We start from the raw sequence: 1,153,433 nt of genomic DNA on the forward strand, positions 1-1,153,433 counted from the left end.
TAATTTAGAAAGTAACAATATGTACATGGAAGCAAAACTAGAACTCTTCCTATATAGTTATCCTTACCTCAACTAGCAAAACCCCTGGTCCTCTTTATTAATGCTTATACTCTGTCTTCAACAAAATTAGAGATAAGGGCAAAACAGTATCTGCTTGGAAGTGAGGAGGTGGGTGTGAGAAGGAGGGGTGGGAGAGAAGGGAGGGGGTGGTGGGAAGTGGGGAGTAATGACCCAAGCATTGTATGCACATATGAATAAAGGAAATAAAAAAATTTTAAAAAAAGAGTGACTGTGGGTCAAGGAAGTATAATCACATAACACATCCATGTGTACTGTACATTTAGACTTAGAAGCACCTACAACAGAACTTGTTGGAATAGGCCCATGAGACCACATTAGCTTCCTCTTCCCACTGTGAACCTATTCCAAAGCCCATTGGCTGAATCTAGGTACATTTTCCTTCCAGTGGTTCCCAGAGAAAAATGCTTGGGGTGCTTATATTCAAAAAGACATGACCTTTGAATTCCTCCTATTTTCAAAATTCCTAAACATACTCTGAAGAGCAGACCAGCTTTTTTTTTTTTTTTAAGTTGCACACAATTTTATTGGTAGGACTGGGGTTTGAACTCAGGGTTTTGCACTGCAAAGCAGGTGTTCTACCACTTGAGCCACACCTCCAGTCCCAGACATAGCTTTTGATTCTACCTTGAAAACAGAGATGCTATTACTACACTTCTAATTTTCTTTCTTCTTAAACAAGCTGAGTGAAGGTAGAGGAAAAGTAAATGATTAGAGAGAAAGAGAGATACCATACATTTACCTTCAGTCTTGAGCAATATGGTAGCAGCTTTGGCTCAACTTCAAGTACTTTCATTCTGCTCAGTACTCTTAGGTGGTGAGGTCCTCTTGCTTTTACCACAGAACACTTTAGCCCACAGCACAGCCACATTACTTTCCAACTAGGTCTGCTAGGTATATGCCTTGTAGCCAACTTATGCTTGGTGCACACAGTCACAACTATTTTTCCCCCCAGGTAAATATTCACTTTATTTTATTTTTTTATTCATTTATTCACATGCACATACATTGTTTGGGCCATTTCTCCCCCCTACCCCTTGCCCCCTCCCTTTCTTCCCCAATCCCCTTTGCTTCCAGGCAGAATCTGTTCTGCCCTTATCTCTAATTTTGTTGAAGAGAAAACATAAGCAATAATAAGAAAGACAAAGTGTTTTTGCTAGTTAAGGTAAGGATAGCTATGCAGAGAGATTCCTAGCATTGCTTCCATGTACAAATGTGTTACATCCTAAATTGATTCATCTCTAACTAATCTTTTCACTAGTTCCTGATCCCCTTCTTATACTGACTTCTGTCACTTTAAGGTTACTGTATTAGTTCCTCTGCTTTCCTCTGCAGTGGGAACATCAAATACTTTCATGTTTTGCATTTTCTACCTATCCCCATACCTCCTGTATGTGCTCTCCCCTTAGCATGTGACCCAGATCCAACCACATTGCTGTATTTGCCCTAGATCTAAAGTCTGCATGTGAAGGAGAACATACATATGATATTTGGTCTTCTGAGCCTGGTTAACCTCACTCAGAATGATGTTCTCCAGTTCCATCTGTTTACTTGTAAATGATAAGATTTCATTCTTCTTCATGGCTGAGTAAAATTCCATTGTGTATAAATACCACATTTTCTTAATCCATTCATCAGTCGTGGGGCATCTTGGAGAGGATGTGGGGAAAAAGGAACCCTCATACACTGCTGGTGGTAATGCAAGCTAGTGAAACCACTCTGGAAAATAATTTGAAGGTTTGTTAAAAATCTAAACATAGACCTGCCATATGATCCAGCAATCCCATTCCTGGGGATATACCCAAAGGAATGTGACACTGGTTACTCCAGAGGCATCTGCACACCCATGTTTATTGCAGCGCTATTCACAATAGCCAAGTTATGGAAAGAGTCACAATGATTTAAAAGAGTTTACTTTAGTATGAGAAACCTGCAGTACTATTTCCCTAACATTTCCTCTTGCCTTGTTTCAACATAAAAGCTTAGGAAATGTTCCAAGGAGATGGATTGACCACAGAATTTATGCAAATTTTGTTGGGTCAGCTTCTCATTCCCCAGTGGGCCCCTTTTACCAGCATTGTAAATCAAATTACAGCAGTAAGAGTCACAATACTAGTCAAGGTCTCTTCCATGGTATAAGGAAAATGATTATTAAGCTAACTGCCTGTTCACAGCTACACTCTAGAGATAAGTACACTGTTACTAAGTAACAGTTGAAAGAAACTTTCAATGGCATCTAACTTCTTTTTAGGTAAAATAATAATTTAGTGGTTGTCAGTACTGTCAATATTCTACTAACAATTAAAAACCCTAAATTTTCCAATGGTTAGGGGAAGGCAGTGTCAATAATTTTAAATAGTCCCTGTTTTGATGCTCAGTAGTATATCACACATTTTTTAGCCAGTGTCAGATAATCCAATGTTTATCTGACAAACAGATGTCAGTAACTAAATGGTAAACTTTTAGTATTGTTATAAAGAGCAAGAATGTCAAAGATCTTATTAGATAGAATGTATCTTAGATACAAGAACTATAGCTTTTTACATGTACATTTTTAACATCTGACAGAAACAGGTCAGAAGGACCTGTATTGAGGCTTTCAAGATACAACAGGGATGCTCAATGAATCTTGAAAGCTCTCAGTTTCTCTCTCCAAAAGGGCAACTTTCCTCCTTCCCTTTTCCCCTCTCTCACTCTACACCAGCCAGCATAGGGCATTACTTTCAGGAGCCCTCATGCAGGGGTGGAGGGGTGAATGGATTTTACCCTTCCTTCACTCTCTCTCTCTTTCCACCAACCAGCATAGGAGAAGCCAACATATTCACTTGGCTATATCCTTAAGTACTGGGAGATGCTTTGACCTTGCTAACCAAAAATAAGAATAACAAGTTCTCTTCATGGCCCATTTAAAATTATTTACTATTCTTTACATCTTGCCAAAACCCTAAAGTAGTTTTCTGCTAACACTAAAAAAACTAAGTCTAAGCTAAGTAAAAATTCTTTTAAATGGTTCTAATATTGCAAAGTTAAAAATGTACAAAGTTAACATCTGTCAGATGTCTCTAGAGCAAGCGAGTGGCAGAGTACTCTGTCTTTCAAGTCATTTGTTCTCTTAAGGGCCATCTCTTCCACCCCTGCATGAGGGTTCCTGGATGGGAATGTTGATCCTGAATGTTAACCCACTGTTGAAACATCAGACCTGTTATGCACTAGACAAAGAGGCTAATACCAAAAACAACATGTAAAATGAAAAGATAACAATATAAAGGAGGACAAGCTGTTGACTGTTAAAAGGGAAACATTTTAATATGAACTTTTGTAACTAGTACAAAATCCAAATTGCTCTAAAGTAAGCTTGGCTGATACAAACCCATTGCTCATAGTTAGTTTTCATATCAGGCCGTGGGGTTGTAGTCAGCTTGTAAACTGGGAAAAATAAGGAAATGTACATTTTTAAAAATAATAAACCAATTAAAATTAAGGTATCAAATGATTAGATACAGAAATAGACAAAGGGATAAAATTAGGAGACCCAATGACTGACAGCCATGGCTTGGATGATATTAAGATATCACATCCTAGACTGCTGATGTTAAGTAACAGCATGACTTGGGACACACAGCAGGGTTGTCGTTGACCTGCATGGAGCCACTGGAGCCCAAAATAACAGACTCAGTCATTGGGAGTTAACAATGTGCATGAATCAGTATTTTAGGTTAAATTACCTTTTTGTAAACTTTTCAAAACTTATTTTATTATTACATCTGGAGGGTGAGCTTCTGTTTGGTTTGGGTAAAATTTTGTATCAGCCTACAGCACCAAAAGATAGTGATAGTTCCTTTGATAAAACAGAATGCCTTTTTTAAAGATACACATTAGTACTTTAATTTTGACCTTAGAAAACTCTCTAGGCAAACTTTAAATTACAGCCAACCCAATCACACATATATAAGCTTATAAGCTTCAACACTTTAATTTGTATCTTGAAACTATCTTTTTAAAAACCCAAATTTAGATAACACCATTTTTAATAAAAGTCTTAGCAACCTTATACCTTAGAAGACTTAGGAAGAAAATTAAATTAAATCATCTTTTAATAATAGCAATCTATAAGAAAACATGGGTTAATAAACCTAATTATAAAAGAGTTAAATATAATTCCACTTAGGATAGAATTAAACAGACTGAGATTATTGTTTATAACAGTTATTTAGTCCTAAGGCAGAGAATAGTTAGGCCTGGTTGGGATTAGAACTTTAGATAACTTTTGAGACACTTATGCACATTAATTTTATAAAAGCAGCTTGAGAACCATCCTAAAGACTTCTAAACACACACATACACACACACAGATGTTTTGATCTAGGCATGCCAAAGAATATAAGCATTGTATAATGAGTTCAAAAGTAAATAAGTGGCCACATTTGGTAGGCCACAAAGACATACACATAAAACACACAATGACACATAAAGAAATCACATTAATTTAGAGTATACTCTTATTAAACAAACATTTCTTTGTCATTATCTTTAGTAGATTAGTCAGCTAGACTCCTAAGTCGTTCACAACAGATCTCCAATACAGTCTACCCTTTGTTCAATCCTTAACAGACCAATGCAGTAAAATCAAGATGTATAAAAACTTCAGTAATCTAGAGTAAACTTATTAATCTAACAAGTAAGTTATAATTTTCCTAAAAGATGGCAAGATGGTGTCACCCATGAGTGTTCTATTTCTAAGGAGTGGCAAGATGGCACTCGACATGTGGTGGCTTCATCATGGTGGCAGCAATCCCTGTGACCACATGGTCTCTCCAAAGGAACACAAAGACAGGTTACATGCAACATACAGGCTTAAAATAGCAATCTGTTATAGGAATAAAAGACATCTCCCCTTGACAGATAGGTGTCATTTGAGTTAGTCATCCTAATGAAAAGATCAAATAATTGAAGCAAACTAAGGTGGGATTTAAACGGTTTTGTAGCCTCCTTGGATGTGACATCACTTGATAGTTTTGGAAAATTAGTTACAGGTTGTAGAACTTTTTTCCATTTGAATATAATGTCCTGTATTTTGTTTTTTAAAGGCTTATCTAAATTTAGGATTACTAGAGCTAGAGCAAATGGCAGTAAACCTTTAAGCTTTGAGGGCCTTTGTTAGTGTTAGTTTATTCAAGATGTTTTATAATTAGATCCTTGATCTCCCATAAAGGGGCTTTGTTATTATCTAGAAAGTCAAGAATCCAAATCCTGTGGAACCCAGCCATTTACAGATCTACAGTTCGGAAAGGACCTTAAACAAGTTTAGAATCTGACATACTACATTGAGCTATAGGGGACAAAGTTCTATTAATTTTAAACCAAAAATAGTTATTAAGAATAAAACCTCTAATTAAATTGCCTATTTAAAATACCCATGTAAAAGGACCCATTTTTTTAAACCTCTTTGCAGTAAGCCTAATTTTATCAGCAGAGAACAGTTAAAGTTAGAATGTTTTTAAATGTTTATTGTATATTGTATTTTAGAATAATAATTATGATGGACAGCATTAATTAGTACTGAGGCAGGCTAGAAATAGGAATGTTTGGGGCTCATGTAGGTTGCTGGGGGATGGCCCAGACCACCGCACCTGGCTGGGAACCACCCATACCCCTCCCCACTCATTCATTATTGGTGGGAATCTCCTGGGCCTGCCCTCCTATAGGGTAATGTAGGTTTTAAAGACACCTGAAAAAAGGAAAGTTCTCTCCTTCTGCTGGTGGACTCCACCTGTGCCCACCATGCCTTCTCCTTCTTCCCTTTCCTCACCTGGCAGAATGGCTGACTCCTCTTTTCTCAATAAAGCTATCCTACCTCGTCCCACCCACGTGCTCTGCTTGGATTTTTTCCACTTGAAGCACAAAAAAACAGACTCTTCTGATTACAGACTGCACCAGTGCCATTAACAGTACCATTAAGTTCTCCTTATCTCAAATATATATATATATATATATATATATTTAAAACTCATATTTTAGTATTAAAAAAGTAACATCTTGTTAATAGAATAATTTTCCCCTTTTAATTTTGCATTTAGGTAAATGAATTTTAAATAAGCTACAATTTTTTTATTACAGATATACTTTATGGGTGACCAATGTCAAATCCTTAATTAAATGGGTCTGTTTTTAATTTTAGAAAACATACTTAAGAGGATTTAAATCCATTTAACATTTAGACAGTAACAATTAACATCACAGCTACATAGATGCAGGTGTGCAGCAGTAACAACAATCAAAGCTTTTAGAATGCTTACAAGCTTATGAAGACAGTGCCAGTTCCCCCAAATAGACTTGGTTTTTATTGATCTAGTGTTAGTCACTTTGTATTAAAAATATAACTTTAGCCCTGTAAACATTTGTATAGCATTGAAATGAAGTTTAACAAATTTTATAATTATCCTGATGCAACATAAAATCTCTCCTATAAGCCAATTTTTAGCAAATATTACTAAGAGAAGTATATCTTTAAGACAGAATTAGATGCTAGCTTTGTTAGTTTACTCAGTTTTGATTTTAGGAAATTATTTAGATAACCTGTTAAATTACAGCCATATTAGTTACATTTTGTTACCTTTTGAACATTGAGGTTTTGTCCCTTTTCAAAAGTAATTTAACTTTTTTAAAAACTCCATTAATATTTTAAGATCAGGTAGCCAGCGCCCAGAAGCTATCACAGGGAGTTTTAAAGTTAGCCATTACCCTAAAGACAAGAGTAATATACATTAGCAAAACAAGGAGTCAAACCAAGGGGCTAGAAAGAGCAAAAACTAGGAGTCTCAAACAGAAATTTCTCATCAATTAGAGCAGGAATTGGGTCTTGGGACATGTAGTTTCCTCCTGCTGCTTTAGCAGGAGCTGTGTGGCTGGGTAGGCGGGGCTGAGCTCCAGCCTGCTGAGGAGCAATATGTTGGAGCCCCTCCCCTGCTGCGGGAGCAGCTGGCAGCAGGCTTGCCCTCCCACAGCCCAGGCACTCACCCTCTAAAACTGCTGTTTAGAAGAGAGAAAGAGAAAAGAAAGAAAGGGAAACCCGCCCGGAACATTTCTAATTGTCCCCAGCCACGTGGCTACCTGGACCTGGGAATGAGAAAGGTCCAGACAGAAGGAACAAGGGGTTAAGGGGAGGGAAGGTGCAGATGCATGGCAGCAGCTCGCATGGCTGGAAAACTTAAGGCCTCACGGGTGGTCCTGACTGTTCTCTCCCCACCTGGCCAGATGGCTAACTTGGGCCCTGCAGCACTGGCCATCTCTGTAATTCCGCCCTTGCCGGCTGAGTGTCTCATCAGCACGTGGTCACAGTGGCTTGTGCTGCATGTAGGCTCAGCATGCCTCATGCCACACGGGGCTGGGCTAGCGCAGCATATCGCAGCAGCTCCCAGGAATGTGTTCTGGCTGAGAAATTGATGCACTGGGAGAGACCCAAGCCTCAGGGAAGGGGTAAAGGGCCAGAGGGCAGGGAGAGATTGCTTAGAAGAAAACAAATCAATAAGCATAGCATTTTACCTTTTTAACTCCTTGGCTGGCTTCGCCAAAAATGTTAACAGCAAACGGTTTTCAAAAGACCTTGGTTCTTGCGTTCCAGCATGGAAGAATCCAAGCAGAACGTGTAGGTGTAAATAGCATTTATTAAGTTAGGGAAAGGGAAATACAAAGGGAGCATGGTGGGGTGAAGGTAGAGTTTGTTGACAGAGAGAGCATGCTTTTCTTTTTTCAGGTGCTTTAAAAACCTACACTAACCCATGGGGGAGGCCAGACCCAGGAGATACCCACCCAATAATGAACAAGGGTGGGGGCATGGGTGGTTCCCAGGTAGGTAAGGGTGGTCTAGGTCATCCCCAGGCAACCTACATGAACCCCAAACTTTTTCAACTTCTAGCCTGCCTCACTTTCTCCTGAGATTAGCCTATACCAGAATAATGCTGGTTTCATATGTCCTTAACCCAGCCTGTACTACCTGATAACTTGCTAACCTATAATAAAAAATGTAGAAACGTGACAGGTGCTTTCTCAGTACTTTCTTGAACTTACATGTTCATGGCACAGCTATAGGAAAAACACTTTTAAATGCAAGAGACATTCAAAATGTTATTGATTTGAAGCAATTTTCATTGGTTTCTATTTGTCCCCAACCACACCCTAATTCTAATATGCTTGAAATAAAAACTCCAATCATTTTGACTACAGACTGCTCTAGTCATTTAATAATGCATACAGCAAGTATTTATTGAGCTCTTATCACCTGTCTAGCACTGTTCTTGCCACTGAGGAAAAAAATAGTGAAGACCAGAAAAATTCTTACCTTCATGGAGCATGCATTCTACAAGGAGGGGGAAGAGGAGACTGAAATAAATCCACAAATAAGAAAATACAGGACTCAGTTTGATGGTAAGGAAAATAATGAGTGCTGAATTGGAGTGAGGGTGCTATTTTATAAAGTGGTTATGGAAGGTGTCTATAATAACGTGATGTTTGAATGTCATCTAAGGTACCATGTCACTCCATCCCAGGAAGAGAAAACAGCAAATGAAAGGCCTTAGGCCTGAGCTTGCTTGGTGTTTTTGAACTAAAATAGAAAGACCAGGGTGGCTGTAGCAGAATGAGAACCAGGTCAAATCAGGAAGATGAAAGGACATGAAGGAGGAAATTGGGAGGTTCCCTAAACCATTGTAAAAACTTTCGGATTGGAAAATAAAACCAATAGAAGGTTTTGAGTACTGAAGAGACATGAACAAACTAATATTTTAGCAGGCTAAATCTTGAGTGGTAAGCAAGGTTCATGCGATGGAGCTGAAGGAGCAGGAGAGAAAATATGGAAGCAGGTACTGGTTGCTTGCATGGAGAAAGTGGTAAAGATGGTCAGAGCAGATAGAAAAGTAGAGGGTTGTTGATAGTTCAGATATGAGAAAAAAGAAAAGCCATGGATGATTGGAAGGTTTTATTTTTCCTGAGTGGGTACATAAACAGAATTTTTATACACTAATTTCTGAAAGATTGTCAAAATTGGGAAGAGCTTTGATGAGATAGCAGATGTTTGTTTTTAGGCATATTAATTTTGAGATGGGCATGGTAGATTATTTGCTTAGCAAGCACCAATCCCTGGAACAGCAAAAAAAAAATAAAAAATAAAAAGATACAAAGAATCAGGGATGGGAAAATATACCATGATGATCAGGAAGCATGAAATATAGATCTGCGTAAGTTCAGTTTAAATGGATGTCAGCCCAAGGAGCATTGTGTGTTTCTATAACCAACTCCAGCTGCCTGGAGGCAGGTACAGAGTAGACCAAGACTCCTAGTTTGGGCTTCTGAGTTAGTCATTTTTAAATGACCATGGAATGTAGACTGTGAGGAGGGAAGGAGAGGAATAGGGAGCCCTATGGGGCCTTGAGCTGAGGATAGAGAACAAACCCATATAAGTCATGCTTCAATTTATGAAGTTTCTTTCATGCTAGAAAATAAATATTTCCCATTCCCTTAACCCAGCATAATGATAATGACCCTTCCAGATTCAGTTCATTCAGAGTCTTTGGTGTGAGAGCACACCCTGAAGCCTTCTCCTGAGTCAGAAGTGGGAATTTTATAATGTAAACCTGTGCTAAGTACTCTGTATAGTCCATAGTCTTTAATTCTCCCCAAAGCCCTATGAGGTAAATATATTTACTTCAATTTCCATTTAATGGAAAGAGAATGAGAAAGCTGAAACATCTCAATGTCATACATATTACGGAATTTAACTTCAAATCTAGGAATCTCTGACTCAGAACCTGTGGATGTGGACATACCACTACACTTCCAAACCTTCTCAAATACCACTGTAAATTACAAGGTAGACATGGGTCATGGCCTATTTTGTGGGACACCTAGCTTAGCTTGAGTATTTCTCATTCTTCTTCATAGCGCAGATAAGGTTGGACTTAATGTGTTGCAGGAAAGACAGTTTGTTTCTGCTTTACCAGGAAACCCTTTTCCCACTTAAAAAAAAAAAATCACTTTCACTCCTACATGAAACTTTGGTGACTTTTTAAAATCTCAGTGCTTAGCAGATATACTAAAGCCTATCACTTAGGTATTCATAATGTAACTTAAAGGGCCCCACAATAGGGGAGGAAACCACACAGGTGAGAAAAAAGATCAGCTGGCCAAATCCATTCATTTGAAATATACAATTTTGCACAATTTACAGTGTTTTGGTCTTCCAAAATTTCATTACCTGTATGAGGGGAATAAAAAAAAACTTAAATAAATATAAAGATTCATATTGAAGAGTGTGACTTTAACGTCCTGCTGAATTTAAATGGTAAGACTCTGGACACACAGAATGGATATCAGGCACTTGCTATAAATAATGTCTAGCTGACTGATGGGTACTCATTAATGTACAACGGCTAGAGGTGTGTTCTGAGTTTGTTTCCTGAATTAAGATGCAGAAAGTTCCACACCAAAGTTTACTGCAAATGAAGATGGAAGAAAATATAACTACATCCCCCTGAGCATAATAAATTATTCCTGACATTTCACAAGACAGTCATCGGCCCCCTAGATTACCACTAAGAGAAGCATTTAGTGAGGATATTGAAACAGCTTCTTGCTGTCTCTTAAACCCTTCAGCGAGTTTGATGCCTGCTGTGTTCTTAGCTTTTCAGGGCTAAATTTCTTCTATTTTGCTTGGGCCTCTAAGTCCTGGGAACATTAAGGGAGATTAATGGTGTGAACCTGAGGAGCTACAAGATGGACAGTTTAAAGAAGAATGCAATAATGCATGTCATTGCTGGAATCATGTTTATTGAATAAGTCATATTTGCATGATGAAACAGATTCACAAATTATTGCAGAAAACATTGAACACTGATGCTGTTTTTGGAAATCCTTTTAAGTGATATCCAGAAGAAGATAAAACAAAATTGTCTGCACTTTTTGAAATCTCATGTTTTTCAGAAAATGTGACAGCTCAGTGTCTGTAGATGGTTGCATAAATGGAACCAGTGCTTGGCAGTTAGCTTGATTAAAAAGCTGAGAGATGGGCTGAGTGTGTAGCTCAGAGGCAGAGCTCTCACCTAGAATTTGGGAGGTCCTGGGGATGGATTAACAGTAATCCAAAATAAAATGGTGAGAATTTAGGATCACAATAAGGGTTGTGAGAGAGCTGTGGAAATCTCACCTGGTGGTCCATGACGTGTCCTTGCTGTGCCCCAGAGGGGTTGGAGAGCCACAAAAGAACCTCTTCATAAAAAGTAGAACATGATCCATGTGACAAGGAGCCTCCTGATACAATGGGAGGAGTTTCTTCTGTGTTGGATTCTCCTGTAGAAAAGAGTATAAATAGACAATTCTGCTAAAGAAAGTGGAATAAACAAGAACCATGAAGGAGATTATAGTGAGGATCCTGAATGGGTGAGAGGACTCATGAGTTCTCAGAAGTCCTGCTAGCTGAAATTAGATTTGCTTTTAGTCTCTGAGCTGTTCTTTGCTGGTGCTCAAGAACAGCTGTTCTCCTTGGAGAAGAATCTTGAACAGCACCTGTACGAGAGAGGGCATGCAAGCCTGAAAACTACAGCACTGCTAAACCTGATTCAACACATATTTTAATCCACAATAGAGAGTGGCAGGGTGCTATGGGACTGATAGGTAAAATCCCACGTTGAAGTCACAAAAAGCCTCAGGTAATCATCAGACAATTTTTTCTTTCATTCTTGTCAAAACTCATGAGATTAATAAGGAGCTGGTTGTCTATGTTTGCAGTAAATTTCACTAAGATTCAGGTTATCCTTCCTAAAGATTATGTATACATGCTGTCATATGGAAAGAAACATGAATACTTACAATTTTTTTTGTTTTCTTTACCCTGAAATTAAGCTTATTTATTTAAAATTTAGTATCCTGTTAGATGATAAAATATAATCTAGCCTTTTGTATATATAAGGCAAGATTATATATATGTGTGTGTGTGAATACATATATTTATGTATTTATATATGTGTGTGAATATATATATATACATATATATTATATATATTGGGATTGGGGTTTTTTACTGAAATTCAAATTTGTTATAGTTCTGAGGGTGTTTGGGGAGAAAAAAAGGTTGAGGAGGGGAAAGGGAAGAAAAGGGAGAGAAATGAAGAGGGCTCTTTGGTATTTCTTCCTATCAGGCACTAAGCCCATCATGAGAGCCCCACTCTTGTAACCTCACCTAAACCTATTTACCATCCAAAGATCCTATCTCTGTATCCCATCACACTGGGGATAATGGCCTGAACTTCTGAATTTTATGAAATCTGTCCCTACAGATGTTACTCAGGGCTCATGATTTCTTCCAAAAGGAAGTTAATAAAGTATCCAAAAGACCTCTTCCCTTTGAAGCAGTTGCCCAGTCAGGAACTGTGTACTGTGCCTACTCCTATAATTACCCCAATGCCAAGAAAACTAGCACAGTTTGTGGTAGGTAAAACAGTGTTCCCCCAAAGACATCCATGTCCAAATCCCTAGAATTTATATTCCTATGAGGCAAAGGGACTTTGCAGATTTAGAATCTTGGGATTATCCTGAATTATTTAGGTAAAAGGGAGACAGGAGGGTCAGAGTAAAAGAAGAGGTGATGATGGACACATGTGGGAATGACATGGATCCCTCAGCCATGAAATTCAGGCAGGTTTTCAATTCAGCTTCTCAAATGAAGCTGGAAAGGACAAGAATTCTTCTTAGAAGCGCCGGAAGGTAGGCAGCTCTGCTAACACTTGATTATAGCCCACTGATACCAATTTTGGACTCCTAATCTCTAAACTGTAAGATAATAAATTTGTTTTAGTTTAAACCACTAAGTTTGTGGTAGTTTGTTACAATAGCAGTAAGAAACGAATTCAGATTTTAGCAGATGGGAGTGAGGTTTTGCTGGAACAAACTCCTTCAGGTATTTTTGTAGAAGTGGATTTGAAATTAGACAGTGAGCAGAGGCTAAAGTATTTAGAGTAGAGTGATAGAAAAAAGTTCAAAGCCTCCTGTGAGGCTGAGCAAACAGCCCAAACAAAGACAGGAGGTTCTACGTATACTTGGCATATTTAGAGAAATGGTGACGTTTACAGAACAGAAGCCTTAAGCAGACAAACGGGAGGTCTAGGAACACTGAGGAGGGGAGACAGGAAAGATAATGAAGCATGACAGGACACAGGCTGGTTTTGCTGCAACTGTGGGATGATAAGACATCCTTACAAAGGTGTTTCCTCAATTTGCAAACCTACATAGAAGATCTAATTTTTCTTCACATGGGGCATGGCTGTAATTGTATCTATCAAAAAACACAGGGTTAATGATTTTTCTTTGTCCAGAAATATATTCCTAACATTTGTGTTATCCACTTGTGATCAATCTGAGGAACATTAATCAGATAACAGAATTCTCAGGTATCTCAAATGAAGAATACTTTCTTAAAAGAAAAGCTATTTGTGTAAGCAAATATTCAGGATTTGATTAAATGTAGCAGAAAATTGCTAATTGCAGTTATGCTCAGTGGTCATTCCAGCACTAAAATTAAGAGAAAAATAGCATATGTGATTATTTTGTGTGGACTATGTCACCTGTAAGTAATTACTGGATAAAAACAGTATTCAATTTATCTGTAGCTAAATGTGTTATTTTTATGAACAACTTATGGAAATATTGGCTGAGAAGATGGAAAAATTAAACACAAGACCAGGGTCAGTGTCAATGCTTACCCTTCTCTTTTGAAAGTTTACCCTCCTTAGGCCATCGTGATCGATGTGGCAAGCATACAATGAGATCTGAGTCATTTTCAAATTGCTCAAAAAGTGCTTTGGTTTTGAAAACAATATTCCTTTTTTAGGAAATGCAGGTTTACAGACATTGCTGATCATTCTTTTCCAGGAAAGGAAAGCCTAATAAGAAATATTACATTGAAATGCCTGTGTCTTAATAAACATAGCATTATTGCCCTCTTTAGACATATCTGAGGCAGTTCAAACTGTTATAAATTCTGTTATTATTAGAATATAAAATAGCTTTTTTAAGTCTACATACAACTGTAAAAAACTATAACTTCTTTCAATTTTCATTATGATTTCAGAAATCAAAACATTTCTAATTAACAATATGTCATATTAAGCAATGAAAAGTAAAGAATTTTTTTTTTACATTAGTACGAGGGCTTGAACCCAGGGCCTGAATCGCCCTCTTATTTATGAAGGTTTTCTGAGATAGGGTCTCATGAGCTATTTGCCAGGGCTGGCTGTGAAACTCAATCCTCCTGATCTCTGCCTCCTGTGTAGCTAGGGTTACAAGTGTGATCCATTAGCACCCAGCAAGGACTGAAGAATTTAATACAATATATTTTTCTTGTATCAGGAAGTTTCAGTAACATAAAAAGTTAAATAGATATGTTTAAAAATATTTTCACCAGTATAATTTAAAGCCTCTTTATACACAAGCTTTTGAACATGTTATTAAAGTACTAGTCCATGTTATATATAGATTAGGGATAGTTTGTTTTCTGACCTATATTAGAAAAGATTTTGGTTACATAGCGATTAACTACCATCCTTAGTACAAACTTTCTCTACATGGTAAAACATGTCTGGAAGGAACTTAACATTTTCCCAAACTTTTTGTTACAAAGTTTGGTCCATTATTATTTTAACACTGAATTTTGATTTAAAATATGTAACATAAAATGTGCAAAATTATTTTATTAGAATGTATATATAGCTTTGTGCTGCCTTGTGAAGATTGCAAATTATTTGTGTCTATTCCACATTGTGGCCTACTGGTTGAATATCAGGCCTGGATTGCTTTTACACTGTGCAAAGTGATTTTTTTGCCAGGAAGTTAAACATCTTGTAGATAATAAATGGGTGTGTTATTTTATCATGTAATTCTCTACACCAAAGGTTTTCAAGCACCAGTGTGCATCAGAATCACCTGGAGGACTTATTAAAACAGCCAGCTTTGAACAATGGTTCTAGAAACATGGTCCTTGGACTAGGAAGAATATATCACCTGGACACTTGGGAATTCAAATTCTTGGATTTCATCCCAGACTTACTGAATCAGAAATTCTGGGGACAAGGCCCCCAAATCTGTTTTAATCTTCATATTTTGAGGAGTCTTGATAAATGAATATTGACTTCATACCCATATGTCATGAAAATAGACCAAGGTATTCTGGAATATCTCAAATGATAATAATAGGTTATATCAGATACCTAAGAAATGAAGTGTCCAGAAAACAAAAACAGCTCTACCCACTTTTCTGACCATTAGGGAAAATAAAAAAACAGACAAAAATGATTCATCTTATGAACATTACTTTCTAAAACAAAATTTTAAAATGATCCTATATTGAAGGTAATAGTGGCAAGGAAAATTTCAGGAATGAAATGGAGAATGATATTTTAAATACAGGAGTAGGGTAGGTAGTAGTTAGGAAGATTTTGCTGCGAAAGTCACTTTTGAAGACTGGGCATGGTGGTATACACCCGTAATCAAGAAGCAGAGATTGGGAGGATCATGATTTGTGGCAAAAAATGTGAACAAGAGCACATCTCAACAAATTAGCTGGGTGTGGTGCTGCACCCCTGTTATCCTGGCTATATGGAAGGTACAGGTAGGGGGATTGAGGTTGAAGGCCAGCTCCTGACCAAGAAAAAAAAAAGAGTCACTTTTGAGCAAAATCTTAAAGTGAGGAGAGAACCATATAGATACAAACAGTGTGGAAGAACATTCTTGGCCAAACCAAAAGTCAGGGGCATGACATATGTGACCACAGAAGAGCTTCAAGACAGTGTGGCAAGTGAGGAGAGAGCAGGGAGCCACAACAGTGGCAATGAGATAAGAGTTGTAGCCTATCACTTGACAATGTGAATCTCCACTTGGGCTCTTATACTAGTGGGAATAAATTAAGGCCACCAACTGAGAACAAGCAGAGGCTATTTATTCAGAGCCTGTTTAGTAGCAAGTGGTCAGCCACTATCACTTGCATAGAGATTAAAAAGTGGGCAGGACAGTAGGGAAGCTCTATGGTAGGAAAAAAAGGAGAAGGTGTCAGATGTACTGTCATGGGAGGATACTGTCACAGGGAAGCTGGAGGCAGGCTACTTAGGAGTGGGGCATGTTTGCCTTTCCTTAGTTAGTCTTGAGTTAGAAGTAGAGGTTAAAAAAAATAGGGAAGCTCTCAGTGATTGTCCAAGTCCTGGCCATTCTTGGTCAGTGTCCTATGTAGAATTTGTGGTTTGGCATTCTCATAGAGTTTCTGCAGAGGTTGTGACCCTATTGTCATATTATGGCAAGGACATTGTCCTTTTATATATTTCTCACTCTGAAGAAAATGGGAAGCCATTATAGGGTTTTCAACAAATGACTGTGATAATTCAATTTCTACATTAACATAATCACTCTGTTATTCAGAGATGGGTGTTGGAAACAAGAAAGGAAGCAGGGCAAACTGGTTTTGGGTCGTTAAAATAATCCAGCAATATGTGATTCCACGTGGGAACAGGGTACTATTGGTAGAAGTGTGGCAAATGGTCAAATTCAAAGAAAATAGAATCAACAAGATTTTCTGATAGACAGAACATGAGGTATGAGGGAAAATGGAGTCCATGATCACTACAATGAATTTGTCTTGAACAAGTGAAAAGATGGAGGTGCCATCAATTAAGGGGGGAAGGAGATGGTGGGAAGAAGGCTAGTGGGAGAGAAGAAGGAAGCTCGATGTTGGCAGTACTAACTTTCAAGTGTGTATGAAGCATTCATGTAAACACATCAAGTAGGGCATTGGATAAAAAGCTCAGGAGAAAAGTCTGAAGGCACATAAATTTGAGATATATAGATTATATTTAAAGTTATTGACTGAGCCCCCAAGTGACCCACAATAATAGATGAAAGTGATGAAGGAGACTAGGAAGGAAGACAGTAGGAAAGGAGAAAACCAGGAGAATATTCTGAAAGCCCAGAGGATACAATGACCAACCATCCCAGGCTAAACTGAAAGAAATGACCATGAGGTTAGCAATGCAGGGACAGAGCAGAGAGAAAAACTTCTCAGTGAAGAATAGGGGGCAATTGACTCCAATGGTTTGAGAAAATCTGGAAGAAAAAGTAAAGACAGACAATAAGCGTAGGTCTCTCAGGAGTTATCTTGTTGAAATGAGAGAAATAAGAGTATGCTGGTTGAGAATAATTTAACAGGAAGATTGATTTTCTAAAAAAGGTGGGAGAATTAGAGCAATGAGAGAGGACAAAGCACTCAGTGAAAGAGCAGAGGGTCCAGTACCCATAGGAGGGTTGTCTTAGACTGAGTCACCGGAAAGAGGGAATGCAGAGCAGGTAAATGCAGTTGCCAAGAAAGCAGGTGGATGTAGTGGTGTGAACTTCTTGAAATTCTCCTTTGATTGCCAAATCAAAGAAGATTTGATTGCCAAATGGAAGAAGATGTTAGCAGAGAGAAACAGAGAAGTATTGGAAGGTTGAGGAGGAAAAAAATGAGAGGCATTTAGGAAACTAGAATTGTGAATAGGCTTGGGAAATGTGGCACAATCACCATGCAACATTGAAGGACCTGTGGTAGTTGTATTAAATTAGGCTAAGCAGCAAAGAACCCCCCCGCCCATCTAAGGGATATAAGAAAGACAACAGCTTTCTGATTTCCTCTTGTTCCATGTCAGAGGTTTAGGAGGAATAGGGGTCTGCTCCACAGTCTTTCCATCAAGTATCTCCAACCACAGAACTACACACTCCACTTGCTAATTTTGTCACTTTTCATTAACATTTCTTCATGGGTTTATCAGAGAAAGAAAGAAAGGATATGGACAACATCACAGATTTGCAGGAGTCAAGTCTGGATCTGTGTGTACCACTTCTTCCTACATTTCTCTGACCAGAAAACAGTCATAGGGCTTCAGCCAGTGGCAAGGAGAATAAGAAAAGTCTTCAGGCTATGTGTCAGCAGAGAGTTAGATCTGACCAGGAATGAGGGATCTGCAGACTGAGTACAAAGGAACAAGTACAAGACAAGGAAGGAGAGGTGTGAGCAAAGAGGTGAATATCACAATTGACCTTCAAATTCCATTTGAAAAAGAAAGCAAATGAGGAGGGAAGTGAAAGAATGGATAAAGGGGAGACAGAATCAATAGACTAATTTTTTTAAAAAGCTTACAGTTCTTTGATAATGTAGTGAAGGTTAAAAAACTCTCAGGGATAAACTCTGTTTTCAAGTTTCATTAAGAGCTATCACATTTGTCTGAGTAGGAAATGCCTACCTAAAATGGCCAAGCCTGATCTTCAGTTACTAATTTCTGCCAGATTAAAAATAGCAAAGGAAAAAAAAACCACAGTAATAGGTATTTGAAGAACAGAGGTTTTATGTTCTCTTTGATGATGATCCATTAAAATATTTTGCCCATGGTTTCTCATTGATTTAATTTGCATTCCTTTTATTCTCCAAAGAAATAGGACACAGGATGCAAGACTTCTTTTATTGGTTTTCTTGTCAAGGTTTGGGGGACATCCAACTTAGAGGAGAAGTTTTAATTTTATTGTCAGCAGGGATTAAAGTACATCTTAAGTTGAAGTACACTTGCTGCCATGAATATAAAGCTTATAAACAAATAAGTGTTCAATATAAAACTGCATTTCTTCAGCTACAGGACAGAAAATAAAAAAGAAGACTTTGTATATGTGTTTTATTACTTTGGGAGTCAATATTTTAAGGAAATGAAAGTGTACACATTGATACAACTACTGGTGGCATAATTTTGAAAAAACTGTTTTTGATTCTGATGTACCTATTTTCTTGTTAAAAGAAATACCCTCACAAGTATTGATAGGTAGAGATAAACTTGTGGTTGCTTTAAAAATATGGCATGGTTAAGGCAGAAAGAAAAAATAAAAAGAATACAAGTAGGTAAAGCAGAAGTCAAACTATCCCTATTCACAGATGAAATACTCTTATACCAAAAAGATCTAAAAAACTCCACCAAAAAACTCCTAGACACAATAAAGAGCTTCAGCAAAGTAGCATGATACAAAATCAACTTACAAAAATCAGTACCCTTTCTATCTACCAACAACAAACAGACTGAGGAAGAATATAGGAAAACAATTCCATTTATAATAGCCTCAAAAAAAATCAAATACCTAGGAATAAACTTAACAAAGGATGTAAATGATCTCTACAAGGAAATCTATAAACCACTGAAGAAAGAAATCAAATAAGATTATAGAAGATGGAAAGATCTTCCATGCTCATGGATTGGTAGAATCAATAGTAGAAATGACTATACTACCAAAAGCAAGCTACATGTTCAATGCAATTCCCATCAAAATTCCATTGACATCCATCATAGAGAATGAAAAATCTACCCTGAATTTTTTCTGGAAATACAAAAGACTGCGAATAGCCAGGGCAATATGGAGCAAAAAAGAGCAATGCTGGAGGTATCACAATACTCAATTTCAAACTATACTATAGAGCCATAGCAATAAAAATAACATGGTACTGGTACAAAAACACATATGAAGACCAGTGGAACAAATAGAGGACCTAGATAAGAATCTATGCAGCTATGCCCCCGTACTTTTTGACAAAGGTGCCAAAAAGTTACAATGGAGAAAAGATAGCCTCCTAACAGAATAGCTACCATCAAGAACACAAACAGCAAAAACTGTTGGCAAGGATGCTGAGAAAACTGGACATCAGCCTGCAGAAAACTGAAACTAGATCCATGCCTGTCACCCTATACAAGTATCAACTCACCTTAATATCAGACCTGAAACCCTGAAGCTAGTACAGGAAAGAGCAGGGAATATACTGGAAGTAATAGGTATAGGCAAGGACTTCCTCAGTAGAACACAAGTGGCTCAGCAACTAAGAGAAAGGACCAACAAATGGGATTATATGAAATTAAATAGCTTTTGCACAACAAAAGAAATGGTCTGTAAATTGAAGAGGCCACCACAGAATGAGAGAAAATCTTTACTAGCTCTACATTAGACAAGGAACTGATAATCAGAACATATAGGGCACTCAAAAAACTAAACTCCTCCAAAACTAATGACCCAAAAATGAAACGGGCAACTGAACTGAGCTTTTTCAAAGGAAGACATACAAATGGCTAAAAAACACATGAAAAAATGCTCACCATCCCTGGCCATAAAGAAAATACAAATCAAAGCTACACTAAGATTCCACCTCACTCCTGTTAGAATTGCTACCATCAAGAACACAACCAACAACAAATGTTGGCGAGGATGCAGGGAAAAAAGAACCCTCATACACTGCTGGTGGGAATGTAAGCTAGTACAACCACTATGGAAAACAGTATGGAAGCTCCTGAAAATACTAGAAGTAGATCTGCCATATAATCCAGCAGTACCACTCCTAGGGATATATCTGAAGGAATGTGATTCAGGTTACTACAAAGGCACCTGCACATCCATGTTTGTTGCAGCACAATTCACAATAGCTAAGCTATGGAAACAGCCAAGATGCCCCACTATTGACGAATGGATTAAGAAAATGTAGTATTTATACACAATGGAATTTTACTCAGCCACAAAGAGGAATGAAATTTTGTGATTCGCAGGTAAATGAATGGAATTGGAGAACATCATCTTAAGTGAAGTTAGCCAGGCTGAGAAAACCAAAGCCTCATGTTTTCCCTCATATATGGATTGTAGACCTAAAACAAATGCAGCAATATTATGGGACATGGGTCACACTAAGGGAAGGCTGTGTGAGGGAGGGTTAGGAAAGGAAACCAAAAACCTGAATGTGATTGATATGCTCACTGTATGGGAATGAATATAGAAATTTTAAACTGGCCAGGACCACCATGGGAAGTAGACTAGGGAGGAGTGAAGAGGACTGGAAGAGGTGAATCAATAGAGGTTATAATACATATATGCATGGAAACAACACAAGGAGTCTCCCTGTGCAGCTATCTTTATCTCAAACTAGCAAAAATGTCATGTTTCTCATTTTATCTTTTATGATTTTTCTTCTATAAAATTGGAGAACAGGAGGGCAGAACAGGTTCTGTGGGGTGGGGAGGGTGTTGATACTGGTGGGAGGGGGGAGGTGGTAGGAAAAGGGGTAGGAGGATGAATATGGTGCAAACAATGTATACACATGTGTGTAAATGTGAAAGATACCTGTTGAAACTGTTCCAAGAATTGGGTGGGGGGATGGGGGAGAGAAGTAGAGGGGGTGAATTCAAGTATGATATATTTGGTGCATTGAAAGAACCTTTGTAAATGCTACACACCTAGCACAATAATTAAAAAAAAATTAAAAAAAGTGTAATAGAGGAGGTGAATTTGATTGAAACACAATATATGATTGTATGGAAATGTCACAATGAAACCCTTCTGTACAATTAATATATAACAATTAAAAGAATAAATGTACATTTGCAAACAAAAAAATAAAAATATAGCATGATTGCAACCAATTACATAACAGGCATCATCTGTCTCAACTAATTTCTTATAGAGAAAATGGTTGTACTCTTGGCTACCTGTACCTTACTGGAAGCTAATGAACCCTCAAAGGAAAGCTTGCAGGGGCTGAGGAGACAGTGGATATTCAAATAACCCCCAAAGGAAAATCAGCAGAAATCTATTGCTAATAGTATGTGAGTGTTGATGTCTTAAGTACATTTTGCCTAATAATTATACTGATTCCAATATCTAATGGAGTGTAAAATTCACCATGATTTTTAAATGCTGCCCTTCAAATAGGACATATAATCTTATATCCTCAGGAATTTACATTTTGTACTTGCTGGAACAGTTCACTTGGGTTTATTTAATCAACAAAAAGAAAATGTAACAGAATTATAGTTAAAATATTTCTGAATGTTCTTCCATTTGGAACTTGACCTATCTGAAATAGCTTTTCCACTCAAGGTATCTGAGTCCTCAGTATCATTATGAGTACTGGTGATACATTGTTTTTAAAAACAAAACAAAAAGTCAGTCCTGCCTCTGAAGTTTCTTCTGAGCCTCTGACCATCCTATAAATTCTAACTCTGGTTCTTTCTGGACCTTACCAGAAGATGTCAGATGATACTAACTGCCTTATGACTTATAATTAATTCCCTCTTATAGTAGTAAAAAAAAAATTAGAGTAAAACTAAATTATAAGAATGTAAATGATTCTAAGAAACATGTCATTTTCATGTTTTAACCTATGAAATATGATATAGGGGAAATTTAATATCTGTAATTTAACAAATTTGTACTGAGCACCACTATTTATACACACCTGGAATAGATCAAGGTGGCTTACTAACTCTGATATGAGAGTTTTCCTCTAGCCATTCAGTATTATTCACAAATCATTCAATCTTAGTGCTATCAAAAGATTGTGTTCAGGCAGTACAATGAAGCAGTAAATAGCACAGTCTCTGGAGCTTGTCAGCTTAGGTCTGAAGTCTAGCTCTACTACTACTAGCTTTGTGATGTTAAGCAAATTACTTAACCTCTCTGTGTCTCAGTTACCTCATAGTATCTACTATTGGGTAACTGTGAGAACTAAGTGAACTGATACCCATGAAGTACTTAGAACAGTATCCACACATATAAGGCTTTCATATTATAGCACTCCTACATTAGAACCAATGCATATTTTATCTGTGTCTTTGGGACTTCATCGAAAGAAAGTATACATTATTATTATTTAATATGATATGGGAACATCAAGTTTCTCCTGCCAAAATTAGGAAATTAAAAACTCAGTGTAATTTTTAACTTGCTTATTTGTCTTTAGTATTTCTTTGACAGAAAGTATATGGTATCCCTACCAAGGAATTTTTTCATGATAAAAACAATAACATGATCTTTTTTTTAGAAGGATGAAGACACAAGCCCACCAAGATAAATTTCTACTTTTATATTACCTCATCCCTTGCAGGAAAAAAAATCAGCATTTAAGTATGAGTGGCAAATAGAGGAAAAGAAGGTGATACAGTTTTCAATAGGATGTAAAAGAGATGCTGTCTACTTTACTGCTCCCATGGAATGCATAGCTAATAAATATGCATTTAATTCAAAAATTAGTTAATTTTCTGGCGTATTATAAATGGTTCAAATTATTCAAGTTAACAAATATTCACTTGCCCAGGAGTTGAATGAAAACTCCTGTTTACCAGGAGTAAACAGTAAACTCATGTTTACCAGAGATTCCTACATAATAGTAAACTTTTTATCTGTTTTAATTATCTAAAAAGTTGTTGTTTTTAAAGTTTTTATCTCTTGTGCAAAGATTTCAGCTGACACCTGGCCTAGAGATCTATCAACATCAAATATTTTAAAAGTAGAGAGCCTTGTCACATATCTAATTGTGCAAAAATATTAGGACTGGCCCAGAATTGAAATGCATACCATGTGGTGACCGTGTTCTTGAGAATCAAGTTACGCTTGTGGTAGATATTGCTGAGTATGAGATCAATACAAGTGCTGATTAAAATAAATTGTTATTTAGTTAATAGGAGAATACATCTTAAACAAGTTATACGAAGACATGTACAAAAAGGACTATTAAAAGAGGTAATAAGACAGTGTGATACATTAAAATGTATATTAATTGAATGATAAACTATTGGTAAATGTTCAGTACCTAAAAATCTGGAGGAAACTGATTGTGACTCTTTATGGAAGGTATTAAAGGGGAGGATTGATCTGAAGGATATATGAAATATTAACAGAAAAAAGATAGAAGGGAATTCTAACTGGGAAATTGGTAGGAGCAAATCCATGGACATAATCATGGAAGATCCTCAGTAATGGGATATGGAAAGAGTAGGGTTGGAAGAATCATGAATCAGATGGAGTTTCTGAGGGAAAGAATAAGAAATGATATTTAGTATCAAATATGGAGTCAAGAGTCAGAGGCTTTTAAAAGAAATAGACGTGCTTTTATGGAAAACAGTAGACTATTAGAAGTTATAAATTCTTGAGTGGACCAGTGATGTGCTAATGCTCAAACCAGCAGAAATACATAAGAGAAATTTAGGCAAGGAAAGCAGAACATAGGAAGATCAATTAGAACTAGGAATGGAGTAATCTTGGCAGTAATGTTTGCAGGGTAGCCTTTATCTATTCCCAGTACCAACATTAGACTGAGATATGCATTCCTAATGTTCAGCAAATCCCATCTCTTATGACATTCTGCCTTTGTTTTTCTTATCCTTTGAACAATGAGTTCAAATCTCTGATTCAGATAAATTATACCTTATTCCCTTATTAAGGAACCTGCAGACACTGTCACTAAATGTTTTCTAAAGGTGAGCACTACAAATTATAAAATACCAAACTTGGCATTGTTTCCAGGGAAAATTCCAGAATAAATTATCTTATACAGTACTTTAATATGAATGAAGTACTCCTTTAGTGCCAACATGGGACCATAAATAGCAAGTCATGGGACAAACCTAATTGCCTTCTCTGGCAGGGTTGTCGAAAGAAAGAAGAAGAGGTGCTAGATATATTGGATCCAAATTTCAGTGAGGCAATTTACCCAGTGTATTTGGTGAGCTTTCAACATGAATGGCAGTTCAGATGAATGACTATATTTCCCCAGTTAGCTGTCTTTGGACAAATGTGACCTGGAGGGAGGTCTAGGAGCATCAGTAAAGCTCTTATCTTTGGCTTTCTCTTGGATAATGAGTCAGATTCCTAAATTATCTTGACAGATTTAGATAATGAAGAGAATCAAAGATGAGTTTTAAGAAGGAGAATAGGAAGTCTTACTCCTTGATTTGGGCCACCCATTGCATAAGAATACTTGAATATTGAGGAAATAATGCAAAGATAACAATCTGTGCATTGTAACTATTCTCCTGAGAGCAAATGCCCAATTTAGGGTATTTACACATTAATAATTCTAACAGTAGATTTTCAGGCAATAAAGTAAGAAGGCAGATAATATGGGACAAGAAAGATCTTCCACACACCCTGGCATAGGTAACTAGCAGTGATGAATAGTAGATGGGCTTTCTCTTTTCTCCCAAACATTTATGAGGTTTGCTGGTTCTTCCTGTTGGGAGACTTAGTTCATACGATAATTTCCCCCAAACAAGTAGTTCATTCAGTATGTGTTTTTAGGGCAAGGTTTTTCTCCATATTTTTTATCTAACATCTGGAACATAACACACTCACACCCTTCTGAAACTCACAGGCTCTCAACATAGAGCTTCCTGAATAACTAAAAGCTCTCATAGAGTAGCTGCATATTTTGACTGTCAGTATATAATTTGATGTCATTCAAAGTAATGTCTTAGTGTAGACAGAGATTGTATAACAGAATGGAGATTCAGTGTCTTGCAACACCAGCTCTCTGATGTTACTACATATGAAAAAATAAATTCTATTTCTTTTCTTTCTTTTTTTTTTTCCTTTTGGAGAGTACAATCTGAAATGTGGTAACCAGAAACTGAAATTTCTGATGGGTAATTTGGAGCTTGCAGTTGTAAGTACAGCAGTAATTCCCATAAAATCTTATCATTGTCCCGTCACTGCAGACTACTGTTATTACAGAAGGGACCTGTAAGGTTTCTCTCCTTTAAAAACTCAGGTGTCTTTTCTCTGTTACTTGCAAGCTTAGTCATGGAAAAAGTAAAACTATGAACTATTAGATTTAGATTGTTCATGGTACTCTTAAGCAAATAAACTAAAGCTAGAAAGAGCTGAGGTGTGGCTCAAGTGGGCAAGTGTGAGACCCAAATTCAAACCCCATACTGCACCCCCAAAAGATCCCACTAATGTATATGTGCTGGGGGCAGGGGTTGTGTGTATACCTTAAAATAATGATGAAATTGCATGCAGGAGACTCAAATACTACTGCCTACAAAGGATATTTTGCTATTTTAAATTAGGAACAGATATCAAGTAAGTAATATTCATTGCTTTATACACTGTATATCATAGTGTATAAAATTGGAAAGGATATTTTAAATACTGTATATCATTGTGTATAAAATTGGAAAGGACATTTTAAACAAAAGCACAATTATCTTAAACTATTATAAGAAGAAACAACTCAACTTAGTTGAAAGTATTAACTACAAATAATGCATAGAGTCAGTTCCTCCTCTCAACAGGTGCAATGTACAATAAACAAGAACTGTGAATTTTCAACTGGTTGAAGATGGAGAGGCTGCAAAGAGAGGAAACTCACAATAAAAGCTGTAGATGTTTAATATAGGAGAAGAGTGGCTTTTCTTGAAAATATATTCTGCTTCTTCCATTTTTGTTTTGGCATTTTTCCCATTCTTTTTTGCTATACTATTCAACAACAAGTATTTGGTCCTATATCTGGATTTCTCATTTCTTAGGTCTGTAGTTCTTAAAATGTGGTCACTGTATCTTAGAGTATAGCAGACACAGCATCTTCAGTGCACTTGTGAATTCTCAGACCCCATTTCAGATCTACTGAATCAGGAATTCTCATATAAAGTCCCCAACAATGTGTATTTGTTAGGCCTTCAATGTGATTCCAATGCATGCTAAAGTTTGATAACCACTGCCTTATGTGAACAGCAGAGGCTACAATATAAAGGACATGTAACACAGGACATTTAAATTATTTTAATTCCCAGGAGCACAAACTAAAGATTGTAGATATGGCTCACAATGATAAATTTGTTGGTAGAGGATGCACAAAATAAAGTTGATTCCTTCACATAATAATTAAAAGCATTGGAAAATAGTAATGTATAATTAATTATACAAATGATAGTTATTAATAGCTTGGATTATACTGAGAACCTAATGCATTAGGAGTTAAGAATTTGAGTGACTACTATATATCCACTGCTAATAAAGTCATGGTTTTTACTAAATACCACTTAGTATAAGAGAAATAAGAGAAATGTTGACTATCCTAAGATGTTTATGAAATTAGTTGATGATTAAAATGCATATGTGAAACATCCTGCTATCACATATGACTACATTAAATGTTGCTATAATTAAGATTATTCATTATAGATTATTAAAGTATCTGTAAAAGGTACTAAATGCCTGAGAAATTGTCGATAAGTACGTAATACAAAAATACACATAAAGACAAATATTTCACTTCTTGCAGGTATCAGGGAAAGTATAAGGAAGAACTGGCACTGAGTCTTTGAGGTAGGTTGGAGATTGATAAGTGAAGAGAAGCTGGAAGAAAATTCTAATACAATAAATAGTCAACCTTGCACAAGATTATTGAGACTTTGGGAGGCTGGGTTGGGAAGCAGAGTAGGTAAGCAAGCTGTTTGAATGAGATGGATTTTATGAAGAATTTACAAAAATATTGAATTGTTAAAATAGAGCCAGATTTTAAAGACTTTTAAAAGAATAAAGGTATTTAAATTTTTTCTTTTTACATGAAATAGTCAAATATTCTTTTAAAAGTCTTTAAAACCTGGCTCTATTTTAACAATTCTATATTTTTAATGAACTCTCATAGAATAGTATAAGATAAATATTCTATACTTGAAGTTCAAACTAACAACAATGTATAAGAGAGATTCAAACTGGGGGCTAAAATGGAACCAATGCAGGATAAAAAGGAGAGAATTGCTAGGGTCCTTGAATGGAGTCATGTCTGTAATTTTCCTGATTTGGGTGCTTCCAAATAGGACAAGTTTAGAGAACAGAGCCAGGAAGTGAGTGAAATTATTGATGCTAAATGTATCTATGTCCAGTATCACTGGAACAAGTAAAAATGTGAATCTGGTAATAGTGACCTGAGAGTGAGAAACCAATGTTTCACAATCCAAGGGAATGTGACAGTCCAAGATGTGACTATGGAGACCTGAGCGTGAAAGATGATAAATTCATTCTTGTGAAGGAACTGATTGACATAGCTCTAAAAATGTTGACAATTGTTTGCTATCAAATAGAATTTGAAAGGGCAGATTTGGACAAAAATACGTGTTACGGTTTATCTCAACTAGCAAAAACCCTTGTTCCTTCCTATTATTGCTTATACTCTCTCTTCAACAAAATTAGAGATAAGGGCAAAATAGTTTCTGCCGGGTAGCGAGGGGCTGGAGGGGAGAGGGAGAGGGTGGGGGCAGGGGGGAGAAATGACCCAAGGATTGTATGCACATATGAAAAATAAAAATAATAAAAAAAAGAAATATCCCCCACAGGGTCACATATTGGGAGCTTTGTTACCAGCTGATGGGCTTTTGGAAAGTGATTGGATCCTGAGGGCTGAGACCTAATCAATGTACTAATTTCTTGATGGATTTATAATAACATGACATTATGGAGAGGTGGTGAAAAATAAGGAGTGGGGTCTAGTTGGAGGAAGTAGGTCACTGATAGGTGTGCCCTGGATGTAGCTTATCCCCTGCCCTTCCTCTTTACTTTATTTACTTCCTGGCTGCCATGAGGTAATGGTTTTCCTTATCATAGGCCCAGAGATATGGAATCAAGCACCTGTGGGCTAAAAGCTCTAAAATTGTGACCCAAATACATCTTTCCTCCTTTAAACTGTTTGTTTCAGGTATTTGTCACATGACAAAAAGTAACTAACAAAATGCAGGACAATTAATGACCCATTTGAGCTGTCCTTGCAGATCAAGAGAATAGAGAAGTAGAAAATTAATGTGTAAAGAAAATCTTAAGCTTTACTTTAGATAAAAACATACAATAATTTACCTGAAAGAACATTTTATTTTGTGTCCTTTTCCTTTCTGTTTCCTTGATGACTTCATATCTTTTCATTCATTTTTAAAGACTTTCTGATTTTTACTAGCATTTAAATCTGTCATAATTACTTAATTTTCAAATTGTTTCATCATAAAAATAAAGTTCTTTGAATTACCAATATTTAAACACCGTTCTTTTAAAAGCTTAAGAGACTGGGGCTGAGGGTTGAAGCTTTGTTTTGGCAAGAAAATGAAAACATAAACATAAACACATAGTATCTTATAGGGAGGGCTGACGGTTAAGACAGAATTGGGAATTCCTCAGCTTCTTTTCAAGTAAGTAAAATCATCATATGTGGCTTTGTTAGTTTATTTGACTAAATTTATTAAGAATAGATTTCTTCCTATTTAAATAAAAATTTAAGCACATATTTACTGTTCTATACTATCAACTCTTTTGACTCTTTCCATTGGTTTAAGTTATTGATTACTTACTCAGAGTTGCGGTTAATATAAGAACAGGATTAGAGATAAAAGAAATTATGGGTAAACTATGGCCCAGGTGATGTCTGCCTGGAACTTAAAAATAACTTGTGGTATACACAGTCACGTGGGGCCATTCAGGAAAATTGACTGTTAAGCAGGCACAGTGTCTTAAGCCTATAATCCTAGCTATTCAGAAAGTAGAGATCAGCAGGATCAAAGTTAACGGACAACCCTGGTAAACAGTTTGTGAGACTTCATCTCAACCCAATAAATGATGGTGATGGTGGTGGCAGGCATCCATCATCCCAGCTACATAGGAAGCATAAACGGGAGGATTGCAGTCTCGTCCAGGCATACAAGTAAGACCCTATTCGAAAACTACCTAAAACCAAAAGGCTCACATGATAGAGCACCTGTCAGGCAAACACGAAGTCTTGAGTTCATACCTCAAAACCACAAACACAAAAAGAAAAAAGGAAGGAAAGAGGGAAGAAAGGAAGGAAGGAAGGAAGGAAGGAAGAGGAGATTGTTAGAAGTTACAGCTTGAATGTGATTGCTCACCAGCATTCTTATAATCATATTAAAGGGTATTGATTTCCTTTTTTAAAAGTTTTGGTATCATGATAGACATGTTACACATCTTTAAATATTGTACTAATTTTAAAAACAGAAAGCAGAAGTTCAGAAAATTTAAGTCAATTCCCAAGGATCCCCAGCTATTAAAAACAAGATTTACATTTCAGTATTGTCTGACTCTAATCTCTTACCCCACCATGCTGCCATGTAAGACAAAGAACACAGAGGAAAAGAAATTGATTGAAGAAAGAAGTGTGGTGGGCAGGAGAAATCTTTATAACAGAAAAGTTATAAAACAGGAAAAAACTAAGTTATAGGAAAGTCAGGAAATTTCAATATCATGAAAATAATGAGATTATGATTTTTGAAGAAAAGGGATGGACTATTTGGCAATATTTAATGTATTACGATAGCCAAGGAAAAAACAAGATATTCATTTAAGTCCTACTAAAGGCCAACACTCTTCTAAAAGATCTGAAGAAGTATATATTGTCATTTTTTAACACATGGAAAGAGGAGGCTTGGAACGATTAAGTAATTCACCAAGAGTAAATTTCATGGTAATTGAAGATGTAGGGACTTCATACTTGCCTTTCTGCTTCTAAAATCCATGGTATTAAAAGTACTAAACTTTTAAAATGTATTTTTTAAGGAAACTAACAAAGCTGAAGTGTAAAACGTGAATGTTGCCCAGCTCTGGAGATGGAGTCGTGAGACAGGATATAGCTGTCAATTTTCTCAAGGTCAGTGTGCACAGGAAATTACCTGGGCTAAATCATCTGGTTGGAATGGGATGGTAGGATAAGTCAAACTCAGGTGCTCACATAGGTAACACTTGCTGCAGAACTCTTCATGAGTTGGGGAAAGTTTGTCACATCTACATTATAGCTTGTCTTCTTCCTTTCCAATCCTGCTTCTTCCTGTTCATTTCACAGATGCTGATATCTACTAAACATTATGTCCCCAAATTTTGTTTCAGGGTCTTCTTCCAGAGAACTAGACCCATGGTGCTAAAGTAAATTTGGAAATGGTAAGAAGAAGAAAAATCCAGTTCAAAGCCCTGAACTCACACTGGTAACTCTAGAAATAAAATGGAGGAGGCAGCTGAAGAGACTGATGAGGAAAAGAAAGGAGGAATAAGTAGCAGTGAAGGTAACTATAATACTTCAGGCTTAAATTCTGGCAGAGGCCAGAAGAGTCAAGAGCAATGAGTAGTGGCAACAGAAGATATGAGGTTCAGTCATGGAATGATGTCAAGGCAAACTTTTGAAAAGTTTCCTTTCCTAAGTTGATATACTAAGGAAAAAATGATGTGTGATATTAATTGTTCTTTTTAACAATTGAGAAAGCACGACTTCATGTAAAGATTTCATCTATCATTGTATGATTCCAATAGAAATCCTTTCCAAACAGCTTTTTGGCTTTTCCCTTAAAGCTGACTTTCTTATATAAATTATTATTGTACTTTCATTTAACTTATAAAAATACTTCAAATGTACTCCATTTTTAATTTTCACAAAATTGGCAAAATGGAATGTTCCTAGATCTATTGATTGTACAACTTGAATATGATCATTTTCCTCATTCTTACCACTCAGCTATTGCATTTGACAAGTGATTAAAAATAAGTTTCTCAAGAAAATCTTTCATTTCCCAAATCCCCTGTGATTGACACTAAGGCTTAGAAGAGGATATTTAAGCATAATTGTACAAATGAGACTACTTCTCTTTTGAAGTTTAAACATGAAGAGCAACCAAAATTACACCTTATAACTGGGACATATGTTTCAAGCTACTTAGTCTTTTAAGAACTAAAAGTATTGTTCATTTTTCTGTAACAATATGCAGTAAGTGATTGCTTCCCCAACTCAGTACAATTACATACTTGCATTCTGGTTTTATATCATTGCCAACTTAATAGTGAAGACTTTATTTAAATATAGAACATAGTTCTAAACTATTTTCCAGAATGGTTTTGTCATTTTAAATCCTCAGTAGCAGTTTGGGATAAATCCCAGATGCTCCATATCTTCATGCAAAACGAAGTATGGTCAATAATTATAATTCTGGCTTTTGTAATGGGCATATGGTAATTCCTTATGATTTTTTTGTGGTACTGGAATTTGAGCTCAGGGACTAAGCAAGTGCTCTACTACTTGAGCCATGCCCAAGTCCTTTTTTGCTTTAGGTTATTTTTCAGACAGGGTCTTATGGTTTTCCCTGGACCAGCCTTGAACCATTATCTTCCTACAAATGCCTGTTACATAACAGTTTACAGATGTGAATCCCCATGCCTGGCTCATTTGTTGAGATGGCATCTCACTTTTTGGGGGTTGGGGCCCTGGACTGCCCTCCACCCATGATCCTTCTGACTTCTGCCTCATGAGTATCTACGATTACAGCCATCTAATCCAGACAACCCACCTGGTCTGGACTCCATGATTTTTGATCAGAAATCTTTGTCACTTAAATCATTATTCCCCTGTTTGCAACGTCTTTTTTGCTAGAAGCATTTCAGTTTTTGCCCCTTCATGGTTTTTTTTAGCAGATTGACCATAATGTGTGTTAGGAAGTTAATCCTACAATTTGCTGAGTTATAAATTTATGTCTTCCATGCCATTTTGAAGTTTTCTACTACTATTTCTTAAAAATATTTTTTCTCCCCAGTCTCAGCCTGATTCACACACAGCTGGGCCTCTTCTCTTTTTTGTGCCCTAGAAGATTTTCCCTCTTATTTCCCAGAAAGATAAAGATTGTTAGGGGTTTTGTTCACTTATGTTAATGCTCTCTCCTGTGATGTAAACCCCTCCTTTAGTCAAATCCACACAAGAAAGCCAAAGCAAATACTCCAAGCCAGACCGCCTCACTGAGCTTTGACTTCCCCCAGCAGACTGTCCCTTTACTGGGTTTTGAGGATCCACAGGTAGTTTTACTTTACTTTCATTTGCATTTACTTTGTATTTTGTTCAGAAAATTTTGTTCTAATTATCAGAAAGATTGGACTTAGTGGACTTATACCATCTAAGTGGAACTGAACTGCCAAATTCCTTTTTAAGATTATTTTAGCTGTACTGTTGACATTAAACTATAGAAAGGTAAGAAATAAAACATATTAGGATTCTATTATGCATATCTAGGTGAGAGATGATGGTGATTTGACAGGCTAGTAGCCATGGAGGTAGTAAGTTGTGGTCACTTCTGAATATATTTTGAAATCTATCAGGATTTTCTAGAAAATCAGACATGGAGCATGAAAGAAGATGACAACTCTAAAAATTTTGATTCAAGCAACTGGAAGGAAGATTTAGCCACTAACCAAACTGGTGAACACTGTGAGCAGAAAATAATGGAATTGTTGTTAGCTTTTTTGATGTGTCATGGTTGAAGTGCTTATCACATGTCCAAATGCAGAGATCAGATTATCAGTAGAAATATAAATCTAGGTTTCACTTGGAGGAGACCAGTCTGCAGATAAGAAACAAATAGATTCTATACTTTAGAATTGGTACTAAGAGTTCACAATATAACGGCCCCTTGGGAAGTGGTTTTCAAACTTTAGTATTGGAGAAAATCACCTGCAATGCTTGTTAAAACTCAGATTGCTGGGCCCCAATTCCAGAGTTTCTCATTAATGAGGTCTTTGGAGAAATATGAAGATTTGCATTTCTTACAAGTTTCCAGGTTGTGCTGATGCTGCTGGTCTGAGCACCACATGTGGAGAACCACTGCCCTGGGGTGGTAGCATAGATGCAGAGAAGATATTCAAGGACTGAACTCTGGGGAACTTGTGTTATGAGATCAGAGAAAGGATAAGAAGCCAGCAAAGAAGGCAGAATAAATATGTTGTGCTGTAGCAAAACCAGGAAAATAGTATCTTAGAAAACAGTTTCAGCTGGGGGCATGGCTCAAGTAGTAGAGTGCCTGCCTAGCAAGTCCAAGGCCCTGAGTTCAAACCCCAGTACACACACACACACACACACACACAAAGTTTTGAAGAGTTGAGAGATTATCAACTGTTATTTTTTATTGATAATTCAAATAAATCAGAGCTGATAATTGCATATACCAATATTAGTGACCTTTAAAGTATCTGTTTTGTTTGAGATGTTGGCACAGAAATTTGTTTGTCACGGATATAAGCCATGTCCCTATATTGCAGACCAATGTATAACTCCTGTAGTTGTGACATCAGGCACATCAGGCACAATTCTGTTCATGGCAGGTTTTCTAAAGGAAGTAGGTGAACACTTGGCCAATGTAACTTTCCTTTTTTGTTTGATAGTTAAAAAACTTTCATTCAAATTAGTACTTTGACTTTTTGCTTATGGTATCTGCTTATTAAAAGTTGGTTTAACTTGTGTCAGTTCCTCTGATTCTGATTCATTGTCTCTCTGTCAGCAGAATGGGTTTGCTGGAGCTCTGCCCAAGTTCAGACTGAATAATGAACTCTGTGGAGTTCTTGCTCTTCCCGTGAAGTCAATTCTATCTTTATCTTTTTCAAAGCAACTCTAATCTCAGTTTGTTTTATACAAAGTAATGATTTTGGACTGGATATTGTTAAAAAGTCACGTTCATCCTTGAAATTTCATGGTTTTTATGACTTTATATTAAGGTAATATTTGTAAAACAGTCAGGCAGTATTACTTCCTCAAGTTTCCATGTTTTCATATTGTTCAGAAAGAAATCTTACTTATTTGTATTTGTAGATTCTTCAAAATAAAAATACCCCATAGTATATTGGAATATTGAGTTTATAAAAATCTGATTTTATAGAGTTTTTTTTGACAAATATATAGGACATAAAAGCTGTCTTTGACAAAGTAAAGTTTCTCCATATAAAATGTTGCACTTGATTGAAAACCTAATGTATTCCCCTAGTATTTAGAGAGGAGTAACAAGTGGATCTGAAATCAGGTTTCCAATCCTGCAACCAAATCAAACTGAAATTAGGAATTTCAGCAAGTGAAAGAATCACCGCCCTGTGTTAGTGGTAAATGAGCAGTGATAAGACTCTGTACAAATACCTCCTCTAAAGCATTACTGTTATTTCCATTAAGGAACAATGTGATCTATATTGATCAAGCATTAAGAAAAATCAAATGTATTCTATCATTGTATAATATTTTGGTTCTTAAAGAAAGAAGTAAATATTTTCAAACAAGAAATGTTTTCAAAATAAAGAGCTGTCACTTGCATTTTAGGAAGAGAAAATAGAAGCTGTCCAATTAAGGGCACAATTGCCCTAATTCAAACCAGAGCTGAACTGAGAATCATTTTATTATCTCAAACAACTAAATAATCACATATGTGGAAGATTGTTAGTGTCCAGTTATTGCCTGAGGTATGAATTGTCCTCACTGTCTCCTCAGTAAAGTATTTTCAAACATCTGTTCATACACAGAGTAAAAATGAACTTACTAAAAATTCAGCAAGAGCCAAACATGGTGGTACATGCCTGTAATCCCGGTACTCTGGGAGACTGAGGTAGGAGGATCATGAATTCTAATTCAACCTGAGCTACATAGCAAATTCTAGACCAGCATGGGCTACACAGCAAAACATTGTTGCCACAGAAAACAAAAGAAAAAACATAAATTAAAAAAAAACCTTCAGCGATGTTTCCTAAAGCAAGTAAATTCATCAGCAAGGAATGAGTGTCAACAAATAGGTTTTATAAACACAGTCTTTGTGGTGAGACTAAAATCTATGGAGATGTTCACTGTCCTGTATTTTTTTCTATGTGATTATCACAGAATTCCCATCACAAATTTCAGCCAGTCAGTCAGTTCTTACTTCTATTGGTGAGATTCGGTAACAATGCTGTCCTGTTTGCTTTGACTTTATATGAACTAGGAACTTGAGACAAAAGTCAGCCTCTTTGTAGTTAATTTACTCAGATTTTGAGGGCTAATTAATATTCATTGGAGAAGAAACTAAGTTTTAACCAAATCCTTTGGCCAGACTATTCTGTCCTTTCAGGTACTCCTGTTCCTACTGCCAAAAAGAGAGGGAAATAGAGGAGAATGGTGTTTTTATTCATTCATTTATTCACTTACTCTGCATTTGCTAAGTACTTACTATGGTTACAAGGTAGTGGGATACATGAGCTAAGGCTCTAAGAAAGAAAGGCAGGAACATATACAAATAGTGCCTTCATGTACTATGGACAGATGTTACAAGAGATGTATTCATTGAGATTGCAAGGCAGAGAACCTCCTGTGCAGCTATTGCCCAAGTATTTTGATGTAAGGCCTTAGCCATTTCACTTAAGTTCATTCTCCTTAATGAGTAATTATTCTAATAAGATGATTGATAGCAATCAATTACTGATTCCTTTTCTAAAAAAATAAAACTCTTCAAACAAGATGCAAGAAAATAAAGACCTTTAAGAACTTCTTTTCCTACAAATATTTATGTGCAAACTTGAACAGATGGAAAGGAAAATGAGCTAATGTGAGCCAGTTTTTAGCTCTTAATAAAATGCTCTTGGCATTTCATTTTATATATCTAGTAATATTTCTAGGTACAGGAATGTTAACTCTGAACTGTACTCAGAGCTTATGGTAAATAAATGTGATGAATGAATGATTAGTTTAAATTGAAGCTCGTGTGAACTTTTAAGGATCCTTTAAGGATGTTATTGAAGGTCTGGGTTTCGGCTTTGCAGCACTAACAAGATCTAGTCTGCCAAACCTCAGGTATATATTCTTTGACTTTTATACTGCAAATACATGATAGATGCATATTAATTAGCACTTGTTGTGCTTTTATTGCTTTTAATTGTGTTCCCATGATGTTCTTTCCTGAAAATGTAGAAAAGTAAGATTGTTTGGTGATATAAAACTCAGAAGATATAAGTATGATGGAACTATTTAAAACACACTGCTCACTTGTGTGGGGTAGCTGTGTTCTTCTCTGCTCAAGAGTAAATGATCCTGGGTTTGAATTTTCATCTCAGATGCTGTCCTTTGCTTTTCAGGTGAACTGTTTCTATCTTCTGTGGAAATACATGAATACTACTAACATGAGAGCAAGAAGAGGGTACTTTTCAAACCCTGCTGTAGCCTAGGTCTCAGCCACTATCACTTGCATCTCACAGAGACTCAAAGGCCAGGTAGATGAGTGGGAAGGGTTTGTTTATACTCTGATTTAAAGCTATTGGCATGGGGAAAATCTAGAAGTGAGGAAGCTTAAGTGATTAGTTTGAGGAGCGTAGTTGGCTTTTCCTGGGAGGTCCTCAATGGAAGCAGGGATTAAAAACCAGGAAATCTTTCCAGTCTTGACCAAATCCTGATGGTTCTGGGATGATTTTCACTGTGTAGGTTGTGGGTTCTGTTGTCATGTATGGCCTGTTCATGGTCCATTTGTATATTCAGTCTCTTTGGATTCACCCACACTTTTCTGATGTTAATATCTCACTGTCTATTCTCTTGTCTCTGAAGGTTTTTTTTTTTTTTTTTTTTTTTACTGATAGGGGGACAAATTAGAGTCCACTAATACACCCTTCTCTGTGATGCTGCATAGCTAATGGGACACTACTGGACCTCACTCAGTATGGGCATTTGTAAAATGAGCACGATTCATTGTGTAACACTATCATTCAGTAATTCTACCATGCAAGACTGGAAAAATTCTGGAGAAATGATGTCTTAAGACATATTCAAAAACTATTTCTCAAATTATATTCCACTAAACTCTCTGTTACAGATAATATTGGTGGATGTTCTATTCCTGGAAATTCTATTCTAAAGAAGGAATTTTAAAGAAAACTGAGTATTAGTGTGGAACAGCTTACATAGAATGAGATAAGAATTACCATTTATTTTGAATGAGGCACAGTAAGTAGTGTTTGAAGTTTGAATTGGATTTTACTCTGTAATACAGATACATTAAAATTTTCTCATTATATACATATAAACCTTTGTGTTTAGAATAATGGAAGTAAAAATGTCTCATGAAACTAAAATGATAGGTATTCATCTCAAAACTTTAGGCTTGAAATTATTTCTATGGTCTTACCATTACAGCACACAAAATTCTTTCTCATCCTTAAGATATTGCTAATTTGTACATTTTGTCATTGAACTTAGGTCTTCTAAAAGCAAGGATTTTATTCATTAATTTTATCAGTAAACTTAATCATTTGCCCCAAGATGAATCAAACCCTGAATCTGACCTATAATTGAATTGTATAATTTAGATGACAAGATTTGGGATATTGAGTTGATGATATTGATGATGTTGGTAGGAAAGCCAACACTAGAATAATAAAGACATTTGGGGACATTGGAGTATGGTGGATGCATTTTGCACATGAGTTGTACACAGATTTTTGGGCCTAAAGGGTGCATTGTTATGAGTAGAAACTGTATCCCCTACCAAAAATTATGGTGAAGTCCTAGTACCTCAGAATGTGACTATTTGGAAAATAGTTTTTTACAGAGTTAATCAAATTTAAGTCATTATGGTAGGCTCTGATGAAATATGATGGGTGCCCCATGAAAAAGGAATTTGGACACAGAGGCATGCATTCTCAGAGGAAAGGTCAGCATCCAAAAGTCAGGGAGTGTGAAAAGCTACAAGATGCTAGGCAAGAAGAGGCCAGGAACATATTCTTCTCTAGTCCCTTCAGAAGTAGCCTGACCTTCAACATTTTGTCCTCAGTCTTCAGAACTATGAGTCAATAAATTTTGTTCTATGCAACACAGTTTGTGGTACTTTGTTATGGCAGCCCTTGGAAATTAATGCACAATTGGATGCCACTTTTGCATTTGCAATCACTGTCTCTGGGTTTTAAATCCACATCCGTAGATGCTCTTAGACTTTTCTTCTGATGTTCCAATTCTCTTTACCATTTTACAGTATACTATTTAACTCAAAGAGATGTCAACTGGATCTTTTTTATTTTCTAAAGGTGCCCTTGTAAATTTCTAGTGAAGTGTGCTACTAAGCTTTCATTTTACTAAATGGTGAACAAATGAAAATTCTTCACCAGAGAAACTGAAGTACAACTGAATTACTTTTGGTTTGAAAAAGAATAAAATGTGAGCAAACAGGGAATAATATTTTCCTTAGCAAAATATAGTTGGACTCTAGTTAAGCTGTAAATTCAGAGACAGAAGAATGAGTGCTTGCCACCTATTTATGTATTGGTGGCAACTATGCTAGATGCTGGCTGCCTAACGACCCCACTAAAGCTGAAAACAGTCTCTTTGCTTTGTCTGTCTTTGTACATTAAGTCTTATTGTACCATTTGTTTTGTCAGTAATGGGAGGAAAAGAAGCCAAGCTAACAAATGTCGGTGAAAAAAATACATGCATCCATTAAGTATTTAAATGGCAGTTTCCTGTGCAGGCAAAAAGCAGAAGTTGGAAAACCATTCCGATTGTAGTATAGTTCATGCCAGCCTCCCCAGTCATGCTTTTTATAGGTTTGCTTCAAACTTTCATTTATGTATTATTTGTATTTTATTGTTGTCTAGTTTTGTGTTGGGTGCACTGAAATTCCATTGTACTGCAAACTTACATAATCAGTTCCTTATTAAATATAAATTGAGTTTAGAATTATTTGTATTAGAAGAACTATTGAAAAGAATCAACTTCACTCATTACTTACGTATGATTGAGCACATAGGAGTGATATAATCATTGTAGTGGGAGTGCTAGGTTAAGGTTTTGTGCAATCTGAGTTTTTAAACCTGCCACCAAATTGCCTTGCACAAAGGCTGAGAGGGACTGTCTTCTCACCTTATTGGTCTATCAAACTACAGTTGTTACCAACCTAAGAGAAAATGCATCTCAGAGTAGTTTTAATTTTCTCTTATTGTATGTAAACATAGTGACATATATTCTTTGTCACATAAGTTGTAAAGGTATTTCTTAGTTTTTTATTTACCTTGTCTTTGATTACAGCAGATTTTGTGTTGCAAAATTTTTATTTTTTATCAATTTTTTGTTCAAATTCTTGGATTTTGTGTCATAAGATGCCTTTAATTATGAGATTATAAAAATATTCTTTCAATAATTTCTCCTAAGAGCACTCTAGTTTTTGTTAAAGCTATTCAAATCTTTAATTATTTAGAAATCATTTTAAAGTGTGAAATATAAACCCAACATTTCCCTCTCAAATGCTTTCCACGAATATCAACAATAGCTATTTATTGGTACATCTTTCTTACTTTACAATAACAGTCATAATTATTAAATAAATACCTATGAACATTTGGATTTATTTCCGTGCTTTCTTTCTAATTTGTCACTATTCAAACACTAGTAGAAAACTGAGTTGACTCTCATTGTTTTTTTAATTTTCTTACAGAATTTTCCCCAACCCTCATCATTGCTTTCTTTTCTAAATTGCCTAATTCCAAAAAAATTTCAAATCCTTATGATACTGAGACTTCTTATTCCAGAACATAACACAACTTTTTTCAAGCCTTTGTTTGTATTTATTAATAACGATTTTTCTTCATATTGAACTTGCACATTATATAATCATTCCTAGGTTCTCCAGTTATACTGAAAAGTTAAATCTTTCGTTTAGGCTAGTAAATCTCCAGATCCTTTCTCTTGTCTCATTACGGTGACTAGGTCATCCAGAATAAATCCACAGTGGTGACAGTTTTGTTACCGCCTTGAGTGGGAATGTTCTGTCATTGGTCATGCATGGTGCTACCTTTTAAGTTGAAATAGATTTATTATATCATGGTAGGTAAAGTGCCAACTTACTTCTCTTACATTGTTTATTTTTTATCAAGAATAAAAATTTTATTACATTGCTTTTTAGCATCTGAGAAAATCATCATTGAATTGTCTCCTTTTTCTATAAATATGGTAGAATTCATATATTTCCCAACATTGAAACAAGTTTTGCATATTATGTTGGGTTTTTAAAAACAATTTATTTGTAAAACTTGCTTCAATTATTCAAGGTAGTCTCCTTTTCTGTGAGTGTTATCATTTATAACATTATTACTCTTAAAATAATTTTGGGGAATACTTTTTTCTTTGTTATTGTTTAATAACTTTTCTTTTTCTTGTATAGTATGTCATTTTTTAGTCTTATGCTTTTCAAAATCACTTTAATAATTCATATTTTCCTAGAAAATTATTTCTTAGGTTTTTACACTTATTTATGAAAAGTCACAGGCATTTTCTATGAGTCTTACAATTTCTTCTGTCTCTCCTATTTTCTCTAGAGCACTTATTAACTTAGAATTATCATTCCTTTCCACCTTGTATTAATTTAGATAATATTCTGCTCATTTTTAAAAATAAAATAACTAGAATTCATTATTAGTTTATACTTTTTCTCTTTTCCATTTTAATGATTTGTGTTTACTTGCTTTGTGCTTTCTTTTGTCTTGTTACCAACTTCTTGAGTTGATTTTCTTCATTAATATTTCTTCATTAATATTAAAGATTATCATTTTTTGTGAAGATTGTTTTATAGTTGTCCATCATAATTTGTTGATAGTTAAGGTTTATATTATTATAATTGGAAAATATTAGTTTAATAATTTTAGTTTATGGAAGTTATCTTTTTATATTGTACATGGTAAACTATTTTTGGAATGCCCCATGGAGCTAGAAAGAAGACATAGTTTTGATGTTTATATATATGAATGTCTGCACATGTGTTGTGTGACTAAGGAAAGAGTGTCAATGTGTCCTACTTATGTTGTTTAGGATTTATATATCTTCATTTATTGTTTAATCTATCATAGACTGAAGTAAGAGAATTAAGGAACATTCTGACATAAATGTTTTATAGCTTTCTTCTTACACCTACAGATACTATAGCTTTTTGAAAGTCAATGGTATATTATTTAGTTTATAAAGTTCAAAACCATTATAGAGTCATTGTGCATTCAATTTGTTAGCCATATAAAGAAACTTTATTTCGGTTTTTTCTGACCAGTTTAATTTAGTCTTATAATCAAACCTCTTTTGCTTGGTTTATTGTCATACTGTTAATTCTTATTGTAATTTTTAATCAAACTGGCATCAGAAAATACTTTAAAGGAAAATAAAAGCCAGAGGTGGTGGTGCATGCCTGTGGTGTCATCTGATCAAGAGGTAGATGTGGGAAGATTATGGTTCAAGTTCAGCCAAGGCAAGGGTTGGCCATTGCCGCCATTGTGAATAATGCTTTCACCCTAGGTGAAAAACAGACTAAAATCAAAAGGACTGGGGGCATGGCTCAAGTGGTAGAGTGACTGCCTAGCAAGCATGAAGACCTGAGTTCAATCCACAGTACCACATTAAAACAAATACAAGACTCGTGAGAGACAAAGCATAATACACTGGCTCCCTCTTCTATTCTTTCCACTCCCTTTAGTTCACATTTCTCCTTAAAACTTTCAAGACTCATTTGGTTGACTTCCTATCATGTGTCAATGAATGAATTTACCCCTGTTACCCTACAATCATTAAAATTATCAAATTTTAATCATCCTTACTTCCAAGATTTTCATTTTATTGTCAGATGTACTTTTATCTCTATTACTTGATTTCTTAGTTTAAATTATATATTGTTAATTCTAGCTATAAAAAGATTGAAAAGATGAATACTTTCATATTTTCTTTCACTTTTTTCCCCCTTCTCTACCCCACTTTTTTTTGGCTATATCATTTCTTGTTTGTAAAGGCTTATGAGATATACATTTTGCTATGTAGCTGTAGATCCCACATTTATTTGAATCTTACAGTTGAATTTTCTTAATATCAATAACTAGCTTTTTTTCTATTTTCAGTAACATAGTTATGAATTTTTAACCAGTTTCTCGAGTCTAAGATTGTTTAATTATTGCTTATTTTCTTGAAAAATATTTAGGAGTTGCTGTTTTACTATCTTCTAGCACTGAATGTTGTAATGGATTAGAAATAAATGTTTCTTATTATTAGAGACCTTCATTTTTGCTGATTGAAAAGGAATTATATCTTTGAAAAAAATCAAGAAACTTGATTTTATAATACCAGGTAGTTGGGAGGCAGAATTCAGAAGGATCATGGTTTAATGTCAGTCCACAAAAAAGAGACCCCCTTCTCAATAAGCAAGCCAGGCTTGGTAATGTATACTTGTAATCCCAGCTATGCAAGGGGTGTAGGTAGGAGAATTATGGTCTAAAGCTTGCTAAGGCAAATGAGCATGAGGCCCTATCTAAAAAATATGCTAAAGCAAAGAGGGCTAGAGGTGAGTCTCAAATGATAGAGTACTTGTTAAGTAAGCACAAGGTTTACAGTATTGCCAAAACAAAATAATGCACCCCCCAAAAAAAAACCAAAAACAAGAAAATCAAGACACTTACTGAGATAGTTTTTTATTTTGAGACATGGTCTTGCTATACAGCCCAAGTTAGCCTAGAACTCACACTCCTCCTGCCTCAGCCTCCTGAATGCTGGGATTACTATATACCACAACGCCCAGCTCATTGAGATACTTTTGATGCTATTTTTCTTATGGTATAATATGCTATTCCAAATTGTAAATTGAAGCCTTCTTGTATTCCTGAAGGGCTTCATTGTATTATACATTTAGATGTATATTCCTTTTTATTTTAATATTTCCTTTTGTCAGACTAATTATACATACTTGTCTCATTTGCCTTTTTTAAGTATCATTTTATGTTGTTCTTTTAGAATCTTTATTAAATTCTGTTTCATTTTGCCCATCTCTCCTTTCCCTTGGGTTCCATATTGTGTTTAGCAATGTAATTACCCTTTGTACTGCCTCCAATTTCTCCCTGAGTTCCGTAATTATTTCCCCTTCTACTTCTTTTCTAAGCTTTGCCAGCCTGGCTCATATTTAATCTTTTTCCTGGTATCTTGTTATTACTTCTCTGAATTTCTTTTTCTTTGTCTAGTGCTCTTGCCTTAGAGTCAATTGAATTCTTTTTAATTCCTGGAAGACATTTGCTTATAACTTGTATCTGGTCTGTAATAGTGTGCTCTCTGCCTGTAATTTGTTTTTGTTTTCTCAATTCTACTGTTGTCCTGTAATATCCTGGCTTAAATCTTAATCTGTTTTTGTGTTTTACATTATTAGTCTTTGAATATAATGTTTTTCTTCAACAAAATTTTAACCATAAGTTTGTACGAAAGCAGAGTTTAAAGCTGTGTTCTAGGCTGGCAGTAATTTTAATTTTGATAAAATATTCTTTTTGTAGTTTACTCTTCACTGGAAGGAGATAGTCATTCCTCTGTCCTTATTGTAAAGTCTTAGCCTCTATTCCCTTCCAATCAAAAACCACCTCCTGCAAATGTGGCTTGTTTCAAATGACTATTGTCTGGGCTCTGAAACTATCTTACTAGCCTTTTCATAGCTCTTATTATATAAAGGAGTGGTTTGGGGTTGGTCCTGTAAGAGACACTCATATTCCTTTTGCTAAAAAACAATGACTTCTTGCTTGCACATATTAGTTAACTAAAAACAGGAGAAGCTTGGCATCCCTGCCTCCATTTTGCATCTATCTTTGCTCTAAACCATTCTCTTTGCAGTCACTTGGCAATCACCTTGGATTACAGAAAGGACAGAACTGATAATATCTTTATGACAAGGGGCTGAAACTTCCCATAAGGAGCAGGGGAAACTTGCAGGCCAGACCACCCTTCCAAATGAGGACAATTACTTATAATGATGACTGCACCCTGGAGCAGGACCAATCATTTCATGGGAACCAGATGGCTCCCCTCAAGTGATGACAGCAATAACATCTCTGGAACCCCTCTGGGAACCCTTGGACTGGAGATCAACCAGACCATACCTCTGACTGGTACTGTTTAACTATATCTTTGTCTCCTATCCCCAATTCTTTTGTCTACTTAAAACTATAGTTCCTGTCTGTACCCTGAAGATGGCTGAAGATGAGCTGAGTGCTTACTCTTCCTCTTCCCATGGCATGACCTCCTTTCTCTGCCTTCTCCATGCCTCTTTATTTGGCGTTTAGGGGTGGGTGGCCAGATCCAGCATATAGAATATCAGGAGTTTGGGCTTGGGTCCAAAATTCCAGTTTCAGTCCCATGAGTGTGTTACTTACTTTTGAGACTTATACTTCTGTTACTTTATAGAGACACAACTAATGTGCCCCTATGCCTTTTCTCTGATTTTTCATCCCAGTTAGAATATCAATACATGGAAGCCATTTCAAATATTTTGTGCTCCAGAGTAACTTCTGTTTTGATCAAACTATAAATATAATGCCAAAACAGTTCAACTTACAGACCCAGCCACATACCACAATTGTGAATAATGTTCCTCCATTGTTTTTTTCCCCAGATTGTTGAGTGACAAAGTCTCTTCCATATTCAAACCCAAATCTTGACCCATTTACAGTTCTAGGAAGTTGACTTGCTTTCAATGGAAACTTTTACTTAAAAAAAGAACTGTGAGAGTCGAAGCAAATAATGAAAGATCATAGGAAGATATGATAAGTCTCTTCCATATTCAAACCCAAATCTTGACCCATTTACAGTTCTAGGAAGTTGACTTGCTTTCAATGGAAACTTTTACTTAAAAAAAGAACTGTGAGAGCCAAAGAAATAATGAAAGATCATAGGAAGATATGATAAGAGGAAAACTATAAGACTAGAGGTATAGAGCTGGATATTTCATTTATGACATTATTTTAAAATGTAAATACAGTGAAAGCAAAATATAGTAATAGGGTAGGGATAAGAAGAGAAGTGAGTAGACTTCTAATTTTTGAATCCTTTTAATTTCTGGTTAATATTAATTTTTTGTAATCTGGTATAAAAAATAGATCCTTGCCTTTTAAAAAAGCAGAATAAATATGATAATGGTTAAGCATGTTTATTCAGAGAAAAATCCCATCCCATCCATGATTTTTTAGTATTTAAGAAAACCCATAATAGCTCTCTCTTTCTACATTCATTATATATCCGCCTGGATGCCAATGTCAAAGTAACTATTAAAAATATGTGCAGGTCCCTGAGTTAATGGTACAATAAACAAGAAGGAAAGCCACTAATTTAATGGCAGATGAAATTCTCACATATGAATTAAGTTTGAAGCCAAAAATTCTTTTTGGTCCATTGTTTTATTGAAAGCAGTTGATAGAGGGTATTTATTTTGCATGTTTCAAAATCTATTATTAACAGCATCAGGAGTCCCTCTAGTCCAATTAAAACCTCTGTTTATATTTTCCATTAGCTGAAGTTGTTCCCTGGTTTAGCATTAATTATCACAGCCATGTAGCCAGTATCCAGTACTCTTAGCAGCTATCCATATTAAAATCGCATAGCGCTATATCTTATTATTAAAATCCATGTATATTTTAAATATCAGTTTTAATTTGGGTTTATCCAAAAATGTTTCCAAGCCTTATATATTCTATAGAGTATATTGGGGATCATATTAGATTATATATTTTAATACAACTCATTATGGCAATTAATGGATTTTTATGAAAATATGCAGTAAATAAATTTATTACTTGAGGTGGTTCATATATGTTTTATAACTTACATAACATATATATTATATTTAACATAATCAGCCAAACTGATCTCAATTTTATTTTCTTAGGAGACTTAAAATAACTGGGATGCAAAGAATTAGTCTGCTTTGTTCTGAGACAACAATATTCTTTGTTTAGTGTGTAACTACAAATGCTTTCCAATGGTTCCATTTGGAATGAATTCAGTTTAAATACAAGCCATAGATACCAAATATGAGTGCTCTCTTCCTATGTCTAATTTTAAGTTTCTAAATATTTCCTTAATAGCTTATTTGAAAACTATAAAAGAATACATGATTGAATTAAATATATCCTTAATATGGGTTTGTTAATGATTTGCTAACTGAATTTATTTCCCTCAAATGTTACCCACATTCCTAACTCCAGACAGCAATACAGCAATCATTCACCAAAGTTTACTGAGTGCCAAGTACTCTTCTAGGCATTGGGGATACATCAATAAGCAAAACAGATAGGAGCAACATCTTAATAAAGTCAGATAAATTTGTTTGAGTCAGGTTAAAGAAATGCATCCCAACTGACACAGAGCAGTGTGACCTTAAATGACTCACTTGATAGCCTGACCCTCAGTCTCTTCATCTGTAAATCAATCTTAATACTTCTATTATATGGTTATTCTGATAATTAAATAAGATACATAAATCATTTAGCACAGTAACTGGGATAAGTTTTTAATATCTATATTTTATCCTGAGAGTTAACAAAACTTTCCAAATGAGAAGTTGACAGATTATTTACTTCATGGCTATCTCAGCATTGGTCTCCATGCTCCAGTCCCCCACAGGACTTCATGAGGAGGGCAGATGTGTCCTGTGCACACAAAGGGGATCTGCATACAGAAGAGAAGTTCTGAAATTGTGAATCTCAGAGCTTTTATAGGAACCTGACATCTGTCCTGCATCCTTTCTAAGAAAAGGAGAAACCCCCTTGTACTCTAATGCAAATAAATCCTCTTTAGGAAGAGAAGGGGTAGGTCCTTAGGTGCTTACAACCCTTTGGAATGTGAACAAATGGCTCCAAGGGGGAGGGGGGACTTTACATTTCCCCAGGATCTTCTCTTGTCTTTAGCTTTCATCTTTTAAATATCCTGCCAACCAGGTAGCCAGTATTTTCACTCAGAAAGCCCTGACTATAAAGAAACATGAAAATGTCCATGTTGTTTTAAATAATGCCCAGTAAGCATTAATGTTTATTTTTGTTATCATTATTGGTTATCAAGTCTAGCATCAGAACATGGGTACATGTTGCATATTCTTCTCTACCAAGGAGGGAAAGAGGAGAGAGAGCTTTGAGGAAATGCTGGACCTTTTGCAAAATATGGCATTTATTTCAGAATCTATTCCTTCTTTTTTTCTACTTCAAGTACCTTCTCAGGGGTTTCACTATACATTAAGGCTCTTGGGCTCCACTCCCAAAACTTGTCTACCATAATACAGTACTGTGAATTGACTCAAAACCATTAATAATGGATATACATTAACAATGAATATTTTGTGCAATATTGAAACTGGAGTTTTGGACCCAAGGCCCAAACTCCTGAGATTCCATATGCTAGGTCTGGCTACCCAGCCCTAAATGCCTAATATAAAGAGGTATGGTGAAGGCAGAGAAAGGAGATTGATTACACTGCTCCAGACATACCATGGGAAGAGGCAGAGTAAGCACTCAACTCATCTTTAGCCATATTCAGGTTACCTATGAGTGATAGGTATAAGTAGATAAAAGAACTGGGGGGAGGGGGAGTGGGCAGGGACAAAGGTATGCATAAACAGTACCAGTCACAGGTGTGTTCTGGTTGACCATATGTCAGTCCAAGGGTTCTTGGAGGGGTTCCAGAGATGACAGAGATGTCAGCACTTGAGGGGAGCCATCTCTTTTCCATTAGATGATTGCCCCTGTTCCTTATTGGAAGTTTCAGTCTCTTGTCATAAAGATATTATCAGTTCTGTCCTTTCTGGAATCCACGGTGGTTGCAAAGTGACTGAAAAGAGAATGGTTTAGAAAAAAATAGATGCAAAATGGAGGTAGAGATGCCAAATTTCTCCTGTTTTGGTTAATTCATGTGCCCAAGTAAGGAGTCAGTGCTTTTCACCTAAAGCAGTTTAAGTACCTCTTACAATACCAGTTTTGAAAATGTTTCTAGGTTAAATAAATTTCAAAAAGGCTATGGCATATACCTTCCATCTTGGATAGTCACAAAACATAAAACCATGCTATATGTTTTAAGAAATCTGAAGAATGGTATTTAATTCATTGTTTCAAAAACAACTCCAAGAAGCCAAAATTAAACTAATGAATCTATAGAGTGGGATTTCAGATTTTTAGGCAGTAGAAGAGAGAATTTTGTCAGTAAGGCAATAATCACTTGATATAGATCAAGACCACTTCATCAAAATTTAGTAAATAAAGATATAAGCACAGAATAGGTATAGATGCATATCAACAATTTCATTTTCACAGGCACTGAGGTTTGAACTCAAGGCCTTGTGCTTGCTAGGTAGGCACTCTACCATGTGCACCACATCCAAAACCCTCTTTGTTTAGTTATTTTTTGAAAATGGTCTCAGGTTTATGCCCAGCCTGGCCTGCACTGGAATTCTCCTCTTTATGCTTCTGTCGTATTTGGGATGATAGGTTGCATGCCACCATGCTCAGATTTTGTTGGTTGAGTTTGGGTGTGGAGAACTTTTTGCCCAGGCTGCCTTGAACTGCGGACCTCCCATATCAAACATCCAAGTAATTAGGATTTTGGGCATGAGTTACTGTATCTGGCTAATATTTTTTATATGGAAAAAATATTAAAACCCTATTATGTAGAAGACATTATACTTTGTATTGGGTATACAAAGAGTTTGATGAACCATAGCTGTGCCTTTGAAAATTCTGATGTAACTATGAAATCTGTCCCAAAGTGTCAATGAAACCATTAATGGCAAAAATATCTCTACCCAGAAGATCTTGGTATTTGTGCTCTGGCATGGAAGAATCCAAGCAGAACATGTGGCTGTAGTGAGTGAGGTTACAGAGTTTATTATAGTAAAGGGAAAGGGATTACAGGTGAGGTCTCTGCCAGGTGAGATGGAGGTGCTTTGTGCAGGAAAAAAGGGTTGGGGTTCTATTCTATGTTAGCCATTTTTATATCACCTTTAACTTGGAGGTAGGTAGAAAATCTGTCTCACTCCCTGGCTCCACTGGCCAGGAGGAGGAGCTGGGTGGACTCATGCATACACCTATGCTAATTCTCAGTTGCCCCATCCACGAGGGAGGACATTTCCATTCTTTCTAACTTAACAAATGATTTGTAATTGAAATAGAGCTTTCTAGGCTAGTCAGGGAGGGGGAGCAGTCCCAAACTTTCCCTAATTCTAATCTGCCTCAACTTCCCCCCGAGGGACAATACTTTAAAAAAATTCTTTTTTTGGGGAGGGGAGGTGAGGGACATTATCTGTCCCTCAGATATTGACAAGGCTGACAAGGGACTGAAGACCCTACCCATTGGGAATATTGTCCCTCTCTTATTGCTGTCTCTGGAGACCTAGTCATCAGATGACCTCCTTTGTCTGAATCTTTGTCCAGCCTGATGAAGTTTGTTCAAGGGAATCCTTTACCTCTGGAGATTGACAGCCCTGTTGTGTCACAATGTGGATTCTTTATTCTGGAGAAGATAAATCTTTATTTAGGCCTTTATTCTGGAGAAGATAAATCTGATTAGCAAATTTAAGAGGCATGACACAAATGTAAATATTGGTAGGAGAATCAGAAGGGGCCCTGCCAGGTACATTACTCAGGATGCCCATCCCAAATCTTAAACCATGTTTTCTAGGACTCTGAGAATTGTTGCCAGATTTGGGAGGGTTTTTTTTTTAAGATGTCAAAAGATCTAATTTTATTTTGTTTTAAAAAGTGACAACTGTCAGAGAGTCTATCTGACTCTGAAGTATGGCTATGGTTTTTTTTCATTTTTTTTTTGGCTATTAGCAAAGTCTTTAGATAATTTTGGTAATATAAGAGATGGGCAGATAGACTTGTTTCTCTGGTCCCTGTCTTTGTAATTACTTCTGGCCCAATTAAGAAATAAGTAGGTTGAATGACCTTTTTAGTTCAGATTGCTGTTGTAACTGGGGCAATGAAGGACTGATTAATTAGGGTACTATCTATACTATGGGCTGAGCATACCAGAGCATATGTGTCAGTCCAAAGAGTGTAAACATTGCTAAATTAGTTCCCCACAATGGAAATCCTCTCAGACAGCCTCAGTGGAAATTAAGTTTTATGAAAAGATTCTGGGCAGATCCATTATCCTTATTTGTCCATACTTATAAGGTTTTGGTCAACATAGTCCCAATAGTTTTCATTAGCAGTTGGGGTATGAGACTTGGGGCAGTTAGTAAATGCGTATGATTTGAAAAAATTTCTGGGGGCTGGCCAAAGCCAAGCATCAGTGCCAGGAGGAAAGTAAGGCAAAACAACTGAAAGAGGTGTCAAAAAGCTTTGCAGCAAACAGAATGGTGGTATTTGGGAAATGGGACTGGGAGAGGCACAAGCATAGCCAAAGAAACCATATTAATGTTTTTACTTATTCTTTAAGTTAAATCCTTTTAGTCCCTCTGGAAGAAGAGCTTTAGGTCTTCTCTTGGCTCACAGGAGTAAGTGTCCCCAGACTGTGCTTGGTCAAAAGTAGATTCTTCAACAGCACGTTTTACCCTAGAAAGGTGAATCCAACTCCATTCCATGTACTTTGGCAACCATGGGTATGACCAGGATCACTGGATAAGGGTCCTTCCATTTGGGCTGAAGCTGGTCAGCTGGGGTTCCTTCCTTCCAGGACTTAATTAACAACTATTGTCCTAGTTCAATTCTGAGTTCCCCCACTTTTGTTGGGGCTGGTAGCACCTTGTTTCCCAACTTTTGGATTACTTCCTGAAATGTCACTAAATCCATTATATATTTTAAAAGACTGTCAATCTCAGGGTCTGCCACTAAGTCATTGGAGAGAAATGGCCTCCCACAGAGCATTTCAAAAGGGCTAAGATAGAAATGCTCCAAGAGCCAAGATCCAAATGCAATAGGCAAAAGCTGGGTCCATTTTCTGGAAGTCTCTTGGCAAAGCCTGGCCAAGATTCATTTGATTGTTTGTTTAGCCCTTTCTATCTTACCAGAGGACTGGGGTCTCCAAGCTGAATGTAAATGACATTTAATCACCCCAGGCCTGGGCAATTTTCTGGGTGACCCATGAGATAAAACTGATCCATTATTGCTCTGGAGTGTTCAGGTAAGCCAAACTTAGAAATAATTTCTTTTAGAAGGGTCATGGCCACCTTGGAGGCCTTTCCTGTCCAGGTGGGAAAAGCCTCAATCCATCCTGTAAATGTATCTATGAAAACTAGCAATTGTTTGTAGCCTTGGCAGAGGTACACGGGAGTAATTCCTATCTGCCAGTCCTCTCCCTGGTAGGAGCCTTGCCTCTGGATTGGATCAACCAGGGGGGGAAGTTGAGGACCAGGATTATTATAGGAGCACAGGGAGCAGCCACAGCAAACATGTTTTACTGTAGACCTTATTCCAATTCCCACAAACAGCCTGCTCATCAGCCCCTGGTTTGCATCTCAGCCCAAGTGGAAAGTGTTACTTATGGACTTTATTACTTTCCATTGGGTTGCTTGGGGCAAGACTAGCTTACCATCTATACACCACCTAGGTCCCTCTTTATGTCCTTCCTTCTGGGCAGCCTCTTTTTCCTCATCAGGAGTGTATTTGGAATATATAGGCTCCTGTGGCAGAAAGAGTGCCAGGACAGAGGCCCCATGAGGCACCTAGGGGCTGCAGAGCTGCTTGTTTAGCCTTTTGTTCTGCCAGGTTGTTTTCCTGTTGCACCAGAGTTAAATATCTTTGATTTCCCTGGCAGTGGATCACTGCTACCTCCTTTGTGTAGCCTCTAATAAGTGGAAGATTTCCTTCCCATGTTTTATTGGGGACTGTCATCCAGAGAGGAGTGGTCTTTCTTTCCACAGAGCTGCATGAGCATGTAACACCAGGAAGGCACATTTGGAATCAGTATAGTTATTAATCCTTTTTCGCTTTCCCAGAGTCAGAGCTCTAGTTAAAGCTATTAGTTCAGCTTTTTGGGAAGAAGTCCCAGCCAGTAAGGGCAATGCCTCAATGACTTCCTCATGATTCACCTCTGCATATCCTTTCTTTCTTTCTCCACTTTGCCAAAACTACTTCCATCAGTAAACCATTCATCATCAGGTTCAAGGAGTGGCTAGTCTGTGAAGTCCGGTCTGCTGACATAGGTTTGTATGATCACCTGTTCACCTATGTTCAGTAATTAATTCAGAAGGCAGCAGAGCTGCAGGATATAAGACATTACAAGTCTTTATTGCTATTTCTGGGGGCTCTAAAAGGATAATTTGATATTTAGTCCACCCAGACATCCATAAGTGACTTTTTAATTCCAGGGTAGCTCTAGCCTGATGGGGAGTCAAAACTTCTAGTTGTTGGCCCAGTGTTATCTTCATTACCTCCTCTACCAGCAAGGCAATAGTAGTACTTATTGCCCTCAGACATCCTGGCCTAATTTTGGGGTCAGGAACCCTAAAGCAATTCCCTTTTTTTCTGACATATACAGTACAAAGGGGTTTGTTAAATTGGGAATCCTTAGGGCTGGGGCCTCAGTAAGGGCCTTTTTTTAGTGTCCTATAGCCATCATCTGTTTCTCCAGTCCATTTTAAGTCTTTACTAGCTGGTCTCTTTATGGCCTCATATAGAAGCTTTGGTATGACTCCAGATACAGCAGAACCATGCTATTCCCCAAAATGAATGGATAGTTAATCAGTGGCACCCCCAGGGTACAGATGACCTTTATCCTTTCAGCTCACAGTCTTTGGGCCCTGTGAGTAAGGATATAACCTAGATAGCAGATGTCTAGTAAAGAGACTTGTGTCTTGCTTTTTGAGACTTTATATCCCTAATCAGCTAATAAATTAAGAACCAAAACAGTTGGAATTTGAAATGTCCTGAATTGGGCTATAGATAAAGAGACCTCTACTTATTTAAGAAGTCCCATTTCTTAACCAGAAGATCCCTCAAATCCTTTTCTAATTCCCTGGCAAACAAGTGAGGGCTACCTTGAAATCCTCAGGGAAGTACAGTCCACATACACTGTTGCTTTTCCCTTGTAAAGGGACCTTTCCACTCAAAACAAAAGAGATATTAGGAGTCTTTATGCAGAAAGAAAGCATATTTTAAGTCTCAAACTGTGAAGTGTTTACTGCTTTCAGGTGTTTGAGATAGGATGGTACATACATCAGCCCTAGAGGTTGAATGGGAATTCCAGCCTCTTTTATCAGTGGCAAATCCTATCCTATCCTATATTCTCCTATGGGTTTTATTACAAGTAACATAGGGGTGTTACTGGGAGATTGGCAAGGTCTTAACAGTCCATGTTTTAGTAATCTTAACAATTGGTTGTAGTCCCTCCTTAGCCTTATTTAAGAGGATATTGTTTATGATTGGATAGTGGTTGGGGTTTTTGGGTTGTATTTTAACAGGAATAGTTCTCTTTGCTCTCCCAGCTATTCCATTATACCAAGCAGAGGGGCTTAATGGTCCACCTCCAAAAAAATTCCATGGGCCCTTTAAGGTCCCTTTTGAAGCATTAGGAGCCCTGGCAAATGGCGCATGAACAGGACCATATGCAACATTTTCACTATGTCCCAACCCAAGGGTGGGGCAGGGCAACTAGGGACTATGAGAAATTTATGCATAAAAAACCGAGTTTCAATATGGCAAGGAAGGAGGGAAGTGAAATTTCTAATTTGATTTTTTCCATCAACTCCCACTACAATGTGGTCTGAGGTTTTCCTGAATAGGCAGAGAAAAGAGTAGTATGCCCCTATATCAGTAAGAAATTGAATCTGCTAACTCAAGACTTTCAAAACCACCTGAGGTTGGTTACTCATAAGTGATGACAAACTTATGTGGGGACTGTTGAGAGCACCCTAGGTCTCCTCAGTTGTGTGCAGCTTCAGCCGATACAGGTAGGGTCTTGACTGGATGGGCTCCTCTCTGGGTGTGGGGACAGTCCATCCTCACTGCCATTGGTCATCTCCAGTTTTGGAGCACTTGTGACAGTGTCCCAGTGGTGGGTCTGAGCAATTCTTTGCAAAGTGCCACAGATTGTTGCATTTGAAGCAAAATGGCTTTTTGGGATTACTATTCCTTTTGCCTGAGGCTTCCTCTAGCCTGTATCATAAGAGGCCATAGGTTCTCTTTTTCCTGAATAAGTCTCTTGATCCTGTTATAATTTACGGACTTTATGACTTTTGATTTCATTCCACAAAGGATTGCTTCTATCATGTGCACTCTCCTTTGCATCCCTACTGGGCTGTTATAATCCCAGTGAGGGTCAATTACTGGGGATAGTGATACCATGATGGCCTATTGGGTCTCTAGCAAAGGCCTCTGTAGGAGTGTAGATATTAGCCAGAAGGAACTGAACATACAGCTGGTAGAGATCAAACCCTAATGTCAGGGTCTGAAACCCAGCCATAAATTTATCCAGGTATATCTCTCTAATTTTCCTCTACATTGTTGGATGTCATTCACAGTAAAGGGCACATGGACACGAACTGATCCCTTGGGCCCTGCCACTTTTCATAGTTGGAGCACTGTTTGAGGAGTCTGAGTGAGATGTCCCATTTTGAGTGTGTAGCAGACACATTGACAGTGAAGGTGCTGAGGGAGGAGTTTGGGAAGGAGGCAATGGAGGCACTGAGTGAGGAGCATAAGGGGAAGGCATTGGGGATTCCCTTTGCAGGACATGTGATACTCCTTATAGCAGAGGATTGTCAAGGATATCCATGTCCTTATCCGTGGACAGAGAAATGGGTTTTGATATAATGCCATAAAAGCTTGCACATACAGTATCTCTGATCATCTCTCTTGTCTTTTAAAAACACTGATCCAACTATAAGATGGTATCATAAGCAAGATTCCCATTTTCAAACCATCTTTTACTCCCCAGTTGATTTTGGGTCCAAATTTCATTACAGTAATAGGTCAGATGTTCCTTTCTAAGGTTAGCAGGGTCAAAGCATTCCCAATATTTAAAGATACAGTCACGTGGAGAATCTGTTGGGACTGAGTTGGCTTACCCCATGGTGGCCTGTGAAGAAAGAGAAGGAAATGGGGAAGGAGGAAATTACCCTCGGAGAAAGAACTTCCAAAATCTACAAATCATCCCTCTTAAATGAAAGAAGTCTCAGGTTCTGGTCGTTTCAACCTAGCTTACAGCAGATATCTCCAGAGCAAGTGGTAGGGTACCCTATTTGTCTTCAAGTCAAGCATTTTCCAAAAAGCTATCTGCATTAGCGAAGTGAGCCAGCTTCTAAATGGCAGCACAGGTGTGTGTCCATGGGACAGGGGAACCTGTCCTTGGGATGAGCATTTCATGATCCTGAAGTCCATGGGGACAGGGAGAGTGCAACTGCGAGTTGGGACCAGGTGTCTGGGGCAAACAGAAGCCCAGTGTGCAGGCAGGCAAGCAATGGCAGAAGTTCTTCAGAGAGACTCAGAGCAGTGTGTTGGGGGGAAGGCCTGTGGAGGCTCGTCTTTCTCCCCCTTTAAAGCACCAATGGGGAAGTTCCTGGGCTCCTTTGGAGGCTGTTTAAGGCCTGAGGCTGGCTGGGTTGGGTGAGCAGTGCTCCTTACTTGCCATCCAGGACCCTGCCAGCGACCTACAGTGCAGGACAGGGTAGGAAGAGGAGGATAGGCAGGCCTATCCTCTTGTAGCCTGCAAGAAGAAGGAGTCTAGCCTGAGGCTTGGGCCACTCCATGGCTGGCACCTCCCAGGGTCTTGGGTTAGTCCTGACCACCCTCTTGGGGCCATGCAGCTACCTGGGCCTAGTGGCCAGAGACCTAGGTGTGCTCTCTGCACTGGATGGAAAGGGTAGAATAAAGCCACTCATCCTAGCATCTCCCAGCAGCATTTTCTGAGAAAGACACTGATGCACTATGAGCCAACTGTGCAAGGTGGTGGTGGGGAGGCATCTTGGTTTAACATGGTCCATCTCCTGAGGTGTTCCAGGGGAAGACCCCACAATGTGAGCCATGTGCCTCAAAGCAAACCCTAGTGGCACCAGATGCCTTTCCTGGGGGGAGTTGTGGGACTCAGAGACCACTGTCCCAGCGTGAGGGTTCTGCCCTCCTCCAGGCCATGGGCAGTGCTTGGCTCCAAAATATTAGGTGAAAGGTGCACAGGGCCAGAGGACAGGGAGGGATGTGTTAGAAGAAATGAAGTCAATGAAAATAACATCTTGAGGTCTCACCTTTGTACATCTGGCTGGCTACAAATGTTAATGACAAAGTGTTTCTATCCAGATTTTGTTCCTTGCACTCTGGCATGGAAGAATTCAAGCAGAACACATGTAGGGAGGGAGGTTAACAGTGTTTTATTGTAGGAAAGGGAAAGGAATTACAGGTGAAGCCTCTGCCAGGTGAGATGGAAGTGCCCTGTGCAGGAGAAAAGGGCAGGGGTTATATTTTAGGTCATTTTTATATCACCTTTAACTGGAAGGTAGGGAGAAAATCTACTCTCAGTTGTCATTCCCTGGCTCCATTTGCCTTGGGGCCACGGGGAGGAACTGGACAAACTCAAGCATACACCTATGCTAATTCTCAGGTGCCCCCATCCACGAGGGAAGAAGAAGTTTCCATTCTTTGTAATTTAAGAAAGGATTTGTAATTGTAATGGCTCTCTCTTGGTGAGTCAGGTAGGGGGAGCAGTCCCAAACTTTTCCTAATTTTAACCTACCTCAAAACCACCTATAAATACTGTGTAAGTCCAACCTTATATGTGTTGAATAAATCTATCTCTGGTTTATTGAAGGATAGAAGAGAAATCTAATTTTTGTCAAATGTATTAGATAACTGTTCTCAAATATCTTTATCAATTTTAGTGACTCTATAAGTTTATTACCTTCACAATCTAGTATATGTCTGAAGGGGCAGTGATCCCTATCCTCCCTTTATTTTATTTTTGCTGTTATAGCAGAATTCACCATGACAAATTATTTTAAAGAAGACATGTCAGAAAATTCTTGGAGAATTAGTTCTTACTAAAGCATTTAGTGTTTATTTGGCTAAATCCCCCATTCATGGAGTATACAGACTGATTTATTCTCTTCCTTTACTCACTTATATTCAACAGAGAGATTTACTGAACATTTAGTCCCAGACACTGTTCTAATTTCTAAGTTTTCATAGTATGATAGGACAGTGCCTTAGACTTTAACAAGCCAAAAGTCTGTTTGAAAAGACAGAAAAATAAAATATGGCCTAATTATGCATGACAAGGACATCTTCAAGGTTCAAGGGGAGAACAGAGGATCTGTGGACCCGTCTGCTGGCTGAGTAGAGAGGAATGGAGTTAGAGAAATACTACATGTCAGTAACTCAGAACGGTGTCGCTAGTATTTCTGCCCATTAATGTTGCTAAAATAACAAAAAGATAATGGCTACATATTAAAGCCTAGATAATCTCCAATATTGCAAGGGTACATAACATTATAGCCTCCAGATATCTACTGGTCCTAGGAAAGTCATTCTTTAAATGTGTATATTAAGATAAGCATGCTACCTCATCAGAAAACCTGACAACATCTACTTTAGATTACCATCCTATGAATTTCAATAGAAGAGTGATAGTGCTTCAGATACATTAATGCCTACTTAATCTAGAATATCATTTTATTTAAGGCAGTGTAATAGAGCAGCATGAACATCTGATACTCTGGGAACTATCCATAAAATAATCTTAAGTCATCTTAATTTTTTTCTACCACTCCTTAGAGAGATATATTGCCCTGACATTTCAAGACAACAAGGAAAATATTTAAAACACAAAGGAAAAGGCAGAAACAGAAAATGCAATTAATTAAATGAGACTAGTATAATCTAATTAAAATAACTTTAAATTTACACCCATTTTAGAAATTGGGCTGGGTAAGGCATAATCATAAATTACAACTAGAAAAAACCAATGGTTACCTTGAATAGGTATAGGTGACTTTAAGACCCCTGGGTGATTTCCATAATTTGGTTGCTAATTCTAATCAGATGGACTACCTGGTCCTTGTTTTGCTCCAACAGTTAGCCATGTGACCCTGGGCCAGGTACTTGAGTTCTGAAAAATGAGGCCTTCTGATTTCATTGAGGTTTTCACAAGCTTTGGATTTATTAACCTGGTAACAAGGAGCTAAATAAATTCCTAAGCTTCCTAAAACTGGGTGCAAAATTATATTAATATGCATATTATGTGTGTTTTCTCAGGGAGAGAGTGTCTCTAACTTACATTAGATTCTCTGTATCCCCAGAAAGTTAAAAACCACTGAATCAGACAATCTTTAACATTATCTTTTGTCCTGTAATTTTTACAGTTAGCACTGTGGTCCCAGTTTTTCTCAGAGCAGAAAGTATTTGGAGTGAATTAAGTCCCTTAAAAAAAAAAACTGATGGTTTGAAGTGCCAAGTTGTCATATTTTTAGGAGGCAGCAGTATTTTGTTCTGCTCTAGGACTCTGGAAAAGTGAACACCACAGCCACAAGCCCTTTTACTCATTTCCAGTTTTCATATTTCATTATAGTTAGGTTGATATTATAACATTCTATTCCAGGGTTGTTAGTGCTCATCTGCAAAAGAATCTCAAATTTTCTCTCAGGACAATTCTACTTTCTCGTTGCATTTTTGAAGATTGAATTTCTTGCATCAATATATCCAGCACAAGTTCTTATGACTAAAGTTCTACAAAGGACATCTCACTTAAGAATGGTGAACATTAGCAGACTGTGCAGGCAGTCACAAATTTTATCCAGAGGGGGAAAATAATTCCATAAGATGACCTTCTTGTTCCCCATACTGCATTCTCATGCTCAAATCCCAGACTCATACAAGACCTTGATCCCCAAGAGGAATCTCTGGGTTACCTCAGTATAAGCCCTAAGTCTGTATCAAGAACAAAGTAAGGCCCCCAGTTTTGAAATTCAATACATCCTTATCTTCCAATTCTATCCCATGGATAAAGAGATTTCTGTGTAGTTTGTATGAATTGTGGGGATTCATGACAGGAAGGAGAAGCAGAGGGAGAATTTTGAACCACTGGATTCTGGTGTGCATGTGAGGGGATGTGTGAGGCAGAGAGGAAGACCACAAGAATGCATTTTTATATAAATTCTACAGTAAAGCAAAAAGAAATTGGTTAATTTTTGCTCTTGGTTAATTTCTCTTTAATTCCATTTGGTTGCTGGATGCAATATCTGAGTCTTATCCCAGCCTGCTCTGATTTCTCAGCCTTCTCTCTGGTTGGGCCTGAAACACACAGTTCTGGCCTGTGTCCTTGTCCTGGACACATTGTGTGTCCAGGTATATCTCTTCCTCTATCCTCCTATCCCCATTGGCTTTTCTTCTTACCTGTGTATGTTTTCTAAACAAAATCTGTTCTATTAGATAACATCACTGTCTTTGCTGCCCTCTCAGCTGTCAGACTGGAAGTTAATGGAAAAAGTAGGGATTTTAAAACATTTCTAAAAAATCTCTGATTTCCACTTTTAATCTTCGTGGTCTTGAAAATGTTATGTAACTCCTCTAAATTCCTAGGATTGCAGCTCAGAGGCAGAGCATACATACAGATTCTGGAGTTCAATCTGCCATGCATCCATCTTTGTACCTCTGAACCTAATATAAGGCCTGGCACCCAGTAGGCAATGAGTGAACATTTGCTGACTGAATTAATAGGCCTCCATGTCCTGTTGGAGCTAGGAATAACCATATTTTGCAAGGTAGTTGTGAAAAATAAATGTGTTCATTAATTCTTTCAGAATATATTGACTGCTACAAAAAAATCATGGATCAGTAGGCCAAAACTCAGTGGACAGACCTAAGTGTTAACCTGATTTTTCCTCTTTTTCTTCTTTCTCTGATTCACTGTAGGAGGTGCTGGGAACATTCCTCTTCTTTCCTAGTGTCTATTCTGACCTATTGTACTGTCACTCTTGCCTTTCCTAGTACTCCAAGTGAAGAACTTGTCACTTGTAGTCAACCACAGGTCTACTTGCTTGACACCTCAGCTGTCATGGATCAATGACCTGCTTTCATCCCTGCCTGGACAGAACAGTTCTCCAGATGGCCTTGGACTCACCCTTTTCTCAAGTGTAGTTCTCAGAGTAGCTGTCAAACGTGCTCAGAATGTAACATCCTGAGATGAAAGGAAAGCTAGTTGGAAAAGCTGAGGCTCTATTCTGATCCTCCCCTCCTTACATTCTTTAGCCCAGCATGTCCTGTTGCCTGAGATCCCTCAGCTATGGTGCAAAAGGAGCACGCACTTTTCCCCAGGCAGCTTCCCTGAGTCTTGGAGGACTGACTCAAAAAGCATCCTAGGTTTCTGTTGCCCCTTGATGTATTTGTGTTCAGAACAGATCCACTATCTTTAACTTGTATGAATGTGTTTTGTTTCTCCAGACTCAGACTAGTTGCCAACCAGTGTGCAGTGCCCCAGCCTTGCACCTGTGATTACTTGACAGTTCAAGAGTGAAGTTGGAATAAAGGGCCCCCAACCTGGAGTTAGGATACATTGGTTTGACTAGGTCTCTGTGTTCATATGGAGATAATTTCTACCTTCCATAAAACAAGGAGGTTGAGTTAGTTGGCATCTGGGATGTTTCTAGTGTTATTGTCTAGAACTTACCTAGCACTTAACCTCACAGAATATCTTACAGTATCATCTTATTGCAAGTCTTATTTAACTCAACTGAAAACTTTTGCAGGCAGAGATTATGCCAAATGTTTCTATATCCCTCACATGCCCAGAACCCATTTAATGAAGAGCTCAAGTCCTTATTGTTTCATTAGCAAGAGGAATATGATTTATTAGATTTGGGTAACATACTACGGGGTCTTAAAAAAACAGATATTCCATTTTCATGGTTTAAACATTCATTTTGGGGCATTTAAAAATAGAGTATTTCTACTTCTTCAAAATATTTGGGGCTTATTATATTCTAAGTATTGTGTTCTAAGTATATTATGTTTTATACCTAAAATAATATATTAAGTATAGAAGTTATTTTATAGAGGGGTCAGGTACAGGTTCAGATTAAAACATATTAGAATTTTTTAAATGAAGGATTTAGAACTTTCTTATAACAGTCCGTCAGCTTCCAAACAAGAAAGTTCCCTCATGATGACTAAATTAAGTATACTTGGCTCTGGGAGAAAGTATGGTGTCAAATCCACAGAAGATAAAGTAAAGCAAAATAAAAGAATTATAAAGCCTAAATCAAAGAAATCCACCAGGATGTACAACCTACCCTACAACCTGCAGCTGCTGATAGGAAGCCTCCAGGTGAAGATAAGGGTAGCTGTGATGAAGTAGGGGCTTCACAAAGCCCAGTGCGGTACTCATCAGCTCAGTGACTCTGCTTTCTGTCCTATCTCACTGAACTGTTAAATGTATGGGAGCTGACAAAAATAAATTAAAACATCTTGAAAGCTGACTTTGTGTAGTTCATCCAAGGCTGAGATCCAGAGATCTGGAACAGCTGTATCAAAGTGGCAGAGGAAAGAAAGTCAAGGATTTCACAGAAGCTGTAATAAAGAAGGCTAAATGCTTAGAGCATTTTGTCCCAATTGTTTTCCATTAAAGGTAACATTTGATACCATTCATCTTCAACTTCCTATGTCTCCTTGGGGCCTCTATGTCCACATCTGCTGTTTTTGTCCTATTGTAGTAGTGACAGTGATTTATCAAACTGTTAGATCTTACTTCTTTTTTGGGGGTAGGAATCAATTTATTTTACAAATATTAAACCTGCAAAATGTCCAATTTAACTTGATTCTTTCAGTAAAGTTTATGGGATTCTGAAGCTGTGAAATTAAATATTAAATCTGTTAATTATTATGCAACATTAGTATGAATGTGATTTCACCCAGGAACACCAAGGTAGTATCTTTAATCTCAGAGTGAGTATTTGTTCTCAGTAAATCATTCTATTTTAGGTTTGTTCTCTGACAAAGAACATTGTATAAATGGCTCTCCCAATTTATTTATGTTATTCATTATATAATAAATTTTACTTTCTAATATTTATGTAATTATTCCCTACTTGTTTAAATCTATTGATATTTTTCGAATATACTCACTGCTCAAATATTTTTTGATTTGCTCATTTCTCATATATTATATTCAACTTTATCATTCTATGAAAAGGTTCTCTCTTATCAACTCTATCCCATTATTTCAATTCAGTTGTTGTAAATTTCTGCTGGCTTTTAAAAATTCTATTTATTGGCCTTAATTGTCAACCAACATTAATTAAAAGGGTAAAATGAAACAATTTGTAAAGAGTGGGAGAGGAAATGATAACTAATTAATTTTCATACCATACAAAGAATTTTAGATATATGAAACAGAAGTATGAAACCTCTCGCAATTGTTTTAAGTGGGATGGAGAGGGATTTGAGGGGGAGAGGTGATGGGGGCAATGTAACAAATATACAATATAAGTCTAATCAGAACTGTCACTATGAATCCCCCCAAGTATAATGAATATATCCTAATAAAAAATTATGTATATAAAAAAGTCTCACTATGATATTGAAACAAGAAGTGAGTTTACTGTATGTTGCAAGCATTAGAAAGGGTCACATAAATTCAAAAGCAGATTGGTTGCATATCAAGCTGCTGTGAATCAAAACCTCCTTGAAATTCCTGACCTCTATCTTCCTATTATTATCAAATACTGCTCCCATTCACAAAGGGGGCTGTTTCCTTTTTGAGTACTGAGAGCAGGTAAGAATATTCTTCACTACACTATAGGTCTTTATTTTAAACATGAAATTGGTAGGTTTGATGATTGGTTCTTATAAGTAGGTATAGCATGTATAAGTCAAAAGATGTTGTCTACTTGAAGTAATATTTTAGTGATCATTCAGAATCAATGATTAAACAGTTTTCATCATATGACCTCCAAAATACTTTCCCTTTTTGGATTCTCTGTTTTGATCAAAGATCTGTTATCTTCTCATTCCCACCGTTAAAATAATAACAATTATTTGCTCAGCACATTATTTATTGAGCATCTGCTATGTGCCTGGCATTATTATAGATGGTAGGGATATATTAATGGACAAAGAAGACAAAGTCCCTGCTCTTATGGATTCTGAATTCTAGAGAAAAGAGAAAGACTATGAAACAGGTAATTATTTTATGGAAGTAATGACAGCAGCAAATATTTGTTGAGCAATTTACTATGATGAAACTGGTGAAATGTTTATATGTACTAATTCATACAAAAATGGGAAACTACAAATGTTATCATCTGAATTTTACAGATAAACTCTTCTAAGAAAGGTTTAAATAATTTGACTAAGACCAAAAGACAAGTGAGAAACCTGAGCCTCAATTGAACCTTGATCACTCTAACTCCAAATCCTAAGATTGTAACATATTTGAAAAGTGCTCCTCAGATTGAAGCTAACTGACTTATTAATTTGTACAACTTTCTGACATGTTGGGTTGACTCTTCTACATTTTACTCTTAGTATTTTAATATCAGCTTGCTTCCTCATTACATATGTTTTAGGCATCTCCTTGCTTTCTGATGTAGCCTCTTCAATATATTGTTCAGATTTCATCAGTCTTATGGACTCTATCATGGTGTGCAATGGTCTCTTCAATATCAACCTAGTCTACTTTTTTCATTTTTCAATAACCACCATATTCAGGATTTCCATTCAGGTTTTATAATTCCTAATCCTCCCAAACACAGAATGAAATTATTAGCTCTTGGGTCTTTTTCCACACATGGATAATTTAAAAATGTAAAACTTAGATTAAATACTATTACTACATGAAAACTTCTTTGACCATTCTAGTTCACACTTACTTTTAGAGTCTCTCTTATCCCAAACTTTATATTGTGATATCAATTTGGGAATAAGTTCCAAAATTATACCAGACTTAGGTACAACTATCTGAGTAAAAGGTCTACCTGAGTACCAGGAAGCCACAGATTGTCCTGTTTGTTCTTTCCATAATCACTCTTCAAGTTCCCTCCCCGTTGAAAAGTTGCTCTTACATGGAAGAAGATAGACACAACCAAGAAAGTAGAAGAAAGAATAAATCCCACTAACCAAGTAGATTAGTAAACAAGGAATAGGGAAAAAGTAAACAAAAAAACAGAAAATGACTGGAAATAATACACACCTTTCAATATTAAAACTGAATGTGAATGGCCTCAATTCTGCAATCAAAAGACATAGAATGGCATATTGGATTAAAAAACAAGACTCAATCATTTGTTTCTCACAAGAAACACTTCTCACTGACAAAGACAAACATTGCTTTAAAGTAAAAGGGTGGAAAAAGATCTTTCAAGCAAATGGACCCTGAAAGCAGGCAGGAGTGGCCATACTCATATCTGATAAAACAGATTTCAGACTAAAAATAGGAGAGACCATAATGGAACAAAACTAGATCTAAACAGCAAAAGAAACTACAGAAAATATTCAAACACATGGACACTAAAATATACATTGTTAAGTGACAATGTGTTTTTATTGAAGAAATAATGGAGGAAATAAAAAATTTTCTAGAAGCTAATAAAAATAAAAGCACAACTTATCAAAAACTTTGGGATATTGCAAAAATGGTGCTTAGAGGAAAATTCATAACTATGAGCACTTATATTAAAAAGCAGAGAGATCACAGATAAATAGCATAATGATGCACCTTAAGTATTTTGAAAAACAAGTACAAGCTAAACTTAAAACTATCAGATAGAAAGAAAAAAAAGTAGGTATTATACTCATCTCCAAATGGATAGAGACCACAAAAAAAAAAAGAAAAATACAGACCAGTCTCTTTAATGAACATAAATGCAAACATTTCCCATAAAATACTTGCAAAACAAATACAACAACATATTAAAAAGGTCATACACCATAATCAAGTTGGTTTCATCCAAGGGATGCAAGGATATTTCAACATACACAAATCAGTAAATGTAATACTACATAGAAACAAAATTGAGGATAAAAATCACATGATGATCTCAATTGATGCAGAAAAAAGGCTTTGACAAAATTCAACATTCTGTTTAAATAAATGTTCTGAAGAAACTAGGAATAGAAGGAATGCACCCATATATGAAAAAGGATATATAGGATAGTCTTATAGTTAACATCATAGTAAATGGGTAAAATTGAAACCATTTCCTCTAAAATAAGGGAAAAGACTTTCCACTTTCCCCACTCTTATTAAATATAATTTTGGAATTCCTAATCAGTGCAATAAGACAGGAGAAAGAAATAAAAATAGATTCATATAGGGAAGGAAGAAGTAAAATTATCTACATTTGCAAATGATATGATTTTATACATAAAATACTCTAAAAACTTTCCCAAGAAAACTTAGAGATCATAAACATGTTCAGCAGAGTAGCAGAATACAAAATCAACATACAAAAATTAATAATTTATCTGTAGGCTGACAGAATAGACTGAAAAAAATCAGGAAAACCATTCAATTCACAATAACATCAAAAAATAAAATATCTAGAAAGAAATTTATTGAAGTGAAAGATCTCTACTATGAAAACTATACACCACTGATGAAAGAAATCAAAGAAGACATCAGAAGATGGACAGATCTCCCAGGCTTATGGAGTGGCAGAATCAATATTATGAAAATGACTACACTACCAAAAGCAATCTATATTTTCTGTGCAATCCCCATCAAAATTCAAATTATATTCTTTACAGAGATGGAAAAAAATCAATCTTAAAGTTTATATGGAAGCACAAAAGACTTTGAACAGCCAAAGCAATCCTGGCAAAAAGATCAAAGCTGGAGGTATCACAATAACTGACCTCAAACTGTACTACAGAGCCATAACAATAAAAAGAGCATGGTACTGGCACAAAAACAGACATACATAAAGACCAATGGATCAAAATAGAAGACCCAGTATAAACACTTGCAGCAAATGTCGTTTAATTTTTGACAAAATATATGCTGGAGAAAAGAGAGCCTGTTCAACAAATGGTGCTGGGAAAACTGGAAATCCACACATAGAAGACTGAAACTAGAATCCTGCCTCTCACTGTATACGAACATCAATATAACAAGGGATTAATAACCAGAATATACAGGGATCACAAAAAAACTAAACTCCCAGTCAATAGCCCAATGAATAAGTGAGTAAATGAACAATTTTGAAGCAAGAAAAGTACAAATGACCAATAAATACATGAAGAAATGCTCAACATCACTGGCAATACAGGAAATGCAAATCAAAACAACATTGAAATTTTACTTTATTTCAGTCAGACTGGCTACCATCAAGAACACAAACAACAACAAATATTGGCAAGGATGTAGGGGAAAGGGGAACATTTATACACTGTGAATGGGAATGTAAAGTAGTACAACCACTATGGAAATTGGTATAGAGTTTCCTCCAAAAACTAAAAATGGAAATTACATATGATCCAGTGATACCACTCCTGGGCATATATATGAAGGAACATATGTTGGGATGCAGTAGAGACACTTGTACACCCATGTTTGTTGCACCACTCTTCACAATAGCCAAGCTATGGAAACATCCTAGATGCCTTACAATGGATGAATGATTAAGAACATATGGCATGTACACAACGGAGTATTATTTAGCCATAAGAAAGAATGAGAATATATCATTTGTAGGTAAATGAATGCAACTGGAGATCATCATGTTAAGTGAAGTAAGCCAAGTTCAGGAAAAGATCCAAAAGGTAAACATATATGCACAAATACAAACATTTATATGTATATATATATATATGTATTATGTGTGTAGGAAGATGGCACAGATACACTGAAGGTTGTTGAATAAAGGGGTTAAGGGAGAAAAAGTGAGAGTAATAAATGGAGTTAATTTGATGAAAGTATAATATATTCATGAGTGAAATACCATGGTGAAACTTCTTTGAACAATGAATATACAGTTAAAAAATGAAGGACGGGAATATAAAACAGGTGCTGTTAGGGTGCTGGTACTAGAAGGGACAAGGAGGGTGAATAGGAGAAGGTGAAGGAAGATGAACATGGTTGATGTACTTAATATACTTGTATGAAAATAGAGCAGTGAAACCTGTGAAATTGTTTTAAGTAGGGGAGAGAGGGATGAAAGAGAATGATGGAGGGCATGAATCTAGACAAAGTACCTTGTAAGCACATATGGAAATGTCACAGTGAAACCCTGTACAACAAATATATGCTAATGAAAATGATAAAAAAGAAAATCTCTCTCTTTGTTTTACCTCTTTACCCTCATTTTCCTTAAAAACATAATACTTTATAACTCTACTCCCCATGACTTTACTTGTATTGAATCCCACTACCTGCTGTCACTATTTCTCATCTCATTCTAGGACTGGTTCAAAGACAATGTGCTCTGGTATTATGGGTGATGGTGAGGAATAAGAGGAGGGAAAGTCATAATCTTCATTTATTTCTTTTTTGTACCTTTCATTGGGTGTCTTTTTCCTGTAATGATCCCTGGCCCCATCCTATCTACTCTCTTTATCATGAGTCCAGGATCAATTCAGTCCTGCTTTATTGTAGCAAACTTGCCAATTCTCTTGTCCAAGTCTCACTTTCTAGGTCTTTAAGAGTACAGTGAAAACTCAACCACTAATAATCCATGTTAATCCATGTATGACCTTGTTCTTATCTACATATCTTAACAAAAACCAGAGATTACCATTTGTTTTTGCCATTGATAAAAATGGTGAGATGCAAAGATGATAACTTGATGGGTGATAATGGTAAAATGCCTAAAACAATGTTTGGCTTATAAGTGTTCCCTCCATCATTTCTATAATTTGATGACATGGGTATGTTATTGTTCTGGTTTTATAGGTGCAGAAACTAAAGGAATAGAGGGATTAAGAAATCTGGCCCAGTGTTTACAAATATTAAGCAACGGTAAAAAAAAATCATAGAAAATCTGGCCCACAAGGCAATTCTCTGATCCTTTTTGCTATGGCTTTATATACTACAACTGTGCATAGAAAGGGATGAAGATAAGGCTATTTCTGGAAAGTTAAGAGGAAAGAGAGGACATGTTAAGAAGCTATCTAGCACAAGCAACTTTCCTGGTGTTTATTTAACTTCTCACCCTTTTCCTCTCTCAGGAAACCATCCTTGCTATTGTCCTGAAGGAGTCTTCACCTAAGGCCATGAGAGTCATTGTGAGACTTGGGGGAAGACAATCTTACTTCTGTGTTTAAAAAAAAATGCTCTTCTGATAGGTTGAGTTTCTAGAACTTTTGTCTGCACAATCTATTTCAGGTTATTTATGGACTGAATAAGCTTTTTTTTTTTTTTTTTTATAAATGTGTCAAAAGAAGTCTGTGGAAAATTCTCTTTGCATTCCAAATGAACTTTTGGAAGCAAAGCAGTGTCCATGTTTCTTTCATTTCATTACATGACTGAAGGTTTTTTGGGCTTTTTTTTTTTTTGGCAGTACTGAGGTTTGAACTCAGAGCCTCACACTTGCTAGGCAGGTGTTCAACAACTTGAGCCACACCTCCAACCCTCCATTATATGATGCTAAACATCGCTGACCTTTGCTTGAACTTACCAGGTCTTATTAGATTTGGCAGAGAGGTGCTTCTGCAATTTAGCTAACTTCTCCCTTCCCCTTACATTGACCACCATTTCACAAGCAGATGCAACCAGTTACTAAGGGACAAAGTGAGAGGATGTCCTCTATCATAACAAAGATGGTCATTAGGTATATGTTCAGAATCTGAAATTCTGAATTCTCCTGTGAGTTGCTACATAAAAAATGCCCCTTAGGGTTGTGACTTGACTCATGTTAATCCTTGTCAACCTCCTTTTATTTAGTGACTACCTTGCCCAACAATATCCCCCAGTACGCAGAAGTAGAAGAGGAACAAGTAAAATAATCTCTTTAGCACTATTATGATCATTTATCCCTTCATTTTAGGATATGAAAGTATGAATTCATTTAAAATATTTTCATGGCCTTTTTCTCAAGTAGTTCACAAGCAATTGAGTTGTCATCTAACAACAGATGTTTCTGTAAGAAAATAAAAAGACGTGACAAAAGACTTTGCAACAAACAATAGTTTAGCTATTCCTGTTTTTCAGAGGAAAAGTAATTTTATTCATACATATTCATGGATGAATAAATTATTGCTTTTTTCACAAATGTAACAGTGAGAATTAGAAAACATCAAATTACTTTTGTTGGGATTAGCATAAGCAAAAAATATAGTTCTACTCATGAACACAATGTGCCTCATTATAGAGTAATAGACTATATTAATGTTACCTTTATATAGAGAAATGGGCATGGACAAATTTAGCACAAAATTTTCTAATGAACAAAAGGGCAAAAAATAGCATATGTAGCTAGTTCTTCCATTTATTGCTATATACCTGATTTTCATTTAAATTAATCACATCATTATAATAGTATAAGCATTGCAAAACCATCACCTTAGAAAAAATGAGATGGCTTTAAACTTTAATATATGAACAGCTTCTTTACTTACCTACTTCTTTGTTTTACACAGACTATAGACCTTCGAGGCATTTAAAAATAGATCAGGAAAAAAACTAATCAAATATAGGTTGATTCTATACCATCTGTGTTAATGGTATGGCAGGGTGAATTTGTGATTTTAAACTCCCCATCTGTCTCATCAACCTTGGTTCATGGGAAAAGATGGACTTAATGCTCTTGTCTTTGGTTTTTGGACTGCAGTGAATTGAACTGATGCAAAAAAATCTAAATCAGTTAAAGTATAAATTATTTGAACAGGAATGAAGTTATGAAATTGCTCCAGTTTCCCTAATGCTATGTGAGAATCCAAAGCCAAAAAATTGTTCAGAAGACTACATAGATTGATTTATATTCAAGATTTATTTCTCTGCTCACAGTTGAAGAGGAGTTCCAAACAGCTGAAAGCCAGAGAACAGCCAGGTGCTAGAAAACTCACATTCTTCTACTTGACAGACTACTTCATCAGTAAACATTGGAAATAATCATTCCTACCAAATGGCCTTGAATGCAAATAGGCTGCCTCTTGGGTTAAAATTTCTCCCTCAACTACTTCTCTGAATCTCAAATTTTTAATTTTTGAAGGTGTTCTGTGAGTTGTCAACCTGTGGTCCCCACCTAGGAGGATGGTTAAAACAAAACAATACCAACTTTTTCATCATGATAAAGTATGAGCCATTATTACATCAGGAAAATTCAAAGATTACTTAAAACTAAACAGATTTATTTACCTTTAGCAGTTCTGGCTTATGAATTGATTTCTAAAGGTTTTGCTGTAGTGAATGAGGGAGTGTAACAGAGTGGCAAGAATAGACTTTGGAAGCTAATATTTTATAGGTTCTGTCGTTTAGTATGTATGTAATATTGAATAGGTGCTTAATCTTTTCAAACTTTACCTAAAATCACCTCAGAGAGTCAGTCTATCAGCACATTGTTCTTTATTAGACTACAAAAGTTATATTGGCATCAGACACTCAAGATGAAACTGAATTGTCTATGCTTGTACATGGTTACTTTTGTCTTACTATGAAAAATGTGTGTCACTGGAATAATTCTACTTAGCTGAGTTTTTCTTTAGAAAAATACATGGAAACTTAGAATGTTGGTGGCGAGATCGACAAAGTATGGTTTATTTATCATAAACCATACTTTGATTTTACAGATTCATCGCAGAGTTGGCCTCTTCAAGTGGATTTACTGCCATCTTGGAGGCAATGTGGCACCAAGTCCTGGGAAGCAGTGTTCGGTCATACTCTCCTGCTTTCAGTTCTAGTATTACCTTTGCCATCTATCTAACTTGTCACTTTCAAGTTATTTTATTGCTTCAATGAGCCATGCTATTTTCTAGCATTATGATACTAATATTAAATTTACATGGCTATTGTGGAGATAAAGTGAGTATGTACATGAAGCACTTGATTCTTTCCCACTTTTCCCTTTTCTTTCTAATTTTATGGGTGGCCAAGACAAATCTGAACCTGTGCTATTTCAGAGCATAAAAACAATCTCACTTCTACCTCTTCTGGCTACAATAGGCAATTTGGGTCTGTTTCAGAGCAGTATCCTGATCCAATCTTTCTCTTTTTTTTTAAATTTTTGAGACAGGGTCTTACTGTGTAGCCCAGACTGGCCTTGAACTCCAGATCATCCTGCCTTACCCTGCTCAGTGCTGGGATTATAGGCATGAACCACCGTGCCCAGCTTAAAACTTTTTAAAAAAAAGTTTAGCTGGTATTAATAAGGGTCAGCTTATTAGTTAATTATTTTTACTTACCTTGTTAGAATGGGAGGATAGAATAACTTTGGGGATGTAGCAAGTTCCAATAATTCATGTGCCCACAATAAGTGTTTTTCAAGGAATGGAATTTGAAGTTTTACAAATTACTCTCATTCATTTATTTTTAAGCTATCATAATGAATCTAAATATTACACATAAAATGTGTTGCTTTTTTTTTTTTGCTAATCATGGAAAAAAGTTCTCCTATTAAACTGTACCTGTTTTGCTCCTTCCCTGCTTGTAAACCCTGACATTTCAATTATTTCAAATCCTGTTTTATAGTGAAAAAGGAAGTAGTCATCAAGTGCTGGACCTATTATTGGTTGTTACTCTCACTCATTAGTTTTATAAGAACATTGATGACCCTCTCCTTAAAGAGTTATTTGGTTTTATGAAAATAATTAATTAAAATTTAATCAAGTTGGCATATTAGCATTTAAAAATATGTAATTGCCTACTGTTTAGCATGAACTGTTCAGACGCCTTCCCTTCAAAATCTCAGTGGATCTTTATTTCTAGATCACATACAGTACAATTTGATCAAGCAAGTTCTAAAAGGTAGGAAAAGTTAATGTGCTTTTAGACTATTGTACATTAAGCTAGGAAAGAGAACTTGTTTATCTTCTATTTGGCATTTGATTAATAGTTATTTTCATAGGATAATTGGGCTTATACTGAATATAATAAAATCTTATTAGTACTTTCTATAAATATAGTAACATATCAATTTAAAATGATGTATATCTTTACTTAAATTGTTTCCACCTTTGCTTGTCTCTCAAAAGAGAATTCTTAGCTACTGTTTCTCCTACAGATGTAAGCAGCATCTATTCTTCATTCTTCTTTCTTAGGGAGAAAATTTGTAATTTGAAAATGAACTCTGCTGCAAAACTGATTTGTAGAAACTTTCAATGGTCAAAATAAAGTTGCCCTATACTTAGAGCTAAAGTATCCAAATCTTACATTTCTAGCATCTCAAGTTTAAGAATCAGAATGTGACTAGCTATACACGTGGCCAAGGGGTATTTCTTGGCATTGTATCAGTGAATCTTTCTATGAAAAAAGCAACAGTGAGAGCAAAGGATCTTGGCAGAAGAAGCATACAATTGCTAATATGCTCATAAAATGAAATACTCAGTGGAACTGTGAGTGGAAAAGCAATGGATGCTTATAACGGATATCATAGGAGAAACCACTGCACTGATAAAAATTTGAACCGGGAATCAATTCTCTATTTAAAGAGTTCCATGGTTGGACTTAAGTCTACCATTATGGTATTTGTTTTCTATTTGTCTCACCTGAGTTTTCCCCCATTGTTCTTACCTCTTACTTATTTATTTCATTTGTGACAGGGCCGCACTGTTTCCCAGACTAGCCTTGAGCTGCAAATCCTCCCGGCTCAACTTCCTGAGTGCTGGGATTATAGACATGTACCATGAAGCCCAGCTTCCTTTCTTGATTTCTTACAGATTAAACAAGAATTTCCCAGTATTTGCTTTTTCTTTTTTTTTTATTGTTTTATTATTCATATGTGCATACAAGGCTTGGGTCATTTCTCCCCCCTGCCCCCACCCCCTCCCTTACCACCCACTCTGCCCCTTTCCTCTCCCCCCCACCCCTTCAATACCCAGCAGAAACTATTTTGCCCTTATTTCTAATTTTGTTGTAGACAGAGTATAAGCAATAATAGGAAGGAACAAGGGTTTTTGCTGGTTGAGATAAGGATGGCAATACAGGGTATTGACTCACATTGTTTCCTGTGCGTGGGTGTTACCTTCTAGGCTAATTCTTTTTGATCTCACCTTTTCTCTAGTTCCTGTTCCCCTTTTCCTATTGGCCTCAGTTGCTTTTAAGGTATCTGCTTTAGTTTCTCTGCGTTAAGGGCAACAAATGCTAGCTACTTTTTTAGGTGTCTTACCTATCCTCATATCTCCCTTGTGTGCTCTCGCTTTTATCATGTGCTCAAAGTCCAATCCCATTGTTGTGTTTGCCCTTGATCTAATGTCCACATATGAAGGAGAACATACGATTTTTGGTCTTTTGGGCCAGGCTAACCTCACTCAGAATGATGTTCTCCAATTCCATCCATTTACCGTCAAATGATAACATTTTGTTCTTCTTCATAGCTGCATAAAATTCCATTGTGTATAGATACCACATTTTCTTAATCCATTCGTCAGTAGTGGGGCATCTTGGCTGTTTCCATAACTTGGCTATTGTGAATAGTGCTGCAATAAACATGGGTGTGCAGGTGCCTCTGGAGTAACCTGTGTCACATTTTTTGGGTATATCCCCAAGAGTGGTATTGCTGGATTATATAGTGGATCAATGTCTACCTTTTTAAGTAGTCTCCAAATTTTTTTCCAGAGTGGTTGTACTAGTTTTCATTCCCACCAACACTGTAAGAGGGTTCCTTTTTCCCCCACATCCTCGCCAACACCTGTTGTTCATGGTGTTGCGAATGATGGCTATTCTAACATGGGTGAGGTGGAATCTTAGTGTGATTTTAATTTGCATTTCCTTTATTGCTAGAGATGGTGAGCATTTTTTCATGTGTTTTTTGGCCATTTGAATTTCTTCTTTTGAGAAATTTCTGTTTAGTTCACATGCCCATTTCTTTATTCGTTCATTAGTTTTGGGAGAATTTAGTTTTTTAAGTTCCCTATATATTCTGGTTATCAGTCCTTTGTCTGATGTGTAGATGGCAAATATTTTCTCCCACTCTGTGGGTGTTCTCTTCAGTTTAGAGACCATTTCTTTTGATGAACAGAAGCTTTTTAGTTTTAGGAGGTCCCATTTATCTATGCTATTTCTTAGTTGCTGTGCTGCTGGGGTTTCATTGACAAAGTTCTTAACTATACCTACTAACTCCAGAGTATTTCCTACTCTTTTCTGTATCAACTTTAGAGTTTGTGGTCTGATACTAAGATCCTTGATCCATTTTGAGTTAATCTTGGTATAGGGTGATATACATGGATCTAGTTTCAGTTTTTTGCAGACTGCTAACCAGTTTTCCCAGCAGTTTTTGTTGAAGAGGCTGCTATTTCTCCATTGTATATTTTTAGCTCCTTTGTCAAAGACAAGTTGGTTATAGTTGTGTGGCTTCCTATCTGGGTCCTCTATTCTGTTTCACTGGTCTTCATGTCTATTTTTGTGCCAGTACCACGCTGTTTTTATCGTTATTGCTTTGTAATATAGTTTGAAGTCAGATATCGTGATACCTCCAGCATTGTTCTTTTGACTGAGTATTGCCTTCACTATTCGTGGCCTCTTGTGTTTCCATATAAATTTCACAGTAGATTTTTCAATCTCTTTAATGAATGTCATTGGAATTTTGATGGGAATTGGATTAAACATGTAGATTACTTTTGGGAGTATAGACATTTTTACTATTTTGATTCTACCAATCCATGAGCACGGGAGATCTCTTCACTTTCTATAGTCTTCCTCAATCTCTTTCTTCAGAAGTTTATAGTTTTCCTTGTAGAGGTCATTCACATCTTTTGTTAGGTTTACACCTATGTATTTTATTATTTTTGAGGCTATTGTAAATGGAATTGTTTTCATACATTCGTTTTCAGTTTGCTCATTGTTAGTTTATAGAAATGCTAATGATTTTTCTATGCTGATTTTATATCCTGCTACCTTGCTGTAGCTATTGATGATGTCTAGAAGCTTCTGAGTAGAGTTTTTTGGGTCTTTAAGGTATAGGATCATGTCATCTGCAAATAGGGATATTTTGACAGTTTCTTTACCATTTCGTATTCGTTTTATTCCTTCTTTTTGCCTAATTGCTCAGGCTAGGAATTCCATTACTATGTTAAATAGGAGTGGAGATAGTGGGCATCTTTGTCTGGTTCCTGATTTTAGAGGGAATGGTTTCAGTTTTTCTCCATTAAGTATAATGCTGACTGTAAGTTTGTCATATATAGCTTTTATAATGTTGAGGTACTTTCCTTCTATTCCTAGTTTTCTTAGAGCTTTTATCATGAAATGGTGTTGGATCTTATCAAAGGCTTTTTCTGCATCTATTGAGATGAACAAGTGGTTTTTGTCTTTGCTTCTGTTAATGTGTTTTGTTACATTTATTGATTTTCATATGTTGAACCACCCCTGCATTCCTGGGATGAAGCCTGCTTGGTTATGGTGAATAATCTTTTTGATGTGTTGTTGAATTCGGTTTTCCATTATTTTGTTGAGGATTTTTGCATCAATGTTCACTAAGGAGATTGGCCTATAGTTCTCCTTTTTGGAGGTATCTTTGCCTGGTTTTGGGATAAGAGTAATACTGGCTTCATAAAAGGTGTTTGGCAGTTTTCCTTCCCTTTCTATTTTGTGGAACAGTTTAAGGAGGGTTGGTATCAGTTCTTCTTTAATGGTCTGATAGAATTCAGCAGAGAATTCATCAGGTCCTGTACTTTTCTTTTTGGGGAGACCCTTGATTGCTGCTTCAATTTCATTTTGTGTTATACATCTATTCAGGTGTTTAATTTCTTCTTGGTTCAGTTTTGGATGATCATATGTATCTAGAAATCTGTCCATTTCTTTAAAATTTTCAAATTTATTTGAATATAGGTTCTCAAAGTACTCTCTGATGATTTCCTGGACTTCCATGGTGTTTTTTGTTATCTCCCCTTTTGCATTCCTGATTCTACTAATTTGGATTTTTTTCTCTCCTCATTTTAGTCAGGTTTGCCAGGGGTCTATTGACCTTGTTTATATTTTCAAAGAACCAACTTTTTGTTTCATTAATTCTTTGTATGGTTTTTTTGGTTTCTATTTCATTGATTGCAGCTCTTATTTTTATTATTTCTCTCCATCTATTTGTTTTGGGATTTGTTTGTTCTTGTTTTTCTAGGAGTTTGAGAAGTTTCATTAGGTCATTGATTTGGGATCTTTCAGTCTTTTTAATATATGCACTCATGGCTATAAACTTTTCTTTCAGGACTGCCTTTGCTGTGTCCCATAGGTTCCAGTAGGTTGTGTTTTCATTTTCATTGACTTCCAGGAACTTTTTAAATTCCTCTTTTATTTCATCAATGATCCATTGTTCATTAAGTAGTGAGTTATTTAGTTTCCAGCTGTTTGCATGTTTTTTGTCTTTACTTTTGTTGTTGAGTTCTAGTTTTACTGCATTGTGATCAGATAGTATGCATGGTATAATTTCTATTTTCTTATATTTGCTGAGGCTTGCTTTGTGCCCTAGGATATGATCTATTTTGGAGAAGGTTCCATGGGCTGCTGGGAAGAATGTATATTGTGTAGAAGTTGGATGAAATGTTCTGTAGACATCAAATAGGTCCATTTGATGTATTGTATATTTTAGATCTTGGATATCTTTACTGATTTTTTGTTTAGATGACCTATCTATTGATGATAATGGGGTGTTAAAGTCTCCCACAACCACTGTTTGGCATTAATATATGGTTTTAGGTCTTTCAGGGTATGTTTGATGAAATTGGGTGTGTTGACATTGGGTGCATACAGATTGATGATTATTATTTCCTTTTGATCTATTTCCCCTTTTATTAGTATGGAATGTCCTTCTTTATCTTGTTTGATCAATGTGGGTTTGACATCTACTTTGTCAGAGATAAGTATTGCTACTCCTGCCTGTTTTCGGGGGCCATTGGCTTCGTAAATCTTCCAGCCTTTCATCCTAAGCCTATGCTTATTTCTGTCAGTGAGATGGGTCTCCTGTAAGCAACAAATTGTTGGATCTTCCTTTTTAATCCATTTGTCAAGCAGTGCCTTTTGATGGGTGTATTAAGTCTGTTAACATTAAGTGTTAGGACTGATAGGTATGTGGTGATTCCTGTCACTTAGTTGTCTTAGTTGTTTGAAGGTTTGATTGTGTGTACCTAAGTTGAGATTACTCTCTACTTTCTTTTCCTGTGGTTTGGTGCTGCCTGTCTTTTCATGGTTAAGTTGGGTTTCACTTTCTGTGTGCAGAATCCCTTGAAGAATCTTTTGTAGTGGTGGCTTTGTGGTCACGTATTGTTTTAGTTTCTCCTTATCATGGAAGACTTTTATTGCTCCATCTATTTTGAATGATAGTTTTGCTGGGTAGAGTATCCTGGGGTTGAAGTTATTTTCATTCAGTGCCCGGAAGATCTCACCCCACACTCTTCTTGCTTTTAATGTTTCTATTGAGAAGTCTGCTGTGATTTTGATGGGTTTACCTTTGTATGTTATTTGTTTTTTCTCTCTTACAGCCTTCAATATTCTTTCCCTAGTTTCTGAGCTTGTTGTTTTAATGATGATATGTCATGGGGTAGTTCTATTTTGATCTGGTCTGTTTGGTGTTCTGGAGGCCTCTTGCATCTGTATGGGAATATCTTTCTCTAGATTTGGGAAATTTTCTGTTATTACTTTGTTGAATATATCACGCATTCCCTTTGCTTGCACCTCTTCTCCTTCTTTGATGCCCATGATTCTCACGTTCGGTCTTTTGATGGATTCGGTGAGTTCTTGCATTTTCTTTTCACAGGTCTTGAGTTGTTTAATTACTAGTTCTTCAGTTTTTCCTTTAATTACCATTTCATCTTCAAGTTCTGAGATTCTGTCTTCTGTTTGTTCTATTCTGCTGTATTGGCCTTCTGTTTTGTTTTGCAGTTCTGTTTCATTCTTTTTTTTGACGTTTTCCATATCCTGGGTGGTTTCTTCTTTAATGTTGTCTATTTTTGCTCTGAGTTCATTTATCTGTTTATTAATCATGTTCTCTGTTTCACTTTGGTGTTTATACAGTACTTCTATGGTTTCCTTTATTTCTTCTTTTCTTTTTCAAATTCTCTATTTTTGTTGTCTTGGAATTTCTTGAGTGTCTCCTGTACATTTTGGTTGACCATATCCAGTATCATCTCTATAAAATTCTCATTGAGTAGCTGTAGTATATCTTCTTTTAAATTATTCTTGTGGGCTTCATTGGGTCCTTTGGCATAGTTTATCTTCATTTTTTGGAATCTGGATCTGAGTATCTCTTTTCTTCATTCCCCTCTGGTTCCTGTACTAATTTTTTGTTGTGGGGAAACTGGTTTTCCTGTTTTTTCTGTCTTCCAGTCATTGTCCTTGATGTTGTTACTGTCCCTGTACTGTGTGCAATTAAGTATTTTCTAGCTTGTAATAATAATGGTAATATTTAGAATGGAAGGGTGAGAGGTGATGGAAAGCAAGAAGTTAAAGAAAAGGAAAAAACAAACAGACAAGTAGGAAAAAACAAAACAAGGAATCAAACAAGAAAGTCTCAAAGGTATAATAGGGGGCGTTAGTGTACTAATCAACAGTAAGGTGAACAGACATTAGACAGAGGATTGAAAATAAAAAAAAAGAATAATGATAATAATAAAAATAAAAAATAAGTAAATGAAAGTAAAATATATATAAATAAAATAAAACAAAATGAAAAATAGAAAAAAAAAACCTCCAAGTTCAAATGCAATGAAGTTTCAGCCTTAATAATTTTGGTGTCCTTCTCAATCTCCAATCCTGGAGATGGTGCCTCAGATGTTGTTCTGTAGATGTCTCATCAAAGGGAATGCATAAAGTAGAAAAAAACTGCACACAAAAAAAAAACAAAAAAAACCCCACAAAGTGTCCCAAGTTCAAATGCAATACAGTTTCAGTAAGTTTTTCAGCATGCAGGTGTAGTTTGCTTGTTTTCTCATCAAAGGTAGGGAGAGAGAAAAAAAAAAACGAGTCTGGAAACAGTTCTGAAAATGGTATCTGCAGCTGTGGCTTGCCTGGCCACTGCTGTCAGCCTGCTGTTGCTGGAGGCTTTATTTATGCAGATCTCAGGGGTGAGCTTAGCACTCACTTGGCCCTGCAGGCTTTGTTTACTCAGAGTTCTCCTGTGTGGGAGCCTCTGCTACAAGCTTTCCCCTTTCCAAGCACACTGGGTGAGGTGACACTTCACCCACTTTCTCAGGCCTGCATGTTTATTTACAGCTCAGGTGGCAAGTGGGTCTTCCCCCCTCTCCTGTGCAGTTTTCCTCCCACTGCCAGTTTTACAAGCTTTTCTGCTCCTGATTACTGGGTGGTGCTGCTGCTCCTGCCAGTCACCATGTTTTTTTACAGCTCACATGGGAAGTGGGTCTTCCCTCCTCTCCTGTGGACTTTTCCTCCCTTTGCCACTCTCACAAGCTTTCCCACTCCTGGTTGCTGGGTGCGTGCCCCCGCTCCTGCCGGAGCCTCTCCGGCCCCCCAGGCTTGTTTATTTACAAGTTCCGGGAAGGATTCCCTTCCCCCAGTCTTCAGTGCTCAGTGTGCCCCACCCTCTTTCCTGCGTGTCTTTATTGCTCTTATTGCTTATTACTCAGTTTCTCTTTTTCCCCCAGGTGGAGGTCAGTCTGTCCAGGGGGCTATGCTGCTCTGGCCCAGGGTTGTCTGTGGGAGTACCAGAGTACTGCTAAGCTCACCTTGTCCGCATCTTCCCAAGCCGTCTGGGCCCGGGAGACTGGCAGCCTGGTGGCCCTCCTGGTTTCTCCATTTAACATGAAGTGGAGATGCTCTGCACTGGCTGGAGGTGTGGAGGGGTCAAAGTTTTGCCTCTTCTCAGTGGTTTTGCCTGCAAGATGTGTCTCCAGCATCTCTCCAAGATTTCACTATAGGAGGCACACTTTCTGCTTCCTCCCTCTATCTGCCATCTTGGAATCTCCTGATTTTTCTTTATTTCAATTTTAGGTATTCCCCATCCCCACTTTTGGTGGCTTCTTTGGAGATTTACAATATGTCTCTTCCATTTATTAACATCTGCCATGAACATTTTACAACTGTACAATTCTATTTGTTTACTCTTTTCTAATTGTTTGTGCTTTAAAATATTTAATTTCACATTTTATAAGCCTTATCACTTATTGTTATTTTTGCTTTATTTAGTAATAGTCTTTTAACAAAACTTTGAAATATTCTTTTACATTTATCAGTATATTGCTGCTTGGTGCTCTACTTTCCTTCATGAAGATATAGACATCCATCTATTCTACCTTTAGTCTGAAGAAGTTCCTTTAGTATCATGGAACTTCTGTGAGAAATTTTGCTTTTTTTTTGATTTTCATTTTTAAAAAATTTTGCTGTCTATAGAAATCTAATTTGATAGTTTTTAGGCACATTAAAATTAGCATCCTATTTTTTTTTATTTCTGTTGTTTGTAATGAGAATTAAGAAGTCAGTTTTTATTCTAAATATTGTTCATCTGAATTTAGTACTGTGACTTTATTATCTATCTGTCTGCTTCTAAAATGTCTGTCTTTGCTTTTAAGATTTTTGTGTTTCAACAGTGAAGAAGATTGAAAATGATTAGGAAGGAATATTGGGTGGTTCATTATTGCTTCAATTGCAAAATGCATTTAAATATGAATAATATAGAGGATAGCAGAATATGTTTGACATTGTTTTATGTTAATCATGAAGAAATGTTAAGAATAAAATCTTTATGACAAAGAAAATTTAACTATAACTTAAGAAAAATCAAAGAAACTTACTATGAGAAATTGGTATTGGGATTGTTTGCTGTAATAAAAAGTTAATAATTGATTTTCTTCAGATAATAGTCTTTCAACTATCACTTCTTGGTTTCTTATCAATTATTCTTTATTTTTTCTTTACCTATTTTCCTTATCCTTTAAATATTCCATGCACTGGGTAGAGATGAGGAAAGTTAGGGAAACAGTTCAAGGTATGGTTTATTCCTTAGTGTGCTAGTATTTGTAAATCCCCAAACTATCCTGTTTGTTCTATCTTTTTAAAGTTGGTAAGATAAATTAGAACATAACTTAATACACAGTTTTCAGAATTTTATGAAAACTTCAAAAGTCAAGCCTTACAAAAACTCTTATGGAAGCTGGGTGTGGTTAACATTGTATTTCTTTATTACCTGGAAAAATAATTAAAATGATACAATGGAACAGAGACTTTCTTCAAAAACAAATAGCATGTGTTTTTTGTCCTTTGTTAATAAATCGTTTAGTGCCTAAGTTACAAAATAGTGGAGCAGCTGGCAATAAAACTATGAGAAAATGAATATGACCTGGAAATTATGGACTCCAAGAAACATTCTCCAATGATCTGTCTTTGGAGGCAGTAAATAAATGACATTCTCCTGGAGAGGAGATTGTGAATTTGTGTTTTCACATAATTGATATAAATTGTTTTCATAGGTAGAGCTGAATTGTACTCTGAATTGTAGTTAGGTTTAGAATTGAGCAGAAAAAAGTGCCTGTTTTGGATATTCAAGGTATGGCCTACAGTAGATAATTTTCTAGGGCTCTTTGTTCAGCTCATAACTGTTCTCTGGAAATCATACCCTACTGATACTTATGTTTGTGCTATCATAATAGTAATCTCTCTATTAATATTCTTTGGAACTGATGGAGATCCCACTGAGCAAATAGTTATTTTTCAAGGGGGATAGAATTGAGAGTTAAAGAGATTCAGAATGAGGAGTCATGATCATAGTGGAACAATAAAGATAGCTTTCTGCCCCTAAGGTTTCAGAACTGAATGGTTTCTACCCTAAGTCCTACTTTTCAACATTCTGTTTTATTTCATGCTACATCATCATATAGTTTCAATAAGATGTATTTTGTTTGTTTAAGCTAGAATGATGTGGTTTTCTCTGATATGAAACCAAGAGAACCATGACAAAGATTCTCAGCTCATAAACAGTTTGAACTCCTCTTGAGTACCCCTTCCATTTTTTAGATTAGTGAACTGAGACTTGCAGAGGTTTAGTCAAGTGTACAGTTATAAAACTATCTGAAAAACACATATCTAAGTTGAACCTTGTTAGAATACCCATTATACATTTCAAGTTGATATCTTTATGTTGTTAAAGAAAAATAAAACAATGATGCTTTATGACAGAATCTAAAATAAAAGAGGTGTTAAATGACTTAATACTGTTTTGAAAATAAAATAGCATTAATTTTGTATATTGAGTGCATGTATCGTTTTATTAATGCTGAAAACAGAACTGAGACATGAGCCTCCATAAATTAGGAAACTGAAGATAATGTTGTAAATACCTTCAAAGTCTTCCTACTAGAAAATCATGATGGACTTGATATGTAATTTTAACTTTATTGATCCCAGTGTATATATTCCATGGCTATACTGTGAATAGAATCTTAGAAAACCAATATAGAAAATTTCTAAGTTTATTTACTAATTAATCATCTGTAACACTTTTCTATAAAGTCACTGGATGGAATTGAACCTCTCCTCCCTGCAAAAAACCCATCTCTTCAAATTTGTTACTATTTTCCATGTCTGGTAAATATTTAGAAAAGCTCAAACTCTTTATTTGTCCTGAACAGCCCTCAGAAGAAACCAGCTAGTCTATCAGAATTGTAATCTCAGACTTCTAGTTTTTTCAATTGTGAGACAACAAATTTCTATTGTTTAAACCACTAAGTTAGTGATACTTTGTAAGAGCAGCTCTGGCAAGCAAATACAGAACTCAATAGCAGATTTTAGCAAGCAGAACAAAGACTCAGATAATTTGAACTTCAGGTGAAATTATCAAGTTTGAGAAACAGAAAGTAAGAAAACCAGAACCTTTGAGACTTGTGGGTGACCATCAAGCATACCAACATTGACATAACAAGGCTTCAGAAAGAATAGAGACAGAAAAATATTTTAAAAATTAATGGCCAAAAATTCCTCCAAGTTAATGAGAAACTATTTAAGGATCTTGATGAACTCCAAGTAGGATGTTTTTATAAAACACACAAATAGCTATGTAGTCCTACTCTCATATACAAGGCAAATAATGTGTACACATGTATGTAAATGCAAAAATGATACCTGTTGAAACTGTTCCAGGAATTAGAGGAGGAAGGATGAAGGAGGGCAGTGGAGGGGCAAGTTTAAGTATGATATAGTTGACACATTGTAAGAACATTTGTAAATGTGACAATGTACCCCCACCCAGGACAACAATATAGGGAAAAAATAAAAATAGACAAGAAGATAATGAAAAGTCAGTGGGGAAAAAGTAATATATAAGAGGAGTTTTCAATATATTTTTAACTGTTCATCAGAAGTTATGGAAGGTTAAAGAAGTGAGATATTGCACCTAAGTTCTGAAAAGAAAAAATCTCAATTCTATGTCCATTGAGAATTCTATATTCATTGAAATTGTTCTTTATAAACGGAGGACACATTTAGATTCCTAGATGAACAGAAACTTCTGGAATTTGTCCCCTGTAGAAGGTGCTTCAAGAAATGTAAAGAGTCCTTAAGGCTGACATGAAAGGACTTCAGACAGTAACCGAAATCTACACAAAGGAAGAGCACTTGTAAGATGATTTCATTGGTAAATAGAAGTCAATATAAATATATTTTTGGTTTTAATTCTCTCCTTCTGTATAATAGATAAGTACATGAAGTAATAATTATAAAACTATGTTGTTGAGCTTAATATGTGTAAAGATGTAACTTGTGTCAAAATAGAACAAAGGAAGAAAGAAGGAATGGAACTGTGACAAATTAAGTTGAAATCTAGTCTAATAAAAGACTGTTTTAAATTAAGATATAACTTGGAATCCTCAGAGCAGAGACTAAGGCAGGAAGTCAAAATCCTCTAGTAAAAGAAAATGATGAATTAAAATGGTTTGTTAAAAATCTTTAACACAAAACAGGTTCCTTGTGATTGAGGAATATAGGAACAAAAAAGAAAAAAAAAACACAGCAAATGGCAACAAAGCTGCTGGAACAAGATGGATATCTTACTTTATTTTTAATTATATTAAATGTAAATGGATTAAATGCATCAATAAAAAGGCACAGATTGGGACTGTTTAAAAATCTTGAACTTACCATCTATTATCTATAAGAGATACACTTTAGACAAATAGGTTGGAAATAGAAGAATGAGAACATTAACCAAAAAAGGCTAGAAGTGGTTATACTAGTAGCAGACAAAATAGACTGTTAGAGAACATTTATCCCTAGAAAAGAGAAGAACATTTTATAATGAAAAAGTAGTCAGTACAGTGGAGACATGCTAAGGATATACCCCTCCCCTCCAGTGACATGACTCTAAAATATAATCAAAGCTGACAGCATTGAAGTAGTAAAGTGACAATTCAATTATAATTATTGGTGACTTTAATTCACCATTTTTCATAATGAAAGTTACAATGAGGCAGAAAATTGACAATAAAAGAGAAGACTTAACACTACACTAAGTAGAGATGATAGACATCTATTAGACACCACAGGGTAACAACAATATAAACTTTTTATGAAGCATTTTGCAAGTCAGGCTATGTTAGGTCATAAAGGAAGTCCAGATGAATTTAAAATAATTGAAATCATACAAAGTATGTGCTCTGAACACAATAGAATTAAATTAGAGAACGGTAAGAAAGAAAATTTGGAAATTTACAAATTAAATAAATTAAGGAAAATCCTAAATAACCAATGGATCAAAGAACTCACAAGGTAGATTACAAAATGCTATCAGTCAAACAAGGAAAAAATACCAAAATTAATGGCAGCTAGCAGAAACAACATTTAGAGGGACAATTACAGGTATAAGTGCCTATATTTTTTTGAAAATGCTAACCTTTCAATTAAGAACAAAAATAAAAGCAAACTAGACTTAAAACAACAGAAATAATAAAATAATAATAGAGAAAGAAATAGATAATAGAAAGAAAATAGAGAAAATGAACAAAATAAAAAGTTGATTCCTTGACAAGATTAACAAATGGATACATCTTTAGCTAGATTGACCAATAATAAAGGAGATAGGCCTCCAATACTTGAATGAAAAGTGAAAGGGGACATCATTATTGATCTTACAGAAATAAAAAAAAGATTATAAGGGATACTCTATACAATTGTGTTATGAAAATAGCTAATCCAGATAAAATGGGACTAATTTCCAGAAACACTCAAACTATCAAAATTATTTCAATAAGAAATAGAAAATCTGATAGACCTTATAATAGTGCATAAAGAATTAGTAATCAAAAATCTCCAAATATTCTGTACATGTGTATGTAAATGGAAAAATTAGACTCGTTGAAACTATTCCAGGAATGGGGGGAGAGGGGATAAAGAAGAATGAAGGAGAGGGTGAATTCAACTAGTATATATTGTAAGAACTTTTGTAAATGTCACAATGTAAGCCCAGTACAAGAATTATAAAAATAAAGTATTAAAAAAAGAAAAAAAACTTCTCCAAAGAATACCACATATGCAGATGGCTTCAGTGGTGAATTGTACCAAAAGATTAAAGAAATATTAACAGAAATCCTTCATAAATTCTAAATTTACAAATACTTCCCTCATTCTATGAGGACTATATTTTGCTGATTCAAAACAAGACAAAGAAAATAAAATGACAGGCCAATACTACAAATATAGAAGCAAAAAACAGTGAATAACCTGACAGCAAACAAATTCATAAAACTATAAAAACTATTACACTCTATGGCTGAGTGAGCATTATTACAACAATGAAAGATTAGTTGAATATACAAAAATCAACCTTTTTAATATACCTTATTAATAGAAGAAAAAACACATTATTACTTCAGTAGATACAGAAAAATAATCTCATAAAATTTAACACAATAAACTAGGAATAGAAGCCATAAGGGCATATTTGGAAAAACAGTTAGCACATTTAATGATAAGAAGATTGAATGCTTTCCCCTTAAGATCATAAATTCTTTCACCACTGAAATTCAACATTGTACAGAAGGCTCTAACCAAGGAAATTAGGCTAGATGAATAAATAAAAATCATCATGATTGTAAAGGCTATAAATCTATATTCACAGATTTTATGCAATCCTAAAAAAAATAGAATAAATCAGAATTTATACACAGACATCAATATAAGTTTACTGGATGTAAAATCAATGTACAGAATCAATTGTATTTCTATACCTATGCAATGAACAATATTGAAATAAAATTAAGGGGGGAGAGTTCAGGGCTCTGATTCTAAGCTTGGTTAGTTTGAAATGTCTGTTGCATTTCAGTCTAAATGTATCTGTTTGGGAACTGTTGGTGTACATTACCTCAACTGATATTGGGTTAAACCTTAAAATGAGTGCAGCTGGAGAAAGAAAGAAAATGAGGTCAGCTTTAGACCAATTAACTCATTGAAGATAAGAAAATAAATACCCTATTTCCATTTTATAGTTATATGTATCCTCAACTCCTTAAAAACTGGATTTTATTCTCTCATCCATAAGGATTAATAAAACTGCATAATATAATTCAGAACAGATTACTAGAATTCTTGATATCATTTTGTTATTTTTCACCCGAAGCTGGTTTTCTTTTTCCTCTGGAGATTTAAAGTTTTACCTTGGCTAAGTGGACAGCTATGTTACAAACATAGTAGCCTGAAATATAAACATCTTAAAAAATTTAGGAGTAAGTCTTTGTGGTCTTCATTTAGGAAATGGTTTATTAGACATGAAACCAAAGGCGCATGTAATAAAAGAAAATACTGACAGATGGACTTCATCAAGTTTAAAAAAGCATGGACATTATCAAATGAGTGGAAGGAATACTCTTGGAATGGGAGGAAACATTGCAGCCATGTATCTGATAGGGGACTTGAGTTTACAACTCAACAATAAATACATAAATAATCCAATCTGAATAGAGATTCCTCCAAAATATAGGTAAATCAAAAATAATTATAATGAAAGGATGAAAACCATCATTAGTCATTAGGAAAATGCATACCAAAACTACAATGAGATACCACTTCACACCCTCTTGGGTGATGAGAATAAAAAAGACAGGTTGAAAACAAGTGTTAGCAAGGATTTAGAGCCCTCACACATTTATTTTGGGATTTTAAGACAGTGCAGTTCTTTTTGAAGCAGTTTGGCTGTTTCTCAAAATGTTGAACAATAGAGGTGCCATATAATATAGCAATTATATTCCTAGGTATATAACTCAATTTCCTAGAGAATTGAAAACATATCCACACAAAAACACCTCAATTATTTTTTAGGGTAAATTTTTTTTAAATATCAAAATCTATTCTATCAAAAATTATCTCATTGAGGTTTGTGCTGATTGCATCTTATTTTTAAATTAATCTAAATAATGCTAATTATATATACTATTAAGTATTTTATCCATTCATCCAAATGGAGAATATCTTTCCATTTTGCCAATGTAAAGCTTAAAACTCTATAGTAAAAGAAAACTGTTGGAGACTAGGCATGGACTTTGGACCGGGAAATGATGGAGCTTGCAAAGTCTCTCCATGGTAGGAGCTTGCAGAGTCTCTCCTACTCTCACTCTTCCCAGCACCTGGTGTCTTGACCTTTGTTCCCAATCTCCCTTGAAGAAAACAGCCTGCTGTGTCGGCATACCAGCCCCCTGATGCAAAACTAGATAAAGTACCAGAACTGTTTTGAGACTCCCTGATACCAGATTAATCAATACCTATAGGTAAGGTGTCCTGCATGCCTTGCCGATTTCCAGAACAGATGTATTGTAATTAAGCTTCTATAGAAGGCTATATTAGGAAAATTAGCCAGCCAGACCTCATTCCTTTCACTTTACATCTAAGAATTGTTGAAGTTTGATTTTTACCTGATTCATTTCTTTGTACTGACCTATAAAATAAACACTCTGGCTCAGGTAGCACTCCTGTATCACACCAAGAACGTGCAGCCCTCCCAACTGCAGCTTTGTGTGCCTTCATGCCTGTGTGTCTTTATTTCTCATTCCCTGTCATTCCCAGTCAGCTTCAGCAGCTCAGCTGCACAGGTCACCACAGAAAACCAACTTCATCATTATACTGAAAAATAAGGAAAAAAAGGAAGCAATAGAAAGCCATTTAAAAATACAAATGTGCTGGGCATTGGTGGTTCACGCCTGTAATCCTAGCTATTCAGGAGGCAGAGATCAGGAGGATCGTGGTTTGAAGCCAGCCTTGGCAAATAGCTCATGAGACCCTATCTTGAAAATACCTATCACAAAAAGGGCTGGTGAGTGGCTCAAGGTGAAGGCCCTGAGTTCAAGCCCCAGTACTGCAAAAATAAATAAAAATACAAATATTACAGAAGTTAGACTGAACATTTAAACTAACAATACATAGGAAATTGTTTAAAAGAACACTTTTGAAACAGAGGCTAAAGTAATGCCTCATTCTCTTGGCAAATATGTAATAGGGAAATATACAGTAAACTAAGTAGGACTGGCAGTGATAAAACAAGATAATATAGAATTTGGGATCAGAAACATGTAAAAGAGATATGTCAATATCAGGCAAATGCACTATATCCAATATAGACGAATCAGTCATAAACATTTATATGTTAAAAAACAAATCATCAAGATACAGAAAGCCAAAAACATTTGCTGCACAACCTTTTAAACTTAATAGATGGATTTTACAAAATAAGTGTGATATTACAAAAATATTGAATTTTGTACACTATAAATAGTGAATTCTAATATTTTCATGTTACCTGAGCATCCATACTGAATATAGTTTTATTTGCTCATGTAAGAAGCAGGGCTTATGACCTATGGTAGTTTCCAGTCCTTTGCCTTCTACCAGTCCCTCAATGTACTGAAACTTCCAGGTGACCACCTTCCTATAGGACAGCTAGTCACAACTTACTTGACTTGCCCACTGACCCACCCCCCCATATCCAGCATGGACTGTGCAGATAGGATACAGTTCCTACCCTTCAGTCACAGCATGACTCAGTGGAACTGTGCAGCCTATTAGAATTCACTTGAGAAAACTTGCTTGGGTAATGCCCTGTGCCCCAATGATGGCTTCAGTTCAATTCCTCCCTTGCCCCGCCTTGTTCTTGTTCTCTACCAGCTGGTTGAACATGTGTGTTCTGGAAGATTCTTCCCTTTCCTGTGTAAATAATAAACTGCTTCTGTTATTTTATGAATTTTCTTGAGTTGCTTCCTCTGGTTTTCACCTGTTATCCACATTTCCCTGATTTGAGCTTCTTTTCTAGTCAAGTCTCTTTAGAGAGTTTCAGTCTTGCTAGGGATAAACAGGATGGAGGTCAGATCAGATACACAAGGGCGTCTGTCAATATAGACAAGTTTTCTGTGAGGACACCTGGTCACAGGCCAGATACGATACTTAGGCTTTAGGCTGCTGCCAGTATAAAAAGCACGCCATAAAAGTGAAAGGCACAGTGTAAACATCCCCGGTCTAATCTCTTGCAGCCCTATAAAGACAGGGCTACAGCCAATCTCATGAGATTGAGCACTTCCAAGGTATGTCTGAAAGTACAGATAGTATAGAAATATATACATGCACTATGTTGCTCTTAAACATCTATATATACCTACGATAAAGTTTAATTTATAATTTGCCACAGTAAGAGATTGACATAATAACTAATAAAATAAACCAATTGTAACAATATGCTATAATAAAATTTCCAGCATTACTATACTAGGTCCTTTAGTGCTATTATTAAATAAAATAAAAATCGATGTAACACAATCATAGTGATACTATGACAAATGATCTGATATCTAAGGTAGTTACTAGGTGAGGAGCAGGCAGGTAATGTACACAGCGTGGACACGGGGGACCCCGAGATGACTATGGCTACAGAAAGATCACATGAGAGTGCTTCATGCTACTCAGAATAGCACACAATTAATTTTTCTTTTCTCCTTTTATCTTATTGTTTTTACATTTACTTACATGTGTATACATTGTTTGTGCCACCTCCCCCCACCCCTGCCCACCCGCTTCCATTCTGCCTCTTGTTCTCTGATTTTGTTGAAGAGAAAACATAGATAATAAGAAAGACATATTGGTTTTGGTAGTTTAAGATAAAGATAGCTATACAGAGAGATTTCTAGTTGCTTCCATTCACTTGTGTATTGCAAACCACATTGGTTGTCTCTACCAGACCTCTTCATTACTTTCTGGTCACCTTCCCATAGTGGCCTCTGTCAGTTTAAGATTACTTTACTCGCTCCAGAACAGGGAACACATCAACCACATTCGAGTTTTAGGTTTCTTTTCCTTTCCGTATTTCTCCTGTGTGTGTTCTCCCCTTAGTGTGTGACCCATGTCCAATAATATTACTGCATTCGTTTTGGTCTATGATCCACATATGAGGGAGAACATGTGATTTTTGGCCTTTTGAGCCTGTTTAATTTTGCTTAAAATGATGTTCTCCAGTTCTATCCAATTTACTTGTGAATGACAAAATTTCATTCTTCTTTGTGGTTGGGAAAAATTCCATTGTGTATAAATGCCACATTTGTTTGATCCATTCGTTGGTTGTGGGGCATCTTGGCTGTTTCCATAGCTTGGATATTGTAAATAGTGCTGCAGTAAACATGGGAGTGCAGGTGTTTTTGTAATAACTTGAGTCACATTCCTTTGGGTATATCCCTAGGAGTAGTATTGCTGAATTACATGGCTGATCTATGTTTAGTTTTATAAGAAGCCTCCATAATGTTTTCCAAAGTGGTTGTACTAGCTTACATTCTACCACCAGTGTATGAAGGTTCCTTTTTCTTACATCCTCACCAACATTTTTGCTGGTAGCACCCAATTGAAAGCTTATGGAGTATTTCTGAAAAATACTATGAAATATTTTTGTACCATTGTTATTGCACTCACAGAATAATAAAACATGGATAAGTAGGAATTACTTTACATTAATTTTGTTTTTGTGGCTTATAAGAAATTAGAGCTTAAGTTTAACTATATGACATACATATCATATGGGTTATAATGAAACTTATCAATATGCTTAAAATACCATTCAGTATGGGCTGCTTATTAATAGTGACTTTAGTTCATTAAGGAGAAAGAAAAATTTATACTGTATGTAAGAAGAAAGAAATGTTTATAGTATTTGAACCTCAATTTATAATATCTGTGAGTCATAGTATATATCTAGTTTAAGAATTTTATTAGCTAATAAAAAGAAGAGACTATTAGAAAATAAAATTGCCATTTGCTTGTGCTTTCAATTCATCACTATTTATTGAATACAATCTAGAGCAATTTTTGGCAGTGGAGAAGCCATTCTTTCAACTGTTGATATTCCTGAGGTGTGCTCCTATTAATACAACTTATCTTTCCTCAAGAAAAAAAATCAGTGCAGTGGTAGCACCATTCTTTCCCAGCTATCCTTTTGAGGCCATCTCTCAATGCATGCATTCAAGTACTGACTAACTGTATATTCATGATTACTTAATTTTTATTCCAATGACTTCAGCTGTAACTCAAGTTCAAAAAAATGAATGATGAATAATTTCCCTTAATGATTCTTTACTATTTAAAAATCACGAATATTGTAATTCCATAATAAACCAGAGATTGTGCTTGGTTCTATAGCACATATAATAAGATTATTTCATCTTATAGAGAATTTATAAGCAAGATGGAGAAGATAGTTGTTTATTTATACACAAATAATGGTAACTAAAAGTATGAGTTTTAAAAATCATAAGATAATGAAAAAGTGTGTCCTAGTTTGAAAGGACAAAAGTAATTTTATAATGTCATTTAATTCAAAAATTTCAATGAGTGTGTTGGGAGTGTAGCTTAGTGGTTGAGTGCCTGCCTAGCATGCATAAGGTGCTGGGTTTGATCTCTAGCAGTATAAATAAATAAATAAACAAACAAATAAATATCAGAAGGGTTATTGTTGATTAGCTGAATAATGTTTCTTTAATGTGCATTCCAAATTTATCACTCAATATTATATTATATCTCTCTAATCTCCTAGATTATATATATACTCTGGCAAATATGAACCATTATTGCACTTCTAGTACATTTTGCTTTTCCCTGTCTTCATACTTTTGTGCCTCTTATACAGTCTTAAGTCTCAGGCAAAATTTTACTCCCTCTGCTAATTCTCTCTGGTTACTTCAGATAAGTCTTACTAGAGCATATTTCTTTCATAGTTACAACAGAATAATTAAAATTTGGATTCTATCACAATCATACATGCACATACACACTCTCACACCTTCACATAGCACCCTCCTGCTCATTCACACTTGTCACCCAATGCTTTGTAAATACACAAATAGGTATTTAATAAATACCAAATTTCTTGATTGGCATATGTTTTTCTGGATTTGCCTGACAATTTTTTTTTCTTTTCTTTTTTTTTTTGGTGCTGGGGATGGAACTCAGGGCTGTGGGCTTGCTAACCAAGAGTTTCTACTGCTAAACTACATTCCCAGCCCATCATTTAAAAATACTATATTATTGCTACTTGCTTTCATTGTTTTTTTGTTGTTCACCAGTTTATAAGCTCAATCTACATATGACTGAGAGTTTCTTTAGGCAGATTCCATTTCCTTTGAATGTCTTCAATAACTATTTTGTTTCCTTTCTTTTCTTCTCTCCAAGTGAAATTAGCTTGCACTTGACATTTTCATTGGCTATTCCCATTTATATTCAGGAACTATCCTTTCTGCCTCAGATGGAACTTACTTAAGAGGGCTGCTCTCAATGTGAGAAGCCTACATGGAAGCTATTCGCCAAGTTAAAATTCTAACCATTTTTTTTCTTTTAATGTGTGCTTTCATTATAATATTATTTCCCTTAATATATAGCACTTCATCAGGAAGTGGCCTAAACAATGTATACACATGTAAGTAAATGTAAAAATGATAAAATAAAAAAAGAAGAAAATCTAACATTTACTTTATGCATTCTTGAACATGTCTCACTTTTATTCTGCTATGGTTAAAAAAAAGATTTGCTTTCATTGATATTTCATCTAATCAACTATATACTTTTCTACAAATGGTTGCATTATTTTCACCTCATTATTCCTACTCAATTTCCCACTCCCAAATCCTCCATCAGAATATAAAAACTCATTTAACTACGTAGTTTTTCTGTAATGTAAGTAGTCAGTCATTCATGTGTTTAATACATCCCATAGACAGAAAAGTTTACAACATAAAAATGCAGACCTCACCAGTTTACCACAAGGCAAATACTTGTCAAAATATAGAGGCCAAAAGGAGAATGTTTTTAGCATCAAATAACCTTCCTTCCTATACTCTAATCACTACTCATCTCTACCAACACAGATACCTGCAATAGTGATTTTTCTTGCTTCATCTTATAGCTTATCTCCTAAAAATGTTTTCTTAAGTGCTATAGATAGTTTAAATGGATCCCTGTCATATGTGATTTTTCATAGTGGGCACCTTTTGCCAAATGGTATGATAGTGAAGTCTATTCATGATGCTGAGTATAGTGGAGGATTGCTCACTAATACACAACTTTCTTCTCTGAGTTTCTGCTGAAAAGAGTGACTCAATACATTAATCCATTCTGTTGTTGAGGGGATTTTAGCTATTTTATATTTGTAGCCCACAAAGAATTTCACCATGAAAAGTTTTCCATATTAATTTTTTAGACACATGCAATTAATTGGACATATACCTATAAATAGAATTGCTTTGTTATAAGTTATATGTTCAACTTTTGTAGACATTGCTAAACCTGTTTATAGGATGTTAGTACCAATTTATATAATCATACCAACACTGTAAGCATTTCCCTTGGTTCAAGATGTTTGTTAATGTTTTTTGTTGCTGTTGTTGTTCATTTTTTTCCTTGTCAGCAATGCTGGGTGCTGGACTGTCTCTGATGGTACCTCATTACATTTGTACAGTGACTAATGAAATTGAGTATTTATTTGTATGTTTATTGACTCTTTGGATATACACTTTTGGTAAGTGTCTGGTCTGGTTCTCTTGCTCTGTCTTTTTCATTTATTTTTTAAAAAATATTCTGCATACAGATCATTTGTCAGTTTTATGGAGTTTGCACTCTAATTCTCTGAATTTGTTTTTTGATAAATTGAAATTCTCAGTTTTAATATGCCAAATATAACTATCTTTGTTACTCTGTTTAGCAATTTTTATGTTCCTTTTAGGAAGAAACATGCTGACTCTATAAATGTATTCTCTTTATGATTTCTTTCTCATTTAAATCAATTATCTTCCTGTATTTGATTTTTATGTATAAAGTAAGATGGGATTCAATTCTCAAAGCTTACTCATTAACTGATCCTACAATCATTTATGTAAAAGTCCACCTTTACCATACTGCTCTGCAGTGCCACTTTCATCATAAAATATTGCTAATGCACATGTGGGGCTATTTCTACTCAATAATAGCTTTGTGTCAAGGTCTAGCCTTCCTACATACACTCTGGCATTTAGTCCTTTAACTTTGTTGAGTTTTGATATCTAGCAGAACAGATATTTAAACTTTCTTATTCTTTTTAATGACTTCATTTGACTTTTTTTTGTAATTATATTGCAAATTTTCACAAAAATCCTGAAATTGTTTGGGATCACAATACTTGGAGAAGAACTGGTATCTTTCAATGCTGTCTTTTAGGTCAAGAGGATGGACCATTTACTTGAGTTTTCTTCTGTTTCTTTCAGTGTCATAAGTTTTACAAAGATATCCGGCTAATCTCTTTTTAGCTATTTGATATTGGTAGCTATCTGATGTGTTGAATTCTTAAATTTTCATTTTCTATTAATGTTTAGCTCTCAAAATGCAATTAATTTTATATATCAATCTTATACCTGATGACATTACTAAAATTTCTAATTCTTATTTTGGATTCTTACACAGTAATGGCACTTATAAATATAATTTCATCGCTTTCCAATCTTTGTGTTTATTACTTTCCTTTCTCTACCTACTGATAAGAACCAACAGTATAGTGTTGACTAAAATTGATTATAATGACTGCACTTATTTTGCTCCTAATATAAAAGGGAATATTTTAGAATTTCACCATTAAATATGTTTATTAATTTTTTCTGATTAAGAAAATATAAACTAGATACTGAATGACTAAATTCTGACCTGAAGCACTAGAATCCAAGATTTTAAAAGTTAATTCTAGAGTAGAGAAGATTCGGAATATGAATTAAGGACAAGGTTACAATGAAAACTTTTCCCGCATAGTGGAAGAGGCATTACATGTAAGAGAGTGACTCTGAAACGATTTATTCCTGTCTCCTATCAGAATTACAGGAAACAGGAAAGATAGTAGAAGTACTGTGCTTGAAGATCAGATGATAAACAGAATTTTTATCTCAGTTTCTTGCAAAATACTATGATGCCATAAACCCACGGCAAGAATGGTTTCAGAAGAGCTGCCACAGTGAGAAGCCCCGGGAGAGACCTGTCATGTACAACTGGGGCTCCCAGGATCACATGGCAAAAGCCGCAGTAAAGGTACAGGGCACTATGAATGGGATGGGGGTATTTTCTAAAAATTAACAGTTAATATTTCTCCCAGATGACAACAGCAGCATGGAACAACAGGACATCAAACAGAGTCACAGGAGTAAACCACTGAAATCCAAGAGGTAGGTGTAGTGTAGTGCTCAGTTATAGGGTCACAGAACAACAAGAAAGGGATACAAGGGTTTCTTGAGCTGCTTGAAATCAGTCAGCATAACTCCCCAAGAAAAGATAATGACCCACACTGGGAGTAAAAGACAAGAAGGAATGAGACATCACCATGGCAGCTAGAGGACACAGGAGGACCACATTTCAGGTTTCCCTCCTCATGATGTGACACAAACTTTCACTTTGTACTCAGATGCTGTCCTTAGAAGAGGTAGAGGAGAGGGCTGAAGAATTCTTAAACATTTCTGGATAAGTGCTCAGCATTGAAAAAAATACACAAGGAGAATAATCTAAATGATCAAAATTTAATATTCCCCAGATAATTTGAAGAAGTAGAGCAAATTTACAAGGCCTCAGTTAAATTATCTTTGATGACTTATTTGTGTGATGTCATCCACCCTATTTGAAAGATGCTGTAATAAAATTTCTAAGAAATTCATCATATCTTCTATTGAGAAGAGGTTGTTCTGGACATTTTTTGTTATTACATTTCCCAATGTTCTCTTTATAAGAACCCTTAAGAAAGATATCTGTCTTGAATTAAAGAACAACTTCTGGAAAATTTCTTTTTTTTCCCTGCCATTTCTTCATTGATATTTTGAATTCTGTCATGGACTAGATTTTCACTTGTGATTGTCACTGTAAACTTAGAGATAATTTTTGTGATTCCCCCTCACCTCAAGTGTGAAAAGGGAAATTCCTTTATTTGATTGTGTCACATGGAGCCTAAGCAAAGATGAACTAAACTAAACAAAACAAAACATGATTCATGAATAGAGCAGCTCCAAGAGCGCAGGTGCTGAGAACGCTAGTCAATGACATGGTCAGACACCACTTATAAAATAACTTGGGTAAAGTCATGGAAAAAACCTTAATTGGACACATCTTAGTCCATCAACCAGTCAGTTGGTTATAGCTTAATTAGCTAATTGGCTATAGGCCCTTGTGCAGCCAACCAGGCTCAGTTACTGTGATTAAACTCTACATTGGCTTGGTCTGCTGGGCCCAGCGCAGGTGTCCAGAACAAATGGATGGATTCTGATGGTTCTATTTAATGCAAGTATTACTATTTTTGTAGAAAACCTCTAAAAAGCTATGTATTGTGAAAAATATACCCAACCATGTACAGAAGTAGGGAAAACGGTATCATGAACATCCATTTTCATAAATCCATGTCAACAATAACAATGGCAATACTTGTTTTATCTGTATCCCACCTAACTCACTTTTATCACTTTGGACTATGGTGAAACAATTTCCAGTCGTATCATTTGTTGTGCACTTATTCCACTGTCTAATTTCTAAAGGACAAAGATTCGACCAGAGAACTTTCACTTGCCCTGAGAATGTAGAAAATTGTAAGCCAATGTGGCTGTCTGAAAGAAAAGTAAACCAGCTAACTCATAAGGCTATTTTAAAAATTATGTTTAAGGAGGCAAAGTAGCCTTTGATAAAAATTTGGAAAATGGTGAACCCCTTATGGGAGAAGAGATCCAAGGTTGCTGTCATTCTTGACTGAGCAGTGAGAGGAGGGAGGAGACCCACTAAAAATGAGGTGGAAAGGAATTACTTTTTTTAAAAGGCTGAATACGATATAGCTTGTTAGAATCACTGGATGCTCTGGCGAATAAATAAAGAAGTCAGGCTCATTTCTCAACTTTTTCCCATGCTCCTTCAATGAAGACTGGGGACAGGAGTCTTGAAAGAAGTCATTCAATTAATGAGTCAGAGGTTTCTCACAGCTGGTGGAGGAACAAAGTGCTGAGAGGAGGCCCTCTGAGCCAACCTGGGCCTGCTGAAGGCAGGTAAAGCCAGAGCTGAAGGAATTTTTCAAGCCTTGCTGAATTCAGTGATGGGGAGGAAGAACAACCTTCCCTCTACCCCTGCATCTGCTGATGGCCAAGGGCAGGGAAAAATAGATGAGAAAATATCCCTGGCTATAATGCAAGTCCTCCTGAAGGGAAGGTTTTTGTCCTGCCCACCAACCAACTGAAGCCAATAATGGGTTGAATCTAACTAAAGCAACACCCAGACCCAGTTTGACTATAGCTGCTGCCACAACACCCCTCTTTGCCTAACATCTACAGCTTCACAGAACAGAGCCTCTTTGCATGGCATTTTATTTCCACTTTCACTGGTGTAAGGACAGTACACTATAGAGATAAGTACACTGTTAATAAGTAACCACTTAAGGACAACTAGTTGTGACTAACGGCTGGATTCCTGTGCACAGTCGATGTAATAACTTGGTTAGATGCCACTCGTCTATAGTGGTATAAAACCCACTGCACTAGGCTGCTACTGTTGCCGCTGATAGTGATAGAAGCTGACTGGCTGATGCCTGCAATGGATAGTAAAGCATATAAACTACTTTCTGGCTTATGCTTGAACCCAGGATCTGCTTGAATCAAAGGACCTACCGGCTTGAAGCCAGGTATTTGACTCACACTGGAATATGATAAAATATTTCAAGTCACCATTAACAAACAATAAAATGAGATTCATCTTCAAGGGAGGGTCTATAGAATCAGATCTGGAGTGGCCCGAATGTTGGAACTTCCAGACAACATGCATGAATAGAGGAGTGACTCTAACAAAGCCCAAAACTTTTTAAAAGCCAAAAGGAAATGCTATAAATGAAGAAATGCAATGACAGAGAAACAGCCATGAAAAACATTGTGTTAAAAACAATAATCACTTAACTCTAAAAATTAACTCAATATTCACGTTCCAAATGTTTTATCAGATTATTTTACAGGCTGTTAAAATTTTATATATGAATTTTCTTGGTTTGGCTTTTAAGAATCTTCAGTAGTTTTCCCTGAAACTTTTTTCCATCACAATTTATAAGTTGAAGAAATTGGATTCAATAGTGTCCCCCACAGGCTGCATTTTGCTCATTTATCTTTATGCTATCATTTAACATGTTTCCCTATTCTCTGTACATACTATAAACTAGCAGTTCTATCTAGACAATTGATCAGATTCGATTTCAATTTTTTATGTTTGTTTTTGAGATAAAGTCTCTATGTGTAGCCCATGCTGGCTTTGAATTCTTGATCCTCCTGCTGGGATTACAGATGAGAACCACCATACCTGGCAATTTCAATTTTTAAAAGATAATACTTTCCAGACTGTGTTGTATATTTTCCAATGTGACCCTATTATTTTTCTGGGAGAATATTTTCTTTTCTTTTCAGCTCATGTGTATATGGTCCTAGAAAAATGAATCACAAAGTTACCTTTTTTGACTCAATCACTTTCAGTTTGTGGGTATTTACATTTTTTTTTAACTTTTCATGCCAGATATACTTTCAGATTTTTTTTTCTTTTTTCCTCTGGATTAGTGAGTTAAACTGATTTGATAAAATAAACTTGTGGCTTTTTCACTGTGTTGATTTGTGTTTAAATTTTCTTTTGAGATTACTGCTTCACTCCCTTTAATTTTTCATTGCATTTTTATAGAGATACCATCACAAGCCATCCTTCCTTCTGAGTGAATGATCCTTTTAAACTCTCAAAGTTTGCACTAAAAAGAAGTCGGTCCTGGAGTTTACAGGTCTGCCGAGGGTGGATGGGGTAGATTACACTTGCCACTCTGCTATACTGCTCCTATCTAATCCACCTCAGCTGCCAACCCTGAGGGCAGAACCCTTCCCCTGGGTACAGCTGGTTTGCAACTTCCTCTGATGACCACTCACAGAGAAGGACACACTGTAAGATGGCAAAGGGTCCAATAAAAGGCATCACATTTTGTAGTCTCAGAGGAAATAATAGAAATTATTTCACCTGTGAAAAAAAATTTAAGTTGCTCATGCAGATCCCTAGGGCACTGAGTAGAAAAAAATCAGCCTATTTCAAGTAAATTTGTGATTCTGAATTTTGAATAATAAAGGTTCTTTCATTACTTGTTACTTAGACATTTGAACATTGACGTGTTTTATATATAGCAACATGTAGCAGGGATTGCAACCCTTCTCTGACAACTCACCTTTAGATGCGAACACAAACCTCTAAACTGGTAAGATTCGCAGAGGAGAAAGAAGCAAGATAAAATACCTACCTATTTATAGTGATTTCTGCTATTGATAAAGCCTCCAAATAATTTATTTGACCTGGTGAATCTTAATTCTTGAATCAGTTTACACTTGCTGTCCAGCCTGTCCTTTGGGGCTTTGCAGCAGCCTCAGATAATCAGCCCTGACATGGCTTAGGTGCAAATTCTTCTGTTCTGTGGGCCAGTAATGTTTTAAAATCACTTCTGAAGCCTCATATTCATCAGACATTTTTGGTTATAGTTTCTACTTATTTAGATTAAAAACGTTAGGTTAGGGGAATGCAAATAAGAAGGATGTAGACAAAGGTAGAATTGGTGAGAATGAAGTAGCGTAACATCAAAAAGGTGAGTTTTGATAATTATCAGGTTATCACTAAAATCCTATGTATAGACAATATGCGTATATGGATGAAATACACAACAGAATACAATATATGGAATTAAACTTCATCATTTCTTCAGAGATGGTTTTTAAACAAGGTGTCATGGACAACTTTTACTGTATCTCCTGTGCATATAGTCAATGCTAGGGTGGGAATGGTTTAGAATAGCTCTTAGTGAAACTTTCAAATCAGATTTAAAAACCAAACTATGGCTCTACTGCATTAGCTGTGTGAATCTGGACAGGTCTTAAACTCTTGTGTGTGAGCTTCCTTCTCCTAAAATAAGGATGAGAAAAAATATACTCAATTCATAATGTTGTGACAATCATATTAATATGAATGATATAGCCCATATTAATATAATTGATATAATTATATCCTATGAATGATAAATTATATTTATCGTCACTACTGTTTTAGCTACCTAAGTTCACAATTTAAATTTAAAACTAACTGCAAAATTATGAATGAATTAAACTATCCAGAATGAACTGGAGCATGCTGCTAGCTGTGTGAGATTCCACTGTGATAGATGAAATGTAATTCAATGGAATCCTATAACAGTGTTCGAAACTGAAAATCAGGTCCTATAATCTGAAAGGAACTCAATTTCCCCATTTGTAAAATGCAGGTAATACATCCTATTATAAACAGCTGTGAATATTAAATATGATAGTATATGAAGTTTGTATGAACAATAGGTACTAAAATATTATTAACATCTTTCTCTTCCTGTTTTCTTAACTGTTATTTAGTAATACCATTTTTTCTGCCATACAAATATACACCTTGTTATTACTCATAGCAGCAACCAGCCGACATCTTTGCCTCTCCCTCTCCCCCAACCCCCCTCACTTCCAGGCCTTCTTCTCTAATTCTGTTGAAGAGAAGACATAAGCAATAATAAAAAAGACATAGCATTTTTACTCGTTTGAGAAAAGGATAGCTATACAGAGAGATTCCTAGCATTGCTTCCATGCACATGTGTATTACAACCCGAATTGGTTCATCTCTACCAGACCTATTCACTACTTCTTGATCACCTTCCCATAGTAGCCTCTGTCAGATTAAGATTACTTTATTCTTATTTGCTCCTCTACAGTGGGCACATCAAACACTTTCAAGTTTTGGGTTTTTACCTATCCCCATTCCTCCCGTATGTGCTCTCCCCTTAGCATGTGACCCATGTCCAATAATATTACAGCATTTGTTTTAGGTCTAAATCTGCATATGAGGGAGAATATGGAATATTTGGCCTTCTGAGCCTGGCTAATTTTGCTTAAGACGATGTTCTCCAGTTCCATCCATTCACTCACAAATGATAAAATTTCATTCTTCTTCATGGCTGAGTAAAATTCCATTGTGTATAAATACATTTTCTTAACCCACTTGTCAGTAGTAGAGCATCTTGGTTGTTTCCATAACTTGGCTATTGTGAATAGTGCTGCAACAAACACGGCTGTGTAGGTGCTTTGGAATAACTTGAGTCACATTCCTTTAGGTATATCCCTAGGAGTGGGATTGCTGGATCATATGGCAGATCTGTGTTTAGTTTTTTAAGAAGCCTCCATATTTTTTTCCAGAGTGCTTTCATTCCCACCACCAGTGCGTAAGGGTTCCTTTTTCCTCCCAACCTCACCAACATTTGTTGTTTGGTGGTGTTTTTGATGATAGCTATTCTAACAGGGGTGAGGTGGAATCTTACTGTTGTTTTGATTTGCATTTCCTTTATGTCCAGGGATGGTGAGCATTTTTTCATGTGTTTTTTGGCAATTTGGATTTCTTTCTCTGAAAAAGTTCTGTTTAGTTCAGTTGCCCATTTCTTTATTGGTTCATTGATTTTGGAGGAGTTTAGTTTTTTGAGCTCCCTGTGTGTTCTGGTTATCAGTCCTTTGATGTATAGCCAGTAAATATTTTCTCCCACTCTGTGGATGGTCTCTTCAGTTTAGAGACCATTTCTTTTTTTGTGCAGAGCTTTTTAATTTTATGTAGTCCCATTTGTCCATCCTTTCTCTTAGTTGCTGAGCTGCTGGAGTTCGATTGAGGAAGTCCTTGCCTATACTTATTGTTTCCAGAGTATTCCCTGCTCTTTCCTATACTAAATTCAGAGTTTCAGTCCTGATATTAAGGTCCTTGATTTGAGTTGATCCTAGTACAGGGTGATAGACGTGGATCTAGTTTCAGTTTTTTGCAGATGTATAACCATTTTTCCCAGCAACATTTGTTGAAGAGGCTGTCTTTTCTCCATTGTATGTTTTTGGCGCCTTTGTCAAAAGTAAGGTGGGCATAGGTGTGTGAATTCACACCCAGGTCCTCTATTCTGTTCCACTGGTCTTCATATCTGTTTTTGTGCCAGTGCCATGCTGCTTTTATTGCTATGGCTTTGTAATATAGTTTGAAGTTGGATATTGTAATACCTCCAGCATTACTCTTTTTGCTGAGTATTGCCTTATCTATTTGCAGTCTCTTGTGTTTCCAAATGAACTTTAGGGTAGACTTTTCAATCTCTGTGATGAATGTCATTGGGAATTTGATGGGAATTGCATTGAACATATAGATTGCTTTTGGCAGTACAGCCATTTTTACTATGTTGATTCTACCAATTCATGGGCATGGGAGACCTTTCCACCTTCTGTAGTCTTCCTCAATCTCTTTCTTCAGAAGTTTGTAGTTCTCCTTATAGAGGCATTTACATCCTTTGTTAAGTTTACTCCTAGGTATTTGATTTTTTTTTGAGGCTAATGTCAGTGGAATTGTTTTCATATATTCTTTCTCAGTTTATTCATTGTTGGTGTACAGAAAGGCTAATGATTTTTATACCTTGCCACATTGCTGAAGCTCTTTATGGTGTCTGGGAGTTTGGGGTAGAGTTTTTTGGGTCTTTTAGGTATAGGATCATGTTGTCTGCAAATAGGGATATTTTGACAGTTTCTTTACCTATTTGTATTCCTTTTATTTCTTCTTCTTGCCTTATTGCTCTGTCTAGGAATTCCAGGACTATGTTGAATAGGAGTGAGGAGAGTGGGAACCCTTGTCTTGTTCCTGATTTTAGGGGAAATAGTTTCAGTTTTTCCTCTATTAAGTTTGATGTTCCCTATATGTTTGTCATATATAGCCTTTACAATGTTGAGGTGCTTTCCTTCTATTCCTCATTTTCTTAGAGCTTTTATCATGAAATGGCGTTGAATCTTATCATCAGCTTTTTCTGCATCTATTGAGATGATCAGGTGGTTTTTGTCTTTGCTTCTATTAATGTGCTGTATCACACATTTATAGATTTGCATATGTTTAACCACCCCTGCATACCTGGCATGAAGCTGACTTGGTCAAGTTGAATGATCTTTCTGATATTTTGTTGGATTCGGTTTGTCATTATTTTATTGAGGATTTTTGCATCAATGTTCACTAAGGAGATTGGCCTGTAGTTCTCCTTTTTGGATGTGTTTTTGTCTGGTTTTGGAATGAGTGTTATACTGGCTTCATAAAATGTGTTTGGCAGTTTTCCTTCCCTTTCTATTTCATGGAAAAGTTTATGGAGAGTTGGTATCAGTTCTTTAAAGGTCTGATAGAATTCAGCAGAGAATCCATCAGGTCCTGGACTTTTCCTTTTTGAGGAGACTCTTTATGGCTGCTTCAATTTCATTTTGTATAATAGATCTGCTTAGGTGGTTAATATCCTCTTGGTTCAATTGTGCATGGTCATAAGTATCTAGAAATTTGTATATTTCCGCAAGATTTTCAAATTTATTGGAATATAGGTTCTCAAAGTAGTCTCTTATGATTTCCTTGGTGGTTTGTTGTTGTTGTTGTTGTTATCTCCCCTTTTGTGTTTCTGATTTACTGATTTGGGTTTTTTTCCCTCATTTTAGTCAGATTTGCCAGGGGTCTGTCAATTTTGTTTATTTTTTCAAAGAAGCAGCTTTTTGTTTCATTGATTCTTTGTATGGAAATTTTCTGTTATTATTTTGTTGAATATATTATGAATCCGTTTTGCTTGGACCTTTTTTCCTTCTTCAATGCCCATGATTCTCAGGTTTGGTGTTTTGATGGAGTCAGTGACTTCTTGTATATTGCTTTCACAGGTCTTGTGTTGTTTGACTAACAGTTCTTCAGTTTTTCCTGTAATTTCTATTTTATCTTCAAGTTCTGAGATTCTGTCTTCTACTTGTTCTAGTCTTCCACTGTGTTTTGTTTTTCTGTTTGATTCTTTTTTCTGAGGTTTTCCATGCCATGGGTTACTTCCTCTTTAATATTTTCTATTTTCATCTTTAATTCATTCATCTCTCTATTTATAGTGTTCTCTGTTTCACTTTGGTGTTTATGTAGGGCTCCTATGAGTTTCTTGAATGCATCTTGTATATTTTGGTTAACCACATCTAGTATCTTCTTCATAAAATGCTCAGTGATTACTTGCAAGATTTCTTCTTTGAGATTGTTTTTGTGGGCATTGCTGGATTCCTTGGTGTCATTTATCTTTGTTTTTCTGGGATCAGGAACTGGGTATCTATTTTTGTCATTTCCCTCTTAATCCTATATTAAATTATTTTTCAGAAGAGTGGATTCCATCCCTTCTTCTTCCTATCACTACACTTGGCACTGTGCAACTATGTTCTTGATAGGCTAGTTGGTGGTTTTAGTAACTTGTTTTATTTCCCTTGATTTAATTTTTGTTTTGTGGTTGTCTTGGTTCTTAGCTAGGTTAGTGTGCTATTTTTGTCCCTGCTCTGAGTATAATTTAGTAATAACTAATGCACTTGTTCAATACCTGACCAGTAGTTTATATGTTATATAGAAGATGCCTTGGTGGTAATATCTATAATCAGTAGGAGTTGGGGAATTAACATTTATTAGGCTAGCTATAGAAATTTGGGAAGTTGGGTAAGGTGGCACTAAAATGGGATGTGGGAAGTGGGGTGGGTGAGTGGGGGAAGCAGTGTGGGGGCTGCTGATTTTTGTAGTCCTTGTGTGTGTTTGGGTGTATTTCTGTTGTAGTATAGGGTACTTTTGTCAGGGATTGCAGGGGTTTGGGGTTGTGTATAGTTGGTATAGTAAGTTGGTCAGTGGGTGATGAGTGTGTAGAAGGGAGGGGTAGTCTGGTGACAGGCTGGGGGAGAATGGGAGGAGAAGGTGAGGGAAGGGGGAGAGAGTGAGTGAGAAGGGGCAGAATGAGTTGTTGGGAAGGAGAGCAATGGATTTTAGCACAGGAGAAGGAGGGAGAGTGATGGTGATGGTAAAGTTGACAGTATAGAGAGATAAAAAGATAATAGGAATAGAAATAAAAACAGAAAACCCACAATAACAAAAAAAATCCAAAAAACAAAAGAAAAAAAGGAAGAAAAACAACAACAAACAAAAACACCAGTCTCAGGAACAATAATTTCAGTCTCAGTTTAAGTTTTGGAGTTACTCCTCTGGCATCCAGTCCTGGTATTGGCATATAAGCAGAAGCTCTGATGTGTGAGTACTGTTTTGTTCTTCTGTCTACTAGTTAAATTGAAATTGTGAGATGAGATAGATTTGCCAGGTCATGCAGGGTGGTCAGAGCTATTGATTTTACCAGCTGATAGCTGTGTTTCACTTCACCTGCAGCTGTTTGGTCAGCTCCTCTCCCAGCGAGGTGGGGCAGGTCAGTTTTGAATGTGGCTTCTAGTTCAGGAGATCAGCTCTGCAATCCACTACTTGCCCTTTTTTGGAGGTGGCTTTTTGCTGTGTTTGTTTACTGGGATTTCCATGCTGGAGGTTTATTTCTTTGCTCCACCTCCTTTCTGTGGGGCAGGTTCAGTATTCCATCAGCCCCCTCCACTGTCCATGTGTTATGATGGTAAGTTGTTTTTCAGTTTTTCAGGGGAGTTTGGTTTTGGATGTTGCTCACTGGTTCAGGAGAGGAGTTCTGTGATCCACTACCTGCCCTGCCCACTCTCGGCCTTCCTGTCTTTTCAGTGTTGATTTACTGATAGTTCGGCACTGGGACCAGCTCCTTGTCCTTCCCCTTTTCTCTGGTGCACTTTCAGTATTCCTGCCCCTCTGTTGTTGTGCTAGATTACAGTTTGTGTTTGTTATTCAGTTTGATTGGTGGAGGTCAGTCTGCCCCGGGGCTGTGCTAGTTTATGTTCCTGGGGTGGCTGGGGGAGTTCTGTGTGGTGCATGGTGCTCACCTGTTTGTTCTGTCAAATGATGTGCAGACAGGTTTGGAGCTGGTGGCAGCAGCAGCATCAGTGAGAAATGGCTCCAAATTGAAGCTTTCCCTGGGCAAGGGGTATAGGGTGTCGAAGGTTGGATTCTGGTTGGTGCTTTATTTTTACTTGATGGAGGAAGGATAAGAGAAGGAAAGAAAAAGGAGAAAGAGAAGAGGAAAAAAAGAAAGAAAAAAAAATCACCATGGGGAAGGAAGGTTTCCCCAGGGCTAGGCCTGCCTTACTGGCTGTGCAGTGGTTTGCAGCTGTTAGATGCAATTAAAGGCTGATTTGTGGATCAGTCTTTGAATTTTTTCCTGCACCTAGTGTGACAGCAGTTATTATTTTTGCTAGAGGCAGTCATAGTTACCCAGGTGTAGCTCCAACTTCTCAGGGAGGTTTTGGAGTCATGGAGGTTAGGCTTTCTGTTTCTGTACCCTAGTCACCATCTTGGATTTTTGAGGCCCTGGTTTCAATCCCCAGAACTGCAACAAAAACAAAACAATCCTTGTTATACATACATATGCATATTACATGTATGTAGCAAAATCAAATATGACAAAGTCTATCATCAAGTAGATTTGAAAAAATTTCTCAAAACCCTATTATTCACTCTGTAAACCTCATGAAGGGGAACTAGGATGTAAGTAACAAATATGTCCCCATCTTCATGTTTATTGAAGGTTCCATTGGTTTTTTTCCACATATTTAAATTAAAGAGATTTATATCTTCATTGTAAAATCTCAGTTTTGGCAAGATCTTTAGAAAATATCTACTGTTTGTAGATGATCATTTGAATCAATTATGACTTCCCCACACTTGGAGATTTTGATTCTGTAGGAGAGAGCAAAAAAAAATCAAGATATCTGTCATTAAAAAAGTCATAAAATGATTCCAATGATGTCAAATTCGACCACTCTCCATAATAGAACTGAGTCTTCTCTACAACACTTTTGCCAAATTGTTCTTCGGCCTGTGATTGAACATCTTGGTTCTAGCAAACTTTCTCTCCAAGCAATGAGCTTCCTTTTTTAACATCTCTGTTACAATAAATTTTCTTATAGTGGATGGAATCTTCTCTGTTGCTTCTACCTATTGGTCTCAGAAACCACTTGTGTTGAACTCAAGTCTAATGCTTATTTCACCTGACAGCTCTTTACATAAAGGTAACTAAAATGTTTTCTTGAATCTCCTCCAAGATAAACAATCCAAATCCAACCATACTTTTGTCTATCTTTTTAAAATTTCATCAAAACTGATGGTTCTCCTCTGGATACCTTCCCATGTGTCTGCTTGTTTTCAAGTACATTTCTCTAGGCAGTATGAGAGGTCTTTTTAAAACATTATAGTTCTCTGAACATCCTGAAGTTAAGAATTGTTCCATTAGTTTATATGGTTCTTATTCTCAACTGTAGTGATTTTCTTTTATTGGTATGTCCTGATGCTAACTCATGTTTTCTCCATTTAATTAATATGATGGTTAGCTTTTTGAGGCTCAAAGTGCTAAGATTTTGTGTTCTTGTGTAAAGTACATATTGTTGGATTTAAGTCATCTGTGGGAATTTTAATGGTATTTTCAGATCTTGATCCCTGAATGTATTTGCTCTCCTTCCTAGCTTTGTGCCATTCTTGTATTGGTAAACCTATCCTATATGTCTTTATCCAACTTCAGAGATATGAGACTGGGAAGAGAGACTTGAGATTCTGATATAGAAACCTCTATATAAGTTGATATCACTTCAAAGATCAGAACCAAAAGAATGTAGTTATTTAATGTACTTCTAAATGCTCTCAAAACTATGTTAACCTATCTTATCAAAGCCTCACTGAAATCCAGCTACTCCCTTAATCTGCCAGACTAGCTAAATACATAGGTTGAGTGTGACACAAATTGTTCTTTTTTTCACTACTATGCCTTCTCTTAAAACTTTTCCAATCCACCTTTCTTTCATATTCCATTCTGGATTCTAAAGACTTGTTGTTGACAAAGTCCCAAGCTAGTGAAGCCCACTTTTGCTTTTCAGTTTGTAAAGTAGGACCAAAATTTTTTGATGTGCAGCTTCCAAGTGTGTCTTTTATTTGCCAGGTTTTCTCAAAAATAACTGAAATGGGTCCATGATCTCATTTACAAGCTCTCTGTGTCCTTGACTACTTTTACAAATCCCTGTAGGTAGTTTTGAACTTCTTTAGTGGCAGCAAGAAACAGGAAAAGAGATGAAGGTAGCAAGCCTTCATATTGGCTAGTAAGTCAAGCTCATTTGTTATACAAAGCTATTAGAAAAATAAACACAACCACTTCTCTGAAGTTCTTTCCCATACAACAATGCACATCAAGAGAGGGAGAGGCAATGAACCCCAACAAATACCTACATCTGTTACAGTAGGTACCCTAGATTCATAGCACTTGAATGTTTCTGAAGTGACAGGCTCAAGAAACTCCTTAAAAATCCATTATACTTTATTCCTGATGTAATTTTTTATCCACCATACAAACCTCTCCCAAATCCTGACTTAATGACAATAGTGAAATTAACTAGAGTTTTCATTGTTCAAGCCACATTATTTTCACTACTTTCCTTCTTTCTGCATGAGAAGTCCCATTGCCAAGGCAATTTTGAGGTGATTCTAAGAAGCATAGACATGATCAAGTGAACTCCAACCAATGGAGTCCCATTCTTGTCAGTGTGATCCAGTGTATATGGTTTGTTTGCTTTCCTCAATAGCATCCTTAAAGTTATGGACTTATTACAATTCATTTCTATGAACTAAATCTGTTTCATTTTCCTGCTCAAACACAATAGATTGTTTTGAAAACTTATCTCAGAGTCCTGTGGTAGAACGCTTGACCTTATTTGGAGAAGTCTCTTCTCCAAGGCTAAGCTACATTTATGCCCTTTCAATGTTTATTCTACCTATTCCAGTGCAAAGATCAGGTTGCTTTATGGGGGGAAAAAGATAAAAATTAGGAGTTCTGGTTTTTCCTGATTACCCACAGATATCCATCTCTCAATGTTATGGATACTTGGACTTATCTTTTCCCTTTCCTTCTTCCTTCCTTGCATATGAATAACATCTCTTTTATTTGTCACAAAAATAGTTTATATTAGACTCTACCTTTCATTTATGTAATTTTATATACTATATTTGGCTTTTGTTATTTTCTCATATACATTTTCAAGTAACATTTATTGTTATTTTTCAAGCTTAACAGCAGTGCAGATCTCTATAGAAAAATTTTGCATACAAAAGTCCAAAGAATTAATCTTCCCCATCAAATTGTAATCCTATTATGTAGAAATAAGAATTGCTATATTTTCAATTATCATGTTTTTCCTTTTTTTTCCTACAAAATCAGAAAACAAGAGGGTGGAGCAGATTCTGCAGGGGGTAGGGAGATGGCACCAGTGGGAGGGAGTATGTGGTCAGAAAAGAGGGTAGGAGGATGAATACAGTTCAAATAATGTTTACACATGTATGTAAATGCAAAAATGATATCTGTTGAAACTGTTCCAGGAATCAGGGAGGAGGGATGAAGGAGAATAGTAGAGGGGGTGAATTCAAATATGATATACTTGACACATCTTAAGAACCTTTGTAAATGCTACAATGTACCCCTACCCAGCACAATAAAGGAAAAAAACAAGAATTGCTGTGTTTTATGTCTTTTTAGTCATTGTTGTTATTTCTTTTGCCTTTATTTTCATATTCCAAACCTGAAGTCACATGAATTTTTATTTGGCCATATTCTACTTCATCAGCTAAAATTAAATTTTTGAAAGCCCTCAAATACTCACGTGTTTTCTTTTCAAAAGATTTGTGAAAGTTCTGAGATTATCCTTAACAATCCATAGGTCTCACAGATGGCCAGATCCTGTTCTTTGCTTCTGTAAACTGAAAGACAGCATGATTGCTTTTCCTCATGGTTCCTGTGAAAGTTCTTCAAAAACCAATTTCTCCTGCTTGGTCACAATGAGATCTGGATTAATTCCTACTGTTTCAACTCCCTACTTTTTTTTTTCCAGCTTTCAATTTTTACTTATTTTATTCCTACTTTGAAGTCTTGAAAGCTTGACAAATAATAAACAAAATAATACAATCTCTGAATTCTTAGTGCAAATAATATTCCTCTCTGAGGAAACCACATCTTTTTACTGGCTTGAGAAAAATGTGGAAACTTCTCTACCACTAGCATTTATCAACAGTGCCAGTTTCATTGCCATGGGAATTTTATTCATTACTTTTTGATCAATATTCTTTCCAGTATATTTATATGCTAGCACTGTAGCATAAAACTCTTATTAAAGTCTAATTTTGTATTAAATATATTTGCCTTTAAATGAAACAGAATATGGATTTTTAGGAGAAAATACATACTATGCATTTTAACATAACAAAGTAAGATACTTGATAAAATATAATTTGTATAATAAAAATGCAAACTTTATTTAAAATGAGATATGGACTATAAGATTTTTCTTAATAGATTTACAATTTTATTATAGTTATTCAGTACTGAAATTACTTTGCCTTGTTGTATGGTAATTTTGGATTTTATAAACCTATAAATATGATATAGTACATGATATATTGCATAGCACTATCATTGAAAATTATTATATGTTGTGATGTCATATGCATATTTACTTTTATTTTGACTTTAAAATTTTACTTATTTGTTTAAAAAAATTTTATTAGTTTATAATAATTGTACAGGGGGTTTGTGAGATTTCCATATATGCATGTAAGGTACCCCAGTTTAGTTCATCCTCTCCATTATTCTCCCTCTTCCCCCTCTCCCTTCTCAAAATGACTATGACAGGCTTCAGTGTTTCATATTTACATGTGTAGAAAATATATCAACCATAGTCATCCTTCTTTTCCCTCTTTATTTGCCCTTGCCCTTCCACTAGTACCCTCCCCTTAACACGACCTGTTCAGCATTCCTGTTCTTCATTGTTTAAGTGTCTCTTCATTGTTCAGTGTGGATTTGTCTTGGCATTTTACCTGTAAAAATGTTGTAGTTTAGTCAGTCTAACCCCCTCTATTAGTCTTCCCTATCCCTTTTCCCCTGCTCCATATTGCTGAGCAGTTTTCAGTGCATTTCATTGTCTTGTTACTACACAGATGTGATGTATTTCAATATTATTCACTCTCTATCAATGTCTTCTATCATAGTCTCCTCTAACAGTCCCAGATTTGGAAGTATGCTTGCTGTCTCTCTCTTGCTCTCTGTATGTATGTATGTGTGTGCGTGTATATATATATATATGTATATATATATATATATACATATATATACATATATATATATGTTATATAATATATATGATATTGCTTATACTTATATTTGGATCTAACTCATGCATATGCATATTTAAACATGTTAAAGGTTTAACAGAAATTTGTCAGTGTTAATGGTGATAATAACCAATGAAGAAATGTCTTATAAAACCAGACTTTTTGAGACAATTGAATCAATCAGATAATGTGTTTACCTCTACTCATACAATTTTCTGTAGAATTTTTTTCTTTTTTTATTCATTTTTTCACGTGTGCATACATTGTTTGGGTCATTTCTCCCCCCTGTCTCCACCCTCTCCCCCTCCCCCTCCCTTTCAGGCAGAACTTGTTCTGTGCTTTTCCTCCAGCTCCATTGAAGAGTAGAAATAAGCAATAATAAGAAAGACATAGGATTTTTTCTAGTTGAGATAAGGACAGTTATACAGTGAGATTACTAGCATTGCGTTCATGTAGAGTTTGATTAAATTAATTCCATGGCATAGCTTAGCTATGTCTGAAAATCAGGAATGCTTTCCCAGATTATATCTCTGAGAACAGTTTTCTACTCCTTATCCAAATGGAGTTACTAAAACTTGTTTGAACCAGTTCTAGTTGTCGCTTATTTGACAAATCAGTGTCCAGAAGTAATAGGGAAAGCTGGAACTAAAAAGCTATTAAAAATATATGCAGCTCCTTCCAACATCTCAAACAGTATTGCCCATCCTTTCTATCAACTTCCTTTTCTGTCTAGTGTGAGTCTAGTCTTCCTTTTGGCATTAGGAGATAGTTGGTACAAAAATGATTAAAACATGTCATAGTGTTCAGGATTTCCACTTAATCACTTGAGTTGTGGTGCTGTAAGTATGAGTATGTGACATTCACCAGGAGCTTCACCTATTTAAAGGTAACATGCTATAGGCTTTTTTTGTCCTTGTACCCAAACCCAGAACCATGTCATCTAGAATAATGAAAACTTTTGCTTTCTAAAAATTGAATGAAAACCACTTCTGTAGTTGGATTATTTTGAGGTAATTTCATTTTCATATAAATAAAATATACTCACATTCAATTTCTTGTGAGCCATTTCTGTTTATGGAAATGTTCATTATTTTCAGTGCAAAATATATAATTCTGCTAGTAAAAACATTGTTTCGTGCCTGAAAAAAAATTATAACCTACATAGTTTTAGTAAGGTCTTATAAAACAGGTTTCATTGAAATGAAATGAAGGGTGATGGAGCTCTACCGTGAAGATTTTCTTGCCTGAGAATTCATAGTCAACATACTCTTGACCTTAAAAATAAATATTGCCTTTTTGGATTTGTAAGGCAATATAGGATGGTAAGTAGATTTTTTTTTTTATTTTGACATGGACTACCAATATCAGTAACGTTGTCAGTTCTCTATTTTACTTCTGATCTGGCTACCAGAAGTAGAAGAAATGGATTCTCATTATTTCTTTTCATATGTCAAATCAATCACTGAGGCAGATAGAACAACATACAGTCTACTGTGGTTATGGAGAAGCCTTGGATGAAAGTTTAACTGTAGTTGATGTCATTAATTCACAAGAAAGGAAAATGGAAGTTTAGAAAAAAAGAGATTCAAAATAAAAATTCAAGTATAACCTAATACACTTTAATCTGTACAACTACATGAGGTGTTTGAAAACAGTGACAATCAAATACAAATTTATTATTTACACTCTGGCTATGCCAGAGTTCCAGGTTCCTTGTAACCACAGGCAGTGCTGTGTGTCCATTATGGCATGGCGGAAGCTGTAAGTGGCTTACTCTGGGCTCCCCGACAGTAATTGTGCATTACTGTGATCTCCCAGAACTTCCCACAAAGTAAAAGGTATAATGACAGATTTAATGAGTAAGCATTCTGATTTGTGAAAATATTTAGTATTTTGATAACTGAAAATAGATATTTAACATATAAAAGCATGAGAGCTTTCGTCATTTAACTGTATGTGAATTGTGCTGGATTTAGATTTTATGGATTGCAGTGAGTATGACACTTTAACAGATATTGGAAATAATTGATCGTATGTTACTTTTTACAGAGTCATGGCTTTTCTCAGAGTAAAAAATTTCGGAAAGTAATTTCAGTAAGTGTTGAGTTGATATATTGGAAACTTTTTTCCATGAAAATTAATTATATTATCTCATATGATTTAATCCTTTTTGATATGTGTCAAATAGACTAAATGTTGTCAAAACAGAAAGTACTTAGTGGTAAAACATTCTGGACTTGGGTGAAAAGGATTAGCTTTGAAATTCTGATTCTATCCCTAGTATGATGACTGCTCTTATACTAGTCTCCATTAATTTTAAGTGGGGACAACAATCACCGCCTTTCCTGCTTCCCAGGGTCACCATGCATGTTAAAAGACATGACAGTACTTGGGTAAACTCTAAAGCAATCCTAAGTTCTTGTCAGGAGTAACTTCTTTAGCTATACATTGCTCTGGGAATGCAATTGCACACACAAGCTGTAGCATTAAAACTGATGATGCAGCAATATCAAATATGCAGAGAGAGGTTGAAAAATATTAATGAGCTATGAGACCAGTAAATACTTCAGTGGAAAATAATTTTTCTACTTGCTGTACAATGCAGTAAAGTTAATGTCCAAAATTCAGGGGAAACTTTCCTCATGATACCATCTATGACCCTTTGTACAGGGAGGCAGAAAGGAGTGGCAGATCAGAAGAGGCAGATATGCTGTCAGAGATGTCACTCAGATTATAAATGAATGTATTAGGAAACTTCCTTGGAGAGGGTTGAGTTGTAAGAAACTGAAAATGGAAAACATTTGCCCTAGAGATAAATTCTTCACACAATATTTAGTTTGTCTCCTCAGAGACTATTCCTTTCAATTTTAGAACAATACTACTCACTGAGATTGTGAATTTAAATAACTTTGCTGTAGCCAATTGTGGACTCAGTTCTAAAAAGAGCACAGAAGCAAAAACATTTGATGAAAGAGAAAAGTATTGCCTGGTTTGAAGTACTTTACTTGGCTCCTGTATTCTAGGCATAAAGTATGCTTAATGTATGTTGTACTTACTCTGTTTTAATGCATACTCTAAAACCTACTTAGATTTACCAACTTGCTGAAAAGGCATCAATTCATATCTCTGGAATGCTACCAGGAAATTTCTGTGGCTTTCTTTAAACACTACAAGGAAGGCAAACATTGATAGAATACCTATAATTTACAGAACAAAATGGATAGACTATTTTAGAGAGAATTAAGCCAAACTATCCTCAAAAAACAGTATACAACATTTTTATACCTGTAAGTATATATATATATATATATAATTATATGCATTTTTTTCACCTACTATAATAATATACATAAAATTGGTTTTATACTCATAGAATACTAAACATTAATAATTTAGCTAATTACCCAGCTAATTGAATAATTTGGGGTTAAGTATGTGCCTACCTTAGAATTAACTTTACTTTAATGAATTGAAATAAAAAAGAAGTCTTTGTTCAAATGCCCTCTTTTCATTGACCTCTTTCCTCACCACCCTGTTAAAACTGTAATTGCCCTTTTTTTGCAGTCCAGATCCTCCTCAATTGTCCTGTTTTTCTTTTTTTGATATTTCACTTTCTAAAATGTTATGCAATTTAATTATAGTTACTGTTTATTATTTTCTCCTTTGCTTAAATGTATAGACATCATAATATTTCAAATTGAGTAAGACACAAGATGAGAAAATGAAATCTCACATTACCCACAAAACAAAAACTAAATAAAAGATGCAGAAACCAAAAGTCAACCTTGTTGTTGACTAACACCTGTAAAGTGCTACCTGGAACTGATGCCTCATCACCTAGGCTTAGGTATGTTGCAACAAGGAAAAGAGTAGGAAAGGGGACCTCAAGGGAGGGCCTGGAGCGACCTCAGGTTGAGCCCTCCTGCTCACAGTGCTGGGAAGCCTTTTGTCTGTGCAGTTTTGTGAGTTACTGCCTCCTATAATTGCAGTCTTGGAGCCCAGAAAAAGAGAAAAAGACAGAGAGAGGTGGTGGTGTCTTGATCACTGCAGATTATTTGAGGTAAATTATACTGGCTATATGTGACTTGAATAGTTAAAAGATTCTTAAATTTGAAGGATTTTTTTACATATTGCAACATTAGAAATTCATAGATATTGGTAAATATCATAGATTTGTGGATTTAGTCTTTGAAACAGATTATAGTCCACGTATCTTATAGTAAAGGACATTGGGAAATATAAATATTTCTGGATCCTAAAAATCAGTCATTTTAAATGATATTAAATAGTTTAATTGCTTCCATCATATTATGCCATCATTTGAAAATATGAAGAGTCACTTTGTGACTCTAGTAATTAATACACAAGCTCATAACAATTACTAAATGTTTTTTCATAATGGGGATTACTGCTAAATTTTCTTTTCAGTTTCTAAAATTTATCAACAGCTAAAAATGTAGTTGCATTATCCTCTGAATAGATGCTGACACAAGTATAACACACAAGCTAAAAAGGTTTGCAGTGGAATCCACAAAAGAAAGCCTTAAAAATAAAAAAAAACAAAAATTCAAATATAACACAGGTAAATTTGTATTTTATTTATTTGTATTTGTAATTTATTTAAAGAATTTACAAAATTTATATAAACTGGAATGTGAAAAGAATCTCATGGAATAAAATATATGATACTCCATTTGAATTCAACAGAATTCTCTTTGAATCTGTGTATATTTAAATACACATAGAGAGAATGTGGGTGAATGTCAATGGCACCCACTGATTTTCAATGATGCAGGCTTTAGAGAAGAAGGGTTAGGAGACTTACTTGCATCAGTCTAGGTAGAATTTGGAAAATAATAGGCCCATTGTTACTTTACTAACTTTATTTTCTGTTTCAAGCAATTGCCTTCAGACCACCAGATCAGGCAAAAATGGTCAGATCCAATCCCTACACATTGAATATTTGGAATAAAAATACCCTTCGGAAAATGAGTCTATTTTTTTCAATACTGAGTAGAGAGCTATGGATGAAAAGAAAAAAGATTAAAGAAAAAGAAGCAAGTTCATATGTATCATGAGAAATGGAATTTTAAGTAGTCTAAAAAGTTTTATTTTATTTAAGAACTTGACTTCAAATGCAATCTACTCCATTCTATAGGAAGAAGGACTGATTCTCTGAATGTGAAAGGTAGATCACTCCTGACATATTTAGGCCAGGTGAAAATTAGAGTATTTACACTCTCAGAGACTCTTGCCAGTTGCTAAAAAGCCACCTCACCTTCTGGTGTAATAAGGAGTTCCTTTTCATTTAATTTGCCTGTTGCAGCTTACGTAAGCAGTTTACGGTTTTCTTTTCTGGAATGTAATGAGGACTTATTCATTTTTCCCTTCCACCTAATTTGCTCACTTATGAACAAAAAGAAAATGGATGTAGTTTTGACATGGAGAAAAAGAGCTATCCAGGTGACAGAGAAGCTCCAAATATCATTTCAGTGATGACAGCTTCAACCTTGTCATTATTGTTCAACAGGGATGAGAAGATTGAAAGATATTTCCACAGTTCTATAATTAAAATAACAGACAATTCAAAGTAAAAATGCAGCCTATCATTTTTATAGAAGAAGAATGTTGGTCAGATTGGAGAAAAACAATAAGAACCTCATATTTTCTATTTTTTATATAAATGGGTATATTGTAGGGATATCAGCATGCCCAGCAGTATCATTTCAGGTCAAATATAACTTCATATAATTAATATTTGTTACTATGTCAAAGATGAAGGCTAATTTTGTGTTTATGACAAAACGGAAATTTCAGGTATGTTTCTAAAACCTCAAACACCTTGTGTAACCTAAAGGACTTCTATAGATAGGGGATTGGTTTAAAATTCCTCCATTTTCTTTCCACATTCTTGCAAGGATTCTGACTGTCCTGTAGAACATACCATTCAGAGAAAATGCTGCCTCTAACAGCCCTGGTACAGTTCTGGGTAAAGATTCACTGCACTGGTGAGAGTTGGCAACTGCAGTTTGCCAGCTGTTAGCTGAAATAGCCTAATACCTAATTTTTACAATCAGAATCTCAAATCTCTTCCTGATGTATTTAGGAACAAATTGCTCAGCATATAGTAGATTGTTATGTCCCTTCTGAAGGATAATATTAGCCCTCAGGTTTTTTTTCTTTTATTGATCATAAAAAATGGGAATCAATTCCTATTGCCTTTGTTTAAGAAAAGACCTCATCTGCAGGTTAGATATAATCAAACCCTGCTCCTGGTAGGAAGAGAGAGGTTTTTTTTGGTAGTACTGGGGTTTGAACTCAGAGCATTGCACTTGCTAGGTGATAGGAACTGACCCTTGCCACCATTCTGCAGCCTGAGCTGCAGCTGGTTTCATCCCTTGCAGAACAAAGCCTACTGTTCCTTATCTCCTGCCACCTGTCTTTGCCCGACACTAGCCAGATGCTACTTAAGGTCAGACCTGCTGCTCCATTTTGTCTTGGCCAGCCAGCCTGCTTATTAAACTTTTGGACATGAGATACCTTTCGTAAGCCTCCTTTGTGTGAGGCATGTGACATTTTCCTAACACTAGGAAAATAAACCCTATCTTTTGCTTATTATGAAGGTTGTTTAGTGAGGAGAGAGGGTGGTGGAATGATTAAAGACATTTCCTTTTCTCCTAGCAATTTCCTGTCCCATAAAAATCATGAAGTCCATGTGGTAGACAAAAGCATTACAATATTTATCAAAACAATTGTGAAAAGCTTAAGAAAAATTTTTGACAAATATATTTTGAACTTTTGCAATGGTGCATGGCACAATTCTTGGCTGAGAGAAATGGTTATAAAAATAGTGGCATTTATTCTTAGTAATACTTACTAGTCCATCTTGTTACAACTTATACTCAGTAGAATGTCCCACTGGGACCTAAGATGCCTGTGGGAAGAAAGTATATCACTGAAGAACAAGCTCAAAAGAGGCAAGCTATATACTGGAATGAAGCATTAATATTTAAAGAGCCCTTACCATGAGTCTGTCACTGATCTGGATCTCATATATGTATCTCATTTTAATATGGAACAGAAAAGGAGAAATTCTTCAGACCTGCTGCTGTGTCTATGCAGCAATGCAGTAGGGGGTTGACCTAACCCCTAATCTGTAGCCTGACTCCAGAACTTGGGTAGGTTATGTAACCCCCCCCATGCCTCACAGTGTGCTTGAGCACATACCAAGGGTGAGCACAGTGTGCTGACACTCATATGGAGGATGATGAGTGTGCTTTCACACATGCCATGAGGCTAACTAGGATAAAGAATGTAAACACCAAGAGTCAAGCCTAGGACACAACACATGCTCAATAAATGTTAGCTCTTATCACTCAGTAATAATTTCTCTTTCTTGTACATGCTTACACATTCATCCATGTGTCTCCAAGTCACATAATTATGATCACCATTCTCTGAACTATGAGACCAAGCTTTGCATTGCCACGGATAATACGTGAACCAAAAGTTAGTATTTTTATTCCTAATCCAATGCTCTTTTCATTAAAATGTTCTATCTTTGGAACCACTTGACTGATTGACAATTTAGGTACTATAGACAGCCAATGTAGATAAAAACAGTCTAATTCTTTAGTTACAAAGCTTGATTTACACCTTAAAAAGAATTGAATTCAATATTACTTAAACATAGAAATATATCCCTACCTGTGAGATAAAAATGTAATGAGAGGAAATACTCTGGTGGACTTATAAAGTACATGTGACTATGGTACGTCAAATAATTTGTCAAACTATCAAAGCCTGCAGATTTCTAAGGTGAGATATGACTAAAACATTGCCGTACTTCCTTTAACAATTTCCTCATGTGAGATTTTCTTATGTTGATCTATTCACATTCCATATAATGTACATTTGGTTTAAGTGGGGTCTAAATCATTAATTTGTTGTATTCATTCTAATGATGAAGTGATTATGTAATTGTATTATCAAAGCAGCATGCTACAAAATTTCAGACAAAGGCTACTAATTCACTCATCTAAGTGAATATCTATTGAGTCATCACTATAAACCATGTATTTCTTTTTTTTTATTATTCATATGTGCATAGAACGCTTGGGTCATTTCTCCCCCCTGCCCCCACCCCCTCCCTTACCACCCACTCCGCCCCCTCCCTCTCCCCCCTACCCCCTCAATACCCAGCAGAAACTATTTTGCCCTTATTTCTAATTTTGTTGTAGACAGAGTATAAGCAATAATAGGAAGGAACAAGGGTTTTTGCTGGTTGAGATAATGATAGCTATATGGGGAGTTGACTCACATTGATTTCCTGTGTGTGTGTGTTACCTTCTAGGTTAATTCTTTTTGATCTCACCTTTTCTCTAGTTCCTAGTGCCCTTTTCCTATTGGCCTCAATTGCTTTTAAGGTATCTGTTTTAGTTTCTCTGCGTTAAGGGCAACAAATGCTAACTAATTTTTTAGGTGTCTTACCTATCCTCACTCCTCCCTTGTGTGCTCTCACTTTTATCATGTGCTCAAAGTCCAATCCCCCTGTTGTGTTTGCCCTTGATCTAATGTCCACATATGAGAGAGAACATACGATTTTTGGTCTTTTGGGCCAGGCTAACCTCACTCAGAATGATGTTCTCCAATTCCATCCATTTACCAGCGAATGATAACATTTTGTTCTTCTTCATGGCTGCCTAAAATTCCATTGTGTATAGATACCACATTTTCTTAATCCATTCGTCAGTGGTGGGGCATCTTGGCTGTTTCCATAACTTGGCTATTGTGAATAGTGCCGCAATAAACATGGGTGTGCAGGTGCCTCTGGAGTAACCTGTGTCACAGTCTTTTGGGTATATCCCCAAGAGTGGTATTGCTGGATCAAATGGTAGATCAATGTTTAGCTTTTTAAGTAGCCTCCAAGTTTTTTTCCAGAGTGGTTATGCTAGTTTACATTCCCACCAACAGTGTAAGAGAGTTCCTTTTTCCCCCGCATCCTCGCCAACACCTGTTGTTCTAACAGGGGTGAGGTGGAATCTTAGTGTGGTTTTAATTTGCATTTCCTTTATTGCTAGAGATGGTGAGCATTTTTATGTGTTTTTTGGCCACTTGAATTTCTTCTTTTGAGAAAGTTCTGTTTAGTTCACTTGCCCATTTCTTTATTGATTCATTAGTTTTGGGAGAATTTAGTTTTTTAAGTTCCCTATGTATTCTGGTTATCAGACCTTTGTCTGATGTATAGCTGGCAAATATTTTCTCTCACTCTGTGAGTGTTCTCTTCAGTTTAGAGACCATTTCTTTTGATGAACAGAAGGTTTTTAGTTTTATGAGATCCCATTTATCTATGCTATCTCTTAGTTGTTGTGCTGTAAACCATGTATTTCTTATGTATTGAGGGTACACAAAGAATAAAATAGGCATCTTCACTGCTTTCATGAAGCTTCCATCTTCGGAAGGGAGACAGACAACAAAAAATAAACTAATAAATATTATAATTTTAGGTTATATTAAATGTCATAAAGAAAATTCCAAAGATTGGAAGAGAGTGATGGCTAGTTTATGTGTGTGGGGGAGTGAATGATTAGTAAATGGGTAAATTAGGGGCCTCTTTGAGCAGGTATATTGTAGTGGAGAGCTGTGAGTGGGTGAAGAGCTTGATGAGGAACGTTTTAAGCAATGGAAACATGTGTAAGTCTCCTGTGCAGAGAGGTAAGGTTGAAAGCCAAGATAGCTTTGGTTGTTGGAGCAAATGCTAGAAAGACAAGAGATAATGTGGGACAGCCAATGGGATTGAGAGCCAGTAAGCTACTGTTGTCTATTATCAGAAGCATTCATTTTATCCTATCTAGGATGGATAGAGACTGGTGTTTGAAAAAAAATGTAGCTGCTCTGTGGTGAATAGGCTATAAGGGATCAAGTGGTGTAGAGAAGAGAGAGCCATTGTGACAAAACCCAGGTGAGAAATGATGGTGTCAGGATTCTCAGGAGATACAGATTGTTAGGACACACACAGATATATAGACATACATATGCATACACACATACATATACAGAAGGGAGATCAACTCAAGTACAATGTTTTGTGGCTAATGAGATAGAACTAAAATAGAGATTAGAGTTCAAGGTGACCAAAATGGCATAGCCTGTTTCTCTGTGCATAGAAGATGAATCCCTTCCTTGAGTTCTTCAGCATCTGTTCTTCCCACTTTCTTGTTCTCTCTCTCACAAAGTTGATTGCAATTTTCAAATGTATTACTTACTGAATAAGTAAGTATTCTTACTTATAAATACCAGCAGCAATAACATCAAACAATCATAAAATAGCTAAAACTGTAAGTTTAAATTTTTTCTATTGAGAGTTAGGCTTGGTGGTACATGCCTGCTATCCCAGAACTTGCGCCAAGGCAGAAAGTTTGTGAGTTTGAGGCCAGTCTCTGGGCTACACAGCGAGTTTGAGGCCAACTTGAGAGAGACCCTATCTCAAAACAAAACAAAAAAGTATTTATAAAATATAGTAGAAAAGGTAAATAACTTAGGCAACATTTAAAGTGTCAGATATAACCTGGAGGATTTACATGTAGCAGAAGAAAATGGTCACAAAAGAAAATATATAATAACAGGAACTAATTTTAAAATTTGATATGGACAAAAGAATTAAATAAAAACTAAAACTTAGTTGGAAAGTTTAAGTGGAAAACAATGAAACCAATATGAACACTTTTAGTAAGTTAAAAAGTGAAAAAATTTGAGGAGTTTATGTATTAATAGAAAAGGATTAGCTTAATAGTGCCTCTTTCCATGAAATAATTTCTTGATTAAAAATTTCTTAATATTAGTATTAATGTTACTAAAATATTGTTTTAAAGTGGTTTGGGCATTGAAATAGTGTTCCCAAAATATCTCATTTCACCCAAAATGATATGGAATATAAATGTACCACACATTTTTGCCTTCTTCAAACTTTCTTCCAACTGGGAATATAAAGCCAAGTAAAGAAACAACAAACAAACAGAAAACCAACTGTTTCCTGACCCTGGATATTAGATGCTTAGAGAATAAACAAATGGATACTCATAAACATTTCAGCTGTAAAGTGTTAGGAAGAAAAGAAACACAGTCCTGTTGTATAGTCTGACAGAGTGGTTGGACCACATAGAAAAATAACCAAAATATGCTTCAGGAACCTTATGCCATCAGAGATGGAGAAATGCCACATGGTTTAGTATGACTAAAAGAATATTGGGCTGGGAGATCTGTATTCTAGCAACATCACACAAAGCTGAGTTGGTTATGAGGTGATCACTAGTTTCAAATAACACTAGAATCACACAATGGATGTATTAATTATAAATAAGGGGGATTTAGAGTATTCTGTACACAAAAGGAATCAGTGAAAGAGTTGTACTCTTTAGGAAGACTAGATGTTAGCTTAGAGGGAATTAAAGGTGGGAAGACAATAAAAGAAGGGAATCATTTAGACAACAATGACTTTAAGAAATAATGAAGTCTCACTGGGTACATATACCTGCAATCCCAGATAATCAGGAGGTGGAAATCAGGAGGATTGCAGTTTGTTGCCAGCCTGGGCAAAAAGCTATGGAGACTCTATCTCAAAAAACAAGCGATATGTGGGGCACACACCTGTAATCCAAGCTACGTTGGTGGCAGAGGTAAGAGGATTGTGGTCCAGGGCCAGCCTTAGGCACAATACAAGAGATCCTATCTGAAAAATAACTAAAGTGAAAAAGGCTCAATGTGTGGCTCAAGGTGCCAGAGCACCTGCCTATCAAGTGCAAGGCCTGAGTTCAATACAAATATTGCCCCTCACCTCAAAAAGAAATAATGAAGTCTTGAACTAAATGAGTAGTATAAGGAATGAAAAGGAAGCAACAGATTTCAGAGACATTGTGAAGTTCAAAAGAATAAATAAATAAATACAAACAGGACTTGGACATGAATTGATGTAGGGAACAAGGGAGCAGAGATAGAGATGACCCTAACCTGAGTCTCTTGGGACTATGATGTCACTTAGACAGACAACATAAACTAAAGAACAAATTTTAGAAGGAAATTTATGAATTTGCTTATTTATTTTGACATATTCAACTTGATGTATTTCTAAGAAATACAAGTGTGACAACCTAGCAGAGAAGTAGACATTAGGCTTGAAGCTAAAGATCTCAAATGAAAGGTTGGTTACAGCCAAGGAAATAAAACTAAAGAGCTTTACTGAAGGGGACAGAAACAAAGAGGGTCAAACTCTTTAACAGGTTTTAGGAACTGTCTACCTGAGGAAGTCTGTCTAAAATTGTGTTTAGTGGTAGATATAAATAAATGCACATTTAGAAATTAGTGGAGGAGCTAAGAAGGATTGTCATTTGAGGAGGTTATGGTGTCCTGGTGGCCAAGATAGAGAAAGTTTCAAGGAAGTCAATGAGAAAGGCAGCTGCCATGGATTTAGGGATGGGCTCGCTGAGTGGTCTTTCATGGTACCATTCTGTACAGGTCACTACAGCATTGTTGATGGATACATTGTAATTGGACACTTGCTATGGGAAAAAGTATGTTTGCTAGGATTTTGGTCAGGGAGCTATACACATTTGGGGAAGGGATGATTTGATACGTTATTTGACTAAGGAGTCACTCAAAACATGGGTCATGCTAAACGGCTAAGGAGTGAGCCTGGTTTAACTCTGTTTGTTTAAGCAGTATATTCAAGTTTAGGGACAAAGATAACAGTAGGAGGGATTCTAGAGAAGAGGATGGACCCAAGGTGACATTAATCCTCCTCCTCAGCTTCAAACTTTCTGGTTCCAGAGGAATCAGTTTCTCTTCTGTGGAAATGCTGAAGACATATTTCATCAATATTGGTTTGAAAATGAACTGTCTCTGGAGAAGAATTGTACTTTTACAGCCACTCAATGAAGATTCTAACCTTGATCATAACTAATTATTGCTAACAAATATTTTCGAATTGAAGAATTCTTTGTTGAAGACTTAAGAATGGAGATTGTCATTATCCCCTTCATAATAATTCAGATACTCATTTAGATTAAAATGTACTTTACCTGAAAAGAGAAAATTTAATTAAAAATTATCCTTAATTGAAGTTAAATGTTTACCTTTTCTCCTCATTAATACAAAGGTTTGGTAATATGTCATTAAAATAGCTTTTTAAAAAGGAAGATATTGGTATTACATGATTATATTTTTTCTCTGAAAGTATATGAAAAATTTGTTAGTTTCTGAGAACAGCTTCATTTTAATATATAAATAAAGCTTTGCCATATAAAAGTTTGGATGCCTTCTGATCTAGACACTAGGACCTCTGATACACCTAGGGCAAAGACCACCATTTTGAGCTTCTTACACCCATGTCTTGACTGTTAATGGGTGCTCCTTTCTCCCTTTCTATTTCTCCCTGATTACCAAATAAACCTTTCCAAAACTTAAAAACCTTGGAAATTAATTGGCCAAATCTTTAGTATGTTGATAAACATGTTAAAAAAGTTTAAATATATATGAAAAGAAACTACAAACTTTAAGAACTTAAAGGGTAATTTAATTAGGGAAAATGTACTAGAACAGATATAGACAATCTTGTTTTAACTTGAGAAGGACTGAAGGAACCAGGACACATGTCTGAAGCTATACACCCACAGCTCATTTCTAATTAGCTCTGTAAACAGATATATTCCAAAGTACCAGGTGATTTTTTAAAAAAAAATTAAAATTGATTTCCTATATTACCCCCTTACTAATAAAATAAACCAATCCATAAAGATTTTACTACTATAAATACATTAAAATTGTAGAGCTGATCTGTTTGAGGTGGTATTGTCTTTCAGTCTGATTGGTGTGAAATGTGCTCTCAAAGCACAGCAGAAGATTCAGTCACAGGTTGTGGAATGATTTGATAATTGGACCTCAGAGTAAAAATGAATCTTTCATCAAATCTACGTTTTTTGTGATCTCCCATATATTTCTAATTGATATTTTTAATTGGAGTTATTCCTTCAGAAGTGGTGATGTAGTCATCTGAAATAGCTATTTGCTGAATTTCTATTGACTTTAATCTATAACACACACACACACACACACACACAATACTACTACTTTCATTAGAGAAGAAATTGGCAAAGTGGAAAACCTGCAAAACATTTCAGAATAATGTCACTTGCCTCTGGTGAAAGTGGTTTGTTCTGTCAAATTGTGCAAGCAATGTAGCAACAAAAGTTTTGTTTTTCTTTGGGCAGAAAGAAAATAATCTTGCTGTAATTGTGAAGCTAGTACATTATGAAACAAGCAGTACTTGTACCGTGAGATGTGCAGTCTCATATTTTCTTTCACAGCAATTGCTATGTCGTATTGAAATGATAGCTTATAAGCAACATTGATAGTAGTAATTTGCCCTCGAAATGCCTATGCGTGGGCATTACATTACATATATTACATTCATTTCTTTATTTGATTCTCATATCCATCCTGTTTTACATATTAAGAAAACAGATTTAGATTTGTAGACAACTTTCTCAAAGTTAAGTAAAAGGAAGCTAGGGAGCCTGGATTGTTGTTTCTTGACTGTGCTTGTGCTCTTGTTGCTGATTCATCATTCCTGCTAGACTACCAGGCATTCTAAACAAGGGACTTAATAATATCACAGTCCATTCTATATAGAAATTCTGTTGGGGGTTTAACAATAAAACTTTATGCAATTTACTATTATCTTGACATGTGAAGCAAATTGAAACAATATAGTGTTTGATGTCCCCACTGCAGAGGAACTAATACAGAAACCTTAAAGCGACAGAGGTCAATATGAGAAGGGGATCAGGAACTAGTGAAAGGTCAGTTAGAGATGAATCAACCTTGGTTGTAACACATTTGTACATGGAAGCAATGCTAGAAATCTTTCTGTATAGCTATCCTTATTTCAACCAAAAACGCTTTGTCTTTCTTATTATTGCTTATGTTTTCTCTTCAACAAAATTAGAGATAAGGGCAGAACAGGTTCTGCCTGGAAGCAGAGGGAAGAGAGAGGGGGCAGGGGGGAGAAATGGCCCAAACAATGTGTGCACATGTGAATAAATGAATAATAAGAAAAAGACAATATAGTGGTTTTGTTTATGTATTATAACATTAAACAATTGAAATTATAAAGTAAGAATGAATTTATGTACAATGAATAATTGTGTATCAAAAAGCAGAACATGAATATTGGTTAGGGAATAATTCTGAAGAAATGTAATTTACAATGTCATAAATAGATAAAAAAATATAAAATTACCAAACCCAATTCTTCCCATTTAATGATATTAGAAACATTCAGCCAGTGCTTTAATAGGTATTTATTGAGCACCCATGGGGACATAATTTAGTATGAGAACTTTGAGTTCATGATCTTGTGTTTAAGTTTATTAAAATAAGCAGAATTGCAGTATAGAAATAATGATTCTGAAAATGAATTAAAGAGGAGGAGTTGATAATGGATTCTTACTATAAGAGTCTGTAACAGTAACTAGGAGAAATGGAGGGATGATTCAGGCAACCTGTTCCAATACACAAGTATCACTTCACTTGTTGCAACTTTCTTTACATTTTAATGCTTCCTGGTCTTGCTATCTCTTTGAGTATAATTTTATAAAATGTGTCTCTAATAACTCATATCTTACCTTAATACTTCAATTGCAATTGCTTTCTCCCCCAGGATGAGTGTCTCTATAGCAGGGGCAAAGTCTTACTGAGTGATTCTGGTGATGTTGGTATACTGTGGGTGCTCATGAATGAATACCAAACCAATAAATACAGTCCTAAGAAATTAGACAAAGACGTTAGGTTGAGAAGATTTTATATCTTTTCTGCTATTTTTTTTCTCCCAGGGCCATCTCCTCTGCATCCCCCCATTGATCATATATAGTTTACATTTCAAACCCTGGAGATCACAAACACGCCAGTAGCACTTTCTTTACATTAATCTTGGAATTTTTTTTTTGGAAATAGGACACAAATAAAACATTAGCATCCTTGTTCCTTCTCCACATTCTAAATAGATTTCATGGTTTGAACTAGTCTACTTTCATTTAATAAGTGTTTACATATTTATTATGTGCCCATCATTTTAAATGATATCATGAATTCTGATTTAAGACCCAAAGCCTCTGATTTCAAGAAACAAATTGTCTATTGGGAGATTGACCATGTCAGTCAAGTCTAGAAACTACCACATTAGAAATATGCCCAGAAAGGCTACAAAAGAACACAGGCTGTCACCTGATAATACTGTAGGGGTTAGTGAAGACCTCTTATTTCAATGAGGTAAATATGAGCAGAATTTCTATTGTGCCAGATTAAAAAAAGGTAAGAGAATAGAACCAGAGGAAACAGCATGAGCAAAATACGTTAACAAAGGATAGCATGACCTCTTTGGGGTTGACATAAGTTGGATGTGACTTGACAATGGATTTGGGGAGAAGGGTTGAAGAGGAGGTATGATGGTCTGAGATGGCAGACTAGATCATAAATGATCGTGCATGTCCTCTTTTATCCTTAAAAGTTTATAGGAACACCTGAAAGAATATGGCATAATGAGAAAATTCGCAGTGACAGAGAGTGAGAAACACTGATCAGAAGTAGTGAACCTGGGAGAAGGAAAGGAAGATATTGCAAGATTTCTCAAAAAGGAAGAGGACATGGATAACAGCAGCAATAAGAAAGCAGACATGTATTTGAGGACTATCTAGAAATGTAGAAGAGCTGGTTACATTTGGAATGGAAGTAAAGGGCATCATGAAAGAGAGGCGAAAGGTAAAATTAATGCCAGGTTTTGCTTTTTTCCTCTTTCTTTCAATGTCTGAGGAAATAAAACCCACAGAGATAAAGACTTGAGGGATGGAGGTGTGGCTTAAGAGTTAGAGTACTTGTTTTGCAAGTCTGAAAACCTGAGTTCAAACCCCAGTCCCCCCAGCCAAAAAATAAAAGAATTTAGGAGAAACTATTGTGCAGGTTCAAGGGGTGATAATGAATTCAGGTATAAATAAGTTGAATTTAAGATGTTATGACTCATCTGAGAGTAGGAATTCAAGGTAGGGGTAGGGGGAAACTGTTGGCAGTGGAATTCACCAGCAAGGAACAACAGGATGAGGCAGTACTGGGAGAGACTAGAATGAGAAGAGGGCCCAGATGGGATGTCTGGGCATACCAATACTTTAAGATCATGCAGAGGGCTGAAGATGTGGCTCAGGCTTGTAGAGCATCTGCCTGGCAAATGCAAAGCCCTGAGTTTAAACCCCAGTACTGCCAAAAAGAAAGGGAAAAAAGTCAGGCAGAGAAAAGAGACCTGGATATGAAACTGGGAAAAAGTGAACAGAGATCTAAGAAGAACAATGGAACATCATGATGTCATGGATTCCAAAGTAAAAAGGAATATGAAGAGTAAAAATGATCAATAGTGTCAAATATGCCAGGCAGTTTGCACAATAAAGGGGCTGATATTTTACACTCTGGACACTAGAAAATCTCCTGTAACACTGGACAAAACAAAAAACAAAACAAACAAAAAAACAAGGTCTAATAATGGCTTAAGGAGCAAAAAGTAGGTGAGGAAGTAGAAACAAAGAATATCATCCACTCATGCAAGGCAGGCTAGATATAACATAAGCAGAGTAAAAGGGGCGGGGTTAAAGAAGGAAGTGACCTGAGTGAATGCATGCTAAAGATAAAAAGGAGGAGCCAGAACAAGAAAGGAACACTGATGAGTCCAAGTGCCTAAGCTGCAGCAAATGATAGAAGCCACAGTATAAAGAATTAACTAAGGGCTGGCAGACTGGCTCAAGTGGTAGAGTGCATACTTAGCACGCATGAGGCCCTGAGTTCAAAACTTCAGTTCCACCAAAAAAAAACAAAAACAAAAAAGAATTAAGTATAAACTGAAAGAAGGAAAGATGTCTATCCTCTGAGTAAAGGAGGAAAAGTTGACACGGGGATATTTGTAGCTGAGAAATAAGACTCTGCTATCCAGCATTTGAAATGATTTACTCATTTGTCTTTTAATTCATTTATTCAACTATACCTAGTATGTGCTAAGCTCCTAACCCAGTGCAAGGAATATGATAAGATTTGTGAGAACAGTCCATGTCTTCAGGCCAATGGAGAAGATAGAAAAGTAGCAAATAAATAAATAATAATAATAATAATAAATTATTATAGTACATAACTGGGACTTCAAAGTTTTTGAAACTGGAGAATTATTAAAGTTGGTTGGGACTCTTTTTTTTTTTGTAAAAGGGAAAAAATCATTGGAACAAAAATGCTTTAAGAAAATCACTATAAAGTGTTTCTTAGTTGCATAGACATAAGAATGTACCCATTATTCTTAGATCTATATCAATGAAATGTAGATACAGACTGAGAAATTAAATGTGAATTGAAGGAAATTGTAACTTGGAGTCTCTTTATAGAGGTTAGAGCTATGTAGAGTTGGAGATATTTTTTCCTTAGTTATGAATTTAGATGTTAACTGGCTGCTGAAAATTGTTCAAATATTTGCTGGTGGTGGAGTTTGAGATGGCAACCATATCTTAAGAGATATGCGGATGCAACTTTTTCCCTTGACCAGAGGAAGGTTTATGAAAATGAACTGGACTGAGCTTGACTTAATGCACTTTATTGTTCATATAATAATTTATTTCTGACTAGATTTTAAAAACTCTTGGAAAAGTACCATGTACCTCTCTTACTGCCTTATCTGGAAGTTGTTCATTAGGTTTTGGGGGTCTTCCATAAAGGTGATCAATAATTTCTCTATCAAGGGAGACACCATTAATGAGGTTAATGCAAATACTGAATGTATGGGAAACAAGAAAGTTTAGTCATATGCTGTATAATGTCATTTTTGTCAACAATGGGCAAAATAGATGATGGTGTTCCAATAAAATTTTAAGTAAACACTGAGTGACATCATAGGGAACTTAATATGTGCAAGTATTCTCTATGATGTTCACATAGCCATGAAATCACCTAATGAAACATTTTTCAGGATTTTTTCCTATTTGTAAAGGATCCAGGAAGGAATAGGGAAAGAGAATTTTACTGAAGAGAGAAGGGGAAGATCATACATATCCAAAATGTTTATATAGTCATCCAGCATTTTTTTTTAAAGACAAGAAATGTCTGAGGCTATTTGGGAAAGAAGCAATAGTCAGGGAGCTTTTAAAGATGTAGAGGGGAGTATAATCAAATGTATGAATTCTCTGAGGAAGTAGGCAAAGGAGGAGATCCAGAACACAGAAGCAGGAATTAGACTGCATCTTCCATTCTGACCGGAAAGAAGAGATTATAGCCAATGTGAACACTTTAATGATAAAAGGCAAGAAGTAGAGAGTGAAGTTGCCCAGTAAAAAAAAGGAGGTGTTAGTAGAAGTAGAGTGTCTGACAAGAGAAACAAAGACAAGTTTTGAAATAGCCACTTTAGGAGAGAATATTAAATAGTGAAACATAGAAGGATGGGTATAGGTGGCAGGCAAGGCCTAAGAAAAATTTGATTTGTTGGCACCAGTCTTATGATTTGTGAAAATTTTCAGCAGTCCTCAAGAGACTATGTGGAATTGCATGGAAGGTAGATTGGATTGATCTGTGGTTGGAGTGCTTTTCTTGGTCAGGTTTCAAAAAAATCACAGAAAACAAGGGTAATCAGGACACTGGGAAGTATGTAGTTGGAGTGATGGATCAAAGGGTTTAGGAAGGAAATGGAGGTAAAAGGGAAATTATAGGATGAAAATGAAGGAAGTGCCAAGAAATTACAAATTTAATTAAAGTAGAAGAATAGCTGCTGTGAGAGTAAGGGAGTGAAAGAGCTGGCAAGAGTAGGGGCTGGGATTTTGGAATCTAGAGAGTTCTCTCTGGGTGATAACAAGGATTAGGATGGACCCTGTAATTGGATTTCTGGAAAGGAGTCAAACACTCTTATAATCAAGGGAGGCAAGGAACTAGTAACTTGTAAACATAAAGAAACATGTGTTTCATTTCTCTACAAATTATCTTGTGTCTTGGAGAATAATATTACTACAGTATTTTAAATGCTTTTATATAAAAACTGCTATTTTGAACTCTTATAAGCAAACATTCCTTAGCCTACCTAAAACTTTTTTTATAATAAGTAGAGTTTATTTTTCAGGAAATTAACCAGCTCCTTTGCACACCCCTTTTTCTTAAAATTTAAAAATTAATATGAATTGATCATTAGAACAGTAGCATATGCCCTGGTACAAACTTCTCTATCTGATTTGCTTTTATGAAGAGCCAGAAGATTTATACCTTTTGATATGTCACTTTGTCTCAACTCTCTCACTTCTGCTATGAGAAGTTTGATGAACTGTACATAATCTAGGATAGTCACACATGTACATTTTGGCCAGTTGTACAAATCACTCCCAGCAGGCAGAAGGCATCTTTCTTAATCCATCTCCATCTATGTATGTTCTTATGATTGTTCAAACTTTATATTTTTACTGGCCATATGGCTAAGATGAAGAGGATGGAAAAATGATTTTATTCTGTGGTCAATATCCTATAACTTTCAAAACAGTAGTTTAGCAACTCCTTATGTAATAAAATGACCTCTTGATTTTATTACTTCATAAGCAATTTAAAATCAAACACTTAGAAGTTGACACGACAATGTAAGAAAAAGGAGATATATGAGGTGAAGTTGTTAAATGTCTCCAATTTTTCAAACCCCATATTTTGACTTTACTCTTTGTCATGTTGACACCAAGGAGTAGTCCCATTTACATAGAACGGGATGTGTGTTAGTCAGGGTTCTTCACAGAAATAGAACCAGTGAGAGAGAGAGAGAGAGAGAGAAAGACAAAGACAAAGAGAGACAAAGAGAGAAAGCTAGGGAATCCCAGAGACATTTGTGGTGTTACAATCACTGTCTAACATCAAACTGGTGGTATTAAGCAACATAGTAAAATAAAGAGAAACAAGTAGGAAGGTAAGAATTAGAATTAAGAAGTAAAATTATATTCTGATAATATAATATATAACTATAAATCTCAAGAAAATTATTATGAATGAATTGTTACAAATATTAAGCTTACTCAATAAGGTAGAGGATATTAAGTTATACACAGATAACTTAATACTCAGAAGATTTAATGAAAGTGAAGATTACATCTGTAATACAAAAAGAGTAAAAATTTAGGGATAAACTTTAAAAAATGCAAGTCTATATGGAAAAATTTAAAAAACAGTACTGAAACACACAAAAATACACTTGAAGAACACAAAAGATATCCAAAGTTTTTAGATATGGAAAAATGAGTTTTCCACATAATTTCTCATTTCGATATACTCCAAAAAAACACTTGTAACTTATTTTTGGAGCTGAAACAGTCTGATTTTAGATTTCACACACAAAAATAATATTGAAATTTTGAGGGAAAAAAAGAGTGGTACCTTTACCAAACATTAAAGCATAATATAAAACTTTGATAAGTAAAACAATCTGGTGCTGGTACAGGAATCAATAGACCAATGAAACAAAAAAAAAGTTCTGAATTGACTAAATTAAGTACACATGAAAAATTATTAAAAAGTTGGAACTCAAGCCACTTGGGAAAGCTATGATTTTAACAAAATATTGTTAAAAATAAATGAACAGAGGGCTTAGAGGATCAAGCCTGTAATCCCAGCTACTTGTGAGGTAGAAATCAGGAGGATTATGGTTCAAGGCTAGCCTGGGCAAAAAGTTAGTGAGACCTCATCTCAATCAAGAGCTAAGCATGTTGGTGTGTGCCTGTCATTCCAACTACACTGGAAGTATAAATAGGATAGCAGTCTAGGCCTGCCAAAACAGAAACATGAGACTGTATCTTAAAAATGACCAAAGCAAAAAGAGGTGGTGGTGTCACTCAAGTGGTGTCCTCATAAAGTATGAGACCCTAAATATAAACCTCAGTACAAATAATATGCAAACAAAAACAAACAAAAAAACAAACTCAATGAAAATGGGGGAAAATTGTTATTTACTACACTGAGTAAACAGAATGACCTAAATGAATCTGAAATCTATATAAAAAAATTCCTAATTCATACAAGTTCTAAAAGAAAATAAATATAAAAGTTATTATCTGGGAGTGGGGAAGTTATTTCTAATTATGAATAAAATCTAGGGAAGATAAAAAGATTGATAGAGTTAACACATTAAATAAAAACTTTCTATAGCAATAACCTACAGCTGAAAAACAAATGATAAAGTAGGATGAAATATGTGAAATTTATAAGACAAAAATGTCAATTCCTAAAATATATAGTCCTAAAAAATTATTTTAAAAAGACTAAAAGCTTATAAAAATTAGCAAAACACATGAACAGACTGTTCACTGAAAAGGAAAAATATTCTCAACTTCATTTATAATAATAGAAATGCAAATTAAAACTACAAAAAAAATCCTCACCTGTCCAATTGTCAAAAATAAAAAAAGAATGATGACATATTCTGATGTGAAATTGTGGGAAAATATGCATTCACCTTGCTGGTGGGCAAGAGAAGGGAATTTGGGTGGTGCACCACAAAATTATCAATACCATTATTCTTTGATGCAGCAATCCCATTTCTAGAACTCTACTCTGAAGCTACACCTTCATCATATAAAAACACTACATAATTTATTGTGTTATTATTCATAATGGCATTATAAAGCTAGACCTTTACAAGGAGACTTTAAGCCATATTACTAACTGTAGATTTTTCTTTTTTCAAATGGTGGGAAGGTATTTAAAGCATTAACATTAAAATGGGCTAAGGCCTGGACACACATGAACATAAATTCCTTAAGTAACAAAGGTCTTAAGTTGTTTCTCAGGAAAAGCCTTTCACTAATGATTCTTAGGGTTTGGAACCAGCTTTCCAAGAATGGACATGAGCAGAAAAAGGCAGGTCATTGTTACTGGTTGATGTATATGCCTGATATTCCTATATGTTGAGTACAAAGTTTAAGATCAGGACATTGTCCCAAGAACCAAAAGAGTAGACTGATAGTAAAGAGTGAGGTTTTTAGGAAAGAAAAAAAGTACATCTTGAGGCAGGAGATAGGTAACTGGGTGAGAGTCAACTGCCCAAATAGGAACAGTGCCCCTTGAGGCAGGTGGTTGGATAAGGACCAAATGTAGAAGCTGGAAGCAAGGAGGCTTGGTTTCTGTCCAGTAGGGTAGGGCTACTGGGTTTGAAACTGAAGTCCCTCTCCTTGTGGCTTTTCCCAAATGGTTTGGCTCAAAACAGATGCTATCCAGATGAGAGCAGGAACATGGCTGTACATTTCTTTTGCCCTTCCCATTTTAGTCTCTGTGCTCTTCCAGGTTAAACTTAGAAATGGAGAGTGGGCTCTATAATCTAAATCAGGGGCCTAGGGTATAGGCTATAATATTGTCAGTCCAGGTGGTGTGGGCCATCTGTAGGTTTAGGATGAAGTCTGCTAGCCAGGGAATTTCCCCATTCCTGCTCATGTCTTCCTATTGTTGCTGGCCGGTATCAAGAATTCTTGCCTTCATGGGCCAAAGAATTGGCTCATGAGGCAGAGGACTGACTAGTGAGACAACAAAGTTAGCACACAAAGTAGGATTTATTAGAGAGAGAGGAAAAGGTGTCCCTAGAGACAGATAGGAAGCCTGGAAAATTGGTAGCTCCCTGCTGTTTAAAAAGGTTTTTTTAATTTGGTCCTTTGTGTTGGGGAGGGCAGTCAAGAGTCAGGGGTGGAGTGGTCTTTTAACATATATCTGCAGGAACATATACACAGTCCTGGGAAAGGCTCCTGTTTATCAGCCTTGTGGCATTTTGAGGCATTCCCAGGGAGCCATGACTTGTGAAGCCACCTGTCCCTTTGTAGGATGTGGGGCTTACAGTGCTCTCATGGGGGATGAGGGCACTGGCTCATTTTGTCTTCTGATCCCCCAGGCCCAACATTATCTGTCTACAGTCCTAAAGGCAATGACATAATAAATTCAAAATCCTTAACTCGCAGCATAACTCCCTCCCAGCAGAAACATGTGCTTTTGTTTGTCATCCAGTCAACAAGCTACTTCTCCTCTCTCCCTTCCTATAATCTTTTCTTTACCAACCAATCCTGGAGGCAGATTTGAGCTTGTACCTCCTGGACTCCTTGCCTACTGGCCTTACAATATATAAAGCTTTATCTTTTTTTGCAGAAATTGGGTGCCATACTGTTACTGTGCAAAGTCTGGGTATGAATGCTGCACAACACAAGCCAATTAGTCAAAAGGCTAGGTGGTATTAGAGAATGAATTTTATTACAATGAGCTAGCTGATTGGAAATTGAACAGACTATCATCTTAGTGTTGGGCTTGTAGACCTAAGGCAGATGAGTGAGTAGCCCATCCCCCCTGGAGAGCAGTATCATTCCTGTATCCTGAGGAGTTAGAGGCCTGCATTCCTGCACCCTGAGAGGGAGTTGTAAACTGATTTCTGCATCCCAAAGAAAAGATGCAGGGTCTGATAGATCTGCCACAGGGCTGATGAGTAAAATGTTCCCAAGATTATTTCCCCTCCCCCAATAAAAGTGCAAACCAAACCAGTTCACCTGAGAAAGCCCACAAATCCATGGCCAATGAGAAAAACACACCTAACCCAGAGTTAAAACGTCCATAAAAACACTAGCCTTCATCTAAGCAGCGAGCTACTGGTTTCAGGGCTCTGCTGCACTTCTCTAGCTGTAGCCTTTCCTTTCTCTCTAATAAATCCTACTTCATACACTGGCTTTGACTCATCATTCAGCTGCCTCACAAGCTGGTTCTCTGGCCTGTGAAGGCAAGGACCCTTGACACCGACACGTAACACTTCAAACCAGCACATAACATTAGCTTCCCACCACAAGTGAAAAGTTCATATAGGAAATTTAGAGAAGTGTATTTTTAGTTATAAACGATTGGACACTATGAGCCATTTTTTAAATATTTACATTCTCATGTTATCTGAAGACCAACAGATGCTCTGGGTTCTCTAAATCTAAAGAGAAATTACTGATTTAGAGGTTTTTTAATGACTGATATTTTTCTTATTCCTTTTCTCTGGATTCATGTCTCTAGCAGTTCTTAATTAACTAAGTGCAGGTTTTCTTTAAAATTTAGAAAGCCAGAAAAAAGTAAAGAAAAAAAAGAAAGTTTGTAAAGGACAATTTGCAACAAACAAGTTAATTCATAAAGTCATTTCAGTATTGACTTATAGGCAGGCTAGACAGCAAGCCTTTGCTCCCTAACAATCTCATAAAAATCATTTAAAAGGTGTCTACTGATGTGCTAAAGAGAAGAGGGATGGAGGACAGAAACTGCAGAGAACAAAGGTTCTGCCTGGAAGTGGGAGGTGGGGGGAAGGTGGCACAAATGATGTATACACATGTAAGTAATGTAAAACAATAAAAGGAGAAAAAAAAAAGAAAGTTATTATAATGATTGTTAGTACAAAAGGCCACACTACCAGAAAGCAAAGGGTTTTTTGCCTTGATCTTGGAAATTGTATTTTTCACATTGCATAATGGGTATCATAGGAGTTAAACAGTGTCTTATGACAAGGAGAGAGACTTGTATGAGAAATTTTAAACATTCCTGAGCAACTACAGCTTTCTAATGTCCTCTCTCTTGCCAGTTCTGATTAGATGAGCTAGTCCCAGCCAATTACTGTGAGCCATTGAGGGTCAGTGTTTAAGAAGTTGTGAATTAAACTGACAAAAGACAAAGCAGCAATAGACAAAATATACTTGGTGAGTACATAAGAGATTACAGAAAATTTAGTTCAGAGAACTTATATACCAGGAAGGAGAGAGAAAGAATACCTATGGGGAAAGAAATGACTTTCAGAAGAATACATGGGGTCATGAGCTTTGGTGACATCTGTTCAGGTGATTTCTTCTCCTGCTGTTCACTTTTGAAGCTTCTCTTCTCTGGTACTAGGAGTTGAGCTTTCCTGGTTGTACAACTTCCAGTTCACATCTTTTGGGAAACTCTTCTATTAGGTAGATGAGGAGAGTTCAAAAAAAAGCTCTTCTTACATCTGTTGATTCTCAATGCTAAAGCCACAATGGTAAATTCTGGATACCTTCTGGTAAGCAAACATAATACTGAGTGGTTAATTTGGGGCAGGGGCCAGCAAAGTATGGCCTATAGCAGACTTCTGCAAGGCTCCAGAGCTAAGGATAGTTTTTCCATTAAAAGGTTTGAAAAACTCCAAAGAATACTATTTAGTGATACATGAAAGTAAGTCCATAAATAAATGTTCTCTTTTTGGATTATATCCTCACTTACTCATTTACATATCATCTATGGCTACTGTCATACCACAAAGTTGAGTAGTTGTGACAGAGATAACGTGGTTGTAAAACCTAAAGTATTTACTCCATAGCCCTTAAAGAAACATTTGCCTATACCTGGTCTAGGACCACATTTGTTTCACAGAGATACTCTGACTTGAATACTAGAAAGAAAATATGCAGAAATTGGATATGATGAACTGGGTGCCTATGGCTCACACCTGTAATCCTAGCGACTTGAGAAGCTGCAATTGGGAGGACTGAGGCCAGCCAAGGCAAAAAAAGTTTGCAAGACTCATTCAATAGAAAAAATCTGACTACTGTGGTTTATGCTATCCACAGTTGGTGATATAATATAGGAAGATCATGATCTAGGCTATCCTGGGCAAAAAAGGAGTCCCTATCACCAAAACAATCAGAGCAAAAAGGATAGGAGATGTGGCTCCAGTGGTAGAGTGCCTGCCTTTCAAGCACGAAGCCCTGAGTTCAAACCTCAGTACCATCAAACAAAAAAAAGTTATGTATTATGCAAAAGCCAATTTAAAGTAGTTTGCTTAAGATGAAAGTGTTCTACCTTTCTTTGAATGCATGTATATATGTATAAGTACCATTATATGAAAGACAAAATGTCATCCCTTGGTATCCATGGGAATTGGTTCCAGAACTTCTTACAATTACCAAAATCTACGGATGCTCAAGTCCCTTCTACAAAATAGCACAGTAGTTGTGTGTAACCTACAAACATCCTCTCTTCTATACAAAATGATCTCTAGATTACTTATAATACCTAGTAGTCTTTGTACACATCACTTCATTTGAGTGGATTCAGTGAAGTACTTGGCCCTCAGCAAATTCAAGTTTTGCTTTGTAAAACATTAAAAAAAATACTTATATCTGCAGTTGGTTGAATCATGATTGTGTGGAACATATAGATATGGAGAGACAACTGCATTATATTCCATATTCCTTATGGATTTCCAAATTAGACATAGATTTGCTTTTTTAACTGCTGTATGGGTTGTGGGAATTCTGACATCAGAACATCCAGTTTTCCACTTTTTCATGCTTCCTTGCAGCTAGACATGGCAATATGAACCTAATTTGGATGAATAAAACGTGAGCAGAACTCTGTTGAAGAGTAAAAGTCCTGGAGAAGCATTTGCTTTCCTAATTAATAGATTTAAAAATTCACCAATCCATTAGTTAGCTTTCCATCACCATAACAAAATACATGAGACAATTAACTTATAAAGAGAGGACAGATTTTTTGCTCTTAGTTCTGGGCATCCCAGCTCAAAATTGAGAGGTCTCATTGCTTTGGGCCTCTGGCAAGGGCAGTGCATCATGGCAGGAATGTGTGGCTGCTCACCCCAGGCACCAGCAACAGAGAGCATGATGGGAAGAGGAAGAGACCAGAGTCTCCAGTCCCCTTTGAGAGCATACCCCCAATTACTTAAGTATCTCCCAGTAGCTCTCATGCCCTGCAGGACCCAGTTCTTCTCAAAATAATAGTGCAATCCTGGGGACCAAGTATTAAGTCAATAGTGTAATCTGAGGACCAAGTCTTTAACACATGGAACTTTGGAGGATGTGCATCCAAACCAATTACCCCAGTCTTTGTAGCCTATTCACTTTGAAGATCTAGCCTTTTCCTTTTGGCTTTGTATGCAAAAGTGATGCCAAAAGCTGTGGCAGCCAAACCACAAACATGTGGTGAAGCCAAGCGAATACCAAAGAGGTTAGCCCTGATATCTTTGAATGGTTCAGCAAGTGGGACCCTCAGATAAACAGTGCTAGAGCTGGCTGCAATAAGCCTAAGACATTACCATCTGAGAACAAAGAAACTTCCTGTGAAAAATAAAAATAGTCCTCCACTCTCTTATTGAAACACGTGAGAATTCAATGGATAGCTCTGCTAGCATCACAAGTAAATTTATTCATTTAGAGACTAACACCAAAAGAGAAAATCTAGACAGAGACTGGCCTTAAAGATTTTATCTACAATCTTTTTGTTTGTTTGTTTCATAATTTCTTTCTGCTTATGTCTTTAGGTGCCTCTGTCTGGGCCCTGCTTTGTGAATGTTTCTTTGAGAATCCAGTTCCTCGCCATAGGCACAGCCAGTGCTAATTCTTTCTCTACTTTTTTTTTTTAAGCTCTCAGAATAGCTTTTATTATCATCTTCATCGCTCAGAGGCAGAGAGAATCTTTTTCTACTTCTTAATACTATATAACAATCTCTATTAACCCTAACCAATATCCCTTTGGCAAACGACACACCATGGTGTCAGAATGATTCAGGTCATCCTTTTATGCTGCTCCAAATCTGTGCCATTCTACCTTTCTGGGAATCCTTGTTCCATTTTGTAAGAAATGCTTTAAAAATCTTTTTTCCCTGTGGATTAAGAGGTTCAAAATAAAGTGCTTATTCTTCAGGGATGCAAAACAAATTTTTTTTAAGTCTTACTTTTGAAAATAATAGACCAAACTTCTCAACAATGGATTGTACTAGTACCTTTGCATTTCCTGACTAGTTTTTTAGCTGAATTTTAATTTTCAGAGGCCTTTGGATTCATTGATGTCAATTACTCCAATTTATTATTCTCTTTACTGTTGCCAAACCAGTCAAGTATATAACAAACTATAGAATAATATGAGAAAGACACTAAATCTATGAATGAATAGCTCATACCCAGAAAGTTCTGAGACAAGGACAAAAAGGCTCATGAAGTGACACAAAACCTGGGTCCCCAAGAATAAATGAAAGCACTCAAAAGATAGATGAATCCTTGATTGTTATTTCTCAAAAACATCCTAATCATAATATCATATTATGTATGCAATGTCATTAAAGTTATTCTTAGCTATTTTTTTGTTTTGGTGGGAATGGGGTTTGAACTCAGGGCTTCATGCTTGCAAAGCGGGCATGTAGCCTTACCTCTAGTCCATTTTTCAGTGATTGTTTTGGAGAAGGGGTCTCCTGAAGAATCTGTCTGGACTGGCTTCAAACCATGATCCTCCTGATCTCAGCCTCAAAAGTAGCTAGGATTATAGGTATGAGCCATCAGTGCCTGGCTTTTCCTAGCTGTTTTTATCAAAACCTTAGAGTTGTTCACACAAAATGTTATCAGAAAATACAAAATGTTACCACCCTTTTAGTTTTAGTGAAAATGCACTCATTTTTGAATGGGATAAAATATGCTATGTATATATAATGTACAAAACCAATTGTATTATTTGTGAAATTATTAAACAAATAAAACACTTAGGCACTTATCTTTAAGGCCATAAAATAATGTACTAGTGATACAAGTATGAAAATCATGTAAAAAATGGGAAAGATTAAATTACCCAATAAGAATATGCCATCCATTTGACAACAACAAAATGCCAAATATAATGAGATATTTTACAGTGTTTAAGGGCATTTCCCAGCTGCAGCTTAGAAACTTGTTTAGTAGCTATAATCTGAACTTTTGGTAGACTTAAAAGTGTATTCATTTTTAAATATATCTAGAGGGTAAAAATCTCCCAGAGATAAATTCTCACAAAATAAAACCAATTCCTATAAAGGGGTAAACACCTATTGAGATAGTATTACATTTTCTCAGTTGTATGCAAGGGCAAATAAATTTACAGTAAACTAGCAACTTTGACCCCATCAAAAACCTCATCTGTTACAATTTTTTAGCAGGCAATAGGGATATGCATCAGTGCAGCTCTCCTGTAGAACCTGAAATATATGAAGTTTTTTTTCCATTTTAGAAAAGAAAAATCCCAAGTAAGTACAAATAGATTTAAAGACTTTTTCAGAAAGGAAAGCACATATCTTTTTTTCACTTGTAAATCATACTCACATATCCACTGCATTATTCAGGGTAATTCAGTTGCCTATGAAAGAAATGTAGTTTATGGTAGTTAAGTAAATTAGGAAATTTTATTGCCTTGTCTAACTGGGACCTTAGACAATAGAAAAGAGAGACAGATCAGGATGTAGGCAGTCCTGGATCCAAGGTCTGAAACAGCATAATAGTTTTCTATATGTGTCCCACATTCAGTGCTTCTGTCCAGTTTGGATCACTGTCAGAGTCTAGTTTCTCTGTAGGACCTAAGAAGGAGACATTTTAAATCTGTGGACTTATTCTTAGAGCTTAAGGAGGCAAGGATGGCAACTTTCTTTCTCTGGAATATGTTTTTCCTTGAAACATTTCCCACAGCCAAAGCAACTGTATAATATGCTGTGTGCCATTTGCATCCCATTTCTGTAGCCAACTAGAGTAAACTACCATGCTTGCCAACTTCCATCAGAGGCATACCATCAATGTTAACATGAAAAACTTACTTATCTAAAGAATTCAAAGTATAATATGGATCAAGATATAGTCATCTGTTGCTATCCATGTGGGAGTGGTTCCAGGACCCTCTGTGGATACCAAAATCTGCAGATGCTCAAGTTTCTTATATAAAATGATACAGTATTTGCATATAACCTACATACAAACTCAATATGCTTTCAATAATCTGTAGATTATTTATAATGCCTAATACAATATAAATGCTATGAAAAAACATTTAAACTGTTTCACCTGGGGAAGAATGACAAGAAAAAAGTCCGTATATGTTCAGTACAGATGCAATATTTTTTCCAAAATATTTTGGATCCTCAATTAGTAGAATCTATGTGTGAAGACTCTATGGACATAGGACCCACAGATATGGAGAAGTAAATACATACATATGGAGGCATTCATACAAAAATATTAAAATTCCTTAAAATCCATACAATTTGTACTTTTTAGCATAGAACAGTATTTGCTTAAAGGAGTGGTCTCTAAAGAAAATAACAAACTAAAATTCCTTGTGGCCTCTGTTTTTCAAGAAAACCAAAATAATTTTCTGTTTTTTTAGGTGGTTCTTGGAGTTATGAAAGAACTGAGATATATATTTGTAGAACTAGACTTGAGACTGAGATATATATTTGTAGAACTAGACTTGAGGAAGTCCTAATATATGAGCTCTAATTCTGGTCATATCCCTAGAGTATTTTCTGTATTCCTAAAAGATCCTATCGTATGCTATCACATGGGCCATGACAACCTTGAAGTGGTCTTACTTCTGGCCTTGCATGTCAAATTTTCATTACAGCCACAGTGTGCAAGCAAGCCCTTACAAATGTGCTAAGACTTCCAAAAAAAGCACTTGCCCTTTTAACTAACACAGAATAAAGGTGATTTAATTAAAAGATGAGGATGCTTGCTTTCCATTCTTCCAATTTTCTTGCCTTTTTAAACAACTCAGGCAAGAACTAAGTTAATTTGTAAAAGATGTTAGTTTCCACCTTTCTAATTTTCTTAGAGATTAGAGAACTCCTCTTATTCTCTGTGAGAATATCAGGGGAAGTGGTTTCGTCACCTGTTACTTCTTTCCTGCTGTATAAGGAGAGTAATTCTCCCTTCCCCCACCTTCCAAATTGTGATTCATTGGAGGGCATAATCTCCATCCTGACCTGGAAAGTTCCTGCTGTATGTTCTAAGGGTTCCTGACTCAAGGTCAAAATTTGAAGGCCCTCCAACATGCCATCTGTCTTTTAAAAGGTATGTGGTATGGTTGATTGTAAAACTACAAACTTTTCCCATCCTTTTATTTTGCTGATTGGTAATGCTCATTCATATTGCCTGACCTATATTTAATGACGTCTGTTGACAGACAGAACATTTGCAAATTTGACACAAAGCTTGAAAAGCTATGTGCATTGGGGCTTTGCCTTGTGTCTTGAGCCACCAAGGGAATGGCCTCAAGTTAGTCTGCCAGATGTTGAAAAGTATGTATCCCAGTCACTCCTTATCCTAGACAATACCCAGACTCATCCAAGAGCAAAGAAGCTTACGTGACTACAGTGACATGTGTGAACCCATCTGTGCTCAGCCTGAAGTGCCAATTCACAGAATCATAAAATATAATGGTAATTGTTCTAAGTCCCTTACTATTCCCATTCATCAATAGACTCTAAGTTTTCCATTCTTTATGACTTTATTCTGTAAAGAACTCTAATTTGTTTGTTGTGTTTTGCAGTGGGGATTGAACCCTGGAATTCATTTATGCTAGGCAAGCATTTCTATCACTGAACTATATCCCCAGCTGTATAAATTCAGACTGGCTACTCTCTCTTCTGACTTGAAATCTGATGGTTTTCTCAAGCTCTTTTTTTCCTCATGCAATTTGTCCTGACCTCAGACCAGGTGTTATCTCACCTATATTCTACTCCCTAGGATTTTTTTGATGCTTTTCTATGTACACAGAGTGAATTTCCTACTGTAAGTTAAGCTCGTTGGAAACAGAGACTATTTTACTTATTTCTGAAGTATATGGGAAAGAATAACTGAATGGAGTCTAGTATATTAATAAAGGAAAAAGGAGGGTTTGCTTGAATTTAATAAGTATTTTCCTTCTCAGAAAATTTCAGTGGCTTCTCCAGCTATATTCTAAACTTCCTAGCATGAATTTGAAGTTGACACAATTTACTATACTAGTTTTTTACAGCTGCATTCTTATTTGAAGTTTTTCTAGTTTATTTATACTTCCTCAAATATATGTATGTTTCTCAACTGTCTTCTATTTGTGATTCTGTCTCTTTTGGTATTCTATAATTTCTTTGAGGTCAGGGACTCTGTCTTACATATTTTAGTGCTTTTATGACCAAACTGAGCAGTGCCACAGTAGGCATTGAAAAATATTTCTTGAATGAACAAATGCTATTCTACTAATATGCTATATGTTCCTGTTAACTCTTCAATTTCTACAAACAAACAGCTCTTTGTAGGTTAGTTTAAATGTTACATTGGTCTGAACACCTTCTCTGACCACTACACCTGGAAATAATTTCACATTTTTCAACTGTAAACATATTATGTGTCACTTTCATTTGGTAATTTTTAAACATGCTCTCAGTTGATACCTCAGTTTCATATGATTTAGATATGTCTTCCAGACATTAAGCCTCGACCTATACTTCTTCAATAGACATTGAAGAAGTCAATGACACTCTCTTGCCTTAGTTCAACTTCTACTCTATTCCAATGACCAAACTCAGGCTCTAAACTTTCAGAATCCCACAGCACATTTTTTTCTTATGATTTTTTTTATTATTGTTTCAGCTTCAGTATTTTAAAATCATTTCTATATTTGCATCATCTTCTCTATGAAACAAAAAAGCCCAGAAGCTTGTTTTTATCAGTTTAGTGTCTGGTACAGTGGTTAAGGAAAATGTTGTATAAATATTTATTTAATAATATAATAATGCATTCTTGCTGATAAAAGATAACAGCAGCTTACTTTTCAAGGTTTCTATAAATGTTATTTTTTATTTGAATCCCTTACACATTAATTATTTATATACCCTCAAGTACTTTTTCTATTTGTGTTTTAAATATTTGCTTTATATCATTGTTATTTATTATTCAAGAATTAATACAACAAAATATTTTAAAGATATTTTGTTTATCTTCATATTCTATTTTAATTCTTGTATTACTAAATTCCAACATGGCCCAGCACTGGTGGCTCACACCTGTAATCCTCGTTATTTGGGAGGCTGAGATGGGGGAAGATCAGGAGTGGATGGAGGCCAGCCTGGGCAATGAGTTCACAAGACCCTAGCTCAAACAATATCTGAGTATAGTGGTGCAATCATCAAACCAAGCTACTGGAAGGATCGTGGTCCCAGGCCAGGTAAGGTAAAAAAGGTTCATAAGACCCCATCTCAACAGAAAAGAAAAAAGCTGAGTGTGGTAGCATATGCCTGTCATCTCAGCAATGGCAGGAAGCTTAAAATAGGAGGATGGCAGCAGGCTGGCCTGAGCAAAAAGAAGACCATATCTCCAAAATAACAAGAGCAAAAAATGTTGGTGGCATGGCTCAAACAGTAGAACACTTGCCTTGTAAGCATAAAGATCTGAGTTCAAACCCCATTACTGCCAAGAAAAAAGTTCCAACATATCCAAGATCATTTCTTTCAGTCTTACAGCTTTTCAGTCTTTTAGTCTTAAAAATCCATGATCTTGTACATGTTAGAAGTTTTAAAGAGGAATTAAAATGGAGTCCCAAGATATATAAATGAGCTTTTAAATATTTTATCTTGTATGAAATAATAAACGTTACATAAGGGAAGTATTTAAAATACATGTAAGACATATCTTCAGGTTAAGAGAAGTTAAGAATATATCCCTCTATTTTCTACCCTTGCTTGTGTGGGTTTTATTCAGTCATCCATTAAACACATTTAGATTAGTTAGTTAGTTCTCCCGTCTGCCAATGAAAAATGTGAACACTGTCTTTGCTGTTGGGTCAAAGTGATGCTTTGTGATTATGCTTTATAATTGGAAAGTGATTTAAAAATGCAAAAAATGTATGATAGAATAGACTAGCTGTTTTCAACAAGCTGAGTTGTAATTAAATACAAGGACTTAGTATCCTGTAAGTTGTTTTTGAGTATTTTATTTAAATAAAATACTTTGGTTATCTATATTTAAGAAGTGCTATACCACAATTAATTGTATTCTACTAAAACACTATAAATGTGTTCATTAAAAAAGACTTGCTTAAGTTTTTGCAGCTTTGAGTTCACCAAGCTTATTCATCTGAGAGATTTTCTTTACCCTTTTTTTTGTAGCATCTATTAATAACTGGAGAAACAAGTGTTTTTCTGTACCCACCATGAACAATTTTGGACTGCATGTTAAAGACTTAAACTATCATTTCAATCAAAAGAAATATCTAGCAAGTGCTTACTTTTAAATGCAACATTTAAAAATGCAAATTAGCAGTATTATCTGTATAAATCACTATTAGAGAGTTAATTTTCTAAGCTGGGAGATACTCTTAACTCCTTTTGGCCCCTATGGTGCTATATACCATGCTGGAGCAGTAATTTACTCAATGGTTCCCCTATGGCCAGAAAGAGTTAATGCTCTGTTCAAAGTACTTAATTCACAACCAGGTTGTAATTTACGCACTGGGGTAATCTGGATGAATATAGCTCTTTCTAAATCTATAAAATTTTGGATGATTCACAAAGGATAAATTATCAAGCTGTGCAGATTAACAATCAACAATTTAGTGCAGAACTTTTAAAAACTCTTTTTGATGGTAAATAGCTTTTAGGACATATGTAAAATCACTGTTTTATAAGATTTTAATGAGGTTTTGAATTACTTAAAAAATACCTCATTATTTTCATTCTGTGTGTTAGATGCAGGGGAAAAAGAGCAAAGTTTGGTGTGCCATCTTAGTGAGAGTGGTCCTCAAGATTAGATTGACTTCTCACAGTTCACACATGGGAAGGGCATTAGAAACTCCATGTAAACCAGTTTACATGGAGGTCAATAGAAGGTTTACATCCTATTCTGTACCCTACATTATGGGAAAGATAAACATGGAAGAAAATTGCATTTAGTTCGAAAAATTATTCAATAAAGTTTTTAGGTTTCATCTTATCCCTCCACTATACTAGAATCTAAGCTATTTACTTTGTTCAGTTTTCTTAGAAGAGGCAGAAATTGCTGCTTAGTTCCTATTCAGGAACAGTCTTTAAAAAAGTGGTTTTTCAATCTTTTTCTGCCTCATCTCTGCTCAGGCACACTGTGACCTCCTGGCATTAAATTTGTTCATTAGTGTGGGAACTTTAAAAACAGAGCTAAGCCTTCTTATTGAGGTTTATCAAAAGGAGAAGAAAGCCTCCAGCAAGCCCTACTACTAATTCTAATTTGCTGCTGGAAGTTTGGGGCCCTTTTTATATTTTATCTCTTGCCACCGCTGAGAAAGCACAGATTTGAAGACAAATGTCTCTTTGTGGGAATGGTGTTTAATATTTATTAAATGCATCAATGGTGATTTGCTCAAAAAACTATCATGTAATACTTTTCATATCCTCTCTAAAAACAAGCAAACAAACAAGTAACAACAAAACACCTCAATGTCTCCTACTTAAACTTAGGTCAAGCTTGATCTCTTTAGATATCATAAAAGGTCTTAATTTTGATTTTGAATATTTTGGCATGTGGTTAAAGAGGTATGGTAAGTAAGTAAAATAATTTGAAACTGATCTTCTTATTTTCTGCAGGATTTTCTGGTCAATGAGCTGGCTAGAACCTGGGCTGTCTTTTCTCCTAATGCAAGACAGTGAGAGCTAAGCAAATAAGTTTCCTACAAGGTAGGAACTACTTCCATCTATATACTTGTGCCAAGCAGAGAGTATTCTATGCCATGGAATGCAAGCTCTTCAGAAGTTTGGCAGCTGGGAATTTCAATCAATTCTTGTAAATAATTTACCTAGTACCAACTAACCTACTTATTTCCTCACTAACATGGCTTCTTTCTTAAGGAGAGAGACCCATAGTGGGAGGCTCCCAACTGTACACTGAAGCCCATTCTTTGTCTTTCAGAAATTATGGCTCCGGCAAGCTGCTCCAAAGGATGGTAAAGAGATCAAGAGTCCAAATATATTTCTGTCCTGACTCTGACCTGAATTTTCTCTTTCCTCAATTAAAACGCATTCCTAACTTCTGCATTGAGGAGAAACCCAGAAAGGGCTTCCATCCATTACCAAGAAAATTAAAATCTGATTTTAGTCAAAATCCACCTGAAATTTATGCTTGGAATAAAGGAAAAAAATCTAGAGCAGACATTCAAGTCAAGAGATATTTAGAGTTACTGCTTAACAGGTGCTGATGAATAGTACTTTGTTATCTTAAAACTGATTTTATGATATTTTACAAAGCAACAGGAATGGGAATAATTGTTTCTACTCTTCCCTCTCAGGACAGAGAGAAAATATTTGGAATGGGTCTAGGTAAAAGTTTAGAGGACCAGGAGTATGGCTCAAGTTGTATAGCATGTGCCTACCAAGTATGAGACCTTGAATTCAATCCCCAGTACCCACCCCCCACACACAAAAAAGAAGCTTGCTGAGTTTAAAAGTGTTGCATCAACTCTTTCACCCTCCTCCTTGAGTCTAGATTTCAACTACTTCTAAAGTATTTGATTTTGTGGGATACAAAAATGGAACGAAGTGATGAAAACTCTTCCTCTTAAATAAAGTAGAATTTTCTAAAAAAATGAGCAGGAAAAAGTTAGACAAGAAGTTTTGAAAGAGGTGATTGAGTGAATGAGGAAAATGTGGTATGAATAGAGTTATGTCTCCACACTCCCATTTCAAATGTCTCTGACATGCTTTCTTGGATTTTCAAGATCAGAAAAAAAGGAAAAGTATTTTTCTGTGATACTGTCATTGCTGAGATCATGAAAATAATTTAACAACTGTCAATCTCATGAATTGCATTATATAGAGTAAAACAAAAGTTTATAACATTCGGTAAGCTAGTGATAAATGCCTTTGGAATTGTCATTGTAGCAACTTGATAATTTGACCAACCATTGCCTACTCTGTCTGTATCTGAAAATGGTAGGAGGGAACTGTTCCAGAACTTCTCCCTATGGTGGAAGTTCTTTGATTCTTCAGCTTCTTGATGAGTGGTTGAGGTAGCAACTGTCCTGCTGATCTAGTTTTGTAGTAATTCTGGAGGGAATCATTTCATTTGTCTGAAATTAATAACTTGATAGAAGACAATTATTTCCACTTGTTTTGTTTCCTTAATTTATTATCTTTTCAAAGGTACTTTGAAGATCTTTGAAAAATAGAGAGAGTGTGTTTTTCTGGAGTAAAACTAGACATGCCTATACCCAGTATAGTAATGCTATCATGGCAAGGCACGGGGAGTGGTGACCAGTCAAAAACCAACAAGAAACTTGGCTCTAAGGTCTAGTAACCTGAAAGGGATCAGATACTGACACCTATGACAGGAATGAGCTTGAGATAAATGCCACCCTGAGAAAAACCTTGACTACAGCCTTGTGAGAGACACTGATGTAGAAAAAGTTCTCAACCAAACCAAGAATGGATTCCTGACCTACTGGCCCTCTGAGGGAAGATCACTATTCAAACTTCTACATCTCATGTAATTTATCACACAGCAACAGATAACAAAATCATTCCCTGCCTGAGTTTTGTCCTTGTATTTACTGAAATTTGTGCTTTTTGAGTTTGTATTTATCTCTGTATTCATCTTTGTATTCTAACTAATTTAGTAGTTATTTCTGTATCTCTTTCTGAGAAACACTAAATCCAAATGCTGGCTAAATATCTCCATTCACAGACTTTACTGCTGCTAGAGGTAGTCATCGACACAACTCTTGCTACTAAGATGAAAGTGAAACTCTATCAATGAAAGGTTTTATTTTCATAACAAAATAGGACAGCTATTACTGACACACTCCTTCATTTATTCTTCCTACCTTGGATATGTGACTTCTGCAACTACAACAGTTATCCTGTGACTTCAAAATATAAGCATGAGAAAGCAATAGAATTTTAGAGATGCCAACTCTGATATTATTGAGACACTTAATCAATGCCAGCAATCACCCATCTTATTTTATATTTAAAAAATGATATTTTACAGTGCTATGCAGTGTTATATATAACATGCATGTACACTGACTTATTTGTGCCTTCTTATCATTCATTCTGAGTCTCATTTCAAACACTGTCCCTTTTGTGACTATTTCCTTGACTCGCTTAGACAATTCACTTTTCCATCTGTGCTCTGTGAACAATTTATCCATGCTTATATTAATATTTATAACCTTTTATTGTAATTTATCATTTGAGTCTCTCACTCTCATCATATGACCCTTCAAAAATAGGTATCCTGCTTTCTTTATCCATATTTCATCACAAAATAAGTGTTTATCAAGCAGCTGCAATGTCCAAATGGAAAAAGTATTATTTTTGATTGTGGCTTTCTTTTTTGGATTACATTGGTTTTTAGTGACTCTTTGTGACAAAGAAACTCCCTAGGGAGCTGTTTAGTATGTTCTTAGAGAGCTATCTGTTTCTAAAATACTACAGAGAAAATTATGCCTAATAATTTTAACAATTTATTCCTCCTGGCTGTGATTTTAGTGTTGTTTCTTTTCTTTTCTCAAAATGTTATTCTTCCCCCAAAATTCTTATAGTGGAAATATAAAGTTTTCTGTAAATGAAGAATTACTATTTTGACAACTCTTAGTCTAGAAGAACAATCCTTATTAATCATATGGGACCTGTAAATTTAAAAACCCAGATAATATAGTATAAGATTATAGAGGAGAAAAGTGACTTTACCATCTCAAAATGATTTTACTGTAACCACATTGGAAAATATTTGTGTTTTCAGTATTTCTTTAGGTTTCAATGAGCTTTCTAACTAGGACTTATATCAGTATCTGATTTTTACTTTTTTAAAACCATTGTTTATGGTTTTAAAAACTCTTTATATTTATAAATGAATCAGCCTTATTCAGAGTATTAAAGAACTTACTGCAAAAACCCAAAGGTTTCTTATTATAAGGGATTGATAACTTCAGGATGAAAGAAAGCCAGATGAAGCAGCAATTTAGCTAGATTAAAATAATTTATATCTCAGCAGAGTAAAACTGTATTTAGAAAATGATACCTTGATACTACTAGACTGGAGTAAATGAAATGTATCATGATTCTAGACTGAACATGGATAAAATATTTCAGTCCTTGCAAGAAAATGTTTGAGAGATTGCTGTATTCTCCTTGAGTTGTCATTCTGATGTAGTGTATATTCAAGCTACAAATCCTTTAACTATGCATGATACATTGGGTGTACTAATCACTCATAAATATATTACTTTTTACCTTCTAATGCCCTCAATTTTTTTCTATATAAATCCTTTCTCAATATGGTTCTTAATTGTTCTACTATAATTGTTTCTGTCTACTTGCTTTATTCAAGACAAATAAAACAGAGTACTATAATTCTCTATGTTGTTTTCATCTGTGTAGAAATTTCTATATGAGATGTTTAAAGCCCTACAAGAGATTTTCAGAGGATATAAATGACAAAATGGGCCAACTCTAGGCTGTTGACATGTGGGTTTGTATAGACCGTTGAACCCAGAGAACGCATGTTCCACCTATGGTGGTAACTGCAAACATGTAATGCATCTAGATATTTTTCAGATATTTTCATTTTTAAAATGCTACCATATCTAGACATTGAATATCATAGACTGAAAACAGCACAGAGAGATGACAGATGAGTAAATCACTAGCTATGAAATAGTCCTATTAAAAAATAATTGAATGAGAACAAAATGTAACTTCTAGATCCAACTCTCAATTTACAAGGATACAGGAACACAGCAACTCGTTAAACTTCACCACAGGGATGCAATCAGAAAAAATCCAAACCATAGGGAACTACAGGAACAACAACACAATTTCCTCAACAAATAATTGTTAGGGAGGAAAGAAAAAAGGGGGGAGGGTTTTAGGCCAAAATTGACACATTTCAATGTGTCAATTTGTACAGATCCTGATGAGATACTGACTGGGTATTTGGTATCAAGAAATTATTGTTAATTTCATGTGGCTATATTTAAAAAAGAATCCCACCCTTATCTTTAGAAATATATAATAAAATATACAGAAAGAAATTTTAAAATGCATTCACATTTTAGCAATAAAATGATGGATAAGCATGGTATGTGTTTGTGAGTTACATGCGGCTTGTGTTCTGCCAATTGCAACTTCTGATCTTTGAAGATAAGTGTAACTAACTTATTATTCTTATTTCCCATCATCAAAAAGTAGACTATTTTAACTATTTGTAAGAATACACGCACACACACGTATGTTTTGTTTTTCTCTTTAAGAATAAGAGATGTATATAAATCTTAAAGAATGATGTGGTTTTAATCATCCTCTCATCTAGTGTTCTAATATTTAAACTCTATAAATGGATCTCTATATACAGGACTATTTGAACATTTCCCCAGACTTTCAATCTTGCAGTAGTTAATACAGTGTTTCTGAGTAATAGTAGATCCATGATGGTGATTGGCTTATGGGTTATTTCTGCTTTGGAAAATATTTCTAAGGAAGCAGTCTCTGGGACTATCAATCTCCCCAAATAGTTCTACCATGTCATCTTTTTGATAATGTCCTCAATTCTACCTCTTGCATCCTATCACACCCCAAAGTAGAGAACCTTTGTTCTAACATAACAGGTCTCTAAGCTTTAGTGAGAGTATTTGAAAAGATTTTGCTATTCTGTACTGTGTGCACATGTGTCGGAGCCAGCAGTGGGACTGTGCCTGTGTGATTTGGCATCTGGCCTTGTGAAAAAGCTCTAGGGAACTGAGGCAAAGGTCTCAGAACCAGACATCCAGAAGAATAACAGTGCTCAAGGTTCCCCAGATGGCTTCGTGTCCTTCAGATGTAAATAAGAAAGTTATGCTGACCGTATGCATCCCCTGCTTCTCTGTTCCCATTTTAAAAGAGACATAACAAAGATAGACTTAATTTTAACTGTGCTTCCTTGTACTAATGTAACCTTGACACATAATACTTGGCATGCTTTTTCTGACCAAATGCTCTCTGTGAAAAAGTAGTTTATAAAAAGCAGAAATGATCTTCAATAAAGTGGCTATTGAGCACAACTTGATAGTCTGTCATCTTTTTGGCTCTGGTCACCCAGCTCCAGCCAATAAACGGCAACACACATGTATTTAAATGGAAAAATGATAACTGTGGAAACAATTCCAGAAATGGGGGGAGGAGGAGATAAAGGAGAATGATGGAGGAGGTGAATTCAAGTATGACAAATTTCATATATTGTAAGAACTTTTGTGAATGCCACAATGTACCCCCCACCCAGCACAACAAAAAAAAAATAAAAATTTAAAAAGTAGGAAATGGATCTTTAAAACTCATGTAATTTAACTATTAAAAGGAATTTATGGACATTAAAAAAAAGATTTTGTTATTTTGGTCAAACCCAACAATCTTAGGAAATCTGTTGCTCTGTACATTACTTTAACATACTAAATTTAAAAGTAAACCTTACACTCACAATAGTTATATTCTATTGGCTTCTGTCAAATAGGACTCCTATTTTATGCCACAAATGTTAAGAGAAGTTAATTTTTCATGAAAAATGATATGTGCATTAACATTAGTGTTATTAGAAAAATTAAATACAGTCAAATTCAGGAATTCTGTCATATGAAATGACATAGCTTCAGTTCAGGAGTGAAATAATTCATATAGAAATATAGCAGAAGGAAAGCAAAGTCTGTTTATCCATTATTAACTACAGAATAAATTATACAGTAAGGAACAAGAATACAGAAATTGGTATGACCAAAGAAATAGGGCTTTCATACAAAGGCATAGTGCTGCTACAGTTATATGGAAATAGCTTAGAAATGGGGTTGAGTAGAAAGGAATGACCCCTATTGGACAATTAATCAAATTCATAAAGGTTATTTTGGGCTTAAGCTCAAGGTTTCCATGTATGGCTCATGTGCCTTTAATACTTTTCATTTGAAATATCCTGAGGGAGCTCCATAACCTCCTCTGTGCATTTCCCTGTAAGACTGATAACTTTGGTAGAAGTAGAAAATGTGTTAACAGAGTTTTGGCTTTTCCTTAGGAGGTAGATAGTCAAGTTATGGAAATGCTTGATTCTCCTCAATATTCCTGCAGATCCTCTTCTGCTCCCACCTCTTTCTCAACGTGTTTCTCCTTTTCTTATTCAAGGGGCTTCAACTACAACAGGCTGCCCAATTTCTATCCCTGCTGCAAGGCATTGTAGGAAGTCATTTGGGCTAGCCTGAGGACTTCAAGTTTATGTATCCTCCTGATGAATATATGACAGCATAATATGATGGTACCCATATTCATAAATTTTGCTTGTGTTTATGTTTAATGCATAACTGTCTAGAAAATAAATACCTTATATACACTCTTTAATTTTAATTTTTGATTTTCATACATTAACATAAGTGGATTTCATTGTGATAATTTCTTACATGTGCATAATGTATCTTGAACAAATTCACCCCTTCCTTTATATTCTCATTCCACATTTCCTTCTTTCCCCTTCTTTCAGACACTGGTTAATTTTACTATGCTGTCTTCATGTGTATATATGTGGCCTATTTTCATCCTCTTCACCCTCAGTATCCTTTCCTTCCCCCTCCCACTCAGGGGCCACACCTAGTCCTAAATTGTCAATGCTCAGAGGTTGTGGCTATGTCCTTTCTCATTTCTGTGAGAGAGTCTGTTCTCTGTGGCAAGGGATTTTCTGCTATTTCTGCACCATTCCGAGTTACACAATTGTCTCTGCAACAGTCTTAAGGCATTTTTTCTAATTTCACATCACCTTTGAGACAGGAGACAATTTTGTAGCTTTCTGGCCATGCTGGGCATGTGAATGTCTGTGAGTCTCTTAGGGCCCTCTGGCTCAATGCAGTCCACAAAATCTTACCTTGGTGCTGCACCCAGGAAGCAAGGCATAGCTTTATACCTTACATAGCAGAGAAATAGCTCCTCTCTATTGTGGAGCTTAAGCTGCCATGGATATCTTTTCTCTTTCCTCCTCCTTCATCCTTTCCTTTCAATCAGCTTTATTGTGATGTCATTTTTGCACCACAAAATGTGCCTCTATAAGTATTGGCAATGAGTTTTGACAAATATCCACACCCATATAATCATCCCAATCAAGACAGAACAGTTCCATCAGCCTCCCTCATGTCCCCTGCAATCAGCAATTTCATTGATCCCACAACCAGGCAGTCACAAATCTGCTTTTTGCGACTGAACTATAGTCTATTCTAGAATTTCATATAAATAGAATTATGTTGTATGTTCTTTTTTTTTTTACTTCTTTTATCCTCATAATCATTTTGAAATTATCACATGTTGCTTAGGGTAATGGTATTTCATTCCATTTTATTGGTTGTGGTATATTCTTGCAACAATATGCTAACATTTGCTTGTCCCTTTAACCTGATGATGGATGTCTGTGTTACTTTCATTCATATGCAAATGTTGTGATGTATATTTTGAAATCTCCTTGTTAAATACATAGCAAGAGGTTAAATGATAGAGCAAGAGACTTTCTAGGTTAAATAATAGAGCTTAACTGACTTTATAGGAAAATGTCAAATTGTTTTCCAAAGTGGTATCACTTTGCATTACCTTCGGCAATATGAGAATTCCAGTTCCTCTGAAGCCTTGCTAGGCCTTTTTATTCTGACTATTCCAATGGGACCGTAGTGGACTCCCATTTTGTGAATTTTACTATGAAAAATAATGAATACCCCTATATATTCCTTATTAACCATTGCTATATTTTTCCTTTATGAAATTTCTGTTGAAATAGTTTACTGAATTTTTAAGTGGATTTCTGCCTTATTGAGCTGTGAGAAAGCTTTAGGTATCATAGATACAAATCTTCTGTCAGATACGCATATATCTTAAATATTTTCTCCCTACCCATAACTTGTCTTTATTTCATTAACTGTCTTTCAAAGAGTAAAAGCTTTCCTTTTTAATGAGGTCAAATTTCTTTCATAGTTTGTACCCTAAGAAGTGTTTATCTACCTCAAAGTTGGAAATTTTTCCTTCTGTTTGCCTCTAGATTTCTTATAATTTTAATTTTGATTATATATCCTTTGCCTTATTATGAATTAATTATTGGGTTTGGTGTGAAGGTTAAAATCAAATTCATAGTTTTTCTTTATGGATATCTAATTGTTTTAGCATGATCATTTGAAAAGATTATCACATTCTCTTTGGATTACCTTGAATAGTTTTTGAGTTTATGGTGTATGTGTGGGTTATTTCTGGATTCTATTCAATTGATCTGTATTATACACATAGTATACTCTTAATTGAGATTTATATTGTTTTGTAACATCTTTTTTCTCAGCAATTTATATTTTCAAGTACATTTTTGAATTTATTAATTTCTATACCACCATTCTCTCAGATTGTAACTGAGATTGAACTGAATATCTATTTATGGAGAATTGACATGTTGATATTTAGTCTTCTATCCCATGAAATTGGTTTAGTTCCATTTGTCTTAATTTCTCACAGCAATGTTTGGCAGTTTTCTGGATAAGGTCTTGTCATATCTTCTTATCTCCAAGTATGTCCTATATTTAGATGTCACTACAATTATTATTCCTTGTTATGAAAATTTATTTTCTAATTATTGCTGGTATACTGAAATACACTGACTTATGTAATTTGTAAAATCACCATTATTTATAGCATTTTAGTAAATTCCTTAGAATCTTCTACATATTCACTTTGTTAGATTACAATCTACTTTTAGGCAGGTGCTCTATCACTTGAGCTATACCCCCCAGCCCTAACAATGTACTTCTGATCTATATGCTTTTTATTTCTTTTTCATCTATCATTATATTGGCTAGGTCCTCAAATGAACAGTAAGTTTCTATAGCCTTATAAGTACTTTATAAAATAATTTTTATTTTTTGAGGAATAAACTACATAGTTGTATATTGCATGTCTTATAGATTCCAAAATCAAAATAGATGTAAATTATTGATTCTGCTCCTGTCTCCTAAAGTTACACCTAAATTTAATTAAAAAATATGATAATGTGTACATTCAGATCTTTTACTTAATGCACTTATTCAGTGCATTAATGTATATAATGTACAGAAAATATATACTTCGTGTACCCTTAATTCTTGCACTAATCTTGGTGTTATACTTAACAGGAAGAATCTAAAGTTCCTATGTGTTTATGTTTTATTCCTTTGCAAAAAAAAAATCATGGATGATTTGAAGAGGGGAAAAGTGTATTGGTGAGAAAAGAAAATGTAAACAAGTTTCAGTAAAAAGTGAAAAGCTTACTAAATAAACCAGAATATTTTGGCTTTCTTTGACAAAACCTATTGTCATGCAGAGCTTTTATATTTGGTATTATCTCAAATATTTTTATTAGCACCACTCTGTACAAAATCTTTAAATATGCCATCTAAAGCCTGAATAATAAAATAGTTTCTTACTCATTTATGAAAAATAATTTGAATAACTCATAATTAACAGTTTGCGATAGCTCAAGCCTGTAATTCTAACTACTTGAGAAGCTGAGATTGGGAAGATCATGGTTCATGACCAGCCTGGACCTAAGTTCGCATGACTCCATACCAATCAATAGTCATACAGTAGAACACACCTGTCATTCTAGCAATAGCAGGAAGTATAAAATAGAAGGAACATAGTCCACATCTGGCCCAGGCAGAAAGCAAGACCCTATCTCAAAAAAAATAAGAGCAAAAAGGACTAGGGACTGGCTAAAGTGGTAGAGTACCTGCCTAGTAAGCACGAAGCGAAAAGCCTTTATTTGGGTGCACATGATAATAGTGACTCTTGACATGAAAGAAAAAGCAAATACACTCTTCTGTGGTTACAATGAGGTATTGGCAGGTATCTTCTGAATAAATGAAAAACTAAGATTTTTTACTCTAACAGTTATTTGAAAACAGTTGGCCCTTTCTAAAATAACAGAAATCTGCCTGGAAGTGAGGGGGGTGGAGGGGAGAGGGGATGGGAAGCAGGGGGAAGAAATGGCCCAAACAATGTATGCTCATATGAATAAATGAATAAAGAAAAAAATAAAGGCGTACAAATAGAAAAAAATATAAAAGTAACAGAAATCTCCTTTGAAAAAAACATATATCAAAAAGTAAAAAAAGAAAATCCATACATATAAATGATAGCGCATACCACATGAGGCCAGTAGGAAAATACCAATGATGCATTTTCAATAGCATAGTCACAATTATTCAAAATCATGAAAATGAACTCTATTGGAATATTACAAATACATTTGAGTTCACCCAAGAATCTAATATGATTCTAAATGAAAGGAGAAACAACTTATTACTTGATTTGATCTTTTAGATACACTATCCCTTAAGCTCATGTGCTTTAGAAAAATTGCTTTAAAATTATGTCACTTAATGCCTGTAGTTTCTTTTCAGTGTTGTTTGAATCTTATTTCCAACCTGTTGGCTCAAGCAATCATCCCTCAGCTTCCCACCCAGCTGGACTACACTATATCTCCACTATACCAAGTTTAAAGTTCATTTTCAAGATTAAAAGTAAGAAGTACATAGTAAAGGGTAGTACTAAATGGGCCAGTGATAAATAAAATATGTAATTCTTTTAGAATGTTTCCTTCAAGTTTTATATTTCTGGAGTATTGATACTAATTTACAGCAAACTTTTCATATTACTTTCATAGGATTCTACTACAGGAAAAATTTTTACAGGACTTTGAAACTATTTGTTACAATAATTTTGTATTTTGGCAGCACTGGCATTTGAGCTCAGTGTCTCACTCTAGCTAGGTATGCACTCTTACCATTTGAGCCACTCTGCCAATCAAAACAAATTTCTTGTATTTTTCATAATCATACAGAGTTTGATCCAATGTGGACTCACATGTGAGCCAAATGAACAGTTCTGCATGTCTCTTTTAGTTAAGTTTTCTCTCTGCACTGTTTTTTTGTTTTTGTTTTTTCCTTATCTGGGAATTGAAAGGAGAAGAGTACAGGCATTCCCACTTGTTTTACATTGAAATGAGCTCTATCCACTGTGCATTCTCTTGAGTACTAGAAGAATTTTCAGATATTGAAGTCTTCCCATATTCTCTATTTTTGTTACTCTCTAGTGCTAGTTCTTTCATATTGGTGAAAATAACTGGGATGACTAAAGACTTTTCCACATGGCTTACTTATACAGGGTTCCTCTCTCCCATGTAAGTTATTTCAGGTATTCGAAAGTAATGTGAATAAGAGGTTTTCCCATTATATCTATATTCACCACGTGTCTCTCTAGCATGAATTCTCTCATGTATCTAAACATAATTTCATCTCTTGAAGACTTTTGCACATTGCTTACATTCATAGTGTTCCTAGTATGAGTTCTCTCATGATTTTGATGAGAAGACATGTATAGCCTTTATCACATGATTCATTTTCATAGGACTTCTTTCCAGAGTTAGTTCTTTCATGCTTCCAAAAGCACTGGGGAGAACTGGAGACTTTCCCATATTGCTTATGTTTATAGACTTTCTCTCCATATTTCTGATACCCACATATGCAGGTCCAATGTGAGCTTTGAGGAGCACATTTAGATATGAATGATGGATGAGGACTTCTTCACACACATGGCTTACACATCATGTTACTCCAGCATGAGTTTTCTTGTTTATAATATGCTCTAGAGTCTGTTGGAACTTTTCTGCATACTGACTACCTTTTGTACATTCAAATAATTTCCTTACTTTTTACTTCTGAGAATATGAGAAACACAATATAATGGATTTGTTAATGATTTAACAAAAGAAGTGTTGGTTTTGTGCCCTATCCTTATAGTTCAGTCCTCAGTCTGCATACAGCACCAGTCTGAGTAGTATTATTGCTGTATGATAGTTTGTTTTCATCTGTGAGTGGCATGGGAATTGAGCACTCAAGAGAAATCTGCACACTAAAAAGATCCCTGAATAACACAGGAAGAGATATCCATCCTAGCACATGTACAAATTACAACTTAGAAACACTAAAAATATGGAAAAGCAAGGCAAAATGATTCCTCCAAAAGCTTATAACTCTTTAATAACTGAATTAAAAGATACAGAAACTGTTAAAGTGTCCAAAACCTCAAAAGTCTAGTTTTTAAAATGACAGCCTCAAAGAGGATTCAAATCAATAGATGAATGGAGTGAAGTCATTTCAACACATGTATGAGAAACTCAACAACTTGGACAAGATATTCGACAACTTTGATGAGAAATTAGCGAGACAGAGATTCTGAAAGAGAAAAAAAATCAAATGGAAATTTGGAAACAAAAAGCTCAATCAAATAAAAATCTTAATGGAAAGCATTACCAATAGACTAGACCAGGAGGAAGATAGAATATCAGAGATTGAAGACAAGGTTGGGGGATTTTTATTTTCAAATAAAAGAAGAATCATGACCAAATCATTCAAGATCTCTGGGACACAATTGAGAGACCAAACCTATGAATCTGTGGTGTAGATGTGGGATTGAGATACGGAGTAAAGGCATAGAAGGTTTATGCCATAAAATTATAGTGGCAAATTTATTAAGTATAGTAGAAATTTAAAACCCCAAAATAGATATGACCAGAAAAGAATCTCTCCATATCATATTATAAAGAGCCAAGGAAAGAATACTGAAAGCTACAAGAGAAGAACCAGTTATTTCAAAGGAAAATGTATGATAACAGCAGACCTCTGAGCAGAAGCCCCAAAGGCCAGAACAGCCAGGACTGATGTATTTGAAACCCTGAAACAAAATTACCACCAACCAAGACTACTATAAGGAGCAAAGTTAACCTTTAAAATCAAAAGAGAAATAAGGAATTTCTGTGATAATAAGTTAAAGCCATCTATGACCACTAAGCCAACATGGGAGATGTTTAAAGCATTAATACACATGAAAGAAAGAAAGATATATAAACTGAACTAATTGATAAAAAGTGAGTAGGAACAAATCAAGCATTATCTCAGTAAACCAGCAAACCTGCACAATGAAGAGAGGAGAATATTTATATCTCAGTAATTACCCTATGCATAAATAGTTCTAACTATCCAATTAAAAGATTCAGACCAAAGAAACAGATTGAAAATGAAGATCCAATTGTTTGTTGTCTATAATGAACTCACCTCACTGACAAAGACACACACATGCTTTAAGTGAAAGGATGGAAAATGATATTCAAAAAAAACTGATCCTGAAAGCAAGCAGGAGTACCTATACTCATATCTGACCAAGTAAAATTAGGCTGGAGGGATAAAGAAGGTCATTTCACATTAATAAAGGGAACAATCCATCAAGAAGATAAAAAATATTGTAGGGTTGGGGGTGTGACTCAAATTAGTGGAGTATCTGCTTAGCAGTAGTGAGGCCCTGAGTGCAAATGTGAGTTACAAAAATAATTGTAGATACAAATGCACCAATTTTTGGTGCATTTCATAAAACATACACTACTGGATATTAGGGATAGATAGGTTGAGATACAATAGTAGTGGGTGACATCACTACCCCACTCTCATCAATAGATCATCCAGACTTCCCTCCTCCCCAAGATAAATCAATACCAAAGATCAAAGGAGCTAATAAACAACTACATATTCCATCCAACAACTGTGGAATACACATTCTTCAAAACAGATCACATTTCAGGCCAGAAAGCAAATCATAACAAATTTTAAAAATTGAAATGATTTTTGTATCTTATCTAATCATAATGGAATAAAATCAGAAATAGGAAGAGAAACTACAGGAACAATAGAAATATATGGAGATTAAACTATTCACATTTTTATTATTTTTGGTACTGGGGATTGAAGTCAGGGTCTACAACTTGAGTCACCCCACCAGCCCTTTTATGTGATGGGTTTTTCAAGATAGAGTCTCTAAGTATTTGCCTGGGCTGGCTTTGAACTATGATCCTCCTGAGCTCTGCCTCCTGAGTAGCTAGGATTACAGTTGTGAGCCACTAGCACCCAACAACAATTCACTTTTAAATAATCAGTGGATCATTGAAGAAATCAAGAAGGAAATTTAAAGATTCTTAGAACCAAATGACAATGGAAACATGATTTATCAGAAATTTTTGGATACAGCACACACAGTTGCAAGAGGAAATTCATAGCTATGAATACCTACATTGAAAACTAAGAGAAATGTCAAATAATCTAACAATATACTCCAAGGTCATAGAAAAACAAGAATGAGCCAAATCCAAAACCAGTAGATAGAAATAATTACTGCAGAAATGAATGAAATGGAGACCAAAAGAATAAAGAAGAACAATGAATCAAAGAGTTGGCCCTTTGAAAAGAGACAATATTGGCAAAACCTTAGCCAAAATTAAACAAAGAAAGGGAGTAAAGACCCAAATTAATAAAATTAGAGATAAAAAAGGTGATAAAATAGATGTCACTGAAATGCAGAAAACGAATAGGGAATATTCCAAAAACTTATATGCAAGAAATTGGAAAATCTAGAGGAAATGGATAAATTTCTAAACATATATGACCTATCAAAATTGAACCAAGAGGATATAAACAATTTGAACAGATGTACATCAATCAATGAGAATGGAGCAGTAATAAAAAGTTTACCAACAAATTCCAGAACAAGATAGATTCACTGCTGAATTCTACCAAACCTTTAAAAAAATCCAATATGCCTCAAATTATTCCATAAAATAGAAAAAGATTGCATTCTTCACAGAAATATAAAAAACTTAAGATTCATAAGACAAAAGACACCAAGTAGCCAAAATAATCCTGAACAAAAAGAACAGTGCTGGATGTCTCATAATACCTAGTTTGAAATTATACTTCAGAGCCACAGGAAAAAAAACAGTATGGTACCAGTACAAAAACAGACATGTAGATTGATGGAAAACAATAAGGTACCCAGAAATAAACCCAAGCAGCAATGGCCATCTGATTTTTGACAAAGATGCCACAAACATGTTGGAAAAGTTCAGCTTCTTCAACAAATTTTGTTGTGAAAACTGGATATCTACATGTAGGAGACTAAAACTAAATCCCTACCTCTCACCCTATACATAAATAAATTCAAAGTGTATCAAAGACTTTAATATTAAACCTTGAAACTACTGAAAACATAGGAAAAACACTTCAAGACATAGGCATAGGCAAAGACTTTCTAATAGGACTCCAATTGCTTAGGAAATAAGAGCAAGAATTTACAAATGAGATTGCATCAAATTAAAAAGCTTCTGCACGCAAAAATAAATAATTACCAGAGTGAAGAGATGGGCTACAGAATGTGAAAATCTTTGCTAGTTACCCATCTGACAGGGGAATTAATATCCAGGTATATAAAGAATTTAAAAAATTAAGCACCAGGGAGGATTCCAAGATGGTGGCTAGAGGGAGGAACCAGAAAGCATGCCTCCTACAGTTAAATCTTGGAGAAACACTGGAGACACACCTTGCAGGCAAGGCCACTGAGAAGAGGCAAAACTTTGACCCCTCCACACCTCCAGCCTGCGCAGACAATCTCCAGATCATGTTAAACGTAGAAACCAGGAGGGCCCCTGGGCTACCAGATGCCCACTCCCAGACAGATGGGGAAGACACGGACAAGGTGAGCTAAGTGGAACGTGGTACTTCCACACACAACCCTGGGACAGATCAGCATAGCCCCCTGGACAGACCGACCCCTCACCTGGGGAAAAAAGAGAAACTGAGTAATAAGCAATAAGAACAATAAAGACACGTGGCAAAGAGGGTGGGGCACCCTGAGCTCCAAAGAGGGGAGGAGGGTAATCCTTCCCAGAACTGTAAATAAACAAGCCGGGCCTGGAGGCTCTGGTGGGAGCAGGGGTGTGCACCCAGCAACCAGGAGCAGGAAAGCTTGTGAGAGTGGCAGAGGGAGAAAAACTCCACAGGAGAGGGGGGAAGACCCATCTCCAAGGTGAGCTGTAAACAAACACGCTGGCAGGCAGGAGCAGCAGCACATGCCCAGCAATCAGGAGCGGGAAAGCTTGTGAGAGTGGCACAGGGAGGAAAACTCCACAGGAAAGGGAGGAAGACCCACTTCCCACATGAACTGTAAATAAACACGCAGGCCTGAGAAAGCAGGTGCAGTGTCACCTCCCCCAGTGTGCTTGGAAAGGGGAAAGCTTGTAGCAGAGGCTCCCACACAGGAGAACTCTGAATAAACAAAGCCTGTGGGTCTAGGTGAGTGTTAAGCTCAGTCCTGAGATCTGCATAAATAAAGCCTCCAGCAACAGCAGGCTAACAGCAGCGGTTGGGCAAGCCACAGCCGCAGATAGCCATTCACAGACCTATCTCCAAACTCTTTTTTTTTCTCACTCCCTACCTTTTATGAGAAAATAACCGAACTACACCTGCGTGCTGAAAAACTTATTGAAACTGTATTGCATTTGAACTTGGAACACTTGGTGGGCTTTTTTTTGTGTGTGTGCAGTTTTGTTCTACTTTATGTCTCCCCTTTGATGAGACAACTACAGAACAACATCTGAGGCACCATCTCCAGGATTGGAGGCTGAGGGACAAACACCAAAATTATTAAGACTGAAATTTCATTGCATTTGAACTTGGAGGTTTTTATTTTTTATTTTTTATTTTGTTTTATTTTATTTTATTATATATATTTTTTCTTTCATTTACTTATTTTTTTATTTTTATTCTTATCTTTACTCTTTTTCTTTTTTATTTTCAATCTCTCTCAATCTCTCTAATGCCTTTTCAGCTTACAGTTGATTAGTACACTGTCTCTCCCTGTTTATATCTTTGAAACTTTTTTGTTTGTTTCTTTGTTTTGTTTTTTTTCTACTTGGTTATTTGTTTTTCCCTTTTCCTTTAACTTCTTGGCTTTCCATCCCCTCTCAACCTTCTATTCTAAATATCACTAGTGCTATTATTACAAGCCAGAAAATACTTAATTGCACACAGTACAGGGACAGTAACAACACCAAGGACAATAATGGGAAGACAGAAAAAAAAGGGAAACCAGTTTCCCCACAGCAAAAAATTAGTACAGGAACCAGAGGGGAATGAAGAAAACAGATACTCAGATCAAGACTCCAACAAAATGAAGATAAACTATGCCAAAGAACCCAATGAAGCCCACAAGAATAAATTAAAAGAAGACATACTACAGGTATTCAACAAGAATTTTATAGAGATGATACTGGATATGGTCAACCAAAATGTACAGGAGACACTCAAGAAATTCCAAGACAACAAAAATAGAGAATTTGAAAAAGCACAAGAAGAAATAAAGGAAAGCATAGAAGCACTGGATAAACACCAAAGTGAAACAGAGAACATGATTAATAAACAGATAAATGAACTCAGGACAAAAATAGACAACATTAAAGAGGAAACCACCCAGGATATGGAAAACCTCAGAAAAAAGAATGAAACAGAATTGCAAAACAAAACGGAAGGCCAATCCAGTAGAATAGAAGAAACAGAAGACAGAATTTCAGAACTCGAAGATGAAGTGGTAATTAAAGGAAAAACTGAAGAACTATAAGTTAAATAACTCAAGACCTGTGAAAAGAAAATGCAAGAACTCACCAACTCCATCAAAAGACCAAACTTGAGAATCATTGGCATCAAAGAAGGAGAAGAGGTGCAAGCAAAGGGAATGTGTAATATATTCAACAAAATAATAACAGAAAATTTCCCAAATCTAGAGAAAGATATTCCCATACAGATGCAAGAGGCCTCCAGAACACCAAACAGACCAGATCAAAATAGAACTACCCCACAACATATCATCATTAAAACAACAAGCTCAGAAACTAGGGAAAGAATATTGAAGGCTGTAAGAGAGAAAAAACAAATAACATACAAAGGTAAACCCATCAAAATCACAACAGACTTCTCAACAGAAATATTAAAAGCAAGAAGAGCATGGGGTGAGATCTTCTGGGCACTGAATAACCCCAGGATACTCTACCCAGCAAAACTATCATTCAAAATAGATGGAGCAATAAAAGTCTTCCATGATAAGCAGAAACTAAAATTATATGTGACCCCAAAGCTACCACTACAAAAGATTCTTCAAGGGATTCTGCATAAAGAAAGTGAAACCCAACATAACCATGAAAGGACAGGCAGCACCAAACTACAGGTAAAGAAAAAGCAAGAAAGTAGAGAGTAACTTCAACTTAGGTACACACAATCAAACCTTCAAACAACTAAGACAACTAAATGACAGGAATCACCACATACCTATGAGTACTAACACGTAATGTTAACAGACTTAATTCACCCATCAAAAGGCACTATTTGACAAAATGGATTAAAAAGTAAGATCCAACAATTTGTTGCTTACACGAGACCCATCTCACCGACAGAAATAAGCATAGGCTTAGGATGAAAGGCTGCAAGAAGATTTACCAAGCCAATGGCCTCCAAAAACAGGCAGGAGTAGCAATACTTATCTCTGACAAAGTAGACTTCAAACCTACATTGATCAAACAAGATAAAGAAGGACATTCCATACTAATAAAAGGAGAAATAGACCAAAAGGAAATAATAATTATCAACCTATATGCACCCAATGTCAACACAACCAGTTTCATCAAACATACCCTGAAAGACCTAAAAGCATACATTAACTGCAACACAGTGGTTGTGGGAGACTGTAACACCCCATTATCATTAATAGATAGGTCATCAAACAAAACATCAATATAGAAATCCAAGATCTAAAATATACAATAGATCAAATGGGCCTACTTGATGTCTACAGAGCATTTCATCCAACTTCTACACAATATACATTCTTCTCAGCAGCCCATGGAACTTTCTCCAAAATAGGGAGCACAAAGCAAGTCTCAGCAAATATAAGAATATAGAAATTATACTGTGTATACTATCTGATAACAATGCAATAAAGCAACAAAAGTAAAGACAAAAAAACATGCAAACAGCTGGAAACTAAATAACTCATTACTTAATGAACAGTGGGTCATTGATGAAATAAAAGAGGAAATTAAAAAGTTCCTGGACGTCAATGAAAATTAAAACACAACCTACCGGAACCTATGGGACACAGCAAAGGCTGTCCTGAGAAGAAAGTTTATAGCCATGAATGCATATATTAAAAAGACTGAAAGATCCCAAATCAATGACCTAATGATACATCTCAAACTCCTAGAAAAACAAGAACAAACAAATCCCAAAACAAATAGAAGGAGAGAAATAATAAAAATAAGAGCTGAAATCAATGAAATAGAAACCAAGAAAACCATACAAAGAATTAATAAAACAAAAAGTTGGTTCTTTGAAAAAATAAACAAGGTCAACAGACCCCTGGCAAACCTTACTAAAATGAGGTGAGAAAAAACCCAAATTAGTAGAATTAGGAATGCAAAAGGGGAGATAACAACAAACACCATGGAGGTCCAGGAAATCATCAGAGGCTACTTTGAGAATCTATATTCAAATAAATTTGAAAATCTTAAAGAAATGGACAGATTTCTAGATACATATGATCATCCAAAACTGAACCAAGAGGAAATTAATCACCTGAATAGATCTATAACACAAGATGAAATGGAAGCAGCAATCACGAGTCTCCCCAAAAAGAAAAGTCCAGGACCTGATGGATTCTCTGCTGAATTCTATCAGACCTTTAAAGAACTGATACCAACCTTTCTTAAAGTGTTCCACGAAACATAAAGGGAGGGAAAACTGCCTAACATATTTTATGAAGCCTGTATTACACTTATCCCAAAACTAGGCAAAGACACCTCCAAAAAGGAGAACTATAGGCCAATCTCCTTAATGAACATTGATGCAAAAATCCTCAACAAAATAATGGAAAACTGAATTCAACCCATCAAAAAGATTATTCACCATGACCAAGTAGGCTTCATCCCAGGAATGCAGCGGTGGTTCAACATATGAAAATCAATAAATGTAATAAACCACAGTAACAGAAGCAAAGACAAACACCATTTGATCATCTCAATAGATGCAGAAAATGCCTTTGATAAGATCCAACACCATTTCATGATAAAAGCTCTAAGAAAACTAGGAATAGAAGGAAAGTACCTCAACATTATAAAAGCTATATATGACAAACCTACAGCCAGCATTATACTTAATGGAGAAAAACTGAAACCATTCCCTCTAAAATCAGGAACCAGACAAGGATGCCCACTATCTCCACTCCTATTCAACATAGTACTGGAATTCCTAACCAGAGCAATTAGGCAAGAAGAAGGAATAAAAGGAATACAAATAGGTAAAGAAATTGTCAAAATATCTCTATTTGCAGACAACATGAGCCTATACCTTAAAGACCCAGAAAACTCTACTCAGAAGCTTCTAGACATCATCAATAGCTATAGCAAGGTAGCAGGATATAAAATCAACATAGAAAAATCATTAGCATTTCTATACACTAACAATGAGCAAACTGAAAATGAATGTATGAAAACAATTCCATTTACAATAGCCTCAAAAAAATCAAATCCTAGGTGTAAACCTAACAACAGATGTGAATGACCTCTACAAGGAAAACTATAAACTTCTGAAGAAAGAGATTGAGGAAGACTATAGAAAGTGGAGAGATCTCCCATGCTCATGGATTGGTAGAATCAACATAGTAAAAATGTCGATACTCCCAAACGTAATCTACATGTTTAATGCAATTCCCACCAAAATTCCAATGACATTCATTAAAGAGATTGAAAAATCTACCATTAAATTCATATGGAAACACAAGAGGCCACGAATGGCCAAGGCAATACTCAGTCAAAAGAACAATGCTGGAGGTATAAGGATACCTGACTTCAAACTATATTACAAAGCAATAACAATAAAAACAGCATGGTACTGGCACAAAACAGACATGAAGACCAGTGGAACAGAATAGAGGACCCAGATATGAAGCCACGCAACTATAACCAACTTGTCTTTGACAAAGGTGCTAAAAATATACGATGGAGAAAAAGCAGCCTCTTCAACAAAAACTGCTGGGAAAACTGGTTAGCAGTCTGCAAAAAACTGAAACTAGATCCATGTATATCACCCTATACCAAGATTAACTTAAAATGGATCAAGTATCTTTATATCAGGCCACAAACTCTAAAGTTGATATAGGAAAGAGTAGGAAATACTCTGGAGTTAGTAGGTATAGGTAAGAACTTCTCAATGGAGCCCCAGCACACAACAACTAAGAGATAGCATAGATAAATGGGACTTCATAAACCTAAAAAGCTTCTGCTCATCAAAAGAAATGGTCTCTAAACTGAAGAGAACACCCACAGAGTGGGAGAAAATATTTGCCAGCTACACATCAGACAAAGGACTGATAACCAGAACATATAGGGAACTTAAAAAACTAAATTCTCCCAAAACTAATGAACCAATAAGGAAATGGGCAAGTGAACTAAACAGAACTTTCTCAAAAGAAGAAATTCAAATGGCCAAAAAACACATGAAAAAATGCTCACCATCTCTAGCAATAAAGGAAATGCAAATTTAAACCACACTAAGATTCCACATCACCCCTGTTAGAATAGCCATCATTAGCAACACCACCAACAACAGGTGTTGGCGAGGATGTGGGGAAAAAGGAACCCTCTTACACTGTTGGTGGGAATGTAAATTAGTACAACCACTCTGGAAAAAAATTTGGAGACTACTTAAAAGGCTAAACATTGATCTACCATTTGATCCAGCAATACCACTCTTGGGGATATACCCAGAAGACTGTGACACAGGTTACTCCAGAGGCACCTGCACACCCATGTTTATTGCAGCACTATTCACAATAGCCAAGTTATGGAAACAGCCAAGATGCCCCACTACTGATAAATGGATCAAGAAAATGTGGTATCTATACACAATGGAATTTTATGCAGCCCTGAAGAAGAACGAAATGTTATCATTTGCTGGTAAATGGATGGAATTGGAGAACATCATTCTGAGTGAGGTTAGCCTGGCCCAAAAGACCAAAACTCGTATGTTCTCCCTCATATGCAAACATTAGATCCAGGGCTAGGGTTAGGGTTAGGGTTAGGGTTAGGGTTAGGGTTAGACTTTGAGCACATGATAAAAGCAAGAGTACACAAGGGAGGTGTGAAGACAGGTAAGACACCTAAAAAATTAGCTAGCATTTATTGCCCTCAACGCAGAGAAACTAAAGCAGATACCTTAAAAGCAACTGAGGCCAATAGGAGAAGGGGACCAGGAACTAGAGAAAAGGTGAGATCAAAAAGAATTAACCTAGAAGGTAACACACATGCACAGGAAATTAATGTGAGTCAACTCCCTGTATAGCTATCCTTATCTCAACCAGCAAAAACCCTTGTTCCTTCCTATTATTGCTTATACTCTCTCTACAACAAAATTAGAGATGAGTGCAAAATAGTCTCTGTTGGTATTGAGGGGGTAAACGGAAGTGGTAGGGGGCAGAGTGGGTGGAAAGGGAGGTGGTGGAGGCAGGGGGGAGAAATGACCCAAGTATTTTATGCACATATGAATAATAAAACAATAAAAATTAAAAAAAAAGCTTAAGGTAAAAAATAAAATAAAAAAATAAAGATGCTCAATAATCAAAAAAAAATTAAGCACCAAAAGAATATAATAAATAGGCAAATGAATTGGATAGTTATGAAAAGTAGTATTACAAATAGCCAGTAACTTCATGAAAAAATTTTCAACATCTTTAGCCATTGTGGAAATGCACATCAGCGCTTCATTAAAATTCCATCTCACCCCAGTCAAAATGACTACCATCAAGGAAATAACAAATGCCGGCAAGGATGCAGGAAAAGGGAACCTTTATACACTTTTGGTGGGAATGTAAATTAGTGCACCCACTATGAAGTCAGTATAGAAGTTACTCAAAAAATTAAAATGACTATATGATTCACATATAGAGCTCCTTTATATATACTCAAAGGAATCTTTGTCCACCTACCTTCAAGATACTGCACATCTATGTTTACTGCAGCACTATTCATGATGACAAAGCTATGGAATTAGCCTAGATGACCATCAATAGGTTAATGGATAAAGCAATATATATATATATATATATATATATATATATGTACACACACACACACAAAATGGAGTTTTATCCTGGCATTTTTAGGAAAATGGGTTGAATTGGAGATCATCATGTTAAGTGAAATAAGCCAGATGTGGACAAATATCACATGTTTCCTTCATATATGTACCCTATAGGTTAAAGAAAAGACATGAAAATAGAAAGGTGACTGTTAGGAAGAGGAAGTGGTTAGTTTGAAGGGGGAGAAAGGAAACAGAGGGTAATGTTGGGAGTGAATATGATCAAAGTATGTTATATACATGTATGAAAATGTCATAACAATATCCATTAAAATGAATGAAGAAAGAAAAGTTACTTGTGGCTCCCTGGTACTTCACGTTATCAGATTTTTAATTTCGCAATTATGGATGTTCAACATATATGCAGTTCTTAGGGAAAATTTTATGAGATTAAATCAATTTAGAGCTTGATGTGTTTGTGTCATGTGTTTTTAAATTTTCTCATCATTTCAAGATTCTTAATGAGCATTGTTTTATCTTATGAGTGCAATTTACCTTAAATTTCTCCTGAAAGTTTAGTAGTAATCATTAGTATTTTTCTCTTCTTTTGTATGGAGGCCAGATTCACAAAAGTTTCCGGCATCGTATCTCTGCAAAGCTTCTTTTGGAAAGTATTCAACAAAGCCCGCTCTTCTAGGGTGAAGTTAATGCCCACATCCTCTACTGTCACTGGCTCCATTTCCAGGCTTCCCATGTGTTCAGGTATATTCACTGTGGCTCCTGAAGTCAGCATAGGCAACAGAGTTACCATGTTGAGCCACCTGAGGCCTCTCTCTGCAGCATATATGTACTTTGCATATTTTTGACAATACTAATTATATAGCCATCACTTCTTGACTCTAAAACTATAACACATGAACATTATGGCACAGAATGAGTTCGTACTTATTGAATGCACAATAGTAGCTTACTGGTAAAAATTGTAGTTTGTGAAGATATTTGCTTAAAAGTATTTTTGAATTGATATGTTGATATAGATTTCCTACCAGTATTATTATGTTCACTGAAAAACAATGAAGTATTCCTTAGAAATGTATAAGCTGTAAACTACATTATTATGTCTCTCTTTTGGAAATTCATATCATACATTAATGAATCAAAAGCTCTCAGAAGTTTTAATAAAAGACATTTAGTTTTTGTTTAAGTAGGTGTTTCTTAAAAGAAATTGGCTATGGATAATCTCTTGTTTAAGACTCATTAATATCTTTTTATAGTTTGAGTGACTGGAAAATAATGAAATGCCAAGACTGTAGCCTGACTCCTTCAATGTATGGAAGTTACAACATGGCACTTTCTCAACTTGAGGATGGATCTGAATACTGGGTTCTCTTGGTCAGAAGGGGAAATGAAATGACAGGCAGCAAGGTTTATTCTGCTGAGGTTAGTTATTTAAAATTTATTTTTGCTCATTTTGCTCTTGTAGTCACTTCATCCTTGAGAGTTAGGGGTCAATTACTAGACTGCCAGTAAAAATAAACTGTAATTATGTTCATAACTGGAATTGTTAATGCCTGGTAACATAGAGTTAAAGAGTTTTCTAAGGATATCAGACAAATTTAAAGTCATTTCTCCTGATGTTTTAATGCACAGGGAAATAGAGACTGGAAATCTACTTTGAACTAAACAAAGAATACGTGGAAATGCTCATCTTGTCAAAGAGAGTTCATAACATTGAGATATATATGAGGTAAAATAAAAACTCTTTAATGATTTGAAAAATATGATGCAAGTGTTAGCATTTAAAAACTTAGGTGACAGTCAAAGATTTGAGGAGGAATCATTTTGACTTCTGTTTATAAGATTCTCTTTTGTATGACAAAGTTTTTTTGGCAAAAAAAATCCGGACATGAAGATAAATAAATCAAGTAGGTTTTGAAAGTGCTAGATTGTTTCTAAAATGAGAGCTAATCTTTTTTAAATCCATTGGCAGAAATTGTGACCAGTGCAGAAATAGCACATGGTATAAGGAGAGATAATCAGCAAAGAGGCCTGGGAACCAGAGAAGGAAAGGGGGAGATGGAGAGAATATGAAATGGTAATACCAGTATATAAAAGAAAAAACTATCTGCCCTCATGGTCTTATTTTATATAACACACTACTATTACCACATCTACGTCATATTCACTTTATACAGCCAGACTCTTCCACTTGACTTCGTAACTATGTGTCTTAACTCCTCAGGTTATGCTCATTGTGTTCTCTAAAAGTAAAAGAATTGGGCCTGGGGAGTAATTCGGGTCCATTTTTTCCCCCTCTTTTTGAGATATCCTGCCATGCTTATGCTACTTCTCTATATGGATCTGCTTCTTTTGGGATCTAAGAATGCAATAGTGTTGGAAAGAAAGGTAAGTATCTCTAATTAGACACATTTCCCCCAGAGGGCAATGTACATGATTTCATTCAAACTTCCTATTAAGCCAGAGAGGAAAGTATAAGGATACTACTTTTACAAGTGAACAAAGGTTTAAAGAGGTTAGCTATTTTTCCTAACATCACACAGTGTGATGGTGGAAGAACTAGGATTTAAATTCACCTGTGAATGAAACTGAGTTCTTGCTTTATTTTGTGCTTCCATACATGAAGATAGTATTTTTGTTTGGTGGTCATGATATGTGTGTGCAGGAAGGGAGCCTTCATGGAAAATAAAGGCAGGAACACACATATTCTGACTTTATTTTCTTCTTAACTCATTCTCTGTAGTTGCCAAAATAAGAAAACTGATGGATCACTAAAGATGTGTCTGATACTATTTCCTCTGGGAAAAAATATGTTAGACATTCTCTAGTGAGAAGCATAGATGAAGAGTAGGGCAGAGCAGAAGTTCAGCCTTTCTGAAAACTTTGACAGAGACCAGATCTCCTGATACCTAACCGAGTGGCAGAGTTATTCCTGGATATATAATCTTAAACATTTAAAAGACTTTAAAAGGCCTTAAAGAAGGTATGACATGGATTTACTTGAAGTTTCTTTATTCATAGCTTTGAGGGCATGTAGAAAGAGAAGCAAATATTTCTAGGTTTTGTCAACATATATACCTTAAAAGGAAAGTTTTCCTTTATTTTTTTTTCAGTTTGGGAAAAACTTACTGGATTTTGTAAGCAGCAAATGTAACAAGTCTCATATAAAATGCATACAGACAACAAGTTGAAATGCATCAAAACTTTCCCCATGAACATTCCTCCTCTATTTGGCTTCTGTACAAGATATCTTCTGCAATTTTTATATTTTGAAAATTTCCTCATATTTCATGTATGTATCCATAGTCCTAATTCCCAAAGAAGCCATGTTGGAACTTTTCAGAAAATGCTCTCAAAGGAAGATTTTAAGTATGAAAATAAAAGATTGTATTGATATTATAGCTGGGAGTCATCAATGTTTCAGTTTATGACTTATGGCCACTCAAAAACCGCCTGAGAAGCATAGGGACAAAGTGGGGGACAAAATTGCACACTCTGGGAGGAGCTAATGTGACTTGGGAGAGAATGGCTGTGAAAACTCTAGGTATTAAGGAATGGAATCTGCCCTTCTTCAATTAATGTGGTCAAAAATGTAGATTCATAGAATATAAACCTAGAAGGGCCATTCAACATAGACTAATTGCAAATCTCTTATTTTTTAAGATGTGGAAATGGAATCCCAGAGAACCTAAGTTTATTTGCCCCTGTGTCACACAGTGTGTTTGTGGTCCTATAATACTTCACTCCTTTTCCCCAGTTATTGACTATCCAGTATCTTATACAATTGCTCAGCAATGTTGGTTTCTCTTCACTAAATGAGAAGCAGGAGAAAATCTTTATAGATTAATTTCCAGAACTGAATGAAATTTTCTCCATGGACATATCTATACATTCTTTTAGGTGAAACTATGAACTGGAAAAAAAAGAGAAGTGACTAATAAGGTACTTCAATAACTAATGCTATTACAAGATGACAAAATTTATAGGAAAGTTTCAGACATGAATAAAATAAATGTCAGCTATAAGCTATGGATTTCCATCATTGTCTTAACCAGGATTGCAGGAGTAGAAATAGTATCTAACTTTTTATTTCAGTATTTCTCATTAAAGTTTCCCATAATTCAAAACAGAGTATATTTTCTAAAGACTATAACATTATGGCTTTCTGGTAAAAAAAAAAGATTGATTTAAAAAAAACTGAAAATAAAGATGAGTTGCAAGTAGAGCTATGTTTTTGTCTATACCTGTCATTAAATATGCATTTGCCATTCTTTCATTAAAATTTAATTCAATATAATTACAAGTAAATCCATTATCCTAGGAGTAATTACAGCAAGATTATTAGTTTTTATTTTTACTCCTTCAAACAACAAATTTTATTATTTTAATTTTTTTAGTAAAAGAGCAGATAGATGTGTACTATGTAGAGAGAAAAAGAGACAGGCAGAGAGGAGAGTCTCAGGAAGGCTGAGCCCTAAAACCACGAAGTTTTGAAAATCCTCTGCAAATTTTAATAACTAGCATAAGGTTGAACCAGCTAATGGTTCATCTTTGCATAGATAAGATACAAGCATTTGTTCATTTATCCACTATACACTTATTTTATTGCAAGTATACAATGGCTAGTTCACTGGACACTAGAAAAAAGACCAAATGATCATGGAACAGTGTGCTCTTGTGGCAAAACCAGAAGTCATCTGGCATTTACAATAATGTCTGAGTTCTGCATACTGTTATTTACTTAACAGAGAGCATCTCTGTGTATGCAAGTGTCATCTAGATTAGACTTGATTTTCTAAAGGACTTCCTGAGAGTTGAATCCTGAGCCTTTGCAGGATTTTGAAGATGGTGAATACTGATCCACCAACCAAGTATTAAAATAACATGGTGTATGTGGTAATTCCAAATTAATCAGTTTCACATTAATACACTAATAGCCCTTTCTCTTTTTCAACTTTATAACAATAGATTTCAGAAACCAGATCTTTTCCTGTAATGTTTTGCTGGCAATTGGCATTCAGTCACATATTATTCTAGAACTTACTAGTAATATTGGTTATCTATAAGAATTTAAAACATCAAATCAATCATACAGTGAAGAGAATTCATTTAAGACAGGCAGTGAAGCAAAAATTAGTGCCTTAAAACAGCCTTATGTAAATACCTTAGATGAAAGGACTTTCAGCCAACAAACATTGCCACAGGCTTAAGTTGTATTTAAAAGCTACAATTGTATAGAACCTATTTGTCATCATTTGTCCCACAAGTCTTTTAATTACATACAGGCTTTGAGTCCTATGTTCTCTCAATTAATATTTTGCCTAACAAACTTTGTCTGTAGAAGACAGCATGCCATAATTGTGATTTTAAAAAATATATATTTTTCAACTGCTTAATTTCTTAGCTCTGGCATTATTAGCCTTCTATTATTTAGATATTAATTTACAAGACATGTTTCTCACTACTTTGGAGGCTTCTTGCAGTTCTAGGTGAAAGTAATAAAGACTAAACCTTTATCAGGAAAACAAATGTTGGATGTAATTATGTAAAAATGCAAGAAGAGGAACAGGCTTATTGTTGTGGGAATCTCAAGCTGAGATATAAGACACTGAGGCAGTTTAGCAGGAAGTAACATTTTATTGTGCCAGCACAGACTCAGGGGACTCATGTCCAAAGGCTGAACCCCAAGAACAAAGAGGTCTCATCTTATATACCCTTGCAAGCTGATTACAGAATTAAAAAGCAAAGCTCAACCCACATATGGCTGCATGTGATTTTATTGGCTATTTCATTCTCCCAGTGTTCTGTGTTCTTCTTCATGTTTCAGTTTTTAAAGTTTTATCTCTCTGCTTTGTCATCCCTTCCCCCTGCCTCATTATCAGATCAGGCATGTTCAGGGTGGTATGGCCATAGACCTTGCCTCATTATCAGAACACAGCCTGTCTGTTTCTCTTCTGGTCCTCCTCTATGATACATTATAAATCTGTACATTTACAAACTATATTTGATTACAATATTTTCTTACTACCAAACAAATTAATTAGACTCTGAAAGTAGAAATAATGCTTTGTCCCTTATTCCTACTCACTAAATATATTCTTACCATACCAATTTTAATTGTTTCCCATTAATTAGGAACACACCACGTTAAGATGCTCATAGCAAGAATTAGCATTCATACATAATTCCCTAAAAGAAAAACCTTCCTGCAGTCCAGAAAGCAGAGCTTCTGTTTAATATTCCTGAAGATACATCACAAGATAATTTCAAAGTCATCTAAGAGAACTTAAAAAGCTATTGGTTGGGGTTTTCTGTGTTTTGTTTGGGCACCGAGTATCATTCAATAGCACATATCAGAATCACCAGCCGAGCTTCTCTTATGGTATAGAGCTTTGGCCTTCACCCCCAGAGATTTTGATGCAGTGGGTTTTGGGTAGGACCCGCCCAAATTTGCATTTGTAACAAGCTACCAGATGCTGCTGCTGCTGTGCTCTAGGGACCACATTGTGAGAACCATGATACCTCAAGATGGAAGTTGTCAGACTTCTTAGATTTTTGATTTTTATCTTCGCCTCCAAATTTACCTCATTTTCACCCAAATTTACCTATCACCATCTGATCCAACTCTCAGGGCAACCTTTCCTTCAGGACTCTTAAAGGAGTTGCAACAGCAGAAAATTTGCTACTCAGCTTGCAATTTGGGATGTTTATGTAACTTATACACTTTTTTTTTCCCAAAGGGAGAAAACAGATTTCCTGAAGAGATGAATTTTATTGCTTAACAATAAGTGAACTGGTTGAAACTAAAGTAACTAATTTCTAGAATGTCAAATTAAAAGACAAAGTAGCAATTGAGCCTGAAACAGCTGCAAAGGCACATGCAGAAGTCAGCACTCAATCAATGGAAATCCGAAGCAGCTGAAGCAGCTTCTTCCCTGCCCCCCCCCACTTAAGTGCTTTTTTCTTTCATGTAATTCATATGCATTCATTTGCATTATATATTCTCAAAAATGCCAGCATTGTCATTTCTGTGTATATCTGTAAACTAGTTCATGTGAAGAGTTGAAATTAAATTTTCAGCCTCTAATGGCCTAAACTAGCCATTGATATCTTGCTCTATATAAAATACACTGCCATTGTCTTCAAGACCTGAAGAGAGCCATGGCAGATTCTAAAGGGGATGGAGAGATGGCCTTTCTGTATACTCTGCACTCATCTGACCGAAACTGAAGTAGGTTTAGGATTTGTGTTCCTACAGTGTTGGAACTGGCTCTGACGTGGCTCTAACCGTATAGGTAATGATGTACTAGTTTCCTATTTCTGCCATAACAAATAATCAGTTTTGACAGCTTAAGCTAATATGTTACTTAATAGTTTTGTTAGGTTATGAAATATGGAACAAGTTCCATCACACTAAAAATCAAAGGTGATGATAGGGTGTGTCCCTGTTTGGGGGCTCTAAGAAAGCATTTATTTCCTTGTTCATTTGGATTTAGCCCCTTCCCCTGTGTGAGGGCCCCATTTCCTTGCTGGCCATGAGAAGAGGACTATTTCTCATTTCTTGAGGCCATGAACATGTTTTCTTTTTTTTGGTCTTCTCATTCAAAAGCTAGCAAATTCAGGTTAAATCTCTTATGTCTGAAATCTTTCCTGTTTTCCCTTGTGTCACTTCTCTCTGACCCACACAGGAAGGAGATTTTGCTTTTGAGGTTGAGTACACCTAGTTAGTGCAGGATAACCTCCACTTTTCAAGATCCAGGTTGTTAATCAAATGTCCAACAATGTCACCTCTGAGAATAATTACACCATGATAAAAAGGAATAAACCAGGACACATGCTCACCTGAGTACACTATTAAGAGTTTAAAGAAGAGTCTACAACAAGGTGTGTATGTGTGTGTATGCAATCCCACACACACTGGAATAAACAAGTTGTGCTATATTATCAATATAGTATCTATTAGTTAAGTTAAAGTAAATATTTTAATAGTGACTGCTACAAAGTAGGGGTGGGGATGAAATGTTAAAGAGATGGATAAGAACAAAGCTGTGCCTTCAAGAAGCTTCCAGCTAATTTTCATTAGATGGATTTGTGGATATATGCTTTCCTTTCCAAATGTTCTCCCTATAAGTCTAATCCCTGTAAGTCAGTGGGGATGAATAAGCATTTGATTTCAGAGGAAGGGCTTTGGCTGCAAAGAATGAATAAATTTTCCTTGACCATGAAGGTACATGGAGAACAGGATGAACAGAATCTGTTCTCTAACCATTAAGTTGTAAACCAGGACCTTTGGGTATTGTCAGAAAAAATATAAAATGACAGACCTATTTAGAACATTTCCTTAATTAAGAAGTACATTATTTGCTACTCCACTTTGATTAACCACACTGTACCACATTAACCTTTTCTTATGTTGTTATCAAGGAAAAGCTGTCCTCCCGGAGGTGGAATTTCTTCAAATGCAGTCTGCTATACTTTAGGCATAAGCAGAATGAAAAAGAAATTAAATATGAAGATGCTATAGCTACTATTTGCATTAAAAGGTAATTATAAAACTCACATTATGCATATATTCATACATGACTGTATCATGATTGAAAATGAAGCAATTACTTTGAGATATTCACTGGTCCTAGTTAGAAGTATGTGCATATTTTATAAGAATGTTTTATATTTATTTACATTTGAATCATTATACTGTAAGATGAGACATTTTGGCTTGGTAATATTAATGTTATTATCATAATCTTATATATAAGAATCAGTCTGATTGTAAGTTACATATATTAATATTCTTGTGATCATATGGTAATTTATGCATTATTTAAGAGAACATTTTTCATAAGTTGTTATAACATTTAGGCTAAATTTTGGTGTTGTTTCTACCTAAATGAATTTAGAGATTTACATTGTTAAGAGGTGTGTATAAAATAGTTTAATAAATGAGAACATACTTGAATAGTCATCGCTAAACAAAAACTTCATATTATGAAGTAGCTAGGTTAAGACAGTTACAATTTAAGAAGTTAAAATAGCACCAACTTCTTATTTTGAATACTACACTATTTTTGGTAGAGATTTAAATTTTAATTTCCTTAATTATGACTGGTATGAATTATATGAAAGTAATGCCAAATTTGAAATAGAACTATGAAACTAATTTCATTACAGAAAAACATAATGGCTAGCAAGGAACACTTGGTCCTTGATGAATGTAAAAACAAGGATATTGGACATAAATGTGTAGATGAACACTGAAAATGAGATAACATGTATCCAGGACTATAAGACATTAAATATTAAGAATAAGTCTATAATCAAGAGAGGAAAAATTATGTTAAAAGCACTTTTACTTTATAATCAGGAAATACAAATGTTGAGTTCTACAATTTTCTATTAGATGCACATAAATCAATATTTATAATTTTTCAGAGTTTAAGTTCCAATAAATATTACCATGAAATGTATATTTATCAGAGGATCTGTTTCTATAATGAATGTAATTATGAAGGAATTAAAATGTCTTCTCTTCTGGTGTGAAGCACCATAAATAGTAAACTGTATTTGGAATGCATTTGGAAGCAGCATATAATGAGGGAATGGAACTGAATATGTTCTGGGAGAGCCATTGAGGGAGAGGGAATATTGGGGACAACATGGAATGAAGCGACAAGTGACAATGGCTGGTAATGTAACACTGGAAATGTATGGATCACTCAAGAGTTTGTAGAGCAAGCATCTGAAAGAAAAGGTATTCAGGATAGAGTCTGAATTTTAACAATAGGAAAAAGAAAAAGCAGAATTTTAGTGTGGCTGAGCAGTGTATCACCCAAAATATTAGGCTCAAAATGCCCTTACTGTTTAGATATTAAGAATTAAATTTAAACATGTAGATTACTTTTGGGAGTATAGACATTTTTACTATGTTGATTCTACCAATCCATGAGCATGGGAGATCTCTTCACTTTCTATAGTCTTCCTCAATCTCTTCAGAAGTTTATAGTTTTCCTTGTAGAGGTCGTTCACATCTTTTGTTAGGTTTGCACCTAGGTATTTGATTTTTTTGAGGCTATTGTAAATGAAATTGTTTTCATATATTCTTTTTCAGTTTGTTCATTATTAGTGTATAGAAATGCTAATGATATTTCTATGCTGATTTTATATCCTGCTACTTTGCTATAGCTATTGATGGTGCCTAGGAGCTTCTGAGTAGAGTTTTTTGGGTCTTTAAGGTATAGGATCATGTCATCTGCAAATAGGGTTATTTTGACAGTTTCTTTACCTATTTGTATTCTTTTTATTCTTTCTTCTTGCCTAATTGCTCTGGCTAGGAATTCCAGTATTATGTTTATTCAGTATAGATAGAAAGCATTAATGTATGCCATACAGTGTGCTAAACATAAAGAGGTATATATGACTATGTCATGAGATTGTCTTTCCAATAAGTGAGAGATACATAAACTGATTATAACATCACAGTTTAAGACAATATAGTAAGACAATATAGTATTGCATATTGTATGATATGTATGTGTTGATAATTAAGCATGCATGGATTGATGCATGGCTGCAGAGAGGAAATAATATAATATTCAAACTATAAGGTTTTTTAAAATAAGGACAAAAATACCACAGAGAGAAAACTTGGAGTATAAGCAGGGAGGATCATAGGTGCAAGCAGGTACCCAGCAGATGACTCCAAAGGTAATCAGATCCAAGCTGGGTCTAGTTATAAAGGACCTTAATAGTCACATATACACATCAGGGATGTTTAGTATGGGATTTGTATAACAGATGGTTTAGAATAGACTGGAGAAAAGATTTGCAGAGAGTATAACCTGTTAGATTTTCACGCCAACAGAAATGGCTTAAAGAAGCAATTGATAGAAAGACTTAGCTGGTATAGTAAGAAGAGAAAGACAAGATGTAATTGTTTAATGTTGTTAACTGAAGTAGGCTATGTGAATAATAGCAAGTTTGAAAACAAGCTGAAGAAATCAGCAATCCTCAGTATGATTTTGTTCATGTTGAATTAGAAGTGCCCATGAGCCTTTTCATTAGACATATCCAGTGGTCAATTGAATATCTGAATCTTGTGCTTAGAAAGGAGGTTGGAAGAGACACAGATTTGGGCATGTGGTAATTGAACCTCTGAGAATGGGATGTGATTACCCAGGGAGAGCCTATACATCAAGAGATGACCTCAAATAATTAGAGGGCAAGTTGGTGAAGAGCTGTGAAGAAGTTAGAAATAAGTTACCAGAAATGCAAGAGGAGAGTCAGGAGAGGGTAATGCAAGACTGAGCCTTGCTATCCATGAGGCAGCTGTCGTCCATTCCAGCACCACCTTGCAGTCACAAATAATGCCGCAGACTAATGCAGTCTTTCCTTCCCAATGACACATGATTTCCTAGTTATTGCTTGAGGATTAGCATCCACAGGACAGGCAGCCATTTTCCACTTAAGAATGGAATTGTTGGCTTAAAAAATAATAAAAAACCTCAAGATAGAGGTCTCTCATCTCTACTCTAGTATTTCAAGTTTTACTTCAGCAATTTTATGAAATAGTCCAAAACATTGCTGTTCAAAATCACAGTCACAATCCTACATACCTATCAAGTTATTTTGATGTAGCAGAGGCAATGAAATGGGTTAGATATTTTATAACTCCTGTTTCTAAGCACACATTTTCTCTGGTCCTTGTTATCCCCAGCAGAAATGGCTTAAAGGAGACATTAAGAAAAGCAGTGGTGTAAGTGTGTGTGCTGCTGTTTATTTTTACTTAATCTATCTAATTTATACAAGCAAACACTATGCATGCTACATTTAGACATGATCTTTTATTTTTAGCTGAGGCATCCCAAATTTTCCTGTGTGTTTCCTTATAACTTTGTCATACTACATTTCAAAAAATAGTATTATGGAGTGATTTTTTTTTTCTGTAGATCTTTTCATTGTTCTTTTTTCTTACCGCCATCTTCAAATATTTGCCCTCAGTATTGCTGTTAAAAAAAAACTTCAGATTTCTCTATTATTTTAGTAGATAATTTACATTCATTCCTCAAGCACAAAGAGAATAAAAATGAAACAGAACAAAAAAGCAAAGAGGCTTCAAATACACTGCCAGCATTGCCTTCAACAGACCTGTTAAAAGAGTTTCTAATTGAAGGATTCAAGCTAAGCTGACTATGGAACATTTACAGATGTGATGAATATTCTCTAATTGAAGAACAGCAGAGATTACCACCTTCATGGAGAAAATATGGTGAAACCTCATGTTTGCTTTGGTGTTTTTGTATACAAGTTTGTCAAAGAGCATCTTTTATTGAAGAAAGGGAATAATTTAACTTCCCTAACAATATGCAAGGATTTAATAACGGCCTTTCCCTAGCTGCCATATGGTCCCTTAATATTATGGACAAACAAAATTTAAGTGGACAAAGTGGGTATGTTTAGCATACCCAAGCTGACTGCCAGGGTTTTGTAAGGAGGTGGGTAGTAATGGTGACCTGTGTGTAGATTTTCTGTCACCCTGGAATGAGTTTCTAAGTACTCATGATTAGGTTGCCTAGAGGAGGGTGTTGAAGAGCTCATGGAGCTGGGAGAATCTGATATTGTTGAAGTCTCCAGTCACTTGTACTGTTCCCTGTGAAGCAGACTGTAAGATATTAGTGTATAGGAATTTTATTAGGATGTGATTTTGGAAGGGAAAGGAAGGAAAAAGGATTAAATAGAGGGAGATATTGGACTGTGATGCTGTTTTGATTCTTTTATTAGGGTTTCTTTCAAATTTAGTCTTGAGAACTCTGGCTTTTGAGTGCCTGTAAGCTTTAACCCTTCCTCACTAGAAACCCAAGGAATTTGTTTGTGGACAGGATATTTTACTATCATAGTACATGTCCAGAGGCCTAAGTGTCAGACTCATGACCAGGTGTCCCTTTCACAGGACTCTTGTTTTGCTAGCAGCTGCCCTTGTAACTCTGGCCTGATCTGTGTCCAGTTTATTCCTGCCAGTGTAGCCTGTCTCAAAGAGGCCCCTGACCAGAAAGAAGTTAAGTTTGTGTGTGTTGGTTGGTCAGAGGAGCCACAAGGAGTAAGTGAAATAAAAGGCACAAAACAGAAGTTTGTTACTCAACAGTCTCAAAGTGGTCAGGGGTACTAATAGGAGGCCATCTGGAAGCCTGAGGTTATAGGAAGCTCAATCTGTTGGTGGAGAGGGAAGAAAGAGAGTGTTTGTAGGCATTTTCCTTTAGGGTTTCCTATGGAAACTGAGGATTAGCTAATTTAGAAATATCTCAGGTGGGAAGAGAGAATTAGTTACAAAACTCAGGTATTAACCCAATGCTTACATCATAGTCAGTAGCTATGGGGTCAGTGAGATGAGGAATAATCAGGATACCCAACAAACCACCACACAGACTTTAAAGAGGCAAAGATGGCAAGTTACAATTTGGTTTTAAACAACAATTTATTTCTGCCCTAACAATGGATGTGGGGGCAATAATTTCATTAAACAAATTTATGACAGATGCAGTCTCCATCAAGGGCTCAGCCAACCCTTTGGGGTGGTTCCTACATCAATTATTGAATATAGGCTGCCCCAGGATGGAGCATGATTCTCTTTAGCTGGGTCATTTCCTGAAGAACAATGACAACTAAGGGCTTCTTGCTAGCCTAGCCACACCCTCAGAGACTGAGGGAATAAGTCCTTATGTCCTGAAGGGGAAGCTACATCACATCACAGTGTTCATTGCAGTCTACCACTTTACAGCTCAGATGTACTTCTTCATATATGTTCTGGGAGAAGTTCCTCTGCAGATTGGAGAATCTTTTTGTGAGAAAGTTAGAAGAGAAGGCTGGTAGGACATAACACTGCCCCAACGCTTTGGATGCTCTTAGGGAAGTGGCTGATACTCACCAATACTCTATCGATCTTTCTAAATTTCCTTCACCCTCTCCTCATTTCCGGGCTTGTTGGGTTGCATGGTTCACATCCTTATTCCTGAGGATGAAACAAGCTGTTCTCAGGCCATGGTTTTTGTACTTATGCATTTATTGTAAAATCTACACAATGGTAAACCAACAGGCATCCAAGGGTATCATCTGGATGCAAAATATATTCTCTCTTCTCCCTATTAGTAACAGCATACCTATCTCCTTCCAATGATCTTTTCAATTTCACCTAAAGCACGATGACTTCTTGGCTTGTTATCTTGTCTCTTAGAACGAAAAACCTAAAGTGTCATGAATTATAAGCAACCAGAGCTTATTGTTTAATGGATTTCTTGCTGTGTCCACTGTGAAGCACTCTTACTTTGAAAATAAGGGTGCTGGATACCACAAAATTCACCTATGTGGCAATGAGAAGCACGGAATTTCTCAAGTGCATCACCAAGAATGATGGAAAACAAAGTCAAAATGCTCCTTGGTTCCTAGACACAGGAATTCTGCCTAATAGAGGCACCTCACCATATCAAGGTTGCTGACTGCATTCGGAAAATGGTGGCAGTGGATGGTTTGCTATAAACTGGTCATGTAATTCTGTCTCCTTATCTAGTTTAGGGCCTCTGTAATGGTGGACACTTTCTGGTGGATATCAATATGGGATATGGAGATCACTGCACTCCCAACTGTCTGATTTCATGTCTCTATCCCAAACTTCCTTGTGCTCAATCTTCTTTCTTTTTCTCTACAGCCCATGAATTTACATATATTTTAACCTCAGGTCACTCCTGTAGTTATATAGTACAGCTAATGTCAATTGATCGTTCACATATTAAGCCAACACTTTCATGAACCAAGCTTGTTTTTTTCTTCCTTCTTCCTTAACTGATTGTATATGGTCAGATGTGACATGAGAAGTACAAAAGTGCTTGACGACCTATGGATCTGGACTACTTGCTTGTGTGGCTTGATTTTGTCCTCTGGCATTCCCTATACCCAATCTAGGCTGAAATACTTCCATGTTGTAATATGGAATATTATAAAAAACTTGATTTTGCAACTCAAGAAGCTCTAGACACACAGACAGTTTCTATCAGGGGCTCAGTAACACTACAGAAGTTGTTTTTTAAGCGGCCTATAATTCTCCATTAAGTTGGTCTTGTTACTTAACTGTAGGGCTCTGTGCTGTGATTCTTTCATTAGGACTTGCAATAAACTTCACATAATGAATTTCCCCTCTACTCATATCCTATAATATCATAAAATTGTCTAGATTTTGTGGGCCACATTGCAGAGCTACTTTTTACTACAGCCTAAAACAGTTTCAGACCCCTTGATTTCTGTAGATCCTAAACCAGAAACTTCTTGTGTCTCCTGGTATATGGTTTACAGCAGTTTCCAGGAATGAAATATGCTGCCTCCAGAAGCCAAAGAGCCCTGACAGGTATTGTGCCTCTACTTTGCAGTTGAAGTTGCAACATGTAGAAAGTTGTTACTTTGTAAGGGAGGTACAAGAATGTCCCACACCACTTGACCAGTAAAATGTTGCTGATTAAGTAAGCTATTAAAACCTCTGGGAATTTTATCTTTCACACCGAGGCCCATGTGCATGCTCTGTCAATCAACACTCATGGAAAGAAAGAAGAAGAAGTTGGGCTGGGGAAATGGAGAAGTTGCCCTTCAATACAGTCTAAAAAAAGATCTCAAACAACCCTATAGGAGTCTCTGAAACTAAGGTAACCTCTGCATCAGTTGGTTATAGGATGGATAGGATGGAGCCTGCCCCAAGCAGGTGTCCTTCTCTTGGATAAGCTTCAGCTGAAGGCTGCCTGCTGTGTCACCCCAGGCACTTGGGAGAGTAAGCCCTTTTTTCCTGAAAAGTTGCTGGGTGCACAGGATAGCATTCACCACAGGCACTCAAGTTTCAAATTGCTCACATTTACATTTTCTTCTACCATCTGTATAATGGAAGTAGTAGAAGTACTAGTCTACCAGGACTTCTGACCCTAGATTTCAAAACCAGATCTCTCCACCTGGCACCAATGCTCCGTGTGCTCCCTGATGCTCTTAGCACAGCGTATTGCATGTGATTATTTTTGTGCCTGACCTTTCTAGGTGGTGAATTTCATAAAGATGGGAACTGTTTATCAGTTTGGTGCTTGCTTTTTAAAAATCTTATTTATAAACACCAGCACTGTTAATGGGCACAGAAGAGTGCTCAATAAAATAGGTGTAAGTTTTTGCAAGGTTGTATGTGCATGTATATGTACCATTGCAGTGTTCCCAAAGTCAGGCAAAGCTAACATGAACTGTAGGTTCAGTTAATAAATGATTGGAAAAAAAAATTCTTAGCATCACTCAAGAATATGTAGTCAGGCCTGACAGTTATACAACTTTAGACATAAAAAATACTTGCTAGCCCAAATACAATAAGCCTTAGTTGTTCATGAGATTTCATCATCAGTAATTCATTTCTTTGGATTCAAACTTACTTTTTCCCAGAGCAATTTGTAAAATGCATTGGAAGACTGGGCATTATTATTCATCCATGTTTTTGGCTAGATGATTTCATCAAGTTGCTTTCTAAATGACTGTTAGCTAGGAAGCAGAGGTATATAGAAGAGAGAAGTTTAGGTGCGAGTGAAGGGGGAACTGAGTGTGAGAACTGAGTACTTCAGAGGTGTGTGTAATAGATGTGAGTTAGTTACAGGAAAAGAATATGGGGTGACTGAATCGGGGGCAGAAAAAAAAGTATGAGAAGTGTGCTCACAAAAGGAAAGGGTGGCTTCTAAAAATGAGCATCAGCTATTTTGGAATTTTGCCTTGGGCACTCATCATTATTTCTGAATTTTCAATCTTCACCCAATACATTCATAAAATGCCATCTTTTCCCACAGAACACTAGGAGAGAGCATGTCAATTCAGGTAAAATCAGAAAACACAACATGGCAAACATGTGGTTAATAATTCTTTTCAATGGCCTCTGAAAAATGTAGCACAGAATAACATCCACTGCCTAGGACTCAAGTTCATTGCTATCAAATTGGTGACAGTCTCAGAAAGAAACAAAACCAATACAAATGTCCGCAATTCATAGCAAGTGATTTATGTTCTTATACCTTCAAGACATCTTCCAAAGTTATGGACATCTGAACTTATTTTCCTGTTTCCATGCTCTGTGAGTAAAAGAGCACTAATATTTTCAGTCAAAAATCCATACATTTCACAAAAAACTTAATACACTAATGGAAATGCACTCCTTGCTATTTTCAGAGTTACTAAATACCTGGAAATAGTAGATCTGGATTTTGATAGTATCATAAAGTAACATCTGTTCTTACTCTATTACTTTCTACTAGATCAACTGAAAGAGCAATTTAAAAATAAGAAAAAGTTTTTTGATCTTGTCCTCTCAAATTATAGTTACTTCTTCACTTATAGCTAATACTCACTTCTGTTGTTTTCTATCAACAGTACCATCAAAATAACAATTGAAGTTTGGTTAAAAAGAATGCAAACAGTACAGGTGTGAATATTAAGCTAAAACATTAATTATGATAGAGCAGTACCATTTTTAAATATTAAGAAAAGGAAACTTCTTTTTTCTTAAGATCATTCACAGATACTTCTTTCTCCAAAAACCAAAAGTAGAAAGAGCCTTTGAAAAACAAGGGTGATTCAACAATATAAATACAGCAGAAAAAATATCCTCTTTTATTCTGCTAGCCTTCCCTAGAGAAAGTAATAGAAAGAACTAGTAAGGAACAAGCCTAAGGCACCTTCACATTCATTTCTTTCCACTGTTTCACAAAAATCACAGTGCAGCTGAGTGACCTAAGAGACAACACTTTAAGATAAAATGTCGAGATGATTTCAAGTAAATTACATATAAAATAAGTACTCTCATTAAAATCTCTGTATTTCATATAGGTGAAAGAGCATTATTTCAAAACATTCTCAAACTGTGTGATAATTATTACTTATACAAGTCATATCTTTTCTAAAGACATGTCTAGAGGATATATCAAGAGAATAAACATAATCTCATGATGCATTAAGCAGCACCTCCTACAATTGAGAATTTTAAAAATCCTTTAAATTTATAAAGACAATCTGGATACTAAATGAATTACATGTTTTAGATAATAAATTTAAATTGCTAATATTAACCTACCAAATCATTTTAAGATTTTATTAAAGTATGCAAACAACCAGGACCAATGTCTCCAACACTTTCTTTATTGACTTGAACATCTTTTGATGTTCCATGTAATATGGAAATAAGTGTTGATTCTATGTTTTATAAAAGATGAAATAAAAGCTGAACATATGCGTAAGATTTTCTTGTCTGCATCTGTGATTTACTCAGCATTCACACAAGTTCCCAAGGAAAATAAAATCTCTCACATTTATTGTTTTGGAAAATGGACACAGTCAATGTTGTATCATAAGTCAAATATTGACTTTGCCAAACTATTTTGAAAAGTATGTGTTTTGGTTGTAAATCTGAAGAATCCTAAGAAAAATATGAGAACATTTATGGTTACGATTTTGCATATGGTCTGTATAATAAAATATCTATTGTTCCTTTGTTCTTAAAAGGTTTCATACAAAGAAGACATTTTGTTTATAGGAGCAATGTCCACAGGATATTTGATTGTCACTAGAAAGTTGTGTATTTTTGTGTTTGTGTGTGTCACAATAAAGTACGTTAGTAATTTGAGAACCGTGTTCCATGGTCTATACTGAATTTAGCTTAGTCTCGTATTCACAAGAATTCCACCTTTGGTCAAATATCCATGCAGACCTTGGATGCTTCAAAAACAACTCAAGTATTTAAAGTATAATAACCCTACTACTTGAAACTACTAGTTCACAAGTGAGGTGAACTGAGTCTTTCTGTAGGGAGTCTTTGAGAATAAAAATATGTTATCAACATGAGAAAAAGCACTTTTCATGAACGTCAATGAGCATTAGTGATGTCTTGTCAAAAGTTCTGTACCTGCCAGTGTGATCTTCCAGACTGATTTTCAGGAAATTTTTCAATTTCTCATTTTTAGAACATGTCCTATTCAATAATCATTTTGCTATAATTTCCTGACTATGTTTTCTCATATTTGCTCTTTCCAAACCATTAGGATACATTAATGTAGTGTAGAGGAGGATCGATTTTAAGACTTCACAAAGCCAAGGAAAACAAAAACGTGTCTGACTGTGCCTCCTTTGAAAATGGCATCAATATAAATTATGGGGCTCATGAAACTCGGTGGGCTTATCTCATTTCATCTCTTTTTTAGTTTGAGCAGTTTTGATGTGGATTAGTTTTCTGATAAGGTGTTTTGTAAACTTACTTTTTGACAGTTTGCACAGTCTTGAGAAGGCACTGTTCACCTGAAGTCTACTCATCCTTACATCACCTCTGCTCATTTAAATAGTGCTTCCCTTTTTCCTCACAATCATCACTGTGCTTGTTCTGCAACACTCATTGTCATACATTGGTGTCTTGAATTTAATGAACGTTCCCAACATGGAGACTTACCTTTGGAAATGAAATGTGCATACTTTCTAGGACTATTTTTTGTTTCTTTTAATTTTTGATATAAATTTCTAACTTACAAAAAAGTTGCAAGAATAATATAAGAAATATTCTTTATCCTGGTTTACTAATTGTTTACATTTGGCCCAGGTTGCTTCATCTATTTCTCTCTCTCTCTCTCTCTCTCTTTCATCTATCAACTATTTTTTTTTATAAACTAACACAGTAAACTGGAGATGTTATGTCTGTTTATCCATAAATAATTGTGTATTTCATAAGGACTTGCTTTTACATAATCACAAAATCAGACATTGGAGAACTGGTACAATATTACATAATTCACAAATCTATATTTAAATAATCATATATTGCTTCTCAAATATCTTCTGCAGCTATATTCTCCCACAAAGAATCCAATTCAGCATCTTCTATGGTACATGCTTTCCATATTGCTTTAATTTTCTTTCATCCTCAGCCTTTATTTTTCTTAACCTTGACATTTTTGAAGAGTGCAAGCCAGTTACTTTGTAGAAGGTCTCTCAATTTTGTTTGGTTTTTCCTTATAATGGGATTCAGGTTGTTTCATTTTGAGCAGGAATACCACAGACAGTTAGTTGTGTGCCCTTCTCAGTACATCATTTCATAAAAAATGTTCCATCCAGGATTTCTGAAAGAGTCTTTTTCTGTCTTTGCCCATCGAACAGTAGATGAATAGGTCACTTAGCATCTCACCATGACTATATCAACATGCCTTCAATGAAGTTTCAAATTCATTTTAATTTCTAGTTCACATGTACACATTTCAGTTCCAATTCTGTTTTTAATAACCATTTATCATGCCTGTCTTAGAAATTCCCCAGACGTCTACAGCCTCATTCCTTCCTGAGTCTCCTCACACATTTCTGGTGCCTTCTATTTATTTTCTTCAGTTTGCTAATAACCCTCACAAACCACCACTTGATTCTATTCTTCAAGATCTCACTGAATAATTCTGTTATCTGCTCTAAAATTAGGATCTTCAGTCCTGACTTTCCTCCAGAGCTCCAGACCTATGTTTACAAGTGCCTTCTAGAAATTTGCACTTTGACATCATACTACTACCTTAAAGTCATTCTCCATCTTCACCTCTAACCATGTTTCATTTCCAGTAAATCCCACACTGGTTATCAGTATTTAGCCACTTGATAATGATACACAGATTCAAACTTGCCCATCTACTCAACTCATTCACATTCCCCCAGCACCTGGGATTACTACTGCCTGCTGATAGCTCCCAGCTGAGTATCTCCCCAAGAATTTCCCTATGCTGAAGGGAGCTTTAGCTTTCAAGGTTATACCCCTTCCCTGAAATAGCTTACATCTGCTATTGGTCCCCGGGAGTTTCCCTTGCCTCCACTTGGAACACAGTTGAGAGCCTCCGCACCCCCAGCTGCAGTTGCACTAAAGCTGCAACTACAATTCGGTCAGTGTCTCTCCCTGCCCAATTCTGCCATACTCAACACTCACAGGTGTTTCTAAGAGCATTTGCCACTAAGTACCCCATATGGAAATCTCTCAAAATGTTTTGTCCAAGGGAATCCAACATATAAGACAATTATTATCGAACTTAATAATTTGGCAGAAATTGTTTTAGGGAAAAGGAAGATTTTAGGGTCTTAAAGACTGAGAATGAGAATGTTGAATAGCATCCCTACCCAAAAACACTGAACAGAGTAACACTCTGCCCTGGTCTATCCCATGGAGACAGTAGAAATTTCACAGACATTCCTAAAGCAGAATTTACATAACAATCCCAAAACCTGAGCCCTGTTACAATGAAGTTATCCTGTTACTTCTACAGTTTCTGCTTGCCTGACTGTGCAGGCTCTGCTCCATGAGGTACTTAGGTAATGCAACATTTTAAAGATTCATTTTGAAACTTCTAAAAGTAAACATTTCCCACTACGTACTTTGGAAGTACTGCAGTAGGTTATAATATATTTAGCCACTGCAATATCATGTTTTATTCTAAGCAAATTCATAAAGCTAAGAATAAACACAGAAAGTGACTTCAAGAAATGAAGAAAAGAAGTGGATTATTCAGTGTATTAAATATTAATTTATTAAATTTGATTTCTATTAAATATATGTTTACATTTATGGCATTCTGAAGCAAATGTGGAGGGATCAAAATTATTATGGTTTCTATTTGCAGTGCTAAATGATATACACAAATATGGCTAGAAAGTTAGTCATTCATTTTGAGTATTTAAAAATATATGAATATACAAACCATTATTCTTTAGAATTCTTGCCTCTACTGACACAAGTAGACTTGTGTTTAATAAAAACAAGTTTCTTGTTTTTATTAAAGCTGAAAAAATTTATCCCAATTCTATTTATTAGGCATGACTTTTATAATCTCTATTAATTTAAACAATTAATTTAAACTACACTCTTTCATAAAATTTGCAGTTTCTATTAGTTAACTTCATAGATTATAATAGTAAATTTATTTTGAGTATTTTATGTCATAAGCATAAGCCATAGCACTAGAATTCAGACTGAAGTAATCATTCATTGTCATAAAATTGCGACATTCATTGTCACAAAATCACCTTTCTAAAAATATTTGGCTTTTATTGGAACCCCAAAGAAATTAAAGTGAGAAAACATTCAGTAAGTATTGAGGATTGAGAAAATTTCTGTCCCGTTATTCTATTCAGTAGTAAGCAGATAAACTTTTTCCTTAAACAGGCTGAGAAATCTTGCCAATGCTTAAAGAATCACATTTCTGCTTTATATTTTCTTTGCCTGAGAATAAATCTTATGTGGTTTTATAATTTTCCAGAGTAGGGACAGCATATACCAAATTTTCTTAGTTAATATGTGCATATTTTCTTGATCATACTTAATACACATTTCTGATTTCTGTTAAATATAAATTTGCTAAAAAGTTTTGCCCTTTAGAACAAATGTAGAGCTGTGCTCCTATCAAAAAGTTAGAATTTTAAGGAAGTTTCTATTCTCCTTATTAAAGATAGTATCAATGTCAATTTTCCAAGCACAGAATAATATCTCAGCACCACAGATATAAAATGAAATATAAGAAACATCCAGAAACATCAGCTAGTCTCTAGTGAATACCTGCAATCAATCTGTGCTATCACAAAATAAGAACAGAGGCCTTTTCTTAGAATTACTAGCATACAGTACCTCATTTACTAAGCTAGCCAATCAATTAGAGTCACTGAAAGGAGCTTGATAGGACTTTGGGGGAATATAACAATTTCCCTCATTAATACTAACAAGCCAGTTCACAAACTTTTCTGATATAATTATGTTCCCTACATTTCCACCCTGCCCATTAACCATAGTCCTAATTATCACCTATCTGCTTATAGCAGCCTGTCATTTTAATTTATCTACTGCATCATTTTCAAGCATATTTCCCAGACAGTTACAGATTTTCTTCCTTTGGCAAAACTGTCAATCCAAAATAATCTTACCTTTTCCTTATTAGCCTGCTTGAATCTTTAAAAAAGTATGTGATAAAATGCGTAGTTGAAAATTTGAGTGTAAAATGAGTTACATTAGAAATTGGCACAGTGATGAGTTGCGTTAATGTCAGAATGTGTCACATATGATGCTCTTCTAATCAGACAGGAAATCCCCCGTGAATTGGTAGAGGGCTTTCTGTTTACATGAGGAATTATAATGATGTCTGTGCCAATGCTAAGAACTTTCTCTTGAGTCTTAACAACAGGATGTAAAAATTTTCTTGCAAAGATTTACACAGTTGAAATAGAAATATATGTCAATTAAGTAGCTCTTATTTAGAATACTCTTCTAAAATGTGTGGTGTTTTTGAAGCCATATATAAGAAATATACATATTATTTGTATTTGAATCTGTGACAAAAGCATGTATCATCGTGTGTGAACCCCTGTACTTTTTTAAATACTGGTTCTCTTTTCCTGTTTATTCTCTGCTCTTCCATCAACCTGTCTCAACGTAAGGATTTGTGGTTAATCTTTGTAGATAGTTCAGAGTATTGTATGTTGTCTTCAGAATGCCTGAAAACAGGGTCAAGGTTCCCATATGTGCGTTTTTTAGAATTATAGAAATTTTCCCAGCGTGTTTTGTAAAGAGGAAGCTCAACTTGGAGCTTTGTTTTTCTTTTCTCATTCTTTTAATTCATACAAAACTTAATCTTTATGTGCTATTACTCCCACATGAAAAAGTACAAAAAAATGTTAGAACAGTTAAGTATTAGTTATATCTTAAATCATTTACTTTCAGTCACATTTGTTGTGTGGTCACTGGGAAAAAGGCAATCATTTTTTCTTCCTTTTTGCTTTTGGGGGGATGCATTTAAACATCCATGTAACTTACAGGCAGGTTTTGCAGAGACTAGGAAACTGAGAGTGGTCATTTGGTCTGAATTATTTAAATAGTTTCCTTTACTTTCTGGATTTACTTTACCTACAGACATCATCCCCACACAAACCCAATAAATTGCGGCTACTAATCCTGAATAATACATGGTAAGTGACTAAAAAGTAATATTCCCATAAGTAGCTTGCATGAATTTTAAATAGCTGATTTAATATCATTTAGAAAAATTTGTTATTTAGCATGTTTACAAAGTACATTTATGATATTCTATCTTTAGGCAAGTCTTACACTGTTAAAACAAAAAAATATAGATCTCACTCAAAACTTACAGCCTGTGATCATAGAGATTCAAAATACTTAATGAGGACAATCATTTTTAAATGACAATTTTAAAAAGTAACAGCTAAATAGGATAATAATGCAATATGCAAAAGTAAAAGTTCTATTTATTTATAAATTTAAGTCACCTAAAATGATGAAGTTGATAATATGTAATATGTTTGAAAGATACATACATAAAGAAGTGTTACACTTAAAAGATACGACTAGAGATATGAAATACAAATAAAAATAACATTATGGATCAAAAAAATGAAAAATTGCTTCTTCAGTTTCTCTTTGTTCTTGGGTATAGGGAGACACTGAGAAGAGGGTCAACTGCAAACTAGAAAGATGGCCTTCTGTAAGAACCTGACCGTGTTGATACCTTGCTCTCAGACTTCTAGCCTCCAGAACTATCAGAATTAAGTATTTAAGCTGCCATTTCTAATGACAGTTTTGTTATAGCAGTCCAAATTAAAACAGGAATTTTATATACTTCTTCACTTAGTATATTCTTATGAATGTATTTTATTGCTGCTTGTTATTTTATTCATGCAGAATTTGTTAGTTGTGATATTGTGTTATAAGTTCCTGGCCAGAACAACTTGAACCCTTTCAGCTAATAGTAGCCATGTGACTCAGATCTGCTTAATAAGAATAAGATGCAAAGTGCCATGTGGTTGTCTCTAGGAACCTTTGTAAAAGATAACTGTGGATACAGTCTGCCTCATTCTTTATGTCCCTTCCCTTCCAGCCTTCTGGAACCTGGCTGTGGTGAGTAGTGCTGCCCTCTTAGGGCAATTGGACAAGGGAAGTACCCTAAAGGGATAAGGTACAAGGATTCTGGGTTCCTGAGGGCTCTTTCTCAGTACTGCTGTAAGAAGTGCTTAAGCTGTTTTTGCTGAAAAGACTGATGCATTACTTGGGCCCATGAGTTAACTAAAAGCAGGAGAAAAGCTTGGTACCTCTGTCTCCATTTTGTACTTCTTGTTCTTTCCTTTGAGCTATTTTGTTTTGCAGTCACCTTGGATTCAAGGAAGGACAGGAATGATCAATACAGTCTTTATGACAATGGACTGAAACTACCCCTAAGGAACAGCAGAACCTTGCAGGACAGACCACCTTTCCAAATGAGGATAATTACCTGTAATGATGAGGCTGCAAACTGGAGCAGAAGCAATAATGTCTTGGTAACCAGAGTGTTCCCCACAAGTGATGACAGAGATAACAACTTCTCCTTCACCTTTTCTTCTATTTATACCTCTGTTCTTTTTGCTTTCTGTTATATGTAGTTTAAGATAAGTATTTAATACTGACAACTTTTATTTTATTGGAATTTTCAGACAATTTTTTGGCTGCATGGATAGCATGTTCAATTAACCACTTGAACCCATACAATAAACTGAACTTAAAGAGCCCAGAAGTGATTTTGGTAAAAGTGGAATGATGCTAGAAGATTCTAAAATTAATAATCATTAAATAGAAATGTGCCTATGTGATTTTATCCCATTTTAATAAAACATACACACACATACACACACAAAAAATCCTAGCTCTTGTTATATCTGTGTTTGAAAATACCCAGAAATACATAAATTGCTGAATAATTTTTCTAAATTAGTCCATAAACTTAATCTCATAGAACCCTTAAAGCCTGGAATGATGCTACTGTATCATTTGGTAGGGACACCTTTTTCAGAGGAGTCTATCAGATTTGTGAAATCAGAATTGTTAGCTCAATAGTCAACATACTTACTATGGACAACTGGCTAATACTGCTTGAAATTCAAAATGTGCCTGTGAAAAGTCAAGTCTTTCTACCTTTAGTTTTTTAAAACTTAGATCGAGGGAATGTTACAACTACTTACATTTGACAGCATTCAACAAGAACACTTCTTCCCTTTAATTTTCACACTAGCATGTTTATTATCTTCTTGTGAAGTATTTATAGTCTCATATCAGCTCTCTCCCTTCTTTCCTTTTCATATTCCTTATTTCCTTCCCCACTTATTAGACTGTGGACTTTTAAGTGGGGGGAGGGGCCTATTCTGTTTCCATGATAAGGACTTAATCAATATTTGGCTAATTAAATTAATTTTCTAAAAGTTATTTGTCTAAGGATGAAGAATGAGTTGCCTGTTTTTAATCCATTACTTCTCTCAGCATTCACGTCACTGTTGACTTTAATCATATGAAGAGTTAAGCCTCCTGATGGTTATGTTTACTTTTCTGTACTCATTTTGACTCTGATCAATGATGTGAAAAGTAATTTACATTTGATGTGTTGGCTTCCTTATTTTAGCCAGAATGACAGCTGCTTGAGTGATAACTTGTTAAATGTAAACTATGTAGTTACCCCTTGCTTCCACAATATGCTTTGTCTTAATACAATCAAATGTAAATATAGGCCTGTAATTACTTTCTGTTATGCTTCTCCGCATTTATAGTGCTGAGTGTATAAATATATTTCAACAAATTACTGAATCGTTATTCAGCCTCCAATTTAGTGACAGAAAAACATCTTTTAGGAGGTTCAGGACTTAGGAGGATTGTTCTACAAGTGAAAAAGTCATCTCCTGAATTTTTTAGGTAGTATGTGTGCTAATGGCACTGGTGCAGTCTGTGATCAGAAGACTTCCAAGTTCTTTGTGTCCTTCGGAAAGAATCCATCACAGTACACATGGGCATAAGTAGAGTTTATGAAAAGTTAGGAAAGGGAAATACAAAGGGAAGGATGTTAGGGCTCAGGTGGAATCTGGAGGCTGAGAGAGCATGTTTCTGCTCTTCAGGTGCTTTTAAAACCTACCATAACCTATGGTAAAGGGAGCATTTCCCATCCAGTGATCAATGAGTGGGGAGGGCATGGCAGTTCTGGGCCAGGTGAGGGTGGTTCCTGAGCCAAAGCATGGTTAATCCGAGATGTAACATTTTTCTATGAATCCCAAACTTACCCTAATTTTGCCTACCTCACATGCACATCAATAATTTGCTTCAGATCAAATGTATTTTGTTCATTACATGTCTTTCAAAGCACAGGAATTCAGTTCAACAATGATTCTATGTCTAATGAAGACATTTATTTTGAAAAACCATCTCACATGTTTAGAAAATTGAAATAGTATTTTTAAAGTAAAGTGATACATGTTAAATCATGTAACTTTTTATTAGTATTTTTCACCATGAGTTTTTTATAGAATGTATTTAAGCAAAAGTCAGACTGAATGACTTTTGCCTAGAGATTTAGTAGGTTAGGAAGTATTTCCTATCATACAGTGAAGATAAGAGTCCTTTTATATTGTAATGAAGTATTTATGAAGCACAAAGGCAAAGCATATCTCAAGTGGAATATTTGCTTAATGAATGCAAAACTCTCAGCACCCTCTCGAGATCTGGTTTGCTTCTGACTGTATACTAGCATCAGCAATCTTATGCCTTCTGACCACAAAGTGTATACAAATAAGTAACTTTAGTGATGAAAGATATGGTGTTATCAGAAAGTCCAAACAGCTATCTACCTCAGTCCTTATGTTCAGTGAGAGAAGAATTCAGGCAGGATCCAAAAATGTAGTAAAATTTACAAGGAAGGAATTCAGTATAACAGGATAAAAGTAGGGAGGAATGGGGAAAAGAGGGTGAAACATTTCCTGCTCCCCATACAGGAAATAAGAGTAAAGACTCAAAATGGTGGTTCTTATCTTTAGTCTTATTTATTCTTTCTGAGTTGGGGGAATTCACATGGCTATGTCTAATGACCATGGATCATCAGGTAACCATGGATCCAGGTGGCTAAGATGAGTGCTAAGACAAGGAGAAGTCATTTAGATCTACCCCAAACAGCAACAATAGGTATGTTTTAGAATTCCCCTTAGCTAGTCATGCCTTTTGTTGGAAAATGTAGGCCCCAAAGTGACCACGTGGAGAGGAGTGATCTGGCCAAGAGATTCTTTATTGCCGGGTGGGAGAGAGAGACAGCAGAGAGAGAGAGAGAGAGAGAGAGAGGCAGGGGCTTACTACCCCTCAGTGAGATTTGGCATGATCTGATTGGTTAGGATCTTATGGTTCATGCTGATTGGAGGTTGGGGCAAAAGGAGAATTCAAGCTAGACTTGAGGCAGGACCGTGACCCTGAAAAACAGAAGCTTAAGGGTGCAGTAAGAACCGAAACCTATTGGTGCCATTATTGCCAACACCTTTCGTTCTTTCTGCCCCGCTACCCTTCCAAGGAGTCTTGGCAGCTTGTTAACATCTGAAAGAGAAATCCCCTTTATGTTTCCCTATTCTAGTAAATGTAACATCTAAAAGAGGACTAGCTGCTCAAGCTTTTCAGTTTTTACTTCCTTTGTCCAATGTCTGAGTCAGGCCTTTTAAATATTTATTAAAATAATATAATTTCCCTGTCTTCTCATCTATCTTTCCTGCCTCACCCATCACTCATGGTTAACTGCTACCTAACAACAGAATTCATAAAAAGAAAATCACACTTTGAAAATATTATTCAAATCTTTCTGATATTTATGTGTTACCTTGTCTGGAATGGAAGACATATTTTAGAATCATGACCTGGTGTAAATTTTTATTCATTGGTTTATAAGTAGACTAATCTTTTATAGGACATTTTAGAGGAACTCACTTCAAATCATCCCCTTGCAAGTATTCCATCATTTTAGTCCTTCCAAGGTACTTTTCCTAAAGAGGTTTTAGCTGTTTTACTTCAAGGCACTGATCTTGGCCTTGAATGACTGATACTAAGCAGAACTTAAATAGGTAGCAGAGGGAGGACATTTTTCTGTCTCTTACATAGCAGACATAACATTTCATCTTTTGAAATAATGACTTGCCATGGCTTGGATTGGGTTTTAGCATGGCCCCCCCCAAGATTACATGTGTTCAAATTCAATCCCCATTGTAAGGTATTAAGAGGGAAGAAACAATCTAAATGTGGGTTTAGAGGTAGGGATTTGGGGAGTTCATCCCCAAATTTGATAAAATCAGTAGGATGGCACCTCCATGACTAAATCCTGGTAGCTTTTTAAGGCAAGGAGACAGATCTGTACACTCCCTGTCTCTTTATCATGCCATGCTCTGCACCATTTCAGGACTCTGCCAAAAAGAAGACATGTAACCCAGTGATCTTGGACTCTAGAACTGTGAGCTAAAATAAACCTCTTTTCTTCATAATGTTAACCTGCCTCAGGTATTTCATTATAATAACAAAAACAAGGTAATAGATGACCCAATGAAGTTTGATTGGCAACCAACCATACTAAACGTAAGAAAGGCAATCTTATTTCTGTGTTTGACTGTACTTTAGCTTGCAGTTAGGTAAACCTGCCTTGAAAAAATTTAGTTTTCCTTTCTACTGTGATTTATCAGCTCAGTGTAACTTTCCCTCTGTTAGTCATAAATTTGTTTCTTATGTGGATGCAATTTAGATAACCTGATGACAAATAAGGCTTTTTTCATGCCCACTTCACTATTATATAAAATTGTATACAGTAGCTTTGTGTCAGAATTAGAAAGGTTTATGATTTATCTCTGTAGCACAGAGCTTGGGGTAATGCTTCATGTTGCAAAGTCAAGCTTAACCTTTGATATTTCCATATTCACAGAGCAATTTACTTGTAGCTTTCTGCTTATATTTTTGTGACTTCTGGCTTATGGGTAATAAAAATCCACTATATAGATAAGGATACTCTAACAATATTGTAACTTTCATGTTGCTAACTAAATTTTAGTTCACTTGCATTCATATTGAGTTAGATGTGCCGGTTTGTCACTGTTCCAATGCCAAGCATCTGCTTTGTGAGTTCCTTCTGGAGCTAGGACCCATGTCTTTTTATCATTGCTTCTCCTCACTGTGCTTAGCATGGTACTGTTTCTTAATCCATGTGCAATGTCCTGAGTTCAATCCACAGCAACCCCCACCCACAACACAAAAGTTAACGACAATAATATCTGGTTTATGAATAGTATTGTGCTTTTCATTTTACAAAACTACATTGAACTGGAAATTTAAATTGATAAAATTTTAATGGACTACATACAACAGATTAGAGATTGCTTACTTACTGATTTTTTTTTTTACTTGGCTGAAGACAAGTTTGTATTTTGGTAAATTTAGCTATTATGGAGGGACTTTTACATTTTTTAGATTGTAACAATTTGTTTTCTTTTATTCCGTATGGTACAAATGTGTGAGACTATAGAACAGAGGTCAGCAAGGATTTTTCTTCAAAGATACAGATATGTTTTAGACTTAGTGGCCTATATATGGCCTCTGTCATGTGTGCTTTATTTGATTTTATAGCCCTTAAGAAAAATGCAAAGAACATTCTTAGCTCACAGATCTTATTTTAAAAAAAAAAAGAGTCTGCACAGGTCAAAATTTGTCAGCCTCTGCAATAGAACATAAATCTGGAGATTCAAGCAAGCAATACTGACTGCACGCAAGCAATTAAAACATGAGGCATACAGATTGCATAGAGTGTTAATGAATTTCCAGTTTAGAAAGTATGTTTACTTTTGTTTCTTTTGGAAAGAGTATGTGTGTATTTTTACAAGTGCAGTTGAAAAAGTTCACAAGATCAAAATCTTGGCAAGGCTTTTTGTAGAGATACAGCTTGTTCTAAAACTTGGAAATAAAATGAACCTTATATGTAAAGGAAGAGTGTATAGGATGGCCTAAGCTATCAATGAAAAACTTTTATCTTTTAAAAGAATAAAATCTGAGAGGAGTCACTCTGTCTGATATTATCATAGTCAAGACAGTTAGTATTGGCAGCGGGTTAGATAGAAGGGTAGATTAATGGATCAGAATAGATGAATCCACACAAATATGCTCAACTAGGTTTTTTGTTTTTTTACAGTGGTACAAAAGCAAGTCAATAGAGGAAAGACAGCCTTTGTAACAAATTGTGCTAGAGCCGTTGACCATTCAAAGCAAAAAAGCCCTAAACCTCACATCATATGTGAAAATTAAGACAGCCTGTGAACTTAAATATAAAACATAAAGCTATAAATTTCTAGGAGGAGAATAAGAAAAAATCACTTTTAGCTAGTCAGAATTCTTAGCCTTCACGTCGAAAACATGACTTTTGGGAGGAAAATTGTTGAACTGGTCTTCATCGAATTGAAAATTTTTTTTCTCTGTGAAAGAAAGGCACTGTTAAGAAGATATAAAAACAATGTACAGACTAAGAGAAAGTATTTGCAAAGCCTACATCTAACAAAGGACTAACATTTCAACCATATAAAGAACTCTCAAAGCTCAACAGTAAAAAAAAATTAGAAGCTGGGCAAAAGACATGATGAGAAATTTCACTGAAGAGAATATACAGATAGCAAATAAACAAATAAAAAGATGTCCAAACTCCTGACAACTAACAAAACACATGTTGAGATAACAATGAGCTACCTCTTACCTCCCATCAGCACTGAGTACCTATGAGTGTGACTTTTTTTTGTTGTTCTGGAGTTTAAACTCAAGGCCTTCACCTTGAGCCACTCCACCAGCCCTTTTTTGTGGTGGGTTTTCTTGAGATAGGGTCTCAGAACTATTGGCCACAGGCTGGTTTGAGCCAAGATCCTCCTGATCTCTGCTGTCTGAGTAGCTAGGATTACAGCCATGAGCCACCGGCAGTGCCCAGCTGAATAGATTTTTTTTTGTTTTTAAAGTGATTAACAAGAAATAGTGTTAGGGATGCAGAGACACTGTGTCACTTGTTTATTACTGGTAAGGTATAAGATGGTACAGTCACTTTGGAAAATAGTTTGGCAGTTTCTTACAAAACTAAGCATGAGAATATGACCCATATTTTGCACACTTAAACATTTATCATAGAGAAATGGAAACTGTTCATATAAAAACTTGTACACAAATGCATATAACAACTTATTTGTAATATACCAAAGTAGAAAGGACCCAGATATCTATCACTGGGTATATTGTTAAACTTGGTGCATCTACACTATAGAACACTATTCTGTAATCAAAAGGAACAAACTATTGACATGTGAAACAACCTAGATGAATCTCAAGAAAATTATGTTGAGTGAAAAAAGTTAACTCCTCAAATTACATAACATATGTATATATATATATACACACACATAATATATAATATGTGATGTTATATGAATATATTACATTCTTGAACTGAAAAGCTTAAAGGATAGGTATCAGACCAGTAGATATCAGGCCTTGAGAGGAGAGAATATGGCTGTGAAAGAGCAGCATGTGGGATCCCTGTAGTGATGGAACTATCTGCATCTGACTGTATCAACGTCAAAACTTTGTTTGTGATATCATACTGTGTATTGTAAGATATCGTCATTGGGGGAACTGAGTAAAGCATAAATGTGATAGGTCTGCACTATTTATTACACATGCATATCAATCTATAATTATCTCAGAATAAAAAGTTTAGTTTAGGCCAAGCTCAGTGGTTTAAGCCTGTAATCCTAGCTACTCAGGAGTAGGAAATCAGGAGGATCAATTCTCAATGCCAGCCCAGACAAAACAATCATGAGACCCCCTCCCAACCAATTGTTGGGTGCAATGGTGCGTGCCTGTCACTCCAGCTACTTTGGAAAGTACAAAAATGAGCACTTCAGTCCAGGCTATCCCAGGCATAAAGCAAGATCTTATCTCAAAAATGACCAACACAAATAAGGGGTTGGAGGCATGGCTCAAGTAGCAGAGAATCTCCTGAATAAGCAAGAAGCCCTGAGTTCAACCCCCCAGTCCTATGAAAAAAAAGTTTAAAAGAGTAAGATGATTGGACAGAAAGTCCAATAATAACACATCCAAGAGTTAATTTTTAGAGAAATCTGCACTCAGTTTGAGTCCTATTTTACTTTTGTCATCTGGCTCTTGCAGGTGAAGAGGTTATTATATATACACAGGATTATAAAATTCCTAATTCTTGAATGGAATTGACAAGAACTCTCAATGGAAGTGTTTGCTATATTTCCTTTCATGTTTTCAATATTTAACATGGTTTTATTCTTTTTGTTGCAGTACTGGAGTTTGAACTGAGGGCTTACACTTTGAACCATTCTACCAGCTTTTTTTTTTGTGATGGGTTTTTTCGAGATAGGGTTTTGCAAATGATTTGCCCTGCTGGCTTTGAACCATGATCCTTCTGATCTCATGATTACAGGGATGAGCCATCAGTGCCTGGTTTTATTATTAATCATGAATGACAGAGCTTACAAATTGACCTACATACTTCTAGTGATATACGCATTTTTTAAAATAAATTTTTATTAGGATATATTCATGATACAGAGGGGGTTTCATAATGACAATTCCAATTAAATATATGTTGTATATTAGTTACATTGCCCTCATCATCTCTCTACTTCAGCTCCCTCCTCACCCCACTTAAAGCAATTGCAAAAGGTTTCCTAGTTCTGTTTCATGTAGATATATGAAGTCCATTTTCCATATACTGTCACCTTAATCTCCTTAGTTCACCCCCCACCGTCCCACTCTTATCTCCTCAACACACATTGTACCTATTTTACAGTCCTAGTTTTCATAATTAATATTTGAGTTGACATTCAGAGTGGTGTCTCATTGTATGCCCTCTGGGAGTGTGCTTTAGGTTGGTCTGTTCAATCCCTTAGAATACTCTTCCTTACCTCTATACCTCCCATCCCTGTTTTTTGACATCTTTCAATACACATCCTTACATCATCTACTTTCACATCTTGTGGTATGTGATATTACTGTTGCTCTATCATTCTCTTTTCCTTTCTCTCTTTCCCCGAGTTCCATAGAGTAGTCACAATCTTACAAATATGTTCTACTACTAAGTTTTTATATGATCATGTTTGTTTCTGGGTATATGTTTATCTTCCACGTATGACAGAAAACATGCGTCATTTGTGTTTCTGATCCTGGCTAACTTCACTTAACATAATATCCTCCAATTGTATCCATTTACCTTCAAACCCCATGTCATTATTCCTTGTGACTCCATTTTGTATATATACCATAATTTCATGATCCATTCATTTAGTGGTATGGCATCTGGATTGTTTCCAGAGCTTAGCTATTGTGAATAGTGCTGCAATGAACATTGGTGTCTCTATTGTATCCTGTTTTATGTTCTTTTGGGTAGATGCCCAGGAGCAGTATCACTGGATAGTATGGCAGTTCTAGCTCTAGTTTTTTGAGGCAGCTCCATACATACTGTTTTCTATAATGGTTGTACTAATTTGCTTTCCCACCAGCAGTGTACATGAGTTCCTGTTTTGCCACATCCTCACAAGCATTTGTTGTTATTACCCTTGATTCTGGCCATTTTAACTGGGGTGAGATGAAATCTAAGTGTTGTTTTGATTTGCATCTCTTTTATAACCAGGGAATTTGAGCACTTTTTCATGTATTTACTGACCATTTGTACCTCTTCCTTTGAGAATTCCATTTAATTCATGTGTCCATTTCTTCACTGGGATGTTGCTGCTTTAGGAACTGAGTTTTATGAGTTCCCTCTAGATTCTGGACATTAGATCCTTGTTGGATGAGTAGCTGGCAAAGATTTTCTCCCATACTGTGGACTGTCTCTTGAGTCTGGTGATTGTTTCTTTTGCTGTGCAGAAACTCTTTAGTTTAATGCAGTCCCATTTATTCATTGCTTCTCTTAGAAGCTGAGTCTTTTGAGTTTTGTTTAAGAGGCTATTCCTATATACCTATCTGTTCTAGTGCATTTCCTACTACTTCTTGGAGTTGTTTGAAAGTTTCGGGCCTTAAATTAAGGTCTTTGATTTACTTTTAATTGATTTTTGGTACAGGGTGAAAGATAGGAATCTAGTTTCAGTCTTCTGTATGTGGATATCCAGTTTTCTCAGCAGTGTTTGTTGAAGAGGCTGTCTTTTCTCCATCATATGTTTTGGGCTCCTTTGCTGAAGATCAATTGGCTGTAGATACATGGCTTTATGTCTGGATCTTCTATTCTGATCCATTGTTCTCCCTGTCTGTTTTTGTGCCAATACTATGCTGTTTTTATTGTTATGGCTCTGAAGAATAGTTTGAGGTCCAGTATTGTGATGCCATGAGTGTTGGACTTTTTGTTCAGAATTGCTTTGGCTATTTGAGGTCTTTTGTGTTTCCATATGTACTTCACAATTGATTTTTTAAATTCTTTGTAGAATGTCATTGGAATTTTGATAGGGATTGTGTTGAAAATGTAGATTGCTTTTGATAATATGGACATTTTCACAATGTTGATTCTACCAATCCATGACCATGGAAGGTCTTTCCATCTTCTGAAGTCTTCTTTGAATTCTCTCTTCAGTGGTTTATAGTTTTCATTAAAAAGTCTTTGGTTTCTTTTGTTAAATTTATTCTGAGGTACTTTATTGTTTTTGAGGCTATTGTAAGTGGGATTGTTTCCCTGAGTTCTTTCTCATACTGTGCGTTGTTGGTATATAGGAAAGCTACTGATTTTTGTGTTAATTTTGTATCCTGTTACTTTGCTGAAAAAGTTTATGATTCTAGTAGTTTTTTGGTAGAGTTTTGGGGTTTCTTAGGTATAGGATCATCTCATCTGCAAACAGAAATAGTTTGACTTCTTCTTTCCCTACTTGAATCCCTTTTTTTTCTTGCTCTTGTCTTATTGCTCTGGCTAGGAATTCTAAAACTATATTGAATAGGAATGGAGAAAGCAGACAGCCCTGTCTCATTCCTGACTTTAAGGGAAACAGTTTCAGTTGTTCTCCATTTAGTATGATGTTGGCTCTAGGTTTGTCATATATAGCCTTTATTATGTTGACGAACGTTCCTTCTATTCTTAGTTTCTTCAGAGCTTTTATCATGAAAGGGTGATGGATTCTGTCAAATGCTTTTTCTGTATCTATTGAGAGGATCACGTAGTTTTGGTCCTTGCAGCTGTTTATGTACTGTAATACAGCTACGAGTTTACATATGTTGAACCATCCTTTCATCCTGATAATGAAACTGACGTGGTCACGGTATGTGATCTTTTTGATGTGTTGTTGAATTCTGTTTGTCAGTATTGTTGAGAATCTTTGCATCCATATTCATTAAAGGTATTTGTCTGTAATTCTCTTTTCTGGTTATATCCTTATTGGGTTTTGGAATGAATGTAATGCTTTTCATAGAATGAGTTTGGTAGTGTTTCTTCCCTTTCTAGTTCCTGGAAAAGTTTGAGGAATATTAGTGTTAGTTCTTCTTTAAAGCTTTGGTAAAATTTGGCCATGAATCCATCAGGTCCTGGGCTCTTCTTTGTAGGGAGACTCTTTATTACTGTTTCAATTTCATTGCATGTAATTAGAGAATTTAGGGGGTTAATATCTTGTTGATTCAACTTCAGTTGGCTGCATGTGTCTAGGAATTTATCCATTTTGCTTAGATTTTCCAGTTTACTTGAATATAAGTTTTCAATGTACTTTCTAATTATTTTCTGGATTTCATTGATATTTGTGGTTATGTCCCCTTTTTCATCTCTTATTTTATTAATGTGGGTCTTCTCCTCCTCTGTTTTGTCATGGTGGCTAAGAGTTTGTTGATCTTGTTAATCTTTTCAAAGAACCAACTTTTTGTTTCATTGATTCTTTGTATAGTTTGTTTGGTTTGAATTTCATTGATCTTGGGCCCTGATCTTTGCTTTTTCTCTCCATTTGATGGTTTGGGGTTTGGGTTGTTCTTGTTTTTCTAGGAGCTTAAGGTGCACCATTAGATTTTTATTTGAAAAGTCTCTGTTTTTTTAAGGTAGGCACTTGTACCTATAAACTCTCCCCTTAGCATGGCCTTTGGTGTGACTCACAGATTCTGGTATGTTGTATTTTCATTTTCATTGGATTATAGGAATATTTTGAATTCTTATGAATGAGTTCAGTCATCCTTTTTTTCTTTTCAGCAGTGTGTTGTTCAGTGTACAGTGTCCATGTGTTGTTGAGGTCTAGTTTTATTCTGTAGTGATCTGATATGATGCAGAGGGTTATTTTGATTTTTTTTAATTTGTTGAGCCTTGCTTTGTGTCCTAAAATATGATCTATTTTGGAGAAAGTTCAATGAGCTCCAGAAAAGAATGTGTATTGTCTATTTGTTGGGTGAAATACTCTGTAGTTGTCAGCCATGTCTACTTGGTCGAATGTGTGTTTTGTAGCTCTGAAGTTTCTTTGTTGATCTTTTGTCTGGATGATTTATCTATTGGTGACAGTCAGGTATTCAGGTCTCCCACTATCACTGTGTTAGTGTCTATCTGTGCTCTTAGGGCCATTAGAGTTTTTAATGTAGATGGGTGCACCTGTGTTTGGTGCATATATGTTAAGGATTGAGATTTCTTCTTGAATTATTCCTTTCATTAATATGAATTGACCTTCTTTGTCTCTTCTAATTGATTTTAGTTTGAAGTCCACTTTGTCAGATGTCAGTATAGCTACTTCTGCTTATTTATGGGGACCATTTGCTTGGAAAACTTTTTTCCACACTTTGACTCTGAGCCAGTGTTTATTTTTTTCAGTTAGATGAGTCTTTTGTAATCAACATTTGCTTGGGTCTTGTTTTTTAGTCCAATTTGCTATTCTATGCCTCTTGATTGGGGCATTGAGGCCATTTATGTTCAGTTTTAGTGTTGAGAAGTACCTGTTGTTTCCAGTCATTTTCATTTCCCTGTTGTTTAGTTTTACCTATTCCGTGTTTATTGATCTGCTTGCTCAAAATGGTTTATTTTTTCTTGAGTCTACCTGTCTCTAGTTTTTTCTTCTATATGTAAATTTCCTTTAAGTATCTGTAGTGCTGGCTTGGTGGTCACAAATTCCTTTTGTTTTTCCTCATTGTGGAATGTTTTAGTATCTCCTTCAAGTAGGAAGGATAGTTTTGCTGGGTAAACCAGTCTCTGTTGACAATTGTTTTCTTTCAGGGACTAGATTATGTCTTTCCATGACCTTCTTACATTTAGTTTGAGTTGAGAAATCTGCTGTTATTCTAATGGGTTTGCCTTTATATGTGACCTGTCTTTTCTCTTTTGCATCTTTCAGAATGCTTTCTTTGTTCTGTGTGCCAAGTGTTTTGATTATGTGTCTGGGGGTGTTCCTGTTTTGGTCTTGATGATTTGATATTCACTCTCTCTTTCTCGAGGTTAGGGGTGTTTTCTGCTATTATTCTATTGAATACATTGTCAGTGCCTTTAGTTTGTATCTCCTCTCCTTCTTCTACACCGATAATTCATTGGTTTGGTCTTTTCATGGTTGTCCCATATATCTTACATGTTCCATTCATATTTTCTTAACATTTTTTCATGATCTTTTACTGTTTGGTCTAATTCCTCTACTCTGTCTTCAGTTCCTGATACTCTGTTTTCAGCTTGCTCTACTCTGTTTGCCAGGCTTTTGATTATGATATTTATTTGGGATATTGAGTTGTTTATTTTGAATTGATTGTGTTCAGGGTTCCATATCTTTATTTATTTCCTCTTTCACATCCTGGATCGTCTGCTTAATTTCACTCATCTGTTTGTTTGTATTTTCTTTGAGCTCATTTAATTGTTTGTTCACATTCTCTTTGAGGTCAAATACTACCTTTTGTGTTTCTTCTTTGAGGTCATTAATCATTTTTATTATTGTTCTTTCAAATTCATTATTTGATAGCTCTTTCTCTATACAGGTGTTTGTATCCTTAGTGGTGGAATTGGCTTTTGATGTGAGAGCAGTTTTCTTGCTATTTCATTCTGTGTTGAGATTTATGCATCTGAAGTTGTTTTTGGTTATGGTTTTAATCTCTTGTGCCCCTGTAATTGGTGTTTTGAGTTTTTTTCCTCCTGGAGCTCCAGCAATGTTCTTCAGAGGGGAGTATGCTGGATAAATTACCTCTTGCAGAGCTCTTGTTGTGGTGCTAATTGCCTCTTTTCTCCCCTCAGTGAGAGGACTGAAGTCCCTACTCTTTGATGGGGGTACAGGGACTCTCCTGCCGTTGCAGTGGGAAGCACTGGGTCTCTGTGCACTGTGGGGAGTAGGTCTCCTAGCACCAGCAGGTTAGTGGATTGCCTCTCGGTGGAGGAGCTGGGATTTCGCTCTTAGACAGGAGAGATGTGACTCTCCTTCAGGGAGGTGCAGTGTGAATCACTGGGCTTCTGTGTGCCTTCAGGGAACAGAGCTTTTGTTGCTGCCTGCATAGTAGCAGGTGTTAGCTTTCCTCCCTTCAATGGTGTATCTGGCATTCTTGCTCTTTGATGGGGGAGCCAGGGCTGTCTTGCTGTCAGGGACAGTGGGGAGGCTGGGCCTCGGTGCTCTGCAGGGAGGGAAACCTCCTAGCACCAGCAGATTAGGATTACCCGGAGCCTGGAGCTCACTTGGGTGTGTGGTGGCACTCTCCTGGCACTGTGTAGCAAGTTGAGAGTAACCATGGGGCAGCAAGGCAGGCGGATTTGTATGGTCTTGGGCTCACCAGGCAGTGGTAGCTCTGGGTCTACTTGTGTTTGGGCATGGGCCTCCAGGAGCCACAGAAGCTGCTGCCAGCTTAAAATAACAGAGTCTGCAGGCAGTGGGCTTTCCAGGGGCTGATTTTCCTCATGGATATTAGGGAGTGCAGTTCTGTGAGCCTGCTGCCCACTCAGGAGAACTGAACCAGCAGGTGATGGGAATTTTGGGGCCTGATTTCCTGCATGGGATTCTGGAAGCTCTGGCCTATGGTGCTGGTGCTAGTTTAGGAGAACAGAGTCTGCAGGCAGCAGGCATTCCAGGGCCTATTTCCTCCAGGGGCCTCAGGGAGTGCAGTTCTGTGGGACTGCTGCCCACTCAGGAGAACCAAGCCAGCAGGTGGTGGGAATTTGGGGGCCTGATCTGCATGGGTTTCTGGAAGCACAGTACTGTGGTGCTGCTTAGGAGAGCAAAGTCTGTTTGCAGTCAGAGTTCCTCAGCCAAGCTCAGTTCTGTGGTGTTATTGCTGGGAGAACTGGGGGAGGGAAAACCAAGCCTACTGCTTTGCACCTTCTGTCACCCCTGGAGCAATGGAGCTGTGAGACCTGCTTATACAGGGGTGTTGTATTCCCTGGCATTTCACAGTGAAGGTAGCAGGTGTGTATGAGGGGAGAGCATGGAGCTCCAAGTTCTTGTGTTTGTTGGGTAGCAGGACTTACCGCCCAGTAATAGAACCTGGAGCTGTGCAGCAACTTCCAAGCATGTGTTTGTTACAGAAAGAAGGAGGCAGTGTGCAAGAAGTAAGTTTAGATAAAGTATATTGTTTATTTCTGTGATCTGTGAATAAATTTGGAATCAAGAAAGATAGTAATCAATGTATACATGCAATTGCCCCAAGGAAATTTCTCTCTCAATCATTTTCTCCTTTGCTCATGGAATGGGCCATGGATTGCTTTGGTTTATATGATCTTTCTTAGCAAAATCACATTGTTAGAGAAAAACTAGTATAAAATTTTATAAATTTCCAATATTAATATAGTTACTCTTGTGGATTGTATCTATTTTGGATTAAATATATAGGACTTCTTTCTGAGGAGCCTAGTGTCTTTGGCCTTTGGGCACCTCCCTGAGCCCCATAAAGCAAGATTTAATTTTGTAAGATTATCTGTACTATATTAGCTGCCAAATTCATATGACTGGATAAAGCTGTTAGTCAACAGGTTCTGGTTATCTCAGACCAATGCTAGGATATATGACAATGGTCATGGAGAAAGGCTCTCAATCACCCTGGAATCTTAAAGAAGGCTCATTTTACAGGTGGTATAATGTACTTGCCTGGTACCCATTATTATTGGTAGCGTGATTCTGACTGGAATTTTTATACCTTGGTACCAAAGCTCTGACAGTTCAGAAATTTTACTTCTCTCTTTCTTTGTACCTATTAACCCTTACAATCTTGTCTTGCAGAATGACTGTGGAGGGCAAGTCAGTGCGGAGTTTCCCAGTTAGAACTCCACAGTGTAGTAACACTCAAATAATAGCATGCATCAGAATCTCCTGGAGGGCTATTTATAGGCAGAATTCTGAGCCGTGCTCTCAGTTTTGAATTCATTAGGTCTGGGGTAGGGTCAAGAATTTGTATTTCTAGCAACATTGCCAGTGATGCATAAAGTATTGCAACAAGTACATAACATAGGTGATGGATCCTGTTTCAGCACTTGGTCTTGATACTCCAGGTTGCTAGCACCCTTGTACTCAAATGTGGCATTCCAATATTTTCACTTTCTATTTGTACCATAATATGAAAGGTTGCTAAATGTTGATTCCATACACTTCTGAATAAAAGATACAGAATTGAAAGGAGTTGCAATACTGAAGAAATAAAGCCAAGACTTTGTATAACATATTCATGTTTTCGTCATGAAGTCAATATGTTTACTTATATAGATGAAGAAGGAGAAATTGTGTGTATGAGACAAATACATCTTGTTCCACAAATTTGGTTATGATAACAAGATTAAGGAAAGGGACAAACATAACATAGGAAAAACTCTTCATAAATGAACCTCAGCATTTAGAGTGTGCAAGGTGGCAGCTTGAGTAGACATACCTGGATTCCAACTCTTCTCTATAATTTTATCTCCCTCCAGATGATGGGATAATAATTCATAAGAAGATTCATCTATGATGCTAGCATTTGTTAAGGTATATAAGTGGCATTGATTTGATGAGACTGAGCCTGTACAAAGGTGGATGCCTTAGCAAAGAGAGTGTTATTTGAAACCTTAAATTTCTGAAACAGAAGGCTGGCAAGTGAATGTTGCATCATTTGATCTGTTTCTTGGTCATGTTCAACTACAAAGTCAACAACTGTGTCATCTCCTGAAAAATTTGCAATGATCACATGGAAAACCTTCCCTTGAAGTATTGCAATCCATTCCAAGATGACTATGAGAGTGACCCTACTTGACTGGCTACAGATGATGAATCTAGAGAGAACTGACAAAATTTGGAGCCATGTGAATTCTTACCAGGTATTTGCACATTAAAACTAAGGTGAAGTTAGCCTGGTGGGAGGAACATCAGGAAGGAAAACTCAGGCACTGGTAAAACCCAGGCCACCCCTGTGCCCAAATACTTCTTATTGGACAGCAGTCTCCAGTAATAGAAAAAGAAACTATCAAGCAGGTAGAACCAGAGACAAAAGACAGAGAAAGAGTCTTTGCCTTGAATGAACCACTTTCAGGTTTCTTTAGGGAAAAGGCTTCTCTCTGTCTTCCCCATCTGTATTCTTATGGATGTATGGCTATTGTGGACTTATTTATGGTTCTATGAAATATCCTAGCTTGTCATTTCCTGGGACATAAAATTTTTATTTGTGTGAGGGGTTTCTATTTAACATAGTTTATTTATAAATTTTAATTTTATTTTATCATTTTTATATTTACTTACATGTGTATATAGTTTATATTAAAAACTATATTATTTTGTTAGTTCTCTCAGCAAAATTTACATAGTGAAATTTGTTTCTCATATATTACCTATAGCCTTATAATATATTATCTATGCTAATTTTAGAAGTCAATATTCCATCCATCAAGAGGACTATATTACTTCTCAGCCACTGAAGTATTCTTATTGTCCTACATGGGAGACATTGTGGGTCAATATGCAAACCCACTGCCTTTATTTAATGAATAACTTCTTTTCTACAGGGTGTTTTCAGAATGAAATGGGTTAGATAGTGATGCTATGGAATTACTTCCTATTGCTGATTGTTTCTCATGGACCTGGAATAGTTTCTACATGGTCGATGATGGTTAACCCTCAAGTTTCCTTTTCAGAGCCATGCTTCATAATGGAATTCATTATATTATCAAGTATTCACTGTATCCTCTACATAGTCATGCTAATGTTTCTCTTTCTTAAGGTAATCTATAATTTAGATTAAACCTTGTCTTTTTCTCCTGAAGTTTTTTTAAAGAAAATTCCTTCTCCAGCTATCAGGCATGTCAAGGATATGTGCAAGCAGCATGCTTTTAGAGGAGCTACTCGATGTCTTGCAAGTGATCTCCCATCAGTATATCTTCACTGGATGACACAGTACAGTGATCTATAACTGGGATTTCAGAAAAAAAGGCAAATACTCTAAAGGTGGAACATAGACTGGTGTATTTTTTTAAATCACCAACATGTTTACTTCAAATTTTAGGTTGATTTAGGAGGTAAAAAGATGCTTTGATATAGAAGTTTCAAAGACTTTCAGAGTCTTATTATCAGATCTGCAGGTATACATGAGGAATAACTCAACAATGAATCAAAAACATGCTTTGCTAACTCTAGTTTAGGTGTTATTCAAAAAGTTCAATTTCCCCTGAGATCTAATCTATAACACCTACACAGTTTTTAAATTTCCTAAACTTTCAATTCTTCTGTAGCTAAATCATGGCCTATTATTTTATTTTTTATGAATTATTTCTGACTATGAAAAGCTATAAGTACATCAGGGTTCAAAGAAGTAGAAAAACATTTTCTCTTAACATAAGAAATAACTATTAATATTTTGATGTATTACTTGAATCTTTATCTTCTGAATATTTTTCACAGTGTTGATATATTATAAATAAAAATTCATTGTGATGTTTGTACTGAATATTGTGATATCAGCATGTTCTCTTATATAGAGTTTTATAAATATTTTAACATGTATAAAATTTCCACATTATGAATGAATCTGAATTTGTATAACTACTTATGTATTGCTAGTCATATATGTTAATTCTATATTTTCAAAAATATAAATAACTCTGTGATAGATATTTTGATAATAAGACCTTTTTGTTTAAAGTATTTTTTGTATAGATGTTTGGAGGCATAATAATTATATCAGTGATTACGAATATTTTTATGGTCCATGGTCACAATGACAATTTAATTTCAGTATTGCTCAAAGAACCAAAAGCAAAGGTGATAAGTTTCAGTATAATGAGGGTTCTTTGTTAGTAGGTGGGCATAACTAAATAGGATAATTTCGAACCCAGTTTTCATAAAATTATTTTAGAGTCACTGGAAAGGCCTTCTTTCTCCTTCTAAACCACTCAATTTCTGAAATTCCAGTAAGACCATACTAAATTAAATATTAAAGTAGTAGAATAAAGAGCCAATATAAGTTCTATGTAAATGTAAATATAATGTTCATGGTGGAGAGTTCCTCAAAAAGTATTTTTGTGCCACCTATTTATCTCAATTAAGCCAATTAGCTAATAATGACTTTGCAAAGCTTACATGTTGACTGTAGAAGATAAAGTCAGGGAGAATAAGACTACAGTCCATTCCTTGAGTAGAGAAAATTTAGAACTTAGGGTGTAAGATGAGGCTAGAAAGGGATTATTTATTATTTAAAATTAATAATAGCAGTGAAGCTAAAACTGTTCAAACCATTTCCTATTAAACATGTATTCATCATATACTCCCATACAAGAGCCTACTGACCAATTTTATGTGTTATTTGATGATAACCCAACATTTCTTAAGGAAAAATTGCCAAGATATCATATTCAGCATAGATCCTGTGAATAGATATGACAGGTGGTAGTTTGATGCTCCAAAAAGACACAATTGTCCCTCTATTTTTTTTTACAAGTATTATCACTCCTTTTCTACTTGTTTTGATGTGCTCAATTTAAAATCACCATTTGATTAGATGTAAAGATTTAACTCATGAGCATTGGTATGTGTTACCTACAGATTTCGTTAGAATACATACCATATTCTCTGCATTTATAAACTACTCTATTGGATGGTGACACTTTCTATAGCTATCTTATTTTTCAGTGTCTCTGTTGTTTTATATCTAGGTAAAAAGATGTTCTTTTAGGTGCTATACTTTGTCCAATGTCATTCATTTAGAATAAGGAGATCTGGCTTAGTAAACTTGTTTCTTACTGATTTTAGATTGTGCTCTTTTCAATATACTGATTTGGCAACAGTTTTTTAGCTCTCTATCATTGGTTTCTTAAAATTTTTAATAAGCTAACGTTTTGAGAAATACTGGATACATACGGATGAAGGAAGAGTGGGCAAAAGTGGACAGGTGAAATAGATGTCTGCAAGAAAAAATGTACTTTGTATTAGTTGTTTATAATCAGCATATATTCAGACTGATTTTGGTGTACTTTGATTCAAATTGCTTGGTGCTTGTTATTTTATCCCCAAATTTTGAGTATTTTATTTAAAAAAGATCTGCCTGTGATAGTTAGAAACATGGAGGAAGGAGATGCAGAAGTCCAACTGTTGATTAGAGCAGGATAATCAAACATTTATTTTGTCTTTTGTCTGAAACTACTTTTACTCTACCAGTGCTGAGCTGAATTTTAGAGATCAAAAACTCAATGTGTTACCATAGTGTCTGTCATTACAATATAACCTGGATGATAGAGTTACATGCCCTTGATTCCCCAACATTGATTTCTATTCCCAAGATGTTCACACATTAAATAGAAATTTAGTTATTTTTTTACATTTTGTTGTGCTGACCTCCCTCTGCCTGACACTAATTGCTATCCTTGTCAGCAACTTCATTGGCAAAACTGGAGCTCATGGAGCTCACAGATTGAACCCATCTCCCTGGGCAGAGTACATTCTGCCAGTTACTAATCACTACCTGTGGATCCATGCAAAGCTACGGCCTCTGGAGCTGTCAGAAATTAAAAAGAAAAAAGGAGTAAGAGGAGAAGAAGGAAGTCTGAAAAGGTCAGTAAACCAACTTGTCAATTTACTTCCAGAAACAGGACATATGCTCAATTTGCCATTTCTTTATTATACTCATGCAATCAAATAAGTTCAGACAAAATCCAGTAGGCAAAGAAAGTATATTGGTTATTTAGGACAAGCTTCAGATGAAAGAACTATTTTTGCAAATAAAAATGTCATATGTTTACCATATTGATCCCAATGCCATTTAGCATTCTTTCCCATTTTGATAACAGAATGGTAATATTCTGGGCAGCTACCCATCATTTGATTTTAGAGCAGCAAATCAGTCATGTCAATTACTCAAGAAGAAGGTGCTGGTGGCTTTAATGAGCTAATAATCATGTAATGAGAATGCACTAATATTATTTCCTGCCTCTACAAGATTTTTCCCTTTTGCCCAGTATCACTATATATAGTATCACTATATGTTGTGTTGTAAAGTTGTACTAACACCACAGTACATTAATAGGTCTTTAAAAAGAAGGCTTTATGAGATTTTCCTGATTTTGTTTCATAACAATCTCCTGTTGATCGCCTAAAAGTTCCTGAGAGGACTGAACTTTGGACTAATTAAGAAACTTGTATCGTGATTTCCTGGTTGCCTGTACCTAGTGTGCTGTAGATTGGTATAGAAATTGTCTCACTGTTTTCAAGCATTAGTCACAAAAGAAGGATGTCTTCAAGGACAAGGAAAACATAGCTACTTAAACTGAGATAGTTTACCAAATCACTCTGTAAAACTTGCTGTTACAAAGGAATATCTAAAGGACAAAACTATAACAAAAATTATAATAATTTTCCTTTAAAATGTCCTGAGTGGGAATTTGTCATATAAGAATAATGTTTTTACTCTTCGCATTTAAGAATAGTTTATAAAAATATATCATTTGGTTTTTTAATTGTGTTTTGGTGAGAATTGCTGTTATATATTCCTTTTGCAAATTCCTTTTTCAATTTGAGAAAATTTTCACAGACTCTGGATTCTTAACTATTTAATAGTGATGTTTTATTAGGCATTTAAAATTTTCCTAGAAAATTCAACACTGACTGCCATTTCATAGTTTCCAACAGTAAACCAAGTTAGCAATGGCACTTCCTTTCTATACCCACAGTTCTGGATGCAGAGAGGTCCAAGATCAAGTTGGTAGCATCTTGCAGGGTCTTGGTTGCTGGGTCATAACATGGTGTAAGGCAGAAGAGCAAACAGGGGAAGAAAGAGAGAGTTAGACAATTGGACAGATAAAAAGGGGACATAGTTTTATGAGGAAACTACTGAGGTAGGAATGAACCCATGCCCACAATGATGGCTTTAATCCATTCATGGGAGCAGTGCCCCATGGCCTAATAATCTCTTTAAGATCCCACATTATTTATTTATTTATTGTACTACTGGGGTATGAAGTCTGGGCCTTGTACTCATTGGCAGGGACTTTACCACTTGATCCATGTCCCCAATCCTTTTGTTCATTTGTTTGTTACTTTTCGAATAGATGTTTACGCCTGCACAGACCTGGACTGAGATCCTCCTTTTTATGCTTACTGTGTAGCTGGGAAGCTACACAGCTTATTGGTTGAAATGGACTCTTGTGAACTTTTTGCCTGGGCTGGACCTGAACCACATCTTCCCAATCTCAACCTTGCAACTAGCTAGTGTTAAACATGTGAGCCATTGCCACTAGTCAAAGTCCTACCACTCAATACTGTTCAATGGCAATTAAATTTCAACATGGTTTTAGCAGAGGACAAACATTTCAACTATAGCATGTTCTAAGGTCAGCCTCCTACTGGAATGACAGACCACCCTGGCCTGTAGGTGTAGGCTCATCTCAAACTCTGGGACTGATACAAGTACAATGCAAAACACCTCAGGCCCCTTGCTGTTGATCACTCCACCTACCCTGGCTCTGGTTATTGCTGGGCATTTATATGGCTAACTTGGCTCTGGTTTTGACTGCTGGGTCAAACTCATGGAAACCAGAGGTGGGAAAAAATCTCAGAGCAAATCTGCTTTAGTCTTCTCACATGGCAGAGGAGACACTGAAATTCTGAATGTTAAAGCAATTTGACTAAAGTCATGCAGTCAAAACCAGGTCTGGAACTTGTTATATTTAGGGAGAAAACTGCTGTGAAACCAGTGCTTAGATTCCTGGATAGTACAGAATTCCTTTAAAATAATATTAGGTTTGTGAGATAACAGTTGTCAGTGAAATCCTGTATGCTGAAGGCAAACACAACTCAAAATAAGAGGAAATAATGAGAAACAGTAAACTATGTTTCTGCCTATATTCCTTTTCTCATAAAAGCCAAAATCAAGAGAAATAACAAAAAACTCTTAAAATTCTGTTTAAAGGCACTAGCATAACTCAAATAGACTTGAATCTTGACATATTCTGAAATACTCAGAATATAATTCATCTGACAACATACAGAATGCTGCAATGCTTTCTCATAAAAATATTTAGTATTTTAATTCATTTTATTAATGAATACATTTATTTCTCATGAGAACGAAAAATTCACTGAATTACCATTTAGAAATAATCACTCTCAACTGAAGGCATATATACACACATATATTCTAATATATAGATCAGAACAGTTTCTATACCTGAGCAAATATTTTTATAATTATTATTTGTAGAAAAACGGTTATATTCACGATTTATGATAATATTCAAGATTTAACCTAGTCTTTTCTGCCTCATATGGCATAAATATACTTCTGTGTCACAAACATCAACTAAATTGGGTCTTTTCTGTCAAAGGGCTAGCTCAGTCGAAAGACCATGAGACCCTTGATCTCAGGGCGGTAGGTTTAGGTCTCTCCTCCACCCCCAACACCACACTATGGAATTTGTCTGTCACTGTGTGGATATTAGCTAATTTCCCCAGTTGCCTATGTGCTCTGTGGCATGTGACCTAACTCTGTAAAGTTTCTGCCTTCAGCAATGAATAGTTTGTCATTGGATGCCCTAACCTCAAACTGCTAGTTATAAGATAACCATTGTTCAAAGGAATTTCTGCTTTCCTGTCCCAAGGTCTCCTTGGACATGGGTTAATTACATTCTTGATGCTGCCATTTCAGGTCAACAGCCATTTCAGCCTTCAGTTTCCTGAAAGCCTAGAATTCCTTGCCTAATGGGTCACCCCTTTCTCTTTGTGTATGCCTACCAAATTAAGCTGCATGTCCATGCTCTCCAATCATGTCTGCTCTTCCTCTATGCCCTCCCAAAATCAATTAAAGTCAATCGCAAAGACTTTGAATCTGAGCTCCCTCCTCAATTAGAACGAGGGGCAATCCTACACTGGAGATAAAATCTGAGGTGGTCCTTCCACCCAGTGTGCTTGCTTGCCTGACTCTGGTTGAAGGCATACCTTCTGCAGAAGTAAATACTGCCTTGCCCGTCAACTTTGAGCATGTATTTGATTTATGATCACAGCAGTGCCCCGATATTTCTAACACATAATATTACATCCATGAACTGTATTGTTCCATATTGTATAGAAATGTCATAAACTATTTTATAATTTAGTGACACATATGTGGTATATAATATTTCTCTATGAAAATGATTCTCCATTTTAGAAAATCTTAGGGTATCTATGCTTCATTCTTTTAGGTAAATTTCTAAAAATAGAATTTCAGACTTAAAAAACTGTCTTTTTTAAGACTTTATTTGGAAAGAATGCTGGCGATTGAACCCAGGGCCCAACCCATATGATATATGTGCCACTGAGCTCCCTCCCTGACCCTCATTTTTAAGACTTTTTATACATTTCCAAATTATCTTTGAGAAAAGTAGCAACATTTGTATGCTTAACAGTTAGTATATGCCATGTCTCTGAATCTAAGCCCTTCTTTAATGAATGTGTAGAAAGGAAAATAAAGAAAGAAACTTTAGATGAAAGCAAACATCACAGTTGTGAACTATGGAATAACCAAGACTATTAGAATACTATTTTTACTGGAAATTTTCAAGCAACAGTTTTCTAAATGGAGTGAATGAATTGCAGACTTGCCGTATTATGTTTATTTTTACAGAAGTCAATATAAGATTCTCAGCCCTTTCAGAGTTTGAAGATGGGCTGTGGTAACAAGAGCTGGCTCCTGGCCCAGTCCCCACCACACCAGCCCTTACCCTAGCCCCATCTTAAGCCTATATGTTCTAAAGTCCACTCAAACCATTCCTCAATATTTTCTTCTTGGCTTTTCCTAACCGAACTGCTCAGATGAGTGTCATGGTATATATCTTCTGGAGACCCACACACACAGGAAAGAGCATCTTGCAGAATGTTTGTAACATGGTCTGCATTTCCATGTGAGGATCCCCTTGAGCAAAAGGACTGTTCCTCCCTCCATGAGAAAGACCCAAGTAGTGTCTTCTAAAAGTAAAGCCTGGGACAGGAGTCTTTTCTTCCTGAGTCTAAGAATGGTAATGACCCCCATACTTATAGGAAAACATTGGAGTAGGTGAAAGGAGATCAAAAGTAGGTATTGGGTGATCATTGTCACACTTACCAAAACAGTTTCATGGAGTTTCATATAGGCAAAAGTCTTACTGGAATGCATTTAAGAAAGAAAAGAAGGAGTGGAATTGGAGAATCTAAATACAGGCAATTATTTGAAAATTAAAAATATATGCGAAATCAAAGATATTTAAAGTGCAATGATAGCACCCTTAAAAATAGGCATTGTTATTTTGTATATTTTCCTTATATGTATGTTAACTAAAGAAATTAATATCATAAACATTTCCCTGAAATATGTATTATTCTGTAAAAGCAAAAAAATCTAATTTATATTATAGCAATCATCCATGGCATTAGTATATGAGTACTCTAACTGATCCTTTAGTACTGAGTTGTTCTCCTATTTGTTATAAGTAGCATACAATAAATTTCATCATTCATAAAGCCTGGCAAACATCTTTGACTAGATTTCATTAGCATAAATTTAGATGTGGAATTACAAGGTCAAGAGGTGTGAGCATTACTGTGTTTGATATATTCTCTCAATTTGCTTTGTTGAAAGGCAGAACCAATTTACACTCTTTTCATTAAAATATAAGAGGACACTTTATATCCCTGGTTTAACAAATGGAAGATTTACACTAAAACGATGCCATTTTGATATTGCAAAACTTCATTTCAATTTTGTACTAATTTGATTTTATTTGCTAGATCATATATTTTAATAGTCATGCATGAATTTTGTTGGCTTATTGGATTTTCTTCTTGATGATTTGTATACATAAGTCCTTTTCCAGGTTAATGAGGACAGTCATTTTATCAGTTTTTCTATCATCCATATTTTTCAATTAATGTATTACTAATATTAAATATTTACTTTTCAAATATATTGCATCATGAAATTAGATATTTATGTTTATTGTCTTGTAATTAAGTTCTGTCACTATTTTATAGAAATTAAATCTTAATTCATCTGTATTTTATATTGTAAGATTATTATTCAGAATCATACTGTTCTACCTTCAATAAAAATATGATATCAGCATTTGTTGAATAATTTATCTTTGCATTACTGTTTTGAAATACATCATTACTTTAACCTACAAAAATTTTAAATACCCAAAGACGTTTCTGAATTTTATGTTTTGTTGATTAGAAAACACTATTCATACACTAGTTTCATATTCTTTAAGTATTCTTCTACAAAATGGATTCATGTCTGGGAGTGTGAGTCAAAAAATTCATTGGCAATTTTCACAGACTTATGCTATTAGAAAAACTTAGAGCTACTTTGTCTTATATTTGCTAAAATATGGTTGATGTTTACATTGGGCTTGTGTTATATCTCTAAATTCAGTATTCTTCAAAGTTTTATTATGATTTCTGTTGTCTATTGCTATTGTTAGGACCCGGAATCCTATTCCCCCGAGAGACAGAGAGCCAGGCGTGAATGCAATCAAGAAAGCAGAGTTTATTGGGCTGGCTAGCCAGGGTCGAGCTCCCACACGGACACGCAGGACCGGTTAGGAAAACACGACCCTGAGCCTCTTTAGGGGAAATCTTATATAGACCGCGGTGGCATGCATATTTTCGTTATCAACATTGGGCAAGCAGGCACAGCACATCTTGCGCGCACCTCACATCTTGCACGTACTTCACATCTTGTATGTACCCCCCGCTCACATTCCCCACATTCTATATGCCCTAACTGAGCCCTGCCGCATTGCTTATCTTATCTACATGGGACGTTTGGTACTGGTTTCTCCAACAAGGGGGTTGGGGCCCGCTGAGACCTCCTATTCCTTTCACTATATTTTATATTTGTTCCCATTATTAATGGAGTGTTCATTTTCATGTTATTTGTTTCTAATTACAAAATATTTCAGATATACAACAAAGTAAGATACTTGTTTGCCCAGATGTAACATATGTTGCCATATTGCTTTAAGATTTATTTTTAAAAAGTACATTACAGATTTAATGTAGTACAACCTCTTCACCTGGATTCCTGTCTTCACTAGGTGAGGTCTCTTTTCTCATCCAGTATTTATCAATTTATGTTATACATTTCATAGTGAATAGTGGTTTTATATGTTTAAAATAAGCATACATGCCATTTCACTGTACTATTTTAAACTGCCTTCTAGTTTCTAACTGAATATTATTGGCTCACAGAAACAATATTTTATTGTTTAATCACTCTTCTTATTGAAGTATCTTATTAGTAATTGTAGTCTCTGAATTGTTTAATTAAATTTTCCAGGTAGAGCCATATCGTTTGAGACAAATATTAATTTTATCTTCTGTTTTTGATTCTTTTTTTTATCTTTCTCTGTTTGCCATGGCAGAAAACTCCAGAATGACACTTTGGTTTGTTGATATTGAGAAGCAGGGCTCCTGCTACTCCATCATGCAGTAGAGTTAGGGGAGATAAAGGACTGTGTAAATGGTGAAAGTTTAGAAATGTCTTTCTTACTTCTCTAATTCCTTTCCTAACTGACTTCAAGATATCAGCAGTCTTCCTTTATGTCTTTGAATTTGGCCAGGTTAATGTTTTGAACAAAGAAAAGGGCCATATTTACTGTGATGCATTTAGTAATGTCCTCCAAATATTGTGCTTATTTTTTTCTAGATAAAGTGCTCAAACCCTTTGCTCCCAAATATTTATAGCCTGAATCAATGTAAATTTCTTTGCTACTTATTAGCTCTTGCATTTTCCTTGTGTTCTCCTAATTGTATTAAAATCAGGACATGTTGATATCTCTTACTTTTTTTTTCTTGGGATTCTTACTTAATAGCCTTAAGAAATGGATATTACAATAACGGGTTTTGTTATACAGTTGGTTCCAAAACCCCTTTGAATGCTAAAATCTCTAGAAGCTCAAGCCCCTTAAATGCAATGGTATGGAATTTACATGTTCCTTATACATACCCTCCAGTATGCCTTAAATAATCTCTAGATTACTTATAATACCTAATATAACATTAATGCTATGTAAATAGTTGTTATGCTGTATTGTTTAGGGAATGATGAGAATAAGAAGAAGTCTTTATGTTTTGATTTTTGTTGCCTGTGTTATTGGCTTTTATGGGGAGGTTTTGAATTCAAGTCCTAACACTTTCTAGGCAGATGCTCTATCATTTGAGTCATACCTCCAGTCCAAAAGTTTGTGCTTGTTTAATACAGATACAACCATTGTTAGCCTAACTACAAGTATGCATCAGCAGCAGTGTAACTTCTGTTTTCAAATATTTTACATCCTAGGTTGGTGGAATCTGCAGATGCAGGGGACTTAGTAATCCTATTTATGACCTTGGACAGATTTTTTATTTCTCTGAATTTTTTATTTCTTCCAAAAATATGGTAGAAGGTAAAATTTCATCTTATAGAAAACCATGCTACTTATAAAGCAAGCTCTATTATTCTTTACATGGTAAGCTGGACTTTTAAGATCATAAGGACCTTTTGAAACCTTAAAGCCCCAGAGCACACTGATACCATTCAAACTAGTCAACTCTAAACCCAGTTACTTGGCCCTTGCCTCTTCTTTCCTGAAGACAGAATATACCAACATAAAGGGTGGCTCTTGTTCTTACTGTCTTTTTCTTCTTTTTTTTGCTGGGGTTTGAACTCAGGGTCTTTTTTTTTTAATTTTTATTGTTTTATTATTCATATGTGCATACAATGCTTGGGTCATTTCTCCTCCCTGCCCCTACCCCCTCCCTGTCCATCCACTCCACTCCCTCCCCCTCCTCCTTCACCCCTTCGATACCTGGGCAGAAACTATTTTGCCCTTATCTCTAATTTTGTTGGAGAGAGAGTATAAGCAATAACAGGAAGGAACAAGGGTTTTTGCTGGTTGAGATAAGGATAGCTATACAGGGAGTTGACTCACATTAATTTCCTGTACATGTGTGTTACCTTCTAGGTTAATTCTTCTTGAACTAACCTTTTCTCTAGTTCCTGATCCCCTTCTCCTATTGGCCTCAGTTGCTTTTAAGGTATCTGCTTAGTTTCTCTGCGTTAAGGGCAACAAATGCTAGCTAATTTTTTAGGTGTCTTATCTATCCTCACCCCTCCCTTGTGTGCTCTCACTTTTATCATGTGCTCAAAGTCCAATCCCATTGTTGTGTTTGCCCTTGATCTAATGTCCACATATGAGGACGAACATACGATTTTTGGTCTTTTGGGCCAGGCTAACCTCACTCAGAATGATGTTCTCCAATTCCATCCATTTACCAGCGAATGATAACATTTCGTTCTTCTTCATGGCTGCATAAAATTCCATTGTGTATAGATACCACATTTTCTTAATCCATTCGTCAGTAGTGGGGCATCTTGGCTGTTTCCATAACTTGGCTATTGTGAATAGTGCCACAATAAACATGGGTGTGCAGGTGCCTCTGGAGTAACCTGTGTCACAGTCTTTTGGGTATATCCCCAAGAGTGGTATTCAGGGTATCACATTTACTAAGCAGATGCTCAACCACTTGCATCTAGCCCCAGCTCTTTTTGCTCTGGTTATTTTGGAGATACGGTCTCACTTTTTGCCCAGATCCTTCTATTTTATACTTTGTGCTGTCACTGAAATGACAGGTGCATACCACCATACCCAACTTTTTGCTATTGAGATGGAATCTCACAAACTATTTGCCTACAGTGGCCTCAAACCTCAATCCTTGTGCTCTAAGCTTCCCAGGTAGATAGGATTACAAGCATGAGCCACCAGCTTCCTGAGATCCTTTAACATAAATTCCTTCTTTGAGATTTTCAATAACTGGGTCATTTCTGAATCTAGCTCTGTTATTGTTTTACCTCTTGATAATTGTTTATTTTCTTTATGGATGTCTCATAAATTTGAAAGAATGCTGCATTTCATGCATAGGAAACAGAAATGAAGGTAAATAGTATTTATACATACGATGTGTCCATTTCTTCTGTAGACAGCTATTATGGGAGATCAAGTCAACTTAGTCAGAAGTTGAGCTGCATTTGGATATTATTGGTGCTACCATAAATTTTAGTGCCCAAGAGAGTATGAATTTATTCAGCATTCAGCTTCTGTTGCCTTGATTTGAAGAAGGAGCTGGGTTACTGGAAGGATTTCCCAAGGTCATGTTCAATGTTCAGCCTTCAGCTATCTACATGCTCCACAGAGGAAGAAGGTCTCTCTCCACATTCTTGATCCCCTCCACTGTAGATGTGTGATGTCTGTGACTTGGTGCTAGACAGGTGATGATGGTGGCAGGATTTTCTATTATCCTAATCTAGCTTCAGTTTCAGGATTTTGGTCTGGTTCTTCAGAGCTGGGGATTTTTTTGGTGCTCCTGTCCTTTCACCTTCAACTGCCAAACTCAGACTTGTATCTATCTGTGTTTGTTCTTTGGTAGGAATTTTCTTCCCCCACCCCAACCAACTTTAGTAAATATCTGTTTGGGTTTGTGTAGGATTCCAAGATCATTTTGTGACTTTTCCCCAAGAGTGAAAAAGTTTTCTATACTTTATGCAGTCAGCTACAATGAATCAAGACATAATTCACTAGTTTCTTATTTGTTAGTGACCAAATAACTTTTTCTTGAATTTTTAAAAGTCTACAAGGAATCATTCCCCTACTTGAAAGAATCAAGACTTTGAAGTGAGACCCACCTCAGGAGAAGAAAAATCCAAGATCCATTGTTGTATACAAATATACAAAACCTTTTTCAGGATTTTTCCACAAATCCTCAGTAATCTTAACTTCAAAGAATGGGATTTAGACTTAAGGATAGCAATAAAGGACAAGTACATATTTGGCAAATTCTTTCTCTTAACCCACAAACTTTACCCTTATTACCTGTGTGCGTACTTTGAGTAATGCAAAATCCTCTGCTTGTTTCTATGTTCTATAATAAGCTATTCTTTCATTTACCAGGATCTAGTTGAGATTCAATGTCACTAATTCTCCAGTAAATGAACTATGTGTCCACTTCATCCATAACAATTCGAAAGAAACTCGTTTGATTAAGGGAAATGTGACGTACTTTCTATTCCTTCATACTTGCAATTAGCTCTAGACCCACCACAAGATTTCTGTTTTCCAAAAAAGCTGCTTAGCTTTCCCTTGTTACAAGGAAATAGAAACAGGATTTGTATTGCCATTTGCTTTGCATCCTTTCTAGCAATGGGTCTGCAAATGGTTGTGGCTGAAGAACTGCAGGACTGAGAGGGGCAAACAGCATTGTAGAGTGTGGATGTGCCATTCATTTTCCCAGGTCATATGTGAGGATTAATGGTCTCCTAGGAGTAAATTATCTTCCTGCTGACAATAAGAGTAATGACCATATCTTGAAGAAAACTGTTTAAGGATTAAATTTACTTTACCCACTCTGGAAAGAAAACATACTTATTCCTATGGATTAAAAATAGTTAACTTAAATGTTCTGTTCTTCTTAGTCTTAATATGTATTATACTTCCACACACAGCACTTGCCAGGTCCCATGCAATGAAAGGAGAAGTCATTTAGTAAATTACTATGGCTAATATTCTTTTCTGCTTCCTTTTATTATTTGCTTGCATGGTATTGTGAGACAAGTGCAGAATGCAGTTTTCCTTCCCTATTCTTCTATTTCAGTTAGAGAAGTGATTTAAATACAGATTCGTCCAAAAAATTATCCTTAAATACTTGCATAAAATTTTTAATTATTTAATTATTTATGGAGTTCCCAAACCAAATGAAAACTGAGTAGGCAAGAGACATAGGTGAAATTCTCAAAGAAATAATAAAGAATGGTGAGATGATGATTTGAAATTACTCAGAAAATATCAAAATAACCAACTAAGTACATTTAGTAATACAGTTAGTTCTTGAAGAATTAGAATTTTAAAAGTATAATGTTAAGGAAAGCACACACTAGAAGGCAGGTTCTCTTGTGTTCATGGATTGGAAGAATTAATATTATTGTATTGTTCATAATATCAAAAGCAATGTATAGATTAAATGCAAGAAAATACCAATGATATTCTTCACAAAACTAGAAAAAAGCAATCTAAAATTCATATGGAAGCACAAAAAACTCCAAACATTCAAAGAAATCTTGAACAAAAAAGAAAAAGCTGGTGGCATCATAATTCCTGACTTCAAGGCATAGTACAGAGCCTTAGTAACTGTTACAGCAAATCATTGGTTAAAAACAGACTCAATGACCAATGGAACAGAACAGAGATCCCAGAGATAAATCATGCATTTACAGCCAATTGATTCTCAACACAGACTCCTATCCAAACACTGGAGAAAGGACACCCTCTTCAATAAATGTTACTTGGAAACTGGCAATCACTATGTAATTGGATCCTGACCCCTATCTCTCACTCTAGAAAAATCAACTCAAAAGAAATCAAATACCTAAGACCTGAAATTCTGAAACTGCTAGAAGAAATCATAGGGGAAATACTTCAAGGAATTGGCATAGTCCATGTTTTTTTCTGGATAGGACCCCAAATACACAAGAAGCAAAAGCAATAATTGACCAAAGGGATTGCATCAAACTAGAAAGCTTCTGCAGAGGCATGGAAGCAATCATCATATGAAGAGACACAGAGCGGGAGAAAATACTTGCCAGCTTTTCATCTGACATAGGTTTAATATCAAAAGATACAAGGAACTCAAAAACTTAATAATAGAAAAACAAGTATTTCAATTACAAGTGGCCAAATGTTCTGAGCAGTACACAGTTCTCAAAAGAAGATACACAAATGGCCAACACATTTTTGAACAACTGGTTAATGTCAATAGCCTTCAGGGAAATGCAAATCAAAACTATAATGAGATACCACGTCACCTGTTAGAATGTTTGCTATCAAAAAGTAACACCAATGTGGCAAATTCTGGCTAGGATATACACCATTAGTGGAAGTGTAATTCAGTACAGCCATTATGGAGAATAGTGTGGAGGTTCCTCAGAAACGTAAAATTAGATCTACCATATGATTCAGCTACCCTACTTCTGGGTATATATACAAAGAAAATGGAATCAGCACACCATAGAGACACCTGCACACCCATGTTTATTGTGGCACAGTTCATAAGATTCAAGATATGCCCTGATGCCCATTTACAGATGAATGTATAAAGAAAATGTAAATGTACACATGGGATGTTTGTTATTCTGTCATCAATAAGAATGAAATCTTTTCTTTTGCAACAAAATGTGTGGAATCATAAGGTATTTTGTCAAGTGAAATAATCCAGACATAGACACACAAGTACTACATGTTTTCTCTCAGGTGTAGAAACAAACAAACAAAAACCCCAAAACAAAGCCACCTGAAAGTAGAATAGTGATTACTAGAGATTGAGAAGGGTGTGTTGTTGTGGGTGGAAAAAGATAGGTTAGATTTGATCACAGCACGCTGTGTATATCTAATTATCACCCTGAACCCCATTAATATGGACAGCGAATATGCTAATAAAGTACTATAAATAAAAAAAAGTGTCAATCATCTAGATTAAAAAAAGATAAGCATTAGATTCCAAAGATAGTGACCTGACTACTTTTGGCCCAACTTCTCTTTTTTCCAACCTCCTCTGAAAGAGCTCAGTTAGACATCGAGGAGAGAATGGAAATGGACAATGCTTCATCTTTGCCATCTTCATTCATCTTCTTGTCCCCAGGGAAGTGGGACAAAGAGAGCAAAATTCTTTTAAATAGGAGAAAAAAAGAGTTGTGTATATGTGTGCACATGTGTGTGTGTGTGTATATTTGCCTATGTACACACATGTGAATGGACAGGTGTGTTTTTCCACTGTTTCCTACAATTGACCTGTTACTTCAGGTTTGCTCGAGTTAAAAACTCATCAGAATGCTGAAAGCACATCCCATGTGCCTTCTTACTCAAAAATATTTGCAAGACCACACATTACTTCTGAAGTCTGCATATTTTAAAAGTGGAACAGAGGCTTTAGTAATGCCCAGAGAAACTGTATCTATGATTATATCTATTAAAAATGGCTCCCTGTCAAGTCCACCATTTTTCCTTTTTTCTCCATAGGATCCATATAATTTTGTTATTTGTTGTTTGTAATATGAAAGTTGCTTATTGACTTATAAAGGGTTACATCCTGGCAAGCTCATTGTACATTGAAAGTACCATAAATTAACACATTTAATATACCTAACCTAAAGAACACCCTAGCTTAGCAACACAGTTCACGGCCCATATCACTTGTGTAGCCTCATGATCCTGTGGCTGACCAGGAACTGTGGATTGCAACTGCCCAGCATAAAACAGAGCATCATACTATATGTCACCAGACACAAAAATGTCCAAATTAAAAATACAGTTTTTAAACATTGATCTACCATTTGATCCAGCAATACCACTCTTGGGGATATACCCAAAAGACTGTGACATAAGTTACTCCAGAGGCACCTGCACACCCATGTTTATTGCAGCACTATTCACAATAGCCAAGTTATGGAAACAGCCAAGATGCCCCACCACTGACGAATGGATTAAGAAAATGTGGTATCTATACACAATGGAATTTTATGCAGCCATGAAGAAGAATGAAATGTTATCATTCGCTGGTAAATGGATGGAATTGGAGAACATCATTCTGAGTGAGGTTAGCCTGGCCCAAAAGACCAAAAATCATATGTTCTCCCTCATATGTGGACATTAGATCAAGGGCAAACACAACAATGGGATTGGACTTTGAGCACATGATAAAAGTGAGAGCACACAAGGGAGGGGTGAGGATAGATAAGACACCTAAAAAATTAGCTAGCATTTGTTGCCCTTAACGCAGAGAAACTAAAGCAGATACCTTAAAAGCAACTGAAGCCAATAGGAAAAGGGGACCAGGAACTAGAGAAAAGGTTAGATCAAAAAGAATTAACCTAGAAGGTAACACACATGTACAGGAAATTAATGTGAGTCAACTCCCTGTATAGCTATCCTTATCTCAACCAGCAAAAACCCTTGTTCCTTCCTATTATTGCTTATACTCTCTCTACAACAAAATTAGAAATAAGGGAAAAAGAGTTTCTGCTGGGTATTGAGGGGTGGGGGGAGAGGGAGAGAAATGACCCAAGCCTTGTATGCACATATGAATAATAAAATTAAAAAAATACAGTTTCTACTGAATGCCTACCACTTTTGTATACTCAAAAGGTCAAAAAAATCTGAAGTGGAGATACTGCAATTTGGTGACTGTCTGTACTTCGTGCTTTCTACCATTGTCAGAATTCCCCAAGTTCATACACCACCACCAAAAGACATGAAAGCACACTTACTAAGAGTTGTCTCTTTTCGGCTCCAGTCAATAATTCATTTATTTTTAAGATTAGAGAAATTTGAATTCTTAAAACACACTCAAGAAGCCCCTGGAATCCATAGAACCCTGCTCTGGAGCTGCGAAGAAGTCAGTTTTTGTTAGTCTGGCTCCAAATCTTCAAGTTCTGGGTTTTTCACTTCGCATTACAGAAAAGAGTAATTTTGTTTCCCAAACCCTTGCTTGGAATGCATTTTTTCCACCTCCTGCAGTCCCTACATTGTTTTCTTTTTAAGAGGCATTTTCTTTCAGTCAATCAATCAATGAATGAATGCATAATTTCCCAGGGGAAGTAACAACTTAAACAAAGATGGAAGATGTTGCTGTAGGGTCACTGGATGGAAAAACATTTGGGAACCAGTCAAGTTGGGAACAATACAGGCACCTCTTTGCCAACTTAAACCTGTTAAAAATGACATTATTCTGCCTGCATTTTGTTATTTTCTCAACTATAAATGGGAACTAAAATGCTTTTACATTAATTATGACCAATAAATATGATGCTACACATAGAACAATTAATATGGTTCCTGACATATATAGTAAATTTTGTTCGTCTTCCTTACCACCCTCTAGCTACCTCAGTTAAGCTCAAAAAATGAAAATGTACAAATAATTGAACACAACTCACAGTGAAAGGAAAAGAGAATGATAGTCAATGATATCAAAATAGATAACATCTGTGCAGGTAGAGGATATAATGATAAGTATTAACTGTGCTGAATAATGAGGAGTGGGAGGAAATAAGAAAAAGTAGAAGTAAATAAGAAAAACTGCTGAATGCTTGCCTGTACCTCCTTGCTCTCATCCTTAATTTCAGAACCTAAATTTTATTTATTTTGGATTCTACTTTATTGGAGTTCTGACCAATAAGGATTTGGTTTTGGCGGTATGGAGGGATTGAACTCAGGACCTTCTAGGCAAACACTACACCACTTGAGTCACACCCCCAGTCCTTCTGTTTTAGTTTGGGGTTTTCAGATAGAGTATTGCACTTTTGCCCAGGCTGGTCTCTGACCATGATCCTGCTACCTTCACCTCCTGTGCTCTACATGTGGCTTGTTTTAAGAGGGATTCTGCTTACTTTTCTGGGGCTGTCCTTGCACTCAACCTAAATCCTTCTGTCCTTGCAGTCTGAGAAGCTGTGATTATAGGAATTGCCTGGCCCTGGCCACTAAGTTTTTAACAAATGTGTTAGTGGGTTTACTGGGAGTGCTACTAAAAAATAAGCTGATTTAGTTGGCACCGAGACTGTGAATCAAATGGTAGAAATTTGGCATCCACTGTGGTAGAACTTGGCATCTGACTGTGATTGTTTCCCTAATTTCTTTCTCAATGTGTTCATTTTTGGTACATATGAAGGCTACTTCTATATGTTAATTATGATCTCTTCTACTTTGCCAAGAGAGTTTATAATTTCTAACAGTTCTTTGGTATAGTTTTAGTGTCTTTTAAGTATAAGATCTTCTCATCTGCAAATAGGGATAGTTTGACTTCTTCCTTCCCTATTTGAATCCTTTTTATTTTGTTTCCTTACCTTATTTCTCTGGCTAGGAATTCCAAAAATATATTGAATTTAGGAGTGGGGAAAGCAGGAAGCCCTGACTTTATCAAGAATGGTTTTAGTTGTCCTCCATTTAGCATAATGTTGGCTATAGGTTGGTCATATAGAGCCTTTATAACATTGCAGAACATTCCTTCTATTCCTAGTTTCTTCAGAGCTTTTATCATGAAAGGGTGTTGGATTGTGTCAAAGGCTTTTTCTGCATCTATTGAGAGGATCATGTGGTTTTTGTCCTTGCTTCTGTTTATGTACTGCATTATATTTATAGATTTATATATGTTAGACCATCCTTGCATTCCTGGAATAAAACTGACTTGGTCATGGTATATGATCTTGTTGATGTGTTGTTGAATTATGCTTTCCAGAATTTTGTTGGGAATCTTTGTGTCTATATTCATTAAAGTTATTAATCTATAATTCTCTTTCTTGGTTGCATCTTCATTGAGTTTTGGAATGCCTGTAATGATGGCTTGATAGAAGGAAGTTGGTAGTGTTCCTTCCCTTTCTATATCCTGGAAAAGTTTGAGGAGTATTGGTATTAGTTCTTCTTTAAAGGATTGGTAAAATTTGGCCATGAATCCACCAAGTCCTGGGGTTGTCTTTGTAGGGAGGCTTTTTATTACTACTTCAATTTCATTGCTTGAAATAGGTCAAGTTAGGTGGTCAGTATCTTCTTGGTTCAGTTTTGGTTGGTTATATGTATCTAGAAATTAATCCATTTCATCTAGATTTTCTAGTTTACTTGAATATCCATTTCCAAAGTACTCTCTAATAATCCTCTGGATTTTGTTATTATTTGTGGTTATGTCCACTTTTTCACTTTTGATTTTTTTAATTTAGTCTTTTCCCTTCTCCATTTCTGTCATGTTGACTAAGGGTTTGTTAATCTGTTAATCTTTTTAAAGAAACAACATTTGGTTTCATCGATTCTTTGTATAGTTTTTTTTTTTTGTCTTGATCTCATTGATCTCAGCCCTGATATTTATTATTTCTCTCCATCTACTGGTTTTGGGTTGGGTTTGTTCTTGTTTTTCTAGGAGCATGAGGTGCATTAATAAGTTGTTTAGTTGAGAAGTCTCTGTTTTTGTAATGTAGGCACTTAATAGCTATAAACTTTCTCCTTAACACATTCATTGCTGTGTCCCACAGATTCTGTTAGGTTGTGTTTTCATTTATGTTAGTTTCTAGGACCTTCTTGATTTCTTCAGAGGGATAAGGACCTTATTCCTTAGGTCACATACTGGTCTTTCAGCAGTGTGTTGTTTGGTCTCCATGCGTTTGAATATTTTCTGTGGTTTTTTTTGTTTTTGAGGTCTAGTTTTATTCTGTTGTGATCTAATATGACACAGGGGGTTATTTCAATTTTCTTAAATTTTTTGAGATTTTCCTTTTTGTCCTAAACAAACATGATCTATTTTGGAAAAACTTCTATGAGATGCAGAAAAAAGTGAGTATTGCTTGGCTGTTGGGTGAAATACTCTGTAGATATCTGATAAGTCCATTTGGTCTAATGTGTGAAGTGGCTCTGAAGTTTCTTTGTTGATCTTTTCCCTGGATGACCTATCTATTGGTGAACGGTGGGGTATTCAGCTTTCCCACTATTACTGGGTTAAGGTCTATCTGTGCTCTTATGTCCATTAGTTTTTTTTTAATGTAGATGAGTGCCCCTATGTTTGGTGCATATATGTTAAAAATTGATATTTCCTCATGATGAATTGTTTCTTTAACATAAAGTGACCTTCATTTTCTCTTTTTGAGTGCCCCTATGTTTGGTGCATATATGTTAAAAATTGATATTTCCTCATGATGATTTTGATTTTAGTCTGAAGTCTACTTTGTCAGATATGAGTATAGCTACTCTTGTCTGTTTACGGGATCCATTTGCTTAGAAAATCTTTGTCTACCCTTTGACTCTAAGCCAGTGTTTCTTTCAATGAGATGAGTCTCTTGTCAGCAACATATGGTTGGGTCTTGTTTTTTAACCTGGTTTGCTATTCTATGTCTTTTACTGGGGCATTGAGGCCATTTACATTCAGTGTTAATATTGAGAGGTGTGCATTGCTTCCAGTCATTTTTATTACCCTGTTGTTTACCTATGCCTTGTTTACTGGGTTGCTTGGTCAAAATGGTTTATTCTTTTTTAATCTTCCTGTCTCACTCTAATTTATTCTTCTGTGTGTAAAATTTCTTTAAGAATTTTCTTCAGTGCTGGCTTGGCAGTTGTAAATTCCTTTAGTTTCACTTGTGGAAGGTTTCAATTTCTCCTTCAATTAGGGAGGATAGTTTTGCTGGATAGACTAGTCTAGGTTGACAGGTGCTTTCTTTCAAGGCCTGAACTATGTCTTTCCATGACTTCTTGCATTTAGAATATGTGTTAAGAAATCTGCTGTTATTCTAATGGGTTCACCCTTATATGTGACCTGTCTTTTCTCTTCTGCAGTTTTCAGTATTCTTTCTTTGTTCTGTGTGTTGAGTGTTTTGATTATGATATGTCTGGAGGTGTTTCTTTTTTGGTCTGATGGTTTGGTGCTCTGTAAGCTTCGTGGACCTGGATGACTTTCTCTTTCTTAGGGTTAGGAAACATTATAGCTATTATTCTATTGAATAGGTTGTCTATGCTTTTAGTTTGTATTTCTCCTCCTTCTTCTATACCTATGAGTCATAGGTTTGGTTTTTTCATGGTATCCCAAATATCTTGCATGTTCCATTCATAATTTCTTAGTATGTTTTCGTGATCTTTTACTGTTTGGTCTTTTTTCATGGTTTCTGCATCTTTATGATTTCCTCTTTCATAATCTGTATAGTCTTCTAAATTTCACTCATCTGTTTGCTTGTTTTTTTTGTGGTTCTGGGTTTTGAACTCAGGGCCAACACCTTGAGACACTCCACCAACCCTACTTTTGTGATGGGTTTTTTCAAGATAGGATCTTGTGGCTTCAAACCACAATTCTCCTGACCTCTGCCTCCTGAGTAGCTAGGATTACAGGCATGAGCCACTAGTGCCTGGCTGTATTCTCACTGGGCTCTTTTACTCACATCCTCTTTGAGATCAGAAGCTAGTTTTTGTGTTTCTTCCTTGAGCTTGTTAATACTTCTTACTATTATTTTTTTGGAATTTAATATTCGATATTTCTTTCTCTATGCAGTTGTTTAAATCCTTGGTAGAGTTGGCTTTTGAGGGGGAGCAGTTGTCTTGCTGTTTCATTCTGCATTGGGATTTATGCATCTGGAGTTGTTTTTGGTTCAGGGTGTCAATCCCTTGTGCCCCTGCAGTTGGGGTTTTGAGCTTTTTCTCCTGAAGTTCTAGCAGTTTTCCTCAGAGAGAAGCATGCCGGAGACCTTATACTGTGTGCCAGGACAAGGTTCTCATTACTGCTTTCGTCCCCTCAGCGGGGTAGCTGGTATTCTGATGGGGGAGCAGGAGCTCTTCTGTGGGTAGGCATTGTGGGAGTGCCCCCAGAGTGGCAGGTTCTCGCTCAGTGGAGGAGCTGTGTTCCCACTCCCTGACAGGTGGGGCAGGAGCTCTCTCATTGTCAGATGTGGTGGAGAGTGTTGGGCCTCTGTGCACCGTAGGGAGGCAAGCCTCCTGGTGCCAGCAAAGTGGCAAAGCATGGAGGCTGGGTTCCACTTACACATGTGGCAGCAGGTTCCTGGCTCTGAGTAGCAAGTTGACAGTGCCTGTGGGATAGCAAAGCTGGCAAGCTTGTGCCTCCAGGTGCCTGCAGGGTGGGGGTCCTGCAGGCTTGTGCCAGGGTGTAGGTTTCCAGGAGCTGAGTAGAACAGCTGCTGCAGCCATAGAAGAGCAAAGCCAGCGGGTTTGTGCCTTCTGGTGGCCAGTGTCTGCCTGCTTGTGAAGACACTGCTTGTGAAGTGGCTGAGTGAAGCAGCCACTGCAGCCAGGGGAGACCAAAGCCAGTGGATGGGTGCCTTCTGGGGTTCTTGGGGCCCCATGTCTGCCTGCTTGTGCAGGGACCTGAATTTCCTTGGTGTTTCAGGGTGAGGGGTAGTAGGTCACGTTAGCAGGGGGAGCAGGGAGCTCAGAGTCCCTTTGTGAGCTGGAAAGTGGGACTTATATGGAGTGGGGAGGAGAGGAACTGCATGGAGGCTTCAGAGACAGAGGATTGGGAGTCTTGACCTGCAAGCTGTTTTACACTTTAGTTTGTTATTTCTCTGTGGCTTCAAAGAGAACTTTGTTTCTTGCTGGTCATGGGAAATTGTGGGTGTTTTTTTGGGATTCCCAGTGTCTTCTTTCTTCAGAGTAGTTAGTTGCTGCTGGGGTTTAGGGGTGTCAACAACCCACCATTTTGCCCTCCCCTCACAAATACTATTTTCTATTATTCCATGGAATACTACCATGTTGAGTGTTTTGATCCTCAAACAATCCAAAATAAACCAATGAACTAAACAAAAAAACCACCACTAAACAAACAACAAAATAAAGCAAGAACCATGAAGTTTAGTGAATTTTATGAAACAATGTGATCTAATGTATACATGGAAAACAAGAATATCCCATCTATAGGAACAAATTGAGGTTCTATAACTGCTATCTACTAAAAACAAAGCAAAACAAAACATGGTTACTGTTGACACAGACCTTTCAGTGTTACTTAGTTATTTAGGAATCCCTTTCTTGTAAAACACCTGTTAATATCTTATAGATCAATGATGTTATTTGCATCCATATTTTAAGACAGTGCACTGAATACCAGTCTTGGGTTACATTCGGAACATGAGGTTTGAGTCTCAGATCTGTCACTTCTGAGATGTGTAAATCTACCCTCTAAATTAAAGGACTTTGAAACACTAATAAGATGATTTCAACCCAAGTATTCCATAAACTGATAGATTATGTTTAAGCAAATTGGTATCTTTAGGCCTTTTCTGAAGTTTAGCATGTATCTATTTATAAAAGCTGAAAAACTGTTTCATATTTTAAATTATTTCCTAGTATCAAAGAAACTCAACCAAAAGAGAGAGAAATTAGATTATGGCTATTTTTCATGATTTTGTTTTTCTGGCTACCCTTACGTTAACAAGATTTTTTTCCTGTCATGGTTATGGAAATTAGTGGTTGCATTCATGATTTAATTATTCGATGTATCAGGTCTATTATTCAGATAAATCTTTTAGGGTAATTGTTATTTTTAAAGGAATTTAAGGCTGTCCACATTCATGATGTTTGGCTTGAAATTTGTTGACGAAAGAAATTAGGATCTAATTCACCTTAAATCAAAGACCAGTTTATCTTTGGGAAGGTGATTCTTTTCACCAAACAGACATCATTTCTAATTTGACTGACTGAAGAAGCACAAATACACGAAGTTGGAAGGACACAAAAATCATTTGCAGGTTTGATAAAAGTTCTTACATACACAATCTGATACTTTTGCTTTCTAAATAAGAAAAGTAAAAATAGGTGTATTAGTTTTTCACAAATGCAGCCCCATGCAATAGGTTTAAGGACTGTTTTTAACATTTTGAAAATGAAGTTTCAAATACTTTCAGATTTTCAAATACTTTATAGTATTTTTCAAATATTTTACAGATTTTAAGTCCAATTATAGATAAAAGGTGATTATTACATGTGAAATTATCTTAATATTTTTATATATAAATTAAAAATCATGAAAATCAAAATTTTAAGCTATACAGATCAATTAAATTTAGTAAAGAAAAGCTTCAAAGGGAAAAATTTGTCTAAGAAAAATTAAGGAAGGATTATTCCTTTCAACTGGAATTTTCTTAATTTACTGGTTTTTCTCACAGTTTTGCTCCAGTAGATAGCCCATCCATCAAATTAAAATGTATTTTGGTCAAGCATGGTGGCTCACTCCAATAACCCCACCTACATGGGAGGCAGATATGGATCAGGATCAAGGTCTAAGGCCAGCCTAGGCAAAGATTAGCAAGATCCTGGCTCAGAAAACAAACTAGGTATGGTGTCACACACCTAGAAACCTGTTAGTTAGAAGATGAAAATTGGAGGATCACAGTCTGAGGCTGGCTCTGGGGAAAAAAAGCCTAAAACCTATCTGAAAAATAAACTAAATCAAGAGATAGACCTCTTGCTTAGCAAGTACAAGGCCTTGAGTTCAAACCCTAGTACTGCCAAAAATAAGAGGAAATAATTTTTGGCTAATACAACATATTTTTAAACATAAAGCAATATATACCAAAATCCATACATGCATTGCCAGCTCTGAATAGCTCAGATGTATACTGTGTGGTATGGATGCAAACTTGTGCAAACCAGCTGTATAGAGATGTTTATAAACATATTTCTTTAATACTGTGTGGGACTGATGATATGAGTTGCAGATGCAGGTGATATCAAACATACTTGCTAAAGCCAATAGCACAAAACAAAGCTGATTGCACTGCTATTGCTGATTATATGCTTTTCTCCTTCAAACTCTAACTCAGGTACTAATTTTGAGTTTATGTCTGGTCATTCTATTATGTTTTAATATCAAAAGTATTGTGCCAACCATTCTCTGTTTCTGCAGCTCACAAATAATAATTAGTAGATCACATTGCTAAGGGATACCTAGCCTGGGCTTGGCTGATTATGCTGAAGTTGTGTTGAATAATGCATTCATGGTCTTCTTCGAATCATCCTCACTAAAAATTGTGCATATCATATACAACATGTGTCTGGCCTACCTTAATTTCCCCCTTTCCTTTTTAACAACAAAACCCTGGCTTTGTTCAGTAACTACAAAGTCCTGGGAAAGATGATTTCACATACAGTGAGGGATAAATTCCAGTTAGTGTTGGTCACTGTGGCCTATTATTTTTTGTGCCTTTGATTGTCTTGGATGGGAAAGTGCCCCATATAGGACTTTTGGAAGAGATTCTAAGGATTTTTTTCTATCTTTTGGTAAGTAGATGTGCTTTTGCTATTCCCAAGTATACTGAGTGTAGATATAATATTAGGAGTTTTTGTAGACCTCTTATAATAATATGGGATGACAATCAGAGGACAAAGACAGTACTAATATTGATCAAGGAAAGAAAGGGACTAACCAGATTCCTCCATGGTGCTATCCTTGGTATTTGTAAGCCCTCTGGAATAACCATGGTTATGAGAAGCTTGCCTTTCCTTATGTTGGGGACAATTTGCAATGTCCAAAGTCATCATTAGACTGATTAGTCACAATTTATAATCTTATAATTAAATTACAGAATTTTAGGGTTCATATTAGTCAAATAAAGAAAAAAGTGGAAACAGAATAAAACAGCCAATATAAAAGACTATTCTGTAGCTTGCTAAGGCTCAGTGGGGTTTGATTCTATTGAGACCTCCTGAGAAGAGTCAAAATGCCTCCCTGAGCTTTCCTCATGAAGATAGCAAACTGAGACAATAGTCCACTAGTCTCATATTCTTAAGGACATCTCCCGGGAACATGAAATGATCTTATCTAAATGCAGAGAAAGTTTGGTGGTAGCATCAGAGCCTTCTAACTGGGAAAGAAGATATGGGATTTTCCAATGTCACAGAGCATTGTACCTTTCCAAAAATAGCTACTTTTAAGAGCCTCCTTTATTCAAACTTGGCCTGGTAAGAAAAAGCTTTCAGTATTGCTTCTGGCATGTAACTAAACTGCATGGACCCAAGCAGCGACCCCAACACTGGCAGCCAGAGCCTGCAGATCCCAGGGTTCTTGTATAAGAAAAGAAGTGGGAAAGGTGTTTGGAGACTTCAGCCACTAGTTTTTAAATTGATGTTATCAGTAATCAAAGTGCCGTGGAGCAATCCACTTGTACTACAGAACAGTTTTAAGGGAGATTAATTCAACCAGAAAATTATTAGTATTGTAGAGGTATCTGGATTATTTGTGTTCTAGTTTATTAAGATAAAGCAGGCCAAATAAATTGCTTTCTCATCAATGCTAAACTCTTTCATCTTCAATATGATGGAAAAACAATATTGCTTAGTAAAATGCAATGGATTGACTCATGAGATATTAGCGTGAATTCTTGTCAGGAAATACTTGTAATGTGAATCCTGGAATTTGAAGTGAATAAATTAATGTTTCCTTTATGGAGATATTTGAATTTCATAAAATCCAAAGAAAACAAATCTGTAATTAGCCTGTGAAAAGTGGACAGCAATAGAAAAGAACTTCCTATTCTTAACAACAGGAATCTTTTTTCCTCCTCTAGATTCTGCCTTCTTCTCTGCTTCCTTTTATACAAAACTGCTCCCAAGTCACAGTCATGTGGAACATTACAGTTCCTCGCTCCCACTTTCTATTGTATGGTTTATTACATGTTTACATTCTCCTCCTCTGATGTCTAAATAGATGTTGTGGTAGTGACATCAGAATAAATTCTTAGTAGAATTTATAAATTCCACAGTCGACTGTGGAATTTATAAATTTATAAATTCCACAGTCGACTGTGGAATTCAACTTTCAGACAACAAAGTTTTTAATCAACCAACTAATCAGAAACTTTAGAAAATACTCCAAGGAAAGAAATCTGACTTAGTAAAACTTAGAGGAAAATGAAGAATTTATTCATGTATTTGGCAAATGATACAATGAGCAAGCAATAAAATAAACAAGGTCTCTACTGTAATGAAACCTGCATTGTAGTGTGGGGGACAAGGATGCTTAGGAGGAACAGATGATAAACAAAAGCAAATAAATATATAAGAGCAAAATGGTGATGTGGACTATGACAAATAATAAGGCAAAGATGAGAATGGTTACTTTTTTAGGATTTCAAGCACTGCTTGTGTGGGGAAATGAGGTGTTAGCCAAGGCTTAGAGAGAAGGAGGAAAAGCCATGCCAATTTTTTTCTTTCTTTTTTCTTTTTTTTTTTTTGTGGGACTGGGGTTTGAACTCAGGACTTTGCACTTGCAAAGCAGGTGCTCTGCCACTTTAGTCATACCTCCAGTGCACCATGCTAATTTCTAGGGAAGGATTTTTCTTAGGCCAATTGCACAGGCAAAGTAAAGACTTAAAGAGCCAGACTCCTCTGCTTTTGTGTTTGTGAAACCCAGTGTCTACTGTGCAGTTCTCAATTGTTGGCAGGCTTTGCATCCCCCTTTCCCTGTCACCTCCCCATAAGGTAAATTGGGAGATCTTTGCAAAATTACCCAGCATATCCATGATGTTATATGATTGCAGTGCAAGTAGGATTATATCATTGACATACTCTATTCTGTGTGTTTCTCTGTAACAAAAGAAATCAATTATTTCTCTAGGTAAGAATGGGAACACAAAATGGCAGTCCAAATCATCTTGATGGAAGCATCAATCAAAACAGTGTGATATTGTCTATGGATACACAGTCCTGGAGATGAGTATGGACACAAATATGCAGACTCATTTCTGTTGCTGAGAAAAGCCCAGCACAAGATGTTTTCTTGAAGGCAGAACATGTGTCATGCTGTGTTTATGGCCACAAGAACAGCATCTAGCTGTGGATTTGGACTGGGTCTTGTTTTCCTTTCTCCTCTCAAGAACAATTTAAATTAATCCAAATCAGAATTTTTCAGTATATCTTTCCTTCTTGTTACACAAAGTATCCTATTTTGATATTATTTAAGTTTCATTCTCTGGCAAGTATTCATTCAATTTTAAAATCTCATTGCACTGCAATGTAATGCTTGTTGATTACTTTGGAGTGTTTTGATATTATGGCTGAAAAAACAATTATCTACATTATGTTGCTGGGGAAAAATTTTGTACTTATCTTTTGGGGAAACTCATTTTCTAAGCTAATGCATGCAGCAGAAGGAAGAAAGTGCAAACTTCCTTTCCAGACAATATGATTGACCAAATCACATAAAGAAACCAATGAATTGAAAAATGATCCTGCTAAATAACATCATTTTTTACATTAACGAAGATTTTCTCTCTACAAAGAGTTAATTCAAATAAAAGAACTGAACTAGTTGTATATGAAGTCTTTGCTTCTTCATTTCCTAACTTGACTGTTGCATATGGCTTCAGCTTTGGTTTTCATTATATTGTACCTAAATAGAAATAATGTCCATATTATTTCCTCTCAGTACGTTTTGCTGCATGGCTTAAAAAAACCCAAGTACATAGCTACTTAAATTCTTTCTATATATCTTTTTGAGTTAAGTTAAAAAAACTCTCAATACCTTGATCATTATTAAACTCCTTACCATTCTAGAGGTAAGAAAGTAATAATTACATTATCTAGCTGACTCCCACATGATAAATAGTATCTTTCAACAAAAGGAGGTGAATGTATCATTTAAAGATTTAATATTGGGCATATTAAGTTTAACTCCAAAGATCCTCTTATCCATATTTTACCTTCACTCATAAACAACAAATTTTTACCCATTTATAGCCAGATCAGTGGTTTCATATGCAGCTCCTTCTGCTCAATTTTTAAAATCAGTAAATACTTTATTTATTAATTATTTTTATTGGTGTTTTGGGAGTACATTGTGGCATTTATAGAAGTTATCACGATGTATCATACTTGAATTCACCCTCTCCATCATTCCCATTTATCCCCCCCTCCTCTTATTCCCAGAACAGTCTCAATAGGTCTCATTTTTCCAGCTATGTGGATATGTACCCAGCATTCGACCATATTCACCTTTCTACATCTTTTCCCCACAGCCTCCCCCCACCCCATCCACTGGCACCAACCTACCCAGACAGGACCTGTTCTGTACTCCTGTTCTCTGATTTTGTAAAAAACAAACAAAAAAAGACATTTTTGTTTAAGATAATTATACAGGGAGTTTCCTTGTGACATTTCTATGCATATTTGTATTATAACCTGAATTTGTTCATCTCTATTTTTCTCCTTTTTACCCTGATGCCCTTCTTATGATGATTTCAACAGTGTCAAAAATTCTATATTCATTCTCATATAGGAAGTACATCACTCATATTCACCTTCTTAACTTCATTTACAGTCAATTTCATTCTTTTTACTGGGTCTTGATTAAAAAAGTTTACTGACTAGAAATAAATGATTGAAAGGGCAGTGTTAAACCCAACAAGAGATTTGCTATAAACACTAAAAATAATTGTTGGATTTGTCCAGGCCAAAAGTTAAATTAGGGAATTTGGGGTGATAGAGTATGAGATTTAAATTAGAAAAGGTAGAGATTCTGGGCATCCCCTAGTCCTATTTTCAAGAGTTTTAGACTCATATGTACCCTCCTCTTTTACCCTCAGTTCTGCAAATTCTGTATCACAAAGAGTTTAAAACATTAGCAAAATTATTCATGAAAGGTAGGAAATAATAGGAAATAATGCCAGGCAAAACCACAACATTTTTCTTTTCTTTTCTTTCTTTCTTTTGTTTTTTTTTTTTTTTTGTGGTGATGGGGGGGATTGAACCCAGAATCATTGCCATGCCAGACAAGTGCTCAAATATGGAACTACATCTACAACCCCCAGCATATGTTTGAGTAGGAAGAATGCAGAGAAAGTCTGGGGCTATCTGTAGTTTTAATAATTGTTCTTTTTTTTAAATAAATGCTCTGTGATCTTCAGTACATTTTATCAATGACAGAACAGAAGCAAAATTCTGAAGTCAACTCTAACAAGTTAAATATTGTTAGCAAATGCAACTAGATACAAGATTTAAAGCTTAAACATTTCTTAGATGTATCATCCACACAGTCTACACAACGCCCTGCATTGTTCAGCTAAGCAGGTATGTTAAACATGTGGTTGTAGTTTATACATGGGTATGTATCTATTTTATATGGAACAAAGAACTTGTAGTCAGCCTTTGTTTAAAGAAGATTTTGATTTTATGTCAGATTTATTGCTATAAAATGAATGCATATTATATATATTTTACTCTCTGTTGCTCTGTCTCTGTCTTTGTGTGTGTGTGTGTGTGTGTGTGTGTGTGTGTGTGTGTGTGTGTGGTGCTATGGATCAAACCCAGGTGCTTGTGCAAATTCTCTGCAACTGAGCTACATCCCCAGCGTCATGCATGTTACATACTATGCGCAGAGTGAGGGGAAAAGCAAAGAGATGAAACAGGTATGAGCTGAGCCCCTGATTTGTCGGCATTTTAGTTTCTCAACTTCTTTGCCTCAGATTTCCTTTCTTAGGAAGTAAATATGATTTTCTTACTTTCCAATAATAGAATTTTCATGACTAGCATGAATTTTCATTTAAAACACTTAGGACGTTTAATTGTAGAATTTGTGTTTATGTGCTGTGGTGTGCTGGTATGTGTGCATACATACATACAGGTATGTAAATTTTGTGTGTTTACACACACAAATGTGCATATTCATTAATGTTTACCAAAGCAAAGTCTTGGTTCAAAATGTTAAATCTGACAAAACATAGCTAGTTATATGTTTAGGACATTGTCTATTGTTGGAAGCAACTGAGGGGTGCAATGAGAGCCTGTTATTTTGACAGCCAAGATATAAGAATGCTTTGGTGTTTGGCATCTTTCCTCATGTTGCTGCAAGTTCTACAGGATCATTTAGCTTTTCCTGTGAAATAGGCAAGCAATGAGCTATACTGGGGAACTTCAGCAAATAAAGTAGATCACATTTATTACCTTTGTAAATGATGCTTAAAAAACAGTTTTCTTTTCCAAGAATTCATATGCCCATCTAGATATAGTCAAGTAGGTCTATTGCTTTGAAAGTAAATCTGAGTTATTCTCAGTCTTGTCAATTTAAACTTTTTCGTAGACTTGGATTGTTGTTAGAACATGGACATCAGTACATTTAGAAGGCTTTCATAATTTGGGCTTAAAGATGCAGGATTTTCCCCATAAATATCTTTTTTTCTTACAGAGTAAATTGACATTAAATGCATTGTGGGTTTCCATTCTCATATAAAATAGAACTAGATGATTATATTTTAATGAGGGCTGTAGTTTCAATGTGTGAGCAAAGTAATTGCTCAAAAACCTTTCTGCAGTCCTATTCAAATCAGGCTAAATATCTGAATACCATACAAGAAAAATAAGAGAACAATTTTCAACCATTCTTTGTTGCTGAATAAATAGAAAGGAAAATGAAATGTTCGTATCACACCTTATAATTATTTCTCTCCTGCTGAGGTATCCCAAAAGGTGCAATTAAAAGATAACTATACAGAAAATAATGCCTTAATTTAATATTTAAATGGGCACACAATGATTTTCAGTATCCAGAAAGTGGATTTCTTTCTCAGTTCCTCTTCATAGTCACCTGCTCAGGGCATAAACCCTTCTTTGAACTAAATTATCATTAATGAGAGACATCTTCAGATTGAATTATGTGGTCTCTGGCTAAATCAGGATTCAGAGAACCTCAAACTTCATTCCTGTCAGAGACATAAAAGGATTTGTACTTTCTTTACTCTCTTTTGTTTAGAATAAGTGTATGCTACCTTTGGAAACAGTAGGATGAGATATAAATAAAATGTATTTAACTGTGCTTGATATATCAGTTTTCTATTGGTGCTATACAAGTTACTATACATTTAGTGCCTTAAAACAAGTATATTATCTATTTTGTACAACACAAGCTCCAAACAGATTTTCCTGGGCTACAGGTAATTAATTATAGGGCAGTGTTCCTTTTGGAAGTTCTAGGAGAAAATCCTTTTCCTTCACTCTTCAAGTTTTCAGAGACCTCCCAGATGCCTAGACTCACGCACCTTCCTTTGCTTTCAAAGCCAGCAAAAACACATTGAGTTCTTTGCCCATGTGACATAGTTCCCAACTTAAAATTTGTCTTTTAATCTTATTTATTTATTATTGTTCTGGGTAGGGGGTGCATTGTGGTATTTATAAAGTTTATTACAATATATTAAATATATCATACTTGAATTCACCCCCTCTACCATTCTCCTTTATTCTTCCCCCCATTCCTGGTACAGTTTCAACAGGTATCTTTTTTTACTTTTACATTCATGTGTACACAGTATTTGCACCATATTCTCCCTCCTCCACCTTTTCCCCACCTCCTACCTCACCCATTGGTATTAACCCCTCCCAGCCAGGACCCATTCTGCCCTCCTGTTCTCTGATTTTGTAAAAGAGAGAAAAAAGAAATGATGTTTTTGCCTGTTTAAGATAGTTATAGAAGGAGTTTCCTTGTGGCACTTCCACAAATATATGTATTCCATGTATTCCAATTTGTTTCATAACCTCTATTTTACTTCTTTCTGTTTTAGTCCCTTTCTTATGGTGATTTCACAGGTTTAAATATTCTGTATTCATTCTTGTATACTGTCCTTCAACCATATTCAATTTAACTTCTGTCTTTTATCCTCCCCCTCTTGTATGTGACCTCCCCTTAGTGTGATCTGTTTTTCATAATATTGCTGCATTTATATTAGGTCTATCTTCCACATGTGAGAGAGAACATGAGGCTTTTGGCTTACTGAGCCTGGCTAACTTCCCTTAAGGTGATCTCCAGTTCTATCCATTTACATGAAAACGACAACATTTCATTCTTTGCAGCTGAGTAAGATTCCATTGTGTATAAGTATCACATTTTCTTAATTCACTTATCAGTAGTGGGGAGTCTTGGCTGTTTGCATAGGTTGGCTATTTGAATAGTGCTACAGTAAACATGGGCATGAAGGTTGCTTCTGTAACCAGACTTACATTCCTTTGGGTATAGCTTTAAGAGTAAATTTGCTAGATTGTCTGGAAGTTCTGTTTTTACTTTTTTTTTAAATTTTATTTATTTATTTATTTATTTTACCTCAAGTTGCTTTTTTTTCCTGATTATTATTGTTGTGCTGGATGGGGTACATTGGAGTATTTACAAATGTTCTTATAATGTATTAAATGTATCATATTTGAATTTACCCCCTTTGCTACTCTCTTTCATCCCCTCTCCCCTGATTACCAGAACAGTCTCAACAGGTATCATTTTTGCATTTGCTTACATGTGTATACATTACTTGGACCACTTCCCCCACACTCCCCTCACCTCCAGGAAGAACCTGTTCTACCCTCTTGTCCTCTGATTTTGTAGAGGAAAAACACATAAAAGATGATAAGAAAAACATAGCATTTTTGCTAGTTTGAGATAAAGATAGCTATATAGGGAGATTCCTTCTGTTGTTTCCATGTACATGTGTATTACAACCTCAATTGATTCATCTCAAACAGACCTCTTCACTCCTCCCTAGTCCCCTTCCTATAGTGGCCATAGTGGCAAGTTTAAGATTACTATATTTGTTCCTATACAGTGAGCACATCAACCACCTTCAAGTTTTTGGTTTCATTTCCTTGCCTTATCCCTCCTGTGTATTCTCCCACTAGTGTGACCCATGTCCAATAATATTATTGCATTTGTTTTAGCTCTATAATCTGAAAATGAGGGCAAATATATGATGTTTGGCTTTCTGAACCTGGCTAACTTCGCTTAAGATGATGTTCTCCAGTTCCATCCATTTACCTGCAAATGACAAAATTTCATTTTTCTTTGTAGCTGAATAAAATTCCACTGTGTATAAATACCACATTTTCTTAATCCATTCATTAGTAGTGGGGCATCTTGGCTGTTTCCATGGCTTGGTTACTGTAAATACTGCTGCCATAAACATGGGTGTGCAAGTGCCTTTTTAGTAACCTGAGTCACATTCCTTTATCTATATCCCTAGGAGTGGTATTGCTGGATCATATGGCAGATCTATGTTTAGTTTTTTAAAGAAGCCTCCATATTGTTTTCCAAAGTGGTTGTACTAGCTTACATTGCCATCAGCAGTGTATGAGGGTTCATTTTCCCCCCGCATCCTTGCTAATATTTGTTGTTGTTTGTGCTCTTGATGATAGCTATTCTAACAGGAGTGAGGTGGAATCTTAGAGTGGTTTTGATTTGAATTTCCTTTATGGCCAGGAATGGTGAACATTTTTTCATGTGTTTTTTAGCTATTTGGACTTCGTCCTTTGAAAAAGTTCTGTTTAGTTCGGCTACCCCTTTCTTTATTGGGTCGTTGATGGGGAGTTTAGTATTTTGAGCTCCCTGTATATTTTGGTTATCATCAGTCTCTTGTCTGATGTATAGATAGCAAATATTTTCTATCACTCTGTGGGTGGCCTCTTTAATTTAGAGATCATTTCTTTTATTGTGCAGAAGCTTTTTAATTTCAAGTAGTCCCATTTGTCCATCCTTTCTCTTAGTTACTGAGCCACTTGACTTCTACTAGAAGTCCTTTCCTATGCCTATTGCTTCCAGTGTATTCCCTGCTCTTTCCTTTACTAGCTTTAAGGTTTCAAGTCTGATATCAAGGTCCTTAATCCAGTCTGAGATGATACTAGTACAGAGTGACAGGCATGGATCTGTTTGAGTTTTCTATAGGCAGATATCCAGTTTCCCTAGCAACATTTGTTGAAGAGGCTGTCTTTTTTCCATCATATGTTTTTGGCAACTGTTGAAAATTAGATGAGAATAGTTGCATGGATTCATATCTGGGTCCCCTATTTTGCTTCACTGGTCTTGATGACTTTTTTGTGTGCCAGTACCATGCTGTTTTTATTGCTATAGCTCTGTAGTATAGTTTGAAGTCAGGTATTGTGACACCTTCAGCGTTGCTCTTTTTGTTCAGTATTACCTTGGTTATTTGTAGTCTTTTGTGTTTCCAAATGAACTTTAGCATAGATTTTTCAATCTCTGTGATGAATGTCATTGAGATTTTGATGGGAATCGTGTTGAATATATAGATTGTTTTTGGCAGTAGAACCATTTTTACAATGTGGTTTCTGCCAATACATGAGCATGGGAGATCTTTCTAACTTCTGTATTCTTCTTTGATCTCTTTCCTCAACAGTTTGTTGTTCTCCTTGTACAGGTCATTTGCATTCTTTGTTAAGTTTATTCCTAGGTATTTGATTTTTTTTTGAAGCTATTGTAAATGGAATTATTTTCCTATATTCTTTGTCAATTTGTTCATTGTTGGTGTATAGAAAGCTACTGATTTTTGTAAGTTGATTTTGTATCCGGCTACTTTGCTGAAACTTTATGGTACTTAGGAGTTTTGGGGCGGAGTTGTTCAGGTGTTTAAAGTATAAGATTATGTGATCTGTGAATAGGAATAGTTTGAATACTTCTTTACCTATTTGTATTCCTTTTATTTCTTCTTCTTGCCTTATTGCTGTGGCTAGAAATTCCAGGACTATGTAAAATAGGAATGGGGAGAGTGGGCATCTTTGTCTCATTCCTGACTTTAGGGGAAATGGTTTCAGTTTTTCCCATTAAGTCTGATGTTGGCTATAGATTTGTTGTGTATAACCTTTATAATGTTGAGGTATATTCCTTCTATTCCTAGTTTCTCAGAGCTTTTATCATGAAATGGTGTTGAATCTTATTGAAGGCTTTTTCTGTGTCTATTGAGATGATCAAGTAGATTTTGTCTTTGCTTCTGTTAATGTGGTATATTACATTTAATGATTTGCATATGTTGAAACATCTGTACATCTTTGGGATGAAGCTGACTTGGTGTTGGTGTATGATCTTTTGTATATGTTGTTGGATTTGGTTTGCCATTATTTTATTGAGGATTTTTGCATCAGTGTTCATTAAGGAGATTGGCCTTTAGTACTCCTTTTTGTATGTGTCCTTGTTCAATTTTAGAATGAGTATAATGCTAGCTTCATAAAATGAGTTAGGCAATGTTCCTTCTCTTTCTACTTCATGGAAAAGTTTAAGGAGTGTTGGTATTAGTTCTTTTTAGAGGTCTGGAAGAATTAAGCAGAGAATCTGTCAGGTCTTGTACTTTTCTGGGAGACTATTGATGCTTCAATTTCATTACATGTTACAGATCTGTTTAGGTGGATAATATCTTCTTGGTTCAGTTTTGAATGGTCATAAGTATCTAGAAATTTGGCCATTTCTTCTAGATTTCCGAATTTATTTGAATATAGGTTCTCAAAGTAGTTCCTGATGATTCCCTGGATTTCCTTGTTGTTTGTTGTTATCTCCCCTTTTTTGTTCCTTGTTTTACAAATTTGGGTCTTTTCCTTCCTCATTTTCATCAAATTTGCCAAATTTGTTTGTTTTTTCAAAGAACCAGTTTTTTTTTTATTCATTTATTCACATGTGCATACATTGGGTCTTTTCCACCCTGCTCCCCTCTCCCACCCTCTACCCCCCTGCCCCCCTCAGTTCCAGGCAGGTCCTGTTCTGCCCTTATCACTAATTTTGTTGAAGAAAAGAGACAAGCATAATAAGGAAGACAAAGTGTTTTTTCTAGTTGAGTTAAGGATAGCTATACAGAGAGATTCCTAACATTGCTTTCGTGTACCCATGTGTTACGACCCATGTTGATTCATCTCTAACTGATCTTTACACTGATTCCTGATCCCCTTCTCATGTTAAACTCTGCTGCTTTAAGGTTTCTGTATTAGTACCTCTGGAGTGGGGACATCAAACACTTTCATGTTTTGGGTTTTCTACCTATTCCTATATCTCCCGTATGTGCTGTCCCCTTGTCATGTGATCCAAGTCCAACCACATTGCTGCATTTTCCCTAGATCTAAAGTCTGCATATGAGGGAGAGCATATGATTTTTGGTCTTCTGAGCTTGGGTGACCTTGCTCAGAATGATGTTCTCTAGTTCTATCCATTTACCTGCAAATGATAAGATTTCATTCTTCTTCATGGCTAAGTAAAATTCCGTTGTGTACAAATACCACATTTTCTTGATCCATTCATCAGTAGTGGGGCATCTTGGTTGTTTCCATAACCTGGTTATTGTCAATAGTGCTGCAATAAACATGGATATGCAGGTGCCTCTGGAGTAACCTGTGCTGCGTTCCTTTGGGTATATCCCCAGGATTGGGATTGCTGGATCATATGGCAGGTCTATGTTTAGATTTTTAAGAAGCTTCCAAATTTTTTTCCAGAGTGGTTGCACCAGCTTGCATTCCCACCAGCAGTGGACTAGGGTTCCTTTTTCCCCACATCGCCGCCAACACATCAAAGAACCAGTTTTTTTTTTCATAAATTCTTTGTATGCTTTTGTTGGTGTATATTTCATAAATTTCAGCCCTTATTTGTATTATTTTTCTCCTGCTAGTTTTGGGTTTAGCCTGTTCTTGTTTTTCTAGGAGTTTGAAATGCAGCAGTACGTCACTTATTTGAGATCTTTCTGTGTTTTTGATATATGCACTCCTGGCTATAAACTTTCCTCTTACGACTGCCTTTGCTGTGTCCTATAGTTTCTGATATGTTGTGTGTTCATTATCATTAAATTCCAGGAACTTTTTGATTTCCTCCCTTATTTCTTCTATGACTCACTGATCATTGAGCAATGTGTTGTTCAATCTCCTTTTGTTATTGAGCTGTAGCTTTATTGCATTGTGATCAGATAGTATGTAGGGGGTTATTTCAACTTTCTTATGTTCGTTGTACCCTTACTTTGTGCCCTGAGATATAGTCTATTTGGGGGAAAGTACATGGTGTTGTTTAGTTCTAGGATTTCTTTGTTGATTTTTTTGTCTGAATCTATTGGTGACAGAGGGGTATTAAAGTTTCCCACTACCACTGTGTTGGAGTCTATTTGTGGTTTTAAGTCCTTTAGTATATGTTTAGTGAAGTTGGGTGCACAGACATTGGGTGTACTCAACTTCACTATACTTTGATTATTGTTATTTCCTTTGATGTATTGATCCTTTTATTATTGTGAAGTGACTTTTGTTTTCTTTTTTGACTAATTTAAATTTGAAGTCTACTTTTTCTGATGTAAGTATTCCTACTCCTGCCTGGTTTTGGGGTCCATTAGCTTGAAAAGTCTTCTTCCAGCCTTTCACCCTAAGTCACGGTCTATTTCTGTCAATAAGATGCATCTCTTATAAACAATAGATTGCTGATCTTCCTTTTTAATCCAGTTTTCCAAACAGTGTCTTTTGAGGGGGGATTTGAGTCCATCAACATTCAGTGTTAACATTAATAGGTATGTGATGACTTCTGCCATTTCATTAGTTTTGCTGTTTAAGGATTTGATTGTATGCAGCCAAGTCAATCCTACTCTCTGATTACTTGTCTTTTCTTCTCCTGCTTTTCAATACTTCCCATCCTCTTATGGTTTTATTTGTTTTCATCTTCTGTATATAGAGTTCCTTGCAGAATGTTCTGTAATGGTAGCTTGGTAGTCATATATTGTTTTAGTTTCTGTTTATTGTGGAAATCTTTTATTCCTCTGTCAGTTTTGAATGACAGTTTCACTGAGTATCCTAGTGCTGAAAGTGTTTTCTTTTAGTGCTTAAAATACCTCACTCCATGCCCTTCTTGCTTTTAAGGTTTCTGTTGAGAAATCTGCTGTTATTTTGATTGATTTACCTTTATATGTTATTTGTTTTTTCTCTTACAGCTTTCAGTATTCTCTGTTCTCTGTGCTTGTTTTAATGATAATATTCCATCAAGAGGGTCTATTTTGGTCAAGTCTATTTGGTGTCCTGGAGGCTTCCTGAATGGGCAACTCTTTCTCGAGATTTGGGAAATTTTTTACTATTACTTTGTTGAATATGTTACATATCCCTTTGGTTTGTGCCTCTTCTCCTTCTTCAATGCCCATGATTCTCAGGTTTTGGTCTTTTGATTGAGTTGCTAAGTTCTTGCATATTCTTCTCACAGCTGTTGAGTTGTTTGAGTAAGAGTTCTGTTATTTCTTTAATATTTGTTTCATCTTTGAGCCCTGAGATTCTATCTTCCACTTATTCTAGTTTGCTGCATTGGCCTTCCACTATATTTTTTATTTGACTTAACAGACTTTATTTCCAGGATTTCTGTTTGATCCATTTTTCTGTTTTTCATATCTTAGTTCAACTCCTCTTTCATATCTTGTGTTTTCTTCTTTATTTCATATATCTTCTTTTTTTATAGTCTCCTTTGTTTCACCTTGGTGTCTGTTGAAGTCCTCTCTGAGTTCCTTTAGCTGTTTATGTGTCTTCTCAAATTTTTTTATTTGTAGTGTCTTGATATTTCTTGAGTTCATCTTGTACTTTCTGGTTAACCATGTCTTGTAGCTTTTCCATGAGTTTCTCAGTGATCTCATCCATGATTTCCTATTTCAGAGATTTTTTGTGGGTGTCACTGAGCTCATTAGTAACATTTATCATTGTTTTGTTCAGGAGGAACTGGGTATTCATTTTTTTCATTTTCTACTAAATCCTCTATTGCATTGTTTTTTTGAGGAGTGTAGTTTCCTTGCCTTCTACTTCTTCTTCACCATTATTTCTAATTGGTGCTATACAACTATGTTCTTGATTGCCTTATTGGCAATTTTAATTGCCTGTTTTCTTTCCCTTGACTCAATTTTTGTGTTGTGACTGGCTTAGTTTTTAGCTAGGTTGATGTGCTATTTGTGTCCCTGGCCTGGAGATGTAAATTAGCAATAAGAAATTCACAGATTATATTCTAGGCCAGTTGTTTACATATTATGTAGAAAACTCCTTGGTGATGATGTCTATACACAGTGGGAGTTGGGAGGGTAATGATTATTTGGTTAGAGATAGAAATTTGGGTAATTGGTAAAGGTGGCACTAAAAGGGAGAGAAGGTGTGGTAGGTGGGGGAAGAGGTATGGGAGCTGCTGGGTTTTGAGGCCCTTGCATGTGTTTGGGTATAGTTCTGCTGTTTTAGTAGAGGGTGCTTGTGTCAGGGATTGCAAGGTGCTGGGGATGTGTACAGTTGGTTGAGTAGGTTACTCAGCTGGTGGTAAATTTGTAACAGGGAGGAGTAATGTGGTGACAGGTTGGGGAAGGTAAGAAAGGGAGTGAAGAGGGGGAGAGAGTGGATGACAAGGGGCAGATAGGATAATTAGGGGGAAACATGGGTTGTAGCACAAGAAAGGGAGAGATTTGAAGCAGGTAAGAATATGGATAAGAACTAGTAATGGTAAGATTAGTAATACTAAAACAACAACAACAAAAAAACCAGGTGCAACAACAACAAAAAGTTTAGTCATCTCAGCATAAGTTCTGGATTTATTCCTTTGATGTCTAATCCTGGTACTGGTGCTTGTTATTCTGGGCTGTGTGGGGAGGGGTGCTGCCCCTGTTGTTGGAGACTGTGGAGGAGAAATGACTGAAAGGTTTTTTTTCCTGCTTTCCTTGGTCTTATGGGCAGTCTGTTACAGGCAGGATCTCTGAGGTGGTCTCATCAGACAGCTGGCAGCTGGCTTGTGAGCAGTATTTGGTTCCTTCTGTCCACAGGACAGGTTGCATTTGAGACTTGTGGTAGCTCACTACGAGTTTGTGCAGTGGTTCAATCTATTGTTTTTTTCCAGGCGGCAGCTTCATTACCGTACTGCTACACCTCTGTCTGGTCAGCTCCTCCCCCAGCAAGGTGGGGCAATTCAGTTTTGAGTGCCCTTGAGCTCTGGTTATCAAGCCCTTGTCAGATATATAGCTGACAAAGATTTCCTCCCATTCTGTGGGCAGTCTCTTCAATTTAGCAACCATTTCTTTTGTTGTGCAGAAGCTTTTTAATTTTATGTAGTCCCATTTGTCCATTCTTTCTCTTAGTTGCTGAGCCATTTGAGTTTTATTGAGGAAGTCATTTTCTATGCCTATTAATTCCAGAGCATTCCCTACTCTTTCCTGCACTAACTTCAAAGTTTCAGGTTTTATTTTAAGGTTCTTAATCCACTTTGAGCTGATTACTTGATCAACTCAAGTTGTTGATCTTAGTTGATCACTTGAACAAGGTGATAGACTTGGATTTAGTTTCAGTTTTCTGCATGCAGATATCCAGTTTTCCCAGTAGCATTTGTTAAAGAGGTTGTCTTTTCCCCATGATATTTTTTGGAGTCTTTGTCAAAAAAATCAAGTGGGCGTAGCCATGTGGATTCAAATCTAGGTTTTCTATTCTGTTCAACTGGCCTTTGTATCTGTTTTTGTGCCAGTACCATGCTGTTTTTATTGCTATGGCTCTGTAGTATAGCTTGAAGTCAGGTATTGTGATACCTCCAGTGTTGCTCTTTTTGCTCAATATTGCCTTGGCTATTTGTGGTCTTTTGTTCTTACAGATGAACATTATGGGTTTTTTTTTCCAATCTCTGTGATGAATGTCATTGGGATTTTGATGGGAAATGTGTTGAACATGTAGATTGCTTTTGGTAATATAACCAGAACGTGAGACTTCTAAAGAGCACTCTGGTTTACTAGAATGAGGCTAATAATTTGAAGACACTGAAGAGCAAAATAGAGAGAGGAAGAGGAAGTGACCAGGTCTCATAATCTCCTTCAATGAGGGATCCCAGTGGCCTAAGAACCTTCCATAATACACATTTATCCAAACTTTTGTTGCAAGACAATAAAGAAGGGATATAAAAATCATGAATTTGATTACTTAAATATTGTTAGAAATTGTTCCATTTCATTCATTCACATCTGAAATTTATATCATTACATTTCTATGCTTTAAGTCTGAGATGTCCCCCAAAGACTGATTTGTTGGGGACATGGTTGCCAGTAGATGGGAATTTCAGATCCTCAGGGCTCTGACCTAATCAATAAATTAACCTTTGATGAATTCATAATATGATAGCATTATTGGTAGTTGATGTCCCCTAAGTGGATTGCTGGAGCATCCCTTTGAAGGTTGCATCTTGTTCCTGGCTCCTTTCTATTTCTTTGCTTTCCACTCACTATGAGGTGACACACACAGTAGGCTAGCCATTATGGGGATTAATTCTCTATAAAGTTTCTTAACTGCCATAGTAGGAGAGACTTGTATATAACTAATATTACTGTATATCTAATAAGTCATATTTTGCTGGAATTTCCCTTTTCTAGCTCAGTAACTCACCCTATTATTGAATCATTTGCTACCAAGTATTTTTAGGATTAATCAAGTGTTCCCACATCCAATAGATGCTGGGCACTGCCATTTTCATTGCTGTCCCCTCTGTTATCATTACTGTTCCCTCCAGGTAATGTTTTGGGGGCATCACTGGGTTCTGCTGCATTCCTAGGCTCATAGAGAACATGAAGTTCCACAATTTCTTTCTACAAGGCATTACTGCTGATTCTTAGATTTCTGCCAGATTACCACCATAGGTACACTATAGCTATGAAGATATCTATGTTCTACAGCAAATGAGGGAAAAGGCCATGCTCCTCTTTGTGCAATGCACTGTGATTAGGATGCCATAGTATATTGCTTGTTTCACCTTCTTACAGTGTTTCAGTAAAATGCCTTTCTATTTTAACTTACAACTTCTTCTCCATGCCTTTCTGTCAAATATCCTAGGCATAGATAAGTTCAACACCAAATAAGAGTGAAAAAAACTAAATAACACTCACAGCTTGCCTGTAAAATACAGCTTCATTATGACCAGCAGCACCCTTTTCTCTTAGAAGAAATGATCTTAGTCTAGGTAGGCTGAGATTTTAGTAGTTGTCAGGCTTAATTGGACTCAGTAAGTCCCCAGACATATTCACATATAGTAAATGACACAATCAGACACAGAACTTCTAACTGGCCATTCCTTCTCTTGACCACATAAAAATGCGATACATGAAGGGTCAAAACTAGCATCAAGTCTGAAGTCTTGTGAAGAAAGAGTGATTACATTTTGTTTGGGAGATTCAGTAAAGTATTCTTGAATATGTTTGCATTCTGGCTGACCTAAATGAATGGTTCTAATAATTCAGGGACAGAATTAATGCTTTAAAAGGTGGATATAATATCATGATCTGTGTCACAGAGGTAAGAAATAATGAAGCAAGAAAGGAAGGAAGGAACAAAGGGAGGGAGGTAGGAAAGAAATCATATTCACTGAAATCATTATATAAACTGTCACAGAAATTAAATTAACAGGTAAGTTTATTTGGAGCTACATTGGAGTTCAAGTAAAGAATTTTTACTTATTCAATCTTGATCATACAATATTGTAAAGATATATTTATATACAGAAAGACACACAAATAGAGAGACAAGCACACATACATGAAGTATTAACCAAGAAAATCTACATAAGGAAAGAAATTGTTCCTCAAGAATAAATACTATACTTACCTCTGAGATAAATTTCACTATATAAATAAAAAACAGATTTAGTCTTCTTTTCCATATTTAGAAGCAATAGCTCTAAGATGATATGATTCATGTGTTTTCAACTATAGTCATAGTTGTATATTCCTAATCAATTTTAAGTTCCTCTTGATGTGATTATTAGTGGATTCTGTCTAGGAATCCCTCCAACAGTGATTTCACTCTCTATGTAGTTACATGTTAATTGACTTTCGACTGTTGGCCATTTAATAGTGTTGTAATTTAGAAATTAATTTGTAGAGCATGATTTATGTAATTAATATTTGTAAATATTAATATTATGTCATTAATATTTGTCCATGGTGATGAACATGAATTTTGGCTAGTGGAGATATAACTCATTTCCATTTTACAGAAAAGATGCACAGATATCACATTTTATTTCTCTAAGGGATATAAATCAGTAAGTATGAAGTGACATTTGTTTTAGTGTACCTATTTTGTTTCATACTAAACTGATGTTTATGTACATAAAACTTGTTCTTCAACTTTTCTTTTTTATCAGTCTACATCTTACCTGTTTATTACTACTTAATTCCTGAGTTTCATAAGGTGGCTGAAATACATTTATTTTGTATTTGTATGAGATTTTTAACCCTAACCGAAAATTATAAATTACCACACTCACATACGCACAAATCAATAAATATAATATTTGGCTTGAATGAGTGCATTTTAATGATTAATGTTACTGGGAAGTGGTTCACAATGGACGTGATAATAATGGTTATAGAATTTCTTTTCCATTAATTTGATGGCATTTTTTCCTCATCTCTGTAATGAAATGAGATCACTTTCTGCCAGATACATGAAAGCATCACTATTTGTGGCCACAACGTTTTGGGGTGTCCATTCACCTGTACACTGATGGGAATGGCACCCCCAGATGTTGTGATTATTGACAATTGTATAAAATGGAGAAATAACATTTATTGGACACTTATTATGCTTCAGGCATTGTTTTAAATGTTCTACATGTATGGATTCATGTTTTTTTGGTTTGATTTAGACTAAACTGAAAATGGTTTCATAGAATAGAGAATGTAGGCAGATATGAATTACACTTATGAGTCTAATGAGTACAGGACATATGGAGCGGTGTTTGTAGAGACACTTTCTGAAGACAGCCATTTGAACAAACAGGAGAAGTATTTGTTCTTTATATTTATTAATTAAATAATATAACTCATTCCCTTTTATGCTTTTTCTTTAGTCTTCAGTCTCTTTTTTGTCCAAGACAATGACTAGCCTTCTAAATAAGACTTAAAAAAAAATATTGAACAATCACTGGGAACTACAGACAAAGAAGGAAGACTTGCTTCTTTAAACCACTCTATTAAATGATTAAAGCTTCTCAGGAATACTGCAGCAATCTAAAATAATTTTGACAGGTAACTGTACTACTCACATCAATATTAATTCACACTGAGTGAACGTCAAGGTCACCTGTATTGAGTGTTTCACATTAATTTTAGCATTCTTGAAAGAGTATTGAAATGGGCCCGTCTTACACATATAGCTATGGGATTTAAAGTACTATATTTAACAATGCCTTAGACTTTAAAAATAAAATTATTTTAACATTATTTCATTAAGATAATAACAAAATTTCAAAATTCAAAGGAACTTAAAGATCATGTTATAAATTCACCTTTGTCATGCTTAAATGTCAGAAAGAAGATACATTTTAAACAATCCAAACTGGTTAAACACTTCTAGCAATGAGAACAAAACTCTTAATACTTCCTTAGGCAATGTAGAATATCTTTAGAAATATTTAATTTTTAATTTGTTCTTTTTTAGGTTAAGTAAAGCCTGTCCTTTTGTAGTTTCCAACATTTGAAGAAAGAAAGTTGAATATAAGCCTAATTTGAGTTATAGAAGAAGGCAATAGAGGTGTATGGAAGAAAATAATCTCCAGAAGCCAGTAAGAAAATGAATGCCAGACTCAGTAATACCAGCTAATCTCAGCTAGTATAAATAAATCAGATTTATACCTAGCACACTATAGTGAAATTGCAGAACATCAAAGATAACAATCCTAAGAGCAACTAGAAAATAATTTAGTTCTAAATAGAGAAATAGTCTGAAAACTAGTTTCTTACTGTAATATGAAAGCTAAAGAACCCATGTAATAATGTTTTCTTGGTCGTGAGAAGCAGTTTCTGTCAACACAGCATTTAAAACATGAGTATAAAATGGACATTTGTAGAGGAAAAGGCTGAGTTATTTTGCTTCCAATATATAACTGACTGGGCTTTACTAAGAAAGGAATAAAAGTTAGAAATATCATACTATGTATGGTCATCACAAAAATGTAATACCTTAGTATCCTGCTCTGGGGATTTATATTTAATGGTCAACTCCCACTGCTGTCCTCTGGATGGCACTGTTTGCCTAGAGAACTTGCTACTCAAGATTGAGCCCAGCCAATGACCGATCATGGCAGGCATGCCATTACAGCCCATTCCATTGACTTCTTGGGGGCAAGATGGACTCTTCATCAACCTGGAGGGGACTTTCTAATATATTTCCTACTAATCCTACTCCCTTCCCCTTCTCTGTAATTCTCTATATCATTAATATCACTTTGATAGTTTCTTTGTGAAAGATTTATGTTCAATACTTCATGTGTCTTAGGAAACAATTGACAGTCTCCATGGGAATAGGTGGTCTTTGAAGCAAGCAGGGAGACTTGATGGGATTTTTAAAGGGTAGGTATCCTGGGATATGTCAAAATGGACTGGTCACATGATACAAGCAAAATAATTAGGAGAAAGCTGACTCAAATAGTGTGAATACTGTTGAGGAGATCCAGAAGAGCTGTCTGTTTCCTTCAGAACCTTCAGAATCTGTAGGTGGAAGGAGAAGTTCCAATTAAGTAAGGAAGGCTTTTTCTCACTTCTGACAAAGCCCCACTGCTGTCACACTGATGGCTTTTCTAAACCTTCTTAAGCGCTCTTCCTCTGAACAAAAATAATGGCCCTATCTGATGGGAAGTTTGAGACAGAGATGAAGGACATGTGTCAGTAGTCGCAGTTCTTTTCTTCCCCTTGGACTCCAGTTACCTATAGGAAGTCACGGTCTGTGCTTCTGCTCTATAATATGTATGGAGGGGAAGTCCCACTCAGAACCCTGGCAAGGAGTCTTGTGGTATTTTCTGCAACTAGACAGGTAGGGCAATTATTAGCAAAACCATTAGCTTGAAAATATTCTCTAAAAACTGCTACATTCTCCAAAGTCAGCCTTGTTAGTAATTAAACTGATACTTGTGTCTCCATCTGATTTTCTTTTTTTGTTTTATTTCTTAATGAATCCACAAATCAAATGGGGAGTCAAGTGGTATTGGTAAAGCCACCTTGAATCTGCAACATCCGGCAAAGCCACCTTGAATCTGCAACATCCGGCATAGTAATAAAAATAGAATGAACACTACATAAGTCAAAATCTGCCATTCATAGATTGACACTTGCAAAAAGGCATTGAACAATTTTATAACTTCCAATACTTTAGGTTTAATCTACATTAACAGGAATTTATGTTTTTCAAGATGAAAATTTTTTCATTATTTTCCTTTTCTGTGATTATTCACAGGAAAGAGGATCTTGCCAGTTGCCACTTTTTGTAATTCTCATTCAGCTAAGCCCTTTGGAAAAATGCTACATTCATTTCCTGAAAGTGCTTTGACTTTTACAGTAAAATACAAGCTGCAATAAAATCTTTTTTTCCTAATTAGGTAATATCTGCTACCCAAAAAGGGAAACCATAAAAATGTAACATTGTGCACTCTGGAAGACCTTGTTAAGTGCTCGGTATGGCTTCAAGAATTCCAATGTCCTGGCGTGGGCATGTTAAAAAATACATGAAATCTTCCCTTTCCTCATTTCAGTCTGCACATTTTCTTCAGTCATGTTTTATTTAACACCATTGTCAATAACATGGAGAATGTTCTCAAGGGTTTTGTAGACATTTACTCTTTACCTTGCTTTATAACATGGCTTTATTTGTGGGCTCCTGTGTAAAGGAGCAATCACATGGCCACTCGCATCTGCCCTTCTTGATTTTCATGATGTTGGCATCTCATTGAGTCCACAATCTGCCTGTAAATAAAAGCAGCATTCTCTCCATGGGGACTTAATCTCCTTTCTGTAATTCATTTTACATTCCATTCTTTCTTCAAATCTTTGTTTTTCCCAGTGAGGACAAAAAGCTTGACTTTCAAGTGGAGCTTGAGTATTTACTTCAAGGGGATGACTCTCTTGTGTTTTGCTTTCTGTTCAGTGTTACTCTGTTTTTAGTTCAAGACAATCCTGTGTTTACAGTTGACAAAATAGCCTGTCTTAAAATTCCAGTACAGAATAGTTAAGCTTACTGAGACTCCTAAGGTTCTAACATGGTTATGTGGCAAGATTTCCTCATGTAATTATAATAATTATGAAATATATTATTTCTAACACATGTTAAATTAGTAGCTTTAAGTAAAGAACACAATTTGGATTGAGTTGGGAGGTCAAGAGGGGTAAAAAGGATCTCTCACTTGGATCTCCACCTTTGAGTTTATGCCAATTCACCACTGTCTATTCACACTCGCATCGTCCATGTAGAGCCACCACTGTCCATGCAGTGACAAACTCATGTCCAATAGTCAGGAGCTAAATCATATCTAGACAGTGATTGTTTTTCAATTTTTAACTAGATATCTGGTGTCTTAAGGATTCTTTTCCATATACAAGGTTGGAGAATATTCTGATTAGAGACTAAAAATAAAATTTTTATGTAAAGAATCTGTTAAGGTGAGGTGTGGGAAAATTTATTATTATGCATGTGATTATACAACTGTCACTTTTTATAAGGAATAAAGTTAGACAGGCTGCAATAAATCTTTACACTCCATTTTATAAATCAGATGATAAAGAATGGAACAGATGAATATCTAGGAGATACACATTTAGAACTAACATGCATGGACTAAAAGCTTGGTCACTTGCCACACAGGACAGGTTTTTGTTTTTGTTTTGGGACAGGCTGTTGCCATATAGCCCAGACTGGTCTTAACTTCACAATCCTCCCACCTCAGCCTCTCAAGTGCTGGGATTATAGGTGTGAATACCATGCCCAGAATTCACAAAAATCTGGAAAAACATAAAATATTCTTCTCATTTTATGAATTAGGAATCTAAAGTTCCAGATTAAATGCAACAGGCAAAGTCACACCCTTCATAACTGTATAGTCCAATTGTAGGAGGAATCAGGTCATTTTGGAAATAGAAACATATGGAATTTCAATTTCAGCAAAATACTTTTCTCATCACCCAAAGAAGAAACTGGGCTTCTATGCAATTTGGCAGATATGCCAATTGTACAGAAAATTCTTATTCTAACTGCTAAAAATATGAGTTCATAAATGAAAAATATGTGAGTTCAAGAAAAAGTTATTTAATATCTTTATTACTTTATCAATAATTATTTTTAATTATATAGGAAGTTATGGTAGAATCTTTATAATCTTTCTTTGTGGTAGTGGGACTTGAACTAGGACCTATACTTTGAGCCACTCCACTAGCCCTTTTTTTGTGAATTATTTTTTCAAGATAAGGTCTTGTGAACTATTTCCCCGGGCTGACTTCAAACCTCAATACTCCTGAACTCTGCTTCCTGAGTAGCTAGGATTACAGGTGTGAGCCACCAGCGCTTGGCTATTTATAGTCTTTATTATTCTCTTCTGGTACAATCTTATTCAAGCTTAAAATTGTATTTAGATTTTTCTATCTTTTATTATTTAAATCACCTTGTTCCCATCCCCAGTATATATCATTGCTTTATATACATATATGGTTATATAATGTATATATATATATACATTTATATTTGAATTCATACACATGTAATTTAGTATCTAGATTTTTATGTAATAATATCAGCACATTTTCTTATAATGTGTGACATTTACAATTGCTATTTTAAATTACTGCATGAGACATCATTACTAACATGCAGGTTGCTTATAGTTTTATTTTATTTTTTAAATGCTATAGAAATCTTTGGATATGTACCATTTTCCATTTAGATTATTGCCCCAGAATGAGTGACATGAAGTAGGATGACTTATCCTAAGTGACAAAATCTTTTCTCCTCTGGATAGTTATTACTAAGTATGTTTTTGCTGTCCAAAATTGTTCCATGCCCCCCGTGACCTTCAGCATTTCAGCATCAACAGTTTTACTGCACTTCACCAAAATTACTAGTGACCCTAGAAGGAATCAAATGAATTTGAGAAAAATGATGCCACATGAAAATGTCCACTCTTGGTTTACAAGTGTTCAAATATGTCCCTGTATTTACTCTCAGGTTCTGTTTGTCTTCTGTTCATTTATTTCCTTTTCTCATTTATACATTGGTTGTTTGCTATGTTTCTGTCCTTTTTATAGATACCACTACGTAGAGTATGATAAATGTATTCACTCTTACATTGTCTACAAAGGTATATTCCAGACTCTTTTGCTCGCTATATAAAAGTTTGTAGCAGATGTTTTCACAGCTATTTCCCAATTTAATGTTCAGAGACTAAATCAATATTGAGATTTATTTTCAATTTTCTTTGATTTATATTCACAATTATTTGTTAATTCTATAAAATTTTCCCTTTCAAACTAAATGTTATTTTAGGCTCAAAAATTGTGTCTTAGTTATCTTTCCTTTAGTTTGTAAATCCTATAGACCAGTTTGCAAAAGAGCCAATTTGTGCACACACATTGAGAAGCATACCAACATGATAAATGCCTCATCAAAATCTATTTTGCCTTCTGAACATAATTTGGATTATTTCTGCAACATATTAATACTTGTTCTAGTAAATAAATGAAAAAAGATCAAAAACCTCCTTTTTTCCTTTGAGACTTGGATGGAAAATGGCTGAAGTTCAGATTAAATATTTCCACTAGCAGTATGCCCAGCAGGTGAGATATGTTCTAAACTAGTGCATGAAAGAGATGGTAGACAGAAAAAATGGAAATTGCAAAACTTACTAAAATCAATAGTGTGTTAGTCAGTTAGAAGCAGCAGAAACTACTTTTAAGTGAACTATTAGAAGCTGTGTCTGAGAACAAATTAGTCTTACTTTTGTGAGCTAAATAAGTAGAGGTATTCAGTCAACATTTCTTTATTTGGTGGGGCTTAAGTTAGCAAAGTTTAGTAGGAAATTGGGGCTGCTCTACTACAAATCCTTATCACTATGCCTTGTCTGGAATGTCCTTTCCCATGCTAACGCAGTACGTTTTTCCTCTTCCTTCTAAAACACAGCCCAATAGGCAAGGACTTCAAGAAGCTCTCAGTTTAGTCATGGTCAACTATCCTAATTTCTTGACTTGATCACCCTCTTCTCATGCACCAATATGCTTATGTTTTATATTTGTGTTTGGGCTATTATAGTTATCTCAATGCAGTAGAAGGTAGATAGGCATTAACTGAGTTATGTCGATGTATTAGGTCAAACATTACTTTCTCTTAAAATGGCCTGGAGTTGTTTTAGATTGAAATATTGAGATCACAATTTGAACTCCTATGTTTATTCTTTTATCCCATTGTGACCATTGATTTTGCTTTATATAGACATAATTGGGAAAGAAAACATAATTTGTTAAGCTTATCTTTTTTAATATTGTATTTGTGGCTTGAGGGATAATTGAAAACAAAAATGAATAAAAGCACTTTAGAAATATTTATGATCCACAATTTGATTTTCTTCTTTTTTCCTTTTAGAGAAAGCAAAGACGGACCATTGAAATTACATTGAAAATAACTGAAATATTTCTTTAGATCATATTGTCATTCAGAGGTCGCCAAAGCTGAGCATATAAACTTTGTTTCTAATTTCTTTTGAAATAATTAATATTATTTTCTGCTAAGGAGAATGTGTGATAAAAAGAGCAAACAATTTTTCCTCCATTAGTGTTGATAAGCATGAAAGCTGTCCTTTCTCCAGGTCTTTTTTTAAATAAAATTTTATTACATGGCTTATAACAAAAGATGTATGCAAGTAATAGTGCCATATAAATAGAAAAATAAAAATCAAGGAGAATGGAAATATAAATGCCAGCCAAAATATTCAGCATTATTCTATTTTTATTATTATCTGAGCTTCCTCAAGATTTTTATCAAAGAAGAAACCTGATTTGTTGCAAAGGTCTCAATTTTGGAAGAGAAAAATCAAACCAAATCCTTAGGGAAACATAAAGCTTCACTAGAATAAAAACCCACTGTGGTGAAAATTGAGTATTTTAGAACTTTAATATATAACTAATCTGCATTACCTTCCCTTAATACAGAAAAATTAAGCATTTTAGTGCACACATATGTATATATATATATATATCATATATATATATATATCATATTCATTATATTATATATATATTATATATATATATCATCATATATATATGATATATATATATATCATATTCATTGTCTTCCAATATTAAAGCAAGGAACTTCAAATTTGGCAATGATATTAAGATAGATCCATACACATGATATATACATATATATGTGCATGTATATGTTAATCTATGCATAGGTATAATTTAGGTGTATTGGTCACCATAGAAGTTAGAGAAAGAGGTCTGAATTAACTGGTAAACTATTCTTCAGTGGCTTTACATAGATGTTTAGAGCTAATTTTATTGGTAGAAACAAAGCATAGTCTATTCTTTCAATACTCAGATTCTACAATATTTCAATACTTAAATTCTCTAAAATAGAGAAATCCCCAGTGGCTGAAAAGATCACTTTCCCTTAAAACAGAAAAAGAATTGCTTCTGGGAATCTGATCTACTGTTTTATTAAAACAAGTATCATGAAATTCTGCCACTGGTTTGCAGTGAATATCTATTGACAGGTTAGCTGTCATGCTTCAAATGAAATCTGTCAGTGAATCCATCAAGCTATCTGATACTTTGCTCAGCTTAAAAAATCCTTTCAAAGAAACTGTTCCTTAAAAATATATTGGCATTCCCTTGGGCCAACTGTATTAAGTTTTTTGTTTAAATCTCTAAGAGCACCATAACATATCTTTGCATGAGAAAATTTATAGCTATAGGATAGTTACTTTTCATGTCATTCATCATATCAACACAATTTTGAAAAAATTTAATATTCAACAATTGAGAAATATTGTTTAAATGAATTAAAGAACTTTCATATAATGAAATACTATGTGTTTATTAACATTAGTTCATGTAAGAATATCTGAAGGCATGATGAAAAAGAGGAAAATGTTTGTAATTTCTGATGTCATGTTATTTGTGTGTATGTATGTATATGAAAAAATGTATTTATAAAAAATACCAAAATTAGATTCACCAAAATGTTAACATAACCGTTGCTGGAAGGTAGCATTTAAATTAGCAATTACTTAATTGCTGTTTTTTGCAGATAATAAATAAATATATTGCCTACCTATAGAAAAAGGATTACATATTTTAATATTAAGGAACAAATTGACTTTGGAAAATGCTGTATTTAGAATACTTGCTGAGCATGAATGTCACATAAGAGAGCAAAACTTCTCAACTTGAGTAAATGAGAGCCATTGTAGGCTTGTGAGAATATGGAAGTCATACATAAAAGGTACGAGCTTGGACAAGGGAGAGGGTAAAGTTGGAAGAGGGAAGGAGTCTGATAATCTGAGAAGATTAGATATTCTATGCAGCATGAAACTTTTGTGACGGCTCAAAAATTAAAACAGGCTAACAAGTCAGTAAAATCCTTGCTGAGTTTGTACTTAAATTGGGACTGGTGAAGAAGTTTCTCCGTGGGATGAAAGTGAAGTCATATGAGGATTCTTGAGCCCAGAATACAGGAACAAAACAAGAACAGAAGAATTATGAGAATCACCATAGAACTAGAATCTCCATGTTATAGAGTTAGTGGTTCAACCCACTATCTTCTGACTTCAAGACTGGTAGGGCTTCAGCTATCACCTAACTGCATTTGGAGATCTTGTGATGGTTAATTTTGAGTGTCAACTTGACTGGATTGAAAGATGCCTAAAGAACAGAAAAATCATTACTTTCAGTATATTTGTGAGAGTATTTTCAGAGATCAGCATTTGGGTCAGGAAACTGAGTGGAGACAACCACTGTGAACACAGGTGGCACCATTCAATTGGTCAGGGGCCCCAGATGCGATGATGGCAGAGAAAAGGGGAAATACTCCCACCCTCCAACCCCCCCCAACCCTAGCTATTTATTCTGGACCAGGTTCATTTGCTGCTTCTGCTGCTTCCACTTTTGAATGACTCCAGGTTCTACTCTGGCATTTGTACCAGTGGAGGCAGGGGGCTCTCTGGCCTTCATCTTCTGACTGGGGGCTGCATCACTGTCCTCCTTCTCTCCCAGTTCCTCATTTGAGCTGCTTTGGCTTCCCTGGCTCTCCAGCTTACAAATAACAAAGGTGGAAATTTTCACTCCTTGTGAGGGTGGCGCTACCCTAATAAATCCTCTATTATATAAATATATGGTTATGTTTCTCTGCAAAGCCCTGATTAATACAGAGCTCTTTCAAAAAAAAAATAAACAGAAAGTATACATTCCTGTTTTGTATTAGATAAAAATCAAACTCTAGGCTGGTAGATATATAGTGCTAGCAGGTCTCAAAAATGGTTGGGTACATAGATTTAAGGGAGTTGGGAATAGCCCTCCATGGGTCATTATAAGTTTGGGAACACTGCCTAAAAATGAAGGATATGTGGTGATTGATAGCTTTGGGGAGATCTTGTTACAAAGGCCATTATTATACAAGTTTCCACAGAAAGTAGCAGACAAAGAAGCATGATACATTAGAATATGTATAATTATTTAATTTAAAAATGAGGTTTTCATTGGTGAAAAAAGAAGATCTATGATATATGACTCCAAAATGGTCCCTGCTCTGCTTTAAGATAATAATTAATCTTCTGGAATGGATATCTATCCTGATTTTGTTTTTTCAGCATTCTTTAAAGCATCTCTCTGTGAGAGACTAGAGACATTTGCAGATAGTGCTGTGACAAAGCTTTGAGAGAAATACGTTGAGTTAAAAAGAATATACAGTTGACCCCTCATATCCTTGGGTGCTGCATCTGTGGATTCATCCAACCTTGGTTCAAGAATTATTTGAAAAAAATTTCATCTGTATTGAACATGTAAAGACTCTTTCTTGTAATTATTACCTATACAATAGTATAACCACTGTTTATATAACATTTACATTGTGCTAGGTATTACAGTGATCTAGAAATGATGAAAATACATGACAGAAGATGTGCATAGGTTATATACAGACATGACATTTATGTAAGTGACTTGAACATCCATGGATGTGGTATCTGTAGGGTGGATAGAGGGGCCTTGGAACCAATCCCCCCACAGATACTGAGGTATCACTAAAATATTATGAGATTGTCAGGACTCAAAGTTGGAAAAGAAAAGATGTTTGGTGAAAAGTTTTTGGGGAAAATCTGAAAGAATTATATGTGATCACAAAATTAGTACCATATCTGGCTCTTTTTGAATAGAATGTCTGACTATCTGACTGCTGGTATCAATAATACAGAGAGACTTTCAGAACTTGAATACTGATATTCTAGCTGCACTCTTTTTACAGGCTGGAGAAAAGATCTCTGCATATTGTTAAATTAAACTTTTGCAACAAATGACAATATAGACTCAATCTCAATATTAGTGAAGCTACTTCAGGAGGCAGAAAGAAGGGAAGTCACATTGAATTCCATCAGGGAAAATCTAATAGTGGAGCTAGGATGCTGACTTCATTCAGACTTCTGAACTGGATGTGAGGGATGCATGGAGTTAATACACAACAAGCAAAACCCAGGTGGTAGAAGTAAGGAGGTCTCTGCTTCCAGTCAATTAAATCCTTAGAATAAAACCTGTGTCCTAGGATGCTGCCCATCAATTTTCCTGTTAAATGGGGAATGTTATGAAAAGCAGGATTTAAGGAACAACAGGCAACCATGCACTGACATCTATAGGCTTTTGACTGTATATGGCAGGTGCAGGGAAAACACAGTCTTACAGGGACACTGGTCCCCATGAGGATAAGGTCCTGTGATAAGTGATTGATAGAAAACGAGGATGGAAGTCTGCAGCTAAAGCCATGGAGGGGTGGACAGGAGATCACATTCCTGATACTTTCCTCAGAGGTGGGGTTGGACACAGGACTTTGCCCCTCATTTTCTGACAAAGGATGTTTCTCAAAAGGCTGAATGAGAATTTGATATTTTTGCAGTTTTTATTCTTAAATAATAAGTCTAAAGAGTCCTTGTTTGAATTCAATATATCTGCACATTTCTCTGCTACTCTCCTGGCCCACAAGACACTGGGTTGTGCCAAGGAAGGGGACCCGTGCAGGCAAGTAATATCCCTCTACCCAAAGAGGAAGAGAATAAACTACAGGGAAAATTCTGAAATCACTACCCTGCTGGCCCTCAAAAGAGAGTCTTGCCCAAATTCAGGTCAGAAAGAAAGGATAGAATCTGAACCAGGTGAGTGGGTCTGCACGTCACTGTGCTTATTTCTTTTATTCACCTAAGGTTCAAGCAGAAAATAAATAAAAAAAAAAAGTTGTAAGGAGCTAGAACTGTTTTGCTCATGGGAGAAAGTAATGAGGGAGAAAATTGAGTTCTCATGGCTGATAGGAAAAAGACCTAAGAAGCCAGCTGCCTTTGTTTGGAAAATGCCTTGACTAGATCACTTGGGAGAATGAGTCTCTGTGGGGCATGGACATGACCTGGTATTAGACCTTGAAGATGGCAGTAGAGTAGAGGGAGAAGAATATCTGCATCATTTGACCCCTAAATCCATTGTAAAGATATTAAGTTTTTTAAATGTTTAGTAGGGGTGTGTGTGAGTGTGAATATAAGTGTGTGTGTACTGATTAATAGGAATAATCTTAGCATAATTGTCAGCAAAAGATAAAACAGAAATTATATGTATCAAAAGACTATTTTTTAAGGATCATTTCTACAATTTGAAAGTATATGTATTAAAAATAAGACAGAGGCTGGGCATAGTCACTCATGTCTGTAATCCCAGCTACTTGGAAAGCAGATATAGGAGGATAGTAGTTTGAGACCATCCCAGGCAAAAAGTTATCAAGACCCCCATCTCAAAAAAAAAAAAACAGTAATCCTGGCTACCTGGGAGATATAGGTAAGAGGATCACATTCCAGGTTAGTCCAGGCAAAATCAAGACTCTATCTGAAAAATAACTTAAGAATAAAAGGCTGGGGGACATGGCTCTAGTCTTAGAGCATTTCCTGAGTTCAAACCTAAGAACTGAGTATCCAAGATGATGATTAGGGTGCAGAAGCAGACAGTGTGAGTTCCATAAACCAAAAATTTTACTGAGATGCTGGATCTACCCTTGGCAGAAAAAAATCACCAAGAAAAATCAAAACTTCTACACCCTGAACCCCCAGCCCATACAAAGCTTCTCCATGCCACATTACAGTGAGAAAACAGGAGGGCTCCCACACTGCCAGATGCTGGTTCCAAACCTGCTTGTGAGACATCCAGCAGACCAACAGGTGAACAAATAAGTGTCATGCAGTATTCCCACAGCCACCCCTAGAATAAACCAGCATAGCCCCCTGAACAGACTGACCTCACATCCACAAAAAAAAAAAAACTGAATAATAAACAAGGAACTGAAAAGGAACACACAGCAGAGGGGGTTGGGTATTGTAAGCACACCAGAGAAGAGTGGAGGAGCAAGATGCTGATCTCCACATGAACTCCCAGTAAACAAAGACTGGAAAGCAGAAGGCCCTGAAATAGGGCAGAAAGCAGTCCACAAAGCTCATATCTTGAGCCAGCAAGTAACATCCAAAGTCAAATGACATGACAAAATTGAAAAACAATCAGCAAACCAGCATATCATGCAGACAGCAGGGAGCCAGCTGATGGATCTCTGACCTTGCCCCAGAGAAAGGGGATGAGGCAAAGAAACAAGCCTCCAATAAACCAACACAGCAAAATCCCAACTCTAAATCAGGATGGCTGGTGGCCCACAGAGCTGATCTTCAGAAACTGAGAACAACCTACACCTCACTGAGGGAGGAGCTCACTAAGCAGCTGCCACTGAAAGACAGGAAAAAATAAATTGGCAAATCTTCCCAACCACCTGGCAAGACTAAGACAAAGCTTCTGCTTAAATACCAACACCAAGACTGGATGCTGAAGGAGTAATACCAGAACTACTAACACTGAAATTCTACTGTTCCTGAACCTGGAATGTTTTTATGCCTTTGTTTGTTTGTTTTCTTCCCTATTTGGTTGTCCAGAACCTCTCTCTGTTGATTTCTTTGGTTTTCTTTTTTGTTGTTGTTTGTTTCCTTTCTTTTTTGTTTTGTTAGTTTTACTATTGTGAGTTAGCTAAATACTAAATTACACACATACTAGGGACAGAAACAGCATACATACTCTAACCTAAAACCCAACACAACCACAAAATGAAATTAAACCAAGGGAAAGAAAACAGATGACTGAAACCACCAACTTGCCTATCAAGAACATAGTTGCACAGTACCAAGAAGAGCAATGGGAAGATGAAAAAGGGATGGAAATGATTCTTCCCCCCAAAATAAATTAATACAGGACTCAGAAGAAAATGAAGAAAATGGATACCCAGTTCCAAACTCCAACAAAACATAGATAAATATGCCAAGGAAACCAACAAAGCCCACAAGAACAGCATGAAAGAAGAAATCATGCAAGTAATCACTGAGAATTTCACAAAGATGTTACTAGACATGGTCAACCTAAATGTACAAGAGACACTCAAGAAATTCCAAGACAACAAAAATAAAGAATATGAGAAGACACAAAAACAAATAAATGAACTCATAGGAGCCCTAAGTAAACACCAAAGTGGAACAGAGAACACTATAAATAGAGAGATGAATTAAGGAAGAAAATTGACAATATTAAATAGGAAGTGACCCATGATATAGAAAACATAAGAAAAAAGAATGAAACAGAAATACAAAACACAATGGAAAGCCACTCCAGTAGACTAGAACAAACAGAAGACAGGATCACAGACTTGAAGATGAATGGAAATTCAAGGAAAAACTGAAGAGCTATTAGTCAAACAACTTAAAACCTGTGAAAGGAATATGCAAGAACTCACCAACTCCATCAAAAAACTGCAAGCAAAAGGAATTAGTAATATAGTCAACAAAATAATAACAGAAAATTTCCCAAATCTAGAGAAAGCTATGCCTATTCAGGTATAGGAAGCCTCCAGGACACCAGACAGACATGAACAAAATAGAACTGCCCCATGACATATTATCATTAAAACAACAAGCACAGAGAATAGAGAAAGAATAGTGAAGGCTGTAAAAGAGAAAAACCAAAAAAGATACAAACGTAAACCCATAAAAATCACAGCAGATTTCTCAACAGAAACATTAAAAGCAAGAAGAGCATGGAGTAAGGTATTTCAGGCACTGACTGAAAGTAACTTCAACCCTAGGATACTCTACTCAGCAAAACTATCATTCAAAATAGATGAGCAATAAAAGTCTTCCATGATAACTAAAACAATATATGACCACCAAGCCACCACTACAAAAGATTCTTCAAGGAATTCTGCACATAGAAAATTAAAGCAAAAAAAAAAAAAAATGAAAGGACAGGCAGTACTAAACCACAGGAGAAGAAAAGACAAGAAAGTAGAGAGTAACATTCACTCAGCTGCCACAATCAAACCTCTAAACAACAAAAACAACTAAATGACAGGAATCACCACATACCTATCAATAATAACACTGAATGTTAATGAACTTAATTCCCCCATCAAAAAACACCATTTGGCAAACATGATTAAAAAGAAAGATCCAACAATCTATTGCTTATAGGAGACCCATCTCATTGACAAAAACAAGCAGTGGCTGAGGGTGAAAGGATGGAAGAAGATTTACCAAGCCAATGGGCCCCCAAAAAAGGCAGGGGTAGCAATATTTATCTAGAACAAAATAGACTTCAAACTTACATTGATCAAATGAGATAAAGAAGGACATTCCATATTAATAAAAGGGGAAATACACCAAAAGGAAATGACTATTATCAACCTATATGCACCCAACATCAATGCACCCAACTTCATCAAACATACTCTGAAGGACCTAGATATATAGATTCCAACACAGTGGTAGTAGGAGATTTTAATACACCCCTATCACCAATAGATAGATCATCCAAACAATGAATCAACAAAGAAATTCTAGAATAAATCACACCATAGATCAAATGGACTTAGCTGATGTCTGCAGAATATTTCATCCAACTTCCCCACAATATACATTCTTCTCAGCAGCCCATGGAACCTTCTCCAAAATTGATCATATCTTAGGGCACAAGCAAGCCTCAGTAAATATAATAAAATAGAAATAATCCAATGCATTCTATCTGATCATAATGCATTAAAACTAGAAATCAACAACACAAACAGTAGTAAAAAAATGCAAACAATTGGAAGCTGAACAACACCTTGCTCAATGATCAATGGATCATTGGTAAAATAAAAGAGCAAATTAAAAGTTTCCTGGAAGCTAATAAAAATGAAAACACAACCTACTGGAACATATTTGACACAGTAAAAGCAGTTCTAAGAAGAAATTTTATAGGCATGACTGCATATAGTAAAAGGACAGAAAGATCTCAAATCAATGACCTAATGCTACATCTCAAACTTCTAGAAAAACAAGAACAAGCAAATCCAAAAGCAAGAAGAAGGAGAGAAATAATAAAAATAAGGGCTGAAATTGATGAAATAGAAACAACAACAACAACAAAAAATACAAAGAATCAACGAAACAAAATGCTGGTTCTTTGAAAAAAATCAATAATATTGACAGACCCCTGGCAAATATGACTAAAATGATGAGAGAAAAAACCCAAATCAGTAAAATCAGAAATGCAAAGGGGAGACAACAACAAATACCACAGAAATCCAGGAAATCATCAGAGACTACTTTGAGGACCTATATTCTAATAAATTTGAAAATCTTGAAGAAATGGACAGATTTCTAAATACTTATGACCATTCAAAACTGAACCAAGAGGATGTTAATCAACCGAATAGATCTGTAACACAAAATGAAACTGAAGCAGCAATAAAGAATCTCCCAAAAAAGAAAAGTCCAGGACCTTCTGGATTCTCTACTGAATTCTATCAGATGTTTAAGGAAGAACTAATACCAATCCTCCTTAAACTGTTCCATGAAATAGAAAAGGAAGGAACACTATCTAACTCATTTTATGAAGCTATTATTACACTCAACCCAAAACCAAAGACACCTCCAAAATGGAGAACTATAGGCCAATTTCCTTAATGAACATTGATGCAAAAATCCTCAATAAAATAATGACAAACTGAATCCAACAACACATCAAAAAGATCATCAACCACAACCAAGTTGGCTTCATCCCAGGGATGCAGGGTTGGTTCAACATATGCATATTTACAAATGTAATACAGCACATTAATAGAAGCTAAGACAAAAGCCACTTGATCATCTCAATACATACAGAAAAAAACCTTTGATAAGATCCAACACCACTTCATGATAAAAAGTCTAAGAAAACTAGGAATAGAAGGAATGTACTTCAACATTGTAAAGGATATATATTGTTGCTGTTTACTGGCTAAACCTGGGTGACTGGAGCCATAAAAGATGAGGGGACTTCTAAGTCTTGCTCAATAGACTTTAATGAAGCATACTACTGCTTTTATAAACTTCTTTTACTCAGAAAGCATTTGGTCAGAAAAAGCATGCCAAGTATTATGTGTCAAGTTTACATTAGTACAAGGAAGCACAGTTAAAATTAACTCTTTGTTATGTCTCTTTTAAAATGGGAACAGAGAAGCAGGAGAAACACACAGTCAGCATAAACTTCTATTTACATCTGAAGGACACAAAGCCATCTGTGGAGCCTTGAGCACTGTTGTTTTTTTGGATGACTGGTTCTGAGACTTTTGCCTCAGTTCCTTGGAGCTTTCTCACAAGACCAGATGCCACAGGCAAAGTCCCACTGCTGGCTCTGACAATATATGACAAACCTATAGCAAAAATTATATTTAATGGAGAAAACTGAAACCATTTCCCCTAAAATCAGGAACAAGAGTAGGGTGCCAGCTATCCAAACTCCTAATCAACATAGTCCTGGAATTCCTAGTTGGAGCAATTAGGCAAGCAGAAGAAATAAAAGGAATACAAATAGGTAAAGAAACTCTCAAAATATCCCTATTTGCAGATGACATCATCCTATACCATAAAGACCCAAAAAACTCTACCCAAAAACTCCTAGACACCATAAATAGCCACACCAAGGTAGCAGGATACAAAATCAACTTACAAAAATCATTAGCTTTTCTATACAAAACAACAAACAAATTGAGAAAGAATATATGGAAACAATTCCATTTACAATAGCCTCAAAACAAATCAAATACATAGGAGTAAACATAACAAAGTGTGTGAATGATCTCTATAAGGAGAACTACCAACCCCTGAAGAAAGTGATCAAGGAAGACTACAGAAGGTGGAAAGATCTCCTGTGCTCATGAGTTGGTAGAATCAACATAGTAAAAATGGCTGTGTTACCAAAAGCAATCTACATGTTTAATGTAATTCCCATAAAAATCCCAATGACATTCATCACAGAGCTTGAAAAATCTACCTTAAAGTTCATTTGGAAACACAAGTATAGCCAAAGCAACACTCATCAAAAAGAGCAATGCTGGAGGTATCACAATACCTGAGTTCAAGCTATATTACAAAGCAAAAGCAATAAAAACAGCATGGTTCTGTCACAAAAACAGACATGAAGGCCAGTGGAACAGAATAGAGGACAAGGATGTGAATCCACATAACTATACTCACTTTATTTTTTACAAAAGTGCCAAAAATATATGATGGAGAAAAGACAGCTTCTTCAACAAATGTTTCTGGGAAAAGTGGTTATCCATCTTCAAAAAACTGAAATTAGATCCATGTTTATCACCCTGTATTAGTATCAACTGAAAATGGATCAAGGACCTTAATATCAGACCTGAAACTCTGAAGTTATTACAAGAAGGAGCAGAAAACACTCTGGAAATAATAGGTATAGGCAAGAACTTCCTTAATAGAACTCCAGTAACCCAGCAATTAAGAGAAAGACTGGACAAATGGGACTTCATAAAATTAAAAAGCTTCTGCATAACAAAAGAAGTGGTCTTTAAACTGAAGAGACCACCACAGAGTGGGAGAAAATATTTTCCAGCTATACATCAGACAAAGGACTGATAACCAGAATATATAGGGAACTTACAAAACTAAACTCTCCCAAAATCAATGAACCAATAAAGAAATGGGCAACTAAACTAAACAGAACTTTCTCAAAGGAAGAAATTCAAATGGCCAAAAAATACATGAAAAAATGTTCACCATCTCTAGCCATAAAGGAAATCAAAATCAAAATCACACTAAGATTCCACCTCACCCTTGTTAGAATAGCCATCATCCAAAACACCACCAACAACATGTGTTGGCGAGGATGTGGGGAAAAAGGAACCCTCGTACACTCCTGGTGGGAATGCAAGCTGGTGTGACTACTTTGGAAAAAAATTTGTAGGCTTCTTAAAAATATAAACATAGATCTGCCATATGATCCAGCTAATCCCACTCCTGGGGATATACCCAAAGGAATGCAACACAAGCTACTCCAAAGTCACCTGCACACCCATGTTTATTGCAGTGCTATTCACAATAACCAAGTTATGCAAACAACCCAGATGCCTCACTACTGACGAATGAATCAAGAAAGTATGGTATTTATACATAATGGAATTTTACTCAGCTATGAAGAAGAATGAAATCTTCTCATTTGCAAGTAAATGGATGGAAATGGAGAACATTATTCTGAGCGAGGTTAGCCAGGCTCAGAAGACCAAAAATCATATGTTCTCCTTCATATGCATGCTTTAGATCTAGGGAAAATACAGCAATGTTTTTGGACTTGGGTCACATGACAAGGGGAGAGCAGATATGGGTGGTATGGGGATAGGTAGGGAACCCAAAACATGAAGGTTTTTGATGTTCCCATTTCAGAAGAACTAATACAGAAACCTTAAAGTGATAGAGGTCAATATGGAAGGGGATCAGGAACTAATGAAAAGGTCAGGTCAAGATGAATCAACTTGGTTTGTAACACAGTTGTGCATGGAAGCAATGCTAATAATCTCTCTGTATATCTATCCTTATCTCAACTAGCAAAATGCTTTGTCTTTCTTATTATTGATTATGTCTTCTCTTCAACAAAATTGGAGAAAAGGGCAGAACAGGCACTTTTCTGCTTGGAATTGTGGAGGGGTGAGGGAGAGAGGGAGAGGACGGGGGGCTGGAGAAGTAATGCCCCAAACAATGTATGCACGTGTTAACAAATGAAGAAAAATAAATAAATAAATAAAAATAAAAAAATAAAACAATTCAGTACTTCCAAAAAAAAAAAAACAAAAAAAAAAACCCAGTTCTTGAGGGGGACCATAAAAGTATATACTTTTAAAAATTAACACAATTTTTGTGGCATATTATGTAAGATTTTGCCACACTGTAAAATCAGGAGTTTGAGGCAATCCTACCCAGATTTAATAAACTGAGAAAACCCTGTACTACATCTAGGTTAAATCTAAGTAGCAAGTAGATAATTTATTTTTCAAAAACTTCTAGGCAAAACACCATTTAAAAAAAATCTGATACCAGTTAAGCTCCAATTTTCTGGAGCAAAAAAAAAAAGGTTATTGGCTCATGCGGGTATTCAGCAATTATTTATTGAGCACCAATAGGTGCTAGCACTGTTCTAAGTGCTAGGGACATAGCTGAGGATGCAAATAATGAAATAAATTATTTGCAAGCCGTGGACATTTCTACTTTAGCTGATGTGAAGCTCAGAGACCAAATATTATTGCTCAGCCTGTTCTGTTCCTCTGAAATATTGAAGAAAAGAATTAAATTTTATATTAGTCCTTTAGCATCAACTGAATATCTACAACTCAGTTCCATTTTGACACTAACTACATGGAGATAGGGCAGACACCTCAAATTAAAAGCAAAATCCTTTAAAAAGCACCCCCAAGTCAGATGCCAGTTGCAAATGGGGTCCCAAGTAGTTTCAATCTGTGTGAGCTGCAATGGCGAAATACCATAAAGACTATGACATAAGCAACAGCGACTCATCTTCTCACAGTTCTGGAAGCTGAGGAATCCCAGATCAAGGTGCAAGGCTACTCAGGGCTAATGAGGGCTCTCTTGGAAGTCTGCAGATAGTCAACTTCTTGTTGTGCTTACCTGTAAGAGAGAGAGAGAAAGAGAGAGAGAGAGAGCAAGCACTCTTGTAACTTTTCTTCTAAGAGCACTAATACCATCATGAGGACTCAATTATATGACCTCATTTACACTCAATTAACTTCCGCAGGCCTCATCTCTAAATACTATCATAATGAGAGTAAGCACTTAAACAAATAGTTTTGGAATGACACAATTTATTCCTTAGCACCAAGTTATGTCTATTTCTGTTGATTTGGTTAAAAATTAGAGAGTTCTCACTACCCACTTCAGAGTCAATAATAGGCTAGAAATACTCAGAACTCTCTGAAAGCACTATACTTAGGATTATCATTTCATAAGAAGGATATAATCAGGAAGAGCAAATGGAAGAAACACATAGGGAAAGGTCTGGGATGGGTAGAAGGAGAGCTTCTATGCTCTCTCCTCTTGGAATCTAAGCATGTCATTCTCCTTGTACATCAATATGGTCACCAACACAAAAGACTACCATGATGGTGTCCGTATCTTTTATCTGGAGTTTTACTATGTGTGCATGATTGATTAAATCATTGGTCATTGGTGGTTGAACCCAATCTCCACACTTTATCCTTCCCCAGACATTGAGAGGAAGGGCTGAACCTTCCAAGTCTTTAATCACATGGGATTTTTTTGGTTACTAACCCCATCCTGATGGTATTTAAGGTCTCATCATGACTGCAATGGTCTGACAGTGTTTCCCCTCCAAAATTCATGTTGAAACCTAATTCCCAAGGTCATATATTAATCATAATTGGGGGGGGGTTTGGGAAGTGTTAGCTTTAGATGATAACATGAAGGTGGGGACCCCATGATTTCATTAGTAGCTTCATAGGAAGAGGATGGAGACGTTTGTTACCATGTGATGCTCTGCAGCAACTTTGGTCTCTGCCTAGAGTCCTTGCCAGCAAGAAGGCTCTTACCAGATATAGCCTCTTGATCTTGGATTTGCCATCCTTCAGAATGGTAAGAAATAAATTTCCTTTCTTTATAAATTACCTACTCTGTAACATCAAGTTATAGCAATAGACAACAGACTAAGACAAGGAGCCACCTCATTAGCATAAACAAATGTGAGTAAAGGAATTCCTTATTATTAGTAATAAACATTTCAGTCATTAAGGAAATTCTAATGGTTTTTAAGCATTGTGCCATGAACCATGGATAAATACTTAATTCATTTAAAAATTATATCATGGGTACAATGCTAAAATTAGTCTCCTCCCAAGCCTCAATCCACCCTGTGCTACCTGATAGAATTCCTCAGACTTCCAGGTACATAAGAAAAATCTGAGAAACTATTTAAAATATAAACTCAAGGAACCTTCTCCAGTCTTTCTGATTTATTGGGAAGAGAAGATACTACAAGTGTGTCAGGAAATATTTCTGTGAAGAAGAGATATTTGAGATGAAGTTTGAAAAATAATTGCATGTATTGACTAGATGAAGGGAGTGATAGAAGAAACATATTTGTAAAGAGAAAGCATGCCATAAGGCCCTATGCTGTGAAAAAGAAGTGATGTTTAGGAAACTGACAGGCCCATATTTTTAGCAGGTTGTTTGCCACATCATTTTGTCGTTGTTGTTGTTTAGTTTTGTTTTTATTCATTCCCCTTTCTCTTTTCATTCTTAATAGACCAACACCCTCTCCAACCTGATAATGTCATATGCAGTGTACTATTCATTGGTATTATCCTTCCTGTCTGCTTCTCATTACCATTAATGTAAACTAAAGTCTTTCTATGCAAAGTATCATCTTTGCTCCTTTATTCCAATAAAGCTACTGGAGTACTGGTGATGACTGTTCTTTATTAGGGATTGCTATATTCTCATGGTGGTGTTTATCAACTGTGATAGCTTCTGTAGCTAAGATTCTTCTCCCTGAATGGAGTAGGGGTCTGTAATCAGTGTCTTGAGCACTGGGAACAAATATCTGACTACTGAACCACACTCTCCCCCAGTATACTCAGGAGAAAAAAAACACAACCCAGCCACTACCCAGACTTACCTAAACATTGTGAAAATTCCATCTGAAAGGAATAAGGAGATTAAAGCCCCCAACCAGTAATGTGGCCTCAGATGCATAAATCCCAATGTAGAATCACAAATTATATGAAAAAATAAGGTGACATATCTCCTTTGAAAGTTAATAATTCCACAATAAAAGACTTGAATAGCAAAGCCAATGAAATTTCAGTCAATGTACTCAAAAGAACAATAAGAATGATGAGTGAAATTAAAGAGTAAATGTTTAAGTAGATTAATTCAAAGAGGAGATAAACAACTAATTGAACTCAGGGTTCAAACAAATGGTTGAATGAAATAAGGAAGACAATGCAAGATATGAAAAAGGAATGCGATAAAGATATACAACTCCTGAAAAAAATCAAATTGAAATCCTGGAAATGATAAGCTGAATTACTCCAATGAAAAAGGACTCAAAAGTCTTGTCAACAGAATGAAATGAGTTGAAAATAAAGTATCAGGGATTAAAGATAAAGTAGAAGAATTAGATCAATTAGACAAAAACAAAGAAAAAATGCTAAGAAAATATGAATAGAATACATAAGATTTCTGGGACACCATCAAAAGACAAATCTAAAGTCATGGACATAGGAGGAGGAGAAAAGATATAAATTAAAGGCATGCATAGCATAGTTAATAAAACAGTAGCAGAAAACTTCAGCAGTCTTGAGAAAGGAAGAAAATACCAGGTACAGGAGGTTTTTAGAACAACAAAGAGGAAAAATCAGCAAAGAAACAGCCCTAAACATATTGTAGTTAAAACACTAACTATTGAGAACAAAGGCAGCATATTGAAAACTAGAAGAGAGAAGTGATATGTCACATAGAGAGGCAAGCTCATCAGAATAACAACAGATTTTTCAATACTCTTTTAGCAAAGAGGGCATGGAATGATGTATTCCAAGCACAGAAAGAAAACTACTGTCAACCTAGATTATGTATTCAGTAAAGTTATCCTTCATGATTGAAGGAGAAATAAAAACCTTCCATGACAATCAAAAACTAAAAGAATTTATTGCCACTAAATCAGCACTGCAGAAAATACATACAAGAGTCCTACACAGAGGAAGATGAACACAGCAGGAAAAGTACAGGATAGAATAAATCTCACTATGCCAGTAGATTTGCAAATGAAGATAGAAAACATCACAAAAACAACAAAATGACAGAAAACTACATACCTTTCAATAGTAATGTTAATATCTTAATTCTCTAATCAAAAGACATAGAATGATGGGCTGGATTAAAAACCAAGAACTGACCAAATGTTGGCTTAGGCTAAAAGGATGAGAAAAGATGTTCCAAGCAAATGGACCTCAAAATCAGCAGGAGTATCTATATTCATATCTCATAAAACAGGCTTCAAACCAAAATTAGTCAGAAGAGACAAAGAAGATTACTTCATTTTCATTAAACAATTCATCAAGTCAACATATACAGAATGGTAGAATATTCAATTTCTTTAAGCAAGCATTACTGGATGTACAAGCACAGATAGACCCCACCACAATAATAGTGAGAGACTTAATAACATTCCCTCAACAATAGATAAGTTATCCAGACCTCCCCCCTCCAAAAAAGAAAAGAAATTTCAGAATTAAACAACTATAGACCAAAGGGACTGCATAGACATCTATACAATATTTCATCCAGTAGCTGCACAATACATGTTCTTCTTAGCAGCCCATGGAAATTTCTTCAAAATAGACTGTATTTCAGGATATAAAGCAAACCTTAACAAATATAAGAAAATCAAAATAACCCCTTGTATTTTACTAAATACAATGCAATAAAAACAGAAATTCAAAGCAAAGGAAATGACAGAAAATATTCAAACACATGGGTCATTAAAGAAATAAGGTGCAAAATCAAAAGTTCCTAGAATGTAATGAAAATGAAAACACAACCTTCTTATCCATAAAGGAAGTGAACATCAAAACTGCATTGGTATTGCATCTCACCCCAGTCAGATTTGCCATCATTGAAAAAGTGAGCAAACAATAAAAAATACTGTTGAGCACATAGGTGCAAAGGAACCCTCACACTCTGTTGGTAGAAATGTAAACTAGTACAACCACTAAGGAAATCAGTATGATGGTTTATTTTAAAAAAAAACGAAAAGAAGACCTACCTTACGACCTTTTTGTACTACTCTTGGGCATATAACCCAAGGATTGTTAATCAACATACAAGAGAGGTAACACCACACTCTGTTTAGTGCAATACTGTTCATAAATAGCCAAATGATAGATCAGCATAGGTGCCCATCAACCAATGAACAGGTAAAGAAAATGTGGTATATACACACATTATTCAGTCATAAAGAAAAACAAAATTATGTAACTTGTAGGAAAGTGAATGGAACTGGAGATCATGTTAAGCAATATAAGGCAAGCTCCAAAAGTATATATCATGTATTTTCATTCACATAAGGAATCTAAACCTAAAGTGATGGTAATAACAATAGAAACAGGAAATGAATGTAAAATGGGAACTGTCTGACAGGGAAGGTAACATAATAAAACCCACCAAAAACTTAAAAAAGGGTGTGGGGGGGAGGGGCTAAAGGAATATAAAAATAATGAAATTAGGAATAAATCTAGCGATTAATATACCAGATATTTTAATACTGGAAATATTGAGAAGAAATAAGGTAGATGAAAATAAATAAGGGAACACATCATGTCATATAAAATAAGACTCAATTTTACTCCTCCAAAGAGTACTGCATAAATTCAATGCATTTTAATCAAAATTCTAACTTTTTCTCAAGAAAATTGATTAAGAAATTCTAAAATTTATATAGAGATGCAAAGGACCAAAAATAGTCCAAAGTAATCTGAGAGAATTATTAGATGTAGGCCTTTACCAAGTACTAAGAATCAAATCTATTATAAAGTATGGTGATTAAGAAATGTGATATTACCACTCTGGAAAAAAATTTGAAGGCTACTTAAAAAGCTAGACATTGATCTAACATTTGATCCAGCAATACCACTCTTGGGGATATATCCAAAAGACTGTGACACAGGTTACTCCAGAGGCACCTGCACACCCATGTTTATTGCAGCACTATTCACAATAGCCAAGTTATGGAAACAGCTAAGATGCCCCACCACTGACGAATGGATTAAGAAAATGTGGTATCTATACACAATGGAATTTTATGCAGCCATGAAGAAGAACGAAATGTTATCATTCGCTGGTAAATGGATGGAATTGGAGAACATCATTCTGAGTGAGGTTAGCCTGGCCCAAAAGACCAAAAATCGTATGTTCTCCCTCATATGTGGACATTAGATCAAGGGCAAACACAACAAGGGGATTAGACTTTGAGCACATGATAAAAGTGAGAGCACACAAGGGAGGGGTCAGGATAGGTAAGACACCTAAAAAACTAGCTAGCATTTGTTGCCCTTAACGCAGAGAAACTAAAGCAGATACCTTAAAAGCAACTGAGGTCAATAGGAAAAGGGGACCAGGAACTAGAGAAAAGGTTAGATCAAAAAGAATTAACCTAGAAAGTAACACCCACACACAGGAAATCAATGTGAGTCAATGCCCTGTATAGCTATCCTTATCTCAACCAGCAAAAACCCTTGTTCCTTCCTATTATTGCTTATACTCTCTCTACAACAAAATTAGAAATAAGGGCAAAATAGTTTCTGCTGGGTATTGAGGGGGTGGGGGGGAGAGGGAGGGTGTGGAGTGGGTGGTAAGGGAGGGGGTGGGGGCAAGTAGGAGAAATGACCCAAGCCTTGTATGCACATATGAAAAATAAAAGAAAAAAAAAGAAATGTGATATTGAATCAAAGATGGAACAGCTGAATTATGGAAAGGAAAGAGGACTCCCCCCCACACATACACATGGCACTGGGATTTATGACAAGGGTAGCATTTGAAAGCACTGATGGAAAGGTTGTCTTTTCAGTCAATTTTGAGTAATTTGATATCCACTTAGTAAACAAATTTATCTAAATCCTTACCTCACACCACACAAAAATAAATTCTAGATAATTTATAGATCTAGATTTAGCAGCTAGAACAATAAAGCACTTAAAGGAAAAGAGTGTAATTTTGGAGTAAGCTAATAGTCTTTTGAATAGCACATAAAATATTTACCATGAAGGAAATAACTAGGCAATTATATTCCATAGGCTATGGATGAAGCCCAGTGGAAGAGCACTTGCCTGGCATGTGCAATGCTGTGGATTTAATCGCCAGCACCATAAGAAACATTTTTTTTAAAAAGATTGTTCCTAAGAAAAGCCAGTGGTGGCTCACACCTGTAATCCTAGTTACTCCGAAGGCAGAGATCAGGAACTACAGTCCAAAGCCAGCCCAGGAAAATAGTTCACAAGACTCTATCTCAAAAATATCCTACAAAAAAGGGCTGACAGTATCTCAAGAAGTAATGCACCTGCTTAGCTAGTGTGAAGCCCTGAGTTCCAACCCCAGTACTACCAAAAAAAAAAAAAAGGCAACTCTTGGAATGGGAGTAGTTCCTCTAAAGAACTCCTACAAATTAGTAAGGAAAGTCAATGAACCAAATAAAAATGAGAACTTTGTGAAAGCAGATATTCAAATATACAGTAGACATAAGGGTGTTTAGCTTCATTAGATGTCAAGCAATTGCAAATTGAAAGCAGAATGAGATGCAACTATAAATCCTCAAGAATGATTCAAAAAACTAAAAGACTCATAATACCAAGTGCTACAAATGTTGGAAGTAGCCACAACTTTAATTTACCTTTTGCTGTTAGTGAACACTGGTACTAAACTTTTGAAATTATGCAGTAAAACTGAATGAATGCATTGTCTATGCACTTTTCTGTACATATGTAACAAGAAAGGTACAAACAGACTCTTGAAAAGATACCAACAGAAATTTTGATAGCAGCACTACTGTATTATAGACTTAAATTGAAAACTAATCAAATGTCCACTGTATAAATGAGTATTTATGGGTGGATAAGTATATATTAGTATGCTCATACAACAAAATATACAGTAGAATAATATGAGTATTTATACACAATACTATATATCTGCATATGAAAAATATAGCAAGGGTTAATTTTATAATCATAATGCAAAGCAAAAACAAGACAATTAACAGAGCACACTTTTTTAATTTTTATTTTTGCAGTACTGTGATTGAACTCAGGACCTCACACTTTGTAGGCAAGCACTTTATCACTTGAGCTATACTCTCAGTCCTTTTGTTTTTGAGATAATGTATTGCTAACTTTTGCCCATTCATAATCCTCATAACTTTGCCTTCTGAGTAGATGGGATTATAGAGATTACCACCATCCATGGTCTAAGAGCATACTCTTTATCAATTCATTTATGTAAAGTAAAAAAATCATACAAAGATAAACATGCCAGGAATGTTCTATTCCTTGACTAGTAATTATTATGTGGGTGTTTTCTTTTTCTTTTTTAAAAATGATGTCTTTATTGTTGTGCTGAGTGGGGGCACATGGTGACATTTTCAAAAGTTCTTACAATATATCAAATATATCATACTTTGGTACACTTGTGGTATTGAACTTTTGTGCATGCATGTTATACTTTAGCAAAAAGTTAAAGAAAAAGAAAGCTCACTTTAGATGTTCATGAAGATTTTTTTTTTCAGAAGAGCAAAAATAGAATTAGGGAGACTAGTCAGGAGACACATCTTGGTGAGAGATGATAATACCCCAGGTTAGGAAGTCTGATAAATTATAGGAAGTTTTCTAGTTGTCATAGCAGACATCATGAACATGAGTTAAGTAAAGAAATACCTTAGGCAGTTTTAAGATCTAATAATTGTGTGTTTGCAGTTATATCCATTTATTTGTATATTTCCTCCAGCTGTATTTATCTATCCAGGTACTAACAACAAAAATGCATACAGTTGATGGTGTAAAATCAGACAATTTAGAGTATTGGCAAGAAAGTACACATACTTGTAAATAAAGACTTGATTTCCTGGTAGTTACAGGTGTATTCCTCCATCAGCAATTCTGTTTTACTGTTCATATTCTCCTAACAGGTTTTGCAGATCCATGGGTAACTGGCAATTCCCTTCTCCTGGTATCCTAAATGGCCCAAACCATTATTCTGCTTATCCTTTGCTTTCCATTTTCAATTCATTACCCTGAGTTAATTTAAACCAAGTCTCCTTGCTTTTTGTACTTAAAGGAAAAGTATGATTGCAAAATAACTGTGTTTGAAAACCCAGGAATTTCATACTAGACAAAACCACCTCTTCTTCAAAAACTGAGTATATGACCTGTGTTTTCTGAGCTCAACATGTTGTATGGTTATGTTTTATATCATAAAGGAAATAGAGAATATAGCACCTCAGCACTTCAGTGAAAGATTTTACATTAGATTTCTGCTTTGGGCTTATAAAACTAATAAATTGGAGATAACTCAAGCTATAATATTCATGGAAACACTTCATTCAGAAATTATACAATAGAGAATATCTATCTTATATCCACAGTAATCTGGATGGCATATCAGTGAGGGCAGGAATTTACATATTCATGATCAATGTGACAGATATCCTTCTGAAGTTCAGTTATGCTGAACTTAAGCATTAAATCAAATAATTTTGATGATGTAGCTACTATGCTTAAAGTATCTGCCAATATACTTTGGCAGATATTTAGGAAAACATCAGTAATTAATCACGTGTTTTTCAAGACTTTCATATATTTGAATAATTTATAAAATAGATATGCAATAAAAACTTAGATTTTTTTTTCAAAACTATGTCCTGTGATGACTTCAGGACAGATGTTGTGAAGTTCATTGTAAATGGTGCATATGTATTTATTAGGAAGAAGGAGAGATAAAAGTCATGATAAAAAGGTGAACTATAGAGAATAATTTCTACCCACAAATATGACCTCACCTATATCTCAGAAGCAAGAGAACGTTTGTCTTATTCCAAAAGCTAATATTAAGTAAATTCTTTTTGGTAGTACTGGGGTTTGAACTCAGGGTTTCACGATTGCTAGACTGGCGCTCTACCATTTGAGCCACGCCACCAGCTCAGAATCTAATATTTAAACCATAAAAATCTGCTCACTTGCTGGATGGTGATTGGGTCTTGATGTAGCCCAAGAAATGACAATCTTGGCAGAAACAGAGCCCCTCAGCCCCTTTCATGGTTGTACCCTGATCATTTATTGTGCCAACTCTATTTGGGGGCAATAAAGTCATTTGTGCAGTTCAGTGCTGACTGGAATAACTGATGTGACAATAAGGAAGTAGGACTAATGAGTGGATTATGAGAGTTACTTTGCATGGAAATTTTTCTACCATAAATTCCTTTCTTATTCACCACACCTGGATGAAAATACCTATAATAGTTCTTTGGAAACAGTGCCTGTAGTTGAGATATTAAGAGTTTCCCTAAAAGGCAAGATAAATTAGTGGGAGGGAAAGTGGAATTGAGAGATGTTAGAACTGTATCTGAATATCAGAAACCCTCTGCCATAAAGCACAGTTCATCACAAACTCTAAATAGGCAGGAGGTATAGAAGAAGTTAGACTCTGAGTACCCTCAACCCCAACAAATTCTTCCAAGAGAATATGATTTCAAGGGATTAAATATTTAAATATACAAGAAGTGTAATTACCACAAAAAGACCAAAATCAAACAAAGCATCAGTAATTTAAAAACAATGAAAATGTGAATAGCGTAAAGACATATTAATAAGAAAACTAAACTAAAATTCTGAGCAATTTAATATTGTGGAGGAGCATGATCATGAAGAGAATAGAGGCAAAGAAAGGCACATGAAGCTATTTCATTATTTTAGAGGAGGTTTTGGTAAAATACGTATTTCCAAAATGCTTAAGAAGTTGGTGGAAGAAAGCCAGCTGTGGTAGTGTACACCCGTAATATCATGAAAGGCATAGATAGAAAGATCATAGTCAAAGCCAGCATGGGTTAAAGTACAAGACCTTATCTGAAAAACAAACTAATAGCAAAAGACTGGGGGTGCGGCTCAAGAAGTAGAGCACTTACTTATCAAGGGTGAGTTGTTGGATCCTTGCTAGTTAAAAAAAAAATGGCAGAAGAAAATAAATGTAAGTAAGAATCTAACCAAAATGTCAATAACAACCACAAAAACAGAGTATATAATTTTCAAATTATAATTTTAAGAAGAATATTAAACAAAAAGTTAAAGAAATTATAAAAATTCAAAAATTTTAGTAATCGCAATCAATGCAAATGTATTAATCTCAGTAGCTGAAAAAGAGATTTAAAAGTAGAAAATAGATCATCAGAAACAAGATGGAGCAATAGTTTTCTACTATCATTTCCCCACAGGGCACCAATTCTGAACAACCACCATGGATGAAAGTATCTTTGTGAGAGTCATAGTATCAAGTGGAAAAGTTTCAGTTCACCTTTGAAGTGAAAAAAACCCTGGTAATAGAGGCATTTAAGAGCACTTTGCCCTTCCCTAGATGTACACAGCTCAGCACCAAGACAGACTCGCTGGTGAAGAGTCTGCTGGTGGGGGAAGTGAGAGCTACTGAGCAAGTGCCCAGCTTTTTCAGTGACAGGGGATGAGGCCCAGGAAGGGCATCATCAAAAAAGGGTAACTATGCAAAGTGACAGATTGTTTAATTACCTTGATTATGGTAATTGTTTCACAATGTATGTGTACAATAAATCATGATGCTTACAAAATAAACAATATTTAAATAACTTATTTATCACATATATTACATATATACATCTTATTTGCCAATTATACATCAATAAATCTAGGGAGAACAAGAATAATAGTCTAGCTGACCTCACCAAAAAAAAAAAATAAATTAATGTAATTTTTTGAAAGGAAAAATAATAGAGAATGTGTTTCTTCAAAGAAAATGATTCAAAAGGGTTAACAATAAAGAATGAGGGTGGCACTGCTATTTATAGTAGCTATTTTAACACCACTGTTAATAGCTATTTTAATAGCTAAGATAAAAATTAAGGGGAAATTATAAGGAAAAAAAGAAAATAGAGATAAAATAATATTCAATTGAAAAAAGAAATTGATCATTAACACTTAGGCCAGAGCAATGTAGTCCTATAAAAGGCATGAGGGTGAAATAAGATCACGCAGGAATGTATATCCTCATATTTGCTTGTAATTGAATGGAAACACTGGAAGGATAAATGTAAAAACAAGGATCTATTAGAGGAGAGGAGTGACAATTGAGAATAAAGCACAGAATTTAGATTTTTTTGTGTATATTTTTTTCTTTTACAGGTGGACTTTGTAGATAATGTTGAAAAATAAATATTCCCTTAAAAGAAACAGAAGCCAGGGCTTTCCAAATGAGCCATCTCAGATCCAGTAAGAATGGATTTGTCGGTTGTGAGGCATCTTGGCTATTTCCATAGCTTGGCTGTTGTAGATAGGGCTGAAATAAACACGGGTGTGCAGGTGCTTTTGTAGTAACTTGAGTTGGATTATTTTGGGTATATCCCTAGGAGTGGGACTGCTGGATCATATGGCAGATCTATGTTTAGTTTTTTAAGGAGCCTCCTTATTGTTTTCCAAGGTGGTTTTACTAGCTTACATTCCACCAGCAGTGTACAAGGTTTCCTTTTTCGTGCATCCTTGCCAACATTTGTTGTTGTTGGTGGTGTTCTTGATGATAGCTATTTTAACAGGAGTGAGGTGGAATCTTAGTGTAGTTTTGATTTGCATTTCCTTTATGGCCAGGGATGATGAGCATTTTTTCTGTGTTTTTTTTTTTAGCCATTTGGACTTCTTCCTTTGAAAAAGTTCTGTTTAGTTCAGTTGCCCTCTTCTTTATTGGTTCATTGATTTTTGAGAAGTTTAGTTTTTTGAGCTCTCTGTATATTCTGATTATCAGTCCTTTGATGTATAGCTAGCAAATATTTTCTCCCACATTGTGGTTGGTCCCTTCAATTTAGAGACCATTTCTTTTGTTGTGCAGAAGCTTTTTAATTTCATGTAGTCCCATTTGTCCATCCTTTCTCTTACTTGCTGGGTTGGAGTTCTTTTGAGGAATTCCTTGCCTACACCTATTGTTTCCAGGATATTCTCTGCTCTTTCATGTATTAACTGTAAGGGTTTGTGTCTGATGTGTTATTTATACACAATGGAATTCTACTAAGCCACAAAGAAGAATGAAATTTTGTCATTCACAAGTAAATATATGGAACTAGAGAACATCATTTTAAATGAAGTTAGCCAAGCTCAAAAGGCCAAAAATCACATGTTCTCCCTCATATGTGGATTATAGACCCGAAACAAATGTTATTGGACTCTTGTCTAATAACACACTAAGGGGGTCACACCCTAAGGGGAGAACATGAACGGGAGAAATAGAGAAATGAAAAGAAACCTAAAACTTGAATGTGGTTGATGTGCTCCCTGATGAGGAGTGCATAAAGTAATCTTAAACTGGCAGAGGCCACTACGGGAAGGGGACTAGGAAGTAGTGAAGAGGTCAGGTAGAGATGAACCAATGTGGGTTGTCATACACTTGTGCATGGAAGCAATGATAGGAACCTCTCTATATAGCTATCTTTATCTCAAACTAGCAAAAACACTATGTCTTTCTTATTCTCTCTTATGTTTTCTCTTAAACAAAATTGGAAAACAAGAGGGCAGAACCAGAAGCGGAGGGGGGAGTGAGGAAATGGCACAAACAATGTATATACACATGTAAGTAAATGTAAAAATGATAAAATAAAAGAATAAAAGAAAAAAAAACCCACAAAAAAAAGACCAAGGAACAATTAAAATGATAAACAGAAGGAAACAATCAAATAGAAAATTGTCTGGACTCTACAAAGTCAGTGTCTTAGGAAATAAAACCAGTGTGTCCGGTAGATTAAAAGACACTAGCTAAACAGACATAATAACCAAATATAATATGTAAACTCTGCTCTAACATTGGTATATACTTTGTAAAAGACACTTGGGGGAAAGTTGAAAAATCCAAATTTGAATTAAATTATGGAATTGAAAAAACAAAAAACAATGGATTCTCTGATTTGATGTTCTCCACTGAAATGAGATCATTGTAGGAAGGTACTGAGATCTGAGCATCTGGAGTGCCTATTTGTGAGCACCAGTGCAGTAGGGGGAGGCCAGTCTGAGACTGTAGATATGCCATGAGTCAGAGAGTTGAAACAAGCTAAAAAGTGAAGAAGTAGGGAAGAGACACAGCTAGATCAGATCCAAGTCAGAGCCCAAAAACTACTTATCCAGAAATTGCCAAGGTTTGGGCCCAGTGAATGTAGGGGCTTTCCAGGATCAGAGCAGAGGGAGATAAGACATCCACGTGAGAAATTAGTAATTAGGCAATTATGGAGCAGATGAGATGGACCAAATCAACATAGCCAGGCTGACTGATTTCATCAAGCTATGTGAAAAGGCTATGAAGAGAAGTATATGTAAGTTAAGGTCCTGGAGGGAAAAGTATGTTTTTTCTTTCATTTGAGTATGGGTAGGGTTTTAAGAACTTTTGCTTCCACTATCTCATGTGAAGCTTTGAATATGTTAAGATAGCCAGAACGCATACTTTTGTGACCACTTCTTGGACAAGAAAATTAATATTCAAATAGATAAAATGGCAGGTGTATGTTCAAATAGCCAGTAAAACGTTGTGCAAAATTGAATATAATTCTTATTTTTTCTCACTGCCTTGGTCATTAATTTATTCATTTATCACTCATTATCGATACCTAATATGTCAGTGCTGGGCATACACGGGTTGTAAAACCAATTTCTCTCCTTGAGCAGCTCAAGCCCTCCTACCAGGAAGGCCTTTTTGTGTTTAATATTGTATCCAAAAGGAATTTTCTTCTTCATACCTACCATTGTATCGTAGGCAAGAAGAAACATGCAATAAAAGCATTAACCTCAACTACAGGAGTTTTTAAGACCTCTATGGAAGGTCAGAAAGTCCATTTGTTCAGGGTCTAATTACCTAGTTTTATGGTTTGATAGAATTTCCTTGCTCACACCATGTTTCCCTTCATTGGACAGTAGAAATATCATCAGGAGAGAATATTAAATTTTTTTAAAAGGTACAATTCAAATTCATCAATTTTTCTATTTGTTAATAACACTTGAAAGATAATAGCATAGAGGCAGGTGGGACTACTGATAAAATAAGGCTTTTGGATTATTTGAAGTTATAAAGTATTGCCTTCTCCACTCCTATATCACCCCATTGAAAATAAAGTTAGAGCTTTCACACAGGCATACCATTGTGTGCCTTGGAACTTGCATTTTGCTATCCTTTTATGTTAAAAAGTGATAAAGACTTTCTCATATTAACTGAATTTTTCATGCTAAAGTCATTCTTTGGATACTTATTTGCTTGCCTTGCTTTGTGCAGAGGCAGTGAATGGTACAAAGTAGATTTTGGGCACAATACACATGAAATTAACCTGAGGACAAAGGTCTGTTGACCCATTATTTTGTTTTAAAATGGGAAAAAACCAAAATTTTACCAGGATTGAATGGATAGATTTTTTTTACCATAAATGACATAAATCAAATTAAAACTATTTAAAGTGTATACTGTTTACAGATGGATTCACTGAAAAAGTCTGTGAGTTCATTCTAGGCTATAACTTTTATGATGAGTTTGTTGCTAAAATAATTAATTCCCAAGGAGGTCTTCCCAGTGTACAACAAGATTTTCATACTATGCTTTCATAGATCTATACAAAAGCCTCTATTTCAAAGCATAAAGGTGAAATTAGAGACACCCAAAGAAGGTATAGAAAAATATTTAGGGTAATGCTTTGATTGGTCTTTGGGAATTCTTGAACCTACCATCAATGCTCTGTAACAATGATTTCAATGATAGTCACAAGTGATTACAGTTTCCACAACAAGTGGTTAACTATTGGCTTCTTTAAAAGAAGGTAGATGTTTGAAAATAATGGGTAGAAAATGTGGCTCCCTAAATATGCTTCTAAACAGAAGTTTGTGTTGGTCAGGCAGAAAATTGTAGTAAGGTGTTTAGAAGTAATTCTTTTGTATAACTATTGCCTACTAGATATTTATCTTTTTTCCAGTTGGCTCAGTCTTTCCTATTGTCAACCCAGTCTGCTGAAAGACTGAAGAAAGAAAGAAACAATTCAAAGAAAAAAAGGCACATCACTTCTTTTTAGTTTTTATTTCCCCTTTTAAGTATAACTATGGTTAAGCAAAATGACATTTTCTTGGTGTGAGTGGGCAAACATGACCAGAACCACTACTTTGGGATGGACTAAGATATCCCAGTAGCCACACAGAGAGAGTTAAATATAGATATGCAAATACTGATTGATCAAGCTCTATCTTTTGATAGACGGAAATACATTTCTTTTATTAATCTGATACAAAACAGCACTGAACCAAATGCAATTAAATGTTATTTGAGTACAAATAATTCAAATTGTTTGCATCTCACCAAATGAGTTGTACTTGATATATTTTTCTTTCCTGATCTGGGTCTAAAATAGACTTCACTTACAGATGTGCAAACATTAGGGTAAAGTATCTGCCATTTCCTTTGCCCTCTCTTTTTCAGACCCTATTATTTCCATGGTTATCACTCAACTTTTGCCAGTAAATTCTGAAAGATAGCTAGCTTAGAATAAATGCCATTACATAACAGTCAAGAGATACAGGTTGTTTCTCAAACACATGTATTTTAGGGCAGGGAGTGGTGGCACACGTGTGATCCCACCACTCAAGAGGTGAAGGCAAGAGGATCTCAATTTGAGGCCAGCTTGGGTAAAGTTAACAAGACCCTATTTCAAAAACAAAATTTAAAATATAGCTATGGGCATACCTCATGTGGTAGTGCACTTGCTTGGCTATTGCAAGGTCCTGGTTTCAATCCCCAGTATTCAAAAAAAAGTCAGAAATTGATGTTTTTTATTTATTTATTTATTTATTTATTTTTCATTTTTTTTATTATTCACTTATTCACATGTGCATACATTGTTTGGGTCATTTCTCCTCCCTGCCCCCCCTCCACTCTCTCCTACTTTCCCCCCTCAGTTCCAGGCAGCTCCTGTTCTGCCTTTATCACTAGTTTTGTTGAAGAAAAGATACAAGCATAATAAGGAAGACAAAGTGTTTTTCCTACTTGAGTTAAGGATAGCTATACAGAAGTATTCCTAGCATTGCTTTCATGTACACGTGTTATGACCTGTGTTGTTTCATCTCTAACGAATCTTTACCCTGGTTATTTATCCCCTTCTCATGATAACCTCTGTAGCTTTAAGGTTTCTGTATTAGTTCCTCTGGAGTGGGGACATCAAATGCTTTCATGTTTTGGGTTTTCTACCTATTTCTATATCACCCATATGTGCTCTCCCCTTATCATGTGATCCAAGTCCAACCACATTGCTGCCTTTGCCCTAGATCTAAAGTCCACATATGAGGGAGAACATATGATTTTTGGTCTTCTGAGCTTGGCTGACCTCGCTCAGAATAATGTTCTCTAGTTCCATCCATTTACCTGCAAATAGTAAGATTTCATTTTTCTTCATGGCTGAGTAAAATTCCTTGTGTACAAGTACCACATTTTCTTAATTCATTCATCAATAGTGGGGCATCTTGGTTTTTTCCATAACTTGTCTATTGTGAGTAGCACTGCAATAAACATGGGTATGCAGGTGCCTCTGGAGTAACCTGTGTTGCATTCCTTTAGGTATATCCCCAGGAGTGGGATTGCTGGATCATACGGCAGGTGTATGTTTAGAATTTTAAGAAGCCTCCAAATTTTTTTCTATAGTGGTTGCACCAGCTTGCATTCCCACCAGGAGTGTACGAGGGTTCCTTTTTCCCCACATCCTCACCAACACATGTTGTTGGTGGTGTTTTTGATGATGGCTATTCTAACAGGGGTGAGGTGGAATCTTAGCATGTTTTGATTTGCATTTCCTTTATGGCTAGAGATGGTGAGCATTTTTTCATGTGCTTTTTTGCTATTTGAATTTCTTCTTTTGAGAAAGTTCTATTAAGTTCAGTTGCTGATTTTTTAATTGGCTCGCTGATTTTAGGAGAGTTTAGTTTCTTCAATTCCCTGTATATTCTGGTTATCAGTCCCTTGTCTGATGTATAGCTGCCAAATATTTTCTCCCACTCTGTGGGTTGTCTCTTCAGTTTAGAGACCATTTTTTGTTGTTGTTGTGCAGAAGCTTTTTAATTTTATGAAGTCCCATTTGTCCATCCTTTCTCTTAGTTGCTGGGCTGCTGGGGTTCTATTGAGGAAGTCCTTGTCTATACCTAATAGTTCTGGAGTGTTTCCTGTTCCTTCCTGTAGTAAGTTCAGAGTTTCAGGTCTGATATTTAGTTCCTTGATCAATTTTGAGTTGATACTAGTACAGGGTGATAGACATGGATCTAGTTTCTGTTTCTTATAGACCGATGATCACTTTTCCCAGCAACATTTGTTGAAGAGGCTATCTTTTCTCCATCATATATTTTTGGCACCTTTGTCAAAAATGAGGTGGGTATAGTTGTGTGGATTAATATCTGGATCTTCTATTCTGTCCCACTGGTCTTAATGTCTGTTTTTATGCCAGTACCATGCTGTTTTTATTGCTATTGGTTTGTAATATAGTTTGAAGTTGGGTGATATCTCCAGCATTGATTTTTTTGCTGAGTATTTCCTTGGCTATTCATGGTCTCTGGTGTTTCCAAATGAACTTTAAAGTAGATTTTTCAATCTCTGTGCTGAAAATCATTGGGATTTTGATGGGAATTGCATTAAACATGTAGATTGCCTTTGGTAGTATAGACATTTTTACTATGTTGATTCTACTGATCCATGAGCACGTGAGATCATTCCATCTTCTGTATTCTTCCTTATTCTCTTTCTTAAGGAGTTTGTAATTCTCCTTGTAGAGGTCAATTACATCTTTTGTTAAATTTACTCCTAGGTATTTGATTTTTTTTTTTGAGGCTATTGTGACTGTAATTGTTTCCATATATTCCTTCTTAGTTTGTTCGTTGTTGGTGTATAGAAAAGCTAATGATTTTTGTAAGTTGATTTTGTATTGTATCTTGCCACCTTTTTGTAGCTGTTTATGGTGTCTATGAGTTTTTGGGTAGAGTTTTTTGGTCTTGAAGGTACAGGATCATTATCATCTGCAAATAAGGATATTTTGACAGTTTCTTTACCTATTTGTATTCCTTTTATTTCTTCTTCTTCTCTAATTGCTCTGGCTAGAAATTCCAGTAGTACTATGTTGAATGGGAGTGGGGATAGTCGGCACCCTTGTCTCATTCCTGATTTTAGGGGGAATGGTCTCAGTTTTTCACTATTAAGTACGATGTTGGCTGTAGGTTTGTCATAAATAGCCTTTACAATGTTGAGGTGCATTCCTTCTATTCCTAGCTTTCTTAGAGCTTTTATCATGAAGTGGTATTGGATCTTGTCAAAGGCTTTTTCTGCATCTATTGAGATGATCAAGTTGTTTTTTTCTTTGCTTCTATTGATGTGCTGTATTACATTTATAGATTTCCATATGTTGAACCACCCTTGCATTCCTGGAATAAGCACTGGCTGAAAGTGAAAGGCTAGAAGAAGATTTACCAAGCCAATGGTCCCCCAAAACAGGCAGGGGTAGCAATACTTTTCTCTGATAAAGTAGACTTCAAACCTACATTGATCAAACAAGATAAAGAAGGACACTCCCTGATATTAAAAGGGGAAATACACCAAAAGGAAATAACAATTATCAACCTATATGCACCCAATGTCAATGCATCCAATTTCATCAGACATACTCTGAAGGACCTAAAAAATATATAAACTACAACACAGTGGTAGTAGGAGATTTTAATACTCCCCTATCACCAATAGATAGGTCATCCAAACAAAAAATCAATAAAGAAATCCTAGAACTAAATCACAACATAGATCAAATGGACCTAGCTGATGTCTACAGAATATTTCATCCAACTTCTGCACAATACACATTCTTCTCAGCAGCCCATGGAACCTTCTCAAATATTTATCATATCTTAGGGCACAAAGCAAGCCTCAGCAAATATTAAAAAATAGAAATAATCCCATGCATTCTATCTGACCACAATGCATTAATCAAGAACAAAAACAGCAGTAAAAAACATGCAAACAATTGGAAACTGAACAACACATTGCTCAATGATCAATGGGTCATTGATAAAATAAAAGAGGAAATTAAAATGTTCCTGGAAGTTAATGAAAATGAAAACATGACCTAGCAGAACCTATGGGACACAGCAAAGGTAGTCCTAAGAGGAAAGTTTATAGCCATGAGTGCATATATTAAAAGGTCAGAAAGATCTCAATGACCTAATACTACAGCACAAACTCCTAGAAAAACAAGAACAAGCAAATCCCAAAACAAGCAGAAGGAAAGAAATAATTAAAATAAGGGTTGAAATCAATGAGATAGAAATAAAAAAAATACAAAGAATCAATGAAACAAAAATGTGGTTCTTTGAAAAAATAAATAAGATTGACAGACCCCTGCAAATCTGACTAAAATGAGGAGAGAAAAAACCCAAATCAGTAAAATCAGAAATGCAAAAGGGGAGTTAACAACATACCCCACAGAAATCCAGGAAAGCATAGAGACATCTTTGAGAGCCTATGCTCTAATAAATTTGAAAATCTTGAAGAAATGGACAGATTTCTAGAAACTTACAACCACCCAAACCTGAACCAAGAGGATATTAATCACCTGAATAGATCTATAACACAAAAAGAAATTGAAGCAGCATTAAAGAGTTTTCCAAAAATGAAAAGTCCAGGACCTGATCGAGTCACTGATGAATTCTATCAGACATTTAAAGAACTAATACCAACTCTCCTTAAACTGTTCCATGAAATAGAATGGGAAGGAACACTGCCTAACTCATTTTATGAAGCTAATATTACTCTCATCCCAAAACCAGACAAAGAATCTCCAAAAAGGAGAACTATAGGCTAATTTCCTTAATGAATATTGATGCAAAAATCTTTAATAAAATAATGACAAACTGAATCCAACAACATATCAGAAAGATCATACACCATGACCTAGAAATTCATGTTTTTAATCTTCACATCTAGGTGACAACTGCCTAAACTCCAGATTGCAATAAAAATATATGAATGTTGACAAAAGCCTGACTAATTAATCCCTTTGAATAAAATTTTATATTCATACTCATATTTAGTGGCTGAGTCTTAACATCCCTGATATCTATTATAAGTATATACTAATGACTCTCTGATTTTTCTACTTCAAAATTTACACATTTTGAGTTTTCATTTTTGATGAATAGTGACATTTTTATTTTTGCAAATGTAATTATGCAATTACTTCCTCCTTTCCTCTTCTCTTCCCTTTCATTTCCCTCCCCTTTATGTCCCTTCTCCTTGCCCAATTCCCTTTCTTTTTTCTTTTCTCATTTTTCTCCCTCTTCTTTTCTTTCTCTTTCCAACTTCTCCACCCTCCTTTCTTTCTGGAAATGTTTGATGAGTTTATATGACATGGCAGTCATTAGGTTTTTCTGGTGTTATAGGCATAGTTTCTGGCTTGAGGAAACCAAACTAAATAAATCCACCAGGCATTGGCTCATAGATGTTCCTAAGCCTCTAGGAGTTTCCTAAAGCTCAAGTCTATTCCCTTCAGCATACACACACACACACACACACACACACACACACACACACACACACACACATACACACGCATATACACATATATATATCATATACATATATATATATATTTGCTTTTTCTGGGCAAGTGTTTTTTTTCATATCTTTGCCCATTTTATTTATTTTTATTTCATTGTTTTTACATTTATTCACATGTGTATACGTTGTTTGGTCACCTCACCCACCCCTCTGCTTCCTCTTGTTCTCCAGTTTTGTTGAAGAGAAAAATAAGAGATATTAAGAAAGACAGCATTTTTCTTCTACTTTGAGTTAAAGATAGCTATACAGAGAGATTTCTAGTGTTGCTTCCATGCACATGTGTATTGCAACCCACAATACAAAACCTCTTCCCTACTTCCTAGTTCCCTTTTGATACTGGCCTCTGCCAGTTTAAGATTACTATATTCACTCCTCTGCAGAAAGCACATCAACCACATTCAAATTTTAGGTTTCATTCCCTTTCCCTATTCCCTTAGTTTTTGATCCATATCCATTAATATTACTGCATTTGTTTTAGGTCTATAACTGCATATCAGGGAGAACATGCTATTTATGGCCTTCTGAGCCAGGCTAACTTCGCTTAAGATGATGTTCTCTAGTTCCACCCATTTACCTGCAGATGACAAAATTTCATTCTTCTTTGTGGCTGAATAAAATCCCATTGTGTATATACACAACATTTTCTGAATCCATTCATCAGTAGTGGGGCATCTTGGCTGTTTCCATAGCTTGGCTATTGTGAATAGTGCTGCAATAAACTTGGGTGTGTAGGTGCCTTTGTAATAACCTGAGTTGCATTCCTTTGGGTAAATCCTTAGGAGTGGGATTGCTGGATCATATGGCAGATCTATGTTTAGATTTTTAAGAAGCCTTCATATTGTTTTCCAAAGTGGTTGTACTAGCTTGCATTCCCACCAACAGTGTATAAGGGTTCCTTTTGTCCCCACTTCCTCACTAACATTTGTTGTTGTTGGATTTGATGATAGCTATTCTAACAGGGGTGAGGTGGAATCTTAGTGTGGTTTTGATTTGCATTTCCTTTATGGCCAGGGATGAGCATTTTTTCTTTTTTTTTTTGGACATTTGTACTTCTTCCTTTGAAAAAGTTCTCTTTAGTTCAGTTGTCCACTTCTTCATTGGGTCATTGATTTAGGGGAAGTTTAATTGAGTACACTCAATCTGTATTATCAAAATCCAAAATGGAGGAAGAAAAAGAATTCAAAATAGTATCAGAATAAAGGTGTTCCTTCATTCAGTGCATTCTTCCTTTCACTCAAAGTACCTAATGGCAACTCATTTCTTAAGAAAGATTTTAGTTTTTTGTTGTGATTATGATTTATTTTTGAGTAAATAGGGGGTCAACTAAAAAATATTTGCCATTGAATTTTAATCAATGCCATGGAAAAATTGTGGAAAATCTCATACAAAATTTCAGTGATCATCCTTGATACTTTAGCAGAAAAAAGAGGAAAATTGCAGAAATTGTAACAAAAAACCAGCCAAAATGTTTTAGAGTTACTGACAACTTCTCTCTCAGACCCTGCTATTTTATCATTTATATAATGTAATCTATGATTTCAGCTGTTAGCTTAAATTTCTCTTTCTATTTTCTTCTTATAGCAAGATCGTCTAGCTGTCTATATCTGGCATCCCAACAGCAAGCATTTACTCAATCCTGATTACCACACACCTGCATATTTAAATATTCAGGTCTATAGCACCAAATTGTGATAAATGCTTGCTAAAGATGGCCATTTTATACACATATTTTGTACTTATTCTGTTTTATTAAATTACAAACATTTCAAACTTTGCATTGCAAACATTTTGAATTTCCCTTTTAACTACCCATGAATGATTGGTTTTTAATAATCATTAAACTATTACCTTCAAAATTATATGTAAAAAATTCTATTGAATAGTGAAAATTGTTATGGGGTAGGGAGGTATTTTTTAACAGTAATAGGATAAAGGAAGGCACTGATCTCAGAATAAAGGTTCTTTTTCCTCTTTGAACTTAAAATTGTAGTGGTTTATTCCATTTATTTGCCTCTTAATTAAAACCTTGTGTTTCTTCTAGTTTTCTTGTGCAGTTTTTGTGTTGTAGATTTTTTTTTTTTTTGCATTACTGAGGTTTGAACTCAGAGCCTCATGCTTGCTGGTCAACCTTTGTGTTGTATCCCAGCCTTTGTGTTGTAGTTTTTTTTTATCACAAAAAAACTGTAAACTCTAGAAACAATTGGGTATACCACTTTTTTCTAGTTCCTGAAACCCCCTACAGAACCATAGATACTGCTTGAAATAGTCTATATTAAAAAGTCTGTCAGAATTAAATTAATTGAAGAGAAACTTGTTTCCACTTCTATAATATGTTTAATATGCAGCTCAGGAAGGTGAATTTGCCTGACAAGGCTTATAGTCTTATCTGCTTACCTAAATTCCTTCCTTTCTCCTAAAGTTTATGTTCTTACCTTCCATGAATTTTTGTTCTTTCCTTCTTCCAAATTGTCACTTATTTTCAGCCACATATGTGGATCCCCAGAGTTCTTAAATTCAGATAGCTGTTGCCTGGTAGACTTTTCTTCTTTATGTAATCAAAGATCCAAAGTACTTCCTCTAACAATGAAAGAGAAGGTTGTGAGATAAATTATATTCTCAAAATATATACAGGGAAATTACCTGGGCCAAAGAGGTGACTGCAATATATATTTTATATAATCACTTTAATGCAATGTAGGGAAGTAGGCAGAAACAGATACATGAGAGAAGATATGAATATTAGTAGCAAAAACTGAGCAGAAGAAAGATAGGCAAGCAATTCATTGTAGAAGATTTGAAAGAGTTTAGCTTGTTTTTCAAAGGAAGAGGGTAAATTTATGGATGAATTATATTAAATATAAAAGTGAGTTTTGAAAATATAGAAGACAGAAGATAACAAAAAGTGTTCTTTATAAAGGAACTCATCATGGTAAGAAAAGGCCACCTCTTTATATATTTACATGTATGAAAAATTGAATTCCAGAAATAACTGACACCTATACTTCCTATTTAATTGCCAAGCACTCAAAAATTGAGCCATTCCTATAACAAACCAATGTGCTAAGTGGACACAGAGATTTATAAGTTATCAAAACTGCTTAAAAATCTAATATCAGGCCCCACTATTAATTTTTACCCCCAGCAGTATTGTCACTAATTGACTTAGTGACAAGGAGAATGAGGCAATGTGATATCTTAAAAAGATTTCATTGAAACTGTGAATTTTAACTTCTTCCCTAAAAAAGAAAGTATTGTATATATTGTCTTTAGCGATATTCACATAAGATGTTCAACCCTAAACTGTTAAGAATGGAGTGTGGGTTAGAGATTTTAATAGTTTGACTGACATTGATCTTGATCCTCCCTTGGTATGAACACAAACATGGTAGAAGCTTTGATATAGTGTTGCTCTGAAGGAACTATGGCCAAAAGTGATTTCTGATTATCCTTTGGAATGGGGCATATAAATAGGATGCTTCTGTCATGCCTACCTAATATTTTTTTTAATTCCATCAAACTTACAGAGAATACTTGTAAGTCAAATCCATGTAGGACACCAAATATTTCTTTTTCCTTTCATAGTTTATGCCTATGTATCCTCTCTTATCAATCTTGTTTAATACTATCATGAATCCATTTTAAGATTCCCTTCAATAGTCAACTTAAATAAGTTCATAAGAACAAAAAGTTCTCCATGTAATATCTCTAAGGAATATATTTACTTGTCCCTCCCATGTCTTTTTTTTACTTTTGACCAAAATTTGAAAATGAAGTTAAATTTCCTGATAAGCAACCTCCCTCCCACCTAAAGTAGGGGTTGGAAGTCAAAAAATCAAGTGATATGCGGAATATGATTTCCCTATTAATGGGTAAGTCAACAATTAAATTCTGCATCATTTTAATCTAATGTGGAAGATAGGTGGGAAAAGAATGGTCTTCCTCTTTCTGATGTCTAGGAATGTTCTAGTGATTCCTTGTTTCTTCATCATTTTGAATGGCTTTGAACTATCAAGACCTGTTTGACAAAAACTTTCATTGTCAAAGCTAAAATAGCTAACATTGCTGTGAATGCCACTATAAAAACCAGATAAAACTATCAACAAATGTTGACATGTCTTTGAAAGTAATGGTTGCCTACAGGAAAATGGTGAACATTACCTCACAAAAGCAAAGATGGAACTCAGCAGATTAATTGATGAGCTCTCAAGGCAAAGATGTAACTTCTATATTATATGTGTTTTGGAATAGCTCAACATGGGCAAAGACTCCTGTGATCTGGGTTCTTTTTATAATTAGATACATTCAAATTTAGTTCTGCAAGGGAAGAAAACACATAGGCCCAAGCTTTCACAGCATCTACATTTTGCAAAAACCTTAAAAAATACCCTAACTAGAAATAAATTATTTTTGTCTGGCAAACAATGTTTATAGAAGGAAGGTGCTCTAAAAGGTGACAAAAAATAGTTTTGAAAGTTTTTTACTTGAACTACTTATACATTTAATACAAAAATAGAGTGAAATATATATATTCCATCTAGCAGATTTTGCACCTGCAGAGAGAATGATTGCTTAACTAAAAATATGGTTTATGGAGAGGAGTCAATTAAAAGCACCAACAATTTCAAAGGTTTTAGCTACAAATTGCATCTTGGAAGAAAATTGCAAATATGGCACATTCAAATAGCTATGTGTTTGTACCTTCTGTTGACAGGAATGAGTGCTTTCCTCACTCTATGGCAGAGATCTCTTAGCCATTCAGCAAGCATTTCCATGCCCACTCTATCAAGTAGCATCAGCAAAGTCTATAATCCTCCAGTAGTGACTCTTGAAGAAGCCACTAAACTCAGCTTTCTTAAGGCTTTTGAGCAATTGCAGGGAGTATCACCTATTCATGCATTAGATAGACTTCTTTACCATGCTTCACAGGTCCATACTTTTTGTAGTACATAGCTTAGGTTTTAGTGCTGTCCCCTTTTAAAACAAACATAACTCAGGAACTCAGAAAATTGACCTTCATTTGTTGACATTTGTCTTAAGTTTGATTTTTTTATAAATTTTCTGTCATAAATAATTTTGTGCTTGCATTTTCCCAGGAATGATAAGAAAGAAAAGGCAGAATCCTATTGCAGACTCTATTTTCTCCTCTTTCCATCAATTTGGACCAGGAGAAGAAAAAGGAAAAGGTCAAGCATGGTGGAAGAGGGGCAAAGAGTGTTTTGATTGCTTTTGGTTGACAAAAGATGTGTCCCTACATGGATTGCATGGTTGGGACATGCATTTTTCTGATGTGTTGGCAGATGAAAGATAGTATGAGGTTGCCTCAGGAAATATTGAGGTGGAAGTAGTCCTAGAGGCTACTTATCTTAGGTGGCCTGATTAAAGTTCTACCATTCATTTAAAGGCAGTTGAAACAAGTAGAATGATTGCTAAACACCTGACCTATCAGTCCCAGCTGTCAGACCATCACAGTTCTTCCCACACCTTGACAAATGGTTCTAACATAGTACTAAATATAATTTTGTCTTTTGTTACTGTTTCATCCCCGATCTTATCTTTACCCATTTTATTTTATTACTTTCTTTCTCATAACCATAGACATTTTAGAGATAAATTTTTGCTCTGTATGGGTATAAGTATATATGTTTAACTTTTGATTTTATACTTTTCATTTATAAAAATGTATACTACACTTAAAACTTTTATAGAACTTCTTAACTAGAGGTGAAGACTTTACAAAAGCTATGTGTAGTAAAAAGAGAGGGTTTGGTAGCCTTTTACCATAATGGTCATTCCCTGTTTTAGACAAATGGAATAGAAAAGAAGACCTCAGTAAGGGATAAATGGAAAGAACAGAAGGAACTCCAGACAAGGTAGAATGATAATGGCATTTGAACCATAAGTTAAAATAAGAGAAAACTTATGATGGGTTTGGTGGCACACACCTATAATCTCAGCTATGCCAAAGGCATAAGTAGGAGGATTGTGGTTCAAGGCCAGCCCCAGGCAAAAATGCAAAACACTATCCAAAAAATTAAAGCAAAAATGGTTGGGGGTATGGCTCAAGAGGTAGATCATCTGCTTAGGAAGCATGAGGCCCTGAGTTCAAGACCCAGGACTGCAAATAAATAAAAAATAAAAAATAAAAATAGGAGAATGCTAATAGAAAAGGACTGAGATTTGATTAAAAGAAGACATGCCAGGAAGAAGACATTTGTGGGAAACAGAATAATATCAACAGGAGTAGCAGAGGAAGAACCAAGAGGCATACAATTGGTATTTCTGCTTCTGAGTTGTAGACCTCAATAATGTAAAGTTGTTTTTAGTGGATTACCACTATGGGAAAGTCGCAATAAAAAGCAATAGAAAAATTAATTATGTAATTTCTAAATGCATGTATCATATTTTCATGCTACCCTAGTTATAACAGGGGCACCACTGTTAGAAACGTGTTTCACTCTAAATGAGAACAAGACAATGGATCAAGAACAGTTACATTCTAAAAGAATCAAGAGGAAGAAACATGTGACTAAAAAACCCAGACAACAAGTTAAGACAAAAGACATGAAGTAACCACAATAAATGAGATTAGTCCGCCTCCTTTCGCAACTGCTCCCCCTTAAAGTGGGAGGTGTGAAACCTGAATTTAGTGAGTTGGGTTGGCAAAAATTCATCTACCCACTTTTAGACACCAATATAACTGAGGTCATGAACCGGGTCATTGAAGCAATTATGCTTCCCTGATCCCAATTCTACTTGCAACTTGAGAGTCCAGGAAAATTCTACTGTAGATAAGGTAGCTTGAAAAGAGATAAAGATCACATGATAATTATTCTAAACCCAGTCTCTGCACAATATTGTACTTACGTTTAAGTTTGTAAGTATAAGAAGAAACTACTTTTTGTAATAACAGTGCCAAAAAACTATCAAAGCTGTGTAAAGCAGGGTGATGCAATGTAGAAGGATTTAACTTGGATTTGGTTACTTGTGTTCATGTTTTAGTTCTACATTTTGTATGATTTAAAATACTTAGCTTTAATGCTTTTCTCTTTTATACAGGGATAATGACATGGGCTCTTACCAAATTATAGAATTGAAATCTCAGATGAGGCTGGGGATGCAACTCAGTGCTGGAGTGCTTGCCTAGCATGAGTTAAGCCCTGAGTTCAATCCCAGTACTAAAAACAACAAAAGTCTTAGATGAACTGTTTCAAAGTATCTATTAATTAGGTACTTGTCATGCAAATTTTAAAAACTTAATATAAACAATTGTAATCTCCCTCAAATGTGAGAAAAAAGACATTCCCAAAACAAACAAAAGTAACTTTTATATTAGCAAGAATGATTTTCCCTATTATGTAGTTATCTTTCTTCCACCAACTATCAACTAATATGTTTCTCAAATTTATAATATATGTGATGTCCAAAGAGTTGGCCTTCTTTTAAAAGTTTATTTATACGTGTTTTTACTTTTGTCATTTATGCCTCATGTTTATTGGTTTATTATATAGAATTTTGGTTTTAACTTCCAGGTTATATGCAACAGGGTCCTATACCACACAGCATTACTGTTCTTTCTTTTTTATTCTGATAGTTTTGCATGTCTGGAGATCCTCTTGGATTTCCCTGGTGGGGCCCTAAATCAAGGGCAAGGTTGAATATGATAGTGAGGCAGAGGGAGATTTGGCACAGAATGAAGAGGAGGCAATGTGACCTTAGCATTAGGGACTGGAGTGAAGCATCTGAATGGAGGGAAGGCCCATATCTACCTGCAGGTGGAGGAATAACAAATGAGCACACATGTAATAATTCAAGAACATACAAATATAGTCCAAAGTCTGACGTTTCTTATTGAGCCAAAATCAAGGTGGGCTTCTTGCCTTTTTGGAAGCTCCAGAGGAAATTCCATTTCTTTGTCTTTTTCATCTCTGGAGTTGCCTGTATCCCTTGACTTGTGCTCCCTTGCTCCATCTTCAAAGCCAGCAGTAACAGGTGGAGTCCTCACATTGCTTGATTTAGACTTCCTCTTTTGCCTTTCTCCTTTATTTTAAGGACCTAGGAAGCACTGGGCTCGCAAGGATAATCCAGATAATGTCCCCATTTTTTAAGATCAGCTGATTAGCAACTATAATTCTATTTGCAATCTTAATTTCCCTTTGCTCTGTAACATATTTACAGTTTCTGGAAATGAGGACACAGGCATCCCTGACCAATTCCATCTGTCTGAACATTCTTAAGTCCTCTGGAATTATTTAAAATTTCTTCAAGCTTTTGAAAAAATCTTTGGTGTTGAGGATTGAACCTAGGTCCTCGTACATGTTAAGCACTCACTCTAACACTAAACTACATCCTTGAACCGTTTATTTTTAGGTTTAGTTCTGAGTCACCTGAGCAGGCATGAGCACTTCCTTCTAAAGGTCTTTTCCCTTCCTTAGTCTCAATAAGTATTTTATAATAAGCTCCAGTAGCTTAATTATTTTTGTCTTTTCTTTCTAATTTTCTGTGACACTGAGCTCTTATATCATGGTAAGTACTTATATATTAAATATTTTTGATATACAAGTTCATATACATGTATTTCTATGCACCTATTAGTTTTTAAGATTCTTTAGGACATAAGCAATTTTCAGTTGCTACTTCAAAGTAATATATCATATGTACTCACTCCTTGTTAGGTACTAAATACAGGGTGACCATAGGGATGTGCTCCTAAAACACAATGACAAAATAGGCCTACGATAAATATTTCCATTCTAAGAGGGAGAGATAGGAAGGAAAGAAAGGGCAATGGGCCCCAAGGAGTCCAAAACCTAGCAGGGTAAACTCCATGAGTTATTAAGGCTTGAAGATAATTCTTTTTGGTTTGAGGATTATAATCCTCTGAGCCTTCAACACCCACTGGAGTGGCAGCATCACCACCATTGGGATCAACTGTAGCACTCATGGGGCAAGTATATACCCGCAGAGCTCTCCTGTGCAGCTCTGCTCCATGATTTCTGATGGAAGCCTCTACCCTGTTGGAGCCTAAGCAGTGGCACTGGCAATCTCCAAATCACTTTTGGAGTCCTTCCTCCCTTTTCATGAAGAGTAGAGCAACCTGTATCTAGACTTCCCCCATTCTGTCCCATTTTCTGTTCCCTTTTGTCCTAGTTTTCAGGGTTTCTGCAGGTATACTAGCAGATCACTCCTGACTTTACTGAGATGGCTTATTAGATCTGTGGTTCACATCTGTGCGAATCTATTCTCATAGAATGGCTGGTCTGTCGACCCTTAGTGCTCTCTTCTGAACACTCTCATTTTTTGCAATACAGACAAACAGAAAACACTCCAGATACTTATGTTTTGATTCCTTTTTGCCTTACAATTTCATCTTCTACCCTATGGCTTACTATAAGCAGTCAGGAGTATTCACTTTGTTCCTGCAACACTTTGCTTCGAATTTTCCTCAACTAAACCTCCAATTTTGTTGTTCAAGACCTGCTTTCCACAAACACTAGAACACAGACATAATTCAGCCAAATATTTTGCCACTTATGAAAAGGATCTCTTTTCATACATTCTCTAATAACACGTTCCTTCTTTCTATCTGAGACATCATCAGAATCATTATAATGTCTATATTTCTACCCACATTCTATAGATTATTTATGTATTCTTTAAGAGGATGGAGGCTTTCTTTCTATCTCTCCTTTGCTTTCTGAGACCTCTCAGAATCATCTTTGTAAATCCCTTAATGGTAGTGTTGGTTTTTTCCAGCATGCACCCAAAACTTACCCATCTTCTACCCATTGCCTAGCTCCAAAGCTTACACAATTTTATGTATTTGTTAGAGCAACACCTCACTTCTTGGTATCAATTTCTATCTTAGTCTTCTGGGACTGCTATAACAGAATATCAAACTGGATGACTTTAAACAATAAACATTTATTTCTCAGAATTCTTCAGGCTGGAATTGGGATTCCAGGTCAAGATGCCAATGTGGTCAGATTCTTTTTACTTTTTTTTTTTTCATTTTTCTTTTATTATTCATATGTGCATACAAGGCTTGGTTCATTTCTCCCCCCTGCCCCCACCCCCTCCCTTACCACCCACTCCACCCCCTCCCGTTCCCCCCCCTCAATACCCAGCAGAAACTATTTTGCCCTTATCTCTAATTTTGTTGTAGAGAGAGTATAAGCAATAATAGGAAGGAACAAGGGGTTTTGCTGGTTGAGATAAGGATAGCTATACAGGGCATTGACTCACATTGATTTCCTGTGCGTGGGTGTTACCTTCTAGGTTAATTCTTTTTGATCTAACCTTTTCTCTAGTTCCTGGTCCCCTTTTCCTATTGACCTCAGTTGCTTTAAGGTATCTGCTTTAGTTTCTCTGCGTTAAGGGCAACAAATGCTAGCTAGTTTTTTAGGTGTCTTACCTATCCTGACCCCTCCCTTGTGTGCTCTCACTTTTATCATGTGCTCAAAGTCTAATCCCCTTGTTGTGTTTGCCCTTGATCTAATGTCCACATATGAGGGAGAACATACGATTTTTGGTCTTTTGGGCCAGGCTAACCTCACTCAGAATGATGTTCTCCAATTCCATCCATTTACCAGCGAATGATAACATTTCGTTCTTCTTCATGGCTGCATAAAATTCCATTTTGTACAGATTCTTGATAAAGGCCCTCTCCCTGATTTACAGATTGTCTTTCTCTTGCCGTAGTCTCTCATGGTCAAGAGAAAAAGCATCTATCTTCTGTTTCTTCTTGTAAGAGTACTAATCCCATTAACAAGGGCTCTATACTCATGTCCTAATTTTATTCCAAAGGCCTCCATCTCTTTCCTCTTAATACCATCACATTGGGGATTAAAAATTCAGCATACAAATTCTTGGGAGACATAAATATTCAGTCCACGACACTAGCAGAGTTTCTGTTTGATTTTTAAAATTTGCTTTGATCTCTGTGAGATTACTCTATTAGATTATTGAAACATTTCTCTATGTTCTCTTTAAGCTCATTGAGTTCCGTTAAAACAGCTGTTCTAAATTCTTTATCTATGAGTTTTCCCATCTTGATTACCACCTGGTCAGTTTTTGACAACTTCTTAGATGAAGTAATAGTTTCCTGGAGCTCTTGATGCTTGTCATTCAACATCATCTGGTGATTAGAGGGACTAGGTATTTATTCTAGACTTCCTAATCTGGATTTCTTTGGGTCTGTTTTTCTAGGAATTCTAAGCAGGTTGCTTATTTTCTCTGAGCCTATAGTTATTTATACTATTTTAGCACTGGATAGCACCCAGGTCCAGATTAGTCAGTTCTCTGTTGTTGATGTGTTGTCAATGTTTCAGAACTAGCGGACAATCAAACCCCAAGTTTGTCCCAAATGCACTGTTGATGTTTTGTTCAGGAACAACTAAGAAAGTATCTTAACAGAGTAGACTGTCCCCTTTTCTACAGTGATCAGGCACAGTAAGACTCTACCAGAGTCACTCTGAATATATCAGTCCCAGGCTCCTATGTCACACATGTGGATACCAATGCAGTCAAGCTGGGTCACATCCTGGGTCCAATACCTATTAAGATCTGTACAATATGGAGATAGGGTCAAGACCCACACTACCATGGGCTTCCTATTGCTGAGGGAGCCACATGCCCCAAAACTGCTGCAACCAGTCACAGGCTATACTAGCTAGAAGAGCAGCCTGACAAAGTGAGGCCACATTCTTCCCTTGGCACAGGAGCCGTTTCAGAGCCTCCACCCATTGGCAGTCCTAGGGATAGGAGCCCTAAGATCTTCCCAGTATTAGGATTCATCAGTCTACTACTATATAGTCTTACTGCCCTGTCTCACTCCCCAGCAAATGAAACCTTGCACTATAATGTGCTTCCCAAGGTTAGGTAGTATTGGTGAAAGCAGTCCCTTTGCCATTTAGGCTGATGCTAAACTTGGTCATGCTTAAGTCACATACTCTCAAGGACCTGCACATTTTCAAGACTCTATTAAAGCCTATGCCACAGCTGATGATGATATAGAATGAAACACAAGTTCATCCCACTGGTGCACAGGTCTGGTTTTTGCCTGATTCTTGGGGAGTTCTAGAGCCCCATCTGTGAAAACTAGACTGGCAATAGCTGTGCTGTCTAAGGGGATGGATGATGGATAATGTCCTTTGATCACCAAGACTGACATTACACTATATTCTTACCTGAGTCTCATGGCTGTAAAGGTCTACATAGTCTTGGGAGAAAGATAAGAGTGTCTTGGGACATTCCAGGGCTAGAAATTATGTAGATGCAAACTTGAGTTGGATCTACCCCATGGGTACATAGGTCTCTTCTTGATGCTGGGACCCAATCTAGAGGCTGTAGATCTGGGGAAGTGATATGCTACTAAGAAAAAAATTATCCCATCTTCCTCTTATATCTCTTATTAGGAACAACATAAAGATATTCCATAGCTGGGACAGAGAAAGAGGATGGCAAAATGGAAAAGGAGGTTTGGAACTAGGCACTGGAAGGCTTTCTGACAACGTTTTCATCTACTTTGCTAAGCATTTTTCCTTCCACAGGGAAGGTAAATGTTTATGGATATCTGCATGATAAAAACCATGCTTCCTAAATGGACGAAAAGAATCTAATTTAAGACCTCCCACTGATAAGTGCACCTGGGAGCACTTGGAATGACCCAGACAATACAGTAAGTGCTTTACTTGCATTAGTGTTTCTAAGTTTCATAGCAACTTATGACACAGTTCTAATGAGATCATTTTATAAGAAAAAAGTAAAGTTTAAATGACTTGTACAATATTATATACCAGAAACTAGTAGAAGTAAGGCTGAGTTTTCTATTAATTTTACTGCAAAGCCTTGTACTTCTAGTGACATTGGGAAGGTTGAAAGCATTGTGCTCCAATAATGAATAATATGGATACTTACCTCATTTGGAAAAGAATAATTTTTTATATTAGAAAGCTATTGGGAGGAAGAGCCAAGATGGCAGATTGTTGACAGTCTCAACATCACTGAGCCCCCACAAACCTGAAAGAAAACCTCGGGTTAGTGGCTGCAAGGATAGTTGGTCTGGTTAGTCTGCTAAATAGGAAGTTGTCAATATATAGACAGACCATATCTTAGACACCATAAATACCTTCAGCAGTATGCAAAATCAATGTACAAAAATCAGTAGCTTTACTGTATACAAACAATGAACAGACTGAGAAAGAATTTAGGAAAACAATTCCATTTACAATAGCCTCAAAAAATACCCAGGAATAAATTTAACAAAGGAAACAAAAGACCTCTGCAATTAAAACTATAAATCACTGAAGAAATTGAAGAAGACATCAGAAGATGGAAAAATCTCCCACGCTCATAGATTGGAAGAATTAATATGAAAATGGTTATGCTACCAAAGCAATCTGTATGTTCAAGGCAATCCCCGACAAAATTTCCAATGAGATTCCTCATAGAGATTAAAAAATCAACCCTAAAGTTCATAGGGAAGCACAAAAGACTGTGAACAGCCAAGGCAATACTGAGCAAAAAGCAAAGCTGGAGGTATCACAATACTTGACATGAAACTGCACTATAGAGCCATACCAAAAAAACATCATGGTACTGGCACAAAAATGATGGAACAGAATAGAAGACCCAGACATAAATCCATGCAGCTGAATTTTGACAAAGGAGCCCAAGGCATACAATGGAGAAAAGACAGCATCTTCAATAAATGGTGCTGGTTAAACTGAACATGTTCCTAGGTCTTGGTCACTCATATTTGGCTCATAGTAAACTATCTCTTACTTCCTATGTGGCAAGAGCTGTATTTTGCATTAACAAAAGCTATTGGTTAAAATATGACATCTGCTCAGAGAAATCAAACCACATTGTTACTTCTCTAAATGATGTATATATAATATAAGAAAAAGAGAACAATGTGACAGAAAAACTGAAAATAAATTTGAGTGAAAACAGAAAGAACATGAATGTTTAACTCAGATTGAAAGACTGGTGAAAGAGTTTAAGAACTTGTATTGCCAGCTAAAATACAAGATACTCAGGTACAATTGAAGTTCATATAATCATTAAGATTTTAATATAGGTATGACAAAAATACTACACGAAACATACATAAACTATAAAAAATATTTTTGTTCCTTTTAATTCAAAGTGAACTAGTCATCTTATATTATTACTTGCTAAATCTGGCAACTCTATTAAGAACAGATCACTGACTATATCTCATTTTAATTACTACTATTAATTTTTTTCTAATCTTTACATGTTACTATGATGTTCTGATTTAATCTTCATTTGTGATCATTTATTTCCGACTTCACTTGGTGTACAGAATTTTCCAGATATTGTTGCTACAAGATTAACATTTTTGTAATCATTTAGTTAAATACTTGAGCTTGACTGCTTCCAGAAGAGAGCACATAGTTTTACAATATGTTAGGCAAAGATAATGCGTTTTTAATTGTGGATGTATTTATTGAAAGCAAAAGAAGTATTAAATGTGTTCTCATGGGTCAGTAATTGCAAATTGAGGAAGGCTTTTCCTAATCCTCACTTCTCATACTATTTTATTTCTCCTCCTTTTTTCTTGATTTTTGAGTCTATCCCTCTCCACCTTTCCTTTTCCTCCAAAATGTTGGCTGAGCCAACATTTGCAAACTCCCTCCACTCTTCACGCTGGTAAATTTTCCACCAATGTACCCACCCTCTTGACCTTATTTGCTGCTTCTCATTTATGTAAAGTGATCTATTATCAAAGCAATCAAAGGAGCTAAAAATGAAAAATGCATAATTATAAGTACTTGCTGTGCTTCTCAGTAGAGGAGCTGATTGCAACGTCTCTTGGCTTAAAGTATGGCAGGAATATACACAGAGAAGAGCATACATGATGAACCCCTTTGTGTTAGGTTTGCTTTTGAACTGTGCCCAGGCCATTTTAAAAAGTGTTCACTGCAGTAAATGTTATCTTTCTTAAATGTTTGTAGAACTGTATCTCCCTTATATTTTTCCAATCTCTTTTTAAGCCCCATTCCTACCACATCACTCAAACTACTTCCACAATAAGAGAGCTCAGGATATAACTCAGTGGTTGAGCACTTGCCTAGCATAAAAACGGGCTGGGTTTGATCCCCAGTGTAAGGTACTGATGAATTAAGACCACACCATGTGTGGAAAGAAAAGATTTATTAAGATCCAGACCACAGGGCTACCCCCCAGAGATCAGAGAGCAGTGGCATAGGTGAAATGAGTAGTGTGCTTTATAGGAGGGTCCAAGCCAAGGAGGAAGGAGAGAGTTTCTGGTCTCTGATTATCTGTGACCACAGGATGGAACAGGTCGACATGCCTGGCTAGTTGAGTAACTGGAACTTCCTGAGTTGTTTTGAAAGGTGAGAAACAATCAGAGAAAAGAGCACGAGAGTTGGGAGAGCAGTCATAAATCAGGGGGTGTGGTTTCAGTGCTAGCCTCGGGACCTTCCACCTGCCCCAAGAATGCCAGGGACCTAACATTCCAGCCTTTTGTTGATATTATGGGTGCCAATCCATCTAGCTGCTTCATGCTGAGTGGGGGCATCATTAAGGGGGGGGTTGGCTAGAATTTGGAAATTTATGGGGTCCCCAGGAGCAGAAGCTGATGGTTTTTCCCAAGCTTCACTTGTAGACAAGGCCAGTTGTGGGGAGAAGGTTGTAGTAGCATCTGGTGGGAAGTCTGTCTGCTGAGTTCCCTGAATAATCCTGGAGGCATCTAGGATTAAAGAGCATTTTCCTGGTTCAAGGGTTTCTTTTTCCATCTTTCTATAGTAGCCTCTATAATGGACCTAATAGATCATATATCCAAGGGAAAAGAAGCAGGGAAGTATTGTGCATGCTCCCAGAATTAGGCCCACTGCCCCCACCGTGTTTTAAATCCACCTATGATCAGAAAGCCATCCTCCAAACAAACCTTCAGGATCCCATCCCCTCCAAGTCTGGATGGGAACATGGGCAAGATTTGTCATTCCCTCAGTGATCTCCTCTATGGAACTCTCATGGGTAACAGTTGTTAACTTAAGGTGTAACAGAGTCCGGGGGTCAAAGCCTTGGCCATCTATCCTTATGTTAATTATTTATCCCTGTGTCCAATCAGATGGCTTAAGTACAGTGAAATTTACAGGGTTACAGGTGCCTTGACTGCAGTTAGGGATAGTAGTGTCCTTCTGAAGGAGGAGGGCTAAGTGTGTAGCCCCATGCCATGTGGCCCATGAAACACAACTCCAATAAGGGCAAAAATGATAACCTTCATTATTACATAGCCAAGAGTTCTTCCTGGCACAAATATTTTTCATTTAATGTATAGGTTCTTTCCCAACCCAGGCCCCCACAGCCACAGCCTGTACCTTCACATAGTTTGTCTATGGTCTCACATGCATCAAACAATAATGACACTGTTTTTTCAGGATCGAACACTTGGGTTCAAGTAACAATGTTCCCAGTGAGGTGGCCACTCCTGAGTTCTAACCACTGCGCCACAGGGCGATAAGTGGGGTTGAAGCAGGTAAATTGATTATCATGGGAGCACACTTGATAGATGGTGTGATTGTGAGTACATGACCTGATAACAGAGCCTGCACAGGAATAGTAAGTGTGAAACAGTAAAGTCTTAGCAACACTACTTCCTTCCCTTGCAATGAGCATGCATGGGTCACAGGAGGATTTTTGGGCTGGGAAGGGAAAGCAGATTGAGAGCCAGATGAGGACTAAGAGCTTATGCAGGAGTGGAAGAGGGAGAGAGTTGGCAGGAGAGGCGTAGTCATGTGGAGCCCAGCGGTATGCAAGAGTACTCATCCTTTCTTGTAGTGGAAAAGTCTGAAGTTGGTGGGCAATGTTTTATCCTTGAGAGGTGTTGCCACAGGGGGATCCCATTGATATTGACAGTGGTGGGCATTGTGAGGATGACCAGATGAGGGCTGGTCCACTGAGGTCCCAGCAGAGAGGGTTGAAGATCCTTTAGGAGAGCAAGATCCCCTAGTTTAATTGAAATTGTTATAGGGTGGGGCAGAATCTGGTCTGCCTGCTCTCTGAGAAATTCCCACAGGAGGTTAAGATAAGATAGATAGTCAGCCAGAGGAGCAGAGTCTGTTGAAGGCAAGTTTTTTAAGAGAAATGGGTGGCCATACATTATTTAAGACCCAAATAGGAATATTAGAAGGAGCAGAAAAAGGTGTCTGTTAAAGGCTGTGTATTTAGGGATCCAGATTCTGTAAAATCCTGTAACTCCCAAGAAAGTTCTAAGCTATTTTTTTTATGGTATGGGGGAGTGGAAATGGAAGATTGGGTTGATTCACTCATGATTCAGAGAGTGAGTCTGTCCCTTTAAGAACACACCTAGGTAGGTGACCTGAGGAGACATAATTGAGCCTTCATCTTAGAGACTTTGTATCCCCAGAGGCCAGAAAGTTTTAAAAGGGACTCAGTTGCATTGCAGATGAGGGGCTCCGTGGCTTTGCACTGAAGAAGGGTGGCCTCTGGGTAGTGCCAATCTAATGAGTCTCTGGTTAGTGTCTATTCAAAAAGATGAGGGCTGTCTTAATCTCTTGTGACAAAAGTGTCCAGGTTAGTTGCTGTGAAGGGTTTGTGGAATCTTTAAAGGCAAACAGGGTCAGATTGTCAGGATGTAGGTTAAATGTGAAAGAGAGCTATTATTTTTTATAAATTTGTATTTTTAACTTTGTAAATGTTTGTACCATATTTAGATAAATGAACTCTGATTTAGTAGTACTTAAAGCTTGACAAGATCAGCAGAAATAATTTCTTTGATAAAATCTAACAGTTTTTTTGTAGATGTTACTCAGAGCAGAACAATAGTAAGATAACCTTGTTATTTTATAGACATAGAGAATTTGACTTTAGTTTGACATGACCTTAAAAATCTTTTAGGCAGCTCTTAGATTATAGTCAACTTTAACTTTGTCACACATTGAAGTTTACCATCTATATCCTTTCCAGTTGTCTACTTTGTAACTTGTATTTTTAAATTAACTTTTATAAAAATTTTAAATTTAAATAAAACTGTCTTTCTTTTTCTGGCTGGTGGAGAAGACTGTCTACCCTCACCATGGAGATCTGTGAAGGATGAGGCTTACCTGAAAAATCAGGTACTTGTTACTTGGACAGTTACCCTAGGCTCCTCTGAGGTGATTTTGAAGGGGGCTGAGGTCCCAGGGCTGCATCAGTCTTCTGCCACCAGGCCCAAGAGGTCTGTGAGGCCTTCACTCTATTGAGAGTGGGAGTGGGAGACTGACCTACCTTGCAGAGACAAAGAGGGGCAGTCATCCTCCAGTGTCCATTCTGGCCACATCATGGACAGGGTACTGGCAGTGGGTGAGGTTAAGGGCAGTGTTTTGCTCAGTGTCCTGTCTGGTTGCATTTGAAGCAGGCCCCTGGAGGCGTGCATTGTTGTCTGGCCCATCTGGAAGTTGGAGGAGGTGGCCTCAAGGAAGCCTCCAAGAGCTGGGCTTTTTACTGGTCTCAAGCCTCATCTCAGTTATAAAGTACCTTAAATGCCATTTTCACAAGATCTCCCTGGGGAGTTTGAGGGCCACCCTCTGTTTAAAGTTTTGTTTGAATATCAGGGAAGGATTGGGAGATAAAATAAGAGAATAATTATTCTATCCTCGGAAGATGAATGTTATGCCAAGTCATATCATATGCTTGGGTTAGGTATTTAGATTTTTTAATATAGGAGGCTGAGTCATTTGAGAAGGAGTTAAGTCTCTTCAATTTGAGAGAGAGATCAGTCATGGAAAAGGGCACATGAACTCTGGTAATGACATTAGCTCCTGCCACTTCCTGGAGTTAAGATAAATGAGAGTTAAGATAAAGTATAGTGGGTTAGGGTTTCTGTCAGGCATCCCAAAAAGTTGGTGGGGTTTTCGGTTAGATGCTGGATAATTTCTCTAAGTTTGTCAAAATTGACTGCCCTATGGGAAGCAGTCTATAGCCCCGCAAAGAGGTAGGTGAACATATAGATGGGCTGGGAGTGCTTGAGAGGAGGTATGTGAGTGGGTTTGGGACACAGGTGGGGAGGAGAAGGGTGAGAGTATAGCAGGGGCTGAGGGCAAGGCTGGCAGTGTTGGTTCCTGAGGAGCTGATGGCTCAGGGTCAATTGTAACTACTGTAGAAGGGAAGAGGGTGGCAGATGTTTGGGAGAGCCAGCAGGGGTGGAAGAAGTGGGGTCTGAGTCATGGGAGGATGAGGTGGGAGAAGAGACTGATGTAGAGGACTGGCGGAAGGAGTTGGGAGGTGGACAGACAGAGCCCGTCAGGTCACAAGTAAGAGAAGAATCTTCAGGAGAGGGTTTAGTGGGAGGGAGAGACACAGACTTTGAGGGGGTTGTGTTGCTGGCAAGGAGGATTTGAACAGCGTTACAAGATTGGAGCAGGGAGGGTTGAAAGCAGAAAGAAAGAAAAGCTTGGATGGATGGAATTTCAGATCACTTGCCGTTGCAATGGCAGAAATTGTCAAGATTTAGAAGTGTGTGAAAATCAGAAGTACCATTTTCAGGCCATTGTGAAGGATTGTCTAGCTTGTACTGAGGCCAAATGGTGTTGCAGTCATAGATCAGTAGCTTAAGTTTTATATGGTCTTGGAGACCAAGGGGGAGGGTGCAGAGAAGGCATCCCAGTGGATGCATCTAATGTAGAGTGGGAGGTCCCCATAATGTAGAAGGAAAGCGAGAGAGAGAGAGAGAAAGAGAGAGAGAGAGAGAGAGGCAGGTGCCTTGGTGAGTTTACCTTTCAGGCCAATATAGATCTAGGTCAAGATCTAGCCTCCCTTATGTGACTCAGGCAAGGAGAGCAGAATCATCTGGTTGTCATTTAGTCAAAGTAAGCTGGAAGGGCTGTCCAGCTCTCACCTTAGGTGGAAGAAAGGAAAATAGGGAGGGAGAGTGAGAGAGAGAGGGAAGGAGAGTGGGACTGTCACCTGAATGGGTTCCCAAGGATGGGGGTCCCTGGCCTGGGCTGCCATCCAACAGAGAATGCCCAACTGGTTAGCCAGGTGTCTCTGTGCTAAGCGGTGGGCACCCCAAGTGGGGGGTAGGAGGCATGCCTGGCATGGTGCCTGTGACTTCTGAGACCAGAGAGAGAGAGAGAGAGAGAGAGAGTAGGCAGCCCTGAAGAGAGTGACATTTACCAAGTCTGAGGAGAGGAGTAGGTCAGATGGAGAGCAATGGACGAGAAAGCCTAATGATGGATGGGAATGCCAGCAAGGCAGTAAGTTCCAAAATCCACATTCCGGAGGCATGTGGGGTCAGTTCAGCAGTCTGGGTTCGGGAGAGGGCAGGACATGAAGGCCAAGGGAGCATCCCCAGGCTGGAGCATCCTGTTAACCACTCCCAGGTTTCGGCACCAGATGTAAGGTACTGCTGTATAAAGATCACGCCACGTGTGGAAAGGAAAGATTTATTGGTCCAGACTGCAGGGCCACCACTCTTTTTGGATTCATAGTGAGGCAGCATGGCTGAAAATGGATAGTGGGCTTTATAGGAGAGGCCAAACCATGGGGGAGAGAGAGAGTTTCTGGTCTCTGATTATCTGTGACCACCAGATGGAACAGGTTGACATGCCTGGCTAGTTGAGTAACTGGAAGTTCCTGAGTTGTTTTGCAAGCTGAGAAACAATCAGGTGAGTTGGGCAAGCAGTCATAAATCAGGGGGTGTGGTTTCAGTGCTAGCCTTTCACCCACCCCAAAAATGCCAGGGACCTAACACCCAGTACCACCCAAAACAAACATTTCTACTCAGAATATACTAGGTCCTTGATTCCAAAGGGCACTGTTTGTTTCTTATATTTGAACACTGCAGTATTTGACACTACTGGCATTTCATCTTTCTGGAAACAATCACTTTCAAATATCTTACCCTTAATAACTTTTTCCTTTAAATATTCTAATGAAATAATTAAAATTAATAAGATTTGAATAATAATTTAATGGACTCTTAGGAGGCCACCACCTATCTTAAGAGAGAAAACATTACAAACACAGTTGAAACTCCATGTACATATCTTGGCTGTAATTCTCTCTCTCACTCCTCAAGTGGTTGTTGACAAGGTTAAATAGTATATATTATCTGTCTTTATTTTCTCAGCTTTGACCATAAGTGTATATATCCTTAGATAATTTATATTATTTAAATTTTATGTAAATTAAGCTGAACCATGTCTCTATAACATAGTTATTTTCATTTTATTGTTATGTTTTTAAGTCCTTATTATGTTTGTGAGATTCATTCATGTTGGAATGTGTTATGGTTTGAATATGGTTTGTCTCTTTCAAAACTCACGCTGAAATTAAATCCCCATTATAAGATATTAATAGGTAAGACCAGAGGATACTTCTAAGAGTTGATTAGGACTCTTCCCCCATGAGTTCATTCATTCATTCATATGATTAATGAACAAATGTGTTATTTTTTAATGGGTCTGCTGTAAAATCCACTGTAGCTGGGTCTCACAAGCTCCCTGTCTCTCACAATGTGATGCCTCATGTTGCCTAGGGACTCAGTCAGAAAGGCCATCGTCAGATTTGAGTCCTTGATCTTGGACCAGAACCATGAACCAAAATGAATCTCTTTATTCTGTAACTTACTTAGTATGTGGTATTTAATTGTAGCAGCAAAAAGCAATAACTGACCAAGAGAGTATGTAAAGCTCTAGATATCTCTTATTATAGTATATTTATTGTTTAACTGTATTATCATGGACTGCCAAAGGAACACCTTGATTGACCACTTGTTGATCAAACAAAGTATACTTTAATAATCTTATTGCAGTAAAGGAGCCCACTAAAAATGTTTCTGAAAGGGAAAAGTGAGGAACTTTAGGAACTGAGATGGGTGATTTTAAACTGAGCCTTGCAGAAAACAGTTTGAATGTTCAGCACAAGATGATGGAATTGTGTTTAAATTATTACCACAATATTTTTAGTGTATTTAACAAACAATTTGCAATTGTTTTAAGACTAAAAAGTGCAATTGATAATTATAAGGAATGTGCATTTATAGTTTACTAGGTAATGAAAATTTCCTGCACACATAGGCTGTTAATCACATATTCCCACTGAAATCTTATGTTTATTTTCTCTACATCCTTGCCAGGACTTAAAACTATTAGACTTCTAAATTCTTTTCTGCTAGTTAAATGATATTTTTTTGTGTGGTTTAGTTTGCTTTTCTTTTGGTTACTATATATTTTCCTGCCTATTCATATCTTATATCTTTCGCCCACTTTCCTATTGAGTCATCTGGTTTTTTCTACTTTGATTTTTAGATGATCTATAGTATTTTGTGTATATTGGCAGTACTGATGTTTGAACTCAGGGCTTTGTGATCACAAAGCAGGTGCTCTAATGCTGGAGCCATGCCTTAGTCTGCTTTCTATATCTTCAAGTTACACATTCACATATTCAGCCAACTGTGGAAAAAATATAAAAGGAAAATTTCTGATTATGTATAGACCTTTTTTTTGCCCTTTCCCAAATATTACAGTATCACAACCATTTATGTCACATTTACATTGCATTGGGTACTGTAAGTCATTTGGAAATTACTTAAAACCTACAGAAAGATGTGCATAGGTTGTAACCAAATACCGCATTATTATGTTGACAGGACTTTGCACTGGCAGAGTCTGAGAGGGATCTTGTAACCAATCTTCCTTATACCCCCTTTTTTGTTTGTTCATTATTTCTCTGTTTTTTATATTTAAATTTGATAAAGATTTTTTTACTATAGTAAAATTACTGATCTTTTTTCTATAGTTTATATAGTTCTCGTCACTTAAGATATATTTCCCTATAAGGAAATTATACAAATATCCTCCTGTGCTATATTTTTCTTATTTTTATAGGTTGGCTTTAAACATTTAGATTTTAGTTGACTAGGAATAGATTTTTGTGCCTGGTGCAAGTCAGGTAATGAATTGCCTTCTTTCCATATGTGGCTGACTGGTTATCTCAGCACAATAATTGAGAACAGTTTTCCCCAAACTTCTGTCACATACCAGGTTTCTATATATGTGTTTGTCTACCCCAGGCTCTAAATTCTATCTCACACTGTTTGTATATTCCTCCAATACCATCCTCTTTTAATTTATGTATTCTGGTACTTTGACACTTTTAGATGCAAATTTCCTCACACAGTTCAATCCTATTCAAGGTGTGCTGTTCTGCCTTTGTTTTTCCTTTTCCTCTTCCATATAACGATGGAGACAGCCTGTCAACTTCTACTAAAGCAAACAAACAAAAACAAACAATGATCAAATTTTTAAATCCTGTTGGCATTTTAATTGGAATTACACTATCCCTAGGTCAATCTGGGAAATTTTTTTTTGTTTTTAGTGAAATCCAATCTTCCTATTCATAAACATGAAATAATACTTGTTTGTAGCTTACTTAAAGTTGTGATAATCATGAAAAGGAGAGTTTTATGATTTTCTTCAAAATGTATTTTCAGATTTTTATGAGAATTTTCATAAATATTTCATGTTAACATCATACCTCTTGGTGACAGTTGAGGCAGAGACACTGAATATAAGGACTAGTATATGTCTATAAGTACTTGCCTGACTTAGGCTATTCCCTACCTAAAAGATGCAGAAAAGAAGTCAGCAGAGGAAGGATGATAACCATGTGAGGTTGGACTCCCCGTGGATATATAAAACCACAATGGCTGTCTTGTACAGTCCTCCTGTAGTGAAGACTTAGACTGCAGGTTAACAAAGGGAAAACAGCAGGATACCTGGCTCCTGCCTGCAGATGGGAACCACAGAGCAAGTTCAGTAGAATCACACAGCAGGTGAGCTCAAGGATGGTGGTTGAGCTCAGTAGTACTAAAAAGTCAGTCTTTTGAGGCACAAAGACACTCAGGACTCTTAGGAGAGAGGATGGACACCAGGAACTAATACCTTTTATGAACTCCCTGGTTTGAAGCTGGGGACAGACCAGACCTTCAGTGCCAGTCTCTTGGCATGTCAACATATCGATTTCTGCTTTTGAATTTTACAAAAATGAGACAGATCCTGTGGATTGTACCTCTGAGATTTTGGAGGTAATGCTTCTCCAATACCCAACTGCCTCGCTGAGAAAGAATTGCAGGGTAAAAAAGTCAAAGGGAAACATCTTAACAGTTAACCTCTGTAAAAAACATTTTTAAGGACTTGGTGAAGCATTTGATAGGTTTATTCACAAATCTACAAGGGAAGTCAAGAATAAGTAATTTCCTTTTTGTTGTTGTTGTTGACAAAGTAGCCTTTAGTTTGAATACCAATCTAACTTTGAGGCAGGATGCTCTGAAACAACCCCCAGGCTGAAGTTTAGAGCAATCTCTTAGTTCATGTTGCTGTCTCTGTCAGGACAATGCTGTGGCTTCTGTAAGGTGCTGGGCTCAATGTCTTCCTCATAGCCAACCTCAGCCACTCATCATGTCCCAATGCTGAGTGCTAGGACCCCAAACTACTCATCCATTCAAATTCTGCCCCAAAGTTGCAGCCTCCAGGGTGATCCAAAGTCATCTGCTTTTGTCCCATTTTCATAACCAGTTTGTGTTCCTAATAAGCTCTATCCTTTTGCTAGTCCTCTCCTTGCTTCCCCTTTGGTCTATTATTTATAAGCAAATACCCCTGATGCTGACCCTTGTCCTATTATTACAAGTTCTGTATCAGAAAAGAGTGCATACCATTTAGTAACGTTTCAAATGAACAAGATCATCAGATTACCCAGGTTCTATTTGATAATTGAATTACACCAATGTTACAGATAGGAGCAGTGAGTCTAAAGAAGGTTAAATAATTCACCCAAGGTTATACAACTTGTAAACTAGCAAAATAGAGAGTCACTAATCGCATACTCCTTCTGCTGTCCTTTTTACCTATTATGTTAAACATTTATTTCCCATATCTCCAGTCAGCCTTCAGCCTGGATGACCTTTTTATATCATGCCAGATGCCTCAGTGCAATGTGTGACTAAACTTGACAAATCTGTCTCAACTGTTGACCTTCCCTATGTTCCCTTCTGTTGAGGTTGGAGGTGAAGGTGCTATCCTCATCCTTCCCTAACACTCTGCCTTACTGATAAATCCTTGGGCACTACAAAGCAGTGAAACCAATGGCTTCCTCCATTCTATAACCTTTGTTCTTACTCATAGTTCTTTCTACTTATTTCCACTGAATTAAAAGCTACTGATTCCAAGATTCCACCATTTTCATTTATAAGAATACTCAGCTACAAAAAGTTTTATAACTAATTTATTATATTTCCAACCTATTTGCTATTCAAGTTATAAATGTTTTACATTAGTTTTAATTCATTAAAATATGCTGTGAGACACTGGAAGACGTTCAGGGGGCGTAAATAATATGCCCTGGCACCAACAACTTGGGGAAGGTTATGACTCCTCGGCAAGACAGATGCTTAAGTCATTTTGAAGCTAATGTTAAAGTTCAAAATTAAATTATTACTGCACAGAGACATCAAAACAGTAGTTAGATAAAGGATACGATAGGAAAACAATGATACTTTATATGAACCCTTTTATGGTCTATTAACAATTCTGTGCTTGAGCTGGTAGTTATTCATATTATCTTCTAAATGGAGCATTGTTTAAAAGCACTGGACTATAAAATTATGTATTATATTACAAGTAGAATAAAGTGATAAAACAGTTGAACTCTTTTCAAATGACAGCTGGAGCAATACTACAGAATCAATGAGTTTATGCATAACATGAATAAGGGTTAGGTAAAGGTGGCTCCATTTCTTCTGAATGCTGAATGGGTACATAAAAAATGATATTTTCGTTGGGTCCAAATAATTAGTGACAGCAAAGAAGTTGGGATAGAGGACACTAGAGTTTTCATTGTCTCTTTTGATATGAGCAGAGGTCCAATGGGGGTTTGTTGGACCAGAATTCTCAGCTGGGTCAAAAAGGAGTTATTATTCACATGGACTAAATGGGACCAAATGATCCCATCAATTTGGGCAGGATCTTGAGAAATCCTTCAGGCTAGCAGGAAATCCCTATGTTAACTGGGCATTGAGGCAGACATACAGTAATTTAGCCAACAAATTTAGTAATGGAACCCAGAAGGCAACTTTTTGAGACAAAAAGATACTCGGAACTCTTGGGAAATAGCATCAATACCAAGATTACAATTGCACTAGTGATCTGAGATTGCTTTTGTTTGGTAGTGACTGGTATTCTAATGTGTCATCTCTCTTATTTCAAGTGCTGGCCAGAAAGAGTCATTAACAAACAGCAGCTATTCATTTGTTAAGTCCTTCTGCAAAATCTGAACAATAAACTCAGTATATCTAAAATCTTTGTGAGTCTTTCTGTTCACCTCTTATTTACTGGTATATCTTGTTCACTTTTATATGACACAGTACCTAGATAAATGCTTTCCTGTTTTTAGTCTTAGTAAATGTGTGCTCATTGACAATAATCTGCAGGATAGAGGAGAACGATGTTTTAGCAGCTATGACAGATCTTCTTAGATAGAATGTTAACAGCAGCAGATAGATTATTGGTAGATTTGGAAGCAGAAAATAAGACTCTTATTAGGAATAGAGCTAAAAATAAAATTAAATTAAATTAGGTCTGTGATTTTCTTAGTCTAATTTGTGTTGCTATACCAGAATACCTGAAATTGAGCAATTTCTAAAGAAAATAAATTAATTTCTCACAATTTTGGAGACTTGGAAGCCCAACACCAAGTCACCACATCTCTAAGGGCCTACCAGCTGTGTCAAAGCATAGTGGAAAGCACCCCACAGTGACAGAGTGAGAGCATGAAAATTGTCTCCCTTCCTTTTTTTCTAAAGCCACTTGTGCCATCTTGGGGGATCCACTTTCATGACTTCATGCAAACTAATTACCTCCCAAGGCCTGACCTCAAAATACCATCAACATATAAATTTAGGGATTGTTTTCCATATGTGTCCTTTTTGGGGACACCTTCAAACCATGCAATTAATAGGCAGTTGGGTGGTAGGTGAGAGCCTGAGGTAAAGAGGAGGAATAGGGGATGTGGTAGCTGAGAAACAAAGGGGAAAAAAGGCAATGAGACCTTTCTAATGATGGAGAACTTCACCAAGAGGGATGGTTAGTCTTTGTTTCTGGGATGTTTATATTTTTGGGAACTTGATTCACTGAATCCTTAGGCTTTATGTTTGTGGTGTGTTGAGCATAATGGAATTTGGTTGGTGTTGATAATGAGGCAACGAAGAAAAGAAATGTATTCTTGTAACACTATGATGAATCCAAAATTTCACTCAGCAGGAATGGGAATCTGAATTGAGCGGACACAGGGTCATTTCTAATGATTCAGATCAATTTCAGAGGCTCAAAGAAGTCTAGGCCTCCCTCTGCTGGTAGTAATGGAAATAAATCCACGTAATGTGAGGTTGAAGGATTTGGTAATTTTTAAAGACATCTCAGGTACAGACTATAAGTGCAAAGAGAAATTCTCTACATTCTATCTTATTACTTTAAAATTCAGAAAGAATCTGGCATTTAAAAACATCTGGGTCTTAAAGAACTTGAGATTAGTTGAAAACACATTTATAATCTTTCAAGATGTTGAATTGCTTAAAATAGCATCCTATTGCTTACTTTAATGTCCTAAAAAGTACATTTTTAAAGACTCCAGGGGTTGGGAGCTAGAATTTCAGCCCACAAGGACTGAGGTGAATATGCAGAATTCTGTCTATTCTCCCTATTAAAACCTTTTAATAAAATTTCTATCACTATTGCCTTTTGCTGTTGAGAAATTCTTTCCAAATGGCTTTTGATAGAACATCAACATTTAAAAGTGACCCCTGAATTTCTCTCCCATTATGTTACGGATTTTTAACAACAAGCCTGTAAGTATTTCTTTCTGTATGTTTGTGTTGGTACTGGGATTTGAACTCAGGACCTCACACTTGTTGGGCAGGTGCTTTATCCCTTGAACAACCCCCCCAACCCTTTTTATTTTAGTTACTTTTCCAATAGGGTCTCATGTCTTTGCCCAGGGCTGGCCTCAGATGGAAATTTTCCTACTGATGCTTCCCATATATGTGGGACCACACATATGCACTGTTGGCAATAATGGTGCCAATAGGTTTTAGTTCTTACTGCACCCTTAAGCTTCTGTTTTCCAGGGTCATGGTCTTGCCTCAAGTTTATCTTGAATTCTCCTTCTGCCCCAACCTCCAATCAGCATGAACCATAAGATCCTAACCAATCAGATCTTGCCGAGTCTCACTGAGGGGTATTAAAGCCCCTACCCCTCTCTCTCTCTTGGCTCTCTCCCTCTCCCACCCAGCAATAAAGAATCTCTTGGCCAGATCACTCCTCTCCACGTGGTCACTTTTGGGGCCTCTATTTCCTTACATTTGGTGCTGTGACTCAGATGGGGACTTCTCACTAATCCTGGTGGGACCCCCATTCCGACTCACCCCACGACCACCCTGAGGATGTAACTGGCCAGGACTCATCCTCCCGATTGCCCTCGCTCACATCCAACACCAGACATTCTTTGGTGAGTCTGCCTACCCTTCTTGGGCTCCCTTTGCAGTCTCTGGGGTTTTAAAACACTTCCCCTGCTTTGGGCTATCTCTGGGCAGCTCAGATAGTAGAGGGATCCCCTTCTCTGCAGGGCTCGGATTTTACAGGGTCCGGGACCCTACAAAAACTAGGCCTAGGTAATCCAAGCCACCGGCCTCTGGCCTGTAAACCACCTGAACTCAGTGATGACTGATTCTCATGCGCTTTGCATTTTCTCGGATATTTGTGCTGCACAGGGCCACTCCACAGTACATAATATCCTCCTCTCCCATTCCAGGACTAGGTCCCGCATAATGGGTGCCTCTACATCTTCTCTGCCATCTGACTCCCCACTGAGATGCCTCCTCAATAATCTGGACACCTTGGGTTTGACCCCAGACATAAAACCAAAAAAATTTAATCTGCTTTTGCACCCAAATCTGGCCCACTTATCCTTTAGACAACCAAACCTTCTATGGGACACATAACTACTGTGAGTGATTGAGACAATGGGGAGAGATTCCATTATGTCCAAGCCTTTTCATACCTCCATCTAAATCCAGCTCTCTGACCTGGAACCCTCCCTCTGTACTTTCTGTTCCCCTACTCAGATTCTATCAGCCTGCAAACCAGTTTCTAAATCAGCAAATTCCTCTCCTCTAAATCAGCAAACCTCCTTCTTCCTCATGTAAACAGACTTCTTGCACTGCTTACCATACCTATCTCCTCCTATCATCCTGAAAAACTTTCCCTGTCATGGAGTTAAGCAAGCCACTCCTTGCCAATTCTGGCCTGAAGGCAGTTCCAGCTCTGGGAGAGCTCATGCTCCCTTCCTGTGGGCTGAGACCAAGCCCCAGATTTATTTGGCGACCAGAGAGTGGAGGTTTCGTTTTTCCTGAAAGCCTGCCAGTAGCAATCAATGGGAGCAACCTGGAGACACAGGTGATGGCTAATCCCTTAAGCGTGTGTCATGTGTCCAGGCTCTGCCTTCCCCTCCCTTACCTAAGATGTCAGCACACCTTTTCTGCCTCCTCCCTGGTCTCACCACATATCCTCTGTCTCTGTCTGCCTTCCCCTCCCTGGGGTTACTGGGACCCTGCCTCCCCTGAAAAATTTGTAGCATGGTACCTTATGACTTAAGTTATTCCAACTAGTTTGCCAGGCCTCTCAGTCTAAAGTAACTTTAAATCAGCTGCTTTACAAAAGTGCTTACAAAAAACTGCAGCTGCCACACTCACGCTGTAACTCCGCCCCCACAAGGGGAAGAGGGAAAGCAAACAGGTGCACCTGTGCACAGGATGCCGGCTTCTGGACACAGCAAAAGCACCTGCCATAGCTACCAAAATCCATAGAGAGGACCCAGCACATCCTGGGCTGCCAGCCACACGTGGTGATGACTGCAGCCCACCTAGAATAAATGTGCATAGAGTACACGGGAAGGAGGGAGGGGCGATGGGCTGCAGGATCAGGCCTAGGCAGTCAGGGTCATTTGTCCCAGGTGTGTGTGGAGGGAGTGGTGCCTTGTACAAGTCCTGCTCCTAGCCCCACCTCACACCTCAGGGCATCAGACCCTTGTAAGTCAATTGTTAGCTCAAGGTTATAGTTCCAGAAAAAACTAAATAGACATTACTGTGGTCTCTAAGTTTTTCATATAGAATTTTCTTTACCTTTGGCCTCAACATAAATTTTTCCCTCCAAATATTAACACTAGCTTTCCCATATGGCACTGCTATTGGCCTGAAATGCCTTCTGAATGCCCTTCTCTAACTTTACAAATCAAAAAGGTAGACTTTATTAAAGAGGCTGCCTGCTGTTAGCTAAAAGACAGGATCATTAATGTTTTGTTCTTTCTAGATGGGACCTGCATCTTCCAGTCTTTGGCTGGTAGATGTTGGAAGCTTTGTACTGAGGCCTGGCCTCAATATGCCTTGGGTGACCAAGAGAAGTGGCCTTCACAGGATTCCTTAAATTATAATACCATACTCCAATTAGACCTTTTCTATAAAAGTAAAAAGTAAACTGAGGTCCCCTATACAAATTTCTACCTTCTAAGCCACTCCAATACTCAGAATCTCTTAATGAGTGCTTCCCTCTCCAACAGGCAATGGAAGGAAGAGGGCAAATTGTATGTCCCCTTCCAGTTATCAGATCTAAGGGAAATTTAAAAACATCCAAACAGCTGTACTGATGCCCAGACAAATATAATCAAGCCTTTATCTCTGTGATCCAAACCTTCCAACTGACATGAAAGGATATTTTGCTTCTACAAACTAGACTCTTATCTCATTAGAAAAGCAATGGGTTCTAGCCCAGGCCACTCAGGTTGGAAGTGATTATATGGCTCAAGCAGGAGAGTGCCACTTTACAAGCATGAAGTCCTGAGTTCAAGCCCAGTACAGCCAAAATAAAAATAATAATAATAATAATATTTGGGGCTGAGGAAGTAGCTCAATGGGAGAATGTCTGCCCAGCATGTGCAAAGCCCTGGGTTTAATTCCCCAGTATTACTAAAAAAAAATAAATAAATAATGGTAAAGAAGATAAGTGGCATTAATGTCACTTCAGCCATCTCATAGTGGAAAAACGTAGTTTAACCTAGACCAAATCCCTCATTCTTCAAGCAAGGAAACAGGCCCAGAACAGTTCAGAGACTTGCTCTCCAGAGTGTCAGGTGTCAATGTAAAATAATAACTTTACTTTACAGCAACAACTTAAAAAAAAATCCTCTTACTTTTCTACAGCATCTTAAGGATGCTATCAGAAAGCATACCACAGTGGACTCAGAGTCACAGGTGAGAGAGGTTCTCCTCAAAGATAAATTTCTAACAGTCAGCCCCAGATATTCATAAAAACTCAGACTGTGGCTGAAGAGAAAAGTCATTGAGCCAAGTAATACAGCTAGCCATGTCTGTATGTCCGGGATCTTACTAACAGGAGAGAAAAAGATAAGAGACACCATGGCCTCACTGCTGCTCTCAGAGAGGACCCCACCTGACTGGGGCCTGTATCCTGAACTTGCTACCATGGTGGACAGGAGGGGCACTTCTGCAGAGAGTGCTTAAGGGGGAACAGCCCGGAAGACAGCCCTGCCCCCATTCAGGACCCTGCCCTCTGCAAGGGTAACCACTGGAGGTCTAAGTGTCCCTGTCACCAGATGGAAGGTGAGGTGCTGCCTTTTATGTATTGATGGGTCCCAGCCTCCTGTCCACACTCCACTTCTTGGCATCAATGCCAAGGAGCCATAATGGCAGAAAAATAAAAGGCCATTTTCCTCCTAGACAGTGGAGCCCATTTCTCTGTTTTACCTTTTTCTCCTGGTCCCTGAACCAATGACAAAAGTTATTGTTCAGGGCAAATCTGGCTAGCTCCTAGAGCGCTAGTTTACCTGGCCTCTGGCCTGCTCTTGAGGAGACCTCCTCTTCTGTCACTCTTTCCTCATAGTACCTAAAACTCCAGTGCCCCTGATGGGACAGGATTTACTATTTCAATTAAAGGCTCAAATTCTCCTCCCCCCAGGCAGCTATCTCTGCTGCCCCCTCCTTCAGGAACAAAGAAGATTCCACAGTGTGGACTGATGAGATGAGTATAGGGTGAGCCAGGATGGCCCTCCCTGTTCAAATAAACCTCAAAAATCCCTCACAGTTTCCACACCCAAAACAATATCCCCTCAAGCCTGAGGGACAATGAGGCCTTATGCCTAGCATAAATTCCTTAAAACAACAAGGGCTACTAATTAGTTGCTCCAGCCCCTATAATAAATTTAAAATTCTTATAAAAGTTAATTTTAAAATACAAGTTACAAAGTAAACAACTGGAAAGGATATAGATAGGTAATAAATGTATTTTTTCAGAAGTTAAAGGAAAAAGGAATGGTTTTTTGGATGAGAAGGGATTTTGTAAAGAAGGGTTTCTCCTAAAGATTGTTTCAAATAGGAAAGATGAGGGCAAACCATCAAAGGGTTTAGTATGTTGTATGAAGGTCTGAGTAAGTTTGAAAAGTGTATAATAAAGCTTCAGTGTGTGATAAAGTTAAAGTTGAATATAATCTAAGAGTTGCCTAAAAGATTTTTAAGGTCATGTCAAACTAAAATCAAATCCTCTATGTCTATGAAGTAACAAGGTTATCTTAATATTGTTCTGCTCTTAGTAACGTCTACAAAAAACCATTACAGAGAAAGAGTTTATCAAAGAAATTACTCATGTTTTCTGCTGATCTTGTCAAGCTTTAAGTACTACTAAATCAGAGTTCATTTACATATTTGCTTATGTGTCTTAAATGACCACCTTGTAACAATGTTATCTGAATATGGTACAAACATTTAAAAGGTTAAAAGTGTCAATTTTATAAAATAATGAACTAAAGCTCTCTTTTATCCAAGAGCGTTACATTTAAATCCTGACAGTCCCTACCTTCCACAGGTCACCTACCTAGGTGTGGCCTTAAAGGGACAGACTCACTCCCTGAGTCATAAATGCATCAACCCAATCTTCTGCTTCCCAACCCCCATACCATAAGACAGCTTACAGCTTTCCTGGCAGTTATAGGATTTTGCAGAATTTAGATCCCTAGGTATGTAGTCCCTGAGCAGACACCTTTTTATGCTCCTCATAATATTCCTATTTGGGTCTTAGATAATGTATGGCCATCCATTTCTCTCTCTGTAGTTGATGGACTCTTGAAATTGTCTAGGGAACATTTCACAGTGGTTCTCCTGGCCAAGCCCATCCTAATTCCTATGTTCTTGCTCTCCTATTCTTAAGCTTCCTCCCTGTATCACACTGCATGTCTGCTATTGCTAATAAAACTTTAACCAGTTGTACCTCCAGGGATACCAACCTCTCCAAAACACGAGAATAGTTGGCTGATACCCACCATGCGGAGGTCGGAGGATTGGCTCAAGATTCTTTATGACCTATGGCTACATGGGACCTTCATCAACTTCAGGGAAGAGGAAATCTTCATTTTCAGAGCCTGAGTGTACGCCATTATGAGACTCACTGCCCCGACACCATCTGCCAACTAACCCTTCCCTTCCCCTATGCCACCCCTTGCCAGCTCGAAGAAGTCAGAGTGAACACAATGCTCCCCTTCCTTAACAAACAAAAAAGGGAGGAATGTTGGCAATAATGGCGCTGATAGGTTTCAGTTCTTACTGCGCCCTTAAGCTTCTGTTTTCCAGGGTCATGGTCCTGCGTCAAGTCTAGCTTGAACCCTCCTTCCGCCCCAACCTCCAATCAGCATGAACCATAAGATCCTAACCAATCAGATCATTCTGAGTCTCACTGAGGGGTATTTAAGCCCCTGCCCCTCTCTCTCTCTCTCTCTCTCTCTCTCTCTCTCTCTCTCTCGGCTCTCTCCTTCTCCTACCCAGCAATAAAGAATCTCTTGGCCAGATCACTCCTCTCCACATGGTCACTTTTGGGGCCTATATTTCCTTACATGCACCATAATGCCCAGATTATTGGTTGAGATTGAGTCTTACTATCTTTTTTCCTGTACTGGCCTCAAACTGTGATCCTCCTGAGCTCTGCCTCCTGGATAACTGAAATTACAGGCATGAGACACTCTGCCTGGTCTCCTTGTGCACATGTAGAAAAATTGATACAGATTGACCCAGAGTTTAAAATAATATGTGATGACACTATTATAACCTTACACCTTCTGGCCATGAGACTAAGAGAACAGAAGTTATTGGTAAGCAAGGGAACAGTCCAGCTGTCATGGTCAATGCCAAAAATTATTTACCTAAAACTTTCCACACACATTGTGCCTTTTATGAAGACAGAAATGAGAGCAGAGTTTGTATGACTAACAATGCTGGAACCTGGCAATGTCATGCACGAATTACCCAATAAAGCAAGACAATTGTGCAAAAATGATTAATCAGAACTATAATATTGTCATCATATTTAAAAAATTTACCCTGCACACATATAATTCTCACTACAGAATTATACCATAGGAGATTTACTCTTTAACTACAAAATAAAATAAGTTTTCTCTGCTTTTTTCTCACCTTCTCTTGCTAGACAGCAATAATAACAATCATAAAGCTAATTTCAATGTTATTAGACTGCATATTTTCACAACAGAACCAATGTTTGTCCCAGCCATTACACTGTGAGGCAGGGAATCAACGTACAAATATCTTATTTTAGAAATAAAAAATATTAAGCATAGAAAGTATTATTGACTTTTTTTCAAACTAGTTTTCAGGGACATTGCTGAAACCCCAATTCATATTTGTAGCTAACTCTCAAAGGCTGTGGAACATCACTTCAGCTCAAACATGCCCCATTATCCAACTGGTATTGTGTCCAACATGTCCCTCAAGCCTACAGATAATGAGCTTTTCTTCTAGTCACCATCATCCTTAGAGGGTCATTCCCTTTCCATGACTTTACAGCAGCTCCCAGATGCCTCTTAAATTCAATTAAAAATTCCTGAGTTACAGTTTTCAGTCTTCTAGCAATAGGTTTGTTTGTTTTGTGCTGTTAGTGTTCTAGCTGGTTGTTACAGTTTTATCCTGTCATGGCACTACCTACAAAAAGCTACATTCTTCTCCTTTAGATCTTAAGAGCACCAAAGAGAGATCCAAGTTGCCTCCTTTTCTTTTCTGTTATCTACCAGGTAACTTTCCACAGCCTGGCTCTGACTGATGTGCTGTGTCAGATGCTGGCCCACTGACTTTAATGAGTAAGTGCTTTGGGTAAAGCCCTTGGCAGGCATTCTCTAGGACTTGACAGTTTTAGTTCAACAGCTTTAAAACAACAACAACAACAACAAAAAAAAACAGGCCTTTTTTGGAAAGAGAAGGGAAAGTAAAGAAACACAAAGAAAGGAGAGAACTGAGGTCAAGAGGAAGAACTGAAGCAACTGGAGCCCTGGGTGGTGAGAGGGAGCACATTCACCTGGGAGCACTTCTGCTTGAGCAGAGAATCCTGTGATTTAGGGTCAGTGTCTTTGAAATTCCTCCTTCTCTCTCCTTGCCTTTCTCTAAATCCCTATGCAGATGTAGAGTTGGCTAAGGATCCCCCCAGGCTGCCTTGAAATGTCCCCCTTAATGCTTTTTTATGTTTTTCACTTTAAAAGACACTTCCTTCACAAATTTAGACTAAGCTGATTCCCCACAGCATTTTTCCCTTCCTAAAGATCTGAACAAATTTAAAGGTTATAGCATCACAATCAACTTTCTATTTTAATTTACAGAACACTATCACTTTTTTTGGTGGTATTGGGGTTTGAACTCAGGGCCTCACACTTGCTAGGCAGGTGTTCTACCACTTGAGCCACTCTGCCAGCCCTTTCTTCGCGTTGGGTATTTTTGAGATAGGGTCTCAGGAACTGTTTACCCAGGGCAACCGTCAAATTATAATCCTTCTGATCTCTGTCGCCTGAGTAGCTAGCATTACAGGCATGAGCCACTGGCACCCAGCCACTTTTTAACCTTAATGAAGAAATGGCATATGGGAATCTCAGTGTTCTGTTAAAAAGAAAAGAAACAGGCTGGAAAACAAAAGCAACTTCACTGTAATTTAGTTTCTCTACTTGCGTTAACACCATCAGATGTGAGAATATGCTATTAAATATTAGGACCACTTAAAATGACTAACATTCGTCCTCCAAGTCATTCATGCTCGCCTGGAGTGTGAGGACTTCGCAATTATGTCCTTAGTTAAGAGGTCACATATCATCTATCCATTTTCCACATTAGAAGGCAGAGGATTACAGGCTAAGTTGCCTTTCCTGAGAGCACGTAGCCAGCAAGAGATAGAGACTGAACAGAAACACAGGTTGAGCATCTCTAATCTAAAAAGCTGAAACTCAAATTGTTCCAAAATGTGAAACTTTTTGAGCACCAACAAGTAGAAAGTTCCACACTTGACTTTGTGTGACAGGTCACTGTCAAAATGTAGGTGTACTAAAAATATGGTACAAATTATCTTCAGACTATGTGTATAAAGTCTATATGACACATAAATGAATTTTGTGTTTAAGCTTGGCTTCCATCCCTGAAATATATCTTGTATACATGAATATTCCAAAATACAATGCAAATCAGAAGTCATGGACACTTCTGGTCCCAACATTTCAGATAAATGATAACAGACCTATGTTCTCCACCTCCTTGTCCGGTATACTTACCACATCACCTGGCTTTCAAATGTCAGTCACTCTTTTCCTGAACTGACACAATATCCTTGACCATGGGGCAGGCATTTAGTAAATAGTAATGGATTGTTTAAGCTTTTATTCTTTACACAAATAGCATACTTCTCAGATGAGAATGTTATGCATTTGTGCTTTATCTCAATGTGATATAATTTTTCTCAATATCAGAATAAAAGAATAATTAATGTGGACATTTTGCCTTAAAAGAGCAAAAGGTGTTCTAGCGTAGGAAATGCTGGTTTTGTAATACACATGTAGACATACATAAGTCAACTTTCAGGGTGGAGATCTCTCCCAAATGTTTTGTGTAATAAAAATTTTACCTTAAATTTCTTGACTTCTTTATTACCTGTGATATGGAATGAAAATCTTTTTCCTTCTCCTCCTCCTCCTTCTTTTGTTTTGTTCTGTTGAGACAGGATCTTTCTCCGTAGCCCAGGCTGGCCTCAAACACTTGATTTGCCTGCCATGGCATCTAGAGTTCCAGGATTATAGATGTGTACCACCACCCTTGGCTTAGAATGAAACTTTTTTTAAGTAGGAAGTGAACTTTAAAATTTGAACATTGTAAAAAAATGCTTAACATTACTAAAGTCCCAAAGGCCTTTTCTTTCAATTAATTTGTTACCTCATTTCTTTATCATTAGATGTTTAAAAATATCACAATGCTTTACAATCCAATTAAAAATGAAGACATATAATGAAAAGATAATTAGCAAATTTATTATTCCATCTTTCTCTCCACCTTTCCTTCTTTCTTTCTTTTCTTTCTCCTTCCTTCTTTGTCTTCTATTCTTAACTTCCTGCACCAGTCCCATCACTATCGGCTGACGTGGATGTATGGCAGGCGATTCTCTGGAACCCTTAGGCCTTCATCTCCTTTATTCAGAATAGCTGTGTTTTCACGGCATCCTGCCATTGAAACTTAAGTGATTTTTTTGTGTGTGTGTAATTTAGGGAAAGAAAAGAAATGTACGATTTATGTAATTAATTTTAATACATTTTAGGGAAATGATAAAAGTGTGAAGTCTCAAAGATGCTTTTTGTGAGAAAAATGTAATGTTTAACAAGTTTGTTTGAATTTATTTGGCCCTAGGGAGGTTCTTAATAAACCTCAATCTATTGTTTTATTCCCTAAAGCTATTCTAGTCATTGAATTCTCTCTCTCTCAATTTAGGGAACCCCAGAAAGCTTTAAGTGTCACATTCAGTTTTAGCGTTATCAAAAATAATATAGCATATTTCTTTTCTGTCTTTGTAATTGACATTTTTTTATAAAATAAACTGTAGAGAAAAAAATTTTATTATTTATATAACTTTTTCAAGTCTGGGAACATATCACTCAGTCTCAGCATAGTGTTGTCTTCAAAAAGCACAGTTCACCAGACAAAATATTGAGAATAATTCTAGTTTAAGTTCATATGCTTTATAAACTTGAAGAGAATCTAAATATCCAGCCCATAGCTGCAGTTATAAAGTGTGCTGTATTCTCCTGTACACTTTTCTGCCTAAGGCTCAAAATACAGAGTAACTCTTTCCATATTCCCAGTTCACATGGTCTTCTTTCCTTTTCTCTCCTCTTTCCATTTCTTTCCTCTATGTGTGTGTAATGGTTAGGGTTTGAGCAGAGGAGCAAATATAAATGAGAAGTATTTGTTAAAGGATTCAATCCTATGCACTTGTAGATTTCAGGTGCAGATTGTGCATGTCTGTTGTTTCTGTGCCTCATGCAGAATCTGAAGTAAGCATGATCAACTAATCTGGAAGAGGGCACTCCATCAGAAACCACAGAGCTGCCTCCTCCTGAAAACCAGGTGACCCCACAGTGACGTCACAGTCTGTATGCAGCATCAGTACCCTGCTGCTTCAATGGCAACACACTGAGCATAAATAGAAGATGAAACCCCCTCAGACAATTAATTTATGCTAATAAAAATTGGCAAATATAAAAAATAAAAGGATGTGGTCTATGATAAACCAGAACAAGGTAGGAAGGGAAATACTGGACAATGTAATTTCTAGCCTAGGTATGACAATGGACTATAAATCAACCACTCTGATGAAGGAGCCAGAGAAAGTTTGGTCTAGCTGTTACAGAGGGTTTTTTTTGTTGTTGTTTTTGGGTTTTGTGTGTGTGTGTGTGTGTGTGTGTGTGTTTGGTGTTTTTTGTTTGATTTTAGTAGTTTAGAGAAGGGGGAAATTGAGTCACACTACAACAACAGTGATCAAGTTTGTATATCTCTGGTTTGAATCTGCTTTGTAACTTCCTGTTTTAACTTTTAAAAACAGTACAGAATTTCTATGAGGTATTTCCCAATCCTCTCCCCTTCGTAAAGTTTGTAATATCTGATCTGTGGAATTGCACTCAAGAAATAAAAATTTAGAAAATTATTTGCACACCAATACCTATAAAAGTCTGGCTTAGTCCATTTTTTGCTGATATAACAGAATACTACAGATCAGGTAATTTACAAAAATCACAGATGATCCAGGCATGGTGGGGCATGCCTGCAACCTCAGCAGTCAGGAGGTCAAGGCAAGAGGATAGAGAATTTGACATCAGCTTGGCTTACATAGTTAAGAATCTGTCTCAAAAACAAAAGAAACAAACATCTAGATATGTATTTCTTGAAGTTCTGGAGGCTAGGTTGTTGGAGATCAAGTTACTGGCATCTGGTGAGACCCTTTTTACTGCATCATCTCATGGTATAAGGTGGAAGTGCAAGAGAATATAACAGCCAGAGCAAAAGAGCAGGCAAACTCACTTTTGTAATAAGCCCATCCTTGGAATAACAAATCCACCCCTGATATTAATAATGACCTTGATCCATTTGTAGGGTAGTCTTCTTAAAGGTCGCATTTCTCAACACCAGTGCTTTGGGAATTAAGTTTATAACACATGGACTTAGAAGGCACATTTCAAACCATAGCAAGGTTTAAAGGACAATCAAGTCATCACTGCTCAGCAGAAAAAAACAGTGACTTGAGAATAAGGGAGCTCGTTACTTCTAACAAATGAGTGATCTCAGCTTTCCAATTTATTTAATTTGATAAAAAAATATTGCACTAGATTATTTCTGATTTTTTTCATTTTTAAATTAGAAAACAATCTGATTATATGAATAATACATGTTTTTCCTTGGAAATCTAAAACTCCTTTCATAAATCACCATGCTTAGTAGATCATTTTCTGATGAAAAGCCCAGTTTCATACCACTGCTTCCAGACCTGTGAGTGCTGGTAATAGATGGAGATCATGATAAACTAAAGTACTCAGAGGTACGCTGCACAGCTCATTCTGTCACCTTTTCCTTTTAAAGATTTCTCCCGGGCCCTGTACGTCCCAAGATGCACTGCATCACTAACCTCACATGACCCAGAATCTTGTGTACATGTTTTCTAGAAGCTTTAGTCTTCTTTATTGGATAACATACATGATTCAAACTACCTCAGAAATCAACCTCAAGAAATACAGGAAGTATTTGAGTCCTCTGAAAGGCAAAACCTTTGCTTCTCAGCTAGAGAGCATACAGAATATTATTTTGGATATTTAAACATTAATGTAAATATACTCATACTGTGTCATTTAGAAATTGCCTAATCTTTGCCTTTGTATATCAGAGCTTATATAAATTTTGTGAAACAATATTGATTTGGATGTTTAAGCATTGTGTTTGTATATAGTATTTGATAATAAAAATGAATTAATATTTATTTGTCAATTTACTACTGAAGGAAAATTAGGACATGATTGGCTTATTTCATGAAACAGTGTTGATATGAAAATTCTTGACATGATACTTTCTGTACATATGGGAAGTTTTTTTTTAAATGATTCTAGAAACTATAATGACTGGCTTATGGGTTAAACACTTAAATAACCTTAGGAGATAACAAAGTAATCTCTAAAAGCATGGTGTCAGTCTATATTTATAATGCAATATGCAAGATCATCATTCAAACTTATGGTTTGAGTTTGTTTTGTTTATTGCCTCACATAGACTTACAGTATAAATAGATTTAATTTCTGTTTATCCAATGAGTGTATCTCATTTAATTAGTATCTCATTTAAGTTAATAGTTTCCTAATCATTAATAAGGCTGAGCCATTTATCATTTGGCTTATGTCATTTAGCTATCATCTTCTGAGATGATTGTTGCTCATAGGGATTCTTTATGTGTGCTATGTATGATCATCTGACAGCTATATTTACTAATTTTGTTTTCCAAGCATTCATTATAGATATAGAAAAACAAAACTAATATTTATACATTAATCTTGTACTCTGCAGTTTTGCTGAAATTATTAGCTCTCATAGCATTCTTCTGGAGCTTTTATATATGGTATCATGTCATCTATGATATTTATATTCCTTTCCTATTTGGATATCTTTGTTTATTTTTCTTTTATTATATGTCTGGTCAGAATTTCTAGTACAATGCTTGATTAAGTGGTGTTGGTAGACACCCCCATATTTTTTCCTGGCCTTTTAGGAAAAACATCTAGTCTTTCATTATGGAGGATGAGATGACTATATTTTTTATAAGTGCCCATTATGATAGGTACTCAAATTTTTGTATATTTTGTCACATTTTTTTTAATGCTTTTCCTGACTCAGTTAAGATGACCATGAAATGTTTTGTATCCACTTTATTAACATGGTGCATTTTATTGATTGATTTTGTTATGTTGAACCAAGTTTGCATTCCTGGGATTAATCCCACTGTCAAAGTGTATAATTCTTTTAATGTGCTATTGAATTAGGTTCTTTAGTATTTTGTTGATGGCATTTTACATCTATATTCATAGGGATATTGTTCCATAATTTTAATTTCCTGTGATGTCATTATCTGATTTTGGTATCAGAGTAATGCTGGGTCCATATTATCAGTTAGGAACTGTTTTTCCGCATCATTTCTTTTTTATTGAAGGACTTTGAAATTAGTGTTCATTCTTTAAGCTAGTGTTCATTTAAATGTTTGGTAGAAAAACCGATGAAGTCATCTGGCTCTGGGATTTTTTGTTAGGCTTTTGATTACTGTTTCAATTTCTCTAGTTTGTACAGATCTATTGAGACTTATATTCCATGTTTAGGTAGTTTGATTAATTGTGTGCTTCTAGGAACTTGTCCATTACATTTTGGTGATGTAATTTCTTGGTGTCCAATGGTCCATAATATTCTCTTATAATACTTCTTATTTCTATAAAATTGGCAATGCCCCTACTTTCATCTCTGGTTACAGTTAGTTGTTTTCTTTGTACATCTATTAAAATTTTGAAATTTTATTGATATTTTCCAAGAACCAACTTTTGGTTTTGTTGAGTCTTTTGACTGTATTTCTAATCTCTATGTTGTTATATGTACTTCATCTTTATTATTTCTTTCCTCTTTTTTCTTTGCATTTAACTTACTCTTTTTTTCCAGTTTGTCATGTGATAAGTTATATTTTTGCTTTGAAATCTTTCTTGTTTTTTAATGTTAGTATTTATAAGTATGAATTTTCCTCTTAGAGCTACCTATATTGTATACCTATACATTATTCATCTCTATTAATAACCCACCAATTACTTAAGATATGCTGTTTAATTCTCTTATATTTATAAATTCCCAACTTTCTTTGTATTATTGATTTCTAGCTTTATTCTGTTGTGGCTAAAAAATATTCCTATGTGATTTCAATCTTTTTAAATTTATTGAGACCTTTATGTGGTCTAAAATGTTATCTATATTGGAAAACATTCATGTGCATTTGTGAGAAATGTGCATTTTGCTATTGGGTGAAATATTTTACACATACATATAGATACATATCTCTGTATGTACCATATGTTTCACTAATATGTAGATATGTTTATACACAAATGTGTATGTGCTAGGTCTAGGTAGTGAATAGTGTGGTTCAATTGCTCTATTTTCTTATTAATCTTCTATCTAGAAGATCTATCCATCATTGAGGTATTATCAAAATATTATAGAACTCTCTGTTTCTTCCTTCATTTCTATCAATGTTTGCTTCATATGTTTTGGGGCTTGATTTTTTTTTGGAGGGGTGCCCATGTGTTTGCAACTGTTACATCTTTTTGACAAATTTGAGTTTTCTTTAGCTTATGAGTATGTAATATCCTCTAACCAATATATAATGTCTTTTGTCTCTTATAACTGCTTTTAGCTGAATGTTTGCATAAGTATAGCAATTTCAGTTCTTTTTTGGTTATTATTTGCATGAAATATCTGTTTTCCTCCTTTCAATCTGCTTATCCATTTGGATCTAAAGAGAGTCTCTCAGAGACAACAAATTGTTGGAACACATTTCCTTATTTGTTTTAAATCCATTCTTCCAGTTGATTAAGCTTTTACTTGAAAAGCTTAATCTATTATATTTAATGGCATGCTGGTAAGGAAGGAGTAACTTCTAGCATTTTGACATTTTTCTGTATGGTATATGGCATTCGTTATCTCCAACAGTTTTTATTTAACATGTTATTAACATATTAGTTGTACAGAGGATTTCACAGTGACATTTACATAGTGCTTACAATGTGTCTTGACTAGTTTCATCACCACCCATCATTCTCCTTCATCTCCCCTCTCCATTTAACCTTTCCCTTTCCAGGGGAACTCACCCCCAACAGAATTTGGTTTACATTTCTGTCCTTCATTTTTAAGCCCTTCATTTTATAATTAGGATGCAGATTTTTGTCAGATGTTTTCTCTGATGGCAGCCTCTGAAATGAGATGGGAAGCATGGCAAGACAGCTCCCTACATAAATGCATGCCACTGTTATTTTTCTGATAGGTCTGTGCCTAGCAGCAGTGTCCCCAGTCTACAGGATTCCTTTGTTGGGTAAGGGCTTATATTTGGCTAGATCTGCTGCTATGTTCCTCTCACCAGTGTCTCTGCCATGTACTGAGTGCTACTGCCACCACCACTACCCCTTTCCTCCCCTGATGCCAGAAGCTTTTCTGCTGCAGGTTCTGTACCAGGTGGCTTTCCTCCTCCTGGCTGGGCTCTGAATGCCATGGCTTCTCTGCCAGCCCTCCACTGCTGTTTGTTTTTCTGACCCACTTGGATCCTTGTTAATGGCATTTATGAACAAGCTGGTGAGATGTTACCTCCAGCACTATCCTTTTGTGTGGTTCTTCAGGGAGTCAGCGATAATACAAAGTCTTCAATATGATGTGTGCATGAAGAAGAATGCCAGGTGATGGGCCTTTGATGCCATCTTCCCTCCCAAAGTCCTACCTCCATTGTTATTGATTTCTTAGTAGGGAATCACTTTTATTTCCTTTTATATTCTTTAAAAACATTTTCCTTGTGATTACTATGAAGAGTAATTATCAATCTAAATCTGTAGCATTGATGCCAAGCTAAATTTGTTAACATACAAAACCCTTGCTCTTATAAACTTCCTATCCCACTACTGCTATTGTCACAAATTACATCCTTACATATTCACAGCATGGCCAATACCACAAGTGTATATTATTTTAATATTTTAATCTTTTCAATCATGTAGATAATAAAAATTAAAATTGAAAAATGACAGTATTGGATTTTATATTTTCTCATGTATTTACCTTTAATAGAAATCTTTATTTTTTTCATATGACTTTGAGTTACTGTTTGGTGTCCTGACACTGAAACCTTCAGCAATTCTCACCAGGAAAGCCTCATGGCAATAAACTCCCTTAAGTTTTGTTTATTTAGAAATATCTTAGTAATTTCTCCCTCATTTTTGAAGGACAGTTTTGCCAGAAATAGAAATCTTTGTTATTAGGGTTTTCTTTTTTTTTTGCAATTCAAATTTGTCATTCAAATGTCTTCTGGCTCCATGGTTTCTGGTGAGAAATCTGAAGGTAATCTTACTGATGATCCACTGTATATGATGAACAACTTCTCTGTTGCTGCTCTCAAGATTCTCTTTATTCCTAGGACAGTTTGATCATAATGTGTGATGGTGTACATCTCTTTGAGTATAACCTACTTGGAATTTGTTAGCTTCTTCAGATTTGGAGATTTTCATCTTCCATTAAATGTTCGAGGTTTTACCCACAATTTTTTTTTCCATTTTGTTGCTCTTCTGTATCTGGAACTCCCATAATACACATTTTGTTCAACTTTATAGTACACTGTAAGTCTCTTGAGTTCTCTCAACTTTTGGTTATTCTTTTTTTCTATTTGCTTCTCAGTACCAAAAATTTCAATTGTCCTATCTTCCAATTAATCAGTTCTTTCCCCTGCTTGTTCAAATATGCCCTTTTACCTCTCTACAGATATTTGATATCAGAACTTCCTGTTTCTTTCAGTTTCTTTCTTTAAATGGCCATATATTCCTGTTTCTTTGTATGCTTTGTGATATTTTGTTAAGTATGGATACTTGAATATTATAATGTGGTTAAACTGAAAAAACAGATTTTTTCCCCTTTTTCTGTGGTTTACTTTTTTGTTTGTTTAACCATCTTTTTAAATGACTTTCTTCAACTAGATTTTCTATTCTTCAAATAGATTTTTATTATTGACAGTCACTGAGATCTCTGTTCTTTAGCTTGTGTTTGGCTAATGTTTTTAAATAGTAGGAGCTAAAACAAAACAGAAAAAACAAAAGCAAACAAACAACTACAGCCCACCTCTCTTAGAATTTGAAGACTACTTCTGTGCTAGGCCACTTATTCAAACCTTGGGCATACTTGCAATGAATCTGGAGTCCAGCCCAAGGTAAAAGCATAGTTTATTCTTGGGACATTTTCATGCATGCATTTTTCTCTGACATTGTACATGTTTTTCTAAATCCCTTTGTATATACAGCTTTTTTTTTTTTAATGCCTAAATTTCCCATGAAGATTCTCCCCAGTTTTTGCCTCCAGGTCACATACAGTCTACTTTATGTTTCTTCTGCAATCATTTTTACCAGGCATCTGAGAATTGCTAGTTCAACTTGCATTGCTTTCAAGCAATGCACTCTGCTTTTCCAACTTGAGTTTGAAGTTAAGTGAAACAGAGATGAATGCCTTGCATCAGTCCTTCAGACAGTTTCTGACATGTTAGAGCAGACATCCACAATCATTTATGATGACGGTCTTCTTGGCTTCCTCTGGAAGGTCCAGGGTTTCCAAATTGGGAGCATGGGCTGCCATCCAGGAAGAAGGAGGGCAAGGGCAAGTAAAAATATCACAAAACTGTCCCAGTGTTTTGAAGATGAGTTTTTCTTGACTTAACATTTTCTTAGTTGCCACAAAATTTTGATTCTTTTCCAGAGAGTTCTGACAAAGTTGATTCTGATGGTTCCTACTCATGTTTCAATGTTTCTGTGGAAGGAGTGCCTGAAGCTGCACACTCTACCAATTTGCTAATGTTCAAAGTGTTTTATTTTTGTTTAAAGAAGAGCACTAAATATTAATCTCTATGTAACACAAGTCCTTTGCTGAGATATTAAGAGATTAAAACAGCTTTTTAAATATTAAAATTCTAACTGTAAGTTACTTTGTTAAACAAAATAGCTGATAAATATCAGAATACAGTGTTCCCTATCTGATGTGAAATAACAATCAGTTGGTTAAGAAAAACACTTAAAAGTTTATTATTTAACATTTGCTAAAGTAGAAAGAATATGTGTAACTTCAAAAGCAGTCTGTATTATTCTTACAAAAATAACCACAAAATGCCATATCTAGTTCCACACAGATATTCCTGATTCCTATATCTGTTTCAATGAATTTTTTAAAACATCTCACTATAAACATCTGTCGATTGTACTTTCTGTGGAAACACTTTTAATTACCTACCCACCAGATATTTACTTCTTCCTTCTCTCTGCCAGAACCTTGATTTCATTTAGTTAACATGAGCCCTTGAGCTTGGTGGGCCTTTGGTTTCTTTGACCCTGGAAGGTGAATGATACTTATGTTGTAACCAATTACAGGAAGGTTGTGTCTCTTCACTGTGATTGATTTGGGCATACACATTGCTGCCATTTTGATCACACACACATTACTAAGGCTCCAAATATTCTATTTCCCCTTAATAGCAATGACTATAAGATTTATCTTAGGAACAAACCTCAATTCACCTGAGTGCAATTTACCTGCTTGCAATGCTTTGCCATGGTTCATAAGTTTGGGGAAAATTTAAAGTTTTGATAAGAAATTATTTATTAAGATAACTGATGTAGAGCATGTGTAGTCATTAAAAGTAAGAGTTAATCTTGATGTTTTACATACCTTTTCTCCATTTCCCCCCTCCCTCCCGTCTTTTTCTCTTTCCCTCTTTCTTTCTTCCTTCCTTTCTTTCTTCCTCTCTTCCTTCCTTCTCTTTTTTTCTTTCTCTCCTTCTTTTCTTCTTTCTCTCATTCCTTCCTTCCTCCCTCCCTCCCTCCTTCTCTTCCTTCTTTCATTCCTTCTATATGAATTTTGTATTTATTTTGATACTATATGGTCAAGTAAGTGGAACATACTAATCTGATCTTTATTCTGACTTTTATTGGCATGCTTACTTAGGGCAATTATCTCTTAAGGACTGAATATGCTGCTATCTTTCTCTCTGCTTGTAAATGTTGACTGACTTTAATGAAAGACTCCAAAGAAGAGGTAGTTACAACCCTCTTTCTGTTGCAATTATAACAATTGCATTCAGTGAGTTAAAATGGAGTACCTAATTTTATTTACATTTTAAGCACAGTGTCCTAGAATTATTTAACGTAATGAAATGCATAACAGACTAAACTACATGCTGACAAACAACATTATTGATCCTTGAATTATCTGGTTACATGTAGTAATGGTGTGTTTTCTCATATATCATACTGTCAAACAATTTCATGGTTCAGTAAAATAACTGTCAGTATATGACCATGAAAATGTGCTCCTTGGTGGCCCATCATGGCCAAAGTATATTATTAACAATGCCATCTAATACCTAAGTTATCATACATTCATAGGTATTGATACACAGATAAAATTCTTACATCAAAATATATATGGAATGGAAATTTTGTAAACCTGTCACAAAAGAAATCTTCTAAACCCTCCTATTAATCAGGAATTAATTTAAATCAACAAAATAGATTATAATGAAGAAAAAATGGTACAATTATAATTTTAAATGAAAATATCATAAATTAAAGCCAATGATTGATATATATATTTCCATTATCATTGGCCTTTGTGATCTAGAAGCTTAAACTTCAAAATTTTTGATTCAATATTTAAATGATTATATTACAAAATTCTACTTGAAAGCCTAGAGAGGCTAAAATGGCTTAAATATAGACATAGAGTAAGTATAAAGGTGTTCAATATGTTTATCCAGTAATTTAAAAATATTCCTTCTTTGGAAAATATAAATATGCCCTTAAATATTCATTCATTCATTTTAGTGGAATAAGGCAGTAAAAATCATTTTGCAATAACATTTCATAAATGTTAGTGAAAATATGACACATTACAAAGTGCAAGTGACTCCAGCATCTTCTGAGTGTGAACAAACTCTCACACCCCATTGCCTAATATTACAGTTTTCAATAGATGATTCTCTCCCAAAACAAAACACTTCATTCAGCCATATTGGACCAGTACCTACAATAATAAGATACAACTTCATTAGTAAGTATATTAAGTATTTATTTTTGAGTAGGACAAATCATTAGCTCATCCTCTAGTTAAACACAAAAGTCCTGGTTGCTGTCTACATGCAAGTTCTATACTCTGTGCAAACATGCAAAATACTAAAACACAAAGTAATACAAGCTATAACAAAGGCATCTACACAATTCTATGGAAGTGCAGATTAAAGAATAATTGATAAAATGAGATCTTTTATTAATCTGAAAGCAAGCAAGGAAATAAGCCTTTAGTCATGATGGATATGAGATGATTTAAGTGTGCCCATATGTCAAAGTCATAGGGTAAATGTGGAACATAAAAAATAATAGCAGTAAGAGGTCTTAAGAGCCAGCCCCCTTTTTATTCTGTTTTCAGCATTCAGTATATTTGAATGTACATATCCTGATTTACCAAATATATTATGCATTTTAATGAAATTATCACTAATTCAACCAGCGAAGGTTTACAACTATCATGTAAGGAAACCAAGGATTGAGAATATTACTAATTGGAGACCAAGCAAGCAACTCTGAGTTCTTTCTAAAGCATATTACAAAGAAAACAATGGCTGCCAGCTGTTCACTACCTAACAGCTATTTAACTAAATAAGTAAACTTAACTATTACTTCCTAAAGAAAGATCACTTTTATCAATAAGAAAACAATTGTGTTTTGAAAAGAAATATAAAATGATTACTTTTTTCTGTATATAATTTTGCAATATGGGGGATTGAACTCAAGCCCTTGTACTTGTGTTCTACCACTTAAACCATGCCTCAGTCTCAAAATATAATTTTAAAAGCTAATGTTTGGAACTGTTTTTCTGATATTCTGTAAAGATTTTGTATCACATATAAAAGTTCACTTTCTTTTTAATACGTAAGATATTTGGAAATAGAACATTTGGAAAACATTTAAATGAATGGTTTCAGGTTTTGTTAGATATATCAAATTGCAAAACGCCATGTGAGTTTTCAAAAACATTTCATACGGGGGCTGAAGGTGTGGCTCAAGTGGTAGGGCACCTGCCTGTCAAGTGCAAGGCCCTGAGTTCAAATTCCTATACCCACCCCTTGCCAAAAAAGGACATTTTGTTTGATTGAGAAATTGATGACAGCACTGAATCTCAATAAACATCTTTGCAAATCTGGTGGATAATAAATAAATATTATAACACTGTATGCATAATCAATTGTGTATTTCTTGAATTTGGATGAATATCATGTTGAAGGTTTTCTTTCAGTTTCAAGAGTTATATAAAACATTTAGAAATAACTTCAATTTACAAACAGACCTCTGGGCAGTTATAAAGTGTCAATTGAAGACTTGTTTTTCAAAGAGGTATATATAATGCTATTTTCTCATGTTTCAAATATCCTATAAGCTCAGTAAATAAAATGTAACAATATTTATAGTAATATGTGCATATATAAATAAGCAGCTTTGGTGATGTTCTAATTCACCATGTAGATAACACATGATAAATATTAAGATTGAGCTAACCTTAAAAACTGGACAGAGGCTTTCCATTATATATAAAAAAAGAGTTATTCTATTCTAAGGGCAGTTTGAAATTATATATCTCTGGGCAGATAAAACACAAAGTATATTAATGACTGGAGAACATTCATTAGGAATATTAGATAGAAAATTGGGGCCACATTATAAAAATTCTTCAATTTTATATTGCAAATCACCAGAATAAATGACATAATCAGATCTGTAGTTTAGAATTATATGTCTGCCAGAAGGGTGGTAGTTGGATTGAAGAATGAATTTGTAAGGGAGAAGGAAAGTTAATAGGATGTCTATATGGAAACTTTCTTTAAGACTCATGTTTTGATTTGCTGTTAGGATTAAACAATAAATTTTGATTTCCATATATAAAATAAGTTGGTCTATTCATTTAATTTGTAAGTATCTGTGCCTTCCTTAGAAAGATCCATATGAGACAAAATTACATTTTGGATGGCATTATCAAACTAATTATGAACTTTATACTCTTTATTCATTATAATGGCAATTAAATTATTAGAATCCAAATATCTATATATTATGATTATTGTGTTTGTTTTTGTGGTGCTAAGGCTTAAAAAAAAACCTAAGGCTTTGGACATGGACATGCTGTGCAAGTGCTCTACCACTGAGCTACATTTCCAGCCTATGATGTTTCTATTATGAAAAAAGCAAAGGCTTTCTGGAGCTGATCAATTACAAAAGTAAAAGTAGTAAACTGAAGAGCTTATATGTTTATTGAAATAGTTTCAACAGTATTGATCCTTTTTTACCTAAAATTTTAAGGCTGGCAAAAAGGAGAAGGTAAGGGGAAATGAGTTCAAAATCAGAAACCTTTCCAGGAATACCTTTTGGTATTCATATTGCTCTTATTTGATATGACATGTTACTTTTTGCATTTGTGAATATTTGTATGTGTGAGTGTATTTGCAAAATCTTACAGAAAGTTTTGGAGATCCCCAAAGGGCTACTCAAAAATAGAGATACATAATAACAATTGTACAAATAGTAAATCTGCTCCTATGCTATCATGGAATGAATTCAAAGCAGTGGGACATTTATAAATTGTATTTATTACATTTTGGACACTTATACATAAATAGAAGTGAAGTTTTTGATGAAAGCCATAGCTCTGTCATACTTCTGGAAAAACAAGAATGGAGTGGCTCCCTGGCCTCTCTCCCAGGAGCTTTTTTTACTATACATCTAGTCACTGGACTTAAGTTTCAGCAGGAGATCCAGGAAAAGAGAATGGAGAGTAGGAATCCTCCCACTGTAAAGCTTTATTCCAGTAGGGGCAACATAGGAGAGAAATTACTAAGTCAATTAATCTGCTAACATGCAAACACACATTTTTAGAAAGTGTGGTAAAAGAATTCATGAGTGCTAGAATACCAAGGCTATACTGGTAATAATGAAAATGTAAGTTTGCTTTTTTAAGGATTTACTATGTGGCAGGAAACATCCAATGTGCTTTTGATCTATTATCTCATTAAATCCTCAAATAACCCTAGAAAAATAAGTGCTGTTGCTGTCTCATTTTACTGTTGAGGAAACTGAAAATGGGATAGACTTGCTCAAGGTCCTAACATTCCTGACCTGTGTATGCACATTTCATCAATGATTTACTGCAATCTCCTGCTTTCTTAGATTCAATCATGCCACAAATTTATTTTGAGTGCCTACATGAATGAGCACAATTAACTCCTATTCTCTTGAAGTGAGATCCTCCTTGACAGATGAAGCTACTGAAGTTACGTATGCAGGAGCAGAGTTGATATTTGCATCTAGAACCTCTGATTCTTATTCCAATTCTTTTTCCACAAGGATGTGACAAATATATAGCCATTTTGGTAAGTCTATACTTTGCTATATGGAAAAGATCCTGACATGAATGTGTTTTGAGTGCTTGTGAATATGACAATATGCTAGATCACTCTCCATATAATTTCAAATTTACTTTTTATAATACCCATTTGAATAATGACAGTTAAGTCCATTTCATAGATAAATAACCTAAGAGTCAGAAAGGGTATAAGACTTGCTCAAAATAGCAGAGAACAGAGCCAAATAACAGAACATGATGACTTGTAAAACTGAGTCATTTCATTGGCTACATAGATGCCCAAATAGAGTTAGAGAAATAATTTCCAAAGATTTGTTGTTTTATTTTTATATTACTATATTCAATAGTATTGAACCTAAGAAAAAAATTTATTTAATACATATTTTCCATCTCATTCCAGATTGCTTTCTATATTAAAAAATTAATTCAAAGCTAGCATAAAACTCATAAAATTTTATCCTTATCTAAACCAAAAAAAAAAACAAATTTGTTTTTATTTCTTTAGATAATAACAGTTATTCAAGGATTTTTGGTGTTGCTGCCAACATTGCTGGGGTTTTGCCTCTGAACTCCTTTTCTACTTAGTGGAAATCTATGATAATTGATATGTATATTAGATATGTTTTATTCTCTAATCTTATATCAATCTATCTACCCATCTGTCTATGTACCTATCATCTATCCATTATATTTACCTGTATATCAGTATGTATATGATATCCTTTTTTATTTGGGACGTGTAGGGAGGACAAATGGACTGATTTTGTGTTTTAGGAGCAGGCAACAATAAGTGTTGTCCATGACTTCTGGATTTTTATAACCTTGCTTTGTGATGCTCAATGACTCTATTTTATCTTTTTTTGGGAAAAAGACAGATATCAATATTTCTTTGAGTGGTTTGAGTATCTTTAATCTGACCTACTGATTACCACAATTTTTATGGGGAAAGATGGTACTCTGATTTCATGCATTAATCAGATAAATAGTTAGGTGTGAGATTTGAAATTAGCTGTTATATAAATAGGTGGCAAAGCAGAAATCACTAATGGTTAAAAGTGGGTGTATTTTACTAATAACTAGCTATAGCTGGATGACATGTATTTATATCAATTTTAAGACTCTGAGCTGAGAAATTCTTTATGAAGAGCTTCTCCTTTAAGGAAAAGAAAACAAAAATGTGTTTTCAGTTGAAAAAGCCATTGGAATTAGAGTAGAGATGAACTGGTAAACAGAGCTTACAGTCTAGATTCTAGTTTTGTGGTTCTAAGAAGCTATTTATTTTCCCACAATTCTATCATATGTGAAAATAAATGGGTGAGGCTAAAATAATTGTCAGATTTCATTTGATTTTGACATTCTATGATTCTAAGATTCTAAAAAGTAAGATTCTAAAAAGTGAAGTTCTGAGACTGGCAGAGTGGCTCAAGTGGTAGAGTACTGCCTAGCAAGCATAAGGCTCTGAATTAAAACTACAGTGCTGCCTAAAAACTAACTAAATAAATAATGAAGTTCTTAAGGTTAAAGAATTTAGAAGGATGCTTGTAAGTTGTGAAAGTGTGTTATGAGGCAAGGTTAAGACATGAACTTAACACACAGTCCTCCTACCATACCAATAGCTATGTAAATAAATTTTGTGACCTTTACTGGACATACTTACTTTCTCTATGAAAAATTATTATTGACTATAAAATCTATTTTTCAAGGCACTTGTGAACACCAAAAGAGATCATATAGTAAACTCTTGATAAGTGATGCTATTCCATACTTAATATTGTCTTTGTTACTGTAAGTAACAAGACATGTTTTATGGACTCTATAGGCTCTATGTTTCCTTCCATAACAGCTAACATTCAAGCATTCACATTTCAAAACCTTCAATGTAGAGGGAGCAGTATGTAGAAATTTGAGTTTTGACCCATTGATAATTTTATTTATCATGGGTATTATTCTTATTCCCATTCACTAAAAGACAGTTCAAAGATGTAGAATTATACTGTTTTGGTTGCCTTCTGTTTATTCCTTTAAAACTTTTACTAGAAAATAGATTATGTAATGTGACAGTGGCTTATATAAAAAAGCAAAGAGCAGTCAGCTGATAATGAGAAACACGGTACTTATGTTGATAATTTCTTTTCTTTCTGTTTTCAAGTTTGGAACTCAGTACTATAAATTTAGAAGATGAAAAGCTACTCCTGCCCCAGTTCTTCGTTCATCAGAATCTACATAAGCTCTGTGATGCCTAGAGGTAGCACTATTTTCTGATAAATTTCACCATTGTTTGCTACAAGATGATCACAGAACAAGGGGTGGGGAAACCTACTAGGGAAAGAGAGAGACTTCTCTCTTTGTACTACAGTGACAAACTCCAGATGCTTCTCAGTGATTCCATAATTTAACTGGTTTTGTCTACTCAGGAGAAAGAAAGAATATTTCACTTTATGCAAAAGGTGCATCCAAACAAAAGAACCTATTTAAAAGAATGTGCTTTACACTTTATTCCAATAAATCATTTTGCTGGCAGCTGCAAAACTAATTGTTCGTAAAGCTAACAGGGATTATCTCTGGTAAACCAGGTTTGCTATTTTAAAACCAGAAAACACACACACACACACACACACACACACACACACACACATACACACACACAAAAACAGCAGGGCAGGGATGGAGAAGTCAGTTTTCAGAAAATTTAATTCTTTCTGGAATGGGGGAATTATACAAAGGGGAAAAGTTAAAGTTTTCTCTTTTTTGTTTTAATTTGGGTAATTATGTACAATAATTAATCTGAGTCTTCTTATTTTCCTAGGAGAATAATAAATAATGAAAACTCTAATGTATGTTTCTATTTTACTCCCCTACCCATTCATTTATATTTCTAACTTTCTTTCCTAACTCTATTCTGCATTCAAATTGCTTTCCCCCCCTCTCCTGGGTGAAACTGTAAATTTAAAGGGAGGAATGGAAAAATAAGGAGTCTAAATAGCTTTACATAACAAGGTTGTTCAGCATGTCTAATCCCAAAGCAGCTTACAAGGTAAGCCTGTTTCTTAAAATACAATATTCAATGAAGCAGATAAAGAAATTTATTTTTCAAATTTTTTCTTCTTAAGAATAACTTTGATTCTATTATTTTTCTTAGCTCAGGTCACCTTGCTTTATTATTTCAAATTCTCCTGATCATTCTTCATTTGTTTGGTAGTGAACTCTAAGCAGAGGACTGAAATAAGAGTTGTGGCAATATTGAATAGAGTTGGGAAATTATGAGAGTTCTTTTCACACCTTCATACAATGGAAAATCACATTTACCTTTCTGACCCTTGAAACATCACCAATGTCACTCTACAATATAATATCAGTCTGACTGCTTTCAAATAAACTTGTAATTATATAGTATGCTAGCTGCTGGCTGTGATATCTTTCAGGGCCAAGCAATACTGTGAGTCAGGTTTTGTAGTGGGTGCTTTCCATATGTTAGTGCACTTACGATTCAAAACAAATTTTCTACATTGGTATTATTCTCATTTTATTAGAAAGGAAATTGAAATTCTGAAACATAAGTACCAGAGCTAAGGTTTCAACTTGCTTCTTCTTAGATATAAAGCTCCTAGTCTTCTGAATTCACTTCACTAGGTGCTTGAAAATGTGAAAGGAAAACCAACATCCTGACATACTTTATTGTTTCATTATAAGATAACTTTGAGACAATGCATAGAATCATCAAGCACCATAAACACACAGCCTAAAAGTGAAAAAATCAGACATATTACAGAAACAATTCTGTCAGAAAACTTAAGACACTTGTCTTCTAATAGTCAAGTAAATAATTTCACTTAAGGCTAAACCCTATCATTTCATTCCTTATTGAAAGAGAAAACATTTTCTTGCAGTATTATAGGATAGTTATTTTCTTCTTTTCTTACCAGTATTTTAGACTAGAAATCTCTAGAGATATGAGCAGGTATGGATAAAAAGTTTGAGGGAAAAGGATATTTTATTTGTAGAGCTAGGTTTTAAAGTTGATGCAATCTCTAAGAAAATAGTCTCCAACTCTGTGTTTCCCACCTAGGTTAGAATTTCAGTGAAAAAACATCTTTGAAGTCCATGGCAGGCCTTTATGCTCAGAGAATAGATGAAGTGGTGGTTTCACACACTGCATTTTGCCAAAGTGTATTAGTTTCCCCTGAATACAGAACATACACTGCTGTTGCTCTGAATTTAGTATTCTCTGCAATTGATGAAAGGTTCAGCTCAAGATGTAAAGTTAATGAACTGTATTGTTGAACTTGTTTCTTAAAGAAACAAAGCTAAATGCAGAGTTTTCAACTCTCTGGACCACATAAGCTACAAAAGAACTCATCTTGAGTAAAGGTATTTTAGAATATGTTTCTTGTTTTCATATTGAGCTTGTCCCATGCTGATTAAACAATCTGAACTATTGGCACCCTCTATATGTTATTTTGTAACAAAGCTGCATTCTGATAATCCAAACCATCCACATGTTGTTATTCTGAAGCTGAAGAATTTTTAGCCATTTACCAGGTGTATAGACATGATGGATGAGAATTGTATTAATCAGCAGATGTCTACTTCATAGATGTCCAGTCATTTACAATGTTTTTTACAATTATGTATTTGAAATAGCCTTCATTCCATGGGCCTTAGTTATAGAAATGGGTTCTTTCCTCATACAACATGTGGAAACTCTGATTGACCTCAGTCTACATAATTTGATTCTCTTGTGGGTAAAAGTGGGATTTTTTTTCTCTTTTCTAAAAAAAAAAAAAAAAAATTAGCCCAATGAGCTTGAAAACATTTCGCTTTGAGAGGTAAATTTTAGAGGCAGACAGAATGATTTTTGGCTCAGACCTTTGAACCTGAAGAAAAAACATTGAAGATATGGTAGAGATATAAGTTTGGAAATTTCAGCCATCTATCTGGTTGTGGCAAATTATGGATAGCTTCTGTTTCCTTTGTTTCTTCAATTCAAACTTTCATGGCACAAATACAGGTCCTGTCTGGAGTGTTGGTACCAGTAAGAGAGGATATGAGGCAAGGGTGTAAGAGGGTTAATATGATGGAAATATTATGTACTCATGTATGAAAATGGATAAATGAGATCTGTCAAAACTATTCCAGGGATGGAGGAAGGGAAGATATAGGAGAATGATAGAGGAATTGAATTCAACTATGATATATTGTAAATACTTTTGTAAATGTAACCCCAGTACAACAATAAAAAAATTAAAAACTTATAACCAGGGGCTGAATCTGGGTAAAGATACTCTGCACATTACCACTTTTAAAAAATCTTATATCTACTCTCTTCATGAGATTAAAATGTCTTTTGGGCCTCTTTAAACTGTAAACTTGAAACCCTTGCTCAAATCTTATATTTGACACAGAAATCCATTTAGGTAAAGGGATGAAGGATAAAATTGTGACCTGTTATGAATAGTTTTTAGTGCAATGTCTGACATATAACCATTACTCAATTGAATTGTAGCGTAATATCACTTAACAATATCTTTTATGCATTTAAACAGTCTATCTTGTTTTAACCTTATGATGTGAGATTTGACATGCTTTTCTATTTAATCACTATAGGTAAGATTATTTGCAAATGTTGGTTCTTTATAATTTTTACATGCAATTTCCTCCCTATTTTGTCAGTTCGATCACATGTATCTAGAATATTAATGCTTAGGAAATCAAGAAGGTTAAAACATTTTTTTGTCACAATCAACTTCAGAGAAACTGATAATCAGATTTGAAAAACAGGATAGGCAAGTAGGAAATATTGATTAAAATGCTGATGTATGCATGTGTATCCACATTTTCCAAATCTCTTTGTCATTCAGAATTAAAGTATTTGTATATATATAATTATAAAAGCAATTATAAGATGCCAAGTTGAAAAAAAGAAATTCATAGTAAAAATTTCATAGCCCTTTTAATACATTCATAAAATAGGTTACTGAGTCATGTAGGTGAAACGCATAAATTCATATGAAGCCAAAGAATTACTTAATGTTTTATCAACCTCAAAATGAGGGGGATGCAGCCTTTCTGTTCACTTATTCTCTGGCCTACTCCTTAAAGGAAGATAACAGAAGGAGTCAGTTCAGAAAGCCTATGCAATTGCTTCTTTCTCTTTGGTAACTTTTCATTGTCCTAGGTTAATATAGATATTCCATTAGGGGTGCATACTGTTACCTCATTCCACTGGGACATTGTGAAGAGGTAAATACAGAGGCCAGCACCTTCTCTCAGTCCCACTGAAGAGAGACTGTGATGAGCATACTATTTCTCACATGCCTACCCACACCCAATTATGTAAACTGAGCCACCCAGAATGTGTCATTCCTGTCCATATTTCACTTGCCCCATTCCTCTTTTTCTATCTTATCAATTATTCTAGTTTCCTCTATGTCAACTGGTTACCAAAAAATGGAAGAAAGAGGGGGTTCCCTCACCTTTCTAGTTTTCACACAATTTACAGGAACTTGAGATCCACAATAAAAAGCATTTTGAGGGGTTTTGCAAAAAGGGGATTTACACAAGATGAAAGTTGAGCAGAGTTTATTTTAGTAAAACAGGGAAAAGTAAGAAGAAATAAGAAAGGGAGAAAGAGAGAGACATTTCCTGCACTTCACACACAGGAAATGGGTAGTGAAGAAGTCTCCAAACTGTTGTTTTTATCTAGGGTATTTATCTGGAGTCTTTCATGTGGAATTCTTATCTAGACAACTAGCCACCTTGCAAGCCCTAATCATTAGAGACAGTAGGTTCCAGAGGGATCCAAGATGGTGACTAGAGTGCAGAAGCAGACAGCATGAGCTCTGTGACTCCAAAACTTCACTGAGATGCTGGAGCCACATTTGGCAGAAATAAAGGAGCAAGGAAATATAAACATCAACACCCTGAACCCCTAGCCCATGGAAAGCTTCTCTATACCATGTTACACTAACAAAACAGGAGGGCTGCCTTACCGCCAGACACTTGTCCCAGACCTGCTTGGGAGACATTCAGCAGACGAACAGGTGATCACCAAGCATCACATGGTACTCCCCCAGTCACTGCTAGGAAAAACCAGCATAGCTCCCTGGGCAGACTGAACTACCCCCTCCCCCCACAAAAAACAAACAAACAAAAAACCTAAACAATAAACAAGGATCTGAAAACTAACACACAGCAGAGGGGTAGAGTTGCTGAACGTACACTGGAGAAGGGGGGAGGAGCAAGAAGCTGATCTCTATATGAATGTTCAGTAAACAAATGCTGGAAAAGCAGAAGGGCTGACAGCAGCCGGGTGATAAGCTGCTGCCTGAAATAGGGCAGGTAGTGGTCCACAAAGATCATCTCCTGAGCCAGTGAGCAACATCCAAAGTCACATGACACAGCAAAATTGAAAGATAATCAGCAAACCATCACAACACACTGACAGCAGGGGGCCAGCTGACAGATCATTGACCTTGCCCCAGAGAAAGGGGGCAAGGCAAAGAAACAAGCCCCTAACTTTCAAGCACAGTGAAAACCCAACTCCAAAGCAGGAGAGCTGGTGGGCTACAAAGCTGATCCTGGAACCTGAGGACAACACACAAACTTAAATTGCCACACCCCACTGAAGGAGAAGCTGACCAAGCAGCTGCCTCTGAAAAACAGAAGAAAAAAAACAAACACTACCCAACCACTTGACAAGACTACGACAGAGCTTCTGCTTAAATACCAATACCAGGACTGGATGCTGGAGGAGTAACACCAAAACTTAAAATAAGACTGAAATTCTATTGTTCCTAAAACTGGAATTTTTGTTTGTTTGTTTGTTCATCTCTCCACATTGATTTTTTCAGGGTTTTGTTGTTGTTGTTAGTTTTACTATTGTGAATTAGCAAATAATTTAGTAAAAATTATTTATTAGTAAAAAAAAGCAGAGACAGAAATAACACACACACACTTAGCTACAAACCCAATACAACCACAAAACAACATTAAACCAAGGGAAAGAAAATAGGTGACTGAAGCCACCAACTTGCCTATCAAGAACATAGTTGCACAGTACCAAGAAGAGCAATGGAAGATAAAAAAGGGGTGGAAACCATTCTTCCCCCAAAAATAATTAAGTGTAAGATTCAGAGGGAAATGAAGAAAATGGATACCCAGTTCCAAACGCCAACAAAACAAAGATAAGCTATGTCAAGGAATCCTATGAAGCCCACAAGAACACCATAAAAGAAGAAAACATGCAAGTAATCACTGAGAATTTTATGGAGATGTTACTAGACATGGTTAACCAAAACGTACAAGATGCACTCAAGAAATATCAAGACACCAAAAATAAAGAATATGAGAAGATACAGAAACAAATAAATGAACTCATAGGAGCCCTAAATAAACACCAAAGTGAAACAGAACACTATAAATAGAGAAATAAATGAATTAAAGACAAAGATAGGCAATATTAAAGTGGAAGTGACCCATGATATGGAAAACCTCAGAAAAAAGAATGAGACAGAAATACAAAACACAAGGGAGGCCAATCCAGCAGACTAGAACAAGCAGAAGACAGAATCTCAGAACTTGAAGGTAAAATGGAAATTAAAGGAAAAACTGAAGATTGATTAGTTAAACAATTCAAGACCTGTGAAAGGAATATGCAAGAATTCACTGACTCCATCAAAAGACCAAATCTGAGAATCACGGGCATTGAAGAAGGAGAAGAGGTGCAAGCAAAAGTGATTTGTAATATATTCACCAAAAAAATAAAAAACAGAAAATTTCCCAAATCTAGAGAAAGCTATGCCCAATCAGGTACAGGAAACCTCCAGGACACCAAACAGACTTGAACAAAATAAAACTACCACACAATATATTATCCTTAAAATAACAAGCACAAGGAATAGAGAAAGAATACTGCAGCTCTAAGAGAGAAGAACAAACAACATATAAAGGTAAACCAATCAAAATCATAGCAGATTTCTCAAAAGAAACTTCTTACTTCTTAAAAGTAAGAAGGGCGTGGAGTGAGTTATTCCAGGCACTGAATGAAAACAACTTCAACCTTAGGATACTCTACCCAGCAAAACTATCATTCAAAATAGATGGAGCAATAAAAATCTTCCACAATATATAGAAACTAAAACAATATATGACCACCAAGCCACCACTAAAAAAGATTCTTCAAGGAATTCTGCACATGGAAAATGAAAGCAAACAAAATCATGAGAGGACAGGCAGCACCAACCACAGGAGAAGAAAAGACAAGAAATCAGCAAGTAACATTGATTCAGCTGTACATAATCAAACCCTTAAACAACAAAAACAACTAAATGACAGGAATCACACAAATCTATCAATATTAACACTGAATGTTAATGCACTTAACATCCTTATCAAAAGACACAGTTTGGCAACCTGGATTAAAAAGGAAGATCCAACAGTCTGCTGTTTATAGGAGACCCATCACATCAACAGAAACAAGCACTGGCTTAGGGTGAAAGGCTGCAAGGAGATTTACCAAGCCAGTGGCTCCCGAAAACAGACAGGAGTAGCAACACTTATCTAGGACAAAGTAGACTTCAAACTTACATTGATCAAATGAGATAAAAAAGGACACTCCATACTAATAAAAGGGGAAATACACCAAAAGGAAATAACAATTACCAACCTACATGCACCCAACATCAATGCACCCAATTTCATCAAACATATTCTGAAAGACCTAAAAGCATATATAGACTCCAACACAGTGGTAGTGGGAGACTTTAATACCCCCCATCACCAATAGATAGGTCATCCAAATAAAGAATCAACAAAGAAATTCTAGAATAAATCATACCATAGATCAAATGGACCTCGCTGATAGCTACAGGATATTTCATCCAATTTCTGCACAATATACATTTTTCTCAGCAGCCCATGGAACCTTCTCCAAAATTGATCATATCAAGCCTAAGCAAATATAAGAAAATAGAAAATTCCCATGGATTCTATCTGATCACAATGCATTAAAACTAGAACTCAACAACAAAAACAACAGTAGAAAACGCAAACAATTGGAAACTGAGCAACGCATTGCTCAATGATGAGTGGGCCATTGATGAAATAAAAGAAGAGATTAAAAGATTCCTGGAAGTTAATGAAACGAAAACAGGACCTACTGGTACCTATGGGACACAACAAAGGCAGTCCTGAGAGGAAATTTTATAGCCACGAGTGCATATATTAAAAGGACAGAAAGATCTCAAATCAATTACCTAATGCTACATCTCAAATTCCTTGAAAAACAACAAGCAAAACCCAAAACAAGCAGAAGGAGAGAAATAATAAAAATAAGGACAGAAATTAATGAAATAGAAACAAAAAAAAATGCAAAGAATCAACAAAACAAAAAGCTGGTTCTCTGAAAAAATAAACAAGATTGACAGAACTCTGGCAAACCTGACTAAAATAAGGAGAGAAAAAACCCAAATCAGAAATGCAAAAGGGGAGATAACAACAAACACCATGGAAATTTAGGGTATCATCAGAGACTACTTTGAGAACCTGTATTCCAATAAATTTGAAAATCTTGAAGAAATGGACAAATTTTTAGATACTTATGACCACCCAAAATTGAACCAAGAGGATATTAATCACCTGAATAAATCTGTAACACAAAATGAAATTGAAGCAGCAATAAAGAGTCTCCCAAAAAAGAAAAGTCCAGGACCTGATGGATTCTCTGCTGAATTCTATCAAACCTTTAAAGAAGAACTGATACCAACCCTCCTTAAACTGTTCCATGAAGTAGAGAGGGAAGGAACACTGCCTAACTCATTTTATGAAGCCAGTATTACACTCATCCCAAAACCAGACACAGGCACCTCCTAAAAGGAGAACTATAGGCCAATCTCATTAATGAATATCAATGCAAAAATCCTCAACAAAATAATGGCAAACCGAATACAATGTATCAGAAAGATCATTCACCACGACCAAGTCAGCCTCATCCCAGGGATGCAGGGGTGGTTCAACAAATGCAAATCTATAAATGTAACAAAGCACATTAATAGAATAAAAGACGAAAACCACTTGATCATCTCAATAGATGCAGAAAAAGCTTTTGATAAGATCCACCACTTCATGATAAAAGCTCTAAGAAAACTAGGAATAGAAAGAATGTACCTCAACCTTATAAAGGCTATATATGACAAACCTATAGCCAACATCATACTTCATGGAGAAAAACTGAAACCATCTCCCCTAAAATCAGGAATGAAACTAGGGTGCCCACTATACCCACTCAATTCAGCATAATCCTGGAATTCCTAGCCAGAGCAATTAGGCAAGAAGAAGAAATATAAGGAATACAAATAGGTAAAGAAACTGTCAAAATATCCCTATTTGCAGAGGACATCATTCTATATCATAAAGACCCAAAAACTCTACCCAGAAACTCCTAGACACCATAAATTGCTATAGCAAGGTGGCGGGATACAAAATCAACTTACAAATATCATTAGCTTCTCTATACACCAACAACAAACAAATTGAGAGAGAATATATGGAAACAATTCCATTTACAATAGCCTCAAAACAAATCAAATACCTAGCAGTAAACTTAACAAAGGATATGAATGATCTCTATAAGGAGAACTACAAAGCCCTGAAGAAAGAGGTCAAGGAAGACTACAGAAGGTAGAAAGATCTCCTGTGCTCATGGATTGGTAGAATCAACATACTAAAAATGGCTACACTACCAAAAGCAATCTACATGTTTAATGCAATTCCCATCAAAATCCCAATGACATTCATCACAGAGCTTGAAAAATCTACCTTAAAGTTCATTTGGAAACATAAGAGTCTGCAAACAACTAATACTCAGCAAAAAGAGCAATGCTGGAGGTATCACAATACCTAACTTCAAACTATATTACAAAGCAATAGCAATAAATATGGCATGGTATTGGCACAAAAGCAGATACAAAGACCAGTGGAACAGAATAGAGTACCTGGATATGAATCCACACAGCTATGCTCACCTTATTTTTGACAAAGGTGCCAAAAACATCTAATGGAGAAAAGACAGCCTCTTCAACAAATGTTGTTGGGTAAAATGGTTATCTGCATGCAAAAAACTGAAACTATATCCATGTTTATCACCCTGTACTAGTATCAACTCAAAATGGATCAAGACCCGAAACTCTGAAGTTAGTACAGGAAGGAGCCAGGAATACTCTGGAAGCAATAGGTATAGGCAAGAACTTCCTCAATAGAACCCCAGCAGCTCAGCAACTAAGAGAAAGGATGGACAAATGGGATTTCATAAAATTAAAAAGCTTCTGCACAACAAAAGAAATGGTCTTTAAACTGAAGAGACCACCCACAGAGTAGGAGAAAATATTTGCCAGCTATACATCAGACAAAGGACTGATAACCAGAATATACAGAGAGCTCAAAAACCTAAACTGTCTCAAAACTAATGAACCAATAAGGAAATGGGCAACTGAACTAAACAGACCTTTTTCAAAAGAAGAACTTCAAATGGCCAAAAAATACATGAAAAAATGCTCATCATCTCTGGCCATAAAGGAAATGCAAATCAAAACCACACTAAGATTCTACCTCACCCCTGTTAGACTAGCTATCATCAAAAACACCACCAACAACAGATGTTGGCGAAGATGTGGGGAAAAAAGAACCCTTGTACACTGCTTGTGGGAATGCAAACTAGTGCAACCACTCTGGAAAACAATACGGAGGCTTCTTAAAAATCTAAACATAGATCTGCCATATGATCCAGCAATCCCACTCCTAGGGATATACCCAAAGGAATGTGACTCAGGTTACTCCAGAGTCACCTGCACACCCATGTTTATTGCAGCACTATTCACAATAGCCAAGTAATGGAAACAGCCAAGATGCCCCACTACTGACAAATAGATTAAGAAAATGTGGTATTCATACACAATGGAATTTTACTCAGCCATGAAGAAGAATAAAATCTTGTCATTCTCAAGTAAATGGATGGAACTGGAGAACATCATCCTGAGTGAGGTTAGCCAGGCTCATAAGACCAAAAATCATGTTCTCCCTCATATACGGACTTCAGTTCTAGGGCAAATGCAGTAATGTTGTTGGACTTGGGTCACATGCTAAGGGTAGAGCACACACAGGAGGAATGGGGATAGGTAGGAAACCCAAAACTTGAAAGTGTTTGATGTCCCCACTGCAGGGGAGCTAATACAGCAACCTTAAAGCAACAGAGGTCAATATGAGAAGGTGACCAGGAAATATAAAGAGGTCAGTTAGAGATGAATCAATTCAGATTATAATATACTTGTGCATGGAAGCAATGCTAGAAATTTCTCTGTATAGCTATCCTTATCTCAAGTAGCCAAAATTCTATGTCATTCTTATTATCACTTATGTGTTCTCTTCAACAAAATTGGAGAAAGGACATATCAGGTTCTGCCTGGAAGCGAGGGGGTTTGGGGGAAGAGGGAGGGTGCAGGGTGCAAGGAGCGGGGAAGAAATGACCTAAACAATGTACACACATATGAATACATGAATAAAAAATAGGTTCCAGGTGGGTTTATTACCAAAAATGTGGCTAAGACAGGTCTTGTTGTTATTTAAAAAAACTGTGATGTAAACACATGGGCAATAGGTATGAGTGTCAGGACTCCCGTTTGCAATACATGCCCCCTAATTTTCTGTCTTTATATCTATTTAAAGTGTTTGCACTTCTTAGTATCTTAATTACCTTCTTCGTATCTAAAAGGAGAAGGCAGATACAGATACCTCCTGTAATTCTCCCTATGATTTTAACATCTAAGAGAAGAAGGTAATGGGAGGAGATCTTGTTGCTTTGATTTTTCAGTTTTTACTTCTTGGTTCTGCCTAAATTCCTGAGTGTGGCACTTGTTTTTAATATAATTTTTAATTTCCCTGTTACTTCATCTGTCTATCCTTCTTCAAACTGAGTCTAAATGAAATTTAAATATTATGAGCTGTCAAGGAACATATGTCTTTTATTTATACCATCCCTTTCATTTTATTTCGACTTTCTAGGAAAGGCCATTTAAAAAATCCTATATAGAATTCTTTTCTCCCATGCTATATGCTTCTGTTCCTACTTGGGTCCATCTAGCTATAGAAGACCTACATTTTTTTAAAAGAAAAAAAAAACAAAAAAGATTTTCGTAAGATTACCTTCTCCAAAATGAGCTCTCTTGTGCACACTTTGAACACCTTGGTATCCCAAACTCCGGCAGACAACTCGTCCAACGTGCATTTCCCAGTGATCGTCACAAACTGTACCCCACTGGCCATCGTGGAAAATCTCCACTCTACCCTCGTGGGGTTCGCTACCGCCAACCAATCGAACGGTGTTCTTGGAAGCTGTAAAATGAATAAATGAATACATAAATAAAGAGCAAGGATTAATCATATGCATATTGTTTCATAATTTTTTCATATTTTTGTGGTGCTGAGGATCAAACCCAGGTAACTTTTTCTTTTTAAAAAAGCATATTTTAACAGCCTTTTTTTCAATAAATTAGACCTTAGGAATATATATTAAACATTCTACCACCACCTGTTGGTAAAGAGTTTAACTGCAAGCATTGCATTTGTAAAAGCCAAAGAGCAAAAACCTATTTTAATATTTATACATGTATAACACTTGAAAGATTATGTTCCAATGAGTTTAAATTTCAATAATTACAAGCTTATTAAAGTTGTATAGATTTTTAAATACTATTTAAAAAAATTCATCACAAAGTGATTATTTTTCTGGCACATTTACACACAAACTTGAACACACAATGCAGTGACTCTAAACGATATTAGAAGTCAAAGAGTACATATTGTATAATATGATAAGCAACAAAAATTGATCACCAAACGTCATAGCTATTGCTAAGAAAAACAAGGTAACTATACTGACAAATGTCATTTAGAAATAGCTAGGAGATTGCTTCATTATGAAGCCCCTGAATTTATTTCCCAAAGGATTGTGTGTTTATTTTGGAAAAAAAATTATTGAGATAAAAAAGTCAGAAATGTCCTGTTTATTTTGAGAAATGCTTGAAGCAGTAAACTTTAAGACAAAGTACCCTATGCTTACAATAATAAAGGTAATTTTGTTTTGTAATGTTTCATCAATGAGTATTGTTATATACGTATGATAAACTTTTATAAAATCTTGACCAAGCTACAGAGAGATTTGTGTAAATATAAAATGATTCTTCCTAGATTGTAAAAAGCAACATGTAAATTTTGAACTTAAAGACAAATAAATAAAAGTATACAATTAAGTGTTATAAAAGGGAGAGGGGAGATAAGGAAGAGTAATGGAAGAGAAGTTTATCAAATCCATTTTATGTATGTGTGGAAATTTCACAATGAAATTTCTTTGTATAATTAATGTATGCTAATATAAAAAAGAAAAAATATTAGAAAAAATTTCTTGTAGTAACAGATTTGTTTAAACAGTCTATATACTTCAAGTGAGTGTTTGTTTATAAAAATCATCTAAGTGAAGAATAGAATGAAAGGCAGAGAGAAAATATTTTTAGAACATTATTTAGTACTAAGCGAAAATGGTAACATTCCCTAATAACCACAAAAGATAATGAATAAATACAGCCTACTTAAATATATCTTTTCAAATAAAAGTCCAAGGAACACTATATTATTAAAAAGCAAAAGTAATTATCACAACATAAATAGCTCTGTAATGTGAAAAATGGAGTTTTAGTGTATGGTTTCTCAGACTTCAATTAATTGAAGAAATATTCAATTAACATTTCCCCCAAATTTGAATAAATTTTGTTGAAATTGATAACTTCCTATGACAAAGCTATCTGAGCCACTTAGAAACATAAAAAGGTGATATGTTAATACATATTATTATACTTATTTTCTTGATTCTTCTAAAACATAATTCAGTGCTAAATATTGAATTAATGTAATCATGTCAAAGTACACAAGCCATTCCTCACTCAATAAGCATAAGTTTAAAACATATTTTAAAAGAAATAATTTCCTACTACAATACTCAAACTTTCAATTACTGAATAAAATACCTGGGTGACCCAATCATTCACTGTAAGTGCCTAAGAAAATGAGAAAGAACAGTCTAAGAAAACATAGTGAAAAGTTTTCAGTATTAAAGTCACATTGTATTAACTAGTGTCGCATGCCCAAGTGTTTATTTTTACATAAATCAAATATCTCCAATATATCCATTTAGTGTAGGGAAAAAAACACAGGCACATTCAGACATGTGATTATGCCAGCCTGGTTGTCTTATTGCTCAAATAACTGTATGTAAACATTGTCATCGTGCATTCTGTACCTCTTATTTCCCCTCAAAATGTCATTAATGAGCCTAGCTTGTTGTAGAGCAGCTTTTCTCAAACGTTAGTATGCAGGGGCACAAGTTGCTGGCCTAACAACCAGTTTGTGATTTAGTAGGTCCTGGGTGGGGCCTGATAATTTTCACTTTTAACATGTTTCCAGTGATACTAATGCTGCTGGTCCAGGGACCACACTTTGAAAACATTAGCTAGAGGATCACATTATATACTTAATAGAGGAGGCATGTTATATCAGAAACAACTACTGAGGCATATATAATTCTTGGGTCTCATTATTGTAAAGAGAATGATTGGAGATTTCTCTTAGCCTACCTATGATTATGAAATTCTGAAAAGGTAAGTGCCCCTATTTTAATTCTTAGGGCCAAATATATTTTTTATGGAGTGATGGTCATGTTTATTACATGATTATGGTGATAATACCATGCATGAATATAATGTCCACACTCATCAGATTGTATACATTAAATAATTTTTGTATATTACTTACACTTCAATAAAACTGTTAAAATGACATGTTTAATGTGACATGGGTCACACACTAAGAGGAGAACATGCATGGGAGGAATAGTGAAAGGGAAGGAAACTTAAAACTTGAATGTGGTTGATATGCTCACTGTAGAGGAGTGAATCTTAAACTGGCAGAGTCCACTATGGGAACCGGGAAGTAGTGAAGAGGTCTGGTAGAGATGAACCAATGTGAGTTGCAATACACAAGTGCATGGAAGCAATGCTAGGAATCTCTCTGTACAGCTATCTTTACCTCAAACTAGCAAGACGCTATGTCTTTCTTATTATCTGTTATGTTTTCTCTTCAACAAAATCAGAGAGCAAGAGGACAGAACAGGTTCTGCCCTGAAGCTGGGGTGGGGTGGGGGGGGGTTGGAGAGAGGTGGACCAAACAATGTATACACATATAAGTAAATGTAAAAATGATAAAATAAAAGAAAGAAAAAAAATAAAGATCATAGAATGTCTTATGGAACCCAGGAATATAATTAGAGTTATGTATCTGTAAGGGCTAAACCAAGACAAATCTGCTCAGAACACTCCAACTTTTATCCAGGTTTCTCTCTGCAGGTTGCTTCATTCTTTCATGTTGCAGGGTAGATAGTCTTGCCCACCAGTTTGCATGATGGAACATTTCTTATAGCCCCTAGTTTTCTGTTTTGCATTCTCTTTCTTAGTGACATTTCTATAATATCCAGGCAAGTCTTCCTATGGCAGAGTTTGGGCCAGATGCCCATCTTTGGCTAACAGCTTGTACCAATAGACAAGGTCACATGCATGAACATGGCACTTCTGGAATGAGGGTAGTGAGGCATTTCCTTGTTGTAGAAAGAGTTATGAGCAGACAAAATCCTTAAGTTCATCCTATAAAAGATATCTTAATAATCTTGCTGCATTTACAGAATTGTTTACTCCTACACAATTTTTCATATTGGTGACTGCACAGTCTAAAATTATAAAAGTTCAGAAGTCAGAAAATGAGGATTTTAGTACTAACACTACTAATGAACCATAGGTAAACTATTTAATGACTGTTGGACAAAATTTTTCAACTGTTAAAAGGAGAAATAATATCTGCTGTTCAATGTATCTAAACACAGTTCTCTGTGTTGGGCACTTACCTGGGTTTTGGGATTATTTGACAAAAATACATATCTTTCCTTCAAGTTTCATGAGATTATTATGAAATTTAGAAGAAACAATACATTTTAAAAATTTTATACAAATATAAAGTTTCCATTTTGCAAGTTTGAAACATTTTGAGGCTTCTATTTTTGTGTTGAAATCAATGGAATGTCTACATTATCTATGTTATTAATCATCTTTAAACGCATCTGTATATATATGTTTCAAAAAGTTCATTTAATACTTTTCCTTCTTAAAGAGGAGTTATTAACCAACCATGATGAGCTTTTGCAGATAGTTAAGATCTGCCCTGTGTTTCCAGGTAAGAGGTTAATTAGTCTGTATTACTTCCAAGCATGATTTTCTACTATTTTGGAGGGACTTTTCTAGACAGTAGTGAAAAATTATAAGCTGGAGCCAACTGTAGCCTGCTGCCTGTTTGGAAGTCAAGTTTTTTTTTATTGGCAGTCATCCACACTTATTTGTTTATACATTGTCTATGGCTGCTTTCAGACTATACCAGCAGAGGTGAATAGTGTGACAGAGACCTTACAGCATGAAAAGCAAATATATGCCTTTGGATCATTATAGAAATAGTTTGTACCTCTTAGTATAGTTATAATTATAATAGTCTAGAATGATACAGGATTTCAGTAGAGATACTTCTACCAAATGGCTCCTAGAATAAATAAGGTAATGATTAATCTGTCTACCTCTCCAATTCAACCCTTAAGAAATTCTCCATTCCTTCATTCCTTCATCCTTTTATGGAAGTTATGTAACTATTCACATTGTCCAGATAAGTCTTAATATTCTTTACTTCTGGGACTTTAGTCTCTATCTGAAGTTCTTCCTTCTTCTTCTCTGTCCTTCCTTCTTATTTCCCCACCTAGGTATGTATAGATTACCTTTTCCAGGCTCCTGTAGAACTACTGTCCTGTATGAAAGCCCTGTAAACTTGTTTACTAATAACTATGTTTATTTTCCCTACTAGATTAAGATCTGTATGGCTATCTTTCAGCACACAAAAGAATGCAGGTTGTTGCTTAGCAGTTACTTGATGAAAAATCGCAGTATGAATAAGTGAATGGTGAGCTCATCTTGACATAAGGACTCCATACATGAGTACATTGGATTAACATATGTTTAAAAAACTAAACACTAGAATAGACTTTAATATTTTTCAAGTCTCTAGAGGAAAGAATTTCAACATGTAGAAATAGTAAGGGAAATCCTGAAGGAAAAATTGACTTAATTAGCATAGATTTGAGTCTTCTTCTGCTAAAAACCTACATGACTGACTACTGAGAAGCTGCCAAGTTGGGAGGACTTGGTGGGTGGGTCTTATCAGAAGCCTTAAACATTCCAAAACCTGATTTTTGTCAGTTCAGAGAGAGAGTCTATTACTTAAGCAGAATCTTGGGATTAAATGACAATTCAATTTACAATGAGAAACATAATTGCCTAAAAAACTGGAATATTTGAATCAGTTCAACAAGGACCTTGCTTCCCCAAAGCCAAACTGCATGGGAAATCAAATCACAACCAGTGAATTATTAGTTTAATTAATTTATTAATTTATAATAAGGAATAGTGAGATTTTTGCCTCTGGGAATGGTCCTGCTCCAGCTCTATATACATTCAATCAGGTTAAGCGTTTTGATGTATCTCTGCTCTGATTCACTGTATGCTCATTCTATAGTTTAACATTCTAAAGGAAATCTCAGTATTTTTATTTCCTATTCTTGAGGGCGTTATACTTCTCGTGAATTCTTTACACTTTCTAAAATCTGCATATAAAATTGAAATGTGTATAAAATAGTTATGACACAGATAATTCACTCATATTTCTATGTAGTCACATTTCTATGACCACAAAACACAAAAAGAAAAATAAGTAATAAAAAGACAATTTACAAATGAATAAATAGCTTTATAACCTACTCTGAAGAGATAATTCAAAATGTAATAAAAATTAACAATTATGGTTATTTTTGTTTTGTCTGTTAAGGTATACTTTTAAGGATGGAGTAAACAGGAATATATTAAATATCTAAGAATAGAGGAATAGTTAAATTAATTATGGTATATGTTTGTATATACATTTGATGTTTTAGAAGCATTATGCAAAAATGTCAAAATAAGCACATAGAAAATAGTAGGAAAAGATAGAATTAACTGAATATATTGAGATTAGAATGTTGATTGTAGTTATTAAAAACATTTTGCTATATAACAGGATTGAAACTTCCAGGCATATTGACATTATTATTGCATATGGAAGAGAAATTTAATATATAATCTTTTCCCCACTTTCTGTAATGATACTATTTTTAAAGCTTTAGTTAATTTAATTAAAATTTAGACTGGATAGTCATGATTTTCTTTATTTTGTAAAGAGACTATAACTCTGATAATACAGAAATTCACAAAACTGAGGAAAAAGAACAAGCTTAGAGTGAGAAATACAGTATATGGTCATTTGTGTCAAACACCACACAAAACAATATCATTTATTGTTTACATATATATACATATGTGTTAAATGCATTAAAAACACAAATGAAAGGAAACACATGAACTCCAGGATAAAGGTTTACCCCAACAAGTCAGAGAAGTGGGTGTAATGGGAAATTGACAGAATTTATGACACTGTATTTCTTTAAAAAATAAATAGTATACCCAGTCTAGTAAATGTCAACATCTTAAAAACCCAAGTGGTATGAATGTTATTAGTTAGTAGATATTTGTTTTAAATACTCTTTCTTCTTTTGTTCTTGAAATATACTTTACTCAAAGACATAAATTGTTCACAGCAATGTTAATGGAGCCATATATCAACCTAAATAAATTATGAAAGTGCTTTATATACAAGTCTTTCTTTAAAAAGATATTATGAATTTACTAATCTCAGACACATAAAATTCTAATTTGAAAAAACAAGTCAGGGAGGATGTGAATTCTGGAGAAATCTCTGGGTATGACCATCACCATTATTGAGTAGAAGTAAAGAATGAAGTTATAAAGAAGGAGTAACTGTTTCACTTCAATTACAGATGGTCCACAACTTACAGTGGTTTGACTTAATGATCTTTGGACTTTATCATGATGTAAAGGCACATTAAGTAGAAACTGAACTTTGACTTTTGAATGTTGACATTGGGCTAAGACAGTGATACTACCATAACATATGATTATTGTATGGTTTAATAGAGAAATTTATTCTTTCAAGATTTTGGAGGCCAGAATTCTGAAATCAATGAGCTAAGAGGGCCATCTCTCTTTGGGACTCTTTCTATCTTCTGGTGGCTCCCAGCAATCCTTGGCTTATAGTTACATCACTCCAATCCCTACTACCATTTTAGGTCTTCTTCTTTTCTCTGGGAGAGTCCTTCTCTTCTTAAACACATGCTCTCATTTGATTAGAGCCCACCTTAATCCAGTATGAACTGACTTTGCTTAATTATATCTACAAAATCCTCCTTCTAAATAAGGTTACATTCTGAAGTTTTAGGTGAACATGATATTTTAAAATAAATAGCATTAAACCCAAGACTTTGAATGTGGCAGAGATTTGAGTAAGAAGAATATAATTTTTCTGTATTTTCATGAAGATATTGCAGAGGGCAGGAAGCAATGGAGTTAGAACATGGTATTGGTACTCAAACAACTTTCTTTGAATAGTCTTTAGATGAGACTACAGAATAGCTGGGTAGTAGATATTTTGGTTATGCTGGAAATGAATTTGTTAGCAAGGTCCACCATGATAATATCAAATACCCATAGTTCAACTACTGAACAACTACAATAAAGATTGAGAAATTATGCTTCAAAATAAATTGTACTAAACAATATAATAATATATAATAACGAGAAATATGGTTTTTATTTTTATATTTAATTTATCAATTTTAAAACCTGAATAATAGGGACTTTTAAATAATTTTACTAAAAGCAGTAGTAAGTAAATATTTAAAATGAAGTAAGAACTTTGTATTTAAAACTGTCAATTAAGTAAAACATCTGTATTTTAAGAAATACACTGTTACGTTTGAGGGATAGTGTTCATTTACTGGGAAATTTTCATTAATTTTAGAGCAATGTTGTCATTGTTTAGTGTTTCATTTCTAAGTGTGTCTTAATTTCTAGAGGTACTTAGAAGGAGGACTTTCAAAATTTTATAAAAGAGAATTTAATTTATCTATTTGTATGTTATTTAAATTTCTATTCCTCAATTAGAACCCTAGGACACAAAATAATCACACCATCAATTAAGAATCTGAACAAAGCTCATTTAGAAAACTTTCATCACAAAATAGCAAAATTTAAGCTATCATACTTTCTGATTTCTGAAAATGTAGGTTTCAGGAAGATTTTGTAAAAGTCTTTATGTCTCTGACTACAAGCTGAGACTGGTAAAGTAATCTAACCTCTTTCAGCCCCTATTTGCTCATTTATAAAATAAATATACTAATGACCATCTCCTAGAATCAAGGTTTCAAATGTGATAATATGTGAAAAATGTATTTTAAATTGTAAAGCACTATGTAAGCAGTAATAATAGAATTAATTATATTTTGTTCTGAAAGTTATTATTGGAGCCCATGATGTCATAGGCTATAAGGAATTTGAAATGTAGCACTTGAGGGAAAAATGTCCCAATTCTGTGCCATTAAAATTTAGTCAATCCATTTATTGGCAGTGCTGACAAGCTGGTACAGAATTCTCTTTTTATGAAAAGAAAATAACTTTCAAAAATAACTAAGTGTTTGTACCTTGAACTAGAGTTAGGAGCAATTGAAAGACAATATTCACTCCTTTAGGCATTGTGTATGATATTTTGTGTGCTTACAAGTGTTCGGGTCTCTGAAAGCTGTAATCAGACTGACTTAATGGAAATGGTAGAAGACAATAGTGTGTTTGGTCTTCATTACATCTGCACCCAACAGGAGTGGCCAGAATTCATGTCTAACAGCTGTGCCTCTGCAGAACTATTTAGGGACAGACTACTCGAAACCTCAAAAATTCAACAAAGAAGCTGTTTTCCTTCTCCAGAAAAGGATTGATTCAACTTGCTTGACCATTGTTGTAATCAAAGTTGCAACTATTTAGAGTAGGAAAAACAATACAGACTGGCATATTTTGTTTGGGAAATACGGAACCAGCAGAGAAAAATACCAGCAAATGGTGTTGCTCAATGTGTGGCCTCTTTGGCAGAAGTACTAAATGGTTGTTTCAGGATGATCCCAGTTCTCACTATCAGAGCAGGTGTTGGTCCATGATCATGAAGCAGGATGCTTTTCTAGAATGGAGACCAGGAGACCTGGCTCTAGTCCCAGCTGTGCTACAAACTTGCTTTATGACTGTGAACTTACTGCTTTGCCTGTTTGCATTCTAATTTCTTCACTCATTATGAGAACTTTTAGAATGATCTTATAAGGCTGTTGTGATTAGTTTAGCTCACAGATATAATTGTGAAGAGCTTTGAAGGGGAGAGTTAGGGTAAGATGCACTATAATGTCTTTAAGTGATAGAATTTAAAGTCAGATAAACCAAGATTCAAACTGCAGACCTACCACACATATACCGTTATGTGATTTTACAGTAGTTACTAGTCCCTCTAAATCCTCACAGGAAGCAACAGAGTGATAGGTTCCTTATGAGGATTAAGTGAAGAAGGGATAGTATCTAAAGTGCTTTACAGGTGCACACAGTGCACACAGGTTTTTTGTTTGTTTGTTTGTTTTTTGCAGTACCAGGGATTGAACTCAAGGCCTTCTTAAGCACGCATGCTACCACTAGAGTTGCATCCCCAGTCCTATTCTTACATTTTCCTTTTTTACTGTTCGCTATTTTCAAATGTTTGTAGTAGGAGGACAAAGAGAAGAGCCTCAAGTGGTAATAAACTTGAAAATGCAAGCTTTATCCTTACTTTATAGATGGGAATTTAGGTGCCATATATGCTAGGTTGTGATTTAAACACATTGAAACCTCTTTCCCAAAAATAATTGCTTTTCAGCTGGGCATGGAGGTCCTTGATCCTAATCCCAATACTTAGCTGAGGCAAGTACATCATGAGTTTGAGGCCAGCCTAGACTACACAGTGAGATCCTGTCTCAAAAAACCAAAACAAACCAACAAAAAAACAGAATCCTGTTTTTTTCATGTAAGGGCTGGGAAATGTAGCTCAGTGGTATAGCACTTACCTAGTACACACAAGACCCTAGGCTTGATCTACAACAGAACAACAAAAGGAAAAAAAATCTGAAAAGAATTCTTACTTAAAACTTGAAAAAGTATTCATTAAGATTTATTAAGGACATATTAGATAACTCAATACATTAATAATAATTTATCTAACTTTATTATTCTCTGATTAAAATGTTACATGTTCTTTGATACAGAAATTGTATTTGTAAGTATGGGTGTTATTGTGGGTATCGGGACTGAGAATACAAAAGGAGAGAATTTGTAGTGGTAAATATTTTGTAATAGAACAGAAAATCACTTTACAGGGTACAAATGAACTATGATGCAAGCTAGGTGGAGTTTTTGTGAAAATGTTGTGCATAACAACTGAATATTTTTATTCAGGGATTTACCTGCCAGCATTTCTAGGCAGTGAAAACTTCAGACTTACACAATATCATTAGGAAGAAGGGTCACTTTGCTCACTAATTCACATTAGAATCCTTTAAATAGCTCCCTAGAATGCCTGGGATTAGGGTATTTTACTTTGAAGTCTATCAGTTACTGTATAAGAATTTAGGGAAGCAGGAACTGGGAATACCTTTAGTACCTCAGGGAAAAGTAAGAGCCCATGGGTTTAGCCATAATGAGGAGGATTTCATGGACACTTCAGTCTAGGGCAGAACACTCCTCCAGAGAAGACAAGGTGAGGGGATTGAATAATGGACTGAGAGTCTCTACTTGAAAGATGTTTTAATTTGAACCACATAAGTGATCTGAGCTTATGCAAGGCTAAGTTTCTTACTGTAGGATAGAAAGCCAGTAGCAAGGAAAGTTACTTGGCTCTTTGGAAGTTGTGGAGGGATGGGAAGCAGCATGTCAGTCTTTCTTCTCGATCTGCATTCCAGCACACACTGGATGAATTTCAAATTTGCTGGTTCAAAAGACCTAGATGGGTTGTATTGATTTTTTCCCTTCTAATTGGCTTTGGTGGGTCAGGCTGCAAGAGTCATTTGGGATCCTACGACAAGTGCTGACTACTTGATCCATTACTGATTTAAATTTCTATTTCAATTTACAAGATATATCAGTTATCACACTATTAAAGAGCATATGTGTTGTACTAATAGAATGCTGTATGTTTTTAGCAACAATTTCTGGAATCACATAAAACTTTAAACCACATAACTGTTAAGAATGAACAGTCTTTGTATAATTTACCTCCAGCCATCACTGCTCAGTTATACTGTGTTCTGCTAGCTCATAACTAATGCTACTGAGAAAAGTATATTGTAGATTTCAAAAAGAGACATATAAAATCAGCCAAATGATACTGAAAAATGTTAAAACTAAGCTAGTTACTGAAATAAAGATAGAATATTAACAGGTAGCTCTTCCCGAGGTGCATATAAGTAACTCTCATTAGTGATAATGAAAGCTTTGAGAGCATTCTAGGAAGACTATGTTTCTGAGTAATATACATGGGGAAGAGACTACAGGCAATGCCTGGAGTAGTTATATGAAGGTGGAAGCATAAACAAATAAAAATGAGTTGAGAATTTTTTTTTTTGGAATTTGGCCTAATGTAAGAATTCTTATTTCTTTAGTGTCTTCTAAGAATTGGGCTCATTCTAGAAAACCAGACTGCTCATTAGAAGTCTCATTTTTTTCTTTACACATTAAATACTGTTATATATATGTATAAATACATATGTATGTGTATATACACACACATACATAGTACTTAAAGCTAGTATGGGAGTATGAAATGAAGTCATAGGGATTTTGGAGACTGGTAGATATGGCTTTGAGTTTCTACTCTTCTTCTTATTTGCAGCAAGCCTTGAATTCTAGTACCTTAAATGGTGTTATTAATAGTTCTAACTCTAATGTATTTTCTGAATGTTAGATATGACAATGTATCAAAACTGCCTAGCATACAGCAAATGTCCTCTAAATGTTCATTGTCATAATTATTTAGTGATCAGAGAAGGCTTTACCTTGGTCAACTTTGGGAAAGACCAGAAATCATTTAAGATTAAGCTGAGACCTCAATATAAATCAAACCAAAAACAAAAAGATTTTTTATATCACTGAATGAATTTCAAAATAAAAAACTCAAAATTCACATTCTACTTGAAGTCTCACTGGATATGAGCAAAGCACAGTAAAATATACAAACAGACCACATATAAATAATGGGACTATTTAAGACAGATCCTCACAAAGTATTTAATTGTAGGGTAGGAATTCTTTTTCTTAACTAAAGCACATATGATTCCCATTTAGAAAAAGAACATAGCAAAAATTCATTGTGACTAGCATCAGAATTTGAAGCAGATTTCTTTTCATTATACATTATTAAAGTTGGTATAATTTATGCATTCTAACTGGGTATTTGGCATCTATTTTTATGTAAACAGAGAAGCAAAGTCTTTCTGCCATAATTCAGAAAGCTCAGTTTAGTATTTCACACTTAACAATCTATCTTCCATTTGGAATGTGAGATGACTTGAGAACCGAATCCCTTGGAATTATTTTTTAGGACCTCTGGGATCAGGGCCACACCCTTGGTGTGGTCCACACCAAGGGGAGGCCTGCTGGTACAAGAGTCTACTCTATATACTCCACCTTCAGTGCAGAGTGGGATAGGAAGTTACAACAAATACAACCATGGACAAAGATGCAATTTACCTCTAGATGTTTGCACTAACTATCTGTTCAATGTTGCTAGATTTCTAATGCTGAGGACTACTTGGACCACTGGTTATTCCTTCCTTTTTTCCTCTGGGAATTGTAGTGTCATGCAGGCATAGAGCTAAGTGCCATAGACAAACCTATTCTGTAACAACCTTTCTTGGAACTACCTCAATAGAAGTGTCTTGGGCTTAGGCATTGTTCTGCAGAACCCAGGTTCTTGTTTAATTAGTCTGACATTTTGTTTTCACCTCTGAAGACAGCTTTTGGTCTTTTATTTGCAATCTGTTAAGTTATTCATTGATTTGTGATCTGGTCACACTTGTGTTGCTCTTTCTAACATAAAAATCTTATTCTCTAGCCTCTTTTTTTTCCTCCCTGGTACTTATTTGGCTCCTTGCATTTTCATTCTGCTTTCTCTCCTATTCTTTTGGTAGATTTAAAATGTCTGCATTTTGTCAGTAAGAAACAGAAGTTTCAGTTCAGAGAGACCACTGTGAAACACACCTTATGACTTTAAAGCAGTTTATGATTTTACAGACCATCGTCATACACACAAACCATCTCATCTGGTCCTCACAACAACCCTGTGAGGTAGGTGTTGACACAACCTTTTGGCAGGGTAGGGGATGAATATGGAGAAGTACAACTTAGAATTTTGCTAGCATTTGATGCTGGGAACCTTGGGACTATGTGTTAAAACTTAAAGGAAAGGAGACTTGTGAATATGTAGTGTTAATCCAGAGGGAAGCACTTAAAAATAACTTGGAATCCCGTATCTTTCCTAATCCATTTTTTTTTTGGTCTGCCTTTTCTTACTTTTCCCAATTTTTAAAAAATTTCCTTCCCTTTCTTTACCTATGCAAAATATTTTCAATTTCACTGGAATATTTCTTCTTCTCTAGGATCTCAATTTAAAACATAAAATGCAAAGTGTTTTTCTGGAATAAAACATTATCAGCACAATTTTTTCATGATAAAGGTGTTTCTGTTTGAAATGAACAAGTAATTTAAGAAAACACATTTTGGGTTTGGTTCAAATGTGTTGAGTAAGTTATCTAAGATAACAGGGAGGTAAGCAAAGAAAATCAAAATAAATCTAATTTTGGTATTTGAAGGAATTAAAAAATATTGCCTTGAACACCTATACAGCCCTGTTCTCCAGTATAGTTCTATATGCTATAAATGCCTGTTTATTTGTGTGTTTCTCTCAGGAACAGTTGTCTCTGTCAGGACAGAGACAATATCTATCTTACTCACTGTTATGTCTAACTCCAGGAGGTACATAGTGAATATATGCTAAATGAATGAATGAATGGATGGATGGATTTTCTGTGTCATCCCTATCCCTGTTCAAAATAATTTTAAAAATACATATATAATCAGTATACATGAAATTTCTCCTAGAACCCAATGGGTTGAAATAGATTCAGCCAGGTTGGTGAATGGACAGCAGTGGGCAGCTGCCCTGGAACCTGAGTATGGACTGTAGCATCCCACCAGTCAGCACAAGGGGCCTAGGGTACTAGAGGATAGAGGTGAGGGTAGGGGGAGTGGGGAATGGTATGAACATAATAGCAGAGACCCAAACAGCACCAAGGATCAGGAGAGGAAGCCATGTAGAAGCCACAGGAACCAAGGTCATTTGAAGGAGTCGAAAAGGGATCTTGGAAGTCAGTTCTATTGATGACCTGTCCAGAGGTGAAAGGCTTTTTAATGAGATGGTAGCACTGGATGTCCTGCCCAACCCACTTGATCTTAAAAGTGCCTTACCCTAATAGGAATGGGAAGTTGTACTAGTCCTCAAACAGGACTTATTTTTTCCAGTTTTACTCCTAGTAAAATAATTATTTTTAGTGAAAGAAAGCTAAGAAATACTGGTATTATATTTTTTAAATCAATGATTACAACTTAAAATTGAGATTTTGGCACATCAAAGAATTTGTCATAATCTGTCTACATAAAAGAGGAAATCAACTTTATTTTTATTATATTAAATTCATATCCAAATCATAAAATATATATTAAAATGATTAAATAACTTTTTACATACCAGAATTAAAGATGGTGAATCAGTCACTTCAGCCTTTTTGGAGCCATTTGCAAGAATCATTCAATTATAAAATGCATATTACCTGTGAGCCATTGATTCTACTCTACTGAGAAATATTCTCATATGATCATGTATGAGAGTGTTTTATATAGCATTGTTTATTAAAGCCAAACCAAAGCAAACAAAAAAAACTAAGTGTTCAAGACTATGGGACTGAATGGTTGTATAATGATAATTACAGTATAGCTGTATGTTGAAATAATGGGTAGTCACTGACAGAAAAGAGGTAGACAATATGTAATGACAGGGACAGGTGAGTGACATGCTAACCTAACCTGAAATGCAGAGGCTATTATGTTAGATGTGCATGTATATGTGTCTTTCTCACTGATGGAAACATGGAGTTGGTTTATATACTCTTTTTGAAGTAGGCATGGAGAAGAATCCAGAGGCTACATACACATATACCCATAAATAGCTCTTACTACTTTCTCAGAGAAAGGATGCACATAAACTCCAAAATAGCCATGAAAAATCCATAACTGACATTTCTAAACATAGCTGAAAAAATGTTCCAAGCATATGATAACCTCAGGTAATTGAAAGTATGTGGCTGTTCAGTTTTCAAACTAAAAAAAAAAATAAATTCTTTACTTGCCAGACTCAACTACAGTCAATGTTTAGAAGCTCAGAGAAAGCTTCAGGGAAAGGAGATAAAGAAAAAAGATAAAGAGTAAAGGTAGAGATAGATAAAGATACAAGTAAAACTAAGGTGAGATGTGAGGAACTCAACTGAAATTAAGTGGAGTGAAAGGAAAAGAATAAAGGAAATAAAAAGTATGCAGCAGGACTGTAAATGTGGCTCAAGTGGTAAGCCCCTGCTTTGCAAGCACAAAGCCCTGAGTTCAAACCCCAGTTTCATTACAAAAATAATAAAACCTCAGTTTCATTACAAAAATAAAAAAAAAGTAAACAGCAGGCAAGCGGGACCATCTTTAAAAAAATGGACACTAATGCTTGGTCTGGGCACATGAAGATTAACTATTGCATGGCAAATTGATGATGCTTTGTCATATTTTATTTTAAGGTCCAATGTATAGACTCTACATTACAGCATGAGGTCTGCATTCCATGGGCAAAGGTCCCTATTGTGAAATCTATTCTGTTGCAGGTTTGAAAGTCTAAGATATAAAATAGGACCATTTCAAGTTTTTAGTAAAATAAAACAAAACAAAACAAAAAAAACCCAAAAACATCCTGGCCATCAGAGAGTTGATCTGTCAAGGTTCTTAGGTTGTCCAAATTCCTATGTATTAGGTTTTGGTTAGCTCACTTAGTAAGTAAGTAGGCTATAACTGTTTTCATTCATAAACTTGATTTTCCTTTGGTGGATAGAAATTGACTTGAAAATTGAAGAATTTTCTGTGTGGAACTTTTAGAAAATAGTACTCATCACAGAAAACAGAATACAAATGAGCAGTGAGATTGAAAGAGTTGTATAATTTAGTCTATTTGTTTTACTACAATTAGCATGTTTCATTTGTAGAAAACTGGCCGGCTTCCACACACTCTCTATGGATCAATATGGAATTTCTTGACATTTTTCTCAGGTTCAAACCACTAATATCACAATCTTATTTATTACAAAAATGCACAAAGGAGACTAGAAACTACAAACTTACCTAATGTGCTTCCACTCCCCCTTTCTCCCTTTTGGCCTTTTTGTCCAGGAGCACCTTGAAAACCCAGCAAAAATGATGTCAATGCAATTCACAATCCTTCCTTCTTTCCCTTCCTTCCTTCTTCCCCTTTCTCTCCATCCCTTTCCTCCCATTTTTCCTTTCTCCTTCCCTTCCTTCTCTCTCTTCTTCTAGCCCTCTGTATGTCTCTGTCTTTCTCTCCCTCTCTCTTCTAGAGATTGAACCCACGGCTTTGTATATGCATATATACCTACAACCTTGCTTTAAATGGAGCTAAGACTTCACAAAATATCAATCTATGGAAACCTTCAGTTATTGAAATGCAGTAGTAATGTTCACATTAATAATGATGGTTATCACAATCAAAACACGATTATGAATGTGATATTATACTTTCTCAAATTATTTACAAGGGCATTATAATGTCCCATTAACATACAACAGGCAAAGCCGAAGGGTAAGTAGTTTGTTTTGTGCTTATTTGTCCCACTTTTTCCTCTTCCTCTGACTGATTTCCTCCCACCTCAGGAAGGTCAATACTTTTCCATTTCATCTAAACCTGTTCTTTTATTCTGATTACAATTTGTAATTTATCTGTTTCATTGTACATTCCTTTAGGGCAAGGCATCTCAAAGACTGGGCTGTGAATGAATTTCTGGGATTGTTGTGATTCCTATGACCTCATTCCTTGAAGATGATAAAAAGATTCATGGAGAATTCAAACCTCTAGGCTGGTCTCTTTGGGCTTTAAACGTCTCTTCTATTTTCAGATGCATGTGGTACAAATATCCTATATGAGGATCAGGGCTAAATAAATGTGGAAGTATTGCTGGACCTCTCTCTTGCTAAGGATTGCTACTTCAGCCATAGTTTAGTTTTTTAAAGGAAGTACCCAGGAGATACTTCTTTAGCACCAGCAAGAAATTTTATTTTGTTTGGTTTTTTGAAAAAGGATCTTGCTATGTTGCACAAGCTGGCTTTGATCTAATGATCCTCCTGACTCAGCCTCCTAAGTAATGGGATTATAGGCCTGCATCACCACACCCAGCCCCAACAAGCAATTTTAATACTGTCAATTTCATCTGTGGGAGTGGTGCCACTCTTGATTATTACTTCATCCTCTAACAGGCATCAGATATTTATCTTGCAAATAATTATCTTCTTAGCACAAATGTAGGTGTGATTTTAGTGATCTTTCAAAGTCAAATTCATTGCTCATGTTTTTGATTTTGCCTACAAAATCAAGCATCTCTGTCTTTCCATCCAAACTACATGAGAGTATGCAGTTTATAAATGACAGCCTTTGGAATTATGCTAATGAGTTTAAAGCTTTTGTCTTGAATGATTCTTCTCTTCCACTTACTAGGCATGTGACTGAGTAAAGTTTAAACATTTTTGAGCTAAAGTTTACTCTTCTACAAAATGAAGAAAAGTACCTTCCACTGTAGAGTTGCTTAGAAAATTAACAATGTTCATAAGGCACTTGTCCATAAGAGATGGCAGCTACTTTTTTGCATTATTTCTGTTTTTCATCTGCCATAGCTTCACTAGACACTGATGTCTGTGACTATAGTATCAGTAAGTGAAAGATAAGGAATTTTTCGTATCACTTCGCTTTTTTTGCATGATCATTTTAAATTTTATTTTTAAAAATTAATATTAATTTATTTTGGGTTTCTATAGCTTATTTTGTCTTCTTCTGGGCTTTGTTTTAAATATTTGTCTATATGTACATCTTACAGAAGATTTCTGGCCTCTATCAAACATTTAAAAATGTAGCATAGTGAGTAGCATGAGAACTGAAGCATTTAAAAAGTATAAATTGATCAAAATTAAGTTTTTAATTTGAAGATTTAATTAAGTGCCAAACATTTCTTATCAGAGTACTATAAAGAGAATTTCAAATTCTCAACTAGCTTTGTACAATATGGTTATATTTTATATCATTAAATTCACTTATGAATTATGATTGAGTCAATTCAGGTACTATTAAGTTGGTAAAAAACTATTATTATCTCAAAGTACCCAAAACTTGCTTTATTTTTTTAATGGTATGCTTTTTTATGGAGTATAGGGCCAGATTTTCAGATTGTTCAAAAGGAAAAGTCTAAGAAATTAAAATAGTGATAATCTGAGGAGTTTAAAAGAAGGTGAAACTGATCAGTTCTAATTCCTTACAGAGAAGATAATACTCAGCTAACTTCATATTTCAGCATTAATTTCACAATTAGGAAAGACAGACACTGTGCATAAAACTTTAAAGTCTTTCACACAGTAGCATCTTGGATCCTGGAGAATAGAAATAACCATGTCTCAGTGTTCACTTCCTTAACATTTCATGTTAGTTGAATGCCTAAAACAAAAATCTTACTTTGCTTTTGCCAGGGATACTAAATGACCATTACTATTTGGAATACATCATAAACTACTACACAATTTTTATATTAAACTTAGAGTACAGATAAAATGTTTTTCCTTACTTCACAGAATTGTTTTAACTGTTTTGAGATTTATAAGTGTCTTTACAATTGTATCAAATTTACAGTTTTAAATATATTTGTCTATTGAACTCAAATTGCCTATGTAGGAAAGTGAGAAATCCCTGAGTGACATAGATAATTTCAGGCAAATTAAATAAATGCTTCCCATATTGCTAAGTGCCTGATTAAAGCTAGGTGCTTTAGAAGTGGTTGGTTCAGAAATATACCACTCATTTCAGGTAATCAAGTCTCTAGTGGAAACTAATTACAGGTTGCTTATTGGTGGCTAGCAGATTTTTCTCCAAGCTAATTGGCATCAATATAGTTCACATACACTGATATTATCAGCAATAATGCAACATATTTACTACAACTGCTAAAATCGAAAACACTGACAACGCCAAATGCCAGCAAGCATGTGATGCCCAGGAAATCTGCATATATTGCTAGTTGGAATGCAAAAGAGTCACTTAGTAAGGTAACAGTGTCCTACAAAGCTGAATGTATGTTTATCATGTGATCTACCAATCACTCCTAGGTAAACTCTTTTTCTGGTTTTTTTTTAGAGATAGGGTCTCACCCAGGTTAGCCTGCTACTGTTAATCCTCTTGTCACAGTCTCTCAAGTGCTGGGATTATAAGCCTGCCCCACCATTTTTGGACTAGGTAAACTCTTGTCTACATAAACAAACATGCTCATGGAGGCTAATTGCATCTTTATTAGTAATTGTCAAAATTTGGAAGCAACCAAGATGTTCTTCAATAAGTAAATAGATAAATTATAGTAAATTCATAGAATGGAATATCATTGAATAATATAGAGAAATAAACAATCAATCCATGAAAAGATACAGAGAAACCCTAAATACTTATTTCTAGGTGAAAGAAATTGGTGCAAAGATACAAAATACTGTGTGATTCCATACAGTCATTCAATGTGAAATTCTGGAAAGAGTGAAATGATTCATGTTTGCCTTGGGCTTTGGGGAGTGGGGGTAGTGGAGCATAGGGGATCTTTAGGGAAGTGAAATTATTCTGTATTATACTGCAATGATAGATACATGACATGTGTAATTGCCAAGGCCCATATAACATAGAACAAAAGAATAATCCCAAATGTAAATAATGGGTTTTCATGAATAATAATGTATCATTATTTGTTTTCATTGCTTTACACTAATGCAAGATGTTAATAATAGAGGAAACTGTGTCAGGTGAGTGGTACATGGGAACTCTCCACCTTCTGTGCAATTTTTCTATCAATCTAAAACTGCTCTAAAAATAAAATTGATTATAAATTACCTCAATAATATGGATACTATTCTCTTGGTAATCATTTACTTTGAAATTAGGGAATTTCTGTCTTTTAAAATTGCTGTGGAAAATATTCAATCTAATTTTTGACTATTAGAATGATCAATGGAAATATTATCATAATGTATACATATGTTAATATACTGACCAATGTTGATTATTAAGCACCAATAAGTAATAGCAGTTTATTTTGCCTAAGATAGGATTCAAGGTTATCAGTATTTTCCAACTGTAACTTGGCAAGGTTTGACCAGTTGTGGTTAAAGGGTTATTTATACTTTGCTTGTTTGTTTTTCTTTTCCAGTCTTTCCACTCTATTTGTTCTAAGATAGATACCATTATTCATGGTGACTTATGATTGTGTAAAGTATATAAATCCTACATGTTTTTGTAAATGATTTTCCTTTAGGGTCTAGAAACTTTCCTCAGGTGACAGAACTCAGTTTCAAAATGTTTCAGATCACAAAATAAACCTTTTGAGAATCCTACTATTAATATTATGATAGGCAATTTTTTTATCCAAGATTTGAACAAAACACTGTTTGTCATATGGTGTTATTTGTATATTCTGTAACAAAATACACAGTGTAATACCTGTTCTCCCCATCTTTCCTGGTGGTCCTGAGTATCCTGTACGTCCAGGAAAGCCAGGTGCTCCACGATCGCCTTTAAGACCTGGAGAACCTATATGGTAATAAGGAAAACAAAACTGTATAACAATTCATTTTCACACCAATTTGAGGATGTGATGAATTAATGTGAATTAAATAAATCTCCAAATGGAGGATATTATCTTTCCTAAAATTTCATGTGTTCCACTAAAAGATAATATGAATAATAAATGTAAGCATTAGTGCATTGTAGATATTCAATAAATAAAATGTAGTAGAAATAAAAGCACATGAGGAAAAATGTATTAGAGTTTTAACCAGAGGCTGTGTAATCCATCAGGAAACATCAAATGGCAGATTTTGCTTATAGCTGAGAACATAACTTGCTGAAAATTGAATTTTTAAAATTTACCTTAGTAAAAGCATGACACAAACATGAAAAATATCACAGAGTATTTGTTTTAAAAATGTGGTCCTAGTTCTTGAATAAACTTTCTGTTTCATGGATCTATTTTTGCATATTCCCCCATAATCCTAAATAATGTCAATACTATAACTCTCTCCTTCTCTCTCCACAGATTATTTATGGGTATATGTAATCTCTATATACAAATCCAGGATTTTATATACTTAAATTTAAACTGAAAATGACCATTTCTTTACCTCATATCTCTATAGTGACCCCAAAAAGCTACACATAAAAGCAAATGTTATATTCTTATGGAATAAAATATTTCATTCTGGAGTTCAGCAATTTGAGACAAACTAACATCAAATGGTTTAAATGCCTTATTTTTCCTTGTTTTAAGTGCCATTATCAGTTCACAGTGATCCCATTAATCCAATTTTATGTCAGAGGAGGCACATTGAAAAACTGATTATGCTTCTTTCTCCAGTGTCAGCCTTTGGAATATTGCCTTTGGTGTATAAGATCCAGGAGGCAGAATGTATGCATTATTTGAATCATTAAAAATATTTTATTGAGATTTCATATAGATACCTAAAACTGATATGTTTCCTCTTAGAAATTTTCAGTTTAAGAAGCATATTACTATAAATAGTTAAGAAATGTTACCCAAAACCAGTATAAAACTTTGATTCCAACAGAAATCAAGCATGTACCTAAAAAAATGATAAATAATGTGATAAATTATACTTAGAAATATTAAAGTCAGGACATTACATTTTAACTCAATTTAATTACTCAATATATATTGCTTTGTATATATACCACATTGTATGTATACATATACTTATAGTATATAGTACTATACCAAATGTACTATATACTTTGTATATATATTGCCTGGATTTTTCAGCATACAGTCTAATATGGCCTAATATCTGTTCTCAAGATAAGCTGATAATTCCTTCATTATACAGTCAGACCTCTGCACTTAAGAGTTATGGAGAAATGTTATGCTTTAGATAAGGGGTGTCCTCCAAATACCTTACACGTTGAAGGCTTGGTCTCCAGCTGGTAGTGCTATTATGAGGTGACTGGATCATGAGATGCTAACCAGATCATTGGATTTATTCATGGATGATGTCATAGCTGAAAGGTCTATTAGGAGGAAGTGCCTACTTAGAGGAAGTAGGGTTTATGTTTCAAGTCGGGATCTTGTCCTCAGACCCTTCCTCTCCCCCACTCTCTGCTTTCCAAAGCCATGAAATGGAGCAGTTTTGCTTTACCATATACTCCCTGTCATGGTGCTGTGCCTCATCACATCCCAGAAACCACAAAGCCAAGTGACCACAGAGCCAGTGACTTTGTCTCTGAAACCTTGAGACAAAGGGAATCTTTGCTCCTCAAGTTGTTTTTCTTAGGTTTTCACAGTGACGAAAGGTTCACTAACACAAAATCTGTCACTCAAATTTACAAATAAAAGCACTAAGTTCTTTTGTTTTTTAGCAATTTTGACATTTTCCCACTCTCATAGAGTGCCACTCACAAGTAACTCTCATTTCTATTTTCTCTCTTAGTTCAACAAATATCTATTGAGCATATATTTGTGCCAGACTGTTTATTCCTAGAATTTATAGCATTCTTGTCTAAACACATCTTTCGATGTGAAGACATAGTAGAGAGACAGATGGTGAGAAAAGTAACAAGTATACTAAGAAGGTAATTTTGAAGATTATGTAACTGTGGAAAACCTGGGGGATGTAATAGATACTTTGTTATCTGCTTTAGAAGAGTGGAACATGCTGATGATGGCTTGTTGATAACATTGCAGTGACATTCAGAATGCAGCTGCTTATGAATTATGGTATGGTTTCCACAGATGAACAAATAAATCCACAAAGGAATCACCTGGGATACGTTCATAGAAATCTGTAAATCATTAGACTATTGTGGGAAAAGTTAAAGCAGATTCTATCTGATCTATAGAATTATGTGACTTGTTTGCTTAATGATACTTGACACGTGTCCCCTAAATGTAGCACCACTGTTGGATTTTATTCTAAGACACAAGATTCTCTGAATCTTTCAGGGGAAAACTGGTTAATTTTGTACAATAGTTCATGGCAAGAATGAAGAGCTTGGCACCAACTTCAGATTCACGGGCAATGTGAGTACAAAGACATAGACCTTCAGCAATGGAATGCTGGCATTCTCAAAGAACTAAATCTGCACTTGTCAGCAGCAGGACCAGAAAGCAGAGAGATTAAACCATTTGCATGAGGCTGGTCTGATAATTGTTCACATATCTTAGGTTCCCAATCTCTGGTCAGGCTTCTTTCTGAGGTCTAGCAGGCTGGTTAAGAGAATGGCCTCTGAAATTAGGCCCAGCTGGGTTTAAATACTATCTCTGATACTGACAAGGTGAGGATTAACCTTGAGAAAGTCATTTAACCTTCCTGTGCAATCATAAAACAGGTGTATTATTTATTCATTCATACATCACCAGTTTGATTTAATAATTAAGTGAGCTAATAAATGTAAAACACTTAGAAAAGTTCCTGGCATGTAATAAACACAGCATTATTGTTCCTCCTCCTTCTCTCCTCATAATACAATCATTATTTTCAACAGCCTTTCATGAAGGCTGATAAATTTAGTTTAATTTAATAATATGTACATAGTTATTACTGATGGTTTTTTGATTCATTGGAACTATATATTTTTTTACCTGTCACTTTCAATAGTCAGGCACAGAGCGCCTGCAGCTGAGTAGAGGGGTGGAAGAGCAGGCAAAGAAATATATCAACATAAAGACTAATAAAGTATGGTTCCTGTCTTCTAATACCCACAGTCAAGCTGAGCTTTATTTTTTTCCAGAGGCATAATTCTTACGGTATAAGAAAAGTACACAGCATTGGTTGGAAATGAAAATTTTGCAACCAGGAGAGCCTTCTATTCTCTCTCAACACATCTTTTGGAGGCACTCCACCTCTCTTTCAAGGTTGGATTACCTTGTTATTTATCTCACTGAGTCCATTAGATGACCTACAAAAAGATTCCTTCAGAAACTATGCAAGTGGCCCTTTCCTGAACCATTTTTATCATGAGAAAAATTGACCCATAATTGGCCTCCAATAGGATTTAAGATAAGATCAAGTATCCTTGTCATGACATTCATCTCTCTTATGAAATTACTTATCACATCTACTTATCTGTAAGTTCTGTGAAGGCAGATACTTCCTATCTGCTTTCTTCATTATCCAATGGTGTTGCAGAACAAAAGACACTGGAAAAGTGCTCAGTACATGATTTTGAGTGAAAGGGGATAGATCAAATCCCTTGCATTCTTCCAAGGAAATAATACTCTAAAAAGAATTTCCATTTTATTCTTTTTAGCAAAAGCATATTTTAGCATAATATCTACTTTAGCACATGAGCAATAATTGTAATATATTTACTGTATTGATGATGTAAGACCATTAGGGTAACTGCTTAATTTTCTTGGCTGTTTATGACATGGTTTTGGGTTCAGGTGTTTGATTTTATGAAGCTGAGTTTAATGGGCTCAAATGAATGTATTTGTAGGGACTTAGGAACTTGTTCAAATCAGAAAGTAGAACTCTTTGTGTGACTGCCCACCATATACTCTTTACTTTCTGAATTCAGTATTAACTTTGAGAGAATTAGGCAATATAGCAAGCAAATAAACAAAATACAGAAATTACATAGGAAGAATCCATTAGAAGAATTGCTGAGTAGTTTGAATAGTTTTGTTACCTTGCACCAAACCATATGGCAATCTGATAACCTGAAAGAGTTAGTTTTTCTCTCCAGCAACTACCTACCTACCTACCTAAGTAAGTAACTACCTAACTCTTTCTTATGAGGGAACTGGATAAAACCTATTTGTGTAAATAAGCAGGACCAACAGAAAGAAAGTAGAGAAAAGAAGCTTTACAATGGTGTTGACTTAGGGCATTAACAAGAAGTTGAGAACTTTAAAATCCCTCTTTGTATCTCATACATGCATAGTTCAGAAAGAGCTGCCAAAGAAGTTCTCAAAGGGAAGCTGTCTGAAACAAGTTGTAACTCAGACTGAACTTCTGTGGTTGAGCTATAAAGCTTTGACGATTATGATTTGCAATGGAGGAGAAACAGGTACTGACAACAGTAGTTCTGGCAGCTGGTTCTAGAGTAGAACAGTAGTTCTATAATGGTGGTTACTTCCCTGCTTATGACATCAATGCACCATTATTAAGATCTGCTGAGCCCTAGTCAAGTAGAAGGATCTTTATGAATAAAATTTTTTGCAGATGTAAAGGCACACCAATACCAAACTCACTCTCTCACTTTCTACATACACACACACACGTGCGCACACACACACACACACATATGGTCTTAAAATATTTAAATATATTTAATTTTTTAAGATAAATTTTATGTATCTATGTCTATGTCTATATTATTTTTAGGCATAATAATGTAAAGATCTTGCAGGTATCAAATTCATGCTTTTCATTTTTAAAAATTGTTTTTCTGATATGAAGTCAATACATTTAGCTAATCAATAATTGATCAGAAAGAAGAAAATTTTATATGAAGAAAAACAGAAAAATAAGATGAAATACAAGGTATTCAGATATTTTTTGACAACTCAGACAATTCTAGTTATAATTAAACCACGTGATGTATTCTATGCTATCACACACCATTCGGGGCATTTAATTTGTAGTCCAGTATGGCAGGACAGTTGTTATTGTTATTCTCATTTTCATTTTTTTAAGAGCAAAGAAAGTTCTTGTTCTCTCTCCTTTTTTATGTCTTCTATCATCTTCTTTCAAAACATTGCTTTCAAGATTAAAGAGAGTGCAGTAAAAGTCATCTATGTTCTAACCAATATTTACTTTCAGATTTTGTGAGTTTATGCAGATATAGTCTAGTCAAGGAATATATAAGAAATACGTTCCAATACTCCCTGATTTATATGAATGTAAGTTTTGTATCTTAAAAGGCAGATCATGCAAATTTGTTCAATATGAAGATGATTTTCATATTCTCTTTCACACTGTATGATGTTTGTTGTCTATGATAGATATGACTCCCCTTAGACTCATAAGAAACTCCATGTTGTGACTCTGGCTAAAGCATCTAATTTTCTTCAAAAGTCAAGGGTCAATGTTTACCTTCAGCATATTCTATGATTACAAATACATGCATGATTAGCCTGGTAGAACGCTTACTATCTCCTCCAAAACATACACATATAAACCACAGGAAACAAATAACTATTCTCCTCTATACACATACATGGATGTCATTACATACATTCATAGTATATGATTAAGTATTTAATATTACCATACCTTTTTGGCCTGGAATGCCTGGCAGACCACTTGCTCCAATGGGACCTCTGTCTCCTTTTTCACCTGGGGGTCCAGGAGGACCTTTAAAAAATTACAATTACTGACATGGTATTAAGTGATTTGTCATTTACTAAGACAATTATATAAAGAAATCCAAAGCCCTTTATTTTTTGTGCAATAAGGTAGAATGATAAGATTGACCTCCTTCCTAAATGGAAGAGTACTCTGCTATTGAGTACTGTACCTCTACTGTTAAGGGTAATATAGCCCCAAATTAAACCACTTACATGTGCTAAATATTTACATACGGCTTACACTTTTCTAGGTGCCAAGAACCTTGGGAGTGAGGGGAAGCACAATGTCACAAACCCACATTAGTATTGTGCATATACTAAGCCAATTGCATTGTATTGCTTTAGACACTGTGTAGTAACAACACGCATTGAAATATACTTAATAATGCTGAACAAACAGGGTAGGGGGAAAAGGATAATATGTAAAAGCACACTGAACTGTAGAGCTGCCCTTGTCCTCAGCCTACACGTAGCAATAACCCATACCCTAGTAACTACAAAATCTCCAGTTACTTTTCCTCTAAGTGGTGCTGGGGATCAGGCCTGATGCCCTGAGCATGCAGGCAAACGTCTTGCTACTGAGCTACCCTAAAGACAAATGGCAAGAAGTTCACTTCAGCCCTGCCAATATACAGTCGTGACTGAATATTGAAACACTAACCAAAAGACTGCAGGTAATTAAAACTTTTAACCAAGAGCTTGGCCTTGAATGTGTAAATCTCAATGCAGAAACATAAGAATTATGAAAAAGCAAAGAAACTTGACTCCTCCAAAGCTAACAACGTACAGTAACAGACACTAAGTATATGAAACTCCAGACGAAGAATGCAGAAGAATGGTTATAAGAATGACCAATAAAATTGAAGATGACTTGTATAAACACCTCAATTCAAATAAATTGATGAAAGAATTCAGAGAGAATACAAATAAACAGCTGAATGAAATAAAGAAGACAATGTAAGGTATGAAAGAGGAATTCAATCAAGATACAGAAATTCTGAATAAAATCAAATTGAAATTCTGGAAATGCAAAGTTCAATAAGTCAAATAAAAACTTCAGTTGAAAATCCTCTTCTGTAGATTGGATCAAACTGAAGACAGAGTATCAGGTCCTGAAGACAAGGTAGATATACTAAAACCTTCAGAAAAAGAAAAAAATAACAAAGTATGAATGGAACATGCAAGACCTGTGGAACACCATTAAAACACCAAAACTATGAAACATGGGCATAAAAGATGGAGAAGAGGTGGAAGTTAAAGTTGCAGAAAATATATTCAATAAAATACTAGGAAAAAATTACCAAATCTTGAGAAAGTCATCCAGGTACAAGAGGATTTTAGAGCACCAACAGATAAGACCAGACAAGAGTCTCTCCAAGGCATATTATAATTATAACATGTATACAAATTAAGAAAAGAAGAGTGAAAACTGTAAGAGAAAAAGCACCAATGAGAATAACAGCAGAATAATACCAGATTATTCAACAAAAACTCTAAAAGCAAGGAGGGCATGGAATGATGTATTTCTAGACCTAAAATAAAATAATTTCCAACTTTGATTACTGTACTCAGCCAAGCTATCCTTCATAGTTAAAGGAGATATACAAATATTCCATGATAAACAAAAACTAAAAGAATTCCTGACCACTAAGTCAGCATTGCAGAGGAAATTTAAGATAATCCAATACACAGAAGAGGAAGATAAATGCAACAAGGAAAATATGGGAAACAATAAATATCACTACATTAGTAGATAGGCAAATGAGGATTGAGAAAGAATCAAACATTACAGAGATAACACAATGACAAGAATTACTACATAACTTTCAAAAATAACTTTGAAGTTAATGGTCTCAGTTCTCTAATCAAAAGACACAGATAGGTAAGATGGATTAACAAACAAGATCCAACTATTTGATGCATATAAAAATCAGAGACAAATGGAGGCATAAAGTGAAAAGTTGTAAAATGATCTTCCAAGCAAATGAATCCCTGAAGCAAGTAGGAGAAGCTATACTCATATTTGACAAAGCATATGTCCAATAAAATTAATCAGAAGAGAAGAAGGTCATTTTATATTGATAAAGGGAACAATCCACCAAAAGGCAATAACAATTAAAAACATACAGGCATGAATGGTTGGTACACCCAGCTTCATTAAACAATATTGACGTAAAAGCACAGATATACACCAATACAATAATAATGTGTGACTTCAATATCTTGCTCTCACCAACAGGTAAGTCATCCAGACAAAAACTCAACAAAGAAACTTTACAATTAGACATAGATTTCTTGGTTCATGTTAGCTAAGTAGATAACAACCACTTAAAGATATCTACAAGAGCAAAGAGATTGAAGCAGTAAAAAAGAATCTCCTAGCAAAGATGAGCCCAGGGCTGGAAATCTACCAGTACTTTAAAGGAGAACTAACATCACTTCTTCTCAAACTATTCTATAAAATGGAAAAGGAAGGAATGCTTCCAAACTCATTCAATGATACCAGTATTATCTTGATAATAAAACAGAATAAAGACACAACAACAAAAAAGAAAGAATGAAAAAGAAAAAGAAAACTATACACCAATTTCTTTGGTGAACATAGACACAAAAATTCTCAATAAAATACTTGCTAATTGAATTCAACTGCATTAAAAATATCATGTACCATGATGAAGATGGTTTCATTTCAGGCACATGAGGATAGTTCCTCAAATGGAAGTCAATAAACATAATGCAGCACATAAACAGCAAAACAAATAAAAAATCATGTGACCAGCTTAACAGATACAGAATAAAACCTTTGACAAAATCCATCATTGCTTAATGATAAAAGCTCTGAAGAAACTAGGAAAAGAAAGAAAATATCTCAACATAAAAAAGGGTATATATTACAAACCTATAGCCAACATCATTCTAAATGAGGAAAAACTGAAATAATTTTCTCTAAAGTCAGGAGTGAGACAAAGGTGTCTGCTCTCTCCACTCTTACTAAATACCTTTATTGAATTCTTACCCATAGCATATGGGAAATAAAAGGATATGAATAGGAAAGGAAAATCTTAAATTATCCCTATTTGCAGATGATATCAGCCTATCCATAAAAGATTCTAAAGTTTCAACCAAAAAACTCTTAGATCTGATAAACACTTTGGGCATGTAGAAGGATAAAAAACAGTATTTTTCTATATAACAACAATAAACAAGCTGAGAAAGAAATCAGAAAAGTAATCCCACTCATAACTGCCTCAAAAAATTAAAAACCAAAGAGTGAACTTAATCAAGAAGATTAAAGTTTAGTATTTTGAAAACTATAAAACATTGAAGAATTTGAAAAAGTCACTAGAAGACAAAAAGACTGTTCATGGATTGGCAGAATTAACATTGTGAAAATGACTATACTACTGAAAGCAATCTATAGATTCAATGCAATCTCCATCAAAATCCCACTGTCACTCTTCACAGAAATAGAAAAATACATCCCAAAATTCATATGGAAACATAAAAGACTGTGAATAGTCAAAGCAATCCTTAATAAAAAGAGAAATGCTAGATGAATCAGAACACTTGACTTCAAATTATAATACAGAGCCATAATAAAAAACAATATGACAAAAAATGACAACTGGGAAAAAAAAGAGACCTGTGGACCAACAGAACAGAAGAATGAGTAATAATCACATGTGGCAATAGTCATCTGATTTTTGGCAGAAGTGTACATTGATAAAAAGACAGCCTCTATAAGAAATGTTTCTGGGAAAACTGGTTGGAGACCTGCTGAAAACTGAAACTTGACCTTGTACACAAATCAATTCAAAATGGATCAAAGATGTCAATATAAAACCTGAAATTTTGAAACTGCTATGGGAAACCATAGACAAAACACTCAAAGTTATAGGCGTAGGAAATAACTTTCTGAATAGGATTCTAATTACTCTTGAAATAAGAACAAGAATTGGCAAATAGGATCGCATGAAATTAAAAGATTTCTGTACAACAAAGAAAACTACAACCAGAATGAAGAGACAAGTCACAGAATGGGAAAAAATCTTTGCATCAATTTATCATACAAAGGATTAATATTCAGAATATGTAAAGAGGTCAAAACATTAAGCACCAAAAGAACAAATACATGGGCAATTTACTAATTGAACTGTCAGTCCTCAAAAGAAGTACAATTGGCAAGTAAATAGATGAATAAATGTAGAAATCTTTAACATTCTTAGCTATAAAAGAAATGCAGATTGAAAGGAAACTGAGAGGGCTGGTGATGTGGCTTAAGTGGTAAGAGTGCCTGCCTAGATCTCACCCCAGTCAGAATGGCCTTCATCAAAAAATCCAAACAACAATAAATGCTGGTGAGGATGCAAGGGAGAAAGGAACTCTTATACACTGTTGGTGGAATGTAAATTAGTGCAGCACTCTGGAAATCAATATGGAGGAATGATCTTCTAAAAATTAAAACGAGAGCTACCATGCGATACTTCTCCTGGGTATATATAATGAAGGAAAGCATGCCAACATAGAATAGAGACACCTGCAAGCTCATACTTATTGGAACACTATTCACAATAGCCAAGCTACGGAATCATCCCAACTGATGAATGGTAAAGAAAATGTGGTATATACACACAATGGGGGATTATTCAGCTATAAAGAAGAATGCAATTCTATGTCTTGTAGAAAAATGGATGTAACTGGAGATTATTGTGTTGAGGAAGATACACTAAATTCGGAAAGATATATATTGCATGGTTTTGCTCTTATGTAGAATCTAGATTTGAAAAAAAGTTAATAATAATATGACATGATTGTAAAAGGGTGACTGTTGTGGGCAAGTTAACCCGTAGGAGAAAGGAGGGAGAAAGGTGAAGGAGATGGAGAAGAGTGAATATGGTCAAAGTGCATTACATATATCTATGAAAATAGTATAATTAAGCTCACTAAAAACTATTGAAAAGAGAGGAGAAGGAAGATGGGTTAAGAAAGAGTAATAGAAGGGGTGAATTTGATCAAAGCACATGATATCCATGTAGGTAAATATCATAATGAGACCCCTTTGTAAATTAATTTATGTTAATAAAAATATTATGAACATAAAGAAAGAAAAGAACAGTTAGAGGCTGGAGATGTAGGTCAGCAGAACACTTACTTAGCATGCATGAGGTCCTGGGTTCAATCTCCAGCACAAAACAAAAACAAAACCAAATAAAATCAAATTATACTATGTAGCCCTTAGGGATTTCTTACAATCTTTTCTGGTCAACACTTGGATTATCAAACTTGTTGATTTTCCTACGAGTCTATGTAAAATGAAATCTCATGGTGTTCCTAATGTCTATTCTTCTAATTTCTAATAAAAAGGATTAAAAATCATGAAACACAGCTTAAAGGATATGGAAATTAGAATGAGAAGATCCACCATGAATTCAATTTTATTTACAGAGTAAAGGATAGAGAGAATCCTGATGAAGTGTTATTCAGAGTCTGAACCTAGGGGCTGGGTGTATAGCTCTGTGATTCAGTGCATAAGGGTTCAATACCCAGTACCAAAAAAATAATGACAAAAAAAAACCAAAAAGCCAAAACCAACCAAACAAAAACAGTGAGTCTGAAAATATTCCCAAATTGATGATAATTTTAAATTCATGAATCTAGGAAGTACAACAAATGTCAAATGGATAAATTCTCAAACAAAATATGGAGAAGTTATATTGCAGATATTAAAGAGAACTACAGGTAGATTGGTAGCAGTCATTTTTAAAGCAACAAAGAAAAGAAGAAGCCAGGGGAATAATTTCTCCAAATTTTATAGTTGGCTTTCCATATTCCCGCTTCTTTATTTGTGAAGTCAACTAACCTCCCTTGATAAAAAGGAGTAACAGGGCAGTGTGGCTGGGCAGTACTTCAGTGATGGAACACTTGCCTAGCATGCCAGTGCCCTGGCTTTATCTAGCATAAAAGAGGGGAAGGGATTGCATCTGTACTGAACATGCGCAGACTTCCTTGTCATTACTCCTCTAAGCAATACAGTATAACAACTATTATACAGCATTTACATTGCATTAGGTATCATAAGTTACCCAGAAGTGTTTCAAACTATACATGGCAATGTGTAAAAAAATTGCATGCAAATAATATTTAACTTTGTATAAGAGACTTGGGAATCTATGGATTTTGGTATCCATGGATATAGGTATCCCATAATCACTCCCTACATATACCAAAGGATAACTGTACTCACAGAAATAAGCACAAGGAAAAAACCTTTTGGTTTAACAAATGTATATGTAGTAAGACAACTTAAAAGATAAAGAACTAAAAGGTGAAAACAAAGTCAAAAGACTTCATTAAAAAAACTTTGAAAAGATGCACTTTAAGGAGAAGGAAAATGGTTTCAGAATAAATGGCTGAGATAAATTTAGGCACAACCATTGGTTATCTCATGAGCAAATCTGCGTAAATATTGTTTTGATAAAGTTAGAATAATAATATTGACTAAATTCTTGGTTGAAAAAATCTATAAAATAAAAATGAACTGTATTCACAAAGTGTAGGAACTACAGTTCCTTGTATATTTCAAGGCTGTGTATTAAAATGCTGGTCAGTCTTGGACTATGTTAGAATAAATTTCAAAAGCAGCAGTCAAGAGAATAAGAATACACTGTGCCTTTTCTTTCTTCTTTTTCTTTTTCTTTTTTTTGGTGGCACTGGGGTTTGAACTCAGGGCCTCATGCTTGCTAGGCAGGTGCCCTACAACCTGAGCAATGCCATCAGCCCACCAAACACTTTTTAGAAGCTTTGATGTGGAGAAAAATTCACTAAAAGAAAAATCTTAAGCAATCCAAAATCAGACAAAAAAGGAAAGCAAAAGAAACATGAACTGGAAAAAGAAAAACAGTACAAAAATAAGATGATAGAAATAGATGCAGTGAAAAGAGAGTGTCAACTTGTATTAAATAAAAAGCTAAAAAGTAAGCATTCTTTGCAAAAGACAAACCTAAAACAAAGGGTATCAGAAGATTCAAAGTAAAATATGGAAAAATACAAAATGTAAAAATAGCTAGAAGCTGGTATAAAATATAATTTATATTTATTTAAACATTAGTAAGATTCTTCTTGTTTTATTAACTGGAAGTGAAGAACTGTCGATTGACAAATTCATTATTTTGGAGAATTCAAAACTTTTAATTAACAATATAGTTAGGTAAGCAGCAAGAAAGGATCTGGAATTAACAAACTGAATTTATAGTCATGCAGAGAGCTTTGTATTTAAAGAAAATTTATATTGGTCTTCAGTACCTATGGGATATTCCTAACAATGAAAGATTCAGATGCTGAAAGACATTGTTTATCCCTCTTTAAAGGACATGAGGCTACTGGCTATCATACCAAGTCTTGATCTAGTCTTAAGAGTCTTTCTTCTATTTTTTTAGTAAAGAAGCACTCAAAAACTATTTATTTTAAACCACAGAATTTCAAGTACCAGATATATGTATATATTAGTGTAAGTGCATTTTAACATGCCAATTTCTAGAGGAAGGATACATTTTACCTTGAATTAAAGTGATATTTCTCAATGTCTGCGAATGTTCCCAATCTTTCAGTCTGAGGTCATTGGTGATGTTATTCAATACTTTCACTTCTCTTTTTATTTCCTGCTCCACGTGTGCTTGTTCTTCTTTCATAGACTGAATTTCTGCTGACGCATTGTGCACATGCTCCTGTAATTTACTGATTTCCTGTGAAACAGTCAGCACCCACAACTTTTGTTATGCACATAATTATGAAACGTGCAAATTCATGAAGTCTTGAAAGTTCATGCTTTTAAAGAACATAAAACAGTACTGGAATATTACAGAATATGAATATGGAATTTAGAAAACTGTCTTAAAATTATAATTCTTTGGTTGTGAAGTATTTCTTTCTTTGAGTAAATGGCTTAATTTTGACACATACCCAGACAAAACAAAAGAAAATCCATTGAATATGTATCTAAAGTATGCTAATATATATATTCCCAAATATACAGATGTTAAAATATTAAAATTAAATTTAAAACTTTCAGGATTGTAATTTATCTGAGGTGAAATTTCTTCAGAGTATGTTTAGTGGTATTGAATTTTAATTCTATGAATTTGATAAATTTAATATGAAATTGATGTACAGCAATAATCAAAGATTAATGTTGCAATTCTCCATAATAATGAAAATTAAGGATTTTAATATTCAATAGAACTTTAAAGTAGCATATTAAGAACATTTACTTTGAATTTTTATTGCCTTTGTACTTGAGGCTTCTATATTGTTTTATATTATCAAATGCATGCATATTCAAATGCATGAATATATCTGGTGAGAGTACACACCTGCAAACACATGAGAGTGTGTGAACAAAGCAGAAAATAATTCAATGTTGCGTAAGTTTTTACTCAAAAATATACTAAGGATATTTACCTGTTAAATACTTAAAGACTAGCTTATTTTCAATAACTTAGTGGAATTACATTGCCTGAATTTTTCAAAATTTAAGATATTTATTGATAAAGACTGAAGCTTTTAAACAGTGCTGCAGTGAACACCATTTATATAGATTTACATATTCATTCAAGTGCTTACTTCTATTGGACAAATTCCTGGAAATGGATTTTGCCAAAGGGATCTCACATTCCATTATTTCCCCAATATTGTCATTTTAGCCTCCAAATGTATGTTCTCTCATTGTGTATCAGTACCTACCTTTTGCCCCCCAATATAGGTGCCATCATATATTTTTGTTTGTAGAATAAATGTAGACATATTATAAATTATTGCTACTTAATTTGTTTTCCAAATTATAATGAAGTCAAAGTATACAAATACACCAAGTTTCTGACCATTAATATTTTCTTTATCACTTTTTTTAGATCATTTTCTTAATTTCTCTTTGAGAAATCTTTTTTTCTTTTCGATGCAGCAAATATGTTTATCTATTCTGGTAATGTTTTCTTTCTTTCTGTTCTTTTTTATGCCCTCCTATGTCTTCATGGTATCCTTTATATTTTTATAAGCATTTCTCTATTGACCTGCTGAGAGATTATCACTTCCCATTTGCACGTAGAAATAAGTCAGTACTGTACAACTCTTTAACCCAGATATTAAGAGAAAATTTTCTTTGGCTGGACTGGAGAATTCAAGATGAAAGTTTCAAAAAAGTGTGTAAAATCTTTACAGAATGAACAAATATTCAAATTTATTCCTTCTGAAACAAAGGAGCATATCAGTTTTTACTTCTCTAATTGTGCCTTCCCCCGTGCAGACTTTTGTTCTAGATTTGAACCTCTCTACCTTCCACCTCCTCCTTCCCTGACCACTTGGCATTTGCCATGCAATCTGATATATGCAATAAAGTGGAATGGTGAGATGTTTTAGGATAGAACAATACAATAAAATAAACTCAGATAGTTCCACATATCCACAGAGTTTAGCTCAGGGGAGTAGCAAGTCATTTTGTTACCTAGAAGCCTGGAATCAACCCATTTATTTCATATAAAAAGCTGAGGCTACCTTTCTGTTCCCTTTTTAAAACTGCACAGATTGTTCACATTTGCCAACTTTTGCTAAGAATTATTTTTATTAGAAGGAGGGAAATGCATTTGAGTTTAAAATAAAATCCTATGTAGTATCTATACACACCTTCCATACTTCATCAACAGTGGCCCTGCTGGAGACACTTAATTTTCTATGAAAACTGGAGATGGTAAATTTCACCCTTGTCTTCCTTTTTATTTCAAACCAATGTTTGATCTATCCTTGATAAGTAGTGTGCTGGTATTACTCATAGGCTGTTCTTTCAAACAGCATTTGCTGACATGGCCATTCTTGTCATTTACTTATTTTCTAATTGAGCTGAACATTCAAAGATCAGGAATGTCAGTTTACTCAGTGGTAAAGCTTTTGCCTAGCATATGTGAGGCCCTGGGTTCAATCTCCAGTAACACAGAGAAAATAAATTCCAAGATCAATAAAATTGTTCAAGCAACAAGGGTGAAAGTCTCAATCATGTTTGTCAGTGCACACATATGTGGATACACACATATACACAGTGGTACTGACAGTTTCTAAATTGTTACAAGTGACTACTGTCTAACAATCTTACAGCTTCAAAAGTTTCACTATTCCTTTGTGCTCCATTTTAAAATGCTAGAATTTCCTCCAAAGCACAAGTACAATCTATCCAAACTTAAAACAGCTCACTGATCATCAGATTTTCATTATTTCTAATAATTATCACTTCCAACATGTTCTCAATGTCTACTGTCTTCCAAAGATTTCCAATTTGGTTACAATATGTTGCTTAGAAGGTCTCAAAGATATTCCATCATCAGTCCAACATTTTTTGCTCTTCCATCTTGTGTAGCTTTTCTCTCTCCTCACCCAAAGTGATCTTCTGACCCTGTTTCTACATAAACTAAGATTTCTTTTTTCTTCTCTTCTTTCCCTCCAACTTAGTCAAAGTCTATTCCTCCTGTAACTGACACTTTATCTTCCTCTGTCTCCCATGCAACTTTCTTAGCCCTATGGATAGTTTCTTCTTTGTACGTCTTCTCTTACCACTCCCACTGCTCAGTCTAAGCCCTTGATAGCTCAGTCATATTTGGTATGATTAAATACTTATTAATAATGTGGGACACATAGAAAGTCAAATTTTGGAAGAAGGGACATGGAAGAGAAACAGAATATCAAGGTTGGTATGAGATGGGGTTCTCCAACAGAATCCCCATGTTTAAATTAGAATGCTACTTCCTTACCTTAAGATGGGGTGATCATCTTAAGGTGATACCCTAAGATGGGGGCCATATGAAAGTTCAAAAGTTTTGAGTGATTGATCCTTATGTATTATAAATATTCTCTTTAACTTGTTTAATATACTCTCAGACAATAATTTTGCTGGTTTTTATCTTGTGTGATAACTTCAGAGGCTTATCTTTGTTCTATAACTGAAATCTGTTTTTCAAAATCACTACTGTTATAATAATATCTTTGTACAGAAAAGAACTTCATTATAAATGAGTCTGTTCAAGTAGAATCTATTCCAATGCTGCTGATATTGCTTAACTAATGATGGAAATATAGTCCTCACATTATAATCTTATGTTTTAGAAATTGTGTAACATTAACATTATTCTTTTCATGAAGTGAAGTTTCAGTCAAGTTCTTATTTTGCATGAAAAGAAACAAATAGAATTAGTTAACAAAAATATAATTTAAAAATAAGTTATTTCTTTCTTACTTTCTTTCTCATGAGTATAAATTAATCCAGATATTAACCAGGGTTTGCAACACAATAGTCTAGAGCAGAAGTCAGAAAATTATAGTCCTTAAGCCAAATTCAGCCCACAGACTGTTTTTGTAAATAAATATTTATTGCACCACAGTTTTAGTTCATTTCCGTTCCTATTATCTATGATGGTTTCCATGTTTCAATGGCAGCACCTAGCAGATGTGACAGACCATATTATTCCACAGCCTAGAATGTTTCCAATTTGGCCCTTCACAGAGAAATGTTGCAGAAAACTGGTCTAAAGTTGTCTTGCTTATTTGGCAGTCATAAAAGATCATTCTACAGCCTTATTGTGATAGTGCTGTTCTCATTATGCTTTTTAATGATCAGTGAATATCATAGCTTGTATGGTAGTAGAAAACTTAATGCATATTTGATTGATATTATGATAATTATAAGCATATGCTATTGTCATATTAAGAGCTCATGATAATAATATGTATACATTATTTAAATTATAGCTACAGGTACACATACACACTTAGGTATACCACTTGGGAGTGGAAAAATAAATTATAAGATATCCATGTAAATAAGGTTTCTGTTCTTTTGATGATAAGGAAATACTGAAAAATTCACAAACAAAAGGTACCTACCTTTTCAGGTCTGTTAAAATAACCTAAAAACTACAACTATTTTAGACAGAGGTTATAAAATTAAAATAGTTCAAGTGTCTATATTCAATGGATAATAACTGCCCCTTTTTGTGGGAGTCTGAAGAAGGCAGTAGGTAAATGCACTTGAAACTGTTTAGCAAGATTGCCAGAGGAGTCAGGGATAATGAGGTAATATATAAACAGGGTTTTCAACTTTTACTTTTCTGGACTGCTTGAGAAGTCAGGATCTGGATAGATTTAGTTCCAGAATGTAATCTTCCAATACAGAGACTCTTACCTCTTGCTGTTTATGTGTAGACTCTTGGAGTTTGCTACTCAGTGTTTCAATATAAAGCTGAACATCAAGCAAGGTGGTATTCAGACTCATTAAGGACTTGGAGATTTCATCTATGGCATTCCCATGCTCCTGGACTGAGGAAACCAAGGTACTTAGCTGGAGAAGAAAATCATTAAGTCTTTGATCAATTGTCACACTGAAATTCTGGAAGTGTTCTGAATCTATAAGATTGGCTTCTGTATCTGAGATATACTGTAGTCTCTTTTCCATGTTGTTCATGTGTTCCGTAACAACTTCTCGAAATCTCACTTCATCTTCACTGTCATTTCCTCTTCCCATTAGACTTTGAGGTGTATCACTTGCATTAATCAAACCACCTCTGCAATCTTTCATTTCCCACTTCAGGAGCTGAGCTGCATGTTTAAGTAAAAATAAAACAAGTTATCTTCAAATGCATACATCATTGCATTCCACGTGTTTCAGGCTCTTCCATTGCAACATGTTGAAAGCTACCCTAAACCAAGCATTTATTTATTTAAATATGTACCGTGTGGATCACACTTAGTATATTGCCAAAAAACTCACAGTCTCTTACTTTCCTACTTTACATTAGAATTTATTCTGGATTATGACATTCTTTCTGAATTGCTACTTATATGAATCTTCTTGGCCATAGTACTGAGCTTTGCAAGTTAGAGAAAATTCTTCACACTGGAATGCAATCTGTTCAGATAGTTCTGCACCTTTTCTGAAGTAAGTGTGTGAAGCACATTGCTATTATAGCGATGAGGATGATGAATAAGACACCATGTAGTGAAAGCAGAAAAGGCATTGCCATCCACTGAATGCACAGATTGTTAGTTCCTCTTCCTTACTCATCACAGAAGCTGGCAGAGAACTGTCATTTTAGTTACAGAGGCCTAACCCATAGTTGGTGGAGCAGTAAATTGGGCAAATAAAATTTTCCCTTTAAAAAATATATCATTTCCATAATAATCTTCTTTATATATGAATAAAATATTTATTCATCGCAGGAAATTAGAGAATATAGATAATAAGGAAAAAAATTCAGCATGAATCTTGCTGTCCTGGATTAAAACTCTAACAATTTGGTGTATGTATTGAATTTGATTCAATTTTCATTATTATATATGCATATTATATGAACATGTCTATTATAAAGAATAAAAGCTTTATTTGGGGATTTTTTTTTTGAGAGAGCATCTTTCTATAAGCCCAGGCTGGTCTCAAACTCTTAATTGTCCTACTTGAGTCTGCTGTGGTTATAGGAACGTGTCATCAAGTGAGGCTGAAAGGTTATATACATATACTGCAGTATTGGGGTATGAACGCAGGGCCTCATGATTGCTAAGTAGTTGTTCTACTTGAGCCATGGCCCCAGTCCTTTTGTCTTGATTTTGATTATTTTTCAGATAGGGTCTTGCACTTTTTTCCTAGGTCGGTCTTGGACCAGGATCCCCTTATCTCTGCTTCCCAAGTAGCTGGGATTACAGGCACGTCCTACACACCTGGCTTCTTTGTTGAAATGGGATCTTGCTAACTTTTTGCCCAGTCTGGCTCCAATCACAATCCTCCCAATCTCTGTCTTCTGGGTAGCTGACACTGCAGGCATTTGCTACCATACTTGTCCCAAAACATTACATTTTATATGCAATCTAGAAACTACTTTTTAATTTAATGGTATATCAGAAACACTTAAAAATATTATTTGATATTTAATAATAGTATCTACAAAATAATTTAATAACGCATGGTACTCTATTTATGGATCCTACCAGATTTATTTTACAAATCCCCTACATTTAGTTTGCTTCTTTTTTCAGTATTTTGATGAACAATCTTGTGATGAATTATTTTCTGAAGAAAAACATTCTTTTAAATGGCACTTGGAATGTCCTGAGCTGCAGATATGTATTTCCAAATGGGCGTGTGTTCTCTGAACAAGCTAATTTTTCTTCCAATATGCTGTATAATTCAAAAACCAGAACAGAAAGGAAAGACTCAATATTAACTTTGAAGATGAAAACTACACAATTATAATTATGCACAGTAATGCAATTGTTAAACACCATTATCTCACTAAATTTGCAATGGTTAGACTTTATTTTCCCATATCTCTTATTATCTACTTGTATTATTCACATTATTATTCATTTGAATGCGTAAGATTTACACATACAACAATTATTGAACAATAAGGAGTAACTTCATGTGGCTTAAAAATACTATATATACAGCTGTACCTGAGATCTATTGGTTTTCATTATAAAAATGATATGGCAGCACTACCAGTTTTATTGATATTTGAGGACTAAATAATATGACACAACAAATCATTAAGTTGTATCCTAACTCAGGTAACTGATAGATAAGTGAGTTGGGTGTTTACTCAGGACCAAGGTGCTTGATGCTAGAATCCAGTGCTACCCTCATTTGTCAGATGGCAGCACTCTGGGCAAGTTACTTAACCTGTGCTTGCTTAGATTTCCTCAAAGATATAAAAATAATATGAACCTCAACAGTGGTTGAACCTGAGCAAAATAAGCCATATAAATCCCATTACAGATAAATAGGCATATGTGAAAACTCTACTCAACAACAAAATGGCTTACTTATGAAAGAGATCATAGTAGTTAAAGAGTCCATTGTAGTAGTTACTACTTTTAATTAAAGAAGTTGTTTGATGCTGGCTGTTGATTAGCTAGTATCATATTAGGAATAAGTGTCATAAGCCAGGTGCTGGTTGCTCACGCCTTTAATCCTACCTGAAATTAGGAGGATTATGATTGTAGGACAGCCTGGCAAAAATTTCACCAGACCCCGTCTTAACCAATAGTTGTATGTGGTGTCTCATGTTTGTCATCTCTGCAATGGTGGGGAGTACAAAATAGAAGGATTGCAGTCCTGGCCTTCCTGACCAAAAAGCAAGAACCACATGTCCAAAATAACCAGAGCAAAAAGGACTGGAGGCATGGCTCAAGCAGTAGAGTGCCTGACAAGCAAGCAAAACTCTGAATTTAAACTGTAGCACCACAAAAGAAAGAAATGTTATAATAAATTATAATTTATAAAAATGTGTTATATTTTCCCTGGTTAATTTCCTTAATATTAGCTTACCTGAACTAATAAACATTAGTTGACAACATTTTGATGTGATCAGCAAATTGGACATAAAAGCCTATTTCTTCATCACATTAATTAAATTCAGGATGGGGAGCAAGTTTTGGATTGACAGCCTCATTCCTGCATTAGCCAATTATAAAATTTATTTATGAAGCCTCTATGGTATATGAGGAATAATTTGAATAACTCTAGCAATTAAAAAAAACTTGGTAAAGAATTTTGACCCTAACAATAAGAAACTGAAAGGAACAATTTTTAAAAATTCAAAATTTCACCATTTGTAAATATATAGCTAGTCAGTATTTGGGTAATCAAATGGCACAGATGTCATGTTTAGACCTCTTCCTAGCACATAGAGAGCATTTGATAAGATTTAGTTCTTTGTTTTGTTTTATTCTATTTTGATTTTTTTTTTCAGTACTAGGAATTGAACTCTAAGCCTTTCACATGCTAGGCAACCATTCGACCACTAAGCTACACCTGCAGCAAGGCTCAGGGGTTTTGTGAGTATTACTTTCGCCCTAACATCTGTGACCTAAGCATCTACATGTCTAAGACTGACTGACTATGGGAATCATAATTGTGCAATGTCAATTTTTCTGAATTGAGGGTTATGGTGAATGCAGTAGTCCCTTCTGCTTTATTTTACTAGGCATATTGCTCTAATTGCTCAACCATGTAATTTTATTTTCACTGAAAACAAGTTGTATTTCATAGGGATAAAGCAAATCTTTTTCACAGTGAGGAAAGAGAATACCTGATTTGACAAAAGCTCATGAAACAGTGGTTTTTAACTTCACAAGATAAACATGAGTTGACAATAAATGCTACATTTTGCTTTCATATTTAAAAACACCCTGAATGAAACTAACTTAAATTCTACTTTCTTTGAAACGAGTCGGGTGTGGTGACACATGACTACAACCTAACCACTCGGGAGGCTGAGGCAAGAAAAATATTCAGTGCCAGCCTAAATGACATACTGGGATCCTGTCTCAAAAATGAACTGACCAAATAACAAATAAACAAACAAGATCCAACTCCTGTTGGGGATGTAACTCAAATGTAGAGCACTTGCTTAACATGCAAGCATGAAGCCCTGGGCCTCAATTCCCAGCAAGAAAAAATAAAGTTTAACTCTTTACCATACAGCCAGGTAAAAAATGCCACAGTTCCTATTTTTAAAAGTCATTTCTTTCACTTTTATTGGAGAGATGGCATTATGTGACTTCTCTATTTCACATTTGAAAGAGGACAAACATTTATGGCATGTTCAAAGACCTAGGGAGAGGTTATATTTGCTTCTACAGATCATGTTTATTCTCTCATGTTGGTAATATCTTTTTCTATTCAAAACTTATATTGTTTTGAATCAAGAAATTTTAGTATTTCAGTAGCAATTTATATGCATCAGTTTTAGATTGTGTCTTACTATTATGGGACATTATGTCTCTGTGTTCTGTCAAGGATTCAGCAGCTTCTTTATGAAAAGGTGACATATAGAATACACCATAGAATTAAGAAAACATCTTTCAATATATGAGGTACTCTATATTTGAATAGAGTTTTATGTAGAATGTTTCATTTCACCCATTAATTCATATGTTCCGAAACATAGGAATTATGACTTCTATCATTCTAGGGGTACATTTTGTCTACATTTGTAATTTTTAAACATCAAGTGGGGATATGTATTACATTTTAGTTTCTTTTAAAAAAAACTGTTCTGATCTACAACTTAATTAAAGCTATAAATTGATTAGCAATTGTTTATTATGGATGTACTGTAGACACAGTGAGTTCTACTACAAATGCTGGTGAATTTAGTACTGATGTGAATTTACAAGTTTGGAACACTTTTAACTTCTTGTTAATCTTAGTGGGTACCTATTGTAGTTTAAGGAAACTATTTCAGATACATCATTATCAACTCTAAAACAAAGGTGTTGACTTGTAGTATATTTTACTATAAGAATTGGGAATTGATTAGAACCCTGAATTCCTTTCAGACTTCTGCATTCTGCATGCACCTCTCAGAAGCTGCAGTCCCTACACAGGTTGGCTGAATCCTACCTGGTATATAGTGAATAATCCCAACAAATGATGCATTGTTCAGTTATGCACTTCAGATTATAGATAGGCACATATACACAAATAACATACAGATAACCTTGGCTAATCAGAAAGTTGACGCTAACAACAGACAGACACATCAGGTCCTTTTATCTAGATAGCTGTACTTTGTTGCTTTGGTTGTTCTGGTGATATTTTTGTTTTCATTTGATTTCAATAGCTAACATAGGAGTTAATTTTTTCCGGTAGAAAATATTTTATTGGGCAAAGATAAGAAAACCCGCTTACTTTTTTTTAACTTATCAACAATATTTTATTATAAAAACTCAATTGTACTGGGAGACAGTAGACTATAGAGGCTAAGATACAGAAATCATAGATGGGAACTCCAGTTCCATTACTGAGGAGACTCTGTTTTTTTTCATAGAGAATGAACAGTGCCTGTTCAGAGGTTAATTGTAGAGACATTAAGAAAATAAGTTGAACCAGGCATCAGTGGCTCACTCTTGTAATGCTAGCTACTCAGGAGGCAGAGATCAGGAGGATCAATGTTTGAGGCCAACCCAGGCAAATAGTTTGCAAGACCCTATTTTGAAAATATCCAACACAAAAAAATGGCTGGTGGAGTGGCTCAAGTGGTAGAGCACCTGTCTAGAAAGGTTGAGGCCCTGAGTTCAAACTCAGAACCATCAAAAAATGATAATAATATGTTGAAAGTTTATAAACCAGTGCTCGAGCATAGTAAGTGCTTAAAAATGATGAGTATGGTTGCAACTGTTGTTTGCATAATCCTTTCTTTCTTTCTGAGTGGAATTTTGGATCTGTTTTAGAATATTCCCTTAGATGGTCTCTTAAGAAGGTTGGCCTTGTATTTGGGATTTTCTTGTTAAGTAGATTATTATGCACATAAAAATGTATCTGATTCCAGACCTGTCTTTTGATAGAACATGTGCTCAGACATCTTATCAGAAGACACATAAATTCAAATGTCAATTAAAATTCATCAAATCTATAAAAAATGCCACATAGGAGAATAACATTTATATATTTGTGGTATATGTAAGCCATCCCCTTCATGAAAATCCTAACTTATACCCAGTTCAAGTCAGACTGTCCACAGAAATGTATGCCTGGAAAACACCACATGCACCCCAAGTAACATATTCTATCATGTTAGAGATGGCTTAAGTAATACTTCATGAAACATGTGACCGGATAGACTGTGATAATATCAATGAGGAGTAGGTCATTATTTCACAATGGGAATAGGCATAGGAGATGTTCTTAACAACAATCTTGCTTTTGTAGTGTAGGCATTGTTAAGGTGCTCTATCATGTTTGTCTTCACATTGGCAGCTAGAATATTTACGAAATTCATAGCCTGTCACTGAAAGTATATATGAATTTAGGGAATAATATATCTTTTAAACAGTGAAAATCTCCCTATCTTACTTTCTCTTCTCTTATTCTTCTACTTTATTTTTCTAATTTAAAAAATCTATTCCTTTCTACTTAACATTGGAGAATCTATTTTTAATTTAATAATTTGAGGAATACTTTGTATGTGAAATTTCTTTTGAATCTACCATATTAAAAACAAATGCTGCTCCTTTACTTTCCTACAGTGAACTGCTGCATTTCAATATTCAGGGAATACTATACCTGCCATTATTCCAATGATAGGTATGAGAACTGCACACACGAGGAGATAAAGTGCAATCAGTGCAGCTCTGAAGGACTTCAGTTTCTCTTGAAGGGTAGGGCCATTTTTAGGTTCTGAAAAGAAAAGAATCACAAATTATTGTTAGAAAAGTTGCTCTTCTTACTTGATTTAATTTTTCGTGCAATATATAGTGGCTGATGCCTATAATCCCAGCTACTTGAGAGGTAGAGATTGGGAGGATAGCAGTTTGTGGCCAGCCTGGGCAAAAAGATAGTGAGACTCCCATCTTAACAAAAAAAAGCTGGACATGGTGGCACAGGACTGTCATCCCAGCTAAACAGGAGGCATAGGTAGGAGGATAACCATTTGAGGTCAACCCGGAGCAAAAAGTGAGACCCTATGTAAAAAAATCACCTAATAAAAACAAAAAGGCTGGAAGTGTGGCTCAAACGGTACAGTTCTTGCCTAGCAAGTGAAACTTCAGTAATCTCCTGTTACATTATTATAACCAAGCCCATTAACAAAAAGGGGAAAAAGTAGATCCTTATTTATCCAGTGGAAAGCAAAGTGATAGCCACAGGAAAAGCCAGTATAGGTTACTCTACAAACTTTTAATTTAAGGAGATTATTTGGTAAATTTTAATATTGATACATATGCAAACAAATTTTCCTTTTATGTATTTTAGTTCAGAATGTATTCTGAGTGAAATAAAATTCTTCAAGGAATATGTAATTGTGAATTTTTCATAGTTTTAAACCAGATCAGAGGAATATTCACTTCCAATGACTATTATGCCAAAAATTTTCTTTACCAGTTCCACCTTAGTAATTTCATCTCTTTTGATTTGAATACATCATAAAAATTATTTTTACAGTGAAAAAAATGACTTAACTTTAAAATGGAGTAATGAAGCCCATCCTCTGAATATTCCTGAGCACATTAACAGCAATAACCTTGTAGTTTTTTGTATTTATCCAAAACTATGATTCACATAATAGGATGTTAATTGTGATAGAAATACATTGATGTCGAGGACAAACTCAGACTTTTCTCTGATTAAGTGAATAAAACATCCATTCAGATTTTCTTTTCTATGGCCATTTCTCTTATTATTCAATAAAAAGGAATAATTTTTGCTTTTTCTTTGTAAACTTCTAAATTAGATGCAAGTTGGAAATACTGTTCAATAATGTTTTATGAGGGAATGAATGGAAAAGAAGAAAAAAAATTGCAAGTAGAGTAAATAAGAGAAAAGGAAAAGGAAGAAAAACCTGAAGGAAAAAGGATGACCCATAATACAAGCAAGGTAGAATATTTCATCTTTCAGATTTACTAAATCTGAAGCCTGCATGACATACTGGCTCCCATCTCCTATTTATTATTGGGAGTTCTGTGAATTCCCCCTCTGATTATTTAATTCATTTATTTATTTATTTATGCATTCTTGTGTGTATGTATTTATTTATTTATTTTTAGTGAATTCAAGGAGTTGAACTCAGGGCCTTGTGTTTACTATGCAAGTGCTCTAGTATGTAAGCCACACCCCCCAGCCCTTTTTTCTTTCTTTATTTTTTCAATGGAGTCTTGCTCCCAAGTGCCAGTCTGAGACTGGGATCCTACTCTCTATGCCTCCTCTTAGCTGGGGTTATAGACATGTGCCACCAAGCTCAGCTAATTTGTTGAGATGGGGACTTCAATAATTTTTGCCCAGGCTGGCTTTGAAACAGTATCCTGTCTCTGTCTGTCGAGTAGCTGGGCATGGATCACTGTACCTGGTCTCTGAGTATTCTAACCTTTTAGATTGCTCTCATAATTTTTGGGTTTTTTCTCTCTGCTCTCAATGATTCTGTCTTCTGTCCTCAATCACTCCCCATCTCTGAGGACAACAGCTCTTCCTCGTGTCTTTGTTATGTGTATTTCACTGGTGCTACATCCTGCATCAATTGGAGAACACTTAATATCCACCATACCCTGGGATTGCCAACAATCTTGTAGGTTTGCCTTTGTACGAACTCATGTGTGATCTTCTAACTTTGCGTGTGCTTCTTTTGACTGAAACGTCTCTCTGGCTCCTTCCGAATATAGCTTATTGTTCTTCTAGAATTAGCAGAATTATAAGCTATTCTGCCTTCCCAGACACAGCTGAATATTGCTCCCATTTTATGTCTGTCATGACATGTACAAACATCTGTTGTGGGCTGTATTGTATCTCTTAAAAAGATATGCTGAAGATCTAAATCCAGGTATACATAAAAGCAATATTAATTGGAAATGGGATCTTTGTAGATGTCATCAATTTAAAAATTAAGTCATATAGAGTAAGGGTGGGTTCTTAATCTAATGACTGAGATCTTCAGAAGAGAAAAGACAGTAAAAAATACCTTATGCAGTAGGAGGCAGTAACGCAGCCACAAGCTAAGAAAAAACAAGAATTCAAGAATTTCTGAGAACCAACAGAAGCTAGGAAGAAACATGATTGCTTCTTTCCTACAACTACAACCTTTGAAGGGAGACTGTCCCTTTGATTTCAGACTTCTAAACTTCAGGACCGTGAGAGAAACATCCTAGTCTTTTATGCCATCCAACCAACCACCTGTAGGCACCCCGTCCCCCTTTACTTACTGGGAGGAATCAATGCTGTCATTGAGCGAGCATCAAATTTCACAGATTCCGAATAGCTATGAGTGTCTTCCTCTTGGTCAGGAAAAATACACTGCTCCATAATTCTGTCAAGCATGTGAAAAAGCATATTAATTCCACACAAAATAGCTAGGACCTTTTTACATAGAATTCCAAATTGAAATATATATAATTAAAATGCAATTTTACCAAGGAAACATATAATTAATTAAATGCACACATGTAGCAATATATTAAACTTACTCACAATTTTAATGTAAAAGGATAGATTCATGAGGAAGGCATTGTGCATCTTTCTCTGCACAAATGTGTATCTGTGGGTTTTTTGAGTGTAAGGAGAGGTAATTTTTTTATTTCTAAGTAAAAATAATTCAAGTGACAGAAAATAACGTTAGCTGAAAAGAAAATATTCCCCTCGAACAAATAGTTATTTCCTCCAATACTGAGTGTGGATTAGCACAGCACAGTTTTAAATGAGGACACTGTCAGCTCAGGGACACCAAACTGAAATCCAGGGTGGAAAATGAAGGACAATTGTTCAACACTTCTCTCTCTCTCTCTCTCTGGATATAGATATATATACAAATATATATCTATATACATATATATATATAGAGAGAGAGAGAGAGTGATATATATCACTAAGTAGATTATTTGCCTACTTGTAATGACAATCTGCACATCATTTCTGAGAATTGCTTTCCATAAATCTTGTGTTGATCTGTCCAAGGATTGTGTTCTTTAAAGGATTTGAGCACTGTGTGAGAAGGTAATGGAGAGGGGAAAGTATAGGACCTAAATCCTCTCTTTCCTCTGGTAAATGTAAAGTAAAAAAATAGAGAAATAAACAAGCCAGCCATATTGGTATGTGCCTATGGTCCCAGCTACCTGGGAGGCTGAGTCCATAGGTGTACTTGAGCCCAGGAGTTTGAGACCAGCCTGCTCAACATGAGTATCCCATGTCAAAAAAATAAATATATTTCCAGGTGTGGTACACACCTGTAATCCTAGCATTCAGAAGGCTAAGGCAGGAGGATCATGATTTTGAGAGCAACCTCGGTTGCAGAAGGAGACCCTGTCTCAAAAAACCAAACAGTAAATAAAATGAAATAAAATAAACAATTATCTGGGAACTTTGACTACGTAAGAAGCCAAATTGGATCATTCAGATCCAGACTATTCCTTCCATTTCCTTTCTTTTAATTTATTTTATTATGGGATTTGAATGACAATTGTATTCAACAAGTCAAACAAATGAGCATGCAAATAAAATTTTAAAATAGAGTTAACAATAAGTCTTAGCTAAATTCATTATGAAACATAGTTCTCAAGCAATTGGGATTATGTGGTACAGTTCTTTAACTTTGCACTCAGTTTGCAAAGGACGGAGTTGCAAAGGTTGTGTTCGCACACTCTTGGTGTGTAACTAGAAACAGTTCCCTTCAGACTGCCTACTGGCTCCCTCACCATATATTTGAGTATCTCATGTTTGGGATATTCTGACTCCATTTTCACTCAAATGCAAGAGAGTCACTTTAGATAGCCTACTCTATCTTCTAGGTAGTACATTTTATGCAAAAAGTTAAAATAAAAACTTTTGGGGAAAGGAATAGCACTGGATCTAAAATTCAAGGTCTTGCACTGAGGCAAGAACTCCACCACTAGATCTAAGACCCCAGCTCTAAAATAAAACCTTCTGAATCTGAAAACTGTCGAGTGTGTGAACTATGGAAGGGCAGGGACCATGTCTGCATTTGTTCAACATTGTATCATCAGAGCCTGGAAATTAGAATATACTTTATAAATATTTGTGAAATAAATGATTTGATTCTCTTACATTGGTATTATATATTGGTTTTGTTTTCATTTTTGAAATAAAATGGATGTTATGAAAACAGGAGGAATGAAGATTATGCTACTTTTGGCAGAGAAATTCTTGGCAAACAAGTTTTGTCTGTGATTCAGATTTTATGTTTTTTTGCTGTTTTACATTCTTACTCTTTCCATACCTTTCTTGGGCCCAAATGATTGCTATCGATGTGACAAGATGCTATGAGTTAGTATTTGTTTCTAAAAGCTGTCTTTTTCAGCTCCAGGCCTCTATAGGAATTACCATGCTGAAAGCCTGCAGAAGCTCTGGTCCCTCTGGCCAGGAGAATGTCTTCTCTCTCAGCTCTGGTAACTGGGGCCCAGAGCTAAATCTGTACATGCATTTCTTGACTCTTGTTCTATCTCTTCTATAAGTTGTAACACTGTTATGCTGAAGGCAGAGTCAGACTCAGACTGGCTCCTCCTCCCACCCCACTCCCCCAGTTTTGGCCAAGACTAAATAAATTCATTTTTTAATTTTCTGTTTTTAGGTCATTTTCTCTTAATACAGGTAAGCCTGAAGACAGGCCTTACTGCAGATGATCCACAGACAGGGATTATGGCCAGAAGTCCCAGTAATGTAGAGAGACTTCCTCTAGTTTGTACCTTTTCTGCAGTTCTTTACATTTTGCTTATCTCAATTGGTCACTGGATTTGACAATATCCCATTCAAATTTTCAAGGAAACATTGGTAACCCAAGTATGGACTAGGACCATTCTTTTTTATCTGGAACTGTCTTAGCTGTGTAGGATGTTTTTCAACCCTGGTTGTCATACCCCAGATGTCAATGATAGCTCTTAAAATCATTCAATCACTTCTTCTTTTCCAAAATTCCTCTCCAAACCTCATCATCGCGTATTTCCTAAAACACAATCCTCTTTCAGATCCACTGTTCTACATGCGTACTAAATGTGGATGAAAAGACAGGAATATATTGTTCTGCCAGCAACATTTCACTTTAGCTCTCCTACTGCTAGATGCCTTTAAGAAACATTCATTTTCATGAAAAAAAATCTACATGGGCTTTAGCAACAATACAGATTCCTCAAACATTTTAGGGGGTTATCTCTCAAATCATCCCCTGTGTTTTAGACCTTTAAATACATAAATGTGTATAAAGATATGTATATGTAAATGTATATGTATATACATATATACAGAACTTTATCAAGCCTATATAAATATTTCTTATGCAACAAAACTTAAAATTTTATATTTTAAATAATCTTGGTCTGAGTCAAAAGCAGCCTAAATGTTATTCTTATTCACATATTTACTCCTCACATATATTTAGTCATTATGTCATCTATCAAGTCGTTAGATAAGTACTGTGTAAGTAAGCAGGAGGCCAACATCGATGTGTATGGTATATTCTCAACCACCCAAAGATCTTATGCACTAATGGAGAAGACTGAAATCTTTATAAATAATTAACCTGACACTGCAATATATATATAGAAGGAATAGGCATAATACAAAAGGGAAAGAAAGATTAAGTCTTTGTGGAAAATGGGTAATCATGGTAGAAACTCAGAAAAGATGACATTTATCAGGGTTTGGGGAAAGGAGCAGAAATTTGGGATGAGAAGATTATTGCAGGATAGAAAGTATTTCTGTAAGAAAGCACAAAGTCATGGACAACATGGAGTTTCAAGTTGATGGTCATCATGGAAACAGGAGCTGGGGGTCCAAGGCCCAGTGAAAGCCTACAGAAGATTAAGGTTAACTGCATCCTGCACATCAATCTCTTCTTTCAGTTTTCTGATCATATAAATCAGTCTGGCTTTCACAACTGATCTAAAATATAATATTGAAGTCACTACACAAATAAGTAAAACACTGTTCTTTGCTTTGGCTGTAGTGATCTGGATTAATATGACTAGTGCACAATAGATTTGTCCATTAATCATTTGCTTAATTTGCTGACATTTTTTGTTGTTACTTTTCTTTCTTTATACTCTTTCTGGAATCTAATCTGCTCCAATGACTTGAGCTAATTCTGGTATGCCACCCCAGCCAAAATATAAAGCTTAGATATCATTTCAGAATCAGATTTTAAAAATGTTACAACTATCAATGTTGCATTTTTCACACCAGCCTAACTTTTCTTTCCCAAGATTTCCAGTGTTGGAAAATCTTCCATTTATATCATCTGCTTATTATATAACCTAACCACTTATTATCATCTATATATTGTGTGGTGGGGAATACATGATATAGACCTGGTTATGGCAAGAGAGAGGAAGGAGCTGGCCCAACAGCCACTCAAACCAGAAGCGAGGGCTTTATCCTAGACTACTTCCACTTGCACAACTGCATCCGATTGCATCCAACTTCAACTTTCTAGGACCCATTCCTTATACTCTATCCTCATTTTTAGATTTTAGCTCATTTTTAGCTACTCCCGTCAGGCATCTTGAGTTGTACTAACAGGATGGGGAATTGTGGGGAAATTCAAAAGCATAAGAAATGGGAAAATTCAAAACATTAAAATCTGCTTTTAAACAAAGAATAAGACCAAAAATTAAACAGTAGAAAACACTTTTCAAGAAAAACACAGGGAAGCACAAGCTTGAGAACAAACATACTTTGTGCATGAGTATGACCCAGCACTAAACACATGGAAGAATATTTTGACTCTTCTTTGTTTGCTATAGGGTTTGAAATAGCCCAGGTTTGCCTCAAACTTGCTATGTAGTCCAGGCTGGCCTGGAACTTGCTTTCCAAGTGTTGGTACTTCAGGCTTGTACCACTGCACTCAGTCCTGGTTCTTCTTACAAGAGAAGCAAAAGAAGCAGTCAGGGTTAAGGAGAGAAAAAGAGAATTTCAAGGCATGCAAGTACATCCATAATCTGCTATGTGGAATTCAAGCTGTTGTACTTGCATGGTAGAAGAGGAAGCAGACTCTTTAGAGATTGATAAGTAGTGACTCACATAAAAATAAAAGGTTTAATGATATAACAGAAATCTGATCACATTCATGTTTTCTGTTGCAAGCAGAGGTACTGATGATTGCTCTGAAATAGTACATTGATGGCATTGTTTCCTAAGAATTTCTCCTAATCTCCTCACTACTTTCTTTTCCTTTTTTTTCTTTTGAGACAAGATGGTAGCCCAATCTGACCTGGAATTCACTATGCAGCCAGGCTGACCTCAAACTCATGATCCTCTTGCCTCAGCCTCCCTGATGCTAAGATTACAGGTTTGCACCACCATGCCTGACTCTTCCCCACATCTTAATACTGCAGGTTTTCAGGTCCTAGTTCCTGTTTTCTCTTTTCTTCGTGTTCACTCCCTTGATGATCTCTCTGGCTGCATTGCTTTGAATACAGTCTATACAAGGCTGATGACTCTGATGTCTTTACTTCTTGCCCAGACCTCTTGACTCCAGACCCATATATGCCACCACCAAATGTGTCTATTTAGATTTCTAATGTGCCTCAAATTAGGGGTGTTTTTTTTTTCCCTCACCTTCTCTCATCCTTCACCTTCAATCTGTCACTGGATCCTGTTGATTTGCTTTCAAACTCAGTGCAAAATCTGACTGCCTCCCCTCACTCCCCAAATTAATCAAACCTCCTTAGGTTTAATTAATTTGCTTGAGTGGCTCACAGAACTCACGGAAACACTTACGTTTATCAGTTTACTGCAAAGGATATTGTATAAGATGCAAATGAGCAGCCAGATGAAGAGAGACATGACTTCTTCAGATGCCCTGTCCTCCAAAACCCTCCCTTTGAACAGCTATCTAGAAGCTCTGCAAACCTTGTCCTGGTAGGTTTTTATAGGACTACATTGCATTAGGCATGGTTGCTCTTAGACCGGGACAGAAAATCCAGCAAGCCCTGTCTGTACAGATTCTTCTTGGACTCTCTCAGCAAACTTCCTACTAAGGTATGGATTAAGATCTCCCTGGAATGAGGAGGATCTTATGACCCATTATCAAGAATAGGTCAGAGTTTTTATGGCTTCCCTTGGGGAGAGATGTATGAACCAGAAACCATGATCAAAACCCACAAACGTATACTTTATAATGTAGTGCCTCTTTTCTCCCTTCCTGACTTGATTTTACTCTTTAAAAGTACCATCATTAGGTATGAGTGAAAGAAATCTGAAAAGGGCTGGTGGAATATCTCAAGTGGTAAGAGTGCTTGCCTTGTAAGCATGAGGCCCTGAGTTCAAACCCTGAATAGATTATGAACTTATATAACAATAATAATATAACAATAAATCATATTAATTCATCAATTAAAATAAACATGCTATAATACTGTTAGCTGTTAACTAATAATAGGAGAAAATAGGTATGGGGCTTATAGGAACTCTGTATAATAAATTTAAAACTATTCTAATAATAAAGTAATTTTTTTTTAAAAAAGTTCCATCACTTAACATGTTGGAACTTTCTTATTTGTCTTGTTTGTTGTCTGTCTTTCTCACCCAAATTAAATCCATGATATGGAGTTTATTTCTTTAGTTCAGTCACCAGAGATTTTCTGATACTTAGAAAGTGCTCATTACTTACCTAAAATATCATTTAAAACATTATACAGACAGGGGCTGGGGATGTAGTTCAGTGGTAGAGCATTTGCTTAGCATGTGCAAGGAACTGGGTTCAATCCCAGCACAACAAAAATCCCAGCACAACAAAACAAAAAATTAAAAAGAAAATTACAGAGAGAAATGAAAGCCAAACCATTTTGCAAGATGACTGGATTTCATATCTTGGTTTACACTTCAAGAAAAGATCATATTTCACTAATGTGGAAGTTAATTCTTTAATTAATTAAATTAGTTAATTTAAATTAATTCTTTAATTCCTCTGTTATACATTGGAAAATAAATGTTTTACTCTGAATTACATATAGCTAGTAAACTGAAACAAAAGAATGTCACCCTTAATGTTTCCACTTTGTCTTGAAGGCACTTATTATTAGAATTACCAGATTGTTTCAGATCTACTCTGATTGTTATAACTTTTTAAATAGTGTTAGAACACATACACATGTGGGTCCTTGTTAGCAGGCAGTGACAATTCATGCTATTAAGTATGAATTTAAATATAATTCCCAAGTTAAGATTAAAAAATAAATTCAACAATGCTAGTTTTCCCACCAAATGTCAATGTACTGATACAGGATTGTGAAATCTTTAAAGCTTGTATAATCTATTAAAAGTGTGTTCTCATGAGAAGTGAAACACTTCTCTGCAATATCAGCTTTTATGACATGGGTAAAAAGTTTAAGGAAGCAACAACAGGAAAATCATTATGAAATAATTTTGAGGCTAACCTGCTTGGAACCATACCCTTTATTTTCTTCTGTTTTTGTTATAGAATATTGTAGCAATTAAAGATGAGGTAAAATACAATTTCTGTCACCCCATCAATGTAATATAAGAAAAATACCTTCATTTTTCAAAGGTTACTTGAGGTTTTTGCACATATGTATCCTTGTTATGAAGTTGAAGTCATAGGCATTTGGTAAAAAGCATTTGCCATGAAATCATCTCAGTATTTTTATACCTCAAATGACTTTTTTTCAAATTTAAAATAATGAGCTATGTAATAATTCATAAAATACATGTGTCTTCTTTATATAGTCATCTTCCTAGAATGAAATTCTTTCTTTTTAACTTTCTCCTTCTTTTTTTTTGGAGGGTAACATTTTACTAAGATAAATAATGATGTCACAGATATCCTGATAATTTAGTCTTATTCTTTTGAAATGTTCCTTTAGGATAATTTACCATGTATTGAACTACCAAACAAAGAAGAAAAATACTTTGAACATCTTAGTATCTACTGACTGAGCACTATTAAAAAGATAGTACAAATTTATAAATACTACAGTCATATATGAGTATAGAAAGTTTAAATCAAATTTACCACCTTTGGATAATGCTGTTTATTGTAGAGCCATTCAGATTTTGATAAGCATTAAATGATACTTTACAGAGACTTTTATTTTCTTTTTAAATTATTGGTGTAGAAGGGTATTTCCTTGTAATTATTTTTATTTTGCTTCTTGGGTTATTGTCTATTCATATTCATTGCTTGTACATATCCAGAGAAGTTGTCTTATCTCTGTGTAAAAGAATAAGCACTTTTTGTGTGGAATATATTTATTATTCCACATAAATAATAATAATATATTTATTATTTATGCATCATATTTGATGCATATTCATTCTTCTAAGAGTGTTCCCTATTTAGGTTTGTTACTATGCACAATTTCATCTTAAGGTGTCAATTTCATATTAAGATTTGTGCAAAATAGTTACCTTATAATCTACATTATAATTAAAAAATAAAAACCTTGACTATAATATTTAAATACATATATATGTATACATATGTGTATATATATATACACATATATATATGTGTATATATATATATATATACATAGTGTATATATATATATACATATACATATACATATACATATATGTATGTATAGCCATCAACCAAGCCCTTTTTTGCATTGATTATTTTTCAGGTAGGGTTTCACATTTTTTTCCTTGGGGCTAACATCAAATCACCATCCTTCTACTTCTGACCCCTGAGTACCTGGGATTGCTGACCAATCTCTGCCTCCCAAGTAGTTGGAACTTATTTTTTTTTAATTAATAAATTTGTGGAACCAACAACTCTTTACTTAAGGAATAGGTCTATATAAAGGATCATGGTAAGAAATGGAAACTTCCATTTGTGCTTGATGCCAGCAATATTCTTGGCTAGCAGGAAAGAAAGAGAGGCATTTTTTGATGCTGAAATCTAAAAATGGTTGTGCCATTACCTGGCTATGTGACCTTAGTCAAATGTTTTGACTTCTTTGGATTACAGTTTCTTTATTTGTATAAAATATGATCATAATATCAAGCTAAAGAGTTATTATGAGGATTAAAATAAATTTTATAAGTTGCCTGATACAAAGAATTCCCATTATTTAAAATTTTCATATGGACTTTCCATATTTTATCCTAATCACAGTTCCATGAGATATGTACTAGTATTTTCTCCATTTTATGGCATAAGAAACCAAGACCTAAAAGATTTCGGTAATTAGCCAATGTTACACAGCTGAGAGTGACAGTGTTGAGATTTGAAACCACACTGGCATGATGCTTCCATAATATTAGCTCTTAACTACTATAAAAAAATTTTTCTTAAGCACCATTTTCACATGGCTGAGGACAATTCCAACCCCATTCCATGCTGTGTCATCTTACCATTCCTCAAGATGAACCTAACATCTAAAATCTCCATGAGGATATTTTGATAGCCTTTTTTCCATGTGAAGTAATTTTGGCCTCTCCCATAATCCCACAGTAATCTATAGAATTTTTATGCTACTTAGTGTGTTCAAATTACATTATGGCTATTTGGGTATATATGCTTTAGATCATGAACTCCTTGAACACAGAAACTGCATTTTATTCTTTTATCCCTTCCCCATATCTAGTTCAATGAAAATTATACAGTAGATAGCCAGTCAATATTCACTGTATGAGCAAGTAAAGAAAATAAAGTCATTAAGTTAAAGTCAAAAGTGTCATGTGAAGAGAAAGGAATGGAAAATAACTAAAATTTATTAAATGATACTTTGATTAAAGTCAATATTTTAAACAAAACATGCATAATTACATGACAAAAGTTGCTTGCTAATTCTTACCACAAAGTAAGGTATTTCATGAGTGTTTATGCACGCACAATCATTTCTTCACTTACAGAAACCTTAGCAAAAATCTCTTATCATTCAAAACAACAAAACCAAATTATTAGTGATAGAATATTCTACTAGAAATCATTGATTATATATACTATAATATTTCTGTCTCACACCCAAAGACAGTCCCTCACACTCACACAGAGAAGATACATAGACAATAGACACAACTTTAGAAAACAATTAAATAAACCTTTTTACCGTTGATTGTAAAGAAGGCAGCAGTGATTTTTCCACTTCCCTCTCTTTACAATTGAAACTCCAAATCTTTATCTGGTAGTATTTCAGCATCTGGGGCATGAAGAAAGGAAATGACAAAATTGTATGTTGAAAATCTTTCCTTAGCACTGTGTTTCAATAGCACTCTCATGGATGCACATGTTTGCAAAATCTAAATTTGTCAGATAACTCATTCCTCCTCCCATGTTAGACATTAAAATAGATAAAGAGAAGTGAAAAGGAAAAGAAACAGAGCTATGGAACAAGGCATGTAGTTAACAGCACATGGATCTTTCCCTTATGGTAAGTTTTATTTACCTTCTGCAGCAGTCACTAATTTCCAGTATCTCCTCTTTCATACTATATGACATGAAAACAAGATTTCATATTTGGTTTTCTTTTCTTTGTCCTTTTTCCTACATACTTTATAGGAAAGAATAAGACACAAAACACATGAGGAAAGGATATGATACCTAATAAGTGAAATTAGTAAGCTAAAAATGTTCATTTCTGCTCTTTCTATACTAACGTTAGCATAATCTACTTTTGAACACCTTACATTTTATTGTGTTGTTGTTTGTTTCTCCAAAAGAATGTAGGACAAAAAAGGTCTCAGAGGCAAGAAAATTCTCTTACTTCTTCCCTCTGTCAGTTGCATACATTTTGTCTGAAGTTCAAGTATGAAAAACATTCAACAGGACATGAATGAGCTAAATTTTACAACTCATATTTCTAAGAGAAAGTGATTTTTTTTTATATTCCATAGGAACTTGGTACTCTAAACAAGAGTGGTCATACCCCCTAACAAAAGATGGGCACAATTGGCAAGCCTCTCATAAGACAGTATGCCCAGTAAAAAGAATTCAAGAACAATGCACAGTTTTTGAGGGATACAAGGTAACAGTATTACTTTTAAGATAACCACTAAAAGGCTAATAAACAGAGGTGTAGCTCAGTGGGCTAATAGACAGAGGTGTAGCTCAGTGGTAGAGCATTTGCCAGCATTACATTGGCAAGGGGCAATGAGTTCAATCACCAACTCCAAAAAATCAAAATTAAAAGGCTACTAGTAATAGGAGCACTAAAGCAGATCATAAAATTTCTACCTATGCAACTTTGGGCAACATATAGAATCACAAGTTTATCTAGGCTGGACTAGCACGAAGGCTATAAGCTATTTCTTAGCCACAGTGGTTTATGTTTATCACGAAATTCTTGGTGAAGGGGAACTGGAAACTAACACCAAACCTCAGTGGATTTCCTTTATAATTATCTGTATATTCATCCCACTTTAGAACAGGGGAATCTACAAAATCTGCAGTTTAAGAATCCCTTCTTATATTGTTAAATTTGGATACACACGTCAACACCAGTGGATTGAAAAAGTCAGACTGGAAGACTTACAAGATAAGACACCAATTTTCCTAAATTCTATTCTAATGGGTGGCCTGTATTTCTACTGTGTATTTTTATGTATATGGCTGTACTTCCACAATGCTAACCACTTCCCTACTTGATTGCTTCCACATCTAATAGTTGAATTAGAAGATCCCTCAACCTCTCTTAAATATGTACTATTTTTATAGTACATATAGTGCATATAGTTATGTTTGTATGATTATTACATAATGTATTATACTATATATTATCTTTTAGTGTGTATGTAAAGCACCTTACCAATAAACCTGGTAGAAAAAGTTCAAGCCTAGGACTAATTAAAAGAACAGAGGGCATGTCTAAGGAGTTGGGACTTTATTGTTTGATTTAATTTCACAGCAATTTTGCCAGATTATCCTGATTAAGAAACTGAGGCTTAGAAATATACTTAAGTAAATGTTTCAAAATCACAGAGCTGAGTCATCTGAGCCCTGATGAAATTCCAACTTGTGCTGATTTCAAAACCTGGCAAAATATTTTTTTTCTTGACTTGGAGTCAGTATATGTGCTATGAGGGGGTCTAAATTCTCCACCCAAAATGTTATATGAAAATAAACCACAATTATAAGCACATCAGGTCATCTGATGGTCACCCTGCCACTGGTCACTGCAGTGGGATAGTTCCTAATCACTTCACTTCTGTTGCTTTTGGATTTAGGTGTCTAAAGTGAGGGCTATATAAGATTTTTTCTTGGTGTTCAAATAAAAGCTCACCGTCAAATAGAGAGAAATAGATTGAAAGAATTGGGTTGAATGCCCTAAGGCTCATTCTGGTAGCAATACACTGAACTCAAAGGAAGATTTACATATACCTAAAACAAAGAAATAAGATAGGACTTATGTATGTGATAAATTTTCAGAAATAATATTTTCTATATATTGAATTCAAAGCAATAATGAGATGATTTGAATGCAGGTTTTAATAATGTTCCAATAGACACATATGTCCATGTGAATATAATTATCGAAATATACCTCAGCAAGATTCATATTGAAAAACTGCATCATGGCAAAGCTTGCTGTTTGGCTATGAGTAGAAAAATCTGATATTATTATAGCTGGACTTCTAGGCCAGAGACCCAATTGCAAGGATTCCAATATTCAGGTCCGGCCACTTGCTCCAATATAGCAGATAAAAAGATAAAGTATGGTGAAGGGCAGAGAAAGCAGATTTATTACATAGCATGAGCGGGCCACTTTAAAGGCAAAGTGTGCACTTTAGCTCATCTTCAGGGTGCAGACATGAACTTTGGGTTAAATAGAGGAAGAACTGGAGCAGGGGCAAGTGTTATGCATAATTATTAAACAGTTTCAGGCAGGTGTGTTCTGGTGATCAGAAGTGTGGTACAGCTTATCATCACCTCAGGGTTAGCCAAATAGGCACTGGTCATGATAAGAAAGTCATTGGTAGTTGGGTCATAGCTTTGACTCTTATCATAAGATGTCATTGATCAGTCCTGTCCTTTTTAGAACCTGTAGTGTCTGCAACACAAATATAGGAGAGAATGACTCAGAACAAAGACAGATACAAAAAGAAGGCTTATCCAGTATAGAAGCCACTAGAGGTACTAAATAGTAGGATCACTTAAACTGTGGAAGGCTAAGTATGTTCCAGAATAACAGGGAGAGACTCCTGGCAGCTTCAGTCTTAGGGTCTCCCAAACATTCGTGGGCTTTACTTTCAGGAATCCCACCAGGTCCTCAGAGTATAGAGATAAGAAATATTGCCTAGTGCCATTGGCAGAGAAAGGGGAGCAGTAATCATTTAAAATATAGAAGAGGTTTATCTTACCTAGGAAGCTGAAGGGCACTTCCTCAACTTTAGTTCCTTCTAGCCTCTAAAAAGCTAAGAAATACTTAGGAAGGTAACAATCCTGGGATAAGGACCACTAAAAATTCAGGATTTAATTCTAAAATTATGATCAATTTCTCGTCAACCATGGCTCATCATCCCATCCACAGAGCTCCAGGATAACACCAGAGGATTGCAACTGAGAAAGTTGCTAAAGTCTTTTTAAAGGGAGGTTTGTAGAGAAATCCATAGAGGTAATAAAAACAAGGACACTAAAGGAAATTTTAGTCTCTAATAGCAGTATCTACGGCAAATAATAACCTTCTGGCTACATAAATATAATACTTCACACTCCAAGGCAAGTAATTATATCCCTGAGCTGACAGATCACACCCTCCTTGGGCCAGCAGGGAAGTACAATGATTATTTACAACATGCTAGTGACTAATTTCCTTGCAAGCTCAACTGCCTATCAGAAGCAAAATTCACCATTTCCTCATGATCATATCTTACTGAAAAGACTCGGAAATGTAAGGAAGAAAGTGAATGTGAACCCACTTTTAAGAGCTATTTTAAAAACAAGAGTGCACATTTCACTGAATTTAAAGAAGTGTAGCTTCAGAGTTGTAATGAAGGATCTGTGCAGCTTAAATAAGTTTAAGAGTTGTGAAAGTGTCAAATAACTTAAGTCTGAGCAAAATGCATCCAGAAAATTCTTACCGAGAAGTCTTTGGAATCTTTATGGGATGTCATTTTAGGGGCTCAGAAAGAGAATAGGACTCACATTATCACCAAGTGGATTTTAGAATGTGGATGTCATTTATTTTGTAACAACTTCATATGCTCCATATCCTTTTATTCTCACAGAAGCATCTATCTAGTTTGAAATGAGAAAATCTAAAGTCTCTTCAATACACTCTCTAGGGTCTTGTGGCCAGTGACTTGAATGTTCTAGGAAGTTCTTTCTACCAAGCCACATGAGTCACTTAGACTTCAGGAGCATACATAATGGCATATTTTAGACATCATCTCCATTTTTCCCCATAAGACCTCTGGTATCTACTGCTTATAAGTTTTAGGAGTGCCTCCAAAGCTGAAATTGTTCCTTTGTTCTTTGATCTTCCTACAAGCAATAGAAAAGTCTCTTTCTCCTTTGTCTCCCAAGTCTCTTGAGAGCACACTCATTGGCAAATTCTAACCAGGAATCACAGAGATCATGGTGAGGTATACTCCAAGCATACTCCATTCAAACCCTCATAAAAGTTCGGCCTGGCTTTCAGCAGTCCAAGGCCATACCCTTTGGACAACCCAGTCGCCTTCTGAGTTTCTGTCTAGAAAGCCCAGGGCTTTCAGCAGAGTTTACTTTTTATCCTGGTTCACACCTGACAATAAGTCCCTGACCTTTCCTTCTCAGGACACATATTATTAAGGGTTTACAATTTTGACTCTTTTTATCTGTCCCTTTGAGTAGGTATATACACATTTACATATACATACACATACACTTACATATTCATATACATATACATCTCCTACAACTCAGAAGTATCTTTCTCAAGGGCCTGAAAGCTTTCTTCTGGTCTCTGTGGGAGGGTATGGTTTTTCTCACCTATTACTGCACATCTAATCACCACCTTTCACTCCCCTTTGTTTTCTCCAGGAGGCTGATTTATTGCTCAGAGTCAAACAATGTCATTTTTTTAAATTGTGGCATTTACAAAGGTTCTTATAATATATCAAATATATCATTCTTGAATTCATACCCTCCACCATTCTCCTTTATCCCCTCCGTCCCCCATTCAAGAAATAGTTTCAAAAGGTTTTTTTTCTTTTACATCCATGTGTGCACAGTATTTGTCCCATATTCACCCTCTTACACCCTTCCCCCACCTCCTCCCACACACACCCCCACCCTTGCTGGTATCAACTCTCCCAGGCAGGACCTGTTCTTCCCTCCTATTTTCTGATTTTGCAAAAGATAGCTACACAGGGAGTTTCCTTCTGGCTCTTCCATGTATATATGTATTATAGCCTGACTTGGTTCATCTCCTCTATTTTTCTTCTTTCTACTTGAGTCCCTTTCATATATTTTTTCAACAGATTTTAAAATGCTATATTCATTCTTGTATAGAGAGTACATCAACCATATTCACCTTAACTTCCTTCTTTTACCCTCTACCTCTCATGTGTGACCTTCCTGTGGTGTGTCTTGTTTTTCATAATGTTGCTACATTTGTAAAAGGTCTATATTCTGTATATGAGAGAAAACATGCAGCTTTCAGCCTTCTGAATCTGGCTAACTTCACTTAAGATGATGTTATCCAGGTCCATCCATTTACCTGCAAACAACAAAATTTCATTCTTTTTTGTGGTTGAATAAAATTCCATAGTATATAAATACCACATTTTCTTAACCCATTCATCAGTAGTGGAGCATATTGGCTGTTCCCACAGCATAGCTATTGTGAATAATGCTGCAATAAACCTGAGTGTTATAGGTGCCTTTATTGTAGCCTGACTTACATTCCTTTAGGTATATTCCTAAGTGTGGAATTGCTGGATCTTATGGCAGTTCTATGTTTAGTTTTTTGAGGAGCCTCCATGTATAGTGGTTATACTAATTTACATTCCCACCAGCAGTGTTCTTTTTCTCCATATCCCCACCAACATTTGTTGTTGTTTGTATTCTTGATGGTAGCCATTCTAACAGGAGTGATGTGGAATCATAACTTGGTTTTGGTTTGAATTTCCTTCACAGCCAGGGATGTTGAACATTTCTTCATGTGTTTTTTAGCCATCTGGACTTCTTCTTTTGAGAAGGCTCTGCTCTTTCCATTTGCTCATTTCTTTATTGGATCATTAAATTTTGGAGAATTTAGATTTTGAGTTCCCTGTATAGTCTGGTTATCAAACCCTTGTAAGACATATAGCTGACAAAGATTTTCTCCCGTTGTGTGGGCAGCCTCTTCAATTTAGAGACCATTTCCTTTGTTATGCAGAAGCTTTTTAATTTCATGTAGTCCCATTTGTCATTCCTTCTCTTAGTTGCTGAGTCATTTGAGTTCTATTGAGGAAGTCATTGCCTATGCCTATTAATTCCAGTGTATTCCCTGTTGCACTAGCTTCAAAGTTTCGGGTCTTATATTGAGATCCTTAATCCACTTTGAATTGATACTTGTACAGTGTGACAAGCATGGATCTAGTTTCAATTTTCTGCATACAGATAAACCAGTTTTCCCAGCAGCATTTGTTTAATAGGTTATCTCTTCTCCAGCGAATGTTTTTGGTGTTTTTGTTAAAAATCATGTGGGCAGAGCTGTGTGGATTGCCATCTGTGTTTTCTATTCTGATCCACTGGTCTTCATATCTGTTTTTGTGCCAGTACTATGCCGTTTTATTGCTATGGCTCCATAGTTTAGTCAAACAGCATCTCAATCTCTAGCTACTATGGAGGTTTTGCAAAACTGCTGCCTAGCAGATTTGTGGGGCAAAGAAGAGTTAAACTACCACATTAATAATTTAAAAGTGAGGTAAACATTTATAGTCTAGGAATGTTGGGTGGCCTCTTAAAAATTATTTGTCCTATATTAACAGAAAATTTCTGGGACTGTTGAGCAGAATTATGTCAGTATTGGGAGATTTACAACATCTTTGTTCCAGAACTGTGCTATTTCAAAATTTCACCACTTCTTGAGTGATGGCCATTTTGAGGAACACCTCCAGAAAGTTGCTAATAGAACTCATAGCGTGTTGAAAAATGCCCTGCAGTAAAAATATCCACATCCTAATTCTCAGAACAATGTTACATTACAGGGCAACAGGCAAACTGAGGTTGCATGTGGGATTATGGCTACATTGCTTTTACTCAGACAACATTAACATATAGAAATCATTCTGGATTATCTGAGCAAGTTCAATGCAATCACAAAGATTTTCAAAAGTCTAAGAGGGAGAAATAAAAAGAGAGTCCAAGAAAATGGTGTGATGAAGATAGAACAACCAAAGAGATGCTGCTGTTTGTTTTGATTGATGGAGAACGAAGGCCACTTGCCAAAGAAAGTAAGTGGTCTCTAGAAGTTGAAAAATGCTAGGAAATAAGTCTTCCCCTCTAATATCCAGAAAGTTATGCAGTCATGCTGACAACTTGACTTTTTTGCCCATTTTGAACATCTAACCTACAGAATTATAAGATAAAACATTTGTGTTCTTTTAAACCATTAAGTTTGTATTAATTTGCCATAACAGTAGAAAATTAATACAGGATTGTATTAATTTGCTTGGGTGTCAAAACAGACTGGGTGGCTTTAAAAAGTTTATTTCACAGTTCCAGAGGCTGGAAGTCCAAGATCAAGGTGTCAGCAGGTTTGAATTCTCTTGAGGACTCTTTCCTTGGTTTACAAACAGTTGGTCTCTTTCTGCCCCTTTACATGGTTTCACACTCTACACATTAGTGTACTTGGTGTTTTGTGTATGTGTGTGTGCCCACATTTCCTCTTCTTATAAGGATGTTGCTGGTTTTGTTGGTATGTGGGTATGATGGCATTTTAATAATGTTCACCCTTTGGGTACAGTGTATAAAGGGCCTGGAGTCTTATTAGCCAATGGGGTGAGGTTACTAGGTGATGTGAAATTGGGTGAGGCCTTCCCCTTGTGATCATGCATTGGCACCCCGGGTGTGGGAAGTCATATGCCTGAACTTTTGATCTTCTTTGTCCTTCCCAGTTTAGCTATGGCAGTGGAGGTTCACAGAGGGATCATTAAGCACTCAAGGTACATGCACACCTTTATATGAAGATTATTTTCCATAAGGAGGATATAGGGTCACCATTTTTGGGGAGAGCAATACTGGGGTTTGAACTCATCGCTTCATACTTGCTAGGCAATTGCTCTACCACTTGAGTCACTCCACCAGCCCTTACTGTCATCATCTTAATCCTTGGTTTTAATCTGTATGCCATCTACAGTTTTATGATTCTACCTCCTTGAAAGAAAATGGAATATTGCAGCCTGGGATATTTTCTCATTCCTATTTATTCATTCAACAAGGTCACTAGTCAAATTAGATTCAGGCCTGACCTAATGACCTTATTTTGGTATAATTGCCTCTTTAAAGGTCTTATCTCCATGTATAAGCTATATGGTGATATGGTAATAGTAACAATTTATGCACTAAAGAATATATACACTTGTGGTATTAATATATACAAGCATGTCAATATATGGAGATTCTAGGGGTAGTACTTTAGCATAGAATTTAAGAAAGGCACAATTCATGCATAACAAGGACTATATCATAAGTCTTACTTGAAGGCATCTCTACAGGCTACTACAGCAATATTGCTACAGCAATATAATGAAGTGATTTACTTTGTTACATTTTCTTATTAAGAGGCCCAGAGCTCACACTACTTTTAGTGTTAAACCTTGACTTAAGTCTACCTCTATGGGAACTATAGATCCATTATGTGATTATTTTCCCAAACACAAAATATACAGCATGAAAAGATATATTTTAATAACTTGCAGAATCAGTTTGATTTTCTGAGCTATGGAGCAAAAACTCTTTTGATGGAAGAGCCAAATGGAAGTCTCTGAAGTTCCTTCTCTAGGAGAAGTAAGTTGGGACAGTAATCCATCAAAAATACTGCATCTCTGAGAGGACAAGTGAGATCAGGGCCATGATCAAGCATCTCATGTTGCAAGGTTGTGATTCTGAGGGAATGATTTGTGTATGAAATTCTCAAAATGGGCAAGAGTGTGAAAATTTTTATTTCTCATGCAAATGGGAGGACAGTCACTCTGGAGATCCAATAATGTGGTTGACAAGATGACCCATCTTGTGAGTCAGCCTCTTCCCTCAGTTACCGCACATATAAACTAGCCATGGGCTAAACAATGCAAACTTTTTCTAAATAGGACTGTTCTAGACCCTACCTATTATTGAGTTTCTAATATGTTAACAGCAGAAGCAAATGTTGAAACTACATGATATGGTGAAGCCTGTTATATGAGGGCACAAGGATTTACACTTCTTCCAGGGAGGAATACCAAACCCTCACAGAAAAAGAAGCACAAAACAAAATATAACATATAAAAATTTGGTGATGAAGACATGGACCTACCTTTCTTGCTTACGGGTCTTCTTACAACATAATTAACAGATACACTGAACATCTTTTTAAACAGTGATACATCCCACACAATATTGCTTCTGACAAATGAACACATTTTATAGATGATTCTAAAGTTTAAAGACTTCAGAAATGAGTTCTGATTGGTTAAGGGTGATAAGGGGCCCATCACTAGATCATTCACTTTCCTCTACAGGTGGGTAAGAATGTCAACTCCCACACAAAAATTGAATTATTGGGAGCTAGGTGTGGTGGTGGTATACATCTGTAATCCTAGCTACTTAGGAGGCAGATGCAGAAAGGTCATGAGTTCAAGGCCAGTCTAAGCAAAAGCAATGATGAGACCCTATCTCAAAGCAAAATGAAAACAAAAGGTTTGGGTGCATAACTCAAGTGGTAGACTGCTTGTCTAGTATGTGCAAGTCCTGGAGTTTAGTCTCCAGCACCCGAAAAAAAGTGAAAAAGGATGGTTTTATTGGGAGAAGGATGGTGTCTCAGCAAAGAGATGGTAGTGGAGGGATTGCCTATGCATTAAATTTGTTCTTCTAGATACCATATTTATTAAAGTATTGCTTTTCTTTTCATTTCTTTGCCCCTAATTTCTGAACAGAATGATAAATAAGAGCATGAATATAACATACACATATATTTTTAATGTTGATAATAGTAGTTCATATTTACATTTTCCTTAGTACATAAATCATTACTGTTACAATATACCATATATTTCACACATGGTAGGCCTTAATACATTTTTGTAAAAAGAAAATTGTGCTGGGAACTTGGGGTCTTCTATTTGCTAAGCAGATGCTGTACCACTAAGCTACACCTTCATCACTGTCTTACACTTGCAGTACAGAGGTTAGAACTCAGGGCCTGTACTTTCTAAGCAAGCACTCTTCCATTTGTGCTACCTGCCTCAGCCCTTTTTGCTTTTAGTTTGTTTCAGATATAGTTTTGTGCTTAGACCAGCCTCAGACCATGATCCAGCCTCCCAAACAACTTGAATCATAAGTGTTCACCAATAAACCTGAATTGGTTGTTTGTGGGGGTGTGTCCTTGTAACATTTTGCCTAAAATGGCCTGTAACTGAGATATTCCTATGTCCTGGATAGCTGGGATTATAGGCATGAGACCTTCAGACATTGTTTTTGAGTACAAAGAGATTGAATGAAATCTTACATAAGTTATCTCATTCTACTTTTTACAATGGCCTTATATTTTGAGTGGAACAATCTTATCCTGTTTAAAATTGAGGAAACAGAGCTTTAGAGAAGATAATTTCCTTAATCAAGATTAGGAGGATGATATAGGAATGAATTAGAATCTCAGTGGTCAATTAATAATTCTTGCCAACTCTGTTTCATCTGTGGATCTGACAGTGGTAATTGAAATGGGCCAATGTCTTTTGACTAGAAAACTTTCAAGACCATTTCAATTTTTGGTAAATCCCACTCTGTGAGTCTTTAGGGGAAGTAGCACCCATTTTCCCTTTACAAGGATGATCTCTCTTGATCACTTTATCACTAGCTCAGTATACAATCTAGGCCCACCTGGGTTTTGGAGAATTGAGAAAACAATACAAAGACATTAGGATAAGTATGAAAAACATCATAGAAATGACTAGAATGGGAATTCAGCAAGCAGAATCCTTATACTGAAGGAGCTCTGTGCTTGTATGCTCTGTTTTCCTGGCTTCATGCATGTCCTTTGTCAAGCTGGGTTCTGCAGCCTCCCCACTGAGGGCCAGATAGTCTTCCTGTAAATTTGTTTGCTGCTTCCCTTAGCCAGAGTTCTTATAACTGCAATAGTGATGACACTCAGTGGATCTAAAGAGAAGCTGATGCAGAGAGAAATAGATAGTCTGAAGTATACTGAGTCAATCTCTCTCTCTCCCTCTCTCTCTCTCTCCTCCTTCCTCCATCCCTCTTTTCTTTCCTCCTTCCCTCCCTCTGCTGTTTATAATTCAGTTGTTATAATTCAAAGTTTAATAGTTTACACTATCCCAATTATATTAATACATAGCATGCTTTCTCTGCCAAATAATGGGCGGTATGAACAAACAGTTCCTTATATGAAAATTTGTCACATTCTTTTTCTCTTCATCAGATATACATAGTCATAGAATATGCAGTAATGACCCATTTTAAAGTATTCACTCAACTCCTAGTGATTTAGAAGCAAACATTCCCATTTACTAAATCTATGGTTAAAAGAAGAGTTAGAACTTCATTAATTAGGCTCAGGTGCCTGAACAGATCTGGTGGAGTCCTGCAGCTCTCAGCAGGACAAGGATGTCATCCAAAACGCATCCAACTAAGGAGAACAATGAGTATGGTAATGAGGATGAAAGAAAACAACAACTTTTTATCATTAGCCAAAGTGTAGGGATACCCCACAAAGGACAAAAAGGCAACAACATCTTTTGAATAATAGTTCAAAGAAAAGAATGATTTAGAAAAATGAAGAAATGGGGCTAAAATAAATTGTTCAACATTACATTTTTCTTCATAATATAAATGACAGTGGTAATGCTTAATCTTTAGACTTCTATTACTTAGATATGAAAACAAATTTTTTTAAGAAAACTCGTTTGCAAGGCAAAAGCTTTTAGAAAATTTAAGTGAATTCTTTCCCATCTGTCATAATTCTTATGGCAAATTTGCACAACACTTCATGTGATATTATCTTAACCCAAGGGAAGAGTCTTATTTGCTTGTTTTTACATCATATAGAAAAGATTTTTGTTTGCTTGCTTATTCATTTTATTTCTCCTTATTGTGGTAGGGACTGGTTTATCAAATATTCCAGTCTTTAAAACCTATAATCCGAATACTGTACTTATTACATGTAAAAGTATCTACTAGCTAAGGAAGATTAAAGAGAATTTCTTGAAAACTGGTCTTGATGTTATTTTATTCAGATCTTGAAATAAACTTGTTGCATCCAAAGCACTTGCTTCATTCTTATAATACAGCAAAAATGAGTAATGTGGGACCTGTAAAGATAGGGTATAAATCAGTGAGCAAAAATCTATGACAAAAAAGAAACACAGGGTTATTATTTAAGAAACACAGTATACAGTCCTCAATGTTTTCCAGAGACAAAACATTTTTATCTTTTATGACAATTTACTCATTATTATATACAAGATTTTTTATTTCAGACAGGATCTCGCTATGTAGTCCAGGTAATCTGTAACATACAATGTGGCTCAGGCTAGCCCTAAAATCATGATCCTCCTCAACAGGAAAAAGAGGGTTCTTTTTTTTTTTTTTAAGATCTATTAGAATTGAATAAGATCTATTTTAAGGGTGCTAGAGATTGAACCCAGGAATTAAGTCCACATTTTAAAGCTGGTATATCTAATATACCCACTGTTAGTATATTGTTAAGTCATAAGCAGTAACTTAAAATGAGTTAAAAAGGTAAAACCAATATGGAATCCTCTTAATTAATGTTCATATTATTTTCTTAAGAGAAATCAGTATTAACTCATCAGCAAGATTCTTTCATCATTAGAAATTGATTGTTGAAGAATAAATGTTGAGATGCTATTTTATACGATAAATTCAGTTGAGTTCACTTTGAAATGAATGACATGGGTAGTTTTATTTTCTATTTTTGTCTCTCCGAATGGAATCCTTTTTGTCCTTGACAACTCAACAATTTGATCAGAAGATTTAAATCTTATAACAATTGGAAAGATTCTTGTTATGTGTATTATCATCATTGACTTATTTGCTTATGAGGTCTAATATCATAACATCATGATAAAAATCTTAGTCTCTGGAGCCATGCTATCTGGCTTCAAATCCTGGATCCACTATTTATTAGCTATGTGACTTTGTGTAAGTTATTTAACTTCACTGTGCCTCATTTTTCCTCACATGTAACAAGAATAAAAGGGTAAGTTTTTAGATTGCAGTGAAAATTAAAATAGTTTGTATTTATACTTCTTTATACTGGAAATCTTAAGTGTTAATTATCAGTATTGGTAGCATAATAATTCTTGTGATGTCATTATATTTTCAGTTTCGTTTCCCATATCTCAAAGAGGTTTCATTAATAGTTAATGTTGATAGGCAGATGAGTGATAAAAGTGTAAAAACAAAACATTCTGTGATTAGATTTGAAATCTAGAAAGGATATTGCTAGAACTAACTAGTAGTAGATTCTTCTTTTCTGCCTACTACTTGGGGAAGTCACAATTTCTAGCCCACTTGTGGGTTTATATGACTACTAGGACTAATAAACTATTAATAAAAGTAATGTAAGTCACTTTGGGGTTAAGACAATACCATATGCTAGTTCAAATAGAAAAGTGTTCTAAAATATTACAGTTGTAAAAGTGATTTTAATCATGTAAAGTCATATAAAGTTCTGCAATAGGCAAAATTGAACTCTTGCTTACGGATGCATACATATGGTAAGAACGTGTAGACCTTGCATTGCATGCTATCATTAAAGTTATACTGTTGGTTTTCTCCGGGGAGGGAAGAAATTATGACTAGGAAGGGGTAGGAGATGGGCTTATGGGAGGCAGGAAATGATCTACTTCAGGATTTAAAGGGTGTTTTCATAGGTGCTAATTTTACAATAATTCATTAAGCTGGACATATCATTTCACTTACATGCATCATTTCTATATATGTATCATATGTCAAAATTAAGCATTGAACCTGGTGAACTGACATATTCTAGATTTTTTCTTTATATTTCTTTTTTAATCATCTTTGCTGGTGCAGAAAAGGGGACTAAATTTTCTCTCATAAATAATAGTCAAATCCCTCATTGCCCCTTATTACATGGTTTATTCCTTCCCCTACTGATTTGAAAAGCCACATGAGAAAGGAATTTTCGTGTTCTTTATAACTATTCTTTTTTCTATATATGTATATAGTCCTATTTGTGGAGGAAAAATTTGTATAGCTATGATGCTCAATTTTCTTCATTTTGATTTTTTTTGCTAGAGAGTTACTGCTTAATTTGTTTTACCTGTTACTTATTCATGTACCACTGCAGCTCATGTAAATTACCCTTGTCTTTTCCAAACACAGCATAAAGAAGTGCCTTAATCATCTACCCTATAATTTTCATGTCTAAGAAAAACTTACCTCTAAACTTCTCTCTAGTTATAGAATGCTAAGATCACAAGAAAGGTGTCCAGCTCTAAAAAGGAACTGCAGGCCTTTGGTATCTGAGGTTTGAGTGTTTAAAAATGACTCAAAGGTTCAGAATATGTAGCAATTTGCAAATTAACACAAATTTGGATGACACATACTGTGAGGTTGTTATGTAGAAGTATCACTCAGCTACTGAGAAAAACTAATGGAGCATAGTCCACCATTAATGTAACATCATCAATGTAACTTTATCATTCAGCTATATACATAGGCATTTCTAAATTTATTTTGCATTTTATTAAAGCAGACCCCTGAGAAGAATGTAATCAACTGCTACTGATAAGGAAAAAAGACTCAGGCTACATAAAATTAAAACTTAGATGACAATGTAATAATCACTTGAAAGAATGCTAAACTCACAAATATTAATTAAAATAAAAGAGAATACAGAAACGATCAATTTGCTATAGGTTTTTAACTCTTATTTCTTTTTATAAAGTCTGCCAGGGAATTACTGTTACAACTGGGAAATTTTATTTTAGAGAAGTAAGTCAATGTATTTTCTTACTTTTGAAAGCTCCTAGTTCAGCTTAGTAGGATTAAATCCAAGCCTCACTGCATGATTTTCATTTCCATTAAGGTATTATAAGGTTTGTGAGGGCAGGGACTGGACCTTGTAATTTTTGGAATCCAATTTTGCTTTTGAAAAGTAATAGATTTGAAATGTATTAAATTGGAGTATGTGTTATCTGTAGTTACATTAAAAGAATACTAATCTAGACAAATAGCATAAACTTACTAGTTTCTAGGTATTAATGATATGTATTCATTGATTTGTTCATACATACAGTCATGACTGCATTCAACAATGTTTGCAAGGATTAGATCAGAAAAAATACAAAGAACTGAAAACTTAAATAGTATGTAAACATGTATGTTATTATTATAAATACTTCTGTGTAACTATCATTATTTTTAGGTTAGTTGATGCAAGGAATGTTATGAAGAGGTTACTGACAATTTAGTAAGAGCAAATAATGCCCAATTATTGATTTTTTTTTTTGTTTTGGTGCTGTGGTTTGGACCTAGGATCTCATGCCTGTTAAGTATCCCCTCTATCACTGAGCTATACCACCAGCACCAGTTATAAACTCTTCCATAATAAGTAGAATTTCTGAAACTGAGGAAGAATGACAGTATGGAAGTAAGGATACAGAGATTGTTGGAGAATATTTTATTTAGAAATAAATTCATAAAAAGAATGTAATACTTAAATTTGAAAGGCTGCTATGGGGTTTCAGAAAAGGGAGCATCAAAATACTAGAAGGAAAATAACATTTTCTGTGAAGAAAGCAAAGCATGTGTTCGGATTTTGTAGAGAGTCAGACTATAATAGTTCTGTGACATTCATATAAACATTTTTAGGACATACAGAAATTACCCACTAGTTTCTTTTGGTATGTGTAGGGGGTACTGAGGAAACACTCAGGGCATCTTACATGCTAGACAAGTCCTTTACCACTGAATTACATCCCTACCCCCATAGAGTTTTTCCTTTCATTTTTTCATGTCTTGAAACAAGGTCTTCTGACATAGCCCAGCTTTGCAAACCCATCATCCTCCAGCCTCCAACCCCCAGTACTGGGATTGCAAGGTGTGCACCACCACGCCCACAATACTTCATGCTTCTGATGCATCATGAATGGTATTTTATGTCAGTTTCAGATTATTTACTTCTAGAAAGTTGAAATACAATTAATTTTGCATATTGATTTTGTATCTTGTACCTTCACTGACATTACATAAACATTTTAGTGATCTCGTGCTGAGAGTTGAACCCAGGGCTTCAGCATGCTAGGCAAGAACTCTACCTCTGTGCCACACCTGACCTGTTCTTATTTTATTTTGACAGAGTGTCTTGCTAAGTTGCCCAGGATGGCCTCAGACTTGTTATCTTCCTCCCTCAGCCTTTCATGAAGTTGAGATTACAGGTGTGAACCACCATGTTCAGCCCAGTTGTGGATTTCTTTTAAAGTATTTAACTAATTGCTTACTGTACATTTGTTATTCATTTCATGCACAGACAGCCAAGCACATAGTTGTGTTGTCTCCTTATTTCCCATAAACTCATGACTGTTTACAAAGATAGAAATAGAAAGAGGGAACTCCAAGAAAAATGAAAGTGTAGCAAAGAAACAAAAAGTTATAACCACAGTGGTAAAAATCAAATTGAGTGTAAATACGGTTAAAAAAGAAATAACTGGCTGTCAGTCTATTGAGACTCCCACTGTTTAAGAGACGAGATATATAGCTAGAGGAACAGTGAAGGCAAACTTTACCAAAGTTAGCAAAGTGCTTGTGACAAAAAGAATTAAGATGTTCCAGAGGAATCTGTCCTGTCTCATGGGTATTGTACACCTTCAAGGCAAAAGGATAAAGTATTTAAAGCAGAATTAGAAAAGAGTATAGCAAATAGCTAAGGCATAAAAATCATGCTTCATCTCTATAAAACAGAAGTCAAGAACTACTCAAATTACTCCTGATATATATATATATATATGTATATATATATATATATTATAAAGACCTAAAATGTTTAAATCTTCACTTGTTTCTAGTGCTTTAAGTTACAGTATATTGGGCTATTCTCAATGGCTCAAGACTGCAGTCCTAGCTACTTGGGAGGCAGAGATTGAGAGGATGGCCTTTTGAGGCTGACAGGTCAGAGTGAGGGAAACCCGCATCTCAACCAATGAGCGAATGCAGTGGTCTACACCTTTTATTCCAGCCATGCAAGGGAAACACAAACAGGAGGACCACAGTCCAGACTGGCCCTGGCATAAAGTGAGGCCCTCTCTCAATAAACAACAAACACAAAAAGAAGGCTGGTGGAATGGCTCAAGTGGTAGAGCACAACAAGGCTGGCAAGCCTGAGGCCTGAGTTCAATCTCTCAGTACTGCCAAAAAAAAAAAAAATATATATATATATATAGTATATTGAAATATTATATCTTATTTTTCCATATATTTATAACTGATCATAACAGATTTTTAATTTTTGATCAAAAAACTTAATGTTAGTGGGATAACTGTGATTTTTTTCACATACATTAAACTTACTTGTCATGTTTTCAATTTCTCATTTCCCCAGTAATACACAAGGTAAAGATTGCCTATATCTACAGTCAGTGTCTCTCTAAGTTACTGAAATGCTATTTTATCCAATTGGCAGTCTGAACATACTGCAAAAACGTAACAGTAATTAAGATATAACAGTGACAATGTACATGAATAAAAATGTTGTTTGTAGATAATTTCCTTCTAAAACATCACACTGAAAGGCTAGAAAGAAAAGTCCAATTAAGCACGTTGCTCTGTTTGATTGACCTTTATCAGCAATATGGTATCACTGTATAAACTGTGATCAAGGAGCTAAAAAAGAGCACAAATCATTTTTCACATAAAGCAAAGTATAATTAAACTAAAATGATGCTGATTTGATGATAGATTTGGTAAACAGAGTACTGGATAGATAACCACATGGAATAGTTCTCAACAATGATTGTAACTGGAATTCTCAAGTACATTTAAGACAATTTGCTTTTACTTTGTGAGTCCCCTTTATCTATAAGCAATATCAATATTGACAGTTTCCCATGGCACCACTGTAGCATTTGCTCCGCATTTTATAGATGTGTGCATACAAATTGAAAGACAAAAGCCAGGTTATAATTTCCCGGCTTCTGAGGTTGCTTCCACTTATGTCACAGAATTGTCAAACTCTAATTTCTGCTCAGATATTGATGTTTTTTCCAGGCTTCTCTTCCCTAGTTGAGGATTTGCTACACATTGTGCCTACACCTTTCTATATGTTTTCCCTTGCTGTGTAAAATTTGAAGTGAACTCTGGAAGTTCACATATCAACTATTTAGAATTTATTTTATTTCATTGCTTGTTTTAAAACCTGGAATAGTATTATAAATACAAGTAGAAGAAGAGATTATACCTCCTCTAAACCCCTTCTTAGTTCATTTTGGCTGCTCTACCAAAATATCTTAGACTGGGCAATTTATCAATAGAAATTTAATGCTCACTTTTCTAAAGGCAAGGAAGTTTGAGATCAAGGCACCAGAAGATTCAGTGTTCAGTTCTCTACTTATTAGATGGTGTGTTCTTGCTGGGTCCTAACATGGTGGAAGGGGCCAATGATTCATGACTGAATCACTTCCCAAACGACCCCATCTTTTAGTACTATCCTGTTGCGGGTTAGGTTTCAACATATAAATTTTGAAGGACACCTACATTAAGACCATGGCACATCCCAAACTCCCACACATCTGGGAGTCTTAAAGTGATGAAAAGCCAAGAGTTTGGGCTCAGGAGAAGGACAAAAAGGGAAAAGAAGAGATTGACAATTTTTCTCTTGTTTCTTTTTTCTTTCTTGATTTGCAAAATTTATCTTGTAATTTTATTTTATTGGTAACCATCAATCTTTAAATTAGTCCTACAATGAATATTTTTCTAGAAATATTTCTAGTTTTATTATCATTATTGTACTGCTGAACAAGACAATGATAGGGACCTTATTTAATTACCTATTTCCTTTTTGTCATTTGTGAGATCATACTATTTTAATAGTAAATCATTTTTCCTCCTTTAGCCCTAAAATACCAGTCTGTCTATCTAGCTTCTCCTTTCATGTGACTCCTTCAAAGCTACATTTCTTTCAAAGCTCATTCTAGGGTCTCCTCTTTTCTCCCTCTTCTTTTCCTAGATGAGAGTAATTGCTCCCATAACTATAAATTCTACTAATATGTCAACAATTTTTGTATTTCTAGGCTGATTCCCTTCAAGCTCATTTAGCCAAATGCCTTGTCAACATTTAAACATGGATAGCTCACAGCGCAGATTTAATATACCCAGAAAGACACCTTAAAATATTTCTTCCTCTTTTGAATTAGCTGAAATCATGTGGAAATTTTAAGAAGCTTTCTTTCCCACTCTAACTTTAAAATGTAGATAATTTTTATTGCTTAAAACAAATTAACTTGAGATAGTTAATAAGAACTGAGTCTTCTCTTACTATCAGTCATATCTTTATACACTCCTATGGGTCATAAATTTCTTCTAAATATGTTTAGTTTTATTTATACTTTTTTCTTATTTTTAATGATGGGAACAACAACATGTAAAACCAAAGCTTCTGGAAGAACCACTTGTTCTTGCTGCTCTTGTATCTCCCTTAGAACTTGACGTTGGCCTTCGTCTGGCTTTGCATGGGAAGAGCTGGGTCTCTAATGACATCCTTCTTGACAACAGTCTTGTCCAAGGGGATATCCAGAGTACCTTGTGACCATAAAGTGATGGTAGTTATAAACTTTCACAAAAGTCACAATCTTTGACCTCTTGGTGATTTTCTTCATGCCCATAGCAGCTGTCACTGTGTGGGGATAATGGTCAATTCCAGCCACCAGAACATGGCTGTAGGGGCAGTCCGAGGTGCCATAATCTGTGTTCTTATGATGATGGCTTTGTGTCCATGCTAGCATCTGGCTAGGACCAGCACCACTTTCCTGAGTTTGATGAACTTGACTCTTTTGACAGCAACCAACAGGTATACAGCAGGAAGGTAGCACAAATTTAAAGACATCAAAACTTTCCTTTTTTTGTCTCCTCTTTTTGTGGCAGTACTGAGGATTGAATTCCAAGCTTAACCACTTGGGCAATGCCCCCAGTTCTTTTGTGTTTAGTTTGTTTTTCAGGTAGTCTGTGCTTTTGCCTGGGTTGGCCTCAGACTGTGATCCTCCAATCTCGGCCCCACAAGTAGCCAGAATTTCAGGCATGCACCACCACACCTAACCTGAAATGTATCTATTGATAATCTTTCAGTAGACATTTTACTTACAGAATAATGTATTCAACCTACAAAATATTATATCATGATACAGGTGATATCTCCATTGGTGAAAACTCAATGGGAAAACTGTGACCACTGATTGACCCAAGCTTACTTAGTTTTGAAAGAGTAAATTTCTGATCTTTTCTCATATTCTGGAACATTTATAGAGTTGTGTCTCCTTGTTATGGAGAAAGCATTAAAAGATTCAAATGTCTACATTATTCTTTACTAAACAACAGTGTTAGTCACTTAAGCTTTTGCCTTCTTTCCTTTCTGGATTTGCGGGATCATAATTGTCCATAACAGAACTGGGGCTTCTAACTCCTTCCAAAGGCTATTTGTCAGTGTTGTACAAAAGCTATTCTGGCAGAAATCCCCCAAAATTCCATGAAGTGTGAAGTAAGAGTGTTCCATGTGGGTAATAGTCAGTTTTCAAATTGTTGAAGTTTTTGCCTCATAATAAGTTAAAAAATAAAGACCTGCCCCCAACCTTGGCGTTCAGAGACACTTCAATTGATGAGTTTTATTATTGAAAATGACAGTAAACACAAAATATTTTAAGGAAAATAATTGAAAAAAATCTAGTAATTTTAGAAAAAATCTTATAGCCATTATGTTTATAGCAAGCTATATATAAGTAATAAGTTTAATCATATAAATAGTAATATTGTAATTGAAGTATTAAAATTCTCTATAATTATGTATCAGAGCAAATGAGATACGTATATATTCAATTTTCAATTTTTTTATTTGAAATTTATCATGTAATTTTATGATCTGGAAGTAACATGAATATTAAATAAAATTTTAATTTTATAAATTTAAAATTCACTTATATAACCTTAGAAATAAATTTTATTAATATGTTGGAATATTTACTGCTTATCTTTTTTTCAATTTGTATAATTTTAATTAATATCATGGGGTGTATACATGTTTATTGCCTTTTAATTTTCACATTTAAGTTGTGATCATGTTTCCATGTTTGTAAATTGTCTTAGATAGCTAGACATTTTTATTGGCTGCCTATTTACTTCTATTTTATTGACTTATTTAATGTGTCTCTTTCTCTTAATCTATATATGCATGTATACTGAAAATTATACATATACATGTATACATATAATTTGTGGTTCAAATATAACAACTACTTTTTTATTATAAAATTCCTACATGTAAATTTGTATACATATTTCTAATCCTTTCTGTGAGATACAATCCTGGAGGTGAAATTCTTAGTTAAAGCATGTTTAGACCTAGAGTCAGAAAATGAGCTGATTTACATCTTAACCAGCAAGATGTTTTACCTGTTTTATGACAGCAGTTGTTAGTATAATCATTTAAAATATTTTCCAGTTGTATAGGTGACCTGTAATAGCTATTTATGCTTTAATTTATACTTGTTTGATTACTAGTCAGGTACCCTCATATTTCATATTTAAATTTAATTTGAAATGTCATTAAAGCAAATTTTCAGAACTTTCATTCTTATTTAATTGAATTTTGTGATATTAGTTTTCTCCCATGTTTTACATTTATTTTTGTATCAGCTATTGGAAATCTTAACTACAGACTACTTTATAAAACATTTTTCTTGCTACTACTTGGCATATCTTAATTTCAGAAAATTTAAACAATTTTATATGTACAAATATATTCACCTTTTCCATTGTGAGTCCCGCTATGACTTTTCATTTAAGAAAGCCATACCATTTCTAAGAGTAACTTGGAAAGGTAAATTATTTTTGACAATAAATATACTTTTATGAAGAAACGGGTTAAAAATATTGAGATGACTTATGCAGGTAATGAATTTGCTCTATTAATATATCAGCACAGTTTCACATATGTATTTTAAAATAACAATCAAACAGTCCAGGAGAAAAGATACATGAGACAAAGTAGAGAAAGATTTAAAATTTGATATTTTTGTTAAAAAATGAAAAAGACATTATTTATAAATACAGTTTTAGCAAAGTGTACTAAGAATCCTCTACACTCCTTGATTTCACATACCCACAGCTTCCCCAACTACTAATATCCATTCTCAGTTGCTCTCTCATATTCTACTTCTGGCCATGTTCTAATGCCCTAGAACTGGCTTATCATTCCTTATAGTTAGAGAACATAACGTCCCCATACTATGCCTGGCCACACTCTTCCTTTAGATAGAAAGCTACATTTTTTTTCCCCTTGTGGTACTGGGAATTGATCTCAGGGCTCCCCACTGCTAGCCAGGAGCTCTACCACTTGAGCCAAGTTTCCAGCCCTTTTTGCTCTGATTGTTTTAGAGATAGGGTCTTGCTTGTTGCCCAGACTGGCCTGGACCACAATCCTCCTATTTAAAGCCACCTACCATTGCTAGGATGACAGGTGTGTATCACCATGCTCAACATTTTTTTATTGAGATGGAGTCTTTCCAACTTTTTACCTGAAACCATGATTCTCCCGATTTAAGCCTCCAAAACTATTCCAGGAATGGGGAGAGAGGAGAAAAGGAGAATAATGGAGGAAGTGAATTCAACTGTGATACATTTGATACATTGTAAGAACTTTTGTAAATGCCATAATGTACCCCAAGCACAACAACAGAAAAATTAAAGAGATTAAAAAAAAAATAAAACGTAGCTAGGATTACAAGTGTGATCCACTAGTGCCCAGCTAAAGCTAATGTTTTTAGGATGGTGCTGGGGTTTGAACTCAGGGCTTCACACTGCCAGGCAGGTGCTCTTACCAGTTGAGCCACAGCCATGCTAAATTTTTAAAAAATAAATTCCTCTTTCATGCAGGTAAGGATAGGAAGTAGTTTGTTGTGGTTGCTTATTAAATAATGCCATCATGGCTGATTTCAAGCTGTAATAAATCCATCTCATAATATTCCTAAAAATTCAACTGTTGACTTTTCAAAGCCTGTCAAAACTTGCTCCTGCACACCATTCTATTTCAAGCTTTAATTCTCTGGCCACAGTGGCCTGCACCTGAAATTGCAGCTATTCGGGATACTGAGGCAGAGAGTATGGCTGGAGTGCTGCAACATGGTAAGACAACATCTCAAAAAAATAAAATTCTTTAATATCTCTAACTTTATTTCAGAATGTAAAGAGTAGTGAGGATGTAACTTCAATTGTTCATCAAATTATTTTTTTCAGTAGAAAAAAAGTGTTAAACTGTCCTCTACTACTCAGCTTTCCACCACTATGACAAAATATTTCAGATAAGCAACTTAAAAGAAGGAAAGTTTGGTTTGGCTCATTATTTCAGATGTTTTAGTCCATGGTCCCTTGACCACGCTGCTTTGGTCCTATGGCAGCATAACACATCACTGTGGGAGCATGTGGCATTTGAAACAGCCAGAAAGCAAAAGAGAAAGGAAGGACCAGGGTCCTATCATCCCTTTCAAGGGAATACCCCTAATGACCTCAGTTCCCTCAACCAGGTCTCAGCTCTTAAAAGTTCCACCATCTTCCAATAGTGCAATGACTGTGGACCAAGCTTTCAATACCTGGACCTGTGAGGGATATCCCAGATCCAAACTATGGGCAAATCTTTTCCTTATCCTTTGGTTCATTAAGGAGATTGCTTATAGTTCTCCTTTTTGGAGGTGTCTTTGTCTGGTTTTGGGATGAGAGTAATACTGGGGCACATGATTAGAGAAGAACATACACGGGAGGTCTGGGGATAGGTAAGAAACACAAAATGTGATAGTATTTGATGTCCCCACTGCAGAGGAACTAATACAGAAACTTTATAGCGACAGAAGTCAATATGAAAAGGGGATCAGGAACTAGAAAAAAGAACAGTTAGAGATGAATCAACTTAGAATGTTAACACATTTGTACATGGAAGCAATGCTAGGAGTCTGTCTGTATAGCTATCCTTATCTCAACTAGCAAAAACGCTTTTTCTTTCATACTATTGTTTATACTCTCTCTTGGGGCTCATTCATGAAGGCATGCTGAGAATGTCCTTCAATTTCTCTTAACTACGTTTCTGCTCTGGTCCAAGTCTTTGTCAAGTCTTCTTAGTTAACTTTTCTTTTCAGCAACTCCATATTTTTTCAAGAAATTCCTTTGTATTTCCTGTTATCTCCAACTTATTTCGCATGTTTTGCAACTGAATGTTTGCTAATTGTTTTGCTTAGAAATTTATGAACAGGGCTGTGGAAAGGCTCAAGCATGAGGTTCTGAGTTCAAAATCCAATGCTGCCAAAAAAATAAAATAAAATATGTGAACCATTTTGCTACGCAAAATGAGAGAGAGACAAAGAGAGAGAGGAAAATAAGAGAATATGAAAAATGAGAAAGTATATAAAGTAGAAAAGAAATTTGGTTAAGTTGAAGCAAACATAAGTATGTACTGGAATCAATATTCAATAAATAATTATTGAATGAAAACATGGGTCATAATGATATCAAAGTTAATGCACAGGTCACCATGATTACAAAGAAAATTCCAAATTTTATTTGAAGTGTGACAAAATTATTCTAGAGCTCATTATAATCTCTCTTTAACAAAATTAGAGATAAGGGCAGAACAGATTCTGCCTGGAAGTAAGGGGGTGTAAGGGAGAGAAGGAGGGGATGAGGGGGGAGAGGGGGAGGGTACGGGGAGAAGAAGGAGGAGGGGGAGAAATGGCCCAAACAATGTATGCACATATGAATAAATGAATAAAAAAAAAGAATAGTATTGGTGTTAACTACGGTTCCTTTTTTGTTTTTATTAAAATATAAAATATCTATGGTAATCTAATCTTAAGTGTACAAATCAATGATTCCTTACATACAGATACTACCAGGTGACCACCATATTGACTGGCATAAAGACTATTTCACAGTCTCAAAAAGGATCCCTCATGTCCTTTCTCCCATCCCAGAGATCTCTGACATCTATAAGTATTGATTAGGTTTCACAGAATTTTGGACTTGCTATAAATAAAATAATCTTTAACTTTTTTATTTCTAAGATTTGCATTTTTCAATTAGAGATGAATCAACATGGGTTGTAACACATTTGTACATGAAAGCAATGCTGGGAATATTTCTGTATAGCTATCCTTAACTCAACTAGCAAAAACACTTTGTCTTCCTTATTATGCTTATGTCTTGTCTTCAACAAAAATAGTGATAAGGGCAGAACAGGTTCTGCCTGGAAGTGGAGGGGGAGAGGGAGAGAAATGACCCAAACAATGTATGCACATGTGAATAAATGAATAAAAAAAAAAGAATAAAAAAAAATAAAAACACAAGAGAAAAAAAATTTCCTGGGTAGAAATAAATACTTTGACTTTTAAAATTTTCAAGGTTTTGTTTGGGGAATGATTTTTAAGCTTTTTTTTTAATATCTTTATTACTGTTTTAGTTGGGAGAATGTGACTTTTAAAATGAAATAAGTATTAAGACACTGAAAAATGTACTCAATGAACTTCTCTCATTGCAACTTCTCAAATCATCTTGTTCTTAGTTTTGTAGAGATTTGACTAAATGAAGAACGTCATGTTTTTATTAGCATAGTCCATTGTACAAATGGCCTCACTGGACATTGTTATACATGTATACAATGCACTTGGATCAAATCCACCCCTTCTGTTAGTTATTCTTATCCCTTATCGCCAGCTTTTCCCACAGGACTTTTACAATTTTTAATGGTTTGTTATTTTCATAAATGTGTATAATGTACTTTGATCACATTTACCCTCCACCCATAATCCTTTTCTTTCTCTCTCCTTCCTCCTGTTTGTTCCCTCAGCAGCAGTCTCACTTTAATTTTCATGTTATATATATATATGTCATATACATGAATATATACACACACATATATATACATATATATATATATACATACGTATATATCTTGTATACAAGATTAGGTCTAGATTCTGCATATGAGAGAAAACACGAAGTATTTGTCTTTGAGTCTGGTTTACTTTGCTTAATATCATGATCTTCAGTTCTATCTATTTTCCTGCAATATTTCCTGACATAATTTCATTTTTCTTTATGGTTGAATAATACTCCATTGTGTATATACCACATTTGTTTAATCTAATCACCAGTTGATGGGCACCTATGTTAATCCATAACCTGGTTATTGTGAGTAGTACTGCAATAAATATTGTTGTGTGTGTATCTCTGTTGTATGTTGACTTAAGTTCCTTTGGATATATCCTCAGGAGTGGCAAAACAGGATCATTTGGTAGTCCCAGTTTTATTTTTTGTGGCATTCCATATTGATTTCCACAGTGCTAGTCTAACAGTATAGAACAGTTTATTTTGCTCCTACATAATTGCCAAAATTTGTTGTTTGTTTCCTTGATGACAGCTATTCTGACTGTGGAGAGATGGAATCTCAATGTTGTTTTGGTTTGTGTTTCCTAAAGAGGCTTGTGCCAATTTCCAACTTGCCCCCTACTCAACTCATACCAAGTGACATGTACCTGAGTCTCATGGTGGCATTGCACTGGAAGTCTTTCCCAGCATGCTGCCTCTGGTTTATGATTTGCTGTCCCCACCCAAGTATTCCTGTATCTGTGAATTGAGTCCCAGTTCCAGCTATTTTCTTGTGTCCATACAGATTCTTGGGGTGTCTGATTGCTACCAGTATTGGGTGGAGGTTTGGAGTTTGAAAACATACACAACTCAGCCTGGTCTTCTGTTCTCCCTGGTTGAGGCACTGTCCTCAAAAACCTCTTTGGAGGTGGCTCCCAGTGAATAAATTGGGAAGGCCACCTAGGACTCCTGAGAAAGGGAGACAGAATCTCGAGCACCATCATATTTTTTGTTTGAGTTAAATTTCTAGGCTGTGTCCATTTTACAAGAAAGTATACTTCATCCAGTATCATTGACTCATCAGGGAACAATGAATAGTTTTCCTATGATGACATTTTAATTTGAACGAGAATGTAATTACAAATTAATCTTTATATACCTCCAATGAGCTTTTGGGTTTTTAGGCATATTAATTTCTAATGAATTTTTGCTACAATCCTAATAAGTTTGTAATCTGATAATTGATTTTTTTCCATACTTTACTCAACCACAGACATTGCTCTAAAACTTTTTAGAATTTCTGCAATCTGATTCTTTGATTTACTTCAACATATTTAAAACTTAAAAATATATATTAATGTTGACTAGATCTTAGACTTCTCTATTATATCTAACTTATTATATCTTTATAAGATATATATCTTCAAAGATATATCTGTATTATATCTAATTTCCATTTTCAAATATAATTTCTAAACATGTACATTGGATATTGTCTAAGTTAATATAAAAACAAAATTTGTATCATGTTTTTATTTATTCAATATTCTAAACCCCAGTTTAGATATTCAAAATATCTAGAAAACTACTCTGAAAAGTAATACAACATATATTTGGAAAACGGTAAGGAGAAAATATGTTGTCTCTGTCTTATCTCTTCCCTCAACCTCAATGTAGATATTGACAAAAATGTACTAAGTTCAAACAATATTCCATTAAGTTTCTTTTACTAAAAATCTGTACCATTAAAAGTAATGCTTTTCTTCACAATATTTGAAACTTTCATTGGACTCCTTTTGTATATTTGTAACATTGCACAGTCTGGCCCCAACTTTTGCTCCAGATGCCATTGGAAAATCCAGTTCACAATAAGAACCAACCAAAAACTGAACAACATCTAGATTTGCCCAAAGTCTCTTGCTTCCTCTCCTAGTGCTTTGCTGATGATGTCACCACTCACAAGCACCCCAGAACCTTGGGGGAATTCATACATAGTAAAGTAGAAGTACCTTTGACCAATAGAAAACAGAAAAATAGATGAATGGCTTTTTTTCTTACTCCAGACAGATAATTCTGATACTAAGTTTGAGCATAAGTTACATATAACTGGTGCTATTTTTTCCTCCTTCCTTTTTTCCCTTTCTGGATTTCTCATGAGGATTGTTATAGAAACAAAGATAAAACAACAACTACTACTTTAAAATTAGTCTTTGAATCAGCCTTTTCTTGGGGGTAGAGAGGAGTGTGGCTAAATCAAAGTAAATTTTATTTAATTTTTTTATGGTACTGGTGTTTGAACTCTGGGCCTCACACTTGAGCCACTCTGCCAGCTCTGTTTGAGATGAAGCTGAAACTAAAGAATGCAATAACTGATCTCAATCATTTACCAAGATGGACATTTCCCCACCAGACAACAATGAATGTACACTAGTCTCTTGTTTCTAATACTTTGTGTACCTTGATGCAGTAAACTCCATGTATGTCTATTATTTTTCACAAACATGCAAGTATATACATTGTAACAGGATCAAGTGCTACTGGGTCATTTAGTTCACTACCAAGTTATAGTCCTTTGCTCACAGCTTCCTCACTCAAATGTTCCCCATCACTTTATAGAAAATGAAATAAAAGGTAAGAAGGAGGGTGACCTTGTCTCAGACTATTTTTTATTAGAAAGAATCCACGGTGGATGTATCAATTGGGAGAATTAGCTATTGGAAACTAAAAATGCAGCTAGTTCCACAATTCCATGTAAAAAGAACTATCTCCACTTTGTTCCAAACAATGTTTTGTATTTCAAAACATTACTTACAGCAAGCAAGAGGTTTACTTGATAAACCAGAATGTTGGGGCTACCAATCTCGTCATTTCCATGTAAGTTTTCCACAGAAATTTGAAGGTATCAGTGTTGTTTTGTCCCTTTTCTGTTTACTCAATGTGTATCAGACTGAATACAGGCTATAATTTTTAGATGCTAAGGACAGATTTTTATTTCTGAAATAAAAAATATGTTTGAGAAAACATGCTGTCATGCTTTCCCTTTTTTCCCTCATCTCTTCTTTGCAAACAACTAACTATTTCATTTTGTGGCAAACTAAAATGTAGGTTTTAAACAAAAATTTGTTTTTCTCACATTTCTATTCTAATTAGTACATTTATAATACTTTTATAGCAATTGTTTCTCTTAAAGCATTTTCTTTCAAGCTTAAATTTAACATACCATTTTACAACTTCATAATGCTCTGCTGCTTCTGCTTGATATGGTTCTTTCTTGGCTTTTTCCACGGAAGACTTGTGACTCTCCATTCATGCAAAGACTCTGCTATTTTGAACATAATATTTGGTAACATCAGTAGATTCAATTTCCAACCTGTAATTGTCCTGCTAAGAACATAGACTAGTGCCTATTATGCAGATTATGTTATTAATGATCAAAAGAATAAATGGAGTCTATATTTTTGTCTTTATGCACTGTATTTCTAGTAGAAGATGGAATAAAATGTTTGCATAATTTAAAAAATCTAAATAGTATAAGTAGCTATGAGTGCTTTCATATTTTTTGTGTATATAGTTTTATTCTTAGACTTTTAGGACTATAGTGACCTTTGGCTAGGATTTTAATCTGGTTTATTTAATATAATAGAATCAGGTGGTAAGAGAAAATTATACTTTTTAAATAGTAAAGGTAGCTATAGCTTCTACTTTTTTTTTTTTTTTTTTTTTTTGGGGCCAGGATTTTTATTTTTTTTTTTATTTATTTTTTTTTTCATTTTTCTTTTATTATTCATATGTGCATACAAGGCTTGGTTCATTTCTCCCCCCTGCCCCCACCCCCTCCCTTACCACCCACTCCACCCCCTCCCGCACCCCCCCCCCAATACCCAGCAGAAACTATTTTGCCCTTATCTCTAATTTTGTTGTAGAGAGAGTATAAGCAATAATAGGAAGGAACAAGGGGTTTTGCTGGTTGAGATAAGGATAGCTATACAGGGCATTGACTCACATTGATTTCCTGTGTGTGGGTGTTACCTTCTAGGTTAATTCTTTTTGATCTAACCTTTTCTCTAGTTCCTGGTCCCCTTTTCCTATTGGCCTCAGTTGCTTTTAAGGTATCTGCTTTAGTTTCTCTGCGTTAAGGGCAACAAATGCTAGCTAGTTTTTTAGGTGTCTTACCTATCCTCACCCCTCCCTTGTGTGCTCTCGCTTTTATCATGTGCTCATAGTCCAATCCCCTTGTTGTGTTTGCCCTTGATCTAATGTCCACATATGAGGGAGAACATACGATTTTTGGTCTTTTGAGCCAGGCTAACCTCACTCAGAATGATGTTCTCCAATTCCATCCATTTACCAGCGAATGATAACATTTCGTTCTTCTTCATGGCTGCATAAAATTCCATTGTGTATAGATACCACATTTTCTTAATCCATTCGTCAGTGCTGGGACATCTTGGCTGTTTCCATAACTTGGCTATTGTGAATAGTGCCGCAATAAACATGGATGTGCAGGTGCCTCTGGAGTAACAGTCTTTTGGGTATATCCCCAAGAGTGGTATTGCTGGATCAAATGGTAGATCGATGTCCATCTTTTTAAGTAGCCTCCAAATTTTTTTCCAGAGTGGTTGTACTAGTCTACATTCCCACCAACAGTGTAAGAGGGTTCCTTTTTCCCCGCATCCTCGCCAACACCTGTTGTTGGTGGTGTTGCTGATGATGGCTATTCTAACAGGGGTGAGGTGGAATCTTAGTGTGGTTTTAATTTGCATTTCCTTTATTGCTAGAGATGGTGAGCATTTTTTCATGTGTTTTCTGGCCATTTGAATTTCTTCTTTTGAGAAAGTTCTGTTTAGTTCACATGCCCATTTCTTTATTGGTTCATTAGTTTTGGGAGAATTTAGTTTTTTAAGTTCCCTGTATATTCTGGTTATCAGTCCTTTGTCTGATGTATAATTGGCAAATATTTTCTCCCACTCTGTGGGTGTTCTCTTCAGTTTAGAGACCATTTCTTTTGATGAACAGAAGCTTTTTAGTTTTATGAGGTCCCATTTATCTATGCTATCTCTTAGTTGCTGTGCTGCTGGGGTTTCATTGAGAAAGTTTTTACCTATACCTACTAATTCCAGAGTATTTCCTACTCTTTCTTGTATCAACTTAAGAGTTTGGGGTCTGATATTAAGATCCTTGATCCATTTTGAGTTAATCTTGGTATAGGGTGATATACATGGATCTAGTTTCAGTTTTTTGCAGACTGCTAACCAGTTTTCCCAGCAGTTTTTGTTGAAGAGGCTGCTATTTCTCCATCGTATATTTTTAGCTCCTTTGTCAAAGATAAGTTGCTCATAGTTGTGTGGCTTCATATCTGGATCCTCTATTCTGTTCCACTGGTCTTCATGTCTGTTTTTGTGCCAGTACCATGCTGTTTTTATTGTTATTGCTTTGTAATATAGTTTGAAGTCAGGTATTGTGATACCTCCTGCATTGTTCTTTTGACTGAGTATTGCCTTGGCTATTCGTGGCCTCTTGTGTTTCCATATAAATTTCACAGTAGATTTTTCAATCTCTTTAATGAATGTCATTGGAATTTTGATGGGAATTGCATTAAACATGTAGATTACTTTGGGGAGTATAGACATTTTTACTATGTTGATTCTACCAATCCATGAGCATGGGAGATCTCTCCACTTTCTATAGTCTTCCTCAATCTCTTTCTTCAGAAGTGTATAGTTTTCCTTGTAGAGGTCTTTCACATCTTTTGTTAGGTTTACACCTAGGTATTTGATTTTTTTTGAGGCTATTGTAAATGGAATTGTTTTCATACATTCTTTTTCCGTTTGCTCATTGTTAGTGTATAGAAATGCTAATGATTTTTCTATGTTGATTTATATCCTGCTACTTTGCTATAGCTATTGATGATGTCTAGAAGCTTCTGAGTAGAGTTTTTTGGGTCTTTAAGGTATAGGATCATGTCGTCTGCAAATAGGGATATTTTGACAGTTTCTTTACCTATTTGTATTCCTTTTATTCCTTCTTCTTGCCTAATTGCTCTGGCTAGGAATTCCAGTACTATGTTGAATAGGAGTGGAGATAGTGGGCATCCTTGTCTGGTTCCTGATTTTAGAGGGAACGGTTTTAATTTTTCTCCGTTAAGTATAATGCTGGCTGTAGGTTTGTCATATATAGCTTTTATAATGTTGAGGAACTTTCCTTCTATTCCTAGTTTTCTTAGAGCTTTTATCATGAAATGATGTTGGATCTTATCAAAGGCTTTTTCTGCGTCTATTGAGATGATCAAGTGGTTTTTGTCTTTGCTTCTGTTAATGTGGTTTATTACGTTTATTGATTTTCGTATGTTGAACCACCCCTGCATCCCTGGGATGAAGCCTACCTGGTCGTGGTGGATAATCTTTTTGATGTGTTGCTGAATTCGGTTTGCCATTATTTTGTTGAGGATTTTTGCATCAATGTTCATTAAGGAGATTGGCCTATAGTTCTCCTTTTTGGAGGTGTCTTTGCCTGGTTTTGGGATAAGTGTAATACTGGCTTCATAAAATGTGTTTGGCAGTTTTCCTTCCCTTTCTATTTCATGGAACAGTTTAAGGAGGGTTGGTATCAGTTCTTCTTTAAAGGTCTGATAGAATTCAGCAGAGAATCCATCAGGTCCTGGACTTTTCTTTTTGGGGAGACTCTTGATTGCTGCTTCAATTTCATTTTGTGTTATAGGTCTATTCAGGTGATTAATTTCCTCTTGGTTCAGTTTTGGATGATCATATGTATCTAGAAATCTGTCCATTTCTTTTAGATTTTCAAATTTATTTGAATATAGGTTCTCAAAGTAGTCTCTGATGATTTCCTGGATTTCCATGGTGTTTGTTTTATCTCCCCTTTTGCATTCCTGATTCTACTAATTTGGGTTTTTTCTCTCCTCATTTTAGTCAGGTTTGCCAGGGGTCTATCGATCTTGTTTATTTTTTCAAAGAACCAACTTTTTGTTTCATTAATTCTTTGTATGGTTTTTTTGGTTTCTATTTCGTTGATTTCAGCTCTTATTTTTATTATTTCTCTCCTTCTATTTGTTTTGGGATTTGCTTGTTCTTGTTTTTCTAGGAGTTTGAGATGTATCATTAGGTCATTGATTTGGGATCTTTCAATCTTTTTAATATATGCACTCATGGCTATAAACTTTCCTCTCAAGACTGCCTTAGCTGTGTCCCATAGGTTCCGGTAGGTTGTGTTTTCATTTTCATTGACTTCTAGGAACTTTTTAATTTCCTCTTTTATTGCATCGATGATCCATTCTTCATTAAGTAATGAGTTATTTAGTTTCCAGCTGTTTGCATGTTTTTTGTCTTTACTTTTGTTGTTGAGTTCTACTTTTACTGCATTGTGGTCAGATAGTATGCACGGTATTATTTCTATTTTCTTATATTTGCTGAGGCTTGCTTTGTGCCCTAGGATATGATCTATTTTGGAGAAGGTTCCATGGGCTGCTGAGAAGAATGTATATTGTGTAGAGGTTGGATGAAATGTTCTATAGACATCTACTAGGTCCACTTGATCTATTGCATATTTTAGATCTTGGATTTCTTTATTGAGTTTTTGTTTGGATGACCTATCTATTGATGATAATGGAGTGTTAAAGTCTCCCACAACCACTGTGTTGGCGTTTATATATGCTTTTAGGTCTTTTAGGGTATGTTTGATGAAATTGGGTGCGTTGACATTGGGTGCGTACAGATTGATGATTATTATTTCCTTTTGGTCTATTTCCCCTTTTATTAGTATGGAATGTCCTTCTTTGTCTCGTTTGATCAATGTAGGTTTGAAGTCTACTTTGTCAGAGATAAGTATTGCTACTCCTGCTTGTTTTCGGGGGCCATTAGCTTGGTAAATCTTCTTCCAGCCTTTCATCCTAAGCATATGGTTATTTCTGTCGGTGAGATGAGTCTCCTGTAAGCAACAAATTGTTGGATCTTCTTTTTTAATCCATTTTGTCAAACGGTGTCTTTTGATGGGTGAATTAAGTCCATTGACATTAAGTGTTAGTACTGATAGGTATGTGGTGATTCCTGCCATTTAGTTATCTTAGTTGTTTGAAGGTTTGATTGTGTGTACCTAACTTGATGTTACTCTCTACTGTCTTGCTTTTTCTTATCCTGTGGTTTGGTGCTGCCTGCCTTTTCATGGTTAAGTTGGGTGTCACTTTCTGTGTGCAGGATCCCTTGCAGAATCTTTTGTAATGGTGGCTTTGTGGTCACATATTGTTTTAGTTTCTGCTTATCATGGAAGACTTTTATTGCTCCATCTATTTTGAATGATAGCTTTGCTGGGTAGAGTATCCTGGGGTTGAAGTTATTTTCATTCAGTGCCCGGAAGATCTCACCCCACGCTCTTCTTGCTTTTAATGTTTCTGTTGAGAAGTCTGCTGTGATTTTGATGGGTTTACCTTTGTATGTTACTTGTTTTTTCTCTCTTGCAGCCTTCAATATTCTTTCCTTAGTTTCTGAACTTGTTGTTTTAATGATGATATGTCGTGGAGTAGTTCTATTTTGATCTGGTCTGTTTGGTGTCCTGGAGGCCTCTTGCATTTGTATGGGAATATCTTTCTCTAGATTTGGGAAATTTTCCATTATTATTTTGTTGAATATATTACGCATTCCCTTCGCTTGCACCTCTTCTCCTTCTTCGATGCCCATGATTCTCAAGTTTGGTCTTTTGATGGAGTCGGTGAGTTCTTGCATTTTCTTTTCACAGGTCTTGAGTTGTTTAATTAATAGTTCTTCGGTTTTTCCTTTAATTACCATTTCATCTTCAAGTTCTGAGATTCTGTCTTCTGTTTGTTCTATTCTGCTGGATTGGCTTTCCGTTTTGTTTTGCAGTTCTGTTTCGTTCTTTTTTCTGAGGTTTTCCATATCCTGGCTGTTTTCTTCTTTATTGTTGTCTATTTTTGTCCTGAGTTCATTTATCCATTTATTCATTGTGTTCTCTCTTTCACTTTGGTGTTTATACAGTGCTTCTATGGTTTCCTTTATTTCTTCTTTTGCTTTTTCAAATTCTCTATTTTTATTGTCTTGGAATTTCTTGAGTGTCTCCTGTACATTTTGGTTGACCCTATCCAGTATCATCTCTATAAAATTCTCATTGAGTACTTGTAGTATGTCTTCTTTTAAATTATTCTTGTAGGCTTCATTGGGTCCTTTGGCATAGTTTATCTTCATTTTGTTGGAGTCTGGCTCTGAGTTTCTGTTCTCTTCATTCCCCTCTGGTTCCTGTACTAATTTTTTGCTGTGGGGAAACTGGTTTCCTTGTTTTTTCTGTCTTCCTGTCATTGTCCTTGGTGTTGTTACTGTCCCTGTACTGTGTGTAATTAAGTATTTTCTAGCTTGTAATAATAACAATGGTAATATTGAGAACGGAAGAGTGAGCTGAGATGGAAAGCAAGAAGTTAAAGAAAAGGGGAAAACAAATATACAGACAAGAGGGAGAAAGCAGAACAAGGTATCAGACAAGAGAGTTTCAAAGGTATAAACAGGGAGTGTTAGTGTACTAATCGACAGTAAGCTGGTCCGCGTCTTCCCAAGCCGTATGGGCGCCGGCCACTGGCGGCCCCGGGGGCCTCCTCGGTTCTCCGTTTAACGTGAAGTGGAGATTCTCTGCACCGGCTGGAGATGTGGAGGAGTCAAAGTTATGCCTTTTCTTGGTGATTATGCCTGCAAAGTGTGTCTCCAGCGTCTCTCCAAGATTTCACTATAGGAGGCTCGCTTTCTGCTTCCTACCTCTAGCCGCCATCTTGGAATCTCCTAGCTTCTACTTTATTATAAGAGATAGTTTTCATAAGTTTACTCAATTCATTAAGAGAACAACAAAAAAGTAAGAGATATCTAATGTTTCCAAAGAATATTAGAATTTGAAATTAATAGTTTGATTTTGTGTTCTTTTATGTATATTTTTGTTTACTGATTATACATTCATGACATAATTAAAATGATACTTAATATCTCAAATAAATTCTTTCTTAATCACATGAAAATTTTAATTATCTGCAGCATTCAGTGATAAGAAAGTCAGCATCTGTTTATGAATTACTTATCAAAATATTATTTTTATATAATGAATTTAGCTAATATTGGGGAAAATGATTACAAAATTTTAACTCCCAAAACTTTCTACTTGTTTTTGACTATTTTACAAATGAAACCATATAGTATACATTAGGCTTAGATTCTTTCTTAAAATATGATACTTTTTAATTATCAAGGCATTCTGGTATAGTTTTTCTCATTCTAATTTCTGGATAGTATTTTACCCTATGAATATAAATTTGTCCATTTTGTTGTTGTTAATATTTGGTTAATTCAAAAATATTGTCATGAGTGTTTTTATATTTATATTTTGGTGTATTAACACCATATAAATACCTATTAATGCTCATATTTTTAGATGAACATGAGAGACTGAAACTTATTATCCATGTGTTTTACAGATAATAATACGTCTTCTAAAGTATTTGTACAAATTTATACTCATACTAAAAGAAACTTAGATTTTCAGACATTGCTTGTTCTACTAATTTGGTGTTTTCTGCATTATGTATGTGATTTTCTGATGACTAATGAATTTAAGCACCATTTTGTATATGTATTATCTTTTGAATATCCTAATTTGTAAAATGTTGTTTGAGTGTTTTGTCCATTTTGTCTACTGGATTGACAATTTTTATTTTTGATTTATAGATGTTTCTATATCTGTTCTGAGCCCTTTGTCAAATATACATGACAAACATCTTCATTGAAAATAAGTTTGCTTAGTTCTCTTAATTCTATTCATTTAACCATTTTTGAAGAAAATTTTGCCTGAACCACGGTCTTAAGGGTATTCTTTTAATTTTCTCCAAAAGCTTCATTTTTTAATTTACTATTAGATCTAAAATACTGTTGGAATATTATTTTTGTGTACTGTGGGCTTTTCAACATACATGTTTAATGTCCTCTCCCCAACAGTATTTCAGTGTAACTCAGTTCAGAAATCAAATGACCCTCTAAGTGTGGGTTTGTTCTAGACTCATTTTCTATTGTATTGGTCTTTTTGTTGTTCTCATTAAATTTCTTGCTAATCATGATGTTTTCAAGGTATTATTAACAAATCTCTAAAACACAGAACCCACTTACAATGCAATTTATTTTTTCATAATACTAAATATAAATTTACATTTGGACTTCTCACATTCAGTTAGTTCAACCAGGCTTTTGCCTCATACTGTGGCTAATGAAAAGTTCATTTTTCCTAGGTCCTGACAGCCAAACAATTTTCTTGTTATTCTCTGGTTTTTAATTATCTCCAACATGTTGTTTGTCTTGGTGAATTTTTTTTAGAACACTTGACCATTCAGTGTAGTTAAAACTAGATAATAGAAACTCCTAATCTTCTTAATTAGAAATATCATGTTAATTTTAATTGCTGAAAGGGAAATTATGCCCTTGTCTACTCTATGGATTAAAAAGCTTAGACTTTTATCTCAAGACAGCTCCTGATACAGAATGCAATGCAAGGTCTCCTTGAAACTGCACTTTCAACCTGAATTTGAAACATAAATGGAAATTTAATTTTATCTGTCATTTTTCTTCTTATAGATAAAAACTACAGCACATAAAAACTCTACACCGAATCATGATAGAGTAACAGAAATGAATTTACCCTCCTGTCTGAAACTAGATAAAACATATGGAAAATACTTTCACACATTTGCACAAGGCAAGAGAAGATAGGCATTCCAGAAAGGAGATGGAGGAACAGTGAGATGAGCCCCATGTTTGCCTCAGCTTATTGTCTGAAGAGAGTTTTCAGCTGAGGTGCAGAGTGAAGCATGGATGGCTTCACCCAAAGTGAAGATGATCATCGATCCTGCACTCCTGCACGTAGCTCAGCAGACGGTAGGGGACTTGGACTATGATGGGGAGGGCAGGCTGGTTTTAATTCTGCTGATTCTTTGATCTGTATTCAAATATTATAATTGAGTCTTTCTCTTTAATTGCCAAGTCTTTGACTCACTATTCTGTCTGAAATTTTTCTTATTCTGGAAATGTACAGCCCTGTCACTAAGGTCTGTTAAATAATTCCTGTCCCTTTTAAAGTTGAATTTAACATTTTTGTGAAAACGTCTATAAAAAGTCTTAAAGAACCTTTCAAAAATTTCACAAAGCTATTATTTTGACCAAAAATATATATTCATGTAGTTATTAGAGTGTCTATTGGCTGCCTGATTGACAGATAAAGAATCAAATAAAAGTAAATAATAATGTAATTTTACTTCATGTTCTTAGAAAGTGACAGTTTTATATGGGAATGTATATTTTATACATTTTCTTTCCATTATCAAGAATAAACAATTGGTGATTGAAAGAACTGATTTTAAAAAAATAACTTGATCCAAAGAAGTAAAAGAATCTGAATTTGATCCTTCACAATTTTATTAAAATGGATATTTGCAGCATAATTTTATTTCTTCAATTGATTCAAGATTGGGTATTCATCATTTTTTAGCTTAAGAAAATATGTCTTATATTAAGAATTAACTAGTAAATCCTAGCAAATAGTTATGTTCCTCACTTTAAATGAAGCCAATCAATCCAAATTTTTTGTTTGTAGAATGCTGAATTCCAACTGACATTAAATTAACATCAAATTCTCTAAATGTAAAAGAAATGAAAACAAAGAAAATCTCATTGATTTCAACAGAAGACACAGGAGCATTTGAAGTAATAAGGGCTAGTTTTCAAGGGTAATTAGAAAACTTAAGTTTTCTAGTAATTTTTGCCTTAATCTGACTGAGAACATACTCTGACTTCAGTGATGCTTCAGGGCAATTTAGGAAGGCCATGCTTCTCTCACCAAGTGGGAGTCCATGCTCTGATGCTTGCCAAATTGTGAAATAGACTAAAAAAATGAGCAAAGGAGTGAGATGATGATAAAGGAATCTGGGTATACGAATCAATGGGTTTGTGTCTCTGAACACCTTGGTAAACAAAGAATCATCATCTTTTTATCTTACTCCTTAACATTTTCTGCTAGACATGACACAGCCATTCTAACAGAGGTGAAGACACACATGGGCTGAATCACATGGATCTCATACATGATAAGTATGATATGGGAGCAGGTATATGCTGATTTCCAGGATTAATACTGGTTGAAATTCACGGTCAAGAATAGGATTCGAGTAGACCTCTTACCTCTCCTTTTACTTAGAATATTCTCTATACACTAATAGAGCAAACTTTTATTAATTTCCCTTCAACTCTATTCATTGTGATTCAGATATATTTGCTAGGGCTGCAATTGAGACAAGGTAAATAGATCATACACTTTTACCTCATTATCCTTTTATAATAACAAGGATATTTCTTTATTTTTTACCTCTAATATAGTACATTGAATAATCCTTTGGAAAAGAATTGTATTATAAAGTCTACTGATAACCTCTCAATGATGATAGATTTAAATTCTGAATAAGAAATGAAAAAAAAAGATAGAGATGATACTGAGCAATGGCTCACAGTCTCACCTACATAGAAGCCAATACAGTGGCAAAGGAATTTTCATTGTAGGGTTGATTGGGAAGAAGGTCAGAAGCAAAAAGTTTGAGTCAGTCTAGTGAGTCAGTTGGGTGGCAGGTAGATCCAGTCTCTTGTTGACTGGATCATGAGAAGTGGAAGTTATAGAGTTCTTTTGTGTAGATGTTGATAGTCATCATGCCTCTTTACAGGTGACGATTTCTTTTAAGGAGTGGTTAGCACGTTCTACACAGATTGTGAATTTGTGATGTGAACATGTCATTGACAGGGCTAGTTGGCTTCTTCTGTGCATGCTCATTCTTGAAAATTTGGTTTCAAATTTCCTTGAGTAGACTCTGGAAGACAACTTAATTACTTGTTTTTTTTTTTTAATCAATACTCTTTATTGGTCTTTTTCCTTCCTTTTTTTAATTGTTGTTCTGAGTGTGGGTAAACTGTAGCATTTACAAAGATTCTTACAATGTATCAAATACATCATACTTGAGTTTCCTCCCTCCTCTGATTCCTAGGACAGTTGCAACCGGTGTCATTTTTGTATTTACATACATGTGCATACATTGTTTACTCCATATTCATCTACCTACCCCTTTCCCTGCCACCTGCTCCCTCCCACCTGTGCCAACTGCTCCCACGTGTTCTGCCCCTCTGTTCTCCAATTTTGTAGAAGAAAAAACATAAAGAACAAGACACATGACACTTTGCTAGTTTGAAATAAAGATAGTTACACAGGGAGTTTCCTTGTGTTGTTCCCATGCATATGCGTGTCACAGCTCCAGTTGATTCACCTCTTCTAGACCTCTTCATTCCTCCCTAGTCTGCTTCCCATGGTGGCCCCAGATAGTTTAAAATTTCTATAATCATTCCTGCACAGTGAGCACATCAACCTCATTCAAATTTTTCGTTTTCTTCCCTTGCCTTATACCTGTTTTGCACAGCTTCCCTTCATGCAACTTTTGGCCTTCGGAGCCTGGCTAACTTCACTTAAGATGATATTCTCCAAGTCCATCCATTTCCCTGTGAATGACAAATTTTCATTCTTTGTGACTGAGTAAAATTCCATTCTGTATAAATTCCACATTTCTTAATCCATTCATCAGTACTGGGGCATCTTGGTTGTTCCCATAGCCTACCTATTGTGAATAGTGCTGCAGTAAACATGGGTGTGCAGGTGCCTTTGTTGTAACCTGACTCACATGCCTTTGGGTATATCCCTAGGACTGGTATTGCTGAATTGTATGGCAGATTTATATCTAGTTTTTTAAGGAGCCTCCATACTGTTTTCCATAGTGACTGTACTAGTTTACATTCACACCAGCAGTGTATGAGGGTTCCTTTTTCCCTGCATCCTCACCAACATTTGTTGTTGATGTTCTTGATGTAGCAATTCTAACAGAAGGTAGAATCTTAGTGTGCTTTTGATTTGCATTTCCTTTATGGTCAGGGATGGTGAGCACTTTTCATGTGTTTTTTAGCCATTTGAATCTTTCCCTTTGAGAAAGTTCTATCGAGTTTCCCATTTCTTTCTTGGGTCATTGAGTTTTGGAGAGTTTAGTTTTTGTTATATTCTGGTTATCAGTTCCTTGTCTGATGTACAGCTAGTAAAGATTTTCTCCCATTCTGTAGGTGACCACTTAAATTTAGAGACCTTTCCTTTTGTTGTGCAGAAGCTATTTAATTTCATGTAGTCCAATTTGTCCATCCTTTCTCTTGGTTCTTCTGAGGAAGTCCTTGCCTATGTCTATCCCTTCCAGTGTATTCCCTTCTTTTTCCTGTACTAGCTTCAAGGTTTCAGGTCTGATATTAAGGTCCTTAATCCATTTTGAGTTGATACTTGTATAGGGTGACAAACATGGATCTAGTTTCAGTTTTCTGCAGGCAGATATCCAGTTTTCCCAAAAACATTTGTTGAAGAGGCTGTTTATTCTCTATAGTATGTTTTTGGCACCTTTGTCAAAAGTTAGGTGGGCGTAGCTATATGGATTCATATCCAGGTTCTCTATTCTGTTCCACTGGTTCTCATATCTGTTTTTGTGCCAGTATCATACTGTTTTTGTTGCTATGGCTCAGTAGTAAAGTTTGAAGTCAGGTATTGTGATACCACCAGTGTTGCTATTATTTCTCAGTATTGCCTTGGTTATTCCTTGTCTTTTGTGTTTCCAAATGAACTTTAGGTTGTTTTTTCATTCACAGTTATGAATGTCATTGGGATTCTAATGGGAATCTCATTGAACATGTAGATTGCTTTTGGTAGTATAGTCATTTTTACTATGTTGATTCTGTTTATTCAAGACCATGGGAGATTTTTCCATCTTTTGTAATCTTCAATTTCTTTCTTCAGTGATTTGTAGTTCTCTTTGTAGAGGTCATTTATGTCCTTTGTTATGGTTATTCCTAGGTATTTGATTTTTTTTTTGAGGCTATTGTAAGTGGAATTGTTTTCCTATATTTTTTCTCAATCTGTTCATTGTTGGTGTATAGAAAGGCTACTGATTTTTGTAAGCTGATTTTGTATGCTGCTACTTTGCTGAAGCTGTGTGTGGTGTATAGGAGTTTTTTGGTTGAGTTTTTGTATCTTTTGGGTATATGATCATGTCATGTGTGAATAGGGATAGTTTGACTTCTTCTTTCCCTATTCATATTCCTTTTATTTCTTCTTCTTGCCTTATTGCTCTGGCTAGGAATTCCAGGACTATGTTGAATAGTCAGGAAAAGTCTTTCCTGACTTTGGGGGAAATGGTTTCATTTTTCCCTGTTAAGTATGATGTTGGCTGTAGGTTTGTCTTATATAGCCTTTAATATGTTGAGATACATTCCTTCTATTCCTAGCTTCATCAGAGCTTTTATCATTAAATGATGTTGAATTTTATCGAAGTCTTTTTCTGCATCTATTGAAATGATCATGTGGTTTTGTCTTTTTTCTGTTAATATGCTGTGTTACATTTAATGATTTGCATTGGTTGAACCATCCCTGCATCCCTTGAGTGAAGTTGATTTGGTCATGGTGAATGATCTTTCTGATATGTTGTTGGATTTGGTTTGCCATTATTTTATTGAGGATTTTTGCATTGATGTTCATTAAGGGGATTGACCTGTTGCTGTCTTTTTTGAATGTGTCCTTGTCTGGTTGTGGAATGTGTGTAATACTGGCTTTGTGGAATGATTAAGGCAGTGTTCCATCCCTTTCTATTTTGTAAAGAAGTTTAAGGAGTGTTGGTATTAGTTCTTCCTTATAGGTGTAGTAGAATTCAATGGAGAATTCATCAAGTCCTGGGTTTTTCTTTTTGCAGAGAGTCTTTATTGCTGCTTTCATTTTATTGCATGTTATAGATCTGTTTAGGTGACTAATATCCTCTTTGTTTAGTTTTGGATGGTCATATGTAATTCACTTGTTTATTTAAGAAATTCATGGAGCTGGTGGAGTGGCTTCAGTGGCAGAGTACCTGACTAACAAGCATGAGGCCCTGAGTTTTTGGCAGCCCCAGTGCTGTCAAAAAAATATTAAGGGAAATTGTATGAAGGAACATATATGTGATAACTCTATCTGATCTGCTCAATAAAATATATGAAAAAAGAAAAAATTATATCTACGATTGAGGAAATTTCTGAACTATTTTATTTATAACCATTAGTTTCTTCAACTTTAAAAAACATATAATAACAATATTGATTACATAGATTGTTTGGACAAGCCCATTAGAAGCTTCCTATAGAGTGCTTAGCACAGTTCTTGGATACAGTGAGTCCTTATACATGCCTTCTGTAGGGATGACAAAAGATTAGGAATAAACTCATATAGATTCTCATCACAAGAAAAGCTGAAATAGCTTCACCACAATCTCAAGAATCAAGGGAAAGTTTCCCAGAACTCTTGGAATCATGACAAGGACCTCAGGGAACAAAATACCAGAATGAGTTTTCCTTGCTCTTATAGTGACACCCCTGAGGTCCTAGATGTTCGTTGTAAAATATCCCATAGATAAAAGCATGGCTTGGGGAACAAAAAACTGGTGCTCCAGAGCCTACTTACAAATCTTTTACTTCTGAATTGCTGTGGAAATTTTAATGAGCTTCCCTTGTATTCACATCCTGTATCAGAAATGCAATGAAAGATTAAAGCTCTCCTGCTGTGTATCAAGCAAAGGCTGGCAAAGTCACAGATGCATTTGAGCTATTAAGTTCAAGTCTCAGCTGGTATGAAACTCTATCCTTTCCTAATTAATGGCAGTTGTCCCAGGACCACATTTTAAGATATCCCTTGACAGGCACTTAAGAGTGCTGACCAAAGAGAGCACCTTCTTCTATTAGTGTTACTTGTTATTTCTCTACATAGAATTGAATGACTCCAAGATCCTCTCAAGCCTCTCTAGCAAAATGTATTACTACTGTGTAGTGCCAGGGCAGCACAGAAGAAAATACTAAAAACTAGCTGATAGGAGGATTTTAACATGCTGACCCTGAAGATCCAGATATGTGCTTCATCACATTGTTTTGATAATGGTTGAAGGGAGAGTCTGGTTGGATGAATTGCAGAGGAAAACTAAGAGTCAAAGACCTGAACTCACTGGCAGAGAACAAGTACTCTTTAACAATACCTGAAAGATGGGTAGAAGCTTACAGGTGAAGCCATGGAATCCCAAATTTTAGAAATGCTTCAGGAGGAAGGATTATAAACAAAAGTATTCAGGATTATAGGGGAAAAAATACATCTCTAAAGTGGTGTGTGGTAGCTCACGCCTATAATCCTAGCTATTCAGGAAGTGGAAATCAGGAGATTCATTTTTTTTCCCCCATTGGTGACCTAAATGTGAATCATAATAAGAATGATACCAATGGTTCTTCTTGAACATAATTGGACTGCATGGAAAATTTGTGGCTTCATTTGAGTAAAAGTTAGCAGAGGAGGATTGGGTTCTACCCAAAAACATAAAGGTAATCAGCTAAAAAACCACAGCTGTACCCTTAACTGGAACTACTGAAACTATTCTGTGTAAAATGGCCAATCTACTGCAAAAATGTTACATAAGAAGAAAGAATCAAAGATCTCAAAATTGCTTTAGATTCCTGGCAATTTTAAATTTGACTAAAACGAGTCCAAACTTATCTCAACACACTAATGCAAGGCCTAGCATTTTAAATCAAGACTACTTAATAAACAAACCTAATTTTATTCACTAAGATTGTCCTTTTACCATTGTTAAAGAGTAAGTACTTTAGGAAATTCAAAGTGCACACTCTTGGAATGAACTGAAAGAGAGATCTGGCCAATGTTTTCTTCTACTACATTTGCAGTCCAATACAAGCTTCTAGGCTATTTCATCTCCTGCATAGGACAGAAGCAGAAACTATTAATCTTAATTTATGATATATCCCATCACCCTCTGAGGAACTGGGATAGTAAAATTTTGAGGTTGTACTATGGATAATATTTCACAATGAGTAGTTTATTCATAAATCCAATCCAGATCCTAGTACTACAGAATTAGGTAAAGGAGAAAAAAAATCAGAATAGGAAAGAAGTTTACTTAAGTTCCTGCAGCATCTCCTCCTCCTCTTTCTTATCTTCCCCACAATAATTTAGCAACCTAACCAATGTCAATCTGTTTTTATTTCTATATATATAAAGTTTTAACAGATATATTCAATATACAAACTATCTCTTCAGTCTTTTCTAATTCCAAAATTTTCATAAGTAAGTTTAATTAATGTCTACTGCCTATTCCAGTTTTGACCAGTCCACCTCTTTATGGGTGGATATGTACATGGTAGGCTTATTGTATGTGATGCTTCTTAGATCATTGTGATACTGCATCCCCAGTAAAATTACTCTTATGATCAGATGATATATAAGTAAAAGGTGCAAATTGAGTAATATTTTCTGAAACAGGTCTCTTAAAAGTCAGAACTTTGTCTCAGTGACTAGGCATACAAATCCAAATGAAGACTGAGAATAAGCTCCAGTCAATACCCATCAATAGTAAACAGAGATGTAAGTAACAGGCCAATGCACTTCACCTGCTACCACAGATAGTCAAAACCAGAATAATTCAGAACATATCCTATAGTTGCTTTTAGTTACTGATGGTCTTCTTGACAAACAGAATCTCTGTTACTCACATTTTCTTGGGATGATAGTGGGTTACATCTTTATTTTGAGGCTTGGTTTTTGCTTTGGTTTGGTTTTCACACTGTTTAAATGCTTCCATGGCCACTCACCTTTACACATTAAATAATAACCTCTAAGGAACAAATTAGACCTATATTATTTTTAACTTGTGATAAATTATCTTAGCAATGTTAACTAAGCATAATTGACATATAATAGGTTACAAATCCATAAAGTATAAAATGTGACACTTTTTATTTATGTACATCTATGGAACCATCATCGTCATTTTCAACATAAGCAAAATATTCTCCTCTCTTTTGAAATCCTTCCTCCAACATCTTTCCACACTCACTTTCCACAGTTATCAAGCAACAGAGATCTGCTTTCTGTCACTAAATTTGGTTTATATTTTTTAGAACTTTAGATGCAGTGGAATCATGCATAACATAAACTCTTTTATGATTAAGCTTCTTGCATTAGCACAATTTATCCATGTTCAAGAATATTATTTCTTATTTTATTTATTGGGTGACTTTTCATCATTTTTATGTTGATAAAAATTTAAGTGTTTTTAAGCTTTTTTAAACAATTTTATCTTTTTATAAGTCCTATTATTTTTGTAGTGAGGGTACAACATGGCATTTGCAAAAGTTCTTACAATATATCATAACTGAATTCACCCCCTCTATCACTTTCCTTCATCTGCCCCTTCTCCTATTCCCAGAACAGTTTCAACATTTTATTTTTCCATTTTTATACATGAGTATACAATATTTCCACTATATTCACCCTCCTACACCCTTTCCCTATATCCTACCCACTCCCATTGGTGCCAATCCCCAGACAGGACCTGTTTTACTTTCCTGTTTTCTGTTTTTGAATAAAGGCATTTTTGTTTGTTTAAAGATACCTATACAGGGAGTTTCATTTGACATTTCCATGTATATATGTATTATAAGGAAAAAAACAAGTTTTTATGAAAAATACTGAGGCATTAAAAGATAAGCTAACAAGACATTCTTAAGTAAACAAAAAATAAAGATCAAAATAATGACTTTATTTTACAAAATTGAATGTTAAATATTGAACAGAGATGAAACCTACAGAAAACTTAATGTTTTATGTATGAAAATATGGCAGATAAAATACATGCTATGTATAATAAGTAAATAAAATATTTTTAAAATGAAATTTTCCTATTAGGTAAGTATGTGAAAGTTAAAATCTGGAAAGAGATGGAAGATGACTTGAGATAATCTCAGTTGCCATATCTAAAGTTGTTGGGCCTGTCTTCTGGTGACAGAGAGAACTTCCAGTCTTGTGACTTTTAAAAAAAAAACAAAACAAAACACATAAATTGATTTTTAAAGGAATTTGATATCAAATCTCCATGCATCTATGCTGTCACTAAGTGAATTTTTATGGGCTTTAGCTAGCAAATGAATTTTCATAATTCTCACAGATAGGAAAGACATTATATCAAAACAGACAAGATAACTACAGGAGCAGATAAAGAGCAATGGAGTGAAATAATATGAGCAATGGAAAGGATGGTTTAACTTTTCCCTGACTCAACTGTTCATGTCAGATTGCTTCTCATTTCATAGAAATTTCTTTCAACATAGGACCATTGAAGAGTCAGTGTGCTAGAAGATGTTTTTTCTCCTTTTATATTTATACTATGTAGGAATTTTAATATGAATTAACTTGAAATCAGTTGCTGTTCAAAATTAGAGGGTTGAAATAAACCAGTGTTTCAGGTTGAATGGTCATAATCCCTCGTACCTCAGAACTTGACCTTATTTGAAGATAGGGTCTTTACAGAGATAATCAAGTTTAAGTATGGTGGATTTTTAGTCCAATATAACTGGTATCTTAATAAAAAAAGAGAAATTTGGAGACAGACTCCCATAAAGGGAAGACTTGACAAGACACACAGAGAAAATCATCATATGCAATTCTAGGACAGGGGCCTGCAGATCCTTTTTCAGAGCTCTCAGAAGAGCCATCCCTGTTAAAAATCACTTTTTTGCCCCTGCAATGGATTAAACCTCAGGCATGCTCACTAACCACACCCCAGCCCCCTGCCAACATCTTGATTTTAGACTTCTGGTTTCAAGCACTGAGGCAATACATTTCTGTTATTTAAGCCATTCAGCCTATGGAACTATGTTGTTGGCAGCCCTGGGAAGCTAACATAGCCAATACAAAATTTTACTTGGAGTTTTTGGGTTTAAGTTTTTTTCACCAGTTTTCAGCCATAAATACTTTTCAAAAATGAAGCTATTGAATATTTTGATTTTTTAAAAAATATATGCACTTCTCTGAAGTAGGAAGGCCACTATTCAAAAAAAGAAATTCAGATACATGATTAGATGGGAAGATATGGATTATCCATAACTAATTCCTTACAAATAGTCAATGTATTGTGAGAAAAAATGTAGCATTCAATAAGTTGAAGTTAAAAAAATAAAGAAAAAATGTATCTAACAAAAGACAACTAAATCCCAAACATAGCATCCTCCTGAGGAGAATGGTAAAGCTCTTTGCTTTTACAATCTTAGAACATTATAAGCATTCCAGAATTTCTCTTGCCTCTCCTCAGGATATATCTCCTTAATAAACCATAACGGAAACTTTAAATGTGTATCAGGGATCTCCAGCAGGCTGCTTTATGTTTTAATGTTAGGTAATATTTCAAATACACATTGAGTCGCACATTAAATAATTTTTTAAAAAATCTATTCACTCAAGTAATAACTAAACAAGCATCTAACATTTCAAAACAAGATAACAAAACACAGAACTAAATTTTGCATTTTTTTTCAGTGCTAGAAATCACATCCAGGGCCATATGAATGCTAGGCAAACACTCTACTACTGAGCTACACCCCCGGACCCCCAAACACATAACTAAAAAAGAAACCCATATTCAAAGTATACTAAACAGAAAAAATAAAGCTAAAATCATTTAACTATAACAGTTTCATGTCCTGAAATAATGGCAGTGTACTACTCATGCCTCATTCTATAAAAGATATCCTTGCTCTCATCTCAGTGTTATGAGTTCAACTTAACATTTATTTACTGAGCAAGAACAGTGACAGGTTCCACATACTCCTGCCATGGATTTCTTTGTCTGGAATTAGAAACAAGGCTAGTATAGAAGAAACCACAAAGCATTCACATAAAATCATCTTCAGATTTGTAAGAATTTTCAGATACATGTGATAGCTATGCAGAACATAAGACATAGCACGGATGACTGGGAATATAAAGACGTGGAAAGAAATTGTTGAAAGGTGGATCAATTACATTTGCAATGAGGTGACTGTATAGTTGAGAACAAGGATTCTTTGACAGTTTTGGACACAAATCTCCAAAGGCACTTACTTAAGGCACTGAAGGAGGAATGAGCTTAGTGCATCAAAGGGCAAGAGACTAGGGAGTCGAGGTGGGAGCAAACAGTAACACAGACAATGGAGATTGAAAAGGACCAGAAGGAAGGAAGTGATGATACTCAGAACTGTACTTGTGCTTTAGAATGGCATCTCCTGATTTATATTATTAGAAATACCACGTTGGCTGCTCTGAGAGGAATGAATTGTGGTTAGCGTACAGTAGATGCTCAGCATTTGCTATAAGACTAAATAAATAATTTCTTGTGTTGCAGTGGTCTGTGTGAGGAGTCTATGGAATGATATATTTAATAATGAATAATATTTTTAAGCATACCTGTCCTATATATCTCTCGGGGTCCAAAGTAACAAAACATCTTTGGAGAGATAAAATAATGACTTGAGCAATTACAATTACACTTGTAATTGTAAAAGTATAAAAAAGAAAACACAGAATAGAAAGAGGAAAAAAAAGTCTAAATACACCATTACCTTACAAGGCCTATGAATCAGATATAGCAGCTTGTGAAGTTTTAATTGACTATTATACATCTCTGAAATTATACATTTGGTATGGATATGTCCCTGAGGATAATACAACTTCCCCATTAATGATGATTAACATAGAAAACATACTTTGCCTCATTAAAATTCATTTAACAATCATTCAGTCTTTAATTTCTTCGGGGGCTGTAAAAAAATGAATAAAACCCAGTCCCAGTGTCTAGCTGGGCACAGTGGCCCCTCCAGACATCTGCATGGGAGGTTCCATTCTTGTTCCTTGATAGAGCACTGAAATACAGGGTCATTCTTTTCTTTCTTCAAAAAAATTGTCATATGAGATAGTGTGATTGTTAAGTCACATATTAAACTAAGATAAAATGACAGAGAGCAGAAGTGCACTCCCTGGGCCAAAAGACAAGTGAGGAAAATGAGTCTGTGGAGTGTAAAGAGTAGTCAGAGAAAGGGTGACTGTGCCTTTCTCTTTACAGCTGACCACCCCAAATCACCTGATGCAGGTCTAAACAGAGCAATTCCAAAAGCATCCTGTTCCTATCCTTCTCTCTGCCCAGGTGAGGGTTGTTTGGGGAAGTATTTAAAAATTCACAGAAAACTTATTTTATAAGGAGTGATCTAAGGAATGAAAAATACCCTGCCTCCAGTCTCCCATCCTGGTTTGGGCAGATCCATCCTGGTTCCTGGCCCAGCTCCAGCAGGTAATAGATTGCACTGAGCGTCACAGGCCATGTGGCTAATGGGAGGCAATGGGTGCAGAACTCACCAGCTGTAACTTTAAGCCTGGGTATTACAAGGCTGATGTTGACTGAGCTGGCTACAGGGCCCTGAGTTGAACCTAGGCTGGGCACTGAGGAAAATGTAGAACTTTTATTTCAGGCATACATATGGGGGGTCTCTTTCTTTGTGTTTACAAACATGAAGTGAGCCTGCTGAAGTGACTAAAAAAATAGCTATAATAAAATATGATAAAACAGAATTGCATACCAATGGTGACTGGTAGCGACATCCTCCTAATAGTTCTGCTTACCTTTCTGAATGCTCTTGCCTTCCTGAGTCTCAATGCCTTTAACCATGTGAGGATAGAAACAATATTAGTTTCACATGGCATGGCCCAAAGGATTAATGCTGTCACAAAGCTGATATCACCAATCTTGGTGTGGCACTCCCTGCATTCTAGTTTCACTGGCCCTAACATGGGTGCAACAGAAAACATCAGGGAAGACAGTCATTGTTCCCTGGTGTTCAAAGTCATGGAGGTCCTCCAAGAAAAAAGGGGCATTTAATATGGTCATAAAAATCAAGCATTAAAAAATAAGTAAAATAGGAGGACTGCTGTTCAATGTCATTCCTGGAAAAAAAATCAGTCATACCCTATCTCAACAAATAAGTTGGGCACGGAGGTACATGCTTTAACTCTAGCTATGTGGACACTGTAAGCAGGAGACTCATAGTCCAAAGCCAGAACAGGCAACAAGTTAGATCTTATTTGAAAAATAACTAAGGTAAAAAGGATTGGGGGCGTGGCACAAGTGGTACAGCACTTACTTAGCTAGTGTGAGATCCTGAGCTCAAAACTGCAGTATCAACCAAAGAAGATAATTAAAATGAGCAAAAGAGTGATGTTTACAAAGTGTATGTGAGCTGAGGGTTGATTGCGAGTTTGGAAGTTGAAGACTACTTAGTGATTGGTCTGTGGAATGACACTTTTATAACATGTAACTGCATGAGATTTTTACCTTGTGGGAAACTGGGTATTATTGAACTTTTTTTCCCCCCTGAAACAGAGTCTCATTATGTAGCACAGGATGGGCTTGAACTTATGATCCTTCTCTCTCAGCCTCCTAAGTCCTGGAATTTCAGACATGCACCACCCTGTCCTGCTCATTGAACTTTTTAAAAAAAGATTGGCAATGACCTATTTGGAACAGTGTTTTAGAAATATCATTCCCACCTTAGGTGACTTCTTCAAATGAATTGTTAAGCATCAAGCATTTCTCTAGTGATAAAGCCATCACAAAACAAAAATGAAAGCATGAAAAGGTTCCTTCCCAGGAAGAAAACAGTGGTGTTAGAGGGTAGAATGTGGGGCCATAATGATTCAATCAGGTAAAATTCAGGCCTTACTTGTAGGACATTCAACTGGGTGTGATATTTATATTTTGTCTCTTTTGTTTACAATTTTGTTCATGTTTATGTCTACATAATTTGTGTTTTACAGCCTACGTCAATAAATTTAATATTTTACACTCTTTGCAACAATAAAAATAAAATATTAAACACTCATAAGAAAAGTTATGAGATTGTGACTACAACAGATATGTAAATAGCAAAGCCTCTAAATCACCAGGAGCAAGTGTATGGCCTGGTTTCTACAAAAATGTCCATTGGATTGGATTTCTGAGATTTTAAAAAATACTCTAGATATCAATGTCCATACTTGAGTCCATTTTCACAGCTCCGGCGGCAGTAAACTGTACCTTGCTTGTTTTCTTTCTTAGATTCTTTTGTGCATAGTGCCAAAGGCTCTAGTTACAGAGTAGAGAAGGAAGGAAAGAAAAAAGAAAGAGTACTCAGGATTTCAGTGCTGAACTTATAAAACTCAACAGTAGTGAATAATTTATTGCCTATAATATAAGGCCCCCCTTGCATGTTTTCTAAGCACTGGATGCCAAACAGCAAAAATGAATAACAAAATCCAAGTCATTTTTATTACTACTTTATTGTCCCTGTGTGACACATTTCTGGGCGTTTTATTGCTTTTCCACTTTTGTCCAACCTAATAAAAGAGTCTGATACTTCTTTCCTATCTAAACAATTCAGCAGCAACTGTGAGGATAATAAAAATATGATTTACAATCCATTTGGATAATTCCTTGAAGCAGGTTTAGAACTGTCTCATAAGTCTCATCTTAATGTGAAATAATATAATTCATGAAGTCTTAATGCTGGAGTGAAATTAAGGAAAAAGTCTAGTACAAAGCGCTGTATTAGATCCAGGTGGAAGGAGGCTTAAAAAGTTGTAATTAAAATTATTCTCATTTGCAAAATTGAATATGAAGAAAATATTTTGTGTGAAATGTTTTAACAAATATTTTAGAAAGATTTGCAAGTATGTCAATGGATACCAAAAAGACCAGAAAACTTATTATCCAACATGAGAAATAATAGTTTTTCTGGCACAATATGATAAATCACAATAAACCCAAACAAAATAGGATTTGATGCCTTCAATGATATGCTTTGCTTAAAAATGTCACTATGATGCTTGCTGCCTCTTGTGTGCTTTTATAGTTCTTTCTGCACCACTTCCCTATTTGCAATTCTTTAATGGCATCTATGTTTGTCACTTTTCCACTGGGACAAAATACCTGAAATAACTTAGAAGGAAGGCTTTTTTTTTGGCAGGTTTCAAGAGGCCTCAGTCTTTGACTGGTTGGTTTTGTTGCTTTAAAGCCTGTGGTAAGGCAGTCCGTCATAGTGGGTAGCACGTCATGACACAAGGCATGTGGTGGTCAGAAAGTAAAGGAAGAGGGAGATAGGTAGCAGCCAGAGTCTTAAATTTCCTTTGAGGGCACACCCGCACTGACTATACTACCTTCCACGAGGACTCACCACCTAAAGGTTTCAATACTTCCCTAAGGTGCCATAGGCTACTGACCAAACCTTTAATACGTAGGGTTTGGGAGACATTTTGGATTGAAACCATGTCAGCATTCCATTGCATTTGCAATATACTTGCAGTGTTTAGCCAGGTTTATAAACCTACACGGTCCATTCTGTTTGTGCTTTCCTAACCTTGACTGTTACTAAAACTACTCTAGTCATACTGGGCTTTCTCCCCCTCCTTGATTTTCCCAAGGTAATTTTTACCACAGCTCTGTATATTCTTTCTGTGCAAATTGCAGTTCTCTCAGATCTGTGTCTGGATGGTTCTTTTTCTCCACTCATGTCTCACTCCAAATATGAGGACTCTCTGACTTCCCAACCAGAAGAAGCTTTCTCACTCCTAAGTTTTTAAGCTCTTTTAGCCTCATTACCTTGTATAGGATTTTTTTTCCACTTGTTTAACACTAGGTGAACTTTTCCCATTAATTTATTTGTTTAGATTTTAATCTCTTCTCTGCTGAAATAAGCTTTATAAGGACAGAACCACTGTCTGCAATGATAAGCTATAGAATCACAGACCTGGCTAACCTAGCCCACCACATCCCAATTACTTGACAGAAAACTGCTGAATAAATGAGTATATGGATGGATAATATAATGCTTTGCTCATCAGAATCTACTAAAACCTCTACACTTATTTCAACTTGAAGTACAATGTCGTTAAGGGAAAATGAAGGTCATATTCAAATATGGCAAATATGTTAATTTTAAGCCCTAAACATTGCATAAAGTTATAAACTATGAAGAATTTTAAGATGAGTGTATTGTATTTTCATTCATTCATTCATTGATAACACATACAAACAATGGCATTCATTAAAAACCTACTAAGATGCTAGTATTTGTCATATAAGAGGGGGTTAAAAAGCAAAGCTTCCAATTTTGTAGAGTGTATCATCTAGCATGGTCATAATAGAGAAGATTTATACAGATCAATGTAAAACTATGACAATTATAAACGTGACAAAGAAGAGCTCAGTGAAGATATGATATTAATATCACAAAGGGAATTGATTTATACATAGATTACATCTATTTTATGAATAATTACAATTACAAAATGAAAAACTCTTCTAATTTTTTATTCTTTGTTTCTTTGCTTCAATTAAAAATCAAGTTAAAAGTGCACACATGGGCACACTTTTGACTTTCCCACCTCCATTTTATTCTGCAGCCTATCTGACTTCCTCCCCACCATTCACTTAAATGCCTCTTATCATGGACAGCAATGCTCTACATATAGCTAATACCTATTCAAATATTCAGTAATGATTGTGCTTATAATTCTATAATCTTTCAGACATCTTATCATTTCTGACACTGTTCTTGGCTTCTGTGACTTTATATTCTCCATAGTTGAATCAACAATGATTGTGGACTGCTTCTCTTAGTCTCCTTTGTCAGTTCATCCTTTATCTGATGTGCCAAGTTTCAGATTACATACGTTCTTGCAATTCATGATTTTCTCATTAAAAACCCTATGCATGTGATTTATCATGCCGTTCAAGAAACACTAAGAGTAACATTTTATCCCTATGATAAAACATGTATACTTAACCTATTGGACATCAACTCCTTGTAGAAGACAAGGACAAGTGCTCTTTGACTTTCTTGGTTTTCACAGCACCATATTTGTTTCAGTCTCCCCATAGGAGTAACTATTAGCCTGCTCTATTTCAGTTATTTGGATGAAATACTAGATTTTTAGAGAAAGAAATTAAGCTATATTATTTCCTCAGCTGGACCTTTCAGTTTATAGTGTAATAGGAAGTGCTCTGTGTTGAGTCAAAAGACATTATTTAAAATGTTCAGTGGGAATATGGATAATAATGGAAGGCTACTTGAAACAAAAAGCTGTATATACTCTTTCTGTATCATGGATATTGTTTTAAAAGAGGATATTTATTCGAAGATGATTCTCTACTTTTTTTACTCAATGCTATGTTCTGAATTAGTATAAAAATACATTTTTTTCATTTTCTTCATATCCTAAGAGATGTTACATTATTTATTTTACCCTCAGATTTAATTTACATCCCATTTATTATCAATCCTCAGAAAATATGCCATGTATTTTTATTAAACTATTTATTTTGTCACAATGTGATACACGTTAAAAACTAATGTCCTTAGAACTTTGGGAAATGAAAAAGAGGAAGGAGGATTCTTAAAATCTCCATAGAGGCTTATGAATAATTGTTTTCCTCTTAGGTAATCTTCAATAAGTCTGTCTTTTCATTTTACTGGTTTTTTTTTCTGCCATGGGGCCACAAATAAATGGAAAAAGAGAAAAATAAAATCAGAATGTATATAATTGAACATAAAATCAATATGGCATTCTTATTAAATTTAAGTTCAATTTTCCCAAATGAGTTCATCAGAAACCTAGTAAAGTTCCCTCATCTTTGCTTATATGCACTATTAACTCTATCCTGTTTGAAACACAGCATAATCTTAACAAAGGTTCAAATAGTTCTTTATTCTAAAAGGAAATAGAAACCCTGAAATTTCCTGGGTAGGTTACAAGGTTTGCAAGAACTATAGGTGATACTGTGGTATGATGTCAATTATTAACACATCAGTTCAGACCACAGACTAGAAACATACAAGGAAAGATGGATCAGAAGAAAGAGCCAAACAGAAATGTTACTTTATTATGATCATTGTATAAACCAGTTTTTATTAGTGCAGAGTGTATTGTCAACACTTATGTAGTGTCAATGACAAGGAACATAGGTAGATTATAGAAAAAGAAAGAGAGAACCAGACTAGAAAAGGCATGAAGAAATTAATCTGAAGAAGAATTTCTCATACGCATAATTTTATAGATCTATACCAGTGGGCGTGGGATTATATAAGAATTCTGTTGCCTAAGAAATGTAGAACACTTAGCATTCATTTTTTCTCATTCTTAGAAATAGACAATGATTCTTAGTAAAATATCCAAGATCTTCTACCTTTTTCCAGCAAGAGAGAAATAAAATAGGAAACAAATAATGGACCTGTACTGAGTATGGTAGTTGTCAGAGACAAGGAAGCTAAAAAACAATATTTGATAGCAAATGCTGTGGATAATGCTCCAACATGAACTCTGAACCCTGGGCAGGTAACAAGATGTGGGAACCAACCCTGAGCATGTCCACATTGTCCTAGGGCCCTTGAGGAAGGATATAGCCTGCCACCTTCTTCTTTCAAGTGTTTTGAATTAAAGTATCTTTACTTCTAGCAAAAGTGGACCGATAACTTCTCTGGGACAGTCCATTGCCAATATAGTTACATACTACCCCACAAATCAAGAGCCAGCAAATATGAATATGCGAGTATCATCAACAACATCAGAAGGCAAGCCATAACAGTGGAAAAAACGCAAGCAATAAACACCAGATGAGGTCCACAAGGAATTCTGAGGAAGAAATTGTCAAACAGAGAATACAAAATTTCTGAATAGAATAGCTACATATAAAATGATCACATAAATGTGAAATAGCAATTGGAGATTACCAAGAAACAACAGACAGATATGGAAACAAAACCATACAAATATAATTCCAGAAATGTAAAAGGGTGATGGCTGAAATGAAAACCTAAGCCTCTACAGGTGGATTAAACAGAAGGTAAGATGCAACCAAGAGAGAATAATTGAACAGAAAGACTTATCTGAAGAAATTGAACAAAATGCCGTATAGAGAGGGGGAAAAGAAAGGAAACAATGTCAAACATAAGGAAAAAAATGTACTAACATTTACCACATTGGAGCTTCAAAAGAAGCCATATTTGAAGAAAGAAATGGTTAAGAATTTTCCAAAACCACAGAAATTTCTCTTCAGCATGTTGTTTAAACTAATTTCATTTTGAAATCTAAAATGCAAATCAATTGAAAAATTATTCTTTACTCTAAGGATGATAATAATTTTGTGACCTCAAGCAATGAACATTGATATATAAGTAGTTTAAAAATTGCACCAGTGGCTCATGCCTGTCATCCTAGCTACTCAGGAGGCAGAGATCAGGAAGATTGCGGTTCGAGCCCATCCTGGGGAAATAGTTCCTGACACCCTTTCAAAAAACCCTATCACAAAAAAAGGCTGACGGAGGGCATCAAGTTGTAGGCCCCGAGTTCAAACCCCAGTACCATTTAAAAAAAAATGAAAATGACTGATTGTTAGCAGAGAAGATTAGTGTAAATTTTTAAAAATATTTTTATATGATTCTTAATAGACATTTTCTTCAGGGATTGCTCTCCAGCATTTCATTTTTATTACTATAAAGAAAAGTACATATTGCAGTAAAATTGAAATAATTTCTGACTCCATTTAAATGTTTTCTATGGTTTAAAATTTGTGCTTGTGTCATTGTGCCTATTCTTCCATGTCAATATCCACATTAGATTCAATATGAGTTGCCAAAGTGTTTGATGCTGACAGCAGTACTGGGATTTGTAAGCAAACCTGGAAGCTCCCTTACATTCTGATCAATTCATCTTAGATCCGCTACATTCAAATTCACCTATCTCTGCTCCATTGCTTACAATAAAATAAATCACAATCCTGTAAACTTAGAATATTTCAGCGCAGTTCATTATCTCTCTCTCTTTCTCTCTCTTTCTCTCTCTCTCTCTTTCTCGCTCTCTCTCTCACAATGCTGGGATTGAACTCAAGGCCTTATACATGCTAAGCAAATGTTTTACCACTGAGTTATACCCAGCCCCTGCCTAGGGTTTTTTCAAATTAATACTATACATACTATATGATTTGATTTAAATCCCCTAATGATTTTGATAATGGTGTGAAGTTTCAGCCTTATAACTTTTTTTTTAAAGATGATAATTGTTGCTAATGTGGCCAATGTAAGAATTATTTAATGAGACATGATCAGTTTTATACCCCACTCAGTGGATAAAGTTGAGTTAATTACAGTCAAAATAAGGCTGATCATAAGGAGAAATGTAGACTGAATATATTCTTAAAAATTTGTTCCTAAACTTTATCATCAGCACTGAAAACCACCTGAATAAAAAAGTAATTAATGTGCTTATATTATTTAAATTATTGTTATTATTTGCCTTTATATATCTGAAAGATAACTATAGCAATATAGCTCTAAGTTCCAAACTAAGCCAGCAAATGGCCATTTATTAAATGCTTACTATGTTCTAGGAAATATTATAAGCATATAAAATATATGAACTCACTTGAATCTTTTTGTTCCAGTGATAGGGATTGAACCCAGGACCTTGTACATGCTAGGCAAGTGCTCTATCACAAATACATAACCAATCCTATGAAGACCATATTACTATTATAATCATTTTAAAGAAGAGAAAACTGAGGTATAGTAATGTAAAACATTTTACTCCATTGGTAGTTTCATTTGTATCTCTAACAACCCAAAAACTTTACTTAGTACTTTTCATATAGTTCTGTTTTAGATGCTTATCAATTTTTATGTTTCAGAAAAAAATTCTCATGTGATCTCGTCATACATTTTCTCATTATACCTCTGTCACTGGCAATATTTTTTCACTAAGGAAAGAATTGCATAAGGTAATTTTGACAAAGCTCTTAGCTCCGAGGCTTGGGTGGGAGAGATGTTGATGATGAAGATGAAGATGGGTAACATATAAGTGTTTTGTAAACATTGAACCAGATTCTAATATTTCTATAACAGATTCTCTGCAAATGAATTCCTGGAATATAGCCTTTCTATTAGCAGTAAGTCATCTTTTTTATTCCCTTGAAAAATAGAACTTGTGCTAATGTGTGGAGGATGGATGACAAAAGGATACAAAAACAGCTGCTGTACTGCAAGTAAAATGAAATTACTTTAGACAGGGTGGGCAAAAGAGGCCCCAGTAGGCTACAAGGCAAGACACATTGTCAACTTTCATAAGATCCCAAGTTTAATGAATGCAAAGAAGTTGGGGAAGAATAGTACCAGGCAGAACAACACAGCCTATAACCACCAGAGAACTTGAACGTTCACAAGATCTTGGCGAGGAAGACAAAGAAAATGACTGCAAACACTAGTTTTGGACAGAGCAAAATCAGTCTTCATTTGTCTTCAGCTAGAAATAATTGTCATTCTTTGCTGGCCTTTTTAACCTTCTCTATACATACTGATAGGGATATTATCAAAATTATGTTATCTGAATACAAAAACAGTGCTACATCTATCAATCCTTCTACCTTTGTCACATTGATTAGGACTTTTTCAAAAAAAAAAAATTCTTAAATGTGACGATATTCTTCAAGTGCGCAAGAGACTAGTGAAGCCGAGTCATATGGGAATGTCTGTGTGATATGGGAAATATACTCTTCTTGATTATAGGAGAACAGAGTTTAATGCCAGACAAGAGACTAGGTATTTAAGGTAGCATATAATTATATTTGAACTAGAGTAGAATTCTGACCACATTCATATAATAGAAAAAGATGATATCTCATTTTGCTCAAAGTTTTTGTTGTGTCTACGCACTGTTGTTAAAATCAACTTATTTCTATAAAAATGCAAGCTCTTATTCTGACAACCTTTTTCTCTTTGAACTGGGAACTAACATCAAAACATCAGTACTAAATATAAGGCTGCATAATAGAATGAGAAGACTAAAATCTAAATGATGACAACCGAGGAGGAGTGATAGAATCATCTTGATTTTTCAAAGCATCAAAGGAAAAGATATTCCCTGCTATGGCGAGCCCCAAATCATGCTCATATTAAGTTACCAGCAGTAATGCACATACATTCAATGCCATCCACTTGTCCTGTGACAGATTTTATAAGACAGGAGAAAACAAAATTAAATGATCTGGGTAATGTGATAGTAATGCCTATTCATTTTCTATGACTTTTTTTTTCCTTCAATGGAGAATGTCTTCATTTATATGATAAAGAAGGCCTCCTCTTTCCTCTAACTGGAGGGTTTAGCCATTTCTCTACTCAAGTGTTTTTAATTCTTGATTAATTGGCAAGTGAACAAAACTACACTTTCAATTGTACTCTAGGCTTTCTATATCAATTTAGGACGAATTTTCTTCAAAACAAATAAAATATTAGTTGGAAGTAGCACACAAGTGCTTTCTGTTATATGAAAGGTCTTTTTCTCCATAAACGTAGCAGCAGCATTAACAATATAAAGGAAGCACAAAGGCTCTAACAATTTGTCTTGCAGTACTCTATTCCCAATTCAATGGAAAGCCAGATGAAAAAGATGTTTGCAGTTTAGGGCCCTGGGAGGCATGGGCATGTTTCATTGTGACACTTGCTGGCAGCTCCTTCTTGTGCTTAGGAAGTTGTGGCATCTCAGCAAGCCAAACAAATTTGTTGCCTTTCTGTTTTTTTATTTTTTTACTTTCTGGATCTCTCTTGTACTAAAATTGATGCAGTAATAAATTTTCACATTTTATAAGATGCTCAGGCATGCAAAATTAAAAATAAATATCCTAAGATTTTCTCAATTAGCAAGGATTGGTTAAAAAACATTGAGTACGTGAACACAGGTGGTTCATGTCTATAATCCCAGCTACTTGGGAGGATGAGATTGGGAGGATCACATTTCACAGCCAGTCAGGGTAAAAAGTTCCTGAAACCGCATCTCTATCAATAGTTGGACACAGCAAGCACCTGTCACCCAAACTACAGAGGAGGCTAAGATCTCAACATCGCTCTCTTTCCCTTTCAATCAAAACCAGCCCCATACAACTCTCTTTGTTTTTTCAGAATAAGGTAAATATATTAGCAATAAGAACAAGTTAGGGATGATAAGGCAAATAATTCCATATATCATAGTAAAAGAATTAAACAATTTAAAAATTAATGCTGAGAATATAAGGAATCATATTATTTGTTCAGAGCTAGACTGAAAATACAATGGATTAGAACAAAAAGTTCAGAAAGTATTGGAGGAACTATTTGTTGTATGATAGAAGTGACAGATAAAATCACAGAGGAAAAAAATAAATAATTTCTAGTGGCATTGTCATGATTGTAGGTAACAACTGCCTACATAATTCAAAACAAAATAGATTTTCTTAAATATCAGATAGTATTATTAATTTTTACTTTGCTATGTTTATAGATCTGAATAAACAATGTTTAAAACTTATTTAAACTTGAATGCTTTCATTTTAACCACAGACCTTTCCCCATATTTATATTTTTATATAACTGAATCTTAGATTTAAACAAAACCCACATCAAGCATAACTACATAAAAACAAGAAAAATACATATTTATTATTTAAATTTAAACCTGTAATTTATTCTGTATTCAAATTATACTAACCACATAATCTTCATATTTTTTAAGTAGTTTTTTAAAACTATGGTCTTTTTTCTTGAAAACATTTAATATTTTATAGTTAAATCTTCACTTAAGAATATGTATTTTTTAAAAAATTAGGAAATTATTTTCTCTATATTTTGATATTTTGAGAAAAAGTGCTCACTCAGATGAAGTAAATATTTTACAGCACTTTTATTATAATTTTGTTTTGTTCAATTTTATATTTAGATTCATAGTTTCTCCACAAACTTTTTCATTTGAATTATTGGTTGTTTTCTAGATTCAAATAGCTTATATTTGTTTTTTTGGTATTTATTTATTAATTTTACTTAGGATATGTCTGTTATATAGGGGGTATTCATTGTGATAATTCCGACAAGGCTTATATTATACATTGGTTCAATTACCCCCTTTCTCTCCCCTTCAACCCCCTCACCGCCCCACTTAAAGCTCTTGCAAGAGGTTTCTTTGTTCTATTTCATATAAGTATAGGAAGTGTATAAACCATATACCCTCATCTTAATCTCCTTCATTACCCTCCTCTCTTCCACAAGTACTCCCCACACACACTATTTTATAGTCCTGTCTTTCGTTATTAATATTCAAGTTAATGTTCAAAGGAGTTTCTCAATGTATCCCTGCTGTAAGTATACTTTGGTTTGGTCCATTCAACCCCTCTCATTACTCTCCCTTACCCCTTTATCACCCACCCCCCATTTTTCAACAGCTTTCAATACATATCTTTATTTCCTCCACCATCACAGATGTTAGGTTTTATAATATTGTTAGTGCTCTATCAGTCTCTTTTCCTTTCCCTCCTTCTGTAAGTTCCATAGAGGAATTCCACTTTTACAAACATGTTCTGCATATGAGTTTATAGATGATCATGTTTGGTTTGTGTATATGTTTATCTTTTGGATCTATCTTCCATGTATGAGAGAAAACATGCGAACTTTGTCTTTCTGAGACCAAACAGCTTATATTTGTGTTTTGTCATAAAAAAATGACCTCCTGAGTACTCAAACTATGACATTTTAATAAAACTTTCTTTAAAAATAGGTGTGGGTTCTCCCTCCCCAAATATGCAAAGTAAGTCCTGCTCAGTTTTCATTGATATGTAGACACATTCTTTAGGCTGCATCATCAATTTGCCTTGTTGAGACTCAGTTCCATGTGGAGTCCTAGTTTGATAACTGATTAGCGGAAAGGTTTTCCTCTTTTTCTCTTGGAAGATTTCCCATAAATATTTGTAGGTGAGGTTTTGGCATACTTGCAAATTTGGCATTCCACGAACTCTACTGCTTTTCTTTACCCCAGCCCAGGGGCTGGAATTTTGCCATCTACTAGTGGTCTGACTCTGGAGTTGCTGCCTGAATAATTACTTCCTTTATAGTCCTTAGCTGTGCACTATAGTCCTGTCACAATGCCTGTTCCTCATTTCAACCTGCTTCATAATGATATTCCTTGGATCTGTTAGCAGATAACTTTGGAGAGCAGGTACAATTTTAGCATTCTTATAAAAACAAAAGAGAGTGAGGATTTCAGAATGAAAGACTCAAGAATTTTATCAGTCATATACAAGTCTAATAGGTTAATCAGCAACCCATCACATGCATGTTGTAGCACAACCCAAGCATCATGTTCTCAGTGTCACAATAATTTTCTTTCTTTTCTTCCAATAGTAATAACAAATTGCACTCAGGTCCTACAAGTCTCCGGTAGTCTTTTCAGACAGAGGGCAGAGCCTCTCCTAAGCAACCTGCTCTGTTGCATTTAAGGAGACCATCACTGGAAATTCTCAACATGACATTGAAAGTACAGATGTGAATGCGTAGATATTATTTTAATTAGAATTAATATACTACACTTTTAAAATTCAAATCTATTTTACTTCAAATTCTGCCAGTAAGGTGTAGTAGTCATAATTAAAAATGAAGAAAACATAAGAGAAACTAAAAATCTTCAGAAGTACGTCACTGTGAGCATCAGAAACAAATGCCAAGAATTTCTAAGACTTTCTGAAAGCAGAGGAAATTTTAGCAGCAAAATCTGAGGTATTTATGAACCCAATAGCAAGACTTTCTCTTGTGCAAATATGCACAGAGTATATAATCCACTTTCAGTACCTCCTGTCCTGTTGGCAGTGTCACTCCCATTGTTAGCTAGAGAATCTGATGAACTTAGATGTCATTTATCACTTGCTCCCTCTAACTTCCCTTGTTCTAAATCTCTGTTCAACAGTTTTTTTTTCTTAATAATTTGTTGGTACAGAGAAAATGTGCTGCTCATGATTTCAATTTCTGTGACAATTGCATTTCTCATTATAAATTAGTGAAGTATTTTGTGTTGTTAAACAAATAGTTGGTCTCAGCCTAACTACTTCAAATCACAGTGCTATTATCAGCCCTAGTTTCTTTTCTAAAAAGTTACTACCAAGGATATCTTCTTCCTACAAATGTGGTAAAGAGTCAATTAAATCATTTGATCATTTGCTGTCACAAGGTTTTCAAAATATTTTGTGTTACGTGGCAGAAATAAGCCTTGTTAGTGCAGACTTCTAAAAATGGGTATTGCTTATCCCTTTGGGCATGAGATTCTTGCCTGTAGAAGTCAGAGCCATCATGGACCTCCAAACTGAATGATGATATTTCAAAGCTTTATAATACCCATAATAAGCAATATGACTGACTGTGTGTTTTGGATTTTTTAAGTAATATAGTAATATCTGCAATAATCCAGTTTTGTTTCTACCCTTTCAATCCTTTTTTTTAAAAATAAAACATATGTACACATGTATATAAATGCAAAAATGATACTTGTTAAAACTATTCCAGAAATCAGGGGAGGAGGAATGAAGGAGAATGATAGAGGGGTTGAATTCATATATGATATATTTGATACCTTGTAAGAACCTGTGTAAATGCCACAATGATGTACCCCCACCCATCCCAACAATAAAGGAAAAATAATTTCCTGTATCACTGCATCTGTGAAGATCTCTGACATACTGTATAGAAACAGTGAGATGGCACAATATTGCTTTGTTTCCAATCTCAGCAGAAAGCTTTTCACATTTTGTCATTAAACGTAATCCTCACTGATGACTTTTTGTTCATATTTTTGGCATTATTAATGAAGTTGTCTTTTATTCCTAACTTGCTGAGCTTTTAAAAAGTATGAATGCCACTAAATCTCATAAAATGCTTTTTCCTCTATCTGTGAGTTGATCATCCTAATTTTCTCCTTTATTTTTTTAAAATGGTGAATTATATTGATTGACTTTCAAATGTTAAACTTATCTTTTACATTTGAAACCTTAGGCTAGGCCATACTTTGTCTAGGCATGTTACCATTTATATATGTTGCTGAAGTTAATTTGCTTAGGAATTTGCATCTGTGCTCATGGGTGAGATCAGCTCCTAATTTTCCTGTCATAGTATCTTTGTCTAATTGTTGGTATCAAGTTTTTGCTTGCCTCCTGAATGGCTTGGGGAAAGTTTCCTCAATTTTTTACTTTCTGAAAGAGTTTGTGTGACATTATGCATCTCTTGAATATGAGAGACAGAATTCGCAAGTGAATTCACTTTAGTTTTGCAATTAAAAGTTTTAGAATATTTTAAATTCAGGTTCAATTTTGAAAGCTGTAGTTGCATTCACTTCCTCAGTTTTATCCTTCAACAGTTTGAACAATGTGTGTTTTCTAAAAATGCCCACTTTATTTAAATTTTCTGATAGTCCAAAGCAAATTTTAGAAGAGATATGAAGTAATGAGAACATTCATACAATCAGGGGGTCAGTTTATTTTGGTATAACCATATTGGAAGATGCCTTAATATTTCCTATTGAAATTGAACAAATTCATGTCCTTTGTCCCAGCAATTACACTTCTTGGATTATGTCTGCCAGAAATTCATGCATATGTAAACTCAGAGACATCTATATGCCAGGACATTCAGAGCAGTATAGTTTTCAATAGCCTCAAATTAGAAACAATCCAAATGTATGGCAAAAATGGCACCAAAAAATGAGTCAATAAATAGGACATATTCACAAAGTAGAGCACGATGTGATAACAGAAAAGAGTGACTCGTGGATAAAGGCAGCAACAAAGATGAATTTATGTTAATGAAAAATATTTTTAAAAAATACGTGCAAAAAAGTGCACACCTATGATCCCTTAGATATAAACCACATAGAGCACAGGCAGAGGAGTAATTCTAGTGATAGAGTGCCTGCCTAGGAAGTGTGAGGCCCTGAGTTCAAACCCCAGTACCAACAAAGCACAAAAAGCAGGTGAAACTAAACCTAGGTATGCAGGATTAGATGAATAATTTATGAATTAAGTTATAAAAGAGATTAGCATAAAAATCATGGTTAGTTTTGGAAAGAAGGTGGCATTCTGAAAAAATCTGGTATGCTGACAGTGCTTAGTATCTTTATCCTTGTGGCAGTTAGAGGAGTGTGCATTTGAGATAATTCATGGAACCTAATAGTTTTGTTTTGTGCATTTCTGTTATATTTTACAATAAGCAAAAGTTTAGAAAGAACTGACAAATATGTATCAACTGATCTAAAATTACTATACCTTCTTAGGTATAAGTATATGTAAGATTCTCAAATCTAAGTAGACCTGAAGTTAAGATTCAAAAATTGTCTCATGTCTTATCTAAGTTTGACCCACAACCATCTCCCTATTGAGGGCCCAAGAGAAGGGATGCACTTGTGGCAACATGCCTTTGCTCTGTCAGAGGGCTGTAGGAGCAGTTTACACTCCATCACAACTGGAGCCAAGACTGGCAGCGCAGGCATATGGAGCAGAAAGGAGCAGCAGCATTATCACCAACAGGTAGCTGCATTAGAGACCCACAGGCATCATATTGCTGGCCAGACATTCTTATCCCTTTGAACTAGAACACAAAGTTTCATTTCTTCTACTATGTACTCCACATATTTTATCTTTAGCATATTCTATAAGATACTAAATTATTCTCTTTTTAACATGTCTCATGATTTCTGTGTGTATTCAGGTGCCAGTTATTTACTTATTACCTATAATTATTTTATATCTATACTGGTTTGTTTTCCTGTTTTCTGTAACAGAGTTGCATTTTTTTCTCAAATAACATAAAGAACTCAAATTAGTGACATGAAGGCAAAAAAGAAGAGGATTGACACTAATTGTAATTCAATATTTATTATTCCTAAACACTGGTAATAGGCATTTTGTGTTTGCCAGCTCTTCCTTTTCTTACCAGTAGTGTGAGAGCTATGTGTTCCCACTGTAGAGATGAAGCTGAGTGCTCAGGGCAGGTAGGCAGTTTGTTTAATGTCATGTACCTGTATTGTTGGGAAGCCCAGATGTGCCCCAAATCTCTGGCATAATCACCCATATAAACAACTGCCTCAAAATTTCATTGGTTGTGAAATGGCTCTTTTTTGCCTACAATGGAAAACAATGATTAAGAAAGGTATGAAATCTCAGAAAAACATAATATTGCTCCAGGTCCTGCATATAACATTTAATGTATTTGCATTATTATGCTCCATAGTAACGTAAAGTGAGCAATTTTCTCTCTCTCTTGCTCTGTCACCTGAGCTCTCTGTCTCTCACACATGTGTTCTCCCTCTCTCTCCTCTCCATAATTGTATCTCATAATTGCATACATTTGGTTGAATTCATTTCTAGGAAGAGTCTTTTTGATTACTCTTATAAATGGTACTCTCTTTAAATTTATATAAATATCTATATAAAATATTTAGATGCTATACATTACGTTATTTATATTAGCTTATAGTTTCTAGTAAGTTTATAATATTTTAAATTGAACTTTAGACATATGACTCTGTACTTTGTTATCCTCTGAGAATTTATCATGTGAAAGACATTTTTTATTTGAACTCTTCTAGTTTGTTAAAAACAGGTCATTCAAAGAGGTAAAGTCTTTATTTAATATTTTATTAATATAATTATACAATTTAAAATTAAGGAATAATTTATTAAATCTTTCAAATTAAGACAATATTTGGTAAAGCATTTCCCTTCCATTATTATAATTACTGCCATCAAAATCTACTAATCTCTATCTTTGGAATTACAATGTTAGCTATTATTTACTAGGGTGCTCTTTATAAAGAAATGTACAACCAGTATGGAATATTTTTTGCATACTGCTATCATTATTTTATGAAGCATCACATAAAATATATATTCACACAGACCTAAATTATAAGGGTCTGTAAAATATTGTAAGTAGAAAACTTGATTTTTATTACAACATTGAAAATGGAAAATAAGTTAATAAACATTTTCCTGAGTCATTAAAAAATAATTGCTAATTTATTGATAGCTATTCCTATTGTTTCCTTTCAATATAGACTTGCTGGGAAAAGCCAGGGAACTTAACAAGCCGTCATTGGCTTTGGTGATACATAACTTGTTCATCGCAGTGCATAATGATATGTGTTTTTCCTAAGGCATAAGCTATAGCTTGGGAGTAAATTAGTCAGCGTTGGAAGCTCTCTTAAACTCTTTCAGGAGGCCAAACACCATGAGTGCACTGGTGCAGAGTTTATTGAGTGACAATTACATGCTTGAAAAATCAAACTCAGATATTACTTTGGAGAACATGTTTAAACAAGTTGAGCCTAATTTTCCAAATATGTACCCACCATTTAGTGTTTAAGCATCTTAAAAAACTTTCATATTGTTTCTATTTGATAGGTGGTAATACGGTTATAGAAAAACTAAATTACTATGTCAAATGTAATATAAAAATAGATTTCAACACTTCATACAATAAATTGGAAGGAACTACAGTGTTTGTTACCAATAAACAGCATTCTGAGGCAGTATAGACTAGAACACACTAAGTGTACTATACATTTTATTACTGTTAGATGCTTGGAGGACTATTTGTTAATAGTCTTACTCTTGTTGAATACATTTTCTAGCATCAAGTTTCTAAGGAAAATGGGAATGACACTTGTAAATTTTTAATATTAAACTTAATAATGGTGGGCAGTAATAATGTCATAGTACTTAGAGAACTCCAAATAGTTTGTGACGATCAAAGATCTTTTCCTTTTGAAAGAATTTAAGAATCTGCTCAATATTAGGTTTTCTCTGCTTCACAGCTAGTCAGAAAGCAAGGAATCTGATGGGATATGTGGTCTTCTGGTTCAAGTTGGTATCCATAGTTCTAATTTGACAGAAAATTCCTAGCATCTAGGAAATCATAAAGTGAAAAATCATTGAAAATATTTTGCACCATTTGTTGTTCTGTTTTCTTACACTTATTTACTATATATTCGAATCTTTCATAGTTAAATCATTTTCAAATAGTTCCAAGTGAATTTTCAAAAAATAAAAAATTGTGCATTTGGCATTTGATTAAAAGAGATTCCAGTTTCATAGGATGTTTGCATTGGTTGGATTTGCCAATAAATCACTGTAATTTGCCAAATTATGTTTTTATATAGTTCAATTGTATAACATTTAAATAAGACAGACATTATAAATGCAAATATTTGATATTCACATTGCAAACAGTAGAAGCTGGCTTTTGTGAAGAAAATAAGTATTGTTTTTATATTGCATACACCAGAAAATATGGAACAAATTACATCATTACTCTTTCAGTTCTCTTTATCATTTACAGCTTTCAAACAACCTTTGTCATTCTGCTGTTTATTTCAGGGGTACTTGAAAGCAAACAAAAAACCAGATGGCTGTTAGAATTTAATTATTACTGTTTTTTCCTTATCTATAACCTCTTGTCAATCTATTGATTATTGGATAAACATTATTTCTTTCCTTCTTTAAAGATTAAGCTTTTATGTTTTCATGTACTCTCAAAAGTCAAAGTCTTCTGATTTCAAGATTATTTCCTCTACTATGAATTTCTAGAATCACTTTTGGTACTCAAAGCAAGAATATGATTTATCTCAAACCAATATAAAGGTCTACTTTGATTGATGGAAAGACCAAAGAACAGAAAGGAAAAAACAGAAATTAAAATTAATATGTCAAAGTCTCAATGTTACTACATCAAACATTTATTGAGAAAAATTGAACTAAAAGAAAGAAAAATATTAAGGGCAAAAGACATTATTAAATGGAGGAAATAAGCTTGTCTTTTATGTGTGTGTTTATTTAACTACTTGATTAATCTATTTGAATAGTCTATTAAAAAAAAAAAAAAAAAAAAAAAAAAAAAAAAAAAAAAGAATAGTCTATTAAAGCATGATTAAAAATTGTCATAGATGTCTTCTGACGATTTTTAAGATGTAAGTACTAACTTATTTTTTTATGAACTATTATTATTTAGAAAGTGTCTAAAGGACTATTGGGGAAGAAAATACACAGATTCTTCAGTCTATGAAAGATACATATCCATTTTTCATCACTCCTTTCACAGTTGTCATACATAATTTGACTTATAAGTTTTCCAAATGATATTAAACTGAAAGAAAATTCTCTTGATGAACAAGAAAAGAAATTGCTTTAATTTCAGAAGTTATACAGTTATCCACTGCCATATTAGGCTGAATCTTTTAAACCATCTGAGCTGCCAATAAGACTTTGCATTTCTCAGATATAATCTTTTGATTAGACACTGTTACTCATACATCTCAGAAGGAAATTTCATATCAAAATTTTCTGTTTTTTTAAAGTAACAGTACAGATTTTCAAGAACTACATTTCCATGTTTTTATTTTTCAATAAAACCAAGGAAATTAGAAATATGCTTTAATATAAGTTTAAAAAATTAACTCAAGGATAAGGAGGAAAGGAGGAACTAAATATAATTTTACTGCCAAAAGATTCATCATAAATGGCTTTCAAGTGCTTAAATAGCCATCTTCTAAAACTAGAGGAGACAGGCTGCTACTAGATATTAATATTTATCCTTTGCCCACTAATATCATAAATAGACAAGTTGGAGTATGATAGAGACATTTTTGAGTAAAATTGCTGTTTGGATGAAGGAGAAAATGAGCACATTTTTGGAGAATGAAGACGGTGGTAGTAAAGCTCGAGGAAACTGCATATTTTCTTAATGAGTATCATTAAGAAAATTCACTTAAAATGTAAAACAATAACAAATTCTTATATCTACTTCTTTTTTAATTAGAGAAATATATATAAAAATAGCTACATGTGCCACTTTTATCCATCAGACTGGCTTTTTTTCAAAGTCAGATAGGAGAATTTTTAATCCCATTTCCTGCATGGGGAATAGGAAATGCTTCTCCCCCCTGTTCCTTTCTTAATAAACTTTACTGTTACTTTTACTAAAAAAAAAAAAAAAAAAGCAGTAGATATGAGCTGTTGGGGATGTAGAAGCACATATGTGCTGTTTTGTTCATCTGTACTAATAGAAGCATTTTCAAGAGTAATCTGAAATTATGTAGTGATGTTAGATATGTATATGATTTATATACCAGAGATCTCAAAGTACACATTTATGGGGCTTGTGTAAGTGAGGGTCATCATAGAGTTGTTTGGAAGAAAAATACGGGAAGGAACTTAATGTGCATATCATATCATTCAACTTCTGATATATTAAAATGCTATAACATATTATGTTTTATTATTAAAAGGAAACTCATAGAAATGTAATATGATATATATGTATATATAGTGTACATTGTATACCTTGATATATTAGAATTATTATAAATTATAAGATATATAACATATATTATGTATTATATGTCTGTATGCATATAAATATGATTATATATAATATATATGCACATATATACATATATGTATATTATACATGCTGTGTGTGTATGTGTGTATACAACTTTCCCTCCAGATAGAAATCATGATGAACTGAATTCCACCCCAAATTAAAAACATCTCATTGCTTAAACATTTATAAAACACTATCATACACATTATGAATTATACACAGATATCTACAAATGAATATAAAAAAGCAGTTGAAACCTTATAAACCAAAATATTTAAAGTGATTGCTTAGAGTAGGGGCAAGACAAATGATTATTTTCTCTATTTTTAAAAATAATTCTAACAACATTATGACATTAATCTAGTCGTGTTTTGTATTAGTCTGGGCATGAGGGTGAACACAAAAGAAATTTCTGGCTGGGCACCAGTGGCTCACACGCATAATCCTAGCTACTCAGGAGGCAGAGATCAGGAGGATCGAGGTTCGAAGCCAGCCTGGGAAAATAGTTCCGCAAGACCCTATCGTGAATAACTTTTCACAGAAAGGGCTGGTGGAGTGGCCCTGAGTTCAAACCCCAATATCAAAGGGGAAAAAAAAGCAAAGAAATTTCTGATATAGTCTTTGCCTTCAAGAGTTTAGTGGACAAAAAAAACACAGAATTGATATTTAAGCATTTCCCTAAGTAGATTGGACTGGAAAACAATCTGCAAGTCCCTTTGGGTAAAGCTTTATTCATATAGATGACAACATAATTAAAATAAAAATTAAGAACATTGTAGTTTCTCCATCTCAGGGTTTGAGTACAAATGCAGACCTAAGATTATTAATACATACAGAAATATTCATCCATGACATTGCTGATATCCTTTACAAGTAAAAAAAATGTGAAAGTTGTCAAGAGTTCTTTATGTAGTGATGAGTCTTGGTTACAAATAAAAAGGTTTTGTCCTAACAAGAAAAAGAAACCAACTAAAATACAAGCATTTAAGATAACATTTTCATTTGCATATAACTGTTTTTATTATTGATTTTTAAAGTTTAGAAAACTAAAAGAAAAAAATTTATCATTTCCTCCTACTAAAGATAATATATAGTGTATGATGAAATTTTTCTAGTGTTTCCTTAAGAGCATAAATATGAGAACTTGCTCTTTAAACAAAAATAGGACTATACTAACAGGTTTTCATTTAGTTTTGTTCTCTTAAATATATTTTTTCAATTCAATAAATATTTTATATTATTTTTATTACTTCATTTTATAAATTAACGAATCTTCCAAACATAATATATTTAACTGACTCATTTATTAGAACACTTGTTTCCAAGTTATTCCTATTTAAAGCCACCTTCATTGTGAAAAATTCTTTGCACATATTTTTATAGGAAAAAGTCCAAAAAGGGGAATGACTGGCCAAGGAGTACATAAATATTAAAGCTTTTCAAATTAGCAATTTTTTGCATTTTTTCAGCAGAGTAGGAAGAAAATCTCATTGTGGATTAGAGTAGACTGTGTTATGTTTATATCAGAATATGATCATGTCACCTTGTTACTACTTAGAAAATTGCAAGATTGAAAAACTGAGTAATATGTGCTGTAAAGGACAAGAAGGGTGCGATTTGGTGAATTTGGATGAGGAAACAATTCTTATCATGGAAGTAAGTAATAGTGCTAGATCACAAAAGACAAAAGGTAACAGGAAAATATGGAATAATATGTAAGCCCTCTCATATGAGATGGAGAAGGATATAGTTATGGAAAAGTATTTATACCTAATATAGATGATAGGAAATGTCCAGAGAGATCAAATGTGGTCAGGATGGATGAGTTCAGCTGAAAGGAAATGATTCTGGACTTTAAAATATTTTTTAAACTTCTCAACCTATAATTATTTGTTACATCACACTTGTTATTACATTAATCTTCTGCTATACAGCACTTCTTTAGAACCGGATTACATTCACACAATTATATTGCACTCATGATATTATGGTTAAGACAAAAAAATAGATCTTTGATTATCAGTAATTTTCCATTTGCACAATTTCTTTCTTGAGAAATGAGAAGCCATTGTTGCTTCTTTTTTTTAATTTTAATTTTATTTTGTTGTTTTTTTACACTTACTTACATGTGTATACATTATTTGGGCCACCTTCCCCCCACCACTTCCGGGCAGAACCTGTTCTACCCTCTTGTTCTCTGATTTTGTTGAAGAGAAAACATAAGATATAATAAGAAAAAAATGGCATTTTTTGCTAGTTTGAGATAAAGATATCTATACAGAGAAATTCCTAGTGTTGTTACCATGCATATGTGTATTACAACCCATATTAGTTCCCCTCTACCAGACATGTTCACTACTTCCTGGCCCCCTTCCCACAGTGGCCTCTGCCAGTTTAAGATTACTATATACCCTCCTCTGCAGTGAGCACATCAACCACACTCAAGTTTTAGGTTTCCATCCCTTTCTCTATTCCTCCCATGCATAGTCTCCCCTTAGTGTGTGATGCTTACTTTGAGAACTTTTAATTAGTTTTGAGAGGAAAATATTTGCTCCTTGGTGAAGGAGGCTGCATTATCTTCCTTTTAGTCACAAATCCTTTATCTAATACGTAGCTATTGTCAAGGACTCATTAATTCTGTTGTTCTCCTTGTTGTTAGTGCTCATTACTTTGCTTAACTGAAATCAGAACAAGTTAGAAAGGTTGAAAACTTTTTTTTGAATGTGTGTCCTGAAAACAAACAGCCTATGAGATAAAACTGAGCTTCTGAGCACTTGATGTATTACATCTCAGGAATATCTGACAACCCTTACTCCCTAGTGATACAATTTTTTTCTACTAATTTAGTCTCAGTCTATTAAAAGACAATTACAGATAACGCACACAGGCAAATGGTGAAGGATGCCCAGACAGTATTTGTAGAGAGGTTATCAAAACACAAGTTACCAAAAGGGTTTTTGCATGGATTTTTTTTAGAAAAATTTCAAACAGTTATATAGCTTTCTTAAAGGATTAAACACAACAAAAAGGATGAGAAAGATTTTTCTACCTTCTATTCTGTATAATACATTTTTAAAACCACAAGGTAAATGTTTAATTCACTATTATTTACCTTTTTATAATCAATAAATGGTTAATTTGTATTGCTATTGTGCAGTTTTGAAAAAAATAATATATTTGAGGACACTGATGTGATTTTATAGTTCTCCTACTCATCCTTTGCTTTAGGCTACTTATGAATGCAATATGGAAAAACACTACAGTAGGGCACCTGATCAGAATAATTGCCACCACTGACAAAACAGACTGTTGTGTCAGGATGTTGTTCAATAAGTTAAGATGCCTCTTGGGACATTCTGAGTTTATTAAGCTGAAATTATTGACAAAGTCACACAGTAACCTTGATTTAGCCAATTAGAGGTTTTCAAATACACTAATGATCATACCAAGTGATAGTGATTATGTGAGGTATAGGAGAGTTTCTGAAATCTTCTGATGTCTTATGTATGATCATTGAGAAAAAGAGGATATTTAACACTATGCCCCCGAAAAGATCCCCTTCTGTTCCCAGTTGCCAAGACTCTAGACAAGGGAATAATGAAAGTGGGCCATCTTGGCCAAAACAGACTTTAGGATAAGGACTACTTAGAGGGCCACTGACACCCTCTCATGAATACTGGGAATTAGGGCAATCAGTGTTTTCTAGAAGAGAACATGCTTTATGGCAAGCAAGCTAAGTCAGCTAGTCCTTGTTAGATGGTCATACATGGACAAAACAAGCTAGCAAGCTAATGATATCACTATTTATATAGTTTAACCTATAAAATCCCTCTTCCCTTCAGTAAGCAGTGCAGTAAAGAGCACTGTGGAAAGAATAAATGCTCTTTGTCCAGCCAGCAGCCACTGGACCTTCTGAGCAGCACTGTTGGTTTGTACACACTCCTCCTGGATCTCTGGAGCAGCACTGTTGGGCACACACTCCTTGTCCAGACACCACTGGACTTTTCTACTGAGTTAGGAAGTTTATTTCCTCTGTTTGCTTCCCTGTTAGTAAGTTTCAACATCTCCAGGTCATTTCTTCCATCTGTCTCTTGGTAACCTACTCACCACTTCCTTAGTGCAGCTAAGCTATGGATGCTATCATCTATGAGGTGCTATGTTTTGGGTAAGTGTCCTCAAGAGGCCATGTGTTAACGGTTTGATCCCCAGCTGTGATGCTATTGGGAGGTGGTGGAATCTTTAAGAAGTAATCCTAGTGAAAGGTCTTGGGGTCATTGAGGGCATGATCTTAAAGGGGACATTAGGCCTCTGGCCCCTCCCTTTTCATCTGCTTCACACTCTACTATGAGGTGAATGGTTTTGCCACCTGCTTTTTAACAGAGGCCCAAAAGCAATGGGGTCAGCTGACCATGGACTGAAATCCCAAAACTGTGCGCTAAACTAATCCTTTTCTTTTTATAAGGTGTTTACCTCAGGCATTTGTTTGTCACAGTAACAAAGCTAATACTGAGTATGTGCATTTTAAGTTTTGCAGTTGGTCAAATCCTTTCAGTTATTTTGCTGGATATCACTGATGCATGTGTTATTTTTATTTCATACTGTTTCTATTAAATATATCAAAAAATCTGAGAGTTTTTAAAGGAATAATTTTAGTATCTGACTTTAGGTGGTAATATGAGATTTGATGTTATTGAAAATAATAGTATGTGAGAATATTGATATGTTGGACCCAATCTTACCTTTATAAAGTCTATCGTAATCATTTATGATTGACAGATTTTTCTTTTACAGATTTAAGTGACTTGAAAATACCTTTGTTTTTCTTCATGCTAGAATGCTAGATTAGCAGGAAACAGATTCTCTGACTTTTGAATATCTTACTTCCAAAGATTTAAGGAAATTCTCAATTCTAAGACAAGGTCTTGCTTATGTATCCAAGTCTGGCCTCAAACTTGCAATTTTCCTACCTATGTTTCCTGGGTGCTGAGATTACAGATGTATGCCACCAGACCTAGCAAACCAGGCCCAGCTAATAAACCAAATCTTCATGTTGGTGATTTTCACTCTTTGATAAGAAGCCTATTTGTTTCTGTTGTTTTACTCTTCCTGATGGTTTGATGGAGCTCTTATTCTTAGAAATCTTGAGTTTTGTTTTAATATGTGTGATATGGGCAAGTCTTTCCCATCCATCTTTCTGTAAGAACTCCCTCTCAGTTTGGAGGTTTTATCTCTTTCTTTCAGATATGTATACAAATGTTCTTTTCTAAAACAATCTTTGGTTCTGTGTTTTAGATTTAACTTTTAACTAAACATTCTAGCTCAAGAAGTCTACTTTTAGTAATTCAACCAACTTATTGACTTTATTTTTATATGTAAATGGGAGTAGGTCTGACTGTCAGGTGAGACCTACGTAAAGTGTGAACTTATTTTCTTCCAGTGATAATTATTCTTATTCTTGAATTTGGTTCTCCTACTCTGACACTTATTGTGATTAAATATTTACTGAGAACATCTTTCTGCATGAATAAGAAATTCCATGCTCCTGACTGGGAATGAAAATTTTATTCTCAGAGCAGGTGCAGAATGTGCTGTTGGATCAAGTGTGACAGTCCCTCTCCTTCCATGTAGTTATTCATTCCATTTCCTCTTGAGTAAAGGATGTAGACATTGTCATTCTCTCTGGGTTCAGGATCTACAGACAGTAAACTAACCTTGGGAATGACATCATCAATGCCAACTGCCTGATGCAAGCCGAAGACAGGAATAGGGACCTGCCTGGCTGCAGGGCTGCTCATAGGTCTCTAAAGATTTCCTTTTGTTTGGCACCTGCTGATCCTACTTGGTTTGCCATCAGAATGGTTTTCACTCCTTCCTAGACTGGCTTATGTTTTGCATGATGTTTTATGTTTTACTCTACCAATTATGATTGAGAATTTATGATTCATTCATGAGATTGTTTTTTGTACTTGACATTTTATATATAGGATTGTTAAACCAAAAATATCTTTGCTTTTATTTCAAAGCCTGTAAGAACAGAAAATAAGAAAGTTAAAATTTTCTGTTCCTCTGGGACAAGACTAGACTTTGAATTGACTTTCTGACTGAATTCTTATCTGCCACAGTGTAGTTTCTTCTGCAGCTTTCCATATGGTTCATGAATGATGGCTTTTCACACCCATTTCCCTCACACTATGAGCTTTGATGGTTTGTATTGTAGGAATGTGCAGTTTGCATTTGAAAAAGTGAAGTTGCAAAGGGAGAGCCAGAAGATAGCAAATGTAGTTTGTTTCATTCTCAATAGTTTCATTTTTCAAAACTTTTGCTTGCTTTTTGTATAATACTATATAAAATTCATATATAACATCTGCTAAGCCCAAAGAAAATATGCAACATGTGTAGATTATTAAATAGGTACTATTATACACACCTGTGAAATCAACGTAATCTAGGAACTAACACCAAAAACCTGTGTTGGTAAGCTTTTTCCCACTATCCAATTTTATATTTATCAATTTCTTATATTTATTTTATAATTTGTTCACTTATGTATATAACTCTAAACATTGAGGGTTTTAGTCATGCTCATTACTAGCTTTAAAAATGATATTCTACTGTAAGCTACTGCTAAGGTTTGGGTAAGTGTTCCCCAAAGGCACATGTAGTAAATGTGTTGCTTTAAACCTGTGACACTAATGGGAGGTTACAGAACCTTTAAGAGTTGGAGCCTAATGAGAAGTTTTCTGGTAATTTGGGGCATGTCATTGAAAATGATATTGGGATCTTGGCCCCTTTCTTTGCTTCCTGGTCATAATGAGGTGAGGCGGTCATGCCACCAATATTCCCCACCACCATATACTGCCTTGCCAAATGCTGGAGAGCAAAAATGCCACACAGCCAGGGACTTGAACTTTCAAAAATGTGAAAAAAAATAAGCTTTCCTTCTTTAAGTTGATTATATCAGATATTTTGTTACAGCAATGGAAAGCTAACACAGTTGTGTTTTGAATTTGACTTTTATCACATAATCACGTGTTTTTAAGATTTGTGAATGATAATGAATATAATTAATATTATATTCATATTAATATTATATTCATGTATGTTATTTATGTAACATACATATCTAATAGATGTACCATATTCTGCTTAAAAGTATAACTATTTACTAATTTATTTATTCTCCTATTAAAGGATAGTCAGTTGTTGCTACATTTTTGCTTGTATATACTGTTCTACTTTGAACATTCTTACATAAATACTGTGGTACATATATGCAACAGATTCTCAAGGTTTTGACATCAGAGAGGAATTGTTAGAATTTAGGTTTCCTTAACTATAAAAGTCTTAAATACTACAAAAAATAGAAAAATATATGAAAGCTGAAAATTAGTGGAGTTTGCTTCCTGCCAGAATAATTAGGAACACAACCTTAATAGACAAATGGATCTGCTCCATGTAGTGACTCAAGAATTCACTCTGCTTTTGTCATGTGCTTCCTTCAACTTTTAATGTCTGGTTGTATCTATATCTATTTTAGAGGGAGATAATATGTAGAGATATGTGTGTCTGCTTTAAAAGCCACAACCTACATTACCACAAATCACTTTACACTGACATTAAATTGTCTACTATGTAAATATAATGCCAAAATTAAATGGAAATGAGATGGTGAAATGTAGCCTACCTGTGCTTATATAGAAGAGGTTGCATTTTGTGGTCAGCTTTCAATCCCTGACAATATCTGTGCAATGGTGATCAAAAACTGCATTCTTCCTCCCTCAACACTGTACTTCTTCCCTCCCTGAAGAAGCCAAGCCAACGTGTAATAGTGATAATGTATTCAGCTCAGAGTCCAAGATTGCAGGATGATTTTTAGTCTTCCTCATCAGCACTTGAAGTGGACCTAATGAATTAAAAACAAGATTCTATCAATGTACAATAGTGACCAAGAACAGGATTGCAATGATAACAATAAAAGCTTCTAATTAGGAAAAAATGAGAAACACACAGTAGACATTGAACCATAACAATGTCATATGAAATACACTTGGACAGGTGGTGAAAGACATTCTCACTCTTAATGAAGAAAATATCTTACACAATGGAAATATATTCTCCCTTGATCTTAGTGGCTTTGACTTGCCTAGTGAGATTTTCTTTCCTGGCTATAATCCTCTATCATCACTTTGGACAAAGGAGAGTATCCCACTCTTGGGGAATGAAAATTAATTGCAGCCTACTTTAGTGTACACTTGAGATCCTAAGAACTGTTTTGTTTTGATGAGTCACCGACTTTTCAGACCAAGCTTCAGAATTTTATCAGCAATATATTTTTGTCAAAATGGAATAGATTTCTGGCCATGTGCTGGTGGCTTATGCCTGTAATCCTAGATACTCAGGAGGCAAAATAAGGAGGATTATGGTTCAAAGCCAGCCTGGGCAAACAGTTCGTGAGACCCTATCTTGAAAAAACCCATCACAAAAATGGGCTGGTAGAGTGGCTCAAGGTGTAGACCCTGAGTTCAAACCCCAGAACTGAAAAAAGAAAAGAAGAAGAATAGATTTCTGGAAAATTTGATTACTGTCAGATCTATGTGCTAGTAATCACATAAAAAAATCTATTCTCAACATTTTGTTTATTTCTCTTTCTCTCTCTCTCTCTCCTCTCCCACTCTTCCCATTCTTTACCCCCTGTCACACACACACACACACACACACACACACACACACACACAAAGAAAATGGTCAATGGTATATCTTTTAAGGGTATCTGAGACATGAGCCCTAGGAGGAAATGATGGTGTGATTAGCTTTCTAATACTGGAGGCTTTTTGTGAGTTCTTTTTGTTGCTATTATTGTTTCTGCTTATTAAACATCCAATTTTGCCTAAAATCATCTCTATTTTTATAGTATATTATTATAAGCCTCAAGGAACCACCAATACATTAATACATGTCATTCTAGTTCAATACAAATGCCTTTCTAGAACTATAAACTTATGGAGGAATACAGCCTTTCAAAGTTATTAAAAGTGACAGTTTAGCAAATTCCTTCTCTGAAATAAGAAAGGTATGCATCTATCCAACCTGCAATACCTGTGTATTTGCTACAGGTTGCCCAACAGTCATGACATTGCAGCATATTTGAGTTATGCAGCCTGCTATTTACTATAATAATTTCCATATTAGTTTGAACACATTAAACTTTTGTTATAAGAAACCCACATGAGACTCAACTTGGAATAGTGAGGACTAGGTTTACTCTTAGGTGAGATAGCTATTAAAAAAAACAAGATAAAATACAGTAAACACTGATTTTGAGAACTTTGGTCATTGAGCAACAAAAAAATAGCAATTACTGAAAGAGGAAATAATCAGGTGATACATATGGATGCTTATCTTACTTGTTGAAAATAATGCCCAGACCATAGCTCAAGGTGGGGTAACCCAAGAAGAACCTGGATCCAGCCAATATCTGGAAAAGCCATGGTCACTATTGTACACTCAGTAGAATACTGGAGAAGAGAGAGCTATGCAGAAAAGGAACTCAGTAGATGGGCATATTATTGTATCTTTCCCAGCTTTGTTTGGATTGGTATATTATTTTTGTGGCTATTTAAAATTTTTCATGTATTTTATGCTTTGTGTTTTTAAAACATCATATAACTAGATCTTGTAAATATTTTTACTCCATTGTGATAGTTCCACATTTTCTTTTCCCCCAGTCACCATTCTTCTTCGTGTCTTTGTGATTTGGCTACTCTAAGTATCTCATCTACAGTACTTGTTCTTTTGTGACCAGCTTACCTCCCTCATTATAATGACTACAGGTTTATCCATTCTATAAAATGTATCAGAATTTCTTTCATTTCAATGCTAAATAATATTCCACTGCATGAGTATACCACATTTGGGTTATCCATTCATCTGTGAATAAACACTTAGGCTGCTCTACCTTTTTAACTACCGTAAGTAATGCTACTATGAACATGTATGTATAATGATCTCTTTGAATCTCTGCTTTCAACTATTTTGGATATATATCCAGAATTGGAATTTGTAGGTTACATGGCACTTCCACTCTCAATTTCAGAGGAACTGCCATACTGTTTCCATAGCAGCTATACCATCTTACATTCCTTCTAGCAACTTACTAGAAAAAATGCTAATAGATGAGTAGCAGAGTAGGATACAGTAGTATTCAAAAAGCAGGCAAAATAGTGAGGAATTTAGAATGATGCTTTGAAAATATAGATTTTTGTTGCCTGAAGTAGTTGTTTATAAGTATATTTCGTTTTCCTTCGACTCCCAGACAGAAAAAAAGTTCTGAAATAGAGTTAACTAATGTGCACTTTGTTCATGCTTATATTTGAGAAGCCTTAGTAAAAAGAAAAGGATGTTACTATCAATAATAGGTTTAAAGTAGGTTTTATTGATTGATTGGGTTTGTTGATTGATTGTGATCGTGGTGTTGAAGATCAAACCCAAGGACTTGTTCATGTCAGGCAAGAGCTCTGTCACTTAACTACAGCCCTAGTCCAAGATTTTATGCAACTGTGCTTGTCGATAGGCAGAGCATCCAGTGAAGAAAACAACGGAATATTCAAGAGAAGTAGTTTTCCGCATAAGCACAATGGAGGGTGCCTTAAATATGAGTAGTAGAGTAATATTTTTGTTGTTATTTTGGTACTGGGTGTTGAACTCAGAGCCTCACCCTCGGTAAGCAGGTGCTCTACCACTTGAGCCATGTCTCCATCACTAGTAGAGTTATTTTGAAGGGTAAGATGCCTATTTAACCTTTCTTTCCTTCAATTTACTATATAAACATCTTGGAGAAGGACATGATTGCAATGGGTTATTAAAAGAATAAGTAGTCTATTGAATAACATATTCAACATATGAGCTGCTTAATTATAGTCTGGCATGATGATGTTGAGAAAACAACTGTACATATAGTCCTGGTTTTTAACCAAAACAAGTTTTCTTGATTATAACAAAAACTAGATATTTGAAGTAAATAGCACCATAGTTTCTCATTTGAAATTAATCAGAAGATCTTTTAAGAAACAGAATGTTGTAGTGAACACAGTGAACAAGTAAGTTCTGAACTTATCAGCATCATTTAACGCCATTTCCAAATACAGAATGTGAACACTAGCATTGCCTTTTCATTATATCTAGTGTCTTCTGGTGTCCACTACATGACAATTCTTGAACTCATTTTCATATTCCAAGTGCCATGAACTCTGTAAGATGTTCTAGGTTAATTCACAAATCTCTAAGCAATGAACCTAACTCCTACTCAAAATCTATCTACCTCATTAAAAAACATCCATCAGCTGGTGATGGGAGTGAAGAAAAATACCTACCATATTGGTGAACACATGCCAATTAGTTTTGGAACCGTCTAAAAAACACAGATGTGAATTTAGTTTACTTAGGTTTCTGAATATACAGCATATGCTGATTTTAAAATCTAAACACTGTAAGAGCAGCTGCAAAGTGATGAAAGTGATCACAACATGTTAGCCTTAATCAGAGTAGCTCTTGAGATAGTAATGGACTTGATATCCTGAAAGAAACAGCTGGCTTTGTTTTGCATTGTAATTCCCAGAAATATGGATGAAACCCAGCTGCTGATAATTCTGATTAATTATGTATCAAACTAGAGTTTTTTCTGTAATAGTTGAACATAAAGTTTCCCATGTTTGTCTTATTTTTTCTTTTTAATATATTAGGGACAGATACTTTCCACAGAATTTGATTTTGTATATGAAATTATACAGAACCTGATTTAGGATGTGATGAAACTGCTCCAGCTGCAGCATTTGAGTGTGCATGGTGGTAAATTTTGACCTTGTCAGGGGGAGACAGCTGAATTATGATTTGCCTGCTGTGAAAAATGATATGTCCCCAATATTAGATTAATCTCCTGTAAACTTTACTATTCTGCATTACCAAACCTTGTAAATGTCATCTTTATCCATCATCATGTGGTATTTTGATGTTGCTTGTATAGTAATTTTGATTTCATTTTCAGTTTTTCTAAAGAGACAGTTATTTCCCTTTTAAATCACACTCTACATTTTTATTACAAATTTAATCAAAAGATCCATAATATCCCTTTGAAAATTTAATAATACTTGTTTAGTTTCCATGTAAAATAGGGAACAGGATGTTCAGTGCAATGGAAAGTTAGAAAATAAATATCATATTTAAATTAAATGTATTTTCATACAATATACAAATAGACCATTACTTACTTATTGCTAATTTGTTCCATCAATGTGTTATTTTTGAAGATTTGAAATTGTTAACACTCAAATTCATAATGACTTTTGCAAAAGTGAAGAATATTGCACAAGTGAGTAGGAGACCTGATGTTCCAGTCCTTTGAACTAAGTTATTCTATTGCCATGAAGAAGGTCAATTTCAATAGAGCTCTCTTTAACAATTTACTAAAAATATAATTAAATTATCAATTTCAAAAGTTACTTCAAGTGTTCCACAACCCTGTAAGTTTATTTCATTTAATGAACAAATAATTTTTCTATTTTTCCATTTCTAAATGTTATATATCAGCATGCATAAATTATAGAACAAATGTATCATTCAATATTCATTTACTGCACACCTGTTATATGAAAATACAGAGAAAAATAACAATTCTGGACATGAAGATTGAAAACATGATCACAATACTTTACAACCAATGCTATGTCAAGTGACAGAGTCTATTTCTTCATTGTTATAGCCTGGATTGGTTCTTTTGACATGCTTTGGCCTATTATTATTAACAGCAGTGACATTGTGCCAGTTCTGAAACTAGGACTCCGGAAGTCTCAACACTTTTTCTCTTACTCTCTTAAAACTCTGAACAGGCCTGCCAATAAGCCCAGGCTAATCTACTGGATTTTAAAAAAGAGCAAATCCACTTTGGAAGCAATCTGTAAATGCATGCCCAGTTCAGAAGCAGACTAACTATTCAGGTGAATCCTGCACAATTGTTGACTCTGGAATTAAAAGCTAAATAAGCATCATTTGTTTTAAATCATGAAGTTTTGGTGCAGTTAATTATAAAGCAATAAATAAGCAGCATAGTAATTAATATTCATAGAGCCTCTACGATGTGTCAGGCATTAGTTTAGCCACATGGCATAGCTCGTTTCATTATTATCTTCAGTCCAATTTCTAAGTAGAAATGATATTTACCCCCTGCTATAGATGAGAACCATGAAGCTTAGAGTTTATCTAATTTGCCTTAGGCTATAGATCCAGGAATCTGTGGAGCCATGATCTTAAGTCTCACATCCACAGCTGAAATCATTAACATTATTACTCTGTATTTAAATGAAACATAAGTTGGTGTTATCTGGAATCTTATCATCTATAATATGGTTGCCTGCACATATGGACCCTGTATAGGTATGCATTTATATTATTACCATCTAAATTTTTAAAAGAATCAGGCAATACAGTCTTCAGTTTAAATATTGCATATTAAATGGAGAGCTCTTATCTAGAAATTGACCATATTGCTCCCGGCATTATTTTTATTGAGTTTCTTATTGAATGAATGCTTATGGATTTACTGCTGCTGCCACAGCTCTGAAATCAATCTGCTTGTTGCAACATCATACAGTGTAGAAGGAAAATTTTTCTAACTTTTTCAGTTACAAAGAAATCAAGATACACTTCAACAGTAGTAACAGTATTCAATTGATTTAGTGCATTAATATGGCACAACTTAAAGTATTTATTAATGAGTATTAGTTACTCTTGAAATCAACTTCAGAACATTTTTTCTAGGTAAAAATATATTTTCAATAATTATCAGTGGATTTGCCACTCATCTATGGAAATCTTCTTGGGTGTTGGGACATCTTACACGTGTGTGTGTGTGTGTGTATGCAAACACATGCATGTTTAAATATGTATATCTATTCATATATTTTTATGTTATATGAACATGGACTTTTTTATTTGAATTCTCCACTACTAATGAAATGAAGGTTTAAGGATAAAATATTATAAATATGATGAGTTTATGTGATTTTATGAAGTAAAGGGAATATTTCATGATTCATGCAGTATGGATTGTACTTCCTTTTTTCTTAAAATAGTTTCAGAAAAAAATGATTTCTTCTTGAAAATGGAAAAAACATCCTGGAGATAACAGTAAAAAGAACATTAGTTTTTTGTTGTTAAAAAATGAATAGATTTTATAATTTATTAATTTTCTTATTAAGGTATTCTTACTAATTTTCTTATTGAGCTACGCAACTACAAAGGCAAAGGCATATAATGAGTCTTCCAAAATTGCTTAAAATATTTATTCTTAATCAAAATCACAGACAATTATAGGCGGTTCATATAAAGATGCTCAAACTTACCAAACAGTTTTATTAAAAAGAGATTCAGTTATTGTTTTATTCAAAACTATGCCGACTAATTTAATGCATGGTATTGCACTGAATTAATTGTGCCATTTGTTAAACTCTGCTTCATGCTCTGTTTGCATTATATTGAAATTCCTGAAGTGTTTGCATATTTGTCCAAGAATCACCCTTTGACTACAGCAATCACACTGTTGTAAAAACAAGTCTGAAACGAAAGAGAAGTGTTGGCTAATATTAACCTATGGACTTGGAGTTGCTTCAAATGAAATTTAAAAAATGTAATTTTGCCAAAAATGTCTCCTGGGGAAATCATTAAATTTGTCTTTGTCTGAATTGACTGTACATTCTAGGCAAAATGAAATTTGCCAAATAATTTATAGCAACAATCTTATGCTAGAGATTAGCCTTTGGAAGCACATCTGGTGGCAAAATACCTCACACATGTAAATAAGAGGGTTTTTTTGCAAGAATTGGTAGAAGATGCAAATGGTGGCAGAATCCATTCAAACACAGAATTCCAATCATCATCTAATTTTCTCCACCACAAAAACAACAGGGATCTCAGCCATAGGAATGAGGGTTCAATCTTTCCATTGGTTGTGGGAAACATATTTGTCTTCCAGTCTGAGTGGACAAGGTCCACTCACACTGTGGGGGCAATCTTCTTTCTGAGAGTCCTACCAATGTGATGGTCAATCTCATGCAAAGCACACTCACATAAATGTTCAGGATACAGTCTGACTATGTATTTGATCACTGTGGCCCAGTCGAGTTTTCACATAAAATTAACTATCACACTGATCTAATAAGATGAGCCCTTAAAGAAAGGGATGAGTCATCAGAAAGACAATATCCCAACTATGGAAATCACAATGAATTCTATACCCACAACATTAATGAACACAAAAGCAGACCTGACGCCTAAGAAAGGATCACATTCTTACGTGCAACCTTCATTGCAACTGTGAACCACTTGAACACAATGCAATTAACCTGTGCCTAAACTCCTGACTTCTAACCCATGGAATCTCTGAGTTGATAAAGGGGTAATATTCCAAACCACTAAGTTTGTGATACTTTATGCAGTAATAGAAAACCAATGCACAGATCTTCAAATGCAGCCCTGAAGAGAAGAGACCGTCCAGATAGTATAGCAGTACCTAAGATGTACTCTGATTGGACCAACATAGATCATGTGCTTGTCATTGAACCACCTATGTTTCTGAGGCCTTTGTGTGCTGCTTATGCAGGTGATCATTTGATCCACTTCTGAAGCCAATGAGATTGAGCATGGGGAAAACTAGCCATTTTAGGTGCTGTTAGCAGAGATGCTGGGTAGTCAAATAGTGAATGTCCACTAAACGGGGCTTCAGGTTCTATTAACTTTTAAATGTTGGGATAGAATATAGAGACTATCATTTAGCCACCTTTTGCTAATTTCTTTAATTATGTGAGCTAATGTCCATAAAAAATACAAAAAATGTCAAAATAATTCTGTTTTATTTGTTATTAAGGTAACCTACACACATTATTTCTAACTCAGTATATTTGTTTATAATCGTCAATGAAATTGATGAGATTGAGCCTAAATATTTTGCAGCTTTCTTCTCTTCAAATCTATAGAATTAATTAGGTCAAACTGTATATATGAGGAATATTCAGATGTACACATATTCTGATCAACCAAATTGTAAATTATTCTGTAAACCATTATAAGATATATTTATCTCCTATTTTCAATAGGTCCATTTTGGCTGATAAAGCCAGACTTTAAATTATAAACAAATACTATAGGCTCATATTAATAAATTCTATAATATTTTCTTTATTGTGTCTCTCACACTCTTCAAATACTAAAAGCAATTTCAAATCTATACTCAAAGTTTTCAAAATCCAAGTCATATTCTATTTCTGCCATTAATTCTCAATTGAGGCCAAATATCCAAAACATTAAAATATGTTTATGATAGACCCTCAGTTTCTTTTATATGTAGGCAAATTAATAGTTAGTATGACAGGTTTTATAACCTGTTTATTTGTAGCCAAATCCTGATTCTAAGCTAGGCATGGTGATTTATGACTGACTATAATCACAGCTTTTTCTGGAGTCATGAAAAAAAAAAACCTGAGGTGTAGCTCCAGTGGTAGACTGCTTGCCTAGCAAAAGCAAGAACCTAGGTTCAATCCATAATAGTGAAAATCTTGACTCTACAATGGGGAACAGGACGACCTTCAGCAGTCAATTAATCTCTGTCTTCATACTTCTCATATGTCAAAGGAAGATAAATAATATTATTACATCGTTTACAAGACTGCTATAAGGTTTATATTTTAGTGAATACAAAATAATACAAAAATATCAGGTGCTTAATAATAACACAATAAATTTGTGATATTAATATTAATGGTTATTTATATAAGTAATAAGATATTAACATTTCTGACAAAGGGATTGGTGAACTAGCTCAAGTGGTAGAGTCTCTGCCTAAATTCAAACCCCAGAACTGCCAAAATAAAAAAAATTCTAATAAAGTAGAAACATCTTCTAAATTACTAACAAACTCTGTGTATAAGAAAAATTATACTGTTTCATTTTCATTAAATCTTGCTTTAATCCTGTGTTTCCCACCCTGTCTGAATGCTTGGAAATAAAAAAGCTGTCTATATGGTGGTACTTCCTCTCACTAGTATTGGACAAGAATCTTGTCCAAAACTTGGCAGAGCCTGTCGTGTTCAGGTTTCATTAGCGTTGACATGTAAAATATGTCAGATCACATGACCCTTTGTAAATTGAAGCAAGAAAATTTTTTCATAGTTTTGAAATTCAGAAAAAGTAGTATCTCTCTAAATGTACTCCACATCCATCTCCTTGGAGTTTCTTTCCCTATTGAGCATTACTATCAGGAACAGATTTGAGTGGCTTTATTCTCCTGGCACATAACCCTCCCTCTCCCACTTCCTAGTCATGGGAACCTTCTCCTCCCAGGAGAAGCTCTATGGTTATGTACCCAGCGCAGTTGGACAGCACTCCAAATACAAGAGGCTTGGGATTCAATGCTGTTTGGGTGGTGTTTTAACAGCGTCAGTAATTTCATCTTTGAATTTGTATATGGTAAGTGATATTTGAAGAGAATAAACCATGCACTAGAGCCTTGGAGCACAAAGAAACACAGGGTGGCCTGGGGGTCTCCTTGCCTCCTCTGAGTAGGTTCTAGACAACTGGCTTCCTAATCTCCATCCAGTGACCACAGATACCCTCAACGCTCCCATTGGGGGCCTGGATGCAAATGTGAAGAGAGGCATGCCCCATGAACATAGTCACTGAATGAAGCCTAGGAATTTGTGAGAGTTTGTATTTCCAGTGTGTACTTTGGTGCTAAGTGAGGTTGTTACTAAGAGCAAACTTTAAACTATCAGACCTGAGTAAGAAAGAAAGCATGAAAAAAAGGAAAAGCATTTTTGCTGCTTTTTAAGCAAGAGGTCCTACATTTTTACTTTGCACTGGGCCCTGCAAGTTATGTGGCAGACCTTGCACGTCTATCCATCACAGGACTTCCTCTCACTGCTCTTTCTGTCCCATCCCTCCAGCATTGCTTCAGAAACCAGTCTCCAAAAATAGAAGTTGCTTTTAACCTTACGATCTTCCCCTGAGCCAAAGGAGAACAAAACATCTAGGCAATGGTCTTGCATCATTAAATGGAAAAAAACAGCAAAACAAAAGCAAAGTAAAACAGTCTAAAATTGAATAATTTTCTAGCCATAATAATTGGATATAATGTTTTTTGACTTTTATACTTTTTTCCTCACTGGACTCCAATAACTAAGCTATAAGTAGGCTTCATTTTACAGGTACTTGTACATTAAAATGTTCAGATTTAAACGCGATTCTTTTTATATCTGCACACTGGCAGGCTTAGAAGTCTATAAGCAACAGTTCTCAGTCAGAACAACCACTTCCTGCTTTGTACAAATGCTCAGGGCCAGTGCAGTGATTTAAATGAGGAGACTGCAGCATTTAGATGAAGGGGATTTCAAGAGCACAAATCTTTCAAATGCTTTAGGGAATACGGAATATCTTTTGTTCATGTCAGTTAAGAAAAGTTAAAAAAGAGAAGTGTAGAAGAATTTTACCTGTATTGACTACAGAGCATGTTTGGAGGGACAAAATCTTCATAATTTGCTTGTTTTTTTCCTCTGTTTTGTTTTCTGACTGAAAATTTCATGTCCTAGGAAACTGGGAAAACTAGGACCACTGGTCAACCCATGTGTGCTAGTCACTATGCTAGGCCCATTATGTAGCCATCTTAGTAAAATATCTGCTACTGAGATAAGAACAAAGGCCCCCAAGCAGAAGGGAATTTCATGAGGAATGCAAATCTATTTAGAACAGAGGAAATGAATGGGAAAATGGTGACTATGTAGGAAGGTTAGGTCAGGGATTGCTAACCAAAGCAAATCCCAGAAATCCTGATCAAGGTTGAAATTCAATAATAAATGACAAGACATTAATTAACTACTCATTGAACAGTGAAATTCTGAGGGACAGCAGTAATCTACAAAATTACATGGAAGTTTTGTGTAAACAAGTTCTAAAAAAAGTGTTTATTTTAATGACATCACCATACCAAACTGGTAGGGAATATTTGAGATGGTTGATGCTCCTATAAAACAAAAGTACGGTGAAAAACAGATCCAATTTTCTTTAATTATGGGATTATTTTTAGTTCATATGATTTAAAAAGTCATGTCAGCTTTATAGCTGTCCCTTTAGTCATAGTCACAGATCTGAATAACTGGATTTTTAGCAGAAGCATCTTTGAATAAAGCATTGAATAATCTGTTTTATGGTTCATACATATTTTGCCAGTCAATTTGGAAAACAGATTACAGCACATTGTGAATTTTCAGCAAGATTTACTGATTCAAGTTATTTTTAAATAATCTGATCAAGAAATAAGAGCAAGTTTTGATTATGGTGTCCAAAACTACTATAAATGTATTTCTTTAATCTCTGCATATATATACATACTAGATTTTGTTTAGAATTTTTCTCAGGTATTTTCCCTGTTATGGTAGGCTTTTGTTTGCTAGCTTGTTTGTTTAAGCTTCTAATGTTCCATACTGATCAAGATGATTTATGTCAATATTATGACAACTACATAGCAATAAAGTGCATTGCAAACCTGCAGTTATTTTTCATTATCATAATTTTACTTTAAGCCTATTAATTTGTCCTTGAATATCATTGATTGCATACTTGATTTTTATTTAATTTTTTTTTTCATTTAGTTCTACCAAAAAGAAATTCAAAAATAAAAATTGGGCTGGTAGAGTGGTTCAAGTGGTAGTGTACCTGTTAGCAATTGCAAGGCCTTGAGTTCAAACCCCAGTACTACCAAAAAGGAAAGAAAGAAATTCATTTAGTTCTACCTACTAATAAAAGATAGAGATAAAGTAATAAAAAATTCAGAAAGATAAATAAACAAAAAAATCAACCCAAGAATAACTTTCAGGTACCATATAAAGTAATTTTTATAAAAGAGGTGTGAGCACGTCCTTTAGTTTACCCAAGTACAATTGTTCAGCAGGAAGCTTGGAGAACTGTACTGTAGTCTAGGGAGAGGCACAAAGTGGAGACAGCCTTGTTCTAGAAAGAAGGCAATTTAGCTAGAGGCTTGTGGAATGATGGTAGAATTATCCTAATAAGTGAGGAATACAAAATTCAACTTTCCCTGCTTTAGAGGGTTTACTTCATTATTTCTGGAAATTTCCCTAAGCAATTTCCAACTACATCAACCACCATTTGTTCTGTTTTGCTTTGTTTATTTGGCTGTACTGGGTTTGAACTCAGGGCTTTGCTCTTGTTTGGCAGGCACTCTACCATTTGACTCACCCCACCAACCCTTTTTCAGTCCCATGTGACTTGTCATTTATTCAGGCAAAGACACTGAGAAGAGCAGTGACTGAAGTTTCTTAACTGACCCAGCTATTCCTCCTACACTTCTCAAGGATGCGTCTCAATATGTTACAAATCAGCTGCTTGGGGTCCTTTTGCTGAAGATAGAAATTGTAGGTAGGCAAAGAGAAGCTCCTCCTGTTCCTCTTTGTCCTTGGTAGTATTTGCAAGGGAGAGTAGATCACAGTAGGAAGCAGCAGCCGGTCCTGGGCCTTTGGTAGTTAGAATGGTGTTATGGCATTCAGGCCTCAGCTAAGGCTTTTGTATAGGGAGCCATAAGTGTTATAGATCCTGCAGTGGGAGGTGTAACTGTTGTCAGTTTTATTTTCTCTGTGTCCTGCCTGTATTTTCTGTTGTCAGCAGATGCCTTCGTGTCTCCTGCCCCTGCAAACACACCACACACCCTGCTGCCTCAGGTCACTTAGCTTGCTGGTCTCACCGCTGCCCTGCTGCTTAGGGCACTAAGCCACTGCTGCTTCTTTTCTTCTTTTTCTTCAGTTACATGTTCAGCAAAGGTGTGCAAGACCACTTGAGAGAAAGTCTTTATTGAAATCTGATGTATAACATCAGAAGGGAAGCAAGCATGGTCTCTCCCAGATGCTGAAAAAGTGACTTGAGCATACTGCTTATATAGCCAGAAGATGAAGGGGACAAGGGTCTGCACCAATCATGATACTTCCCTGTTATGCAAATGAAGGCCAAAGTACCACTGTAAGATGTGTATTAACTGATTAAAGGTCATTCTCTTTATAATTTTATCATTTTGACCTTTAATTTAATAACTATTGGATACAAACTTAAATATATCTCACATATTATATGTGTTGTGATGGAAAACCATATCTGCATACATTTCTGTACAACTTAAAATATTTCTCCTTCCATATATTTTGAATATATATTTCTCTATATATTTCTGTATGTTTTCTAGCTTTTTAGGAAACACTTAAAAACATCCTCTTCCTAAATTTATTACTAAATAGTGTCCTCTCTCTGACTCAATCACTGAATGGTTTCAGTTTGAGTGTATAATAAAGAATATATATTACAAAATTAAATGGGCTTTTAATACTAAACTTTCTCTAAATCAAGCCCTGAGCAAGTCTAAATTTCTTTGAAACATTCTATACTTGGAGAAATATTTCCTATTTTCCTTACTCCCATTGTATTTGTGTATAAATATTCCTGGGAATATTTTTATAGTATTATTGCTTGTGGTTCTCACTATTTTATGGGTAGAGTGGATCTTTAGGCAGACAAGGAATCACTTTTAATAACTTTTTAGTAACAATAAGTTAAGGTTAAAAACACAGGAACATATACACCTACAGAAATTGGTTTTGTGATAGATGATATCAATACATAAACAAGGACACATTTGTAGCTAACAATATTAAAGAAAAGAAAAATAACAGAAGACTGCTTTGGGTCATTGAGTTATTGTGCTATTATTATGGTAGTGCCCAAACCATGAAAAGACAAGCAAAAGTTTGTCCTGAAATTTAATACTAAACATTGTAAGAACATTTTTAAATGCCATAATGTACCCCCACCCAACACAACAATAAAGAAATGCCAGACAATAAAATGCAATAATATTAAAAGAGGTAAGTTTCAACAGAGTATAACCATATAAGATAGGTTAACTTTTAAAAGTTCTTTTTCCAACATGTATGTTGTATTATTTGTCATTTCACATTGATAGTTTTTGTTTTAATTAGAAATTAAATATCTAATAATGTAATAAAGAATGTCACATTCTCCAAGAAAATGGCCTTTTATTTAATGCCCTTCTAAGTCCTAATATGATTTAGTTTCACTATCATTTCCTTAAGCCTCTTCATCAGTGGAAATTCATGTGGCTTAGCGCTTTTATTAATCCTAAAATATAATGGATTTCATTATAAGATTTTCATATTTGCATATTATGTCCTTTGATCATATTCTCTCCCCTCACCCTCATCTGTCCCCCCTCTCTCTTCTTGTGGGTCTCTCCCTATTGCTGAACTAGTCCCATGTTTGTTTTTGTACATCTATATTCTGCATATGAGAGAAAACATGCAATCCCTGTGTTTGTTAGATTGGCTTATTTCACCTAACAGGATGATCTGCAGTTCAAGTTCCATCAATTTTCCTGCAAATGATGTAATTGTGTTTTTTCTTTATTTCTATTATATTTGTGTATGTGTGATACACACACATATATATCATGTATACTATATATTCTTTATCCATTCACCTGTGATAGTCACCTTAGAGCGATTCTATGACCTGAATATTGTGAATAGTGCAGTAAGGATCATATGTAATGGGTATGAAGGTATCTCTATGTTTTGCTAACTTTGAGTCCTTACAGTATACACCCAACAGTGGGATAACATAATCACATGGTAGTCCCAGTTTTAGCTTTTTGAGGAACTCACATACTGATTTCTTCTATCTGTTCATGCAGAGGGCTTACTTCATTATTTCTGGGAATTTCTTTATCAATTTCCAAGTACTTCACCAACTGTCACTGACTTTCACTCCCATGTGGTTAAAACAGCAATGACTAAAGTTTTCTCACTGACCCAACTGCCAGTGAAGAATAGACTAATTTACATTCCCACTAATAGTGTATGAGGGTTCTTTCCTCTCAACCACATCCTTACCAGCATTTCTTGCTGTTTGTTTTCTTGATGATAACTATGCTGACTAAGGAGAGATGGAATCTCAATGTAGTTGTGACTTGCATTTCCTTTATGGCTTTTATTCATGTATTTATTGGCCATTTGTACTTCTTTGAAAAACTGTTTGTTTCATTTGCTCACCAACTGGTTGTATTGTTTCTGCGCTTGGATATTTAAATAAGACATTTGCCTTCATCTAGAAACATTTGTAATTTTGATTAATGTAAATTCCATAAATATAACCAACAAAATATCATTGTCATTATATCCTTATATTTTTCTACAACTATAATGAATTCAAAAGAAATAAGAATAATATTTAATATATATATAAAGTGACCACTACATAAAAAAAGAATGTGACCACTATTATCTTGTCTTGTTTGTTCATTTTTGTTTACTACAGAAATATTAATGACATAACATTGCAGGTGATCAAGTGATCATTATTGCTAGTCACTAAACACTTTTGGGTCACTGTCTTCCTGACATGTAATAGGATTGCCCTTTCTCCTACTCACTAAAGTATTGTATGGCCATGTGACAAGGGTCAGCCAGTGATTCGAGAGCTAACTGTTTAAATTTACTGGTGAAAGATATTCCAAGATATTCTGTACATTACACCCACCTTTAGCTACATGATGGGGTTGAGTTATATCTTTTTACATCATCAGTTTTAAGTGCTAAACCCCAGTCTTTAAGAATGTGGTCTTATTTGGAGATGGTGTCATTGCAAATGTAATCAATTTAAAGTGAGATCTTCAGAGTGAAACCTAAATCAGAATACCTGTATCCTTATAAAATGAAGAAATTTAAACACAGAGTCTCATTAAAGAGAAAGATTATATGAAGAGACCTAGGGAGAAGATGGCTGTCTATAAGTCAAGACAAAAACTTTCCCTAAATCCTTCTTCCACAGCCCTTCAAATGAATCAGTCCTGATGAGAATTTGATTTAGGACTTTCTGCCTACGGAAATGTGAGACAATAAATTTCTGTTGTTTGAGACACTCAGTCTGTAGTACCTAAATATGGCAGTCCTAGAAAATTAATAAACCATGTATATACTGTGTCAAGTATTTGAAAATTCAATATTATTAATGCATCAGTTCTCCCCAAATTGATCTATAGAATCAGTCTAATCCAATCAAAATTCTTTTTTGAAGACATTGATAAGATGATTTTCAAATATAAATCAAAATACAAATGATCTAGAATATACAAAACAACTTTTGGGGTAGGGAGTGAGTGGAGTCTCACTAGATAGCCAAGACTAAATTCAAATTCTCAATCCTCCTGCCTCAGTCTCCCAAGTGCAGGGGTTACATCTGTATACCACCCTGCCTCCTTAAAACAACTTCTAAAAGAAAAAAAAAATTGAATTACTATCACTTTTAGAATATGTAAAGAACTTGTTAAATTCAATAAGAAAAATTTAAATTCAATAAAATGACCCAAAATTTGAACAGACACTTTACTACAGCAGATTCATGGATTCCAAATACCAGTGCACTGGAAAGGTACTTAATACTATTAGTCATCATGGAGATGCAAATTTAAACAGTGATGCAAAGCGATCACTTTACATTTACTAAAATAGATAAACACTGATGGTGATGTGTACTGCCAACAGTGTTAGGAAAATGGAAGTCTAAAAACTGCGAAGAAGAATAGAAAATGATATAAGTACTTATAAAACAATTTGGCAGTCTCTTAAAAAGTTAAACTTATTTCTACCACGTGATTCAGTCATTTATGTCCTACCAAAGACCAGAAAAAGCATACATCCAAACAAATACATCAACAAAGATGTTCATTTCTTTCTAACAGTCCTAAAGTGAAAATAGGCCAAATTTCCATCAACAGGTGAATGGATAAAAATTGTGTGGTATACCTCACAAAATGGAATGCAACTCAAGAATAAAGGTAAACTTTTGCTACATGTAGCATTTATAAATCTCAAAATCATTACCCTGAGTGAAGCCTCCCAGAAAGAAAAAATTTTACGCAAAATACAAATTAAATTATAATGACAGAAAGATCATTCATCTGAGAAGAGGGAGGGTAGGAGAGATCAGAGGGACAGATTGTAAACTGGCACTCAGAAAATTTGGGAGAAGGACTGGACATGCTCATTCCTTGAATGGGTTCACAGTTTCATTGTTATATGTATTTTAAAGCATATCAAATGTTACAGTCTAATTGTATCATTTTATTTTATGTTAGTTGTATTGTTTTAAAACTATGTTAGACTACAAATCTGCAAGAAGTTTAGATGCTGTGAATAATGAGTTCTCTTCCTGATGAAATATAGAATAGTAGTATGCAGAATATTTTAGGATGGTGGCAAACTCATTTTAGAGTAAAAATAATTATAATAATGTGCCAATATTGATTTAAAATTGCATGAGATTAAAGAGAATAAAAACAACTATCTGAGATGGAATGATCATTTAAAACATACTTCTCATTAGCACTCAACTACCCCATTTCAGGTATTAAAAAAAGCAGATTTTAGAATGCTTCCATATAAAAGCATTTTCTGGATTTGTGTAGCAGAAGACAAACATGGAATGAGCTACATAAAGGATAGTTCATTTGATTGAGAATGACAGTCAGTGATTTTGTAAGGAAATTCAAAAAACTGGGCAGAGTGGAAATGGTGAGGCTGGGGGCAGGTAGAGTGGAAATGGTGAGGCTGTGGTACTGAAAGAAAGGATTGATGAGGTAAAAAAAAATCAGTTGATAGGGAGCAATGGAGAAAATTGGAAAGATTGAAGCTCTTAGCCAGACAATTAAATATTAAAATTTTATAATTTGGAGATAAACACTTTAATATAGAATTCTCTGTCTCTATTTCATGTTTTGTTTTGGAAGGGAATGAAATAAAATCATATACATTTTAAATAACATCTAGAATTATGAGAAACACATTATTTCATGCTGTTCAAGTGAAAAATGTACTTACTTCTATGTTATAGGAATGCACTATTGAGTTCACTATAATGTAATGAAATTCAATTAGTAATATGCTTCTCACATGTCAGCCATAGAGGATATTAAAAAAAAGAAAGACATAAAGGAGCTTGTACTTAAGAAGTCACAATCCAATAAGGGAGGCAGAGATGTAGAGAAACAATTTAAAATATTGAGAGAATATTAAAACAGAATAATGTACAAATACCAAGGTAGGGGCGGAGAGAACACAGAAAACTGCTTTGGAAGCCTTCTAGAGAAAGGGTTTCTGACCGAGGTTTTGTTCTGTTGTTTTTGGCTATACTGGGGCTTGAGCATGAGGCCCTCGCACTTAATAGGCCAATGCTCTACCACTTGAGGCATGTTTCCATTCCTTTTTGCTTTAGATTGTTTTTCAGATAGGGTTTCAGCTGGCTGGCTTGAGACTGAGATCCTTCTACCTATGTGTCGTGTGAAGCTTGGATCACAGGCTTGGATCACACCTGCCCCTGACTTGAGCTTTGAATGGCAAATGACCACTTACCAATTAGATAAGAACAATGCAAAGATTGTTTGGAGAAGAAGAAATACTGTATGCAAAGATAAGTTCAGATTCCAAACAGTTTGGAACCCAAAATACAAATGAGGGAAAATATAACTTTTATAATATTAAATATTATAATATGGGAAAAATTTATAACTTTAAGAATCATAACTATATATAAAACAAAGAAAAGCATACACATTCAAAATATCTTTAGCATTTCAAAGACAATGATCCTTTTATATTTAATTTGAACATTCACTAAGAACAAATAAATACTAAAGTAACTAAAAATTAAGTTAGTCCTACATTCATTCTATTTTTACTGAAAGTATAATTCTAATGTAAGAAGAATAGCTAAATTTAAACATGATATATGTCATTATTGGTCATCACTTTTGGAGGCTGTATTAAGATAAACAGAGGGAACTATAATAGAGAAGTAGATTTTAAAATATGGAAGTTCACCTTCCTCACCTGAAATGGAGCTCCAAGTTGTCAACTGGTTTTCTCTACATCATCATTCAAGGACAAGGATTTTAAGTCTTTTAATTCCACAGTTCCCTAGGAAATTGATATCGCATGGTGAGAATTGGATGGCCATGGTGTCTGATTGACTGTAAAGGAAAAATATTGTACAAGAGCCCTGACCATTCTTTCTAGCCTGGGCTAAATATGTAAAGTACACATATTATTTCTGCTCATCTACCACTGAAGAACCTCAGACACATTCTGTACTACCTGCAAAGAAAAAAGAGCTCATAGCTTTACCAGATTTGTGGAGAGTAAGTAAATCCTCTACAAAGACCCCACAACATAAAATCTGTCTAAAGAATTCCCACTTTATGAATCTTGATACAGAGGAAACCTTACTTGAGCTCAGACACTGAGCTATGGGATGCTTCAATAATGTCTCCAGAGTACAGGGGTAAGAACTACCTGAGGATGTAGATATGTGACCTGAATTTTGCTCATCAATCGCACAGGTGCCAGACTTGATGAAAGCAAGCTGTACTTGACATGTAGAGCTGTACTAGGGAGTACCACTAGTGACATTAGCAATAGCTGTAGTTGCAAGGTGGAGCTCTAGGCCATTGAGCTGAACTGTGGGTTCAGAACCTTCAATGATAGCAGGTTCAGTGAAAGCACACTCATAAAAATGTGCACACGTGGGCACATAAACACACACGTGTGTGTGTACTACAGAAGACTCAAGGGTCTAGAGCCTAGTAATGATGCCAAGCATTTTCAATGTCTTCATCATAAAAATCAATGGAGTGGTTTGGTTTCTTGTTCTTGATGCATCCCAATGATTCTTGACATTTTTATTACTGAAATTTATTGTGCATAGATCAAAACATAGAGAACATAAATGTACAGTTTGAGTTAAAAAAATACATCATTAACATACAGAGTGTTTTCACAGCTGCTTAAATATTTCTTATGTCCCTTTCTCAGAAGTAACTCTTGAGGGAAGCACTGCTCTGATTTTTTTATCCTTACAGATTAGTCTTAGTTAATGAAACTTTATATGAGTTGAAATATATATATACACACATATATATAAATATATATTTATGTACACTCTTGCCTCTGGTTTATTTTGGTTTACCTAATGCTTTTGAGACACATTCATGTTACTGCTGATAATTATTCTGTTGTATGAATATGTTGCAATTTTTTTCTTCACTTCCTATGACGCATATTTTGTTTCCAGTTTGAGCCTGTAAAGAATTAGTCTGCTGTAAAGATTCATACATGTCCTTCTCCAACATATGCTTTCATTTCTTTGAGAGGGTATCGAGAAGCAGAACTGCTTAGCAATCTGATTTTATTAAACTCATTTTTTAAAAATAAGAATTAGAATTATCTGGAGATGAATTTTATTACTTAAAGTTACAAACCTTTGTTACTACACAATATTTATTAAATAATTTCAATATTTAAACAAAATCTGTTACTCATCTTTTTATTTTGGATAAAATAAGTTTCATTTAGTGCAACACTATGGATGTTTACTGATATTCTGATTCTAAAATGGAAGAGGTATTAAAATTTGAATTTCAAAAGATTTTAATTCATCACTGATTTGTTATTTGAATTACAGAAAAATGTGAATAATAACTTCCACTTGTATTGTGACAATATAATGGTAGCGTAAAAATTGCTTCTGGCTTGGTTTAGCCTTGTATAATTTATTTATATGTATAATTTATTTATATGTATAATTTATTTACATGTATAATTTTATTTATATGTGATCAAGCAAGCATTACCATTAAAACTTGAGCAAACTAGTGCAACTGATTGGAATGATAGAAGAGTGGCTCATAGAATCAAAGGAGAAATGAATTCAGGGACTCATGACAGGCTTGCATATGGTACTGGTACTTCATCAAGAGCCCCTTTCCGGGGTTGTGTGTCCTTTATGTTTCTGCTTAATCTCTTTTTCCATCTGTGGCATTATAGACAATCTTCCTGCTTGTGTATTGCTCCTGATAACTACCTTAAAATGTTTGCTTCTTCATTAAATTGATGTTGCCTTATATCTCCAATCACCTAAAAAATAGCTTTCATTTTACCAATTTCAAATTCCTGAAGGAGAGAGAACTTAGTGTTTCCCTTTGGGTCAGTTATGCACTGCTATTCCGATCAGGTATGAATGGGACTCACAATCAAGTGTTAGTTAGATTGACTCACAAAAATTACAGATGCAGATGCTGTATTCATTCAAAAGTATGGAGACAGGGAGAAAAGGAGTGACTTAGGATGTGCTGTAGTATACGTCTTTGCAACAATTAATTCAGTCAAAATCTGATTTGAGGTTACAGAACTCTATTTAGCAAATCATTTCAAAGCAGGGAGCCTAAATCACAGGCTTCCCAGAGGTAGCAAATACTGGATTACATTTTGACTTTTTGTTCACTAAGATGTTTCATTTAGTGCTGAGAATGAAGTAGGCATCCAAACACAAAAGTAATGTTGTGTTCCTTAGTTATAAATGTTCCTTCCCCCTTGTCTTTTATCCAAGGCAGAAAGAAACAAAATTATATTAGGGTTGACCCCAAAGACTAGAGATTTTATTCCACATTATTAGTCTAAATAATTAATTAATTGAGTCACGTTACACTTGAAAATGCTTTTATGGCTTTAATCCGATACTCTTAGAGTTGTTGATTACTTTTTCTATAGTTATAAGATCTGTGATCACTTGAAGTTTGCCTTCTGATTATAAACTCTTGGGGGGGGGGCGGATTTATCATATTCCATCGCATTTCTCTCTTTCTGATAGTACTATAAATGATCCAAGATATATAGTTAGTGTTGGAAGATAACATGTATATTTTGGTTAATTGGGAGAGATCATATTCATTTAAAAATAAATGTTGGAACTGGGAGTATAGCACAGTAGTATTTGCCTATTATGATTGAGGCCCTGGCTTCAATCCCCAACATTGCAAAAATTAAGAATAAGGATAAATAAGTCAAAGATGACTAGTGGTTCTGGTGATTAAAGGTACAGAACATTAAAAATGGATTAAAGCCTCTCTCTTCCTGACTTTTGTCATCTAATAACTGGAGTTACCATTAGGAGACTTTTTTAAAAGTTATAAAATATCAAAAAAATAGCATACAAAATGTCACAGAAGAATAGTATTCACTGCTGAACTAGTGGTACAGTGAGAGGATGGGTGGTAAAATTTTGAAGGAGAAATGTCATTATTGATATCTTTTTGAATAACCTTCAATGACTTGGTAAAAAGTGTGTTGAAATATTACTGCAACTGGACAGACAGGAGTGAAATTCGAAGAATGAGAAATGCTTTCTTTACAGAAGTGAGCAGACATTTTTCCAAGAAAAATACAAGCAAAAGAAGAATGAGGTTTTAATACCTTGGATCCAAAAATAACAAGACCTTGAAGCATGAGGTAGCCCTACCAAAGAATTGTAGTTTATATTATGTTATATAGTAAAGTATTAAAAGGATTAAACATTTTTGAAGAGTGCTTTTACTTTGACCCTAATATAGATGTATCTTTGTAAAACACTATAAATATCAACTAAAGCTTGAGTCATATATACACGATTTCTTCTGTACTGCATTGCTACCGGTTAAGCATTATCCAACATGTGATTACCGCAGGTGAAGATTTCTCACTATTCTCTGCATTCACAGCATCCAAAGAAGACCTTGCGTGTGTGGTACTCACACCTAGGCTGATTCTTCCTAGGGAAGTTGCTTATTCACATAAGCCCTGATAAAATAGTTCCATCTAAATTGGACCTAAGAAAACTAAATCTATTTGACTTGTGGGAGACAAACACACACATTAAAAGATCTCATGTCTTGATTACAGTTCATTCTGGTTGCCATAAGGCATAACCCTTTTATTACTCTGAGTAATATTTTAATTCTTCACTACTTTATTTCAAATGTTGATTCATGATATTTATGGTGACATTAGGAAGTTTTGATAATTCTTTTGGAAAAATGGTGAACTTAAGTGTTACTTTTTCATTGTGGCCCCAAAATAGAAAAATGTGAGAAACTGAGAGGATGACTTTGATAAGTGTAATGATTTAGACTGGGTCATATCTACAATTTTGAGTATAATAGAAATCTTGTTTTGTGTACTGAAAATAATGAGATAACCTGACTGAAGTCTATTTAGGTGGGATACTGATAGTCTGAGAGATATTTTGGTCCAAGAATTTTTGAAAGAAGTTTCCATGCATATATGCATGTTTTTCCTATTATCTTTTATGTTTTTTCCTCAACAAAATAGAACAAGAGGGTGGAATAAGTTCTGCCCGGGAGGTGGGGGGGAGGTGGCCCAAATAATGTATAATGTATACAAACATGTAAGTACATGAAAAAATGATAAAATTTTAAAATTAAACAAATAAAAATCCTTTAAAAATAATAAAAAAAGAAGTTTCCAAGTACAATAACATTAATTAAGAATCAAATTCTTAGTAATTATATGGAGAAGAGTGTCTTTACAATCTATAGTTTCTGTTGCTTTATGTTTGCTTTGCTTTTTCTATTGTACAAATACAAGTGATTTTAAGAATTTTTTTAAAATCTATTTTAAAATCATACAACTTTGAAAGAGCTTAATCCAAACTCTTTGGGAAGCATTTCCTTATTGCATCCTGCTGATTTAATCCAACACACTATAGTTATACTTAAAAGAACAGGGTAAGACCAAGACATCTCATCAGAGGCAGGACTGGTTCCAGGAGAGCCTGCAAAGCAGTTTGGACCACACAATGAAGCAAATTTCTGGCCAGTGGTCATGTACTGTATAATAATAGCTAATATTTATCACATGTTTATTATGTGCTAGGTACTGTGTTCATTCCATAGAACACATTGTAACATTTATAACCATACAAACCCACTATTATCACTTGCAAGTAGGATCAGACACCCAGAAGGATTGAGTTAATTGTCAAATTTTCAAATCTGGAACTCAAAACTAACACTCTCTAACTTGAAATCCATGTCCTCTATCATCTTGCTATATGTTAAGGATCACATTACTCAGTAGAAATGTTATTCACAAAATTATAAGGCTCTCATAATCATTTTTTAAATGGAATTGTTCATTCTAAGAGAAATACTTGTTAAAATCTCTCATCAATAATGTCAAGTTTTGATATAGAATAAGAGATAATAAAAAATGAAAATAAAAATAAGGCTTCTTAAAATGTTCTAACATTTCTGAAAAGAGAGAAAATGTTTAAAATTGGGGAAAAATCCAGCAATAACAAAATTAATAATCTCCATTCTCTTTTTCTTTGTTTTTTTTGGTTTTATGCTCCTGAATTCTATGTTCTTCAACTTGAATGTATATTTCTGGAAATCTGTAACTAGAACAGATATTCAATAAAAACTACATCTTCAAGAAAGGAATCTCTAAAAAAATCCCAAGAAAAATAACTATTTTTTTTAACTTTATTGAAATGGCATACACAATAGATAACCATTAGGTATGGGAGAACAGGCATTACATGGTGATGAAAGAGGCGAGTTGGTGGGTTCTCCATCATTTGGCAATAATGATGACGATGACATACAGTAGCCTGATTTTTTTTTAAAAAAGAACTTATTTGGCTCCATTTTGTAAAATCTTTTGTTATAGCTACATAAAGCACAAAATAGTTTTTTTCTTTTTTTTTAAATTTTTGAATCATCACACATTAACAATAGGAGAGGATTTCTTTGTGGTAATTCCATACATGTGTAGAATGTAACTTGAACATGCTCATCCCCTCCATTATATTTCCATTCCCCCTAAAATAGTTCTTCCTGTGGAAAGGTGAGGATATGGCACCAAACCAATGTTGGGAATCCCAGGGCCTTGAGTTAGAGGTATTCTTACCTCTTGGCATAAAAGGGCATGAATTTGGGGTTTTCTCCATTTTTCCAAAACATTGGCCTTTCCAGGTTTATGTCAATCATTAGTTTTCAAAATAGGCTTCTCTACATTTAATTACACTTAAATATTTTGATGTATATAGCACAAGAGTAGTTTTAAATAATCATGTCTTAAAAGTGAGATTTCATATAAACATTTTGATTTTTCTCCTTCCTGAAAAATATCTTCATAGTCTTATAGTGACCAAATAATTCTTAACAATTTTAGCAAAGGAATATCATGATAAAATTGCAAATGCCTTATAAATATTAATGAGGCCATAAAATACTTTACTTCCAAAACTAGTTATTAGCATTTTATGCAAAGAGAGAATTTTGAAGAAATGGAATATTTTCTTAATAAATTATATTATAAAACATACATAATTTTCTCAGTAATTATCAATAAAATGGTCATGGTTTTTACCAAACATGATTATTTCTACATGAATGTGTTTAATTTAAGCAATGTACTTATCATGCATAAAAAGTAGGCTATAAGGCAGAATACTAATTATTATTTCTAGCCAGAGATGTTTAATACATCTTCCTACATAAAAAAGTACACATTGTAAACTTAGATTAAAATTTTATTCTATTACTCTTAATCATGTTGGCAATGTGACATGTAAAGTAAGAACATATCAACAAAAATTGCCATCATGGCAAATTCTACTTATTTATAGCTGTCATGTATTTTGTCAGATAGTAAATATGGTGGCATGATTACAGTGTGGGGATTTTAATGTTGAAATATAAACCTTTCATTTAATAACTTATGAGTATTATTTGTGGCTAAGACCTTTTGGTGTTATAATTAATTAAAGTTGAGATAACAAATAACGATTATCAGCAGGTTATATTTATACTGAGCCATATAATTTATCTATTTGGTTATTAACTACTAGAAAATATAATTTAATTATGTTTAAGAAAAGGATAACCCAGCAGCAACTACATTTACCTTGTCTCCAAGAAGCACAATGTTTGATAGAATCCTAAGTCATGCTGTTTAGCAAATGCATCTATTTTATGATTATAGGGAACGAGGCTCTACTTGTTCACTGTGAGTCCACAAATGCCTGATACTTTACTTAATAGGCTTGGCAAGCATGAATAGCTGGAGAAAGCCTAAAGGAAACATTCAAGTAAAAGAAGTTGCAAAACCAAGCCCTTTCTGACTATTTAGTTGAAGATTTGGAGTGAGGAATATTCTCTGGTATTCATGATAGGTGGCCTGGGCCAGAGCTACAGCAATAATAAAGACACACATCAGCCAAAACATTTACAAGCATGGTTTAATGCTACAATCTGGAAGAAAATTAGCAGACATAGGTTAAAGTTTTTATATTGTTTTCAAAGATGTATATTTGAAAGCTTTTATGACCTACTTATAAGTTCCATGTAGTAGCATCCACTCATATTGAAGAGAAAAAAAGTTCTTTCAGGCAATGTTTTACTTAGTCTTTCAAACACCACAAAGCATAAAACCCAAATAGTTTTACCAAAGTCTGAGATATTTCTCTTCAATCTTTATTGAAAATTGAAGTAAAGCTACAGGCAAACAGAGAAAATCAACAAGGAATCAACAGTGAATTTAAATTTGTTTAAATTTGCTATGTTGCTTAAATCTCCCAGCTTATGTTTAGCAATACATAAAACAGCAATTTGTCATGGTTACTGAAATTTGCATTTTTACATTCTTTCATTAAAATCAATGCATGAACCTAAATTTTAAATACAATTTCAAAACCCCCCTCCTTTTAAAAGAGTCTGCAACTCCAGGAATTCCAATATTCACTAATGATCTATTCCAGTAACTTACGGAAGGGCTAATTGGAAAAGAAAGATAGGAGAGCTGCTGTGCTCACAGTAGTACTACAATCACCCCACAATCCTTATCCTAACCCTTTCCTCAAGTGGACTCTGTCACCACTTAAAACTCTCAAAGACCGAGGTGATTTCCAATATTATATCTTTCTCCAAAATACCTCCTTTTTTGCAAGTGAAGAACTAAGAGTATACCTTGCTACAAGAGCTTACTCAAATGTAAGGTATTCATTTCTGACAGAAAATTCCAGTCATGGACAAAGAAATGCCCTTAAAAACAGATATACATTTTCCTCACCAAATTCTTGTGAGTTGCCATTTCTGTTCCTTCAGTGGCCCTTTTCTTCTGCATGATTATATCCACCCCCACAATAACCTGACTTTTAAGAAACCACTCTGCTTCCATATTGTTTTATTATTTGGTATTTGAGACATGCAAAATAATATGAATGTATATTTAAAGTAAAAAGAATAATAAAATAGAAATAAACCTATGGACTGGGGTGGGCGTGGTAGTCATGTCTGTAATCCCAGGTACTCAGCAGGTAGAGGCAGGAGGAAGATCACAGTCTGAAACTTGCCTGGGAAAAATTTAGGGAGCCCCCATCTGAAACACAAGCTAAAAACCAAAAGACTGGGGGTGTGGCTCAAGTGGTAGAGAATTTGCCTAACAGGTACAAGGCACATAGTTGTATTTCCAGTGCCAAAAATACCCCTTATGGATTTTTCTATTCATGCGTATGATTTTTCTTTATTTGATTTGGTCTATTTCCTTTCTGTAAGTGCATCTCAATGGTAGATGTCTAGCAAGAAAACGTTGTCATAGACAAGCAACTGCTTTTTGCATTAATTTTTAATCAGCCACATGGTGAGTTGTTTGATGGCAATGATATTTTTCCTCTAAATACTTGTGGGATCATATGTAGATGATTATTAAATCTGTGACCAATATTGGTTTGTTTTTATAAAAATTAAATATTTCCTTGGGTTTTTAATGTTTTCTATGCAATGAATAAAATACTAAATAGAAATCATAATGGAAATTTTTCTTGTCATTTTTTTAAATGGTTTTAGTGTTTTAGCATTAATTTGATATTAGTGTCAGGATTATGGCAGATATTAAATGTGTTTAGGATACATTCTATTTATAGTTTGCAAAGCACTTTTAAAATGAAGAGGCAGTAATTTTTCCCAAGTGCTTCACATGCATCTTTTGAGGGGATATTATGGCATAATTCAATTGGAGTTCAAGAAATGAGGTAAATGAACCTCAAAAATTAGGTGAATTAGTTTAGAAGTGTAAAAACTAGGTGAATGAATTTACCCAAAATTGAAGCCCATTTTGAATTAACTCAAATGGATATGTTTGGATCAAGTTTAATAAATGATACTGACTATCTCATCCTTGTCTGATTTTGATAACAAAATTATATCAGCCTCATAAGAAGAATGATAGTGTTCTCGCTTTTTATTTTCTCTAGAAAAGTTGGCACATAATAGGAAATGTATTTTTTGATAGTTTGATGAAACTGATCTTTAGAAATTATTAGTTTGACATTTTAAAATGTATGCAAATTCCTAATTGTTTATAAGAGTATTCAAACTACTTATGCTTTAAGGGCACACTCTACCCTCCAGTGACCTCCAGTGACCTACTTCTTCCAACCAGGCCACATCTCCTAAAATTTCCATCACCTCCCAATAACCCATCAAGCAATGAATCCATCAACTGCTTAATCCATTTGTTATCAGTTCCTATGGTCTCTGATCCGAAGATTTTCAAATTCTTCAAGTCTGGCATGAAGGCATTCAGGCAAGACATGTGGATGTAGTAAGGGGGGTGATAAAGTCTATTAAAAGTAAAGGAAGGCATCACAAGAAGCAATGGTGGCCTCATCGGACTAGGTGGGCCAGGCGGAAGGGAGAAGCTGGAAGCAGAGAGAGAGCTCTCTCTGTTTCAAAACCATGATAATCTGTGGGAGGGGAAAGACCTGAGCAGTTCCTGATCACCAATAATCAGTGAGTAGGGAGGAATTTGGGCAGTCTGTGTGGGTTGAGCTAGAGTGACTGACAGTTATGTCTCACATACACTTAAGCTAGCTCTTAGGTATTATGATTATATGCATGGGATATGGTCAATATTCATGTTTTTATCTTAGACATAATGGAGGGTGGAATCACCCCCAAGGCTTTTTTGTCTTAAAATTTACAACAGCAAAGGCTAGCATTGAGCTAAGATAAGGAGTTTAGCATGTAGTATATCTAGAATAAGGTACATGAGACTTTAGGAGTCCCCTGACATCTTTTCCTATGTCCTAGTCTGCCTCACATTGATGAGGTTAGAGTCCTCATAATTTAATCACCACCCATAGACCTTATCTTTGAACACAGCTGCATTCCTGACCAAGCCCTCAACACATGAGCTTTTGGGGAACATTTCAGATTCAAACCATAATAAATTTCTAAAGTTCATTCTATTTCACAATGATTTCAAGACTAGCTTGCGTTTGTTGAGAGAAGTCTATTTAATTAAGTATTGTTTACCCACATTTCACCTTAACTGAGCACTCTGGATACAGAGGAAGAAATAACAGAAAATGATTTATTACTTTGAGTATTGGAAAAAAAGATAAATTTCCATTCGTTTCCCATCAATATATCTTTAGGCTCAGATTATTTATGTTTAAAAATCTTATTTTCCTATTACTTGAATTCTGCATTATTTCTCTCTTTGAATAATGGAAGAAAAAATAAAGCTAACTTTTTAAGTGTTTGAATGGGTTCATTTAATCATCACATAAAATAAACGTCTTAGAGAACAACATCCTGTGTGTAGTAAGTGCAGGTAAGATTAACTATTGTTACTCATTATAGATCCAGTGTGACTGGCTCCTTCTGATTTATGGAAACCTACGCTACTGACCTACAAAAATTCCTGTTGAAAAATGAGAAGAGAAAGTCTGAAGTTCTTAGGGTAGCATTCAAACAGGATGAATGTGAAGACAAATGCAGCAGTCTTGGCCTGGCTATGACCTGGATACATATCTTAATAGCCACCCTCTTTTACCTCACATATACATGGACCACTACTGTTTAACTTGTTACAATCTAGCTAAACTTTGGTCATTACCTAAACTCTAATCACATGATTGTTCCTTTCTTCAAAAAAGAAAACCATAGTATTACACTAGTAGAAAGTTCTCAGCATCGTGCTCTGGACAGTGTCTGGCATTCACTGGTTGAGTTAAGAAATTAAAAACAGTGGAAATAAAATTAACTAGAAACCTATTCCAACACAGAGAGGCTGTTTTGCAGAGGAAGTTCCACATTGGTAGATACTATAGCAAAAATGGGCATCATTATTCTGATTTCTATGGGAATCCCACTTCTTTTAGTCATTATACCTTTTATTTCCTTGGCTTGTTGCACTGAATAGGAACTCCAAAAAACACTAAATAGAAATAGAAGACAGCATCTGTCCCCGGTCATATGAAGAAGACTTTAGTGGTTTAGTGGTAGGCATGTGTTAACGGCAGGTTTTCTTACAGATGGTCTTTGTTGGGTTGAGAAAGTTTCCTTCCCCTTCATTTCTAGTATCCGAGACTTTTTAAAATCATGATTACCAGTTGAATATTTTCAAATGCTTTTTCTTCATTAATTGATGAGTTTATATTTTCTCTTCTTTTTTTTCATTAAAATGATAAATTTCATTGATTGATCATGAATGTTAATCTTGAATTTCTGATATGAATCACATATGACTATGTATGGCATCTTTTTTAGCATATTATTGGGTTTTATTCAGTAATGCTTTATTAATGATTTTTGTTTCTATTTTTATGAGTAATATTAGTATATAGTTTATTTTTCCCATAATGAACACTTCTCCCAGATCTCAAACTTTCTTTCTTTTTCATTTATTTTTTTGATGGTACTGGTAGATGAACTCCTTCTTGGTAGGCAGGCACTCTACCACTTGAGCCATGCTGCCAGCCCTCTTTGGCCTGGAGCAGAGCGTCTTTCAAGCCTTCAGGTGGAACAAAACATTTTTTAATAGAGACTTTTGGGGATGTGTGTCCATCCAGCAAAGCTGATTTTATCATAACTAATTTATACCTTTCTTCTCAAGGGGTAAGTATTCTCTCCTCATTGCTTTTTCTCACTGGAAGGTTGTCCAAATGGAAAATAAATGGAGAGTCTCAATGAATCATATATAAATAATGATTTATTTGCTTTCAAAGTATACATTGCTCTATGCACAAAAGATACTAAAAAAAGTGATTTGTCCACAGTTGATACTTAAAGAAAACAACTTCAGGGGAGCATGTTAGTACCTAACAGATTCCCAATAAATTCTTGGTGAATAGGGGCTCACATCTTCTTGATTTGCAAATGTCCTGAAATCCATAAATATGTGAATGTGTATCAGTTCTGAGTAAGATATGTATTACCCCCATATATTTTTTTCCAGAATTACATGGAACCCTTAGGTTTTTCCTAGAGAATTTTAAATCAATCTTTCCCAACTTCATAAAATAAACATATCTTAACATGCTCTCTTTCAGAATCATATTTTACTTTAAATTGAACCTGTAATGGAGTTCAGGCTAGTTCATATTATGGGTTTTTCTCTATTTCAAGTCAGGATGATATAACAGGAATGGGTGATGGGAGAGGGGAGTTATACGAATGTGCTGTTTTCGTTACCAACTTACCACATGCTCACTACTTGTTATAACATTTCTATCTCTGTCTCTTATTCCTTTCTAACATCACCAGGCTGTCTCAAAATATTTGAAAAAAAAATTTTTAAATGTGGAAACATCAGAAAACATTGTTTTCCTGATATTTAAGCTTCCAGATTCAATAGTCAAATAGATTAGATTTCAATGTGAAGCTTCCTATTGTTAAACAGCTTCAACTATTGTTAGTTTTTTTGTTTTGTTTTTATTTTTTAATAACCATCATTAATAACCATTTATTGAGAATATGCTATCTCTGAATTCAAGATGGAATGCTGTCAGTTGCACCTCAATTCATGTTTTTCCTCCCTGAAAAACAAAAATCTTTATATATGATGTAAGAAAATAAGTAAGTAGAATTTTCAGTGTCAGTTTTGAAGACATGTCATTGTTTACATAGTAGTCTCATTCTAGATTCTCAACTTGCTTTAATAAATGTTATTGGTTTTCATGATGACCTTCTACTTTCATCTTTTATTCTCTCAGGTAGGATTTATCACTAATTCTCAGATCAGCAGACTCCTTGCTCAACAAGACATCAGTAGTCTTGAGCATCCAAGTAGAAAGAAACAAAGCCTCATAATTAGATCATTTATGTAGAAGGAAGAATCCAGGTGAGTGACTCATAAAATAGTATGTTTTAGCTTCTCTTGGGCTAAACCACCTTGGGAAACATAGTTCTAATATGTACTATGTGTAGACACCTTAGAATATGAAAAAGGGCGTATAACAAAGTAGCTATACTTTTAACAAATGTTGATTAAGAAAGTACAGTAACATAAAGCTTTGAATAACATTTCATAAGAGTTGTGGTAGGTAGGTTGTACTGTGGTAAAAAACAAAACATGACTTATAATGAACAAGAAAGTTTTATTATAGATTGATATAATTTGGCTACTGAACTGCTAGTGATCTTTTAATACTAGAATTCCAGCTAATAAACAATACTCATCATGGACATTATCTTGTGGTAAAGAGAAAATATCAAGAGGGTAGATAAAACATGCAATGGTCCTAATCTCAACCAGCAAAAACAATTTGTCTTTCTTATTATTGCTTATGTCTTCTCTTCAACAAAATTGGAGAATAGGGCAGAACAGGTTCTGCCTGGAAGCGAGGGGAGTGGGGAGGAGAGGGAAGGGGGTGGGGGTCAGAAATGACCTAATGTATGTACATATGAATATATGAATAAAAAGAAAACAAAAGGAAGAGACTTTGAACATTTCTGTTCATTGGCCAAAGCAAGTCACATGACCAAGCAAGAGAACAGGACAAGAAAATATTCTAGGTCAACAAAAAGGCAGTGAAAATCACACGATTATGGTAAACTGTTGTGTGAATTTTCAGTTTTTATCCTTCATGTGTCCACAATTTTTGGAATATCACTTTCTGGATTCTCCCTGTGGAGACGGTTTTACCACAGTGTGAATGGAGGTTGGCTTTATTTATGATTTACTTTGGATAATAGATTGTGGCATAAGTGATGGTACCCAACTTCTGAATGTAGACCTTAAGAGACTTTTACACTTTTACTCTGTCCCTTTTCCTCCTCTCATACCCTAAAATGACTCAGTTCCTATAACTATATGATTCTGGACAAGTAGGCCTCAGTCAACTCCTTAGTTTTCTTTAGATGCATTAATGATCAACCAAGTTTAACCCAAACCAGAACAGTCCAGAAGACTAATAAACTTTTGAACAATAAACAAGTTTACTGTCTTAGTACATATGTTTTGAATCAGTTTGTTCCATTATCATTGAATTATCATGGCAATAGATAATTAAAATCCATAACAATTGGTAGGAGTATAAAATCTTATAAAAGGAAAGAAATAATGAATAATTCAGCAGAGCAGTTTATAGTCTGACACATCCTTTAAATAAATTCTAGCTTAGTATCAAAAATATAGAAATATGAAAATATTACTACATAATATTATTCAGTCTAAAATTAATTAGTATGTTTAAGAGTCATAAGTTCCTTTTTAAAAAGGGATAATTGCTATCACTTTAAGAGTTCCATAGCAACAAGTTGGTAAGTTAAGGAATTCCCATATAAATTTCAGAATTTTATAAACTCACTAAGCCCCAGGTATTCCTTTCTCATTATTTTCTTCTGAGAAAATTCTAAAAGAAAAAAAAATGCTCATTTTCTTTATAGATATATAAAAGTAAATATGTCTGATTCATTACAATAAGTATAATAAAAACCAATTTCTGTAATAACTTTCTGACTCACCTGTCTCTTGTTCTTTTTTTGAACTTAGGTCTATCTTCTTAGGGTTCTGATTTTCAAGATTTCATACTTTGCCTACTTTGCCTTTCCTAAAAGTTTTATTGCATTTACCTTTTTGGCACGCTACCTTCTTTTCTCTCTTCCTATTACTCTAATAGCCTTACCATAATTAATTTATGCCCCACATTGTTGTCCTGTTCACAAAATGAATGTCTTCCTGAGAATAAGTCTGTCTGCTTGCTTTCCTTATAATTTCTCCCAGGGAGATAATTTTTTCTTTACTATCCAACATTTATTTCATTGAGAAAGAATTTCCATTGTGTATTTATGGTATTGACCTATTTCCTGTATTAAAACCTTGTATTTTCAGCCACCGGCTGGCATTTACTATATTTTTAAAATACTTTTTTCTGAAATTCAACTGCCTCTTGTCAGTCAAATTAGAAATATCATTCATCGTTGACTAGCCTCTATATCTAATTCTCTTTAGGTCACTGGTTACTAACATTCATTTGAACTTTACTTTTAATCATTCCTGGATCTATTTTCTCTTTTATTAACTGTCAACCTGTTAGCTATGTACTGTATTTATCAACTGATACCTTGTCTAACTTTTTTTTCATTTTAGTCTTGTTATATTTAATCTTTCCAGAACTCTGACACCATTGTTATTTTCCAAAAATACTGCTATCATTGGTGCCATTCTTTTTTTTCAAGACATTGGAGTTAGTTTCTAATAATAATAGGGTATTGTCCATAATCTCCATCCATTCTTATCTTCTTATGGTTCCTGAAACAAAGTGTCTGCTACAGGAAGGACAATATGTGTCAACTATTTGTATCTATGATAGCGGCCTTGTGGTATTCCACATTACTGTTTGAAAAAAAAAAAAAAAAACCCAGATGTTACCCAGTTTCAGTATATATCCCAAGGACTTCCTAAACTATGTAGCTTTTTTGTTCTGCTATAGGGTAATTTATTCCTATTTCAAACTTTTACAAATTGTTTTGAGTGAAATTCATCTGTATCTTAAACATAATCTTAATTATTGCACATGAATTGCCTACTCTAAAGACCATATATATTTTTGACTTTTTGATTTGTTTTTGAGACAGGGTCTTGTATGTAGCTTAAGCTGGCCTCGAACTCACTATGTAGGCCAAGCTGGCCTCAAACTCTTGCCTTTGCCTCTTGGGTGCTGGAATTACAGATGTGGACCACAACACCCAGCCCACAGTTTATATTTTTAGCCTATTAACTTGCCATAATAACTGTTTTATACAATAAAATAAACATATATATATATTTACATATCTTCTTGATATAGTTAAAAGCATGTGTCCTAGGCCTAGGATAGAATAAAAATAACTAATTTTTCTATGTTTATTTTTTTCTGACAAATACTGTCTAAGGGTTTTCTTCACAAAGTCACCCAAATATGATCCTTGTAGGTAGCTACTAGTTCCTCATCTAAAAAGATGAGAAAATTGAGACTTACACATTAGGCAAACTATCAAAAGCTTGGAGCTCATAAATGGGTGATTAAATGGTAGTAAATAAAACCTGCTCTAACACTAGACCCCACAGTCTTAACCACTACATTGTTTGGTTGGAGTTAAAAGCAAAGAAATTTACAGAGAAATAGGAATCTTTCTGTGTAGCTATCCTTAACTCAACTAGCAAAAATGCTTTGTCTTCCTTATTATGCTTATGTCTTCTTTTCAACAAAATTAGAGATAAGGGCAGAACAGGTTCTGCCTAGAAGTGAGGGGGGAAGGGGAGAGGATGGGGGAGGGAGGAGGGGAGCAGGGGGGAGAAATGACCCAAACAATGTATGCACATGTGAATAAATGGATTTAAAAAATAGAAAAGAAATAGATGCTGCAGTGTAAGTTAAACCCCTTCTTGGACCAATGGGAGAAATGTGCCGCCATGTGTAACGGGCTTCTACCCACCAGGTAATTATGTTACTTCATCTAAAAAACTGACAATAGATCTCTCAAGAAGAGCTTCTGTGCTTTTCTGTTATCATGATGTTGATGGAAAATATGGTAAATCAGAAGATAAAACTAGGTTAGTACTTTGTTTGCAGCAAACAACTAATACCTCTTCATTGATTAAATATTAAATACTTGCTTGACCACTGGAGATGAATGGCTATAGAGAAATAAACAAGCAACAAAAAAATGAGTTGCTGCTGTGTGTTCATTCTTGCTTTTAGACTTTGTATTCACCACTATCTCCCCAATTATAAGGTTACTGAAAGAATAGAGAAGTACATGCAATTCTAATTAGATAAGCATCTAATAAAAAATTGATACCAGTCGCATACTTAAATTTAAAATTTCTACATGCCATATTCAAAGAGTAAAAGTAAACAGTTTTGCTTTTAATATATTTTATTTGACTCAATAAATCTAATGTACTATAATTTTTAAATGTGACTATATTCTATTAAACTATTTCTTATATCTTTTCATATTTTTTCCTTCATATCTGATCTCTATGTTATACCAATAGCACAACTCAATTCAAACACTAAATATTCAGAAATATTTGGATTTAATAAAATTTTCAGTTGAACATATTCATTAGCTTATAATGTTCTAGTCAGATATTATTAATATCTGCATTGAAAAACTGGTTCATCTTATATAGAACTCTTTTGACTTTGAAGCAAAAGCACTCTATTTCAAAGCTACATCTGGTCAAAATATCTGCTATGTGAAATTACCAAGTTTCAAATGATCTTAGAAATAGTAAGATCAGAATTAAAGGGATCTCAAATAGAAAAGCATTTCCAGTGTTTTTTCTGTTGGTTCTGGGGATCACATGCTAGACAAGCTCTCTCCCACTTCAGTTACATACCATGTCATTTTGTTTTTGAAACAGAGTCTCTCTGCTACCTTTGTCTGAGGTGGTCTGGAATTCATGCTCTTTCTGCCTCTGCTTCCTGAATAGTTGTGACTCAGGACTGTGCCACTATGCCTGGCTGAAGCAACATAAATAAATGGTTCTAAATTTTTCTGATAGTTTTACAGCTATTTACACTGAAAATTAATATCTTTTGCATATTGAATGTTAGAAGAAAGTTTAAAATCATTTTTATCTTGAAATATAAAAATCTGAGTTCAATATAAATTACTGTATCATACCTGTTGGCAATAATGGCGCTGATAGGTTTCAGTTCTTACTGCACCCTTAAGCTCCTGTTTTCCAGGGTCACGGTCCTGCCTCAAGTCTAGCTTGAACCCTCCTTCTGCCCTAACCTCCAATCAGCATGAACCATAAGATCCTAACCAATCAGATCATGCTGAGTCCCACTGAGGGTATTTAAGTCCCTGCTCCTCTCTCCCTCTCTCTCTCTTGGCTCTCTGCTCTCTCCCTCTCCCACCCAGCAATAAAGAATCTCTTGGCCAGATCACTCCTCTCCATGTGGTCACTTTTGGGGTCTATATTTCCTTACAATACCTACCTAGATAGGATACAAATAAATTTTTCCTGCCCTTGGAATTTCTAGCTTAGCTTATTTGAATTCAAGTGTAAAATGCTTTAAAAATGGCTATATCATGAGTTCTACCTTTTACAAATTGAGAACATTTCTTCATAAATATGGAAGGATGTTGATACCAAAGTTACCCAAAGTATCAAATGAGCAATGTCTCTCTTATTGCATGACATTTTTATTAGCATATATCAGTTGGACAGTGTGAGGGGTTCCATTATGTTATTTCCATACATGCATAAAATATACTTTGATCATATTCACATCTTCCATTACTATTTCTTATCCCCCTTCCCTGATTTTAAAAGTCTTTCTTATAATTTTTTGAAATAGGTTGTATTATGATTTCTTATACAGGTACATAATGTATGTCAATCATATTCTCACCTCCCACCCCTGCTTTCTCTTTTCACCCTCTTACCTCTCACTTGTTCTGCCCCAAAATAGTTTTCCTTTTATATTCATGTCCTTTTTTTTTTTTTTTTTAGTCTAGATTCTGCATATGAGAGAACGCATGTGGAATTTGTCTCTCTGAGTCTGGCCTATTTTGCTTAACATGATGATCTCCAATTCCACCCATTTTTCTACAAATGACGTTATTTAATTCTCTTTTTTGTCAATATCATACTCTAAGTGTACGCATACCACATTTTTTTTATCCATTCATCTGTTGATGGACACCTAAGCTGTTTCTATAACTTGAGTGTGCAGGTATCTATTGTATGCTGACTTGTATTCCTTAGTTTAATGCCCAGAAGTGGAATAGTGGAATAATATAGCAGTTCTATTTTTAAGTTTTGAGACTCTACATACTTCTTTCCATACTGGCCACACTAATTAACATTCCCGCCAACAGTGTATAAAAGTGGTTTTTTTGCACAGATCTTCACCTGCATTTGTTGCCTTTTGCTTCCTGGAGGATGGCCATTCTGACTAGGGTGAGATAGAAGCTCAATGATGTTTTGATTTTCACTTTCTTTATGGCTAAGGAAGTTGAACACATCTTCACATGTTTATTGGTTATTTTTCTTCTTTTGAAGATGGTCTGTTGGATTAATTTGTCCATTTATTTATTGGATTATTTGTTCCTTCAGTGTTTAATTTTTTGAGTTCTTTATATATTCTTTATATTAATCCTTTGTCAGGTAAATAACTGTCAGAGATATTCTCCCATTCTGTAGGCTATCACTTAGTTTACGACTAATTGCAAGAAAATTTCTTGCAATTTTTCAAATTTTGAACTAATACTATTAAAAAAGTCTCATATTCTAAACTTTATGTCTTTTACTTTTTATAATATGCATATGACTTTTCTCAAAATTTTCTAAGAAAATTTCCATAACTAAAGTAATTATTTTAATATTTTTGGGTTTTTTCTTTCTGTTTTTCCGCCTGTCAAGATTCCAAGTCATCCATTTTACAGTGGGTGAAATTTACCAACTTAGAACCAAATAAAAATTTTTCATTGTTGAAAATTTGGTCCAGTTTTTGGTGATTAATCTCATCAATTCTTCATGACCATAGAACCAATACTTTTTATTTAAGAGCTAAAAATAGCTCTTAAAATTATTTATTTTAATTGAAATTTTTTTTCATGGCAACCTTTACTGTTTGGCCTAGAAGAGGAATTTAAGTTGCTATTCATTATAAAATTTGCAAAAGAATAATAATTTCTGCATCTCCACTTAAGTATCAGTAGTATGCCCCCACTTGAAATTTTTGGTTGTGTCCATCTTATTACTTAAAACAGAAAAATAGTTCAAGTATATTGCAGTAAAATCATTGATATTTGATATTTCAATTTAATTACCACTAGTTTATCCAACTATGATTGACTCAATGAATCTGAATACAATGCCCCTAAAAACAAATCACCAAGTTTCATCAGCTTGCTGAGAAAAATTCACTTGAGATTAGTTTATGAACACTGATGACATTAATAATGAGTTCATGTGTAATAATAGAAAAAGTTCACGTTGATCACTACAATGTAATAATAGCTGAAATGATGCAATGGTTAAAGCAAAAAGTGTCCCTTTACAATGATCAAGTCACTTTTAGTAGAAAAATATTTTGCACTGTTTTGATTTCAAGTATAAACTAATGGAAAAAAATATGAAAAATTAAAACTCAGCTCTTTGACCAGACCAGTGGCACTTCAAGTGCTGAATAGCTGCTTGGGGCTAATGGCATCTATATGGGACAGTGCAATCTTAGAGCACCTGACTAGATTTTTATGCGTGTTGTTTGGTCTATATCATATGGGTGGGGGTACTGTAGAAAAAACAGGGTGGTCCAAAGACTGGTTATTTTGGCATTGTTTTTGCAACATGTATATTGGATCAGCAATAGTGGATGAATTAAAAAGATTCTTTTTTGTTTTGTTTTCATATGTTGACTTAATCTATGCTTTCCTGCTTAAGTAGTTCTAAATGAAAAAATATTCTTAATAAACAAACCTATATAGGATGCTAGCTTAGAAGTTACATATCCTATTATCTTGTGATCACCTAATGTAAGTGATCACACTTACTCATGTTTTGTGATGTTTCCACATACCACTTCTAGTCAAATGCAGCCATGGGAAAACCAGTATCTGGTTTCTATTACAGCTGTATCACTTGTATCACTTTGGCAAAATCATTTAAAATTGATTTTCAATGCTTTGGTAACACAGAGACATATGGCAAGATATTGCCTTTTCCTCTCTCATCACAAACATTGGGCCACCTCTATACATGGATAAAAATACAAAGAAAACAAAACTGCTGGACTGTGACAATGCAGAGCTAGATCTTGACCTTTAGCTTATAAAGTAAACTAGAGGAAAGATCACTTAGGATTTAAAGCACGTTTTTTTAAACAACTTGGTGGACATTGTTTTGTGTAGTTCTCCACAGAGCTCACCTGAATTTGTATGCCAATAAATAAAAGTGAAAACGAAGTTTTAAAAATTGTGTTCATAGTTGATTAACTTAAAACCAGGTAGGATTATTCAGATAAAAATCTGCATTTTTGCAGTCTTAATGCACAAGGACACAATCACAATGATATGAACTTCATGACACTCTCTGTCATCAGTGCTCCTCAAAAGCTTCCCTGGCCACTCAATTAATACACTATTTGTTCACAAATTTGAAACTATGGCTTTTTATAGATCATGATACTGATTCCAGTTCTATTATCTAGTATCAAATTCTTTGGTACAGAAATGCTAGTGATTGCAAATACTGTTTTGATTAGCAAATAAATCCCTTATTTTATAGAATAAAAATATGATCACAGTTAAGCTTGTAAAAATGCTTTTGCATTCTTACAGAGGAAATCATGTGTTTTAGGAACAAGAACACTGCTGAGAATTTGAAAGCTTTGCTTCTGCTCCTGGAATTATTGCTGACATGCTGTTCGGCATTAACATCAAATTTCCCACCGCCTCAAATTGCCCATGTGTGAAATGAGTTCTTCTGCTACTACTGGTATTTTCATAACAGGAAAGATAGGAGAATTAATAGGGGAGTCTTTAATCTGCTTATTTGTACTCTAGGAAATACATATGAAAATAAATGAATCAAAGTTACTTAGTAGTTACAATGCTTTATAAACATCCTCATAAATGATATTTTCAATTTTATGATTACAAAAATGGAGCAACAAAAATTCAATTACTCTACACTTTGAGCAGAGGAAGGCAATGACCATGGAGCTTCAACACTGTATGGTATTGTGTTCTCCCAGGACACAGGACTGCTCACCAGCCTGCTGTTCCCACAGTGATGTGAATAAAAGGCAAGCAGCTGCTCTTCCATGGTGAAATGAAGACATCCATGTTAACCAGGCACATCTGAGCAGATGATAATAGTTCTCAAGGGATTAAAAACAACACCTTGAGCAGATGATAATAGTTCTCAAGGGATTAACAACAACACCTTGTTTAGCTGGAAGTTCTGATACAGATGGCACAAAGTACTGCAGCATATTACATGAAATAAGAATTTATGTAGAAATTCACTGATTTATCATGACACTTTAAAGATGCAGCTTTTTAAAAACACATTAAAAACACTGATTGGAATTATAATCTCAGTATAATATACATGCCATTGTAATTTTTAAAGTTTTTTTTAAAAAGCAACACAGAGGAATAAAAAAATTATGCTTTATAAACCAAATACAACTGTACCTTAATTATAGTGGAAAGGCCTGGAACATATAGTAAATCAAATATAGCTTTGTTTTGTAAATAAATCTAGATATATATTCAGATAATTGGATAAGACGTACCATTGGTAATGGCTTGAAATCTCGTGAATTATTCTCCAAATTCTGACTCATATCTTTAAAACAGACTGTTTAGAAGAGGCCTAATATTTTGAGATGTATTATTCTACTAGTGTTGAAGAAAAACATTAAATTTGTTGAGATAGTATTCAAAATACACACAGTATTAATAATTTGAAGAGCTAAGAATTTGGAATCTTTGGATTTTGCATATACACAAGTGGACAATTCATATATGTCTGTGCACATTATGAAAAATGTTGACAAACTTGTGTTTCCAGCTTGGATTTGATAAATGAACTCAGTAATATTGGGTAGATCAAGCATTCTCACTTGAGAAGTAGTAAAATTGAACAAAATTATCTTCTAGTTCCTTGTGAACTAAGAATCTTTGAATTCTGTCTAAACTTTATTTTTCCCTTAAAAACTAAAATACAATGACTTTTGATAGATTATAAAAAGGAAAGTATTAAGTACATTGTAAAAATTAATATTATATGTTTTTGATGTTTAAAAACTTCAAATGTTCAAATTATTCAACTAGTAAACTAACAAAATGCCAGCCAATTTTCATAAAATACATATAATTTTTAAGCAAACTTTATAAACTCATATATGGAGCAAATTCTTAAACCAAACCAAGCAAACAGCAAACTCTACCTTTTTTTAAGTAACAGAAACATTTAGCTTAAACAAATAAGGTCTTTTAAGATTGTCCACTAGCATGGTCAAATAAGAAATTTCTGATTTTTGTCATGATTGCACCAACTCAAAATGTGTTTTTTCAGAGGGTTAACTGTATAAAGCAGAACTTGAAAGCCAATTACAAAATAAAAACAAGTAGTAATACAAAAATCAATAAATGTCCAGAAGTGTTTTAGACCAGCTAGCATTTGATAAGTGCTTATACTGTTAGACATCATAGTAAGTACTTTATATTGCTGGTTTCTCAAATCCTCACAACTCAAAGCTGCAGGCACTCTCCTTATGTTGTTTTCATGGATAACACAAAGGAATGGAAAAGTTAAGAAGGGCTTAAGCTTTCCAACCTCCCAAGTTGCAAAGACAGCACTTGAAGCAGGAATTCTAATACTGTATCCACAAACACATGTCAGTTGGTTTGGAAAGCAAGAGCAGATATGTTTAGTTCAATCACAGAAAATGTTAAGCGGTGACTAGAATTAGAATTTATGTGACATTGGGTTGTGGGTCAAGGAATCTAGATTAATTTGGTAAAATACAGGAATTACTGAATTTTCCAAGCAGAGAAGTGACCTGATGAGAGTAGAGCTTTAAATGATTTATCTTGTGGGAGAGAACATAGTGTGTTAGAAAGACAGCTCAAATTATGAAGCTCCCATGATTGTGAAAATGAGCGGGCAGTGACGGGAAATTGCAGAAGCAGTGTAAGAAATGCATAGAGATTTTGTGAAAATAAAATCAAGAAGATTTTAATTGGCAACCAATTAATATTGGGGAAGTGGTGGTGAGAAGTGTTTGTAATTACAGGAAATCTGACAGTTAATTTGATGGCTTAGAGATGCATGGTGCCATTGCAGTAACAATGGCAGTCACAAAGCACAATTGATTGGGAATGGCTAAGGGCAATATGACAATGTTGACTTTAGTTTTTTTAACAGATTCTAAGTCCTTAATATAATATGGAGTTCTGAAGACAAGTAAGAATTTTCTACCTAATGTCCTCTTCTGGGCAGAGGGGATTATGAAAAGAATATTACAGATTTTCAAAAATTAAACTGCCTGGAAGTTTCTGAGATGTCACCAAAAATCGACTCTGCAGCATAAAAGGATGAGATTATTGATCAAAGAAATAAATTATATATAAACTTGGGTGTCCTCCCAGAAAAGAGATTTGTCAATTTAATACATTGAAGAAAAATTTAAATAATTTTTAATTAAAAACCTACCTGAACATGTAATATTGTACAAACAATTTCTCCTTCTGTGGTTTTGTAACTGCCAATCTAAATGATCTGGCATAAAGTACTTTAAAAATGAAAAGAGAAAACTGTGAAGAATATTATGTATAGATGCATATATTTGTATTATGTATGTTCATATGTTCATATATATACATATATTCTTTCATATATACATACTCATTATAAATATATTCATATGCATACATTTGAATATTTCTCTGTTCTTTTTTGCTATTTGAAATTTTTTTCTTTTCTTTTCTTTTTTTAAACCATACTGATAGCTGAACTCCGAGTCTCACGCCTGCTAGGCAGGTGTTGTACCACATGATGCATGACACCAGCCCTTTTTGCTTTGGTCATTTTGAGATAAGGTCTCATTTTATGCCAAGGCAGGCCTGGACCACGATCCGTCGACTTACGCTTTCTGATATCTGGGATGACAATACCTGCTACCATCCCCAGCTATTAGTTGTAATGGGGTCTTGTGAATTTTTTGCCCAAACTGGCCTTAAACCATGATCCTCCCCAATCCCCGCCTCTTGAGTAGCTAAGATTACAGCCACATCATGTTGCCTGGCCTCCTAATTTCAAACTTTTGCTATGACTCTTACATTAATATCTTTAGCTTGCTGTTTTAAAATTTTTATTTCTGAACAAAAATGAAATTTCTTTTCCTTTCTTCCTACCCTGCATCATCTTGTTTTAGTCAATAGTTTATCTTTGGGGGGACATATTTGTGTTCCTAAATATGCTTAAGATTTTACTTCTAAATTTGTCAGCTGAATAACATACTTTACCCTTTTGCCTATAATTTGATGTTGGTTTATTTTATAATGTGCTCTTCCTATTTTTTGTTAGTTGATCTGTCTCAACAAGTAACTATAAAAACTATACCTATATTTTGTGAAGGAGTTTTGTAGCATAAATTTTATTCACAGCTGATAAATTACAACTTGTTATGTCATATTTCTCAATAATCTTACCTGCAATATTTCCCGTTCTTTTTCAAGATCTCTTAGGCAGACATGGTCTTTTTTTCACCCTTTAGTCTGCATTACTTTATCTTGTATAGCATTTAAAAATGGACTAAATGTACCACAAATTTCATTTTATCTGAGTCTAAAATAATTCTTTGAATTGTATAGGTAAGTTTAGTATTCATTGTCACCAAACTAACTCAGTGCAATCCTCCTTACTTTGCCTTCAGTACTTGTTTGACTAATGTCTATTCTAATTAATTTCTAATCTTCCAAAGTTGAAGATAAGCCTGATTCAAAATTTCTTTGGTAATATTACATGCGAGTAATACTGGGTGATTTGCTAAGAGAAGTGTCATCATCTATTCTGAGGGGGGAAATTTCTTATTATTTTTAAATTAAATTTGTTATGAGAAGAAACATAACATGTATTTTCATATTTTTCCATGAAATTAAATTATCAATCATCAGTAAACTTCCTAAATATTAAAATGACCATATCAAAATTTCAAAAGTCATGCTTATCTGAATCTTAATTTTGTTTCATTGCTAGTAATATTACCCAGAATAAATTAGAAAGAAAAAAGTAACATTTAAATTAATATTTTATTTTTATAATAATATAAGTCCTTCTTGTCAATATCTCTTAACCACCATGCAAATGTTTCAGAAATGTCATCTGTGTGCCACAATCTTCAGGCAGAAATACAAAATTCATGCTGCCCTAAATACTATACTGTTCCTTTGTGATTCAACTGAGAAAATGTTTTAAATAAGTAATAAAACAGATAGCCCCAATGGAATATTAGTTAACAGAAATATGGTAAGCAATTAAATTTCACAAAAGAAGAAAGACAAAAAGACCAAAACACATTACCTAATTACTTCTGAAAAGGTATTATGTCTTCTTTTATCTTCAAATGACTTGTAACTGTTACATGTTTTCTTACATGTGGGAAAACTAAAATTCAGGAAGTTAAGTAAAATTAGATTAACCATTTTTAACTTGCAGATACTGATTTGTTGAGAACCTTCCTGACGATAATAGAATACAGAGGCAAAACAAGATGGTAGTTTCTTTTTGTTTATCATTTATTTTTTATCAGCAGATGTTCTGAAAGTCATTGATGTGAGCAAGAGTAATCTGAAGAAGACAGAGTAATAGTAGACATTTTTTTGTGAAATTGACTTTCCCCTACTGTCTCACTGTTATCATAGCTAATAGATCCTTTCTAACTCTGCTCTTCATTTACCATTCTTAAATTATAAATGAATCATGATTCAAATAGTGTCATATCTGTGCCACCTCAGAAGAGTTCAGTTACTATCAGTTGTTCTTTCTTAGAAAGTGCTATAAAATTAATTCCCAATTCATATTTGTGCAAATAATTATAAATATAAAAATACAGAACTCAATTATATTAATTATTCAAATTACATGTCATTATAAACTCTTCTATGCAAAGTATTATCAAGAATCATTGTATAACATTTACCCATGTCTTACAATAGTAAAAAAAATCTATTTGTGTATATAGAAAAAGTAGGGTTTTAAGAAGGAAAATTTTCCAAGTATTAATATATTTTGTTGTGCTATGTTTATATAAAACTGAATGTAACAAGAAAAAGTGAAGTGAATATCAGATTTTATATACTCTCATCAACTTTAAGAGTTCCATTAGAAAGATAAATTGTGTCTCTTCCTAAAATAAATTTGCAATGTGTGGTTAAGAATATACATTGCTGTATACATGTAAGTAAATGTAAAAACAATAAGATTAATTTAAAAAGAATATACATTATCAACTTTAAATATTTCTTTACTAGATACAGCTGACAGACACACTACAAGTTTTATAGATGTTTAAGGAAAGTGTTTATTTATTAATAAGTTATGAACATCATAGACTAAAAATGAGATGAATAAACAGATTAGAAAACATCGGTATATTGTTGAATTCTTCATTCAACAAAGTGCCAAACTCCAAATTAAATGACAAAATGCTTTAGAAATGAGAAAACTGATATAAAAATGGCAATCAATTTTTGAACATATATGTTACAAAAATAAATGTTATACATGATAAACTTGAGAATATAGACCTACTTCTCACAAGAGAGTAGAGAAAAACTGAAAGGTATAAATGAATTCCTCTTAAATTGGAGCAATGTTAACCATGGAAAATCTCAAGATTTCTATCTTAATTCTTATTTGATTTCCTTATTTTACTTTCTATAAAATTCAAATAATATCTGTCTTCAAATTCTTAGGCAAAAAAAAAGAAAGTAAAGAGGGTGAATATAGTTGATGTACTTTCTATACAAGAATGTAGACGATTTAAACCTGTTGAAATCACCATAGAAGGGGACAAATGCAGAAAGGAGGAAGATGGAGGAAATGGACCAATGGATTATAATATTATATACTAGGAAATGTTATAATTAAACTCCCTGTATAGATTTTTTTTTTCAAAAATAAAGGACAGGACGGTAAAAAACCGATCCTCTCTAGGGGTTGATGCAGTGAGAGGGAGGAGGCTATAAGGAAAGGATGAAGGAGGGTGAATATGGTGGAAATATGATGTACTCATATATGAAAATGGAAAAAAATGAAACCTCTTGAAACTATTCTAAGAAGGAGGGTTAGGTAGGATAAAGGAGAATGATGAAGGGGATGAATTAAACTAAGATATACTGTAATTGCTTCTGTAAATGTCACAATGTACCTCCAGTACAACAATAATATAATAAACAAAATAAAATAAATTAAAAACAATAATTTAAGCAGTATTTTAAAACATTCTTAGATAAGAATATATCAGTCTTCTCCGTGTTTGGGCAAAGACCTGCATGCAAGGAATTATTTGATAAGGAAAATTTGCCTTCTTTGCATAAATCTTTTCAAGTTCTTTGCCTATTCAAGAGGAAACATAACATGAATTTATGCTTATTTGTACTGAATGAATAAATAGAGTGTGTATATATATGTTTGTGTACATACCCACATTTTCTCTCTTTTCTCTAATCTCTTCCTTTTCTTCTCCTCCTCCTTCCTTTTCTTTCTAATTACATTGTATATTAAATCATTTGATATTTTGCCATTAGCATCTCTACTTTTGCTGTTTGGTTTTTATTCTTTCCTTTCTTTTCGCCTTTTATGTTCAGATTGATATTTTCTCTCAAACTGCCTTAAACTCATTAATTTTTCCCTTCCGTGTCTCTACTCTGTTCTCTAGTCCTGCTCTGGGCTTACTCTCAGCTCTCGCCTCTTTTTCTGACTTCCTGGATATTTCTCTGTCCTATTCCCCTGTCTCTAGTGTTTGGAATATAGAAGCCTTACACTTAGTGATGGCTGAGGATATTTAAGAGAAATTCCTCTCAAGAGTTTCCTGCCTTTCACTTTCCAGAGTTGAAAACCAAGCATGTTTTGGAGAATTTCCCTCATTTGTCTTGTTACTCTCTCAGTCTTCAGTTTCTGGAAGTCTGAAGTACCTTGGATTTGTTTCAGTCAGATACTGCATGAAAACCTGTGAGAAAGAATTGGTCATTAGGTGCATGCTCACATTGTGGATATAATTTATGAGCATTCTAATCTGTTATAACAGATTATAAATGCAACTATGAAAATCTCATTACAATTCAGGATAGTTTCTTTTTGCCTCCTCTATAGTAAACTTCTAGTCCTGCCACCACTACACCAGGGATGATTTGATGAGATCTGTCATGGTTATCTTCTTTCCTATAAGGTGCTTCTCAATGTTTGGAATTTAGCTCATTAATTTTTTTTTTTTTTACTATTCATATGTGCATTCAAGGCTTGGGTCATTTCTCCCCCCTGCCCCCACCCCCTCCCTTACCACCCACTCCGCCCCCTCGCTCTCCCCCCCACCCCCTCAATACCCAGCAGAAACTATTTTGCCCTTATCTCTAATTTTGTTGTAGAGAGAGTATAAGCAATAATAGGAAGGAACAAGGGTTTTTGCTGGTTGAGATAAGGATAGCTATACAGGGACTTGACTCACATTAATTTCCTGTGTGTGTGTGTTACCTTCTAGGTTAATTCTTTTTGATCTAACCTTTTCTCTAGTTCCTGGTCCCCTTCTCCTATTGGCCTCAGTTGCTTTTAAGGTATCTGCTTTAGTTTCTCTGCATTAAGGGCAACAAATGCTAGCTAATTTTTTAGGTGTCTTACCTATCCTCACACCCTTGTGTGCCCTCACTTTTATCATGTGCTCAAAGTCCAATCCCATTGTTGTGTTTGCCCTTGATCTAATGTCCACATATGAGGGAGAACATACGATTTTTGGTCTTTTGGGCCAGGCTAACCTCACTCAGAATGATGTTCTCCAATTCCATCCATTTACCAGCGAATGATAACATTTCATTCTTCTTCATGGCTGCATAAAATTCCATTGTGTATAGATACCACATTTTCTTAATCCATTCATCAGTAGTGGGGCATCTTGGCTGTTTCCATAACTTGGCTATTGTGAATAGTGCTGTAATAAACATGGGTGTGCAGGTGCCTCTGGAGTAACCTGTGTTACAGTCTTTTGGGTATATCCCCAAGAGTGGTTTGCTGGATCAAATGGTAGATCAATCTTTAGCTTTTTAAGTAGCCTCCAAATTTTTTTCCAGAGTGGTTGTACTAGTTTACATTCCCACCAACAGTGTTAGAGGGTTCCTTTTTCCCCCGCATCCTTGCCAACACCTGTTGTTGGTGGTGTTGCTAATGATGGCTATTCTAACAGGGGTGAGGTGGAATCTTAGTGTGGTTTTAATTTGCATTTCCTTTATTGCTAGAGATGGTGTAGCTCATTAATTTTTATTGACCCTCAGCACTCTATGGTATAAACAAATAAAACAATGATGATGTTAATTATTGGGCTTGTTTTTGATTGTTAGCGTATGGATAAGGTTCTTTGTGAATTTATTTCATTATCAGAAACAATATTTCAATTAGATATTAACTCATATTTCTAAAATTTAAAAAAGAACTTTACTAAATTGGGCCAGGAAATCATTAAGAATAAATAATCATGCATGATACATATACATATGATAGATATCTATGTTCTTTAAACATGACAACCTAACTTGACAGCTAAATATTCTCCACTTAACAAAAGAAAAAATACTTGAGCATGATATTTTGCCATATTCCATCTTTATTTCTGATAATCTAAGGGAAACATATTTTTATTGAAACCATTTTAAACATTTTCATATGAAGAAAACAATATTCTTGATTAGGTTACCCAAGGCAGGGTACAAAGAGTTGATATGTAATAAACATCTTGCTTCATTCCGTACTATTCTGGTATAATGCTGTCAAAAAGTAGATAGCGCCTCAAGTCTTGTGAAACTGATTCTTGTGGTCATTAAATATCTAGTCATTCTTAAAGAAGTTATGTGCACAGATGGGTACCGTTGCTTATTTTACCACCACCTAGGAAATATTAAGTTAAAAGAGTCAAATACACTTACAGAATTGTATTGTCTCAGTCCAAAAATGTACAAAGACATAGACTTATAGTTTTCAGTAATACTTGTACTTTTTTCTATTAGGAGCTTGCTATTTAATTTCTCTATTTATGTACATATCATTGCATATTTATACTTAACTACATTGCTTTTTTCTTGCACAGTTAAATAATGCTGTTATTTTATTTTATGGCTTAAATGTATAATTTTCTAAAGAATAAACAGAGTTGAAAAAAACCAATCTTTCTGACTCAGCATATTTGCATTCCCAAGAATCTTATTTAATAAGGAGAATTTTGCTGCAATTGCCCTTTTTAGTATTGCAAAGGCTGCAAAATAGTTTTTAACTCTTCTCATCAATCAGAAAATAAATTTTATCGCTGTACAAGATAAAAATAATATAGTAAGTTTGATTCAAATTTGTTAAATTTCACAAGTAATTTTTTGAATTATTATAATTAATTTTTCAGTCTGAAACTCGAAATGAGATTGTGAACACAATGCTTCTTTAACAATACTCCGCATGTGATTAGGAACCCCAATTCATCTGTAAATAATGAAACTTTGCATACCTCCTGTAAATGTCTGGTAAAATTTGTATAGACAGATTAAGAACATGCTTGTACACACAAGCATGTCTTTGAATAATAATTGGTGAGATTTAATGAAAGTTTTGCCATCTGTAAAAGTTTACTAATGATAAACCAAAAGGTAGGATTTAGGATTAGGGAAAAACTTATAAAGGATCTGGTGTGTGGATGCCACACCAGATGTCACCCTAAGGTGCTCAGGTTTGGCACTTATGGTGGGAGTCATGGTGAAAGTATTCATTCAGACATTTTAGGCGCCTTTTCAAACTGGTTAGTTAATGCTTTAGCAAAGGTAGAGAGATTTTCTGATTCAGAAATATTCAGACGAATTATTCACTGAAATTCATCACATTTACTCTGATTTATATTAGGGAATGATCCATAATTTTATTTGGCATAGCAATTTAGGTTTAGAAATTTAGATAGTTTTACCTGCTCTCCAAAGTTTCTCAATCAAAATGAGATGAAAGCAAATAAAAATATACATCATGGAACCCATGAGGAAGTGGTTGTGAAGGCCTGAAGCAAACCTTTGCATAAAAAGGAAATAGAACTGGATTTAAATCCTTACATATTTCCTATTACTTGCGTGATTTAGGCACATTATATAAACTGAGTGTAATCTCTTCTCTTAGGCTCATAGTGAGCATCCAGGATTAGAGGCACCTAAGATGTCTGGCACACAGTAGAAGAAGTAGAGTTTGATAAATCTTTCATTGGTTAACTCACATTGGCCTGATCTGAGGATGAGTCCTGAATTTAAATGATGTTATTAAAAACTCTGAGTAATCCCTGTATGCAAATCACCAGTGGAATGTTGATGTACAATATGTAGAAACTACTTTTTATTAATATGACTTTCTTTTTATTGTTGTGTTGGATGGAAGTATATTGTGGCATTTATGAAAGTTCCTACAAAATATCAGATATATCATACTTGAATTTAACCCTCCATCATTCTCTGGACTTTCTTTACTTAAACCAATATATGTTAGTTATTGCTATAGATGTTTAAATATAATTATACTATAGCCTTATTTTCTTTACATTGTAACTTGATTCTACACCTTGTCTCTTTTTCATACGGGTACTGTAAAGTCAAAATCATGGAACTTATTTTTAAATCATTAAAAATATTTTAAAGAATACGTATATGAAATTTAGATTTGACATTTGAAATTATTCTTTAAAATCTTTTGATAAAACATTTTACCCAATGTAAGAAAAGTAAACTACCTTATGAGAAAATAAATGAATTTAAACATTTTTCATGAATTCTAAAATGCTAGCAGTTTCCAAATATAATAAGGATTATCTCTTTCAGTTGGGAATTAAAGAATGGAAAACAATATTTAGAATGAGGATAAAAGGGGTATTAGTAAGTATGATATCATTTTTTAGAAATCTACTTTAAGGCAAAGGTGAAATTTATCTAAACTAATAACAAACAAGAATAAAGTAACTAGTTAATAATTCTTCAGTCCTTGACACTGGACATTGTGCTATATTCTTCATATACATTACTCAAATTAGTTCTTCAAAACAATTATATAAAATAGGTAGCCTTCTATTTCCATGTTATAAATGTGAAGTTCATACAGAATTCTGTAGATTAATATTTCAATCAGTTCATTATTTTTATTGTGGTAAGATATACATAAAATATAATTTCTCATCTTAAACATTTTCAGTACAATTCAGCAGCATTAAGAACATTGACATTGCTGCACAACCATCATCACGTTCTATCTTCAGAAATTTTCATCTCCAACTGAAACTCTATACTCTTTAATATTCCCATATTCAATTTTACCTCTCTAAAAATCTGACTACTCCAAGTATTTGAACTGTACAATGTCTGACTTATTCAGTAAAGCATAGTATTTTCATCCATATTGTAACTATATCACAATTCCCTTCCTTTTTAAGGCTCAGTAATATTCTACACTATACATGCGTACATTTTGTTTATCCATTCATTCACTGAAGGTCGTTTGGTTTGTTTGCATTTTTCAGATATTATGAATAGTGCTATGAACATGGATGTAAAAAGATCTTTTTCTTCCGATTCTTCTGAGTATGTACCTGTACATGTAATAGCTGGATCATATCTGTATTTAAGTTTTGGGAGCACCACTCTATGGTTTTCCACAGCAGCTTCACGATTTTGCATTTCTACCAGGATATAGGAGGTTTCCATATCTCCATATTCTCACCATTTGTCATTTTATTTCCTTTTGCTTCCTTATTTTTTTTTAAAGCCATCCTAGTGTTTCTGAAGGAGTATCTACTAGGGGTTTGAACTTACATTTCTCTAATGATTTTGAAATAGGAAATTACTCGGGCATAAGGAGTCAAAGGGAAGAATTTAAAGAAAATTAGGAAGAAATGTAAAGAACAGGAACTATCCTTAAAGTATCTAGACATGGGATAAGCAACTGTCAAACTGGCTTTGTGCTGAAAGTAAAATAGCTTCAACTCTACATGTTGTATATGACTTTCTTACCAGCATCCTGACACTACAAAGAATTGAAATATTCCTTGTCAAATAACCTGTCTAACCTTGAATCACATCCCCCATATTAAGCACAAAACCTACCAAGAAAAGCCTGTGTGAGCCTCTTGAGATTCCTACATTTCACTTGAGTGTGTACATTCACCCTATATTGAAACTTCTCAATTTTTTTTCTTGTCTCTGAATTCTGTCTCTGAAGGTGACAAGAACCTGGAAATAGTGGGTAGAGATCTCTATTTGCTCTTTCTGTCTCTGAGACCTCCCTTGCGTTTATACCTAGCAACAACTAGTGATTTTCAACCTCATTTCACATGTTTATTGGTTACTTTATAATCTTCTTTGGAAAAATGTCTACTTATCTTTAGTCCATTTTTTACTTAGGTTGGTTGTTTGCCTTTTGTTGAGTTGTAAGGGTTATGTAGATATTCTAGATATTTATTCCATATCAGATATATAATTTGTGAACATTTTCTTATTTAGTGGATTATCTTCTAATTACTGTCCTTTGATGCACAAAAGTTTGTAATTATGGTAATGTTGTAATTTACGTATTTTTTCTTATGTCACCTGTGGTTTTTGTATCATATACAAAAAATCATTTCTAACACCATTGTCATGAAGCTTTCCATTATGTTTACTTCCACACATTTTTTAGTTCTTGTGCTTTCATTTAGGTCTTGGTCAATTTTTGATTATGGTACAGGGGAAGAGTTTAACTTCATCATTGTGCATAAGATATCCAGTTTTCTCAAGAACATTTATGGAAAAGAATATCCGTTCCCACTGAATAATCTTGGCACCTTTGTTGAAAATCATTTAAACACATATTTTTATTAAAGTTCATATCTGGGCTCTGTGTTCTATTAAATTTGTTTATATATCTGCCTTTATTCCAATACCAGATTGTTTTTATTATTATGACATTGTAGTAAGTTTTGAAATTAGGATGTATGAGTCCTTCAACTTTGTTCTTTTTTTAAGATTGATTTGACTATTCAAGGAACCTTGAGATTTCATATGCATTTTCTTATTGTTTTGATTTTCTATTTCTGCAAAACACACTGTTGGAATTTTGATAGCAATTGCATTAAATCTGTAGATTGGTTTGGATAGTATTAAAATCTTAATACTCAGTCTTGCAATCCATGAACACAGAATGTGTTTCAATTATTGGTATCTTCCTTAATTTATTTTACTAACATTTTATAGATTCTGTGCACATGACTTTTACCTTCTTTGTTAAATTTATTACCAAACATTTTATTCTTTTAGATGCTATGGCAAATACCATTGCTTCTTTAATTTCCTTTTTGAATTGTTCATTGATACTCTTTGGGACAACAACTGACTTTTACATGTTGATTTTGTATCCTGAAACTGAATCTGTTTATCAGTTCCAATAGTTTTTTTTTGAACATTTAGGATTTTATATACCCAAGATTCACATCATTTGTGAACAGAGATAGCTTTATTCCTTCCTTTAAAATTGGAGGTCTCTTACTTTTCTTCTTGAAAACTTTGTTTAGAACTTCTAAATACTGTATTGAGTGGAAGTAATAAGATGGACAACCTTGTCTTACACCTGATCTTAAGGAAAAGTACTTTCAGTCTCTCACTACTGAGTATGATATTAGTGGTTTGGTTTCATATATATGGACTAAATTGTGTTGACAATGATTTTGAATCCATTTATTTCTACCTTAGAGACTATAATGTTAACTATACCTCCAAATTGCTTCCTGGTACTCTATCAAATTATTTTTCACCAAATTGTATAAATTACATATTGAGTGCTAATTCTGGTTACTGTACTACCTGTTGACAACCCAGAGATTTATGAAATATATTTTCTGTTCTTAGGTGCTTAGGAAAATAGTGGGAAAGAAGATGTAATTCAAGTCTTACTCAATACTATGGAGAGTGAGGAAGACATAATTAATGCCACCTAAATGGAAGAGTCCCTAACATCCATAAAGTTAGCATTGAAGGATAAATATGCATTTGTCTGGTAAGAAGGCTCCTGATAGTCAGAAGATAGATTCCAAAGCATTCCAAGCTTAGAGAGCATCGTGTATGTAGGGCAAGGTGGGAGATATATTTCAGACTAGGGAATTGAAAATAGAGATGCAGAAATTCTCTTGTGAATTTGGAATGAAGATAATAGAGGGAAATTGAGAGCACCAGATGGTAGAAATATTCAGGAAAAAAGTGAAAGGAAAATGTGACCTTATTGTGGTGAATTAGTCTTAAAGTGGAACTTGGAGGTAGACAAAAATGTATTGGAATGAGCTTTTAAGTCAATTTTCTTGAAAATTTAGAGAAAACTTGTTTTTATGTAAAATAAGCACATATACATCATATGATGGAAAGTAAATCTCAGGTTTTTAAAAAAAATTTAAACAATACATAAAGAAATTCAGTGTTTGATTTGCGCAGGGGTTTCCTATCTCAGACCTTTAGGGGCACCTATTCTTCGGTTTAGGAAAAACCAGGGGGAGAGAGAGCTGCACTTCAGGAACTAAGCAAGGGAAGATGTAATCACATCTATATTTAAAAATAACATTTTTGATAGTTTATGGTAGTTATTCAGGGGGCTTCATTATGACAATTCTATATATGTATGTTTTATGTTCCAAATTTGGTTCATCCCCTCCATGATTCTCCCTCCTTCCCTGTTCCCCTTCAAATCTGTATTTTTGAAAGGAATTACATGTTAAATTTATAAATGATTTCCAAAAATCTCATTTTACTCCCTAAAAGAATTTTGAAAATTCAAATAAATAAATGTAGTATTTCTGGTAATGTTATAAAAATATTGAGGAAGTGAGTTTTGTTTTGCTTTGATTCCATTTGTTTTTCAACTATTATGTAAATGCCTACATTATGCTCCCTATTAAGTACTTATTATTATTTTGCTACAATACAGGAAAACATATAGGAAATAAATACTGAAAAGAAGACACAAAAATACTTGAGTGATATTATGGCATGTCATGATAGAAGCAGTCACAACAAGGTCTTAGCTAGTCATTTTTCCTAACTAGTTGATTTTTGTAAGTTACTCTCCCCAAACCTCATATTTCATTTGTAAAATTAATGTTTTATTTGCATTTAGTCTGAGATTCTTTTACTTTTACTATCTTCAGGAGAATTCAGCAAGTCTTTTAGTGTGTAATTATTTCTCAAGTAAGGTTTCAACTACCACTTTTATGTTTTTTTCTCTTTAATCTCTGTCTCTGGCTCTTAACTCATATTCACTTGTAGCTGTCTGTTTTCCCACTATGCTGTGAGCTCCTTGTAGCAAGCACTGGACTGGAACATTGCTCATTGGGCCCTACTCTGGCCAGCAGTGGAGACAAGTGTACAGAACTTCTAGGGCTCTGCAGAAGTCAGCTGGGAAACTGCAGAAGACAGCTTGTCTCTCCAATAAGAAAAGTAAAAAGGGCACTAGGAAATTTTCGCGATCACATAATCTTTTTGGGGACTGGATCAGGATTAGAACCTGGTCTTCTCACTTTCTCTTCTGCCTTTTTAATGACAGCTTTTTTTATTGAATTGTGCAGAACTTCTTGACAAATCTCAATTAGGTGTTCTACAGTGGAAACTTTAGGAAGTCTTACGAAGACTACGATGCACACCTTCCACATGATTGTATCTACAGAACCTTACACATTGCGAAATACAGTTAATAAAATAATTTCATATTACAAATATCCCACAAAAAAGTACTTTAAGCAACCTTGAAGTAAGAGAAAGAAATGCATCAAAGCAAGCACAGGAACTGCAGTATTACCACGGCACATTAGCACCTTAATGTATAAAGTTAAGATGGCAATAGATGGAATTTGAAAATAATGGTAATGAAAAATGCAATTACTTTTCATTAGTGAAGTTTAGGTAAACCTTTACCAAAATATGATAGATCACTCATAAGGAGTTTTGAGAATCTTTTACATGACTGTCATTTTACTATATATTTGAGTAACATCTCACTAGTCAATCAAATATAAATCAATGGGATGGACTAATATGATTAGAATTATATCAACATTTTTATACCTGCTTTACATTTTAGATACAGGATATGTTGTAAGAAGAGAAACCGTTACTTTGTTTCAAAAATATTTAAGTATCGTTAAGGGGTATAAATCCTTAGCTTGTGATTGATATTAGTATATAAATATTTCAGTTTATATACATATGGTTGCTTATTTGTGCCAGTAAATCAGTGTGAATTAATATTAATTAGTGAGTGCACTAGATTAATGGTCACATATGTATTCATGTAAAGTTTTCTTTCTTGCTACTAGAAATATGCAATAATTAATACATTTTATACAGTTCAATTAGATACTGTCGTCCACACTTTGCTGGAAGGTGAATGTTAAACATTCTCTATGTGAATCAGGGATTGATATTCCAATAGGATCTACCTCCTAAATGGAGACAAGAGTATCTCTCTGGGTATTTACTACTACCCAGAGGACCTGTGTTGATATCTCACTTTTCTTTCTTATACTAATCAATATTTTGTTTTCCTTGTAAGTCTGGATGCAGTGTTATAAATTACTATTGATTTTCATGGTGCCATCTTTCTTTTTATTGTTATTACAAATTTAATTAGTTTTTAAAAATTAATTCCTTTTCTCATCTGTCACTTTTTACTTTTTTCTTTAAATTTGGTATATGTGAATGCTTTTAGGTACTTAAGATTGAGGTTAGGTCATTGAGTTTCAACCTTTCTATCATTCTTTCCTTCTTTTCTTTCTTATGTGTTCATTTTTAGATACAAATTTCTGTCTAAATATTGCTTTAGATGCATCCCACAAGTTTTCTTGCATTATACTTTGATAATTATTCAGCTCAAAATATTTTCAATTTCCCAATAACTTTCTGATTACACAATTATCTAAAGTGTATTTATTGTTTTACTTCAAAACAATTAAGCATTTTCTGCTTTTCATTTTTTGAATTTATTTCTACATTAAATTCATGTTTTCATAGATAACAATTATTTCAATTGTTTGGGGACTTGTAAGAGTTTTCCAGGGACACATAATCACTTCTGTCATCTGTGTTCCTCAAGTAATTTTGAAGGAGTTTCTAGTGATCCCATTGATGGGTACAGCATTCTATTTACATCAATCAAGTCAGGATTCTTATGTGTGTGAATCAAATTTTCCACAGTCTTTCTATCTTTATCCTATCATCTATAAGACCTAGGATGTCTCTTAACTCTGAATAAGTTTGAAATTATATTTTGTGGTATATGGAGATTTAAAATTATGCTAGCTTCCTTGTGATTGACGTTTCTTGGGGGGAGGGGTAAGATTAAAACGAGGTTCTCTTATGTAGCTCAGGCTGGCCTGAAACTCACAATCTTCCTGCCTTTGCCTTCCAATTGCTGGGATTACAGGCCTATACTGTCATACCTGGTTGCGACTGACTTTGTAATTAGGAAATTTATCTTTTTCGCTTCTATAAACATTCCTTACCATAAGGTCTCTTATATAATATATACACTCTCTGGTCTTAGTTTTATTTAAAATACCTAGGCAGCATCCAGTCATGGCTATCACCTATACGTTCATCTCTAATTTGCTACATTATCAAAGTTTCTCCACCAGAGGGACTTTATCTCCCAAACAAAACAAGAACGGGAAATTTCACTTTGTTTTTCAGAATTTTTTTAACGCATTAGCCACTGACCCCACACAGCTTTCGAACTTAGCACAAGTCTTGTGAGGATAACTGGCTTTCTGTCTGAGGACTACAGTTCTGGAATTTTGATCCTTCATCCCCTTGTGGTCACCAGAGGTTCTCAGGAGCAATTTTCTGGTTTCTCAGGAGCAATGCTCCATAAAGTAGGACTCTTTCCCTCTTATCCCCATTGTCTCCTCTGCCAGAGGCAGTAGCATGTGTGTCACAGTTCAACACACAAAATTGGGTCCCTACCCTCTCCTACCAATTGTCTGCTTTCACACTATGCTATAACTGTACTGGATTTGTTAAACTCTTTCAACTGGCCAAACTCATATCCATCAATGAGACATTATACTTGCTGACCATTCTGCAGGTTTACTTCCATCAGCTGTTTACAAGGCTGCTCTAACATTTACACTCTGTTATATGCCATCCATCCAAAGAGGACTCTCTGTACCGCTGACTCAAAAATAGTAACCAGTTATCATCCTTGGTCTTATACAATCTCGTGTCACTTAATGTCAGGGATATGTTCTGAGAAATATGTCTTTAGGCAAATTCATCATTGTGTGAACATGGTATTTACTCAGCAAAGTAACAGCTGTGATGCTGTGTTGGGACCACCACTGTATATGTGGTTCATAATTACTCAAAACATTGTTATGCATCGGCCAATATACTTGGCTTCTTTTTCTTAATGATATTTAATACTCTATGAAATTCAGCACTTAATATTTTATAAAATTATGTTGCTATTTACATTTATTTATTTACTGTTATTTTCAGGAAAGTATTTAATCTTGTTCACTATTTCATCTTTAGTTGCAAGAATAGGTTATAGCATTATTCATAATATGAACATTGTGAAAGAAAAAAGGAAAAAAGAAATGATCAGAGAAAGATGGAAATTTGAGAACGCTTATTGCCCTTAAACTTGAAAATAAAATGCATGTATGGAATTATCACAATGAAATCCCCTCATTTTATTAATGTATGATAATTCAAAAAATAGAAAAATTAAAAAATAATGATTTGGTGCTTAATAGGTTTAGATAATTTGGGGGGGCAGTACTAGGGTTTGAGCTCAAGTCTGACCCTTGCTGAGTGATATTCTACCACTTGAACCATGTCTCCAGTCCTTTTTGTTTTATTTTCAACATGGCCTAATGCTTTTTGTCCTGGATTTGTCTCAGACTGTGATTTTCTCACCCCTCTGCCTCCTGTATAGCTGGGACTACAAGCATGTACCACCACACTTGGGCTGCTGTTTGAAATAAAGTCTCACTAAGTTTTTTCTGGCTGGCCTAGAACTGTGATCTTCCCATCTCAGCCTCCCATGTAGCTGGGATTACAGGGGAGCACTACCATGTGCCTGGCACAAATCTAATTTGCTGGAACTAGGGTTTGCACTCAAGGCTTTGTGCTTGCTAGTCAAATGCTGTGCCACTTGAACCATGACCCCAGTCCAATAATTGTTTCTTTTCCTACTAATTTATATACATTACTTGAGGGATTCTTTCTTTGTCTTTAAATATCAGTAATGAAGCAGATGTATCTTAATATAAAATTTTATGATAATGTCCTGAATATATTGCTCTTCCAGTAATTATTAATCCTTTTACTCTGCAGAGAAAGTTCTTTATGAAGAGTTTTTGACTTCCTACTTCATTTTACAATAAATTTTTGTTCCATTTGTCAGATTTCTCTACTTTATGAATGAGTATTTTTTTATGGTAGACACATTCTTTCTGCCTTTCATATCTAACAGCTTCTCTGTAATTTAATCACATGCCTATAGTCTATGTCTACCTCTAACATTTTTGTTATGATCATATGTGTGATTCATCTGTGTTTAAAAACCCCTATTTCCTTGATTCTAAGTTATTTGTCTGATCTTCAATGAAGTGAATTGTGGTCTCTGTTTTATCCTTAGCTCAGGAAGTTCCCTTGACATAATAACCTCTGATTTTATCAGCTCATTTCACTAGCACCTGTTTACATGAATTTGTATTTTTATTAAGGCTTTCACTAATGTGAAGTCTGTGACAAATTGTAAGCTTTTATTAGAAGAATTTTGTTCTTGTAGACTGGCTACATTTCATTTTGTGTGCTCTCTTCTCCCTCATCATTTTTTGGAACTATTTATTGTTATCTTACTAATGGTAACAGCTTCAACAAGATCATTTATTTTGTCCATTTCCTTCTGAAACTTCCATAAAACCATATTGGAACATATATATCCATAATTATCACCTCTTAACTTTTCTTTCCTATCTGCTTCTTTTTAAAGCATCACCATTCTTTAAATTTATTGACATTTATTGTTACAGATTATATTTTTCTGTAATCTTTAACATTTATACTTCTCCTCCTTTCTCACTGTTACTACCTCTTCATCTTCCATTATACTGTCTTCTGGAAATTCTTCCACCTGCCTTGCTTTGTCTTGATCTGATACCAGCCTGTTATTTAGCTCATCTTAATATGTAACTTAATTTTAAAAACCTTTGCTTTTATACTTCTAATTTTTCTACATTTTACCATTGATCTACGCTCATCATTCCACTCAAACAGGTCTGCGTTATACAAGAGGTGTGATTCACCCCCTGCCTCCAGGAGAGGATTGATTATTCTTGCTTCAGTGTCCACTATTATCCTATTTCTTCTATGGGAGTTTTGTCCATTTGCAGAATTGACTAGTTCTCATGATGCTGGCTGTTGTCAGGTGTTTCTTGATCCCTGTTCAGCCAGTGGGAGTAATCATTCTTTACAATTATTTAGTTTCATTGTTATAGGTTGTATTTTTGCACTTATCATTAGCATTTATATTTTCCTTTATTTTTCATTTTTGGGTTATTTTTGTTTAGATTTCAAACACCCTCTTACACACACATACACACATATATACACACACACAGAAGAGCTATTTCTTTGTTTGCTGTCTCATTTCTCCTATCTATTTCCCCTCTGTGTTCATAAAATCTAAAGATTGGAGGACTATATTTTAAATGATATTTAATTTGAAATATCAATTGTTAACCTGTGTGTCCAACTTTTTAAACTAGGTTACCAGCTTAGCATAGATATCTACATTATGCTAATTTGGTTTGTGTGCTTAGGATCAGATATTACATACTATAGCAACTTTTCAGTTTGCTGAAAATGTTAAGAACTTTTAAGAGATTGTGCATACTTTTAATACCTGGTATGAATGAAAAGATCTTTTGCTTTTACACAGGAAACACAGCATTTTCCCTTTTAGTACTGTATATGTATCTCCATCATCTTTTGACATTTAGAGTGATGAGGAGACTGCAGTCAGCTTAATTTTGTCTTTATGGCAGATCATGTCTTTTTTCTTCCCTTCCTGGATGCTTATGGATTGTGTCCTCATCCTTGTTCCTGGGCTTTCTTTGCCTGAGGAAACTTTTGTAATTTTTAATGTTTGACTCTTGTTGCTGTTACATTTTCTCTCTATTCTTCTTCACAATTATATTGACTATCACTCTCTGTAATGATTATCTAAAATTAATTCCTTAATTATTCTCATCTAGTTTTTCAATGTTGTACTTTTGGAAAATTTATCAAAAAATCACTATCTTAATTATCAACTTAGTTTCTCAGCCACTAGTTAAACTTTTTGTTAGAACAAAGCAGATTGAAGAACAGAATTAGAATTTCTTCACTTAAATAACTTGAAGATCATACTTATGCACAAAATCCAAATGTTCTGCTCAAAAGGATTAGAATGGTGAGGTAGAGTGATTATTGCCAGATAGCCATATAACAACACAAAAACACTAAAATTCAATTTGTGGGGAAAATATGGTATGCTTTTTTGAATACCAAATCAAAAATTTGCTGTATCATTTAAAAAGTAAGCAAAATAAAATAATTTGTAGTCATGTAAAGAGTATATTGAATCCATAGGGTAATGCTATAGCTAAGGTACATAACACTCTAATTCATGTTGGAATATACCATTCAATATTGTTCTCCACATACTGGTGATAAAGTCACAAACTAATGGAAGTTCACAGGAAAAAAAATATAAAACAGAAGTAAAAAGAACAAAGAAAAGAGAAATATAGTTAAGATGACTCAATAAAATGAAAGCAGTTATTTAAAAACTGTAAAGGTAATTATTAAAGTTTAGTCAATTAGCTTCCTGTCAACATGGGAGAAGGAAGATGGGTTTATATCATCAGATGGACTTCTAATTCAAGATCCAATAGTTCAATTATGCTTAATTTAATTGGGCTCATGCAGGTTGAGAAGTAAAATACTGTGATGCCATAGAGAAAATTAATCAGAGTTATATAAATTAAGAGACTTAATGTGGACTGAGGTAACCTTATAAAGGGCCTTGAATTTAAAGCAAAGAAGTTCTACTTAATTTTATATGCAGCAAAGTGCATAAAGTTATTTGGACAGGAGTGCGATTCAAACACAGCTGCATATTTGAAAAATTAAATTGTTTTGATTTTGTGGAAAGCTAAGGAAACAAGATGGAAATCTATTTCAATAATTCAAATATGCACTTTAATTAAATTGATTAGAATGGAAAATGTTGAAATATTTCTGGAGATGTAAATTAAATTAACTGAACCTTAGAATTGTCAAAATCAATACTAAGCAGGCCTCTTATAGCAGTAGCACCTAGTTATAGCTGAGGACACTCTCTCATGTGTCTTATGTGTTTAGAGAAAAATGTTACAGAAAAAATGATGGGTGACAATGGGGATAATTTTTGCCCTCCTTAAACCATGCACAGCAAGGTTTATGATCTCTAAGTTAAGAGATATTTTTCACTAAAAATCACTCCCTTTACTATCAGAACACTAACCTGTTCTTCCAGATTCTTCTTTTAACAGAATTCAGAATGATTCTATTGACAAAACTGAGTGTATACTATAACTCCATTCAATCTTAAAAAGCTATACCACATATTTAAGGTAGAAATGTCAACAGATAAATACACTTGAAATTTGTGAGCTCAAGAAATTGTTTGGTTTAAGAGGGATTAAGGGATAGTGTTAGGAATGTGAGAAGAATATCCAAATTTGTCCACCGTAGTTTGTGTCTTGATAACCTAGTGAAGCTATTCTCAAACTTTCACATTCCATACTGATAAGTTATTTATGCGCAGAACTACATGCATGTCCTCCTACACACACCACACATACCACACACACCACACACACCACACACACCACACACACCACACACACCACACACACCACACACACCACACACCACACACACACACACACACACACACACAAATTTCTTCACATTCAAAAACTTACTAGAAGGACCAGGATATGATAGCACATACCTGTATTCCCAGCTATGCCAGAGGTGAATACAGTGAGGATTACAGTGCAAGGTCAACCTGGGAAAAAATTTAAAGAGACCCCATATCCCTTTAGGGATTTTTGGTGGTACTGGGGTTTGAACTCAAGGTCTCATGCTTGCTAGGCAGGAGCTCTTACTGCTTGAGCTACTCCACCAGCCCAAGGGACCATCATCTCAACCAACAAGCCAGGTAAGTATGGTTGTATATGCCTATTATCCCAGTTATGTGGGAGGCATAGGGAGGAGGATCAAGATCTGAGGCCAGCTCCAGGCAAAAATTCAAAATCTTATTGGAAAAATAACTAAAGTAAAAAAGGGTTGGGGATGAGGCTAAAGTGATGAATTACCTGCCTAAGAATCAATACTCTGAGTTTAAACCCCAGTACCACCAAAAATATATATGTGTATTAAAAAGCTGGATGTGTGATCCTAGTTACTTGAGTCATGGAGACAGGAGGATCACAGTCCAACATCATCCGAGGAGAAGTTAGCAAGACACTATCTGAAAAGCATACTAAAGAAGGGAATTCCAAGGTGGCACTAGAGGGAGGAAGCAGAAAGCATGCTTCCTAAAGTAAAATCTTGGAGAGACACTGGAGAAATACTTTGCAGGAAAAACCACCAAGAAGAGGCAAAACCCTGACTCCTCTACACCTCCAGCAGGTGCATAGCATCTTCACTCCACATTAAACGGAGAGATGGAGGGCTCCCACACCGCCACACGCCAGCTGCTACTGGCTTGAGAGAAGCAGACCACCAGGTGAGCTAAGTGGATCTCTCTAATGCCTGTTTTGCTTACTGTTGATTAGTACACTATCTCTCCCTGTTTATTTATTTGGCACTGTTTTTTTGTTGTTGTTTGTTAGTTTTGGTGTTTTTTAGTTGTTTGTTTTTCTCTTTATCTTTACAATCTTTGCTTTCCCTCTCCTCTCAACCTCCCATTCTAGATAATACTGTTGTTATTATTACAAACTAGAAAATACTTAATTGCACACAGTACACGGACAATAACAATAGCAAGGGCAATGACGAGAAGACAGAAAAAACAGGGAAACCAGTTTCATCACAGCAAAAAATTAGTACAGGAACCAGAGGGAAATGAAGAAAACAGATACTCAGATCCAGACTCCAACAAAATGAAGATAATCTATACCAAAGAACCCAATGAAGCACACAAGAACAGCCTGAAAGAAGAAATTCTCCAAGTAATCAATGAGAATTTTATAGAGATGATACTGGATATAGTCAACCAAAATGTACAGGAGACATTCAAGAAATTCCTAGACAACAAAAATAGAGAATTTGAGAAAGCACAAGAACAAATAAAAGAAACTATAGAAGCAGTGTATAAACACCAAAGTGAAACACAGAACACAATAAATAGATAAATGAACTCAGGACGAAGAGAGACAATATTAAAGAGGAAATGACTCAGGATATAGAAAACCTCAGAGAAAAGAAAGAAACAGAAATGCAAAACAAATGGAAGGCCAATCTAGCAGAATAGAACAAACAGAAGACAGAATCACAGAACTCAAAGATGAAATGGTAATTAAAGGAAAAACCAAAGAACTATTAGTTAAACAACTCAAGATCAGTGACAAGAAAATGCAAGAACTTACTGACTTCAAAAAAGACCAAAGCTGAGAATCATGGGCAATGAAGAAGGAGAAGAGGTGCAAGCAAGGGGAATGCGTAATATATTAAATAAATAATTACAGAAAATTTCCCAAATCTAGAGAAATCTATGCCCATACAGATGTAAGAGGCCTCCAGAACACCAAACAGACCTGACCAAAATAGAACCACCTATGGTATATTATCATTAAAACAACAAGTACAGAGACTCGAGAAAGAATATTGAAGGCTGTAAGAGAGAAAAAAAAATAACATACGAAGGTAAACCCATCAAAATCACAGCAGACTTCTCAACAGATACATTAAAAGCAAGAAGAGCTTGGGGTGAGGTCTTCCGGGCACTGAATGAAAATAACTTCAACCCTAAGATACTCTACCCAGCAAAACTATCATTCAAAATAGATGGAGCAATAAAAGTCTTCCATGAAAAGCAGAAACTAAAACAATATATGACTACAAAGCCACCACTACAAAAGATTCTTCAAGGGATTCTGCACACAGAAGGTGAAACCCAACATAACCAAGAAAGGGCAGGCAGTACCAAACTACAGGAAAAGAAAAAGCAAGAAAGTAGACAGTAACCTCAACTTAGGTACACACAACCAAACCTTCAAACAACTAAGACAACTAAATGACAGGAATCAACATATACCTATCAGTACAAACACTTAATGTTAATGGACTTAATTCCCCCATCAAAAGGTACCATTTGACAAACTGGATTAAAAAGGAAGACTCAACAATTTGTTGCTTATAGGAGACCCATCTCACTGATAGAAATAAGCACAGGCTTGGGAAGAAAGGCTGGAAGAAGATTAACCAAGCCAATGGCCCCCAAAAATAGGCATGAGTACCAATATTTATCACTGACAAAGTAGACTTCAAACCTACATTGATCAAACAAGATAGAAAAGGACATTCCATACTAATAAAAGGGGAAATAGAACAAAAGGAAATAACGGTTATCAACCTCTATGCACCCAATATCAATGCACTCAATTTCATCAAAGAACCCTAAAGGACCTAAAAGATACATTAACTCAAACACAGTAGTTGTGGGAGACTTTAAAACCCATTTTCATCAATAGAAAGGTCATCCAAACAAAAAATCAATAAAGAAATCTTAGATCTAAAATATACTATAGACCAAATGGACCAAGTTGATGTCTACAAAACATTTCATCCAACATCTACACAATATACATACACATTCTTCTCAGCAGCCCAGGGAATCTTCACCAAAATAGATCATATCCTAGAGCACAAAGCAAGCCTCAGCAAATACAAGAAAATAGAAATTATACCATGCATTCTATCTGATCACAATGCAATAAAACTAGAACTCAACAACAAAAGTAAAGACAAAAAACATGCAAACAGCTGGAAACTTAATAACTCATTGCTTACTGAACAATGGGTCATTGATGAAATAAAAGAGGAAATTAAAAAGTTCCTGGAAGTCAATGAAAATGAAAACACAACTTACCAGAACCTATGGGACACAGCAAAGGCAGTCCTGAGAGGAAAGTTTATAGCCATGACTGCATATATTAAAAAGACTGAAAGATCTCAAATCAATGACCTAATGATACATCTCAAACTCCTAGAAAAACAAGAACAAGCAAATCCCAAAACAAATATAAATAGAAAAATAATAAAAATAAGAGCAGAAATCAATGAATAGAAACCAAAAATATCATATGAAGAATTAATGAAACAAAAAGTTGGTTCTTTGAAAAAGCAAACAAGATCGATAGACTCCTGGAAAACCTGACTAAAATGAGGAGAGAAAAAACCCAAATTAGTAGAATCAGGAATGCAAAAGGAGAGACAACAACAAATACCATGGAAGTCCAGGAAATCATCAGAGACTACTTTGAGAACCTATATTCAAATAAATTCAAAAATCTTAAAGAAATGGACAAATTTCTAGACACTTAAGATCATCCAAAACTGAACCAAGAGGACATTAATCACCTGAATAGATCTATAACACAAAATTAAATTGAAGCAGCAATCAAGAGTCTCTCCAAAAAGAAAAGTCCAGGACCTGATGGATTCTCAGTTGAATTCTATCAGACCTTTAAAGAAGAACTGATACCAACCCTCCTTAAACTGTTCCACGAAATAGAAAGGGAAGGAAAACTGCCTAACACATTTTATGAAGCCAGTATTACACTTACCCTAAACTAGGCAAAGACACCTCCAAAAAGGAGAACTATAGGCCAATCTCCTTAATGAACATTGATGCAAAAATCCTCAATAAAATAATGGCAAACCAAATTCAACAACACATTAAAAAGATCATTTACCACGACCCAGGAGGCTTCATCCCAGGAATGCAGGGGTGGTTCAACATATGAAAATCAATAAACATAATAAACCACATTAATAGAAGCAAAGACAAAAAATACTTGATCATCTTAATAGATGCAGAAAAGGCCTTTGATAACATCCAACACCATTTCATGATAAAAGCTCTAAGAAAACTAGGAATAGAAGAAAAATACCTCAACATTATAAAAGCTATATATGACAAACCTACAGCCAGCATTATACTTAATGGAGAAAAACTGAAACCATTCCCTCTAAAATCAGGAACGAGACAAGGATGCCCACTATCCCCTCTCCTATTCAACATAGTACTGGAATTCCTAGCCAGAGCAATTAGGCAAGGAGAAGGAATAAAAGGAATACAAATAATAAAACAAACTGTCAAAATATCCCTATTTGCAGATATGATCCTATTTTTTAAAGACCCAAAAAACTCTACTCAAAAGCTCCTAGACACCATCAACAGCTATAGCAAGGTAGCAGGATATAAAATCAACATAGAAAAATCATTTGCATTTCTATGCACTAATAATGCAAAAAACTGAGAAAGAATATAAGAAAGCAATTCCATTTACAACACCCTCAAAAAAAATCAAATACCTAGGTGTAAACCTAAAAAAGGATGTGAAGGACCTCCTCTACAAGGAAAACTATAAACTTCTGAAGAAAGAGATTGAGGAAGACTACAGAAAATGGAGAGATCTCCCATGCTCATGGATTGGTAGAATCAACATAGTAAAAATGTCTATACTTCCAAAAGTAATCTACGTGTTTAATGCAATTCCAATCAAAATCCCAATGACATTTATCAAAGAGATTGAAAAATCTACCATTAAATTTGTATGGAAACACAAGAGGCCATGAATAGCCAAGGCAATACTCCATAGACAAACAATGCTGGAGGTATCACAATACCTGTCTTCAAACTATATTACAAAGCAATAGCAATAAAAACAGCATGGTACTCGTACAAAAACAGATATGAAGACCAGTGGAACAGAATAGAGGACCCAGATATGAAGCCACACAACTATAACCACTTGTATTTGACAAAGGCGCTAAGAATATACAATGGAGAAAAGACAGCCTCTTCAACAAAAACTGCTGGGAAAACTGGTTAGCAGTCTGCAATAGATCCATGTTTATCACCCTATACCAATATTAACTCAAAATGGATCAAGAATCTTAATATCAGACCCCAAACTCTAAAGTTGGTACAGGAAAGAGTAGGAAATACTTTGGAACTAATAGGCAAGAACTTTCTCAATGGAACCCCGCAGCACAGCAACTAAGAGATAGCATAGATAAATGGGACTTCATAAAACTAAAAAACTTCTGCTCAATAAAAGAAATGGTCTCTAAACTGAAGAGACCACCCACAAAATGGGAGAAAAATATTTGCCAGCTATACATCAGAAAAAGGACTGATAACGAGAACATATAGGGAACTCAAAAACCTAAATTCTCTCAAAATTGATGAACCAATAAAGAAATGGGAAAGTGAACTAAACAGAACTTTCTCAAAAGAAGAAATTCAAATGTCCAAAAAACACATGAAAAAATGCTCACCATCTCTAGTGATAAAGGAAATGCAAATTAAAACCACACTAAGATTCTACCTCACCCCTGTTAGAATAGCCGTCATTAGCAATACCACCAACAACAGGTGTTGGCGAGGATGTAGGGAAAAAGGAACCCTCTTACACTGCTGGTGGGAATGTAAACTAGTCAACCACTCTGGAAAAAAAATTTGGAGGCTTCTTAAAAATCTAAACGTAGATCTACCATATGATCCAGTAATACCACTCTTGGGGATATACCCAAAAGAATGTGACTCAGGTTACTCCACAGGCACCTGCACACCCATGTTTATTGCAGCACTATTCACAATTGCCAAGTTATGGAAACAGCCAAGATGCCCCACTACCAATGAATGGATTAAGAAAATTTGGTATTTATACACAATAGAATTTTATTCAGCCATGAAGAAGAATGAAATATTATCAATCACAGGTAAATAGATGGAACTGGAGAACATTATTCTGAGTGAGGTTAGCCTGGCCCAAAAGACCAAAAATAGTATGTTCTCCCTCATATGCGGACATTAGGTCAAGGGCAAACACAACAAGGGGATTGGACTTTGATCACATGATAAAGTGAGCGCACACAAGGGAGGTATGAGGATAGGTAAGACACCCAAAAAACTAGATAGTATTTGTTGCTCTCAACACAGAGAAACTAATGCAGATACTTTAAAGCAACTGAGGCCAATAGGAGAAGGGGACCAGGAACTAGAGAAAAAGTTAGTTCAAGAAGAATTAACTTAGAAGGTAACACACATGTACAGGAAATTAATGCGAGTCAACTCCCTGTATAGCTATCCTTATCTGAACTAGCAAAAACCCTTGGTCCTTCCTATTACTGCTTATACTCTCTCTTCAACAAAATTAGAGATAAGGGCAAAATATTTTCTGCCAGCGAGGGGTTGGGGGCTTAAGGGAGGGAGCAGGGGGTATGGGAGGGGGTGGGGGAAGGGGGGAGAAATGACCCAAACATTGTATGCACATATGAATAAAATAAAAAAATAAAAATAAATGAAAAGCAAACTAAAAGCAGAAGAGGATTGACTGTGCATAGCAAGCATGAGGTCCTGAGTTCAATCCCTAGTACCACAACAAACAACAGACAAATAAAACCATTTTAGATCAGGAGAATGTCCCCATTCACGACCTTTAATTCAATGTACAGAAGTCACAATGAAAGTGAAGCAGTATTCAGTTACATGATGTTCTAGGAAGAATAATAATAAAAGCGAAATGCAAAAATAGAAGCTTAGTTTTTATTGTGTGCAACAAGTACAACTTTAATTTTTTCATAGCTTCTATAGATTCATAATAACGATTCGTAGCTAGCAAAAGCATAAGTGGAAAAACACATCAAATTAGCCTATATCATTCTTTCCCCATGTGTGCACTGTGAGGTGAAACTCAGATATCCCTGCTGAAAAGAACTGTTGCTGCAGTTGCTACACAGGCTGTGGGCAGGTATTGTTCATCCATCAGCTCTTTTATGGATTGTCTAACCTAGAGGAGGTGATTTCTATAAAACATCCCCCTTTCAAGTGACTAATCTTGAAGAGATTATACTGGACTAGCCATGTAGGTCCAACTAAGAAGAATACTAAAGGGCTCTTTCTGGTCTAGAACTTTCTATTGGGTAGATCAAGACTGCCTTGGGTCTACATCATAGTTCAACTGCTTCCTTTGGCCAATTCTGCCTTTGTTTCCATCTTCTTTGAAGGCTGACCATAAGGAGCCCCCTAATAAACATGCTCCATGAAAAATGTCATCACTGAATCTGCTTCCTGGGAACACAAACTGTGACATTTTCTTTCATCGCAAGATTCAGAAGATATTGATAAAAAAAGTATTCCTCATTTACCTCTCAATAATAGCTGTGTGCTAAGTTCAGTGCAATGTGAAAGTCATGTTGCTATTTTGAAATACTCAATAAAGAAGTGCTCTCTTCAGTGATCTTGCACTTGAATTTAGAAAATGACAATTAAACATATAATCCCCACTCCCAGTTCTATGCTTCACTGGCAAGGAGTGCACAAAGATACTTTTTCCTCAAGAAAATAATATTTAATACCTTGGAATCTCCAATCATTCAGAAATATAGCTAGGATACCATGATAGGCACTGAAAGTGCAAAGTTTATAAACGTCAGTTTATAAAATTATTTGAGAACAACATACTGAAAAGAACAACAATCTATGTAGAGCAAAATTATTAGGCAAAAGGAATTTATTTGTCTTACTTTAAACAGGGACTTAATATTCAACAATATTATAATTTAATTCTGACAAACCATATGATTGTGTTACACTTTGCCTCAAACTATGGCTATAGAAAAAGTGTAGTATGGGAAATCTTTCAGCTATGATCAGAGAAAATCATATTTCACAAACAATGGGAGTGTTTAGGTTGATAGAACATGATAATATGTTATATCTCAAAAAGGCAAAATGGATAGGCTTTGTGTGTGGGGTGTGTGTGTGTGTGTGTGTGTGTGTGTGTGTGTGTGTTCCTGGGAATTGAACCAGGACCTCACATATGCTAGCAAGCACCACTCTAGCACTGAAGTATGTCCCCAAACAAAATGCATAGGCTTTTAAGGAGAAATCCTGGAATTTTTATTCAAATAAAAATAAAAATATGCATAACCTATTAAGGATTGAATTATGCCCCCCTACCCGAAAAAGATACATTGAAGTCTTAATTGTCAGTACTTTGGAATATAACCTTATGTAGCAATAAGAGTCTATGCACAGCCAATCAAGTTAGAATAAGATCATCAGAGCAGATTCTGATCCAATATCACCATGAGAGGTACCCTTTTCAACTGGGGAAATTTGGACACAGAGGGAAGACTGTGTGAAGTCATCATCCCCATGATGAGTGGAGTGAGGCTGCCACAAGGAAAAAACACCTGGCAACAGCTGGACAGCATGAGAAGGATCATTTCCCTACATAGGTGAGAGGCCACAAGTCCCTCCTGACAACTCAGTTTCAGAATTTCAGCATTCAAAGCTGTAATTCAATGAATTTCTATTGCTCTAAGCCACTGTACTTCTTTGTTCTGGCACCTCTAGGAAGCTAATATAAACCCAAAGTTCTTTTTAATTGATTTTCATATTTTCAGATATTTAGACTCCTTGTTGAGCTAAGTGAATTGATTTTACAAATAAAATCTCTCTGGACATTATACACACAAACTTATATCTATATGGTAATCTATTTTGTATTAAGTTAGTGTCAAATAGCACAATTGTCAAGCTATTGCTATTTTATAATATTCTACATGTCCTATCTTACAAAGAACATTGTACCAGCTTGAAGCATCAAATTTTTACATAAAAATATGTCCTTGAAGGAAGTTTGGTCTAAAGTCAACTGTAAATTTCAGCCTGGGGTTAGGTAATAAGACAACTGAGTATTTGTTTCAGTTTTAAGCAACAATTTCTTTGCAATTATTTCACTTGGGTAACTGAAAGTAGCATAATGCTACTAGAATGCATTTCTTTAACTCAAACTCTATCTTCTTTTTATTATTACTGCTACCATTCTTTTCTAACAGACTTATTAATGGTCCTGATGACTTGGTCAAATGATTTGGTGGGAAGAAAGCAGAATGATGATTTTGTTTTAAAACAAATCAAGAACATATAAGGAAAGCTGCTCTCAATTTTTAATAATGATTAACTATGTAAATACACTGCATAATTTGGCTCTTCAACACCATTGAGCTCTCATACCTTATTGTTTCACATTTATTTGGATCCTTGTGGGGCCTTACATCCCACCTTGCCATCAGGTCATAATCTACAGGAAAATGATGATTCCCCAAAGGTTATAATATTAATCTGGGAAAGAAGGGGCATAAAGCTTCTTACCACAGAAATTATACTGAGGTATTTGTGATCATATCCATAATAATAAACATCTCTGTCTGGAAATACTGAAAGTCCATTAGAGGAATTTGTTATACATCTGTACAAAAGGCTATCACTTTTCAGTAAGAGTAACTGCCATCATTATAAACAACCAAAACACTGCCCTTTGCAGAAAATGGTCCTGAAATAGTACGAGAAATGGATGCATTTCATCAGACTTTGGCTTTTGTCGATTGCTATGGTCGAATCATCCAGTTTGGATTCAATAGTAGCACCCAGACTTAGCTAATGTCCTTTGGTCTCAGGACATTTATCCAATTGGTCATGTGTCAGGAAAATACAATGCTTCAAGGATAAATGTGCCACCTTCCTACCATGCCCAACAATACCACCCCAGCATAAGAGGAACAAATGATATATCTCTATTTTATTTTTAATACACTGTATTATTTTATGTATTAATATGCATATTACCATGTTTAGCATTTCTTATAGCTTGATCTTAGAGTCAAGCACACCCCTCATTTCCCCTTGGAAGTCATCCCAAGGACTCAATTGTGAGAGTGATTTCCTAGCACTCTATGGATGCCTGTAAGGAAATTACATATATTAGTTTATACTTTCAACCTTGATGATTTACTGGGCACTAAAGTTATTTACAAGGGCAACCTGTTACTTTGGTGTGGAGTATAGACTAAGAATATGCTGAAGATAGTGTAATCTTTTAAAAAATTACTTAGTAAAATAGTGATCTCTGGAAGAGATAAGAGAGAGATTTACTGCTAAGACACTGAAAGTGAAGTGGAAACAGTAAAGTGATGAATAAATTGGGACGTTCTCAATACTTTCAGAATAAGCAATTTCGGAAACCGAATCTAACTATCTGGACATTCATTGTGTTTTTATATCCTTTTTGATGCCACAAACCCTTTAAAATGATTAAAGGTATTCAGTGTTCTTCCATTAAGTCGTGTTTGGCTTTTCCCATTCTGGTTGGAAATTTTACCTCATCAGTAATCCTGTACTTATCGGTTCATGAAAGACCTTCTATCAAATACTGTCTCAGCTAAAGAGAAGCTTAAAATTTAACAACATTTTTATTCTGTTCTCTATAGATTAGCAAAGGGATGATGCATCAGTTTAGCCCTGGAAGAGTCATAGCAACATGCTGATGGGAAATGAACTTTGACCTCAGGCTTAAATGAACTGGAATTATCCAGGTTGTTGTGCTGGAGTCATAGGCAGGGCTCCAATTCACGGTATCCTATGAACTGGATGTGTTATCAAGATAAATAACCTGATCTTTCTTGATTTAACTTCTTCCTATATTAAGCAAGGGCAAAAAATGACTGGGCTGACAATGATCTCCTAAGGTCATCCAAAGACAAAATGACTTAATGCCTGTAGTCATAAAGCAGGTAGTACCTGAAATATAAAGCATTCAATATGTGTGAGCTGTTATTACTGTCACCATCCTCATATCAAAGTGCCTTTTTTTTTTGAAACAGGATCTCACTTACGTATCTGAAGCTGGTCTCAAACTCATAAACCTCAGTTTCCTGAGTGAGTGTTGGGATTACAGTTAAATGCCTTTGGTTGTAGGCATTCAATTTACTGTGTGTTTCTCTTTTTCTAAGTGAAATTAGAGCAATAAGGATAACATACATTAAAATAATGGAGTTCTAAGTATATAAAATAAAATTTGGCATATTTCTGAAATGCTTTTATCTTTAAGTAATCATTACATATATTAAAAAATCATTATATACACCATTTGATAATCAGTTTTTATTTAAGTTGTTTTCAGTTCTAGTCTATAGAAATTTAATCAGATATTAATGTTATTATAATGATACTAGTCATTTTAATGGCTTTCAGATAAATTAATTTCAGGATTTTTAGTCTTATCCTGTTATCCTTGCTATTTCAAATTGGGCATTTATACTGATTATGTTCATAGCATCACACAGTAAAACCAATTTTTCAAAATTGAAGTGAGAGCCACATTTTAAAGTACAATAGCAATTTCTAAATCAGTTTTTCCAATTTCCCCTGGCACAACAATGATTTAGGTATTGTGTTATTTATTCTTGACATGTCAGGTTTGAACTTTTCACCTTCTTAAATTGGCTTTATTCTTGTTATATTGATAGAGGGGAAAGAAGCAGAGTACAATGAGCCAAACTTAATTCTTTTTTTTCTACCCTAGTCTTAGTAATGATTTACTTACTCTCAACAAATGGCTCTTGAAGACCTAATATGGTAAAATTCCCATAGGCTCACAGACAAGCACAGCAATTCAAGCAATTTTTCTTCCTGTTTGGAAACTTTCCAGAACTGATTAATTTCCTTTCTTTTTCAGTAAGAAGATTCAACATTTCCACAGATTGCTAACAATTTCTGTTATTTTTAAATCAGCATAGGTATGTTGACCCTCATCCTGTGTAGAGGAACAATGTGCGTGACATTGCAATGCGTGTTCTGACATGTATACGGTTATAATGATATGAGTAGACTGTAAAACTCATATAGTTTTATAGCAATTATTTTACTGATTTATTATGTATTTATATACTATCCTATTTCTGTGCTGGTACATAGTACCTACTAAATAAATACTGAACTGAAATAAATAATAATATATCTTTGATAGTTCTTTAGAAAAAATATTAGGCAATAGTAAAATACAAATTGATTTATAAAATAGACTAACAAAGACCAAGTATTTCAAATGGTACCACATTTTTTATAACTTCAAGGATACATGTAACTGTGAAGCCAAGATGAAGCAAGAAGTCTTGGATCATGAATACAGCTCTCAAAGTGTTGCTTTGCTGCACTGGAATGTAATCTCACTCAGATTTGACTGAGATAAGGATTGTATGTACAATTGGTTATAGACAAAGAGTCATTTTGATTATGAAGCACTATATTCATTCATATGGTGTCTATAACAAGTCACCATAAAGTTATCAGTTTAAAATAGCACAACTTTTAATATCTTCTATAGGCTAAAAGTCCAACACAGTCTCACTGAATTAAAATCAAAGTGTTGCATTCCCTGGCTTGTGGCCTCCTTCCTCTGCTTTCAAAGCCACATACAGTGTGCTGCTCTTATCTTTTCTGCCTTTTTCCACTATTAAGGATTCTTATGATTATATTAGACACACAGAGATAATCAAAGATAATATCTGTATTTTAAGGTCATCTGTTTAGCAATTTTAATTCCATATGAAACTTTAATTCACCATTGGCAAATAAGGTACTATATTCACAGATTCCAGGATCCTTTGGATCCATTATTTGGGCACCATAAACATCTCAATACTATGTTCTGATATGGACAGAAAAGATGACATTTTGAGTAAATCCACAGATCTTAAGTGGGTTTATCATAGGAAATATAGATAGACCAAAATGCATTCTGTTAAAATTATTCCAAATTTAGTATGCTACCAGGAGACTTGAGCATGTTGCCTTTTTTTATTTATTGACTTTGAATTCCTTTCTTTTCTTTTTTTAAAAAAAATTATTGTTGTGCTTGGTGGGTGTACATTGAGGAACTTAACAAAAGTTTTAAAATATACTAAATATATAATGCTTGAATTCACCCACTCCACCATTCTTCTTTAATCCAACCTCCATTCTTGGAATAGTTTCAACAGGTATCATTTTTCCATTTACATACATGTGTACACAGTACTTGCACTATATTCACTCTACACACTTTCCCCACTTCCTCCCCACACCTACTGGTACCAAACCCCACAGGCAGAACCTGTTCCAGCCTCCTGTTCTTCAATTTTGTAAAACAAAAAAAATGATATTTTTGTTTGTTTAAAACAGCTTCATCTTAAGCCAAGTTAGTCAGGCTCAGAGGACCAAAAATCATATGTGGATTATAGACCTAAAACAAATGCAATAATACTATTGCGCTGGGTCACACACTAAGGGGAGAATGTGTACAACAGGACTAATAGGGAAAGGGAAGGAAACCTAACACTTGAAAGTGCTTGATGTGCCCACAGTAGAGGAGCTAATAAAGTAATCTTAAACTGGCAGAGGCCACTTTAAGGTGGAAAGGTGAACAGTAAGTAGTGAAGAGGTCTGGTAGAGATGAACCAATTCGGGTTGTGATACACATGTGCATGGAAGCAATGCTAGGAATCTCTCTGTATAGCTATCTTTATCTTAAGCTAGCAAAAATGCTATGTCTTTCTTATTACCTCTTATGTTTTCTCTTCAACAAGATTGGAGAAGAGGGCAAAACAGGTTCTGCCTGGAAGCGAGGGCGGTGGTAGGGAAAGAGAGAAGGGGCTTGGGGGGAAGGGAGAGATCGCCCAAACAATGTATACACATATAAATAAATGTATAGAAAACTAATTAAAAAAATGAAAAATACTAATGAAATTACATCCACCCCCTGCCAAAAAAAAACAACAGCTACACAGGAGGTTTCATTAGAATGCATCCATGTATATATGTATTATAGCCCTTATTGTTTCATCTCTTCTATTTTTCTCCTTTCTACCTTAGTCCCTATTTTATGATGAGTTTAACAGGTTTAAAAATTCTGTATTCATTCTTGTATACAGTGCATCACCCATATTCACTTTCTTGACTTCCTTCTTTTATAATTCCTTTCTTGTATGTGACCTCTCCTTAACATGACCTGTTTTTCATAATATTGCTGTGTTTGTATTAGGTCTATATTCCATGTATGAGAGAAAACGTAGCCTTTGGCCCTCTGAACCTGGCTAACTTCACTTAAGATGATGTTTTCTAGTTCCATTCATTCAGCTGCAAACAAAATTTCATTCTTCTTTGGGCACAATAAAATTGCATTGTATATAAATACCACATTTCCTTAATCCATTCATCAGTACTGGGGCATCTTGGCTGGTTCCATAGCTTAGCTATTATGAATAATTCTTCAATAAATATGAATGTGAAGGTATCTTTATAACCTGACTTACATTCCTTTGGGTATATCCTTAAGAGTAGAATTGCTGGATCATATGACAGTTCTATTTTTAGTTTTTTTAGGAGCCTCCATACTGTTCTCCATAGTGGTTGTACTAATTTACATTCCACCAGCAATGTATGATGGATCCTTTTTCCCTCCATCTTCACCAACATTTGTTGCTGTTTGTGTTGTTGATAGTAGGCATTCCAACTGGAGTGAGGTGGAATCTTAGTGTGGTTATGATTTGCATCTTGTTTATGGACAGGGAAGTTGAGCATTTTTTCATGTGTTTTTTGGCCATTTGAACTTCTTCCTTTGAAAAGACTGTTCAGTTCACTTGCCCATTTCTTCATTGAGTCATTGATTTTTGGAGGAGTTTAATTTTTTGAGATCCCTGTGTATTCTCATTATCAATCTCTTGTCAGATGTATAACTGGAAGATTTTCTCCTATTCTGAAGGCAGCTTCTTCAATTTAGAGACAATTTTTTTTGCTGTGCAGAAGCTTTTTAATTTCATGTAGTCCATTTGTCAATTCTTTCATTTAGTTGCTGAGAGTTCCATTTAGGAAATCATTTCCTATGCCTATTAATTCCAATGTATTCCCTGCTCTTGCCTGCACTGGCTTCAAATTTTCAGGTCTTATATTAAGGGCCTTAATCCATATTTAGTTGATACTTGTAAAATGTGAAACAGATGGATATATTTTCAGTTTTCTGCATGTAGAGATCCAGTTTTCCCAGCCATATTTGTTGAAGAGGCTGTCTTTTCTCCATCGTATGTTTTTGGTAACTTTGTCAAAAATCAGGTGGGCATAACCGTGTGGATTCATATGTAGGTCTTCCATTCAGGTCCACTGATCTTAATATCTGTTTTTGTGCAAGTACTATGTGTTTTTATTACTATGTCTGTATAGAATAGTTTGAAGTTGGGTATTGTGATATTGCCAGAGTTGCTCCTTTTGCTCAGTATTGCCTTGCCTATTTGCAGTCCTTTGTGCTTTAAAATGAACTTTAGGGTTGGTTTTTCAATCTCTGTTATGATTCCAATGTCATTGGAATTTTGATGGGGGTTGCATTGAACATGTAGATTACTTTTTGGTAACATAGTCATTTTCACTTTGTTGATTCCACCAATCCATAAACATAGGAGATCTTTCCATCTTCTGTAGTCTTCTTTGAATTTTTTCTTCAATAGTTAATAGTTTTCCTTATAGAGGTCTTTCACATCCTTAGTTAAGTTTTTTCCTAGGTATTTTTTGACACTATGTAAATGAAATTCTTTTCCTATATTCTTTCTCAATCTGTTCATAGTTGGTGTAGAGAAAGGCTACTGATTTTTGTAAATTGATTTTGTATCTTGTTACTTTGCTGAAGCTGTTTATGGGGTCTAGGAATATTTTGGTAGAATTTTGTCTTTTATGTGTAAGATTGTGTCATCTGCATAAAAGGATAGTTTGACTACTTCCTTTCCAATGTGTATTCCTTTTATGCCTTCTTCCTGTCTTATTCTTCTGGCTAGGAATTCCAAGAGTATGTTCAGTAAGAGTGGAGAGAGTGAATACCCTTGTCTCATTCTTGACTTTAGAAAAAATGATTTCAGTTTGTCTCCATTTAGTATGATGTTGCCTATAGGTTTATCATATATAGCCTTTATTATGTTGAAGTACATTCCTTCTATTCCTAGTTTTATCAAAGCTTTTACAATGAAAGGATGTTGAATTTTATCAGTCTTTTCTGCATCTCTTGAGATGATCATGTCATTGTGTCTTTGCTTCTGTTAATATGCTATTTTATATTGAATGACTTGCCTATTTTAAAATAACCCTGCATCCCTGGGATGAAGCTGACTTCATTATGGCAGATGATCTTTTTGATATGCTGTTGAATTTGGTTTGCCAATATTTTATTGAGGATTTTTGCATGTATGTTCATTAAAGAGCTTGGCCTATGGAGGTGGTGAATTCAAGTATGATGTAATTGATATATTGTAAGAACTTTTGTAAATGCTACCTTGTACCCCCACCCAGCACAACAATACAAAAATAAAGTGAGAGAGAGTGGCCTGTAATTTTCTTTTTTTGTATGTGTGCTCTTGTCCAGTTTTTGGATGAGTATAGTACTGGCTTTATAGATTGAGTTTCACTGTTCCTTCCCTTTCTATTTCATGGAAAAGTTTGAGGAGTGTGGGTATTAGTTCTTCTTTAAAGGTTTGGTAGAATTCAGCACTGAATACATCAGGTCCTGGACTTTTCTTTTTTGAGGAGTCTGTACTGCTGCTTCAATTTCCTTTCATGTTATAGATATTTTTAGGTGATTAATATTCTCTTGGTCCAATTTTGGAAGGTCATATGCATCTAGAAATTTTTTCCTTTCTTCTACATTTTCTAATGTATGTTTGAAAACATACATTTTGAATGTATGTTTGAAAACATACGTTTTGAATGTATGTTTTCAAAATAGTTCCTAATGATTCCAAGGATTTCCTTGGTGTTTGTTTATATCTCTACTTTTTCATTTCTAATTTTATTAAATTTGGGTCTTTTCCCTACTCATTTTAGTCAGATTTTCCAGGGGTTTGTCAATCTTATCAATCTTTTCAAAGGAGTTTGAGATGCAGCATTAGGTTGTTTATTTAAGAACGTCCTGTGTTTTTAATATATGCATTCATGGCTATAAACTTTCCCCTTTGTACTGCCTTTGCTGTGTCCCTGAGGTTCTGATTGCTTGTGCTATCAGTCTCATAAAATTCCAGGAACTTTTTCATTTCCTCCCACATTTCTTCATTCCTTCAATGATCATGGAGCAAGGTATTATTCAGCCTCCAGGTGTTTGAGTATTTTCTGCTCTTTCTTTTGTTTTTGAATTCTAGTTTTATTGGTTGAGGTAAGACAGTATGTAAGGGGTAATTTCAATTTTCTTATATTTGCTGAGATTTGCTTTGTGCCCTAGGTTATGGTCTTATTTTAGAGAAAGTTCTGTGGGTTCCTGAGAAAAATTTATATTGTGTTGTTGCAAGATGAAATATTCTGTAGTCTTCTGTCAGGTCCATTTGATCCATGGTGTCATTCAATTCTAGAATTTCTTTGTTAATTTTTTGTCTGAATGACCTATCTATTGGTGATAGAGGAGTATTGAAGTCTCCCACCACTACTGTGTTGGGGTCTATATGTGTCTTTAAGTCTAGTACTGTATGTTTAATCAAGTTGGGTGCACCAACATTGGGTGCACATTAGTTAATAACTATTATTTCCTCTTTATGTTGCTCCTTTTATTAGTATAAAGAGACGTTCTTTGTCTCTTTAAACTAATTTATGTTTGAAGTGCACTTTATCTGATACAAGTATTGCTACTCCTGCCTGTTTTGGGGGGTCAGTAAATCTTCTTCCACACTTTCACCTTAAGGCAATGTTTGTTTCTTTCTATAAGGTGGGTTTCTGGTAAACAACAGATTGTCAGACCTTCCTTTTTAATCCAGTTTGCCAATCAGTGTTTTTTGGTGGGGGAGTTGAGGCCATTAACATTCAATGTTAATATTGAGAGCTATGTGGTAATTCCTGCCATTTAGTTGTGTTTTTTTTTGTGTAAGGATTTGTGTGCACACAACTAGTTCTATGCCGCTCTATGATTACTTGTCTGCTCTTCTCTTGAGGTTTCATAATTCCCATCCCTTCATGGCTATGTTTGTTTTCATCTTCTGTGTGTAGGATTCCTTTGAGAATCTACGATAGTTTTGGTGTGGTCATGTATTGTTTTAGTTTCTGTTTTTCATGGAAGATTTTTATTCCTCCTTCAATTTTGAATATCCTTGGACTGAAATTGTTTTTTTCAGTGCTCAAAGTACCTCATACTATGCTCTTCTTGCTTTTAAAGTTTCTTTTTTTTTCTTTTATTATTCATATGTGCATACAAGGCTTGGTTCATTTCTCCCCCCTGCCCCCACCCCCTCCCTTACCACCCACTCCACCCCCTTCCTCTCCCCCCACCCCCTCAATACCCAGCAGAAACTATTTTGCCCTTATTTCTAATTTTGTTGTAGAGAGAGTATAAGCAATAACAGGAAGGGACAAGGGTTTTTGCTGGTTGAGATAAGGATAGCTATACAGGGTATTGACTCACATTGATTTCCTGTGCTTGGGTGTTACCTTCTAGGTTAATTCTTTTTGATCTAACCTTTTCTCTAGTACCTGTTCCCCTTTTCCTATTGGCCTCAGTTGCATTTAAGGTATCTGCTTTAGTTTCTCTGCGTTAAGGGCAACAAATGCTAGCTAATTTTTTAGGTGAGAGAAATCTTCTGTTATTTTGATGGGTTTACCTTTATATGTTGTTTGATTTTTCTCTCTTACAGCTTTCAATTTTCTTTCCTTAATTTCTGTTCTAATTGCTTTAACTATATTATGCCATGGACAGGATCTATTTTGGTCATGTCTAGTTGGAAGCCTGAAGGCTTCCTATACCTAAATGGGCATTTCTTTCTTGAGATTTGGGAAATCATCTGCAATTATGTTGTTGAATATATTACCTATACCTTGGCTTGCACCTCTTTTCTTTCTTCAATGCCCATGATTCACAGGTTGTTCTTTTTATGGGAATTGCAGATTTTTTGCATATTCCTTTCACAGCTCTCAAATCATTTGTCTAAGAATTCTTCTGGTTTTTTCCTTAACAACTGTTTTGTCTTCAAGCCCTGAAATTCTGTCTTCCACTGTTTCAGTCTCCTAGTGTGGCTTTCAACTGTATTTTTTATGGACCTTTTTATTTCCAGGATTTCTGATTGTTTTTTCTGAGACTTCATATCTTTGTTAAACTGCTCTTTCATATTTGTGCTGTGTTCTTTATTTCATTTATCTCTCTCTTTTTTTTTTTATAATCCTCCTAGTTTTATTTTGGAGTTTGTTGAGATCCTCTCTGAGTTCATTGAGTTGTTTCTGTGAATTCTTGAGTTTGTTATCCATGTTCTCTTGGGATTCATCAAATTGTTCTTGCATGTCTTCTTTAAGCTACTCTTTACACTCATTGAACATTCTTAGCATCATTTTTCTGAGGTCAGCAACTTGGGATTCATCACCTTCACTTTCCACCAAATCCTGTATTATGTTTTTAGTATTGTGAGGAGTATAATTCCCTTGTCTTCTTTTTCTCCACATGTTTCTATTTTGTGCTTTGTTTTTGTGTTCTTCATTAGTTAGTTAGGGGTTTTAACCACTTGTTATTTTCCCCTTGACTTAATTTCTGTGCTCTGACTACCTTAGTTGTTAGCTAGGTTGTTGTAATATTTCTGTTCCCTGACCTGCAGGTATAACTTAGCAATAACAAACTCATAAATTCAATACCAAACCAATCATTTACATAATATATAAAAAACCATTGGCAATATTTTCTATAAACTATGAGTATCAGAGAAATAACAGTTGTTTGCATAGAGATGGATACTCAGGTAATTTAAAATATGGCACTTGAAGAAAAGGCAGAGAGAGGGGATGGGGTAAAGGGGAGAAGAGGTGTGAGGCATGGAGGCTGTAGGGTAATAAAGACCTAATACATGTGGTTGAGTCATTGTAGAGGAAGATGAGGAAGGTACTACCATCAGGGATTTCAGAGGTACAGGAAGGATGAGGGTCAAATGTAAAGTTGGTGTAATAGACTGTTCAGTGAGCAGTGAGTGTGGAGAAGGTAGGGAGAGTAGAGGCAAAGGGAAGGGGAGAAGAGGAAGGTAAGGAGAAGAAAGGAAGAGAGAAAAGACAAGAGAAATCATTGGGTGAGAAAAATGAAAGTGGAACAACAGAGGGCTAAATAAATTGATATCTGGACAGAATGGAAGAGGGAGATAAGTAGCAACAAACTGAAAAAAATTTTTAAAAAAACATAAAAACTAAATAATAAATAAAAATACTAAATAAAAAATCATTTCAAAAGAACAAATTCAAATGACCAAAAACACATGAAAAAATGCTCACCATCTCTAGCCATAAAAGAAATGAAAATCAAAACCACACTAAGATTCCACCTCACTCATATTAGAATAACTATCATCAAAAACACCACCAACAACAGGTGTTGGCAAGGATGTGGGGAAAAAGGAACCTTCATACACTGCTGGTGGGAATGCAAGCTGGTGCAACCACTCTGGAAAAAAATTTGGAGGCTTTTTAAAAATCTAAACATGGATCTGCCATATGATCCAGCAATCCCACTTCTGGGGATATACTCAAAGGAATGCAACACAGGTTACTCCAGAGGCACCTGCACACCCATGTTTATTGCAACACTATTCACAATAGCCAAGTTATGGAAACAACCAAGATGCCCCACTACTGACAAATGGATTAAGAAAATGTGGTATTCATACACAATGGAGTTTTACTCAGCCATGAAGAAGAATGCAATCTTATCATTTGCAGGTAAATGGATGGAACTGGAGAACATCATTCTGAGCAAGGTTAGCCAGGCTCAGAAGACCAAAAATCATATGTTCTCCCTCATATGCAGACTTTAGATCTAGGGCAAATACAACAATGTGGTTTGACTTGGATCACATGACAAGGGGAGAGCACATACGGGAGATATGTGAACAGGTAAAATCCAAAACATGAAAGCGTTTAATGTCCCCACTCTAAAGGAACTAATACAGAAACCTTAAAGGGACAGAGGTTAACATGAGAAGGGGAACAGGAACCAGTGTCAAGATCAGTTAGAGATGAATCAACTTGGGTTGTAACACACTGGTACATGAAAGCGATGCTAGGAATCTTTCTGTATAGCTATCCTTTACTCATCTAGCAAAAATGCTTTGTCTTCCTTATCATGATTATGTCTTCTCTTCAACAAAATTGGAGATGAGGGCAGAACAGGTTCTGCCTGGAAGAGAGGGTGGAAAGGGAGAGGGTGGGGGAAGGGAGCAGGGGGTAGAAATGACCCAAACAATGTATGCACATGTGAATAAATGACTAAAAAAAATAAGATTCATTTCAATGAGTGCTCTGGGCACTTTCCTTTGATTTCAAATCCAGGTGCTGACACTTGACAGGAGCTTTTTCTGTGTCTCTGCCTCTTAAGATTGGTATGCTGGGCTGTGTGGCAATTTATGTCACCCCTCCCTATTGGACAGCTTTGGAGTAGGAATCTGTTCAAGGTGTTTGGGCTCAGCCTTTTCTTGGGAGGATGGACTGTTTTTGGTCAACTTCTTTTTGTAAGCAGGTTTTCAGAAGTGATCTCTGGAGGAGCTTGTTTATGGGTAGTCACCAGTCCCTGCTACCCACAGGGCAAGTCTTGGAGCTAGAATTGAGCAAATTTTGGTGATTGCTTTTCTCTGTGAACCCTGTCAGTTTCAGCTTACTACCAGTTTTTACAAGGTGGTCACATGTGTTGTTTTCAGGACTGTGGCTGGGCTGCCCCACCGGCACACAGGCTGGATCAGCTCAACCTCCCACCCCACCCCCACCAGGTGGAGATGAAATATTCCCTCTGTTTATTTGGCCACCAGTTTTGTTGGGGGGGGGGAGAAATCTGCCTCCCAGCTTCTGTAGACTATACAATTCCCCCCAGAGCAGATGATAGGTGTAGCTCACCTGGAAGGCTTGCACTTGCAGATTTACTTTGTGGAATTAGGTCAGCTCCATGATGGTGCAGGAAGGCAGGAGTCCAAGGTTCTGTGTCTACATATTATGGTGGGTCCAGTATTTCCCAAATGCTTACAGAACTCCTTCTGCAGTTCTCTGCATTGTGGTTTTTGCTTTTCCAAGAGAGGAGAAAAAAAGCCAAAAGAAAAAAAGTGGGGTGGGGATGGCTTTTCAGCGGGCAGGCTGGCAACTGCTGCTGTTCTCAACACCTGGAGTTTTGGGGCTGTTATGTGCTATAAAGAGCTAATTTAAGGGCCGGTTGTTGAACATTATTTGTACCCTATCTATTGGCTTTATACTAGTTGGCAAAAAAGCTGAGTTACCCAATCCTTGCTACCATGAATCTGTAGTATACTTCTGGACTCATGTTGCTTAGGGTTCCATGGTCCATCAGCTATCTGATCTTGGCCTTTTCCCAGGTTGCCTTTTTTTATTATTTTGCTTTTCTAGAATAACTTGATTAAAGGGATAGAATACATTGCAGTCTTGTTGTCAGCCCCTGCCTTCACGGATGATAGACCATGGAATTTAGAAGTCTTGGTTTATTTGTGTGACAATTACCAAGCCAGATATTCAGTATTACATTAACTTTACAATATTAAATATGCTATAGCTATGTATCAATACAATAATAAAAATGGGAATTTTACATATTAATTTCACCTCTTCATATATAGGTCAAAAACCTTATATATTCTTAATTGTAGAAGATAGAGAGAGAGATATACAAACATATGAATAGTTTAGTGTTTTGATCACATGCTTTGGAATGTAATTCTTACTCCAATGAGTAAATAAAATTCTATGAAAAATATTCCTAAGCTCATAAGAACTAGTCAATAGCCCTGAGCTCTATCCCTCCTAAAGACCATGAAACTGATCCTATCTAAAGTCATATATTTTAAATGAGTTTTTTTCCACATTATATATGTAAGAAGTGTCATCATTGGATATTTTGTGTCAGGATGCCTTAGGTTATGTTTAGCATGACAATTAATTAAAAGTGATTTATTACTCTCATTAAGGTACAACAAATTATTATTTACTTAAGAACAACATGTCTTTTCTGTACAAGTAAAAACCTTCTTGATATTAATTTCTTTCCTAGAAAAATCCATACCCAAGTAGTTAATACTTTTGCTTCCTTCCTCAATTAATTCAAAACTGCCAATCAATAATCTCAGTTAATTGTTTAAGTTATTTCCAATTCTTCTCTATAGGAATTTAATCAGATATTTATTCAAGACTGTACAAATGCCATTTTCTGTAAAGAAATATCCCTATTAAAATAGTAATCGTCCACTATCAGTTCCTTCACTTAACTTTATTTTCTCTTTTATAATACTTCTCAAAATGTGAAGCTACATCATTGAATTATTTATTTTATAGCATCCTTCCTCAATTAGGATATAAATGCCATAAGGGAGAAACTTAAAATATGCTTAGAATTTGGGAGGTATTCACAATAAACACTCCCTGAATTAATGAAAATGGTATCATAGAGAAGAAATAGTAAGTATGCTAAACCTATAGATTTCTTCTGTTAGCTTTTTCTATAGGATCAACTGAGGAAAAACAGCTTTTTCAAAGTTTGAGATTTAACTGATATTTAAAGCAATATTTTTTCATTTTATTTTATTTGTAATTATTAAACGTAAATAATACAAAGGAGGTTCATTTTGATAATTCCATACATGTGTACAGTGTACTTTGAACAACTTCACTCCCTCCATTATTAAAGCAAAATATTTCTCAGATAATTTTTTTCCTGTCATACCCCAAAAAACTTGTACCCCCCTCATCCCTAGAATCTATGGACAGGTTATGTTACATGGCAAAGGGAATTTTGTAGGTAACTAAATTAAAGATTTGGAGATGAGGAGATTATTTTGAATTGTCTGGGAGGGGGGATTGCTATGTAATCATAGGATCCTTATAAATGTGAAGCAGGATATTCAAAAACAGCAAAGGTGATATGACAACAGGAGCAAAGAAAGATAAGAGATTAGAAAATGCTGTGTTGCTGGATTTGAAGGTAGAAAAAGCCACAAGCTGAAAAAATGTGAGTAGTCTTTAAAAGTTGGCAAAGGCAAGGAAATTGATTGGCCCCTAGAGCTTCCAAAAAGAATCAATTCTGCCAATACCCTGATTTTAGCCCAGCAATGCTGATTTTGGACTTCTGACCTCTGAAATGATAAAATTTGTGTTATAAACTACTAAAATTGTATAACTTTGTTGCAGTAGTTACAGGAAACTCATATATGGTAAATTATTGATAAGTTACTAATTTCATGAGACATTTCCAAGGATTTCTTTTCTTCCTTCTTTCTGTCCTTCCCTTTTTTTACTCCCTCCATCCCCCTTTTTCTTTTTTCCTTAATACAAATTCTTGGATTCTTGGGAATTTGAAGAATGCTAAGTAAACAACCATCATGAACTCTACATTTGGCAAATGTACTCTGTGGCAATTTTACATTTATTGCAGGATGTTGTCCTGAAATAGCATAAAAGCCTAAAGACTTGAGATAAGAAAGTATTCTAAAACTTTTTCTGTCCTGATACAAATTTGATCAGAAGTTCTGCATTAATTTGCTATAGGAGCTGTCATAATACAGAAATTTATTGTCTCATATATTTAGGGGTTTGAAGTCCAAAATCAAGGAATCAGCAGAGCCATGTTCCCTCTCAAGACTCTAGAGAATGCTCTCTTCCATGCCTCCCTCCCGACATGTGGTAGCCCCAGACACTCTTTGGCTCGTAGGCAAATCACTTCAGTCATATGGCTATCTTCTCCTCAGGCATCTTTCTACTGTCTTTCCTCCATGCATCTATCTGTATGTCTACATTTCCCCTTTTTTTATAAGAACACCAGGTATAATGGATTAGGATACACTTTCAAGACCTCATTTTGAATTGATTACCTCTGTCACAATCCTGTCTCCAAGTAAGTTGGTGATACTATTCAAAGCAAAACATGTTGCAATTTGGCTTCATAAGAACCAATATCAAAGAATGTCATGATCTCAGCCATAAAAAAATCAAATTTACTCATTTCCAAACAGCTATGACATGTCAGTAAAATTTGGTATCTAAATAAAGGAGTATTTACTGTGTACCAATCACCATAAAGTCACATATAATATTTATTTCTAATTCACATGTGAGTCTACATAACTTAAATAACATTTAGAGAGAGGAATCCAAGATGGCAACTAGGCTACAGACGCAGAAAGCCTAAGCTCCATAACTCTAAAAACCTCCCTAAGACATTGGAGCCACACTTGGGTAATTCTGACTGCTTCTAGCCAAAATAATAATTGCCACCACACTAGGTGCAGGAAAAAATTCAAAGACTGACCCTCAAATCAGCCTTTAATTGCACCTAACAGCTGCGACCTGCTGCACAGCCAGCAAGGCAGGTCCAGCCCCCCGGGAAACCCTCCTCCCCCATGGTGATTTTTTTTTCTTTTTCTTTTTTCCTTCCCTTCTCTTCGCCTTCCTCCATCAAGTGGAAATAAAGCATCAACCAGAATCAACCATTCGACATCCTGAACCCCTAGTCTGTGGAAAGCCTCTCCAAACCACAGAACACTGAGAAAATTTGGTGCTATTTCTTGCTGCTGCTGCCTCCACTGCCACTGGCTCTAAATCAATTGGCAGAACAAACAGGATTCCAAGGGAAATGAAGAAAATGGATACCTAGTTCCAGACAAAAATAAAACAAAGATATGTGCATACGTTGAATGCACATATAAATAAATGAATAAAAAAAATAAAAAGATTTAAAAATAAAACAAAGATAAATGACACAAAGCGATGCCCACAAAGAAATCTTGCAAAAAATCACTGAGAATTTCATAGAGAAGTTACTAGACAGGTTTAACCAAAATGTACAAGAAGCACTCAAGAAATTTCAAAACAAAAATAAAGAATATGAGAAGACACAGAAACAAATTAATGAACTCAGAGGAGCCCTAAATAAACAACAAAGTGAAGCAGAGAACACTATAAATAGAGAGATAAGTGAATTAAAGATGAAAATAAAAAATATTAAAGAGGAAGTGGCCCAAGATATGGAAAATCTCAGAAAAAAGAATCAAACAGAAACACAAAGTACAGTGAAAGGCCGCTCCAGTAGACTGGAATAAGTGGAAGACAGAATCTCAGAACTTGAGGATAAAAATAGAAATTAGAGAAAAAACTGAAGGACTATTAGTCAAACAACTCAAGAACTGTGAAAGGAATATGCAAGACCTCACTGACTCCATCAAAAAGACCAAACCTGAGAATCATGGCCATTGAATAAGGAGAAGAAATACAAGCAAAAGGGATTTGTAATATATTTAATAAAATAATAACAGGAAATTTCCCAAATCTCAAGAAAATTTTACCCATTCAAGTACAGGAAGCCTCCAAGACACCAAACAGATGACAAAAATAGAACTTTCCCTTGGCATGTTATCATTAAAACCACAAGCACAGAGACTAGAGAACAAATACTGAAGATGTAAGAGAGAAAAAAAATAACATATAAAGGAAAACCCAACAAAATCACAGCAGATTTCTCAACAGAAACCTTAAAAGGAAAAAGGGTATGGAGTGAGGTATTCTGGGCACTGAATGAAAACCTAGGATACTCTACCCAGAAAAACTATCATTCAAAATAGATGTATCAATAAAAGTCTTCCATGATAAGCAGAAACTAAAACAATATATGACCACCAAACCACCACTACAAAAGATTCTTTAAGGAATTCTGCTCACAAATGATGAGAGCAAGCAAAACCAAGAGAAGATGTGCAGTATCAAATGACAGGAGAAGAAAAGACAAGGAGTGAGAGAGTAGCATTGATTCAGCTGCACACAATTAAATCCTTAAACAACAAAAAACACTAAATGGCAGGAATCACACTTACCTATCAATATTAACACTGAATGTCAACGGACTCAACTTCCTTATCAAAACACACCATTTGGCAAGCTGGATTAAAAAAGAAGATCCAACAATCTGTTGCTTACAGGAGACCCATCTCATTGATAAAAACAAACACTAACTTAGGGTAAAAGGCTAGAAGAAAATTTACAAAGCCAATGGCCCCCCAAAACAGGCAGGAGTAGCAATACTTATATCAGACAAAGTAGAATTCAAACCTATATTGATCAAATGAGATAAAGTAGGATACTTCATACTAATAAAAGGGGAAATACACCAAAAGGAAATAACAATTATCAACCTATATGCACCCAATGTCAGTGCATCCAATTTAATGAAACGTACTCTAAAGGACTTAAAAGCACATATTAACTCCAACACAGTGGTAGTGGAAACTTTAATACCCCCTTATCACCAATAGATAGGTAATCTAAATGTAAAATCAATAAAAAAACTCTAGAACTAAATCACATCAATAGAAACAAAGACAAAAACCACTTGATCATCTCAATAGATGCAGAAAAAACCTTTGATAAGATTCAACACCATTTCATAATAAAAGCTCTAAGAAAACTAGGAATGGAGGGAATGTACCTCAACATCATAAAGGGTATGTGTGACAAACCTATAGCCAACATCATACTTAATGGAGAAAAGCTGAAATCATTTCTGCTAAAATCAGGAATGAGATAAGGGTGCTCACTCTACCCACTCCTACTCAACATAGTCCTGGAATTCCTAGCCAGAGCAATAAGGCAAGAAGAAGAATGGAGTACAAATAGGTAAAAACTGTCAAAGTATTCCTACTTCCAGATAACATGATCCTTAACCTCAAAGACCCAAAAATCTACCCCAAAACTAGGTACCATAAACAGCTACAGCAATGTGACAAAATACAAAGTCAACTTACAAAAATCAGTAGCCTTTCTATACACCAACAATAAACTATTGAGAAAGAATACAGGAAAACAATTCCATTTACAGTAGCCTCAAAAAAACAAGTATCTAGGAGTAAACTTAACAAAGTGTGTGAATGACCTCTATAAGGAGAACTACAAACCTCTGAAGAAAGAGATTGAGGAAAATGACAGAAGGTTGAAAGATCTCCCATGCTCATGGATTGGTAGAATCAACATAGTAAAAATGGCTATACTACCAAAAGCAATCTACATGTTCAACACAATTCCCATCAAAATCCCAATGACATTCATCACAGAGATTGAAAAATCTACCCTAAAATTCATTTGGAAACACAAGAGACCGCAAATAGCTAAGGCAATATTCAGCAAAAAGAGCAATGCTGGAGGTATCACAATACCTGACTTCAAACTGTATTACAGAGCCATAGCAACAAAAGCAGCATGGTACTGGCACAAAAGCAGACATGAAGACAAGTGGAAAGAATAGAGGGCCCAGATATGAATCCACACAGTTATGCCCACCTTATTTTTGACAAAGGTGCCAAAAACATACGATGGAGAATAGACAGCCTCTTCAACAAATGTTGCTGGGAAAAGTGGTTATCTGTCTGCAGAAAACTGAAACTAGATCCATGTCTATCACCCTGTACTAGTATCAACTCAAAGTGGATTGAGGACCTTAATATCAGGCTTGAAACTCTGAATTTAGTACAAGAATCAGCAGGGAATACTTTGGAAGCAATAGGTATAGGCAAAGACCACCTCAATAGAATGCCAGAAGCCCAGCAACTAAGAGTAAGGATGGACAAATGTGATTACATGAAATTAAAAAGCTCTTGCACAACAAAACAAACGGTTTCTAAACTGAAGAGACCACCTGCAGAGTGGGAGAAAATATTTGTTTGCTATACATCAAAGGACGGATAACCAAAATATACAGGGAGCTCAAAAAACTAAACTCCCCCCAAATCAATGAACCAATAAAGAAGTGGGCAACTGAACTTTTTCAAAGGAAGAGATCCAAATGGCCAAAAAATACATGAAAAAATGCTCTCCATCCCTGACCATAAAGGAAATGCAAATCAAAACCACACTAAGATTCCACCTCACCCCTTTAGAGTAACTATCATCAAAAACACCAACAACAAATGTTGGTGAGGTACAGGGAAAAAGGAACCCTCATACACTGCTGGTGGGAATGCAAGCTATTACAACCACTTTGAAAAACAACGTGGAGTTTTCCTAAAAAACTAAACATAGATCTGCCATATGATCCAGCAATACCATTCCTAGGGATATAACCAAAAGAATGCTACTTAGGTTATTTCAAAGGCACCTGCACACCCATGTTTATTGCAGCACTATTCACAATAGCCAAGTTATAGAAACCTCCAAGATGGGGCTGCACACCAATGAATAGATAAAGAAAATATGGTATTTATACACAATGGAATTTTATCAGCCACAAAGAAGAATGAAATTTTGTAATTTACAAGTAAATGGATAGAACTGGAGAACATCATCTTAAGTGAAGTTAGCCAGGCTCCTAAGGCCAAAAATCATATGTTCTCCCTCATATGCAGACTTTACACTTAAAACAAATGCAGTTATATTATTGGACATGGGTCACACACTAAGGAGAGAACATGCACAGGAGGAATTGGGAAGGGGAAGGAAACCTAAAACCTGAAATTGTTTGATGTTCCTACTGTAGAAGAGTGAATAAAGTAATCTTAAAGTGGCTGAGGCCACTATGGGAAGGTGACTGGGAACTAGTGAAGAGGTCTGGTAGAGATCTCTTAAACTTAAACTTAAGAATATTGAAGAAGAGAAAAGTTAATTAACCTGTCCAAATTCACATAGACTATAAATGGTGAAAGGAGGGTTTGAACCCACATGGAATCCAAGAGCTGAAATTCTGCTTTTTGTTTTGTGTTGTTTTGGTTTTGGTGGCACTGGGGATTGAACTCTGAGGCTAATACTTGCTAGACAGGCACTCCACCACCTGAGCCAGTCCACCAGCCCTATTAGAGTTGAAATTCTTAACCACTATAGTATACAGGTTTTCATAGCTAGATATTGTATTGCTACATAACTAAATATATTTTATAGTGGCTCTGTAAACTTTAGGGAGAGTCTTTGGACACATGTTCAAATAGGTATAGGACTCTTCAAGGCCCTTCTGCCCTAGCCTTTTCTTTCTTGCTTAATGACAGTGGAAGATAATGGTGCAATAGGAGTAATTAGGAAAAACACAAAATAAAACCACTTAAGGTTGAAAATTTAATTTATACTGACATGAACCAACAATTTTAATCTTATGACATTGAGATGTAGCTTAAGCTTACCTGACACATCGCAGGACACAACCTATGGGCAGAACATATATCAATGTTATTTTGGCAGACTGTCTTTTGGAACTATGAATTTTATGTCTGACTAGAACTGAATAAACCCTTCAACCTTTAAATTGTCAGTTCAATATCAGGTAATTAATTGGATAAAACTTCTGAAGAGTGAAGTTTGTTTTGTTATATTGTAAATAGGCAGGTTAGATTTTTTTTTTTGGTGGCACTGGGGTTTGAAATTAGGACTAATGCTTGCAAGGCAGGTACAATTACCACTTGAGTCAACTCCACCAGCCCTTTATTGTGATGGGTTTTTTCAAGATAGGGTCTGATGAACTACTTGCCAGGGTCTGGCTTCAAACCTCTTACTTGCCTCTTGAGTAGCTAGAATTACAGGCTTAACCACTGGAGCCTGGCATGGTAGACTTTTGATATGATGGATCAGAATTTCTTATATGAAAAATGTAGGTTATAAATGTTGTATGTTATGTTAGTATAAAATTTTAAATTATAAAATTATCAGATACTGAAATTGACATTAATAAATAACAAATTGTGACAGCCAAAAATCTTTGTCTATAAAACTAAAATGTGTATGTATGCATATGTGTGTGTATGTGTGTGTTGAGACAATATTGTACATTTTTCAAATTATAAATCTAGTAGTTGGGTTTTTTGTTGAGATTCCAGGACAAAAAAACTATACAATACTAAACTACATCAATATAACTTGGCAAGTCCCCTTAGCAACAAGCTTAGAAAAGAATTGTGCTTTTATTATTGATCGCAAAAAAAAAATCATCTAAGTTCTTAGCTGAAGCAAACACATATTTAACAGTAGCTAGGAAAACAGTTGTATTATTTCAAACATTGCAGCAAAATAACAGTATGATTAATATGAAATAGTTCAATTTTATAGTAATAAAAATGTGCCTGACTTAAAAAGTTAGTTTTAGGCCATTGTGTTGATTATGTGCACTAAGATGTAAGTGCTGCAAAATGCTAATAATTATGAAAACATATCATATATATCATACCATATCCTTGTTTTTAACATGCTCTGAAAACATATAAAAGCATTAATAAAATATAAACTATTTTAGAAACAAATTTCACAGTCACAATATTTTATACTATAAAATGAAAACTTGGCTTTTTTATAAGTTTAATGGTGTGGGTCTTAGTTCAATTTGCCTGAATAGGACCCAGTATTGATGATGATGATAAATTAAGTAAGAGTAGTAAACTAAACCAAACATTTCCATAACACAATATAAATAATTCAAAATAAAAATAATATTAAAATAAAAATATAAAATTAAAAATATAAAAATCAAAATAACCTAAAATAAGAAAAAGCATCTATATTGATGACTACTTGTACAATAAGAAATCTGTTCAAACTTCTAGTCAATTAAGAAGTTATATAAATTGCAAGCAGTCGGTGTGTTTGGGCCTGCATTACCCTTTGGTGGTGGGGGCCCCACTCCCATGACGCTCAAAATCTCAGGGCCTGGCAAGCCCCATCCACTCTTTGGTGTCAGTTGCTCATGACAGGAAGCCCTATACTGCAAAGGTGTCAGGCAGGTGACCCAGACTCAGCCTTCCTTTTGACACTGCCAGGCTCTCTCTCTCTCCTGCTGTCACCAGATTCATCTTGTGGCATGGCCCATCTGAACACTTCTTTATCCCCAGTATGTCCTGCTTCCTGCCCTTCCCCAGTAAGACAAAGAAGAAACTCTGCTGTTTTTCAAAGCCTCAAAATACCCCAAACAGTCAAGGTCTTCAAAGGCCCTTACTTCTCTGCCCAGTCTATCCCCTGGTCAGGTCCACTTCTCCAGACTCTATTCCAGCTATCCCCACCAACTTCCACAAATGTTCTTATGCAAAATCTGTTTGCAAAGCCACCCTCTCCACCTTCCCAAAGCTCATCCACTTTTCAAAGTCCAGTCCAAGTCCTGTCAAAGCGACATGAGTGCTTTCTTCTTCCTGACTGAACTTCTCAGCGGACCCATTCAGGATTCGCACAACAGCAGTGATTCCATTCATCTCAAGATGGCACACAAGCCTGTAGCAGACCAGAACTCCATGCACAAGTTTCAAAGACCTTCTGCAGCCTCTTCTCCTCATCTGAACACATAATGGCACTTTAAGAGTTGATTTGGGATAATTTCTTAGGCTCTTTTCAGAAGCTTAACTATAAAGGGATGTGTGCATGTGTGTGTGTGACAGTTATAAGAACACTTTTGTTTTGCTTTTTAATGAGCAAACTTGATCATATTCTCTGCAGAAGGCAAAGAGAATATAGAGGAAGGTTAGAAACAGAGAGAGAGTTGCTCATTAATGCAGAGTAATCTGGTCACAATTCAGCCCGGGCTGAAGGAGACACTCAACGGATGTATGCCGAATGCTGTGGCCCAAACGCGGCAGCCTCTGGAGGTGACATCTGTGTAGTGAAAAACCCAATCAGAGGTCCTGGAAGTCAGCAGACTGCAATGGTGATGGGAGAGAAGGTGACAATGGGAGAAGGTGATGGGAAGATAGCAGTCCAACCTCTCACATTCTTAGGTGAACGCAGCCAGAGCCCATCAATGAACCTTAAAAAAGTTAATGGATTTCTAAAAGTGCACTGATATTCAGCTATTCCCTCAACATACTTTGTGTCTTGTTTTAAAATTTTAATTACAGAAAATTCCAAAGCAGGTATAAAAGTGTACAGAACTACATGATGACCCCATGTTTTCATGACTTTGTCTAGTTTCAGCTACACCCCTACTCCATCCATCTCCCTCCCCTGAACTATTTAGAACAAAATCCACTAATGCTTCTATGTCACTAAAGATAAAGCTCTTTTAAAATCATAAAATCATTTTCACATCTAAAATCTGTTAATTCCTGAATATCATTACACAGCCAGTGAGCGTTCCAACTTCCTTGATTGTCTCATCATTCTATTTTAACAGTCTGTTTGTGACTCCAGCATTCAAGAGGTAGAGGCAGGCAGATCACACGTACAAGGCCAGTTTGGGTTGTATATTGAGATCCTGTCTCAAAAACAGAACAAAATAAACCAAACAAAAAACAGTTTGAGTCAATGTCCAAATAAAGTTCATGTATCCTAACTGACTGTTACGTCTTTTAAAGTTTTTTACCTAAAGTCTGCCTTGTCATCTCTCTCTAATATGTGTGGAGTTGGTCTCTATGTACATGTCTATAGACTCATTCTTGCCCTGGGCAAATAACTCATGTAAATAAATGAAAGATAATTTTATTTTATAACCTGCTTACAGACATGGTAAGGTGTAAGTAAAAAATTTATGGGTTATACAATTTCTCATGTTTATATACCTGGTACATGTATGTTATAGCATATATTACAATAATAAAAACACATAAAGTTTCTTAGAAGACAAAAAAAAAAAGTTATATAAACACTTTATACCATCTCAAATAAAACATATCTGGAATGTATGGGAAAATGACTATGATCATGATAATTTAAAAGTTGAATGCAATCTTTGAAATTTCAGAGTAAAAGTGACTCTTGATTATATAATTTATTAAAATTAGAATCAGAGTTGTGTTTAGGCCAGGTGTCAGTAAGCAAATATGGATAACTGTATCTTTAGTAACTCCAGATTTCTACTTCTCATTTTATCACCTGAATATATCTCCTCAGCTTCTCAGTGCCCAAAGACCAGGTTCTGCTGCATGCATTTGTGTGGTTTTGGGGGAGTTTACAGCCAGTGTCCACTCAGATTTCTCAGTATCTATGATAAACTGTTATATATTTTGAATATCAATACTTCCAGTATTCCTACAGCCTCCTCTGATTATAACAGGTATTCACAAACTTATCACCTTGACATCTAAATGAAAATAAGGGCATCTTATCTTTCTCATATGCTTACCTATTCATGTAGTCCAGGCCTTGTTTAAGCCAAAGAACACCTTACTCTTTCCACTTGAGTCTCACCCAAGTCTCCCACTTGACTTCAGATTTTTCTCCTGATTTATCTCCACATTTCCCATTACTCTCCCTGGAGAAAAAGGACTAATTTATCTAACTTGAAGAGATAGGACAAGAAATCCACTGTGTTCACCTTAGCCGCTCCTTTTCTCAAACTAGAAAGTTTGGTTCATTGGCACTAACCTCCAAACACAGAAAATTGCCTGGACTATAGGATGGGCTTGAGAAGCATTTGTCAAATGAAAACAATGAATCTGAAGTGTCGGTGAGTAAGTGGGCAATTTCATACCATGGATGAAATAATTAACAAACACACTTTGTCAAACCTACATTCTGCACAGAGTTGGTCAGTATTTGTGTTTTTGATCCAAAGCTAATTGCTGCAGAATTCAGTTAAGGATAGGCATTATTTGTTGGAGGCCCTGAAATCCCTAAAATAAAATTGAGAGGAAGTACAATAAGAGAGTTCAGGTAAACATAGCAGAAAATCTTTTATAAATAAAGGCTGTTTAAAAATGGGATGTGTTATATTGAGTCTATCAAATTTCTATGAGAGATTACCAAAGAAAAGACCCTTGCGTAAAAGGACGTTACAGAGAAATCCCAGCACTAGAGAGAACTGGCAAATGCATCATCAGTGTCCAGTCACAGAAGCAGCCATTTCATGGGACAGCCTTCAAGTTTGCTGAAATTTCAAGAGAAGCATAACCAAGAGGAGGAAAGTTTTGGAAGAACAAATGGGTAGAGAGAATGCTACTTGGAAACCAGGGTTATCTTTATATCTCTGCAGTGAATACAGACAGCCCTCCTACTGGTCCTTCAGTCCTGCATCACAGAAACACAGGAACATGGATCCCAACTGGTGATGCTGTCACCTATAATTACTATGAAGCCCACAGTCACCTCTCTATCCTGTAAATGCTGTCACCAGAGAAACCATAGAAACAGAAAATACAGAATGCCTGTTCCCCTCCATTTTCCAATCTTCTGTCAGGGCTTCCCATTGGCAACATTTTCATACAAACCTACAAACAAGGAAGTCTGGGACAATTACTCAACTTTTGTTCCATCACGAAGGAAAACAAAGAGTCATTTGCATCAAGCTGAGAGCCAGTAGACAAGTAACTGGAACACCAGAACATGTATTTTTAATGATTTTTTTACAATTCCACAGAAATTTGTTGGAGTATAAAATTTATTTACTCTAACCTCTCTAGAAATTATTCATCAGGTAACTGAAGAAATAAGTGATTAACAGCTATCCACAGCAGCAAAAATACTATTACTGAAATGCAACTGTGAAAGTATGTATAGTAGTTTGCATTCTGTATGGAGGGACTTAGATACTAAGAAGTGCTAAATCTATCAACCATAGTTCTTCCATAATTTAGAACAAGGAAATATTAGTGTGGGAAACTCTGGAAAGACTTCAAGAGGTCAAACTTAATACGTATTTGTAGGTGAGAAGCTTGAAATGAAAGGAGGTTATTTTAGACTAACAAGGTTAAAAAAAAGCAAAGGGAACAGAGGATAGACTAATGTAACACACTGATGGGGAATGTGGAAGGAGGAGGGATAAAGTATGAAAAATCAGTCTCTCTCAAGTATTTGAATTTTAAACTAGGGTCAGGCATAGGGACCTAAAATGGTATTCAAGACCAGAGGGCAGCAGGCAAACATGGTGAAAAAAGTCTCCTTGGTGGTCACTTTGTTTTATTCTATAGTCTTGTTTGAGGAAAATTGAAATTTCATTCTTAATTATAATCTATATGCAGTAATCAGTCTAAAATATATTTGGATGTTGGGAGTTTTATGGGGGAGGTTCTTGGACATTATTCTTAGTGGTAATTGCAACACTATTTCATGCCCTTGACTTTTTCTGACTTCCTTTTCCCTTCTATACTAATTTGTGTACTTCCCAATTCCATCACATTAGATAAGTGGTATACCATTTTATTATGCATTAATGTCAACATTCGTGACTGCATTTGTTAGCTTTCCATTGCTGTAACAGATACCTGAGATACTCAACTTATAAAGAAGAAATGTTTATTTTGGCTGAGTCTTGAAGATTTTAGTCCATGACGAGTTGGCCCTAACTCAATTACTTTTAGCCTGTGTTCACAAATCAAGGTACAGCCACATTGGGAAGAAGCTCGTTCACCTCAGGGCCAGGTGCAAAGGAAAGAGGAAGAGTCTGGATCCCATTATCCTTCCAAAGGACTCTGACTAGGCTCCACCTCTTACTATCTGTCACCTTACAATAGCTCCAAGCTGGGTGTTTGGGGAGCATTCCAGATCAAACCATAACAGTAACCTAGACTACTCTTGAAGTCAATTGAGTGGTTAACAGAATAGATTTGGAAACTAAATGGCATAAATTCAAACACCAAATCCATACAAATCCCTGGATTTACTTAAATCTGTCTGTATTTTGCCTGCGAAATGGAGTGATGATAGAATTTATCTTCTAACATCATTGTCAGGGTTAAATGCATTGATAATATGTTAAGCACTTGCTATAAGTTCTGGCACATACAACATTGGATACATGTTAGTCTTATTTTCTTCACTATCCCCAGCACATGGTTTCTAATTTATGCATAAGAAATCTGTTTTAACAGAGGAATCATTACCTCCTGTGGAAGCTCATTTCATTTAGGTTCACTGAAATTGAAAATTTTTTTCTCCCTGTTTATTCATGTTGGAATTCTCATATCTTCCACCACTGTTCTTATTTCTGTCCTTGATGCTACCTAGAATAAGTGTGCTGCTTTCTCTCCTGCATATGGCAGCCTGTCCCCTCCAAATTCTACTTTGTACATTGTTAATATCCCAGTTCACTTCATTAGTCTTCGTGTAAGATATTTCTTAGAACTTCACGAACCTGTTTCTGTTTGTCAGTATCATTCTCAAAGATTAAGTAACATTTATATTTTTGTCTCCAAAGTGCCCACCAGGAAACTCTCAAATAGCTAATGGGAAAGATATGATGGAGAGAGTGACCTTTCACAATCCCATCAATCAGCTACTTAAATAATAGATTTACATGTGAAACTGAGTCCAAATTTTTACTTCCTTAGAAGCAATGCTCAAAAGGATCTGCTTTACTTGGCCTAATAAATTGAATGGAGATAATCTTAGAAGAAAGAGAGAGATACTCTATCAGTCTTCTCTTGTCTCACCCACTACTACCTCCTGCAAATGCATGTTCAGCAAACATTAAGTTACAAAGTTTAAAAATGTATTTCTTCTTTGAAATGATCAATGTTCATTAGATTAAGCACTGTGCCAGGTGCCGGTGGCTCATGCCTATAGTCTTAGCTCAGTAGGCAAAGATCAGGAAGATTATGACTTGAAGCCAGTCTAGGAAAATAGTTCATGAGACACTATCTTGAAAATACACTGCACAACAACAGGCTGGTGGAGTGGCTTAAGTAGTAAAGCGCTTGCCTAGCAAGTGTGAGGCCCTAAATTCAAACCTCACTGCAAAAAACAATAAAGCATTGCATAGTAACCATGCATTAAAAATTATAATAATGTATTAATTTAGCATAATACTTTAAGAGGGTCAGATGTTTTTCATGTTTTTTACAGATGCATAATCCATCTTAGAATGCTAACCCATTATTTAGTGAGACTCTGTCAAAAAATTAGAGCCATTTAACTTATTATATTTTACATTAATAATGCATACTAGGCCATTCTGTCTAATTATACCACTGTATAATTTTGTAATAATACATAAATAAATACTATATACCAATGTCCCCTAATACCGAAACTATATCTATTCTGAAGTAAACATTATAAAAATAAAATAAAGAAAATTTGGAAAGGCAAAATTTTCCAATAGTTTTTTTTTAAATGTACATGGTATTTTTATGAACAGATCTGTTAAACAAACAAACAAAAGAAACAGGGCCAGGCATGCTGTCACATGTCTTTAACCCCAGCTTCTTGGGAGCCTGGACTAGAAGGATCACAGTTTGAGGCAAGCCTCAGCAAAAAGACCATATCTCAAAAACAAGCCAGGTATGGTTATTCACATCTGTAATCCCAGTTACTCAAGAAGCAAGAGATAAGAAGATCACAGTCAAGACTGGTCCAACCAAAAGCACAAGAGACTATCTAAAAAAACCAAAGGACTGGTTGGTTTCATGGCTCAAGTGATAGAGTGCTTGTTAGGAGGCCCTAGTTACCATCACCACTAAAAGACAGAGACAGAGAGAGAGAGAGAGAGAGAGAGAGCATTGTGTGTTAACTTAAGAGAATTCAGAGAAAATATTCTACTGAAAGCAAAACCAATCTTCACTTTGAAGTAGTTATCTAAATACATAGTATTCTAAGAAAAAGGCACCTGGATGAGAAGTTTTCTTCTCTACCTGTGGTCCTTGAAAAGATCATCTTTTCAGGTCTCAAGGTAAGCTGTCAGGAATATTACAAACCAAGATTCAGGTTTAGATTAAACCAACAGCATCTACATAACAATTTATTCCCTTGACATATCTTTTCTGCTGATTAAACAATGGAATTTTATGGTCCATTTCCTGAATAATATATTTGAGCTTATTTTATGTCTACCTGCTCTGTATTGCTGATCCTGTAAAATGGAAAGCTGACTGTAGTGTCTTGTCAAACTTTTGGAGTTACACATTTTCCTAATTGGATTTGTTGATTTATTGCTAACAAAGATAAAGCTTTCTACTTCAGCGACTTATCTGTGATTTGAAAATGTTTCTACCTAGAAATAAACTGTATCAGTTGGAAAAAAGTGTTTGAAGTACATTTAGTCACCAAAATATTAACTTGATAGAAATGAAACAAAGAAAATGACCAAATATAATTTTCTTCTTTTAACTCTAGAATAAAATTACTGAAAGTAAAACTGTTTGAGCAGAAACATAGAACTTGGCAACTGGTGTTACCTAAATTATCTACATATACAGTCAGTTTAATAATTAATGTTCTTTGACAATATTATAATTGGTATAAACAATTTATCAACACCTTACAATTACATATATTATGCAGTATAATTATAAAGAACTGATATATAATTAACATTTTATAGCTAATTAACATTGAAACAGAACATAATCCTAAATGCATATTGAGAATACTTATAAAATCTCATAGCAGGCAATTGAAAAGATGGAACTGTTTCACTTTTCGATTCTTTATAAAAAGAAAAGGTGTGTTCACAATTTCCTTCCCAAGTTTTCATCTACACTTCCTCACTAGAATGTAGAATAAAGATGTTTGACTATTTTCCTTTTCAGACTTCTGATAGATGGTAGGATTTTTACATGTAATACTATAATATTTAATAAAATATCAATTGTTTGGTTAACAATTTTTGATCTCTTATGTATGATATATACACCTATTTAGAAACGTGGATCTGTCTTCCCCAAAGTAAATATAACCAAGACATTGCCATGCTTGGAAGTCTCTAAGATGTCTGTATTCTAAAAAGCTTCATATGGTACAGTTGTTCCAATATTAGCAGCAAACTTCACAAAGAGAACAACCCCAAGAACAAATTAATCTTTCTTGTCCTATTGTAGAAAAATGCTGAAGCTATTACAATCCAATGTTCACAAAGAAGACAGGAAGAACACTTTGAAGTTATATGAAATATAACTAGTGCCTCTTTATTAGAAATAGTTTTTGACTTTGGCTGTGCTCTAGAACCTACACAAATTCTTGCTTAAATCTGTTGAATATATCCTTGCATATCTTCTATTCAAACAGTTCACTGAGATGGCATCATTTCTTTATTTGGAATGTTATAAATAAGCAAGGGGAAAGTAAAGCAGGAAAAAAAGCCACTGGAGAAAGCAACCGACTCAGGAGAGCAGAGCAGGGTAGCAATTCTATGTCTTTTCTTTGGACCTGTGTTTTTCTATGAACCATGTAATTCACCACATTGCCAAAGGTGTGAATAAGTTAAGGGGGAAACACAGAAGCTTATTGTTATGACATTACAAATTATATTGCTGACAGAGAGTGATTTTACTGTGGAAGGAATAAACTAGTTGGCATCCTCATGTTTTCTCTATTTTTTTGTATTTTTATTATTTTTATTGTTGTGCTGGGTAGGAGTACATTGTGGCATTTACAAGAGTTCTTACAATATATTAAATATATCATGCTTAAACCTACCCTCTCCATCATTCTCCTTTATCCCCCTCTCCCCCATTCCTAGAATAGTTTCAACAGGTCTCATTTTTCCGTTTACATACATGTGTACACAGTATTTACACCATATTCACCCTCCCACACCCTTTCCCCATCTCCTCCCCCCTCCCACTGGTACCAACCCTGGCAAGACTTATTCTGCCCTATTCTCCAATTTCGTAAAAGAAAAAAAATGATGAGGAGTTTCCTTGTGACATTTCCATGTATATATCAACTGTAACTGGAATTAGTTCACCTCCTCTATTTTTCTTCTTTCTAATTAGTCCCTTTCTTATGGTGATTTCAATAGATTTAAAAATTCTGTGTTCATTCTTATATACAGAGTGCATCAACCATATTCACCTTCTTAACTTCCTTCTTTCACACTTCCTTTCTCCTATGTGACCCATTTTTCATAATACTTCTGTGTTTGTATTAGGTCTATATTCCATATATGAGAGAAAACATGTGGCCTTTGGCCTTCTGAACTTGGCTAATTTCACTTAACTTGATGTTCTTCAGTTCTATCCATTTACCTGCAAAGAAAAAATTTCATTCTTTGTTGTAGCTGAATAAAAATTCCATTGTGTATAAATACCACAATTCCTTAATCCATCCATCAGTAGTGAGGCATCTTGACTATTCCCATAGCTTAGCTATTGTGAATATTATTCTGCAATAAACACAGATGTGCAGGTGCCTTTATTGTAACCTATCTTACATACCTTTGGATATATTCCTGGAAGTGGTATTGATGCATCATATGGCAGTTCCGTTTTTAGTCTTCTGAGGAGACTCCGTACTATTTTCCATAGTAGTTGTACTAATTTACAAACCAACCAACAGTGTACGAGGATTCTGTTTTCCCCACATCCTCACCAACATATATTGTTCTTTGTGTCCTAGATGGTAGCTATTCTAACAGGAGTGAGAATTTAATTTAATGTGGTTTGATTTTCATTGCCTTCATGGCCAAGGATGTTGAACATTTCTTTTTGTGTGTTTTGTCCATTTGGACTTCTTCCTTTGAAAAAGCTCTATTCAGTTCATTTGCCTATGTTTTTCATTGGGTCACTGATTTTTGGGGAGTTTAGTTTTTGAGCTCCCTGTATATTCTGGCTATTAATCCCTTTTCTGGTATATAGCTGGCAAAGATTTTCTCTCATTCTGTGGGCAGCCTCTTCAATTTAAAGACCATTTATTTAGTTGTGGAGAAGCTTTTTAATTTCACTTCAAAACTCAAGTTCCAAAAAAAGTTGAGGTACAAGGCCAAGCATATCAAATCACTTCCTGAACTGATCTTAGTTTCCAAATTCTAACCAACATCCACAGCAAATCATTCTTGAGTGGAAAAAAAGAAACAGAGGGCACTTTGGAAAGGTTGGGTGCAGAGTAAAAGAGAAAGAGGTTTATTCTGATGAGCGCCGTGGCCTGTGATGGGCTATCAAGACACATGAATCCTAACTGAATTTCAAACTAATCTATTTGGCTGAAGAAACAGATAACTTGAAGAAAGCTTGCAGTGTTGAGTGAGGTGTTAGGTGCTTTAGCAAATTCCATCACACAGAATATTGAATTTGCTTCATAAAAAAAATCCAATTGCTGGAATCCTACACATTGGTGTTGGCATTAAAGATTGTCACATTGTCCAATTCTTTGATTCTGTTTAAGGAGGAGAAAGTAAGGTTTTTAGCTCCCTTTTTTTCAACATGAAGAGAAATGTTTGCCTGACTTGGGCATCTTTGCCAGCAAGCTGACAAAATAAAGCTTTTGCAAATTTGTAATGGAAGAAAGGGATATTTGGATACAAATTTCCTAATTTGCTTTGGTAATATAAACCAGTTGGTGAGAATTAAAAGATACAATCTGCAAAAATAGTGAAACCAAGGTTAAAACAAAAATTGATTATAGATTGGAAAATAAAATGGGAAATCAACCAAAATTGTAATTTATCATTCATAAAGAAATTCAAGGAAGGAGCCATGTGCTATTGGCTCACACCTGTAGACCTATCTTTGTGGAAGGCTGAGATTGGGAGGATTGTGGTTCAAAGTCAGCCTGGGCAAAAAATGTTCATGAGACACAATCTCAATCAAAAAAAACTGGGTGAGGTGGTACATACCTGTCACCTCTACTATGGGGTGAAATATAAGATACACAATGGATCACGGTTCAGGCAAGCCTGGACATAAAGCAAGACCCTACCTCCAAAATAACCAAAACAAAAGGTGCTAGTCCACCTGCCTACCTACAAAGCCTCAGTACCACCTCCCAAAAACATCAAGACAGGAAAAGTAATACTCAAGCCCTTACATACTGAATAAACTCCAAAGAAATTTCAAAGACACCAGGAACATGCTTCCAAATTTCTCCCTTCTTGTATCAACCTCTCTAATCCCTTCATTCCTCCCTTTTATATTTTAGAGAAAGCATTAAACTTAAAAATGTCCAGGTATTTGGGGAATAGCTAGTTGTTAATCTTGGTCGTCTTCAGTTGTTTAGGTTTGTGTGGCAGCTATCAGTTGACATGACCAAGGTGCTTCTAATTTTCTAGTTCTTTAAGCTTCTAAGACTAGGAGAATTATTTATTTAATTTATTATCAAAACTTTGCCATGTCTGACACATGAAGAATCCTATGCTATATAACCAAGGCTAATGTCACCCATGAAGGTTCTCTGATTTACCAAGTTTTTTCTCTTAGTCACACCATCCCTTGCACCTAAACATATTTAGGTGATTTAATACACTAAATCACTATATTTTACTTCATACTATTTATATTGTTATCTATTAGCAAAGGAGAAAGAGTTTGAATCACTTATACTACTACTCAATTAGGGACCTCCTTTCACATTCATGTTAGACTACCCAGGAGAGCTCAGCTTCTGAGCCCCCTCTACCATTTTGTTCTTTATGCAAAATGAAGCTTCTGAGACTTGAGTGTACATAACCAATTCTTTATTCAGGGGAGGATGCAGAGGACATCTGCATTTAATTTGTTTATGGTAAGAACACTTAAGATGAAATCTTTCTTTTCAACAGAATTTTAAGTATACTATGGTTAACCTAAGCTTAATGTTAGACAACATATCTCTAGAATTTACTCACCTTGCAAATCTCCATACTGTTTGACACAGTGACTGCAGCATTTTGCATTTCACTAATAATATGCAAGGGTTCCAATTTCTCCACATTTTCACTAATACTTGTAGTCTTTTTTTAAATTCCTGCTAATAAGCCATCTCAATAGATATGAGATAATATTTCATTGTGGTTTTGGTTTGTGAAGAGTGACATTGAGCATTTTTTCATATATCTGTTGGCCATTTGTATATCTTTTGGGGGAGAAATGTCTATTTAACATTTCAGCCCATTTTAAAATCAGGTCCTATTGGGTTTTTTTTTTTTTTTTGCTTTCTGTTGTAAAATTTTCTTATATACTTTGAAAATGTGCCCTTTATTAGATATATGACTTGCAAATATTTTTTGCCATTCCATAGATTGCCTTTTCACTCTGTTGTTTCATTTACTCTTTAGATGCTTTTAGTTTCATGCAGCCCCTCTTACCTCATCTATTTTGCATTTGTTGCTTGTGCTTTTGGTATTATATTCAGGAAATCATTGCCAAGTTTGGGTTTCCCCCTATATTTTCTTCGATGTTTGTTAGTTTTAGGTCTTACATTTAAAACTTTCATCTGTTTTGAGTTGATTTTTACATATGGTGTGAAATAAAGATCCAATTTCATTCTTCTGCATATGGATATCCAGTTTTCCCAGTACCATTTGTTGAAAGAACATCCTTTCCCTTCGTGTATTCTTGACACCCTTATCAAAGACCAGTTGACTATTTATGTATAAATTTATTTCTGAACTCTCTATTCTATTGTTCTATATGTCTGTTTTTATACTGGTACCATACTGCTTTAATTACTGTAATATATAGTTTGAATATATATTCAATATATATATATATATATATAGAAGTATATATATATATATATATATATATATATAGAGAGAGAGAGAGAGAGAGAGAGAGAGAGAATTCCTTAGAATTCCCTTTCTCCACGCAGACTTGTTCTTTGTAATATGGATTTTAGAATAGTTCTTTTTCTATTTCTGTGAAAAATAAGTTTAGAATTGTGATAGCAATTGTCTTCATTTTGTAGGTCACTTTGGGTAGTATGGATATTTTAACAATAATATATCTTCCAATAAATGAACAAGGAATGCCTTTCTATTTGTTAATATCTCAATTTCTTTCAATAATGCTTTACAGTTCTCAGTAAACAAACCTCCTTCCTTAGATTTACTCCTAAAATATTTTATTCTTTTTAGTGCTGATATAAATGGAATTGATTCCTAATATTTATTCAGATGGTTTGCTAGTATAGAGACAATTATAACTAATCCCTTGTCAAATGTATAGCTGGCAAATATTTTCTCCCATTCTCTGAACTGCCACTTCAATTTAGAGACCATTTCTATTGTTATACAGAAGCTTTTTGATTTCATGTAGTCCCATATGTTAATCCTTGTACAAGGTGAAAGACATGGATCTAGTTTCAGTTTTCTACATGCAGAGTTTTCCCAGAAACTTTTGTTGATGAGGCTGTCTTTTCTCCATTGCATGTTTTGGGCACCTTAGGAATTAATAACCAGAATATACAGGGAGCTCAAAAAACTAAACTCCCAAATAATCAATGACCCAATGAAGAAATGGACAAATGAACTGAACAGAACTTTTTCAAAGGGAGACGTCCAAATGGCTAAAAAACACATGAAGAAATGCTCACCATGCCTGGCCATAAAGAAAATGCAAATCAAAATCATGTTAAGATTCCACCTCACTCCTGTTAGAATGGCTACCATCAAGAACATAAACAACAAATGTTGGCGAGGATGTGAGTGAAAAGGAACCTTCATACACTGCATTTGAGAATGTAAATTAGTACAACCATTATGGGAGCATGGAGACTCCTCAAAAGTCTAAAAATAGAACTGCCATATGGTCCATCAATACCCAAAGGTATGCAAGTCAGGTTACAATAAGAACACTTCCACACCCATGTTTATTGCAGTATTATTCACCACAGCTAAGCTATGGAAGCAGTAAAGATGCCCATAATAGATGAATGGATTAAGAAAATGTGGTATTTATATACAATGGGATTTTATTCACCCATAAAAAATAATGAAATTTTGTCAATTGCATGTAAATGGATAAAACTGGAGAACATCATCTTAAGTGAAGTTAACCAGGCTCAGAAAGCCAAAGGCCGCATATTTTCTCTCATTCATAGAATACAGACCTAATACAAATACAAGCAATGGTATGAAAAACAGATCATGCTAAGGGGAGGTCACATACAAGAGAAGGAAGATAGTAGAAAGAAATTAAGAAGGTCAGTATGGTTGATGTACTCCCTAAACAAGAATGAATATAGAATTTGTAAACCTGATTTGTAAACCATCATAAGACAGGCACTAAAGTAGAAAGGAGAAAAATAGAAGGGGTGAACCAACTTGGGTTATAATACATGGAAATGTCATAATGAACTGCCCTATATAGTTATCTTAAACAAACAAAAATGTCTTTTTTTCTTTTTAGAAAAATGTAAAACAGGGTGCCAAACTGGTCATATCTGGGGATTAGTAGCAGTGGAAGGGGCAGGATTTAAGTTTGTAGGAGGGTGAATATGGTAGAAATACAATGTACACATGTATGTAAATGGAAAAATGAGACCTCTTAAAACTATTCCAGGAATGGTGGAGGAAGAACTTTTGTAGTAAATGTCACAATTTTTTTTTATTTTGTCATTTTTATATTCACTCACATGTGTATACATTGTTTGCCCCTTCCCTGCATTCTCCCACCCCCCTTACCCTCGCTTGTAACTTTATTCTATTATTTTGTTACAACAAGATTTTCATGGAGTCAAGGTTTTTCTACAAACAAGATTGTGTTTTCTGAAAATTGAGAATTTTAACTTCTTCCTTTCCAATTTGAATGCCTTTTCTTTCTTACTCTTTCCTAACTCATAAAGTAGGACTTCCAGTATCATTTTGAATAGAAGTTGGGAAAACAAAGCCTGTTTGTCTTGTTTCTGATCTTAGAGGATAAGCTTTCAGTTTTTCACCATTGAATATATTGCTAATAAGTTTTTCATTTATGGTCTTTATTGCTTTGCTTCTATTCCAAGTGTGCTGTAAATGTTTATCGTGAAACAGTGATGAATCTTGTCAAATGCTCTTTCTACATTTGTTGAAATGGTCATGTGATTTTTCTGCTTCTTTAGTCTGATATGCCTGTCACATTTTTTAAGTTTTGTAAGTGTAATCATCCTTGCATCCCAAGGTTAAATCCAACTTGATTATGGTATATTATCCTTTAATATTCTATTATATTCAGTTTACTAGTATTCTATTGGAAATTTTTACAAATGTATTCTTCAGAAATATTAGTCTTGTGATGTGTTTATCTGGCTTTGATGTTATGGTAATTTTGGCTTCATAAAATAAGTTTGTATACATTTCATCCTCTTCAATGTTTTGGAAGAGTTTGAAAATGGGGAGTTAATTTTTCTTTAAATGGTAAAGGGAATTCAGTAATCAAGCCATTGAGTCCTGGGCACTTCTTTGTTGACAAGTTTTGACTACTATAGCATCTCTGTACTAGTTATAAGTCATTTCAGACTTTCTGTTTCTTCATGATTCTGTATTGGTGGGTGACATGTTTCTAAGAAGTTATTCACTTCTTCTAAGTTATCCAGTTTATTTCATAGAGTTGTTCATAGTAGTCTTTTATGATCTTCTTTTATTCCTGTGGCATGAATTGCATTTTCTCTCTTAAGAATTTATTTATTTCAATCTTAACTCTTTTCCAAGTTGGTCTAGCTAAAGTTTTGCCAGTTTTATCTTTCAAAAAACCAATGATATTTTGGGGGAAAAGATGTCATTTAGGTCATATGTATACATCCTATTAGACTCTTTTTATTTCTGAATCAAAATCTAGACAAACTAACATATTTAAACTTTAAATACAGCTCTTACCTGCCAGTTTCAATTTCCAACATGATGATTCAGTAACTTTCTCCACCTTAAATAATTAGAGATAGGTATCTCAGAATTCAAATCTGTATCTCTAAATATCTGTTTGTACTTCCACGGTCTAAGTATTGACTGGACTATTGATGTACAGTTTCTGCTATAATCTAATGTATAGATTATATAATCTATATATTTTTACTTCATGTTTCTACCAGTAATCATCATTAATTAGCTTACTTTCAGACGGTTTACTTTTGTTGCTATTTTATTGCCTTGAAACTTAAATTGCTTTGCCTTTAAATTCCTTGTAATTCTTCTATGCATGAAACTTAAAGGCTTTATTTAACCTTCAGCAGTTAGGAAACATAGCCGTGGTAACTTTAAAAGTCAAAGTATATGTGTGAAGGTCAAAATGATGCTGTTAAAAATAATAGGTATACTCCTTTGAAATTTTGTATTATACTATATACATTTTTATATATATTAAAATACAGACATTTTACTGCACATGATTTCCCAATTTAGAAAATCCTGAATTTTTATGCTTGAAAATAACTCTCAAAAAAACATTTCTTCTAGACTCGACAAGGAAACAGCAATAAGAGCAAAAATAAATGTAACTGGAAGACACTTCAGGGTCCAGACCATATTGGAAAGCAAAGCAGATAGGTATCAGTGAATAAAAATAACAGGTTTAATAATTTATAGTCTATATATGGACAGGGAATATACAAGCTATGTTTGATTCTCTTTTCTGAGTACCTGATGCTCAGTAAGTTCTAATTATGCTGAATTAACTGGAATTAACTAACTATACATTGACTTTTGCACTAAACAGTGCATTTATGGCCTCTTTTTTGTAGGAAGTTATACCATTGCTAATATTATCTTCATATTTTTAGAATATAGCTAAATTCTTATTTGACCATAATTCTGCATGATTGATGAAAATACTGCAAATAATAAGGAATATATCCTGTCCTATAACTAGAAATTTCTGTTCAAGAATACAGATTTGTCATTCTTGAAGAAAGTATGCCTCTAATATGTTGACTATTTTCATGCTTTTTTTGTTTTGGGGGAAAAAACATTGTTTCTTATGATTTGTAATAAAATAAAATTATAAGCCAAATAACTTGGATTTGGGGACACAGACTCATTGTTGCAGTAAATTCAATTCCTAATAAATATTTTAAGGTCACGTCTATCATCAATTATATAGAGCATGAAATAGGATACCATATATGAATAATATGTTATATCATTAAATCTGATAAAATCAAACCTGGATGACAGAAATCAATAACAAAACTAATTTTTACATTAAGTTTATAAAATGAAAGATAAATCCTCATGTAATAACTTCTCCAAGAACACTGTAGTGAACAAAATATAGACACTATTCTGTATGACAAAATATCAGCTTCTAGTTTTCACAGAAATATAATTAATATATACTACTTTAGTTAATGTATTATCAAGCTTCTCTTTTAAGGGGTAAGAACTCAAAGAGGAAGAATAGAAGAGTGTCAGTGTCAATGAACAAATTATAAACTATATTAAATTTCTAAGTTATTTTAAGCAAAGGTTTATTTTCAAATACATTAGATACTCTGATTTTTAGTTACTCTATTTTTATTGTAAAAGAAAAACAGTAAGCAAACACATAATAAGAAAAGGAGTTATTACTGCTCTGGTATGTGATGTTTACAAAGTTATCTCAAAACATTCCTAAATGGGAAATATTTGTACTACTCTATGAAGGCTAATTTGCATTGATTTGACTGCATCATAGGATCATATATTTGATCAAACATTAATGTAGGTGCTTTTGTGAATGTGTTTTTGGATGGGATTAACATTAAAGTCAGTAGACTGAGTAAAGAAGACTACTCTCCATATTGTGGGTGGATCTCATACAGTTAGTTGAAGACTTCAAATATAACAAAAGGCTAATTATCCCCCTCGGTAAGAAGAAATTCCTCCTGACTTACAAACAACCTTCAAACTGGTATACCAGCTCTTCCCAGCTATAAAGCAGTTTCCAGCATTCACATTCAATCTGGAAGATGAGCTCTACAAATTTTGGACTTCCCAGTCTCCACAATGACTCAGGGAGAGAGAGATTGTAGGAATTTTACTATCTAGCTATCAATAATCTGCTAGACAATCTATCTATCTATCATCTATCTATCTACCATGTATCCTCTATCTTCCTATGTATCTCTTCATTCATTGTTTCTTTGCAGAACCCTAACTGCAGCTGAGCCTTCACAGCAGCCTGGTACTATCCTGTGACGTCTTAGTCAGTAACTTCTGCCATTCTTCGTAATAATTCTGATTAATGTAAGTAAAAGAGGGTATCTATGGAAATATCCTGAAATTACACATAGAAATAAAGCCAAAATTTTGGTAGTTTAAGTTTAATATAATTTCAACCAGGGAATTTTGACAGTCAGGGGAATTTAGTCCACCCTTATAAAACGAGGAAAGAGAAAACTATTTTTTTACATATTAGGATTTAAATGTCTTTCATCCAAACTAAAAGTAACACATCATCCACTTTAGGCAAAACCAACCTACTTAATCCTTTTTTTCATCTTTTTTAACACTTCAGATCAGAATGGTTTTGTATTTTATTATGAAATCAACTCATACTTTATGCTTTTCGTCTTATAATCTTTTTCCATACCCACAGATAAATGAACCAATATGTCATCTACTATGCTTAAGGGTTTCTTTGAAAAACATATTCTCCAATAGACACTGATATGGTATTTCAGTAATTAATAGTTTAAATTATTAAAATTAAGTATCTTTTGAAATATTTCAAAGATATGCATATGTGATAAATTTAATAAAACTAAATTTGTATATCAGTGCTTCAATGAGTTGATGAATAAATTTTCATTGCAAGAAAAATGAAAGGAATTAATGTGAAAAATGTAGGCATTCCAATTACAGTTTGATCAGTTTTCCTTTGTGAATTGAAGAAAACTTAAGCATTTAATTTTTAATAAATACTTTTATATCAACAGCCTACAGAAATAGTAATTTAGGAAGGGTGAAATAGCAATATTCATGAATGGTACTCACAAAATTCTTGGAAGATCCCAAGATTTTACTTCATAGTATTCTTCAAGTATGTTATTTCATACTGGTATATGTACTATTGTCAACCATTCAATTTTCCCTTAATTATAAACACTGATTTCATCACTGAATCTAATGCTGAATGAGTGTAATGTCTTCCATTTACCTTGTAAATTCATTAAGGTAAGTATGCCTTACTTTGTTTATGTTTATATTTCTTTTTCAGTGCCTGTTATTAAATGTACACACTAGGCATTAAATAATACTGAAAACAAAATTGTCAAAATTTTTGAGAGATAAAAGGGAATCATTGGGGAATCTGTTTTAGGAGACCTGGGGTTCATTTATTCAACAACTTATACATAAATTTTTTGCCAAATATAATGAGCTACCATATTTCCCAAGTTTTTTCATTAGTTTATATTACAACACCTCCATCAAATACAGTGTTAACTAAAAATCAGTACAAATGAATTTTCCAAGACTAAATTCATTATCTATCAAGCAATACAGTAAATTTAAATGATTTTGACTACTCATATGTGTGCAGTAAATATACTATAACATTCTATTCTTTGTCTTTAACATGGAGTTGGGCAATATTTTTTGAAATGATTTCTTCTACTATATTCTTTAGCTTTTATCAAAATGTAGATCTAATAAACATTTGTAATTGTATTTATTTCTCAATTATTCACCTTTAAAATAGCCCAGTAGAAACTGAAAAACTCAAACTTTTTGGCAGGAAAAGTTCCTTTTAGTAAATCTTTGTAATACCAAAAATCTTACTCTTCTCTAAATATTCTAATCATTTTCCACTGCAGTGCAGTCCTCTTTAAATATTTATTTCTCATTTACCAATGTGGATTCAAATATTGAATCCAAATTTTGGTAAGGTTTCTCTAACTCAAATGCAGTAAAATAAAACAAAACAAAACAAAAATTAAAATCATGCAAAACTCCAACATTTTTAATTTTTGGTGGGACTGGGGTTTGAACTCAGGGCTTCACACTTGCAAAGCATGCACTCTCCACTTGAGCCATGTCTCCAGTCCTAAAAGTCCAACATTTGAAATAACCATTTTTAAGCATGGGAAGATGGAACCACTACCAGAGAAGCAGCCCAAAGCAAAAATAAAACATCTAGGCTACCTCTACTTCTGCTTCCTATCAATCCTTATAATAGCTATCCAGAAGTTTGTGACCAAGGGTGCTTAAAATATGCAGGAGAAGGGTAGAGAGTATCTCTGAAAACATATATGATGTTTGTTTTTCTGAGTTTGGCTTACTTAATGTGATTATCTCTTGCAATATGATGATTTTCTTGCAAATGACATCACTTCATTGTTCTTCATGGCTCTGTTATACATATATAGCACATTTTCTTCATCTGTTCATCCATTGATGGCCACACAGACTGATTCCATAACTTGACTGTTATAAACAGTGCCATGACATATAAACATGGGTGTGCAGCTATCCCTGTTGTATGCTGACTTATTTCGATTTCTTTGGATATATAAACCCAGGAGTGTTATAGCTGGATTATATGGTAGTGCTATTTTATTTATCTATTTATTTATTTATTTGTTTGTTTGTTTGTCTTTAGGACTCTCCACACTGAGTTTCATAGTGGTCACACTAATTTACATTCCTACCAACAGTATATAAATTTTCTCATCTCCCCCTCCTGCATCCTTGCCAGAATTTGTTATTTACTTTCTTGATGATAGCCATTCTGACTTGAGTGAGATGGAATCTCAATGAAATTTTTATTTGCATTTCACCAATGACTCAAGATGCTGACTGCTTTTCAAGCATTTATTGACCCTTTGCACTTCTTCTAAGAATCTTCTCTTCAGTTCATTTATCTATTTACTGATTGGATTTTTTTGTTCTTTGGTGATTAATTTTTTGAGTACATCATAATTCTGGATATTATTTTCCTGTCAGATGGATAACTGGGAAATGTTTTCTCTTATTCTGTAGACTGGCTCATGACTCTAGTAATTGTATCCTTTGACGCGCAGAAGATTTTTAATTTGATATAATCCCATTTTTTGATTCTTGCACTTATTTTCTGAGTGGTTGGAATTCTATGCAGATGTTCATTTCTATACCCATATCTTGAAGTGTTTGCCCCTGTGTATTTCTCCAGGAACTTCAAAGTTTCAACTCTTACATTAAGGTGTTAACATCCTTTATCTATTTTGAATTATTTTTTTACAGGTTAAGAGATAAGGATTCAGTTTCAATCTTCTCATGTGTACGTCCAGTTTTCCAAGCACTATTTGTTGAAGAGGCTGTCTTTTTTCCTAATGTTTGTTTTGGCACCTTTGTCCAGAATCAGAGGGTTGTAGCTATGTGTGTTCATTTCTGAGTCCTCTATTTATTTCAATGGCCTATGTGTCTGTTCTGTGCCAGTACCATCTTATTTTTGTTCTTATGGTTCCATAGAACACTTTGAAGTCAGGTACTGTGATACAACTAAGATTACTCTTTATGCTCACGACTGCCTTAACTGTTTGGGGTCTGTTGTGCTTCCGTATGCTTATCTTTTCAAGAAACCAAGTCTTTGTTTCATTGATCCTTTATCTCGATTTCATTCATTTGTATCCCAATCTTCATTATTTCTTTTCATTTATTAATTTTCTGTTTCATTTGTTCTTGTTCTTCTAAGCACTTGAGGTGCATCATTAGATTATTTGTTTGAGATTTTTCTAAATTTTTTAATGTAGGTAGTTATAGCTCTAAACTTCCCAAAAGTAAGGATAAGTTGTGTTTTCATTTTCATTTGACTCTAGAAATTTTTAATCCTCACCAATTTCTTAGATGATTATCATTCAAAAGTATATTTTCAACTTGTATGTGTTGGTATTCTGTGTATAGTTCACCTTGCTACTGATGCCTAGTTTTATTCCATTATGTTATGATAAGATACAATATATTACTTTATTTTTTCCTGTTTGCTAAGAATTGTTTTATGTCCTAAAATGTGATCTGTTTTGGAGACAATTCCATGAGGGCTGAGAATAATGTGTATTCCACAGCTGTTGGATGGAATATTCTATAGATGTCTGTTAAGTCCACTTTATCAACGGTGCAGTTTAACTCAGAAGCTTCTTTGTTAATTGTTCTGTCTGAATGATCTATCTGTTGAAGAGAGAGGTATATTAAAGTCACCCACTAGTATTTTATTTGGGTCTATCTGTCCCTTTATGTCTACATTGTTTGTTTTATGAAATTTGGTGTACTATTGTTTGGTGCATACATTTTTATAATCATTACATCTTCTTAATGCATTATTCCTTTTATTAATATGGACTGCCCTTCTTTATCTCTTCTGAAAAATTTTGACTTGAAAACTGCTTAGTCAGATATGAGTGCAGATACTCATGCTTGCTTTCAGATTCCAGCTGCTTAGAATTTCATTTTCTATCTTCTACTTTTAGTCCATTCACGACTTTGTCAGTAAAATGAGTTTCTTGCAAGGAGTTTGATCTTGCTTTTTCATCCATTCATCCATTCTTCATCTTTTAACTAGAGAGCTACCACCATTTATATGTAAGGTTATTATTGAAAAATATGTACTAATTTCTCCTTTCTTAATCAAAGGAGAAATAAAGACGATCCATCATAAGTACAATATAAAGCAATTCATGTCTGCTAAGCAAGAATTGCAGAAAAATCTTAAAGGAATACTTCACAGAGAAAAGAAAGAAAGATGTACGTAATCATAAGATTTCAGGAAAGAATAACACTCAGTAGAGGAGATAATTAGAATCAGAATAACATTAACTCAGTAAACTGAAAACCTATAAGAAGATTTTGTTTTTCTCAACAGTGATTAGAAGGTGATATATAACTTCTTTTATCTATAGTAAAACACTGCCTGTCATCTCTTCATAAAAGAATACTTACTTAGACACAATAGTAAGAACAATTTTTATAATAAAACATTTGAGAATTTTATCAGTCATCTTCTGGCATTGGATGTTGCTATGGTACCAATGGTAGTCTAATGCTTTTCTTTTTATAGTTTAGGATCTTTCTGAGTGAATATTTATCTACCCATACATACTTTCATACACATAATACACACATATGGCACACACATGCACACACATTTTGGGTATTCTTCCTTTCTAACTTTATTGCTGGGAAATTTTATTTCATTTTTTGTACAAGTAAATTTTTCATTGACTAAACTCTAAATCATGAGCTCCATCTATTGTATGCTAACTTATCTTGATAAACTCATACTGATTAGAATCATTTAATTTTTAAATTTCTTTTTCTTATCATTGATTATTTCAAGTTCTTTTTCTGTGGGCAATGCCTGCATGTACACATGTATGTAGTTGGAAAAATGATACTACTCCAAGAATGGGGGGAAGGAGGAATAAAGGAGAATGGTTGGAAAGAGTGAATTCAAGTATGATATATTTGTTACATTTTAATATCCTTTGTAAATACCACAATGTAACCCCACTCACCACAACAGTAAACAAACAAACAAATCTAACCTGCTTTTTGCTGTTTCTAAATTACTTATTGGTTTGAGGGAGATACGTTGGCTATTTCTTGGGGCTGGTGATACCATTCTATCTCATATTTAAATATTATAATTTGTGTTTGAAAATCTTGTTTTGGGGGGGATTCCAAGATGGCGGCTAGAGGGAGGAAGCAGAAAGCGAGCCTCCTATAGTGAAATCTTGGAGAGATGCTGGAGACACACTTTGCAGGCATAATCACTGAGAAGAGGCATAACTTTGACCCCTCCACACATCCAATTGGCGCAGAGAATCTCCACTTCACGTTAAATGAAGAAACCAGGAAGGCCCCCAGGCCGCCAGTTGCTGGCGCCCAGACGGCTTGGGAAGACGTGGACCAAGTGAGCTTTGCAGTACCTCAGTACTCCCACAGACAAGCCTTGGCCAGAGCAGCATAGCCCCTTGGACAGACTGACCTCCACCCAGGGAAAAAAGAGAAACTGAGTAATAAGCAATAAGAACAAATAAGACATGCAGGAAAGAGGGTGGGATGCACTGAGCACTGAAGATTGAGGGAAAGGAATCCTTCCCAGGACTGTAAATAAATGAGCCGGGCAGGCCAGAGAGCCTCTGGAGGGAGTGGGGGCACATGCCCAGCAACCAGGAGCAGGAAAGCTTGTGAGAGTGGCGGAGGAGGAAAACTCCACAGGAGAGGAGGGAACACCCACTTCCCGCGTGAGCTGTAAACAAACATGGTGGCTGGCAGGAGCAGCAGCACCACCCAGTAATCAGGATCAGGAAAGCTTGTGAAAGTGGAGGTGGGAGGAGAACTGCACAGGAGAGGGGGGAAGACCCACCTCCCACATGAACTGTAAATAAACACACAGGCCTGAGAATGCGGGTGCAGTGTCATCTTTCCCAGTGCTTGGAAAAGGGGAAAGCTTGTAGCAGAGGCTCATGCACAGGAGAAATCTGAGCAAACAAAGCCTGCAGGGCCAGGTGAGTGCTAAGCTCACCCCAGAGATCTGCATAAACAACGCCTCCAGAAACAGCAGGCTGACAGCAGCAGGCAGGCAAGCTACAGCTGCAGATACCATTCTCAGAACTGTCTCCAGACTTTTTTTTCTTTTTCTCCCTACCTTTGATGACAGAACAACCAAATTACACCTGCATGCTGAAAAACTTACTGAAACTGTATTGCATTTGAACTTGGGACACTTGGTGGGTTTTCTGTGTGTGTGTGTGTGTGTAGTTTTGTTCTACTTTATGCGTCCCCTTTGATGAGACAACTACAGAACAACATCTGAGGCACCATCTCCAGGATTGGAGACTGAGACGGACACCCAAATTATTAAGACTGAAAATTCATGGCATTCGAAATTGGAGGTTTTTTGGTTTTGAGGGTTTTTTTAATTTTCTATTTTTTCATTTTATTTTAATACATTTTTATAAACAGATTTTTCTTTCATTCACTTATTTTTTATTTTTATTCTTACTTTTTTTTGTTTTTGATTTTCAATCCTCTCTCTGTCTCTCTAATGTCTGTTCAGCTTACTGTGGATTAGCACACTAAAGCTCCCTGTTTATACCTTTGAAATCTTCTTGTCTGATACCTTGTTCTGTATTCTCCCTCCAGTCTGTGTATTTGTTTTTCCCATTTCTTTAACTTCTTGCTTTCCATCTCAGTTCACCCTTCCATTCTAAATATTACCATTGTTATTATTACAAGCTAGAAAATACTTAATTGCACACAGTATAGGGACAGTAACAACACCAAAGGCAATGATAAGACAGAAAAAACAGGGAAACCAGTTTCCCCACAGCAAAAAATTAGTACAGGAACCAGAGGGGAATGAATAAAACAGGTACTCAGATCCAGACTCCAACAAAATGAAGATAAACTATGACAAAGAATCCAATGAAGCCCACAAAAATAATTTAAAAGAAGACTTACTACAGGTACTCAATGAGAATTTTATAGAGATGATACTGGATAGGGTCAACCAAAATGTACAGGAGACACTCAAGAAATTCCATGACAACAAAAATAGAGAATTTGAAAAAACAAAAGAAGAAATAAAGAAACCATAGAAGCACTGTATAAACACCAAAGTGAAAGAGAGAACACGATGAATAAACAGATAAATGAATTCAGGACAAAAATAGACAATATTTAAGAGGAAAACACCCAGGATATGGAAAACCTCAGAAAAAAGAATGAAACAGAACTGCAAAACAAAACAGTAGGCCAATCCAGCAGAATAGAACAAACAGAAGACAGAATCTCAGAACGTGAAGATGAAATGGTAATTAAAGGAAAAACCAAAGCACTATTAATTAAACAACTCAAGACCTGTGAAAAGAAAATGCAAGAACTCACCAACTCCATCAAAAGACCAAACTTGAGAATCATGGGCATCAAAGAAGGAGAAGAGGTGCAAGCAAAGGGAAGGCATAATATATTCAACAAAATAATAACAGAAAATTTCCCAAATCTAGAGAAAGATATTCCCATACAGATGCAAGAGGCCTCCAGGACAACAAACAGACCAGATCAAAATAGAACTACCCCACAACATATCATCATTAAAAGAACAAGTTTAGAAACTAAGGAAAGAATATTGAAGGCTGTAAGAGAGAAAAAACAAGTAACATACAAAGGAAAATTCATCAAAATCACAGCAGACTTCTCAAAAGAAACATTAAAAGCAAGAACAGCGTGGGGTGAGATCTTCCGGGCACTGAATGAAAATAACTTCAACCCCAGGATACTCTACCCAGCAAAGCTATCATTCAAAATAGATGGAGCAATAAAAGTCTTCCATGATAAGCAGAAACTAAAACAATATGTGACCACAAAGCCACCACTACAAAGGATTCTTCAAGGGATTCTGCACACAGAAAGTGAAACCTAACTTAACCATGAAAAGACAGGCAGCACCAAACTACAGGAAAAGAAAAAGCAAGACAGTAGAGTGTAACCTCAACTTAGGTACACACAATCAAACCTTCAAACAACTAAGACAACTAAATGACAGGAATCACCACATACCTATCAGTACTAACGCTTAATGTTAATGGACTTAATTCACCCATCAAAAGGCACCGCTTGACGAAATGGATTAAAAAGGAAGATCCAACAATATGTTGCTTACAAGAGACCCATCTCACCGACAGAAATGAGCATAGGCTAAGGATGAAAGACTGGAAGAAGATTTACCAAGCCAATGGCCCCTGAAAACAGGCAGGAGTAGCAATACTTATCTCTGACAAAGTAGACTTCAAACCTACATTGATCAAATGAGATAAAGAAGGACATTCCATACTAATAAAAGGGGAAATAGACCAAAAGGAAATAATAATTATCAACCTGTATGCACCCAATGTCAACGCACCCGATTTCATCAAACATACCCTGAAAGACCTAAAAGCATATATAAATGCCAACATAGTGGTTGTGGGAGACTTTAACACCCCATTAGCATCAATAGATAGGTCATCCAAACAAAACATCAATAAAGAAATCCAAGATCTAAAATATGCAATAGATCAAATGGACCTACTTGATGTCTACAGAGCATTTCATCCAATTCTACACAATATACATTCTTCTCAGCAGCCCATGGAACCTTCTCCAAAATAGATCATATCCTAGGGCACAAAGCAAGTCTCAGCAAATATAAGAAAATAGAAATTATACCGTGCATACTATCTGCCTCAACAACAAAAGTAAAGACAAAAAATATGCAAACAGCTGGAAACTAAATAACACATTACTTAATGAAGAATGGACCATCGATGAAATAAAAGAGTAAATTAAAAAGTTCCTTGAAGTCAATGAAAATGAAAACACAACCTACTGGAACCTATGGTACACAGCTAAGGCTGTCCTGATAGGAAAGTTCGTAGCCATGAGTGCATACATTAAAAAGACTGAAAGATTCCAAAGCAATGACCTAATGATACATCTCAAACTCCTAGAAAAACAAGAACAAGCAAATCCCAAAACAAATAGAAGGAGAGAAACAATAAAAATAAGAGCTGAAATCAATGAAATAGAAACAAAAAAAAAACATACAAAGAATTAATGAAACAAAAAGTTGGTTCTTTGAAAAAATAAACAACAGTGATAGACCCCTGGCACACCTGACTAAAATGAGGAGAGAAAAAACCCAAATTAGTGGAATCAGGAATGCAAAAGGGAGATAACAACAAACACCATGGAAGTCCAGGAAATCATCAGAGACAACTTTGAGAACCTATATTCAAATAAATTTGAAAATCTTAAAGAAATGGACAGATTTCTAGACACATATGACCACCCAAAACTGAACCAAGAGGAAATTAATCACCTGAAAAGATCTATAACACAAAATGAAATTGAAGCAGCAATCAAGAATCTCCCCAAAAAGAAAAGTCCAGGACCTGATGGATTCTCTGCTGAATTCTATCAGACCTTTAAAGAAGAACTGATACCAACCCTCCTTAAACTGTTCCATGAAATAGAAAGGGAAGGAAAACTGCCAAACACATTTTATGAAGCCAGTATTACACTTATCCCAAAACCAGGCAAAGACACCTCCAAAAAGGAGAACTATAGGCCAATCTCCTTAATGAACATTGACGCAAAAATCCTCAACAAAATAATGGCAAACCGAATTCAACAACACATCAAAAAGATTATTCACCACGACCAAGTAGGCTTCATCCCAGGGATGCAGGGGTGGTTCAACATATGAAAATCAATAAACGTAAAAAACCACATTAACAGAAGCAAAGACAAAAACCACTTGATCATCTCAATAGATGCAGAAAAGGCCTACAATAAGATCCAACACCATTTTATGATAAAAGCTCTAAGAAAACTAGGAATAGAAGGAAAGTACCTCAATATTATAAAAGCTATATATGACAAACCTACAGCCAGCATTATACTTTAACAGAGAAAAACTGAAACTATTCCCTCTAAAATCAGGAACCAGACAAGGATGCCCACTATCTCCACTCCTATTCAACAGAGTACTGGAATTCCTAGCCAGAGCAATTAGGCAAGAAGAAGGAATAAAAGGAATACAAATAGGTAAAGAAACTGTCAAAAATCCCTATTTGCAGATGACATGATTCTATACCTTAAAGACCCAAAAAACTCTACTCAGAAGCTTCTAGACATCATCAATAGCTACAGCAAGGTAGCAGGATATAAAATCAACATAGAAAATTCATTAGCATTTCTATACACCAACAATGAGCAAACGGAAAAAGAATGTATGAAAACAATTCCATTTACAATAGCCTCAAAAATAATCAAATACATAGGTGTAAACCTAACAAAAGATGTGAAAGACCTCTACAAGGAAAACTATACACTTCTGAAGAAAGAGATTGAGGAAGACTATAGAAAGTGGAGAGATCTCCCATGCTCATGGATTGGTAGAATCAACATAGTAAAAATGTCGATACTCCCTAAAGTAATCTACAGGTTTAATGCAATTCACATCAAAATTCCAATGACATTCATTAAAGAGATTGAAAAATCTACCGTGAAATTTATATGGAAACACAGGAAGCCACGAATAGCCAAGGCAATACCCAGTCAAAAGAACAATGCAGGAGGTATCACAATACCTGACTTCAAACTATATTACAAAGCAATAACAATAAAAACAACATGGTACTGGCACAAAAACAGACATGAAGACCAGTGGAACAGAATAGAGGATCCAGATATGAAGCCACACAACTATAACCAACTTGTCTTTGAAAAAGGACCTAAAAATATACGATGGAGAAATAGCACCCTCTTCAACAAAAACTGCTGGGAAAACTGGTTAGCAGTCTGCAAAAAACTGAAACTAGATCCATGTATATCACCCTATACCAAGATTAACTCAAAATGGATCAAGGATCTTAATATCAGACCACAAACTCTAAAGTTGATACAGGAAAGAGTAGGAAAGCCTCTGGAATTAGTAGCTTTAGGTAAGAACTTTCTCAATGAAACCCCAGCAGCACAGCAACTAAGATATAGTATAGATAAATGGGACCTCATAAAACTAAAAAGCTTCTGTTCATCCAAAGAAATGGTCTCTAAACTGAAGAGAATACCCACAGAGTGGGAGAAAATATTTGCCAACTATACATCAGACAAAGGACTGATAACCAGAATATACAGGGAACTTAAAAAACTAAATTCTCCCAAAACTAATAAACCAATAAAGAAATGGGCAAGTGAACTAAACAGAACTTTCTCAAAAGAAGAAATTCAAATGGCCAAAAAACACATGAAAAAATGCTCACCATCTCTAGCAATAAAGGAAATGCAAATTAAAACCATGCTAAGATTCCACCTCACCCTATTTAGAATAGCCATCATTAGCAACACCACCAACAACAGGTGTTGGCAAGGATGCGGGGGAAAAGGAACCTTCTTACACTGTTGGTGGGAATGTAAACTAGTACAACCACTCTGGAAAAAAATTTGGAGGCTACTTAAAAAGCTAGATATCAATCTACCATTTGATCCAGCAATACCACTCTTGGGGATATACCCAAAAGACTGTGACACAGGTTACTCCAGAGGCACCTGCACACCCATGTTTATTGCAGCACTATTCACAATAGCCAAATTATGGAAACAGCCAAGATGCCCCACCACTGACGAGTGGATTAAGAAAATGTGGTATCTATACACAATGGAATTTTATGCAACCATGAAGAAAAATGAAATATTATCATTTGCTGGTGAATGGATGGAATTGGAGAACATCATTCTGAGTGAGGTTAGCCTGTCCCAAAAGACCAAAAATTGTATGTTTTCCCTCATATGTGGACATTAGATCAAGGGCAAACACCACAATGGGATTGGACTATGAGCACATGATAAAAGCGAGAGCACACAAGGGAGGGGTGAGGATAGGTAAGACACCTAAAAAACTAGCTAGCATTTGTTGCCCTTAACGCAGAGAAACTAAAGCAGATACCTTAAAGCAACTGAGGCCAATAGGAAAAGGGGAACAGGTACTAGAGAAAAGGTTAGATCAAAAAGAATTAACCTAGAAGGTACCACCCACGCACAGGAAATCAATGTGAGTCAATGCCCTGTATAGCTATCCTTATCTCAACCAGCAAAAACCCTTGTTCCTTCCTATTATTGCTTATACTCTCTCTACAACAAAATTAGAAATAAGGGCAAAATAGTTTCTCTTGGGTATTGGGGGGGGAGAGGGAGGGGACGGAGTGGGTGGTAAGGGAGGGGGTGGAGGCAGGGGGGAGAAATGACCCAAGCCTTGTATGTACATATGAATAATAAAAGGAAAAAAATGAAAATCTTGTTTTATTCAAGTTCTTTTAAGTTGTTTTACAACTCTGAGTATTTATGTGCAATTCCCTTTAGTTCTGTGCATTTTTTCCATGATGAATTTTCACATGTCTTTTTTATTGCAAGTTCCTTTTATTTTCTATGGCACATTTTATGTTTCACTTTTGGGATATTACTAAAATTTATTAGGACCTTTAAGAACCACTAGTTTGGATTCCGAAGAATGTGAGCAGGCTTAAAGCACTTGTCACTTTAGAAAACTTTTATGAATCTTAGCTAAGTAATGTGCATATATTTTAATATTGTTACTTTATGTAATTATTGTTATAATTATTGTTATAATATATAACAATTATTGTTATAATTGTTTACATGTCATTCATATTGTTTTTCAAGTTTTAAATATTAGAATAAGAAGTGCTCTTTGGTAGCTTTATACTACTCTCTCAAATGATAATTCTCACTTCTATAATTTCAATAGGAATATTTTTCATTTTTACTACAAATATTAAGACTTGAACTATTTATAAAAACATTTATAAGTCTTTAATTTGTGGTATATAATAGATTATCAACACATTCTTGATTCATAAAATAAATGAAAACAAATATATATAATATGCAGCTTCTAGAAAATTACAAAACTCAATTCAACCAATATTTATGCATCAGTGACAGGAAAGTTCAATCGGCAACTTGAAACATGCTCACATATAGTTTAAGTGAGGAAAGACTTTACAGATCTCAAATTTTTTTTACATTTTATGGTTGTAAGGAAGTAATTAAATCTTAAAACTTCATTTGCTAACAGAAAATGTAAAATACCTTGGCAAAAAATATAATTTAGCTTGATTTCATGAAGATAACAACATTATTTTCTTCAAGTAAATTTTGATGATAAAAGAAAGTTAATACCTAAGTAACTAAATGTATAATGGTTGGTAAATATTCCTACTGTACAGTGGAAATATTGCCATATGAAAAGAGTTGAATACTTACGTTTCATAATATCATTACTGTTACTATTGCCCATTCATAATTTTTCATTAGTCATTGTTATTGAATTCTGCTCATGGCTCAAGTTCCAAGAAAATGACATCTACATGCATAGTGAATTAATGTTTGGCTAGTCTTAAAATTCCCAAAACTTATTTCACAGCATTACTTTGGTGGTTAAAAGAAATCAATATCCTTTATACTAAATGACATAAATGGTAATCATTCAATATATTATACATGTATGTAACCGTCACTACTATTGTCATCATAATCAAATTCTTTTCAGTACTCTCAAGACAAAATCCAGATTTTTCAGTTTTCTTTAAATATTTTTTGAGATTTATGCACCCCTACATCTCAAGGACAAATTGTATAAGATCCTTTGACAAACTCATCATGGCGAGTTATTTTCACTTCCCCAAATAAGCTATGTGTCTCCCAGTTCTGGACCCTTGAATGTGTCATTGTTTTACCTTGAATATTTTCTTCTTTTCATTCATGCAAAATGAAGTTCAGGTAGAATAAAAATGTTTTCCCATATAGGAAATTTTTCTTACTATGTAAAACAGAGATCTTCAACAAAATGAATAAGGATTGATATTAAAATGGATGAGGGATGGCTTCCATTTCTGGAAATAATAGAATAAATATTCTGACAGATCCTTTTATAGAAAAAATGTTAAGATGACTTGTAAAATACAGAGAAAGAGTAATTTAAAATAAAACTCTGAGAAGGTAGGAACTTGCTGAAAATATCAGGCACTTAAAAAATTTAATTCTGAATATAGAATAATATCAACATAGATGAGCTTTACCGAATTAAAGGAATAAATGAATTTAATTTTAAATAAACAGCCTTAATTATACAAACAGAGAAACATTCCTTCATCTTTTTTAAGACTAGTTACTTTAATTTGATGTCTACATTTGACAAAGACTTACAAAAGTGAAAACAACAGGCTAATTGCACCCAGAAATAGAGGTGCAAACATTCTAAAACAAATATTAGAGAATACATTCAGTTATGCATAAAATATTAATATTGTTATAAAGTGGTTGGATTTGATGTTAGAAGGAATGAAGTTGGCTGCATTAAAAAGTTAAAGAAGACCTAAGTCATCTCAAAGATGAAGAAAAGCAGTCATTCATAAAAATTAATTCTCAATGACAAACAGAATTAAAATTCCATAAATTGATAAATCTTCAGTGGACAGAATGCTTACTAGACAAAAAGATAACATTCACTGTAATATTAGGAACAATAAAAGATCACCTCCTATAACCAATTTTATTTGTCATTGAACTAAATGTTCTAGATAGCTCAGTAAAGTAAGAAAAATAACTACAGGTTTGCAACTATTGGAAAGAAATGAACACGTTTTCATACAGTGATTATTGTAAAAATACTAAGTAGCATCTCCCAATAAGTTTTTATATCAAGATTCTGAAAATATATATATTCAGTAACAATAAAATCTATTCAAGTACTTTCCAGGGCAAACACAACAAAGCTCTGTAAAGATCATTTCTAGATAATTAAAATTGTTATAAAATATACTACTACAATTTAAAAAGCTGTTTAAAAAATTCCCCATAGCAGTGATTTTTCAGTACCTTTTTCTGATTTCTACTTCTTTACTTCAATGTTTTGTTTACAATTGGTACAGTGATTGAAATTTTCTTGTGGCTACTTATGTACCACAAATTCTACTCAGAGAAACTATTCCGATAGAATAAAACATTCTTTGATTTTCATTTTATTAACAAGTTATTTACTATTGAGACTATATTTTTCCAGCACATCTTTGCTTTAGGTCTAGGGTTTAAAAGAGTATTTTTTGCTATATTTGATTAAACAGAATATACCAAATCCCGTTAGTTTGAAATCATTGCAAGGACTGAAGTTTTGTCCATCTTGTCAGCAAACATTGTTCGCTGAATGATTTGTTTTATCTACAATTTCTCCAAATTTTCAATAATGTATTTGGTGATAAAACATTATCTTGATACCATATAGCTTATTATATTATTATTTTATCAGACACATTGTGTTTCCCAAAGTGGTATTCTATTTTTGTATTATTAAGAAAGAAATCTTGACTATTTTAAGTGGAATTTTGTAAAGTCCTATTACAGCATTAAATGACTTAAATATCACTTAAATTGCAGAAGTTTACCTTCATTTTCTTAATGCTGGGTGAAAAGTCACTCTAATAATGATTTCATGCTTCACTTGATAATACCACAAACTACCATATAAAGTTGAGTTAATGTTCATTATTAATTGGATGGCTATAAATAAATATTTCAAATATTCTTTTATTTGTAATTTGCTAAGGTCCTTAGTATTTTCGGTCCTTTTACTTCAACTGACTGCTTGGTGGATGATTATTGTTTTTATGGCCCATTTTAATAGATACAAAACTCATACTCCATGGAGGTGAAATAAGAACTCTGTCTCTTTGTTTTTATCCTTTGCTTATTTTGTTTAATTGTAGTAACTTTAATCTATTTACTGTTTAGAAAGATATTTGTAAGATTTTTGTTCATTTTTGTAAGTTAATCTTCCAATTAGATCATATGATCTATAAATCTGTTTAATGATAGAACTATAAAATATTGCATTAGAGCAGCATGCATTTTAAGTTTATTTACATTCTTCAAAATATATGAGGCACCATTAATGAAGTTAGATTGACATGAGATCATCTGAAGTAAGGACTTAAGATGCATTCAGTCTATATATTATATATTGGTAAATGTATATAATTATATATTAAAATAATGAACTAAAGAAGTTCTAATATTTTCTCACATGATCTCAAAATATTATCTTAGAAATATCACTTGAAATAAATACATTCTGAAATACTTTCAGGATTTCCCTCCCATGTGCTTCTGGAATGTTTTTGTATAGCTTTAAAGTAGCCTTTACCATAAGGCCATGAGTTTCTCCTTTTCTCCTAAAGTGGAAGTTCTGAGTTCATTAATTAAGCCCCAGTTGCTACCTCTTTCACAAGAATGTAATAATTGCTCAATCGCCTAGGTAGGATGAAGAACAGCCTCTGTATTAGGCTCAATAATAAGACCAGCTAACATACAAGGCTGCAAACACTCAGATGTAATTCACAGCTACATCAAGCACTATCTATATTTTGGATTTAAAAATTCAAGGAAAAACATTTCTTCATGGACCATAAACTGTGACAATCAGCAGATAATAAATGCTTCTATCAAGCCCACTAGCTACACAATTTTCAATTCTATATTATATAACTTCTCTTCTAATGGACTTTAAAGAGACATTTCTTTGTGGGACTGGACCTGGCTCACCAACACTTATTTGGTCACATTGTGCTTTCAATGTCAAGGTAATCAATAGTTTGTGTTCTGAATCACAAGCAATCATGGAGGATAACTGCAAGTTTTATTTCCTTCAGTACTAGGGGAAGAGCTAAGAGCTAGGAAAAAATTATTGCTATGCACTGTCCTTCCTTTCATATCCTGAACATCCTGCCCTTACAAACTTTTCAAGTATGGTTGTGCATGACTAGGGAATTCACTGGAAATTATAATAATTATTTAACAATTATTCATTATCTATAAATGTGATTCACAACAAAATATTATATGGTTCAGAAAAAAAAAACATAAGCTTTGACATTACCTTGGCCAGATTTAGAATGGTAGCTTCATATCTCTGTCTGTGAGATGATATTTTAATTCTCTTAACCTTCATCTGGAAAATGGATACCTTATTAAATAGTCACTATGTATAGCTTTCCTTGTTTCCTTTTAAGAGCTCTTCACAGATACTGGAGGTGAAATTTTATCTTTGCTGGTTGGCTCTATGTTTTCCCACACAGACAGATAGTTTCTTGGGGTATGATTATGTAGGCCCTCTGGATGGTAATGCAAGGTTTGCAGGTGCCTTAGAGAGCTCATTTGCTTTGCACTCCAGGCACTCTAGGAAGAATGGAGTTGGTTACTATATAATGTACAATGATACCTTTATATATTTACTAACTAAAAAATGCCATCTATAGAGCAAGAAGCCAACTAATTTGATTAAAGAAAACACATCTGTCTATGTATTAGACTAAAAGTTAGGTGAATTTATATATTATTGGTCAAATATGTTTGGGATCTAAGGCTTGAAGGGATACTTAAGATACAATAATAAATCACTGAGATATCCATTTCTTTAATGCAATAGTTGGACTATATAAATTTCTGATTTGTATCAATATGATTGAATATTGGAAAATTACTACTGTAACTTAACATGTCATGGATCTGATGATAGATAGTCTTCCTGGCAAAAGAAGTTTCAGTTGTGTAGGAACTTTTGGAAAGAATAAGTCTCAAAAACAAACAATTCTTGCTCAGTCAAATGTGTGTTATATCCCATAATTCAACATTTAAAATAGTTTTATTCCCTTGTACAGATGATGCAGTTACAAAATGATCTTTTTATTTCATGTTCCTTATCCACTCTCTTTTTGTTTCTTTCTGCATGTATTTTTTTTAATTGGCTGTGCTGGTGATTGAACTCAGGACCTTATGCTTGTTAAGCAGGTGCTCTACGATTTGAGCCATGCCCCCTCTTTTTGTTTCCTTCTAATAAGGATAAACTGGTATCAGTCAAAATAGGACATTTTTTGAGATAAAAGAGAGGGCTATTAGTTGTCAAGATGGATTAAAAATGCAAATTGGGACTGTCTATAATAATTCTCTATACCAGTAACACATGTTCCTGGCTGTCTGCAGTGCTTCTATAATATACTTGAAAAAATGTAATGATTCTAATTTTATCACTAATGTATCTAGCAGGAAGTAACTGGATTAGCTCTGTGAGGTTCCAGCTGGTTGGCTCAGCACCATCCCTCATTTCTGTTGACCAACTTCCATTTACCTAGATCTAGGGCTTCCTTTACTTCATATCACACATGTGATTTCACCTTTTTTGATGATTCAACAGCTGAAGTATAATAGATAAACTGGTGAAATCTATTTCTTCCTACATTTCTGTTTATATTGAAACCTTATTATTTGTATGATAAAATTTATTTTAAATATCAGCATAGACATACAGCAGTAGAATCCTCTTACACCAATAAAGCATCATGATTTAAAAATGTATCAGAGAGGCCAAAAGTCAGAATAAACATATAATACAAGGCAAGATATGTAGCCAGAAGAATTTGATAATTTATTTCTCACATTTGTAAAAGTGTATTGTGGAAAACTGTTCTGAGCACTTTTTAGTATCTCTTTTATTGCTACCTTTTCTTTTCCTAATCTTTAAACATTGGAAGGTCTTAGAAATTAATCTTCAGAAATCTGTTTTCTCCTCTCTCTACACTAATTCCTTGTATGAGCCTAGGCATTTTTATGGCTTTTAGTACCACTTAATGACACTTTTTCAGACTCCAGAATCATCTAGCTACCTGCTTTATAATATATCACTTGAAATTGACATCTTGAAATTATTAGGTCCCAAAATGAATTATTGCAATTCACTAACACATCTTATATCAAAGCCATCAACTAATGAATGGACAAATAAAATTACCGAATCCAAACAACAGATTATTATTCATTCACAAAGATGAAGAACTGAAATGTGAGAGAAGGAGCCACCAAAGTGTCTTTGCTTTTGCTGTTTTCATGGCACATAAGAAGCCCTCCCAGATATAGTCATTTTTCCTCATAGCTTTCATTCAAAGTAACCTTTTCAAGTGAGGTCTTGCCATGAAAAATTGCAACTTATGTCCTCCGACCAATACTATCATGTCCCTATTTTATTTCATCTCTTAATGTTTATCACTAATGTGCTATATATTTTCATATATTTATTTATTGTTCATCCCACTCTCCTATAATAATGCTTCCTGACAGCTTCTCTTTTCATCACTATTATAAACAATACAAGACACAAAACAAGTGTTCAGTTGTTATGTTTAATTAATGACCCAATATATGAGGCTCTTAAAATATTTTACAATAGTGGACAGAATAAGTATTTAAAAAGTCTACACTTAGTGATCAATACATTTATTCACAATTGCTCACCATTGTAAGGAAACCATAAGACTTATTTTTAATTAATTTTTATCTGTTGGTTTTGAAAATTCTGCTCTAAGTCGTATCAAACATACTATAAAGTCATTCATACATACAGTCAATTCATTCTGTGCATGACGATCTGCTTCTATAACAGTCAGCAGAAAAGATCTGATTATAGATTGCTTTGAAGTCCATTTCCAAATTCAATCGCTTTTTAGATTAAACTGAAATGCTAATAAGAATTAGGTAAGAACAATAACATGGCTGAAATAGATCAAAAGCTGGTCTTCAGAAGACCTAACTAAAATATAAATTGTACACACTCAAAGTATGTGCATTAAGATAAGTAGTGGATCAAAAACTAAGATTTTCTGAAATGATGGTTGAAATGATGGATAGTCTTCAAGGCAGACTATGGTGGAATTTTTTTATAGAAAAACTAATTTTAATTAAGAGAATGAATGGCCCCAAGGTAAACAGTATCTGTTCCAGACCTTTTGAATTGGAAAAAAGAAATGTGCTGAATCTCATTCCATCCCAGATGAAGAATGAGCCACATTTTCAGTCTTCTAAATTACTGCACACATTTTATAAAGGATTAGTCATAGAAATCCAAATTACATTACATAAACATGACAGATGGCTGTAGTTTTTTCCATTGTAATTTTTATTTAAGTGTGAATAGAATACTGAGCAGTGTACAGCCATCTCACATGACTGCAGGTCAGGGAGATGGACTGAAATTCACAAATATTCAGAAATTTCATTTGTATCATATTTGTAAAGGACTGCTTCATCAAATCCTGCCTTGCACTGCATTATAGAAAAAAATCTGATATTCTTCTTTCCCTTTGAGGGGTATGGTACTCATAAAGAAGCTTAGGGAAAGAGAAACAGAGAACTCAGATCATGAAGAAACTGAGTAATTGAAAGTCAAGGCTGGTAGCTTGCTGGGTCTGAGGTGCTCATTTGTGATTCCCTCAGCCGCATTTCAGTGAGCACACTTCAGCAGTGGGGATATAAATGTGCCACATTGTTTCCAATAAAGCTACTTGTTATTAGCCTTCAGAGCAGCATGACAAGCACAGTAGATTTTATTCTTTGATGAAACCATAGCTAAAGGGTTTGTCTTTTAAAAATGTGTTGTACATGTTCTCTCATCAATATATTAAAAGTTAGAGATATAATTATTCATTCAATGTTAGTTTACACTTATCTAAATGTAATTTTCTCTTCTCGGCAACTTAGTAGTGCCTTATAAAATTAGCAATGTCATGTGTTCCCTGTGAAGAGTTGATACTCTTCCATAATCCATATTCTGTGCTCTTTATAAGACATAAACATTTACTTGCAGTTAAGAGACTGAAGCAGAAAAGACAGCAAGGCAGATAACCAAAATGTAGATCTTTCTATAACAATGATTTGAGGGGCTTTCAATGTGCAAATGAAGCAAAAATGTGAAAGAAATCTGTTTTTCACACTCTTTGTTTCTTCTTTTTTTGTAGGGGATCAGTACTATTTGCCAAAAATGTGTTTAACAAAAGCTGTCTCCTCCTCTTTGCTCCCCTTGAGGCTTTATTCTTGTCAGAGTTCAAAAGCCAAACCAAGCTGACTGCCAAAATTTTAATGACACGTGCTCTAAGACTGAGGAAGTTATTTAACAAAAATTGGTTGCAGACTTCCTGTGGTTAGAGCAGATTTGAGAAACACTTAAGGCAATTGATATTGCATCTATTACAGAAAATATTCTGCTCAACATTTGTATAATACTTTATCAACTCTCTGTTAAAGCTTCAAATACATAACTAAGGAGGAAGGCTGTTCCTCTGCACATAAACAGCAAATAAGGATTATCTCTTTATTAACTATGCCACATTGATAGTTCCTGGAAATTTGGTATGCCAATTTCTGAAATTCTGAAGTCTAATCTGAACTCATGAGGAAAGAAGATCCTGATCCATTGCTCATGTCTGCCAAGAGCAGAGAGTATCCTTTCTGTTTTAATATTGGAAGTTCAACACACCCCATGCTTAACTATACCTAGGCAAACTGTCCTTTGTTTAAATGGTAACTGCTCAAGGAAGTTACTGTTTACTTAGTAAAAGTTTCTCTAACTAAGGGATGAATTAATTTAAAAGACAATTCCCTGGATAGGTAGAATTTAACTAATAATGCAAACTATTATTTTGAAATAATCATTCTAAAATGCCTCAAATTTTTGAAGACCTATGTATGTTCTGTTTTAGTGTGTTTTCTGGTAGATGTAAAAACATTCTTGAGACTGAGTAATATGTAAAGAAAACAGGTTTATTAAGTTCATAGTTCTGGAGGTTCAAGAACATGGCACCAGCTTCTGCATGGCTCTGGTGACAGCTTCATGGTGGATGGCATCACAATGTAGGAAGCACATGCAAGTGTGGTCCCATTGTGAGACATGAAGCCAAAGAGAGGGGAAAGAGGTCTGTCTTGGTCTTTCACAGCAACTCATTCTCTCAGGAATTAAGTTAATCCACAAAACCAGTATAGATGCTACCAAAGGGCAGAGTTAACCTTGCACTAACCCTCACCTCTTAGAAGTTCTACCACTTCCCAACATCACCACAAAGGACCAAGCTTCAAACACATGAGCCCTTGGAAGGCACACTTAAACCATATCCAAACTACATCATGTCCCAAGTGTTTCCTTCATTTGCCTTCAAAATATGTAGAATTCCTATGTGTTTTATTTTTTATTTTATTTTATTGGTGGTTCTGGGACTTGAACTCAGGGTCTTCACCTTGAGCCATTCCACCAACCCTTTTTTGTGACGGTATTTTCAAGATAGAGTCTTGCAAACTATTTGCCTGGGCTGGCTTTGAACTGTGATCCTCCTGATCTCTACCTACTGAATAGCTAGGGTTACAGACATGTGCCACTGGCACCTAGCTATTTATTTTTTTATTTTAGACATTTTTTATTGTTGTACTTGGTGGTGGCATTTACATTTGATACAATGTATCAAATATATCATACTTGGATTCACCTCCTTCTCTGGTCTCCTTTATCCTCCTCTCCCCCTATTCCTGCAGTAGTTTCAATGGGTATCATTTTTGAATTTATATACATGTATATACAGTATGTGTTTAATTGCTTATGTATTCTCCCTGGGTAATTCCTCTGAGCATGTGGTCGGAAAACGCATATCTCTTTCGTACTTGCCAACTTTTTTTTAGGGGGTGGGGTACTGGTAATGGAAACAAAAGACTTAATCTAAAGGCACATAAAGTGCCATAGCAGCATTTAAATGCTGTGGTTTGGATGTGGTTGACCCCCAGAAGAACATGTCTTGAAGGCTTGGTCCTCTGTGCGTTGATATAAGGTGGCAGGTCTTTTAGAATGTGGAACCCAGAGAAGAGTCAATGAGGGTTCTCCTCTTGGAAGAGATTATTTCATGTGGGACCTTGAGTTAATTCTCACAAGAGTGAGGATATAAAGTCCTGAGTCTGACCACCTGAATCACTCTCTCACTTCTTGTCTGGTGGTATGATCTCTTCCTCCTACACATGGTCCTGCTATCGTGTTGCCAATCAACCTTGAGGTCCTCACAATAGCTGAACTGATGCCATTGCTATGTTCTTGAGCCATCAGCATTGGGAGTTAAATAAACCTCTTTTCTTTATAAAGTAACATAATGTCTGGTATTTATTATGGTAACAAAAAACAGACTAATACAAAAAGAGCATCTAGTAGCCACAAACTTTCATGCTTTAGTTTCTTCATGAGTAAAATGGGCACGATAATATCCCAACTCATAAGGTTGTTATGTTGCTTATATGTTATAAAACATGCACATGCTTTCTACAATGCAAATTCTACTTAAATATTACATATTGTTTTTATAAATAGAAAATTAGTTGTGCATATTTGGGCCACCTTAGAATAAAGATAAATTTATATAATCCACACTTCTTATAGCTCATTAGCATGTTCTATTTTCCAAGCCACTCATGCAAGAAGGTAGTGCACATTGCTGTCCAAGTTCAGGCTACAAGTTTCCTCAGTTCTCCTCACATATCTTCACCCATGAAAGTGTCAGCATTCTACTCCCACTCAGCCTTTCTCTATTCTTTGCTCTTTCTGGTACTATATTTATAGCTAATTTAACATGCTTTTAAAAGTTGGTTGCTTTGGGGAAATCACAGTCTAATTAATAATTTTTGTTTGTCTAGCCTACTTTTTATACCAGGCACACAGGATGCCAAGACCTCAGTAGGGTGAAGAGAAAGTTATTTTTTCTTGCACTCATTCTTTCCTGTTGTCCCCTTGCCCTTGAATTTAGGTTCTTTCTCCTCCTCCTGTACTCTTCTCTGTTTTCATGCCCCAAAATTCCTTCTGTCTCTATTACGGTTCTGCATTACAATATTTATTCTTTCTCTCCCTCCCCACCCTCTATCGTTCCTCACACCCACTAGGTTTATGAAAAATGTTTAGGAGTACAGGTGTTCTGATTAGTGTCTTTTGAAGAGCAGAAGACCCTCTGAAGGTTCTATAGTTTCTGAAACTATAAATATTATTATGGGATTGCTCAGTAATCCCATAATAGATTAGAACAGATATAGCCCTATCCACTAAGGCAAGGTTTCTTAAAATATTTGTATTAAAAGACCAGATTTTTTTCTCATCTATTTTACTAGTATTTTATTAAAATAAAAAACAAAGAGCTTTAATAATGAAATAAAAACAGACTTACAAAGTACAAACTGCCAAAATACTTCACATACCTTTGGAAGAAGAAAAAGATTTCAAAATCTGCACGTTATAACTCTATTTTGTTCTACAAACTTACTTGAACAAAAATTTATTCTTGAAAGATGATTCTCCATAAAACAATCACAAGCACATGTGACACTTTGAATAAACAATATGTACATGAGTAATATTGTTAGTGTGGCAAATGAGTTTGTCTTTTCCTTGTTATCTATGATACTGTTACTGATGGCAGAGCACAGAATGTGTGACTAACCTCTTTTAGTGATACTCATAGCATAAAAACCAGTCTCACATAGCTATGTAGACAGGAATAGATGAGATTTTAAAGTAATTTCAACAAATTCAAGATATTCATCTTTAATATTTATGTAAAATGAAGCAATCAATACCTTCCAAAATTTATTTTTTCATTCCTTCATCAGTAGTTAGTTGTTATACTTTATCTTGTAAAGTTATAATTACATTTCAATTATCTTTTGTAGAAATAAATGGGTTTTCGATTTTTTTTTCAATTTTGTATTAAGGTTGATAAACTAGCCTTAAAACATTACACACTTTGACAGTATGCAACTTGTGTCAAGATTGACTGTCTGTGGGGTCTGCAATAAACTAATTGGCCTATGTTCTGTTCAAACAATAACAAGTGAAAGTATTTGGAATAAGCCAAATACTTTTTCTATAATGTCACTAATAAGGTTGGTGTGGTGGCATGTGTGTGTAATGCCAGCTATTACTTTGAAAGAGGAGAGAGGATTGTGGTTTCAGGCCAACTCAGGCAAAAGTAAATGAGCCCCTCTCTCAAAAACAAGCCAGTATGAATCAGCACACCTGTGGTCAGAGCAACTTGGGAAGTGGAGGTAGGAGGATCACAGGCTAAGACCAAGGCCAGCTCAGGAAAATCACAATCCTATCTAAAAATCAAACTAAAAGCAAAATGAATGGGAGTCTGGCTCACATGCCTATCAAGAGCAAAGCCTTCAGTTGAATCCCCAGCACCACCACCCCTCGCCCCCAAAAATAAGACTACCAATAAACTTTGGTTTATTTACTTAATCACTGTCTGTACATCACAGTTTACATAGCACTATTGAAAAGGTCTTTCTCTCATTTATTCTGCAACTGTAGGTAAGACTAAACCTATAATCTGGTCTTAATTTGCTAGATGTAAGAAAGGAACCATGACTCTACATCATGTCCAACTCTAGAGTTATTGAATTGGGAAAATTTACTTGTAGAGGGGCAGTGATTCTCCTCCAAAATGAAGAGGTATAGAGGAATACAGAAAAAACAATTATAGTCAAATCAAATGAATTTCCAGAATTATACCATAAAAGACTATAGGAATTAAATCATAACAATAATTTGTTCTAAATGATAAAAATACATAAAGTAATCTAAGGAATTTGCTAAAATCAGCTAAGTTTTATTGCTTAAATTCTAATGCAATTATTCAACTATTGGAATTTCTAAAGCAAGTTTTATATTACAGGCTAGAGGGAAAATAAATATCAGCATCTATGCTTACAGAAGAAATTGGAAGTAAATAAATAAAAAAGTGTTTAAAACTCATAGAGAATTTATCATACAAAAATGGAAAGAAATTTGTTTATAAGTTCATAAATAGGAAAGTAAAAGACAGCCACTAGGGAATCTAAAAGGCAAAGATATTTTTTATTAGTGTATCATTCTGAAGGACCCAATTTAAGGTGTGTCATCACTCAGTATTCTCAAATGACTGATTTCCAGAACCCTAAACAGATACCAAAACTGGTAGACATTCAAGTCACTTAAATAAAAAATAGGGAGTATTTGCAAATAGCCTATGAAATCCTCTTGTATACTTTAAATTATCTGTATCTTACTTATAATACCTAATACAATGTAAATACTATGTAAATAATTTCTATAGCATATTGCTTAGGGAATAATGACAAAGATAAAAAAGTCTGTATATGTTTAATACTGGTGCAGTTTCTTTTGAATATTTTCAATTCATGGTAAGATGTGGGAATCCATGGATATTAAAGGTCAACTGCCCTTTTTCACTATTTGTGCTCTTACCCTAAATAAACAACATCCTGTAACGGATATGGTGATTTCTTATCAACATCCATTCATGCCAAACTCTTTTTCCTTTACAGTGAATAGTTTAAGAAAGTTGAGTGATTCAATATTGACTAACAGGAAGTGAAGAAAGTTTGCTACAAAAGAGCTCCTCAGAAACATTTCTTGTCTCTAAATAAGAGACACAGAGAATAGCATATCCTTGTTGTTTTCAGGACACTGGCATTTCAAATTAATATCTCAAACAGCTACAGTTGTATTTCTACCAAACAGGTATTGAAGCTACGCAATGAAAGTAAGAAAAACCAGGGAATCATGACAAAAAAGTCTCAAGCTATGATTTACTACACCTGGAATCTTCTTTGCCTGTAGGCTGGTACCAGAGATGGAACCCAGGGCTTTATGCATGCTAGGCAAGGACTCTAGTACTGACCTATACCCCCAGCCTTGTAGGCTTCTTATATGAGGAGATAATAAATTTTCTTATCCATAGCTGATTTGAAACAAGCATTCCTGTTATTTGAAGCTGGAGGCATCCAACAAGATACCTGTGCTTCTAGCTACTGAGTTGTCATTTACCCTTTAGGTTTATAGACTTACTCTCATGAAGGGAGGCTAATTCACTAAAAATCAGTGAGCTCCTTGTAGAATTGAACTGCATATATCAATTCCTAGAATATTAAGTGACTAAATTTAAGTTTAAGGAGACCTACATGCTAATTTTTTTCTCTTTGTAAATATGTGACTTATAGAAGATCAATGAAATAGTTGAGTCACTTGTATTTTGTTTGAAGTTGAGAATTTATGGTCAGTTTTGTTTTGAAGTGTTTTCTGCTCTAGTGCTGCAAATAACAGATCAATTCATTATGTTTTGTAGAAGACAATCAGAAGAAAATGGTAAGTTGTTGATAGGTATCTGCCTGGTACTTCTAATTACTCAGTTTGATTCTTATTTGGTCATGATCAAGAATGTAATTCCACCATGGTGGGGATAAACCTAACCACAGTACATTGTAAGAATATATGGAAACATCACTATGAAACACCATATACAACTGTTATATGCTAATAAAGATGTTAAGAAAAGAGTATAATTCCAAGTCAGACTAGGGTTAAAATAGAACATAAAAAAGCAGGGTTTATTTTTAAACAATTAGGACTTTTTATAGATATGGCCAATCCTAATCTTTATTCAAATTATATCTAACTCATAAAAGCTAAAATATGACATGCAGCTTATAGAATTACCTTCAGGATCTAGACTTTCTCTGAATGAAGTAGTGAAGTTAACAAACACCTCAACTATAATGGATGCCAAAGCCTGCTTAGACTAAAACAGTGTTTGCGGCAACAATGAAACAGACCAAGATTGTCTACAATGTTTTGAAATACAATTGATTCTATTTGGGTCACATAGCATTTCCATTCAATCCAGTTTTAGCTGAATTCATTTGGAGTTCAAACCAGTAACGTTATTCTTCTGATATCAAAGTTATACCATTTAGTTAATGCTTTGGCCTGCCAATCACATTTTTAGCAAGATTCTATTCTTTATGTAGACATTTGTTATGGCTTTATGGGCAAAAATAAATTCTAATACAAATTCTGATCAAATTTTATGATCCATTTTTTCTCTTGATTTATCTAACTATGATGGAGATGTTTTGAAAACTAAATTTTCCATGAGGATAGAAGTCTGCTGGGCAGAAGTAGCATCTACTTCTCTGTTCCAAATAGGATATGATTTTTACAAATCAATAAATGTTAAATTATGAATAATAATGTACATAAAGCCCTAGAGTAAATGCTTGAGAATGCACATTTATTTATTGATTCAATTCCCACAGTAGTTTCTTGAAGAATATTTCATCAACTTGAACTCAGATTATACCAGGAAGGTAAGTAAAATGCTAGAAAAGGCAAAGGGTTAAATAAAGGAAAGGAAATATAGTCCATGAATGTCCAAGGTAGGAAATTACTCTTGCTAAAAATTTTGTGTGTCTCCTAAAACCATGCAGTGAATCTTTGAGGAAACTCAAAGAGAAAACAATCTCTAGTAAATTCAAATTCACTGACAGAATAGGGATATAAAATGATTGGTTCAACTCAACAAAAATATTTTAGATAAAACAAATGAAATTACCAAGACTCTGAAAATTATATAAAAAAGCAATTAGGAGAAAGTTTCCAGCCACCTTTTTCAAGAAATTAACACACCACCATGGGTCTGGAAGAAGATAAGCATAGAAACTGAGCATAAATTGAGAATATTCAGTTAGATTTTTAAGGGCAATTTAGATTCACTATGACATCCAAGGACACAATTATATATGTTAATAAAAGTAAGAAATTACTAAGAAGTTATTAGTAAGTTTGCTGTTTATTGCATGTAGTTTGAGGATCTCTACCTTAAAACATAGAGTAGGGTTAAAATGAAAAGCTACAGACATTTTAGGGAAGCAAAAATATGAGGGAGATACATGTTGATTGAGGAACTCATATTGAAACAAAAGATAACAATGAGAGTTCTATCAGTATTAAGTTTAGTTACAAAAACCAGAAAGCTCAATAACTGACTCATGAAATTCTCTGTCTCTCTCAAGAAATCTGCTTGCAAGAAAAAATTATGAGTGAAAATTTATTCTCAGCTGAATCTCTGCAATAATGACTTCCTTTTTTCTCCTCTATTATATTTTAACTGTAGTAATCTCTTTAACTGGGGTTTTTAAATGCCTCATTTAATTTGTTTTGTTTGCTATGTACCTATGGATAGTCACACTCAAATTTCCTCTATAGGTACAACCCTTCTCTCAATACATTCAAACGCATCAGGTGTCACATCCTTGTCCTTCCTACAACCATCTCTCCCAGAGTGCTCAGATCATCTTTTCAGTCATAAAGAGAGATTTCCAAGTCTACTAGACAGCTGTGGCTCTGAGATTTTGCTTTTTCTATAACTTCTTTATTGCTGAGATCCCTCTTTTTTGGATCCCATTTATTACTGTTTTTTGTTTCATTTCTTTACTTCAAATAGTTTCTTAAAATTGGCTTGATAAATAAATTTTTTGAGGTCTTCTTGGTCTGAAAAACCCAATTATTTTATACTTGCCTGCAAGCTATATTTCTACTTGATGAAGAATTCTAGGACAGAAATAAACTCCTCTCAAGCTTTGGAAAGCATATTTTTGAATTCACATGAAACTTCCAGTGTTACTGTTAAACATACGGATGTACTCAGATTTCACATCCTTTGTGTGTTTATATGCGACCCGATATTCCATCTCCCTTCTCCTCTCTCTGTCACTGTCTCTGTTTTTCTGTCTTTGTCTCTCTTTCTGTCTTTTAGTCTCTCTCTGTCTATCTATATCTCTCTCTGTGTCTTTCTCTGTGTGTATGTGTGTCTCTTTCACAGTATTATCTTTGTTACCAGCATTCCAGTATTTTATGATTATTTGTCTTCTGGCATCTATTTGCTTGAGAAATTAAATTGTGGTAGGCATTTGGTGGCCCTTCTTCTTAGAAAGTTCAGGGATCCCTAGAGTGCAAAAATATCTTAATTTCATTTATTCGATGGGCAATATTTTATCATTTAGGATTATTATATTCAACCAAAAGAACTAATTCTGCCACATTTTAAATCTTTTCCATTTACTATTAAACCTATAATATTTTGTAGGGGATTTCTGCAAATTAAATTTGCAAGCCATCTGCTATGGAAAAATTGTGTTCTTCTAAATTTATATGTTTTTTCCCTAAAGAACTGTAGATTGAACCCAGGGCCTTCCACATGCTATGCAAGTGTTATACTACTTAAGCAATCCTTTCTTTAAATTTTCTTTTCAAGAGTTGCTTTGAACTCGTGACCTTCCTGCTTCTATTTCCTGAGTAGGTGGGATTCTATAGGCCTGAGCCACTATACCTAGGATCAAAATTCACATCTTGCAATCCTAACTCCTATTGCCTCAAAATGTGGCTTTATTTAGAAATATGATCTTTATAGGGGTAATTAAGTTGAAATGAGAACATATTCTAGCATGCCTAGTGTTCTTAAGAGAAGAGGAAATATGAAGACAAATAGGTGCAGACATACAAAAGCAAGGCTATGTGATGGCACAGAGAGAAGATGACCATTTACAAGCCCAAGAAGAGTGGACAGTTTGATCTAGAACTTCTATCCTCCAGAAATGAGAGCAAATAAATTTCAATTGCTTAATACACCTAGTATGTGGCAGGTTATTATGTTAGCCATAGCAGACTAATATACTATTTATTAAGCTTTTAAATTTCTGAGAAATCTTTTGTAGATCTCTGCATTTCCCTTTTAATAGAATCTTTTTTAATGGATACAATTTTCTTCTTATCTCTTTGTAACTAGTATTAATCCTTTATAAAAATATATCTTCCACTAGTGCTTCATATTTTTGATTGGGCTAGTTTATTAGAGGAATCCTAAGGTCAGTTATCTGGGTCATAACTATTTTATATTGTTGCATTGCTCAGAATTATCAGAGAACATTTTTTCAGTGGAAGCTGAATAGCGAGAGTGACCTTGGAAACTGCTACACTCTGTGCACAGCTTTACTTACTCCTCAGTTTTTAGTTTGGTATTCGCCTGAACTCTAGTATATTTTCTCTAGTTCAGGGTCCCTCTGACATATTCTTATAAGAGATTAAGGCTTTAACCATTCTGTTTAAAGTGGGGGTGTGGGATCAGTAATCTGTACAGAGTGAGAGAGAGAACAAAGGAACCTATATTTTGAGTGGATTCTTAACCAGCTATGTATTTTTAGCCTCACCTACAACCTCACTCTCAGAGGTAACTAGAAAAGTCTTCAATTCTACATTCTCTCTGAGTCCTAAGGTCATTCACCTACTTTATGAACACCCCTGTCTATCTGCTTTCCAGTTCTCAGATAAACATTGTTAGTATATTCAGTTTTCCTTAAGGGCATATGGCTTATAAATACAGTAGTCCCTGCTTATCTGTGTTTTCATTCTTCACATTTCAGTTCCCCACACTCAACCATAGTCCAAAAATATTAAATGGAAAATTCCAGAGATAAACAATTCATAAGTTTTAAATTGCATGCCATTCTAGGTAGCATGATGAAATTTCATAGTCTCTTTCTTACCCTGTGTGATGCAGAATGTGAACTACCCTTTTTGTCAGTGTGTCTATGTTATAAACAATATCCATGCATTAGCCACATAATAGCTATCTTGTTTATCAAATCAACTGTCATGTATGACTATGCTTGGGTTTAAATAACTGTTATTTTTATTTAATAATGTCTCCAGAGCACAAGAGTAGTGATATAGGCAATTTTCTTACTGTATGTTAAAATCATTCTATTTTATTCTTAGTTACTAATCTCTTACTATGGGTAATTAAAAATTAAACTTTATAATAAAATAAAGTGAACATAGGACTGTATACTAGCTACAGATTCAGGCTTCCATTGGAGGCCCTGGGATGTATTCCCAACACAAAAGGACTGACTACTGTATGTGTTTATGTGTGGGGTATATATGTACATGAATGTGTCATTTCGAGAGTAAAAAAAAAGCAGAGTCAGAGACAGAGACAGAGGGTTTGTGTATGGTTTCAAGGCTTTGTGGAAAGTAACACTGTAGGATCTCTCATAATTTTCCATACTTTGTGTCTACTAGTAGACATAGAAATTACCATACCATCTTTTCATACCACAGAGAGAAATAATCCAAATATCTCTTATAACTATTTTAGGAGTTTGATAAAGTTTTTGTTTTTGTATTCTCTTGAGTTAGGTCGAAATTTCAGCTTAAGAACATTTTGTCACTTTTGTCATCACTATCTTCAGCTCATAGGAGTGCTAACATCTTCATGTCTCTAAGAGAAAAATAATACTTTCACTGATTAAAATTTTAATCCTTTATTAAATTTCTTATATTACTTAGTATCAATAAAATTCAGGTTTATTTGAAAAAAACCATATCCATTCTTCTTTTCCACACTTTTTCTTCTGTACACATTGTCTGATCCTCTTAAAAAGTGTGTAACAGTACACATTGTTTATGACATCTCTAGGTTCTTCCCCTCTTTTTTAACTCAGGTTTCATTATTTTTTCTTTCTTATTTTTCTCTATCTTTAATAAATATACTGACCACTTTCCTTATGAAGGTCATAGTTTAATAATATTTATCATGGAAAGACGCAATAAGAATGTTGATCAGAAGAAGCAACTGAGTCCTTTTCAGAATGGGTTGATATTGCATAAGAAGTGACAAAGAAGGTCAAGTGAACTATTAACAGTAGCTGAATTGAAATTCTGGGGATGTAACTCAAGGACAGAGATCTTTCCTCAATGCAAGCAGCCCTGGGTTTATTCCCCAGAACCAGAAAGATAGATAGATAATAGATAGATAGATAAATGATAAATAAGTAACAATAGCTGAATTAGAGAAAGTCAAAATATGACATATAGTCTTATTTAGCTTAATAGGGGACCAAAATGTCTGAGTGAGCTATGGTCAATAATCCAAGTAATGGACTTTCAGATTTAAATATGTAGCAAAAGCCAAATTACCGACTCTATTTCTCACATTTACTGACTGTATAGGTTTTCTAATTCCACTGACTCACTGAAAGTTTACATTTGCTTCACAGAAAAAAACTCTAATCTACTTTGAAAGGAACAAATTGAAGAGTTTTGTCACACATGCTAATCAGACAAATGACTCTGAGAGGTAAGTTTATTGTACATGAATTTTAGTATAGCTCACCAGTGTGGTTCACACAGACAACAGATGTGAATGATTGTGATTAGAACCCTGGACAAGGTGAGTGACAACCAGAGTGAATAGCAAAACCTCTGCTTCACACTGAAACTTGGAAGTATGGTTTACTAGAAACACAGATGAGCACAGTGAAGAAAATGGTGGAGAATTTTGAATGGTATCTGTTCTACTGTTAGAGACAAAAAAGAAAACATGGATTATTGATACTATAGAACTGGAGTGTCCTGAAATTCACATGTTGGTTAACAATAAGGAAGTAGAATGACTAACAAAATTACTTCTGAGGACAAAACTATCCCATTTTCACTCCCTAGCCAGGACAAGTAATAATGGATCAACTTTAATATAGGTAGCTGGAATCCAGTTAATGATGTTTGCCAAGACATCATGAATCATAAAAGTTGATTAATTTTATGGCAGTTCTCCATCCAAATATACATAAGACATAGTTTTGAGAAAAGAGGTCTAGAAATGAGGATAGGTATCAGGATACAATTAATTATATAATTTGGTCAATAATGAGCTCTGTCAGTAAATAGAATCATTTCCTCCAAATGGACTTGATGATATAAGTTTAATATTTTAGATGGCTAAGCTGGTCATTATACAGCTGATCTCAAACAAACTCCCTAGGCTTTCTCTGAATGGTCTTCATAAGACTCATAGCAGCCTCTGATCTGGCATGCCCAACTTACATTTTCACCCAGATTGATATTCCAGAAGAGTATGATTCACCAGGCAGTTCAGTGTTTTCTTTTTATACATTTATCAAAACTGTCCATCTCTTTCAAAGTTACATATCAGATACAGAGATGGAGAATCAACATATAGCAGTCTTAAAAACTTGCGCTAATTTGCAATCTAGTTTTTGACACAGCATATAATGCAAATCTATTGTTATACATATCCAAAATCTTTGCATGCATAAAAAAAATTTGGAAAAACATAATCAGCAGAGAGCCATGAATTGGCAAATTCTAGGTTCCCAAAGTTAGAAACAGAAGCTTAATATGGAAAAGAGACAAAAGAGTCAAATAATTCTCTTGCAGAGAAGGGTGTGGTTAACAAACTGTACTTTAAGCAGCAAAATTTAATTCCTTTGAGGGCCAACATCTGAATTATTGTATTGAATGCTAATTTGAGAATATGAAGAAATGCTCTAATGTTCATGCTCTCTTGATGCTGATATGGAGCCAATCAGTAATTCTATACTCATCAGTTATTTTGGATCTATTTGTTGTTTTGGGATAGGCAGAATAATGCCATCTTCTGAAGACATTCATATCTTAATACTTGCATAGCAAAGGGGACTTTGCAGATATGATTAACATTATGGACCTGGAGAGAGAAAAGTTTTCCTGGATTATTTTAATGGAGACAATTTATTAATATTAGTTCTGGAAAACAGATGGAGACAGAATAGTCAGTCAGAGAGATGTGACAAGAGGAAGATTTGATTCATCAAGGTTGGATTGGAAGCTGGAGGAAGAGGCTAAAGGCAAATGTCTGAGTGGCTTCTAGATACAGGAAAAGGCTTTGACTGACATCTGGTTAGAAAAGAGGACTTCAGACTTAAACTGTAAGGAACTGAATACCAACAACCCAACTGAGCAAGATAAAGGATCCTCTTATAGAAACTTCAGAACCACAGCCTTGACTGCATCTTCATTTTAGCTCACTGAGACTATGTCAGACCTCCTGACCCAATTAATCTCCAAATTTAAGTATGTATGCACATAAAGAAACACAAAATTTATGTGATCAGATTCTTTTATTTTAGAATACTAAAGCGAGGGCTCTGACCTGAGGAATTTGGTTCTTCATAAATAAAATTTCAAAGACTAGAAGAATAAACTATATGAGTTGTGATTGTTCTCAGAGGAAATGTATAAAATTTATTTTTAAAAAATTAGCCAGAATTATAAGCATTCCATAATATTTTTGTGTCATCAAAATATTCCAGTGTTTAAAAGTAACTTAAAAGTCAGCAGGTGGCTTTTCCTTGCACAATGCCTAGAACAGATGGTCTCTCACCTCTGATTGAATGCCTTCAGCAAAGGTCAAATTCTAATTGAGTATAAATATCATTTTTAAAAGTTTTAATTATTTTAAATACCATGTAATATAGCATTAATGATTGGTTATACATTGGTAAGAAAAATATATACAAATTCCTGAAAATGCTAGTAAAGATATAATTTTAGCCAAGACCAAGTAATCCATTTGGTTTGTAAATATTAATGAGAATACAAGGTAACAACTTCTTATTGACTCTTAACATGTTCCAGACAGCGAACCAGGTTTTTGCCAAATTTTCACTCAATAAGTAAGCTTACAAATCATTAGGCTGAATCCATCAGCAATTTATTTCATGGAACACTAGTGGACTTTCAGAATCAATATGCCTCCTGAAGAGCTGAGCCCTTAATTGTAACTTGTTTGCTGGCAGGATCTGACTAATGGTATTTTCTGAGCAGTCCTAGTAGCTTTCAGGCTCATTGTTTATCATCCACACTGCCTAATTATGATTCAGATTTTACCCATTAGCAGTTTTAGAAATTTTGTAGACAATGGCTCTTATTAACAAGCATAAACATAAAAGCCACATAAAATGACACAGACAAATGCTGGTTTTTTGTACACCAAATAATTTGAAATACCTGTTAACCAGGTTTGATTGGACTTCTGTTGCAATAGGCAGAAAAACTACATAAATTTTATTGCAACCTTCTCCAATTTCTGCTGTGTTGACAAAAAATACTAAATTTCTGAAAAAGGACAAGATATAATTAATAAGGAGAGGTTTTGATGGCTTTCTTGAAGACAGGCAGTAGGTGACATCTATTATTTTAATAGTTGCTGGACTGAACACGCAGATGACAGAAGCCTTGGAAAATAACAATCCTTGGAATTCAGAGTCTTTTTCTTCTGTGAAGCATAAATAATGCTCTAAACTCAGTGTCAAGTTAATAAAAACATAACAGGATGGTTTGTGGCAGTGTAACTGTCATTGCTGTGTGGAAAACACCACAAAGTGGCAATAATTTTATTGTGCTCACAGATTCTATGGGTTAAATATTTGGAAAGAGTTCCCTTGTCTCTGCAATTTCTGAGATCATAGCTAGGAAGACTGCAAAGTGTAAGTTCATTCAGCGATTCCAGGAGAGATTTCATAGTTGGTAGGCAGACATCTAAATGCTCAGTCACTCATATGTGATGGTTAATACCAGCTCTTACCTGGAACCTCCACTGTTGGCTAGAACATTTGCACATTATCTCTTATCTCTTGCCAGGGCTTCTTAATAGCATGGTGGTTGCACACCAAGAGATACTTTACTAAAGAACTATCTAGGCTCGGGGTTTAGCTCAGGAATAGGTAGTGGACTGAGCATGTTTGAGGCCTTCATTTCAATCCCCAGCAGCACAAAACGATCTACAGAATAGCTAAATCACTTAAAACCTCTCCTTACTCCAGTCATGCACCAAGATCTGCTGGAAAAGTAAAGAAAATTGTTCCAAGAGTAAGTGGAACCTCATTCAAGTCAAAATTTTCTACCCACTTACCCAGAGTTCAAACTAAACTCTGATTCTAGAGAAAGAATGACTTTGGGAGCAGATCTACACACTCAAAGTGGAAACCTAATCTAAAAAATATAATAATCAGCTTAAAACATCCTTTCTGAATACAGTTACTAGATATTTAGGGAAAATACAATATCATGAAGAGAGAAATTAAGATTAAAAAAGGGATAAAGACTGATTTAATAGAAAATGGTAATTTGGGCAACAAAAGGCAACTTTGAAAAAGAAAAAGAAAACCTACAATTTCAAAGATACAAATTAAAGTGACATATAAAATTGAACTACAATGAGGCAAAGAGAAATGGTCAGAAAACAAGATAGAATGGCTAAAAGTTTTCAAATAAGTTGTAGAAGTTATAAATATAATAAAAGGTTAGCTAATAAAATACACGTAAGTCTAAGAGTCTGAGGGACCATACAGCTAAAAACTCCCATTGGTGAAGGTTTAAATGATGGTCTCAGTGTACCCCCTCTACCTATATACCTGGAATCAAATTTAAGTCAAATTTACAATAAATGTAAGTTATACATTTGTGCTATTTGTATACTTTTCGATACATTAAGAGCACAAGTATCATGCACAAATGCAAAACACGCATACATTATTCATAGAATTTGCAATATAATTTTCCTATCTTAATTATCTTTGAGTTTTATAGAATAAAATTCTTTTCTTTGAGATTTATAGGATATAGTCTATGTTATTGGTCATAACTACAAATTTGGGAGGGGTTGTCATTGGTTAAAATGTAACCTTGACTTATATTTTCCTCATTGAAGATTGAAATACTCTTCATGACAACATTCTGTAGGACACTGTCCATAATTATGCTGTTTATCTGTAACTACTGATACACAATGCTGAACACTAATCATGAAGAGCAAATCACCAAGATCAGCTACCTCAGAATTTATGCCATATATCATTATTGTTACTATTATCATTGCTATTCTTGGGAACTCATGGCCTTGCATTTGGTAGGCAACTGCTCTACTACTGAGGTAAATCCCCAATTCACGTGTTATATATTCTGACCTCCTTGCTCTCTTTTTTATTAAAATATAGTTTATAATGTGGGATGATGTGAGAGTATGATGCTGTCAAATTAAGTTTACTTTCCTGAGCAAATATTTTTCATTAAAAAAGAATATTTAAAAAACCTTTGGCAATTATAACCTTAAGATGTTTCTGTTCTAACTTTTATGTTTTAAGAGTGTTTTATGTCTTAAATGTAATAACATTCATTAATTATAGGAAATATATTTTGAAGATCATTTTGTATTATATTTTCACCCCATAGTGTATCTTGATTATTTGTGCTTCTTTGTATTTTTAGAAATTCAGTAGATTTGACATGCCAAATGTTTTTTGTTTGTGCTTGTTATTTTTCTGGAAACATTTAAACGTTGAGAATCTCTAATTCTCAATTTACTGTAGACTCCTTAGCAAACATAGCCCTATTCTCATTTAGTTATTTGTAGAATGACATTAACCTTGAAATTTTGTATATGGCTTCTAAAGTTGATAGTAATTTTCACATCCACTCTCAGTTGAATTTTATAACAGTCATTTAAGAGAGGTAGAGCTGAGTAAATATTCCTATTTAAGAAGTTGGTAAAAAGGTTTAGGGATGTTAGGAAAATCCTATAAATTTGTATTTTTTATTCAAAATATTTTATTTGTATTATTTATTTTATGGTATGAGACTTTTACATTATTTGCTGCATGAGCTAAGGTTCTTGGTTCCAGACAAGTGAAACCGTTGCAACCTAAATAAATCAAGGCTTACTTCAGAGCATAAATTATTCAAAATTTCTTTGAAAAGGCACAGGAACTGATTATAGGCAGAAATGGAATACCAAGGTAACATAATGTTGATTCCACCACGGTTAAAAAGCAGCAAAATCCAGAGACTTTCACTATGGCTTTTGGAGCCAGAGCCATAATTTCTCTCTAAAGACTGCAGCCAGCAATATGACCTTGTCTCCATTTCCTTGTAACTCAGTTCTGAACTAATGCTTTGTTCAAGTGGAAACCGAGTCATATCTGGCCCTCAGCTTTGGATTTTGTAATAATCGACACCATCACCAATACTATCCTTTTGGCTACCCCATACTTGCATACAGATTTCTTCTACTATTTAAGCTTCCAAGTAAGAGCAACAGCCACATGGCCACACATAAGATAACGCAATTAGTTCTCAAACAACAAAGGCATGTTTACTGTGTCCCAGAAAGAGAAGATCCATAGTCTTATCAATTAATACATTTAACTCTGGGTAGTTTTCTCTTCTCTTGCAGTACAAATTGTCTTCATTTGTTTATAGATTATTGAATTATAAAAAGTAACCACAACGAAGTACTCAATATCAAATAAAAGAGAAAGTAAAAAGAAAAAAAAATGGTTAGTAATCAATTAATAACTTATATGACAGAGTAAGAAGAGTATGAGTGGCTATTTTTGCTCTCCTGTCTACACACTGACTAGGGATTCATCAGTATTTATAATGTCAAGCCAGTCGATGTTCCATTTGGCTATGGTTCTTACATGCTGAGAGGATACAAACCCATATTCACGAGGCTTGATCTCTTAGTAGACACACCTACCCAGGTTTCTTCAATTTTGCTTAACATTGATGCTTTCACAGAATCCTAGGTTTCAGAAACTCAATATCCTATCTTTGTGTGGAAGGCACTATATTTTTCCTTGATAATCAGAATCATGCATCCAGCCAACATCTTACTACTTGTTATGATGGCAGTTATATTCATAGTATTTGAAAAATAACTTCAGAATAGTTTGTATAAGTCCTTTACCCAATGGTGAGATTCACAAAGAACAAAACTCATTCACTAACTGATGGCCACAAGACACAACACTATCAGGAATGTATTAATAGAACTCTGTGCCCCAAGGACTAGGAGATCTCAGAGCCATTGGTCAATAACCTTCCAAATATATAATGGGCACACTGACTCACAAAAGGTTATTAGTATCTTTAGGAAAAAATATCAAGAAAATCTACAATACAGATTAGTGATGTTATCCCAAGAATCAGGAACTCAAAAGTACCCTATCCACATTCATTCAAAGGAATTAATGATAGACTGTTATTCAGATGTAGAAATTAGTCAAGAGTTTTAATTCTTTAGGAATATATACATATATCACATTTGTATAAACTATATATAATGTGTGTGTGTATATGTATGTACCACACTTAAGTTTATTTACTTAAAAAGAATTTTTAAAAATCCTAGTGAGCTTCCCATCTTTTTAGTTCTAAAGATGCAAAAATCTAACCATTTTGGTAAGCACTGTAGCCATTAACCATTATAACTACTCCCACTTTGCCTGCTGTGTGGCTATTTCTCACGGAATCAGGTAGCTTAACCCAGTGGATCATATCCTCCTTGCATTACTGATTACAAAGGACAGCCACTGAAGTGTTCTGAAGTGTGTGAATGCTCCTGGCTCCAGTGTATTTCTCAGTGTCTTGTGAAAGGGAAAGACTTCCAAGAATCAGGCTAGTGATGGTGAAAAATGGCTGAGTCACACATAATAAGTTCACCCCAACACACACCTATCACCCTAAATCTTCAGTTACCTTTTTTTATAATACTAAGGCATTTCTGCGTTCTCAGAGTCATTTATCCTAGAATACCACTGAGACCCACTTTAGTCAGCCAACCAAGTGAGCAATATGAAATACCTTCCAACTCCCAGAGTCAGTAATTTAAATCCTATGGGATCCAGAATCTCATGGAAGAGTGGTCAGGGTACAAGGACAACTGGGGTGAAGAAAACTAACCTAAGGAAATAACAATTTATCCCATCATTCCTTTGTAAAATATAGAGCATCTGTTGAGAAATTCAATATATTGCTTAACCCCTACCAAGTTTGAACAGTCAATTATGCCCCTTCACACAATGAAAATATCCCTCACCCTAAGAAACGTGGTCTGAGGAATGAACAAAAACTGAGAGATTATATCTGCTTATTTTTTCTTAACATTTCTAATTAGCACCTTTTTGTTTTATTTTACATTTTTATTGTGCTAGGGGGTACACTATAGCATCTATAAGAGTTCCTACAATTTATAAAATAAATACTTGAATTCATCTCCTCCACCATTCTCCTTTAACGCTCCACCTCTCATTCCAGGAATAGTTTCAACAGGCATCATTTTCCCATTTACATACACGTGTACACAGTATTTGTACTATATTCATCCTCCTTCAGCTTTTCCCCACCTCCTCCCCCTCCCACTGTTACCAACCCACCAGACAAGACCTGTTCTGCCCTCCTATTCTCCAATTTTGTAAAAGAAAAAAATGACTTTTTGTTTGTTTAAGATAGTAATACAGGGTGTTTCCTTATAATATTTCCATGTACATATGTATTATAACCCAAATTGGTTCAGTACCTTTGAAAATGAGAATCTAGGAGAAAAAGTCACAATAACCAAAACAATTCTGAAAAACATGTTCTATTTTTTCCATTAAAATACAGCAATAACAGGAAAAATCAGAATTTATTGTCATTTATTTAAATTATGTATATAAGACAGAATTGGGTCACATATTTATAGATGGGTTTTTGTATTGTGTGAATCATGTTTTAAGAAAGTTAATAAACTAATTAAAATTACCACTCCCAAATTTTATAAATCTCATGTTCCAGCAATATCACTGAAAAAACATTCTGAATAACAATTCATCCTGAATATATAAAAATTCTATGTATTTATTCATTTTACTTTCACTTAACAAATATTTATTGGAGGTCTGCTATATGCTAACTAGTAGATAAATTCAACCATCTACAATTCTTATGGAGACATTCAACAGTCAATATACAAGTGTATAAAATGCCATTAATATTAAGTGAAAATTGATTAAGATACAAGCTAACAGAAAGAAACCTAATTTAGATTTGGAAATGGTAAGGAAAGTTTTCTTTGAAAAAACATCATTTAACTTGAGAACTGAAAATAAAAGTGAAGAAGGTGTAGCCAACCAAAGAGTTATGGCTAAGGGGAGGGTGTTTGATTCTTTTAAATGTTTCTTTTTTTTGGTTTTACATCCATATATTTATGCAAAATTTTTAAATATCTATAGTTTCATACATATAGTTAGATAGGTAGATGTTTTATCAGAATCTAATAATTAAAAGTGAGAGAAAAGAGAAAACAAAAGTGGAATTAAGTTATAAAGAGTATGGGAAGGAGATGAAATTGAAAAATAGCACTTAAGTGACCATAATAATGAAAATACCACTCTCAAAACCAGTATTTATGTTACTTGAAAACAGTGTATGTGCTACAGAGAGTTCAGAATCTTGCTTGAATAAAACATACTATCCTCTATGGAAAAATAATTCATATACCAGATAAAGGGTATATTTTTGTCTCAGATCTGAACACAATCTCTTCTGCTTTAGTATTCTTTCAGTACATTACCTTATAATCAAAGGCCATAGTGAATCCACTTCTCAACTTGTGTTGCCTTTCCTATTTCATGATGGATCAGATGTCTGCAGTTCATGGTAGTGGATTCTGCAAAAATAAACAATGAGATAGCTCTTGTTCTTCCAACAGTTCTATAAACAGAATTTCTTGGAAGATACAGAATACATTATATGCTGAGTACATTAATGTCATTTTCTAACTCATGAACATCAAATCTATGAACAAAGTCTTGATATCTATGCTCTCTCAAAACATGCTCATATTCCCCTTTTCTACTACATTTTTTTCTTCAAAATACATTATAAAGAATAGTAGCCAGGAGTTTTAAATTATTCATCTCAAAGCACACTGTACATTATCGTAAATGCTTTCTTGCTTTCCCCTGTAATTTGGTATGGATTGTACATGTAAATAAATAATGTAAGCACAATAACATGCTTAAATTTTGAGTGATAAATACAAATTTCAAATTTGATGTTAAGTTTCATGATATTATGTAACCAACTAATCTATTGATATTAAACTGATGCTTGCATGACTAGTTGTCGTATTACATGCATAAAGCTATGGAATTCATTCATAAGGATCCCATCTCAATGATCATCTTTCAAGCTATGTTGGTTAACATAAAGTAGTCATTAAAAATCTTAACTGTGGTAAATGAAGAGTTTGAGGTTTCCAAAAATCCCTGCTGTATTTTGAACAAATTCCGCCTCCTTCACAGAATTCAATACTATTTATGCAAATGAACCATTAGGGCATACTACTGTGTTAGAAATTTATATGCTCCTATTTCTTTCCCATCCAGGCAGTCCCCTTCTTTGTATATTGGCTTTTTTTAGTGTCCATTCCAGTTGTTTTAAAGTTCCAATGTGTAGAATTTCTGAAATTTGATAAAGAGCCTCTATAAGAAACACAAAAATGTTATACTTTGTATGAACATTTAGAAGTGATTCCATTAAGTCAACAATTCAACCGATCAAAAATATCAGGAAGTAACACTGTAAGGAAGAGACAATGAGCAATTGCAAACTAAATAGCATTAGGAAGAAAGCTCCAGGGAGGTAGAGCGGCTCAAGTGGTAGAACACCTGTCCAGCAAGCATCAGGCTCTGAGTTCAAACCTACATAGCTCCACCAAAAAGAAAAAAGTGTCACAAAACAGTGTAATATTTCCAAAAACCAAATTAATAATCAAAGCTTTAATTGTGAAATATTTCATAGTTACTACATTAAATATAATTTTAATACTTAATACTTAATCTAATGGAAACACTTCTTATGATGATGGATGAAAAGTTCATATTTTAATAGCCATCATTTTTCCTCATGAATTCTATGGAAATTTAAGGAATTTGACAATTGATTTTGTAAGTGACTAAAAACAGAATATAAGAAGTCTGAAGGGAAAATCGCCTAACTAGTGACAAAAAGTGTTATTAATGCATATATAAAGAAAATCGAATAAAACAGAACTGAATGTTCTGAGGCAGACATATAAATACGTGTCAAACATTATCACAGAGTAGGTCTTCAATCATGAATGAAATTATGGACTAGTCAATAAATTGTGGTGAGGAAATCTAGTACCTATTGAAATTCTGTATTTATTAAAACATACATCATACCCCATGCTAAAACTAAAAATAAATGTCTGGTGATTTAAAAATATAAAAGCATAAAAGTTTATTTCTTACACCAAAGAACACCTAATCGGTACAAAAATTTGAAAAGTTATGAAGGTTAGATTTATATATTTGCATACATACAAAAACCAAAATGTTTACATGACTATATCTGAAGCACAGACTAACATATAATAAGGGAAATATAGTTGCAAAATATACCTGCAAAAGTACTCAAAAATCTATAAAGAAATTCTGCATATATACAAATAGTTAAATATATAATCAAATAATATGAATAATTTCCTAAAATTATAATCTACCAACAAACATATTACAAGATATGTAACTTCACCAGGCATCAGGAAAATTAAGAAAAATTAGATGAAAACCAAAATAAAACTCACACAAGCTCCCATGTTATTGATAAAAATATTTCTCATGACATAGAATTCTCAAACACATGGAAAAACTGTTATGCTTACTTACTGGTAATGAAGGTCTAAATTTATAAGGTTTTTTTTTTAATGACAATCTCCACTAAACTGTAAACACATGTATTCTGCAGAATTAACAGTTCACTTTATTTATCTAGTCTAGGGGGCACACACTTGTGGTCTAGTTTTTGTGGGATATGGAGGGAGGAGAATCTGGATACAAGGCTGCTCAGGCAAAAGCACAAGACCCTATCTGAAAAAAAAAGTAAATAAAAAATTTTTAAATCTCCTACATCAGTTTTCCTGCAAGATAGTCTTTGGACAAGAATACTCTATCTTTTCAGTCAGCCAGCTTTTTAAATAAAGTCAATGTCCTTGCCTTAATACTTTGTCTCTGATATCAGTTAGGTAGTTGTGCAGAATAGATGGACTTGGGCATGGTAATAGAAGGTCATTGCAATATTATATGCCTTGGCAAAAAATTGAAAACTAGTAAAATACGCTTCATGAAAGGAACTCATTAGATAAACCTCAAATGAATGAACATTCTTTAACTATTAGAAGGAATAAAGCAGAACAAGTTCTAATGTGAAAAGTTCTCCAAGACATTGTCAAGTGAAGAAAGCAAGCTACAAAACAATAAGTATATTTTATTAGAACTGTATTTTATAAGAGAATGTTTTTGTGGATACATTAATGGTATCAACTCATTAAGTTCACTGATAAATGATTAGAAGTATAAATACTACATTGTTCACAAAATCTCTTTGTGTTGAAGACTAAATGTAGTTGGAGAAGGAGTTGGAAAGGAATTTTTATATTTTACTCTAAATCCTTATTTATTTTTAAAACTTGTTTTATTAATTATGAAGTAAAATAATTTTAAAAGAAAATGATAACAGAATAGTGTTTTAAATTTATATTCCTAGCCCAATGTTTTCTTAATATTTTAGTTCCCATGCTTAAACTCTCTATCAGCCTTAGAGATTTGTAACAATATAAAAATTAATAGAAAAATAACCTGGGAGAAGTTGCTTTATTAATGTGTGTGTGACCCTCTCATTCTTTCCTGAAAAAAAATTATCCCCCTAGTGAATATATACAAGGCTGCATTTGAGAACCCTCTAGTTCGTTTCTTGTTTTAATGTCAACTCTCACCCCTAAATATGACTGAGTGTACACATAAAGTAATAGAAAATAACACAAAAGGCATTCGAAATTACAGGTTTCAGGTAGTCTTTTAACAGAGCATTTGCATTCCAGATAACTAATGTCTTCTCAGTTCTTGAAATACATTTGGCCTTCAGTCAGTTACAACTGACTGGCATCTTTTCTTTCTCCCCATGCAGAAATTGGCTGCTCCATAATGCCAACAGCTATGCACATGAAATTAAGGAAGTCATTACTTAGTGTTGGATAAATAGTGGAACTAATGGAACTAATGAAAAAATATATTTTTTAATCTGCCACTGAATTACTTGAAATGCCAAACTAAATTTTAAAGCTTAACAAAAGTGAATTTAAAGAAGTGATCAAAATTAATCTGCAATTGTTTAGCATAACTCACAGGAGAATGTGCTACTTAAGAACGTTCCTTAAAATGTGTTGGAAATTGCTTAAAAACAGTCTTTTAGTCGTAAATCAGGACTCCTTAGTATAGGCAAATGAAGTTCTACAGGCTTAGAACTCCTTCTTCCAAGCCTTCTTTATTAAGTGGGTGAAAAAAAGAGCTTTAGTCCTGCTGCCATCTCACAGAATGTAGCCCTAGTTAACTGATTTCCATTAATTAATTCCATCAATTAATTAATTCCATTAATTGAATGCCTCCATGTCATTGTTAGAAATTGAGTTAACCCCCCTCAAAAAAAGTGTGAAAACTCCTAACTTCCAGTACCTCAGAATGTGACCTTATATAGAAAGAATATCTTTACATTTACATTCAAGTAAAAATGAGTTCATTAGGTTGGACTCTAATCCCATATGACTGGTGTATACCAAAAATGGGAAAAGTGAACACAGAAGCAGACAGAAGAAATTTGAGGTGAAGACACATAGGGGGATATCAGCCATCAGAGTGGAGTCAATGCATTTATAAACTAAGGAAGTCTGAGGATTACTGGTATATATCAAAAGTTAGAAAAGTCAGGGAAAGAAGAGGGAATGATCACACTGACACTGATTTGAAATTCTAGCATCCAGAGCTATAAGACAATAAATAAATAATAAATACTGTTTTATATACCACATTTTAGGTACATTCAGGCAGCCCTAGAAAACTAACACAACCAGTAATCATAAGAAGTTTCAGGCTTCCAGGTCAAAAATGACCATCTACCGCTAGTCCCCTTGGGACGCGTCACATTTATTCTTTCTTTTAAATTTTTTTATTCATTTATTCAAATGTGCATACATTGTTTGGACATTTTTCCACCTCTGCCCTCTGACCCCTCCCTCTCTCCCCAACCCCCTCTCTTCCAGGCAGAACCTGTTCTGCCCTTATTTCTAATTTTGTTGAAGAGAAGACATAAGCATAATAAGAAAGACAAAGCATTTTTGCTAGTTGAGATAAGGATAGTTATGCAGAGAGATTCCTATCATTGCTTCCATGTACAAATGTGTTACAACCCAAGTTCATTCATCTCTACCTGACCTTTTCACTAGTTCCTAATCCCCTTCTCATGTTGACCTCTGTCCCTTTTTTTTTAATTTCGTTTATTCATATGTGCGGACCATGTTTGGGTCATTTCTCCTCCCTTCTCCAGCCCCTCCCTTCCTTCCCCCCCCCGCCCCTCCACTTCCCTCCTTACCCCCTCACTACCAGGGGTAGTTCATGTCCTTATCTCTAATTTTGTTGAAGAGAGAGTATAAGCAGTAATAGGAAGGACCAAGGGTTTTTGCTAGTTGAGATAAGGACAGCTATACAGGGAGTTGACTCGCACTGCTTTCCTGTACATATGTGTTACATTCTAAATTAATTCTTCTCAAACTAACCTTTTCTCTAGTTCCCCCTTCTCCTATTAGCCTCTGTCACTTTATGATTTCTGTATTAGCTCCTCTGCAGTGCAGACATCACAAACACTTTCATGTTTTGGGTTTCCTACCTATCCCCATACCTCCCATATGTTCTCTCCCCTTATCATGTGACCCAAGTTCAACAACATTGCTATATTTGCCCTAGATCTAAAGTCTGCATATGAGGGAGAACATATGATTTTTGTTCTTCTGTGCCTGGCTAACCTCGCTCAGTATGATGTTCTCCAGTTCCATCCCTTTACGTGAGAATAATTAAGATTTCATTCTTCATCATGGCTGAGTAAAACTCCATTGTGTATAAGTACCACATTTTCTTTTTGTTTGTTTGTTTTTGTTTTGTTTTGTTTTATTATTCATATGTGCATACAAGGCTTGGGCCATTTCTCCCCCCCGCCCCCACCCCCTCCCTTACCACCCACTCTGCCCCCTCCCTCTCCCCCTCACCCTCTCAATACCCAGCAGAAAGTATTTTGCCCTTATCTCTAATTTTGTTGAAGAGAGAGTATAAGCAATAATAGGAAGGAACAAGTGCTTTTGTTAGTTGAGATAAGGATAGCTATACAGGGAGATTCCTAGCATTACTTCCATGTACAATTGTGTTACCTTCTAAGTTGACTCTTCTCGCACTGACCTTTCCTCTAGTTCCTGATCCCCTTCTCCTATTGACCTCTGTCGCTTTAAAGTTTCTGCATTAGTTCCTTTGCATTGAGGACATCAAATACTATCATGTTTTTTGGGGGGTTACTAACCTATCCTCATACCTCCTGTGTGTGCTCTCACCTTATCATATGACCAAAGTGCAATCATATTGCTGTATTTGCCCTAGATCTAAAGCCCACATATGAGGGAGAACATACAATTTTTGGTATTCTGAGCCTGGCTAACCTCACTCAAGATGATGTTCTCCAGTTCCATCCAATTACTTGAGAATGATAAGATTTCATTCTTCTTCATGACTGAGTAGAATACCATTCCATTCATCAGTAGTGGGACATCTTGGCTGTTTCCATAACTTAGCTATAATGAATAGTGCTGCAATAAATATGGGTGTGCAGGTGCCTCTGGAGTAACCTGTGACTCATTCCTTTGGGTATATCCCCAGGAGTGAGATTGCTGGATCATGTGGCAGATCTATGTTTAGATTTTTAAGAAACCTACATATTTTTTTCCAGAGTGGTTGCACTAGGTTGAATTCCCACAAGAAGTGTATGAGGGTTCCTTTTTCCCCACATCCTCACCAACACCTGCTGGTGGTGGTGTATTTGATGATGGCAATTCTAACAGGGATGAAGTGGAATCTTATTTTTTTTTCATTTTTCTTTTATTATTCATATGTGCATACAAGGCTTGGTTCATTTCTCCCCCCTGCCTCCACCCCCTCCCTTACCACCCACTCCGTCCCCTCCCTCTCCCCCCCCAATACCCAAGAGAAACTATTTTGCTCTTATTTCTAATTTTGTTGTAGAGAGAGTATAAGCAATAATAGGAAGGAACAAGGGTTTTTGCTGGTTGAGATAAGGATAGCTATACAGGGCATTGACTCACATTGATTTCCTGTGCGTGGGTGTTACCTTCTAAGTTAATTCTTTTTGATCTAACCTTTTCTCTAGTACCTGTTCCCCTTTTCCTATTGGCCTCAGTTGCTTTAAGGTATCTGCTTTAGTTTCTCTGCGTTAAGGGCAACAAATGCTAGCTAGTTTTTTAGGTGTCTTACCTATCCTCACCCCTCCCTTGTGTGCTCTCGCTTGAAGCTTCTTAATTTTATGTAGTCCCATTTGTCCATCCTTTCTCTTAGTTGCTGAGCTGCTGAGGTTCTATTGAGGAAGTCCTCACCTATAATTATTACTTCCAGAGTGTTCCCTGCTCTTTCCTGTACTAACTTAAGAGGTTTCGGTCTGATATTAAGGTCCTTGATCCATTTTGAGTTGATACTATTATAGGATGATAAACATGGATCTTGTTCCAGGATTTTGCAGATAGATAACCACTTTTCCCAGCAACATTTGTTGAAGAAGCTCTCTTTTCTCCATTGTATGTTTTTGACGCCTTTGTCAAAAATAAGGTGGGCATAGATGTGTAGATTCATATCAGGGTCCTCTATTCTGTTCCACTGGTCTTCATTTCTGTTTTTGTGCCAGTACCATGCTGCTTTTATTGCTGTAGCTTTGTAATATAGTTTGAAGTTGGGTATTGTGATACCTCCAGCATTGTTTTTTTTGCTGAATATTATCTTGGCTATTCACAGTCTCTTGTGTTTCCAAACGAACTTTAGGGTAGATTTTTCAATCTCTGTGATGAAAGTCACTGGGATTTTGATGAGCATTATGTTGAACCATGTAGATTGCTTTTGGTAGTATAGCCATTTTTAGTATGTTGATTCTGCCAATCCTTGAGCATGGGAGATCTTTCCACCTTCTGTAGACGTCCTTGATCTCCTTTTTCAGGGGTTTGTAGTTTTCCTTGTAGAGGTCATTCACATCCTTTGTTAAGTTTACTCCTAGGTATTTGATTGTTTTTGAGGCTATTGTAAATGGAATTGTTTCTATATATTCTTTCTCAGTTTGTTTGTTATTGGTGTATAGAAAAGCTAATGATTTTTGTAAGTTGATTTTGCATCCTGCCACCTTACTGCAGCTGTTTATGGTGTCTAGGAGTTTTGGGGTAGAGTTTTTTGGGTCTGTAAGGTATAGGAGCATATCATCTGCAAATAGGAATATTTTGACAATTTCTTTATCTATTTATATTCCTTTTATTTCTTCTTCTTGCCTAATTGCTCTGGCTAGGAATTCTAGTACTATGTTGAATAGGAGTGGAGATTGTGAGCACCCTTGTCTTGTGCCTGATTTTAGGGGAAATCGTTTCAGTTTTTCATCATTAAGTATGATGTTGGCTGTAAGTTTGTTATATATAGCCTTTACAATGTTGAGGTATTTTCCTTCTATTCCTAGTTTTCTTAGAGCATTTATCATGAAATGGTGTGGGATCTTGTCGAAGGCTTTTTCTGAATCTATTGACATGATCAAGTGGTTTTTGTCTTTGCGTCTATTAATGTGCTGTATTAAATGTATAGATTTGCATTTGTTGAACCACCCCTGCATCCCTGAGATGAAGCCGACTTGGTCATGGTGAATGATCTTTCAGATGTGTTGTTGGATTTTGTTTGCCATTATGTTATTGAGGATTTTTGCATCGATGTTCATTAAGGATATTAGGCTAAAGTTTCCTTTTTGGAGGTGTCTTTGTCTGGTTTTGGGATGAGTGTAATACTGGTTTCATAAAATGAGTTAAGCAGTATTCTTTCCCTTTCTATTTCGTGGAACAGTTTAAGGAGGGTTGGTAGTAGTTCTTCTTTAAAAGTCTGATAGAATTCTGCAGAGAATCCATCAGGTCCTGGACTTTTCTTTTGTGGAAGATGCTTTATTGCTGCTTCAATTTCATTTTCTGTTATAGATCTATTCAGGTGATTAATGTCCTCTCGGTTCAATTTAGGATGGCCAAAATATTTAGAAATCTGTCCATTTCATCAAGATTTTCAAATTTTTTAGAATATAGTTTCTCAAAGTAGTCTCTGATGAACTTCCTTTATTTCCATTGTGTTTGTTGTTAGCTCCCCTTTTGCATTTCTAATTTTACTGATTGGGGTTTTTTCTCTCCTCATTTTAGTCAGGTTTGCCAGGAATCCATCAAACTTACTGATTTTTTTCAAGGAACCAGCTTTTTCTTTCCTTGATTCTTTGTATTTTGTTTGTTTGTTTGTATTTCATTAATTTCAGCCCTTATTTTTATTATTTCTCTCCTTCTGCTTGTTTTGGGATTTGCTTGTTCTTGTTTTTTCAGGAGTTTGAGATGTAGGATTAGGTCATTGATTTGAGATCTTTCTTGTGCTTTTAATATATGCACTCATGGCTATAAACTTTCCTTTCAGGATTGCCTTTGTGTGTCCCATAAGTTCTGGTAGGTCGTGTTTTCATTTTCATTAACTGCCAGGAAACTTTTAATTTCCTCTTTTACTTCATCAATGACCCACTGATCACTGAGCAATGTGTTGCTCAGCTTCCAACTGTTTGCATATTTTTTAGTGTTGATTTCTAGTTTTAATGCATTGTGATCAGATAAAATGCATGGGATTATTTGTGTTTTCTTATATTTGCTGAGGCCTGCTTTGTATCCTAAGATATGATCAATTATGGGGTAGGTTCCATGGGCTACTGAGAAGAATGTATATTGTGAAGAAGTAGATGAAATATTCTGTAAAAATCAGCTAGGTGCATTTGATCTATAGTGTAATTTAGTTCCAGAATTTCCTTATTGATTTTTTGTTTGGATGACCTATCTTGGTGATACAGGGGTATTAAAGTCTCCCACTACCACTGTGTTGTGTGTGTTTTTAGGTCCTTCAGAGTATGTTTGATGAAGTTGGGTGCATTGATGTTGGGTCCATATAGATTGTTAATTGTTATTTCCTTTTGATGGATTTCCCCTTTTATTAGTATAGAGTGTCCTTCTTTACCTCATTTGATAAATATAGGTTTGAAGTCTACTTTATCTAAGTATTGCTACTCCTGCCTGTTTTCAGGGGTTGTTGTCTTGGTAAATCTTCTTCCAGCCTTTCACCCTCAGACAGTGCTTATTTCTGTCAATGAGATGGGTCTCCTATAGGCAGCAGATTGTTGGATCTTCCTTTTTAATCCAGTTTGCCAATTGGTGTCTTTTGATGGGGGGATTAAGCCTGTTAATATTCAGTGCTAGTGTTGATAGGTATGTGGTGATTCTGTCATTTAGTTTTTTGTTGTTGTTGTTTAAGGATTTGATTATGTACAGCTGAATCAATGTTGCTCTCTACTTTTTTGTCTTTTCTTCTCCTGTGGTTTGGTATTGCCTGCCCTTTCATGGCTTTGTTTGCTTTCATTTTCTGTGTGCAGTATTCCTTGAAGAATCTTTCGTAGTGCTGGCTTGGTGGGCATATATTGTTTTAGTTTCTGTTTATCGTGGAAGGCTTTTATTGTTCCATCTATTTTGAATGATAGTTTTGCTGGGTAGAGTATCCTAGGGTTGAATTTATTTTCATTCAGTGCCTGGAATACCTCACTCCATGCTCTTCTTGCTTTTAAGCTCTCCATTGACAAATCTGCTGTGATTTTGATGGGTTTACCTTTGTATGTTCTTTGTTTTTTCTCTCCTACAACCTTCAATATTCTTTCTCTAATTCTCCGTGTTTGTTGTTTTAATGATAATATGTTGTGGGGTAGTTCTATTTTGGTGAAGTCTGTTTGGTGTTCTGGAGGCTTCCTGTACCTAAATGGGCATAGTTTTCTCTAGATTGGGAAATTTTCTCTTATTATTTTGTTGACTATATTATGAATTCCTTTTGCTTGCCCCTCTTCTCCTTTTTTCAATACCCATGTTCTCAGTTTTGCTCTTTTGATGGAGTTGGTGAGTTCTTGCATATTCCTTTCACAGGTTTTGAGTTGTTTGAGTAATAGTTCCTTTTTTTTCCTTTAATTTCCATTTCATCTTCAAGTTCTGAGATTCTGTCTTCTGCTTATTCTAGTCTGCTGGGGTGGCCTTCCATTGTGTTTTGTATTTCTGTTTCATTCTTTTTTCTGAGGTTTTTCCATATCATGGGTCACTTCCTCTTTAATATTGTCAATTTTCATCCTTAATTCATTTATCTCTCTATTTATGGTGTTCTCTTTTCACTTTGTTGTTTATTTAGGGCTCCTATGAGTTCATTTATTTATTTTTGTGTCTTCTCATATTCTTTATTTTTGTTGTCTTGGAATTTCTTGAGTGCCTCTTGTATATTTTGGTTGACCATGTCTAGTAACATCTCCATAAAATTCTCAGTGGTTACTTGCAGTTTTTCTTCTTTCAGAGTGTTCTTGTGGGCTTCACTGGGTTCCTTAGCATAGTTTATCTTTGTTTTTTTGGTGTCCAGAGCTGGATATCTGTTTTTTTCATTTCCCTATAATCCTATATTAATTTATTTTGTGAGGGAGAATGGTTTCCATCCCTTTTTCATCTTTCTATTCCTCCTCTTATTGCTATTTCTGTCCCTGGTCTGTGTGTAATTTAGTATTAGTTAACCTACAATAGTAAAACTAACAAAACCAAGAAAGAAAAAAAAAAGAAAACCAAAGAAATCAACAGGGAGAGGTGGACAAACCAATAGGGAACAAAACAAACAAATAAACAAACACATAAAAACATTCCAGGTTCAGGAACAATAGAATTTCAGTCTTAATAGTTCTGGTGTTACTCCTTCAGCATCCAGTCCTCACATTGGCATTTAAGTAGAAGCTGTGCCTTATTCTCACCAGGTGGTTGGGGAGACTCACCAGTTTTTTTCCTGTCTTTCAGCAGCAGCTTCTTAGTCAGCTCCTCCTCAGTGGGGTGTGGCTTGTCCTCAGGTTCTGGAGATCAGCTCTGTGGCCTACCAGCCATCCTGCTTTGGAGTTGGGCTTCTGCTGTGTTGGTTTGTTGGAGGCTTGTTTCTTTGCCTCTCCCCTTTTCTCTTGGGCAAGTTCAGAGATCCATCAGTAGGCTCCCTGCTGTCAGCATGTTATGCTGGTTTGCTGATTGTTTTTCAACTTTGCACTGTTGTTTGACTTTGGATGTTGCTCACTGGCTCAGGAGATGAGTTTCATGGACTGCTATCTGCCCTATTTCAGGCAGCAGCTTATCATCTGCCCACTGTCAGCCTTTCTACCTTTCCAGTCTTTGTTTGCTGAAAGTTCACACAGAGATCAGCTCCTTTTCTCTCCCCCTTCCTCTGGTGCACTTACAGCACCCTGCCCCCTCTGCTACATGTTTCTTTTAGTTCCTTATGTATTATTCAGTTTTTGAGTTTTTGGGGGGGCAGGGGGAGTCAGTCTGTCCAAGGGGCTATGCTGGTTTATCCCAGGTGTGGCTGTGGGAATACCCCATGCCACTTATTTTCTCACCTGTTGATCTGCTAGATGTCTTCCAAGAAGGTTTGGAGCCAACATCTGGCAGCATGGGAGCCCTCCTGTTCTCTCAGTGTAACATGGCATGGAGAAGCTTTGTATGGGCTGAGGGTTCAAGGTGTTGAGGTTTTGATTCTTCTTGGTGCTTGTTTTCTGCCAAGTGTGGCTCCAGCATTTCAGCAAAATTTTTGACTTATGGAGCTCACGCTGTCTGCTTCTGCACTCTAGTCACCATCTTGGATCCTCTCACTCACATTTATTCTTTTAACCCATTATCCACCTGTCCCCAACTGCTGGGAGCTCCGCTGTGTGCTCTGGAATTTATGGTCCATTGCCAACAAAATCTCTTATTCCCTGAATCTATTCTTCAAACATTAAGTTGATAGGGCTAGGCATGGTGGCTCATGCTTGTAATCCTAGCTGTTCAAGAGACAGAGATTGGGAAGATCATGGTTCCAGGCTATCCCAGGCAAAAAGATAATAGGACCCCCATCTCAATAAACAAACTGGTCATGAAGATACATAATTGTAATTCTAGCTAGAGTAGGCATAGTTAGAAGGTCGGTCCTGGGCAAAAAAGCGCAAGACCCTGTTTGGAAAATAACTTATAAAGGGCTGGAGGTGTGGCTCAGGTGATAGAGCATTTGCCCATCAAGTGCAAAGTTCTGAGTTCAAAACATTGAGTTGATTTTCTTGAACTAACAGAAATCTGACTTTTTGGGGGCACTGCTTCCAGAGAAGTTCAACAGTCTTCTCTCCCACATTTCTCATGCCTTCAGGTGTATAAATCACCAAGTTCATCATTGCTAAGTGCACATCTTTTTCCTACTTATCTACTTCAAATATCCATTAAGACTCTGTCTCAGCTGACTTTGCTCCTCACTGCTACTCATTTCTCCTGTGCCCTTTATTTTCAAGTCAGTCACTTACTTTTCTATGATTTGTTTCCTAATTTCTGTCTGACCACTTTCACTTTAATATGTATCTAATAGAGCCTTCAATCAACTTAGACTCTCAATCTCTTGAACATCTATACTCTAATGGTTTTTATTTTTACCTTAAGTCAGCAACTTATTTCCATAACCACACTGTAGACCTAGTAATTCCCAACATCTGTACCTTCTTTTATTTTAATTACAGGCATCTCACTTAATGATCATGACCTCCTACTTTTCTAGATTTTTGTGTCCAACATGCCAGGCCTCCAGATTTCAGTCTCACTCTAGATTTATGACCTATTTAGCATCTCATTTCTATGCTGTCTCTTACTGACAATCTGGCTTCTTATTTTGCAACACAAAATTCCATGGAAGACAACTTATCATCACTTTCTTGCCTATGATATTAATCTCTCATTTCTAGCTTACAGTCATTTTCATCTGGAGAAAAACATAACCTTGGTAAATTCGAATTCTTTGCTGTCTGGACCTGTACCTTTGCATCTCAATGTGGCTGGAAAAAAAACACAAAAAGTGTCTTTTGATTTACTTTCAATTAAAGATTATTCATTTCAACTGGGCCCTGCTTTTCTTACTTTCATGTGAAGATGATATACTTCCTAGTCCAATCACTCTTCTCATCTGGAGTATTTCACATCTCTCTTAGCTCTTCAGATGTTGATTAACTCTTTCTTCCATCTCCCTTTTGAGGTGAAAGCTTTTCTTTCTCCTTCATAGAGGAGAAAACAAACAGAAATAACGTTCCAACGTGCTGCCACCACTTATGACTACCAACCAGCAATATTTGATGTCATTCTCCATCTTAAAAACATGACACAACAAAATGAAGAAACAAATGTTCTTAACTCATCAAGGGTGTCAACTCTCCCTCCTCTTATTCAATATAGTACTTGAAATTTTAGCCAGAGTAATCAGCCTAGAGAAAGAAATGAAAGAAATATAAATAGGAAAAGAAGAAGTCAAACTATCCCTGCTTGTAGCTGATATGATCCTATACTTAGAAGACCCTGAAGTCTCCATCAGAAGACTTTTAGATATGATCAACACATTCAGCAAAGCAGCAGGATTCAAAAATCAAAATATAAAATGTATTAAATGTTTATATACTAACAATGAATTTGATGAGAAAGAAATCAGGCAAACAATCATGCTGAATAGCTCCTCCTCCAAAAAAATACCTGGGAATAAACCCAACCAGGGATGTAAAAGATCTCTATAATGACAATTATAAAACAGTGAAGAATAAAAGTGAAGAAGATGCTAGAAGATTGGAGGACCTCCCATGTTCATGGAACAGCAGAACTAATATAGTTAAAATGGACATTTACCAATCACAATATACATTCAATGCAATCCTCATCATAACACTAATGACATTTTTCACAGAAATAAAAACAAATATAAAAATTCATGTGGAAAAACAATAGATCCCAAATAACCAAAGCAATCCTGAGCAGAAAGAGCAATACTGGAGGTGTCATAAGACCTGCCATCAAATTATACCATAGAACCATATGACAAAAAACAGCATGGCATTGGCATAAAAACAAACACGTTAACTGGTGGCATAGAACAGAGCACCGAGAAATAAATGCTCACAGCTGTATTTGATTCTTGACAAAAGGCCAAAAACATAAATTGGAGAAAAGACAGCCTCTTTAACAAATAGTGCTGTGAAAAATGGATATCCATATAGAGAAAGTTGAAGCTAGCTCCCTAATTCTCACCCTGTACAAAATGAATCAGACCTTAATGTAAGACTTGAAAGTACTAGAGAAAACTAAAGCAAATATTTCAACTTATGGGCATAGGCGACAACTTTTGGGATAGGACTAGAATAGCTCAGGAAATAATAAAATTTGACAAATTGGACTGCATCAAATTAGAAGGTTTCTGCAAAGGAAAAACAGAGGGAAGAAACAGTCTGCAGAATGGTAGAAAATCTTCGTTAGCTATTCTTCAACAGAGGATTAATATCCAGACTATATAAAGAATTAAAAATTTAACATCAAAAGATCAATTAACTCAACCAATAAAAGGGCAAATGAGTTGAACAGACACTTATTGAAAGAAAAAATGCAAATGACAATTATATGATACTGTTTTTCATCTATCTATCACATATTATCCATCTATCTATCTATCTACCTATCTATCTAATCTATCTATCTATCTATCTGTCATCTATCTCTGTATATTTACCTATATTTCCTATGATTTGTTGTTGGCTTCTAACTGTTCCTTGGGTCCTGAATAATCTTACCGGAAGGAAGTCTCTTAATAATGTGTACATAACTTTTATAAACTCTTTTAATACAATTATTTCCAAATATAGAAACTATGCTAAATGCAGTTTTCAACATTTATTAAAAAAAGTCTTTGTAAATGCTAACTTATATTTATCAAATTTAAACTGCTCTACTTTCTTTCACACTACAGTATCTGTTATGTGCTATATAGTTTCAATTCAAAATACATATTAAGAAATATTTACTAGTAGAAATATATTTATGCAGTTCTATAAAAATTATACATAATTAGATTTATTCATGGATATGTGTTTTATTTTATCCTAGAAAGCAAGTGTTATGTTGAAGACCAGTTAAAAGTTCCTGTCACATAACAAGAATTGAAATTTATTCACACTTAATAAAATACAGAATGCCTGTGCTGTAGAAAAAAAGTCCCAAGGAGCTTACTCATCTCATCCCAAAGTCGTGCTTCAGTTTAAATTATAATTGGTAAAATAACAATTTTGTTAATAGTGAAATCTTTATTTTACTAGCAATTGCATCCCCAAGAGATTTCACATTTACAGCCTGTAAGAGAAAGTTTACAATTTGTTTGCTTAGTTGGTTTTATTAAATTTTACTTTTCAAAAGATGTAGTTTATTATGTTTTGGTTTAGATGCACAAGAGAATTAAAAATGGTATTTTTCAGAGCCAGGCATTGTGATAAGGGGTAGAGACAGAGATAAAGATAGGTCACCTTGTTTCCTTACTATAAAATCCTCTTTAGCTCCCCTTGTCATCAAAGTGATACAATTATGAAAAGAATAGATTTTAAAAGGCAATGATTATGTGAGATGTGTTGGATAAGATGCCTCAAAAGTAAGAAATTTCAGCCAAATTATAAAATTCAAGATAATAAGACATATGATAGGTTAAATAAGCTTCTAAAATGTTAAAATTTTAAGATTACAAAACCTAAATCATTACAATAATACTATCCTGTATCTCATTATCATGGTTTAAAATAAAAGTAGTTATTGTCTGTTAAAATAATAATATAATTTAATTAAATAAGATGCATTTTGAAATTAATGTTATGGTCAGTACTGAAATATCTCATGGTATTTGTATTATTGCAAAATTCAACAGAAAAATAAAATTATACAATGAAAGGCAAAAAGCTAAAATAGAAAAATCTAAGGAAATAATGAATTTCCTTTTTACATGATGTTCAATTCTTGCAAAGAATAGATTCTTTTGTTGGGATGTCTCATATAAATTCAAGGTTATTATAAATAAAATACAAATAATCATCAGTGAGAATATCAATTTATAATCTTATTATACCTAGGAGAGTTGATAAATAAGTTTGTGACAGCCACAAAATTATTTCTGAAAAATGAGCACAGTAAAGGTGTATGCTAAATTGTCCAAAAATATGAAAACACTCAGTGGACAATTTTTAATAACAGTTGTTGGTTTTCCTTGTTATTAAAAATAGTTCATGCTTATTATTGTAGGAAAGCTAGAAGATGTGGCATAATATCAAAATAAAAATTTACACATCCATGTACCTCTCATCCACTGAACTACACTTACCATTTTGGTGAAATGAAACATAACAAAATAGTGACCTTATGTATTTAAATTTACTCATCATTGCATTCTGAGCATTTCCTAACAGGAATGCATTTGACTTTAGATTTTTATTAATTTACTAATTTGGAAGCTTAGGTTTTTTTCAATGGTTTTTTTAATTTATTTTTTATTCTTTTATTCATATGTGCAAACATTGTTTGGATTATTTCTCCCCCCTGCCTCCCCACCCCCTCCCTCTCTCTCCCACTCCCCTCATCCAGGCAGAAGCTGTTCTGCCTTCTTCTCCAATGTTGTTGAAGAGAAGAAGTAAGAAATAATAAGAAAGACATAGTGCTTTTGCTAGCTTGAGATAAGGATAGCTATAAGTGAGATTCCTAGCATTGCTTCCATGTGCATATGTATTACAACCTGAACTGATTCAATTCTACCAGACCTCTTCACTACTTCCCAGTCACCTTCCCATATTGACCTCTGTCATTTTAAGGTTACTGTATTAGCTCCTCTGCAGTGAGCATATCAAGCACTTTCAAGTTTTGGGTTTCCTACCTTTCCCTATTCTTCCTGTATGTGTTTTCCCCTTAGTGTGTGACCCATGTCTAATAATATTACTGCATTTGTTTTAGATCAAAAGTCCACATATGAGGGAGAACATACGATTTTTGGCTTTCTGAGCCTGGCTAACTTTGCTTAAGATAATGTTCTCCAGTTCTATCCATTTGCTTACAAATGATAAGACTTCATTCTTCTTCATTGCTAAGTAAAATTCCATCGTTTATAAATATTACATTTTCTTAATCCACTCATCAGTAGTGGGGCATCTTGGTTGTTTCCATAGCTTAGCTATTTTAAATAATGCTGTAATACACATGGGGTGCAGGTGCATTTATTGAAATGTGACTTATATCCCTTCAGGTATATTCCCAGGAGTAGAATTGCTGGATCATATGGCATTACTGGTTTTAGTTTTTGAGGAACCTCCATACTGTTTTCATTCAAACCAGCAGTATATGAGAGTTCCTTTTCCCCCACATCCTCACCAACATTTGTTCTTGTTTGTGTTCTTGATGGTGACCATTCTAACAGGAGTGAGGCAGAATATTAATGTAGTTTCGATTTGCATTTCCATTTTATGGCCAGGGATGTTGAACATATCTTCATGTGTTTCTTAGCTATTTGAACTTCTTCCTTTGAAAAATCTCTGTTCAGTTCATTTGCCCATTTCTTCATTGGGACATTGCATTTTTGTGTGTTTAATTTTTGAGCTCCCTTTATATTATTAGCAATTGCTTGTCAAATGTATAGGTTGCAAGCCTCTTTAATTTAGTGACCATTTATTTTGTTGTGCAAAACATTTCCCACATGTTTTGCCTTTCTATTAGTTTCTGAGCCATTTGAGTTCTATTTTAGAAGTCATTCCTATGCCTTTTAATTCCAGTGAATTCCATGCTCTTTCCTGCACTAGATTCAAAATTTTAGGTTTTATACTAAGGACCTTAAATCACTTTGAGATGATATTTGCACAGGGTGAAAAATGTGGATCTAGTTTCAGTTTATTGCATGCAGAAATACATTTTTCCCAGCAATATTTGTTGAAGAGGCTGTCTTTTTCTCCATTGTGTGTTTCTGGCACCTTTGTGAAAAATCAGGTGGGCGTAGATTCATATCTGAGTCTTCTACTCTGTTTCACTGGTCTTCATATCTGTTTTTGTGCCAGTACAATGCTGTTTTTATTGGTATGGCTCTTTAATATAGTTTGAAGTTGGGTATTGTGATACCTCCAGTGTTGCTCTTTTTGCTCAGCATTGCCTTGCCTATTTGCAGTCCTCTGTGCTGTCAAATGAACTTTAGGGTTGGTTTTTCAATCTCTGTAATGAATGTCATTGTAATTTTGATGAGAATTGGTTTTGGTAATATAGCTATTTTCACTGTATTGATTCTACCAATCCATGAGCATGTGAGATCTTTCCATATTCTGCAATTTTCTTTGGTTTCTTTTTTCAGTGGTTTATAGTTTTCCTTGCAGAGGTCTTTCACATCCTTTGTTAAGTTTATTCTTAGGTATTTTATATTATTGAGAGTATTTTAAATACAAATATTTTCCAATATTCTTTCTCAGTGTTCATTGTTGGTATACTGATTTTTTAAAATTGATTTTGTACTCTGCTACTTTGCTGAAAGTGTTTATAGTGTTTAGGAGTTTTTTGATGTTGTTTTTCAGGCCTTTTAGTTATAACATCATGGCATCTGCTAATGAGATAATTTGACTTATTTCCTTTCCTATTTGTGTTCTTTTTATTTCTTCTTCCTGTCTTATTGGTCTCACTAGGAATTCCAAGACTATGATGAATAAGAGTGCAGAGAGTGGACACCATTGCCTCATTCCTGACTTTATAGGAAAGGGATTCAGTTTTCCCCATTTAGTATGATGGCTTGTCATATATAGCCTTTATTATGTTGAGGTACATTCCTTCTATTCCTAGATTCATCAGTGGTTTTATCATGAAAACATGTTTAATTTTGTTGAAGGGTTTTTTTGCATCTATTGAGATGATCGTGTGGTTTTGGTCTTTGCCTCTGCTAACATGCTGTACTGCATTTAATGATTTGCATAGGTTGAACTATCCCTGAATCCCTGGCATGAAACCCACTTGATCATGGTGTATGATCTTTTTGATATACTGTTGAATTCAGTTTGACAATATTTTACTGAGGATTTTTGCATCTATGTTCATAAAAGTGATTAGCCTATAATTCTTTCTTTTTGTTGTGTCCTACTCCAGCTTTGAGATGAGTGTAAAACTGACTACATAGAATGAATGTGGCAGTGTTTCTTCCCTTTCTATTTCATGGAAAAGTTTGAAGAGTGTTGGTATTCGTTCTTCTTTAAGGGTCTGGTAGAATTCAGCAGTGAATCCATCAGGTCCCAGACTTTTCTTTTTGGGGAGACTCTTCGCACCACTTCAATTTCATTCTTATTGTAGATCTGTTTAGGTGATTAATATCATCTTGTTCAATTTTAGATGATAATATGTGTCTAGAAATTTGTCTATTTGCTAGATTTTCCAAGTTATGTGAATATAGGTTTTCAAAGTAGTCCTTATGTTTTCCTGGATTTCCTTGGTGTTTATTGTTTTCTCCCTCTTTTCATTTCTAATGTTATTAATTTGGGCTTTTGCCTCCTCGTTTAGGTAGATGTGCCAGGGGTTTGTCAATCTTATTTATCTTTTCAAAGAACTAGCTTTTTGTTTTGCTGATTCTTTGTAATTTTTTTTGTCTCTTTTTCATTGATTTGGGCCCATATTTTTATTATTTCTCTCCTTCTGTTAGTTTGGGTTTAGTTTATTCTTACTTTTCAAACTCTTGTTTCAGATGCAGCATTAGGTCATTTATTTGAGATCATCCTGTGTTTTTAATATATGCACTCATGTCTATAAACAATGTGTTGTTCAGTGTCCAGGTGTTTGAGTATTTTATACTGTTTCTTTAGTTGTTGAATTCTAGTTTTATTTTATTGTGGCCAGACATTATGCAGAGGGTTATTTCAATTTTCTTATATTTATTAAGACTTGCTTTGTGATCTAGAACTTAGGGTCTATTTTGGAAAAAGATCTATGGGCTGCTGAGAACAATGTACATTTTGCTGTTGCAGGATGGAATACTTCTTAACTTCTGTAAGGTCCATTTGATCTATGGTGTCATTCAATTCTAGAGTTTCTTTGTTGATTTTTTGTCTGGATGACCTATCCATTGGTGACAGAGGAGTACTTGAAGTCTCCCACCACCACTGTGTTGGAGTCTGTTCTTAAGTCCAGTAGTGTTTGTTTAATGAAGTTGTGTTGCATCAACATTGGGTGCATGTAAGTTAACAACTATTATTTCATCTTGATGTATTGTTCCTTTTATTATTATGAAGTGACCTTCTTTGTCTCTTCTGACTAATTTAGGTTTGAATTCTACCTTATCTGACATAAGTATTGCTACTCCTGTCTGTTTGCAGGGCTCATTAGCTTAGTAAATCTTCCACCCATTCAACTCAAGGTAATGTTTGTTTCTGTCTGTAAGATGGGTTTCTTATAAACAACAGATTGTCAGGTCTTCCTTTTTGATGAGCTTGACAGTGGGTGTCTTTTGATGGGGGAGTCAAGGCCATTAACATTCAGTATTAATATTAAGAAGTATATAGTGATTCTGCCATTTAGTTGTTTTTGTTGTGTAAAACTGATTCTGTGCTACTCACTCATTATTTGTCTGTTTGTCTCTTGTGGTTTAAACATTCCCATCCTTTCATGACCATGTTCTTTTCATCTTCTGTGTATAGGGTTCCTTTCAAAATTTCCTGTAGTGGTGGTTTAGCTTCCAATGCTTTTGTTTCTGTTTATCATGAAAGATTTTTATTCCTCCCTCAATTTTGAATAATAGCTTTGTTGGTCAGAGTATCCTAGGACTGAAATTATTTTATTTCAGTACTCAAAATACCTCATTCTATGCCTTTCTAGCTTTTAATGTTTCTGTTGAGAAATATGTTGTTATTTTGATGGGTTTATACTTATGTTACTTAATTTTTCTGTCTTACAGCCTTCTGTATTCTTTCCTTATCCTCTGTGCTAATACTTTCTGTTTTAACTCTAATATACTGTTGAGAGAATCTATTTTGGTCATGTCTGTTTGGTGTCCTGGAGGCTTTCTGTACCTTAAGGCATCTCTTTCTTGAAATATAGAAAATTTTCTGCACCTGAATAGGCATCTCTTTCTTGAAATATGGAAAATTTTCTGCTATTATTTTGTTGAATATATTACCTATACCTTGGCTTGCACCTCTTTTCTTTCTTCGATGCCCATGATTCACAGGTCTGGTCTTTTGATGGAATCACTGAATTCTTGCATATTCCTTTTGTTTCTTGAGTTTTTTGTCTAAGAATTTTTCTATATTTTTCTTTAATATCTATTTTGCCTTCAAGCCCTAAAATTCTTTTTTTTTTTTTTTTGTCTTGTTCCAGTCTGCTGGAGTGGCTTTCAACTCTTTTTTTTAAATTTTATTTTACTTCACTTAAGTAACTTTTATTTCCATGATTTTGGTTTGATTTTTTTTTCCTGAGACTTTCCGTAACTTTGTTAAGCTCCTCTTTCATAACTTGTGCTGTTTTCTGTATTTCATTTATCTCTTTATTACAATCTCCTTTGTTTCATTTTGGAGTTTGTTGAAATCCTCTTTAATGTTCACTTAGTTATTTCTGTGTCTTCTCAACTATTTTGTCCATGTTCTCTTGGGATCCACTGAGTTGTTTTTGTATGTCCTCTTTAAGCTCTTTGAATATTCTTACCATCATTTTTTTACTTCAGCACCTATGGATTCATCCCCTTCACTTTCTACCAAATCCTCTGTTTTTGTTTGTCTTTACAGTAGTTGTAGTCTCCTGCTTTCTTTTTCTTCCCATGTTTCTCTTTTGTGCTTTGCTTGTGTTTTGTTGATTATTTAGTTGGGTTTTAATCACCTGTTATCTTTCCCTTGATTTAATTTCTATGCTCTGAGTAGCTTAATTGTTAGCTAAGTTGTTGAAATATTTCAGCTTCCTGACCTTGAGGTATATAGAACTTAGCAATAACAAATCCACAGATTCAATGCCAAACAAGTTATTTACATAATAAAACCCCTTGGTGATATTATCTGTGAATACCAGGTATTGGAGAGATAATTTTTTTGCATAGAGATAATTGCATAATTTAAAAGATGGCACAAAAGAGGGGCTACAGAGGGCATTTGGGGCAAGGAGAGAAGATGACTGAGGTATGGGGGCTGGGTAATAAGTTCCTAATGTGTAAAGGTATAGTTCAGTCATTGTTTGGAAGGGTACTATTGTCAGGGATTGCAGAGGAATAGGAGGGATGAGAGCAACATGTAAAGTTTGTATAGTAGACTATTTGGAACAGTGTAGGGAAAAGGGAGAGGAGAGAGGAAGGTAAGGAAAAGAAAGGAAGAAAGAAGATAAGCAGACAAGAAAAAAATTGGGGGAGAGAAAGGAAAGTGATTGCAAATTGATATTTGAACAGAGTGGAAGAGGGAGTAAGGTAACAACAAATTAGAAATAAATAAGCAATAAATAAAAATAAAATACCAAATATATATGTATGTATTTTATTGTCTAAATATATATTATATATATAATATTTTTATATTATCAAATTTCTTCCTTGTTATGGAGAGACGGGGTTCTCTCTCAGTTCAATGAGTGTTCTGGGCTCTTTCTTCTGATTTCTAATTTAGATCCTGCCACTTTTGACAGGGGCTTTCTCTGTGTCTCTGTCCCTTCTTAAGGTTGGTATGCTGGGCTGTGTGGCAAAGAATGTTACCCTTCCTTATCAGACAGCTTTATGGGAGATCCATTCAGGTGCTTGAGCCCAAACTTTTCTTGGTGGGATGGGTCATCTGGTGTAGGCAAGTTTTCTTAAGTGGTCCCGAGTTGCTGGTATGTGGGCAGCTGCAAACCCCTACTACCCACAGGGCAATCCTGGGAGCTAGAATTATGCTTTTTTGGTCCATGGCCTTTCTCTTGGGAATCTATCAGTTTCATCTCACTACCAGTTTCTCCCAGGTGGTCAAATGTGTTGTTTTCAGGACTGTGGCTGGACCACACTGCCCCCCACGCAGGCTAGATCAACTCAGCTTCCCACCCCACCCCCACCAGGCGGAGGTGAAATGGTCCCTTCGTTTATTTGGCCAGCAGATTTGTCCAGGGTGGGTTGCAATCTGCCCACCAGCAGCACTGGACTTGTGGTTCCCCCAGAGTGGGTGATGTGTTCACCTGACAGGGTTGCTGTTTCACTTGGTGGAATCAGATTGGTGCAGGCAAGCAGCAGTCTGAGGTTCTGTGTCCATAAATTATGACAGATCCAGTACTTCCCAGATGCTTGCAGAACTCGTTCTGCAGTTCTCTGCATTGTGTGTTTGCACTTGCAAGAGAGGAGAAAAGAATCCAAAAAAAGGAAAAGTGGCTTTTCAGCAGGTGGGCTTGCAGCTGTCAATCTGCAGCACTCAGTCTTCCAGGGCTGTTATGTACTGTAAAAACCTGATTTAAGGGTCAGTCATTGAACATTATGTCACCCTATGGACTGTTGGTACATTAGTTGGCAAAAAAGCCAGGTTACCCAATCCTTGCTCCTATGAATCTGTCCTATACTTTTGGAATCATGGCGCTCAGGCTTCCAGGGTCTGTCGGCTGACTTCCATCTTGGTCTCCATTCTAAATCTATAATTATTAAGTAAATTCAATTTGGGAGTTGGTGGTAGAAGAGAATCTCATAGCAACATAGCTAATACTATATTTGGTTAAAAATGATGTACCTCTACTTCATACTCTTTTTTGCAGTCCTGGGATTTAACCCAGAGCTTTGTATATCCTAGTCAAGCACTCTACCTCTTGGGCTACACCCCCAAACCTTTTTGCTTTAGTTATTTCTTTTCAGGTAGGGTCTGGCATTTTTTCCCAGGGTCAACTTTGGACTATAATGCTCCTATGTATGCCTCTCACATAGCTGGGGTTACAGGCACACACCACCATAACCAGCTTATTTCCTGTGATGGGGTCTTTCTTAATTTCTGCCTGAGGCAAATGAAATGTAATTCTCCTGTGCTTTGCCTCCTGAGTAGCTGCAATTATAGGCTTGAGCCATCCCACCTGACCTTTATTTTTTTGAGATAAGGTTTAGCTAAATTTGCCAGGCTGGCCTCTTACCTCTACTTCCTGAGTAGCTAAGATTTGAGGTATGTGCAATCATGACTGGCTACTTCACACTCTGTTTAATAAGTTGGGTATACAAGTGTCAGTCAGTAAGGCAGGAAATTACAAATACAAGTACAGAATAAGGGCTAATTCTTTGAACAGGTGGAGTAAAAGCTGCCTTAAGCTCTCAAGACTGGTCTGCATGACCCAAAGGCCACCATTGCACTTATACTGCAGTGTGAGTACCATATACACAACCAAAAATTACACACAAAAGCTACAGGTACAAGGCTACATGGATGTTTTATTCCAAAAGTGTGTATAATCTGAAATAAGAAGGGAGAAATTTACCTTGAGCATAAGGTGTTAACTATAAAATTCTCTATTCTCTTCAACTTGTTTGACTATGCTTAAATTTTAAATTTCAAACAATAAGGATATGTACTGTTTCTATGACAGGAATAAGTACATACTGTCATGTCAGACTTGTGAATTTTCATTTCTGAAGGTATAACACTTTTAATCAAGAATATCTAAAATATAAATAAATATCATACTTGTTAATGAAGAAAATAAGTGCATAATGGTTAATTGTGAAACCTTTATCTAAGTCATTAATTTTATGACTCTGATTTAAACAATAGGCCATTCTTTCCACTTAAATTCAAGAGACATGACTAGTTGGTCTCCCACATTTTATTTAAATTATGCTTTATACAGTTTTATAATATGCTATTCGAAAGTCAAGATTTCATTAGTTATATAAATAGAACATTCATTTCTTAAGCAAATAAAAGTTCTGAATTGCATTCATATAACTTGTTACTAGACAAATTAATCAGGTATATCAATTCCTTCTGTAAACATCTTACCAATACAAAAAAAACAACATTACTGCTTCTTGGGAATGTAATATACATTTCTGGAGGATATTTGTATCAACGTTCTTGTCATGTTCTGAAACTCACTATGACACCTTCAATTACAAATCTTGTTCTAACTGATATATTTTCTACTTGGTCATCATGTTTAACCTCAAACATTGTAAGGTCCTTTGTAAGGAAGCATAAAAGCAATTTTATTTTAAAGTGAACTGAAAACTGATTGGAAAAGAGTGTTATTTTGTCAAACTTTAATCCATTGTTTCAGTTAGAAAGAAATCACAGAGAAGAATATAAGGCAACTCCATGAAATTGTTATGACAAGAAGAATTGTCAAAGTAATATACTAAAATGTGTTACCTTTCTTCTTCAAGAATTATGGGAACAAACTCCAAAATAGTGTTTCCATGTACAAACTATGAAGTATTTTAAATCCAATATAGTTGAATACTGTATTCATGCCCAGGAAAATTTAATATTTTTATTTAAGTAACCTAATTAGCATTCAGTTCTATTCATATTGGTGTGCTTTTTTGCTGACTTTCAAGTGTTCATTCTTTCAGTTTTTCTCCACAGAAGTACATGATTCAAATGCTTATAAAGGTCACTATAAATTATAGCATGAAGTGAAAATAATAGCAAAAAGGTCACTTTATTTCCATCATAACCATATTATAGTGTAGAAAATGTTATTGAAGATGAATACTAGATGTCTTTATACTGTGTGTTTTTTTCTAGCTGTGGGTGTGCAATAAAATGTAAGAGGAATTTGCTTTTACGTTAATAATTTCCTTGTGAAGCACCTTAGAAGTACCCACGAGGTTCAAGAAAGGGAAGGAGTGAAGGAGAGAGAAAATTGTTGTGAACAGGCATTGCTGAGACTGAACACAGACTGCAGAGGATGAGACCAACTGGGTATTCCTACATGAAAGGAGTAGATGTGCACATGTTAGAAAGTTATAAATTAAAGTGTTATTTTAAAATTCATGCTAGGGACTTCCCAGAAAAGATCATATAGGTAATCATGAGCCTTCCTTCATGGAACTGAATTCCAGGAAGAACGATTATTATTATTTAAATGAAAACTTTCCCCAACTTAGTAAAAACAACTGAAAATGCTATTATAAATGTGTAATTTTAGAAGGATCAAAAAGTTGAAAAGAGCCAAGCATGGTGGTGCACAGTTGTCACCCTAGCACTTGGGAAACTGAGAAAAGACAATTTCTAGCTCCAAGAACTGCCTACATACCAAGATCCTGTCTCAACAACAACAACAAAAAAGTTGAAAAGGTAGCAGGAGCCAAAGGAGGTCCCCAGCAAGCAGGTTGGCACAGGAGCACTGAAATCAAACTACATACTGAGGCAAGCTTGGAATTCAGCTAGGAATTTTGATGGCAAGAAAAAATATCTGAAGTCAAAACTGGATCAAGCTGTTCAGCCTGAGAAGTGGTTTACCAGAGCTTGACATACCCATAGCACCAGAATCAACAGCAATCCACACATCCAGATAAATCCGAGCAGCATTCGTGCATTCCACAAGATTTAGAATGTATGAGAAAAATAAGAGGGAAGCTGAGAGGAAGAAATAAAAGATAAAATGGTTAAGATTCTTACTGAACAAACTGAAAGAGATATAAAAGAAATAAAAAATACAAGCCCTCTCAAAGTTGACATAATAAAATGTGAAATAGAAAGGGAGGAACAGATAGAAAAAAATTAAATTGATGAATACATAGCCAGTCTGCTGAATGATATTAAATGACTAAACAAACTAATTGGATAGAAATAGGGGATTAGATTTTAAAAAACAGTGTGGACTTTATTTATAAGACACAAATATAAAACAGAAAAATATAGAATAAGGGCAACTGGATAGACAGGGACCATGTAAATTCTAAAGAAAGGTGATGTTATTGTTAGACAAAATAGACTCTGCAGTAGATCTAATAGATATTAGTAAGATCATTTCATTATGATGTCCATGCTGGTTTTCTTGTCTCATTGTTCTGTAAAATGCTGAATAAGGTATACTTTAAAAACTGTATTACATTTCTTAGATTTCTGTCTCCAATTGTGATTATTTATTTTCATTTTTTGTATTTCTAGGTCATGTATTAGATGCATACAGTATAAAAATTTTATTAATTTCTGGTAAATTAAAATTTTTATCATCATAAACCCTCTCATTATTTTCTATTAAGGATTCTTTAACTCTAAATCTATTTTGTCCAGTACTAACACCTTGCATGTCAAGTTCTTATCGATTCACTTACTTTCAGTCTGTAGTATTTGAAGAAAGCTTTAGCTGGAGTGCAGTGTGCAGGAGAAGAGAATCAGAAAATGAGGTCTATGGCTCAGAAGGGAATGCGTGATGGAGAACCCGGAGCCAAAGCAAACATTTTAGCTTTTACTCTCAGTGAAACAGGAAACCTTCAGAAGATTTTTAGCAGAATATTAACTTTATATGATCTACGTTTTAGCAGGGGCAAAAATAGTTAAATGTTGCAATGAAACATACGGGTGAAGTGAAAAACACAGAAATCAGACAGGAAGTTCTTGCTTCTTAAATTAACTGAGAAGAAAATAAATGTAAGATGGATGGATAAGAGGATATTTTTTGAATGTGCCATGACAAGTTAAAAATTGAAAGAATTAATAAAAATTGGAAGCAGAAAAGAAAAGAGTGAAAATGGTGAGGAAATCTGAATCTCCTTTGATTTTATATCTAGGGTATCAAAGCACACCATTTACAACTGATACTTCAGTTATTAGAACTAAGAATAAATGAAGATATATCATGAACAAAAATGAGTGAATGAGGGAAAAGAGGAGAGGTGAATTATGCTAATTTCATCAGTGTCATGGAAATTAATAAATATTATACCAAGATAGAAGTGCAAATTTTACAAAAAGTGATAGCTGAAAGGAAAAGCCCTAAAACATCACAATTCTTCCTGATTAGCAGAAGAAATAATATAAAAGAAACAAAGCAAATAAAATAAATCACATAGCTATTAAAGAGAGAAAACAACCAAAACAGATGGCAAAACAAAGACTAACTGTAGTAATTATCGTAAACTAACTAAATTTGCCTACTAACAGACAAAGATAATTAAATTGTATCACAACACAAAACCCAGTACTATGCTGTACACAGAGTAAACAAAGAAGCTGCAAAGGCAGAAATAGGCAGGAAATCAACAGCAATACAAGCAAAAAGAAAATAGAGGTCATATTCAAAATTTAAAAAACAAATTGAATGCCAGTCTTTGAAGTGTGACAAACATGACATTTTGTTATAAAGACACAATAGTTATTAATATATGTGTACCAAATAACTCAGCATGAATTTTTATAAGTTAAAGTGACATAAAAATAGGTAAATCAGTTTCAAGAAATGTAAAAAATAGAGGCATTCTACAGACAAAGCAATGCACATTAAAGAAAGTAACCACTACTTTTGAATGTATATCTTTCAAATTTTTAAATGTATATAACATTTGACATAGAAATTCCATTTCTATAATGTATTCTTGTAGCATGTTTACACTTGTTCACAAAGGACATTCATTGCAGCATTTTTATAGTGGCAAACAGTTTGAAAATAACTGGTATTTTTCATGTAATATGACATTATTAATTCTTTAAAATTAGAGGTACATATATTAACATAGAACAAGCCCCAGTAGATGATAAGTAGGTAGATAGGTGGGTAGGTAGGTAGGTAGTTAGAAAGACAATTGTTAGATGCACTTAAGAAACAAAAACAAAAAAGAATGAGATGCAAGTGGTAGATAGTACTCAATATATTTATTTTCTGGGTAAATGGAAGGCTACATTTTCAGAAAGAGCTTAGTTCCCAAATCTTTTTCTATTCTAGTACCATGTGACTAGCAGTTATGGTCAATTATTTTTATTTATGTAGGTACATATTTATTTATGTTTTTTGGAGACAAAAATCTCACTATATAGCCCAAGCTGGCCTTGAACTGGTTATAAGCTCAACTCACCCTGGGATTACAGGTGTATATCACCACACCTGGCTACAGTATCTGTCTTATCCATGCAAATGTTTTAGACTATATAATGGAGTTACCATTACATATCTGCAATGGATTATGAGCATAAAAGACTTATCCTGCCTTCATTGCTCCTGACTGCCTGCTTCTCCTACTCTTCTGATCTGCAGTGGAGAAAGGAGCCTGGAGTTCCAGTGGGTACCAAAACAAAAGATGGACACTGACATCCCAGGTCTCTGAGTGACAGAATGGAGCTGGTCACTGGCTTGGCTGTCAACCCAGGTTGTCTGTAAACTGCAATCAAGAAATTACTCCTTAGATAAACCTCTGACCTTATAGGATTTATTTCTTGGTGCACTTTAATCTATACTATCTTAATATAGTACAGAACAGTATAGGCAGTACAATCATTGTATGATTAAAGAGTAAGTCCATTTATAAGCAGAAAGAATTAGATAGATTTGCATATATATGCATGTATATAAACTAAGAAGAATGTTAACTGATCAGTAAATGTAGTATTAGAGGAGAGGTCAGGGAAGTATATATGAATTTGTATTGCCACAACAGTTTTTTAACCATGTCAAATAAATGTTTATCCTGTGCATCTATGAAAATTATATGGCATTTTCCCCAAAGAAGAGAAAAAGAAGAATCAGATAATCTGTTTACTGGATGAAACAAATATGGTTTCTAAATATAAGTGTCTGTGTTTGTGTGTGGTTCACAGAAGTGAACACAAGTTCTGTCCATACCTACAAATCTGTTTAATGTCTCATTCTTGTACATGAAAGGATAATCAAAGATCACCTGATATTTTAAGAATACCTTTATCATAAAAGTATGAAATGAACAAATAGTGAAAACAAACTATATACATAAAATAAAAGCAATTTAGGAAAAAAGAAAATTTAAGCACTATTGAATTAAACTAACATATATAGTGATAGAAAAATAATTCCTATCTTTAAATTCTATGTAGCTATGAAGAAAGAACACACTATAGAGCTATAATCTATAAGAAAGAACAATTAGAGATCAAGAAATAGTACTAAGAGGTGTAAAACATAATTTAAAACTAAAACAATAAAATATTATGCAAGTATGGGAAAATAAAACAGAAAATTTCTGGAAGTGGAATTCACATACCCATATTTGATTGGGCAGGGGACACAAATCTGGATGAGAGAAGCAACTGAAGATGAGACCCAGGGTGGGCACAGACTCCTAAGGTTCTCTTTAATCACTGCAGATATTTCAGGGGCTGTTCCAATACAGGCTACAAGCTCAATGGTCTAGTGTTTCAATTCTTCAGACTTCAGAATTACATTGGGATGACAATTTAGACACAACTATACCCTCTCAAGTTTGAGATTGGAATTATAACGAGAGCCCTAAAACTCATGAAGACTGGGCCATAGGTGTAACTCAGTGAGAAAGCACACACTTAGCTGTAGGAGAGCCTGCATTTGATCTCCAGCACCAAAAAAGAAAAACAAAAACACCCATAAAGCCCTACATTCCAAATAGTCCACACTTCAAATGTATCAAAAGGTTTAGTGAAGTGAAATTTAAAGCAAGCAATTTGATCTGATTGTTTGCTGTTTTGTTCTGGTGGCTAAATATTTGCAATTTTCACCTGTGAGAACTGCAAGAATATGTTTGAATTAGGAGCTGAGGAAGAAATTTTGTCAAATTTTATGGAAAATACTAAGATGGGGTTGTGTGATTTTAGTCAAATTCACTAATTTTTTTCATTCTTGGTTTTCTTAAGTAAAAGAGTGCTTGAAATAGCTCCACTGCAGCATTTTAATAAGGTAAATGAGGTAAAATATAATATTTAGAGCATCTAGAATAATTCCTAAAGCATATTAAAAGCCCACAAAGTATTTCCTCTTTTCTAGTCATCCTGATCTTAATGCATACTGACTCATCAAAGTCCTTACAGAGAGACAATACCAAGAACAGAACTATATGCTATTTTTCAACTGAGCTCTAAGCCCAGAATTCTGCTTTTTCCTGCCTTAATTTGGAATATTCTGTACATATTATATTATATAGCACATATTTAATTATGTAATGTAATGAATTATATGTAATGAATATACATTACAAACTTAATACTTCATACATAATTTTTGATCTATGCTAAGATTTCACAGCTCCTGGATTTTGTTTGTGAGTCTCCTTATGACCTAAATATAAACCAGGCTTATCTCTCCAGGCTATAGTTACACAGTTCATCTCATCTAAGAGAGGCACAAAGTGGCCCTCACTAAAACAGCCAAATATTTTCAAATTTAAAACTAATCAAAACTACAAAGAATTGAATACTCGAAACAGAGATCTAAATGTACTTTATATAATTCGAATAAGTTGATTGTTTTGGATGCACTTGTAAAAACTGAATGCCAGTTTAGAAGTCTGCATTTTTTATTGGCTTCCCTTCTCTCAATTTGTATTAAATTTTCTAGTGACTTTATAGCATCTGTCTTCTCAGTAGCAAGGCAAAATTATAATAATAGGACAAGAGATCATTATAATCAACCTTGTCATATAGTTAATGTCAATTCAGTACACTTCCTGTCACATGATTGACATGTCATAAATATAAAAAATAATGCTTTCTTGACAAATCTTAAATTGAAAAGTTTGTGTGACAAAATTCTTAACAGTAAACTCGTCCAGAAAAATTATACTTTACAGTAAGCCCAAGTTTTAATTTTTTAAGTAAATAAGCACTTCAGTCTTGCTACACTTTCATTACTTCTGTAAGATGCAGTCTCTCTAGGTATCCACCAAACACAACCTGATCAAAAAACATCACATGTCTTTTTCATCTTTTAGTAGCCTATTAATTAGGAGTTGCCTTTCTAAGAGAAAAGACTTAGCTGGCCATTTATAGAATCTGTCTGATCCATACAAATGTTTTAGTGTATGTAATGGAATTGTAACTAAATATCAGTCATCTTTAATTGTTTACATATTTTTAACTTTAAAAATCTTGCCATTTGAAAAGTGATTTTTGGGTTAAGGGCATGAGAACCTAGCATCTCTTGTCCCCATGAGGATCTCTATTTCCATTTCAAAGTGAGTGTCCTTATATGTTATCTATTTATTGTGCTGGGAGTACATTGTGACATTTACAAAAGTTCTTACAGTATACCAAATATATCGTACTTGAATTCACCCCCTCCATCATTCTCCTTTATTCCCCTACCCCTATTTCCGGAATAGTTTCAACAGCTTTCATTTTTCCATTTACATACATATGTACACAGCATTTGCACCACAGTCACCTTCCTACACCCTCTCAATGGTACCAACCCCCAGACAGTACCTGTTCTGCCCTCCTATTCTCTGGTTTTTAAAAATAAAAAGAAGACATATTTGTTAATTTAAGATACCTATACAGGGAGTTTCCTTGTGACAGTTCCATGTATATAGACATTATAAATCAAATTGGTTCATCTCCTTTATTTTTCTTCTTTCTACCTTAGTCCCCTTCTTATGGTGATTTCAACAGGTTCAAAATCTCTGTATTCATTCTTGTATAGGAAGTATATCAACCATATTCACTTTATATTCTTCTATTAACCTCCTTCTCTCCTATGTGATCACCCCTTAGCATGACATGTTTTTCACAATATTGCTGTATTTATATTGGTTCTATATTCCACAAATGAAAGAAAACATGCAGCTTTTGGCCTTCTGAACCTATCTTCACTTAAGATGATGTTCTCCAGTTCTACCCATTTACCTGCAAATGACAAAATTTTCATTCTTCTTTATGTATGAATAAAATACCATTATATATAAATACCAAATTTTTGTAATTCATTCATTCATAATGGGGCATCTTGGCTGTTTCCATAACTTGGCTATAGTGAGTAATGCTGCAATAAACATGGGTGTTCAGGTGTCTTTATTGTAACCTGACTTACATTCCTTCAGGATTCCTTCAGGGATTCCTTACAATCCCTAGAATTGGAATTTGTGGATCATATAGCAGTTCTATTTTTACTTTTTGGAGGAGCCACCATACTATTTTCCATAGTGGCTCTACTAATTTACATTCCCAGCAATAGTGTCTAAGGGTTCATTTTTCCCCTGCATCTTCTCCAACATTTATTATCATTTGAGTCCCCTGATGTTAGCTATTCTAACAGGAAGATAGAATCTTAACATGATTTTGATTTGCATTTCCTTTATTGCCAGCTATGTTGAGCATTTCTTCATGTGTTTTTTGACCATTTGGACTTCTTCCTTTGAAAAGAGTTTATATACCAACAATGAACAGACTGAGAAAGAATATAGGAAAATAATTCCATTTATAATAGCCTCAAAAACAATAAAATACCTAGGAATAAACTTAACAAAGGATGTGAAAGACCTCTGTAAGGAAAACTATAAACCACTGAAGAAAGAAATCAAAGAAGACTACAGAAAGTAGAGAGATCTCCCATCCTCATGGACTGGCAGAATCAACATAGTAAAAATAACTATACCACCAAAAGCAATCTATATATTCAGTGCAATTCCCATAAAAATTCCAATGACTCATCACAGAGATTGAAAAATCTTCTCTAAAGTTCATTTGGAAACACAAAAGTATATCCAAGGCAATACTGAGCAAAAAGAGCAACTCTGGAGGTAACACAATAACTGACTCAAATTATACTACAGAGCCATAACAATATGAAAAGCATGGTACTGGCACAAAAACAGACATGAAGACCACTGGAACAGAATAAAAGGCCCAGATATGAATCCACACAGCTATGCCCACCTGATTTTTGACAAAGGTACCAAAAACATAAGAGGAAGAAAAGACAGTTTCCTCAACAAATGTTGCTGAGAAAACTGGATATCTGCATGCAGAAAACTGAAATTAGATCCTTACATGTTTTTTATGCTCAACTATACCTTAATGAGGCACAAATTACATCATCCTGTTCATTGGTAAGGTCTTAAAGGAACTGCAGAATCCTAGCAGCACATTCAAATCACCTTTCTTAGCTATCATGAAACTTTCCTGTCTTCCTATTTCAAGTATGTAAATTTATACCCATGCCTCAAGCACAAGACATGAGTACCAAATTGGTACTCATAAAATTCACAAAAACACACCTCTTCCTTCCGTCCATAAGCTTACTCTCTTGGTGCTTCTTAGCCAATCTACAATCTACAAATCTACAGTCTTCTTAGCCAATCTACAAATCACATAGGATTTTAGATGATTCTCAATAGACTCTTGACCTGTTCTCATTGAAAAGATTTGAATGTTAAGCTTAATTATGTGTGCCCTGTCTGGAGTACTCATTCACTGCATCCCTTTGTATGTCTGGCTCCTTTTCAGTTTTCAGAGCTATGAGCAAACATTACTTTTCTCTTTTCTGATTTCTTATCAAACTAACACCCCTCAGTCAGTCTCTATCCTAGGACATTGTTCATGTTGTTTGAAGCACTGAGTACTTTCTCAAATCATGTTATTATTTTGTTAGTACCCAAGTCTATTGTCTTTTCCTGATACCAATGGACTAATGTTAGGAACATTATCTGTAATGTTTACTCTATACTAGGAACAGTGTTTAAAAGATATCATATGCTCAGGCAGTTTTATTCAATGGTATTGGATAAGTAGAGGCAGTTAAGGATAAGATCAATATATGTATATTTTCATCTCTTTGGTAGAAATTAAGGATGAAGCTCTCGAGTACTCTAAAGTCACACTACCTTAGTTTGGATTCTGTCTCATATCTATTATGTATCGGGCTTTCATACAAAAAGGTGGAAAAGAAACATAATTATATAGGGTTATGGTATATTCAAGTAAAGTAGTTATTATTGTGCAGGACACAAAGGATCTCACAAATGCTATTTATCTCTATTAGTCAGAAGAAAAATGATTTTGTAGATAAATAAATATATGGAGTATGTATTTTCTAGATTATCAGCAAAAGCAAAAAGCAAAAGAATTGAGACTATTTTATGATTCTATTATTTACTGAAGACATTTGAAATGACACATACTAAATTAACTATAAAAGACAGAGCATATGCAGAAAAAAATAAATCAGTCTATAACGCCCTCGAACTTCAGGAAACAAAAAAAGAAACTGTGAGTCTAGCCAACCATCTAAATACAGCATTTTTCATCTACTTGTGAAATTACACTGTAAAAGCTCAGTAAAGAAAGCAAGATTATGCACATTCATGTAATGCTTCATTGGAGATGATAAATGAAACATAGGCACAAAATCATTCATTGGATATGACATGATTATTCTCCTTGCCATATCTACCCAACAACAATTACAATGTAACATTCTTCACTGTTTTTAGGAGAAAAAAGCATACATTTCTGAATGAAGACAAAAATCAGAATAGATGTTTTATAAACTGTCAAATATTATGTGATTGTTAAGTATTGTTCTGGTTTTTTTCAATTAAGAAAAAATAAAACACAAAATCGTTTTAAAAAGATGAATAGTTATTCTGTTTCACTGAAGATTTCAGGAAAAAGGCTTTAGCAATGTTTAACAATAGAAGACAAACATCTTTTTTATATTTTTATGACTTTTCTAAGCAAACATGATGTAGACTTTAAGATCATTTTGTTTACATTTTTGAGTGATTCATAAGCAATAGATTACCATTTCTTCAGTGAATGTTCAAACCTCTTTGGCTCAAAAAACATAATGTCTGCACAGTATATCCCAGCAATGGGCTTTGATGATACATCATAGGAATAACTTATCAAAACAACAGCAGCTTGATCATGCTGTACATTAAATATATCACCACAACTCGCCTCTGATTGTTAAGTAAGACAGAGTTTAACACAGACTTTTTTTTTTGGCTGAATGTCTTCACTTCTCTTTAACATTAAAAAATCATTTTCTCCCAATATCTCTCACACATACCTCAATGTATGAATGCATTCAGCTCTTCCTGACTGAGCATGTATTCAAACATATTAATAACAAGGAATTCAACCTAATGAGAAAACAAACTCAGGTGAAAAACTTTCACAAGAAATATTAAATAACATATATCAGTGTTAAAAATATTGAGCGCACTTGGTATAAAAGTATTACATAACCTACTTTATTTACTTAAAAGTATACTTTCTATTGATTTTTCTATGAGTGCATAAAATATACAAATATTTAGATCTATAGCACAAAAATAATTATGTATGAGTGCTTTATAGAATATATAGATATATGTAAATATGTAAAGAATTTGATTTATTCTATGTATATTATTAAATAACCTAAATTTTTATTTAAAACATCATCAGAAGCTCCTTTGTAAATAAACAAATATTCACACCTATCTACACGTAGTATTACTTTCCTGTAATCTCAGCACTCAGGAGGCTGAGGGAGGAGGATCCGAATTCGAGACCAGCCTGTGCATAGCAAGACCCTACCTTTTAAAAAATGCATGGTTGAAACATTTTTCTTAACTGCATTAATTTAAATTAATCAATTTCTAATTGCAAGTCATTTAAATAATTATCAAAATTAATGTAAGTTACAAACATTCTTGCACAAGAGACTTCAGTTCATAAGTACATTTCACATGATTTCCTTACAATAGTGGGTCTGTCTTAGAGGACTTCAGGAGAGGATAGAGAAAGAAAATGTTGGGTCTGGGGACCTAAAGAACAGATAAGTGGGCCATGGAGAGCACTATGAGCCCTGCACCCTGAGGAGGAGATACAGGGTCTCATAAATCTGCCATGGGGTGATAAACAGAGTGCTCTCAAGGTTGTTTCCTCCCATAAGGGACAAACAGACCACCTCACCTAAGAAAGCCCACATGCAGGAATCCATGACCAATGGAACGAACCCGTCTAACCCTTATCCTAATCCAGAGTTAAAGTGTCCATAAAAAGCCCCAGCCTTCACCTGAGCAGAGAGCCACCAGATTCTGGCCACCGGATTTGGCTGCACTGCTCTAGCTGTACCCTTTTTTGTCTAATAAATCCTACTTTGTGTACTGACCTTGTCCCATGAGAGACAATCAGTTGCCTCAAGAGCCAATTCTTTGGCCTGTGAAGGCAAGAACTCTTAACACCACCCACAACAAAAATGTTAGAGAATGGACAATATGGAATCAACCCATCCATATATGAATATAACATAATGCACTCTAAACTGCTAAGTAACAGGGGAGCAGGGTGGTGGAGAAAGAGTAAGTAATGAAGGCGTTGTCTAATTAAACCACGATATATGCAGGCCTAAGGTGCCAAGGTGCCCTTGGACTTAAAGAAAAATAAGAACAGGAAGGTAAAACAAACCTTTTCTGAGGGGTGAGTACCAGTACAGGGGCTGGGCATAAGGAAAGGGTGAATAAGGGTGAATATGGTGCATGCATTGTGCATCCATATATGAAAACAGAGCAATGATACCTGTTCAAACTGTTCTAAGAAGGTGGGGAGTGGGGAGGAGGGAGAACAATGAAGGAGATGAATCTAATTATGGTATATTGTAAGCACATAGGTCAATATCACAATGTATTCCCCTGCACAACTATTATATGCTAATAAAAATATTAAAATAAAATAGAAGAGGAAGCACATGAGTGTAAAACACCTTCTAGAAATGTTAGTTCTCTGAGTACTCTACAAACAAATGCTAAAATTAACTTTGGGGTGTCAAAGACAAAAATAACCACATGTATAAAGATCTAAGTAGCTTTTATTTGCAATTCTAGAATGGGTACCATTCTACAATGGGCATGCATTCTATAATACAGAATGTGTGCTCCAATGACCTAAGCAGAGGAAGCTGACTATAATGTTTAGGTTTTTTTATATCTGCCTTCATGCCAGCACCACATGGTTATAATTACAGTGTTTTGTGGTGTGTTTCAAAATCAGGAAGTATCATAGACCTCACTTTGTTCTTCCTCAAATTAGCTTTGACTATTCTGGATTTTTATGCTTTCATATGAATTTTAGGATTTTTTTCTGTAGAAATTGCCTTTGGGATTTTGATGGAAAGAATATTGAATCTGTGGATCACTTTGAAAGGTGTGGATATTCTCACATTATTAATTCTTGCAATCCATGAATACAGGGTGATTTCCCTTTAATTTCTATTTCCTTTAATTTCTTTCATCAGTGTAATGTAGTTTCAAGGAACAATTATTCTACCATTTTGTTTAAATTTATTCCTAAGAATTTTATTGTTTTTGATGCTATTGTTAAGTGGGATTGCTTTCTTAATTTCTTTTTGAGATAGTTCATTTTATTTACACAATTTATTTTTGTAAGTTGGTTTTGCATTTTGCATTATTACTGAATTTTTATGACTTCTAATAAGGTTTTTGTTTGTTTCTTTTGTTTTGTTGCAGTATTGGTGATTGAACCTAGGGCTTCATGCATGCTAGTTCTCTGCCATTTGAGCCATGGCCCCAACTGTTGTGTTTGTTCTTTTATTTTATTTATTTATTTAGGTTTTGTTTTGTTTTGTTTTGTTTTTGTAGTACTGGGGCTTGAACTCAGGGCCTACACCTTGAGCCACTCCATCAGCCCTTTTTGTGATGGGTTTTTTTCAAGATAGGGTCTTATGAACTATTTGCCAGAACTGGTTTCAAACCACAGTCTTCTGATCTCTACCTTCTAAATAGATAGGATTATAGGCGTGAGACACCAGCATCTGGCTACTTTTCTTTTTGAGATACAGTCTCACTAACTTTGGTTGAGCTGGCCTCAGACTTGCAATCCTCCTGCCTCTGCCTCCCCTGTGCACCAAGTGCTGTGCACCACCACAGCTGGATGGTCTTTTGCATATCTATATAATTAGTTATAAATTCTCTTCTTTAATTTATAATATTACTAATTTGATTCCTCTCTTTTTTCACAGTGTGGCTAAAAGTTTTTCAACTGTGTTTATCTTTTCAAATAAAAATCCGTCTTAGATTTGTAGTTTTTTTCTTATTAATCTCTAATTTTTAATTTCCATTCTAATCTTTATTATTTCCATCCTTCTGACAACTTAAAGATCAATTTATTATTCTTTTGATAATAGTTTCTTCATGTGTAAAGCCAGATTATTTATTTAAGGTCTTTCTCTTCTAATACAGCATTTATCATTACAATTTTCTCTGCTAGCATCACCTTTGCTATATCCCTTAAGTTTTGGTATGCTATGTTTTTATTTTGTGTCTCAGGTTGTTTGTGTTTTCTTTTTGATTTCTTCTTTGAATCATGGTCACTTAAGAGTGCAGTGCTTACTTTCTATGTTTTTGTGATTTTTTCAATTTTCCTTCATTATTGACTTCTGTTTTCATATTATTGCCGTTGGAAAAATATTTAATATTATTTCAATCTTCTTAAATTTGTTCAGACTTGATTTGTAGCTTAAACTATGACCTACCTTGGAAAATGTCCATGTGCACTTGAGAAGAATGTGCATTCTGTGGCTGTATAAGGTTCTACACATATTTATTAGGTCCACTTAAGTCTATAATGTTGTCTAAATTTTCTGTTTTCTTTTTGATTTTTATGTATTGTAGGTCTATCCGTTGTTGAAAGTGAGGCATTGAACATCCGTACTATCATTATATTGATGTCTCTATCTCCTTTCAGTTCTGCTAATATTTGCTTTATATATTTAGGTGCTCTTGATGTTGGTTCATAAATACTTATAAGTAGTAAAATTTCCTGGTGAATTGGTACTTTTATTATTATACAGTACCCTTTTTTTCATGACCATTATTGCTTAAGTTTTATTTTGCCTGATATAAGAGCTTGCTGTCCTGCTCTTTTTTGTTTAGTATTTGCATACATTTATTTGTTTTCAGCCTATATGTGCTGTTAATTCTAAAATGACTGTAGTAAAGACAGCAAGAGTTCAGTCTTGTTTTGGTTGTTAAATCAATGTACTTACTTTACGACTTGACTGGAGAATTTAGTCAATTTACATTTAATATAATTATTGATAGTAAAGGACTTAATATTGTCATTTTATTCATTGATGTTTCTATTGCTTAGTATTTTATTCCTCTTTTACTCTCTGGATATCTTCCTTCATATCATTAATGTTTTGTAGTGATAGTCAATGAGATTTTTCTCCTTTTGATATTTCTTCTACCTGCATTTTGTGTGTGTACATTTTTCATGAGGCTTACATAAAATTTCTTAAACATATAATTATTTATTTTAGGCTTATAACAAGTTAACTTCAATGGTGTCTACACTTTTACTTCTCATCCACTTTATGTTATTGATGTTATAATTTGCATATTTTATACTATGTACCCCTAACAGTTTTTTTTTATTTTATCAATTTTACTTATATGTGTATACATTATTTGGGCCAACTCCTCCCCACAATATTTTTTTAAGTTATGGTTATTAACACTTTTGTCTTCTTTCATGCTAAAATTGAGAGTGATTTATACACTCCCATCACTGTGCTATTTTGTATATGTCTACATATTTACCTTTAGTCTTTAATAAATTTAAACTTTAATAAAGTCTCATATTTCTATTTAGTGGTCTTTTACTTCAACTGAAATACTTCCCTTATAATTCTTGCATTTCAGTTCTGATTGTGACAATACGAGTGGCTTTTCTCTTGCTGTTTTCAAAATTCTCCTTTTTCCTTAACTTTTGACAATTTGGTTGTAATGTGTGACTTTTTGGATGTAAACTTCTTTGGGTTTATCCTATCTGGAAATCTTTTGGACTTCCTGAATCTAGTTGTCCACTTCCTTCTCCAAGTTTGGGATATTTTCAGCTATTGTTTGTTTAAATAAGCCTTTTGCGGGTTTCTTTGTTCTCCTTCTAGGACTTTCATACTGCACATACTGGTTCTCTTGATAGTATCCCATAATTTCTATAGGCTTTTTTCCCCTCTTTTTCATTCATTTTTGTTCATCATTCTGAGTGGGTAATTTCTAATTACCTGACTTTGAGTATACTGACTTTTTCTTCAACTTGATTAAATCTGTTGTTGAGCTCTCCATTTAATTTTTTTTGTTTAGTTGTCACATCACTCAGCACCTCTTTGGAGCTCAAAATCTGTTTGGTTCTTTTTTATGGTGTCTATATTTTGTTTGCATTCTCATTTTGAAAGTGAGTTATTTCTCTGACTTCATCTATTTGTCTTTCTCTGCTCTCATATAGCTCACTCGAGCGTCTTTAAAATGCTTATGTTGAATTCTTTACTAGGCAGTTCATAGGATTCCATTACTTCAGAATCATTTACTGGAGATTTATTTTGTTCTTTTGTGTCATTGTTTTTTTAATTCATTTTCCATGTAGTTTTGCATTGGTATCTGTATATATGAATCTCAGTCAGCTTCTCCAGCCTTTACATACTTGCTTTAACAGGAAAGATCTTCTCTATTAGCTGGCTATAATTGTGAGATAATCACAAACCTTTTATAAATGTTCACATTCCATACTTCTTCCTTTCTGGGAAGACACCTCAGAATTGTGTGTCTTCCCTCAAACCCACAGAGCTATGACAATTACAGAGAGTTATGTGTCCCTATTCCCTAAGGTAACACATTGAAATACTAAGACATCATTTCTTTCTCTCCCTCCTGAAGGAAATGTTTCAAGATTGTATGTCTTCTTCCAACCTCACCAATCTAAGCTGGCCCTAAGGTACCTTGACTAAGCACAGTGCTATCTGTGAGGGCCATGGCATATGCTGAGAGCCACATCAGCGTTGAGAGCTGGAGTGTCGCTGACATCTGCACCATCTCTTGTGAGTCACACTATCTTCTCAGAGCTGTACCAGGTGCTGAGATATGCACATCCACCCCATCAGATGAGATCCACACTGTCAGCTAAGATCCATGCTGGCTCTCAGATCTTCACTAGCTACAAATAGCCACCAACTGTTTTTCTTGGTCATAGCTTCTCTGTCATTCTGTTGCGTTCCATCAGCACTCTGGTTGAGGTAAGACAAGAGTAGATCTTCTAAGAAGTGTCCCCAAAAGCTAGAGATTTTGATGCCATTAGCTCTCTATTTCTCTGTCGGAGAAACCAGAAATTGAGGGGATCTCATCACACTAAGCTGCACTTGCTTGAAGAAGTGGCTGATAGGGAGAAAGTGAAACTTCTTTCCATTTAAATGTGGTTGTTCTTGGTTTTGTACACTTTTTTGGGTATTACAACTTCTTAACTAGATTCTAGGGTTCTCATAAAGGTGTTTGGATCTTATATAGTGCTTAATGGTGTTTCTTAAGGGGGAGCAGGGGCCAGAACTTCTTATACCATCATCTGGCTGATATCACGCTACACTGTTGAATACTTCATGGTCTGAGTATCACCACTGCTATTTTCAGAACATTCCTTTCTGACATCTTCCTTCCTGTGCTTTCTTTTGTTAGGAAATTAATAAAAGTAGCTCTTTCCAACACATAGTTAGTGAATTCTGAAAGTTAAGGAAATTTTATGTCAAAGAATGAATTTAATGATTAAGGTGTAAGCCTGATGATAATCTATTTAGAAATGAATAAATATGAATATAACAAAAGGCTTCATGTAGATCCAAAGAACAGCAATAATTCTCTTAAACTTGTGATCCTGCAATGATACTGAAGAAGTTTGGGAGCCCAGAAGACCTGTACAGGACTTACTACATGATGGAGCAAGTGATCAATGTAAAGCTATAATTGATAAACATAAGCTTTCATTAATAAACCCACAAATATAGAATATTGTATGTGTTCACTAGAAAAAAAATTGAAGTACTGCATTCTGTCTTTACTGTAGGCACTTAATAAAAGCAAGCAAGATATTAACTTAAGCAAAGAAATTGACATTTGGGACTGCTACATGTTGGTGAAAACAAAGGGATTAAGAGCTTTGAACTAAGGGAGAGTAAGAGGGTTACTGATGCTAGTTCCTACCCCAGAGAACTGATGGAATTGGTTTGGGGCAGAGTCTGGTGAGCAGCATTTCCTATTAGTCCCCGGGTGATTCTCCTGGGCTGCTGATTGAAAGCAGTTATTTTAGTTTATATCTTGAACGTAATCTTCTCCACAAGAAAGACTTCATCAACTCTCCCATTTCCTGCAGTATAGTTTGCAAGAAAACTTTCTGTTTCATTTTGGTTTTGTTTTCTGAGACTAGACCTTGCCATGTAGACCAGGCTATCCCCAAACTCATGATCCTCCTGTTTGCTGGGATTGTAGGAGGGCTCCACCACACCTAGCAAGTCCCAAATCTTAACTGAACACATCTATTACTTTAAAAAAATTATAGCACATGTTAAGCATTTATATGTATAAATTTAAAATTATTAAGATCTTTTATTTTATTAATACATTGTTATAAGAAAAGGCAGTGATGATCCATTTTCATGGCAAAACATTTGACCCTAGCTGCTTGTTTGAATATCAGTTTGCAAATGTTGGGGGAGGGGCAACTGATACAGGAACTTAAAATGGGAGGGATAAACTGGGAGGGGTAAATCACATAGGTAGAAACTGTATTGCAGGAAGGCACACATCACAGGGAGACTTCCCTGCCATAGGAAGAGGTGATCCCACTTCTAAGATTTGATCAATCCCAAGAGAGGCATATTTTAAAATAACCCCATAGAAACTAGGCAACCTCCAGAAAAAGAATGTAAACCTGTAGCACTCAGCACAATGGGCAAGGAGGGGCCTGCACCCTAGCATTAAACACTTATTGTAACTGCTCTGGATGTACCCAATCTTGCAAGATTGTCATTAAAGTCTCACTTCTGCTGTACTTAAAAAAAGAAAAGAATTTTGAACTGTTCATCCTGGATTAAGTTTTGAGAAATCTAATGTAGCTAGGAGTCAAAGCATAAGGTCAAGACAGATGGACTTATAAATGGGGGATAAATTTTTACTGTATTACTAGCACATTCCAATTCCTCTTGAGTGATAACTCTTCTAATTAGAATTATTATCTTGCTAAATAATGTACAATAGTAAAACGTAGTGCTTAAAGATAATATATTTACATTATTTCCTATGTTCTGTGAATTATCCTGGTGGTTCTGGTTTGCCTGTCTCACTAGAGCTTGTTGGGCTAAGATGTCTTCACTAATTGGTTTAGATTGCTGGAACAGCTAAAGGCCTCTCTCCATGTGATCTCTTTTTCTCTTTTTTATATGGTAGAAGAGGGATTCCTAGAGCAGTGGGATTTCTCCTGCAGGGTTCTCTGCTTGCATCACATTTGCTAATGTCCCATTGGCCAAATAAACCAGTAGGTCAGACCTACTTTCAAAAGGTTAAGCAGCAAATTCACATTGTGGTGGGTATACATGTAGGAATGGGAAATATTTTTGGTCATTTTGGAATATAACACACTCCAGAAACAAATGTAAAAGTTAATTTAATTTAAAATATGTTTTCAACTAGAGGGCCAAAAATATAGAACTTGCCATGAAGAATACATGTTCATTTATTTCTTTGGGTCCCAGATTTGTTGGGTTTTGCAGGAAACATGTAAGATCAGAACAAAGATAATACATAAGTTTAAAGACACAGAAAACCATGATCACCCTGTGAGAAGGTAAGAGACTTCCATGAATGTTTATCAAATCCCCCAGTGGCCTAGTAGTTTAAAAATGACACCAGACATCAGTATTAGTTAGGAAATAACTCCAAATCCACTTTTCACATACAAATGATACATAGTATTAGTCATGAACAAACACCAACTCCAAAATAAGGCCAATTTATAGGTGCTTATCTGAATTATTTCACAAAATATGCATGCTAATATTCTTAAAATTCTAAAAGTAATCATAAAATATTGCTAAAGGTATAGATCAATATGGAATATTGCTCTTAGTACGCATCAGTTATTTTACTAAATATATCATATAAACTGATAAAATATCCATAGATATTAGATATAGCCCTTTCCACATTTAAGATAATTTGTTGGAATCTTGTGTCATTTGATGACTCAACAATGTCTTGCACATAATCAATTACAACCTCAGCTACCACATCATCTTCATTATTAGTCTGGTGGAGTCGAAGTCACAGTTTAGCACTTGTTTTAAATTTGTATGTAAAATGTTCTGCTCTAAGGACTTTTACCATTATATAAGAAAATTCAATTTGAATAATAGCTTACAAATGCAATTTTTTCTTCATCACTGAAAGGTAAATAGCATTATTTGACTTCAATTAAATAAAGTGACAATAAAACCTTTGTAAGCAAAAATGTAACAATAGAAATACATCAGAATGGAAATTTATAGGCAAACCATACCTTATGCTTCATAATGTATTGTAATGAGTGTCAGCTGCTGTAATTTCATTCCTTAAAATGCAAAACAAATTTTACTTAGTGAATTCATGACAGAAAGGAATCATGAAAAATTACATTTCTTTACAATGTCTAGCTCCAGCATACTTTCAATTAGATAAGAGTTTGATTTAGATCAGGATACAGAAAACACATAATGCCTGAAGAGCAGTTACAAAGAATTTCTTGTGATTTGATTAAAGATTTGCTAACAAGTTATGCATACCTACATGTTTCAGTAACATCCCAAGTTCAACATATCTTTAATCACTTTTTCATACTGTAAATATGCCAATGATTCCCAAATGTGTACATCAAGACTAGATTTTTCTTTGGCGATTTGGCTTTATTCTTAGTTTGAGATTTTAAATAAATGTATATACACATATATATGGAGATTATTAGCATATAAACAGTAATTAAATTTATACCACTGATAAAACAACCTAAGGAGAATATAGAGATTATTAGCATATAAACAGTAATTAAATTTATACCACTGATAAAACTACCTGAGGAGAATATAGAATGGATATGTAGAGGGAGAAACACATTTTAAAGAGAGACAGAAATCTGGGAAATAGTCTCATAAGATGTCAACAATACGTAGCTGTATAGGTGACATGTATCGACTACTTTCCTTTTTCCAGAATTGTATTAATACTATTTTATCCTTATTTCATGTAATCCATATGGCAATGATATCTGCAGTAATGACATGCACACAGCGTATGCTCCATTATTTAATGGAAAATGATGTCTGAAATTGACAAGAAACTTGAAGCAAACACCTCTGTGCTGCTTTCTTTAGATTTAAGTGGAAGCCCAAAAGAAAACAAACTGGCAAATATTTGTGCTTTCTGTAAATCTTTTATATTTCTTGGCAGTCAGAAATTTCCCCATGTACAAATCATCATGAGAGCCAGGAAAAGCAGACATTCAGGTTGATTACAGGACATTTCAGGCTTTAAATGTCTGTGCTTTTAAGCCAGTCCTAATCTTTTATTGATCAAATAATGAATAATAAATGTTTGGAAGCTTTTTCCATGCATATCCTTGCTAAAACCTTGTGTTTATTTAGCAGTATTATACCTTCACTACTTCCTGGTCACCTTCCCATAGTGGCCTTTGTCTGTTTAAGATTACTATATTTGCTCGCCTACAGTGAGTACATCAGTCACATTCAAGTTTTAGGTTTCCATTCCTTTCCCTATTCTTCCCATGCTCAGTCTCCCCTTAGTGTGTGACCCATGTCCAATAATATTACTGCATTTGTTTTAGATCTATACTTCATATATGAGGGAGAACATATGATTTTTGGCCTTCTAAGCCTGGCTAACATCACTTAAGATGATGTTCTCCAGTTCCATCCATTTACTTGCAAATGACAAAATTTCATTCTTCTTCATGGCTGAATAAAATTCCATTGTGTATAAATACCACATTTTCTTAATCCAATCATCAGTAGTGAGGCATCTTGACTATTTCCATAACTTGGCTATTGTGAATAGTGCTGCAATAAACATGGGTGTGCAGGTGCCTTTGGAGTAACCTGAGTCACATTCCTTTGGGTATATTCCTAGGAGTGGGATTGCTGGATCATATGGAAGACTCATGTTTAGATTTTTAAGAAGCTTCCATATTGTTTTCCAGAATGGTTGTACTAGCTTACATTCCCACCAGCAATGTATGAGAGTTCTTTTTTCCCCACAGCCTCACCAACGTTTGTTGGTGGTGGTGTTCTTGATGATAGCTATTCTAACAGGAGTGAGGTGGAATATTAGTGTGGTTTTGATTTGCATTTCCTTTATGGCCAGGGATGGTGAGAACTTTTTCGTGTGTTTTTGTCCATTTGGACTTCTTCCTTCGAAAAAGTTCTGTTTAGTTGGGTTCCCTGCTTCTTTATTGGTTCATTGATTTTGGAGGAGTATAGTTTTTTGAGCTCCCTGTGTATTCTGGTTATCTGTCCTTTGATGTATAGCCAGTAAATATTTTCTCCGACTCTATGGGTGGTCCCTTCAGTTTAGAGACCATTTTTTTTTGCTGTGCAGAAGCTTTTTAATTTTATATAATCCCATTTGTCCATCCTTTCTCTTAGTTGCTGGGCTGCTCGAGTTCTACTGAGGAAGTTCTTGCCTATACCTATTGCTTCCAGTGTATTCCCTGTTCCTTCCTGTACTAACTTCAGACTTTTGGGTCTGATATTAAGGTCCTTAATCTACTTTGAGCTGATACTAGTACAGGGTGATAGGCATGGATCTAGCTTCAGTTTTCTGCAGGCAGATAGCCACTTTTGCCAATGACATTTGTTGAAGAGGCTGTCTATTCGCCGTCATATGTTTTTGGTGCCTTTGTCAAAAATGAGGTGGGCATAGTTGTGTGGATTCATATCTGGGTCCTCTATTCTGTTCCACTGGTCTTTATATCTGTTTTCTGTGTCAGAACCATCCTGTTTTTATTCCTATAGCTCTGTACTGTAGTTTGAACTTGGGTACTGTAATACCTCTAACATTGCTCTTTTTGCTCAGTATTTCTTGGTTATTTGTGGTCTTTTGTGTTTCCAAATGACTTTAGGGTAGATTTTTTAATCTCTGTGATGAATGTCGTTGGGATTTTGATGGGAATTGCATGGAGCATGTAGATTGCTTTTGGTAGTACAGCCATTTTTACTATGTTGATTGTACCAATCCATGAGCACGGATCTTTCCACCTTCTGTAGTCTTTGTCAATCTCTTTCTTCAGTGGTTTGTGGTTCTCCTTCTAGTTCTCATTTATATCCTTTGTTAAGTTTATTCCTAGGTATTTGATCTTTTTTGAGGCTATTGTAAATGGAATTGTTTTCCTATATTCTTTCTCAGTTTGTTCATTGTTTGTGTATAGAAAGGCTGCTGATTTTTGTAAGTTGATTTTGTATCCTGCTACATTGCTGAAGCTATTTATGGTGTCTAGGAGTTTTTGGGTGAAGTATGTTAGGTCTTTGAGGTATAGAATCATGTCATCTGTAAATAGGGGTAAGTTGACTATTTCTTTACCTATTTGTTTTCCTTTTATTTCTTCTTCTTCTTACCTTATTTCTCTGGCTAGGAATTCCAGGACTACATTGAATAGGAGTGGGGAGAGTGGGCATCCTTGTATCATTCCTTAACATTTTTAGTAATTCACTTACATCTCTATCTTTTACATTAAAGTATGGGTACATTGATGATTGGAACATACCTACTCATCATACATATCCAGAAGTTAGTAATCATCATAAGATATAAACTCAAAAAATTATATTTTTACTGTTCCACATAAAAATCTACCTCATAATTTGTAGAGGTTTAAAATAATGTTCTCCAGTAGATATTTTCTTTGAAACCATGATTTATGATAGGAAAAACATAGATTCACTGGAAGTGGATGTAAGTTTAAATAGTCATTACTTTTTAGGCTCCTAATTTTTACTTCCCTCATTATTACACCACTGCTTCCAAAGGACATCAGTTGGCCATCCCTCTGTCCAGCTCTGTTCTACATAAAACCAAATAGCTCCTCCCTCCATGTCTTTACCTAGGAAACAGAGAGATCACCAACCAAGCTCCCTGGTTTTAACTCTGAACTAATAATTTAAAACTTCAAATGGAGTACTATTCACAATAGCCAAGCAGTAGAATCAACCTGGGTGCCTACTGTGTGTGTGGGTATGTGGGTGGGAGGTTGTGGGTGGGGGTGGGGGTGGGGGTGTGTTTGCCATAATAAAGAATGAAATTATGCCATGTGTAGGAAAGTGGATGGAATTGGAGATAGCTATACTGAGTGAAATAACCCAAGTTCCAAAAGCCAAGTATCTCACATTTTTCAATATATGCAGAATCTAGGTCTAAAATGATAAAAATAACAATAATGAAGGGACTTGAGTGTAAAAGGGGCACTATCAGGGTGTGGAGAGGGGAAAAGGAGACTTAAATGCAACCTATCTTCCAAGGCTTGCAATGCTAAGTTTTAATTTAATGCATCTCATCAGTGTATTATGGAAAATATCAGGGCTAATATAAATATTGAACTATAATATCTGGAAAGCTCCTAGTATAGTAAGCAGGTTAGTTCCTTTCTTGGCCTCTTACAATGCAATAATACATTGGTTAATGAAGCAGAGATAGAAGATTGGATGAAATAATTTACAAATTAATTCAAGCTCTCATATTTTATACTTATATGAAAATTTATCTGAAATTTATTACATTTGACTTTTCACTTCTTTTACTTTAACCATTTTTTGTTAAATATAATATACACTAGAAAAACCTTACCTAATCTTGAAGTAATAATCTTCAACATAAACTGTGGGGATAATATAAATAACTTATTAATTGCACTTAAATTTATTCATTTATTTTTTACTTTTGAAAAATTTTTAGTTGATAAATAAAAATTGTATATAATCACAAGGTACAATGTGATATTCTGATAATGTACACATTGTATACTGTTTAAACCACAGCAAACACATCTGTTTCCTCAAACATCTATCAATTCTTTGTGGTAAAAATCATTCAAAATCCTTATAATTATCTACACTCACTGTGCCATAGCAAGGCAGACTTTTTACTCCTATATAACTATAACTTAATACCCACTGATCATTTTATTTCTCAATCCTTCCTCCTCTACCACTCTTTCCAGTCCTGGTAACTACCATTCTATTCTCACCTTCTAGTGAGATCAATTTTTTTAGGTTCCACATATGAGTAAGATCATGTGGTACCTGTCTTTCTGTGCCTGGCTTATTTGAACTAATGTGATGATTGTTATTGCCATCTCTTTTGTTCAAATGACAGTAGCATGTTCTTTTAATGGCTAAATAGTATTCCATTAGGCATATGTGCCATTCATCAGTTGATGAACACTTGATTCCATGTCTTAGCTAATGTGAATAGTGCTATAAGCAATATGGGAGTATAACTGCTTCTTTGACATGCCTACTTCATATACTCTAGAAATATATCCATAGTTGGGATTTTGGAATTATATGGTAGATCTAAAGCCACTACTCTAAATTTAAACTCTAAACTCTTCATTTTGAGCTCTCCAGTTTAGCCACACTATCCTGCTCAATCTTCCTGAAACACCTTGGCATACTCCTGCTGCAGGGCCTCTACATTTGCTTTCCCTCCGTGTAGAATCTTCTTCTCCAAGGCTTACTTGTTCCATTTATCTAGATATTTTCTCAAATGTATGTGAGGTTTTTCTTGGTTATCCATTGTGACAGACAGAATAATGGAGTGCCAAATATATCCACATCCTAATCTTCAGAAACCATGAATATGTTATGTAACCCAGAAAAGGAGATATAAGTTGAATTTGGGACTAAGTTTGCTGTCATTTAATCTTAACATAAGGAAGTTATCCTGAAATATACAGTTAGACTCAGTGTAATCACAAAGGTACTTAAACATGGAAGAAGAGAGTGAGGGGGGCTATGACGACAGACAAAAGGCACAGAGAGATGCAACTTTGCAGTTTGGGTAGTTCAGAAGATGGAGAAAGAGGGTCATAAACAAAGGAATGTGGAGAACCTTAGTAAAATCCAGAAAATGAATTGTAGCCTAGAGAATCCATATAGGATACTTTCCTGGCAATACCTTGATTTTAACCTGTGAGACCCATTTCACACAGGATCCGTATGACCTTGTATGGCTCAAGACCTTATATGGCTCTAAAAAACCTGTGAGATAGTAAATTTGTACTATTTTAAGGCAGTAAATATTTGGTAAATTGCTTTATCAGCCACAAAAAACCAGTGCACCTATCTAAGGTTTAACCCTCTTTCCATTTTTTTGCATTCTTCCTTATTTTGTTTCCTCCATAGCATATAACTACATTATATTTTGCTCATTTTTTTTCTTGATATTGCTGTATTCCCACTAGAATGTAATCTCCATGAGGGTAGAAGAACAGATATTTTTACTTCACTGTGATTGCTGTACCCCCAGATCCTAAAAGAGTGCATAGGGCAAGAGAGCTTAAAAAATATATTTGTTACAGAAATAAGTAACATATGTAGATGATAGGTAGATGACAGGTGATAGATAGATAACAGATAGATAAGAGATAGATACATAGATACACAGGTAAATTGATAGATAATATTAAACTTAGGTTCTCTCCATGATTTTATTCTGTACATTTTAAGGGCCTTTCTCTTCTATTCACTTAACAAGTAGTTCTTGAATAATTATTACTTCTGCCCTCAAGTAAATACCTTGCAGTTCCAAGTCCTCAGTTCTGACTTGATCCTCATCACTTATAATTCTGTAAAACATTTATAACAAAATTTCTGTCTTTAAATCACTTTCTAAAACATTTTCTCATTCAGAAAATATTTTCAGAAAACAAGGCATTTAGTTTGCCACATTACCAAGTGGTAGACACTATGTTTTATATTGTGAAAATTTTAATAATAATTGGTCTTAATTTTTATTCTATAAATAAAAACAAAACATGTTCATCTTCTAAAAGATTAATTCAGCAGAGTTTAATATTGGCTATATATGTTGACTCTCTCTCTCTCTCTCTCTCTCTATATATATATATATACATATATATGTTATACATATTGCAAATTATGTTGACTATATATGTTGCAAAGAAAAGTTCATATACAAATGTCTTCACTGCCTTTCTACTGTAATAGTCTTTATCTAGAATTTTTTTGCTTTATATCACTTTTCTTATCTCAATTTTTATTACAATAGCATATTCTCTCTGCAATATTATACTTTTTAGAGTGCTAGCTTCAAAGAAAAAGAAAACTGAATTTACCCTTGAAATCATTTTTCATATATAATGTGGTATCTGTTTTATTCATAATACATTAGATGTAGGCAATTGCTTTGAGTGGCTAACTGCTCTGTTCATGCCATTTTAATTAATATCTGAAGACAAATGGACTGAAAAAACTGAGTTAAACTTTATTTGCTGAAATTTGCAGCTTACTTAATGACTGATGAAAGGAAAAAACACATACACAAAGAGATTGAATAGAAAAAACAGTTTCCATTATCGTGTCCTTATGTATTCTAATTGAAATTGCATAGAGATCATTTTTCATAATGTCCAGTGGTTTCTTTTCAGAATAAGAATGGCACAAGATGGACTCTGTTTACGTGAGTTTGAATCTCAAAATGTGTCACTAAAGTAAATTAAAAAGTGAGAGCTTTGGAGCATGCTACCCACCTTGTCCTGAAGCCTGCCTTGTAGACAGTCATAATATATTGAATTATCAAGAACACTATGTACAAAATACACACAGCAAGAGTTCCTCTCCCATAATTCAGTTATTGTAAAATCACTGATTTGACATCATGTTAACATTGTACACCCAAGGCTTAAGGCAAAAGTTTGTGTAGAAAAAACTGAACATTAGTCCTTCCCAGATGGTAATTGCAACATTCAAAATTCTTACTAATTATTATAGCCATTGCACTCATAATATCCATAAATCTACCATATCATTGGTAGATTTTCACCTTACACAACTAATAGTGCTACCTCATGTAGAAAATGAACAAAACTAGTGAAAAATGTGTTAACTAAAGCAAATTGAAATTTTTATTTCATATAATTTAAATGACTATCCAAAGAGTTGGAAAATAAAGATTTTCTCCACTTTTTACAGATTATTTTAATTAATTGGCAACTAGAATCCTAACTAAATAGTACAACTACATGTTTTTGGGCTTTCCATTTTAAAAATCATCTTGTAAGCCATTGATGTACCGCATGGTACGGCTTACTTCAGACCAAGAGCTCTTACTCAGATTACAGTTATTTTACAATTAAAAGGCAAAATATTTATTTGTATCATTGTTAATGCAGATTTAGTGATTTATTAATGGCATACAAAATTACTATGGCACAAACATGATGTACGTGTGTGTGTGTGTGTGTGTGTGTGTGTGTGTGTGTGTTAAGAAAGAAAAAGAATCCTTTCATTATGATTGCATTCTTTGTCTACAGCGGTTTTTTCATTAGTTGTTTTTGTTGTTTTCTTTAACTGACTAAAATAGAGAAAAAACAAACCAACCAACAAACAATCATGAGAAGAATGTCTGTGCTATAAGATATGGTCAGTCTTGGAGCTTTCTATTCAGATAATGTAAGCAAGTCAAGTAAGCTGCCCTAGGTTTGTTCATCTATAAAATTAGGTTAGAAAACTATCTCACAGGATTTTTTGTGAGATTCCAAGATGGTGGCTACAGGGAGGAAACAGAAAGCATGCCTCTTAAAGTAAAATCTTGGAGAGATGCTGGTGATACACCTTATAGGAAAAAACACTAAGAAAAGGCAAAACGTTGACTCCTCCAGAAAAGGCAAAACTTTGACTCCTCCACACCTCCAGCCCAAGCATAGCATTCCCACTCCACGTTAAATGGAGAAACCAGGAGGGCTCCCACGCTGCTGCCAGATGCCAGCACCCAGACAGCTTGGGAAGACATGGACCACAAGGTGAGCTAAGCGGTACACAGTATTCCCACAGACAACCCTGGGCCAGATCAGCATAGCCTCCTGGACAGACCGACCCCCACCCAGGGAAAAAAGAAAAAAAACTGAATAATAAGCAATAACAACAAAAAAGACATAGCAAAGAGGTCAGGGCACCCTGAGTGCCGAAGGAGGGGGAAGGGAAATCCCTCACAACAAGCCGGCTGGAGAAGGCAGGAGCCCAGCAACTGGGAAAGCTTGTAAAAGTGGTGGTGGGAGGAAAACTCCACAGGAGAGGAGGAAGACCCACTTCCTACTTCCGATGTGAACTGTAAATAAACATGCTGGCCTGAGAAAGCTGCTGCAGTGTCACCTCCCCCAGTATGCTTGGAAAGGGGAAAGCTTGTAGCAGTGGTGGTCACGCCCAGGAGAACTCTAAGTAAACAAAGCCTGTGGGGCCAGGTGAGTGTTAAGCTCACTCCTGAGATCTGCATAAATAAAGCCTCCAGCAACAGCAAGCTGACAGCAGTGGGCAGGTGAGCCACAGCCTCAGATAGACATTCACAGAACTGTCTCCAGACCCTTTTTTTTTTCCTCCCTATCTTTGATGAGACAACAACCAAACTACACCTGCATCCTGAAAGACTTACTGAAATTGTATTGCATTTGAACTTGGGACACTTTGTGGGTTTTTGTTTGTTTGTTTTGTGTTGTTTTGTTTTGTTTTGTTTTGTTTTAGTTTTTTCCCCTTTGATGAGACAATGACAGAACTACTTCTGAGACACCATCTCCAGGATTGGAGGCTGAGGAACTAACACCAAAATTATTAAGACTGAAGCTTTATTGCATTTTAACTTGGAGATTTTTTTTCATTTGCTTATTTTTTATTTTCATTTTTATTATTTTATTATTTTTTATTTTCAATCCTCTCTCTATCTCTCTAATGCCTGTTCAGCTTACTGTTGATTAGTACACTATCTCTCCCTGTTTATATCTTTGAAACTTTTGTTTGTTTGTTTTGTTTTTTCTATTTGTTTATTTTTTCCTTTCTCTATAACTTTTTTGCTTTCCATTTCGTCTCACCCTTCCATTCTAAACATCACCATTGTTACTATTGCAAGCTAGAAAATACTTAATTGCACACAGTACAGGGACAACAACAACACCAAGGGCAATGTCAGGAAGACAGAAAAAACAGGGAAGCCAGTTTCCCCACAGCAAAAAATTAGTACAGGAACCAGAGGGAAATGAAGAAAACAGATACTCAGATCCAGACTCCAACAAAATGAAGATAAACTATGCCAAAGAACCCAATGAAGCCCACAAGAGGATTTTTTGTGAAAATTAGGCAGGACAATGTGTGAAATCCTTGGACCAACCTCTGTGAGTTCAGGAAGTAGGTCCATTGTTTAAGACTATCTATGAGATCTGTGATAATTCCTAGAATATTGCAGGCACTCAATTATATTTGCTAATTAAATCAATCATGCACTAATAAATTCTGCTTCCTACTTTCGATGTCAAATCCATGGTTATGACTATAAAGACACAGAATCAAGGAAGAAGATAAATCAATGAAAATCATAGAAGAGTCATCATATTAAAGTAGAACAATAAATATCCATGTGGATTAAGGTAATATTTGTTTGGAGGACATACATAATTTTCAGAGCTATTCTGTCTTTATGCATTATGCTAATATGTATTATTATGAAAAATTGTGATTATCTGTTCCATTTTTACATTTGTGTCTGCCTAAAATTCTAGGTCATAAGTGGGGAGATGTAATTTTATTCATATTAAGATTGTTTGTGCTGTCAAAATGTTACTGCTAAAATGTGCATCTCCAGTGACTTTAACTGGTATCTTGTTACTGTGTTAACAGCAGCAATTAGAAGCAAACCTAGACTAAAATATCACATGTCATTTGGAAAAGGGAAATAAAAGTATGTATTAAAAGCAATACTCTGTAAACTAATATATGAAAAAACATGTCTTTCATGATGGGAAAAGGACTGTGTCTCCCACAACATCCCTTCCCATATGCTTAAAAGCATCAGAGATGATATAGGACCTTAGGAAGGAAGCTCTGTATATTCACACTCTAGTCATTCTAATAGCCTTTCGTGTTTTCTTAAAAATAATTAATGAAGAAATATCTCAGGAAAACATTTAGCAACATCAGAGATCATGAACCCAGAAATTAATTGTATCTAACTAAGAACACCTGACAAGCTTATATTTCATATTCTGTGGGCATTGTACCCTACTTCCTCATATGTAGGACATAAAGCTTTTCAGGGAATATAGAAGTAAAGATGACACATTAAGTGTATGTCTTACATAGAATCTCACTGCAGCTTGGGTGTGTTAATGCTGCAATGGACTGAACACTTATGCCCACCTGCCCCCAAGTTTAGATGCTGAAATCTCAGCTCTCTGTATCATAGTATTAACAGGTAGAGACTTTGAGAGATGACTTGATCATGAACCTCATGAATGGGATTAGTGTCCTTATAAAGGAAACCCCAGAGAGCTCTCTTCCTTCTTTGTGAGGACACAGGAAGAAAACAGCCACCTGTAAACAAGAAAAGAACCCCTGTCTGAGAGCAAGAAACTTACCCCTTTCAGACAATGACTCTGTCACTTTCTTTATCTTAGACTTGCCAGGCTCCATGCTGTGAAATATAAATGTTTTGGTTTAAGCCCTCCCTCTCTGCCTGTGATATTTTTGTTATAGGGTTCAAACCAACTAATATTGTGCCAAAGTAGTCATTCCTATTTTCTATTAGATCACATAAAAATGCAAAAAAGCACATTTGTATTTCTACTCAAATAGTTCCAGAAATTATAGTCTTCAAATATCCAGATTATTTAAATATAATATTTTTAATGGAATGATATTTAAAAATAAGTCCTGATTCTTTGGAGTTGATTGTTGTATGACAGAACTGAAGGGTTCATTAAATGATGTCTTCATTGTGTAGTATCATTAAAACCAAATGTATTCCTTTTGTAGGGCAAAACTAAGCCTTAGAGAGATTTCTTCCTTTGCATTGCCTTCAGTACCAATTTGCTTTTGCCACTGAAGTGTTTTGTTCACATTTAAGAGCTGAGGAAGTAAGTTTTATGGACTCATGTGCTCTTTTATATATGGTGGCAATGGAGTAAATGCAGTAAAGATGTGACCAGAAATCCCATACCTTGGAAGATGACTTTAGTTTACAGAATCCAACAATCTATAACTCTTACAACTCTTGGCTATAAAAGTTTATAGCATCAGGACCAATTTCCCATACTCAAGCACTGAGTCTTGCTTCAGGAAGCACATTTTTATATCAGTATAAAAAAACTGTTGCTAAAAAATTCTATTTTTCTGCCAAGTTATATCTGGGTATTTTGGCTCCTAATCTAACATTCTGGAATTCCTCTTGAAAAAAAAATTTTTTGGCTGGGAGGCCAGATGGGGTATCCTGTACCTGTAATTCTAGGTAATCTGGTGGCAGGGATCATGAGGATCATGGTTTGAGGCCAGCCAGGCAAAAAAGTCTCAGGAGACCTCATCTTAACCAATAAAAAGGTTGGGCATGGTAGCATATATTTGTCATCCCTGCTATAAAGGAAGCATAAATAGGATAGCAGTCCAGGCTGGACTACATCAAAAATAAACAAAGCAAATGGGGCTGGTGTGTGCTGAGCTCAGGTGGGGAAGCTTCTGCCCAGCAAGCACAAGGCCTTGAGTTCAGAACCCAGACATTTTTTATTCTGTTATTTGGAATTCAACTAGATCTCAGTTAAATCATGTATAATTAAGGTCACTTTTAGAGATGTATAAAACTCATGAATTTTGACAATATAAATATTGAATTCAAATTTTGAAAACTTGCTTCTATAAATTAAATATTTTAACTCAAGTCAAACCTTTAAAAGCATCAGGTTTGAATTAGATAATATACCAAAATAAGTTCTGAAGATTTTGAAATAGAATATATATTTACATTATTTGTTTTTATAGTTCTGTGTATTCTGTTTGACTTTGGAGCAAAGCAAGGCATACTCCTCTGTACAATGAGTATGAATGGAATTTCAAATTCATACCAAACTCATACATTCAGTGGTATCAGTCAAGAAAAGATTCCCCAAAGTGTTATATTAAAATATGTGCAATTTACAGGATTAATGATAGAACTGTGATATACAGTGAATAATGTATTTTTTGAGTGAAAATAGAGATGGAAGTTTCATGTCATCTTAATTTTATTTAAAAGATTTTAAATTTTTCCTTTCTTTCTGGCGGTTAATTTCACTTTCCAACAACCAAAGGTTGATGGTAAAAATGAAAATAACTAAGAAAATTGATTACATTGGTCTCTATGGTACAAGCAAAAATTCTCTCCACTGAACCTCTAGCAAAACTCCTGTGAGCCTCCTTCCTGACTAGGCCTCAAACTTCATCTATAATAGCATGGTTTTCACAGCCCAAAATGACCACTAACACAGTTCCTAACACCCCAAGATCTCATCCCTCAGTTGACCTCAGGCCCCATTAAAGTGCCTGTCTGAGAAAATTGAAGGCTATCTAGAGAATGTATTATTTTCCATCCAAGACCTGAGGATAGGGTCTGTGTATCCCAGTCTCCACCAGGCATGGCTACCCTAGTCACATTTACACTGACTAATGCTTTGTACTTTTTTCCATCCTTGACTCTACTAAGCCATGCTCCCTATAACTTCATTTTCCCTTTAGCATTACTAGTTACCTCTATATAAATCAAAGTTCAGTTCGGTTCAGTTTGTGATGCACTCTTCTCCTTATTGTAATAATTGTTACTTATTAAAATAATGTTCTTCTTTTTTTGGCAGCACTGGGGTTTGAACTTAGGACTTCATGCTTGTTAGGCAGGCACTCTACCACTTGAATTATATCCCTAGCTCTTTTTCACTTTTAGTTATTTTTGGATGGGATCTCACATTTTTGCAGAGGGTTGGCCTTGGACTACAATCTTGCCCATTTCTGCCTCCTGCACCACACACCCAGCCATAGAATATGTTATTACCACTTTAATGTCCAATATTGTTATCTTTGGAACAACAATTTCTTCATGTAGGATCACAATTGGAGAGATGAACAAAATAGCTAACAGAAGGAGAAAATATCAATATTGATTATATCTACATTCCTCAAAGCCATTGGTGACACAGGTTTACCATTTTCAGTCTTAGTTATCCATTTTACATAGCCCTGACTATGTCTCATCATTCAAAGTGTATGTTTTTTAAATGTTGAGCCTTTCCTAATGTTTCAAATGTTCTGTCATCAATTTAGCCTTTTCTAATTTCTCATGAAAAAACATCACAGCCTATGCTCACAGAGACGTATACCCAGACACACACATATACACTTATATACATTAATAAAGTACTCCCCAAATTAAGATGACTATCAGTATTTCTACCTAGTGTCTATAAGAAATTTTGCATATTGTGTAAAATTGAAATAACACTAGTAGACAGCACATATTTTGCAGGAAAACAAATTTATGAAACTCTAGGAAAGGAGGGTTAGAAACTGTTGAATGGTGGGGAGGGGTTGGAATGGGGTTGACATTAATACTGAATACATAAGGACAAAGTAATTTAGCCAAGGAACAGAGGATGGTAGTCAATGGATGGAAAACTTCTATGAGGAGCTATCAAGGGGATTCTTGTTAAAATGACTGAAAAGCACTCTTGCTAAAGACAGGCCACAGTGATCACCTATCACTGAGGAAAACTGGATAATGAAGACTTCTATCAGCTACTAAAGGTGGTCAAGTCTCAAGGATGGACTATTCTCATTACACTATTTTTACAAGATTCATAGTTAAAGTAGACTCTATAAGAAAGGACACAGAATCCCAAAGTTTGGGGCCCAGTTGAAAAAAAAGTGTGCAGAAGAGCCTGAGTAGAATTTAGGCAGAGAATCTTTATCAATAAAATTACTTAAACAAGGCAGTTTGACTGTATTAAAATGTATTAATTATTTCTGAAAAATAATTTGTTTTTGCTTGACTGTTTCCCATGAAACAAATGAAGTCATTAAATAATCATCTTTTTTATTACTTTGAAAATTAATCAGCTTTTATAACAGATTAGCCAATGTGAAGCAATCATTAGCAAATCAAAACTATAACCTCACTGAAAAAAAAAAAAGGATTCCACATAGAAGCAAATCTGGTAGAAGTTTATATTCATCTGATGTCATTGAGACCCATGACAGATGGGTTAATTGAAAAACTTTTAAATGGGAGTCATAAAAAGTAACATATATACATGCATGTATTACCTAAGTATTTCACCATAAGTATGCAAAATTGAACTTATGTAATACTTTTGTCAGAAGAGGCAAGGTCTTTCCTTTTGAGTTGTATGCTGTCTTTTTTGCTTGTACCAAATCAATCAAAATCTATGCTCTCTGACATCATTTCAGAACACAACAGAGTCACTTTGGCAATAAAACCTACTAGATGTCTATGATTCTTTCAAAGTTTTACAGATTTTTTGTCTAAATCTGATAGTTTGTTCAGTGATTTGCACTTTTCAATCACATTTCAATGGTTTTCATGATGCTTTACTGAGTTGAAAAATGATGCTAAAAAGTACATTGTAGAACAAACACATGAAAACAAAGCTGTCTCTTGAGAAGAAAAAAAGTGACTTTGTTAAAACAGAAGTGCATAGCTGTATCAGAAAGTGATCTACCAGTCTTAAATCCTTAAGGAGAACTGGGCATCAATATTTCTTACAGAGAAAATAGAGCATCTACACAGTGAGTTACTGCATACAGGTGTGTTAAGAAAGCTTCTACTACAGCAAAAAATAACTGCTAATGCCTGCTAAATGCATATCATCCCTGCACCAAGATCTTTTGCATACATTTTCTTAATCTTCAAAGTGACAGATGAGAGGCAAATATTGTTGTAATCCTCATTTCACAGGTTAAAATAATAGGGCTACTGTCAGGTTAAGGAATTTACCCAAGATTAAGTAGATAATTAGGAAATTTGAAATGAGATTTTTGTAATTTCCTAAACTGCATGACTAATCAGAGATTAAGTTCACAGGAGTTAACTAATAAAGCTTTATTAGTCCACGCAAATATTTTTTAACACTTTTTGAGAGTTTTGTTTGTTTTCAAAATCTCACTAGCTTTTAGGGGCAAGCATGGAAAAGCACATCTGCAATCCCAGAGAAGTCTGAAGTGAAGGTACAAGGATCACAGTCTGAGGTGAACCTCAGGCAAAAAACCTGTGAGATGCTATCCAAAAAATAACTAAAAGAAAAATAGACCTGGGATGTGGCTCAAGTGATAGACCACTTGCCTAGTAAAACCATGGCCCTATTTCAAGCCCCAATACTGCAAAAAAAAAAAAAAAAAAAAAAAAGAAAAGAAAAGAAAAGAAAAAGATAATCTAGCTTGCTTTCCAAGTAATATTTTAATATTTTTCATCATTAAAAAAATCAAGCAATGCAGAAACACAGACAAACTTGAAGACAATAGTTACTACCTAACATGTTGTGGTGTCAGTTTTTGTGGTTTATAAATCAAGCCACACTATCTAAAATAGGCAGGCCTTCCTGGCCTCAAGTTATCACTTCAGGAAAAGGTCATAATTAGTCCATTTTTCAGTCAGGCAATAACATAAGACCAATAAACTATAGTGGAAAGTATGGAGTACTATGATTGCCTCAAAATCCATAAGATGTTAATTCAATTCCTAGTCTAATAACTATTGAAAAGTTTATAAAATATAGATCATTTTGAGTCCTGGAAGCAGACAGGAAATGGATTTACCAGAAATGGACAGGTTTTCAAATATATGAATATCTATTTACCTATCTGTCATCTATCTACCTATATGAAAATGAATAGTTTGTAAAAATGATTAAAGAAGGCATCCTGGCAAAAGCAATGTTTGAATTGGACCTAGAATTGCTAGAAAATTTTAGTGTTTGTTTTTTGGGAAAATGTATATTGGGTAGAAGATTCGTGCTTACTGTGTGGTAGAATGTTGCTAAATAACTGCTGGTAGAATTTGGGCAGAAGGGAGAGGTACTTGTGATATAGAGTAAAAGGAAATAATATTGAAATAGTGAATTAAAAGAAGATCACTTTGAAAGATCTAGCATATGTCTATATTTTCTCCTCTCATTTAAACCCATGCTTAAGAATTTGGGCTGTGAAACCATTTGAGATTTGTGAGCAAGATTGACATGATAGAACATAAAAAATAGTTTCTTGTTACTCAGAAATGTTATAATGTCAATAGCTGAATCTGTCAAAAAAAGAAATAAAGGAATCTATAAGTTGCTTTTAGATTGATTTATTGCCACGTTTAAACTAGTTTTACCAGCTAGAATTGTTTTTGCCTCATCAGTGTGACTGAATCAGTGGGCTGGAAAATAAAAATTTCTGAGTTCCATTTTTACTGTGTGGCAGCTAAGAATTTGAGCAAGAAACTTTGTCCAACTCCTTTTATACATATAAAAATTAAATTAAAAAACGTCTAGCTTCCCATAAGTGATAAATGTTTCATTAACTGTCCAAATCGACTTCTGGTTAAAACATAAGGTTGTAATTCACTGAAAACTTCATAAAAGATTTCATGTCAACTTATAACTACATTTTAATACACTATCATTTATTTTCCTTTATTTTAAGAACTATAGTAAATGAAGTACCATTTCAATATGTCTTCTTACTGAGCAATATTTCATCCATTTCACCATTGAAGTCTTGAAGAATACCACTGAGATCAGCAAGCATCTCTTCTAAATGTTTTTAATAAACTCACTGCCCTAGTCATTTCTTTAAATTTTTTATTCATTTATTCACATGTGCATACATTGTTTGGGTTATTTCTCCCTCCTTCCCCCACTTTGTTCCCCCTCTTCCCTCCCCCCTTCCACCCCTCGCTTCCAGGCGGAACCTGTTCTCCCCTTATCTCTAATTTTGTTGAAGAGAAGACATAAGCAATAATAAGAAAGACAAAGTGTTTTTGCTAGTCGAGATAAGGATAGCTATACAGAGAGATTCCTAGCATTGCTTCCATGTACAAATGTGTTACAACCCAAGTTGATTCATCTCTACCTGACCTTTTCACTAGTTCCGGATCCCCTTCCCATAATGACCTCTGTTGCTTTAAGGTTACTGTATTAGCTGTCTGCAGTGGGGACATCAAACATTTTCATATCTTGGGTTTCCTACCTATCCCCATTCCTCCCATATGTGCTCTCCCCTCAGCATGTGACCCAAGTCCAACCACATTGCTGTATTTGCCCTAGATCTGAAGTCCACATATGAGGGAAAACATACAATTTCTGGTCTTCTGAACCTGGCTAACCTCGCTCAGAATGATGTTCTCCAGTTCCATCCATTTACTTGAGAATAATAAGATGTCATTCTTCATGGCTGGAGTATCACATTTTCTTAATCCAAGTCTGTAGTGGGTCAACTTGGCTTCCATACTTGGCTATTGTGAATAGCGCTGCAATAAACATGGGTGTGCATGTGCCTCTGGAGTAACCTGTGTTGCATTCCTTTAGGTATATCCCCAAGAGTGGCATTGTTGGATCATATAAAGATATATGTTTAGATTTTTAAGAAGCCTCCATTTTTTTTCCAGAGTGGTTGCACTAGCTTGCATTCCCAACCTCAGTGTACGAGGGTTCCTTTTTCCTCACATCCTCGCCAACACCTGCTGTTGGTGGTGTTTTTGATGATGGCTATTCTAACAGGAATGAGATGGAATCTTAGTGTGGTTTTAATTTTCATTTCCTTTATGGCTAGAGATTGTGAGCATTTTTTCATGTGTTTTTTGGCCATCTGAATTTCTTTTTTTGAAAAAGTTCTATTTAGTTCAGTTCCCATTTCTTTATTGGTTCATTGATTTGGGGAGAGTTTAATTTTCTGGTTATCAGTCCTTTGTCTGATGTATAGCGGGCAAATATTTTCTCCCACTCTGTGAGTGATCTCTTCAGTTTATAGACCATTTCTTTTGTTGTGCGGAAGGTTTTCAATTTTATGAAGTCCCATTTGTCCATCCTTTCTCTTAGTTGCTGAGCTGCTGGGTTTCTAGGAGGAAGTCCTTGGCTATACCTATTACTTTCAGAGTACTCCCTGCTCTTTCCTGTATTAACTTCAGTGCTTTGGGTCTGATATTAAAGTCCTTGATCCATTTTGAGTTGATACTAGTACAGGGTGATAGACATGGATCTAGTTTCAGTTTTTTTGCAGGCAGATAACCACTTTTGCCAACAACATTTGTTGAAGAGACTGTCTATTCTCTGTCACAAGTTTTTGGCACCTTTGTCAAAAATGAGGTGGGCATAGCTGTGTGGATTCATATCCAGGTCCTCTATTCTGTACCATGGTCTTTATATCTGTTTTCTGTGCTAGAACCATCCTGTTTTTATTGCTATGGCTCTGTAGTATAGTTTGAAGTTGGGTATTGTAATACCTCCAACATTGCTCTTTTTGCTCAGTATTTCCTGTTTATTTGTGGTCTTTTGTGTTTCCAAATGAACTTTAGGGTAGAGTTTTAATCTCTGTGATGAATGTCATTGGGATTTTGATGGGAATTACATTAAGCATGTAGATTGATTTTGGTAGTATAGCCATTTCTACTATGTTGATTCTACCAATCCATGAGCACAGGAGATCTCTCAACTTCTGTAGTCTTCCTAGATCTCTTTCTTCAGGGGTTTGTAGTTCTCCTTATACAGGTTATTCACATCTTTTGTTAAGTTTACTCCTAGGTATTTGATTTTTGGGGGGGGGGCTATTGTAAATGGAATTGTTTCCATATATTCTCAGTTTGTTCATTATTGGTGTATAGAAAAGGTAATGATTTTTGTAAGTTGATTTTGTATCCTGCCACCTTGCTGTAGGTGTTTATGGTACCTAGGAGTTTTGGGGTGAGTTTTTTTAGTCTTTAAGGCGTTGGATCCTATTGTCTGCAAATAGGGATATTTTGAGTTTCTTTACCTACTTGTATTCCTTTTATTTCTTCTTCTTTCCTAATTGCTCAGGCTAGGAATTCCAGTACTATGTTGAATAGGAGTGGGGATAGTAGGCACCCTTGTTTTGTTCCTGATTTTAGGGAATCAGTTTTTTTCCATTAAGTATGATGTTGGCTGTAGGTTTGTCATATATAGCCTTTACAATGTTGAAGTTCTTTCCTTCTATTCCTAGTTTTGTTGCAACACTGCCCCACTCGTTTAAAGGTAAAAAATGTCCTCCAAACTCCCAACTCTGATCATCCCTCTACATACCTAATTCAACTGATGACTTCATTTTTACTTGAATGAGACATTGATATGAGAAGCTTCACCAGCAGATAACTCATTAAACTTCCCATTCATTCCCCTGCATTCTGCACACTCTACCTCACTTTCCTCTGCATCCCACTGCCCCAAATTCTCAGAGGAATCACTCACTATGGATGACTTCTTCTTGCTCTTCATTGTCAATCTGTTTAAATAATGGTTTCTGATTATTACTCACACATAATCTTCCAAAAATAAATACTTTAAAAATATTCTTCTCCATCACACCACCTTGTCAAACTTGAACGAATATAAAGCCTTGTCATTTTCCCATCTCCATTTTCTCAACCCATTGACTTCTGCATGTCAAACTACCATGGAATGAGGATTCCAAACACAATGTAGCTCAGATACAAGGCATTAAAATCTCAGCATGACACAAATTGGATGGTGGAATATGCCTGCCATGTTATGTTCAACATCTTCAGTCATGGAATGTAAAACTAATCCACCTGATCAGCTGTCAGGATTACCTCATCTCTCTTCCCTTTATCTTAAGAGATAATACCTTATACCACAAATCATCACCCTTCACAAATATACGTGCATGTTCACAATTAAAGGAATAATTGAAGCAGAAAAGTGAATTTATGGGGAAGGAGTTAGATGGTGCTCTGGATTCCCAGTTCTTGAACATAATTTCTTAAAGCACCTCCTTGCTTCTGTTTAAGGAAAACTACTGAGAATAACCATGATAATACCTTAGTCTGAAAACTGCCAAATAACTACATTGTAAAAGTGTTACTGCATAACCATATTCTTATTACTACTTTCTGTAGTATTAAAGATAAATTATTCATACAGCCTTAATATTATAAAGCAAACATTGTGTTATTGAAATCTTAGGTATAATGCTATTCTAGACACAAACTAGAATATAGCTGCATTTTAATACCCTAGCATTTATTAAGAATTATAGAAGCATGGTAGATGACAAACTGCTTTAATATACCATTTAAAACTTTAATAGTCCATTTGAAATGATAGAATCATTACTTATAAGCATAATAATCAGAATTATCTCCAGGAATGTCTTTTAGACAACTTCTAATGATGCTTTTAAAAAATTTACTGAATATAGAATAACTTTGTTCTCAGTACTTTCAATAATTTACCACTGATGTAATTTCTCAAGTTTGTTTACTCATAATGAATTCAAGTATATAGCAAGAAAATGCATTTATATAAAATCACATGGCACAAGAAAATTAGGAGTGCAACAGATGTTTGAAATTACAATTCTAACCTACTACAACACATCATAAACCTTCTGCAATTTAAAAAACACAAATTATAGTCTAATGCTATGGGAACATTAAAAATGAGTCATATTACAAACGTTTTTTCCTTGTGTGGCATACTTTTGATATTTGAAGTCTTTTCTGTATCTTTATCTCTGAGTTTTATTCTTTGTTGATACAAAGATTCAAAACAATAGAAATCACTTTCCATCAAATTGAAACTTTTAGTTTGCTTTCAGAGTATTTGATGAATCTACTTTTATCGAAAACTTAAACATAGTAAGCTAAATTTGTTTAATTAGAAGTTCAGTGAATTTTAACAGGTCATCTTCTGGGGAAAACACAATGAAGTCACAGAATATTCTTTTCACAAGGGCTTTCTCTGGCCCCCGTGCAGGACCTCTGCACCTCCATTACACTGACCCTCCCCAAATGACCATTGATGTGCTTTTTGTCACTATAGGTTAATTTGAAATTTTTAAATAGCATACAAAGCATATGAAATAGTAAGCATTTCTTTGTATCTGGTTCAATGATTTTGAGACAGACTCATGTGTTGTGCGACTCTGTATTTCATTTCATTGTACTGATGAGTATTATTACATTACATAATCTATAAAAACATGTTCAATTTTTCTTTTGATGGATAAATGAACTACTACCAAATTTTTGCTGATAATAATGTAGAGTTCCTAGCTGGGTAGGATGGCTCATGTCAGTAATCTTAACTGCTCAGGAGGCAGAGATCCAAAGGATCACAGTTCAAGGGCAGCCAGGGCAAAAAAGTTCTCAACCAATTAAAAGTTGGGTATGGTGGCACACAGCTGTCATTCCAGCTACATGGGCATTTTAAATAGGAGGATTGAGGTTTAGGTCTGCTTGCATAATAGCAAGATCTTACTCTAAAAATAATGAAAGCAGAGAGAACTATGGTTCGAGTGGTAGAGTGTCTGCCTGGCAAATGCAAGTCCCTGACTTTAATCCCCTACTACCAATAATAATAATAACAATAATAATAATGTGAACTTTTTTTGCATGTTTCCTTTAACTGCATATTTTCTTTTGTGAGGAGTGTAATTCAGCATCTAAAATAATTGCTCATTTTATTTGGATTATGCATTATCTTGGATTCTTCAAAAAGCATATGTCATGATAGGACAAGATATGCCAGAGATTCATTGGGAAAATGCCTAGGAAGATAAAGGAGAGAGTACTAGAGAAGGAAGGATTTTAGACCATTATGCTGTCCTGATTTTTGTAAAGGAAAAGAAAAGAAGGAGGAGAAGTTTTAGGTGCCAGCATCTTTAAAAATAGCTAAGAGCACTTGGTGCAGAGTCTTGAAACAAAAGTGACCCATTAGAGTCCCCAAACTCACAGGACTGGGGCTGTGTTAGCTCTGCAGTCTTGTTCCATCTGCTGAACACAGCCAAGAGGAAACATTGCCTTCATGCAAGTGGGTGGGTGGTGCCAGAAAGAGAGGAGCTGGTGCCACAAATCAACTAACCCACCTTTGTGCAAGAGATCATAACCACCGCTCCCCAGTGCACTCATGTGCCTTCTGTCTGCAGATTCAGACAGTGCTCCTCCATGCTTTCACAGGCTTCTCTCTCTTTGAGGGGAATCTCTCTCTGAGGCCAGCAGAATGGACTGTTGGCCTGTTTGACAATTTAGTTTCAGAGATATTTATTCTATTTCACCTCCATTATCCATCTTAAAATGTCTTCATCCTCCACTCTCATATTGATATTGGAGGTATTAGTGGTTTATCTACTGTGACCAAACCTTTATCTCTAAGAAATGTGATCCCAGGTAAACCACACCATTTTCAGATTAGTATTGCTGTAAATATTCATTCAGTTACAGTAAGGCCTGATAGGACCTTAGATGGTGGTAATCCAGTGTACCACCATCTAGGCTTAGCTCTCATTATGTAGAAGTCATTCTGCCCTGACACATTGTTGACTCCTCAGCTGCAGGTCTGGTCAAAAGAAGTCCAGAGAGCCCTGGAAGCTGCCATAACTTGTGCCTAGTATGGGATCCTTAACACGACTGTGACAAGAACGTGCCCTAACAGAAGCCAGAATGTGGGTATGATAACACAAACTATCCTAGTCTTGGATGGATGGCATGTGTGAAACTTTTGTTCTTCACCTTGATATTCTTTCTTTCATGGGAGAACAAAGCAACATATAAAGCCTCTAGTTTTAATGCATGCTATGAAGCAGGAAGGATAACACAATTTCTTCAGAGTGCTATCTCTGAGCAGGTTTTCAAATGTTTGCTTAGAAGGCCATTTCAGCAATCTGTGAGGTGAACTGCTTCTGGATGGTGCAGGATATGATAGAACAATTGTGCCTAATGATCACATGCCCACTGGTGATCCCAAGTGATGAGGTAAAGAAGAAAAATAAAAGGCTAAATAGTAGAATAATGTAAAACTACAAAAGATAATGTTATCTTCTTAGTAGAAAACATTTGAATCTATTAAAACTATTGCTAATTTAGCAGGAAAGCAGTTCACAGGGCAATATTCAAAAATCTATTATATTTCTATGTACTGATATTGAACAATTAGAAAGTCTATTAAAACTATCATAATAGCATTAAAAGCATGAAATGCTTTTATTTATATATATATATTTTTATTCATGTGTACATACAATGTTTGGGTCATTTCTCCCTCTTTCTCCCCACCCCCTCCCTTAACCACTCCACCCCCTCCCTCTCCCCCCACCCCATTGTGTCCAGGCAGAAATTATTTTGCCCTTATCTCTAATTTTGTTGAAGAGAGAGTATAAGCAATAATAGGAAGGACCAAGGGTTTTTGCTAGTTGAGAGAAGGATAGCTATACAGGGAGTTGACTCATATTGCTTTCCAGTACATGTGTGTTGCCTTCTAAGTTAATTCTTCTTGAACTAACCTTTTCTCTAGTTCCTGGTCCCCTTCTCCTATTGGCCTCTGTTGCTTTAAAGTATCTGCATTAGTTTCTCTGTGTTGAGGGCAACAAATGTATCTAGTTTTTTAGGTGTCTTACCTATCTTCATACATCCCTTGTGTGCTCTCGCTTTATCGTGTGATCAAAGCCCAATCCCCTTGTTATGTTTGCCCTTGATCTAATGTCTACATATGAGGAGAACATATGATTTTTGGTCTTTTGGGCCAGACAAACCTCACTCAGAATAATTTTCTACAGTTCCATCTATTTACCTGTGAATGATAATATTTCATTCTTCTTCATGGCTGCATAAAATTCCATTGTTTATAAATGCCACATTTTCTTAATGCATTGGTCAATACTGGGGCATCTTGGCTGTTTCCATAACTTGGCTATTGTGAAGAGTGCTGCAATGAACATGGGTGTGCAGGTGCCTCTGGAGTAACTTGTGTCACATTCTTTTGGGTATATCCCCAAGAGTGGTATTGCTGGATCAAAAAGTAGATCAATATTTAGATTTTTGAGAAGCCTCCAAATTTCTTTTCAGTGTGGTTGTACTAGTTTACATTCCCACCAGCAGTGTAAGAGGGTTCCTTTTTCCCCGCATCCTCGCTAACATTTATTGTTAGTGGTGTTGCCAATGATGGCAATTCGAACAGGGGTGAGGTGGAATTTTAGTGTGGTTTTAATTTGCATTTCCTTTATTGTAGGGATGGTGAGTATTTTTTCGTGTGTTTTTTTGGACACTTGAATATCTTCTTTTGAGAAAGTTCTGTTTAGTTCACTTGCCCATTTCTTTATTGGTTCATTCATTTTTGGAGAATTTAATTTTTTGAGTTCCCTATATATTGTGGTTATCAGTCCTTTGTCTGATGCATAGCTGGCAAATATTTTCTCCCATTTTATGGGTGGTCTCTTCAGTTTAGAGACCATTTCTTTTGTTGAGCAGAAACTTTTTAGTTTTATGAAGTCCCATTTATTTATGCTATGTCTTAGTTGCTGAGCTGCTGGGGTTCCATTGAGAAAGTCCTTGCCTATACCTATTAGTTCCAAAGTATTTTCTACTCTTTCCTGTGCCAATTTTAGAGTTTGGGGTCTTATATTAAGATTCTTGATCAGTTTTGAGTTAATATTGGTGTAGGGTGATAAACATGGATCTAGTTTCAGTTTTTTGCAGACTCCTAACCAGTTTTCCCAGAAGTTTTTGTTGAAGGCTGTCTTTTCTCCATTGTATATTTTTAGCAACTTTGTCAAAGACAAGTTGGTTATAGTTGTGTGGCTTCATATCCAGGTCCTCTATTCTGTTCCACTGGTCTTCATGTCTGTTTTTGTGCCAGTACCATGCTGTTTTTATTGTTATTGCTTTGTAATATAGTTTGAAGTCCAGTATCGTGATACCTCCACCATTGTTCTTTCTTAGTGAGTATTGCCTTGGCTATTCGTGGCCTCTTGTGTTTCCATATAAATTTAACAGTAGATTTTTCAATCTCTTTTATGAATGTCATTAGGATTTTAATGTAAATTGCATTAAACCTGTAGATTACTTTTGGGAGTATAGACAGTTTTACTATGTTGATTCTACCAATCCATGAGCATGGGAGTTCTCTCCACTTTTTATAGCCTTCCTCAATCTCTTTCTTCAGAAGTTTATAGTTTTCCTTGTAAAGGTCGTTCACATCCTTTGTTGAGTTTACAACTAGGTATTAGATTTTCTTTAGGCTACTGTAAATGGAATTGCTTTCATATATTCTTTCTCAGTTTGTTCATTATTAGTGTATAGAAATGCTAATGATTTTTCTATGTTGATTGTATATCCTGCTACGTTGCTATAGTTGTTGATGGTGTCTAGGAGCTTCTGAGTAGAGTTTTTTGGGTCTTTAAGGTATAGAATCATATCATCTGCAAATAGGGATATTTTAACAGTTTCTTTACCTATTTATATTCCTTTTACTCCTTCTTCTTGCCTAATTGCTCTGGCTAGGAATTCCAGTACTATGTTGAATAGGAGTAAAGATAGTGGGCATCCTTGTCTCATTCCTGATTTTGGAGGGAATCATTTCAGTTTTTCATCATTAAGTATGTTGCTTGCTGTAGGTTTGTCATATATAGCTTTTATAATGTTGAGGTACTTTCCTTCTATTCCTAGTTTTCTTAGAGCTTTTATCATGAAATGGTGTTGGATCTTATCAAAGGCTTTTTCTGCATCTATTGAGATGATCAAGTGTTTTTTTGTCTTTGATTCTGTCAATGTGATGTATTCTGTTTATTGATTTCCATATGTTGAACCACCCCTGCATTCCTGGGATGAAGCTTACTTGGTCATGGTGAATGATCTTTTTGATGTGTTGTTGAATTCGGTTTGCCATTATTTTCTTGAGGATTTTTGCATCAATGTTCATTAAGGAGATTGGCCTATAGTTCTCCTTTTTGGAGGTGTCTTTGCCTGGTTTGGGGATAAGTGTAATACTGGCATCATAAAATGTGTTAGGCAGTTTTCCTTCCCTTTCTATTTTGTGGAACAGTTTAAGGAGGATTGGTATCAGTTCTTCTTTAAAGGTCTGATAGAATTCAGCAGAGAATCCATCAGGTCCTGGACTTTTCTTTTGGGGGAGACTCTTGATTGCTGCTTAATTTCATTTTGTGTTATAGATCTATTCAGTTTATTAATGTCCTCTTGGTTCAGTTTTGGATGATCATAAGTATTTAGAAATCTGTCCATTTCTTTAAGATTTTTTAATTTATTTCAATATAGGTTCTTGAAGTAGTCTCTGATGATTTCCTGGACTTCCATGGTATTTGTTGTTATCTCCCCTTTTGCATTCCTGATTTTGCTAATTTGGGTTTTTTCTCTCCTCATTTTAGTCAGATTTGAAGAATCTTTTGTAGTGGTGGCTTTGTGGTCACATATTGTTTTAGTTTCTGCTTATCATGGAAGACTTCTATTGCTCCATCTCTTTTGAATGATAGTTTTGCTGGGTAGAGTATCCTAGGGTTGAACTTATTTTCATTCAGTGCCCAGAAGATCTCACCCCAAGCTCTTCTTGCTTTTCAAATTTCTGTTGAGAAGTCTGCTGTGATTTTGATGGGTTTACCTTTGTATGTTGTTTGTTTTCTTCTCACTTACAGCCTTCAATAGTCTTTCTCGATTCTCTGTAATTGTTTTAATAATATACTGTGGGGTAGTTCTATTTTGGTCTGGTCTGTTTGGTGTTTGGGAGGCCTCTTGAATCTGTATAGGCACAGATTTTTCTAGATTTGGGAAATTTTCTGTAATTATTTTGTTGAATATATTATGCATTCCCTTTGTTTGCACCTCTTCTCCTTCCTCAATGCCCATGATTCTCAGGTTTGGTCTTTTGATGGAGTCAGTGAGTTCTTGCATTTTCTTTTCACAGGTCTTGAGTTGTTTAACTAATAGTTCTTCAGTTTTTCCTTTAATTACCATTTCATCTTCAAGTTCTGAGATTCCGTCTTCTGCTTGTTCTATTCTGCTGGATTGGCCTTCCCTTTTGTTTTTCATTTCTGTTTCATTCTTTTTTCTGAGTTTTTCCATGTCCTGAGTCATTTCCTCTTTAATGTTGTCTATTTTCATCCTGAGTTCATTTATCTCTTTATTAATTGTGTTCTTTGTTTCACTTTGGTGTTTATACAGAGATTCTGTGGTTTCTTTTATTTCTTCTTGAGCTTTCTCAAATTCTCTATTTTTGTTGTCTTGGAATTTCTTGAGTGTCTCTTGTACATTTTGGTTGACCATATCCAGTATCATCTCTATAAAATTCTCATTAATTACTTGCAGAATTTCTTCTTTCAGATTATTGTTGTGGGCTTCTTTGGTTTCTTTGGCATAGTTTATCTTCAGTCCTGGAGATAGTGTCCCAGAAGTAGTTCTATCATTGTTTCATCAAAGGGAAAAAAACAACAAAAAAAAGAAAAGAAACAGACAAACAGAAAAATCAAACAAAAACAAAACTAAACAAGAATCCCAAGTTCAAATGTAATACAGTTTCATTTAGTCCTTCAGCTTCCTGTTCTAGTTCTGTCATTGTCTCCTCCTCTCTACAGCCACTTTTAAAAGCTTCCCCACTCCAATGTTTTTGGGTGGGGGCTGCCATTCCTGCCTTCTCCAGGCAGCTTATTTATTTACAGTTCTGTGAGGGATTGCCCCTCCCCCACTCTTGGGAGCTCAGGGCACTCTGCCCTCTTTGCTGTGTGTCTTTTTGTTGTTGTTTATTTTCCCTGGGTGGTGGTCAGTCTGTCCAGGGGGCTATGCTGATCTGGGCCAGGGTTGTTTGTGGGAGTACAATGTGCCACTTAGCTCAACTGGTGGTCTATTTCTCTCGAGCCAGTAGGAACTGGTTTCTGGTGGCATGGGAGCCCTTCCTGGTTTCTCTATTTACCGTGGAGTGGGGATGCTGTGCATGGGCTGGGGTGTGGAGGAGTTGGAGTTTTACCTAACTTGGTGGTTTTTCCTGCAAAGTGTATCTCCAGAGTCTCTCCAAGATTTTACCTTAGGAATCACACTTTCTGCTTCCTACCTCTAGTCTCCATCTTGCTTTCCTGTCAATGAAATACTTTTAAATGCACAAAATATGCTTTAAGGCCTATACAGTCAAAAATTACTAAACATTGCTAAAAATATAAATAAAAATCTAAATAATGGGGGTACATAACTTCTTTATGGACTTAAATAGGAGGATCTTAAATTTTCTGCCAATTATCCCCTATATTTCACTCATTCCAAGTTCAAATCCCAGAAGTTTTTTTCTATTTTTATAATTTTAATATTGTCCCATAATTTGACAAACCTAGTCCAAAATTCACATGACAATGCTAACAATCTAGAATAGCCAAAAGGATTTAAAAATGAATAACAAATTTGGATCAGTCATGCAAACTAATTTCAAAATTTATTATAAAGTACAATGCAAGCCAGTAGAATATTGAAACAAAGTTAGGCATATAGAACAAAGAAACAGAATAGAAGCAGTGATATGTAAAAAATCAATTTGAAAATTAATTTTAGAAAAACTATAACTATAAATCTTCTATAAAAAAAAGAAGGAAACACTTGCCCTTCACTTAGGCAAGGTTAATTAGGTTTAAAAAAAGCAGTAGATTAAAAAATTTAAAAAATATAAACCATAAAATTAAAAACAATATATATTGGACTCCATTAAGATTTGAGGGCAAGAGACATCTTAGAGAAAGTACAACACACCTGTCTCCTGAAAGATGTGTACCCAGAATAAAGAAATATTTTATATCATTAACAAGAAGATAAAAAATTTGATGAAGAAAGATAAAAGAGAGGGATAAGAAGAGGCATATAAACCAGGAAAATATACAAATGGCAAAAGGTGCATCAAAATATGATGAGCTTCACAAATAATTGTTAAATACAAATTGAAGCCTCACTGAGACCCCAAACCTATACTATGGAATTGCTAAAATTAAAAAGAATGCTCAAACCAAGTGTTCAGAGATGAGTACAGGTGAGAGTGTAAAGGAGATTCCAAGATGGCGGCTAGAGGGAGGAAGCAGAAAGCAAGCCTCCTATAGCGAAATCTTGCAGAGACACTGGAGACACACTTTGCAGGCATAATCTCTGAGAAGAGTCATAACTTTGACCCCTCCACACCTCCAACCAGCACAGAGAATCTCCACTTCACATTAAATGGAGAAACCAGGAGGGCCCCTAGGCAGCCAGACGCCGGCGCCAAGATGGCTTGGGAAGACGTGGACCATGTGAGCTTTGTGGTACCACAGTACTCCCACAGACAAGCCTGGGCCAGAGCAGCATAGCCCCCTGGACAGACTGACCTCCACCCAGGGAAAAAAGAGAAACTGAATAATAAGCAATAAGAACAAATAAGACAGGCAGGAAAGAGGGTGGGGCGTACTGAGCACCGAAGATTGGGGGAAGGGAATCCTTCAAAGGACTGTAAATAAACAAGCTGGGCGGGCCGGAGAGCCTCTGGTAGGAGCGGGGGCGCACGCCCAGCAACCAGGAGAGGGAAAGCTTGTGAGAGTGGTGGAGGGAGGAAAACTCCACAGGAGAGGAGGGAAGACCCACTTCCCACATAAGCTGTAAACAAACATGGTGGCTGGCAGGAGCAGCAGCACAGCCCAATAATCAGGAGCAGGAAAGCTTGTGAAAGCAGAGGTGGGAGGAGAACTGCACAGGAAAGGGGGGAAGACCCACCTCCTACATGAACTGTAAATAAACATGCAGGCCTGAGAACGCAGTGTCACCTTTCCCAGTGCTTTGAAAGGGGAAAGCTTGTAGCAGAGGCTCACGCACAGGAGAAATCTGAGCAAACAAAGCCTGCGGAGCCAGGTGAGTGCTAAGCTCACCCCAGAGATCTGCATAAATAACGCCTTCAGCAACAGCAGGATGACAGCAGCAGGCAGGCAAGCCACAGTTGCAGATATCATTCTCAGAACTGTCTCCAGACTCTTTTTTTTTTTTCCTTTGTCTCCCTACCTTTGATGAGAGAACAACCAAATTACACCTGCAAGCTGAAAAACTTACTGAAACTGTATTGCATTTGAACTTGGGACACTTGGTGGGGTTTTTTTGGGGCGTGTGTGTGTAGTTTTGTTCTACTTTATGTGTCCCCTTTGATGAGACAACTACAGAATATCTGAGGCACCATCTCCAGGATTGGATACTGAGACTTCACTGTATATGAATTTGGAGGTTTTTTGGTTTTTTAAATTTTCTATTTTTTCATTTTATTTTAATACATTTTTATAAACAGATTTCTCTTTCATTTACTTATTTTTTATTTTTATTCTTACCTTTATTTTTTTTTATTTTTGATTTTCAAGCCTCTCTCTGTCTCTCAAATGTCTGTTCAGCTTACTGTCAATTAGTACACTAAAGCTCCCTGTTTATGCCTTTGAAATCTTCTTGTCTGATACCTTGTTCTGTTTGCTCCCTCCAGTCTGTGTATTTGTTTTCCCATTTCTTTAACTTCTTTCTTTCCATCTCAGCTCACCCTTCCATTCTAAATATTACCATTTTTATTATTACAAGCTAGAAAATACTTAATTGCACACAGTACAGGGACAGTACCAACACAAAGACAATGATGGGAAGACAGAAAAAACAGGGAAACCAGTTTCCCCACAGCAAAAAAATTAGTACAGGAACCAGAGGGGAATGAAGAAAACAGAAACTCAGATCCAGACTCCAACAAAATGAAGATAAACTATGCCAAAGGACCCAATGAAGCCCACAAGAATAATTTAAAAGAAGACATACTACAGGTACTCAATGAGAATTTTATAGAGATGATACTGGATAGGGTCAACCAAAATGTACAGGAGACACTCCAGAAATTCCATGACAACAAAAATAGAGAATTTGAAAAAACAAAAGAAGAAATAAAGGAAACCATAGAAGCACTGTATAAACACCAAAGTGAAAGAGAGAACACGATGAATAAACAGATAAATGAACTCAGGACAAAAATAGACAACATTAAAGAGGAAACCAGCCAGGATATGGAAAACCTCAGAAAAAAGAACGAAACAGAACGTCAATCCAGCAGAATAGAACAAACAGAAGACAGAATCTCAGAACTTGAAGATGAAATGGTAATTAAAGGAAAAACTGAAGAACTATTAATTAAACAACTCAAGACCTGTGAAAAGAAAATGCAAGAACTCACCGACTCCATCAAAAGACCAAACTTGAGAATCATGGGCATCAAAGAAGAAGAAGAGGTGCAAGCGAAGGGAATGCATAATATATTTAACAAAATAATAATGGAAAATTTCCCAAATCTAGAGAAAGATATACCCATACAGATGCAAGAGGCCTCCAGGACACCAAACAGACCAGATCAAAATAGAACTACCCCACAACATTTCATGATTAAAACAAGAAGTTCAGAAACTAAGGAAAGAATATTGAAGGCTGTAAGAGAGAAAAAACAAGTAACATACAAAGGTTAACCCATCAAAATCACAGCAGACTTCTCAATAGAAACGTTGAAAGCAAGAAGAGCATGGGGTGAGATCTTCCGGGCATTGAATGAAAATAACTTCAACCCCAGGATACTCTACCCAGCAAAACTATCATTCAAAATAGATGGAGCAATAAAAGTCTTCCATGATAAGCAGAAACTAAAACAATATGTGACCACAAAGCCACCACTACAAAGGATTCTTCAAGGGATTCTGCACACAGAAAGAGACACCCAACTTAACCATGAAAACACAGGCAGCACCAAAGTACAGGAAAAGAAAAAGCAAGACAGTAGAGAGTAACCTCAACTTAGGAACACACACAAACACAACAATGGGATTGGACTTTGAGCACATGATAAAAGCGAGAGCACACAAGGGAGGAGTGAGGATAGGTAAGACACCTAAAAAAATTAGCTAGCATTTGTTGCCATTAATGCAGAGAAACTAAAGCAGATACCTTAAAAGCAACTGTGGCCAATAAGAAAAGGGGAACAGGAACTAGAGAAAAGGTTAGCTCAAAAAGAATTAACCTAGAAGGTAACACACATGCACAGGAAATCAATGTGTGTCAATGCCCCGTATAGCTATCCTTATCTCAACCAGCAAAAACCCTTGCTCCTTCCTATTATAACTTATACTCTCTCTACAACAAAATTAGAAATAAGGGCAAAATAGTTTTTGCTGGGTATTGAAGGGGTGGGGGGGAGAGGGAGGGGGCGGAGTGGGTGGTAAGAGAGGGGGTGGGGGCAGGGGGGAGAAATGACCCAAGCCTTGTATGCACAAATGAATAATAAAAGAAAAAAATAGAAATGCAAATGAAATTAAAACCTTAAAAAAAAAGAGAGAGAGTGTAAAACACCATAGTCATTTTGGAAACTATATTGACAATTCTTTGCAAAGTAAAACATATAACAAATGATTTACCAATACCAATTCTAGACACCAACTCAAGAGAAACAAAAACACATGTTCTCTTATTTGTGTGAATGTTTGTAGAACTGGAAAGTGGTCATAACATACCACAGTTTGTTTATGCATTCACACATGAATAAACATTGACACATCCATGCACTGTGATGCTACACAGCAATAAAAAGGAAGAAAGGATCAATACAATAACACAGACAAATCACTACAGTCTTATGTAAGGGAAAGAAGTCAGACAGGAAAGACATTGCGTTGTATGAACTGATGTGTACATAATTTTAGAAAAGTATATTGCAGAAAGGACCTCAACTATTGCAGGAGATGAGAGAAGGGAATTTATTGCAAAAAGACAAAAGAAAATTTGGGAGTGATGGCTATTTGCTATATGTTTGATTCTGATGGTATTTATATGATAGTATACATCTGTCACACTCTTGTAAACATACACCCCAAAATGGAAATTTTTTCTATTAATGTGATACCACATTAATAGTAATTCAAACCAAATGTATGTAAACAATATTGCCACTATGAACAACTATGAAGGATTCAACTTAACAAGAACTGATGAAAACATGCAGAATACCTCCTGAAACTCTTCCCCAAGTTCAGGCAATGAAAACACTTGTCCAATGGTGTCCAGTTGTCATCTGGTTTATGACTTAACCTTATCATTAATGGCTGCATAGGCTCTCCAGAGAAGGACTTGGAGCAAAAAAGATACATGTTGTCCCAGGAAGGCTGGATTTTTATCTTTACGATTGCTGGTTATTTTCTATTTATCCTTTTCAAAAAATTGGCCCTCATATACATTAAGGTAAATTCTTGATTTGTAACTGAAGAAAAGTGGATAAGAATTAAAGTCAGTTTTCATCTGGGTCAAATTTTCTTCATTTATAAATTTTAAGGTTTCAAGTATTGCTTTCAAAAATCTTTTAAACTAGTAATATTTAAGTGTGTTGTTGCTCATTCAATTGAATTTATTAAATAATAATTTACTTGGCTACTCATATTGGTAAATACATATGTGTGTGTGTATACATATATATATATGTAATACCAATGAGATATTCTGATACATGGTAACATTAAAATTTAAATGAGGTAAATATAGATAAAAGCAAAGCAATAATCATTTAGTCTGTACAGCATTATGACAGGCAAATATGGAATTTTTTTCAATTTTTTTATTTTATCATGTTTACACTTAACATGCATATACATTATTTGGGCCACCTCCCCCCTCTCCCCATCCCCCTACTGGGCAAAAGCTGTTCCTCCTTCTTCTTCTCCAATTTGTTGAAAAGAAAACATGAGAGATAATAGGAAAAACAGTGTTCTTGTTAGTTTAAGATACAGATAGCTATACAGAGAGATTTCTTGTATTGTTTCCATGCATATGTGCATTACAACCAATATTGGTTCATCTCTACCAGACCTCTTCCCTACTTCTTAGTCCCCTTTCCATAAAGGCCTCGGCCAGTTTAAGATTACTATATTTGCTTCTACACAGTGAGCATATCAACCACATTCAAGTTTTAGGTTTCCTTTCCTTTCCCTATTCTTCCCTTGCACTGTCTTCCCTTAATGTGTGACCTCGATCCAATAACATTTCTGCATTTGTTTTAGGTCTAAAGTCTGCATATGAGAGAGTACATTTTTGGCCTTCTGAGCCTGGCTAAGTTCACTTAAAATGATGCTCTCCAGTTCCATCTATTTACTTGTGAATGACAAAATTTCATTCTTCTTTGTGACTGAATAAAATTCTATTGTGTTTAAATACTACATTTTCTTAATCCATTTCTCGGTAGTGGGGCATCTTGCTGTTTCCATAGCTTGACTATTGTGAATAATGCTACAATAAACATGGGTGTGCAGATGCTTATGTAATAACCTGAGTCGCATTCCTTCAGGTATATCCCTAGCGGTGGTATTGCTGGATCGTGTAGCATATCTGTGTTTAGTTTTTTAAGCCTCCATGTTGTTTTCCATAGTGGTTGTACTAGCTTATATTCCCACCAGCTGTGTATTAGGGTTCCTTTTTCCCCATATCCTAGCCAACATTTATTGTTGGTGGTATTCTTGATGTAGCATTTCTAATAGGATTGAGGTGGAATCTTAGTGTGGTTTTGATTTGCATTTCCTTTATGGCCAGGGATGGTGAGCACTTTTTCATGTGTCTTTTAGGTATTTGGACTTCTTCCTTTGAAAAAGTTCTGTGTAGTTCAGTTTCCCATTTCATTATTGGGTCATCGATTTTTTGAGAGTTTAGTTTTTTGAGCTCTCTGTATACTGTGGTTATCAGTTCCTTGTCTAATGTATAGCTAGCAAAGATTTTTCTCTCACTCTGTGGCTGGCCTCTTCAATTTAGAGACCATTTCTTTTGGTGTGCAGAAGCTTTTTAATTTTATGTAGTCCCATTTGTCAATCATATTTCTTAGTTGCTGAACTGCTTGAGTTCTACTGAGGAAGTCCTTGCCTACACCTATTGCTTCCAGTGTATTCCCTGCTCTTTCCTGTACTAACTTCAGAGTTTTGAGTCTGATATTAATTCACTTTCAGATGATATTAGTATAGGGGGACAGGCAAGGATCTAGTTTCAGTTTTCTGCCAGCAGAAAACCACTTTTCCCATCAACATTTATTGAAGAGGCTGTCTTTTCTCCATCATAAGTTTTTGGCACATTTGCCAAAGATCAGGTAAGCATAGTTGCATGGATTCATATTGAGGTGCTCTGTTCTGTTCCACTGGTCTTCTCTGTTTTTGTGCTGGTACCATACCATTTTATTGCTACGGATTTGTAGTATAGTTTGAAGTTGGGTATTATGATACCACCAGCATTGTTCATTTTGCTCAGTATTGCCTTGGCTATTTGTGGTCTTTTGAGTTTCCAAATTAACTTTAGCATAGATTTTTCAATCTCTGTGATGAATGTCTTTGGAAATTTGATGGGGATTATTTTGATGAGGTAGATTGCTTTTGGTAGTATAGCCATTTTTATTATGTTGATTCTGCTAACCTATGAGCATGGGAGATCTTTCCACCTTCTGTATTCTTCTTCAATCTCTTTCTTCAATGTTTTGTAGTGCTCCTTATAAAGGTCATTTACATCCCTTGTTAATTTTATTCCTAGGTGTTTGATTTTTTTTAGGCTATTGTAAATGCAGTTGTCTTCCTATCTTCTTCTTCCATTTGTTCATTGTTAGTATATATAAAGGCAACTGATTTTTGTAAGTTGATTTTGTATCCTGCTAGATTGCTGAAGATGTTTATGGTGTTTAGGAGTTTTGGGGTAGAGTGTTTGGGGTCCTCAAGCTATAGGATCATGTCATCTGCAAATAGGGATAGTTTGACTATTTCTTTACCTACCGATACTCTTTTTATGTCTTCTTCTTGCCTTATTGCTCTATCTAGGAATACCAAGACTATGTTGAATAGGAGTGGAGAGAGTGGGCACCATTGTTTCATTCCTGACTTTAGGGGAAATGGTTTCCATTTTTTCCCATTAAGTATAATATTGGCTATAGATTTGTTATGTATAGCCTTTATAACATTGAGGTGCATTCCTTCTAGTCCAGTTTTCTTAGAGCTTTTATTATGAAATGGTGTTGAATGTTATTGAAGGTTTTTTTAGCATCTATTGAGATGATCAAGTGGTTTTTGTTTTTGCTTCTATTAATGTGCTGTATTACATTTATAGATTTGCATATATTGAACCACCCCTGCATCCCTGGGATGAAGCCAACTTAGTCATGGTGAATGATCTTTCTCATATGTTGTTGGATTCAGTTTGCCATTTCTTTATTGAGGATTTTGACATCAATGTTCATTAAGAAGAATGGCCTGTAGTTCTCCTTTTTAGATGTGTCCTTGTCCAGTTTGGGGATGAGTGAAATACTGGCTTCATAGAATGAGTAAGGCAGTGTTCCTTTCATTTCTATTTCATGGGAAAGTTTAAGGAGTGTTGATATTAATTCTTTAAAGGTCTGGTAGAATTCAGGAAAGAATCCATCAGATCCTGAACTTTTTTTTTGGTGGGGGGAGACTGTTTATTGCTGCTTAAATTTCATTACATGTTATAAATCTGTTTAGTTGAATAATAGCGTCTTGGTGGTTAATAGCATCTTGGTTCAGTTTTGGATGGTCATAAGTTTCTATAAATTTGTACATTTCTTCAAGATTTTCCAATTTAATGAAATATAGGTTCTCAAATTAGTCTATGATGATTATCTGGATTTCCTTGGTGTTTGTTGTTATTTTACTAATTTGGAACTTTTCCCTCCTCATTTTAGTCAGATTTGCCAGGGGCTTGTCAATCTTGTTTATTTTTTCAAAGAACCAACTTTTTGTTTTGTTGATGCTTTGGGTGGGCTTTTGGGTCTCAGTTTCATTAATTTTGGCCCTTATTTTTGTTATTTCTCTCCTTCTGCTTGTTTTGGGTTCTGCTTGTTCTTGTTTTTCTAGGAGTTTGAGATGTAACATTGGGTTGTTTTTGTGAGATATCTCTGCCTTTTAATATATCCACTCATGGCTATAAACTTTCCTTTTATGATTGCCTTTGCTGTGTCTTATAGGTTCTGATAGGTTGTGTTTTCATTTTCATTAAATTCTAGGAAACTGTTGATTTCCTCTCTTATTTCTTCTGTGAACAAGTAATCATTGAGCAATATGTTATTCAGCCTCCAATTGTTGGCATATTTTCTGCTGTTGCTATTATTGTTGAATTCTAGTTTTATTGCATTGTGATCAGATAGAATGCAGGGGATTATTTCTATTTTCCTACATTTGTTGAGGCTTGCTTTGTGCCCTAAGATTGTTATGGGAAACAGTGAGGGAAACAAAGTCACCAAGACCACTTTGCAGGAAGCAGGAATTTTTATTACACTAGTGGACTCAGGGGAGATAAATTTCAAAGCCCTAAGCCCTGATCAGTATCAGATGAGTTATATACCCCCCAGCTGGCTTATGTAACCAGGGGGTTTTTGCAGTAGATGGTTCACAGGTAATCAAAAAGACAAGCCAGTTAGAGAAACAAGCTGGTACAGAGTTTCCCCTCTACCCCCATACAGACTGTGGTCACAGTTACAGGAAACCTTGCAGTGCCTAGCTGGAGGTCTGTGACACTTTTGAGCTTTCAGAAAGCCCCTTGTGGCCCCAGAGTAGGAAATTCAAAGCATTTTCCAGACACATAGTAAATCCCAGAAAAATAGCCATGTTGGCCCCAACAAGATATGATCTATTTTGGAGAAAATTCCATGGGCTGCTGAGAAGAATGCAAATGTTGTTGTAGGAAGAAATATTCTGTAGACACCACTTAAGTCCTTTTGAACTATGGTGTCATTTAGGTATAGGATGACCTATCTATTGGTGATACAGGGGTATTAAAGTCTCCTGCTACCATTGCTTTAGACTCTATATATGATTTTAAGACCTCTAGTGTATCTTTGATGAAATTGGGTGCATTGACATTGGGTACATATAGGCTAATAATTATTTCTTTTTCTTTTTTTTAATTTTATTTATTTTTATTTATTTCTTAATTTTTATTTTATTCATATGTGCACATAATGTTTGGGTCATTTCTGCCTCCTTCCCCACACATTCTCCCTTCCTACCTCACTCCCTCTCTTACCCCCCATTACCTCTCACTACCAGGCAAAAACTATTCTGTCCTTATCTCTAATTTTGTTGAAGAGAGAGTATAAGAAGTAATAGGAAGGACCAAGGGTTTTTGCTAGTTGAGATAAGGATAGCTATACAGGGAGTTGACTCACATTAATTTCCTGTACATGTGTGTTACCTTCTAGATTAATTCTTCTTGAACTAACCTTTTCTCTAGTTCCTGGTCCCCTTCTCCTATTGGCCTCAATTGCTTTAAAGTATCTGCTTTAGTTTCTCTGTGTTGAGGGCAACAAATGCTATCTAGTTTTTTGGGTGTCTTACCTATCCTCACACCTTTCTTGTATGTTCTTGCTTTATCATGTGATCAAAGTCCAATTCCCTTGTTGTGTTTGCCCTTGATCTAATGTCTGCATATGAGGGAGAACATACGATTTTTGGTCTTTTGGGCCAGGCAAACCTCACTCAGAATGAGGTTCTCCAATTCCATCCATTTACCAGCGAATGATAACATTGCATTCTTCTTCATGGCTGCATAAAATTCCATTGTGTATAGATACCACATTTTCTTAATCCATTCATCAGAAGTGGGGCATCTTGGCTGTTCCCACAACTTGGCTATTGTGAATAGTGCTGCAATAAACATGGGTGAGCAGGTGCCTCTGGAGTAACCTGTGTCACATTCTTTTGGGTATATCCCCAAGAGTGGTATTGCTGGATCATATGGCAGATCAATGTTCAGATTTTTAAGCAGCCTCCAAATTTTTTCCAGAGTGGTTGTACTAGTTTACATTCCCACCAACAGTGTAAGAGGGTTCCTTTTTCCCCGCATCCTTGCCAACACCTGTTGTTCCTGATGTTGCTAATGATGGCTATTCTAACAAGGGTGAGGTGGAATCTTAGTGTGGTTTTAATTTCCATTTCCTTTATTGCTAGAGATGGTGAGCATTTTTTCATGTGTTTTTTGGCCATTTGAATTTCCTCTTTTGAGAAAGTTCTGTTTAGTTCACTTGCCCATTTCTTTATTGGTTCATTAATTTTGGGAGAATTTAGTTTTTTGAGTTTCCCTATATATTCTAGTTATCAGTCCTTTGTCTGATGTGTAGCTGGCAAATATTTTCTCCCACTCTGTGGGTGTTCTCTTCAGCTTAGAGACCATTTCTTTTATTGAGGAGAAGTTTTTTAGTTTTATGAAGTACAATTTATGTATGTTTTCTCTTAGTTGCTGAGCTGCTGGGGTTCCATTCAGAAAGTTCTTGCCTATACCTATTAATTCCAGAGTATTTCCTACTCTTTCCTGTATCAATTTAGAGTTTGGGGTCTGATATTAAGGTACTTGATCCATTTTGAGTTAATACTGGTATAGGGTGATAAACAAGGATCTATTTCAGTTTTTGGCAGACTGCTAACCAGTTTTCCCAGCAGTTTTTGTTGAAGAGGCTGTCTTTTCTCCATTGTATATTTTTAGCACCTTTGTCAAAGACAAGTTGGTTATAGTTGTGTGACTTCATATCTGGGTCCTCTATACTGTTCCACTGGTCTTCATGTCTGATTTTGTGCCAGTACCATGCTGTTTTTATTGTTATTGCTTTGTAATATGGTTTGAAGTCAGGTATCATGATACCTCCAGCATTGTTCTTTTGACTGAGTATTGCCTTGGCTATTTGTGGCCTCTTGTGTTTCCATATAAATTTAACAGTAGATTTTTCAGTCTCTTTTATGAATGTCATTAGGATTTTAATGGGAATTGCATTAAACATGTAGATTACTTTGGGGAGTATCGACATTTTTACTATGTTGATTCCACCAGTCCATGATCATGGGAGATCTCTCCACTTTCTGTAGTATTCCTCAATCTCTTTCTTCAGAAGTTTATAGTTTTCCTTGTAGAGGTTGTTCACATCCTTTGTTAAGTTTACATGTAGGTATTTGATTTTTTTTGAGGCTATTGTAAATGGAATTGTTTTAATATATTCTTCCTCAGTTTGTTCATTAAGAGTGTATAGAAATGCTAATGATTTTCCTATGTTGATTTTTTTTAAATTATTTTATTATTCATATGTGCATACAATGCTTGGGTCATTTCTCCCCCCTGACCCTACCTCCTCCCTTGCCTCCACTCCACCCCTCCCTCTCACCCCACCCCCTCGATACCTGGCAGAAACTATTTTGCCGTTATTTCCAATTTTGTTGAAGAGAGAGCATAAGCAATAATAGGAAGGAAAAAGGGTTTTTGCAAGTTGAGAAAAGGATAGCTATACAGGGAGTTGACTCACATTAATTTCCTGTGCATGTGTGTTACCTTCTAGGTTAATACTTCTTGATCTAACCTTTTCTCTAGTTCCTGGTCCCCTTTTCCTATTGGCCTCAGTTGCTTTTAAGGTATCTGCTCTAGTTTCTCTACATTGAGGGCAACAAATGCTACTAATTTTTTAGGTGTTGATTTTATATCCTGCTGTCTTGCTATAGCTATTGATGGTGTCTAGGAGCTTTTGAGTGGAGTTTTTTGGGTCTTTAAGGTACAGGATCATATCATCTGCAAATAGGGATATTTTGACAGTTTCTTTTATTCCTTCTTCTAGCCTAATTGCTCTGGCTAAGAATTCCAGTACTATGTTTAATAGGAGGAGAGATAGTGGGCATCCTTGTCTAGTTCCTGATTTTAGAGGGAATGGTTTCAGTTTCTCACCATTAAGTATGGTGCTGGCTGTAGGTTTGTCATATATAGCTTTTATGATATTGGGGTACTTTTCTTCTATTCCTAGTTTTCTTAGAGCTTTTATCATGAAATGATGTTGGATCTTATCAAAGGCTTTTTCTGCATCTATTGAGATGATCAAGTGGTTTTTGTCTTTGTTTCTGTTAATGTGGTTTATTGCTTTTGTTGATTTTCATATGTTGAACCACCCCTGCATTTTGGGATCAAGCCTACTTGGTCATGGTGAATGATCTTTTTGATGTGTTGTTGAATTCGGTTTGTCATAATTTTATTGAGGATTTTTGCATCAATGTTCATTAAGGAGATGGCCTATAGTTCTCCTTTTTAGAGGTGTCTTTGCCTGGTTTTGGGGTAAGTGTAATAGTGGCTGTATAAAATGTGTTAGGCATTTTTCCTTCCCTTTCTATTTTGTGGAACAGTTTAAGGAGGGTTGGTATCAGTTCTTCTTTAAAAGTCTGTTAGAATTCAGCAGAGAATCCATCAGGTCCTGGAATTTTCTTTTTAGGGAGACTCTAGATTGCTGCTTCAATTTCATTTTGTGTTATAGATCTATTCAGTTTATTAATATCCTCTTGGTTCAGTTTTTGATGATCATATGTATCTAGAAATCAGTCCATTTCTTTAAGATTTTTTAATTTATTTGAATATAGGTTCTCAAAGTAGTCTCTGATGTTTTCTTGGACTTCCATGGTGATTGTTGTTATCTCCCCTTTTGCATTCTTGATTCTACTAATTTGGGTTTTTCTCTCCTCGTTTTAGTCAGGTTTGCCAGGAGTCTGTTGATCTTATTTTTTCAAAGAGTCAAATTTTTGTTTCATTCATTCTCGGGTGGTATTTTTGGTTTCTATTTCATTGGTTTCATCTCTTATTTTTATTATTTCTCTCCTTCTATTTGCTTTGGGATTTGCTTGTTCTTGTTTTTCTAGGAGTTTGAGATGTATCATTAGGTCATGGATTTGGGATCTTTCAGTCTTTTTAATATATGCACTCATGGCTATAATCTTTCCTCTCAGGCCTGCCTTTGCTGTGTCCCATAGGTTCTGGTAGGTTGTGTTTTCATTTTCATTGACTTCCAGGAACTTTTTAATTCCTCTTTTATTTCATCAATGATCCATTGTTCATTAATCATTGAGTTAGTAAGTTTCCAGCTGTTTGCATGTTTTTTGTCTTTATTTTTGTTGCTGAGCTCTAGTTTTATTGCATTGTGATCAGATAGAATGTATGGTATAATTTCCATTTTCTTATATTTGCTGAGGCTCACTTTGTGCCCTAGGATATGATCTATTTTGGAGAAGGTTCCATGGGCAGCTGAGAAGAATGTATATTGTGTAGAAGTTGATAGAATGTTCTGTAGACATCAACTAGGTGCATTTGATCTATGGTATATTTTAGATCTAGGATTTCATTATTGATTTTTTGTTTGAATGACCTATCTGTTGATGATAATGGAGTGTTAAAGTCTCCATGACCACTGTGTTGGAGTTAATATATGCTTTTAGGTCGTTCAGGGTATGTTTGAAGAAATTGCGTGCATTGACATTGGGTGCATATAGGTTCATTATTGCTATTTCCTTTTGGTCTATTTCCCCTTTTATTAGTATGGAATGTCTGTCTTTATCTTGTTTGATCAATGTAGGTTTGAAGTCTACTTTGTCAGTGATAAGTATTGCTACTCCTGCCTGTTTTGGGGGGCCATTGGCTTCTACCAGCCTTTCATCCTAAGCCTATGCTTATTTCTGTCAGTGAGATGGGTCCCTGTAAACAACAAATTGTTGGATCTTCCTTTTTAATCCAGTTCATCAAATGGTGCCTTTTGATGGGGGATTAAGTCCAGTAACATTAAGTGTTAGTTCTGATAGGTATGTGGTGATTCCTGTCATTTAGTTGTCTTAGTTGTTTGAAGGTTTGATTTTGTGTACCTAAATTGATGTTACTCTCTTCTTTTTTGGTTTTTCTTTTCCTGTAGTTTAGTACTGCCTGCCCTTTCATGGTTATGTTGGGCTTCACTTTCTGTGTGCAGAATCCCTTGAAGAGTCTTTTGTAGTGGTAGTTTTGTGGTCACATGTTGTTTTAGTTTCTGCTTATCATGGAAGACTTTTATTGCTCCATCTATTTTGAATGATAGTTTTGCTGGTAGAGTATCCTAGGGTTGAACTTATTTTCGTTCAGTGTGCAGAAGCTCTCACCCCAAGCTCTTCTTGCTTTTAATGTTCCTATTGAGAAGTCTGCTATGATTTTGATGTGTTTACCTTTGTATGTTATTTGTTTTCTTCTCTCTTACAGCCTTCAATAGTCTTTCTCGAGTCTCTGTATTTGTTGTTTTAATGATAATATGCTGTGGGGTAGTTCTATTTTGGTCTGGTCTGTTTGGTGTTCTGGAGGCCCCTTGCATCTCTATGGGCATAGATTTTTCTAGATTTGGGAAATATTCTGTAATTATTTTATTGAATATATTATGCATTCCCTTTGCTTGCACCTCTTCTCCTTCCTCAATGCCCATGATTCTCAGGTTTGGTCTTTTGATGGAGTCGGTGAGTTCTTGCATTTTCTTTTCACAGGTCTTGAGTTGTTTAACTAATAGTTCTTCGGTTTTTCCCTTAATTACCATTTCATCTTTGAGTTCTGAGATTCTGTCTTCTTCTTGTTCTATTCTGCTGGATTGGCCTTACAATTTGTTTTGTATTTCTGTCTTGTTCTTTTTTCTGAGTCTTCCATTCCTGAATTTCTTCCTTTTTAATGTTGTCTATTTTTGTCCCGAGTTCATTTATCTCTTTATTTATCTTGTTCTTTGTTTCACTTTGGTGTTTATACAGTGCTTCTATAGTTTCTTTTATTTGTTCTTGTGCTTTCTCAAATTCTCTCTTTTTGTTGTCTTGGAATTTTTGAGTGTCTCCTGTACATTTTGGTTGACCATATCCAGTATCATCTCTACAAAATTCTCATTAATTACTTGGAGGATTTCATCATTCAGATTATTCTTGTGGGCTTCATTGCGTTCTTTGGCATAGTTTATCTTTGTTTTGTTGGAGTCTGGATCTGAGTATCTGTTTTCTTCATTTCCCTCTGGATCTTGTAATAATTTTTTGCTGTGGAGAAACTGGTTTTCCTGTTTTTTCTGTCTTCCCATCATTGCCCTTGGTGTTGTTATTGTCCCTGTACTGTGTGCAATTAAGTGTTTTCTAGCTTGTAATAATAACAATGGTGATATTTAGAATGGAAGGGTGAGAAGAGAGGGAAAGCAAAGATGGTAAAGAAAATAAACAAACAAGTGAAAAAACAAAACAAACAAAACCTGTGTGAAAGATATAAACAAGGAGAGTTGGTGTACTAATCAACAGTAAGCTAAACAAGCATTAGAGAGACAGAGAGAGAGTATAAAAGAAAATATAAAATAAATAAATAAAATTAAAATTAAAATTAAATAAATAAAAATTAAAAAATAAAAAAAATAAAGTAAAATAATTTTTTAAAAATCTCCAAGGTTAAATGCAATAAAGTTTCAGTCTTAGTAATTTTGGTGTTAGTCAGCCTCCAATCCTGGAGATGGTGTCAAAGAAGTAGTTCTGTCATTGTCTCATCAAAAGGAAAAAAAGCAAAACACTACAAAGTGTCCCAAGTTCAGATGCAATACAGTTTCAGTAAGTTTTTCAGCATGCAGGTGTAGTTCAGTTGTTGTCTCATCAAAGGAAGAGAAAAAAAAAAAAAAAAAAGAGCCTGGAGACAGCATTGTGAATGTCTTTCGGCAGCTGCGGCTCACCTGCCCACTAATGTCAGCCAGCTGTTGCTGGAGGCTGTATTGATTGCAGATCTCAAGAGTGAGCTTAACACTCACCTAACCCCTCAGGCTTTGTTTACTTAGAGCTCTCCTGGGCACGACTGCCACTGTTACAATCTTTCCCCTTTACAAACACACTGGGGGAGGTGACACTACACCCACATTCTCGGCCAGTGTGTTTATTTACAGTTCATGTGGGAAGTGACACTTCCCCCATCTCCTGTGGACTTTTCCTCCCACCACCACTTTTACAAACTTTTCTGCTCCTGGCTGCTGGGCAGGTGCCACTGCTCCTGCCTTTTCTGGTTGGCTTGTTTATTTACAGTTCCGTGAAGGATTCCCCTTCCCACACTCTTCAGCGCTCAGGGTGCCCTGCCCTCTTTGCTACGTGTCTTTTTTATTGTTGTTGTTTATTATTCAGTTTGTTTTTTTCTCTGTTTTCCCTGGGTGGGGGGGTTGGTCTGTCCAGGGGGCTATGCTGATCTGGCCCTGGGTTTTCTGTGGGAATACCATGTGCCACTTAGCTCACCTGGTGGTCTGTTTCTCTTGAGCCAGTAGAAGATGGCATCTGGCAGCCTGGGAGACCTCCTGGTTTCTCCATTTACTGTGGAGTGGAGATTTTATGTGCAGGCTGGGGGTGTGGTGGTGTTGGAGTTTTACCTCTTCTTGGTGGTGTTTCCTGCAAGGTGTATCTCCAGTGTCTCTCCAAGATTTTACTTTAGGAAGCATGCTTTCTGCTTCTTCCCTCTAGTCGCCATCTTGGAATCTCCAATTATTTCCTTTTGATGTATTGCCCCTTTTATTAGTATGAAGTATCCTTCTTTGTCTTGTTTGACCAATGTAATATCAAAGTCTACTTTGTCTGATATAAGTATTGCTACTCCTGCTTGTTTTCTGGGCCATTAGCTTGGTAAATCTTCTTCCAGCCTTTCATCCTAAGCCAGTGTTAATTTCTGTCAATAGGGTGGGTCTCTTGTAAATAACAGATTGTTAGATCTTCCTTTTTAATACAGTTTGCCAGATGGTGTGTTTTGATGGGGGAGTTGAGTCCACTGACATTCAGTGTTAACGTTGATAAGTATGTGGTGATTCTCCAATTTAGTTGTTTTGGTATTTAAGGATTTGATTGTGTGCAGGCAAATCAATGCTACTCTCTAATTATCTTTTCTCTTCTGTGTTTGATACTTCCTGTCCTCTTGTGGTTTTGTTTGCTTTCATCTTCTGTGTGAAGAACTCCTTGTAGAATCTTCTGTTATGGTGGCTGGTGGTCATATATTGTTTTAGTTTCTGTTTATCATGGAAAACTTTTATTCCTCTGTCAATTTTCAATGATAATTTTTCTGGGTAAAGTACCTTAGGGCTGAAATTATTTTCATTCAGTGCCCCAGTTATCTCATTCCATGCCCTTCTTGCTTTTAAGGTTCCTGTTGAGAAATATGCTTTATATGTTATTTGTTATTTCTCTCTGCCTGTTGTTTTAATGATAATATGCCATGGAGAGGTTTTATTTTGGTCAAGTTTGTTTGGTGTCCTGGAGACTTCCTGTACCTAAATGGGCAAAACTTTCTCAAGATTTGTGAAATTTTCTGTTATTATTTTATTGAATATATTCTATATCTCTTTGGCTTGCACCTCTTCTCCTTCTTCAATGCCATTAATTCTCAGGTTTGTTCTTTTGATGGAGTCACTGAGTTCTTGCATATTCCTTTTATAGCTCTTGAGTTCAAATGTGGAAGTTTTTGAAATATCAAAAACCAAGTATAAAGCACTTTCCATCAGCAATTATTGCTCTTGATTGTGACTGCTATCCATGGAAGCAAAAGTGCATCTAATTCCTAAAGAACCTCTTCCTTATCTTTGATTATCTGATTTTTATATCACTTGATTGAAGCAGAATAAACATTTATAATACAAAGTTTCTAGGTTTTTGTATATAAGAAAAACTACAAACCCATTTAACTGCATTTAATATAAAAATCCAACTATGTGTTCTTCATGCAGATACCCTTTGAAAACAAAACTGCTTTTACTTTGACCATTTGTTGTTCCTTACAGATGTCGAAGAATAAAATTATTTTTTCCTCCACTGTTTCAAATTTCATAAAAGAACAGGGATATTGAAGCAATTTTGTGTTATCTCTCATGCATTTGAAAAGTATAGATTTCCCACATTCTATGATACCTTTGTTTTTGTAAGGTACTGCTGAATAAAGACCATGCCATGTGTGGAAAAGAAAGATTTATTAGAACCAGACCACAGAGCTGTCACTCTTTTGTGTTCAAAGTGCAGTGGCTTGGCTGAAATGGGTAGTGGGCTTTACAGGAGGGGCCAAGCCATGGGGGAGGGAGAGAGTCTCTGGTCTCTGATTATCTGTGATCACCAGATGGAACAGGTTGACATGCCTGGTTAGTTGAGTAACTGGAAGTACCTGATTTGTTTTGCAAGCAAAGAAACAATCAGGCAGGGAGAAACAAGTGGTCATAAATCAGGGGGTCTGGTTTTGTTGCTAACCTCAGGACCTTCCACCTGCCCCAAGAATGCCAGGGGCCTAACATTCCAGCCTTTTGTTGGTATTATGGGTGCCAATCAATCTAGCTGCTTTGTGCTGAGTGGGGGCATCATTAAGAGGGGGAGTTGAGTGGAATTTGGAAATTTGTGAGGTCCCCAAGAGCAGAGGCTCATGGTCTTTCCCAGGCTTCATCTGCAGACAAGGCCAATTTTTGGGAGAAGGTTGTAGTAGCATCTGATGGGAAGTCTGTCTGCTAAGTTCCCTGAATGAACCTGGAGGCATCTAGGGTTAAAGAGCATTTTTTTGGCTTAAGGGTTTGTATTTCCATAGCATCATTACATGTGCAGCTGTTTTTCTTTCTATAGTAGCCTCTATAATGGACCTAATAGATCATATAACCAAGGGAAGGAAGCAGGGAAGTATTGTGCATGCTCCCAGAATTAGGCCCACTGCCCCTACCAGTGTTTTAAATCCACCTATGGCAGAAAATCACCCTCCAAACAAGTTATTAGGATCCCATCCTTTCCAAGTCTGTACAGGGACATGGGTAAGCTTTGTCATTCCTTCAGTGATCTCCTCTATGGCTTTTACTTCATCATCAATCTGCAGGCAGAAGTTACTCAGGTTAGATTTTCCACAAAATCCTCCCTCAGAGACTCCTCCTTCTCTTTAGACACTAGTCTAAAGTCAAGTGGTTGTGATAGATAGCATTGAGCATCTTAATGCCTTGTTTTGCCAGCAAATTGATGGCTCTTGCAGTCTCATTAGTAATAATTTCAACAACAGCCTGCAGCCTGATAGTGTGATTTAGAATATATATATAGGGGTGTGGTAGCCCCAAGACCCTTATTTAAGTGTCCTTATTTTTATAAATAAATATACTGAATGTTCATTGTGATAAATATAGACAACTAAAAAATTGAGAGAAGACCAAACAGGGTTATTCTATGAACTACATGAACACTTACTGGGGTATTAGAGTATGTGAAAGATTTTTAAAAATTAGAAACTGAAGCCACAGTGTAGCATTATTATGCTCAAGTGCCTCACTTCCTTGTACTCTTTTCCCCTGCACCTAGCACTTTGCACCAAATGAATACAATGCAGCAAAGGTGATGGGATGTTACTTCTCAGATCAGGTTTTGTTTTAGGTGATTTCTCTTGCTCACTTAATGTCTAGCTTGGAGAGTAGCCATTTACCATATTTATATCTCTACTATGAAGACACTGCATTTCAAGAAATGAACAGAGGGAAGTTTCCAGCTAATAGCCAGCAAAGATCTACCATCAAGCATATATGTGAACTTGGAAATGGGTCTTCTGAGGCTTTCCAATAACCAGGTAAATCATCCTAATTTTTGATCCTTGCTGAAATGACAGAAGCTGTGGTCACCATCTTCATATCTGCCTTGTGAGAGATTCTGAGTTAAAGCATACAACCAATGCCATGCAGAGATTCCTGGACCACAGAAATTATGAAATATTAAATGTGTATTTTTCAAGTTGCTAGGTTTGGGGGTAATTTGTTACACATCAATGGAAAACCAATTCACCTTTGTTCTCACAGACAAATCACTCACACAAGAGGCACAGTTCCTGAATGATGGCTGAATTGAATACTGAGTCAATTTCTGTATGAAAGAGATTGATGTTTCAGCAGTTTTATTCAGCTGTTCTGTACCAAATAAAGAGAAAATGTTTTCCTCTTTTTCTCCTCCTCCCCTGCCCTACCCACAGTGGCCAGGAACCAAACCCAGGGCTCCACACTTACTAAGCAAGCACTCTACCACTCAGGCACACCCCAGGCGTAGTACATTATACACATGTATGAAAATGTTATAATTAAATCCATTATTTTGTACAATTAATATATACAAATTTTTTAAATGAGGAAATGGCACCTAAGGTAGATTTTCTTGTCAGTCTTAGGTCATTTGCTTTAACTGAGAGTTTAGCTGTTCTCAACCATTTTAGAAAAATCTTAATTGTTGGGGTAGTCTGCCAATAATGTATTGGTTCACTTATTGTAAATATAAAAACAGGAGCTAATTTTTAGTGGATTATTGTGGCTACTCATAATTAGATAAACTAAACACCTGAAAAAAAAACTTGAGAATCCTTATCTAGCATTCTTTTCATAATCATTTGACTCAAACTCATTCTTGTCAGGAAAAAATAGATATGGATAAGCAAATATTCACTATACTGTTGGGTAATTAGATATTCTAGTTTATATAGAATTAATTATGTAAATACCAGAAGCATATTGGAAGCATATGACCTTTCAAGAAGTGTGTATCTGTTGTAAAGTGGACTGTCCAGTTCTTGCCATCAGATCCTTCTTACATTTGAGAGCTAGGTTTTCTAACAAGGAATGTGCATCCTCATTTCCATTTGAGACTCTATCATCATGTCTAACCTTAGGGAAGTGAGTTGTTCTGAATTCTGGTCATTACCTACAATTTTTACTTTGAATTATTTTCCTATTTTATTGCTGTGAGTTTAGGCATCAGTTTCTAACTCCTCATATCAAATTTCTTTTTTTGTTTCTTTTTATTGTTGTACTGGGTGGGAGTACATTGTGGCATTTACAAAAGTTCTTACAATGTATCAAATACATCACTCTTGAGTTCACTCCCTCCAAGTGCCTGCACTTTCTCTCACCTCAAACTCCCTTCCATTTTCTAGATGTAGTATAAACATTTTTCTGCTTTATATAACCCTTTTTACCTCCACCACACACACAAAGAATTGCTAATTTCTCAAAATCAAGACATGTTTTTAAAGATTATTGTAGCATTTATAACAAGTATGTTCATACATACATGTGTGTTTATGTGTGTGTGTCCCCTTCATTGACCTATAAAATCCGTGAGGACAAAGGCAACTTCTGAATCATTCTAATATCTATATGTCATTAAATTTAGGTTATTTGGAGAATTTCTCAGATGACACGTCTTTTATATTTCTCCCTTTGCTCTGATATTACATTATTTTTTTCTGTGTAATAAGTGTAATGTTATACTTATTTTTTCTAGACAACTATATGATTTTGTGTAAGAACACTGATCCTGTCAATGAGAATTCTTTTAGAAAGATGCATCAACTTGTATTTTCAGTTCCCATAATTAGGATTCATTTCATATACACTTACAGTGCCAACTGCGATTTTTCCTTTATCTAAATGTCTGAGTCTGTAGATTAACCACAGAAAACTCTGGGTTTTTTCTTAGCAACTGTCCAACTACTGTGCTTGATCCTGTTATTGTTCCCAGACTATCTTGAGGGACATTGTCTTCATCTGCTTAGACTACCTTTCCTACACTCTAGTGATTGTGATTTCTGACTTCCCATTAGCACTAAACCTATACATATTCTAAAAATTACTTTGCACAGCTATGTACCTCCTCCTGATCTTCTGGGGTTATCTATGAGGACATTGATATGCTCTGCAAAAGTGCAAAGTTAAGCACTCTGTAACTATATTCATTTTTATTAAGAATAATAGATGTGACCAGAAACATGTCTTAGCTATTTGAAAAACCGGCATATTAAAAATGCCAAGTGCCTTCCAATTCAGCAATTAGGGTATAAAAATTAAATCATGAATCTTATATTTTACATCAATTCTATTCTCAGTAGGGAATATTGCAATTGACATTAAAAAAAAGGAAAGAGTACATGAAGCATAGAGAAGCACAAAGAAACAATTTGTTAAGCGTATTACATTACACACTCTAACATTAGATTGAAACATATTCAAAAAACATGAAGTGAGAGATTTTATATTCTAGAATAAATTAGTTGAGAAGAAAGATTATGGAGTCATCCACATGTGCATATGTGCATGATGATCATTTTTAAAGTAGGAGAGCTACAAATCTGTTCTTGTCCTCCAAAAAGATAAAAATATGAATGTATTAAGTTCACATGTCTGAAGTCAAGGGAACGTGACTGATGAATTCTCAAGATTTGTTCTTGGCATTCCTGCATGTGACACTTCTCCACCTACTATGCTCATTTCTCTAGGACAAGCAGTGATTGTATAAATGGCATAGGTACAACACAAATGCCAAATGGAGTAGAGTGAGAGAAAGCTCAAACACTGCTCAGTGTTCCATGGTCAAAGACAATTTTTGATATCCAGAAAAGTGAAATGAGGGATTTGTTTGGGACCTTGGTGTCCATCATATTTCTAAGGTAACCATGGGCTTAGTTTCTGAGTGAGAGATAGGGCTGGTGTGCAGATTCTTAACACTAACACATTATAAAACTCTCTAGTAATATTTATGCAACAATAAAAACAATTTATTTGTTTCTTTTCACTCGATTCAAAGAAATGCTAGAAGTCCCTCCAACACTTGAATTGTGCATGCCATGCCAGAGGGATATCGTGTACTCCACCCATAAACCACAAATGGTTTTAATAATGAATACTGTGATTATTTCTTCCTAGTATCTTAGCACACATCTATATTATAGTACTTACTATATTTGTCTGAAATTACTCCTGTGTAACTTGGGTAAGAGATCGAAAACTCTTGGGCATAGACCATATCTCATTTTTCCTCTTGCTGACATCAAGTCTTTTCCACACAAAGAGTAGGGACTCATTACTTCCATTGAATAAACAAATCAGGGAATGGCTATGGGATACAGGCAAAGCTATCCTTATAGATATATATTTACTTAAGTATTTCCAGACTTTACATATATTGTTTCTGCCATTGATAAGAATCATAGAATTAGAAGTGCTCCTTTTTCTCAAAAAGCTCTTTTAAAATGGGTAGGTTATTTCTAATAATTAATGCAAACACAAATAAATGAAGAGGAGATGCTATGAATAATGAATATTTCCACTTTAAGATTTTACAAATATGAGCATTTCTGAGTATACATTTTTGCACATTTGCTTATTTGCAAATGGCAACACATTCTATGTTGCTGAGCCACTTAGAAAATATAGAATTAGAAAAATTCAAAATTCACCTGTTCATAAAGTTAGGAACAATATGAAACTAATCAATTTGAAGCAGTACTTTCAGGCCAAAGAAAACCACAAATTGATGATTAAATAAAATTTAGTTGTAGGTACCAACAGTCTCAAACTGTAGACCTATATGAATATTTTTAAAGTCTTAGGAATAGTATTGTGAATCATCTGGGAATTTTCAATGGAAGTCTTTATTCAGTGTTTAGGATACATTCTACATGAATTATTCAAATATATACTTCTATAACTTGTTATGTTTCTACATTGGTGTTTCCTTATTAGCATGAACAAACACAAAGTACTTTCTACTGAATTTTTTTAATTCAGGAAATAATTTCTTTTTCCAATAATTTGTTCCTGGAGTAGTAATTAATGAGCTTCATTACAATTTTATAAAGCAGATATAACACTTTTAATTTTATATCTATACACGAGTCAACAATATTTATAACTGTATGAATACATATGCTAGAATTATACATTATACAACCTATGTATAAATTATTTCCAAATAATAAACATGGAAAGCATATTAGGAAAAAACTTAAAAGTTATGAAACTCTCTAAAGAACAAAATAAAATGCAAATTAAATGCAAAGTTAATATATTTTGAAAGTAATAAAAACTATAGCTAAAAGGTATATTTTTTTAATTTCCATTTAGTTTTACTATGTCAACAAAAAACATATTTTCTATACTTAATTACTTCTCAGGCATTCTAATTCATTGGATAATTTTAAATTATGATAAATAAATAGCATTAATTACAGGGTAACAATATGTTTTCATGGAGGCTTTTTTGTGCATGGTGTACTTCAAAATCATAATATCTTTTTCTTATAGTGTTCAATTATACTTCTACCTAGAGATATTGTTGCTTACTAAGACACTGATGTGCAACCACAGAATTTTACTGGTTAATAGTTTTCAGTTTGTTTCAGGAGTAATAACAAATGTAATCTGAGAATTGAAATGGAATGTCTTCTTCCTCCAACCAGACCAGTTCATCCTCTCATACCCTCCTGTGGATTTCACTCTTAAGATGTGTCCAAGATTCATCTCATATACCACAACAAGTTCATCCCTATTTGTTCCTCCAGTTTCCCTGATTTTAGTAATTCCTTCTTCCCGATATGCATGTCATTTTATTTGGACTTTTATTAGAATTTTACTTTTGTCTTAATTATATGATTAATATCTCTCTTTACCTTTAAACTGCAAATTCCAAAATTCCAGGGCCAACTTTTCTGTGTATTTGCCCACATATAGACATTTACTTATAGCATATACAATGAAGATCTGCTGACTTCTACTCTATCATTCTTTTCCATCAGCATTGACATGACTAATAGAAACCGTGCACATGATTTTGAGTAGTATAAAAAATTAATGCAAAGTTTCTACTTGAGAAGTTTACCTTTTCCTTTGGAGACAAAGTCACAGCAAGGAGTTGATAATGTTATAAGATTCGAGGTTGGGGAGGTTGTGAGGAAGGGGTAGGAGGATGAATACGGTGCAAATAATGTATACACATGTATGTAAATGAAAAAATGATACCTGTTGAAACTGTTCCAGGAATGGGGGGATAATGGATGAAGGAGAGCATTGGAGGTCATGAATCAAGTATGGTATATTTGCTACATTGTAAGAACCCTTGTAAATGTTACAATGTACTCCCACCCAGCACAACAATTAAAAAATAAATAAAATAAAAACAATACCATGTGATTAATTACATGTTAGTTGTAAAGGCAAGCATATCAAACTCTATCCGTTATGTGGTCAAAGCTATAACATATATATGTACATATATATGTATGCATTTTAAAAATCAAAATAATATGAGTCTCTGTACAAATTGTGGACTTTTCCTGACTATCATAATGTGTATGTTTTATAGCATATTTACTATTTATTAAATAAGTGTCCAAGGGAATCTTGGCATCCAGGGAAGCCTATCCTTTTCCTATCCTCTAAACACAAATTAACTTGCTTTTAATATACAATATCAAATATATGGCAAATGACAACACTTTGTAGAATATCTTGTTTTCACATGATTGTATTTCAGATAAAATAATTTTAAAATCATAATCTGATCTGGTTTTTTACAAATTTACAAAGTACTTATTTTTTTGATTTAGCATACATAAATAAGATGAGGGAATTTCATTATGCTAATTCAATACATATGTACAGAGTACCTTGAACCAGTTTATCACTCCATTTCCATTCCCCTTTCCTTCTTCCCTCTTTCAGTGTTTGGTGGGTCTCATTATGCTGTCTTCATAAGTATATATGCAGCATATTTCCATCCTCTTTACTCCTGAATATCTTTTCATTTCCCTCTCCTCCCCTCTTGAAGAAACTCCCCTGACAGACCCCCTATATACATTTATGTCCCATTATAATCTAATATCTTGTAGTTAAATAACAAAGCCCAATTTTTCAACTAGTATGCCAAGATAACAATGACAGTTAAATCTCAAAAAAATCATATATCTTGGGCCTGACATGGTGTCTCACACCTGTAATCCCAGCAAAGCAAGAGGTATAGGTGGTAGAATCATGGTCTGAGTCTAGCCCCAGGCAAAAATTCAAGACTCTATTTTAAAAATAACTAAAGGAATGAAGGACCAGGAGCATGGCTCAAGTGGTAGAATGCCTGTCTAGCAAGGGCAAGGCTGTGAGTTCAAAAACTCCATACACCAGAAAAAACCATTCATCTTTTATATTAATATATAAGAAATACTTGAAAGGAAAAAGAAAGAATATCACTGTACTTAAAATTAGTAAAAAGAACAATCCAATTATGAAGTGTTTTTTGTGGTTTTGTTTTTTGAGGTACTGGGGATTGAGCTCAGGGCATCCATCCCACATGCTATGCAAGTGCTCTACAACTTGAGCTCTGTTTCAGCCCTTTTTGTCTGTATTTTGTTTCTGACACAGGATTTTGCTATTTTTGCTCAGGCTGGCTTTAAATTGATGATCCTCCTGTCTCTGCCTTCCCAGTGGCTGGTGTTACAGGCATGTGCTACTATGCCTTGCTCACAGTCTGAAGTTTATTCTGAGTGTTTAAATATAAAAGTGCTAAATATTTGAGCATTTGGGAGGTTTAAAAATAATATTCATTCTAAGGTTTTCTGAGTAGGTTATTGAGGTTGGTTATTTTCAGTATGCTAGAAATAGGGAGAAAGCTTCACATAGGAGCTTATCTGTAATTTTCCTTACTCATACTTGTCTTTCTGTCTTGTCTCTCTGTCTCTGTCTTTCTTTCCTTCTCTCATTCCTTACAGTGTAAAAGTCACCTACAATTCTGTAATTCAAGGTGATTTTTGCCAAATGCTTATAATATTGTTTGCATAGTTTTGTGTGCCTTTTACAGATGGAATGAACTCTATCATACTAAAACTTCTTTCTTAGAATTCCTTTGAAAAAGTCTAAGTTTCCATCCTTATTACCATTAAAAATAGAGGTTTGCCTCACATGTTTTAAGTGGTAACCTGGATAGTCAGTGTAGAATCAGACGAAGAAGAATTTGAATATTTTCAGAGAAAAAGTGCTTTTAAATTGCTCTACTAAACCATAGGAACCCAGAGTTCTTTCCTTTGAGTTTTCACATTACTCTTTCTGCTTCTTAGTTGAAGTGAGCAAGACTATATTCTGTAATATCAGGCTATAAAAATGTTTTGACCACTTCCCTTTTCAAAAAAAATCTTTTGTTTATAAACTCACAGTTATATACATTTGTAAGAATCGGAACTTTGTATGTCATACTGCCTGGTAATCATAATACATATGCTAATTTGAAAGCAAAACAAATAAATTCATCTTTATGATCTAAAAATACAAGAAAAGAAAGAATGTGATAGAAAAAGAAAATTGAGTGCTAAACGCAACTAAAATATTGCAAGTAAAAGGCCCACCAAGCATAACAAATGAGATTAACACTATTTGCAGAAACCAAAAATAACTAAATTTAGAGTTCTAAGTCTTAATCAATGGTATAGATTTCCTTATTTAGAAAAAAAAGTGTAGCATGATGGATCAAAACAGACTTAGCAAGAAAAACGTACCTTGGCTGCCTTTATAGTAAGACTGTTGTGTTTTAATATGTTTGATATCATAAGATACTGATGTACTGAGTTATTTATTTTACCACTAGAGTAAAAGTCAAATAATTTAGTGAAATTGAATCAAGTAATCTCAGTGACTGGTTAATTCCCAGGTAAAAAGAGAGTGATCAAACATAAATTTCATGGGGATATAGTCTCAATATAGTTGTCACGTAGCTGTGGAGTGATATTCCTTTTAAAAATAGTAGCATTTCAAAACATCCACCCACATCCAAGCAAGTGTTTTGAGATAAAGAAGTGGTTGTCCTGACCTTTAAAATGGGAAATAAATACCTATGCTGAGAAGAGAAGAGTAATGAGTGAACAGAATTTACATGATTAAATCATGATTTGTTGCTGTTGTTGCTTCTGTCTAAAACATGTAATATGGACTCTTGAATTTCACAAGTTTGGCTTCAAGCTGTCAATCAGACACCTTTTCATTCAAGCCAGATTTTGCTCTGACAAGACAGACCATTTGGGTACTCTGGGCCTTTTTTTATTTTGCTTTGTTTGTTTTGGGCTTTTTTTTTTTAATTTAAAAAAAATGTATTACCAAATTATTGTTGTATCAGGAGTACATTGTGACATTTACAAAACTTTTTACAATATATCATAGTTGAATTCACCCCCTCCATCATTCTCCTTTATCCCCTCCCTCCCCAATTCCTGGAATAGTTTCAACAGGTCTAATTTTTCCATTTCATACTTGAGTACATAACATGTCCACTTCATTCACCCTCCTACACACTTTCCTTATATCCTTCACCTTCCCACTGGTATCAACCCCCAGATAGGACCTGTTTTACCTTCCTGTTACTCTGGGTCTCTTAATTTAAGACCTAACCCTGAGGGTGGCCTCTCCTGTATTATAAGTCTTGGTGTGCCTGCCTGATAGAGATGTTGAAACCTTCTCAATTTTCCATCTGGGGTCCCACTGTTAATCTCTTTCTCTCCCTAGCATGACAGGTTTCTGGTTATATAAAGCATTAAGCATTTAGGAATGCTTTCAACCTATAAATATTTATTGATTCTTCCTGGACACCAGCTAGTTACAAACATAGCCAATTCATGAAGCTTAGAATCAAATGTGGAAATGGATTTAGACAAATGGTCACCAAAAAAAAAAAAAAACTGTGATGAGTGAAATAAAATAGCAGTAAAGGTTGCCATACATTAAAAGCACTCCACTGCTGCCCTAAACTTTAAAGAATCCCCTATGCCCCCACATAGCTTTATTTGACCTTCCAATATGGGTGTAATCTAGTATTTATCAACAGAGAGATTACTCTCTCCAAGGTTCACTTAGAAATGTACAGTACAACTTTTGGATATAATGATTAAGGTCTAAACATTTCACCATTGGATAGGTAACTCCAGGGATACAATTTCACTGAAATGTGTAGAGTTACAAAGATGGGTAATGATGGTAACTTTTACTGTTGCTAGTGGGAGTAAGAATTGTTAAACCACTTTGGAAAACTACTTGCCAGAAACTAGTAGTTTGACTATAGCCACAACCAATGAAACATTTTCCCTCCTAAGCATATGCTTGATTGACATGCAAACATAATTCATTAAAGACTATATGCAAGGATTTCATAGCAGTGTCATTTCTCACTGGCAAAAACTAGAAACAATGTATATCCATAAAAAATAGAATAAATGAATAAATTGTATTATATTTATACTATAAAATACTCCATGAAAATAAAAATAGTTTTCAAAGTAACAATATGGATGAATTTCACCAAGACTTTGAAAGAAAAAAAACAAGGAATCTTGTTCCATTTATACAACACTCAAATTCAGGCATAGATGATTCACAGTGATAGACATTTGAATACAGTTATATTTAAGATTAAAAACTAGAGGACATGAAGTATGTTTGGGGATACTAGTAATGAACTATGTGTTGATTTTGATGGAGGATGTTTAGGCTGTTTGTACTATTTTAAAAAGTTCATCAAATTGTACACTTACAACTTCTGCACTTATCTGCCCATGTGATATACTTCAGGTTTTATTTTTATGTTTGTTTATAAAGACTTCAAAACAGAGGTACCAAAACACCAACTTAAACTTTGCTTAACAAGTCCAAAGGGAAGAATGTGCTTTTACTACCTCAACCAAGCATTCAAATAGACTCAGAACTGAACAATAGAAAATACACAATGTCAGCTCTGAACCGGTCTTAACAACAACAACTAAAGATTAAAACATACAAAAGCAAGACTTTACACCAAATTCACAATTTAGAAGAAATAGGATAATGAAATGTTTCAAGACATCATGAGGTCAAAAGGAAACCCCCTCCATAGCTATCTTAAACAAACAAAAATGCCCTTTATCACAGAGAACAGGAAGGTAAAACATGTCCTGTCTGGGGTTTGTTAACAGTTGTTGGAGGGAGATATAAGGAAAGGGTGCAGGAGGCTGAGTGTAGTGGAAATATTATGCACTTATGTACGAAAATGGAAAAATGAGACTTATTAAAACTATTCCAGGAATGGGGGGAAAAGAGAATGATGGAGGGGGTTAATTCAACTATGATACATTGTAAAACATTTTGTAAATGTCACAATGTACCCTCAGTACAACAATAATATAATTTTTAAAAGACATAATGGGAAAGAGATCAGATAATTCTAAAATATGAGACTTTGCAAGATTAATGCTCTAAACTCTGTGAAAGTCAATGCTTTGCAGAAGAGGAAGGTAGGGAAAATCTGATAGATTAAAAACAGACATGTACATAACAACAGAGTGAAATGCAGAAATCTGGATGGGATTCTAGACAAGAAAAACTCTAAATCATTTTTGGTATAATTGGAAAATTTTAAATCTAGGGATTCCAGTTGGGCCAGAATGGAGCAGTTTTTATTGAACAAATTTATGAAATGAAATATAAAAGGTGAGGGAAAGGTTTTTCAAAGATTGAAATCATTACAGAGTACCTTACAGCCCAGCTAGAATTTGAGGAGCTATAAACTTTGAGCAAGAGGAAGCAGGATTGATACATTCACTTCTCTTTTTCTCTGAAAGCATTTTCCAATTTACAGATTAGGGGAAGTACTCAGAACACAAAGTAATCTTTCTGGGCTACAGAGACAAGTTTCAAAATTCAATCGGCTCTGTTAAAACACCTGGCACTTGAGGGACAGAAAACCCACAATGTGTTTTTTTACTTGTAAACTGCACACACACAGGGTGAAATTCCAAGAAACACAGTGGAGAATAACAGCTGGGAGACTGAGCACTGTTACAGCAACCATGTGTTATGAAAAGAAAGAGATTACACCAATCTTACACAGATGAAGATATCTTGGTGAATACATTGAACTTTTATGTAAATTTCAAGAAGGAGCATGACCCTGGAGACTAACACATGACTTAAAAGTAAGAGCAAACATAAGTAGGACAACCCCGGAAAAGTCTAAAACCAAACTTTAACCTGGTCAAGTTGATATATAGTGCTCTACCTGAATGTCATAACATTGTTTCACATTCTCATCAGAAATATAATATCATGTGGAGACTCTACAATTTCTTATTTTTCAATGTCTGAAATCCAAAAAAAAAAAAAAGATTAAAGCATGCTACAACTCAAAATAACTAAAAATCAAGTTAAAAAACACACCTATTTTTAAAAGACCCATGAGTTTTCATAAATTAGAAATAACAAATTGGAAATATAAATATTTTAACATATTCATAATAGGAAAAGGTCCTCAATAATCTGAATATTTATGTCCCTCTAAAATTCATATGTTGAAATCCTAGCCTCCAAGTGATGATATTAGGAAGTGGAGAATCTAGGAGGTGATTAGATGATGAACTTGGAGCCTTCATGAACACGATTAGTGCCTTCATTTAAAATGATCTCTGGCAGCTCTTTTACCCCTTCCCCCCATGTGAAGTCACAGAAAGGAAGCACTGTCCACCAGTGAAAATGGAAGTCCTTGCCAAACACTAATCTTGTGCTTCCCAGTCTCCAGAACTGTGAGTAGTAAATTTCTGTTGTTTATAAGCCACATTGTGTATGGTACTTTGTTATGGAAGCCCAAGTAGACTTAAACACAATACAATATAGACAAAAAGACAAAGAATGTAAATGAGAATTGAAGTATACAAAAAAAAAATCAAAAGTGTATTGAATAAGCAAAAAATAAAATAGCGAAAATGAATACTGGCTGGATGGGTGAAAAACAGCCAGACACAATAGGAGATAAGAGTAGTAAATCTGTCGAAACCAGCATAAGAAAGGCACAGAGGTAGAAAGAAGAAAAACAGAGGAGCTGAACCAATTCAGGCTATAATACACATATGCGTGGAAGTGCCAAAAGGAAACTACTTGTGTAGCTATCTTAAACAAGCAAAAACATCATTTTTTATTCCTTTACTAAATCAGACAACAGAAGGGCAGAACAGGTCCTGACGGGAGTGGGACCAGTAGGAGGGGGAGGAGGTGGAGAAAGGGTGTGGAGGGTGAATATGGTGCAAATGTTGTGTACACATGTATGTAAATGGATGTAAATAATTTAACAATTATTTGTTAAATTATTAACAAATAATTTTGTTAAAATTATTCCAGGAATGGGAGGGGGCATAAAAGAGAATGGTGGAAAGGGTGAATTCAAGTATGATATATTTGATATATTGTAAGAAATTTTGTAAATGCCACAATGTACCCCACCCAACACAACAATAAAAAAAAGAGTAGTAAATTAAGAAAAAGAGGTAGAAAATCAAGTTGAGGTTCAGCAATAAATAATAGAAGAAATCTTTAAAAGTTAGTATCATTTTTATTGATTACTCTAGAGATTTCACTTGTATACTTTCTCTTCTTTAGAAAGATGTTTTCTCTGGGTAGATCATTCAAATATAAAATATTTTTCTTACATCACTTTAAATATTATTCCACTAATTTTAAGTTTTTTTCTACTGAAAATTTAGCCATCAGTTCTATTGTTGATCCTTTGGGAAGAAACATGCCCATTTTCTTTGGTGGGTTTCAAGATTGTTCTGTCTTTACTTAAGTTCACTGATGATTATGTAACCAGCTGTAGTCGTCAATTTACATTTTGTTTTGAATTTTTTCTTCCAATAGATGTGCTTAACTTCTAGAATGTGTTAGTTGTGTTTTATCAAATATGTGAAATTCTGAAAATGGAAAAGTAAAACATTTGATTAATGCAAAAGAAGACAAATTTTAAAACAAATAGGTAATTTTTAGGCTCAAACACATTTATTAAATGTAAACAAAATGAAAGCTTCAAATTAAAGACAGTGAGGCTGGATTTTTTTAAAGTGAAACTCATATGTATACTGTTTACAAGATAAGTGCTTTATAAAATGCCCACAGAAAAGTTGAGCAAGAAATAAATGATAGCAAATAATTATATCATACAAAGCATAAACAAAATTTGAAGAACTATTTTCCTGTCATGCAACCTAGAGTTTAAGGTAATAATCCTCTTGTTACTGACAAGAGGATTTTTTTTCAATTATGAAATGTTCAGTGCCACAGAGACATAAAAAGACTAACACTGCATGCACCTAATATCATAGCCTACAATTGTATAAAGCAAAGGTTAACAGAACTAAAAAAAAGAAATAAACAAGGTCAATGTCATAGTTGAATATTTTTATACATCACTCTCGTAATTAATTAAAATTAATTAAAACCAAGGAAATATGAGATTAGTAAGTGTAAAAAAGATTTTAACACAATTACATTTGGCCAAACTTACATATGTAGAGCCTTATAATCAACATTTGCACAATACACACCTTTTATAAGTGCATATGTGACACTTGCCAAGGTAAACCATTTACCAAATTGAACATTCAGCAACATAGACAATACACTGTGCAGTAAGCAAGTTTTGACGATCTAAAGGACTAAAATCACGCAAAGTTTATTATGTGACCATTGTGAAACTGGGCAAGAAAAAATAGATTATAGAATATTTAACATGTGGTTTTTGATTGAGCCAGGAATTAAATAAATACATTAAATAAGACAATCATACTAGAAATTAGATATATTTTGATCTGGGTGAAAAGATAACACATCAAAATTCATGGAATTCAGCTAAAATAGAGCTTGGGGGAAATTTATAGTTTTGTGAATAAATATTTTTGCTAAATAATGCTATCAGATTATTAAAAGCTAAAATTCCTCACAGTACTAAGTATTAACAAGAAAATGGACTAGCAAGAACTCTTGTAAAAGTGATTATTTCAATGTAAAGGATAATAACCAATTGAGGAGGGGTGGGAAGGCCAATACATATTTGCAACCCAGGATTTGTACTCCTAGATGTACGTTAGTGCTCTATATGTTAGGCATATACAAAGAAAAACATGTTTTTAAGGATAGCAACTTTCCTTGTAATAGCCTAATATAGAAATACCTTAAGGTTCAACAACAGGAGAATAAAGTAAATACATAGTGGAATATTACACTGTACTGAAAACTTGGAAAGCCATCTGGTATTTGTAGCATTTTTGATAGTGTCTCAGGTGATTTTTCTTAAGCAATTTATGGTCATGTGTCTACTCTGATTTATAGTTATTACTGAGTTCATTTACAAATATGCATTAGCTTCATTCAAATTTACTAGTGTGTTATATTCGTTACATTATTTTTGAAAAATTTAAAATACTAACCAAAGAAAAACCTGTAAGCATCCCATCTGGAATTTCATCCTCAAAATTTACTGAGAAACATACTGCTCATGCTTCCATGATTTTCTATATCCACAATTCTTATTTTAAAAATCAATAGGAAAAATAGTTTTAAAACTTCTGTTTTAATCTTTTCTTGTTAATGTCACTATGATTTGTAGTACTAATGACATCACAGGATTCAATTGTTGGAGTGTACTATAGACAGAAGTATCAAAATTAGCAAATTCCTTAATTACTAAAGTAGCAACATTTTCATTTTGTCATTTGTACTTGTGAATGACTTTGTCATACTCTTCACTAATTTTCTTTTGTGGTTCATCATTTTAAAAAAATCTTTAATGACTATTTTTGAGAGATACTATATTTTTGCATATGTTGATAATGTTTGCATACTGTCCATTCTTCTGTGTAAGTGTGTAACTATTCATCACTATCATGCTTAATATTAAACTGTGTAGTTAAATATTTAAATAATTTACTCATGGTTTCTGATTTTTGGTATCTAATAACATCTTCCCAGTTCCCTAGAATGTAAATATGTAAATATCTTTTTGCTTATACTAATTGCATGGTATCCTGAATTAATTAGGTATGTAGGGGAAGAAAGTGATATACCTCTTTGTGCTTTTATTCTATCAGGAGCTCAACCTGCATTCTGGGTGTGACAATGTGCCTGCTGTTTGATATGTCAGAGTAATGCCAAGCCATATCCAGATCCATAACTGGATCCATAGCTGTTACACCAGCCCTGGGGCCCCAGTGGTGTTGCTCTTAAATGCTACCCAATTTTACCATAGTCTATTCTCATTGCTAATTCTTATTTTTCCAGATTTTCAAGAGTTAAATGGTTTCTTTCATAGCCTTTAATTTTTTAACCAAGTCTAATACTCTAGACTTAAATTAAATTACATTTAATTTAATACCAAAGTACATTCTAGATAGCAAAAGATCTTTTTCAGTACTCTCTTTTGGATAGTATTTAAAATGATATTTATGATGCAGGAATATCCCGATGTCTAAATTTCTCTAACTTATTCCTATAGTAGTTGAGAAAGGTCATATTAAACACATTTTCCCTTTCTCCTTTACCTCTCCTTATAGGCAAAGTTAGAAATGTAGACTTTTGAGTCTGAAGCTGGAACACTGAAAGACTAGAAGTAGGAAGAATATTTTTGGTCAAGAAAAATTTCCACAAGGATATAAAATTGAGTTAATTAATTCTCAAAGAATAAAAGAGGAAATTTAAAGAATGTAGTGAAAGAAAGCAGAGGAGTATCACAGTATTTTACAATGGTTTTGAAGGATTATTGACTAATTTATATAAATTGAGGAAAAGGTTAAAAGAACTAGTATACCCATGTAGTAACTATTCTGATCCTGTGACTTAATTTATATATATTAAATTTAGTTGAGACACAATTTGCATAAAAAGACCAAAACAGAACGTTTTGTAAAAACTTATCTTAGCTAAGAAGAAAAAACTCACTTGCTATTTTGTCTTATAAGTCTACAAGAAGACAATGCTGCTTCCAACAAATACCTGTTCCCCACATTAAGAGTAATATTTGGTATCTTTTGCCATAATGAAAGGAAAATTTCAGGTGGTCTCCACAACTTCCAAAGTCCCCAGATACATAAGATACCTTCAAGAGTCATGTAATGGTAGGAATGGAGTGGTCCAGGAAGGTGACAATTTCCCAAGTTCACATGGATAGGAGGTAGTCTTGCTAAGACTTAAATCAAGATTATCTATCTGATGAATTAGAAATTTTTCTAATCAATTAGTTGATACTCACAAATTGAATTAGATTCTAATTTAATTCTTCGTAACACCTTTCCCAATTTTTATATCAAATAAGTTCAATCGCAGGTAGTGTTTTGAATCTCTTTTGGGGGGGGTTGCTGGGGTTTGAACTCAGGGCCTACACCTTGAGCCACTCCACCAACCATTTTCTGTGATGGGTCTTTTTGAGATGGGGTCTTAGATCTGTTTGCCTGGGCTTACTTTGAACCACAATTTTCCTTATCTTTGCCTCCTGAGTAGCTAGGATTACAGGTGTGAGCCACTGGTACCCAGCTACTGGTCATGTTCTATAGTTGAGTTTTTAACCTTCCATATACAAGGTTAAATAGTCTTTCCCACTGAGACATCTGGGAAGCCTTTACAGATAAGCACTGTAAAATTCTTTAAGATATGTACCATATTGTGCAATGTTTTTCAAACTTATTTTCCACTTAATCTGAGGTGTATTTGGTTGACCTGATGCTCAGTAGAATACACTTTGGGAAGCCATCTTACAGTGCACATGAACCTCCAATTGAAAGAGAGCTGTTGACTAAATTTTGAACTTAGATCTCTGGCAAAGAGAATATTTTATTTGCTTTTGAGAGTGGAAAACTTTTTAAAATTAAAATAGGCTACTTAGCATGGCAGTTGGGGCTATGGCTATAATTAAGAGCAACCAGACATAATTCTAGTCCCCATGGAGCACATAGTTCAGTAAAGGATATAGACAAAAACAATCTTACAAATCAGCATTTCTGGAGAAAAATTCACAATTGAGTGTTAACATCAAATAACTGAAATATTCAGAGGCTATTAGTCTAGCATCTCAATTTAATTCTAGCATTTTAGCTCATCCTAAAGACTATAGGTTTGGGTAATTACCAATGGATTCTTATCATTTGAGCCAGCTGGTAACACTAATTGCAGCTATTACTTTAGTATACTTCTTGAAGAATATTAATATAATTCTGCCAAAGTGATATGCAGCTATAAATTAGGTCTGTGCATTTATTCGTTTTTAAATAAACTGAGATTGTAAAAAACAATTTGCTTTAATTCATAGAAAAAGCATATACTGTTAACATCTGCATTCATCCATTTTCTGTTGCAAATCAAAATACTCGAGGCTAGGTATTTATTTAGCTCACAATTTTGAATGGTGAAAGTCCAAGTTAGGGCAGTTTCAACTGTGTTCAGCCTCTGGTGAGGGCCCCCCTTGACTGGGTCACACAATGAAGAAGAATTGGAAAGGAAACTAGTTGTATGCAAAAGAGGCTAAATGCTGCATTGGCCTCCCTTTATAAAAACTCACTCTTGCAAGAACTGACTCACTCCATGAGACTAGCCTTAATCTCTTATGTAGACAGCATCCTTGCTGGCCAAAAGGCCTCTCAGAGTTTCAACAACTACCTCTTCTTCTTTTTTTGGGGGGGTGGGTTGTACTGGGTTTTGAATTCAGTGCCTCACATTAGCTAGGCAGTTGCTCTACCATTTGAGCCATGCTCCCTGTCCTTACTTTGTTTTAGATATTTTTCAGGTGGAATCTTGAATTTTTGTCTGGGGCTAGCCTGGGGCTATGATCTTCCTCTCAGTAGCCTCATTGTGTAGCTGAAATGACAGGCAGCAATCACCACACTTAGCTTGTTGGTTGAGATGGGCTTCTTTATAACTTTTTTCCTGGGCCACTTTCAAATTACCATCCTCCCTATCTCTACCTCCTGAGTAGCTGGTGTCCCAGGTGTGAACCATTGCTACTACTTCTAAATACTACTACATTGTGCACCTACCTTCCAGCACATGAACCTTTGGAGAATAAACCACATCCAAACCATAGCAATATGTAATCTTGAAGGTGTATTAAACACCTGGGTTTTGTTCCACTTCCTATTCTTCAGGAATGCTCATTTCACAAGATATGATACATCCTCTTAACATCATGCTAGTAGAATCTGAAGAGAATGAGGTAGAAAGTACCCTATTCCCCCAAAGTAGAAGAATCTTTCTCAGCAATTCAGTTTCAACTGAGAATCAGCATCCTCAGGATATTCACCTGAGAGTGAAGAGAAATTTGCTGTATATTGTGCTGTTTTAAAAGGAACCATGCAACTTATACTATTTTGTATTTGTTGCTTCTACCCAGATACCAAGGTGACCAGAAAAGGGCTTTGGTAAAATCTAACAAAATATTTCTCCTAGGATATCCAGGCTGTTCAGTTACAAGCATCCCATATGTATTTCATTCCATACTGAATTTCTTAGTCCAGAAACTGATGAAGCAGCAGGTAATGACTCAGTAGCAAATAGTTTTATTCTGGTCTCCATCATGGGTTATATGATTATGATATTTTGACACTAAAGAGAGTTATTTGCATCAAGAGACACAATAATGTTTCCACTGAGTTAGAAAATGAGATTGTAATTAGATAACATACAGAAAATAAGATTGCTACTCTACAATTGTCACAAAGAGATATAGTGATATACTGGATATTACTTCTTGCCCATTATGCCCATAAGTTGAGTTATATTGCTACTTTAAAACTTTCATAAGACAGGACTATCAAGGGCTCTGTGTATCTTATTGGGAAACAACTGTATTCAGCTAATTGGCTTTGCCAAAGTTAATGGACAACATGAATATTGTAACATTTGATCATATCTCCATAAAAGGAAGTTTAGATTTTTGTCATATAGTTTCATTGTAACTGATGGCATGATTGTAATAACCCAGATAATCATAATCACAAAAAATAGAATTTGGTATGCTGAGATAAAATAAACTGTAATATTCAGATTCAATCATTCATAAAAAAATGTCATAATTCTATTAGCCAAGCTAAATTATGGAAGAGAGATGTTCCAAAATCCTATCAAAACAGGGTTTATGGACTCTGTTCGTAGGTTTCCCATAGTTTTATTAGTGTAATTAATTATAATGTCTCTATAGTCTATTAAGATTCAGATAACTATTACAGCTGGTAAACTGGCAATTTTATTATGATGTAAGACTGCTTTTCACAGATATATGCATACGCACACACACATTTCTCTACTTTGGGATTTCTTTTCCTTGGGATTAGATTCAAAGAGTAGAGGAGGACAGTAGATAAACTGAGGGTGGCAACAAGTATACAATTTTCTGTGCTACAATTTAGAAACATGTCTACATGTATTACACGAAGTAACTGATGTGGTCAAGTGCACTGGAGTTCAGATTTTGTGGGCTGAGTTCAGTGTACTGTGAGTTTCAAAAACCATTATGTCCACAACAGGAGGTCACTCCTTAGATGCTGGATTGCCTAAATCTGTGATGACATCACAGAATAGAAGACAGAGCCTTAGTGTCTGCAACCAGTGAGAGATGAGATAAGATCCATCTTGTCAACATGTATTGAGAGGCTAATAGTGAAGAAAAAGAAAAATGATCATAAACTACTATCAAGAAGACAAGAAACTTCACCCAGGAGATGCATAGAAACCAGCATGTACATTCCACCCAGCTTGTGCCAGTTTTCTGATCTTCAACCCATTCCCCAAGCTAGATGCTGGCATTCTTTCGATCTCATGTACCTTAACACAAGGCAAGAAGTTAGGGAACACTCCATTTGGGGAGTAGGATGACAATTTTGCTCTTTTATGGAATAGTTACATTATGAAACACTATAGAAAGCATATGTTTAGGACTAAAGATGAGAACAGATGCTGAGGTAAACCTGGGAAATTTCTTCTCCACTTTATGTAGCCTTATTCGAACTGTTTAACCTCTAGCCAAAGTGTGTACTAATGACCTAAGTAAATTAGCCCCTCCTATTGGAATTTTCTCTTTTCTAAGACTTAAGTCTTAAGCAGAATAGTACAAGGACTAAGAAACAATGAGAAACTGTTCATTGCAGTTTTAGTATTCTGATGATGCTCTCCTGGATGGAGAACCAAGTTATATGGAACCACAGCTTAAACAATTTGGGGGACTTTCTTAAAGGACAAAAGAGTGCAAAGTAACAACCCTAAATTTAATTATGAAGCCTTGGAAAAGCTTGAAGCTTAGGTTTCATTAGCTTCATAGTAAACCCACCCCTGTTTTTCAGAGATCAGTTCTTTCCTGAGACTTTCCATCAATTATCTGAACTTCAGATAATTTTTATTTTTAAAAATCCACATTTTCCTTTCATTATCTGATCTTTATCCTAATGTGACACAGGCATTTCAGTTTATTTTTATAGTAAATATAATCTAAAGATGAAATTAATATGAGTTTAATTATTGCAGTATATTATTTTGTTCTATTAATTTTAGAATGTTTTATAGCACCAACTTATTTACAAGAAAGTTAAATTCCACTTATTAAGTCAGTTTCAGTTGCTATAACTAAAAATCTTTAGCTAATTAAAAAAATCCACCTTTTATTCTTTAAAAATAGTGCTCCAGCCATAATCTAGTAATAATTATAACACTTTAGCCACATTTTAAAATGTTTAAATGTATTCATCCATAATACATGACTCTATTCAAATGTTCCTAGTTTTACTCTAGACTACTCATTAAACTAGAGTTTATTCATTTATTTTATCAAAAACTTTCTTGATATAGTTACATTCTATGATTCTTTCACAAAACTTTCAACTTTTCATGTTTTATGCCTGTTTAAATGAAATATTTTATTTTTGAAAATCCACGTTTTTCTTTCATTATCTGAACTTTATCCCAATGTAACCCAGGCATTTCAGTTTATTTTTATAGTAAATATCATCTAAAGATTAAATTATTATAAGGGTTAAATTATTGCAATATATTAGTTTGTTTTTTTAATTTTAGAATATTTTATAGCACCAATTTATTATTTATAGTTTATGAATAAAATATAAAATAACAACAGTGGGACATTTTTTAAATCTGAAATGAAATTTTAGTAAAGATCCTAAAGTACATAGCTTAAATATTCTGAATTTTTTATGAGGAGCAGTTTCACAATTTTTGTTTGTTTTTGTTATATCTCATACCATGACAGAAATTTGCAATCAAAACTACTTTTGAAGATAATAAAGTTTTGAATTAAGAACAATTTTATAGCCTCCAAAATATAAGCTACAAGTATAATTTCAAGTTTTTCTTGAAAAAGAACATTTTCTTTCGATTGTTTGAAAGACGTGAGAAACATCAAATTGGCAGTAGTTTTTACTGTCATGGAAGAAAAACTAGTTAAAAGGTCCTCATACTAAAATTTAACAGCCTGTTATTTCTTTAAGAGTTAATAGCATGGAGGGAAAGGTAGCAGGCTTTTGAATATATGGATCTGAATGTAAATTGTAGGTCTATCACTGACTGGACTTCATAGGTCTATGATGCACATTTTATTTTACACATTTTACAATCCCTGAACAGAAGAAACACCCAACAGTTGCTGTTGGACTTGGACGGCAATGATGAAATTGTCATTGCTTATATGAGACAAAAACTTCAAAGTCAAAACTAGTGATGGGTGTTTGTATACTAACTACCAAACTTGAAAACAATCCTAGAATATATTTTATCCCTAGAAACAGATAATTATGAGGAAGAGATTGGTGGTGACTAGTGTATTTAGCAACAGTCCTAAAGAAGATGATAAGTCCAGCTCTACATACTTTAAATCCAGCATAAGAAGCTCTAAATTCTTTTGTGGACTCCTTAAGAAATGTTGCTTATGAACACTCTGTGTTACAGAGACAGAGAAGGCCATGTGTATGAAATCACCAAAACGAGGATTTACAAGAGTTAGATTCTGAATAAGAAGAGATTTTTTTCAGCATTTTTTCTCTTTATTCATATATTCCTATCTGCATACATTGTTAGGGTCATTTCTCCCCACTGCCCCCCCTCCCTCTCTCTCTCCCACCCCCTCACTACCAGGCAGAACCTGTTCTGCCCTTTTCTCCAACTTTGTTGATGAGAAGACATAAACAATAATAAGAGAAATATAGCGTTTTGCTAGTTGAAATAAGGATAACTCTACAGAGAGATTCCTAGCATTGCTTCCATGTGCATGTGTATTACAATCCTAATTGATTCATCTCTACCTGACCGCTTTACTACTTCCCGGTTACCTTTCCATGTGACCTCTGTCACTTTAAGGTTACTGTTTGATGGGGACATCAAACACTTTCAAGTTTTGGGTTTCCTACCTATCCCCATTCCTCCAGTATGTGCTCTCCCCTTAGCGTGTGACCCATGTCCAACAACATTGCTGCCTTTGCTCTAGATCTAAAGTCTGCATATGAGGAAGAAAATACGATTTTTGGTCTTATGAGCCTGGCTAACATCGCTCAGGATGATGTTCTCCAGTTCCATCCATTTACTTGCAAATTATAAGATTTCATTCTACTTCATGGCTGAGTAAAATTCCATTTTATATAAATACCACATTTTCTTAATCCATTGGTCAGTGGTGGGGCATCTTGGCTGTTTCCATAACTTGGCTATTGTGAATAGTGCTGCAATGAACATGGGTGTGCATGTACTCTGGTATAACATGAGTCCCATTCCTTCGGGTATACCTCTAGGAGGGGGATTGCTGGATCATGTGGCAGATCTATGTTTGTTTTTTTAAGAAGCCCCCATATTGTTTTCCAGAGTGGTTGACTAGCTTGCATTCCCAACAGCAGTGTATGAGGGTTCCTTTTTCCCCACATCCTCACCAAGACTTGTTGGTGGTGGTGTTTTTGATGATAGCTGTTCTAACAGGGGTGAGGTGGAATCTTAGTGTGGTTTTGATTTGTATTTCTTTTATGGCCAGAGATCATGAGAATTTTTTCAGTGTTCTTTGGCCATTTGGATTTCTTCTTTTGAGAAAGTTCTGTTTAGTTCAGTTGCTCATTTCTTTATTGGGAGAGTTTAGTTTTTTGAGGTCCTTGTATATTCTGGTTATCAGTCTTCTATCTGATGTATAGCTGGCAAATGTTTTCTCTCCCACTCATTGGGTGGTCTCTAAACTGAAGAGACCCATTTCTTTTGTTGTACAGAAGCTTTTTAATTTTATGTAGTCCCATTTGTCCATCCTTTCTCTTAGTTGCTGAGCTGCTGGGTTTCTATTGAGGAAGTCCTTGCCTATACCTATTGCTTCCAGAGTATTCCCTACTCTTTCTTACACTAACTCCAGAGTTTTGTGTCTGATAGTAAGGTCCTTGATCCATTTTGAGTTGATACTAGTATAGGGTGATAAACATGGATCTAGTTTCAGTTTTTACAGGCATATAACACTTTTCCCAGCAACATCTGTTGAAGAGGCTGCCTTATCTCCATTGTATGTCTTTGGTGCCTTTGTCAAAAATAAGGTGGCCATAGCTGTGTGGATTCATATCCAGGTTCTCTATTCTGTTCCACTGGTCTTCCTGTCTGTTTTTGTGCCAATACCATGCTGTTTTTATTGCTATTTCTTTGTAATTATTACTAGATTAGGTATTGTGATACCTCCAGCATTTTCTTTTTGCTGAGTATTGCCTTGGCTATTTGCAGTCTCTTGTGTTTCCAAATGAATTCTAAGGTAGATCTTTCAATCTCTGTGATGAATGTCATTAGAATTTTCAAGGGAACTGCATTAAACATGTAGGTTGCTTTTGGTTCTAGCCCTTTTTACTGTGTTGATTCTACCAATCCATGAGCATAGGAGATCTTTCCACTTTCTTTAGTTTTCCTCAATCTCTTTCTTCAGGATTGGTAGAATCCAATCCTGAAGAAAGGGGTTTGTAGTTCTCCTTGTAGAGGTCATTCACATCCTTTGTTAAGTTTACTCCTAGGTATTTGATTTTTTTTGAGGCTATTATAAATGGAATTGTTTCCATATATTCTTTCTCAATTTGTTTGTTGTTGGTGTATAGAATATCTAATGATTTTTGTAAGTTGATTTTGCATCCTGCCTTCTTGCTCTAGTTGTTTATGGTGTCCAGGAGTTTTTGGGTAGAGTTTTTTTAGGTCTTTATAATATAAGATCATGTCATCTGCAAATAGGGATATTTTGACAGTTTCTTTACCTATTTTTATTCCTTTTATTTTTTCTTGTCTAATTGCTCTTGCTAGGAATTCCAGGACTATGTTGAATAGGAGTGGGGATAGTGGGCAATGTTAAAATTTAAATTATTATAAATGATTTTTTGTCAAATGTGATAAACAAGAATTCCAAATAACTTGCTAAGAGTTGTCCTTTTTATTGATTGTGGCTCTTTCTTTGAGTGTTTCTGGACATTCATTGATCTAGCTCTTCCACTGAGCACCTACAGCAACTTCCTTTACCGTGTCATTGTCATAAGGCTGCTCTTTTTTCCTTGAGCAGGAGAATAGGTTTTAGTTGCTTCCATTACAGAATTTACAAACTATAGATTTATCTTATAAGATAAATCTAATATGTATTAGTTAAGGCTATGCAAAAGCACAGACATCACTCATAACAATGGTGGTCTGATTGTCAGGTTACATTCTTATGTCACTAGGAAGAATCCTAGAGATTATGAACACAGGTTTTTGTTTTTGTTTTTTTTAAAGTTTACTAAGCATTTTAATGGCCCCGTTATGATGTATATGGTGATTAAAATAATTTAGTGTTCCACAATGGAATACAGAAAACTAAAATCACTTTGGGTTTTTTTTGTTTTTTTTTCTTTTATTATTCATATGTGCATACAAAGCTTGGGTCATTTCTCCCCCCTGCCCCCACCCCCTCCCTTACCATCCACTCTGCCCCCTCCCTCTCCCCCCCCTCAATACCCAGCAGAAACGATTTTTCCCTTATTTCTAATTTTGTTGCAGAGAGAGTATAAGCAATAACAGGAAGGAACAAGGGTTTTTGCTGGTTGGGATAAGGATAGCTATACAGGGCATTGACTCACATTGGTTTCCTGTGTGTGTATGTTACCTTCTAGGTTAATTCGTTTTGATCTAACCTTTTCTCTAGTTCCTGTTCCCCTTTTCCTATTGGCCACAGTTGCTTTTAAGGTATCTGCTTTAGTTTCTCTGCGTTAAGGGCAACAAATGCTAGCTAATTTTTTAGGTGTCTTACCTATCCTCACCCCTCCCTTATGTGCTCTCGCTTTTATCATGTGCTCATAGTCCAATCCCATTATTGTGTTTGCCCTTGATCTAATGTCCACATATGAGGGAGAACATACGATTTTTGGTCTTTTGGGCCAGGCTAACCTCACTCAGAATGATGTTCTCCAATTCCATCCATTTACCAGCGAATGATAACATTTCATTCTTCTTCATGGCTGCATAAAATTCCATTGTGTATAGATACCACATTTTCTTAATCCATTCGTCAGTGCTGGGGCATCTTGGCTGTTTCCATAACTTGGCTATTGTGACTAGTGCTGCAATAAACATGGGTGTGCAGGTGCCTCTGGAGTAACCTGTGTCACAGTCTTTTGGGTATATCCCCAAGAGTGGTATTGCTGGATCAAATGGTAGATTGATATCTAGCTTTTTAAGTAGCCTCCAAATTTTTTTCCAGGTTGGTTGTACTAGTTTACATTCCCACCAACAGTGTAAGAGGGTTCCTTTTTCCCCACATCCTCGCCAACACCTGTTGTTGGTGGTGTTGCTGATGATGGCTATTCTAACAGGGGTGAGGTGGAATCTTAGCATGGTTTTAATTTGCATTTCCTTTATTGCTAGAGATGGTGAGCATTTTTTCATGTGTTTTTTGGCCATTTGAATTTTGAAGACAGGTTTTTATACTACCAAATCTAAGACTGAATCAGGGTTAGTCTTTTATGACAATAAACTGATAATTACTAAGAATAGGGAAAGTTTATTCTAAGTGTTTTAGATGTATTAGTGTTTTTCTGCAAACAATATTTAAGTTATTCCAGCTATGGTTTGAATGTATCCATCAAATCTGTGTTAGAGACTTAACTCCCAATGCAATAGTGTTCAATGATGGGATCTTTGAATCTGCCCTCATTGTGGGAGTGGATTCACATCACAAGAGTGGAGTTGTTGTAAAAGCAAATTTGAGGCTATCATAGTGGTACATGTCTGTAATCCCAGCTACTCAGGAAGAGAAGATAGGTGGACCACACTTTGAGCCCAAAGCTAGCCAAAAAAAAAAAACAGTGACACCCTATCTCAAAAGGCAAGCAGGGCATAACATAGTTATCTTAACTACATGAGAAGCAGAAGTAGGAAGACCACAGCACAAGCAATAGCATAGGCCATATCTGAAAAATATACTAAAGCAAAAAAGGCTGTGACTATGGCTCAAGTGGTAGAGAACTAGCCTAGGAAGTTTGAGGCTCTCAATTCAAATACCAAGACTGCAAAAAAGAAAAAAAATGGAAATTTGGCCCCCCTCTCTTGGTCATGTTGTCACCCATGTGTTGCCTTCCACCATTTATCTTATGATGCAGCAAGACCTCCACAATATATGGCCCCATGTTCTTGTATTTCCCAGCCTCCAGATCCATGAGTCAAATCATCTTCTATCATTATAAATTAGCCAGTCTATGACACTGCACTATAGCAACATTAAATGGACTAAGTCTCTCCCTTAGTGACCTTTAAGGATGCTCAAAAAGCTAAATGATACCATGGACAAAAAACTATCAGAAACCAGAAAAATGTTGTCCCAAAAATAGACAAAATACATAAAGTCATAAAAGTTATCAAATAGAAACATTTAGAACTGAAAAATATTGTCATTCATTGCTTAACAAGGAGGATATGTACTGATAAATTTGTCAGGTGAGTTCATCATTGTGCAAACATCAGAGAATGCACTTACAAAAACTGAAACAGCTACTGTGTCACTAGGTGATGTGATCTGAGGGGACCATCATTAAATATTCAGTCTATCAATTAAGAAATTGTCATTATCTGGCACATGACTGTACAGTAATTGGAATGTCTTATGAGAAAACCAATGCACAAGGAGCTAAAGTCACATGATTGTTAGAGAATGATCCAGAATTTGAACTCACACAGTCTATGGCTGATCCAGTCTATTAACTTGACTCTGCATGAGAGCCCACAGGTTGTCAGTTCCCTCTACTCCACCAGCTGCACATCCATCACCACGTTCAGAAGTTTAAATTGTCAAAGAATCTTCTTGGCAAAGCCCGGGGCCTGCAGAAGGTATAGTAAAAGCATCATCCTAGCAAAGACTTCCAATGGCTACTTAAGATTTGGAAAAAGGCTTAAACAGACTACAAATAACTAAGTGAAAGTTAATCTTTAAGAAAAAAAATCATTTGGCTAAAATACCAAGAAATTTAAAAAAGATTCTACAGCTTAGTATTAGTAGAATACATGGCTATAAATCTTTCAGACAACACTTTTGAGAATTTTAAAATATTGTGCAGTCATTAGACAGTGTGTACCCATTGAAAACTCAGCTTAATTAGCCTGAAGATGCTCCAGTTCAACAAAACTTTCATTTAGAAATTCATTGCTTAAGAATGAACTAATATTATATGTGTATATGTATATATGTATACATAGCACTTTCTCACAGCATTGCAAATTTTACTGACTGCAATTAGGAAGTGAGTAACCAAATGCTTACAATGTAAACTTAAAGGACAAATAAGACCCTTAACTTTATATATGGCACAAAAGTATTAGTGGAAACCTCTAACAAAATATTAATAGTGATGTAAACTAGAGAAGTTTCTACCATCAGGAAGGGAACCCTTCACTAAATTCCCTAATTACTCATGAGACCCACAGTTTCTTGAATTCAATCAATGAAAAGAATTCTGAAGCAATTCACAAAAGAAAACTCACAAGTCAGAAGGCCAGCAAAGGTTTGTTTAGCAAAGTAGGGGAAAACACCCCCTGACAGGCAGAAGGTGAGAGCTAAGAGGCTCAGTGGGCCATCCTCACTCTGGGGATGCTTATACCATCTAAAACTAAGCTGGGGTAGAAGTCTGGCCCTAGATGCACAGACACCTAGCAACTTGTGAATTATTCTTTTTTGATGTTATTGCACAATCATGGAGACAGCAAGTCTCAAGTGGCTTTACACTTATGACATGGATTACTGTTTCTTATGTTTCCTTTTTTCTGAGAAAGAGATTTACAAAAGAACTAGGCACCTTCTATTCTTCAATCAAATTACTCATATAGGGGCATCGTATTTCATTTAACATCTAAAGAAAGGGAGGGTGATGGAAGGAATACAGGAGTATACATTCTTAAGTGGCTGATTCAATTCCTTGCTGCCCTAGTGACTTTCAATCTTAGTTCCTGACAGTTCCTAACAGGTTTCTTTTATAATATTTTTTATTTTCATGTTACGTTAGCCCTTTCTATCCTGCCTCAGTGATATAAACTCAACATTGTCACATTGTATCAAATAGATCTTTTCATCTTTCTGCTTGTGTATATTGAATTTTTTCCATATCAGGTCTTTACTAATTTCATAACTATTCAAAATACAATGTTAAAAGAGAGTAAGATGCATATCAGTATTATCATAATTTAGAGGACAAAATACAAGCAAGAAATGTCATAATAATATAATTATATTTTGCTCATGCTTTTCTTTCAATAGCATGTCTTCATTAAGCATATGTTGTTTATAAATCAGAATAACCTTATAGAACATTATGTTCTACATAATTACAAAAACTTACCAAGATGTTCTTGAAAAGGAAATGCAATGTGAAAATGTGTTGTGTTCTTTCTGATAAGAAAACTAATTTAACACCACCAAAATTTGGCACTGATTAGCCCAGGCATTTGGATATAAGGGCTCATTTTTGTCCGTTTTGTTTGCTGCTGCATTTCCAACACTGACCACACTGCTCCATAGGAGCTCTTCAAAATAACTTGTTGAAAAATTACACATATTCAACTTATGCCAAGAGAATGTTTAACCTCTACCAACAGTCAGTACCTTATCCCTCACACATTATCTCAAATCTGAAGATTTGCCTTCTTCAGAGTGCAGACACAATATAAAATGAGGGTTTTTTATTAACTTCAAGTACCTATTCTTCATGCCTCTAACTTCCTAGTGTATAACCTTGAGAAAACTACTTAACATTATGTGATTTCTCTCTCATTTTAAAAATAAAGATAGTAGTGTCTAATTTTGAGGGTTACTATGTTAATTAGGTAAATGTTAATGTTACTAACCTATAGTTCACCTGAATATATGAGAAACCAAATAAACTTCAGTTATAGTGTAGGCACTCATTAGATACTGATTTTTTTCTCTATGTGTCTGTCTTTTAAATTTTAAAGAAATAATATCACTTCACTCACTAGTTACCTTAAGAGATTTAATAAATCTTCATTGCCTTTTTCAGCAGGTTATTTTGGGGAATCATACATGGAGAAAACATCCAGTTATTTTTAAATAACTTCTCTATTTAAGCATATTCTCCTTGGCAGAAACTATTAACAATATTGCAAAATGCAATGAATTTTTAATACCTAAACACGTTAAAATGCTGCAGTTATAATCATTCAGTACATGTAGGTTCCTCTGTAAAACAGAATTTTAAGTAGTAGCCATCTGTTCATTCCTATTTCTAATTATAGCATTGAGTATAAATTTTAATAGGGGTTATAATTTGAATCACTATGATGAGAAAATAGATATAGGTTATAGTATCTGTTTTGATAACTGTGCTATAATAATAAAGAATATTTTATGAAATATTGATGTATAAACAGAAATTATGATTTCCTACAGCGAATCAATTGATAAAGTGGTTCAAAAGATGATGAGTTAATTTCTTAAAGGACACTTTAGAAGCCAAGGACTCTTTTAATTCAAATTTTGAATGGTATTCTTAGATACTACACAAAAATGGAAGCTTGTATAAGGGCAGCAGCAGTCACCCCGAGATAATATACAATTATTATCATTCAAAACTGGTTATAACAATAAAAATAATGGAAGCCACTTGTTAAAGGTCAATTAGAAGGCATTGTTGAGAAAGGAGAGAGTTGAGAAAGTCTTATCCTATGATGTATTAGGTGTTTTACAAAAATATGATATTTAGTCATTGCTATTTTTGGAAGACACAAGAGACACTTCAATGGAATACATAGTTATAAAACACATCCTAAAGCAACAAAGGAATAATTCCATCAAGGAAATTAGCTAACAATTTAGAACATTATCAAATACAATTTCCACCTTATAGGCTATATCAACTATTTTATTAATACTGTTGATATGAATAATATCATCATTTATCATGAAAAAACTGTAGCCATTTTCCAGAGTAAACAACTCAAGTATTTGCCAAAGTTGGTTAAGTAGGTCACCCAAAATCACAGAAATAGAAGAGAAAGAGCTAGAACTAAATATTTAAATCAATGTACAAATAAATTGACAGAAGATAAAGTATGGAAAAAAATGTTTTAAGAATAAAATAAATGTTAGTATCAAATTTAAATACTTATAGATTAATTACATAAGGATTAAACATTTCTATCACTGAAAATTTATCATAAATAAAAGCAACCATAGAAGATAGTATAACAAACAAGTTATTACAGAAAGTTCCCTACATCACTATAAACAATTTTAAATGCAATGTCAAACTTGTAAAACTTTTTTGAAGCAAATGTTAGAAGTAAAAGAAAGAAAGCAAAACAAAACCCAAATACTAATGTATAAGTATAGGTCACTCTGCTTTCATCAGAAAAAAATAACCACAATTCCAGGAGAAAATTTTTCTGGTAGAAAAATTCCTAATTGAGATATTTTAGAATGTCCATCTTGTAAAATTTGTAAAAATGGAATTACTTTAAAATGAAATGTCCATGAGCAATAAAACATGAATAAATTTAAAATAATTACAAGAACAGTAAGCACATAAGATATAAAAATTATTATGTATAAAACTGTAAATACAATTAATAAAATGTTTAAGGTACAAAGTAGTTATCAAAAATATGACAAAGAAAAAATACTATAAAATGTAACAAGGCATTTTAGAAAGAGAATTTTTTAGAGTTTTTATAAATATAAACTAAAATAACTGAAGAAAAGACTTACATGTAGTTAAATGCTAAATAGATACATTGAAAGAGAAGTAGTGAAATGTAAAGGGGTAAACTGTTTAATCAATCCAAAGATATAGCAATGAAAATTATATGTGCATATTTCTAAATTAATTCAGGCCACAAGAGTTAGTGCATGAGCTGATAGCTGGAAATGAAACAGCATCCACGTTCTTGTGTTTAAAAAATCAGGTCAGAAAACCAGGCACTAATTCAGTTTACAATATTGTCACTTGCAACTGGCTCTCCAGGATTATGTATGGCATCATTTGACCCAAAACTCCTTTGGAGCCAGCAGCTCCCACAAGATCATCATTGGGCAGATATTTGTTTAACTCTGTGATGAAGGATATCATGTTTTGCTAGTTTATACCCCCACCATCAAAGCTGAAGTCTTGAAAGCAAAGAGAGAAATACAGAGATTTCAATATTCCCTCATGGGTTCCAGCCCAGCCTGTCCATCGTGTCCTGCTTGATATCATCTTTCTTTTTTAACCACTGTGTTGACTCCAGGTTATGATACCAAGCACAAAACAAATTAACCTTCTTTTTCATCATGTTTAGTTAAGGGAAAAACAATATATAAATTTCACCTTTTAATTTGAAATTCTGCTTAATGCCTCTGAGTTTCCTTCCTACTATACTCAGGTCAAATATGTCATTGACAGGAAGCATAATTCTTAATAATGCTAGGTACTTTCTCCCAGAAAAGTAAATGGCACCAAGAGGAATGAAGTGTCCAGGGAGCATAGGGCAGACATAGATGTCACCAGACAGCCATAGAGCATTTGTGAAGAGACCAAAGGATTGATCTGAAAAACAGCATCCTAGAAAGAAATCAAAGCCAGGCAGAGAAGCCAATAGCCAAAGACAATCAAAAGGAGTTAAATGGGAAAAAAGAACACAGATGAGACAAAGAGATTTAAAGGGAAGGAACAAGGAAAGAAAAAATAGGTGTAAATTTGAAGGTGAAGTACAGCCCCAGGGATCCTCTGAGGCACAGGAAACCAACTAGAGCTAATAATTCTTCCAATATCCTCAAGTAAGGAGAAAAAAGGAAGTCACAGCAGGTATTCCTGCCTTTAAGGATACTCAAGAATATGTGGACAAGAGGAAAGCATTATAAAATAACTATACTACATGATTACATGTAAGTTTAAATGATAGAATGTAGATCAGTTAAACTATTAATGAAGATACACATATATATATGTAAAACTTCATTTATCTGGGTTGCAGTATTTTGATCAAAATCTTGAATATGGAGATCGAAGATGGCAATTAATGTATGGAAGCAGAAAGCCTAAGCTCTGTGACTCCAAAAACCTCCCTGAGACGTTAGAGCCAGTATTACACTCATTCCAAAGCCAGACAAAGACACATTCAAAAAGGAGAACTATAGGCCAAGCTCATTAATGAACATTGATGCAAAAATCCTCAATAATTATGGCAAACCAAATCCAACAACATATCAGAAAGATCATTCACGATGATCAAGTTGGCTTCATTCCAGGGATGCATGGGTGGTTCAACATAAGCAAATCTATAAATGTAATATAGCACATTAACAGAAGAAAGACAAAACCACTTACTCATTTTAATAGATACAGAAAAAGCCTTTGATAAGATTCAGTACCACTTCATGATAAAAGCTCTATGAAAGCTAGAATAGAAGGAATGCATCTCAGCATTATAAAGTCTATATATCACAAACCTATAGCCAACATCATACTTAATGAAGAAAAACTGAAACCATTTCCCCTAAAATCAGGAATGAGACAAGGGCGCCCACCATCCCCAGTCCTATTCAACATAGTCCTGCAATTCCTAGCCAAAGTAATAAGGCAAGAAGAAATAAAAGGAATACAAATAGGTAAAGAAACTATCAAATTATCCCAATTTGCAGATGACATGATCCTATACCTCAAAGACCAAAAACTCCTAGAAACCATAAACAGCTTCAGCAATGTGGCAGGGTACAAAATTAAGTCACAAAAATCATTAGCTTTTCTATACACCAACAATGAACAAATTGAAAAAGAATACAGGATAAAAATTCCATTTACGATAGCCTCAAAAAAAATCAAATACCTACAAATAAAACAAAGGATCTGAATTACCTCTACAAGGAGAATTACAAACCTCTGAAGAAAGAGATTGAAGAAGACTAAAAAATGTGGATCTCCCATGCTCATGGATTGGTAGAATCAGCATAGTAAAAATAGTTACACTACCAAAAGCAATCTACATGTTCAGTGCAATTCCCATCAAAATCCCAATGACATTCATCACAGAGATTGAAAAATCTACCCTAAAGTTCATTTGAAAATACAAAAGACCACAAATAACCAAGGAAATACTCAGCAAAAAGAGCAATGCTGGAGGCATCACAATACCTGACTTCAAACTATACTACAGAGCCATAGCAATAAAAACAACATGGTACTGGCACAAAAACAGATAAAAAGACTAGTGGAACAGAATAGAGAACACAGATATGAATGCACACAGCTATGCTCACCTTATTTTTGACAAAAATACCAAAAACATATGATGGAGAAAATACAGCCTCTTCAAAAAATGTTGCTGGGAAAAGTGGTTATCTGCCTGCAAAAAACTGAAACTAGAACCATGTCTATCACCTGTACTAGTATCAATTCAAAGTGGATTAAGGACCTTAATATCAGACCCAAAACTCTGAATTTCATACAGGAAAGAGCAGGGAATACTCTGGAAGCAATAGGTATAGGCAAGGACTTCCTCAGTAGAACTCCAGCAACCCAGCAACTAAAAGAAAGGATGGACAAATGGGACTACATGAAATTAAGAAGCTTCTGTACAACAAAAGAAATGGTCTCTAACCTGGAGACTACCCACAGAGTGGGAGAAAGTATTTGCCCGCTATACATCAGACAAAGGACTGATAACCAGAATATACAGGGAGTTCAAAATCAATGAACCAATAAAGAAGTGGCAACTGAACGAAACAGAACTTTTTCAAAAGAAGAAATTCAAACAGCCAAAAAACACATGAAAAAATATTCACCATATCTAGTCCTAAAGGAAATGCAAATCAAAACCACACTAAGATTCCATTTCACCCCTGTTAGAATAGCTATCATCAAAAACACTACCAACAACAGGTGTTAGAGAGGATATGGGGAAAAAGGAACCCTCGTACACTGCTGGTGGGAATTCAAGCTAGTACAACCATTCTGGAAAACAATATGGAGGCTTCTTAAAAATTTAACATAGATCTGCCATATGATCCAGCAATTCCACTCCTAGGGATATACCCAAAGGAATGTGACTCAGGTTATTCCAGAGGCACCTGCACACCCATGTTTATTGCAGCACTATTCACAATAGCCAAGTTATGGAAACAGCCAAGATGCTCCACTGCTGACGAATGGATTAAGAAAATGTGCTATTTATACACAATGGAATCTTATTCAGTCATGAAGAAGAATGAAATCTTATCATTCGCAAGTAAATGGATGGAACTGGAGAAAATCATCTTAAGTGAAGTTAGCCAGGCTCAGAAAACCAAAAATCATATGTTCTCCCTCATATGCAGACTTTAGACCTAAAATAAATGCAGTAATATTATCATATATGGGTCACACGCTAATGGGAGAACGCACACTGGAGGAATAGGGAAAGAGAAGGAAACCTAAAACTTGAAAGTGGTTGATGTGCTCACTGCAGAGGAGCTAATACAGTAACCTTAAAATGACAGAGGCCACCATGAGAAGGTGACCAGGAAATAGTGAAGAGGTCTGGTAGAGATGAACAAATTCAGGTTGTAATACACAAGTGCATGGAAGCAATGCTGGGAATCTCTCTATATAGCTATCGTTATCTCAAGCTAGCAAAAATGCTATTTCTTTCTTATTATCTCTTGTCTTTTCTCTTCAACAAAATTAAAGAGGGCAGAACAGTTTCTGTCTGGAAGCAAGGGGGATGGGGAGGAGTGGGGGCAGGGTAGGGGGAGAGATGGCTCAAACAATGTATGCACACACAAACAATAAAAAAATTTTTTAAACTCTAGATCATAAAAAAATCTTAAATAAATTATTTTTCTGGTATGCTGTGGTGACATCCATTGGTAAACAACAAGTTATAATTTATGAAAATATTGTTTTATATTGATAAAATGAGAATTCAAAATTTGAATGTCTAATGCCAATTTTGAAATATTTCTAAGAAAACCAAGATAAATATTATAATGATTACAACTCTTTGACAAGAAGTTTTATGAGAACACAAACAATACAAAAGGTCTTGAAGTATAAATTTCCTTTTGTTTTTAAATTGTTAAGCTTTGAGTTCAAGTTTTTGTCTACATGCTCATTTTATTTTGTGTCAATACAAGATAATCTGTTTTTAATATTGAGTCTTACAAATAATTAAAATTCCACATTTTAAATTTAAGTTTAATCTAGAGCTACCTGTTTTGACTATAATATTTTTATGAGAAGGAATGCCTATATGTTCCTATGTTCAGAATTCTGCACATTCCTATACTAGTTGAGGCTATTAGAACTGAATTAGTAAAATGATAACTGAGCAAATACTCATGAGTACAAGCAATTTTGGTGGCAGGTGTTATATAAAAAAGTATATGAACAATTTTTTTCTACAAGAAATACACTAAATGTTCATGTATAATGATAAAATCTTATATCTTTTAGTTTGTACTATCTCAAACATTACTAAGCAGATCTTTGTCTATTAGGCAAAAGTATATTGCCTGTTTTGGTGAGTAGATCTCACCAGGAACTCAACTTGAGGATATCAAGATATAAAATTAAGTGTAAATTTTTTATAAAATACTATAGGAAAATTTGTGGTAAGTAGAAAGAAAAAGTCTGCTATCCTTATTTTTGTGTTTAAACAATAGTAACATAGAGAGTAGCATCCTCAAGAGCATTTATGTTCAATAGCTTCACATAATTTGAAAAGTCCTCTAATAAAAATTTGTACCTTCTACAAATGAATCAAAATCAAATTAAGGTGAATTCAAGTATAATATATTTGGTGTATTGTATGAACATTTGTAAATGGTACAATGTACCCCCAACCAGTATAACAATTTTTTTAAAAACACCAAATTAAGGATCTTTGATGAAGAAGTACCATATCCGTCACTTGCTTTTCTAAATAAGTAATCAACTGAAATTAATACTGGATAAAAGCCTGGCCTACAAAGCAAAATGTCTCAAGTATTGACTACTGAAATTTATATGGCAAGTGAAATCGATGTAAGTGTTCTTGTTAATGGTTACCAAGTGAGAAAGCCAGAATATCTGGAACACAATAACCCTAGATTCAATTGTACTAATCTTTGGTTTCCAAAATTTTAGGGTTTTTGAAGAATAATTGATCTCATGCTAGTCTCTCTCTTTATGAAGTACAATATTTCCTGGATTATGAGTTTCACTTACAATAAGTCTGAGAACATTGTGCACTGAAGACCTGATTCATTAACTCTGTAACTCTTTCACACATAAACAACACAAGACAAGTGCAATTAACTCATTTTCATTCACTTTAAACATTACTGTAATTTAGGAAATATAATGTTGTAAAGTGTCATAGATACTTGAAAAGAATAAGTTATTTAAACACAACTTTTTGTGAGAGGAAATCTTAAGGTCCCAAAAGTAAATAATGGAGAGGAAAATTAAACAGAACCTATATTTGAGATTTCTATCTTGCATCATTGTTTAACTGGACCTACCTAATTAGAAAGTTCATCTAATTCAATCCCTTTATTTTATAGATGAGAAAACTGGTTTACCTTTTCACTTATGTTGGGTGTCTTATACACAACAGAACTTTATCTCTAACAATTCTAGAGAATAGAAGTCCAAGATCAAGGCAGATTCAGTGTCTGGTGAGGGCCCATTGCTTGGTTCATACATGGATCCTTCTGAGAAGGAGGGGTCAACTAGCCCTTTTGAATTTCTTTTATAAGGACACAATTCCCAACGATGAGGCCCTGCTCCCATATCCTAGTTGCTTCCCCAAACCCCTACCACCTAACACTGTCAACCTGGGGATTAGGATTTCAACTAATGAATTTGGGGAGACAGGGCAAACAAATACTCAAACCATAGCATCAAATGTGAACAAAGTGAGGAACCACATCAAACACAAGAAGTGTTATAAGAAATCTTGGTTTCTTTAAATCAGTGACTAATGAGAATATTTAATTTCAAAGAAAACAATTTTTAGTATTATTATTATTCCTCTACCCATTTATGGGCAAAATATTTAGGTTTATAGCACCAATTCATTGCTAATTTCTAAGGCAGGTCAACTTTTTAAACTTAAATCTATAAATTATTTGACTGAAGCATTTTATTTTCTTACTAAATGTAATGTAGGACTTTTCAGCAATTTTTAAAATATGAAGCTATATAAGAAATAAAATATATAAAATCAGGACTATCTCTTCTAGTTTCTAGAGGTGCCTACTAATAGATCTTTTTGCTTTTTTAATTGCCTTTTCCTTCAGCAATTTAAGAGCAATTCTAACCATTCTAAAATTCAGATATGTTGAGATTACTGTTTGATATAAAATGATTACATGCTTATTTTCTTTTTCCCTCTGCATTCAAGGAATAGGCAGACTTATAATATCTTAGAAGTTCTTTCATGTCCGTTATGCTGCTTACTTCTCCCACTTTCCCTCATTCCATGCCCTCTGGAGCATGGGATTCATTACTGCCATTTCTCCAAGAGCACACACTGAGCAATGTCCCTGAACAGCTGTGTCCTTTGTGTAAAGTGCCTAGAGGCAAATACCACACTTTGTACCAAATATCAGACATCTTTCTGTGACCAGATTAAGCATTACTTCAGTTACTGGATTCAAAAATTTGTCTTACATGCCATCAAAAGGCCAGATTTCCTCTACTTTGTTGTTTTATTCTAGTATTACTATTTCTATAAATGTTTTCTGAGTACCTTCTACATGCCAACAATTGCTCTAGAGAAAAAAAACCAGCAAACAAAACAGACAAAAATATCTACCCAGCAGGAGAAAGAGTCAGTAAGTAAATACTTCAAAGAAGAGAAAGAGATAATAAACAAATGCTGTAATGTATAGATAAGAGATTTTAATAAGACTGTGAAGACTGGTTAGGGGAGGAGTACTGGGAGATTTAAATTTATCTTGGGTCATCAGGAAGACATTAAGTCATATAACAGATATTGTAGGAGGCAAAAAGCAAACCAAGTAAATTTCTAGAAGGAAAATATTTCAGGCTGAGGGACAAGAAAGTGAAAAGAATGTTAAGTCTTTACAGCCTTGTGTTTTCAAAGATCAGACCAAGGATACCACTGTTGTAGTTAAGAAAGAGAGAAGAAAACATTTAGGGATGAGACTTTACATCTGTGATTCTCAAATTCTTGTGTCTTAGCCCCAATATTCCTTTGTTATGAAGGGCTGTCCTAGACATTATACAATATTTAGCAACATCCTTGTCTTCTAACCAATAGATATCTCACAACAGACACACACACCCCTTAGTAGTGACCCTCCAAAACTGTCAAATATTTTCTGGAAGCAAATCATCCCCACTTTGAAAATTTCTGTTTTAGAGGTAGCAAAAATAAGATTAGGTAAACCCTTATAGATTATATTAGCAATTTTTTACTTTTACCTTGAATAAAAGGTAAGTTACTGAAAACACTGAGCATAAGCATTAGTGTGATCTAACTTGCTTTTCTGTTGTTCAGATAAAGAAGGCAGGAGTAGTGGTGATGAGAAGTAGTCCAAATCTACAAAGTCATCAGATTTCCCAGCATTTTGTTATGAGTGTGAGAAAAAGGGAACAAGGATAACGCCAACATTTTTGGCCCCACAATGGAAAGACTGGATCTCCAAAGAACTAAGAGAAGGCCACCTTGGAACAGGAATTGGGAGAAAGCTTGGGAATTCTAACTTAGCAGTATTGTAAGGTTTCCATTGGACATAATGCTAAAGATGTTGAGTAATTAAATATAAATCTGAATTTCAAGTGAAGGATTTCAGTTAGAGACTAAATTTGACAGTCAAAAAAGATTATTATGTGTATGCATGTCATATATAGAAAGAGGAGAGGAGAGAAATAAATATTCAAAAATTGAGACATTCATTTGAAGAGAGTGGGGAAAAGGAGAAAACAATAATGGAGAATAAAAGGAGGAAAACAGGATGAGTACATTGTCCAAGGAGGCAAATGTTGAAAGAGTGTTAGGGACAACAACCAACTTCTCAAATACTTCAGATGAATAAGGAGAAAAGCTGGGAAAGTATTAGATTTAACAAAATGAATGCCACTAATATTAATGTTAAGAGCCTTTTGATTGAGTGATGGGAGGAAAAGCCTAACTACAATTAATTAAAGAAGGAGAGAAGAAGAAAGAAGAGGATTGAAGATATCTGTGTGTGACTAATTGCCTGACTAGTCTCTAAGCAGACTGTATATTTGAAGTCAGACATGTTCAGTGGCATTTGTTCTTTATAAATTCAAATTATATGATAATACTTGGAAAAGAACAGGTATACATAAATAATTATACCTATAGCCAACATCCTATAATTACTATAGTGTGTAAAATTCACTATATTGATATTTTCAGAAATTTTCACAGTTATCTATTTAATTCTGAGTAATTTATAATTTTGGCAAATGCCAATTACAGTTTACATCACCAAGATCATTTTACTTGAATCAGACTGTATGAAAAGTATAAAAGAAACTGAGAAATTACTTTCTAACAAATTGTAACCTAGTAAACTGTTTTGCAAATAACCATATTCAGAACAATGGGGAAAATGGGAAATCTGGGAAAAACTGATTCAGATGCATAAAAATTAACTGACATGTAATAGCCATACAAAAGTTGGGGTTATTATCCAAGATATATATGGAGCTCAAAAAACTCAATAGCAAAAGATAAACAACCAAAATTTTAAAATGAGTATTAGATCTAAATAGACATATCTCTGAGAAGAAATGTCAACAGGTATATAAAAATATCCTCAACATTATCAATTATCAGTAAAATGCAAATGAAAAGCACAATGTCATATCTACCTTACTCCAATAAGAATGGCTATTAGCAAAAAGATTAAAAATAACAAGTTCTGACAAGGATGGAAATTAAGTCCATCAACACTGTTGAAGAAAATATAAATTATTATAGCTATTATGGAAAACAGTATGGAGATTCTTCAGAAAAGTAAAAATAGAACTACCATATGACCCAAAATCCCACTTATAGCCAAAGGAAATGAAATCAGTATGTTGAAGAGAAATCTTCACTTCCATTTTTATTTGAAAGAACCAGAAGGGAAAATATTGAAGAGTACATCAACCAAGGAATGGATAAGGAAAATGTGACACATCTATGCGATGGAATGGTATTCAGCCATAAGAAAGTAGGAAATGTTGTCATTTGAGGCAAACTGTATAGAACTGGAAATCATTATGCTAAATGAAATAAGCATGGCACAGAATGACAAGCACAACATGATCTCACACACGTGGAATCCAAGAAAGTGGATCTCATATAAGAGAGATAGTAGTTCCCAGAAACTGGAAAGATTAGAGGAGGAGAGGGAGAAATGGGAGAGGTCAATCAATGGGTACTAAATTATAGTTAAATAAGAATAAGAAGTTCTGGTGTGCTATTTCAAAATTGAGTGACTCTAGATAATAATAATATAATGCACATTTCAAAACTCTAGAAGAAAGGATCTTGAAAAATGTCACCATAAGGAAATGATATATGCTTGAGAAGATAGCTATATTTAACCTGATTTAAACAGTATAAAATCTACACATGTATCAAACAGCACATCATACACCATAATGAGTATGTACAGTTTTGGTTTACATAAAAATTAAAATAAATTTAAATAAAAAATAAAACATAAAAGTAGAAGGGAATGGGCTGAAATCAAAGCCAGTTACTAGGAGTCAGTTTATGGTGAACTCAGAATAACCAAACAGTGGACAAAGGTGGGTGAGGAATGTGACAACAGGAATATATTCAATGTATAAAATAATCAAGAAAAGCATTATAGTCACCTTGCGCAGAAAGGCTTACCTTTGCAGGATTGGCCTTCTCAGCCTCACATGTACGAACAGCTAGGGGAGTAAGTAGCACATTGGAGGGATACTATGGGATATGTCATATCCCTTTATATTTAGTAATTTTATGTATTTAAATCTGAATATAATATAATTTATTTAAACAATTTGAGAATAATAAAAATGCTGGTATGTACTTTAAAAACCTGAAATAAAAATTGCATTTAGTTTAGTGGCTTAAGAATTTTGACAAGAGATAGACACTTTGATTTTAAATTTGCAGTATATGCTCATCATTATTCCATTGGAATTTACTAGTATGTTGTTAAAGCAAAAGCAAACTTAAGTATACTATTTATAACTCCCCTTTCTTGGAGGCGAATTAATGAACCATGATATACAGTGATGTGGGCTTGGAATAAGGTTCATGTTTAAGTGTCACACACTGTCCAGGCCTTTGGCTATGAAATTAGCCCACAAATTACCTAGTATTTACATCTCGTTATCGTCATGCTTATATTTATTCTTCATTCCATATGCAATAACTCTTACAAAAATAATTTTTAAATTTGCCTATACATAAAACTTATGTCCATAAGTTAAAAAGAAAAAAACAACTCCTAGCACTGATGATTTTCAGTAAGAGAAAAGTTAAGAAATTGATGATGTTTAGGCAGGAAATAATTTTTGGCTAAAAAAAACCATGAAATTTTAAATTCTTTATTTTTTTCAAAAATATCCTAAATGAACTCATCATTCTTTCTAATGTGTACATAGTGAAACAAGAAAGTTTTGTTTGTTTGTTTATTTGTTTTGCAGTGTTGGGATTTAACTCGGGGCTTACAACTTGAGCCACTCCACCAGCCCTTTTTTGTGAAGGGTTTTTTCAAGATAGGGTCTCGTGCCAGTCTTGCCCAGGCTGGCTTTGAACCGTGATCCTCCTGATCTCTGCCTCCTGAGTGGTTAGGATTACAGGCATGAGCCAGCTAGAAAAGTTTATAAAACATGAATAAATGTTCCCATCAATACCTTTTGAGAAAACTGCCTGCTTCATGTTATTTTAAGTCTATATTTCATAACATTTTTGAAGGTCCACTGTTCTGGTCATTTCCAATCAGTATTAATTGTTGAGGAAAAAATTATGCCTATATATTCAATTGAGCTTGTTTAGAAGCCCCTGCTTTCAAAACACGGATCTATATATGATGATAAGGATTGTGTGGAATCATTTCTGAGAATCTTGTGCTCTGATGAGTGCTCTCCTGGCCAACATTTGAGAACAAAATTGAGCTATGTGACTTGCTGACTACTTTGAAAATTGCATTTTGATGGCACCACTGTAACATTAAATTCCATTTCTTTTCTATAGTGTTTCCACAATAAGGATGTCCTAGTGTTTCACTAACTCTCATAGGTGTCATTTCCATCACTACTTTCTGTTCCTAAGATTTTAGGAACAGTCATGTTTACCCTTCTTCTTCCTCATCGGTTCCTATCTAATAAGAATGATAACTGAAGTAGCTTTGTTTACAACATATCATTGATTTCCCCCCAAAGAATTATCTTTGAGTTTTTCAAAATGTTGCTTTCTGAGTCCAAATCTGGTACAGCCTAAGTAACAACTGAATTCACTATATATCAAGAGAATGTTTCCCTTTTTATACTTGCAATTTGGTTTGCTTCACTTTAAAGTTGTATATTATTGTGCATTACTATTTTTAATTCAATGAAAGAATCAGAAGTCATCAAAGGCTGAATGAATTAAAATTTTATGTGACATATATTTAAATTACTTCTAAGTTTGAAAAATAATGCTTAATATTGCTACCTGTCAATATGAATAAAGCAAAAGTAAGTTACATTTAAGAGCATCTATTCTGTAGTCCTTAATCCTCTCAAAAAAATTGGAAGATGGCATTATTTTCTTCATTTTGCCAAAGGTAATAAGCCTAAGTAGTTAGTATATGGAAAATTTCAACTGGTTCTGAAGGCTGTAATTTTTCTAGTGTCCTGCATGATTTTCCATACAACCATTTCACTTTTTTATAAGGAAATTCAGGCTGCAATACATATATAAATTCACCTTAAATACATTGCCACATAATATTTTGGATCTAAAGTCATAACTAATATAATTGAGAGTGAAGACTTAAAGAACATCTCTCTGAATTCCTACAACCATAATAGTTAATATTTGTAAGGGAAATACATATTAAATTTACTTAATAGGTGAAAACATTTCAGCTTGGTGGCATGGTTTACCTCCACAGATGCTGTTTCACAAGAAATGTTTGAGTGACACTAATAGTATTATTATTAGCTCACTAATAGTAAACAATGCCATTATTACACTTTAAGACAGAGGCTATACTACTAATATTTGCAAAACTGATATTACTGGTATGAATATACTACTTCTAATATAACAGATAGATTGAGCTTCAAACAGAAAATCAAATGACTGAAATTTAGCTACAGAGAAATTGTAGCTGCTTATTATTAACACAAGAGAATAAAATGCCTTTCAATATGAAGCAACTCATAATTTTTAATTTGGTAGTTTATAAAGGAAGATCTAGTTTAGAGTCACCTTATGTTTCACTTGGATAGACCCTTTCCAAGGCTTCTAGCAATATTTGCATGATCATATATTTTGTTCACTTTCTAAATCTAAGATACATTAAATTCAATGAAGACCACAATCTCTTTCCATTCCAACCCCCATCTCTACCACCCCTACAAAAATACATACACTCACAACTTCATGTAGAAAATGTGGACGTGTTCAGTATTAAGGCAAAGCTGTGTTGGTGATATATTTGGTTTGGATTAGTAGATAAGGCTTGAATCAGAAAATTGAATCTAGCACACAGTACAATTATTTTTTTCTCTATTCAATTTCACCTTCCAAGCATACTTGGAAAAATTAATCAAACTCACACTAATAGATCAAGATGGAAATGACAACAAACTTATACATATTTTTTCTAATGGGTTCCCCCTCATTAGAGCTTTCTATTTTCTATATTTTATGAGAAGTAAAAGCAGAAGTTTTTTTTTCCTGTGGTGGATTAGATAAGTGGTTTTCATTTATATTTTTAAATATAAGAGCAGAAGGTGAAAAGATATTAGGTTAATAGAAACTTTTAAGGAAGTAAAAATATCTAAATAAAAATAGAAACATATATTCAACTACAACCTCAATGGAAAGATATATTATTAGAAGCAAAGATATGATTTGTTTAAAGGAAAAATATTCACCATCAAGTGAAATGAGTGAACTTAAACTGTCATTTATTTATTCCTGGGATGATCATTTCTTAGACATTAATTTCCCTTTCACATTAATGAAAGATTTTATTTTTTAAATATCTTTCATGGAAAGAAAACATATTCTCTTTCTCCACCTACAAACAGTGATATTAGCAACAATTATTTTCCTTAAAAATGAACTCTCAAGATATGCAATTAATATGTACTTTGACAAAGGTATTGATAAATCTACTTTTGAAAAACACAAAAATCTGATTACCTTAATGATTATATTGACTGATTCACTTTTTAAGATGTAATATATTTGAGAAGTTTATATATTTTTTGCACAATGCAATATTGATCATTTTCAGTATATCTCAGAAATGAAAAATATTTTATTTTCTAAAGTCTTTATTGTTCCTATGACAACCATCTATTCAAGACTTCAATTTTTCTGCATAAAAGCCACAATTTCCAGTAAATATTCTATTGCTTATTAAAATGACTTATTAAATCATTTCACATTGTATCTAAATTATATTTAATAGTTCCTAATGTGTTTTAATATAATCTATCTTGATATTATGAATATGTCAAAAGTTAACTCAGTTTACTGTAATCCTACAATGGCAAAATCATGTTTTTTTTTTTTTATTCATATGTGCATACAAGGCTTGGGTCATTTCACCCCCCTGCCCCCACCCCCTCCCTTACCACCCACTCTGCCCCCTCCCTCTCCCCCCCAACCCCCTCAATACCCACCAAAAACTATTGTGCCCTTATTTCTAATTTTGTTGTAGAGAGAGTATAAGAAATAATAGGAAAGAACAAGGGTTTTTGCTGGTTGAGATAAGGATAGCTATACAGGGCATTAACTCACATTTAGGTATCTTACCTATCCTCACCTCTCCCTTGTGTGCTCTCGCTTTTATCATATGCTCAAAGTCCAACCCCCTTGTTGTGTTTGCCCTTGATCTAATGTCCACATATGAGGGAGAACATATGATTTTTGGTCTTTTGAGCCAGGCTAATCTCACTCAGAATGATGTTCTCCAATTCCATCCATTTACCAGTGAATGATAACATTTCATTCTTCTTCGTGGCTGCATAAAATTCCATTGTGTATAGATACCACATTTTCTTAATCCATTCGTCAGTGCTGGGGCATCTTGGCTGTTTCCATAACTTGGCTATTGTGAATAGTGCCACAATAAACATGGGTGTGCAGGTGCCTCTGGAGTAACCTGTGTCACAGTCTTTTGGGTATATCCCCAAGAGTGGTATTGCTGGATCACATGGTAGATCAATGTTTAGCTTTTTAAGTAGCCTCCAAATTTTTTTCCAGAGTGGTTGCACTAGTCTACATTCCCACCAACAGTGTAAGAGGGTTCCTTTTTCCCCACATCCTCACCAACACCTGTTGTTGGTGGTGTTGCTGATGATGGCTATTCTGACAGGGATGAGGTGGAATCTTAGCATGGTTTTAATTTGCATTTCCTTTATTGCTAGAGATGGTGAGCATTTTTTCATGTGTTTTTTGGCCATTTGAATTTCTTTTGAGAAAGTTCTGTTTAGTTCACTTGCCCATTTCTTTATTGGTTCATTAGTTTTGGGAAAATTTAGTTTTTTAAGTTCCCTATATATTCTGGTTATCAGTCCTTTGTCTGATGTATAATTGGCAAATATTTTCTCCCACTCTGTGGGTGTTCTCTTCAGTTTAGAGACCATTTCTTTTGATGAACAGAAGCTTTTTAGCTTTATGAGGTCCCATTTATCTATGCTATCTCTTAGTTGCTGTGCTGCTGGGGTTTCATTGAGAAAGTTCTTACCTATACTTACTAACTCCAGAGTATTACCTACTCTTTCCTGTATCAACATTAGAGTTTGGGGTCTGATATTAAGATCCTTGATCCATTTTGAGTTAATCTTGGTATAGGGTGATATACATGGATCTAGTTTCAGTTTTTTGCAGACTGCTAACCAGTTTTCCCAGCAGTTTTTGTTGAAGAGGCTGCTATTTCTCCATCGTATATTTTTAGCTCCTTTGTCAAAGACAAGTTGGTTATAGTTGTGTGGCTTCATATCTGGGTCCTCTATTCTGTTCCACTGGTCTTCATGTCTGTTTTTGTGCCAGTACCATGCTGTTTTTATTGTTATTGCTTTGTAATACAGTTTGAAGTCAGGTATCGTGATACCTCCTGCATTGTCCTTTTGACTGAGTATTGCCTTGGCTATTCGTGGCCTCTTGTGTTTCCATATAAAGTTAACAGTAGATTTTTCAATCTCTTTAATGAATGTCATTGGAATTTTGATGGGAATTGCATTAAACATGTAGATTACTTTGGGGAGTATCGACATTTTTACTATGTTGATTCTACCAATCCATGAGCATGGGAGATCTCTCCACTTTCTATAGTCTTCCTCAATCTCTTTCTTCAGAAGTGTATAGTTTTCCTTGTAGAGGTCTTTCACATCTTTTGTTAGGTTTACACCTATGTATTTGATTTTTTTTGAGGCTATTGTAAATGGAATTGTTTTCATACATTCTTTTTCAGTTTGATCATTGTTAGTGTATACAAATGCTAATGATTTTTCTATGTTGATTTTATATCCTGCTACCTTGCTATAGCTATTGATGATGTCTAGAAGCTTCTGAGTAGAGTTTTTTGGGTCTTTAAGGTATAGGATCGTGTCGTCTGCAAATAGGGATATTTTGACAGTTTCTTTACCTATTTGTATTCCTTTTATTCCTTCTTCTTGCCTAATTGCTCTGGCTAGGAATTCCAGTACTATGTTGAAGAGGAGTGGAGATAGTGGGCATCCTTGTCTGGTTCTTGATTTTAGAGGGAATGGTTTCAGTTTTTCTCCGTTAAGTATAATGCTGGCTGTAGGTTTGTCATATATAGCTTTTATAATGTTGAGGAACTTTCCTTCTATTCCTAGTTTTCTTAGAGCTTTTATCATGAAATGATGTTGGATCTTATCAAAGGCTTTTTCTGCATCTATTGAGATGATCAAGTGGTTTTTGTCTTTGCTTCTGTTAATGTGGTTTATTACATTTATTGATTTTTGTATGTTGAACACCCCTGCATCTCTGGGATGAAGACTACTTGGTGGTGGTGAATAATCTTTTTGATGTGTTGCTGAATTCAGTTTGCCATTATTTTGTTGAGGATTTTTGCATCAATGTTCATTAAGGAGATTGGCCTATAGTTCTCCTTTTTGGAGGTGTCTTTGCCTGGTTTTGGGATAAGTGTAATACTGGCTTCATAAAATGTATTTGGCAGTTTTCCTTCCCTTTCTTTTCGTGGAACAGTTTAAGGACGGTTGGTATCAGTTCTTCTGTAAAGGTCTGATAGAATTCAGCAGAGAATCCATCAGATCCTGGACTTTTCTTTTTGGGGAGACTCTTGATTGCTGCTTCAATTTCATTTTGTGTTATAGGTCTATTCAAGTGATTAATTTCCTCTTGGTTCGGTTTTGGATGATCATATGTATCTAGAAATCTGTCCATTTCTTTAAGATTTTCAAATTTATTTGCATATAGGTTCTCAAAGTAGTCTCTGATGATTTCCTGGACTTCCATGGTGTTTATTGTTATCTCCCCTTTTGCATTCCTAATTCTACTAATTTGGGTTTTTTCTCTCCTCATTTTAGTCAGGTTTGCCAGGGGTCTATTGATCTTGTTTATTTTGTCAAAGAACCAACTTTTTGTTTCATTAATTCTTTGTATGGTTTTTTTTGTTTCTATTTCGTTGATTTCAGCTCTTATTTTTATTATTTCTCTCCTTCTATTTGTTTTGGGATTTGCTTGTTCTTGTTTTTCTAGGACTTTGAGATGTATCATTAGGTCATTGATTTGGGATCTTTCAGTCTTTTTAATATATGCACTCATGGCTATAAACTTTCCTCTCAGGACTGCCTTAGCTGTGTCCCATAGGTTCCAGTCTGTTGTGTTTTCATTTTCATTGACTTCCAGGAACTTTTTAATTTCCTCTTTTATTTCATCGATGATCCATTCTTCATTAAGTAATGATTTATTTAGTTTCCAGCTGTTTGCATGTTTTTTTGTCTTTGCTTTTGTTGTTGAGTTCTACTTTTACTGCATTGTGATCAGATAGTATGCATGGTATAATTTCTATTTTCTTATATTTGCTGAGACTTGCTTTGTGCCCTAGGATATGATCTATTTTGGAGAAGGTTCCATGGGCCGCTGAGAAGAATGTATATTGTGTAGAGGTTGGATGAAATGTTCTGTAGACATCTACTAGGTCCATTTGATCTACTGCATATTTTACATCTTGGATTTCTTTATTGCTTTTTGTTTGGGTGACCTATCTTTTGATGATAATGGGGTGTTAAATCTCCCTTAACCACTGTGTTGGCGCTTATATATGCTTTTAGGTCTTTCAGGGTATGTTTGATGAAATCGGGTGCGTTGACATTGGGTGCATACAGGTTGATAATTATTATTTCCTTTTGGTCTATTTCCCCTTTTATTAGTATGGTTTTTGAGTTTTTATTTTTTCAGTTGATTTTACTAGTTACATGATGGCAATTAGTGCCTAAAATTCTAGTAGATTTGGACATGTACTGCAGAAATAAATATGATAAAGAAGGATTGAAACCAGTTGTAGTGGTGCATACCTGTAGACTCAATACTCAGGAGGCTGAGGCAGGAGCATCACAACTTCAAGGTCAGCCTAGTCTAGATAGTGAAATTCAGTGTCAAAATAAGGGGAGTATAGGTTAATTGAAAGAATTCTAACATTGAAATTTTTTAGAAGGGCATTTATTATTCTATTATAAAAACAAAGACGGAGTTCTTACTTATAGACAATGTTGTTATAACCATTTGGGCTGTATAATTAGCAGATGCATTTTCACAGCTAAAAAGAACAAATATAAACCATCAAAGAGCCTGAAGAGAAGAGGGAGAGAAAAAGAAACTAGAAACATTGCCTGGAGGAGTCTTTGTTACTTACAAGTTCTAAACATCTTCTGGAATAGATTACTTCCAAGATACTTGAGAAATTTTTAATTAAAATTATATTGATGTATTGTATCTGCAGAGATAATTGCACACTATTTTTTGTGTACAAAACATATTTGTCTTGCTAAGAAAGTAATCGAGAAATAGAGTTGAGTGAGTGATTCAACCTTGGTGCAAAAACTTTTGTCAAGAGAGTCTATCAGTTAAGGAAACTCTGAAGACTACCTATTGATACATGATGTGGCTTTACTTTTTAATTGAACATGAAAAAGATGGCAAAGTGAAACAAATGTGTTTCTCTCTGTCAGTTTAGTAATAAAAAGATATGCAAAGTTGGATTGGGAAATCACTTGAGAGTTGACACTTCATTTCCATGGTATTCTCCATCTGTGTCATTGTGGTGCTTACTGTGCTTTAGATAGTCACTGAACTACTAAATTGTACTTTTCCATTTTTAAATACAAATTACTCTCACATGCCTGCATCCCAGTGATAATTATTTTTCTAAAGAACTCACTTCCACTGAAAAGATCTCCTGCTCATTCATGATCATTGAGCTGTGGTGACAACATTGTGCTTACCTGAGTTTACAATTACAAGTTTGCTTTGAGCTGACAAGGGGCTGCAGACCCTTTCTATTGGGAATATTGTCCCCCTCCTGTCGCTGTCCCTGGTGACTTAATCAGATGATGTCCATTTTCTGAATCTTTGTCCAGCCTGATCAAGATTGTTCATGGGAATCTCATCTACCTCAGGAGGTTGACAATTCTGTTGCATCATGATTTGGATTCTAGAGGCCTTCACTGTGGAAAAGACAAATCTGATTAGCAAGTTTAAGAGGCGTGACCTTAATGTGAACACTGATAGGAGAATCAGAAGGGGCCCTGCCTGGTGTAGCAGGAAGGATAAAGAATATAACTTTTCATTTTGGAAGGTGTCAGAGCATCTTATAGTTACTTTTCCTATAAGAGTTTATACCTGTAGCTATTTGTAACCCTTAGATGACCCTCTGTTTGGACTGCCCCTGTAGTGGGCAGTTAAGGACTGATTGGGGTAATATCTACCTTAGGGATCAGGTATATCAGGGGGCAGGTGCAGGTCCAATTAGAGGGTAAATATCAATATAAGCCAGTTCTGTACAGAAATAAGACTCAGTGTCCTTCAGCAGAAGTTAGGTATCATTGAAAATTATACTGTCTTTGCTTAAACAGAAGACCTTGGGCAACTATATGAGTTTGTCTTTTGTCAGAAGCCTAGAAGGCTTAAATATTAGAGCACATTTGTAAGATCCCCTTTTTAAAATCACTCAGCTTTGGTTACTTTTAGAGATTGGCATAATTGACTTTATCTAGATCTGGAAAAGTCCCCTCATTTGTGTAGTTCTTTTGGATTGTCTTGGGTAGCTGAATGCCACTTGTCCCTCTAAAAAGTTGGGGGATACTGACCGATGAGGGGTCACATCCTCTTATACACTTTCTCTGAACAGTTGTCTCTGAAGATTCTATCAATTTGGCAGTCCTATCCCTCGGAGCTAGGAACAGATTTTCCTGGACTGTCATAGCCTCTTCCAGAAAGACAGACTTGTCCCACAAAGGAAGTGGAGTAACACATCGAACAGATCAGAAGTCAGTGCCAATGCAACCTTTTTGGCCAAATTAAGCAATGAAGAGATTTATTGAAAAATGGGTCTTAGGCTGGGCTCAATTAAATCTAATTGTCTGTCCCAGAGAGGATGAACTGACACCTGCAAATTGTTGGAAAGTGTCAGCAGACCACAGTTATAAGGTTTTTACAAGGAAAACACAAAACGACCCCAATACTTAAGATTGTCTGTCCTGGTTGACAGATAAGCACCTGTCAGAGCCATTTTCCATGGGCTTGTCTATAAGTGTCCCAGTAGGATTAGAACTGTAATGACAAAAACTTAAAATAGCCATGGTTAACAGTTTAATATTTAGCATAACAGTCTAATTACTTTAAATTGTATATAATATTACTAAACCTCTCTTATTACAATTGGCAACATATGCACAAACTTGTAAAAGAAGTTAAGACACCAGCTTGGTACAATGCCTTTTAAAACTCTTTTTTAGAAGGATTATATACTTGAAGACCACAAAGACACCTAACATATAAAGGAGCCAGTAGCAGCATCACAGTTTAAACCCTGAATTTTGGTGAGGTAAAGTAATAAGTTAGTGGTTGTCAATAGTGTCAATATAGTACTGACAATTAAAAACCCTAAATTTCTGTTAGTTAGAAGGCAGTGTTCATGATCCCAAATTGCCCTTGTTTTAATGTTCAATTGCATAATAGATAGATAGATAGATATATGATTGATAGATAGATAGATAGATAGATAGATAGATAGATAGATAGATACCAATGTTTATCTGACAAACAGATGTCAGGCCAAATGGCAGAACTTTTGGAGATAGCCATATTTGTCATAAATGGAAGAAATGTCAAAGACCTCATTGGATAGACTGCACCTTAAATAAAATAACTATAGCTGTTTACATGTATATACTTTTAACTCTATAAATGACTTTATAACATTTAGATACACGTACAAGGCACTAGCAGTATTAGAACCATTTAAAAGAATTTATTTAGTTTAAACTTAGTTTCCTCAGTGTTACCAGAAAAATACTTTAGGGTTTTTGCATCTGGCAAGAGACTAATTTAGGCAGGATGCAAAGAATAGTAAATAATTTAAAATGGGCTAAGAAGAGAACTTACTCAATTGAGTTTGATGAATTAAAAAAATACTTTTAAGATGTTTACCAATAAATAATACCAAAAAAAATGTAAAATTAAAAGATAACAATATAAAAGAAGACAGTATGTTGAGTGTTAAAAAGGAAACATCTTAATATGAACTTTGTAACTAGTACAGATTTAAGTACCAAATCCGAATCACACTAGTTAAGCTTGGCTGATACAAACCCACAGCCTGTGGTCAGTTTTCCCTGACATCTGTGTCCTTTGTTTGCTGCAATGGGAAGATCCAGGCAGAAAGCTCAGGATTTTGTAGCTGTGAGAGAAGAGCAAGTGGCATATGTGCACACATCAGACGATGGGGTTGTAGTCAGCTTTGTAAACTAAGAAGAACGGGGGAACAGGTACATTTTCTAAAAAGATAATAAAACCAACAAGATTAATGTCTCAAATGATTAGACACAGAAACAGAAATAAAGGAGTAAACATAAAGTTAAGAAACCCAATGACTGAGAGTCATGGCTTAGATACTGACAAGAAATCACATCCTAGACTGCTGATGTTAACAGAATGGCTTGAGACACACAGCAGGGTTATTGTTGACCTGCATACAGCCCCTAAAGTCTGAGAATAACAGGCTCAGTCACTGAGAGTTAATGACATACACAACCTTGTATTTTAGGATCAATCACCTTTTAGTAGACACCAATAAAAACTTAAGGTTTCTTCATCCCATCTGGAGGGTGAACTTTTGTGTAGTTTTGATAAAATTTTGTATTAGCCTATAAGCACAAAAAATCCTTGACAGTTATTTTGATAAAACAGGAAACCATTTTTAAATACATATAAGTACCTTAAATGTTGACCTCAGAAAACTCTCTAGCCACACTTTAAACTTTAGCCAACTAAATATAAATTTATAAGGTTTAAGATCTTAATTTGTATCTTGAAACAACCTCTATAAAAACTCAAATTTAGATAATACTGTCTTTAATAAAACCCTTAGCAACATTAGACCTTCCAAGAAAACTCAGGAAGAAAAGTAAATTAAACTATCTTTTATAATAGCAATCTTTAAGAACATATGGGTTGATAAACCTAATTATAAAAGAGTTAAATGTAAAATACACTCACAATAGAATTACACAGATTATTATCCATAAATTTTCTTTAGTCCTAAGGCAGAGGATAGTTAGGCCTGGTTGGAATTAGAGCTGTAGATAACTTACCAAACAACAGTTTTACACATCAACTTTATAAAAGTAGTTTAAGAATCATCCTAAAGACATCTAACCACACACAAAGATATTTCGAACTAGGCATGGCAAAGTATGTCAATTTAAGCATGCATGTATGAGCTCAGAAAAAGTAAATATTAAGTAGCCACATTAGGTAAGAAACAGACTAAGACATACACAGAAAGCACACAATGTCACAAAACAATCCATTAATTCAGAGTGCACTCTTATCATTTCTTTGTCATTATTTCTAGTAGGTTACTCAGCTAGATTCTTAAGTAGTTTATAACAGATCTTTAACAAAATACTCTACTTTTTGTCTAATCCTTAGCAGGTTAATGTATTAAAACTATATTAATTTAGAGAATTTTAACAACAATTTAGCTATAATTTTCCTAAAGGATGGCATCACCCATCCCTAGCGAGTGGCAAGATGGTGCTAGACACATGGTGGCTTTATTGTGGTGACAGCATTTCCTGTGGCCACATGTTCTCTCCAAAAGTGCTTTCAAATGGAACACAGAGACACATATATGAAACATACAGGCTCAAAATAGCAACCTGTTATAGGAATAAAAGACATCTCCCCCTGAGAGAAAGGTGTTACTGCCCATATAAGTTAGTCATCTTTTTTAGATTAGCAGGATCAAAGAGCTCCCAGTATTTAAGAATACAGCCAAGTAAGTGTGTTGGCTTCCCATATGCTGGTTGATGGAGAGATGGGGGAAGTGGAAGGTAGAACCTACCATTAGAGAGAATGCAAGAGCTGTCTAAGGTCCTAAGAGCATCCCTCTTACATCAAGGAAGTCTGAGTTGCAGGTCCTTCTGATCTGGCTTGTCCTGAAGGCCCTCAGTGGATGTCTCCATTTCAATGAGCTTCAGGGTCCCAAAACTTCAAGTCTACCATTCTCCAAAGGGCCAGTCTCTTACACCCCTGCAAGAGGGTTCCTAAATGTGATGCTGATCCTGAATGCTAATCCAACTATTATTCTAATGAAGAGACCAAGTAATCAAAACAAGCTAAGGTAGGATTTGAAATCATGGCCACACTTGCTAGCAGGCATTCTACCACTTGAACCATTCTGTGAATCCATGTTAGCTTTCCTAAAGAAAGGAGACTTAGAAACTATCTTTAGAATCTGGTAATTAATCCCATTAATCTCATCAGTGAACTATCCCAGATGCTTACTGGAAGACCCAGGGCATGTATCCCTGGGACAGGGGAATGTGACCTTGGGGTGAGTGCTTCCACAACCACTGCAGGTCATGGGGACAAGGAGAGTGTGGGGGAGACACCTCAATATGAACCATGTGCCTTGGGGTAATCTTAGACCTAGGTGCAGTTGGAGAGTCATGCATTAAGCAGGCAGACACCGCTGAGTCCCACTGGGACCTGTGGTCCTGGCACCTCCCAGCTGCATTTCCGTAGAGCAGAGCTCACCCCATTCCCTTGGCTCCGCAGAAGACAAGAACAGAGTATAGAAATGACCCTCTAAAATACAGAGTCTGGGGACTCACCATTTCTCCTGGTGGCCTTTATCACATGTTGGTGGCATCAGTGGAGTCTGTGATCAGATGTTTTCCAAATTCTTTATGTCCCATGGGGAAGAATCCATGGCATACATGTGGGTGTAAATGGAGTTTATTAAAGGTTAGGGAAGGTAAATACAAATGGAAGCAATGGGAGGGGGCAGGTGGAATCTGGAGGCACAGAGCATGCTTATCTTCTCCAGGTGCCTTTAAAACCTACACTAATCTATAGGAAAGAAAAAACCAGTTGATCCCTATCTAATAATCAATAAGTGATGAGGTGCATGGGCAGTTCCCAGGCCAGGTGAGGATGGTCCCTGATCCAGAGCCTGGTTTACCACATTAAACTTGTACGCAGGGAGGGTCATTACCTGACTTCACTGACCTTTGAGCCAGGGGAAGAGCTGGATGGACTCCCATATACACCTGTGTTAATTCTCAGATGCCCTACCCACTAGGAAGTTCTCATTTTTTCTAACTTACTGTCATTAAAATGGAGCTCTTGAGTCAGGGAGGTGTCTCAATCCCAAATTTTCCCTAATTCTAACCTGTTCCAAGGGGAGAATTTGGATATCTATTATCTCTGGTGAAGGGTTCTGGAGTTTGGGGCCTCAACTTACCAGTCTCATACTATACCCTGCTTTATTTGTAGCTTTCCCCTCTCCCAAGCCCCTGACATCTTACAGACTATTATTATGAGTCTTTTATTAGGTGTCTGCTCTGGAAGTGTGCCAATGCAGTGTGATGGGAAGCACAGGAAAGCAGCTCCTAATAAGGATGCACACTGCTGCACTTTCTCAGCTGGGGCTTGTGACTGGCAGCAGGGACCCACCAGTCTTAAGGGCTCTATTTTTTGTCTCAATGGGAATAGTTTCATTGCTTATTTTGCCTCTGCAATTCATGTACCAGATGTAACATGTGTGGGTGCCACATAGAAATTTCTGGGCCCCCAGTAAAGTCCTGTACAGTGTGTACATTGCTGGGATTTCTGGGCACAGGAATCTTATATGCAGGACCATGGGCAGGATATATCCAGAATGGGCTTTTGTGCATGGGGAGCAGAGAGTTTCCAGGTGCTGTGGTCCTTGCTGCCGTCATTACCTTTGAATTCTAGTATGCTGGTTTTATGCAGAGAGTTGGGTGTGAGATTTCTAATTCAGTAAAAAGTGCAAATGAGGAGGAATGCAGGGTGGTGCCACTCAGTCATCATCTTGCCTCTTAAAATAAAGTTCTTTAATACAAGACTTTTGATTAATTTACATTATTTATTCATTTTGAGCCAAATAATAAAAAACTGGCATTTTATAACAATGGAAAAGAAAAAACAAATCCAAGTAGAAATACAAATAATTACTCAACAACTCAAACTTGTTATATTAGTAACAGCTAGAGAACATTTGTTCATAAATATAATGAACCTGTTGAACATCAAACTGTCAGGAATGATGTCTTATTTATTTAGTGTTTCTTAAGATCATAATATACTTCCACAAGTTGAATGGGCTTGGATTATATTTACATTTTGTGATTCCTAATCTCTTTCTCTATGAATCTGCAATATTAAGATAATTTAAAAATCAATAATTATGTTCTTGTGTTATAGTACTTGTCTTTACACCAATTTAATACAAGTTATAAGCACATATGCATGTATAAACACATACTATGCATTCTTGGAGTCTTCTAGCTAAATATTTATTGAGTGTTCAGAGGTACACAATACATTACAGCCAGTTGTATATTGGCATTTACAAGTAAACAAATAATTATATTAGAATTAATTATTCTAATAGTTGCTTAATTTCACTATTCAGTAGACAAACAGCTCAAAGACTAACAAAGTGTTTTTGTGTAATGAAAAGGCTGATTTTCAAAAACCTATATCCCATTATTTCTAGAATAAGATCTCTGTATCAGCACAAAAGTCACCCAGATGCAAGTATGCAAAATACATGAATACAAGTGACACTCCAGGAGAAGGAATTAGCCCCAATTACAATGCAGCTTCTATGCTAATATATGCATCTATGGTTATTGGCAGGGTATACTCGTACTTACCTCAAGGTTTTTGTGCAATGGAGTAAAAAAAACAAAGAACAGAGAGAATTTCAGATAGGCTTGTCAGCGTCATCACAGGAATCCATGGGAAGCGGATGGAAAGCACAGCATGGACCCTAATAGAACTAAAGTCTCCTTGGCTCCTGCACCAGTTCTGTAACCATGATGTATATGGAATCCTAAATTAATATGCCATGAGAGACAAAGAAGCTGAACAGAGAGCAAAGAAGTGATTTGGAATGGCCTAATTTGCTTACTTCATGAGGTTTTGGACTGAAAGGTGAGCCCAGTGGAATACAGCCAATCCTTGAGAAAAAGAAAAATATGGGAGGTCACATACCACAAAGGTCCAGAAACGCCAGACTGTCAGGGGTTTCATGAGGCAAGTAATCTTTTCTTTTTGTTTCTTCCCCCTACAACTTAGAAATATGAAAGTGTTGACCTGTGGAGGGGGACATACTTGATCCCACAGCCCTGTTTCACTTTTGTTCAAGACTGGAGAATCAACCTAGTGTGGAGGAGTTTCTAATTACACGGGCGTTTGGGGATAATTGCACTGTGGAAACAGATATACCTTAAGCCTAAAGAAACATTAATGTAACATAAGAAATTTAACAGTAACCTAAAGAATTCCTGCCTCCAAATTTTCTTTGACTTGCGTTATTGAGCCTTAGATTTGTGTTATTACTGTAAGTTATAGAATAGTCAATCTGCTTTTTACACCTCACACTTGTCTCTTCTCTGTTTTATCTTCTGTTGTGTTTGTCAGACTTATCTGATATAGAACTGTAATACTGAAAATTTTTTAAATTACATTTATTTTTCCCTCCCTCTCCTTAACCTCAGCCAAAAGAATTTCTACATATTTCTGTCTGCATTCCAAGTTTAACTCTGTGACTATCTCTTAAATGACTACATAGTAAAATTATATAACACTAATGCCAATAAGTAATTGGAAAATAAAACAGAATTACCTCCTGTTCTTATCATGTCCATGCCATTTAACACATTTGTCCTAGTAAGTCAAAAACCACATAATTAGGAGGATATCATATTAATCACACTGTATGAAACCATTAAAGTTCTATTTATGTTAGGAAATAGAAAAGAGTACAAAGAAACAGAAATAGTGAGAAATATATTATACATTTGACCAGTAAACCAAAATTGTTCATAGGAAACTGCATATATAAGAGAGGCACTGAAAGACTTTTTAGATGAACAGTATATAAAACTCATTTGCCTTATATAGGGACAGTTTTTCATTTCTCAAGTCATTTTACAAACATCTTCCACAGAACTGACTAGATGTTGTGTTCCTGAATTGAATTTTCTACTGCTGCTGTGATTATATTGTGTTTTTTTTAAGTAGACTGCAGATCTTATTACAGCAATTCATTAGTAATGAAAGGATCAGAAAACCATTACCAAACAACAAACCAGCAGGTAAGAATAATCTCCCTACCTATCATTTCTGTATTGCTCCTAATAGCACTGTCTAGCTTTTCAAGCTGTTTGACAAACAAATAATATTACAACTTCTCAGTGAGGCAGTCAAGATAATATTCAAAATGAATGCATTTTCTAACCCTCACAGCAATACACTCAGTAGAAAACTATTAGATTCAAAAGTTGTATTATATTTTGTAATGATTCCAAGGTTTCAAAAACTATGTAAGAGCTGGATAAATGTCCTCAACTGATTCCACCCTTGCATATGTCTTTTAAACAATGGTTTCACATTTATATTTTTCTATTTTAAAGTGTTTTCTGATATTACAGAGTAGGACAACAAAAAGTTATACCTATCTTCTTTCTACAAAACTAAAGTGTTTTGTGTAAAAGCTTTTCTATAACTTCAAAATGCAAAATGTCTGCCCATGAAAAATATAAACATCTTTTACTTTCATCAAAGGAATCAATGAGCTACAACAGACATAGTTGCATTGACAAACTCAAATTAACTGCTGCTTCTGATTTGTAAAAAGAGATGAGCCTTATACAAGCAGAATGAAATGATATCAATTTTATTGACAGAAACCACTAGTTTACTAGCTCTCTCATTTGGTGCACAGTGAAGGAAGGTTCTGGATCTTTATTTTGAAGATTTCATTACACGACCACAACCTACATTTTTTATTCTGTTTGTTTCTCAAGAGAATTCTGCTTAGCATATAAATCATCTGAAATCTCTCCCAGCTCAATGTAACTCATCGATAATGAGGGAAGGCATTCAGTCTCTGAACATGCTGGGTTAGTTCTGCACAATCTTTGTGAAGTGAGAGAATAGTACTGACAGGAACAACAAAATTCTTTCAGAAACAACTACACACACTACTGTTTTTCCAAATAATCCAGACAAACTAAATTAGCTTCTTTTTTCTTTAATCTTTGTGTTACAGAACTTTAGCTAGTGATTATCTAAAAAGAAGAAGACATGATTCAAATTAGTTTCCAAACATTGTATGCTTGCCAGGTGTGTTGGTACACAACTATAATCCTAGCTGCTTGGGAGGTAGAAGCAAGACACTCTCAAATTCAAGGCCAGCTTGGAAAAGTCAGCAAGACCATATCTCAACAAAATATAAATAAAAGGGCTGGGAATATAGCTCACATGAGCCTTGGTGCATTTCTATTATTAACAGAATATTATTAACAGTGCTTTTTAATAGTTACTTATCCATGTTTCCGATTCAAAAAAACATATTCTGAGTTTATCTTCCTAATTGAATGCCTCCTCAGGAAAACATACACTACAATTGTTAGAGCTAGAGTGAAGTAATTAGAACCCCCCCCCCGCATTTTCCATTTCCATAGATATTTGGATCTGAAATACTAAGCTCTCTCTATATATATTTATATACAGGATAGATTTCAAAAGTTCTTCCTTTGTTTTCATAGCTCTTTGGTATGTAATTTCAGGCTTTTTGTTTCAAAGAATGATCTTAGAGAAAAGAATATGCTGTATGAGCCTTACACTCTACCTATGCAAAGTCACGTACTTCTAAGTGGAACAACCTATTGAGGCTCAAAGTGTTCTTCTGTGCCCAACCTTGTAGTTGACCTCTATAACCAAAATAAGGTACTTTTTCCTTAGAATCCTACTTTCAACTGAGATTAAAAATGAATACAGTTAGCCTACCCTGGTTTAGCCTTTGACCAGCAGTCTCCAATTTTGCAAACAAGACATGAGTTTGTTACTATTAGCCTATCAAATTCTGTTCAGTTACCCACTGACATCACTACTCTCCATGACCCCAACTTCTACAAATTACTGCACAGACATCAAAACTTTGCCTGAAAAGTGAATTTTGATCTTAGGAAAAAGGTCTAGCCTTGGGAAGTTGTAAACTGATTTTAAAAACTGAAAGAAAATCTAAAGATCATGTGCCTAGTTTCTTCAATAAGAATTATTCTACAAACTCACCAAAGATTAGCTGGTTTTTTAGTGAAAACACAAAGGTACTTCATTTTAGAGCTGGGAGAGAATTATGTAACTTGTTTCCCCTATATTTCATAAATGACAAAAATTAAGGTCCAAAGAGTTGAACTGACATGTCCAAAGTCACCCAAAAAATCAGAGAAACAAATGGTGCATAATCCAAGTCTATTACCTTGTTAACTACTATTCATACTTTACTCATGTTTCAAGCTGTGCTCATTGGAGTCTTCAAACATCATTGGAAGGAAGAACAGCTTTTTGCCACAGCAACTTATACCTGAAGTACCAAGAAAATTTCTTAAGTTAAAAAGAAGAAAATGCAGGCAAGATATTTTATTAACTGACAGGTTTTTTTTTCCTTTTTTTTTTCATTTTTCTTTTATTATTCATATGTGCATACAAGGCTTGGTTCATTTCTCCCCCCTGCCCCCACCCCCTCCCTTACCACCCACTCCGCCCCCTCCCTCTCCCCCACCCTCAATACCCAGCAGAAACTATTTTGCCCTTATTTCTAATTTTGTTGTAGAGAGAGTATAAGCTATAATAGGAAGGAACAAGGGTTTTTGCTGGTTGAGATAAGGACAGCTATACAGGGCATTGACTCACATTGATTTCCTGTGCTTGGGTGTTACCTTCTAGGTTAATTCTTTTTGATCTCACCTTTTCTCTAGTTCCTGGTCCCCTTTTCCTATTGGCCTCAGTTGCTTTTAAGGTATCTGCTTTAGTTTTTCTGCGTTAAGGGGAACAAATGCTAGCTAGTTTTTTAGGTGTTTTACCTATCCTCACCCCTCCCTTGTGTGCTCTCGCTTTTATCATGTGCTCATAGTCCAATCCCCTTGTTGTGTTTGCCCTTCATCTAATGTCCACATATGAGGGAGAACATACGATTTTTGGTCTTTTGGGCCAGGCTAACCTCACTCAGAATGATGTTCTCCAATTCCATCCATTTACCAGCGAATGATAACATTTCGTTCTTCATGGCTGCATAAAATTCCATTGTGTATAGATACCACATTTTCTTAATCCATTCGTCAGTGCTGGGGCATCTTGGCTGTTTCCATAACTTGGCTATTGTGAATAGTGCTGCAATAAACATGGATGTGCAGGTGCCTCTGGAGTAACAGTCTTTTGGTTATATCTCCAAGAGTGGTATTGCTGGATCAAATGGTAGATTGATGTCCAGCTTTTTAAGTAGCCTCCAAATTTTTTTCCAGAGTGGTTGTACTAGTCTACATTCCCACCAACAGTGTAAGAGGGTTCCTTTTTCCCCGCATCCTCGCCAACACCTGTTGTTGGTGGTGTTGCTGATGATGGCTATTCTAACAGGGGTGAGGTGGAATCATAGCGTGGTTTTAATTTGCATTTCTTTTATTGCTAGAGATGGTGAGCATTTTTTCATGTGTTTTTTGGCCATTTGAATTTCTTCTTTTGAGAAAGTTCTGTTTAGTTCACTTGCCCATTTCTTTATTGGTTCATTAGTTTTGGGAGAATTTAGTTTTTTAAGTTTCCTATATATTCTGGTTATCAGTCCTTTGTCTGATGTATAGTTGGCAAATATTTTCTCCCACTCTGTGGGTGTTCTCTTCAGTTTAGAGACCATTTCTTTTGATGAACAGAAGCTTTTTAGCTTTATGAGGTCCCATTTATCTATGCTATCTCTTAGTTGCTGTGCTGCTGGGGTTTCATTGAGAAAGTTCTTACCTATACTTACTAACTCCAGAGTATTTCCTACTCTTTCCTGTATCAACTTTAGAGTTTGGGGTCTGATATTAAGATCCTTGATCCATTTTGAGTTAATCTTGGTATAGGGTGATATACATGGATCTAGTTTCAGTTTTTTGCAGACTGCTAACCAGTTTTCCCAGCAGTTTTTGTTGAAGAGGCTGCTATTTCTCCATCGTATATTTTTAGCTCCTTTGTCAAAGACAAGTTGGTTATAGTTGTGTGGCTTCATATCTGGGTCCTCTATTCTGTTCCACTGGTCTTCATGTCTGTTTTTGTGCCAGTACCATGCTGTTTTTATTGTTATTGCTTTGTAATACAGTTTGAAGTCAGGTATCGTGATACCTCCTGCATTGTTCTTTTGACTGAGTATTGCCTTGGCTATTCATGGCCTCTTGTGTTTCCATATAAAGTTAACAGTAGATTTTTCAATCTCTTTAATGAATGTCATTGGAATTTTGATGGGAATTGCATTAAACATGTAGATTACTTTGGGGAGTATCGACATTTTTACTATGTTGATTCTACCAATCCATGAGCATGGGAGATCTCTCCACTTTCTATAGTCTTCCTCAATCTCTTTCTTCAGAAGTGTATAGTTTTCCTTGTAGAGGTCTTTCACATCTTTTGTTAGGTTTACACCTATGTATTTGATTTTTTTTGAGGCTATTGTAAATGGAATTGTTTTCATACATTCTTTTTCAGTTTGCTCATTGTTAGTGTATAGAAATGCTAATGAATTTTCTATGTTGATTTTATATCCTGCTACCTTGCTATAGCTATTGATGATGTCTAGAAGCTTCTGAGTAGAGTTTTTTGGGTCTTTAAGGTATAGGATCATGTCATCTGCAAATAGGGATATTTTGACAGTTTCTTTACCTATTTGTATTCCTTTTATTCCTTCTTCTTGCCTAATTGCTCTGGCTAGGAATTCCAGTACTATGTTGAATAGGAGTGGAGATAGTGGGCATCCTTGTCTGGTTCCTGATTTTAGAGGGACTGACAGTTTTTTTAAAGAATAAACAAATAAATTGGCTAGCAGTCTAGATAATCAGCCTTCCTTTTTCTGTAATCATTAACTTAATTTTCTACAAAACTGTGGCTCAGATTAACAACATAAAATGACTAAAAGTGAAGTTTTTGATTAATTTACTACTTTTGTATGTATCTAAATGAGCATAGTCTTAGAACAAATCCATTCTGCTGATTTTTTTATCAACTTTTTCACTTTTAAGAAATAAATAAAATATTGAAAAACTGAATTGCTGTTTTTACACCTTCTTGCCTAAAAGGAATTTCTTATGCTATAATATACAAACACATAAAAATTAACACCTATAATGAGAATTTTTCATGTTTATGAGTTTGTCTAATAATAATAGTAATATAAAAATCTCCTACAATCATAGCTGTGTCTTAGAATTAGAATGTTTAGGGGTACACAAGATGGAGAATTGGGCTAGTTTGAGGGAATTCAATAAGAAGGCCCTGCATTGGATGTGTGTGCTTTGGCTTGTGTCACCTTCATTATAGTGTCACTGTCATAGTTTCTTTAGTGAATGATACAATAAACTCATTTTAGTCAAGTTGGACTATTTTTGCATTATGCTACCTCCTATCAAAGCTGAACATTAGGTAAGCAAATCCAGATTTCCAATTCTGGTTCTGATCTTGGTAAACATAAAGTGTTCCAAATAATATGTTGATTTAAAATTTCAATAACCTTTGAAGCAAGACAGTTTAAGAATAGATTGATTGGGTTATGTTGAAACTAAGGTACCATGGGAGACATGAATAAAATCTGTTACTTTTGTAAATCCTGTTTATTTCCCTATTGTGTAAATATTGATTAGGATAATATCTAGAAGTGCTTCTAGTTCTTATCTATATTATAGAACTATTTGATAGTATGCAATCAGATATTTCTCTAAAATATAATTTGTAATTATTATGTCCAGATTGCTGGATTAGTTCTTCCTTAATAGTCTCCAATGTCTTTCTTCAGGATGATATATCTAAATTGGATCAAAGGGAAACAGACTTTCAAACTTCCTAATATATTTTTTATTCTTTTTCTTGATTTATTTAGATAAGAGATATTTCTGATTGCACCATGTAACACAGGCACTGAGCTCAGCAAAGGCCTCCTCCAACCCCATCTTCCAAATTTTCCACTCTTAACTGAGTGGTGCATCCAGTTGACCCAGAGTATATAGTGCCTAGTATCAATTGTTCCTGAACCACTTCTGAAGTCGTGTGTATCTGTTGAGCAAGTCACCTGGAGACCTGATTAGTCCATGGCTTAGAAGCTCCACCAGCACATTGTTACCACCATACCTGGAACTTCATGGGATTTTTAGTGCCAGGTTCCCTTGCACAAGAGATAGAGACACTCCCACTTGCTTATACCACAGGTTCTACATGTGTCCTTCTGCCTATGTTCCATGGTACTAGAGTTTGAACTCAGGGTCTCATGCTTGCTAGAAAGGTGTTCTACTACTTGAGCCACTCCACAGCCCAAAAGTAAATTTTTTAAATAACAAAAACAGAATGTGGATCCAAGATGGCAACTAAAGGGCAGAAACAGACAGCATGAGCTCTGTAAATCAAAAACTTTGCTGAGATGCTGGAGCCACACTTGGCAGAAAAAAACCAACAAGAGGAATCAAAACTCCAACATCCTGAATCCCCAGCCCACACAAAGCTTCTCCATGCCACATTACACTGAGAAAACAGGAGGGCTCCCATGCCACCAGACGCCAGCTCCAAACCTGCTTGGGAAATGAAGACCAACAGTTTTATTGTTTTTAACTTAGCTAATACTAATTAACACAGAGACCAGGGACAGAAACAGCACAAAGTGGAGTGATGGGAAGATGAAAAATGGATGGGAACCATTCTCCCCCCTAAAATAAATTAATATAGGATTCAGAGGGAAATGAAGAAAATGGATACCCAGTTCCAGACTCCAACAAAAAAAAGATAAACTATGCCAAGGAACCCAACAAAGCCCCCAAGATCACCCTAAAAAGAAGAAATCCTGCAAGTAATCACTGAGAATTTCATGGAGATGTTACTAGACATGGTCAACCAAAACATACAGGAGGAACTCAAGAAATTCCAAGACAAAAAAAATAAAAATTATGAAAAGACACAAAAACCAATACATGAAGTCATAGGAGCCCTAAATAAATACCAAAGTGAAACAGAGAATGCCATCAATAGAGAGATAAATGAATTAAAGGTGAAGATTGACAATATTAAAGAGGAACTGACCATGATATGGAAAACCACAGAAAAAAGAATGAAACAGAAATACAAAACAAAGTGGAAGGCCATTCCAGCAGACTGGAACAAACAGAAGACAGAACCTCAGAACTTGAAGATGAAATGGAAATTAAAGGAAAATCTGAGAGCTATTAGTCAAACAACTCAAGACCTGTGAAAGGAATATGCAAGAATTCACCGACTCCATCAGAAGACCAAACCTGAGAAGAAGGAGAAGAGGTGCAAGCAAAAGGAATTTGTAATATATTCAATGAAATAATAACAGAAAATTTCCCAAATCTAGAAAAAAACTACGCCCATTCAGGTGAAGGAAGCCTCCAGGACACTATCCCCTGCTCATGCATTGGTAGAATCAACATAGTAAAAATGGCTATACTACAAAAAGCAATCTACATGTTTAATGCAATTCCCATCAAAATCCTAATGACATTCATCACAGAGATTGAAAAATCTACCCTAAAGTTCATTTGGACACACAAGAGACTGTGAATAGCCAAGGCAATACTCAGCAAAAAGAGCAATGCTGGAGGTATCACAATACCTTACTTCAAACTATATTACAAAGCAATAGCAATAAAAACAGCATGGTACTGGCACAGAAACATATGAAAACCAATGGAACAAAATAGAGGACATGGATATGAATCCACACAGCTACACCTACCTTATTTTTTACAAAGGCACCAAAAACATATGATGGAGAAAAGGCAGCCTCTTCAACAAATGTTGGTAGGAAAAGTGGTTATCTGTCTTGCAAAAAACTGAAACTAGATCCATGTTTATCACCCTGGACTAGTATCAACCCAAAGTGCATTGAAGACCCAAAACCTTGCAGTTAATACACGAAAGAGCAGGGAATACCTTGGAAATGATAGGTATAGGAAAGGACTTCCTCAGAAGTACTCAGCAGCCCAGCAACTAGAAAAAGGATGGAAAAATGGGACTACCTAAAATTAAAAAGCTTCTGTACAATAAAAGAAATGGTCTCTAAACTGAAGAGACCACCACAGAGTGGTAGAAAATCTTTGCTAGTTATACATCAAAGTACTCATCACCAGAATATATAGGGAGCTCAAAAAACCAAAATCCCCCAAAATTAATGAACCAACAAAGAAGTGGGCAATTGAACTAAACAGAACTTTTTCAAAAGAAGATGTCCAAATGACAAAAAAAAAAAAAACACATAAAAAAAATGCTCACCATCCCTGGCCATAAAGGAAATGCAAATCAAAACTACACTAAGATTCCACCTCACTCCTGTTACAATACAATAGCATCAAGAACACCAACAACACAAATGCTGGCAAGGATGCAGGGATAAAAGTAACCTTCATACATTGCTGGTGGGAATGTAAGCTAGTACAATCACTTTAGAAAACAATATGGAGGCTTCTTAGAAACCAAACATAGATCTGCCACTTGATCCAGCAATACCACTCCTCAGGGTATATCCAAAGGAATGTGTTTCAAGTTATTACAAAGGCACCTATACACCATGTTTATTGTAGCACTATTCACAATAGCCAAGCTATGAAAACAGCCAAGATGCCCCACAACTGACAAATAGATTAAGAAATGTGGTATTTACACACAATGGAATTTTTCTCAGCCACAAAGAAGAATGAAATTTTGTCATTCGCAAGTAAATGGATGGAACTAGAGAACATCATCTTCAGCAAAGTTAGCCAGGCTCAAAAGGCCATAAATAGCATGTTCTCCCTCATATGTGGATTATAGATCTAAAACAAATCAGCAATATTTTTGGGCCCGGGTCACACTAAGCAGAGATCATGCACAGGAGAAATAGGGAAAGGGAAGGAAAACTAAAACTTGAATGTGGTTGATGTGCTTACTGTAGAGGAGAGAATAAAGAAATCTTTGACAGAGGCCACTATGGAAGGGAACCAGAAAGTAGTGAAGAGGTCTGGTAGCATGAACCAATGTGGGCTGCAATACACAAGTGCATGGAAACAATGCTGGAATCTCTCTGTATAGCTGTCTGTATCTCAAATTAGCAAAAACGCTATGTCTTTCCTATTGTCTCCTATGTTTTCTGTTCAACAAAATCGGAGAAGAAGAGGGCAGAACAGGTTCTACTTGGAAGCACGGGCAGAGGTAGGAGGGGGGAGGTGGTCCAAACATGTTTATGCATGTAAGTAAATGTAAAAACAATAAAATAAAAGAAAGAAAACAATTCTATGTGTGAAAAAATAGTTTAAATTTAAATAACTAAAACATTTCTAATATTATCAACATTTGTACATTAACTATGAACCTATATCTTTAAATACAGAGCTAACACCTACTTAGCTTCGTAACAGTTGACCCTTAAGCTAAGAATTGGGTATAATAAGCTTACTTAATGAATATCAACATTCTAGGAGCAAGGGATCAAATAAATCTACACTCTAAATCATGTGTGTTCTGTATTCTTACATTCTTCTCCCCCACAGGAAGGTCATTTATTATGCTGTAATTTTAAAAGTAAATTTATAACATCATTAGAGCACACTCTAGCATAAACAACGTGGAATACTAATTCCGTAGGTATTTGGTTCTTTAGCTCACATAACACATAGCTTCCTGACTGCTGAATCAAAAATAAACCCAATATTTATCTTTTCTCTGATGTTCAAGGATTTAAAATATTAAATTTCTTTTGGATAAAGATTTTTACTTTCTTCCTGTAGAAATATTGTCTTAGCCTTTCAATGTCTGTCATTCATCGACTTATGGCATTGTTATTATAATAGAATAAAATAATTTGATGAAAATGTGACTAGTTGCACAACCCAGACATCATCTTACATCCATAACATATATCCTGTGCAGAATATTTTTAAAAGGATTTCCTCTGCTTTTCTTAGTTTTTACCTCGAATACTTATCCCAAAAGGTCAATTTCATATCAACAAATATCATGTTGATATTTATCTAAAATATCAATAATTTCATTAAATTTTAAAACTTGAGCATGCATCATGTTAATATGCTGTGACAAAATGGGAGGCAGATATGAAACATTTCCAGTGTTTGATATCTGATATTTGTATTATTATATTATTATTATTATTGTCTCCAGGAAAAGCACTTGTGCAACACTTTGCGTTATAAGCTGTAACAGCCTCTTTTTTCTTTATAGGAAAACATTTTTACCTGCAAAAACCAGTGACTGAGAACTGGGAGAGTGGCTCAAGTGGTACACTGTTTGCCTAGCAAGCATTAGTCCCCGAGTTCAAACCCTGGTACCACAAAAAAAAAAAAAAAACACTGACTGTAACTGTAAAACTATAGTTATTCAGATTGCATATATGGAAGACATCTTCATGAAAACAAGGAGGGTAAGCCTGTTACTGCTACTTGTATTAGTCATCTGGCATGTGACAGCTTCCCAGTTCTTAGAAGATTCTGCTGATAAGATGGGTGGTAATCTCAGTGAGCCAATGCTTTCCAAATGTCAATGAGTGTTATTACAAAATCATACATGGGTTAAAAAGAACCATTCAAAGTGCAAGACATATCAATGGATTTTAATGTAACAGAATACAAAAGTATCATTGACATGCTTTCATATTTCACATTACACCTAACCTTTAAGAAACTACTACATATATAGTTGTGAAGTAATATCAAATAAGAATGTCTAGTGAAATTACAAGTTTCCCTTTCCTTTTATATCTTTGTCAAGTCAAATTGTCTTTATACATTTCAACTGTAACAACATATTCTACAGAGTGATATTTTACAGATAAGACAATCATCTATATAGAGTAGAGATTTTTCATATATGTAAAACAATGTCATTTTACTTTTTTCTTGAAAATATGACCATTTGATTAAAAATATTATCTATATTAGCATTTAATGGATTTACTATTATTTTCATCTGAATTAATAAAAATATTTTCAAGACTCAGTCTTAAATTCTGGTATATAAAATATTGAGAGATGCAAACAAATATAATAAATAACCTACATGAACAAGAGTTCTTTGGGGGCCCTTATTGATTTCTAAGAGTGTAAGAGTCCTGAGATCAAAATGTTTGGGAACCTCCTCTGTGATAATTCCTGTTGATATGTCCAACCTCATCTCCTAATGCTTTTCTTCCTCGTTTATCAAAACTTTGGTGATTCTTCAGTATTTATTCAGATTTCCACTGCAGGGTCTTTGCAATTGCTGTTTTCTCTCCCAAGATGTCTCCTGGGCTCAAGGCTCCTCTCGTGCCAATACCTGCTTAAATAACTTCACCTCAGAAAGCTTTACCTAATCATATCTTTTAAGATAGAGTCTTCCATCTCAGGATTCTACTATTTATCTAGTATTATGTAATTCACCTCCTAATCACTACCAGAAGATCCATTATATTTTTTATTTGTCCATTGTCTGTGTCCCTCACTGGGATGTGAGCACCATCACAACAGTGTGCTTTACTCTTTCATGACTATATGCCTGGAACATAATTCTTGCTAAGTAAATACTAACTTAAACAATGAATAAATATGAAGCAAGATGATGAAAAGGTCTGAAAATCTATATTTCACAACAGGGTAGCAAATATAGAGTGCGCATTTCCCAAAGGAGCTCTGTCTTTCACAAAAAGAGCAAAACTTGGGGTCCAATAAACCATCCTAAGTAGCAAAAAAGTTTCTGACTCATGTCTTGACCTGGTCACTCAGGCATGCCACTGCAAAACCTGAAGTCATTCATGCTGACATTGTCACTAATAAAGGCTTGAAAAGAAACTATACATTTCTGCACGATAGACTATAATAGTAAAAAAAAAAATCTTCAAGTTTATGTAAAAGTAGGTATAAATCTTAGCTTTGGGTCCACTCCTCTGTAACCTTCAAAGAAGTACTTCACCTTACAGAAAAATGCAGTTCCACTGATATGAAGCTCCAAGTATCCATTGAAAATCTGTGGTCACCAAAGTAAGGCATGTATCTTCAGCTTGTATGAATTGTTTCCTTTTTCTAAAGTGCCACAAATGCAGAAAAGTTAACACTTTCAGTTAACTGTCCAATTGTACTTTCCTAGAAAAATCTCTACCTAGTATTTCAATTATTCTTTTGATGTATTGATGGATTTTATGTGCTAATATTCTTTTGAACTGTTTTTATCAATATCAAATAAATAATATTTGACCAGAGACTTTTGTTTTAATTTAATTATTTTAACCACAGTCCAGCATAAATTAATTGCTATTAGAATTCAAAGGTTTTTGTTTAATCCTTCTAAAATTGATTTCTCACTCCTAATTTATTTAGGGGAAGGTGTTCTTTTTTTCTTCTTTTCTTTTTGGTTTAAGCAACTTCAAAAGAGGGTAACAAAAGTACATAGGACTATTATTTATGCAGTAACATATATTTATGTAGAAACTCATAACAAAATAGGAGTGATAAAGCTTTCCTCTGGTATAACTGCTCACTAACTGGCATGTTTATTTCTAATGTATGGGAGAAATTTCCTCTTTAGAGGATGGTTCCTTACTAAAAGTGGCAAGACACAACTTCAAACTGGTGGATGGAAGATCTAGGAATAATGCCAGACACATCTGGACATTGCAGTTTTACCAGGCATGAAGGAAAACAGTGAAACCTCGCTCCCTCCCTGAGGTTGTATAATAATCTACCTCCTGTCTATTGCTCAGTACAACTCAGTTCCACAATCTGTGAGTCACAAACACTGAGTTAGGGAAATTATTAAAACATTTATTTAAAATTAAGCCACCCAGGCAGCCAGCTAAGATCTTATATTAAAATACTAAAAACACCAAGAAAAAAAGTATGACCTAGTTTTTAGATATTAGATATGTATAAAATCACCATCTTTCATGGCCAAATAACCAAAAAAAAAAAAAAAAACACATTTGTGCTAGGAATCTCTCTGTACAACTATCTTTATCCCAACTAGCTTTGTCTTCCTTATTATCGCTTATGTTTTCTCTTCAACAAAATTAGAGATAAAGGCAAAATAGATTCTGCCTGGAAGGTGGGGGAAGGGAAGGGGGGAAAGGGAGGAGGAAGGGCATAGGGGAGAGAAATGATCCAAATGCACATGTGAATAAATGAATTTTAAAAAGTATTGCCAAGACAAAGAATAGTATATAATGATAGAAGAGTCACTATTTCATGATTATATGACAATTATTATCATATGTATGCACCTAAATACAGACGGTCAAAATACATGAAGAAAACATTAAAAAGTTAAAGGAAGAACATCGCCACTCAACAGTAATAGTTGGAAGCATCAATGCTCTGTCTTGGATAATTTTGTTGGGGCATTATTGGCTTCTTGGATTGCCTGCTTAGTTGCAGCAAGCTGCCATGTTAGAGAAGCCCATTAGCAAGACACTGAGAATGACCATGGTCAACAGATTCAGACTGATACCTTTAGTCAAGAAGCCTGTGAGTAACTGAATGGTATGAACACCCACTGAGCGAGCTTGGAAGATAGCTGCCCCACCAGAAGCTTCAGAGAAGACCATGGTTCCTGGACCATTACTTAGATTGGGGTCTGAAGCAGAGAACCCAGTTAAGTTGTCCCAGATTCATGACTCACAGAAAGTGTCAAGTAATAAAAGTCTGCTATTTTAAGTCACTATCTTTGAAATAATTTTTAAGTAGCAAAATATTATTTACAGTTTCATACAAGTAATGTCCTTCTACCCTCATCCTGGACCATATACCTCACAGCCACCCAATTCTTGGAAAATTTTTGTTTTGGATGAAGAAGGAGGGTGACTTATGCTATTTAACATTGTTTATTTGTTTGTTTGTTTGTTTGTTTTGCAGTGCTGGACATTGAACCAATGGCTTCACATATGGTAGGCAAATGCTCTACCACTGAGCTACATCCCCAGCTCTTTTGTGTTTTTTTAACACAAAATTTCCTGGAACAAAGGACATGAAAATGTAATAACTTTTGCAGGAATGGAGTAAAAACTAAAACTGGTCAAAGAATAATTTTTTCATATTTTGAATTTATTTACCTCAGTCATCTCATACTCTTGGTGAAACCATTAGTTTTATTTATTGTGCTTCAAAATCTTCTATTAACAGGGCTTTCCACCAATGCAGAGGAGCTAATATAGTAACCTGAAAATGACAGAGGTAACTATGGGAAGGTGACCAGGAAGTAGTGAAGAGGTCTGATCAATTCAGGTTGTAATACACATGTGCATGGAAGCAATACTAAGAATCTCTCTGTATAACCATCCTTATCTCAAACTAGCAAAAATGCTATACCTTTCTTATTATTATTTATGTCTTCTCTTCAACAAAATTGGAGAAGAGGGCAGAACAGGTTCTGCCTGGAAGTGAGAAGGGTGAGGGGAGAAGTCATGGGGGAGAAATGGCCCAAACAATGTATGCACATATGAATAAATGAAAAAAAGGGCTTTCCATATTCAAAACCCTTATAAAAGACAAACTTGTAAGGAGGGTCCTTTTTATGTGTGAAAGATTGCCTATTCATGTTTTCTTTCCTAAGATTTCATAGTATTGCAACATTGCAGTAACTATCAGTCACATTCCATGGTTAAGTAAGACCAGTTCAGAATATTTATATATATATATATATGAGATTCAAATTCAGACTGTTATCTATATCTCTGCTCTTTATGTAGTACTAATAATAATGGAAAAATCCTTGTCAGTCCCAGAGATTTCCATTTGAAAGAAAACTTGATATTCATTGTGACCAGCTAGCTAGAAATAAAATTAACAATAAGAATCAAACATTTTGCTTCTTTTTTAGTCTCAACTATGTTTAATCAAGTCCTAACTTCACAAGATATGTTGACAACTGATTTGATCTTTATTTTTGCCCAAAACATTTGATTTTGTGACACCGAAAACAAGAACAGGCAGGCATTGGTGGTACATTACTAAAATAGCAGGAGGCTGAAACAAGAAGAGGATCAAAAATTCAAGACCAACCTGGATTACACAGGGAGTTCAGGCCAATCTAGGCTACATAGAGAGATTCTGTCTCAAAAGGAAAAATAAGAATAAGAAAAGGGTGTAGGAAGTTGAATGTGGTGGAAATATTATGTACTCATGAATGTAAATGGAAAAATGTAAACGTTGAAATTATTCCAGGAGTGCAGGAATGAAGCATAAAGGAGAATGATGGAGGGGATGAATTCAACTATGATATATTGTAAAACCTTTTGTAAAATGTCACAATGTATCCCCAGTACAACAATAATATGATCTTTAAAAAAGAATAAATACTTTGTTGGCTACTTTAAAATTTCCTTTAACTTACTTCAGCTCAGTTCCACAATCTATATTATATGTATTTCATGTTTATGGCAACAAGATGAGATACATAATTTCATAAATATTAAATGAAATAAATCATTTGGCAAATATTAATAGCCACTTACTATGTGCAGACCCTGTAGGCAATCCCTCTTTAATATGGCATTTTGTGAACATCAACAATATTTTTGATAAAGACTAACAGATTATGAAATTTTATTTCCTAGATTTTTTTAGACAATATCCTTATTTTCAGAAAACAGTCAATTCTTATAAATTTCACTAATATTGCAATAAGTGGTTGAATATTCTGTATTGTGCTATTTTTAAGTAAGCCATAACTAATAGCTTCCCAAAACTTCAATAAGGATATTTTGAAAACAATTTTATATGAATATACCAGAAATCCAGATCACATTTATATATGTTTAAACTGAAGTGAATTCCAAGTGTATCCCCTGAATTGCCAACTCACAATGTCATAATCTGAGAAATGAAGATCCATGAATTTGTAGCTGTTTACAAACACAGAAATCTTGTGCTACATTGTAAGAGAGTTGTCAAAACATTAGAACTGAGTGAATCTGAGACTCCATATCTGAAAAAGAGTTCATCTCAAATGCTTAACACAGAAGGGGAAATCTCAGGAGCAATAATTCACTAAAAGTTTTAAGTAATTTCTGCAGGACATAAGTACAAGTTAACAGAACTTGAATATGTCCCATCACTACCTGTAAACAGGATTCTACTTTGTTGGTATGTGGTGACTCAACGCCAACTGGCAGAAACCAAATACCTGAACTTTTCATACCTGAACAAAATTGCTATGTGTTTTTACAATTTTAGTTCCCTTCCTATGCTTTCCTTCAAGTCAACTATCAGGTCTAAAGGCAGGTGAGACTAATACCTAGACTCCCGTTCTAATTGAACTTTGTAATCTAAAATAAAGCACAATAAATTGAGGGTGAAGGGGTGCTAGTATTATTAAACTTAAATTTTGCTTTGTGATCTTTATACAGAAAAATGACTGATCACATTCTTTATTTTTCACTTATAAGGAGTATGATTACTGCTTATACGTCACCTTTATACTTAACTCCATAATTAAATACACAAATAGCAAATCTGGTCATTTGCTAATGTAAAATTTCTTTCATTTATAAACCCACCACTTCTGAGTACTCCTTAGCAATATTTTGCCTACTTTTGTCAAGGTCTTACATGTTCTTAAGACCCTAAGATAGAATTAATTTGACAAATAGCCAAAATCATAACAATAAGTTTTAAGGTAGTATTGACATATGATTGAAATGTTTAATATTCCCAAAAATTCATATGTTGCATTAAAATTTTAAGTCTTTCAAACCTGTCTGTTCAGAAAAAAAACTAAATATGAATATTGAAAATGGGGAGGGATTCTGTTTGCCCTATTTCACTTAAAAGCATTCTAATTTATGAAAATGGCTAAAAGTAAAGATTTTTCATGTCTTTCATCTTAAGTAGAGCAGCCTTCCTACTTTCTTCTAATTGCACTAAAGAACTCAAGATATATGTCCACAAAATCAACATGACTGATTTGCTTTTTTCTCACAGAGAGAGCTTGTTTAGTGCCTAGGAGCAATTTGTGTGTAATAGAGTAGAGATGCCATTTCTTCAAATGAGCTCTTTAATGAGCTTTTGTCTCACGACTTAATGGTACTTTTTACTTTATTCCCCAGGATGTTCTGGTGTCTTTTGTGCAAAATGCAAAGAACAACATGTCCACTTGGAGAAATTCTAATATGGCCAACTCCTTCAATAGAAATATTATCATAATAAAGATGATATTAAATAATATAATTAAAAACATAGTAGCATAATATTAATACAATATCACCATTACTATAATTTTACTCTTAAATATTCAAAGAATATTCAAATATTTATTTTTAAGAATAAGACAGCCTATTGAATAAATTTTTATGACTTCTGCAATTCTACTCAATGTTCTTAAAATCTATGAAAGAATTTTTCCTCAGTCAAGTTCTATAGACAGTTTACAAAGTTTAAGCATACTTACCTCATTTTACTTTTGGGTAACTTCACAACATTAAATTCAGTTGACATAAAGAGATATTAATATTCATATATCTGAAATACAAAGCATTCTTAAGTCAGGGAATACGTGTCTGATCCTATTAAGATTTGGGAAAGGTGCTGAAGGAAGTAGATGCTGTCAGAATAATACTTTTCATTGAAAAATTGCTCCTGGCAGTTTTCAACGAAATGTTCAGAAAATAATGCTTCATGCCAATGTCTGAAGTGCAAACAAAATCTGGATTTCATTCATTTACATTAAGTAGTCATATCTCAGTGATGCACTTAATTGAGCTATTGTTTTCTTCATTAAGTATGCCTCTTGAGCTTTTCATTTTTGAAAAATGCTACTCTTCCCACCTCAGAAAGTATGAAAAGGAGAACTTGAACATCATTTTTAAGAAATTCAAGAAATATACAAATATATATGGTTTTGTTGATTGTGTATAAATAATAAAATAAGGAGAAATACTAAGTAATTTGCATTTGTCTAACTCACTGGAATCATTTCCAAGTTTCTCCTCATTGCAAACATGAATCAATTTATTATATATTCCTGACTCTTGAGGGTATAAGGCTTTATTGCTTCACCTATCATTTCCACCCCCAACTCAAGCATTTCCTACTCAATGGATGATCCCTTAACATGTAAGGCCATATTTTTTCGGAAATTTTATTTCTGGTTTTATTTTTTTACTTAGCAGCTTCTTCTTGTGTAACAATTCATTCAATGTTGTATTTTCACTCACAAAGAACTTCGGTCTACTCAAAAGAACTAAGACTGCCAGTAATGGTAAAAAAAAAATAGGATAATTGTACATTTTGGGCTTTACAAAATGTATTTTAATAAACCAAATGTCAATGACAGCCCAATGAATAAGAATAAAGAAAGAGATATGCAATCGGAAATTCTATACATCCTGTGTAAAGAGTATGATATTATTTCCAAGAACCTTTTAGCGTGTGTGTGCACACATGCACACAAGTGGAGACTGGAGTGGTTCTATTAGCTTCATACTAAGTAATCTTTTGAATGGGAATAATTAGGGATAAAAAAGTACATTACCCAATGATAAAGAAATCAATATATTAAGAAAATTAATGGTAAATATGTATCCACATATCAACAAATCTTCAACGTATGTAAAATAAAAACTGATGGATCTAAAAGGAGAAATACAGAAATCTACAATTCCTTTTGGAGAATTACTTAGACCATTTTTACTAATTGACAGAACACACAGAAATAAAATCATTAATGACATAGAAACTTTGAGCAACACTATCAAACTCCTTGACATAGTTCAATTTATAGAATTTCTCATAAAGAAATTCTGTTCAGGTATTCATGAAGCATTCATCCCAAATAGAAAATATTCTGAGGCATAAACAAATGTCATACCATTAGAAAATGACTGAAATCATATCCTCTTTCACCACAATGGAGTTAAATCAATAGCAGAAAGTGCTTTACTTGGGAGCCTGGAGTACTCTGCTGGAACATAGATAGCCCCTTCTCAGGAATTTATGAACATTAGGAAGAATTAGAAACCAATTGCTATGAAATAAAGTTGATGACTCACACAGTAAACAGCAAAAACATTCTCCTAGACAAGGGGTCAGTTTCATTCTTTAACAAAAGGAAAGTGAGGACAGTAGAACTTTGATTCTTGCCACTCAAGGATTTGCATGGTTGAGACTTCTCTGTCAGTGGACTTTCCTATGATTTTTTCCACTTGTGGAATAAAAGAGAAAGCTGTCAGTAATTCCACAACTGGAACCAGATTCTTTATTACAGGATGATATCTGGACAATTCTTAAATACTTAGAAATTGAACAAACAACGTACTTCATAATATAACTGTATTTTACAGTTCATTTAAGGAGAGGAAAAGTTTAGGTGCTCTAAGTGAGCTGTCTTTTTATGTAACTAACATATATTTGTACTTATTTATTATCAAATTAGGATACTTAGTATTTCCATCTTCTCAAATATTATCGTTTCTGCTTATCTACTTATTCTGAAATACATACTATTGTAGTCTATAGTTCTCATACCATGCTATAGATCAAGACTAACTCCTCCTATTTAATTTTATTTTTTATTCTATCTTTCCTTCCTTCTACCCTTCCTAGCTTTCAATGACCACTATTCTACTTTGTTTCTAGATGGTCAGCTTTTAGCTTCCATAAATGAGTCAGTTCCTAACTGACATCACTTAACATAATGTTGTCCAGTTCCACCCGTGTTGCTAAAAATAACTGACATTCATCCTTTTTGTGGCCAGTATTCATATATATATATGAATACATATATATGTTCATTCTTCAATGTACACTTTAGTTGATTCCATAATTTGTCTATGGTAATTAGTTGTACAACAACCATGAGCATGTAGTTATTTCTTTGACATGACTTTTTTCCTCTGACTATATAAGGATCAGTAAGATTGATGGATCATATATACTAGTTCTATTTCTACATTTCCAAAGAATCTCCATATTGTTTTCCATCATGACTGTGCTAATTTACATTCTCCCAATAGTCAATAAGAGTTCCCCCTTCTCCACACCTCTCCAGAATTTATTTATTTTATTTTTATTTGTTTATTGGAGGAATTGCTTTTATTATTTTTTGTTTGCTGTTGAGCTGTTTGAGTTCTTTATGTATTCAAGATATTAATCTTTACCAGATAGATAGCTTGCAAATAAAATCTCACATTCTGCTGGCCATTTTTTCATTTTGTTGTTTTCTTTGCTGTGCAGGAGTTTCTTATTTTGTTATAACCTTTTCTTACTTTTATTTATTTTTTATTGTTGTGCTGGATGGGGGTACATTGTGGCATTTACAAAAGTTCTCACAATATGTCAAATGTACCATATTTGAACTCACCCCTTCCCCCTTTCTCCTTTTTCCCCCTCCTCCCATTTCTTGAATAGTTTCAACAGGTCTCATTTTTCCATTTACATATATGTATACACAGTATTTGCACCATATTCACCTACTACACCTTTTCCCCACCTCCCACCTCCCCCCCACCACTGGTACCAACCCACTCCAGACAGGACCTCTTGTCTGTGTATTTGGAGTCTTACCTCAAAAAATATTAGTTCAAACCAATGTCTTAAAGTGTTAACATGTTTTCTCTACATTTTCTTCTAGCAATTTTTCAGTTTTAGGTCTTATATTTAGGTCTTTGATCCATTTTGTGGTGATTTTTTAATATGGTCAGAAATAGGAATCTGAATATTCTTCAGAGTATTTAGTCTTCTCAGTACTGTTTATTAAAAAGACTGTCCTTTCTCCAAATATGTTTATGGCACCTTTGTTGAAAATCAGTCGGCTATAAATATGTACACTTTTTCTGGGTTCTCTATTCTGTTCCATTGGCCTATGGGTCTGTTTATATGCCTGTAGCTTGGGATTTTGGTCCCTGTAGCTTTGTGGTCTGTTTTGAAGTCAGGTATTGTGATGTCTTTGCCTATGTTCATGTAGCATAGGATAGCTGTGCCTATTCCAGGTCTTTTATGCTTCAATAACACTTTGGTGATTGCTTTCTCTATTTCTGTAAAGAATATCATTGGTATTTTGGTAGGGATTGCATGAAATCTATAAATCACTTGAGGTATTACGGACATTTGAACAACATTAATTCTTCAAATCCGCAAGCATGGGCTGTCATTCCATTATTTTGTGTTCCTTTTTTGAGTTCTTTTCATCAGCAAATTATAATTTAATTGTAAATCATCACAGTTTAGATCCTGAGTATCCCGCAAAGGCCCATGTATTAAAGACTTGATACCCAAAGTGGCACTACTGGGAATTAGTGCAACTTTATGAGGTGAAGCCAAGTAGGAGGACTTAAGTCACTGGGGACATGACCTTGCAGCAGATTATGGGACCCTAGCATCGTCCTCTTTTTGCTTCGGGAGAGTGATGTAAACAGATTGTCTCCAGCATGATGTGCTTCCTTGCTACAAACCCAGACAATGAGACCAAGTGACCATAGACAAATCTCCAAAACTGAGTCAATCTTGTCCTTTACTTTTGTGTGTGTGTGTGTGTGGTGTTTTGAGACAGGGTCTCATTATGTAGTCCAGGCTGGTCCTAAACTCTGTATGCCTCACCCTGCTGAGTACTGGAATTATAGGTATATGCCACCACATCTGGTGTAAACTTCACTCTTTATAAATTGATCATCTCAGATACTTTGTTACAGTAATAAAAGCTAGCACATAGAAAATTTCCATTTCCTTTGATAAATTTATTCCTATGGCTTCTTTTCTGTCTTGTTTTGTTTTGTATGATTGGGATTTCAACTTAGGGCTTTGTTCTTACAAAACAGGTGCTCTACTACTTGAGCCACAACCTCCACTTCATTTTGCACTGGCCATTTTGAGGATGAGTCTCTAGAACTATTTATTTGCCCAGGCTAGCCTCAAGCCATGATCCTTCTGATTTCAGCCTCCCAAGTAGCTAGAATTATATTATGAGCCATCAACTCCCAACCCTAGATGTTTTATTAATTGAATTATTTATTTAGTGAATTATTCATTTATTTATTTGCTGGTGAATAATGTGAATGGTATGTTTTCTATTTCTTTTTTAATATGTTTATTTTTGGTGTATAACAATGCTATGCTTTTGTAATGTTGATTTTTGTGTCATAACTTTATTGATTCTAATTTTTTTAGTGTAGTCTTTAGGTTTTTTCTATATATAAGTCATGTCACTTACAAAAACTGATAATGTGACTTCCTCCTTTCCAATTGGATGCTCTTTCTTTTTTTCTTCTGCTTAATTTCTCTGGCTAAGACTTCCAGTATTATATTGAATATGAGTGGTGAAAGTTGGCATTCTTGTGTTGTTCCAGACCTCAGAAGAAAAGCTGCCTTACTATGATTTTGACTGTGTATTTTTCATATACACAAATTTGCTGAAATATGTTCTATTTGTTGAGGGTTTTTAATCATGAAAGGATGTTTATTTTATCAAATGCTTTTTTCTACATCTATTGACATGATTATATAGGTTTTGTCATCAATCTGTTAGTGTAAGGCATTATATTACTGATTCATGTACGTTGAACCATCTTTTCATCCATGGGTTAAAACTCACCTCATCATGGAACATAATATTTTTGCTTCATTTTGTTGTTTAGGGACAAGGTCTATGTAACCAATGCTGTCCTCACACTAATGCTCCTCCTGATTCAGCCTCCTGAGTACTGAAGTTGTTATAATGTTTTTGATGTTGTGTTGGATTTGATTTGCTATTATTTTATTGTTTAAGCCACTCCATCAAACCTATTTGTTATTATTTTGTTGTTGGTAATCTTTGTATGTATGTTCTTCAGGAATATATAGTTTTCTAATTGTATCTTTATTTTTGTATTAAATATTAAAATACTGGTTTTATACAATGATTTTGGCAAAATTTTTTCCTTTTCATAGTTTGAGAAGAATAGATATTAATTCAAGTGCTTTGTAGAAGTTAACAGTGAAACCTTCGGCTCTTAGACTTCCTTTTGGGAGGCTTTTAAATTACTAATTCAATTTCATTATGCCTTGGTCTGATTAGATTTTCCATTTTTTATTTATTCAATTTTTTTATTTCAAGGAGCAATCATCACTCTCTTCATGGCTACTCTAGATAACAGTTTGTAAAGTTTATTTTTTTCAAAACAGCAACTCTTCATTTTGTTTTAATATTTACTTTATTGCTCTTATGCTGTTGCTTTTGTTTGTCTTTGTTTTTTAGTTTCTATTTCATTTATTTCTGCTCTGTCTTGTCTTTGCTATTTATATCCTTTTATTAATTTTGAATCTTATTTTTTCTTGCTTTTCTAGTTCCTTGAGTTACATCGTTAAGTTGTTTATTTGAAAAGCTTTTCTTTCTTTTTTGGGGGGAGTCAGTTGTTTTATTTTGGTTTGTTTCTTCAGACAGGGTCTTTTCACCACATCTGGCTATGTTTTTCTTTTTCTTTCTTTCTTTTTTTTTTTTTTTTGATATAGGTAGTCATGTGTCTTTCCTCTTAGTCTAACTTTTGCTGTATTCTACACAATTTGGCATGCATGTTTCCATTTTCATTGTTTTAATAATTTTTTTATGTTTCATTTTTATTTCCTCATTGCTCATTGGTTATTAAAGAGTACATTGTTTAGTTTTGATGTATTTGTTCAATTTCTAAAGTCCTTCTTATTGGTATTTAATTTTATTGCATGTGGTCAGAGAAGAAACATATGATTTTAATTTTATTGAATTTGTTTTGTATCCTTACAGATTGTCTATCATGGAGAATATTCTATGAGCTGATGAAAATAATCTGTATTCTGCAGCTGTTGGATGAAATGTCCTATAAAAAGCTATCAGCTACATTTAGTCTATAGGACAATTTAACTTCAATGTTCCTGTGTTGTTTTTTATTTTTGTCTACATCACGATCTGTCCATTGATGTAAGTGGGGTGTTGAAGTTACAAGTCATTACTATATTGCAGTCTAGCTCTCTTTTTAAATCTGATAATATTTGCTTTAAACAATTTAGTATTCCAGCATTGAGTGTTTATATATATTTACAACTGTTCTTTGTTTCTTGTTGAATTGATCATATTATCATTGTATAGTGACCTTCTTTGTCCTTTTTAACTTCTAGCATTTTACTGAAAGTCTAGTTTATCTGACATAAGTGTAGTCACTCCTACTCACTTTGGGTTTCCAGTAGAGTGGAATGCCTTTTTCCATCCTTTCACTTTCAGTCTATATGTGTCTTTGCTGGTGAGGTTAGTGGACTAGGCAATATATAATTGGTTTTGTGTCTCTTTCCATTCATCACTCTATATCTGTTGATGGGGGAAATTAATACATTTACATTCAAGGTCATTATTAATATGTAAGCATTTACTCCTGTCATTTTGCTTTATAATTGTATTATATATTCTCAGTTCCTATCTGCCTCTCTTACCATTTATTTTTGTGGTTTGCTTTTTCTGTAATGAGGCTTTATTTTTCTTTCTTTTTCATTTGAGCATCTGCTTTACCAGTGAGTTGTATTATTTTTTATTGTAAAAAACTTTAATTAGGATATATTCATTTTACAGGGGAGTATTCACAGTGACAGTTCCAATTAGGCTTATATTGTACATTGGTTATCTCACCTATCCTCTTCCACCCCCATCCCGTCCATCCCACTTAAAAGCAATTGCAAGAGGTTTCTTTGTTCTATTTCATATATATATATGAAGTCCATCAATCATATACCCTCTCCTTAATCTCTTTCATTCACCATTCTCCCACCCAGTAGTACCCCCCTAGATTCACACTGTACCTATTTTACAGTCCTGTCTTTCATTATTAGTATCTAATTTGATGTTCATAAGGGTTCAATATGTATCCCCACTGTGGATATACTTTATTTTGGTCCATTCAATCATTTACCCCTTTACCTCCCACTCATCCCCTTTTTCAACAGCTTTTAATACACATCCTTCTATCCTCTATCTTCACAGATGTTATGTTTTGCAATATTATTGATACTCTACCACTCTCTTTTACTTTCCCTCTTTCCCTAAGTTTCATAGAGTGGTTCCACTATTACTAACATGTTCTACATTTGAGTGTGTATATGATCATTCTTGTGTTTGTGTACTCGTTCATCTTTTGTATCTTCCATGTATGAGAGAAAACATGCAGCCTTTGTCTTTCTGAGCCTGGCTTACTTCACTTCACATGATGTCCTCCAATTGCATCCATTTACCTTCAAACTATGTCACTATTTCTTATGGCTGAGTAAAACTCCACTGTGTATATATTCCACAATTTCTTGATCCATTCATCAGTTTTAGGGCACCTGGATTGTTTTCATAGTTTGGCTATTGTGAATAGTGCTGCAATGAACATTGGTATATAGGGATCTTTATTGATCTTGACTTAGTTGCTCTGGGTAGATGCCGAGGAGCAGTATCACTGTATAATATGGCAGCTCTATCTTTAGCTTTTTTAGGGATCTCCATACTGCTTTCCTTAGTTGTTGTACTAATTTGCATTCCCATCAGCAGTGTGGTTCCTGTTTCACCACATCCTCACCAGCATTTGTTGCTGTTGCCCTTGCTTATGACCGTAATAACTGGAGTGAGATGAAATCTGAGTGTAGTTTTGATTTGCAGCTCTATTATAACCAGGGAATTTGAACACTTCTACATGTATTTACTGGCCATTTGTACCTCTTCCTTTAAGAATTCCCTGTTTAATTCCTGTGCCCATTTCTTCATTGCGATGTTGATTCTTTGGGGGCTGAGTGTTTTGAGTTCCCTACAGATTCTGGATATTTGTCTCTTATTGGATGAGTAGCTGGGAAAGATTTCTCCCATTCTGTGGGCTGTCTCTTGAGTCTAGTGACTGTTTGTTTTGTTGTGCAGAAGTTGTTTTGTTTGATGCAGTCTTATTTATTCATTCTTTCTCTTAGATGCTGAGCCTTTTGAATTCTATTTAGGAAGTCATTCCTTATACCTATATGTTCCATTATATTTCCTACTACTTCCTCGAGTTGTTTCAAAGTTTCAGACCTTATGTTAAGGTCTTTGATCTACTTTGAGTTGATTTTGGCATAGGGTGAAAGACAGGGATCTAGTTTCAGTGGATATCCATGTGGATATCCAGTTTTCCCAGTAGCATTTGTTGAAGAGGTTGCTTTTCTCCATCTTGTGTTTTGGGCTCCTTTGTCAAAGATCAGTTGGCTGTAAATGTGTGCGTTTATGTCTGGGTCTTCTATTCTAATCCATTGATCTTCCTGTCTATTTTGTGCCAATGCTATGCTATTTTTGTTATGACTCTGTAGTATAGTTTAAAATAGGGTATTGTGAGACCTCCAACATTTACGTTTTTACTCAGAATTGCTTTGGCTATTCAAAGTCATTTGTGTTTCCATATGTATTTCAGGATTGATTTTTCTATTTCTGTGAAGAATGTCATTGGAATTTTGATAGGGATTGTGTTGAACATGTAGATTGCTTTTGGTAGTATGGGCATTTTCACAATGTTGATTTTACCAATCTGTGAGCATGGGAAGTCTTTCCATCTTCTGATGTCTTCTTTGATTTTTCTCTTCAGTAATTTTTGAAAAGGTCTTTGGTTTCCCTCTTTAAGTTTATTCCAAGGTACTTTATTGTTTTGGAGGCTATTATAAATGAGATGATTTCCCTGATTTCTTTCTCAGTCTGCTCATGATTGGTATATAGGAAGGTTACTGATTTCGGTATGTGAATTTTGTATCCTGCTTCTTTGCCTAAAGAGTTCTAATAGTTTTTTAGTACATTTTTTATTGTCTTTTAGGTATAGGGTCATGTTATCTGCAAATAGGGACAGTTTGGCTTTTTCCTTCCTATTTGAATCCTTTTATTTCTTTTGTATGTTTTTATGATGATAGTTCATGATAAAAGTTCCTTTCCATTCTAGATATAGGACTCCTTTAAGTATTTCTCATGGGGCCAATCTAGTGGTGATGAAATTCCTTAGTTTTTGCTTGCCTGGGAAAGATTTCACTTCTATTTCTTTCAGAACTTTGAATGTATTATCACATTCTCTTTTGACCTCTGTGGTTTCTGTTTAAAAAAAAAATCTGCTGCTAGTTTAATGGGAATTTGCTTTTTTGTAAATTACAGATCATTACTTGGGATTCTTTCTCAGGTATTTTGTCATTCTCCTTTACTGCAGCATCGGTTTTTGGGGAATTATTCATTCATTTCAAGAGTGTTATGCTGCCTTGTTACATTCATGCTTCTTAGGTGCCAAAATGATGTTTATTTATATACTGATGTTAAAGTCACTTCCTCCAATTTCATGGAGTAGCTTTTGTTCCTACAAAAGTCTTTTCCTAAGCCTTTTTCCTGTAGTGGGTTATACATGGGATGTCAGTTGGGATTTTTACTTTGCCTTTGGATCTGGGTATGCACTGAAATGTAACCTCTGTGTGAGTTCCTCAGCTATTGTCCATGTCAGCAATGTCTGCATGTATCAATGGTTTAGATGCCAATATTTATGAAGGTAGTAGTGTAATGTGGCAGTGATGTGAGCTTTTAGAGATACATGACTTTATGACCCGAGGGGATATGTGCTTATCACTGGTCATGGCCGTGCATCCAGTAGTAGCAGTGGTGGCATCGCTAAGGAAACATATTCTCTGCACCCTCAGTGGTGAGTGCCACTGGCAACTGGAACATCTGATGAATAGCAGAGTTGCACTGGAGATGTGGATGACAAGGTGCATGCTCTCAGGCCCCTCATGGGTAAAGATTCATGGTGTGGGGCTGCGTGCATTACCAACAGCAGCACTGAAGGTTAGGGAGTGGGGAGGACAGATCCCAAGCCCCAGAGAGCAAGGACCTATGTTCCCAGGGTTTTCAATATGACATCCCCTATTCTGCTGGATTATCTGTTCTCAGTAGCACAGGGAACTATGTGGACTTGGGGGTTGGAGTCACAGCTACAAAACTGACTATTTGGGTTCCTGAGACTTTAGCCTTTTGCACAAGTGTGTACATGTTTTGGAGGCCTCAGGAATGGAGACATGTAGGTTTCTGGCCCAACATGTAGGTTTCTGGCCCCTGAGAAACCTACATGTTCTCTACGTGGCTCCATTCTTAAAATGGCTCCATGCTATAGTAAACAAACTCTTATTCCCTATTCTGCTTGTCACTGTATACCTTAAAAAATTTCACTTTTTGAGTCACATGTCCTTACTTCAGTAAGGATGGGACTGAATTTAACAATGTACCCCAAGGAGTGTCCCAAAACACTGTTACAATTAAAAGCATTGTAATTTTTGTCTTTGAAAGTTCAAGGTTTAGCTTTATTTGGCAATACTTAGAATATCTGCAGGTCAGTAGGATAATTTGCATTGTGGATCTCTAAGAGAAGAAGATTAGCATAATCCTAAATAAAAGGCCATTTCAAGTCATTCTGAGTCAAACAAAAGCAAGGTCTGCTGACAGCTAGGAGAATTTTCTCAAAAAACTTCTTGGGTCTCCTACAATATACAATAAAAGTATATTCAAGGTCTTATGGTTTTTTGAATAGCATAGCCAAAGTAGCTATAGATGGAAAACATGAGGTATGTGTGATAAATACCCACAGCGGCCAAACAGAAATGTCAGTAAGGCTTCTGATGTATCCTCTAAGTTATTTTTAACATATCCAACCATAAGATATACAATATGATTTTGGTTGTTTACATTCCTAAGACTTCTTGGATCTGTTGCACGGTCTTTTCTATTAACTTTGATAAGTATCAGCAAATCATTTCTTCAAATATTGCATTTTTTCTGATTTGTCTCTTCTTTCCTTTTCCAATTCTATCTGCAAAGTTTAGGTGTTCTTACCATATCATTTATGTGCAATCTTTTATGTTTTCTTTTTATTCTTCTGACCCATATTTCAGTTCATAAATTCTTTCTTCATTTGTGTTTCATCTCCTCTTTAAAAACATCTTTTGATGTAAGTAATAATTTTGAAGTTTTCAGTTGTAAATCTTTCATTGTTGAAAATAGTTTATAGTTCTCTCTAAAAATTCTCAGCCATTTCTTTTCTATCTAAGAAATAAACTGAGTAATTTTAAAGTCCGTTCCTTTATTATGTAGGGCATTTGTGGATCTGTTTCTATTGTCTGCTTTTCTGTTGCCATTTATAATGACATGTTTCCTCCCATTGTACCTGTTGTACCTGATTCCTTTCACCAGTCAAACATTATATTTGTAGAATTGCTGTAGAAAATTACTTGGGGCCTAAGATTATCAGTTTCATCCAGAAAAAAATATATGCTGCTTTTATCAGGGACCAACATGCCTGACAATCTAGGGTCACATCAGTTCAATGACAAAGATTAAAGTGATTCAAAGCTGAGCTACTGTCCCACTATGTTAGGACTCTTCTAGTTGTTTACATCAAAGATGCAGTTTTCAGGTCCTTACTAAGGGTGAAGTGTATTAAACAGAACAACTGCTTTTGGTGGAACATGGATTCAAACCCTATTCTGGCTCTTTGAGCCTGTCAAAAGCAAAGTCTAACTCATCTTTCCACCTCCCTAGGTTTATTAATAACCCAGGGGAATGTGGCCAGATGTCAGGACTTGTCAACTTGGTGTCCTTTCCTTATACATTGGGAAGTATTTTTTTCATTAGCACTCTGATGCCTTTTAAAGTAGATTTTTGTTTTTACTGTTTAATCCATTTTTTCAAATTGTCTTCATTGAAGACTGTCTGAGTTACCACATCTACTGCTACTTAAAATTCTACAAATAGCACAAACCTCACAAATACAACAGTACATATTAGAATAAAACAAACATTGCAAATACTTATTCTAACAATAGCTGCATGAGTCTGAACAAGTTACTTAAGCTCTCAGCCCCAATTGCCTAATCTCTAAAGTGAGCATGAAATTAATACCTACAATAAAGAATTGTTTTGGAAATCAAATCAAAAGTAAAACACTAGTACAGTGAATATTAATATTATGCATAGCACTTAGCATAGCACTGAAAGATTTCAGTAGGTGTAAAGAGTCTCCTTATATCTGAAATACTTCTTACTGCACAAAGGTTCCATAATTTCTCTTCCATTGTTTGTCACATATTATTACAGTGGAATATTTGGAGAGAACCCAGAGGAAAAGTAGAAATAAGTGGTTTTTCCTCTCATCTTCCACAATAGTTAAAGTGGACTAGACCTGTGGAAAAATGGTAAAGTGCTTGTCTATTAACTGTGAGACCCTGAGTTCAAACTCCAACATCATCAAGTAAAATTAACACTACTACTACTAGTAATAATTTGAGCAAAGATAGTGTGTTAATGGAATAACCAAAGTAGTTAAAGAGCTAACTTATTTCTAGGGTAAGCTTCTACTTAGAAGCTTCAGGACCGATTCTTTCAATTACAGATGGAGAATCAGATCATAGAAAATATGACATTAACTGAAAATGTGCATTTTTCTCCACAGAAGGCCATATCATTGTTTAGTGGGAGTAAATAATCAAATATGAATAATCAAAGAATCAAAGAATCAGTGGCTGCAATAATATAGAACAAGAATTTTAGTTCAGAATAAGAAAAAAAAATTCCAAGACATTTCTCATGCAAAAATACATATTGAATATGTAGCAAAAGAGGGAAAACTAGCAATAGGATGCAATTTTTATATAATGAAGGCACACACCAAGTGTTTAAGTGAATTTTAATTCTTCTAAAAAGGAGTTAAATTGCTCGCAAAGTTCTGATAATCTTCTATCATAATAGAGAAAAATAAAATGTAACTTCCCAACTAGAAAAAAGAGCAACTCTCCTTCTGAAAGTAGAACAATGGAGGTGACCAGTTGACTGCCAGCCACATTATTTAATTAAACTATACTATAAATGCACAAATTTTCCATAAAACATGATGATGTTTGCAGCCAAATGAGCAAATTAAAAGCTATATCAGAAATAACATCATATTTTAGAGAACTTTCATCAAAGGCACTAATTCCTCAAGTGCCTGCACAATTAACCTTATCCTAATGCTTTCTTTAGTTGTCAGGTTTTCAGTGCCTCTTCTTTGTGAGTCTTCACATCAGCCATCCTTCCTTTCCCCTTGAGAATCAAGGTATATTTGGAATCTAAATAAGGGAATAAAATATAAAGGACACATACAGATACAAAGGTGACCTTTAAATGAACTAAATTCCACCATATGAAAATTCAAGTTGTTGAATTTTAAGTTTAGCAACAGAACTTAAATATCTGAAACATAATTTTTCAGAAAACGACTGGTTCGAATCTGCTGAATAGCCTAGACAGACTTTAGCTATCTGGTGCTGTGAGTACCCTACACCGAATGAGGAAGATATGCATGTACACTGCTAATGAGTTCACCTTCAAACCCTGAACACACAAAATCAAATAAATCACCAAGCAAATATATCAGCAGCCAGCAAAAAGAAGTAAAAAATAATAATAATGAATTGCAAACCAAAGAAATATTGCACACTACCAAACTACCTTGTTTGATCATATTTAAGTTGCCATCAGTTACGTGATTCACTGTTACCTGATGTACTGCCAACAATTTTTTAAACACTAGCAATTCATATGTGACATACCACTGATTCCAAGAGGCATCTTGGTTTCAAATATGTTCAATGTTTTTTAAAAAACCATGGGTGTCCTTGAAAATTGAAATGTGGCATTTTTATTTCATTTAATAGCTTTTACTTTTGCCTCTTTTATCAAAGAGAAACCTCATCTGAATCCTAAAATTTTTTGTGTCTTCAAAATCTATTTAAGCAGAAACTGATTTTGCAAATGCAGACAAATAATTCCAAAGACTGAATTGCAGAGTCGTAAGGATTGAAGATACAGAGGTTAAAAATATAGAAAAGGAAAAAAATCTTTGTGTGTGGATTTATGTGGTCTTGAATATTGTGCTGATTACTCACCTCACTTATGAATTCTCATTGTCTTTCCTTCTGCCCCTTTCACACTCCATCCATCATATTTCCTGATCAACATCTAAAAGGACTGGACTACAAATCATCACAAAAAGATAAAGGAAATTCAGGTTAGAAAGCTTCCAGCCATGCACTTTCCTATAGATATCAGAACAATGAAATTATCTCTTCTATTTCATTAAGCTGTAGAAATACCATATTGTCAAGATTTAGAAGCCCTCACTCCACTTATAGCAGCCACGAAAACTGTGCTCCAGCAAAAATATATTTATTGAACAACCATTATTTTCACACACATCCACAACTCCTTTGGCACTACCAGAAAGGATAAAATACCCTATTAAAAGCTGCAAGGTCTCTCTTTGACTACAGTAATTGTCTTATTGAAGAGCATTTCTGAAGGACAAATTGCACATTCTGCTCTTAGAAATAACCTAAGACATAGTCATTTTCTGTAGTCAGTGGCAGCATTAGAATTAAAAAGTAGGAGAGGCTTGCAGTGACTGTCTGGATAGTGCATTTAGGTAGAGTGTGGGGACTTTTCCTGAATCTATATTTTAATGGTGCTTACCACTCTCTAGACTGATAATGCTATCAAAAATACATCCCCAACCCATCACCCAAAGTACAATAAAGTACAACAGCAAAGTATTCACTTATATGGTACTCACAGAGTGCAATGTACTCCCATAAAGAAGTTCACATCCAAACAGATTCAGAAAGAATTGGAAATGTAATTCCCGGAGAAATCATTCATTCTTCAAGAAAAATGTTCTCTCACAAATTTTAAAGCCCAAATTACTAAAAAAAGATTTGATTTCTGAAGCTTCAATTCTTATTCATATTTTCTTTAAAGTGTTTTTTTAGATCTATATCTCCTTCTCTACTTACAATTTAAAAATAGTCGATCACATAGGTCCGTCAGGCAACCCATGAGTAATTTGAACATGGATAACAGCATTTTATATGCATATGTTATTAATAATGATAAATTTTATTTCACATTGATTTTCACCTCTACACTGCAGAAACAGCATCATAGATCATGAGCTTATTGTTGCTGGTGAGTATCAACCATGCAGTGTGGAGGGAAATAACCAGAAAACACAGCATGCAGGAGATTGTAAGGTGGAAGTCCTCCATATATCACATGTGAGGCCTTGATTCTGCTCAATTATATCTTGATGGAGGTGAAATAATGATAGTACTTACTCCAAGTGCTTACATTGTGTTGCTAAATAATCAGGTAACATCATGATTTATTTTTTATTTCAATTTCCTTTGTTATAAATATCATCGTGTAGGTCCATCCACAGTGGGCTAATAGTTCCCGTAGATATTTCCATGCTTCAACATTGCCTAGCACATTAACCAATGTTTGGGCAAAAAAAAAAAAAATTAAGCTCATCATTTGTTTTTCTCATAACTATAAAGATAGTTTATTTTTGCACTTCATTTTTACAATCAGATTACCTGGAATCTTTCATAGCTAACCTGAAGAAATACATTTCATGAACTCCTTCATAAGTAAAGATCTTGTATAGTTCTTTAAGGATATTCTAATGTAAAGGATGAGGGTACAGATATGATTTATTCAGTGATTTTTTTCAAAAATGTGGTAGATTTATCAATTTGTATGTCCAGTCTTGCTTCAAATAAAAAAACAATGAACTGGTCTATTTAGTATTTGATAATTGCTTCTATTCATATTTATTGACCTACTACAGAATCACCATTGTTTGGTTTAGGTATTTCTTTGTTTTGTCCTCTCCATCCATTTCTCCTTTATTGTTTCATCATTACTTATGATTTTTCATTGCCTTATTGAAGTGCTCTTCATGTTTATCATTCATAACCACAGTCTAGATTATTAGAGGTAGTAATTCTGCTTCTTACTATAGAAAATGCTCATTTAAAAATTGTTTTAAAAATAATTATTTAGTCATTTTTTAATTTTAAAATTCATAATACTCATAGTGAAATCTATATGTGCAGGGTTTTTTTTCCAGTATTGGTGTTTGAACTCAAGGCTTCACACTTGCTGGACAGATATTCTACCCTTTGAGCCATGCCTCCAGCTCTTTTCCTCTTGTTATTTTGGAGACAGGGTCTTGCTTTTATGCCCAGGCCAGCCTCCTACTTTTAGCTTTCTGCCATTGCTGGGATGACAGGTAAGTGCATTTTCCATTGAGACAAGGGATCTGGCAAACTTTTTTTGCCCAGACTGGCTTGGAACCAATATCCTCTTGACCTCAGCCTCCCAAGTAGCCAAGATTTCAGACATGAGCCATAGGCTGGGCATGAAAATGCAGAATTTAAAAGTGAAATCTCCCCCTTTTGCTTTGAAATCTGATTTTCATTAATCAGAAGCAAACCCTGGCATCATTATTCTTTCTTTATACATACAACATCAGTGTCTGTTAGTTGTGTGTATGAATGTATTCAAAATTTATCATGGTGATAGATGTGGGTTTACAGAATAGTAGCTTTTCACATTTTTCTGTTCCTATATCAAATGTACTCTAGAACAAAAAGTCAGCAGTATACTCATTGCTAAAAACTGAAAATACTCTCATTAAATCTAGGACAAAAAATATTTTTACCAGTTTATTTAATTTTCAGATCATAATAAACCTTTTAGGTTGTTTCCCATTTTTCCCTATAATACTAAAGCATTAGGAAATATTGTTTTATATATGTTACTTAATAAATATGTGAAAAAGGTTTCTCTTCATATTTTATGAGATAATTTGTTCTAAAATAACATATAAAAAACTAAATTATATATAGGCATATACATAAATTCATATATCATATAATATATTTGATTACATTATATATACATAAAAATAAATCATAAGTCTATTTATATTCTAGATGTACAAATATAAATTTCATTACATATGTATATCTTAATTTCAATATATTAATTATCTACCCAATCACCTCAGTGAATTTTTACATCGTTAATATTGCCTTGAGGTTTCCTCTTCTCTTTCTTTACTTTTTTTTTCCACATCACTCTTACTCTTATTTCCTATTGTTCCAGAGAATCTGGCTGACATACAGTAATAATAATTATAAAAGTTAAGAAAGAAGTAAAATTAATAATCATGATAAACTATATGGTTATTTACCTACAAAAACATTTTCTGAAACTTTTTTCTCATTCTTATAATAATTTACTGAGCACTGGATGAATAACCAATCATAATTAAGTTCCTCACTTTAGTAGTACACAGAATAACAGCTATGCAAAGATATCCAACTCTACATTCCCAGAACCAATGAATATATTTATATTGCATGGAAAAGAAAAATTAAGGTCATTTCTTCCCACCAGCTGGTTTAAAGTTGCCTGCATAAACCTGCTGACCCAACAGGTAAGCAACATGTACTACATGTGACTTCCCTATCCACCCCCTAGGAACATAATCCAGCACAGACCCTGGGCAAATTGAACCCCACACACATAAAACTGAAAAGATGAACAGTGAATTGTAATCTAACACTGACAGTAGGGGTGAGGTGGAATGCTAAATATGCCTCCAAAAAACAAGTGAGGGGCAAGGAGCCAAACTTTGAGCAAACAAAGGCAGGACAAGTAACAAAGGCTGAAAGTGGGGGTGGGGCAACAGGCCAATCTCCTAAAGTGGGACTTGGTGGATCCCTGAGCGAGTCTTGTGGGGCTGAGGGCAGTACTCAAAACTGAACTGCCCCATCTTGCTGAGGAAGGAGTTGACCAGGTAGAGTTGCAGCTGTAGGGCAACACAGCTGCTGCCTGGTGTAAAACAATATCAGACCTGACCACCTTGCACAATCTGGCATTGAGTTACCTCAGGCCCCAATTGCAACCTGCACAGTGGACAGAAGGAACCAAATGCTGCCCACAAGCCAGTCACCTGGTGAGACCACTTCAGAGCTCCTGCTTATGAAAGACAGCCCATAAGACCAAGGAAAACAGGAAAAAAAAACTCTCCAGCCATCTCCTCTTCAAGCTATCTGACTCCTGAGGGGCAGCAACTTTCCCACAAAGCCCAAAATACCAAGTGCCAATACCAGGACTGGACACCTAGGAAATAACTCCAGAACATTTACTGAGCAGACTGAACTATTCGTTGTTGTTGAACCTGTTTTTTTTTTATATTAACTTTTCCATAACTATTTTTTATTCCTATTCTTACTCCCTTCACTTTCCCTCTTTTTCTTGTACTATAATCCATGTCCTCCCTTCCAACTATTCCTTTTGACCCTTCTCATCCACTCTCTCCCCCTGTCTTCACCTCACCCTCTGATCCTTCCCCAACTTGTCACCACACTACCCCTCCCTGCTACACATTCACCTCCCATTGCTTACTGTACCAACTATGTACACACCTAGTACCCTGCAATCCCTGACACAAACACCCTCCACTACAATATCAGAAATACACCCAAACATGCACAAGGGCCACAAAACCCAGCAGTCTCCATATCTCTTTACACACCCATTTTATGCCCTCTCCTCTTTTAGTGCCACCCTTACCAATTACCCAGGTTTCTATGTCTAGCTAAACAGTCATTACCCCATAAACTTCCACTGTTTATAGACATTATCACCAAGAGGTTTTCTACCTAGCATGCAAACAACTGATCTGCATTAAACATTTGAATTTGTTATTGTTAATTTACACCTCCAGGCCAGTGACAGAAATAGCACATCAACCTAGCTAACAAGTCAGTCACAACACAAAAATTAAATCACCAGGAAGAAAACAAGCAATTAAAACCACGAACTAGCCAATCAAGAACAGAGTAGCACAGCACCAATTGGAGCAATGGGGAGAAGAAGAAGGGAAGGAAACTACATTACTCAAAAAAAAAAAAAAATACAGTAGAGGATTTAATGGGAAATGAAGAAAATGGATACCCAATTCTGGACCCCAACAAAACAATGATAAATGTTGCTAATAAGACCAGTGACACCTACAAAAAAGAATCCCTCAAAGATGAAATCATGAAAGACATCACTGAGAAACTCATGGAGAAGTTATAAGACACAGTTAACCAAAGAGTACAGATGCACTGAAGAAATTTCAAAACACTACAAATAAAAACTTGAGAAGACACAAAAACAACTAAATGAACTCAGAGAGGACTTCAACAAACACCAAACTGAAACAAAGGAAATTATTTTTTAAAAAAGAGATATATGAAATAAAGAATGAAAAATCTACCCCAAAGTTCATTTGGAAACATAAGAGACCATGAATAGCCAAGGTAATACTTAGCAAAAAGAGCAATGCTGGAGGCATCACAATAGCTGACTTCAAACTATATTACAAAGCAATAGCAATAAAAACAGCATGGTACTGGCACAAAAACAGACATGAAGATCAGTGGAACAGAGTAGAGGACCCAGATATGAATCTGCACAACTATACCCACCTCACTTTGACAAACGTGCCAAAAACATAAAATGGAGAAAAGACAGCCTCATCAACAAATGTTGCTGGGAAAAGTGGTTACCCATCTGCAAGAAACTGAAACTAGATCCATGTCTATCACTCTGTACTAGTAACAACTCAAAATGGATCAAGGACCTTAATATCAGACTTGAAACTCTGAAGTTACTACAGGTAGGAACAAGAAACACTCTGGAACTAATAGGTATAGGCAAAGACTTCCTCAACAGAACCCCAGCAGCCCAGAAACTAAGAGAAAGGATGGATAATGGGACTTCATAAAATTAAAAAGCTTCTTCACAACAAAAAAAATGGTCTCTAAACTGAAGAAACCACCCACAGAGTGCAAGAAAATATTTGCCAGCTACACATCAGACAAGGGATTGATAACCAGAATATACAGGGAACTTAAGAAAATAAACTCTCCTAAAATCAATGAACCAATTAAGAAATGGGCAACTGAACTAAACAGAACTTTCTCAAAAGAAGAAATTCAAATGGCAAAAACACACACGAAAAAATGCTCACCATCTCTAGCCATGAAGGAAATGCAAATCAAAACCACACTAAGATTCCACCTCACCCCTGTTAGAATAGCCATCATCAAAAACACCACCAACAACAGGTGTTAAGAGAGGATGTAGGGAAAAAGGAACACTAGTCCACTGCTGGTGGGAATGCAAGCTGGTGCAACCACTCAGGAAAAAAATTGGAATCTTCTTAAAAATCTAAACATAGATCTGCCATATGATCCAGCAATGTGACACAGGTTACTCCAGAGGCACCTGCACACCCATGTTTATTGCAGCACTATTCACAATAACCAAGTTATGGAAACAACCAAGATGCCCCACTATTGATGAATGGATCAAGAAAATGTGGTATTTATACACGATGGAATTTTACTCAGCCATGAAGAAGAATGAAATCTTATCATTTGCAGGTAAATGAATGGAACTGGAGAACATCATTCTTGAGGTCAGCCAAGCTCAGAAGACCAAAGTCATATATTCTCACTCATATGCGGACTTTAGATCTAGGGCAAATGCAGCAATGTGGTTGGACTGGGATCACATGACAAGGGGAGAGCACATACAGAAGATATAGGAATAGGTAGAAAACCCAAAACATGAAAGTGTTTGATGTCCCCACTCTAGAGGAGCTAATACAGAAACCTTAAAGTGACAGAGGTTGTTATGAGAAGAGGATCAGTAACCAGTGTAAACATCAGTTAAAGATGAATCAACATGGGTCATAACACATGTGTAAGCAATGCTAGGAATATTTCTGTGTAGCTATCCCTAACTCAACTAGCAAAAACTCTTTGTCTTCCTTATTATGCTTGTGTCTTTTCTTCAACAAAATCAGTGATAAGGGCAGAATGAGATCTGCCTGGAACTGAGGGAGGGGCAGGGGGGGAGAAATGACCCAAACAATGTATGCACATGTGAATAAGTCAATAATTTTTTAAAGAAAGAAGACAACACAAGATATAAAAGAGGAGTTGAACAAAGGTATGGGAAATCTAAGAAAAAAAGAATTAAACAGAAATCCTGGAAATAAAAAGTCCCTTTAGTCAAACAAAAAAACACAGTAGAAAGCCACTCCAGTAGAGTAGAACTAGTGGAAGACAGAATCCCAGAGCTCAAAAATAAAATAGATGTTAAAGAAAAAAGAGAAGCACTCTTAGTCAAACAACAGAAGAGTTGTGAAAGTAATATGCAAGAACTCAGCAATTCCATCAAAAGAACAAACCTGAGAATCATGGGCATTGAAGAAGGAGAAGAGATGTAAGCCAAAGGGATACAAAATATATTCAATAAAACAATAGCAGAAAAGTTCCTAAATCTCGAGAAAGATTTGCCCATTCAGGTCCAGGAAGTCTCCAGGACACCAAACAAACTTGGCCAAAATGGTACTTCTCCTTGGGGCATACTACCATTAAAACAACTAGCACAGAGAACAGAGAAAGAATATTGCAGGCTGTAAGAGAGAAAAAACAAATAATATATAAAGGTAAACCATCAAAATAACAACAGATTTCTCAACTGAAACTTAAAACCAAGGAAGGCATGGGGTGAAGTATTTTGGGAACTGAAAGAAAGTAATTTCAGCCCTCAGACACTCTACCCAGCAAAACTATCATTCAAAATTGACCAAGGAATAAAAGTCTTCCAAGACAAACAGAAACTAAAACAATGTATGACCACCAAGCCACCACTACAGAAGATTCTACAAGGAATTCTGCACACAAAAGATGAAAGCAAGCAAAACCACAAGAGGACAGGAAGGATCAAACACCAGGAGAAGAAAACACAGATAATCAGAGAGTAGCATTGATTCAACTGCATACAATCAAATCCTTACACAACAAAAACACCTAAATGACAGGAATCACCACATAGCTATCAATATTTATACTGAATGTCAATGGACTCAACTCCCCCATCAAAAGACACTTATTGACAAACTGGATTAAAAAGGAAGATCTAACAATCTGTTGTTTACAAGAGACCTATGTTATTGACAGAAATAAACATTGGCTTAGGGTAAAAGATGAGAAGAAGATTTACATAGTTAATGGTCCCCCAAAACAGGCAGAAGTAGCAATGCTTATATCAGACAAAGTAGACTTCAAACTTATATTAGTCAAATGAGACAAAGAAGGTCCCTTCATACCAATAAAAGGGGAAATATATCAAAAGGAAATAACAATCAGCAACCTATATGCATCCAATGTCAGTGCACCCAACTTCATCAAACATACACTAAAAGAACATAAAACCACATTTAGGCTCCAGCACAGGGGTGGTGGGAAATTTTAATACTCCTCTATCACCAATAGATAGGTCATCCAGACAAAAAATCAGCAAAGGAATCCTAGAACTAAACAACACTATAGATGTATACTTAACTGATGTATACAGACTATTTCACCTGACAACAATGCAATATACATTCTTTTCAGCAGCCCATGGAACTTTCTCCAAAGTAGATCATATCTTAGGGCACAAAGCAAGACTCAACAAATGTAAGAAATTGAAATCCTTCTGCATACGATCTCATCACAGTGCAATAAAACTAGAACTCAACAACAAAAGGAGCAACAGAAAATATACAAACAATTAGAAGCTGGACAACACATTGCTTATCATCAGTGGGTCATCAATGAAATAAGAGAGGAAATCAAAAAGTTCCTAGAATTTGATGAAAATGAAAATAACCTATCAGAACCTATGGTAAAAAGCAAAGGCAGTCCTAAAATGAAAGTTTATAGCCATGAGTGCATATATTAAAAAGACAGAAAGATCTCAGATAAATAACCTGATGTGACATCTCAAACTCTTAGAAAACAAAAACAACCTAAACCCAAAACAAGCAAGAGAGAAATAATAAAAATAAAGGCTGAAATTAATGAGATAGAAACCAAAAAAAAAAAATACAAATAATCAACAAACACAAAGCTGGTTCTTTGAAAAAATAAACAATATTGACAAGCCCCTGTAAAATCTGACTGAAATGAGCGGGGAAAAGATCCAAATTAGTAAAATTAGAAACAAACACCAAGGAAACCCTGGGAATCATCAGGGACTCCTTTGAGAACCTACGTTCATGTAAATTGGAAAATGTTGAAGAAATAGACAAATTTCTACATACTTAGGACCACACAAAACTGAACAAAGAGGATATTAACCACCTAAACAGATCTATAACACAAAATGAAATTGAAACAGCAATAAAGAGGCTCCCAAAAAAGAAAATTCCAGGACCTGACAGATTCTCTGCTGAATTCTATCAGATCTTCAAAAAAGAACTAATACCAACACTATTTAAAGTTTTCCATGAAATAGAAAGGGAAGGAATACTGCCTAACTCATTCTATGAAGCCAGTATAACATTTATCCCAAGACCAGACAAGGACACATCCAAAAAGAAGAACTGTAGGCCAATCTCCTTAATGAACATCTATGCAAAATTCCTCAATAAAAAAATGGCAAACAAAATCCAACAGCACATCAGAAAGATCTTCACCATAACCAAGTCAGCTTCATCTCAGGGATGAAGGAATGGTTCAACATATGCAAATCAATAAATGTAATATAGCACATTAATAGAAGCAAAGACAAAAAACACTTGATCATCTCAATAGATGCAGAAAAAGCCTTTGACAAGATACAACACCACTTCATGATAAAAGCTCTGAGAAAACTAGGAATAGAAGGAATGTACTTCAACGTTATAAAGGCTATACATGACAAACCCAAACCCAACATCATACTTAATGGGGAAAAACCAAAACCATTTCCCTTAAAATCAGAAACAAGACAAGGGTGCCCACTATCTCCACTCCTATTCAACATAGTCCTGAAATTCCTAGCCAGAGCAATAAGGCAAGAAGAATAAATAAAAGAGTAAAAATAAGGAAGTAGTCAAACTATCCCTATTCACAGATGACATAATCTTATACTTTAAAGACCCAAAAAACTCTACCCAAAACTCCTAAATATCATAAACAGCTTCAGCAAAGTAGCAGAATACAAAACCAACTTTAAAAAACAGTAGCCTTTCTGTATACCAACAATGAACAGATTCAGAAAAAAATTTACATTAGCCACTTACAATAGCCTCAAAAAACCAAATACCTAGGAATAAACTTATCAAAGGGCGTAAATGTCCTCCATAAGGAGAACTAAAAACTATTGAAGAAAGAAATCAAGGAAGACTACAGAAGATGAAAAGATCTCCCATGCTCAGGGATTGGCAGAATCAACAGTAAAAATGGCTACACTACTAAAAGCAACTTACATATTCAATGCAATTCCCATAAAAAATTCCAATGACATTCATCCCAGAGATTGAAAAATCTACCGTAAAGTTCATTTGGAAACACAAAAGTATAGCCAAGGCAATACTGGGCAAAAAGAGCAATGCTGGAGGCATCACAATATCCAACTTCAAACTATACTACAGATCCATAGCAATAAAATCAGCATGGTAATGACACAAAAAGAGACATGAAGAGCAATGGAACAGAATAGAGGACCCGGATATGAATCCATGCAACTATACTCACCTAATCTTCAGCAAAGGTGCCAAAAACATATGATGGAGAAAAGACAGCCTCTTCAACAAACGTTGCTGAGAAAACTGGATATCTGCCTGCAGGAAACTGAAACTAGATCCTTGCCTTTCCCCCTGTACTAATATCATCTGGACGTGGATTAAGGACCTTAATATCAGGCCCGAAACCTTGAAGTTAGTACAGGAAAGAGCAGGGAATACACTGAAAGCAATAGGCATATGCAAGAGCTTCTTAAGTAGAACTCAGGCAGCTCAGCAACTAAGAGAAAGGATGAACAATTGGGACTACATAAAATTTAAAAGATTCTGCACACCAAAATAAATGATCTCTAAATTGAAGAGACCACCCACAGAGTGGGAGAAAATATTCACTGGCTATACATCAGAAAAGGGACTGATAACCAGAATATACAGAGAGCTCAAAAAAATTAAACTGTCAAAAAACCAATGATCCAATAAAGAAATGAGCAAGTGAACTACACTAAACTTTTTCAAAGAAAGATGTCTAAATGCCTAAAAAACACATGAAAAAATGTTTACCATCCTTGGCTGTAAAGGAAATGCAAATCAAAATCACACTAAGATTCCATCTCACTCCTGTTAGAATAGCTACTGTCAACAACACAACAATAAATGTTGGCGAGGATGGCAGGGAAATGTAAGCTAGTGGGAATGTAAGCTAGTACAGCTTACATTCACAGCAGGTGGGAATGTAAGCTAGTACAACACTATGCACAGCTGGTGGGAATGTAAGCTAGTACAACACTATGGAAAACAATATGGAGGCTTCAAAAACTAAATACAGATCTGCCATATGATCCACTCCTAAGGATATACCCAAAAGAATGTGACACAGGTTACTCCAGAGGCACCTGCACACCCATGTTTATTGCAGCTCTATTCATAGTAGCCAAGTTATGGAAACAGCCAAGATGCCCCACTACAAACGAATGGATTAAGAAAATGTGGTATTTATACACAATAGAATTTTATTCAGCCATAAAGAAGAATATTTTGTCATTATAGGGTAAATTAATGGAATTGGAGAATATCATCTTAAGTGAAATTAGCCAGACTCAGAAGGCCAAAAATTGCATGCTCTTTCTCATATGCAGATTATAGACCTAAAACAAATGCAGTAATATTATCGGACATGGGTCTCACACCAGAGGGATAACGAAAGAGAAGAAAACCAAAAACTTGAATGTGTTTAAGTGCTCAAGGTCACTATGGGAAAGGGACTAGGACATAGTGAAGCGGTCTGGTAGAGATGAATCAATTTAGCTTGCAATATACATAAGCATGGGAGCAACACAAGGAATCTCCCTGTATAGCTATCTTCTTCTCATACTAGCAAAAATGGCATGTTTTTCTTATTATCTTTCATGTTTTTTCTTCAAGAAAATCAGAGAACAAGAGGGTGAAACAGGTTCTGAGTGGAGGCGGGGGAGAGGGGAGGTGACCCAAATAAGGTATATACATCAAATAAATGTAAAAATGATGAAATTACATTAAATTTTCTGTTTGTAAGAATAAAAAAAAGAAGAATTTAGGTGACAAAAGTATTTAAGGTTGACTCTGAGATAAAGAAATTATACCGGATTAATAGATCAGGGCCAATATAATGACAAGAGTCCTTGTAAGTAAATGAAGGAGATAAAAGAAAACACCAGAGGAATGGCTGAGTGGAAAGGGTTCCATCATATGCTGGACTTGAAGAAAGGGAGCTTTGAACCAAAAATATGGGTTACCCCCTGAACTCAGAAAAGGAAAATTAATAGATTTTTCCACAAAGCCTCTAGAAAACAGGGCAGCCTTGCTGACATCTTAATTTTGTCAAAGTAAAACATATCATAGATTTATGGCTTCTTAAATTACAAGATAATAAATTTATATTATTTTAAGTCATTAAGTTTTTGGTAGTTTGTGATTACAGCAATAGCAAACTAATATACCCTCCTGAACTGCTTTGGACAATGCTTTTTTTATGCACCAATACTTTATACTTACCCTTCAACAAGTAAAAATCTATCCAGACAAGTTTTGTCAAAATAGGGAGAACATGATCACCACTGTTCCACTCCACAGCAGCTGGGGTGTTCTTCAAACTTCTTTTTTGAATAGTCAAAAAGTAGCTGTAACAGCTACACCAGTCTCCAACAGCCACCCATATGTTGTAACTAAAATTTCTTCCCAGTATTTATTAAATATTCTGAACCTTAGGAAAACTAAAATCCACTCTTCTGCCTGCTACTAGTATTCGTTCTGTTTCCACTCAGTTTAATGGAACTAATTATGTGATAAAGTATGCTGCAGAGCTCTAATTTGTCACTTGTGTACCCATTATTTTTTATAGCTCTAGCTACCTACTGAATCTAGAAAGTGATGTGATGGGTATGAGGCTCAACATTTTTTTCTATAGAATAAATAGATACATAAAAATATCTGAATAAAAATACAGATTTTGTAGTTTTTGGTAAGGCTCAGATAAAAAGTAGAAACATAATCTACTTTGATACAACATTACTGTTGGCACAGTTCTGCTGACTTACCAAGTTCACTTTCATTCTGTCATACTACTCGCATTGGAGTTAATAGAAATTTCCCTAGGTACCATTTGAAACGGGAAACCTGCCCTCAGTTCTCAGAAAACCATCTCTTTGGCAGTGACTTCTTTCCTTTGTCTGTTTATCTTACTACAAGACAAATCTGTGCTTCCCTTTTAAAATCATCTTCTAATAATAAAACTAAGTTGTACAACCAGTCCACAGGATAAAAATACAAATCAGATTCATTTAGCAACAGTGTCCTTGAAATTAGTAAATTCCAGCTGTGGAAAAAAAAAACTTTTTGTCTCCATCAAGGTCCTTTTTACATTTTGATTAATACTTTACCCAAATATCCAGAATAAAGGCAGAAATGGGGACATTCATGAATAATCATGCAAGTATCAGCAGATATAGATCTTCTATTAATTATTTTTTAGCTTAGCATTATTCTCCCATTATCAAGACTCAAAGCCAGCAGAATTAACAGAAATGGTCCACTAAGTCCAGACCAAATATGTCTAATGATGAAAAGTGTTGTAGTGATAGGGCTAAAGTGAAGCCCATCTGAAGATAGAGTCTTGTGAATATGAATTCAGAGGCTGATCAAAGAATTAAAGATTAATTAGAAAATAAAGTGTGCATATGAAATGCTTCTCTGGGTGTCAATCCAGGCAGATATCAGCCAGGAGGGTTCTAGTAACTGGCAATGATAGAGCTGCCAACAGGCAATTTATGAGCAACAGGGTTCTGGAATTTTAACAGGGAACTGGGTGACCAATGTGGAGACAAGAACCAAGAGAGCAGAGCTCCAGAGGCAGAAGGGCACCAAAACAAAACGTACCAGGGTTCTTCAAGGAGCAATTTAATTGGGATCAAGATTGTTCCTGATTAAGGGAGTAGGCTATACAGATAAGTAAATGTGCTTCAAGGAATATGGATGTCAGCAGCCAGAAAATCAACAAACATCTCCATCTTTCAACTTTTAACCATCTTTACTGAATGGCTTTCATCATATATTCTTTTTTAGTTTTACAAGTATTGCCAAGTACTGAATTTCTAGTATATTAATTTTTAGGTGCTTCATTTAATTTTACTTTCTAATTGTTCTCATACCTGTATACTCTTTTCATGTTAATTTGGTAGCCAAATATTTAATTTCTTGAGTCAGAAATGTCTTAATCAAGGAACTTTATTTTGGGAGTTATTAATGCTATGGTTTACATCTTGATTGTATCCCAATGGTCTACATGTTAAAGGCTTGGTCGCCAGAGTGGTACTAGTGAGAGGTGACAGAGCCTTTTAACATTTAAGGGACTAGTGACAGGTCATTAGTTCACTGAGGATATACCAACAGTGGCAGCCCCAGTATTTCCCTCATTCTGGCTTCCTGGCCATGAGGTTTGGCTTTTCCATACACTCCCACCATGGTGTGCTGCCTTGTCACAGGCCCACAGCAATGGGTCAATGAATTATAGACTAGAACCTCTAAAGAAATGAGGCAAAATAATCCTTTTTCCATTTATAAATTAATCATGTCAAGTATTTCATTACAGTGAACAAAAGATGACTAACACAACTGGAAAGTTTATATTATTTAAGGAAAACTACAATGATTAGGCCTTTAAAAAAATGAAATCAAGGCTGCTATTCTCTCTCCATCAAGAAATCAAGAAACTTTACTATTCTTAAGATAGCTTAGCACCCAACAGGTCTATTTCCTCTTTAACCCCTGTCTATCCTTCAAATGCCCAGGACAAAGTCTGGTAGGTCCAGCTTAGATCACATTCCCAACTATGCCTTATATTGCAGCATGGACACAAGAGTACACAGTAACAGTAATACTCACTGCAGCTCCTCTCCATCACTCATTAATTAACACCTCATGGTGGTGCATGCCTTTCAACCCACCTATTCATCAGGCAGAGGTAGAAGTATTTTGAGTTCTAAACCAGCCTGGGCAAAGTTAATGAGAGCTTATCTCAAAAACAAAATATAAATCTAAGGTCTGGGAACATGGCTTGACTTGTCTAGCAAGCATGACTGTCTGGGTTCAATCCACAATTCCACAAAAAGAGAAAAAGAGAAACCATATAGCTTTTTCTATAGAATGATGGATATATTTAAGTATTTTAAATGGCCAGTTTTTTGATGGAGGCACATGTTGGTAATGAGTACAAGTCTTCTTCAAATCCTAGACTTCTGTTCTTTTAATTGTTTTCAAATTCTCCTATACTTGTATTTTTGTCAGAAATCAATGTTAGAGCTGTCATTCTCTCTATTTCTTCTATAGACTTTATGGTTAGAGAACTGTTTTTCTTTCTGCAATACCTTCTTTCCTCTCTTTGCTGTGCTTGAGTGTAATTTGTCAGTCTTCAGGTGGCATACTCTTTAGGAATTCTTGTCATGCCAGAAACAGTTGCTGAATGAAATTGAATCTGAGTCAGACCACAAATCAATTCCTTTTATCCCATTCTTGCTAACTTCAATATTGATCTATGTCAAAACAATATTCAGTATCTTTTCATTAATATTTCATTGTTACTTTATATGACTCATAGTTCACTGGCTCACCCATTCTTTTTTGATAGTCATGTGGCCAAATGCTAAATAACTTGTCTCTAAGAAAACGTTTCTGCCCTTGTTTCAGACACCTTGGAAACCAATCCAGTTCAACTAAATCATATTGCTTGTCACCAATATCATTATCCAAGGAAAAGGTTTAGTTGAGAGCAGTATATATGCTAAGGTAACAATGGTATAAAGCATTATGTTATTCTCTGAGAAATTCCACATGATTTGTTGGTAGATGGGACAAGAAACAGAGTACAAATATAACAAATCTGCATACAAGATTCAGATTTAGTGAGACACTGACAAGCAGACTGCAACAAATTATTTTAAAATATATTTACTTAATAAAAAGAGCCAGAAATCCTTAGAGAAATGGTTGATTTGGGAAAGTGGGAATAATCACAAATATATTATAATGTTGGAACATGTTTTGGTGCTAAAAAAAAAAAAAGGAAGAGCTTAAATTGTTAAAAAGAAAAAAAAAGATGGGAATATATCAAAGTGACACAGAATCTTTCAATGACCAAAGATGAAAACTTGACCAATTAAAGAGAGAACACATTGGATTCAACCAAAAGAATACAATGAGCATCTATGATGCCATAAAAGGGGAATAAAAGTAAGCAGAATAAGAAATGAAAGGAAGGAATCAATTCTTTGTTGTGGAATAATTGCAATTAATAACTATAGAAGGACTATGAGAAACAGAAAACTCAACATTAGAACACCATAATAATATGTTCTGAAGGCAAGATTAAGTTATATATATGGGGGGAGAAACATATCTATCTAGATTCAAAAACTTCCTAAATTTGTTGTTTTAAGATCCTGTGCAGACCCACCATTTTCCTCATTTATGATTGCTGGGTGAAGTCTCTAGTGAATATTCTAGACAAAAATTCATGGAAAATAATAGAATAATTACTACTAACAACTAGCAAGCACCTTGACAAGCCCTCCTTGCAAGCACTGGAGTTTCCCATTCCTTCACAGTTCATCAAAGAACTAGTCTCTGGAGCTAAAAAAAAAATTCCACTAAAAGCTTTATATCACTGCAATATCTTGGGTTGGGAAGTTCACACACCAAAATCCTCTCCCCTACAAAAAGAAAGTATTTAGCCAGTTCATAAGCAAAGCAAACAGGTCAAGTGTGACCTACCAGTCTTCTAATATTATATAGATGATTTATAATAGATAGGTGATTGATGATTGATATAGATATAGCTGTAAAGAAAATGATGAAAAAGATTCCTCATGAAGAATATATTTATGAAAATTCTTTAATATTAAATAAGAAAAAAGTTAAAGAAAGTCAGCTTGCTCTTCTTCAGTAAGACACAAAGACATACTATCTATGAGGCAGGAACATAAAAATGTGAAGAAATAAAACATATATTTTTGTAAATGACCCAATGTATCCCCACCCAGCAAAACAATAAAAAAAAGTAAATAAAAACTAGAAGATTGAAACAGCAGTTAAAATAGCATGCTAGCCATAATGTGATTTAGAAATACAATATTCTTGATAGCTCCATGAAATTGATACTTCTTCTCTTCCAATTTTATGGATGTAGAAACTGAGGAACCGAAAAATTGGGTCACTTATCCAAAGCTATATAAAAGTGAATTAACAGAACTGGAATTTGAACCCAGAGAGTCTGTTCTGAGAAGCCACACACTAATACCAGAGCACTTCTCTCCTTACAAAAGTGCAAATACAGAGATGCTGGTAGAATTAAGCTTCAGATTTATAACAAAAATATCCAAAGCAAAATTAAAATTCACATTAAAGTTAGTTTAGAACTGAAACTTCATAAAATTAAAGAATCACTAATACTATTTCACTTTTATTGAGTGTTCACTAAATCCACATGCTTTCATTTATCAATTTATATAATAATTACAACAGCACTGTGAAGGAAGAATTGCTATTATGTGCATTTTAAACTCGAGGAATCAAGGCAACCTAGAAAATACTTGTCAAAGACCACACAGATAGCAAATGGAGAATTTGAATCAAACCAGGTTTATATCCCAGATCTAAGCACTTAATCTACCATACTACATGACTCAAATGAAATATAAATACTATGAATTATGAATTTCTGGAGTTTTTCAGTGAAACTCTTATTTCATGACTAATCATGAGTTGGGTTTGCATAATTTTCTCAAAATATTGGTTTTCTTTTGCATTAAGGATTTTGAAACAAAGACCTCCCTGATGCTAAGCAAACACTCTACTACTTGAGTCACACATTCAGCCCTTTTATTTATATTTTTGTTTTTGAGATAGTTTTCTGGTAACTTTGCACAGGCTGGCCTCTATTTCACCATCCTCTGCCTCCACCCCCCCACCCAGGTAGGTGGGAATCACAGTTGTGTGCCACCATGCCCAGCTTAAAATATTGTTGCATATTTCAATGATATTCTTACATTTTTAGTTTTGTTTTTTATTGTTTTTATATTTACTCACATGTGTAGACAGTGTTTGGACCATTCCCCACCTCCTTGCTTCTTGTTCTCATTTTGTTGAAGAGAAAACATGAGAGATAATAAGAAAGACATATAATTTTTGCTAGTTTAGATAAAGATAACTATACAGAGAGATTCCTGGTGTTGCTTCCACATACTTGTGTATTGCAACCCACATTGGTTCATCTCTACTAGGCCTCTTCACTACTTCCTAGTCTACTTCCCATAGTGGCCTCTGCCAGTTTAAGATTACTATAGTTTATTTAAACATCAATATGCCCTATTACTATAAATCAGAGTCTCATGAACAAGTGTATACTTATAAGAACTGAATAATACATGTCTAAATTTAATGTTGTTTAAAATCAAGCTAATCCAACATATTGTCATAAATGAAGGAAAGGTTCATATTTGCAATACCAATTTCCCATCATGTAAAAATTTAATAAGTTATTGAATTCAGTATAAATAGAGTTTAGACAATCACTCCTTGTTTTTGGTATAAGAAATATTGTTTTGTGACTTTTCTCAGAATAGTTTCCTGCTAATAAATTTTGGCATGAATAATTGATGGACAAATTCCCTGTGATTTAGAATTAGCTTATCAATAGACCAAAGTTTCATTGAGTATATTTCTAAAGGTGTTTTCCATTCAAATCACTCTTAGGCTCACAAAAATTTGCTCAGGCTTTATTTTATTTGCTTGGCTTTCTTAAAAGGCATTTTATGTTATTATTCTTTGAAAATGATCTTTTATTTTAAGATTGTGACTATTAAAAAATTCCAACAAAAACCCAATTTGTAGAAAAGTTTGTAACTGTTTCCCTTACATTAAGGATTATGGAACACTTTGGATCTTTACAGTCACCCCCAGACAGAGGGGCCCAAGAATGCCTTCCTGTGTGTCAAAGAAAAGCCACACTTGAGAACAAGAAGCTCTCCTGTTCTTATTCAAACATACTATCCTAAACAATTGCTTAATCCTCCATTGTTCATTGTTTCAGAAAATAATTTATGTTTTTGTCAAAATACAGTGAAGAAAGAAATGACCATTTATTACATGTCTGATGCAAATAGAAAGTATCTGTTTCAAAACAAAAATAAATTTGCAAACAGCATTAAAGTTATTATGTTCCAGGCATTGTACATTGTGGAGTACGTTTCTTTTTTTTTTTTCTTTTGGTAGTACTGGGGTTGAACTGAAGAATTCACACTTGCCAGGCAGTTGCACTATCACTTGGGTTGTCTCATCAGCCTTTTGTGCTTTGGCTGTTTTTTGAGACAGGGTCTCACTTTACAGCTGGGCCAGCCTGCTCCATGATCCTCCTATTTATGCTTCCTTGTGTAGCTGGAATAGAAGATGCACACCAACACGCCCACCTAATAGTTCAGATGGGGTCCCCCAAACATTTTGCCTAAGTTTTTGGCCTTTAAAGCAATCCTCCCAATCTCCGCATCCAGACTAGCTAGAATTAAAAATTTGAACCACTACACCTGGCTTTTCTAAAAACCTTCTTAATTTTTTTAAGAGTGTATCTGTTCTTACAGATGACACTGAAACAAATTACTTGTCTAAAATTAACACAGAGTGATAATGAAATGTAATTGTTCTTTGTTTTCCTTTGCTGAATCAACTATATCTTTACTACTTGGCTCAAGAATGTCTACATTGGTTCCTGTTTATGTTCCTGATATACAGAAAATAGAATGAATCTTAATTTTTGCATTAACCCCTTCAAGATTAAGGAAATTTTCTTATCACGAAAATCCCAAGCAGTTTTATTCTTAATTTATTCATTTGTCAAAAATTTTCTCTCTTTTTTCAGGAAGATAATTTTGCTTTACAATATTCTGAAGTGGTCCTAAAAACTTCTCTCTAAATAATTGGTTATTCACATGAGAAATTTCTTCCAACCCACATACAATGGTTTTCTACTAAATATAAACATGACATCATCTTCAGTGGCAATAGAAATAACATTACAGTCACAACCAAAAGAATTATTTCCTTCCATATGTTAAATACATTAATACATACTTAATATTTCTTTTCATATTTATACTTTAGCCCTTTGAAAGTCTTGAACAGCAATTTTTTTCTTTTGTTTTGCCTCATGCATTAGGTTTTATTTCCAGTGAATTTCCATTAACAGGAGGCAAGCTGCTGAATGGCTTTGGAAGTGGCTTTGTGAAAGCTAACTTGTCAGCAGAGAGAAACCTCCCTGGGGACATCACAAAGATGCAAGCACTTCAATAGCATTTTATTCTCCTCAGCACATCCCCAGACTTCAATGTGTCCGAATTTAATGCACTAGAAATAAGCGCATGTTGTCTTAACTAAAATCTCCTCTTGTATCTAGAAAATCTACCACAAAAATATTAGTTACTGAATATATTTATATATAAGAATAAAAAAGCTAAAATAATGAACAAAGTACACAATCACATTACAAGCTGAAAAGGCAGGCTATTATTCCTTGGTGAACAGCACAACATGGATATTCTTGGGGGGTGGGGCAGTAATGGGCCTCATGCCTGCTGGGCAGGCACTCTACCACTTGAGCCACTCTTTCAGCCCTTTTTGCTTTGGCTAATTTTAAAATTGGCCTGGACCATGATTCTCCTGTCTGTGCTTCCCTGCATACTGGGATGCCAGGAGCATGCTACTGTGCCTAGCCGCTGGTTGAGATGGAGGGCACATGAACTTTCTGCCTGGACTGGCCTAGAATTTGGCTGTTCCTGATCTCTGCCTCCTGACTAGCCAGGATTACAGACTTGAGCCACTACTCATGGTCCTTCATAACTATTTCTTAAACATTTATTTTCTCCCTTTAATTTGCCTTAGCAGAGAAAATACTACTATTGTATATGGTCTATTCAAAATGAAATATAATATTGCTCAATGTATCTTCTCTTAAATGAATAGTATAATAATAATCATAATCCATTTATAAAAATAGATCCATGTATAAAAATAAATAAAGTTAATTTAAATCATTCAAATCCAAAATTTTAATAACCAAAATTATGGGTGGTCATCATTAACAACTCTTCCTGAAAACGTTTTCAGATTTTTCCTCTATCAACCCAATTCACTATGTCACTGCTTTAAGTCAATTAAATACTATTTGTATGTTTCTATAATACACACTGAAAAAAATGTAAAATTTCAAAATTTTTCTTTTTACTGCTGCTATGGTTTAAATTCCCAACATAGGGTATAATAGGAACACTGAGAAATAGCACATTTAAATAATGTGTTTAATTTGCTATGCCATTTGATATTAAAGAAATAATACTTAGCTTTTGAGTAAAAAAACATGGTATTATTTTTAATCACATTTGTTTTTTACTCTGGAAATGTACTCAAAGTTTCTGCTTGGAAGCAAGGGGGTGGGGACGAGCAGGAGCAGATGGGGGAAAGGGAGGGGAAGGAGGGGAGAGGGGGTAATGACCCAATCATTGTATGCACATATGAATAAAGGAAATTTTAAAAATACGTACATAAAACTAAAAAAAAAATGTTTCTGCTGTTGACCATGAGGTAGGAAGGAGAACTGGAAGAGAACAAGAGTCCTTTGTTCCTACAAGAGCAATGGAAGTCAATGGATGTGCAGCTAGCTCCACAAGGGACCAGGTAGAATGAGTGGGGACATGTTTGGACTGATGCTTACATAACAGTTGGCAATTATGACATTCGAGCATCAACAGTGAGAACAAGAATACCTGTGCCAACCCCATCCAAATGTCACAGCACTATACAAGTCCCTGAGACCTCCTTTACAGCCTCAGGGAAGGTGAGGATGTTCTGCAATGATTAGGTAATAGACCTAGAATTCAATTAGAGCAAAATAAAGCTATAGTTTTACACACTTATACTAGTGACCAGAGTGAGTAAGACATATGGGCTTATGTCTATAATCCCAGCTATGTGAGAGGCAGAAGTAGGAGGATTATGCTCTGAGGCCAATCCTAGGCAACAGCAAGACCCTATCAGAAAAGGTGAAAAACAGCCAAGGCATGGCGCACTTGCCTAGCACAAGACCCTGAATTCAAACCCAACTACCAACAAAAAGTAGATAAATAAGTTTCTGATGAGAGAATCATACTTGCTGTACAAAGATTACCAGGTGAATGAAAAATATATATATCAGGAAAAAATTAAAGAAGTTAGAATAACAGAAAAGTCAGGACCGTAAGAAAATACTAATAATGTAACTGTTATTTTAAAGAGCATTAAGAAAATACTCCTTTAATAAAATGTGTTAGTCAGTTTTGCAGAACTATAACAAATGTCTGAGATAAATCAATTTATAAAGAAAGGAGTTTTATTTTGGCTCACAGATTTAGAGTTTCTAGTCCATGATGATGATGCAACACATAACGGCCACAGATGTGACAGCACACACCACTTTACCACTTCACCTCATGGCCAGGACAAGAAAAAGAAGAAAGAGGAAAAGAATTTCCTTCAGATGCAGGCCCCCAGTAACCAAAGACCTCCTGCTGGGCCCAATCTCTTAGTTTATACCATGTCCCAAAAGCACTACACTGAAGTCTAAGCCTGTATCACATGGACGTTGGAGAACATCCATCCATTTATAAAAATAAACAAAAAGTTAATTTAAATCATGCATAATCTAAAATTTTAGTAACAGTAATTATGGCTAACAACATCATTTGTTATAAAATTATCATAACAGCAAAGATACACCAAAGAGAAATTAATTAACTACAATGGAATGAAACTAAGACCATTGTCATGTTTTTCAGCTGTAACACTTCCTCCCCAAACATGAAACATCAGTAGACTCAGACAACTGAGGAAAGACAAGCAAGTAAAAAAGTAAATAAATAAATACATTTTGGAGCCCCAAATTCTATATACCTGGAGATATAAGTATGTGGTAGATATAATAAAGGAATTTCCATACAAGCAAGAATTCAAAGTTTATTTATAGTTACCACAAGACATACGTTGATAGATTTTTTTAAGGGCCATCGAAGGAAGAGGTTAAGTAGCTACTCTGCAGTCCCCTTCATTACCATATCTGGAAGACATTTTGGAGAGAGACTAAAGGAAGATGATCTCATCCAATTGCATTGCAAACATATAAATTAGATACTTTCTGGTAACTGAACTGATAGTGCTTACTAAGAGGAAACCCTTACCTTAGGAGTACTTTGAATGAAATATTTCAAGTTACAATTACTTATGGTAAATGAAATTAGAATCTATAATGGGAATGACCCTTGAAAAATATCATAGCTAGTCATAGATTATTTTCCAACTATCTAGATATAAAATTTTTAAATTAAACACTTGAAACTTAAAACAGATGGTGAAGAATTTTAGTAATTTTTATTAAGTTAAAAAATGACTTCCATATTGATATGGAATCTTTCTATCAGAATTTTTATAATACTATCTCATGATATCATTATTTAGTACACTGACTTCTTTTGTTTTAGCATGCATTAGTAGTACAAGGGAGTACACTGTCTTTCTGATAGTGATATTTTTACTCCCCAAGTCCCTCATAAGAAATGGCAATAACCTGTTAAATTTCTAAATCCCCATGGCAATGAAGGAAATTAATACTGATCCACATTCCAGAGTATGTAAATTATGATTAGCTAGATTCCCAAAATGCAATAGTTAAAATAGCATAACATCCCCTTGCTCTGTTGCACTTCTTATATTGTCTACAATATCAGAACTCGCACAATCAGAAGTACCAATTTGTTGAATCCTTTATACAGTCATCCTCCAGGAGCCATTTATATTATGCAGTGGCCAGACAAGACTTATAAAATGCACATTAGAGTAATCAAAATTCCCAGTTTAAACATTTCCTTAATCAGAGGAACAATCTCTTGTTACCTTTGCAAGAGTCTATATTTGCCATATGCCACCAGTGAGGTCCCCATTCACATTTTCTCACTCACAATTTTAACCCTACCCTGATTTTTGTGCCTTTCAGAGCATCATCTCTATCCCCTGTATGAGTTACTGAGCATCTGGCCCCCATTATCTGGTGATTCTAAGAAGTTTGCACACTATCTATAAGCTATGTCATCCCAACTACTACAAAATGCCTCTGTTTCTTTTGTTTGACAATATATAGGATAATTCAACTTTAAGGCCTTTATTCTTAGTTCTTAGAAATTTACCTTGATTATTTTTATTTTTTTCCTCTCTGTAATTTCTAAGTCTACATGTTTGCATTTCTATTCTTCACATGTCTCAGCTGTATTATCATCATATTTGTTTCATTCTAATAAAGTACTTCTATACTACATTACAACTAATTAATACATTCTTCAGTTGTATTCATTCTTTTATCTGATCCATCTGTTATGATTTTATTCAACTATTAATTTTTCCACCTAGTATTTGCACTTGATTATTTTTTCATTTTATTTTACTCTTGTTCAGTGTTGAAAATATCTTCCCTGTCCCCTTTTGCATACTTATTGTGTTTAAAATTCTGATTTTCCAATTTTAATATGTTTGCAATATTATCCAATTTGTATCTTTTAATTTAAGGAAGCAAAACCCTTAGTTTTGTGATTTGAATGTTATATGTTACTAATTAAGCTTTGAGAATCATCATTATTATTTTTGCATATCTCTGAAGGAAGAGTGTTGCAGGAAATTTAGGCCTCAAGTCTAAACCTCTGGGTTCCATAGGTCAGGAACCGGTCACTTGTCCAGTATGCCAAACAAAGACAATTAATGAGAAAGGAGATTTAACGAATGAAACATGGACATGTGGCAGGAAGAAGTAAGGTAAGCACTTCAACCCATCTTCCTCATACAGACAGTGGAGGAAGAATGGGGGCAGGGAAGAGAGGTGTGAATAATAATTAAACAGTCTCAGCCACAAATATATTTCTGTTGTTATAGGTGACAATCATAAGTGGTCTGGTTGTGCATTGTCTCAGCACTGGCTAGTGAGATCTACAGTCACTGCTACCTGGGCAGAGGTCTGTCCTGTGGAAACTCTGCTATTCCTTTTCTGAGGGGTAGGTTTAGTTGTTATGGGATCAGTTCTGTCCTTCCTGGAACCCTGAATGATTACAGGAGAAAGAAAGACTCAGAGTAAAAGAGACAGATACAAAATGCAGGCCAGCATATCAGGCTTTTATCCCGTTTTCAGTTAATTCGTGGGCCCAAGTAAGGAATCAGTGCTTTTCAGCAAAAGCAGCTTTAAGTACCTTTGTAAGAGGTTACCTGTTAAAAATATTGAGGCAGAGACAGAAGAAATAGCCTAATCTAGGCCAGTCCTTAAAACTCAACTGTATATGAAAGGATGGACTTTCCAGTGAAGAGTTCAAGTTACCAGGAGTTGAAACTAAGTAGAGTTCACCACAGCAAACCACATCGGGTGAATGCTTCACATTCAAACGCCATGAGAAAAGATGTATCCTGAGACTCTCACTCAACAAAATTTCTGATTTTGCCACTCTCCCACCTAGGTGATTTACACCTCCCTACACAGTAATATACACGAATTCTAATTTCAGACCCTGCTTTAGGAAGTTTTCACCGACCAAAGGAAGTGGATCTGAATATTCCTATGTACTCTACTTAAAATTGACTTATTACCCTCTATACCTTAACTAACATAATTCCAGATAACTCTCTCCCACACAATTGTATTTACTTCTAATTGTGGAATGAATTAATTCATTCATCAGAAAAGAAAGTTAATAGTGAAATGATAGTGAAGTATTATTCTCATGTGGGAACTTTTACCTCTCTCACAAATCACACTATACCTAAAGTCAAATTTGAAGTTATACCTATTCTTAGTCCTTTTCAATATTTAGATACCTCAATCAGAAAGATCAAAGGAATTAAGAGCTTCCATTATCAATTATAAACCATGTACTTATATCCCAAATTCTCAGATTTTTAAGACACGAAGCCAGATATGCTCTGCCCATTTAACACCCAGCTTGGGTCATCCTATCAGGCTTTTCATCTATAAAACAAAAGCAATGTCAATGATAACCCAAAAATGAGACAATATCTACTGCTAACTGTATTTCATATTTCAAAAGAGATGATCACATTGCTTCAATCACATCTTTGTACTTTTTCAAATGTTTCTTTACTGAACTCCTTTGGGTCAATGGCATTAGGTGCTAGTCTAGGGCTCCAACTTTAAAGTCCTTTCTAAGATTAAAAATAATCACACAGCAGTTGTTGATTTCAAAGTAGGACTGCAAGTTTTTATAAATTCCTAAATGACCAAAATAAGCATACCTATTTATTCAATACATTTTTAATCTACCTCACAGATAACTTTGATCCTTTGATCAAAGTTGATATGCTAACATTTTATGCAAATGATTAATCAGTACCTAATTTTAATAAACTCAGAGCATCTTCAGGTTAACTATTAAGTTGTACCTTTTTCCCCTTGGTTCATTCAGTGGTTTAAAACAAATGGTCCACAATCCCACTCCTGGGGTTATATCCAAAGGAATGAGACACAGGTTACTCCAGAGGCACCTGCACACCCATGTTTACTGCAGCACTATTCACAATAGTCAAATTATGGAAACAACCAAGATGCCCCACTACTGACGAATGGTATTTATACACAATGGAGTTTTACTCAGCCATGAATAAGAATGAAATCTTTATTATTCTCAAGTAAATGGATGGAACTGGAGAACATCATTCTGAGCGAGATTAGCCAGGCTCAGAAGACCAAAAATCATAGGTTCTCCCACAAATGTGGACTTTAGATCTAGGGCAAATGCTGCAATGTTGTTGGACTTGGATCACATGCTAAGGGGAGAGCACATACGGGAGGAATGGTGATAGGTAGGAAACCCAAAATATGAAAGTGTTTGATGTCCCCACTGCAGAGGAGCTAATACAGAAATCTTAAGGCCACAGAGGTCAATATGGGAAGGTGATCAGGAACTAATGAAGAGGTCAGGTAGAGATTAATCAACTTGGGATGTAACACATGTATACATGGAAGCAATGCTAGGAATCTCTCTGTATGGCTATCCTTATCTCAACTAGCAAAAATGCTTTGTCTTTCTTATTATTGCTTATGTCTTCTCTTCAACAAAATTAGAGATAAGGAAAGAACATGTTCTGCCTGGAAGTGAGGGGGGTTGGGGGACAGAGGGAGGGGGCTGGGGGCAGGAGGGAGAAATAGTTCAAACAATGTATGCACATGTGAATAAATGAATAAAAATTTTTAAAAAAACAAATGGTCCATAAAAAAGCATATTTCAATTTTAAAGAAATTAAAGTTCCATAAAATATTTCATATGAGCACTAAAATTGAACTGTATAGAACAAATATAGCAGACCTTATAGTTAAGTTTTTTGTTTCACAATTTTAAATTTTAACACTCATAAAACTCCAAATGATACATAGAATGACATTTAAGACATAGTTCAGGCTGGACGTGAACCAGATACTCAAGAGTAGGAGATCAGGAGGATCGTGATGGTTTGAGGTCAGTCTGGGCAAAACATTAATGAGACCCTCATCTCAACCAATAAAATGCTGACTGTGATGGCACACCTGTCATTTCAGCTATGTGGAGACGTAAATAGTATGACAGTCCAGACTACCAGTAAAAAACAGGAGACCATATTAAAAAAATAACTAGCACATGGTTCAAGTGGTAGAATACCTACCTGCCTAACAAGAATGAGACCCTGAATTCAAACTCCAATACCACATAAAAATGACATAGTTCAATTTCTGTTTCATCTGCCCTTTATGTATTTTGATTGTCCTATTAAATGAATAAAGAAAGGCCCATAAGATAAAATTAATTCTGATGTACAAAATTCCAAAAGTGTAATCATATTAGTACTATTTGTGAAAATAAATATAGAAACAGGTCTTTATAATCTTTTTTTTTTACTAAAGAAAAATAAATTGTTAGGATACAGAAATGTATAATAGCAAGGTTTTTTGAGTAATGGCTATCAGAAACAGAATTCATTTCTATGTAAACAGTCCAAAAATTCACTTAGCTACTTATGAATTAGTTTTTCTCTTGCTAGCCTATTTCTTACTATCCTTACACTCACTCGAGTAAATAACCTATACTTGTGATTGAGTAAATGCTTTTATTGGAAGTTGTGAAAATAGGATAATGCATTCAATAAAGGTTCACTGAAGGTGAATCTACACTAAGGGAGAAAAAGCATGCCATTAGTCAAACAGAAACTCTGTTAAAGATGTAACCTTCAATGACATGAGGACAGCAGCATAATATGAGCCAATTAGTTAGTGACCTGATTTGGTGCTAGGACTTTAAGTTCACTGTGTTATGCATCCTGACAAAGTAATTCAAAATGTAAGGGGAAAGATGCAGGGTGACATCAGAAAACTGTTGAAATTATTTCTACTCAAATGCTATTTTTTTGACCCAAACATGTATAATTTATCATGAAGTGAGTGAAATACTATCTGACAATAAAAACTGCTATGAATAGATTAGGCTAAACTGCTATTACACAGTATTTCATTTTCTTGAGTTGGCTGCAAGATTTTTTGCTAAATTCGAGTCATTTCCTAAACTTCTTTATCCACGAAATTCGGGTTTTGATTAAAAATGAAGTCAAGTAAAAGAAAAAATATATGGGCATTGCTTTCTGTGGTAAAATTATTTGTAAATATGAATGTATTGTACATCCAAATTTATTTATTGTAGTTGACACTAAAATCCTGCTACACTATTTGCATAGAGAAAACAAAGGTACAGTGTGAATGTGAGTATAAAAAGAAATTCTGTAAAGATCTGCCTGGCTTTGGTAATCCATCTTTACACACTGGGAGCTAACATTCTCCTCCCTTCTCTGCTTTATTGTGCTCCACTGTACTAAAATCTAACACACCCCTTAGGGTCTTACTTATTTTGAATTCTATTTGTCTCTGCCCACTCAAATTTGAAGATTTTTTGAAGCATAAATGGTCCATTACTTTTCTCTATTGCTATGTACTGATTATATAGGAGTACTTAACAAAATATAGGTTTTTTTCTTTCTTTCTTTCTTTCTTTCTTTCTTTCTTTCTTTCTTTCTTTCTTTCTTTCTTTCTTTCTTTCTTTCTTTCTTTCTTAGTGGTATTGGGTTTAAACTCAGGGACTCATAGGCGGGCATGCTAACACTTGAGCCACTCCCTCAACCCTTTTATGCTTTAGTTATTTTTCCAGTAAGGTCTCACAGTTTTGTCCAGGTCAACCTCAGATCGCAGTTCTGCTACTGGTGACTTCCCGCATAGCTGGGATCACAAGCACACACCACCACACCAAACTTACTGATTGAGATAGGGTCTTGGTAACCTTTCGCCAACAGTGGCATTGAATTGGAATCCTACCAATTTCCAACTCTTGAGTAGTTGAGATTACAGGCATGAGCCTCTCTGCTTCTGGTTAAATTGAATTAATTAATTTCCAATTTTGCTTGTCATTTTTCTCTATTAGTTAATCCATGAAAGTATCCATTTAATTGAACTTTCAAAAAAACAGCATTTAATATTTGTTACATTTTTTATTGTGCTTATCTAATTTGTTGTTTTCCTCCTTTTATTTCTGCCTGTTTTGTAAGGGCAAGGTACTGTTCCTTTATTCTTCCATAAAAATCGAAGTCAAATATGTAGACTTTCTTTTTCCTATTTTTGATTTCATTGCCATGCTATCATAAGTCTATGACATTGTCCCTTAATAGTTTGTGATAATCAATTCTCAAAACATCATCATTGACTAGTGAAACTGGCCATTGCAAAAAAAAAAACCGTATAAACCACATAGTTACATTATTTTTACTGTCCTAGGAAACACCGATACTGGGTTTGATTCTTTTTTTTTCATTATTTCTTTTTCTTTGGTGAATGACTATTCAAATGGGTTAATAGCTCTAATCAGCCCCATATTTACTGCTTCTCCTTTTAAATTAATTTAATGGGGTTGAACTCATTTTGCTATGTTTATTTAACTGTAGTTTTTTAGCCTATAAGTATAAAAGGTCAAATGCTAAATTTGGTACTTAAGAAGAGGAATAATTGAAGTTGTTACATCCAGAAAGGAATTTAATGATTGCTGATGGTATAGTATTTATATGACTACTATTGACATCTCATGTCAAAATTTATTCACTAATACTGTACTGTACTGCCTCAGGAGAGTTCTAGAGCTGAATGCTACTCAGATGGAATGAAAACTTTGAATTCTGAACAACTTTTCATTTGACTATCTATTATAAACTATGTACAATCACTGACATAGTAATAATTAACTTAGCTTTATGCCTAGTTGTAATCTTTTTTTAAAATCAAAATATACCTGTTTTATGGTTGCATGATGAGGAACATAAAGTATGTCTACTGACACTGCAGTTTTACAAGTAGATTATTATTTTAAAACTTTTCGGTGTAGAGGAAAATAAAATACATCTCCCAGAAGGAAGCCAATAAAGCTGCCTTAAGTATAAGCATGAAGAAAAGGCTTATATGCTATTTACTTTATAGATATTAGCTGTTGGATGCTGGTAAAAAATCTAAAGAGATTTATTTTCTTTGTGTGGCAGGTTGCATTAACTGAATTTTTTCCTTAGGGAAGGTAGGATGAACAAGATGATTTCAGGTTCAAATACGAGCATGATTAGAGTACTAAACTATTTGTATTTCCTCTGATTTTGAACCAGGAAAATAATTTACCACACACAATTGTATGGTTAAGCATACAAAGTATAAAATTGAATTACCATAGAAAATTGAATGTAATGTATGCCTGTTATGAACTGACTGTTTGTGTCATCCAAAATTCATATGCTGAAATCCTGACTCCAAAAAATGGTCATTAAAGACCATTTTGCAACTTTTGGGAGGTGATCAGGTCATAGGAGTAAAGTCCTCATTAACAAGATCAATGGTTTTATAAGGACTTTGCTAAAAGCACTGATGCTTCTTTGGACCCCCAAAGGTTCATTGGGTAACTAAAATTCAGGTAAAAACTTGTTACTTTTGCCTCCACTTTCTGTCTCCCTGTTCTGAGTTATTTTCTTCTGCAGTCACCTTAGATTCCAGATACAACAGGTCTATTTGGATAAACATCTTGTGTCAGGAGTCATAATAAGCTCAGAGACATGGCTCAAGTCGTAGAGCACCTACCTTACAAGTGTGGGGTCCTGATTTCAAACTCCTGTATCACCAAAGAAAAAAGTCTCAAATAGGGCAATTCAGAGATAATGATCAACCAACCACAAATTGACCAAGACTGATTAACTATGCATGATTCTTTCCTCCTGCTTCTTTCGCTTCCCAAGATAAACTGGGAGCTCATGTCAGTATCCCCAAGACACTGGTCCTCTCCATTTAACTATACTGAATAAAGTTCCTTTCATGATTTTCATAATTAATTCTTCCATTTAGTTTTTGGGTGAATAGACAGACCTTATTTGTTGGGACTTCCAGAGTTTTGCCTTTTAGCCTTTCACTCTGGTAATACTTTTATAAAGGAACCCTGAGAACTCTCTTCCTCTCTTGACACCATGTGATGATACAAGATTCAGTCACCTACAATCCAGAACAGAGCCTTCTCCAGAACCCAACCATGTTGGCACCTTAGAGACTTCCAATCTTCTAAACTGTGATTTAAAAAAATGTTATTTATAGGCCAACAAGCTTACAATATTTTGTTTTGATTTATATCTCTTTTATAACCAGGAATATTGAACACTTCTTCATGTATTTACTGGCCATTTGTACCTCTTCCTTTGAGAATTCCCTGTTTAATTCATGTGCCCATTTCTTCACTGGGGTGTTAATTCTTTGAGGATTGAGTTTTTTGAGTTCCCTAAAACTCAAAACTTTTTGAGATTCTGGATATTAGTCCCTTTTTGGATTAATATCTGGTGAAGATTTTCTCCCACTCTGTGGGCTGTCTCTTGAGTCTGGTGACTATTTCTTTGCTGTGCAGAAGCTCTTTAATTTGATACAGTCCTATTTGTTCATTCTTTGTCCTAGATGCTGAACCTTTTAGTTCTGTTTAGGAAGTCATTCTCTATACCCATCTGTTCCAGTGTATTTCCTATTGCTTCCTGGAGATGTTTTAAAGTTTCAGGCTTTATATTATGGTCTTTAATCTACTTTGAGTTGATTTTGATACAAGGTGAAAGATAGGAATCTAGTTCCAGTCTTCTACATGTGAATATCCAGTTTTCCTAGCAGCATTTGTTAAAGAGGCTCTATTCTCCATCATGTGTTAGGGGCTTCTTTGTCAAAGATCAGTTGGCTATAATTGCACTGGTTTACGTCAGCCAACAGTATTTTGTTATAGCAACCCAAACTGATTAAGATGGAGTACGTAAATTTTGTAAATTAGTCTTTTATTTAGATCACAAAATTTTACTGCTAGAAGTAAGCGTAGACTTTACTTTCAACTATTCCCTTAATTTTAAAGATAAGAAGAGGACCTTTAAGTGACCAGAGCTGCACAGTGAAGAATCAATTTTCTGATAATTAGAGAATGAAGTTTTCTAGTCCAGGATCTATTAGTTAATATTGGACTACCTTGAGTAAGACACTTTAAGTTTTTATATAGTTTAAAAAAATTAAGTGTGATTATAAAGATTAAATGAGAGGAGGACATTTTGTAAATATTTAAAGATACCTCATGTGTAAATTCATTTAATTTCCATAATAGTCCTCTGAGATATCATTAGCCTCCCCATTTTTAAGATGCAGAATAGAGAAGAAACCTGACACTGGTATTATGGCTATTAAGAAAGAGAGTCATGATTAAACTTCAGGGTGTTTTTTTTTCAAAGCCCAGGCACTTAACCAGATAGGTGAGATGTCTTAGTAAGAGAAAACAAGAAACCAGGCATATGTATTTTATTTGTGACTCTTGTTCTGTCTTTTGCACTAAGCCTTTCATCTTTCAGCCTATAATTTTCTCTTCTGGCTTTCATTCTTTCCAGTTTCCTAGCATTAATCTCTTAAGTCTTATCCATCAATATTGGTGATCACTCTTCTCCGCCTTAGCATTTTTTGCCACCACCTTCCTTGTGAAACAGCCTCCTCTCCTACTAAGCAAACTACAAAATCATAATTTTCTTCAGCCCATCAGGGACCTGAGGTCATAGGTAATCAAGTAATCTGGACTCCAAAGACACATGGGCCCTGCATGACCATGTAACTAGGTCATTCAGGAAACCCAAAAGCTTGTCAGGCAAATAAAGGTGTGTTTAACTTCATTAAAAACTTAAGTGCTAAAACTAAGACAAAAATATATCAACTCTTAATTATAATTGAGGGCATTGGTGGATCACAGCTATAATCCTAGCTACTTGAGGCAGAGATCAGAAGGATCATGATTTGAAGCCAGTCAGGGCAATTAGTTGGTGAGACCCTATTCTCAAAAAATACCCAATACCAAAAAGGATTGGTAGAATGGCTTAAGTGGTAGAGAGCCTATCAAGTGTGAGGCCCTGAGTTCAAACTCCAGAACAGCCAATAATTAATAAATAGATAGGTAAATAAATAGAATTGGGGTATCTATAAAGCTGAGTTGGCCCCAGCATCTTGGGTTCCTACATAAGCAAACCTGAACCCAACTCAATGCAAACATCAAAGTGAAATGTAATATTAAACAATGAGAAATAATAAAAGTAATCTTTAACTAGAGACTTTCCATTTTAGCCAAACAAATGTGTTTTCTATCTTTCTTTCATGGACACCTTATAAAATTTTCTTCTCTAGCCTCCTCAATAGCATACTGAACTTGTTGAGGTCTGATACTACCCAAATTGCTAAATGTCCAAATAAACTTTTGAAATTTTGTGGTGCTTAAGTTTGTCTTTGGGCACACCTCATACCCATAGATTGGTGAAGATTAGGAAGCTGAGTAATGACAGACATTAAGAGAAAGAAGCCTCATGTACCACTTCTGGGCATATAGTAGAGGCTGCTACACTAGAGACAACTGACATGACCCAGGAGTACAAATAATAAAGTAGAAATCAAGGCTCCAAACATGGGTTAGAGAAAATTTCAGCAAAACCATGGTGAGACATGTATGAAGAATGTTCATGAAAGTCTTATTTGTTAAGCAGACAGTTGATAGGTATCTGTCACTGAGAGAGAGAATTACTGTATTAGTCAGCTTTCTGTTACTGTGACAAAATGCACAGGTAATCAACTTTTGGGGAGAAATATGTTACTTCACTTATTTTCATTCATTTTTCTTTTTTTTTTTTGCTTTTTAATTATTTAATATTTTCTATCATATGTTGCTTTTATTTGTAATTTGCTTATTTTTGTATTTTCCAGAAATTTTTAACTTTTTTTATTTTTTTATAGTCTGAATATTTGTTTTGTTTTGTTTTTATTGTTTTATTATTCATATGTGCATACAAGGCTTGGGTCATTTCTCCCCCCTGCCCCCACCCCCTCCCTCTCCCCCCACCCCCTCAATACCCAGCAGAAACTATTTTGCCCTTATCTCTAATTTTGTTGAAGAGAGAGTATAAGCAATAATAGGAAGGAACAAGTGTTTTTGGTGGTTGAGATAAGGATAGCTATACAGGGCATTGACTCACATTAATTTCCTGTGCGTGTGTGTTACCTTCTAGGTTAATTCTTTTTGATCTAACCTTTTCTCTAGTTCCTGGTTTTCCTATTTCATTTTTCTTTAATAGTGAGTCATTCAAAGTCACAAAATTTGCCCCTGGCCATTGTTTTTGTCAATTTATATGTATGAACACTAAATAGATATGAACACTAAATAGATACATTCTATAATGGCAGTTTGGTTCCCTTTTTTGACCATGAGATTATTTTTATAATATGTTTTATACCTCTACAAGATTTTTGATAAGTAATTTTCAGACTGTTGATAATTTCCACGTTTTTAAATTATAAGCAGAGAATATATCATATGAAAGTTTACCTTTTTGGATTTGTTGACTTTTGGAATATGATATATAATTACTTTTTAAAAAAACATTTCATGGGCATTTAAGAAGAGGTGAATTATTGTAAGACACTGAAATTGTTACAACAACATTCCATCAAACAGATAATTTAATATAGCAATTCTCAATCTTGCATTGTCTTCTTCTATAAAAATCAAAATAATTCTTCAATTGCATTCCTGTGTCTTTTTCCTCAAATTCTAATAATTGAGTATTTTTTTCAATAGTTTATATCCTTCAATATTTGATTTTACTGGCTTTTCTAAGAATCATGACATATTTTGGTTAAAAATCTATTATGAGCAATTATTTTTATCAAATTATTAATTTTAGTCGATTATTTCTGGTGACATTCTGTTTTTCAATTTTTTTGGTGCTCTTCATTTTGATACTTTTATTTCAAACTTGTTTGTCACTTTTTATTTTAGATTTGGGGAAAGTAATTGCAGATTTCATTTCTTTCTTGTAATTCTTTTTTTTAAGACAGAGTCTAACTATGCAACACAGGGTGGCCTAGAACTTGTGATGCTCCTGCCTTTGCCTCCCCAGTGCTGAGATTACAGACAGGTACCACCAATCGTGGCTCTTACAATATCTTCATCAAGTTTTAGCAACAGACTATGGTAGCCACAAATGAATTGGAAGCATTTTCTCTTTTCTATGATCTAGAAGAGGTGTTATTTCATAAATGTTTGAGAGACTTTACTTATGAAGCCATATGATTTTCCTTTGAGGTTTATAATTAACAGTTTAAATTTATTTTTAGAAAAGTATAGGCTTATATTGACTTTGTATTCCTTTCATTTTTATCTTTCTTAAGTTTGTTTTCTTGGATTTTGCCTATTTTTTCTCAATTGTCAAATGTAAACAATTTACTTTGGGGGCAAGAGGTTAAAATTTTACTTTGAAATAATTATAAATTTATAGGAAGTTGCAAAAATATACATAAAAGTTCTGTTGGCTCCCAACAAGCTCCCCCAATGGTAAAATCTTGCAGAACTATATACAGAGGTTATTCAAATTTTACCAGTGTTTACATGCACTCTCTTGAATGTGTCTCTGTGTATGTGTGTATGTGTGTATGAGTGCGTGTATACATGTGTGTTATGTGTGTGTTGTGTGAGTGTGTGTGAGCATGTTTCTATGTAATTTATGACATGTGTACATTGGTGCAACAACCACTGCCACAATCTACAGAACTGTTCTATGATGAAATTCCTCTTCATGCTTCTCTTTACTGCTTAACCTACATTTCTCTCCTCAATTCTAAGGCATCAAAGTCACTAAGCTGTTATCCATCTCTACAATTTTATGTCAAAATGTTGTAAAAATGGAATTTTATAGTATACAGCTTTTTGAGATGGTCTATTTGACTCAGGGATCCACCCAAGCTGTTGAGTGCTATGAATAGTTTGTTTCTTTTTATTGTTAAGTAGTATTCTACTGTGTGGAGGTCTCACAATTTGCTGACCCTTCAGCCTATGAAAGGATATCTCCAGTTTGTAGCTACTATAAGTAAAATTTCTATGAACATTTATATACAAGCTTCTATGTGAATATAGTTCTTATTTCTCTATGATCAATGACAATAGTATAATATCTGGGACTTTATGATAAGTATATATAGTTAGTCATAATAAACTACTGAAGTATTTTATAGAATTTTGTACCATGTTACATGACAAGCAACAATTTGACTCTCCATATCCTAAACATGTCACTATTATTTTAATTTTTGTTATTTGAACCATTTTGGGAGATAAATAGTGATACTTCATTGTTTTAATTTTCATTTATTTAGTGGCTAATAATATTGAACATCTTTTCACATTTTCATTTGTCACCTTTAAATCCTTTTGATGAGCTATCTGCTCATGTGTTTTGCATATTTTCTAATTATTTTAATTTTTAGAGTTCTTTAAAACATAAAGAAGTCATTTATTATATATATTAAATATACAAAATTTTATTTTGAAATGATAAATTTACATATATATACTCACAGGCACATTATCTGGTTCCTAGCTGCATTGTCATCTAGTTTTCACACATTATCTCATAAAGTTCAATGCAAATCTCTCCTTGGTCCTAAAACTTACATCACAGTTTTTAAATTACTATCATTGTAAATTTCCAATTTTTAGCGGGAACTGTGACCTGGCCTAGTTTCACAACTGGAACTGTCTCCATTTTTGGCAAAGTTCATACATTTTGAGTCTAATTTTCTTCGTAGAAGCTGACCTCCTGGCCATCTTGGCTTATCTTTGTCATCTAGAACCCCAGCTGGTTTTGAGCTTCAGTATACATTTTCTGCTGTGCATTTCTATTTTCTCTAAGCCATTCTACTCTAACATAGGCTTGGGCCTTTATGTATTCTTTGAATCTTCCATAATTTATTAGTCATTGCTTGTGGAAGAAGGAAATAGAGTCAAAGGTCTACATACACCTTCAATATTTCTGTACCAAGTACTTCAAACAGTGCTTTTACAATCACATGTTCTTAAGGGAAAAAAAAAAACTACCAAACACATTTTGAAACTACCTCAGATAAGTGGAGTGTATGTTCACAATCTAATATCAAATCTTGAGAAAATACTTCAGGAAAAAAATAAATAGAAGATGTTGGAGCTGAGTGCTGAAATTGCAATATGCATTGTTCTATGTCTAATACACACTTTACAAAAGGAAGATAAAGCTTTACATTTGTTTCATTATTTTATTAAATCTTTAACTTTGTTGTTTTGTATATTGCTTCTTGGATCATTTCTAAAGAAAAAAAGAAATCGGCTCCTTTAAAATTCTTGTGAAAAATAGAGCTCATTCATGCAGAAGTACTGATGCAAAATAAGTGTAATGGGAATAGCTATCAGGAAATGCAATGATATTACATTTATCCCTTTTAAAAGATAATTCAGATCTACTTGACACAATTAGGGGAGAAATGAAAGTAAGTAGAGGCTTAGAAATTCTATCAGTAAGATAAATGGTTTAAGCAAAGATCAATTAAGAGCCAGGTAGAGTCAGGGAATAGGCTATTAGATAGAATAAAGCTTTAGAGAATCACCAGGAAAAGCCAATAGGTTGCCAAAGATAAGCAAGCCAATATTTAGAAAAGCTGAATAGTTATGATAGTGACAGAGTATCTCACAGAGCTACAGAATTCTTATTTCTTTTTATACTTTTCCCACTGCTCACTTCTATTACTTTGGGTTAAACAGAAGGAAAGTTGAGAGGATCTTTGGAGTGGGTGGTGAGAAGGAGGACCACACATAGCTAATGTGAAAAAAAATGTTTCAAACTGCTATTTTAGAAACACAAAATACAGAATGCTGGGAATAGGAATATATGAAAAATAAAATTGTAAGAAAAGTTTCTACCAATGTTTTAATTAGAAATAACAATTCACTAAAATAAAATTAATCTCTAATTCATCATGTGCCAATATGAACAAAAACCCTATTGTGTGTATGTGACAGGTGACTACCAATACGTTGTTCTGCTTGCCTGAAGGAAGAAGGCATTATTTATTTGCCATCTTTATCCTATCTCTAGCCAACTTATAGCAATTGATATTGTGTGAAAGCAAAGTGCTTTGCTGAAGTTATAATGCTTTCCAATTCAAATTGCTTTAACTTTTTTCCTTTGTTGATTCAAGCAAAGAATTAAGTTGCTCATAGTCATGCCAGGGTATATTGTGGTCATTATCTGAGCAAAGCTAACTCTCATTTTTGCATAATAATTCAATACCTTTTATTCCCATACCCCAAACTCATATAAAATTCAGTTTAAGGTATTCAATAAATGTTTTTGTCTGTTCTTCCAAAATGTGTATAGTTGTTTTATGGGCATGTAACCCATAATTCTGCTAAGACATAGAACTTATGCATCTTCCTAGAAAGTGAAGGCATGCCTATTTCAAGACAACCCCACCCAATCCTACAAAATAGCTACTATTCTGAACTCCATCATTTGCCTGATCTGGACCATCTGATAAAATCAAATAATAAAATAATAATAATAATAAGTATCTATGTATACGTCTTATTTCTTTCAGTATAATTTCTATAGCACTAATGTATGCTGTTCCTCTTCTTATTTATGAGTTATATTCCACTCCAACATTTATCATCATTTCCATCATGTCCCATTCATGTATCTCCTTGTTTGCTGACACACTTCCAGTTTAGAGATGTTAAGAGCCATCTACCATGAAAACCGTGGAACAAAGTTTTATGTGACAATGTGATATTATATCTCTAGTAGGACAATATAGGAATTATCCCAATTCTACATTCTTGTCAACATTTGGCACTACCAGTCCTTTTAATTTTAGATATTGTAGACTAGCTTATAATGGAATCTCATTGTCTCAGTTTAACTTTAAAACATGAAAACATTTAAAAGATGTTTTGTTTGGGGTTTTTTTTTGTTTGTTTTTCAGAGATGGGATCTCACTATGAAACCCAGGCTGGGCCTGAACTCATACTCTTTCTGCCTTGGCCTCTCAAGTGCTACCATGCCTGTCCATTTATAATTTTGATTATACTTTTCAGCAAATTTGAGCAACTCTAAGTTCCAAATTTGTTGACTAATTTCCTAATATGGGTCTTTTCTGTTTTTTCTCTTTCATGTCTGGTAATCTTTGAGTGAAAATAAGACTTTTGTGAAGTTCGTTTGTTGGTTTCTGGATTTCTAAAATTACTGTAAGTATTCTTGGACTATTTTCTGAAATGCAGTTTAAGTTACTTGGAAGCATTTGATCCTCTTGGGTGTTGTGTTTATTATTTCCTGGTGGTTCTGGAGCAGTGCTCAATGTAGAATTAACTATTCTTCACCCCTGATATAAGATTTCCCCAATGGTCTTCCTGTTCCATGTGAATTGTGAGCTTTCCAGTCTGACTGTTTAGAATAGACATTATCCTAGCCCTTCCCGAGTGTGGGCACTGGTCCTTCTAATTATTTCAGATGGTTTGTTTGCCAAGGCTGGAGCTCTTTCCTCTAATGCATATGCTGTTATCCACAGAAATATGTGAGCAGCTTCCACTTTGGCTAGCATTTGGGACTTTCTTTTTTTCTTGTCTCATATTGACCACAGAGTAGCAATGAACCATCCATCTTACAATTTAAAAACAAACAAAATTCTCCCCACTCTATATAGCCATGATCTCTATTCCCTTCTTCTTTAACTGCTTTTTCATCCCCAAAACACAATAACTCTTAAATTCTTCATAACTTTAGGGTTTTTTGTGTGTGTGTGTGTGTGTGTGTGTGTGTGTTGTATTCATTTATTATTTTAAATTTACTTTAAGGTATACAATCACCTTCCTCTGTTCCACTTTGGGATGTCATAAGGTTGGTTTCAAGGTAGGGAGGTGGTGTACATGCTAATTCTTCATCAAGTCACAAACATCTGAAAAACTGATTTTAATGACATAAATATTTTCACACTTACTACTCTAATGTTATCATTGGGTCAAATATTCATTGATAATCAACCCCAGCCACACATGTGAAGAATTACTTTGATACTAATTCCTTTTTATTTTTCTAATTTTCTGTTTAAAAGAAGTTAGATAATTAAAGGCGTTTTTATTTATAAGCAAAAAATTCATTATGATCTGGGATGTGTTGATACTTTTAACAGTTATCACTGCTATGTTAAAAGGAAATGCCTTTTCAATGGTCTCACAGGAAAGTATGTTTTCTATAATGGAGCATAAACAAAGGAACCAGGAGTTTATCTTCTATAGATACGAAATTTCTTTCATATCCCTAAAAGCCTAAATATTACTTTAATGCTAAGATCGTCCCTTAATTGTTTGTGACTAGAAAACACTATTAAAACCAGAAGTCTTAAAAATGTTTCCCCAAATAGCTAAACCAAATTTCTAAGAAAAGTTATATGTCTTCCTAAGTACATAAAATATTGTAGGTTTCAAAGTTTTTGCAACCTGCTAGAAAAAGAATTCAAGTAGCCATACTCTTGCAGGTTTAGCTCAAAAAGAAGTCCTAATATTAAATGGGTGCAAAGAGATATATTCTATTTTATTTTTCTTTTTATATACTATTTAGAGTTTTCAATCCAGCAAAACTCTGCCTGGCTGCCTCTTTGGTTGTAAATCGGATGCCCTCAGGTATAGCATAAGTCCTCTGATAAGGACTTGTGAGTACTTATAGTTATCTTACTTACTGAATTGCACTCCAGTGTCCTGACAGAACAAAACACTGAAAAGTGCACCATAAATTTTTATAAAGAAATAACTCCAGCAATAAACCGTATTTAGTGGTAAGTATGAAAAGGATAACAGGGCAAACTAGGTAAACATTATGACCACAAAACACATCAGATGACACTCTTACAGCAATGTATAAAAACGACTTTGTTGAAACTTGCTAGGGACCTACAGAGGAACTTTCTTCCATATACATGAAAACATTACAGTATCATGAAAATCATTTGCAGTTCTTAAGAAAGTTGTTTTTTGAGCAGCAGTGTAATTCTCTTCTAATATGGATGCAAATATTTTTAATTAAAATGCATTGCATAAGATAAGCAAGTCATAGTCAATGTAATAAAATTGATTAATGGGTGATGAATTAAACTATTAATTAAATTTATTTGTACAACTTTATTAAAACTATATAACATTCTGATTCACAAAATGGAATGCACAGATTTAGTAGAATGAAATTCAATATAATTTAACCATCTGTAAGTTAAAACTAAGTCAAACAAATAATCAACACAAATTTTGTTAACTGAAACAAAGGACAAAGTAGTATTTTATTGCCTATATATAAGTTAAATATAAATAAGATGGAAATTTTCAAATGTATTTAAATGAATCTCTAATCTAGAGAATGAAGAAATTACAGAGGAGTAAAATTAAATGAAAACAGAAAATGAGAAGTGAAATAAGTGTGTTAGAGGAGACAAATCAATTTGGTTTATAATATATATATACATGGCAATGTCACAAGGAAACTCCCTGTGTAGCTATCTTAAACAAACAGAAAAGTCATTTTTTTCTTTTATAAAATCAGAGAACAGGAAAGCAGAACAGGTCCTTCCTAGGATGGGGGAAGGTGTCAGTGTGGGGGAGGAGTTAGAGAAAGGGGTAGTAGGGTGAATATAGTGCAGATACTGTATACACATGTATGTAAATGGAAAAATGATACCTGTTGAAACTGTTCCAGGAATGGGCAAATGGGGGGAGGAAATAAAGTAGACTGATGGAGTGGATAAATTCAAATATGATGTATTTGCTATATTTTAAGAACTTTTGTAAATCCCATAATGTACCCCCACCCAGCACAACAATAAAAATAAATAAATAAAAATTAGTGTGTCACAAAAGTTTGATATTGAAGACTTCTGCCAAATTTGGGGAGACTGAAGTTTCCCCTCTCCTTGGTACTACATGGGCTAGTCTAATGTGATATGCTTGATGAATTTAGAAACCAAAAAGCTATACTTTCAGTGAACAAAAATGAATGAAATGAATAAAAAATAAAACCCATTTTACAGAAGGGACTGCAAAAATACCCATTTAAGCCTGGAATTAGTTTAGAAAAAAAGAAAGCTTCCCAAGAACATGTAGCTACAAATGGGATATTACGTGCATTCAGGAGCAACATTTCAAACGGAAAATTTAATTTAAAGTGTGCTGAGATTTCAGTGTTCCCAGTGAAAGGGAGAAGGTACAGTCATCAGCAAATGCATACAGCTCCAGCCCAGGAACAAAACTCCCACACAGATAGCTCCAAGGAAAACAAGGGGCTTAGAGTTAAGAATCATACAGGAAAAAAAGGAAAGTGAGAATAGAAGTTATCAAATATACAAATGTCAGAATTATCAGTTTATTTTATGTACCTAAAGAAAATAGGGAACAAAAGTGTATAGAAAGCAATTAAACAAATTTGGGGAAGAATAATTGAATTTCTATAAGGAAAGGAGACTTGAAATTTATTATTTAAAATACAGATTACAAGCAACAATGAAATAAATATAGCTTAGTTAAAGAAGTAGTAGATAGCTTTATAGAACAGATGTTTAATAGTAATGATTTATTTTTTTTTTATTGTTTTTTTTTTTCATTTTTCTTTTATTATTCATATGTGCATACAAGGCTTGGTTCATTTCTCCCCCCTGCCCCCACCCCCTCCCTTACCACCCACTCCGCCCCCTCCCTCTCCCCCCACCTCAATACCCAGCAGAAACTATTTTGCCCTTATTTCTAATTTTGTTGTAGAGAGAGTATAAGCAATAACAGGAAGGAACAAGGGTTTTTGCTGGTTGAGATAAGGATAGCTATACAGGGCATTGACTCACATTGATTTCCTGTGCGTGTGAGTTACCTTCTAGGTTAATTCTTTTTGATCTCACCTTTTCTCTAGTACCTGGTCCCCTTTTCCTATTGGCCTCAGTTGCTTTAGGGTATCTGCTTTAGTTTCTCTCCGTTAAGGGCAACAAATGCTAGCTAGTTTTTTAGGTGTCTTACCTATCCTCACCCCTCCCTTGTGTGCTCTCGCTTTTATCATGTGCTCATAGTCCAATCCCTTTGTTGTGTTTACCCTTGATCTAATGTCCACATATGAGGGAGAACATACGATTTTTGGTTTTTTGAGCCAGGCTAACCTCACTCAGAATGATGTTCTCCAATTCCATCCATTTACCAGTGAATGATAACATTTCGTTCTTCTTCATGGCTGCATAAAATTCCATTGTGTATAGATACCACATTTTCTTAATCCATTCGTCAGTGCTGGGGCATCTTGGCTGTTTCCATAACTTGGCTACTGTGAATAGTGCCACAATAAACATGGATGTGCAGGTGCCTCTGGAGTAACCTGTGTCACAGTCTTTTGGGTATATCCCCAAGAGTGGTATTGATGGATCAAATGGTAGATCGATGTCCAGATTTTTAAGTAGCCTCCAAATTTTTTTCCAGAGTGGTTGTACTAGTCTACATTCCCACCAACAGTGTAAGAGGGTTCCTTTTTCCCCACATCCTCGCCAACACCTGTTGTTGGTGGTGTTACTGATGATGGCTATTCTAACAGGGGTGAGGTGGAATCTTAGCGTGGTTTTAATTTGCATTTCCTTTATTGCTAGAGATGGTGAGCATTTTTTCATGTGTTTTCTGGCCATTTGAATTTCTTCTTTTGAGAAAGTTCTGTTTAGTTCACTTGCCCATTTCTTTATTGGTTCATTAGTTTTGGGAGAATTTAGTTTTTTAAGTTCCCTGTATATTCTGGTTATCAGTCCTTTGTCTGATGTGTAGCTGGCAAATATTTTCTCCCACTCTGTGGGTGTTCTCTTCAGTTTAGAGACCATTTCTTTTGATGAACAGAAGCTTTTTAGTTTTATGAGGTCCCATTTATCTATGCTGTCTCTTAGTTGCTGTGCTGCTGGGGTTTCATTGAGAAAGTTCTTACCTATACCTACTAACTCCAGAGTATTTCCTACTCTTTCTTGTATCAACTTAAGAGTTTGGGGTCTGATATTAAGATCCTTGATCCATTTTGAGTTAATCTTGGTATAGGGTGATATACATGGATCTAGTTTCAGTTTTTTGCAGACTGCTAACCAGTTTTCCCAGCAGTTTTTGTTGAAGAGGCTGCTATTTCTCCATCGTATATTTTTAGCTCCTTTGTCAAAGATAAGTTGCTCATAGTTGTGTGGCTTCATATCTGGATCCTCTATTCTGTTCCACTGGTCTTCATGTCTGTTTTTGTGCCAGTACCATGCTGTTTTTATTGTTATTGCTTTGTAATATAGTTTGAAGTCAGATATTGTGATACCTCCTGCATTGTTCTTTTGACTGAGTATTGCCTTGGCTATTCGTGGCCTCTTGTGTTTCCATATAAATTTCACGGTAGATTTTTCAGTGTCTTTAATGAATGTCATTGGAATTTTGATGGGAATTGCATTAAACATGTAGATTACTTTAGGGAGTATCGACATTTTTACTATGTTGATTCTACCAATCCATGAGCATGGGAGATCTCTCCACTTTCTATAGTCTTCCTCAATCTCTTTCTTCAGAAGTGTATAGTTTTCCTTGTAGAGGTCTTTCACATCTTTTGTTAGGTTTACACCTAGGTATTTGATTTTGTTTGAGGCTATTGTAAATGGAATTGTTTTCATACATTCTTTTTCCGTTTGCTCATTGTTAGTGTATAGAAAGCAATTAAACAAATTTGGGGAAGAATAATTGAATTTCTATAAGGAAAGGAGACTTGAAATTTAATATTTAAAATACAGATTACAAGCAACAATGAAATAAATATAGCTTAGTTAAAGAAGTAGTAGATAGCTTTATAGAACAGATGTTTAATAGTAATGATTTAAAAAAAAAAAAACAGAACTACCTTCTGACAGGACTTCCAGTTTCTAGTATGTCATTGGAAGGAGATCATAAGGGGTCACTCAACTCTGACACCAAGTAAAAAATTCACCAGAATGATAAACCAACAACTTTTCTCAAATTCATCAAAGCAGCTTACTTTGGACCAGTGCTGAGGAGGCATACCTGAACCATTATTTGTGAATTACTGGAGCATAAGTGAGAATAACTCTAGGAGCTACAACTTAAACGGGGCTCATTTTCTGAATTTTACATCCCTGAGCCAAACCCGGGTCTCACAGTGACCATCAGAGAAAACTCTCCTCATCCTTCTGGCAAGAGGAAGGATGCCAGAGCAGTCTGTTCTTTTAATAAGGCCTGTTCCAAGAGAAACTCTGATAGCAGAGTTTAAACTACTTATTTTTTCAGAGTCTATCCTACCCAGGCAAAGGTTATTATCTAACCCAGTCTTCTCCAGTCTTCCATTTGGGAGAAGGGAAATACCCAAATCCAGACCAATCTAGCCTTCTGGTATGACCAGATACCAAACCACTATCCAGGAATTTCAGAGGACACCAAACAAGATTGGCAAGGTGGTTCCAGGGAGGGACCGAGAAGCACTTGTAACTAAAGTGCTAGCTAAAATCTGAGGCCTCACCATACTACTACAGAACACATTCCTTTCCCCCATACTTTACCACCACATCCTTAAAAACCTATTTGGCCCAGTTACTTTTACACACCCCATAATGTCCAGCTACCCAAAAAAAATTATAATGACATACTCAAAAGTAAAATCACAGTTTGAAGAAACAGAACACATATTAAGGAACCAGACCCAGATATGGAAAAAAGTTGCTAGATGTCAAAAGCACTAACAGAAATAATGCGTGACTCGGATAAGTGTATTAGTAGACTGAGCACAGCTAAGAAAAAAATCTCTGCACTTGAAGATATTCAACAGAAATGTCAAAAACTGAAGACAAAAGGGAAAAATGCTGAATAATAAATCAGAATGGAATATTCAAGGACTGTGGAAGAACTACAAAGGATGTGACAAGTGCATAATGGGAAGTAAGAAGAAGAGGTAACAGAGACAGAAGAAATATTTAAAACAATAGTAACTACAATTTTCCCTCAAATTAAGATAACAAACTGTAAATACAGAAAGTCTGGAAAACACCAAACAAGATAAATGGTTAAAAAAGAAAAAAAAAAAAAACCTTCATCTAGACATAGCACATGCAAACAACAGAAAATCAAATTTAAAAAAAACTTGAAAGACATGAAGTAAAGCAGTTTTCATTAAGCCCATTTTATCTGCAGATTTGTTACACTGGATTTTTAAAAAGGGTGGTGAGAAGATGACGGCTAGAGGTAGGAAGCAGAAAGCGACCCTCCTATAGTGAAATCTTGGAGAGACACTGGAGACACACTTTGCAGGCATAATCACTGAGAAAAGGCATAACATTGACCCCTCCACATCTCCAGCTGGCGCAGAGAATCTCCACTTCACGTTAAACGGAGAACTGAGGAGGGCCCCCGGGGCCGCCAGTGGCCGGCGCCCATACGGCTTGGGAAGACGCGGACCAGGTGAGCTTCGCGGTACTGCGGTAGCCCCACAGACAAGCCTGAGCCAGAGCAGCATAGCCCCCTGGACAGACTGACCTCCACCCGGGAAAAAAGAGAAACTGAGTACTAAGCAATAAGAACAGTTAAGACACGCTGGAAAGAGGGTGGGGCGCCCTGAGCGCTGAAGACTGGAGGAAGGGAATCCTTCCCGGGACTGTAAATAAACAAGCCGGATGGGCCGGAGAGGCTCTGGCAGGAGCGGGGTGTGCCCAGCAACCAGGAGCAGGGACGCTTGTGAGAGGAGGGAAGACCCACTTCCCACGTGAACTGTAAATAAACACGCAGGCCTGACAATGCGGGGCAGTGTCACCTTTCCCAGTGCTTGGAAAGGGGAAAGGCTGTAGCAGAGGCCCCCCGCACAGGAGAACTCTGAGCAAACAAAGCCTGTGGGGCCAGATGAGTGCTAGCTCACCCCAGAGATCTGCATAAATAACGCCGCCAGCTACAGGCTGAGAGCAGCAGGCAGGAAAGCCACAGTTGCAGATACCACTCTCAGAACTGCCTCCAGATGCTTTTTTTTCTTTTTCTCCCTACCTTTGATGAGAGAACAACCGAATTACACCTGCAAGCTGAAAATCTTACTGAAACTGTATTGCATTTGAACTGGGGACACTTGGTGGGGCTTTTTTTTTTTTTTTTCTTCTGTGTGTGTGTGTGAGTGTAGTTTTGTTCTACTTTATGCATCCCCTTTGATGAGACAACTACAGAACAACATCTGAGGCACCAACTCCAGGACTGGAGATTGAGACGGACATCCAAATTATTAAGACTGAAATTGCATTGCATATAAACTTGGAAGTTTTTTGGTTTTGTTTTTTTTTTTTAATTTTCTATTTTCCATTTTATTTTAATTCATTTTTATAAATAGATATTACTTTCATATACTTATTTTTTATTTTTTTATCTTTGATTTTCAATCCTCTCTCTGTCTCTCTATTGTCTGTTCAGCTTACTGTCGATTAGTACACTAACACTCCCTGTTTATACCTTTGAAACTCTCTTGTCTGATACCTTGTTCTGCTTTCTCCCTCTTGTCTGTATATTTGTTTTCCCCTTTTCTTTAACTTCTTGCTTTCCATCTCAGCTCACTCTTCCATTCTTAATATTACCATTGTTATTATTACAAGCTCGAAAATACTTAATTACACACAGTACAGGGACAGTAACAACACCAAGGACAATGACAGGAAGACAGAAAAAACAAGGAAACCAGTTTCCCCACAGCAAAAAATTAGTACAGGAACCAGAGGGGAATGAAGAGAACAGAAACTCAGATCCAAACTCCAACAAAATGAAGATAAACTATGCCAAAGGACCCAATGAAGCCCACAAGAATAATTTAAAAGAAGACATGATACAAGTACTCAATGAGAATTTTATAGAGATGATACTGGATAGGGTCAACCAAAATGTACAGGAGACACTCAACAAATTCCAAGACAATAAAAATAGAGAATTTGAAAAAGCAAAAGAAGAAATAAAGGAAACCATAGAAGCACTGTATAAACACCAAAGTGAAAGAGAGAACACAATGAATAAATGGATAAATGAACTCAGGACAAAAATAGACAACAATAAAGAAGAAAACAGCCAGGATATGGAAAACCTCAGAAAAAAGAACGAAACAGAACAGCAAAACAAAACAGAAGGCCAATCCAGCAGAATAGAACAAACAGAAGACAGAATCTCAGAACTTGAAGATGAAATGGTAATTAAAGGAAAAACTGAAGAACTATTAATTAAACAACTCAAGACCTGTGAAAAGAAAATGCAAGAACTCACTGACTCCATCAAAAGACCAAACTTGAGAATCATGGGCATCAAAGAAGGAGAAGAGGTGCAAGCGAAGGGAATGCGTAATATATTCAACAAAATAATAACGGAAAATTTCCCAAATCTGGAGAAAGATATTCCCATACAAATGCAACAGGCCTCCAGGACACCAAACAGACCAGATCAAAATAGAACTACTCCATGACATATCATCATTAAAACAACAAGTTCAGAAACTAAGGAAAGAATATTGAAGGCTGTAAGAGAGAAAAAACAAGTAACATACAAAGGTAAACCCATCAAAATCACAGCAGACTTCTCAACAGAAACATTAAAAGCAAGAAGAGCGTGGGGTGAGATCTTCCGGGCACTGAATGAAAATAAATTCAACCCCAGGATACTCTACCCAACAAAGCTAGCATTCATAATAGATGGAGCAATAAAAGTCTTCCATGATAAGCAGAAACTAAAACAATATGTGACCACAAAGCCACCATTACAAAAGATTCTGCAAGGGATCCTGCACACAGAAAGTGACACCCAACTTAACCATGAAAAGGCAGGCAGCACCAAACCACAGGATAAGAAAAAGCAAGACAGTAGAGAGTAACATCAAGTTAGGTACACACAATCAAACCTTCAAACAACTAAGATAACTAAATGGCAGGAATCACCACATACCTATCAGTACTAACGCTTAATGTTAATGGACTTAATTCACCCATCAAAAGACACCGTTTGACAAAATGGATTAAAAAAGAAGATCCAACAATTTGTTGCTTACAGGAGACTCATCTCACCGACAGAAATAAGCATATGCTTAGGATGAAAGGCTGGAAGAAGATTTACCAAGCCAATGGCCCCCGAAAACAAGCAGGAGTAGCAAAACTTATCTCTGACAAAGTAGGCTTCAAACCTACATTGATCAAATGAGATAAAGAAGGACATTCCATACTAATAAAAGGGGAAAAGACCAAAAGGAAATAATAATCATCAATCTGTACGCACCCAATGTCAACGCACCCGATTTCATCAAACATACCCTGAAAGACCTAAAAGCATATATAAACGCAAACACAGTGGTTGTGGGAGACTTTAACACTCCATTATCATCAATAGATAGGTCATCCAAACAAAAACTCAATAAAGAAATCCAAGATCTAAAATATGCAATAGATCAAGTGGACCTAGTAGATGTCTACAGAACATTTCAGCCAACCTCTACACAATATACATTCTTCTCAGCAGCCCATGGAACCTTCTCCAAAATAGATCATATCCTAGGGCACAAAGCAAGCCTCAGCAAATATAAGAAAATAGAAATAATACCATGCATACTATCTGACCACAATGCAATAAAAGTAGAACTCAACAACAAAAGTAAAGACAAAAAACATGCAAACAGCTGGAAACTAAATAACTCATTACTTAATGAAGAATGGATCATCGATGCAGTAAAAGAGGAAATTAAAAAGTTCCTAGAAGTCAATGAAAATGAAAACACAACCTACCAGAACCTATGGGACACAGCTAAGGCAGTCTTGAGAGGAAAGTTTATAGCCATGAGTGCATATATTAAAAAGATTGAAAGATCCCAAATCAATGACCTAATGATACATCTCAAACTCCTAGAAAAACAAGAACAAGCAAATCCCAAAACAAATAGAAGGAGAGAAATAATAAAAATAAGAGCTGAAATCAACGAAATAGAAACCAAAAAAAACCATACAAAGAATTAATGAAACAAAAAGTTGGTTCTTTGAAAAAATAAACAAGATCGATAGACCTCTGGCAAACCTGACTAAAATGAGGAGAGAAAAAACCCAAATTAGTAGAATTAGGAATGCAAAAGGGGAGATAACAACAAATACCATGGAAGTCCAGGAACTCATCAGAGACTACTTTGAGAACCTATATTCAAATAAATTTGAAAATCTTAAAGAAATGGACAGATTTCTAGATACATATGATCATCCAAAACTGAACCAAGAGGAAATTAATCACCTGAATAGACCTATAACACAAAATGAAATTGAAGCAGCAATCAAGAGTCTCCCCAAAAAGAAAAGTCCAGGACCTGATGGATTCTCTGCTGAATTCTATCAGACCTTTAAAGGAGAACTGATACCAACCCTCCTTAAACTGTTCCATGAAATAGAAAGGGAAGGAAAACTGCCAAACACATTTTATGAAGCCAGTATTACACTTATCCCAAAACCAGGCAAAGACACCTCCAAAAAGGAGAACTATAGGCCAATCTCCTTAATGAACATTGATGCAAAAATCCTCAACAAAATAATGGCAAATCGAAATCAGCAACACATCAAAAAGATTATTCACCATGACCAGGTAGGCTTCATCCCAGGGATGCAGGGGTGGTTCAACATATGAAAATCAATAAACGTAATAAACCACATTAACAGAAGCAAAGACAAAAACCACTTGATCATCTCAATAGATGCAGAAAAAGCCTTTGATAAGATCCAACATCATTTCATGATAAAAGCTCTAAGAAAACTAGGAATAGAAGGAAAGTTCCTCAACATTATAAAAGCTATATATGACAAACCTACAGCCAGCATTATACTTAACGGAGAAAAATTAAAACCATTCCCTCTAAAATCAGGAACCAGACAAGGATGCCCACTATCTCCACTCCTATTCAACATAGTACTGGAATTCCTAGCCAGAGCAATTAGGCAAGAAGAAGGAATAAAAGGAATACAAATAGGTAAAGAAACTGTCAAAATATCCCTATTTGCAGATGACATGATCCTATACCTTAAAGACCCAAAAAACTCTACTCAGAAGCTTCTAGACATCATCAATAGCTATAGCAAGGTAGCAGGATATAAAATCAACATAGAAAAATCATTAGCATTTCTATACACTAACAATGAGCAAACTGAAAAAGAATGTATGAAAACAATTCCATTTACAATAGCCTCAAACAAAATCAAATACCTAGGTGTAAACCTAACAAAAGATGTGAAAGACCTCTACAAGGAAAACTATACACTTCTGAAGAAAGAGATTGAGGAAGACTATAGAAAGTGGAGAGATCTCCCATGCTCATGGATTGGTAGAATCAACATAGTAAAAATGTCGATACACCCCAAAGTAATCTACATGTTTAATGCAATTCCCATCAAAATTCCAATGACATTCATTAAAGAGATTGAAAAATCTACCATGAAATTTATATGGAAACACAAGAGGCCACGAATAGCCAAGGCAATACTCAGTCAAAAGAACAATGCAGGAGGTATCACAATACCTGACTTCAAACTATATTACAAAGCAATAACAATAAAAACAGCATGGTACTGGCACAAAAACAGACATGAAGACCAGTGGAACAGAATAGAGGATCCAGATATGAAGCCACACAACTATAACCAACTTGTCTTTGACAAAGGAGCTAAAAATATACGATGGAGAAATAGCAGCCTCTTCAACAAAAACTGCTGGGAAAACTGGTTAGCAGTCTGCAAAAAACTGAAACTAGATCCATGTATATCACCCTATACCAAGATTAACTCAAAATGGATCAAGGATCTTAATATCAGACCCCAAACTCTTAAGTTGATACAAGAAAGAATAGGAAATACTCTGGAGTTAGTAGGTATAGGTAAGAACTTTCTCAATGGAAACCCAGCAGCACAGCAACTAAGAGATAGCATAGATAAATGGGACCTCATAAAACTAAAAAGCTTCTGTTCATCAAAAGAAATGGTCTCTAAACTGAAGAGAACACCCACAGAGTGGGAGAAAATATTTGCCAGCTACACATCAGACAAAGGACTGATAACCAGAATATACAGGGAACTTAAAAAACTAAATTCTCCCAAAACTAATGAACCAATAAAGAAACGGGCATGTGAACTAAACAGAACTTTCTCAAAAGAAGAAATTCAAATGGCCAGAAAACACATGAAAAAATGCTCACCATCTCTAGCAATAAAGGAAATGCAAATTAAAACCACACTAAGATTCCACCTCACCCCTGTTAGAATAGCCATCATCAGCAACACCACCAACAACAGGTGTTGGCAAGGATGCGGGGAAAAAGGAACCCTCTTACACTGTTGGTGGGAATGTAGACTAGTACAACCACTCTGGAAAAAAATTTGGAGGCTACTTAAAAAGCTGGACATCGATCTACCATTTGATCCATCAATACCACTCTTGGGGATATACCCAAAAGACTGTTACTCCAGAGGCACCTGCACATCCATGTTTATTGCGGCACTATTCACAATAGCCAAGTTATGGAAACAGCCAAGATGCCCCAGCACTGACGAATGGATTAAGAAAATGTGGTATCTATACACAATGGAATTTTATGCAGCCATGAAGAAGAACGAAATGTATCATTTGCTGGTAAATGGATGGAATTGGAGAACATCATTCTGAGTGAGGTTAGCCTGGCTCAAAAAACCAAAAATCGTATGTTCTCCCTCATATGTGGACATTAGATCAAGGGCAAACACAACAAGGGGATTGGACTATGAGCACATGATAAAAGCGAGAGCACACAAGGGAGGGGTGAGGATAGGTAAGACACCTAAAAAACTAGCTAGCATTTGTTGCCCTTAACGCAGAGAAACTAAAGCAGATACCTTAAAAGCAACTGAGGCCAATAGGAAAAGGGGACCAGGTACTAGAGAAAAGGTTAGATCAAAAAGAATTAACCTAGAAGGTAACACACACCGACAGGAAATCAATGTGAGTCAATGCCCTGTATAGCTATCCTTATCTCAACCAGCAAAACCCCTTGTTCCTTCCTATTATTGCTTATACTCTCTCTACAACAAAATTAGAGATAAGGGCAAAATAGTTTCTGCTGGGTATTGAGGTGGGGGAGCGGGAGGGGGTGGAGTGGGTGGTAAGGGAGGGGGTGGGGGCAGGGGGGAGAAATGAACCAAGCCTTGTATGCACATATGAATAATAAAGGAAAAATGAAAAAAAAAAAGGGTGATGAAAAAATAATAAATTAATAAAAATACCCAAAGAAATTTCAAAGGCAAACTTAAATTTTTGCACACACATCAATGTGGCTCGGGTGATATGGAGAATCTCTTAGTCAGTCCTGTGTTGTCATCAGTTGTGCTTAAATCACTGTGTGATCGATCTGCTAAGTGTTTCTCTGCCTTTAATTTTGTGAAAATCTGCCTCCCCAAAAGCAAATGGTGCCCAAAATGCAAGGCAAAAGTTATTGTGTTGAGTGATAAAGTGAAAATGTGAGATTTGTTGAAAGGGAGCATGTCTTTAGCAGAGTTGTGCAGTGTTATAAGAAAAATGAACCAGGCATCCATAGTGGAGTACTGACCTCTATGCTTCCAGAGCATTTGTGGGTTTTCCTCAATGCCAGTCTCCTTGGAACCATATACCTGTGGATACCACGGGTCTACTGCTTGTATACAAAAGAAAATATAAGAATCCCATCTGATTTTTTTCTCAGAAACCATGAAAGGGAAAAGAGTACAATGAAATATTTTAACTGCTCAGAGAAAAATAACTAACCTTGATTTCTGTACTCTTCAAATTATTCTTCAAAGTGAAAGAGAAACCAAATATTTCTCAGACAAAATTTGAGAGAATTTGTTTCCAGGTAAATATAAATATACTTTTGTTCAACTGAAATAAATGACAGCAATGATACAAGGAATCAGGGTTATTTTGTTATTATAAGGTACTTACCCCACCTGTGAAGTAGTACAGTGTTATTTGATGATGGACCTGGATAGATTGTAAGTGTTTATTGAAAACTATACTGCAAACTCTGAAATAGTTTTAAAAATCAGTGCAACTGACATGATAAGAAAGGAGAGATAATGGGAGCATGTGAAAATGCTCAATTAAAAACACAAATATCAGAAAAAAAAAGTAAAAGAAAAAAACAGGAACAGAAGACAAGGGTAACAAATAGAAATAGCAATGAATGAAATAGAAGATACCAATTCAACTGTATTAATAATCACTTTAAGCATCAGTAGTCTACATACAGCCATTAAAAGACATAGCTTGTCAGAATGGATCAAAACATAAGGCCCAAGTATATGCTGTAAACAAGGAGCACACTAAAAATATTTTTAAAAGACACATATAAATTAATCTAGTCATAGTGGCTCACAGCTGTAATGGAATCTACTCCAAAGATGGAGATCAGGAAGACCACAGTTCGAGGCCAGCCCTGGCAAAAGTTAAGACCCCATCTCAACAAATAAACCAAGCATCAGTAATCCCAGCTACCCAGGAGGCATAGCTAGGAAGATCAAGTTTTAAGGCCAGTCCAGGGAAAAAGCATGAGACTCCATCTAAAAAAAAACTGAAAAGCAAAAATCGTTAAAGGTGTGGATCAAGTTGTAGAGCACTTGCCTAGCAAGTATAAGGCCCTGTGTTCAATCCCAGTACCACTAAAAAATTGCCTAAAGTCAATTGATACAGAAAGATATACCATGCTAATCCTGTTCAAAGGCAAGCAGGAATAAAAATATATTTCAGCCAGAACAGACTTCAGACAAAATTAAGAAGGTTAAAGAAGGAATCTCAGCCCATTTTGCTGCTGTTTACTGCTGTAACAGAATGCCACAGACTGAGTAATTTATAGTAAACAAATTTATTGGCTCATAGTTCTGGAGGCTGGGAATATGAATCAATATAAAGGATCTGGCAGGACTTTCTTGCTACATTATCACTTGGCAGAAGTATGTGTGTGCAGAAAGAGAGAGAGAGAAGGAGAGAGAGAGAGGGAGAGAAGTGAACTCCCTCTTGATAACAAACCCACTCTTTCAATAACAGTATTAATGCATGCATGACAGCAGAACTCTCACATCCTAAATACTTCTTAAAGGTCCCACCTCCCCATATTGTCACCTTGGGTATCAAATTTCAGCATGAAGTTTAGAGAAGACAAGCTTTCGAACAACAGCTGAGGAGAATTATGTAATGATAAATAGGTCAGCATTCTAAGAAGACATAATAGTCCTTTAAAGATGTGCACAGAATATACAGAGTGTAAGAATACATGAGGCAAAAAAGGAAAACCGCAAGAGAAATAGAATCCATTGCTATATGGGAGTTATTACTTTTGAATATCTATTACCTTATTTTAATATACATTATCAGTAAATTTATTAAAATGTTAACAATAACTCTTTTACTAATGTGCTTGCAAAATTCTGTAAAATGTAACAACCATCTCTTACAAGCTTTCACCATCACAGCCAGGAGAAGATGCTAATTACAGCTAAAAGTGTAAGGAAACCGATAACTGGAAACTGTGTCAGAATAGTTTGGAAACTGCTGAAGCAAAGAAGAATCAAGAACTGTACAGGATCATACTCTGAGTTTCAAAGCAGCCAGTGAGGAGATGATGAGGAAGTAGAGAGAAGTATGCAAGCATCATACCCACCACCCTTCATTCTCAATCGTACTTATAAAAGCAAAGCAGCCATCACATTTCAGGGTGGACAGTGTTATAAGAATACAATCTGGTTTCAACTAGAGCAAGAAGATAGAAGAAACATTTGGAAAAAAGGCTTAAGATCCACAGCATTTGGATAATTATCAACCGTAAGTTCCAGAGAACATGGGGAAGGATTTGAAAAATCAGAATATTGTGGGATATTCATAAGAATGACATCATCATGAAGTACTAGATGATGTGGTATGACAGTGAGGAGGACAGTCTTCAGCTTCTATTAAGATGTAACTTAAAGAAGCGTGGAAGGTAGGTGAAAGTTACACCAGGTGATCTTGTGAGTAGAAATAAGTAATTCATTCTAATTGCAATATCTTTCTTGGGACTTGCCTGGTCCTAAAATAGGCCAGGTGGCTTTATTCCTCTAGGCCTTTGTACAAGTTATCCTGTCCAGTAAGAAGGATCTTACTACCACCCTTGTCACTGGCCATCTCAGAAAGGCTATCCCCTCAGCCTTCTGTCTTGAGTAGCCATTTCACCATGATTCTCTGACTCAGCCTATTATATTCTCCATAATTGTTACTAAATACATAATTATTTATTTGCATATTAAACTTTGTTCTCTCTCTGTCTATACTATAAGCTCCAGGATGAAAGAAAAACTGCATTTTTTTTGTTCTTTAATGTATTGCCCTCATTTAGCATAGTCCATGCATAGCACATGATAAGACACACAAAATGCTAGTTTGATGAATTAATAAATTAAAAATGAAGTGCTACCAGAAAATTTTTGCTCTGTGACTAATTTAAGTTGAAACTACAATTCCAGAAAGACGAGTAGGCTAAAAGGAGGAAAAGGGTGTCATGCAGGGGTCTAATTAAGTTTTGGGGGATCTGTCTAATATCCAGACTGGCAATAACAGTCTAGAATTTAAAAAACAATCAAAAAAGTAAATTTCAGGGTCGCCAGACTGTTTGACATAGTTGAAGCTGTGGGAATATATGGGGAAATAACAGGATGTTATAATAATAAAGAAACAAAGGAACTCAGAATGAGGATATAAATTTAGAGGAAATTTACATAGTCACAGGTAGAGGTAAAACTACAGCTAAAGAATTGCTTTGTTTCATGGAGAAAGAAGTAGAAATAGTCAGGAGGGAGTAAGAGAGGTCTGAAATATGTCCGCTGGATTTTATAATTTAGCAGTTAGTGACTTGAGAGAGAAAGAGAAGTTTAATGGCACCATGGGAACAAAAGCCTGATTTTAGAGATTTGTGAAATAAACAGATCAGAAAATAAAAAAGTAAATAAAACCTTGCTCTCAAGATGATGGATGATATAGTGAATAAGAAAAACAAAGTAGCAAGCAGAGTGGAACTCAAGGACAAAGAAAGTGTTTGGTGTTTAGTTGATTTTTTTAGGCATTTGATCTGACATGTTTGTCAGCTAAGGGAAAGAGCCTGGAGAGAGAAGCATTGGAAATAGGCAGAAAATGCAGGTAAACAAATGATTACTTGTCTGAGACACAAAGAAGAGAGTTATATTGAGTAGTCATGAACAAACACATGGATGCACATAGTGGGCTTTGGCTGGTAGGAAGAAGACAAAGACATCTCCCATATATAGGAGACTCTCATTGGTGCACAGACCTTTTTAAAAAATGGTAAAAGCTCAAAGGAATTTATATGAGAAAGAGAAAATATGCAGAAGACTGTCAAGTAAACTCTTTTCTCCAAAGCTCTGAGGCCATAGAGATCACTGATCTGGAATATTACAAAATGGTGCAAAAATGCATCCCTGTATTATGTCTGTTCTCTCTCACTGCCTAGCTTCCTAGGTAAAGGTAATGCAAAGAGATGAAAGGATTAATTTTAGAGTGGAAGTCTATAAGGCAATTGTAGAAGAATTATTTGAGATAAAAGAATTAGTGGCTACTCGGGTGGTCAAGATGTAAGGACTAATGCTCAAGATCAGAGCAGGCAAAAGTTAGCAAGACCCTATCTCATAAACAAGCCAAGTCTGGTGGTGCACACCTGAGGTCTCAGCTACTCAGAAGGCAACCATAGGAGGATTGCAGTCCCAAGGTGGCCTGGGAAAAAGTATGAGACCTTATCTAAAAAGTAAAAGAAAACTAAAAGCAAAACAGCTGAGGTATGGCTCAATGGTAAGGCCACTAATCAGTAGACTTATTGTTAATCATGAAGAAATCATCTTGTGTGGGCCTGACCTTATAAGCAAGTACCTTAAAAGGGAGACATACAGAGGAACTCAGTGTGTTCCTGTTATTGTTGAAGAATCAACAGCCATGTTTTGAAGTTTTGGAAGGAGCTACATAGCAGGGGCCTAAACACAGCTTTAGGAGTGGGAGTGACCACAAGTTGACAGCCAGCAAGAAACCCAGACCTCAATAATCAAACTGAAAGGAATGAGCTCTGACACCATGAATGGATCCCCCAATCAAACCTCCTGATGAGAATGCAACCCAGGCAACACTTTGATCTCGGCTTTGTGAGATCCTGAGACAGATTGCTGACTTACAGAAACTGGAAGACAATAAATGGGTGTTATTTTAAACCACAGTATTGGTAATAATTTGTTATACACCACTGGTAAAATAATGCTTGGAGTAATCAGGAAAAACTAGGAGCAAAAGTTGTTCCAGTAACTATATGACTAAAAAGAGAAGAATAACTCAATATCATATGCATTGACAAATGCAGGATAGTCAGCCTTGCATACTGATTTTTGTATTTTAAAATAGAGAAAATTATGGAATTAAAATATAATTTAATAAGAGATTTGCAAAGGAATATAAGAATGAAGCTCATAAGAGAATAGATGTGAAGAGTTACCACGTTAATAAAGGAATAAAATTAAATTCTTTTGATATATGCCGCATAGCATTGTGCATGTCGATATCCATGTACAGGCATGTCATTCTAAGGAGTCTGGCATTTCTGACCAAATGTAAATCTGGAACTTTGGGCTGCCTGTCTTCCAAAGGATTATCTCACGTTTGATCCCAAATAAGTTATGAACAATTAAAAGGACACTCTTGCCATTGTAGCATTTTCAAAATAACATGAAAATTGTGAGGCATCTGACCACTAAATTTGCACAAAAGTAGCATTTTCAATATAGTTAATACCTTTTGCATTTTGCAAATTCACATACATACAATAATAACTGTAAATTCTTCATGTTTGTAGACTCTAATTATTCGGTATAAGTAGCACGGAAAAATGCCTCACAGAGACAATGAAAAAAATGATATCTCAAAATTAATCAGTAATGCATTATTTTATATGCTATATTCAATTAGTAGAACATGTAGCATGAACAAGTTATACACACAAAAAAGCATAATTCAAAACAGATTCATTATACAAAGACCAACAATAAATTACAACAATATAAAGAAATGTTTCACTCTGTATTACTAACTTAGATAATGCTGATGCATTTTTTTCTAAAGTAGCAGTACTTTATTGTCAAGCCTAAAACATAATGCAGAGTAAAGCTCTTAACTCTTGCAGTATCCCTTACTTGATTTTTTTAAAGATTTGTAAAAGTGTAGAGATATTAATTTAATACTCTAATAATTATCCTTTAAATAGTATTTCAGAATGTCATTATAACCCCAGGAAAAGAGAGCAAGATCAAGTTTAATGCTCTGACTACCCATCTGTGTAGCACTAGTGGTAACAATTTCTGATAATGTCCCTACATTTATAGAGCAGTCATTTGAATTTTGAGCATTCTGGAATAGGTTTTTAGTTACAATGAGTTTTGGAATGGATATGTGTTAATGCAAATCTATCCTGGAAGAGCAAACACAGTGTCTCCACAGGAGTCTGATGTTTAATCTAAAAAGAGAAGTAAATGGTGTCTCAATTCTGAGAACTGTTTCTCACATCAAATTGTGTTCCCTTGAAAATAATGAAAGCCATTTCGGTGAACCTGTTCCTGTGAATCAGTCCTGCACATGTTTTATCTTCTCATCATAAAAGATGTACATAACACTCTTACATGAGTTTCCAGGCTATTGAGAGAAATCATCAGTGGAGAGGTGTTTGTGCTCAAGTGAGTATCCCATACTCTTAGTCAGCAGTCCTCTATTGTAAGAGAAAGTTATGCTAGTAGCACAATAAATACTTTTGAATAGAGGAGACATAAACTAAATTCTCTCCCTGCACTTGTTTTTTGAATGATTGTCATCTCACCTCAGGAATACATGATTCACTTTTTTGTGTTTCTGTTTGGCTGGTACAGAGAGAATGTGTTGGCTGCATTTACTTATCATTGTAGGAAATGGAAAAATATACTTACTTTTACCTTCATAAATCTTAAAACCAGTACTATTAAATTTAACAAGATAAAAGAACAGTATTTGGCTTTTTGCACAGTAGATTACACTCGTGCCTTTAAAAAGGTTTAGAGAAAAAATATTTTCTACTGCTCAAAAAACATTTATAAATTTGCTGGTATCAATCAGTCAGGGTTCTATTATGGGAGGGCAGAATAAGAGAAGACAGAAGGCAAAGAAGAGAGAGATGGAGAAAAGATGGGAGATTTCAAATAATTGGTTTACAGGACTGTGGGGTAGGCAAGTCCAAAATTGGTAAAGCAAGTTGGAAAATCAAACATTCTCCAACAACGGCTGACCTCATAGCCTGCATCAGTTTCCTCTTGTTCAGGGAAACCTCAGTTTTGTTCTAGGCCTTTCAAAAGATTGGGTGAAGCCTGCCTAAGCTATCAAGGATAATCTCCTTTACTAAAAGTCAGCTGACAGTAGCTGTTTATCACATCTACAAAATACCTTCACAGCTACATTTAGATGACTGTTTAGTTGAATAACTTGGTACTATAACCTGGCCAAGTTGATGCTTAAAATTGATCATTATGTCACCTATGGTTTGGTATAGAAAAGTCTAGATTGAGTGAGCCCTCCAGGGGATTAGAAACCTTGGAGAGAATCATGTTTGGAACACGACTAAATAAAATGTGTTGTAAAAACTGAGAGTGGTCTGCCATTCAATACCAGATGGAAGTGTAAGGCATATTATAAAACCATCATATGCCTAGTACAAAATACGCAAATAGAAAAAAAGTTCTGGGGGACCTATTAGAGTAGTCTCCCCCATCCACATTTTCCCTATTTTCAGTTGTGATCAAATATGGTTCAAAAACATTAAAAGGAAAATTCCAAACAGAAACAAGTCTTCACTTTAAAATCGCTCACCATTCTGAGTGGCATAATAAAATTCCATCTCCCTTGAGGCAGGAATCCTCCTTTTGCCCAGAACAACTATGCCATGCATGCATCTGCCCTTTAGACACTTCATAGTCATCTCAGTTATCAAATTGACTGCCTCGATATCACAGAACTCCTGTTCAAATAACCTTTACTTAATATCCTAGTGCTATGTCAATGTCAGTGCCTAAGTTATTCACCTGCTTCATCTCATCACGTTATATCATCTCACATTAGTACAGAAGAGGAATGCATGCAGTACATTAAGATACCTTGAGAGAGAATATTTATATAATTGTAATAATTATTTTATTTTATTATTACTTGTCAATCTCTTATTATGCCTAATTTAAAAATTAAACTCCATCATAGGTATGTATGTACAGTAAAAACATGGAACTTACTGTATATGAGGGATTACTATACATGATATAAGAAGCATTATAAATCAATTCAAAAAGGATAAATTATTGAGAAAATTATACAGGTAAAATTGCCTACTTAGGAAAAATTGACTCTGTATCCAAATATTGACTTAAATAGTTTTGAAATAACTTCTATATAAAGATTCTGATTAAAGGCAAAATGTCAAACACACTTGAACTGTGCTCCACTACAATACTAACTCTGCCCTATGCTCCCAAATGCTTGAAAAAATAGAGAAATAAGTAAAAATCTGTACTAACACTAAAAACTGAGAGTTGTTATGCACTCACAATTTTTTTGAAGAATTGTTGCTATGTAGAGCACATGTGGATTAGAATAAAACAAGCATTATATCCAAGATAGCTAACAGCAGGCACCTCCTAGTCAATGCCACAGACCAGGAAAGCCTTACAAAAGATACTAATTCTTCTGTCTCCGAAACTTTAGAGAATGCCATGGAAAGGGATTTACAACAAGCAAAGTGAAAACAACATTGTTGTTTTTTGTCTTTCTTATTTCCTGAGAGACTGTAGGAAAGTACACCAGACAAAAAGTCCCTGAGAAAGTAAAGTAAAAGAGAAAAACAAATGAATAAATAAAGCAATAAATTAGTTACAGAAAACATATTTGAACATTTAAAGAATATTTTATGAAACTTAAGCTATAGTATCAAATATACATAAATATTAAAAAACAATACATAAATTAAACATTAATAAATATAGATGGTAGAGCTTTCTAAATAAAATAGTTCAATAATAAAGCAGTAAACATAAAAGTAATTTAGATTGACAAAAATATCAATTCTAAGAAATGAGCCTGATATTTAAGGTACAGCTATCTTTCCCAAAGCTTACAAATATAAGAAAATCTCAATTTGCTTTTCATCAAGCATATTCTTAAAACCAAAACTCAATAAAATGGTACAAAGTGGAAAAACTACTTATCAATTTCACTTAAGGACATAGACACAAAGAAGTAATATATTACCAAATCAAATCTCACAATATATTAAAATAATAATTCCCAAGAAGAATGCTAGCATCACAAAGATAACTCAGTAATTAAAATATCATCAATGTATTAGTGATGTCAGTATATTAAAGGATAAAAAGCACAGAATCATATTATCCTGAAGAGGTATTTGTTATAATGAAGTAAATACTCTGTTTAGATGATGTACAATAAAGCTGAAGTGCAAAGCAAGGACATATCCATAAGCAAACACATGCTAAAAAGGCATATTTTCAAGAAGAAGACAAAATTGTCCATTATCAAAATCTTTATTTAACATTGCCTGAGGACTGGAGGAGTGGCTCAAGTGGTAGAGCACCTGCCTAGCAAGTGTGAGGCCCTGAGTTCAAGCCCCAGTACCACCAAAAGGAAAAAAACAACAACAAAAAATTGCCTGAATTTTATAGGTAATTCTGTAAAACAAGCCAGATACAAATATAAAGATATTATTTTTGTAGACAAACACAAATATTGTCCATATATATATGTATTTTAACTAAAAGCAATGAAAATAACAGCAAAATAAGTAAGAGCTTAATAAAGTGCTTGGTTACAAAGTAAATATTCAAAATCAATGTATACCAATCTATACATCCCAGCAATAGTTCCTTGAAACATATATATTGAAAAAAGACCAAATATGATAGAAACAAAATTCTAAATACCTAAAAATAAGAAAAGAATTATATCATATTCATGTTAAAGAAAATGCAAAATGTCAATGGAAGCTATAGAAGAATATTTGAAAGAAAACAAAGATACATCTCTCTATAATATAGGAAAAATCAGCAAAGAGATCAATAATCCTCAAATCAATGTATGAATTAGGCAATTCTGCATACAATCCTTAATAGAATAGTACATATGAATACTAATGTACATTAATAAAAATGTTGTTTGTATAAATTAAAGAAAAATAAATAGATTTTAAGCTATTGTTCAATATCCTTAGAATATAGTTGAGATTTTAAGTACCAAAAGTATTGAAAGACATTCATGGCAATTGAACAACAATATTTGGCCAAAGTTTTCAACTAGGGGTGATATTTAAACTCAAAAAATTCAGTCTTTTATTTACTGGCCTCTGTGTTGTGACTATGTATATCCCTTTCAACCTTAATGATGACAATTTTGACAGAATATTTCCAAAAAATGGAAAATAAGATCATTGAGATAAGTATTTTGCTTGTTTCTGGAGTCTCTGTGTTCTATCAAAGAGTAGCTAAGAGAAGCTACTTAGAAAGAGTTTGGGACTAGAATCTTATCTCTAGCTACACTACCTATTCAAAGCCAGTTGACTCTTTGAACACTGGATTTTACAATCCAGATACTCAATTATTCAGGTTTCCTTCTACATACAACTTTTTTCATCTCAGTGAGCAAACTGACATGGTATTGACTAAATTCATCTCACAAGTAAGACTTTGCTATAAATGTTAGAAATATACAACACAGGAAATTTCTCCATTTTCCTACATCACACTCTGTAGGCAAACCAAAGTATTAGCGATAATGGATTTACCACACATTGTGGTATGACATAGCAAGGGCCACCAGCTCTCAAGCTTGCAATAGTTGTGCCCTCACTATTGCCACCCGATTATTGAGTTGGTCTTCGAGTTTTAGGTTGTGTTAAGTTGGTCCCATTTTCAGATACTGTACCAAGGCTAGTACTAAAGTACCAATTCAAATATCAATTTGGATGCTCTAAGAGAATCCTAAAACCAACAATGTTTACCTTAAACAAAATAGATGTACATTTGATCTGTGTCTAATCTTTGCTTGCATTTCTCATTTTTACTGAACAACTTTTGAATTTAGTATGTTGATAAGTGTTTTAAATGAATTTCTCATTAAAGAAAATGCCCTATTCATCCTAAGCTTTCTTTGGTTGATGCATTTTGTTATCCAGTCCAAAATCCTGCCCACATGCACAGCAGCATAGTCACCATCTTCACTTTGAATTCAAATAATCAGAATTTAATATTTTTATATTCATACTGATTTTTGAGATAAATGGCATGAATGCCTTCAAATTCTATTTCTAAACCATGAGAAAGAAAATTCAAGGCAAAATGGTGGGGTGTTATAAAACATATTGAAAGTAATCACAGAATAGCAGTGGGTAATGTTTCCTGATTGTGCAAATTACTGCTGTGAGTGCTTAGTAATTATTAGCCTGTGTGTTCTCCCATCAGTCTTGAAACAAATGTTATTATGAATTTCTCCTTATAGGTGAGGGATGTGAAGCACAGAGAGCATATGTACTTGCCCGGGGTTGCTCAGTCATCGGAGGTGGATGTGGGACTCAAACTTAGGCAGCTTCTGCACTTTTGGCCAGATATAACACTGTCTCAACACATCAAGAACGATAGAATCACCCATAAGTTCTCAGCAATTCAGCTTTCAGTAACAAAAGAAAGTCATATCTTCCTTCAGTATAGCTAAAGAAAATAAATTGCTCATATGTTGATACCATCAGAGAGAGTTTCTAGTTTATACTTTTCGCAGATCTGCCATGGTATATTTGATAACTTTGCAGAATTCAAAAAAGGGAATGACAGAGAATATCAGATCAGAATTGTCATGGATGATCAGTGGAAAGAACAGTAATAAAACACTTTATCACCTTGAGTGATAAGCCCTACATAACATCCAAACATGCAGTGTGCAGTGTGTGTGTTGAGATGCTAAGTATCTGTCCTTTGAAGTATCTTTTTCAATTCATCATCCAACTCCAAATTCAGATCTGCAAAGATGCTCTAGGCAAAGTTTGTCCTTTCAAATGATCTGTTTGTTATTGTCATAACAGCATATTTTCTGTGCATAATCTAATATTTTAGAATTAAAAGCATAGTAAAACCTGATACAATATTCAGTCAAATGTCCATAAAATCATCCAGCTGCAGCACTGGTAGTTTTTATGAGTCTCAAAAACACATCAGATTCATTGGAGCAATAAAACAATTGCACTTATATAAGTGGCATTGGATGAAGTGAGACCCATGTTCCTTCAGACTTACAGAGCAGCATACCCTAGACAGCAGGTCATTGTGTGACAGTGTCTGACATCTGTGTGCACACCAGATACTGTGTGTGGACTCACACAACTTTTGTGATGTGTGCTTCTCTTACTTAAGTTTTGCGTGCAGCCATTTGAAGAGAGTCTGACTACTCACTCTGCACATATGCCTGATGATTTGTCTTTAATTTCAGCAAGAAGCTAAAAATAAAGCCTTTATTCAAGCTTTTTATGTCTTTGAATGTCAAGGTTTCAAGCTCTCGGACACCTTTAAACTCCATTTAGTAAACTATAATTATTTTTCACATCAGACTAAGTGGAGAGCAAAAGTAGTTTTGAAAGATATGAACAAATAATTTCTTAGACCAACTTCCAAAGGTGGTTTTAATGGCACTTTTATCATTATGTCTTATTGACCTAGGAACTAGAAACTTCTTGTTTCACAGGGGTCAAAAAAGTATTTGAGACTTTTAAATAAATAAATACTAAGAAATATGAAAAAGAATAAAAAATGTTAAAATAATATATTTCTATAAACATAGCATTATATCATCCTGTAAACTGCAACTCAATTATTAGTTATCCATAAATTATGTTTAATTTATGATGTGAATCTATATCAATAAATAAGATATAATGTTCAGTTGTCCTTAAAAATTGGAAGAATCTGATTTCCTAAGCCATATTCAAATTAATGGTAGGCTTGTCATAATTACTTAATGCATTTCTAGGTGTTAAAGTTTAAGAATTAACCATTTAACATAAGTGACAGAAATTATCATGATTTACTGAAAAGTTGACTTGTTTTGATTAAAAATTAGCTTTTAGACCTAATCCCGATCAGTAGTTACACAACAGAAAATACAATTAAATAATTTGGGAAACTTTGTTGTAAGCTAGAACTTTTTTGTATGCTAAACCTTATGCTATATTCATAGCCAAAGAGATACTTCTTTTTTTATTAACAAATAGTCACTTCTGGTTAATTACCAACTTTGGTTGGACATCAGAATCACATATACAGTTTTTTTTTAATTTACATATACCCAGGCCTCACTCGACACTTTTAAAGTGTACTCTGAGGTGATTCCAGACATTTATTTACATCTTTTTGGAAAATCACAGATAATTTCTTATGTGCTGCCACTATGGAAAACAAATCTTCTAAAAAGTTCAAAGGGTCACATTCAGTGACGTCTTGTCTTCAGAATTAACTTCAGTGTGACTGACTGTTGTGAACTGAGCAATGTGTCAAATTTTGTCATGTTTTAAAGTACCATTTCTGGTTATATTGCTGCCTTGTTTTAAATGGACAGTTTTTCCAATACCTTCAGCTGAAAATAATATTTTCTGTGAGTACATGAGAAATATCAATTTCCTGCAGAAACTATACTACCACTTAACAGAGTAAGAAACCACTATTTTACTTCTTTATTGCTGACAAGGCATCCAATGAGACCATTTATCTTTCCTTATAGTCCAGGTTAGGAAAGACAAACACATTGTCTCCTACTGTACTATCAAAACCAAAGCAACACAAAACAAATTAACTCATCTAATTTTCAAGCAACATTGCTTTTAATGAGAAAGCAAGAAAATACTAGAACAAAAATATTACCTATTAAGATGTACACAGAATACTTTGAACAGGATGATTGGAATCTATGCTCCCAAATTCCACAAGCTTAAGAAAATTTTCTTTTTTTCTTCATCTTCACACTCTTCAAGAATGCTTAACAATAACAGATTGTAAAAGAATTCCTAACAAGTTATAAAAGTAAATTTTTAGGCTGACTCAGTCCTAGAATCCTGAAGTTCAAAAGCAAGGTGTCAGCAAGGTTGGTTCTTTTTGAAGATTCTAAGAAAAAGCCTCTTCTATTTTCTGGTGGTTGCTGCAATCATTCAGGTTCCTTAGGCTATCAGGTGCATCATTCTAAACTCTGCCTCCATCTTCACATGAAGTTCTTCTCCATGTGTGAGTCACTGTCTTCACTTTACCTTCTTATAAGGACACCAGTCCAGTCACTGCATTTAGGACACACTTTAATCCAGAATGACTGTATATTACCTTGGTTGTATCTGCAAATGCTATCTCCAACTAAGGTCACATTCTCAGGTACTGGAAGTTAGGACTTCAGCATATCTTTTGGGAAGGGACACAATTCAATCCACACACATACTTTCATTAATTATACAGTTTAAAATACACTGGATAACTATGTATTTGAGTGAAATAACTGACATCCCATTTGTTTCCTGATTTCAGCCACATCCAAGCCAGGTGACCTGGAGCAAACAAATTAGGCTTGCTCCCCCTTGTTGCTAGAAGACTATCTCTTTGAATTCTGACAAGAATTAAGTAGGATAGTGTATAGAATTTTTCATATATGGTAAGCCCACAATTCTAACTATTCATTGAAGACTTGTTATCAAATCTAAAACTAATTTTCAAAAACCAAAATAGTTGACAAACTAGAGATTTGGATGATTTACTAATGGCACCAGAGCTAGGGGTGAAAACTTTGAGGTAAATGTCACATTTTCTAAATCTAGATTACTTTTTACTACATTGTTCTGTGCCTTTGGAACTATAAATATACTGAATTTTTTACTTTTAGTTCTCAATGTTATAATTGCCAATAACCATAGTCAGAAGAATGATTTTCTTTAAAAATTGCTTTGGGGAGACCCAAGATGGTGACTAGAGGGAGAAAGCAGAAAAAGTGAGCTCCATTAATCAAAAATCTTGCTGAGATGCTGGAGCCACACTTGGCAGAAAAAAACCACCAAGAATAAGCAAAACTCTGACACTACAAACCCCCAGTCTGCACAAAGCTTCTCCACGCCACATTACACTGAGAAAGCAGGAGGGCTCCCATGCCACCAGATGCCAGCTCCAAACCTGCTTGGGAGAAATCCAGCAGACCAACAGGTAAGCAAATAAGAGGCACATGGTATTCCCACAGCCACCCCTGGGATAAACCAGCATAGCCCCCTGGACAGACTGACCCCCACCCCCCAAAAAAAAACCTGAATAATAAACAAGGAACTGAAAAGGACATGAAGCAAAGAGGCAGGGTGCTTTGAGCGCACTGGAGAAGGGGGGAGGAACAATGAGCTGCTCTCCATGTGAACTTTCAGTAAACAAAGCCTGAAAAAGTAGCCAGCTGATAGTAGGCAGCAGATGAGCTGCTGCCTGAAGTAGGACAAATAACAATTTACAAAGCTTGTCTCCTGATCCAACCACCTGGCGAGACTACAACAGAGCAACTGCTTGAATACCAATACCAGGACTGGATAGTGAAGGAGTAACACCAGAACTGCTAAGACTGAAATTTCATTGTTCCTGAACCTGAAATTTTTTATTCTCTTTCTCTCTAAGTGCTTGTCTTCTTCACTGTTTGCTAGTCCACCATCTCTCCCTATTGATTACTTTGGTTCTCTTTTTTTTAATTCTATTTTTTCTTTTTTTCTTTCTTTTTCTTTTTTCTCTTTCGTTCTTGGTTTCACTAGTTTTACTATTGTAAGTTAGCTAATACTAAATTACACATAGACCAGGGACAGAAACAGCACCAAGTGGAAACATGTGAAGACAAAAAAAGGGATGTAAGCTATTCTCCCCCAAAAAATAAATTAGTACATGATTCAGAAGGAAATTAAGAAAATGGATACCCAGTTCAAGACCCCAACAAAACAAAGATAGACTATCCCAAGGAACTAAATGAAGCCCACAAGAACACTCTGAAAGAAGAAATCCTGCAAAAAAATCACTGAGAATTTCATGGATATTTTCCTACACATGGTCTACTAAAACATACAGGAAGCATTCAAGAAATTGCAAAACACCAAAAATAAAGAATATGAGAAGACACAGAAACAAATAAATGAACTCATAGGATCCCTAAATAAACACCAAAGTGAAACAGAAAACACTTTAAGTAGAGAGATAAGTGAATTAACATCAAAAATTGACACTGTTAAAGAAGAAGTAACCCATGAAACAGAAAACCTCAGAAAAAAAAATGAAACAAAAATGCAAAACACAATGGAAGGCACTCCAGCAGACTAGAACTAGCAGAAGACAGAACTCAGAAATTGAAGATGAAATGGAAATTAAAGGAAAAACTGAAAAACTATTATTCAAACAACTCAAAACCTGTGAAAGGAATATGCAAGAAATCATCAACTCCATCAAAAGACCAAACCTGAGAAGAAGAAGAGGTACAAGCAAAAGGAATTTGTAATATTATCAACAAAATAATAACCAAAAATTTCCCAAATCTAGAGAAAACTATGCCCATTCAGGTACAGGAGGCCTCCAGGACACCAAACAGACTTCACAAAATAGAACAAACCCACAACATATTTTCATTAAAACAACAAGCACAGAGAATAGTGAAAGAATATTGAAGGCTGCAAGAGAGAAAAAACAAATAACATATAAAGGTAAACCCATCAAAATCACAGCAGATTTCTCCATGAAAACATTAAAAACAAGAAGAGCATGGAGTGAGGTATTCCGGGCACTGAATGAAAATAACTTCAATCCTAGGATACTCTACCCAGCAAAACTATCTTTTAAAATAAATGGAGCAATAAAAGTCTTCCATGATAAGCAGAAGCTAGAAGCTAATACAATGCACAAACACCAAGCCACCACTACAAAAGATTCTCCAAGGAATTCTACACACAGAAAGTGAAAGCAAACAAAACCATGAAAGGGCAGGCAGTACCAAACCACAGGAGAAGAAAAGACAAGAAAGTAAAAAATAACAATGATTCAGCTACACACAATCAAACCCTTAAACAACAAAGACAATTAAATGACAGGGATCACCACATACCAATCAATACTATCACTGAATGTTCACAGACTAAATTCCCCCATCAAAAGACACCGATTGGCAAACCGGATTAAAAAGTAAGGTTCAACAATCTGCTTCTTACAAGAGACCCACCTCATTGACTGAAATAAGCACTGGCTGAGAGTGAAAGGCTGGAAGAAGATTTATCAAGCCAATGTCCCCCGAAAACAGGCATGGGTAGCAATACTTACTCAGAAAAAGTAGACTTCAAACTTACATTGATCAAAAGAGATAAAGAAGAACACTCCATACTAATAAAAGGGGAAATACACCAAAAGAAAATAACAATTATCTACCAATATGCACCCAATGTCAATGGACTAAATTTCATCAAACATACTCTGAAGTATACTTGCTTATCACCAATAGATAGGTCATACAAACAAAAAAACAATAAACAAATACTAGATCTAAAACACACCATAAATCAAATGGACCTAGCCGATGTCTACAGAATATTTCATCCAGCTTCTGCACAATATACATTCTTCTCAGCAGTCCATGAAACCTTCTCCAAAATTAATCGTATCTTAGAGCACAAAGCAACCCTCAGCAAATATAAGAAAATAGAAATAATCCTATGCATTCTATCTGATCACAATGCATTAAAACTAGAATTCAACAACACAAACAACAGTAAAAATCATGCAAACAATTAGAAGCTGAACAACACATTGCTCAATGATCAATGGGTCATTGATGAAATAAAATAAGAAACTAAAAGTTTCTTGGAAGTTAATGAAAATGAAAACACGACCTACCGGAACCTGTGGGACACAGCAAAAGCACTCCTGAAAGGAAAGTTTATAGCCATGAGTGCATATATTAAAAGCACAGAAAGATCTCAACTCAAAGACCTAATCCTACATCTCAAACTCCTAGAAAAACAAGAAGAAGCAAATCCCCAAAAAGGCAAAAGAAGGGAAATAATAAAAATAAGGGCCAAAATCAATGAAATACAAAAAACAACAACAACAAAAAACATACAAAGAATCAATGAAACAAAAAGTTGGTTCTTTGAAAAAATAAATAAGATTGACAGACTCTGGCAAACCTGACTAAAAGGAGGAGAGAAAAAACCTAAATCAGTAAAATCAGAAATGCAAAAGGGGAGATAACAACAAACACCATGGGAAGTTCGGGAAATCATCAGAGACTACTTTGAGAACCTATATTCTAATAAATGTGAAAATCTTGAAGAAAAGGACATATTTCTAGATACTTATGACCATCCTAAATTGAACCAAGAGGACATTAATCACCTGAATAGATCTATAACACAAAACCAATTGAAGCAGCAATAGTCTCCCAAAAAAGAAAAGTCCAGGACCTGATGGATTCTCTGCTGAATTCTATCAGACCATTAAAGAAGAACTAATACCAACCCTCCTTAAATGGCTCCATGAAATAGAAAGGGAAGGAAAACTGCCTAACTCATTTTATGAAGCCAATATTACACTTATCCCAAAACCAGACAAAAACACCTCCAAAACGGAGAACTATGGGCCAATCTCCCTAATGAACATCGATGTAAAAATACTCAATAAAATAATGGCAAACCAGATCTAACAACACATCAGAAAGATCATTCACCACAACCAAGTTGGTTAATCACAGGGATACAGGGGTGGTTCAAGATATGCAAATCTATAAATGTAATACAGTACATTAATAGAAGCAAAGACAAAACCACTTGATCATCTCAATAGATGCAGAAAAAGCCTTTGACAAGATCCAACACCACTTCATGATAAAAGCTCTAAGAAAACTAGGAATAGAAGGAATGTACCTCAACATTGTAAAGACTATATATGACAAACCTACAGCCAACATTATACGTAATGGTGAAAAACTGAAACCATTTCCCCTGAAATAAGGAACGAGACAAGGGTGCCCACTATCTCCACTCCTATTCAACATAGTACTAGAATTTCTGGCCAGAGCAATTAGTCAAGAAGAAGAAATAAAAGGAATGCAATTAGGTAATGAAACTGTCAAAATATCCCTATTTGCAGATGATATGATCCTATATCTTAAAGACCCAAAAACTCCTAGACACAATAAACAGCTACAGCAAGGTGGCAGCATACAAAATCAACTTACAAAAATCATTAGTTTGCTTTACACCAACAATGAACAAATGGAGAAAGAATATATGGAAACAATTCCATTTAAAATAGACTCAAAAAAAAAAATACCTAGGAGTAAACCTAACAAAGGATGTGAATGACCTCTACAAGGAGGACTACAAACCACTGAAGAAAGAGATCGAAGAAGACTATAGAAGGTTGGAGACATCTCCATGCTCATGGATTGGTAGAATCAACACAGGAAAAATGGCTATATACTACCAAAAGCAATCTACATATTTAATGCAGTTCCCATCAAAATCCCAAGGACATTCATCACAAAGATTGAACAATCTTCCCTAAAACTCATTTGGAAACACAAGAGACTGCAAATAGCCAAGGCAATACTTAGCAAAAAGAGCAATGCTGGAGGCATCACAATAACCGACTTCAAACTATACTACAAAGTAATAGCAAAAACAGCATGGTACTGGCACAAAAACAACATGAAGACCAATGGAACAGAATACAGGCAGGACCCAGATATGGATACACACAGCTATGCCCACCTTATTTTTGACAAAGGTGCTAAAAATATACGATAGAGAAAAGACAGCCTCTTCAACAAATGTTGGGAAAAATGGTTATCCGTCTGCAAAAAACTGAAACTAGATCTATGTTTATCACCCTGTACTAGTATCAACTCAAAATGGATCAAGGATCTTAATATCAGACCCAAAACTCTGAAGTTGGTAGAGTAAAGAGCAGGAAACCTCTGGAAGTTATAGGTATAAGCAAGGACTTCCTCAATAGAACACCAGCAGCTTAGCAACTTAGAGAAAGAATGGACAAATGGGACTTCATAAAGCTAAAACGCTTCTGCACAACAAAAGAAATGGTCTCTAAACTGAAGAGACAATGCACAGAATGGGAGAAAATATTTTCCAGCTATACATCAGACAAAGGACTGATAACCAGAATATATAGGAAACTTAAGAAACTAAACTCTCTTAAAATCAATGAACCAATAAAGAAATGGGCAACTGAACTAAACAGAACTTTCTCAAAAGAAGAAATACATTTGGTCAAAAAACACATGAAAAAATGCTTACCATCTCTAGCCATTAAGGAAATGCAAATCAAAACCACACTAAGATTCCACCTCACCCCTGTTAGAATAGCCATCATCAAAAACACCACCAACAACATGTGTTGGCAAGGATGTGGGGAAAAAGGAACACTAATCCACTGCTGGTGGGAATGTAAGCTGGTGCAATCATTGTGGAAAGAATTTGGAGGCTTCTTAAAAATCTAAACATAGATCTGCCGTATGATCCAGCAATCCCACTCCTGGGGATATACCCAAAGGAATGCAACACAGGTTACTCCAAAGGCACCTGCACACCCATATTTACTGCAGCATTATTCACAATAGACAAGTTACGGAAACAACAAAGATGCCCCACTACTGATGAATGGATCAAGAAAATGTGATATTTATATGCAACGGAATTTTACTCAGCCATGAAGAAGAATGAAATCTTATCATTTGCAGGTAAATGGATGGAACTGGAGAACATCATTCTGAAGGAGGTTAGCCAGGCTCAGAAGACCAAAGATCATATGTTCTCCCTTGTATGTGGACTTTAGATCTAGGGCAAATACAGCAATGTGGTTGGACTTGGTCACATGACAAGGGGAGAGAGCACAAACGGGAGGAATGGGGATATGTAGAAAATCCAAAACATGAAGGTGTTTGATGTCCCCACTCCAGAGAAACTAATACAGAAACTTTAAAGTGACAGAGGTCAACATAAAAAGGAGATCAGGAACTATTGTCAAGATCAGTTAGAGACGAATCAACTTGGGTTGTAACACAGAAGCAATGCTAGGAATCTCTCTGTATAGCTATCCTTAACTCAATTAGCAGAAATCCTTTGTCTTCCTTACGCTTATGTCCTCTCTTCAACAAAATTAGAGATAAGGCAGAACAGGTTCTGCCTGGAAGCTGGAGGGGAGGGGAGAGAGGATAGGTGAGGGGAGCAGGGGGGAGAGGGGAGCAGGGGGGAGAAATGACCCAAACTATGTACACATGTGAATAAATGAATATTTAAAAAAAGAAAATGTGGTTTTTATACACAAAAGAATTTTACTCAGCCATGAAGAAGAATGAAATCTTATTATTCTCAAGTAAATGGATGTAACTGGAGAACATCATTCTGAAGGAGGTTAGCCAGACTCAGAAGACCAAACATTGTATGTTCTCCCTTACATGCAGACTTTAGATCTAGGGCAAATACAGAAACGTGGTTGGAGTTGGGTCACATGATAAGGGGAGAGCACACATGGGAGGTATGGGGATAAGTAAGAAACCCAAAACATGAAAGTATTTGATGTCCCCGCTGCAAAGGAGCTAATACAGAAAACTTAAAGTGACAGAGATCAACACAAGAAGATCAGGAACTAGTGAAAAGGTCAGGTAGAGATGAATCAACTTGGGTTGTAACATATTTGTACATAGAAGCAATGCTAGGAATCTCTCTGTATAGCTATCCTTATCTCAACTAGCAAAAATGCTTTGTCTTTCTTATTATGCTTTTGTCTTCTGGTCAACAAAATCATAGATAAGGGCAGAACATATTCTGCTTGGAAGCGAGGGGAGTTGTGGGGGAGAAGGAGGGAGGGAGGGGTAGGGGGAAGAAATGGCCCAAACAATGTATGCACATGTGAATAAATGAATAAAATAAAATTTTCTTTGGAAAGCAAGAAGAAATATATATTTTACATGTGTCCCCAACTTCATTTTTCTCTACATATGATATAGTATCCTCATTTCTGAATGTTTTCTTCCAATATTACATTTTCCTCAGCTGCAAAGAAGCCTGGGCCATCATCACTGGCTACAAATTCAGCCGATGTTGATGGAGAAGCCCAGAATCAAAAATTTGACAGGGGCTCATATAATCAATTCTTATTCACCTGGAAGGTTTTTAAATTTGGTAACTGCAAGTAAGGCATGCATAACTCTGACAGTTTATTTATGCAAGTAATTCTACTACCATGGAATAAAGTTACCATCACTTTATTGGCAAAAATTAGAGAAGAACTAAACTAGGCAACTCAATTGACTCAGATTTCACTCTGACAGTGTCAGCCTAACTATACCCATTTTTAACAGAAGCAATATTATATGCATTATTAGTATAAAATATAATAGAGATCATTTTTGTTAGCCATATTATTTGCCAGTCAATTCAGGTATTTTTTTAGATTATTTATTGTCTAAATAAATATTACTTGTAGACATTTTTGAATAAATATAATTTTTAAAAAGAATTACTTCAACATTCATTTTTCTATATATCTAACTGCAGTGGCTGTTATTTACTCTAAAGAAATTAAAAGATTTATTGTTAAGAATTCTGCTGTCATAAACTAAAATATAAAATTGGAAATCACTATGAGCTTTCTTTCTATGAAAAAGTGATAAGCTTTGTTGTCTAATGCTGTGATTTATAATGCTTTACTAGAAATCCTCTAGCACAACTTCTAAAACTCTATAATCACATGCTTTTGAGTAAGCCTACAATCACTTTTTTTTTCCATTTCAGCAGTGTGCAGCACTCAGAATTTTCCCAAGTACTCTAATTTCACCAAGTATATATAACACTCAGAGAAGTGCCCATCCCACAAAGCAGAAGATAAGCTGTCTCTTTGTTAGAAGGACTGCTATCCCCTTTCAATAAGTTAAATTGCACCAAAATATAATTCACCTAATATTATAGTTATAAGCAGTGTTGTAAAGTTAATGCTTTTTCATGTTGTTACATAAAATGCAATAATATGATAGTTAGTAGTTCCACCAATAATTCTTAAAGATCTATACACATTAATCAGATTTTGTGGAGAATTCAAAATAGTATTCAAATAAATAAGGTGCATTAAATGTCAGTCACCCAAACATTTTCAAAATATTAGGAAACCAAACAACTAGTATCTCCTCTAATCATTTCACACAATAATAACAAAGAAAAAAACACTGTGGGCAAATGGCACAACAAAAATGAACATTATATTAGAGATCGTGTTGATCAAGCTACTTACAACCTCATCATTTCTATCTTCTTAAAAGCAAGATAGCTTTGTCCTTCAGGTAGTACAAGTTCAGGTTACACAGGTAAAGACAATTTCATTGGTTGTTTACTCCCTATTAAAAGCAAGGAAAGGATAAAAAATAGATTTACACTGTAGAAACCAGACGAAGACTGGTCAAGGTCAATTTCAAAAGCCATAATTTATATTGATAGTGTGAATCATTGATTTGATGTGATAAGTGAGAATGACACTTTGCTTCATGGTCTTCCTTTCAATAATCATACCCATAGTACTGTAATGAGAAAAATACCAGACAAATTCTAATATTGGGTACCCTACACAATACCTGACCGGTATTCCTCAAAATAGTCAATGTTGTCAAAAACAAGGAATAACTGAAAAACTAACACAGCCAAGAGAAGTCTAGAGACATCAACTAAATATAATGTGGTATCTGGAAGGGATCTTGAAACTGAAAAAGAATGCTAAGTTAAAAACCGAAAGAAATGTGAATAAACAGTTGTCACCCCTTAATATAGAACAAATAATATTTTTCTTGATAAATGCACCATTCTTATGTAGCATGTGAATAATAGGGAAAAGTTCACTCGGAGTATATGGGAGCTCTTATACTACCTTCTCAATTGATTTGTATATCAAAATCTGTTCTAAAAAGTAAAGACTATTAGAAAATTCTTCAAGTTTATCCCCCTAAAAAGATAAAGTGAACACATAAAGTGCATTCACAAATGTTCTTTAAGTCATTAGCTGTGAATAAGTGAGCTCTCTCTGATCATTTGCAAAGAGAATATAAGGATAATCTGTATCTATGCATGGATTCTCTCCCCTTTTTTCAAACTAACAATGAAGATATGTGCAATTATGTTCAGAAAAAACAATTTAGTTAGAAAAAGATAAAAATCAGGAAATATAGGCTAGTATCATTATTAATCTAGATTAGTAGTTTTTGCTATAACCTGTACCTAATCATTGACAGGATCCTAAAGAATTATTCCTGCTTCTTGCTTTATGCTATTTGAACTCAACCCAACTTTTCTCTTAAAAATTTGCCAAAACCAAAAGCACTTCTCCAGTCACATGATATCTAAATAGTAGTGGATATATCATTAAATAAAAAGATAATTGCTAAAAAAAAAAATACTAGGATTTATAGAGGTATGCATGAGATCCTAAGTTTGATTATCAGTACTACATACACACATAAAAAGGTAGTCATACTGGCCAGGTCTGGTAGCACACATATATAATCTTAGCTACTTGGAGGCTGAGATCAAGAGGATCACGATTTCAGGCCAGCCCAAGCAAAGTGTCTGCAATACCCTATCTCAACCATTGCAGGGCATGGACTTTCTTTGTAATGCAAAAACAAAGTTTGTTAGACCCTGACTTTTTTTGTTGGAGTCTAACAAGTAAAAGAAAATGCACAAATAACAAAATTCAATCCATTGGATTTTCGCAAAATGAGTACAACCATGAAACAAGTCCCTAGAAACAACATCATTAAATATCAGGTGCCTTGTAGCCCATTCCAGAGAGAAACAGCTAATGGTAACCACTATCTCCCTTCAAGAGAATGTTTTACCTGTTTTTTTTTTTCATTATAAATAGAACGATACAGTACTGTACATATTTCCCTACACATATCCAACATACTTACTAGCTTTATTCATGTTCTTATATTTTTTCAAATTTTTCTTGTTGAATCGTATTCAATTATACAGATATGAAACAATTTATCCATTCTACTGGCACTTGGGTTGCTTCCAGCTAAGATCCATAATGAGTAGTATTGCTATGAACATGCTTTTAATTGCCCATTACCCTCTTCTTGACCTTGCTGTACCTTCATCGTCTAGTATCTTCAAGAAAGAATCCAACTAAATGTTTCTTGAAATTAGAAAACCCACATGTTTGCATTAAGTCATTTTTAAACCTGGAATGATGCCATTAACAGAAGGACCAAGACCACATTTTTCTTGTACTATCCAATGAGTGATGAAATTAGTCCTCTAAATGTAGGCAAACAAAGAAGAAGGATAGTGGCATGTAAAGTAATAAACTAGACTCAAAAAGCTAAGCATAAGCTGGTGCCAATACAACAGTGACTGTATAAATGTAGTAAGTTGGCTTTTAATACTAAAATATAATTCAAAACAAGAATCTTCAGCAAATATAATTCCCATTCTTGGACATTTTACCAACCTATTACCACAAAATGTCTTTGGACTAATAACCAGGCCCATTTTTCTGGTTAAAGAGACCATTTTCAAGAGAAAAGGCCAGTCTCTATGTCATTCCAGGCAGTAATAACTGTAGGTGGGAAGTGTATATATTTATTTGCTCTAATCCTTATACTTAGACAGAATCTTATTATCACATAATCCAGTTGACTTAAAGGAACAGAATTCCAAATTTTTCTGGTACAAAAATTTGTCAGTAAACATCATCTGAATCTCTCCATGTCAAGACTGTATATTAAGTCCTTGAGTCTGTGAGGATATTTTCAAACATATCTTCTCATTTCTAGTATATATTAATCATAACAGTATTGCAGGAGCAATTTTGAGAGTGAGGAATTATGGATTCTGAGACTTTTATTTGTCCATTTAAATGACTTCCACTGCAACACAACTTTAGCAAACCTTTAGAGGAACACCCTCTTTTAGGACCTCCTCCTCACACTGTGGGCTCTACGCTCCCATTTTACTCTTTTCCATCTCAATAAAATCTCCTGCCTTACACTTAAAAGAAACCTTTAGAAAAGAAAAGGCAAGTGTTATTTTCAATAAGTTCCTCTAGTGTTGACTAAAGGAAAAATAATCAAGGTCCCAGCTTCTTGAGTTAAGAGTAAAATTGATTGCAAAATCTTTCACCTGTTGAGACCAGGGACTAAGGATTACTATAAAGATCAGAGCTTTCTTTTATAATAACATATGTAAGAGAAGTCCTGTTATAAAAAAAGTAGAGAAATTACTATGTCTTCTAAATTGACTACTGTTTTAAACCTCCATAGTAGACACATCTCCTAGATAGAGAAAATACTGGCCAAAGAATTTTAATCATCCTACATATTACTACCCTATGCAGTGGCAAAGAGAGAGTAAGAGCAGAAGACATGAGTTTGCAGATGAACATAGCTCATCATTAATAATGTTTAGGCTCCAAACTCTTATCTTCTATTCTTTTGTTCTCTTTCTCTCTCTCCCTCTTTCTCTCTCTATCTTTATCTTTATCCTTCATTCCAAGGTGTTGTGAGTTGAGCAGCTTTCCTTTACCCTTCTGCCATGACATTTCAGCTTCACCTCAAACCCACAAAAATAGAGCCAGCTGCCCATGGGCTGAAGCCTCTGAAACCTTAAATCACACTAAATTTTCCTCCTTATGTTGATTTTCTCAGGAATTTGTCACAGTGACAGAAAACTGACTCAATACATCTTCTCTCCTACCCTTGAGCAAAAACTACATTAGGTACATCAAGAACTCCCTTTGCCCTTAGCGCCCATAAAGAAAATATGAAATATTCTTGTGAAAACCAGATACTTTACTAAATTAGAAAAGCATAGAGGATTTGCTGGCTGGTAGTGAACATCTAATAAATAAGTATTAGTCATCACTTGTACTATCCCCAACTCATTCTCTATTCTGTCTCTTGATATTCCAATGTGGTAGTAAGCATAAAGATATAAATTAATATAAACACTTTTCTGACAAAAGACCCTCATTCTGTCATTTTTTTTATGTCCTACTCTTGCCCAATATAACTTTTAAAGTTGAAGGACCCTTTTCCAAAGGAGAGACCACTCAGGCTCATTTGGCCATATCAGTGGCATGGAGTTCTGAAAAAAAAAACAATGCAGCTAAAAAGATAACCCAAAAAAGGAGAGATTTGTGGTTTGAAGCCATTCCAGGCAAATGGTTTGTGAGACCCTGTCTTAAAATTACCCAACACAAAGAAAGGACTGGTGGAGTGGCTCAAGTAGTATAGTTGTAGTATAGTTTCTGCTTAGCAAGCATGAAGCCCAGAGTTCAAGCCACAGTACAACCAAAAGAAAAGGAGATAGATTCTTTAAAAGGATGAAGAATAAATATCAAAAATTATTCAGAATAATGACCTTGAGGTGTATGATGTATTGCGACAAACAATTCTTACAGTGGTGCAAGGGTGAAAGACCAAGGGAAAAGGACGAATGATACTATAATGAAAAGAAAGATTTGGGCAACACAGACTTGAAAGAACATAGTTCTGTAAATTGAGCTTACATGGACTACTCTCACTATGTGTTCTCTATTGTCAGGACAAAAAAAAACTTCTTGGAATCTACAAGACAAAATATTGCTTGTCTCCCAGTATCTCTATCAGCCCTAATGTGCCCCAAACTAAAAAAAAAAACAAAACGGGGAGGGGGGCAGTTTTAAAAGTCAGCTAATCAGAGGGTTTATGTGATATATCCCACTCCTAATCACTTTTGTGAATGTGGTGCAGTCCAGTTAATTGATTTTTCCACAAATATTTCCTGGTGCTACAATTCCATTTTTTACATTTTGAATATATTTTGATACAAACAATTTAGTAACTTAATCTACAAACAACAGTAAAATAATGCCAGGAAAAATGGACATAGTTCATATTATATATGAATAACAAATAATATGGGAACATAAGCAAACCATTAGGGAAATCTCCATCATCTCTGATCTTTCCATTTTGGTATAATAAGCACAGAAAACATAGGCGGCAATCTTTGAAAGGTAATATATCAAATAAAAGAGTGCTGTATATCACATGGCAACACAAGTCTTGGGAGATGCATGAAACGATAGCACAAGTCCCTTAAATTTTAAAAATAGGAGCACTCTGAGTTTCTGAAAAACTTTGGGGAATTACACATACTCAGAAAAACAATTTATTACTTTCTATAGTTTACAACACTGCAGGGTTTAAACAATGTACACTTTATATACTTCTTCTGTAAAATTGGTTAACATAAGAGGTCAGAGTATTTTCTTAACATTTCATTTTATGGAGCTATTGAAATTGTACAAATTTAAATGCCAAAGGAAGAACAGAAATGTCTATGTTGCATGTTTAATAATAAGCATTATAGATGAAGCATCAGGGTCACCGTTCTTATGAGTGGTCTATATAACAAAGCTTGTGGAAATGATGACATGTGCTTTTCTTCTGCAAAAACAATAACTTGGGAATAAGAAGAGGCTTCCAGTAGGGAAGGCCAGGAGAGGGGCAAATGAACCTGTGAACTATATTTCAAAACTATACCATGTGACAGAAAAACCCTTTCCAGAGCTCCAGTGGGCTGATTTGCATCTTAATAACAACTCCACAGAAGTGATCCCTTGTCTTAATATGTGTTGTTGGTTTTGAGGTGTGTGCAAGTTTATACTAAGAAATCATGGACATCATTTCTCAAAAAGTTTGCCATCTCAGGAAATTGCAGGAAGCAGGCAATCACTTAGACCCACAACAGCAGCAATAAGGAAGCTCAGTAAAGACAGAACATATTCACCATGCCAAGAATTTTCACTCTTTTGTGGTACTTGAGTTTGGATTCAGGTTTCATGCTTGCTAAGCAAATACCCTATCATTTTTTTTCCTTTTTTATTATATTCATATGTGCATATAATGTTTGGGTCATTTCTCCCCCCTTTCCCCCACCCCATCCCTTACTCCCCTACTCCCTCCCTGACCCCCCCAACCTCTCACTAACAGGCAGAAACTATTTTGCCCTTATCTCTAATTTTGTAGAAGAGAGAGTATAAACAATAATAGGAAGGACCAAAGGTTTTTGCTAGTTGAAATAAGGATAGCTACACAGAGAGTTGACTCGCATTGCTTTCCTGTACATGTGTGTTATCTTCCAAGTTAATTCTTCTCGAGCTAATCTTTTCTTTAGTTCCTGGTCCCCTTTTCCTGTTGGCCTCAGTTGCTTTAAAGTATCTGCTTTAGTTTCTCTGCACTGATGGCAACAAATGCTATCTAGTTCTTTGGGTGTCTTACCTATCCTCATATCTTCCTTGTGTGTTCTCACTTTATCATGTGATCAAAGTCCATTCCCTTGTTGTGTTTGCCCTTGATCTAATGTCCGCATGTGAGGGAGAACATACAATTTTTGGTCTTTTGGGCCAGGCTAACCTCACTCAGAATAATGTTCTCCAGTTCCATCCATTTACCTGCGAATGATAACATTTCATTCTTCATGGCTGCATAAATTCCATTGTATATAAATACCACATTTTCTTAATCCATTCATCAGTAGTGGGGCATCTTGGTTGTTTCCATAATTTGGCTATTGTGAATAGTACTGCAATAAACATGGGTGTGCAGGTGCCTCTGGAGTAACCTGTGTCACATTTTTTGGGTATATCCCCAAGAGTAGTTTTGCTGGATAATATGGTAGATCAATGTTTAGATTTTTAAGAAGCCTCTAAACTTTTTTCCAGAGTAAACACCCTATCATTTGAGCCCCACATCCAGTCCTTATATCAAGAACTTACATATCTTTTATATTAAAAATAATTTGTACAAAAGCAAATGTACTCTATATGTACAAAAAAATTTAAGTATCAAGAACATCCAAGTGATAATATGTGATGGGGATAATTAAAATGTTATTGCACTTCTACACAAACAATGACATTGACACAGGCTTCTAATTACTGTTCCCTTCAACTTTATTGAAATGATCAAAAATAAAAATAAAATAGAAGAGAAAGCAGAGCAACACTGAACAGAGGCAATTGGAAAATTGCATTCAACAATGCATTATACAGAAGCTGGAGATACATCTGGCAGGAAAAACCACCAAGAAGAGGCAAAACTCCAACACCTCCACACCCCCCAGCCCAAATGGCGAAATAAGGAGGGCTCCTTCACCACCAGACACCAGCTCCTAACCTACTTGGGAGATGCAGACCACCAGATGAGACAATGACAGAACTACTATTCAAACACCAACAACAGGACTGGATGCTGAAAGACTAACACCAAAACTATTAAGACTGAAACTTCATTGCATTTGAACTTGGGAAATTTTTTATGGTCTCTCTGATTCTCTAATGCCTGTTTAGCTCACTTTCTCTCCATGTTTATTTCTTTGGCTCTGTTTTTTGTTTGTTTGGTTGGTTGGTTGGTTTTGTTTCCTTTTTTCTTTACCTTCATTGCTGTCCCTCTACTCTCACCCTTCTATTCTAGATATCATCATTGTTACTATTATAAGCTAGACAATACTGAATTACACACAGTATAGGGACAGTAACAATAGCAAGGAGAATGATGGGAAGATGGAGCAAAGAGAGAAACCATTTTCCCCCCAATAATAAATTAGCACAGGAACCAGAGGGAAATGAAAAATACAGATGTCCAGATCCAGACTCCAACAAAACAAAGATAAACCATGCTAAAGAACCCAAAGAACCCAACAAGAACAACCTGAAAGAAGAAATACTGAAAGTAATCAATGAGAATTTTATAGAGATGATACTGGATATGATCAACCAAAATGTACAGGAGACACTCAAGAAATTCCAAGACAACAAAAATAGAGAATTTGAGAAAGCACAAGAATAAAATTTAAAAAAACTATAGAAGCACTGGAAAAACACCAAAGTGAAACAAAGAACATGATAAATAAAGAGATAAATGAACTCAGGACAAAAATAGACAACATTAAAGAGTAAGTAACACAGGATATGGAAAACCACAGAAAAAAGAATGAAAAAGAAATGCAAAACAAAATGGAAAGCCAATCCAATAAATAGAACAAGCAGAAGACAGAATCTCAGACCTTGAAGATGAAATGGTAATTAAAGGATAAACTGAAGAAATATTAGTTAAACAACACAAGACCTGTGAAAACAAAAAGAACTAACTGACTCTATCAAAAGACCAAACCTGAGAATCATGGGCATTGAAGAAGGAGAAGAGGTGCAAGCAAAAGGAATGTGTAATATGTTCAACAAAATAATAACAGAAAACTTCCCAAATCTAGTGGAAACTATGTCCATATGGGTAGAGGGGGCCTCCAGAACAACAAACAGATATAACCAAAATAGAACTACCCCATGACATATTATCATTAAAACAACAAGTACAGAGACTAGAGAAAGACTATTGAAGGCTGTAAGACAGAAAAAAAAAATAACATACAAAGGTAAACCCATCAAAATCACAGCAGACTTCTCAACAGAAACATTAAAAGCCAAAAGAGTTTAGGGTGAGGTCTTCCAGGCACTGAATGGACATAACTTCAACCCTAGGATACTCTACCCAGCAAAACTATCATTCAAAATAGATGGAGCAATAAAAGTTTTCCATAATAAGCAGAAACTAAAACAATATATGACCACCAAGCCACCACTACAAAAGATACTTCAAGGGATTTTGCACACAGAAAGTGAAAGCAAACAAAACCATGAAAGGGCAGGCAGAACCAAAAAAACAGGAAAAGAAAATGCAAGAACGTAGAGAGTAACATTGATTTAGCAACACACAATCAAACAACTAAGCCAATGAAATGACAGGAACCACCACATATATATCAATACTAACACTTAATGTTACTAGACTTAACTCCCCCATCAAAAGGCACTGATAGACAAACTGGATTAAAAAGGAAGATCCAACAATTTGTTGCTTACCAGAGACCCATCTCATTGATAGAAATAAGCATAGGCTTAGGAAGAAAGGTTGGAAGATTTACCAAGCAAATGGCCCCTGAAAACAGACAGGAGTAGCAGTACTTATCTCAGACAAAGTAGACTTCAAACCTACATTGATCAACAAGGTAAAAAAAGACACTCCATACTAATAAAGGGGAAATACACCAAAAGGAAATAACAATTATCAACCTATGTGCACCCAATGTCAATGCAACCAATTTCATCAAACATACCCTGAAGAACCTAAAAGCATATATTAACTCCAACATAGTGGTTGTGGTAGACTTCAACACCCCACTATCATCAATAGATAGGTCATCCAAACAAAAAATCAATAAAGAAATCCTAGATCTAAAACATACCATAGATCAAATGGACCTAGTTGATGTCTACAAAAAAATTTCATCTAACTTCTACACAATATACATTTTTCTCGGCAGCCCACAGAACCTTCTCCAAAATAGATCAGACCCTAGGACACAAAGCAAGCCTCAGCAAATATAACAAAATAGAAATTATACCGTGCATACAATCTGATCACAATGAATTAAAACTAGAACTCAACAACACAAACAACAGTAAAAAACATGCAAACTGCTGGAAACTGAACAACTCATTGCTTAATGAACAATGGGTCATTAATGAAATAAAAGAAGAAATGAAAAGGTTCCTGGAAGCCAATGAAAATGAAAACACAACCTACCAGAACCTATGAGACACAGCAAAGGCAGTCCTGAGAGGAAAGTTTATAGCGATGAGTGCATGTATTAAAAAGACTAAAAGATCTCAAATCAATGACCTAATGATGTATCTCAAACTCCTAGAAAAACAAGAGCAAGCAAATCCCAAAACAAATAGAAGGAGAGAAATAAAAATAAGAGCTGAAATCAATGAAGTAAAAACAAAAAAAAAAACCATACAAAGAATTAATGAAACAAAAAGTTGGTTCTTTAAAAAAATAAACAAGATCAATAGACCCCTGAAAAATCTGAATAAAATAAGGAAAGAAAAAACCCAAATGAGTAAAATCAAGAATGCAAAAGGGGAGATAACAACAAACACCATGGAAATCCAGAAAATCCCCAGAAACTACTATTAGAACCTATATTCAAATAAACTTGAAGATCTTGAAGAAATGGACAGATGTCTAGATACTTATGATCAACCAAAACTGAACCAAGAGGACATTAATCATCTGAATAGATCTATAACACAAAGTGAAATTGAGGCAAAAATCAAGAGTCGCCCAAAAAAGAAGAGTCCAGGAAGATTCCAAATGGTGGCTAGAGGGAGGAAGCAGAAAGCGTGCCTCCTATAGTGAAATCTTGGAGAGATGCTGGAGACACACCTTGCAGGCAAAATCACCAAAAAGAGGCAAAACTTTGACCCCTCTACACCTCCAGCCAGCACAGAGCATCTTCACTTCATGTTAAACAGAGAAACCAGGAGGGTCCCCAGGCCGCCACTCGCCCATGACCAGATGGCTTGGGAAGACATGGACAAAGTGAGCTTAGCAGTACCGTGATACTCCCACAGACAACCCTGGGCCAGAGCAGCATAGCCCCCTGGACAGACTGACCTCCACCTGGGGGAAAAAAGAGAAACTGAGTAATAAGCAATAAGAACAATAAAGACACACGGGAAAGAGGGTGGGGCGCATTGAGCGCTGAAGATTGGGGGAAGGAAATCCTTCCCGGAACTGTAAGTAAACAAGCCGGGTGGGCCAGAGAGGCTCCAGTGGGAGCGGGGGTGCGCACCCAGCCACCAGGAGCAGGAAAGTTTGTGAGAGTGGCGGAAGGAGGAAAACTCCATGGGAGAGGGGGGAAGACCCACTTCCCATGTGAGCTGTAAACAAATATACAGGCCTGAGAAAGCAGATGCAGTGTCACCTCCCTCGGTGTGCTTGGAAAGGGGAAAGCTTGAGGAAGAGGCTCGCGCACATGAGAACTCTGATTAAACAAAGCCTGCAGGGCCAGGTGAGTGCTAAGTAAACCCCTGAGATCTGCATAAATAACGCCTCCAGCAACAGCAGGCTGACAGCAGAGGGCAGGCAAGCCACAGCGCAGATAGCCATTCACAGAACAGTCTCCAGACTCAATTTTTTTTCTTCTTTTCTCTCTCCCTACCTCTGATGAGAAAACAACCGCACTACACCTGCATGCTGAAAAAATTGCTGAAACTATTGCATTTGAACTTGGGACACTTTGTGGGGTTTTTTGTTTTTTGTTGTTTGTGCAGTTTTGTTCTACTTTATGCATCCCCTTTCATGAGACAACTACAGAACAACATTTGAGGCAATATCTCCAGGACTGGAGACTGAGACAGACACCAAAATGATTAAGACTAAAACCTCATTGCATTTGAACTTGGAGGGTTTTTTTTCTATTTTTCATTTTGTTTTATTTTATTTATATATATATATATATTTCTTTCACTTACTTATTTTTTATTTTTATTCTTATCTTTATTCTTTTTATTTTTTATTTTCAATCCTCTCTCTGTCTCTCTAATGTCTGTTCAGCTTACTGTCAATTAGTACACTAACGCTCCCTGTTTATACCTTTGAAACTTTCTTGTTTGATTCCTTGTTTTGTTTTTTCCTACTTGTCTGTTGGTTTTTCCCTTTTCATTAACATCTTGCTTTCCATCTCCTCTCACCCTTCCATTCTAAAAATTACCATTGTTATTATTGCAAGCTAGAAAATACTTAATTGCACACAGTACAGGGACAGTAACAACACCAAGGACAATGACGGGAAGACAGAAAAAACAGGGAAACCAGTTTCCCCACAGCAAAAAAGTAGTACAGGAACCAGAGGGGAATGAAGAAAACAGGTACTCAGATCCAGACTCCAACAAAATGAAGATAAACTATGCCAAAGGACCCAATGAAGCCCACAAGAAAAATGTAAAAGAAGACATACTACAGGTACTCAATGAGAATTTTATAGAGATGATACTGGATATGGTCTACCAAAATGTACAGGAGACACTCAACAAATTCCAAGACAACAAAAATAGAGAATTTGAAAAAGCAAAAGAAGAAATAAAGGAAACCATAGAAGCACTGTATAAACACCAAAGTGAAACAGAGAACACAATTAATAAATAGATAAATGAACTCAGGAAAAAAATAGACAACATTAAAGAGGAAACCACCCAGGATATGGAAAACCTCAGAAAAAAGAACGAAACAGAACTGCAAAACAAAACAGAAGGCCAATCCAGCAGAATAGAACAAACAGAAGACAGAATCTCAGAACTTGAAGATGAAATGGTAGTAAAAGGAAAAACCAAAGAACTATCAATTAAACAACTCAAGACCTGTGAAAAGAAAATGCAAGAACTCACTGACTCCATCAAAAGACCAAACTTGAGATCATGGGCATTGAAGAAGGAGAAGAGGTGCAAGAGAAGGGAATATGTAATATATTCAAGAAAATGATAATGGAAAATTTCCCAAATCTAGAGAAAGATATTCCCATACAGAGGCAAGAGGCCTCAAGGACACCAAACAGACCAGATCAAAATAGAACTACCCCACGGCATATTATCATTAAAACAACAAATACAGAGACTCGAGAAAGACTATTGAAGGCTGTAAGACAGAAAAAAACAAATAACATACAAAGGTAAACCCATCAAAATCACAGCAGACTTCTCAACAGGAACATTAAAAGCAAGAAGAGCTTGGGGTAAGAGCTTCTGGGCACTGAATGAAAATAAATTCAACCCTAGGATACTCTACCCAGCAAAACTATCATTCAAAATAGATGGAGCAATAAAAGTCTTCCATGATAAGCAGAAACTAAAACAACATGTGACCACAAAGCCACCACTACAAAAGATTCTTCAAGGGATTCTGCACACAGAAAGTGAAACCCAGCATAACCATGAACAGGCAGGCAGTAATAAACTACAGGAAAAGAAAAACCAAGAAAGAAGAGAGTAACATCAATTTAAGTACACAAAATCAAACCTTCAAACAACTAAGACAACTAAATGACAGGAATCACCACATACCTATCAGTACTAACACTTAATGTGACTGGACTTAATCTCCCATCAAAAGGCACCATTTGACGAACTGGATTAAAAAGGAAAATCCAACAATTTGTTGCTTACAGGAGACCCATCTCACTGACAGAAATAAGCATAGGCTTAGGATGAAAGGCTGGAAGGAGCCAATGACACCCTAAAACAGGCAGGAATAACAATACTTATCACTGATAAAGTAGACTTCAAACCTACATTGGTCAAATGAGATAAAGAAGGACATTCCATACTAATAAAAAGGGAAACAGACCAAAAGGAAATAACAATTATGAACCTATATGCACCCAATCTCAATGCACCCAATTTCATCAAACATACCCTGAAGGACCTAAAAGCATATGTTAACTACAACACAGTGGTCATGGAGACTTTAATACTTCATTATCATCAATAGATAGGTCATCCAAACAAAAAATCAATAATGAAATCCTAGATCTAAAATATACTATAGATCAAATGGACCTAGTTGATTTCTACAGAACATTCCATCAACTTCTATACATTCTTCTCAGCAGCCCATGAAACCTTCTTCAAAATAGATCATATCCTAGGGCACAAAATGAGCCTCAGCAAAAATAAGAAAATGGAAATTGTACCATGCATCCTATCTGAACACAATGCAATAAAACTAGAGCTCAGCAACAAAAATAAAGACAAAAACATGCAAACAGCTGGAAACTTAATAAATCAATGACTAATGAACAATGGGTCATTGATGAAATAAAAGAAGAAATTAAAAAGTTCCTGGAAGTCAATGAAAATGAAAAAACAGCCTACCAGAACCTATGGGACACAGCAAAGGCAGTCCTGAGAGGAAAGTTTATAGCCATGAGGGCATGCATTAAAAAGACTGAAAGATCCCAAATCAATGACCTAATGATACATCTCAAACTCCTAGAAAAACAAGAACAAGCACATCCCAAAACAAATAGAAGGAGAGAAATAATAAAATTAAGAGCTGAAATCAATGAAATAGAAACCAAAAAAAAATACAAAGAATTAATGAAACAAAAAGTTGGTTCTTTGAAAAAATAAACAAGATCGATAGAACCCTGGCAAACCAAACTGAAATGAGGAGAGAAAAAACCCAAATTAGTAGAATCAGGAATGCAAAAGGGGAGATAACAACAAATACCATGGAAGTCCAGGAAATCATCAGAGACTACTTCGAGAATCTATATTCAAATAAATTTGAAAATCTTAAAGAAATGGACAGATTTCTAGATACATATGATCACCCAAAACTGAACCAAGAGGATATTGATCACCTGAATAAATCTATAACACAAAATGAAATTGAAGCAGCAATCAAGAGTCTCCCCAAAAAGAAAAGTCCAGGATCTGATGGATTCTCTGCTGAATTCTACCAGACCTTTAAAGAACTGATACCAACCCTCCTTAAACTATTCCATGAAATAGAAAGGGAAGGAAAACTGCCAAACACATTTTATGAAGCCAGTATTACACTTATCCCAAAAAAAGGCAAAGACACCTCCAAAAAAGAGAACTATAGGCCAATCTCCTTAATGAACATTGATGCAAAAATCCTCAACAAAATAATGGCAAACCGAATTCAACAACACATCAAAAAGATCATTCACCACGACCAAGTAGGCGTCATCCCAGGAATGCAGGGGTGGTTCAACATATGAAAATCAATAAACGTAATAAACCACATTAACAGAAGCAAAGACAAAAAACACTTGATTATCTCAATAGATGCAGACAAAGCCTTCGATAAGATCCAACACCATTTTATGATAAAAGCTCTAAGAAAACTAGGAATAGAAGGAAAGTACCTCAACATTATAAAAGCTATATATGACAGACCTACAGCCAGCATTATACTTTAACAGAGAAAAACTGAAACCATTCTCTCTAAAATCAGGAACCAGACAAGGATGCCCACTATCTCCCCTCCTATTCAACATAGTACTGGATTCCTAGCTAGAACAATTAGGCAAGAAGAAGGAATAAAAGGAATACAAATAGGTAAAGAAACTGTCAAAATATCCCTATTTGCAGATGACATGATCCTGTACCTTAAAGACCCAAAAAAACTCTACACAGAAGCTTCTAGACATCATCAATAGCTATACCAAGGTAGCAGGATATAAAATCAACATAGAAAAATCATTAGCATTTCTATACACTAACAATGAGCAAACTGAAAAAGAATGTATGAAAACAATTCCATTTACAATAGCCTCAAAAAAAATCAAATACCTAGGTGTAAACCTAACAAAAGATGTGAATGACCCCTACAAGGAAAACTGTAAACTTCTTAAAAAAAGAAATGAGAAAGACTATAGAAAGTGGAGAGATCTCCCATGCTCATGGATTGGTAGAATCAACATAGTAAAAATGTCTATGCTCCCAAAAGTAATCTACATGTTTAAGGCAATTCCCATCAAAATTCCAATGACATTCATTAAAGACATTGAAAAATCTACCGTGAAATTTATATGGAAACACTAGAGGCCACGAATAGCCAAGGCAATACATTGTTCAAAAGAACAATGCTGGAGGTATCATGATACCCAACTTCAACTATATTCAAAGTAATAACGATAAAAACACCATGGTTCTGGCGCAGAAACAGACATGAAGACCAGTGGAACAGAATAGAGGACCCAGATATGAAGCCACACAACTATAACCAACATGTCTTTGACAAAGGAGCTAAAAATATACAATGGAGAAATAGCAGCCTCTTCAACAAAAACTGCTGGGAAAACTGGTTAGCAGTCTGCAAAAAACTGGAACTAGATCCATGTATATCACCCTATACAATATTAACTCAAAATGTATCAAGGATCTTAATATCAGACCACAAACTCTAAAGTTGATACAGGAAAGAATAGGAACTACTCTGGAGATAGTAGGTATAGGTAAGAACTTTTTCAATGAAACCCCAGCAGCACAGCACCTAAGAGATAGCATAGATAAATGGAACTTCATAAAACTAAAAAGCTTCTGTTCATCAAAAGAAATGGTCTCTACACTGAAGAGACCACCCACAGAGTGGGAGAAAATATTTGCCAGCTACACATCAGACAAAGGACTGATAGCCAGAATATATAGGGAACGTAAAAAACTAAATTCTCCCAAAGCTAATGAACCAATAAAGAAATGGGCAAGTGAACTAAACAGAACTTTCTCAAAAGAAGAAATTCAAATGGCCAAAAAACACATGAAAAAATGCTCACCATCTTAGCAATAAAGGAAATGCAAATTAAAACCACGCAAAGATTCCACCTCACCCCTGTTAGAATAGCCATCATCAGCAACACCACGAGCAACAGGTGTTGGCGAGGATGAAGGGAAAAAGGAACCCTCTTACACTTTTGGTGGGAATGTAAACTAGTACAACACTCTGGGAAAAACTCTGGAGGTTACTTAAAAAGCTAAACATTGATCTACCATTTGATCCAGCAATACCACTCTTAGGGATATACCCAAAAGGCTGTGACACAGGTTACTCCAGAGGCACCTGCACACCCATGTTTATTTCAGCACTATTCACAATAGCCAAGTTATGGAAACAGCCAAGATGCCCCACCACTGACAAATGGATTAAGAAAATGTGGTATCTATACACAATGGAATTTTATGCAGCCATGAAGAAGAACGAAATGTTATCATTCACTGGTAAATGGATGGAATTGGAGAACATCATTCTGAGTGAGGTTAGCCTGGCCCAAAAGACCAAAAATCATATGTTCTCGCTCATATATGGACATTAGATCAAGGGCAAACACAACAAGGGGATTGGACTTTGAGCACATGACAAAAGCGAGAGCACACAAGGGAGGGGTGAGGATAGGTAAGACACCTAAAAAATTAGCTAGCATTTGTTGCCCTCGACACAGAGAAACTAAAGCAGATACCTTAAAAGCAACTGAGGCCAATAGGAAAAGGGGACCAGGAACTAGAGAAAAGGTTAGATCAAAAAGAATTAACCTAGAAGGTAACCCGCACGCACAGGAAATTAATGTGAGTCAACTCCCTGTTTGGCTATCCTTATCTCAACCAGCAAAAACACATGTTCCTTCCTATTATTGCTTATACTCTCTCTTCAACAAAATAAGAGATAAGGGCAAAATAATTTCTGCTGGGTATTGAGGGGGTGGGGGTGAGGGAGGGGGTGTAGTGGGTGGTAAGGGAGGGGGTGGGGGCAGGGGGGAGAACGACCCAAGCCTTGTATGCATATATGAATAATAAAACAATAAAAAAAGAAAAAAAAGAAGAGTCCAGGACCTGATGGATTCTCTGATGAATTCTATCAGACCTTTAAAGAAGAACTAATACCAACCCTCCTTAAACTGTTCCACAAAATAGAAAGGGAAGGAAAACTACCTAATACATTTTATGAATCCAGTATTACACTTATCCCAAAACCAGGAAAGACACCTCCAAAAGGGAGAACTATAGGCTAATCTCCTTAATGAACATTGATGCAAAAATCCTCAATAGAATAATGGCAAATTGAATTCAACAACACTTCAAAAAGATCATTCACCACTACAGTAGGCTTCTTCCCAGGAATGCAGGGGTGGTTCAACATATGAAAATCAATAAACATAATAAACCACATTAACAGAAGCAAAGAAAAAAACCACTTGATCATCTCAATAGATGCAGACAAAGCCTTTAATAAGATCCAACACCATTTCATGATAAAAGCTCTAAGAAAACTAGGAATAGAAGGAAAGTACCTCAACATTATAAAAGCTATATATGACAAACCTACAGCCAGCATTATACTTAATGGTGAAAAACTGAAAGCATTCCCTCTAAAATCAGGAATGAGACAAAGATGCCCACTATCTCCACTCCTATTCAACATAGTACTGGAATTCCTAGCCAGGGCAATTAGCCAAGAAGAAGGAATAAAAGGAATACAAATAGGTTTCAAAAATGTCAAAATATCCCTATTTGCAGATGATATGATCCTATACCTTAAAGTATAGGACACTACTTAAAAGCTCCTAGACACCATCAACAACTATAGCAAGGTAGCAGGATATAAAATCAACATAAAAAAATCATTAACATTTCTATACACTAATAGTGGAAAAACTGAGAAAGAATATATGAAAACAATTCCATTTGCAATAGCCTCAAAAAAATCAAATACCTAGGTGTAAACTTAACAAAGGATGTGAATGACCTCTACAAAAACTGCTGGGAAAACTGGTTAGCAGTCTTCAAAAAACTGAAACTAGATCCATGTTTACCACCCTATACCAGTATTAACTCAAAATGGATCAAGGACCTTAATATCAGACCCCAAACTGTAAAGTTGGTACAGGAAAGAGTAGGAAATACTTTGGAACTAATAGGTATAGGTAAGGACTTTCTCAATAGAACCCCAACAGCACAGCAACTAAGAGATAACATAGACAAATAGGACTTCATAAAACTAAAAAGCTTCTGCTCAACAAAAGAAATGGTCTCTAAACTGAAGAGATCACCCACAGAGTGGGAGAAAATATTTGCCAGCTACACATCACACAAAGGACTGATAACCAGAATATATAAGGAACTCAAAAAACTAAACTCTCCCAAAATTAATGAACCAATAAAGAAATGGGCAAGTGAACTAAACAGAACTTTCTCAAAAGAAGAAATTCAAATTGTCAAAAATCACATGGAAAAATGCTCACCATCTCTAGTCATTAAGGAAATGCAAATTAAAACCACATAAGATGTCACCTCACCCCTGTTAGATTAACCTTCATCCAAAACACCACCAACAACAGGTGTTGGCAAGGATGTGGGGAAAAAGGAACCCTTATACACTGCTGGTGAGAATGTAAACTAGTACAACTACTCTGGAAAAAAATTTGGAGGCTTCTTAAAAATCTAAACATAGATCTGCCATATGATCCAGCAAAACCACTCTTGGGGATATATCCAAAGGAATGAGACACAGGTTACTCCAAAGGCACCTCCACACCCATATTTACTGCAGTGCTATTCACAATATCCAAGTTATGGAAACAGCCAAGATGCCCCACTATTGATGAATGGATTAAGAAAATGTGGTATCTACACACAATGAAATACTACTCAGCCATGAAGAAGAATGAAATCTTATCATTTGCAGGTAAATGATGGAACTTGAGAACATCATCCTGAGCAAGGTTAGCCTGGCCCAGAAGACCAAAAATCTTATGTTCTCCCTCATATGCAGACTTTAGATCAAGGTCAAACACAACAAGGGGATTGGACTTTGATCACATGATAAGGTGAGAGCACACATGGGAGGTATGAGAATAGGCAAGAAACCCAAAAAAACAAGATAGCATTTGATGTCCTCAGTGCAAAGGAACTAATGCAGAAACTTTAAAGCAACTGAGGCCAACAGGAGAAGGGGACCAGGAACTAGGGAAAAGGTTAGTTCTAGAAGAATTAATTTAGAATGTAATGCATATGTACAGGAAAGCCATGCAAGTCAACTCCCTGAATAGCTATCCCTATCTCAACTAGCAAAAACCCTTGGTCCTTCCTATTATTGCTTATATTCGCTCTTCAACAAAATTAGAGATAAGGGCAAAATAGTTTCTGCCTGGTAGTAAAGGGGTATGGGGGGAAAGGGAGGGTGTGGGATAAAGGGAGGGAATGGGGGGAAGAGGGGAGAAATGACCCAAACATTGTATGCACACATGAATAAAAGAAAAATTTTTTAAATGCATTATAAAGATCACACACCATGAACAAGTTGGTTTCATTCAAGGAATGCAGGGAAAGTTAGACATAAATGCACAAAAATAAACATAATGCAGCACATAAAAATCATATGACCATCTTAATAGATACAGAAAATTTCTTTGACAATATTTAACATAACTTCATGACCAAAACCCTGAAGAAACTAGGAACAGAGAGAATGTACCTCAACATAATAAAGGTTACATATAATTAGCCTATAACCAACATCATACTAAATTGGGAAAAACTGAAACTATTTTCCCTAAAGTCAGGAAGAAGATAAGACTGTCTACTCCCTCTACACTTACTCTCAATATAGTGCTGAACTCTAAGCTAGAGCAATAAAATAAGAGAAAGAAATAAAAGAGATTAAGTAGGAAATTGTTCTACTTGTAGATTACATGATTGTATACTTAAAATAGAGAATTTTGGCAAAGTACAGCATACAAAAACCAATACATATATGTATCAATAGCATTTCTATATACCGATAATGAACAGACTGAGAAAGAAATGAAGGGAAAAAGTCCCATTCACAATAGCCTCAAAAACATAACTAGTAATAAACCTAAAAACATAGGTAACAGACCTCCATAATTAAAGCTATAAAACATTAAAGAGAAGAATTAGAGCAGACACTAGAAGATGGGACAATCCCCTGTTCATGGATTGGCAGAATTAATATATCAAAAATGGCTATATTACCAGAAGCAATCTACAGATTCAGTGCAAAATCTTAATGTCATTTTTCACAGAAATAGAAAAATCAATCCTGAAGTACATATGGATGCACAAAAGACCCCAAAGAGCCAAAACAATAGTGAGCAAAAAAAGCAACAATAGAAATATCACAATACTTGACTTCAAATTATGCTACAGAACCATAATAACAAAACAACAGATATTGGCACAAAAACAGACATGTACAACAGCGAAAGAGAATAGGAGACTTGGAAATAAGCCTAAACAGCTACAGCCACTTGATTTTGACAAAGACACCAAAAATAAAAGTTAGAGAGAATACATCCTCTTCAACAAATGCTTTTGAGAAAACTGGATATCCATGGGAAGAAGACTGAAATTAGACCATTATCACTTTATGCAAAAATTAATTCAAAACGGATCAAAAATCTAAATGAAGGCCTGAACCTTTAAAACTACCAGGAGAAAAGAAAAGTTAGATTCTTGATGATATATTTTTAATATGACTCCAATTGCTCATGAAATAAGAGCAAAAATTGACCAATAGAATTGTACTGAATTAAGAAGTTTCTGCATAGCAAAGGAAAACAATTATGAGAATCAGAAGACAACCTACAGATCTAGCTATTTGTTGGCTAAAGGATTAATATACAAAAAGTAAACACCAAAAGAACAAATAATCCAATTATAAATGGGCAAATGAATTGAAGAGATAGTGCTCAAAAGAAGTACAACTAGCCAATAAATACACGAGGATATGTAAACATCCTTTAGCCATAAAGGAAATGCAAAGTCAAAACTACACTAAGATTCCATCTCACCACAGTCAGATTGGTTATCATCAAGAAAACAAACAAGAACAGATGTTGGCAAGGATACAGGGGGAAAGGATCCCTCCTACACTGTTGGTGGGATTGTAAACTAGTGCAACCACTGTGGAAATCAGCGTGGAGATGTCTCAAAAAACTAAAAATAGAACTACCCTATGATCTCAACCAGGTGTGGTAACTCTGGACATATAGCTGAAGGAATGTAAGTCAGCATACAATAGAAACACCTACGCACCCATGTTTATAGCAGCACAATTCACAATAGCCAAAATATGGATTCAGCCTGGTGTTCATCAACAAGTGAATGGATAAAGAAAATGTGGAAAATGTGGTAATACACAATAGAGTATTATTCAACCACAAAGAAGAATGAAATTATGTTATTTGCAGGAAAATGAAAGGATCTGGAAATCATGCTAAATGAAATAAACCAGATTGAGAAACTCAAATATCACATTTTGTCCCTCTACAACTGACAAAAATGAATAACATGAGTGTAAAGTGGGGGCACTGTTTAGGGGTGGGAGACAGTGTAAGGGTTCAACTGCTTGAATTACTCCATATGCATTACTCCAGAGGCACCTGCACACCCATGTTTATTTCAGGACTATTCACAATAGCCAAGTTATGGAAACAGCCAAGATGCCCCACCACTGACAAATGGATTAAGAAAATGTGGTATCTATACACAATGGAATTTTATGCAGCCATGAAGAAGAACGAAATGTTATCATTCACTGGTAAATGGATGGAATTGGAGAACATCATTCTGAGTGAGGTTAGCCTGGCCCAAAAGACCAAAAATCGTATGTTCTCGCTCATATATGGACATTAGATCAAGGGCAAACACAACAAGGGGATTGGACTATGAGCACATGATAAAAGCGAGAGCACACAAGGGAGGGGTGAGGATAGGTAAGAACCTAAAAAACTAGCTAGCATTTGTTGCCCTTAACGCAGAGAAACTAAAGCAGATACCTTAAAGCAACTGAGGCCAATAGGAAAAGGGGACCAGGAACTAGAGAAAAGGTTAGATCAAAAAGAATTAACCTAGAAGGTAACACGCACGCACAGGAAATCAATGTGAGTCAATGCCCTGTATATAGCTATCCTTATCTCAACCAGCAAAACCCCTTGTTCCTTCCTATTGTTGCTTATACTCTCTCTACAACAAAATTAGAAATAAGGGCAAAATAGTTTCTGCTGGGTATTGAGGGGGGGAGCGGGAGGGGGTGGAGTGGGTGGTAAGGGAGGGGGTGGGGGCAGGGGGGAGAAATGAACCAAGCCTTGTATGCACATATGAATAATAAAAGAAAAATGAAAAAAAAATAGAATAATAAAAGTCATTAAAATGGTTTTAAAAGAGGGAGAAGGAAGAGAAAAAGTAATAGAAGTGGTGAATTTGATCAAAGTACATTACATGAATTTCTCGAAATATCACAATGAAACTCCTTTGTATAATTGATAGACACTAATAAAAAAGAGATGAAAATATGTGTTTTATACATCCATATACATATATGCATATGAATATATATTCCTGAGATTACGGCTACAATCTGCATGTCTAAACAGACTTAAAACTTGCCAAAAACAATAATATTAATGAATACAGAAAAACAATAACTCTGGCCAAAAAAAAATTGTATCAAATTCAAAAACATGCATGCATCCATATGAAAAATGAAATATATATTGGAATAGTCATAGACTGTTTTTGTTTTATTATTTGCAAGAATAGTGTGAAGCAAATCTACAAACGTATGAGATGAAATGATATAAATTAGAAATTCTGTAATGAGAGAAAAACAAATGTTTGCCACATTAGGCACTAGGACATTATTACATACTTCCATAAGGTAGAAGTTTGTTTAAAAAAAAAAAAAAAACTACTTACACACATATTCTCAGTAACCATGAGATAGACAGTCCAAAATAAAAGTGTAGGAAAATTGCCTGGTAGTGACATTTCCTCACCTCAATATGTACACAACTAAACCTAATTGTTGTGAATACCACTCCAAAAAATAATGCAAATTTTATAAATAATTATTGACGGTAAAATACATTCTATAAAATATCATTTAATGAATTGGGACTTTTGCAATGTGAATATAAACATTATTTTTATTTGTACATACCACTAGCAAATTTTTAAGTATAAGCACTTCACTTAAAAATACAAAGGACCACCCACTATCTCCACTCCTATTCAACATAGTACTGGAATTCCTCGCCAGAGCAATTAGGCAAGAAGAAGGAATAAAAGGAATACAAATAGGTAAAGAAACTGTCAAAATATCCCTATTTGCAGATGATATGATCCTATACCTTAAAGACCCAAAAAAACTCTACTCAAAAGCTCCTAGATACCATCAATAGCTATAGCAAGGTAGCAGGATATAAAATCAACATAGAAAAATCATTAGCATTTCTATACACTAATAATGAACAAACTGAGAAAGAATATATGAAAACAATTTCATTTACAATAGCCTCAAAAAAAATATCAAATACCTAGGTGTAAACCTAACAAAGGATGTGAATGACCTCTACAAGGAAAACTATAAACTTCTAAAGAAGGGATTGAGGAAGACTATAGAAAGTGGAGAGATCTCCCATGCTCATGGATTGGTAGAATCAACATAGTAAAAATGTCTATGCTCCCAAAAGTAATCTACATGTTTAATGCAATTCCCATCAAAATTCCAATGACATTCATTAAAGACACTGAAAAATCTACCGTGAAATTTATATGGAAACACAAGAGGCCACGAATAGCCAAGGCAATACTCAGTCAAAAGAATAATGCTGGAGGTATCACGATACCCAACTTCAAACTATATTACAAAGCAATAACAATAAAAACAGCATGGTACTGGCACAAAAACAGACATGAAGACCAGTGGAACAGAATAGAGGACTCAGATATGAAGCCACACAACTATAACCAACTTGTCTTTGACAAAGGTGCTAAAAACATATGATGGAGAAAGACAGCCTCTTCAACAAAAACTGCTGGAAAAACTGCTTAGCAATCTGCAAAAAACTGAAACTAGATCCATGTATATCACTGTATACCGATATTAACTCAAAATGAATCAAAGATCTTAATATCAGACCTCAAACTCTAAAGTTGGTACAGGAAAGAATAGGAATGACTCTGGAATTAATAGGTATAGGTAAGAACTTTCTCAATGGAATCCCAGCAGCACAGCACCTAAGAGATAGCATAGATAAATGGGACCTCATAAAACTAAAAAGCTTCTGCTCAACAAAAGAAGTGGCCTCTAAACTGAAGAGACCATCCACAGAGTGGGTGAAAATATTTGCCAGCTACACATCAGACAAAGGACTGATAACCAGAATACATAGGAAACTTAAAAAACTAAATTCTCCCAAAACTAATGAACCAATAAAGAAATGGGCAAGTGAACTAAACAGAACTTTCTCAAAAGAAGAAATTCAAATGGCCAAAAAACACATGAAAAAATGCTCACCATCTCTAGCAATAAAGGAAATGCAAATTAAAACCACACTAAGATTCCACCTCACCCCGATTAGAATAACCATCATTAGCAACACCACCAACAACAGGTGTTGGCGAGGATGTGGGGAGAAAGGAACCCTCTTACACTTTTGGTGGGAATGTAAACTAGTACAACCACTCTGGAAAAAAATCTGGAGGCTACTTAAAACACTAAACATTGATCTACCATTTGATCCAGCAATACCACTCTTGGGGATATACCCAAAAGACTGTGACACAGGTTACTCCAGAGGCACCTGCACACCCATGTTTATTGCGGCGCTGTTCACAGTAGCCAAGTTATGGAAACAGCCAAGTTGCCCCACCACTGATGAATGGATTTAAAAAATGTGTCAACTCACCCTTTTCAGAAAGTGGTACTAGTAACCATTGATATGGGCATCATCAGAATTTTATGTATGACAATTTCCACAGCTGAACATGGATGGCAGAGTCTCTGAGACAATGACTGCATTACAACTAAAGCAAACATGCAAACAAGTTCTCTAGATGTGGTTTAAAAACAACACAAGGCTTTTATGAAAATTCAGTGCTCCTTACTAGGAGGAAAATCCACAAGTCCAGAAAACCTTAATTCCTGAAACTCTTGTTCTTCCAAGCATTTCAAGAGCCCTTTGTCAGAATAAAAGAACTTGATCATCCTTTTGATTTAGAGCAAGTTCTTATCATAGAACTGTCACTTCTAAGCATTCCAACCTTAGGCACATGATGAGCTGTGGCCTGGCACATGCTATAATCAGAAGTGAAGCAACTGATGGTAAAATGCGAGGTGCCATAAGTTTTTATATAAATCAGTAGAGAAATTCAATCTCTATCCAGTTAAATCATTTATAATTTTATGGTCTTACAGAAAATACAATCTGTGTCAAAAGAAAGTCTAAGTCAAAATCTATTGCTATAATTTCTATTTTCTTAACAATATTTCACCAAGTGCTTTTGGTCCTAATATTTTAAAACACCATTATTAATTTAAAGTCTTTAAATTAATTAACTTTAACCCTACCCTGGACACAATGTTAAATCCCATTTTTAAGAGCTTGCAGATGGACTCTTCTCAGTAACTTGCCCTCAGCTAGCAGAAAATACTTTGCCCTTTCCACACCCTCTCCCAGCTAATGACTGAATGAGTCAGGAGCATAAACGGGCAACCATCTTAACCAAGGCTGGACTTTACCTAAAACCATGCCCACCTTTGCGAGGCTATTTCTACTTTCCTTCCTCCCTCTCTCCTCTTTCCTACTTTGCTGCCTCCATTAGAGATTTTTCCTGAAGAGCACTTTCTCAGTCAATCACAGGTACTGCAATTCCTGTTTCAAGCTCTGCTTCTAAGAAAAGCAACCTCAAAGAGAGCAAGAGTGAAAATAAACATTGTTTAAAACCAAATTAAATTTTAAGACAGGGCATACAATCTGCCCATATTTTATCAACATTATGCTTGACTTTCTTTAGACCTTTCTGATGAGAACTTCTCCAACCATATCTTATTTCCTCATTGTCTTTAAGAGACTGTAGCAGTTCAATAAAGGAATAAAAATATGTTGACTTATCAGGTTATATGACAATGCTTACTTAAGTCTACTGATAAACATGGCCTTAATGTTTGAAAATTGTAATAAGATTCAACTTCTAATATATGCTTAGACTTCTTAATGTATCCAATAACTCTAAAACTAGTAAATTGAAGGTAAAATATCCTCTTTATCCCTCAAATACTTTGCCTTTCACAAAGTAGAAATGTAGAATGATTTCTGAAGCCAAGTGTTAGCTGCACTGCATACCACTATCTCACCTCTCTGTGGTTCCTAAATCAATTACCATAAGTGAGGAAAGTTTTTTTTTATTCCTGCTAATAAGAGATTTAATTTCCATTTCAAATATTGGGGAAAAAATTTTGAAAGCACCTGTTCTCTACCAGCACCTAGGGATAGAGTAATGAACAAACAGACAAAATCTCTTCTTTTATGATGCTTACATTTTAATTGTGGAAAACCAAAAAAAAGAAAAGCAGAACTAGAAGATAAAATAAAATGAGTTACATCCAGAAAATGTAATAGTATTTAGTAGTAAAAAGAAATGAGCTATCAAGCCACGAAAAGACATGGAGGAAACCTACATGTATATTACTATAAAATATAAAGCTACCATTAAAAAAAGATTCCCATAATATAGTATTCTGGAAAAGGCAAAACTATAAGGACAGTAAAAAGATCATCGTTTGCCAGAGAGGAAGAAAGAATAGGTGGAACACAGAACTTTAGGAAAATAAAGCCATTTTGTGATATGGCAATGGGAGATACATTTCATATATCTGTCTAAATCCACAGGCTATACAACACCAAGGGTGAACCCTAATATAAAGCATGGATTTTGGGTGTCAATATAGGTCATTGATTATAACAAATGGGCTACTCTTATTGTAGATGGGAGAAGATGCATGTGTGGAGGTGGGTGGTATAAAGGATGTCTCTGAACCTGCTTCTCAGGTTAACTAAAAAACTAAAAACTGCTCTAATGAATAAAAGCTATTTGGAAAACAAAAATTATAAGTTATAACAAAGACATAATTCCCATGGGCTGGTGGAGCAGCTCAAGTGGTAGAGTGCCTGCCTAACAAGCATAAGGCCCTGAGTTCAAACCCTACTTCTGCCAAATTAAAAAAAGTAGCAATTCCCCAAAATTACTTATTCAATTTTGTCTCTAAACATTTCATTCTACGCCAAGGAGCTTAGTAAACTTTGAAAAGTTTCCATAAAATATAGATTGGCTAAGATGTACTAAAATGTCAAGCACTTGACTATAAACTCAGTCCAATCAACATTGGGATGGAGCAACTTAAAAACTAAACCCAGTCACATGACCTATGACTCTACTTTAGTCTGAACTTCTCAATGTCCATGTAGGAATATTTCCTATGTAAATACTATTTTTAAAAATCACCAATAGTGTGTACAACCTTATTGCTTGATCAACTTGACTCACTCAATAATATGCTGGAATTACTGAAGCTATTTAAGAGTCATATTAACTGTTCCTGTGAGGAAATTCAGAGCGAGAAGTCAATCACAAGAATGAAGACAGGAAGCAAAAATACAGACTCAATGAGGAAAAATGGAAGACCTGAACAAAAGTCATAAAAAAACTGCTCACTTGAATACTGATGAAATGCTCTCCATTATACATAAGCATGTAATTCCTTCTTCATGTAAAGATTCATATACCACTTCCCCAAAAAATGGTCCTCCCACCCTTTGAAGAGTACATCGGGTATATCTGTTTATATTTGGCATATACTTGAGAAATGGAGAAAAGGCACAATATCTATATTTTGTATATTTGTGTACTCATTTGAAATACCATTGTTACTGAAACAATGTTACATGTGTTTTTATAATAAGTATGTCAGTACTCCACTGACTGACATCTACCCAACGGCTAGAAAACAAACATTTAGTTTTCTGTAATCACCTATGTAGCATTTTATATTTCCTCTAAACACAATAAATCTCACACAATTTAATGATCAAATTTAATGCCTTCCTTTATATTCTTCCTACTTCTTTAATTCGTTTCAACCAAAGTGCCTCACTATGAAGAAGGATAAAAGAACTAGGTATTTTGGAAAGTTATTTTTAGCACTCAAAATTGTTTGCCTCAAACAACCTAGCTGTAGATAATTCCTTATGGGATTTCTAGTTTCTCCACACCAGCAGAAGTTCAAAGACTTGGGGCAAGACCAAATTCAAGTGCATTCACATTATGATAGCAAGGTTCACTTTTAAAACATCACTGAATTCCAGGAAGTAATTTAGTAGTGCAGTGGTTAAAAGACTTTAATCTCCTTCCTTCAACAAGGCACAAGAATTACTGCTACTCTCAGCATAAAGGTCTAGTGGATAGTGGGAAGTTTGAAGAGTATAACTGGCTTCACTAAATAATTCACCTCGTTACACATGCATAAAGCCACCATTTCTCCTCTTAGAAATGTCTTGTTCTGACTTTCATATATTTCCTTTTCTTTGATAAGTAAAAATCCAAAATGTTATCTATTAAACATTTACATCATCCCATCCATTATCAGGAGTACCCAGCTAGACACATCCATTTTTTTAGATGCAGATAATTTGAATCAAAAGGAAATAAGCAAGAAAGATGAAGGGTAAAATTCAGACATTTAATATTAGCCATAGAGCTATCCAGTTAATAATAAAACTGATCTGGTTCCTCACAGAAAGAGTTCAACAGATTTTTCTATAATATTATGACCTTAGAAAGAGAGAAATAGGTAAATGAAATGTACTACTAGATATCAAGAAGGTGCTATTGATCGCACCATCCACTAAAACAGAGTCCCTTCTTTTTTTTTTTTTTTCATTTTTCTTTTATTATTCATATGTGCATACAAGGCTTGGTTCATTTCTCCCCCCTGCCCCCACACCCTCCCTTACCACCCACTCCGCCCCCTCGCTCTCCCCCCCCCAATACCCAGCAGAAACTATTTCGCCCTTATTTCTAATTTTGTTGTAGAGAGAGTATAAGCAATAATAGGAAGGAACAAGGGTTTTTGCTGGTTGAGATAAGGATAGCTATACAGGGCATTGACTCACATTGATTTCCTGTGCGTGGGTGTTACCTTCTAGGTTAATTCTTTTTGATCTAACCTTTTCTCTAGTACCTGTTCCCCTTTTCCTATTGGCCTCAGTTGCTTTAAGGTATCTGCTTTAGTTTCTCTGCATTAAGGGCAACAAATGCTAGCTAATTTTTTAGGTGTCTTACCTATCCTCACCCCTCCCTTGTGTGCTCTCGCTTTTATCATGTGCTCATAGTCCAATCCCCTTGTTGTGTTTGCCCTTGATCTAATGTCCACATATGAGGGAGAATATACGATTTTTGGTTTTTTGAGCCAGGCTAACCTCACTCAGAATGATGTTCTCCAATTCCATCCATTTACCAGTGAATGATAACATTTCGTTCTTCTTCATGGCTGCATAAAATTCCATTGTGTATAGATACCACATTTTCTTAATCCATTCATCAGTGCTGGGGCATCTTGGCTGTTTCCATAACTTGGCTATTGTGAATAGTGCCGCAATAAACATGGATGTGCAGGTGCCTCTGGAGTAACAGTCTTTTGGGTATATCCCCAAGAGTGGTATTGCTGGATCAAATGGTAGATCGATGTCCAGCTTTTTAAGTAGCCTCCAAATTTTTTTCCAGAGTGGTTGTACTAGTCTACATTCCCACCAACAGTGTAAGAGGGTTCCTTTTTCCCCCGCATCCTCGCCAACACCTGTTGGTGGTGTTGCTGATGATGGCTATTCTAACAGGGGTGAGGTGGAATCTTAGCGTGGTTTTAGTTTGCATTTCCTTTATTGCTAGAGATGGTGAGCATTTTTTCATGTGTTTTCTGGCCATTTGAATTTCTTCTTTTGAGAAAGTTCTGTTTAGTTCACTTGCCCATTTCTTTATTGGTTCATTAGTTTGGGGAGAATTTAGTTTTTTAAGTTCCCTGTATATTCTGGTTATCAGTCCTTTGTCTGATGTATAGTTGGCAAATATTTTCTCCCACTCTGTGGGTGTTCTCTTCAGTTTAGAGACCATTTCTTTTGATGAACAGAAGCTTTTTAGTTTTATGAGGTCCCATTTATCTATGCTATCTCTTAGTTGCTGTGCTGCTGGGGTTTCATTGAGAAAGTTCTTACCTATACCTACTAACTCCAGAGTATTTCCTATTCTTTCTTGTATCAACTTAAGAGTTTGGGGTCTGATATTAAGATCCTTGATCCATTTTGAGTTAATCTTGGTATAGGGTGATATACATGGATCTAGTTTCAGTTTTTTGCAGACTGCTAACCAGTTTTCCCAGCAGTTTTTGTTGAAGAGGCTGCTATTTCTCCATCGTATATTTTTAGCTCCTTTGTCAAAGATAAGTTGCTCACAGTTGTGTGGCTTCATATCTGGATCCTCTATTCTGTTCCACTGGTCTTCATGTCTGTTTTTGTGCCAGTACCATGCTGTTTTTATTGTTATTGCTTTGTAATATAGTTTGAAGTCAGGTATTGTGATACCTCCTGCATTGTTCTTTTGACTGAGTATTGCCTTGTCTATTTGTGACCTCTTGTGTTCATATAAATTTAACGGTAGATTTTTCAATGTCTTTAATGAATGTCATTGGAATTTTGATGGGAATTGCATTAAACATGTAGATTACTTTGGGGAGTATCGACATTTTTACTATGTTGATTCTACCAATCCATGAGCATGGGAGATCTCTCCACTTTCTATAGTCTTCCTCAATCTCTTTCTTCAGAAGTGTATAGTTTTCCTTGTAGAGGTCTTTCACATCTTTTGTTAGGTTTACACCTAGGTATTTGATTTTGTTTGAGGCTATTGTAAATGGAATTGTTTTCATACATTCTTTTTCTGTTTGCTCATTGTTAGTGTATAGAAATGCTAATGATTTTTCTATGTTGATTTTATATCCTGCTACCTTGCTGTAGCTATTGATGATGTCTAGAAGCTTCTGAGTAGAGTTTTTTGGGTCTTTAAGGTATAGGATCATGTCGTCTGCACATAGGGATATTTTGACAGTTTCTTTACCTATTTGTATTCCTTTTATTCCTTCTTCTTGCCTAATTGCAAAACAGAATCCTTTCATGAGTACCCATGAGAAAACTTTGTTTATGATTCCAGTACCCAGAACAATTCTTATTTTTGTCTTACAAAGTGACTTTCACCTGCTTATGTTTCTGTTTGTTCTAGCTACAAGAAGGTCTAAACCAAAGTTTTCACCCCTTTCTTATAAATAAAAAGAATTTTCTGTCATACTTTTGTCCTTAAGCTTTCAATTACTTTTACACTATCTAGTATTTCTTTCCCCAAACTTTATGTAGGTCCAAAAGTCAACTCTAATTTTCTAATTCTCTTTTCTTAAAAACTGCAACTGCATTTTACTCATCAAAATCTGAATTTCAGAGCCAGACTCATATGTACTGAAAATTCTCTCTCTCTCTAGTCTATATCTTTCAACCATTCACACAGGGCCACTCATGAATTTTAGGTTTTATTTCCTTGAGTTATATTTAGCTTATGGTATTTCTGTTGTTTATTTTTACTTTTATAAGTCATATGTCCCTGAAAGACAAAGGCCTACTCTCTTTAATCTATAAAAGTTTTTCTCTTATATTAAATGCTAATAAATAGTTAATGAAGGCATTAAGATATATATGTTACACCCCAATGGAAATGTGTAAATGTTATAATCTGTGACTATAGTCACTAATTTTGCCAAGTACAGTTTTTGTTTCCACATATTGATTCTGACAGTGAATTTGAGAATTTGAACTTCTCCATGAGCATTATGAAACATATTAAATACCTGATATCATTGGGATCATAGAGCATACAATGTGTTATCTGTCTGTTAAAAAATTATTGCTAATTTGTATAAATGAAAAATCAGAAAATGTTTCATGCCACATAAGAAATGTTACATGTCACATATACCCATAATCCAAGGCATATTTTAACACCTAAGCAATATGTGCTATATGCCAGGTAATATTTTAAAAACATAAAAATTTTAATATACTATTCCTTAAAATAACCCCATGAAATAGGCAAATGTCCTATTTTGTGGATAAGAGCATCGAGGCAAAACCTCCTCAGGGTCTCAAAACTAGTCAGTTTATGAGCTAGGATTCAAACCAGTCTGGTTCCAAAGGCTTTTAGCAACTATAAATGCTGCCACTGTGTATGAGATTTTATTTCTAAGTTAAAAAAAAAATTCAATGCCACCCAATGCAATTTAATTCTTCACAACTGTAGTAAGTGTTTATTCTGACTAATATGTCATTTTTTTAAATTTTATAATTCAAATAGGAAATTTTACTCAATTTTCTGCATGTTAAGAGTAATGTTGAGAACTTAGTAGCTTAATCTTTTTTTTTTTTTTTTGATGGTACAGGGATTTGAACCCTGCCCTTGAGCTTGCTAGGCAGGTGCAAGTCACTTGATCCACACTCCCAACCCTTTTTACTCTGGTTATTTTTGAGATAATCATATTCTTCCCAGTGTCAGCCTCAAAACATGATCCTCCAGATTTCTGACTCCTGAGTATCTGAGATTACATATGTGCACTACCATGCTGGATCTTTGACCTTCTTAAAAGCAATTTCCTAATTTCCCTCAACATGAAACAAATGCTACCAAAAATCCCAATGATTCATGCTTGTTTCATACTATTAAGAATATTGAACATCTGGCTATTAGGCAGCTTTTCATTGCTGCAATAATGTTGCTTTTCATTGCTGCAATAATGTTGCTGAGATAAGCAACATAAGGGAGGAAAGACTTATTTAGGCTCATGGTCTCAGAGATTTCAGTCCATCATCAGTTGGCTACATTGTCTTTAGATCTTTAGCAAGGCAGAAACAATATGGCAGAGAAAAGGAGAGAACTGGGTCTGGAAACAACATATACCCTTCAAAGCCGTGCCTCTGGTGATCCAGTCCTCTAACTAAGACCCACTTCCTAATAGTTCACTCAGCTATGAACAAATTAATAGATTAATCTGTTGATGACATTAATTTCTTCATGATCCAATCACCTGTCAATAGTATCACCACCTGGGGATTAAGCCTTCAATAGACCAGGCTTTGGGGGGCTTTTCTTTTTCTAAAGTGTAAAGTGGGAGAGTTTATTGAAAAGTATAAAGTAGGAGACGATAGACTCCAGAGTTGGGGGGATCCCAAGAGAGGGTGCCCCTGGGGCCTTTTTATATCTTATACATAATAACCTGCAAAATAGTTTTACTTACAAAGGCACATTTCACCTGATGGCACCAAAGAAAGATATCCCAAAACAGGTTACTGTTTAAAACCAAGGGAGCCACAATATATTTATTACAAAAATAGCAGAGAAAAATTAGTTAAGGCCACTTCTAGCAAAATGACAAACACAATGTGTTTGCTAATGGACTTGCAGAATACCTAAAATAGTTAGACATGGCAATGTGCTGTTTCTGTCCACAATCTTGACTGGCTTGGGTAGCAATCACTATTTGTTATACCCAGCAGGTGCATCTACCCCTCCCCATCTTCCTTGTTAGCAGAACTCCAATTTTGTTGAGGTGGCAACATGATCAGGAAAGAGACCCACTCCAGAGAATTAATCAGGTTTTGTCTCAGGTATCTCAGTCTCACCCTTCCCTCTTCTGGACCCTTGCTAGAGATTGGTTTGGTAGCAAGCAATATATTCAATTCCAAGCACTGAGGCTTAAGAGGAAATCTGCTTGGGCTTTCTGAGACATAATTGCTACACTGGAAAAATGATTCAGAGCCCCGATACTACTGAGCACTATAGCAACACTGAAATTGCCTGTTTCTGAATTTCTTTTCATGTGAAATTATAAGCCTCTATTACCAAAGCTACAGGAGTATCATATTCTATTACTTGCAGCCAAAAGTACACTAGATTATATACCATACTTGACTCGGCCATTGCCAAAACACATTCACATTACCATATCTTCACATCTACATTAGCAGAATTTCTCCTCAGAGATCCTTGATTTGTTTTGCATTCTTTATATATAGATTGCATTGATTTAAATGAACTATAATAATTAAAACATAAAATAAATGTGGGGAAACATTTTATTATCCAAACTGTAATAATGACCACCATCATCAATTAAGAAAAACGTCAATTTAGGATGAATTAAACTGTCCCTAGTGGCAAGAAACCTAACAAACATCCTGATTATGCACATTTGAGTTACAGATGTACTCAAAAATAAGGTCATATTTTTTGTCAAGCACTTGCATGAATCTCTGTGAGCACATAATTTTCCTTTTCTGAATTCTGAAGCATTCTTACCACTTGCAGATACCAAGAAAACTGACAAATAGCTTCTGACAAATAGGCAACTATTCTATAGCAAAATAACACTGGGAAACATATACTGTGTCAAATAGCATTTTATATTGAAGAAAATACACTGAATTCTCACACTGTACGTCAAGTTTATATACTTCATGGTATCACCTTTAAGGAAAAGCTTTCTTCTTCCCTCTTCTATAATACCCTTGTAACTGCACAAGCAGAAGTCCAAGGGGAAACTAAACGATATGCAATGACAGTCTTAAATTAGAAAATGGCTCCTTCGCTGGACCACTTACTGAGTGCTAGGACCCTGCACTTCAATTTTAAGAGACAGGATGGTCAAAAAAGATGTGTAGGAAACTATAAATAGTCTGTGTTTTGGAAACAAAATGTCAGGAAGGAGAATGCAAGGTCATTCAAACGTGGAATAGATATTGTTAGAATGTCTATTGGTAAGGAAAGTATTTCATATTAGAGTGGATAACACGGTTTAAGATTCTAAACAGATGAAGGCATGTCAAAATTCCATCAAGTATTTGGAAAAAACAATATCTAATAAAAGATTTGTTGCTGAAGACTACTTTGTAGATCAAGAATTCATTGTGTTATATAGCTATAATGAGGCAGGGTAAGTAGAGATTCAAAATAGAAATTGTCTAGAGCAAACACTTTACTAGACTAAATCTATCCTCTCTTGTTTGAGCATATAACTTCAGAAATTCAAAATACAATGTCCCAACAGAGACTTAGTAAGAACTGAAACACTGAGATTGAGCCCTTAGGCTTATACAACATTTATGTTACCCTCATGATAAGCACCTCACATAGACACAAAAACATTAACATTTATTAAAATCTTTCTATCCACTGCCCACTTCTTCAAAGGGATTTCATTTTTATCTTGAACAGATGGCAGGCCCATCACAGTGTATTCTTTTATAACCAGAGCATAAACACTGTCTTCTTAAATCATTCTGAAACCAATTAAAAACTCAGCACTTACTATAGCAAGACATATCTACAATAAGAGAACGAGCATGAGCAAAGCGCATAAATTTTTTTCCCCATCTCCCCATCTCCTGAGAAAAAGTTTAACACACAACTGGAGTTAATAGAAGAAATCATTTACCACAGTTTAGTTGTCACTTACCACTGAAAGGGCAGAGATTAGAATTCACTTCTCAGGTAGGTATGGAAATAGCCCAATGATAAAGTGATCAACTCACACATACTTTCACACACACACACACACACACACACACACACACACACACACACACAACTAACTACAAAATCCTGATCCCATTACAGAAAAAAATAATAAATCTTTGCCATAAGGTAAAAAAAGCAGCTCAAACTGGGCTCAATTTATCTTGTAGGCAAAATATTGAAAACTTCTTATTTATCAAATAATCTGCCACATGACTACCTTGCCATTGCTCTTTATAACATCCTACTACCCAGGTACTATTATCATACTTTTTTTATTCATATGTGCATACAATGTTTGGGTCATTTCTCCCTCCTCCTCCCACCCCCTCCCTTACCCCCCCCCACCTTTTCCCTCTTCCCCTCACCCCTCAAAATAGAAACTATTTTGCCCTTATCTTTAATTTTGTTGTAGAGAGAGTATAAGCAATAATAGGAAGGAACAAGGGTTTTTGCTGGTTGAGATAAGGATAGCTATACAGGGATTTGACTCACGTTGATTTCCTGTGCATGTGTGTTACCTTCTAGGTTAATTTTAAAGGTTGAGAAGATGTGCTTTTACATGGTTAAACAACTCAAAATCACACAGCTAGTATGTGGAAGGAAGATCTGGGCTTTGTGCCCATGAATTTCCATACCAGAATGCATGCTTCAAATGGCTATCCTCTATTTTTCTCTCTAAAAGAGAATAGGGGGGTTTTCTAAGCCCTTTTAGAGAAAGTAAAATTAGAGGAAATTTTGAGTCTATCACTATAAAATTTATTGTCAGCTTTGTCTATAAACAACTGAAAAACTAATCACAAATCATTCTTATTTCATCATTAAAGCAAAATGAGAGAGTCTGACTAGTCCAAATTACTATATCTACTTAAAAGAAATAAGATGACTTCATAAATCAGATTCTGTAATTTAAATTAGTTTAAAAGGATGGATTTTAAGTATCTGTATTTCACGTTTTTCTTACTGTACTATAAAATGTGAATTTGAAATAGTATAAGTGTTATAGCATTAAAATATAAATGAGAACTTTTTATCTCCGGAAGCCATCACCAAAAGAGTATCTATTATTGATCGTTATATTGAGGCTAAGTGTTTGAGAAAGCTTTGTCGGACATCTCCCCAAGAGGGATGCAGGATTTTAAGTACCAAAATGAGGTATCTCAGACAAAGTGAGATAAGTTGATCCCCTTAATTCTGAAAGAGTATCAGGCACCAGTGAAAGTTACTGTCCAGGAAAGACACAATACCTGGGAAACATTCTTATGACATGATTTAATTCTGGAAAAATGCATATGAAATTATGTACTTTCTTATGAAATTCGGCAATTGTAATTATTTAGCTTAAGCCCCTAATTTTTCCCAGAACAGAAAAATAATAAATAAAAATGAAAATGAATTCACTGGTCCAGGAGCTTCTTCTTAAAAAATTGAGTGGCCGAATACTACAAAATTCCTCTGTTCTGCTTTGCTTGATTTCTGAGAGATTAAGCTAGCACCCAAAGTTATCACATGCAATATTTGCTGCTTTTACACATGCTTACTGCTATCTTGCATGGGTGGGAATAACTACAAATTCATGATACTTATGACATTTTGCTAAAATTATTTCACTATGGTGCATCTGGGAAAATCACAGCCAGAAAAGGCTATTTTAATCTTTTATTACTGATATATACTAACTAGTAGCAAGACATTTCAATTAAGTGAAGGGTGAATTTAACAGATTCCACTGTTTCAGGTCATGACAAATAAAACTAAGTTTGATCCCAGTCTTCTCACAAATTCATCCCAGTAACAACAAACTAATCTAAGCAAATTAATTAATTAAATTCCTAATGCGTCGTTATCAAGTTCATCACAACTAGAAGAAAATAATTAAGATATCAAATGCAGCTCCATTTTTAAAAATATAGGATGAATCTTAGCTGTATGAAATTAAATGAGAGACAAATAAAAATTTAAGTTGCCAAGCATTCTTTATTATAGGTAAACTGGCAAATTTGACTGAAGAAGATTGTCCATTGCAATAAAACAGTTCAGAACATAAACACCTTACCAATAACTAATATAATGTTCTATATTCTTATCACAACTCCAAATATTACTGAAACCTTATAGAAAGAAGTTTTCTAAACAAGGAAGACACAAGAGCTGAAAAACTATAAATTCAGGAAAAAAGGAAGAGTTGACTAAACATATCATTTTCCTTGATTTGATAACAAAAGTACAGAAAATCTTGATGAAAATAAAACTAAGCACATATGAAGCCAGAGTAGGCTTTATTTTCACCAGTATCTTCCTGTCCAAATAAATGCATTGTTTTAACAAAATCATTGTAACTGTTACTTCATTTATTAATGTGCTGGTACTGTAGTAATAGTGCTTGCTGCATTATTTTAAATAAAATAAGTAAATATATGAATGAATAAAAGCAAGCCATGCATGAAAAATGAAGAGAGCATATGATGTAATAATCATTGCATTTTTTTCAGTTTTTAGCACTAGGGTTTCCTAAAAATAATATAAACTTATCAACCTATTTAAATTCTCAACATTAGAGTCAGAAAAACCAACTAGAAGGTCCTGCTTAATCTTCCTGCCTCCAGACGACTTCTCTATTTCACCTACACATCCCTGATACATTTCTCTCAAACTTCAAATGCTTCACATTGTTCACAGAATGAAGACCAGGCCAAGAAGCCTTGTGATGGATCTTCCTTCGCTATCCCCTCATTGAACCATATATTTCAGCTCATGCCAGACTCCGGTGTCATACTGCCTTTTGTACCTTTTCTATAATTGTGTCTGAATTAATACTGTAATTTCTAGCTGAGCCTGTTAAATCTTCTCACTAAAACAGCTATGAAGAAAACGTTCACACCAACCAAAAACTAACTACCCACTTATAAAACCTGGAAAAGTTTTCTGCTGAAAATGAGACTTAAAAAGTTGAAATGAGTCACCATCCCAGGCAATGTTTGTCCTCTACCTCAAAGAAGAACTGAGCTGATTTCTCAAGCACTTCTTAGTTTGGGGGCACTCCTATTACAAAATACTATAAGCTGAGCAGCTTATTAATGATATAAATTTATTTCTCTTAGTTCTGGAAGCTTGCAAAGTGCAGGATTAAGGTCTGAGCACCTTCAGTGCATGATGAGGTTCCTCTCTCCCATAGATGGCATGTTGTCACTGTGTCTCACAAGATGGAAGGGGTAAATGATTTCCCTGGAGCCTCTTATAAGGTACTAGTTCTATTTGTGAGTTTTCCATCTTGTGATATAACCACCTCTTAAAAAGTCCCATGTCCTAATACTATCAACTTAGCAGTTAAAATTTCAGTATATGAATTTTTTATTTTAAGTGGACACAAACATTCCTGCATTGAGCTTTCTGCATGTACTGCCAATAATTCAAAATGCTAAAGGTCTTTTGCACGTGTGAATATTGATTCTTAGTCCCTGGTTTAAAAAAAAAGAGTACACAACAAATTACACTGTGATCATGCATTCTAAATCTATGTTTTTCATTCATTATTACTGGTAACAATGTCACACTTCCTGTTCAGAGAATGAATAAAAAAATTCAAGAAAGCTTGGAAATTAGAAAATTTTCTTTAACATAAAAAAAATTGCTTCAACAATAGATTTTCTAAAAGGTTACTACAGGAAATGAGAGTTTAGAAACATTGTCTTCTGTTCATAATAAAACTCAAAGTAAAGACCTGTGAAATAAGAGCTGAGAGATAACATACTAATATGAAAAAGAAATTTGGCCAGGAGATGAGTAGAAATAAAAAAATAAATTTAAAATAAAATGATAAAGTTAGTATTGCTTAAGATTAGATAAAGCACAAAATCATCACTGCCCAAAACTAAATAGTAATATGTGCAGTAAATGTGAACAGCTGCCTCCAATATATAAGAAGTGAGAAGAGATTAATATGATGAGAGAAGAGTAAATGTAGTCGAGAAAATGATATGCAACGTAATTTGTAATCTTGAAAAAGAAACCTTTTTAGCAGAGGTTAGTAAAACTAAATTATAATATGACAATGTATCCCTATACAAAGGAAAAGTTTGAATCTACAGATATGATGAACAGGCAGCATTACTGAGGACAAAAGCCTCAACTGATCATGTTGAGATTCATAAATTCAAGGGGAAAGAAAAAGTTTAGGTTTCTGTTTACAAAGGAAAAAACATCAGTCTACATGAGACTCAGTAGCAATACCAGAAAGCAATGATCCAACATCCAGGCATGTAGATATTATAAACCAAGAAATCCACACATAAAATATTTCTTACTTGTAAGTATAGAAGAAAAACAGATGAACAATCATTTAAATATGTGATGATTATATTTTGAATATGAAAAAATTAAACATCAAATTCTAACTATTCAAAGGATTAATCAAAAATTAAGAACTCAATCAATAATGAAAACACAAAAAAAAAATCCTAAGAAAATATTCAATACAAGAACATTAGCATACACATGTTCTTCAGGTAAAAACTCAAAACATCCAAATGACCAGTTTCACAAAATTAATTCAATGAATTATAGCATCCTTACAAATGGACTAAGATATAGCTTTATAAAACCATGTGTTCAAACAATACTGAAAAATACAAGAAAACATCACAATACATTAGACCCCCCCCACTTTTGTCTTCAGTTTCATTCTCTGTGGTTTCATTTACTTGTGTTTAACTGCAATTGGAAATTATTAAATAGAAAATTCCAGAAATAAACTATTCATAATTTTTAATCTGCAAGCCATTCTGAGTAGAGTGATGAACTCTCACACCGTTCTGCTCCATCCCACCCAGGAAGTGTGCTATACCTTTGTCCAGCATACCCATACCTGTTAGTAGCCTGTCTCAGTTATTAGACTCACTGTGTGGTATCCTAGCATTTGTGTACTGGGTTTGGTACTATCTGTAGCTTCAGGCATCCACTGAGGGGCAGGGGGATCTTAGACTGTATACCAGCATAGAAAGGGGGGTGTCTAGCACATCAATGAATGAAATAACAATTACAAAACATACATGCAGAGTGGTTTTATTATAACACTGCATTTATTTGGAGAGGAAAATACAAAATGCTTACTCTGGCTTCAGATGTGTTGATTTTTTTTTGTACCAAAATCTTCTGTACTTTCTCAAGTAAATCAAGAACAAATTACACTGTCAATTACCTCTCCCTGTTTTCTTTTGAGTGAATTTATAATCCCTCAGCTTTAGTACCTTCTTTATGGCTTTGAAAGCTTCTTTCTATAAGATTTCAGTAGTATTTGGAGTTGAGATAAGAATTTAGAGCATCATATTACTTATTGCTAAGATGATTATGTCTGATCTGACAATCTTCCTAAGTCAAATTTGTTGTTTTACCCATGACAAGAAAATACTTGGCCATTTATGTTTTGGAAACTTGCTCTCATAATTGTGAACCTCTATCTTCTGAGCATACACTTTTAATATACAAGCTTATTTAATAGTGCTTTTTGTTTTTAGTGGAAAGCCATAAAAGTTTTAGAGTTATAAATTTGCCTCCAGTCATTTTTTTTGTCAATTCACTCTACCCTTCTGGTTCTGTTGAATTTAACTGAACTGATGAATGCATATATGCTATAGGTTTTTTTCTAACAAATATGCATTAAAAGACATAGACCTTTATGCAGTAAGTATTGAGGTTTTCTAGAGTAAGCAGAGCCTTGGTTTAACTGAAGACAAAAATGTCATTTTATTTTCATTTGGTCGTTTTCTGGAGTGATGGAGATTTTCACGGTAGAGCTCAGCACAGTATTAGCCTTTGGCAGTGAACTAGGGAGACGAGGCTGTCAGCTCAAAGAAACTATGAACTTGAAAAGAATGGATTGTTTATGTTATTATCAGAAGGTTAGTTTATGGGTTCTTAACACCCTGCAGACACACAGAAACTCATAGTGACAGCCTCAAGCAGACCTGAGCATCACTGACTCTCGGGTCCACCTTTGCTTCCCCATTTGCCATGGGGTCTGCCCAGGAGTTAGTGAGAATCCTCTGACTAAACCTGAGATAAAGCATCCAGAATTTGACATTCTAATTCCCCCTCTGCCCCTGGCTCCCCAGCAATCTCAGATAAGACACTTATCTGGTCCGTGCCTCAAGCAATCTGCAAAGTGAGAATAATATTTTGATCCCAACTCTCTAGGATGCTGTGATGGTTAACTAATAATTTATTCTGAAGCTAGGAAGAGACATAGATAAGCTCAAAGTTATCAGTATATTTAGATAAACTCTTTAAAACCTTAGGTAGCATGACTTTCTCATACTTAACTACCCACTTTAAAAGTTTAAGGAGGAAAAGGGTTTTCAACAGGCACAAGGACATGTTAACATTCTAAAACAACAAATTCCTGTGGAGCCTTGATGGGAAAAGGTAATTTCACCTCACCATGGGTAAGATTTCCTTTATTCTTTGAACAGATATAACAACTATTTTTATGAAATTTAATAAACTAATATTTGTATTTTTTTGTGATTTTTTTCTGATATCAACTTATTAATACAGTCACTTGAACTTGAATAAGACAATTAATCAGTTCATAGATCTCTATAATTTTACCCACTATCCTTCTTTTATTCCTTAACAGTGGTTATACTGTATGTTTCCAATCAATGACTATCCTTGTAAAGAAGCTATATATACTATTAAGAATATATATATTCTCCCATATATTTTCCCTTAGTTTCTCATAAAAAAATGTGGTGTTATATATTACACTATTGGAATAAAATATCAAATACCATAAATTTACAAAAATTAAAGGATACAAATGCAAAACATAATGATGTATTTTTTTATTGACAGTCAGCATAGCATCTCATCAAGTACTCCAACTCCTTTTCTTAAAATTAGGGATAATAAGGATATTTTTCACATATAATTTTTATGAAGACTAAAAGATAAAATCCTTCAAAGTTATTAAAAGAGTATCTAGCATATAATAAATGTTATCAGTTGCTATTGTTTAATTACAATCATACTCATCATCCTAGTCATGCTAAAGTTCTGAATAAGTAAAACCTGACGTTATCCTTGTTTTTAAATATTTTACCAAACTCATTATATGATATAATATTTCTAAAAATTTTATTGTTTTTACATTTATTCATATGTGTATACATTGTTTGGACCACCTCTCTCCCCTGTCCCCGGACCTTCTACCCCCACCCCCCTACCCCCAAGAAACTTAGAAGAAAGTTATCTACAAAATCAACCACTAACTTCACCATCTTATTAATGTTCTTTTGATGTAGAGACCATGGTGTAATCCAGTCACTTCAAATACATTATTCTTACAGAGAGTTTATATCTGAGATTTCTTGCCATTGTGCTAAGCTTATACTGAATATTCAACACACAGTGTATATTATTGTGCTTATTGTTCCTAATATTTAGACAGATAAAATCAACTCCCATATATCATTACTTAAGTACTAAATAACTATTACAGATAAGTGGTGGAAATGGCTTTTAGGTAGTTACTCAAGGAAGACTGTTGCAGAATTAAATTTGCGCTCTTTCTAAATTGGTACTTACAAAGGATTCTTTGCTTTAGGTTGTACTATATTGTGCATATGATGTGTACATACAGAGAAATGTGCATATTATGTGATCTATACGATAATTACCTCAAGACCCTCACCCTTACCACCATGTGTCTTTAAAAAATAGCATAAAATTTTAAGACACAATTACTCATCCAAATTTTTCACCAGTGAAAACAAAAATCCAAAAACAAAGAGACAATAATAAGGCCTTCTGTGAGTAGCACCAGAAAAAGAAAACAAAGAAGGTAGTGAATGTCAAGAAAGAGGACAACTAAGTTGGCAATGGAACCTAGATACTTTCTTTCACTCACTCTGTGTGGTTTGTTTTAGTTTAGTTTTTTTTTTTTTTTGAAGTGGGGGGAGTTTGGTGGTACTAGGATTTGAACTAAGGGCCCTATGTTTATGAGGCAAACACTGTAAGCCTTGAGCCATGCCCCAGGTTGGCCTTAACCTGAATCCTCCTACCTCTACTTTCTGCATAGCTGGAATTTTAGGCATGGGCCATGCTCACTCTGGTTCTTTTGTTTGGTATTGGGTTTTGTTTTTTTATTGCTAATTTTTTTGAGTACATACTTAGAGCTCAGGAACAGTTTCTTTGGGGATGTAGAGATAAATAAAAAATAAACACTAACTTCAAAATTTCATGTTTGGTAGTAATAAATTCTAAATGAAATCAAAATTTATGAGACCAAGAAAGGGGGTGTGTTAATAAATACATCATTGTAGAAACCAGCTCTTCAGAAAACATTGTTCCGGAGCTCTGTGAGAAAGTCTTCAGTTAGGTTAGTCCCACAGAATTGAAGCATATCACATAGAAGCTCCATTAGAAGCTGCCCATGTTAAGTGTCAATATACTTAAATGAAATAGAAAAATATACAATAGATCAAATGGACCTACTTGATGTCTACAGAACATTTCATCCAAGTTCTACACAATATACATTCTTCTCAGCAACCCATGGAACCTTCTACAAAATAGATCATATCCTAGGGCACAAAGCAAGCCTCAGCAAATATAAGAATATAGAAATTATACTGTGTATACTATCTGATCACAATGCAATAAAACTAGAACTCAACAACAAAAGTAAAGACAAAAAACATGCAAACAGCTAGAAACTGAATAATTCATTACTTAATGAACAATGGGTCATTGATGCAATAAAAGAGGAAATTAAAAAGTTCCTGGAAGTCAATAAAAATGAAAACACAACCTACCAGAACCTATAGGACACAGCAAAGGCAGTCCTAACAGGAAAGTTTATACCCATGAGTACATATATTAAAAAGACTGAAAGATCCCAAATCAATGACCTAATGATACATCTCAAACTCCTAGAAAAACAAGAACAAGCAAAACCCAAAACAATAGAAGGAGAGAAATAATAAAAATAAGAGCTGAAATCAATGAAATAGAAACCAAAAAAAAAAAATACAAAGAATTAATGAAACAAAAAGTTGGTTCTTTGAAAAAATAAGCAAGATCGACAGACCCCTGGCAAACCTGACTAAAATGAGGAGAGAAAAAACCCAAATTATTAGAATCAGGAAAACAAAGGGGAGATAACAAGAAATACCATGGAAGTCCAGGAAAACATCAGAGACTACTTTGAGAACCTATATTCAAATAAATTTGAAAATCTTAAAGAAATGGACAGATTTCTAGATACATATGATCATCCAAAACTGAACCAAGAGGATATTGATCACCTGAATAGATCTATAACACAAAATGAAATTGAAGCAGCAATCAAGAGTCTCCCCAAAAAGAAAAGTCCAGGACCTGATGGATTCTCTGCTGAATTCTATCAGACCTTTAAAGGAGAACTGATACCAATGCTCCTTAAACTGTTTCACAAAATAGAAAGGGAAGGAAAACTGCCTAACACATTTTATGAAGCCAGTATTACACTTATCCCAAAACCAGGCAAAGACACCTCCAAAAAGGAGAACTATAGGCCAATCTCCTTAATGAACATTGATGCAAAAATCCTCAACAAAATAATGGCAAACCGAATTCAACAACACATCAAAAAGATCATTCACCACGACCAAGTAGGCTTCATCCCAGGAATGCAGGGGTGGCTCAACATAGGAAAATCAATAAACGTAATAAACCACATTAACAGAAACAAAGACAAGAACCACTTGATCATCTCAATAGATGCAGAAAAAGTCTTTGATAAGATCCAACACCATTTCATGATAAAAGCTCTAAGAAAACTAGGAATAGAAGGAAAGTTCCTCAACATTATAAAAGCTATATATGACAAACCTACAGCCAGCATTATACTTAATGGAGAAAAACTGAAACCATTCCCTCTAAAATCAGGAACCAGACAAGGATGCCCACTATCTCCACTCCTTTTCAACATAGTACTGGAATTCCTAGCCAGAGCAATTAGGCAAGAAGAAGGAATAAAAGGAATACAAATAGGTAAAGAAACTGTCAAAATATCCCTATTTGCAGACGACATGATCCTATACCTTAAAGACCCAAAAAACTCTACTCAGAAGCTTCTAGACATCATCAATAGCTATAGCAAGGTAGCAGGATATAAAATCAACATAGAAAAATCATTAGCATTTCTATACACTAACAATGAGCAAATGGAAAAAGAATGTTGAAAACAATTCCATTTACAATAGCCTCAAACAAAATCAAATACCTAGGTGTAAACCTAACAAAAGATGTGAAAGACCTCTACAAGGAAAACTATACACTTCTGAAGAAAGAGATTGAGGAAGACTATAGAAAGTGGAGAGATCTCCCATGCTCATGGATTGGTAGAATCAACATAGTAAAAATGTCGATACTCCCAAAAGTAATCTACATGTTTAATGCAATTCCCATCAAAATTCCAATGACATTCATTAAAGAGATTGAAAAATCTACTGTTAAATTTATATGGAAACACATGAGGCCACGAATAGACAAGGCAATACTCAGTCAAAAGAACAATGCAGGAGTCATCACAATACCTGACTTCAAACTATATTACAAAGCAATAACAAAAACAGCATGGTACTGGCACAAAAACAGACATGAAGACCACTGGAACAGAATAGAGGATCCAGATATGAAGCCACACAACTATAAGCAACTTGTCTTTGACAAAGGAGCTAAAAATATATGATGGAGAAATAGCAGCCTCTTCAACAAAAACTGCTGGGAAAACTGGTTAGCAGTCTGCAAAAAACTGAAACTAGATCCATGTATATCACCCTATACCAAGATTAACTCAAAATGGATCAAGGATCTTAATATCAGACCACAAACTCTTAAGTTGATACAAGAAAGAGTAGGAAATACTCTGAAATTAATAGATATAGGTAAGAACTTTCTCAATGGAAACCCAGCAGCACAGCAACTAAGAGATAGCATAGATAAATGGGACCTCATAAAACTAAAAAGCTTCTGTTCATCAAAAGAAATGGTCTCTAAACTGAAGAGAACACCCACAGAGTGGGAGAAAATATTTGCCAACTATACATCAGACAAAGGACTGATAACCAGAATATATAGGGAACTTAAAAAACTAAATTCTCCCAAAACTAATGAACCAATAAAGAAATGGGCAAGTGAACTAAACAGAACTTTCTCAAAAGAAGAAATTCAAATGACCAAAAAACACATGAAAAAATGCTCACCATCTCTAGCAATAAAGGAAATGCAAATTAAAACCACGCTAAGATTCCACCTCACCCCTGTTAGAATAGCCATCATTAGCAACACCACCAACAACAGGTTTTGGCGAGGATGCGGGGAAAAAGAACCCTCTTATACTGCTGGTAGGAATATAAATGAGTACAACCACTCTGAAAAAAAATTTGGAGGCTACTTAAAAAGCTAAACATTGATCTACCATTTGATCCAGCAATATCACTCTTGGGGATATACCCAAAAGACTATGACTCTGATTACTCCAGAGGCACCTGCACACCCATGTTTATTGCAGCACTATTCACAATAGCCAAGTTATGGAAACAGCCAAGATGCCCCACTACTGACAAATGGATTAAGAAAATGTGGTATCTATACACAATGGAATTTTATGCAGCCATGAAGAAGAATGAAATGTTATCATTTGTAGGTAAATGGATGGAATTGGAGAACATCATTCTGAGTGAGGTTAGCCTGGCCCAAAAGACCAAAGATCGTATGTTCTCGCTCATATATGGACATTAGATCAAGGGCAAACACAACAAGGGGATTGGACTTTGATCACATGATAAAACGAGAGTACACAAGGGAGGTATGAAGATAGGTAAGACACCTAAAAAACTAGATAGCATTTGTTGCCTTCAAGGCAGAGAAACTAAAGCAGATACTTTAAAGCAACTGAGGCCAATAGGAGAAGGGGACCAGGAACTAGAGAAAAGGTTAGTTCAAAATTAACCTAGAAGGTAACACACAAGCACAGGAAATCAATGCGAGTCAACTCTCTGTATAGCTATCCTTATCTCAACTAGCAAAAGCCCTTGGTCCTTCCTATTACTGCTTATACTCTCTCTTCAACAAAATTAGAGATAAGGGCAAAATAGTTTCTGCCACATAGGGAGGGGGTGGGGGGAGATGGAGGGGGCAGGGGGTTAAGGGAGTGAGTGGGGGATGGGGGAGAAATGACCCAAACTTTGTATGCACATATGAATAAAATAAAAATTAAAAAAAAAAAAGAAATCAATTGGGAAGGTCTTCACTCTTATTAAACTACCATCTAAACTCATAAGTCCTCAGTGCAGAGAAAGCCCATAGATGTTAGCTTATTGAAAGTGCCTTTACTCATTCCTTTCACCTTCAAAGAAATAAAATAATTCATAGTGTCAAAAACCTCATATAGGCAAGCTGTGTGAAAATGTCTTCACTCATGCCCATTATCAGCAAATGCATGACAGATAACACACTGGACAGAAACTCTGTGATTAGAAGCAGTAAGGGAGAGTCTTCACTCATCCTGCTTCCTTTTTCCATGAAAGAGCTTCATTCTGGTACTCAATATAGTGCACAGTGTATACAACATTCATTAGAAAAACAATACAGTGTCAACTGAATACAGTATACCTATGAAATCAGAATGAAATGAATGTCAATTTCAATACCTGAAGAATGTGGGTCTGAGTTTCTTATTCTTGGGAAGTGAAAAATGTGGTTTTGTATTTATTGTAAAAAGTGAAAGCACCAAAGGCTCCATCTTCAGAATGAACATGACTTAGGGAATTAAAAGACAATTCAAATTATCCTGGAAGATCCAAGGGCCACTAAAAATCAGGTTTAATTTACATCATATGTAAAATGTGTGACTAATAGCAAACTAGACTGTTACTTTAAATTTTTTGTTAGGACCATCAACCAGCCTTATTTTGTACTTAGGAAGAACTATATTATATATGACTTATATAATATTTTTAACAATGGTTATTTTTGTCTTACTGTCTCTTAATACTTTTGATGCTGATTGTATATGTCAATACTTACAGAAATGTCATAAACCTATGATATGGTAATTCATTTAGGATAAGTTGAGTGTAAGGATAATTCTGCTGTACTTTTGTCATTTATGTATTATCTTTTACATATATATGGCAAGTAGATATATGAAAAGATAATGTTGCAGTCATAAAGTATTACAGACAATGAAGAGATTACTGCATGGTATAAAAAATGAACTCTTATTTAAGGTTTAGTTTTTAAAGTATTTAAAAGCTTGACAAGAGCAACAGAAAACATGAATAATTACTTTGATAAAATCTTTCCCTACAACAGTTTTTTACACATTACTCAGAGCTGAATATTAAGATAGCCTTGTTATTTTATGGACATAGAGAATCAGGTTTTAGTTTGACATTACTCTAGAAAATCTTTTAGGCAACTCTTAGATTAAAGTCAACTTTTATCATGAAGGTTAAAAGATCATGCACTTTTAAGATTTACTTAGGACCCTACAACATTCTGAACTTTCTCATGGTTTGTCCTTATCCCTCTTTTTCATATTTGGAACAATCTTTAGGACAAGTCTTTCTTTACAAAATCCTTTCTCATTCAAAAGCACTCTCTTTTTCCCTTTAACTTTTCCCCAACCACATACTAAATACCTTTCTATATTCTTTCTACTTATTGACTTGCTGACTTTGTAACTTGAATTTTAAAATAACTTTTGTAAGAATTTTAAATTTAAATACAATTGTTTTTCCAATTAGACTTATATTTTTACTATATAGACCCATGAACTGTGTGTCTATAAAATAAGTAACTTAAAGATACGTTTGTTAATAGATCTAATTATAAAAGAATTGAATGTAAGTTACACTTATGACAAAACGAAACAGCTTAAGGTACTGTCCATAAAAAATAATGAGTATATTTTACTTAGATCTGATTGACATAAACTTTTGTAAACTTGTTTTTTTCTTAAAAGTAGAAGCAGAAGAGGTGGTGGAGAGAAGAGAGCAAAAGCCTTTCATTTTTTAACTCTATAATAAGAATCATCCTACAGACATTCAAACACATGCATATGCAAAAAGAAAGTTTTAAATTAGGCATGCCATAAAAGTCAATTTAAGCATGCATAGATTCAAGAGTTCAAGAACATGTAAAAATTAACTACGTGCCCACAAGCACATTAATTAGGTTTTTTTTTTTTTAATTTTTAGGAACAGATTGAGATGAGTACCATTCCATTATTTTAGGACTCATTTTGGGCAGCTTGATAGCTGAGGCAAGAGTTAATTATAGGAAAGAGTTTTCAGTCAGTCTCAGTCTCCAATAAGACTGTTGACATAGCTATGAGATTTTTGTCTCTAATAAGTTAATCATAAAAAAAACATATACAAAATTCACACAATGACACACAAAACAATTACATTAATTCTGCATGCATTCTTAGATATTGAAGGCTTTAGATTTGCCTCTAGAAGGTATTTTTAATAATCTCTAGTAATAGTTTACCTTGCACTACAGTAACTTTGTTATTAGCCAAATCTTTAAAGTAAACTTAGGGAGTTTAGTTTTGGGTGTGGTGTTTGCATCCCATATCCTCTCCCAGACAAAGGATATGGGATGCACAAGGGAATGCATAATTTCACCCTCTTATTTTATATTAAAATTTTGTTTTAAATTACAATTTGTATGATAGGCTGGGAATAGGGCAGACTGTTGCCATTAAAATGATTATATCTTCGTTGAAACTGATGATAGTAAGCATGGAAAAGGAGAATGAATTAGCCCCAATACTTACTAAATCCACAGCAAGCCCCAGGAAGGCAGTCTTTTTGCCTTAATGCCATAACCTAGAGAACTGAGATTTTAATTTTAAATACATGGAGCATTTTTATAGAATTGAAATTCTGTCTTTGGTTCCTCCAGTCTGTGCATATGCGAGGCTGAGGACATGGGTTCATAACCCCAACCATATGGTGTCTTGGCCAGGGTCACTGCAGTGACCTGGATATGACCTGATCCCTCTCCTGGTCTTGACATGCAATGGGAAAATAGCCCATCTCAAAAGCAAGACTTAAAGGAGAAAGTTGTTAGTAGAGAGTTTAGGTAGACTTAGAGGCTTAGTTTGTAAGTGAGAGACCTGGAGGTCTTGACAGAAAAATACTTCCAATTATTAGCCACATGTCATTTAGATTTCCAACTGATTTTTTTATATTTGTAGTCCTGGGACCATGTAAGTCACTCAGGATGCACAGAGAACTGACAATGTAGCTTGAGCAGGACCTTTCTTTCCCTTTCTCCTTGTCCATTTCTGTCTCTGTTGTCCTCACCTGGATGGCCCATCCAGGAGAAGAGAAAGGAGCCAGCTATGGAGGAGGAAGGGTGCAAGTAACCTCTATCATGGCTTAGACATATTTAGAGAAGAGTTTTAAAGTTAAACACTATTCATACCTTGTGAGATGGGAGAAGAGGAAAGGATGACATAGAGCTGGGTTGAAGTCAGAGGAGGAGGCTTTTAATGAAAGACAGAAAAACATGGGGGTGGGGTGGGATTTTTGTTGGAGAACAGACAGAGACAGAATCTAAGGCAGAGATAAACAGAGGCCTAGACGTAGGGAGACCTTGGACCATGTCCCATAGCATTGGAAGTTTTTGAGATTGGGCTGAATTTGGAAATTGAAAGTGCCCTAGTTTGGGCCAATGGATATTATTGTCCAATTTATATTGGGGTCAAATTGTTTTAAAATAAAAAATTAGCCCTCTGCTGGGTCAAAATCTGTGAAAGACTTTTCAGGGGAAGAATTGGTTAAGGGAGGTGACAAAACTTCGGAAGATAAGGAAGACACAGTATAGGAGGGTTTTTCATTTAGAAGAAGATCTGGAAGGAATTACAGGACTGACAGAGGGAAGGTTTTGAGGAGAGATAAACAAAAGCCTAGAGATATGAGACCTGAGATCATCTGCTATAGCAAGGGGGCATGGATGACTTTTGACCCATTTTGTGGATTGGAAATTGAGGGTCCAAAATTGAGATGGTTCCAGTGGGACAATTCCAGTGGGACCTAAGGTCCGAAGCTGAGATGATTCCTGTGGGACCTATATTGGGAATAAGGGCCCCAAATCAAGATGGTTCCAATAGGACAATTCCAGTGGGACCTAGGCTGAGACAGAGGTGGTGAGCAATCCCCACAGTGGCCCTACCTGGTAAGACAGACGTTTGAGAAGGCAGAGCATCCTCACTACCAACTTTTAGCCTACACGTGCACACACCTGGATATTTTTTAGGAGTCTCAGAAAGTAGCAGGTGAATCCACCCAGTGATGGATGGAGGGAGTCTCTTACCTGGCTGGGGCTTCTGTGGTCCACAGTATGACACAGAGAGAAACCCAGATGAAGGAGAAAATGCACCAAAATTTGAAGACCAATGTTGGATGAAGTCCAGTGATGGGGAGATGGTCTCTGGGGGAGCCATCAAAGAAAGCAAAGAGAGGAAAGGGTGGGAGAGAGGTGAAAAAAAGGGGAAAGACAGAGGGGATTGGGGAGGAAGACTCCAGCCTCCACTCAGGGTCCTAGAGTGAAGCTGGGATAAGCTGTTGCTGTCCACTGCTTTCTAGGTTGTGACAGTAGAGAGCTGGGAGTTGAACCTACACTCCTGTCCTGAGTTTTGGCACCATCTGTTAGAAATGAAAGAGGCATGGAAGAGGCAGAGATATGGCTCAAACACTAACACAGGGTTTATTGTTCAGGAAGGAGCCCTGTGGAGGGGGACCCCAGCAAGAGAGCTGGAGCCTCACATTCTCCTGAAGTGCAAACGACTCATTGTGGGACCTTTTGTTCCTATTCTTTGACTAGTGTTAAATACCATAATTTCTTCTTTTTTGTTTCTTGTCCTTAAAAAAATTCCTTCTTATTTTGTTTGATTGGAATTTCGGTATAACAAAAGAATTGCATATCTCTTATAATGTGAAGACACTATGGAGGTATATATAGAATTTTTGCCCCACCCAATATAATAATTTCTGGTAGCTTCATGTGTATATTTTCACATTTTTCTTTCTGATATTGTGTTATTTTATGTGCATACATATATGTATATGTGTATATGCATCCACATATTCTTTTCATTTTTTTTTCAAAAATAGGATTTACTCTGGATGCTCCTTTAAAATTTTGATCCTTAAAATTTGCTTTTTAAAACTGGATAATCTATCATAAATCCCGTTCCAAACTGCTGGTCTACCTTACTTTTAAGATTAGCTCTTGATAGTCTGTTTTATGGATACACTGTAACTTATTCAATTATACCACCATTAAAGACATTTGAGTAATGGTCATTTATTTTTAACTAGTGCAAACAATGCTTCAGTACATATAATTGTGCATAGATTATTATAGGTTAATGCTTTTATATCTGTTGAATTGATTCCAATAGGGAAATTACCGGACAAAAGGTACTTACATTTATTTATTGATAGACATTGTTGAATTACTTTCCAGGAAATTCTTAGCAGTTCCTAAGTACATCAGCATTGCCTGTGAGTACCTGTTACTCACTAACCAGTTCAAATGTTACCAAATCTTGTTTTTGTCAACACTGCACTAGAAGAAAAAAGTCTCGTAGCCAGTTTGAATTGCATTTCTTGAGCTATAAGTGAGAATAAGCAACTTTTCAAATGTTTACTGGCATTTCTTCTTCCACAAATTGACTCAATATACGCTTCAATTTTTCTACTGAGTTGCTTGTCATTTTGCATAACAATTATTTATTTGTTTCTTATTTATAAATTCTTTGTTCTACAGGTTGTACATATTGGCCTTTCAATCTCTTTATCTTTGGACTTTATTTATGAGATATTTTTATCTTAATTTTATTTTTGTTTGCAATATGATCACTTTAGGAATATGGTTCCTTGCAGAATCACACACTATGCCTTAATCACATATAACATCTTTTTTTTTCTTTATTGTCATTGTTCATTTCTAACTGGAATTTCTAATTCTTGTATTTTAAATTTTTCATTCTTTCTCTTTTCTAATCTTTAATACTTGCAATCCATATCACCTATGGTATTCCACTCTAGCTCTGTGACCTCTCTCAGGAAACCTCTCTTCTTGTATTTCAGTGTTATCAATCCATTGCACCACTGTTGATGTGCTTCCATTTATTGACTTGCTTTGATCTCATTGCCCGTGATCCTACTGCTCCTGATGCTGTTTGGATTACTAATCATTTTACTGGATCAACTTGCTAAGAAAAGTACGTAAAATGTACAACTTAGGTGTTTCTGTTTGCTTTAAAATGAAACTTTATTTTATCTATATACCTAATAATTTAAGCTGACTAGTGATTTTTGAGTTAAAAGTGATTTTCTACTCCATTGTCTTCTGATACCCAGTGATGTTTATTAAAAGTAGAACATGAGTATAGTTCTTATTCTTTTGTAGGCAACTTATTTCCTTTTCCTACTCAGTATCTTATGGATGATTAGCAATTTTGTGATCCTGAATTTAAAAAAAAACTAACTGGTATTAACTAAGTTCTTTCCATTTTAAGGTTTATGTCTCCTTTCAGATTTTGCAAAATTTCTTCCATGAATTAAAAATTATTTACTTCCTGTTATGTAGTTAATTATGTTCCCTCCAAATTCATATGTTGAAGTTAAGAGTTTCAATGTGCTGTAATTAGGTGTAGGGACTTTAAAGAGGTAGTTAAGGTTAAATGAGGCCACAGGGTAGGGCAATAACCAGAGCTTGCTTTCTCTCCATGCACACACAGAAGAAAGATCAGGTGAAGTCAGAGCATGAGGACAGTCAGGGTGGTCATCTTCATGCCAGGATGAGAAGTCTCACCAAAAATCAAACCTGCTAGCATGGATATCTTGAACTTCAAATCCCCTAAACTGTGAAAATATGTATTTCTGTTGTTCATGCTACCCAGTATTTCCTATTCTGCTATGGCAGCCTGTACTGACTAATATATTTTTCTCTTTATTGTTTTCTCTGCCTCTCTTTTGGTAATTTCCACTAGTTGGATTGGAAAAATTGTCTGTGTTCTTTGTTTTTTCTTTGCTATTTCCCAACTCACATTTATGTGATTCCTTAATCTTATCTTCCAATCCTATTAAATCAATACTTTCAGAAATCACCTTTGTCTTGTTTTCTGTTGGTTCCCTTTTATTGTCATTTTTCCCTGAGTTGATAATTAAAATGATATTTAATAGTTATTTTTCTACCAAATAAGTCCTGTTTTTCCTGGAGTTTGTTTGATTTTGGTTTACATTGTTCTTTTTCATCCATTTTAACGTTCCATTTAATGTTCATTTTCTTCCATTTAATTTTCTTCCATTTTAATTTCTTCCATTTTGAGCACTTACTGTGTTCACGAGCATGTTCTAGATACTACAGATACTGTGATTAACAGCCAATAGTGATCCATGGAGCTTTCATATGAGAGTGGAAGAATTACAATATGCAACTAAATCACCAATGAGCACACTAAGGTTATATAACTGTAATAGGGAGAAAATCCCAGATATTTTGTCTAAGTGATAGAGAGTGACTGGGTAGTTAAGGCAGAGCTGAAGCTGAGATCTGAAAGAAAGAATGCTAGGCACAAAAAGCAGGAGCTACATGTGTCCTGGGATTAGAGTAGTCTTTAGAAATCTCAAGTGAATTCAGAGCAATATGTTTATAGTACAGTGAGACAGAGGGAGGATGATAGGAGACGAAGTAAGGGAAATGGACATCGACCAGCTGTGGTAAGGAATTTTGATTTCATTCTGAGTGAGAAGAAAGTCCTTTAAGTGGATTAGGGCAAGGATATAATGAAATTTGATTTGTACTTAAAAAAGTTCACTTTGACTTCTCCATAGAGAATGCATTTTAGGAAATCAGAATAAAAGCCAGGGTGGAGGTAGGTAGTTAAAACACTGTTGTGGGAGTCCAGTTGAAAGATGGCTTTAGTTTGAACTTGGGTGATTTCAGTGGAACAAGACAGATTGGATTGGTTTGGAATAGCCCTTGTACTCAAACTTGACAGAAGTTACTTATGGACTGAGGAAAACAAGTATCATAGGTTTTTCATTTATTTACTAATGTAGAATACAGCAGGGAAGAGTTTTGAAGGATGGTGGATTAGGAGTTCTCTGCTTTACAAGATTTTAAAAACATGCAAAATAGTCATGGTAATGATTTTGTTGGTATTAGCATAGCCATGGTATTTGAAACAATGGGATTTATTTCCATCTACATCAAAAGATCTCAGTAGAATGCCAAATAAAAAGTTCTAGGTATACGGGCACACTTAGTAGATTTTAAACTTTGTTCTATTGTAAGCAGACTGGGTGGTAGTCTTAATTCTGAAGCACAAATGTCAAAACCTTATTTTGAGCCTCAACTCTTAATTAGCTGCCTTAGTTCTCTGGAGATTTTCACCTTATTAGAACATTATTACTAGCAAACATCATTAAATTTTTCCTAGAGAAAAAATTTATGTATGTGTATTCTATCCTTTCAGACCCTTTTGGTTTTTGAGACCAGATCTAGAAAACTGGTCAAAAACTTGCATAGGCATCTGTAACTATGATCAACAGCAGTGTTCAAAGTTTCTAAGTACAAAGACAGGCTTTCTGTCCTCTAATCCTTAGAATTTAAGAAGATCCTGAAAATTAAATATCTTCTTAAAACAAATAAAAAATGAGAAAACATCCTTGGCAGATCCTAATTTCTATTAAATTCCTGTATCACTTGACTTATCTGGTTTTCTCATTCCAGTAGTTATTTATATTCTGTCTCACATACTACTTGATGGCGTAAATGAATATAAATGCTGTTACCTGCAGAGCACTGTTGGCAAGTTTAGCCTGGCTGCCACTAGAATTAGGACCAAGAAAAGAGTTAAAAATCACAGGTCCAGAACTTGTATGGAAAGCCTCAGGAAGCTAGGAATTACATTTGCAAGTACAATTAAGGAGCTGAAAGTTTATCTAAATCTATATAGTAAGGAAGCACTGATAAGAGGATTTAGGAAAAAAGGAAGACAAGGAATTTCCCCTAACAAGTACAGACTACCATATGCTGGTCTGTAATATAAATAAATTTGTTCTTTCTTTAAAAAAATCAAATGCCATCAGCAAGTTAGAGATAACTGAATCAAATATTGTCCTAAACTTAGTTCTATGGTCTGAGCAATATCATTACTGCAAACATATTTCAGTGAAATGAAAAGATTACAAAGTAATACTAAAGGTCTTCAGCACACATTAGAAGCCAACACCCTCCTCGCAAAGGAAATGAATTTAGCATTGCACTTTTAAGCCAGATACATCAAGCAAGAAATCGTGAAAAGCCATTGATCTAAACAAACTCATGATTTTCAAGATCAGAATGAAACCACTCAAGAGCAATGGAAGTTATTCTAGGCCATGTCTTGCTTGATCCTATGAAAAATCTGTTGTCTGTGATATTAGATTTTGCATTTGTCTTTAAAAGGTCAGAAGAATAGCAGGAAAGCTACCATTCCAGTTTATCCATAAATCATTTTGTATTAATGGAGGTACTGCTTCATTACCAACAGTACTGCCTAAAAACCAGATTGAAAATCTTTTATGCATCCAGTAGGTTCCAGATGGGCAGTGGTCAGCGAAGTGGCAATACGTTTCAACCCTTAGGGGGAAAATATGCATATTGAGATTAAGACACTTTAAAATTCTTCATATTCATAGATTCAGAACTACTTTTATCAGCCATGGATTGCTTTATATAAGTTAAATTCATCACAAATAATTGCTAGAGATGGAGTAAAGTCATGTAGTATTTTTCTCATTACCTACTTTATAAAAATGTTGTATAATGCAAACACTCCTTGACATGATGATATAATGTTCTTTTTTCTTTCCTATGGCAAATCTAGGCTTTGTCACTAACATCAGCATTTTCTTCATAATCTCGGCATTAGGATTCCCACCTCTTGGACCAATATCTTGGGAATTTCTAACTCACTTTCTCGGGTACCCCAATTCAGATGATCCTTAGACCTTATCAAAACCTACAATCCATTATCAATATCATATTTTGGGCAAGTGTGGAGGAGTCTTCCATGAAATGAAAGAGGCACTGAATGGATAGGTGGGGAGAAGGCTCATATGCCAGTGCAGGGTTTACTGTGCAAATTTAGCCCTGTGGAAAGGGACCCAAGCAAGAGAGCTGGAGCCCACAGCCACTTACAGACTGGGAGTATTTAAGAGGTGGGTGGAAAAGTCCCAGGAAGGTCACTGAGCGAGATAACCCTTAATAGCCCTTTAACCTTCCTGAGATAATGGCTTAAGGATGGGTCATTCTTTCTGGGCCAGGTCCTGAGTTTCTAGTAAATGGCTTAAGGTGGATGTCTATTTTCCTTTAGGGCCAAGTGGAGAGTTTCCAGTAAATAACTTTCAAGGGGGAGTTGACCTAGTTCTAACATGGCTTCTTTTTTGTTCACCCTAACACTGGGGACACTAAAGACACACAATGACAAAGTACAATCTGGGGATACAGAAAAGGATCTATGGAAAGAATGTTAGTTGGATAACTGATAAAATTGCAATAAGGATTGAAGATTAGTTTATATTATTGCATCAATATTAATTTTTGGCTCCAGTAATTGCAACATGGTGACATAATGTGTTACACTGAGGAAAGTTGGATGAAAGATTGAAGGATAAACAGGGACCTTCTATACTATGTCTTGTTACTCTTTTGTAAGCCTGAAATTATTTCAAAATAAAGAATTAGAGGCCAGGCATGGTGGCAATCCTAGTTTCTTGGGAACCAGAGATCAGGAGAATCATGGTTTGAGGCCATCCTGAGCAAAAACTTTTTGAGACCCCCCCCCACCATCCCAACCAATGGCTTGTTGTAGTGACACATTCCTATCACCCCAGATACACAGGAAAAAACAAATAGGAGTATCAAGTCCCTGAGTTCAACCCCTAGTACCAAAAAAAATGTTAGAAAAAAAATGTAAATCACATTGCTCTGGTCTGCCCAAAACAGTGCAATGGCTTCCTATTTCACTAAGACTTAATTAGTTCATTATTCATTATTCTCTCTGTTCCAATTACATTGTACTCTTTGCTATTCCTTAAACAATCCAGGCATGCTCCTATCTTAGAGGCTTTACTAGTGTCTTCTTTGCCTGGAATGTCCTTTCCCAAGATACCAACATGGCTAATCCCCACAACTCTTTCAAGTCTTTTCCCTATCCCACCTCACAGTGGTTCCTGCCACCCTGTGCAATTCTGCAAACTGCAACTCCCACCACAACCTCAGAATTCTGGTGCCTGACCTTGCTGTCTTCTAGCTTATTTTAATCCCATAGTATTTTCATCTTCCACTATGCCATTTCATTTGCTTATTTAGTACTTTTACTTTTTTACTACCCATCTCCACTCACTAACATGTATTCTCCTTAAAGACAGAAAGCCTTGTCTGGAATGTTCCATGTTGCTTCTAAAATGCCATGGACACTGCCTAGGATAGAAGAGGCACTCAACTAGTAATTGTCAAATGGCACTAATGGAATGGAGGAGGTAAATGAAGAAAGTAAAGAATGTGAATATAGTTTATGTATTTTCTATAAAAGTATGAATATGGAGCATTCAAACCTGTTGAAATCACCACAAGAAGGAGACTTAAGGTAGAAAGGAGAATAATGGACGGGATGAACCAATTCAGGATATAATACATATCTATGTGGAAATGTCACAATGAAGCTTCTTATATAATCATCGTAAACAAAAATGTCTTTTTTTAAAAAAAAAATGGAAAACAGGAAGAATAAAAAAAAAGTCCTATTTTGGTGGTACCAGTGGGAGGGAAGGGCATAAGAAAAGGTAGAGGAAGTTGAATCTGGTAAAAGAAATTATTCATTCATTCATGGAAATGAAACAATGAGACCTATTGAAGCTTTTCTAAGAAATGGGGAAGGAGGAAATAAAACAGAAAGATGGAGGGGTGAATCTAAGATATATTGTAAGTGCTTTTGTAAATGTCACAGTGTATCCCCAGTACAATTATAATATGTTAATGAATAAATGTTTTAAATGAATGAATTCTCAGTTCTATAAGGGAGTTTAGCTTAGCCCAGAGCTTTTTCTTCTTTTATCTGCTATTTCCACTTATATGCTTTTTACTCTGGTATCTTCTTTCTGAATATTTATAATCTATAAACTAAATATTTTTGACCTGATGTATTGATCATCCCAATATATTAAAGCACAAAATAATGAAAAGAAATAAAGAACTATTGTCAAAAAACAAAAAGGAACTTTTTTAGTGAAATATACCTACTTAGTCTAGATGAACAATCATGAGCAGTTTTGTTCCTCAAAGGACATTTGACAACACTTGTGCCACTTTTATTTGTCTCATCTTGAAGTGGTATTACTGGCACTTAATGGATAGAAACCAGGGATCGTTTCAACATTCCCTGATGCACAGGACAGCCTATCACAACAAACAGTTATCTAGTACAAAATGTCAATAGTGCAATAGTTCACATACCATGGTCTAAATAGATTATTGTTAAGAAAGCTATAATTTAACAATTTATTCATTGTGGTTGGCTGGAGAATGGAAATGATCCCTGTGTTTCTTTACCCCCACATGTAAAAATAAATAAACCCTGAAGTAGGAAGGATAATCCCCCCAAAAGATGTTCATATCCTAGTCATGAGAACCTATAAATATGCTACTTTGCAAGCAAAAGAGGACTTTGCAGATATGATTAAGATGAGATAAGGTGGGGGGGAGGGGGCAGAGGGAGAAATTACCCAAACCAATGTATGTACATATGAATATATGAATAAAGAGGAAAAAAATAAAAAAGAAAACAAAAAACATTAAACTTTGTTGGTTAAATGCAAAAAAAAAAGATAAGATAAAAGGATTATCCCAAATTATCCTGGTGGACACAACCTAATCACATGAAATTTGAAGTAGAAAACATGTACTTATTTCAGGTAAGGGGAGGAGAGAGAGAGAGAGAGAAAGCAGAAGGTGGAGAAATAAGACATAAGGACTAAACCCACTGTCCTTCAAAAGTCTTTAGAGACAGGGGACCATAGGCCAAGAAATATAAGCAGCCCATAGAAGTTCAAAATGACTCCAAGCTGAAAGCCAATAAGGAAACATAGACTTCAGTCTTTCATCCACCTAGACCTGAAATCTGCAACAGTGTGACTGAGCCTGGGGAAAAAGTTCTTGAGCCTGGAAAAAAAGTTCTTGAGCCTGGGAACAAATTCTTATCCAGAGTCTACAGCTTTCAACTTTGCAGCATCCACAGCAAAGGAGCCAGCTAAGCCTACTGGACTTCTGTCATAAGGAACCTGATAATAAATTTTGTTGTTTTGGGTCATTAAATTTATGGTCATTTGTTATAGCCACAACAGAAAACTAACACAAGTCCTGATTGCAAATGCTTCCTCCAAGCTGTTATGTTCTATACACATTATTTGTGATTCTTAGAAATTAAAATGCATCCCAGAATGATAAAAGGGAAGGAGTCACCATTGATGGATATGGACTCCTCCAAAGAGGAATGACAAGTCCATGTCTCCTCTATACTTGTACCTTTTGAGTCAGTGTTGGGTAAAACTGACGTTGTCTACATTGCCAAATTAATGTTGTGGGAAGTAGAAAGATGACAAAAGTGGGTGGGTGGGTTAGTTTAATGGTCATAATTGTTATCATGGTGCCATACAGTGGCCATAATCAAAACACTGCATGCAAGAGTATAAATTGTCACAATGCTTTATGAAAACATTTTGATAATATGTATAAAAAGAATTTCAAAGCTTATACCCTTTTATTCAGTTCTTTTATGAATATAAACTTTCAGGTAGATTTGCAAGAACTACATATGAACTATTTCTCAAACCATTGGTTATATTACTAAACATTCATAAAATAATATATCAAACAAAAATAGCAGCTGGGGAAAGTGATTATACCTATAATCCCAGTTTCTTGCGAGGCAGAGCTTGTGAGGATCACAGTTAGAGGCCAGCCAGGACAAAAATATTAGTTAGACTCTATCTCAACCAACAAACCAGGCATGGTGGTGTTTCAGCTTCACGGAAAGCAAAAGTACATGGATTATTGTCCAATACCAGCCCTGGGCAAAAATGTCCCTATCTGAAAAATAACTAAAGCAAAAAAAGGGCCAGGACCTTGGCTCAAGTGGTAGAGCACATGCCTAGCAAATGTAAGGCCCTGAGTTCAAACTCTAGTAACACCAAAAAAAAAGGAGAGGATAACTATTTTTTACAGTCATATAAAGAAGTATTATAAAATCACTAAAAGGTATGTTTCCAAAGAGTTGCTTAAAATAGACCATTACTGATAATATCATGTTGAGATGACATAAGATAATTTACAATTATATATATAAAACTTTAAATATATTTGTTTAGATGTAGACATATATACATGAAACACAAGGTATTGAATGGGAAGCTCACCTTCCACCTTCCAAATTTGGCTACAGTTGGGAAGATATTCTACTCCAGATCAACAGTCAAAAGCTGAAAGCAAAGCCATAGTATTATCTTTAAAGTTTAAAAAGAACTTTCACTAGTTATCACATTAAGAGAAATAGACTTCTCTAAAAGATGACCTCTCCTTCCACCTCCTTTTTCTATATATCCGTCCCTATTTCTCTCTGCCTTTCTCTATAAGGTCTTCATTTAGGAGCCACCTGTATCATTCACAATAATCCCTACTTCTCAAAATCCTCTGTCCAGGTAAAGTAACATTTATATTTTCAAAAGATGAGGGCATGATATCTTTGAGTGGCTATTTTTAATCTACCACAGTAAAGGAGCCCTACCTTTAGGTCTTCAGATTCTCCTGCTGTCAATGACTTTTTTTTCCTGAGATTTTGTCTCTAAGTTGCCCAGGCTGGCCTCAAACTTATTATTTAGCCCAGGCTGGTCTCAAACTCATCTTCCTCCTGCCTCAGCCTCCAGAGTGCTGGGATTACAGGTGCCAAGGACTTTTATTAGTACTTAGCCAGGCTTTATCACAAGTTTCAGCTATTTAATGTAAAGAGCCATAAAACAGCTTAAAAATTCTATTTTTTACCAGTTCCCCCAATCTGAGGTTTTCAAATAGGAGACAATGTTGTCACGCAAAGTCTATTTGGTGTCACATTTGAATTTAGGAAAAATCTGAATCCACAAATCTTTGAGAGATGAGCACCCAGGATTCTTTATGAAATACAACTCTACAAAGCTGAGCACAGTGTTGAAGATGAACGGTTGGGATGGAAACATAGAAACATCCCTCATGATTCTTCTGAGATGGCTTGTCCTGGAAGGGTGAAGGCTCAGAATTGAATTTTGTCACCACCTACACCATGTTTCACACTAGGCTTCTTTGTGCCATCTCCTCTGATAACTCGTGGAGTCTCAGTCTTAGGTTTTCCTCAGTATGTTTAGCGGCTTTGCTCTTTTCTCATATTTCCTAGACTCATGTTGCCTCCTAGCACATGGCCAAGAAGCAGAGCCAGGACTCCTTTCTCTCTAGAGAATTCAAAACTCTCTTATCATTCCTCCTCCTTAAAACCCAAAGGAATATTTTTATATGCCTTTCTTCACGTGACTAACCTACGCCTCAGAGGACTCGCTCACACCTGATGTTTTTGTCAGATGTTCTTTCTCATTTTTGATATCTTCTCCCAGATCTACCCATTCTAAACTTTTTAAAGGATTTAGCCTTTGGAAACTAAATCCAGAAAAGCTCTTTTTTTTACCTGTTTTTTTCTCTCAACTGCATTTCCTCTGACTCAATAATTACTGAGCAGACTAACTGCTTAAATAGAGGAAAGGAAAAGAAGAAAATACTGATCTCAAAGAAAGTTTGTAAATAGTTCAAAAATATTTCTCTTTGAATTTTGAAGTTCTTTCTATTTTTTGCTAGTGCAAGTAGGATGCTTAGCAGTCTTACAAAGGAACTGACACAGTACTGAAAAAAAAGCAGGGAATAAACTCCAAGAAAAGAGATGAAAGTTTTATCTTAACAAACTACTCTCCTCCTTCTTAAAGGGGGCAAGGAAAACAAATCAAGAGAAACAGGCAAATCTGCCAGCATCAATCATGTACTCAGTCAGCCAGACACTGTTGAAAGATTACAGATTAGGAGTTAAAACAATTCTTGTTGTGTTTAATAATAAAATACACTGGTCTTTTGGTCAAAGCCATACTGCACAGAAAACAAAAGATAAGAGATGATTCAAGATGGTGACTGGAACACAGCCACAGACCTTCTAACCTCCGTGATCCAGGGACTTTCATGAGAAGCCGGAGACATACTTGACAAGGTAAAGCACCAGGGAGAGCTGAAACATCAGCACACTGAAACCTTAGCTCCTGGGAGGCGTCTCCATGCCACCATATACTTAAAGAATGTTTGGCCGGTGGGCAGCCACCCCATGGCTATCAAGGACTCTCTGCTCGAACTTCCACTCCATCCCCTCCTTCCTTTCACAGTTACCATGTCAAACTCTGGTGGCAATGATTATGGTGCATGGCAATTAGAGGCTTCATGATTACCATGGCAACTCCCACTGGCGGGCAATGGGTCCTGACCTATCCTACAGATCCATATTACCCTAAGTCCCTCCCCACCAAACCTCAACCTATCCCAACGCCCCATAATACCTTAAGCACTTGACTTCACCCAAGCTATAAAAACTGGGCTTCCATTTCTCAGGTGCGACTTCTCAAGCCCTGCTCTTTGGGACGGTGAACCTCGCCCCAAAGCGCACTCTCAATAAAGCTTGCTTTAAGCCTATTTGCTTTATTATTTGGCTCCAATTTGACCTTCCCATCCACGTGGACCTAACAAAGAATAGCCGGCACTGCATGCCAAGCCCCACCCCATAGGCCCAAGGAGCCACTGCTCCACACACTGTGGGATCTCTGATCCTCCAGCCCTGCTCCTTTGCCCCAACAGAACTGTGCTACCCCAAACTCCCACCCCTCAGACCCGCATGATCTCCTCCAAACGAGCCCTTAAGGCCTGCCAAGCCAGAGCTCCACAGACATTTGTGATCTCCACCAGGCCACGCACTCAGGCCTGCACAATCTCCATTTCACTGGGCCATGACCCCCAGGCCTGCCATGCCTGAGATACACACACGCATGATCTCTGTTCAGCTAGGCCATGCCCCCAAGGCTTGCACAGGCCTGCACGATCTCTGCTCTGCTGGGCCATACCCTTCAGGCATGCCAGGCCCATGCTCCAAAGGCCCGCAATTTCACATCAGCTAGCAGCCTCCACCCATAGACCAGTGGAACCCCACCCACCTGCCATTCACCACAGGAAGGCTCCAAACCTACCTAAGAGACACACACAGCAGGTCTGGATGCTGAAGAACTAACATCAGAACAACTAAGACTGTAATTCTACTGTTCCAGAACTGGTGATATTTTTTTTTGTCTTTTTTTTCCCCCTTCTTTAAGGGATTTGCTGCCTGGTTTGCTGTTTGATCATCCACCATCTCTTCCATTTTTTGTTTCTTTTTTTTTCCCTTTTTTTCTCTTTTCCTATCTTCTCTATTCCTTTTATCTTTCCATCTCTCTCTCTCTTTTTAATCCTTCTTTCTTGGTTTTATTAGTATTAATATTGTTACCCAGCTAATACTAAATTACACATAGTCCAGGGATAGAAACAGTACCTAGTGGAAATATGGAAAGAAAAAAAAGGGATGGAAACCACTCTCCCCCACAAAATAAAGTAGTACAGGATTTAGAGCAAAATGAAGAAAACAGATACCCAGATCCAGACTCCAACAAAACAAAGATAAACTATACCAAGGAACCCAATGAAGCCCACAAGAGCAACCTGAAAGAAGAAATCCTACAAGTAATTAATGAGAATTTCATAGAGATGTTACTAGACATGGTCAACCAAAACGTACAGGAGGCACTCAAGAAATTCTAAGACAACAACAAAAAAAAAAAGAATATGAGAAAATCCAGAAACAAATAAGTGAAATCATAGAAGCCCTAAATAAAGGCCAAACTGAAACTGAGACCACCATAAACAGACACATAAGGGAATTAAGGGCAAAAATTGACAATATTAAAGAGAACAAAACCCACGACATGGAAAATCTCAGCAAAAAGAATGAAACAGAAACACAAAACAAAATGGAAGGCCATTGCAGCAGAATAGAACAAACAGAAGACAGACTCTCAGAACTTGAAGATGAAATGGCAATTAAAGGAAAAATTGAAGAACTATTAGTTAAACAACTCAAGACCAGTGAAAAGAAAATGCAAGAACTCACTCCGTCAAAAGACAAACCTGAGAATCATGGGCATTGAAGAAGAAGAAGAGGTGCAAGCAAAAGGAATGCATAATATATTCAACAAAATAATGACAGAAAACTTCCCAAATCTAGAGAAAATTATGCCCATTCAGGTACAGAAAGCCTCCAGGACACTGAACAGACCTGACCAAATGGAACTACCCCCATGACATATTATCATTAAAGCAACAAGTACAGAGACTAGAGAAAGAATATTGAAGGCTGTAAGAGAGAAAAAACAAATAACAAAGGTAAACCCATACAAATCACAGCAGACTTCTCAACAGAAACATTAAAAGCAAGAAGAGAATGAAGTGAGGTCTTCCAAACAATGAATGAAAATAATTTCAATCCTAGGATACTCTACCCAGCAAAACTATCATTCAAAATTGACGGAACAATACAAGTCTTCCATGATAAGCAAAAACTAAAAATATATATGACCACCAAACCACCACTACAAAAGATTATCCAATGAATTCTGCACACAGAAAATGAAAGCAAACAAAACCATGAAAGGGCAGGCAGCACCAAACCACAGGAGAAGAAAAGGCAAAAAAGTAAAGAGTAACACTGATTCAGCTGCACACAATCAAACCCTTAATCAACAAAGACAACTACATGACAGGAATCACCACATACCTATCCATACTAACACTGAATGTTAATGGACTAAATTCCTCTATCAAAAGACATCAATTGGCAAAATGGATTAAAAAGGAAGATCCAATAATCTGCTGCCTACAGGAGACCAACCTCATCGACAAAAATAAGCACTGGCTGAGAGTGAAAAGCTGGAAGAAGATTTACCAAGCCAATGGTTCCCGAAAACAGACAGGGGTAGCAATACTTATCTCAGACAAAGTAGACTTCAAGCCTACTTTGATCAAATGAGATAAAGAAGGACACTCCATACTAATAAAAGGGGAAAAACACCAAAAGGAAATAACAATTATCAACCTATATAGACCCAACATCAATAAACCCAATTTCATCAATCATACTCTGAAGGACCTAAAAACATACATAAACTCCAACACAGTGGTAGTAGGAGAACTTAATACTCCCCTACCACCAATAAATAGGTCATCCAAACAAAAAATCAATAAAGAAATCCTAGAACTAAATCATACCATAGATCAAATGGACCTAGCTGATGTCTACAGAATATTTCATCCAATTTCTGCACAATATACATTCTTCTCAGCAACCCATGGAACCTTTTCCAAAACTGATCATATATTAGGTCACAAAGAAATCCTCAGCAAATATAAGAAAACAGAAATAATCCCATACATTCTGTCTGACCACACTGCATTAAAACTAAAAATCAACAACAAAAACAGCAGTAAAAAACATACAAACAATTGGAAGTTGAACAACACATTACTCAACGAAAAATGGGTCACTGATGAAATAAAAGAGGAAATTAAAAGGGTCCTAGAAGTCAATGAAAATGAAAACACGACCTAATGTAACCTATGGGTCACAGCAAAGGCAGTCCTAACAGAAAAGTTTATAGCCATAAGTACATATATTAAAAAGACTGAAAGATCCCAAATCAATGACCTAATGCTACATCTCAAACTCCTAGAAAAACAAGAGCAAAGCAAATCCTAAAACAAGCAGAAGGAAAGAAATAATTAAAATAAAGGCTGAAATCAATGACATAGAAACCAAAAAAACCATACAAAGACTCAATTAAACAAAAAGCTGGTTTTTGAAATAGATAAGATTGGCAAACCCCTGACAAACCTGACTAAAATGAGGAGAGAAAAAACCCAAATCAGTAAAATCAGAAATTCAAAAGGGGAGACAACAACAAACACCAAGGAAACCCAGGAAATCATGAGAGACTACTTTGAGAGTCTATACTCCAATAAATTTGAAAATCTCGAAGAAATGGACAGATTTCTAGAAACTTACAACCACCCAAACCTGAACCAAGAGGATATTAATCACCTGAACAGATCTATAACACAAAAAGAAATTGAAGCTGCCATCAAGAGACTCCCAAAAAGAAAAGTCCAGGACCTGACAGATTCACTGCTGAATTCTATCAGACCTTTAAAGAAGAACTAATACCAACTCTCCTTAAACTGTTCCATGAAATAGAAAGGGAAGAAACACTGCCTAACTCATTCTATGAAGCCAATATTACTCTCATCCCAAAACCAGACAAAGACACCTCCAAAGAGCAGAACTACAGGCCAATTTCCTTAATGAATATCAATGTTAAAAAACCTCAATAAAATAATGGCAAACTTAATCTAACAACACATCAGAAAGCTCATCCACCATGACCAAGTTGGCTTCATCCCAGGGATGCAGGGGTGGTTCAACATACGCAAATCTATAAATGTAATACAGCACATTAATAGAAGCAGACAAAAACCACTTGATCATCTCAATAGATGCAGGAAAAGCCTTCAACAAGATCCAACACCACTTCATGAAAAAAGCTCTAAGAAAACTAGGAATAGAAGGAAAGTACCTCAACATTGTAAAGGCTATATATGACAAACTTACAGCCAACATCACACTTAACAGTGAAAAACTCAAACCATTCCCCCTAAAACCAGGAATGAGACAACAGTGCCCACTATCCCCACTCCTATTCAACATAGTAGTACTAGAATTCCTAGCCAGAGAAATTAGGCAAGAAGAAGAAATAAAAGGAATACAAATAGGTAATGAAATGGTCAAAATATCCTTATTTGCAGTTGATATGATCCTATACCTTAAAGACCCAAAAACTCTTAGATGCCATAAATAGCTTTAGTAGGTGGCAGGATACAAAATCAACTTACAAAAATCATTAGCTTTTTTATACACCAACAATGAACAAATTGAGAAGGAACACATGGAAACAATTCCATTCACAATACCCTCAAAAAAAAAAAATCAAAGACCTGGGAGTAAATTTAACAAAGGATGTGAATGACCTCTACAAGAGAAGTACAAACTCCTGAAGAAAGAGATCAAGGAAGACTACAGAAAATGGAAAAATCCCCCATGCTCAGGGATTGGTAGAATCAACATAGTAAAAATGGCTATACTATCAAAAGCAATCTACATGTTTAATGCAATTCCCATCAAAATCCCAATGACTTTCATCACAGAGATTAAAAAATCTACCCTAAAGTTCATTTGGAAATACAAGAGACCACGAATAGCCAAAGCAATACTCAGCAAAAAGCAATGCTGGCGGTATCACAATACCTGACTTCAAACTGTATTATAAAACAATAGCAATAAAAACAGCATGGTACTGTTTTTTGGCACAAAAACAGACATGAAGACCAGTGGAACAGAATAGAAGACCCAGAGATGAATCCACACAACTATACCCACCTCATTTTTGACAAAGGTGCCAAAAATATATGATGGAGAAAAGACAGCCTCTTTAACAAATGTTGCTGGGAGAACTGGTTACCTGTCTGCAAGAAACTGAAACTAGATCCATGTCTATCACCCTGTACTAGTATCAACTAAAAATCAATCAAGGACCTAAATATAAGACCTGAAACTCTGAAGTTACTACAGGAAGGAGCAGGAAACACTCTGGAACAAATAAGTATTGGCAAAGACTTCCTCAATAGAACCCCAGAAGCCCAGCAACTAAGAGAAAGGATGAATAAACAGGACTTCATAAAATTAAAAAGCTTCTGCACAACAAAAGAAATGGTCTCTAAAGTGAAAAGACCACCCACAGAGTGTGAGAAAATATTTGCCAGTTATACATCAGATAATGCACTGGTAACCAAAAATACACAGGGAACTCAAGAAACTAAACTCTCCTAAAATCAATGAACCAATTAAGAAATGGGCAACTGAACTAAACAGAACTTTCTCAAAAGAAGAAATTCAAATGCCCAAAAAACACAGGAAAAAATGCTTACCATCTCTGGCCATAAAGGAAATGCAAATCAAAACCACACTAAGATTCCACCTCACTCCTGTTAGAATAGCCATCATTAGCAACACCACTAACAACATGTGTTGGTGAGGATGTGGGGAAAAAGGAACCCTAATCCACTGCTGGTGGGAATGCAAGCTGGTGCAACCACTCTGGAAAAAAATTGAAGACTTCTTAAAAATCTATACATAGACCTGCCATATGATCCAGCAATCCCACTCCTGGGGATATACCCAAAGGAATGCAACACAGGTTACTCCAAAGGCACCTGCACACCCATGTTTATTGCAGCACTATTCACAATAGCCAAGTTATGGAAACAACCAAGATGCCCCACTACTGATGAATGGATCAAGAAAATGTGGTATTTATACACAATGGAATTTTACTCATCCATGAAGAAAAATATAATCCTATCATTTGCAGGTAAATGGATGGAACTGGAAAGCATCATTCTGAGTGAGGTCACCTAGGCTCAGAAGACCAAAAATCGTATGTTCTCCCTCATATGTGGACTTTAGATCTAGGGCAAATGCAGCAATGTGGTTGGACTTAGATCACAAGACAAGGGGAGAAAACATACAGGAGATATAGGAATAGGTAGAAAACCCAAAACATGAAAGTGTTTGATGTCCCCACTCTAGAGAAGCTAATACAACAACCTTAAAACTATAGGTTATCATGAGCAAGGGATCAGGAAACAATGTAAAGATCAGTTAGAGTTGAATCAACATGGGTACATGAAAACAATAGTAGGAATATTTCTGTATAGCTATCCTTAACTCAACTAGCAAAAATGCTTTGTCTTCCTTATGCTTATGTCTTTTCTTCAACAAAATCAGTGATAAGGGGAGAATGAGACTTTCCTGGAACTGAGTGGGGGAGGAGGGGAAGGGTGGGGGAGGGTGACAGGGTAGAGAAATGACCCAAACAATGTATGCATATGTTAATAAGTGAACAAAAAAAAGAACAAGAAAACAAAAGATAGAATCCAGAACACTCTGATTTTGTTTTCATTTTTTAGGTTAAAAGACAACAAGAAAATAACACCTTATCTCTATATCCAGCCTTCATAGATTTCTACACATCCACAACCATACTTACAGTCAATTGTATATTATTCTTTTTTTAAAAAGTAGAGAGTTCAGTCATTCTCAAGACATTCAGGTCTCCAGGAAAAATCTAATTCTTAAAAAACCAAAGCCCTCGAGATATTTATAATATAACATATGATGTGTCAAGCACAATCACACTAAAAATATTATACCAAATACCTTCAGGCTATATGTATAAGGTTTTTAGGAAACATAAATGGGTGAATTTTGTGCTTGGACTTGGGTTCTATCCTAATAAATCTTATCAGATCTACATAAATATTTCAAAATGTGAAAAATCCGAAATCTGAAACACTTCCAGCCCCAATTATTTTGGATAAGGGATATTCAGCATCTACTTAGTGTATTTTTGCCACTCCATAAGTGTTTTACCTGAGTTTTTATTTGTGAATCTTCACAGTAAACCTGTGAGATAAGACATCAGGACTCCCTATCTAGCTCTTGGAGTTAAATGAGGGACCTGCTACTCTGAATAGAAGTCTGGCCTGATATGCTTTCCTTTTTCCTGCACATTAACTAGTCTTTTGCGTGGTGCTTTACTAGCCTCAATCAGCTGAATAACTTAAAATTTAAAAGAGCATTCACCTTTTATTAACATAAATCTTTCATTAAAGGTCACAGTTGATTGAAATGAGCAAAGACAAACAAAAGATAGTGGTAGGAATGAGATGAAGACTCAGCTCTGGCATTTTCTCCTCCTTCTCTCAGCCGCCACTGCACTTATTCTGCTTCCAATTCAAAAAGTAGTAAATCTCTAGATTATCTTCTGAATGGCTTCCAGTCACTGAAATATATTTCACAGCTTCCACAGAAATGTAATACTGATTATAAGTAAGATATGTGAAACATCAAGTAGCATTAGATTCTCAAATTTAAAATGAAGCTTCTCACTTTACAGGCTGTTTGAGATAGTCTTAAGCCAAGTCAGCTGAATTGGCATGTCTGCCACAAAATTATCAGCAAACTAACTCAGAAGAACTTTCACAGCCACACTAGCAACCCATTCGGCTTTCTAACAGCTTTAACTCATGCCCTGGCCATGACAACTCTGATGAAGTAAGCCAATAAAATGTTCCAATATTAATAATGACATTTAATAATGCCTTATTTTCTTTACACTTGATAGATGCTAGGTTTGTACTATGAACTAAATATTCACTTATTTAGCAAATACTAATCAGGATTTTAAAAATTATTATAGAGTTGAACTCCACAGCTAGTCTACTTTGGTCATTTTAACTAGTTAATTTTTGCCATGAAATTTAAACTCCCACATGTAAAATGAAGTACTTACTTCACAGATTGTGAGTAATAAATGAGGTTATGAACATAAAACCCATGAAAGAGTACCTATCACAGTTAAAGCACTCAATAAATCTAGTTATTATTGTGACAAAAGCTATGCTCCACGTATGATTTCTGGGCCCTAGAATTACCGTGATAAACAGATAACCACACTTCCTTACCAAAATGAAATTTATATTTCCATGGTGGGGGACACAAACAAGAAAACAATAAATATTAAAAGGTTATATTGTGATAAAGACAATATATATGATGATTAGGTTGGCAATAATTACTTGGGGCATTGAGATGAGGAAATATGGAAGCCCTGTCTGTTCAGCAATCATTTATGATGGATATAAAGGGTGACAGTGAATCACTCACTCCTACCAAGAAATGGAGTGGATGGAATTCCTAGCCAGAGCAATTAGGCAAGAAGAAGGAATAAAAGGAATACAAATAGGTAAAGAAACTGTCAAAATATCCCTATTTGCAGATGACATGATCCTATACCTTAAAGACCCAAAAAACTCTACTCAGAAGCTTCTAGACATCATCAATAGCTATAGCAAGGTAGCAGGATATAAAATCAACATAGAAAAATCATTAGCATTTCTATACACTAACAATGAGCAAACAGAAAAAGAATGTATGAAAACAATTCCATTTACAATAACCTCAAACAAAATCAAATACCTAGGTGTAAACCTAACAAAAGATGTGAAAGACCTCTACAAGGAAAACTATACACTTCTGAAGAAAGAGATTGAGGAAGACTATAGAAAGTGGAGAGATCTCCCATGCTCATGGATTGGTAGAATCAACATAGTAAAAATGTTGATACTCCCCAAAGTAATCTACATGTTTAATGCAATTCCCATCAAAATTCCAATGACATTCATTAAAGACACTGAAAAATCTACTGTTAAATTTATATGGAAACACATGAGGCCACGAATAGACAAGGCAATACTCAGTCAAAAGAACAATGCAGGAGGTATCACAATACCTGACTTCAAACTATATTACAAAGCAAAAACAATAAAAACAGCATGGTACTGGCACAAAAACAGACATGAAGACCAGTGGAACAGAATAGAGGATCCAGATATGAAGCCACACAACTGTGAGCAACTTATCTTTGACAAAGGAGCTAAAAATATACGATGGAGAAATAGCAGCCTCTTCAACAAAAACTGCTGGGAAAACTGGTTAGCAGTCTGCAAAAAACTGAAACTAGATCCATGTATATCACCCTATACCAAGATTAACTCAAAATGGATCAAGGATCTTAATATCAGACCCCAAACTCTTAAGTTGATACAAGAAAGAGTAGGAAATACTCTGGAGTTAGTAGGTATAGGTAAGAACTTTCTCAATGAAACCCCAGCAGCACAGCAACTAAGAGATAGCATAGATAAATGGGACCTCATAAAACTAAAAAGCTTCTGTTCATCAAAAGAAATGGTCTCTAAACTGAAGAGAACACCCACAGAGTGGGAGAAAATATTTGCCAATTATACATCAGACAAAGGACTGATAACCAGAATATATAGGGAACTTAAAAAACTAAATTCTCCCAAAACTAATGAACCAATAAAGAAATGGGCATGTGAACTAAACAGAACTTTCTCAAAAGAAATTCAAATGGCCAGAAAACACATGAAAAAATGCTCACCATCTCTAGCAATAAAGGAAATGCAAATTAAAACCACACTAAGATTCTACCTCACCCCTGTTAGAATAGCCATCATCAGCAACACCACCAACAACAGGTGTTGGCGAGGATGCGGGGAAAAAGGAACCCTCTTACACTGTTGGTGGGAATGTAGACTAGTACAACCACTCTGGAAAAAAATTTGGACGCTACTTAAAAAGCTGGACATCGATCTACCATTTGATCCAGCAATACCACTCTTGGGGATATACCCAAAAGACTGTTACTCCAGAGGCACCTGCACATCCATGTTTATTGCGGCACTATTCACAATAGCCAAGTTATGGAAACAGCCAAGATGCCCCACCACTGACGAATGGATTAAGAAAATGTGGTATCTATACACAATGGAATTTTATGCAGCCATGAAGAAGAACGAAATGTTATCATTCGCTGGTAAATGGATGGAATTGGAGAACATCATTCTGAGTGAGGTTAGCCTGGCCCAAAAGACCAAAAATCGTATGTTCTCCCTCATATGTGGACATTAGATCAAGGGCAAACACAACAAGGGGATTGGACTATGAGCACATGATAAAAGTGAGAGCACACAAGGGAGGGGTGAGGATAGGTAAGACACCTAAAAAACTAGCTAGCATTTGTTGCCCTTAATGCAGAGAAACTAAAGCAGATACCTTAAAGCAACTGAGGCCAATAGGAAAAGGGGACCAGGAACTAGAGAAAAGATTAGATCAAAAAGAATTAACCTAGAAGGTAACACCCACGCACAGGAAATCAGTGTGAGTCAATGCCCTGTATAGCTATCCTTATCTCAACCAGCAAAACCCCTTGTTCCTTCCTATTATTGCTTATACTCTCTCTACAACAAAATTAGAGATAAGGGCAAAATAGTTTCTGCTGGGTATTGAGGGGGGGGGAGCGGGAGGGTGTGGAGTGGGTGGTAAGGGAGGGGGTGGGGGCAGGGGGGAGAAATGAACCAAGCCTTGTATGCACATATGAATAATAAAAGAAACAAAAAAAAAAAAAGAAGAGCTGAGAACTATGGACATGGTGTCTAGATGAATGATTCAGGCTCAAAAGGAGCACATAAATGATTTTGTGAATTAAAGTCAACTAACAACGTAAGTAAATCTAGAGGAACTTAGCTAAGTGAAATAAGCTAGTCATAGAAATACCAACACCGCACCATTTCACTTCCATGGGGTACCTACAATATTCAAATATATAGAATCAAATTATGGAATGTTAGTCTCCAGGGACAGAAAGAAGAGTGAAATGGGAGTCACAAATCAATGTGAATAGGTTTCAGGCACAATGAATAAATTCTAGGAGGTTGCTAACAGTACTGTACTGTACATTCAAAAATTAGTTAAGAGAGTAGATCTCATATTACGTGTGCTTACAATAAAAATTTTTAAAATAAAGTAATACAACTATTTTCTTGACTTAAAAAAAAAAAAAAAAAAAGAAATGGAGTGGAGCCTTCCAAGAAGTAGCCATAAGTGCAAGAGCCCATAGAACATGAAATCAAATTAATTTAGTTCTTGCAGACCATGGAAAGGAGTTTATAGGTTATTCAAAGAGCCAAAGAAAGAAAATAATGAATTGTTGTAAGTGATAATTTGATGAAGAGCTTTTAAAAATTATTTTGTTTTCTGTGATAGGGTGGTCAATGAAGAATGAAGAAGAGAAAACTACTGCACTGCTCCAGGAAAGAGAAGACAAGCAGTTGAGTTAGGATAATGGCAGTAGATATGGGAATAAGTCAGTAGAATCCAATATGATTACTAGTAAAAAATAAAAATAAATAATGATGCTAACTCTAAACCTATGAAACAGGTATCATGTTTATTCTGGTTTAATGCATAGAAAATATGACTAACAGAATTTTAAAACTTAGCCAAAGAGAACCAGTGTTCAAGAGCAGGAATTTCTGACTGCCATTTAGCCATTAGGATAAGAAGTGTGGCTATATGAACAATTAGCATTCACTTTAGTGTTTCCTAAGTCAGCCTGTCTAGAATCAAACTGGACACCAGGAAATAGTTTGTTAAGTGTGCATCTGTTGTGGATTTGCTGTGTGGAGCATCTCCAATTTTGCTTTATTTAAGTCTTGTAAGTTGTCAAAGTTTTGTTTTCTGATTCTTCTTCCTACCTTTCCTTCAGTCTCTAAAGACATGCTCTGAAAGGAAATGCTTCAGGATAACATGTCACTGTTTGGATTTTTTACTTGAAGCCTGTTTGTTTTGTTGTCATATTCTCCAAGAGGTTTATTGCTTTCTGAAATGTGTGGACTTCCACGTGAGAAAGGAAAATCGAACTCTTATTTATCTCTGACCCTGCTTACTCACATGAGGAAATCAGAATTACAGAATTATGATTTTACCGTGTGCCAATCTTCACTTGAAGCAAGATTTTTGCTCCAAGGAAAACATGCCAAAAGAGAACTTTGTTTCAGTGCTGCCAAGAGATTCCTAGTCTCTCTAACAGAGGAATTGTTTGCAGAATTTGGCATGGCATCTCCCTGAATACACTCTGACCCTAAAATTCTCTTGACCAACATGACCCTGTCCACAGTCGTAGATGTTTATGATGAAAAGTATTGAAATATATTAGGAAGATTTTCTGGGGCAGCACAGGGAGAGAGATTTTTCTGAAATATATTCAGGTAAGGTTTTTAACTTTGATATCTTCTCTCCAATATTCTGAAGAACATGAGTTTTGATATTTTTTATTTAATCAAGAAAAGGAGACTCATGATACAGCAACATGGGAAAGCTTAGTATTTGATACAAAGTTCAAAATGAGGACAGGAAAGAAAAAAACATGAGTAAGTTCCCTTTAGTAAAAGTATTGCTGCAACAACTCACCCTTATTAGACATCTTGAGTGCAATTTTACTTCTCTTTTCTGAAAACATCTCTAAAGTAATGTTATTAGAGGGTAATTCTTTAGGTTGACAGCATTTTACATATGTCATATATCCAAATTGATTGTTCTTTTTACCTTAGTAGAACATTTGTAGGAAGGTGACAAGGAAGAAATGGAAGGGTAGAGAAATTTTTCATAGATATTCAGAATCTATTCATTAATTTTACTCTAGAGTCTCAATTTTTCCAGCTTCAACCATTTTTCATTTCCTCAGCTAGAAGGAGACTGCCACCCATGGAAAGAAGACAGATACAATAGTGGAAAGGCATGGAATTAGAATTGAGGAAAAAAAACTACAGGGAGGAACAAAGCCTACTTAGTAGTCAAAAGGATCACTTAACCTGATGTGATGAGCATCAGCTAACTTTTTGTATTGGAAGGGTAGCATATTTGTTTCTGTGTATTGTTAAACCACACCATAAACTCCCAAAGGTTTGCTTTGCATAGCTTTAACATGCATCCACATCTGGGATTCAATTTTCTTCATGAATATGACATGACTTAGCAGCTATTGTAATCACTAGAGAATCCTAAATAAGATGGGTCATTGACAAAGGTTAGCTGCAGTTTTGAAATTCTCCAATTTCAGTTACAAATTCAACTCTTAACATTGGTGGTTCCATTAATATAACAAACTTACAAATAATTACCCAAAGCTTATAAAGGCTGTACAGATAAGTGTGGCATATTTTGACTTATTCATTATTTCTCCATGATTGGCATATAGAAAATTGTCAGTAGAAATGAGGAGACAAGATTGGAAAGGAAAGGAAGTTCCCTGATTTCTTGTCCTCACTACTATTTTCACTATCATACATTGAGTTAGTCATCTCCATGTCTCGCAGTGTGCTGATAAATGTTTAACAACCAACTCTCCCTAAATTAAACAGTCTTGAGTGTGCCATTTGACAATTTCTTGAAGTGGATACTCTTGAAGTGGTCAATTTCATGTGCCCAATATGATGTCATTAAACATAAAGTTAGGAAAAGATAAATGTTAGGAAAAGATAAATCAACTCCTGGAAACCATGGCGAGTGTTCCAGAACATAACCAACTATGCCTTCTTTCCCAGCAACAGGGAGAATGAGGACGACAGAAAAGACGAAGATAAATCCAGTCCAAATTATTAGCCACGGCAATGGTTGCTATTAACATTTTGCATAAATGCTAGTTTTATGTCTTATGCAATGAAACCATTAACCCCTAGAGAAGGCTGGCATGCTGTGATAACTATAAAAGACATATTTAGTACATAATTAAAGAAGTTCATAGGGATAGAAACTCACTTCAAACATAATTGTGAGCATTTCTGGCCCTGCATAAATTATCTAGTAGGAAAAAATGTTGCTATCTTTATAAGATTAAGGTAGGCTGCTCTGTCATCCTGAGTCAAGTTTTTGGTTCTTGATATGAGAGAATGCTTTGGTTAGCCATAACATGCTTAACTCGTGAAGTCAAAAGGTCATATAACAGAATTTATTGTAATAATAAATAATCAGTGAAAAATTAAGCATGTTATTTGACTTTGCATACAAATATGACTAATGCAAAATTCCATCACTCTGGATCACTTTCACCTCATACCCTTCACTTAACATCTTGATGGTTCCCCCAGGTCTGTTGAAAAACAGCAAGCCTATTCCTGAACAAAGCTGAAATACTGCAACTTTCAGACTACCCATGTTCAATTCCTACCCAGTGTCATGACATACCTTCTCTAAGAATAGGCTCTTCCCTTTACATAACTCAGAAACAATTTCTTACATAAAATAGAAGTAAAATTGTTCCTGAAAGCATATTCACTGAACTGCTTACGTAAAAATGTATGTTCCTTTCTTGGTTTAAAAAGTAAAAGGCAAAGTAATTTCATTTTTGTGAAGTGATAACACTATGCAACATTTTAATAATTTTAATTCTAGCATCTAAGACTTCTAATCAATTTAAGTAAATATATCGCCTCTGGTTTTAGTCCAGCCTTTAGCTCTTTCTATCAATGCCATAACAACTAGCCATATGGGAATACACAAATTTAAATTAGCTGAAAATTAAATAAAATTAAAAGTTCATTTCCCAACCATACTAGCCACATTCTGAGTGCTGAGTAACCACATGTCATTAACAGGTATCATATTGGACAATGCAGCTATAGATCAATTCCATCAACAAAGAAAGTTCTATTGGACAGCAATGACTATATTGCTCCAATTCCATTATACTAGAAAACCATAAAATAGAGGGAAGAGAAAAAAGAAATTGTCATTTACCTTCACCCATTGCTATGTTCTTATAAACATGATTTTGACCCACTACCATCTTTTGAATAATCAGATGTTAAAAGCATCTTAATCTAGAACCTAATATTCCTGAGTGAAGAAGTAATTTCTTCCTTCATGTATAACTTTAATGGGGAAAAATGGAGGAAACATTTATCAAGTCATACTTAACATAGTAATTCCTAAACAGTGCATTGTTAGCAAGAAAAGTAATATTCTGGCTGCCCAGAATCGATAACTTACCCTTATTTTGCAATTCTCCTTGACCCTGGTATAACATAAATCTTTACAAGCACTGTTTTAGTCCTTGGGAAGAAACTCCCTAAGTGTTCCCCAATCCCTTAGCAGCCCAGATGTTTCTCTACTTAATCCTGCCTCTATCCAACTGCACAGTAAAGTGAGTTCAGAAGAGCTTCTTCCCTTGGGTCTATTAATGAAGCAGAATTTTGCTTCTTTGACTGGCGAGGGCTAATTATTATCCCTGAAATTTTTACTCAGTGCCCCCAGAAAGAAAAATGATCAAAATTCAAACTTAAAGCCAACGGTTTCTGAATTAAATTTTGCAGAACCTCAGGTTGATTAATTTCTAATTTGTCTGGTGACAACTCTGTCCTTAGGCATGATCCACACCCTTTCAGTATAGTGGTTATCACAATGGTGGAAATATCAGCAGGACCAATGCTATGGAAGCTGAAACATCATGTTTTGTAACAATGGCTGCTTTCAGAGGGTCCTTGTCTGGTTCAATAATCCATTGACGATAGAAAGAAGATTAGATGAGAAAAAAATAAAGGGGCAGAGGGGGGCACCTTGCATGTACCTGCCTAATTGTTCTAAATAACCTAAGCACAAACAACACAGAGTAGCCTATCATGGTTACATGATAGAAAATGACATCTTCCCAAAAATACACTACAAAGAAGATACCATTGTCTGAAATAACAGATCCCTGCCAGAATTATATTTTAGTTCATCTTTGTCTTGAGTTAGGTCACCTCCAACAGGTCCTTATCCACTGATTCTCTTTCTGTCTGGCACCCATTTGCTCTTATCTACAGGGTAGCAGTCTCATCAGTAGCATCTGAATATGACTGGTCACATGATTTCCAAAAATTCTCAGTGTTTTATCTAAGACATAACCATGAATGTCACCAATTTTAATGAATTTTAAAATATAATGGAGGGAGTGAACTTATTCAAAGCATATTGTACCCATCTATGGAATCACCCATAACATTATTAATGTATGCTAATTCAAAAATTCTTAAAAAATGGATTATGGAGAATTTCACAAGAGTTCCTAGCTTAGCTTAATTGGAAGAAAAACGGGGGATTTTGTGATATTTTCTCATCATTTTTCTCTTCTTTCTTTTCCTGTTTTAATATTGTATTTGATATTCTTTGAGTTCTTGTCCTTTATTTTTTCTAATTTGAAACTGTGTTCTCTTATGATTAAGTGAGAAAAGCACTTTCCAAGGAAATCCTGAAGTACAGTATTAATTTTATATTCCTAAAATCATTGCCATTGCAAAACTTGTGAGCATAGATTATAGAATGAATGTTTAAATAATGGATCCTACTGCCTCCCTGAATATCTTGAGTGTCTGCCTATGGGGAGTTGGCAGGTTGGTAGTGGGACTAGGTTTTCCCCACTAGTGGGAAGTATGTATTCTATGACCCATCAGTTCCTGTTATTCTAACCTCTGTACCGGTCATGAAGAAACTATAAGCAACTTTCATTTCTTCTTTCCTCCTTGTTCTGTCATCTGTAGAATTTAGCTGAGACAAACAGGCACTTTTTCCTCATTAAGTTAGGAATAATTTTATTACTCTGAATGTTTTGGGCAGCATGCCCATCTCAGAGTAGAAACTGGTAAGCCAGTCCATTTTCTCATATGATGTATGTTTCTGCATCTTCAACCAAGATTCCTTAGTCTGCTGAAATACATTAAAGAGTAGGAAAGATGAATAGACTCAACTAGCTGTTTTATAGTAGTAGATAGAGCCATAAGGCATGTAGAAGTTAAAGCTTTGTGCCTGCTTATAATATAATAAATAACTTCAAAAATAGACTTTTTAGTAAAATAAAATCTTGAAATAAGCTAGAGGCTATAAATACAAAACACTAAATGATCCAGTTGAAATAGAAACCTCACCTCACTTAGTGACCAAACCTGATAGAAAATAAAGCAATTATGTAAGGTGTAGGAATGTTGAGTGAAAAATCCCTCTAAATAAATATGACATAGTATTTGCTTTGCAAGTATTTGAAATCCCAGTTGAATAGAATACAAAAAAAAATGGCCTCATTATGCAAATTCTAGCCTTAAATTTACCTTGTTTTGTAAAAAAAAAAAAAAAAGACAGAATAGTAAGCATCATCATATATCTGAGTAGACTATAAATTCCATAAGGGTGTGTGTGTGTGTGTAGTTCACTGACGTGTGCTTGGCATACAGGTGGGTAGTAAATGTCTGTTGAGTAGATCTTACACCTTTGTATGACCTCCTGTGAGCTCACCTAACCCATTAGCCATCTTGAAGCGTAGACACAAATCACACACTGTAGGCTGCAGATAGAGACACAGGAAGATCTCACTTCAGGCAGCGTCACAGAAAAAGTCAGCCAGGAAACCAAGGAATAGGGTCTTTGGTAAAAGAGGCAGTAATCAATGGTGCCAGTGACACCAAAACAGTACGCATCAAATAGTGAAGCCTTCCCTAAATGCTCCATCCAACACAACTCAGTCCTACTTCATTCGCTGTCACAGAACCATTTTTATTCTCTACATAATTCTTGAGACAATAAGAAATTATATTACTGAAGGGTTGTGTTTACTTATTTTTTTCTCTCATCTTTGTAAAATGTCCATGAATGAAAAGCCCTTGTCTGTCTTAATCACTACTGAACTGTCTGATGCATAGCAGATATTCTATTAGATTTAGATGAATAAATGAATCTAACAGCCACCCATCTCCCTGGAGGGATTAGTCTGGATTATCTTTTTCCAATCCCTCCCTTTCTGTAACACTTTACTTGGGTATGTTTTAGTTTGGGTGTACGTGTGCATGTGCTGCTCTTCTTTTCCTCTCATTCCCCCTCCACAATTTGAACGCCCTCCTTCTTGAGTAGATAACAAACCCTCAGGGGACATAGCAGGATCATAGTAGAATTCAAGGAAAAATGAATTATAATTTGGGTGAACTCAGTAACTGTAAGAGAGATAAGACCACAGCAGACAAGAGTAAGGAAATAAGGAGGCCATAAGAACTGCTTCTAATTTAGATCTTAAATTAGACAGGAAAATAATCCTTCACAACTCACATTCACTCTGTTCATGACGACAGTATGCAAAAGTCAAGTCCCCAGTAATAACATGCACATCTATCTTGATTGCTCTTTGTACCACAGCTATTCCTTTTTTTTGCTACCTCCTCCCTATCCTCCTACCCTCCCTACTTCCAGGCAGAACCTGTTCCATCCTCTTCTTCTCTGATTTTGTTGAAGAGAAAACATAAGACATAATAAGAAAGACATAGTGTTTTTGCTACTTTGGGATAAAGATAGCTATACAGAGAGACTCCTAGAGTTGCTTCCATGCACTTGTGTATTGAAACCCACATTAGTTCATTTCTACCAGACCTCTTCACTACTTCTTGGTCTCCTTCCCAAAGTGGCCTCTGCTAATTTAAGATTACTTTATTTGCTCCTCAACAGGGAGCACATTCAAGTTTTAGGTTTTCTTCCCTTTCCCTATTCCTCCCAGGCGCATTCGCCCCTTAGTGTGTGACCTGTGTCTAATAATATTCCTACATTCCACAGCTACTCCTTGACAACCCAGGTGACAGTAAGCAGTGGGTACAATTTTCAGATCCTGTGTTATTTAGTCTATGAAAGCTAACAACATAAATGTTGTAAATGAGGAAACTCAGTCTCAAAATAATAAGGAGCAGGACTTTGACCCAAGTCTATTCCCTCCAATTGCTTTTCATTTCACTAGAAATGTGAAAATGAAAATAAACATTTTTAAAGGATCTACCCATTTTGGTTATCTTTTATTCTTCAGTTGAGAGAACCTAATGTTAAAAGGTTTGTTTTTTAAACAATCAAGCAATGCAAACCATGTAAACCATTAAGAGGATAATCCTGTTACCAGCTTGACTAGTTTATCAACTTCTCTCTTCCCTTATTGCTTCTTTTTCTCCTTCCAGAAAATTTTCTGGAAGTATAGAAAAGTTTTTCTACTTGTTTTATTCAGTATAACAGTAATCTTAAATCCTGAGCCAATAAAACCAGGCATTAAATGCCTGTCATCCCAGCTACTTGGAAGGTGAAGGCAAGAAGATGGCGAGTTCTTCAACAGCCCGGGCAAAAGTAATAAGCTATAGAGTACTTGCCTAGCATTTGTGAGGCCTTTGGTTCAATCTCCTGTATTTAAAAAAAAAAAAAAAAGCCTATTATTTTCTTGAAAATAACTTCAAGGAAATACTTGGAATATTTTTTATAAAAATCTCATTGTGTCACTTAGAATGATTTGTCTAGCTTCTGCTGCTTTTCAAAATGGTTAAGTCCTAGTACAAGTAATTTCTTTTCCTTCTTTAATTCCACACATTTCCTTTGAATTCCCATGGCTCAGCGTTTTGTGACTAGAAATTACTGGTCTTTCCCCAACAAATACTGTCTTTCTTCTGTTTCTGTGTTTCTTTTCACCTTTCTCTTCCAGTGTTGTGAAAACCATGCTTTTGAGCTTACCTATTGCCTCATCTAGAGCATGAGTTATTTAAAAGCAAAAACACTCATACACAGTTTGATCTCCAACCATGCACTGTCTATATAACTGAAAGCCAAGGTTAATACGCAACAATTATATATTCCTGTTTTCTCTATTCATCTCCAATAGTTTAATGTGTTTGTGATAATTAGATTTGCATTGAAAATGGGAATTTGGAAAAGACTTTAGGCTAATATTGGACATTGTCCCATTATTAGACATTGGCTGTAACAAGTCTAGGCTAGATTCTAAGGAATTAACCACTCTGAGCACTTTCATCTTCCATCCCATTATATCTAAATGGCTATCTATGTCCTTTGAAATTTTAATCACCTAGAAAGTTGCTGCTTATACCCTAGAGCCTGCTGGGTGAAATTATTCTTCTACAGCATTTGTTCTGCAAGGACTAGTTGCTCTTGGAGCCAGGGCACTACATAACTTTCTCTTCCCTTACAGTCAAAAGTGGTAAAAATCTCTGAAGAGGTGACTTGAAGATTGGTCATGGAACTCTACCAGCAAATATAGTGATCTCATGAGTTTGTCAAGGTGAAAAATTGGCCCCTTATGTGAAACCAAATAGGTTTTCTCAATCCCATCTTTTCGGGGGAAAAAGAGAATGATTGTTTTGTACAAGGTAGGTAGACAGGATCTGGTTCTGGGTTCTGATATATAGGCTGAAATTTAAGGGGAGGAATTTAGCATTGGCAGGAAAAAGTTCCCAACTGTAAAAATTATTTAACACTGGTATGAAATATAAAAGAAAATCACAATGCTGTATCCATAGAGTTTTAGGTTTTAAATGCTGTAGTGAATTCACTGAGGGCTACCTGGGAGCAAAGAAATAGCATGTTAAAGAGAAATCCTGTGATTCTATAATTATAATACAAATTTGCCTAACTCAGTATTTTCAAAGAGTGCTTATTCAAAAACACAGCCCCAAACATAAGTCTCTCTGGAGTCAACAGCATCAATTAACACTTCGCATTCCCAGAAATCCTGGCACTAAGTATAACATTCCCAACACAAAGTGCTTGCCTTTGTGATCCATGTTCTATACAGAAGGTATAATCTAAATATAACAAGAATCAATCCATCTGTATTCATTTTAAAGTTTGAATTGTAAATCAGTTTTGAAGTTAGAACTGTAAAACTTTTGGGTAGGAACATTACCACAGTTTCATAAAACTATTATTTTTCTTTTTTTTGGTGTTGTTTAAATTGCTTTTCTCTTTTATACATACAATACATACATTTATGTTATCAAAGCCTGTCCCAGTTGCATTTTAAGAGGAAGAAAAAAATCCAAATTACTTGGTATACTACAGATGAATTCATCAGCTTTACCAAAGATAGTCGGAATTTTTCATCCCAGGGTTATTAATCAATTACATATCTTATGCTATAGATCAAAGACTCTCATTTAAATGCAAGCAGCATGGGAAGCTCTCTTTTTTATTATTATTTTGAGTAAATTATTTCATTAAAATCCTCAGGAAGGAAACAGCTTCCTATGTTTGTACAGGGAAAAATGCCAGGAACAGATAAATCAGTGAGCATAAATTAACTTGCTTCATTATCTCTTCCACTCAACTACAGGAAAGAATCTACCTGTCCACATCTCTTCCACCCCCTTCCCAGTCCCTACCCCCATTGCTTTCCATCAGAGAGAAAAACTAGAGAACAAGTGTGAGTTCCCTCTCTCTGAGCATGGACTCTGTGACTACCACACACTTCACATGATGCTCAGCAGCAGCTGTTGGTCCTGGACATTGTCTTGGGGCAATATTTAAGCGTTCTGCCTATGAATTGAGTTTTCTTTAAATAATATCTTCAAAAGTCAGTGACAGTGTTTGTGACATAGTCTACAAGGCATGGAATATGCACTAAAAAAAATCATTTTCTCCACTAGAGATTTAATGATTCCAAAAATGACTTTACATCAGTAGGAAATGTTTACCTTTCTTCAACACATCCCCCAAGTACAACTGAGTTAATGAGTGTTCCTTGCTTGCAGCTATCTTTCCAAAAGCAGGCACCAAATAGAGGAAAGCATTCATCAGTAAAACTTTAAATAAGAGAAGAAGTCAATCCATTGAAACTTCAGTGATGGGTTCAGGATGACTGAAGTTGAATAAGGGAAGCAGTTAGGGCTGAGGGCCATTACAATGACAATGAATAGAAGTAAGGTTAGAGTTAATGGCTCCTTGATCATTTTTCAGTCTATAGCTTACAAACTCTTGCAATTAAAAATTCTAGAAATGACTATGCAATGGAGCATGCACTGATTTTTTAAATACACAATTTTTCATAGAGCATGGTTCTGAGCTACTCTGAGGTAATCCTGGAAACTTTACTTTTAAAGGGAAAAAAATTAGAAAATATTGACACAAACTACTGACTCATGTCCAGTATTCTCTGAATCCAAATAATCCCAAAGGCCATCGTAAAGCAGTAAAATGAGTATGAAAATTTATGTAGGAAGATAGATTAGTATCTCCACACTAATAGGGAAAGTGACTCATTTCCCCAAGGGTAAGCTAGCAACCTGCTACATTTTCACAATGTAGTATAGTTAATTTACCTCTTGTCTCTGTTGTCTCTAAAAGCCACAATTTGGTAAAAGTACTGCAGATGGACAATAATAAGGGTTCAAGTCTCGTTGCCCATTACCTAGACCTGGTCTAACATGGATTTATTAAATCCCCAGGATACCACATCTTTTCATTCCTATGTCCAGTCCTTTCTTTCCTCTACTTTCTTGTAACCTTTCAATCTTATCATGCCTTTATTTTCTGTGCTAATTATCTGGATTTTATCATTCATCACTTTGTTCACACTTGGCCAATTCCCTCTACTTTTGGTAGGCAAGTGCTCTGCCACACTTGAGTAGTGCTCCTAGCTCCCTTTTGTTTTGTTTTGATTTTGCTCTAACTGTGCTGCACAGGCCTCACTCATGCAATCCTCCCGCCTCTGTCTGTTGAGCGAGTATTCTTTCCTCTCACTTAAGTTTCTAATCATTAATAAATGAATGGCAGATACTAGAATCAAGCCAGTCTGTAACTACTTAAAACATACACGTATCATTTTTATTAAATCCTTCCATAGCCCCTGGATAAAATATATTTTAGCCTATCCAGAAATTTTTAAATCTTCTGCAAACTAACAATATGCTATTTGCATTTTTACTTTCTTTCAATTTTCCTCTTTGGTTGGCAGTTAAGAAAGAAACATTTTCTTCTCTTTCTGAGTTCTAATGATTTTGTGCATTTGATGTTGGTAGCTATTACATTCATAATGCTAACAATCTTGAAACAAATATCTCTCAATACAGATGGTCTCTGACTTAACACACAACAGGGCCCCTCTGCAGGAAGTGGGGATTCCAACAACCATAAACTAGCAACAGCAGGAAAGGACAGCTGAGTTTTTGTTAATGTAAGTCAGAAGCAGAAGAGGGCTAACTGAACCTAAGAAGACTATCCCTGGTTTTTTGGTACAGCAGTCAAGGAATATTACAGATAAACACACTATCAAGTTTATTCTGACAGCCTTGATATTGACTTTCATTCCTCTTCTCTACAAAAGCCCTTTTGAAATTACATGCCCTAAAAGGTGAAACAATAATTTATTCAGTGACAAACTTTTATTTGAGCATTCACTGTGGACCAGATAACTAAATGATTGATATATGTCTTGTGTAATTTAATCCTTAAGAAAACATGAGTTGTGTCTATTCACATGCACATTTTATTGATAGGGTGATGAGGCTTGGTGCAAAGTCAAGTCTATTTGATATTAGGATTTGAGTTCTCGTTTCCCCTTCCCAGACTTCACACCCATGATCTGTGTTTCATTCATTTTGCTTCCTATTATTTAATTATCAGGGCATTTACTGATAATTATTTTTTTAAAGTGTTGCAATAAATATGAGTGTACAGGTGCCTTTGTAATAACCTGAGTCACATTCCTTTGGGTACATTCCTAGGAGTGGTATTGCTGGATTATATAGCAGATCTTTGTTTAGTTGTTTAAGAAGCCTCCATATTGTTTTCCATAGTGGTTGTACTAGCTTACATTCCCACCAGCAGTGTATGAGGGTTCCTTTTGCACTGCATCCACACCAACATTTGTTGGTGGTGGTGTTCTTGATGGTGGCAATTCTAACAGGTGTGAGGTGGAATCTTAGTATAGTTTTGATTTGCATTTCCTTTATGACCAGGGATGGTGAGCTTTTTTCCATGTGTTTTTTGGCTATTGGAACTTCTTCCTTTGAAAAAGTTCAGTTTAGTTAAGTTGCCCACTTCTTTATTGGTTCATCAATTTTTGGGGCATTTAGTTTTTTGAGCTCCCTGTATATTCTGGTTATCAGTCCCTCATTTGATATATAGCTACCAAAGATATTCTTCCATTCTGTGGAAACAACCAAGATGCTCCACTACCAATGAATGGGTTAAGAAAATGTGGTATTAATACACAATGGAATTTTACTTAGCCACAAAGAAGAATGAAATTTTGTCATTTACAAGCAAATGTATGGAACTGGAGATCATCTTAAGCTAAGTTAGTCAGGCTCAGAAGGCCAAAAACCGCATGTTCTCCATCATGTGTGGATTATAGACCTAAAACAAATGCAGCAATATTACTGGAAATGGGTCACACTAAGGGGAGGCTGTGCAAAGGAAGGATAGGGCAAGGAATCCTCATACACTATTGGTGGGAATGTAAATTAGTGCAATCACTATGAAAATCTCTGGTGAGCCCCCAAACCACAGAAGAGAGCAAGCATAGTTATGCCCAAAAAATTGCACACTTGAGTTGGCACAACCTCAGCCACAGAAGTGGGCAAGATGCAGTACAGCTGTTTTTTCCTAAGATGTTTACATTCAGAGAGAAGCTGTCACAGGTTTCTCCTGTTCCTGAGGATCACAGTGTCATGCCTCCTTCCCAAGAACTGCCTCTCCACCTCATGTTGCCACTGTATATAATAAACTCACTTGAGGTAGAGGGGGCTGGTGTGTCTCCATCCAAGAGCCCAGGCTACCTGGCCCCAGCTTTATGCATGTTTGGTCTTCTGTCTGTTGTCTTTTCTGCATCTCCTATTCCCTCAGTTAGGTTTCTAGGACAAGCTCATGCAGGACATAAGAGAAATCAGTATGGAGAGTCCTCACAAAAAAAAAAAAAAACTAAAATTAGAACTATCCTATGATGATACCACTCTCAGGCATATATCCAAGGGAAAGTAAGTCAGAATACAACAGAGACACCATACCCATGTTTACTGCAGCACTATTCACAGCAGCCAAGCTATGGAATCAGCATAGGTGCCCATCAGCCAGTGGATGAACAAAGAAAATGATGGAGAAAAAAATACACAATGAAGTGTTATTCAGTCATAAAGAAGGACATTATATCATTTGCAGGAAAATGGATGGAACTGGAGATCATATTAAGTGCATCAGTTGACCAGCTATTAATTCCTATTTGAAGGTCATTTTTCAAAACAAGTTTTGAAAACAAGAGCTGTAGCAAGTTTGCTGCTGTAACAACACCAGAGCTGACCTTAGCACAGAGTCTGTCTCAGAGTGAACACTCAACAGTTATGAACGACAGAAAGTTTGGGCATGGGAATGGACTCATTTATGGGATGTGTCACAGCCCAATAGGATCTATGAACACTTATGAGGTAACTTCTTCCAGGAAAATGTCTCAAGGACAACACAAGAAGTATTTGCTCTACAACATGGAAAAGACAAGTTCAGTATATAGGCAAATCATCCTTCCCTTTTAAATCTAAGCAAGTTTTCCAACCACTTTCAAAATAGTGCCAATTATCAATAGCATTTAGAGGAGAGAATTGAGAACCAATATATCGCTATAAGATATCATTCTTTTATATATAAGATATACATGTAATTTATTGATGTATTTGTAAATATTCTTCCATTTCATAGGTTTTCCTTAAGATTTATGTCTTAAGTGGTTTGTAGACCTAAGTCATGCCATAACTCAATGCCAGATGTTACAGCAAAGGAAGATCTCAAAGGCACACTAAGAATGGTGGGTAAGGCTTATTGTCAGTCAGAAATCAGCCAGGGAAAAAAAGTATTTTTTTATTCACTTGGCCTCTCAATACTAATATTAAATTGCCCAAGATATTCAAACAACATGGTGCTCATGTTCTTTACAGAGCCTGGTCTGGTTCAGAGAGTGGTAAATTGTGTGAGTTAAAGGAAAATTTCACAGGTCTCAGGCAAACACCAGTCCCTTACCTTGAATTCTGATGCTTTGATTTAGGAGAATGTGGTTGGTATTATTTATCAGAGTGGTAAAAATGGAAGTCATGCATTCTTACTCTTTTCCGATTCTTTAACACAAAAAAGAGGCCAGCCCTGGGAAGCTGAAATAATTAGTGAGGTTGATGTCCTCCCTTCTGATGAATATTTAAATTTCTCATGAAACTTTTCACTTATTCAAAATAAGTTTGTATTTATTCTTCTAATGTTTAACAGCTTTACACTTACCATACATTTTAGATATGATTCAGTGACTACTAATAAATTTGCACTTGTGCAACAACCACTACAGTCTAATTCTAACACATCTCTATCCCCAAAGGAACCTCAGGCCCATTTGCAGACCTTCCTCACTATAGATCCAATTCCCACGTCACCTTGAATCTGCTACCTCTCACTATAAATTTACCCTTTCTAGACTTTTCCTTTCATTGGAATTATACCACCTGTGACCTTTTGTGTCTGGCTTCTTCCACTTAGCATAATGTTTTTCGAGGTTTATCCATGCATCACTATTCCATTTATTTTCAGCACCCAATAGTTTTCTGTCCTATGGATTTGCTACTTTTTATTCACCAGTTGGTGGACATTTCAGTGTTTTCCATTTTCTGATTAATGCAAATAATGATGCTAATAGACTTTTGCATATAAATCTTGGTGGATATATGATTTAATTTCTCTTAATAGATAAATAGTGTTAAAATTGCTGGGATATATAGCATATTTATTTATCACATTTTAAGAAATTTCCAAGCTTTTCCCAAGTGGCTGTACTTACTCTATCTCACATTAAATTTCCCGAATACTAGATCAGCAGCTGTTATTGTGCTTTGAACATGCCCAGATATTCTAACCTAAGTGCACTCTAAACTCTACCAACTCTAACTAGTCAATGTACTTCCATCATTCCACCATTTTATATAATCCTATATGCTGCTAAAATAATACAATTTGACAAGAAAGTTGCATTACATTTTTGCTAAAAATAAATGCTACTTCTTGAGAACATTGTAAACTCAAATACAAATGGGCCATCAAAAGTGAGTTTCCATTCTTGGAAATATTCTGAAAAATGTCAAAAGCATTCATATCACTCATGTATTTATTGTGAAGAGTTCCATCAAAGTGGTGAAGAATGGAAGTCTAACAAGTAGTATTGTTATTAGAGAGATCCTTCAGTAAGGCCTCTCTGTAAAGGGACAGAAGTGAGTCTGATTCAGACTTTAGAGCAGTGTGACATTTCTGTGAAAAACAGTATTTTATGTGAGACTGTTGCTTGAGTCGTCCATGAAGGATAAGGAAAAAAGGGAAACTAAACAGGGTTCACAGATCAACAGATGTCTCTCCTTCTTGAGTGAATTCGGCATTGTCAAACTCAAAAGAACCAAGATATAACCATGACATTAAACAGAGATCTTAATGCGAAGACAGAAGCATTCAGCTTTTCACAGGGAGGAGAAAAATCTACATTTCATTTTTAAAGAAAAAAACACATTAGATGGAAGAACGAGATCTCCCCCTAGTGGACAGTTTGAGAATTTGGTTTTTCTCGGTCTAATTTGAGATTTACAGTGTATAGAGCAGGAGACGCAAAATAAAAATGTTGATAATTAGTTCTTATTTGCTAATGAAAACCATTAAAACTTGAGGAAATTTTCTAATCTTTCATGGAGACAGGGAAAGTTATAGTCACCAATAACATACTTAAAACTAAATATAAAAAATAGAAGTGAAAGGAGACAAACTTTTACACGTACAGAAAACATTTAGCTAGATGATTAAGAGTGTCTCATAAATTCTCAACACCACAGGAGTTACCATGGCGACTTCTACTTGCTGAAGGCAATCAGTGTCTAGGGTATTTTCCATCAGTAATCCTGTGAATAGAACAAATTTTCTAGGATTTTTTTTTATTCTTTCCTTTCCTTTTTTTTTTGGTCTGTGTGTGTGTGTGTGTGTGTGTGTGTGTGTGTGTGTGTGTGTGTGTGTGTGTTACTGAAGACCGAAAGCTGCTAGGCAAGTATTCTACCACTTGAACCCTGCAACAATCCTTTAGCATTTAATTTGTTTTTCAGATAGGGTCTTGGGCTTTTGTCCAGGCCAGCTCAGAGCCTCCTGCCTGTGCCTCCTGAGTAGCTGAGATTACTGGCATGTACCACCACACCCAGCCCAAGAACAACTGTTGTGATAGATCAGACCAAAATTGCCTATGCTTTTAAATTGGGGCATTTGTTAAAGGCAATTACATGATCCTTATAACTGTAAATAATAAGTTTCCAAGTCATATGACTTTTTTAAAGTTTTTTTATTCTGATTATCATATGGTTGTTGTGCTGGAGGTCCGTCATGGCATTTACAAAAGTGCTTACAGTATATCTTAGTTAAATTCACCCCCTCCATCACTCTTCTTTGTCCCCTTGTCCTTCTGCTTCTTAGAATAGTTGCAACAGGTCTCATTTTTCCATTTTCATATATGAGTACATAGTATTTCCACAATATTCACCCTTCTTCACCCTTTCCTTATATCCTCCCCCTCCCACTGTACCAACCCCCAGGCAGTACCAGTTTTACCCTCCTGTCCTTCGTTTTAAAAAGGACATTTTTGTTTGTTTCAGCCAGCTATATAAGGAGTTTCATTATGACATTTCCTTGTATATATCTTTATTATGGATGATAGAATTGAGTTTAATAACTGTGCTTGCTGTAGTGTGTTTTTATTTTAATCTCAGCACCTATAAATAGATTAAACAAAAATACTGCTAACATTTGAGGATTTGCCATGCTCTAGGCACTGGTAAGGGTTTGATATATATTATCATATATAAACCCCCAAAAATCCTATACTGTCCCCTCCCCTTTACAGATGAAAACTGGTGCATTTGGTATAGAGATATAAAACTGGAGAGGTTTTTGTCTTATTTTTTTGGCAGTAGTGGGGTTTAAACTTGCTAGGTAGGCACTCTACCATTTGAGCCACACTTCCAGCCCTTTTTGTTCTGGTTATTTTGGAGATAGGGTCAAGATTTTTTTTCACAGGCCAGCCTAGGACTTGTAGCTTACATTTCCCAGTATACCTGGGATGACAGGATGGATATCACATCCTGCCTTTTCTTCTGTTAATATGGGGTCTTGTGAGCTTTTCCCCCAGGCTGGAATGGAAATGCAATCCTCCTGATCTCAGCCTCCCAAGAAACTAGAGTTAGAGGTGTAAACCACTGGCTCCCAGCTGCAAAAAAAAATGTAAGCCAGGAAGTTGGACTCCAAAGGCATATCTTTAACTGCTCAATGGAAACAGAAAGGCAACACAATATCAAGTAGATGCAGATTTCTCAATGTCTTTAAGGAGAAATGTACATCCTGTTCTAATTCATATTGTTTCCTAATGTTCAAGAAATTCTGAACTTCCTATTTAATGTTAAAACAAGCACTGAAGCAAGAACCAGAATTCCTGAACTCTAACTTTGTCTCTGCCTCACTTCTCTTTTGCCCTTACTCGTTGATCAGTCTAACAAGTAAACCTGCCTCTTTTCCTGGTGTTCCTGGTGTTATCAGTGGGGATATGGTAGGGGATATATCCTGAAGTGGATTGTTCCTCGTGCCCATTTCAGGACAACATAACTGCATAGAAAACCTCTCTGAAATATAGGTTTAGGGGAAATATAAGGGAAAACATAAGGGTCATTAGTACAACATCCCTGCGACCTGTACTGCCTTTACTGTATAATGATTTTGCCTGGGATGCAGTGTTTCCCCACAGTGGTTCTATTTGCATTCAGCAAGACAATTCTTGGTGGCACAGGATTGTCCCATGATTGCAAAATAGTTACCATCTTTACCCCACTTTTATTTTTTAACTGCTTTTATTAGTGCATACAGGGGGGTTCATTGTGACCTTTCCATATATTTTGTATGCTAGTTTAGTTCATCCCCTCCTCTTCTCACTCATTTCCTACTCCCCTTCTTAAAATGACTTCCACAGGTTCCAATGTTTTATATTCATACATGTATAGAAAGTACCTCAACCATATTCACCCTCCCTTAACCTCCTCATTTACCCTCCCCCTCCTACTGTTACCCTGCCATTAACAAGACCTGTTTTACATTCCTGTCCTTCATTGTTTAAGTATTTGTTCATTGTTCAGTGGAGTTTTGCCATGGTATTTTACCTATAAATATATTGTACTTTAATCAGTCTAACTCCCCTATTGCTCCTTCTTACACTTTTCCCCTACCTTGCACTGTTCAACAGTTTTCAGTATATTTTGTTGTCTTGTTCCTACACAGATGCAATGTATTTCAGTATCATTCACTCTATCATTCTTTCCTTCTTTTCCTCCTTCCTTAGTCTCCTCTAACAGTCTCATGTTTGGAAATATATATACATATATAAATATATATATATTCATGTGTGTATGTATATATATATGTATGTGAGAGTATGTGTATGTTTATGATAATGCTTGTATTTGTATTTTGGTTTTGGATCTATCTTCCACATATGAAAGAACATACAACCTTTGTCTTTCCAAATTTGGCTTACTACATTAACATAATGTTCTCCAGTTCCATCCATTTACCTGCGAATGACAAAATTTCATTCTTCTTTATGGCTGAATAACAGTCATACCATTTTCTTAATCCATTCATCAGTTGTAGAGCATCTGGGCTGTTTCCATAGCTTGCTTGTTGTGAAAAAATACTACAATAAAAATGTTACCCTAACTTTTAAAATGCCAGTAGAGTCCTGCACATTCCCACACACATCTACATAGGAAATGTTACAAAACTCTGCTGAAAACCATGACAAAATTCCTTCAGGCTCTGGAATCTTAATCTCTTACTTTTTCTCAGAGATTGTCACATATAGAGATACATCATTAAAGACAAAAACCTGATATGCATTTCAGGTCAACCATTCAACAGGAATATACTGATTGCTTATGAAGTTTATGGTACCAAGTAAGGAAGACAGAATCCAAAACCAAGGAGCCCACATGATCTATAGAAGTGGTTCTGGTTGTGATCACGCAGATTTAGAGGCCAGCATTCAAAGTATATAACAATTATTTATGCTCCCAACATGAAAATGATCATTGATTAAACACAGAATAATACACAATTTATAGTTGTGATGGGAGGAGGGAGTTAGGAGAGAGGAATGCTTGAGCCTGTAAAGGTAGAATTTTTCAGACACAGTATGTTGCAAAAAAAAATGAAATGCTTTTTAAATTTTTCTATAACTCAACCTCAGCTTTAATATACTGCTGTACACTTTAAAAAAAACAGAAATTTTTTGTAATCATTAAGAACCAACTTCAGAGTTTTCTTTGTCATTTTTTATTTGCCCTCCGTATCCTCTCTCCTTTATTCTGCCCATGTGAGGATAAAAAGCTAATGATATAGTAATAGTAATGGCTAGCATTTGTGGAGTACAGACGATGTAGTTCTTCCTCCCACCACTCAATGTCTTTCCATCTCCAAACTACTGACCTGCTTTCTATCATGATAGATTAGCCTACATTTTTAAACTATTCATCTACATTGAACTACACAATATATACTCTTTCTGCTTGGCGTTATCCACTAATGAAATCATTTTGAGATTCATCCATATTGTTGCAAGCTTCTTTCTATCATGTGGATGAACCTCTGGGTTCCTTTCTGATTTTAGCTCGCATAAACAGACTCCCACTATGATTATTCATGTGTAAGCTTTTTTGCGGGTCTGTGTTTCCATTTCTCGTCTATCCATCCTAGGAACAAAATATGAGGGTTCCCTAAAGTAGATATTCACACATCTTTTTAAGAGAATGCCAAATTGTTTTCCAAAGTGGTTTTATCATTTCACAGTTATACTAGAAGTGTATAAGAACTCACACCCTCCTAAGATGTGATACGGTCAGAACTTTTAAATTTTTATCATTCTAGTGGGTAGAGTACTACTATCTTCACGTGATCTGTTACAGCTTGGAACCTAAATGTGCTCCAAAAGTTCTATGTCGAAGATTTGATCCCCAGGTCAATATTATTAAAAAGGTAGGGCCTTTGGAAGGTGATTGAGTCATGAGGACTATAACTGCATGGATTGATTAATCCACTTACAGATTCATAACCTGATGAGTTATTGGGATAGGTTGAAAATGTTAGGAGGTGGGACCTAGCTAGAGAAACAGGTCGTTGGGGACATGTCCTTTTAGGGTATATTTTGTCCACAGTCCCACCTCTCTCTCTGTCTGTGTCTTTGCTTCCTGGCTTCCATGAGTTGAACAGCTTTGTTCTGCCATGTGCTCTCACCATGATGTCCTGTCTCACCACAGGCCCAATAGCAACTGGACCCAGTGACCATGGACTGAAACCTCTGAAACCACTAGTCATAGTAAATCTCACCTCCTTTTTCTTGTTGCAGGTATTTTGTCACAGTGATGCAAAGCTGACTAACACAAGCCTCAATATGCCTTTCTCTAATGACTAATGATCTTTAGCATCTTTTATTTGTTTAGCATCTATATAAATACTTTGATAAAATACCTATTCAACTATCTTCCCATTTTTTGTTAACCTGGTTTCTTTTTATAAAGTTCTTAGACATTTTTTATGTCCTAAATAAAAGTCCTTTATTAGGTACCTGATTTGCAACTTTCTACTAGTTTCATTTGCTTAATGAAGCAGAAGTTTTTTTATTTTAATGATGTACAATTTACAGACTTTTTTCTCTTATTAATTGTGTTTTCAGTGTTGTGTTGAAGAAATATTGTCCAAGGCCTAGATCACTGAGGTTTTTCTTATACTATCCTCCAAAACTCCTATATTTTTAACTTCCATATTTATTTTTTTTTTTTCATTTTTCTTTTATTATTCATATGTTCATACAAGGCTTGGTTCATTTCTCCCCACTGCCCCCACCCCCCCTCCCTTACCACCCACTCCGCCAACTCCCTCTCCCCCCACCTCAATACCCAGCAGAAACTATTTTGCCCTTATTTCTAATTTTGTTGTAGAGAGAGTATAAGCAATAATAGGAAGGAACAAGGGTTTTTGCTGGTTGAGATAAGCATACCTATACAGGGCATTGACTCACATTGATTTCCTGTGTGTGGGTGTTACCTTCTAGGTTAATTCCTTTTGATCTAACCTTTTCTCTAGTACCTGTTCCCCTTTTCCTATTGGCCTCAGTTGCTTTAAGGTATCTGCTTTAGTTTCTCTGCGTTAAGGGCAACAAATGCTAGCTAATTTTTTAGGTGTCTTACCTATCCTCACCCCTCCCTTGTGTGCTCTCGCTTTTATCATGTGCTCATAGTCCAATCCCCTTGTTGTGTTTGCCCTTGATCTAATGTCACATATGAGGGCGAACATATGATTTTTGGTTTTTTGAGCCAGGCTAACCTCACTCAGAATGATGTTCTCCAATTCCATTCATTTACCAGCGAATGATAAAATTTCGTTCTTCTTCATGGCTGCATAAAATTCCATTGTGTATAGATACCACATTTTCTTAATCCATTCGTCAGTGGTGGGGCATCTTGGCTGTTTCCATAACTTGGCTGTTGTGAATAGTGCCGCAATAAACATGGGTGTGCAGGTGCCTCTGGAGTAATAGTCTTTTGGGTATATCCCCAAGAGTGGTATTGCTGGATCAAATGGTAGATCGATGTCCAGCTTTTTAAGTAGCCTCCAAATTTTTTTCCAGAGTGGTTGTACTAGTCTACATTCCCACCAACAGTGTAAGAGGGTTCCTTTTTCCCTGCATCCTCGCCAACACCTGTTGTTGGTGGTATTGCTGATGATGGCTATTCTAACAGGGGTGAGGTAGAATCTTAGCGTGGTTTTAATTTGCATTTCCTTTATTGCTAGAGATGGTGAGCATTTTTTCATGTGTTTTCTGGCCATTTGAATTTCTTCTTTTGAGAAAGTTCTGTTTAGTTCACTTGCCCATTTCTTTATTGGTTCATTAGTTTTGGGAGAATTTAGTTTTTTAAGTTCCCTGTATATTCTGGTTATCAGTCCTTTGTCTGATGTATAGTTGGCAAATATTTTCTCCCACTCTGTAGGTGTTCTCTTCAGTTTAGAGACCATTTCTTTTGATGAACAGAAGCTTTTTAGTTTTATGAGGTCCCATTTATCTATGCTATCTCTTAGTTGCTGTGCTGCTGGGGTTTCGTTGAGAAAGTTCTAACCTATACCTACTAACTCCAGAGTATTTCCTACTCTTTCTTGTATCAACTTAAGAGTTTGGGGTCTGATATTAAGATCCTTGATCCATTTTGAGTTAATCTTGGTATAGGGTGATATACATGGATCTAGTTTCAGTTTTTTGCAGACTGCTAACCAGTTTTTCCAGCAGTTTTTGTTGAAGAGGCTGCTATTTCTCCATCGTATATTTTTAGCTCCTTTGTCAAACATAAGTTGCTAATAGTTGTGTGGCTTCATATCTGGATCCTCTATTCTGTTCCACTGGTCTTCATGTCTGTTTTTGTGCCAGTACCATGCTGTTTTTATTGTTATTGCTTTGTAATATAGTTTGAAGTCAGGTATTGTGATACCTCCTGCATTGTTGTTTTGACTGAGTATTGCCTTGGCTATTCGTGGCCTCTTGTGTTTCCATATAAATTTAACAGTAGATTTTTCAATCTCTTTAATGAATGTCATTGGAATTTTGATGGGAATTGCATTAAACATGTAGATTACTTTGGGGAGTATCAACATTTTTACTATGTTGATTCTACCAATCCATGAGCATGGGAGATCTCTCCACTTTCTATAGTCTTCCTCAATCTCTTTCTTCAGAAGTGTATAGTTTTCCTTGTAGAGGTCTTTCACATCTTTTGTTAGGTTTACACCTAGGTATTTGATTTTGTTTGAGGCTATTGTAAATGGAATTGTTTTCATACATTCTTTTTCAGTTTGCTCATTGTTAGTGTATAGAAATGCTAATGATTTTTCTATGTTGATTTTATATCCTGCTACCTTGCTATAGCTATTGATGATGTCTAGAAGCTTCTGAGTAGAGTTTTTTGGGTCTTTAAGGTATAGGATCATGTCGTCTGCAAATAGGGATATTTTGACAGTTTCTTTACCTATTTGTATTCCTTTTATTCCTTCTTCTTGCCTAATTGCTCTGGCTAGGAATTCCAGTACTATGTTGAATAGGAGTGGAGATAGTGGGCATCCTTGTCTGGTTCCTGATTTTAGAGGGAATGGTTTTAATTTTTCTCTGTTAAGTATAATGCTGGCTGTAGGTTTGTCATATATGGCTTTTATAATGTTGAGGAACTTTCCTTCTATTCCTAGTTTTCTTAGAGCTTTTATCATGAAATGATGTTGGATCTTATCAAAGGCTTTTTCTGCATCTATTGAGATGATCAAGTGGTTTTTGTCTTTGCTTCTGTTAATGTGGTTTATTACGTTTATTGATTTCCATATGTTGAACCACCACTGCATCCCTGGGATGAAACCTACTTGGTCGTGGTGAATAATCTTTTTGATGTGTTGCTGAATTCGGTTTACCATTATTTTGTTGAGGATTTTTGCATCAATGTTCATTAAGGAGATTGGCCTATAGTTCTTTTTGGAGGTGTCTTTGCCTGGTTTTGGGATAAGTGTAATACTGGCTTCATAAAATGTGTTTGCAGTTTTCCTTCCCTTTCTATTTCATGGAACAGTTTAAGGAGGGTTGGTATCAGTTCTTCTTTAAAGGTCTGATAGAATTCAGCAGAGAATCCATCAGGTCCTGGACTTTTCTTTTTGGGGAGACTCTTGATTGCTGCTTCAATTTCATTTTGTGTTATAGGTCTATTCAGGTGATTAATTTCCTCTTGGTTCAGTTTTGGATGATCATATGTGTCTAGAAATCTGTCCATTTCTTTTAGATTTTCAAATTTATTTGAATATAGGTTCTCAAAGTAGTCTCTGATGAGTTCCTGGACTTCCATGGTATTTGTTGTTATCTCCCCTTTTGCATTCCTAATTCTACTAATTTGGGTTTTTTCTCTCCTCATTTTAGTCAGGTTTGCCAGGGGTCTATCGATCTTGTTTATTTTTTCAAAGAACCAACTTTTTGTTTCATTAATTCTTTGTATGGTTTTCTTGGTTTCTATTTCGTTGATTTCAGCTCTTATTTTTATTATTTCTCTCCTTCTATTTGTTTTGGGATTTGCTTGTTCTTATTTTTCTAGGAGTTTGAGATGTATCATTAGGTCATTGATTTGGGATCTTTCAATCTTTTTAATATATGCACTCATGGCTATAAACTTTCCTCTCAAGACTGCCTTAGCTGTGTCCCATAGGTTCCGGTAGGTTGTGTTTTCATTTTCATTGACTTCTAGGAACTTTTTAATTTCCTCTTTTATTGCATCGATGATCCATTCTTCATTAAGTAATGAGTTACTTAGTTTCCAGCTGTTTGCATGTTTTTTTGTCTTTACTTTTGTTGTTGAGTTCTACTTTTACTGCATTGTGGTCAGATAGTATGCACAGTATTATTTCTATTTTCTTATATTTGCTGAGGCTTGCTTTGTGCCCTAGGATATGATCTATTTTGGAGAAGGTTCCATGGGCTGCTGAGAAGAATGTATATTGTGTAGAGGTTGGATGAAATGTTCTGTAGACATCTACTAGGTCCACTTGATCTACTGCATATTTTAGATCTTGGATTTCTTTATTGAGTTTTTGTTTGGATGACCTATCTATTAATGATAATGGAGTGTTAAAGTCTCCCACAACCACTGTGTTGGCGTTTATATATGCTTTTAGGTCTTTCAGGGAATGTTTGATGAAATTGGGTGCATTGACATTGGGTGCATACAGATTGATGATTATTATTTCCTTTTGGTCTATTTCCCCTTTTATTAGTATGGAATGTCCTTCTTTATCTCGTTTGATCAATGTAGGTTTGAAGTCTACTTTGTCAGAGATAAGTATTGCTACTCCTGCTTGTTTTCGGGGGCCATTGGCTTGGTAAATCTTCTTCCAGCCTTTCATCCTAAGCATATGCTTATTTCTGTCAGTGAGATGAGTCTCCTGTAAGCAACAAATTGTTGGATCTTCTTTTTTAATCCATTTCATCAAGCGGCGTCTTTTGATGGGTGAATTAAGTCCATTAACATTAAGCGTTATTACTGATAGGTATGTGGTGATTCCTGCCATTTAGTTGTCTTAGTTGTTTGAAGGTTTGATTGTGTGTACCTAACTTGATGTTAGTCTCTACTGTCTTGCTTTTTCTTATCCTGTGGTTTGGTGCTGCCTGCCTTTTCATGGTTAAGTTGGGTGTCACTTTCTGTGTGCAGGATCCCTTGCAGAATCTTTTGTAATGGTGGCTTTGTGGTCACATATTGTTTTAGTTTCTGCTTATCATGGAAGACTTTTATTGCTCCATCTATTTTGAATGCTAGCTTTGCTGGGTAGAGTATCCTGGGGTTGAAGTTATTTTCATTCAGTGCCCGGAAGATCTCACCCCACGCTCTTCTTGCTTTTAATGTTTCTGTTGAGAAGTCTGCTGTGATTTTGATGGGCTTACCTTTGTATGTTACTTGTTTTTTCTCTCTTACAGCCTTCAATATTCTTTCCTTAGTTTCTGAACTTGTTGTTTTAATGATGATATGTCATGGAGTAGTTCTATTTTGATCTGGTCTGTTTGGTGTCCTGGAGGCCTCTTGCATGTGTATGGGAATATCTTTCTCTAGATTTGGGAAATTTTCCGTTATTATTTTGTTGAATATATTACGCATTCCCTTCGCTTGCACCTCTTCTCCTTCTTCGATGCCCATGATTCTCAAGTTTGGTCTTTTGATGGAGTCAGTGAGTTCTTGCATTTTCTTTTCACACGTCTTGAGTTGTTTAATTAATAGTTCTTTGGTTTTTCCTTTAATTACCATTTCATCTTCAAGTTCTGAGATTCTGTCTTCTGTTTGTTCTATTCTGCTGGATTGGCCTTCTGTTTTGTTTTGCAGTTCTGTTTCGTTCTTTTTTCTGAGGTTTTCCATATCCTGGCAGTTTTCTTCTTTAATGTTGTCTATTTTTATCCTGAGTTCATTTATCCATTTATTCATTGTGTTCTCTCTTTCACGTTGGTGTTTATACAGTGCTTCTATGGTTTCCTTTATTTCTTCTTTTGCTTTTTCAAATTCTCTATTTTTATTGTCTTGGAATTTCTTGAGTGTCTCCTGTACATTTTGGTTGACCCTATCCAGTATCATCTCTATAAAATTCTCATTGAGTACTTGTAGTATGTCTTCTTTTAAATTATTCTTGTGGGCTTCATTGGGTCCTTTGGCATAGTTTATCTTCATTTTGTTGGAGTCTGGATCTGAGTTTCTGTTCTCTTCATTCCCCTCTGGTTCCTGTACTAATTTTTTGCTGTGGGAAACTGGTTTCCCTGTTTTTTCTGTCTTCCCGTCATTGTCCTTGGTGTTGTTACTGTCCCTGTACTGTGTGTAATTAAGTATTTTCTAGCTTGTAATAATAACAATGGTAATATTTAGAATGGAAGAGTGAGCTGAGATGGAAAGCAAGAAGTTAAAGAAAAGGGGAAAACAAATATACAGACAAGAGGGAGAAAGCAGAACAAGTTATCAGACAAGAGAGTTTCAAAGGTGTAAACAGGGAGTGTTAGTGTACTAATCGTCAGTAAGCTGAACAGACATTAGAGAGACAGAGAGAGGATTGAAAATCAAAGATAAAAAAATAAAAAATAAGTAAATGAAAGTAATATCTATATATAAAAATGTATTAAAATAAAATGGAAAATAGAAAATTAAAAAAAAACTTCCAAGTTTATATGCAATGCAATTTCAGTCTTAATAATTTGGGTGTCCGTCTCAATCTCCAGTCCTGGAGTTGTTGCCTCAGATGTTGTTCTGTAGTTGTCTCATCAAAGGGGATGCATAAAGTAGAACAAAACTACACACTCACACACACACAAAAAAAAAAAAAAAGTCCCACCAAGTATCCCCAGTTCAAATGCAATATAGTTTCAGTAAGTTTTTTGGCTTGCAGGTGTAATTCGGTTGTTCTCTCATCAAAGGTAGGGAGAAAAAGAAAAAAAAGCATCTGGAGACAGTTCTGAGAGTGGTATCTGCAACTGTGGCTTGCCTGCCTGCTGCTCTCAGCCTGTAGCTGGCAGCGTTATTTATGCAGATCTCTGGGGTGAGCTTAGCACTCACCTGGTCCCACAGGCTTTGTTTGCTCAGAGTTCTCCTGTGCAGGAGCCTCTGCTACAGGCTTTCCCCTTTCCAAGCACTGGGAAAGGTGACACTGCACCTGCGTTCTCAGGCCTGCATGTTTATTTACAGTTCATGTTGGAGGTGGGTCTTCCCCCCTCTCCTCTGAAGTTTTCCTCCCACTGTCACTTTCAGAAGCTTTCCTGCTCCTGCTTACTGGGCGGTGCTGCTGCTCCTGCCGGCCACCATGTTTGTTTACAGTTCACGTGGGAAGTGGGTCTTCCCTCCTCTCACAAGCTTCCCCGCTCCTGGTTGCTGGGCGTGTGCCCTGCTCCCGCCAGAGGCTCTCTGTCCCGCCTGGCTTGTTTACTTACAGTCCCGGGAAGGATTCCCTTCCCCCAATCTTCAGCACTCAGGGTGCCCCACCCTCTTTCCAGAGTGTCTTAACTGTTCTTATTGCTTATTATTCAGTTTCTCTTTTTTTTTTTTCCCGGGTGGAGGTCAGTCTGTCCAGGGGGCTATGGTGCTCTGGCCCAGGCTTGTCAGTGGGGCTACCGCGGTACCATGAAGCTCACCTGGTCCACGTCTTCCCAAGCCATATGGGCACCGGCCACTGGCGGCCCCGGGGACCCTCCTTGTTTCTCTGTTTAACGTGAAATGGAGATTCTCTGCACCGGCTGGAGATGTGGAGGGGTCAAAGTTATGCCTTTTCTCAGTGATTATGCCTGCAAAGTGTGTCTCCAGCGTCTCTCCAAGATTTCACTATAGGAGCGTCGCTTTCTGCTTCCTACCTCTAGCCACCATCTTGGAATCTCTCTAACTTCCATATTTAAATCTATGAACCATTTCAAGGAAATTTTTGCTTTTCTCCTTGAAAAGATTATCTTCTCCCCTTTGAAATACATTCCTTCGATGTCTGAAAAAATTTAGATGCTTTGTGTGTCTACATAAATTTTAGAATAGTGTTGTGCGTTTCTTTTTAAGAAGCTTTGGGTGCCTTTGGTTATGACTGTGTTAAATATGTAGATCAACTTGTGGGTATCTGAAAACTTAATATTGAAACTTCTGCATATTTCTCGCATTATTTGAGTCTTCTTTAAATTATCTTGCAATATTTGGTAGTTTCCCAGATGTAGACCTTACATGCCTTTTATTAAATTCATTCCTAATTATTTCAGTGCTATTTCAGTGTACTTTTTAAATTTCTACTTCTGACTGCTCATTGACCCATACATAAAAACACACTTGAATCTTGTATCATGTCCTCTGCAAATATGATTAGTTTTACCTCTTCTTTTCTTATCTTCATGCTTTTTGTGTGTTTTTCTTACTTAGAAAAGTCTGGCTAGATCCTTTCCTGGCTAGAACATCCAGTACAATATTGAGCAAAAGTAGTTTCTTTCTGTTCTTAGAAGGAAAGCATTCATTCTTTGACCATTCTTTGATGTTAACAGTAGACTTTTCATAGATTCCTTTTATCACCTTAGGGAAGCTCTCTTCCCCCCAAGTTTGTTGTCTTTTTTTTAACAGTGTAGTTTAGTTTTATTTCTTTTATCACCATTTTTCTTAGGATATATTCATTGTACAGGGGGATTTGTTGTGACAATTCTGAGTAGCCTTATATTGTACATTGGTTAGTTTGACCACACCATCTTCCCACTCCCAGACTCCTCCCAATCCCCCCAACCCTCTTCCCACCCTACTTAAAGTAATTGCAAGAGGTTTCATCATTCTATTTCATATATGTATATGAAGCCTATCAATGATATTCCCTCACCTTCATCTTCTTCTACTGAGAGTTTTAATTAGAAATATATGCTGAATTTTCTCAAAGTTATCTCTACATCTATTGAGAGAATCTTGTGGTTTTTCTTTTGCAATCTGGTAGTATGATTAATTATATAGATTGATTTTGAAGTATTACACCAACCATGCACTTCTGGATAAACCCCATTTGATCGCAAGATTTTTTTTTAAATATTGTTAGATTCAATTTATTAAAGTTTTTACAGAATTTTTGCATCTTGTTCATCTATATTTAGTTTTCTTGTAATTTCTTTGTCTGATTTTGGCATCAAGGTAATCTTGACCTCACAAATTAAGTTAGAATGAATTTTCCAAAAGAGATTATATAAAATTGGTATTATTTCTTTGATATGGTTAACATACATTAACATATTTTTACTCTAAATTTTCATAGGAAAAATATGAAGTAGATAATTATTGTCACCATTTTACAGATTGGTTAATTTACTTGCTGATGGGTCAGTTTATATAAGTCATTGAGCCAGAATTAGAAAATTGGCTGTGTGATATCAAAGACCAACTTACAGTTCACATACTGATTTCCGTTAGAGTCAAAAAGTAAATTAATACTTTTCACATTTAGGCCTCAAACTCCATACTAAGAACATAGCAGAGAGGGACCATTGCTAAGGATGCAACTAGTCTTAGGAAGAATAGCAGTGCAATAGCATATTAATGGGGAGGGTTTTTTTATTGTTTTTGTTTTCTGTTTGGTTTGGACTTTTTGTCCTGAATTTGATAAGGTTCCAAATAAAAGGCACAAAATTTGCAAAAGAAACTCTTTTATGAACCTTAACTCACAAGCAATGAAGGGTTTTCAGTTGAAGAGGCTAAAATATATAAAAGTTGGAGAATTGTGACATTTTTCTCCCTGTGTACCTTAACATAAGAAAAGGGAGATTTGGAAAGACCATTGGTAGAGCTAAAAGTGTGCTCCCTATTGTATGTGAACCAGAGAGACTGGTGTTGATCTAAGTGTGAAAAGAACAAGTGCAACAAGTGCGTTGTGAACTTCCTACAATGTCAGGACAAGGAAAGGGCAGCAAATGGGGCAGATTTTCTTCCATAACTCAGAATGGCAATGGTGTATGACTGGTCTGATAGTAAAGTGGATGTTACAGAAGTTCACCAGGCTGAAACCTCTTGAACAGCCCATTCCCATAAGGGCAGCCAACCAAGGTAAAGGAACCCCAGCAATCAGAGGCCACAGACTGTGCCTCCAGGAGAAGGCTCTGAGGCTGAATCAGACATTAGTTGGAGAATATGCCACCCACACCTGAGAACTGCAACATGGGGCTTCAAAAGACCTTACAAGTATGCACCCAAAAAAATGTGCCTCATTTGAACATCTATCAATTGAAAAATTATTAATGTCACATTTATTGGCTATGTTTCATTTAAGTATTTTGAATTATTATTCACACAATTGGTGTTTTGTGTTTGTGTTTGAGTGTGTGTGTGTGTGTCTGTCTGTCTATCTGCAGTCTTTTTTAGGTTTTAACAGTTTTATGTTAGCTGTGTACAAAGAATTTTTCATTGTGGCTGAAGTAATACTGTGCCTCATTTGGTGTTACCATTTTAGATGAGAGTTAACAGGGCCCATAGAACAACCTGTGTTACTGGTAAATCTACCTTCTCTACCTCTTTTATGTGAGCAGTCCCATTCACAGCAATGAAGTAACTGATAGACCAGCACCAAAAAGGAATGTTATTAGAATATGTAATCTGCCATCTCCTCTTCAGCAGGCCAACATTATGCCCTCATTCCTGTGTGCCTCAGGAAGTCTGAGCTTGTCAGGCATCCCTCCCTGTGCAGACTTTAATCTCACATGCCTTTGTATACTCACAGTCTAAACACAATGGCCTAGATTTCCCCCACTGCAACATTCCTCCTCTGAGTGTCATGGGGTCAGTATAGCCTATTTTGTCTTCAGTCTTCCCTCTAAATATGTTCCTCCTTCTCACTCGAGTGCAGGCTAACTCAGGACGTGAATTTACTGCAGCTGTCTTGAGTGAGGTGATTTTTCTCCCATACTACATATACCACCAAACCTAGAAGTAGAATAGTTATCAGACTTGCCTTTTCTTGATACATTTGAACACCTTACTCTTCTTTCCTAAAATTCCCTTGATAATTCAAACCACATGCCATCAGAACATAATACCTTTCATTCACTGAGAATTTTAGCACCAGCTTTATTATTTCTCTCAACCACTAACCCTGTCACCAATTTAGATGACTCGGTATGTCTATAGATCTGACACCAACCCTAAATTCTGATTAATCTCTTGATTGATTGGTTTCTACATTATGTACTTTGTCCAAGAATTTGTGGATGCTGCATTTCCTGTGCCCTTGCACAAGTAAGACCATTTATCTATAATTTTCATACCTTAAAACATGCCAGGTATATATGGTTTTGTTCAAAATATATCCACCTCCTAATATTCTAAATATTCCTTTACTGTACTAATAGCTTGTCTGGAAAAACTTTCATACCAGTCTGACTTTTGGTAAGTTTTTCCTTGAACCCTGAGTAATTTTTTTTGTTGGTGGTGTTGTGGTACTGGGGCTTGACCTCTGGGCCTACACCTTGAGCCACTCCACCAGCCCTTATTTGAAGGGTTTTTTTGAGATACGGTCTTGCAGAACTATTTGCCTTGGTTGGCTTCGAACCTACAATCCTCCTAATCTCTGCCTCCTGAGTAGCTAGGATTACAGGCGTGAGCTCCAATTTCTTCATTCTTGAACTTTTTTATTGTTTTCTTAAAATATTTTTCTGAATTTTTTTTTTAATTCCAGAAGAAGTTCACTGCCTTTCCTACCTATAATATTCTCTAAATTCTTTCATTTTTTTCATATTTCACCTTTCTTTCTTTACATTATCTGAATTATTTTCCCAGCCTGTTTATCATTGTTTCAATTTTCAACATGCCTATCTCACTAACTTCCAATATCATGTCTTTTTAGATTCAGTTCATCTTTATAACTCTCCCATATTCTTCTCTTATCCATTCTCATCTCAGAATTACAGTTTCATATATCCTATATTACCTTTAATTTCTTTGAAAATTAAACTACTAGTTGCAAATGTTTTTCTTCTGTTTTCTAAGGTATATAGTCATTCAGAGTGTTCTTCAGGAAAAGACCATTTATTTCATTTTATAGATAATCATATCAATTTCTCAAAACTATTATTCTGTTTCTTCTCATTTTCTTCAGATGTGGGCATCTCTTGCCCATGTGTGGACTCTCCTTGAGTCCCTGCCCATATTACCTGAGACCCAAGTCATCTTTCCTTCATAACACCAGTGTGGAGGCTGTGTATTATTGACATGCTAGATTCACTCTTCTCTTTTATGTGGGAATGGGAAGGTGGGCAGAGGAAGGCGATAGAGCTGGGGACAGTTAGGATGACAGAAGTTGGTCACTTCCCATTTTCTTATTAATTTTGTATAATCCTGTTCTATATTTTGTTTTGTCTAGTAAACATTAAATTTTCACTTAATTGTGAGTGAGCTGCTGAACCTTCACTCCACAAAACATCACTCACTTATTAGCCTTTATTCTTCCTGTGTTAAAAGCTGAGTATTGATTTCCTAAGTTCAAACAAAAGGCTTTTATACTATGAATTAATATTTTCCTGTGCTGAAAATGATAAAATAAACATTATGAGAGCTGTCATAAGATGAGATCTCAGGAATAAAATGAAAGCTGGAGACAATCTTTCTAAACTTTTCCAACATGCACAGAAGCTCAACTTTTTGAAAATGATGCTAATATTGTCATTCCTTACCAATAATGACTGCAGAAAGGTTTTAGGGAACATTTTTCTTTTTTCCTTTCTTTGTATTGTGTCCTACTAACAAATAGGTAAATCTCTATTATACCACGAGTTTAGCATTCCTTCCAAACTAATAGTGAACTCTCCTTCCCAACCCATTGGGGAGAAGGGACGTTGCTGAGTCCAAAGTCTGAATATCTTAAGGGATTTCCATCCAACTGAAGCTCCAGAAAGATTCTTATTAAATATACAGTGCATATGAATTTATATCAAAGATTTCTAAGAATTTCTACCTCCAATTTAACTGAAATGAAAAGCTGGTCCTATTAAAATGAAAACATTACACTCATGAGGTAAAAGCATCATTTTCCATTACTCCAAAATCCACTTTACACCGATGACTTCTAAATTTAAATTCCTAAGAATCAGAAGCATACTGCCATTTATCTTTATATGATACCCTACTCTCATGTCAATCTAATTAATGTTAAATTCATATTCTCATCATCAAACTGGTATTTTTTACTGTGTTTTACCATCTATTTGTATCATCTACTCATATGATGAGTCCTAAAAGTCACCTTCATTTCTCTCTTTATCAAAAAATTCCTCAGTTACTCAGTCACCCAGTTCTGTAGATTCTTTCCCCATCTTGTGAGTCAGATTTAGTCTCTCTGTCTCTCTACACACACTATGGCATCTCCCAGCTTATTGTAACAGTGACCAGTCTCCTCATGATTACATTCTCAGTTTCCCATCCCCAAACAAAGTTCTGACTGCATCCTCACCAACTGAAAATCCTTCAATGACTCTCCAAAATGGGTTGGAGAATATCCTTAATCTGAAAACCCAAATCCTCAACAAAACATAATCCGAAATATTTTGAGCACTGATATGACACTATGAGTGGGAAAATCTATAGCATGAAATTTTGTTTCAAACAAAAAACTATTTAAAAATATTATATAAAATTATCTTTTGAGCATGTGTATAAGACACATTAAAATAGAAATAAATTTCTTATTTAGAATGAGGTCCCCTGCCCAAGATGGCTTATTAAGAAAATATGCACATATTCCAAAATTGGCAACAATTCCTGTCCCAGGCATTTTGAATAAGGTACACTCACCCTTTCTTCATTCTTCTCAATATCCTCCATGATCTAGTCCCAAACAACCTCCCTGACAGATTCTTCCCACAGAAGAACTACAGTTGAACTACAATGGTTTATTTATTTTTCCCTAAATATACCCCATTTTATGTCTTTAATGATGCTGCTGCTTCTGACAGGAACATCTGTCCATTCTTTGCTCTCCTGCTTCATGTCTACTTGTTAAATCCTACTCAGTGTAACAATACACTGTTACAAAACATTCCTTAGGAATCCATAATGAAAGACTGTACTCTCTCTATTATGGGGTTTTAGTGCCAGCTAATTATTGTTCCCTCTCATCTCACTAGTGTCACATATACTCTCTCCATTCCCAATATAAAGTCCCTGTGAGTGAACTCGGCATCATGCTTGTTTTTGTGTTTTCAAAGTCAAGGTCTGTTATGGTCTAAATATTGTGTCCCCTGAAAATTCTTATATTGAAACCTAATCACCAATGTGATGGTGGTGGGAGGTTGGGGCTTTGGAAGATGACTAAATCATGAGATCAGAGCCCACATGAATTAGTGTCCCTATAAAGAAAGAGAGGAGAGAGAGCGGGGCAGGGGGGGGGGAGTGGGGGGAAGAAGGGAGGGAAGGAAGGAAGGAAGGCTCTCCAGAGAGCTGCTTTTTCTCTTTCGCCATGTTAGAACACACCAAGAAAGACATCCTTCACCAGACACTGAACCTGCTAGCACCTTGATTGTGCTCTTCCAAGTCTTAAGAACATTCAGACACAAATTTCTGTTGTTTCTAAGCCACCCAGATTATGACATTTTATTATAGCAATCTGAATGAACTAAGACAAGGCCTTTAATAGTTATACTAATTTCTTTATAGTCTGGAAGTCCAGTGACAACAAAGATCCTACACCTTTTATTTATTTATTTATCAATCTATTTATTTAATTGTGATACTGGGGGTTGAACTCAAAAGCCTTGTACTTGCTAGGCAGGCCCTGTACCACTTAAGCACTTGATCCATCTCAGCACTTTTTTTGGCATAGGTTATTTTTGAGACAGAGTTTCACTTTATGGGCTAGCCTGGACCTTGATCCTCCTATTTGTGTTTCCCCCACATATCTGGAATGACAGACATGAACCACCACACCCAGCCACTGGTTGAGGTGGGGTCTCATGAACTTTCTGCTCAGGCTGGCCTTAAACTGCAATCCTCCCAATCTCTGCCTCTCAAATATCTAGGATTATCATGCTGGATAGATCATACACTTTTTGGTCAGAACTGTATCACTATTACCTAACATAGTGCTTATTACTATTTCTAATGAATGTTGAGTAAATGAATAACTACTGAGGCAAATTATTTTAAATCTCTAGTAATTACTGAATTGATTTAAGTCTTTTGTTATAGTTTAAAAGACATTTAAAATTCACTATTTTGTCAGAATATGTAGCAGTGACTGAATTTCAAGGAAATTGCATTTGTATGTACTACCACAATGTTCTGTCTTCACATAACGATATTCTTTGCTAAAAATAAGCCAGTAATGATGTCATTTTCTTTTCCCAGTATATTAATAACAATATTTGTTTCTTTCCTTCAAGTTTCAAAGCATTCATCCATGCACCATCTTATCTTACCAAAATAGCCAAAAGTCAGTGGGAGCTGATTCAGTGAACAACACAGGCATCTAGGATAGTTTTCAAGAACTACTCCAAACCTTGATCTCCTCATCTGTAAATAATAGCAGTGAATGAATGAACTCTGAGAGCACTGAAGTTCTAACCTTTCATTACTTTTGAAAATATTTATAAACTAAGTTTAGATGCCAATTAAGAAAAATTTCAAAATGTCTGGAAGAGTTGGCAGACTTCAAATAAAAATTATAGTCACCTCGCCCAAAGTAACTTAGTCTTTGAAGAATCACCACTTTGTGTTTGCATTTTTTTATGGTTGAAGAAACCTTCAAGTTTACTGCTTTGTAGACGTAATCCAGACTGAAGTTTGTTTTGTAAATAACGTTTTATTGGAACACAGGCACATCCATTTATATGGCTATAATAGCAGAGTCGGGTACTTACGACAGGGACCTTATGGACCAGCAATGCCTAAAATATTTACTGCCTGGCTTCTTACAGAAAATGTTTGCCAATCCTTGCTTCATTTAAAAGATATATCTCTAGCCATTATTGAAATGTTACTTTTTTCACCAAAAAAAAAAAAAAAACCCTTGAGGGTAGAGATGAAGTTATTTAAATATCTCTGAATAAATTTTGGCAATTTATAAATTATTCTTTATAAAATATTGCTAGTAAGACAAGTTGAATTTTTCATTTAATCTAATTTAACATTATTTCTATGAAATCTAGTACATAAGTTTTTGTAATTTCTAATGTTTATAATGTTCTAAAGACACACTTACAAATAAAACTACCCAATCTGATTTCACTTATCTGGTGAATACTATTTGGTAATATTTTCACTGACCAACAGAGGGCGTGCTTGATCCAACATAATGGCAGCTTACTTCATTTAGCCTGGAAAAGTTCAAGTGCTGTGGGGGAAACCTAGGTAAGGCATTCATTTGAGTGAGTTTTCTATTTTATTGGTGGTGGAAAGTATTCCAATGGCACAAAAAGACTAATAAATTACCACTTAACTGACAGTAATGCTTTTTTCCTAAGAAGAAATCTGTTCATCTACCTCATCTTCTCTCATCTCAGCATTGATTTGCAGTGACCTTGAATATTTCAGCAAGAGACAACAGCAATATGGCTACAGAAAACAGGGGATTTTTTTCCACCAAGATGATACAGGACATCTTGTCATAGTGGCCGCTCTTTCTCCACCCTCCATTTCTTTGCATTGTTGCCTCTCTCTGTGTCCTGAACCCATTAGCATGGAGAGAGCCACTGTCCTTTGTAAAGAAATATAAAGAAAGATCATTAGAAGTTCAGATTTCTGTAGCTACTCTCTGAGTTTTTTGATCAACACAGAGGCCCTCTGAAAAGTGAAACATTTCCAAGGAGAATATGCTGTTGGGCTAAAGAATGCAAGGCTCCTAAAAAGAACCTTTTAAAAAAAAAAAAACCCACCTACCTGCAGGAAGACAAAGGGTGCAGGTTGGGGCCTCTTCTTTCAAAGACCTGATTAATGTGAGGTCTTGTTACCTGCTTTATCACTGTTTTGTTATGAGTGAAAGGTTTCAGCATTCTTAATTTGTCTTGGGGATGGGAAAAGGGAAGGCAAACTTGCCTGACAGGGGTCTAATGGGTGAGATAGATCCATTTGCCCTCTGAAAAATAACAGACACAAAAGACACAGGTCATTGTTCAAATTCATACATGCACTTTTTTTTCTAAAAACACAGTCCAAAGGCACTCATCACTGAGCCACTTAGATTGAAGAATAAATTGTAAGCTGTGACAATTGCTGAAAATAAAAGTTATTCATTGTGCTAAAGAAAAAATAGATTAAAAGAAAAAAGCCTTCAGGAGTTCATAGGGACAGAAAAGAACACATGTAGAAAGATAAAACTAGTGATTTAACCTCATTATTTTAAATCACATTATTAATAGGTTATTCTAAAATAAATTTACTTGTAGAGTCTCTCAGAATAATTTTCTTATGATATGTACAATTTAAGCATTAATTCTAGAAGTTTTTCATATTAACTATAAAAAAATCAGAATATATATATACATGCTTTGAAGATGTGGAGATTTTTTTAGACAAGAAGCAGAATAAGGATCTCTTACGATATTTTCTCTTGGATACCCTGAAATTTAAATCTGAAGATACTTTTTAAAAATACATGTCATTGTCAACATCAAATGTATAATACAGATATTGTCAGGAGAGAGGAGAGAAAAGGAAGGATAAGACACCTATGCTGGTAAAGTGGGTCATGAACATTGTCTAATGAGACTAATATATTTAACATAACTGATTATATTAGTAGTCACAGGTAGCAAGTAAAAGATACAACTGCACTGTGAATAAAATGGAAAATATCCTATGTACACAAGTGACTGAAATGTACAAAAATAGCATTTGTCACAGAGAGATATTGCACAGATACTAGTTAGTAGTCTTTGTCATACTGCAAATACAATTTGGTTTGACTGAATTTATTATCAAACTTTTTATTCACATTTTGATCTAGGGTCTATAAATATAGTCCTATTCTTTTCCCTTTTGTTATGGCCACACTTTGGCATAATGTAAGAAAGTAATTAAAAATACATACATATGTAATACATTTCTGTATCATATTTATATTGCATATATGCATGCAATTTTATGTTTCAAGAGATGAATTGTTGGTGAATACATTAACTATTTATCACCTACTAATAAATAGATTCTGCTTTCTTTTACATTGTTTAGTGCCTCAAAAAATTAAAAGACTTATGGGATTAGATGATGCATACACTAGGTTGTGAGTTCATTCTGTGTTCTTCCTGATTTTTACACTTCCCAAGCCCACTCGAGGCCCTCACATAAAACTCTTTCTTCAAAAATTGCTTGCTAAATGAGTGAAACTAGATAAGATAGAACCCAGCTTTTCAATTATTTCACCGTGTTGATCTGTCATCTTAAAAACAGAAGGAGGTATAAATTCCCACTTTGCCAAAGCATATGACAATATGCCCTACAAAATGCCACCTAATACGAATTTTACAGCCTCTCTGGGTCCACTAAGGAAAGGATTAATTTAAGCAAGCAAGCAAACCTTTGTCAATTCCTTCAAGAACAAAATGAAAAGTAAAAGTAAATAAATAAATAACACTTGTTCTAATGAAATTATTTACTAATCAGACTGGTTTGCCCCAGGAAAGCAGTGACATGTTGACATGGGAGCGAGCCAGGTCTGGGTCTAAACCTTTACTTTGTATGACCTTGGGCAAGAAGTTTACCTGTTGAAACTCAATTTCCTTGTCTGGAAAACAATGACAGTAATATATCTCTCTGTTTCCTGGGGTTCCTTGGACATAAAATGGCTCTTCCTTCTTCTGTCTCTAATAGAAGCCAGACACCACTATTTAGAATCACTTGTCTCTATGCTGAACTGCCAAGGCTTAAAATGTTGGAAATTACTACATACTGCAAGTTGAACTCAGCTCACCTACAAATGCTTGCTCTTGGTGCAATAGTTGACTCTTTTCAAATTTCCTCAGGAGTTCCCAAGACTGCACTCAAAGAAAGCAGAGCTCTCCCTGGGTTTTATTTTTTTGTTCCTATTTATTTGTTCCTATTAACTTAACTAATTAATAGGAACTTACAGGTGGCAGGTACTGTTCAAAGCCCTTTACTAAGAAAAACTGATCTGATCCTATGAGCTTAACTCAGCTCCCTGAAATACAGCTCTGTGGTTTTGTTCTGCCTAATAATCTCTTCTTTATTGTTAAATAATTCAGCTTTCTTTCCTAAAATACATGTTGAGCAATAGCAGTCGGTGTTAACTGTGAGGAGAAGCTTTAAGAGCACAGCAGAACATCTGATGGGGAATTGTCAAGAAAAACAGTCAGAATTTTATCTTAGGAGAAAAGAAATACTTTTCACCTCCACTGCAGCCCTGTGATTGTCAGAGGAGGTTTCCTGTCAGCAAGACCAGATCCAGAAGAATCCAGGTGTCTCTACAAAATGAAGTACTGTTTTGCTTCCCTTTCATTTTCACTGAAACTTTGAAGTAAATCAGAATAGAACCAGATCTAGTAAATGACCTGAGAATGGAAACATTTTTGACATAAGGCTTAAGAACAGAACAACATGTTTGTTCCGTCTTTCAGAACACTAGATTCATTTCATCTCAGAACTCTGACTCATAGAAATGGTGATGGACAGATGGAACAGTAAGCCTCACTCCCCTGGTTCTAAATACCAACCAAAGAAGCTTAGGCTGCTGTTTTCTAGAGTCTTGACAGCCACTTATTCATAGTGAGATTGTGCTGTTACAATATTCCAATATTAGAATAATACAATGTCATAATAGCAGACTTGGTTAGGTAGGCTGCCTTGCTAGGCCCTACACCTACTAGCTATGTAAACCCAAAGAAGTTGTTTAGTCTCTCTTTGCCTAGGTTTCCTCAGTCGTGAAATAATTACAATAGAACCTATCCCAAAAGCATCTGGGAAAGATTAAATAAGTTAATTTACCAAAAGCACTTAACACTGTACCTAAACCATTGTGAATACTTGGGAAATGATATCTATCCATATTACTGTTCGCCCAAGTTATTTATAGTAACAGAGCCAATTTTTAATTTGTCAAGATGCAAATACAGATTCTCAAACTGTTTTTATATCCACTAGTCCTTGAATTCCAGCAAAAATAATTCTCTTTCTCAATAATTTTGGAAAACTATCTTTGCCTTGGAAATTCAAAGTGCACCAAAACTTGTTAAAGACTTTGGCACACCCATAATTAAGGAATCTGTCTGGTTTTGTTTAACCTCCCCAAATATATGAGACCATTTACCCTTCAGCTCCACATTGACTTATCCATTTTTACTATTTTATCTTAGTATTTTAGGGTCTTAATTTCACTAAAATGAGATTATTCATTTTTCTTATCATATATACACATCAGCTGGTAGAAATCCCATAGGTATCTTGAGATGAGAAGATTCTCGTTGATTTTCTGAGTGGTCTCCTAATCCAAGGGTAACTAACCTGCTAATAGAGAAGCAGAGGGAAAGTCAAGACACAGAAGAGGAAAAGACACAGACAGGAGAAAAGACCATGTGATTACAGAAGCAGATATAGGTAGGATATGGTCACATGCAGAGGAATGCTGACAGCCACCAGAAGCTGGAAGAGGCAAGAAGTGGAGTCTCCCTTAGAGCCTCCAAAAGGAATGTAGTCCTTTTAAAAATGAGATTTCTAACTTCAAGGACTATGAGAAAATCCCCCGTTTTGAAGTCAATGAGTTTGTGGTAACCTGTTGCAGCATCCCTACGAAATTAGTATATCCAGTTTTACCATTTACAAGCTGGTTTTAATAAAAGCATGCATTGCCCTTCCATTGTCAAACAGTTCTGTGAGAATGAAATACAATCATGTATGTGAACATACTTTGACAGTTTGAAGTTCCTAGACAGATGGGATATTATTTTATCATTATTAGATAGAATCTACAAACTGTCTTTCCTCCAATGATCCCAGCTTTGGGTTGCCTGTCAACTTCTCTGCTTTACCTTATTCCTGTGCTTTATTTTGTTTTGCTTTGTTTCATGAGAGCTAGCTCCACAATCCTCATCTCCATTCAACACCCAGTATGGCAAGTACTGAATTCCTGTGTTAGTAGGCTTTCTGTCATGCTATGACAAAATGCCTGAGAAACACAACTTAAAATGAGGAAAGAGTTATTTTGACTCATGGTTTCAGTCCATAATCTGCTGATACCATTGCTTTGGACCTATGTTGAGGCTGAACTTTATGGTGGTATGCATCTGTGGCATAAAAGGCTGCTCACTCATGGAAGCCAGGAAGCAAAGAAAGAGAGGAAGGGGCAGAAGACAAAATATACCTTTCAAGGGCGTGAGCTCAATGACTTACTTCCTCTGAATCGGTCGGATAGACCTCCTAAAGTCTCCACTCCCTCCCAATAGTTCATTAAGCTATGAATGGATCAATCCATTGGTAAGGCCAGAGCACTTGTGATCAAATTACCTTCCAACAACCTCACTTCTAAATATAGTTGCAGTGGGGATCAAGCCTTCCACACATAAGCTTTGGGGAGATATTTCTGATTTAAGCCATAGTAATTCCTTAGCAAAATGGTGGCCATTGTCTCTCAGTTCATGCTTGTAGAGGACTTAATCACAGAATTGATCTGAAAAAGAATTCTTCCAAAGCAAGTCAAAGCTTAATTTAAAAGATACACATGTAAATTCAAACAACGCTATTGAGATAATGGGGAAAAGATTAAAGTAAATTAAGAAAATTAGCTTAGATTGTAATGAAACACTTTTTTATTACACTTGGGGTTATTAAACTACTTTTTTATTAAACTCCAGAGATATTTAACATTACATTTCAACTTTAATAAAAGATATACTGGACACGTTTTAATAAAATCTGGCACTTTTAGTTCTGAAAATAAATGTATTTATATCCTCAATAACTTGAACTTTCCTCAAACGTTTTCCTAAAAACCATGCAAACTCAAATGACAGGAACTATGGCTTTTCAAACTAAGAGTGCAATTAGAAAGGCAGTCTTCTATAACACAAGGCACCTGAGAAACCTTCCTTTGTAAGAGACTTACTTCCTTAACTCACTCAAGAAAAGAGGCTCAGAGATGGCACATCTGTCAAGAAGCATATTGAAAAAGCCAACTTTGATACTCTCACTTTCTTTTTGAAACTTTGTCCTTCTCCTATTCATTGCAGCAATTGACTTTACCTCTCCCCTAAGTGATCAGATTTCTCTTTCCTTTTAAAGTAAGAATCTTCAGTGAGAGTTTTCAAGGGGTCTTTTCTTGTGGTATTCAAATTTAAATTTATTTCTAGAAACTGATTCTTTATCTCTCAAAACATCCTAAATGTTGTTGGAAATTCAATACATGCATAGGGAACTTTGCTAAACCAAGGGGAATTTCCATTGTAACTCAATTTTTTTCTGACACGCTCCCACTTCACACCCCTCAAAACCCTCTAGAAATTCTGCCAAGATTTTTCTCTAAATTGTTTCAATTCTTTAAGAAGGTGTGCTGACAGAACAGGTTTTTGTTTCCAATTTTATTTATGGCTTTCTCTGTACATATCTCTGTTTACTCCATAGGTCTCTGCAAAACTGCAGCATGTACACACATAGCATTGTTTCAGATCTAGGGTCTACAAAGAAACCTCTGGTCCTGTGCAAACTATTGATGTTTCATACACTCTTGTAATCAATCGTGACTGGTGAAGGATGTGGGAAAGAGTTTTCAATGACATGAGCCCATGCCCACAAATTTAACAAAATTCTCATAATTTTCCCTATTTGTAGCCAGTATTTTATCTCTTATATGATTCATCCCTCAAAATTTTAAGACAAAATATGTATCAGGCACATTTCTAGGAGATTTGGATATATTAGTGAATTGAAGTAACAAAAATCTCTGTACTCAAAAAGCATACATTCAAATGAGCAACAAGGACTGGTGGTGTGGCTCAATTGGTAGCAAGCATGAGGCCCTGAGTTCAAACCCCAGTGCTGCCAAAAACAACAAAATAAGCAAAAAAAAAAAATTAAGTAACAATAGCCAACTCAATATGTGTCAAGTAGTTTTTAATATCAAATAAATATGCATACTAGCTCACTTAATACCCACAAGGACCTTATAAGATGGATATCCCCATTTAAGAGAAAAGAAAACTGAGACACAGGGTTAAATGACTTACCCAGAGTCACAAGAACAAAGTCCATCTTGGCTTTAACTCTAAAAGAAAAATTAAAATTCAAATATTTTCAAAAGAATATGACAGAAGACCAATGCTTAGCTCAGAGCTCCCTAGACTCACACTGAGCTATTATAGGACTTTTGTTATGCAGTTCATTCTTACAACTAACACAATAATTTTTTTTTTCAGTACTGGGATTTAAACTCAGGGCCTAAGCCTTGAGTTACTCCACCAACCCTTTTTTATGATGGATTTTTTTTTGTTTGTTTTTTTGAGATAGGATCTAATGAACTTTTTGCTTGGGGCTAGGTTCGAACCACAACCCTCCTGATTTCTGTCTCCTGAGTAGCTAGTATTACAAGCATGAGCCACCAGCACTCGGGCAGCTAAAATTATTAATGTCACTGTGGCAATATTCCCCAGATTTAAAAATTATGAAATCAACATAAAAATAAGAAAAATGTAACGGATTACAGCTTTATTATTGAACAACTCTTTTTAATAATAAAAATCATGTACCCACCATAGTTCATAACTATACATTATTATTTAATTAATGTCTGTTTTTAGCCACTACCCTACATTTGGATGTGTTCTCTACAATAGCAAAAACCTAGTACAATGAAATAGTGTTGCGTATATCAGAAATGTATAAGTTTAGAACTTGCCTTTATGTTTCTTTCTGAGCATGAAGACACTGACTATTGGACAGTAATGCACGTGCATTAATCTGCAATGAGAATTATCCCCAAAAAGAAACTGGACAAAATTGCCTAAATAGTTAAATGGAGAAACACTAACTTTGCAATAAACAGTTCTGGGACAATTGGATATCGGCATGTAGAAAGATGAATTTGAACCCTTGCTTCCCTACCATCCAAACAACATAAGATGAAATTCATTGCAGACCTGAATGGAAGAACTAAAACTACAGGGGATGAAAGAGGGTAGGTGGCACAATGTATACACATATAAGTAAATGTTAAAACAAACAAAAAAAGAACTAAAGCTACAAAGTTCTCAGAAGAAAACACAGAAGTAATGTCAGTGAACTTGGATTATGTAATGATTTTACAACAGCAAACACAAAGTAATAAAAGGAATTATTAATAAATAGGTATCATGAAAATTCAAAACCTTTGGACCTCAAAATACCTCATCACTAAAGTACAAAGATAAGCAGCAGATGAGAAGAAAATATTTCAAAATATTAGCTTCAAAAAAGGGTTTGTACCTGAAATATATAAAGAACTTTTACAACTCAATATTTAAGAAAGTAAATAACCCAATTAAAATTGAGCAAAAGAACTGAATAGATATTTCACCAAAGAAGATAATAGGATGGCCAATAAGCACATTTGAAAAGAGGCTCAACATTATAATTCATTAGGAAGATGCAAATTAAAACCACAATGAGATCCCACCTCACATTCACAAGGATAGCAATAAACCAAAAGTCAGAGGATGCCAAATATATAAGGAGGATATGGAGAAATAGCAGTGAATCCTCACATTGGTGGGAGTACAAAATGGCATGGAATATTGCCATTAACTGGGTCAGCCTGATAAATTGCTACTCTCCTGTTTTTCAGATTAGAATCAAGATAACCCTTTTATTTATAACTTAAGCAAATAAAAGGCAAATACCCCATGTTCCCTTCCTCTGTGGTCCAGGAAAATTAACACTAACCTATTTCACTGAAGTCTTTTCCCCACCCCACCTACAAAAGGTTTTCCTCAACAGATAATGCACGTTTGATTTGTCATCTCCTAGTATTTTGATCTCCGACCAACGATCCCTTTTTTTTATAATGTTATCATACCAGATCTTACATAGATTACATATTAATCTTATCTGTGAGATTTAAAAGGTTTGGGAGGAAAACATTTCTTGCCTATACCCTGAAGCCAAATCACAGAAGCTACCATACAAGAGAGCTGGTGATATATCTTATTCTACATAATGTTCTATATAGTATTAAAAAATTAATTTGTTTTATTTCTTAGCCAAATATTAGTTTATGTCTTAGACTTAATGTAATATTATAAATTCCATGAAAGTGTGCTGTTAAAATATTAAAACTGGCATCCTTATAATGGTTCTCTGCAATAATTCTTAGGATAATTTTTATTATCACTTAAGGCAAATACAATCTCAGAAAAATATTATATGATTATCTAATTTTGTGATTTCCTAAGAAAGGTAAAGAATAGGTAGAGCCTTTAAAAATTCTTATGCTGAATCTCCCTTCTTCCCTTCTTTTTGTATACAATAAAAATTTCATGTAGTAAACAATATTCACTTCTCTTTTATTAGGTTGGTTCAACCATGTCAGCCTCCATTTGAATATCACTACCATCAATCAGCTATTTTTTATGTTTGCTATCATGTGTGAAAGAAAACTCAAAATTGCAATATTAATTCTCCCCTTAACTCTTATTTATGGCCTCTGGTGTTGAGGTTATAATTATCACTGAATCTTACACAGATACTTCACAAGAACATATTTCTTTTAATTTATCCTCAACCTAAATAGAGCCCATGGCTTTGAAGTCACCTGCTGGATTCTTTGCTTTCAACTGTCTTAAATCTTACAGTATATCCTCCACAGCTAAGTACAAAATCATGTAAGGCAGACCAAATTTCCTGGAACTATTTTAAATGGTGCTGCATTCAAAAATATTGTAAGTTAAACTGAGCTAATGAAATCAAATACACTGTCATAGCAGTAGAAAGTAAGATAAAAAGTCTTCATGAAGTATCAGATAACTATTATCTTCCTCACTTGGAGTGTTCTTTTAAGATGCACTTAGTACACTTGTATCTGCTGATAACAGACAACCCTAAATTATATTAAAAAATAATGATTTGTCTCTATTCAAATAGCATCTCAGTCACCTGTTGCTAACAGAAAGAATAAACATGAGGTAACAAATAAATCTGAGATCTTTCTTAATGTGTCCAAATCACATCTTTCCTGGGCACTCTGTGCCATGGGTTGCCACCTTTGTAAAATATTCGCTGTGCACAATTTGTTTTGGTGCTTTGCGTCCCTCTGGGTTGTTAATACCAGCATGACAAAATCCTCAATTAGACTCCTCTATCTTAGCAAAGTTCCTTTGACAAGAAGCAACACTGTGAACCCCTGTGTTAACATGAACAGATGATAAAGAGGGTCAAATAGCCCACTGCAGTTGCCAGTATGAGAGTTCCATGAAACACTGAAATCTAAAAGCCAGCTATTTAGCCAAAGCCCCAGGGAGTGGAGTTTGCTTTCCTAACTCTCAATGTGCTCTCCTCTTTCTGGTCCTGCCATGAGCACTTTCTCCCTATACAGCTTGGCAGCTCATTAAAGCAAATAATGCTTTAGTCACTGAAGCAATAAAGTTGAATAATTGATGCCTTGAGTCTTTCTGGAAGTCACTTGAAAGATGACCATTGTAAGATAGATTTACTTCTGGTAAATGATCTACCGTTAAAGAGCAGGTTACAGAACAGCCTGGACGAGGTGGGAAAAGTTACTGGCGGCTCAGCAAAGTGGGGAGTAAATCCTCTGAAGAGCAGCCGCACCTGTCTCAGTTTCCAGGGCTTTGCTAACCTTTTATGAACAGTACGGTTAGGCCAGCACTGCCTTGCTATCAACCACTGCTGTACATGAGCTCATGAGACAATTTCTTTTATATGTAAAGATATAAACATGAGTAACACATAACACTGGACACACAGGAGCAAAGACTTAGAAATTGCAGGGTTTGAAAAGACAGTCTGCCTTGAAGCCATTTCAAATCTAACAGAGGAGATGAAAAATGAACCATTCTAACTATAGCAATATGCGTGAAGGTGCACAGCTTGGAGAGGACACTCATGTCCGTTTTCTTATTTGATAAATACAAGCTCTGCTGCTTACTAGTTGCATGATTGTTGTTATATTATCTAATCTCTGCTTGCCTCCACGTCCCCAATTGTAAAATTAACATGCTGTCTTCTAATATCATCGTGAGACTACACACTCACAAAAAAGCAAAAAGTTTCATACATAGTAACATTGATAAATGTTAACCTTTAAAAATTCTAATAGCATGCTGGACATGGAGGCTCACATTTTATAATCCCAGCTACTCAGCAGGCAGAGAGGATTGCAGTTCAAGGCCAGCCCAAGGAAAAACCTAGCAAGACCCCAGAGGCCCCATTTCAACAGAGAAACCATACAACATGGTGGTGTACACCTGTGTCCCCAGTCACACCAGTGGCCATAGGTAGGAGAATGAGTCTGAGACCAGCCTGGGCAAAAACACAAGACCCTGCCTGAAAAATAACTAAAGCAAAAAAGGCTCAAGTGTTAGAATACTTGCTTAGCAAGCATGTGAGGCCTTGAGTTCAAACCCCAGTTCCATCAAAAAAATTCTAATAGAACAGAACTGAGCATGGTAGCTCATGCCTGTAGTCCTAGCTACTCAAGAGACTGAGGCTGGAGCATCACTTGAACTCATGAGTTCCAGACTATCTGGGCAACATAGTGAGACCCCCATCTTAGAAAAACTACAGTAGAACAAATAGCATATCACAAAAACATACAGAGACATTTCTCTAGCTCTATAGAATTAGAAATTAATATGAAAGTGCTGTACAGAACTTTAGAGTGAATACAGCAATGCAGTTCTCTGGAAAGGCTTTGATAAATAAGCATGGTTTGATGGAGAAAAAGAACACAATTTCTGTGGGGACCAAAGCATTTTGATGAAGATAAAAACTGAGAGTTGTATTTCCAAGTCATACCAAAATAAAACAGGAAGAAGAGTTAAATCTGATTAAGTTATCAGAAAAATATGATCAATACTAGAAATCAAAATATTCTGGTATTAACATCTTCATTGATTCAATATAGAAATCAAAGTAGAAATTATCCAAAGCCCATTCCAGAACTACTTTGTGATGCTAAAATATTCTTTTTTTTTTTTCCTTTATGTTGGCAGTGCTGGGGTTTGAACTTAGGGCTTTGTGCTTACTAGATAAGCACTCTCTACCACTTGAGCTACACCTCCAGCCTTTTTTACACTGGTTATTTTTGGAGAAAGGGTCTCACTTTTTGCCCAGGCCAGCCTGGATCTCAGTCCTCCTATGCTTCTTGCCATGTAGCTGGAATGACAGGTACACGGAGTGCCCAGATATTAGTTGAGATGAAATCTTAAGAACTTTTCTCCCAGGATGGCCTCAAATCACCATCCTCTTGATTTCAGGAGTGAGCTACCAGCTCCCAGCTATAATTCTAAAATATTCTTAACACAAAATCTAATGATGATACTCCAATCAGGCACTTAGAAAAACTCACTAGAAATGTAGAAACTGTGTTATTTGTGAAGCCCTACTTGAATTTGCTCTCCTGTAAAATCTCATTTAGTCACCCCATTTCTCACACAATTGTCTAGGACAAATAATTCAGAATTACAGTTAATGACTCTTTTTTTTTTCATTCCCATGCTTTATTGGTGCAGTTCCGTTGAGTTTACATCCATAAATTCTAAAGACATAAATTTATTTCTTCATATGTAAATCCCTTCTAACTTCTTCAAATTCTACTAAGATTTTAAACATCAATACTTATTTAGACTTCAACTTCCAAGTATGATGAAACACATTACCTGATAACACACCAAAATGAAAAAATTTTAGAGGAGGAAAGTGCACCCCAGGAACCTGGTATATTATATCAAACAGTCCAACAAATTACAAAAAAACAAACAAAATATGATTCCACTTATTAAAAAAATCTGTCAAAGGCAAAATTGCTCTTTTCTAGAGAACTTTAATGGCTGCATTTAAACAGGGTTCAGGAGAAGGGGTCAACTGCAAATGAGGCAATAAGAAAATATTTTAGGTTGAAAATCTATGCTAAATATTCATTATGGGTCTCATCATATGACTAAGCATGATCAACATGATCTGTTAAACTTTACACCCAAAATGGGTGTAATTTATTGTATATAATGCTTATCTTAATCAAAAATAATTTTAAAATACTTATTGAGTGATTTATTCCCTAGACGTGGGAATTAGCACTGGAGATACAAAAGTGAATAAAGTATGCAGTCACATTATCCCTTCAAGAAGATGACAGTGAAGCCAAGGGCACAGACATATAAGCATTGCAATTACAAAACTGTAAGGAGAGAGTCGTTGGTGACTGGAACATCTCTTAAGGGGCTAAAAAGATAAGGAACAAGACAGCCACAAATTATAGTCTTACAACCTCTCCCAAGATGCACGTGAAAACCCAAAGTAGAAGGTCATAGTAAATTGTGATAAGTGAAATGAATGTTCATGGCAACTGATGACATCCCCCAGTTTAACAACAGAGATAGCAATACAACATGAACTTATCCCTGACCATCCAAGGAAGGTGTATAAATGGAGGCCATCATGGGATGGCAGATTCAGATAAGCACATTGAATAGAGTATGAAATGGAGAGAGTCTAATTCAGCTAGGCTTACTGTACAATTAGTACTAGTATTAGATACTAGGTAGTTTCTGCTCTCAATTTTCAGTCATCGGCTGATCTGAAAAATGCTGTTGAAGCTAGAATATCTCGATTGTGACTGCATATTAAAATAGGTAATACTTTTATATATGAGTGTCTTGGATCCACTTCCCAGTTTCTGACTTAATTGATCTGAGGTAGGGCTTGGTCATCAGTATTTTTTTTAAGCTCTCCAGAAGATTCTAACATATACCCACAGTGGAAAAACACGAGCTGTGCTCCCTACCTGCATAGCCTCTCTATCTCTTTAGTCAAGGCATCAATCAAACTGACTTGTAGGAGAAGGAACTCAAATGTGTGGAATGTCACCAAACTACTGTGTCAGTAAATGTTTCACTTCAAAAATGCTTCCTTCCTCTGATTATCATATTACCAGTCACTAACAAGACAAATTAAACTTATCCCCTTTGGCTTATCAATGTCTGTATCTGTTCTCTTGATTAATGAAGATCTCTGCTGAAGTAAATTTTGTTTTAACATATGAGCAACTGTGGGAGAAAAACAACTCTAGCTTAGAATAAACATTGTATGAAAACTAATATCCAAACAATCAAAAGATGGGGAAGGATCTGTCTTCTCCAGCTCTCTTCACAAAATAGAAATTAAAACAATGGCAGTCTTAGTTAGACTTCCAGCCAGTTTGGTCATTCTGCCTGGGGTGCTTTCTCACAGGTTCCCATTCTCATGCTTCCTCTGAAAGTCTAGCCAGGTGCCCTTGCTATAGCTCACCTGATCCCTCAACTGGAACTTTTCTCAAATTTCATTTTACCTGGACTAATCATTGTGAAGATGCAGCAGAGAATAAAAAATTAGTGCAAATTTGGAGTTACCCAGACCTGTGTTCAAATCCTTCCACTTTGCAGTAGCAACTATCACTTGAGAGTCAGCTGTCCAAATTCTCAGTTGTATTGTTTGTATAAAGAGGTTTTATATATATTTTTTTAAATGTCTTAATTTTATACATGCAAATTTATTACATATCTAAAAACACACATATCGACATAGTGCCTCACGCAGCATTAGTGCTCAGTAAGTGGATGGTAAGATTCTCTTATAAAACTCTGCTATCAAATACTATTAACTTGTATATGTGCTTAGGAAAGGCAATATTCTAAGCACTTTTCAGTTTTGACTTGACCTTAGTTTGTACTGAATATATTGTTTTTCAGTTAATAAAATGTTTCTTCACTTAAACCATAAAAGTAGTAGGTCCTGAGAAATGCATGGCAGTTAGATTGAATTTGACTTCATCAAAGCAAAAAGTGTTCCACAATATTTTCATACTTCTGGGCTTTCTGAACAAAGGGAAAATCTGGTTAAAGATGACTAGGAACAAATAAGCCTTGCAAGCTAGAGATGGGATATATTGCATCACAGAGACTTAGAGATATCTTTCCAGAAGCCGTTTGCCATTTGCTGGTATTCCAAACTAAGGTGTCTGGGGACACCCCTCCCCTTGCTAGAGATTTGTTTACATTCCATGGTGAAGTACTCTCCTGAGTGTTCTCATTCTCTCTCTCTCTCTCTCTCTCTCTCTCTCTCTCTCTCTCTCTCTGAGAAGGCTGTGTTATACCGAACACTCTCATTGAGCTTTGAGTCATAGTTTCTGGATTCCTCTCCTGGGGTGTAAAACTGCGATATATGCATGGTAACATCAGCCGTTTATGGATTTACCCAGTAGAGACTGGCACTCTAAGAGCACTGTGATATCCTATGACTAAGAAATGGTCTGTGTCTCATCCAGACACTTGTTCCCTGTCACAATATAAATTTATATATATTCATATATAATTTATATGCTTATATATTATAAAATATATTTAAATGATTTCCATAGTAAATAGATACATGCTTAACATCAAACTATTTTTGTTAAAGATACATATTGTACATCATAATCCAATATCCTACACACCCCTTTTACCCTGCTTCCACCACAATTACATCGCAAGAGTCCAGTTTCACAGAGCTAGGCCTCCATTCATTTAATCTAGATGACTCCTTTATGTTGCATTGGTTAGTTAGCAATATTGACCTTAAATCATCAGCACAAGGGATTTCTCTGGAAAGAAAGATTGGTTCAGGAACGGGTAAATGACCCACTTAAAGCCTATGATATATGAGAAAAATTTTGCTGAGAAATGGTAAAAATCTCCTACATCTTAAGCAAGTCATAGAAAGATCCATGTTCTCTCCTACTAAGTATAAGAAGGTATGTAGACTAATATCAATTTATTTACAACAACTCTACAACTTTAAGGGGAAGCTACTATGGGAGGAAATAGAAATTATAGAAGGGAATTCAGTAATCTAGGAAAAACCTGGGTCCTTGAACTATTGCTTCACAGGATCAGCCTCCCCTAATTTTGAACTCCCTGTTTAATTTCATCATGGTGTTAACTCACCTGATTTAAGTCTGTGTTACATACAACTAATGCATAGCATCTATGCATTAGGTTCCTGTACTGTCTATAGACAATTAATTGACTCTTTTGGTAAAGCAGCGTCGTGTGCAATACAAATTGTCTTGTTGGGTTAACTTTATCTGAAGAAGAAAATAATTGCACATGAGGATGTATAATAAAAGAAAAGTAACTGTTACTTTGGTTTTGATATGAAACATTCCCCACAGACTCACGTGTTGAAAGCTTTGTCTCCAGATGGTGGGTTCACTCATTCAGTGGTGATTGGATCATGAGAGCTGTGACCTAATCAATAGATTAATAAACTAATGAAATCATAACTTGATGGCATTATTGGGGGATAATGGAAAAATTTGGAGGTGGGGCCTAGTTGGAAGAAGTAGATTACCTGGGGCTTGTTCTTGGAGACTGTATCTTGTCCAGGGTCCCTGTCTGTCTCACTCTGCTTCCTGGCTGCCATTGAGTGAAGAGCTCTGCTCTGCTATGTCCTCTCTATTCTGATGTTCAACCTCACCACAGACCCACAGAAATGAGGCCAAGTGACCACTGACTGAAACCTCTGAAACCATGAGCCAAAATAAATCCTCCATAACTTTAAATTAGTTTTCTCAGCAAAGAAAAGCTAATTTAACACAACTAAAATGCATAAGCGAAATGATTACAATAAGCAAATGGAAAGTAAATAGAACACAGACATGTATCAGTGGCTACCCAACATTTTTCAAAAGAATAGAGTCTTTTCTTCTTTGAGAAAAAACGAAAATTTATCTTTTCCTGGTAAAAACTTGTGAATCTTCCACACATGCATATTCCAAATAAATGTTCCTATCTCTTTAATTCAATATCCTTTATAGATAAAAGAAGGGAAGAGTTAAATTCATGGAAAACTACTTTATAAATACATTGCAAAGTAGGTCACAGGCAATAGGTATAAGAAGATAAAAGACCTTAAGTGTTGAGCTGGCCTTTGATGGCAAATAGGCTGAATTCAAATGACTCTAAAGTATTAATCCAGGAAGAATAGGAGAGAAAATTCTGATTTAAGCTTCCAATAAGAAAAAAGTCACATAGCTATGGCCATTGCTAGTGAGGAATCATTTTGTGTCCCTATGGTCTTTGTTTTATAGAAAATTTTACTGTGTGCTATATCAGCATGTTGATAAGGTAGACCATGTAATGTAGTGAATGTGTTTTTTTCAGAAAAGGAAAAATTAGGGTACATTCAGAGGAAGACTTTGAATATGACGAGGATCTAGAAATCACATCTTATAAGGGTTTATACAAATATAACACTAAAAATATTAATTGATTTTAAAGGTAGCATAAAAATGAATATAGATTAAAAGAATCATTACACAAATGAATCGATATGTAAGTTGTAATAATAAGATACAAAAGAACTTACATGAGCCTTTGACTTTCAAAATATTCTTGAGGTTATAGATACTGCAAGACCCACAGCCTGGAGCATCAGAGTAATAGCTCTTTCAAGTCTGCAATTAAAAATGGTCTTCATTAAAACTACAGTGCAAAAATTGGGATTGAAACAGAATGAAAAGAGTAAAAAAGTTGTAGGCACAGCCTGAAGAATTTATGGTGGAAAAAATACTGGACTGACATGTAGTGAATTGGAAGGTGGAGTACTTCCCAAAGGTTGAAGGGAAAGTGTCTTACAGATGCTGACAATACTTAGGAACCTGAAGAAAATTTAGATTGTCCAGAGATAAGTGAAGCATTTCTTAATTCTCAAAAGGATGGTAAAGAAAATGATAATACATAAAGAAAATCTTTACTGACAGTGAATCTGATGACAGCAAATCAAAGAAGGAAAGAGATGCTGCTGACAAACCCAGAAGATTTGCCAGAGGTTCTGATGTTGAAGGAATAACGGGAGCCACAGACAGTGGTGGAGGACAGATGTTCTTCATGAATGGAAAGATTCAGATGAGGCAGACTTGGTGCAGGCAAAGAGGCAAATTTGAAGTGTTCTCAGATTATAATTGCCTTTTATGAAGAGAGACTAACTTGGGATTCTTGTGCAGGATACAAAGCCCAGTAATTATCTGCGTTGCTTTATATATATTTATACATATAATCGGAATCTTGGTTTTGAATTACTAATGTGAAAAAGATATCCACATTCTAATGAAAATCAAGTTTGAGATGTTGGTTTTGAAAGTAGTATTGGGGGCAGTCGTTGGAATTTGGAGTATTTTTTTTTTACCTTAATAACGCTGGTTACTTTGAACAAATAAAAGCTTTTTTGTATTTGCTTCCTTTATGACAGCATGGTATATTTGCTTTTGAAAATACCTTTTTCTAAATGTTAGGGAAGCTTTCCAGTCATTACTCCATCAGAAAGAACTACTTTTATTTAACTGATATGTCAAAGAACCATTCTGGGCTTTTTGTTTGTGCATACATATACATAAAATATTGATGTAGATGGTTTATTGTTTTCTGTTGTTGCTATTTTTAATGTACTCCAGATTAATCCCAGGATCTTGTTCATGCTAGGCAAGTACTGTACCAGAGCTTCATACTCAATCCTTGATTTTATTTATTTATTTCTACTCATATTTTTTATTAGAATATGTTCATTGTGACAATTCCAAGTAGGCTTATATTATACGTTGGTTAGCTCATCCCCACCATCTCTCCCCCTCATCCCTGACTTCCCACTCCACTTAAAACTATTGCAGGAGGTTTCTTTGTTCTATTTCATATAAGTATATGAAGTCCATCAACCATAGTCCCTCACCTTAATCTCCTTCATTCACTTCCCCCCAAGTAACTCTCTCTCTCTCTCTCTTTCTCTCTCTCTCACACACAGTGCCTATTTACAGTCCTGTCTTTTGTTATTAGTAAGTCAATGTTCAAAGTGGTTTCTCAATATATTCCTGCTGTGAATATACTTCACTTTGGTCCATTCAACCCCTTCCATTACTCTCACTTACCCCCTTACTTCCCATCCCTCATTTTTCAACAGCTTTTAATACATACTACTTCCTCTACCTTCCCTGATGTTATGTTTTATGATATTGTTGAAGCTCTATCATTCTCCTTTCCTTTCCCTGCTTCCCCAAGTTCCATAGAATAATTCCACTATTACAAGCATGTTTTATGTATGAGTTTGTATATGATCACATTTGTTTTAGTGTATATGTTTATCTTTTGAGTCTATCTTCCTTGTATGAGAGAAAACATGTAACCTTTGTCTTTCTGAACCTGGCTTATTTCACTTAATATGATGTCCTCCAATTGCATCCTTTTACCTTCAAACCACAGTGTGTCATTATTCCTTATGGCTGAGTAAAACTCCATGATGTATGTATACATATATACTACATTTTCTTGATCCATTCATCAGTTGTAGGGCAACTGAGTTGTTTCCAAAGCTTGGCTATTGTAAGTAGTGCTGCAATGAACATCGGTGTACAGGTGTCTCTATTATATCCTGACTTAAGTTCTTTCGGGTAGATGCCCAGGATTAGTATCACTGGATCATATGGCAGTTCTATTTTAGCATTTTGGGGAATCTCCATCTCTATACTGCTCTCCATAGTGGTTGTATTAATTTGCATTTCTGCTAACAGTGTAACATTTGTTGTTTTTGCTCTTGAATATGGCCATTCTAACTAGAGTGAATGAAATCTTACTGTAGTTTTGATTTACTTCTCTTTTATGGCCAGGGAAGTTGAACACTTCTTCATGTATATACTGGCTATATGTATCTTTTCCTTTGAGAATTCCCAATTTAATTCATGTGCCCATTTCTCCACTGGGATGTTGATTCTTTGGGGATTGAGTTCTTTTAAGTTCCCTGTAGATTCTGGATATTATTCCCTGATCAGATGAGTAGCTCCAGCCCTTGATTTTTTTGAAACAGGGTTTCACTGGGAAGCTCAGCTGACCCTGAACTTGCTATGTAGTCTGGACTTCAAATTTGCACCTCTGCTGACCAAGTGCTGGAATTACAGGCTTACACCACCACACCCAACTTGTTTTGGTTTTCTATAGACATATAAATGCCGTGTTTACTTGTAACATTTCCTAAGGAAAAAAAATTATCACTGCCATCAACTTCCTCACCCAGATGAGGTAACTAAATAAATCCTCATTTGATTAATTAAGCAAGACAAAGTGGACACTTATAAGTTCCTCTAGTGAACCATTCCTTTACAGAAAGTTGAAATCTGCATACTAAAAGATATGCATGAATCATGGACTATCTAGAACTTGGCTCACGAAACTATATTCAGCTAGTTAGAGATATTGGCAATTTGGGACTTGCTGACATAAATGGATAAACAAAATTTTGTAATTAAATTATTGACCCTGCATGATTTTTCTTTTCCCAACTCATTCCTTACATGTAAGCTCAATCTGTACACTATTTGGGTTACTGGATCCACAGAAGCTGGGAAAACAACTTTGTAGTATCAGAATGTTATCTGTTGATTGTTGACTTTATTGTTAATAGTGAGCAGTGGCCAATAAATTGTTTTATATTCAAAAAATAAAGATATTCTTAACAATAACAATAATAATAACAATGTATTGATCAATGGTATAATTCTACAAATGTCTGCCAAAAAATCATCTCTATACATTATAAAATATCTCAGAACCTAGTGCATTAAAAGTACATTGATTTTGTGTGCATGTGTTGATTTCACTTAGGCTCATTTACTGGGTTACATTTAGTTAGAGGGTAGGTTGAATGCTGTAATTTATACCCTTTTATTCTTTTATCCTAAAGTCTAAACCAAGCTTCCTTACTAAATAACAGCAGAATTTCAAGAGTCAGCACAAGTTCATAATTGCTCATCAAACTTCTATCTACAGAAACTTGATGATGTTCCAATGGACAGAGCAAGTCATATGGCAAAACCATAGTCAATATGAAAGAGATTTCATAAGAGCATATATACTGGAAGATATAAACCTTTGAAATTCTCTGTGTTAATATCGACATAAGCTAACTGGTGATTTTTTTTAATAGAAGAGAAAATTCTCAAGATGAAGAAAGACATGTTGAAAACTGAGAAGAAATATCAAGTACCAATAAACTTTAGAAAAACAGAAAAAGAAGGAAGGAACAAAACATGGAGGGAAGTAAGGGCGGAAGGAAGGGAGGGAGGGAAGAAGGAAAGAAGGAAGGAGGGAGGGAGGAATGAGGGAAGGAAGGAAAGAAGGGGGGAAGGAGGGAGGGGAGGGAGGGAGGAGGGAAGGGAGGGATACAGGAAGGGAGGAAGGAGGGAAAGGAAGAGAGAAAGAAGGAAGGAAGACTTCTTCCTTGATTAAACTTTAGTGAGGCTTCTTTGACCCCTCTTTTCAACTAGGATTCAACCTTGGACTGCTTTTCACAAGACTTCTTCTAAGATAGTTTAGCAAGAATCCTTCCACTCTTAATATTTGATCAAATTTCTCATCCCTCACCATTGACACCTAAGTCCTTGACCTGACTTTAGAAGGATACTATTGGGCCGTTTTAAAAAGAATACCCCTGCTGTTGATAATCTGTTCTTAGTAATTTTCCATCCACTGACCCTCTCACTCTGCACTTTGTCTATAAATTCCCATTTGTCCTTGTTGTTTTCAGAGTGGAATACAGTCTCTCCCCTATTACAACAGTCTCTCTCCTATTACATTAGTCTTTTTATGGAAAAACTATTTCATTTATTGATAGATCATATTTACTTATCTGTTTATCAATTAGTGGATATTTAGTTGCTTACACATTTTGGCCTTTATAAATATTTGTGTTATGAACATCCATGTACAAATTCTTTTGTAGACAAATGTTTTTCATTTCTCATGGGCATATACCTAAGAGTGGAAGAGCTATATTATATGGTAACACTAAATTTAACCTTTTTAAAAATGCTAGACTGTTTTACAAGTTACTAGATTATTTTATATTCCCATTAGCAATGCATGAGAGACAATTTCTCTGAACCCACATCTAACATTTTTAGGGTTTTTTTTTTACATTTTTTTATTGTTGTACTGGAGGAATATTGTGACATTTACAAAAGTGCTTACAATATATGTTAGTTAAATTCACCCCCTCCATCATTCTCCTTTCTCCCCCTCCACCCATTCCGGGAATAGTTTCATCAGGTCTCATTTTTCCATTTACATACATGTATGCGTAATATTTCCACCATATTCACCCTCCCACATCCTTGCCTTAAATCCTCCCGCCTCCCACCAAACCAATCCCCAGACTGGACCAGTTTTGCCTTCCTGTTCTTGGTTTTTGTTAAAAAAAAAAGTCATTTTTCTTTGTTTAAGATAGCTATACAGAGTGTTTCATTGTGACATTTCCATGTATATATGTATTATAACCCAAATTGGTTTGTCCCCTCTATTTTTCTCCTTTCTACCTTACGTCTCCTTCTTATAGTGATTTCAATAGGTTTAAAAATTCTATGTTCAGTTTTATATAGGAAATACATCAACCATATTCACCTTAACTTCTTTCTTTTATCTTCCCTCTCTTGTACATGACCTCTGCTTAGTGTAACCTGTTTTTCATAATGTTGTTTGTATTTGTATTGGGTCTATATTCCACAAATGAAAGAAAATGAGCTGCCTTTGGCTTTCTGAACCTGGCTAATTTCACTTAAGATCATGTTCTCCACTTCTATCCATTTACCTGCAAGTGACAAAATTTCATTCTTCTTTATAGCTGAAAAAAACTCCATTGTATAGAAATACCACATTTTCTTGCTCCATTCATCAGTAGTGGGCCATCTTGGCTGTTTCCATAGCTTAGCTATTATGACTAATGCTGCGATAAACATGAGTGTGCACAGGTGTCTTTGTTGTAGTCTGACTTACATTCTTTTGGATCATATGATAGCTCTATTTTTAGTTTTTGAGGGGCTTCCATACTGTTTTCCATAGTGGTTGTACTAGTTTACATTCCCACCAACAATGTGTTCCTTTTTCTCTACAACCTCACCAACATTTGGTGGTGGTGGTGATCTTGATGGCAGCCATTCTAACAAGAGTGCAATGGAATCTTAGCATGGTTTTGATTCACATTTCCTTTAAAATACATTAGTTTTGAATAAAGTGTCCCTTACTGCTTTAATGAGGGTTGGAATAATATTACTTTTACATTAAACAAATCTTTGTCAAATTATTTAATTATTTCCTTAAAAATAAATTGTATTTTTTTATTATTATTCATTTATTCACATGTATGTACATTGTTTGGGTCATTTCTAACCCCTGCCTCCCTCCCCTCCCCCCTCCCCCCTCCCCACCTCATTACCAGGCAGACCCTGTTCTGCCCTCATCTCAAATTTTGTTGAAGAGAAGACATAACCATAATAAGAAAGACAAAGTGTTTTTGCTAGTTGAGTTACAGATAGCTATCCAGAAAGATTCTTGGCATTGCTTTAATGTACAAGTCTGTTATATTCCAAGTTGATTCATCCCTAACTGATCTTGACACTGGTTCCTAATCCCCTTCTCATGTTGACCTCTGTCACTTTAAGGTTTCTGTATTAGTTCCTCAGGAGTGGGGACATCAAACTCTTTCATGTTTTGGGTTTTCTACCTATTCCCATATCTCTCATATGTGCTCTACCCTTGTCATGTGATCCAAGTCCAACCACACTGCTGCATTTGCCCTAGATCTAAAGTCCGCATATGAGGGAGAACATACGATTTTTGGTCTTCTGAGCCTGGCTGACCTCACTCAGAATGATGTTCTCCAGTTCCATCCATTTACTTGCAAATGATAAGATTTCATTCTTCTTCATGGCTGAGTAAAATTCCATTGTGTACAAGTACCACATTTTCTTGATCCATTCGTCAGTAGTGGGGCATCTTGGTTGTTTCCATAACTTGGCTATTGTGAATAGTGCTGCAATAAACATGGGTATGCAGGTGCCTCTGGAGTAACCTGTGTCGCATTCCTTTGGGTATATCCCTAGGAGTGGGATTGCTGAATCATATGGCAGATCTATGTTTAAATTTTTAAGAAGCCTCCAAATTTTTTTCCAGAGTGGTTGCACCAGCTTGCATTCCCACTAGCAATGTACGAGCATTCCTTTTTCCCCATATCCTCGCCAGCACATGTTGTTGGTGGTGTTTTTGAGGATGGCTATTCTAACTGGGTGAGGTGAATTTCAGTGTGGTTTTGAATTGCATTTCCCTTATGGCTAGAGATAGGGAACATTTTTTTCATGTGTTTTTTGGCCATTTGAATTTCTTCTTTTGAGAAAGTTCTGTTTAGTTAAGTTGGCCATTTCTTAATTGGTTCATTGATTTTGGGAGAGTTTAGTTTCTTAAGTTCCCTGTATATTCTGGGTATCAGTCCCTTGTCTGATGTAGAGCTGGCAAATATTTTCACCCACTCTGTGGGTGGTCTCTTCAGTTTAGAGACCATTTTTGTTGTTGTGCAGAAGCTTTTTAATTTTATGAAGTCCCATTTGTTCATCCATTCTCTTAGTTGCTGAGCTGCAGCGGTTCTATTGAGGAAGTCCGTGCTTATACCTATTAGTTCCAGAGTGTTTCCTTCTCCTTCTTGTACTAACTTCAGAGTTTTGGGTCTGATATTTAGGTCCTTGATCCATTTTGAGTTGATACTAGTACAGGGTGATAAACATGGATGTAGTTTCAGTTTCTTGCAGACAGATAACCACTTTTTCCTGCAACATTTGTTGAAGAGGCTGTCTTTTCTTCATCTTATATTTTTGGTAACTTTGTTAAAAATGAGCTGGGTAGTAGTTGTGTGAAATCATATCCAGGTCTTCTATTCTGTTCCACTGGTCTTCATGTCTATTTTTGTGCCAGTACCACACTATTTTTATTGCTATTGCTTTGTTATATAGTTTGAAGTCAAGTATTGTGATACCTCCAGCATTGTTCTTTTTGCTGAGAATTGCCTTGACTATTCGCAGTCTCTTGTGTTTCCAAAAGAATTTTAGGGTAGATTTTTCAATCTCTGTGATGAACGTCATTAGGATTTTGATGGATATTGCATTAAAAATGTAGATTGCTTTTGGTAGTACAGCCATTTTTACTATGTTGATTCTACCAATCCATGAGCATGGAGATCTTTCCATCTTCTGTAGTCTTCCTCAATCTCTTTCTTCCGAAATTTGTGATTCTACATGTACAGGTCATTCACATCTTTGTTAAGTTTACTCCTACATATTTGATTTTTTTTTTGAGGCTATTGTGTATGGAAATGTTTCCATATATTCCTTCTCAGTTTGTTCATTGTTGGTGTATAGAAAAGTTAATGATTTTTGTAAGTTGATTTTGTATCCTGCCACCTTACTATAGCTATTTATGTGTCTAAGAGTTTTTGGGTAGAGTTTTTTGGGTCTTTAAGGTATAAGATTATATCGTCTACAAATAAGGATATTTTGACAGTTTCTTTACCTATTTGTATTCCTTTTATTTCTTCTTCTTGCATAATTTCTCTGGCTAGAAATTCCAGTACTATGTTGAATAGAAGTTGGGAGAGTGGGCACCTCTGTCTCGTTCCTGATTTTAGGGGGAATGGTTTCAGTTTTTCACCATTAAGTATGATGTTGGAAGCAGGTTTATCATATAAGCTTTTATAATGTTGAGGTACTTTCCTTCTATTCCTAATTTTCTTAGTTTTTATCATGAAGTGTTGTTGGATCTTGGCAATGGCTTTTTCTACATCTATTGAGATGATCAAGTGCTTTTTCTTTGTTTCTATTAATGTGCTGTATTACATTTATAGATCCCTGGGATGAAGCCGACTTGGTCATTGTGGGTTATCTTTCTGATGTGTTGTTATATTCGGTGTGCCATCATTTTATTGAGGATTTTTGAATGGATATTCATTAAGGAAATTGGCCTGTAGTTCTCCTTGTTGGAGGTGTCTTTGTCTGGTTTTGGAATGAGAGTAATATCGGCTTCATAAAATGAGTTAGGCAGTGTTCCTTCCCTTTCTATTTCATGGAATAGTTTAAGGAGAGTTGGTAGTACTTCTTCTTTAAAGGTTAGAATTCATCAGTGACTCCATCAGGTCCTGGACTTTTCTTTTTTGGGAGACTCTTTAAGGCTGCTTCGATTTCTTTTTGTGTTATAGATCTGTTCAGGTGATTAATATCCTCTTGGTTCAGGTTTGGGTGGTTGTTAGTTTCTAGAAATCTGTTCTTTTCCTCAAAACTTTCAAATTTATTAGAGTGTAGGCTCTCAAAGTAGTCTCTGCTTATTTCCTGGATTTCCATGGTGTTTGTTGTTAGCTCTTTCTAATTCTACTGATTTGAGTGTTTTGTCTCCTCATTTTAGTCAGGTTTGTCTGGGGTCTGTCAATCTTATTTATTTTTTCAAAGAACCAGCTTTTTGTTTCATTGATTCTTTGTATGGTTTTTCGTTTGTTTGTTTCTATTTCATTGATTTCAGCCCTTATTTTAATTACTTCTTTTCTTCTGCTTGTTTTGAGATTTGCTTGTTCTTGTTTTTCTAAGAGTTTGAGCTGCAGTGTTAGGTTATTGATTTGAGATCTTTCTGTCCTTTTGATATATGCACTCATGGCTATAAACTTTCCTCTTAGGTGTGCCTTTCCTGTGTCCCATAGATTCTAGTAGGTCATATTTTTCATTTTTATTAACTTCCAGGAAACTTTTAATTTCCTCTTTATTTCATCAGTGACCCATTCATCATTGAGTAATGTGTTGTTCAGCTTTCAATTGTTTACGTGTTTTTTACTGCTATTTTTGTTGTTGATTTCTAGTTTTACTGCATTGTGGTCAGACAGAATGCATGGGATTATTTCTATTTTATTATATTTGCTGAGGCTTGCTTTGTGCCCTAAGATATGATCAATTTTGTAGAAGGTTCCATGGGCTGCAGAGAAGAATGTATATTGTGCAGAAGTTGGATGAAATATTCTGAAGACATCAGCTAGGTCCATTTGATTTATGGTGTGATTTAGTTCTAGGATATCTTTATGGAGTTTTTATTTGGATGACCTATCTATTTGTGATGGGGATATTAAGGTCTCCCACTACCACTGTGTTGGAGTTTATATATGTTTTTAGGTCCTTCAGTGTATGTTTGATGAAATTGAGTGCATTGACATTGGGTGCATATAGGTTGATAATTGTTATTTCCTTTTGGTGTATTTCCCCTTTTATTAGCATGGTGTGTCCTTCTTTATCTCTTTTGATCAATGTAAGTTTGAAGTCTACTTTTTCTGAGATAAGTATTGCTACCCCTGCCTGTTTTGGGGGGACATTGGCTTGGTACATCTTCTTCCAGCCTTTTACTCTCAGCCAGTGGTTATTTCTGTCAATGAGGTGGGTCTCCTGTAGGCAGTGGATTGTTGGATCTTCCTTTTTAATCCAGTTTGCCAATTGATGTCTTTTGATGGGGGAGTTTAGTCCATTAACATTCAGTGTTGTGTTGATAAATATGTGGTGATTCCTGTCATTTAGTTGTCTTTGTTGTTTAAGGGTTTGATTGTGTGCAGCTGAATCATTGTTACTCTCTACTTTGTTGCCTTTTCTTCTCCTGTTGTTTGGTATTGCCTGCCCTTTCATGGTTTTGTTTGCTTTCACTTTTTGTGTGCAGGATTCCTTGGAGAATCTTTAGTGGTGGCTTGGTGGTCATATATTGTATTAGTTTCCACTTATCATGGAAGACTTTTATTGCTCTATTTATTTTGAATGATAGTTTTGCTGGGTAGAGTATCCTAGGATTAAAGTTATTTTCATTCAATGCCTGGAAGACCTCACTCCATGTTCTTCTTGCTTTTAAGGTTTCCATTGAGAAATCTGCTGTGATTTTGATGGGTTTACCTTTATATGTTATTTGTTTTTTCTCTCTTACAGCCTTCAATATTCTTTCTCTAGTATTTGTAGCTTGTGTTTTAATGATAATATGTTGTGGGGTAGTTCCATTTTGGTCAAGTCTGTTCAGTGTTCTGGAGGCTTCCTGTACCTGAATGGGCATAGTTTTCTCTAGATTTGGAAAATTTTTGGTTATTATTTTGTTGAATATATTATATATTCTTTTGCTTGCATTTCTTCTCCTTCTTCAATGCCCATGATTCTCAGGTTTGGTTTTTTGATGGAGTCATTGAGATCTTGCATATTCTTTTCACAGATCTTCAGTTGTTTGACTAATAGTGCTTCAGTTTTTCCTTTAATTGCTATTTCTTCTTCAAGTTCTGAGATTCTGTCTTCTGTTTGTTCTATTCTGCTGGAATGGCCTTCCATTTTCTTTTGTATTTCTGTTTCATTTCTTTTTTCTGAGGTTTTCCATATTGTGGGTCACTTCTCGTCTTTAATATTGTCAATTTTCTTCCTTAATTCATTTATTTCTGTTTATGGTGTTCTCTGTTTCAATTTGGTGTTTATTTAAGACTCCTATGCTTTCATTTATTTGTTTCTGAGTTTTCTCATATTCTTTATTTTTGTTGTCTTGGAATTTCTTGAGTGCCTCCTGTACATTTTGGTTGACTATGTTTAGTAACATCTCTAAGAAATTCTCATTAATTACTTACAGGATTTCTTCTTTCAGGCTGTTCTTGTGAGCTTCGTTGAGTTCCTTGGTATAGTTTATCTTTGTTTTGTTAGAATCTGGATCTGGGTATCCATTTTCTTCATTTCACTCTGAATCCTGTACTAATTTTTTAGGGGGAGAGAATGGTTTCCATCCCTTTTTCTTCTTCCCATATTTCCACTAGGTACTATTTCTGTCCCTGGACTATGTGTAATTTAGTATTAGCTGAATTACAATATTAACACTAAGAAAACCAAGAGATAAGGAGAAAAAAAAGAGAAAGAGAAGGAAAGATAAAAGAAAGAAAGAAAAAAAGTAAAAAAAATGGGAGAGAAGGTGGATGATCAAACAGCAAATCAGACAGCCAAACCCTTAAAGAAAGGAAAAAAAAATCATCAGTTCTGGACCAGTAGAATTACAGTCTTAGTTTTTCTGATGTTTTTCCTTTAGCATCCAGTTCTGTATGTCTGTGTCTCTTAGGCAGGTTTGGAACCCTCCTGTGGTGGCCTGCCGTGTGGGTGCTTGGTGGAGCAGCTATCTGGCAAGCTTATAGAGCTGGGGCCTGGTGGGGCCGAGGGGTAGGGGACCTGGCAGAGCATGGATCCAGCAGTCCCATGTGGAGCTGTGGCCTGGTGGAGCCCAAGAGGTGGGGGGTTCCAGCAGGGCATGGATCTGGCAGTCCCATGTGGAGCTGGGGCCTGGCAGAGCCTGAGGGCTGGAGATCCAGGTGGGGCATGGATCCAGCAGTCCCATGCAGAGCTGGGACCCACCACTTTGTCCCATGCCCCTTGGGCCTGTTTGCCAAGGCATGGAACAAAGTATTGGGTGACCTGGTGGGGTGGAGCAGTGGCTTCGTGGGCTTATGGGGCAGTGACTTGGTGGGCCAGCTGTTCTTGTAGTTAATCGTGGCATGGGGAAGCCTTCCATGATCTAGGGATTCAGAGTGCCTTCCTTCTGGCTCTCCCTGTTGCTTTACCTCAGCCTAGTATGTCTCCAGTGTCTCAGCAATTTCCCTAATTCACGGAGCTCGTGCAGTCTTCAGTTGTGTCCTGGTTGCCATCTTGGATCCCTCTTCAAATTGTATTTGCTTTTTAATTCCTAGACAATACGCAATAAAAACAGTTCCATATGTATATAAAACAGGGTTAATATATATATATATATATATATATATATATATATATATATATATATATGTATACACATAAATTTGTGCATTTGCATAAATATATATTTGTGCATATATGCTCACAAAATATTAAATTAAATGAAGATATTGATATGATAATTGATATTGTTGTATATAGAAGAAAATTTATCAAAGTTGAGATACTAATTTAGGAAAACTGAATTCATCAAAATCTAATTTACCAATATATCACAACATAAAATATCAGTGAAAATCATGCTAAAGAATATATACATTTTAAATGCTTTGAATTCTTTTTACAAGAAGTGAAACAGATAAGATTACCAAATTGTTTCTTTCCAATCCCTCAAGTTCATTTTCCAAGTCCTATAGATTCTAGATATGACTTCTCATTGCCTTCTTCAGGCAGAAGTAAATAGAGGAAAGGAAAGAGGAATGGCATCAGAAAATCTATATCCAAATCCTTACTTTGCAATGTACTTGAACAAAACAATTTATCAGCCAAAAGTTAATAATTTGAATGAAAGTCTTCTGTAAAACCCTTAAGTGATGATGAATCATTGGTTCCAAATAAATTCAGAACACTGGTTCTAAATAAATGATTATAAATAAATGATAACTCATCATATACTAGTCTGTTGCTGGGTGTATATATCTATGAAAAGGGACAAAAAAATCCAGGCCACTGTGGACTTTACATCTTCAGAATGAAAGAAAAGGGTAGAGAGAGATAGTATGAACAACATAAACAGATATAAACAACAAGCATGGCAAATAAGACATTACCATATTGTTAAAATGTGTTATGTCCTGTGTAAAAAAGTTTATCAAGGTAAGAGAAACTGAGAATCCCAAGGTCTAGGTAAGCTTCCTTGAAAGGTGATATGTGATCATAAGTATAGAAAGTGAGCCTGAGGAGAAAGTGAGAGGGGAGAAAAGATGGAAATGTCACAGAGGTGCCAATGCAGGAGATGACAGAGAGCCATAGGAGCCATTTAAGAACTTGGGCATTTACTCTAAGGGAAATGCAGAATTGTTGGGGTTTTCTGGGCTTATGTGACATGACATGCTGCAATTTTTTAAAGATCACTATGGTAACTATACTGAAAATAAACTATAATTAGTCAAGATTGAAAGCAGAGAGACAAGTTAGGTGACTATTGCATTCACTCAGGTGAAAGATGATGATGGCTTGGAAAAAAGTGGCAGTGGAAGAATTATATTCTTAAAATAATTTTAGAAGTGGATGTGAAGGCTTTCCTTAAGAATTTATAGAGGGAATGAAAAAGTGAGGCTTGAACAATGGGAATGGTGTTGAATTAGGGATCCTTAGCAGATATTTAAATGAAAATTTTTTCACTCTCCTATGTGATACAATAGTATCATAGTAGGCACCTTACTTTGAGATGATTCTAGTGACACTTTTATAATAACTTTACCTAGGTGCTAATGAACTAACCTAAAGTGAAATTTAACATAAGAAGAAGCTAAAACATTTTAACACATTCCTCTTTCTATCCAAATGTGTGCCTAGCCTGTGCTCTATATGGTTTCATTCCTAATTAATGAGAAAGCAACACTAAAGCATCATGTTTCTACATAAGGATTACCTAAACAAAAACTGGTCAAGTATTAAAGTATAACAGTGGTTAAGATGGAGTGAATTGCACAAAACTATCTGCAAACCAATTAAGAGAATCATTCTCTAAAATTCACCACACTATCCCCTAAAGGCACAGTAGGAAATCAAAATGTGGTATCAGTCTAGCTATAAAGCTTTCATCATTTTAATATCAGAAGATTATTACCCCACCTTTAAGTAGCTTATATGATTTATCTTCATAGGTCAGACCAAAAAGTCATCAGTCCTCTGGAAAAAGACCTGGTCATTGTGTTCAGTGATATCTCATATTGACAGGAAGTAACCATTTATGCAATTATTTTGTGTAATCCCTGCATTCCTGTTGGTATAAGCTAGAGAAAAGAAAAAATTATTTGATGATCATGTTCCTTAGTGTGAAATTGGACACAATACCATCCCATTACTGAGTCCTTCTCTCTGTTAAAATATAATGTTGCTATGGTTCCTATAAAAATTGTGACATTTCTTGTGGTGAACAGGAAGCTGGATATGGGAACATACTTTCATTAGTTTTCCATTTTCATCATGAGTATTTAATTTCTCCTGGAATTAGTACCTACTTATAAAACAAGCACAACTACTGCTAAGATTTTAATTTGAAAATATTGAGAACTAGACTGAAACCCCTAACTTCAAAATTGCCATCCCTGTTTTATTAACAATTGTAGTGACCATTAATTTTGTCTATCTCCATAATTGAACTTGACTTGCCAACAAAAAATTTTCCCTTGGAAATGGGAAAAAAAAATCCATTTCATTTATCTTCTTAGTACTTTTGTAAAAAGCTAAATCAAGGAAAAATTAGCTCTAAATACAGGTAAGAAACTTTGGAGAGATCAAGATGGCAGATAGCTGAGGACCCTAGGACCTTGACCTGCATGACTTCAAACAGTTACTCCAGATTATCGTGGCAGCAAGGATTGGGTAATACTGCTTTTTTCTGCCAACCAAGATACCACCAACACAGAGGGGGTACATAATATTTTTGACTGACCCTTAAACTAACTCTTTAAATCACATAACATCCTGGCACAGGGTCAGCAGGTGCTGCCAGCCCACCTAGCTGGGAATGGCTGACAGCAGGGTCAGATAGCTCCAGACAATCAGCTGCTCTTTCTTTTTTTCTTTTCTTTTCTTTTTTTTTCTTTTCTTCTTTTCTTTTCTTTTCTTTTCTTTTCTTTTCCTTTCCTCTCTCTCTGAATTCCTTCCCATTGGGTCAGTAAAGCTAAAGCAAAGCACAGAGAACAGCAGAGACTTGCAAGCATCTGTGAGTACACGAACCCACCATAATACATGCAGACACAGAACCTCCAACTGCCGCCCACCTGTGCAGATCTCTCTCCACCTTAGTGTGCCTGCAACCTAGCCAACAACAATGCAACACAGAGAACCACAGAAAGAGAGATGCTGCAAGCATCTGGGAAGATTGGGACCCACCAAACACAGACACAAAACCTCTGTCTCCACCTGCCTGTGCTGCCCTGTAGCTGATCCATTTTCAACCAAGCAAATCTGCTAACCCACTGGGTGAGTGCAATACACTGTTTGGGAGGGAACCTAATATTCTAGCACAGCTAGGGAGCCAATTGCACTCCCTCTGGACAAAACTGGTGACCAAACATACAGAGGGAATATTTCCCCTCTGCCTGGAGGCTGGGAAGGGACAGAATACAGAGCTGAAAAAGCCCATGTGGGGGTGGGGCAACCCAGCAGCCCCTGTGGGGAAAGCCATGTATGCACTGCCTTGGAGAAACCCAGAGAAAGCTGAAACTGATAGCTTCACCAAGAGAAAAGCTCATTTCTAACTCACAGGCTTGCCCTGTGAGTGGAAGGGGCTGGTGACTGCTCATTTACCTTCCTCTTTCAGGACAACTTCTGAGACCCTGCCTGCTCCAGAAGCCCCACTCCACTAAGGAAGTTCAGGCTCAAACACCCAGAGCTAAGCCCCACCCCCACCCCCAGAGCTTTCTGGTAGAGAAGAGCAACACTCATTGCTACGCAACCCAACATAACAGCCATAGGAAGAGACAGTCTTGGCCAAAGCCCCTATAAAAAATGAAAGTATCATCACCTCAACCTGAAATCAGAGGAAAGAGTCCACAATATTCATTGAACTGATTTTTTAACATATACTTTTTAAAATTTTTTTATTTTACTTTACTTTTGATTTTTATTTTTTGTATTTTTTAATTTTTAATTTTAACTTTTATTTTCATTTTTTCTTCCATCTTACTGCTATCTAACTCCCTTCTCCATTCTGTCCTAACACTCACTCAGCCCTCTATTGCCCCACTTTCCTTTCTCTACCCAAATTTTGTTCTTTATCTCTTTCCATCTTTTCCCCCTTTCTTTCCCATCCTCCTCTTTCTTTCCACCTTTCTCTCCTCCTGCTCCCTCTCCCCCCACTACCTCAAACTCCTCAAAATGTGCCACCCACTGAATAGTCTATTATACCAATTTTATACATTGCCCCTTCCTTCCTATCCCTCAGCAACCCTGACAATAGTACCCTCTTCCACAATGAATAAACTACACCTCAACACACACTACTGATTTAGTACCCTAGAAATCCAATGCCTCACACCCCTCCCCCTCTCACCCCATCCTCATTCCTGCCCCTTCCTTCAGTGCCAGCTATTTCAATACCTAAGTATCTACCTCTGACCAAACAACCATTATTCCCCCCAATCTCCACAGCTTATAGATAATATCAACAAGGAGCTGACTACATATTTTGTAAATAACTGGTCTGGCATTAAATCAGTGAATTTGTTATTGCTAATTTATACCACATAGTCAGGGAACAGAAGTAGCTTATCAACCTAGCTAATGACTAAGCCAGTCAAAGCACAATAATTGAGTCAAGGGGAAGATAGCAGGTGATTAAAATACCCAATCAGTCACTCAAAGACATAGGATCACAGAACATCATAGTAGAATGGGGAGAAAAAAAGAGGCCAGGAAATCCTACTTGTCAAAAGACCAACATTTCAATAGAGGATTCAGTGGGAAATGAAGAAAATAAATATTCAGTTCCTGACCCCAACAAAACAATAATAAATATCACCAATGAGGTCAGTGATACCCATAAAAATTCTCTCAAAGAGGAATTTATGGACGAGATCACTGAGAAACTCATGGAGAAGCTACAAGACAGAGTTAAACAGAAAGTACAAGATTCACTCAAGAAATATCAAGATACCACAAATAAAAAAACTTGAGAAAACACAGAAATAACTAAATGAACTCAGAGGACTTCAACAAACTCCAAAGTGAAACAAAGGAGACTATTAAAAAAAAAAGCAATATATGAGATAAAGAAGACAACACAAGACATGAAAGGAATTGAACAAAGATATAGAAAACCTCAGAAAAAAGGATCAAAAAGAAATCCTGGAAATAAAAGTTTCCTTAAATGAAATAAAAAAATACAGGGGAAAGTCACTCAAGCAGACTAGAACAAGTGGAAGACAGAATCTCAGGACTTGAAGACAAAATAGATATTAAAGAAAATAAAAACAGAAGAACACTTAAACAAAAGACTCAAAAGCTGCAAAAGGAATGTGCAAGAACCCAGGTACTCCATCAAAAGATCAAACCTGCAAATCATGGGCATCAAAAAGGAAAAGAGGTGAAAGCCAGAGGAATATATAATATATTCAACAAAATAATAGCAGAAAATTTCCCAAATCTTGAGAAAGAGTTGTCCATTCAGGTACAGGAAGCCTCCAAGACCAAGCAGGCTTGACTAAAAAAAGCACCTCTCCACAGCAGATTATAGTTAAAACAACTAGCACAGAGAACAAAGAAAGAATATTGAAGACTGTTAAGAGCGAAAAAACAAATAGCATATAGAGGTAAACCCATCAAAATAATGGTGCAAGGTATTTCATGCACTGAAAGAAAACAATCTCAGTCCTAAAATACTCTACCCAGAAAAAATATCATTCAAAATTGATGGAGGAATAAAAGTCTTCCATGATAAACAGAAACTAAAACAATATAATAACCAAGCCACCACTACAGAAGATTCTTTTTTTTTTTATTCATATGTGCATACAAGGCTTGGGTCATTTCTCCCCCCTGCCTCCACCCACTCCCTTACCACCCACTCTGCCCCCTCCCTCTCCCCCCTACCCCCTCAATACTCAGCAGAAACTATTTTGCCCTTATTTCTAATTTTGTTGTAGACAGAGTATAAGCCATAATAGGAAGGAACAAGGGTTTTTGCTGGTTGAGATAAGGATAGCTATACAGGGAGCTGACTCACATTAATTTCCTGTGTGGGTGTATTACCTTCTAGGTTAATTGTTTTTGATCTCACCTTTTCTCTAGTTCCTGGTCCCCTTTTCCAATTGGCCTCAGTTGCTTTTAAGGTATCTGCTTTAGTTTCTCTGCATTAAGGAAAACAAATGCTAACTAATTTTTTAGGTGTTTTACCTATCCTCACCCCTCCCTTGTGTGCTAAAGCTTTTATCATGTGCTCAAAGTCCAATCCCATTATTGTGTTTGCCCTTAATCTAATGTCCACATATGAGGGAGAACATATGATTTTTGGTCTTTTGGGCCAGGCTAACCTCACTCAGAATGATGTTCTCCAATTCCATTCATTTACCAGTGAATGATAACATTTCGTTCTTCTTCATGGCTGCGTAAAATTCCATTGTGTATAAATACCACATTTTCTTAATCCATTCATCAGTGGCTGGGCATCGTGGCTGTTTCCATAACTTGGCTATTCTGAATAGCGCCGCAATAAACATGGGTGTGCAGGTGCCTCTGGAGTAACCAGAGTCACAGTCTTTTGGGTATATCCCCAAGAGTGGTATGGCTGAAACAAATGGTAGATCAATGTCTAGCTTTTTAAGTAGCCTCCAAATTTTTTCCAGAGTGGTTGTACTAGTTTACATTCCCTCCAACAGTGTAAGAGGGTTCCTTTTTCCCCCGCATCCTCGCCAACACCTGTTGTTCATGGTATTGCTAATGATGGCTATTCTAACAGAGGTGAGGTGGAATCTTAGTGTGGTTTTAATTTGCATTTCCTTTATTGCTTGAGATGGTGAGCATCTTTTCATGTGTTTTTTGGCCATTTGAATTTCTTCTTTTGAGAAAGTTCTGTCTAGTTCACTTGCCCATTTCTTTATTGGTTCATTAGTTTTGGGAGAATTTAGTTTTTTAAGTTCCCTGCATATTCTGGTTATCAGTCCTTTGTGTGATGTATAGTTGGCAAATATTTTCTCCCACTCTGTGGGTGTCTCTTCAGTTTAGAGACCATTTCTTTTGATGAACAGAAGCTCTTTACCTTTATGAGGTCCCATTTATCTACACTATCTCTTAATTGCCTGGCTGCTGCGGTTTCGTTGAGAAAGTTCTTACCTATACCTACTAACTCCAGAGTATTTCCTACTCTTTCCTGTATCAACTTTAGAGTTTGTGGTCTGATATTAAGATCCTTGATCCATTTTGAGTTAATCTTGGTATAGGGTGATATACATGGATCTAGTTTCAGTTCTTTGCAGGCTGCTAACCAGTTTTCCCAGCAGTTTTTGTTGAAGAGGCTGCTATTTCTCCATCATATATTTTTAGCTCCTTTGTCAAAGACAAGTTGGTTATAGTTGTTTGGCTTCATATCTGGGTCCTCTATTCTGTTCCACTGGTCTTCATGTCTGTTTTTGTGCCAGTACCATGCTGTTTTTATTATTATTGCTTTGTAATATAGTTTGAAGTCAGGTATTGTGATACCTCCTGCATTGTTCTTTTGACTGAGTATTGCCTTGGCTATTCGTGGCTTCCTGTGTTTCCATATAAATTTCATGGTAGATTTTTTGATCTCTTTAATAAATGTCATTGGAATTTTGATGGGAATTGCATTAAACATGTAGATTACTTTGGGGGGGTATCGACATTTTTACTATGTTGATTCTACCAATCCATGAGCATGGGAGATCTCTCCACTTTCTATAGTCTTCCTCAATCTCTTTCTTCAGAAGTGTATAGTTTTCCTTGTAGAGGTCTTTCACATCCTTTGTTAGGTTTGCACCTAGGTATTTGATTTTTTTTGAGGCTATTGTAAATGGAATTGTTTTCATACGTTCTTTTTCAGTTTGCTCATTGTTAGGGTATAGAAGTGCTAATGATTTTTCTGTTGATTTTATATCCTGCTACCTTGCTATAGATATTGATGATGTCTAGAAGCTTCTGAGTAGAGTTTTTTGGGTCCTTAAGGTATAGGATCATGTCATCTGCAAATAGGGATATTTTGACAGTTTCTTTACCTATTTGTATTCCTTTTATTCCTTCTTCTTGCTTAATTGCTCTGGCTAGGAATTCCAGTACTATGTTGAATAGGAGTGGAGATAGTGGGCATCCTTGTCTGGCTCCTGACTTTAGAGGGAATGGTTTCATTTTTTCTCTGTTAGGTATAATGCTGGCTGTAGGTTTGTCATATATAGCTTTTATAATGTTGAGGTACTTTCCTTCTATTCCTAGTTTTTGTAGAGCCTACTTGGTCATGGTGAATAATCTTTTTGATGTGTTGTTGAATTCGGTTTGCCATTATTTTGTTGAGGATTTTTGCATCAATTTTCATTAAGGAGATTGGCCTATAGTTCTCCTTTTTGGAGGTGTCTTCGCCTGGTTTTGGGATAAGTGTAATACTGGCTTCATAAAATGTGTTAGGCAGTTTTCCTTCCCTTTCTATTTCATGGAACAGTTAAAGACCTTCTTTAAAGGTCTGATAGAATTCAGCAGAGAATCCATCAGGTCCTGGACTTTTCTTTTTGGGGAGACTCTTGATCGCTGCTTCAATTTCATTTTGTGTTATAGATCTATTCAGGTGATTAATTTCCTCTTGGTTCAGTTTTGGATGATCATATGTATCTAGAAATCTGTCCATTTCTTTTAGATTTTCAAATTTATTTGAATATAGGTTCTCAAAGTAGTCTCTGATGATTTCCTGGACTTCCATGGTGTTTGTTGTTATCTCCCCTTTTACATTCCTGATTCTACTAATTTGAGTTTTTTCTCTCCTCATTTTAGTCAGGTTTGCCAGGGTTCTATTAATCTTGTTTATTTTTTCAAAGAACCAACTTTTTGTTTCATTAATTCTTTGTATGGTTTTTTTGGTTTCCATTTCATTGATTTCAGCTCTTATTTTTATTATTTCTCTCCTATTTGTTTTGGGATTTGCTTGTTTCTTGTTTTTCTAGGAGTTTGAGATGTATCATTAGGTCATTGATTTGGGATCTTTCAGTCGTTTTAATATATGTACTCATGGCTATAAACTTTCCTCTCAGGACTGCCTTAGCTGTGTCCCATAAGTTCTGATAGGTTGTGTTTTCATTTTCATTGACTTCCAGGAACTTTTTAATTTCCTCTTTTTTTCATTGATGATCCATTCTTCATTAAGTAATGAGTTATTTAGTTTCCAGCTGTTTGCATGGGTTTTGACTTTACTTTTGTTGTTGAGTTCTACTTTTACTGCATTGTGATCAGATAGTATGCACAGTACAATTTCTATTTTCTTATATTTGCTGAGACTTGCTTTGTGCCCTAGGATATGATCTATTTTGGAGAAGGTTCCATTGGCTGCTGAGAAGAATGTATATTGTGTAGAAGTTGGATGAAATGTTCTGTTGACATCAACTAGGTCCATTTGATCTATTCCATATTTTAGATATGGATTTCTTTATTGATTTTTTGTTTTGATGACCTATCTATTGATGATAATGGGGTGTTAAAGTCTCCCACAACCACTGTATTGGCGTTTATATATGCTTTTAGGTCTTTCAGGATATGTTTGATGAAATTGGGTGCGTTGATATTGGGTGCATACAGGTTGATGATTGTTATTTCCTTTTGGTCTATTTCCCCTTTCATTAGTATTGAACGTCCTTCTTTAACTCATTTGATCAATGTAGATTTGAAGTCTACTTTGTCAGAGATAAGTATTGCTACTCCTGCCTGTTTTCAGGGGCCATTGGCTTGGTAAATCTTCTTCCATCCTTTCATCCTTAGCCTATGCTTATTTCTGTCAGTGAGATGGGTCTCCTTTAAGCAACAAATTGTTGGATCTTCCTTTTTAATCCATTTCATCAAGCAGTGCCTTTTGATGGGTGAATTAAGTTCATTAACATTAAGCATTAGTACTGATAGGTATGTGGTGATTCCTGTCATTTAGTTGTCTTGGTTGTTTGAAGGTTTGATTGTGTGTACCTAAGTTGAGGTTACTCTCTACTGTCTTGCTTTTTCTTTTCCTGTGGTTTGGTGCTGCCTGTCTTTACAAGGTTAAGTTGGGTTTCACTTTCTGTGTGCAGAACCCCTTGAAGAATCCTTTGTAGTGGTGGCTTTGTGGTCACATATTGTTTTAGTTTCTGCTTATCATGGAAGGCTTTTATTGCTCCATCTATATTGAATGATAGTTTTGCTGGGTAGAGTATCCTGGGGTTGAAGTTATTTTCATTCTGTGCCCGGAAGATCTCACCCCACACTCTTCCTGCTTTTAATGTTTCTGTTGAGAAGTCTGCTGTGATTTTGATGGGTTTACCTTTGCATGTTACTTGCTTTTTCTGTCTTACAGCCTTCAATATTCTTTCCTTAGTTTCTGAACTTGTTGTTTTAATGATGATATGTCGTGGGTTAGTTCTATTTTGATCTGGTCTGTTTGGTGTCCTGGAGGCCTCTTGCATCTGTATGGGAATATCTTTCTCTAGATTTGGGAAATTTTCCATTATTATTTTGTTGAATAGATTACACATTCCCTTCACTTGTTCCTCTTCTTCTTCTTCGATGCCCATGATTCTCAAGTTTGGTCTTTTGATGGAGTCAGTGAGTTCTTGCATTTTCTTTTCACAGGTCTTGAGTTGTTTAATTAATAGTTCTTCAGTTTTTCCTTTAATTACCATTTCATCTTCAAGTTCTGAGATTCTGTCTTCTCTTTGTTCTATTCTGCTGGATTGGCCTTCTGTTTTGTTTTGCAGTTCTGTTTCATTCTTTTTTCTGAGGATTTCCATATCCTGGATGGTTTCCTCTTTAATGTTGTCTATTTTTGTCCTGAGTTCATTTATCTGTTTATTCATCATGTTCTCTGTTTCACTTTGGTGTTTATACAGTGCTTCTATGGTTTCCTTTATTTCTTCTTTTGCTTTTTCAAATTCTCTATTTTTGTTGTCATGGAATTTCTTGAGTGTCTCCTGTACATTTTGGCTGACCCTATCCAGTATCATCTCTATAAAATTCTCATTGAGTACTTGTAGTATGTCTTCTTTTAAATTATTCTTGTGGGCTTCATTGGGTCCTTTGGCATAGTTTATCTTCATTTTGTTGGAGTCTGGATCTGAGTTTCTGTTTTCTTCATTCCCCTCTGGTTCCTGTACTAATTTTTTGCTATGGGGAAACTGGTTTCCCTGTTTTTTCTGTCTTCCCGTCATTGTCTTTGGCATTGTTACTGTCCCTGTACTGTGTGCAATTAGGTATTTTCTAGCTTCTAATGGTACTATTTAGAATGAGCTGAGATGGAAAGCAAGAAGTTAAAGAAATGGGAAAAACACATACACAGACTGGAGGGAGAAAACAGAACCAGGTATCAGACAAGAAGGTTTCAAAGTATAAACAGGGAGTGTTAGTGTACTAATCGACAGTAAGCTGAACAGACATTAGAGAGACAGAGAGAGGAATGAAAATCAAAGATAGAAAAAAAGATAAGAATAAAAATAAAAAATAAGTAAATGAAAGAAAAATCTATATATAAAAATGTATTAAAATAAAATGAAAAAATAGAAAATTTTAAAAAACCAAAAAACCTCCAAGTTCAAATGCAATGAAGTTTTATTCTTAATAATTTTGTTGTCCTTCTCAGTCTCCAGTCCTGGAGATGATGCCTCAGATGTTGTTCTGTAGTTGTCTCATCAAAGGGGATGCATAAAGTAGAACAAAACTACACACACATACAAAACAAAAAAACCCCACCAAGTGTCCCAAGTTCAAATGCAATACAGTTTCAGTAAGTTTTTCAGCATGCAGGTGTAATTCAGTTGTTCTCTCATCAAAGGTAGGGAGACAAAGAAAAAAAAAGAGTCTGGAGACAGTTCTGAGAATGGTATCTGCAGCTGTGGCTTGCCTGCCCACTGCTGTCAGCCTGCTGTTGCTGGAGGTGTTATTCATGCAGATCTCACAGGTGAGCTTAGCATTCACCTGGTCCTGCAAGCTTTGTTTACTAAGATTTCTCCTGTGCGTGAGCCTCTGCTACAAGCTTTCCCCTTTCCAAGCACACTGGGAAAGGTGACACTGTACCTGCATTGTCAGGCCTGTGTGTTTATTTACAGTTCATGTGGGAGGTGGGTCTTCCCCCCTCTCCTGTGCAGTTTTCCTCCCACCACCACTTTCACAAGCTTTCCTGCTCCTGATTACTGGGCAGTGCTGCTGCTCCTGCCAGCCTCCATGTTTGTTTACAGTTCACGTGGGAAGTGGGTCTTCCCTCCTCTCCTGTGGAGTTTTCCTCCTTCCACCACTCTCACAAGCTTTCCCGCTCCTGGTTGCTGGGTGCGTGCCCCCGCTCCCGCCAGAGGCTCTCCATCCAGGCCAGCTTGTTTATTTACAGTCCCGGGAAGGATTCCCTTCCCTAATCTTCGGTGCTCAGTGCACCCCACCTTCTTTCCCACGTGTCTTTATTGCTCTTATTGCTTATTACTCAGTTACTCTTTTTCCCCAGGTGGAGGTTGTTCTGTCCAGGGGGCTATGCTGCTCTGGCCCAGGCTTGTCTGTGGGAGTACAGCATACCACAAAGCTCACCTGGTCCGTGTCTTCCCAAGCCATCTGGTCATGGGTGACTGGCGGCCCGGGGGCCCTCCTGGTTTCTCCATTTAACATGAAGTGGAGATTCTCTGCACCAGATGGAGGTGTGGAGGGGTCAAAGTTATGCCTCTTCTCAGTGATTATGCCTGCAATGTGTGTCTCCAGCGTCTCTCCAAGATTTCACTATAGGAGGCTCGCTTTTTCCTTCCTCCCTCTAGCCGCCATCTTGCAATCTCCTACAGAAGATTCTGAAAGGAATTCTACACACAGAAGATGAAAACAAGCATAACCATGAAAGGATGGGAAGTATTAAACCTCATGAGAAGAGCAGATAAACACTCAGAGAATAGTATTAAATTGGCTGCACACACACAAATTATTAAATTACAGAAACAACAGAATGGCAGGAATCGTCACATACCTCTCAATACTAACATTGAATGTTAATGGACTCAACTCCCCCATCAAAAAACATCATCTGGCAAACTGGATTATAAAGGGAAACCTGACAATCTGTTGTTTACAAGAGATCCACCTTATTCATAGAAATAAACACTGGCTTAAGGTGAAAGGCTGGAAGATTTACCAAGTGAATGACCCCCCAAAACAGGCAGGAGTAGCAATACTTATATCACATAAGGTGGACTTCAAACTTAAAATACTCAAAAGAGATAAAGAAAGTCACTTCATACTAATAAAAGGTGTAATATATCAAGAGGAAATAGCAATTACCAACTTATATGCACCCAATGTCATTGGGCCCAACTTCATTAAACATACACTAAAGGAATTAAAACCACACATAGACCCCAACACAATGGAAGTGGGAGGCTTTAATATCCCTCTATCAATAATAGATAGGTCATCCACACAGAAAAATCAACAAAGAAATTCTAGACCTAAATGACACCATAGATCTAATAGTACTGACAGATGTCTACTGAGTATTCCTTCCTGCAACAGCACAATATACATTCTTATCAACAGCCCATGGAACTTTCTCCAAAATAGATCATATCTTAGGGCACAAAGCAAGTCTCAACAAATATAAGAAAATTGAAATAACCCCCCACATAGTATCTGATCACAGTGACTGGAACTCAACAACAAAAGCAGCAGAAAAAACTCAAACAATTGGATAACAGCACATTGTTCAACAGTCAGAAGGTCATAGAAGAAATAAGGGAGGAAATCAAAAAGTTCCTGGACTAGAGAAAAGGTTAGATCAAAAAGAATTAACCTAGAAGGTAACACACACGCACAGGAAATCAATGTGAGTCAATGCCCTGTATAGCTATCCTTATCTCAACCAGCAAAAACCCTTGTTCCTTCCTATTATTGCTTATACTCTCTCTACAACAAAATTAGAAATAAGGGCAAAATAGTTTCTGCTGGGTATTGAGGGGGTGGGGGGGAGAGGAAGGGGGTGGAGTGTGTGGTAAGGGAGGGGGTGAGGGTAAGAGGGAGAAATGACCCAAGCCTTGTGTGCACGTATGAATAATAAAAGAAAAAAAATTAAAAAAAAATAAATAACCTTCAAAAAAAATAAAAATAAAAATTGGTGGAGAAATAAAAAAAAAGAAGTTCGTGGAATTTAATGAAAATGAAAACTCAACATATCAGAACCTATGGGATACAGCAAAGGCAGTCCTAAGAGAAAGTTTATAACCATGAGGGTATATATTAAAAGGACAGAAAGAGTTCACATAAACAACCTAAAGCTATATCTCAAAATCCTAGAAAAACAAGATTAAGCCAAACCCCAAAAAAGTAAAAGGAGAGAAATAATAAAAATAAGGGCTAAAATTAACAAAATAGAGACCAAGAAAAAATACAAAGAATCAATGAAACAAAAAGTCAGTTCTTTGAAAGAATAAACAAGAATAACAAACCCCTGACAAATCTGACTAAAATGAGGAGGGAAAAGACTCAAATTAATAAAATTAGAAATGAAAAAGGGGAGGTAACAAGAAACACAAAGGAAATCCAGGGAATATCGGGGACTACTTTGAGAACCCTATATTCAAATAAATTGGAAAATCATGAAGAAATGGACAAATTTCTAGATGCATACAACCATCCAAAACTGAACCAAAAGGATATTAATCACCTAATTAGATCTATAACATGCAGTGAAGTTGAAGCAGCAATAGTCTCCCCCAAAAGTCCAGGACCTGATGAATTCTCTGCTGAATTCTACCAGACCTTTAAAGAAGAACTAATATCAACACTCCTTAAACTTTTCCATGAATTAGAAAGGGATGGAACACTGCCCAGCTCATTCTATGAAGCCAGTATTACACTCCTCCCAAAATTAGACAAGGATACATCCAAAAGAAAAACTACAGACCAATCTATTTAATGAATATTGATGTAAAAATATTCAATAAAATAATGGCAAAATGAGTCCAACAACATTTATGAAAGCTCATACACCATAACCAAGTCAGCTTCATCCCAGGGATACAAGGATGGTTCAACATGCACATATCATTAAATGTAATACAGCATATTAACAGAAGCAAAGACAAAAACCACCTGATCACCTCAATAGATACAGAAAAATCCTTCAATAAAATTCAACACCATTTTATGATAAAAGTTCTTATTAAATGAAGAATAGAAGGAATGTACCTCAACATAATAAAGACTATATAGGACAAACATATAGCCAACATTATACTTAACAGGGAAAAGCTGAAAACATTTCTCCTAAAGTCAGGAATAAGACAACAGTCTCTACTTTCTCCACTCCTATTCAACATAGTCCTGGAATTCCTAGCCAGAGCAATAAGGCAAGAAGAAAAAAATAAAAGGAATACAAGTAGATAAGAAGTCAAACCATCCCTAGTTGCAGATGACATAATTTTATACCTAAATGATCTAAAAAACTCCCAGACACCATAAACAGCTTCAGCAAAGTAGCAGGATACTAAATCAACTTACAAAAATCAGTAGCCTTTCTATAAACCAATAATGAACAGGCTGAGAAAGAATATAGGCAAACAATTCAATTTATTATAGCCTCAAAAACAAAAAAACACCTAGGAATAACCTTAACAAAGGAAATAAATGACCTCTACAAGGAAAACTACAAACCATTGAAGAGAGAAATCAAAGAACATTACAAAAGATGGAAAGATCTCCCATGTTCATGGATTGGCAGACTCAACATAGTAAAACTGGCTATACTACCAAAAGCAATCTACATGTTCGATGCAATTCCCATCAAAATCCCAATGACATTCATCACAGAGATTGAAAAATCAACCCTAAAGTTCATTTGGAAATGCAAAAGACTGCAAATAGCCAAGGCAATATTAAGCAAAAAGAGCAATACTGGAGGTATCACAATACCCAGCTTCAAACTATATTACAGAGCCATATTGATAAAAACAGCATGGTACTGGCACAAAAACTGATATAAACACCAGTGGAACAGTATAGAGGACCAGTATATGAATCCACACAGCTAAGCCCACCTAATTTTTGACAAAGGTGCCAAAAACATGTGATGGATAAAAGACAGCCTCTTCAACAAATGTTGCTGGATATATGCCTTCAGAAAACTGAAACCAGATCCAAACTCAAAATGGATTAAGGACCTTAATTAATATCAGACCTGAAACCTTGAAACTAGTACAGGAAAAAGCAGGGAATATACTATAAGTAATAGGCATAGGCAAGGACTTCCTCAATAGAACACAAGCAGCTCAGCAACTAAGAGAAAGGATGGACAAATGGGATACATGAAATTAAATAGCTTCTGCACAACAAAAGAAATGTTCTCTAAATTGAAGAGGCCACCCATAGAATCAGAGAAAATCTCTGCTAGCTATATATCAGACAAGGGACTAATAACCAGAATATACAGGGAGCTCAGAAACCTAAACTCTCCCAAAATCAATGACCAAATAAAGAAATGGGCAACTGAACTGAACTGAACTTTTTCAGAGGAAGAAATCCAAATGGCTAAAAAACCCATGAAAAAATTCTCACCTGGCCATAAAGGAAATGCAAATCAAAACCACACTAAGATTCTACCTTACTCCTATTAAAATAGCTATCATAAAGAATACCAACAATAACAAATGTTGGCAAGGATGAGGGGAAAAAGGAACCTTCGTACACTGCTGGTGGGACTGTAAGTTAGTACAACCTCTATGGAAAACAATTTGGAGGTTCCTTAAAAAACTAGAAATAGATCTGCATATGATCCATCAATACCACTCCTAGGGATATACCTGAAGGAAAGTGAGTCAGTTTACTATACCCATGTTAATTGCAGCACTATTCACAATAGCCAAGCTATGGAAACAATCAAGATGCCCAATATTGATGAATGGATTAAGAAAATGTGGTATTTATATACAGTAGAATTTTACTCAGCCATAAAGAAGAATGAAATCTTATCATTTGCAAGTAAATCGATGGAACTGGAGATATCATTCTGAAGGAGGTTAGCCAGGCAATGCTAGGAATCTCCCTATATAGCTATCCTTATCTCAACTAGCAAAAATGCTTTGTCCTTCTTACTATTGTTTATACTCTCTCTTCAACAAAATTAGAGATAAGAGCAGAACAGTTTCTGCCTGGAAGCGATGGGTTTAGGGTCAGGGGGGGAAGGAGGGAGCAGGAGGTAGGGGCAGAAATGACCCAAACATTGTATGCACATATGAATAAATGAAAAAAAAAAAGTAAAGTTTGAGGAGATGCTGGCTGAGGAGAGAGGCAGGCATAGAGTGATGCTACACTGGGTAAAGCATGGATTGAAGGAAACACAAATTCTGTCCTTAAAGTGAAAACAAGAAAATGGGGAGAATGAAGGCAGAATCCTATAGAAGTTCAACAATTCCAGGAAAGAGAGCTGAGAAGGAGTCAATAAAGGAGACTTAAAAGAAACAGCACAGAAAAGAGAGAAGAAACAAGAATTGAGCAGTTGTCAAAAAACCAAGAGAGGAGAGCACTTCAAACAATGGACTGGAAAGGGACTTGTCCTGACAAGAGCTCCAGAACTCTCAACTGAAATGGCCATTAGGAAGCCCCCAGTGCCCATTGTCAGAAGAGGCCCAAGAGTATGGGTGGGCCTCTTGGAGCTATCAAATTCCTCCCAATCTCACTTTCCCTCCTTGCACAATGAGGGAAGTGAACTGAAAGACCCCTCCCCCACTTTCTTGAGCTCCAAAATTCCAGGGCAAGATGTTCCCAGAATTAAGGATGAGTAGCTTTAAGGTGGGGTCCAGCTAGCAGTTTTAAAACAACTCATAAAATATTAATTTGATTGCCTTGGGGAAACATTCTTTAAGAAATACTGCTCTGCTGTGACTATGAGTTAACATACTTTCTCCTGTTACGTTTCTAATAGTGCCTCGTCTCTGAATTCCTTTTTGTTGTTTTTGTTGTTGTTGTATTGTTGTTGTTCTCCTCTCTTGGGATTTAGAGCACATTGTTTTATGAATGCATAGTTGGGAGCATCTCCCATTCCTTCCTTCTTGCCCTTCTCCTGGGCCCTTGGCTGCTTTCTAATGGAAGAACTTGTTTGCTGCTGTCCCAGGATCCCCCCCACTCCCCACCCCCTCACTCCACAGGCACCATGAGTGCCTATCTGCATGATTATTGCCATTGTACTTTATATGACTTCCTCCTCCAAGTGTCTTAGACATTACAGATGATTGAAGAAATAAAAATGTGGAAATATACATCACATAATTATTTCAAAGTTGAAATCCAAATACATCTTGATTAGATATTTTAGGGTATAGTATTTTTAAAGTGATAACTATTGGAAGTTTCCCACAAAGCTGTGCTATCCACTTAGGAATAAAGCAGTGAAGAATAATTCAATTTCTAATTTCCCAATTTTCTCATAGTTTATTTTATATCATACTACTAATTTTTACTTTTTCAATATATGAAACAATTTACAAAATTTGGTTTCCCTAGAAGAAGAATGTTGAAAACAAATGAACCTTGTAACTGAAAAAAAAATTAGTGTTTTATCTAATGATCAGAAGCATCCTTTGAGGAATATTTTACCAATATTTACAGAATGAAGCACTCAAGATACCAGTACTTACTATCATCCTTATTAGGAGTCATTTATATGTTATCATAAAAAATTAACTACTTTACTAACAGTCCCAAATGCGGTGACAAAAGTAAGAGAATAAGGAATCTTGCTAAAGCCTAGAAATTTCTCAAGTTTTAAACAATGGTTTTGAAGTAGTAAACTGAAAAACAAACACTGCTTCCATCTCTACAATGATTGGGGACTGAGATTGGAGCAGAACAAAAGTAGTTTGGAATATTCTAAAAAATTATTCATTGTTAAATTTTACATCCCACTGTGTGATAAGGGAAGATGACTGAGTGGGTTGTGTTAAAAACAAAAGGCAATGCAGACTGTTAGCAGTCTGACTAAGGAAAATATAAAATAGTAGCATGCAAATGGTATTACCCAAAGCAGTAGTACATAAAGAAGCAAGTCCTCAACTAAAACAAAAATAAAAACCTTCAGAATTCAATTTTATATTCAATCTTTTTTTGCTTCTTCAATTTTTTTATTATTTCTATTTAATAAGAATCTTGTGACAAGTAAATAAAATGGAATTTTTAAATGTCTTTTTGCAGTTCTGTAAGATGGGTTTCATTGAGCATTTGGTATATTGGTAGGGTGTATGTACATGTATCTTATGTCAATATCTAAATAGATTTTATATATGTACATATATACACATACTTTATATATACATTTATATTTAGCTATCTATATATCACACAATCTACATCTCAATCTATTTGATAGATATAAAATAGACATAATCACCTGCAAATTATAACAAAAACAATCACACATTATTTAACTGTGGACAAACTTTCCAACTTAACACAAATAAGAAAACACTAAATGAAAGATTCAAACTGGATGAAACATAAGTTTGTAATTATACGGTGATAAAATTATTTCAATTTTTCAGTGAGTTAAATAACACAAATATCCCACTGCACTTGTGATCAAGCTCCTTAAAATGATTGAGTTCCTTTTATCTATAGTTATTTTCAGTATCTAAACCAGCATCAGAAATAGTGTAAGAGATCAAGATATAACTATGGAATTTCAAGCATTTTGAAATATCTACTGACAACTTACACTGAGCTTATCAGGACATCTCTCAACATAAATTAAGGAGTATGTGTACTTATTGAAACAAAAGCCCCTATATAAAATTTTTTTTCTTTTATAGCTTTAGGGAATTTTTTCGTGTCATTTTAACTTTTTACCTCCAGAATGTACTTATTGTATAATATTTTTAAATTTTTTTGTTTTGTTTTTATTCATTTATTTATATGTGCATACATTATTTGGGCCATCTCTCCCTGCTGCTCCCCTCCCTCTCTCCCCCCCCCCCCGAACTTTCTTGCTTCCAGGCAGAACCTGTTCTGCCCTCTTCTCCAATTTTGTTGAAGAGAAGACATAAGTGATAATAAGAAAGACATAGTGTTTTTGCTAGTTTGAGATAAGGATAGCAATATAGAGAGATTCCTAACATTGCTTCCATGCACATGTATATTACAACCCGAATTGATTCATCTCTACCTGACCTCTTCACTACTTCCTGGTCACCTTCCCATAGTGACCTCTGTCATTTTAAGGTTACTATATTAGCTTCTCTGCAGTGGGGACATCAGACACTTTCAAGTCTTGGGTTTCCTACATTTCCCTATTCCTCCTGTACGCATTCTCCCCTTAGTGTGTGATCCATTTCCAATAATATTATTGCATTTATTTTAAGTCTAAAGTCTGCCTATGAGGGAGAACATACAATTTTTGGTCTTCTGAGCCTGGTTAACTTTGCTTAAGATGATGTCAGTAAGAGTCAGGCTACAAATGCAAATGGTTCTTATTATTCTAATTTGCAAGTACTAAAACATTTATGTCAGGGACCCACAAAGCAGAATAAAAGAAAAAGTGAGCAGAGCTGACTTGTGCGTGAAATATTCTGTATTAAGTTATTCTCACATGGGGTGGCCTACATAGCAGCTAAAAAATCTTTGAACTATTAAGGAAACAGTTATTTCCTTCATAATCACTCAAGAATTTGGGCTTCTACATTTTAAATACCTTCCAAAGGGATTTTTGTAATCTAATGGAAATGTTAGTATAATCTTAGAATTCTAAAAGGATAAATATATTTACATTAAAGACAAAAATATACTAAATGGTAAGATTCATATTTGGAATTAAGCTATAATCTTAATTATATTTGTGGTATAATGAACATTTTCTTTTAATATTCATTTATGCTATCAATAGCTTAAAATCTTCATTTTGTTTGGTCTTGCATTCAGAAAAATATTTTATAATATAATTTTGAGAAAATGATATCATTTGAAAATGTAAGGTGTTTAAAATATAAATTAATACTCCAATTAAGTAAAAAAAGTAAAAATTTCTACTGTAAATCCCACAGAACACAATTTCTGAAACAAAGAGACAAACATCTAAGATTACTATCAAACACATATATTTTGAAAGAAGCTAATCTTACTTGTGTTGAATTAAATGGGGTTAGACATGAAAGTCCACATGAATAGTCTATTTCCTGCTCCATCTGAAGCAAAGTTTCTACCTAGAGAGGCTCTGAGTCTGCAGCTGACATCTTCCCCAGAGTTTGACCCATGAAGGAGCCTTTTGTTCTACTGATAATTGATACACTGTGTATTGCTCAGACGCTCTGAACAAAAAGCAGAGAGCAGCACAATGAGCTCCTCGCCAGTCAGCTTTAAGAAGATGAAGAATAAAAGTCAAACTAGCTTTACCTGAGGTGTGTTCCTTTCAATGAAATTGTCCTTGTCCATTCTAACAGAAAATATTTTGTCTGCTTATGAAAGCTGTCTTTAGGGTTTGCCCCTCACCCTTCTGAGTCCCATGCTGAGACCAAAGCAATAGGAAGAGAGGCTCTTTTTAATTAAAATGGTCAAATTGGGTGAGTTGCTGGCTTTTTAAGGGGATTGTGGGACTGACTTTATCTGAGATAAGTTGTCTCACTTAATGTGTCTAAATAATCAGACAGATTTGTTTAAATAATCATTGATTCAATCTCATTAGCAATGCAGGAAGCTTCATTGTTCCTTATGTCCTTACAGTCACCTAAAAGGTTTTAATCCAACATATTGCTAAATATGAAAATATGCATATAGTACATAAATATCATTTAAGTATGAATTTTAAATATATCATTTATGATAAATAAAAACCTGCAAAGATATTTTTTAAAACATTGCAGAATATGTAACTTATTTAATGAAATCAGGTACTATAATTTAAAGAATCTATGTGCATTTTTTTTTAGACATTCCCTCAAAATCACAATGTAAAAAGCACTCCTACAGACAGAGTAATTTCCTTTTCTACTCTCTTTTTATCAGTGCCTCATAATTGATCCAGATAGACTGAGCAGAATCCAGCCACAAACACCACATTTGTCCTATGGCTCAAATTCATGACATCAAGAAAAAGGAAAGAATTCATTGCATCATTGATGATTATAACAATAATTGCATTGACTAGGAATATTGCAGGTTTTTTCTCATACAGTTTTACATACCAGGTTAATACATTTTTGATTTACAAATACATGATTACTAAAATCAGTGAAGAGTTTTCCATATTACATTTCTTGGTTTGGTGAGTTTGCAAAATATTTGCTGCATAATGAGCAAAAGTCTCTCTAACATTGTAACTTAATATACTGTGCTCTCAATGGTTACTTAGTCTTTTAGATGCTCCATTAGCATTGTTGGCTGTATTAGAAAACCTATTCAATGTATAAATATATTTTTAAACACTGCATAAATGTGTGTAAAATGTTTACATGCCTTTTGTGCAAGTGTCTGATAGGATTTGTGTCTGTTTAATTAACCTAGAAATCTCAAGAGTGTAGAATGCAACTTAGCAAACAGTAGTGCAATATTTGCTTAAGTTAATAAATAATTTATTGGCAATGAGATTATAAATACAAATCTTGAAGTTATGTAGAAAATTCTATTACCCCCACTTAGTCAAGTTGAATATCAACATTTATTGTATTTATTTTATTTTTAATACTACCCAAAATAAATTAAATAGTCCTCATTTCTTTTGCATTGAATTCCAAGTTCTATAATGAAATAAGGATATTACAGATAGATAAACTTTTGGCATCATTTTTCCAAGACCAGAAAAAGAACTAGCAACTTTTTTTTTATTGTTGCTCTGGGTGAAGGCTACATTGTAGCATATACAAAGGTTCTTACAAGGTATCAAATATATCACACTTGGATTCACCCCCTCCACTAAGAATTAGAAATTCTAAATGTCCAACACTTCTAGTACAGTTTCAAGCATACATTTAAATGATTGATATGTGCATCTACACAGCAAATGAATATTGCCCTGATTCATTTTTGATAGAATTGAAAATATTACAATCAAAAGTTCTAATTTTACTCAATATTGCTTGAAGTTTGGTCATAGAGAAAGATAAATAAAGAAAAGCAATAATTCCTCATGTTAACTGACAAGTTTTACTGGAACCATCAAGGTCAAATGCTTGCCAATGTCTTAAATTTAGATAGCAACAGGCTGGGATTTTCTCAGACAAGTTTTTTTCTTTTCATAATCCAAATACCACAGTTGTCCTCTAGGGTCATTTTGAAGTTTTTAAGTGACCCTGGATGAACCATACTCCTCAAATCCTTTTCTCAATTCATATGATTGGTAAAAGAAAGCATATTACATGACACAATCTTCTGCAACCAAAGTAAATCCAAAATTTATACAAATGACCAAAAACATTATGCAGTTATATCAATAAACAGCTGTTATTAAAATTGTTTGGGGAAATATTTTTAATCCTTCAGATTCTTATAATTCTTATGAGGATAATAATCTTGCTAAATTATAAAAACATGACTTCAGCCTGTCTAATCACTAACATTCATTCTCAAAATTTGAGATATTTTCAATATGTATACAGGAGCTTAAATTTTAAAACAACTTATATTTAAAGAGAGTACTTAAATGTAGTATTTGTTTGAATAGTCACTTCTGGCTGGTTTTATTTATAAATAAATCACATTTGCATAATAAATTAAAGATTTCATAATTTCTCTCTCCACTCCAAAAATATTGGAGAAAATATATTTAAATCAATGTATAAATTCACATCATAATTCTTTTCTATGCAGAAACCATTTGAGTAAGGACCTTTACATTGTATAGGCTGCTGTTGTTTTATTCATTCAATCTATCATCAATCAAAACACTTTCCTAAGCCCTTACTAAAAAGACCAAGTCCTCACCCTAAAGATGTCCAAAGTTCAGTTGAAGAGGCAAAGGAATCTTATTGAGAATCTAGAAAAGAAAAGGCTAACAGAGCAGTGTGTTATGGAAGAAGATAGGTTTATAATAAATCCTACTGCAAAAACTATTGAAAGACCAGCCTTTGAACAAAGAGTACAAGTAAATCTATGAATGTTAGTGTTCATCATGTCTAGCCCACAGATACCGAAAAAATTTCAACAGACTTTTACTCAGCTCAATATTTGTTAGCCAATAAGCATTGAGGGCTGAGCATTGTCTTAGGAAGTGAGGATAGTCTTAGACAAAACAGACTCGGCCTCTTCCTGTGCAGCTAATGGCATAGACAAAGTCTTTCAAAACAGTTAAATCATTTAAATGGCAAAGCTCTTGAATAGCAAATGGGTATTCTGAATGTATGAATACCCATACATTTGCTTCCAGAAAAATAAAATTATAATAATATAAATGTGCTATAAAACTGTCACATATTAATATTTTGGGCAAAATATACATGCACAGGATGTCTTTGAATGGACATTTTATCATTGTTGGTAGAGATACTAGGAACATGTTTGTTTAATCCTTTAAGTTTCTCACTTTTTTCTAATTAAAAGTCTTACAAGACACTGAATATTATGAACAATTCAGGACTGCAACGGTATTTAACAGATCTATCGTGTTTGCTAAGTGCCTAACATAGAAGGCAGGAATTAATAAATTAATTTTTATGGTTGTCTCATTACAGACCTCCACCGCTAATTTCTCTTCAAGTTTAGTGACTTAGAGAAGACTTCAGGATTAAAATGTTCTTTGTTTTCCACTGCAGTTTCTATCAGGAGGCTCTTGCCTGCAAATCTCTCTGTTAGAACCTCTGTTTCCTATTTCTCCTTTAGTCCTAAGGAAGGCATTGGTGCCCCACTACTATTAGTACCATAAGCCTCACCATCCCTTTTTTGTTTCCTTAATTTTGTCTATGGTTGCATAAGAGGTTTTTGTCTTCATCCAACTCTCATTAATTACTATTTGATTGTACTGCTTAAGGTAAAGATCCTGCCCAACCCAAACACTATTTCTAATGAAGAAAACTGAAAGAACAAGACAAGGATGGCTACTATCAACGCTACTATTTGACTTTGTGTTAAAGGTATTCAACAATACAATTAGACAAGACTTTAAACAAAAAGTTGATGCACTGAAATTTAAAAGGAAAAGATAAAACTTTATTTGCAAATGATTATACACTTATGGAATGATATACACAAGATTATTCTTTGTGGGCATTGTTTATAGTAGAAAAAGCCTAGAAACAATTCAAGCACCCAGCAATTTTGGACTGGCTCAATAAACTAAGGTACTTCCACACAGGAAATATTATGCCATTATTTTTAAAAGATACAAAATGTATGTATGTGCTGAAATTACAAGACTGGTGTGAGAAAAATACAAAGCCAAGAACAAAAAGGTAATAGAGAAAAAACAACAACATGAGTCCACATAAAGAACTCTGATGAGTAACCAAGATACTAATTTGTTATGCACAGGGTGCAGAAATGGGGTGGATAGCAAAAAGTATTAGAAGTGAACTTCTGAGTGTATACTTTTATTATTTTGATATCTAAATCATTTTAAATATATTATCTCATTAAAATATTAAATTGAATTTTAAAAATTAAAATAAATTCAATAGCATATGAAAATCATTTCAGTTCCTTTTAATAATCAATCTCATTTCTTGGGAGATAAAGATTATAGTCTGATAAACATTTTCCCTGATGTTATTCTAATCACTGACATATTGCATTAGTCAGCTATTGCTACAGAATGATGCATAACAAGCAACTTCAAAAACCAGTGGCTGAGAACTTTTATTTTTATTGCTCAAGGGATTACAGGACAGGGTAGCTATGCTGGAGGCTATAGGTATAAGTACCCTCTAGCTGTTTTTCCTCTGGATCATAAGCTGCCAGAAATTGATATTTTCATGGCAGAAGAGGCCATGAGAGGCCAAAAGAAGAGGCCAGGTCAAATCATATAATCACATTTAAAGCTTATGCTGACAACAGGCTCTCTAAGAGTTCATTAAACAACACAGCTATATGGCCAGCAAGACAATGGGTAGGAACATGTAGACACAAATAATAACAGGAATTGGGTATATGATAGCACTAGCATTTCATTATGGAAAAGGACATTGATGTACAATTCTGTTAGAGAGATGGAGTGAAGAGTGGGAAAAATAGACTGATCTATGATGCATACAGGTGGACATGCCAAAATAGATAGTTTCTATTTGTTTGAATTATTTCAATATCATTTTACTAGATATATTATTTTGGTATTTAGGTTTTTCTGAAAATTAACAATATATCCTAAAGAACTTTCCATGTATAGACATATATGTGCATGTGATTCTAATTAAATGTTTTAGCTCCAGGTAACTTCCAAATTTGGTAAAGATTTCCAAGTAGTTTGTCTACTCATTCCACCATTGATACACATGCTTTGTGTTTCCAGTGTTTCACAATTGCAAACACTGGTGCAGTGAGTACTCTACAACAACGTCTTCATGCACATGGAATCAGCACACATTTACCTCTAGAATGTGCACATGAATAAGGAATAATTCCATACCTTCCTTTGGAAGGAGGCAATAGGCACTCACAGTGTTCACATATAGGGCCTGGAACAGAGAAATGATCCACTAAGGAAGCATTTAATGTTTATGCACAGGTTAATATTATAGGATCACAGAAAATTACCTGAACATTATTTTTCTCTTTTTCATTATTTCTTTTTTGCCTTATATATCAATCCCATTTCTACCACTAGAATTTGAGCTGCTATATCTGATTTTTCTCAAACAAGCTACAAATCTAAGAAAATAATGCTCTTCTGAAAATCTTAATTCTCACTTCTTCTTCCTTGTATCCTCTCTTATTTTCCCTTTTTTCCCTTTTTCACAGCAAGTAGCACTTTTCCTAATACTACATAATTTACCTGTTTTTTGTGTTGCTTATCTTCCAGCTTAAATGCAAATTTCACAAAAGCAGGCATTTTTAAAATTCCCTTTTCTTCACATAGTATATCCCAAAGGCTTCAATTGGGTTTAAACTGATGAAGCCTTTAAAACAAATTTCCAGGTATATTTATTTTAAAAACCACATTTAAACAGAACCCTCAAAATATTATAGAGACCTGTGAATTGGATCAAATACCATTTTAAAATATCTAGCTTTTCAGCGAGAGCACACAAGGAAGGGATGAGGATAGGTAAGACACCTAAAAAACTAGCTAGCATTTGTTGCTCTCAACGCAGAGAAACTAAAGCAGATACCTTAAAAGCAACTGAGGCCAATAGGAAAAGGGGAACAGAACTAGAGAAAAGGTTAGATCAAAAAGAATTAACCTAGAAGGTAACACCCACGCACAGGAAATCAATGTGAGTCAGCTCCCTGTATAGCTATCCTTATCTCAACCAGCAAAAACCCTTGTTCCTTCCTATTATTGCTTATACTCTCTCTACAACAAAATTAGAAATAAGGGAAAAATAGTTTCTGCTGGGTATTGATGGGGGGAGAGGGAGGAGGCGGAGTGGGTGGTAAGGGAGGGGGTGGGGGCAGGAGGGAGAAATGACCCAAGCCTTGTATGCACATGTGAATAATAAAAGAAAAAAAAAGAAAAATAAATAAAATGCCACTAAAGGAAATAAATAAATAAATCAATAAATACCAACAACGGATAAAAAAAAAATCTAGCTTTTCCTTCTGCTAGCCTCTATAATAAAAATAGTTTCTTACAGTCATTTTCAAACAAAATTATGATGTTTTTACATCATATATTCCAGAATAGAATCATAGAAAATATGCATGACAGTTTGTGAGAGTGAAAAGAAAAACAAATGTATGGATAATGCCTGCTAAGAATCTTACCTTGTTTACAATATTAGCAAAAAGTAAACAGTGTCAGTCCTTTCTTTTTCCTGAATATTTTCCTGAATATTTACATGGAACCCATTCCTTTTCCTTCTAAAATAAATGTCTGTCTAGTGTAGAAATTCATGTTTCAGAAATTACTTAATTCTATATTTTTAAATTAATTCAGTTTTTAAAAAGATCCTGATATGTCTCATGGGAAATATGTAATTACTTATCTATCAGAATTCACATAAATTTCCAGATTTGAGCTAGTAGAAACTAGGTAATAGCCTTGCTTTTTGGAGAAATTGGCAAACATTTTAATAATAAATTCATCTAAAGCCTACAATATACAAATATTTGTGACATCATTAAAAGTACACTGTGTCACCAATAAAAATATTATCTTTGCTGTCCCCACAAATCAGTATTTTATGAACAGTGTCATATTCTTCATCATGAACAAGTTTTAAAAACTTTTCAAAAACTTTTGGGGATTCCATAATGTCCTTTTTCTCAAATAAAATGGAGCAAAATAATGTCATAAACTTCATATAAGATTCATATCTAGAAGCAAATTGTTGGAGAGAATTTCCACCAAAACTATCATTCTCTCTCTTTTCTTCATGTTAGCATTTTAAAACTAATATTTTTGCCCAAGTCATTCAAGTAAAAGACTCAAAAGTAAACTTGAACCCCAACAATGTCAACTGTTGAAGAGAACTCCATGTTTAATGTAATACTTTTTAAACAATATACTTAGTAATTTAGAAATCACATACTTGAAAATTTCTCTACTAAGCATTATAACTGATCACTGAACATCATCTACAAAGGAAGTACTTTTAAGTACATGCCACCTAAAATAGTCTATTATTACTCTCTGATGGGAGGAATTGTTAATACAATTATGAATAAAGAACAATTATTAATAGAACATTTCCAGGATAGTTATGTTTAACATAGTTATTCCCAAGTCCTATCTTATCAAAAACAATTTTTAGAAGAGATACTCAAGTTATATATTTTTTAAAATATATAGAGTAATTTGGGGTAATATATTAGTAGTACTCATAAAGAGACAATCAGATGGATTACTACTAGCCTAAAAGTCATCCAATATTACTCTGAGTAAATTTCAAAATAAATTTGTGTCTTTATATCTCTATTTATTCTTCATCTGAAAAATCTAGTTCAGGGACAAATTCCTATGGAATCCATTTATTTTCTACAAAATTGAGCTATGATACTAAGTGTGCACACACGCACACTTGAGAAACTTGCCTCCAAATCCAGAGGCTCTGATCTAATTTCTGAGCACCATGCCCCATTTCTAGTCATTCAAATAGATGAGTCATTGCTCCCTGAACCTTACACAAAACTAGATCTGCTCACAGACCAAAATCCTTTCATCTCCTGGCCGACATTTTAAATGATGTCCTCATTTCAAGCTCCTTCAACCTGACAAAGAGGACTAAGACACCATTCTCTTCCATGTCATCATTTTACTCAACCTGGAGTGATCCCCAGTAGATCCACCACCCACTCTCTGCTATTAGATAAAAACCATCACTCACAAATCGATGGTTCTTTTCTCAGGAATAAAAATGCTCCTCTCCCACCTAAGAGTATTCATTCAATGCAGCAGATTTTGCCTTCTACTTTTCACTACATAGGAAATGAGCCAAATAATTCATAAAAGGACTGTACCTGCTGTTAACCTTACTGCCCTCTTTTCCTTAAAAATCTTAATTTCAAAAAAATAATCTAGTATCTCTTTTTTGAAGTGGAAGGGAGGTTGGTGTACCCTGTAAGAATCACTTAGGGACAACCATTTAAATAGTTCATTCAATTCTGATTAGCAATTAGCAATTTTCCATGAAAATATTCAAAATACAGCATGGGTACATAATTTCTTGACCAAATTGGGGGCAGGTGGCACTTTCATTTCCGCATAGTTTACCAAGTGCCCATAACATTTCAGGTAATATGTCAGACTTTTAGGATCTCATTTAATCTTCACAAAACTCAGTGGAACAAATGTTATGATCCTCTCTTGCAGATGAGAAAACTGAAGTGAGCAGAGTTAAAATAACCTCCCCCATTACATAGAGTGTGAAGAACATAGATGTTATGATGGTTAATCTTGCTTGTAAACTTGATTGGATTGAGAAGTGCTTAGGAGATTAGTAAAGCACTTGTCTGGGTGTGTCTGTAAGAGTGTTTCCCAAGAGGATTAACTAAGGGGAGCATCATCAGGGCAGGAGTCTTGATGGAGTAAAAAGGGGAGGAAGGAGGAAGCCCACTAGCACAGGAATTCTTCTTCCTGTTTCCAGGCTGCCATGATGTGAGCTGCTCTGTTCTGCCATGCCCTCCTCAGCATGAAGGACTGAAACCTGTAAAACCATGAGCCAAAATAAATAATTTCTCCCTTTAAGTTGTTCTGGCACTTTCGTTAAAGCTGCATAAAGTCTAAGTGAGACAGAAAATTGGTACCAATGAAGTGGAGTCATTGCTGTGACTACCTGATAATGTGGTTCAGAAGCATTTGGAACTGGTTTGCAGGAGGAATTTGGAAAAGTTTAGAGATGCCTTAGAATGCATGTAAGCAGAGCTTAGTGAGTGATCTCAGAAGACCATCATTCCAAAAGAAATACAGTGTTCATGAGTTTCAGATGAGAATCAAGACTTTATTGGAAATTGGACTAGAGGCCATGTAAGTAACATTCTGGCAAATAATGTGTGTGCATTTTCTGCATGCCCTAAAACATTCAGGAAGCTGAGTTTAAAGGTTACAAGCTAATTAATCTGGTAGAAGAAATTTCAAGGCAGCCCAGCATTCAGGCTATGACATTATTATTGTGTGCTGCTCTTAGCCAAGTTCACAGTGAAAACTGTCAGCAAAAAGCACAGTAGAAAGATTGGAAAAACTTAAAATTTGGTCAAAAAAAGAACATGAAAAGTGGGAGTCAAGGAAAGTGTAGCTGCTGAAGAGATTAAGGCCATTAAACAGAAACCAAATATTTTTAATCAGGACAATAGGAAAGATGCCTTGAAAACATCTCAGGAATTGTCACTGGACCCCAGCTATCACAGGATGAAAAGTGTAAAAGATTTAGCTCATTTAGAAGACTGCTTTGAGAAGGTTCAGGGATTCACTGCTGCCTAGGGAAGTGTTTTCCCACATTCTGCCATCCAGGTACTGAGGGGTTACTGCAGTCATGGTCCAAGGGAGACTGACTACTGTATGAGTTGGCAGCAGACCTTGGCAAGAATTACAGGGTCATGGAGGCTTCCACCAGATTTCAAAGGAGAGTTTCAGAGGCCAGGCAATGTGTGGTACAGTTAGGATTCCTGCAGCAGTCCCTGAAGAGGTAATGTATAAAGTTGTGAGGATGAAAACAAAGATACAGTGGAGACTCCAGGAAGTTATGGATGCCAGGAACATGGACTATCTGAGAAGAAGTCCACAAGAAACAAGTGGAACCAGTCCAAGACAGAGGCTATGTGGAATGCAACTAGAAAGGACATAGGTGTGAGGCTGCCCAAGCCCTTTTAGAGTCCATTTCACAACACCTTGTGCCCTAGATGCCAAACATAGAGACAGGATTTAGTATTTGCCCTGTTGAGTTTTGGTTTTGCTTTTGTATCATCCCGCCTTGTTATTATTCTATTTTTCCCTTTTGGAATTAGAAAGTTTACTTTGTGCAACTGTATCTTAGAAATATTCGAGTTTATTTTTGATTTTACAGAAACTCACAGCTAAATTTGCCTTGAGCTTGAGAAGAGACTTTGAACTTGGACATTTAAATAATTTTGGATTATTAAGACTTTGGGGACTCTTGGAGACGGACTGAGTGCATTTGCATCATGAGATGGACATGAGCCTTCATGCAGAACATTATGGTTTAAGGAGATGCGTTTGGGTATCAAGGTGACAAAGAGTGGACTTGTGATGCCTGCCCCTGTCAACTTGATTGGATTGAGAAGTGCCTAGGAAGTTAATAAATATACCTTTGTGTGGGTGTGTATGTGTGTGTGTGTGTGAGAGAGAGAGAGAGAGAGAGAGAGAGAAAGAGAAGAGAGAGAGAGAGGATGGGGTAGATTTCCAGAGAGAATTAATTAAGAGGAAGACCTATCCTGAATACGTGTGGTACCATCTCAAAAGCTGGAGGCCCACATGGAGAGCTAAGTCACCTAGTTCAAGGATTCTCTCTCTCTATCTCTCTGTCTCTCTTCTCTCTCTCCTTCCTGGCCACCATAATGTGAGTTACTATATTCCACCATTCCCTCGCCATGATGGATTAAAACTTCTGAAATTCTGAGCCAAACTAAATACTTCCTCCCTGTAAGTTGTTCTCTCTGGTATTTTTATCACAACTAGGGAAAGGCTGACTAACACAAGTCCTATTCTTAGCTTGGCTCATCTGATTCCAAAACTTACCCTGCTGCTCAATGAACTTTCCTCTTTTAAGATTTTATATATCCTCTAAAATCCAGCTCAAAATCTATCTCTGCAAACATATCCTAGAATCCTTCTCAATGAAACTGCCCCACTTATATATCCACATAGCAGTTTAGTTTGCCTGGCCATTACTGCCTGCAAAGTGTTGGAATGGGTTATGTTTGTTTTTAATCTTACCAGATTTTTTGTTTTGTTTTGTTTTGTTTTGTTTTGTTTTTTAATTTTTATTTTATTCATATGTGCATACAATGTTTGGGTCATTTCTCCCCCCTTCCACCACTCCTCCCTTACCCCTCTCACTCCCTCCCTTACTCCCCTTTACCCCTTGCTACCAGGCAGAAACTATTTTGCCCTTATCTCTAATTTTGTTGAAGAGAGAGTATAAGCAATAATAGGAAGGAACAAGGGTTTTTGCTAGTTGAGATAAGGATAGCTATACAAGGAGTTGACTCGCACTGATTTCCTGTTCATGTATGTTACCTTCTAAGCTAATTCTCTCAAACTAACCTTTTCTCTAGTGTCTGGTCCCCTTCTCCTATTGGCCTCAGTTGCTTTAAAGTATCTGCTTTAGTTTCTCTGTGTTGAGGGCAACAAATGCTAGCTAATTTTTTAGGTGTCTTACCTATCCTCATACCTCCCTTGTGTGCTCTCGCTTCATCATGTGATCAAAGTCCAATCCCCTTGTTGTGTTTGCCCTTGATCTAATGTCCACATATGAGGGAGAACATACAATTTTTGGTCTTTTGGGCCAGGCTAACCTCACTCAGAATGATGTTCTCCAATTCCATCCATTTACCAGTGAATGATAACATTTCATTCTTCTTCATGGCTGCATAAAATTCCATTGTGTATAGATACCACATTTTCTTGATCCATTCATCAGTAGTGGGGCATCTTGGCTGTTTCCATAACTTGGCTATTGTGAATAGTGCTGCAATAAACATGGGTGTGCAGGTGCCTCTGGAGTAACCTGTGTCACAGTCTTTTGGGTATATCCCCAAGAGTGGTATTGGAAGATCATATGGTAGATCAATGTTTAGCTTTTTAAGTAGCCTCCAAATTTTTTTCCAGAGTGTTTGCACTAGTTTACATTCCCACCAGCAGTGTAAGAGGGTTCTTTTTTCCCCTGCATCCTCACCTGTTGTTAATGGTGTTGCTAATGATGGCTATTCTAACAGGGGTCACCAGGAGATTTTAAACCACTCAGAGTAGTGTTGAATTCCTATCTTTGCATGTGAGTGCAAAGATTCAGTGTTGAGTTAAGTTGAATCATCATTTCCAACAACTCATCATTATGAATAGCTGCATGTCTTTATGATGGGCATATAGGGCCATTCTGCAAATGTGTGGGATGATGCTAGCCATAAAAATCCCCTGGGATCTCTCACGTGCTCATCAGTGATACTAAATTCTTAGAATGCCAAAATGCATTACATACACTTTTAAACTCTAGGAACCCTACAAATTAAGAAGTCCACATCATTCTGAAACTTAATAAAACACTAAAACAGCTCTAAGAATTTAAGAATTACAGTCTCACATAATAATAAAATATTTTGTCCTAGACTTTGTTGATGGATTCTGAAGAAAGACTCTGATTTTGTGTTCTACTTTAAGAAGTTAATTGTCATCTCAAAACTTCATTAAAACTAAAAGAAGATTTATCAATATCAAAAAGCAGTAATTATGAAACTGCTTCATATTTGTCTAAAGGAGGTAGAACACTGTAAACAATGTATTCAATTTAGAAAAACCACAATTTAGGCAATTTGCCTCTTTAACTTTATACACAAATAACATTGAGAATGGAACTTAATACCACAAGAATGCCTATTCTTAAATCCAACTCCCTGAAAGAGATCATAGATTATTATAAAGAAGCAGTATCATTTTATTTAAATGATCATATCATGTGTAAAATATGGCATGAAAATCCAAGACTTTGGAGTCAAATGGCCTGAGTTTAAATTTCAGCTCTGTTCCTCCTGAGTGACCTTGAGAAAAGAATTTGACCTCTATAGGCCTCCATTCCTTAATCTGCAAAATGGAAATAATAATAGAAACTACCTCTTATATTGCTGAGTATTAAATGAGATGATCCAGGTGAAGTGTCTGGAGGAGTAACGGGAACATGGCATTTTATTACTATTTGCTCATAGTAACAGCAATACTATTATGATTCTTATTTTTACTATTATCACTATTCTGTAAAGGGATTAACACAATGCCTTGTTCTTTGAAAGGACATAATGAATTTTATTTACTGTTATTTTTGTCACTAATAGCTGACAACAATTACATCCTTTCTATAAACTCATCGTATATTTTTAACAATTAAGCAACTTTTTAACAATTTTCAGTAACCAATAATGAAAATATTAAGTACTTCAACATCAGTAGCGGGGCAATAATTTATGCATTGTCTTCTAAAATCAAAGTTCATTACTCTACAACTTTAGAAAATGAATTACGAATACATTGAGCTAGAAAGCTAGAGAGTTTGATTAGGAATTCAGGAACCAGTCCCCACAGTACCTCCTGAACTAGCTTGTCTACAACCTGAGAACACTAATACATTGTTACAAGTGTATTAGATAAAATTGTCCAAAGTTTAAACAGTATGCCTATTTAATACAAATAAATATAATGTAAATAATACAGGACTTTATAGAATGTTGTATTCTTGATTTCATTTTCAATTTCTCTTTCTATCTTTTATAACTAAGCAAAAACTTACCATTCTTGACAGACAGTAGGCATGGTTAAAAGGTTTATGTTAGCCACCCTCCACAAAGGTCTCACCATCCCACAAGGCATCTCAAAGGGATGCAGCCTAGTGCCGAGTGAAGCCCTTGGCAAGCAGAGGGCAGCTGGAGTTCAGCCCACAGCCACTTGATCCACAGGAAGCCGCTCAGGAGACTGAGGGAGGCACATGGTGCCAGGGAATCAGACAGTACCGGACAAAGCACTGAAGCAGTCAGAATTTTGTGTTTATGCAGTTCTCCCGGCCACATGGCACAGGCCCTACTGAGAAATCTCCACAGAGATTTCAGGATGAGGTTGCTAAAATTTCCACAGAGACTCTGCAAAAGGTGTGAATAGGGCTTCCAGTACCTACAAAATTACCTCATGTTTAGAGGAAGTTGCATCGTGTGTGTATGTGTGCTCTACTACCTATTCTAAACTTTTATTCCTTTTAGGTCTTTAACAAGTCCTTCCCAAATATCTTCACAAAAAATATCTAGAAAGAATTGTAACTTAATTCATTATCTGCCCATATCTTAATTACCACCTCATAACAGAACAGAGATTCGTAAAACACCATCTGGAAGTACAAATGGCATTCTTCATGGAACATTTTCTAAGGAAAATCTAGAGTCAGATGAGCTATATGGTAAATTTAGAATCAAAGAGATACCAAAGGAGAATTGACAAGTAGTCAAAAATGTCATTAGCGAACTGTCTTTTCCACATTTCACAGATGGTATAAAACAAAGGTGCTGAAGGCATGAAGAGCACTGCTGATTTGCACTTGCAGAAAAGAGGTTGCTAAGAATTAGAGGAAATCCTGCGAGATTATGTGACAAACATCACTAAGGAAATGGTGAATCGTTTTTTACAAAATTATTACTGTACAAATTTGAAAATATAAGTTAAATATTAACTGTAAAGTAACATCTTCCTTCAAAAATCATTGTAAAAGTCCTCCCATTTGTATTCTTTTGCATTAAGGAACTGTCAAAAATCCTTGCATGTATATGCCTCATTGTATAATGCACTTAGAAGTCTGTAAGAACAGTCATGTGAAATGAGAATTTTATAGTAAAACTATATAATCCCGTGGAGGAATCTCTGAATATCTCTCAGCATCTCTTCGACACCTTTGAATGTCTCAGCAGATTTCTGATTATGAAGAAAAGGTTAATAATATATTTATCAAACTAAATCTTACTTTTCCTTAAGTAATTTATCCTTTTATGGATGTAAACTAACCTGGAAGATGAATAAAATAAAATCTAACTTCTTATTTCAAAATGGATTGTCAACTGGTGTAAATTCCTACTTATCAAGTTAAGATCAGGGAAGTGATTGTTCACTGGATTGGTTAACTATGCACAGTGTTGATTTGGTTCCAGTTTGTGGACCTGGTTTTCAAATAGGTAGTATCATACAAGGATGTCAACTGTGAAGGTGAAAACAAATCTCCACTCTCAGCTTTCTGCTTTTATTCTTTATTTTTATTCTTTGTTGGACTTCTTTTATTCTTTTTCTTTCTATACCCCAGGTTGACCCCTGTCTGTTCCATGCTCTGATTTCTCTCTTTAGTGTCTCCCATCTCCTCTTTCTAACTTCTCCTTTTCAAGTCTTTTGGTTTTTTGTCTGACTTTCCTCTGTAAAATCATCTTCTGACTCTCAGATCCTGCCTTTGTCACCATCTGTCCCCAAGTCAACGTCTTTTCTTTCTACCCCCTCACCCTGGCTTTCAAGACCTGCTAAAATTGATCTGTGGAGCAAATGTATACTACTGGAAGACTCAGTATTACTCTAACGTTAAAAAATAATTCAAGGGCTGGTGGAGCTACTCAAATGGTAAGAATGCCTGCCTAGCAAGAATGAGGCCCTGAATTCAAAACCCAGTGTCTCCAAAAAGTAATTAACAATAATAATAATTCCAGTGTGAATACAAACTATTAACCTTGGAGTTTTAGCAATTTCATGAAACGGCCTCCCAAAAATGTAAACCTAATCAGAACATCATGTGTATTATAGAAACAAATGCTTTTATTATGTGTCAGGAATTTATCACTAGTGAGTTCCCCTTCATACTATTGGGACTCCATTTATCACCTTATACTATTTGACTTAGGTCAAAAAATCACTTAAGACTATATTTAAAAAGAAGGGAGGATATAAATAATACAGTATAATTAAAAGATGAAAAGACAATTTGGAATAATTGCAGACTAGAAGCAGGGTTGAGTTTTAACGAATTACCGTGGAATTTCGCTAGATGGCGCCAGAGCATGTATGTGTGGCTAGTTGGAGCAAGACAGCTGTTTAACAGAAATTACTATGCAAAACGATATTTCATATATTTTAAGGTATAAAGTTTCAGTTGAAAATTAAAGAAAATGCCATAGTTATAATTTTAAGAATGCAACATTCTAAAAGTAATATTTTGTATGTTAAAAAAGATACATCCATTAATATGTACATTTTTGACCCTGACCTAGAATCATCACTATTCACATTCAGAAGTTTCAGTATTTTGAAATTATTTCTTTTTAAGTATTGTTCATTATTTCATAGTAGTAGCATGTACTGTGTATTTGTGAAAATCTCTAGCCAAGAGAACTGCTTCAAAAATCCCAAAGATCTTGAGTTTATAGCACTCTGCCAGAAGTTTTGCCTTTGATCAAAACTGGCAGTCACCCAGCTGGCTTCTTAAGAAATTGAATTCAAGTATGATATACTTGATATATCATAAGAACTTTTGTAAATGCCACAATGTACCGCCACCCAGCACAACAGTAAATTTTAAAAAAAGAAAGAATACTGGAAAACACCTAGAAAAAAAAAAAGAAGAAATGTCTTCCTCCTTCCAAATTATACAATCATTGTAGAATTTTAGAGAGGGCCAGTGGACACATGATCCTTTACATGGCACACTTGTAGACACATTTAACTATTTATGGTTAATTTTTAAAAATATATCATTGTTTAGCTGTAGTTATTGATTTGATTTAATTGTTTACATCTTTTTAGTAACTTTGAAGTTTGAAGACAAGCTGCATTCATCAGCAAGCCCACTAAGGAGTTACTCTAGGCTACTCTTATTGCATCTACTGTATTAGTTTAAAAATGAACCAATGAGTCACAGGCAAACTACTCACCAAAAATGGTGAATGGATTTTAGTGCTGTGTGTATGGACAGGTGTATGCAATTAGTACTTAGAATTTCAGCATTTTTACTTTTAAATTTTCTCCTATAGAGAATGATGTAAAGACACATCATTGCCTCTGAGTTCCACTTACAGAATGACAAAACAATATATATTCACAATTTGAACTCTGTCCATACTGTACAGCATATATGCTATATTTACACAGATCCACACTCATGCACAGAGTAAATGACTACTTCAGACTTGTCCATGGTGAAGAGTAAAATATAGTGCATCATTTGTAACACAGGCTTTCCAACTCCATTCTTTAGAATACCCTTGGATTGCCAGAAATGCCTTATAGGGTAGGAGGATGAGTATGGTGCAAATAATGTACATACGAATATAAATGCAGAAATGATACCTGTTGAAACTGTTCCAGGAATCGAGGGAGGGGAAATGAAAGAGAGCAGTGGAGGGGGTGAATTCAAGTACCATATATTTGATATACTGTAAAAACCTTTGTAAATGATACAGTGCATCCCCACTCACCACAACAGTAACCAAAAAAAAAATTCAGAAAAATAAAATAAAATTTTAAAAAGAAATGCTTTATGGATAGATTTCCCCTTATCTTACTGATAAGGCCTTTGCTGGGTGCCTAAAATACAAAATTTATAGAAACACACATATCCTCTTTTTAGTCTATAAATATTACTAATAGTTGGAATAGATGTTTAATCTAAAATGTCACCCTTAAGTCACCATTTTATCCTGATCTTCTTGACTTTATTTTTAAGTGCTTCCAAAAGAGAGCCCATAGTAGAAGGAGGCAGAAATTGAAACAAATTTTTCTTCTGACTCTTTCTTATGGAATTCTCTTCAAGCCAATATGGAGAGTGTCCCTTCGCCCACTACCCAAGATGGTGTTGGAATAAGAGCAAAGAGAATTCAGTATAGGCTTCCTGGAGGAGGCAATGCCTAACACAGGCAGTATTTATAGAACATGGGAAAACTCAACCACCTCCTCCAAAGTTTCTGGACTTGTAGAAATCCTGAGAAGAAAGTTATAGAGACAGGAAAGCAAGACAAATGGAAAGAGAAAATAGATCTATAATAAATTTCATTCTCCAAACACTAAAATTTCCAAATGGCAGAAGAGCAAATCATAGGCCTTAATATAATCTAAACTAGATAATATCCTACAGTTATTTTATAACTTTTGGTAACTAATTCTTTAAGACTTTTGTTCCTTCTTGGTAAAAATTAGGAAATTATTACAGTATTCCCTGTCATCTTTTGTCTATACTTCTCAAAACCTAGAATAATGTTGGATATGAAAAAAATATCACATATGAAGTCAGAAAACCTGAGTTGTTCTACTGCACCAATTATTAACCTCTGTAACCTCAGGTCAATTAAGTAGTTTTCTTTTCTTCTTTTTTGTTTTTGTTTTCGTTTTTTGGGGACTGGGGTTTGAACTCAGGGCTTCACACTTGCAAAGCAGATGATCTCCTGCTTGAGCTACACCTCCATTTTGCTCTGATTATTTTGGAGATGGGGGCCCAGGCTGACCTTCAACACCATCCTCCCTATCTCAGCCTCACAAACAGCTAGGGTTACAGGTGCAAGCAACTGGCTAAGTAACTTTTCCTGTGGAATCACAGTGTACTAACTAAGATGGCTATGAGGTCCCTAGGTGGTAAAATCTTATGAGGTCAAGTTTATGGTCCATTGTTATGTTGCACACCACTGAACAAAATGGTGACTTCCAAAGGGTAGTGAAGCTCACATCAGAAGCTTCCTACCAGTCAATGGATGCCTTGTTTTCTTCCTTATATATAGATTATTATAACATAATTCATATAAAATAAAATATCATTTCAAAGTAAATAATGAACTGGCTAATCTGTTAAGAAAGCATTTACAAAGTATATAAGAAGAGTCATAAAACTACATTTTATTACACAATAATATAAAAAATACCTAGACACCTAATTATTTGGGGTAATATTTACAAATTAAAGAAATGAAGGGAGGGAACAGAAAAGGAAAAAAAGTTATTTCATTGCCAAACACTTGGTGAGCAGTTCAATTTAAAAAGTAAAAATTAGCTGGGTATTTAGCTCAGTGGTAGAACAACTACCTAAAAAGTAAACATTTTGTCATTGCATTAAAATATCTTTTAGTTATTCTGCCTTACAGTGAGACATGAAAAGTTCAAAATATTGTAAATGCCAACTTAAAAGCATAAAATATAACATATATATATACAACTGTTATTCTAAAGCCAGAGCTATGTCTGTCAGTATAACTTACATTGTACTGATGTGAAAAAGAGATGTTTTGTGATTTTGTCAATGGTTTATTATAGTTCCTATTTAAAAACAGGTGAAACAGATACTATTATAAAAGTACAATAGTCTAACCATACTTGACAAAATCTAGAAATTATTTTCTTACCTCATATTTTCCCAAAATAAAAATTTAAAAACCTATCCAACCATTTTATAGGAATTTTCTCTCTTTCCCTCAACTGTTATGTAAAGTGACTGACCCCCTACCCAGCACAATAAAGGGAAAAAAAAAAACTCCATAAGAATAGGAGCACTGTGTTCTTTAACACTGGAAGCTCAGTATTTCATGGAGTATCTCAGACACTATATATGCTAAAAGAATGAATGAATAAATTATTGCATGAATAAAAATAAATAAAGTAATAAGATTATAGTAACTGAATATGTTTTCCTCTTACACTGAAACAGGTCCTTATGCTATACAAAATCTCTTATGGGAAGAAAACAGAGCTGTCTGTGAAAATAAAAGACCTGTGTTTCAGGCCAGACAGTTTATCTGATGAAGGAAAGAGAAGAAGTTTTTAGTCCAAAAGCAATTCCCCAACACCACACTATAAGCTCTACAAACAAGATCTGTGTCACTCTAAACTCCATTTGAAACAGCTGAGGGGAGATTTTCAATTCTGGTGGTTCCATAGACTCCTGGCTGTAGTTGTTTAGAACAATCTCTTGAAAAATGCTATGAACAATGAACAAGTGAAATATCCCTACTGCCAGACATTCAACAGTAACAGCATGAGTTGCTCTACCCACAACACACACATAAGTGGAAGCTAATTTTTCTAAAGGAAATAAACTGTAGGGTTAAAAATAAATGGATATCCCTCCCTTAGTAAGGGTTCTCTTCAAAACAAGAAAAATTGAACTCATACAAACAAAATTTTAATGTCAGTGAGTAAGCTGACAGGAGGTACAATTTTCTAAAGAAGAAAATTAGTCCAAGAGGTGAAAGGAATAAAAGTTATTTCATTTTATGTTGGATACAAAGTTGGTCATCTCCAAGAGAATGGACAGGTGTCAGAGAGTTATTCTAAAATAAAGCTTTCAGTTTCCTCTCCTGGGCTTAAAATAAATAAATAACAGAAGTAAAAAAATAGAATGCTTCAATATGCCTCTGAACAATATCTCTTGCCTACTGGCATTAAAGATATTTAAGAAGTAAAGTTCAAAGACCAAAAAGATGAATTCTATATTATAACAATGCCAAAGGATTCTTACCTTCATCTTTATCTCAACAATAACTTGCAAAGATTTTTTTCTAATGTATAATGCTTCTCCTAACTTGACTTTGTTCTTCTGGGCTTATTTTGGGGTGGGAATTTTTTATTTTGTAAGCAAAATGAGATTGAATCATTATCAAAGAAGCAATTGCAGTTCATCAGCTTAGTCACCAAACTAACCACAGGAATTCCAGATGGCTGAAGTGAGATGGGAAATTAAGCTTTAAACTGGAGTCAGGACCTCAATTGTGTTTAAAGATCCAAGTTTTCCTAAATGAGTTTAAATCAGTGATAGGACATGATTTACGACTGCTTTGTTCTAATTTATCGACAAGACATCATCAACACATAGTGAGAAAGAAATTGAAGTATTGACTTCTAATGAACTCCAAAAATCCCTTATTCTACCACAAAGAGACATAACCCTGATGAGTCTCATCTACCCACTCCCTTGACTCAACAATGCCTTGATTGCCCAAATACTTTAGCATTTGAATTCTGAATTCAAACATACCTAGATTTAAAGCCCAGTTTTTCCACTTAATACTTGCAGGGCCTTGGGCCACATACTTACCTTAGGCTTGGTCATACCTAAGAAATGGCATTGCGCGCCACAGATGAGTCCTGTGAGAGAAGGCAGGTAAATCCATTCGAGCAATGCCTGACATGTAAAAACATGCAGCATTATTTTACAATGTCCATTATTATTTATTTTATTCTCTACTTTGATACCATAAATAAGTTCTCATTGACCTGATTTTAGAGATAATTTATCCTTACATCTGATTGACTACATTTTCCAATGCCTTGCTTTACAGTAATCTAACCAAATTTCTTAAAGAGCTCTGCTGTTAGGAATTATTCATTTGTATGTCAATCTGGAACCAAGCACAAAGGAATTAAGGCCCTAACAAGAAAAAGTTAAATAAAAAAATTTAAATATTAGGCCCAGGGAAAAATAGAAAGAATGAAATGACAATATACTTCCAATTTACTCTATACAGAAAGAAACTTTAAGAAGCGATCACTAACAATAAAAGAAATGCTAATTAAAACCACGCTAAGATTCCACCTCACCCCTGTTAGAATAGCCATCATTAACAACACCACCAACAACAGGTGTTGGCGAGGATGAGGGGAAAAAGGAACCCTCTTACACTGCTGGTGGGAATGTAAACTAGTACAACCACTCTGGAAAAAAATTTGGAGGCTACTTAAAAAGCTGGACATCGATCTACCATTTGATCCAGCAATACCACTCTTGGGGATATACCCAAAAGACTGTTACTCCAGAGGCACCTGCACATCCATGTTTATTGCGGCACTATTCACAATAGCCAAGTTATGGAAACAGCCAAGATGCTCCACTACTGACAAATGGACCAAGAAAATGTGGTATCTATACACAATGGAATTTTATGCAGCCATAAAGAAGAATGAAATGTTATCATTCGCTGGTAAATGGATGGAATTGGAGAACATCATTCTGAGTGAGGTTAGCCTGGCCCAAAAGACCAAAAATCATATGTTCTCCCTCATATGTGGACATTAGATCAAGGGCAAACACAACAAGGGGATTGGACTTTGAGCACATGATAAAAGTGAGTGCACACAAGGTAGATATAAGGATAGGCAAGACACCTAAAAAATTAGCTAGCATTTATTGCCCTCAACGCAGAGAAACTAAAGCAGATACCTTAAAAGCAACTGAGGCCAATAGGAGAAGGGGACCAGGAACTAGAGAAAAGGTTAGTTCAAAAAGAATTAACCTAGAAGGTAACACACGTGTACAGGAAATCAATGTGAGTCAACTCCCTGTATAGCTATCCTTATCTCAACTAGCAAAAACCCTTGTTCCTTCCTATTATTGCTTATACTCTCTCTTCAACAAAATTAGAGATAAGGGCGAAATAATTTCTGCTGGGTATGAAGGGGGTAGGGGGGAGAGGGAGGGGGCAGAGTGGATGATAAGGGAGGGGCTGGGGGCAGGGGGGAGAAATGACCCAAGCATTGTATGCACATATGAATAATAAAAAAATAAAAGTTAAAAAAAAAAGAAGCAATCAGACTTCCTTCCTCTCTTTAGCTATGTTTCTTAAGAAGCCCTCTCATTGTATTTGTACCATGTTAGTTTTATTGTTTTGCAAATTTTGTCTCCCTTTAACTTTCCACTCTGATTCTAGGTCAGTGACAACTGTTGGCCTTTATTTACACTTACGTCCTTCTCATAGAGGTAGGCCCAGAGTCCATAGGTATAATTACAAGTATAAGAGGGCCTGAACATCATAGGCACACCTGTCTTTAATTGGAATAGGAACAGAGATGTAACATCACAGTGATCAGACTGCATCAACTTGAAGCATAAATACAATTTTGAATTGATGATTAAAACTTTGATGATGCACCTGGAAAAAAAAAACCTGTTCATATTTAAAAGAAGAAAATGCCAAGCATGGTGGTACACACCCATAATCCCAGCATTATGGGATTACAGACAAGAGGATCAAATTTTCTAAGCCAGCCTGGGCTATAAAGTGAGAATCTGTGTCAAAAAGAGGAAGAAGCAAAAGAAAGAGGAAGAGGAGGAGAAATAATAAATTATTGGTTTGGGACTGAGTGAAGAGCTGACTTTACATATGGTTATCAGTGGACAGACAAAAACAGAATGTTCAGTGGGGTGAAAGATGCTTAAGCTTCTTGTTTTACAGAATTAAGAGTTTACAACAGAGGTCTCTATAAGAACATAAGCATCACAAAATTACAGATATCTAGGAGCACAGGGACAGCTTTGGCCTCCAACAGAACCTAAATTCACACATCTCATCCATCTTATCTAGATTTCAAAGACAAAAGAACTATGGGATACATGTAAGTTACTTACAGAAAATGCCAAGGTTCAAATATAAAACTGGTGGGTTATAATCTACAGCACTTCCAACAGAGCCTTATATTTCAGTTTCTCCTTCCCAAAAATGTGGAACCTGAGACAGGTGTTTGCACATGAAAAGTGTATTTTGATATGCAAAGCCAAGGAACTGAAGTTGAGGGCAGGGTGGAAAGGATGGAACAAGCAAAGAGGCAAATCCAGTCCATGGCATGGGGCTGCACTGGTTACTCCTATAGGCGAATGGCTCTCAGTGCCTTTGGGAATAGGTTGTCAGATTTCATAAATAAAAATACCCAATATACTCCCCTGATTTGAATTTCAGCTAATAAATACTTCGTTTTAGTAAAAGTATGTCTCATGCAATATTTAAGATATTGTTTAGAGGTTTTTTTGCTTGTCTGAGTATTCAAATTCACATTGGCACCTCATATATTTTATATGGCCACCCTAGCTGAGAACTCCAAGTGACTTTGATTGTCTATACAAGAATGTGAAAGTGAAGAGTATTTATCCCTTGGTTCCTTTTCCAATTGGACAAAGTTTGCAGGTATGGAACTGAGAAGCCAAGGGAATGGGAAGCAAAAAATAATAAGCAATGCAGCTGAAGCAAGTTGCCTCAGGCGACATCTGACGCTGCTGGTTGCCATATTAACTGCAGGAACAATAAGGTGGCACAATTTAATAATTTAATGTCAGTGTATAAAAGAGATCTAGCACACTTTATATTGAAATTGCAGTGGAAAATATTCTCACTCAGAGGGAGGGAGAGAATATGCCTTGAAAACTGGTGCCATCAGTGTCACCTCTCTCTATTCTAGTGACTGATGGAGAAACCTGTTTTCTTTCTTATTTACACCAGCACAGAGTAAATGAGCATAGGAAACAACAGCAACCCAAACTTGGCATTTCATCTTTCTTTTAACCTCGTGAGTCAGGTGTATTCAACAAGAGCATACCAAGTGAAATTGCACTAATTCCAACAGCTTTTCTGAACAGCTAACAAGTTCACCAAAGCCACCATTGAAAAATGCCAGTAGAAGATACTTCATATTGATTTTTCACTGTGGAGCAATGTGGCAAGCAAATGAGATTCAGCCTGGATCCCAGGACAGCCAAATAAGACCAAACTGGATACACTGCAGCTCCCAAGAGGGATCGTGTCATTAAAGACCAGAGTGCGTGGTAGCATGGGAGTGGTCCTGGGTTCCATCACCAGGAAGAGGACAGACAGAAAGACAAATGGAGATGAGGGGTAGGGGGGTAGTGTAAGAGAAAAAGAAAAGGAAGGAAAGGAGAAAGAAAGGCAAGAACTTTCTAACTACTCAGGAAGAACTCCAAAGAGCAAATCACTGACAGAGAAGGAATGGAAAGGACTGTATATATGAATCTTCTCCAAATCAATTGAGATTTTCTTATGACTAAGGTAAAGTTCCAGTACACTGTTTCTTAATGGGGAATTAGTTTGAGATTCTCTTCTTTTGACCTTTGCTAAAATCCTGTGATTCCTCATTTCCATTTGACTTCAAACTTAATAATTCTCAGAGGAAAATAGCATAAGGTTTTATATTTTAAGGATTTAACATTTTGTGAACAATTTATGTCTAGTGACCTTTAAACTGATCCAGTTTAAAACTCAGTTATTTGTCAAATTTTAAAGTGGTGGCATTTGCTTATTATAAATACTCAGCCTAACTAGGGGTAAGGGGGGAAGAAGAGAATATGTGCAGTTTTTTGGCATGTATCCTCTTGCATCATTTTGCACTGTGTGTTTATAATCTATCACAATAGTGAATGATTTTGCAAATGACAATAGCAAGATGAATTTCAAATGTTCGCCTACCCCCTGTACATTGGTAAACAAAACATGTAGAAAATCACACCAATAAAAGTAAACTTCTCCTCACAATGAAGTTTTACATGTAACATTATTATCCTAAATGCTTTCATTCCTTTATTCCCGATTTTGTTCTCCTCTGAGTTCCTTTTCTCTTCTTTTTTTTTTTCCCCATCCAACAGGTATTTAGTCCATCTTTGTGGCTGTTATTTGGTTATACTGTGCGCCTGAGTGGGATGTGTTTACATAGACAGATGCCTGCAGAGCACCAAGAAGCGTCTCCATTTTCAGACATGGTTATCAAAGTCAATAGGTCCCTGAGTTTACTGTCTGTATTGTTTACCCTCTACAATGTCAAAAAAATTCCACACAAAACTAAGCCCTTCCAAACATCATTAAATGGAGGTTTAGAAAGGTACGGAGAAAAGTGAGAATCCTGATAAGAAAGGAAAGGTCTTTCAACATAAGGACGTTTAATGAACAATATTGAATACATTCCTTTCTTCCAAATCACTACTATGCTATAATTGTTTTCTCATCTCAGAGAAAACACATAGAGTAGGCAATGAAATAAACAATGGATTGTTTATAACAATGGCAATGAGATAAACAAAGGATTTATTGCCAATTTGAAGGAGTTTTCCAAGTATTCTAAATTTTCACTGTCTGTGAGACCAGAAGTCAAGGAGATAGGTATGTCAATATTAACATTTTTCTATTTTTATTTACTTTGAGCCTAAGAAAAGAACAGAAAATAAGAGCAGTCCCATTTGTGATTTTTATTTATGAAAGAGTAAAGCTTATACTTTTACATCTGTTCACATACACACATTGCCTCCTATCTGTCACTCCTCATCACCTAATACCATGGAACATCATGGATTAACTCCTTAAATTTTACATGTGAAGAAACTGAAGCAGAGAAACCCCTACAGTTATGACTTACTGTTGGAACTGGGACTCCTATCTAAAATTTGAACCTAAAGTTGACCCAAACCTCTTTAATTTCCTTCCACCTTAGCCAGGATTTCTTTCTGTTCCATCATGTCCATATCACATCCACATCTGATCTATCAATGGGATGAAGGCTAGAATTCAGCTGAAGATCTCTCCATTTAAGGTCTATTGGCCCACTCAAGTATTCCACAAATTTCACTACCTTCCCAGGCTTTCAAAATAGAGACAGACTTAGATTTCCTTTGGACAACTCTGCATTTTTCATGAATCAAACCCTAGGCATAACTGATTGATTTCAATCAGGCCTGTAACTGAGGGTCATTGTTACATTGATATTCACCTGATTCTAGCATATAAATTAAGCTTATCTTTTAATGTCACATTTTTATTTATACAAAACTATTTTATCTTTACTCTCAAAATTTCTCTTTCCTCTCAAAATTTCTCTTTCAAATTCTCTTTTTCTAAATGATAGAAAACATACTCCTTGGCTACTTGGGGCTAAATTGTCATCTCAGGCTAAATGGAGTTCAGGATTTTTCCTATCCAAGTTTTCTGTTCAAGAAGTATATAATTTTATGGTTTTCTATTTGGGGTTTTTGCCCCAAGTGGGAAAGTCATTAGACCATCAGTCAACTGAGATCATCCTGACAATTCTCACTTTCTTATGCTAGCCTCCACTGGATACCCTATGTTATATCAGACATTCAGCCCACCCACTTATGGCTGTGGCCTTTTGTTATCATGACCACAGCCCCTTTTAGTTCCATAACTCTTGCTCTAACATCTAACTTCTACACCTTTTGCAAAAGTGTGGGGGTAAAATTACATGGTACACTGGTAACATAGGAAATTTGCTACCTATTCAGGCCCATTCTACTCAGCAAGACTTCCTACCATTTCTACCCCGTTATTGCTGCCCCTTAATAGGATGGGAAATAACTTTGGGACCTTATCACTTTAATGGATTCTAACTGGGAAATAAGACACAGTTCACCTCTACTTTAGAACACTAAAGCCCATCTAGATTTCATTAGAGAGTTACATAAATATAAAGAATACTTTTATACACTAGACTCTTTAATAAAGAGACTAAAATTAGTAGAACAATTTTACAAACATCCTACATTTCACCTAGTCTTGGTTAGATATTATATATTATAATTCAAATAATAAGTTCAAATGATGTTACCAACAGTGAAACGGGTTAAGGACTTGACCATTTTTCATCTTGGAATATAAAGTCTTAGAGTTCTTTGCCATATGCATATTTAAGAGAGTGTCTAGGACATTGAGTCCTTTAATGGTAAACCATTGGTAAGAAGTTTTGATGCCTACAGCACCGGCAGAAGTGAGACCTGAAATCTCTCCTGATAACATAAGGGACCCAATCAATGCTTAAGACACTTTTTACTGTCTGTGATTCTGACTTTTTTAATCTCACAGGCAGTTGTAAGCCATTGCTCAAAATAAATCAGCTTATCTCTGATTGTCAGAAAATCAAAACTTATTTAATGAGTATCCATTCTAGAGGTACTATGTTAACCAATGTATGAATACCAGAGACATAAAAGAAGTAGTCTCTCTTTATTAGTAACTACTAGTAGAGAAATTGGGAAATATGCACAAGAAACAACAAAAGACACTAATATCCTAACTTTAATTTTAATCAATTACATAGTAATGCTATAAGGACCTCTTACATTCCTATTGTGGCCACTCCATCTGAACTTTTACATATTTCTACTTAAGTAATTCCAATGTAGGCTTGGAGTGGTGGTACATACCTGTCATCCCTATTTTCTTGGAGGTTGATGCAAGAAGGTCACAAATTTGAGACCAGTCTGGATAACATAGTTCCAGGCCAGTATGGGACATCTAGTGAGACAGTCTTAAAAACAACCTAAATAAAAAAATAAATAACTCCAATTGGCTTCTATCCAGTCATCCTACCTCTATTTTCCACTATTCCCCCAAATATTTCCCCAATGTTATTTTGTTGCTTTGCTGGTTTGTATTTTAAAATCACTAGTCATTCTACTTCCTTGTCTTGAAGAATTAATTACAACTATTCCTGCTTTTGTACTTTTAAAGTAACTTTTGTAACTTCTATTGCTATTTGAAATGTTCTTTCCATTCTATTGACCTAGAAAATTTACTCAAATGTACCCAGCTAAACTATCACCTCCTTCTACAATTTAACTGAGCAAAAATAGATACTTGATCATTTATATTCCCACACATGTGGACAATGCTTCCAATAGAACACTTTTTTAATTTTATTGTGGTAGCTTTTATCTCCCATTTATCTTATAAGCAATATGAATATCTAAAAGTACTTAGTAAAGCAGTATTGATACAAGTTTGAGGTGGAATTAAAGCAGTCTCTGTCTTAGTACTAATCATTAAAAGAGAAAGAAAAAGGGTGTAAAATAAAATGCTTAAATCTGAGGTGTTGGCCATCAAATATGAATGGGATTTTGCAATTAAGCAACACAATGTTGATCCTAATGCTAAGAATGTTGACGTCTTCTCTACATTCACTTCTAATTTAATTCAGATTCATAAATAGATCTTCTAAATGTATTTGAGGTTAGACTTATAGGTATCTCATAGAGAAATAAAGATGATATTTTCAATTTTGACAACTTCATACCTTCAGAAACACCTTTTAACTAGAATAAAAGAGGAAAGACTAATTTGAAAATAGGCATTCCTAATTATTATTATGTGACAAAAAGACAAAAACAAAAACCTGATAAACCTGATAAATTTGGACAAAATGATATAAATAAAATGTAAGTGAGTAGAAGGACTACAAGCCAGGCCTCTTAAAACAGCATAGCTCTTGCTTCTTGGTAGTATTTGATAAAATTTGTGAACCAAACTCTATTCCTATTCATAAGGTGCTTATGAGTATTTCTCAGTTCTCTCTTGCTTCTATTTTTAATGCTTACTTAAATTTTTAAGTATTCAATTTATCTTCTAAAATTGCATTGGCAATTTGGTATAAATTTTTCCAAGATTCTCAAATTATAGAGATTAAGGAAATGAGCACTTGTTATTTCAATAAATCTGACTGACAAACTAGTATGGCTTGAAATAGAAAATCAAAATATCAAAATAAATAGAAGAGTTTCCCAAGCATTTATCAAATGTGCCTTAGGAATGTGTAACAACACTTTCCAAATACATGGGTTTTCTTTCTCCTGTATTTTCCAATGATAACTTTTGGAGTAACTTATTTTGAATCATTTAAAACTAATAATATATAATATAAATATAAAGATTATAAATTTGTCACTTACAAGATCTAGGTGGACTAATATTTCAAATGTCACACCTAATTGGGCTGTTTAGGGATATGAATAAGCACAAAATATCAATGACTCAGATATACTAGAATTTAACTTTCCATTTTTAGTAACAATATAAAATATGCTGCTTCTGGGGACTTCCAGCATTGAAGAAAATGGAGTGAGAGACTTTAAATTTATCCTCCTCCTAGAAAAAATTTTAAAATATATGAAGCAAAGTTTGCAACACACCCTACACAAGGCAGTGAAGGACAATAATACTTAAAAGAAGGAAGCCTTTGATTGTCCAAATATACTACCTTAAAATCATTTTCAGGGAGGAGAAACCCAGTTGGAATCCAGTAGGTTCTTTGAATTAAGGAGTTGGAGATTTAAGTCTAGTGAAAACCAAACACCAAGGCTCAGGAAAGACACCATAAACAAGAGAGCTGCACACAGAAAGAATTCCAGAGATCTGGTGAGGGTCCCCTTTGAGTATTCAGCTGAGTGCTGATTGGCAAAATGCATGAAAAGAAGCCCATGAGGCTAAGGAAAGAAGTAAATGTAATGTTTACTCACATCGGGCAGACAGGAAAACCTCAATAACGATGTGGCATTGGGTAGAGTTCACAGAGGGGCATGACTCAGCCATGGGGAATCATTAGACCCACTTGCTGTGCACTTTACACACTGACTCAGACCTCCTGAAAAAGTCACAAAAGCACTATCTGTAAAGATCAAATGATTTCCACAGCACAGCTCAAGGACATTTAAAGGACTACAAAATGCCCCTCACTCCATGAGGTCAAATGCACAATATTGTAACAGCCAATCAAATTACCGTGATAAAATGAAGCAGCAAAGTCAGTCCAAACATAGACCCCAAAACCCCATCTAAAGTGACCCGGAACAGACTTGCAATTTAGAAATACCAAACAAAGACATTAAAGTGCAATTATTACAACTGTATAGTATATGCTAAAAAGGCTAAGGATAAATACAGAAGGTACAAAAATAAAACCCAAATGAACTTCTAGAAATGAAAGTCGTGACATATGAAATACCTGGGTAGAAATAACAAAAGATGACCCCTAGCAGAAGTAATTAGTGACCTTCAGGACGCAATATACACAGAATATAGATAGTACATAAAGTGAAACACAGAAAGAAAGGGAATTTATTTAAGCACAAAGAAACATTAAGTGTGATATGCCTTCAAGTAACCAAATATCTTCAAAAGGATTGGAGAAACAGAAAGAAAAAACTTTCAAAGAAATTAAAGCCAGAATTTTTTAAAACTATAAACCCAAAATCTTAATAAACAACAAGTACAAGAAACATAAGAAAATCTACACCCACTCACAGCAAAATAAAATTGCTCAAATCAAATGATAAAGAAAAAAAATTAGACAGAAAAAAGACATGACATATTAAAAGGAACAAAGATAAAGACCTCACTAGATTTCTAGTGAGAAAAAAATGCACATGAGAAGAAAATGGAGTAATATTTTACTGCGTATAGAATTATAAATTGAAACTTTAATTTTCTTACATACTTTAAAGATATCTCCCAAAAATGAAGGCAAAAGAAAAATATGTTCAGATATACGAAAACTAAGACAATTCATAAGCATTAGCCTTGAACCACAATAAATGCAAAAGGAAGTCCTTTAAGTAAAAGGAAAATTATGTGAGAAAAATTATTTATCTACAGAAAGTAATGAAGAGCATTGGAAATGAAAACCATATAAATAAATATAAAACCATTTTCTCATCATTTAAATGTCTTTAAAAGACCATTTACTATTTAGTAAAGTAAAATTTAGTATGAGATTTATAATATATAAAAAAAATGGGTGACAATGGTGGTGTAAAAGTCTGAAGGGGATAAATGAGTATTACTTCTATGAACTAACATGGTATTGCATATTGTTTGAAGATAAACTGTGCTGAGTTAAAAATATAACATAAGCCTTAATGCAACCATCAAAATAAACACAAATGAATTACAGATGATAAGCCAACAAAGAAGGTAATATTGGATGATACAATACTTATCACAAAGTAAAAAAAAAAAAAGAACATATACAGGTAGAAACAAATATTACACTAGCTATATCAATAATAACACTATGTATAAGTGGTCTAAATACTCCATGTAAAAGGCAGATATTTTAAAAATCTGATAAAAATACAAGACTCAATTGTATAAAAATATTTCAAAAATAAAGACAAATAAAAGGTAACTACATCATCCTGATAATGGACATATACAAAACAGCTACAGCTTATATCATACTTAATTTAATACTTAAATAATATCCCCCATGAAATCAAGAACAAGAAAAGAAGTTCCAATCTTACCATTTAAATTAAACAGTTTATAATCTTTCACAGACACAAAGTACAAGAGAAAATTCGGAAAAAGAAATAAACTGATATGATATGATATGATACGAATGAGACTTTACTAAAGTTAATTTTTTCTTCAAAGAAGGCACAATTAAAAGGATGAAAAGATAAGCTAGAAAAGGAAAAGGAAAGGGAAAGATACATATCATTTTTATAATAAAGGATTTATATCAACAATATATTTTTTGAAACTCAATAACAAAAATAAATAAATGAAACAATTTTTAAATGGGCAATATATTTAAATAGATGATGTAAGTTGATAAAATGACATAAAGATGACAAACACATGAAATAATAGTCAGCATCATTCTCCATTAGGAAATACAAATTGATATAACATTAAATACCTATTAGAATTTAAAAAAAACTAACCATATAAAAGTTGGTTAGACTATAGAGAACCTCAAATTCTAAAATATTTCTAGTGAAAATACAAATGATGAATCATTTTGCAAGACTATTGGAAGTACCTTTTTAAAAAAAAATCTCCCATATGACCTAGTCATAGCATTCTTATTTACCCAAGGGAAATAAAAATATATTGATATGGTTATACAAAAGCTTGTATACAAGCATACAAAGCAGCTCTAATTGTAATGGCCAAAAAATGGAAGCAACCCAAATGCCCAACAGGTAAATAGATGAACTATGGGATATATAACAATGGAATACTACTCTGCAATAAAAAGGAATGAACTATTAATATGTACGACAACATGAATGTATCACAAAATAATGAAGCTGAGTGATTGAAGTAAGAAAAAAAGGAATCCATATTGTTTGCTTTAGTGTATGCAAAATCTAGGAAAGACAAACAATGAATAATGACCAAGTTTGCCCAAAATTGTGAAGACATGAAAGAGTTGGAGAGAAATCAGAGAGAGGAATTACAAAAGGGCTCCAGAAAATTGTAGCAGTACTGAATCTATTCATTACCTTGAATACTAGTGAGGCCTATTTATATAAAACATACCACACTGTCCACTTTAAATATGTGTGTTGGGGCTGGGGGCAGGGCTCAAGCAGTGGAGTACCTGCCAAACAAGCACAAGGCCCTGAGTTTAAACCCCAGTACTGTCAAAAAAAGTGTGTGTTTATGTGCCAATTACACTTCAAAATAGCTGTTTAAAACAGACATTTTTTATACAAAAGTAAGCAGATTATTACAAAACATGCTTCTTATTGAAAGAAGATATTCCTTAGTATAAAAACAGATAATACTAAACATCATCCTGAGCGAGGTCAGCCAGGCTCTGAAGACAAAAATTATATGTTCTCCCTCATATGCAGACTTTAGATCAAGGGCAAATGCAGCAATGTTGTTGGACTTGGGTCACATGACAAGGGGAGAGCACATACAGGAGGTATGGGGATAGGTAGAAAACCCAAAACATGAAAGTGTTTGATGTCCCCACTGCAGAGGAACTAATAAAGAAACCTTAAAGTGATAGAGGTCAATATGGGAAGGAGATCAGGAACTAGTGAAAAGGTCAGTTATAGATGAATTAACCTGGGTTGTAACACATTTATACATGAAAGCAATGCTAGGAATCTCTCTGTATAGCTATCCTTATCTCAACTAGCAAAAAATATCCTGTCTTTCTTATTATGCTTATGTCTTCTCTTCAACAAAATTAGAGATAAGGGCAGAACAGGTTCTGCCTGGAAGCGAGGGGGATTGGGGGAGATGGTGGGGGAAGGGGGCAGGGGGGAGAAATGACCCAAACAATGTATGCACATATGAATAAATAAATGATAAAAAAAATTTACTTAGTTGTCAAATTCCAAGAGTTTTTGTGATATCTTTCCACTACTGTGATGAAATACCTGAAATAAATTTCAAAGATTTCAGTCCATGGTTACTTCTCCATTGCCTTGGGCCTTTGGCAAGGCAGTAACTCATAGCAGGGAGCACAGGGTGGGTGAAAGTGGCTCACTTCGAGGTAGTTTGGAAGCAATGAGTGAGAGGGACTAGAGCTCCAATCCACCCTTCAAGGGCACATTCCCAAAAACATTAACTTCCTTCCAGTAGGCCTTGTATTTTTATGTTTCCACCACCTTCCAACACCACCACAGACTGGTGACCAAGCCTGTAATACATGAAACTTGGAGGACATTCCAGATAGATCCACACTCTAACAGTTCTGTTTTCAACGTACTAACTAAAATAAGCATGAGTTAATTTCACTGGGAGAAAAATTTACTTTGTGTTCTGACACTTCTCAGTATTGATGTTTAAATAACCAAAGGTGTAAATAATTTAGGAAATTCATTTAAAAGTACTTCTTTCACAAGGGAGGTATGAGGATAGGCAAGAAACCCAAAAATAAGAAGATAGCATTTGATGTCCTCAATGCAAAGGAACTAATGCAGAAACTTTAAAGCGACAGAGGCCAATAGGAAAAGGGGACCAGGAACTAGAGAAAAGGTCAGTTTGAGAAGAATTAATTTAGAATGTAACACATATGTACAGGAAAGCAATGTAAGTCAACTCCCTGTATAGCTATCCTTATCTCAACTAGCAAAAACCCTTGGTCTTTCCTATTATTGCTTAAACTATCTCTTCAACAAAATTAGAGATAAGAGCAAAATAGTTTCTGCCTGGTAGCAAGGGGATGGGGGGTAAAGGAAGGGGGTGGGGGGAAGAGGGGAGAAATGACCCAAACATTGTATGCACATATGAATAAAAGAAATTTTTAAAAAAGTGCTTCTTGAAAGAGATTGAGGAAGACTATAGAAAGTGGAGAGATCTCCCATGCTCATGGATTGGTAGAATCAACATAGTAAAAATGTCTATACTCCCTAAAGTCATCTACATGTTTAATGCAATTCCCATCAAAATTCCAATGACATTCATTAAAGAGATCAAAAAAATCTACCGTGAAATTTATATGAAAACACAGGAAGCCACGAATAGCCAAGGCAATACTCAGTCAAAAGAACAATGCTGGAGGCATCACAATACCTGACTTCAAACTATATTACAAAGCAATAACAATAAAAACAGCATGGTACTGGCACAAAAACAGACATGAAGACCAGTGGAACAGAATAGAGGACCCAGATATGAAGCCACACAACTATAACCAACTTGTCTTTGACAAAGGAGCTAAAAATATATGATGGAGAAATAGCAGCCTCTTCAACAAAAACTGCTGGGAAAACTGGTTAGCAGTCTGCAAAACTGAAACTAGATCTATGTATATCACCCCATACCAAGATTAACTCAAAATGAATCAAGGATCTTAATATCAGACCACAAACTCTAAAGCTGATACAGGAAAGAGTAGGAAATACTCTGGAATTAGTAGGTATAAGTAAGAACTTTCTCAATGAAACCCCAGCAGCACAGCAATTAAGAGATAGCATAGATAAATGGGACCTCATAAAACTAAAAAGCTTCTGTTCATCAAAAGAAATGGTCTCTAAACTGAAGAGAACACCCACAGAGTGGGAGAAAATATTTGCCAACTATACATCAGACAAAGGTCTGATAACCAGAATATATAGGGAACTTAAAAAACTAAATTCTCCCAAAACTAATGAACCAATAAAGAAATGGGCAAGCGAACTAAACAGAACTTTCTCAAACGAAGAAATACAAATGGCCAAAAAACACATGAAAAATGCTCACCATCTCTAGCAATAAAGGAAATGCAAATTAAAACCACGCTAAGATTCCACCTCACCCCTGATAGAATAGCCATCATCAGCAACACCACCACCAACAGGTGTTGGTGAGGTTGCGGGGAAAAAGGAACCCTCTTACACTGTTGGTGGGAATGTAAACTAGTACAACCACTCTGGAAAAAAATTTGGAGGCTACTTAAAAAGCTAGACATTGACCTACCATTTGATCCAGCAATACCACTCTTGGGGATATACCCAAAAGACTGTGACACAGGTTACTCCAGAGGCACCTGCACATCCATGTTTATTGCGGCACTATTCACAATAGCCAAGTTATGGAAACAGCCAAGATGCCCCAGCACTGATGAATGGATTAAGAAAATGTGGTATCCACTCTTGGGGATATACCCAAAAGACTGTTACTCCAGAGGCACCTGCACATCCATGTTTATTGCGGCACTATTCACAATAGCCAAGTTATGGAAACAGCCAAGATGCCCCAGCACTGATGAATGGATTAAGAAAATGTGGTATCCACTCTTGGGGATATACCCAAAAGACTGTTACTCCAGAGGCACCTGCACATCCATGTTTATTGCGGCACTATTCACAATAGCCAAGTTATGGAAACAGCCAAGATGCCCCAGCACTGACGAATGGATTAAGAAAATGTGGTATCTATACACAATGGAATTTTATGCAGCCATGAAGAAGAACAAAATGTTATCATTCGCTGGTAAATGGATGGAATTGGAGAACATCATTCTGAGTGAGGTTAGCCTGGCTCAAAAAACCAAAAATCATATGTTCTCCCTCATATGTGGACATTAGATCAAGGGCAAACACAACAAGGGGATTGGACTATGAGCATGTGATAAAAGCGAGAGCACACAAGGGAGGGGTGAGAATAGGTAAGACACCTAAAAAACTAGCTAGCATTTGTTGCCCTTAATGCAGAGAAACTAAAGCAGATACCTTAAAGCAACTGAGGCCAATAGGAAAAGGGGAACAGGTACTAGAGAAAAGGTTAGATCAAAAAGAATTAACCTAGAAGGTAACACCCACACACAGGAAATCAATGTGAGTCAATGCCCTGTATAGCTATCCTTATCTCAACCAGCAAAACCCCTTGTTCCTTCCTATTATTGCTTATACTCTCTCTACAACAAAATTAGAGATAAGGGCAAAATAGTTTCTGCTGGGTATTGAGGGGGGGGAGAAGGAAGGGGCAGAGTGGGTGGTAAGGGAGGGGGTGGGGACTGGGGGGAGAAATGAACCAAGCCTTGTATGCACATATGAATAATAAAAGAAAAATGAAAAAAAGAAAATGTGGTATCTATACACAATGGAATTTTATGCAGCCATGAAGAAGAACAAAATGTTATCATTCGCTGGTAAATGGATGGAATTGGAGAGCATCATTCTGAGTGAGGTTAGCCTGGCCCAAAAGACCAAAAATCATATGTTCTCCCTCATATGTGGACATTAGATCAAGGGCAAACACAACAATGGGATTGGACTTTGAGCACATGATAAAAGTGAGAGCACACAAGGGAGGGGTGAGGATAGGTAAGACACCTAAAAAACTAGCTAATTTTTGTTGCCCTTAACGCAAAGAAACTAAAGCAGATACCTTAAAAGCAACTGAGGCCAATAGGAAAAGGGGACCAGGAACTAGAGAAAAGGTTAGATCAAAAAGAATTAAACTAGAAGGTAACACACACACACAGGAAATCAATGTGAGTCAATGCCCTGTATAGCTATCCTTATCTCAACCAGCAAAAACCGTTGTTCCTTGCTATTATTGCTTATACACTCTCTACAACAAAATTAGAAATAAGGGCAAAATAGTTTCTGCTGGGTATTGAGGGGGTGGGGGGGAGATGGAGGGGGTGGAGTGGGTGGTAAGGGAGGGGGTGGGGGCAGGGGGGAGAAATGACCCAAGCCTTGTATGCACATATGAATAATAAAATTTAAAAAAAATAAAATGAAATGAAAAATAAAAAGTGCTTCTTTTTCCATAACACTGCATTTTTAAGTAATTCAGATAACTTTAAAAAGTAATAAATTTTATTTAAAAGCTGGATCTACGTGGTTGTTAAATACTCCAATTTTGAGCTAGAAGATCCTTCATTCTTTTAATGCATTTTTACCCTTTTGAAACCATATCAACTCATATTTCACACCATCTCATCACCACCTAAATTTTCTTTGCTGTTCTTCTGCCCTGCCCAGTTCATAGATGCTTCATATCTGTTCTTTCACTCACCCTCCTCCATTCTTTTCTGCATTGTTCTTTTTTTTATAATATCTCTTTGTCCCTTTATATTTTAATCATTATTTCTCTCTCTGTTTATTCCTTCTACTAGAAAAAGTAATAATTAAATACCGTATGAGTTGGGATTATTTCAGAAAGAGAAATAGTAAAAGTTCCATTCAAATGAAGGGGAAAAAAAGAGCATAAGACCCTAAACTCAGCAACTGTGAAATATACATTTCAATACAGAGAGAAGAAAGCAGTAGAAATAGGCAGAGAGCAAGAGACTTACAGGGACAGAAAAAATGAAAAGAAAGGCAGGTAAGAAGGAAAGAAGGAGGAAGGGAGGAGATAAGGAGGAAACAGGGAGGAGTGAGGGAGAAGGGAGGGAGGACATCCTCAAGAAAAGTCAATAGGAATAGGTTTAATTATTAATGTCAATGTCCAATTGCTGAGATACACCTTGTTAATTAATTGAGCTTTCATATTTAGAACATCCTTTTATAATGGTATGGTGAGGTTCTCTAGAAATTTCTAGCTTGTCCCATCTCTGTTCTTTAAAATATTATAGTCATTTCATTTTGCAGCATGTTAAAACAAGGTTTGGAATCTGTATTGTTTTATTTTTCTGAGTCATTTTTCAATGATCCAGGCCATGTTTTTTCTTGTTTTACTCGTTTTTTGAGGGGAGGAGCACATTTCATCTAGAGTGCATCTTTAAAAACCTTCACTCACAAAAAAAGCATGAGTAACTCTAGTTCTTTGCATATGTTTAAAAATAAATTTTGGGAGTTCTTTTCCAACTGGAACAAACCACATGCGATTAAAAGGAGACTTTTGGCCTTGAGCCAAAAAACCCTTCCAATTCCAATGACATATGTAATGAAACTAAGTTGAAGGTAATGTTGACGTCTTAGGTGAACATTCCCCCATTTCCTGTGATCCAAGAGCAACTGTTGGCAATAATTCCACCAACGTAGTAGGGAACAAGCAAAACAATATGCAGAGAATTAAGTGACAACTCAATTCACCTCCTCTTTAACCAAAGATAGTGCCTGCTCTTAGTAGAAATTTACTTGACAATAATATTATCAACAAAGCCAAGTACAAAAAAGAAATCATGAGGTTCAAGAAAAATCCTGAATTGTATAAAATTTGTTTATCAGGAATTAATTAATACCCCACAACTCAGAAGGAGGAAAACTGTTATTTATATCATCTGTCAGCATGTGAGAGTTCCAGGTTGTCACCAAGTAGGACATAAATCTATGGATTACAGGAGTATCAGAGTCTACTAAAGAGTTGAAATTATAGCTCTAGCTAGGACAGATATTTTAACAAGAAGTTTGCTGAATTGGGAAGGGCAGAGAATAGACTAGCAAAAGTATAAAGCACCTAAGAGTTCACTTAAAATAATGTAGTTGAATTATACTTGAACGGCACTCTACCTCAATTTAGGAACAGACACAAAATCTTCACTGACATTGACTGAGCTATCCAGAAAAAACTAAAACTTTAATCCATGAGATATTGACCACAGAGGCATAATAATTATATACATCTCCTATTTGATTGTTATAACAAAAAATGAAATACTTAGGAATAAATGATGTGAAAAGACATGAAATACTGTATAATAAGCATTCTAAAACACTGAAGAAAGAAATTGAAGACGACATTAGAAGGTAGGAAGATATTCTATGTTCACGGATCAGCAGAATTAATATTATAAAAAATGGCTATATTACAGAATGACATCTACCAATTCAATGCAATCCCCATCAACATTCCAATGATATTCTTTTTTTTTATTCATATGTGCATACAATGCTTGGGTATTTCTCCCCCTTCCCTCTCCTCCCTTACCACCCACTCTGCCCCCTCATTCTCTCCCCCACCCCCTCGATACCTGGCAGAAACTATTTTGCCCTTATCTCTAATTTTGTTGAAGAGAGAGTATAAGCAGTAATAGGAAGGAACAACGGTTTTTGCTAGTTGAGATAAGGATAGCTATACAGGGAGTTGACTCACATTAATTTCCTGTGCATGTGTGTTACCTTCTAGGTTAATTCTTTTGGAACTAACCTTTTCTCTAGTTCCTGGTCCCCTTCTCCTATTGGCCTCAGTTGCTTTAAAGTATATGCTTTAGTTACTCTGTGTTGAGGGCAACAAATGCTAGCTAATTTTTTAGGTGTCTCACCTAAACCTACTAATTCCAGAGGATTTCCTACTCTTTCCGTATCAACTTTAGAGTTTGTGGTCTGATATTAAGATCCTTGATCCATTTTGAGATAATATTGGTATAGAGTGATATACATGGATCTAGTTTCAGTTTTTTGCAGACTGCTAACCAATTTTCCCAGCAGTTTTTGTTGAAGAGGCTGCTTTTTCTCCATTGTATATTTTTAGCTCCTTTGTCAAAGACAAGTTGGTTATAGTTGTGTGGCTTCATATCTGGGTGCTCTATTCTGTTCCACTGGTCTTCATGTCTGTTTTTGTGCCAGTACCATGCTGTTTTTATTGTTATTGCTTTGTAATATAGTTTGAAGTCAGGTATTGTGATGCCTCCAGCTTTGTTCTTTTTTTTTTTTTTTTTCATTTTTCTTTTATTATTCATATGTGCATACAAGGCTTGGTTCATTTCTCCCCCCTGCCCCCACTCCCTCCCTTACCACCCACTCCACCCCCTCCCGCTCCCCCCCTCAATACCCAGCAGAAACTATTTTGCCCTTATCTCTAATTTTGTTGTAGAGAGAGTATAAGCAATAATAGGAAGGAACAAGGGGTTTTGCTGGTTGAGATAAGGATAGCTATACAGGGCATTGACTCACATTGATTTCCTGTGTGTGGGTGTTACCTTCTAGGTTAATTCTTTTTGATCTAACCTTTTCTCTAGTTCCTGGTCCCCTTTTCCTATTGGCCTCAGTTGCTTTAGGGTATCTGCTTTAGTTTCTCTGCGTTAAGGGCAACAAATGCTAGCTAGTTTTTTAGGTGTCTTACCTATCCTCACCCCTCCCTTGTGTGCTCTCGCTTTTATCATGTGCTCATAGTCCAATCCCCTTGTTGTGTTTGCCCTTGATCTAATGTCCACATATGAGGGAGAACATACGATTTTTGGTCTTTTGAGCCAGGCTAACCTCACTCAGAATGATGTTCTCCAATTCCATCCATTTACCAGCGAATGATAACATTTTGTTCTTCTTCATGGCTGCATAAAATTCCATTGTGTATAGATACCACATTTTCTTAATCCATTCGTCAGTGCTGGGACATCTTGGCTGTTTCCATAACTTGGCTATTGTGAATAGTGCCACAATAAACATGGATGTGCAGGTGCCTCTGGAGTAACAGTCTTTTGGGTATATCCCCAAGAGTGGTATTGCTGGATCAAATGGTAGATCGATGTCCATCTTTTTAAGTAGCCTCCAAATTTTTTTCCAGAGTGGTTGTACTAGTCTACATTCCCACCAACAGTGTAAAAGGGTTCCTTTTTCCCCGCATCCTCGCCAACACCTGTTGTTGGTGGTGTTGCTGATGATGGCTATTCTAACAGGGGTGAGGTGGAATCTTAGTGTGGTTTTAATTTGCATTTCCTTTATTGCTAGAGATGGTGAGCATTTTTTCATGTGTTTTCTGGCCATTTGAATTTCTTCTTTTGAGAAAGTTCTGTTTAGTTCACATGCCCATTTCTTTATTGGTTCATTAGTTTTGGGAGAATTTAGTTTTTTAAGTTCCCTGTATATTCTGGTTATCAGTCCTTTGTCTGATGTATAATTGGCAAATATTTTCTCCCACTCTGTGGTTGTTCTCTTCAGTTTAGAGACCATTTCTTTTGATGAACAGAAGCTTTTTAGTTTTATGAGGTCCCATTTATCTATGCTATCTCTTAGTTGCTGTGCTGCTGGGGTTTCATTGAGAAAGTTCTTACCTATACCTACTAATTCCAGAGTATTTCCTACTCTTTCTTGTATCAACTTAAGAGTTTGGGGTCTGATATTAAGATCCTTGATCCATTTTGAGTTAATCTTGGTATAGGGTGATATACATGGATCTAGTTTCAGTTTTTTGCAGACTGCTAACCAGTTTTCCCAGCAGTTTTTGTTGAAGAGGCTGCTATTTCTCCATCGTATATTTTTAGCTCCTTTGTCAAAGATAAGTTGCTCATAGTTGTGTGGCTTCATATCTGGATCCTCTATTCTGTTCCACTGGTCTTCATGTCTGTTTTTGTGCCAGTACCATGCTGTTTTTATTGTTATTGCTTTGTAATATAGTTTGAAGTCAGGTATTGTGATACCTCCTGCATTGTTCTTTTGACTGAGTATTGCCTTGGCTATTCGTGGCCTCTTGTGTTTCCATATAAATTTCACAGTAGATTTTTCAATCTCTTTAATGAATGTCATTGGAATTTTGATGGGAATTGCATTAAACATGTAGATTACTTTGGGGAGTATCGACATTTTTACTATGTTGATTCTACCAATCCATGAGCATGGGAGATCTTTCCACATTCTATAGTCTTCCTCAATCTCTTTCTTCAGAAGTGTATAGTTTTCCTTGTAGAGGTCTTTCACATCTTTTGTTAGGTTTACACCTAGGTATTTGATTTTGTTTGAGGCTATTGTAAATGGAATTGTTTTCATACATTCTTTTTCCGTTTGCTCATTGTTAGTGTATAGAAATGCTAATGATTTTTCTATGTTGATTTTATATCCTGCTACTTTGCTATAGCTATTGATGATGTCTAGAAGCTTCTGAGTAGAGTTTTTTGGGTCTTTAAGGTATAGGATCATATCGTCTGCAAATAGGGATATTTTGACAGTTTCTTTTCCTATTTGTATTCCTTTTATTCCTTCTTCTTGCCTAATTGCTCTGGCTAGGAATTCCAGTACTATGTTGAATAGGAGTGGAGATAGTGGGCATCCTTGTCTGGTTCCTGATTTTAGAGGGAACGGTTTTAATTTTTCTCCGTTAAGTATAATGCTGGCTGTAGGTTTGTCATATATAGCTTTTATAATGTTGAGGAACTTTCCTTCTATTCCTAGTTTTCTTAGAGCTTTTATCATGAAATGATGTTGGATCTTATCAAAGGCTTTTTCTGCATCTATTGAGATGATCAAGTGGTTTTTGTCTTTGCTTCTGTTAATGTGGTTTATTACGTTTATTGATTTTCGTATGTTGAACCACCCCTGCATCCCTGGGATGAAGCCTACCTGGTCGTGGTGGATAATCTTTTTGATGTGTTGCTGAATTCGGTTTGCCATTATTTTGTTGAGGATTTTTGCATCAATGTTCATTAAGGAGATTGGCCTATAGTTCTCCTTTTTGGAGGTGTCTTTGCCTGGTTTTGGGATAAGTGTAATACTGGCTTCATAAAATGTGTTTGGCAGTTTTCCTTCCCTTTCTATTTCATGGAACAGTTTAAGGAGGGTTGGTATCAGTTCTTCTTTAAAGGTCTGATAGAATTCAGCAGAGAATCCATCAGGTCCTGGACTTTTCTTTTTGGGGAGACTCTTGATTGCTGCTTCAATTTCATTTTGTGTTATAGGTCTATTCAGATGATTAATTTCCTCTTGGTTCAGTTTTGGATGATCATATGTATCTAGAAATCTGTCCATTTCTTTTAGATTTTCAAATTTATTTGAATATAGGTTCTCAAAGTAGTCTCTGATGATTTCCTGGATTTCCATGGTGTTTGTTGTTATCTCCCCTTTTGCATTCCTGATTCTACTAATTTGGGTTTTTTCTCTCCTCATTTTAGTCAGGTTTGCCAGGGGTCTATCGATCTTGTTTATTTTTTCAAAGAACCAACTTTTTGTTTCATTAATTCTTTGTATGGTTTTTTTGGTTTCTATTTCGTTGATTTCAGCTCTTATTTTTATTATTTCTCTCCTTCTATTTGTTTTGGGATTTGCTTGTTCTTGTTTTTCTAGGAGTTTGAGATGTATCATTAGGTCATTGATTTGGGATCTTTCAAACTTTTTAATATATGCACTCATGCCTATAAACTTTCCTCTAAAGACTGCCTTAGCTGTGTCCCATAGGTTCCGGTAGGTTGTGTTTTCATTTTCATTGACTTCTAGGAACTTTTTAATTTCCTCTTTTATTGCATCGATGATCCATTCTTCATTAAGTAATGAGTTATTTAGTTTCCAGCTGTTTGCATGTTTTTTGTCTTTACTTTTGTTGTTGAGTTCTACTTTTACTGCATTGTGGTCAGATAGTATGCACGGTATTATTTCTATTTTCTTATATTTGCTGAGGCTTGCTTTGTGCCCTAGGATATGATCTATTTTGGAGAAGGTTCCATGGGCTGCTGAGAAGAATGTATATTGTGTAGAGGTTGGATGAAATGTTCTATAGACATCTACTAGGTCCACTTGATCTATTGCATATTTTAGATCTTGGATTTCTTTATTGAGTTTTTGTTTGGATGACCTATCTATTGATGATAATGGAGTGTTAAAGTCTCCCACAACCACTGTGTTGGCGTTTGTATATGCTTTTAGGTCTTTCAGGGTATGTTTGATGAAATTGGGTGCGTTGACATTGGGTGCGTACAGATTGATGATTATTATTTCCTTTTGGTCTATTTCCCCTTTTATTAGTATGGAATGTCCTTCTTTGTCTCGTTTGATCAATGTAGGTTTGAAGTCTACTTTGTCAGAGATAAGTATTGCTACTCCTGCTTGTTTTCGGGGGCCATTAGCTTGGTAAATCTTCTTCCAGCCTTTCATCCTAAGCATATGATTATTTCTGTCGGTGAGATGAGTCTCCTGTAAGCAACAAATTGTTGGATCTTCTTTTTTAATCCATTTTGTCAAACGGTGTCTTTTGATGGGTGAATTAAGTCCATTGACATTAAGTGTTAGTACTGATAGGTATGTGGTGATTCCTGCCATTTAGTTATCTTAGTTGTTTGAAGGTTTGATTGTGTGTACCTAACTTGATGTTACTCTCTACTGTCTTGCTTTTTCTTATCCTGTGGTTTGGTGCTGCCTGCCTTTTCATGGTTAAGTTGGGTGTCACTTTCTGTGTGCAGGATCCCTTGCAGAATCTTTTGTAATGGTGGCTTTGTGGTCACATATTGTTTTAGTTTCTGCTTATCATGGAAGACTTTTATTGCTCCATCTATTTTGAATGATAGCTTTGCTGGGTAGAGTATCCTGGGGTTGAAGTTATTTTCATTCAGTGCCCGGAAGATCTCACCCCACGCTCTTCTTGCTTTTAATGTTTCTGTTGAGAAGTCTGCTGTGATTTTGATGGGTTTACCTTTGTATGTTACTTGTTTTTTCTCTCTTGCAGCCTTCAATATTCTTTCCTTAGTTTCTGAACTTGTTGTTTTAATGATGATATGTCGTGGAGTAGTTCTATTTTGATCTGGTCTGTTTGGTGTCCTGGAGGCCTCTTGCATTTGTATGGGAATATCTTTCTCTAGATTTGGGAAATTTTCCATTATTATTTTGTTGAATATATTACGCATTCCCTTCGCTTGCACCTCTTCTCCTTCTTCGATGCCCATGATTCTCAAGTTTGGTCTTTTGATGGAGTCGGTGAGTTCTTGCATTTTCTTTTCACAGGTCTTGAGTTGTTTAATTAATAGTTCTTCGGTTTTTCCTTTAATTACCATTTCATCTTCAAGTTCTGAGATTCTGTCTTCTGTTTGTTCTATTCTGCTGGATTGGCTTTCCGTTTTGTTTTGCAGTTCTGTTTCGTTCTTTTTTCTGAGGTTTTCCATATCCTGGCTGTTTTCTTCTTTATTGTTGTCTATTTTTGTCCTGAGTTCATTTATCCATTTATTCATTGTGTTCTCTCTTTCACCTTGGTGTTTATACAGTGCTTCTATGGTTTCCTTTATTTCTTCTTTTGCTTTTTCAAATTCTCTATTTTTATTGTCTTGGAATTTCTTGAGTGTCTCCTGTACATTTTGGTTGACCCTATCCAGTATCATCTCTATAAAATTCTCATTGAGTACTTGTAGTGTGTCTTCTTTTAAATTATTCTTGTAGGCTTCATTGGGTCCTTTGGCATAGTTTATCTTCATTTTGTTGGAGTCTGGCTCTGAGTTTCTGTTCTCTTCATTCCCCTCTGGTTCCTGTACTAATTTTTTGCTGTGGGGAAACTGGTTTCCTTGTTTTTTCTGTCTTCCTGTCATTGTCCTTGGTGTTGTATTGAGAACGGAAGAGTGAGCTGAGATGGAAAGCAAGAAGTTAAAGAAAAGGGGAAAACAAATATACAGACAAGAGGGAGAAAGCAGAACAAGGTATCAGACAAGAGAGTTTCAAAGGTATAAACAGGGAGTGTTAGTGTACTAATCGACAGTAAGCTGAACAGACAATAGAGAGACAGAGAGAGGATTGAAAATCAAAGATAAAAAAAATAAAAAATAAGTATATGAAAGTAATATCTATTTATAAAAATGAATTAAAATAAAATGGAAAATAGGAAATTAAAAAAAAAAAAAAAAAACCAAAAAACTTCCAAGTTTATATGCAATGCAATTTCAGTCTTAATAATTTGGATGTCCGTCTGAATCTCCAGTCCTGGAGTTGGTGCCTCAGATGTTGTTCTGTAGTTGTCTCATCAAAGGGGATGCATAAAGTGGAACAAAACTACACTCACACACACACAGAAGAAAAAAAAAAAAAAAAAAAAGCCCCACCAAGTGTCCCCAGTTCAAATGCAATAGTTTCAGTAAGTTTTTCGGCTTGCAGGTGTAATTTGGTTGTTCTCTCATCAAAGGTAGGGAGAAAAAGAAAAAAAAAAGCATCTGGAGGCAGTTCTGAGAGTGGTATCTGCAACTGTGGCTTGCCTGCCTGCTGCTCTCAGCCTGTAGCTGGCGGCGTTATTTATGCAGATCTCTGGGGTGAGCTTAGCACTCACCTGGTCCCACAGGCTTTGTTTGCTCAGAGTTCTCCTGTGCCGGGGAGGGGGGCCTCTGCTACAGGCTTTTCCCTTTCCAAGCACTGGGAAAGGCGACACTGCCCCGCGTTGTCAGGCCTGCGTGTTTATTTACAGTTCACGTGGGAAGTGGGTCTTCCCTCCTCTCACAAGCGTCCCCGCTCCTGGTTGCTGGCGCGCCCCGCTCCCGCCAGAGCCTCTCCGGGCCCGCCCGGCTCGTTTCTTTACAGTCCCGGGAAGGATTCCCTTCCCCCAATCTTCAGCGCTCAGGGCGCCCCACCCGCTTTCCAGCGTGTCTTAACTGTTCTTATTGCTTAGTACTCAGTTTCTCTTTTTTTCCCGGGTGGAGGTCAGTCTGTCCAGGGGGCTATGCTGCTCTGGCCCAGGCTTGTCTGTGGGGGAACCGCGGTACCGCGAAGCTCACCTGGTCCGCGTCTTCCCAAGCCGTGTGGGCGCCGGCCACTGCCGGCCCGGGGGCCTCTTCGGTTCTCCGTTTAACGTGAAGTGGAGATTCTCTGCGCCGGCTGGAGATGTGGAGGAGTCAAAGTTATGCCTTTTCTCGGTGATTATGCCTGCAAAGTGTGTCTCCAGCATCTCTCCAAGATTTCACTATAGGAGTCCAGCTTTGTTCTTTTGACTGAGTATTGCCTTGGCTATTTGTGGCCTCTTGTGTTTCCATATAAATTTAACAGTAGATTTTTCAATCTCTTTAATGAATGTCATTGGAATTTTGATGGGAATTGCATTAAATACGTAGATTACTTTTGGGAGTATAGACATTTTTACTATGTTGATTCTACTAATCCATGAGCATGGGAGATCTCTTCACTTTCTATAGTCTTCCTCAATCTCTTTCTTCAGAAGTGTATAGTTTTCCTTGTAGAGGTCATTCACATCTTTGTTAGGTTTACACCTAGGTATTTGATTTTTTTTAAGTCTATTGTAAATGGAATTATTTCCATATATTCTTTTTCAGTTTGTAATTCTTAGTTTATGGAAATGCTAATGATTTTTCTGTGTTGATTTTATATCCTGCTACCTTGCTGTAGATATTGATGGTGTCTAAGAGCTTCTGAGTAGAGTTTTTTGGGTCTTTAAGGTATAGGATCATGTCATCTGCAAATAGGGATATTTTGACAGTTTCTTTACCTATTTGTATTCCTTTTATTCCTTCTTCTTGCCTAATTGCTCTGGCTAGGAATTCCAGTACTATCTTGAATAAGAGTGGAGATAGTGGGCATCCTTGTCTCATTCCTGATTTTAGAGGGAATGCTTTCAGTTTTTCACCATTAAGTATAATGCTGGCTGTAAGTTTGTCATGTATAGCTTTTATAATGTTGAGGTACTTTCCTTCTATTCCTAGTTTTCTTAGAGCTTTTATCATGAAATGATGTTGGATCTTACCAAAGGCGTTTTCTGCATCTATTGAGATGATCAAGTGGTTTTTGTCTTTGCTTCTGTTAATGTGGTTTATTACGTTTATTGATTTTTGTATGTTGAACCACCCCTGCATTCCTGGGATGAAGCCAACTTGGTCATGGTGAATGATCTTTTTGATGTGTTGTTGAATTCGGTTTGCCATTATTTTGTTGAGGATTTTTGCGTCAATGTTCATTAAGGAGATTGGCCTATAGTTCTCCTTTTTGGAGGTGTCTTTGCCTGGTTTTGGGATAAGTGTAATACTGGCTTCATAAAATGTGTTTGGCAGTTTTCCTTCCCTTTCTATTTCATGGAACAGTTTAAGGAGGGTTGGTATCAGTTCTTCTTTAAAGGTCTGATAGAATTCAGCAGAGAATCCATCAGGTCCTGGACTTTTCTTTTTGGGGAGACTCTTGATTGCTGCTTCAATTTCATTTTGTGTTATAGATCTATTCAGGTGATTAATGTCCTCTTGGTTCAGTTTTGGATGATCATATGTATCTAGAAATATGTCCATTTCTTTAAGATTTTCAAATTTTTTTGAATATAGTTTCTCGAAATAGTCTCTGATGTTTTCCTGGACATTCCGTGGTGTTTGTTATTATCCCCCCTTTTGCATTCCTGATTCTACTAATTTGAGTTTTTTCTCTCCTCATTTTAGTCAGGTTTGCCAGGGATCTGTTGATCTTGTTTATTTTTTCAAAGAGTCAATTTTTGTTTCATTAATTCTTTGCATGGTTTTTTTTGTTCTATTTCATTGATTTCAGCTCTTATTTTTATGATTTCTCTCCTTCTATTTGTTTTGGGATTTGCTTGTTCTTATTTTTCTAGGAGTTTGAGATGTATCAAAAGATCATTGATTTGGGATCTTTCAGTCTTTTTAATATATGCACTCATGGCTATAAACTTTCCTCTCAGGACTGCCTTTGCTGTGTCCCATAGGTTCTGGTAGGTTGTGTTTTCATTTTCATTGACTCTCACAAGCTTTCCCGCTCCTGGTTGCTGGGTGTGTGCCACTGCTCCTGCCCTCGGCCAGGACTGGCTTGTTTATTTACAGTTCTGGAGGGATTCCCCTCCCCCCCTCTTCAGTGCTCAGGGTGCCCCACCCTCTTCTATGTGTCTTTATTGTTCTTATTGCTTATTACTCAGTTTCTCTTTTTTTCCTGGGTGGGGGGTCGGTCTGTCCAGGGGGCTATGCTGTTCTGGCCCAGGGTTGTCTGTGGTGTACCGCATACCACTTAGCTCACATTGTCCGCATCTTCCCAAGCCGTCTGGGCACCAGTGTCTGGCAGCAGCCCAGGGGCTCTCCTGGTTTCTCCATTCAACATGAAGTGAGATGCTCTGCATAGGCTGGAGATGTGGAGGGGTCAAAGTTTTGCCTCTTCTAGGTGGCATTGCCTGCAAGGTGTGTCTCCAGCATCTCTCCAAGATTTCACTTTAGGAGGCATGCTTTCTGCTTCCTCCCTCTAGCCACCATCTTGGAATCTCCCTCCAATGATATTCTTCACAGAAAAAAACTAAAATTCTTATGGAAGCACAAAAAGTCAGAATAGCCAAAGCAATCTGAAGCAACACACACACACACACACACACACACACACACACACACACACATGCAAATAAAACAATGCTGGAAGTATCACTGCACCTAGCAACAAATTATACTACAGAGCCATGGGAAAAAATACAAAGCATGGCACTGGCATAAAAAGAGACACATAGGCCAATAGAATAGGATAGAGGAAGAGCTACACCCCTCTGATTTTTGATAAAAGTTCCAAACACATACATTGGAGAAAAGACAGTATTTTTAACTGGTGGTGCTAGAAAAACTGGGTACTCACTGAAACTTGATGCCTACCACTCACCCTATTCAAAAATCAACTCAAGACCTGACACTTAACATAAGACCTGAAACTTTGGAAATACTAGGGAAAAGGCTTTAAGACAGGGCATAGGCAATGACTTCATGAATAGGATTCCAATAGCTCAGTAAGTAAGAGCAAGGGGATTGCATCAAATTAAAAAATTTCTACACAGCAAAGGAAACAATAGAGTGAAGAGAAAGTCTACAGAATGGAATAAAACCTTTTCATCCTCCTAGAAATTGATATCAAGAATATCAAGAGACCTCAAAAATTAAACATTTGGAATTTTTAAAAAAACAAATAAACAAAGGAGGATAGCAGTATGGGAGAAAGAGGATAAGTGTAGATAATAAGGAGGATAAATGCAAAGTGTATATATATGTATGAAAATGTCATAATAAAACTCACTGTACAATTAATATACACCAATTTAAACTGTCAAGTGTGACTGATGTTTCTTGCATACCTTAAAGTCACCTTGTAACATTTTGAGTTATTGAGAAGCATTTATAAGAGATATTAGTGAAGTGGCTAGCTAATACAGAATGTCAGTCGTCCTGACCATCCCAGTACCCATAAAATCAGAATTACAGCCCCAGAAAACACAATCCTTTTTTCCTTAAGATTTTTATTTCTAAGATAATTATGCCCCAGAATAGACTGGAAAGGGGGAAATGTGCATGTCACCATCTTGCAGCTGAACAGTGACTGAAGTGTGAACAGAGATGAAAGTATATGACTGAAAAGGGAGATAGGGTCTTCAACAGAGTCTCACAGAAAATGAAGTAACAGATTTAACCTACAACCCTAGGTGGGATGAATTAAAAATAAACAGGAAAGAAGGCAGAATGATGTTGACATTGGGAAAATAGTAATATTGAGAGAATTTGGAACTTCAAAAAGGAGTGCTTTTTTGTTGTTGTGCTGGAGGTACATTGTGGCACTTAAAAAAGTTCTTACAATATGTCAACTATATCATACTTTGAATTCACCCCCTCCATCAATCTTCTTTATCCCCATTCCTGGAATATTTTCAAAAAGTCTCGTTTTCCCATTTACATACATGAGTACACAATATTTGCACTATATTCACCCTCCTACACAAAAAGGAGTCTGGTTTTTGGAAAAGGTTGATCACTGTAATTATTTTAGCAATACTGTCTTGAAAATAACAATAGAAACAAACAGCTCCACAGACAGGTAGAAATAAAGTGTGGAATGCAAAGTAAGGTTCAGTGTTAGGTAGATTTGGGAAGTATCTATATGTCAGGATCTGTGTGTATTTCATATCTAAAAAGCTGTCAGTAGAACTGAGAGTTGGGGGAAGGAGAAGTGTGGTCCACATGACTCTTGGATCTCTTATACCAATATTTTTGTGATACTGGAAATTTAACCCAATATATTAAAATCACAAACTTAAGTGTATATCTACTCTTTTTTTTCTTTTATTATTCATATGTGCATACAAGGCTTGGGTCATTTCTCCCTCCTGCCCCCACACCCTCCCTTACCACCCACTCAGCCCCCTTCCTCTCCCCCCACCCTCTCAATACCCAGCAGAAACTATTTTGCCCTTATTTCTAATTTTGTTGTAGAGAGAGTATAAGCCATAATAGGAAGGAACAAGGGTTTTTGCTGGTTGAGATAAGGATAGCTATACAGGGCATTGACTCACATTGATTTCCTGTGCATGTATGTTACCTTCTAGGTTAATTCTTTTTGATCTAACCTTTTCTCTAGTTCCTGGTCCCCTTTTCCTATTGGCCTCAGTTGCTTTAAGGTATCTGCTTTAGTTTCTTTGCGTTAAGGGCAACAAAAGCTAGCTAGTTTTTTAGGTGTCTTACCTATCCTCACCCCTCCCTTGTGTGCTCTCGCTTTTATCATGTGCTCAAAGTCCAATCCCATTGTTGTGTTTGCCCTTGATCTAATGTCCACATATGAGGGAGAACATATGATTTTTGGTCTTTTGGGCCAGGCTAACCTCACTCAGAATGATGCTCTCCAATTCCATCCATTTACCAGCGAATGATAACATTTTGTTCTTCTTCATGGCTGCATAAAATTCCATTGTGTATAGATACCACATTTTCTTAATCCATTCATCAGTGGTGGGGCATCTTGGCTGTTTCCATAACTTGGCTATTGTGAATAGTGCCGCAATAAACATGGATGTGCAGGTGCCTCTGGAGTAACAGTCTTTTGGGTATATCCCCAAGAGTGGATACCACATTTTCTTAATCCATTCGTCAGTGCTGGGGCATCTTGGCTGTTTCCATAACTTGGCTATTGTGAATAGTGCCGCAATAAACATGGATGTGCAGGTGCCTCTGGAGTAACCTGTGTCACAGTCTTTTGGGTATATCCCCAAGAGTGGTATTGCTGGATCAAATGGTAGGTCAATGTCTAGCTTTTTAAGTAGCCTCCAAATTTTTTTCCAGAGTGGTTGTACTAGTTTACATTCCCACCAACAGTGTAAGAGGGTTCCTTTTTCCCCTGCATCCTCGCCAACACCTGTTGTTGGTGGTGTTGCTGATGATGGCTATTCTAACAGGCATGAGGTGGAATCTTAGTGTGGTTTTAATTTGCATTTCCTTTATTGCTAGAGATAGTGAGCATTTTTTCATGTGTTTTTTGGCCATTTGAATTTCTTCTTTTGAGAAAGTTCTGTTTAGTTCACTTGCCCATTTCTTTATTGGTTCATTAGTTTTGGGAGAATTTAGTTTTTTAAGTTCCCTATATATTCTGGTTATCAGTCCTTTGTCTGATGTATAGCTGGCAAATATTTTCTCCCACTCTGTGGGTGTTCTCCTCAGTTTAGAGACCATTTCTTTTGATGAACAGAAGCTTTTTAGTTTTATGAGGTCCCATTTATCTATGCTATCTCTTAGTTGCTGTGCTGCTGGGGTTTTGTTGAGAAAGTTCTTAGTATATCTACTCTTTTAAAAGTTCTTTCTTACATACTTGGTGGGACAGCAGTAATTATATTGAAATGGGTAAGATGTGTCTTTATTTCCACTGATGCTCACCATGAGAGTGTTGAAATAATGGCACAAGCTAAAACAGGAGGCAGGACTCCTGGAATCATCCTTTAATTCCATCATTCACCTGCTAAGGGATACTCACCATTTCTAGCCTCTCAGAACAGAAGTCAGGAATGAACCTAACTGTAAAGTTGGTCTTACAGCCCCTGAAACTATTTATAATTTCATATCTTCAGTGCTCATTTTCAGGGAGGTATTTTTTTCTGTGCATTAGGACTCTAGATCCTTGCTTCCTTCCCTCTTAATAGTACCTCCCCTCACCTAACTGTGGCAAGTCATCTCTCCTAAAAGCCTCTTATCTCTTCTTCACTTACTTTTGTAAATTAACCAAACCTTATCCACTTTTTCTTTGTTTGCTGAAACTCTTCTAATTTCTATCCTCCACAATGATGAAAAATTGCACCCAGTTTATGTCAGTTTGTTACAAAAGCCTTGGCTACTAATATGGTCACCCTACTAATAAATCTCTGTTTTTGTTTGTTAGTTCTGTTTGGACTTTGAATACTTGTAACCAAAAGATAATTAACTTCCAGAATTCAGAAACCAATCTAACAAGGAAGAAAGAGTAGTTTCCAAACTATTGAGGACAGCAAAGTCTAGGCAATATAAGAGCTATAGGCTCACTCATGGAAGAATATTAATAGCTAACAATGGTGTGATGTGTCAGATCTCTCTTTTCTTTCTGGAGAATCTACCTTGAGTAGAGAGGTCTTAACAACAGCAATGACTTCAGGGTACAAGGTCATGGCTATGACAAATTATTATTCATCATGAATTCCATTCTTCTCATGAGTCTTGCTTTAGCCTAATGGTAGACCTAAAGAACTTCTCATTCTTTTTCTTTGGCCTTATTCTTGCTTTGGCCAATGGGATCTTAGCAGAAATGATGCACGATCAGGGCGGGATTGTGTAAGAGCAGTTAACTTACCCTCTTCCACCTCTGCCACCACACAAGATTAGTTTCTCTTAGGTAGTTCCTATTCCTTCTGCCTGAAGGATTAGTGTACCTGGAATAGACCTGAGTTCAACCCACTGGAGCTGAGCTCCAGCCTAAATGGACCCACAGCTTTCAGCAGATCCAGCTGGCATGGTTCAGATATGGTGTATCTTTCAAACATTCTTATGCTAAAAGATTGGCCTCCAATGTAATGGTATTGAAAGGTAGTGGGACACTTACAAATAATGCCTAATGGGAAGTGATTGGGTTGCGATGGCCTTCTGAAGGGATTAAGACTGATGTCATGGAGTGGATTAGATCTCTCAGGAGTGATCAGTTCTCACCAGAACTGGTTGTTTTAACAGAACATTCCAGTCCCTCCATGGTGTCTTGCTTCCTTTCTTGCCAAGTGACCACTCTTTTACACATTCTCCTACTGTGTTTTCTGGCATAAGGCACTCACTAGAAGCCAGTGCTGGTACCATCCTCTTGAACTTCCAGAACTGTGGACTAAAGAAACTTCTCTTCTTCATAAAGTAACTAGCTTCAGATATTTTATAACACTATCACAAAACAAAGACTCTAACCATACCTGACACAAATTAGCCAATTCACAACCAACTCACATTTACACAAACGATAATAAATGACTATTGCTTCAAGTCACAAGTCTTAAAGTCATCATTGTATAATCTCTGGATTAGAGATACTATTAATTGTTCTATGTGGTAATCACTGTGCTAATATTCACTCGTTATCAGGGAAAACCATATTTGTAACTTCAAGACATTTCAAGTTTAAAAGAAGTGATAAAAGAGCACTTAAAAATCATCAAATAATGCAAACTAGTATTTAAGTGTTAAATAACATAGCATTAAAATATGTAAAGAACATTAACAGTGACACAAAGCTCTTGATTCTAGGTCAGCTGTGGATTATGCAACCTTTGGGGGCTCCTATTCTTTCAAACTGTAAAATGAGAGTTTTGGAGTTAATCCTGTGTTGACTCCTAGCTCAAAACACAAAATGGAAGGACTGTATGGGTGCAGTGGCTCATGCCTGCAATCCCAACTACTTGGAAGGCAGAGATCAGGAGGACTGTGGTTTGAGGCTAACCCAGGCAAAAAGTTAATGAGACTTATTTCATAGTTCACATCTATAGTGCCAGCTATGTGGAAGGCTTAGGTAAGAGGATCAGGGTCTGAGGTCAGCCTGGTGAGATGCTATCTAAAAAAATAACCTAAAAGCAAAAAGGACCAGAGGCATGGCTCAAGTGGTAGAGCACCTGCCTAGCAAGTACAAAAACCAGAGTTCAAACCCCAGTATTGTCAAAGTAAAAAGAAAGTAAGATCATGGGCTTGCTCAGATAGGATGGAGCTCATGAAAGGAAGTAATATAACATATTAGATCTGAACTCAAGCAGTGGGTTGGATTTACACAGGTTGGTGTATAAAACTTAAAAAGTTATGTGAATAAAGATCACAGCATAAGTTACACATGATCTGTACCAATAGAAAAATCCAAGGAAAGCACAACATCGTGTTCTAGTTCCTCCATGTGTTATTTCCCAAACAACAGCTCCACAGCCCTTTCTTTCCAGGAATGAGATTTAAAAATTATCCCCTGACTTCTGATTCTGATTCTGAGACTGCAGAATGTGGAACCTCTTCTACTACACATTGTAGAATGACTCCTGTCCTCATGTTGTCCCGAAAAAGGGCTTAAAATTAATTTTTGCCTCAGTGGCAAATCCACACAGCACCATCAGAAGCTATGTCTCTACACATCAGTGAATAAACTGCCTTTCAGTTTCCAAATTTGACATAGATTGCCACACAATCAATTTCACTCTTCAAGCCACAGAAGACAGTGAAGGAAACAATAATCAGACCCTGAATGAGAAATGAAATCAAAGAACTGGACTCTCAACTCATGCTGTGATACTAATAGCCCTAGAGTCCTAGACCATGATTAAAACAAAAGAAAATAGCTTCTCTTCACTCAGTCACTTGGGAAAATGAATATGTGTTTCTTGTTATCACTCCCCTTTGGAAATAACTTAGGATAAATCTACTTTCAAAAGATTACAAAGTGACTTGGTGCAGTGTTTCAAGTCTGCAATCCTAACTGTTTGGGAGGCAGAGATAGGAGGAACATAGCTGGAGGCCAGCCAAGGCAAAAAGTTCACAAGGTTCCATCTCAGCCAATGGCTGGATGCAGTGGTACACCTGTATTCCCAGCTACACAGAGTAGCACAAATCGGGTGACCACGGTCCAGGATGGCCAGGGCGTAAAGCATGACTCTTTCTCAAAAATAATAAAAGCAAAAGGGGCTGGGTTTATGGCTCAAATGGTAGCATGCCTGCCTAGAAAACACAAGGCTCTGAGTTCAAACCCTAGTCCCACCCCTCCAAAATAATTTTACAAAGTGAACCAGGAATATTTTTTTTTTTTGAGGTCAAACTTGGGGAACTATAATTGTTTACTAATATTGCATGGGAACAGCTTAATGTTTTTTTTTTTTCTTTTTTTTTTTTCATTTTTCTTTTATTATTCATATGTGCATACAAGGCTTGGTTTATTTCTCCCCCCTGCCCCCACCCCCTCCCTTACCACCCACTCCACCCCCTCCCGCTCCCCCCCTCAATACCCAGCAGAAACTATTTTGCCCTTATCTCTAATTTTGTTGTAGAGAGAGTATAAGCAATAATAGGAAGGAACAAGGGGTTTTGCTGGTTGAGATAAGGATAGCTATACAGGGCATTGACTCACATTGATTTCCTGTGCGTGGGTGTTACCTTCTAGGTTAATTCTTTTTAATCTAACATTTTCTCTAGTTCTGAACCAGGAATATTTTTTAGAAGTTTAATTCTGTATGCTACTGGTCTGCAGCTGTAGGCTGTCCTTGAGAGAGTACTTTTTCCAAATGCCTGACCTTTGCAATGTCAGTAGGAATAATGAGACAGTGGCTTTGTGTACAATCCTCAGCTCAGGCCTATGAAAAGTAACTAAGGGGATAGGACAGTAACAATTACACAATATCAGTTAGAACATGAGTAAATAAGTCCTTGTTTTTCATGGTTCCATCACTTAAATTTGAAATTCTTAATTCACAATTTTAAATGGCTGTGCACCATGATTTTTCTCTATGCCTACCCCTGTGCCGTTTTCTAAACTTAGTCTGTAAAACTTTTTTGGAAATCTCTTCAGAAAAAAAAAGTTTTCTTTTTTTAGACTCTACCTGAAGTTGGATCTTCAAAGAGGTCCACAGTAACCCTCGCAAAGCACATTCTGCAGGGAAAGGGGTGTGGGTGGATGTCTATAAACAAATCTCTCTGCTCTCCTTTGAAATGACACTTGTAAAAGTTATTACACAGGAAATCCCCATGAGTGACTAATACTTAAATTGAATAAATACCTCACACACCATAGGAATCCTAGACGTAACAAGAGAGGAAAACAGGCAAGTAACCTCTTCTACACTTCTGAGAAAGGCAACCAAAGATATTCATTAATCATTAACCACTGAACAGTGATAAATGATTGCTATTTGGCTTTACATAATGAGAAAATAAGAACTCTTACCAAGGTCTCTTTTCACGAATAATGCCACATACTACAGACTTAGAATGAATGGAGGGTACAAGAGAGGGTTTTGTTGAGTTATTATATTACCATAAAGAAAAATAGCTAAAATATTAGGTCTGAATAATTCATATGAATTTCTGCATAAGTTAATTGTTCTTTTGGTTACACATTTTCATTTTGCAATATTTTTGATAAGGAAATAGTTAAGTAGTATAATTATTATTGATCCTTTAGTTCTGAAGGTATGATTGGGGCAGATCATGAAGAAAACAGAGTAAGAAATTAAGAATGGAAAACTTGAGACATACAAATGTTAGCAGTCTGGAAGGAGATATACATTTGAAAAACCAGATAGATACCTGTGAACAAATAGACCTGAGATGCCAGAAACAAAGTTTACATAAACTGCATTTGAAATTGAGTGGCACACAGAAAGTTCAGCTGATAAGAGGTAAAAAAAAAAAAAAAATTAGATCAGTGCTTCTCCACTTCCATGTGAAGAAAGACCTGAGGTAATTAATGCCAGTGCTAGCATTGCTGGTATATATATCACACTTTGTATATCAAGAATTCAGTCTTCCCAGAAGTGAGGACTAGGAGGAAGCCAGGGAAGCAGTCCAGAGTTCTATGAGATAAGAACTCCAGTTACAAGAGGCTAAGCATGACTTATACCTAAGCCAGAATGTTTTGCATGTCTGCTTTTTTTTTTGACTGTGTCTCACTGTATAGCTCAGTTTGGCCTCAAACTTGCTATGCAGCCCAATGTTGTCTCAAACTTGCAATCCTCCTGCCTCAGCCTCCCAAATGCTGGAATTATAGGAGTATACCAACATGCCCAGCTACTGTATATCTTCTTCTTGCTGACATATCTATAGGTCCCAGGACATAACGGACCCAAGGTGCTGAAATGGAAGCAGTATGCCATGCCAGGGTAAGTAAACAACCTTTGTAGAAGCAAACATAAGGGTAACTGCCATTATTATCCAATGAACATATGAAATCAAACAATTTTATTTTTGTCCCCCAAATTCTTATTTTAAAACTTTCCAGGCAATACAGTGTATTTTTGATACATGTAGAAAAGGCTTTGGATAACCTTCACTAATGTAATTCAGGAAAATGAAGGACATGCAGTTTAATATAGTGGCTAAGAGTCTAAAGATCTTGAAGTCAGACACTGGAGTTTTAATTCTGATCTAATATTCATCAACAGAGAAGTTACTTAACTTCTCTGGGTCTCAGATTCCTCACATATAAAATGAGAGCTAATAAGAAAACCTAACTCAAAGAAGGCTTGGGATGACCAAATGAAAATATATAATGCCATAAAAGAAGTATCTAGTAAAGAAGAAGCAATTAATTTGTGCTATTACAACTACAATGGCTATGGTATTTCTCCAACAACCTCTCCAGTGAAGCAAGGTCAAAACCCTTTAAGTCTACCTGTGTTAAGTGTAAACTAGAGAATTACCTGCCAGAAACCTACAACAGAGCTTCAGCTGGCTCCTTGTACCCCGGACAGGAATATAATTCCAAAGCGTGGGTGTACTTGGCACCTACTTTCTTAGTATGTCTCATACACATTTTTGAGTGTGGGGAGACACATTCTTCTCTCAAGTTATTATCTCCTCTCACTATCTTCAGTCCCAATTACCTCTTCTTCCTCAAATATTAACATATTTTATAAATTCTGACTGTTAGTGCTCTCTACTGGGAAATATATGACTTAATATTATTTATTATTGCATTAAAACATAGTTTAAGTAGAAAGACTTCTAACCTAACTTACAGATTGGTCCTACAATCTGTTCTTTAAGCCAATCGCATGACAAATCCAAATTCTTTTAAGCTTTTGAAACAGTTTTATTGCTCCCATTTAAAGTGTATAATTCACCCATTTGAAGCACACAGCTCAAATATTTTAGTATATTCACAGTTGTGCAACCAGCTCTATGGTCTAATGTTAGAACATTGTTATCATCCCCCAAAAAAGCCCCAAACCCATGAGCAAACACTCCCAGTATTCCTGAACCCTTTTCCCCAAAGGCAACCATTAGTCTTTTTTACGTCTATAAATTTGCTTGTTCTGGACATTTCATAAAAATGAAATAACATAGTATTTGGTCTTTTACCTAGCATAATAATGAAATGCTAATTATTCTTCACATACATTCCTCTTGAGATTTTCTCTCTCTTTTACTGGGTGCCACCTTCTTCTGAACTCTATGGCTCTCAGATATAGTTATAGTCCCACCATCTCTAGTGGTCTTTGATTTCAGGCTCTCCTGTGGCCCACTGCTTTATGAATTTTTCAAAAATACCTCTTTTGTCAAGTTTCTCCTCTTCTCCAGAATCTTGTCTTCCACACCTGACCTAATTCTTTGCCCAACATAACCTATATATTTGACCTATTGGTTTCTGTCCCTCTTTCAAAGTTACAAGTTGTGCATCACACAATTTACCTACTATGCTTTGCTTAGTAGTCGTTTTCCTTTGTCACCTACTTTGTTTGACTCTAATGACCACAAAGCATTCCCAAAGACATGCATGAAGTGCATTACATGAACTTGACAGGCAGTTGATTGTATATACACATTAAGAGAAAAAAAACAGGACTCAAAAATACATTTACCCATGTCTTTTCCTAGAATTTATTATCTCAGCTGAAGGTTTACACAAAAGAGACATACACCAAAATATGTCATAGCTTAAAACAAAGTTCTTGAATTGGAATTGTGCTCTGTGACTGACATATTACCCATTGTTTGACCACAGGTCAACATACCTGAGCTGAACACAATCCCTACAACCTGCCTGGGATCTCATTACCATGGTCCACATGGGTACATGAAACTGTTGGACTGTTATTTTAGAAGGCATGTAAGGAAGAGCATGATGACATGGGTCACCTGCTGCCAGGAATATAGCCTATGACATAATATAGCTGCCTAATGGTCCATTGACAGTTCCTCAAGACACCTGAGGTGTTTAAAGTTTTAGCCACCCAGGGTGAGTAACAGAGAAGTCAAGCTATAAAGCTTTAAATATCTACATTCAAAGTATTTTTTAAAACTCAAGTCTAATAATTTTAGTTTTGAAGCTCAAGTACAGAAAAACTGATAAAGATGGAAAGAGAATAGCAAAAATAATTCTCTAGCATAATTCTTGTATAATAAGGAAGATATATATTACATATTCTTCTCTTCTATTTAAATTAGTACCTTGTTTCCAAGGATCAGATTTCTGTTGAATTGTCATGAAAGAAAAAGGTATAAGACTGTTTGAAAGTGAATCAGTATCATTATTACCTTTTTCAAAAGTCTGTAGCTAATATTTTTTCTTCCAAAGATTTATGTATGTATGCATGTGTATATGTATATATACATATATATGTACATATATACATCCATATATATAACATATATAACAAATATATACATATAAACAAATTAAGCACTAAGTAGAATTGACACCATGGCAACAAAAACAGAGTTTCTACACATGTCATTAGGTTCTATATCCATGTCTTCAACCTCAGCCTAAATTCGAATATAAAGAAAGCCTGCAATATGAATGGATGGAATAGGAATAAGAAGCAAAGAGGGAGGAAATAAAGTTTATTGAGCACTCTTACGCATCAGGCATGAGAAGCTGCATGGTTCACACATTTCACAATATATTCTATTACTCTTACTTTTAGAGGAGTGAATCTAAACTCACAAATTTTAATTTCTACTCAGAGCAATCTTTGTTCAAATTCAACTAGCTTTGGTCAATTTTTTACTTTATTCAACACTAACATTCTACATGGTTTATGAAGCATTAATCCACAATTACTTTTAAGCCAACACTGTAAGCATTTTATGGGACTTTGTTCACTCACACTTTTATGTTCATTATTTATAAACTATGCTTACAGATTATGTTGGATATATATGTATACAATATAAATAAAATGCAATTTATGTAAAATTATAGAAAATCCAAACTAATTTTATGACAGAAGACAATATAATGTTTAATCTAGAAAAGAGGCAGGAAAGAATGAGTAGAACAGTGACACTGAAGGAAGAAATTGCAAATGGCAGGAGGAAACTTTTGATTGTTGTGAATATCTTCATTATCTTGCCCATGGTGATAGTTTTATAGGTGTATAAGTACTTCAAGATTTATCAAAATGCATACTTTAAATATTTGCAGTTTTGTTTCAATGATGCCTCATTAGTGCTATTTCTTAAAAAAAAAAAATCCCAAACTCCCTGCTCAGAGGTCCCATAATAAATTGTGCAGACAAGTAGGACTTCATAAAATTAAAAAGCTTCTGCACAACAAAAGAAATGATCTCATTCCATTTACAATAGCCAAAAAAAAAAATCAAATGCCTAGGAGTAAACTTAACAAAGGATGTGAATGACCTCTATAAGGAGAATTACAAACCCCTGAAGAAAGAGATCAAGGAAGACTACAGAAGATGGAAAAATGCCCTGTGATCATGTAGAATCAACATAGTAAAAATGACTATACTACCGAAAGCAATCTACATGTTTAATGCAATTCCCATCAAAATCCCAATGACTTCATCACAGAGATTGAAAAATCTACCCTAAAGTTCACTTGGAAACACAAGAGACCACGAATAGCCAAGGCAATACTCAGCAAAAAGAGCAATGCTGGTGATATCACAATACCTGACTTCAAACTATATTACAAAGCAATAGCAATAAAAACAGCATAGTACTGGCACAAAAACAGACATGAAGACCAGTGGAACAGAATAGAGGACCTGGATATGAATCCACACAACTATAACCACCTCATTTGTGACAAAGGTGCCAAAAATATACAATGGAGAAAAGACAGCCTCTTCAACAAATGTTGTTGGGAAAAGTGATTATCTACCTGCAGAAAACTGAAACTAGATCCATGTGTATCACCCTGTACTAGTATCAACTCAAAATGGATCAAGACCTTAATATCAGACCTGAAACTCTGAAGCTAGTACAGGAAGGATCAGGAAACACTCTGGAACTAAGAGGTATAGGCAAGGACTTCCTCAATAGAACCCCAGCAGCCCAGCAACTAAGAGAAAGGATGGACAAATGGGACTTCATAAAATTAAAAAGCTTCTGCACAACAAAAGAAATGGTCTCTAAACTGAAGAGAACACCCACAGAGTGGGAGAAAATATTTGCTAGCTATACATCAGACAAAGGACTGATAACCAGGATATACAGTGAACTTAAGAAACTAAACTCTCCTAAAATCAATGAACCAATAAAGAAATGGGCAACTGAACTAAACAGAACTTTCTCAAAAGAAGAAATTTAAATGGCCAAAAAACACATGAAAAAAATGCTCACCATCTCTAGCCATAAAGGAAATGCAAATCAAAACCACACTAAGATTCCACCTCACCCCTGTTAGAATAGCCATCATCAAAAACACCACCAACAACATGTGTTGGTGAGGATGTGGAAAAAAGGAATGCTTGTACACTGCTGATGGGAATGTAAGCTGGTGCAACCACTCTGGAAAAAAATTGGAGGCTTCTTAAAAATCTAAACATAGACTGCCGTATGATCCAGTAATCCCACTCCTGGGGATATACCCAAAGGAATGCAACACAGATTACTCCAGAGGCACCTGCACACCCATATTTACTGCAGCACTATTCACAATAGACAAGTTATGGAAACAACAAAGATGCCCCACTACTGATGAATGGATCAAGAAAATGTGGTATTTATACACAATGGAATTTTACTCAGCCATGAAGAAGAATGAAATCTTATCATTTGCAAGTAAATGGATAGAACTGGAGAACATCATTCCGAGCAAGTTTAGCCAGGCTCAGAAGATCAAAACTTGTATGTTCTCCCTCATATGTGGACTTTAAATCTAGGGCAAGTACAGCAATGTTGTTGGACTTGGATCACATGACAAGGGAAGAACACATATGGGAGATATGGGAATAGGTAGAAAACCCAAAACATGAAAGCGTTTGATGTCCCCACTCCAGAGGAACTAATACAGAAACCTTAAAGCGACAGAGGTCAACATGAGAAGGGTATCAGGAACCAGTGTAAAGATCAGTTAGAGATGAATCAACATGGGTTGTAACACATTTGTACATGAAGGCAATGCTAGGAATCTCTCTGTGTATCTATCCTTAACTTGACTAGCAAAAACAGTTTGTCTTCCTTATTATGCTTATGTCTTCTCTTCAACAAAATTAGAGATAAGGGCAGGACAGGTTCTGCCTGGAAGGGGAAGAGGCAGGGGTGAGAAATGACCCAAACAATGTACGCACATGTGAATAAATGAATAAAATAAAGAAAGAAAGAAAAACAAGCTGTGCAAGCTGAAAATATTCAAGAAAACTGATATGGAAATTGTGTCAAATCATCTAATATCTCAGTCTAAGTGTCATCAGGATAACCCCAAAGTGTTTAGGGACTAAGTTGAATGCTATCAAACTTTTCTATAACCAAAACTACAATAAAAATGCTTACAAGGGTTGTATTACTCACATCAGTATTACCAGCACTCAGGAGACGGAGGGAGGAGGATATGAGTTTAAAGCTACACAATGTGACCATGACTTTAAAAAAGAAAGAAAAAAAGAAAAAAAAATACAAGTAATGAGTTGGCTCAATATAAACATTTTAAAGGTTGATATATTAGAAAAAATAATTGGGAGTCATGATCTAATTAAGTTTTCTAGAATTGTATCTTCAGTTAGCTAGTTGTAATGTAAGGCATATCACTTAATGTCTTGAGATGTTACTTTCTTGATCTATAAATTTAAAATGTTAGATTCATTTTATAGATCCCTTCCATAGCTAAAATTCAAGATCTATGTCTACATTCTTTCTTTTCTGTCATTCTGCTCTTCTATTACATGTGAAAATGTGTATGAAATTAAGAGAAATTTAAGAATTAAATATGATGGTATTTATTCACATGCCAGAATGGCAAAAATTGTTGCTACCATTAACCCAGATTTTCAACCATTAAGTGTCAATTAAGGGCTTACTGCATATAGTTTATAAAACAAATGAAGTATTAATAATTGGTCAGCATGGTTTTTTTAATTCAAAGACTAAAAGATGAAAGTCACTTCAGGTGGTACCACTTTTTTACAAATAAACTTTTTGAAAGACCAAATTCTAAATTATTTTCATCACAGTCCATTCATAATCATAGTGTTAATAAGAATGGCTTGAAGATTCCAGTTTGCCTTCTAGAGGAAAAACAAGCACGTTATATCATCTAATCTGCTTGGCACCTACAAGGTCATTGAACTGGAAAAGAAAAATCCCTAAATACTTGTGGTTAAAGTTCCCTCCAAAATACAGCTTTTCTAAGAAGCCCACTAACCACAAACCTACAGTTAAGGATTAATCTCCATTGTCAAGTAGCAATATGTAAAGTGTCTCTTCAAGTAGTAAACATTAGTACTCCAGACAAGAGATTATGAGGGAATTTAAAGTCAAAAAGTAAGGGTAAAATTTAAGATTAAGGGGGAAATTCTCTAAGTTTGTGTGCTGGGCAAAGGTTCAGAATTGGAGCGCCCTTAAAGAGGCTGTATTTCTTTTTGAAGTGAACATGCATCAACATCTCTTAATGAACAGATCTTTTGCTGGGCTGGGATTCTTCTAGGTGCACATATAGGAAAAGTCCCTTGCTTCAGTTTAAAAAAAGAGAGAAAATTCTGGTGTAAAGTAAACATTTATTAAAAATAGTAACATTAAATATTATTATTTGAAAGGGCTTAATATCAGAAAGAATAGGATAATGTGTACTCAAGTGTATTTCTCAAAACTCATTTGTTTTGCCATCCTGGGGAGCCTGTAAATCAAATTCATTCTATCCAAGCAGGTCTGTTTAACCACTTTATTTATTTTTTATGGTGTGTGAATATTTGACTCTTATTTTTCATTCAGCAAATATTTAATGGATAATTTCCGTGTGTTAGCATAACACTTGTGGTCGATAGTAAAAAAGGGAAGATACAAAATGCAAGGATATGTCACTGGTCGTTGAGAGTTTCATAATCCATTGAGAAGACTGAATAGAACAGTAAAGATCTTATTGTTCCAGTGCCAGAGAAAGCTTTACAGAGAGATGTGAAAGAGCCTTGAAGAAATGATTACCAGGAATTAGCTATAGGGAAGAGGGGAAAGAGGATTCCAAACAAAGACACCTGCTTGTGTGAAAACTCAAAGGGTGAATGTACTTTCTGACACAGGAGAGTTTGCTTGATATGGTTTGAGCATTTAGGGGGTTTGCATAGAAAGGTAGAAATACAGAATACAGTTCAATCAGAGGTAGATCTTAGAGGGCATTGGAAATGGTTTAAGAAGTTAGTTGTGTAATTGTTGGCAAAGAGGAAATCAAAGACATTTAAACAGAGGAATGAGTTGATCAAATCTGGGCTTTAGAAATGGAACTTAAACTAAAGAAGTTTTTGATTCTTTTTTAAACAGCCCTACCAAGGTGTTCATTTCAAAGAGTTGTACCAAAAGTCAAATGGACCTCTACATAAGAAAAGGAAAGAGGTCAGCCTCACACCCTTTCCCTATCTGTACATCGGAAGGGTTTCCTTTTAAATGTTTGATGTTCACATGAGAATTAGTTTGATTTTAAAAGATTTGGTGGCATTATTTTTAGATTAGAAACCACTGTTACAGAGAACAAACTTTGAGTTATTATACAATATTCCTCTCCAAAGATTACCTCTGTCATGAATCCTAAAATTATAGATCATTTTTACCTAATCTTTTACTTATATAACTGAAATTATGCAGTGATTCTACATGGCTTCTTTCTCTCAATCTCATTTAAGATATGTCCATTTTATTGTGCTCAATGATCACTAATTCATTTTTATAACTGAATACAACATATGTATACATCATATATTTATCCCTTCTGCAACTGAAGGATAGCTTGGCTTTCTTTATTTTGGGTCATGATGAAAAATGCTTCTACAAATGTTCTTACACATGTATTCTAGTACAAATATATTTGCATTTCTCTCAAGAGTGAAACTGTCAGAGCATAACATGTGCATAGGTTTGTCTTTAGTAGATATTACCACACAATTTTCCAAAATGGATGTACCAGTTCACATTCTCATCAACAATGTATGAGAGCTCCCATTGCTCTATGCTCTCACCAATTCTTTCAGAATAGTAAAATATTTTTACATCTTTGTCAGATATTTTTAATGTTACCCATTCAGACAGGTAAATATATATATATAATAATATATATTATATATATATATTATTGTAGTTTCAATTTGCATTTCTCAGATAAATAATGAAAATGACCATCTTTCTGATTTGTTTACTAGCCATCTAGATAAGTATCAGTTTATGTTCTTTGTCCATATCTTTATTGGACCCAATATACTTTCTTAGCTTGTAGTAATTTAATAAATATTTTGGATACAAGTCATTAGTTATTTATATTATTGCAAATATCTTCTGCTAGCATTTTCTGCTAGACATTTATGTTATTTCTAGCTTTGGTTATTATGAATAAAGATGCTATTAAAAGTCATGCACAAATCTTTGTGTATAAATATATATATGTATACCTATAATATATATGCACATACATACACATATATTATAAGGACTTGGCCGGTGGTAACATTTTATTATTATTTTGATTTTGAGTGATTGGT

The 1,153,433-nt window shown here is 35.3% G+C and overlaps 1 protein-coding gene, 1 long non-coding RNA gene and 1 pseudogene across 22 annotated transcripts; 1 reads left to right on the top strand and 2 right to left on the bottom strand.

Moving 5' to 3' along the window:
- Positions 1 to 217,548: 217,548 nt before the first annotated feature.
- On the top strand, positions 217,549 to 826,981 carry LOC141416890 (uncharacterized). Of its 19 annotated transcripts, none has more exons than XR_012441489.1 (7): positions 217,549 to 217,753; positions 243,323 to 260,483; positions 313,675 to 355,194; positions 569,550 to 569,649; positions 576,162 to 577,397; positions 618,553 to 618,649; positions 819,898 to 826,981. It is a non-coding gene; the product is annotated as an uncharacterized lncRNA (long non-coding RNA). The 19 variants fall into 19 exon arrangements; XR_012441492.1 differs by lacking the exon at positions 819,898 to 826,981 and adding an exon at positions 651,737 to 665,703; XR_012441497.1 differs by lacking the exons at positions 618,553 to 618,649; positions 819,898 to 826,981 and having other exon boundaries at positions 313,675 to 313,937; positions 317,692 to 355,194; positions 576,162 to 587,177.
- On the bottom strand, positions 348,466 to 425,584 carry Msr1 (macrophage scavenger receptor 1). Of its 3 annotated transcripts, none has more exons than XM_020167486.2 (10): positions 425,377 to 425,584; positions 415,558 to 415,661; positions 412,934 to 413,047; positions 406,055 to 406,467; positions 401,393 to 401,579; positions 393,764 to 393,844; positions 387,975 to 388,064; positions 383,570 to 383,623; positions 367,143 to 367,331; positions 348,466 to 349,562 (listed from the first exon to the last, which is right to left on the bottom strand). In XM_020167486.2, exons 2-10 carry the CDS (start codon positions 415,655 to 415,657, stop codon positions 349,429 to 349,431), a joined length of 1,362 nt encoding a protein of 453 aa, XP_020023075.1. In that variant the 5' UTR covers positions 415,658 to 415,661; positions 425,377 to 425,584; the 3' UTR covers positions 348,466 to 349,428. The 3 variants fall into 3 exon arrangements, with proteins under 3 accessions (XP_020023075.1, XP_073910835.1, XP_020023076.1); XM_074054734.1 differs by lacking the exons at positions 348,466 to 349,562; positions 367,143 to 367,331 and adding exons at positions 380,343 to 381,525; positions 381,608 to 381,669 and having other exon boundaries at positions 425,377 to 425,575; XM_020167487.2 differs by lacking the exons at positions 348,466 to 349,562; positions 367,143 to 367,331 and adding an exon at positions 380,343 to 381,525 and having other exon boundaries at positions 425,377 to 425,570.
- Positions 445,024 to 445,583, bottom strand: LOC109688901 (large ribosomal subunit protein eL27-like; annotated as a pseudogene).
- Positions 826,982 to 1,153,433: the final 326,452 nt, after the last annotated feature.

Source organism: Castor canadensis, chromosome 14, assembly GCF_047511655.1.
Source record: "Castor canadensis chromosome 14, mCasCan1.hap1v2, whole genome shotgun sequence".
Lineage (NCBI taxonomy): Eukaryota > Metazoa > Chordata > Mammalia > Rodentia > Castoridae > Castor > Castor canadensis.

Coding starts and splice junctions, on each gene's coding strand:
- Msr1 (XM_020167486.2), bottom strand. CDS start 415,657: ATGGAGCAGTGTATTTTTCCTGACCAAGAGGAAGACACTCATAGCTAT. Junction 383,624..387,974: donor AGGAAAGATGGGGAGAACAG/GTATTACACTGT, acceptor TGGGTTTTCAAG/GTGCTCCTGGACAAAAAGGC. Junction 349,563..367,142: donor GAGAGCTCATTTTGGAGAAG/GTAATCTTACGA, acceptor TTATTATTGTAG/GTACTGGTCCAATATGGCTG.